The 1,153,433-nt window shown below is 33.4% G+C and overlaps 2 protein-coding genes across 3 annotated transcripts; one reads left to right on the forward strand and one right to left on the reverse strand.

Annotated features, from left to right (window-relative positions):
* Positions 1-29,101: 29,101 nt before the first annotated feature.
* On the reverse strand, positions 29,102-959,998 carry hth (Meis homeobox homothorax). Of its 2 annotated transcripts, none has more exons than XM_085948514.1 (14): positions 958,209-959,998; positions 923,563-923,789; positions 922,474-922,615; positions 866,630-866,680; positions 849,048-849,098; positions 818,795-818,983; positions 671,822-671,948; positions 536,062-536,070; positions 422,213-422,308; positions 364,423-364,571; positions 256,211-256,287; positions 45,895-45,953; positions 30,969-31,163; positions 29,102-29,913 (listed from the first exon to the last, which is right to left on the reverse strand). In XM_085948514.1, exons 1-13 carry the CDS (start codon positions 958,221-958,223, stop codon positions 31,000-31,002), a joined length of 1,356 nt encoding a protein of 451 aa, XP_085804640.1. In that variant the 5' UTR covers positions 958,224-959,998; the 3' UTR covers positions 29,102-29,913; positions 30,969-30,999. The 2 variants fall into 2 exon arrangements, with proteins under 2 accessions (XP_085804640.1, XP_085804639.1); XM_085948513.1 differs by having other exon boundaries at positions 30,969-31,181.
* Positions 959,999-1,086,996: 126,998 nt separating this feature from the next.
* LOC147071423 (uncharacterized) lies at positions 1,086,997-1,094,718 on the forward strand. The gene is made up of 3 exons (XM_085948583.1): positions 1,086,997-1,087,065; positions 1,090,872-1,091,183; positions 1,093,770-1,094,718. The coding sequence occupies exons 1-3, from the start codon at positions 1,086,997-1,086,999 to the stop codon at positions 1,093,971-1,093,973; spliced, it is 585 nt and encodes a 194-aa protein (XP_085804709.1). The 3' UTR covers positions 1,093,974-1,094,718.
* The last annotated feature ends 58,715 nt before the right edge of the window (positions 1,094,719-1,153,433 follow it).

A 1,153,433-nucleotide genomic window follows, 5' to 3' on the forward strand; every position in this document is an offset into this window, starting at 1 on the left:
TTTGATGAATTGACGGTTTAAAAGATAACTAAAAGGTCAGCTACCCGTCTTGATTGTATGTGGACATATTAATAATTCCCTCTACCAAAATAATTACTATAATATAGACTATAGAGTATAGAGTATAGACAATAGACTCAATTGGAATACAAAGTTTAAAGTGTAGTAAAGTGTAAACATGTAGAAATTTACGTTGACATCAGCTTTCAATAGTTTAGATGTGAACATTATAATTTACATATTGTAGAAATGGGCGCACAATATATGTACATACACGAGTCCAATTTTTAATATTTTATTCAACACACTAGACTCTAGAGTACTCTAAAACCAAGAATTTTATTATCTTTGGAAGAAGTAAGATTGATATGTGGTTTAAAAGATAGTTTCTGATCGAAAATGATACTTAGGTCATGAGTTAATTGTGATAGAGGGACTCTATCAATGGAATAATTTAATACGATTGGGTTTCTTTTACGGTGAAAGGTAATGGAAAGACATTTTGTTGATATTATGCTGTTCATTTTTGCATTTTTTTTAGTTTGTTTCAGATGTTTTTAAATTAATGATGTATTTTCAAGCCCCAAAGAGTTAGCAAATTCTGCATCGATTTGGATAGTACAATATCGTCTCTGTTCTGGCAGAATACACTAACTGGAGAATACTAGTTTTGAGTAATTTGACTTTGAAGTTGTTAAAATGTTTGAAATGGTCTATAATGTGAGTTTATTAAGTAATCGTAAAAAGGATGACTTTAAATAAAGACTGTTTATTTATTACGAAGGTTTCCAGACGGTAAAGTTTGAAAAGGGGAACATTTTGGTATAACTAACTCAATATGTATTTTTTTCAAATTAGTGTCTTCTGCCAGAACAGTGACGATATTATGGTAGCAGATAATATATACTTCATAGCGTTGAAAAGCCTCATATAGAATTAAATATTGAAAATTTAATCCGGCATTGAATATTAACGTGATTTAGTGGCTCTTTTTTCCCGGTTAATGCCTCTTAAAAGTGCATTAAAAATGAGCCCGACCGGCGATGGCTGGTGGTAGCGGCCGGTCAAACCCAATACTAAATAATGGACGAACTTTCAGAGGGAAACGGCTGGCCCCGTCTAACGATGATCGTGGACCATACTGCCTTCTGCGCACCTGGTACATAGCTACTCTAGGTAAAACATCGATTTGACGCTGTCATACAACTCATTTGGGATTCATGGGTAAATGAATAATTCTACCATAACGATTTTGTCGATCCCAAGCAGATTAACTGAAGAACTTTAATAGATATCAAGCTAAAGAGCTTGGACTATAAATTGGAGGGAGTCATTATGAACTTATTGAAGGTATTACAATACTTTATGGATCTTTTTGTCACGGATTGCATAATACAAAATATAGATAAGTACAAATACTACCAATATTATATTTTTGATATTTTAAAAGATTTAAAACAATATATCTTTAAAATTATTAAAAACCCCTAATAAACTAGGTATTATATAATATCTACTAGATTTTTCAAAATTAACTACCTACAAAGTGGTGGCGAAGAGTGGAAGTCGGCTGTTAAGAGTCGACATGAATAGTGCACGATAAACTTTGTCACTCATACGTATTTGTTTTCATTGAACTAAGAATACAAATTGCAGATAGTGTTGGTTAGTGTTTAAAATTCATTTAAACCTTACATAACCCAACCATCATAGTGGAGGTTCATAGTTGTCAGTCATATTATTAATAGTACAGATTTCAGATGGTGTTAGTAAGTTTTTTTTAATTCATTAAACCCTGTGTACATCAAGCCATAATCGATAAAAATATTCTTCTACCTATATCAACATATTTTCTTACAAACACTATCTACACATTGTAAAATGAAAACAAATACGTTTGACTGATAAAGTTTAGTGTGCACTATTTTTAAGTCAGATCTTAGCAGCCTACCTCCACCATTCGCCACTGCTACATAGATATATTATGAAACACAATTTATTGGAAAATTTTAGAAAAATATGACTTTTATCTTAAAATATTACAAAAATATTTTAATAAGTTTGTGGTGGAGACTTTTAAAACGCTTCGCAATCACTTTGTCCTTACACCACGTTGCTGATTTGTTTTATGGCGATTTCCAACAGACGGGTTAAATCAAGAATATGAATGGATTGGAGACAAACGTAGATCATGCAGTCCGACTGCCAAATCATCCGGATCATGATTTTCAGTCATGAGGCACTGAAGACACACAGAAATAATCAATAAGTTTTAGTCCTTTTTTACTTATTGCACTCATCGTCCAACTATTATTCTACTGTGCATCTGTGAACCTACTGCAATATGGTAAAAATGAAACTACATTTAATTTTAAAGCGTAGTTATTCACATCTCCCCTTTCTCTCACTTCTGCGCCAATCTGTAAGGCATGCAATACGAATTAAGTGATAAGATGAAATTAAGTGGGCGTCTCCTCGTGGTTAGTTTGATGCGTTGGACTTGCTTGAAGAATTGTAAAAAAAAATGTTTATTAAAATCCATCTAGGTACTCCAAATTATTTAGGTAAATCTACGTATTTGTTACTGTATATTATAATTTCATGTAGGTATTTCGACATTTTGTTAATAGTTTCCTGTAAGCTTATTTTAGAACGCGTCCAGAAGAAATTTCTTCGATGTCTTTATTTTAAGATATTTAACTATTTTCCTTTCAATAATTCGTCAAATGATTATTTTCCGACTGCCTTTCTACAAGGCATGCTTACTTTTCACTCTCTTGAATCTCGTCGATCTCTTCTTCTCTTGAAACACTTTTGCTTGTTAGCGCGAGGGATGGTTTTCAATCCTGGTGTCCTAATAAATTTGAATTTACATGCGCCTGCCAATTACCTACGTGGTCGCAGCCATGATCTATTCTGGATCGGAACCGTTTCCTCGTGTCAAGCCTATCAGGCACCATTAGCGAGAGGTGCAAGATTAGTAAATGCGCTCCCTAAAGACATAGACATTTTCAGTGATGTACTTTTCATTTTGTTTTAGAAACTTTATTTTTCTGTGTTAAATTGTACTTAAGTATGTTTTGATTTAATTTGTTTTTCTGTTAATATTATTATATTCTATATTATAATATTTGTTATAATGTCAATCTCATGTTGTGTATGTCTTGAATTTAGATTTTTTATGTCCACAATGTTTTGTATTCTTAAATAAATAAATGAGAAGAATTGACAGTGGATGTAATGAACTGACTCGTGGCATATATAAATGGAGAAGATTATCAAGTAATTGATGTTCATGTTACAAAGGAGGATGGCGACGGACCAGAATTTGGCAAAAATAATGGATGAATGACAAAATCACCTATCCATGACGTCGGTGTATCAGGCGATCAGAACTGACCAACGGTTAGTTCGGCGTTGGTTGGCTCCGGTCGCGGTTTGTCCAGTGTTATTTATTGACGCGCGGTGGTGGGTCACCCACCCCCTTCATGACCTCCTGATACTCCCGGGTGTACCTCCTACATTCCCTCCCCCTCCGGCCAGGCCGCGGTGTAAATTGTTCATCGACCGAATGCAACCAGATATTATTATCCATTATTACGCAGTGTGATGCTTTCCTGGTGAAACTGGAAGCATCAAGAAATAAAACATTTATTTTAAATATCGACTTTCTGGGTCGAACCAGTGCTCAATGAAGGTCTCATATAGCTCCCAAAACTCTTATTGGTAATTAGTGATCTTGAACTTAACAGAGACACGGCCCGAGTATTTATAGGATATAATCAATGTTTGATTTATCCATAAACAAGAACCAATGTATTGAACGAATAACTAGTAAAGGCCTGATAAGGTAACCTCTACCCCGGAGAATGAACATAATAATAATATGCTCCGTGCAGGAGAGCGAACACGGTAACTTATCCTTTTTTACAGTATGTCTCGTACTTTTCGGCCATGTTCGATCCTAATAAGATCATACGGGCCTCCAAAGTAGGGAATCCAATCCCGAGCCAAAATTCTGAACCCGGGATTTCGGGATTCCAATTTGACAATCCCGGGATTGGCATTTTTTCCATTGTTAACATAAAATTTTTATATTTACAAATAACATTGATAAAATTGGTTAAAATAAATCTAGTATAATTTATACCATTTAAGACATTTATTGTTAATATTGTATACATTCAATCTTGGAAATACATAAGTTTAATGGAGTAAATAATATTGTAATATAAATAATAATGTGAATTTAATATGAGATTGCTGTTTCTGATAGTAAAGACTTAATGAAAGGGTTAGCGAGATTTAAAATAGTAAAGCAAATCATGGTGTACTTATGGCCTTTCAGCTTCATAAATCTAATTAGTCAGCCAAATATGAAACTGTCGTAAAACGTATGAGATCATGGTGGAATTAGTTTGTTAATAGTGCGAAGCATTGTTTTTTTCCAATCTTTCTCATTTGTATTAATTTATGTGAAAAAATAAAATGAATCGGCAACTTACACATGGGTATAAATCAAACATCATTCAAACTCAGTTTATTTCTAATGTAGTTATTTGTTATTAAAAGTATTTTTTCTGTTAAATTTTCGTTTTTATTTTATTTTCCATAAAAAGTAATAAAAAAATCAATCCCGAAAGTTTCGGGATTATGTTTATCAATCCCGGGATTCGGGATCCCGGAATTGGAATCCCTACTCCACAGGGCAGAGGTTTTCATTATCAAAGTTTGTTTTTACGAGAAATGGATGTTGCTCAACCTATTACTAAGTCCAAACTCTGACACGATTGAAAAACAATATGTCAACTTGCCAGATCCGGGATTTGAACCTGGGACCCACGACATTATAGGCCGACGCCTAAGCCACGCGAGCGCCATATAGCAGGTAGTAAATCTACGGAAAAAGGCAGTGGCCCAGCACGAAAATATTTAAAAGTCAAGACAAGCTAAATTAGCAATTCCAAGTTAATCCAAATGGTTCTGCATGTTGGCAATGCAATTTAAGTTACCGATATTGGCCTCTTAAAGATAGGCTCATATCTTGCGGAGTTACGCACCTAAGTATGGATCTGCATCGCACTCTCAAACGATTCGATATTAAATTTATTCCAAACACACTAACACGATATTACGGTGAGTTGTTATAAGTATATTATGTTATATATAGTTAACAGATAGATAATTTAGTTTAGTTTAGGACGTTTAGGCAAAAATGTGTTAGAAAAGAAAAGTCAATATTTTTTTTAAATAAGTTAATCAAATTCGATAGTTTTTTATGGTTCAATTCCATGGGGTCACATTGCGTTACTGTACACGGCCGGTAAAGCATTGTGATTCGCATTTACCGGGAATGACGCTAGACAAACTAAATGCATTCATTATTCGTGAAATATGCACGTAGGCTGGTGTTTTTGCGCGAGCACTAAACCATTGTTCTGCGGCCCCTTTCACCGAGCCCATAAATTCGAGCGGCTAAATAGGAAAAATGCGAAAAGGCCGACAATAATGACTTTAATGATATTATCTGTCAATATAAAACGGATGGATGGACGTTCCACTCGAAGCTACTAACGCCGGCGCTCGGCTTTGTGTCCGACTTTTGTTTATTGCTGATATCGAAACGGCGGGATTCCAAATTTGAAATCGTTTTTCCTTTATTATTATGCTCCAGCGTTGCAGTTTTCATTTTAAACATAAATGTATATTTAATAAGAGTATTTTTGTTTAATTTTAAACGCCAATAAAATATACGGAGACAACCACGAAGAGATCCATTCAGATGAATTGACCAAACCAAGAATGTTAAGGGATCTCCACATAAATCCTGCGTACCTAGGAGAAGGGTGTCCGACGTCAAATCATCAGTGTGCGGATTAAGTGATAATATAAGCCCGATGAACTGAGTGATTTTGAAGACTATCACAATAACAAATAAAAGAAAAACGATAAATCTAAATGAAATCATTTTATATTACAACTTAACGCCCACTAGCGGCTGACGCGTCGGTTTATAATGTCGTGGGTACCAAGTTTGAATTCTGGGTATGGCAAATACACACATTATTTTTGAATGTATGTTAGGTTGAGCAAGTGGCTAACATTCATTTCTCGTAAAAACAATAAATATGTGTGTATGTATGGGTTACATGACAAAACAGAACATGAAAAAACAGAAGAACGATAAATATAACTATGACCTTTCAGGAAAAATATAAATTTAATATTGAAATTGTACTATCTCTATTATATTGATAGATTTTTAATAGCACAGATTTTCAATACGCCATAATAAATCAAATTATATACCTAATTTCTGCATTCCTTATCGCTAAAAAGCCTCAAATAAACGGGACTTAACTCGGTGTTGCCGGCAAGCTTAGGATATCTCATCTTATTCAATATAATATGTTAAAAATGATTGGGTGACTAGGTACAACGAAATAATGACCTAACCTAACCTAACCTAAATAGATTCCACAAAAATTAATGTTTCATTTTTCCCCTGGGTGTTCTGTTTTGTCATGTTCTGTTTTGTCACTGTTCTGTTTTGTCCGGTTATATTATTATGAAATCTATCTACACGTTTCTTTACATTTTCACGACATATTCCTATAGACATAATGCGACTGATCAAAATTCATCCTGCGATCGATGAGTTGGACATGTCTGATGTTATTGATTGTAAAAATTGTATTTTTCTTGTTTTTATTCTTAATTTTGGTTATACATATTAAAACCATTATAATCGTTTTTATACCAATAGAAAATGAATATTTTTAATTTTCTTTTTACGGAGTGTGAGTAGGCATTCGCCTAAATTTAAATGACTAATTACATACATTAATAATACGGCATTTAAAAAAACTCAAACGAATATCTGAACAGACTACATAAAGCAACTTCGATAGGCTGCGTATTTTTTTTTATTTCTCGGAAAAAAAATGTTTAGGGCCAGATAAAATCAACATAATAGAGGCATTGGGGTAAATTATTTGGTTATTTCACGCAAAAGTCTTTGAAATGAAAATAATATCTCAGCATAGGGTACCGGTGACTTGTTTGGCATCATGTCCTTCCACCTGTTAAATTTAGTAATACATACTTTTATTCATAAGTTGTGTTAGGAATATTCGTCGGTGTTTTGTAAAAAGGACGAATCAACCATTTTGGCGAAATCGAGATTTAATGAAAATACAATATGTACCCCACTAGCTTTGTTGTGTAAAAGCGGCGAATTTGTATCTCCACAGGAAAGTACTTAAAAACGATAATCGACTAAACTTAAATTTATTAAAATTACGAAATAAAAAGCATATTAGGCCTTGTTAGATATTTATAATCATCTACAGGTAATAAACAAATAAATGTCAAAAGTTAAAAATCCTCCTCCTGTAAAATAGCATTTTGGTTAATTCGCCTTTTTTACAAAACACCGACAATATTTATACAGCTCTTCATTAAATATCTACTTTAAATTAACTTCTCCTGAGTACTATATAATGTGTCTGTCTTTTAAACCGACAACAGCTTTTGACTTGAAATTGTGTACACATATCGGTACTATAGTTAGGTACCTATATATGAAAAGTTAAAAAAACCTGGTTCTAAAATAATGTTGTACCTATACAATTTTCACGCAAGTTTCTAATACACTTTTTTAAAAAATAATTACTTTTAAAGAAATTCGATTTTTTTTTTGATTTTGTCTTATAGAATTCAGCTATTCTCAATGAAATTTTACAGTTCAATAAAGTATCTACCCACTCTCGTATAGAATTGAATCAATGATTAGTTCCAGAAAAAAGGGATATTCAATTTCAAGAAATTGTCGTCGTGTATTTTTAGTGAATTGTATACAATAGATCTTTTTGGATTGAGCAGCATCCATAGACCCTACAAGGGTGGGATCTGACAGTGCTCTAGTCTGGCGCCCCGGCTTAAGAAAGGCCTAGCGTGGCGGGTCGAGCACTTAAGTGAGAGAAATACACACCAAAAATTTTCTCTTATAGTAAAAAATTCGTTTGCGGCGCTATTTCACGAGAAGAATTTTATTTTATACTTATTTTTTTCCTGACTAATAAAAATGTATATTTATCCGATATGGCGAAGAGTCGCATGTTACTTGGCTATCACAAAAAGGAGTCGCAATCAGTGCTTCATAATGTGATACCGAGTGACAGCAATGCAAGTGGATTTATTTAAAAATACCAAAAATCTCGAAAAATACCTTTTATTTAACACGTAGCCCTAAAGTTCCGCAGAGTCTCATTTGGGGAACATTATTGTAGAACATTACAATGCCCTTATTAACCTTAGCGATAGGTTGGGGGCTCGCTAAACGTCGTGGTGTGACGTCCTGCTTCAGGATGTGGGGACCATGATGGCATAATTATCTTAAAACTTTGATTTTTTATTGATTTAGACACGTTTAGTTTTTTGTTGATTGCAATTTCGGTTCGGTATTTACTTTCCAGTGTTTAGAATAATAGTCTTGATAATAGCTAAACAGCTATCATCAAGAAAGACAAAAGTTGTGGATTATTAAATTGTGCTAAATATGAATGTTTAAAAATGGAGGTACCAGGTCTTGCTGGGAAACATTTAAATTTGACTTATTAACTTACATAATTGCAGCTATCGTTGAAATCGTGCATTTAAAAAAATTCAAATTCGAAAGGGGTGGAGCTTCTTATGAACAATCCAGGGGCGGACGGCGATTGGACAAGTTTAAAGGTAACGCGAAGAGAAAAGGGGGTTAATGCAGGGGGGGTAACGAGCACTCGACACGAACCGCCACTGCACGTCAACGATCCCGTAATTTCGATAAAAATATAAATATTTTAAATAATGCTCGAATTTATTTTTAAAATAACCGTAAGCAGTAATCAACTGATTTATATATTATTTATGCTGATAATAATTATTTGAATTGAGGGTCACTTGTATTTTTTTTATTTATTTGATCGATAATTATAAAAAATGTACATTTTTTAAAAATATAGGTACAAACTTATATGTTAGGTTAAAACGTGCAATCGGCTGGACACGTATATAACATCAAAAGGCCGAGTATATTCAGGTAGTGGCACTGAATTGCGAATTATGATAGTAGTGCTAATTATTGATATTGTTCGCAATAAATTAAGATTTTTGATTGGACATTTCATTTAAACTATAGTCATTTATTTCAATATGTAACAATCATTATTTTCAACAAGCAATCATTTGTTAGCCTATTATATGGGTCTAAAATATCCCATTGGATATCAAAAGAAATAATTTAAATTATATTGATGTTGTAACCAAGTAAAAATGTTAACAATTTTTCTAAAATTTTATTAAGTATATAGGTACCTACCTACCTACCACGTAAAAATATTAAATTTGCAATTTGCGTCCTCCAAGTATTACTATGTCTTTTAATGAACCTAAATAGAAAATTAATACTTACATGATTGATTTAATATAAAATTGTTTTGCATTTATGTCTTAAGTTCTACGAAAGCTCTACGGAGGTCTACGTATATCGTCTGCGACTCTACGAGTAATGAACGTACATATTGTAAGCGTTTGAGACAAATACACACATGTAAATTAAACATAATACAAATGCACTTAGGTAATACATTCAGACAGGAAAAGTGCAACTACGACTGTGAATATTAAAATATGTGAGTAATGAGCATATACCTAATACATAGTGAGAAAGTATGTACTGATTTTAAAGATTATTTTTTTCAAAAATACGTTTTTACCGATATACATTTTTAAATTAGTGAAAGCTTTCTTTGCCAAATGGAGCTTAAACGTCATATTATAATATGTGACGTTGAAAAGAAAGTATTTGCGGACCAACGTTTATCTAGATTACAAGTACCTACGAATTGATTTATAGCAAATTTCACACTATTCTCTTTCGCACCCTTCAAAGTCCGCAAGGATTTCAACGCAATTTTAGATTGACTCAAAAGCGTGCAGATAAGTTAATAGAATGAATATTACCGTTTAATTACTAACATACATTGACAATCGAATACGAAACATGTTTGACTTGTACCAATATTAAAACATTTACAATATTATTCAAATATAGTGTATAACTGCATGAGAAAGCACTGATGGAGGCAATTATTATTATCTATAGATACGCAGCGAAACATACCAAACTGTAATTATTAAGAATACATAAAATATCATAATAATAATATGTAGCTAACATTTTCTGGAGGTGGGCAAAATTCAAATTGGGCTATTTTTTTTTATTCTCGAAGTCCTGTGGCTTATTTAGCTGTACATTTATATACGATGAATGGTTATAAAAGCAAAAATACATATTATTCATAATGGATCGGTACATGGTACATAAGTTACATGTTTAATATTTAATTTATTAAATTAAACCAATTGCTACTGCGGTATATTTGAGTTTTGTTTAATGCCATTGTATAGAAAACATTAATCATAACTGCAGCAGGAAAATTGAATTCAATAAAATTGCTTCAATTTAAGCTCCATAAAATCAAAATTCTAAATAATAATATTAAAAGATCATTAAAATAATTTATATTGCAATTAAAATCAACCAGGGCGTCAGAACGAGGCACGGGTAGCTAACTAGTCGCAGCTAATTTCGCCTCGCACATATTTTCTTTAATTACCGTCCCGGAATCATAGAAGCGGGGTATCAGGCGCGCAGAAGGGTGCAGGCGGTTGTATTTATTACATCCAGAAAGATCGTTACCTGTTCCACTCCTTACGCAAAACTTAAATTAGCCAATAAAGCTGTCAGGTGCGCGTTCCGCTCTTCCCGGAGGTAAATACGATTCTCTGTTTATAATTAGTTTATACAAGTTGGCGTAGAGGCAGTGGTGTTCATGTTTGCTTCTACAATTCACTGAGGGCCCGATGCATAATCGAAAGTTATTTACATATAACTAAGTCGGCTAATAAGCAATTCAGATAATTTTTAAATTTGATAAATAAGAAATAACACATAATATAAATGGATGGCAGTAACAGCTGTCGTCAAATGATAACAGCGCCTGTACACATGCATGGATTTACTGGCAACAATAGTGTGTACTTTAAGGGCGGACGTGCTCAGCGTGGGTCAAAATGGAGCTTTTTTTCTATTTTCAAAGCATGATTCTGGACATGCCTTAAACGTTGTAGATAATCTATTTATATAATTTTGAAGCCTTATTATCCGTTATATTTATTTTAAACATTTGATGACTGCATAAAGTATTTTTATTACATAATATAGTATTCTTTTCAACCTCTCGCTCTAATGTTTTAGAATATAGTCATATTTCAGTACATATATGTGCAGTGGTGTTAAGATTTTTTACATTTATTAATTTTAAACGCATTTATAAAACCATCAGTATAATTTATATCGACATTATTATAGTGAAATATTTACGATAAAAAATTATATTAATAATCTCTGTGATCCCAAATTTGACAAGAATTAGGCATTTTATTATTCAAAAAATGGGCAAGATTAACACATTTGAAGATAATTCTAAAGATACTTATTATAAGCTATGTCTTCGACCATTCAAGTGTGATTAACATCCTACGAATAATGATTGCTTTATAATAATTATTGACCTAAGAATAAGGTAGTGTTTTTTTGAAATACGCCATTTCTTTTGGCATTCCCCAGTGGTTAAGCTACAACATACGGCCGTAGCCATAAATTGACATAATTGAAGTAGGGAGTAAAATGATGTTAACGCGCGTGTTTGAACATGTACCTAACCGATTTTTTTTTTACACGGTTTTTAAACATTTTCTTGTTCTGGCCGCGATTATACGTACTGCCACCAGTAAATCCATGCACGTGTAACGGGGTAAGTATTATGTTTTGTAAACAGAATAGTAAACAAAATTTCCGACAAAGCAATATTGGCACACTAAGAGCGGTGTCCGCTTAGCATTTATACACCCAACATCCTAACCTAACCAAGTATCTTTTGAGAATTGCCTCGAATTGTCGAAAGGCACGCGAAGATTCAAACATTTGTGATAATTTACAAAATTAGTTTATCATTTAGTTATTCAATACATGGCATTAACATTTGAAAATCTTTTTTGGATCTATGAAAGAATTTAGCAGACAAGGTCGTCAAGTCGAAAACAAAGGTTCGATTTCATCTGACCGACATCAAAATGGTGGAACGGTGCTCTAAGCTCGAGGTTACAATAAAAATTTCTTCCAATGTAGCAAAATTTTAAATGTAATAATACCTATAATGATTAGTTTATAATTAAATTATGTGACTTTGTTTAGTGCACATTTTCAATTGAATGACATGTCAAATCCATTCGTTGAACATGATCAAGCCCACCTTTCCATCATAGATTCAGCGTTTACTGAGCTTATCTCTTGTTATTCACCATATAATATAAAGATTTCTAAAAAACACACGGTTCATTCACACGGTGAGGTTTATCAAGTAAAATAAATGAAGTGATCAGTTTCAAAGTCAGTAATCACTATTTTTATTGTTATTTTTATTGATTCTATCGTACTTTTATATGATGTATATTATGCATATTTAAAACTATCCAATATAGCTCCGTTGGTTAGATAGACAGAATTACATCGGATGTTGATTGCAAAACCATTCATTTTCATTTTATATATATTTTTATCTAACTTTAAACATAATTTTAAATTAATTTAATGATGTTAAGGAAATTTTATTTCGCTTTTACTATGTTTTAAATTATCTATTTGCAGTCCTAAAATATGCTTCACAGATTTTTTCGATTACTTATCTCAAAATGGCGGAATATGGAGGTTACTAACTTTGAAACTAACATATTGAAGAGTGGAGAATAGGGAATCCAATCCCGCGCCAAAATTCTGATCCCGAGATTTCGGGATTAAAATTTGACAATCCCGGGATTGGCATTTTTTTTCCATTGTTAATATAAAATTTTTATATTTACAAATAACATTGATAAAATCGGTCAAAAATAAATGTAGTATAATTTATAGGTAGATACCTAATATTTAAGACATTTATTGTTAATATTGTATACGTTCAATCTTGGAAATACATAAGTTTAATTGAGTAAATAATATTGTAATATAAATAAAAATGTGAATTTAATATGAGATTGCTGGTTCTGATCGTAAAGACTTAATGAATGGGTTAGCGAGATTTAAAATAGTAAAGCTAATCATGGCCTTTCCGCTTCATAAATCGAATTAGTCAGCCAAATATGAAACTGCCGTAAAACGTATGAGATCATAGTGGAATTACTTTGTTAATAGTGCTAAGCATTGTTTTTTTCCAATCTTTCTCATTTTTATTAATTTATGTGAAAAAATAAAATGAATCGGCTTATGGAATGAAACTTACACATGGGTATAAATCAAACTTCATTCAAACTCAGTTTATTTCTAATGTAATTATTTGTTAATATAAGTATTTTTTCTGTTATATTTTCGTTTTTATTTTATTTTCCATAACAATTGATAAAAAAATCAATCCCGAAAGTTTCGGGATTATGCTTATCAATCCCGCCCGGGATTCATAGGTATCGAAAATAGCTCGGGATCCCGGGATTGGAATCCCTAGAGGCTTGGACCTGGGTAATCGTGTGGAGTGGAAAGCAATTAGGAATTATGAATTAATGAGTTTATATGTTTAGTTATTTCTAGGTATTAAGTTCTAATTAACCCTTCTTCATTCATGCGGAGAACGATTTTGAAAATACCTTCACTCTTTTATAATAATACAATCATGTTCGGTAAGGTGGTAAGCAAATTCTAAAAATATATGTTTTAGGCATCTAATAATTTATGTTCAATTAAGTCGAATATTAAAGATCCGTTATGTTTTTCCAATGTAGACCCGATCACAGTCATTGCATACCTACTAATTCATAGCGAATGATAAACTCATTTTATAAACGATTATCCCATGTAAGTGGGAAAATTTTGATGCTTTGAATTATATCGGGTCCGACAAATTTCTCGTAGACTTCGAAGAAGAGTTTAATATTAAATATATTTCTGTTACCTGTCTGTAAAACCTAGCCCTGCCCCTGCGCACAGGTGTTGTTGCTTTCGCGGAGACGACAAGGTAGAAATTGCAAAATTTATTTGCGATTCATGTAAGCTACTGCTAATCTCATTATTCGACAATAACTCTACAATGTTATTATTATTGTAGCCGTGCTCCTACCATACCGATGAGGGTTACTTTTGGACACATCTTTGTATTAATTTGTTATTAATGTATAAGTAAACTTCCGACAATAAAGATGCAATTGAAAAGTTGTATATATTATGTATACCTAAGTATATATATTTTTCCCGATTACCGATGTATCATAATATGAAAGATTTTTTCATTACCTATATCCTACGTATACCTATTGGTGTAAAATATTTGAGACTTTCACGGTTGTTTGATATCGTAATAGACTTTTGGGCTTCCACTGCGTGTTCTTACTCCTTTCCTCGACTTTTCTGGATCGTTACAGTACACGAGAAGGCATTAGAGGTGGGAAAACGGGACGATTTTGAAGACTAAGTATACTATAAGTATAAAAAAATACTTAGTATCAAAGCTTGTTCCAAAATACTTACTAGTATTTGCGTGTTGTTGCGCGTGCGCGTTGCGCGTTGGCGTGCGTATGCGACATAACTCTCATACTAAACTGGAACTAAAACTCCATATTAGTATTTGAAATATCGGCTTCAATAGAATCGCTAAAGATACACTTAGCTGATTTTCGAAATGTCCCATTTATTATAAAATTTTTAACACTTTTTAAATTTATGAGTTGTTTTTATGTTTCGTTATAATAATTCTTGTTAACATAAAATGAATAACAATGTTTTTTTTATTGTAAACTGCGTTACCTCAGTCACCTCACCACATTTCCGAGGGAATAATATGCTGCTACAGAAAATTTATAACCTATTTGTTCATACATAAGATGATGTCATTCGCATTCATAGACTAATAAATTAAAATATAATTGTATTCAAGTGCTACCTCGCTCGCCCGCATTTAATGTCAATAGTATTGAAAGTCTACCAACTAGCCAGCGACTCGCGATGATATCATCACAAGTTTTTTTGAAAAAGTTTATTGGGCCACACGTACTGAGTATGGGTAGTTTCATCCGATACGTACACAAACTGGTGACAGTATTTCCAACTCATCTCTAGAAGGCATACCGACTAAAACACTACACAATGTCAGTTATTGGTGAGCACTCGATGAACACAGGTAGAAAATGTAACTTTGAGACCTGTATACTGAGTCGGAATAAGGGATATTTTTGACAATTGGTAAAGGAGACTATAGAAATCCATAGAAACTATGACAATAGGGACGATGGGCTATGGTTAAAAACGTCATGGCGTCCGGCACTTTTGGCGAAATAAAATATTAGACCTGCTATCTCTGATCATCATAACTGACACAGCATACTATTTTACTCATAGCAACGTTTGCTCGCAGCTAATCGGATCCCTTCTGACATCCTTAGAGCGACGTTCTCATTTATACACATTACAGTACCTATACTTTATCAATTCATAATTTTCTCTTGAGAATGGGATTTTAGTATAGTTTACAGTGATTCCTAATCGGGTTTTCGCGCAACTTTGGGGCTTTGCTAAAAGACAGATACACCTTGACACTTTAGGTAAACTAAGGAAATTTAAGATAAAAACAGAAACTGTATGTAGTATGTAATGAATTTTTATAACATTTGGGACTAAAGTAGAAATGAGCGGCGTTTTGATTCATCTTAAAGTCGATTCTCTGCTAATGTATGTCTGCTTATCATTTTTGTAATTTATCATCCTGGACTTCCAAGAAGGGGTTTCTTAAAAAATATCTCAAGTGTTCGGCCTAACAAAAAAGGTTGGGAATCACTTTAGACGAATAGAAAAAAAACTAAAATTTCTGTTGAATTTCTGAATATCTGCCTTTTGTTCAACGTTTTCACTATAAAGTGAGGCTATTGGTTTCAAAACAGGCTGCTTACATTTTTACTTTTTTGATATTTTTCTTGATTCCGATTCTGTAATTATTTTGAAGTAAATTTGTACAGGTATTCCTATAAAATATCAAATCCACTTCCGTTTATTAGTCAAATAATATTATGTGATTATACATGATTTTTAATTAAGTTTAATAACAGTAAGGGAATTTATTTTCGCTAATGACTTTTTCTAATTGATTAATATTGAACTGAACATACGTGACTTGAAAACGTCTCACATACCCACTAGAAAATATATATTTTGAAAAAAATACGACATCCGATGGAACTTGAATCTGTAACCACCGGATTCGCGTCAATGTGTTTGGTCAATAAAAGAAATAGTTTTATTTGATTTATAATATGTTTGGAAAAAGAAAATATTCTATTTGCTGTCCTAATTGCGCATGACGATTTTTTGAAACTGTCTGAATCAGTCATGATGCATTGTGTATACCTGTCAACTTTTTCTTTCTGTATGTCACGCTGACAGAGTCGCAGGCAATCGCTCGATCGACATGACCTTTGAAGATGAGGCTAATGATTAAATGATCTGCGAATCATTTCGTATTGTTAATTAATTCATAGAAAACTTCTCACTCTAATTATCTTTCGAATACTGTAAACATTTCAACGCAATTTCAGATTCTTTCAGTGAGCGATTTCTATATAAAAAATATTAAAGGTGCAGATACTGCCAAGATAATCTATGAAATTGTGATTGGTTATTAACTACATACATTGGTCATTTCAAACACGAAATATGTTCGACTTGCATTCATCAACCAAACCATTCATATTATATTACTAATTAATCTGCAATTGCCTGTTAAAGACAGATCATGTTATTACAACGTTTTTATTAAGTCGTATTCTTGTCTGTCCGGTGGTTGTTTATCCAGTACAAATCTTGCAATCGATTTTTAACTAACTTCCCGACTAGCTAGACATTTGAAACTTTTAGAATATATCAGAACAAGATGCCAATGCATTCTTTTAATACTTTTATTAGAATTGAATTCATTTTCAGTTAATTCTGTTTTGTATGAAAAGTTATTTCGGAAGAAATCCGTAAGAAGTAAAACACTATTATTGGTTGCTAGGGGTCTGGGGTCCTAGCAACTAAATTATTAAGCACGTGTATAACCTTTTACACTCGCTCACAATTATTATAATGAAGTTATGAACACCGGTGAAAGAAAACTACACCAATAGTTTAATCTGGATTAACTGGGTTTTCTTTTACAACACGGAACAAATTTAATGTTATTACAACGTTTTTATTAGCTCGTATTCTTCTTTGTCCGGTGGTTGTTTATCCAGTACAAATCTTGCAATCGATTTTTAACTAACTTCCCGACTAGCTAGACATTTTAAACTTTTAGAATATATCAGAACACGATGGCAATGCATTCTTTTAATATTTTTAGCCATTTTAAAGTAGAATTGAATTCATTTTCAGTCAATTCTGTTTTGTATGGAAAGTTATTTCGGAAGAAATCCGTAATCCAATCCACTATTATTAGTTGCTAAGGGGGTGGTCCTAGCAACTAAATTATTAATATATACATGCATTACTATGGAAATCAAAATGACATATCAGTATTCTATATTAATTTGTTTGTTTGTTGCAAAATAGCAAAAAAATGATTTGTTGACAATTGCCTTATTTGTCCTAAATTACGAGTATTAATACATATAATTGTCAAGTTTATATGATTCAACAGAAATTTAAAAACGTGGTATATAAAAAGTTATTTTTTGTCTTGTAATTATTTTTTTACTATACATTTAAAGGCAGATACATCATACCACTATTATTTGAAATATTTAGTTGACATATCACAAAATAGCAAAAATAATATCGAAACATCAAAACGGGTCAAAGATGGCGGGTACGTATCATTTTTATATTGCCAACAGTTCAACAACACTAAAAACATTAAAGAATTGCCAATACTTGTTGTGATAGAACAATTTCACAAAGTCCTTCCAGTATCACTTTGATTATAATTCATACTTATGTGGTATATCAAATGGATTTCTTGATCCGTGATCACGGTTGTGACTGAAGCCTGCAAGTACCTAACGACGTTTCAGACACGGCTCCTATGTACAGGGGAGGGGGTTGGGCGGGCGCTGGGAGGGTAGAGACGTTGAGTAATGATGCGCCAAGTCGGCCTAGGGTGTGCGATAACAGAAGCCAGGGACTGCGCGGTCGTTGTAGGATTCGATAACGAATCCGACAGCTTTTGAACAGACATTTTATAATGTTGATTTTGGACGTCTCAGGGAGAAATTATAGCATATAAACATATTATAACTTCTTAAATAAATTAACGGCTATTATTTAAACAATCCCTTTTAGAAAAAAAATATTTCAGAAATACTAAGATTTCAATCAAATTATAAACAAGAGTGATTGATAACGACATATTCATTTTTATGTAGTCATCAGAAGCGCATAGCATAGTAGATGGAACCGTAAAAGTTGTAATTTTTCTATTATTGTTCTTTCTTTCTACAATTAAAATTACGTTTTATTTTATCTATTTAATGGCCACTTTTTATATTTGTACACCTATTTCGTATTTTATTTTGTAATTATGTTGAATATTACCCTTTCTTGTAAATTAACAGTACTACTGCAATATTGAAAATAATTATTTATAACTATTATAATATTATAAAACATTAGTTATGTTTTGAATCATTTGCTATTAAGGTTTGTTGAAATATTCTCAAAGTAGCATGTCTTTATCACTAGCGCCATCTATGATGTAGAGGTGTAAGATTGTTGACTTGTGTTGTCTATGAAAGGAAATAAATTACTTCTTTTTTGTCTTGACAGTCGAGTACGTTGTTTCTATTCTAAAAACCTAAATACAATTCATAATACATATAACAAGGTTTAATTGAATTTTAAAAACTAACCAATAATATCTGTAATTTGTATTATTAGTTCTATAAAAATAAATAAGTATGACTGAAAATATTTAGTGTGTACTTGTTATGTCGAATCTCCACTGCTATCGAAGTACATTTTTTCAACAATTTGAATCTAAATATATTAATCTGCATATGTTTGCAAGAAATGAAAATATAATTAATATTAAATTCTACAGGTTTTTTTTTTTTAAAGGTTTGTCGATAGCTATTTCGGTTGTAACACCATTATCAAGACTATTCAGATAGGCCGTTTGCCTTTGCTTAAATACTATACGTGTATAGATAGAGACAGAATACATTTCCTTATTCGTTCCAGCAATATTATGAATTTTTACATTATTATTAATTGTAATATTATTAAAGTAATCACATAATTAATGAAAATTTGGTAATGTATTCGTCGCCACTATTAAATATAATCTAAGCACACGATTAAGACAATTATACTAATAATATTTTAATTGATTAATAATGTCAATAAATAACCATCGAACACTGTAATTTTGATAAATTTTGAAAATTTCGTTATCCATTTTAAAAAACCCACTTAGGGTTTTCAAAGTATTAATAATATTACAATTAATAATAATGTAAAAATTCATAATATTGCTGGAACGAATAAGGAAATGTATTCTGTCTCTATCTATACACGTATAGTATTTAAGCAAAGGCAAACGGCCTATCTGAATAGTCTTGATAATGGTGTTACAACCGAAATAGCTATCGACAAACCTTTTTTTAAAAAAAAAAACCTGTAGAATTTAATATTAATTATATTTTCATTTCTTGTAAAATGGAATTCTACCAAGTAAATGCTAACTCAATTAATAAATGCATATGTTTGTATTACATTCAGGCTATCAGAACACGAACGAAAATGTATTCTAATATTGACGATTTTCATATTTGTCGGATTCCACGACATATATTCGCAACCCTGGTAATCGTGGCGGGACCCTTTTCCTTTCGTTCGCAACTAAACTTGCAATTCTATCTCGCTGGGCGCGCGCGATACTGCCGTCACCCATTTGTCAACCTCTGTTCAGAGTGCTATACTCTATGCCAGCGGCTCTCAAGTAGCCACACGATTATATTATTTATTGCTCACTAAAATATGAATTATATTACGAACTAATAGTTGTATCTAAGATTACTAATACCAGCACACTGGGTAAGCCACTTGTAGTTCCTGACCGGCACGGAAGCGTTAATTTTTTTTAAAAGTAGGTAGGTAGTTAATTAAAATCATTTACATTTTACGAAATGGATATGTACTAACTTGTTTTTAGAAGAATTGTACTTCAACCATTGGTTTAATCTACAATGCTCATGATCTGGATTTAACCACGCAATAAAAGAAAAATTGGGTGAATGAATATCTTGCGACTCTACTGTGGGACTAATATAATATTGACAAGCTAGACTATTCTAAACAGTTACACGGTAACACGTTTCCGAATTTTTTATTGCTCTAAAATAATACGGATATCTCTCGGAGCCAGTAGCGAAGGGTGGAGGTAGACTATTAAGATCCGCCATAAATAGTGGACATTAAACTTTATTAGTCATACGTAATTGTTTTTATTGAACTAAGGTGACAATTTACAGATGGTTGTGGTAACAGATTGTGGCAAATTTTAGGAATACATATTATACACATTTTTGGTTCATCTTTTTTTAAAATCACTAAGCTCTGTCTAACCAAACTATATAATATAAAAAATATTATTCTATCTATATAATAGTCAAAGTTATGTTTGATTTAATTGCATAATTTTAGATATTTTATAGATAGACGAGTACTTTTTTACTATTATCTATCATGGCGTTGTTTTCGTAGGGTTTAATTGAATTTTAAAAATTAACTAACACCATCTGTAAATTGTAGTCTTATTTCAATGAAAATAAATACGTATGACTGACAGAGCTTAGTGTGCACTATTTATGGCGGTTCTTAACAGCCTACCACTGCTCTGAGCAATTCCATAAACAAGGCACCAAAACGGCACAAAAACATCGGGATTACGCGTGGAAAAAAGAAGAAAACAATTAGGTAAATAAATTAGAAATACAATCATATTATCGTATACTTATAATAAAATTCTGATTGATTCAAAAGAAGGTCAGCAAGTACGTGGTCGTAAGTATCAATTAGTATCAATCCAATTAATGTTTTATTGCATCTACTAAAATCGGAACATTACTGACTGCAATGTTCCACAAACAACGCTGAATATTATACGGTCATAATATTTCTACGGTACGACAGCTCACGGTGAACCGTGATGCGGTAAAATGTAACACAAGCAATTTACATGTAATTCGCTTCATTATACCACCCTTACACTTTTTTTTACACTATTTCAATAATATTCAGGAGTATGTAAGTTCTGCAATTATAATAATAAAATAATATTTGCTAAGTTTTTCGTGGTGTATAAAAGGTGCTACATGATGACGAATCGTCGCTGTAGGATTGGTTTGCCGAACAGACCAAATGTCAAATGTTTAGGAGACGAAATACAAATTTCATTATCCTACATTTAAGTACACGGAGGTATTTAAATTGTTGTTTTTACAGCATATGAATGTAATTAATATAATAATAATGTAATTTAAAGAAAAGGATGGTTCTGGTCCATTTAGATACAAAAAATCATTCTGCATTAAAGGTCGATTTCGACAAAAACGGATATTCGACAAACCAATCATATAGCGACGGAATATTTGAGAAACTCTACTCTACAGTACCCTTATTTACCTCCCCCTCCACCCGGCGTTCTTTCCTGCGCTCTGCCGACAAAATGCAGGGATGAAAAACAGCCACCGCTGCACTTTGCCGGTAAGGGGTTGTGTCGACCATTAGCCATACGCGCTCAGAAATAACGACCTATCGGTGATTTATTCACTCCCAATACTTTTCATGCAGCATCAAACCTATTTACAATGGGTTTATTTGACTTTTTTTGCAATTCGTAAAAAATCCATTAACTCATTTCCTTTGTGTCACCATATCTGTCTTGGAAAACTGGCGGAGACTCATTAATAAACGATTACCTATATGAGCCCCATAGTTTCAAAAGATATTAACTCACATTTTCATGGTTTAAAAAATCGAAAAATCACTCTATTGCAATTAAAAATCAGAACGAATCAGAAATTCAGGCGACTCATTTATGTGTTGGTAACGTTACCTTAAAATGACACTAACACCGTTCCAACGTCTTTTAATCGTAGTCGCAATGGCAGAAAAATCTGTCCTTCCTCTGCCTAACTATTTATTATAGCTTATTGAGGATTTAACATAATACCCAAGTACTTACTACATTGTTGTTCCTCTACGAATCGTGGTGAAACTTGACCGGCTGAAGTTATTCTTTCATTCTGCTCGGTATTCCGTTCTCCCACTTCAAGTTGACCATTCAAGCTACGGAACCGTGGTCTTCCATCTGATTTCCTAAATGTAAGCTCCTTCATTCGGTGGTTTTGTGTTCTACAATCGATAATTTATTTTGTCGATTCTTGGGGTCTTTCATTTTGAAACGAGATATCAAAACAGTTACGTAGTATACTAAAATTTCAGCAGGTATAGACTAATCTTTGATAGAAGGTAATCTCGTGCTATTGCATTAATTTATAAAATACTCCATGAACGATATTTTATATTTTAGGATATATTATATTATATGGATTATCGTGATATTTATTAATTGAGTTAGCATTTACTTGGTAGAATTCCATTTTACTAGAAATGAAAATATATTTAATATTAAATTCTACAGGTTTTGTAAAACCTGTAGAATTTAATATAAATTATATTTTCATTTCTAGTATCGTGATATTTGATAATCTGGAAGATTTGGAGTATCTAAGATCATTGTTTTTATCTCAATATATTATTATGATAGTGACAAGATTATTGTGAACTGTCTCCATGCATTTTCATTATGTAGCATTATTTGCATTTATATCTCCTAGATTCATTAGTTTTTTAAGTAGTCTCTGGTTCTGGACCACTCATTTCTGGTATACTATATCGATAATATAGCTGTTATTAACAACAAACATTACTAACAAATGTTTCTGTCAGATATATGAAATTAGGTATAGAAAGATATAATATTATTTTGTATATAAATCAACGACACTTCAATCCTTCTTCAGTGGTGATGTGTAAAAATAATAGCTCTTTATAATCTCATATATTTATTGCTTCTTTTTAACACCCCAATAATCCATGGGGGTTCAATTATAATAGTGTAAGCAGTGAAATTATCATATAAACATCCAGGTTTTGGGAAATGAATTGTGACCTCACCGGGATCGAATCTGCACCTGAATGAAAAGCTAGTGCCTTACATATTATTGGACTATGTTGTATCGGTAATAGATGGCGATACACGAGTAGTATTTAAATCAAATTCACGTAACTATATATAAAATACGTAATAAAAAATACTGGCATACAAGGGAAAGACAGAAGAAAATAGATGGGTAAGTAAATTATACATAATCAATGTTAATTAATGTTCTTATTGAATATTATAATAAAATTGAAAAAAATACTGTCTGCAATGCTTCACGAAGAGTGTGTATTTTTTTTTATAATAGCCGTAAAGAATATTTTACCGATAAGATAGCTCTCGGTGAAGTGTGCTTCGGCGAACTGTATTACGTATAATTTACATGTAGGTAACCCAGTTTTTTTAGGATACTCAATGATTCTTATATAGCCATAATTACTATAATATGTAACGGTAGTTTTAAAATTGTAAGGATTGTAAAATAAAACCAAGATATTTTTTTTAATGTTTTTTTAATAATTTTTTTACACAAGATGTAGCATTTATAATGCCAACAAATTTCAATTATTTCCATCATTCAAAAAAAAAACACTATACAGAGTATCGACTCTCACGCATCATTCATCTCCTGAACATTTTTCCTCTTTATCACTTAACCATCTATCAATAATAATATATTTTAATATTTATATAATAATTAATTAAATTCAGTATAGAGGTAAGTTTATAGCATACACTAATTATCTTAAATATTGAATTAAAAAATCATACATACACATATATCGTTCGTATCAATAACCATTTATTAAGTTAACAATCTGTTTTGATTTTTTATCTTATTTCACAATTTCTTTTTTTTTAAATTATCACTGTGATGTTAGAGAAAAATCAATATTATTAAAACGACAAATAATACAATGTTAATTTGAGCGAAAAAATCGTTTTTTTTACATAGTTACAAATATATGGAAAACATTATAAAATATATTCAAAAGAAACAACAGAGAAAATATAATAGAATTGTTTACATAATGTGCGCTTGAATTCTTTCTATACAATAAAAAATAATATAAAAATAATCGATCATATTATTAAAAAATATTTTATAAAAAAATATCTTTGAAATGAATGTTTGAATTTTAAAATGTTTTCAAACAATATAATTAAAATACCTAGCAGTCAGTGGATTAGGTATAAAAAAAAAATATATTTAATTTTAAATTATATATCTACCAGTATGAGTTGTCCGTTGTGTGAGGGTGCTACACGTCATGATAACATTTTTGATATACCTACTATTAAGATTGTGTATACCGTCATGAGACTAGTTCCAATTTTCTAACACCGGACGATTTATATTGGTATATTATCTATAGTGGATAATTTTGAGAAGAAAAACGATTATTTTTATTTTATTTTAATACATAAAATTATTAAATTTAAATACATATTATTAACATTTTTTTCTATTTAACCATCATATTTATGATAATTTTAATAATGTGTCGTTAATGATTTAGCACGTTTTAAATGAAGTATAAAATAAATACAATTTTAAAAAATAGTATTGAATAATAAAAAAATATATAATTCTAGTTGAATCAGGTGATAAAATTATTTGAAAATATGACGGTTAAATTAGTGTAAAAATGAATTTGATTGGATTGAATCAATACGTATATTCGTGTAAACGTATAGATTTAAAAATTTAATCAACTTAGTAAATGTTGATATGTTTCGAGTTTACAATAATAACATGGGACAATTAATTATTCGCAAGTTAAATGTAAGCTATATTTTAGTTTAAAAAAACGATTGGAAATATTTAAAATGTTTCGCTATTAGGAAGGTATACAAAAAAATCTATAAAATAAATCACCATAAATAAAATTTCTGTTTTTACTTAGGATGGTGGTTTGAAAACTTCAAAAACGTAACTCTCCTTATGTAATCGGTTATAAATCACAATAATTAATATTTTATTTAAATTTTAATAGGTGTAAACATATATAATGTACTATATAATATAAATCTGTGTGCTCTCCAACTGTACGTTGAACAATAATAGTAGGTATTAGTCAAGGTATCAATATACCTCTTTGAAACAAATCATTACATATAATATATATATTTTGAAGATTCGTATACATTGAATAAGGCTTATGATGAATTTTTATATAAGACTTCATCATTACAAGGTGTGTATTTGTGATGTGTATGTATGAAGATTATAATGGAATATTGTGCTGCAGTATTAAAATCAGTTACATATAATAATATATATTTCGATTTATATATAAAGATGAAACAATACAAAGAATATATTATAATATCAATACAAATACAATTATAAAAATAACCGTGAATTTGTTTATGTCAGCTGAGATATATTTGGTATATTATCTAATACGTATACTTTTTGTGTGATTTTTTTTAATAACGAAAAAATATTAAAAACACTACATATCTCACTTAACATTAAATATTGGTATACTTTCAATTATTAGACAAAGAATATAGTGTAAATAAGAATTTGATGAAATGAAAAAAATATGCGTTTTTTTGTTCTCATTTTATATATTTTTACTCGTGTTGTTTCAATATGTTTTCGTATAATGTACCCTGTTAAAACCCACTGTTTTCTTAATCTATCGTCAATATTGAGAACAAAACTATACCTTTTTGTCCTTTCGCAGAAATTACTGTTATAATATCAAATACATATTATCATTATTTTAATCATTCATTAATAATGATTTGTCTTTCGTATACATGTTGATTGTCTTGGTCTGCTATATGAAAATAATAAAAAAAAACTTTTGAAACACTTCATAATCTTTGCTGACATAAATTTCAACGGTTATTTACGAACAAAGACAATAATAATATAGGTCAATAAAATAAATATAGAGAACTCAATTTTTTTTTGAATACATTTTTTATTTAGTCAATTGGCAGCAATTTCGTTTTTTTCTACTTAAAATATTTGGCAAGCAACAGCATATATATAATATTATGAATAGGTTCGTTAAAATTATTCATAAAAATGTTAATAATCTAAATTAAAAGAATAATATATCAAATAAAATCGTTGGGGTAACCAATAGTTTTCCATCAATATTTTAAGCACTTTAAAAACAATTGAGTATTAAAAATGTTTTCAATGAGATTAGAAAATAAAAAATATTGAGGCCATCCCACATGAACCACACCAGCGGTCAGACCGACTGCAAAAATCCAGTTATGTCAACTACAAAATGTAGTCATGTTAACTGCAAAAAGTAGTTATGTAGACCGCACTCAAGTAGTTCGTTTAGGATGACCCTTAGGCAAACATAAAATTGAGTTAGATCAAAATGTTGATATTTTATGTAGTATAAATATTGTATGAAAGCGATTTGAGGAGTGTGTAGAGATGATTGGTTTAATGAGTCTTTTCTAAGTTATTAAAATTACATCACGATTTAAACGATAGACGATCATAAACAAGGTCATTTATTTTTTTTATTTTCTAAATCACACACGAATATTGTTTAATATTAATGATGTGTGTGAGACGTAATCTCGCTGATTTTTGGTATACACGTTGTCAGTATATTATTGTTGGGTAAGATTTGGTATTTTGCACTTTTTGTCATAATTACATAAAAGAATTTGAACACTTTTAAATTACAACGCCTACGTAGTTCTTTTTAAACAAATTCGAGTAAAGCTTCTTTATTTAAAAAATATCAAAGTAATTTAAATATTTAAAGCATTTATTAATAGTTTTATCAAAATTCAAAAAAAATAACTGGTACAATAAATAATTGATTGTGTTCTAATATTGTATTTATTGCAATATAGTTTCGTAAATTAAAAATTTTGGTAGTGGGTTAAAATTTGTATTTATTATAAAAAGTGCAAAACACACAAACCGACTATCGTAGAATATCTAAATCTGATATATCCTAAGATTACATAGTATTTTCCTTAGTAAGATAGAGTGAGACACCTAACTCATGTTAGGATATGATATTTCTATTCCAATTTTACGTATATCTGTTGTTTTTAATTTTTATTAATGATTTTTGTTCGAGTCTAAAAAGTAATTTATAAAAAATATTATGTCGGTATATTTTCGTTACCTATTACAAAAATTACAAAAATCGAAACCATAAAAAGAAGACCTCGATGATTACTACAACGAGTTTGTCAAAAGTAAAAATAAAATTGTAGAAAATTGCACAACTATTTTATGACGTTCATCATGCGAGAGATAGTTCACACGGCAACCGAACATTTTCCAGTAATTAGTAATCAAACTGTGTTAGAAAAAATAATTTGCTTTATATTCATTCGGCCTTCGTATAAAAACGTAAATTATCTAAACATAGTAATATTAAAAAAATTGCACTATGTATATAGTAAAAAACAATTGAGTATTTAAAATATATTCGATGATATTAGGGTGATTGCACACGAACCATACATGCAGGCATGCAGCTACACTGACTACAAAAACCAGTTAAGTTTACTATTTATAAAATACAGTCGATTCGGCTGTACAAAAGTGGTTCGTTTGTGGAGGACTCTTCTATAATATAGAAGGAGTGTTATACAACATACTTTTACCGAACGAATGAGGCATGCATGATAACAGTTGGTATACTGATTAGATATTAATATTGATAAGTTAGCATTTCATCAATTAATAATGCCAAAGTGTGAATATTCATTGTCTGTTTATCGTGAAAAAATGTTTTTTCAAATGCCCTGCATATCCCTGCCTAAATAAATATCTGAGTAGAAGTGTAAAGTTCTCTTTAAATAAACTTAAGTAGACCAGAGGTACTTTTTTGCTTTACTTTCAAATATTATTTGGGCTTCGTATAGACGCATAATAGCAAATAGCAGAATTTTTTATTTATAATCTTTAGAACATTAGAAAGATCCGGTTTTATTTGAATTAATATGTAGAATTTTTTCCGTATAATCGGTCAGTTAGGGTACCGTGTGAACAAGGCGGTATGATGCTACAATGTAAAAAAAAAGCAATTACGGGGACATTTACGTATACAAATTTTCATTTAGTAAGATCGTTTATCATAGGCTGCCATCTAGTTTCTTTCATAATGTTGTTTTGTTACTATTTACAGTGCAAACCTAGTGGCAGTCAAAAGCTGTCTGTGATTTGTTTGTCGAATAAGCAATATCACTAATTTTGCAGTGAATTTCTTTCACTCTATTATTTCATACGCTGAATAATTATTTCTCTAGAGCCTTCCATAATTTATACACAATTAACGTTAGATTCTTGCTTAATTTAAATTATAATTACTTATTCGTAACTAAATTAATTTCATATTTGTTTATTATTTATAAGTAGGTGTGTAGATGCGGTCTACGTTCATTTGTGTATCTTCCAGCACACCTTTCAAGTAATATTATATAAAACATTTGTTTATTAAAATTACACATTATTATTATGAACCATGTTTTTTTATATTTATTATAAGGTCTTAACTAGTTATACCGTGCCCTCATTGAAAATCATTGCATTATTTTAAATATAATGTACACGACATATTATATTTAAATTTAAAAAAAAACAATGGATATCGAGCACGGTTGTAGAATTGCACCTCTTGTATATTTGTGTACAAACCTGCATAGTTTATTAAGTCACCAATTAACAATGGTAAACCGTAGACCGTTATGTCTCACGTGAGAACTTTTTGACCGTAGAAATTTCATGAAACTGAACATAACGGTCAAAAAGTGCGTGGAATTTTATTTTCCACGATATTTAATCATAAAAAAATATTGATTATTTTTTTGTAGTTAAAAAACGAATTGGTTTTTTTTTGTTTGTTTTATGATTCCACGTGAGACATTCGGGTTGATCGATCATGTTGGTTATTTTTTTTACATTGTTATAAATTTTCAACTATTACAAAAATAGCAATTAATCGTATACTGAGGAGAGAGACCAGTCCAGAAGGCTTTCCAAGTCTCGCTGATCATCACCAAGAAACCCAAAAATCCTTTGTCACTCTCTCATGCGTTCGTTGTAGGTATACTTTAGACATATTTTCTTATATTTTATATTTAACGATGCTGCGTTTTCTTCTTCTTTATTCCAGCATGCTATTAGTTAAGCGACGATCACATGACAACTCAAAAAATCACACACGCAAAACACAACTTCATAAAAACATAATTTACATTTTTTGTACAATGGATAATTCACATTTACGAGAGTTCATAGTATAGTTTTTATTTTGTGATATAAATGCCAATGTAACTTGCCAAACGATTAATATTTACGATTTATTCACAACGCATTAAAAGAATGTCTCATGGTTTATTAAATTCATTATCTTCAGTGTCTTGTGAAGGAACAAAAATAACATTTTTTTATTATTATGTAAAATAGTTAACGTGTTATTTTTAATTTAGTTTTTTTTTCAGATTGTTTTTTTTCCAAAATTATTTGAGTTAAGCACACAGGAGATAAGTCGCAATGTTTGTTTTTTTTTGCACTAATCCTGCGTTGTTTTGATGGTCTTGAACGGTGAACAAGGGTTGTAGGCATTTTCTCACGTTGGAGCCCAGAACTCAAGTCTGCTCTACGAATCAGCTTCGCCGCCTGAAAGAAAACCACAATTTTAATCATAATGCATACACTATATTTTACAAAAAATAAACGCTATAACATAAATTTATTATTGATATCGAAAATAAGACATTTAGTACTCTAAATATTATGCAAATTCTTTAATATGTATTATTTTTTTTAAGTAGGCAAAGCTCTATAATTTATTTCGGTGCCTTATATTTACATTTTGACTGTCGTAAGAATTTATAATACAAATAATGATGGGTACACCCACCCGATTAAAAAAAAATATTTAATGTAAAATATTTTTCTCAAAGAAAGCCTCAAAACCTAGAGTAGGTATCTAAATTAGATGCAACTATTGTACAACTAATGTATATCTGCATCTTAAAATTTAACGAAAAGTATTTTTCAATTTTTATACAATGTTATTTTATACTGCAGTTTTTTGGACATATGGTTCGGCGCGAATTGGACAACCTGGAGAGAGACTGATGGTTTTGAGTGACCTCTAGGGAAAGCAAAGCAGATGAGAGCATCGGTGCGCTAGAGCTACCAAGTAAAGGAGATGACTGGGGACAGCATTCACTCTGCCCTGAGAGAAGCAGAGGATCGAGAGGGATGGAAAGTCTCGGTCGCTCAAAAGATTATATAATTTAAACAGGTGGTCACGATCCTCAGCCATGAGGGAACGACTATGAATGAGAATAATAAATTAGGTATGAAAATGTATAAAAAATTTGAATAATAATTTTATTATTTGCATCGTAAAAGCAAATTTATTTATAAACAAGGCTTTTAAAATGCATACAATTTAGTAATAGTTGGGTAGATACAATTAGAAAAATCTCGCAAGTATGAATTTTTTGTTGTCGTTGACCGATTGGGGATAATGGTATTGACTAGTAGGTAAGCGCGACCATCCAAGATATTTCTTGAGAATAATTTCGAATCCACTCGGTACAAGTTTGTTTTCCCAACAGGTGTGTTTCTAAGTTTTAATATGTTTTGGTATTAGGATGGCATAACACGCGAGGAGGTAGATACTTTATTCATATTTGGTATACAGACGAAAACAATCTTACCTTCATTGAGCGTGGGCATAGTGACCGGCAATTATAGATGGTGGCCGTAGTACTCCGCGGGCGGGTAATGCGCGTATCCTTGGTGGAAGGCGGCATCCGCGGGGGGACGGTGCATCATTTGCGCCTGGCCGTCCATCATGTAGCCCATGGTCGCGTCGGGACTGTAGGCGCCGCTGGGACCAGCGTGAGGAAACACTGCAAATGGATAATCAACTGAAATTAAACCGTGCTGTCGGATATCAATAGAATGCCACTCAAAGGTTATAATATGCTTCTAATATAATATACCTATCTTCTAATATAATAAACCTATAATATGCTTCTGCGAGCCTGGTAATAATTGAAATAAATATGTAATATTTTTACCAATTAACACGTACGGCAATTAATTATTTTGTATCTATTAAGATTCCATTAGTGTGAATGGATAAAAAAATCGCACATTAGTTTTGAGAAATTAAAAAAAAAGTGAAAAATAATGTGTTAATATCAATGCATTCAGAAAATTGCAACTCAAATTTAAATAATTTTACAGGAAAATTCTTTGAAATACCCTACGGCCTACACTAATTAATACTCTAAAATATCTTGGATAACACAATAATAATTTCTTATCAAAACGCCACTTTGTTGATTTTTGTTAGTTTTGATTAGTGTTAACAGTTTCCCATCAATTTATCTTATTACTTCTAAAATCTTTTCAATTCGAATCGAGGATATTCTTATAGAAGTTAACATTTTCAGAGATACTTATATCATTTTCAAAACCGTATTTCCTACCCGACATCATATTAAGGCTATACCTCAGTTGAGGCGTGGTCTAAAAAGATCGTGGCTAGGCGATGCGTGGATTGCGGGTCGCGGGTGCAAATGACGCATTCCGAAGGAAATATAATTTGTCATATAAATCCAACATGCGTCCATTTAATGTTCTGTTTATTGTTCTATTAGTAACAATAATAATATATTCATTGCCATGTTTTCTTTTTAAAGTAAATGGGTAACGTTTTTAGTCATCTTTACACGATTTAAGAATTAATACCCCCGTCGCCATCACGAAACAAAAATTGACGTATTGACACCTCGACGTTCGGTCTCCGAGTGCCAGCGAGTCCAAAATTTCATCGCGCCTATAGAGTTGAAAATTATTTGCCGTTTCACTGAAGTATCGCCTTAATATAATATCAATCTGTCACAAATGAATTGTAATGTTGTGGCATGGAAGCACGGCGCACCAACAGACTTAGTGGCTTCCCATGATAAAAATAATAATTATTGAAGATGGCACTGAGGACACCATATTATAATAATATCAGTGTATTATATTTTGTGTACATGTATCTACGTGTATATTTGAATGGCTATGTTATGGGCCCTTTTGAAGTTATCTGCATGGATTTTTTTATTATTTGGGTAATAATATATAATAAATTTGTGAGAAATATTAATCTTTTTAAGATTTTGCTGTAATTTATTAACTGTATGATAAATTTGGACGTTTTCAAGGCCGTCTTTTAAATCATCACTGTATTTCTATAAATTTACAATAATACTACTAATAGCTTCAGAATTCTGTTCCTAATTTATGTCCCCTTCCCTATATCAATCGTTGACCCATTATTATAAATATTTTTTTTTAGTTGTTTGGTACGTAAGCATAAAAAGATTCACCATCGCTGATCTAGTGGATTAGAATTTCTTCAGCGTCTTTGATATAAATGAATTTTAATAGTTTTAATATTTGACATTTTATTTAGTATCTATTATTATGTTTTGTGAGAGTGGCTGGATATGTAACAAAGACACGCAATTACACACGATGTAACATAAAAATTAACAATAGAAACGTAGGAGAGGGAGGAAAGAGCGAATGAAATGTCAAAAATCTCCCACAAAGATTTTCGGGCTAATAAATCTGCTTTCTTTTTTTTTGTCTCTCCCACCAACCATAAGAATGTCCATTATCCGCCACGGTCCATTGATTTACGAGAGTTATTACCACTGCATGGTTCTCTATCAAGGGCCAAGGAGCCGTTATTGGGATAACAGGAAGCAATAAAGGGAAGCGAAAGAGAGAGTCAGCGCGGCGGCAGGAAGAGGGCAGAGGCCTACGCGGGAGGGCACACTACTCTCACAATGGCGGCGACATTTCGTAATGGCTGATTTTGCATTACGGCCATAACATAATAATAACGGACAGATTATTCCGAGGGTGCCCGAATCTTCAGATAATTGATGGTAAGCTAATATGAAATCGGTGCTCATAATATTATTGAGCTAGCGATAGTAGATAAATCGCGATCGTGCAACACTGAAATCAAAGTAAATAAATTGATTCGGTTTGATTTTTTTTAAATTGCGTTTGAATCCAGGCGCGCGTTCTTCTACCCCGTATCACAGTTATCCGTGAGCTGTTGTATCGAAAACAGATAGCCGTATAGCTATCAGATCAAAGTCATGTCTAAATAACAAAAAAAACTTAAAAAACCGTAATTAAAACCACCAGAATATAAAGAAAAATATAAATACAATAATATCGTAGATATATATTTAACTATATAGAATTACGAATGATTTAAAAGTAGGTGTTAGTGAAATGATCTACGAAAAACGTGTCATTGTATGATTTCAATGGTAAACGGCCATCTGTTTCCAGCACAACAGCTTACGGCGAACTGCACACGTACATTAATTTACAAGTAACCCATCCGTTCCATTTCAATGGACATCCAGTCAGTGCCTTTGGATCAAATGACGGATAGACAACGGTTGGATATGGGCACGCAGTCTCCTACCCGTATATAATTGCACCTCGAAATTAATTATTGTATTATTATAAGTGCGTTATTTTCGATGTGTTTTATCGTTAACTTGATTTGTACCAATAAGTGAAACTTGGTTTAATTTTTGAGATGATAACAACAGCTGTCAATTCTGAATCTCGTGGGTGTAATTGTTGGGTTAATAATTATAAATTGAAAGAAAATGTTACGTATTTATTTATAAATGACACAATATAATAAAAATATGTATTCAGAAAATTAATCGTATTTATTTTTTATAAAATTATCCGTATTTATATTCCAAAAAAAAAATCACTCAAATTCAATAGTTTTAATTCGTTTCTGTACTACGTACGCGAGATTGAAAAGTATCAGGCGATCAGAAGTAGGATGGGATAGCAGGGGACGGATGAGGTGACGCTGGAAGAAATGACTGCCGCATTTCCGGCGGTCCAGCCGTTTCCCGCCCAAAGCCACTTTTCCGATACAGCCCACATCACAAAGCGATATCACATCTTTCTGCCTATCGATCCGTGTAGTTAAAATAATCTTAAACTACCATTTGACATATTCAATATGAGAAATTACATATATTTTTATCGTAGAAACTTGAAAGGACATCAAAACCGTTCACTTTTCATATACAACATGTATAATCATTGTTTCAAATAATTTAAGTAATTTATTGAATTTTTATTCATTTCAAAACTGCAACAATGATTAGATTGGACGTAACCTGAATATAATATAGTGAAGGGTTTTAACGTAAACTGTTAAAATCCGATATAAATAGTTCACACTAAACTTTATCAGTAACACTTATGTATTCATTGAACCATGTATATATAGTATTTGTAAGTTTTTAAAATTCAATTAAACCCAGCCTAATCGAAATCATAGTGTATAATAGAAGATAAAAGATCTAAAATTATGCCATTAAACCATACATAATTTTAAATATTTTATAGATAGAAGAATATTTTTATCGATTAAGGTTTGGTATAGACATGGTTTAATGTATTTTAAAAAACTAACCAACACCATCTGTAATATTATGTATTCTTAATTATTCAACGAAAACAAATATAAGTATGATTGAAAAAGCGTGCACTATTTATGTCGGATTATCATATATATTACACTGGTTTATGCAGGGTTTAATTAAATTTTAATAACTAATCAACACTATCTGCAAATTGTATTCTTAGTTCAATGAAAACAATTAAGTATGACTGACAAAGTTTAGTGTACACTATTTATGTCGAATAACGGTGTACTCTCACACCTCGCCACTGCTATATTGAGAAATGTTTTGGTTATTTCTACACTTTAAACACGGGATTGTTTTTTACCTAATATGTATCTATAGTTAGTTCAATTGATATTTTTTATAAAAAAAAAATATTTGTCAAAAACTTAAATTAATGTTATTATCAATACTAATTATAGTTATGTAAGAATATGACAACACGGAGGGACTATAGGGTTGCATATTTTGCGTGAAACCATCAAAACTTTTGTCATTCCCGAAACATAATATTGTCCTAAGAGGAACCTCTAACAGAGAAAACAAAACGAAATCCAATCCAAGTTTTCTCATTTAGCTGGTAAACAGTTGCATGACTGCATTGAACGAAATGCATCCGTGGCTCGGTGTGCGACACGGATTAATAATTACCCATGGCATAAACCAGAATCATCCGTGGATTTATGCGCTGGTGATAAATTCATTAGGGCAAGATGAAACGGCCGGGCTAGTGAAATTTGCGACCAAACATATGAAAATTGATTGTAGTAGCACACTAGTAGTTTGATGAAGTTTTATAAAATGTATTATTATCACATATTATAATGTATCATGATTAATTTATAAATGCGAAATAACTGTTTTGAATATTGTTAAAAAAAATTACGCAAATATCTTTTTGAAAACAATTGAAAATATATATATATGAGCTGATCATGTACTATTGCTGTCTTAAAGAAAACCGAACGTGATAATTTTTCTGTAAAATAATATAATATTGTGCTCATTTTGGAGTAATGACATGCCCGTTCGAAAGATGTGGTACGCGAGTTTGAATCCCACAGTTGGCTCAAATGCTGTTTTGAAATAGAAAAATAGAATGTAGGTATACTTAAGAACGCGAATGTCTAGTGATTGTTGCAAGCAAACATGCTCTTTAGGTAGCCAGTCTATTAAATTTTTACACCAGTAATTGACAGTTAGTTGCAATATTAATTGCCGTATAATCTACTAATTTGGTAATCAATCAAGAATCAACTATATTCTGTATCTATGTGTATTTTGTCATTGGTGAAGTAAAGGTGAAACCTGGATCGCAAAAGTGAGTTGAATGGTAAGGTATGTATGATTCGTAAAATAGATTCGATTCTTCAAATTAAGGCAAATATTAAAAAAAAAAAAAACGATAGTCTGACAAAAATACGTTCCCGCCAAAAGAATATGAAAAAATAATGTTTTAAAAAACTAAATGATTACAGAAACTGATTCAAATAAATGTTGAAAATAGAAATAATCATATTGTTGTAATTTCAAAATGCAATACGATGGGAAAAAAAGGAAATTAACATTAAAATCAACCATAAAGACGTCGTTTACAACAAATATTAATTACATTAATAATACAGTTAGGTATGTATTTTTGTAGCGTAATATGGTCGTATCGAAATAGAAATGTTATGTAATGATATTTTGATTCTGTGGCATTGAACTAGGTCATTTGCGATGATCGAGTCACAGAAGCCGTTCAAAATTACAACAAAAAAAGTTTTTTTTCGGAAAATCCAATAAAACACGACCGCAAATGGCGTCTAGATGTCGTAGTAACATAAAATATATTAAAAAAAAAAACCAGCATATCTGTCGGCGAAGCAAGTTTCAATTATTCACAAATGCTACACAAAAGCATTCGCTCAACCAAGACCGCCGTATATGTAGGGGTAGCGAGTGGGGGGTGGGGGGTCGATCTCTCTCGGTAAGGTATAAAAAAGCCTTTGGTGGCAGTTGTGGGTACCCTATGCGAAATTCGCTAACTGTGCGGGGATATACCACAGGATGCAGTGGCACACTTGTCACATATTGTCACTTCTTTATAATTGTATGCAGGCAGAATTGAGAGTGGGTAGATTGTTTGGGGCCTGTATCAGTTAAAGTACGACTTAATGTTGAAAACTTATCTAATTAAGAAAACTGGTTTTACAAAACGTGCGTAGTTATAACCCGGTCTCACGTAATAACTCGTATCGTATCGACCTCAACAGGTCGAATTTATCAATGTAATTTTGTTGAAATTTACAAAACACATGTAACTAAAGAACAACCGCACTAGTGCGATATTTCTGATAGAAAAAAAACATCAGCTGCTTATTCATTCGACATGGGACCCAGGTAGCATAGCAAAATGTTGCATCGTGCATGTGCAGAAGCTGCTTCTTCATTCGTTTCGGCAAGCCACGTGACGCCACTGTCCCGGCATGGCCTCGTTTATGCGCGTGGAAGAGAATTGCAACATTTCCGGCCGTTTTGATTTATTATCACATCCCAGTCGAGACGACTTGCTATGTACGACAGTGCTTAGCTTTTATTTCCAAAATAAGGATACCAAGTAGATGCTAGGTACTAAGTCGTTCCTACCTATCAAAAATTCTAACAATACTATCAAATTAATGATCTTATTGAATCTAATAAAATTGAAACATTACTGTTTGATATGCTCCATGAATAACGCGGATTTTTTTTTCTCATCTCTTTCTGATACGTTAGTTCACGGGGATCTGTGGTGCAACGAAATGTAATACGTACAATAAACATGTAACTGTTTATTACTACAACTGTGGTGTACATATGTCTAAAAATAGAGAAAAATTCTGTGAAGTGATCGAATTATCACATTCACTACGACCGTCACTGCCACAGCGGTGGTGTTTCGTTAGTTATGGTTACTTATACGCGGCCTCTTTTGGTCAGAGAAAGAAACAGAAAAAAGGGAAAAAGAGAATAATGTCCGAAACCGTTGACCCGTTCTGGGTTATCCATCACTCTCCCGTCCCGGGTTCGCGGGGGCACCGAGCAGGGGGGCTCGGGGGCGGAAAACCACTGCCCGGGAAAGCGCCGCGGAGGGCCGGCGCTCCGCCGTGCGTGGAAAACCGATAGCTTTCTTTTAAATCCGGGATAAAAAGCGAAAATACATATTTATCGCGGAGATTATTTCAGGAAAACGATTACAGTATACCAGAATGTCGTTAGTCGTGGTGTTGAGCGTGTTTTTATTTCCTAACACAAAGAAAAAGATTTTCAGTTGATACTTAAAATATATCCGTTCTTTTATGTGATTTCAGTGTTGCTTCAAATCTAATGAATCTAAAATAAAAATATCTAGTGACAACTTATATAAAAGTGTGGTAAGTAGGGTGGTAATTAATTGTTTCTGCGCATCTATTCTATACACAAGACTGCTTTTGGCCGCTATCTAGGCTAGGAAAGTATCCAAGTATTAGCACTTATTGTAACAATTACAATAAGTTAGTAGTAATTGTTACAATAAGTGCTATGTTTTAACAGTACCTCTCTTGGATGTCTTGGTAAGATAGACAGTTTTGACAGATCATACGGCTAACTTATTGTAATTGTTACAATAAGTGTTGATATTTCAATACTTTCCTATCCCAGTTAGCTGTCGTAAAGGCCGAAAGCAGTCTTGTGTATAGAATAGATGCGCTGAAGTTAAAAGTAGCGCCTACATTATATTTTTGACTTAGATCGATTTTAAACAACTAACAAATTATATTTATTTAAATTAAATGGAAGCTTTCGATATGTGGCTATATCGGCGTACTGTGAAAATTTCTTGAGCTGATTACATTATCAAGTTTTAAGAGCTTATTGGCTACTTATCGAGCGAAGAAAAGACCTGTACTTTGACCACATTTTCCGCAATGAGTAGTTTGATTTACTGCTTTTAATAGTGTAAATAACTCAAGATTCAAGGCATTAGTAATCTGGTGTAGCTGACAAAGGGTAAGGATATTATGTACTGCAATTTTGACCTTCGATAGATGAATAGCCGAAAAATAAGAGTAACTTAAAAATTGTAGTTAAGTGAAAAAATATACAAATACACTCTGCTTCATTGTATTGTTCTATGAAGACAGTGTAACTACTTCCACTATATTATTTGTGTCGCTAGATTTTAAAATCAGCCAAGTTCATAATAGAGATGAATAGGAGAAAAAAAGCTTTTTGTTTTCTCAAATACACAGTCACAAGGGTGAAAGTATATATCATTTCGAGTATAGAATATTTAAAATTAATAAATTCCACTGTTTGATAATGCAGAAATGTTAGAAAGCAGTAGTTCTTCAGCAATTCACAAAAAAGTAAAAAATACCTAAAGGTGGACTTGGCTGAATTTGAAATGTATCGACACATTTTATCTTTCACTGTGGAAAATACCAGCTTTTCAAGATTTCAATAAAATTATGGAATATTATTATTTTCAATATGAAAAGGCAACATAGGCTGCCTGCCAATAATTCGATAAACATATTATGAAACCTGATTTTGAAAAAATTAAATATTTAAGTATCTCTTAAGCAATCCGGATATAAAAGACTGGACATGCGCAGGAGGGCGATAAGCAGCTACTTCACATCCGTATTTGTTTACGGAGTCAAAATCTGGACGTCTAAAAAAAAACTAACGAAAGTCTACCACATGCTTTGCCTCCACCATCCGTCATGGCAACACGCCCCTTCATGTGTGTACTGTGGCGTAACAAACGGGAAGCGCAATTCAAACTAAAGCTGTTAGCGTCTTTTCAAACTTTCCAAGGGCCTGGTTGTGAATGTTTCACTTATATTATTACTAATTCAGTCGAGTCATGATATGTTTCTGATGTGTTAAGAAACATTATGTAAGTAGGTATTTATGATGAAGGTTGTCATAATTAATTGTATTATTTTTACATTATAGATACATAATAATATTATACTGTCTTACTTTGCAATACTCTGTATGTATTTACTAAAATCAGTGTTTCTCAAACTGTGATACGCGGTTGACTTTGTTTACTTAAAAAAATATTTGACTGATTAATAATTAGCCCAATGCTGTCATCGTAGGTACAGAATGTTCACTATTATATCGGACAACGTACCTACTGTATACGATATTATGTATCTAAAATCTGAAAAGTTATATGAAGAGAATCTGTGTAGCTATAGATCTTAAATACCTAATATGTTGTGGTGGCAGTTAATAAACGCTAAAGAATGTCTAGAATTTAAAAGTTATAATGGGTATGTCGGTGAAATTTATTTTGCTAAAGAGGTACTGGCATATTGTAAGTTTTAGAAACACAGTATACGATTTGTTTGGAATCGGCTTATTTTGGCTACAGTATCCAGAAAATCAATTATAACAAAAATACTCATTGTTCTTACACGAAAAATAATCAATATGAAACAGAAAAGTTATATACAATAGAAAATTGATAGTATCGACCCCTTTAATGAACGTTATGAACTCGAACGTATTGATTCTCGTAGGTGATTTTATCTTTGAAAATATTTCAGGGATAATGCTTGCATTTCCGATATTCTCAGAAGCATAAACTTATGTCGTATGATGTATGTCATCTTGGCGTAAGGTGTAATGCCATATTAATATTATTATATGAGTAAACAAATAAGTAATAAAAAAAACTACACGGATAGATCAGGCGATCAGAAATATCAGGTGGGTAACATATTACACCGTTCCAGCTTAGCTCCGGTGTTACAAGTATCCAAGTATGAAGCGCGATGCTAAAGCGAGTCGGGAGGGCGGGTTGCAGGGGTGGTTAAACTGCCTTCCTCCGGTCTATTGCCAGATAACGGTCCCCAAGTTCCCTATTAGCCGCTCTGAACTAATTGCCGGGGGCCATTTTCACGTCGCCAATAAATCTGGAGTCGTCGAAGACGGTCCGCGGACGCTGGAAGGGCGAGGTGGTAGACGCTCTGACCTCGACGCAAAGTGATCGACGATGCCAGCGTAGGGATGATTTAGACATTTCCAATCTGGACCCAGCCACCCTGCACATCGATATTTTATTTAATTAAAATATAGTTTGATGTGCTGGACTGTGCATAGTAGACTAAACTTACGATTTTTAAATTTACAAACTTTAATTCTTTATTTATAATTAATATTAAACATTCTAGAAATATGATAGTAGCAATCTCTTGATTGATAATTTACTTTATATACTCGTATTATAGGTATAAATTTAGAGTGGCCCTGTACTTTAGCGATAGTTGTATTTTGAAAAATTCAAAGTTTATTAAAAATGACCAACTGCATACTCGTGTCGGGAAAATTATACGTATTCAGTTCGCCGTATTACAGGTCACCGTAAGCCAGTGGCGAAGGGTGACTTTTTGAAAGACGTAGGCTGTGGGAGTAACCATGCTTGTCAGACATATTTGCGGGAAATAAGAAGATAACCCAATATTACAACTGATGAATAGGTACGCTAAAACGAAGAAATTTCAAAAGATTAATTGGTTTGTTATAATTAGTCCATAAAAGTAAGCAATTAGTTTGAATTACTATTTTCCTAAACATTTATAAACGTAACATACGCTCAAAATATATTACTTATCATCTATGAAAATATCCGTTGTTGTATATTATATATTATGTTCCATAACAATTTATAATTTAACCCGTAAAACTAGACATTTTAAAATAAGTACTTCTATATTAAAAACACAGACTTAGGTAGGTACAATATCAGATATCTAAATTGTCGAATGAGTGAATTAATAAATGAATAAAAATCACGAGATAAATTATTTTATATTTTTAACATCAATCAATATTATAATCAATTTATGTGATTGAATCCCATAGAAATTATTTTGAAGTTAATTATTTTGAATAAATGTGCTCTCGCGACGTAAGCGCTAACGAAACAGCTTGTACATTTGTATGCGGGACGCCAGACATTTTGAAATAATGAGAAAAAAACTTCATATTGAAAAACCCGTCGATTCACGCGAAAATAATCCTATACAATATGTGAAGCGAAACGCGGTGTGTTCTATTTTTTTAAACTTTCGAGAGATGTCATAGATGGTGCTTATTGAAGTATGTATATAATGGAGTCTTCGCCACTGCCGTAAGCTGTTGTATCGGAAACACATGGTCGTATAATATTGACATCAAAACCATGTCTAAATAAAATACGTAATATAAACCTCTGGAATACAAGGGAAAGACAGAAGAAAATAGGCAGGTATTGAAGTAAATTAGAAAAACAATATTATCGTATATATTTATATAGAATTATGAATTTTTCCAAAGTAGGTTATCAAGTAAGTAGGTACCTAATCGTACAATCCGTACATGGCGTGAATATGTTGATAAGTCTAAACACTTCATTAACAACTCAGAACAGCTATGTGTTCGTTTGGTTTTCTTTCGTGAATCAGATATGTTTTTAAATTTTATTAAAATATTAACGTAAATTATTAACAAACTACAATTTAAAAACATTCCTTATTTACCACAGAAAACCAACCTAATAAATAGCTGCTCAGAGAATATTGTTTTTAGACTTATCAACATATTCACGCCATACATGGAAATAATCAACGAATAACGAGGCATGTTTTGATCTCAATGTTATACGGCCATCTGTTCACAGTGCAACCGCTAACGGTGAACTGCATACGAACTATGAACCCCTCATACTATGTCATGTTTACACTGATGCAGTAATATAATTTTGGGTTTTAGATGTAACTAGTAGACTAAAACATATCATCCAATACGATACGGAATATCGATATTCACCCCATCCTTAATTCAGAGTGGAAAAATGCCACCGAAATTATTTATCGTAGTGACCGTTAGGTGTGCTAAAAAGGAAATGTATGTGCCTTTTCGGCCGCTACTCTCCGATGACAAGGTCGGAATTTTATTTTCTGGTCGGGAAATTGCCTGCGGTGTTAATGTAGAGCAGCCTATATGAAACGGAAAAGGTTCTAAAATTTTCCAGAAAAATACCTATATAGTTTGCTATAAATGTACCCTAATAAGTGATTGTGATATTGACTAAGTGGTTGTGGTCAATCGTGAAATTTATTCGAAGAATTAACATATTTCAATAAAGTAAAGTTAATAACCACCAAATATGTCTTGCAGGAATAAAAAATACTGTCCACTACATTATAATATTATGAATTTAAAGTCTTTACATTGCATAATGCAACTAATTACTGTCTTAAATTATACTGACGCGTCTAAAGCTAATCTCGTGTTGACACAAATTATTTAATTATCACGAACTTGTTTGATAGACCGTAAATCTATCATGGCAACATTGTTAACCATAAAGAAAACAGCAAATAGCAAATACTACGGCAACAATGTGTGTATTATACGGACAATGAACGGATAGTTGATTCCATTTAAGTTGGGCGATGAATCTATTAAAAAAAATCATATTAATTTGTTGTGAAACGTCTTTTCTGTAATCGGGAATTAAAACACATTGGCAAACAATAAAATATGCAGGTATTAGTAAATTATACATTCACAACCTAGATATATTTGGAAGAATAAATACTATGTGGATCTTGGGTACTATGCCAATATTCAAGATATTTATTAATTTACTATTTAGCAATAGTTTAGTTGTAATGATAAGTTAAGGCTATACTACAGCTGAGGCATGGTCTAACTAAAAAGATCACGACTAGGCGATGCGTGGATTGCGCAAATGACACGAGCCGAACGAAATATAATTTGTCATAGAAATTCAACATGCGTCCTTTTAATGTTATGTTTATTATTATATTCGTAATAATACTAGTATATTCATTGACATGTTTTCTTTTTCAAGCACATGCGGAACGTTTTTTAGTCATCTTTATACGATTTAAAAATATATTCCTCCGACGTCATCACAAAACAAATTAACGTGCGAACAGGTCGACTATCGCTCTCCGACTGGCAACGACTGCGAAATTTCGTTCCACATACTGTTGAAAATTATTTGCCGTTTCACTTATGTACGCTATTAAGCAAAAATGAGGTCACGCTAATATTGAGACAAAAATCAAGCCACACTTCATGAGTAAATGATTTGATGTTCCCAAGAAGTGATTCGCAACGATGAATGTGATGATTTAGAAGCTAGATTCTAGAATCTAGAAGACACGCAGCGGTATGTCTAATTTTTTAACAATACGACTCGTAAATGTTTTGTCCTGGAATTGGGAAGGGCGGAAAAGCTTGCTAGAATTTTATTGTAAAGTAGTAAAAAAGAATAGGCCTGAACAATGTAACCTCACAAGAAGCGACACGATAGAGATAGATAGTGAGTCGTAGTTAAAGTTTGGGTATAATTACAAAAATAGTTTCTTGATAACAGTATTTCTACTGCACTAAACACATTCACATTGCAACTGCAATCATGTATTTACCTGCATACAATAATACAATGTTATTCTCATTATTTCGTGTAATGCAAAAGCTGTTATAGCAAATTATGATAAACACTGTGAAAAAAATGAGCTTAATTTTCCTACTAAGATAAACGTATTTTAGTAGATACAATGTATAAGAAATCATGCATAGCTCTTGTGTCTCGAACAAAATTAGTGTTGCGCAGAAATACCCAAAGGTAAGTAAGTAGGTACTCGGTATATGACGTTAGAACAACAAACCTTGTCTACGACGTAATGGTCTTTAGCGAGCAGTAAACAATTACCGGTTCACAGCTGATGGGCTTCAACTTTATGGCCTCTTGGCTGGGAGGGAGAGGCTCTATGGGCGTATGGAGAGGCTGGGTGGCACTTGAGGGAAAAGAGGGCACAGGAAAGTTCCTCGAAAGGTGTTTACTACTTGTATTTGTATCGTGTGTGCTTTCTGCATTATTATTGAGTCGGTTTTAGTACATAGTTAGTTTTATTGGTAGCACATTTCTTGATGTAAGCATATGCTATATTATATCCCGGGAAATTACAAGAAATTAGAAGAATTATATAAATCTGATTAAAGGCGGACTGGTTAAAAAAATCCACACAAATATTATATGAAATAAATAATTAAACAATATTATTGTGAAGTAAAGAATGCATACTTATTAAAAATTCTGTACTACACTGTTTTAAAACCACGATGGCCGCGCGGCTTAAGCGTCAGCCTATAGCGTCGTGGGTCGTAGGTTCGAATACTGGATCTGGCAAAACCACATATTGTTTTTCAATTTGTGTTTGAGTCAGGGTATGGAACTAATAGGTTGAGCAATAGGCTGACATCCTTTCTCGTAAAAAAAATTGTTAATAAAAACCTTCATTCTGTGGAGGCCCATATGATCTTATTAGGATCGGACATGGTAAAAAAAAACTGTGTACTTAACACATTTACAAAACTAATTTAAATAGTATCGCTGGTATTTGTATTACGTACTGAACAATTAGTTCATAATACATATTATGGCGTCAAAATACTGAGCAATTGTTTGTAGAGCACAAAATAAGATTTGTGAAAATATTGTAGCAGTTCGATCGAATGGTTAATAATCAATCCACAACATTGCAACATACGTCAATTTGAATCTGTAACGAAATTACTCAATTTACAAGTAAGTGCCATTTTCGGAATACCCGGAGCACAGAATGCAATACCTATAAGACGGGTAAGGGTTTGGACCCAATAAGTAGATACATCGACGACTTGCAAAGTTACTCTAGCGGATAGCTCTGAAAGCTTTTAGTGATCACACCGCCGCGTCCCACGGGCATGCTATGGAATGATCACCCCCCGACCACTACATATACGATACTATAGGCACAATACTAATGTACTATTCACTATTGCGTAAATTACAAACACACAATATATACCTACATAAAAATAGATAAACGCAACGTTTGATAAACATTTTTTATCTTACCTATTTCATGTTTGCCTGATACTTTTGATATTTTTTGTCGAATAAAAAAATACATTTTTTTTAATAATTATAAACTTCCAAAAAAACATTAATGATTCTCATAAAATAAGCATACTTATTTTTTTGTTAAATGATAAATAAATAAAAAAATGTGTAACATTTAGCAAAACCCACCTGCTCTATTTGATTGGTCGATCATTGGTTGGACAATCCTACGCCGCGCATTTATAAACCTGTAAAAAGAGAGAAAAAAACGAATTAGTAAAACAGTCAATATTTGCCTACATAGACAGGTAAACAAGGTAACATTTTAAAATAAAAAAAATAGTAATAACCAAGGTAAGTTTATCATACTTATTATTCAATTAAACAGTGATAAAACCCAATAGTTAAGGATTATAACTACAGAGAGAGTAATAATTAACTTTTCACTAAGTAAATGCAATATTTAATGATAATTTCTCAAGATTTTGTAAGTCGGTGCACTGCACATTGATCGCCATAAAGTATTCTTTGGAACCGTCATTTGGCAGCTGTTTTGACTTTTTGCTTGTTGTGTGCGTCTGATAAACGAATTTGTTTATGATTATTCATCTAAAATCTAAATATTTTAAATAATGATGGTTAGGTATTCACAAGTTGCATTGGTACGTTATGGAATGGAGTAAAAGTATTTTGACAAGCTTTCGGTTATTGACAGAAGCAGGAAATAACAGTGTGATGTTTGCAAAAAATAAATCTGCAAAGCAAATTGATGTACAGATATGGCCACATTTCATCTTAAAATTAATATTTTATTTAGGATCCGTCTATATATGTACCGCGTTTATCAAACAAGTTCAGTTATTCTGTTAAAAACAATCTTGACTTTAGATAGAAGGAGTATTATACATATTCCGTATAACGAATTTAGATGGCAGATTTTCCAAAAAGAACGTTTATTGATATTGTGTAGTTATATTCGTAATAAACACATTATTTTCTTCTTCTATTGGCAGCCCTAAAAACAAAATGGTGGCTTCTCGGTGTTTTACATGAATATTTATCTTAAAAATAATGGTCGATCTATTGGTTTTGATTGTCTAAATAAAATTGACGTGGAAGTTTTTTATAGCTGAGCGTGGCCATTTAAATTGGCAAACAAATGCCACAGTAAAAGTGTGAAGTTCTCTTCAAATGAATCTGCTATACGAGGTAAATTGTTGCTAACTTAATCAGTATATCAAGTCGTTATTTGCTTCAATTTCATGCATGTATACTTCATATAGAAGAGTGGGGAGAACTAAGGGAAGCCTTCATCCAGCAGTGGATCGACCCCGGCTGATGATGATAGATATTATAGGAAAGTCGTTTTCGCAATATCTTTGATTAAAACGATAAAATGCAGAATATGTGATACTTAAAATAAAATATGAGTTGTATCAAATGCAATTTAAATTAAAAGTTATAAAGTTATAATATTAAGTATTGGTATTTAAATAAAATATACATTCGCACGATTTTAATCGAGTGAAATATGATAGTAATAAAATGCGTTTAAAAACGCATTTTACGAATTAATATCCAATAAAAAAATACCGATTTCGTCACCGATATGCAAAAACGCGGCACATTTTGCGTAATTTTCGTCGCCGGCACATTATTATTTGGCAGGTGGACCTTTGAGTGGCGGCCGCCAGAGGCGCTGCTGGCCATCAAAACCTCACTATTTTCCACCCCATTACAAAAGCGCGCCTCGCTCTATGGCTATGCGCGCATTGGCGCCGCGGTGTCTACTTTTTTGTACACTTAAAAATGATGAAAAAACCCGACTGAGGTAAACTGGGAAATGTCCAAACCAGCTGACGCCACGGGGCTGCGCGGGATCAATGGACCACTGCCTGAATAGCGTATTTTACGCTGAAATTGCAAAAATTGCCGAATTCATACGGTCACCGGACAATTTGAAACCAACGTTAGAATAGAACCAAAACTATCAAAATACACTCGAGCTCGGTTATTACGATCACTGATATAGCGAGATCTCGGATGTAACGTGGAAACATTCGTTGACATTTTAGTTTATGATTTTCTCCATACATTTATTCACTTTCATAACGAGCTCCTTATCGGATATACCGAGCTAAAATGACGTTAAAAATTTTCTTAAAACTGTCAATTTTAAGATTTTTTTTCTGTACCACCTCACCTCACCTTACACAATCTTTATGGTAAAACACAATTTTATTGGTTATGGTGGTGTGTTTCCAGGTGAATTAGTTGACAGTTACATAAAAGAGAACAGAATCAGGATCACCATTATTTTAATCAAGTTATGTGAGTTTTGTACTATTCCATTTGAGTACAAAACTCACCGTCAAGTACAGAGTTGATAGATCATTCGATTTGATAAAACAGTTGATTTTAATATTATATAAAAACACAATACTACCTAAATTTTATTGAGTAGATAACAAATTAATGCTTCTAATTATAAAACAAATTATCAGTTTTAATCAGTATTGAATGATTGTGCTGAATAAAATTATTGTACGACACTATTTCGAAATAAACATGTTTGAAATTTGGAATACAAGAAAAATATGTAAAAATTAAGTTCATATTTTGTATGTTTATGGCAATATTATGCAGCCATATAGAGTTTGGATTCACAATAGAGTGAGAGGAGAAAGACGCACATGCATTACATCTTAGAGTATAATCTGATGGTTTTATTTCGTGGCTGGAAAATTTATGGAGTGATACGTTAGCAATGATTACAATATGTAAACGGAGACATTTCCCAGAGGTGTCGTTTGTGGCTTCATATAAAAACACGCCGCCGGAAATGCGAAAATCTGTAAATAATCTTGTATGCAAAGTACACTTTCCGGATTTCAGATTATACGCCATGCTAGAGAATTCTTCTTGCGTCTGTAGATACCACGCGACGGAATATATCAAATTATACAGAACATAACATCCAAGAGTGCCTAGCAGTTATTTCTATTATGAATCTGTTTATTTAAATAGTGTTTATTCACTTTTAAAATAGAATTGGTAAGACTTCTACAATAATTATTAAAAACTGCATAAGAATATTTTTAGAAGCCCACCGTTATTGTGTACAATGAACAAAGAATTATTTGAAAATGGAATACCGCAATATAAATTGGAAAAAAATATATTTCTTAGGTTCGAAATTTGATTTTCCACCTTATGATACGTATGTTAGCCTGATACACGGATACGTCTAAATAGGTTATGTAAGTAATTCAAAAATCATTTATTTATTTGGTGGAACCCCAAAATAGTCGTGTTCTATATTTATATTACCTATAAGTTTTTTTCCCTTCAATATTATGAGAAAGTTTTTGCATATTACAGACATATTATTGCAAACTAAATCTGTAGGATAGGTATATAATATTACTAGCTGACCCGGCAAACGTTGTTCTGCCATATAAATTATTTCTAGTGAATATTTTGGTTGTTAAATAAAAAATAACGAATGTATCGTGTGTGGGGATGGGATCTATGACAGAAAGAGGAATAGAGCGCTGTAGACGATGACCGCCGATAAAAACAAAAAAACATCAACCATTCATTTTCTCAATTCAAAATGAGTAATGATGTTCATAATGAATGAATTACCTGTGACAGGATCTCGTTGTTTAATGTTTATGCAATATCCGCCTTGTCCCTTCCAGAAAATTAGCGGATATTGGAGAGCGTCGTATGAACGGTGTGTGTCAGCGATGAACTCCAGATTATTGTTTCTTCTTCGAATCACGATTTCTCGCGTCGATGTGCGGTCGCCAACCATGATTCCAGCAATGTCGTCAACAACAGGCGCATTGAATCGACACACGTGCTCTCCAGCTGGTGTTTTATCAGGATTGATGACAATAGCGTGATTGTCACTTTGCAATTCGTGCATGTGTGCTTTGAAGAATTTCAATAATTCATTGTGCTCATTCAACAGGGCGTCCAGTTCGCCGACGATGCGCCTGGCATTAGGCGAATTGAGGCTATTGTAGCCGCAACGTGCATCCACATGATTGATGTCCTCACCGCCGCGCCCATGAAGTAGATTTGTAAAAATGTATGTGGTTCGTTTGGCATTGGCAGCAATGAGCCTACTTTGCTGTATACTTGGCCTTTGATTTTGAACGTAGAATGGAATTGTTGACCATTTGCCGCAGTATTGTGAACTATTTCTGTTGCTCCGAACGAAGTCATTTGGAAGCATGAATTGAATGTGCGAATGGACTTCAGGAACAGGTTTGAATCTGGAACCGTGCCGATGAGCAAGCCGTTCAATGGTTCTGGTGGTATCTCAATTTCTGGTAGTTGCACTTTTCCTGATGCGCAACACATCCCGGCTGACTCATGTTTGAATTTGAGCGCATGACAATGGGGACATTCTTTGTACATAGCACCAATCAGCACTTTCGGATGAGCGGAATATTCAATATCTGGCTCGTACTCGAATGCGAGACGAAGGAACGAAGCGGATGTAAATGTTCGATGTACTTGTTGGCGTTGTCGGTCATTTGCTCTGCGTGTGTTAACTACGAACCGGGGCGCTTGGCTCCGTTCCAATTTTCGTTGTTGATTTCATTCAGCTCGTGCCTCTTGTGATTGAGATGCACGCAATTGCGACATGCTTACACGCACGTTTTTGCGATAAGATAATTAAGAAATTTATGAATGTTGTATGAAGGGGACACGCGTTTCATGTACCTACTGGACCACCTATAATTTTGAATAGGTATAATGTCACTGCATTAGCGTCTGTGTACCGAATTTTAAGCCTCTGGTTATACGGGAAATAGGTATATAATAACTGTATAAAAATTAACAAAAAGTAAGTTTGTGATTTTAGAGAATTTCTTTTTCTTACAATTATAAGTTGGTTGTATGTAAGGATGATCATTGGTTATAATATAATACAGATTATTACCTATACTAAAACTGAAATATTTCATAAATACATTATTTTTCAAAGTTTCATGAATTGGTATCGTAATAAATAACAGAATGAATGCTTCTTATCATTGTCTATCTTTGACATCATGCTACTCAAATACAAAACTGGGTTGACAGTCACTGCCGTATAAAGATATTACTTCTATGTATCGTTCGCAGCTAGCGGGCTACCTTATGAATAATTTCGCCATAACCAGAGATGGCAAATCGCGATAGATTTTTATTTCCACCTCCGTTGCTTTCTAATCCCCTGGGAATCGTCTCACAATAACATCGGTTTTCAAATTTTTCATTCAAAAGAAATTTGATCCGAAAATAGAAAAATGCATCCGAAAGAATCTTTTGTTACGATAAAATTATTGATAAAATTTAACTTACCAAAAAAAATACATATGTGGCTCAGAGAAATAGTCAAATAATAAATTTTACAAAAACTTGATTTATTGCAAGATGAATTTTAACTATTGCAGCTAATCAACAATGAAATTATAATTGAGTTTTGTAGGTACTATTCCTAATGAATCGCTCTTAGAGAACTGTGGGTCTATTCTGTACACAACGCGGCTATCAACGGTAGTTTATCATATTATTATGTATTGAGGCAGTAATTGTTACAATAAGTTAACCGTCTAATCTGTTAAAAAGTGCAATGTTTTAACAGCCCCTCTCTTGGCTGTTAACTTTTAGAGCGAGATGAACAGTTTTGATAGTTTGGACGGTCAACTTATTGTAACAATTATAATACCTCAATACATAAATATGATAAACTACCGTAGATAGCCTCCTTTTGTATAGAATAGACCCACTGGATTCAGCTGATAGTAGGTACTAGGTATTAAATTATTAAATCTATAAAAATATCACTATTTAACAAACATAAAATTACTTAGTAGAACTCCATTAATTATATTGTGGGAAATAAACTTTATTTGTGATAATTCTGAAAGGCATTTTTGGGTCTAACATGCCCAGAGACGATATCAATAATACCAAGATGGTTTTCAATATTAAAACAATAATGGCCAATAATTGTTAATAGGTAGGTACCTACGACATCTTCGTCGATTATAAAATTTTAAAATAAAAACAAAGAAGTGTTGTTATTATAATTTAAAAAATCATTGTAATTACTATATTTGTTGAATAAAACATAATACAATACATAAGAATAAATGTAATGATATTATTGTCAAATAACACAATGTGTACATGTCATGTAGTTTTATTTATACGTACCGTGAAAAACATTATTATTTTTATTGTGCGACATAATCCTTTGATGCTATTTCGTCGCAAGAAAAGCTTGGGGTCTAATCTACCCCTCCGTTGTATCAGGGGCGCATGATATTCACAGCTGAGTATTTGTATGAACCCCGTGTACCGTGGAAGCAAATTGCTTAGAAAAACATTGCCCGCCACGCTGCAATTTGACGCGATTAACACCGCACACACGTGACATGTTCTGTTCTCCTGATACAAAATTATTCATTATTATCATTGGGAATATTAACAAATAAACCCTTCTCAATATTTTAATAACGACATGTTAATGTATTCATAAAAACACAGTTACAGGTAGCACTATTCTGTCATGATTGTTTATGCTGATATTTAAATAAATAAAATAATAATATGTTAATTTCATTTTTCAAGACCAATTAAAATGACAACAAAATTTATAATCAAATAATGTGCATTTCAAATTTATAATTCAGAGACACGAATGACTGTATTTTTTTTAATGTGGCTATACGTTAAAATTTATTTTCCCTATACCTACCTATATAAATTATTACCTATGGTAATATTATGTATTTTTCGAACAATATCAATAATAATTAGTTGTAGGTACCTATGTAGGAACAAAATAACTGTTATTTTTAAATGCAGTTTAAAAATTATTGACATTATAATATTCTATTTTTTTTTTATTGTAAAGCAGTTTTTATGTAAATACACTAAAAGTAATTAACAATGCGTACATACAATATGTAGTAATTACTCTTTATACACGTCCCTGCCCTTGCAAATAAATTAAACGAATTCTTCTGGAAGTGCAATGCATCATTATTGCTAAGGCCAGATGGGGGTGAGCAGGACAATACATCACAACGCGGCATATTGATTGCGTTACGGGACAACGGAAAGTGTGTTATTTCCAAACTTACAATTACCGCGCCCCTTTCAATAAGTGCGCAACTCTTTGGGTCCATTACTAAGTGCAGCTGACGGTGCACAGACATATTACACATTAAATTTATCACGCGGGGGATACTCGATGCAGATATTAGCGAAGCACTGTCAAATTTGACAACTTATTATTCGATAAAAAAAAAGTATTAAGCTCTCTTTCACACATGCGTTTTAAGAAGCGTTTCAAAGCGCGTCAGAATCGAGTTTATATAGGTAGTTCCATAATACGAAAGACTATACTATACTCTATAATTCATTATGCCAATAAACATAATGTATGGGAACAAAATAATTTCAAAAAGACACCAATGATTAAAATAGTTGGAAGTTATCACGCATTGCATATTAATTTATATGAAAATTTACATTATTAGCAAATTGCAAGCATTTCAACACAATTTGAGATTCACACAATCAGTCAATTCAATAGATTGGAAAATTTACATTATAATGGAACCAAGAAAACACATATAACAATAGTTTGTTATGAATGAATGAAACATGTTCGACTTGTACCGGAACTAAGACATTCAAATAATAAAACTAAAGCTAGCTTATAATCGCATGTAAATAGACAGATTGCATCAATTATTGCACAAACTATCATTATTTAGAGTAGGTAGGTATTTAAATGAACAAAGTGTTTATATAAAAATTACGTATGTCGTACGTTTATAGAAGCGAAACATTAAAATGCAGCTAAAGATGGTGATTATTAACATGGTTTTATAACTGCAATTTTTATACTAAGAAATGTACCTACATAGTATGTATTAATATTTTGGCTAGGTATGTCTACCAATTCAACTACACTAAAAATATCATTTAACTTCTTATTGTAAGTCCAAACTTATTGATCGAATTACCTATGTACATGTAATATTTCCGTTTTTCATTGACTGCATTCTGATGAGGATATTATGCACCTCACGAAGAAATGAAATGGATGTTAGCAACTTGTTAAACATTTGAATTTTCCAGACCCGGGATTTATCTAATAATAATTAATTGCTGATTAATTTTTATCGTGATTCACGTAGAACTTGTTAACTCATCCAATGCTTAAAATTAAATGTTTAAAAGGTATTTCAAATTAAAGAATATATTATTTAAAAGGTGAAAAAAATGTAAGACATGAACATAAAATACCATAATCTTGGAGAAATTAATAAGCACGATTAGGGAAACATGTAGGTATCGATGAAATTTATTAAAAATTATTCACATAGCGTGGAAATGCGTCACGGACAGGTTAATCGTTGATTCATTCCGATAAAAAATAATCAACTCGTGAATATTCATTAAATGACGAAAAATTTAACATTTCACGTGTTTTAAAAAAATATTAATTCTGTTATTTAGTGCCATCAATCTAGCTAAACAGGACATAAAATATTGTAGGCACATGTCCGACATCTTAAATGCCATGTCGGTGTCAAATTAAATTAATGTTGAGAATTTTATCAGTGTTTTAAGCTTTAGTTTCGAATCTGTCAAAGTCTTTGAGTGGCAAAGATGCAATAAATAAATACGTAGACGTTTTTATGGTATATTTGATGGCATTTCCAGTAATGCTGTCCAAATTCCGAATAGTGTATGGATTAGCTAGAAATGCGTTTCTGAAATCCCTCGGAAATTGCGTGGTGGAATCGACGATATGACTTAAATAGGCCGTTTGATGCATTCGACACGTACAAACAAAAGTGGTGGCTAGCAGATCGCCTCCACGGAGTTCAGAAGTAAGCACGGAACAAATCTACACGAAAAGCCAGAAAGGCGTTCCTAATAGCAATCAACGGTTAATGTACGGCGGGAGAATTAATTAGCAGGCATATACCCCGTCGACCTTCTGATTCCCTAATACCTTGGATAATAATTATTTAGTTCACCTGGATTTTATTAGTTTTTGGAAATTTTTCATTAATTCTCTATTGCAAAAGCGTCGATGACATTGAGCTACTTTACAAGCTACAAGCCGGCGAACTTACAATCTGCTTGTAAACTCGCCCAGTGTCATCATCGAACTAGCTAACAAGCATATAGTAAACAATCTACAGAGGAAAGTTGAAATCCGGGCTACTTTACTCGCTACTCGCTGGCGTGTGGGCCGATCTGCGTCTGCGCAGTAGAGTACCTGCCGGTAAAAAAACGAACTACTAGCGAGTGGAAAGTTTTGTATGTCATCATCACAATCGCACTAGCTGACTCGCCCACCTTTAAACTCGCCGACTAGCAGCTTGTAAAGTAGCTCAATGGCATCGACGCTAAATTTAAGTAATAAGCACTTAATCGTTCAATATTTAAATATCGCATTGAATGTATAGTTATTTACAGTACTTTGGCCACATAGTTAGAAGGGAAAAAAACTTTTTGGAATCGTCAGGGTCGACGCAGATGAAAAAGGTCGCCTACAAGATAGTTCGCACAGATTCTCAATACCTTCAGCTATGAGGCACTATCATATTTAAAAGAGATCACGATCCTCAACAGTGAGGGGCACAACAAATATTTTAAAATAAGGACATCTTAAGTTACAATTATACACAAAATTCAATTACAGTCAGGACCGGTGTCGTCTGGTTAGGGGGTCAATTGATCCTAGAGATTAAATGCTTTTAAAGAGTGTTTAGATTTAATTTGATATAATTGAAAAAACGAAAAAATCTAGTGAAAATAAATGAACCTATTTCGGTGATTGATGGCATGAATGAAAGTCTTGGGTCCCAATGTGAGTGAAAAATAACATTTATTACAACAACAACAAAAAAAACCAAGTCATGCCAACATAGTAGGTACAATATAAAATAGTAGGTATATATATATATACATACATACAGAGGTACTATTATATGCTTAGAAATAACATTTAGATTAGGGTTATTGTCCTAACAAGTCACTAGTTAAATCGATTATAAAAATATTCTGAGGTATGCACCATATAGGGAACGATAATGCAACCTAGCTACTATAATAACTGCCTAATATTGTTTAGTTAGTCTACATAAAATACTTTGAAGCTAGGGCTAGTTTACTGTAAAAACAGTCCATATCTCTCAAATACCCAAAAACAAAAGAATAAATCGATTGTGTTTTCGGACGGTGCGTTTGAAGTTTCAATCTTTTTTTCCTGGATAAACTAACAATCCAGACACCTGAAACGGATATTTTCCGACCTCCGACCTTTCATTTCGAAGCGCCGTGGACTAGGGTAATTGCAAGCGGGCTAGAAAACAAACCGTAAGTCTGCTAGAACCTACCCCATAAATTGTGATTTTGTTTAATTAAGGGTTAATTCGCTCGGCTGGATCGCTCTCGCTCGCCCTTAAGGCGGATTTCTGAGAGCCGGCGAAATATTTGCAGTTAAATTTACTACCCACGGCATTATGCGAGCCGGGGAATCATAACTTCTTCCGCCGACGGAAATGGGGGAATTATTTTTTTAAAAAGGCAACATTATGGAAATTAAGATGCGAAGAAGGAGCACCTTAAGTGTTTTGTAATGTCGCGTTTTAATAAATGTTTCCCTAATTAATTATTTGGTAAAATAATACACTCCGGGCAGAGAAGGCGATTAACGCCTTTGTTTTTGAGAAAATACGTTAAAAGGGTGAATTCTTTTAAGGATAATTAAAAAATATGCGTATTTTTTTTACATTGAAACCGTTTTAAAGAAAGGAATGGCTTACTTAAAAAGAAAATACGTCTCCTTCTGTTTTTCCTTTGAAAATTTTCGCAATAATGAAGAAATTTAATTGACGCAACATTCTAATAATACCAATAATTATACTGGGGACAGCTATATTATAACCACTCACAATAAAATCATAAAAGCTACGACAAATTCATTTGAAATTTGTATTTAATAAAAAGAAAATTCGCAGTATTCATAATTAAAGTCAACAAAAGTACTATATAATAGGTAGGTACCTACTTACGTATAATATTCAAAATATCAATTAATATTATTGCAGATTCGTTTTTACCACTTTCACTTTTAAGTAACGAATTAATAAATAAAAATAGTAACTATGTTGTGGTATACTAATTAACCGAAAGAGGCGCTAATCGCAGATGTTGTCAAAGGTGACCTTAGAAGCTTACATTGGATCAACGAGTGTGTACTCTTCACCAGTAAAAGAATGATTCTGAAAATTGAAAAGGTGTATGCTGGGTTTAGACGTGAAGACAACAATTGAATATCGGAACAGACAGTATGCTATAGAGGTAAACAACGTCGGAAAGGAAGAGATAGAAGTCGTTGGATCAACGAATTATTTAAGTTCTACGGAAGTTCGTGGGAATACGACGCACAAAACTAAGAGACAGGTAGTAATCAGTTTAGAGAAAGTTTTATCCAGCAGTGAATAGAAAATAGGATTTTTGAAGGCTGTTCGATTTTCGAATCGAACGATTGTACGTAAGGTTCATTGTAGGTATTAATAACAAGTTCATAATTTTCTTCTTTTATTGACAGCACCAAAAACAAAATTGCGGCTAACATTCGTATATCAACATTGTCCGTTTATTCTTCTGACAAGTGGTTTCTAAACATTATAACTATTATATATAAATATTAAACAATACGTCCCATATTTAAAAAAAATCTTGCCCCCTCCGTATTTCAAATGTATAAAAATTTCGAGTACCTTTTTTTTTTTTAGATGAAACAATAAAGGTTAAACTTTTCGCGCCCCCTTTTGAAGTAGTACGCGCCTCACAGTTTGGAAACCGCTGATTTGGGTGATACTCGAAGGTACTGCCTTAGGTATGTAGGTGATCACGAAATTATTCGACGCATACGCCGAGCGGAGGAACAATCCCTTCTGGAAATCTGCGAAAATTGGTCGACCATCCTGTGGGAAACACCCCCGTAGCTTTTCTGTTCGCCCTGCGCTGCTTTAGGGCAGTTTCCATGCGGGCCACACTTCCTCCTAAATAACGTGGCCCGCTACGATTCCGGGCGAATCAAATATCACGTCCCGGATATGCCCGTCTTGGCGGGGGCGGGTCCGTCCCTTTGGTCAGTTTATGAGATTGAAATATGATTTGTGCGAGGCGCGCGTGTCCCGATTTGGCCGCGTGATTGGGAGCCCGTTCCCGTATTTATTATGTAGATACAGTCGTTGGTATTCAGGAAGGCCAGTGAGCCCCGCTTTATTGCCCGTCACCCCCTGCCTCTCCACCCGCCCCTGTAATGGCTCTCGACTAACAATTTTCATCTGGAGAAAATATAATTTAGATCTGATCACGGGATCAGAATGAGGAAAAGGGAAAAAATCAAGGTTAATCAACTATTAGGTATAATAGTATATCAGAGATTTTCAACCGTAAAAATCTTCAAATGGGTTAAAAACAAAGTGTTTTGTTAATTCTACGATAATTTATTGTGTTATTTATATTGACAGCTGCTTCGGGCTATGAATCCATATTCAGAACTATAATAAATTAAGATAAGGACATTAAAAGATTTAACTTAAATGTACTTCTGAAAGTTTGTTCATAGCTCGAAAGAGTTATAAATCATTCAATTACCCTAGAATTAACCACAAAACTTTGATTTTTTAAACTAAACCGCGTAAATCTTTAATTAACAAATTTAAATGACTATAAAATACGTTATATACATACTGACATGAGACATTTAAAGTAGGTAAAGATTCCACAGAAAATACATATAACTTTACACGTCTTATGGATTTTCAATGAAGGATAACATTGTAAGAAGTTTTGTACATAAAAAAATAAAGATTGTAGGTATTAAGTAGTTACTTATATAAATAAAGAATGAGTAAGTATTATGTATTAATATGTACCTACCAAAGGAAAATTATATATAAAAAAATAGTTTGTTCTGTCATGAAAAATGCAGATAAAAAAAAATTACAATTTACACTCCACACCGGAGTATCCGAACCTACACAGAGTGGTTATATTGACATACCTACTTGGTTGTCATTCGCCCAACGATTTGGGTAAATCGGCTCCTTTCTGTGTATCAAAAATATTTCTAAAAACATAATGTGATTTTTGCCAGGATTCATACCCGCACCGCACCATTGGCGTCAAAGTACGTAATAAATTTTTGAAATATTATTCTGTAAAGCGCTGGTGGCCGCACATGAGAACTACTGCTCAAGAGTCTAGACCAGTGGTTCTCATGTGCGGCCCTGGTGGCCGCATGAGGCCACCAGAGGATTTTGCTGCGGCCACCAACATCATTTTCAGAATTGAATTTAATTAACTGGGCTAACGTTAAATATGCGTTGTTGAAAATGAGTTATGACCAAGTAATTAAAAATCATTTTAATAATATGTACCTCGGTTGAAAAATTTTGGTTGAAGTTATACGTTGACAAAGAATCAAATCAATTCAAAGAATTGGCCACAATTGCTTTATTAATATTGTCGATTTTTCCTACTACTGTATACTGTGAAAGATCATTCAGTATAATGCGCTTCATAAAAAAACAAATATCGAAGCCAGTTGACAAATATAAACCTAGAAGCAGCCATGCGGCTCGCATTGGAAAAAAAAGTAGTAGGTATTGAGGAATTTCCATTTGCACTATTTTTAAATAAATAGATAAGTACCTACTAAAATGTTCAAAGATCTTTTATTAAATGGACTTGTCTATAAATAAATTGATCTATTTTTTAGTAAATAAAATTTACCTTTAATTTTTTCAATCACAACAAAAGTGAAATTTGGTGCGGCCACCAGACGTTTCCATAGAACTGTGAATGTCAATTGTGCGGCCACAGTTAAATTTCACGTGAGAACCACTGGTCTAGACCACTGCAAAAAAAAAGTATTTATAGCGCAGACGGAAACCAAAATAGTTTTTAATATTAAACTAAACACATACCTACTCTATGCATAAAGTTTTCGTGAAAACTACTTACTAACTACTTTGTTTTTGTATCAATCGATTCAATTAAAATATGTTGCAATGGATATATTATTATAATAGATACGTATATATTTGAATTCTTCCACATGCGAAATTCAACCAGTACAAAACCGGTAGTGGGCAGATAATTGCTTAGGCGCACAACAATCGAAGTAAACGATCAGGCTCTCAGAAAGACAGAGTAGGTAAGTCCCTCGGGGCCTCGCGAAGTGTCATTCGGGACAGCTGATCCGCCGGCATAATTTATGATTGGCATCTGCTCCGACTTCTGAGCGCCTGGTAATGTTTTATGATTCCGCTGTCACTATTTGACGTATTCATTATATTTCATTTCGTTCATTTGAATCGTTCATTGCGGACTTCGACGATTCGTTGCTTCACCGGGGTAGAGGCCTGCTCGGGCCCTAGTTCTGGCGCGCGGGCCGGATTATGTAGAATTGGTTTTAGAACTACGGATTTATATTAACCGAGTCTGGTGTCAACACACACGGATCGAAGAGAGCCTCCACTAGCTCCTTAGACTCTTTTTTGGTATTTTATATTTTTGCCTAAACATTGTTTTGAATCAAGCTGCAATCAAGTTCATAAAAATATCAACAGTGACAACTCTATACTTTAACAAATAATAGTCTTTTTCAGTATTAAAGAATGGGTATCAAACATTGACATGAAATTCGATAAACGTTAAAAAAACTAAAAGTAACACAACGTAGTATGGAGAAACGGATGTTGAGTATAATGCACAGGGACTGAACAATAAGTGTGTTGGATGTAATAAAAAATGTAAAGACCTTGAAGTGGATATGGGTATGCCATATCGCTTTAAAAACAGATCATTGGTGGATAAATCTTAATATGCAAAGGTATCCAAAATGTATTTAAAAAGAGGGTGAGCAAAATGACGCAGAATCTTCGAAGTAATCAAGAATAGCGAAAGAACGTAGCAACGAAAATACTGGAAGCAGCAAAGAGAAGCCTTCATCCAGAAGTGTATTAAAAGTGACTGAGATGATAATGATTACGAATTTTCAAAAAAATACGCCGTGGCATGATACGGTGCATGTTGGGCATAATGTGGAATTACCATAAAATAAACCAATGGATAATGAGGCAGAAAAGAGTATGCGATGTGATAGAGGACAAATGACGTCATAAGAGGCACTAAACGACAATAGGGACGCTATAAACCCTTTGGATAGACGAATTCATAAATTTCGGTAGATGTATGGCAGCGAACAATCACAAGGAACTAGGGAGACCTTCATCCAGTAGTGAATTAATCCCGGTTGATAATGATGATGATAGACTGTAAATTAAAGTCGTTTAGAAGTATTTTTTTGCTTTGACAATATTGGCCCTGATTTCGGGCCGGTATTAATAACATTTATATCCCCGCCGCATGTCTCCAATTCCATCACGGGGTGAAATGTTAAATTAACATAATTGGATATTAATCGCAGACTCGTTTCGTTTCTCGCGTGATGTCTATTTTTTGGACGATCCATATTTTAGTCGTACACGAGTAATTAAAGAATTAGTAATTACAGTTTGGCTACAATTAATACGTCAAAGTACATTTTTGTAGGGTCAGCTGTGTTTCGAAATGTTTTTTCGGCCTGTCAAAACTTGAACAAACAACAATACACGTTGAAGTTCATTCAACCATAAATACACTAAAAAACAGTGTATATTTAATAATACACAAGATATTTTACCACGTTTTTATTAGATCGTATTCTTGTTTGTCCGGTACAGATTTTTTGTTGTGTGTCCAGTACACAGTTTTTATTGTTTGTCCATGATTTGTAATGGACGATTGAAGATTTGTAACCAACTTCCCGACTAGCTAGACATTTGAAACTTTTAGAATATATCAGCACACGACGACAATGCATTATTTTAATACTTTTAGCCATTTTAAGCATAATTGAATTCGTTTTCAGTTAATTCTGTTTTGTATGGAAAGTTATTTGGTTGCTAATGGGGTCCTAGCAACTAAATTATTAATATATACGTGCATTACTATGGAAATCAATATAAAATGTCAAAATGACATTTCAATATTCTATATTTATTCAGTATTTCTATCAAGTACAATAAAAAGTTTTCATCAATACATATAATTATCAAGTTTATATGATTCAACAGAAAGTTTAAAACCGTGGTATATAAAAAGTTCTTTTTATCTTGTAATTATTTAATCTATATCTACAATCAACGTCAGCGCAAAACAAAATCTATTTGACTCAATAAAAAAAAATGTTTTCATACAAATAATTAAGTAGGTACTGTAATAAACATTAGTGTAAACACATACTTATTACAGAATAACAAATACTTCAATCTTTTTTTATTATCGGTTTAATTTAAATGTATGAATGTACTGGCATTACAGAGATTTTTTATTGGATTTTAAAATTAGACATATATATATTCTCATTAAAGTGAATTTTGCGAACATTCTATAAAAGATCGTTCAGTATCAAAACCGGTAATAATCTACTACACTCTACCATTGCTATTTTTCAAATTGAAAAAACGTATTGTAAATATTTGGGTGAGGACATTGAAGCACTATAAATTAAACAACACGTCCTGAGTGTTTCGCTATAAAAAAAATAATATATAATCAAATATCAGTGGCGAATGGTGGAGGTAGGCTGTTAAGATCCGACATAAATAGTGCACACTAAACTTTGCCAGTCAAATGTATTTGTTTTCATTGAACTAAGACCACAATGTGTTTGTTGTTTTTTAAAATTCAATTAAACCCTACCTAATCCAAGCCATAGTAAATAATAAAAAAATATTCGATGATCTATAAAATATTTAAAACTATGCCATTAACCCATACTTACATAAATTTAGATATATTATAGATAGAAGAATATTTTTTATCTATTATGATTTGGTTTAGGTTGGGCATAATGAATTTTAAAAATTAACCAACACAGTCTGTAATATTATGTACTCATTCTTAATCAAACGAAAACAAATAAGTTTTACTGAAAAAGTGTGCACCATTTTGTCGGATCGCCCATAGCATACATAAACTTTAATGGTTTGTATTCTTAGTACACCAGTACTCTTAGTTACTTAAATAAAAACAAATAACTATGACTGACAAAGTTTAGTGTGCACTATTTATGTCAAATCTTAACAGCGTCCTCCACCCCTTGCCATTGGTCAAATATTATGTTTAATTGGTCATGAAAATTATGAAATTTGGTTTTCTTTTGGACACTCATTGCATCAACGTCAAACTATTCTCCCACTGTGCAGATAAAATAACCTACTGCTCGAAAAAATGCCTAAGTATCTTCTTATTCTTTTTTCTTTCAGCCTGTAACGCCCCAGCATTAGAGCATAGGGCAAGTACAAGTTCGCACCATTTCCCTTGGTCCATCGCCAACTCTCGTGCTTTGCGCTATGCCTCAGTATAAAGCACGTTAATTCTCATTTTTTTCATTCTCCCATTTCTGTACAAAAATCCTATTAATGTGTTCTGTCGTTTGGACTATATAAAAGGGATCCATAAGTACTTTCGTATTATTAAATTTAACAGTAATTTTAGTATGGTTGAAATGTTCTCTTTTTGTTGACAACCCTCTTAATAAATACAACTGAAATGGTTACCTTTGGAATTGACTGCTTTTTACGTAGATATCTATTTGTAATTTTACGTGATTGTTCATTTAAATAATGATGGTTCTGGTAATTCATCCTAGACTTAGTACCTATGAGTGTGACGTAAGCTATAAATGAATCTGCAATGCGATATGACGCTGATATTTCGGTTAATATATACATTCGCCTAATAGGGTTTCCATGGAAATAAGCCGAACCGAATGGTTTATGACGGTCTCACCTTACGCCGAAACCGTTTATTGCCGTAATAAAACTTGTCGAGTGTTCACCCACTTAGCTTCGAATTTGTATATACGGGCGCCGCCTTGTTCCATTATGCTCTATTCAAATAACGGTGTTTGTACATGCGCGCCTATTTGAAACAAGTATTCCTTATATTAAAACAGAAAAATATTTTTTCTCTATGGTCAGTTTTTGATGTCTATGGACACTTAACTGTCAAATAAATGACAATTTCTCACATTTTGCCGCTAGATATCCCTAGTGGTCCATATATTTTGAACTCGCTATTACATTTACTTTCATATTATTTCTTTTATTTTTCGATTAATACTACATTATGGCCGGATAATCCGAATGCCGAATAAACGTTATTGAATAAATAGTCATTACAATATAAACAAATGAAAGTAAATGGTTATCGTGATAGTATACCTACCTACCATATAATTATTATGCATAAATCGATTCCAGCATAATCATGTGAATTGAGTTGTTCAAAATATTATATTACTTGTATTTATTTGATTTCATGAATCTGCGTTTGATGTGTATTTACTAACGAGACTCTTAAATTTGAAAGCGTCGCCTCTTTTACGAAATTTGCGGCATTGTAGATTAGCTTTATCTACGAAAGCAAAGTTTACTACCTATAAATAAAGCATTCATGATTGAATAAAATAAGCACCAATTATAGAATCAATTGTAAAATAGATAGTACCATTAGACAATAATCAAAATAATACACTGAATCATAATGAAATACGGAAGAAAACAAGAACCTATGACAATTATCAACAAACGCGGGCTGTCAGTTGCGATCTGTCAAAAATGGACTCTGAAACTTATGGTAGAGGGGCATTAGGTGTTCGGGTTCGGCGAGATGCTTATGTACTAAATTTGGATGAACGCAATTATACGGGCGTATTATATATCTGGCGTAAAATCGCATTCGAAAATTTTGGATGAACACCCTTTAAGTAACTCTTTTCAACTTCGATTCTCATATATTTAGGCTGTGTCTAAAATAAAATAGAAGAACGTTTGGTTTAACGTTTAGCGGTGTTGTCGAGTTGTCTCTTTCAATAAATTACTAGTGCAGCACCGAATGTTCAAAATAACCAAGTATGATTATTTACCTACATTACGGTATTCTCAAGCATTTTAAAGATACATCAATAACGTATATACAGAGGTAGGTATGTCATAAAAGATTTTTTTTATAAAAGTTTCAAAAGTTGATCGAATAAATTTATAAAAAATAACGCAAATTTCCATATCTCTTTTGACATGCACACAAATATTTATCATTATTTACAAATATTACGCAATAAGTGCTAAAAGTCAAGGGGCATTCACGTCATTCGGAGGGTGAAGGGTATCAGGGTAGCAGAACGAGCGACCCTTCCTGCGACACGAAGAACCAAGAGGCTGGTGTCATTTGGCCGTTATGGCATCGGCAGTGCTAGGGTCAAACGCAGGTCAACCCCATAGCAGCGCCGTGACAAGGAGCCGGTGATAATGCCATTATGAAGCGCCGTATGGCGGTATCAGGGCGACAGAAGTGCCTCGCAAGTGTGTCCTTATTGCCGAGTTACCGGAACACAATTTGTACGGGGCGAGATGGCGACAGCTTGAGCAGCCCGGACGAAAGGGGGCGCCCGGAATGACTTGTTCGAGATATTAAGAATACGCACTTTCTTGTGACGAGCGAAAGGTCAATTCGGTCGATCCAGTATATAAGGATTTTATTTACTTTATTTTGTTCACGTAAAATGTCGATAAAGGCGTGCTCCTCAACATTTCGGTACCCATGGACTACCCAACAAAGTGATTTACTCGGCTCTATCAACCAAATAGTCCGCAAATAACATGAGTTAAATGCAAACATTCATGTAGGTACAAAAATTAAAAATTGATAGTATTTAATCAACAACTCTATTCGGTGGATCCAGTGTATAACGACCAGAGGGTTGGAGCAAAACCCTTTTTTGTGTTGTTCCGCTCCAAGTTAAAATTTGTATGTATTATTATATAGGTATTATACCTACGTATACAAATGTTAAAAATTAATTAAATAAGGTTTATTGTTTGTCTGTTCATTATTAATTTTATTAACAAAATTGTCGTCAGCAAATCGTCTTTCATTATCTGCCTCTTCTGTCAAAAAAGTAGGGTTATTAAATTTATCACTTGACAGTGATGCAAAGTGTCAAATTTAATATAATATTTTCATTTTTAGGACGAAACTTTAATAATAAAAAAAAACATCCGGAGCAGTGGAGCACTACAAATTTTCGGTGCTCCGGGTAAAACCCCATTGCTCCACTGTTCCACGCTCCTGCTCGGAACTCCGCTCCAATGCTCTGATAAGGACTTACTCGTATTTTTACTTACATTTACTTTCATAGTGATCGTTTCGGTAGAGGTGAATTTAATATTTAAGACGGTCAATAACACCAACATAATATTTGTTATCCGATAGAATTTGCTTTAGGTGGCAACCCATTTGCCGATATAAATAGTCAGTATTATCAGTTATTTTAATTAAATTTTATTGTATATAATCTTTTAATTTAAACTATTATTTTTGAGCACAAAAAGCTACACAAAACCGTCTTATAAATTTGTACTGAGTCTACCCATGAACCACTCATCACAGTGATTTACTCTAGCTGTATCAGACAAATAATCCACAAATAGTCCGCACATAATAAGAGTCCAATGCCTTATAATACAAACATTTATGTACAAAACTACATACCTATTATTACAGTGACTGTAGGTAGAGTGATTTAATAAAGTATATAAGCAACTGCGAGAAGAGTGTTTTCTTCATCAGTTCTTTATTGGTGAAGGATGCGACGCCTCTGACGCTCTCGAAGTTCTTTAAAATTCTGTATAAGGATCCAAAGTATGGGCCCAATAGGTTGAGCAAGTGGCTTATTCAGCAATTTTGTATTTGCTTTTGTTACTTATTATATTTTTTAATCTTGCCTGCTTCTTTAATACGTGCTTCTCTCCCACGAGTAGGTACTCTTCACTTAAAGTCATATAAATTCAATCAAAGTACATTTGAGTGCATGCTGACCTCAGTTTTGGGTAACTGCTCCCTAGACATTCCCAGTCATAAAAAATATATTATAAATATATACGTGTGGTTTTATGGGGTTAACTTCAATGTATCAAACTAAAATTTACAAGGAGCATAAGATTCTTTAAGTTTATAATATAAGAAGCTCAAATGGTTCGCAGCTCAATTTTTAAACAAACATTATAAGTCTTTAAAATGTATTCGACAGCTTACGGCAAGATAAAACTTTGAATCAGTGTTATAAAAATAATCATTTATCAGTTGGCAATGGTCTCTTTCCAATTTCACTCAAACAGCACTCCGGTTGTAATCCAAACAGAAGTATTTATAATTGGATGAGATGTATTTGCACGGTTAATTGTGTAAACACAAATCGTAATAATTAAACAATGTGGCGGAATTGCTGTAAGCAAACAAATATTGCGTGGATCACAGATGGAGAAGCTGCGAAGAGAATTGGCAAAAAGCTCATTATAATATAAAAGTACAACTACGTTTTATTTAATACCTATACTGATACTATACTATACTAATACTATACTGAATACTCACCTTATATCCCAATAGACAACATTTTGACACAGGGTTTTGAATGTGTGAATGTCCTACGAAAATTAACCAAGCATTATAGACGTGCAATAGTGAGTGTTCGAACCTTCAATACACCAATATTACATAAGCGTCAGTGCAGAAACCGAGAGCAGTTATCAGTATTCGACGTATGACGTATTCTTGACATGTGTTTAAGTTTATCCAGTATTATTCCACACTCGAGATCGGTTGCCTGCTTCTCCACACCCGTTAGGTATTTCAGTTACCATTATTTCGGAGTTCCCTGTATACAACTTAGTAAGTATTATGTGATATCAATAATCAGTTTTTAAAATACTGCTTACAAAAACATCGAAAGTGAATAGTAATCGGGTATACCTAATGAATTTAAAAATTACAGATTTATCAAGATTACAGTTAGGCAATAGCACCACATGCCCATACCTACTGTCACATGAGAGAGGTAAAGAGAAGCTGCGAAACCCCGCGGTTTAAACCGAGGCGTTGTTTCCACTTACCGTCACACAGTAGTCTCTTCGTACAGTAGGAAAACAGTTTGACGATGAGTGCAATGAGCACATAAAAAGACAAAATTTTCACGACGAATTGAAACTTGATGGTGAAAGACGAGACAACAAGTGTTGTTGTTTAAATTGTAATGCATCAATGGACAAAAATATACCAAAGTTTGTTCAAGTTGCAGAATGTCATTGGAAGAGTGTGTTTCACATACTCAATCACTGCCAGTTTTTATACTGGATAGTAAGTACCTAGATCACCGTTTACTTGGAATGGTAGGTACCTACATGCCTGTTCTGATATTTTAAAATTGTCTGCTGATTGTGAATTTTCAGATTTTAAAATAACTCCATTATTAATTATCTGTGTTCTTCTGTAGTATTGTTGTATCTCTGCTAAGGTGTATGAGACTGTATGATGATGCTTTCTATAGTTCAGAGCAACAACACATAAACTGGTTTACAATAACGACGTAAAACCAATAAAGGTCCCCGCGGTGCGAGATTGATGCCAGATATAATGCATATTGTAGCGTATCCCGAATGCATACAAACAACGCATCGAGTGCAAGCAAACAACATTCATTTCGGATTGAAACCCGTAAATGAGGCAATAATTTTAACGCTCAGGTTTGGGCGCCTAACTGGAATAATATAATATTACATGCAATGTTTCACATAGTGGCAGTTGATCTGTAGTTTTGTCATTAATCAAACTGATCAAATGCAGTGATTCTTCAAGGTACAGTAATTAACTCTCTCAATGCCGGATGGATATTAAAATCTATTTCCCGGTAATAGATAATCCATTTTATGGTGTCCTCTGAGACTGCCCGCTGATGGGAACCGACCGAGCGGAGCTGTTTGTCAGGATCACAGAACAGATAATAAATAGAATACCAATAGGCTATTATTCAATACGCCGCATGGTGAAGCAGGCATTTTAATGTGTGAGTGTCCTACGAAAATGAAGCACGCATTATGCACGTGCAATAGTGTGTGTAATACACCAACATTAAATGAGCGTAAATGCATAAACCGAGAGCAGTTTTTAGTATTCGACGTTAAACGTATTCTAGACATGTGTGTAAGTTTAACCCGGATTCATCCTTACTCGAGTCGGTTACCTGCTAATCCTGCTATCGCCTTACCCGTTGTGTATTTCAGTTCCCATTATTTCTGAGTTCCCTGGTCAGGATATTATATTCACAGTTCACACACACCACATCCAATATTTGTCCACGGTCAAGCCGACTTGAAATTATAAACCAAGGCTAACTTTGAAGCATTTTAAAAGAATGGACAGAAAGGACACTAATTATTAATATCACTAAAGATATGACAGCAGAGCAAGTCAGGATTCTTTTATTATTTTCTAAACTCTTTCTTCAAGCACCAAGGCGCACTGTTGCTACATCAGTCCGGTAGAGCTTTGTCTCGGGAGAAGGGAATATGACAGTACAATCTTTTAATTCAGACACGTTTATAGCGTCATGGAAGGCGGTCGAGATCGAGTAAATCAAATCATACGCCAAAACATCAATGATAGCGCACAATATATTATTCAATATTATGAAATTATCGTTAACAGAATACCAGATTATAATGTTGCCATACAAAATCTCAATATTAACGTAACAATAAACACGATAGTAGATTAGGTCAAAGGCACGAACGAAAAATTGCAATAATAACCGTTATTGCAATGTCAATTCACTTCTAAATATATGCCAAACGTATTTTTATAATAACAATTGGCGGAGAACTGTAGATGCATTATCAGAATAGGACAACAACGCTGTAAATATATGAACGCAAATTTGCAATAATGTTATTGCGGTTTAGCTTGCGGTAACTATATTTAATTTGTCAACCAAATTTATTTGCTTATGAGATAATGTATTTTGAAATAGAAGACCCAGCTGTATATAAGAACGGTCATTTATGATTCAGATTAGGTATATGTCTATAAGTATGTGGATAGCCTACCCTTATGCCATATTTCTAAAATATATTTTAAAATTTTAATTATATTTCATTGCAGCTATCCGGGCAGAATGATATAAAAAGATTCTGTAGGAATAAATGCATCTCGACTGAGATTGTCATGTTAAATCGGGCAGAGAGGCGAATTCAGGGCCACGGCGGGGAATCAGTCTGTCCGCGGAGGGCTGCCGCCCCTTCTGCGGCCCTGTCCCTCCCGGGAAGTGAACCAAAGACCATTTATCAAATTAATGATTCTGGGATTCAAATTTTAAACTACGCACCGCACAGAGGGAGCTTGGATGTGTTGTCGCCGTGGGGATAACGGGAGTGTTTGCTTGTATTTATTTCATACATATTATATGACGGGCATAGATGGGGAACTGATACGTAAACATTGCATTTATTAATGGATCTAAATTGTTCGACAATACGGTTATACGTAGATGGCAATTAATATTATACATACTGCGGAGAAATGTCCTTTGGGTAGATATTGGAATTCATTAGGTTTTATAATCCCAGAATCGTGATCGATACTTTAGATCAAACATTGAACACTTTCAATAACAATAACAAACTACCTACCAGTGGCGAAGGCTACATACTAAGCGATTATTTAAAGCTTACCTTCTATTTTCAAGTATTTAATTTAAATAAATAAATTTATCTATATTGTCTAGGACTAGGTAATATAATAAAAATATTGATTGTCATGTATCGTCGGAATGTAGAAGTAGAGTGTTTAATTTAGTCATGTTTTGAATCAAAAATAAACGACGGAAGGTCACAGACGTGAGTGCTATTTTTAGAATTATGTTGAACATAATCCACACCGAATTTTCTACCGCGATTCCGTTGCCAACTTCATACATGTCTGCATATTTGTTCCAGACTTGTAAGCGCTACAGGACGAGCTTACACTCTATGTTGATTTGTTTATTATCGATGACTATCTTTTTAAGCAAATAATAAATAATAAAGATGATTCAAAAAATAAAATAACTATTGTGTTCGATCATATATAATTTATAAATTATTATTAAAAATAAATAATGTATTTCGTGATTATTATTTAGGTTACTTCAGTCATAGACAAATATAACATGCTATTCACAGTTCATGTCATATTGACATTTCAAAGACGGTGATAAAGTTTTATTTTATAATACAAAATTCAGTGTATTACTGAGTTTTGAATGTGGATAAATTATCTCATATTGTACCAAAATCATTCGTCAGTGCTTTAAATATATAAGTATTTATTAAATTGTCTAGTGTTCTGATTGAAGATGTTGTGCGAACGATTGCATTGTAAAAAAATCATTCCCGAATTTGACGTTTCTTCAAAAATTAAAAATTATCAAAGCTTGACCTTCCAAGAGTTCATTTAGATTTGAATACAGCAAAAAAACTTATATTAGACATTTTCACAACAATTTATATGATAAATATTTGTTTTTAACTGGCAGTTATACATTAAACAAACTTTTTTGTTGGCCATGCGTATTGTTTGCTAAAGAAAAGTCTGCGTGGAATTCTACTGCCATAAGTGATTTAAATAATTTGACAAATTCAGCGGTGATACCTAGTGTGTCGTTGTCATTAGTGTGCACCCATTCATCAGTAGTAATATCGTAAGTATTATCTTCTTATTTCCCGTAAGTTACCTGACAAGTGTGCTCTTTTTCTCTGATCTCCACAGCTTACCTCTTTCCAAAAGTCACCCTTCGCCACTGGTACCTACTTGGTTTAAAAAAATGCTCGTATTAAATCAGTACACATCAGTGGCGAAGGGTGGAGGTAGGCTGTTAATATCCTACATAAATAGTGCAGACTATAATAAATAATTTACTGATGGTGTTGGTTGGTTTTTAAAAATCAATTAAGCCCTGGATAAACCAAACCATAATAGCTTTGGTATGCTATGGGCGATCCGACAAAATAATGCACACTTTTTCATACGTAGGTACTTATTATATGCGTAGATTCTAAGTATTATACATGCTGATTGTGTAATGCTTTTGGATTGTGTAATTTTGTATCCTAAGACCTAAATCATGTAACTGAATAAGGTTTTATTTAACTAACTTTGCTAGTTAGTTATAGCTACATAACTAACATGAGTATATCTGTAGTGTTTTCAAGTTATGTATGTTCAATATGTAATATTACATTCTCAAATCTTGTGAATTATTCGTTCAATAAAAGAAATGGTTTATTAAAAATTGTTAACATTATTAATAAATATTTTTTGGGAGAGCCGGCCATCGGTTGATTTAAAACACAAAAACCGACAGTCAATAATAACAGAATTTGGTTTCATATATGACTTACTGGTTTAAACTATAGTAATTACGTAGGAGACTAGTAACTTAATTGATTAAAGCATATTGGCACGATACCAGTGGATATACGGGTTTAAATCCCGTCAGGCATCGTATTTTTTTCAAAAGTGATTTTTTCTAGTAGGTATAGGTATATCTGAGGTGTTTTCAAGTTATATATATTAAATAATGGTTTATATTGATGTATCTAACAGAATACCCACGATCACACATCACCGCACGCCACTGGTATATACTTATGGAATATTATGCAGAGCTTTTTGAACGTTTTGTTTTGACTTATAATGATAACTACGTTTCATGGAATCGTATTAGAAATATTATTAAAACATTTTAAACTGGTATGCTAATAGATTCTTGCTGTTTAAGACAATTCGATAATCTTATACCAAAATAATAAATAACATCTTCGCGAAAAAACAACTTACTTATTTGAATTTATTAATCACGATATTATTTATGAGATTTCTACTCCTAAACGTTCTCAATAAAATTGTAATTTGTCAACTTTCGACAAACTGTACATTGATTAATGTAATAAAATTTAAAAAAAAAATCAATAAATAATGTTATTATCGGGCGAATTTGGACGATTATGACGTTATACGACTGTCATCGATTAAAGAGAGGCGTTAAAAATTATGTTTTATAGTATTATTATACAACGGTTTCAGATCCACGCCTCATGTGTCAAAATGTCGGATGAAATAATATGAAAATTTATGGTTCAATACTTACTAGATACTGGCAACACCGGTGCTTAAAAAGATTGCTTATAAATTAAACAAAGAAAAGGGAACGTGAAATCTATCCCTAATAATAATATAAAAAGGTGATTGGAAAATAAGTCACAGTATTGAATTAATTGTTGTTCTCGAGATATACCTATAATATATTGATAAAGTAAGTACTTGTGTTTCCATATTATGTTATAGAAATAAAACCTTCGAATCGTGTTCTAACTTACATCTATCGCATTCCTGGCGAAAGCTTTGCTAAATAAGCTACTGTATATTCAGTATCTTTAGAATTGTCTTTAAATGTGTTAACCGTGCCTATTTTTACCACGTTTTATTAGCTCGTATTCTTGTTTGTCCAGTACACATTTTTTCTTGTGTGTCCAGTCCTAGCAACTAAATTATTAATAGGTATATACGTGCAGTACTATGGAAATCAATATGAAATGTCAAAATGACATTTCAGTATTCTATATTTATTCAGTATTTATGTCAATTACAAAAAAAAGTATTTATAAATAGATAGAATTGTCAAGTTTATATGATTCAACAGAAAACTTAAAAACTTGGTACCTATATAAAAAAGTTCTTTTTATCTTGTAATTATTTAAATAATAAAATGCCTAATTCATGTCAAATTTGGGATCACAGAGATTATAAATATATTTTTTTATCGTAAATATTTCACTATATAATGTTAACATTAATTTTACTAATGGTTTTATAAATGCGTTTAAAAATTAATAATTCTAAAAAATTCACACCACTGCACATGAATGCACTGAAATATGACTATATTCTAAAACATTAGATCGAGAGGTTTAAAAGAATACTATTTTATGTAATAAAAATACTTTATGCAATCATCCAAATGTTTAAAATAAATATAAAGGATAATAAGGATTAAATGTTTAAAATAAATATAAAGGATAATAAGGCTTCAAAATTATATAAATAGATTATCTATAACATTTAAGGAACGTCCAGGCTTATGCTCCGAAAATATCATAAAATCTCCATTTTGACCTACGTGGGGTATGTGGGCCCTTAACAATGCATAGATACTTTAAAATATGGATTACAAATAAAAACGTGTAGGTTAGTTACTTAAGTAAAAAGTACACAGTGATAAAACACAGTCATTCTTTTGTGTTTCACATATATATATTAGGTATTTAATATTATAATAGTGGGTAGATTATGTGCGTCTGGCCATTTTAATAGCAATGGCCTCTACCCCCACTTTTGTAAACAGGCCTTTACGATATTTTATAATGAGTATTTTATCTGTTAATCTCTCATACTGCGTTTCCGTAACGGGGAGAAAGGGGCCCGGGCCTCCGCAGCGATGGGGTTGGCTCATATATGCAGATTGCAGATATGCAAACAAAAACATCAAGTCCACTTGTATAAACGCGAAGATAAAAACTTTAAACGTCGAGCATTGCGGCCGCAGAATTAGCAATTGCGTGTCAGTTTAAAAACCACAACATTTTCTTGCCGACAGCCCTCTAATATCATAATAATATTATATTTTCTATACCAGTCAAAGTCACAGATCACCCCAATTATAGGTACAATGTGTACCTTGGTCGCTCAAAGGATAGCGAAATTTAAATGTGGTCACGATCCTCAGCCATGAGTGCACGACCAAGGAGAAGTGTAAATAAAAACTCTGCCATTATTGCTAGCTTTAACCTGTATGTGCGATTAATCATCTTTATTTATCATATGAAAATAACACTACATCAGCCCACCTCAAAGAAAACGGTTATCATTGTGTAAAATTACAGAAAACGCCAACTTAAAAAATTTGGTTTAAGTATATTGTTTTGTAAAAGAAAATTTATTAGTTAACTTAGTCGATTATAATTGCATTTTGTAGTATGTATAATGAATAATGCTCAAAATACTTTAATACTCATAATAGTATGCACTGCCAAAGTTCGAAGGGTTGTATACTATCAAAACCATGACATTAGCAAATCTATCGAACACAAATTTGTACACTTTGCCGGGAACTTTGACAGTGACCGGCTGTTAACAAGGTCCCGAAATCCTGAGGGCGGATTCTAAAGGGCGGCGCGCCCATCCCCTGGACAGCCAGCCGCCCCCGAATCATCCTCTCCCAACCTTCCGCGACCCCCGTCTTCAAGATGACGGTCTCGGTTGGAAATTACAGCGGACCAGATGCTGATAACGGCTTTATGATGGAATGAATGATTGTCACGGTTGGTGCAAATAACATGGCGGATTCAGGATTAATTTAATAATTTAATAGGTAAGCTAGTGTTTCGGATATACAAAGACAGTGAGATCATCAGATATTATCATCAATTCGGTGCAATTTGATGATATTTTTTTTTAAATTAGGTACTTAATTATTATGTTATAGTTGGTTATTATAATGAGGTAGGAGTCAAAATCAGTGCTCATCAACCGGTGGTCCGCAAGAATTTATGCTGGACCGCGAAAGCTTTCACCATGCTTTCAACCGACTATACCTCTATACGATTCAGGGAATTCCTACTAGATGAAAATAAATATTGCTGGCCGCTGAATCAGTAACCACTGAAAGTTCAGTAGATCTACTGATATTTTTGCCAATATACTGAAGAGCCTCTGGATTAATACTCCCATTTTGGAAGATATTAAATCATGCGCACTTGATCCTCGTGATAGAGAAAAGCTGGCTTTCGATGTCACTCTGGTGTCCAGACATAAAATGCAATCATTGTCTCAATTTTTGGATATGCCTCAAGAAAGTATCTCTGAGTTATAAAGCTATCAGATTATTGGTCGTTTTTTCGACTTCCTATTTGTGTGAAAAGACTTTTTTATTTATATATGACAGTAATAAAAACCAAACAGAGAAATCAAGAATCGAGAAATCAATCATGTTAATGCAGCTTTTCGTCTCTCAGAAATAATGCTGCAACCACGTATATTAAAGTTGCTTATAAAGAAGCAGAAACAAATGTCGCACTAACCAAAAATTGTAGTTTTATAACATAAGATTTAATAACTCATTTTGGTTTTTATTTTTGGGTGATGCCTACGGGTCCACAAAATATTTCTCATATGTTCACCGGGCCGCGGGTGTTAAAAGGCTAAAAAACACTGGTCCAGGTAGAGTAGACAAATCTACCTTTTCTACGTACCGACGCCTCTTCTGCCATCTTAGGAGTGCATTGGTGCGACCGGATTATAAACAATCGATTTCATGAGCTTTATGTCAGACACTCCATATCCTTGTAACACATCCACAATCTACAGCGGTGCTACAAGTTCGATCTACAATATGCAGGTCTCATGTGGGACTTGTGCTTTTCACGTGTTCCGATGCTAGTGCGTGATAGGGTGAAGTATTGGCACATTATATTATGATTATATTTGTTACAATGCTGCAACGGTGAGTGTAGGAGAAAAAAGGATTATAAGCGAACATTCAGTAATTTACTAATATTAATGCCCGAGGTATTGGAAAGTTGCAAATTTACGTAAGTTATCAAAATAAAATAATCTGTTTTAAAGTACGGTTAGTGGTATTAAAACGGTTTCGAAAAATACTAATTTTTAAATTATTGTTTTAGTATGTATAGTTGCTATAGTGAGCAAGATTGAAGATTCTGTATCTCTCTAAAAGTTGAATAAGACTCATCGATACAAATAGTTTATATTATTACTCTGGATAATGGTGTGATAATCAAAATAGCTATCGAATAAACAAACTTGTAGAATTAAATATAATATTTTATATTATCATATTGTTTTTAATTGGCTGTACCTAAATCGGGTTTTGATAAAAATAACTATCTACATTAATAATTGATAATACCATTTATTCCAGACAAGTTCAACTCCAACCAGGCCAGGCTATGATTTACCACACGTTCTTCACAACTTAAACAAACGAATTATATTTGGCAGAGGACACTGAGGCGTCTCAACACTTGACTTTCATCATCACAAAGAAATACTAAATATCTCATACGCTGTAAAAATGTTTTGGTCTTCTTTATGGGCACTCATTTACATAAATAAGGAAATAAAAATAGATGGTTAAATACTTTTAGATCTCATTGAAATCATATTGTTATATAATATAGGTATTACAACTAAATGTACTTATACGATTTTTACATTTAACTGCTCAATTTATATGTGTATATGGTGCGATCGAGGACATGCCTGATTTATTCGACATGTGCAGTTGATAATTAGGACAATCAGAATTAACACAGTAATAATAACTAGGGATTCCTATGCCGGGAAACCGAGTCATTTTCGATACCTATGAATCCCGGGATTTATAAACATAATCCCGAAACTTTCGGGATTGAATTTTTTTATCAATTTTCATGGAAAATAAAATAAAAACGAAAATATATCAGAAAACATACTTTTATTAACAAATACCTAACTAAATTAGAAATAAACTGAGTTTGAATGAAGTTTGATTTATACACATGTGTAAGTTGCCGATTCATTTTATTTTTTCACATACATTAATAAAAATGAGAAAGATTGGAAAAAACAATGCTTCGCACTATTAACAAAGTAATTCCACCGTGATCTCATACGTTTTACGGCAGTTTCATATTTGGCTGACTAATTAGATTTATGAAGCGGAAAGGCCATAAGTAGGTGTAGGTACACCATGAATTGCTTTACTATTTTAAATCTCGCTAACCCATTCATTAAGTCTTTACGATCAGAAATAGCAATCTCATATTAAATTCACATTATTATTTATATCACAATATTATTTACTCCATTAAACTTGTGTATTTCCAAGATTGAAGTATACAATATTAACAATAAATGTCTTAAATAGTATAAATTATACTAGACTTATTTTTGACCGATTTTATCAATGTTATTTGTAAATATAAAAAAATTGTATTTACAATGGAAAAAAATGCCAATCCCGGGATTGTAAAATTGTAATCCCGAAATCCCGGGATCAGAATTTTGGCTCGGGATTGGATTGCCTAATAATAAACCTTGCCAGTATTAAGATGGTTAATACTTCGAGATATCATTGAGATCATGTTATATAATATAGGTATTACAACTTAATGTACTTATACGATTTTTACAGATTACTGCTCAATTTCTATGTGTATATGGTGCGATCGAGGACATGCCTGATTTATTCGACATGTGCAGTTGATAATTAGGACCATCAGAATTTACACAGTAATAATAACTCTGCCTGTATAAAGGCCCATTGGGTTATCCGAATTAGAATGTAACATGTTACGCATTTTGGTGATAAATTATTTCACTCCAAGAAATCCGTTGCTATGATAAATCACACTAGGAGCAAGTTTAATACTAGTCTCCATATCAGTACACGTTTAATTGTGTACTTCCTTTCAAAATAAGACTCGGAAATGACGATTTCCCGCCCTTCCGAACACCAAGTATCTACGTCATCATAATAATTGGTCTCTTGCTCACGAATGACGTCACATCCGGTTAAAGGGGCACACTAGAAATTGACTGATTGGCTTCTTTTGCTCGCTCGTTATGATAATTTTATTACAAGAAACACGCCCGATGGCTGCGGCGGTATTATTTTAATATAAAATAAACATTGTTCGCGGTCTATTTTCTCGATGAGGCTGGCCGCAAGGTGGTAATTTGCGCGGGAAAAAGTGTCGTGGATAATTACCGGTGGAGGCGCTCGTCGCGTTTCCGGTTGATACGTTTTAGTATTGACGTGTGTTCATAAATTGCCGCGCGATGAAAAGTGCATCAATTATAAATTTATTGAAAAAAGTGACTGACGTTTTATTAATATCCGATTACATAATGATTGATAATTATTGTAGTTTGTCAAGTTAATTAGGCAATTAATCAAGCGCATTTGTTACAACATGCGACATTGTTACATTACATAGAATAATAATAAATTTATGGTATTTCAATAATATGTAGACACCGCCATAACGATGTCGTTACAGTAGAATGCGATAAACTGCACTGGCGAAACTTGATTAAATAGGTAATATTAAGTATAATAATTATATAGTTACCCATGGTTAAATATTATTATGTATATTAATTAAATACATTGACGCTAAAAATGCTAAAACCGGGCTAATAAAATACTCACAATTTATACAAGATGTTAAAATTAGGTAGTCTCTCTCCCTTGTGTGAGCGATCTAAATCACTGAGCATATTTTTTAAACCTGTATACCTTTGCTGGATTGGGAATATTTTGCCGTTCACACCTGTTGACTACTTCGCATTTAGGTATACCTATAGGACAGCATTTTGAAAAAAGATTTTTATTGATTTCGTCATGTTTTATACCTACTACTAATTTACTAACTTGTCAAAAAATAGTTGTAACTTCGTGGCGGAATAATTCTTCCTGTGGGTCTATTCTATATGCAAGGCGGCTATCGACGGCTAAAGTGATAAATATGATCACTTTATCATATTTATGTATTGAATAATTTTTACAATAAGTTAGCTATCTAAACTGTCAATCTCGCTCTAAAAGTTAACACAGCCAAGAGAGGGATTGTTAAAACATTCCACTTTTTGACGGTTAACTTATTGTAAAAATTAACGTCCTCAATATATAAATATGATAAACTACCGTCGATAGCCGCATTGTGTATAGAATAGACACACTATGCATTAATTAATGATGTAACCCCATAACAAATCTTTTTGCCATACACCAATGCTGCTTTAGTTTAGCAACCTCAAAACATATTACCTACCGTACGTCATTAAGATTCTACAAATGCCATCGTAGAGTGAGGTGTTTTTTCTTTTGTTTTTGTCGTGTGTTATTTATACCCAGCCGCCATACGAGCGAATTAAGTGGAAGATCTCGATAGCTAGAAAATGAAAAAGTTTCACTATAAATTCATATTAAATTGATTAGGCACCAAAAAGACAATAAAAAAACTCAGATATAATATCACAAATAATTATCCAGTAATTAACGTGTGAAAGCTATCAACTAAAAAAACACCTAGTGTGGAATAAACTCTACGATACAATTATTCAAAAGAACTACTAAAAAACTAAAATAACATATGGAAGGAAAATAATCGTATGTTTTACTTACACTTGCGAATAATTTTCTTATTGAAACAACATTAACATAAACAATCCAAAGATGGCCGCCGGAGTTAATGACCAAAAGGGTTGTAAGCAAGTGATGCTTGTTAAGTAAGTACTTAAATAATTTCACTAATGTGGCCGGTCAGAGAGGACGTTAATTTTAACCAATTTCGCATCAAGGGAATTCCGTCATGCAGACCAGGGCGGCAGAAGTGCGAGGAGGTGGAGAATACTCAAGCAGATTGTGCGGCTATTAGTCACAGGATAACATGACACGGACGGAGGTAACAAGTGAGTCGGCGGGAGGGGGTGAGGGGTGGGCACAGTTGGTACTACACATCGCCTACCACTGTAATTGCACGTATTTCAATGTAGTATTCGCAAACTAAAATTCACGAAATAATTCTGGTAAAATTTCACGATACAATTCATCGCTATAATCAAAAATTATTTTTTACTTAAAATAATATTAAAATACACAGTATTTTTTATAATTATATAAAATAAAGTACATTATAAAAAAAATTATATATTAAAAAAACACCACAATACATGATAAGTTTTTCAGTGGCCAGAATCCTTCGATGAATCGGTTACTGTGCGAGAAGGACTCCCGTACTACGGTTTCTAGGGAATTTTAATTACAACAAACATCGGAATGTTTTCTTGTATTCTTAAAATGTAATAATTTATTGTCGATTGTCGATATAAAAAAAACAAACTGACATTACCATGACTACTTGTGTGTCCTATACAAATGCCACAATTTTAAAATTCGTTCGATAATAATCTATCCATACACAATTTAGCTACCCATCTTAATTTATGATTGCCTGGTAGGAAAAATCATAAAGATAACTCAGTTATGAAGCAATATAAATAAACCCACACAAGCCGGGCGAGAGAGAACGATGGAATAGGCTTCATTTCATGTTAGAGCAGTCGGAAATAATAACGGTAAAAATAATTAAACCTACCCTACGCAATTACTGCGCACTAGAAGAAATCGCAATCTGCGCAATTTCAAGATCAAGTTATTCCACTATTATAATATCAGATTTTTCTAAGACCCGGGCCCAGACCCGGACTTACAATGTTCATCAGATATGTAGGTAAGCCTAGTCCAGACGATTAGCCCTTGCCTAGACAGAAAGACAAGCTGATCTGTCTATAATTAGGAGGAAAATTTTACTGTCTCATCAGAAGTAGCGACACGTGGTCTTGTGGTATATTGTTTTGTTTAAAGGTGGAAAATTTGTACAAAGACAAAGTGAACTTTACAAACTATGTACCTAGATTTAATTTTATTTGATATTTGCCTGTATTATACAGTGGACATATTGTGTTTCAGTTTCAAACAGATGATGTGCACGTGCATTTCTGAAAAGTTTAGAAAGCGTTGTATAATTTGTTTGCGGGCACATCTTTATTGATCTGAACTAGGCTGAAACTATAGTGATGACTGATGATATATCATTAAACGCATATTCTATGCGACTGGCTATATATAAAATATCGTACCTAATCCAAAAAAACAATCTCCATAATGAAAACCTTAATTAACTTCGAAAATTGCTTTGTTGTATTACGGAGCATTTAGTAAATGTGACAAACAATCTGGCAACGTTATAAAAGTTTCAGATAATTTCGATGATAAAGAAATAAAAAGAGATTATAATTTGACGAAAGTCTTTTTTAAAAAGAAATTAATGTCAACTTTTGACAGAACGCAATTATCTAAGTCTGTCAAGAATTTTTTATCACTATTTTAAAACTTCCAAACAAACAAGGAAACATTTTCCAAATTACTCTGTCATGGGGATATTTTTATCATTAAAAAAGTGTAGGTATAGTTTGTATAGTTTTAATAATGTTATAATTTATGTCTGAAATCAGTGTGGATTAAAAATTTCATAGACAATAATAATATTCATTTAATTTCTTCGACGAATATGAGTAGGTACGTATGGACAAAATATAGCTTCATTAGGTATCTAATAATATTATAATATGACAGTATGTAGCTAGGTAAGTACACTGTATCAGATATATTTTTGATTACCAGGAAACTTGCGTTCATATTGCATTAACAATTGTACAGAAATTTGTAGAACTCTATCATAATAGTGGGAAACAAAATTATATATATGTTTAATAGGTATAAAATACTGTAGTTAATGTGTTTCTGTTCTTATGAAGCTTGTAATATTAAAAATTAACAAACTTTTCGTAATTTTACTTTGTGATAGAATAATTTTTCTTTTAATTGGAGTCCAATTCGCATGGTAGGATTTTTATTAAAATATTGTTATCTTATTTAAAAGTATCAGATTGCAGACAATATGGAGGATACTAAGTCGTTTAAAAGAATCTTTACAAAAGAAAGAATTTGAATATATGGCAAACAATATTCCAAAACGTATGTCCAATTTTCATTCGCGTTCTTTATTTTTTTAATAAAATTAAATGTAAACTTTTTGACATGGGATATTATGCCATTTGTAAAACAATTCAAATTGAAACATGCTCTCCTGGTAGGTAATGCATATCTTGGAAAGTTTCCACGACCAAAACACTTGGCAGTTATAGTCGTAGTACGTTTGCTTAATACAGACGCGAGTTAATTTGGGCAAAGCGCGGCGCAGGTGCTCGAAACTCCTAATTTATCCTCGCGCCCTGGTAGCTGGTACCCAACTAACAGCCACCTCCATTCGGCGCTTTTCTTACACCAGCCTGGTACAATGCAGAGTCCGCATTACAGATATTAATGTAATATATATTTTTTAAATTGTCAATTTAAAAAAAAAATCCAAACAAAAATTCTACACCATACGTAGCATGTAGAGCGTATAGTATAGATAGACCAGTGGTTCTCATATGCGGCCACCAGAGGATTTTGCTGCGGCCACCATCATTTTCCGTATTAAATTTAATTAATTGGGCTAACGTAAAATATGCGTTATTGGAATAATTGAGTCATGACCAAGTACTTAAAAACCATTTTAATAATACCACGGATGCAAAATTTTGGTGGAAGTTATACGTTGACCAAGAATCAAGTCAATTCAAAGTATTGGTAACAATTGATTTATTAATATTGTCGATGTTTCCTACTACTGTATACTGTGAAAGATCATTCAGTGTAATGCACTTCATAACAAAACAAATATCGAAGCCAGTTGACAGATGTAAACCTAGAAGCAGCCATGCGGCTCGCATTGGATAAAAAGAGTATTGAGGAATTATCATTTTCATTATTTTTAAATAAATAGATATGTACTAAAATGTTCAAATGTCCTTTATTAAATGGACATCTCTATAAATAAATTGGTCCATTTTTTAGTAAATACAATAATTGTTTTATTATTTAGTTATTGTTTAGTACAATTATTTAGCTTTAATTTTTTCAATCACAACAAAAGTGACATTTGGTGCGGCCACCAGACGTTTCCATATAACTTTCAATGTCAATTGTGCGGCCACAGTTAAATTTCACATGAGAGCCACTGGTATAGACCCACACGCATGTCTTAGATCTAGATAATAATATGTAGGTTTCTATTAATTAAACAAACGTATTCACTTCGCTTATCAGAAAACACAGTATGAATAGCGCAATGTGCTACCTCTCAGCTGTTCAATGGGTGGAGAAGTGTTATCATGAAAAACACTTTTATTCAACGCTACATACATAAATGCTTACTTAGTTATTGTTATTATAATATGCTAGCAACGAATACATAGGGATATATCATTAGATTGAATGCCACATTGGATAAGTCTATCAACTTATTGATCTGTGTTCAATATATTATATCCACCTTCATTTAAACTTGATCAGAGAGATACTTAATAAACACGCAACATCAATTATTTATTGGCTGTTGTTCAGAGGAGGTTTCCTGTCACATTTACCGTTAATGCAATAGTAAAATCCTTGTAAAGGAAATATAGTCTAAACCGGTGAACACCTGAATAAAAACGAGATGGAAAAGTTTTGTAGCGATGGATGGATCCAGCTGGATATAACTTGGAACCGGTATCAAAGGCGGTTCAGTCAAACTACTTCATATTGTCGACACAGGGGTATATGTACCAATACCCCAGTATTCTACATTAAAATAAATAAATTTGCAACCATTAAAACTAAGTTATAAAGTTATCAGTAAGAATATAAATATATACAATGCGAATATAACATTTTCAATGTACAAACGAATTGAGACTGTCGAATATTTACGCGGAGAGCTTTGGTGGATGACACAAATGGATGATGGTTGATAGTGTAGAAAACAAATGAAAAACAACGTATTTCTGCGTACCTGCTGTATTCCCATGTAATATGATGAAATACCTATAATTAACAATTATTTCAACGTCTATTTTCGATCGATAGTTTTGGTCCCACTGATAAAAGGCAGAGATTTAAGAAGATGTGTAGGTATATTATGATTTTTACTTCAATAAAACTAACACCATGGAATTTAATAAAAATGTAGGCTTATTCAGGAGAAGCTGTATGTTTGTCCTCCCCTGCTCTGTTCATCTGGAACAGTAATTCCCAACTTTTGTTCCGCGAGCTCGTGCCAGGATTACCCGAGAATTTGCAAAAGTTTATGAAAAATGTACGACTTTCCACAGTTAGTATTTGAATAAAAAAAACAAAGCGGCATTAATAGTTTAACATGTTAAGATATTCATGAGATAGTTATAATTAATAAACAATGAATTTGTATGGCGGATGTGGTCACAAATATGCATTTGATGTGAATTGGACATGACGTGACATCCCCATGCTGGAATCCACGAGGATTCTATTAGAGACTCTACCAATCTGTAACTAGAATACAAAAAAGATCTGCACTCTTTAGCTCTCACATGGAAACATGCGCAGGACGTGGATCAAGGTAAATAGCGTAATATCATATGCTATGATGCTGCAGTGTGATGCAGTTCAGTAAGTAATGTGTGCATGAATACATACGATATTGTCCAAATTTGAATATTCTTTCATCTCTTCTGAAAAGTAGTGATTTTAGATTTATATATTGATATGAATTTCCATTTTCTTTTCGCACAGAGCATCTGTCACTTTTTATCCATGTCGAATATTGTGTCCGAAAAAATATACGCATGTAATTGGTCGTATCACAGTTTACTTTACACGTTTACAGTGATCTGTTATATCGGAAACAGATGACGTCTTGCATTAACACCTCAAAAATGTGAAAACCACCGAAATATAAGGGATAGACTGATGAATTAATGAAGGGTAAGTAAATTATAAATACAATTATATCGTACATATATATGATTAATTATGAATGATTCAAAAGCAGGTTAACAAGTAGGTGCTATAATCTAATAAATTGGAAGATTACAGTTCCATCGTAATGATATTATACAACATACAACTTACTTCACGGTGAAATGCTCCACGAACAACGCGTCATATATATGTGATATTATATACACAGCAATTAATTTTCGGCACAGCATCTCACGGTGAACATATAATATAATAATATCGAGTACGAAACCTTCTTAATAAATAAACAGTCTTTATTTTAAAGTCATCCTTTTTACGATTACTTAATAAACTCACATGATAGACCATTTCAAACATTTTAACAACTTCAAAGTCAAATTAGTCAAAACTAGTATTCTCCAGTTAGTGTGTTCTGCCAGAACAGAGACGATATATCGTGCCCAACATAGTGGTTCCTAGAGACATTACAAATTGTTTGAAAGGGTGGCTACGAGAAAAAAAGGTTGGTATACAATGATCTGGAGCGATGTATTCGCGAATGGCGAATATGTATTGCGTTATAATGAGAATGCTTAATAAAGCGGCGGCGATGAGTTATGGCTTCGGCTGAAAAATAAAACATGGCGAGGGTTGTTTTGAGCTCTCTTCACGACTTCACATTTGTTTTATTTATTTATAAGCGAGTGCTTTTAAGATTGAATAAAAATAAAATGTTTGTAATGATTTCGTTATTGTTTTTTTCACTTCGACTTTTGGCACACTTGTCAGCTGACAATTTTGACTTTGTTTATTATAACTTCGTAGGTTAATTTCGCTACTCAATTTTTTGATTCCTTTCAAAACAATAGTTCAGTCAATTGCCAATAATTTACCTACTAATAGTATCGAACACAATTTATTTATAGGTATAAACTGGTCATGGGAAATGAGTCACATACATTTGAGTCTTTGAGTCAATTGTATTTCATGTTCCGTTCTTATTGATTATTTGGATCATTAGAGTAACGAATAATAAAAATAATCATCGAACGCATTCACGGAATACGCTCTGACTTGCATCTGTCTTCAGAAATTCACGAAGTCGTGTCCGGAAACTTGTACGACTATGCAGTTCGCCGTATCATACTTCACCGTGAAATGTTGTATCAGAAATATTTGGCCGTATATTAAAGATCGTCAAACCTCTTTGGGTCGTACGAGAATCTATAGTACCTACTGACAAAAAATTCATGTCTCAAGAAAACACAGTTTTTGTCGGTTTACAGTATTTACACTTTACATGAAGCCAGCAGCAAACAATTTTTGAAAATAGCCGATATACTGGATTATTTGTTAGTGTTAGGTAAGATTATGTTAGGTTAGGTTTTCATTCTTGAATTCATGAATTTTGCGAAAATAAGCTATGAAAATTGAATTAATGTTCATATTGAATCTAATAAAATTGGAGACCGTAGGTATAGTACCTATACGGTCATCTCCTGCCATCTGTGCCACGGTGAAATGTTTTACGTACAATTTACATGTAACCTCATGAAGTATCATGACATTTGAATCAGTCATAACGCAACGCATTCAAACTGGTGTAGGTACCTACGACTGTTTCACGGGCAGCCTGTCACTCACATCACATTTCTCAAATCAGTCGTACATGAACGACGCATAGGTATCTAATATAAAAGAACCATGAATATAATTACATTATGAAAGTGATACTGAAAACTACGACAAAATAATGATTAAATTAGATGCAAATTATTTCTGATAGCAGATGTATAAAATTTAAAATATCACACCATTATCGCCGACATTTCAACACAATTCTTGATTCAAGTCAATGTACAGATACACATTGAAACTTTCTCATCCATTTGCCATTGATGAGTGCGCGTAGAGCCTGAAGATACCGAAAGGCAAAACTCAGGTTGAAAAAAAATACTCAAATGGAATAATAGTAGGTACAAAACTTAAATCAATTAGAACTTAAATTTAAATTCAAATCCAATTCAAAGTACCCCTCGGTCGATAGTATTAATTTTATTATTACCTATTATTATAATATGCTATTTTTATGGATTACAATTATTAAGTACAATAAAATATAAGGTAAGCACAATAAATTTTGAATTTGACAAATGCATTTCGAATTAAAATTCGAATTAAAGGGGTAGAAGTATCGGGAGGACATAAGCACTAAGTAGGGAAGCACATGATCGCTGTGTACAATATGCTTGTCGCAACCCTTCCGCGTTCATCATCTGGCAATACAGAAATAATTAGTATTGCTCCGGCGGTACAAGTAGGTACACGATCCCCAGTTTTATTCTGCTCTCCTGTTACCAGCGTCGAGCCAACTGATCCCAGCGCCGCCGCGATGTCTCGCTGCCACGCTTCACTAATGATTTATTGTTTTACCCAGTACCCACTTTCTTCCTGCTGCCTTCGTATCAGCCTGCGGCCCTGGTATTTCGCCATTAAATTTTAAGTGTTTGTTTACTAATTATAAAATGATTTTCCGGGAAATTCAAATAATTTGTGAAACCCGACTGTCTTCATTGAATACATCAAATTAAAATCTAGAAAAATACTCAAGATAGGTACTAAAATAAATACGACTACATCTGATATAGATCCACCAGTTGTCAGTTGAGTGAGGGCGCCACAATATGCTAACATTTGATATAATATAATTCAATATTTTTTATATTGGATTGAAATTAGTTCTAAATTCGAACACCTGACGATTTATGATGGCATATCTATAACTGTAAATTTCTGTACCTATATATTTTCTATTTGAAGGTATCATAGGTACCAACATTGAAGTTAATGGTCCCACCAAACCACACGCGGTCTTCATCGGGTGTAGGTATAAGGTGACCCTATGTTTGATTGTGAAGCATAATTTTTATGTAAGAATGAGAATGTCTCAAGAGCGGTTACCCAAGACTGAGGTCGCATGCACTCGAATGTTCTTTGACATTTAAGTTAAGAGTACACATGGAAAAGAGGAGCATGTAGAACTTAGTTACATTATCAAAATTAATTGAAACACATAGGTACCTGTTCAAAATCAAATGATTACTTACCTCTGCAAATTAGCGCTACTCAAACTGTGGTACGCGTGATTCGAGGGAGATTTTAAGTGGTAGGTACCTACGGGGTTGAACTTATTTTTCGTAAAAATATTCGACTTATTATCGCGTTGTACTTACCATAATATTTTTAGTCCGTGTACCGCGTACTTTTTCTAGGATTTATTCTCAGAAACACATAATATTATGAAGTTTTTAATAAGTAATATTTTGCTTTTATGTAAGTAAGTAAATCTAAAATGGACTTGAGGATAAAAACATATGTAGTACGTTGTCAAAAATAGGATAGGCCAATAATAAAATACATTCTATGATCTCTAAAAGGGCAATAATATGTTGAAATTTATATGGGAACACGAATTTACAGTAGGATGGTATTTAAAACAGAATATACTTGTCGTATACATAATATAGATACACAAACTTATTGTATATGTATATCTATTGTTCATTAAACACAAATGATTTTTGTAGTATTATTTGTGGAAAAGGTCTTTAGAGATGCATGTTATGTTTATCGCAGATAACTTGAAAGTATTAAGGCGAACATAAGAAAGTTTTAATCAAAAATGAAAACAATGGTTAAATAATAACAAGTAACAACACAATAATAAAGTTATTGTTACATCGACAAAAACACTATCATCCCCTAATCCTCCGCAGTTACATTGTCCGCGCGTTCAAAAATGGTAATTACAACGTCTTATACGCCAACCCTCTGCCAGGGTAGCAGAACTCCCTTCGGACTGTTCTAATGGCTAACCCTTTGACTTCTATTAGTGGAGAGAAGTGTGATGGACTTTCGTCGATTGCTCACAAATGAGATTATTATTTCCACGAGAGTAGCCTGTGACCGGTCTAGCGTGCGAATGGATGGATGTATGGTCGGCGGTGTTATTGCAAGGGTTGCGTGTGTGTGGGGTACACGTATGCACCCTTGGGTACACCGTCTCACTCTTATGGCGCCCTGGTAGCCAGTATTGGGAATGGTGAGAGAAATTGAACGTGCGAGCAAAAAGGAAAGCTTGACCATGTTTGCGAACAGTGTCGGACTAGATACAATTTACTTTATTAAATAAAACTTTATATACAGATCAGTTTTTACCTATATAAGAAATGAATCATTTTGCATTCTGTTTGCCAAATAAACTAGATTTCATTGAAAACATTTAATTTGAAGCACACCTACTAAAAACCTACCTACTTGAATTATTATAAAAATCAGTTTATTTAATCTTAACCGAACTGTGTTTATTCGAGTGGCTTAAATGATAAACCACTCGCCTGGCATGTGATAAATGTTGGTTCAAATCACACTATGTCCAAGATTTTTTTAAATAGATATGAACCTACCTAGATAGTTTCTGAGATTACACTAAATTCAATGTAATTCTGTAATTTCAATGAAGAATGTAATATTTTAATTAAGTTTAATTAAAACAATTTTTTAATTATAACGTGGGTTTGCAGCAACTGAATGTCGCCAACTGTTATTTTTAAGCATACTTACTATGGATATTAGTTATTATTATTGGCTCTACAATCATAATATGTGGATCTGGACTGCCTCGCGAAGTTAAGGCTATACTTTAGCTCAGGCATGGTCTAAAAAGATCGTGACTAGGCGATGCGCGGATTGTGCAAATGACGCGAGCCGAACGAAATGTACTTTGTCATACAAATTCAACATGCGTCCATTTCATGTTATGTTTATTGTTATATTAGTAATAATAATAGTATATTCATCGACATGTTTTCTGTTTAAAGTACATGCGTAACGTTTTTTCATCTTTACACGATTTAAGAATATACTGTTGAAAATTATTTTCCGTTTCACTTGTGTATGCTATTGTTTTACGAGAAATGGACGATAGTCACTTGCCCAACTATGTCGAAACACACATTGCAAAATGATTATATGAATTATAAACCCGACGTGTAGCCGATACATACTAGTTACAAGGGCATAATATTTAAGTTATTATTTTAAAATTCCCAATATAATAATAATAATTATGTCCATTGCAAAGCATCACGTAATAAAATTATATAAATGATTGAATATTGTATATGATTGTAAGTAGGAATATAAATCAACACGTATAAATCTTTCAAAAAACGCTTTTATTGATCGCATACACGTACATATTAATGTAATTTCAAATTAAGATAAATCTTCATGTTCAGGGAATTTGGAATTAAACGAGAAGTTTAATCTCTGCAAATGACAAAGAAAACACTCAGGTTAAAAAAACATGAAATTATATTGTATTGTATTAATAAATTGGCGGTGATGTATTTTAATTAATTTCTTTTGTTTAAAATTGGGATGTATGCAGAAAGACAAGTAGTAGGTACCTATAAGTTATTAACGAAATATAATTTGAATATATTATACCTAGTGTATTTTCCGATTCCACCCTGCTACGTCGGACCGCGCTGCAGTCCTAACCCCTTTTCCCGTTTGATAAATGGCCAATTACATCGCTGCCCTCCCCTCCCTCCCAATCCCTCTTTACCTCCCCGCCTGCGCTAACTCCAGGACCAGTGTTCACTCTTTGTTTTCATATAGCGCGTGAGGGCATAAAGGGCGTAAGTAACATTCGGTACTAAACTTTACAAAAAGGGAAAACAAAAACACGATTGTCCATTGATTACCTATGCGCGCTGCGGGAAAGACTGTCAAAATGTTTACCGATTGAATTTAAATTATAGTGAAATAATAATCGTTTCCATGATAAGCATTAGGTTTTTATACAGCTTCAAAGTGAAATCTCGTCCGTCAGAAATCCTTACATATTCATAAGTTCTGTCACATACACAGGCGATTGGATACTATGCATAAATTATTAAAAACATCCCTTCTTTTCGGATCTCAACCTCATTACTATAGATCAGGCATGTCCAACTTTAAATTTTCTATAATTACTATACATAAGTGACAAAGGGTGAAGGTAGGCTGTTGAGATTCGACATGAATAGTGCAAACTAAACATTTTCATTAATGAGTCAAATAGAAAGATGACAGAATTTCAAGGTGGTCACGATTAGGGAATCCAAACCCGGGATCCCGGACAATTTTCGATACCTATGAATCACGGGATTAGTAAACATAATGCCGAAACGTTCGGGATTGATTTTTTTATCAATCACAATCAATTAGCAGATATGTGTACAAAATTATATGTTAGTGAAGTGTATGTAGGTACCTGCACATGTCACAGGGGGAATTAACGGATGCTCACGGATAATAATAACTATTTTTGTTGTCATACGCAATCGTAGAAACATCAGAAAAATAATAAATTCGTTCATTTAACCAGCTAGACGCCACTGACGTTCTGGCACGGAAACGGCGTCTAACCGCCAGTGCCACGGACGTGCAGGCAAGCACTTGTTTATATGCCGAATTTTATGAATGTTATCTTTTCTTTAAAAAAAATGTTTTACTTTCACGTTATTATCTATATTACAATATTATTTACTCCAGTAAACCCATGTATTTCCAAGATTGAACGTACACAATATTAACATTAAACGTCTTAAATAGTATAAATTATATTATAAATTTTTGACCGATTTTATCAATCCTATGAAAAAAACGCCAACCCGGGGACCAGTCCCGGGATCCCAGGATTGTCAAATTGTTAGTCCCGGGATCAAAATTTTGGCTAGGGATTGGATTCCCTAGTCACGATACTCAACCATGAAAGAACGACCAAGAAGAAAAAGAGAACTGTAATGAATGTAAAAAATAATTTTACACACAAAAACTACCTACCTAATATGACTTTTACAAACTGTAAAATAACTTGACAGTCGTCTATTTTTTGCATCTGTGTAGTTAGTTTCATGGAGTGCGTTAGCTACCACGTGATCATAAAGCTGTGAATGGGCACGTGCCACCGACAAAACGGAGTACCAAACAACAATAATTCTAAAGGGAGACATCTCGAATTACAAGCCAGCCAAGCGACGACATTGTTAAGTTTTGACATGGTGATTTTACGAGACAGCTTGTCACATAAACATGCACTTTTTTGTGAGCACTTCTACTATTCAAACTATACCCAGAAAAATCTTTAGTGAAATAATAAAGTAAAATTTAAACGGGAGGCTTCAAATTGAAAATTTCATGCCAGCGGAGGCTGCATATTTTACATAATTGTGTTCTCACTCGTAAATATATAAGCCTGTTTATTGAGTACATAGTCTAGAGTCATATTAAATAGCTATTAATAAAAACTTTTTCAGTATGTACATTATTATGCAGTTATTTTATTTAAAACCTAAATTTTTGTCAGAGTTAGGTATCTATACTTACTTCGATTATTATATATTATTATGATATAAATAAAATTATTGTAAATAATTGATAAAAATTGTGACAATCTATGGATGTGACCTGATTTTCTGATGATAATTTAACAATCTATAATATAAAAACATACCTAAGTAACATCTGAAATATTTTTCTGCCACGCTCAATTTTCGGGTAATTACACCCATTTATATACCCAGAAATTTGAAACAGATGATAATACATTATATGTATTAATAATTAGGGGTGGTCTGGTACTGTAAACGTGGGAGTCTCCATACAATGCTCTTAAAAACGAACTTTTTTGTTGATTACACTATCCACCTGATACCTGCACTAATATATTCCTTATGTTCGGTTTCCAGATAAAACCGTAAAAAACATTGGTATCGTCTATCTATTTTTCGAGATAATAGAATAAACATTGCAATAGTACCTACGCATCGTCGGTTTACGCACACGCATAGCATAGAAAATTCGGCCAAAGGGCGGCGCGGAACCCCACAAGGAATATTTACATTTACTTAGTATTTTCCCTTTCTTCAAGTGTAAATTATTTTCATAGGTTTGGATATATTGAATGAATATTTTTTACTTCATGAATCTAAAAGATAATACAAATACAAAGTATTTTTAATTTAAAAGAATGCAATATAAAATAATGACATTAAAATTTGTATTACTTATTTCAACGAACCAAGATGTCTTGTACTCTTTAAATTTAAGAGAAATCATTAAAATCAGATAAAAAAATAAAAATAAGCCATGGAGGGCGTCGGCCATTTATTCCGCGGATTACACATTTCCTAGGGGATGATAAATGGAAGGAGGTAGATAATAATATTTGAAAAAAATATTATAGAACGAGGCCTATTTAAATTTATTCGCGGGCAGCATCATCGGTCGCCTCGCGGAGGGGGGGCGGTGGTAATAGTGGAGGGGCTCGGGCGGGGACAGATTACCGTTCATGTTTTATCTCTTCATTTTTATAATTGCCTGCCATTTTTTGGGATTACTTTTTTATTCTTCGTCTTACTTCCGCGTATTTCTGCCATTGCAATATTCTATGATGCAGGCGCGGACACACCGCTAAAATTTAATTCATATTATTGTATTCTAATTTCAAATAGTAACACCAAACCATCAAAAAACTTACATACACGCTTTTGCATTACCTTAGTTCTTATGCTCGCCTAATACTTTTTGGAGCAATTTCATGGTTATTTGCAAGCTCGTTGCAATGATTATTTAAAAACAATTATAATATTTTCTACATATTAATTAATACCTTCATAATTATTATGCTTCAGTATAGGTAGATATATTTTTAATAAAACTAAATAATTTATTTGTAAAATGCACGTGTAAACATGTATAATCATGTAAGTTGCAAGATTACATATGCATGAACCAAAAAAGTTCGGAAACTTCTGAATTTTCACGCGACAGTTGGGATTTTTTCGATAGTGACGAACCTTCCGGAAAAAACGAACTACAACACGCAGACTCATTTTGAAGTTAACCTATTTTCACGACCTGTCAAATAGAACCTACTATAAAATGACATCATCGCGTATCGCTTACTCTTGAATAATGAGATTGGCGAGACAGTCAGCACTTTTACGTGCAAACGGTTATTATCGCGATAATTTAAAATACACATTACTGCTGCAAGTAAATCCATGCATGCGTACACGCGCTATAAGTATTATATATTAAGAATACATCCATCAGGAGATTTGGTGATTATACGAAATCTATGTAATTATATATAAAAGTATACAGTTGTATAAAGGTACCTACATAGGTACTTAATATAAACTATAAAATCACAGTGAGCAGTCTACCGAGTGAGTTTAATAGATTCAAATTCATTTATAACGTTTATAACACAATGTTTATTTCTAAGTGAAAAATATTGATATCTCAAGCAATTTGTAATGGATAATGTATTAAGAATAAAAAATTGTAGCACTTTTTTCAATACAATGTTATGTTATAGGGGGAGGCGGGGCTAGTTGTTACGGGGGCATGTTGTTACATCCTAGATAACTCTCCCGTTATAAGGTCCTGTGGCGTAGGTGTCACACAGGAGACGTAAACATCCTGTCCGCAGTTGCTGACGAAAGGTCGCCTGCATTAATTGTATGCAGTTGAAATAAAACCATTTTGAGTGAATTTCGTGTCCAAAGGAACTTTTGTTGGCCGAATTTGAAGTTTGATTGTTACCAAACTATAAGAGGTAAGTTTTTTTAAAGTATGCTATTAAAAATCTATATATTTATGCTCGTATTTTGTATATTTACGGAAGTAAATATAATTCCCGTGTTAATATTAAAACAATTTCAATTTTATTTGGGTCAAAGGGGCTAGTTGTTACAGTGAGGTGGGGGCAGGTTGTTACTGTATGAATTAACTCCACTCACTACCACTTTACTACAAATTCTTTGTTATCTTCTTTATTTGCAATAGGTAGGTACTTATACCATTTATTTTTATCCTTCCAGATTACAATCTTACAATGGTGAGGACAAAAAAAACAAAACCAATAGAGGTAAAATTTCCCAGGAAACCGACAACAGAGCGGCTAAAGAAATAATTGAAAACAAAATATCTCTTAGAAAAAAAGCTGCCCAAACATACAAAGTAAACTATATTACCTTACAATGTTATATTGAACATAAAGAAAACCGTCAGACCACTTCCAAGTTAGTGGGGTTACGCAAAACCTCGCCAGATATTTTCTGTCGATCAAGAAAACGAGCTTGCAACATACATAAGAAAATGTAGCAAAATATTTCATGGCCCAAGGAACTAAGAAACTGAAAAAGAAGTGGTGTTATCTTCTTCGGACTCAGAAAATGAAGAATGCTTCTGTTTGGAGAATCATACTTGCTTTAAACCTGGGCAAGAGTGGATCCAATGCACAACATGCAAAAATTGGGGTCACATTTCCTGTATTCGTGGGGATAAAGTTAATTTCATGTGTCAGAATTATGATTTTAGTGACTAAATATAAATTCAAAGAAAATCACAAGCAAAAAACTTACAATTACATAAATTTTGAATTATTGTTTTAGTTGGTAACAATGTGCCCCTACCCTGTAACAACTTGCCCCCGGCTGGGGCACATTGTTACAATTTTCATTTTTTGTTTGTAATGCTATTGTAATTTTTGTAAGGTATGTATGGATACAAATAAACCGTATTGTAATAGCTAAATTTATGAAGAATTAGTAATAATTAATATGATGTGTCTTAAGTTAAACGGATTTCAGATATTTAACTTTTTCTTTTTTTGTAACAACTAGCCCCGCCTCCCCCTAAGCCTTTTCACGACATTGACCGTGTAGTATTGAATATTTTTTTATAAGCGGTGAATACAAAGTGAAGATTTTATAAAAATGGTTATAAGTCAGTTTTAAAAGTGTAATACGTAATTAAATTCATTTAAATTTTATTTCCGAGTGCGCTCCGCACACCCACAACAATCTGGAAGTTATTGCGATAAAAATAACGAAAGTTGGAAAAGCAAAGAAAGAATGGAAAGAAGTGTAACTGGGAAAGAAATGAAATTATCTTTGTACGTTTCATTCCTTTGAGAAGTAGAAGTAAGTAAGTAAGTACTTAAAAAGTAAATCCGCGCCGGTCTTGCCATTCGGGAAAAAAGTTTTCCCCATTACCTACCATTATCTGAAAGTCGCACGACCGAATTGAAATTTTATATCATTCAGCGTGTGCCCCGCCAGTTATGCAAAGGATGGAGATGTTATTATTACGTCGTGTAGTTAGTAATTTGAAAAAATAAAACAAACGGATGATTACTGTTGGTTTACTAAAGAATCACGACAGGGGTAAAGTTTGCTATAATAAAAGTTTATAAGAATAAGTATTGGACGTTATAATAAAATCGTTGAACTGTTGAAATCTCCGATATTGTGATATATTAATTTACATTTTAGAGACACAACACTGCGATATAGACACAAAAATAAAAATAGATAATCAAATTAACTAAATAAGTCTATGAATAATTTGAGTTAGGTACTTATCTAAATAAGTGATAACAATTGAGGGTTCGACTACATTGAAATGTTTGTACTAGCTCTAATGTGATAAATATACATTATACAGCTGTATTAAAATGAGCCATTTAACATGTTTCTACAATTAATTAAGATTTTAATTTTGGTTGTAAATAAAATTTAAATATTTGAGGGTTTTAAAAACACAGACAGAAAATATAAAAAAAGCATTTATTATAAACGATAATATAACGTAGTATATTCTTGGGTTTCCACCGTGTCTCCTTCTTTACTCGACGTTTCGGGCTCGTTGCAGAGGCCATTATCAAGAGATGATATGTTTTATGATGAAAATGTAGTGTAGGTATGTGAATGTAAACGTTGCTCTAAGAATGTCAAAAGGAATCCGATTAGCTAAGAGCAAACGTTGCTCAGAGTAATCTGTCAATCGTTACGACCGGAGATACCGGCTCGACTATTAGATTTTGCTGATAGGGCCGGAAGCCATGACGTTTTTAACCGTAATCCATCATCCCTATTGGAAGAAACCCTTGGGAAAAACCTGGTGCATTATCAAAGATATGTGATGAATGCTGGGATAATTAGAGCAGAGCGTACTACTTGTATCGTCGGAATCACTGTCAATTTTAAAGACATTATACAAGAAGCTGTACTCTTTGTCCAATAGCACACATCGTAGTGATATACGGGAAGCCAGAAGACAAACGAAGATTTAGTTAACTTAGTACAATGTATTGAGTTGGATTAAAGACCTTATACGCCCAAAACTGGTAAGAAGTTGCTTCTACACACCTAATCCATACCACATAGGGTTGTGGCGTCAGAAAGAAGAATAAGAAGATACAGTATTTGAGAACCTTTATGTGTAAAATAATTGAAGCAATATGTATTTTCACGGACGACATTAAATTTGCATTAGGACATATAATATTGATACAGTTTTGAATCCAGCACATACACGTCAAACGTCACGTTTCGTGTTCAAAATGAACATCATGTATGCAGGAATTAATAAAACTATAATATCCATTCGTAACACAAATTATTCATCATGTTAATTGGCAATAAATAATTGTACATTTAATATAATTGATGGAATTTACCGTTTGATTGCAACCAAAATTGAGTTGAAATACTTTTAGTTTATGATACTAAAAAATGTAATTAAAGATTGTTGGGGTGTGCTCAGTCGTTTGCAAAAAAAATGTTAAATTTATTGAAAGAAAAGGTGCCAAAATTTCAAAATCGGTCGTTCACACATACCAACATTAAAGATACTCACATAAGTCACACTGCCAATCAAAATGAAGTATTTTAAGGACTCCGGACTCCAAAGTAAGTACTTGATCATATGAAAATCAGCCAAACTTACCTGCAAATAAAAGAAAACATACATATTAGTATTACAATACAAAAAAAAGGTTAGGGGAAAACCTGGTACTGGTTTCAATTCGGTCATATACCTAGATAATTACATTTTCCTCGTTCGATAATGTCATTTATCTAATATATCCACATTAGGATATTTCCATTTATTCAATACAATCGAATATATATATTTAAAAAACCGAAAGAACGGTCAAAAACAGACGAAATGATGTGATATTAAGATTTAGTGGAAATACATCGCAAAAACGGTCAGGGATCTACGTATGTGTGGATACCTTTATTCACCATATTGTTAAAGACGGCTTAAAAAGATTGGTATACATCGACTATAAACGAGACAACGTTCAGTATGCCAATTGCAAATATCAGTACGACTCTCAGAATTGGCATATCCATGGCTAACGATTTCATAGCATTTCTGTTTATTATTGATTAATCTGAGGTTTAAATATATTATTATCTTATCTTTTAAAATTAAATTTGTGGTTACATTGCCATTTTATACAATTTAGCACTGATATTTTTTTTAAATATACAATCATGAAGGTATAAGACGTCTCTGTATAATATGTTTATAATATATGCTGCTCAATAAATAATATTTAAAATACTTGTTCAATTAAGTTTATGGAGTGGAACAATGCGTGAGGACATTTCACCACGCATAGACGGGCAGAAATTATAATCGGACAAATTGCGACGTAGGTATCAGGATGACAGAAACGATTAAAGTTTTTTGTGTGATTCCGTTGAAAAAAATGCATCAGTAGGTACATACCTACTCACTATAGTCACTATACTATGGAAATTCGCGGTACACCTACCTCTTCGGTCTGATGACAACCTGTGAATTGATTGCCGCACTCTGGGTAGTTTACTTCATTAAACAAACATTGAGGCGGGCACGCAAAACACCTGCTATACCATCCTTATCTCCTGGTACAATCGCCCATTACGGACCGGTTAATTGTCGCACCGGTGACAATGTATTTAATGGATGATTGATGATTTATAACATGTTAGGTGAATCAAAATTCGCCGAGTGACCGATATAAAAAAAGTGTTACAATACAATTGAAAGTTTGAATATCTAATACATTTTATGCACTCCTAATCCATGTTCACAATATGTATAGGCTAAATGTCGTGCTCCTGTATTGCTGTGAGACATGGTATCTTACTAAGCTTCAAGAGTCTCGGCTTTTGAGCTTTGAGAATCGATGTCTCCGCCGAATCTCAGGGGTACATTGGTATGACCGCGTTACAAACACTCGAGTTCGTGAGCAGACACAACAGCCTTCGGTGATTATCACGAAGAGACGCTTTACGTGGCTGGGACGCGTATTCCGGATGCCGCCAAAGAGTGCGGCACTTCGTACCCTTGTGGCACAGCCTCAAGGGTTCCGTCGACGTGGCCGGCCCTCCCTCACCCTGCAGCGGTGCTACAAGAGCGACCTACTTGCTGCAGGTCTGACATGGCGGGAGGCGCAAGAGTTGGCGATGGACCGATGGAAGTGGCGCCAACTTGTGCTTTCCCTATGCCTCAATGTTGGGACGTGACAGGGTGGAAGAAGAAAGAAGAAATGTCGTATATTATTATATTAGGATGCTGCACACTCACAAATTACTAATTACGCTTCTAAAAATAGTATAATGAAAACTAATAATATTTTACATTATAAAAAATATTATTTTATTTTAATCCTGAAACTAAATGAAATAATTTGCTACCGAGCTAGTTTGGACTAGGCATCTAGTCAGATATAAATCAAATTAAAATACCAAAAAATCTAAAAAGTTTTTTCGCAGCACAGCTTTATTTTCTATGATGGGGTGTTGTAGCCTAAGGGATGTGATTAAGACACCATCCCCTACACGTCGTTAGTACTTTTTTATCTTCTTTTTTTGGAAATGACATTTCTTCCGCCATGCTTGGTCATATTTTTATTAAGCCTTCAATATTGCGTAGTTGTAGAAGAAGTAGGTACATTATACAAATTGAAACGTCGTTATAACTTCAGAAATAAAATAATATTCAGTACATTTTCTAGATTTTTACATTAATCTGAGTATATTGTGTTACTTAGAGATAACGATATACGACGAAATTGGCGAAAATCGTCGAAATTGCACAAATTATTTTGACGCGTTATCATAAATTTGTTACCACCTAAGTTAATTACATAATCAATATTGATGCCAAATTGTGAAACCTGGGCTTCAAACAACAACCATATTAATTATATATTACACACTGTACAACATATTTTAGACGACTTTGATATATAATTTAACTAAAATAATTCATTCTGGAATATATAGAAAGTCAATCGAAATTATTGCTAGCGACTAAAAACTAAATTTGAAGAATTGAATGTCACTTTTATACAATTATTGTAAAGATGGAGTTTTACCGACTAAATGTCATCATATACCGAGAAACAAGCATTAAACACATCGGAGAGTAATTAATTATCAGGAAATTTATCAATAAAATTCAAAAAAATATTTAAATTTTATTTTAAATTAAGTCAATTAATTAATAATTATTATCTATTCTATTTGTACCTACTAAGTTTTTTTATCTTTAATAAGTACCATTTACACATGTTTGCCATGCGAGAGAACGAATGAATTTTAAATCAAATCAAATCGATAATATAGTACCTACCTAGGTATAAATATGTTATTAGGAAAATATTAACTTGAAGAGGTATACGAGTAATAAGTCGAACGTCTGACAGGATTATTAAATATATACATTTAAATCTAGCTTATATATCAATGTAATTTTAAATCATATATAATCATATATTGTATGCTATGTTATTAGGAGAAGATAAATTTGAAGAGGTATACGAACGAACATGCAGGAGAATAACTAACAATACATCGAACGTCTGGGAGGGTTATTAGAGAGAAACTATCGATAGTGAGTGGGTGGTAGGCGAGGCGCCTGGCGATCTTACAGGAAATTGCGAAATGCACTTAAGGCGACGTCCAATACCTGATGGGTAATATAATATAGTGGATTAAGCTTACGGAGAGGCTGCTACGCTATCGGTCGGATCCCATCGTAGAGGTTCGCTAAGTCGCTCCACGAAGGTTTAGCAGGCGAAGGATTTCCAAACTCCTAGGACATTCTCGGCGCAGTTACTTTGGATTATAATTGACAGGTGTAAGTAATAGAATCGATTTTTTATGTGCCATAGAGAGGCGGTGTTGCGTTTTCGACTCATGGTAAATGCTGTTTATGTTTTTAGTCTCACCTATAGAGTTTAATGCCACGGCGTAGGTACATAGAATTAAATAAATACGCGACACGTACCTATCTATATAATCCACAGACAATATATTATTTTGTACTTATTACAACACGTAATAAAATTGTTTTGTTTATTTTAGTGTGATTGAATAACCAAAAGAAAAATATTATCAATGTTATTAAAATAATCGCGATTCGTTTTGACGTGTATGTATGTATAACTATAAATCTGATGTAAATTTATGACTGCATAATATATTGATTCATTTACATAATATAAATTAATAATTACTATACATTTTATAAAACCTTGTTTAAAGCTTGCAACACTCAAATATAGATAGATACATGTAAGTTTAAAGTTTTCGTCACCATCCATCCGTTCATAAAACAAATTAATCTTAGGGTTTATTTTAATAAATTATTAAGATAACTAAATAGTTAAGTGAACTTAAAATTAGTTAAAATGATTGCATTTGTGATGTGATATTGTAATGAATCTGTAATGTGAAATAACTTTCAAATAATACAATCATTTTTAAAATTTCACTTTAATATACCTGTTTAGTATCCGTATGTATATTCAATATTGAGAGTCTTGACGTTATCATCATAATCACTAGAAGTGGCTCAACAACCCAGGGCTGGTGCTACCCTCCACCAAGATCTTCATCTATCTTCCCCTTGTCCTGGGCCAGTGTCATCCGGATGTCTGCGTTGGCCACTCTAGCATTTCTGTCTAAATGTCAATCTTAGAAATAAACATAGACATTTAAAAAAAAATCTAGAACTCACTCTAGAATTCACGCCAAGTTATTAGGTCTAAAATAATCTCACATTTTTCTATTGGCACGAAGAATTAATATTACATTATAAAATCAAGTGTTACTAAATATTCAGTGCTGAATAAAAATAGGTTAAATATAAAGTAAGTACACAATGTACGTACATCTATTAAAAAAACATTTATAATATACCAACTTAATGCTAATTTTATATGTATTCATATATCCAATCTCGAACCTCTGTTGATGGAAACCACCTACGGAACACACAAAATGCTTGCGTGCCGTAAATTACAGTAAAAAAAACTGCTAAGCAAAGGAAAAAAATACAAAAAAACACATTCTCGTAAGTTTAAACGTGTATATCAGGGTAGTATAAATAGCTTTCCATCGGGGTAGCAGCCTCATGTAAATTTACCCACATTTTCCATTTCCGCCCTGTCCTGGAGGTAGCTATTCGTTTTCCAAAAGAAAATGGATTTGTACGTTGGCCAAATGCCTCTGACCGTGCCTACTCACACGTAACTGGGTGAGACCCATTATGACGTATTCTTAAGAAAATTTTATTTGAACGCCTTTGAAAACATTAGAGACCATTGTTTGTAAAAGTATAAAGTATTACTATGAAGTATAAACATTAAGTTTTGAATTACTTATTGGGTAAGTATAGAAAAAACGAGTGGTTAATGTACATATCGTAAACTTTAAGGCAACGTTACAACAAAAAGGGCAGAAAATAACATTATACTTGCAGAGGAAAGAGGTAATATAGAAAACTATTCCTGAAATCGGTAATACATAATTCATATATTCCGGAGTAATCACGATTCTCAGTGTGACGACGAATTTTGTTATATTAATAAGTATCTAATGTCGAAACACTTAAGATTTTTTTCACCCTTCTCTAAGTGCCTAGCTTGACATTTTCAAATATATTAATCTTACCCAAATTTCATGGGAATCATACACATATTTACCATTATAGTATTCTTATACTTTTGTTCTGCAGATCATTTTTATATGTACAATTGTTCAATATAGGTATTGTGTCTATTTTAATTTTTTTCCAATTGTATTGTTTTGAATTTTTAATGTTTATAATGATTTAGTTTCAATTCAATTGAATTGATTAGTGCATTTGGCTGACTCAAAGTTAAGTAGATAATAAAATTTATTTTCAGTTACCGGTTTACTAGCATCCTTTCTGCAATACCTGTATAGTTGGAAAATTACTTTTCATGCGTAACGACCTAAATCGAAAATATTTGTATTTTTATATTACCTATATACCAGGGGTCGGCAAACTCTTGGACCAAAAGAGCCAAATATGAATATCACAACGGTTAATTTTTTTTTCGAGAGTCGTACATATATTTTTATAAATATGATATATTTCAGTGAATGTTATTGTTTATTTATCAAGTGAAGAAGATTTTGCGAATAAAACTAACGCAAATACAGGTTTTTTTAAATGTTGAAATTATAAATATATTTCTTACAGAAAATGAGTTACATACAATTTTCACGCATTCCTTAAAACTAATGTGAACAATGACCGTCCTTGCAATTCTTTGGAGAGTGTCTGTATGTTTGGTATGTAACTTGTACTTTTCAATTTTAGGCGCGACTTCAAATTCTCATCGGTTTTTGGCTTCTCTAAATGCTTTTTATATTATTCATGTTTGAAAATGATTGTTCACATACATATTATGTAGACTCGAATATGAGATCGGAAAGCTATACCATGTATTAAATATCGTAGTATCTACTTTATTATGTAGATCTTTTAGAGCGCTCCGCTGAGTTGTGAAATTAAATTGCATTTTTCTCTCTTCAAATCCTCAATTTTGGTGGCAAGACCTACAAATTTGGAGCTACATAACTCTTTGCTTGTTAAGTCCACAAAAAAAACTATTTCAAAAGTGTTCGTGTCAATATGAAATGGAGAAAAATTTGTCGACTTTTGCAATGGGCGGATTTAAAAGGACAACAATCATACCTTTTTTGTAAAAAATGTGAATTGGGAATTTGGCAAAGAGCCGCACGCCAATAACCAAAGAGCTGCATGTGTCTCGCAAGCCGCGGTTTGCCGACTCCTGACCTATACAATACAATGTATTATGTCATAATAGTCCATAGTAATGTTCAATCACCATTATATTATGCGTATCAAAATATAAGTCTGCTTTCCTTTTTAACATGCAAAATTATTATTCTACAATCATTTTCAGTTTTGGGGTTATTAGAAAGAAAATCAGTGTTATATTTTTCAATTTTTTTTAAAGCAGTTTCTTTAATCATTATGATGAATTAACAAGTAGCTATATAATATTAAATTTATAATATTTTTGCATGTAATGGAAATATGTATCAGGTTATTATTGAGAAGAATTAAATTATAATGCATTTTTTTTTTTAAATATTTAGTAAGTATATGATTTGGAATCATAATATAACTTTACTTTTCATTGTTATATTATAATACCAAGTAGTCACCTTCTTAAAATACTGATAGCGAGATATATATATATATATATATATATAATAAAATCCGAAATTACTAAGTATATATTTTACTACATATTCCTTTCTTCTCGTCCTTTATCTTGAAGTTTCCTCGACAATCCCCTCATGCTTTGAAAGAATGAAAAGAACAGGGGATAATACTTATAAGGAGGTCTCATCGTTACTTACGACAGCCACAAGAAGCACAATAATTCACGATTTCTCGACCATGCGGGGACAATCGCAGAGAATACCCAAAGACGAGAGCGTACTGTGTATGCTTTATAAGCCGAAAAAACCTTCTTCGGTTATCTTATGTGCTCCTAATATTCGTGTTATGTCATTTGTGTGCGAAAATAGAAAAATAATATCTCTGAGGTATCTTATTTTTTTATTATTATATTAATTTAGAAGATACAGCAGAATTTATGGTATTACCATGTTTCTATTACGTGTATATAATATACTTATATGTACTTTATTTAGATACAGTAAACACCAAACCGTATAGGTACCTACAGTTGATTTTAAGACCAGATTTCAATAACATATTATTTGGTAGAGATATTATTAATTTCAGCCCTATATAAACTTAAGTATTAATGCACGATCCCCGTTAGGCATCGGCATAAGGATGTAGGCTGTTATAATCCGACATAAATAATGCACACGAATCTTAGTCATTCAAACGTATTTGTTTCCATTAAACAGAGACTATGCGTCTATAGTGTCGAGGGTCCCAGGTTCGAATCCTGGGTCTGGCAAGTACACATATTGTTTTTCAATTTGTGTATGAGTCAAAGTATGGACCTAATAGGTTGAGCAAGTGGCTGACATCCATTTCTCGTAAAAATAAAATCTGTTAATACAAACCTCCACTCTGTGGGAGCCCATTATGATCCTATTAGGGTCGGACATGGTAGAAAGAAAAAAGAATGCGTAGATAGTATTTGTTTATTTATAAAATTCAATTGAACCCTGACTAATCGAAGCCACAGTAAATAAGAGTAAAAAATATGCGTTTATTTATAAAATATCTAAAATAAAATTATGCCATTAAATTAAACCATACATAATTTTAGATATTTTATAAATAAAAGAATATTTTTTATCGATTATGGTTTAGTTAGGCTGGGCCAAATCAATTAAAAAAAACTAACCAACACCATCTGTAATAATATGTATTCTTAATTCAACGAAAACAAAATAAGTATGAATGAAAAAGTGTGCATTATTTTTGTCGGATCGCCCATAAGGTTTAATTGAATTTTAAAAACTAACCAGCACCATCGATAATTTGTAGTCTTACTTCAATAAAAGATAAGTATGATTGATAAAGTTTGGTGTGCACTATTTATGTCAGATCTTAACAGCCTACCTCCACCCCTCGTCACTGCTTAAGTAACTTTCAACCACCCACAGTATAAATAAGTGATGGTTTTCTATATTTTTTTTTACGTAAAAATATTTTTTTTAGCTTATGTAAATGCAGCGACGTATCAATAAAATACTATTGAAGAATAGTTTCTTCCATAGAGACGTGGTGAAATTATATTCAATTAAAACAGAAAGAAATATAACTAAGACTAATGATTAAATTGACTGTATTCGTATTGTTGATTCTTTTGTAGCGAACATAAATCACACTCTGATATGTATTTCTCTGTGCTGCACTCTGATATATTGTTTTATCGTTACATGTCTTATGTGCAAGGTACTATTACTATTTATAATACTTGTATTAATAAAATAACAGTACATTATAAAAAAAACCACCAAAACAAGCTGCCATCTCGTTTATGCAGACTTGTTTTAATACTACCATGGCGTGGGAAAATATTTTAAGGCTACCATTTGAATCCAATTTTCTATATTTTTAACAGATCATAGGGCACACTTACAGAAGGCGATGGAATAACTACAGAAATATAATTCATGCCTGAGGAAATCACATTAATATTATTATGTATTATGAGCTTACTCGGAGTTGAACCAGGAACCCCTGCGGGTCTATTCTATACACAAGGCTGCTTTCGGTCCTCTACGGCAGCTAAATAAGATAGGAAAGTATTGAATTATTAACACTTATTGTAACAATTACAATAATTTAGTTATAATTGTTACAATAAGTGCCATGTTTTAACAGCACCTCTCTTTCCTGTGATAAATTTTGGATGAGATAGACAGTTTTGACAGTTCAGACGGTTAACTTATTGTAATTGTTACAATACGTGTTAATAATTCGATACTTTCCAACCCTATTTAGCTGCCTTAGCGAACCGAAAGTAGGCTTATGTATGTAGGCTGTAATGAAACTGTCTCTTAAAATATGCCTTAAGTCATAAAATATAGTTACAGATTCTTTGATCCAGCATAATTGCTATTCATCCATATACAGATATGCTGTAATCATTTAAGTATTTTAAGCGATTTGTTGGATAGCTGATTCAAAATTGCCAAAAATGACTCGACTTAAATAATGTTTAATTTATGCGTCCCAGAAAAATAATCGCGTTGGAAATAGTTATAAGAAGTATTTTTACTGAAAATGGAAGTAATATTTCTGACAAATTCCAACATATCTAAGTATCTGGCAAATTTTCTAATATGTAATATATATTTTTGGCAGAGTGCTCAGGGATATAGCAAATACTTTCATTATTATTACATCGGAAAAGCCGTGGAAAATATTTCTCTCTCTTTCAATAATGCGACTGTAGAGATGCGTAGGTATCAGGCTGGCAGAAGAGAGGGGAGGTCGGGGAAAGTCGGTCCTTCGTTTGAGCCGTTTTTAAGACCATCGACACAAAAGCTCTGGGACTGATTTATTGCCCGGAGAAGGACGGATAAAAGTAATGCTTTCATAGTGGTCGCTGGAAATAATGCGGTATATCCTGTGTATCTAATGCGCCCTGGTACCCTCAGCTCACTAGCTATACGTCATAATAAGGTATTACAGCGGTTTCCAACATCCACATAACTGCGGCCCGGTATATTTCAGTACAAATATTCAACTCGACCAAAGAGAACACTTACGAATAGTTAATATTTTAGAATACCTAATTTATTGTTGTTAATTCTCCGTATTTCTCTCTCCTATGGGAACTTTTTAATAAATTAAGTCTAAGTAAACTCAGTCAATGCACACTTGAATCCGTGGTGACCTCATTCTTGAGTATCTGCTTCTGATACATTCCCAGGCATAAACAACAGTTGTTTACTGTTAGTTACTGCTGATGATTCATAATATCCAAACGTAGAGCCTACTGATACGCTTGACTAAGTCCGAGCGTGGTGGGGGTAGATTTGGCGGGAACTATTAGGTAGTTCATATATTATCACATGTACCTACCTAACTGTAATTTAAATGGCCCATTTTATAACGTAATTAGATAATAATTGTGACCAGTTCCCATCAACGTTGATAAGGCAGGCGGTCACTTCGTCAGAAAGCACCAGAATTTTAAAATTTTGAAAAACATGTTTATAACATAACGCCGGTTAAATTTTAAACATCCAATGACGATACACTTCACGGGAAGATGTTTAAAAAGGCTCTTCAAATCTGTTAGTGGCTTAGGCCTCGAAAAACTGTCATTGAAGCTTGAATAAATTCCAAATTTAACAATAATATTACTGTTTTCAGTTTGGTTTCCACTTTCCAATAGTTAAAATGTGTCGCAGTTAAGCATGTCACTCGTAACATAGTGGTAATGCAAAGACCGCGATACCCAATAGACGCAGGTTCGATTCCTGCCGTGTGCCTTACTTTTTTTCAAAAAGATTTTTTCTATTGACTTCATTTTTATTTCAGATTTATGTATGTTCAGAAATAAGTTTTTTGTGCAATGTTCTGCGGCCTGGGACCGGTGTACGGCCCGCAAATTGGCAAGCGCTAGCATGAGTATATGGTTATAAAGATGTTTTGCGGAATGATGTTTTTGTCAAAGACGCGAAATAATCGGGGACAAAAGAATGTGTGTTCTGAGAACCCATATTTCATGCTAAGACTGGAATGGAATTCCTCCATTTTGAGATGTATGGCGACGGGTTTTGTCAGCGAAAAAAAGTTGTTTGCCAGCCAAGATCAATTCGCCTTTCATAATAATTTGATGTCGACAAAAATACACTTTTATCAAATAATAAGGTATATATACCATCGAGAGGGCTATCTAACCACAGTCGTTATTTCGTACGAAGAATTGGCTAATCCAAACTAATGCTTTTGAGGGTGAGTAACTCTTAACTACATATTATTATTCAGTTACATAAACTTACTAAATTTTGTCTTATTTAAATACCAGTATATATTTACGATAAATTCCAACGTTTTTCAAGTGAAATTAGGTGAACTTTAATAACCATCCATCAGTCAATAATTTGATGAATAGTACGAATAGTACAAATTGTATTTTTTAGTAAATGTAATACGTTTTACGACAACCAGATATTTTGTAGTATCTCTGCCTTATAAAATTATGCAGAAAATTAAAAATAATGTATCTCCAAACGATTTTATCTAACATACTCGTACATAATTCTGAAAACACTCATGAGAAAAAATATAGCCAATAGAAAATATCTTTTTCGAAAAAAGTAAGACACCCGGTAGGAATTTCAATTTCAATTTATTTATTTTTAACATATTGTGGACATTACAAATTATAAGTTTAAGACGTTCACAACATGACATTTAGAAACAAAGAAATATAAAACAGTAAGTATTACATAAAAAAAGAGATAGATCAGAATAGAGATAGATAGTATGTTATTAAACAGTAGAAATATGTACATACAAAAAATATAAATTAGATATGTACAAGGAATTACACCGGATGAGTTAAGCAGACCCTATTTTAAAAATTTATAAAACAACGTCCACCTATACTCATCCTCACGTAGGTGGAATATATCAACACCCGAAGCAATTTCGTTGAACATAGTTATAGCCCTCCCAATTGGCATTATCAGTGGCAGGTTGGTTCTGCACCTTGGGAGAATAAACAACTGATATTCTCTATTTCTAAGATAGTTATCAGGGACACACATGTCAACCTTCGCCTCTTGGGTATCGCGCCCTGTACATTATCACTATGCTGGGACTGCCATGCTTAATTGCCACAATAATTGGCCTGTACAGTGACGATATAACAAGAACGCATATTATGTATTCTTAAAGAATCAATAATTCACCCTTTTTACGTAGGTAGTTTTAATTAAAGTTTAATTAGAATAGGTACCTAACATCTAACACAATTGTTAAAGAGAATAATGAGTTTGTTTACCTATTTTTATAGAAAATGAAATAAAAACTCTATGTTTTATCTACTATGCAACATTTATAATGATCTTTCACAGTGTGGAAGTAACAACCATTCGTTCAAATCATTAGATCCATGTCCTGAAACCAAATCGATTAAAAAAAACAACATATGAATTTGACAGGTAGAATCTATTCTAATGGAACTGACAGTACTAACCTTTGTTTTCTTTTTACAGTGAATATAGGTATTATTGAGATATTACAATAACCTTTTGAAGTAAAAAAAATAATAATAGATGCATGTATAGGTGTACTAACATATACAATAATACTGTATTAATATGTTCTGTTGGTTCAACGAACGTATTCAAACCACAATAAAAATACGTTACGAAAGAATACAATGTCATAAACATAGATGCAAGAAAAACTCGTTGCATATTGTAAACCGAGGCGAATTCATTTTCCGAACACAAGCGCTGCAATTCAAATTTCAAATACTCCAACAATGGCTCTGTGAATTTTTATACAATCAAGAGAGCGCTTCGGACTTGTGTCGGTCTGTCTCTTGCCAATTTTTTAATTATTTAATGGGGTGGGGTATTTGTGGGGTGAGAGTGACCTCTTTGGCTTTTGGACGCCGGTGGTCGACGAGGCGTCTCTATGGCTAGCACATGCGGGCAACTAACTGTGTGAGGCTAACATAATATTATTATCTACACATTAAATAATTAAAAATATTTTTAATTGAATTAGTGAGTTTTGACCGCGATTAAAAAAGTTTCACCAAAAAAATAATTATTTGAATAAACATCACAGTATCGGTTTTGCCATGTTTTGGCTAATATCTAATTCCAAAATGGAGAGCACGAAAATACGAGACATTAAAATGGCCCTCTACAAGAGGTAGGCACGAGGTAATCGGGGAAAGGGGTGAAGGGGGCGTCAGTGGGGATGAAGATGGGGGCAAGGGGTGCTACCGGGCTCTCAACTTGCTGTTACAATCCGGAAATAAATAAAACCGAAACCTTACCTACGGGTACGCACAGTGGTGTACACTTTTTACATCGCAAGGAGGGTAGTGTTAATAAAAAAATCAGCCATACTATTGAAAGATATAAACATGTGCCATTTATTCGGTTCTTAGCAGAGGACTTCACGCACTACAGTGGCGAAGACTGCTTGTTGGACAGAGGTAAACGATATGATAATTAACAAATTAGCAATACACACTTTGGCAGTGAGTTATTATTTATTTAGAAAATAGTATTACGGCATTACAGCGATTGGCCAATACGCCATAATACATAGTTGATACAAAATTTAAAAAATGACTTAATTACAAAATAACAACTAGTATAACAATAAAGTAGAAAAGACAGTATATGCTTATATTAGAGTAAAATAAATACAATTATAAATTATGATAATATACACTAGTGGTACTGAACCTGCACCAGGTGAATGAAATATTATGTGACTTTTCTCTAACAAATCCTCATTATTTCCTAGACTAGGTTGTCAGTGAAAATTTTAAAGTATCTTAATTTGTTGTTTTTATTCAATAAAACGCAATTTTTTATAGTATGTACTTATTCCACTTTAATTAATATATTAGGATCGGTTTCGTCCGCCTCAGTGGGACATTTTCAACTTTCAACCTCAGTTGAAAATGTCCCACTGAGACGGACGAAACCGGTCCTAATATATTAATTAAAGTGGAATAAGTACTATAAAAAAATGCGTTTTATTAAATAAAAACAACAATACAATGCAGTTCCACCATGAATTGACAGTTAACAAAATAAAAGTATCTTAATTTGTTAATTATACCTTTTATATGTATACTTAAGATTATTGATTCACAACAGGTATCGTTGGTAATACGCTGTTGTGTAAAGTTATATAGCTGTCAATCCAGGTGCGACCATTTACTTTACTATGTTTAAAAAAAAATCGCTTCATTTTCCCTTCCAGGATGACATACCTACGCTAATATACGCTACACTAATAAAAAGGTTATGCATCGCTGGCTTTTACCAACTTTTTTTATAAAAACGAAATATTAAGTACATTCTATATTTCAAATATTATTTTTATATATTATAATATATTGTTCTGGTTTTTTTCTTATATATACAAAGTTGCAGTAGCTGGTTACATGTAGGTACATATTAATTTAGTTCGTGTTGTAAATATATTTTTTTTATATAATGTCCGATCCTAAAAAGATCATAATAGTATGGGGATCCAGAGAGTGGAGGTTGTATTAACAGATTATTTGTTTTTACGATAAATGGATATTAGCCACTTGCTCAACCTATAAGGCCCATACTTTGAGACCCACAGCATTTTAGGCCGACAACGTTGTCCGATCGGCTATCGCGGGCGATACTGTAAATTTATACTGATAGTATAATAAATAAGTAAGCACTCTTTGTAATTAGGTAAACGATAACTAATCGTTTCGTGTCGAATCTTTGCTGTGTGTATACAATAATAATTCATGTAGGTACCTACAAATGAGTCGCTTAGAATCATAACTCACATATTGCAATTTTGTCGTTTTTTAGTTAAATATGCCAAGTGATTCTAAATGAATTAATCTATATACCGAAAAATAGTTGAGTATTAAAAGTCAATTTAAACCATGTGAAAATTGTTGACAAAGTTCATTGTTGGTGTAATTTGTCGTATATTTCAAAGAATAGAGTTTTGTCACCAACGCCTTCCTAACCAATCGGGGAGCTCTATTTCTCATAGTATGCTGTATGTCTGCAACGTTAGGAGTTTTAGGTATATATATTTAAAAAAAAAAAATAGTTATTCGACTCTCTCACTCATTAATATTCTAGGGAGTTCAATACTGTTCTTCTAATTACAAAAAATAGTGCTCTGTTGGTTTTTAGCGATTATCTCAAAACTTGATTTTTGGAATATGTGAGTTATGATTCTAAGCGACTCAAATAATAGTTTGTATTGGTCGATTTCGAGGACCTTTTTATTTTAAAGATGCAGTTTTCAATTAATAAGTAACAATAATTAATACTAAGTATGTATAATATTAATTATATTATTGGATAATTTAAGGTACGTCTTTTGCTACGCCACTTTCCGTGCTCCCCGATTCACAACGAGCCAACACGGATGAATGGAAAATACAACAAAATGAAAATACGGGAATAGGTAACGAACGAACGAACGAAAGAGCGAACGAAAGAGCCGGCCGACAAAATACGACGAGCCCCATATCTGTGTGCACAACCCAGCCCGGAACGCCCCCCCCCCCCCTTCCCGCCCTCGTGAAACAAAAGAATCAACGTGGAAAATTGGGGTAAGATGTATGTTTTTCGTGCGTCTGCGAAAACTCCTGGCTGCGCCGGTGGAAAATAATCACGACTGGATTGTAAACAGGCCTTCGAATTAGGCGGGAAAAATATTTATTATTTGCCAGACGGGGAGAAGATCAGAGATTTCTTGATTATTTAACGTTGGATGTTTTGGCAATGCGGCTTAATTTACCATATATATTTTAATAAATTTAATTAATATTAGATACCTAGTACTTATTTAAAATATTAACAAAAAATGTATTCAATATAATAGAGGGACTCTAAGTGTTAGAGCACTTGATGACATTTTTGGAACGCTTTAAGTGTGGTAGAACTGGTAGCAACGTAAAATTAATATTTTGTTATTTGTAGTTGGTAGTATCAAAACATCGCGACATTGTTTATAATCGCCATCTTTATTGCGTGTTGATAGCTATTGTTGTTCTTTTATATATTCTAAATTTAATATAGTTCAGTGTATTTGGCTGCCTTGATAATAATGTTTATGTAGACTTATATAGGACGTTTTTCTTTCTCTAGAGTTTAGCTAGGGCATTTATACATATTTGCATTACATATGTTTAGTGTGTTGTAAAAAGTATTTTGTTTTTGGTGTAAATCAAACAAACATATATGTAGGTACTATACAACTCGTATATAAATAGTCATGTTAGAGATTAATAAAATAATAACATGAATTCGTAACAAATAAGAGCTTTGGGATCAATCGAAAAATGTGTTAATGTAAAATACAGATGCTGGTGATACAATATCAATGTAAAATTTGATACAAATGAATCCGCAATGAGAAATGTCTTGCAGTTGGTTTAAACTTACTTTGTTCGGTGAGACACACAAGCTCCAATTTAATTTAGACTCCATCTAGGTGATAAGGTTTTGCTGACGTCTTTTGAGTTGAATGCATTTTTTTTTAAATTTAAAACCATAATAATTATTTGATGTTATCAATATTTTAGAATTAAAAAAGTATTCGCTGGAACATATCTAGGTAGGTAGGTACATACTTTAATTGTCATAAGAGATTCATAAATTTTAAATTTAGAACATTCAATTTTAATTGAAAAAAATATTTCAAATAAATTTTGAATTTGGAATATTGAGGAAACGATTGATATTATTGGTCAATAAATAAAAAGGGCGCCGTTAATATTAAACGTTATTGGTCATCAAAGAAAAAAAAATCATTTATTGCCCATATATTTTGTTTAATATTATTAATAAATCAAAACACATTCATTTAAAATCGTCCGGCTGAAAAAAATCTGCATTCCGACGCAAGGATAATATGAAAACCCGCTAAAATATATGAAATGTGGAGTCTACGGGTATCGTAGCATTCACACAGGGGTGGCTAGAAGGGGGGTTCGGATCAGGGGACAGGGGGCGCGAAAGGGGTCTGGGGTTATACGCTTTTGGCACACCCGCTAGCTAGCAGCGAACACACAGTATGGAAATGTTGGTCAAATATATCATCCTGACTTGACAGGCCAATTCTCTTATCTCTCGCGCCGTACTACGAGAGTAGGTAGCGTTTTGCCCCGCGTTGCCTGCCATGTGGAGGGTACGTACGCCGCCACTGCGAAATAGGAGACGCTGGGGTAGCCGGGAAATGGCGTCCGCACTTGTGGGATTAACGCTAAAATAAATAATAATTGCTTCCAAGCATTGACTTCTACTCAGGATTCAACCTTTCAACGCCAATGTGGTCACGTTAGCAGAATATTATGCCAAAGACATGAACGCGATTTGTAATATTATTGCTCTTGCAGTGACAATTTATATACCTCGTTTCAGATACAAATAAGAAAACATACATTAACTCATTAAAATAAAATAAAAACTAAAAACAAAATGGGTACAACAGCATATTAAAAAACAAAAATAATTAGGTAAAATATACATGAAGAGTTATTATTTGAAAAAAAGTAGTTAAGTAAGTACAATAAGGTGAAATATAATATTAGAAAATAAGACAAAAATACTAGGTGGCGGTGTCACCTGTCAACATTCTTGTCTATGCGCTTAATGCATTCAATGTATTAAATGCGCAGACAAACAGAGAGGGAGAGAAAGAGTGCGTGTGCCAGTGTGTGGTGTACTGTGTTGCGCTGCGAAAGCACAGATAATAAATTAAGACAAATAGGTAACTACATAAGTTAATTATAGAAAAGCAAACAACTTCATTTACTGCAATACTTTATGATCAGAACGAGAGGTATTGAACATGTACATATACATGAATGCATTGAGAAGTATGTTCTACGAGTATACCTAATAAATAATGTAGAGAACTAGTGGGGACATGACACTGGTTCGTAAGGCGCTTGCCTTCCACCCGAGAGTTCCTGGGTTCGATTCCCGGTCAGGACACACAATATTTATGTGTTTTTCTCAAAGCCTGGATGTTTGTGATTGCTCAAAATTACTAACAACCACCTTGTACGTAAAAGCAAGGACACGGTTATTAAAAATTCTAAAAAAAATGCTACAGTAGAATTTTCACAATTTAAAAATCTTTAAAAATGTTTTACGAGTAGATTCACGAAACTTTAAAGTGTCACAAAATTGTTTAATTTTAACATTTTGTAGCGGTTTGATTTAATATAATATTATCAACATTTCATTTACAATATTTACATTTACATAATCGTACTAGAAGAAACTGGTAACTATTATTATTGTAGTCAGTGTTTTGGTGTCTTGAGCAAGCCACTGGTATCAGGGTAGCAGAAAGAGAGGATTGGATGGTGGATTCGCGGCGTAGGGTGGTCGGGGGAGGCACGCGGTCGTGGGAGGGAGTTAGATCCCCATATCACGCGCGGATAATGCCGTTTGGGCAACTTTATCGCGCAAATGTTTTAATGATTGTTTAGATGGCGATGCGAGCGATTAGCCATTGATTGATTGGATTTTTTTCAAACCCTCAATTGTCGAGATTGTTTGCCAGCGCTTTCTTTCCCGACCAAACGATTGAGTGGTATTTGAATTTCTTGAGAATTGATGATTGGTTACATTTCAACACTTTCTTGCACTGTCACAAAGAAATTATATTTTAATGTATATTTCAATATCTCTGTTTCTATTGGTTTAAATCTATACAAAGTACTGTGTTGACATAATAATAATTATGGTTACATGTAAATTGTAAAAACATTTCACCGTAGCACAGTTCGCCGTGAGCTTTATATCGGAAAGAGATGGCCGTATACTATACCGTCTTCAATTTTAATAGATGTAATATGAACAATAATTCAATTTTCTTAGCTGATTTTGGCAAAATTCATGAATGAAAACTTAACCTAACCTAACAAATAATCCAGTATATCGGCTACTTTCGAAATTTGTTTGCTGCTAATTTCCTGTAAAGTGTAAACCGACAAGAACCGTGTTTTATTTAGACATGAATTTTATGTCAGTACTATACGACCCAAAGAGGTTGGGGTTGGACGGTGTTTAATGTACGGCCATATATTTACGATACAACATTTCACGGTGAAGTGTGATAGGGCGAATTGCATACGTACAAATTTCCGGATACGAATAATTATATGTATTTTTAAGCAAATCGTGATAATATATTCAGACAAATTTTATGAAAATTTAAAAAATATTTATATATAAAAAATTTTAATTCATTGAAATTTCAATTTCATAATAATATACGATATAAAAGACTACAAAGGCGTATTTTTTCACTGGTTCGACAATCTTAGTTGCCCATCAAAAGATTTTTTTACGAGAAATGGATATTAACTAATTGCTTAACCTAGTAGGCCCCTGCTCTAGAGTCTAGATCCAAGCACACACTATAAAGAGTATAAAGCAACATGTGGATCTATCATACCTAATAATTAAAATCATCTATCTACCAGTAATATCACTAATACTATAATACCACTAGTCCGGTCGTAATACAATCTTTGACAGCAATATAACTAATATAAGATTTAAAACCATTGTAAATAAGTATTACTTATTTATAAGTATAAAGAAGATGGGTAGAGTTGCCACTTCATAACTTTGCACTCCGGCTCTAGAATGAAAATGATGTAGGTACTTAATATATTCTAAAAATACTTTTTTTTCACATACCTATATTATCTATTTATTTATTTATTACTACATAAGAAGGTGTATTAATTTAAGTGAATATCATATTTTGATATAATTTAATGCGAGGTAAAGAGGCGTATCTGGGTAGTAAAAAGTGCAAAGTTATAAAGTGTATGTACTCTAGGTAGGTACCTACTTTTATTAATACGGGTTTTTGAGTAGATTTTATGGCTATTTAGTGAGTAGGTATAATAGAAAAATTAATTATATTTTATGATTAGTTTTATATAGGAAGTTTACCATTTGCAGATTTATTTCACGGTTTATAGGACGAAATTAATATTTCAATCCCTTTTTGATAAAAAAAACTATCACATTAACTTCATCATTAATTGAACAAAAACCACAAAATATAAAGTAGTACCTATATACTTATATTTGAAAAACATATATATATATATATTGATTAACTATACAAAAATATAACGTTAAGAGCATTTTCACGGTTTAAAAAAAAAAAAAAAAACAACACCAAATTAGCATTACTTTAATTGATGAAGTACCTACCTAAATAGTGAATAGATTTTAAAGAAAATACGATAAATATATAGAGTATCTATCAGTTTAAATTGCCATTTGGGTAATTATTATTTTCTTAGGTGTGGTGTAAGTTATTTAAGGAAAGCTGTTAGTACAAAAAATAAAAAAGTTTGTTTCTTGTTCAAAAAATCCTTTAAAATATTTTTCAAGTTATTTTTAATGCCCGAATGAAAAGAGTCGATAACTCGGATATCTCAAAAGCGCCTCTCCTGAGAAAACTCTTCATCCTAATTACCTAGAAAAATAGACAGGTAATTTCCATTATCCGGCGAGCAGAACAAAGCAAGAGGAGGTAGAGAGAAAAAAAACTTCCCGTAATTTGTTAGACGCGAAAAACTTTGCGATTAATGAAACAATGCCGCGGGCAACGCGTCAAGATTTAAACCTGGATCATAATTACGGCGAACCCTTTCGTCTCGGCAAAGTTTAAAACCAACTTTGTCCCGAGCCATGTTATAACATCAGTCAGAATACCCCCATTTCCCCTCAAATAACAAACTTGAGGATGTATTAACAAACTTAGCCGTGTTTTTGGATCAAGGCGACAGCAAAACAACTTTTCGGATGTGATATTAATGAAAAAAGTAAGCGAACGTTCAGTAACTACGAAATGCTTCGAAAAGCAATAGGTAACAGAGAAATAAGAAAGTCAAGCTCGTGATTATGATTTTGTAAGAGAAAATTACTAATCAACAAGATAAGCCAGGGGGTCGGTACTAAATTTTAAAATATTATAAAATTCTTAACAAAACTTTCACAGAAAAGAAGATCTAATAAAATGAAATAATAAAAATAAAATTTCACATGAATTTAATTAAGTACCAATTATTGCAAATAAGAACTTTTACCTAAGTAATATTATTAATATTTATTATGTTAAAATGCATTTCTCACCGAAGGTATGGGATACTCCGTGTAAGCATAGTTCAATCGTGAGGAGTTCAATAAATAGGCTATTACGATTGAATGAATATCTCACTCCGTATTTTATCTTCGTAGAGAACTGGCACTCTGTATCATCGTGCTTCGGACTAAAATATCTATCTGGATGTTATCTTTTATCATTGTATCACTGTACTTGTGTCAATCCGTCAAAGAAACTTGCAACCGCTCTCAACAATCACACTTCAGTTATTCACTCATCTTCTCATCACACCATCACACGATTCAATACCAAATATAATATATAGTACTTAATCCGCCTAATTCAATAGCGACGACGATGGTTTTGTCCGCATTTTCAACAGAACTCTCGAACAATATAAATACTTATTTGTCATAATTATGGCAACGTCTGATAAGACCAATAGGTAATTTTCAATTACGGCTCGGGAACCATGGCGAGAAAATATGTAAATTTTATAGGAAGGTGCTTTGTGGAATCAGTCAGGGTTAAGGAGATACAACGTATATATGACTTTGTCAAAAACCATGACGGGAATTATCGAATGTTTGGGCTCTGGAACAGATGGTAGAAAAAGAATTTGTTGTTTACGTACAAGATGGATGGATTTTGTTGCAGACACTGGGACCATACAGAGTTGCAGTTCTAGAAGAATGGCAACATTTTGTGTTATCCGGATAGCAGAAATTAGGTATAAAGAGTACAAGAAAATAATTTAATATGACATGATTAAGTAAGTATAATGACGCAAATAAAATTTTCGATACTTATATCCGTAACACTTTTTAATAAAATGATTAGGCGGGCAGAAAGTAAAACAAGATCATTGATAGGTTTGTTTTCGCTGAATATATATTTAGCACGCGTTTGCTCTCTCGTCACAGTAAATAATGTATAAGATATATTACATAGTAAATATTTGTCGCGGTACGTGCGTAATCTCTCAGTCGCGGCATTCAAATTAGAACCGCAGCCCTGGGGGCGCGCGAGAATACTTCCATACATGTCATGTACGCCTGGTAGAAATATTTCGATATTTTCAGAATTATCACATTATTTTATTAAAACAAATATTTAATTGAAAATAATATAATAACACGGTTCTTTATTATTTATGGAATCTAATTTTTTTAAATTTTACGTAAATAAATATTTTAATTACAAAGTACATATTAGCAAGTTCCGGTCGGTCAGGTAGGTGGTACACAAAACCTAATCTTTGGAGAGATCCTGACATAAAATTATAAAATATAGTTGCCAATATTGACGATTTGAAATGACATCTCAGATGCATAATTTATTACAAAATTTCTGTGCGTATAGTATTTATTTGAATCGGTAGCTTAATTTGTAAAGTAGTTCGTTCTACGTTCTAGCCTAGCTAGAGCACGATGTATTTGCATGATCTAAAACTATTAGACAGGTATATTATAAGTAATTCATTCAACCATTCTAAATTATTCATAATTAAATGGGTGTTTTAATAAAAATCCATAAGAATTTAGAATTGATTAAAAAAATGTTGAAGAAATCCCTTTTTTTGAAGGTGGAGCCTACTGTCGTTTACCTATTAAAGTCAATCAAGCAATTATTACATCACAGCGCCATTATCGCCAAATTCTATTAAATAATAATGTTTATATTTAAAATAAGGTAGTCAACGGTATTTTATTGATATCGGAGGCTTCCCCGCACCCCCGCGTGACGCACCGTGTCAAAAGTTATCGCCACAAAACAGTTAAGGCGCAACTACTCAGCTTTAGGGGATGCACTCGGAAATATTATGTACGGGAACGTTTTTCTTAGAGAAGTAGATTAACAGAGATTTTATAATAAGAACTTCACGCATACTTAGTAAATAAGTGGACTTATTCATTGTTGGGGTATATTAAACATAACGCACACGAGTGACAGGACGTGTTGAATAAATACGGATTATAAACAAAAATCAATTAAATAATATAGTATGGCATGTCGTTTCCTAGTTATATTTAATATAATATGAAAAATGTATCGAGTATCGATTATCTACGTACACACGTTAGACTTAAGGAGGTGCGTGCATTTAAAAATTTAATAAAATAAATCAATGATTAAGCAAAAATTATTATTTTGAGTTGATACCTTCGATTAACATATAATTATTCAATTTATTTTATGCAGAAATGTTTACGATTGTCAAAAACGACATTGGCAAATAATATATTGCTTAGCTAAACTATCAACACTATGCATATGATTTATAAAAAAAACATTTAGTTTTATTGAATACACATAATTTTGAAAACACTTCTGAGAAAATATATTAAGTATAGGTATCTAACTAATAGAAAAAATCTTTTTTGAAAAATGTAAGACACCCAGCCGGAATCGAACCTGCATCTCTCGGGTTTCGCGCCCATGCACATATATGACTACGCCATAAGCGTCATACTTAATTGCGATAAATGTTAAAATTACGTATGTTCAATAATTAGGATGTTACATTCTTAAATCTTGTGAATTATTCGTTGAAGTTAGTTAGTTTTATATTACTTAATAATCTTTTCATTTGACTTTAAACTGTTTGAAAAGTTTTTATTTTATCAATTTATGTAAAGAAAGTTTTTTTAATCGATGATGTCGGTCGTTTTGTAATAATTCATTTACGTGGTTGTTACCTGAGCACTCTTTACGTGGGATAATTTGGTTGAAAAACGCTTTATAAAGGTCATGGAAATCATAAAATTAATGTCATTAAAATAGTGAATATTCCATAGAAATTATTGCATCTGTCTGAAATAATAGTTATTCTTTGAAAATCTGTGTAACATTACCAGGATCACATAAATATTGAGATTGCTCGCAAAGTTTACGACAAAATATATCAACATAATTCAAGAGAGACGTAAACGCTTCTGCCCACCAACTACCGTAAGTTATATGACCAGTTACGAATTATCTACCGAAACTCATAACAGATTCAACCGACAAGTTTATGTGACGAGAATACCCCGATAAGGTTTGTTGTATTCTGCTAGCCTGATACCAGGAGGGCGAACCGTGCGGCTGTTAAAGTGATAAGGGAAGTATGACGGCCTCCGATTTAAATTAGAAATTTAGTTTGAAGATTGATGGTTTGATACCGCGAAACTAATGTCACGGTTTTGCGAGATGGATTTGTTAAATCACAGTTGCAAAGACGTACCACTGTTCTGCCTCCCTGATCCATAGGCCATTTAAAATCGGTGTATTTTGATACATTTACCCGACAATTTCATAACACCCTGATCTTTTAAAGAATTTTCAAATTAACATAAAACGTACAAAAATGATAAAATAATAGTAACATCTTTAAAGGTATAGTAAACACTACCTATTTAGTTTAATAATAACTCTTAAATTCAATGGATTTTGTTTTTAGTGTAGGTATACTTAGATGTTTCAGTTTCAAGACTATTAGGTAAGTATCAATATTATAAAAAAAATAATCCAACATTTACATGCCCATATAATCATATTTTTAATTACTTGGTATTTTTTATAATCTAAATTTAATTACAATCTTGCAAAATGTTATTAAAATATGAAATTATTTTACTTAGATATCTTATTACGAGTTTACATCGCGTGTTTGTGACATAATTAAAAATATTAAAAAACGTCAAATAATTTATGGAAGATAGTCTATGTACATTGCATTATCAGTACCCGCAGCAAAACACTTAAATACCTATATTTTATGCTTTAGAAAAATGTGTCCACCCTGTTACGTACGCTCCAGCATCGGAGAATAGTTAAGCACTAGGTCGCGCCACTTCATTCGTTCCATCGACATGTTTCGCGCCTTCCGTCATGTGGGACCTACAGTGAGCTTACGTTATTTATTGAAGCCATTGATATGATACAGGACACATTATTCCACACAATATCTAATAGAAAAATGGGCATAGAAAAGTAGGTACATTACATACAATTTGTATTAATAACTATTATATCAAAAAAAAACTCGTATCTATAAAATTTACGTAGTTTGGAAATTGAACTTTATTCAGGTAGTATTAATTTTTCCGGTGCTTACTAAATAATGGAACGATTCTGGTGTTTCTGGACAGACTAAAATGTTGTGGTCATTTTATTTTTACATTGTTTGTCCATACAAAAATACGTCAATGACCGAAGTCATCAAACTAAACTTTTAGTAGAACTGGTAAGTAGCTTATAAAAGGTTTTCCTTTAAAAACTGTCATTTTCTGAAGTAGCTGGGTAATATTATGCTTCGTGAAATTTGTGCATCAAAGAAAATGCAAATAATTCTCATATCTTTTGAGAATCTTGCATCGACATAGAATACACACACAAATTCAAAGAAGCAGTATGTTGAACGCCTTTGTATCGACATTGTACCTTCGCTGCATTCATGCCAGCCTGTTACTTTTCAGTATGCCATTTATAACACTTGCTAAATGGACCAATTCTCCATTCATTCCACTACTAAATCAAATGCGGCTTTTCCATTAGCCGTGGATGTATCGTAGGAAAGAGAGGAAAACACGGGCGACAGAGAGAGAGCTATGTTTAATGGACTGGTTTGAATCGCAAGAACTATTCATTACAATATGAATTGAATAGAAAACGGCATATCAAAGGATCGAATATAGTCAATCACGCAATAGCGACGGGAAATATAACATAACAAGCCGTGTTTCTGTCTCCTTAGTCCACGTTGGTTAGCTGACAATTCTGGCGAAGTCGTTCACTTTGTGATACGTTGATTGCGAAACTAAACAAAAAACACAAAAACATGCAATTAAAAAAAAAACACAATTCTAGAATGTATTCTAAAACCATTTAAAAGAAAATCCCATATTCTAGGACAAGGTCATTCAAATTCGTCCATCCTCTCATAACGCGGCTGAGTAACTGTAGTTTTCTAGTTTTGATACTAAGAAAAACATCACGATCACGAGCATATCAACATATTTTGACACTCGTTACTCCGCGAAATTTTAGGGATACGTCCTACCTAAATGAGTAAGTATTGCGTAGGTAATGAATTTCAGTTAGGTACAGGACACAGTTAAACCATGACTGATATGTACAACTATAGCCTTTTATTTAACCAACAAAACCAGAATTTTTGTTGTTCCCGACAACAACTATCCCATTTAGTGCTAACACCACGACCGGCGCGTTTGAAGTAATTGGCCATTATATATGATTAACGTGTTATTTAAATGTGGTAATTAAAAGGTCAGCAGTAATTATGTAGATACTACCATTAAATGAGTAGGTATTTAATTTCAGTTAAACGGCGAAGTTAAAACTTGGCTGAAACGTAAAACAGCCTTTTATTTAACTAACAAAACGAGACATTCTACGATACGCTGTTGTATTTTAGGTGTATCGGTCTCCACCTTTTTTATCAGTTTCATCATTTGACAGCTTTCGTAATCTAATGCGTAAGATACTGACTTCTCGCACCAGGAGTTCTGGATTTAATTCCCAATGTACCTACGTGTTTTTGTTATCGATTCACTACTGTAATTGGACCAATCATGGCATGTTATTATATTAAGCATGAGAAAATAATAGTGAAAAATATTTTTTCCCAATTATTAAAGTGTATTTATCATACAACTCATAATGGGTTGGATTGTATCTATGTATGAGGACGACTCACGAGAAAGTCAAGAAAAGGAGGGCAGTCATATTTTATTTATACCGCCCACAATTTTACTTTTATATATCACAATTTTCAATGTCGGTTTCATTTTAGAAAGCTTGGTGGACGAATGTGTTGTTAACGAGGTGGACTTTCCGCTACCAGGCGAGGATAAATGTTTATGGGTTTCAGTTATTGCCCACTTTCAGTAAATGGTAATTTCGAATGTTTTTCATATGCCGATTTGACGGTCTTGATATTATCTTGATAGGAACGATTTATAAAAATGCTGTAAAAGATAATAGTGACAAGTGGTTGATACTCTTTCACTGCGTGGGGATTCTTGCAAAAATAATAACATCTCAGTTCTTTTATGCACGATATTATGAATGACTTAATAACAACGAAATGTTTAAAATGTACTTTATATTAAAAAAAAGAGATTGGAAGCCATGCCAAGCAAATATACGTAATTAATTGACAACTGATTTTATGGTAACTGTCATAAAGTGAACTGGGTATAGTAGTGCTTCCTTGGGTGATTTACACGTACGAATTCAGATCAATATCGATCAATTTAGTTGGATAATAATTTGTCAACTTCGAAACAAAATTGTTTGTTAATTATAAGATTTTTGACTTGTTCATTTTCATACTTAATTTGATCTACAAACCGAACTTCAGAACGTTCTGAGGTTGGATTTTCAGTATTTTTTCTCAACACCGCACACTACATAGGTAGGTATAATCAAATAACTGTTTAAAATGTAGTACATATATACAGGTTTTTAATTAATTACATTTCATAAAAGTATATTTTTTTTATAGAAGTTGAAAGATGGATAATATAATATAATACTTATTAGAAATCAGCAATTTCAATCCAGGAAATACGCGATTCGCATCATTTTAATCATGTGATCCCGGGATTCGACGATAGATAGAAATTCATTTTAAAACATATCAATGGTTCACTGCAAGGGCGTTTTAGACAATTGGCGAAAGCTCTATCTATCTGATCTTGATGGTCCGACCGAAACCTGCATCTATATACATAGTGGTATAATTTTTGTTTCCTTATCTGTATTTATTCAAAAGTTATAAGAGACTTTAATCATGTATCACTTTGACTTGTGATATTGAATTGGAACACGTGGATATAATTGATGGGGGACGCCAGGGTCTGCATTGAGGTGTAATGTTACTAAGTATAATGACTAGACTAAATAGGTATAATAAAAATGACTGATAAATATTTGTTAAGCCGCAACTAGTCATGTCAGTTTAATGAACGAATGATCAAATGGATGTACAAAAAATAACAATAACATTGTGCTAATAATGTACACATAAGTGTTACTGACCCTCCGAACAAATTTACCATAAACTCTCACGGGACTCGAAATTCAACGGTGAGATTTATTCTCCCAATGAGTTATGTCATTGTAATATTATTATTATTTGTTTGTTTGGATTGTGAACACCGGCAATACATTTCTCGCGTCACTCACTTACCTATCGAATTCCTGATGGCCTGATACAATGATGATGCATCGCGGTGTTCGGGCTGCTGCCCAGTCATCGTCTGTCAGCGCATTTTCGTCATTGTTCGATAATAACCCCATCGCGTTACCATAATGCAGAGATACACAACGAAGTGTTGCGTATCTAATATTAATAAATCTGATATTTGCTGAATAGGCGAGCGATTAGTAACAACGTCTAATGATTTGTCTGCCTAATCCCTGACTGAAACTTTTATATTATATTCGATATCAGACTAACTAACTAAAGAATTTTGACTCAAAATAGAAGGAGTCATATACGATATACGTATTCCTTATTAGGATTTTTGAAGGCAGTTCGATTTTCGAATCGGATAGTAGGTACGAGTGATTATATTGGGAAATTTATTTTATCCTTCCTATTGGCAACCCTGAAAACAAAATGTCGGCTTCCGTTCTGGTTTGAAATCTGTTGCTTATTGATACCGATTCTTGCAAGTATCTATCTATATGTTTTGACCGATACTCCGATACTTTCTTTCGACATAACGGCCGTAGTCACAGTCTACATCTCTACAGTAAGAATATGAAGAGACAATATCGCACATCCGGTGCAACAACGTCACAAGTGCTAAAAAATCAAAATTTAGATTAATGTCAAAAAAGATCCCTAATAGGCTTCCGCACCTGTCAATGTCATAAGTGTAGTTCTTATAGTTTTCGTCAAAGGTATCATAATATGAAGCCATGTGACTCTACCAAGTTCACAATCTTTGAATGCTTGTCCTGAAAAAAAGTGTATTATGCACTTATGACGTTATTGCACCGGATGTGCGATATATATACAAACATTTAAAAAAATATATTAAATGGTTACGTTTATGCACAGGTATGCTAGTTTCAAAGCGTAGTACGCTGTCATTAATAAAAATAAAACGAAATAAAAAAGATACAGGTCGAATGACAAAACGGACTGTCCGCGAGATGCTTTATTTTTATTTTTATTTCGAGTCTCATGTGACAATGTAAAAAATCAACCAAAAGTCAACGTGTGTTGAAAAAAGTTATTTTTTTAGTTTTGTTTTATTTTTGGACAAGAGACACATTCTTGACATTCTGTTCGAATATCTAGGTGTATCAATAAACCTCTAGGGCTGATACATAAGTGTTACTATGAAAAAAGATCACAATGAATGTATGGAATATAATTTTAAATAATTAAACTTAAAATTTATATATTTTATTTATTTTGAGATATACGGGCATTATCATCTTCCTGTAACAATGCAAAAACTCAAAAATCACCAGTTTTGTTTCAAATTGGATATTTTTTTTATCTAAAAAAAACTTTCAGCGTGGATTGGATTGAAATCGTTCAACTCATCAAGACTGTACCAAAGATATTGTCATATTATTTGTTGATTATACAAATTTGCTAAATTTAGACAACAAACGGATTCGAACTTGTAACCTATGTATTGCAGTAGGCAACCGGGTTTTTGCAACGCAAGTGCATTAAAACATAATTCTGTGTTTATTTGGTAGTAATTACACCAACAACCACAAACATATTAATAAGATAAACATGTGACAGCCAGCCGCTATGGGCCAAGGGTCAACGGCTAGGCGTCCTCAAATGTTACCAATATTGAATGGGTGTTTCGTTTACGTGACAAACTTGAATGCATATTTTGAAAACACGTGTTTTAGTTTATCCCATTTAAACCTTGTTACAGCCTCACCCAGAAGGCAACCAATTTCAATTCGTTTTGTGTTCCCTGATACTAACTATTTCTTTCCCACATTACATGGCTCCTTTTCGACCCCCACCATACAGTTTTAATAATAATTATAGTAGTACAAAAAATTTGCCCATGTGCTGCATAACGTCGAATCAAAACAGCTATCTATGGTAAAATACATTATGATAATTGTAATTTTTCTTTGTTTTGCATTATAACAATAACAACTTAATGTTCCGGTAACCCTATCTGGTCTAAATTCGTGGGTAAGAAAATAGATGCTTGACAAAAATAATTTCGAAGACCTCTCCGACGATTTTCGTGTAGCAGAACGCTGTTCAAAAGAACAAAACAAACGACAAACTCTTCATAAGAAGATGACGGGAAAAGGCTGACCCGAAGACGCCTCTGAATTTTTTTAACCTCCGTTCGTTTACTTGCAACTTTGCAAGTCATGGACATCGCGGAAAAAGAGCGAAAAAATATCTTTCGGGATGGTCTCAATATGGTACTTAATATACAGCATGTGATAAATAATAATGAATGAATTAATTTATTATTCAATTTATTGTTTATATTTAACATTAATTACGTAATTAAATTTTAATTACACAATTAATAAATTAATTATGTAATTAATAATAAAGAGTATTAATTTCTAATTTTATTGCTTGATGTGTCAGTATTAGGTACTGAGTGTCTAGAAAACTGAAAATCAACATAATGTCAACAACAAACCGCATTAATTAAAATAAAACTAAATAAATCAAAATGACCGCTTGGCAAACTAGTAACATCGAATTTCAAGTTATAAGTATATATGTGTAGATCGATAACTACTATGGATTTAATATATTGGATATTTACCATTGACGGGAAACTGTGGATAAAAATAAATTACTTATAGAAACTTAAAATTGTACAATATGACAATTTTGCTGATTTTATTAGTCAATCTTTCTGCATGCAATAATTCCTTGCTAATTAATGTTAGGTATGGCCAGAGGTAGATTTATTGGTATTCCAAGTGTGAGTTGGAATATGACTACTCATTAATAAGGGATCCTCAAATGCAAAAAAATATTCACTCAGCAAATATTTAATTTTCACTAAATCAATTTAAAGTAAACCACGAGAAGACTTAAAAAATAAAACAACCAAAGATTTTTTAAAACTAAATTTTGATTATTAACGTAATAGGTAATTGTTATTTTATCTCTTCTTGGTCGTGCACTCATGGCTGAGGATCGTGACCACATTTAAATTTCGCCATCCTTTGAGCGACCAAGACTTTCCATCCTTCTCGATCTTCCGTTATTTTATACGTAGGTATTTATAATATTTTTCCTGTTATTTGCTATTGTAGACAGGTGATTAAATTATTTTTCAGTTATATAGACATGGGTACGTTTTTTTTATATGAGGGAGCGGGGAATTGACTCTTCAAGAAGCTGAATCCAGCCCTGGATGTGACGGCAGGTTGCCGGTTACGAAAGAAATAAGGAACAGAATAAAAAAGATGCAATCACACAAGTTAAAAACGAAATGTGATCTTTTCTTTCTGATAATACAAACCTATCAATATTTTTGACTCTATGTAGGTAAGTAGGTACTTACTAATTGTATTTTCCGAAACCCATTATAGGTAGTATTTATCTTGAGTTTCTGGTGTTAACTGCAATTATTGAATCCAGAAAAAAACAGTTCTTGAGCAGGTACTTATGCATTGACTAAGCAGTATTCAAGATAATTGTTAGATATTTTTTTTGAATCATTAATAACTATGTCCTTGCTTTTTCGTACAAGGTGGTTGTTAGTAATTTTGAACAATCACAAACACCCAGACTTTGATAAAAACACATAAATATTGTGTGTCCTGACCGGGAATCGAATCCAGGAACTCTCGGGTGGAAGGCAAGCGCCTTACGCACTGCACCACGAGAGCCGCCTCATATTAAAAGTTCTCAGATAATCACTAAAATTATAATACCTATAAATTACACTTTGACATCAGCCTGTAAGTACATGGACGCAAAAGATAGACACAAAAAAAACCAAATGATTTAATTTTGCGCAGTCACTCCGAACGCACTTCACGTCATACACTCATACCTATCCATGTTTATCAGCACTCTCTTGCGGCCGGTGCGTAAAACGTCATACAAAGTAATTCACGCGCGTATTATTTGAATGCAATTTTTAAATAATGGAACACTAATCCGAACTCGAATCGAAAGTTGATCGAACAGGCTTTGGAACGTTTTTTATTCGCTTTTTAAGAAAGATGTGTTCATTATAAAGTGGCTGGGTAATGGATACATAGTTTAATCAATTATTTTTAATTCGATAGGTATGTAGGTACCAAAGTGAAAAAGAAAGTAATTATTTAGATAATAATCATTATTAATAGATACCAAGGGTTTGTTAACATAAATTTCAGGTGTGATTTAATAATCAATGATTTATTTAAGTAATCCTATACTTACTTACTAGGCTCGTTTCGTGTTTACTTTGTCAAATAAACTTTTTTTGCGTCAATGTAAATTTAAAGTGTTTTTATTTTTATATGGGGGTTAATGTTCGGGGAGGTTTTGAGACAGGGGAAAATTTTTTTAGTACCGTAACGTATAATATTATTTTGGCGTACCTACGTGTTAGGACGTTAGGTACTAGTATTTTGCTACTGAGTTTTACACGAAAATATATAGCAGCGATGGCAAATACGCGGCACGCGTGCTCAACTTGACACGCTAAAAGTTTTCGACGGCACGCCAAAAAATCCTTTTATTTTTTAATATTCAAAACGTTTATAGCGTTAAAATATAAAATCAAAGCGAAATCATGTTGATGTATGTATAATATGTATATTGTGGCAACACATGGAAAAGCATGCCTAATACTTTTATATCTGTTAAAAAACTAGCAATTTCGTTGTTGAACATTTTTTTCTTCCAAGTAGTCATGTGAAAGTATTTTTTTCTATATTGAATCATGTATCTTCAATCGGTTGATAAAAGAAGATTCAGCAGCATGCCTTAATTTGCAATCAATGACATTTCAGCCTGATATAAAGTCTGGCAAATAACATGAAACAAAAAACCTCAATCAAAAACTAGTGTGTTATTAAATGTTTTTGTTTCCTTAATTTCTTTAATTTTATATTTTATGTGTATCATTTTTGTATATATTGAATAGGTAAACAATATAGTTACCAATGTACCTACCTAATTGTTTTTTTATATTCAATAAATATGATTTAGATGATATCATTGCGTACACCTAAAAAGGAATGGCACGCGACACGAATAAAAAAAATCGGCTCATTTTGGCACGCCAATCAAAATCCTATTTGCCATTCCTGGTATATAGGAAGTATTAATGAATAAATTGTGACAACAAATTAAATCATTAAATTAGTTTAATTGCTATTAGTAAGAATGCACAATATTTTTTTAAGACTGCGTAGATATTATGTGATGTGTTCCATGAAAGCAAGGAACATACACGTGTTGTTCAGGTAAGTAGGTAAATTATTGTTATCAGCTCGCCGAAAACATAAAAATTTAAAATGTTTCCGCGCGCATAAAAAACAATCACGCTATCTTGTATACTTTTTGCGATTAATAAATTCACACGGGCCGAGAAAATTAAATAAACATCCTACGCGAAATTACAAAATGGAGGTAAAAAATGCAATCATTAGCGCGTCGTAAATTTCCATAATGTCTTCGCTTAATTTCACACACTGATAGATATAAGACTTATTCGATCGCCGTTTCCCATGACCTACTCGATAAATCTGTCTGCGCGCGCATTTGTTTCACGCATTCAAATTCGGAATCCCTGCCCGAAATTCTTAGAAGACAGACAATTTGTCCCCGGAGAAAATAACTAAGGAAATTCAAAAATGTCACATTTTATTATCAACCGATTGAGACATAATCATCATTATTCATAAGTACCATTATTTTTTACCAGAAAAACAACAATCACTCGTGAATCGAGATCAATTATAATAAATAAGATGCCTTTACCTAAATTTGCAGACGTTTAAGGCGTAAGTACATAATTTTCGATCATCAGGACCGTTCATTAGTTGGTAGCCAATGGTAAAGGCGGGGTGAACCCTAAGTGCTCGGCCGTAGTGGTTTGGCGGGCGCGGCGCGGCGGCGTCTTGCGAAACTCAAACGTATAACCGCGTGTATTATGTCCCAAAAAAGACACTGTCTACGAACATTTCACACACGGTTATACGTTTGAGTTTCGCAAGACGCCGCCGCGTCGCGCCCGCCAAACCACTACGGCTGAGCACTAACGGAACATGCATTTTGTAATATTTTCGCTTATGAAAACGTCTCGATGAGTACTACCAACTGACGTTGCTGAACATTTTGTTTAACTCCTTGGCGATGCTTTGGTTTTAATTACGCTCTCGTCCTCATAATACGGTGCATAAGACGCGTCCCTTTCATACGGGAGTACCGGGTTCGACCCGGTGAGGTCACAATATTTATGTGTTAACCTCACTTATATTAAGTATCTACTAATTACACTACTGTTTCACTACACCAGTGACATTGTGTCTCATGGCCTGTTGTAGTGTGAAAAATATAAATATAATATATATATATATATTATTAAGTACCTAGGTAAACTTATAATTATTTAAAAAAATAATATTTAGATTGAAAAATCAAGTGCAATTTTTGTCCCCCAGCCAGTGGGATTCGAACCCGAAACCTATGTAGGATCATCAACATAAAAAAAAACAAAAGTTTATCTATACTCATCGTGCATTTGGTTACTCCGAGTACACTTAACAAAATGATTTTAATTGCTATGATAGTATTTTATGTTTACAATTAATAGGAACTGTATAATTTTTTGAAATAAAAACTACTTACTTACCTATTTATAAAATTATTTACGTAACTACCAAACTTTAAGCCCGCTTAACTTTTTTAGATATCATTTAAGACTTTTAAGTCAATTTTATATTAATCGTTTCAACAGCGTTTTAATGGATCTTGTCAATAAATTCAAAATAAGTATTTATTAAATCATCAACAATTTTGTATTACAAAAAAATCTGCCAAATAAGTACCTAGGCGCTAAATCTGTTATTATTTTAATATTTAAAAAAATACCGTTGTTTCATTATATCTACCATTCATAATTTTGTTATTATTTTCAGCATGAGGAAAAATGTTTGCGATCGGATTATCAATGCACCAACATTTCAGTCGCAACCATCTGGATCGTTATCTTTTTACCTGTCAAACTCACCGTAAGAATGATTTTTATCGTAAAATCTTTCATCTGGGGCTAATTTTTTGCTTTATTTCTTACAGTGTGACTTTAAATTTACAAATATCTTTATGATTATTTTTATCTCGCGGCCGCTCGGCTGTCTGCGCATAAAGCGTATGAAATAATACCAACCTTGCAGAAATAATGGCGCGATAAATACGTGACATCTTCGTGCTATCGTCTCGATAAAAGCTCCATATTTAAAATATATTATTATCATCAACCTGCTTCGTACGTTCCACGTACAACGTCTGTGTTGCTAGTGCGTATGTAAATCATTTTCCCATTAAATTATTTATCTACATGAATGTACCATTAATAGCAACTTTGATGCGAGAAAATGCATTTATTTGCGCGTAAATCAATAATATAACATAATATTGATTAGAATACATTATTATTAGTACGAATGATGCTTCGATAATATTATGATAAATATAAACTTTGTCGCAACAAATCATAACACGTGCAACGTGACCTATCATAATGTAAACTGGTTTACCCATTAAACTGGAATTAATATTCCAGACATGATATCAAATTATACAGCATTATTTTGAAGTAGCCATATTGAAATTTATAATCCCAAATAATCCTTTTAGAATAACACTAATTTTGAAACAGACACAATATTGAAATTCGAACAGGAAAATAAGTATTTCGATAAGTACATACTTGCTTCATACTAGAGCTAATAAAATAAAAGGTACCGACTTGAGCAGTAGTTATGCTTTCCTGTGATATAACAAAAAGACTCAATAGAATTTTCTCGATAACTAAACAACCGATAGAAAAATGCAGGTATTTAGTGGTACCCATGGGGCCTTATCTTTACTAAACGATCACAGGTCTAACTATAAAGCCCATAGGACCGTCGAACTCATAAAGTTTGGCAAAAATACGTGAGAGTGAATAACTGGGAACCGAGAAGAGTGGCAAGAGCTAGGGCAAGCCTTCAGCAACAGTAGTTCTCATGTTGTAATAAAAAAACACATTAAATACCCAGTAGATACTTAACTTTTACGTAGAAAGAATATTGGTAACTACCTACCTAATAATAGTTTATTTTTTTTTTATTTATGTGAAAATACAAGGTAAATTTAAACAATTATAGTACCTATTACCTATGTCGAAATTATTGATAATAGCGTCCGATGTTTAAAAGAAAATGTTCACAAATAAAACTTACCTACGAAGTTATTCCTTTCCGAGTCTTAAATATCATAATATAGTGAAGCTTACCTGAAAATAAAGAAAAGTCATATATTAGTACAATTACAATTTATTATTGATATTTTTTCAAACATTGAAAATAAACATTCATCAAGCATTTGGGTACTCTTAGGGTATCCAGGAATCTGTAAACCTAGTAAGTATATCAATAGTTTTATAATTTTATTATTAATTTATTGGTTTATCGCTGATTTTACATTTTTTTGATTTTTTTTTGTTTTACTCCTTTTATTATTATTGTTTACCTATTCATTAATTCTCAGTGTAAATAATATGAAACTAAAGAATATTTTATTATCAAAAAAATGAAAACTGCATAATATAACAGAAGGTCGAGAATTATAATGTTAAACCTCCATATTAGGAAATGTGCAATATGTAGGTACCTAATACATATTGTCTTTGGAAGACTTTTCAATGAATTTATTCGTACATTCGTGTTATGCAAATTTATTATGATAATTACTAAGTAATAATATGTAAGCATCTAGCTTTATATTGCTCCTTATTTGGTCAAGTTCTTATATTGCTAAAAAAAATGCAGTGATCTTTTGTAATAATGATATTCATCAAAATAATATTTGTTATTTTTCAAATAAAACCATGATAACGTAAAATACTCACAAGAAAATGAATGTGAGATCAAAATGCATCACGAAAATGATATCTTAGTATTTATAAACTTTAATATAAAGTATCAGGCAGCATGAAACAAAGGGAGGTATTCGATTTTAATCCAGAATACAAATAATATTTAAACATAGAACATTCGAAATAAGTCACATAAAATTTGAATAATTTGATTACAATAGAGATGCTAATAATAATGGTTTACATATTATTATGTAAACCATTATACGGTGTAAGAAGTAAAATTTCTAGTTTAAAAATAATACAAAATAATATATTCGGACCGATTTTATTCGCATTTAAGCACGTTAAAAATTGTTAAATTGCAGTGTAATTTATTGTTATACATTTGAAGGTTGTAACAAAGAAAATATTGTGACATAATGAACCATAGCGGAGAATATTCATTAAAACATCCATCTTTGAAGTCACTTTATTTTGTTCTCAACAATATGAGTGAACTGTTTTTCAGTATGAAAGAACAAAAGTCATTACCGACAAAAGTTTTGCACTACACCTACGTAACACTAAAAGTAAAAGCCGAGTTTTCCTTCGTCGTAAAGTAAGTTCTTCGTTTATTTATTAATGGGACACCTAAATGGATTTCGACAAAAGTGACGACAATATTGCAATCATTCATTAATAATAAAATGTAATAAAAACCATATAAAATGTGATATATAGTTATCTACAAGATGATGTTATGAAAAAATTGATTTTATATTATAAAAGTACCTAATAGTGCGTATTCTTCTTATTCGTGGCTTTGGACACGCACATCAACTGGAGTAAGCGATCAACAACGGTTTGGAGTAAAACGCGCATCCCACCTCACCTCATCACTCCACCACTGCTATCTTATTACTTTTTTCAAAACCGTATTCGATCTTAAGGAGATTAAATATATGGGCCTATATGGAGTAGAAGTTATATTAGGTGACATATTTTTGTTTTATAACATTGATTGTTATATAACAGGACAAAAAGACGGGCAACATTAAAAAAATATATATTATACATACAGATTTAGTACTTAGGTATCGCGAAAATAGTTAAAACGCGTATCGAAGGGCAATTTTTCAAAATGAAAGACAGACATTTAAATTTTATCATTATCTATTAAAGATTAAATTAAAAATGAGTTTCATAAATAAATATTGTGCAAAAACATCTTGGGTAGAAAAGCAAAAAATAAGATTTTGCCATTTTATGAATAGCACTTATAAAGTTGGATAACATAGTTACGGGTATTCCCCGTTCAATAGTTAAAGAAATTATATGACCAGAAAGTTGATGACATGATAATATCGCATACAAGAAGGAAACAATGATATTGTTATGTCATACCAGAACTAGAATAACTGATATAATATGTAACTAACTGACTAGATAAGTATCTCAAGAAAAAGGCGCGAAGTTTGACAGCTGATATCAATTTAAAATTCACAAAAAGAAATGTCTTCTTGCGAGTGGCAAGACGTGAGTGTTTAGCATCAATAATTCATACGCTAATGATCTCCACGACGTGTATTAATTTCGCCAATATATTGCATTGTGCCATACCGCTGACATATTGAAAAAAACCACACCGCTACGCCATTGATGTGATACCACTACGCCCATCCGTGATACCGGAAGTGTAGCGCTTTCGATCGCGGCTTTCAGCGAAAATAATAACGTTTTATTACAAGAATTTAACAATAAACAGTTGGCAGTGCTGTAGTTTTTAGTTCGTGAAAACTGCACACTGTTATTAAATGTTTTTTTTTTGTTTAACTTTAATTATAACGTTCGTGGAGCGTTAATATTGTAATGTTGTGATCAATAACTGCATACAATATGTAATATTGACATATTGTTTATTTTTTACCCTGAACATGAGCAGAAGATGTTGATAGAATGGTTAACAATAACAACTTAACAATATCTTCACATTTTCTATAGGTACCTATCTAAACTAAATATTACAATTGATCTTATCTACATATAATATAGTTTTGCATTTTTTTAAAGAACCCTGAAATGCGCAGTTTCAATTTTAAAAACATTATTTTAAAGTTGACGACAGATGAACAAAACAAATGAAAATAGTGTCGCTGTCTGCACCGAAAATTTGTTATTATGGAATTAAATTATACGTGCATTGTGACGGTTCCATAAAATAATCGGGAAATATTTTGAAAAGCACGAAAAAGATTTTCATAAATACTTTATTTATCATTATTTAGTGTAGAAATAATAAATTTGATTTAGTAGGTACCAATGGGACTTTACTTACCTTTTCTGTCATTTTACATAATGCACGTTCCTAAATTGTAAATGTCAGCATAAAACTCATAATAATTAACGAGGACTAAGACATTTTTTTCGCAAAATCTTGGATGGGGGGAGGGTTCCACCCGGTTTATTACAATCGTCTTCTGTTACTGTTGTTTTCTAACGAAGGTTGGCGACCAAATTGCAGTAGGTCCCCTATACCTAGTGAGCCATTATTATAAACTCATCACCGTCTTGGACATTCTGCCACTTACAGAGGTTGCATAGACAAATAATATCAAGCAGAAAAAAGGTAATGTTTATTTTAATGCGAAATAATTAGGTACAGTAACACAAACTTGTCTGAAGAATTGATGGGGGAGCCACAGTCGAAAACTACTCAATCAAGACTCGCAACTGAACAGAATCTGACATTCGAATGACGATTCCAACATGGCGTCCATATGGTAGTTCGTAGTTCCATTTTTGACCGTTCGTCAGATAAGTTTGTAGGACTGTAACAATATTGCGAACAAAAAAATATAATACAGGCGTGTCAGAAGTTTGAACTGAGGCATCTAAATATGTAAGTACCAAAGTTAATAATATTGTCAACGTTTTCTGTGTATTCTTAAAACCTGCTGAATTTTGTGTAAGTTGAAACGCCACTACAACCAAATGATGCTGGTAAGTCCAGAACATATTAATATACAAACACCAGGACTCCTCGACGCTTCGTGATGACCATAATATAAGGAACGAAGAAGATCGAACAATAAGAATTTTTTAATAACAATACAATACAATACAGAAAATGTATTGACGATTTATAACACTAATGTTTTTATACATAAATACTATTAAGACAGTAATTTAATAAATTGCTAATATTTTGATATTCCTCGGCAATAATATTTTATATAAAGGTACAATTATTATTATACACCTCCACTCTGTAATTTTATTTTCTCCCTTTCAACAAGACATCATTTTGAAATGTAATATATTTTTATAAATATCAGGGTAATAGGAATGTAAAAGAGCTCGTGGATAGTAAGTATCCGTTCCGCGTTATTGTAGAATTATAAAGTCCAGCCCTTTCCGTGTTCTTTAAACGGGCCGGGAGCCAGCTAAATAATTATTAACAGTTTGCGTCCACAATTTTTATATGAATAAATAAAATGTAACGCATTTGCTGACATCATAAAATGGACATGATTCGATGTCATATTGAGTAATTTAATAGAGTTTAGAATGCGAAAAAACATTAAGTAGTGTACTTATTTAAAAAATATTTTTTATTTGAAAACCTACAATAATGTGTGTGTACCTGGTATGGTAGAAATTCATAATGTTTAGGTAGGTATATTGCGTTTGGTTTATAACAGTGAATATTTAAAACGCAAGAGTATTAAATAATTTACACTCACGATGGCCGCGCGATTTAAGCGTCGGCCTATAGCGTCGTGGGTCGCAGGTTCGAATCCTGCGTCTGACATGTACACATTTTTTTTCAATTTGTAGGTATAGAGTCAGAACTCAGAATATGGACCTGATAGGTTGAGCAAGTGGCTGACATCCATTTCCCGTAAAAACAAAATCTGTTAATACAAACCTCTACTCTGTCGAGACCCATAATGATCTTATGGTTACATGTAAATTGTACGTAAAACATTTCACCGTGGCACAGTTCGCCGTGAGATTTCTATCGGAAAGCGATGACCGTATACCATACGGTTTCCAATTTTATTAGATTCAATATGAACATTATTTCAATTTGGCAAAGTTGATTATTGTAAAATTCATGGATTCAATATATTCAATAATCTAATCTAACTTAACCTAACAAATAATCCAGTTTAACGGCTATTTTAAAATTTTGTTTGTTGCTGGCTTCCTGTAAACTGACAAGAACCGTGTTTTATTTAGACATGAATTTTATGTCAGTATTATACAACCCAAAGAGGTTGGACGGTCTTCAATATCATCATCATCATCATCATCATCATCATCATCATCAGCCTGAATCTATCCACTGCTGGGTGAAGGCCTCTTCAAGCTGCTTCCGCTTCTCTCGGTCCTGTGCATCGCGTTGCCACGTACCTACTTCCGCAGAACTTTATCATTTCATCGATCCAGCGGCCTCTAGGTCTACCTTGCGGACGTTTTGTACTTATTGGATACCACTGGATAACTAGATTTGTCCAACGATTGTCTCTTCTTCGAGCTATGTGTCCAGCCCATATCCATTTAAGGCATTTAATAAACTCTATTACATCGCAAACCCTTGTCTGCTACGGCCATATATGTCCAATACAACATTTCACGGTGAAGAGTGATACGGCGAACTGCATACGTACAAGTTTCCGGAAACGGATTAAGATCGAACATGGCCGAAAAAAAATTAAATAATAATATGCAATTATTTAATTGCCATTTAATTATATACGTGTTTGGAAAATGGATTAAGCATTCAAAGGTTTCATTAGATAACCTTGTAAGGTATTTAACATGCAGAGAATTTTTGTATTAGGCGCACAGGAAAATTATCAGGTGTTCTTTTTATAAATTCAATCGCTGTTATACTACAAATTTGTATAGGTAAGATCCTAAATATACTATAAAATATTTGTATCAAATTAAAACGTGCCATAAAATATCTATGGAGCTCAAATTCATTTAATTGTGTGCATATCGTAATTTATATCCCACAAAGTCACGCTTTGTTTGCAAGGGATAATCCGTAGAAAAAATATAAATTACAAAGTCAAAATAAATTTATCGTTTGTTTGGCATAGAAATTATTACTTCGTGCTATTGGATAATGCCGAACGATCAAATACCGTTTACTTTGGATTTTTGCACGAACTTTGATGTAATTTTGCTGGAATAATAACTAAAATGTTGGTTGGAAAGCTTTCGTCTAAATATTGAGATACCTATTCTAACTCTATGAACCTGTGACCTCTAGCTATCGATATATACCTATACATGATCACTTTTATTTGACAGATTCCGAGTAAGTATTTACCAATATAATAATTGCAATTTCTTTGGTTCGGCGGAGGATAGGTATGCAGATGAAGGACGGTAGTAGGTACTTGTCGGAATGATGGAGGAGGCGAAATTTTATTTACTGTTTCAAATAACTACAATGCTACAATCGATGCAATATAATAAATATAACGGTAGTTCGGTGCGATGTGTCTTTGGCGGAAACTTGTAATCGAGTGAGATGTCTAATCGATTCTGACCCGCTATTCATAGGTACATTTACACTATGAAATAATATTTCGAAATTATGATGAAATCATCATTATCATCATCATCAGCCTGAATTTATCCACTGCTGGATGAAGGCCTCTTCAAGCTGCTTCCACTTCTCTGCCACTTCGTTGCCACGCACTTCCGCGGAGCTTTATCGTTTCATCGATCCAGCGGGCTCTAGGTTTACCTTGCGGACGTTTTGTACCTCTTGGATACCACTGGATGACTAAATTTGTCCAACGATTGTCTCTTCTTCGAGCTACGTGTCCAGCCCATCTCCATTTGAGGCTTTTAATGAACTCTATGATGAAATAAGTAACATTAATTCGTAATGTTATGAAATTGCAGATCCGCTATCTCATAACGTTACGCAATCATATTATATACCTATAGGCACTGACTGATTGTATCAATCTAATATTGAATCCGATGATAGCCACAGAAGTAGGTAATTTTAAATAACTATGTAATTAATAGTTTTTTTTTTTTTTAATATTCTCCCATTTGGATCGTTATGCAGGGCCTGGTGGTCGATTAATAAATTAATATAAAAGCTGTATTTTTCAAAATGGTTGCTATCGTGTAAAATTACCCGCGTATTAAATTTATTTTCGCTTTGCTTGTAATCGGGCGTCATGGAATCGAGGAGGTATGAAGTTCACGGTTATTTTCGTATGTAACCCGAAGGTGTAGCGGAGGTCAAGGCTCCGCGGCACCAACACAGCCTGAATCGCGAAGAATACGACTCTAATGAGGCGCCCGACGCCCTCCGCCCCTCCCACTTACATTATAACCTTTTCCGTGACCAAAAGTAACAGGGTCACATGAGGACATGTATGGGATAATGACGGCACATTCGAATGGGATTCAAATCGAATAATATACACAATATCAATATCATATACCTACACATCAAGAAGTACCTATACATCCATGATACACAATATTGTATGATTGGTATGTAAACCCCTTTTTAAAAGTGTGAATTCAATTTATGTTAGGTATTTATTCCATTTCCGCATTCAATGTTATTTATATTAATTTCTTTAAAAATTGTCTGGCGTTCGTATTAATAATTATTGTGTTAGACTGTTAGAGATACAGAAGAAAATACATACCTACCGCTTCACTTAAAATATTACCATGTTTTGAGCTATAGGCATACATTATACGGCGTTAACCAATTTAGTAAAATCAGCATAATATATTCTAATATTTACTAGGTATACGTCCTTGCGTTGGATAAAAACACGAATGCTTATAACTTATAATAATAATTTAACCAGTTATATTACTAAAAAAAATGTGAAAGTATGTTTTTTTAATGTGGGCAACATTTATCGTGAGATAGTTCCAAAAAAAAATCAATCAACATATTCATCGATGCTAGAGACCAGGTATCGTTAACACACTGGTTATTATATCTATACGAAGATTTTCAAGAGAAATATGACAGGAAAAAATAATACAAATTAAAAGATTAATTTTATGTCAAATGCTCTAATAAATAAACCTAGTATCATTAAAATTATCGAAGCTTCACTGGTCACAAAAGCATATAAGTAGATAATATTATGTAGTAAATAGTCGGCATACCAATTTATAATATATTTAAAACCCTACAAGTAAATATCACCACACGTCTAAGTATATTATATTACTATTGTCGAATAATAAATATCTATACGAATATGGCAGTGGCGAGGGGTGGAGGTAGGCTGTTAAGATCGGACATAAATAGTAACTTTGTCAGTCATATTTATTTGTTTCCATTGAAGAAATAATACAATTTGCAGCTTATGGTGCTGGTTAGTTTTTAAAAATCAATTAAACCCTGCCTAAAACGAATCATAAGAGTCTATGTATGCTATGGGCGATCTGACAAAAATAGTGGACATTTTTCCGTCATAATTATTTGTTTTCTTTGAATTAAAAATACATATCATTATATTATTAGAGATGCCATTGGTTATTTTTTTTTTAATTCATGAAGCCCTACCAAAACCAAACCACAATAGATAAAAAATATTCCTCTATCATAATATATAATTTTGGATTAATTGGACGACTATTTCTTCCTATTACGGCTTGGTTTACGCAGGGTCTAATTAAATTTTAAATACTAACCAACACTATCTACAAATTGTAGTTTTAATTCAATGAAAATATAAACGTATAACTGTCAAAGTTTAGTATGCACTATTTATGTCGGAACTTAACAGCCTATCTCCACTGGGATATGGAGTATTATATCGTGGTGATACTACTGAATTTGAGAAAAACTACAACACGTACCTAGGTATTTTTAAATATGTAGTATAATATATTTCAATCTCAGATAACCGGATAGTGGCTGCCTGTTAATTAAATTTAAAAAATACTTTAAACATGTATTTTATGTCCGCGAACCGTGTGTTGACGACAACATGTTGTGCCATAACATTTTATTAAATGGAGCATGTAAAAACTAATTCACATGTTTTTCCATAAGTAGATTGTACAAGAAACAAATTCTACAATATAATGGTATTATTGCTCCTATAAATCAGCTGAATTATTGTATTTCAACCTGTGGGTAAAATCCATTTGATTTGCATACTATTAAATATTCGATTTTTCCAAACGACAAATAGGTAAGTTTGCGAATGGTATATCTGTGATTCTAACTCATTTATATCTCAGTTAAATTCACAGGTTTGTGTTATATTAAAGTATATAATATATGTATTAGATTCAGAGAATGATTGCATATAATGGTCTTTCCAACTCTTGTACCTATATTATAAAATTAGCGAATAGCAAATAAATGACTGTAAAGCGTACCTAATCATTGTCACACGATTTTGAATATTATTTAGTGTTATACCTAAATAGCGAAATATGTGATTGAGGTTTTATCCTTTTTTATAGTTATGTACTTATATTAATTCTTTATTAAAATTTGGGGGTGGTCCGGATCTTTTTGTGGGTGTCAAAATTGTAGATGAGTTGTAAAATGAAGAATACCTATAAATTAATATGCAAACTAACCGGCCATTGGTGATGCCAATTGGAAGAGCAATAACTCAACCTAATGTTCAACCTAATCGCTTCGGATTAAATGTCATGTTGTGAACGTCTTAAATTTATAATTTGTAATGTTCACCGTATATAAAAATAAATAAATTTGAAATTGATGATTGATTGACGTTTTATTGTCATAAGGAGAGTTTCAATGTCATATGTCTCAATTCACAGTTTCGAGAAAATGTTACCGTGTTGAAAGATGTGTACCTATGTAATATGCATGGTGATGTCTTGTTTAGGTCAATATGTAGATATACGAAAATCTAGGTAATTCTACTTTGACTGCAAGAAATTGTGAAAAATTGCCAGAGTAATAATTAATGAAATCAAGCAACTCGACAGAATGGATAATCATTATATGTAATTCCCACAGGCGTTGATTACGATATAGCCAGCCAGTCATAGCACCTTTACTATTTTGGGCTTAGCGTACCTATAGAATAAATATAATGCTTGCGTTGGATAGATGGAGGACGAACAGATTCTTCTGACATTGAGGCCACGACGAAATCACTTTGCAACGGTGTTACTGTCATTTGAAAATAACGAAACCAACACCTAAATGAGTAGTCTATACTTTATACTGCCAGTTTCGACACCATTCTTCTGAGTAAGGATTTTACAGATACAAAGATTTCAGGTAATAAAGCGGATCATGCAGCTTCTCGTGATACGGATGCACCAAGAACCTTTTCTTTAAGCCAATCATAATATTATTACGTCGTCTTGGAAGATCAGTAAATACCATCCTCAGTTTCTATATGGTGGATCTACGAATGCTGACATGATATAGGATGATCTACAGTGATCAAAGTGGGAAACGGACACGTAAATAGACAAATAAACATTGCGGTTGTAATTACAGTGTCAGTAATACATTAACACTGAAGTTTAACAATGCTTGCATGCCGATATAATAAATGGAGATTATTTCTGTTAAAAATTAATATTATCAATATCTATTTGTCAGTATACGTTTCGTTGCATTGAAATTGAATATGTTCGAGCAGTAAGAGAGATGTCCGATAAACAGAAATGCGGCCGTATTAATCAAACCGTAGATAAAGTATCTATTCAAATTCTTATTTCGTTTACCACATTAAAGCAAATCGTGTTTGTGATTAATCTGCCGGTGTGGAGATAACGCAAAGATCTGTCAGTTACCGAAGTTGCGTTATGTCATCTGGCGTGTACCCAACCCGTTATTTTAAACTGTATCATTGAATAGATTTCGTAGATAGATAAATATTTTTTCTGCCCGCGATAGAAATTGTTATCACATGCGTGTGTGTAACTTTATACATTGACTATTAAATTTCTAACTAGGAATTGCAATACCGAATGGAAATATCAATACCGGTATTTCGGTAGTTCTTATTGAATACAAGTATTCTTAAAGCACATAGAAAACAACATAATTAAGTACCTACCTATCAATAAAAAGCTATTAAAATCTCTTTAAAACATTATTTTATATCAAAGCTTAAGTACCTATTTACATTTATTATATTTACGTTAAAAATATGTAGGTACGAGTACCTATGGAATAGATAGATCTGCATTTTTTCTCTATTTACTCTCAAATATTTATTACTTACATGTCTGATTGGTAAATTATCAGGGTGTTTTACCTTAAATTTAAGGAATAATTTAAGTTCTTTGATTATACAGGTGAAATTATTATTAATTCGTGGTGTTTTGTGATAATAGCTCCAATCTAGGGATACTTTTGCTATCTCGACCTTGCACGTTCGGTTATCTTTTGTAATATATTTTTTTCGCTGATCTAGGAATCCATTTTATTCATTCATTTTAATCAATGATTTTTGCATAATTTCAAGTAGACACGTATTAGTACGGAATCATACATATATTACTAATAAAAATCTCGAGCGAGAGTAAGTGCAATATGGCAATCTTTAAGGTACCATATGATTATTAATACGAATACCTAATGTGTTCAGTTTATGTATTATTATAAGTTATAAGATTGAATATGTACTCTGATAGACAGATATAGGTACTATATTTAATAATAATAATTGATTATTGGATAAGTAATAGGTATATTTATTCTCATATTAGTTTATTAATTATTCCAATGGTCACCGGTTCATTAATTAATACTTAGGTACTAGTTTATTGCACATATTTTATTATTATCACAACTGTAAGTAATCGATGCAAAGCTCGCTGAACGCAAAACGAACACAAACTTTAAATTGTCATAAAAGCATTTTTTTCTTACATATTGGTATCTATCGGGAAATTAGATGTAGGTATATGACTGTGACTGTAAAATTGTTAGGTATATGACGCCCACGGTGGCCGCGCGGCTTAAGCGTTGGACTATAACGCCGTGGGTCCCAGGTTCAAATCCTGGGTCTGGCAAGTACACATATTGTTTTTCAATTTGTGTGTGTCAGGGTATGGACCTAATAGGTTGAGCAAGTGGCTGACATCCATTTCTCGTAAAAAAACAAAATCCGTCAATACAAACCTCTACTCTGTGGAGGCCCATATGATCCTATTAGGATCGGACATGGTCGAAAGAAGAAGAAAGAAATATGACTTGAAATAGTTTTATTAAAAATATTATTGTTCTGTTATATCTGACCATCATTTATCCATCGTTATCCATATTGCTTCTTGACAAAATTAAAAAAGTTATCATATTGTAAGACCAGAATGAAATACTTAGGCATTTAAATAATAATAATTATTACCGACATGTTGTTTCAGTATTTTTGGTAGGGAGATAGGTAGGTAACTACTACACAAAACTGATCAATCCACCTCGGTGTAATATACACAGGTGCAAACATGACCGCGCACACACACCGGTGGGGGCAGAATATGCACACACACGCACACTTCTTCGCCAGTAATGAGTCTCGGCCGTTCCGAACGGGTTTTTTTTTATCCCCAACTTTTTGTTTTTAGCTTAGACTCCACCCTTCCTTGCGACCCTCCCCCGGCGGTGGAGTCACTCCGAGCGTTGCGTCCCTCTCATTCCCGCACTCCTAAAAGTGAGGAAAAGAGGGAAGACTTGCGACGCTCAGTGCCGGATCGGGGAGTGAGGATTTTAGTATGTATGCGGTTCGGAAATGTGGAATTTAATCTATTCGATGCGGAGTGCAGTGTTTCTAAACTTTATGAGAGTTATCATAAATCACAATGTTGGACATCCATAATCATTGAAGATTGAATGAATACAAGTGCACCCCGGTGACCAAGTTGAGAAAATACATATCAATTGTAAATATGAGACAAAACATTATAAATAAAGTTTTGTTTTCAAATGCTCCACTATTATAATTCCAATAAGTATAAATTATCAATAGGTATGTTTAATATTTTAAGTCAGGCAAAACGATCCAAATTATTAGATGGTACTTTGCTATTAAAATAATACGATTTTACATAAAAAAATAATATAATAAAGATAATTTCTCAACGTAGCATATATAGATAAATAGCGAGCAAATTGATAGGGAGATGTAATGAAGTATGACAAAAACTTTACATAAAAATGGGCCAGACACATTGCTCGTAGACAGGATAGTCGTTGAATGAAAGCAATATTCCAGTGGTACTCGAGGCAAATGTATAATACGATCGAATGCCCAAATTGAGGGAATATTAACGTTTGAAACGGACCACGAGAAAAAGCACGGAATAGAGAGTAGACAGAGCTTGAGGAGGCCTTGATCTAGCAGTGGATTAAAACCAGCTGATGCTGATGATATTAAATATAATAGGTAATCGGAATATTATTTGACCCAATTTATTCGATTTCAGGCTCGCTAATGTCAGAATTGAACATTGTCTCCTAACATTAATATGTTAGGTACCCTAACACGTTCTCTCTCTCTCTTTTTCACTCCATATCTCCTCAAATAATTTGCCTCATTACTGAGGATTGCTGAAATTCATAAGAACATAGTGTAGTAGATTCCCGTTCCTTTATACGGCGGCTAACTAAGTTTTAAGCACCTACTTCAAAAAATGATATAAGATATTCTCAATTAAAATTATAGCTATGCCACGGACCCAAGATACCGATCCGCTGCGATAGACCGATTCTGTATAAGTACCTACACGATCAGCGTATGTGCCATATTAGGAGATGGCGTGCAGTGCAGTGCAGCTCGCTCTGTGCGCCGCGGCCAAGTTATGCGCGGTGCGGCCCTGCCTCGATTCCTCCGATGCGATTTCTTTATGTGATACCTCACGCCGATCAGTCCTACGCCACTGCTAACGATTCAAAAATGCTGTAGGTATTTAGGGAGGGTTTTGCAGATCATTATTTTTCTATTATTTAAATATAAATAACCAGGCAAGTTCTCGCGATCGTAATAGCGTGTTAGGTAATCAATAATCATGCTGGAACTCTACAAATAGATTTAAAATAATCACATTATACCCATTCGTACTCTGTAATAGTGGCGAAGATTGCCTGGCGAAAATAATAAAAATATACACTTAACCACTGTCAATCAATGTTCATATTTTAATATCCCTACCACAGTATTTAGAATAAATCGAAATTCAATTTATTTTAAATAGTATCTATCTATGTATGTAAGTATAGAAACTTTTGAATCTTTCTTATATTTTCATTGTATGGCGTTAAGAGATTTTTATACAAATTATTACTTACGATTACAAAGTGCAGTAATAAACCAATTAACATTATTTTTCAATGAATTTTCAATGATTGTGCATAGAACATTTATGTACCTAGGTATTCAAATAATTATTTTTTACAGTACCTATTAGGTAAGTATGTATATATTTTTAGTCTGCCCTAAAGTTAAGTCTGTCAGAATCATAATTTTTTAATTCTTTTTTCAATTTACAAACGGCGTTAATTTGTATACTACTGTGTTTTTCCACAATGGGTTTACATATATTCGAACAGTACGTGTTCATAAAAATATATTCAAAGCATTTACTACCAAACTTTAAATACATTGCAATAAGTGTAATGTTTAAGAGATTTTTATCATTTACAACTATAATCTTTTCTGGAAAAGGTACAAATTTCTGTTCAAATATTATATGGAATGGTGCATCCTGTTTAATATATCAATGCATATCTACATATAAGATATAGCATATTGAATGCGTCATCCAAAATTAAATTCGTCTTGCCTGTCAGAATAATTCACACCGAATCCCGAAATTCTGGCTAAACAAAAGATACGAGAGCTGATAGATGCTATCTCGAAATGGCACCAGGTAGATGTTATGTGGGTACGCGGGCCGTCGCATCACTGGCGCGGTTCCGAAATGCAATCAGTGGTGCGTCTTTCGCTAGGCTGGGCAGTGATGCACTCTCTGGATCCACCGTGGGAATATAATGACAAAAAATGCAGCCACGGCCGTACCTTGTGCACTGCGAAGCCTCTTAGGCGGTTGCAGTGAACATTTTATGGAAAAGGATGGAAAGCAATAATAACACACTATAAAAAGAACATAATATTATTTACATAAATATTTGATAGAATGTCAAATATTATTGTAATGTAAGTATATGTGGTTGTTAATTAGTTTTAAAATGCAAAACTAGTATATAAGTATGTAAGTACCTACCCAAAGGATTTTTTAGAAACTTTAATTTCTTCCAATAATATACCTACTACTTATCTATCATTATTAAAAGAGTTTTGATTGACCAAACTAAAGTTAATACAAAACTTAATAAAACTGTATACGTACTAACACCGTCTTTTTATGACGGCACACATCTAAACCGATCGCCATACATTTTGGTTTACGTTTACCCCAGTTTCACAGAGTTCATTCGTACTCATGAATACTGAATAGTATTTTATTACCACGTTTTTCTTAGCTCATATTCTTGTTTGTCCGTGGTTGTTTATCCAGTACAAATCTTGAAATCGATTTTTAACTAACTTCCCGACTAGCTAGACATTTGAAACTTTTAGAATATACCAGAACACGGTGTCAATGCATTCTTTTCATACTTTTAGCCATCTTTAAGTAGAATTGGATTCATTTTCAGTTAATTCTGTTTTGTATGAAAAGTTATTTCGGAAGAAATCCGTAATCCAATCCACTGTTATTGGTTGCTAAGGGGGTGGTCCTAACAACTAAATTATTAATATATACGTGCGTTACTATGGAAATGAAAATGACATTTCAGTATTCTATATTTGTTTGTTTTTTGCAAAATAGCAAAACAATGATTTGTTGACAATTGCCTTATTTGTCGCAAATTGTTAATACATAGAATTGTCAAGTTTATATGATTCAACAGAAAATTTAAAAACGTGGTATATAAAAAGTTCTTTTTATCTTGTAATTATTTGAATTCAGTTCCGATCTTCCTGTCAAAACCAAGAAGACACGTTCTTAACTGAACATTTCTCTCCGCACACGCGGTGTAGATAAAATATAATACAACAATTATAATTATGTACCTACTTATCTTGTAATTTATACTGTGCTTCAATAAATCCGTTTGCATAATCAGTGCTGGATCTAAAACTTATTGTTCATCTGGGAGGATTGTAGGTAGGTAGGTAGTAGGTACTACATGAGTTTATAATCGAAAGCGAGGTAAATTTTTCTAAAATATTGCACAATGTCACAGATAGTATACGATTATTTGACGCTATAGTCTCGATACTATCTGAACATTGTTATAATCACAGCAAGTTGACCACAACTGTCATATAAGCATCTATCTCTCTTCTCGACACAGCGATGGGACCAAACTTGTCCGGATTAAAAAAAACATATTTTCCTTTTGATAGGCACACAGGGTTTAAAAAGTAAAGGATCGCGGGCGAAGGACACAGGTATGCGAAGGCACTTTATGAAGGGATAATACCAGAGGCGTAGAATAAACACACCTACAACAATAAATTTCCAATTACGTACAATGAAAATAATTGTAATTATTATAGGATAGATAAGTAGGTAGGTGTACCATTAACCAGTCTTATAGGATAGGAAATCTCAACAGATTTTTTTTAGTAAGTTGTAGAGACCAATCATAAGTCTATGCTTTGAATTACAGCACAAGCAATAACTTTTTGAAAAAAGCAATATTTAAATTTAAAGTCCTTGACTCATGGATTTGGAGGCGGGTACCAGTGGCGAATGGTGGAGGTAGGCTGTTAAGATCCGCCAAACATAGTGCACACTAAACTTTGTCATTCATACGTATTTATTTTTATTGAAATAAGACTACAATTTACAGATCGTGCTAGTTAGTTTTTTAAAATTGAATTAAACCCTGCGAAACCAAGCCATAATAGATAATAGTATAAAATATCCAAAATTATGCAATTAAATCATACATCAATTTCGATATTTTATAGATAGAATAATATTTCTTTTCTATTATAGTTTGGTTTAGGCAGGGTTTAATGAATTTAAAACAAATTAACCAACAATATAACTAAAATGTACATATTCTTAATCCAATGATAACAAATAAGTATGAATGAAAAAGTGTGTATAATTTTGTCATATCGGCCAAAATATACCTACCAAAATTATTATGGTTTGGTATAGGCAAGGTTTAATTGATTTTAAAAAACTTACCAACACCATCTATAAATTGTAGTCATAGTATAATAAAAACAAATACGTATGGCTAATAAAGTTTAATATGCACTATTTATGGCGGATCTAAACAGCCTACATCCAACCTTCGCCACTGGTATATACTATATAGCCGAAACAATGAAACAAATACTTATCACGGAACTAATGCGTTGAGCGAATGGCTGTTAACTAAACCTAACAAGTTTGTTAAACACCTTCGCGGTGAAGGTCCATCGTTGCTTTGGAGCAGATATCGCGATTTACTTATTTTAAGTGAAGGATTAATAATATACTTACTACCTACATACTATCTCCGGCACTGGCACAGGTGACAAACAACTCAGGTCTTCGTCCACAGGTGTCCGAACAGGATTTGGGAAAAAAGAATGCGCTGGCCATGCTCATAATTCTGATTCAGGATTCTTTTGTCGCTATCTAAACATCTCGGGCGACGTTTCGGGATAGATTTATTAATGTGAACATAAACACAATTTCGTTGTGTCCGCAGATCCATATATGTTTAAATATATGACGTTGGACGTTTACCATTGAATGTAACTGATCCACAGTTTCTCGGTCACAGATTTCTTCAACTAAAACATGTTTTTACAGTTAGTTAATTGAATTTTTTTTTCGACCATGTCCGATCCTATTAAGATCATATGGGCCTCCACAGAGTGAAGGTTTGTATTAACAGATTTTGTTTTTACGAGAAATGGATGTCAGCCACTTGCTCAACCTATTAGGTCCATACTCTGACTCATACACAAATTTAAAAACAATATGTGTAATTGCCAGACCCAGGATTCAAACCTCGGCGCTTAAGCTGCGCGGCCATCGTGGGGGTATAAATAAATATGATATGTTTAAATCTCAGTAAAACCATTATTAATACCTTGAGATTCACAATATTATAGGTTCAAAACAAATGAACGAAACATACAATATTGTTTTTACTAAAGCTACAATCAAGATTTTTTTTGTAGAATTTAGTTGGTATTAAAAAAATTTACAATAAATAAAACACGTCGGATATGTCGCTCGGCTAGTGGACAACCGCTGAACAAATGTCGTCATAGAGTGGTACCCAGGGGGTACTAAACGCCCACAGGGACGCCCTAAAACCCGCTGGATAGACGACCTCATAAAGTTCGGTGGATGTATGTGGTAGCAAAGAACTAGGGACCGAGAAGAGTGGGAAGAGCTAGGGGAGGCCTTCATTCACCAGTGGATTGACCCCGGCTGATGATGATGATGGCGATGAAATAAAACATACCGGTGTATGAATTCTAACGACTTTCTAAGATCGTTTTATATGAAAGTCCGATCACGGATATATGTTACATTTGATTTTATATTATTATCGATTTAAGTAACAAAAAAATGTCGTGAATATCAATACAGTATTGTCGGCAAAATTCTACAAACAAAGCTGACACAACCTCCAATGTTTAGGTAGACATTACAAAGGGCAGGTGGATAAAGTAGGTTCTATCTCCACATAGGTCACCATTTTCAAACGGAGCTATGACTATGAACGAACTATAATACATAAATGTTTTATTAAAAATTGTGTAAATTATTTGTGTGATTCAACGAATAATTCACAAGATCTGAGAATGTAAGATTATTTCTATAGAATGAACTGTCAGAATGTCTCATTATCAAATTTATGAAAATTGGCCTTTGATTACAAATCAGTTTATTAAATTATTAGCAAGTGACTAAATATTGTGATATTTTTACTTACTGAATGATGTCGAAACATGTTTTAATTATTATCTAAACAAATAAATGGGTATATCTATAAGTATACTTAGTTGTTTATTTTGCAATACTCTCTCGCAGTCAAAACGTGAGGTATTTATTGTCGAGAATATCATATTATAATTTCATTGTTTGTAGAGTATTTTTCAAATTTGGAAGTTGGTGAATTGTTTCGAAAACGCGCCTCCCGCGGACGTCGGAGGAAACACGAGTTTCCCGCTCGTTCGCCAAACGAAATTTATGTGCGCGGTTATGAGAAATAAACAAATGGGCGAATAATGTACGGACGCCGACACTGGCGGTAAAATATCGGAGCAAATAGATCGATGTACCTACAGGGCCGGAGATTTAAAATCTACACCAACCATTCTTTTTTTTTTTTTAATTCTCCTCGATTATGAGAGTCTGATATGTCTTCGATCGCGACCTCGGAAAAGTATTAATTTCACAGAAAGAAAATTATTTTATATTATTTTTAATCAAACAACTTCATCAGTTAACTGGTGAAATATTAAATAGATAATTAAACATAGTGGGTGCTAATCGCAGGCGGTGATGCAAACCTGCTATAACTCTACTTTATATAGGTATAAACGCAGCCAAAATATATGAACCCGAACTTGAAAAAAAAATGATAAAATCGGTTTTAAATCATTTCACATAGAAAAATCAATTGTAGCAAACGTGAAACTAGTAGGTATCTATTAAATCTGTCAAAAACCACAAGCAATTTTAAACAAAATGCTAAATTCACTCAATCAGTTCATTCAAAACCATTTAATGTACCTACGTAGGTACTAATATTGCAAAAATAAACCCTGAAACGTGAATGCGTGTGTAATGGATGTTGTATTATATACGTATACTTTGTTTGTTCTCCCAAGGTGCAGAACTAACCTGCCATTAGTGATGCCAATTGGGAGAGCAATAACCATGTTTAATGAAATCGCTTAGAATATTGATATATTCCACTTACATGAGAGTGATTTTAGGTGGACGTTGTTTTATAAGTTTTTAAGAAAGGGTCTATCAATAGTTCACCCTGTGTGCTTCCATCTACTTGTACCTACTTTTCTTTTATTTTTGTTATTTTTATTTTATTTCTTTTCTTATTTTATTTCTTATTTTATTACTTATTATATTATTAACTCACATTTCTCTGTATTTTTATTTAAAAAATTGTTAACACTTATTTTATGTCATGCGTGAACGCGTTGAATTTATAATTTGTTATGTTCATTATATGTAAAATAAATAAATTTGATTTTATTTGAACATAGTAAAAGTTTTATGAGATTATTTTAACGAGTGTTAAAAATATTTTTTAGGGGGATTTTATATCTTACTAGGTAATAAATAGTAGATAGTTTATAAAATCGTACACTTAGGTATTTTAAAACAAATGAATTCTAATATATTATGGGTATCATGTGATCACAATGGTGTCAAATAAATTCCACCCTAAAATTAAAATTATTATTGCAAAATCGAAATATATGTAATATCGCTAGCTGTCGATAGATGTCGCTACACGCTATATAAAAAACAAAAATAGTGCGTTGGAAATTACAATCACGTTTACTTGAAATTTTGCTCAATAATGTTGTTTTAGGAAACGTTGGTATATTAATAAAAATAAAATTAATTAATAGAGATACCACATAGGGTCAGTAATTTACGGACTCTTAAATTAGCATGTTTAATGTTTTTATAGGTTCAGTTCGCAGGTAAGCCATAAATCAATGTATATATAAACTTGTGTTCCGGATTGATTTATATACTCAATTACAAATTTATTGCCTTTTAAGCAGTTGATTGCTCTAGATTTTTTTTCAGCATGCGATAAAGAAATATATACGCTCGCAAGTCGCTGATTTACAACCAATTAAAAATATCATCATTACCGATTTTCTAAAAATACAGAAAAAATGTAGGTACCTATGTGAAATCATTTTATGACTGCGTTATTAATGTGTACAGTATTAAATGACTGATGACACTGCTAGGCGAATTTAAAATTTATTTATTAGCAAAACAATCGCTCGCGACTTCGTCCACATGAAATACCTATACCTGGAAGAAAAAATAGACAAATATTAAATACTACTTACCTAATTCATTTTGAATGCAATTTATTAACATACATACCACTAACTATACTTAACTAGACTAACTCATCTCAGCTCTTAGCTTAGGTAAATTTAAACTCACACGCTAACTCAAGTAGAATACACCGGTTTTATCGAAATAGATATCCAACAATTTTTATCAGTACCTACTACATATTCAAATCGACGCATTTATAGCTATGAATGTAATGTAAGTTGTTACCCAATATTCATTTGCTAACGATATAAAAATTGTATTACTGTTAAATTGGTAATTATTCAGCGCATTGACAAAAATGTTGGCAGGTATCACTGCCATCTGTTTTTCGCCTTCTAGTTTTAGTAATAATAATTTGCTAGATATTTGAAATTCTGTAATTAAAAAAAACGCTATAAGTCATCATCATCATCAGCCGGCGTCGATCCACTGTTCGATGAGGACCTGCCCTAGTTCCTTCCACTCATCTCTGTCCCTAATTCTACGCTGCTATGTACATCCGCCGAACTTTATGACTTCTTCGTCTATCCAGCGGGTTCTATAAATGCCGAATATTATAGTTTAATAATTAAAATAACGGGCAATTGGTTTAAATAAAATCACCTATACACGACATATTGCCATATTGTAATGAAAACAAGTAATTTCCTAACATTTCTTAGCTAATGTAATTTTATATTTTATTTTATTAAGTCATCATCATCATCAGCCTGAATCTATCCACTGCTGGATGAAAGCCTCTCCAAGCTGATTACATTTCTCTCGGTCATGTGCATTGCGTTGCCACGTACCTACTTCCTCATTGATATAAATAATAAGCTATATAATATAATTATATACCTATATAAGTCTATAGCGACAAATTTGAATATAAAGTTTTTTTTTATTTTTTAGCTGCATTGCGTGACACTATTTTGTCTATTGCCAAAACCAGTAAGTAGATAAGTAGATAATCCGATTAATATTTTTTTTCACTAAATGTTTAAAAGCGGGGCAATAAAAATTTTATATTTTGATATGGCGCATTATTTTTTTAAAGTAAAATTATAAAAGAATTCTATTAATGCTGAATCATTTCTGAAGTGTTTTTTTTCTTCTCTGAAATATTAAAACAGACTAATCTAAAATATTAAGTAGGTGTTGTAATGTTTTATATTATTGACAATGCCTAGGTACTTATTAAATAAAAAAGGTTGAACCATATAAAATAATTTTTATTAAGTTATCACAATGCTAAAAAAAAAGAAAATAAATTATTTACCAACTTAAAGTAGACTTCTACTTAAATATTCTAACAAAAGTAAAGTTTTAATATGCTTCAATGAGCAAAATGTTTTAAAATAACAATAAAATAAATGTAAGTATAAAAAAATATTAGTACTGTTATCGAGTACATCGACAATAATGTTGACAGGTGTCACTGCCACCTGATAATTATTTTCTAGTTTTAGTAATAATAACTTGCTAATTATCCATTAGATACCTACACAGATCACGAACATCAGATATCCATCTTGAAATTTTAGAATTAAAAAAAATGCTATAAGCCATCATTATCATCAGCCGGGGTCGATCCCTAGCTCCCTCCACTCTTATCGATTCCTAGTTCTGTACTTTTCTGTTCACGTACAGCCACTGAACTTTATGAGTTCGTAAATTTAAAAACACATAATCTTCCTTAGGTATTGTCAAATAATTGTAAAAGTGTTTGTAAAAGCTTTTGCATGTGTTCTAAAAGTTACCTGTGCACGAGTATCCCCTACTAACTACTTGTTATGTCAGTTTTGAAGCAAGAGCGATTTTAGAGGCTATATATCTATATCCGGTTCAAAACAGATCGTACCCGTTACAATTTCGACAACAGGTGCCCCAACACATTGAAATATTTATTAACACATGATGGAAATAATAATTATAACTGGGAACATAAACATATAAATTACCTGTGGCCAACTCGCATGTATGTTAGACTGGAGTCAAGATATTAATTAAACTCGTCTATTGGGCAGTGTTCTTCAATTTTTGGGCACTCGTTTACCGAGTCAAATAAGTATACCTATAATTAATATAAAGTAATCATAGAAAAGAAACTTGCAGTCACATGGGTGGGTCTTCACATCGCAAGTTTGGTGGAGAACTTCACGGCGTCAAGTAGGTACCTACAATGTCGACATTTTCTAATAAATACACATGGGAGGTTTTCTTCCATTAATTTGAGAATACCAAACAGCTTTTTTTTTCTTAAATCGTATGTATTATCAGTTTTGAATAAAAAGTACTGAGGCATATCAAAGTAGGTACCTATAATAAATATTCTAAGAACAAAATGTATTTCAATATCTATATACACCCAATATTTAATGGATGAACAACAACTATTCCTTGTTAAATAGTAGATAGGTAACTATATGTTCAAATAACATACAATGTGGAAGAGATCCATAAACTCCACCTATGACCGAAAAGGATAATTTATTGATTCGTAGGTAATAGGTATACAACACTGAATCAACAAAATCTAATAACAATCTGGACTTGTTTAGTTATATTAGAAGTAAGCAATTGTATTGTTAAGCAAATCTTTAAATAAATGACAAATGGATATTAATATTTTAATTGTATTAAACCTTTATGTTCATTTCGCCAGTGAGTAACTATATTTCCAACTAACGAGAAGCAGAAAAGACTAGAAATAGTAAACCAGATCAAGGCTATACTTCAGCTGAGGCATGGTCTAAAAAGATCGTGACTATGCGACGCTAAGATTATGCAAACGACGCGTGACGAACAAAACATAATTTGTCATTTCAAACAAAAAAACATGCGTCCATTTAATGTTATGTTTATTGTTATATTAGTAATAATAGTATACTCATTGACATGTTTTCTTTTTCGAGTAAATGCGTAACGTTTCTTAGTCACCTTTACACGATTTAAGAATATATTCCTCCGACGCCATCACAAAACAAATTGGCGTGCTCACAGCTCGACTATCGCTCTCCAATTGGCAACGAGTGCGAAATTACGTCCCACCTATTATTGAAAATTATTTGCCGTTTCACTGAAGTATGGTCTTAAATAAATACATCCATAAAATTAGTACCATTCACTTAACTTAATCTTATACAATAAAAATTTACCTAGGTAAGACTTTTTTCCAGTCAGATCCAAAACTGTGAGAGTCGGTAGGTACCACAGCACGTACGATATATTATTAATATTGTTTGTATGCTTACGAATTTTCTAACAAGAATAATTGACAGTTAATTTATTAAAGTAGTATAAATTAACGGTTTATTATTATTTTAATAACTATATATTCGAATTATAATAATATTATGTATCTATCAGTGGCGTGCGGTGAGTTTTGGTTGTATTCATTCTGTTGAAAAAATAACTACAATTGTCCATATAATATTATCTGCTTAATATTTCTAATTAAATTTTGACAGGCGGTCGATAAAGTACCGAATGTGCTCTGATATATTTTGAAAATAATTACCAACGTAATATTAGCCATATCACAGAACTTTTTGAAAGAAACTGTACTACTACTAGGGATACGAAGCATTCACAGCATCTATAGACCGCACGCCACTGGTATTTATCTATATAATTTTGGTATGTATCTACCATACAAGTATAAGTATACGATTTAGTGTGTACCTATATCTACTTCTCGTTGGATTAAAATCTGAAACAATTTATCAAAGTTTTACCAACATTTTTGCGGTGGTTTTGCATACAAAAATACTTCTGTTTGTATCTTACAATCGAAATATCTGGCGTAGGTGTCTTAGATTTGTTATGTACCTAGTAGGTAGTGCCTGCCGATTTTGCCCCACCCAATAATAAACCTAATAATATTTATATTTTCAACGCAGTAAAAATAGCAATAATTTTAACCGTTTATATTATTATAAGTATACTCTTGCCTATCCGTATTATACAGTTCTCACGATATATTATAGCATGTACGTATAACACTATAACACAAAGCTTATGAAACGTTAAAAAAGGCACACCTGTTTACAGCCACTGCTCTAGGCCCTGCAAAGTAGTAAATTAAAAAAAATAAAAACAGCTATAAATACATTTTGATTAAACGACTGTTAGAGTGTGTGTGGAAACACTGTATCAATAAATCTATCGGCCGGAGAACACGGATTATTTGTTCAATAAAAAAAACTAGAGTGCATGTTCTTTCGGTGGGTAGATGATATGTCTGTAGTTACGACAAACGTCGTCAACAAGGTGGTAATTTTTGTTGTGAATGATTTAAACCGAAATCGATATCATCTCAATAACAAAAATACTAGTGACACATACATTATGATCGCCCTCCGTAAACATACCATAATCACCATTTGGCGGTCAAATAAGCGGAGTCGGCAGCAGGGCAGTATCTCCACTATTAAGTTTATTAGGGAAGACATGCTGTAAGTAGATATCGGGCCGTGCTATTCTACGTCGGGATCGGATAATACGTTCCAAAAACAAATTGTCACTCGAACCCACCCGCTTACCTGGGATACTCGGACTTATAGGTACTCTCTCGAGGTTAATTTCTTATCAACAACAATCTTTTGTGCAATACCCTACTGTAGGTCTGTATATATTTTTTAAAATTTAAGTAACACAAACATAGGTATGCCATGAGGTCCAATGAAATTAGTGTAGTAGTCGAAGCGAAGCAAACACATTAACACACAGGCTTTGAGAGAATCACATAGCTACCTAAACGTATTGTGAGCCTCGTCGGGAATTGAATCCGTAGTCTTTACATTGAGTGTAGGTACATACCAGCTACAATTCTTGATTATTGGAATCCGCTTTACTTCAGCGTCCTGACGAAGGCACGCCCCCAAATCGGACCTGGTTTCAAGCCCTATGCCAACTTAAAGCATATCAGAATTGTGTGATTTAATCAGAAACGAGAAGACAACAGAGCCAACCATGTAAGATATGGCGTTGGGGCTCATTCAACCAAATGCAATTGATACTTCAAGAATATCAACTGACTTCACTTTCACAATATGGTGCACCTGCGGGAAGACGTTGGTGTCCATATATATACCTAGGTAATTCATTTACATTTCAGATATTACGCCTTTCAGCCTCCCAAAACGATAAAATACTCACTACTGACAATAATCTATCAATATAATTGTTTGGTATATTGTTTCGACCATAGTGTTAATAATTAATTATAACACGCATAAGTAAATAACATATACAATAAAAAAAAAATTGTCACTCAGTAGGATATATTATTTTATTATAATCACTTCAGTAATCACTCTGAAAGAGATACATTTAAAATGATGTGGAAGAATTCAAATATAATTTAAAGACAGCCAGATACTAATTTATTATACAGCTTAGCTGCCTGAGTAACGACTGTCGTTCAGAACACAAGTAAAGTCTCAAATAAAAAAAATTGATTGTTATTTATGCTAATTCGTACAGAGATTACTTTTTTGAGTGATTTACTCACAAATAGAATTAACTGTTATACTGAAGACTTTAAAAAGCACACGGCTGTTCATTATTGGAGTTTTATTCTACCGGTCGCATAAATCTTGGCATTGGTAAAATGCATTAAAATTATTCTTCATTTAAAATCCGCATAAGTTTATGATGCCCTGATCATGTACCTAATTGTTAGTTTGCAATATTATAACTTTATTGACAAATTACTGCACTCTGAGGGCGCTAGTACACGCCTCCGATGTACCTACATTTTGAGCATTATTTTTCATGTTTAAAATCCACCGTATAAACGGTAAATTAAAGCTGTCTGATAGATGCCACCAAAGAACTTATGTGGTAATGGGCGTGATATATCGGTATATATGTGAGCAGATATAATATTATGAGACAAAACACCGTCATCCAATCACATTGGTAGATACTAAAGATGGCCGACACAGCCACAGTTCCACCCTGAATGCGAAAGTAAAAAGTTAAGGGCAAAGAAACATTGAACATGCCAGATTGTGGTGGATAGTAGACAAAATTAATAAAAACCGAAGAAATTGATTGAAAAAATATTTCAATGGTTTTGTAAAAGTTATAAACACTAAGTAGTGCGATTAATGAATTACTGACTTCACCCTGTCACGCCGAAGTGTTGGGAATATGGAAAGCACAAGGTCACGCCTTCTCGTCTTCCTCTTCACGTTTTTTGGTCTATCGCCACGTCTCACGCCTCCCGCACGCAGCTCATAGATCGCTTTTATAGCACCGCTGCGGAGTGACGAGAGGTCGGACGGTCACTTTATACATGCTGCTAATATTGACACTCACAGCCTTGACCTTCGTGCGACTCGAAGTTGGCTGAATGCAGGATCCGCCACACTCATGCGGGTTCCAAGTTCATTAAAAAGACTGCCATTGTCGGTAACTGTGGCACCTAAGTATTTGAACCTGGTCACCAGCTCATTTGCTCAGTTTCATTTTTTGATACAGCATGAAAATTTGGGGTATTTTTATGTCAGGACAATCAGGACACTGTTTTTAGGGTTCAACTGACTAAATCTAAATCATTTGGGTATATATGTTGTTTTGCAAATGTTTTTTTTTTCGAGACACTTATACTCCCTTTGAAAGCCTTTGCAGCTATTCACATCAAAAAAAAATAAAAGGAAATACTTTAGAGCTCAGTTCAAGAAGTGCATCTGCCAATCGTTAAGGGCTTTCTGAACCATCAGAAATTGAAGCAATAGTTGAAGAGATTCACAACCAAACTGACAGTATATGAATCAATATATTGTGACCCTTTTACTAGAAAAGTAATTCACGCCATGCATCAATGGTGTACAAAAATCCACCACATTTAAATTAGACCCAAATAGCTATTGATATAATTTTATTCCCACGAATTAATAGTCATATACGTATAGAAACATTAATGTTATTGCTATAAATTACGAGCTGTGTCAAATCCGGATAACTTTTGAATATATTATTTTCGTATGAGAAATATCTCATTCAAATAGGCGCGTATAATCAGATATTAAACTTTTTTTTAATGAAGACATATTTTAACAAACGATCTAAGTCTGCCAATATTTCTGACCGTTTTAAATGATTGACGTAATTGGTTCCAAGAGTGAATTTATTTTCAAAAACATAATTCATGTATTACGATCACAAATCTTAATTTTTAAATGTCTTAACGATGTGGTCACAGCCATTAAACTAGTTTATGGGTTTTAAAGAATAGGCTAAATTCCAAAGAGATTGACTTAATATGAATTCCACGCATGTCTAAAGCATGGTCTTCTCAATATTATTAGTAATCGGTGTCACGAATTACGTAAGTAGTTGTAAAATACAACGTATAAAATTCACAACAAAATGGGTCTTGTAATATCACAATAATTTTAACAAAATACTTAAACCTGACGGTTAAAATTAATAAACATGGAACATGCTTTGCCTACTGATTCTCTGAATGCTGGTTATCCAAATTCGAAAGAAAATAAAATAAATTGTGGGGCGCGGGTTTTCACGTCATTACCGAAGCCCCGTTCGCGGCCGACTGGAGTCTCTCGCGGCCACGCTACTTTTGTGACTTTATTTTTCGTTACGCCTGTGAAATTTTTTGTAACGAATCCGCCCGGGAGGTCAAGACAAAAGCATGTATACATGCTAACACAACAACAAATCAGTTTTTGTTTTAATCAATACAACGAAAAAATAAATAGTAAAGAAATGGCATTAAAATAGAAAAAAAACTTTTTTATTACATAATATATTTTGGATTACTTAGTGGGAGGGCATCCATATCGGGTGCGGAATTCATGCTTTCTGTAACCATGGCGATTTCACTAAAAATCGTTTGTAAAATTAATTGATAACTGTTGACAAAAACGTGACACCTTCTTGTAACATCGACGTGTTACGATTGTTCTAGATACGTCCTCCCAATAAACGTACCCACTATTATATTATTATATTGTATATAAAACATAGTTATATTAGATTTTCTGTGCCTTTTTAGACCTATGGACCACAGAGAATAATAGAAGCGTTTAGTGGACCACTAACGTAGAAATAATAAAAAATAATTTATATAATATAATTATAGTAGGTACTTCAGTATAATAACGTTTGACAGCGGTTGATTTCGTCACGTAAAACTATTTTAAGAACAAAAACGCACAGCACGAGCACTTACAGGTGCACGGGTTTTAAAGATTTGATTGGATTGGAGTATTTAGCTTAGGCATTTGGACGCCAAAAATTCGCGGACCACCAGAAAATTTCTGCGGACCACCGGTTGAGAAACACTGGATTAAAGTATTTAATTTAAGATGAATTATTTAAATTGGTGGTAGGTATATATGTACTACATAATAATATCACTTCAACTACAGGTAAGAACATAATATTTGTGGAATAGGTATGTAATGAGTTTAACAATATTTTGTATCCGGAACACAGAAACAGGAAATATATTGATCCGTTTGTTTTCGGTAAGTAATTTTGTTGAGTGACTAGTATAAAATTATAATAATGTAAGTACAAAGTAAATTTAAGTTTTTATTGCCGTAATACAATCTTAAATAGAGATTTAATTGCTAAATGAATGCCAAACATGAATTTTACTGTTGTTTGAAATTTACTAGTAGGTTAGGTAGTGTAATATTTTTGAATCCGGAGAACAGAACAGAACATTACAAAGATAACATATTGATTGATGCGATCTACCTGCGTTGTTGGTCACCAAGATAAACAATAAATAAATTTGAAAAGGGGGCTGTTTGCATAATTTTTCAGGTTTTTTCTTGACACAACCCGGCACGGAGCACAGAAAGTGGCAGGGGTGGGCGGCTAGGTTTACACATGTAAATCGGCGCGTGCGACAAACGAGTGAGTTATGATAGAAACTTCGTGCCGACAGTGTGGAAACAATGCTGAGAGATATACTGCTGGCAAAAATGATTTACATATTGCCCGAGAAAAGCGGGAGAGTTTTTCTTCTCGCGTGGTGAGGAGACGGAAACTTCCAAGCCGTCTTTTAAAGGCCTGTCTGCAATCATCATTGTTTGTCTCGTATGTTGATAGTGTACGATAACAATCTTTAATAACCGAACAAAATAAATAAGGGAAGACACTTACACTGTTCAAACGTTTAATAAATATATATAAAAATACTTCATAGAAGCTTTGTGCCGAAAGAAAATTTCGAATGTTAATTCAATAAATAAATAAATTATAATATTCCTCTACTATTTTCAATGCAGTGACTTCAATCGGATTTATATCGGACGGACATACAGAAATTTCAAAATATGTAATTTTATAATATTATTTTACATATTACAAATTTAATATGACACGTGGTAATTATACACTAATTTAGAAAACCATAATTTAAAAAAAAATGCATCAACTGTCATTTGATTTATATTGGACGGACATCCAGATGTTCAAAAAATATAATATTATAAATAATAAATTAATTTGGAATAAAATTAAGATAGTAAGTACCTCTCCAAGTTAGTATTTTTAATGCAGTGACTGCAATCGGATGTATATCGGACAGACATTCAGAAGTTTTAAAATGTATGTTACAGTGCATGTTAGGTTAGTTGTAGCTCAATTCAAATACTTTTTTTTACATTTACTTATTGAACTTTACAAATTATAAATTTAAGACATTCACAATATTTAAAAACAAAGAAATACTATTAAAACGATATAAAGAACAAATAAATATGTGCAGTATTCGAAAAATAGTATACATAATTAAATAGTTAATATGTACAAATTTTATAAAGTAGATACTTATATGAAAGTACACCGAATGAGCTAAGTAGACCGTATTTCAAGAATTTATAAAACAACGCCCGCCTATAAAAAATACTCACCTGTAGGTGGAATATAACAACATCCTAAGCGATTTGGTTGAACAGAACTATTGCCCTCCGTCGCAATATAACACTATGTTTGGCATTTATGCTGTCTTTTATTTCCAGTGTGTGATAGTTTTAATACTATGTCATTTTGAATTATTATATTATTCAAATAGATGCAAGATACCTACTGAAGAAAATCAAATGTTTTATTTTTCAATGAATGAGAAAATGATTGAAAATCTGACAGCTTCTACTATGTGGAGGTAGGTATATTGCTAGGATTGAAATTGTAATTTTGCTTTGATATATAATATACATATAATGTGTTAGTTATCTGTTTTCAATTATTGTAAGATACATATAGGTATATTTTAGGAGACCGACGAAAAAAAATTACGCAAATTTTCCGTAAGCACCCGCCTAAACTGTTTCATTTCGTCTTGCACCGTTGAAAAACATTATTTTACTCTCTTGAAAGAAATGAAATTTATTCCGCAACATTTTCAACGCATTAGATAAAAACTATATCAGGGAAGCATAATGCCGCGTCACACGCACGAAGAATTCTTCATCGTCGAAAAATAAAACGTGTAATTTCGCATCCATCTGAGGACGCAAGGTGCGAAAGAGGCGCGGAGAAGGTGCTCCGAGAATTTTCATCCAGGGCGCGCGCACCCAGGGATGGTAATACGAATTATGTATGATTTTCTATAACGCCCTGTGACAGGAGCTCATAAATTGAGAGTGCGTGTAAAAAAATCTACGCTCCGCGGGAATAGTCTTGAGCCTCATGATACACGAGCGTCGCGGCCCGCGGAGGGAAATAAAACATTATGAATAAAAGCATTTTCTTTAAGAAAAAAAAATCTTTAAAATATGCTACCCTGGTATAAAAAATACATGGGAAATGTATTTGTAACACGTAGCATTGTAATTCATCTCAGAATATCAATAACATCGACAAACAACTATTTTTATTTTGAAAATAAATATTTATTTATTCATATTACTTAAGGGGGATCCTTATACCAGTAGAGGCACCTAGCGGAAAAATATGAAGTTTGCAATTTGAGACATTTTTTTTTGATAATTTACAATTTCAACTATATTTAATTAAATGTGTCTGAAAACATTAAAAAGATATTTTTAAAAGTCGAAGATAAACAAATATATTAATAAAATAAAACACACTAAATTTTAAAATGATGGTTGAAATGAGCCACAGAACAGTTGGACGTATTTCTGGAAACAAGATCCAACCCTCACGTGTAACTTGTTGAGAAGATTCAATATTTGAGTTAAGATTGATTTAAAATGATATGTGATTATTTGATTTAATTAAAGTATCCCATCAGATGTTTAAATTAAATAATCACAAATCATATTTTTAAAATCAATCATCCCTCAAATATTGAATTTTATCAACATGTTACACATGAAGGTTGGATCTTGTTTGCAGAAATACGTCCAGTTATAAATGTGAAACCCAGTCGCCATTGACCGTAGCTTTGTAGCCAGAATCGGCATATTACTTTTATTAAGGGTGAACAAATTAAGTTTATTTGAACTTACGTCATCATTATCATGCGGGATATATTTACTGATAAATGACAATACCCTTAAATTTGAATATATCATAGGTTTACCATACATACAACTGACGACCAGGCGGTTATTTCACTTGCATACCACTGGTTACCAATTATTTACTCGCCGAGTGACATGCCCAGCCTATAGCCATTTTGTTTGGCCGTTCGTTAATACACGTGCTGACACTGCAAACTGATCAAAAGGAAATAAAAAAAAACATACTAACACCACATTGTATCTTTCAAATATATTGTATGTTTTCACACTAGTCATGTTCTTTCATCTAAAAAGCTGTGAAAATTAATGATTTCACAGGAATAACGTTTCTTTATAGATCTAGGTTATTGCGACTTGATTTCGCAAAAATCTTCAGGGCATCAGAAATGATCAGATATATATAAACCGAAGATTAATTCATTGAACAATATACCATTTAAACGAGTCTCAGATCAAAACTTCCCACATAGAGATATAACTATTTTCATGGACGAACCATTTCGGTTGAATGTAGTATTTTCAGAAAACGACTGGGTGATATGAGGTGTTTCAATATTGTCACTGATATATACGTTATTTTCTATTATTAACATAAAATCATAATAATAAATCTATATAAAATTACCTCTAAAAGTGAAAACATAATATGAATGATGACTAAGCTTCTTGGAAAAGGACCCTTAGTTATATTTTAATCTTTTTGTAGTAAATTATCTCTAGGCACTGTAATGTAATACATTTCAAAGATTTTGTCACTGATTTTTGACAATAGGTATCTCGAGTGGATTTGAGAACTGTATTACAACACGTGAATGCGATTACGCAACGTTTTTAGTTTAGGCAAATTGATAGCCTTTGAAAAGGTAATAAGTATCATAACATTATGACGTCGGCGTATTGAAAAATGGAGCCTTTAAAATCTTTTCAGTTATTATATTGGTACGTATGCCATTACGCGATTTTTTTATTGTTCATTTAAATATTCTAAGTAAGGATGGTTATTTACAAATTTAAATTTGAAAGGAATCACAATCAATATGGAATTGACCGTTTGAATAAAGCCGTGTATTTAAATTTATTATAATTATCATGTTAGTATAAATTAATTTGAATGTATTCTAATGCCGGGTCCACATTGGCAACATGACGCCGGCAACCTCGTTAAATTTTAAGATAAGTATGATGATTATCGTAAAATTTCTTAAGCAATTATAATAATTATCGCAAAATTTAACGAGGTTGCCGGCGACATGTTGCCAGTCCACGGACCCGGCATAAGGCTAACAACGGAGTTGCTGCTTTTATAGTGTTGCCTTCTTCAGTGTGAACACGACTTTAAAATATATTGAATTACTTCCGAATATTGACGGGTGATAATAACGTGAAGCTTGCCACAAATTAATTCACAATGCTGCTAATATAATGATCCTTTCCTCAATTTCACTTTCATGTATTTAGGGACCGTCTATTAAAGAAGGTTAAGTGCCAGTCACCCTGTATGTACTATGTAAGTATGTAAGTAATGCAATATGTACCTAAATACTATGCAGTACTTGATCGGTTGAATGGACAGACAAAAGCATTGTATCAGAAACTCAGGAAGGGTTCGGGGTATCGAACTTGAGCTTTGGCAGTCACGCGATCGGCGTTTTCTTTGCATCTCGCAGCCGCCGTCACTCGGAAGAGATAGTCGAGGAGGTAAGAGAAACCCGCCTTGCATTATTTGCGGCGAGCGACTAAACTATTTGCACCAGGCCGTGCTTTATGCAATGCAATGTAATTGTGCAACACCGTCTGTAGGTTATGGCGCCCTGGTACTTTTCGCGAGATAAATAGTGTGGGTTATCAAGACCGTTTTAATTAAACAAATTGTTTCTACTTGTTACTGTTGTCGACTAAGCAATTAACGTTTATGCGCTCCGGGTATAAAGATTTAACTACTCTTACGTGAATATTTAATTCAACATACTATTAATCATAGAAACCGTCTTATGGCAAAATGCAGAGATGTTTACTTTAAGTTAGCATTCACTAATAGGTACTTATAATATGATAGTAAAATTAAAAATGTTTCTTGTTAGTACACTTACACTACAGCACCGATTTCGACGTCGTACGGTTTGTATACGGAAACTTGTATGTATGTAGTTCGCCGTATCACACTTCACCGTGAAATGGTGTATCGGAAATAAATGGGCGTATATTAAAGACCGTCCAACCTCTTTGTGTCGTATAGTACTGACACAAAATTAATGTCTAAATAAAACACAGTATCTACTTACTAGGTTAGGTTAGCTTTTCATTCTTGAATTCATGAATTTTGCCAAAATCAGCTATGAAAATTGAATTAATGTTCATATTGAATTTAATAAAATTGGAGACTGGTCATCTCTTTCCGATAAGAAAGCTCACGGCGAACTGTGCCACGGTGAAATGTTTTACGTACAATTTACATGTAACCCGTAAGGTTAAGTGCTGCTTAGTCTATATAATATGATAACGCATTTGGCTCTTAGTAATCTAGTGGTAACATTACTAGTCTTTACCTGCATGGAAAATGATAAAAAAATGACTGATTTAATGAATCTAAGGTTGTGTTGAAATGATTTAACTTGTTGACAGATACTGCAATAACAGTGGAAGTACATTTTTGTACGAGCAATGCGAAATGATTTCCAGCTAATTTAAACGTGCGTGTTAGCAACCCTTTTTAAGTTTCACTATAGTACATGTCAGTGGCGAAGGGTGGAGGTAGGCTGTTAAGATCCACCATAAATAGTGCACATTAAACTTTCTTAGTGAAACGTATATTATGTTTTATTGAAATAAGACTACTATTTACAGATGGTATTGGGTTTTTAAAAATCAATTAAACCCAGCCTAACCAAACCATAAACCGTATTAGTATACTTTAGTTAGGCGGTACGAAAAATTGTGCACACTTTTTCATTCATACTTATTTGTTGTCGTTGGATAAAGAATACATAATTGCACAATAATATATTGTTGGTTCATTAAGCCCTGCCTAAACCAAACTATAATAGATAAAAAATATTATTGTATCTATCTATAAAATATCCAAAGTTTTGTATGATTTAATTGCATAATTTTAGATATTTTATAGATATACGAGTATTTTTTGACTATTATCTATTATGGCATGGTTTCGCAGGGTTCAATTGAATTTTAAAAACTAACTAACACAATTTGAAAATTTCGATGAAAACAAGTACGTATGACTAACAAAGTTTAATGTGCTATAACTATTTATAGCGGATCTTAACTGCCTACCTCCACCCTTCGTCACTGGTACATCTACAATTAGGCCTATAGAAGAAAGGTTTGTTTTCGAGATATCTATATCCTATATTTTAGTATATGTACATATAGGCCATAAAAACGACATTAGTAATAAATAATATACTATTATCTAGTTCCCAGATTTTGGAATCCAATGTACGAAATATGATCTAAGTACTTATTTGTGTTACACCGCCCCTATTCTTTCATTATAAGATCTTATGTCGATAATAAGTAGGTACATATGTAATTTAATTTAATGAAAAATTATAGGTACTTGCTTGTTATATCTCTGTAAAAATAGTCACGTAGTAAACCTTCTAATAAATTTAAAACAGTATCTATTTTTAAATCACGTAACTAACTAAAACAATGCTCAAAGTTACCTAAAGCCTGTGTTAGATCTTTCAGGTCTGCACTGAGGCGGTTTCAGATTGCGTGACCACGACGTCCGTTTGTGTTGGCCGCGCTGAGGAAATAATAATTGATTTGGCTTCGAATCGCACTGATGACTGTGATGATACGGAGAGGTCCGCGCGCGCTCCAGTGCACACTGCAGCGATCGCTTCGTCGCGATTGCAGGACCAGAATTTGTTTCCACGCGAATTGGACCGATTGAATTTGATTCTAGAATTTTCGGTACAAAGTATACTGATCTCAGAACAATAATATTATAGAGACATGGTATTTTCCGGCTATACGAAGCCGTTTTTTATGTATGATGCACAATATAACCTCAATTTTATTACTTTTTACTTAGGTAACTATGAAACATTAATTATTATACAATCATCTTGCTTCTCAGTAGGGCTACCAAATTTAAACACAACACAATACTTGTATATTTTGCATAAAAACTTTATATTTCAGCAATATATACGTACTTGTTTTGCATTATTCAGATGTCTATTTCTATCTTACTTTAACGCATACGGATATTATACGCGTGCCGAATGTCGTATCGTTCGCTCTTATGGTTAGTTTTTAGTTAGGCCTTGATACTGATCCCATTGATAGATACATATTTTGAAAGTGAAACTTTTAACGCGTTATACAGCAATTTTTGTAGTAGAGTGAATATCGCCGTGTGTAACGTAACATCTAAAAATTCACATGGTTCGCCTCGAATAACCAAATTATCTGTTAACATCCGAATGCAGTAGATACCAATTGCACTATTGAGTAAGTAATATAGATTTTTTGTTTTATTATTACAATCGATTGAAAGTAAGTATTTAATACGATTTAAATATACTATATTCTAATTTTATATAAAGGTTTTACACTTTTTTCGTATATCCATGAAAAATGACTTAGGTATATACTTAGAGATAACAAAGAAAATTTTACGTAGGTATAATATACTTACTTTATTCATACAATTTATAATGTGGATTTGTACATTTATATTTATATTAAGTATGTATACATAACATTATGTGGTGAATAGGTACTATTTTTTAAGTTATCATTAATTAATTAGGTACTACGAAGTAAACCTCGAAAATAATATACATATATTACTTATATAATATATGACGTATGTTAAAAATATCTACTATGCCATTCATAGAAAATACATTGGAAATACTGCAGTACGCCAAGCAATATTGAAGCATGAATATTTCAATAAAATTCCCAGAACAAAAAAAAATAATTGCTCCAATCACCCGTATAAATAATAAATCCGGTAAAATTGACTTCCAGTAGCCAGCGACGATTTCAAAAATACACGAAAATCGCCCCCCGCGCAATTCAAAACTAATTGTCCAATTACCAGACGAGAAATGTTAATTTTTTATTGTACTCCTTTTCTTTATATCTCGCCGCCTTATGACAATTGTTTTCAACCCTCGTCGAGGCCCTCTGAATTATTTCCTCTATAATAGGAAGGGTTGTTAGTCAACAGACCACTTTGCGGTTTTCGATTGTTTTATTATGTATTCCTTCACAGAAATATTATTTGCCTTACAAGGATTTTTTTAAATATGTATCTATACCTAAGTATTATTTAATTTTTATAGATACTGTCTTCCTTCACGTTTATTTATCACGCATTGTATAATTTAATCTACAAAAATTCATAATGAGGATTGACTTCTATAAAATCTGTGACACACGGGTTACATACACTTGACAAATATTATCGAGCCATCCTCTAACGCAGGTTGGTCAAAATCAAAGTGATATTTGCTCTATCATCTGCTACCCGGAACAGGTCTGTGGAGCTGCACCCGTACCGATGACGGAGATTCTTAAGCCATGATATGGTGTTGTCCTCTGCTACGTTAACCGTAGATATTTCATTGGGTGACAACCTGGGGAAAGCTGTATTTTCGTTTTCTCAATGTATGTGGCCGAGGTACTGTAATTTTCTGGTTTTGATACTACTACATTGAACATCTCATTAATCAACATTAATTTGTCACCCGGTCAGTCCAAGGAATTTAGTGGATATGTATTATATATACAAGTACATCTCGAAAGCCTAATATAAATAAAAGTACAAATTTTAATATAAATTAAATAAACAAAAGTCTTTAAAATAAAACCAATTCACATTTTGATAATATAATATTCAACTCTGCTAGGACGCGGGAAATCTAGTCCGATCTTCATGTAATTATTTTGCTACGGATCTCGAGGCCATGTATGTTGTATTTTTATTATGTAACCAGGTATTAACATAATGTGCTTAATATGTCGTAACCAACGATCTTTCTAAATTTTCTACTGTGGCTCATAAACTAATCTAATATTAGCAGTTGATACCAGCAAATATTCATATTTTTTTGCGTAGATAAATAAACTTGTCTAATTATTACACCACGAAAAAGAGTATCTAACGAACAATGGAGTAATAAAATTATTTGTAAGTATATAAATTGCACATATTATTCTTTGCCGAAATTAGTGCTATATCCAATTAAGGTCTAGTAGGTTATATATTGTAAGTATATTATGCATTTAAAAAAAAATGGCAACACTGATCAACATAGGGTATAATATACCAAACGTGACGACATTCGTCATGTGAGAAATAAGTCTGTAAAGGATTTGTAAAGTTTGAAGGGTGTAATAGAATGTTGGTCTTGTTTAGTCTATTTATGCAAATAAAAACTCTGGTATCATAATAATATACCTTTCAACAAAGTTTCTGTGTGCGAACGTTTTAAACATTTGTGAGGACAAATAAAGATGTTTATTGGTATCTGCTCGCGAACAATAAAAACTAATGTCATTAGAGGGAACGTTGGCCACGACTAGGCCCGTCAAAAAATATAGATACTTTTTGACCGATAATGAAATCGACACTTATTTTCGATACGATACGGACACTTTTTCTTTCGATATGACCGCCCTAGTCGCAACATATGATACCTACACATACCTAAAAAAATAGGTAAAACAAAAAAGTAGTAAGTAGATGTTTGTTACAAGAAGAATAAGAATTGTGTTGTTGGCAACAATTTGGGTTTCATTAAATTGGAAATCAGTAAAAATAACCGCAAAAAGCATTTTAATAATATTTACCACCGCAAAAGCTGGTAGTGTATTGATTACACTGGGGGGGTTTACTTAATTCGCTAGCCTGCTTAGTCAATATTTTCTTCACGTCATTTTAATAACAGGTGTGTCTGTTGCATTAATAAACTGTGTGGTTTTCGCAGGCTCTAACCATAATGGCGTGCTTTCTTTTTCGTTTTTTTTTATACTGCGGTTAAGATAATTGACTGCGGACAGTCATAATAAATTTATAAGCGGTGTCAAGTGTTCGCAAAATGTGCCTGTATAACTAAAACACGCCTGTCTACAAAATATATAATGATCAAACTGAATACAACATTACGATTTGATTTCAACTCTCAAAATTTTTACGTTTAGATTAATTTGTCCATTGCACCCAATGTCATATAACTTTATTCGCGATATGCGATCACAGTTAGAGTTAAACAAATTGAATATAAACATTTTATATAAATCAACAATTGCTTAGGTTTCATGACCATATTCTGTTTAGAACAATAGTAAGTTGATGTAGGCGTCCACTACAATCAGGGACGGCTCTAGTAAAGGAGCAAAGTGTGCACTGCACTCCCTCAGATTAAATAAAAATATATAATATAAAACCCCAAGTATTCAGAAAAATGCGATATCGAAAACTTATGCAAAATCCAAGAATCGGAGGATGGACTTCTTGCATAAATAAGTGAGTCTTTTTTGCACTCCCTCATATTCTTGTCACCGGTCGCCACTGCATACAATAGCTGTTAGCGAAATAAAACGACCTAAAATAATCATAATTATAAAAACCCATAAAGTTGCTCGATTAAAAACAGTGGTTGATTAATATAATCGACTTCATTATTGAGATAAAACAATGATATCCCATACAGTATCAAGTAAAGTAGTCTTAAGAATATATTCTAAACCCTCTCCACCATAAGACCGTACTTCAACTGATGCGGTACCCAAATAATAGACCTACTTTCACGTCTGCTTCGTACTAAGGAATTATGCACAGTTGTGATGTGATGTCATGTGCAGAAATTTGGCAGGGTTAAAATGTGAGCATTGTTATAATATTTGCTGGGTTACCTACCTAGGACCACGTGAAAAATAATATAGTACTTGTGTCTTTTTTATATTACCTACTTATATAAAAAATAGGTTTTTGAAAAACAGAAATAGTGTAAGTTGTTGAACATTTTGGATGGAATTTTTAATGAAATTTTCACTAATTTTTTTCGACACTAAATTGAATTAATCGAAATGATTATATCAGGATACGAGCAAGTCAATAAGGTTACCTTCTTGTTTCAAATGACACAGGTTACATCGCGATCATAGCCACTGACCTCTCAACAAAATGTCAACGACCTGAGTAGCTCCTCATTACGCCCTGATAGCATTAAACCTGCATCTGCTGATTATTATCTTATGAACAAATTCACCCGGACTACCGTTTTTGAGAATGTCAATTGAGAATACATTACAATAATGCAATAAAAGATATCCCTGTAATGAAAATCAATGATAACATAACTATGTATTTTAAAGATACGACATCAGTGGGTCTATTCTATGCTTATCGACCGCTAAAGTGATAAAGTGAAAAATATTATCAAACTTAGGGTAGGTTTGTATCAAAATATTAGCACTTATTGTAACAATTACACGAAGCCGGTTTTTATTGTTGCAATAAGTGCTATATTTTAACAGCACCTATCTTGCTGCTGTTAAAATATCGCACTTATTGCAACAATAAAAACCGGCTTCGTGTAATTGTTACAATAAGTGCTAATATTTTGATACAAACCTACCCTAAGTTTGATACTATTTATCAATTTAGTGTTCGATAAGTATAGAATAGACCCACTGGAGGCAATGAAACGTAGGTGGTAAGCTTTAATAACGCAAATAAAAATATAAAGAGAAATGAAAACAGTATGTACTTTTTACGTGAAAATATGAAAGAAGAAAGCAAACAGCATCACTATGGATTTTGCATTAATTTCTTAAGACAGTGTTTTTAGTTTTAGTGAAATGAGAACCCATTTTACTACATTTTCTCTTATAGTATGTCAAATTATATAAACAGTGTCTATTTAGAGATAATGTCAAAAGACTAAAATAATTTTACATAATATAAGAGAAGGAGTAGTTTAAAACTAGGGTTCTCATTTCACTGAAATAAAAAACACTGTCTTTTAACTTAGCAAAGCAGTATATGCACTATAATAAAAGCAAGACTATTATATAAAAATTGTGTACTTAGTTTATGATCTGTTTTTTTAGGTTTAAATTAAAGCCTTACATAACTTTCAACCTAAATGTATGAGTGGTGTAGATACAAATTGTGCCATTCTGAATAATGTAATAATAATATGTATCCATAATAACCATGGGAGAAACTAATTTCTTATGTAAAACTGTAGAACAATCCTACCAATTAACAGAGCAATCAGTTTAGTCAAATTAATTCGAATAGTAATGAATTCCATTTACGGGAGGTGATATTTGATTTGCATTGACTTTTTAATAATTTAAAAAAATACTAAGTTTAATTTATAAAATTAACAAAGAAGCTTTAGTGTGATTAATTTTATATTATGCATACATGAGTATATGTTATGAAATAGTTTCCTGAAAACTGTGACGAAAAATTTACAACTTTTGTGCAATCCCAAAAGTAAAATATGGTATTTAAAAGAACAAGTCGCATATATCCAAAGCCCCGCTGCTATCCGGGTCGCAGATATATCTGCAGGTATATTTCCATTGGGAGAGATGCGGTAAATTTTCTGGTTGCCTTCCCAATGATTTCCTCAGAGACCGTGAAAGCCCGCGAAGCTATCCCGAAATATACTGGAATCCGATAGGGTATATACCCACAGCCTCTCCTACGTGTCTTTTTCTGTCTCTTAGCACTTATGTGCGCCGTGGAATCTATACGTAAATAAATTATTAGCACGTATCCAATATGTTGTTGGGAAACTAAAAGGTACCGGCCAAATTAAATCAAACATTCGGGCAGCGTTTTTTAGTTTATTTTATATTTTATGATGTTTTCATATGTCCAACTTTAGAAGTGATATTGAAGACAGCACAGTTTAGAAATGTAACCGAAATAGTATTGTACTTCGACAATTGTGGAAAAAAATTAAGTAAGTAGCAAATAATTTCACTAACAATAAATTATTAATGATGTTTACTAAATGTCCTTCATTAAAATTCAGACAGCGTTATTTAATTTTGTTTACTTTCAGCAATTAATCGAGTTTACAACAAAACATAGATTAATTTTGGAAAAATATTATATTGGTTAAGATTAGTTAAGAAAGTATTAAAGTGATATATGAGTCGTATAGTATAAAAGTAGATCTGTGCGTTATTCATCATTTCGAGAAAATGACGAAAAACGTTTTGTTGGGTTTTTTGGTGTTATAATAGCATGAAATATGTTTCTACATTTAGAAATTAGAAATTCAATTCAAATTCAACAGTTCTACTTTTGTTTCCAAAGTATTGAACAGTTCTAATTCTGATACCAAGCCCTATTTTCCATCACAATTTTATACCACACAGTTATGATTTTGATTCGAATATTATATTGCTAGTCGTACATTATGGTCAGAAGAATAATTTGGCATTCTTAGTTAAATTTCGATATATTTGCGACAGTTCTACTTTTGATACTATACGACCCATATGTCCTTTTTAAACAGCGATGAAAAGACACAATAAAAAAGCCAGATTAAAAATACAAAACTGGCCCAATGGCTTTAAGTTTAAGGGTAGGTAAGCGAAATAATATTGCTTCATTTTAACTTTTAAAATAAGGAGGTTTAAAGTACCTATTCGTTAAATGATTATTCATATGGTGAGAAAAGATAATATTATAGATATCATAGAACCTGCATAAATATCTCTCATACCAATTTAACGGGTAGTCTAAGTTTATACTACTTTACTTATCCTATTTTTTTTATTGATATTCTGTTTAGACTTTAGAGTCCACCGTTATCGTAAAAACAATATAATTTAGCATGGTGAATTTCTTATCTCATAACCACCTAATATAATTTGGGAAAGAGGAAGACAAAATACACTACTATTGACCGATATACAACAAGTTAGGATCTGGTTTCATCCAACAGTAAATTGATTCCGGTTTCTGCTGATGAACTGATGATAATTTTTGGATTTAAAAAGTCAATAAAAAAGATAGCAATGGCGACCTTGCAATATGCCCCAAGTATCAGTCTAGCATCAAGGAGCAACAGTGGATGCCCGCCAAAAAGCAGATGGGGGCAAAAAAGTGAAACGGAAATGTTTATTTCAATTTAGTGCAGTGGGCTTATTCCCAGGGGCACAGAACAACATGCGGGCCGGGGGATCTGAGATGCCCGGGTAAGCAAAAAAATATATAAAGGTATTAGGAGAACATACTTACTCACTAAACCATGAAGAGAGCAGTATGATTTAAAGTTTAAAGAGTTTCTTTAATCTGGCGAAGTGGGTTGATACTATTACTATTTATTTTATAGCTATAGGTATAAATAACCATATAATAATTAACATGTCACTCACTATAAATATTTCCGTCAAAGTAATATCTAATTGAAAGTTTAGATATATATTTAATAATTATCGTGTGTCCACAGTTATTTTATTACTTATCTACTTATTAACAAGACCGGTTTTTGTTCTAACGGATATTTCAATTTCAACTCAATATTTATATCACATCTGTTGACACGTTATTTTCATTGATATTTTAAAATACAAAAAACTCAACCAACATGAACCATTCAAATCAAAAACTTCAAATTAATTATAAATTACTAAAAAACTCATTAACATAACAATTTTGCCAAAGTATTCAAAAAAAAAAATACTGAGAAGCCCAAAGGATTAAATAATCAAATAAAAGTTTATATTGAATGTACACGTAGAACAATATTAAGGTTGATTGAATTTAAAAAAAATGGTATAAAAAACTGTTTGCAAATTGAGGTGTTCTAGGAAAACAATAGTAAAGTGCCTAATCAACAATATAAAAGTAAATAATAGTCAAATAGGTAAGTAATAAAAAGCTCAGTAATAGTAATATCTACAGTAGTAGGAAGAATTATAATACATACCTCATCTAAGTTTTCAAAATTAATTGATAACATTCAAATAAAATCAGGAGCTAGATAGATACCGTGATGTACTTACTTATTTCATGTGGGTCTCAATTTTTTAAATAAGCTATACCATAAAGTTATCACCTTGATTAAAAACGCGAGACAGCTTAAACTTAAAAAGTAAGTATTGTACTTAGAACGGTGTCCTATATGGTTACATGTAAGTTGTACGTATGCAGTTCTTCGTGGGACACTTATTCGTGCGCCGCAGTACGTGGAACATGAGTTCGTATAACATGTTATCAAATGACGAGTTCTTCGTTGAACATTTCACCGTGGAATACATTTGTACGTATCTTACAAAACGCGGAGATAGTTTGCAAACTACAGTACTGTTCCAATTAGATTAACCCTAACCTAACCTAACCTAGTAAAGACATCTCATAAAATTCGCTACATGTTATAGCATACGTACAAATATACTCCACGGTGAAATGTTCAACGAATAACTCGTCATTTGATTAAATGTTACACGAACTCATGTTTCACGTACTGCGGCGCACGAATAAGTGTCTTGCGGTGAACTGTTTACGTACAAATTTCCGGATACGACCCGATAGTGCCTTGAAAATTTGGTGAGTGCATTTATGATCGCGTAAGATTTTGCATTACTTATATTTTAGCGGTTTTTAGCCTATGCATTCCATGACAACTAAAGTTAACATTGTAAACAGATAAATAACCAATAATGTGGTAATGCCATTATAATATTTTATCAGTAACCGTTATGATAGAATCATTAAAACGATTTTACATACAAGCAATTGTAACAACAAAATTAACAACGGAACATTGCGATATTAGACGTATTGACATTCGGCAAGTTGTGAAAAAAAAATAAGATGGCCGGGCCATAGCAACGTCTGGTTTTAGAGCCTCTGGCGGGAAACGGTCAAAGTCAAAAACCTCCGCTGCTTTTAGACGGAATTGTATATATCGAAGCCATATCAATGCAATCGTATTTTTTTTATTCCTGAGGCAAGGTTATTTTCTTTTATAGAATACCTTGCTTATTTAAAAAATGCCCTCCCAGTGCTACGAAAGCCAAATTGATTGAATTACATAGTTATTACGAGCTGATCCAAGTAGAAATAGATGATGATCAGTCTTTGAAGCATAGAATACGCCGAATAAACCGAATTGAGAAAAAATAAAGAATGTACGTACATAACAAAAATTGTTTTCTTAATTTTGAAGTCATATACCTATGTATGACAATATTTAGAAAGATGTGTAAGTACATACTCGTTTACTATATTTTAACACTTGTGGTTTATAGATAAGTGAGAAACCTTGGTATTTAGCGTGTCAGAAGGCGGCATACGGAATCGTACTTCAAATATTTGGAGAATAGGTTATTCTATCTGTTTGATGTATTCGTTTAATCTCTTTGATGCTTCGTATAATCAAAGTGAATTGTTTATAAATTATATGATGATTAAAGATGCTTTGATATGTGGGCTGAAGGTATACATACATACATTCTTTCATTATTAAAGGAATACAAAGCAATTGTGAGTAGATACATACCTAATTAGTTTAGTAATATAATAGTAATTATTATAGAGATATTGAAATAACGTAATGCTATCAATTATTTTATGTTTTACAAATATTTACTTTGTGCAGATTACTGATTAAATATGATACATTTCAATTGAAACATCTGATAACTGTTAATTAATTAATAATATTGTTTCTAGACTAGAGTTTACAACAATGAATTTCGTAAAAATGTATTAGGAGATCAGAATCATTCGATTCGGATCGAGTGGATTAATTTATTGATTAATATGAAACGAAAATATACCTACATGCGGTTTAAAAAGTACAGTACAACGAAAAAAACAATAATACTGGCATTGCGCCCAAACGAAACAAAATGGAGCAAGTACAGAATGACCTGAAAGTGTTAAATGGATGACATCCGCCATGGATAAGGTAACCAACCAATAGAAAACAAAAATTAATATTAACCCATTGTGATTTATGATGCGTTTTATAATATACTACCTATTTACCAAGACCTGATAATTATTGCACTTGACATTTTTATTTCGTTCATTAAACTTCCAGTTTTACTTAGCCAAAAGGTTAACAGGAAAGGACAACAGACACTGTTTGACAGTTAACACGTCACAAACAAATAATTTAATAACAAAGACGGCAACTCAACATTGTTCGCCAGCCATCATGCCATTCTCTCCTGGCTATGAGTTCTCCTGGATGGATTGCCAAAATCTGATATTGTTCATAATTACATAGACACCTACTTCATGAAGTAAAGTTTGTATGTTCCATGAGTAAGCGGGCACATACAAGCAAATACGACTGGCTGTTAATGTCTATGGTTGTTCCTTCTTCTTTTCTCGACGTATCGGAATAACTAGAGACGAAGAAAATACACCGGAACCCCACTATCATTAATAGGAAAGATAAGCTACGTTTACAGACTTCATGGGTTTGCACGTATTGCATTAAAGTATCACCCCTTTTTTACTCAGAGGAACGTTCGCTGCCAATTAAATCAAACCGTTTTCGACATACTTAGGGCAGCATTCACATTCATACACCTAACATTACACTTGAGGTCTTCCACTAGTCCGATAAGTCGAGTTAAGGATATAGAACTCATATTCTCGGTGACAACTAAAACACCAGATACAATAAACCTGTGAGTTGAGTGCTGCAATAGCTAAAATCGTCAAATCATTTGTCTCGCACTTAGAGCGGCGTTCGCATTCATATACCTACATTTTAACTGCATACCGAATAATGCTAATTTGAGTGCTGAATTTAAACGCTTTTGTTTAAGCAACGTCGAGTCAATCTTTTTGGTAGTGTTATTAATATTTAAATGTGAGTGATACAGTGCCGGTGTAATCAAACCGAATGGTGACCGCAAGCCTGACGAGCGAGAATAATAAATCAAGGAAGTCCACTTAACAGTTAGTGCTGCCAAAACGTCCCGCCCGTTATGTATTAATTTCATTCCAAGATGACACTTACAGTAAAGTGCATAAAGTCTATATTACAGCGTTATTCCGGTGCTTACTTAATTACGAAAATTTGAAATGGTTTTTGTTTATTAAAACATTCAAGCGATAATGGTTTTTATGAAATTAGTCGAAATTTCAATCACATTCAATAATAATTACAAGATAAAAAGATCTTTTTATATACAGCGTTTTTAAATTTTCTGTAGAACCATATAAAATTGACTTGACTAGCTTAAACGATCAAAAAAAATTGTACTTTACATGTCATATTGATTTCTATAGTAACGCACGTATATGTTAATAATTTAGTTGCTACGACCCTAGACCCCTAGCAACCAATAATGGTGTCGAAATAACTTTTCATACAAAACAGAATTAACTGAAAATGAATTCAATTGTACTTGAAGATGGCTTAAAGAATTAAAAATGCATTGGCATCGAGTTCGGATATATTCTAAAAGTTTCAAATGTCTAGCTAACCGGGAAGTTAGTTAAAAATCGATTGCAAGCTGACGAGCTAAGAAAAACGTTGTAAAAAAGTACAGTGTGGCATACATTGAAGTTTCGAGTAGGTAATACGAGCTTTTGTACAACATTACTAGATATGGAATCCAAAAGTTTTAGTGCCTATGGTTGCTTAATAAAATTGTTGAAACGGCAAATAATTTTCAAAAGTAGGTGTGACGAAATTTCTCACTAGTCGCCAATCGGAGAGTGACCGTAGAGGTGTCCGCACGTCGATTTGTTTTTTCATGTCGTCGGATGAAAATATTCTTAAATCGTGTAAAGATGACTAAAAAACTTTACGTATGTACTTATAAAAGAAAACAATATGTCGATGAATATAGTATTATTATTAGTAACATAATAATAAACATAACATTACATGGACGCATGTTGGATTTTTATGACACATTATATTTCGTTCGGCACGCGTCATTTGCACAATCCGCGCATCGCCTAGCCACGATCTTTTTAGACCATGCCTCAACTGAAGTATAGCCTTAAAGGTAGTTGTCCTTTTCGAAGATGTCAAGTCACGAATACTTTTAAGGCATAGATAGTACCTACAATTTAAATGTAATTAATCAAAAAAAATATGCATTTTGGGAACATTCACTAATTCCGGCCGTTGATGACGTCGTCATTTCCGTAAGTTAATTTGGGTACCTACTCAAAATATTGTAAATTTCAATGTGATAACAAAAAAATGTGTTTAAACATGCGTGAATCTCATGCCACCCTGATACAAAGCCACAATGTTTATCGCAGGAAAAGGCAAATTTGAGTGCAATTTAAAAATAATATAGGTGCTTACATAAGTATAATAATATAAAGTCTTAGTTTCTTCGCGAAGTAAGTAACTAACTGCAGAGTGCACGAAATAAATCGCCTTCGCATTATAAAGTATAAAGGCGCGTCATGCTCCGTAAAACTTTCCAACAAAGGAATAAAATTCCGGTGCATTTTCGTTTTCTTCGCCGGAATTATATGGTGAATGGTTCTTGTTGTTAATTCATTGGCAAATTGGACCAATTACCGGGCAATAAGAACGGTGCACTGCTGGTCTGAGTTATTTTAACCTTTACCATATAACTGACCTTTCACGCGATACTTCTAACGTTGAAATTGTTCTCGGATAGATACGTTTCGATTTCTTTTATTCCGATTCACACGACAAATTAATCAAAGCAGTCTTTCAACTAACTGAACAAAAAATTAAGCCGTAAAAAGGGAAGTAAGTACACACAGTCGTACTGTGTCTAATGTTACTTGATATTTTCACGATCGATTCTTGCATTCTTCTATATAATATGCATGATCTGGATCACTGTTAAACGGGTACGCACCCAATTAATACCATAAGCACCTAATACAAATGTTTTTTTTTTTTTTTTTAATAAAAGGGTAAGTTCTAATTTCAATTAAAAAAAACCCTTCTACTTACAGTTGTTTATCACTTAGCATTTTTATTGTACCTATTCCACCAACAGATTTCGAGGTAAACAAATGTATCTCCATTATGAGCGTTAAAAAAATATATATGCATAGTTTAATAGAACACGAGAAAATATGCTTGTTTTGATAAATAAATAAATTTGATGTTGAAAGTACCAAAAATCACAAATTCGTCTCTCCTGTAAAGTTATCATTTGAATATACCGTAGTTTACCTCTGGTATAAAGATGCTTCGTGCGAATAAGCTCCAAGGTTTAAACGACTGTAACATGGACTTAACATTGTTTACCGCTGTAGTCGGATTATAAGTTCCATCAAAATAATTGTATGTTTTCTTACTGTTGTTTACCTCTAATAGAAGTTACAATGACATTTTTAATTTTCAACTTTCATAATAAGAGTAATATGAATTACAGCTGTTTACCGCGTATGCAGGATAAGTAACGAAGTAACAATATTACAATAACTCCATTTCACAAATTTTGGAGTTACAATAGTTTACTACTGGTATACAGATATATAATGTAGAATCTATAGGTACATACTTTAAATGACAAGCCAAATTTATAAAAAAAAAACAAAAGTCGATTTTTATTAAGTTTATACCTCAGTTGAGGCACGGTCTAAAAAGATCGTGGCTAGGCGATGCGCGGATTGCGGGTCGCGGGTGCAAATGACGCATCTCAAGCGAAATATAATTTGTCATATAAATCCAACATGTGTCCATTTAATGTTCTGTTTATTCGTGCGGCTCCGTCTCGGGACGGAATGAGCACTTAAAATCACTTCTTTCAGACACGTTTAAAGCGTCATAGAAAGCGGCCGTGCATATCCACGGTTGTGCATATATGACGGGTGGTGGTGGGCACTTTAACGTATGTCCTATCTGTAACAATAATAATATATTCATTGACATGTTCTCTTTTTAAAGTAAATGGGTAACGTTTTTAGTAATCTTTACACGATTTAAGAATTAATACGCCCGTCGCCATCACGAAACAAATCGACGTGTTTCCAACTCGACGTTCTCTCTCCGAATGGCAGCGAGTCCAAAATTTCGTCGCGCCTATAGTTGAAAATTATTTGCCGTTTCACTGATGTATCACCTTAATAGTGGAATGGCTTTTGTCCACAGCCTAAGTATATTTTAAACTTACATCCGAGAATCGAAAGAATAATATCATTTTCATGAATGACTTTATAGTGCTTCGTGCCATTGATGGAATTTAATGCTGAAATTGTAATCAAAAGAATAATAATCATTACATTATTATTATTAAAATATCCCATGAAACCTGTGCGGTCGTTCCACGCAATTAATCAGGATGAATTAAATTTGGTTGCAGATAAACATCACATATAATATTTTAGGCTGGGTCGGAGGATCTCACCTCGTCCCTTTCATTGCGAAATATCGGAGTGATCTCATCGACTTATGTCTGGACCTGTCTGCTTCTTCAATGGAGTAATGTATTAGTTATATTAAAGTAATAAAACCTGGCAGAGGAAAGCTGGCAAACAGGGTGACCCGCGCGAGTGGACGCAACTTTACTGTTTTATTCTGTATTTGAATAGTAAGTATTCAATATTAAACCATGTATATCCAAGTAGGTATAACCTATAATTATCAGGGATGTTCAACACGTGTTAGTTCCCGACCCTCCCACTCTTCCTATGGGAATTGGAAGTATTAACCATTCCTATATTTATTCCTTTAAAGAACTTACGTAAAAGTCGTTTACAAATTAACCATGAGCAAACCCGCGTTATCTTGTTGTATTACTAGACTCGTATTACAATACTCACGGCCTGCCAAAGGAGTGAGTGAAAGAGATAATGTGAATTTTCGATACAGGATAGGTTATAACTTACAACTATGAATATTTAAACAGTACCTATAAATACTTTCTTTCCGATACCTACTCCAATATTTCGACATAGGTAGCGGCGGTATGATCGCGTGGCAACGTTCGCAGAAATATTATTTGATTTTACTTCGTTGCACGTGAGCAGGGCTTGGCATTGAATTCTATAGGAACATACACGCCAAAGGCTACTGCGATGTGGGCGCGAAAACTGTCTGTCTTACTTTCTGAAAGTAGGGCTTGGCATTATATGCATTTTAAACCCAAAATATGTGGTGAATCGGCATTACAATCATTCTAATAATTTGTTCGACGCTAATTCTGTGCCAAAGCAATCGTTAGTCTAACCATGATGGAATCAGTGGCATGTTGCGTTTAGATACTACTGGTGCGGTCCATGTCTTAATTATTCTAAGATATTCCTATTATAGTATAAAACTAATAAATAAATTTAATAATAGGTATACGCGGCTTAATAGTCGGCCTATAGCGTCGAGGCCAGGATTCGAACCTGGGACTGGCAAGTATAGGTACATACTGTTTTTCAAATTGTGTATGAGTCAGAATATGGAACTAATAGGTTGATCAAGTGGCTGACACCCATTTCTGGTAAAAACAAATTCTGTTAACATAAACCTCCACTCTGTGGAGGCCCCCATATGATGTTATTAGGATCGGACATGGTCGGAAAAAAAGTGCTGCTCTCTATGAGTGGAAATGTGCAGTGGTGAAGGAGTTGATAATAATTGGTACCTAGTAGGTATGTTTTACATGCTTTGCAACCATTTCCCGTTATAATAGATAGGTCTCTCGAAATACACTTGTAATTTCAATAAAGGCATAATATGCTTTTGAAGATCATGCTAGGTCACAAAAGATATCGCACGCCATAGCTAGGTACATACTTATATTAGTTTTCATAGAAATTAAATAAAAAAGGATGGGGGACCATTTCGTTTATTTTACGCTGACATCTGCAACTGATGAAAATGCTTCTGTGAAATGCAAGTGAAACTGACTATTCACGTTGTGTACCGTTGTATAATAATAATGAAGATATTAATTCGATTGATTAAAAGATGTTCATACTTGGTTGGCCTGGTTGGTCACCCTGTCCGGGGCTACGGGCTAAGCCGCGTATTAAAGACGTTGGCATAACTCGGGGTATTCTTTCATTCTTGCTAAGCCACAAGAGCAGGCGGCCCATACATATCTACAAGGCTGATATCTTATACCACTCACCTTCTTATACCTCTTACGGCATACACTTTGGTGATATCTTCGGATTTGATCTTTTCTCCTCATTGTCAGTGAGGCTTAAAGCTGTATATCAAGATTTAACTGCAATCTGAAGGAATTCCATAAACATGGCCGGGTGTGTTGGTGAGCGTTAACGAATACGTGCACACTGATGAAAATGTGTAAAAGATCTCATATTATCAGCATTTCAATGTTTCTTTACAGTACAATATTTAAAACAAATCAAATATCTTCGATCTTTATTTGATATAGGTACAATCATCTGTTAAATTTACTTAATCCTGTCCAATCGAACCTAAGGCATTAAACCAAAAACAACATTTATATTAAAAAAATAAAGGTTTTCAAATAATTATTAAACGAATTAGTATTTATTTAAGTTCAATTCCACTTTATAAAATGATATCTAAATAGGTGCTTTCCTACTTAATATACATTAAGTACAGATAATAATATTACTTAAATTATATTAAATTTTCCAGATTGTTTGTTAAATCCTTTAATTGATAGCTACTCGGTTGTAACACCATTATCAAGATTTTATAAAAGTAGGTACCTACTTAAGTAGGTACCTACTTAGGTAGGTAGGTACTTAGGTAGGTAGGTACTTAAAAAAATACTTAGTAAATTTGAGAGAAATTATTAAACTGAGTGCCTACATTTGAATGATAAAAATAATATATAAGTACCTACTTAATAATAAGATTGTTTTAAATTGTTAGAGTTCAAAATAGGTAGCAAAATAAGCCTTTATATACCAGTGGCGAAGGCTCCATACTAAGCCATTATTTAAAGCTTACCTTCTATTTTCAAGTATTTAATTTATATAAATAAATATCTATATTGTAGGACATTGTAGGTTATAATAAAAATATTGATTGCCATCTATCGTCGTTATTTATAAGTAGAGTTTTTAATTTAGTCAAGTTTCGAATCAAAAATAAATGAAGGAACGTCACAACGTGAGTGCTATTTTTAGAATTATTTCAACGATAATCCAAGCCGAATTTTCTACCGCAATTCAGTTGCCAACTTCATGCATGTCTGCGTTTTTGTTCGAGACTCGGAAGCGTTAACCGACAAGCTTATTCGAAATGTTGATTTGTTTATTGTCTTTGCTTATCTTTAAAAGCAAATAATAAATAATAAGGATGATTAAAATAAATAATAACTATTGTGTTCGATCACATATAATTTATAAATTGTTTTTAAAAATAAATATTGTATTAATTCGCGATTATGATTTAGGTTACTTCAGTCATAGACAAACATAACATGCTATTCACAGTTTATGTCATTTTGACATGTCAAAGCGGTGGTAAAGGTTTATTTTATAATACAAAATTCATTGTGTTACTGTGAATGTGGATAAATTATCTCATATTGTACCGAAATCATTCGCCAGTGCTTTAAATATATAAGTATTTATTAAATTGTGTAGTGTCCCGGTAGAAAATGTGCGAACGATTGCATTTGAAAATTATCAAAGCTTGACCTTCCAAGGGTTCATTTAGATTTGAATACAGCAAAAAAACTTATATTAGACATTTTCACAACAATTTATAAATGATAAATATTTGTTTTTAACTGGCAGTTATACATTAAACAAACTTTTTTGTTGGCGATGCGTATTGTTTGGTAAAGAAAGTATGCGTGGAATTCTACTGCCATAAGTGATTTAAATAATTTGACAAATTCAGCGGTGAAACCTATGACCAGTGTGTCGTTGTCATTAGTGTGCACCTATTCATCAGTAGTAATATCGTAAGTATTATCTTCTTATTTCCCGTAAGTTACCTGACAAGTGTGCTCTTTTTCTCTGATCTCCACAGCTTACCTCTTTCCAAAAGTCACCCTTCGCCACTGTTATATACCTACCTACTAAGTAATTAAAACACTTAACAACATGTAAATAATCAGTAATTTATTTATATTTGTATGGTCCGAATTATATCATTTGATGTACATACATATCATAATTATTCAACTACAGTAGGTACAACCCATCGCCTTAAAAATGAAAAATTTGATTCAGCTTTATTTCTTATTAATAAGTCTGTAAAATGATTAGGTGTGTAAGTCGGTATAGGTAATTAACAAATAATATGAATTCGTTTATAATAAGTAAGTAATTGTACCAATGTGAAACAAAATTATTTTCTATTTTAAAATCTTCTGGATACCCACCATTATTGTCGTTTTAATCAAAAGCTACAAAAGTACAAGTTATTTAAATAGGTAGATAGGTACCTATTCTGTTTGCAGACATAGATTTATGGTAAAATTGAATAATTTAAAATGCAATGTTAAAGATTAAAATGTAGACTTTTACTTTCAACAATATTTAATAATATACAACAGCCCATACACCATAACGCCCTCGTAATAAGTATTTTTGAAAAACAATAAATCACGTTTGGTACATTTTTTTTACAATATTAAAAACGGACGAAATAAAACCAACAAGGCGTAGACGGGCCAAATATGTTTCTTAAGTCAAAACAACATTAAGTTTGACATTTCAAAAACGTATTAAGACTTTATTTTCTGTAGAATTTATAAATAGTTTCAGATATATGACTAATTAGTTAAGTACCTACCTACTTACTGTATTTTTGAGCAGCTCATGTGAATACTTTATGAGTAGTGTTTTGATTTATAAGTCTCCTGACTTTTATGAGTAAATTATCCATAAAATTGTTGAATAGTTATGAAAAATAATACGAAATTCCAAAATAAAAAACCTTAACGTTGAAAGTACTAGGCATCAGGATAACAGAAGTACAGAAAGGAAAATGTATAGGTTCACGAGATGGTATTAGAACAGCGCTATAATTGAAATTATCAATTTAAAACGAGAATCTAAATAAAATACCTCTTCGTTATCATGGTCTCCTGATAATCATAAAAATCGTTGCCCGTTCGATAGTGCAGTGCCGTTCATTACGGGGGCTCGCATCGCATGTGGGGGGCTCTTTAAAACAATGCCCCCTTTGTTTGTTTTCAGAGAGTATTGTTATGGTTCAAAAGTTAATTGCATCTCGTGCCTTGGTTCGCCAAACGGCCGTCATTCTTGGCGGGGCGCGGGCCGAGAATTTCGCTTGACGTGTTTGTTTCAACGAGGATGCTTGCTTGGGTCACAGCATTTCTCAATCTATGCCACCATTAAATAGAAATTATATACTTATTAAATTATCAAAATGAGAGAAGCAGGGATGCTGCAGCCTTTGGCGCACGCGGGTAACCAGACCTAGGAACGATAGCAGGCCGCCTCGCAAAATTAACCTCTCTACAGCGGACACCCCTTGATTTGGTGGTGTTTATGAATGATTTATTCATTATTTTAAATGTGTTATTATCTACAAAAGTAAATAAGTATCTATAATAAGGAAGCTACTTTATCTAGTACTTGCCTAATTAGGTACCTATATAATATGTCGCCAGTGAGGATATAAACAGATTTGTAATTATGGAAGTGTGTGAAGTTAATAATTGGTAACAATAACTTTTTACATGATACATGAAAATTACATTTTAAAATTAACGGTAGATATGTAGGTACATTGTGTAATTATCATTGACGCGAGGACGCGATTTGCTCCAAAAGTTGCAGAACGAAGCGACTTGTAATGTAACCACAAGAGGCAAACTCCCAAGACCCTGGTTGACATGCGCATGATCCTATTTTTGATCAAATTATATTATATACTTAGTCAAGCCTTGGTGATAAGAGGCTCTGAAGAGAAGAGGTATTTTAAAGCTTATAAATGCCATCAGTAGAAACCTATTTGGTACCTACTCAATGATCAGATTAAAGTCTCCGCCGACATGAACCACCGAGTGCAGCCTTCCGCCGCAGTAAATTTCGGACTATGCCTGTACGTTGAGGGAAAAACACATCCATTTGCTGGCGTAATGGGCGCAGAACCTTACACAGTGTGTCATGATGTGAAAATGTTCAATTCGCGTCAAATGAAACAGTTTAAAATTCACTGAGAATCGCCGATGTTTCAGAGCGGACCAATGTTATGGCCCCAACGTGCGAAACGTGATGTCATTGCGGTCGAATTTCGCAAATGGACCCATTGGCGATTTGCGTTTGCCCAATGGCCAGATTTTATTTATTATTATTCCGTGTTTATAAAAAGTCAAACATATTTCCTGCAACTCAATTATTACCATTTTACGACAAGTCAACAGTGATTGATGGGGTGAAGAATTTTTTAAATCCCAGTTAGGAACGCTCTATTTCTGTGAAATAATGAAGTAGTATGCAGAACGGATTAAATAATTTATTACTGCACATTTTTTGACACATTTAACGCGTCCAATAAACCATTCTAAAATGATTTTATTTTTAAAATTTCCATAATTGATTTATTGACAAAGCATAAGTCATATAGTGCTCAAGTTTGTCACATAAATATAATAAAGTATGTATATCTGTTAGATATCGGGTTCGCATACAATATATATGATACAATTATTTAATTCTAAAGAAGCAGATTATTATGTGATTCGCTACTTGAGACGATAGTATACATAGAGTGGACATGGAAATAATATAATATTAATAATAATGTATAGCCTAATGTAAAATTTACTATAAAATTAGACAATAAACATGTACTTACATAATTTATTTTTACATTGTACTTGTCGATTATTTTTGGGGATGCTCCTCACATACAGCATCTATGGAGGGGACGTCACTGCTAATAACTTACACTCTATATTGCACTGAATAGATAGATATAGAGTTAGGTATAAGTGTGAGTATATGTGTAAATTATAATATAAATAAAAATGTATTTTTGTGGGAGAACTTTTAAGATGAAAATGCCATGAAAACAGTATTTTCATGTGGGATTAATAATTGTCGAGTTAAGTTTTTTAATGTCCATATTAAGTAAATGATAAATAATATAATATATCGAAGTATTAGGGTAACAGAATAATACATTGGTACGTTGAGTAACTTTTTCAAAATAATGGTTTAAAATAATATTTGAATTTGGAAGATGTTACAATGATCCTGCGCAATTAGCATTTAGAGTATTTAGACATATATCTACAATCCGAACATTTTGAACTAAGGCATAGAACATGTTCATATAGGTATTTGAGATTTAGCATTATATTATAATATTGTATGAATACATGGCGTCGAATTAGGAAAACAAACCACCGCCATTGCTGATCGAATATCAATGGGAAAAGCGATCCACAATTATGTGTAACAATTAGGTTATTACCTAAGCGACGCTCGTACAGAAATAATATCGCTCGTATGAGGTTATTAAGCGAATGGAGGTTACGTGAGAATCACGCTTTTGCGCTGCAATTGTGTTGTCCCAAAGCTATATTCTTGATTAATTTAATCGCAGGTTAGTCTGACGCCATGCGCGAGAAATTTAGTTCTAAAACATTGAAAAGCTTACACGCGAAATCACGAGAAAATAAAATAAAAATAATATATCTATTCGAATTTTATAATTATTAATAGACATTATCCTTATTGTTAATTCATTTACTTTATGCAGTTATCTAGAAAGGACATAAATAATATTATAATTTATGTTGCAGAGAAATCACAATATTGGTACTTACCTATAAGTGAAAACATTAGCTGATTAGCATGGTAAGGTATATTACTTATAGTAAAATGATAAATAATAGAAAAGAACAATAGTGAAAAAGTAGATCTAAATGAATACTTAACCATAGACTAGTAATTTCTAAACTTTTAACTAGCTCATAACCTTTTATAGATGTACCTATATTCTGCTAGGTCGTTAGGGTACCCTCCCGCTTTTGATAAAAAATAACTAGTATTATATCGTAGGTATACATGTCGACTAAAATATTATAGATAACTAGAGGCATAAGCAGATTAAAATGTATATTATATTTTCAAAAAATGCAGAATAACATAGATATTTTACACATACATATACACATACATAAGTATGTTTAATGACTTGTGTGATATTCCCTGTTGGTAGGTATGTTAGTGCTCAGAAATAATAGGAACTTAAATACCTAACGGGTGTGGAGAAACAGCCAACCGATCTAGAGTGTGGAAGAATGAGATAAATTTTAACAAGAGACCCAAGAATACGCTTGTATTTCGTTCTGACAACTACTCTCGTTTTATGCACTGACGCTCATTCAATATTGGTGTATTTTAAGGTTGCAACACAAACTGTAAGTTGCATGTCTATGATGTGTGGTTTATTTACGGAGGACACTCACACATTCAAAGGTATCGGAATTATATTTATTAATCTGTTCTGTGGTGCCGCTATATCGGAATTAATACTGACATAAATGCTATTATATTTAATGTTAACAATAAATGATGTTTCATTCTTTAATCTTATGTACTTATAAGAATAAAATAAACTCTACAATTTGTGAAAGGCAAGAGTTGAACCAACTTTTGTAGTGTTCAGATGTAGTAGGTTTTTTTTCTTCTGTAGAGTAGATTGATATACAATTATAAAAATAATATACATGGTATAATTATTTGTAAAAAATGTGTGTATTACACACTAGTTACTACCCGCTGAGACTAAGTACTGTGCGGCTTGCCTCGCTTGGCAGAGCAAGCGCCGGTGACTGAGTACCATGTACAATGGTAAAGTTAATAGGTAATATCGTCGACTAATGACGCCACGAGGCACCCCCTAATGCCACCTTCGGGAATCAAAGATTTCGCCTCGCGAGGAGCTGGGAGACGTGCTTGGGGAGAGTCGCGTGAGCCACTGTGTGGTTCTATTATTTTAGGAATCACAAGTACTATAATATTATAATTGTTAGGTAATAGTTGGATATTATACCTCTTCTACTGTCATGAGCGCCTGGTAGAAAAATGTATGATATTGTAGTTTCATGAGCCTGGGCCTATCTACTGTTGGATGAAGGCGTTTTCTAGTTATTACCACTCTTCTCGGTTCTTAGATATTCGTTACTCCACGGGTCAGTGTAAATGTTATGCGCTTTAAGCGTTGCTTTATTTTATATATAGTAGGTAGATACCTATACGTTTTATAACTTTGAACTTTTTTTGCACTCCTTCTACACTGATACGCCTCTTTGCGTGATTACCTCGCATACAATTAGATCAAATGATACCAACTTGTATATTATACTGTAGTAATAAATAAATAGATAATATTATTATGTAAAAACCATATTTTTTAGAATATGTATATTACATCGTTTTCATCCTAGAACCGGAGTGCAAAGTTATGAAGCGTATACCCTACCTCTTTAAGTTTTATATGCTCCTGTTATTAAAACGTAAGTTAATCAATGAAAATGCTGCCTCCCTAGTAAAATTACGTGAATGAAATATGTATTTATTTATTATACTTAAATGAATATTGAATGTAAGTATACTTACTATGTCATACGACAATGCAATGTATATTATATATTTTCTGAGTCTAAAAGTAAATGTGTAAGTGTGCATTTACTATTGGTGAGTGTGCATAGTGCATGAAGATGCCGAAAGGCGAATCACGGTTGCATAAATAACTCAAATGTATAACTTAAATTAATTAGAATTTAAATTCGAATTCCTTAAGGATTATTAATTACCACTAAAATCAAAGAGTGTCTACATATTTCAATGCAAACAAAATTCATCGGTACTTGGCAAAACTGAGTTTTTTGAGTGAAAAGTTCCAAAATTACTATTTAACTTACTATTCTAGCCTGGAAAATAGTTAAGCTTCAGCTATAAATTAGCTGCCATATTAATAATAACATTGTCGGGGCCCCGTTGATAGTGCGAATTTGAAAACGGCGGAGTTTATAATATAACAAATGATCATTTTTGAAACTTTTAAAATACACTCGCGACCTGTCTCATTGAAAGTTTTCACAGTTTTCCTAGACCTGCTTAACTTACTGCTACTGCGGATAGATGGCACTGTTGTGCAACGAACCGAATAACGACTCATATGGTTTGAGCTCTGGCTAAAAAGATGTTTTGTCCGTATGACGGTAATATTTTATTACTTACCTACTTCATTATTTCCTAATTAAAATAAAATAAAATATTACCATTCTAAAATAAATCAATAAAAACATTTAATGTTAAAATTCTTGTAGATGAAACATAGTCTACTATAAAAATCTACGAGTACATTCAATTTCACACACAATCACATGAAGATGAAAAACTATAAGTAATTTGATCTTTCATGCGTTTGTTTTTGGTTTGTAAAAAAGTAAATACAATTAAACACAAATTTTAACTTGAAATAATGACTGTTTACTGGAAAGTGTCAAATAAGTACTTAGGTAATATTTTTAAAAATTGATTGACAATACCAACATAGGTTTTCTAATTTTGTTGTGTCTGGGTGAGAGATTTGTCTTAAATCTTCCACCGTTGAATCGATAGTTAGTAGCTGAGATGATGACATCAAAACATTATAATGAAATTAATAATATGAGCTATTTATTGGTCGCGGTGTATAAAATATATTTCCAAGCAAAAAAGACGAGGAGAATTCAATCCGTGGAGTATTTTCAAAAGAATATTCACAGTGTGTGCCAATATTAACGGTGGAGGGGACGCAGGTATCCGAAACTACATAAAAGTGCACGCTGGAAAACCCGCCGATGGCAGAGAAGAGACGCTCGGCGGCCGGGAAATGTTTTTCCAGTGAGTGAAGTTTTCAGTCGAGAAAACACAATGATCGCGCCGTGGAAAGCGGCATCAAAAACACATAAGGAGATTGCCAACTCGCCAGGCAATAATGCTCCCTGGGGTCGTTACCCCAAAGAGTTTTTCGGCGACGCCCGGCGCGAAACTATTTGATCAGTTTCGGAGATGGCCTATAAAACAGCGGGATTTCCCGGACTATATGGGGTGTAATATTAAATGACGATATAATAATTATCGTTTACGAATTGCGGGGCAGCGCTTTGGGTCGTTTGCAGGACCGTTCTACAGGTCTACATCGCCCAAGGTCCAATCGTCCAAGTAAGGTCTACGTGATATGTTCAACGAGGCTTTAGGATTAATCTCATAAAAAACACTTTTACATACTTACATTATATTATTATTACCTCGTACTACATAATATTGTAATTACATACTTATATGTGTGCTAAAAAAATATTATTCGAATATAGGTACTTACATATTTTAAAAGACATATTTTCATTCAAGCAGCGAGGTTTATACCTATTGTATTTCCAAGATAACTTATTTTTTTTAAAATAACTGAATATCACATATTACACGTAGTAAAGCACATTGATAAATGTATGTATTGTTTTTGGATGTGTTCCTGAGAAATAAACGCGGCGGCATTCACTAATATTTTTACTTGAGTATAAATTATCAGCATGAACCTATATTCGTGCAGAGCATTTAGTTTTGTCAAAATTTTTAAATGGTGGACTCAAAACCCGCAGCTGGATCAAATAGACATATTGTTTTTCGAGAGTAACTACTTATACAAAAAAATACATATATGTATTGAAAAACAGTTTAATATGAGGATAACAAAAAGCCAATAAGTCACACATGGTCAAAAATCTAACGAGAACTAAGCACCTATTATATATTCTGTATGGACTGTCTGCAATTTCACACAAATGATCTATAACTTCTTAATCGCTCCAAAAACATGCAAAAACATGACGTTTAACCACATAACGATTTGCAAGTCGATATCCAATTTTATTTTTCATATCTATTATGTATTGCAAACAGGGGTTTATCAACTAATATAAATAGGCATATTTGTCCCAATTTCACAATAAAATATGAAAAAAAAGCTAATGATAAAAACAACCAACACAAAAACGTTATTTACCACTACACTAATGAAATGTGGATTAAATACTTTTTGTAATTACATATAGGTACAACAACAAGAGCATGGTGTGCTAAATGTCGAAGATTCATGTAATATGTTGGTATGTTGCAATGAATTATATTTTTGTATAATCGATGGCCCACTATCCTAAGGATGGTCCTGGTTACACCACTGATAGCCGATTTCGCATTCTGCGGAGTGGTTTCCATTCTGCGTTGACGCCAGATTGCTTCTTCCGGTTTAATAATATCGGAGCGGGATTGCTCTCGTAAATTTGGGACGCCACTGATTATTATTACACTACCGAAGTGATTGTGCTTTCGTAAAGTTTAACGTAATCATTATCAATGTTAAAAAAAATATTATGTACTTAATTGTCATATTCAGATACATAATAAATGTAGGTACAATGTACATAAGTAGATAGTATTATCAAAAAGTTAAGTAAAAACATGGATAATGGTATTTCGATACATTTACGGCAGCTGCATTGTCCAAAACACTGTGTTTATCTTATTTTTACTATTAAAAACTTCTTTGAAGCTTCAAAGTAGAACATTCAGATCTGACAGTTTTGTTGTTACCCATACGTTCAATAACTTTGGTCGTATGGCCTAGATAAAAATGAAAAATATTAATAGTGGAATTCGAATCCACTAATCAACGTGCGAGCATGATAGCTTCCCAAAATTAAAAAAAAAATACTGAAATAAGTAACATTCGCGATTTCACCATACCATTTATACAGCAAATCTTGCAACAAAATGTATAAGTATAACCTAGTCATGGGCAAAAACCTCATTTTTTTGATTAGCGCATAGTGAAACAGATATAATGTAAAGTAGATTACCTCTCGAAGAAATAGTAAAAAAAATACTGTTTGCCTTATAATGTTTGAGGCTTTCACGGTTGTTTTTTATCGTAGTAGATTTTTGGGTTTCCACCGTGTGTCCTTCTTCCTTCATTACTCGACGTTTCAGCAATGTTTACATTCATATACCTATACTACATTTTCATCATAAAACATATCATCTCTTGATAATGGCCTCTGCAACAAGCCCGAAACGTAGAGTAAAGAAGGACAGACTGTGGAAACCCAAAAATCTACTACGATTGTTTGCCTTCTTACTCCAATGCATAAACATGGCATTTGTGCATTGAGTAGTATATCAATGCATTTGTGTTAAAAATAATGCAATAGACATACTTTCCTAACTAGGGGTTTTAATAACACTGCAATAAAGATGTGTAATTTAGACCTTAGACTATAGATACATCATTTAGACCTTTTTTATGATTAATTGTATGAAAATAGGGTGACCGACAATTATTATACTAACAGTTAATCTTTTTTATTTTAATAACTTTTTTCATAATCCTTAATATTAATATCTTTCAGAAGAAGTTACACAGGTAAAAACGTATTTTAAAGAACCGCACAAGAAAGAAAACAAAATTTATACAACATTCTATTTAAGAAAAAGTAAAGTACAATTTTTGCTCCTAAGTGGACCGTATGAGATTTTCACCCCTACGCATATGAGCGTCCACAGAGATGGTTGTTAGCCATTCACCCCTCCCATTAGATCCGTTCAACGGCCAAGCTAAGTTGTGTAGTAACGCCGTCATTACTATAGAATTATAGAATAGCTTATCGAAATAATTGGTGATGTAATTTCTGTATTTTACGGAGATAAAAAAACATAGTAAGTTATTAATCCAAAAATAAGATGATGTGGTGTTATCACTCTAAAATGAATAAAAAAGTTAGACCTCCAATAGAAAAATAATTAAAGAATTTTCTCATACTTTTGTGTGGTCACTCGACTGACACTTTTTTTTCAAACAAATTGTTACGCTTCTACAAGGAACGTTAGAAAACCTTTCCTATATTATATTCGGGTGGTTACCAAAGTGGAAATGTGCCCAGTATCTACTCGCGAAACATCCGGATTGCGATGTTTATGTCACAAATATCAGTTTTATATTTATTATAAAATGTGAACACTGACTTGGGATGTCAAAAAATCTGACACTTAGGTGTCGATATAAATATCGATAACAGCTATTGATACTGTTACTTTCGACGCGATGTTTTCGTCTCATAACAAAAGCTCTCGTGGACAAAATCTACATACCGATACTAAATGTATCTTGTGCGAAAAGAAGCTCTCACGAATAAGGATCATTATTTTAATACCGATAGTTTTCTTTCGATATGACAACCGTAACAACAGACCGTGCATGCAAATATTTGGATAAGATTTTCAATTCTTAAAAAAAATACGCACAGGTATCAGGAGCGTAGCTAAAGAGATAGATAGACAGGTAATAAAACGAAATAACTAGCGTAATTTAATTTTAAAATATGCAAAATCCCGGCACAAAGACCGCCGTAATTCACCGCCAATCACAGGTTGTCAAACATCGCACACATTCCGCCGCCTTGTCAGTCACAAAGCAGTTATCGTGTTTACCGACAGTTACTACCAATAAATGTCTGCGACTCGTGTTTTTTTTAAATGCGCGATATGGGGGTGACATCTTTTTATGACGAGTAGTAATAAAAAGACGGAAAAAATCTGTCATTTCGCATTCATAACTCCGCAGCATTCCTTTACTTCTCTCCGTGTCAGTTTTCATTTTGGAGCACAAATATACATACAGAGTTCCAAAGCAAAAATGATTTAATAAAATATAAATCATACGATTTGTTTCATAAATATTATACCTACACACATACATTGTAGGTAATCCATAAATTACACGTATATACCTAATACATTTTAAGGGCGGACATGCTCAGCGAAGGTTAAAATGGAGCTTTTATTGTATATTCAAAGCATGATCCTGGACATTCCTTAAACGTTGTAGATAATCTATTTATATAATTTTGAAGCCTTATTATCCTTTATATTTATTTTAAACATTTGATGACTGCATAAAGTATTTTTATTATATAACATAGTATTCTTTTAAACCTCTCGCTCTAATGTTTTAGAATATAGTCATATTTCAGTACATGCATGTGCAGTGGTGTTAAGATTTTTTAGATTTATTAATTTTTAAACGCAATTATAAAACCATTAGTATAATTTATGTCGACATTATTATAGTGAAATATTTACGATAAAAAATTATATTGATAATCTCTGTGATCCCAAATTTGACAAGAATTAGGCATTTTATTATTCAAAAAATGGGCAAGATTAACACATTTGAAGATAATTCTAAAGATACTAATTATAAGCTATGTCTTTGACCATTCAAGTCTGATAAACATCCTACGAATAATGATTGCTTTATAATAATTATTGACCCAAGAATAAGGTAGTGTGTTTTTTGAAATACGCCATTTCTTTTGGCATTCCCCAGTGGTTAAGCTACAACATACGGCCATAGCCATAAATTGACAAACTAAAACTGAAGTAGGGGGTAAGATCATGTTAGATCACTCGATGGATATTGAAATAAATTGATAACCGTTTTTACTGTAATCGTACAACATTTGTATGATTGACAAAAGAAAACGTTTGATATAAGTATGTGTATGTAGTATTTTTGTTTTGACATAGTTTTAGTAAAGAATATTATAGAAACACATAATTATTATAATAATTAATGTTTCTAATTAAAATACTTAAATCATTTTTTTTATTAAATTATTATTCGAGTTATCAGGAGCACATAGATATATAATAATTGAGAAGGTAAACCAAAATGGAACGTCTTACCAAAACATCATACAACTCAAGTGTTGTTATTTCTTATTATTCACAGGACACAAAGTTCGCCCAACGAGACAAATAACACGAGCGCAGACCGGTTCATTAAAGAGGTGTTCGGGTGGCTATTTCTACGGCTATTAGGAAGGGACAATATCACTCCTGAGGGTGTCGTTTCCCTGCAATATCTTGTATTTACAGAGCCGGCGTACTGACTCACTCTTTCTGCTACCCTGGTAGATGTCACCGTATAACACAGCTGACCCACACAGGGTCGAACGGGCAAGAATTACTCTCATCAATTAGACTTATTGTATTATAAACTAATCCTTTTGAACTGAGAGTATCACGTAATTATCTAAAGATATGTATATATTACAATTTAATAAATATTGTTCAAAAAATATATTTAAATCTATATAAGTATATAATTTATATATAAATTTTTAGGTGCTTAAATTATGTATCTAATTGAAAATATATATTGGAAACTGGATAAAAGACCGGTCGCACATTCAAAATTGTCTAGATTGGCATATTATGGTCATAAATAAAAATCAGGTGAAATGTTGCAACCGTCTTCCGTACGTACAAACGATGACACGACGGGACAGTGACGTCACGCGGCTAGCCGAAACGAATCAAAAAGCAGGTTCTGCACATCAGCCGATGCGACATTTTGGTATATAGTATGCCCCATGTCGAGTGAAATGTTTTGTTGTATGCGACACCATCTGTTGTATTCAAACTAAAACGTAGCATTCCAGCTGTGTGCGGAAGTACATATTCGACGTATTGCATTCGAGACGAGTTTAGATGTGGGATTCAGCTAACAATTTAAAATAAAGTGTTTTATTGGAATCAAGGATATAGGTGTGTATGTATATTGCAAAGAAAAACTCGATAAAAACCGTATACTTATACAATTCCAAAACCAGTCAAAAAGTTGCAATACAAAACGTCGTGATATTATCAGGTTGTGTATCAGGGCGACATAACATGACATGATGCAATCTTCTATTATTACAAATGAAAGTATTCAGTGAAGATTTAACTGTCCCCACAAACGGATAATGGCCAAGGGTCGACATAATGAAGACGTCAAATTAATGGCGGTTTTTAAAGAGAGGCATCAACTTGTTTCTTGTTACTTATTCAATGCATTATTTATATTATTACGTCGGCAGTAAAATTCGTAACTCATTTACAATGTTATATTACGCATTGTAAAAAATAATGGCACAAGTAAAAAACAATAATACGGAGATATTGATTACAGCATTTTGGTGGTTATGTGGCTATTAAGCTGCTTTTATCCACGAAGCTGCAATAGCGATGTATTTACAAAAGAATGCAAACTCAACATATTGAAGAAAGCGTTCAAATTATTTGAATATTTTTTTCTTTAGAATAATTCGGGTTCTGGTTACTAGTGGCCCGCGGGCCGCATGGAACCCACGCGTACATTTTTGTTGCCATAAAGAGTTGACCAGTTGACCATACTGATGCAGCATCAGGCCCATATGTTGGTTTTTTGTAGTAGGTGTTATATTAACAGAAAATTAATAATTAATTTTGCATTATGGAAGTAAGTATCTAGATATATTTGCGAAGAAGAATTGTCATGAGTTTTATAAAGCAAATAATGGTACCTACATAATAATATGTATTTTCTTCACGATTGACTAATCAATATCTGCATGTTTTAAAGTGAATACTTATAGCTAGAGAAAAAGTGGTAACAAAAGTTACATTCAGGAAGACTACACTTATGCTTATAGTACCTACTATTATTATTAAAACTAAAAGTTAAATGTGGGCCATAATTCTGAAAAGGTTTCCGATCCCTTTATTATATAAAATATAAATATATAACTGAAATATCTTTCGACGGAGAATTATTATAGAACTGAGGTAGGTATCTTAATACAAGTGGGTAATACAAGGATTTGCTGTTAACTATTCATTTAATTCACTGTAATTGAAAATCGTATACGTAATGATTGAGAAAAAATACTTAACCGCAAGGATTCGTACTTGTATCTTAGGTATAGACCAGAAACGCAATGCGCAAACATATGCTCAACGTTAGATGCGTATAGGAGGTATTAACTCAGGTATATATTGACAGCATACGCACGACATAAAAGACAATGCGATAACTTTACTATTTCTAGCAAGGCTGACTATACACAGATCGTGGCACTAAATTGCGAATTACGATGGTAGTGCTAGATATTGATTATCTTCGAATTTAGAGTATAATGCAGTAAACCCCGTTCGCACTGAATGAAAATTATTAAGTACCATTTATTTTAATATGCAATATTTTCTACAGTTTACCTTTACCACATTGCATTCGAAGTATGAGCAATAACTGCCACTACCATCGAAGTATACAGTTTCGTGCCACGGCCTGACTAATAGTGGTCTTTGTATTATTATTGATGTTATATAATATTTACTATTAGGTATCTATTGACTAACGTTATTTCTTTCAGGCATAGCTGATAATGTCCCTATCTACTAAGTGAAAATCACTTCAATGTAATTCGGACGATTTATTAATTTTCGTTACTTAACTTAGTGTCTGTATTCCTGATACAATATACATAATGTGATAGATTATTAAAAGAAATATTGCATAGTATGTAGGTTTATGTGTTTATTTTAAAGGACACTTTAATTTTTAATTTCACTTAACAGGTAAGTACTTAAGAATCTACGAAGATAAATAAAATGGTAAAGTAGGAAAAGCGAGCGAATGTTTTATCAGTCACCGGTAATTATTTCGGGAAATCGACTTCTTTTCAGATTCAAATTCTTCCTTTCTTCGTCCCTCGCCGTGCGCTCTCGTCTGCTTCTTCTCTTGGCTTTAATCAGAGGCAATCCATCGGCATCTGCCAAAAAAGGGCTGCCTCGTAAATTGGAAAAAATACCAGATAAGAGAAGAGAGTGTTTTCCTCCCCGCTCAGGAAATACGGTATCAGGGGTGAATGAACACTGGGGGAAGGATGGTGCGCGGAGACGAAATTTTGTTCAAGGGCGTTCGCTACTGTCGTTTATTTCTGAGGCAGGACAAACACAATGAAAACACTAATGACAAAAATACAGATAGGTAGTCGCTTACAACAATGTCCTATTATGACCGAGTAAAGTTTATATTTACTTTATTTGGGCTGTATTATATTATTATATCTATATATACCTACCAACATAAAAAAGTCAACAAAAATATTCATAGCCAATATAAATATTTGCTTATTGAATCAATTTGTGTCTCCGCGGCGTCAGAAAAAAATTAAAACAAGATTAAGACACCTTCATAGATGAGGATGAGACTGTTAATTTCCTCGTTGAATCAGCGTCAAATTATTTTTTATTATAATTGTTAATTGAACTATGGTTATAATAACCTATCAGGATAACAATTATGTATTATGGACCACGGTGACGATATTAGATAGAACTTAAGCCAATAAAGTAAAATATATAACGGGCTACTAAGGCCATCGATTAAATTATCTGCAAGACATTTGGTATTGCAGATTAATTTGTAGTAGATACCTAAGTTGTTTTCTGTGCTGTTTGTTTATTTGAAAGAACTACACAGAAATTTGAAAAAATCTCTGCTTTAGTTTTGCAAGCGTAAAATATTCTCATTATTTAGAATATTTTGATAAATAATCACAAAAATTTCAAATAAAAACAGAATCAACGCACATGAGCAGCCAAACCAAAATGTCATACAAGCAAACAAAGGAATGCTACAAATATTTTTTGTGTATGGCAAAAACGTTTTGAAATCATCATAATAATATTATATTCACCAACCTCGAACAATATAAATAATACCGTCGATACTTTTTTATTCAACGAATATTCACAAGATTTAAGAATGTAACATTTTTTTGTTGAACATGCATAATTTGAAAACAGTTCTGAGAAATATATATCCACTATAAAACACCCGGCATGATTCGAACCTGCTCGATACTTCGATTTAAAATACAAAAGCCGACTGCCAGAAAGTAACGCAATTTAGAAAGCATTCAGAGAGTATTGTAAATACCACTAGTTCACATATATATGACACGTATAATAGCTTAGTGGTCAGGCACGCGCAGGATCAAATCCTGCTGGGTGTCGTATTTATTTTCAAAAAGATTTTACTCTAGTGGTTATATATTTCTCAGAAGTGTTTTCAAATTATGTATGTTCAATACCTACTCAATTCAATTTTTTTTGTTTTAGTCGATAGTTATTGCGGATGTAACACCATTATCAAGGCTATCTAATGATACCAAATGAGTAGAATTTATTATTATTATTATAAAATGGAATATATATCTTGCTAAAATCTATGCACGAATAGCTTGGGGAGACTTTTATTTTTAAAAGTATCAGGAGAACATACGTTTGACTAGATAGATGTCTTTTTATACACGTCACTGTGTTCCATGGACAAAACCGTGCAATGATTCGGTGCAGTGAACACGAAGCATTGTATCGACGAATCGCCTCGTATTTTCATGCCATGTGTGAAAATATAATTTCACTTCTACCGATGTTTTTCTTTGTAGAAACACCTCGGAGCGTTCGCTCCAAATAATAATTTGATTGAATGTCTTCGCGACCGTGTACAATATTTGCATTTTTTCGGCTCGGATTTAAGGATGCGGAAAATAATGGAAAAATGTAGTTTTGAGCTTGTTCAGATTCCCGCCTAAATCCCAAAGTCCCACCGGATAGATTTTGAAATTCGAATTGAAATCTGAAAATGTGAATAGATTTTGAATCTTGTATCAATGTATCGTGTTAACATATTAATATCGGACTACATACTATTTAACTGAATACACGTACGTAATTTAAAATTGTATTAATTATTGAGCATTAACTATTCTAATCTATTAATAAATATGTAAATAACCCACATAAAATAAAATAAAATAAAATATGATACGATTTTAATTCTGAATAGTTATTGACGAACTGAAGATTAAAGTGCATACGTAACCAATATAATATTATAGTAAAATTGACTTCAAAGTTAAATATATACAAATTAGAAAATATTAACTTTCAAATTAGATACCGTGCTATGAAAATACTAACATATAGAATTTCATAGAATATAATTAATCCAATATTATGAATAACGTGGTTAATAGTTTTTCATACATATCAGTTACGAGGTTTATTAATGAACCACTTTTCACTTGAACCATTCTAATCCTCAAACCATCAATTATGTGCTTGTGATATTTTACATTGTATTTATACTTTTTGTGACATTATAATAATGCTTTATAATGTTATAAATATAGAACATATTCTAAAATAATATACTTATTAGGTATGTATTGATAAAAGAACACAGAAATATTTTTTGATCACTGTTTTGGATCTAGATTGCAAGAAAGTTATTAGGACAGATTTCAGGGAACACAAAAATAAAGTAATGTTGCTGTAAGAATGTACAATTATTCTATACGTTCTTTTCAATATTTACGTCAGTATCATATACCATGCAAGAGTTAACTCATTCACTGCTGACTAGTTATTTACTATTTAGTTACCACATTTAATTGTCATGCTAATAGTATCTAATGGCCATCTAATGCCAACACGCCAGACGTGTTGTCAGCGCTAAATGTCACGTAAACGAATCATGGGGATTTATATACTATCTACCATTTAATGGCGTGACCGTCATTGAGTCATGAATGTTTTCGCATTTCTATCTTTTCTGTGGGTTACCTACTAGGTGACACTGAAAAGCCAGGATCTGAATTAGAACCGTATGCCAATACTTAGTAAATGGATGAAATTATTTGAATATTTTTGCGTAAAAAATGTAAGATAATTCGGACATTAAAAAAATATTTTATTAACACGCGATGTAGGTACCTACCTACATACAGATATTTTCATTGAATGAAAATAAGATTTTTTTTTTGATTTTCAATTTACCTACATTTACAACCGTGAAATTGTTAGAGAAAAGACAAACACACACACATATAGAGCAACACAATCTATCCATCCATGTTTCGCGCAAAACCCATCTCGGAACCCAGTCTTTGTTTCCTTTTTCATCAAGTTCGGAGCAGGGACGCAGAAGCGACGAGGAGATAAGAAGAGGTGGCTAGGGTTTGGGCGAGGGGCGGCAATATGGGGGGTCACGGGGGTGAGGGCGGCCACTGCGACAATTTATCATCCGGTGGGGCGGCAGGGGAGGATGGGGGGATTTCTCTGCGACACTCGTCTGCCAGGGGTGCATCCGAACCACTAAATGGTAATATTAGAATATATAATAGGTATGTATTCTTCATTGCTTCAGAAATCCGTCATACCTAAGTAGTTAGGTACTTACAAAAAAATATTTATTTATTTATTATAATTATTATTTTATTTTGAATTTTTTTAACAACACTTTCATCTTAAAGCGCATTTACTGTATAGCGATAATATAAGTACTCCATCTGGCACATAACAAATAGTAAGTATATTAAAAATGTAGTATATATTATACATAACAACTCAGATTCAATCTAATACTGTGGGAAATGAGATGTTGATCTGTGTGTCCATGATAACTAACTATCTTAGAAATCGGAAACATCAGTTGTTTGTTCTTCCAAAGTGTAGAGCTAACCTACCATTGGCAATGACAATTGGGCGGACAACAACTGATATATTCCACTAACGTGCGCTTGAGTTTAGGTGCGCGTTGTTACATACCTACTCATTTCATATTGTTTTCTAATACTGCTCCTATTTCTTTGTCTTTTATAACATTTATTTATTGTTCATGTCATGCTGTAAACATCTTGAATTTATAATTTGTAAATTTCAATAAATGCAAATAAATAATTTTGAAAAAAAAATCCAAATCAATATAAATTATTGAAAACTCAGAAAAGCACGGAAATCATGTACTTAGTACCTACTTTATTTTTATTAACATTACAACCCTGATTATTATTGGTTTGTTCTGTAAGAAGCCGTCTCTCTATACGTCAATTTTCATATTTCACCTGCATTTCTAAAGTATTCTATTTTAATTAAATACATACTAAATACTAAAATGCACACATTAGATAGATATGTTATTAGCATTAATACCAGTAATTATTTTAACCTAAGATTAAGTATGTAAGTATCTATTTTGAATACTGAAGCATTACCACAAAAATTACTCATATTCTAGATTTTTATTATTAACTATTTAAAAGTAATTATTCAGATTACAAACAACAGTTTTTTACCAATGCAATTAATATGTACAATATTAAATTGTTGGGTAGGTACTGTTTTGTTTCAATACCTAAATATTTTCATAATAGCAGATTTTGAACAAATTTCATGATAGGGTTCGGAATTTAAAAAAATGATAAAACAAAAGAAACACTCATAAAAATAAAAAATAATTTCAAATAGCTGTTGATGTTTAAATAAATAAATATACTGTACTTATTGTTTTTAGTGTTGTGCATTAAAAAATATTTAAACGATATTATGTGTTTTAAATTTAAAAAAAAATAGATTTTAATGATGACAAAACGTGGGTAAGTTTTTTGAGAATCCCTAATTGAAAAAATATAAAAGATTTTTCGAATATTAATAAAATGATATTGCGTAGTTAATCTTTCATATTTTTTTTAAATTTGTAAATAACTTTTTTTCATATCCACGGTGCACCCCTTCATACAATTATAGTTGCACGTAACACTTATATCTATGTGTCTCTCCTAGTCTCCTGGTACCAGGTGAATTCTGCAGATTACAGAATTCTCCACACATACACACACAGAGAGACACTGCCGAAGAGATAGATACCGAATACCCATATCCCACGCCCCACACCTACCTATCAAATGACTACTCCATGACATAATAAATGTGCATTTGATAAAGAATTTTCCATATTATTATTACAATCATACCATAAAATTTGGATAATGTTTACAATTCTACGTTACTATGTAGGTTCATTATTGTCAATGGATGACAAGGATCAATGAACCAATAAAAGTAGGCAGTGCATGCATGATTGGTTTAAATCTTTATTTACTGGACGACAATCAAACAAATTAGTTTTAGTCAATAGTTATTTTTATTTAACTATTTCTTTTATTCAAACGAATAATTCACAAGATTTAAGAATATATCATTCTGATTATTGAACATTATATAATTTAGAAAAACACTAACTGAGAGAGTGTATCACAACCAATAGAAAAATCTTTTTTTTTTGAAAAATGTAAGCCAACCGGTCGGGAATCGAACCCGGCATTTCCAACGGGTAAACGCCCCAAACTCGTCGCATTCAGCCATTATGCTACGGAAGACATACTAATGACGACAATATTTAAGCTATTGGCTATTTAATACCTACCACTCAGCGCTCTTCGAAATCATGTTACTTCGGCAATCGATTTTTGTTTATTAAATCAAAGTAGGTAGTAGCAACGAGTTTGGGGCGTTTACCCGTTGGAAATGCCGGGTTCGATTCCCGACCGGTTGGCTTACTTTTTTCAAAAAAAAAAAAGTTTTTTCTATTGGTTGTGATATACTCTCTCAGTTAGTGTTTTTCTAAATTATATAATGTTCAGTTATTTTTATAATTAGCCACCTAGGTAATATTATTCAAAGCCTTAATGTTTTATAAAAACAATGGGAATTGATACCCACTGGGTACTGCAGTGGCGAGGGGTGGTGGTCGGCTGGATTCGACGGTTACATGTAAATTGTACGTAAAACATTTTACCGGTCTCCAATTTTATTAGATTCAATATGAACATTTTAATTCAATTTTCATAGCTGATTTTAGCAAAATTCATGAATTCAAGAATGAAAACATAACCAAACCTAACCTAATCTAATCTAACCTAACTGCATTCGACATAAACAGTGTACATTAAACTTTGTCAGTCATTTGTACCTATTTGGTTTCATTGAACTATAACTACAATGTGTAGCTACAGTGCTTTACGCAATATAATAGTAGTTGTGGGCTCAAGTCCGCTTAGTGCAAATATTTGTAACATTTTGTAGTCATTTTTAACATATTTATAATCCTTACAAAGCTTCAAGAAACACCTCAAGACGTCATCATACACTAGTCTAGTATCCTCAAGCACATTCTGCGGACATATGGGTATAGTTTGAAGGTTTCGAAGGTAGAAATGAAGAGGGGTGGCGGGAATAAGCGGGGTGTAATCGGCCTCTTTGCAATCGTAAACAGCGCCCTGAACGACTGGCAGAAGCCTCCTCGAGGCTTTATTGTTTTACGGCACTTTGTACAGGAAACGGAAACATTTTGGTACAAGGTTGTTTTTTTGGAGGTAATGTAGTCAAGTTCATACCCGATGCAACGAACGCACCACATATTTGGTTATTATTCCTCAATTGTCGATATTGCATAAAAGCCACATAATTTATGTTAAATTAGAGCATCAACACTGAAAACGGGTAACTACGAATATCTAACTAAGCTAACCGAATATCAGGTAATTTTACACGGATAACCGACCGAATCTTTAGTAAGTGTCTGTACGAACAAAATAATAGAATAACATTGGCATCACAAAAATTAAAATATTACATACAAAATTTGCTTACTACCTAACCTACAATTAACTGATAATTCAAATCACCGAGAACTAGTTTAGTGTTGTAGCGAATAATAAACTTTTTAATACAATTGGAATTACGTAAAAAACCTCCCTCTTACTTTCACATTCATACTTTCACAACCAATTTACTTTTCCAAATTCTGACGATTTAAACCGGTTAACCGGTTAGTTATTCATAAAAAAACCGCTAACCAGGTATCTACATAGTATTTTCCCCTGGTTAATTGGATAACCAAGGTACAATCCACGTCATTTAATAATAGTATTGTTCCATGTATGATATTACTTTTATACCAGTAGAAACAAATATATTGGTTGGGCCAATAACGGTAACTTTTCCCACTTACCTCAAATCCCTATATACTGTCACAAGACCAGGTGACCAACAGTCTCGGGTCATAAGTCGACCGTGATTACGTTACATTCAGTTCCTTCAAGATATCCGACTATAAGACTCTATCGCGCTATATCTGATACGATACGACCGAAACCGCATTAAACACAGAATGATTCATCCAAAAAGCATCTGTTCGACATTCGTTGCGCCAAATCTGATTTAGTTTGAGCGAACGTCGCGTCTATCATCCACCCTAAACTTATCATCATCCAAACCGCCTGTTACCAGCGCGCGCCAGGCCTTTCAACATAAAAGGTTAGTGTCTGGCATCCTGTTTAAACCCCCCCCCTAGATCCGTAATCCACAAGCATTTTAAAATTACAGTCCACTGCAAAAAGCGAAACCAAATATTATTGCAGTTGGTTCAATTATTCAATTATATTTTTACAGACCATTGCCCCCCCCAATATTCACAAGATCAGCGCACGTAACGTGTATAATTTTACTGATTATCAATCTTAGTAATAATCAATTGATATGAAGAAAATTAATAAGACTACTTAAATGCATTTGAATTTAAATTCGAATTGTTTATGTTTTGTAATATTATAGGTACTTCAGTCATTTTCTGTGACCCGGGTGTCGCCTTTTTGGATCATGCACACTCCAAAATATGGTAAAATCACAGTGACACGTAATGAAATTAATTTTCGTTTCTAATATAAATTAAAACCATAAAAGAACGTAAACAGTTATTACTTACTAAGTAAAGAAACAAGTTTCAAAACTAGTGTTTGGAAATACCGTAGAATATTAGATATCCAAGCCTAACAATGATAATGTCGTTGCTCGTTAGTAATGAAAAAATGAAACCAGGTAAAGTGTTGGGAACTTAATTGGGTATCTAATAAGAAATATCACTAAATATAATATGAAATAAGGTATAAATGCCACAAATCCTTAATAGTTAAATTGAGTGCATCAAGTGGTTCAAAATGACAGGTTTCAAGAATGCATACATATTATATTACAACCCTAGTTCAGCTTTCGTGATTTATAAAGCTTTAAAACTTAACTGGAGTAGCACTCACTATGTAAATAATATTTAACTTAAAACCTTGCTGTTTTCCAAAGTTTGGCACGCCCCGTTCAAAACTGACGTAAGCCTACCCACAGATAGATAGCAAAGACGAGCATACGACTCGCCACTTCATCTAGATAGGAGGAGGCCGAAGGACATAGTGCCTCTTAATGGATACTTTGAGAGTAAGAAAAGTGCATTTTTACTGCTTCCCTAGTAGCGGTCAATCCGCACGGGAAAAACAAGTTTCGACCGGGCTCAGTGTGGAAAACTGCGCGACGACGCGGGGAAAACTCGACCGGGAAACTCGAGATTCGGCCAGTGTTAACCGTCCGAAATGGGCCATTTCGTAGTTTTAGTTAGTATATTCTTATTTACTGCGTCTAAATGGTTTTCGGATCGACATTATGTGGACGTGTACTCAGCAGATCAGGATAAAACTAAGCGCTTCCGGCGTCCATTTTTAAAATAGTACATAATATGCGTAGGTACCAACAGTTTTATTACTTACTATTTTCACCAACTATGCCAGGTAACTGTCATTAATTCGTTTGTAGCTAACGTAACATTGTTATGATTTATTTTGCAGTAGGATTCCATTATTGGTATAAGCATAAACCAAGTTTTTTTAAATATAAAATTAACCGCATTTGTTTTAAATGTTTAGTTTAAAGTTTAGATGAACAAAAACTAAAAATATCGAAAAAAAATGAAGGTAGGTAAGTATAAAATAAAACCACTCATCGAATTAATGCTATCATACGTATTTTGTTATTTCTTTAATGACAATCAATTTTATTTAACCACCCCAAAAACCGTTCTGGAATCGCCATTAAGTGCTCTAATTATAAATTTTATTGTGATTTTTTTGTTAATATGTAATATAGTGCCTGCTTATCAGGGAACAAAAACATAATGGGGAGAGTATTGTCTTCTGAGTGAAGCTGTAATAAGGTTTAATTATCGAGTGTGGAGAAGTGTTAAAGAATATTATGTTATTTTAAATAGTTACGTGTGTATCAAAATACTATGCATTAAAGGTGTGCTTTGTATTTCTTACGTTTGATCGTTACTAAGGTGTAAACTGAAATGAGCTTAGTATCTATCTTATTATTCTGTTACCCATATTAGTGGGTACCAGAACACCTTGACTGGAATGAGACCACAAAAAAAAATATGCCAAAGCATGTGGTTAGATTTTCACCACAGGGCATCCCTAAAAAAGAGGAAATAGAGTAAGTCCATTCTACCATCCCTACATTCGGTGCCCTGGTTTGTAGAGTCACCTTTAAAGAGAAATGAGCTTAAGCTGATACAAAGGCTAAGAACAGGTCACACAATGGGTAAGAGATTTGATGTCCTCATGGGAAGAAGCGATTCGCAGCTCTGCGATGAATGTGATGTTTTGAACGACACAGGGTACAGCTGCGAATCGATATCTTTGAGAATGTCGACGAATTGAAAGATGCCCTGGTGGTAGGTAGGATGGGAGAACTTGGCAGAATTGTAAAGTTCTCTAACAGAATTGGAACCTGACAGATCGGCGGATCCTCTTCTAGATGAGAAGATGCGATATGACAGCGAGTCAAAGTCTCGGTACAATTATTAAAAAAAAAAGATTATGCTACGTAGTATTTATAAAATATGTATCCAAGCTAAGCCAGATGCAATATGCTAATAATTAATCTTAATTATTGTCAAATACTTAAAGTTTTTAACTAGCAAAATGAGTTGTAATTATAGTAAAAGTATTTTTTGTTTTTCTTGCATTTTGTTTCTAATTACACAGCTATGACCATTAGAAGTCCTCTTAGCCATAAGGCATTAGGAAAATTATAGAAGCAGATGCCTCGTTGGCAGTATAATATATACACAGCGTAACAAATACCTACTTGCTCCTGTTATACAAAATTAGGGCAATTAACGTAAAAGCCGGCCATGCGACAGGTCCTTCCAGCTAGAGTCGCTTTAGTAAAATGCGTAAAGTTGCCCGCACATGCGGATTAAACGCAATAATCAACAAGGAGAATCCAGCTGTTAAAATATAATTTTCATGAAATCTAAAATCTGGTATGAACCTTGGCCAGATTCTGCGGAGATCTGTACATGAAACAGTTGATAGCTTAGCTTCGGTTGCATAATGCACTGGCTTCTGATACCGAATATTCCAGCTTCAATTGCCGGTGATGTCATAAAACATGTAAAGTCTGTATTCTATAAGCTGGCGTTCACGTCAAGTTGTTTGTGGACGGAAATCATTGTGCTATCGCGTTTGACTGTTGCAAGTTTTCAATAGGAGGGAATGCAGTGCTGAATGCTGAAGCGCGGGGGTGGGGGTAACTGCACGCCACCTTATAGAAGACAGACTCTAATTATGTGATTTTTTCAACCATGTTTCATTTTTCAATACTAATACATTAATGAACATACATAATTTTCAGACACCCAGCAGGATCGAACCTGCATATCTCGAGTTTCGCGCCTATGCACATATATCACTATGCTATAGGCGTCATACTTAATTGCGACAAATTTTTACTAATGGCTCTTAATGAAGCGCTTTCCAAATTTTGTATGTTCAATAATTAGAATGTTACATTCTTAAATCTTATGAATTATTCGTTGAATTGTTAATTAATACATTAATAGTCTTATATGTCGATCAACCTATTAAGACAAACAATACCTAGATATGTGAATTTGTCAGGATACGAACTTGTGACCCATATATTTAGGATTAGTTGCTCTGTCTACTGCTTCATCTCGGGAATTAGAATATACTAGGTATAACATTAAATTGGTATCATTTTGTCACAATAAGACGCAAACTGTCATCTAAATGTCAGGAAGTTATTTCAATGGTGATAGTGAAAGTATAAGCAATATGCTTGATTTGTGTAGAAATTTAAATTACAATTCTCACTCTTAAGCGGAGTAGGTATAATATGGAATTCGAGTCTCGATTTATGATGACATCGAAGGTATTTTTAGAAATAAAAAAAAATCGCGTCGAATGTGTGCGAGTTTGCATTAACTTCCTGTAATTCTGTGAATAGCAACAATATTCCGCGCATAAAACAAATGATTAATGTGTCGTCGCAACTCGCGACCTCTATGTGCGAGTTCACTTAGTAAAATGCCTTACGTGTAAACATGGAGGTGTATGCGACGGTGTTAATGTATTAGGTACCAGGGCGGCATGTTAATGCGACTGAGTATTTTGTTAATGATTTATGGAAGACAAAAAGACCATAGAGCATATACGCTAATGATAATCAAATTGAAAGCACCGTGTATTTACCTACTTGTTTACTGGATGGAAAACTTAGATTTTACAAAGTGGATATCGGTGACAACTTATGTCTGATACATTTCCCCATATTTAGATTACTAACTACTACTTGATTGTTTAATTTAATAAAATACACATTTTTTTAAAAACAGAAATCGTTACGTCATCATAATCAAGTGTATTTTTAAGCATTTATCTATAAAATTGTAGATGTATCATTGTAAAACACTAACCTACTAAACATAACTTCATCGCAGAATAACTCTCTTGGTGACACACTTTTGGGATGCTGAAGATGACATTTCATACAATCTATATACATACATAGATTTCGTCAGACCGTTCCTTATAGCGTCTGTACACGTGCACGGATTTATTTGCAGCAATAGTGTGTCTTTTAAACTATCGCGATAATAACTGTTTACACGTAAAAGTGCTGACTGTCTCGCCAATCTCATTCTTCAAGAGTAAGCGAGACGCGATGCAATCATGTTATAGTTCTATGACAGATCGTGAAAGTCGGTTAACCTCAAAACGAGTCTGCACGGTGCAGTTCGTTTTTTTACCGGCAGGTTCGCAACTATCGTTCTACTCAGCAGGCGCAGATATGGAACAAATCCCAACTGTCGCGTGAAAAATCAGAAGCTTTCGAACTTTTTTGATTCATGCACGCAATCTTGCATGGTAATACATGTTTACACGTGCATTTTCATGTTATGGCCACGATAATACGTCAGCAGTAAATCCATGCACGTGTAAACGTAAATGCCCATTTAGATTAAGATTATCGATACTTATAATAAATTACAGACAGGAAAATTTATTTAATTTGTTGCGGATGTTCTATATTTAAATGTTGTATTTATGCTGTACCTCTTCGAATTGAATCGAACATCAACATCCCATTGCACATCATGCTGCCTTGATACTTTATGATATTTCATGACGAAATTTTGTCTCATACTCCTTTCTTTCAGGCGTTAAGGGAAGTATTACCTGAATAGAATCTTAGATAAAGTTAATTTAGAAGTAACATACAATAGAATTTTGTACTATTTGATAACTAGAAAGCCAATTTAATCTACATGACTTAGGTAAGCCGCTACTATAATCATAAGTTGTGCCTCACCATAATCCCCATTATCTTTTTTAAACAGACTAACAAACAATCTTCTGTACTCTTCTGAATTCTGTTGCCCGGATAATCTCATATTATAGAATACGGTGCATTACAAGCGATTAAAGATGGCGTCCCCCCTCACGAAGGCTGTGCGGCTACACTCGGGCAGCGTGCGTCGCGGAGGCCCTCCCGCTCGACAATTAGCTAGCCTCTGTAATTACTGTTAATTGTTTCCCCCCGCGCGCGTATACTACAAACGTAGTGGGCGGAAAACAGCCATCTGCCTTATGTTATCCTGGTAGATAGATATTTATAATAGGCTGACAATGGCCGAACAATTTGGCAATATCTCCCGAATTAAGCAATCAAATCTCGTTTCGATTGGATTGATATAATACGTAATAATTCGATTAAATTCAATATTAATACTGAAAAGACAAAAGGGAGTTAGTAACAATATGCAACATTGCACGATATCAATTTGGAAAAAGAATTTTATTAGGTTTTATCATATTATATTTTCACTGACAACCATGGCAAGGGATAGTTGTAACTTTTTTAAAAGTGCCAACTGTCACTTCAATCTCATAGCGCCTTTACACGTAGTTATACATTCGCTATGAGATTGTATTACTGGCAGCAATAGTGCATATTTTAAACTATCGTGACAATAAATGTTTACACGTAAAAGTGATGACTGTCTCTCCAATCTCATTCTTCAAGAGTAAGCGAGACACGATGTTGTCATTTTATGGTACTATTTGACAGGTAGTGAAAATCGGTTAACCTCAAAATGAGTATAGTTCGTTTTTTTGCCGGCAGGTTCACCACTATCGTTCTACTGCTCAGGGGTAGATCGAAAAAATCCCTTCTGTCCCATGACAATTCAGAAGCTTCCAAACTTCTTCTGATTCATGCTTGCAACTGCAAGATAAATCCATGCACGTGTAAACGTAGTATCATTCTTCAAGCGTAAGCGAGACGCGATGTTGTCATTGTATGGTGCTATTTGACAAGTTTGGACAGGTTCGTAGATAATCGGTAAACGTCAAAATATTCTGTGCGGTGTACTTAGTATTTTTTCCGGCAGGTTCGCCACTATCGTTCTACTGCACATGTGAGTACCAATTATTGCGTGAAAATTCTGAAGCCTCTGATTTTTTTTGATCCATGCATACAATCTTGTAACTTTCACGATAAGAATATGTATGTGTTTACACGGACATTTTTCGTTATGGCTGCGATAATTCGTAGGTACTATCAGCAGTAAATCAATGCACGTATACAAGCGCTATTATTACGAAAAATCTTCAAATAAATATCGTTCTCCGCTACAATATTGCTGATTATTCAAACATGCTATACCTACTCTGCCTTCTGACTACGGTACATCGCCTAACGAAGCCTCGTTCCAAGCTTTACCAATAAGTAGGATGTATAATAAATGTATGATTTACATAAACATTTGTAATAATTATTACGTGAAATACGTTTTAAGTTATTGGTGTGTTTTTCCCTTTTTTATAATGTGAAAATAACGTTCTCTCACACCGTTTCAAAAGCAATAAGATGATTGGATGTTTCTCGGTGTGCTCTTTTTTTCAGGTGTGTTTTTGTGTTAACGCTTTCATTTACGAAATTGTACTATTTTCGTAATAGAGGCAGACAGAAAAAAAACAAATGACACGCAATGCAGACAACATAATGTAATGAAATGATTATTTAAAAAGCTTCATTTTTCGTTTACCTTTTAGCGTTACCTAGTTATTAAGATTAGTTTTGTTCCTAATTGACTACGAACAAACAGGTTATCGCCGAAAAAAACAAAGCAAAAAAACATGATAATATTTCAATCTGTTTTATAGATAAACAAGAGTAATTTTTAGGTTATTACTAACATGACGTTAGCCATGTTAGTTTGTAACCAAATGTACGTAAATACTAGAGTTATTGAAACAATATTTATCAAGACCCATAAAATCAAGAGATTAAACAATACAAATAGGCACTCTGAAATTGCGGCATAAGGTATTTGGAAACTCCCCAGGTGCTTGCTGACTAATTAAGAATAAAATGATAAAACAAATATTTTTAATGATTTTTATAGATTTTGTTTTATAACATAATATAATTTCATGTATCTGTTTCACGCTTTATTTGTTCATATTTTATGACGGGCTTGGAGGCCCCCTTAAGACTTTCAAAATAAAATATTAAGGTTGTATCTTGAGGAGTTTTTTTTTAACTTATTAGATTGTGAGAAATCCTTGTGTCTTTAATTTATTTGATTTTTTTCAGGAAGTTAGCGCTCCAAGGAAAACCGCCATTGATATCCTGTTTCGTTTCATATGGGTTTGTCTTTTTTGCTGCGAGTGCGATATATTATGAACTTATATATGTTGTTTGATATAATATATTTTAAACTTATCAATATAATATCATTAATACCATGTCGCATACGCACCACATACGAATGGGCGAATGATTTTTTTTTTGTAAACTTTAAGTCATTTTTTAAAAATAAAAATATGAAAACCTTTACTATATGCCAGATATTTAATTATGGATTACGACTTTGACCAATCAAGATGTCGTAATGACGAAACCGGTCTTGGAGTGATAAACTTGGAGTAGTATAAAACAGTTAAGAAATAACAGTGAAAAAAATAAATATCATTTGCATTTTATAAAACAGGTAACAAAAAAATAATAGTTAATATTATTTACTTAACTATCTAGCGGAAATCTGCTCTGGAAATCGTCCATAATAATAATATTATGTCCTACTATGTCAATGGAGTTCGACTCACCTGAAACAACAAAAAAAAACAACGTTAGAAATTTACATATTAAAAAAAATAGTTTTGGCAGGCATACAAGTATGTGTAGCTGTAGGTATAATTTGATTAGAAATTGAATTACTCGACTGACTAAGTGGAAGACATAACAGGGTAATAGAAAAAATAATCTTAGGGCCAAGACCGCCCCGAGTACAGATATTATTTGTTGAATACTTGAAATGAGAAGGTACGCATCGGTTTTTAAAATATCTACCAACTAGTAGGTACATTTGGACTTAAATCATATCAGTATTAATAGAATGCTGCAAATATTATTGTATTCATTTGAAATTACAATAATACTCGTATGTTACTGTTTAGTAATTATGACATTTTTGGGTAATGGTTAACCTCAAATTTTGCCACTTTCTACTGGGGATCGTGTGAATGGATACCGACCATCACTCGCGAGTACCTACACAGTACTCGTTTGAAGCCTGAAGAGATATCTAAGCTAGTGTTGAAATAAGATGCCGTGGACAGGAAGACTGGAGCTCAGAGCATACGGTCAAGATAAGAAATCAGATGGTAAAAAGTACTTTTGCAAAAATGAAACATCACTCCTGCAAATGTGACATAAACCTGTGAACTCAAAAGTGGACGTTATAGGAAATTTATCCGAAGACTGGAGGTTTTCGATATAAATAACATTTCACCGTGTATTATATGTAGATTCTTTACTAATTGATAACATACAGATTTACAAATTTAACTGTCATAATTAAATGAGAAAATATTTACTTGATCGAATTTAATTAACAATACGTTTCTAAATGAAAAATAATACATACTAAGTATAATAAATACTGTACATCGTAATATCAGCATAAGATTCTTCTCTGTATGCCTGCGTTGTATTATTCGATTCTTCTAACACACCCTTTATCAAGGGATACTTGTAAATTGTACGTAAACATTTCACCGTGGCACAGTGTTCGCCGTAAGCTTTCTATCGGAAAAAGATGACCGTATAGGTACTAACTATATGGTTTCCAATTTTATTATATTCAATATGAACATTAATTCAATTTCCATAGCTGATTTTGGAAAAATTCATGAATTCAAGAATGAAAACCTAACCTAACAAATAAGCCAGTATATCGGCTATTTTCAAAATTTGTTTGCTGCTGGCTGGCTACATGTGAAGTGTAAACCGACAAGAACCGTGTTTTATTTAGATATAAATTTTATGTCAGTACTATACGACCCAAAGAGGTTGGACGGTCTTTAATATACGGCCATATATTTCCTATACAACATTTCACAGTGTGATACGGCGAACTGAATACGTACAAGTTTCCGGACACGATTTTCGATATATTATGTGACTCATTTTCCTTTATCGTCTAAGTATAAGCACTATAAAGAAATATGGGCAAGATGAAAATTTTAACCAGGCGAAATTTGTTCCATTTTGATAATGACACTTCTCTATTAATCATTAAATTAAAATAATTATTAATGTCGGTATTCATGGACGATTTAATGATTAAATAGTTACTACATAACCTGCTTATTGATAATGTTGACACATTCTCTGTCATTTTGAACACGGAGACAACAATCTCGTAAATTCATCTCGTCTAAATTAATGACTCTATAAAGTCCTATGTCATCTATATACCTGGCTCTAAAACTACTAAAATAACAGTTCAGTGGAACCGGTAAACCTTTAATACCGCCGAGCAAATTGTAAATTCCAGACAATGCAATATTCAAAATACAGTATCTCCAAATATGTCTCACGACCTGAACGACAAGTTAAGTTCAGGGGAGGATAAGATGGGATCGCACCCAATGCTCAGTATTTAGCAATTATTTAGTCATATACGTGTATATCAGTAGCGAGAGGTGGAGGTAGGCTGTTAAAATTCGATATAAATAGTGCACACTATACTTTGTCAGTCATGTACTAAGAATATAATTTGAAAATGGTGCTGGTTGTGTTAAAAATTCTATTAAACCCTTTCTAAAACAAAACATAATAGTTTAGGTATGATATGGGTGATCCGACAAAAATAGTGCACACTTCTTCAGTCATACTTATTTGTTATCGTTGAGTTAAGAATACATATTATTACAGTTGGTGTAGGTTAGTTTTTTTAAATTAAGCTCTGCCTATATCAAACCATAATCGATAAAAAATATTCTTCTATCTATTAAGTATGTTAAATTACGAATGGTTTAATGGCATAATTTTAGATATTTTATAGATAAACGAATAATTTTTGACTATTCTCTACTATGGCATGGATTAGGCAGGGTTTAAATGAATTTTAAAAACTAACAAACACTATCTCCACATTGTAGTCTTAGTTCAGTGAAAACAAATACGTTTGGCTGAGTTTGGCATAGTTTAGTGTGCACTATTTATCTCTGATCTTAACAACCTACCTCCACCCTTCACCATTGGTAATGTATTCGTAATAAAAAAAGTTATGTGTGTGCAACATACATTGATAGATGTAAAATAACGAATCCGACCATGTAATTTTTAATTTAACTGTCATGGATAGTTACTGGTAAAAGTGGTAAATATAGCTTGAAAATCATCTGTTTAAATTAATATTGTTTATCGATGGTTAAGCACCTTTTGCCTAGTTTATTATAATTTGAATAAAAAATGCCAATTTTTTGTGAAAAGCTAAGTATTCAAAGAATAACTAATCATAATTTGGCAACACTGGCTGTCACGTGACTATGCTGCTTATAATTATAGTATGTTTATTACACGATCTCAAAGAATAGTAATCAATAGTAGGTAATTAATCTGTACATAATATAATGTATCTTCCACACAAGTCCACAAATATGACTATGAGAGTCGCCATCTTTGAATGTGCCAATGTACAGCATATTCATTTTTGCATGGCTCCCAATTCACCCACATTAAAAACGTTTTGAAATCATCTTTAAATAGTACCTATACAAAACATCATTACCACTTATAGTCCAAACTCTTTGAACTGGTTAATTATGATAATTTAATAGCCTGGAAAATGTAAGTAGGTATTATTCAGTGTGTCGCGACATGGCAAAGATTGTGAATCAATGATTGTTAGAAACTAATGGCTGGAATATAATGATTAGTATTTAAAATTCAATCAAACACCGCCTAAAAAGCACACGTCTTATAAATTGATATCCACAAAAATGCCTGCTAAATAAATTTTAACTAGATAATTTTAGATAATGCTAAATTTTGCTGGATAAATGGTATTTTTCTACTTTTTACACAGCTACAAAATTTTCTGTATATTTTTTGATACATTTTCCAACATCGAAGTTATTATTGTTAAATTAGAAGCAGATTAAGTTGTGTGTCATATTCGTGCATATACGATAAAAGGGTGTCTGGAAAGATAAGAAATTAATAAATTGTATATCCCTGCTTTGGATGGAAGGTAAAATTGCAGCTAAATTATTCCGCCACATTCCTCCTCAGCATTTACACGCTTAAGTAGGGAACAGGCGAACAGAAGAACAACAAGTTGCCGCTTACAATAAAGACGAAATGGCATTCGACACCCCGTGTTTTATAACGCTATATAAAGTGGAGGGATAGTACCGGGAATACCCCGCGCGCAGTAAGTGAATAGACGAACATAATGGGATGAGCCATCAAAAGATCATACTACCTCCTCGAAACTGCTGATCGCCGCGTAAAGCCGTGACTGGGAGCAGGTGACAAGGTCACGTGCACCGGGCGACATCCTCGAGGATTTTGTCGTCGCAATTTACCTCTTCAACTTTATGACTTACGGATGAAGTGCCGAGACATTTTCGTTTTATTTTTACCTCCTCGTAAAGAGTCACATTTATACCAGGCATCGTGGATTTAGTTTTATGAGAAATGTAGAAGCAGTGTTATTTTATCTGTCGAAACTCTTAAAACTCTAGGTTAATTTTGCATTCTTGAGATTCTACTATCAAAATGCTTCCTAAATGAAAGCATAATAACAGATCAAGGTTATCGCTTTTTAGGTACCTATATCTAATGAGAGAATGTTGTAGAATGGAGGTAAGGAATCTGCAACATACATCATTTCTAGATTAATTGATGCAATGGAGTAAAATCGATGCAGCTTGTAGCATTTTAAATCAATCGTCATCATCTAAGGTAAGTTAATGTGTTGCACATTAGAATAATTATTTCAGTTTGCTCAAAATTTCACAATGTTTCCTATTTCACTTTTTATTCTGAAAAATTTAATATTATGTTTAACAACCAATCCTAAACTATTGCTAAAGTGCATATTATTATGAATTTTATCCTCTTTTTCTTGAAGTTGGCTGACATCGAGGCAATCTTTTCTCTATAAACTACCACCCGGGATAGTTCGGTGGAGCTGCACTCCAATCACTAAGGTTATTAAGCCACGAAAGGCGGCGTCGTCCTCTGCCATGTTTACCATTGATATTTCATTAGATAACCAGTTGGGACTGTTGGGAGATGTTGTTTTTTAATACTTTGGACGCGGAAGACGCACACGGCGCGTAATGACCAGGCGGCCGATCGATGTAATTAACGTGCATTTTAAAGGGGGCAATTAAAATCTCATTATCTCTTCAGCAGCGAAAGCGTTAATCCTCTCATAATATGGCCGCGGTAATACTGCAGTTTTTTTTATTTTTATAAGTACTTTGGAGAGCTTCTCGTTCATTTCCCATTCATTTGAGAACGCAAGATTTGTCACTTAGTCATTAAAAAAAAAAGGATTGCGTCTATAGTCACATTTCAAAAGTCTAAACTCTGTGTCACAATGCCTGATTTAGCGTCCATACATAATATACCATAGAAAATGATGTAGCATATTATAATAGCATATACATTAACACAATAAACAAGAGTTTACATAATAGGCAAAATTACATTAATTCGTAAAAAAAAAGCTAATACTTAAGTACCTACCTGATAATTAATATCATACTGTTTGTTAAAAAATTAGTTCATTTTGTCTCAATCAAACGCTTCGTACATAACGTTGCAACTGCTTCCCTCGGAAGAAGAAAAGTTATGTCTGCCAGTTAAAACTGGGGCGCGTCGTAAAGGCGAAACGACGCCATCCTCAGCCGTTGAATTCAACTAACGCGCCGCGGCGGGGCGTCGTTACGGCGTCGCTACCTTCCATTGTTACCTGGGCATACCGGGAAGGGAAACCCCGCACGGGGAAATCCGTTATTCCCAGATAATTTTCACGACTCTTGAATGGGATTTGTTTATGGGAGGATGATGGATGTTTGGCTTTCCGATCTATAAAATGAATGAACAGTGAATGTTCCTCGTATATAATATATTATTATCCATGGTTTGAAATTGTTTTAAGGTTGGGTGACATAGTAATTAACAATCACGGCTTTTATCTACTTAACAGATGACATTGTTATGTATTTCTTGGATAAATTCACACCATGCTGTCTCTGGTAGTTGGTGTGTATTTTACCACGTTTTTATTAGCTCGTATTCTTGTTTGTCCAGTACACATTTTTTCTTGTGTGTCCAGTATACATTTTTTCTTGTTTGTCCAAGATTTGTATTGGACGATTGAAGATTTTAAACTAACTTCCCGACTAGCTTTTAGAATATATTAAAAAACTTTTAGAATATATCAGAACACGACGACAATGCATTATTTTAATACTTTTAGTTATTTCTGAAAAAAATCGTAAAAAGTAAAACACTATTATTGGTTGCTAAGGGGGTCCTAGCAACTAAATTATTAATATATACGTGCGTTAGTATGGGAATCAATATGAAATATCAAAATGACATTTCAGTATTCTTTATTTATTCAGAATTTCTATCAAGTACAAAAAAAATATCTATTAATACATAGAATTGTCAAGTTTATATGATTCAACAGAAAATTTAAAAACGTGGTGTATAAAAAGTTCTTTTTATCTTGTAATTATTTAAGTATATGATTTATTTTTTCATAACCAAGAAAAGGAACATAATTCCGCAGGCAGTACGGTTGTAATTCCTTGTATTGACTTTAAGATCGTACCGTTATTTTAGTATCTGGGTGGAAGGAGATGGGATATGAGTAGATTGATAAGCAATGAAAGCATTCACTGAAACAAGAATTTTAATAAACGGCTAATAAACAGAAATGTTCTAATATATACCTAAATATATGAAATTTAATCTGAAAAAATGATTGGTAAATCCATTTGCAATAAACTTCAGGTTGTTATCGTACGCACCTGCTGAAAACCACAATTTAAGATCAATCACTAAATCAGTCGATACCATAAGTTGTGTATTGTAAATATAAATACTGTATTACTCCAAAGGTTTTGCTAAATGCCAACCGTTAAGATACCGATATAACACGTCTGGACTGGACATTGTGATTTGTTTAATTAATATAGTTTTGTTAACATGGATCTGTGAAACTTCAATTACCCCGTTTTTAAGTACCTACATACTATGTGTATCACTAACCCACGCTTGCGACATTTACACTCTATGAAATGACAGCCATGGCGTACTGGTTGATGATCGGCATGCTTTTATAATGCAAAATTAAAATAATTTATGCTATTTTAAGTGATTCATCTTTATAGAAGAGAAAGTGAAGTTAAAATAAGAAAGTATTTAATAATAGGTATAATATTAAGGATTTAAATCGTTTTACTGCATAATCATCATTAAGCGGGGCACATAAAGACTAATTTTACTCCAAGTCTACACAAATTTTATTACTAAGTAAAATTAATTTATTGCGAAGCGTTATTTTCATGGTGCATCTCGTCAAAGCGACTGCCAGGCGCTCAGAACGTCGTAGCCGGTGTTTCCCCGCTCCCCGCTGGGCCATAGACGACGTCGTAAAGGAAGTGCTAAACTTGTAAAGCGTAATTTCATGCAGTGCCTCAGTGCCCCGGGCCTTCGTCTCATCCCTCCAGGAGGTGGGCCGGGCGCTGCTTTTTTCCTCTTCGCCTTCGGATAGAGACGTTTTTCGGCGGGAGAATTTTTAGATTAAAAATGAAATTGGTTGCGTTGTTTACGCGAGAAATGGCGGGAAAAATGTAGAGGCGTTTGAATAATTTCGACACAGGGAATTAATCGCATAGAATGTGTGCTCACGTGGAAAGTGCTATCATTTCTTTGCCACAAAACAAAATTTGTTTTCTTTTTTGTTTACATAAAATAACTAATAAAAGATTGATGCCTTTGAGACGTGGTAATAGAGAACGCATGCTGAGGATTCCATAAACATTAAAAAGGACGAATTTATACATTCTGAAAGGAATATTCTCCAAATATATATACACTCTTTAAAATGTCTCAAAGAATTCTGCAGTATTTTGGGCAGAAGAGAAAACAATCATTTTGAAAGACTCATCCTCAGTAAAAACATTGCGGTTCTATACTCTACCTCAGTGGTTTTCCCGTGAAATTTAACTATGGCCACACAATTGACATTGACAGTTCTATGGAAACGTCTGGTGGCCGCACCAAATTTCACTTTTGTTATTTACGTTGTGATTGAAAAAATTAAAGCTAAACTTTATTTACTAAAAAAATGGATGAATTAATTTAAATACAATAAAAGACATTTGAACATTTTAGTGCATATCTAGTTATTTAAAAATAATGCAAATGGAAATTCCTCAATACTCCTTTTTCCAATGCGAGCCGCATGGCCGCTTCTAAGTTTACACCAGCTGTCAACTGGCTTCGATATTTGTTTTTTATGAAGTGCATTACACTGAATGATCTTTCACAGTACAGATACAGTAGTACGAAAAATTGACAATATTAATAAAGCAATTGTTGCCAATTCTATGAATTGACTTGATTTTTGGTGAACGTAATAACTTCAACCAACATATTTCAACCGTGGTATTATTAAAATGGTTTGAAATATTATTCTGTAAAGCGCTGGTGGCCGCAGCAAAATCCTCTGGTGGCCGCATATGAGAACCACTGCTCTACCTACACGATATATGGGATGGGATCGCTGAAAATATATAATCAAAAATATAAAATAATTCCCGATCCTCCACAATGAAGAACATGACCACCAAGTAGAACTAATAAATACATCAGAAATCTTAAACATAAATAAAAATCGGTATAAAATAATCAAAATCGAATTGGAGAACAGATTGAAAAATAGACATTTAAGAAAAGTATATCCCTGCGGCGCAGATTTTTAATATTATGTAGGGATTCATTGCTTTCATCAAAATTAAGTATTTATAAAAACAATCTTAAAGATTTTTATTTTTAGAAAAGTTTGCAGGTATGACAATTTCGATGTGCTCCTTCCTCATTTACGCATATAAGTATGTATACTTTCATAATTATTATAATAAGCATTTCTGTTAATTTTACACATTATATAATATTAATTTTAATTATTAGTATTAATCTATGACGGTACATTATTTCAGTCAATAATCGCAAATTTATCGTGTATAAAATAAATATGTAAAATCCCTACATTTAAAAGTGGAAAAATTCAGTTTAATTTTTTCCCCAAACCCAAATATACGATCTCATAAAATTTGGGTCATATCAACCCATCCAGCTGATTGTAAAATTACATATTCAAGGCACCGCCAAAACGTCCTCTCCCCATACTCCCCCCTCATGCATAGATAAAAGACGGGGAGTCAAAAACGCCTTGCAGGTTTTTTTACGACATAAAGATTGGATGGCCCCGAATGATGGCCATACTGGGGCATAAAACAGAGGCAAATGGCACATCATCGCGCCCAGACCCAAGGCAGTAAAGTAAACGTTTTGCTTCTCGGTGCCATCAAACTGACTCTCATTCTATCTCTCTCGATGTTCCGTCAAATTGCTGCCAGCGATATCATGACGGCCATTTTATGGCAGTCTCGTATCTTCGATATCGGCGATTTGAATTTTGAACCGATTTGACGTTTGTTGATATTACACAAAATGGCGACTGATATATTTAATATGTTTATTTATTTAGTTTTAAACTTTTTTAACACATTATAATAAAATATCACTACATTTTAAATGTAAATATAATAATTCGAGTGATAAGTTGTAGGCAGTAAGTAAGCACTTATCTAATTAATTCTATTCTTGTTTTCACGTGTAATTACTTGCTATTTGAGAATTTTAACCAAACCTAACCTTTTCTAATATATACTAAGTATTTAAATACAATCATAACCGCACGGTGGCGTTGTTACTATGCATATTGCTCTTATTCTACAACTAACATCTCATGATTGGATAGCGCCTTATGGATTAAGCAGGAGTCACAGTGCTGATATTATGCACGTGAAGTATGCAGGGGATTTGTAGTTCCGCAGATAGCCGCTCAGACCTCTGCAACCAGTATATTGAGATTATTAAGCCAAAATTGCGTGATTGACAATTTGTTCATTTTATTACAATACATTACATCACCATGTTCGATCCTAAGAGGATCACGTGACCACAGAGTGGAGGTTGTATTCAAAAAAATCTTTTTGCGGGAAATTGATATTAGCCACTAATTGATCAACCTATTAGCTCTAGTCTGGATCCAAAAACAAAGATATCCGGGATTCAGAGAGATCAAAAAATGGCGCGTTGTTCGTGAAACAATTGTATTAGATTTAATAAGAAAATTGACAAATACGACTTGCTACTTAGGAGCACCTTCTTGTTAACCTACTTTTGAATCATTAAAAATACAAATAACTTACTCACCGACCTATTTCCCCGTTTTTTTTTTAATTACGATGGTTTTTATTACGTGATATTTTAAATCTGGATACTATACGGCCATCTATTTCCCATAAAATAGTTTGTGGTGAACTGTAATACGACCGACTGCATACGTACAAATTCCCAGACAAGAATCACGAAAGTATGTACCAATCTTCGCGAAAATAGACTGAATTGTCGCCGTGATAATCATTCCCGTCATTAAGTATCGGGGAAACCCCGGCAGTCTTGTCGCCCGACATCGGACACATTTTCCCCGCGCTTTTTACAGTTTTTTTTTATTTTATTTTATGGCGAGACCTTTTAAGTCTTACGATTTTGATGGGCCGTTCTCAGGTCTTAGGCGTGAGATAAGCTACACTTATTTTCTTATTATGACGTGGGAGGGCGGTGATGTCGATGTAATCGCGGGCTGACAGCGCGCCGACCTGCGGGGGGAATTTTACTACCGCTCAGAGGAGCCATTTGAATTTGTTAGACGAAAAGATTTTGTCTATGGCCGATTCTACTAGAACACCGCCGTAGATAAAAGCAGTAAATATACAGTTACTTGCATTAAAAGAGGATTATAGTAATGTTTCCGTTTAATACGGTAAAATGACTTTTTTACTGCCCAAGTAATTATTCATCCGGGAAAATAATATTATGAATCATACATAACTCATTGTTTTTTATACAGAATATATTGAATTATAAATTTTAATTAACTATTTCTTTTATTCAACGAATAATTCACAAGATTTAAGAATGTACCATTCTAATTATTGAGTAAGTATACCTAGGTACATAATTTTGAAAAACACTTCTGAGAAAATATATTATAACCAATAGAAAAAATCTTTTTGAAAAATGTAAGACACCTGGCAGGAATCGAACCAGCATCTCTTGGGTTTACGCCCCGTGCACATTGTACACAATGCTACCATACCAGGTGACATACTAATTACGACACATTTTAGCTATTGGTCTTTTACAATACCTGCTCATCAGCGCACTTCCAAATAATTAAACTATTGGCAATCGGTTTTTGTTTATTAAACGGGTAATTTCCGCGTTATGCCCAACATGCACTTTTCCATGCCACGTTGCGCTAATCGCAATTTTTGGATTTATCTTACATAGTTCATGTTTCGCACGCGTACGTGAGCGTCGATAGCACCCAATGGTTGAATGTCATTTAAAGACACTATTCCGAAGCCTAAATGCACCCCATGCTAGTTTGGTTTTGCGAGCGATCTCGTCATACATACCGCTGAGTGGCGAAGGGTGGAGGTAGACTGTTAAGATTCGATATTAATAGTGCAAACTAAACTTTTTCAGTCATAAGTATTTGTTTTCATTGAACTGAGACTAAAAATTGCAGATATCGAGTGTTGTATGTTTTTAAAAATAATTAAACCTGTATGGGCGATCCGAAAAAAATAGTGCACACTTTTTGAGTCATACTTATTTGTCATCGATGAATTAAAAATAAGTACATAATATTACAGCTGATGGTGTTGGTTAGTTTTTTTTTAAATTCATTAAACTCTGCCTAAAATATATAATAATAGATAAAAAAATATTTATAAAATATCCAAAACTATGTATGATTCAATGGCACAATTTTAGACATTTTATGGCTAACCAGCTTCATCTGCAATTTGTAGTATTAGTTCAATGAAAACTGACAGAGTTTATTGTGCACCATTTTCCACAGCCTAATTCCACCCTTCGACACTGATACCACCATCAATTGGCATGATATATGTAGATCTATGGGTTTTTACAGTTTTCATACCCAGAAATCTCTTCGATAGTTTTATCTATAGGTATAGCGTTTTAATTATGTAGACAAATTCAAAAGTTTGACAACAAAGTCCAAAATTCAGCATTATGATAATATTATACTATAATCGAAATATAGTTAGTATGTAGGTCGGGTAGCAAGATGAGTGGGTATAAAATACACTCTTCATGACATAATGTCGCAAACTGTAGATATGGGAGCCATTATTATAATATACTTCCATATATATTGTTCACTTGCATAATCTTGCAGTCCGCTCCAGGGCAACACCTGCACTGTTTTAAGAATTTCTACAGAGATGATAAAAGCCCCACTTATTATTAATATTTCATACATATCATCTAATAACGACGGATCGTGAAGAATTTTAGATTAAAAAAATCAATATAAAATCAATATAAATACTAACTAATATCTATATTGGTTAATATATTATCTTTACATACATACAGTGATAAATAAACTAGCCAATTAGAATAAAAGTATATAGATTAAATCGGGTTAAAAATTAAACCTGAAATGCATACGAATTTCTGTGTAATTCCAATTTTAAAAACATTATTTTAAAGTCAACGACAGATAAACAAAATATAAAAGCGTTACCGTCATTTGCAATACATTATGCGTGCATATTATGTTATAAAATGGTACATGGAATATTTGTTATGATAAAAATATTAATTATTAATTCGATATTCAAATAAATAATGACATAATAATTAAAAAGCCGTATGCTACTGTGGATCACATAATACATCAATACTTTCCTGCTAAGTAAAAATACAGTATTTAGTCAGAGACGCTATAGCCCCCCATTAAGCCGCGCGGGTCTGATAAGTACATATTGTTTTTCAATTCGTGTATGAGTCAGAGTATGGACCTAATAGGTTGAGCAAGAGGCTGACATCCATTTCTCGTAAAAAAATCTGTTAATACAAACCTCCACTCTGTGGGGGTCCATATGATCCTATTAGGATCGGACTTGGTCGAAGAAGAAGAAGAGAAGTCTCTTATATTATGTGAAATTATTGGTTTGTTTTGACATAATCTCTACACAGGCGTGTCTATAGAAGTGTTGAAAATATAGTTTAAAACTTGGGTTCCCTGATTTCACTAAAACTAAAATACTGTATTTTTACTTAGCAGGGCAGAATATAGATTGATGGATATTAATTAGCGACATTGTGATCACATTTTGATTTTAATGTGAAGTTTGCCTTGTAGGCTGACATCTTATACCAAAGAGATGGCACCAAAACACAAGAAGAAGTTGAACTCGTTAACGAATGTACGAGTATAAAAAAACAGTAATATTTTTTGATTAAATTAATCTATTTTTTTAATGGCGTTTTAACTGTCATGTTAAGACAACATATTAAATAAAATTAAACACAGTGTGTAACATTAATTATTCCATATAATTTAATAATAATTCGGACTCGATTTCATCTGCGTATAAAATAGGTAAGTACTTATAATTGTATTATTAAAATATTAATTTACATTTTAAGCATCTTAGGCATTTAACGTCGGCACACTACTATTTATCTGAAAACAAAAATAGATATAATTAATTGATTCATTATTGAACAGAGAATTTATTAATCTTGTCTTTAAACTTTGTTACTATAAATAGCTGCAATATTGTATCGTTTAGTAAAGTATCATTGCAGTGGATGAAACCGGGCCTGATCATTATTAAGTTATGCGGAAAAAAATTGTGTTTTATTTTATTTATGATATATAATAGGTAACTAATTATTCAATATTATTTGTCGTGAGATAAACATATATTTGAAGTCTTAATAATTATAGTCAATAACAATATTTTAACGAAATACCTACATACAGCAATCATGTATTTAATTTGTAAACAAAATGTAAATACGAGTTCTTGTTGTTAGTTTGACAGATTCGTAATTTTTCGGCTACTTGGAAACCCTCGCCAAAAATACCAGGAGGGCATATAAACCGAGAGATGGTTAAAATGTCTCACGGCATGTGACACTATATTTCATTCAGCCAAATATCTTCGCTGGTCACATGCGGAAATAACAGCGCAAAAAGATGAGGCGCTCTCGCCAAAGTCGTTTCCACCTTAAGACCCGTTACAACGAATGCATAAACCTTCTCCCGAGATATGAGTTCTTATTAAATTTTCCTACAGCTTAAATTTATGCGGAATATGAAAATAAACATCCACCCTTTCGTACTTCTGCTACCCTGGTATTTCATGGGTGAAAATTGTACCGCGTCTTCCACACCAGGCGCAAAAAGTTTAAATGTTACTGAAGCCGTCAAGTTGAAAATAACATATTTGAAATTTTAATAAATTAAGTTTAATGTTATTAAAATAATATTAGTATTACGTAACTTACCTACATTTTTATAAAACTTTATTTTATGAAATAATAACTCGTAAAGAAATTTAATTTTAATCCGTTTTTACCAACTTAATATTAGACAAGATGATTGAATGGATGTATGCAAGGACACACATAGACCAATATGAGTAAATCGACTTAAATACTATATAAGTAAGCGACTATGTAATAAGTCTGATTAAAAAGTGATTTCCCATTGTGTTTTTCCGAAATCCAAAAGTTACGAGTAGTGAAATGTGACATGGAAAGGTGCATGTTGGGCATAACGCGGAAAGGCCACGAACTAAACCAATGGTTAATGAGTACATGAGGTTATGGAGGTCGCACAGCAGGTGATGTGACAGTGGTCTGGGTATGTCAGTCGGTGAATGGGAGAATTCTAGACAAATGGCATCATACAGTGGTAACCATGGTAACCAATGAGAGTGGAAGGTGCTCGGAGAGGCCTTTAATCAGCAGTAGGCCGACCCCGTCTGGTTTAAAAAATGATACATTATTATGACATTTACGTTTAGTATTAGTAATTTTGGTGTTTGACGCAGTATTAATCAGACCAAAATATTCAAATAAGATATTAATATGACATTATTAGCAAAGTTTTATAAAAATGGAGTTAATAGAACAGTTCCAATCGAAAATTTAATACTTTTTACGCATACGTGAAAACTACTCTTAAGTATTTTTTAATTATATCTAATAAATAGGTATACGTCTTATATAATATTATTTACAGACCTTTACTTATCATCTACCCTATTTTTTATAAAAAAAATATATGATTAGCTGGCCAAGATATTTAAAAAAAAAAATGAAATGTGTTTTAAAGATAATAATATTATAAAACAAATGAGCGTAAAAGAGTTTTATTTATTTGCATAGAGCACATTAGATTATTTAAAAGAACATTTTCTAGTATGAATCATCTAATCAGTAGTATAAATAAACTGTGTAAATCTTCTGTGAGTATTTTAAAAATTACTCCACTATTAACATTATATGGAATGTCAATCATTTATCCGGCGATGTTAAAAGAAATAAACAAATGAATTCAGATCCAATAAACAGAAATTTCAACTCCCGGGATGAGAAATAAACACACTATTTGTTGGATTGAAACGTATTTATTTGTTTCAGAGAGAACGCAATGGTTGGAAATAAACAAAAGTAATGGTTGGAATGAATAAAAAAAAAACACATATTAGTCTAGAAAGTTTTGCGAAATGGCTGCATTTCTTAACAACCGCTCAGTATCTTAGTAAATGTACTTTGTAATCTTAAATATTGTAAACTTAAATTCAATTTTTGTCCATTTTAGATAGGTAATATAATATTCTTTATGAATGTATCGAATATTAATTTTATACAATACAGTAATTATTAATACTATTACGACATGAAGGGATTGTCAATTCAAAAACCTACATTACGTGATAAAGAGATAGCTGGTAAATTCTCAAGTTACAATAATTGAGAAAAGCATTAAAGTTACAGTAGTTTAGTAGATTTGCGTCCATTCATTGATACCATAGACTATAGATACATCGAATAAAGTATATTATACCTACGTAAAAAAATTCTTTGTAATCTCTAAGTATATCTATACCTAAGTCATTTTATATGGATATACGAAAAAAGATTGATATAATTCTGATAACGGGAACCTCACTCTCTAAACTGCAGAATATAAAATGCAAAAATAGCAATGGACGATTATTAAAAGGTTTACAATCATTAGTAACAAGGAAAAATAATCTAAAAGTCTAATAATAATTGAAAAAATAAATTGAAGTAAACAGGTTTAAAGATAAACGGTGTGACTGGGGTGGATTAACACCGGATATAATAATAAAGATTTTACTGATGGAAAATATTTCAATGTTACCTTCTAAACATGAAATACTTGAAAAATTCACAATGAAGACATGTACCTACTGCTAAAATATTATATACACCTAGGTACCTTAAAATACTCTAAATGGAAAATAGTATTCGCTGTTTCATGATAGGGTGAGGAAGATAAACCTGTTGGTTATTTCTTAGCCACCATTCTGACAATAGTGATATTTGGGGAAAACAATCAACTGATGTTATTTTAGTTATGCAAGAATTCATCATGTTTTGGTTAACTAGAAGCGACTTCGCGTTCGTCTGAAGAGAACTTCAATTTTGTAATAGGTATGAGATTTATTTGCCAATTTACACAGCATATAAAAGGACAATCTATCACAATAGATAGATAAACACCTCGGCATTAGTATTTAGTTGAAAAAATCTGTAATATCGATCACAATTATTTTAATACGAGTGCGTAAACTGCGTACACACAACAAATATTAAAAAGTGGTAGCCATTACTTAAGTAAGGAAATCAGATATACCTACCAACTTACCGCTGTTAATACCTGTACTATTTACCAACTTAATTATGCTTCATTTGTTCGGCAAATGCGTTCAAATAAGATAATATAACAAATAGTGTAACTATGTGATTATATGCATTCCATAATATTAGGGATTTTAAAGGCAGATTATAATATATGTGGTTGTATTGGTATTAAGTTCATTATTTTTTTCTTATATTGGCAGCCCATAAAACAAAATGGCGACTCGCATTCTGGTCTGTTGGTTTGTTTATATGCTGCATAATTATGCATGTCTCGGTATTTTTAGTGATTAGTGATTCATCTTTTAAAATAATAGTTAATGTATTGATTTTGGCTGCCTACATAAAAATGATGAGGAAATATCTTTTGATAAATTTTATATTGAAATGTCTGCTTTGATATGGCAATAATGACGAAGTCGAAATTAATCATTTGCACATATTATTATAATCGTGTAGGTATGTAATTAACTAATTGGATGAGTCTGAAATTATAGTGGGATGTGGGATGTCATAATAGAAGTGTGAAGTTCTCTTCAAATGAACCTGCAATGCGAAGTCACTAGAGCTTACTTGATCAGACCAGCGGTTCTTTTTTTTTGCTTTATCTTCATAGAAGAAGGGTTTTTTCAACATATTTTTTTTAATTACGATGTAATAACGTTTACAAAATCGACAGGTATCTTTGGCTCACCCGTTATAAATACTAGCTGAATGCTTCATACAGAGTTTATCCAAATAATCTTGCTAATGTTTCACAGTACTACCTGCCATACATAATGTATTGAATTGAATAGGAGTACAGACATTGTGAGGAGGTAAGCGTGTACGAGAAACGTATTGAATAAGTTAGTGCGATGTGGTATCCATTTCAAATATATGTACATTGCATTAGATATACCCTGAATTAGGTGTAATATACTTCTGAGAGGGAAATGGGACTCCGGTTAACAGATGCGCCAGTTGTATTGTGAAAAGAAATGAAATAGAGATGTGGTTAATGGTGTTCTATTCAGATTCATGGTGACTGAGAAATGTAACCTGGGATATTTTTGAAAGATATTTCGATAAGTAATTTCTCACTACAAGTATATGTATGAATAATAATTGTTGGTGTTTATTGATATTTTGGTGTAGGTGCCTATTTAGTCGATTCTTACAAAGTGTTGTTGGATGGACAAACATATTATATTACTTAATTAATAATGTAAAGAAAAGTATATACCTTCACCTAAATAGTTTTTATAAAAGTATAAAACCTAATCTACTCATATTAATCTAGAGAGGAGTAGCTCTAAATTTGTATTTTAAACATTAATTGATTATTTAAGAGAACTTCACACTTATATAAGGACTGAGCCAAGACGTCATGAGAAATTAAAACCAAAAACCTCTGGTTTACTCATTAAGTTAGCTACAAGTGACTTAGTATTAGAGATGAATTTGATGACAACTTCACACTTCTACTATGAGATTTGTTTGCCAATTAACAGGAGGTTAAATAAGCAGCCATTAATACAACACTTCGGGAATATTATTTAGTTAAAAATCATGTAAAATCACATATCATGAAGAGAATATCATTGCTTGAGTTCGGAAATCGGAAATTCCAACTTGTAATGTTATCTGTGCAGTTAACCAACATAACCATAAATAATTCGTTCAGTAAATGCTATCAATTAGGTATGCTAATATAAACTAGTATTATACAATCGAAATTCTTTGCATACAACGAATTAAATGATTATCCAAATATTAATTCGATATATTATTGCAGAATTCCTGATACATTAGTAATCCTAGAGTAAGGATCGAACACGGGGGTGGATGTACACCTTTGTATAGCGTCATTGTTCCATTACCTGTGTATCGGTGGGCGATACATAATGCATGTGCGTGCAGGAGGTATTGGGGGTGCAGAATGAAAGGAAAGGCAGATACGCTAACTGAATTAACTTTATCTAGGTACGCATTAGCCTATCTTTGTGTACTTGTACGAAACGGTACCTACTGCAATGTACTAGTCGCCTGATACATGGAATAATTTAGTACTGAGTAAATCGGCATTTTAACCAATTTATATTTTATTGAGTTTCGGTTATCGAAAAATATCCATGACTTTATAAGCCGGCACGTTCCCGCAACACGATAATGATGACAAAAATCATTAGATTTAAAACTTTAACTTATACCTACGAATCGAGAATTTTTAAAAAATATGTATTAAAATTAATAATACAAAATACACTGCAATCATGTTATTGAAAGACGGAGTGCATGGAGACAAAACATCCCATCAATTAAAAAAACATTAAAATTATAAAAATGGTTTCTACTAAGTATAAGTATTATAGTTGCCTATCAACTTTGTAATTACAATAATTGACAAGTTCTACCAAATGATATTCACATTATAATATAGAATGAATCAAAAATGCAATTAAAACGACTGATAACTATCATTCCTACGGTCAAAATCTCCCTTGCATTACACATGCGAACCTATTCCCTAATCCGGAATCCATCTCAACTGAAGCAATCAAACGGCGGCAACTCGATTCCTCGTGTGCCTTTCATCCGCTCTTGGCGTCACAAAGCGTCGTCGGCGTCGTCTTGCGGACGCGCATCCGGCGCCGGATATGCACCCCTGCCCTCACGGTCGGTGTAGTCCCGGAAAATGGAAAGCGGATTGATTAATTGTAGTAATTACCGATCGGGGTTGGAAATCTCGATCGGGATTGTGTATTGCGGTTTGGACCCCGCATGTGTGTTTCGGGCAAAAGCAATAGGGTCCATATAAACTGACTGCACACGGAAAGATGTTCGAATATTATTAATAATAATAATTTTAATTAAAAATATAGATTCAATTGAACCCATTTTTAAAAGACAAGATATTTGTCCTCTGCTGGGCAAAATATCAGGACTAACAGTATGGGGAACTAATTAATAAGTACCTATATTTCTTCAAATTGAAACTCATTTGTCAATACAGCTGCTTTTATGTAACTATGTAGGTATGCTGTGTAGGTATTAGGTTCTTCATGACAATATATATCTTTAAAAATATGTATATCACTTTAAATAACAAATAATAAAAATAAAACTAGGTTGGTAATGTTGGTATAATATATCAAGGTGACAGGAAGTAAAAAAGATACGCATTATCTGGGCTGTTACTATACACTTTTTTTCAAATTGATATCAGTATCAACTTCACAAAATTGCGTTAGTTAATAATAGAAAACATCCTTTTGAAAAGACGAGCTTCTGGTATCCGGATAAATAAATTCGCAAGCGCACCAACATCGCGGTCTAATTAGATCCCATCCCCTCCGGATTGCTAGTCGCCTGGCACTACCAACAAACACTCAATAGACAATGAGTTAACGCAAATGTGATTAGCCTTTGTTTGTACTTGTATACGCAATGTCTGCAGCGCAATGAACGTGGGGAACGGAATGAATGTGACCATCAAATGGGGTGAGGCGCCGCAGCCAACTAATGCAACTTCATTCAAACTTGGAACGTCTGTTGTTTATTATAAGAAAAATCACTACAGAAACTTCTTACTATTTATAGTGCCCTGATACAATCATCTTATGGATCCTCCCTCAATGCTTGACTAAATTGCTTCATGAATGCTTTACCATGGATATATTCATAATAATAAAATAATAAAGATGAAGTATGTACCTATGTGTGAATAGGTTAGAAAAAATACCACTGAGACTTCTTACTATTTATAATGTCCTGATAGAATTCTTTTATGACGTATGGCAGGGTTACCTATATATAATTATTAATTTCATTGCAATCCTCAATTGTCAATTTAGTCAAAATATTGAAATTGACAATTTCAATTTAAACTATATACATATTATACAGATGATAATAGCAATATTTTTCAGTATTTTTAATTGCAAAATAATTGTGATTTAACTGGGATATTACCGTGAATAAATACTAAAAATTACGTAGTTAACTAAAATCATAATATTTTACCGACTTATACAATTAATTAAACACAGGTAGGTATACGTGGTCAAACTCTACTAATAGTGAGAAAGAGGCGTTTTTATCATTAAATTTCTACAGTTGACAATGATGGAATAATAAGCGTATATCGAGGGTATACTGACAGAAAGCATTAAGTCATTATTAAAACAAGTTTTGAGACAATCGCAAAAAGGACTTTAATATTATTTTCAAAGCTTTCTCCCACGTAGATTTTTTTATGATTTAAAAACATTTTTTCTACATTATAAAGACTAACCTTTATGGCAAACACAATATACGACATGTTACAAGTCCTGTATTTTGTATACGCAGAACGCATTAGGTCATTATCATGCTTTCTATCAGAATAAAAAAATAACAATATGATTTAATAATGTTTCTATTTTCTCACCATTATATCCTATACCTTTGTGCGTTTTACCAGGACATAGGTCATAGAACGTAAAATTGTACACATTTTGGCATTTAAAACAGAAAAACAGCAAAAACTGAGTTAATACGTTCTGTCAGTATAACCTCGATATTATGTACCGATTATGAAATATTATAATGCTTCAGTCAAGGCACCTCAGAAGAAAGACTAAAATGACGGTTATACATGACAGTCATCAGACCCATCCTTTTTTCCTTCCGTCCTTTTTTATTTGATGCAAATAATCCAATCGGTTCTTCAGAAGATTTAAAAATGGACTTCTAAACAGTTTATATACCAGGCATATAATTATTCAATTATGCCAAAATTTTAAATGGTATTTGAATGTAATCACTCTGCGGATCAGGCCCTAATCTTCAGAAAACGCGCTACGGCTTCCTTCCATGTATCTCAGAATATTGAGTACTAAAACAAATGATAAATTCGAAGGGAATCTTAATAGATTAAAAAAAAGATCATAAGAAGATTTTTTGGAGCCGAAGAATACGGCGTCTAGCAAACGAGGTAGAACTCGGAGCTTTAATAACATATTAATTCATTACGGTAGGACGCTTACAGTGGGCGGATCATATCGCAGGGATGAAAACGTACTTCTTAAGAAATCGAATGATGACAAGCCTGGACGGAAGAAGAAAAATTGGAAGATCCAAATTGAAATGACCTGTTATATGTGTGTGTTAATACAGACGTCACCGCATTGGGTATTCAAGGCTGGTGACCTTCAAGATAAGTAGACGTGGACAAATATCCAGCAAATAGCCAAGAATCATATAATATATTATGTGGGTGATAAAAAATGCCGCCATTAGCTGTAGTTTTCAAAGTCTTTTATTAGGTTTAAATTACTACGTATCTAGGTACTTCTAAAAGTACATTAAAGTCATGAGGTAGCTTCGGCTATGAATTATGTACATAAACGTAGGTACGATTGCTAAGAGTTATAGCTTTTTAAGCATCAGGTGGCGTTAGGAAATTTCTCTTAAATTTGCTTTGCGAGGGGGACGTTTTTTAATTGATGAAAACAAACAAACCCTTTCTCTAAAAATTCATAATCCATTAGCGGGAGCAGGGACTCAGAAACAATTACAAGTGGAAAGCTGAGTGTACTAACACAATAAATCTCGACACTACACTGAAGTAATAAAATATTTACCTTCAGAATTACTCCCGCGAGATTTTCAATACTGACACTCTTGTTTGTTCTACGCTCCCCTTACCTACTGCTGCCGGCAACCCTTGCTTTTTCAGCCGAATACATATTTATACAGCGCGGCGTTCAGAAATGGGTGCGGGGTGTCATGTCCGGCTTAAAAGAATCAACGACTTTTCATTAAATACGCAGAGAAACCACAACAAATAAACAACGACTGAAATATTTTCGTAAATACTTATTTAATTTCAAAGTCTTATTGGATACGGAAAAAGGGAATTTCAGTTACTAAAATAAAATTGTGTAGGTACGTAGCATGATTGAAAATATGTAGGTATGAAAATGAGACCTTGGCAGTAACTTCTCTAGAAGCGGAACGGTGGATAAGAATGCAGATTATTTCTTATACCTACCCTGTTTACACATGCATAGATTTACTGCTGACAGTACATATTATCGCGGCCATAGCAATTAAGAAATGCACGTGTAAACACGCATTATCGCTGTATCAAGATAGCATGCATGGATCAAAAAGGTTCAGCAGTTTCTGAATTTTCACGCGACAGCTGAAATTTGTGCGATATCAGCGCCTGCGTAGAACGATAGTGGCAAACCTGCCGGGAAAAAAACGAACTATACCGCGCAGAATATTTTGACGTTTACCGAATATTATGACCTGTTCGAACCTGTCAAATAGCACCACACAACGACAATAACGCGCCTCACTTACTTTTGAAGAATGAGATTGGCGAGACAGTCAGCACTTTTACGTGTGAACATTTAAAATACACTTGGAGCCATTAAATCCATACACGTATACAGACGCTATTACTACAACAGTAGCCGTTTAAATTTTGGTATAAATCAGAACATACAATAACGGAGATAACAATAATTTAGAATATATTGTTTAGTTGTCGTCTTTAATGATGTAATATTATGAAACATTAATATCCAATTTCATTAATTGCAATTTAATTGTTGTTAACAAAGTATTATTGGACGGATAATTCAATGTATTGGTAGATCATTTGTGTCACGCCTTTTGAATTTGTTTTGATAGATACCGGTTTTGTAAAGCTTATTCAGTTTAAAATGCCCCCCCTCTGAGGCGGACGAAACCGGTCCAGATTTATTTATGAAAAGTGGAAAAAGCATTAAAAAAATTTCGTTTTATTAAATTAAATGAATAATACAATGCATTTCCACCATGAATAGACAGTTAACACAATAAAATGAATATATATATGAACATCACCACCAACGAGAAATAAAATATATAAAAACAACCATAAAATGTGGATACGACGATTTATTATTTTAATATTAAATAAACAATTTTCATATACGCAATTTTCTTGAAAAATCCATTATGTGGAAGACCTGGGGTTGTCTCGTCTTCCATTTGTAATCCGAAAGTTTACACATTCCGAAGCAGACTGAGAGAGAGAGGAGAAACAACAAATTGTCAGCAAAAGGATTCCCCCGCGGAATCTATCTGTAATCCATTAACAAATATTTTCTATATTTCCCCCATCCGCTCAGTCTTTCTGTTTCCCTGTCCCTCCGGATACTCAAGGCGGCGTCTTACATGATCACGGTGGGCTTACGAAACACGGGTACCACCTTCCTCGGATGTAAAGACAACGAGGATTTACTATTCTGGCTTCAACAATATCGGACGAAAATAGTGGCCCCTGCAAAATATTGACAGCAAAACAGTGCATTTTTGATTCATAATAAATAACACCAACGTCATACATTTATTTTTGACCTAAGTATTTGTTTATTTTTACACTTGTAATAAAGTTGTGCAAAATCAAAATATATCATTACTTACATACACTTGACCTTTTTGCAGTATCTATGGACTATCATATACCCTATAATTATAATAGTATTCAAAATACCAATGTTGTATTAACAAGATTGTACACAACAGTGCGTACAACAATTTCTTAATTACAACAGTTATTTATAGAAACCGATTTTTTTTAATTAAGTGTTTGGGCGGTTCGGAACTTCTAAATCTTTTCGTGGACAATTTGGTTGGTTATCATTAATGTTTAGACTTAAGTTTTGGGACAAGCGAACAAGGCCGCAGCTACCATCAAGTAAAAGGCTGCATACTTTGACTATAGTTATTTTACGTAACGAGAAGTATGATATATGCCAATTCACAATGAATTAAAAGCTGGTATACGGTAGCAAACGAAGCAAAAAAGGCAGGAGATTCCCGTGACTATGAAACCTCGGTAGGTGTAGGTATCTAGGATCCAAGTTGTGGCATTAGTGAACTAATACGAGAAGCCGATGGTAGGAAGATGAATTATTGCAATTCGGCTGAAAACTTTCGAAAGACGACGAATATAGATTTGGAATACGATAATGTTAGGTTTATTAATTCAATTCATTATTGTCTCTAAATATATATATATTTTTTAGGATAAATTTGATACTAGCGATATCCCACTACAGGTGAATGAAGAAATAGACTGATTCGAATTGATTTTTTTCAAAACAATAGACAACGGTTGAATGAAGACGCACTTTTCCCTACCTAGTCATTCCATTTCTATGAATAGACAGTCAGTGTCTTTAGAGACGTACGCTAGTATCACACTCGACTGAGAGCTCAAATGAGCCCGCTCGGTCGATGATGGTTAGGACGAAGGTGGGGTACCATATACCGGCACGTCACCTCACCTATCCACCGTTACTATCTAACTATTTTACAAAGCTAGTCGTTATTAATTGCTGCAAGTATGTTATATTTTGAGAAGGCTTATTTTTAGTGTATATTATATAACTATTTTCTATGAAAAAATAATGTTATCAATATAATTTGTTATTATAGATCTATAAAGAATTTTTATTCAATAAATACAGATCAATTAAAATGTAAAAGAACGGACTATTATAGTAATAAAAATGTCTTACTTAATTATGATCCTAAAGTCTAGACAATATTATCAAAAGTCATGTTGTGTTTATTACAAGATACATGAATGTTAATTGAGAAATAAAAATGATACCTACCAATAAACGATTGAAAAATAGTTGACATAGTATCCATCATTACTTAAAATTTAACAAGGAAAACATAATACGCTGGTAGTATTTTAATCCAGCATTATTTGTACGCGAAGACTTTGGATCACACATTCATTGCGCCGTAACATAATAAGGCTGTATAAAACTTAACGGCCGTTCCATTATTCTCGTGCCAGATCACAGAATTAAATTTTCCTTAAACGCTGAAGAGACGTTACACGATTATTATATCCACCATAGAGCCGTTAAGTACATACCAGGCCGTCATAAAGACGATGGAGGTATTTGTACACGGGTACATTCGCCAGCACAGCAAGATATAAACGAGTTGATCTCTGTGTAACCCTTCCATAACCTCTGAGACCCCCGCCGGTTTGCTGCGGCCCTAATACCTCGCCTCGGTCTTGCGTTATCTTTTTTCTGTCCGATGTTGATTTTCTTGCTTCGTCTTCTTTCTTTTCTTCGAGGACCTGATTTCTGAGAGGTCAAGCGTCTGACGTGCAGCTTATCAAGGTAATTATTATACCGGTTATGAAATTATGAAGTGTTTTCTTCTTTCCGTATGTCGCATACCAACTTGATTGAAATTAATCGTTATTTACAAACTAACGAATATACTACTTTTTCTATTTAACATTTAAATACATGCAGGTACTATGCAGTAGATATTCACAAAAGAATTTTAATTTGGTAAAAACAGGTGTATAAAAAATTATAATTTAATTTATTCAATTTTTTTTACAAAAAAATCACATTATTTAAAAAACTATTAATTAGTAAACGAAGATAAACCAAAACAGACTACTAAAAGTTGATATGAAATATCTATAAATAGAAAACAAAATTCATATTTTGGCTGAGCCTCTGAATAAATTATCTAAATGTTTAGAAAATATTGATTCTCAATTAATTAGTAGGTATCGGGTTATTTTGGCAAACATACTAATAAAATCTACATAATTTATAATTTAATAATGAAATAATCGTAAACAAATTATTATTTTTTCTTAATTAGGATCGTCATTATTTGATAATAGTAAAGTTATATCACCATTTATATTTTTCTAATCCAATTTTATCAAATAACATACTAGAAATTGTTTGGTTTTTGTCTATTTAGTTAGTGGAAGCCAACGGAAAACCAATTTTAAAATTAGCCGCTATACTGGATTATTTGTTAGGTTAGGTCATGGCCTGAACATCCTGAAGCAGGCCCCCAGGCTAGAATCTTTGACGGGCCCCTCTACCTATCGCTAAGGTTAAAGGCAGTGTGGCGCTTTTTTAATACTTACATCCAATTGAACTATGGAGTTATCGAATAACGACAGACAATACACAAAAATTGCATTCCACAATGACATGGGTATTTTAAAATGTTAATATTTTTAAACAAAATTGCACCGTAGGCGGCTTTTTTTTACTATTAGAGAAAAATTGTGATGTTGTTTCACGTATTTGGTCGACCTGCCATGCCGGGCCCCCCTGAGCTCTGTCAGCCCCCCCCCCCTTGGGGGGGCTATGGTTACAATTCTTGAATTCATGAAAATTGTCGCTGTTCCCACCTGGCTTCCAGTAAACAGGCTTATTACCAATTTATTCTTTTAACAATGTAAATAAATAATTTAATTTTCTTAGATTGAATTTATAAAACATACTTTGTATAAATCTATCGCTCACTAATGATCAGGACATCATGAAAAGTTCACACGCTGCAAGCTGCAAGTATAATATAATATAAGCGCGTCGAGTTTGCTCACTTACCGCGATCAACAAAAGCTCACCAGGACCCCATGACCCCAATGCATCTCTGTCACACCCGAACAAGTGCGATATGCCCGTCCCGCTCTTCAAGTATTTTCTGGCTGTCCATATATCAAGAAAGGATAAAGTGGAAAGTATTGAAGAGTCTGCGATTCTGTTTGTCATGTTTGATTATTTTCGTTGACGGTCCAGAGGAGGCGAGTTTCCCCTTTCGGACTAGGGGAAATTTGTTATGTTTTTCACATATACCTAATATGAACATAGTTATACTAATGATGGGAATGAGGTGATAAGAAAGAATATTGTTTATAATCTCTGCCCTATTTGACGTAACTAGGAATCTGATTTTTGTTTATATTCTAAAAGATTTAAGTTTTAGAGTAATTTTTTGCGTCTCAGGATTCGCCTGTCGGTATTTTAAGGTACTATGCGCACTGTCAATGAATACAGCTACCGCCATCTTTAGATTAAAAGCCTGATCATAACTTTTTGCACAAGCAACGAGTTGTCCATTTTTCAGCTGTCAAATTCAGATCGCAGATTGCTTGACACATTGATTCGCCCTTTTTTGAATTATTGAATTGAATTATAAAAAAATTCTCAATTCAAATATATTAACTATCAGTTTTATTTATAAATACCTAATGTATATTCCTGTTATTCATCAGCTGTCAAAGTCAGACTAGTCCTTCACACAGAAACCGGTGGTAAAATCGATTTCCAAAAAATATGTAGCATTGATCTATGCATTACATTTGTAGAAGGTGTGTTAATGCTAGTGTATTATTTATCATGAAACTCAACCATCCAAATCAAACCATTCCCTGTGTGAACACGATAGACGCGTCAGTGTGAGCACTCTATAGAACAATGACAGGTCATCCATAGACAGCAACGGGAGGGGCGGAAAAAGTAGGACCAATCGTTTTGAATGTATCGGCTTTCTACTTGAGTCGGCAATGATACAGCTAATTCTGGCTTACTTAAATTTATAACAAATTAATACAATAAAAGGTGTTAAGCCGTAATGACAATTTAATGGTATTACCAATTAATGTATTAATAGTGAGCAGTTAAGGGGGGACATGCTCGTCGAAGGTCAAAATTGAGTTTTTATTGTATATTCAAACCATGATCCTGGACACTCCTTAAACGTTGTAGATGATCTATTTATATACTTTTGAAGCCTTATTATCCTTTATAGTTATTTAAAACATTTGATGACTGCATGAAGTATTTTTGTTACATAAAATAGTATTCTTTTAAACCTCTCGCTCTAATGTTTTAGAATATAGTCATATTTCGGTACATAACTGTGCAGTGGTGTTAAGATTTTTTACATTTATTAATTTTTAAACGCATTTATATAACCATTAGCATAATTTATTACGAGATAATTTTTGTAAAATATTCACGATAAAAAATTATATTGATAATCTCTGTGATCCCAAATTTGACAAGAATTAGGCATTTTATTATTCAAAAAATCGGCAAGATTAACACATTTTAAGATGATTCTAAAGATATTTATTATAAGCTATGTCTTTGACCATTCAAGTGTGATAAACATTTTATGAATAATGATTGCTTTATAATAATTATTGACATAAGAATAAGGTAGTGTTTTTTTGAAATACGCCATTTCTTTTGTCATTCCCCAGTGGTTAAGCTACAACATACGGCCGTAGCCATAAATTGACAAACTATAATTGAAGTAAAGAATAAAATGATATTGACGCGCGTGTTTGAACATGTACCGTTTAAAAAAAAATAAAAAAAAATTCGGTTAGGTACATGTTCAAACACGCGCGTTAACATAATTTTACTCCCTACTTTAATTATAGTTTGTCATTTTATGGCTACGGCCGTATGTTGTAGCTTAACTACTAGGGAATGCAAAAGAAATGGCATATTTCAAAAAAACACTACCTTATTCTTAGATCAATAATTATTATAAAGCAATCATTATTCATAAGATTTTTATCACACTTGAATGGTCAAAGACATATCTTATAATAAATGTCTTTAGAATCATCTTCAAATGTGTTAATCTTGCCGATTTTTTGAATAATAAAATGCCTAATTCTTGTCAAATTTGGGATCACAGAGATTATCAAAATAATTTTTTATCGTGAATATTTTACAAAAATTATCTCGTAATAAATTATACTAATGGTTTTATAAATGCGTTTAAAAATTAATAAATGTAAAAAATCTTAACACCACTGCACAGTTCTGTACCGAAATATGACTATATTCTAAAACATTAGAGCGAGAGGTTTAAAAGAATACTATTTTATGTAACAAAAATACTTCATGCAGTCATCAAATGTTTAAAATAACTATAAAGGATAATCAGGCTTCAAAATTATGTAAATAGATTATCTACAACGTTTAAGGAGTGTCCAGGATCATGGTTTGAAAATACAATAAAAACTCAATTTTGACCTTCGACGAGCATGTCCCCCCTTAAGGTGACGCATCAGTGAAACGCCAAATAATTTCCAACTGTAGGCGCGACGAAATTTTGGACTCGCTGCCATTCACTGAGAGAATCTCGAGCCAGAAGCACGTCACTTTGCTGCGTGATGGCGACGGGTCAATTAATTCTAAAATCGTGTAAAGATGACTAAAAACGTTACCCATTTACTTTAAAAAGAAAACATGTCAATGAATATATTATTATTGTTACTAATAGAACATACGTTAAAGTGCCCACCAGCACCCGTCATATATGCACAACCGTGGATATGCACGGCCGCTTTCTATGACGCTTTAAACGTGTCTGAAAGAAGTGATTTTAAGTGCTCATTCCGTCCCGAGACGGAGCCGCACGGGACTGATGCTGCAACCATGCACCGTAGTGCTGAAAGAAGAAAGTTAAGAAAGAAAATGTTTGTTTTTGGACTGGCTCTGCTGTCCGCTGACGTTAAGCGCTTTGTGTACCCGCATACTGAGTGTCACGAATTGAAATGGATGAGTCTACAGAAGAGTCGGGACTATCCCGCTCCCCATACGACGCTGCAAATTTCTCAAATGCCGCAAAGTTGGCCTCGGTTGCTACCAGATCTCCATGACCAATTGGGCCCGTGTGAGGACGGACCCTGGCAAACAGCTCCGCTCGTTCGAATTCCATAAGCGGGCAATCCCAGAGGATGTGTTCAACATCTTGGTGGTCATGCCCGCAGGTACAACCCGGCCCATCTACTATCAAGCCAAACTCGTGTAGTCTGGCGGCGAAGTTGCCATGGCCGGTGAGGAACTGGCTAATCCAGTGCGAAGGTTGGAGTCTTCTAGTTTGGTGCCTGCAGAATACGTCTGGAAAAAAACGGTAAGTGTGCCGCCCCTTGGGGGAGGCGGTCCACCTCGCCTGCCATGCCGCAAATGCAGTCTTGTACACAATGTCACTTACAGTCTTCCTGTAAGGAACGTCCTCGGATCTCTGCGGTGGTGTCAGATGGACACCGGCGAGTATTGTGCTGATCCCCCTCAAGAGGAGGGTGATCGATCCTCTGACTTGGACGTGCAGATCGAGGGGTAGCACCCCCGCGAGTACGGCAAGCGCGTCAGTAGAAGTTCTGCGGTAGGCTTTGGTAAGCGAGATCAGCGCAAGTCGCTGCCCGCTTAATAGTGCGCGTCTCACGAGAGTTAAGGAGTTTACTCGAGAATGCCAAATAACAGAACATAAAATGAACGTATGTTGGATTTATATGAAAAATAATATTTCGTTTGACAGGTGTCATTTGCACCCGCGACCCGCAGTCCGCGCATCGCCTAGCAACGATCTTTTTAGACCGTGCCTCAACTAATGCATGGCCTTAATAATCTACTACGGGTTTTTACAAACACTTATACAAAAAATACTAAGATAGTAAGATTTTTACCTTCTTTTATTGTAAGGGAGAATTATATGTATTCGTTATTGGTGTCCATTTACGTATGAAGATGCCGAAAGGCGAAACCCCGGTCGCAAAAACGACTCGAATAGAATGGTGCAAAACTTTAATCAAATCTAATTTACTTTTTTTTAACACTATAACATGCCATGTGGCCTCAATGACAGTAATGTAGTGAAATAGTAGTGCACCAGGTAGTAAAAGTGAAGCGATCACATACACACCCAGGTTTTGAGAGAACCACATAATATAATATTGTGACCTAACCGGAATCGACCACAGAGCCTCCGAGTGAGAGTCTGCGTACTGCACAATTAGGGCCGAAGGAAAAATCAATTATTGTATTATTATGAAGGGTACCTACAACGTATTTGCATTATTTTTAATATATGAATATATCGTTGTTTTTACGAATATATATATTTTTTTATCAAACATTGGGGCGGTTCGGATCTTCGATCACTACTTTGGTAGGTATCCGTTTGAAATATATAATTTATTTCTTGAAATAACATTAAAGCTCTCTTTACTTGGTTAAACAAGCTATTCAATTTCCCGTAGAATTCTCGTGTGAACACTTCACCAACACTATCTCGCAATAAAATGGCGCTCAGATGGGACATAAGCGTCCATCCTCGCGGCCACGATGGCGGGCGAGGCAAACAGCGGATCGCAGGTTCGTGACTCGGTTGTTGGCGTTGTTTCCTCACTTGATTTGGTTTAATTTCATCGGCGAATGGGGGCCTTGCATTTCGGAATTATTTCTCTCAAAACGATTTCCTCTAACCGCCGCCTAGTTGCAGGCAGAAACAAAACGACGGGGCGTAATTGGCCGACTCCATCTTTGGCTTAAAATCATTTCGATACATTAAAAAAGATTACAGTTTGAGATTTACATTTTACAATTTACTATGTATAATATAGGTATGTAGTACAAACAAGTAGCAATACCTCCATCAACCATCTAACAAACATGTAATTAAGTATATATTTTTATAGAACCAATGATATAATGCTAATATATCAGTCATTTATAATTATTATTATCCACATTTATGTTTACCTACACTAATTAATTAAGTTAGCATTTACTTTCATAGAATTAGATTTTACAAGCAGAATATTTCTGTAGTAAGGTGGCAAAACATGATACGTCCGTTTTTTGGCTAATTGAGTTATGCATACTTTCACGACTCGTCTCAGTGAGATCTATACGATCATGGCCCCCACAAGGGGAGGCTGACAGGGCTCTAGCCTAGGGGCCCGGGTGACGGGTCGATCAGATAAATGAGATAAATACACATCTTAGATTTGCTCTAATAGCAAAAAAATTCGCCTGCGGCGCGAGTTTACTTCGGAATTATTTACCATTTTAAAATATATGGTTGTTGAGACGTGTTGAGTAATACTCGACAACACCATAATTCGATGTGTTAAAAAATCGCTAAATTACACTCAATTTTATTTGACCTCAAACACCATTTGAAAAACATTACTGGAGAGCGTCAGACTGCCTTTAACCATAGCGATAGATAGGGGAACCCGCCCAAGATCCTGGCCTGGGGGCCCGCTTCAAGATGTGGGGGCCATTACACGATATCAAAATATGGTATGCCTAGATATTATAGGTTGGGAAAAATAAGCTGTGTCAATATATTGTATGTGATTCGTTCATTGTTTGAATATTTTTCGAAGTTTAAAATATCGATCTCCTGAACAATTTAGAAATGCGGATACATCGTGTTTTGCCATTATACTACAGATTTACAACTGGGGATTATTGGTACTCAAAAGCACAAGGCGCTGGTAGGCTTAAAAACCTCTTTTCGTGTAACTGTCATTCGGTGTTAAGACATATCCATAGTCATACCTACTGGCAGAGTCGTGGCATTGGACCGATGGAAGTAGCGCTACTTTATGATTGCCTATACCTCAACACTGGGGCATGACAGGGTGACGTAAGTACCTAAGTCGGTAGTTATAAGAATTTTGGAAACCATATTAACGTATTTAATTTTAAAACTAAAAACGGCTCAAATATAATCAAAATTGTGAAGCTGGACACATTTGACTGTAATATATTTAATAATAATTATCGTGAATACCATGAAAAAATTAATAAAGGTCTTCATTTAAGATTTATAATCGTTTTGACATACAAATAATAACCTACGTAATATAATTAAATATTATTACTAATTTCCAAACGTACATACTTATGTCTTTAGTCAAAGTTGATGTTATTTAATTATAGAGACATTCCAATAAGAATTAGCAGTCAGCCGAATTAATTATACCATAATAACAATCAGACTGTTATGATAATGAATTAATTGTATTATACATATTCTCTCCATTAGTTAATTCTCCGGTAATAATAATTATTTATATAATAATAATTATTACTAGTTTATTTAAACTTGTTTGTTCTGAAAAAGTTTGATTATACATTTTAATGAAAAATGAATATTCAAAGAATCGGAATTTTTGCATAATTACAAATAACTAATCAATTTGCCATTTTTTAAAAACATTTCCATTATATATCTCCTTTTTTGCAGCGAAAAACGTAGGTTGGTTATTCCATAGAAAGTGGCCATTGAAGCCGACATGGTAATTTATATTAATGTTTTAAAACCAGTGCTAATTATTAACACTCGGAGAAAACGTGTTAATATACATATAATAATTTTCGTCAAGATTAATAATGATTCTATAGGTATAGTAACAAACACAAAATAGTTAACTTTATATTTCCCGGGGACTCTACAGAATATATTTATATAATATATAAAATGTAAGGCAAGAAGAAGATATGATTCCGATAGTGTTTACAAACATCACTTCTGTTATATCTCGTTGTCTTGCTCGGCGCTTTTTTTTAAATTAATTAATTTTACATCAAATAATTTATTTTAATAAGCTACTTTTTTCTAATAGGCGTTTTCAAATAACATAATATGTATACATATTCAATATATAAAATGTTATATTCTCAAATCTTGTGAATTATTCATTGAAAAAAAGAAATGGTTTATTAAAATCATTAGCAAGTGCAAGTACATGCGATATAAATAAAAATTAGAAGTGATCCAGGCGTCGATTGATAATTAGGACAAATAATGATACTTTAATTTAAAACACAAAAACCGATAGTTAACATTAACGCAATTTGATAAGCATTTCATGAAACAACTACTAGTTAAATTCGTCATAATTAAGTAGGATATCCGTAGCTTTTTAACTAGCTAAAGCACATTGCCGTGAATCCAATGGTTACAGGTTCAAGTCCCGTCGGGCATTGGGCGTAAAACATTTGTTCTAGTAGGTATATTTTTAAAGTTTGCATATTAAATTTTAAGAGCGTACTTCAGTGACACAGCAAATAATTTTCAACAGTAGGTGCGACGAAATTTCTCACTAGTCGCCAATCGGAGACAGACAATAGAGGTGTCCGCACGTCGATTTGTTTTGCCATGGTGTCGGATGAAAATATTCTTAAATCGTGTAAAGATGACTAAAGAACTTTACGTATGTACTTAAAAAAGAAAACATGTCATGTGTAATATAACAATAAACATAACATTAAATGGACGCATGTTGGATTTTTATGACAAATTATATTTCGTTCGGCACGCGTCATTTGCACAATCCGCGCATCGCCTAGCCAGGATCTTTTTAGACCATGCCTCAACTGAAGTTATAACCTTAGCATTCCGTCGTGTGTCCTGAAATACTAAGCCCTAACTATCAGATTCGAATCAATTGAAGAATTGAATATAGAGAATGAAAATAGAGAAAAACACAGTAATAGTCGAGTCATCTGTTCAGACATAATAAAACACTGCAAATCCATTAGACACTTATCTATCTACGTGCCAACTAGATTTTCTGCAAAAATTGCTGTACAAAAACTTTAAGCTAGGCACTATTAAGTTTCTATGTTGCATGCGCAAAGTTAAAGCTCCTCATTTTGCGAGCTTACAAAATCAATATAAGACATAAATTAGCAAAGTGGCGACGGCCGACATGTTCGCTATCATAAACTTGGCGCATTTTGTTGCAACGGTATTGCGAAAAACTGATTTCACTTTTTAACAGCTCAGTAAATTATCGGTGGATAACGTCGAGTGATGGTTGCATACAAAATGGGACATTTTAAGCTATTTTGTCCCTGAGTTTCGTTTTAAACTTGCTAGAATTGGGTACTATTAGATACACCACTTACAGATACTATCGGCTATAGACACTAGACGGCGGTCGTTCATCCCTCGTGGCAGTGCGAGGGAATTGCGTGATTGTTGATTTTATGAGTGAGAGCTGCAATTTAATACATTTTACTGACCACTTTTATTTTAAATAAAAAACATCTAAAAACATTATTTACATCGTATTTTATGACTTTTTTATCATTAAAATTTAGTTTAATAAGTTCTTTAAAAAGTGACTATTAAATGATTTAAAAAAAAATAGTGTAAACGTATTTTTTTAATTAAAAATATCCATTTTCATTTTATAATCGAGCTTTGTTGTGGTTACAAAACAATACTAACATCGATATAAATACAAAATATTTCAAGTTATATAGGTACCAGGGATGGGCAACGAGAGCCACATTCTGGATTTTCATATATACAAAGAGCCACACCAGTCACATTTAGAAAAGAAAACTCGCGAAAATACATGTAGGTATAATGGGGAAAGAAAATGCCTATATTTTTATCAAGAGATATTGGGAGCCGCACTTAACCCAACGAAGAGCCGCATTTGCCTACGTCTGTTATATACCATTATAGGTACTTTGTACAAACATGTTTTTTTTTTATTAAAACTATGAATTTTTCAAAAAAGTAGGTGTGTGGCTTTAAATATTGATAAAATACGATTTACCTACTTATAAAAATCAAACCTCCGATAAACGTCCATTAATGTTTTTAGAACCTACATATCGATTAGTTAAAATGAAAATTATCAGTAAAATGTCTTAGATTGAAAATGTGGTTTGAAAATTAACTCGCAGATGCATTATGGTCTCGTAAATTGTAGTGTTATGATGTCGTAGGTCCGGGATTCAATACTGGGTATGGCATAAATAATAATATTATACAGATTGTTTTTCAATGTGTCCCTGGAGTCAGAGTGGGGACCTAATAGGTCAAACAATTGACTTACACCCATTTCTAGTAAAAACAAAACAATCTGTTAATACAAAACTCCACGCTGTGTCAGCCCATACGATCCTATTATATTTTACAAATAGGTAATCAAGTCGGTAGACATTATTCAGTTTCGTTATACTAATATAGACGAGTTGATGGTAATTTTTGACTTTTCGGGATAGTGGGAAAAGAAAAAATATAGTAGGTACTATTGGCTCTATAATTCGGTGTAAATCTTGGTCACCTTCTGCGTATCCATAATAAACTACATATGAATTGTTTTACTTGCTAGAATGCAAGATAACAATAAAATTCTGTAACTAAACAAGAATAAATTTATGATTATTTTGTCACACTACAAACAATATAAGATAATTATATTCTTAAATAATAACGGAATTGAAAGTACTTATCCATAATTGATTAATATTTCTGTCTTAAACCTACGTCATATAGGTAGCTAAATAGTATTAATTTTATTATTATAATAATTCACTGCGAAATGGCAACATTATGACTGCGTTTTCAATGTTTACATCGGATGTGTAGATCATTTAGCAGCTCGCCCTGTCCTGTTTTATTATGAAATTACTCTTAAGTTATTGCAACTCTCGAAATAACAACATCGAAAGTGTCATCCTTTGCAATTTCTCTCACCGTCATAGGTCGCGTGAAATAAACACGAATTAATATGAATGTGTCGTCACCTCTGTGATTGCATTTTGACTGCTTTCAAAATAGTTACTTACGGTACTTCGCGGAATTGAATTAAAAATACATAATATATGCATACCAATATATATAAGTTTGATTAAATACCACACAAATAGTATGCAGAAATATCTAGGCTATATTCCTAAGTGTCAAAAAAATGTTTTTTTTTTAATCAATAAACCTAAATAATTGTGTATCTGTATATAAATATAAATGAAAGAACCAATAGTAAGGGTTGTGCTTTGAAGGAACAGGATACATAATATAACATTGTCTAACTTCATAAAAAATATTGTCAATAAAACTTATTAAGTACTGCAAGAAAAAAAGGTGCCCGGATTCCAGGATATGAAATTCATGTGAGAGCCTTATGGCGTATGCAGTGGTGAGGGGTAGATGTAGGCTGTTAAGATTCGACATAAATAGTGGACACCAAACTCTGTCAATCATACTTTTTTGCATACAATTTGCAGACGATGCTTTGCTGGTTAGTTTTTAAAATTCAAGTACACCTTGCCTGAATCAAACCATAATAGTTTAAGTATGTATACTATGGCCAATTCTATAAAAATAGTACACACCTTTTTTATCATACTTATTTGTTTTCGTTGCATTAAAAATACATATTGCATATGGTGTAAGTTTTTTTTAAATTCATTAACCCCATAAAAATATGATCGATAAAAAGTATTCTTCCATCTATAAAATAAGTTAAATTATCTATGATTTAATGGCATAATTTTAGATATTTTATAGATAAACGAATATTTTTTGACTATTATCTACCATGGCTTGGGTTAGGTTAGGTTTAATTCTACACGTCATTGTTTTCATGTATTTCAACGAAAACAGAAATACGCTTAACTGTCAAAGTAGTGTGCGCCATTTATGTCGAATCTTAACAGCCTACCTCCACCCTTCGCCACTAGCATATGATATGTATGGTGTTCATCCAAATAAAGCCGAATGTTTTATATAGGCACTTCAAGAAGTCGATATGCAAATTTATTTCACATATCTGAAAAATATCAAAGAATTAGTGTGTCAAACATTATAGTGACGTGGAAAAACGTAGTTTACTTGAAAAAGATCAACATTACAGGTAGGATGCAACTGTGATAAAATGCTGTCTACATCAACTACGAAGTGTTTTTACTATACTTTCTCGCCATATAATTCATTACATCCTACAGGACAAATAATACTATAATAAAACGTCTGTGAGAATATTTTTACGATACAGAGCAGATCCTCTAAAGTCTAAATTAAAAATCTTCTCCCGAAATATTTACTCGTGATTACTGAGGATACATGTCAATCTATCAATGAATGGACCTAGAGTAAAGCCAGATAATTTATATAGTATTCTATAAAATGAAATATCAAAAATTGCGAATGGACTTACCAATTATTTACTTGGAGTATCGTTAAACCGGTATCTTGTGCTAATTGTTTCTTCTGGTCTTCTGAAGGGTAGGGGTGCTGTAAAGAATAGAAAAAAACAAATTAATTATACATTTCAATCACTTTAAGAAGTTTTAAGAAGACCCCCATTTTTGCATAACGTTGTGGCCATGTATTTTTTACTGAAAAGGAAAAAACCTTTCACGTGTACGAATTTGTTTTAAATATTTGCTAACACACATTAATTGATATTTTTTTATCATTTTACTGTATACCATAATTATTGAGGTCCACATTTATATATATATATATATATATATTATAAAATATAATATAAAGGAGTGTCAACGAAAGTGTGTTTCTTTGTTATATTTTGATGATTGTATTACATTATAGATTCTAAAACCATTTACAGATTTAAGCTAGGTCTTATAAAACCATTATAATAAACTTTGTGTTTACCTAAGTACTTAAATATTTACAACTGAAAAAAATACCATGTGGCAGTGTCACCTGTCAACATTATTGAACGTGGCGATATGCTAGTACAGCATTGTAAGCATCTGTCAAACTTTAATGAAAAAGTGTCCTATCATAATATGTTTGTTTTCACGACTCGATTAAAATAAACAAGTCTTTTATTTGCGTTAACGTGTATGTTTTCCAAATAGTAAAATCTCGCTTTCTCCTATACATTTAGCTAAGTACATATTTTTGTTAGTCTTTTGCGTTACAGACAGATAAATCGACAAATATATTATATTGTAATGTTATTTATTGAAAAGTCCTTATACAAACAGCTATCAATATTTTTATCTATTAAAAAATCCTAAAGTACAGAACTTTATATAGGTACCGCCGTAACTGCATATGCATACACCGTTTGCAAAAGTCATAACGTAAAGTTATAGATGTTTAAAAGTTACAAACTGACAATTGAGAATAAGGTTAGGTATAAAGAAATATTTAGTCTACCCGAGTGCAAAAATAAGTAGTGGCCATACAAACAATATTTTTACTAGGCGGAATTATACTTGGTAGGCGAAAGAACCCAATTCGAGCGTACTAATCTCTTCTAACGGTCAAGTTTAGTTTTTAAATTGAAAATTCTGATATCACACGATATTCATAATTAATGTCTAATGATATTTTAATGTAAGTAGGTAGTAAGTTTATTTTTTTTTTCGACTACTTATTTTAAAATAAACACTTTTCATGATCAAACGAAAAAAATATTGTTACGGTCGGTACATATAAATTTTCCTCTTTAAATGTTAAATTGCGAAGGAAAAAAACACACAAAAGGCCACATATGCATACGTGGGTACAGTTTAAATTTGTGTACGTTTTTTTGTTGTTTCTTTAAAAGAGCTAGAATTTTATTTTAAGCTGAGTTAGGAGAGCATTTTTCGCTGAAAATGTTTTGTTTTCTACTTTTTAACATCAGCAAACTCCACGCCCGTACAAGAGTGGGGCGGATCACGATCACAGGGTCGTATCAAATACAAATACTACCCCACAGTTTTCTGATGGTTCGACAATATAATATATATTCATATTATATACCTACATACGTCATACAATTTCCGTATTATTGTCAAAATAATTTATATAGCACATCTTTTAAAAATATTTTTATTCTTAAAATATGATAAAAATTATCATTATAGACATACTACAAAACATCTGCGATCTATAAGGGGATGTAATTGTTACCAGTTTAAATATAATTCAATACAATTTTCTTCTAATTTATATTTATCTTTCTAACCCTTCAATGCACGGTGTTGCATTGCATTATTTGATATTGCGTTAGATTTTTGGATTGTCGAGGAACCATCGAGGAAGAACACGCGGTGAAAACCCAAAAATATAATACAAAAACTATAGGAACTCATTACACTTATTTTTTTTACACTTATTATTTTGTGCGAATGAAATTTTATTTAAAAACTTACAGTTCTCTGTAGCGAATAAAGTGTATGTATAAAACACAGGAGTAATATGACAGTAAATTTTATTATTACTAGTTTTATCTGGATATTTCAAAATATTTTCAGTTACAATACCTATAAAACTTTTAAAACAAATTGAAGTGAAGATGGACGTGTGTCTAGATTCAACCATTGTCGATCGCTGGAATCTGCCATTGGGGTGTGATACTGACATACGTTTAAAGGCACTGACTAGATATTCATATAAATGTACGGCTAGTGAAAAGAGTGGGCGCTTTTGATTTGACAATAATCAATATATTTCTTCATTATGTGTTTGTCTACTTTTTATTTTTGTATTTCACACGGACAAAGTCGCGGCTTATCGCTAGTTTTTAATAAGATTAGTAAGTTTTTATCTGGACTATTATTGTTATATAAATGTATACATACATAATATCTACCTGTATGTATTCAACGAAAATGTTTGTATTACTTTGAAAAACGAGCGATTTTACTAAGTATGAACAAAGGAAGATTATAATATTATATTCAATAAATTTCTCTATTTCTAATAATTTTGAGATTATCTTTTCCAGTAGTAAAATACTACCTACCTCTTTGAGTCTACAAAAAGATTATCCCACAACACTACCTGTGGTTGTTTGTTTGTATTGGTTTCCCACACACGGATACATTTTCCTCTACGATTCCTACCCCCTGGGCGTTCCCTGGAGGGTGAAATGGCTCTATTTTAACTTAGATAGGAGGTTTCCCACACCTCCGGCGTCCCCGCTCTCCCGGCAAGGGTGGCCAAATCGTTCCTCACGTTCCACCTTTTCTTTTTTTACTCTTGGCGGTGTTTTTTATGCAAAGCGTACAATGATTTTGAAAAGGAAACATTCGGTTTTCCATAAATTGTCTCTACACTGCCAGAGAAAACTTTTCTGCTGGCCTGGTAAGCGAATTTATTCGAAGTGAGAAAATGGTGCGTTGACATGGTTATTTAAACGAAAAATTTCGACAGAAATATCAGTAGTCCAATATTACGCCATTAAAATAAATTCATTTTATTATTATTATTAAAAAATACTAAAAAATTATAATATTAAAAACAACAATTCTGATACCTACAGCTAGTTTTATAACAGGGGAACATGACATTAATGGAAATCAAAGCTGCATCGGCCGATATGTGTACAGATTTAAATTAATCAATGGAACAAACTACCCGGACACATTTCTGCGAACAATTTGAATTATTTGCAATGTACCTAAATCGTACAAATTACTTTGTCATATTATTCTCATCGATTCATATTATAGGTATTGATTGATTTTAATAATATGAATTCAGATATTATAATATTTTCAGTAGGTTTTGAATTCACATTTGAGTCGAGATATTTATACAAGGTATTTGAAATGGGGATGGAAATAGTACGTATGCAGTTGGGCGTATCACTGTTTATTGGGGGATGTTATATCGGAAATAGATGCTCGTATAGTATTCAGATGTGTGTATATTTGAAACACTCGAAAATACGTAATAAAACTACCGGAATTATAAGGAAAAGACGGAAAATAAGTATATTGTATTTATGGTAGGTGCTCGTAACTCGTAAGTATCAAATATCTGATGATAATGACAGAAATATTATATTATTATACATTAATGTGTGCTAATTTGGTTATATTATATTTTTGGAATTTTCATATTAAGTTATTTAAGATATCAACGTAAAATTTCAATAATATCTGTTCTTTTCAGATTCCGTATTCAGGTTTAGCATGTTCATATATTACAAAAACAATATTTTGTATAATTTATACTCTGGATTATAAAAAAAAGCAAAATTTTTCAGATACAATCTGTATCTGATTTTTTCAGCGGGATAGAAAAAGTGTTCCCTATCACAACAGTGTGTACCCTGGCAATATACATAAAGCAAACCAGGATCCCAGCAAAAGGTAAGAGGTAGATTTCATCCTCTGTCTACCTGTAGTAGGTACCTACCGCAACCGCTAGAACAGCGTGAGGTAAGCTAGCGCACTCCTGGGACGAGAAATGCACACCACACACACGTCAGTTATATTATTCTGAAGAGTTTCAAAACACAGAAACGTTCCTTTTCCTATCGAAATATACCTATGCGGTGTGTTCCGCTATATCTCCTGTTTACGTATGCTCGCCTGGTAGCCGCAAAAGGTAGATAGACACACAGGAGTAGTTTATTTATGAGAATTGTGGGGGCGTATGATATTGTTGTTTAAAAATGTATTCGATGTACAAAATAATCTTTGAAGCAGGGCTCGCATTTTAGACTAGTCTGGCGGAACGGCCGAGGCGATCCCGACCAAGGACTCACCACCACGTGACTGTTACGATTGCGGTTCCCAGTTTCCAACTCTTGTCACTATTAAAAAAAACATCACGTTTCTTCAATTATCTGGCAATTATGACAATACATTGATCAGCCAGTGCGCAGCAAAACCTTAAGTGTACAAAGCTAGGGATAAAAGTATAAATAGTACAGAACACGCAACATACAGTACCTAATAATGATAGGTACTTGCTAGATTTTAGATTAACTAAAACGGTAATTTCTACATAATAAATACAATACAAACCTCGTCGGTAGTATTAATGAATGAATAGTATGGTTTTATCAATTAAGTATAAATAATCTACTTACATAAGTGCGAGATTCTTTTGTTTTAACACGAAACAAGATATAGTGAGAGTAGTGAAGACCGAAAGAAAACGATGCAATATGCATGATGTTGAGTCGTAAAGTTGACAGTAGGAACCGTAAAAATGTTAAGATTTCCACGCCTAATTACTGCGCACTAGAATGAATCGCATCTGCGCATATTCATGGTTAAATATACGCACATTGACCATTTGAAACACAAAACATGTCTTGTATCAAAAGTAATTATGATACAAACATAACCAAAAGTACACGGGAAACAAAGATATTGAATCTTCTTACAGATAGAGCCTTCTGTGATTTCTCTATAAAAATTGCTGAAACAATTTTCAGTTTGACGTACTTAAGTGCTATTTTTGTATGGAAGAAAGAAACATTAAGCAAGATATCAGGGTTTTTATGAAAATTAGAGGAACCATACGCTTTGTTTAAATACATCAAAGCATCACTATTTAGAATATTTATACTTAAGAAAAAATATATAAATGGCACAACTCTTGTTTATAGCTAACATATTTCAATGCAACAACATAAAAGAAATCATTGACGATTAATTAAACCAATTTAACGTTATGCAAGTACTCTTAATATAAAAAGCCTTTAGTTATACCAAGTCTAATCTTTTTGGGAATTACGTAGGTACTTTCAATCGTTCAAATTCGTGAAATTTTCAACTTCGAGCGCTTGGCCAGGGTCTTGTACGAAAGTTTATTTTTTTTAAAGTTACACAAAATAAATGAATAAAACAGATAAATTATGCAGATTGCGTATCAAAAAAAACGTCACGGTGTAAATGCAGGCATGTGCCGCTCGTGTCGCATTGGCGGGGGGCAATACCGAGTGTGGGATCCTCCGGCCGGAGCGTATCAAATTTCGCTTCGAGACAACCGCAATGCAATAAACCTTGCGATTTGTTGCGTCGGCCGACCCGGGCGCGAATAAATTGACGAGGAATCCTGCCATTTTCTATTGCGCTTCTTCGTCGTCGGGCCGGCTGACGGTGTCACATGCGTCGCGGGCATTTTTATTGAATACTTATTGCCGCATTACAGAACTAGTCCCAGCACCGACGATGACACCTAATTGGAAAATGTGCAAGTAGAACAAGTCCATTTTATCGTGGACATAAAATGCGCCTACGCAAAATCTATACGACATTACATTCTGTCAATGTTTTAATATTATATCTACAACATTGTCTTATAGGTACATACCCACCAAAGAGAACGGCACGTACTAATCCTTAAACTACATTTTTCAGATAGCCAAATAAAAGTTCACTACATAAACAGTCATATCGATGAATTACTTACATTATTTGACATTGCACGTTAGTGCTTTACTCTGTTGATAATTTTGAATATATCTATCGAATCATTTGAAGTATTAAAATGTAGTAACCTACTTTGAAATGATTTTTTGACAGATGGCTACAATATATTTTTGAGTTGTTACCACCCTTTTCCTCGACGAAATTTCTTTTTTTTACGTAATAGTGACCATTACAAATAATTAATCTAAGACTTTCACAATATTACATTTAGAAGAAAATAAATATTAATAAAACAGTACTATTAAAAAAGAAATAGATTAAACAGTGTGAAAGCGAACGCTGCTCTAAGTATGTCGAAAAGGGGTATGTATACCTGAGAGCAAACGTTACTCCTAGTAATAAAGGGTTGTATTATGTCAGTTGCTAACAGTCTTCAATACATTAACTCTCAAGAATGGTCTCCGTAACGAGTCCGAAACGTCGATGAAAGAATAAGGAAGAACACACGGTGGCGATCACGGTCCAAATATTACAGAAAAAAATGCATATTATAAGTCTATTTTTAAGCTGCTTGGACAAGTTAATTTCTTTTTTAAATATATGCTAATCAATCAAAAGCTTTCGTGATTGTGAATAAAATTGAAGTGAGAGTTTTAGACAATATGTTTCAAATGCGTGGGTTATTCAAAATGTCTTCGTGTGGGTAACAGGGTCGATTATATTTTATCCGTAAATACTCCATAAAATTTTGCAACATGCGCTTAATATTTCAAACCGATTCTTAAAAGGTTGCTCTAAAATTTATACGAACGACTCCGCATTTAGTCTCCGACCGAAATGGCATTATTACAGTGGTCTATATCTAGAATACAAAAAAAACTTCGATGTTTTATTGAATTTTCCCGATCCAAAGGAGCGCATTTCTTATGATGACATTTTGAAATAATGCAGCTGGCGAAATGGCAACAAAATAAATCATACATTATTAAAGTTTGCCGTCGAAGGATACCGGCAACGGTATATGATGCCCTGGTATATTTATGATGGTTTTGGATCGATTGTTTTATTTATTTTTTTACTTTTTCCATAAAATATACTTTTTTTTCAAATGTAAAGACTATAAAAGAGGCCAACTTTAAAGGTCTCTTGCAGGGAAGAAAAAACGTCGTAGGCTGGTCATCATGGGAGGTCCAAGACATATTCATGTTACGTATTGTATTAGATGCATTTCGAGAACAATCAATTTAGAAGGACAGTAGCATTTTTTTGATCGTATACAACTCTTTGTAGCCGTATTGCATTGTTAAAATTATTAATACAAACTAAATAAAACCTAAATATTATAACGAAGAATAGGCAACATGATATTCGACGTCATTCTTTTTATTTACAAATATTTCGATTACATTATTATATCCAATGAAATATGATAGGTATATACCTACAGCTACAGATATAATACATTAATTAAGAAAGCTTTTAATATAATAATTGAATGAAAAATCCAAAAAATGCTCAGACGATTTTTGAAAATGGTTTATTAAATTTGTGGTAACACCAGTTTACTAAAAGAAAACACATTATAATATTTGGTATTGAACATGGTCGAACTATGATAAGTATAGGTATGCACCTAGTAAAAACTAAAGTATAAAATAAAGCTGTGTTTTATTTGAATTAACAGAATATAATTCAACTAGGAATTGACAGTTAACGCAGAAAAGAAAAGAAATAGTATTTGAAGGTAAATACTTTTACAGCAAATAGGGAAATAAAAATATGAAATCTATCCATGGCGTGCAGTGACTTTACTTTAATTACTTTTAAATCTAGTTGGCATACTTCACATGGAAGCGACAACAGCAAATGCAACCTTAAATTGATCTTTCACTATTGACTTGACACTTTGACCATTCAATAGAAACGATGTATTTCAAAAGTAGCCCTAGCGACGTGCGTCAAATGCCGGCATTTGATATAGGTATAGCCGAAAATATCTCACAATACCTATAATATAGTTAAAGATTATAATATTTGTTTATTTCCAAGATTTTTTAATAAAATTTTGTTATTTATCTTAGCAATACTTACTTATTTTATGTATTGGAATATTTTAACGATGCACCCCACCCACAGCATCTATGAACTGCACGCCACTGATCATTTACATATTTATAAAACAATGTCTATGTTTGTTTGTTTTTTCCAATTTTGAAAGTTTGGTTATTTTGGATTCGAATTTAATTTGGTGTTCTTTTGTTTGACCTTTACTGCTCTCAGAAATATTTTCATTTTCACATTATTGTTTTGTTAAGATAAATAATGTATATCGATCAACGAAGCGACCTCGTGTGGTACCTACAGGATATTTCAGACAGTATTTTATAAGTATAAGCTATCATCACACCTACAGCTTATCGAATAAGTATAACAAATAAACAAACGTTAATAAATTGCAGTAATACCAAGATTGCGATACGGTTTTATCGTGCAGTTAGATATCTTATTTTATTTTCAATCAACAATGTCCAATCTAAGTACAAGACACCGTCATTTGTTCGTTTTATCTCCTGCAAGAAGTGAACCGGTGCATTCCGCCGTACCAAGCAAACTCTCTTACAAGTTCCCGTACCAATCACAATCTACAATATGTACATTTAAATGGGTACCGTATGATTTTACAGTGTCCGCTCGAAGTATTTCACTGCGACAACTATTATTAAATTAGTCTGACAATGAATGCAATCACAACACTGAAGGTCACTTTCGACTGGACGACAAAGGCTTTGAGTTGAAATTTTTTCACAGATGTGGATATAATAGGATCCCGACAAATCGAGTACTTTCGTAATACACAATATGAAATTAAATTAGATAAGGCTGGAGGCTATGAGTAAGGTAAAATATCTCTCTTTACTTTTATGCGACAAACTGTGGTAAAAAGATCTGGGGCTAACAATCTCAAGCTCCTATAGGTTCGTGGCGATTAAGAAGAATCCCGGTGGCTGTTTGTCGAACTTTGTCATAAAATGGCGCCAACTTTTAGAATTTATAAAAAAAATAAGCAAGCTGTCTTCTTCTTAATGAAGCATTGGTTTACAAGCCTCGATGGCACATTCAACTTATCACAGTTGGTACCTATTCATATTTCAGAAATCAGGTTTGTAAACCAGAGTAGCTCTTTTATTTCACATCTGTGAAAAGTACATTTTTTACGAATTAAAAGGCTTTGTGCAGTAAGTAGTATACCTATCTTAGCTCAAACTTGAGTATCGTATGTATTTATGATATAATATATAATATACACTGTGTTTTATTATATTGTGTATAACCCTACATATAGAGTTAAGCAACTCATAACATGTATATCATACCTATATCACGAACCTGCTAATTGTGATAATGATGCTATTGTGAACCTGCTAATTGTGAAAATCATAACAACTGTGAACAAGAAAAACTGAAAAAGTTTGGTAACGCAAATGGAAAACAGACAAAACGAAATACTTCAACTGTGTAAAGTTCAGCAGATATTGTCATTATTTTAGACTGTCATGATAGCACCTAGTTTAACTGTCAATATATTTTAAAGAATTCATGAAAACTTAATATTTTAATGCTACTTAATATTCTTATTATTTGATAAAAACTGTGTCTGCCACGTCGCTATAATAAACGAGAACCGCATTTTAAATCTGTTCTGGTGGCATCAGAGGAAGAACTCTTCCGAAAGAGTAGGTATGCCACTTCTTTCCTGAAATGTTTGTATCAAAAGATAAAAAGGAAGTATTGAAATATTAACTCATTTGGGGAATTAACTTGATCACCCATTGTATTATGATCGCAAGTACTTTACCTACATGGTTCGCAGAACATCACCGCCTTACAACTCAATCTATGCAGTAAAATCCTTCGCAAGATTCCCATATAAAACATGAACCGAGATGCATTCAAATCACCTCATTTGCAATCCATATATCGCCTGCACACGCCTTTTGGGTGAAACCATGTATTGCTTTGACGCCATTATTTAATTTGTCTTGAGATTCTTATATAGACGTGGTACCTACATTAAGTATTTATTGAAATAAAGCAGTATTAAATTATAATTAATGAACGTTTTGTACTAAGTATATGCATCAGTTTTAGTGACCGGGGTTTCGCAATACTTACTACCTACTTATAGTAAATATATAACTTACAGATAACAGTTACTTACTGTTCATAGATTATAATGTCCAAATAATTTAGTTTTAGAATAGAATGCTACTATAATGTAATTCGCCATATTAGGTAGGTACCTAACAGGGTTTTTTTGTAGTGTAACGCGGTGGAACGGCGTTCCGGCACCTTTTTTCATGGTACTTTTAACGTCATCTCGGGGGGACTGACAGGGCTCTAGCCTGGGGAATTGACCAAATAAGTGAGATAAACGCACTTGCTCAAATCGTAAAAAAATCGCCTGCGGCGCTAATTTTCTTCAGGCGTATTAACATTTTAAAATATGTGGTAATTGCATTTTTGGTTATTGTTGATACACTGAATACTGAATAGTAGGTAAAAAGTTTGGCAAGAAGTGAGTTCCGGCACCTTTTTTTTTTTTTTAAAGCCCTGCCTATAAGTATAAAAAATATTTATTCATCTAACCCGATTTCTAATTTGAATTAATTATCTTCGTAATTATGATTTGGTTTATAGAATTTTATGCAGTCACCTACCCATATCGAAGATCCAAAATACCGATGTATTCTAAGATTGCTTTGGATTTCACGTATAAACGTATCAGGAGATTATGAATTCAGCAAGCGAGCTAAATGCACAATTCTTTGCAGTCTACGGATCATGTATTTTAATTCAAACTAATCGTTGTAGGTACTCTTTTGAGATCAAAATGTAGACATAACGGTAAAATACTCTTGAGAAAATACAAGCTTATATAAACTAATATGTATGTAGCTAGGAATACCAGTACAATTAAGACGAGGTAAATCATAGATAGAGTACAAACTATAGGAACGTTTCAGGATTGAAACGTATCGCAAAATATTTCTGTATTTTTCTGTATTTCGTAATAATAATTCCCGATCGTTTTCATGCGTCATAATATGAAATGAAATAAATTGCAGCACATTATCTCGTTCCGATTCGAGGCGAACGTAATTCCGTTCAAAGCATAATGCATTTCAAACTGCCTATGACGGTTTCCAGAGTGTCGTAAAAATCACTATGCTCTACCGTCATCTCATGCGAGCCGGATACAGCGTGCATGTGTTTACATGTTTCCCTGCACATTGGAAATGTTATGTGCTATTCCATTGGGAGTAAGAAATAAGTCAATACCTCTTTTCTTTTATGCAACCCTGACATATGACAATACCAGTTATATACAAATATACCATGTTTGCCTATTTTCTACGCTATTTTGCCAGTTATATATAAACTATTAGTTAAAATTTACACAAAGGATAATAGAAATATGTATAATATCGATTGAATACGCGAATACGAGTGACTAGCAAATATTAAATACGTTTCATTATCTTATCAATGACGTTGACATTTACTTTCATAAACACACGACATCTCCTATACGAACTTCTTGCCATGTTAATAAAAAATATACGAATCCAGTATTTATACATTATTGTAGTGGATACAGTATTCAATATGTACTTCGGATGCCTCCAGAATTTTTGACACCGTGTCTAGGCCCAATAACCTAGTTATCAAACTGTCTGTTATACATAGCCCTAAATAATGTATATGTACTTACCTATCTTGATCAGGCATATGAAAATACTTCATAATCGGATAAGAGTATTTGTTTTGGTTTTCTGAGGTGTCTTTGTACTTATTTTAATATTGTACTTGTAATTAACGGCAATACAATTTGATTAATGGTTTATTTTTTAATTAAGTTAAATATCTTCGATATGGGATATAACTAACAGTAAAGTTGTATCTTAAAATATGTATAAGTACCTTGATTTGTTGGTGTTTTATTCTACTATTAGTAGGCACGTTGTATTTTCGAAAGATGTTTAGGTATATTATGTATGTTTCAGTTGAAAAACTCTACACTATTTCCTAATAAAATGTAGTTCTTTATAGTACCGTGTTCATACGCTTACCAGGGTAGCAGAGCTGTATAAATATTTGGTTCAAAGGAAAGAGAAAAAACCGCGTATAAGTATGAAAAGAAGTAAGGGTTAGACAAGAGAATTGTGAGACGGGGGACATTTATTCAGCCCGGGAGAGTCGTAACGCCATCGTCCGCACTAGGCCCGCAGGAGCCCTAGAGCGATGGGCCCCAAAATGGGCATGTTCAGTGCGTGGCCCATCGCACGACCACTCCGGCGGTATGCTAATATAATGGCCGCGTGTATCTCCTCTTTTATCTGCGCCCCGGATCAAATCTTAGAAAATCATGTGGGAGCGGGGTAAGTTATCGGTTATTTTTTTACCTAGCGGGAAGAGCGTAATCTTTTTATAACGCCATTTTACGATAGGCATAATGATTTGTATCAGAAGAAAAAGGGGTCACGGACAAAATATTCAGCTCGGTTTCTGGATTTGGATATAAATAATTTGATATCTTTTTAGTCACATGAATTTATTTTATATCATCATCAGCCGCGGTTGATCCACAGCTGGATGAAGGCCTCCCCTAGTTCCTTTCACTAGTTAAGATATCACTGTAAGACGGTATTAAGACAGCCGTTGTTCACTCGCCGAGCAACATTTCCATATTGCCATTATTTCATCTAGGTACTCAACGACTTCATCACATCGTGTACTTTTTTCTGCTTTCTTATCCATTGATTTTTTGTGGTCTTGCCACGTCATATCCAACATACACATTTCCATACATTTCCGTTGCACCACTCGTAATATGTAAGATTTTCACTAGAAGATTTTATATACTTACATAATAATTGACATAGGTACATACTGCTAAATAATTGTACTTTAGTACGACTTCAATAAAATTTACACCTATTTGATAAGGCCGGTACCAGCTTCTGGCAGCCTCATAACCAGCAATTATGAGACATATTGTAAAAAAACATTTACCGGACTATTGCGGCTCGTTTCCTGGTAAACGGAAAAAACCTTTAAGTTAGTTTGGACATAAAACATAAACTAAATAGAAGCTAACTTCTGATTATGAGACTGCCATAAGCTGATTCCGGCTTAATCCCAGCGCCTAATGTCATTACATAGCATACTATGTACGTAAGTGCACGTGAAAAGGATATTCGTATGTGTAAGTATCATTATCGTCATCATCGTCGTCTGCTAGAAGAAGGCTCCATATAGCTTCACTGCCACATACTGCCATTGAACGCTGAATGCCACAAAAGTTCCACTGGATGACTAGATTTGTTCAGCGAATTTCTTTTCTTTGAAATATATGCCAGACAATTGCCATTTTTGAGGTTTTATCTAATTTTATTACACCGAATACCCTGGCTACACGTTATTCTACTCTACTCTATTTAAGCTATGCCCAAAATGCAGTGTAAACCCCCGTAATAACAAATGCGATCGAAACATGGACCCTTAGTAAAAGAGAGGTCCAGAAACGACTATGTACCTATAAGGTTACCAATTAATTTATTAAAAACCGAGATAAAATAATTTCATTTTATTTATTTCTATGAAATTAATACTTTTTTGAGAACATGATCCAAAACGATGTATCAGGCTCTCATAAACGACGCTGTCTTTTCCTAAGGCAAACCGAACAAGCCACGCCAGAGGGCAATGTGAGAGCATTGTCTCGCGAGGTTCGAGTCATTCCCGTTCGCGGGTGAACAAACATCGATATGACACGTAGTTTAAGATGGGTAAAGACCGCGCACTCGCTAGTACAAAGGATACAATATTATATGAAGACAAGTTTTGCTTGGAACGTATTTATTTACGAAAGCAGAAATTTAAAGTGAACCCTTTCATGCATCATGCCACCCAAATAGTTTATGCTAGAAAAGTGAGCAATGGATTGACTTAAACGTTCATAATAACAGCAAGACACTTTTATTTACACTTTTAAGTATATGTGGGATTTGGTTGTATGGTGACCGAGTGACACACGTGTAAAGATATGTCAATGCATTACATCTGATTATAATTATATTATGTTAATTTGGCAACTTCTGACTGTAACTAAAACTGACAGTCCCGAGGCCTGCCATGAAATGATTGAACCAGGATCGCTACATAATATACAGTATAATAAATACAAAAGCTTATAGTACCTACAACACAAAATCTTAAAATTTTTTGATCAATTCTATAACATTTCGGTGTCATCAAACAACAGCAGGTAAGTAAGGTACGATTCAGCGTTTACTTGGTGCCAATTCATTATATTTTAAAATAATGTGTTATTACTTACTATTCCCAAAGTATATTTTTGTAAGAAACGTAGTTCATTTACTTTTTGAGCTTTATTAAGACGTGTGAGTACCGAAATTTATGTCACGTTATAATAATTAGTGGTGGGAGTAGAAAATAAGTTATATGTGGGAAATAGACCGTTGATAAGTTATAATTAGGGAGAGAGGAATGAGGGTGTGGAGGGGGGCGGGGGAAACATTATCGTGAACACCAAATGATAAACAGAATGTAAACCATAGGTATATAAACACAAATAATTCGTTGGCAAAAAAGATACCAGAGATTCAGAAAGAATTTGAATACTTATTAGGTACATCAGTGTCATCAATCTATCTACAGCTAGATGAAGGCCTCAAGCTGAAGCTGAATCCATTCTCGAATATAATAATAAAATCATTGGCATGCGATGACTTTTGTTTGTGGGGATGCTGTCGAAAAAAATATAACTAATGTTAGATACGTATTATCTTATTATGATTTTGTAACTAACTGAATTTTGGTGGGCGATCGTTGAAGTAATATAGTGTGGTACTACGGATTAGTACTACTAGTTTATTATTTCTTGATGATGATCGATATATATAGCATCTATGAACCGCACGCCACTGAATACTATACTACTGTTTTCACTGTATTGTTGTAACGAACGATTTTCTTTTAATCTATGGTTAGAAAGATTCTTTATGTTTCTTTATTTCTCGATCTTTATTTGTTGCCTACTTCATATACCCACTAAAATTAAATGCATCATTTATATCTACTCGTAAGCTAGAAATATTAGTAATATCGACATGTCACATGCGGAATATATGGAACATATACACATACATGATAGAGGTTCACAAACAAATAAGCTTGTTTGCCAATCTCACTACCTAATTTAATGTATAGCTCTACAAGTACCTACAATGGTTGTCATGGGTACAGAACTAATGGTTTTCAGTGGCGCACTTAGAAATAAACTAGAATAAATTAAATAATTAAAGGAAACGTTTTCTTGTAACCGAAGTGAGAACATAAAATTATGTGGAGTCTTACGCTAGCTGTAGGAAATCGGTTGGGGAAACTAAGGTTTGATTGGAACTGCAGTAGGTACCATAAGAATAAGAAAAGTATTTTTACTCTTTTCTTAACCAATAATAAATTGATACCAATTGAAAAGTATTGCAATATCGTATTAATTTAAAGCATCGAATACTCATTTTTTAAACTGTATTTTTCATCACTATGGCTAATAAAAATCTTGCAGCACAAAAATGTAATGCTTGCTACAAATCAATCTGTAAAGCGAAGTATATTTTGACCTAACTTATAATAATTACACGTATGCACTTTAATAGTTGAGTGACAAAGTGTCCAATTATGCAGTCTCGTGTGTAGAAAACGTGCATACTTTCAATGTATTTGGATTCAGAGTATGGACTTAATATATTGAGTAAATGGCCAACATCCTTTTCTCATTTATGAAATCGTTTAAAAAGCTTTTTCGGGAGGCGGTCAAAATCCACATCGAATTGAAGAGTTAATAAAATAAAATTAGGAACGTTCGATGAAAGAGATGATAAACAATAAAAAAACTTAGTTATCAAGAGAACATGAGTTACTGATAGATAGATAGATACCTATTGTGATTTGGAAATATATCCGTACCACTGCTGTGTTCCTGATATCGTAGGTACTGCACGAACCTTGCCAGGCGTCCGTCCTACATGACATCGTCTGACACAAACCATTCATAATGCAAGCCCGTGCATGCACATCCACGTAATGAGTGCAGTGTCATCACATATCAAAGCTGCATCGCCGGATATGTGTGCAGATTTAAATTAAACATTGGAACATCTACCCGGAGACATTTCTGTGAACCTAATACTTGAGTAAGCAATTTGAATAATTTGTATTGTTAATCATATGAATTATTTTGTCTGTCATTGATTCATATAAATAAGTAGGATATTGATTGATTTTAATAATAGAAATCCAATTATTATAGTACTCGGATAGAAGAGATAGTTCTTAGTAATTTTGGATAACCGTTAAAGCAGAGATATTAATATAATTTATGTATTAGAAATGGGGGTGAAAATTGTACGTATGCAGTTGGGCGTATCACAGTTTATCGGGGGATGTTGTATCGCAAATAGATGGTCGTATAATATTGAGATTAAATTCGTGTATATTTAAAAAAAATACGTAATAAAAACTACCGGGATTAGAAGGAAAATAGGTAGATATTTCACTTATAAATACAATCATATCGTATAATTTATATACAATTCTGGAAGGTACTCAAAGTATCAAGCCGTATGATAATAATAATTATACAATGATGAATTAATTATTAATTAGAATATTTAGATGAATAATCATAAATAATTCACAAATAATAATCTATGTATTTTACAACTTAGAAATTATTTTGTCCATTATAACAAGACTCACGTCGCAGGTCGTCAGATCTTGTTTATTTCGAATTATACGACGTACCTATATATAGATAATTAGTTTTTTCTATAGGTACCAATTAAACAACACATCGAATCTTTATCAAAGTCATAATATCATATTAATCTAATTAAAAAGACTTCGATATTCAAAAATAGAATAAATTCATTCATTATACTCATGGAAGTCGAAATTTTCAAAAATGGAATAAAATACGGTAAAGCTTTTGGGGATCTGTTGGATTTTATTTGAACTAAAGAATTGCAGTGGCTATTTATAGTGACATCAAAAAAGTCTATAGGGAAAACGTCTTGAGATATTTACTGTCCCAATAAAGAAAGTATGTCGTCATTTTTCGCGGAGACGAAAATCAGCCTGACAAATAATTTCCGACGTAGCAGTCGGCGGACGGCCAAACACAATCGCCGTCATTCGTAATTGCCGGGCATGGAGATTTAAGGCTGTCATGCGCTCTACCCGTCACGCGGTGACGTGTCACGTGACGTCTTGACGAGAGAGTGACGTCCGCGACGTCGGGGGTGTCCTCGTCCACGTCACGTTTCATTATTTGCGTCGCCATCGGCGGAGGGAAATTCTCCGCAATTTATTTGACGTCTTTTTTCGGGTAGGTACCCTCCACTTACAATATACTACATAGGTCAGGAATGTGGAGGCTTTTGAATACGCCATCAAAGTCTTTCCTAGTTCTCTTGGCTACATTTCGTTTTTTCTCTATATATTGTCAAATATTACTGTGGAACTTGCTTAATACATACATTACCAATGTATCGACTTATGTGCAGGTTATAGACATCTGGGCAAGACCCATCATAGTAAGATCATGACACGAAACTGTAAAGATAAACGATAATCAGCACTACCACCGTAATTCGCAATTGAGTCCCACGGTTTGAATATAGTCAACCTTGCTTCAAAAATTCAATAACACTTAGTCCACCAGTCCTTCGAAGCACACAGTGTCCATCCAAGACGACGTAAAACTAAAATACTAAATAATGTATTTACCTAAATTAATATTGACCGGGAACATTTCTAGCTATATTATGAATCAGTCAGAAATCGTGCAACGAAGAAATTAAAATTAAAGATCCACCAGTATAAATTGTCCGCTGAGTGAGGGCGCCACATGTTTCATTTGACATATTATCATTCAATACTTTTTATACTATAGTGGGTTCGGTTCGAACACCAGACGATTTATGATGGTATATCGATACAAGTTTTTATTCAATACAAAAGATGGTTAATGTATATCCAAAACCTTATTGTCACTCTTCTGCATAACTTTCAGATCACTAGCCGGCATGGCCCCCACAAGGGGGGGACTGACAGGGCTCTAGCCTGGGGGCCCGAACTCAGGAAGGGCCCGGCGTGGCGAGTCGACCAGATAAGTGAGATAAACACAGATCACAAATTTGGTCCAACAGTAAAAAAAGTCGCCTGCGAGGCTATTTTACTTCAATGGTATTAAATTTTTTTTTTTGATTGTACGATGCAATTTTTAACTGTGTGCCGATACTCAACAACTCCATGGTTCAAATGGATGTAGGTACATATTAAAAATTACAAAAAATCGCTAAAAATATACCTTAATTTTACCGCGTACACCATTAATGGAAAACTCTATTGCAGCGCGTCAGACTGCCTGTACCCTTAGCGATAGGTAGGGGGGGCCACCAAACATCCTAGCCTGGGGGCCCGTTTCAGGATGTGGGGGCCATGCTAGCCGGTATAATATATATTTAGAATCTTTAGAAAAGGATTATTAGGAGAGCTTTAGCAATAAATGGGTATTGGGAACAGCTACCAAGCAGGCATGAATCTACGTATCTTCTGAGATTTAAGAATATTGATTCATGGACGAGAGAAACTGAGATAGCTGGACACACTACGAAGGATTTGAGAATGATCGGCCAAATTAATCGGAAAACGGTAACACTAAATCGTCTGGGATAGAGAAAAATTCTGGACGGTTTTGATACCAATAATTATTATGATGGCTTTTAGCAATTGGCTTATCTATATTCTAAATCTATACGGTAGCTATTTTGGACAAACGTTTGAATTTGACTGATACGGCACTCGAACTCAGAATCTTCACATTTAATCACATTTACTCCCATATGCAGCAGTATCATGCAGTTAGTGCTGATAAATAACTGTCAATTTACTAGTGACAGAATTAGACTTCGCTTCTTATGGTTCAAGAGTTAATCGTAAGCCTACTCTATTGTGGATGCTACCATAACTGTAAACTCTTGCGAATGGAACAAATGGTCAATAAGAGCAAAGAAATAACATTGATTATAACCGCGTTGTTGTTATTTTACGGGGTTTCCATCGTACAATGTAGCTCAATATAACCACATACAATAGGTATAATGGATAGACTTATTAAAAGTTTTGTACTTCTGTCTTATCGTTCGTGAAGTAGGTACTTACCCAAAAATCAAAATGCAAGCTTTGTAGCACTTAATAATTATTTTATTCCACAGTCGTACACTCTTGAACTCGTGTTATGCTTTTAAAATCATGAATAAAGTTAATTAAAATAACAAATAAATGTTTGTTCCATGGGTTAACAAGCATTACAAGACTTGACTATCAATGCATTTTCCTCGGTAACATGAAAAAATACTCGGATTTGTTAAGTATATAACACATGATTTATATATGCTGACAGCTGTTAATCGGGCTAAAAATCGTTAGAACGATCCAAATATAACTAACGCTAAAATTTTAAAAAGAGAACGTTTTTAAATAAACAATATCACGCCGAAACGAGAGGGTGAATTCTTTTTCAAAATATTTTGTTTCTATGTACTTCCGCCGTTTAATGAGTTGTTAACAACCAATTTTGTTTTATAAAATGCCATCACAGTTAGTACAGTTACGATATAAAATAATACGGATACTATATGCTCCAACTGAGGGAGAAATAAAAATGTTTATATTATTAGGCTTTCAATGTTTATCTAAGTAATTATTTTAATGTACATGGATAATATTGCACAAAAATTCGTGCAGTTACAACAAAATTGTTATAATTGTATCTCGTCACTGTTCTGGCAGAAGACACTAATTCGAAAAAATGACATATTGAGTTAGTACCAAAATGTTCCTTATTTCAAACTTTACCGTCTGGTAACATTTTTAATAAATAAACAGTCTTTATTTTAAAGTCATCCTTTTTACGATTACTTAATAAACTCACATGATAGACCATTTCAAACATTTTAACAACTTCAAAGTCAAATTACTCAAAACTAGTATTCTCCAGTTAGTGTATTCTGCCAGAACAGAGACGATCTGTTCACGTAATTAGTTGAAGAAGTTAGCGAAAGTCTCAAAAATCGTACTGTGGCATTGTGCTTTCGTTTATTGTTACAATTTATCACCATCAAAATACACTTTATCTGACCAAACAAAAGCTCTTTCGAAAGCACGTCAATTAAAAAGGACCGCGGCCGTGCCGAGGAGGATTCGGGCCATCCCCTGAATGTTATCTCTGTTAAATCTCGCAGAGTTATCAGGATAACATAATAAACTCGTCGGCAGTCGACTTTGCATTCGCAGACGGTGGAGTTTGCAAATTTTCGAAATGGCCACATCACGGGACAAGTGGGCTAAATATTTATAAGCGGGAGGCGATCCATAAATCTTCGTAGACAATGTAAGCGGGTAGACATGGCCAGCAAAGATGAACGCGGACAGTATGTAAATAAGAAGTTACCGATCTTACCTACTTTAAAACACATCAGAAATATATCAATACATTCTAATGCATATTCCATACTCAGCGTAGGTTTACACCATATACAATTGTCTTCTATCCCGATAACTGACAGATTGGATTCAGGTGGTGCAGGACGGAAAAAATGAATGAGATTATTCATGGATAATATAGAAAGACAGTGTTTTAAAAAGAAAATTTAATTCTACTAAATTTAATTCTACTAAATTTAATTAGGATTTAAGAAAGCGTGTACATATCTAAATAGTTTAGCAGTTAATATCAGTCGCTTACATGCTGGTCCGAATAAGTGAAGGATGCCACAGATTTCTTAATAGGTACTAAGAATATCGACTATAAAAATATAAAAGGATTTAACCCTTAATTTTATCAAAGTAGATTTTATTGGATAATAACGTTATACACGACTAAATACAAAGGATCTAAACTGCAAATACCGAATTATTAAAATAATTATTTTTTAACAGATAATTGCGTCAAGTGGGAAAGGACTTTTTATTGATTTTTATTCAATTACCTCAATAATTAATATCATATTGGGAAATAAAGCACAAAATTATATTAGTCATCGTGTACTTCAAGTTTATGTCTATTTTATATTTTGACTTTGACCGAAAATCATAAAATAACGTTTTTGTGCCTCCTGTAAAATTGGATTTATGTGAGTTAAGTCCCTTTGCCTTTTTAAAGTCGATATACAGACGGTGGCATGTAGGGATCGTGACGTAACAAGATCATTTAAAAGGAGTTACTATCCTCAATAGTGAGGGACAATTCTGTTTTGTTAAGTACTCAGATCATACATCGACTGAAAACGAGGTATATTTTAGTAAGCTATTGCAATGACTGGCAGAGACCTACGACAAATTATTAAGTATTTTCCGTTATTAAAACTAACACCGTTAGGTGTTCTGACCTGTTCAGCATTGTGGTTGTTGGAATTCGCTACAATTGTATGATAAACTGCCTCGTAAAATTTTTACTCACTCTATTTATGTCGAATCTTAACAGCCTATCTCCACCATTCGCCCATGCTGTGTAGATACGATATAATGACCAACTAGTCAATTTATAACATATCTATGCATCATTTGTATAACATATTTAGCTACACATAATATACACATACTTACTATCTAACAAATTATCGATTTTGACACACGAAACTAGTCTTGGTCGTTATTAAATTATAATTATACGAAGTACACACTTTAAATTGTTTATTATTTTAATTAAAATACTGCTTTTACAGCATAAAAGATTATTATTTTATACAAGAATTGATAGCCGACACAATTGAAAGTAATTATCAAAATAATATCACGTCGATTTCAATCCGCCCATTTGAAACTTGGGGAAACTGAATGCCATCAGCTATCTCTACCAGGCTGCAGACAGAGCTATGTGTGTATAATCCATTCAACTCGGAGCGCAGAATGTAACATGGATATATCATTCTTTCGGTAAACAGAAACCGAAGGCACTGCCGAAATCTGAATGCGAAATCAGTCCGCTATTATGGAGTCCTGGTACATTGTTTTGTGCGTCGACATGAAACGGGCGGCGGGCTGTGCTCAAGGGTTGCGAGCACTTGTCGTTCGTTTTGCTTTTCTTTTAATTTTATCATCTCGGTTAGAAAATGCGCATATAGAAAATGCGTATGCCAGTCTGTATCTCTTCTGCGATTCTGTTGCCCTGTGACAGGGACACAACACAAAATTTCAACAGTATAATTTACCATTTTTATTACATTGATGGGTTTGTACAACGGATGGTTAATTGTGTGCATGTCCAGTTTTACCCGAAATTCAATTATAAAATATTAGATATGAAAAATCACGTTCCATTGTCAAACCTAATACTATACTAGTAATTGAAACTTAGTTTAATTTAAATCCTACGATTTTTTGAATGGAAAATGATAATATGACAGCTGAATCCGGAGCCTCAAGAGTAGTGACGAATTCTGTCTACAAAATAATGGACCCACAGTATTTATATCATGGCAAATATGGAACGTGAAATTTTGTAATTTCTCCCAAATTACGAGTCAATTACAAACTCCATTGAAAAAAATACTGATTATAATATTTAACTACATAATGATAAATTAGATTAACAGTGAAAATTTACTACACGTATAATTGTTGACAAGATAATATTTTTTAAAAGAAGAAGGACAATGTTTACAATAATATTCTTTTATGATATTAATATATTAAAATTTAATGTAGTCATTAAATATCAATTTTTAAGACGAGAAAAGACAAGGTATCATGATGTATTTCGTATTTCTTGTAAAGTCTACATATAATTTAGAACAAATTCACAAAAATACACCAAATTCTTTATTTATTCGACTTTCATACAATACCTTGGTACATATTATCATTTATTCGGTTTCCTAATCATAGAACCTTATACTCTCTCGTCTATGTATTTGTATCGAATGCTTGTTTTTAAATTATTAACACAAATGTGGTATTAATTTAATTAATAATAAATTTAGTTAACACCTGACACCACCTATAATACATTATTATTTTGATAAATTACAAACAGCTGGTTGACCTCTATTGGGGCAATTTAGTTTAGTTCGTTTCATCTTTAATCTAATTATATATTTTCAGAAACAAAAATGTGCGAGGTAGTATTGTAATAATTTTAAATGAAAAAGTGAGATTTTTTTCCCAAAGAGACATCCACACATGCGTTATGAATCACGGCTAATAAATGCACACATAAAGAACAATGTTTACAAGCATCTTTGTATCAAAAGCAATCTCTCCGCTTGCGACACGCCGGCGGGAATATATGAATAGTAACAATGTACCTAAGTACGTAGGGTAGCGCTTCTCAAATTATGTTCCGCGATTATAAACCCAAATATACTTTGACACCAATTTAAATAAATTGTCTTAAATTACTTCAAATATCCGATGCAGTAAAACTCAGCTAGAATATCGAACATCACGAACCACGATACTAACGTATTTGCATACCAACTCCTATTAGCTAAGTACCAACAATAGAAAAGGTCTTTGGAACCGGATAAACCGAACTCGAAAAATTAAGTGAAAATCCTTTTAATAACGGCACCCTTCTGCACTTTAGTAGTAAAGTCGATTCGGGAAGTATTCGAAGTTCATTAATCCATATGAACAAAGGTTTCAGATCAGTTTCCTCCGTCTGTCTAATAAGATGCGTTATTAATACCCCGAAACTCTTTCCGTGCACACGCATTGTGTAAACACAATATTATACATAACTCGTGAATATTTCACCCGTTCTCTCCAGCTATTTATCGCCGTATTCGTCTGCAGCAAGAGAGCGGTTTGTTAGTACCTACGTACACACAGTACAACAGTACGTCTTGCTAGCTAATTAAGCTTAGGTATAGCTTAGGACTTGGTACCTACCAATAATTAAATAATATCGCAGCCAGTTAGTACCTATACACTTTAGTTAGAGAATATTTTTTAAGAGACTCGGTTGAATACAGCATTTGAGTAAATTTTAGTCAGCAAACTAAAATATATGAGAGAATTACTGTAGTCTGTCGACAATCAGAACCCACGTCGTCCAACGCGTAAGGCACTGGGTTATCATGAGGGTTTCGGATCTGATCCCTATTAGCTGTTTACGTTATAAACTATGTTTTTATATCAAAGACAAAAATTTGGCTGTAAGCCTAAAAGCGCTGTCGACTCTCAATATTCCTTACCCTAAATCAAAACACCCACGATGGCTGCGCGGCTTAAGCGTTAGCCTATATCGTCGTGGGTCCCAAGTTAGAATCTTAGGCCTGACACAGGCAAGTACACATATTGTTTTTCAAATTGTGTGTGAGTCAGAGTACCTATGGATCTATTAGGTTGAGCAAGTGGCTGACATCCATTTCTCGTAAAAACAAAATCTGTTAATACAAACCTCCACTCCGTGAAGGCCTATATGCTCTTATTAGGATCGGACATAATCGAAAAAAAATCATAGAACTAAGAACAATGTTTAAAACGAACTTATGCATATTAGTATACACAGTAAGTACCTAGTAATTGGTATGTTATAAAACAAATTCGTTTAAACATGTGAATTTATAGATGCATAAATCGAGACCGCGGTCCATGACTTAATTGACGATGCTCTATCACTATTCATTCCACAGTGGTTTATATCATGAAACATTAAAATAATTAGTTCAATATTCGTGTATTTGGGTCCGTTTTACTAATGAAATCAATTTAGATTTCCCTACGCCATTGTGATTATTCATATTTGCCTTGCATGGTTGCAGCTGATATAACATGATTTAATTAATGCATAACTGGTTTGCATCGCGGTATCAAATAGATGCATTCATTTGCCTATTGGCAAAACAAAGCCGTGTAGTATGTAAATAAAACAAATGTTCCTCCGTTCGAACAATGCGGCATCAATTTCATATAGAGTGGGCTTTGAATACGATTATGGCTCGGGAGCATTTTTCCTCGAAATCCAGATTTAAAGACCGGTTTGCATATGGGACAATAGATATTACCGAGCTCACTTGCGTTCAAGAATAATTAAATCAGATCAATATCTTATGAAACGAAATATTAAGTTTAGTACTTGGGTACCTACTATTAATTATTGGTTATTTGATCCCAGATAACATTTACACTAATCTTTGGTGCTAAAAACTTAGTTATACATAATATGCGTGACGCGTGACAGGTGTCAAATTAATATTTACTTTTACTACAGATTTACTGATATGTCAATATATCAGTAGCGAAGGGTGGAGGTAGGCTGTTAACATCCACCATAAATAGTGCACATTAAACTTTGTTAGTCAATATTTGTTTTGATTGAACCAACATTACAATTTACAGATGGTGTTGGTTAGTTTTTAAAAATCATTTAAACCCTGCCTAAACCAACCCATATTAGTTTTGGTATATTTTGGGTGGCACGACAAAATTTTGCACACTTTTTCATTCATAATTATTTGTTTTCGTTGGATTAAGAATACATATTAGTCATATTACACATTTTGTTGGTTCATTGTTTTAAATTCATTAAGCCTAGCCTAAATCAAACTATAATATTATATCAAAAATACTAATCTATCTATAAAATATTCAAAATTATGTATGATTTAATTGCATAATATGAGATATTCTATAGATATACAAGTATTTTTTGACTAATATTTATTATGGCTTGGTTTCGCAAGGTTTAATTGAATTTTAAAAACTAACCAACACCATCTGTAAATTGTAGTCTTAGTTCAATAAAAACAAATACGTATGACTGACAAAGCTTAGTGTGCACTATTTATAACAGATCTTAACAACCTACCTCCACCCTTCGTCACTGTAATATATTATGAACCTTGTCAGTTTTTTATAAAACGGTTAGCATAACTGTCACGTATACCGTTATACCTTAATAATAATTTTCTAATTAAAAAAATTAAAAAATATCTTCTAGTTTCTAATTAATTATTTATCTAGAAATAAAAGATATCCGGGCAATATAAAATAGTGTGGGTGAGAGAAATAAATAACCGTTTTCCAGAACAAATTCGTTCGAATTGTATTTTCGCGAATGCGCAGCAGAATGCAAGAGAGGATACGGCGTCAAGTCCATGTCTCCGTACCACCCCACGTATTCTACGATCCGCATGTAATGCATGTAACCAATTTCACACGTGTCAGTCAGGAGTTCTGACGGCGCACCGCAGCCGCCGAAACCTGCTACATCGACGCTCAGCGGGCAAACATATTATTCACTATCTACTTATGCACTCCTGATACCTATTTGTACTTTTTGGTAGTAACGTGCATTGTCAAATAATTTACCCCACCCCATAACAATAAGTTTATATTAAATTTTAAAATATAGTCCACTATTTTTATTATCGTGCCATCCCCTAACGGAGGTCCGGCACCATCAGGATGATCTTCAATCTATCATCTGCTGCCCGGAACAATTCGGTGGACCTGCACTCAACTGTATCAATCATGGAGGTTCCTAAACCATGAAAAGCGGCGCTGCTACGTTTACAATTGATCTTTCCTTTTATAAGAAATTGAGGAACGCTTTGTCCTTTCATAATGTGGCCGAGATATCGTTGTTTTCTGGTTTTGATAACACCTACATACAATACATTCACTTGAGAATGTCAACATTTGTCACGCGATCAGTCCACAGAATTTTGAGGTTGTGTCTATACAGCCACATCTCGGAAGTAATAACTGTTCCTGACATCTCCTGGTTCAGCGTCCATACCTATGGGTACCATAAAAACAATTGAGATGACAGTACAACGAAACATTATGAAGTCACAGATCTGTCTTTTGAACGCTTTGATAATCAACACAACTAGTAAAATTATCAAAATATAATCATCAAATCGAGTTATTTTCGACACTTCATTCTACTTCCTACAGCTTTATAATACACGGATGACTTGAGTAGAAGAAGAAGACAAAACATTAAAAATCTTCAAACTATTTATTATAATTGTCAATTCAATTTTGGTAATTTTACAATACCAGTATTTTTTGATAGTTAGGTAATATATGGAGTCAATTTTTCATATATAGGAAAGACTCGGAATGGTAACTAATTTGTATTTATTTAACATTTAAATCCTATAGATGGAGTTAATTTTCCAAACCGTTCTGGAAAAATCCTGACATACATTCAGCACGTGCATTTTCTCCACGTGGCTACAGTCGAGGAGACATCTAGGTGGATGAGAGAGTTCTGTGCCGTTCCTGCATTATGCACGTGCATGTATTATGTAAGCGATTGAAACCGTGTGTGCGTTAGTCGGAATTTACGGAAAATCGTGGTACCGCGTGTAAATCGATGTCCCACGTGGAAAAGAAGAAAAAAATATAAAATTTGAATTCGGAACGTAAATGTGGTTTGTATTTGTAACACATAAGCTATAAATTAGGAGGTATACGAAAGTAGATTTTGGACTATACATATTTTTGTAATACAACTCAATTTTATGGTATTACCAGAATATTTTTACAGTTCTTAAATAGGTAGATATAAGATAAAACGTTTATTAAATTATTAGCAAGTTCAAGTAAAACTAAATTTGGAGAGATTCTGACGTCTACTAACAATCAAGGTAAATTCTTATTATTAATACATTAATTCAAACCACAAAAACCGATCGCTAAAATTAACATAGTTTATTAAGCGCTTCAGACATATATAGTAATTAAAAGCGTAATTTGTAGTATTTAGGTAGGATACACGTAACTTAATTTGTAAAGCACATTGGCTCGAATAGAATACAGTGAATACCAGGTGATCTTTTTCCAATATTTTTTTCTAGTAACTATAATATAATATACTTACTTTACTGAGTTGTTTTGAAAATATGTACTTTGCCAAATCAAGTTTGCCAAACTATTCTAGTAATTTCAAACTAAGTATCTTTGAAAATAGTTAAACCACAATTTTGATCCAAAACATACTGATTTTCTTTATTCGTCAATAAATATTTCACTAAATCTAAGAATTACCTACTTATTAGAATGATACGAGTACATTATTTTTGATTGTACATATTCAAACATCGAACAGTCAGTATGGATGTAATTGCACAATAAATACATTTTTGTAATACTACACTGTAAAATACACACATACAAAATTATTCAATATATAATTTTATTATTTGTTGAAGTTTGAAGTCTATTTTATATTATGTTGTATAGATATAACGAGCTATTTAGGTACCTGTGTATAATACCTAACTAATAAGTAGAATTTTTAGTCAGTACCTATATTTTAAAAAAATGCCCAAGTATTTATTTAAAAAAAAATACATTCCTACATTTAAACGACATTCATTATTTCACTGAAACTAAAACAAAAAATGAAAATTCCTCACAAAATTTTGACACAGAGAAAGAATTCTTTATTGACAAAACTTTTTTTTGTAAAACATAAAAAGAGTTTCTTTGTAAAAGTTTATTAGGAATTTCGTGACTTGGTCTGATGTCAATTTGGAATTGACAAAACATATCAGTTACAAATAACTGTGAGCTATGACGGGAGAAAAGTTTGTCCGAATTTCGATTTAACACGCAAGAATTTAAATAATCTACTATTTCTTCAGGATATGAATAAAACAACCCATCAATTATAAAAACCATATTTTCACAAATAAATATAATTTCAAACAAAGAGTTTAGACTAATACTAACATGTGTTGTATTACACCACTTGATAGCGATTTCACAACATTAATATTCTGTACAATAGCACATTGAATAGGTATAAACATACTTGATGTTGTTTACGATTGTTCATCTAAATAATCTAAAGAATGATTGTTCGCAATAGAAATAAACTTAATACCACTAGGAACACCAACGAAAGAATTTTTAATTTAAGTGCAGCCCTGTCAAATGAATTGAATAATTGACACTTTTTATCAGTGTTTATCTCCAAATTTAAAAAATTATTTACGATTGAGTGAATTTAAAATTATGTTTAAAATGATAAAGCAGATTTTGACAGTTACCACAGGCTATAACGGGGTGAAGTTTGATACAAATGAATCTTCAATACGAAATGCCTTGCAACTGATTTAATGATTAGTCTCCGTAAACCTGTTAGCTTCACTTTCAATAACTACATCTTTATATAAATGGGTTCATTAAACGTTTTTGATTGATACTAAATTCAGTTGAACTTTTCGGGTGGGTAGATTTCATAAAGTTCAAAAATGATGTACTTTTGGTTGCCTACATGTAAATTGTACGTATTACATTTTGCCATACCATAGTTGTGAGCTGTGTAGCTGGAAAGAAATGGCAGCATAGCATTGAGATAAAAAAAAATAACACATTTTTCGTGGAGCATTGCAGACAGTAATGTTTGAATTGTATTATATTCCATAAAAACATTAATTTCATAAGTACGACTTGATACTTACGAACACGCAACTGAATTTTAAATAAATATAGGTAATATACGATGATTGTATTTCTAAATTACGTATTTAACTATTTTCTTCTGTTTTTAAATTGTATTTCGATGGATTTTATTTACGTATTGTTAAGTGTTTTATTTAGACATGAATCTAATATCAATACTATACGGCCATCTATTTGCTAAACAACGCTTGCATACGTACAAATTTCCGGAAGCGGTATTTTTCATACATTATAATGGCTTGTATATTATTAGTGATAAAATTTGTCATTATAGGACGGTGCCTGGGAACAATATGGATGCGACTTGGCGATAAACAAATAAATTTATTCATCACAACAATATTATCATGAAAACACCATGGAAACGTCAACCCCATAGTTTCTCCCCCACGCGTTTTTATTTTCAAATTTTCGGGTGCCTGCTTTTTACATGGCATTACGCTTATGTGTAATGGTAGGGCAGGAGGGCGAGGAGGTGTCACCGGTACGCGAAATTGTTTATTCGATAACGTAACACGTGCGAAGGGAGGGGTGCGAACTTCATTACATCAAACGCGCACCCGTTTACAACAATACACCAGTATGTAGGTATAGTTCGCATGCTTTATTTAGAATATTTACCCGCCAATATTTGCGAAAAATCAAAGATTAATAACATAATACTATAGTACATACTGGGCACATTAATTAGCAAACATAAATTTAATGTTTTCTTAAAAAAATAATTATTCGTTATGATTTATAAAATTTAATAAGGAATTGAGTCATGATAATGGACGTCGTCGTGGCCGACCCTCCCTCACCCAGCAGTGGTGCTACAAAAGCGATTTACACGCTGCAGATCTTACATAGCGGGGGGAGCAAGACGTGGCGATGGACTGAGGGAAATGGCATGACCTTATGCTTGCCCTATGTCCCAACACTGGGGCATGACAGGTGATAATAAAGTTATACTGTCTTGACCTATTTAAAATCACCATATTTATTTAGAGCTTTAAAAGACAGTGTAAAAAAAATACATAATTGATTTTGCATACGGAAAGTAGTAGGGAACCATAATAAGTATTTATAATCAGAGCTTTTTTTAATTTATTGACATTAAGATTTTTACAATTACTACAAAATGCATAAGTATTCATTCACACATCGTTAAATAAACTTTACGTGGTGGTCATATTGTGTTGGTTCTTCTGAACTTACGGAAACCATTTTATTGAAAACATGACGTCTGCGATCACTTAGTCAAATAATTTATCTAATAAATAGAATTATACTATATACTTAATGTAATTTAAATAATATGCATTTTTTCAATTGTATGGAATGTGTTCGCTAATTTAACATATATACAAAATATCATCAATGCATTTAATGATTCTCTTGTAAGCGGTATTTTGTATTGTTAAAAGCACGTTTCAAAATCTGTAAATAAATCCAATAGACTTGCTAACCTAACATTGCCTATATGCGTCATTACCGATTGATGTTTGAACTGTGACATTTTTGCTGTAATTTTAGGGAAAATCCGCCCGAGGGCTAATGGGGGCAACATTTCGAGGCGTATTCCCGGGCCTTCGCTGACGGTGCCCGATCGCCCGACGTGTTGGAGGCCGGCCGGGAACGCCTCCGCCTTAACGACCAGCCCGAGGCCACCGAAAGGGCCCCCGAACGCCCGCAGATTGATCGGGAGGGCAGGAAAGGTGAGGAGGTAAAAAGTGTCAAATCGCTTGGTCACATCGCAAGAAGTTATGTCCTCCGGTCGTGAGGAAATGCACAGAAGTTGATCGTCCGATAGCCTTTTCGTGTCATGCGATCCTGATCAAGTGTGTTTGAGATACCTCGGTATATAAATACCATTGATCAATGTAACATATATATTTCAATGATATGTGGTTTTTTAAACAGTGTGTAGTCATCATATTGAGTTTTTTTTAAAAATTTAAGACAAGGCATATGTATGTATAGCACTATATGTATCCCACAAATACAAGTATTTAAAATGATTTGTTGAAAACACACTCGACAAATAACATTAATAAGACATATACGATGGCAATGATTTCAACTTATTGAAATAAGGTTACAACATACTCCCTTGCCCGAAAACAAGTATGGAGAAGTTACATTTTGAATCGGACGCTTGTTAACACAGTCGAAGGATTACTAATCCTTCAGCAGATTCTTTAAAAATTATTACATAAAATTCTTATGTCGGTGTGGCTAAAAGGCACGAATTTCAAGCAAAAATCAAACTAGCTCTGCTTTGGTCAATTAATCACTATTAACACATCTGATCAATGTATTTTTACAATACTAACACCAGTGGGTCTATTCTATATTTATCGACCGCTAAAGTGATAAAGTGATAGATATTATCAAACTTAGGGTAGGTTTGTATCAATTGCAATAAGTGCTATATTTTAACAGCAGCAAGAGAGGCGCTGTTAAAATGTAACGCTTATTGCAACAATTACAACCAAAGTATTGTAATTATTACAATAAGTGCTAATACTTTGATACAAACCTACCCTGAGTTTGATAATATCTATCACGTTATTACTTTAGCGGTCGATAAGTAGAGAATAGACCCACAGGTATATATAAGAGTCTTAATGTATTTATTGATTATGATAATATTATTATTCTGTTCCAGAATAATAATATTATGTCATAAGTAACTGATATTAAAATCATTTATTTTATGATTTTTTTCAGCTGATTGCAAAAAATAAAGCCCGTAGTCTCGATATTTGAATATAACCAATACTGACTAAGCAAGGGTGATAAGTACCTACCTACTAACTGATTGACAGATGAAGTAGGGGGTTGGTTTTTTGTGAAAATAAAAAATGGGAAATTGATGTAATGTCGCTATTCATTATGGTTTTGTATCTTGATCGCTTCGTGACTTAAAACCTCTCGACAAATGGTATATTGAGATATAGCGGAATGGGAATATTATTAGTAAGACAATTTTAAATAAGTTATTTGTTAAGTATAAGAAGATCTTCCTAGTTTTGTAAAGTAAAATAACATACGTAACCTAACTATTACAACGATTTTAGAATATATATAAAAAATGTTATGTACGTATAACCGAGAATTAATTGTGCATATTTATTGTCAGTAATCGGGGTCGCAAAAAACGACCCAATTAATAGAAAGTAGAAACCATAAAGCCATTTGAATTTCAATTCAAATACCATCAAGTACACTTGGTCGATTTTATTGTAAATATGAGTAGTAATTATAGTATAAATCTTATTTTAAATAAAACTAAAGGACATATTTAAGGAAAAGTCTGTAATATTAATAGTATTTATTTGTATATACAATTAAAATACATAATAGGGAGCGATTATTCTCGTCAAGTTGTGTTTGATATTTGTTACACTTCGCTTTTGAATAGATAAGTAACCAAATGCTATTCCAGAATAAAGCCGTTGCTAGCGGCGCAGACAGTCTACGATATTTTACGTATAAAATTCATTCCTGTCAAAATTGACGTACCTTTGTTCTGAATATTTCAATATTTAGCTTCACGGGTTCGCCTACGGCGTAGGCAGACGCTTCGTAGAGCATTGCTACAGAAGCAGGTCTACGTACTGGCGTAGCCGTTACTTGGACGGGGATAGCAAAGCAACTGAAATTTGACATTTTGACAGGCGTCGTGTGTTGGCGGCGCTGCCTGTGCCAGCGACGATAGAGCCTATATCCGTACAGGTAGCTACGGAAATCATCACCAGGGCTGCCACTAGTTATATTACTATCTCTGGAAGAACTATATTCGTATGCAATAAAATGTATTATGTTTTTCATGATATCCTGTAACGACTGAATTCTTACGTTCTTCTTCTTCACAATCCTTCACATTGCACCTCTAAAAATCTTTGTTGCCCACTTTTGTTGTGTTCACAACACTATAAATAAAGTAATAATGTTTATAGCTGGTTTATACATCTGTAAACTTAGACGACACCACCCGTTAAGAATAGACATCAATCACCTTTATTACCTACGGATTGGGGGGAGAGGGGTAACAATATCATAAATATAATCTCTCTTAGTTTAAATCTAACCTTATATTATTATAGTTAGGATGAATATCTCGTGTTTTTCTAAAAGAAACATCGCTAGCCAGGAGCAGGTTGATTAAAATTAAACTTTTTTTATGCGCAGTAAATTTGATTGTAATTCTCCTTGATCTATGACGAAAAACCGTCATGATTAATTAAAAAAACGAACGAACAAATCGGCGCACGCTGCCGATAAAACTATTCTTCCGGGATTGGGCAAGGGACAATTTTTATCAATAATTCTATAATTTATCTGCATTCATTTGAAGAAAACAATTATTATTAATAAATTATATTAATAAATTCACGATTTTTAAAAGAATTATTTTTTGTTATATTACAGAATGGCAATACATACAAAACTATTGTAATAATATGATTTTTGGTTCCCATATTCAACCGTCATGTAAGTACAGCCGTGAATATGCAGAGCGTCCTTCCACGATGCTTAAAACGTGTCTGAAAGAAAAGATTTTACGTACCCACAGACTGATGTAGCTGTTCTGATACGGATCCGCACGGGACTGATGTAACAACCATGCACTGTGGCGCTTAAATTAAGAATTTAGCAGATGAAGAGAGATAAAAGAACATGACGAATTAATAACGAAATAGAAACGCGCCGGCCCTGTCCGCATAGGTAGCTGCTAAATCATCTCGTATTATGTATTGTGGAGGCACGTAGCCATTTCTCCTGCGTCGCAATCACACACCGGCGTGAAGTAGTCTACGTTTTGCAGCACGTCATGAAAATGTGAATGTACGTCAAATTTCATTCTTCACCGCAATAATATATCGACATATTCGTTTTGCATTAATAAAATTGATTCGATGCGAGTGTTCTAGCTAGACAATTTTTTCTCGGTAATGTTTTGTATTTTTTCTACATTAACGAAAAAATACAAATAAATAAAAACAATACTCAACTATAAAAAATTATCGGGCAATAATTCAAACGTTATAATAAGAAAAAAATATATACAAATTAAGTAGGTTAGAAGCAGAAGAGCTACTCCCCATTTGTTTAACTCACTGCAGCTATAGCTACTCTCTCTGCAATGTTCAAAGTAAGACAAATAAAGATTTTGTTTTTAATGTAAATATTTGATTAAGTATCTCAGTAGGTATACTTACACTTTACGTAATAAAACTAAAAATATACCAAAAAATCCCTCAAAATTGTGTAATTATTTTAAGCTGAGATAAAGTGAAAAAAGTCGATTTTGAGATAAGTATGCCAATCGATTGATGAAAGCTATACCTATACCACCCACGGTGGCCGCGCGGCCTAAGCGCCGGCCTATAGAGACGTGGGCCCCAGGTTCGAATCCTGAGTCTGGCAAGTACACATATTGTTTCTCAATTATGTGGAGGCCCAAATGATTTTATTAGGATCGGACATGGTAAAAAAACCTACATAATGAAAAATGTTTTTTTTAAGTGTGATAATTAATTACATTGTTGCATTCATTACAATTTTCATGAAACTTCAAAGCAACAGTGGGATAATTGAAAGATACAAAAAATTCTATCATTATCATTTATTATAAAGTTCAATTACCTCGAAACTAGTATTTTTGACTTATCTTGCTGTTACTTTCAGGTGGCGATATCTTAATTATGTTGATAAAATATCGACTTAGTAAATTTATGACCTGGAAAAACTTCATTATAAATAGTTTTAAACAAAGTATTTTTTCAATAAAAAAACATCGCAGACTAAATAAAAACGTGCATCAAAACCTCAGTAAATGTAAACCAATACTATATTACTTATTCTTTCTTTGATGTCAGGATCTTTTGAAGGTTGGCTAGAAACTTGTAGTACATCACCAATCGTATCAGATCACCAACACCTTGTCACTTGCGGAGGTTGCGTAGCTAAAGAAAATATCTGCATTATGAGATGGAGTAAATCATACTTCTCATCACAGAATTTCTGCGCTTAACACTTATAATAATATTAGTAACTACCTATATACCAATAACATATATTAATTTTAAATGCACTGTTTATGTATCGCTTTAGATAAGTGTAATCATTTTGTAAATTATATAAATGTCAATAAAATACTGCGAACACATTGTAATGCAATAAAACCTAGTAATTTTACGAGTAGACATTTTACACGCATCACAGCTTAGCCATGTAGAAATTACAACAGGTAATGATATCTGGAATCGAATGACAGGTAAATTGAGAAAATCGCTTGGCTAGAAAATTGCTTTGGAAAATTATCCATTCACCCGTCACAATTATGTTAGCCTGATACATACGAAATTGGCTTTTATCTGGAAATAACTCCAATAGAAGCAATAACGTAATTAGAATCGTGCAAATGCGGTTTGATATCACGGCATTGCTTTTATTTACATCGTAGAAATAATGAATAAGCACTATCACAATTAAAATTAACCTATCAAAGAGTAACAATAATAACCATGCATTATAATTATAGCAATTTCATGATAATTGCCATATTTTTCCTATGCGCCGTTCCGGAATAATTTACAATTGAGGCTTCTATTATCAAACAATACCAAGTCAGTTTAACATTTTTAAAATACAATTTTACGGTTTCATAATCTGTAAAATAAACAAATAAAATAATAACATTCAATTAATGATACGCATCCTCAAAATTCCTTTAACTGACAGGATGACAAATATTGACATCCTCAAATGAATGGGAACCAGAAAACTACAGTACCTCGATCACATTATGAGAAGACAAAAGTACAGCATTCCCAATTTATTAATCCAAGAAAATATCGCCGGTGAACGTTGCAGAGGACAACGTCGCATTTCTTGACTTAAAAACTTCTGTTAAATAGCACCATCAAAATATTTCTGGTAGCAGCCAAAGAACCGATGGTAGCCGAACTTCGATAGCTTATGACATGACAAGAAGAAGAAACATACGGTTTGATCAGATTACATAGTATATGACTTGACCGTGTTTGATACTAAAGTGGTGACATGGCCGCGTTTGAAACTAAATATAATAAAGCTAAACAATACTGTTCACCAGTAAGAAATTATTTTCGTAGGTATATTTGAGTATTTTCAACCACATTATATTGCATGAATTAAAAAAAATGTTTAATAAAACAACATTATTACTAATTTTACATCTAAATAGTATATCCCGTAATGTAGGTACTACCGGTAGCATGCGGTGACTTTTAATATAAGAGATACTTTTCAAAATAAATAAAGTTATTTAAAATATGTAAATATACTAATTGAACTTGCTATATTTACATATACATACTTCTGTAGGATTTATGTGGAAAGTAATTATTTTTGAAAAATGCCTAGGTAAAATTAACAGCTATGTGGTAATGCGGCGATCGCAAACAAAATACGGATAATATTTGTATTGTAAATGTTATTTATGCAATACGTTATTAGAATATTAGCTTATATCGATGACAAATAATAACATCTTATTTAAAAATTAATTAAACCTTAAATAAATAATAAATATTTGAATTATCCTGAAATAGTTTAGGCATGCACTGCATCTACAACATCTATAGACCGTACGCCCCTGGGCTCTGATACCTACCTAGTTTTCAACAAATTTTGATTTTGAAACTAATATTTAAATTCTCTGCATACTGGAATATAATACCAACAGTCAAATATCGAACAAAAAACGTGTTTGATATTATAGGCCTCACATAGATTTTAACAACAGTCTTTTTTTAAATCAATTTCGCATTTTTTATGTGATTATTGAAACTGTGCTAAGAAATTCTACAACAGTCTCGATATGTGCAATAACTGTGTTATATTTTTATGTAGGTACGTTCATATTTTAATGTATATCATCATCATCATCAGCCGGGGTCAATCCACTGCTGGATGAAGGCCTCCCCAAGCTTCTTCCAACTCTCTCTGTCCTGTGTCGTTCGCTGCCACGTATTTCCGCCGAACTTTACCAGTCCGTCAATCCAGCGGCTTTTAGGGCGACCCTGTGGCCGTTTCGTGCCCCTTGGGTACCACTGGATGACGGCATTTGTCCAGCGGTTGTCCTTTCGGCGAGCAATGTGCCCCGCCCATCTCCATTTCAGCTGTTTGGCAACGTCTATTACATCGCGTACTCCTGTTTGCTTCCTAACCCATTCGTTTCTCTTACGGTCCTTTCGCGTGATGCCCAACATGTAAAACATGCAAAAATGTATATAATCATTATTAAATAGTATCTACTGATATACCGTGTACCGTGAGGCAGAGATTAGCATGTCGCGTTTGTGATTGGTGGCTTAATAACAGACTCTAATCCTGTTTGCAAAATAAAATTGACATGTCTTTTATTCAACAAACATATGTCGTATTTTACATTTCGTTACTGGGACAAAGGGGATGATAGAATTACCAGTAACCATCCCTTGTAAAAAAACCGACGTCGCCAATATCAATACTCGATACAGTTGATTTTAAAACGAATCCTAAACATCGTGGGGTGACAACCCGAAAATAATTTAATATATAAATAAATGTGAAGGTCTTAAACAATACTCATCAGGCTACCATAAACTAAAATAGTTCAGTATCGACAAAACCTCCTAATAATGCAGTACGTAGGTATAATATAATAATTATTGATGTCTACTGGCTTGCTATGTTGAAGTACAGTCCATATATAGCCCTTTGTGCCAGTAATTGGTCTGACGGCCCGTAACTGAAAGCCCGTCGAACAATTATTAGGCACATATTGTATACCTACCTAGCTATTTTATAGGCATACAAACGTACATATTATATTTGTCTAGGTATCGGGATAACATGAAATCTGATGTAGATAAATTTTACGGTACCTATTTGAAGGGATGTGACGATTTTTCTTTCTTAATTATCGGTTACATACTAAAGTGATTCAACAACTACCTACCATATATTAAATACCTATCTATAAAATTAATGACATTACAGAAGAAGGAACAATCTTATTTAATAATTTATTTTATATAAAGCTAATTTTTTCAATAGAATTAATTTTAAGTAATTTTGATATTTTATTCCTCATTGTCGTACAATCTTTGTTATAACTATTTAAAACGCAGTGCAGTACGTAGGTAGGTACCAGTGGTGAAGGGTGACTTTTGGAAATAGGTAGGCTATGGAGATCTGATAAAAAGAGCACACTTGTCAGGTATTCTTACGAGAATAGTACGATATTTACTACTAATTAAATATACACTAATATAATAATAAAATATAATCAATAATAAATAATTACACACTAATAGATGACAACGACACACTAATTCAATGAAACTTCAAAAAATTATTGACGACATAAAAATGAGAGATGTGTTTAAATTACGTATTTTTAAAAACATTTATACCCATCAAAACTCATTAGATAAAATTTATTTTTATTTTTAAAAACAATCTATACTTATTTATTAATATTCGATTAAACGTCGTTGAAAATTTTTTTTTTGAATTATCTAATTATTAATGATGTTGGACAAAGTGCGCAGTCGTGACAACAATATTATGCGCGAATGTTTTAGGCTTTGCGATAGGAGCTTACCTTATTTCATACAAATCAGCAGACTTGCTGAGGTTACGAGACGTAAAGTCCATACGAAAAAAATTCAGAATTATTTCACACATAATCGGAAAATTATTTACGTCCAAGATAGATGGCGCGCTGTGGTATATTTTTAATACCAGATAGTTTTGCAGATTGTTTTGTAAACTGTGTAATATTGTAATATATTCCTACATATACGAAATCTCTCGTTGGCAAAATAAATTATTTTTATAGAATATAAAATAATGAAGTAGTGATTAAGTATATAAATATGTCAATATGAAATTAAAAAATATTTTTCTTAAGAAGGCAGGCTTTAAATAATCGCCTAGTATAGAGTCTTCGCCACTGGTAGGTACTATTGATAACTAAGAATTTTTTTTCTGTTAATACTTGTGATTTAGTGGACTTACTTATAACACAAGTTTCAGATATTATGTGATATTAATTGGCAATGTATACTTATAGAAAATTATATTTAACGAACATTTAAGCGTTAATTTATATATTACATGGTTAATTTACACTTACAGCATGATTAAAACCAGATATGGATATAAGTATTGCACTATAGACGCGAAGGCGTGTTTAAATATACACAGCTACAAATTAAACATATTTTTCATTGGTTACATTTGAGCATACTTTTGTAAAAATGGAAAAACGGAGAGGTATTTCTTAGTTACTAATAATTCTTATAAACTTGTGCGTGCATTTGTGTTCAAATACTTACTATTCAACTGTTTTATTTTATTGCAAGCATTGGCGTAGGTACTGATAATTCATTATGTTTTAATAAATAAAAAATTATAACAATTATTTAAAAAAGAAAAAAAACATAATTGTACATATAGCATATACATAGTCTATGGTATTATATATATAATTAAAATCCACTGATAGGCATCATAAAGCATAGAGGCAACTGGAATGTTTTGAATATTTACTTAACGTAGTGAACTGTAAAATAGTTCGGACAGAAACCATATGTACAGTTTCGTAAAATTACAGACTAATTATTCGCAAGCTGGGAAGAGTATTGGCTAACTACCGCCATGCCCTGCTACTATTTTCTGAATAAAAATAATAAATAAATAATTAGATTTAGTACCTACGCCACTGCGGTAACTGATGTACGGATAAGGTGCATAATAAGTATAATGACGCCATTTTTATACATTCGCTGCATTATGCAACTGAGAGACCTTATCAATTGATATTTATGACGGTGCACTTTGCCTTATAGGCAGCGCTCGAAATGGACAGGAACGCACCGGAGCGCCGTTGTGGTTCGTGGAATTCCAAAATATACCGTTCCGGCTCGTGGATTCATTTAAAATTGCGTTGCGGTTCGTTAGATTGAGGTATTTATGTGTGAATGTATCTTTTAAAGTTTTTCTCAAAATTAAAAATTAACGAAGTTATGTCATGCCGGGCGTGCAAGGGTTAAAAATAAAATTTATGACATCCCTAAATTTCTTTCAATTTTCTTTTTTGTGTCGATACATCCGTGTCTAAATGCATTGTCCAAACACTCCAAATAATTGCATACTTACATAAAAAAAGTAACTACAGCTGCAAGCTACAAAAGAATTGTGCCTTTGCTGACATTGTTTGAAAACCTTTTGTACTTAAATAACTTAAATTCAATAAAAAATAAAGATGGCACCTACATATTTGTATAATAATTTCTAAAGTATGAAATATCTCAGTACAGTCTACTTTATGACGTGTCGTAAACCCTTATTTTTACAATGAGTAATAAATAAATGCACCATTATGCCATTTTCCTACAAAAATGTTTTTGGTATGAAACTATTGAATAGCCTACCGTAATTAGTTTATTTTTAAGGGACGTTTCTATTGTGTTATAATTACATACGTTGTAACTTGCTCATTTAAAAATAATAGAAATAATAGATACCTACTATGTAGAGAACTTTTAGTTAATTTTTGTTTGTAAATTTGTTTTAAAAAAAAAGGAATATCGTCCAATAAAATTTTATTACTATCATAATAATAAATTATTGTTCTGTATTATCATTATTCATCACCGTGGCAATAATAATGACTATAATGAGACTAGGTAAGGACAAACATCACAAATTGAATCGTTTAGTTTAAAATACACTCACAAATTAGGTAGGTACGTGTTCAGTGCGGACAACAAATAATTTTAGATGGTAGTCATAGATTAAATAAATACGGTGGTAAGTTCTTTAATCTGAGGTGGTAAGTGTACGTATATTACAATAATGGTAACCAAAGCATCATCATTGTAACATATAGGTCATGGTCTCCACAACGAGGGGCTGAAAGGGCTCTAGCCTGGGAGCCCGTGCTCAGGAGGAGCCCGGCGAGGCGAATCGACCAGATAAGTGAGATAAACACACATCACAAATTTGCTTTAATAGTAAAAAAAAAGAATTTTCTTACAATACTATTATTTATAGTTATGTGGTTATACGAAACAATTCTTAATTGTTTATCAATACTCGACATCTCCATAATTCGTATGGATGTTTTAAAATATACAATAAAACACTAAATATACAGATTATTGTTACCCCGTACATACTGCCTTTATTCTTAGCGATAAGAAGGGGGCCCCACCAAAGATCCTAGCCTGGGGGCCAGCTTCACGATGTGGGGCCTATGGTATAGGTATATACATACACTACAATATTAGTCCTTATAATGTTGAATATAGGTAGGTACCTACTGATTAATGACAATTTTATATTATTCTATAGGAATCGTGTTTAGCAATTCGAGTTGCACCTTCCGTCATGTTTTATCTTATATAATTAATGATACTTCTTCTTCTACCCTGTCATGTCCTAATATTGGGGCATAGGGCAAGCATTGGCGCCACTTCCCTCGGTCCATCGCCAAGCGCCTCCCGCCATGTCAGACCTGCAGCAAATAGGTCGCTTTTGTAGCACCGCTGCACGGTGAGGGAGAGGCGGCCACGGCGATGGAACCCTTGAGGTTGTGCCACAAGGGTACGAAGTGCCGCACTCTTTGGCGGCATCCGGAATACGTGTCCCAGCCACGTAAATCGTCTCTTCGTGATAACTTCAATCACCGAAGGCTGCTGTGCTCACGAACTCGGGTATTTGTAACGCGGTCGTACCAATGTACCCATAAGATTCGGCGGAGACATCGATTCTCTAAGCTCAAAAGCCGATAATTAATGATACACCATTGGTAATTTAAAATGCTATAATTACGTAGTTTGGTGATGATGGCTTGAAGCTTTTCTTAGAAGTAGGTATGGCCTAATGGCCCTTATGGTGGAGAAGGTCCAAAAGAAATCTTTGAGGATCCTTTGTTTGAAGCTGTGTGGATGCCATCCATGGCTTTATCCGATTGATTTATCTTAAGAACGCTTACACACTGTGTTCAACCAAATCGCTTCGGATATTGGTATATTCCTCCTGCGTGAGAACGAGTTTATGTGAACGATTTATAAATTCTTAGTTTGATAACTTCTTAAATAATTAAATGGCGTAGTTAGCTCTATCGGTATACAGATATGTACTGTATAAATTTTGTATTTACTCGTCTCTGTATAGGTACTTACTATTTTTTCTAATAGTTGCTGCATCTATTTCTTTATTTTTAAACACTATTTTAATACTATTTCTTTAATTTTTTTAAAAATATTCTGTGCTCGTCTTGAATCTATAATCTGTAAAATTTGTTATATGTAAATTAATTTTTAATTTGAATCTTTATGGTAGGTATGTGGATATGTTGTTTTTTAAGTTTAATTAATTAACAAACTGAACTATCCCAAATGAGACAGTAATATAAGTTATAAGCAGTGACGAGTGGTGGTAGAAGTAACATGCCTGCTGATTATGGGTGGTAGATAAAGTAAGAGTAAAAAATAATACAATTCTTGACGGTATACTTTGTTGAGACGAGGTTCTTTCGCCTGCGGCGCTGACAATCCTTGCCCACTTGCTCAATATACATCCGCGTAAGAAGTTCAAAGTTTATTGTTGCATTTATACATCCAACGTACGTACGTATGTAAAGAAAAAAATTAAGCATACCGTTTTTTCGGAAAATTATAGAGCGTTCCTGTTCGTGAAATTTTCCATTTCGAGCACTGCTTATAGGTATAAAAAGGCATTAAAGGATGCATGCAACATTATGAATGGCGCTTTACGCATGCGTCTTGAGAATTAAGCGAACCAGTGGCGACGACGATTATATTTAACATTTACTTTGACTTGTAAAGAATAATGATTTAACAGTGAGAAGTAATTATTAAGTATAATATTATAATTTAATTGTCATTAATCGCTTTATCATTCTATCAGTAAAAAATTAAATTACAAAGCGAGAAAGTACTATAATATAGGCTGAGTAGTCGTAATTAAAATGTGTATGAAAACTAACTACTACAGTCGCCATTTTTGGCGAAATAAAAGTTAAGAAATGTATATTTAAAAATGCATAAAACATATTATTAAGTATACTATTTTTAGTAAGTTAAACAAAATAAGACGAAATAAATTGCATTGTTTTACTTGGCGTTAGCGTATCTTGCTTTATAATAGAAGTTGACTTACTCCCTAAGGCAAATCGTTACCTCAATTTTAACTAACATGTGAATTATTAATTTTGAGTTTATTAATCATAATAAAACACAAACTGTAGTAATTATGTATAATTACGTTATAATATAATCATTAGGACCGCTTCAATGAGACATTATCAACTGATTGACCCGATTAAGGAGAACGAAACCCGTCGCGATGATTATTAAATTATATAGAATAAATAATAGATATTGTTTTTTTAACCTTTGCACTGCCGACCGAGGAGGATAGCAATTTTTAGAATAAACAAAATCATGTGAGAAATATGAAATACGCATAGAAATCATAGAATGATGAAAAATTGTGAGACCTTACCAAATTGAGTCGTTTCCTATTTTTTCGGCAACATAAAAATAAAATAATTAATATTGATTTGACAATAAGTATACATAACTACTACTAACTATGGTATGACGTCGATAAGATCACGCGAGTTAATTCGCTTATGGCTTGACGGTGCATAAAAACAAAAACTTTGGTGAATAACCTCGCTCGTGACACTTAAAATTATATAATGTCTTCCAGTCAACAATTATTGCCAACAAACGTTAAAGAAATAAGTCGATATTGAGGATCGAATGCAAATATTTGCGATGTCAGTATATTATCTGGGAGTGTTAAATCTTGAATTACAAATACAAACGCGATTGGATCAAAATAATATAGTAATATATACGAAACATGTTTTTACTTTTGTGATAACAGACAGCGATACAAAAACTAAAAAGGAATTGATAAAATATTTTCATAAATGGTACCAAATACAATTGGGTAAAAAAACTACGCATATATTACACAATATATTACAGAGTTGGAGGATATGTGAAAATATTGCTTGAAAAACTTCATATAGAGCGCTTTTTCTGATGGCTGAATAGTATTTCCAATAGTGAATAAAGCTATATAATATATTCAATGAAAACGAACACAATGAAATGTCATCAAATTTTCTAGCAAAAATGTGGTTTTCCATGTTAAAAAATAATGTCAAAATAATAGAGAATGCATTTTTACCTTTACAATGCTTAAACTTGTTACCATGACAACGCATTTCTACCATAACTGATATTCCAACAAAGCCTCATTATAATCGTCGCCAACAAACCGGGCCCAGATTCCACAGGTCCCTCTATTCAAAGCCAGCACCCTTAACAAAGCTACCCCAGAAGGCCCTGTCTAGATATCGATACCGTAGCGCGGAAACAATGCGAGACTATCTCGTAGACCGCATTTTCCGCCTACCCCGAGGGCGGCCGCCTACATGTAATGGACACATCCCTTCAGAAAGGACCCTTTCAAATACCCTGCCGCAGAGTTTCCAATTTAATGGTCCGCGGACCTCTACAGAAACAGCCATCGCCGTTTATAGTTTTTTTTTTAATACGGAGAATATAAATGACATGTATTTTCATAAGATTTTTTGTGAGTATCTACTTAGTAATAATCCGCTTATAGTCCGAATTCAAATACGCATATTGATTAAAGAATATTTTTTTTATTCGATATTGACCATGTACGCATAAGATTTAAGACACACCTTCACTATCCGGGTGACAGGTCTCCTAATTGAACTATCAATATAATTATGACTCATGAAAATTAAATCTAATACCCGCCGTCATCCGAGGTTTTCAAATACTTTGCTATATCCTATATTATAATATCGAAAAAGCTTACATTAATTGCAATATACTTACCTACTTTGTCAATCACCGAGACATTTTTTTTATTCTCTTATCCGATGTGGATATTGGCTGCCTCACGGAGAGGTGTCTTAATAGATATTTTTTAAGGAAAAATAGATTTTAGCCACTAGCTCAACTATTAGGTGCAAGATATGGATCCAAACACAAATTGAAAAACAGCATTGGAATTTGCTATAACCGTGATTTGTAACAAACAGAGACCTACGACTTCACTTCATTACCACACATCCCTCGCGATAACATTAATTGTATATTATTGTAACACATTTTTCTGAAGAAATAATGTTTAATATTACAAATTAGAGTGTCATTTTTATGTATTTTGAATAAATCTAATTTGCGGTCAATTAAATGACTTATATAAGTAGATTTTTTATTATTCCTTAATAATATAGTAACTATAATAATGTATAAACAATAAATCGTAAAAACATCCTAGAATTCACATAGATTTTGTATTCGCAAAATTATTGTCCTCGGCGGTATGTTTTCCGTTATGTAGGTGTATACATGGCGGTGCAAAATTAGGTCGAATATCCTAGTAATAATTGGAAAATATAATACAATATTTATTATTTGTTGTAAGGGTTTGGAAAACGCTGGCGTAACGCAGAGCCTCGTAGAGCCCTGGCGTAGAGCCCTGGCGTAGAGCCGTAGCACAGCGTAGACGCAAGGAGCAGGTCCCTACGAATTACGGCGTTTTGTAATAATCTTCGCATTCACACAGCGAAAGATACCGCCAACCAATGGAATTCATTGCACCTGCCGGTTCTCTTCCCCCGTTTCTACATATTATATGTATATATATATATATATATAAGTATTATATAATATATCTGAGTGGAGATATACGGACGTTTATGTAAAAGCAGATGATGCAGAGGCGTAACTGACATGGCTTTTTATGATTGTAATATTTATACCAAAATTTGAATATTTCTTGAAACAAAGTGATCTTCACTTAATTGAAGTCTTACTGGTTATTAGATAGTTATGTTTCATATATGACCTGCTTTGATTCAAAATTGCAAACAATGGTCACAAACCTTAAACAAAATTCTGTTTGATGAGTATTACAGCGGTTGTTTAATTAGTAAAATACATTTCCGGAATACGATAGATGCAAGTTCATGTCCTGTTCGATATGAATAATATTTTTTCTAATAAATGTGTATCTGAGGTTTTCCCAATCATAATGATGATATATTTTAATTTCACGACGTTTTGCTTACTTGATGCTTCCTGTATTATTCAGGATTGCATAAAAAGAAAATTGGTCTGTTGGAGCCCATTAAATTCAATAGAAATTCAAATAATGAATTCAAAAAAAGATATTTGAAGTGAAAGAAAAAATATTGTTTTGTAATATCATCAATGACATTAATATGGACGAATCATCTGGAAAAAAATGACACTCACTTTATTGTCGGGTCTGCCGAATGGCATAATCTGTTCTAACGCCATTTCAATAAAGGTGATATTGCTATAAATTCCTGATGCTTTTTGTTGGGTCTGCCGAATGGTTCGGTTCGAACGGGTTCGCTCAAATGAACTTTGACATTAGAAACACTGCTCAAACGCCATTGCAATAAAGGTCATATTGCTATAAATTCCCGATGCGTGATATCGCATAATGGAAATTGCGTGACGTCTACCTATACATGCGAATGCGCGAATTTACTTGCTAGCTACTGTATTGAGTGCGTCGTTCATTAATAATGTCATTGAATATTATATAGGTTATTTATCTGCTAAATAAAGCAAAGAGATAAAGTTTTTTGAGTACGCTTGCTGTATTTAGTTATATCTAGTTAGAATTAGTATTATAAGTAATTAAAGTATGATGTAAAAGAGGTTATGAGTAAGACTTGTAATTTTTTGGGTCTCCGATTCGAATTTTATGTGTGTTCAAACCCAGAGTATGGGACCTAATAGGTTGAGCATGTCGCTAATATTCATTTAGAGTAAAACTAAAATATCTGTTAATACAAATTCCACTCTGCAGAGGCCCATAAGATCTTCTTTGGATGCTAAAAAAAGCATATCGTTGCTTAAGAACTTCTGTGATTGGTACGAGTAGAGCTCCACACCACTATTTCGGATAACCAATGATATAGCTAAGATCTGATCATGGCGCTGATTTCCGTTAAGAGCATACACAAGGGAAACGGCCAATAATTTTCAACTTACGTCGCCAATCGCAGACTGACTGACATTAGAGGTGTGAGCATGTCAATTTGTTTTGTGATGGCGTCGGAGGAATATATTCTTAAATCGTGTAAAGATGACTAAAAAACGTTCCGCATGTACTTGAAAAAGAAAACATGTCAATGAATATACTATTATTATTACGAATATAATAATAAACATAACATTAAAAGGACGCATATTGAATTTTTATGACAAATTATATTTCGTTCGGCTCTTGTCATTTGCACAATCCGCGCATCGCCTAGTCACGATCTTTTTAGACCATGCCTAAGCTGAAGACATGACACGATAAGAAAAAGTATAACTAGTGTAAATTAAATATATATTATCCAAGTATGTGAATTTAGATTTACGGGGGCTAGAAGCACATTCGTTTGCCACTGCTTAAATACATAATATCTCACCATGGTTGAGTTGTCCGTGCCTCAGGTAGCAGAGCCTTAGATTTCCGCTACGATCGTAGATCTAGCGTAGAGCCTGACACGGGTTCTACGCTTCTGGGCGCTACGAAATGTGACAACTGACCGCTCTTTGTACGGCCGCCGTGTAAGAACATTCATTAAAGCACATTGCTTCGGGTCAGAGGCAAAGGTAAAGCATTATTTCATGTTAGGTTTATTACGCGGGACGCTTTGAACCAGAATTGCACGATAGCCTTACCTGGGCACTGTGTTATTTTACAAAGTGAACGGGGGTGATAAGGATAAAGATACTTAAAAAAATTGTCCCCCACGTGGGGCAGAAGTAAATCTTATTAAATTGCAAAATATTATTAAAACCTTTTAAAACGCAATTCTTAAGGTAGACGTAGGTAAATAAGTAGATAGCAATAAAATCCATTAATTTTAAAGTAAATTATAAAATAATATTTTAAGTTTTTTTAGAAGTAGGAAATTATTGCGTTAGTGTCATAACCAATTTATTGGTCTGGCAGGAAAATTCAGTTAATTTCTAAAATCGAGAATGTTCTATACTTAAAATATGTCTTCATGTATTATTTTCATAATTATTCATTTTTAAACACCTCTAGATACGTAATCATGCTGCTCTCCTAAGGTTACTATACTTACGTAATTATATGCTTATAATATCAATTGGATTTAATTTTTCATTTAAACCCCAAATAAAAAGATTATTGTTAAAACACTAGTTAACTTCATCGCAATTAGATAAGACACGTATAGCATATTATAGGTCAATGCACATGTGTGCAAATCCCACGGGGCGCAGATTAAAATGTTGCCTTCCAAAATGTCGTATATTTTTTTCTAATAGTTACATATTTCTCAGAAGTGTTTTCAAATTATGTATATATTTTATATACCTATTTCATTTTAGGTTTAAAGCTTCACATACCTATATAATAGTGTTGTATATACACATTCTATAACTTATTGTTATTATATATTTGATAGCAAACAATACATTATTTAAAATAAACTGTTTGATTAGATTATAATGTAAGCATATATGGTTGTTCTTATAAGAGACGGTAAGAATTAGTGACGCCGCGATAACGATTAATTATAACCAAAAATGTTTTCCACTCTAAAAACAAACTTCTATTTTCTCTTCCGTCTCGCTGAAAGTCGCCATGTTTGGTCGTTAAACGCATTCGTTAGCTTTTAACGAACCTTAGCAGCAGTACGTACGGCGGGTTATATTAAGTTTATTTGTTTTCGTTAAACGGTTTAAAAGCTTCTCCTACCGTTTCATGTCAGCAAGTGGCGCTTTTGTGTTTCCCAAATAGACTACAAACGCTGCGCCTAAAGTTTAGCTCACTTTGCTTTCCAACAGTTTATTCTCGAAAGTTTTATTTGCCTTGTTTCAAAGCGACACTACAAACTTGACTATTGCTTCGATGATTCGTAATAAATATTACTACAATAAGAATAAGTATATAGGTATGTACTTACTATAAAATATTATATCCCGATTGTTTGTGGTGGAGATCAATAAACATCTAATAAACATACATTCTTTTATTATTATTATTATTATGGATATACGGGTTCAAATCCAGTCAGGCGTCGTATTTTTTTCAAATGTGACTTTTTTTCTAATGGGTAAGTTTATATTTATATATCTGAGATGTTTTTAAGTTATGTATGTCCAATATATCTGTACCAACTGAGAATACGCAGGTACCTAAGTCTAGTTTTCAGATTATCATAAGTCAAAACTTCTAAATTAAATAAGTTATTAATTATTTAACAAAATACGTATATTACGACAAAATTATAAAACTATATCGTGATAGTTTGTTTGTATAATTAAAAAAGAGATTGTTATATAATTCAATATAAAATAACAAAGCTTAAATAAACCGTTCCCCTAGTTGGTTCTCGTTCACCTACCTTAACCGTACACTAAAAACACTTACTAGTAATACTAGAATAAAATGAGATGTTATATTTGTGATGAGACGATATGCCAAAACCAAAGTTTTCACATAACTTTGCCAAATGTGTTTATATTTTCAAAACATTACTTATTACAGCAACTAAAAGAGTTTCGCTTCATTCTGAAATCAGCCATAGTAGGTAGCTAAATAGTGGTAACAAAAATTCACCCCTCACAGAGAATGGGACGATTTGACTACTACATTTATTTTCAACAAACACTCTTTATAATACCAGTACATATACCTACTTTATACCAACATAACAGTTTGGAATAATTTAATCTTGAAATCCGTTTAACGCAAAGTATATAAGAAAAATCTGACCTGTGTATAGAATAGACCTCCAGAACGGGTGTGAAGACAATAATATTCTAACAACATCTTCAGAACTAATTCAAATATATTGAATGAATGTATTTTTTGTTTAGTATACCTATTACTCCTATTAGTATTTGACCTAAGGAGCTGACGAAAAAGAATTATAAAAAATAGTATGACACTATTATTATACATAATAAAAAGTACCTACCTAACGGAAAACACTATTATAAATAGGTTCCTTTTATTGCATTATTACCTTTAGATTTCAATTAATGTACGCAGGTATCTGATGATCACAATATCTTAATATTTATGTACCTGCTTAATAAATAAAATACTTAATTATGTAAGTATTTATACAGCTACTGTAAAAGGGGGGGAATATTTAAGTATTAATTAATAATAAGCCAACTATAATATACTGTACGAACAGTAGCAAGTGCGTTCGCGGCATGCAATGCAGTGTTATTTATATTTTCACATAATTAAATGTGAAGTCAAATTATGCATGTGATGTTGCAAGCGCTGACTTAATTTCTCAAAGTCAAAGCTCGTGGAAATGGCAAATAAAATTATACGATTGAATTAAATTTTTCGCGTGCGGTTCGCGAATGCATCGCGGCGTGTGTGGATTTATTACGTTGTTTGTGGTAGGTACTTAGGTATTTACTACTCCACACTAAAGTAACAATCATTGTTATAAGTTTTCCGATGCTAATTTTACTGCCCATTTGCATACATTTTAAATTAACTTGTCATAATTCCAGACGCTGAATACTGTATTTTTACACGTATTTCTTATCGAAATGGGGCACTCAATTAATTAAACAACTGAAAATACCTACAATTTGTATTATTCTCAGTCGTTTACCTGGGATTAAGGTATTCATTCATAAACAGTTTCTACTCTACTTACGATTGTTATAGATGAGTGATCCAATGACCATTCCTAATAATTCGAGTTTTGGCCAATAATATGTAAGTATTCAGTACCTATATATCGACCAGGGAACTCAGAAATAATGGGAACTGAAATACATAACGGGTAAGGCGATAGCAGGTAACCGACTCGAGTAAGGAAGAATCCGGGTTAAACTTACACAAGTGTCAAGAATACGTTTTACGTCGAATACTGAAAACTGCGCTCGGTTCATGCATTTACGATCATTTAATGTTGGTGTATTACACACACTATTGCACGTGCATAATGAGTGTTTCATTTTCCTAGGACACTCACACATTCAAAACCCTGCATCAAGATGCAGCGTATTGAATATATATAGCCTACCGATATTATATTTAGTATCTGTTCTGCGATATCGACCAATCCATGTACTTACTTGAGCAAAAAACATATTACTGATTTCCTGTTACTTTGAAGCCGTAATCTGTCACTTTTAAAAACTTGTAATTCAGGTGATTCTATACAAAAATACACTCGAATATTTTTTCTACTTAAAATAAAATTGAATTTATCAGAACACAAGACATCCGAAAGCAGAGAGTTTTATTGTATGTAGATAGATATTTTACACATTCCAGTGTACAATTTACCAATTTAAACTAACAGAATAAACATTTAAACTAAATAATAGGAGTTAGGTGGTTTGATAATTTTATTATTGGAAGTGAAACTAACACGATTATAACAAGATAATATTCCTAACCATGCAACTCATCTATCTTCTATATTAACACATATAGATTTGGTAAAAAAATACTACGTGTTAGATTTATTTTTATAACGTGAAAATAAAATGTATTTTTGATTTTAAAATACTTCCTCCCGAAAAGTTTTCAATATAGAGTTACAAGTAATGGTAATTTAACTAATTAACTGTGTGTGCCTTCTCTTTTACCACTAAGCCAGTATGCTGTGTAGCTGCGAATAGAAGATAACTGAAGTGAATAAGGTGACATACAAATCATCATAAGAAAAACATCTTGAATTCGAATATTGAAAACTGCTGTTAACTGTTTCTTGTAATTTCCTCAATATATTATTAAAGTGTTTATTATAAAATACCTGTAACAAAATACCAGCTACCAGGGTCACATAAAACGTGATCAAGAGAGGCACAGTGAGTGGCATTTCGCAAATAAAACCAGGATCGCAGAATCTACACGGGGTGTATGTGCGCAAGGTGCCCGGCTGATAACCCCGTCACGGCCGTGACGGAGTGGAGCGCTTATCGGCGCGGCGCACGCCAGTCACCGAGTTCAGGTTCTGCGCTCCTGGTGCACCCTGCTGCGCGAAGAGTGGTTGCTGTGTCAATTTGACGTCCATTTTGAAAAGATCGTGTACGTTTTTTTTTTCAAATCGACAATGAAAGAGGTAGCCAATGATGGATGTCCACGAATAACGCATTACTAGTACCTACATTACATACAAAATTTAACAACTTTTAAAAACAATAGGTAAGTAGTTATCTGATGAACAAGTTTTTTTATGAAACCATTTTTATAAGCAAATAAAAGAGTACATTTTTTATAATAATTTTTGATTTGCACAAGATTTGCATTTCGTTAGATTTTCAGTTTAAGAAAAGTCAAAGAAAAATATGTTGAATAATCTCTAATTAATATTTATCGACTGTTTCCAATATTAAATAAATACACTTACATGTCCGATCCTAAGATCATATGGGCCTCCACAGAGTAGAGGTTGTATTAATTGCTAGATTCGAACCTGGACCCACGACATTATAAGCCGATGCGTTAGCCACTCAACCATTTGACACACGGTGGAAACCCAAAAATCTACTACGATTTAATACTTCTTATGCTACAGTTATATTATTGGAAAATTTCAAATGACCACATAATATCTTCAATGTGATATTATATCAAGCACAATATTTTTACAATGTACCAACTGATTTTATTGTATTGTCATATTTTTTTTAAAGCATGGTTATCTACAAAATATACAATATGATATTGTCATAATTGTTGTAAGGATACACTATAATTAATTAAAAACGGCATAATATCTATATCAATTAAAATAAGGAGTCAACTCAACAAACTTGACTGAAAAAAAGACAATATTATTTAAATAAACCTACTAGGTACTAACAGAATACCATAAATATAATAACGCCGAATTGTGACATTTATTACGTTTAGTTTGGATATAAAAATGGTGTAATAGATGTGTATAGTATCTATTTGTAGTATTTATAAAATCTGCTTGCTTGTCACAACATAAAAAGCTGTAAGCATTGTCGTGTGGGAAATTTCAGTCCCAATGCGTGACTCGAGCAAATAAAGCTTTGTTTTTTTTAATATTATATTTATTTCATAAATGCAACTTTTACGTAAATGTAGAAAAAAAATATCTTATTGTATGTAGGTGTCTATCTATTATATACATTGTTAATTAAGTATTAAATTTGTATAAATGATCCATGAAAATGGTTTAACTTACAAGAAATGTTAAGCATACAAGATTACATTACTACATAAGTCAGTATCATAAAAACGGATGCAACTATTATAAGTAAGTAGGTACTAATAATTAAAACAATTAAAGTGTTTGTTTGTAATTTCAAAATATTCGTCTTGTGATAAACGTTTTTTTGCTGGTGCTTTTCATTATTTATGCTGACAAAGTTTTTCCGGCTATGAATGAACCTTTATAGTCGACCGTTCCGAAGATGGGTTCATTAGTACAAAACTTGTAGTTACCAGATAATAAAAACTTGGCTAGCATCGGTCGTTGGATGCAATTAACTTAATTAATTGATTACGTAGTCAATCACCTTTCGTTTGGCGGAATCTAATACCGCGTTTTCACGTGGCGATTTTTTTCGTTACAACTGTCTGTTGAAAGACAGTTGACAGTCAATTGATAAGTGGAAACCATATTTCATCAACGAATTTGAAGTTATTTCATCATTCGAGTCAACTGGCTGCCTAGCAAGTTGCCTAGAGTAACCAATGTGATAACAACTCACTGACAGGTCAAAATTGTTTGTTTCACTTGATGCTATTTTGATAAAAAAAATATTGGTTCTTGAAATATTTTCTTGTTCAATATTCAATAAACAGTTGAACGACAAAAAAATCACGTGAGAACGCGGCATAAAGTACGTAACTATTAGAAATATGTCGCATGAATCATAGAAGAACGGATAACATAATAATTACAAGATAAAAAGAACTTTTTATACACAACGTTTTTAAATTTTCTGTTTAATCATATAAACTTGACTTAACTAGCTTAAACGATAAAAAAAAATTGTATTTGATAGAAATAATGCTGAAATGTCATTTTGACACTTATTGATTTCCATAGTAACGCACGTTACACGCATATTAATAATTAAGTTGTTAGGACCCTAGCAACCAATAATAGTGGATTGTATTACGGATTTCTTCCGAAATAACTTTTCATACAAAACGGAATTAACTGAAAATGAATTTAATTCTACTTAAAAATGGCTAAAAGTATTGCATTGGCATCGTGTTCTGATATATTCTAAAAGTTTCAACTGTCTAACTACTTGGTAAGTTAGTTAAAAATCGATTGCAAGATTTGTACCGGACAAATAAGAATACGACCTAATAAAAACGTTGTAATAAGAAATAGAGCACTCACTCAGAATGTGAAAGACATGAGATCGAGTTCCAGTCGGTCCTTTTTTTTAGGATTTTATAGATTTTCTGCGAGTTTTATAACATATTATTATTATAATACATTTTATTGTCATAAAAAATTATAAGTAAATTTTTATTTTTACGACGTGATACGCGTTATATAATTCCTCGATTTGAATAAGAAGGTGAGGACATTTATTCGCAGTGGCAATTATTTATAATAAAATTAAATGTCACACGATATCTTTGGATCAGGCGTACATAACGAATGAATGGGTTTATTGCAACGCTATACCTACATATTATTACTCCTTGCACTTATGAAATAATAACTGTTTTTACGCGTACTTACATTTTTTTATATAAAGACTCGTATCATTCCCGCGACTCAGCACAACAGCTGATAGCGGTGATCGATCACTCCGTGTATAATTCGTGCATTTCACGTTACCAGGAGATCATAAGATATGAAATTACTTCACGCCTACATTGACTTCAAAGTCAAAGTTGCCTTGTTCTGGTAATTGACATTTCCACAATAATACCTAACGTTATAAATTGATGTCAGTTAATATTTATATTTCTCAATAGTAATTGAAAGTAAAAAAATAAAGGGAGTATCAAAAAAAAAATTTTCGCTCATTAATTATTATTGAAATCTGTTTCCGGAAATTAGTATGTATTCAGTTAGCCCAGTGGTCGGCAAACTCATTAGTCAAGAGAGCCAAATATCAACATTACAACGATTGCAATTTCTTTGAAGAGCCAAATTTCTTAATTTTAAACTATAGATGTAAGGAAACTGATTATTAACTTAATAAACTTTAAATAAAGTTTTAAGTCTTAATTAAACTACACTGAAAAAAACTTGATGTCTTACTTAATAATGATATTATTTATTTTATTGATGAAAATTAAATTGTAAGTAAGATATCCTTAAAATAAATCAATAAAGTATATAAAAGTCAATAGAAATATAAATTACATCAATTCTCCTCAAATTAACAATTGCCTTCCATCTCCTTGAAAAGTTTGGGTAAGTAGGGTAATTTTAGGCACGATTCCAGGTTTTCATCAATAAGACGACTTTTCAATCTTGATAAGGTTCATGCTTGCAAAAGATTGTTCGCATGAATATGTAGAACAGGAAAGGGAAAGAACAGCAAACGCTAGTTTTTTCAATTGATCATATTATGAGTCAGGAATACTATTCCAGGTGTTAAAAATCATCATGTCTTCCTTCTCCAGGTCTTTCAAAGTAGACTACTTGCGCTATGAACCATATTCATATTTGTTTTTCTCCAATGTGTCCATATCAGCACAGAGACATTGAAATTTAGAGCTCCATAATTATTCGTTTTTAAATCCAGCAATTGCATTTCAAAATTTCAAAGTTGCCAATGTCAACATTAAAGGGAGAAAAAAATAATTCTGTTACCGTAGCATTAAGAGATTTTTTTTAACAAAGACTAACGTCGCTTTGCTGTTTCTAAATTCCCGAAACCTGTTGAGAAAAGCTTCCCTCATATTTAAAATTGTTGTTTTGAAATAGCAAATGTCAGAATTATTTTCGTAGCGATGTTTCAGCAGGCTTTGAAAGTGAATCGAAGATTCTCTTTCGAAATCTTAAGCAAAAAGGGATAATTTGTTTTCGAATGAAATAACTTCTTCTAATATCGAAAAAAATGTGTTTCCTCCCCCTACAGTTTACGATTAAGCTGATTTAGATGAGACGTAACGTCTCCCATGAAATAAAATTTTTGGATCAACTGATTGTCCGTTACCTATTTCTGGATAGTGAACACTCTTCTGAAGGAGAAATGCTTTAATTTCTGTTAATAAGGAAGCGAAACGTTTTAAAATGTTTCCTCTTGATAACCAACGTACCCTGTTATGCAGCAGAAGATCTGCGTACTAAACTAACTAAAAAAAAATTGGCGATGATTAAGAGATAACTTTGCAATTTTTTTTTGGAAATGTCTGCGCACAAAGCGCTTTTTGACGAATGATGCAATGTGCTTGTTTTTTTCTTTCAAAATAGAAACAAACCCTTTTCCTACACCGGTCATACTTTTCGCCCTATTTGTTGAAATTGGCACAATTTTATCGAGTGGAATATGATGTTTTTCCATGCACTCAATTACAGCATTTGCAATATCCTCTCCACGTATTTGACCTTTGAGTGGCAATAATCCTAAAAGTTCTTCTTTATTACCTACCTGTAGATGAAATAAATCGTAAAAATTTGTCCTGTATCATTTATGTCACAAAACTCGTCAAATACTATTAATAAAGCTGGAACCAATTTAAGATCTTCGATTTGCTGGTTGGTTATATTCGAAGACATTTTGACTGTTTTATCTTTCAATGTTTTAGTCCGTACGTGGTCATTTGTGGTAGAGCCACACTCAAGGGGCCAAATAGCCACGTGTGGCTCGCGAGCCGTGGTTTGCCGACCACTGAGTTAGCCAATCACATCTGAAATAGATGATCGTATAGTTTTAATATCAAATTCATGCTTAACGGCCCACATGCTCAGCGTTCAAACACGCGCGTTACCATGATCTCACTCCCTGCTTCATTTATCGTTTGTTAATTTATGGCTACGGCCGCATGTTGTAGCTTAGCCACTGGGGAATGTCAATAGAAATGGCGTATTTCAAAAAAATACTACCCTATTCATAGGTCAATAATTATTATAAAGCAAATTATCTTTAAACGTGTAAATCTTGCCCATCTTTTGAATAATAAAATGCCTAATTCTTGACAAATTTGGGATCACAGAGATTATCGATATAATTGTTTATTGTTAATATTTCACTATAATAATGTCGACATAAATTTTACTAATGGTTTTATAAATGCTTTTAAAAATTAATAAATATAAAAAATCTTAACACCACTTAACATGGACGTACTGAAATATTACTGTATTCTAAAACATTAGAGCGAGAGGTTTAAAAGAATACTATTTTATGTAATACAAATACTTTATGCAGTCATCAAATGTTTAAAATAAATATAAAGGATAATAAGGCTTCAAAATTATGTAAATAGATTATCTACAGCGTTTAAGGAATGTCCATGATCATGCTTTGAAAATAGCATAAAAGCTCCATTTTGATGTACGCTGAGCATGTCCCCTTTAAATAAAACATTTAAAAACACATAATAGAAACTACCCGAATACAAGGTAAAGGCAAAATAAATCTTAATATACATTTAAGTGTATAAAATTATTGTATGTGCTCAAGTCGTACATACATATCAAATTAATGTTCTTATTGAATATAATGAAAATTGAATATTACTGTCTGCAATGCTCCACGAATAATGCGTTATATTTTTATATCAATGCTAAACGGCCATCTCATTCCGATAAGATAGCTCACGGTGAACTGTGCAACGGCAATCTACACGTAACCATATAAAATATAGGAGTTTGTTATTATTTTCTACACAATTTGAAAATGTCTTGGAGATTTAAATTATTCTTGAAAAAATACGACGCCACACAAGTTCGAACCTCGGTGTCTGAATAATGTGCTTTATCATTTGAGCCACATTTAAAAATGACATCCTAATATATACTTTTATGAGTTAGTACAAAAGGATACATTTATCTGCTTTGAATGCAATAATTTAAACAATGTGTGTAAAATGTCGTTATTATTTCCATGGCAACCGTACACAATTTGAATTATTTGGCATTACTAATACATACACTAAAAATGGTAATAAACATTAAAAATATCAATTGTTTTAAGGATAAAGGATTATTTCAAAAAAAGATTGATTTACTCAATCTAGTCATTAGTGTATTAGTGCAATTCAAGTCAGTCGCATCGTATTTACGGCGCTAGCGACGACTGATTAGTAAAATTAATTATAACTTCAGCAAGACGTTAATTTAAAAAAGGTATTAAAATGATTGTATTATTAGGGTAACAGAGCCACGTTGGAGCTTTTAGATTCAATCAAAATAAAGCACTCCGCGCGAGGAAAAGGAGTTCCTCGGGCACATATCAATAATGCACATTTTCGTGCGAGCTTATCTCCCGCCGGAGGAGTTTTTGTCTAATACGGTTGGTAATGCTGTTTTCCGATGGCCATGTACCGATATGTCACTGTCAAACTATCGCCGTCCCGCTCTAGGCGTGGCCAGGCGTTTCCAAGCGTGTTCTCCGTGTCGTCTGGGCAAATCGTGGCAGGTTTTGATATGTCAAAAAAACCGGTAAGTTAGTTTATCAAAGTTACTGGAATTATTATTGCTATACATGAATATTACATATGAAGTAAATTAAAATACTTAGATATCTACTGCGTTATTGTAATGAATGATCGATGTGATTTTATCCAACTGCAATAGGCATATTTTATCACATTAATTTTCTTTTCGCAATCAACTAATCTTTTGTACAGACAATGTTCAGAACATCAGAAGTATGGGAAAGTATCGAGAAATTATCCGTAGGAAAAAAGCAGAACACTGCAATACCTCTTTCATATTATGAGAGTACAAAAAGACTTTCAATAACTAATAATTCAAGAAAAGATTAACTGCATACGTGGCAGAGGAACTTGGCAGATTTTGTGGCTTACAAATCGTGTGACCAAATGCAGAGATGTCACCGTTAAGTTAGCCTAACTATGACGTTATAATAATAGGGCCATAATAATACGCATGTTGCTTGTTTTCGTCATAGATAGAATCGACAATTGTTTTACATCATATGTTATTTTGAAAGATTAGTTATAATCTTCATGTCTTCTGTTGTTGTTAGCGGTCACTACGCTGTTAAAAGTTTCGTTTCTCTCACCGTGTCGTTTGTTCTGTTGCTTCACTCGACAGTAACGTTATCAATGTTATTCAAATAAAAATATACTTTTGGTACTCGCATTTGATAATGTCAGATATGCAAACAAAACACGTGGTACGAAACCTAATCAATTTATTAAATTTATTTGTAATATGTCCATACTAAACATAAAAGATAAATGCGGGAAAAATATTTACAGTTTAAAACCCCGGCATAAGACATTGGGAGGAAAACATTTGGAGGAATCTTGTTGTCTTTCGACGTTAGGTTTCAGCGGGCTTGTATTTTACAAACACTCACTTTCTTACCTACTACATTTACAGATAAATAAAATAAATATAATATCCAAATACGTCACATATGGAATACCTTTGCATTAAGATATTTATACAAAGCCGATTTGGAATTTTATTTAGGGCACGATATTGTGTCACTGAAGCTAAGAGGTCAGAAAAATAAGGAATATGGACGTCTATAATGTACAGAATTATTTAACAATGTATTTAAAAGATTGTCTCTACTTCTAGAGCCATGGTATAGACATCGACAACCAACAGATGAAGATTATAACAAATTTGATATTCATGCTTAACAACCAAAGATTAATCACATATTTAGCGGTAGTATTTAGAAAACACTTTAATGGCAAGACAGCTATTGGATAATGCGCCCCAATACGAAGTGAAATACAAAGTAAGTTGTGTGTTGAAATCACATCGGGGTCACCATTTGTAGTTGTTTGGTATTTTAATTTGGTATGGTGTCCAACTCCTAAATTTAGTTTTTTTGATATGTATAATTGATTAATAACTACACAACTGTTTTTTTACGGCTGGTTATTGTTTCATATTATATATTTAAATATTAGGTACCTACATAATAGTAAAACTTTATTATTTTTGTCTATTGTGGACAAACACAATATGCGAGGAAGGATTGTTTAATTAGAAATTATTTGTCGACTGCTTGATTGTAAGGTTTGATATCGACTAATCATTATAGAAAATACAATAAAATATGATAAGCTCGAGCGACGAATACTTAAATTATCGTCTGAAATTGTTAGTTCTACTTTATGTTAGATGTTACTATAGGTAGGTAATAGGAAATTAAATTAATAGAAAAATATTAAAAATTGAAACTGTTTATAAAAATAATTCAAGAAAAATGTACATACCAATCTTCTTGGTGCCATCAAATAAGTTAACGTTATATTGCTATGAAATACTACGAACAGAGAAAAATGAATACAGAAAGGAGAGGCCTTTATCCATATTTATGATAGGAAAGTGAAATACAAGTAAATTTATAGATACCGATAGAAATAATTTATTGTATTAAATTATTTGTTTATTATTACAATATTAAAAGTCGTATCAACGGCGATGAATAAATAAGTTAATTTTGCATAGAAATCCAAAATTTAACCTTTTTATGACTTTCATGAAAAGCAGTGATATTAGATTTACCTAGCCCTTAATTTTGCATTCAGATATTAATAATCCAATTCACACAGGAATTTCATTATTTAGAGATATTTTTAAAAGAAAGTAATTTAGATCACTGGTAAATAATATGTTTTGTTTGCAAATCACCTTTAATGCAAAATATTTTAATCACTATGGGAAGAATTAATAAACGTTCCATTATTGTTCAAAATGTGAGATTATAAAGCACAAATATTTCAAACATTTATTCGCAAAAACGAGCAGTTATAAGTGTTCTTTAAAAAAGGCGGATGAAACGAAACGATGAAAAAAAGCCGTGAGAATAGACTAGGTGTATTTAGCATCATTTGATCGTGTAAATATACAGAGATATCATTATTCGTAGTCTGAGGCAAATAAATCGTAGCCTCCTTTCTTTTGGTTCGTTCATTAGATGGAAAACACGCTACAAATCTTATCAAATCAAATCCACCATCCATCCATCAAATCAAAACCAACACACCTCATAGATTTGACTACTTACATACCAAAAATCATATATATTATGTTGTTGAGAAACGCCTAAGAAATAATATTGAATACATTTATAAAATTTATCACCTGGTGTATTCATTACATATAAAAATATGTAATACGAAATAATCAAATATGTCTATTAGTTTCAAAGTTAGTTAACTCCAGATTCCGCCATTTTGAGATACCATAAAATAAGAAAGAGGCAATAGACAATTTTTTCAAATATCATTTTAATTTAAGTACCTAGGTACTTAATTTATTTAAAACTTAATTGCTCCCTACTCCGAACGCAATTGTAATCTTAGGCGCATTCTAAAACTACCATTATTTTTGAGAGTAGATTTCTTAGATATACTCCAATCCTCAGTAAATGATAATAATATGTACTTAATTGTTTCAAAGTTTTTTGTTGCATTTATTAGTTTTATATAGTAAACTAATTAGATATTATGTATGATATAAATTATTATTAGTAGGATACTATATAGATTATATTATTAAGATACAAATGAAAGGGGGCGGCATTTAAAGTCAGCCTGGAAACGTCACTGACCCCAAAAGGTAATATAAAATCAATAGAAGCCACATCTTTATTTGTTTAATTTATCAATACATAATTATATATTTTACAAAAATCTAAACCTGAGTGCAAAAAATCAGAATTAATTATCTAGTTTTCCCCAAAGCGTAGGTGCTAACAATGAAATTTTGCACGTTAACTGTAGTGTTTGTATATTATTATTTATTTAATACTGTTAATTTCAAAATGGTTACGTGAACATGTCTTGTGATAGAACGCCTCTGCAGTGAATTATTATCATAGTATTGTCCTTCACCCACTAGCTAAACTTTCTATAAACAATACTAATGTTTGAAAATTAATGACAGAATATCCTATAGATGTAGGCACATAATATATTACTTGAAGATTGATGTATATTGTATATCTATATATGAATTGATTGATCAATATTATAATACTTAATATCTATTTGATGAATCATTACTAAAGTTTACCAATTCAACAGTAGGTATATAAGGTAACAAATACATCCAAACGTACGTATGTATCTACTTATAAGTGTGGATAAAAACTATTTTGAATATTTACATGTAGTCTATAATAATTATTTATACTGTTTATATTAGATGATCGTGATGTCGTCAGATTTTACAAAAACGAACGTCTTCGATCGGCGCATATTATGATCAGATCACACACACCAACAAAGCGCTTCATGTTTAGTATCTCGAAAAGAACATTTATCACTTCTGTGGTTTCTTACAGAAAACAACAAACAACTGTAAAAGGAGAGCGGAGAACCGGGAAAAGTGGATAAGTCTGGCTAAGACGACCAGGGTCCACCCCGAGTCATAATGTCAGAAAATAATAATAAGAATAATGAAATATTTATACATTTAAAATATTCAATGGATATTTTATACCAGGAGACAATAAGCTGTATGCAGTTGTATAAATGGGTGTAAGATTAACAGAAATGAAAGTATCATTATAAACCTAATAATAACATCATAGTGAAAAAAAATGTGTGAATTTGTAAAAATCCATTCTGAATGTTACAAATTTAAACTACTAAGTGCATAATTTTTACCAGGAGACAATAAGATGAATGGAGTTATAACAAGTGCACCGCGCCACGATTGCTTTGTTGTTGCTTTATTCTGTCCAGTGTATCGCCATTAATCTTTCTCGCTGGAATAAACCGTACAGACTCCATATATCTACATGTAACTAACTATATACATACGAGATGAACTAACTAACTACACATATGCCGTGCTTACGATCGCCACCACAGTTAAATATTAGTATTGGCTTCGTATGATATTTACACCCAATAATACACACAGTGTTTAGTCATTTTTTAACGTTTTATGTAGACAATCGTGAATTATTATGATTCATTGGTTAAAGTAATTAATTCAGTAACTCTATTAATTAGTAGTATTATCTTATACATTTGAATCAGTTCGTATCAGATAGATTGGCAATGATCGATATTACCTTGAATATATATTATTTTTACTAAAATAATAAAACACAAGAGACAAAATTCATTATTTTATATAAAATTTACTAAGGCGTGGTGGCATGTCGATACTAATATTTCCAGAACCATATTATTTTGCGATTAATTATAAAAGATTCTTATTATTCTCAATAACAACGATTGTATGTCACTCCTATTATGTATGGTTGCCTGATACTTTTTACAAATCATATTAAATTTAAATACCATATTTTAACTACCTATGTCCGATCCTATATACAGTGGAACAACTTTACCCATTCGCTGCGGACCTTTTAATTAATATTTAATTACCACATTTAATAACACAATCACTGCTGAGTCGTTAATTAATTTTTAAGTACCACATTTAAATAGCTTGTTAATTACATCGAATGGCCAGGTAACGCAAACGCGCCAGTCGCGGTGTCAGCACTAAATGAATTAAATAACATGCTAATTATATCGAATGGCCACCTGATGGGCAACGCACCAGTTGCGTTGGACGAAGTGAATGGGTCTTGAAATTGCGCAGATTGTTATTTCTTATACTGCGCACGAATTATATATGGTTAATTTTAATTGTTGTCACCGTTATTATTCCTGACTGCTCTTATATGAAGTTGTTACATAGTTTTCTCTCACTCGGCGTTGCTCTAACTAGATACGTCATTTTTTGTGACAAAACAATCGAACTTTGCGATTATGTGGCATGTTTATAAGAAAATCATGTCTCATATTATGATATCTACCTATTTTAAAACTAGCAACTGTTCGCCCACGACTTTGTTCATAAAGTAGACAGATACACGGTTAAGAACATTACTGATTAGGATAATTCATATTATTATTTGATTTCTATACGCGCACTTCACAATAAAGTATACGCAGCTTTTTGCAATTACGTTATATATATTACAGGTAGAAGACATACTATTTAAGTTGATAGTACTGATACCAATGATGTTGTTTATAATCTGTGTAAGTTTCACTAAACCGATATAGATGGACATCAAAATACCCTTAACAGAGATATTCACTAATTTAGAAATAATTTCACTTTATAAAATAAAAGTTTCATTCCTGGTTGAGCGAAATTGTAAAAAAAATCATACAATAGATAATTTTTTTTGCATTAATTTGAGCATTTTATTACAACGGAAGTATCAGGGCAGCGTGCATCCGGAGAAGTGAAAATTAGAGAGTTACGGTTAGCATATGGGCAGTGGTGCCCGTCGAACCAGCAGCTGACGGGGTTGTGCAATAAATAACCCGCCCCCACTGCCGAGCGCGCCCGCACACCGCGTCCAATACATCACAACTATCGCGCAAGGCTCACGAATGTACCTATACGTAATTTGAACCACGAAAGTTGAGTTAATCAGTAGTTAGAACTTTGTAGAATAATCAGTAAAATTTAATTACTCCAGTACCAATATAGGGATTCCAATACTGTTTTTTTTAAATACGTACTTCTATTTTCAAAGTTAAGAAATTGCAAAAAACTATATCTAAAATGACTGAATCGTCGGACAAAAGAAAAATAATACAAAAAATATTTAAATGCTGACGGCTAAAATTAATAAACGTGGAACATGCTTTGCCTACTGATTCTCTGAATGCTGGTTGTCCAAATTTGAAAGAAAATGTATTTGTCAAAGTAACCGAATCGAAAGGATTCAAACAATTTATTTTTCCGAAAATTATGTAATTACAATAATAAAACTAAAAAAAGTAATAATAACATACAGAGAAGTAGGCTACTGAACATGAGACTAAATATACTTACTACTGAACGTAACATGAAAATAATCGGCGCGCGTCTATAGTAAGCTATTCTACGTCTATTTTTCGTAACGATTTTGCGTCGGAGATTATGAGTAAAATATGTTCCGTGTTAAAAAAAAAACACACAATATTTATGTTTTACTTTGATTTTTGATCTAATATAATTTTTTAGCTTGAAAAGCTTAAAATAAGCTTTCGACTTTATACCGGAATTTGACGTGAATTAAAAATTTACTGACGTGAAAAATACTTTAAACGAATGCCGGTGTTACAATGTCATATCGAGGACCACCAATTTTACAGATTTTTCAGTAATTTATTTCACCTATCTGCGTGAATTTTTGTTTTAATGAGACAATAGTTTCAATATTACTTCCCAAAATCCACTCCACCCTTGAGATGGGATTAGTCCAAGAGCTTATGGTTTGCACTTTGCTACATAAGAATATTGAGTATTAAACGATGCCTTTTTGAGCATTGTGGAAGGCTGTTTATGACTATCATGATACGATGTACACGACGCAGAATTGTGTATATTTCCCGTGTAATGAGGTTAGGAATTTATGGAAAATTTGAAAAAAGGCGTTTTATGGTTTACATATAATTTTGGTTTCGAGTTATGAATCAGCTATCACATACCATGGATAATCAGCGTCACTGCATGAGAACTCACTGCACGATGTACGTATATGTATTTCAGATAACCGTATTGTATCGATTGTCAGACGCATGTTTTGTTTCTTATTTAAGTGTCCAGGGAACGTACTGTTGCTGTGCAGCGCATCCAGGGAACTCAGAAATAATGGGGACTGGTGTATCTCACGGGTGTGGAGAAACAGACAACCGATCTTGAGTGTGGAAGAATACGGGATAAACTTAAACACGTGTCAAGAATCCGTCATAGTGAAGCTCATTTAATATTGATGTATTGAAGGTTGCAACTCACACCATTGCACGTAGAATCGCGGTTCATTTTCGTAGGACACTCACATATACAAAGCCTTGTGTCAAAATGTACTGTTTTGTTATATAGCCTATTTTATTCTTTGTGCGCTTCTTATAGTCGATGGCGTCTTAAAATCGCTGCCAAAGACAATATTTTATGAGAAAACGCAGAAATCAACGACACAGAGTCGAAATGAATTCAGAAAAATCAAAAAATTTCAGACAGTGATAGGTGGCCTAAAATGTGTATGGGAAATATTAGATAAGTCACGTTTCATAAATGCTACCATAAACAAGGATTGTTTGCAATTCGTAAATGGGAGAATCGGTCCGGAACGAGGAGCTATTCGGCGATCCGCGTTAATATGTTTGCCGGCCTAAGAGAGGTGGCGAAAACGTTTTCCGAAAGGGAAAAAAATAAAAACACGTTTCGGAAAAGCTTGTAGATACCTACCTAACCATATACGCCAATGTGGGAAATTTTTGGATTCGAAGTATGAACGTTAACTTCAAACGTATTGCTGGCGAATAATGTTTCCTAGAATTGAATTTACAAAAATATCTTATATCAACTAGAAAATTTAAAAGAAGCCAAAAAAAATTATATATGCCTGCCAACGCAAATACATCTCGATATAGTTTATTTTATTTTTTATTCTATACCTACACTAAGTATTCGGAATACTAAACTAGATTATTATTAAAGTTTTAAAAATGAAAGAACATGTTTTTGGGGATAACAATTGGATGATTAGACAAACTATTTTTTGAAAAAAGAAGTGATTGGTTTCTTCATAAATAACGATAGCATTTGTTCTTCGACTTCGATTGTGCAATTTGCCTTTAAACTTCATTCACCATTTTTACTCCAGACTATCTTAGTATTCTGCGACAATGATTCTTCAGAGTCCATACAATATTATATTTAACATACGAGTACATTTACAAGAATATAAATTATAAAAACCGACTATATTTCAAGTGATAAGCTTTAAAATGCATAAATATTAATAATCAGGAGATTCGTATTAATCCTGAGCACCTAAAGCATTTTTTTTTTTAAACAGACCATGGGGCACTATGACAGTAGTAATAAAACAATCACACACCTTTACACACACCAGGTTTCACAATCAAACATTATATCGTCACCTCAATACCACAACTAGATAACTCTGATTTGGTCATTGGTGGGAAAATGAAATTTAAACTTTACGTGATTAACGTAAATCTCGGCTATAATTGAACGTAGTTATGCAGAATGTAGCCAGTCCACAATAATGCCGAGCTAAGATAATGACACTTTAGCAACAACACGATATTAAAAATGTATGTAAAATTGTAAATAGTATTTTATTTCAAGAATATTTTGTTTGCGGCTTGGCTGTTTTCAGCAGAACGTAGAGAAAACCTTCTCGTATCTGATCTATATCATATCTATTTTTTTTGTGGACTGGCTACTTTCTGCATAACTATGTCTAATTAATATTTAAAATAAAAATGGAAAATTGTGCTTGTCTAATTGGGAACAATAATTAAAGAATATTCAATTGTATGAAAAAACATAGTAGATATACTATTTTCTTTATTTAATGCATTTATGGTTTTAAAGTTCAAACACAAAATTAATACAGTTAACATTAACTTCTGACATATACGTACCTAGTTCCATTATTTTGTAATTGAAATTTAGAATCACTTCAATGGCAATCTCAAAAACAGTACAAATCAAGTTTTCTAGTAGTAGTATTGAGGTGACGATATATAGGTATTGTTATTTGATACCTCAGGAATTGAACCTGGAGCCTTCAGTTGAGAAGATAGTGCCTTATACATTGCACTACGAGGGCAATGTGGTATAAAGATAGTCAAGAAAGCAAGCAAGTACTTACCTTAATTATATTCAAACTAGATACTCAAAGCGTCTAATAATATAAACTATAAAATATGGCTGCGGCAAGATGTTGCTTTTAACGTTGTGAATCGTACTGATAGTTTTAGCCAATCTATAGCCGTACAAGTGTTTTTGTAAAACTTACTAGAAAAGTAGCCATGACACAAAAAATCTTTACATATTTCAGATTACACCAATACAAATCTTATTTACACACTATCTGAGTGTAATCATTCTAAAATTACGTCGAAACAAATTTTCTTTCGGGAAAGAGTAGTGGATTTAGTGGTTATAAAACTTTTTCTGTCATCGGCTTTCTTTCCTAACAGTCTGAATGAAACATTTAACGATCTGGATACACATATTTATTACTCGTCAGGACTATAAAATGTCGCATTCAGAGCGGTAAATTCACATTGTCGGAAGCTTAAATCATGTTACGGCCAATACCGCAAATGTTTGTTTTCCACCAATTTCATAAAGCTGAACACACACACAGCACAGAGAAGCGACGGACGAAGCAATCATCAGAAAGATACTGGCATCGTCAGCTCATAATTGTACTTATCACGTTGTATGAACTTTTAACACATGCATACTTAAAAACAACCACGTAGGGCTATTGCATTGATAAAATATTACCAATAAAACTTTACTGTACCCATTTTATTTCCTTCCTATACAGATTCAATATTTATAGTGTCACAATTTAATATTATTATTATCAGGTTAACTGGTCAATAACACAAAGTTAAAATATAATTAATATATATGTATTTCAAAACCAATATCTGAGTTACTTTGTATTTCGTATCCACCATCCCATATAAAGAAATCTTAGTTTATAAAACGACTTTTATTACTTGGTATTCCCACATATAAAAATTGTTGGACCACTTTTTAAAAATCGGATCTACAGACATATGTGGATTATTAGCGACTTACGAATAGATTTCTTAACGTTTATTTTATTTTACGAGAAGTGAAGTCCAAATATACATTGAAATAATAGCATGTACCGAATTGTTAATTTAATAATTATTATTACTGTAAATACTGTGTGATGGGGTTAGAAAAAGAAAGTATCAGTAGCGAAGGGTGGAAGTAGGTTGTTAAGATCCGCCATAAATAGTGCACATTAAGCTTTGTTAATCATACGTATTTGTTTTTATTAAACCAAGACTACAATTTACAGATGGTGTTGGTTAGTTTAAAAAAAATCAATTAAACCCTGCCTAAACCAAACCATAATAGTTTAGGTATGCTATGGGTGTTCCGACAAAAATAGTGCACACTTTTTCAGTCATACTTATTACTTTTCGTTAAATTAAGAATTACATCCTATTACAGATGGTGTAGGTTAGTATTTTTTTTAAATTTATCAAGCTCTGCTTATATCAAACCATAATCGAAAAAAATATTCGTGTATATATAAAATATCTAAAATTATGTAAAGTTTAATGGTATAATTTTAGATATATTATAGATAGACGAGTATTTTTATGGCTTGGTTTTCGTAGGGTTTAATTAAATTTTAAAAACTAACCAACACCAATGTGTAAATTGTAGTTTTATTTCAATGAAAACAAATACGTATCACTGACAAAGTTTAATGTGTACTTTTTATGGCGGATCTTAACAGCATACCTACCCTTCGCCACTGGGAGGTATTTAATGTTTGAAAGGGATATTTGGTAAAACTCTGAGTTATTAATTAATTGAGTAAAGTGGGTGGGAGTTTTTAATAGGAAAATTGTGAGAAATGGTAACACTACCTACTGATTATAATTTTGATAATTAATTTGTTATTGCTGTTAACATATTTTTTAATTTATTTCCGGGAATTTTATTTAAACTAGTAATTAGATTATGGTTGGTATTAATTAATTCCTTAATTACCCACCGACGTCACGATCACTCAATTATTTAGTTTTTATTTAGTACTGAATCTTGCCAATAGTTAAATAAACTATTTCTTTTATTCAACAATTAATTCACAAGATTTAAGAATGTGACATTCCTAAAGATGTAGATAATTTTAGCGAGGCATTATGTATTTTTTTTAAATTCTATTTTATTGTTTAATACCTATGTTTTTTTTAATTATTGGTGTTTTTTATTTTATTTATTTTCTATAAAATTATTTTTTGCTTTGTTTTTTTCTTTAATAAGTTGATTCACCTGTATTTTTTTATTCTGAATGTCATGTCGTGAAGATTTTGAAATTACTGTTTTTAAACATTATCATTTGATTAGGTGGTTTGAAAATTCTGAAAAATTAATGCTTTTATGCATCTAATACGTTCATCAACCTCAATATTGAAGGCTCGTTGGTTTTTCCCGATGTAGAGCGGATCACATACATTAAATGCTAATAATTCTTAAATTACCGATATTATCTCAAAGTTAGAGTATAAAATGCTGTTTCTATGCATCCGGTATGCATTCTAAAATATTTGTGTACCTATGTGTCTCCAAGATATATAATTTACGACAATATTTAATTATGAATATTATCTTCTGAGTATAAGAATATATTAGTAGGTATCAATAACGAGTAAGTCTTTTTTTTTTGTTTTCTATACTTATTTTAAATTAGGTAATTAAGGTGTTAATTAATATTTATTTCAATTATCCGAGTATAAATCATTTTACACGCGTTCAACGTTGAATTTCCATTTGAATGATAGAAATCTCACAACTAGCGTAGTATAAGAAAAGCATTGCAATATTTTTAGCCATCTTTAGCCATATATTGTTGCGTGAATGACGTTTACCGAAGTATGGAAAAAATGTTCGCTTTGAGTTGGTAGGACGACGTCGGCGTCGCGACGCTGAGAAGAAAAGTTTTAATACCCGACGCCACTTACCCTGATTGAAATGTCTCCATCGCAGTACATCGCCCAAATCATTATTCATTCTCTTGCTCAGAGAGACTTTTATACACAGTCACTGTTGGTGCTGCGTTGAGTTGTTAGTATTAAGCCCGATGAGAAATGGCGTCCGGTCTCAGGCATTTATGTTAGTATTTAGATACACGCGCACTAAACAAGGGACTCATCCCAAAATACACATATTTTTTCTTCAAGCTATGTCATTTCACTATATATTACAATCGTCATATGGGTGGCATTATCAATAAGTAGTTTGTTTTATAGATTGACTCAATTTAGATAGACTTTTTCAAATGTTTATATACTTCTATTCACTTCAAGAGTGTCAACGGTAAATTCTTATTTTTGTGATAAGTTTTAACCGTATTTTAACAAAACGCTACTGGCAGATAATTGTCAATCCAAGATTTGTCAAGATTTAACCCTTACATCATAATATATACATACCTACATAAAAAATCAATTCGATAGTCTGACACTGGACCTAACGTTTCAAATAGACATTTAGTAATTATTATATGTATGTCAAGGCGAATAAAACAGGTATTGATTGTACTTTTTATATTACTCTAATTCGAATTCTGGCTCTGGCAAATTCATATGAAAATATTTAAATATTTGAAACCAAAGTATGGAGCTAATAGTAACATCCATATCTCGTACAAAAATCTGTTATTATTATGTTTCCTTTAGGATCGAACAGTGGTAATTTATTTCCAATCTATTATAGTAACATATATTAATATTATTATGTTTAATAAACAAAATAGTAAATTATTACCTTACATTCATGATTCATTTGGAGAATAGTATTTTTCAAATGTTGCTTACCTGTAAAAAGACAAAATAAAAATAATTAGTATCATTTATTCGGTATAAAAATATGAAAACAATTATGTAAGTGCATATTATTACAATATACGTTTGCTACAGCTATGCACTCAACATGGCAAATCGTCATCCCAGTTTTAACTAAACATAACATAAGGTGTGATTTAATAATTTTATTAATCGACGTTCAAGATTTAGTTTAAATCCAGGCGATGTTGTTAAATTTTAATTAATAGTAGCAAAGACTTACGCCAATAGATGTAACCATTGTATTGACTAGTGTGTAGATATAATTAAGTTCTGTGGAAGCACGTAGAGAGATACAAATTACATATATTTATGATAAAATATACATGTATTTTAAAAAATTAGATGTGAATATAGTTTCCATAATGAGAAAGATTTAATAGATGTTTGCCTTAGCTTTAAGCAGGAAACAGAAAATTATTGAGAACTTGCTTGGGTACTCTAACAGATATAGTTAGTGTAACAGGGTATAGATCTCGGATGTGGAGAACTATTGGATAAACTTACATGTGTTAAAGAATATGTTATAATCAATAGTTACGCGTCTCACAATATGCATTAAAGTTTGTAACATTAACATAAACTCCATTCAATATTTGAGGTCAGTCGGCTCGCTTTGTCTCCCTTGGATTTATGGCATAAAATAATAAAGCGGACCGCGTAGGGTAGTTCCCATTAATTTTATGTTTAGTTCAAGCTTTTGCGGATTTACTAAACACAATATTTTAGTCGAGAAGTTATTATGTTTATTTGATTTTTATTACTTACTAATATTGCACACGACATGCATGATATAACATAACATTTAAAGATAAAATTCTTGTACGTTTTATAGACTTATTTTTTATAACATATAAAATACTGAACTTAGAGTGGTATAATATATAAAGAAAAATAGTAAAATATGATTGTCACCATAAAGTAGAAAGCTCTACGTTTGTATACGGTTCCAATAGCAGTAAATCAAAGGAGGAGCGCAAACTTTCAAAAAAGGATACATATTTTAATGCGATCCAATATTCAGTCGAGTATTAAACTACCTGGCAACGTGTCTCTGACAGTTAACCGCCCGACAGAGGAAGGAAGGAAAATAATATAATGGTCCTGAGGAAATTCGTTCTCACGTGAGCCACCATTCTCCGATTTTCCGACGCCGCGGCGCGGGGATAGCGAGGGTTCGACTCCCGCAGTTAAGATGGCTATCTTTACTGCCTCTATATCCAATAAATGCTGTAAGGGCCGTTTAAAGGCAGCCAAAAACGAGACCGCCTTCGAATAACTACTGCGCTATTACAAAAGAGGTGAGATTGGCGGGTGCGACACCTATGGAAAGTTGCCGTGAAAAGTTTCCCGTTTGACAATAAGGATTTGGTTACGCAAACGATAATTCAACGGGGATAAATGAGAGGTTTCGGATTGCAATGAATTGCCCCTGCTAACAATATGTGCGCCTGATACATATCAAACACAATAACAAACAATTTTCAAGAAAAACCAAATCTATCGCTTTCAATTAACCGATTTAAAGGGTTATGATTGATTCATTGAAATGAAAGAATCTGTAAAATACATTTTTAATACGCAATACCAATATAATGAAAGATTTAATGCAATTTTATAATAGCAATAGTAAAATTGTTCCATTATTATTCATCTTCTGTAGCTGCATGTCACCCTAATACTTTCCAAATTATGTACGTACTTATTACTTATAGATAATAGAAAAACTAGAAAAAATTAAGAACTAAGCCCTGTCAACATTCTTGGATGTGCCGATATACTAGTACTGTATTGTAAGCATAATATGTCAAACTATTATCAGAGTATCATATCATTTGTTTTCTTTCACGACCCGATTAAAATAAACGGTTCCTTTATTAATATTTGCTTGTCGATATATTTTTGAAATTTAGAATTTGCGTTTACGTGTGTGTGTTTCTCTCACCTTATCCATTTCAATACGTCGTATCCCTGTCTCGCTCTCTCCTACACATTGACATATATCTCTTACGTTACAGCAGGCAGACAGAAGCAGGACAAATAATATATACATATTGAATTGACCAATATTAAAAACAATTTTTTTAAAGGAAAAACATGTTTTTTTTCACACTGTGTATATATTTAATAAGAAATACATAGTAGGCACTTACAATAGGTACCTAGTATGATTATACAAAAACTCCTATGTGGTTAAGCAGCTTTCGATATCAATATAAAGTACATACTGAAAGACTTAATTAGGTATCATAATATTACATACTAATTTATAACGTTAAATATGTAGGTATGTTATAAAAAAGGTGCTTTCCTATCAAAAAAATTAACATAACCATAAGTGCTCAGAAATTTTACATTTTTACTTTTATAACAATTTAACCGAAAGAAATTTCTATCGTAACCCTGTCCAGTACGTTATATAGGTAAACGCAAGGGTTATTTTCAGTAAAGTAAACGATAGATTTACATATAAAATCAACGCTAGTCGTCATTTCAAGTCCCTCCGCGGACATTCCGGCGGGTAATATCCTCACCATTGTGAGCGCTGTTTGTGTGTTTAGGAAAGAACGTTTAGATCCGAATCTAGAATTTTACACTTAGGTGCCTCTATATTTTCAACGTTAGCAGGAGAAAAAAAAACTTGACTTTTTTCACAGAAGGTTTTCATGATAATACATAGATATTCACCTTTTAGTAGTACCTAAGTATGTATCTACTTACTCCACATATATATATTTTTATATTATTAAATATTGGAAACAATATTTATGAATAAGTGTTAAGGAAATTATTTTACACATTTTTTGTGATAGTATATTGATTATAACTACATTGCCAGGTAGAGCATAAACGGTGGGGTATTATTGGTCGAGTGTTTACTTGCGTTAAGTAGTAGTAGGGTACCTAGTTCATTTTTTTTTTAACAAATTAGTTTGATAACATAGTAAGTAACACTTTTTAAAAATTGTCTTATATACACCTACATATCTGTGGAATCACGATATAAAATTGATTTAAATGAATTGTTTGTAACACAACACATAGCGCCGTTTACAGAATGATGTTTAATTGGTAGCCATGGAAAAATTAATAATAATTAGAAACATGGTGACATAAACAAGAAGTTTTGTTATGCTGTACCTAAAACGTATTAATTATTGTTTTAGCTGTTTATTTAGTTACTAATTTTAAATATTCTAAATAGTAATGGTTCATACATACTGCCAAAAAAATCTTTCACGCTTGTGGTAGGTACTAATTCAAGGCATTCTGATGTCGTGTAGATATTATGTAAAAATAGCTTAATTACCATTTCTTTTTTCAGTATAACTTTCATATTATATACTTTAGATCTGTAGCTATAGAAAGGATTTTTTTCAACGACTTTTATTGTAGCGAACATGTTAGTCTCTATTATGTAAACATTGTAAACTATACCTACTTATGCCTATACTAACTATGTTTGACTATAAGAGTCGCCTAGAGTTGTTATAACTCACATTTTACAACTTTGTCATTTTTAAGTTAAATATACCAAATGATTATAAAGGCATTAAGCTATTTAAAGAAAAATAGTTGGCTATCAAAAGTCACTGAAAATCGTTGAAAAAGTGCTCTGATGGTTTTATGCAATAATCTCAAAACTCGATTTTGGAGTTATGACTCTAGGCAACTCATATAATTGTTATATATCTACTCAGTATCACATTATAAGATTCAGTTAAGTTAAGTACCTACCCAAACTAGGTTATAAAATATTTAAACTCCAATTATATCATTAAACAATAATTCACAAACAATCCCAGCACTTCCCCGGATATATTCATATCCATAAACGAGCAATCCGGGTGTCTTTCCACCCATTTAGTATCACGTCCCATGTACACAATAATAATAACGCAATATAGAAACAAAGGTCCCCGTCGATTTCATGTGCCCCTGGGATTCATTCCGGCAAAGTCTGATGAGCTCATTCCGACGTGTAATTATTTCGTTTAGGCCATTGCAGATGGCGCCCCTTCGCGACGATGTGCCAAGAGATTTATGGCCCGGCGAAGGGTTGAAATGTAATACCGCGTAGGCCTGAAAATCGGTATCGCGGTTCCAATGACTGAAGTTCTAATGTACCGCCATGTCGCTTGAGACAATGGAACTTCCGTCGCCCTTGGTTTGAGTGTAAGAATTTACAATGATCATTTGTTTTTTTTTTTGGTTTAAATTATTGGTTAAAGATGGATTTTTTTCTCAATACGAATGTCAAATAAATGATAAAAATTATTAACTAGGTATATAAATTATTTGCAATTTTATACGCTGGAAAGCAAGATAGCGGAAGGAGAAATGTTAGGCTACTCAAACGAGATTAGTAATTAAATCTTTTACGTGTTTGAATCATATTATGGGCTTAGAAAGGGCTTTATGCATGTTAAAGAACATAATATATCGGATACTTTATGATTTTTCATTATATGACGTGTCATTTCATATGTTTTCAAATGATGACACATTCCGATTGTATATAAACAAAGATCGCAGTAAAATAATATTTTTTTAATATTTCATTTTCAATTGGTATGTATATGCTATAAAGTGCTGTAATCCGAATGAGTTTGGAAAACTGATCCACGCCCACGATCACATGGCCTCCACAAATGGGGGGGCTGACAGGGCTGTAGCCTGGGGGCCCGGTCTCATAGAGGGCCCGGCGTGGCGAGTCGACCAGATAATTGAGATAAACACACATCAAGAATTTGCTACAGTAAAAAAAAGTCGCTGGCGGCGCTATTTTACTTCAATAATGTTAATATTTTAAAGTATGTGGTGATACGATGCATTTTTTAATTGTGGGTCGATACTCGACAACTCCATAATTCAAGAGGGTTGTAGTACTAAAAATACACTAAATTATCCATAATTGTACCATGAACACCATTTGGAAAACACTACAGTAGGGCGTCATACTGCCTTTAACCTTAGCGATAGGTAGGAGGGGGCGACATAGAATCTAGCCTGGGGGCCCGCTTCATTATGTGGGGGCCATGATTATACCTACCATAATACGTTCGTTAAATAAATACAAAAGAAATTTACATACTTAGGTAGCAAATAACAACAAAAAATAGCATGATCGTCATGGTAAAATTAAAATAAATCATTTTACCCAGTACAACTCCATCGTATTGGCTGTAGACTTTTAGTTACGTGTAGGTATTAACAGATATTTCAGGCTAAGTACCTAGCTGTTCTATACTCCCTTTCAAGGTCGGAGCATAGATCGATTGAAAACTGGGTAATTTCTAATAAGCCATTTGCTCCAACTGGCAGAATAACGAATTATTCGTTACGAAAAAATATCACCATAACGTGTTCCGGCATGTTCATCAATTTCTAAAAACTTCATAGCATTTCTGTATATAAACACTCTATCTGTTTACCTAATCTGAACGCCTTCCGTACAATGTTTGATTGCGAACCTGAAAAAATCCTTAATAATTTATAATAATAAGTATTATTTGTGTATCAGGGACAAATATAGTATGCGTCGGTGGAGTAAAAATAAATTATAATTATAATACTTTTTAGTTAATATGATGTCATTGTCGAGTATTTTTTTTTGTACATGGATAGATACTTAATTCAAAGATTAACTTAATTGAAAATCGTCTATTTCCAACGACGGAAAACTCTCATTTTCGCATGGTCAACGGCTCTCCGGATATCAAGGCGGCAGGAGGAGTAAGCCGTACCCTCGCTTCTCCCGAGGGAGCGCGCGGTCACCTGTCAGCCGGAATTAAAGGATGGCCCCACAGCCGGGCAATCGCTCCCGCGGCCGGCCGCCAGGGCTTACCGGAGCCGCCGCAATGCGAGCGCCCAATGAGAAGATATGTACCTAATACACCCACAGAAGGGTATCAGGCCAACATAAAACGTTGGATCTAACTCTTGCCTACTTTCGGCTACAGCCTACAGGCATTGCGTCATCGCTAGAGAAATATACAAAATTAGTATTATATGTAGACTCTTTACTAATTAATAACATACAGGTTTACAAATTTAACTGTCATAATTGACTGAGAAAAGAAATTTACTTGATCGAATTTAATTTAACAATACGTTTCTAAATGAAAAATAATACATACTAAGTATAATAAATACTGTACATCGTAATATCAGTATAAGATTCTTCTCTGTATGCCTGCGTCGTATTATTCGATTCTTTTAACACACCCTTTGTCAAGGGATACTTGTAAATTGTACGTAAATATTTCACCGTGACACAGTTCACTGTGAGGTTTCTTATCGGAAAGAGGTGACCGTATACTATAATACTATACAGCAGTGGTTCTTAACCTGGGTTCGATCGAACCCCAGGGGTTCGGTGAGTCAGTCTCAGGGGTTCGGCGGAGATCAAGACACACACCCGACTGATATGAACAGATAACGATGACTTCGCAAACTTTCCCCTGCTAGACGACTGTGTAAGTAAGATCGAAGATGTCTCTGGAATCGGAGACATTTCTGTACCCGCGGAACTGAATGAAGCAAGCAATTGCCACGCACTTAGATGAGCTTGCAAAGTCTCTCGACGGATACTTCCCTACAAGAGAGTCATATCCATCATGGGGGAGACAGCCGTTCACGTTTAGTGTTGAGACAACAGATGTCAATGATGAATACCTCGATGAAATCATTGAAATTCAGCAGAGCCAGGTTCAACAGCACCTCTTCAGAACAACAACGCTCTCGACGTTTTGGTGTCAACAAATGGTAACGTACCCTGTTGTTGTTGCTAAGAAAGCTCTGGAGATTTTCATACCGTTTGTTACAACATATCTTTGCGAGCAATCCTTTTCGAGGATGCTGGACATAAAAACGAAGAAAAGGAACAGACTTTGTTGCGAAAATGACATGAGAGTGGCACTTGCCAAGGTGAAGCCGCGCATTTCTGAACTGGTCTCTGAATGTTCATTTTGTGCTCCAGTAAAATATATACCTATGTTTGGAATTTGAAAAAAATTCCAGTATATCAGATATTTTCAAAATTTGTTTGCTGCTGGCTTCCTGTAAAGTGTAAACCGGCAAGAACCGTAACAACCGAAACAACATTTCACGGTGCAGTGTGATATGGTGAACTGTGAACGGTGAACTGCATACGTATGACGTACTAGTGTTTCCGGTGTCAAGACCTAGAGAGCCTCAAAAGGTAATTAATTTTTCTTTGGCCAGTGTGTCAGCTGTAAAGGCCTGAGGGAAAACATCAACGAGGTGGAAAAAGTATAGCATCCGCCAAAATACTTGCAGTACATAGTTAAATATGGAGATAGCTGATAGCCATAATTTGGCAGTAATTATTCCAGTATAATCACGATTTTCAACCAAAAAGATGACAAAAAAGAACAGATATCATCTATTTAATCGTCATTAAAAAACAAGTTTTTGAAAAAGATTAAATAGTCAAGCAATCGTTAAAATTAGTTATATCTTTTTCATTAAATTAGGAAGTCTGAGCTGACACTTTAGAAGAATAGTTGTACTCGTAACAAATGTCGCTTCGGTCTAATGAAGGTGCTACGTCCCAAGGCATTGAATCGACACTTGAAATACATCTTGCACAAAACACTGTCAACCTTGTCATGTATGGCTCGGAGACCTGGTGCATGATTAAAAGCATAGAGAGAGTGTTGGGCTCATTTGAGTGAATCGTGCTGTGTTGTATCGTGGGACCCATTAATGACAAACAGTTGGAGTGGATGCAAAGATACAGATACGAATTGTACTCCGAGAGTGAAGAGATACTCAAGTCGCTCCAGCCAGCTTGATGGGCCCATCGGACCGTCAGACCTGGTCGACACAAAGGCCAATTATGCATTTAAAAAAATTGCGGCGTCTTATTGCGGACATGAAGATCTCTTCACACAGTTTTGTTTGTCCGTATTTTTTTAACTTTGTTTTTTTGTATCTTATATAATATCATTAAATTCATTTCGTGCCTTTCTCCCTGTCAATGTCAATTTTTATTAAGTTACGCCTTTCATTAAACTCAGCCAAAGCTCACTTGAGAGCATAGTGACCTCAGTTTTGGTTATCTGCTCCTGAGACATTCCCAGGCGTAAACACATGCTGATGATTCACACCTAAACGTATGGCCTTGTGATCGCTCAATTAAGACTGAATGTGGTGCGGGGTGGGTTGGCTTGGAAGGTCCATGTTGGTATTGCACGTATTCTACAGGAGCCTGCATATTGCAGAGTTTAAATTGGGATGACTGGGTCATGTACACAGGATATATGAGTCACGCATGACAAGGAAACGAAGACCTGGTCGACCCTAGTACAAGATGAAGGGATATTATCGTATAATAATTTTAATAATACACAATTTTCACTTTTTTATATTAAATAATTTATGTACCTACTTAATATAAAAAAGTGGATTCAGTACAAAAATTTGTGTTTTATTAAAATTATTTATACATTACATTTCGACCATGAATTGACAGTTAACACAATTAAAGAAAAACAAGATAACAAGAACTTTTCAAATACAATGTTTTTAAATTTTCTGTTGAAACATATAAACTTGACTTGACTAGCTTAAACGATCAAAAAAATTTGTACTTGATAGAAATAATACTGAAATGTCATTTTGACATGTCATATTGATTTCCATAGTAACGCACGTATATATTAATAATTTAGTTTCTAGGCCAGACCCCTGCAACCAATAATGGTGTCGAAATGACTTTTCATACAAAACAGAATTAACTGAAAATGAATTCAATTCTACTTAAAGATGGCTAAAAGTATTAAAAAATGCATTGGCATCGTCTTCTGATATATTTTAAAAGTTTTAAATGTCTAGTAGTCGGGAAGTTAGTTAAAAATCGATTGCAGGATTTGTACCGGACAAAGAACCGCCGAACAAAGAACCACCGGACAAATAAGAATACGAGCTAAGAAAAACGTAAAAATGATAGTGTTGACTTGGGTTTAAATACCTTGGGCGTTCTAATCTGGAGGGAAGCGGCTTTAGACATACTTGGATAGATGCGGATGCTAGAAGAGCAGAAGAATAACACAATCGTCATCGAAGACGTATTTTTTTTTGATTTAATAACTCTTTATGAGATTTGATTTTTAATGTGCCCATACATTTGAAAAATGAAAAAAATTATAAAACACATTATATTTTTAAGTTAATCGGTATTTGATGTAAAATTGTGGATCACGGTTCAGGTGCAGTTATCGTTACAACTGTAACCCTAAATCAGTCGCATAATCGGATTTAATAACCGGTATTTAAAACGACGCATTTAATTTAGTAACAAATATAACGGCTCATTAACATTCGGAGGATATCATATTGAAGCAATTAATTACATATTCATAGATCAAAGATGATATCAAAAGATTGCGCATTCTTTAAGACGTATTTATGTAATTCTCAAATAGAGCAGTGCCAGTGCGTCTATTAGTCTACATTTTTATGTGACAGAATCAGCTATTCACATATCTATAGATAACATCTCTATAAAAAGCCGTTTAATCTCAAGCGTATGTGTTATTTTTTCATTTTTTTTCGACACCTAAGAAACTTGTTCAGCTTTGCGTATTCGTCGGCATACAATCAAAATCGATTAACTGACATTTTAGGATATTTTATTACGACTCGCTAAAAGCGCGTTTTTATTAATGAATAACGCAAATAATTTATTTCTAAATCATATCCACCAAAGATAACATCTATAAAACTATTCAGTAAGTGATCCACACAATTTAAAAACGATCATGAACAGTTTTATCGTTTTATCCACTTGGAGCTAAGATATAATTAAGTATAGGTAATTAATTTTATTCTAGACTTTCACGCAGGTAACGTTATTATTAAACGAATATCGAAGACGTTAAGTCGATTAAAATATAATGACAACGTCGCATTCGAAGTTAGAATCTTGCATTTTTTTTAAATTAAGATTTCCCGATAGTTATTAAAATATTTTTTAATCGTCATAAAATGGTAAAAGTATGGAAATGGCTCAATATAAATTAAATTATTATAAATTAATAGTTAATATAAACATGAGATAAAGTAACTGAATCAATAATTATTATCTGTTCCATTGTGAATACAGTATACTTTGTAAAGTATACTGGATTCATATATTTTTTTATTGATATGGCAACTTAGATACTGTGTGTTTACGAAAGATATTATATTATTATAGATATTATTGATATTATAAATATTTTAAATGCTTGCAATGTATTCACAAATTTTCACGAATATTGGCATGTGATGACTGACTGGTATATGCGAATATTTTTACACGCATCACGTTTGTTTACATTTTATTCGCTGTCCGTTAAAAATAGCTTATACGAGTAGCAATAATTTGTCCATGCATTTTGGCGTCGATAAAAATAACGAAAAATAAAAATGTAGCTTGGTTAGATAGGTAGATAAAATATGTGTTAAATATCACTAACATGTGACATTATCTAATGAGTAGGTACTTCCACAAAAAATGACAATTAACACCACTTAAGTAATACATAAGGTGTCCATGCACGATGAAATTGCTCGAAGAACAAAGCTGGGATGGAGTGCTTTCGGACGTCTGAATAGTGTCTTCAAGAGTGACCTACCATTATGTCTTAAGCGTAGGGTGTTCAACCAATGTGTGCTACCCGTGCTCACATACGGCTGCGAGACGTGGACCCTCAACACGAGAGATGTCCAAAGGCTAAGAGTCACACAGCGAGGCATGGAGAGGTGCATGTTGGGCATCACGCGAAAGGACCGCAAGAGAAACGAATGGGTTAGGAAGCAGACAAGAGTACGCGATGTAATAGACGTTGCCAAACAGCTGAAATGGAGATGGGCGGGGCACATTGCTCGCCGAAAGGACGGCCGCTGGACAAATGCCGTCATCCAATGGTACCCAAGGGGTACGAAACGGCCACAGGGTCGCCCTAAAAGCCGCTGGGTTGATGAACTGGTAAAGTTCGGCGGAAATACGTGGCAGCGAACGACACAGGACCGAGAGAGTTGGAGAAAGCTTGGGGAGGCCTTCATCCAGCAGTGGATTGACCCCGGCTGATGATGAAGTAATACATAATTACATAATAAGTAAATAATTTTAAATTATCATGTTTAAAATAATAAATGATTCAAACAGGATAATAGGTAGGTACATGGTCTTACATTATTATCTACGAAAATCTCTTAACTAAATCGTTTCTTTGTAAATAGCTGCATGTTTTAACCATGTTTATTATATTTTGAAAAATTTTTAATCTCATTTCGTCGAAAATATTCTAAAATTCTTAACACATTAAACGTGAGTTAGTTGGTGTAATAGTTTGTGCACTTAGCAGATTTTCCCTGTACACCCACAAAATATACGAGATAAATATGCAAATGCAGTCGTGTATCACACTGTATTATTTTTGCCTAGTATTTGTGAAACTGCGTTGTGTCCGAGAGTCTAACGGCTCTAACGTATTGCTGATAATGTTACGGTCAAAGGAATCCACATTCATCCCTCTGCAAGTGTAATTTTCTTTGGTCAACACCGAGACCATCGCTGGTACCTACGTACAACGTGCTCCGCGTTGATATGTTGTATTAGGATCAGGGAAACAGAATGGGAAAGGGATGCTCAGTCGCACAAACAAAGATAGATTCAAGAAGCAAAAAGATCCCTCCATATAGCTCTCTCCTGCTTAGATCTTTATTTAGAATACGTATAACCCTTCTATCTCTCCTGGTCCCCTGGGAAGCTTATATTAGTGTTGAATTCTCTTATCGGCTTCTCTTCCTGCGAACGTAGAATTTAAAGTTTATTTTTATTCACGATCGACGAGATAGGTTCTCTAGTTGTGCTTTTATTTATTTTAATCTGATAATTGAAGTTTCTATCGTATATCACACTCTAATAGTGTCGTTAAAACTTTAACTGATAAAGAATTTTAAATGGTTGAAACGAACTGGAAAAGTGTTATTTTTTTTTTATATATCTATATTATAGTAAGTATAACACATGTACAAAGCACTCACATTTAAAAAAAATGATTACAATTAGGTACTATCATAGACATAATATCAAATCGTAGTATCAAATATTACTATAATCTATATTTTGATGTATTCACTTTCCGATGATACAGGTATGAGGAAATTCTTTACCTACTTATTGATATGTTATATGTTTTCTATTTAATATTATATTATGATCTATTATCGACATAACGCATTGGATTGTTTCTTTAAAATTTCCAATACTTAACATTCAATTGCTTATCACTGATATCAGTAATATAATTTTAATTAACAGATGTTATTTATAGTAATATACCTACGGTATATCTCTCTTCCTTACCTACTGCATTATGAGATGTCGAAAGTCTAAGCCCGGGCAACAAAAATGACTAAACTTAAATCAATTACAACTAACATTTTGATTTCAAACGATATATTTTTTTGCTGTTTTAGCAGAAAAACATTAACTTTAATATAATAATTATATGTGTAATAGAAATCGTGTCAAACTAAAAATGCTAGTATATACTTCGGTACTTTATTTTGAAGTCTATATGGGCCAAGAATATTATATGGATCAGCATTATGTCAATATTAGTATTTATAGTCGATTCACATTTCGCTCACATAGTGAGTGAGCTTTATCAAATAAATATCGGCAAACATTGAATCTCTAGAAAAAAATAATATGAAATTGTATATTTCTATTCATCATCTTTTAAAATCAATTTGTATTTATTTACTACGTCAAAGCATTCATTTAGATATTAAACATTATCAAGTATGAGTATCAAAAACATATTTTTGATTTAATAATTAGTTTATAGAAATTAATACACGAAAAAGAGAAAACTGGTAATTTTTATTCGGCTTTACCAGAATATTTCAGAAAAAACGAAATATTGTACTTATCGATTTTATTTTAATTATTACATAAATAATTTCAAACTACCTAAGTATTTAATTAGTATAGACATCGCTAGTTTCACGAGCAATATTTTTCAATACTTACACAGATAGCAGAATAGGGCAGGGCAATTTGTACTATTTGTGGCACTTACTTCCATTATATTATATTGGTTAACAGATTTTTTTTTTATTAGCCTTAAATAAAATATGTCGTAATTATGGATAAGAGAATAATAATTACTTTCCTAACCCTAACTCAAAATGTCAATTTTGTTGATTGGACCTTGACCCTTGCCATTCAAAGGGTGCGATTTGGTTCAAAATCATTTTTTTAATGTTTACTGTTTCAGCTAGCGACCCATAGATTGAAAATCCATATTGTAAGGTATGGTAAATAAATCATATTTGCCATTAATTGATATAGATTTTGGAATAAAATAAGTTACCTATTTAATAATATAATATTATGTACAAGGAAATATCAAAGGTGGCGAATACTTATCTATTTACTTTTTAAAATAATAATCTCATTTAATATTTTGGCAGACAAACATATGGGTAAGGGCGTGTTATTTTATATAACACACTCGTATACTAAATAGCCTGTTCTTTTGCGTTCTCATGTATTATGTTATGACTTAATAAAGTGCGAATGTTGAAATTCCCTCGGAATAAAAGGGATCGAAATCTAATAAACTATCCGATACGATGTCTCACCACTCGATTTAAACGAGTTTAATGCAAGTTTTGATGTAGACCAAACGCGCAAGACGACACCTCGGTGGCCTCTCGGTGAGCCTCCAAATCCCATTCGAAAACATTTTGCATGTTTCCCTAATACCATCATCGCCCCCTTTGCGGTTGTTAAGATAAGAAGTTATTTGTCCCCATGGTGACGTGGTAAAAGCCTTAGCAGTCTAAGTCCGAGATCCCAGGAGATCAGGCGACCGGAGGAGATGGACAAAGATCTAACCGAACAGACCGATGAATTGTGTTGGCCGCTACTTCTCTCGCAATGTGTAGGTAAATAAATTATTCACCCAGTTGAGTAAGACATCTTTACGAAAATAGAGAGCACCTAAAGTATTCGTCTATAGTTTTGTTAAAGTCGTCTGAATAAAAAAATAATATTTATTTTGTAATGCATTTAAAGATTTCACAATATACATAATTATGTTCCAAAAAGTCATTTTAATTTAACCAAAAACCATAAAACAACAATATTAATGAATCTGGCGTTTACTTGGCTTTGAAATATTGTTTAAATTTTGTTTGAAAAGCATAATGTATATCTATATATTTAATTATTACATATATATATTATATATCTGCGTAAGTACAGACATTATATTAAATATGTATGTTTCTGAAAACCTAGATAAATTTAATTGATTTATATTTGTCCATATTGTTATCAATAAATAATATGTCTTTAAATAATTGATATACATAAACAGATAACCTGTAGGTATGTAGTATTGAATATTTTATGACAATGTACCATTGAAGCGGACGAAGCCGGTCCTGGGTATTATTAAACAAATAATTACTAAATATTGTGTTTTATTTTAATTAATACAATGTAAATAAAATTGAAGGTCTTTTGATATTTCCACGACACCTAAGCACAGGGTATACTTTGTCCTAGTTTTTTTTTTAATGTCTGTCTGTCTATTTTTTGTTGTTCTATTACCTATAACTCAAAAACAACTAAACAAAATATTGATAAAACTTGTATAGCTTATTATAGATTACACTGTTACTTACAATTTAGAATCTTGATAATCTCAAAACTTGTTAAAAAGTTTGCTATATTGGATTATTTAATTAAATCTGATTTTAAAGAATGTTTATGTTCTATAGAGAGGTATGTATATTTATACTTTATAAAAATTGTCTGTCTCTTTGTTAGTTTTAGTTAATTTAATTATTCAAAAAATACTTGATATAGCTTCTTGAGAATATAGACTACATTTGTGTTACAAAGTTTCGGATGAAACTGATATATATAAGGATGTCAAACCGGTTAGGTGCAAACACACAGGAATGGAATCAACTTGGATACGCCGTCATGCAGCAGTGGATAATATTGATGATGATCTGATGATATAGACAATATACCTACTGATATGTTGATCAATTGCATTATCATTATAACGATAAACCAAAAGAACCCAATCAAAAATCAATAGATGTTCAGTAGCCTATACTGATATGATTAAAACTTTACGATGCCGAGATTGTGGTAAACAAAAACGTACCAAAAATATTGTATAGCCAAAACATAATATTATTATCATCTACCCAAATATAAATCGGTCTGGAGAAGAGGGCGGATAAACCTAGATAAAGGGAGAGTAAAACCTAAGGGAGGAGGGCATTTTCGAATGGTCGATGACCAACCCCTCCTGGTAACGGAAGATATGTACTTTTGAAAACATTTGTGGTTGTTAAACATTTTTCGAATAATAATAGGAAGGATTGGTAACTATTATAATATTATACAAGTATTCATTCAAGCGACGCAATCTATTGTTTTAGTATGTGCTGCTACAATCGTAAAAATATCTTCAGCAAGATGACCTTTTTCCAACGAAAGCGGTAACATTGGTAACGTAAAAAAGATCAGTTGCACTTATTGTGTTACTAGTGTTAATGTTAACAAGTAACCGATTCAAAATGTAACTTCCCGAGGATTATTTTTATGTTCGGGCCGAGAGAGCATGTTGCAATCTCAAGTCCTAACAATAAGTTGAAAATCAATTCCATAACCGTATATACTCAATCAATCAATCAAGATTGTGGGACTGTGTTTGTAAGGTCATATGCACAGTATAAACGTCTATGACTGGTAAAAAGAGATAGATATTCTATTGCTTGAAGAAGAGGCAAGTAAAAGATTACTGACTAGGTATATAGAATTACTGATGACCATACCGAGGCCTCTTTTGGATATCGTTGGTGAAAACTAGAACCCCGGGCTCGTAATGGCCATGATTTTTTTTATTACCGTTTACATATAGTTGATTGCTGATAATTAATCCTAGTAAAAATAGTTGGCCAGGTTTAGTTTTAGTTTAATTTTAGTTTAATTTTCGAATCGTGGTTTGAAAACCCTTGCACAACGTTGCGCAGTGACCATCCCGTGTGGAAGGTCGGCACAGAGACAGGGGTTAATGAGTCGTGCGTCCTAATCCAGGGATCAGCGGAATGGGCTAGTCGGGATCCCGGCTGATACGCGAGCGTCCTGCAATCCTCAATGATATATTATTTTTTATACGTAGCGCTCCCAGATACCCGGCTGACCGTCTGTCTCTCCGGTATTACGGAAAATCGTATAAGCATGCTTCATAAAGTGTACAAGTAGGAAGATATACAAATGTACCAACCCTTATTTTAATTTATTTCTTATCAGTATGCTTTCTAGATTGTTTGTAAAAAGATTTTTCATGGTGAAATAAGGAGCTTTTTTAACAAAGAGATACTTCCATTCTACAATCATAGTACATAGTATCAAGAAAAGTTCACGTAGCTTTTACTTTTAGTCTGCACTAGACGGAAAAGATGATTAATTTTTTATTGCTATTGCCTACAATGCAATTAAATAAAGTAGTGTCTATATTTAATAAATACCTATATCATCATTGCGGCTGTGTTTCTATGGTCATCGGCTCCTTGCAAGAAAGCCAATTAATTAACTTCATGTAATTTAATGATTGCATCATAAAACATGGAAATATTGTTTTAATTCCAGAATATGGTATTGAAGGCGAAACGAATTTATGTTAAATGTATGCATGAAAAAAATCACTTCTCATTGTAAAATCGTATTTGATAATATTGATATGTCTATTTTTATTTTCTATATTATATACCTATTACAATTACATAATCGTGGTTTGTGAAAACCGGGGTAAATATACTTAAATACCTAGTTAGAGTGGATTACATAAATACACAAGTGAATATTTCAGTAAACATTAAAAAAAGTTAGAAAATATTTCTTGCCATAAATATGATATGAAACGAAATATTGCTGGAAGTTAAAAGTTATAACAAAATGGTTTAAAATAACTCTTTTAAGAGAATATACGTATTTTAATAATTTAATTTACCATTAGATCTGTACCTAAGATCCAATGTGTACAGATAGTACTAAAATGTTGTACACACATAATTACCATAGCCAATTCAAAACCAATTACCCTTTAAAGTATATAATATACACATTTATATATTCTTTATAACATTATAACACTACAATAGGTCAAGAGGCTTAATAACAATAGTGTAATTAGTATTAGAATTGAAACAATCACAAACATCCAAGGTTTGAGAAAATCACATACTTAAATATATTGTGACCTCACTGGGATCGAACCAGAAGCCCCCGGAAGAAAGGCCAGCGCCTTACGCAGTGCATCACAAGAGCCGCATTCATAACAGAATCCACACATTTTCAAATAAGGCTGTATATTTTAAATTTCGTTTTCCTTTACCTACTAGTTTCATAATGAGAAAAGATGGTTCATCGTAATGATAAATTTATTTATTCTAAAAATGTTACGAATTTATCAGGCTATCCTCTGGCAGGTTATTGATACTACGTGAAAAAATTGTCGAAGATTGCGAATTTCTACAACAATTCGTTCGACATTTATAACATGAAACTTTTTTGCAACATCAAAATAATGTCATAGAATTATTTAGGAGGCTGAGAGGTTGAACTTTAGTCTATAAAATTACGAAAGCCAATTAGGTGTTATCAGATAATGGCTTTTTGCACGATCTATTGTATTTAAGTATGATTCGATCGTACCCTTTGAAGAGTACACACTACACAAAGAAGAAAGTGACGGCTATATCTTTTTCTGCCAACATGTCAAGGTTTGGTCGGACATGCTCTCCTGGTATCATCTTACTGCTCCTAAGTGATTCCAGCGGACCGCTAATAGCTAATATCTAATGGACGCTCGATTACTTACGCAACATTACGCAGGGTTCCATGTCTGAGTAAGTCAATTGACTGGTATGGCTGCTACGTGTATCTTATATCGGATGATACCTATTAAGTATACTTAGATACCTTCTATAAAACATGCTGCCCCGGTAGTTTTAGTACAGAAATATTTAATTAATAAGTTTATAAAATTAACATAAACACAAAAAAATAAACATTATATATATATCTATTAAAATAGACAGACTAACTACCTTAGCATATAAAAAACAGAATCTACATTAACTTTTACATGAACATATTTAGCATTAGTGATCTATATAGATTTTCAACTGAAATATTCTTTAGTACCCATGGAGCACTAAATGACTATAAGGACGCATGAAAACCCGCTAGATATTGATTAGATGGGTGATTATTCCAGCTATACAGCGTACTGTTGGGTCTGAATGGGGGTAATGCATAATATGAATGACATCGTATTGACATAATAACAGCATTCATATGTGAGGTTGTGATAACTGTACTGTTGATAATATAGTCAACGTTTCCGACAAAGAACTGATTGAATATTGTCAATATTAGGAGAAAAAAAATAAGTAAATACAAAGGCATACTTTGAATATATACAGTGCTAGCACCCATTAATAATATCATTAATAAACATCGATACTCGTAGAAGCTGTGCTATGGCCGCCATTTTGGAAAAATGCAGACGACTTTTTCGATTTTCTGACATGTATTATTAACGACTGAAAGTATCGAAAAATGTTTCAAATAAAAGTTGAATGTAATTAAAAACTACAAATTCTTAACAAGAATATTTCTATTTTTATCGTCTCATGCACTATTTTTTTATTGAATGAACATTTTAAATCAGCCGCTTTTTTCCGAGATGACAGCAATCGCTTATTATGTAGGTACTATGCATATTATGAAAAGTCTCCCTTTTACGAGAATTATTTCATGGTAAAACCCTAACATGCCTGGACTAATAATGAAATTAAATGTACAGTTTAATAGTGAAATAATAAAGGTGTTTATTTTTAGTGTTACTTACAATCAAGATAAATTAATATTACTGGTTTTAAATGAATATAAAATATTTTGCGAAGACTGGCAATGTTAAAAACCCAGCCATTTACTTGTAGGCCGCAGATTAGTTAGCGGAGCTAGTTGTTTACGTGAGAGTTAAAAGCAGACACCAACACAAATAGGTGAGACGGCAAAAGTAGCTAAGTACTATTAGTATAATCTGATATCCTTTTAGCACCCTGCCGAAGTACGAGGCTAAGTAAGCATGCGACGAAGCCTCGTCTTACCCCTTTCAATAACTCGGCGGCGGTGTTGGATGTCGAGACGGTAGACGCCTAAAAGCCCTGACCGTGCCAGTTCGTCTTTGTCAGGCTTAAAATCTGCGCTACGACTTTAATGGAATGATAGAGCGGTGGGCGGCAAAAAAACGACTTACTTCTCAATGAAATTATTTTTGAAAAAAGAACGAATTAACAGAAAATAACATTGTATAGAAGAATAGTCACTATCCGCGTTATGTTCTGTTCGCCTAATAGTTTTAATCAGATGCGGTTTTAGATACACGAAAACTGAGTCACTGACAAGTATGGAGACCTCTTAGTGAAAAATACACATTTGCATGGTAAATTGACACTGTTTTTATTACAGTAAAACTAAACACATAATGAAACCATAAAAAAATAATAGTCTATTGTGATTCTTCTTTGTCTGCATTTTATAATATGATATATTATACATTACAATCTATCATCTTATTATATTTTCTTAAAATAACCTAATCCTAATATTTATAATATACTAGCTGAAGTACCCGGCTTCGCACAGGGTCGCTTCGTGGGTATATTTATCTTAGATATTTAAAAAATAATAAGAGGTAATTGTTTTTTTGATATTAAAATATCTGTGTTATACAATATGGCAATATGAAAATAATTCTAATAGGAGTAAATGTCAAACAAAAGACCACTAAATTAAAATCGAATCCAAAATATGCAAACGTTATTAACGTTATTAATATGTAGTAAAAAAAATCAAAATTGCATTGAACAAACAAACAATAAACGTTGTATTTTATATAATACTAATTTAGAAACCTTTGAACTTTTAAACGCACAACAACTGGTCAAAGTTTCATCGCAAACGGATGAATGGTATAAGAACGCATACAAATAGAAGAAGAAAAAGATGGTTGTACTAATTCAAAAACCTTCGCGGGCGTGCGCACAACAACTGGTCAAAATTTCATCACAATCGGATGAATGGCATAAGAACGCATACAAATAGAAGAAGAAAAAGATGATTCAGAAACCTTTGCGGGCAACACTTGATCAAAATTTCATTGCAATCGGATGAATGGTATAGGAACGCATACGAATAGAAGAAGAAGATGATTTTCTAATTCAGAAATCTTCGTGGGCATGCGCACGACAACTCACCAAAGTTTCATTGCAATCGGATGAATGGTGTAGGTACGCATTCGAATAGAAGAAGAAGATTATGGTTGTACTAATTCAGAAACCTTCGCAGGCGTGCGCACGACAACTCACCAAAGTTTCATTGCAATCGGATGAATGGTATAGGAACGCTTACGAATAGAAGAAGAAGAAGATGGTTGTACTAATTCGGAAACCTTCGCGGTCTTGCCGCACAACAACTGTTCAAAATTTCATCGCAATTGGATGAATGGTATAAGAACGCATACGAATAGAAGAAGATAGAATAGAAGAAAAAGAAGAAGAAAATGGTTGTATCAATTTGAAACCTTTGCGGGCGTGAACACAACACTTGATCAAATTTTCATTGCAATCGGATGAATGGTATAGGAACGCATACGTATAGAAAGAGAAGCAGATGGTTGTACTAATTCAGAACCCTTTGCGGGCGTGCTCACAACAACTGGTCAAAATTTCATTGCAATCGGATGAATTGTATAGGAACGCATAGAAATAGAAGAAGATAGAATATAAGAAGAAGATGGTTGTACTAATTCAGAAACCTTCGCGGGTGTTGGCACAATTACTGACGAAAATTTTATTACAATCGGATGAATGGAATAGGAACGCATACGAATAGAAGAATATAGAATAGAAGAAGAAGAAAATGGTTTTACTAATTCAAAAACCTTTGCGGGTGTTACCACAACAACTGACGAAGGTTTCATCGCAATCGGATGAATGGTATAAGGACCATACGAATAAAAGAAGATAGAATGAAGAATAAAAAGAAGATGGTTGTACTATTTCAGAAACCTTTGCGGATGTTAACACAACAACTGACGAAGGTTTCATCGCAATAGGATGACTGGTATAGGAACCATACGAATAAAAGAAGATAGAATGAAGAAGATGAAGAAAGTGATGATTTTTATAATTCAGAAACCTTCATGGGTGTGTATACAACCACTTACCAAAATTTTATTGCAATCGGATGAATGGTATAGGAACCATACGAATAAAAAAAGATAGAATGGAGAAGAAGAAGAAGATGATAATTTTTCTAATTCAGAAACCTTTATGGGTGTGCATACAACCACTTACCAAAATTTCATTGCAATCGGATGAATGGTATAGGAACCATACGAATAAAAGAAAATAGAATGAAGAAGAAGAAGAAGCTGATAATTTTTCTAATTCAGAAACCTTTATGGGTGTGCATGCAACCACTTACCAAAATTTCATCGCAATCGGATGAATGGTATAGGAACGCATACGGGACAGACAGATAGAAAGACAGACAGACATACAGACAGACAGACATTCATTTTTATATATTAGTATAGCCTATACTCTTCGCGCAAGTGCAAGCAATAAGTTGACAAAGTTTTATCGCAATCGGATGAACGGTATGGCTGCGCATTAAATACGAACAAACAAACACACACACACACAAATATTAATTTTTATATATTAGAAGATATACGTTTTGAATGCCTCATGACAATGCGATACTCCGCATGGATTCTGTAACCACTGCGTAACATCCCTCACAACCACGGCGATGCTACAATAGCGATCTACGCACCGCATTGAACGATTTACTAGAATAAATAGAACGACCTAGCAGACTCTGGTGCGTAATTATTATTTAAACATTCATTTTATATTAAATTATTTACAAACGTACTTATATCTCATTGTTTTAATTACGAGTAGGTACATACTTTATTTATTTTAGTTTTATAGCTTTTATCTGTCTGATAGAATATATAATTATCACTATAAGTGTAAAACTTGAATAACTAATGTGTTTTGAAATTTATAGTACTTAGGTATCAGCTAGTTTCTAAAATATTTATATAGTTTTCCGAGACGGGCTTTTATTATAGCGTAAACATAAAACGCATGAATTTAAAATGTATCTGTCTTCAACACTAAAAAACAAAAGAAAGCGCTTATCGGGAGGGCTTTTAAAACTTAGCGTATCCAACTTAATTTAAGGTGTCCGAAAAACCCGTTTTTGCCTTGCAGAAACGTATTTAGTTATCCAGGCAGTTAATTTCTTTCCTAGTACACGAGAGTATTCTGCTATACTTTACTAGTTACCCCCCTCTTCCTCCACCGGGGGCCGGTAATTCTTTCGTTTCTGTTTCTTAAGTACAAATAATGAGGCACAAGATTTTCGTTTTAGCGAAAAAGATGTTCTAAGCCGTATATTTCGAGCCTCTGCGCTTAAATAGCCCGTGCCTTTAGCTATTTTTATGCTTAGTTATGGAGGGTAAAGTAGCTATCTGTAGGTGTTAAGAGGTTCCCCTTTTACATTTTATTTTAATGCATTGAAGCTGTAGTTAACTTTCAGTGAAAACTTAAGTAGCTACTTACTGACTAAAAGTAGGTGCATTATTATGTTTTCATTAAATTTATAAATTTATAGATTTGAGTCTATGGTTTAAAGTTAAAGCTTACTATGATTGTACATGATTTTTAATGAATCTTTTTAACTCATATCCATAATATCTCCATTTCCATGTATTTCACTGTTGAGTATCGTCACTATTTAAAATCTCAGTTATAACCCATGATTCTTATGGTGTGCTGTTTGCATTAAAAGGTTCCTTACTTGGTCAGTTGGTCAAACCCATATTACAAATTCAAAGCGTTCAGAATATGACATTCTTAGTAAACAAAGAAAAATGAGTGTTACCAATATTTAAATAAAGGACAGAGTAATGCAATCACACAAAAACTTTTAAACAACGTCAATATAAATTCACCAGTAAGTGGAATATATCAATATACGAAACAATTTTATTGAACACAGTGTTGTTGCCCTTCCAATCGGCATTAACAATGACATGTTAGTTCTGTACCATTGGTCCTTGGGAGAACATACAAGAATGTAACACTGTATATTTATATTGATGATACATAATTTGGAACAGTCAAAACAAAGCCATTGGAAAAAAAACTATAATTTAAACATAATACTGAACATGTCTTCAAAATATATCCATGGCGATTCGGGCAATGTACTTTATCGATTAAGCTACAGTTAAAAATTTCTTGTCAATTACACGATGCATCTGAAGCGTTATTTCCGTTTTAACAAACTTTTTAAATTTGTTTATAAAAGTATTATTTTATTTAATGAATAATATAGAAAATATAATAATGCAACATTCCATATTGAAAATATATGTAATATATTACAACTCCAGAAAACAAATAATATGGCAAAATAGGTAGGTACCTATTCAAAATAAAACCACTCCTAATTCATATAATAGATTGTATTCTTATAATAATTATGCCGAGAGCCGTTTAGTAATTTGCCTGTCACCTTTTTGCATTATTATTTGGCCCCGAAAGTCTGGATTACTCAATCCCAATACATTGGCCATTCTTTGAGCATTTGAATAAAGAATAAATCAACTGGGATTTCATCTATCTTCGATCCTGAGATGGTGCCCTGGTATCTAGTTAAGAAGTATGTACCTATACAAGGTGTAGCAAAACGACTCCAGTAGATAATGTATATTTATATATTTTTAAATCAAGTGATAATTATTAAGTTAAACGTGTGTTGTGGTAAGAAACAGTAAGTTTGTGTTCGTCATTGGACATTGAATATTTCCAAAAGTACTTACCTAAATTAATTGAGTTTCTATGTAATCTATTTTAGAAAATGATAATATAAATTACATATTACTTTAAATTCTACAGATTTATTTTACGATTAGATAACTATGACATAACTGTTATCAATATTATCTTTTCCTGATAATGATGCATCGATCGAAATAGCTATTGACTAATAAATCAATTTGTATGATTTAATTTAATTTATTTTCCGTATAATTTAGCTAATAAAAACGTTAAGCTTTCTTGGTTAAATAACATACATTTTATAGCTACGGCTTTATTAGTAAAACTTCTAGTTTCAAATTAATACAGTGATTAAATTAAGTCAAATATTGAGGTAAATGAGATATAAATGCCACTGAATATATTTAAATAATTTTTACAGTACAAAACCTTGATAATTATTCTGTTTTATTAACATGTCTTTTATTAATGTGCCTACCAACCTAATTTAAAATTCTATTTCCCAGTAGAAAGCCTTTAGTAGAAAACAATTGAATATAATATATCATATTTAGTTGACATTGATCTAAGACGATTACGTATTTACGCTATGTTTATAATAGTACTTAGGTTAAAATCTTTTAACTTTCTAATTATTAGATATTTTTCCAGAGGCATATTTTTAATTTATTTATATTTTGTATTGCTTTTTGTGTAAGTAAAAAATTATCTCAGAGACGGCTGTAGGTAATAAAACCATCCCAAACTTTCAAAAGCAATTACCTATCTCAAAACGGTGTTCCTGACAGAAAAACGATGGTACTTAGATACTTGGAATATCGACTCATTTATAGAATGTCGATTAATTTTACTAACCATACATTTTTCAATGACTTAGAGACAAATTATTATTAGTAACATAATTATTATAAATTATTTGAGATAAAGACGTGGGATTAGTTTAAAAAAATTAAATAATCACAATTCATCGTCAATTTGTGAGTTCGAGATTTCTACGCCACCTTGTGAAAAGACAGCAAGATCGGCAACGCGCCGTTTTCTTTTGCTCACCCATTCTATTTTCTGTGCGTTACATCCACCTCTTCGCTCTCATGCCACCCCGGTCCCCGTCAAAGCGCGCACCGTTGATTTATGTCCACGGCGCTAAGACTGTAATGAAATTGCAACGTTAGCCGGAATTTTGCCACCTTCCTCCGTACCAAGGAGTCTTGGAGGGATTCTTCTTTCATGCGTCTCGCGATGGAGACAGAGAGTAAGGGCGTAAATAGGAAATGTAAATTATACATCCATATATTTTCAGTTCAGTTGTGTTTACATATTCGTTTTAATGTCTATAGAAATACGTACGTATAAATGTGTACTGAAAGGGAAGAGCTGTTCAAGTCGATTCAACCAGCTGTTGGGCACATCCGACCGTCCGATATGGTCGCCACAATTTGTTGCATTTAGAAAATTTACGGTTTATTTAATATTGCCAACGTGAAGATCTCTTCACTTAGATTGTTCGACAATTTTGTATTAGCATTTGTTACTCAAAATGACGAATTACAAAAAAAAATATGCTTCACGTCTAAACGTAGGGCTAAATAATCGGTTTGTATAATTATGCGAAAATATATATTAATATGTGAGATAAATAAATGCAGTCCTAAAAAGTTTTTAGTATTTAATTTAATCCTCGTGAAAATAAAGATTGCTTATCACTGTTTTAAGGGTTCGACAACTTGCATAAATTTAAATTCTAAAGGATTTAAGTTTTGTACTTATTCCATTTGAGTAGGAATAGTATAAAACTTAAATCCATTAGAATTTAGATTCAAATTCCATCAAGTACCTTCGGTCAATAGTGTTAATATTACATAAATTTAATCAAGTCGTACGTATGAAAAAAGAAAACTATTATTGATTTATTATATTTTTTCAAAGTGGTTAGATTAACATTAGAATACCTACAATAACAAAAAAATTAAAAAATTATATAATTTGCACCTGATCTAATCATTTCCCTCAATCTAATATTACGTTAATTAAACGCATACTATTAGTTAACGTTAATTAGCGCATACTAAAAGTTACCTCGTTTTTTTATCAATTTATACTCTATGCTTGGGTCTTACTAGACGTTTTCAGCTCTACTTTCATATTATATGAACGTAGAGTTTGTATAATAAGTATACTCTTTATGGAGAAGGGTTTCTTTAATGTATTTGCTTATTACTTACATCCATTTCTCGTAAAAACAAAATCTGTTAATACAAACCTCTACTCTGTGGATGCCCATATGATCCTATTAGGATCGGACATGGTTGGAATGAATGAATGGAGAACTATTCTAACTCACATTTGAAATATTTCAGAAGGGAGTTCTCTGAAACGACTCACTTCAGTTATTTATTAGTTGTATATACCATATTTTGGTAGGACTATTGATGAAAAAATTGATACATAAATGTGTATATATAAATAATAAATAATTTAAATAAGATGTTTCAAAGAACACTTCTGAAAAATATTTCAAATGTTAGTTAGAATAGTTCTAGCCGACGTTATGTTTTCAATTATTTGAAATTTCGGGACTAATTTCATGTAACGCTTATGGCGTTGCAACAAAGCTTCGCAGTTTAATTAATATTTGCTGGCTTATATTTATACTTATAAGATTGTTTCTAGCACCGTTGTAATAAGGAGAATAAAAAGGTCCCCCTCACTACGCTCTGAATCCCTAATACCCGTTATTTTTTCTTCGTGATTAGGGAAATCTTTAATACAATTATACATATCTCGGGGCCAACTAAGGCCGAGAATTTTCATTATCGAATTCTTGAGTAATATAACGCTCGCATTGGGAGTGGATACTTGCGATGGAATTCTCGGCGAATGAAAATCAGATTTGCATTTGAAATTTTCGGATAGCGTTACGTGGGTACTTTTGCCATCGCATTATTCGAAAGCCTCATTCTTATAATAAATTTCAATCAGACATAGGTAGGTCGGTACATACCGACATTAATGATATTGTTTTCATGCCGTAATAAATTTTCACGAGTAAATGAAAATGGGATTTACCAACATTATAAATAAATCTTCAGTATTTTCGATGAAATTTATTTTATACGTTAATAATGGGATTGATTTCTTTTTACCAACATATTTGTTGATAAGACAGTATAATAACTACATATCAGTGTCTAAGGGTGTAGTTAGGCTGTTAAAATCCGACGTAAATAGTGGACACTAAACTTTGTCAGGCATCATACGTATTTGTTTTCAATGAACCAAGCCTACAAATTGAAAAAAGTGTCTTTAAAATTCAAAATATAAAGGTAAAAAATAATAAAATTATACATAATTTTAGATATTTTATAGATAGAAGGATAAACCAATTATCGTTTGGTTTAGGTAGAGATTAATGATTTTTAAATGACCGACCAACATGATCTATAATATGCATTCTTAATTCAACGAAAATAAATAAGTATGACTGAAAAGTTTGCACTATTTTTGTCGGATCTCATAGCATACCCAAACTAGTATGGTATGGTTGAGACAGGGTTTAGTTGACTTTTAAAAACTAACCAGCACCGTCTGCAATTTGTATTCTTAGTTCAATGAAAACAAAATAAGTATGACTGACAAAGTTTAGTATGAAGTACAATTTATATTTGATCTTAAGAGCCTACCTCTACCCCTCGCCACTGATATTATACTAGCTATCTTAGGCATGTCCAACGCGTCGATCTCGTGAAGGATTATACTTTGTGAGATCATAAAATATATAACCATAATTAATATTTGTATCAAGATATCATACATAGCTGGGATATTATATACATAGTGGAAAACACATTTTGTTAATTTTCCATTTGAGTATAATTGACAGCTGTTTCGATCTAAGAATCCATAATAAAAACAATCAATACAGATTACATAAATTTACTGTGAATTAGTAATATATTTTTCTGTATTTTCTACATAATGTAATGTGCATCTGGTATCAGGGTCTCATAAAACCTATCAGGCACACAAGTACGTAAATGCAATATTAAGAGATTTGTTGTGAATATAGTGACAGGGAGACATGAGCGGCGCAGCATGTCAGATTATTGCGTTTTGTGAGAATGCCATTTCCCCACGACGTCTTCTTATGTAGGCGGTCGCTAAAGCCCTGAATAACTCGGACCGGAAATATACTCGACGTTCACAGGAAATAGACTAGCTTTGACTAAAACTAGATGTCTATGTTATGGTCTCCTGGTATAAACAGATCCGTGTTTGGCTATTTGTAAATACAGTTGTCACTGAAATAGGTTTATTTTATAATATGACTGTTTAAAATGATTTTATATGTAGAAGTATTTATTTGATAATATTTCTGTATAGGTACCAACATCGATATGATAAGGCTTTATGTCGATTTTTCGATTTTGTATATGGATTATTTAGAAATGTATCTTGATAATAAATGAATATTCCCACTGTATATTCGTTTCTCTAAACTGCAATTCCAATATATAGCTTATTACATATATTTTTAAAAGTTTATATAGAATAATTTCAGAACACTATTATATAAAAAAAAAACGATATGAGCTTATATATTTAATTTGACGATTTCAGTGACACTTCATAATAATCATAGTGATAAATAAATATCTGTAAAAAGCTCCAAAATCATCACAACCAAACCCTAACCAAACCATTTCCTGTTTTCTCAACATTTTGATGTTTGAGTATTAAAGTACTTAAGTACTAGAAGGCTTATAGAAATCTTTTGTTTGTATTTGGTTCTGTAAAGAATCACTTAGAATACTTAGAGCCGCTATATTTTTTAATCGGGCAATAAAATTAAATCGAATACGTTAACGAAGCATAAAAAACAAAACATGCATAATCTAAATACGAAAAAAAATATAATTTGGGAATTCTGCTTGTTTATACATTACGCAAATAGTCCCATTAAATTTGTTCCGCTGGCTCTTCTCGTTTTTAAATTGTTTCGACTTTTATAATAACACCGCGCGTACTGTTTGCGAACGAATCACAGTACGTACAGAATATTTAAATTAGTGCTTAAAATACCAAACCGAACAGATGGTGCCCTGGTAGAACGTGTCATTTGAGATGTGTATTTACTTTGTATTTTGTTTGCGCAGGCTAAAACAATTATTACAAATTTTGCTAAAATTTTAAACACATAAATGTGCATTAGTATTACTACGTTTCTGAGCGCCTGGTAAATATTATTTCGTATTTATGACTTATTCTTCTTCCCATGTCATCCTATAGCTCCACTGTACTGTGCGGATGGTATCTCGTTAGCGGTCGGCTTGAAGAACAGGCAAGCTAGGTTTTATCAGCATGATGAGAGGCTGCTTAGTTCACTTTCTTTCTCTCTCACACCTGCCAAACATCTATTCTTGAAGCTCAGTATACGGTTGTTCAGAGCTTTCCTAAGGTACTATTACATTATAGTGAAGAAAAATCTCGGCACACCTAATACTAAAAAGCGACTAGAAGAAACCGTATCTGTGAATAATACCCCGTTTACACGTGCATGAATTTACTGCTTACAGTACGTATTATCGCGGCCATAACAAAAAAATGCACATGTAAACACGCAGTATCGTGCAATTTGCAAGATTGCATGCGTGAATCAAAAAAGTTCAGAAGCTTCTGAATTTTCGCGCGACAGTTGGAATTTGAGAGATAGCTGAGCATGCGCAGTAAAACGATAGTGGCAAACCTGCCGTAAGAAATACGAATTACACCGAGTTAAGCACGTTTAACATTTAAAAAAAACAGTCAAATAGCACCATAAAATGACAACGCGTCTAGTTTACGCTTGAATAATGAGATTGGCGAGACAGTCAGCACTTTTACGTGTAGACAGTTATAATCGAGATGTACAGGCGCTATAAGCCGGCTCGCACATCAAAACTCGCCTTGTGTGCCTGACGGCCGTAAATCAAAACCTCCGAGACTGCCGGCGAATGTTGCATGATCACAACCTCGCACATCTGCCTAGCGCTGCTAGCTCTAGCTCTGCCAAACGCGGCGACAGTCTGGAGAGAAATGGCCGATTCTGCAGCTGTGTGCATGCGCGGATGGCCAATGCAACTCGACGCATGTCGCAGCGTCGCAGAGTTGCAGTTGCATCGGCCAATCTGCGAAGCTCCATTTGATAACGTTTGTTTCTTGGTTTACGATGACGTCACATCGACGAATTCGTCGTAAGACGCATGATGTGCGAGCCCACTAAATATTCAATTTTCCACTATTGGTCAATAAAAAAAGAAATTGAAAGAAAGGCACCGAGCAAAATAAATTGTCACAGGCGCGATCCACGAAAGGTATTGGGAAGAATTCAACCCACCGTAACTATTAAGAAATTCTAGCTAGTGAATAAACCTGTGAATTATTTCAAAGAAAAATAATCAACAATGTTGTAATAAAAATAACAATAATTATTATTGTTTGTAGAAACTGTCATTTCACTCATTAATAAAAATAAAGCCTTCGCTTAAGTTGCTTAGTGACTTTTCCGAGCAGTATTTTTATTAATTATATTCCCTAATGCTACCCTAATACAATTTAATCTAGGTATACTCTTCCCGCCTACAATCCATCAGATTCACAAAGAGAGGAGTAGGTAGGTACATGGGAAATTGGTATTATTTTAAAGTATCTATTGTGCGGGACATTGCGTAGAGCGGCGTCGGGAGAATTAACATCGGAGCCTGCCCAAAGCCCTACCGCCGTTGCCACCTGCGGCCCTGATACCTACCGACTAGGGAAACCAATCGTTAAATTTGTGAAACAATTTTACGGTATAATTTGAAATAAAATTTCAAACTTTTCCCCCGAAAACGACTACAGTTTTTCAAACTCATTAGCGAAAAATTATTTTAAAAAAAAAGTTATTTTATTGAAAAAGTTCGACGCCGTGCATTTTGTTTTTTATTAATAAAGTTATCGGATAACGATACGATATAAACGTGTACACGTTATTTACTCACTACAAACCAATGGAAAATTTAAAATCTCATATCGATATCACTATCTCTTCACCAAACACAACACACAAAATTGCTAACTGGACAGTAGAAGACCAACACAACCCCATCTCAGACCACAACCCAATCACCTTTACTTGGAACAATACAATTAGCGTACTCTCACCCATGACCGACTCAACACGCATTTTTATAACAAATGAAAAAACCGACTGGAGAAAAATAAATGAATTGACAAGGGAAAACATGGCCGAGCTTAACATAGATAAACAGTTCCTTGAAAACATACATACAACTCCTGAACTCGACACTGCAGTGGAAACGGTCACCTCGGCAATCTCTATCGCATGCCATAAAATACTCCCACAAAAAACGCAACATGATATTAGGAAAAATCCAATCTGGTGGAACGCTGAATTAACAAAAATGAAAAGAATAACTCTCAGATCAAAACGGAAATTACAGAACTCAAGTGACATCATGCGACCACAAAAGCTCACTGACTATATCGACAAAAGAGAAGCATACAAAACAGCCATTGAGGAAGCAAAAATTAAAAGCGCTAAATTATTTTATGAATCTCAGACGCCAATGACAGCATGGTCTTCGCTATACAAAATAACAAAAAAAACTAATGCCAGCAATATTCAATCGACACTTACTACAGAGGGAGTAAAGCACTCATCCGCAAAAGTCTCTGCAAAAGCCCTAATGGAAAAATTCTTTCCATACGATGATCCAACAACAGATACACCGATTCAACACTACATCAGACACACATCAGACAACCATATTCCGGGCGGAGAGGATGATATCCAATTCACACTTACTGAGATCCTATCCGCCTTACAGAATATGACTCCAAAAAAGGCACCTGGACACGACAACCTCACATTAGATATCTGCCAAAATTTCGCAAAAAACTTCCCTGAAGAAATTCTACTACTATAAAATAAATGTCTGACACTCGTTCACTTCCCGAAATCCTGGAAAATAGCGATCATTAAGGCCGTTCCTAAGCCTGGGAAAGATGCTATGGACACAAAATCGTACAGGCCTATCGGCCTCCTTCCCGTTTTCGGAAAAGTGCTAGAAAAACTAGCAATTCAGAGAGTGCACTGGCATCTTACAAAAAACAACAAATTGAGCACTAAACAGTTTGGCTTTACCCCTCAAACATCAACAGAACACGCACTAAACAAAGCCGTACACATAATCTCAACGCATCTCGAATTGAAAGAATCACTCATAGCAATTTCCCTAGACATTCAAGGTGCATTTGATAACGCATGGTGGCCACACATAAAAAACGCCCTTGCAATCAAGTCAACACCGCCTAACTTGTACAAACTGTTTTGCAGTTATCTACAAGATAGGGAAGTAAAACTAAAGTATGCAGACGAAGAAATAAAACAAGACCAAACCCAAGGTTGCATCCAAGGCTCAACTTGTGGCCCAACACTATGGAATATCGCCTTAGACAGTCTATTAACAATACTCTTACCCCACAATACATACATACAAGCCTTTGCTGACGATGTGTTAATATTGATAGCAGCAAAAGACACCGACGAACTGGAATTAAAAACCAATAGCGTGCTTCAAAAAGTAAACTCATGGGGTGAAGACGTAAAACTAACCTTCTCAGATATTAAGACAAATATAATGTTTATCAACAAAAGGAAAATACGAACACCAGAAATCCAGTGGAAAGGAAAACCGAAAAAGTTGGTCGATTCCTTTAAAATTCTTGGCATAATACTAGACAGGCACATCAATTGGGCGAAACACGTCGACTACATATGTAAGAAAGCAGCTCAAATGGGAAAATTCTTTTTAAAAACAGCAAGAGCCACTTGGGGGGCGTCTCCTGAAGTTTTAAAAATTATATATCATGGAGCTGTGGAGCCAACCTTAACTTACGCGGCATCGGTCTGGAATAAAGCAACTCACAGAAAGTCGATCCAAAAAAGACTGAATTCCGCGCAAAGACCTTTCGCAATATCAATTTGCAAGGGATATCGCACAATATCGCTAACGTCAGCACAAGCCCTGGCAGGAATAGCGCCAATAGATATAAAAATACAAGAACTTACAGGAATATACCAAGTTAAAACAAGCCACATACTTCCCCGACACTTACCTACAGACAGAACATACGAAAACAAAATACACTACACACAACTTCCACATCCTGGTAACAGACATCTAGAAAATATAGAACACATAGGAACAGTTGACGAAGACACTAAAACAAAATACCACATCACAGGATTGGAGATCTACACAGATGGCAGTCTAATCGATAACAAAGTAGGGGCAGCTTTTGTAGCCTACGAAAATGGAACATTAATAACACCCCGAAAATTTAAGCTCGAAAGCTACTGCACTGTTTTCCAAGCAGAAATATTTGCTATCAGAGAATCTCTCGAGTGGACACTCAAAAGATTAAAGTTCCACAGACACGACTATGTAAACATATTCTCAGATAGCCAATCCAGTCTGGTAGCTCTCCAAAACCCATCATCGACACACCCACTTGTAAGAGACATTTTAACACTGTCAACACAGCTTCGAATGATAGGAACAAACCCCAGATTCTTCTGGATAAGAAGTCACACAGGGATAGCCGAAAACGAGGAAGCTGATAAATACGCTAAACAAGCCACAACAGACAAAAGACCTTTAACCTATACACACTTCCCTCTGAGTTACGCAAAACAAAAACTAAACGAAGATACCATAGAGCTATGGAACCACAGATACACAACATCCGCCACAGGATCAATAACGCAGAAATTTATTCCAAACATAAACTGTGCCATCACTCTTGCCAGGAACTTAAAAATATCACACGAACTCACACAGATACTAACAGGCCACGGATCGGTGCGAGCTTATCTAAAAAGATTTAAATTGAGGGATGACGACTGTTGTCCATGTGACGGCAACACATCTCAAACTGTGTGGCATGTCATCAACGACTGCCCTATACTAGAAAGGGAGCGATGGACTCTCAGGACTCGATGTAGACAACATAATCACGAAATTGACCTCCAAAAGCCTCACGAAGCACTAAGCAATAGAACAACACAAGAACACTACACAAAATATTTAATCCTGGCTATAAAGAAAATTAAAGATATAAATGGAGGCACCTAATTAGCCCCACATCAATGCAACTAACCCACCCAACCACCTTGTACGAAAAAGCAAGGGTATGGTTATTATAAAAAAAAAAAAAAATGGTAAAGTTATATGTGATCCAAAATATATACTACAATAATAATAATTGTTAGTACATAATCGAGATTATAATAAGTAAGATCGGTCGCTTCGGTCTAACGAACGGCATTGAACAAACACTTATTATAATACATTTTACATACAAAAGACAAACTAATAAAACAGTAGTTGTCATGGGCTGACTTGGTGCGTAATCAAAAATACGGAAAGAGTGTTGGGCTCATTTGAGCGAAGCGTCCTGCGCGGTATTGTTGGAACAGGGGTACAATACAGAGCTTGCATATCGAACAGTCATTTAGAGTTTAGACCAAGTGAGCGAATGTTTGTTCTTCCCCCACTCCAGCGAAATTCTTATGCTCGCTCAACAAAAAGCGTTTACGTCAAGAGAATTTCGCTGGAGTGGGGGGAGAACAAACATTCGCTCGCTTGGTCTAATGCTAATGAGTCAATTACATTGAGCTACGTTACGAGCTGTTTGTTGACGAATTTAAAAGCGGGCGGCACACAAAACTTTCCATTCGCTGAGAAGCTAACAAGCTAGCTACTATTTTGACAGAACGTAGTTCATTTTTTACCGGGAAGTCGCTACTACGCAGTAGGCCCACACGGCGGCGTGTAGCGTGTAAAGTTGGCCGGCTTTCAACTTTTCTCGGTAGATTGTTTACAATCTGCTTGTTACCTTTTTCGATGACACTGGGCGACTTTACAGGCAGATTGTAAATTCGCAAACAAGCAGCTCGTAAAGTAGCTCAATGTCATTGACCCATAAGTGCGGCTTTAGACGACAGGGTCATTTATACAAGATACATGAGTCAGGGCCTCCCAAAGAAACTGATATTCGGGAAACCGGAAAGCATCCGATCGACCTCGTGAATGGATTGAAAGTCTTACGCGTGTAACACGTTAGGGAAGTGGTTTTAAACAAACTGATGATATTATAACAGACTGGTGGCTGCAATATTCTAAACTTATTTTATATAGCTGTAATGTCATTCTAAATCTAAACTGTGTAGACAGACCTAGAGCATTATTAAATTATGTTAATTATTGTATTTTATTTTAATTCATAAAAAAAGTGTAATAATTATGCCTTCTCAATTTGTTTGATCATTTTTCTAATGTATTCGCAGAAATGTTTTTTTTAATGTACCTAAGTGTATACCTACCTTAAAGCCATCTCCTTATATGGAATAAAGGTTGTTAAAAATAAATATTAAATGTTATTTTTTTAGTGATAATGTCGTAACACGTAGTCATCCTTGAATTTAAATGTGAAAACATATATTCAAAAAATGTTATTTCTTTCAATAAGTATCATATATTTCTACCAAGAAATAACAGTAAATATATATATGTACACTAAACTATTTTTATGTATTTGACAGTTGCAGAAATTAACGCAATGTATTAAAATAATTCGTCGTAATGAGATAGGACATACGTGGTTTAATTGGTAAAGCACATTGATGTGAAATTAGTGGATAAGGGTTCGATATCGATTCGTCGGGCGTCGTATTTTTCTAGTATCTATATGCTATAAAAAATGATGTATTTTAAATATATTATTATTTATTTTAAGTGGACTGAATACCTATGTACAAATAACAATGCAAGTGTCTAACTCTATGAAAAGAAGTTAATTTCATTTGACGACATCCGCTTGTGGCGCTAGTTTGACGAATTGAAACCAGGTGCACAGGACGATAATTAATCGGTCGGTAAGTAGACACGGATTAGACGTCCGCCGGTGCATTACATAAAGTCTATGGACAATGGATTCGACTCACCGTTAAGTGTTGAAAGAGCCACGCTCTGAGGATATTGGTGGCTACTTTGGGGAAAATGCCGCGTTTTTTCTGGTTCTTTTTTCCATTCGTATCGTCGTCCTCCTCTCCCGTGCCTTCTCCACTGCCGATGCTAGCATTACTCGCATCACCTGTGAACAAAAGAAACAGATTTAATTAGTTCAACATCATCGTAATAAAATAAGAAGTAATATCCTTACATAATAGTATTTCATGGGTATATACATAATAATTTATGCAGAGCAGCCTTCCGGTGAGCGAAGCCTTGACAGAAGAAGAAGAACGTTTTGACTAAAGAATCTACGAGACTTATTGAGATTAATGAGACAGTGATGACGAAAATCATTTAACGTCCGATAACTGATATCGCACAGAAAGTATAGTATGAACGAAGACACAAATCGCGAAAGTTATTTAGTCAATAACTTCAAAATTGTGTAATAAACAAACGAACGTTCGCTTTAAATTCAATATAATAGCGCATTACCACGGACCACAGTAATTACTGTGGTTATTTAGATATTGTATAGTCTCTGCATCGCACTAACAGTTAGTTCCCCTTGCATCAATAGAGAAGGCCATTAAGATTGGACTTTTAATGTCGGCAGTAGTGGGTCGTCTTACCCCACGAGGCTTGCCACACCTTTAATAATGATTGTTTCTTATCGTTTCACTGAATTGCCCTGCGCTTTGCATTTAAAATGCTGTTTTAACTAATTACAGCAGATAACACGTACTACAAGGTACAACTCGGAGACTGACTTCCAGTGTTTCTAGCAGAGCTGTCATTTTGTATACCCACATGGTTTCATGATATCCTAATACTTGCAGTAACTTTTTTTTAAATATGTGTTCTTTAATTATTTTCAATAGGTTTTGTGAATGTTAGTTACACAATATAGAATGCATCATTTTTGTTTCAATTTGTCGCTCTAAAGTCTAAAAAGTCTTAACCTACATAATTTTCGTATATATTGAAATGTTAAAACCTCCGAAGTGACAAAATTGGGTTTTTATTTATTTATTAAAAAGACACAACAAATTATTAATTCAAGACGTTCACAATATGGCATTTAGATTTTTTTTTTAAACAGGTACATCAAGTTATAATAAAAATACAAATCATTTCTAAGTCACTACAAGGATTACTATTGTCATGCCACGACACGAAACTGTTAACTTCGTTGGTAGTGCTAATTATGATCCCCGATAAAGGGCTGACAGGACTCTAGCCTAGGGGCCCGGGTTCAGGGGGGCCCGGCGTGGCGGGTCGACCACATAATTGAGATAAATACACATCTTAAATATGCCCCAATAGTAAAAAAGTCGCCTGCGGCGCTAATTTGAAAATATAAGTATGGATGTGCGATGCAATTTTTGGTTATTGTGTGTTGATACTCGACAACTCCATAATCAGATGTGTTAAAAATCGTTAAAAATACACTGAATTTTTATTGACCTCGAACACCATTTAGAAAACGCCACTAGAGCGTCAGACCACCTTTAACCTTCGTGATAGGTAGGGGGCCCACCAAAGATCCTGGCCTGGGGGCCCGCTTCAGGATGTGGTACTGTTTATAGAAAATGATGATTGTTGCATATTGAAATAAAATAAATGGTACCTACTTAATAATTTGAATGAAATAGTTAATCGAAAATCATTCGAATATAAGAGCACTACCATCGTGATTCGAAATTCTGTGCCACGGCTTGAATATAGTAAGCCTTGTTTCTATAAAGCGCACTAACCAGCCGCGTAGTCCGTGCAATTGGTGTATGATTAGTCCGACAAGAGAAAGTAATAATTTTGATCCAGCAATTTCATATCAGGTACAAAAACTGATCTGAAACATGGAGGTAGAATTCCATTTTTGCTTGTATATACATACACATCTAATTAACATATTGTAATAAATGGGACATCATTATCGAGTAAACTAATCATGTCAAATTGGAGGTTTATATTATTAATTGTATTTTTTATTTCGGTAATATGTCGGTTGTGGAGAAACATTGAGGGATTATGTGTAAATTCGTATGCAAAATTATCATTATATGATTCGATAAAACTATCGACATGTTATTTATGTGTGTTGCTTGAAACTTCACAATTAGTTGTTGTTGTATTTGGTCGTTATGCCGTTATGCAGAGAGCAAATTTGAATAATCTTAAGCAAAATGCCAAACTATCATCGACAAGCTTAACTACCCTAACCAGATAAACAACACTTAATCGTGTAATCTTTCTATCGCAAAAAGTCGTTTAAAAACTTAATATTTTCATTGAATAAAAATTCACAAGGGGCGTTCCTAGGTGAAAACTTTTAGAACTTTCTTTGGATTGCTCCGTCACGTTTTAAGGAGGTTAATTCCTCCCAAGAACAAACTTTTAATGCTCTGTAATTGAATTTGAGTGAATATTTTCGTAACCGTGTTGAATTTTAGCCGAAAATTAGTACTTATTCGAACAAAGCGGACAATAAAAATAAATACATATATCTATCTACAATTTCAGCTATTGGAACATAATACATACAATATTAATTATATGATAATTCATTTATTTGAAGGCGTTCCTATAAAAAAGGTTTATATAATACACTGGCATCAAAAGTAATTTTATTGTAGTTATTACTGGAGATAGTGTGCCAGGTAGATAGATGTCTGTCTTGATGTAAGTAACTAATTTTAAATTTCGAATTTTAAATTTCGAACTGGTCATTGTTTTACAAAAAATAATCGTATCATGATATATTACAGTTTAATAGATCAAATTATGTCATCAAATTTAAGTGTATATAACTGCTATTTTGCAATATAAATTACAGCAAAAGTGTTATACCTAGATATCATAAAAATCGTAACGCCAACAGCTCCTCCGCGTTCGTAGTGCTTAATTCACTTAGCAAACAAATCAATATTCATTTCGCAAACAAATCAAATCTCCTTCCCCGAAATGATCCGTCCTATGTATGACTCCCAAATCAGATTACGCTGTTTGCTCTTCATATCGAAGTGATACGGTGCATCTTTGCGAGTCGAATTTCACAACCCATTTCACAAAACAATAAATTCAGATTATTTAATATCTAATTTAACATATGTACACCATTTGAAACACCTCAAAAATATACCTGGCAGGTCGAGTTGTTCCAAATTATGTAATAAATACATATATTCAATAACAAAATGCTACATTCTTAAATCACGTCGACAGTAGAAAGAAAAAAAGGAATTAATCCACACAAATCAAATTTTACAGGAGGCACAAAAACGTTTTTGTTATGGTTTTCGCTCAAAGTAAAAATATACAAACTAGACATAACCGTGAAGTGCACGATAATTAATAATTTTCGGCTTTATATTCCTAATCTGATATTAATTAATATGGTTAAGTCGTTTTTCCCCACTTCATTTCCTTCTTTTTTTTCAATTGCAAGCTGAATTTTGATGATAAATCGGCATTTGCAGCATACGTTCTTTGGACATAATATTGTGTATTTAACGTTATTATCAAAAAAACCTATTTTCAGAAAAAACTAAGGGTTACGTTATGTCCTTTCTCTTTTATAAAGTCGACGTGTATTGTTAATTGTATAAAATAAATGATAGGTAGAGTAACAATATATACATTTATTTTCACCAGTTTTGATCAGTAGACTGAAAAAAATGGTGCTGCTAACTAGTGGAACGTATCTGTACTCATAGAAGAATATCGACTCACTACAAGATCAGTATTAAAAAATCTTAAATATAACACGTTTATAAATAATAAGTTAGATAGGTAGGTAGCAAATCTTCATCATTTTCTGTCAAAAAAAAATGTAAAATTATTAAAAATCACGTTTGAGGAGTTAGATTCTTTTCATTTTAAACACGTGACATACCTACGAGCATCGCTTACTCTTTCATAGAAATGCTCTGCTCAAAACTAAAAGCATTCACGCTTCCCTCTGCCTCTCTGCGATCAGAGGACCATCGCACCTCCCTTCCGCGTCTACTCCTTCACCCCTATGTATATTTATTTATATTTACATCCATTTATCCAGGGATATGTTGTTGCACTGACATAGTATTCCTATTTGAGTAGTCAATGATTATTTTCAAAATACAACTTTCAATACCCACGTATTAAGTACCTACTATTTAGAGATTCATTACTTATTAAATTATTATTGTTTTATTCAATATGATATTCTTATCATTGAAAACTCGTCAGAAAACATATCTTAATAAAAAAAAGTTAAGCCAGGTAGGACTTGAGCCCACCTTTCACTAACCAGGTGAGTGGCCTTATCCCTTGAGCTATCGTCCGCCTAATTATAGTACCTAATATCATTTTCACGATTTTATCACAAAGCTCGTCGCAATCATGACGTTAGGTTGACAGACGCTAGCAAAAATACCCGCCAGATCAGATTGACTGTCAAATCCACTACATCTTCAACCCTCCACACTACAAGACAGTACACTGTACCCAAGGATTGGCTGGAAGTTAATTCCACCCGCAATGCCTATAATGACAGACTATAAATCAAGACAAATAAATAATGTAATAAAATATTGTGAACAGGTAAGAATAAGCCATCGTGTTAATTAAATTGTTAATTAAAATACCTTACGATATCACCTTAATTTTGAATATTGAATGCGTATAATAAAATACCAACTCTGGATTTTAATTTATTTCAAAGAATGCGATAAATTAATTAAATTCCGTCACGGACCTCCCAAATTATTTCGAGGCGAATTCCACAAAAGTCACATGTGTCCTTCCTATCTATCAGGGTGAACTATTTTTGTTTATATTTGCCACTGTGTAACGCAAAAAGACGTAAGTGCACAGAGTTCCCACATTAAATTACAGCCCGTAGACAAAGCGGCGATAAACATCAAAATCGCTCGTTTTACCCATCCGAGTGTAATGGCATCATTGCACTATTGTACGCCAGGGGCGTCTTGTGTTTGGGGGACAGAAAAGTCAATCAAACAAAAATGTTTGTTGAAGTAGGTTAAGATGAATATTTTGTTTATCAAGTGTCACTTTTGTATATTTTTGTCATTCTTATGGAATATAAGTACTGCGTTGTGGTGTTTTTAAACGATAAAATGACTCGTAATAATTATTGTGGAAAATAGACTCATTTTGTGAGAAAAAAATAATTAAGTTGTTATTAAATTAATCTAAAATAGTAAAATATTTTCTAATCAAACGATGTTATGTACCGATTGAGCAACAAAATTATTAAGTACCTACCAATTATCATGATATATTATATTTGAATACCTAGTAACATAACCATATTTAAAAAAAATATCATCTTACGATATTAATCTACGATGAAACCAATCTTTGTATTTAAAGATACCTACTTACTGTGGACATAATAATAATAAAAAAATAAAAATAAAGAAAATGAATATCCTTAAATTTTATATTTTGTGCGTTTGCGATTACAGTAGGTATTAATTTATTGATTTTTAAATTAATTTATGGACACTTCATTAGGTCTATTTGTACATATTATGTTTACACAAAACTGCTGATGCCGAAAAGTGTAACCAATATCATGAATAAAAATCTATATATAAACATACATGCTTGAAGACAATTTTTGCAAATTTTAAAATAAATCTTAAATGTAAAAATATGAATACACCTATACATAATCCAACTCTTCAAATTTTTAGGGCGTTTAAAAATCAACACAAAATTGTAAAATGACCCTTAATTCCCTCGCTCCCACTGCGAATTTGGATAGTGGAGGGTATAGTCCCGCTAATGTAATGATGGATCACTGGATTAGTTCAAATCGTTCCCAGAAAGTGCACATCGGATGTATAGATACATATGAAATTTCCCTTCTGCATAATGCAATTTTGCTCCCCCACTGGCTTTCTTTCGCGTGCGTCTATGGCAGCCGTTGATAACCATAAAAGACATATTATTATGAACGTAACGGTTTTACCATTAATGTAAATCGAATAAAATTATTTTAAAAAGCAAAGATAATTAAATGATATTAAATAAGACGCTATATATAAGGTTGAGTTCTGTAAGTTTCATTCATATATTATAATCCTTTACTACTATTCCACGAAACAATAGTAATATAATAATTAAATATGTATGTGTTCAAAGTTTAAAGAAGCACAAGTCAAACTATACCTTCAAATTGTACACCTAACGACAAGTCCACAATTCAATATATTCGGGAAACAACGTTTTTATGTTTCAAGCTTCAATTATTTGTTTTAACGTGAGATAATTTTTTCCGTTGTATTCTATGTCGAAATTAGACCCAAATGGCAATTTGTTTCAGCCGATAAACTCTTAAATGTAATAAATATAGGCAAAATAAAATTGGACGTATCGCTATTTGTACCTCACTTTTTAATTTACTCCGCATAAGGCACATATTTCCGTGGCACTGTCATGAGTTTACCAGATGCTACAGCATGGGAGACGCCCTTTTCAATATTGAACGTTACTTTATTGGTTGACTTAAACACGCGCGAAATCAACCACGCTTTAAATTTGTAATAAATCGAGACTTAAAATATTTTTTTTCGTAGGGTTATGTCGCGTTTTGGAATTTATAGATTAATACATATTGTGTAAAATTATACAAAGAATACATGCGTATTTTTTTCTCGATTTTGACCAAATGTGGACTTATCGCTTTTTGGAATTAGACGCCTCAAACATGGTAACTTTACCATGTTTGAATCCTGTTTCTGCATAAATAAGTAGAATGTCGTGATGTGAGTTGGTACCGCTCTTAACTTGTGTTATATACTAGTTAAAGAAATAGGAACAATTGGATTATGCTTTCATGTTTTCTTATTACTCGAGATCAAACATTGTGGTTGAACTTCTTAAAAAAACAACTATCAAAGCCACATAGATCAATTCGTTGAATCGATTGCCCATTTATTTTTTTCTTGAAAAGTAAAAGGTTTCACTAAAATTTAAAATTCGATGGTTATTTTGTTCGCAATATGTCATTTGACCTGTCAATTTATTGTTTTGTCCAATTATTGATCAAATTACATAGGTAGGTACCGAAAATGTAAAATATGTATTATTAATGCAATACTGAACATATGCAATACCTATCTAAAATTGCAACATTCTTTTAACTGAAAATACACATTCACTTTAAGTACCTATCTTACTTTGCAAGGTAGCTTTATAGTTACAGTATAATGTATTATCCCGATAGGCTAATGTTGTGTGATGGAATTCTACACCTCCAAAATAAACTAGAATGCTAGTTTGAACAAGAAATCGAATAATGTTCATAATATGTTAAAAATTATAGGTCCTAACCATCATTGAGCAGAAATTTAATTGACATTTTTTAAATTTCATTTAATATATTAAATTTTCAATGTCAGCGGTCGTGTTTATAGTTGGCGATCCCTAATTCGAAACTAAACTGAAAAGTGCCAATGCTGCAAGTTACTGGGGGTCGACGCAGCGTTGATTGATTAGCAAGAAGAAAATATTGAATGGGTTAACGCTACGCACGCCACTGGGGGGGTTGCAATCATCAACTGCTATGCAAATTTCTGCATTTTGTTCAGCTGCGGTACATTAATGTCCTAAAACACCCGAGATTCAATGGGATTATGTGGGCTTTTAATGGTGTAAAATCTAATTTATAATAATACCTAATACAAAATGACATTAAACAGTAAGAAATAATAATATGAGAATAAATTTATTAACGAGACGTTATTTAAAATAATAATAAAGATTTTTTCAGAATATACCAGTTACACTGGTACTACCACGCAGTGGCGAAGGGTGGAGGTAGGCTGTTAAGATCCGCCATAAATATTGCTCACTAAACTTTGTCAGTCATACATACTTGTTTTCATTGAAATAAGACTACATTTTACAGATGGTGTTGGTTAGTTTTTAATATTCAATTAAACCCTGCAAAAACCAAGCCATAATAGATAATAGTCAAAAAATACTCGTACATCTATAAAATATCTAAAATTATGTAATTAAATCATACATAAATTTGGATATTTTATAGATAGAATAATAATTTTTATCTATTATAGTTTGGTTTAGGCATAGCTTGATGAATTAAAAAAATGAACCAACAATATGTGTAATACGTATTCTTAATCTAACGAAAACAAATAAGTAAGAATGAAAAAATGTGCACAATTTTGTCATATCGCCTAAAATATACCAATACTATTATGGCTTGGTTTTCGCAGGGTTTAATTGATTTTTAAAACCCAACCAATACCATCTGTAAATTGTAGTCTTATTTCAATAAAAACATATACATTTGACTGAAAAAGGTTAATGTGCACTATTTATGACGGATCTTAACAGCCTACCTCCACCCTTCGCCACTGCTACCACGTCACTAACACTCGAGTTCGTGAGCATATTATGCATATTTTAGTCTTCGCCGACAGATGTGAAAACGGAGATGCTATTTTCAGGATAAATCATTGCATGGTAAATGCAATATGAATACATACATCGCCTTTATGAGACTACTTAATCCAAGGAAGGCTGAACCTACCTGTATTGTATAGAACTGTTCCATGCTTCGCCAAGACTGAATGACGTGAGATCGAGACCCACTCGGTCTAACTTTTTATCTAGATTTTTTCTAATAGGTATGTTTCTGAAATATTCAAAATTATATTTTTATTATCCTGTTTTTTTATTTATTATTAATAAAAACATATTTTCTTTGTTTTTATATCATGTTGTAAACGTTTTGAAAGTATTAGATAATATTGTGTTGCCAATTAATTTTACCTTGATAATTTGCATTGCTCATTGGTTCATAATATAATGTGTAACCTAAAGTCAGGAAAGAAATATTTAAGTAACTATCTAAAAGTATGGAAACTCATTATGAATGCAATTGTATTGAATTAAATTAATGAACAAAATTTAGCCTATGAAAAGAATACATTATATGTATTCTTAAAATAATATTATCGTTAAGCATTGATTGACAATATACAGAGTAAATTCAATGCATCTAATTTTATGTAAGTAACCCTGGTACAATTTGATCTCCCATGATAGGCACCCTCTCCGTCACCTCGTCGAACCAAAACTGACACCAGAAAATAACACAACACAAAAAGCAATCGCACCCTTCTGCCCCCCGAATAATTTTCCCTTTACAGCCCCACCCCCGCGCGTGACTCATTAACTTCCAACCCCATCATCCACCGCACCCCTTCGACTTTGCGGATAGACTTTAACGGCCATGCCCAGTCCACTGCGAAACACAATAAAAACCATTTCGAATTTCACGCGAAATCTACCCTTCAGCGTCATAGCCAAACGGCACAATACTCCGCGAAAAACAAAAATTACCCATCTTCGTTTGAATTGCTTCATAAAGGATCGCCCCAGTTTTAAAAGAAACTATCTGCATTTATAATTGCACGCTGATAAAGGCTGTGAAATGTATCAGAATACGTGATGATTTTGTGCTATTTTCAATTGTTTCCGCTCGGCGATTTGTCTTTGTAAATTTTGAAACATTATCGACAGCCATTACGAGATCTGGCGGTCCGATGCATTGAAAATTACACTCAACCCCGATTTAACAAATGAGCACACAGTCGAAGTTTGTATTATGACGTAGAGCGGACCCAGCCGAGCATTGATTTTAATTTAAAATTTAATTGTAGTTTATTCCGTGGACTCCCCGTCCTGGCAAAGGCCTGTGTTGCCATGTTAGTCCGCCGTGATTCGGTTGCAGTTGTTTTTAAGAACCCCTTTCCGTTCGGGGAATAGTGCATCGATGTGTAGTTAATGACGTTTTGTCGAGTCAAGGGGTAAATGTCCTTAAATAATCAGAGACAGAGGGGAAGGCAGTTTGATTATATTTATGCAAATCCTTTTTACGAATTAAGGGCAGGTACTTACCCACTCACAGGGAATCATGAGTAAATGTTTTATGACTTTTATCATGTAACAACATAGTCTTTGTTTGAGTTATTAACATTTGAATGGGGGAAATTCTAATGAAAATTACTACTTACTGTCTTATAGAATACAAGATATCTTATTTACAGGTGAGGAAAATCATTTTTTTGTCGACGTTTATATAATTCTAAATATTTTTCGTAAATCAATGTCAAATTAATAACAAAATAAAGTTACGTTTAGGAAATCATTTGCAATAGGTAGTTTAACAATACATTGCAACGTGTTACACTCCAGCATCGGAGCATAGGATTTATCTATAAATTATCTAAAATTATGTATGGTTCAATATAATTTTAGATATTTTATAGATAATCGAATATTGTATGTCTATTATCTACAATGGCTTGGATTATGCAGAGTTTAATTGAATTTTAAAAACTAACAAACACTATCTACATATTGTACTATCTATTTAGTTCTATTGTAGTCTTAGTTCAATAAAAACAAATACTTTTGATTAATAAAGTTAAGTGTGCATTATTTATGTAGGATCCAGCCTACTTCTACCTTTCGCTACTGTTATTAGGTAGGTCTATCTCTGGGTGAATTTTTCAGTCTGGATTTGCACCCGAGACTTATAACTTTATAAGTGTTGTTACTACAATAAATCAAATAATGACGACTGTATTAAAAAAATAATTTCGAAAAGGTAGAAGAAAACCTTTTTCACGCAGCCAACAATGCAAATTTAATGACAGTTGCGGCCACCCTGATACAAGGTAAACAGAAGCGCGAGGAGGTAGACGATCGCAGTCTCCCACGGTGCGAAGGGATCAGCCGCCCGTGTTGGATGTACCAGGAGCACAGAACGCGGATTTTATTGTTACGATCATTTTTAGTGGCACTTGCTTTTTATGAGGTGGCTTCCTTTACCGCCCCTCTTCCACCGTTTAGTGAGATGACGAAATTTCGCACTCGCTTTATTGGTAGTCAAAAACTCAGCCGAGTTTCTGCATACGAAAGAGATGGGTGGCACGGGCGAAACTTGTCGGGTGGATCCGTCTTATTTTGAGAGTTGTCAGAGTGAGTATTGCTAAAGGCAGTGATAGTGAACACATAGCACGTGGTTTTTATCCATGACGGGTCTAATAAATTTTTATATAATATTTATTCTTGGTTAATAATATAACCGATTAATTTTACACCTATTTAATTCTAATATTCGGAGCAGTATGAATAATAATTGTATTTTGATGTTTCTTATAAGATTATACCCACACAAGTTGGTAAGAGTATAAAAGAGACAAAACGGTTCAATTCATTCATTAAAACTCTTGGAATAAAAATAATTTACATAAAATAATTATTGCCATTTATTTCATATGGGTGCATGCAGCATTGGGGGTCAACACTCTAGTAAGTCGATTAACTGATGATAATATTATAATGATTTTTAATGGCGTTGTCAATTTATTATCTTCGTATCGTGGTTTAAAATAATGCTAATAATCCGGAAACCATTTATAAATGAAAGCTGTACATATAACTTTACTATAATTAGGTATATAATTAATTGAACAGGCGTTTACAACTTTAACATTACAAATCTTACATAACTACTCGTAATAAATAGAAAGAGTTCGTTTATAAGATTATTTACAAAACGTACACATCCTTGTGGGCACTTTTAATTAATTTTGTAATTATCATTTGCAAATCAATTAGCAAAAACACAATTTTGTGGGCCCCGCAAACATTGAATTCTAACTCAGCAAAATAAATATTCATAAATTGTAATAATTTACAATGCATAATTCATAAAATAATGATTCTGACATAAGAGGTAAGACAATATAGGAAGGTTTACAAATTTGATTAATGTCTCAATGATGAAAAGTATGGAAAATAAACACTTGGTGTTTTATCATACATAATTGGAACCATGAAGACTTATTCAGGCAACTTGACTGGAATGACAAAGGGATCCCCATAAATGGAGAATACCCGAGTCATCTGCGCTTTGCCGATGACATAGTAATTTTCTCGCAAGACTCAGAAGACCTCCAAAGCAGAATGCAGGAACTCGCTGAAGTAAGAAACAAAGTAGGTTTGAAAATAAATGTAACAAAGACGAAAGTCATGTTCAACTGCTTTGCGGGCCAAAAAGAGATCCTCATCAATGGTACTCAACTCGAACAGGTGAAAAGCTACATCTATCTGGGACAACAAGTGTCTATGGATGGATGTATATTTGATGAAATTGAGTAAAGCTAGGCTGGAGTGCTTTTGGCCGCCTGAAGTGTCTTCAAAAGTGATCTTCCACTGTGCCTAAAGCGCAGTATTCAACCATTGTGTGCTTCCCGTGATCACATATGCGTGTCAAATATGGACCCTAAGTAAAAGGCAAATCCAGAAACTTGGTACAACACAACGTGGTATGGAGAAGTGCATGCTAGGCATAGGGCAAGGAAGCAGACAAGAGTTTGCGATGTAATAGAGTTTATTTAAAGCCTTAAATGTAGATGGGCTGGACACATAGCTCGGACACAATCGTTGGATAAATCTAGTCATCCAGTGGATAGATTCAGGCTGATGGTGATGATGAATTGGAACCAATCACTCGGATTCGAATATTTGTAAAGTTTACGAAAAACTGCATTTGTGATGTCATGATTATTATAACGTGGACATGTTTAGATAATAAGTTAACTATTAAACGGTTCGCCACAGCTGTCTTTTGGATTTCACTTGTGGAGTTTACGAGACATCGAGTCGGATGAGAGGAAATGTTTATGTAATTGCAGAGTCATACCAGACAAGAATCAGACGGCTGGGTTTGTCTAATAGGTTAGGATTGGCAATTCCGTGAAAATGGCTTGCAGATTGGATGAACACCAGTGGATGTATATTAAAAAGAGATCAAGGCTTTCTTGCATTGAGAAGGTCGGGGATGAGACAGTATTACGCCAATCGATAATTTATACACTCACTGGTTAGCATTTAGATTATTTTTAGTAGTAACTAACTAATTATTACTAATGACATAAGGGTAGATATGATGATAAATCTAATTACATAGATACGAGTATATAGATACCTAAAGCCATTTTAAATTTGTAATCTTTGGTAGATACTTATCGATTAATAGACTAGGATTAAATACTAGTCGTGGACGTAATATCAAATGTATTAATAAATTAATAAACACAGTAAAGCAGGCTCGCGTTTTGGTATTTCTCTGAAAACACAAAAATAATGGGAAGTAAGTTACTTTCTGGGTGTAGTTATAAGAAGATACAAGAGGTAGAGAAATATTGGATACCTCCACGTAAACAGGCTGTAAATGGCAAGTAAATGTGTAATTAAATTATAGATGAAATTTGAATTTAACTTCTAATTGATTTAAGTTTTGCACTATTTGATTCGTCTTTTGCGACCCTGGTTTCGCCTTTTGGCATCTTCAGGCGCATATATGCGCATTCACCAATGGTAAATACACACTAACAACTAATATCTACAGTTAATTTTAGTTTATATAATAAATTAATACAATAAAAGAAGCCAGGTTGATATTCTCTTCAGGCGTTCGTGGTGAGAGGCCAAGGAACTCAGAAATAATTTATTATCTGTTCTGTGTGAGAGGCTGTTTGGTTTGCTCTCTTATATCACCCTGCACCCAGTATTCGTCGCAAACATCTGTTATCAAAGCTCACTATACGGTTGCACCAATGGTTGCACTGATCATGCGTAAGGTGCCATGATTTGCTACCGCAAAGGAACACCGTCAGAATGCAAGCATCGAGTAGGCGGCATTTGGTTTAGCCTACATTGATCTTGTGATCCATGTTTATAAATCGTTGTTAGCTGTGACAATGGAGTCCAGATACTGGAAGTGCTCAGTTTTCTCAAATCCGTTAGATCTCTACAGAAAAATTAACCCAAAATGTAAACGCTTTAATGATATAGGTACTGCATACAAATCTATTTAAAACCATTTACTTATCAATCATGTCAATATTACTATAAACGTAGGTAAACACTATAAAAGCGATATGCTGCATACGTGCTGAAATGTGTAGGTACATTTTTTATTCGATTTTTTTATTACAAAAACGAGGTGCGAGTTATATAGGTAGGTATCAGCCACTTAAAATAATATCTGGTTAATTTTGTATGTACATTGTACTAGGTATTTAGGACAGCTATCTGAGTTTCTATATATTAGGTATATATACTTACCCATATCTGTCAAGTGCCAATACAATCTTCGGTTAGGGATAAATTGGAGTAAAAAATATTTGAAAATCGAATGATCTGTCATTGATTATAATGGAATATTTCTCAACTTAGTAAATATGTCACACGTGGAATAGTTTAAAATCAATTCATATTATCCTATCATGGTCTCCTGGTACGTAATTTTATGTTTAAACTCTTTAAAACCCACTTGAAGTGTCAATCTTCAAGTATGGTACAATATATTATAACATAATACGAGGGTGGGTCAATAATTCCTTAGAAAAAAGCATTAAAACAGGTTTTATTTTTGTATTTTTTTTTTATTTCTCAACATAATTTCCTTGGAGCTCAATACACTTGGTTAGACGTTTCTCAATTTTTTTTAAACCGTCAGAAAAATAAGTTTTCGGAAGGTCCTCAAAATAAGCATTTGTCCGATCGATGACTTCTTCATTTGAAAAAAAACGTTGTCCACTTAGCCATTTTTTTAAGTTTGGGAAAAGGAAAAAGTCACTGGGGGGCTAAATCTGGCGAATACGGTGGGTGGTCGACCAATTCGAACTTCAATTCTTCAATTTTAGCCATTGATCGTAAACATGTGTGAACACGGGCATTGTCCTGATGAAAGAGGATTTTTTTCCTGTTTAAATGAGGCCGTTTTTCTTCAATTTTGTTTTTTAGCTGGTCCAATAAAGATGCATAATAATCCCCTGTTATTGTTTTTCCTTTTTCCAAATAGTCAACGAAAATAATTTCACGTGCATCCCAAAATACAGTAGCCATAACCTTACCAGCTGATTTTACGGTTTTCGCCTTCTTTGGACATGGTTTGCCTTCGCAATCCACTGCTTTGACTGTTTTTTCGTCTCGGGAGTATAGTGGTGTATCCATGTTTCATCTACAGTCACAAAGCGACGAAAAAATTCATCCGGATTGCGTTGCATGAGCGACAACAGGGCTTTAGAGGCCACCACCCTACTGCGTTTATTGTCGACTGTGAGCAAACGCGGCACCCATCTTGCAGAAATATTTTTCATGCCCAATTTGTCATGTAAAATAGAAATGACGCTACCTTTTGAGATCCCTGTAACCTCAATTATCTCACTCAACTTTAATCTTCGGTCACTTAACACCATATCGTGGATTTTATTGATCATTTCTGGTGTAGTCACCTCTACAGGACGTCCTGAGCGTGGTTCATCCTTTGTTGATGTACGACCACGTTTAAATTCATTTAACCAGTTATAAATAGTTGCAAGTGAAGGAGCAGATATGCCGTGAACTAAATCCAACTCATTTTTTATTTCCTTTGCTGTTAACCCTTTTATATTAAAATGTTTAATAACAGCTCTAAACTCAATTTTCTCCATTTTCCATTTTTCCATTTTCCACAAGCAATTTTTTTTTAAATGTACGAGAAACACACAACAACCCGACCAATCTGATTGAAACTTCGCAGCATACTGAATCGGTAGTGCCGCTGCATGAAAACAAACCGCTTGCAGTACTAGTCGCGCCACCTGTCGGCTTTTCTAAGGACTTATTGACCCACCCTCGTATTATAGTAGTGACAATTTACAAACTTCTATGGTGAATATAACAACGTGTACCTATCTCAATAAAAATTGTGTAAATTTTAAAAGATTTATTATTATCAGTTTTGACACGATCAATAATGTTTATTCAAAAGAATTTTGAAATTTTGGCAGGAGAAAAGTTAAATATGTTCACACGTTGGATTTTTATGAGAAAAATGGCAAGACTAGATGAAAAATATCTATATCTTTCTATGTGCAGCGTAAATCGACACGTCTTCACTCAATGTTATTGCACAGCAAGGTCGAAAGGTTGGACGCCCCTAGTTTATACTGTAGATTGAACAGTTTAAAACTCTACACAGTATAAAGAAGTAGGTATCTTAACGGAATGTTAATAAGGGTCCAATCAAAAATAATGTTGACAGGATTCGAATACACATCCGAGGACGCTCGCCATTGCTCCACTGTGGGCGGCTCAATATAAATAAAACCATGGATAAAACGTGTTAATTTATAAAATACTTTTCATTAGTATTATGATTTGAAAATTCGTGGCGTTTTGACGGCGCATACCCAAACCAATAATATCGCGGTTAATAAATAATTCGAAATGTTTATTTTTATATGTGGCAATGAAAGATTTACAATCAAAACAACAGCGCTCTGAAAAAATACTGCTCTCAGATAATATGACGAATTATGCTTTAAATTATCACTGCAGTACGATTCGCTGGCCAAAAATATTATAATTAATCATTTAATATTGATTGTTATTATCTGTTGAAATGAAAAAATGTTTTAGATGATAAAAATGTGAACAACCGGAGCACCATTTGCAATAAAAATACAGAAATATAACATGCAAATAGGTGCGTAGAATTAAAAATTGAGGTGCTGGGTGAGAATTAAAAGTGACACAAACTTATAATATATTTAAAAAAAAAAAACACACAGTAAGTGGCACTATTGTATACGTGGTATTATTGTATACGTGAACCAAGATTGAAATAATATGTAACAGCTGAAAAGATACATCCATAGATATACTTAGTGTTTTATGCACCATGTCATCATTATATCTGATAATAATGACATCGTTATTACCAGATAATTGATATAAATCAATATCAAATTATTTTATTATTGAATCTAATAATAAATTGGAACATTACAATATAAAAACAAGCGTCACATCTAAACGTCTTTGTAACATACGTATAACTTACTTCGCGGTGACGTGTCCACGAAAAATAGGTAATTTTTCGATCTAAATGTTATACGGCCATCTGTTACAGATACAACAGCTCACAGTGGACTGTGATACAACGAAATACATACGTACATGTATGGACCTGGACGTACATTGAAAATAGTCTCGTCTGGGATATAGGTAAAGTGCGGCTCTATATCGAAAATACAAGTCACCGCGGTCGTTTCTGGAACTAAAACCGTTGCAATACCGCCAGCATGCAAAAAGTGCGTGACGTAATAATGTCATCGCATACAGCGCCATGACGTAGATGTAAATATAGAAGGCGCACAGGGGCCTTATGTTATAACTTACGAGTAGAAGTTGCCCGGTCGACATGACGTCATATGACATAATTATGACGTACTGCCGGAGTGATAATAGCATTCGAGAAATTAACGCTACTCAAACACTGGCGTTATCCATTGTCCCCATACACAAATAGGTGTTTCAGCATAATAACATCTGTGGTGAGCCGTGTGCGTTGGGCGGCTTGCCTCGACCGTGTATTGGCTTACGTCACAATTACGTCATGACGTCGGGTGACACACGAGTCGATAGTTAGGAAATCGCAGGCCAGTAGTCATAAATCAAAACACAGCTCAATGTTGCAACTTTCTTCCGTGCGAATAGGCGAGACCATGCCGGGATAGTGACGTCACGCAGCTAGCTGAAGCGTGTAAAAAAGCAGCTCCTGACATGTGCTGATGTGTCATTTTGGTATTATATCTGTCGATTGAAATTTGATACTTAGTACATTAAATTATATGTGTTTTGTGAATACCAACAACATCACATCGACATATTTGACATCTTGCAGTCGAGATGAGTTTAGATGTGCGACTCGGCTAACCGTTAAGTGAATGTCGTTTTGAATGATCTCTAAAGTAGTGAACGTAGCATACTTTTACCTTCTTATACTGTATATAAACATGCTTCGATTAGACCAGACAACAAACGAAAAATACAAGGACCGCCTCAAGTGGTACATTTCAGATGTGTGGAGAACGGAGGGTACAAGGAGGGTACATTGCGTCGGGCCAAGTGGTTCCGCCTATTCGTAATACCGTTCGGGTGTTTACTCCTCGTGAAATATGCCAGGCCGTAAATCACGAGCGAGGAATATTGTTTCAAGAGTTTTTCAACCACTTGGTATATTTTCCGATATACGTGCATTATACCTACTATGTGTGTGGAACATATTATAATATACCTATACTTATTGTAAGTTATATAAGTCAACTGTTACGGATAGCGTAGCTACATTGTAAAGTGTAATGCTCAATGAAGTCAAGGCCAGAAAGAAGCTTTAAGCTCGCCCATATAGTTGAACGAATTAAATGAATTTTTAAAGCTTTACTACAGTTATCTTTACTAGTACATACCGAGTGCTTAAAGTCAGACAACGTTATCTACAAAAAAGTGTTTTTTTTTTTTTTTTGAGATAAAGTTATTTTACATATTACTATCTACAGTTTACACAAAGAGTTTGTTTACAAGGGCATAAAATAGGACATATTAAAACACTTAATGCGTTAGAAGAATGGGTCTAGTAACTACAATAAATACGGTAGCCACAGCGAAGTTAATAATTTGTATGTCGACAGATTGTGTATTGATACAATATCACGAGTTGTGTATAGTTTGATATTTTTTTTTTAATTATTTATCTAAATGTCATAACAATCTCTGCACATTTCTGCTAAATATGCGAACTTCCCTAATACGTGAATAGTAACAATTCAATTTCATAATGCAAAGGCATGTGACGACTCATTTCTTCCCCAATTAAAAGTAAGTAGGTACCCACTCAAATTATAAGTAAGTATATAAAACTAAATTTATATGAAAAATAGTTTTCACAAGAAGACGACTAAACCGTATTGTAGAATATTGAACTGCTCGAAAGGCAACAAAAATGTAAAAAAAAGCGCAAGACGATAACGTGATTTCACATAATATGTTTTCAATAATGGTTTCAAATTTTTGCTGTTGTCAGTCTAATGGGATTTCTCATTTTTTTAATAACACCTCCATTATATTTAGACTTCGTCTTTATAGAAACATTTTTTATATTTAAAACTGCACAAAGTAAAATATTGTATGAATATTATAATAACGATTGTTGATTGATTAGGTATGTAATAATAAAATAATAATCGATAATAATAATTATGAAACGTAATTTTTACTACCTACTGGTGAATATTGGACAAAGTAGGTGGGTACTCGATTCGTTAACTATGTATACAATTACGTTGTTATAAGCACAATAACCCGCTGGTATACAGAAACCTTATAAAAACAGTAATGTTCCTACAATGTTTGTTTATTTTGTACTGTTAATTTTCGATTCCGTAGGTGGTCCCCAAGCGACACAGGCGGTCCGGTCCGACGAATATAGCCCCGGTTATTTTTATAATATTTTTAAAGTACAGGTCGATAGTAATAGAGAGCGAATCGACGATTGCATTTTTTTTAAACTCGGACCGTTTGATCGACAGTTACGTGTCATATGTTTAATGTTAAAACAAATTAGCCGCCTGCTTTTGAACGGGAAATTGTGAACATTGTACCTACACCATTTTATTTAAGTATCGAATCCACGGAAAATACTTAGGTACCTATATACATAACTACTTATGACTATACATAGGGCACTTAATTATTACATTTACGAACAATAAAATATAGGAAGTGTGAGCACTGTAAATTATTTGTGTTTTAATCGAAGATGACAACGAATTAAAAATCTACTAGGAGATCATAAGATTAGTGAGGTTATAGCTACTGTATTTTCTTAAGTGTTGCGCTCGGTAGCAATTCAATAATTGCATAATAATAATTACTATTTCGTTTTTTAACATCAGACATATCAGGCGATCAGGATTACTTTTTCATTTGGTACGTGTCTAAGTATTTGAATTTGAGAGCCAGTTTTAATTTGCAAACATTCATCGACCAAGACGTGTGCATTTATTTCGACTGACGTTTCATGTTGATAGCATAAATGAAAGCTACTCGTTGAGGTATTTTATTAATCAAAATTAATATATTATTGCGTTGCATACTTTAATTACCTATTACAACTCTCATTATTTGTATGACATTTTCAACTAATATTTTGCAAAGCGTCGTTATCTATCTCCTCAACCGTTATGTGATCCTGATAGACGATATTACATTACAAGAGTATTTAAACCAAAAGGAAAAGAGGAAAGGAACTAGGTAGGAAAGTTGGAAATGATAAAACAGAAGAAAACAGGATGGTATTTTAAGTTACCGGTGTTGTATTAACTATGGGAATAAGATAGATAAATAAACATGTGTTCGAAGTACTTTTACAAACTGGATACCAAATAGATTTAAAATTAGAAGGCAGGGCAATGTATAGTTGTAGGTGTACCTTAATTAGGGAATAAAACGTGGAAACAGCAGATGTCTACAGATACTCACTACCACAACTATATTAATGTAATTGTTTGCGTGTTTGTAAGTGGGTATTTTCACGCAATATTCAATGAAAGAGACAGCCCCCGTAATAACAACGATAAGAGAAAGAGAGACATAATGAGATAACACGTTATCTCGGATATGATCGCGAAAGATACCATACGCTTCTCAGAATAATCGAGCCAATCATAAGTCATCTCGCGATGCTCAGACTGTCGAAGTTTCAATGGCGGTCTAACGATAATGGCCGGTCACATTTTTTTGAAAAAGGAACGATTCCAATGATTCTATTATGCCGTGAACTACGACGTACTTGACACTTTTTTCTTCCTCTTTATATGGCTATCAACGATTATCGAATCCAGCCGAATAAATCTATTTAAATAATTAAAAATATTTAATCGTTTGTGTCGCCGATGTATCAATCAAATATTTTCTAGAATGATTTTTGCTACTCGAAGTACTATTTTTTCTTGTCTATAATTTTACATGATTTTTTTTAAAACACGATCTTGAAATAGGTACCTACCTACACGTTAAACATTTGTTTTAAAGAAGTGGTTTTAATTATATACAGTGTGTCGTCAATAAGCAATTGTTATAAAAGCTAATAATATTGACCTATTCTAATTTAAAGCTTGCAGTAAGTATTATAACTATGAATATGGTTTGAAGAAATAAATTATATTGAGACACTGACCGTACTCTCTCGTTGTGGTACCACTTTCGGTATTCAAATTTAAAACAGTGGCAGCACATGAAATAAATACTTCCTTGTATTAATAAAAATAATTTTTCAAAAAACTAAGTAAGTACCTATGTAGTTATATTAAAATACGTATATCTACTTTTAATTTTGATTATTGAATCGCAGAACAAGTTAAGTCAAAAGTGATAATAGATAAAAAGGTAGGTATATTTAAATATAAAATACACTATAATAATAATAATAATATGACTATATTTTGTTTAAGACGATACATCAGTGAAACGGCAAATAATTTTCAACTATAGCCGCGACGAAATTTTGGACTCGCTGGCATTCTGAGAGAGAACGTCGAGCTGGGAACACGTAAATTTGTTTCGTGATGGCGACGGGCGTATTCATTCTTTAATCGTGGAAAGATGACTAAAAACGTTACCCATTTACTTTAAAAAGAAAACATTTCAATGAATGTATTATTATTGTTACTAATAGAACAATAAACAGAACATGAAATGGACGCATGTTGGATTTATATGACAAATTATATTTCGCGACCCGGAATCCGCGCATCGCCTAGCCACGATCTTTTTAAACCGTGCCTCATCTGAGGAAGTTAATATTAATTCAGCTAGCAAAAAAATGACAGATTCAAAAGCCGTCTATTGGTATTAAAACATGCAACCTAATACAGGGAGGTATTATTTTTGATAAAAAAAATTTTTTTAAGGGCATGAATGTTTATACTTAGTAGGTACTAACTTCGGTACAATATGTGTAATAAACATCACAATATGAATCACACAAATATTATTCAACGCTCTCCAAGGAGTTGTCTTTGACGCAGTGCTAGCCGTTCGTTGCGCCACGGTATACATACACCGGCACATGATAGTACCCATGATGACATGGCGGGTGGTAAATGAATAGTCTAGTTAAGATTGACTAGAATTCTGTTAAAAATCAGATTTGGATTAAAAAAAAATGGAAAATGAGAATATATATACCAATACAATATTATGAATTAACATAATTAATTATATTCGTAATATAATGCAAAAATTTTAAAATAAAAAATCAATCGTGTACTTAATTAACTCTTATTTGAAAACATAAAATTTGCTGTAGAAATCGCCTTTACTCCCCGCGACTGTGTTATATTTAATTATGACTACAAACTAGACAGGTCATAAAGTAACGAGGCAACCTTCGAGTTGCGTCACTTAGTTCGTTAACTCGGGTCAAAAAAACATAAATTCAACACATTTGCGGGCAAATAACTTGCTTACTTCTCACAAAATGCATTTAACCTGTTTACGTACGTAGCTTCGTAAATGGCCTGCATGGATGTAGGCGGATCTAAATTTATGACTGCACTTATTTAGATCAAGCCTTCAAAAACGGTACATAACCTACAGCATATTTACTCCAAGTCGCCTTATTAAAATGAGATGTATGTCTTCCATCGTGGTTTGGAAACTGATTAAAAGTGTGACCTTTTCCGTATCCGTTTGTTCTGTTATAATTCAAAAACTACTAGACCGATATTGATTAAACTTTCACGGTTTATTTAAAACTAACTAAATCAACAAACAAATTAATTCATTTCGATATCTCAATAGGTTCCTAAGTAACGAAGTTCAAAATAACGCTCTACGTAAAATCAGGGTTCGAAATGGACCAGAGCGTACCGAAGCGCAGCTCAGGTTCATGAAATCTCAAATGTTATCGCTGTCTATTGGAAAAAAAAAATTTGACGTTAGGTAGACCATTTATAACAAAAATCGAACACTTGTTTTTATTAAATAAACATAAAATTAGATAAATATGTTGATATTCTCATAAAAAAATCAAGCGTTTCGATTCGTAAAATTTTCCATTTTGAGCACTGGGTAAAATGGTCGGATAGCAGCGGTGGAGTGGTAAAGTGAGGTGTGGGTAGAGGAGTGGGCGTGCATTGTCTATCTCATTGATAAACCAAATGTCACAATTATGTAGGTATAGGTAATAATTATGAACAAATTGAAGTTGAATAAATTTTTGATTCAAAACGAAACAAAAAGTTTCACTAGGTAATCACCTACTGTAATTTTTTGCTGTCAAGATTAATTTATTGAAAACATTGTGTTTTTTTCATTTAATTATAAATTTAAAATACCTGGAGATCATAAATGAAAGTTGTTCTAGGTTCGAACTGAAACTTTGTCATGTGACATCGCGCGAAAATGACAAATGTTCGCATATTGAATTAGCATCGGCCTGTTCGAAAATGTCCTCGAAAGAGTTATGGCTAACTATAGGTAGGTAAAGTAGGGATACAATAAAGATGAAGAGGTTATTCTGTTAATGAAAATTTTATAGGTATTATTAATTTGTCACTCCAACAATCTACTAAGCAAATTCCTATTTTTTATGTTATGTACCTAAGTAGGTACTTTAATCCAATTGAAAAGTCTATTGTAAAAAAGGCATTTAGATTTGTTAATACCGTAGTTTGGTCAATCTCTTGCGCCATCATTTGGCTTTTTATTAAGAAATCCATTATAGTTTTTTTTGTGATCATTTAATTTAATGAACATGTTCTAATACACGCATTGTCAATTCCTCCGACCAATCACTTTGATGAAAACCGCTCAGGCACCAGAGACAATTAAGAATACCATAGTGAAAAAATACCACAATCAGTGTTACAAGTTACAAAAAAAAATATGTATACAAAAAAACCTCTCGACCTCGCAGATTTCTTTTTACGCGAGTGCAAAAGAGACAAGGTTCGGGTAGGTATTTTGAATTAGTAACATGCCTGAAAAGGTTACGGTGTGACCCAAAGATAATATGTAGTGTTTATTATCATATATTTAACGAATAAAATCTTAGTAAGTGATTAACCACGTAAATTCTATAAATAGAAATGGTGATTGTATTAAAAATGACAAAAGGTAAAAGAACGCTAATCGAAGTGTTGAAATTTGCTACTTGTTGCTATGCAAAAATCATGTGCTATATGCTGAGCTGCAATTTCATAGTGTCCATGGAAGGTTCTCTTCGGCGTTTATGATTTATTTAATACGAGTTAGTTAATGTACGTTCTTTCAGCCTCTAAACGGATCAAAATACTATCTGCGTACTGAAATTAATCGTATCTCAGGTCGTCATCATTAAAGTTATGTTAAAAAATCATTTTAAAGAATTCGATAGTGTTTAGTTAGTGCTATTATATAATATATCTATGAATATGTATATTGATATTTCTCGACATCCAACCTATATATTATGGAAAGTTAACTTATATTTTATAGATATACGACTGACGAGTATTTTTGATTATTATCTATTATGGCTTGGTTTTTTCAGGGTTTAATTGATTTTAAAACAAACCAATACCATCTGTAAATTGTAGTCTTAATTCAATAAAAACAAATACGTATGCCTAACAAAGTTTAATGTGCACTATTTGTGGCGGATCCAGCGTACCTCCACCCTTCTCTACTGATATGTAGGTAAGTACATATATTTTTAAATATAACCTATTTCAGTACCAACGTTGAAATATTATATTAATTAATATATCATTTGCGTCAGATTGTGTTGCAAAATATTAATCCGATAAAGATTAAAAAATGTTTAAAATGCACAAATCAAAAGATTCTGACCACAGTATTCTTTTATGGATCAGGCAACAAGTAAGCATCTACTAAGTAGGTATATACAACGGAAAGCATTTTATTTCGTAAGTAATAGGGTATGTAGTATAGATAATTTTATAGTGCAGGTTTGCGGGTACGCCTTAGGTTAGCCTAATGAGTGGTTATGTCGATCAAACTCACCAATCGCTCGCGGAGAGAGGTAGGCAGGTTCGACTCTGGTTGCAGGCTTTGATCGTGATCCAATGCGCCGTGAGTAGGTGTTACAAGCTTACAATGATGTAGGTAATGTTATTATCGAAAGGCTGTATTTGGCAGGCCTGTACAAGCGTTTAATCGGCGGAATTAAACGAAAAAAAGCGTTTAAGTTACTTTTCGCGTGGGTAATAAAAAAAATGGTACATTTTTCCCATAGCTGGCTGTAATACGCAGGTATTGTTTCTGAACCTTCCTATATATGTACTTAAATCACTTGCGTACAATTAAAATATTAACTTTTTTTATAATAGTATTCAAAAAGTTATCGAACATTTTTAGTTTCTATTGTTATAAAAGTACGACAGCCACAGGACCAAGAATAGGTAAAATCGTTGTAAATTGTATAAAACTATAACGTTATTTTTATTTTTACAAATATTTGAAAATTAAATACTTATACCAAATTCCATTGAGTAATTTCCATAACTTTTGTAAGTAGACAGTAATAGGGTCTGTGTCAGTGATGTGCGGTGACTTTTGGTTATAGGGATGCTGTTAATATCTGTTACATATTAGTATTTTATAACATATTTTTAAAAATCTACACTTGTTAAAGTATGCGTAGGTACTCGTATAATCAGTCGGCTTAAATAAAACACAATATATTAATTTTATTGAATCTTTGTGGGCGGTCATTGAATTAGTATTTGTGGTATTGCAAACATATTTATCTAATAGGTATGTATTAATTAATAGTACATATTGCATTTTTTAAACACGTTAAACATTGTAAAAATTATCATACAATTGTACAATGAATACTTACATACACATATTTCATAATATTATAATCTATTAATCTATAATTAATTAAATATTTTATTTAATTGTTTAATTTCCAATCTATAGCGATGGAGAATATACATATGAACGAGAAGAAAACGGGACTTCTGATCTACTATTTCTTATAAAAAAATAATAAGGTTTATATATAATATAATAAACTATTTCTTTTCTTCAACGAATAAGACACAAAATTTGAGAATGTAACATTCTATATATTGGGCATACATAATTTATTTTAAAAACATCTTATGCATATACCTACCAACACACTAGAAAAAAGCATACTGGTGCGAATCCAGCAGATAGGTACAGGTTCAAGTCTCGTCGGGTGTCGTATTGTTTTTCTACAACATGATTTTTTCTAGTGTGTATATGCATGAGATGTTTTCAAATTATGTATGTTCAGTATATACTTATATATGAAGAGTTTGATGTTGTTGTATAGAAAATGGCACTAAGAAAAAACCGGAAATGATTCAGTGATTCTGACAGGCAATGATACAGAGAGTTTTATTTTCTAAAACTAGTATTTATCTTTGATTTTAAAACATTAATACTTACTAAATTACAAATGTTAACAAGATAGCTTTACCGCGCAAAGATATTGTAAAATAAAACATAACATAATGACGAATGGTCTTGTTAAAAAAACTTATCACTTATCATCAGCTAACGTTGTCTCATTCTTTATTAAATTATTTGGAATAAGTAGGTAGGTACTATAATATAGGTATTGTGTCTTATTTTAATTAATATAATTGTTATCTTTTGTGAATGATAATAAAAGTAATAAAATTTTTGAACTATTTACGAAATGAAAATATCTGAATCGTATTTGGCTGCTTAATAATGCCATTTGAAAGATTTTGTTAGGTCTCCATTGGCCAAACGGCTTTTGACCAAGGATAAAATCGCTAAAACGGATATTGCAATTTATCGAATTATTGTTTCAAAACAATGGCAGCAAACGAACCAAAGACGTGATTTTTTTGTATCACATACATCTGGATTAGTTTTACAATAAGATAATATAGAGAAAACTTTATTATTATATAACGGTTATCTAAGTTGTAAAAAAGGAATGTCAAAAATTCCCCGCTATTTTTTATTACTATAAAGAGATATCGAAATGATGAGTGGCAGTTATTTTTGAAAGGTGTACAATTGAAAAAATGTTGAAAAGGAAATTGCAATATGTATCTACAGTATTTCTATTATCTATAGGTAGTAATATGCCGTAGCCGGACAATGAATTAATTGCACATGCGTATAGATTCATAATCTTGTTAAAAAAAAAATAACGAATTTATTATAATATTGTATATTGACTTGTTTATTTCTCTATAATAAACGTTTTGTAATGCCTACGCATTGAAGTGGTCCCTTTAGGTTTCCAGCCGATTAATTGAGGTATCTATATATAAGCGTATTTTTCTTATTATTTATTCATCAATATGACATAATGAAAATCGTTTTTAGTCTTCAAGTTGTAGTAGCTGATCGAGGATATTGATTCCAAACCGAAATCTGAAATCAGAAAATGAGGCTTTATGCACGGTATCATTTTTCAAGTATATGTCAACATTGTTAATGTCAAATGTGGACCGTCGTATCTTGTGAGCAGATTGATAATTCACTCATACATTTAATAACCACGCAATGAAAAATACTACTAAAATAATGCAGAGAGGTTTTCTGCTATCATATGCACTTCTCATGGACCTTGTCCAGACAGCGCGATTTGACTCGCGCGTAAAAACTCGCGCGCATTCCAGGTACTTACATGTGACCTCATTGAGCAGTCCACACGTAATCTCCGCGTGTCACTTCTCGTTCGCGGTCAAGGCACGTGTGACCTAATTGAGCTGTCCATATGCACACGCGTCATCTGGACAAGCTCTTAGATATTTAGAGTGTAAATACACAATACAGGTTCACGGAATTCTTCTTCTGCGGCACACTTGTAACTTGTAGCCTACAGAATAACTCTTTCACCCGACGTCAATGCTAGGTTTATATTCCACCTAATTTTTTTTTATATTGGTCAGTGATGGAGCCATTCTCACTTTACACGTTGTATCTAATCAATGAAACGTTTGCTTATATTCGTTTCCCATTGACTGGTATTTTATATGATATTAATTAATACTTAAGAATGGCTGGGGTTTTAAATATCAAAATTTCGTATCACAAGAAATTCAGAGATTACAAATTGTGGATTTTTGGAATAAGTTTTCTAATATATTCATCCAAAACAACACCATTTTCTGATAACGATTCATTTAACGACAATTATAAATAAACTCTGTGTTCATTTATTTCAATTTTATGTAAGTAATTTTAATAATTGACATTGTTTTTTTTTTATAAAAATATATCGTAGACATTATTTCATACGTTATCTTATACGATTGTTTTTTTTAAAAAGCTCACTGTTAAAAAAATAAAAACGTCAAAAAGAAAAGATTAGGCACCAGTGGCGTAGATATATTTGTAAGTAAAAATGTATATATCCACTCTGAAAATCGTCGTGCAAATAAAATGCTTCGTCACTTTGTATATACCGAGCTTTAAATGTAAAGTAACATTACCTTTTATGCTGAATAGCTTAACGCGTTCTTATAGTATGTAGCTCTAATCAACATCATTGAATCAATATACATTTTAAAAGCTTTATTTTAGACGTGGATATAACCGCAATTCGATTTATAAACGATATTCTATGACGTAGTAACTTAAGAACTTACAATCATCTAATATTTTTTTTGTTTAAATCTACAATCTATTTCCAACGGCACAAAAATGATTGACTGTCACATGATTTAAACTAAGTGAAAATAAGTAAACATGAAGCTTAGCTTCTGTCAAATATTTAAATAATATAATTAATAGCTCATAAACACTTTTATTAAGATACTATTTTGTCAAACACTCGTATTTTTATATGATTCCATATAAAATGAATCCTACGATGCTTTTCAAATATAATACTATATCCTGTCCTTTATCATAGATTTAATATGTTCATATTCTTACCTAATCTAAATATTGCTCTACAGTTTAGATAATAGGTATATAAGAATGTACATATTATTATATCTGCAAATACTTTATTAATTAATACAATAAAATACAATTAAACGTTGTATTAATTAAAATAAAAACAAATCGGTAAATCATAAATTGCAGTTACTACACATAATACACAATATATTTTGGTGTTTTCTTGGTAAAGATAAAAAGTAAAGGCAATTCATTTTATGGTGGCAGTATTGAAAAATCATTAGGACTTATTTATTAGTAATAATCTATTGAGTGCATCTGAAAATAACACCTGCCGCTATATTAAGTGTAATAAAAGCAATCTTTACCGCAAATATGTACCGATCTTATATAAAGAGACGACGCGACTTATCTTTTAATCGTGTTTGAAATTTGCTGAGATCATTTTAGAAATAATATGTAGCTAGAAGGTAGATACTCACGTCTGATTTTATAGGCATGTAAGTGCAAAATTATTTACGATCTATAAAATAGATGCGATTGCAAGATAGACATATAACAATTAAGTCAATATGAGAGTAAGAAATACCTCTTGCGGCGTCATGCTCGCCTGGTATAAATTTTCTATAAATTTATTGGGACCTGTTGAACAAGCCTCCATCTTCATGCGCGCCGGGCATGTTTGATGTGCCGAGATAAAAGATATACCTATAATGCGTTGCAGAGTTTGAAATTTCCCCTCCAGCGACGAATTTAAGTCAATTTTATATCATCGACGTAACGTCGCATCACCTGCCAGTTTATGCGAGCCTAATCATTTCGTACGTTATTATTTTAACCGTACTGGGAAAAAATCTCCGTACACGTTTCTGCTCTCATAATACAATTTCATTTAAGTACACTGTTGCGTTGCTGTGTAATAAAGGCATTCCCATATTTACATAAGAAAATATTATATTGTGTGTAAACAGTATTGATAATTTTCTTCATTTCTTTATATAACTACCTAAAAAATGAGAAATATTGGATTATTTATTACGCGGAGAAGACACTTCGACATTGCGTAGGATTCTGAACGCTCAACCGATGGTTTCTTGGCCTACTCCATTGATCAATTTTGAAAACAGTTCGATATTCGAATGAAACGACTATATGTGTTGTTGTATTGGAAACCAAATCATAATACATACTTATTCTCCCCAAAACAAAATATGTGTCGCGTTCTCGTTTAAAGTTTGTCGTTGCTTTGTTTACATAATCTACGGAGTATCACTTCCCTCCATTTTGGTAAGAGAATTTCTCAACTGTCACTTTGTGTTTTGTTTTCTTTTTTATCGTCTGTATTTGGGATGAAGGTGGATAATTAAGACACCGGAATTATGATGGGGACCATACGGGGGTGTCACAGGAGGTACGCATTTAATTGTGTTTTACGTGATTATTTATCATTAAAATAGTGGTCGATGTATTGCTTTTGGCTGCCTATAAAGAATAAACGAAGTATCTTTTCACAGGTAATTAATTATAGCTAAATTTTAATTTCAAATGTTTTGAGACATCAACGATATGTAGAATGCGTGAAATATAAAATTTATTTAATACACGATCCAATTGAATTTAAGGACATATATAATCAAGCGCGTAATTGATTAATTGTTTGAATCTAAAATTATGGTAGAATGTCATAGTAGAAGAGTGAAGTTTCTTCAAATGAACCTGTATTGTGAAGTCACTTGTAATTGACTTAATCAGTCTCCTTTTTCGATTCAATTTAATACATTTAAGGCTCCAATGTATGGACTATAGAGGTTGGTTTTTTTTCAAAAGCTTTGGTTTTATGAAGCCGTAATTTACAATTGCAGGATTATTAAATTTGTTGATCATTTCAAGATAATTAAGTATATGTATAATTTTTTCTTGAGCTACATTTCATCAAAATTATGAAAAGTTTAGAAATAAAATAACAAAGACAATCTGACGATAAATAATATTAATATTTTTCTGACAAACGACATAAAATGACCACAAAAATTACATTTGAAAATTTTCAGAAGTTTTCTTCTATTTTTTGGAAGCAAACTGTCACAGATTGTTTTATTACAACACTGTTTTAACGATCCAACATGCAGTTGCTACATTAGTCGTTTCAATTGAGAGATGCTGGAACGAGACACACGAGCACATCAAAATTTGAACAACGCCGTATTTCATAAATTCATTTTTTACGTTTTACCAAGTGTCACTTACACCGAATAAATCAAGTCAAACCAGACTCATTATTAGGCGATATTTCTCGCATGCCCGCTGCCTCGTGGGCGTACAGAATCTCTTCGCCACTATTACGAGTTTACCCAATTCTAATTATACTCTCCTGATACTATTATGGGACGGGCGTCATACCAGGAGATGAGAAGTCCAGAGAGGTTATAATAATAATATTATTATTATGTAGAAAGCGTGTTGCGGAGGGCGCCGAACCCCGTGCCAACAACTGTAAAACTGTCAACCGGTCTCGCCGTCCACTGTGCGCGGAGATGTTTGCCAGTCATAATAATTATCAGGACGGGATGATGCGGTGCCAATTTTTCTTTCTCGTCTTGTACATATCACGTGAAATTTCATAGACAATAAACATGATAATTTAATTACATTCCCGAATAAATGCACGCGCTAAGGACTGACACAACAATGTAATTGACACTAGTTTGATAATCGAATAATAGTACGTCGATAATACGAAAGCATTGCAAGAAAATAAGGAAAAACATACAGTTTTCATAAAAACACCATGATTAGAATACGTTGTATGTTTTTAATAGGTGAGTAAGTAGGTACTTACTTAATGAAACGAGACAAAAAATATTTTAACATAATAGTGCTTATTTTTAACAATCTTAATCGAGTTCTTTTCTAAAAACCTCACCTGCTTGAACATTTTCACATTTAAATTGAGTCACTCCGTTTACCGCAGTAACACGAGATAAAGTCAGATGAACCAGAGGCTGTTTGTGGGATGTCTAAACAATTTCATTGAAAGTACCGCCTTTGGAATGTCACAAGAGCGACTGACGGACTCACCCATATCGTCCAGATTCTACGTCAAAACCCTTTTCCAATAAGGATCAAATTTGTATACATACCTACTCAATATATCAAAATACGCTCTGAAAAAGCCAACATAATGTGCAACATCACACACATAATACAGTATTCAATTATTTGTTGCTTTTGTTCCTAAATTTAAAAAAATATATATGTAAGAGCCTAGTTTATTGTATGTATCTACGGTTCGTTTCTGATTGCCGGATATCTCTGGTTTTCATGGGTTTCTATATTATAGGTTTCTGCTAACATGTTGGAAGAGGGAGGCTCTCGTGGTGCAGTGCGTAATGCGCTGGCCTTTCACACAAAAGTTCTGGGCTCGATACCCGGTGAGGACACAATATTTATGTGTTTGTATCAAAGCCTGGGTATTTGTGATTGTTCAAAATTACTTGAATTGGTTATTAACAATTCTATAAAAAAACATGGAAGAAAATATCTGATTTTTAAAACAATATTAGGTAGGTACTATTTTCATAATTGATTTTTAAAAATGAAGTAGGTAAGTACCTAAAACTGTGATCACACTTCTCGATTTTTTCAAATGTATCAGGCTAACAGAAATTAAGCGGAAGTATTCGATAAACGATGTTTATATTCCAAATTAATGCAGATAATGTTATTATCGCACTACCTTTGCCCAATCATCAGCTGCGTAATAGTCGATTCGCATAAAACATGTATGACCGGCGGAGACATCCGCTGCACCGCATTACCACATGAAATGTAAGTCATTAACATAAGTCCACAGTCAGAGGCATCCCAATTTATTCTGACCACTTAATTTATGAATGCACCAAGTCACTCTTATGCTCTCCTAATACCCGAGAATATAAGATTTGTTTGTCACGCGTCCCAAGATGATGCCCGCGTTCGTAAAATATGGGTCTTTGCGAATATTTACGGATTCCATTCATGAAAGTTGCACTTTTGATACAACCTACAAAGTGTCTGCTCAATAAATCAACTAGGTACCTAACCGAATTTACAATGTAATAAGAACGCATACGACACTGTAAAAATAGCCCCAAGTTAAATCGAGCAATTTAATTTAATATCTTTACAATGTTCTGTCATCTTGGTTACTTATCAAAACCCCATGATCATAAAAGACTTTTTATCACTAAATATTTGGAATAAATTATCTACAAGTTATTACGCATTGCAGATTCATTCATAGCGAACGTCATGCTCGTAGAAATGTTCCAGACATAAAAACACCTTGCATTAAATTAGTGAAAATTAAAAATAAGTTTTTTTACACCGCGAATGTCAGTTGTTTAGATGCACAATCACGTTAAGTCGAACTCAATATACACTTAAGCAGTACGTCAACAAAGCAAAACATTAACAGATATCCATTTTAATTTATTTACACTATGTAAGCCAATGCGGAGTAAAATTATATTATTAACTTTCTGTAATTACCAATTTTATTATTCTACAATAGGTACATGCTAAAACCGTTCTGGAATTACTGTCAAATATTGTAAAACAAAAAGTGCGTAATTTGATTATGTGATTCTGAAGGTACTTCAATATTTTTCTTTCTTTGACCGAACAGAGTTTTTTTTGACACTAATATAACGTTAAATAATTAGTATTTTTAAATAGCAAGGTATAATTATTCTCACCAGAAAAACATAACATAAAGAAATAATAGAGGTACCTACACATATACATCATACATAGAATATTCATACATCCTAACGATACCTATGTATTTTGTAGTAGTACATAATATTGGCTGCTAGATTCTACCTACCTTCCAAATAATTATATATTATAATAACACTGCTTTTTTCCAACTAATAATAACCATGTAGGTTTTAATACTATTTAAATACAATGTCCTTAATTAATTGACAATCTTAAAGAAGCCATAATGTTCGAGAGTCAAGTGACATTTTTTTTGTTATTTTTTTTTTGTCGTCGTTAACACTTGGTCACATCAATCAAGAGTTGGCTAGTTTTTTTGACTCCCTATCGTCATCATAGATAATATTATTACGTATTATTTTATTATAGTACATACATACCAAATTGTATTTCGAGAGAATCAGTATTCAAATGATATTTCCTGGCATAATCCTAGTTATTATCTTCTGTATTCTAGTATCAGATAGAAGACGTAGCGGAAAATCTTGGTGTTATTATGAAATCAATCTCTGTCAATTGGAAATGGAAAATATCTTATACATGAATAATATAATCTCATTCGGTCATGATGGGCCGGTATTCTTGCGAGGTGAGGTGACAAAACAAAACAGGTGCGGACGTTTCGGGCGGTGATTGTTTTTTCTTTCATTTTGCTTTCCGTTCGGGAGTTTTGTTTATAAATTACACCGAGTGCAAGAAGAGGGAGTGTATGTTGAACAAATGTCTAGATTTATTTTATAATTTTCTTTTGCGCCGAGCAATTTAAAATGTGTTGACAGGTGAATGGATCCGACTCCGGAGGGCGACGACAGTTGTCGGTTGGTTCTATTTCATCGTGTATGATATCCTAGGAAAAGGCAGTTTATTTTTATAATTCAACAGGTCAAAAGATCTAGACATCGTTTTGAGAAAGTGTTATCCACTGCTACCATAGTAAATATTCTTATACCTGAGTGGGTACCAGTCGTCTTAGCATAGAATTAGCGAGCATCCGATTCAAAATGTAACTTATCCAGACTTTTTTTTGGGCAAGGAGGGCGTGTTGACTTGATCTTGACCCATGATCAATTCCATAACCTTGTCATATCATATAAAAATGATTTGCTGAGTGTGTAACTAAACTACTACATATCTAAATAATAAATTACCTACCACTTCACCCTTTGAATCGAAAACATATCGAGTCTTCTGCCATTTACCCTAAAGTACGATAAGTTCTCGTGTGACACTATTTAAAAATATACTGTGGGTAAGTATAGGTACTATAATAATATTATGTTCCACAACCATAAACTAGCACCGGTTCGTCAGCACAGTAATTTCAGTCAGGTATCAATAGTCGCTTGATACCGTGTGAGTACAGAGAAAATAAGTAATGCGTTATTAGTGATATTTTGTCGTTTGATCACAAAGTCATACTGCTGTTTGCAGTTTTTGTGTTTGTTAATCTAAATAATAATGACTCACGATCCACTTACGGTTTATTTCTGCGATTTCTGCAAATTTAATAATTCATGGAATTGAAAGAATCTAAAATTGTGATTTAATACTTGCGGCATTATTACAGGTGTGGGAACATGTTCATGAGAATGGCGGCAGTGTGAGTTCTATTGTAAAATGATCATACATATTGGTATTATAGTTATTCATTTATTATAAAGAAACTAAATAATATTATCTATATAAATATATTTGCTTTAAAATACTTAATAAAATAACTATAATTTGGGATTTGAAATGAGATGGTACGCTGGAAGTTTAAAGACTAATTTAACTATAAAAACAGGTGTGATAATTTAGTATTGTGTGTATTAAAGAATTCGTGCCAAAATAAATAAGTGCCCTCCTACGTATCAAAAATTTTTTTCACGTCCAACTATCACCAATTTGACAAAATAAAATTTCCATTAAATTATAATTACGAAATTTTAGTTTATAATACATGAGTATATTTAAACCAGTGTCTTTCTTATTAATCCCGTGAGAATATATATTTTTAATAATCGCAGATAAATCATTAATTTCAACGAAATTATTTTTAATAAATGCGATTCTGATTTAAAAGAATTTTACGTCGTTACGAAGATCTAAACGTGTTTTATAGCCGACATCAAAAGGAGAAATAAAAAAAATTAACAACGAAATTATCGTAAAACCAAAGTACAAACGGAAGATCAGCCAAATAATTATGTATTACAGGAACCATTAACGCTGGAATTAAGTTTGATTTTTTAATGCGTGGATGTTATAACATTATCTTTTTTATTTAATTTATATGACATAAACGACTGCGCGAGCATGCGTTATCTTAGTTGCGCTCGAAAATTAGATTTATCTCACGAAAAATGTCATCGTACAGATTTACTTAAGATTAAGCGACCAAATTGTTAACCATAAATTTAATAACACTAATATAATTATTATTATTATGCTGCCCGATATTCATCCCTACATTTTTTTATTAAAAAAAAAACATTATTATTATCTGGGGTCAGAACGGAGTGCAGACAGTATTGTACACTAATTACTTTAAGGTAAAAAGAAAAGGTCTCAGTTCGTCTCACAATTAAAAATGTTGACTAACTATTTTTTCTTATTCAACGAATAATTCACAAGATTTAAGAATGTAACATTCTAATTATTGAACATAGATAATTTGGAAAGGGCTTCAGAGAGTATTAAGAGCCATTAGTTAAAATTTATCGCAATTAAGTGTGACGCCTTTAGTATAGTGGTAAATGCGCATGGGCGCGAAACCCGAGAGATGCAAGTTCGATTCCTGCTAGATGTCTTAGTTTCTTCAATTGGTTATAATGTAATATATTTTCTCAGAAGTGTTAAAATTATGTATGTTCAAAAATGATAACATTTGAAGAAAGGCGTAATTAATAAATTAACTTTGTTTTTACGAGAACAAAGATTGGCTTGTTTCGCAACCATTAAATAAGTCATACGCAATACAATTAATTAATGCTGGTACGAAAACTGATCAGTGGTTAAATATTGTACCTAGGTAGGTATATAAAATTTATAGGAAAGATACAAAAGGTTACATTTTCACACAATTTTTGTATAATATTCATTCTAATAAAATTCCATGTCGAAAAACTCTAGGTTTAGCGCATTACAATCGTAAAATAATCTAGCAAAAAAAACACTATGTTGGCAACATTGTGCGGGGAGCAACTACAGTGGCTTGATCTAGAGAGATCCTTGCAAACGTTAGGAGTGAAGTGATCAACTGGGAAACTACAGTAGAGGAGGAGTTTTCTTGAGAAGGCCAAAATCCACCCCACCAGAGAAGAAAAGGGGTAGATTACTATTGGATGTTTTAGCATCGTGTATGATTGCGATGGATACGGCGATAAAAACCTGGCCTCCTTAAAATAGTTTTTTTGAAGTTATACTTCTTTAGGCACGTTTGGAAAATCAGATCAGAGTGTATTTTTGGCGTGTGACATGTAACACATAATTTATTTTTTCACACAAAAAAAAAACAACGATTGTTTGATTATCAGCCGAACGCACAACCATTACGCCACAGAATGATATTGCAATCGTGACGATTATACAGTTTAATATTATAGTTTATAATTCTTCCGTTGCCAGGCAGCGAATTTATTATTTTCGGCCATTTGCAATTCCTTACGCAAACAAACTATTAACCGTCATAGTGGCAGTTGGTACTTTAAAAATAAAAACAACGAGAAACCATTATATAATTTAGTGATATAAGTTAAAGTGTATAGAAATAAACTAACGGCGTTCCAATAAACGGTCCTTTTTCTAAAGAGCTAGTCAAAGAATCTAGTTTATCACAAGTTTTATTTTGTTACGCCAATGAAGTATAACTTCTAACGCGTGTACATAAGTACACACACCGATTTTTTACTGTTTTAATAATGTTGTTAATGAACGTTAGGTGAAAATGGAAAACCAACAGAAGTATGAGAAGATACAGTAAACTATCGTCGACCGCTTTTGATGATGATGATGATTCAAACGCGCACAATCGATGTAATTTATTTTTGAATTATTATTTTTACAAAATATTTAAGCGAATAGCTATTAAATACACGAACTATTTTTGCGTACCTATAAATGGGTGGCCCCTTTCAATAAATCGATTGAAAAAGACTGTCTGTATGTTTACCGCGGGGTTAGGCACTCGTCTTGCACCCAACACTTCAAGTGAAGAGCCACTCCATGTGGCTACACATATTTCCCATGGAGTGGCGGTGGCTCTCGACATTGTACCGTGGAGATAGAATGCGATAGTGGATCTGCGATTAGTAGGTTTCCATGGCATGGCATTATTGACTGGTTTATGTGATTTAGGAGATTTTTATGGGGAACCTTAAATCGTATAAGTTGAAAAGTTCTAAACCACAACATTAGTTATTTTTATATTCAGTTATAAACGTATCTAATAATAATATACATCTAGTAAACACACCATAATTAAAAAAAATATCATTATTCGTTTCATTTAGCGCCCACGATCTCGGATCTGTAAAATTTACATGTTGGTTTTTAATGTGTGTTTTGACCCAGAGTGTAAACCTAATAAGTGAAGAAAGTGGCTAACACATATTTCTAGTAAAAAAATCAATTAATACAACTCCATTCTGTGGATCATTATGATCCTCGTAGGATCGAAAACATGGCGATGTAAAGTAATGTAATCATTAATGCAAAATAATTACCATAGATGACATTGACATATTAAAACGTGTAGATAAAACAGTAGGTACGCTTCACTTACCAAAAGACCCGATGCTGAATTCAAATCGATCCGATCATGATATCCTACTTGATCGTCAAGCCGTCATACAGCTGGTTGTAATTTCCGATTAATATCAAAAAAGTATTATGCATTCAATAATAAAATCTAAAACAATGTAGATATTAAAAATTCAAATGTAAAACTTACTTCTTTGGTTTCGAAGCTATTCTGATTCAAATACGTAAACGCAACATTCTAATACTTTAAAATGGTCATTATCATCATCGTACAACCCAAAGTGAGTTCTAGCCGCCTTTGTGAGAATTTTCCACTCTCTAATATCTGTGGCCAACTCCCTCCGCAAAATCAGTCTCAGGAATATTATGTCGCTTTTTATACAGTCCAGCCACCGGACCCTGCTTTTCCCATTTTCTCCGTATATTGATTGAACAGGAGCCTATTGGGAGGTTGGTTGTCTTCCATCGTTGAGATAAGGTCTGGACTCCGGCCAGTTATAATAATTTAGAAGTCGGAGTCACAATTCCAGTACTAGCCATAAAACTAGATATAAAACTAGGACGAGGCAAGCATAAATAAAATATAATTATTGTCTTTGAGATGTGGTGTTGGCGCCGAATGCTTCGCATTTCTTGGACAGAGCACAGGACGAACCAGTCAATCATCCAGATACTGAAGATAAAGGAACGGCTCTCAACGATATGTCTGAGAAGAACTCTGCAGTTTTTTGGACATGTTGTCAGGCGCGGACCGGATAACCTGGAGAGACTGGTAGTTTTGGGTAGCCTCCAGGGAAGGCGAAGCAGAGGAAGAGCGTCTGCGCGATGGAGCGACCAAGTGAAAGAGCTGACTGGGGGCACCATCCATTCTGCCCTGAGAGAATCAGAAGATCGAGAAGGATGGAAAGTCTTGGTCGCTCAAAGGATGGCGAAATTTAAATGTGGTCACGATCCTCAGCCATGAGTGCACGACCAAGAAGAGAGAGTACTTAGGCTATTTTATATAAAACTAATGAAATCTGAATTGTCAGTTAATATCGTTGGAAATAGAGTCATGTAAGTACATCATCGATTTACGATAATTCGTTTCTTTCAAATCTTAATAATATTATTGTTTTGTTTCCGATATTTGAGAATTTTAAAAACGTTTGCGAAAATTTTTCCAAAGAACAGCAGAATTATTCGTAGCGAATGTCGTTTACTGAATACTGTACGCCGTCTCTCCGCGTGTACGAAAAAGATATTACTTCCAGCTGTTGGCAATTATTACATGAAGCATACGTTATAAAATAGACTTCTACGTTTATATTTACATATCATATTGTATCTACGTACGCCACTGTAGCACTATTCGAAACAATGCTTCCCAGACTATGAAACAAATATATTTTTTCAAATTGTGTGGGTATTATTTATTATCGTCAATTCTTGGATTACGGTCGAAATTGATCAAATACTAAATAAATACAATGGTAATTGAAGTGTTGATGATTAAATAAATATGTACCAAGGTGGCATATTTTAAAAATAAAGTTAAGAGCAGTCTAGAAATTACCTTCCCTTAGGATTTGCAGTCAATATTGCTAGCTATTAATAAACATTCTTCATCTGCATACAAATAAATCTAAATGAAGGCTGGTATAATAAGCAAGGTTTTAATCGTCATCTAATGAATATATTATTGAATCTCTATACAGCTAGTATTTCCAGCTAAAACAACCAACAATTCGCACCCTCGCAACTAAACCGCCACAAGTCCAAATTTACGTGTTTTGAGTTAATTACTACGTTTCATTGCCTATCGTTCATAGTAGGTATATGTACTGAAAATTTCATATCTCTAAGTCATCAAATTCAAGTCAAAACTTCATTCAATATCTAAACATGTTTTAAAAACACAGTACAAAAATGCGAAAGGTAAAAACTTCAAAGCTGATTTTCTCTGTTTGACGTTTTTTGGATTGTGGCAGTTTAGTTGCGAGGGTGCGAATTATTTACCTTGCCTGAATTAAAATTTTGAAATTGACTAATAATTTTCATTATTACGAGTGCCACAACCTTCTATAAAAACCCTCCTATAAAAACGATCTCCAACTGTTTCGTAAGTGACTGATAGTAAATGAATTTACTACTCCAAGCAAACGGTAGACACCGGTAGGTAATTAACTAAAAACATATACAAAAATAATTGTGAATTTTGTCGATAAAACTTTGAGAACCACTGCGAAACACTGCTCCTTCCATATACTTTGGCTCGTCCATGTTATAAAATGGCTAGGATTAAATTTTTCCTTTTTTTTCATAAACGGATTCCACCCAACGAGAGAAGGTATGTGTATACAATATATACGTAGTTATATACCATATTATATATATACGTAAGTGGGTACATGGGCACCGGCATAGCGGTATTTGTAGCGAGAGGGAAAACCCAAGGAAAAACGGGCGCCGTTGGAAATATCGTCGCAAATATGGGAATTGGAAAATATTTAGATTGTATTGCAAACAGGAGCGCAGAATATATTATGGGACGTAATCTTTATGAAAACATTCCCGGTTGGATATATAATATACACATACATATATTTTTTTAAACCCATGGCTGTTTCGCAATTTAATAGACAATAATAATAGCGACGGGGGATGCTTTTTTTAGGATTAAATTAAATTTTTTATTCTAGTTGATCCTTTTTCTTTTGTTGACAAATAATAAACAATCCAAAAAAATATGTCTTATAAAGATTTTTACTATCATAAGATACATTGCGTAAACTTAAGTAATAGTCAGGAAAATAACTTAAATCAGGAATTCGTAACAGCGTGCCCGTGACCTCACGTGAGCTCCCTTTTAGCAAAATGTTGATAAACAAAAAGAAATAATGGCCAATTGCTCCATCTATTAGGTCATTCATTGATCTGGGTCGGAACACTCATTGAAAAAAAACAACACATAAATTACCAGACCTGTAATTCGAACCCGGGACACGATACCACTCGGCCATCGTGGTCGTTAATATATTACGTTTATGTTATTTATTAATCAAAAGCACATAAAAACACCATGAACCACGTGAATGGTATCAGAAGCGGTTGACTGATATTAACATGTATACATAATTTTTTTAATTGACATAAGCGTTTATCAAACATCACGACAATACTAGAAGATCGTGATAAAAGTGTGAGAAAGGTGTGACCAATATGATTAAATAATAATATCAATAAATAAATAATAGATTCATGACACTTTAAAATATCATTTTTAATTAATTATTGAGTCACGTGAACACCGTTTTCATTGGTTATAATAAAGTACATATGCTAATACCGTTCAATCCCACGGATTCTCACTCTTCCTTACCATGCAGCGATGGTACAAGAGCGATCTACACGATGCAGGTTGACGCGAGGTGCATGACGTGGCGTTCTACTGAAGAAAATGGAACGACCTTGTGGTTGCCTTATGGCTCGAAGCTTATGTATATAGGTAATCAAATAAATTTACTGATCAGACCAAGAAAAGTAAATACAGAAATTTCATATATGTAGTTTTTTTTTCTTCGGAATGATTTTAGGAGATACCTATCTATACATGTATCTAAAAATATGTTTTCACGTGACAGCCACAAGCATACAATGACATAATACATGTGACAGACATAAATATACGACAACTATTAATCATTTTATCTAAAAACTTGTGAAAAAAGAAAAATCTGACTTCTGTTGTGTTATGTTATATGTTATAAGTACCTACCTACTTGCATGTATTGTCGCGAAAAAATGAAAACCAATGTTACCAACTGTCTATCGCTCCCAGCACGTAGGTATGCAGGGCTTAGCCATCCGCCAGCGCTGCCAACAAAACAATAGTAGGTGAGCTTTGTTTTGCAGCCCTCCCGAATAAATCAAGAGGCACCCAGTTTGAAATTATTAAAATAAAACCGAAAAAAGCAGCAGCACAATGAAAGAAATAAACGTACTACAAAGAGGGTGGTTTTTGGTTGAAATGTTCCCATTGAAATCCCGTACCGAACTAATGCCAGGGCGGCACGCTGAATAAAGAGAAATCCTTGCTCCCTTTTACTATGTTACGCTGCTATGTCTATGGGTATTTTTTGTGTTGGAACAATCGCTTTATGTGCCCCTGGTTAGGAATGCACAGTTTTCCGCGGATGTTTTTGTCTGTCAAGACTGTTTAAAACGGTCTGATACATATTGTCAGATGACTTTTCGCATCGCGCGGAAGGGTGGAAAAACTATACCGCGAAACATTTCTGCACTCCTAATACAAATATACATACAAACAATTATATTACGTAGGTAGGCATATTACAGTATTAGAGTATGTACTTTTATAGGCTCTCGTAGTCCAGTGTGTCGCTGGCCTTTTATCCGAGGGCGGTTCGACCCAGAGAGATCACAATAGTATATTTTCTTAAAGCCTGTGTGTTTGTGATTGTTTCACTTTTATTACTACTACTGTCATTGGGCGTCATGGCCTGCTGTAGTGCTAAAGAGAATATATATCATCATCATCATCAGCTGGCGTCGATCCCCTGCTGGATGATGGCCTACCCTAGGTCCCTCCACTCTTCTCGGTCCTTAGTTTTTTACTGCCACGTACATCCATAGAACTTTGAAGAGATCGTCTATCCAGTGGGTTTTAGTGGTTCCGAGTGGGTGTTTAGTGCCCATTAGGTACCACTGTGTGACCACTTGCCGTAATAAATAGAGCATATGGATCATAACAATTTTTAGAAAACTGCCCATTGGCCATCCTTTTAACCGATTGAGCGCTCCGTATCGTAACATATTAAATTTCATACCTATTTACTGAAAACAACCTGTTGCCTTCGGTCAGTACAGTACCAAATGGTAGATACCTACATATATTTTGTATTATTAATATAAATGAGCACTCTGCCATTCTTGGTAGCATGTGTGTTCCATAGAACTATCTTAGAAATCGGGAGCATCAGTCGTTTGTTCTCCCAAGGAGCAGAATTAACCTGACATTAGTGATGCCAATTGGAAAGGCAATAACTCTGTTCAACCTAATCGTTTCGGATGTTGATATATTCCACCTACGCGAGGATGAGTATAGGTGGACGTTGTTTTATTAATTCTTAAAATAGGGTCTACTTAGATTATTCGGCGTATTTCCATTTAGGTACATACTTTTACTAATATTTCTTATAATTTATTTATCTTTGTGTGATGTTGTGAACGTCTTGAATTTGTAATTTTTTAAATTCACTAAGTATGTATAAATAAATAAATTTAAATTGAATTAATTTGAAAAAAAACTGATCATTAAAAAAACAACCAAATGCTCTGTTGCGAAATTGTTATGTCATCTCTTTTGAATAAAATCACGTACCTATATATCTCGTCATCTCGATGTAAAATTCTGCTAAATAAGATTTTTCTTTAGAAAACTACAAGTTAGGCTTTATGACATTTTTTTTATGGGACTTAATAATGATACTTCACTGTTTTTATACAATGTATGTAATATTTGAAGGGAAACTAACGACTTCTTTATTGTAATTTTCATATTATGTTAACTCTTATCCAGCCTGCACTTTGTTGATATAACCATAAATAATTTTCACCGCGGATTTTCCGCACGCGATTTACTTTATATATCCTCGTTTTTTTTTTAAATTAATTTACACTTAACTGTTATCTTTAAATCATAAAAAAAGTAAGTACCTAAGTAAATAATCCACTTCTTTTATCAGTAACTAATTGAAATAAAACAATTAATTTACCTACTCACTAGATTTATATTACAGAAAGATGAATTACAATCATAATAATTGTATAACATTATATAGAGGTAAGTGTATTTACTAATATGGAAGTGAGTATTAAGTATTTTCGTTCATCATATACCCCAGGGTTTGCGAACCTTTTTAATTACGCGTGCCAAAATTTCCTTGATATTATTTCTCGACTGTCGAACGTGCCAAGCAGTTTTCCATAGTTATAAGAATTCTATTAAAAACAGTTCAAAAATTATAATTGAGTTCTTGAGTTTTACTGTATTAGTGTAACTATTACTTAGTTTGGTTGTTTACGCACAAATTGACGCCAGAATTGCTCGGATCATAATATGAGTCATTGTCTCGCTACAACGGTCTCAAGCATTGTAAAATTAATTGTAAATCGATCAAAATCAAAGGTTCGCGGTGCGGCTTCACCCGCCGCCTATTGAGAGCAGTGCGATAATATTATGTGTGACGTATTGAACATAACGACCGACCTATGAAATTTAAATTAAACTTAATTCTTATTATATAAGTGTGTCTTATTATATTTGCGCATCGATTGGTAAGATATATTATTAAAAACCGAAGAAAATACAAACGGCTACGTCATCATTATTTTTTTAATATTATACAATGTTTATATACCTGCTTAAAACTTTTTTGTATTTTTTTTATTTATTTATTATATCTATTTTTTCTCTTCAACATAAAACATTCGCGTGCCATGCAAAATCATCTCAATCTCAATCGTGCCATATGTTCGCCATCACTGATATACCCCATGAACAGTTTGAATGACGCGACCACGTGTTGTTTATTCAATATATTTGTGTTCAAATACAAAATATAATACATGGAGTCAATAGACCAATAGAGCAAGCAAATTAAGAGGAATACTATCTAAAAAGTCTAAAAGATCTGTAAGGGGGGTATCTGAAATAATTAAATTAACGGTAAATTAAACTTTACTAGTCAGAAAAATGTATACCAAGTACCTACTCTACATAATATTATAGAGGTCTAACCTAATCCAAGATAACCATAGACATATTCTAAATATACCTCCCACTTTGTGAGGTACTATGTGTAGCAGTGTAGATACTCCAATGCAGAGTAAAAGTTGGCCAGAATAATAAATTAATCACAACTGATAAATCATACCTATTTCCTATTATCATTGCGAACAGTGCGAAAATATAACTTTCAAACCAATTGTTTCAGTTTCGTGATCTACGAAATCACACAACTGCTCGATTGTGACTAACATCTTATTCACTGCGAAAAAATAACTAAATTCTTTTTTAATTCAGAAAATTATTGCTCGGATCATTACGATGTTTAATTTATGTGCACGAATATTTATTTCAAAATGACCTTCTAAAGTTGAATAGCGTCGCCCGCGACAGATCCGAATACAAATAGGTAATTGATGTACTTAAAAGAGACAATCTAGATATTTTTTATATGCGACCCGCGCGTCCATGTAAGGCCTGCCCCACCTGCCCAATTAGTTACGGTGGGCTATCTTAAATGGCTTTCAAAGTCACCGCGAAGAGGCCAATTTAAATATGAAAAGAACGTCTTGATACTTTATGCCAGCCTGATACCAAACGCATACATACACCACTCATTTTATTTTGTTGTAATAACGATTTGAATAATGACCATTTATTTAATGCTATCACAGCACCATTGCACATTATTTTTTCTAGATACTTCCGGTTTTTAACGTAAAATACGTTTATTGGGTGGACTACATTGAAAAATCGTAACGCGGAGTTGTCACTATTTTTGATAACTCAAAATCTACTAATTAAACGACACAATTTTTTTTAGTATGGAAAAAACCTGCCACGCAGAAATTATACACCCTGCGCTAGACCACTAGCGTACTCTTCTGCAACCTCTTCTTGGCTACGCTTCTAGGCGCTGTTGTCTACTAAATGGGAGGAGCCTGTTAGTTTATAATGGAATTGCAGTTAAAAATGGGCGGAGCATGTTAGTTCACAGTTTTAACACGTAGCCAAGAAGATGTTGCTGATCAGTAGTTTATGTATCTAGTACTTAAGTGATTTTTTTTATTTCTCCTCAGCGTGACGCTAGTGGTTTTCATGCAAATGTATAATTTATAATACTTAACTTTATTTTGATTTAAAATGAATTACAATGTAGCATTATAACTATCAGAGTATCAGGAGAGCAGAAATCTAAATGGGTAGATATATCGAATAAATTACATACTGACATTAATTCGAATTAAGAACACGTAAACCTCTTTGGGTTATTATTCCCGTTATAAATAATATGTCGGACGCTTTAAAGCTAGCTCAGCGCGTATTTTCTATATGAAAACATAATCCCTGTAAAGTGGTTGAATATTATATCTATAGGTAGGTATATAATATTATAGTCATATTTAAATTACCCTATGCGACGATGCAGGCGGAATACCGGCTAATTTACATTTCGTATGGTCTCAAGCACACAGCATTAGAGATTTTATAAACCACTATCCATTTCTGGCATCCTAATACATATTTACATAATATCATTTCGATGTGATCAGAACTGACCTATCTAAGTACCTACTATAATATTATAACATAACTATTTATAAATTACTGTTATTCATCGAAATATTGTCATTATTATAAAATCGTACGAAACAGCTCATACACTTTTTCTTATTGTTTTCCCTTTTCTTAGAATACCTACCTGTGGGTCTATTCTATGCTTATCGACCGCTTAAGTGATAAAGTGAAAAATATTATCAAACTTAGGGTAGGTTTGTATCAAAATATTAGCACTTATTGTAACAATTACACGAAGCCGGTTTTTATTGTTGCAATAAGTGCTATATTTTAACAGCACCTATCTTGCTGCTGTTAAAATATCGCACTTATTGCAACAATAAAAACCGGCTTCGTGTAATTGTTACAATAAGTGCTAATATTTTGATACAAACCTACCCTAAGTTTGATACTATTTATCAATTTAGTGTTCGATAAGTATAGAATAGACCCACTGATTACCCTTGACCCTACCTACCTACTTGCACCAATAGTGAGTATTTTAAACTATCGTAACAATAACCACTTTCACGTAAAAGTGATGACTGTCTCTACAATCTTTGCGCGACGCGATGTTGTCATTTTACGGTACCTACTATTTGACAGTCATTATCGGTTAACCTCAAAATGAGTCTCTGCGCGTTGTAGTTCGTTTTTTTCCGGCAGGTTCGCCACTATCAATCTATTGCGCAGGCGCAGAAGCCAACTGTCGCGTGAAAATTTAGAAGTTTCCGAACTTGTTTGATTCATGCATGCAATCTTGCAACTTGCAGGATAATTTACACTTGAAATTTCTTGTGGCCGCGATAATAAGTACGTACCTACTGTCAGCAGTAAATCCATCCACGTGTAAACGGAATATTATGTTGATACCTAGATACTTATCCATTTTTCTGTTTATTATTACTTAAAAATAATTGTAAAGCAAAACAGCGATAATCGTTTGTATGGTATTAACTATCAATTCTTGTTGAAATATGTATAAATTAAAACAAAAGCCAATACATATTACATATTTTATCCACCTTATTTAATAAAACGGTTCCGTTGTCTCAAATTGACAGTTGACAATGTAAATTTGATTGAATAAAATCTGACTTGAACTTAATAAAAAGTATGGATGAAGTATCATAATAGGTATATTATCGTGTTTTATTTTACTTGACATGACGTATCTTACATGTTTATTAATTTATTATTGAAATATATTCCAAATCCATAAAAAAACTTTTCAAAATCTACAATATATTTGTTGGTTGACCTTTTTTCACATTTTACTACACTGATACGCACGCCTCTTTGCCTGATTACCTCGCATAAAATTAGATCAATAGATAATACATATAGGTAAAAAAGAGCCGGAGTGCAAAGTTATATGTATGTTATAATATACTCTACGTACGTATATCTAACGACACATATTATGTTTTCAACCATATAAACTATAGATGTTTATTATTTGTTTAATTTAAGTAAGTATATTACTATTACCTATCTACATATTATACTGATCTATGGATGAGATATTATTTTAACTTTTGCTATATAGTTCCATAACTTTTCCATGTTGACTATTCTTTGAAATACTATAATATGCATGTAATCCATACAGACGTTTCAGCCGAAAATACTTCTCAAAGAAAACCGTAGCTTTGAAATGAAATTTCACTTAGCTGAGTTACACTGACAGATGTTTAAAAAATGCAAAGTTATCTAATATAAACATGCTCCTTTGAAGAATAGCGAAATATTTTTTCGAACACATCTTGGCAACACTGAAAATAAGTATTCCACGTATATAATATTAAATAATAAAAAAAGGAAAATGTGATGTGAACAAAAAGATGGGAAAAAACTGTCGCCTGTGAAAGGGGGCCAGAGATGTCGCTGTCGACCTTCAAGCGTCTCGGCTAAGCATTTTTATATCACCGAAAAAGATGGCGCGGCATAAAAAATATGAATTTACGGTTCGCGCACCGGCTGAGCCAAAAGGGGATACTGGGGGTTGAGGGAACTGGCTATATTAAAGCACTTTGTTTATTGTTTATCGTAATGTAACATGGTCAAATGAAATGTAATTAAATATCTATATACAATATCGTAAGAAGAAGATTGATGTAGGTGTAAAAAGAAACAATAATTTCGCCCAGTACATAATGTGGTTGAACAACAATGAGATTGTAAGAAAGAAAATACATATTTATACTATGTGTATAGTTTTATTAAGTCTACATTGATGACGATGTTTCGCGTATTTTAGTTAATTAATACCAGTTATAAGTAAAGCCGTAGATATCGGACGTTGTATGGGCAACGCTTGAAAATAGAAATGATTCAAAAGAGGCTACTAAAGATCTACCATCGTAAGTTGGCGGCCGGTCGAATTTGAAACTAAAATTGTCTATCGAGGATAAATTTGTTACAAATGCCATTTAATTTTACAACATGTTTGGATTGCATAATATTTGTACAGAAATCTACTACCAATAAAAAATTATAAATTACCATTTTTTTGTTAGTTATGGTAATATTCTCAATGTCATACTAGCGCCCTCCCTGAAACGCCAATTTATGATGGTAGATCTATACATGCTGTGAAGTTGCTGTTTAGTGCGCTTTTTGGGCTAGAGCACCGCCATCTTTTTGCACTTTTTGCACAAGTAATGAGTGGTCCACTTTTCAGCTGTTAAAATCAGATCCCAGATTGCTTGACATATTGATTTGCCCTTTCTCGTTTCAAATTGAATTATAAAAATTCTCAAATGAAATATATTAACTATCAGTGTTATTTATAAATTCATTAGCTGTCAAAGTCAGACTAGTCCTTCACACAAACACCGGTGGTAATATCGATTTCGAAAAAATATGTAGGCTTGATCTATGTATTACATTATTGTAGGTGTGTTAATGCTAGTGTATTATTTATCATGAAACTCATCTATCTAAATCAAACCATTCCCTGTCTGAACTCGACAGACGCGTCAGTATGAGCACTCTATAGAACAATGACAGGTCATCCATAAGTAACAACGGGAGGGGCCGAAAAGGTAGGACCAGTCGTCGTGAATGTATCGGCTTTCTACTTGAGTCGGCAATGGCTAGAGGCGTCATCGGGCTGTAGGTACTTATTCGAAAAGTATGAAACGACTGTTACAATCAATGACGTCCGTCGTCCGCTATAGACAAATAATAGCTGGAATTGAAAGATTTCGATTTAGAAAACAAGTGGTTCCAACAGGATATGCCATACACTAATTGCACATAGTTCAATAATGATCACTGGATTGATGCAAACAAAACAGTTCGATGTCATTATTAATAATTATTGTGTAATTAGTAGGTACTATTTAATATCTATTGTGTTTTATTTTAATTGATCTACAATTTAATTGGACATACTTCAGTCATTAGTGTGTCAATACTATGGCTAATTCTATCAAACTTTTGTTTAATTTTAAAGTAGGTCCAATATCCTGTTATAATATAGTTAGATGGTTAGCACGACTTGCAACAATTGGTAACTACAGAATAGGTATTCAAGAAACAGCTTAATTTATCACTCGGTAATAAAACTCATGGAATAATGGTTCATCATCGTGGTATTAATATAATAAATACTAACGTCCCCTAAGGCACCATAAAAGAAGAACTCAGAAAAACGTCCGAGTTTTTTTCGGCAACGAAAATATTCAACTAAAAATGTTAAGAATTCATTGCGTATTAGTATCGCAAAAGAGCTTGATACTGTAGGGCGACCATGCGATCGTATTCGAATTTGCGAAAAATAATTGCCGATGAAACTTACATAAATTTAATCAAATTATCCATATTAATTTATTTTGTTCTTTTTGGCAATACGAGAGGCAGGCTATCAATTAATCAACATTTGTTGGTAGTATATGAGTGTTCGGCAATCTTCGGCGAGTGGGAGAGGCATGAAAAAAACGGAAGTTTAATTATTGTTTTTGTTATCACCAGGACGCCACCATGACTAAGGGCCAAGATATACGGCAAAAAACAAATGTATCAAATTTGAATCAAGTACTTAAGACCTGCGTTGACGTGTACCTTGGCTTTAATTGTGCAAACTCTACCTATTCTGCGTGAAGGCGGGTTCGAAGATTTGATGGCAAGTGGTCGTAGTTTAGTTCATTATTTATTTTCTTTCACGACCCGATTAAAATAAACGATTCCTCCGTTTTTTCAAATTGAGAATTTGCGTTTATATGTAGGTATATCTATGTTTAATACGTCTTCTCCCTGTCTAACTTACTCTTACATATTTTAAAATAAGTAATAAACTATTTCGTTATAACTCAAGCATTTCATGTGAAAATTACTAGCTAATTTCGTTGTAATATATTGCGTATATTATTGCGCTTATGCTGACGACATAGTAATTACAAGCAGATCCAAACAGAGGATGATCGACCATGGTGGCACTATGAAAATAAAAGCAGAAAACGCTGGGCTGCATATAAACCAGTCAAAAACTAAGTATATGGTCAGCACATGCGATCAGGTACAACTGCAGAATATAGACATAGGACAGCATGCATATGAAGGGGTGGACAAGTACACGTATCTCGGATCCAGCCTAAATACCCGAAATAAGACAGCAGAGGACATAAAAATCCGCTTTATCTCCGGGAATAAATGCTGGCATGCCTGCAAGCGACTGGTGGGGTCGAAAATTCTAGGCCGAAGAAGTAAACTTCTAATTAATAAAACAATTATAAGGCCAGTGGTCACTTATGGCTGTGAGACTTGGTGCTTGACTCAAAACGAGAAAAACAAATTTGCTGTCTTCGAGCGCAAAATACTCCGAAAAATCCTTGGACCCACGTTGGAAAACGGGAACTACAGAATAAAAATGAACCACGAGTTGGAAGAGCTGATTGAACAGCAAACAATCATAAGATTCTGTAAGTCCCAAAGACTACGATGGGCGGGACATGTGGAGAGAATGCCTGAAGTTAGAGCGCCAAGGATCATGACAAAGTGGCTACTCCAACGGAAGAGACCCAGAGGCCGTCTAAGAAGGAGATGGGCTGACGCCGTAGAAGTGGACTGGCTTCATATAGGAAGACCCGGTAACTGGAAAAGTGTGGCGAGGGACCGGAGTGAGTGGAGAGTGGTTGTGGAGGAGGCCAAATCCAACCCCGGGATGTAGCGCCGTGGAAGAAGAAGATATTGTGTATACAAGATAAAACGTGTTTTTAATTTTATTAAGCCTGCTTTAGGAATTAACTTCACCAAACTATAGCACCTCAATAATATTATTGAGACTATTAGAGTCACCCTACGGTAGAATAAAGTGATGCTTTTGGATACAAATAATATGTCTTGAGGCATAAATCATGGGGCGGAGGGGTAAGGGGGCATCGTAATATTTCTGCCGAACGGACATAGCCAGATGTGAGAGAAAGTAAAATATCGCTTGGCTATTTTGTAACAGGTAAATAGCAGGTATTTTTAGGGAGCAGCGATCTTAAATTTAGACAGGTAGGTATAAAAATACAGCAACACCCTTGTTTAAACACTAAAATATCTCTGAAAGAGGACGTAAAAATAATTTACAATATTAGACAGTTTTATAAATTAATACGATTTCTAACTAGGATGTCACACATAAATTTCATCAATAATTGTTACACCCCCTCCCCCAAATCAAATTAGTTGAAAATTACTGAAATGATTTCAGTATTATATTTTACTCACATAATATGCATTTTATTCTTAGGTAGTTAGTTATTTAGCTATAGTTACTTCGATATTTTGTTGATTTTCTGACGTTACACTTTCCACCCCATTAACCCATTCGTCATAAATCATTACATTATATATTATTATTAGACTCATTTGTTTCTTCCTAGGTAGTAACTCGAATGTCTTTTTTATTCAATTAAATATGTTTTGTATTAGTCAATATTTTAAAATATATTTTTGTAAAAATATTGAGTTAATACCTATAGAATCTAATTAATTAGGCTAATTATTATATATTGCTAAAATCAAACGTAAACGGAAGAAACTATAATATCGAAGTTAGGAGAGAAATCATAATTACTAAAACTTTCCTGGCCCCCCGGTATAAAGCTAACTTTTTGTTACCGCCTAAAAAAATGAATTCCGAATAAAATACCTACATTCCTTTGCGTACCCTCAATTTGGTATTCTCTTTCAAACGTATTTCTTTAATACAGAACATACAAATTAAAAAAAAAAAATAGGAAAACAGCAAGTAGGTAGGTACCTATTTATGTATTTATGTATAGGTATGTACAGAATTATATTATTTTTACTGCGAAGTTTCACTTGTAAAGAAAATACTATGAATTTTACCCTACCTACTACCCTATTAGAAATTATATTCTCGATAGCATGTATTATTTTTATTACCCATTTATTATGATTCATAATAAAGAAATAATGTTATCAATAGTAGGTAGGTACATATCGAGGGTATACTGACAGAACGCATTATTTCAGTTTTTGCTGTTTTTCTGTTTTAAATGCCAAAATGTATACAATTTTACGCTCTACGTACTGGTAAACGCACAAAGACATAAGATATAATGGTGAGAAAATAGAAACATTATTAAATCATATTGTTATTTTTTTATTCTGATAGAAAGCATGATAATGACCTAATGCGTTCTGCGTATACAAAATACAGGACTTGTAACATGTCGAATATTGTGTTTGCCATAAAGGTTAGTCTTTATAATGTAGAAAAAATGTTTTTAAATCATAAAAAAATCTACGTGGGAGAACGCTCTGAAAAAAAAATTAAAGTCCTTTTTGCGATTATCTCAAAACTTGTTTTAATGAGTTAATGCTTTCTGTCAGTATACCCTCGATATGTACCTAGATTCAATGTGTAATAAATACTGCACTCTATATCTTAACATTCCTACATACATGTACCTACTGTGGAACAAGAACTTCTTGTCCACGTGTTAAAACTGTGAACTGACAATCACCTCCAGTGCAGCTAGTCGCACTTCCGTTTTAAAATGAGGAACGCCCCCAAATTTATCATTTCATTTTACGCTCCCATGGTGTACCTACGGATCTATCAATTTACGTAATTTGAAGCTTTTTTAATATTAAAAATACCTACATTTGTCTAAAACGACCAGGAGTGATGTTAGAATTATTATTAGATTTTTTTTGCGAAGAATAAAAGAAGTCGCATCTAAAAAGAGAGCCGATACATTATTTAAACACGCCTCTAGCACGCGTTGACGTTGACGTTAAACCATGACAGGTACGTCACTGATAAGTCTTCTATATGCGACTACACTTCCTGTTATCGCCGATTTCTTGCTGTCGGACAGTAGGTATCAAGATTTGCAGATATTTAAAAAGGTTAATTATCAAGTGGCACTTAATGTCATCGATTATATAGCAAACGAGAAGATTATATCTAATTTAAATTTATTTAAAAAAAGAACATAAATTTGAAGATATTCGAGAAAAAGTTCTCTCATCTCGATCCGTCTATGACTGATTCGAATCATTTCTAAGAACCATATTATCTGGGTTGTATTTAATTCCACCAAATAAATTAAAATCAGGTAGGTAACTAACTAAATATAGGTAAAACGTGTAGGTACAATTACTAGCAGGTATATTATTTAGTTTTTTGCATTTTATCATACATAATTATGTAGTTATAAGACATATTAAAATTAAGTTGTAATCAGGGGACACACTAACAGACATAATAAATGGGAGGTGCTTTCCTTTCTGGTTATGTTAGTAAAAAGGTTTAATATTATGTATCGAGTGTAGAGAAATGTGGGATAAACTTTAAAACTAGGTTTAAAGAATGTTATTTTATATAGTTTCATACGTCTGTAGTTATTTATTACAATTTATAGCGTAAACGAAATGCCCATTGAATATTGGTTATATTAAGGGGGTTTTGTATCTGAAGGATTTTATGGCATGACCGTCATTAAGTCATAAACAAAATCCGGCTTCAAAATCTTGGTGTATGGTGACTGGCTTTCATTTCTATCCTATTAATCTGTTTCTGTGGTAGCAACAGATAGAGGCTACAGAATATAAATAAAAAGAAAACGTACTGCAGAGTGGAGCAATTAATAAAGATTTCGCCGCAAAAAAGTTTCCCATAAAAAGTTCGCGAGTAAATTTAATCTGGACAATTAAAAGCGAAATATGACATTAAATACAATCTATTGAAAGCATTCGGAGGCGCTTAAACGCCAACTGTCACGTGGAAGTGTTTTTCCCTCTCCGCCGTTATTATTTCTGCTGTATTTTTCATTTTCCTGTTTTTCCACATTACGTAGGATCGCTTCCCTCGCATCCGGGCGGGAGGAGAGCACGTGGGTGCCCCTGGCGGGCGCCGCGGCCTGCGAATGACAGCTCCCAAAATGAAACGCGTGCGTACTCACGGTTATTGTGATACCCCTGCAGATTTCCTACTTCCCTACTGCTCGCAGACTTGTACCTACTGCACAAATAAAGCTCTTTTCTAATTATACCCCCCTGATACTTCCTACGAAAATTGTATTCAAGTACCCAGTCAGATAGGTACCTACCATCTATATATTTATATTATTACCTACTTACATATTCTCGTCAAGTCTAGGTACGTAGGTATATCTATATTTTCATACGTCTTTACAAGGTAGGTCATATTCATGTTCGATTCTAATAAGACGATACTCGACGGAGCGGAGGTTTGAATTAACAGACTTGAACTCTGACTTTCGTTACTTCAAGTTACTTCAAGCAAGTCACCATAACGTTTCGAAGGTACCAAAAACAGTATTTGAAGCCTACTTACCTAACAAAAATGTACGGCCTATATCCACCTTGGAGAGTGCCATGAACGAGTTAACTAAAAAAATGTTTGTATCTACCTATCTACTGTCAAGCCACACGCGAGATAACTCGCGACTTAATTATCAACATCACGTATATTTTCTGCCAATGTCTGCAAATTGTCAAGACAATATTTATTAATGAAAATATAAATTTTATGCTGACTTAATTTATAAATATTATTCATCATTTTTGTCTGAAAATGTTCACTGAAAAACTCGAGAAACATGCGTTTTTCATATTAATTTATTTTGTTCCAAAAATCGCAGGCCTACAGGTATCAAACTAGTAAAAATTACTTGGCAGTTAAAAGGCGTATGAGGTAATTAATCTCTACATCCATCTAATTATACCATAAACATAAACCATACACCAAACCAGCGGGATTCTAATCCGCCAACCAATAATCAAAAGCACTGAAAACTGTCGGTATAAATAAAATTGTGTATTCTTTGATAAATATGTATGTACCTACCTACCTATTACCTACATCAGGAAAATTATTATTTTTTCTCCATTATTTTTATCATATTTTCTCATGTGATTATCAGGATTTACTGCTTTAGGTTTAATGAAATCCAAATTTCGAAAGAGACTGCAACCAGAAGAAGACCTAAGATGCAGCCTGTCTAATATAACATCAAACTTTGATGAGCTCTCAATAGTCTCAATGCTTATCCAAAGCCAAGGTTCAAATTAATAGGATCAAAATGTTGTTTACCAAAACTGTTTACAAAAATAAAGTAATGTTTTGACAGTACGTGATATTTTATTTATTCATCATGGATCGCGAACAAAATTATTACCCTAAATTGAATAGCAGATCAAAAGGGTTAAGAAACGCTGCTCTAATACTAAAACCTTATCCAGTAAAAGCCTGTTCAACATGCCTAATACTTACCTACAACTATTATAGATACTCGCTCAGCATTTGTTTACTAAATTATTGTAACATGAAGTGAATACATCTTAAAATAAGTTGAAGAGTTTTCATAATTATTCATTAGAAGCAAATTTGATCATTTCTCCTAATGTAACAGGTAACCAAAAATGTATAACCCATTATCGATTCGAGCCCATTTTTGCAACGTAAACATTAGATTGTTAATTTAGTTATAATATTATAGTTTACTGACTGATTGCAATTAATAAAATTGGCTAATAATCATATTATCTGCTGTTATTATCAAAATATCTGATAAAGTTTACAAAGCAAACATTAGTTTATTGTTTGTTATTGATTCAGAATCACATTAAAGATAGTAGGTATCAATGGGATTTTTTTTATCTCGGACGATGCGTTACCTCCATCCAGTCTCAACGTTCGTGGCCCTCTGGCGTCAGAAAACACAACGCGCACGCCCGCCGCGTAGCCATGACAACGAGGCGGGCATGTGACGGTTGCCATGGCTACGCACTCTCACCTCTCACTCCGATCAACGACCTTCCGATAGCTCCATCTCTCTTCATGCGCAGAGTGCGAAATGTATAACGACGCATGCGCGTGCACGAGCGTCCCTCTCTGTCCGGAGTGCGGGTGGGAGGGAGAAAGAGTGGGGGTGAGAGTAAAGCGAGGAAATGAGAAAGAGTGATTATGTGACGGAGATAGAAACGTCAGCCGGAGATGTGATTGTGTTCGAGACACGCACTCGATTTACGCGAGGAATGATAATGGTGTGCGTGAAATTTACTACGTTATTATGGGTGTTCGGAAAAGTGTTAAAATTTTATTTATATCGATCTATCAAGTGCTGAAAGAACATTATCATTATTGAACACACATCAAACAGGTTAATTGCTATATTATATTTTTACGGTCTCAATATAGAGCAATAACTTACCATTGTAAACAACAAACGTAAAATTTATTAATGTAAGGCCATTAACCCAGAAAACAATATGGGGATAGAATTCGAAATGAAATCGGGAAAAAATCAGTAGGTAGGTAGGTACTTAATACGAATACTATCTAATAAGGTAAACCTCTTTTTTCCGAATATAAATTGCTATATTTGAAGAGATGAGACTTTTTTTCTGAAGTTTTATTTACCACAGCGGCATTACAATGAACTAAACAATAATTATTATTATACAGATTTATACGACGGCCTATTGAAAACAGTGGCGCCCTCCCAACTGCTAATACCCACTCGACATAAAGTCGATTAGGCTAAGGCTTGGTTAAGTTATGTAATTATAATAAAAAATACTTAATCGATTTATTGTCTGATTTAAAATGGCAGTTCACTTACCAGGGTATTCACCAGGACTGCCTAGGAAAACAGAGGAGTAGACCCGTCTCGTTACGTCGGGGGGTGATGACCATTCCCTTCTCGGACACCATTTACCTGAAAGAAAAAATATCACATAAGAAAGAGTTTTTGTATAATACATAGGGATGGAACCTATATAATATTATAACCAAGCATTGGAGAACATCGGTTTCTTCACGGCTGGACTTAACCATGGGCCCCACATCCTGAAACAGGCCCCCAGGCTAAGATCTTTAGCGGGTCCCCCTACCCATCGCTAAGGATAAAGGTAGTGTGACGCTCTACAGTAGCAGTTTCTAAAATGGTGTACGCGGTAAAATTAATGTGTATATTTAGTGTTGTTTGCATATTTTAATACATCCATTTGAATCATGGAGTTGTCGAGTATCGATACACAATTTAAAGTTTTATATTATTTATTTATCGTACAACCACATAATTTTAAATAATAACATTATTGAAGGAAGCAGGCGACTTTTTTTTTTACTATTAAAGCATATTTGTGATGTGAGTTTATATCACTTATCTGGTGGATTCGCCTCGCCGGGCCCCTCCTGAGCCCGGGCCCCCAAGCTAGAGCCTTGTCACACCACCCCTTTTGGGGGCCATGGACTTGGCCATATGGATAATCGACAGTAGGACAGTAAGTTATTTAGTGCAACAGTGCCCACAAAATAAGATACATAAAAACAGTAGTGTAATGCCATGGAATGGTGCATGTTGGAAATAATGCATACATACAGAGGTGAGATAACGTCGAAATCTTTGCATTTGGCCCAGAGCGATTAGGTTGTTTTTTCAATTTTGGAATGATTAAGTAGGTAATTCTTCTTGAAAGAAATAATGACTCTGTCCGCGCGATCAATTGTCCGCGGCGGTCAGTTTCCCAGCTAAGATAATATACCTACATATGCCTATGTATTATTTTAATGATAAACATTGTATCATCGCTTAAACGTGAAAACATAATAATCGTCTCCATATAACACAACATCTGTAGAATAAAATAATTGTATCCTACATAAAAAAGGTTAAACAAAAGAAAACAAAAAAATCATGTATCCAATTTTACATAGCTTTGGGTGGAAATCACATTTAACTCAAAAGGTAATTGAACGTTTCGAATGAACTTTAGGCCGGCCTATAATCAAAACCTGGCGGGCATGCCTCAGATATGTTCAACGCTGCCCCACAACTGTAACACAAATAATCAAAAAACTGGAAATATTCTAGTTTATACTGTAAAGAAATTCTCGTATAATAATTATTGCGAAACCCGAAAATTTCGGAAGAAACTTAATTGCACGCATGGTACAATATTTGTTCATGGAAAATGTTGAATTGGTCACCAGTAAATATGCTAATATGCTAAAAAGAGCTATTTTATGTTAAACAATTTATCGCAATATTCAAATTATGTTTTACAAGTTAAGGCAGTTAAACGTCAAATAATCATTAGTATCGAATCGTCGCCCGTGATACAGGTAAATCATTCATTATACAGCGGTATAAATGGTCCACTATTATAGTCAGGCCGTGACACGATACTGTAAACTTCGATGGTTTCTACAAAATCAACATTATGGTATTATAGAAATGATAATTGTTGCGTATTGAAATAAATGGCACCTTACAATTCGAAAATATTCATTTATTACGAACATGTTACCGCATTGCATTCGCAGATAATAAAAAGCTAGCACTACCATCGTAATTCAGTGCCGCGGTCTGAATATAGAGAGCCTTGACTTGTAGAGGAAGGTCACTGGCATTACGGTCACAACGACATAATTTTGGAACGTAGTTCTACCGAAAACCTGAAACACCTAAACCATTCGCATTCACTGTCACAATAATCTGACGCCATTCTACAATAGTTACGGCGATTCGCAGTTGTATTGGTAACATTTGTTAGCATTGAAACATGCATTGTACAATACGAATCGCCCATATTGCCACTGTAGAATGATTTAACTATACCTACTTACGTGTATGGAGAAGGTTTTTTATAACAGGAGACCAAAGAAAGTATTTAGTTAACTAACCATTCAAAAACCATCTACTAAATAGGTTTCATTCATTCTTATAAAGTTCCTAGTGCGAGGCTACAAAGAAATCTTTAACTGGCGTTTTATGCATTCTTTACACCACGATATACGCTTAAAAGAGCAAGGCAACTCGATAATTGGTTGGACGTAAAAACATGAAGATAATTTAATTTCTTAAAGGACATTGTAAACACCTTTTTTATATTACTGTACTCCATAGGTATTTTATATTCATTTAATATGGCATTCTTATGAAGCGTCGTTGACCTATCAACAATTTTATTCCAGAGTTTTTTTATTAATATCTATTAAATATTCTTAATCGATTTAACAGCCCTGGATTGAGATCTCTAGAGATAGAGAGAGAGAAGTAAAACCCGAACGAGCGGGAGAGCGATATCGGGAGAGAAAAAATAATAATATAATATAAAAAAACAGACATTCATCCCACTTAAATCATTATTGCTCCGAGGATGGTTTAAAATTAAATCGTCTCTCTGAATATGAAGATTGTATGTCAGATGCAACTCTTTCGGCCCAACGTTCAAGATAGTAACAAGTAACAACACTACGTAATAATTAGGTAATAGGTATAAAATATATAATTATGCATTACAAAAAAATAACGAGAGGACAAAAGATTAGAATTATTTAGAAGATACACGAATTTTTTCCTACTTCAAAAATAAAAACTATATGTAGGTACATTTTCTGCTTGTATTGATATTCGTCCCTGATAACTTTTAAAGAAATAATTACCATCAGTTTTTTGTTCTCCCAAAATGGCAGGTCTAACATAATATTGGTGATTCCAATTTTCTGGACAATAAATGCGTGTATTAGAATTGCATCGGATTTCGATATATTCCACTGACGTGAGCTGAATTATATCCGTCCAACAGTGCTCACGGTATTCTATACTTTATTGTTTGCTCTGTGTATTATTTACTTTATTAGTTTTAAATATATACTTAGGTGTGTCATGTTGTAAACATCTCGAATCTAGGCCGACTATATTCAGGCCGTGGCATTAAATCGAGAAGTACGATGGTAGTGCTATTAATTTATTATTTTGCGGTAGCCGAATAACTGAAGATTTTCTATTGGATATTTCAATATGCAACAATTACCATATTGCATTCGAAGTAGGTTTACGCAATAACTAGCACTACCGTCGAAGCTTACAGTTTCGACGGATATGGAGATAGATGCTGTAGAGTGGCATGCATAATAATAATATAAATGAAATATTGTACCTACTTAGGTAGTTAAAGTTAAAATCAGTCTCAGCAGTTTTCGTCCAGTTTCGTGGTTTGACTGTAATAATAATATAGATTTTTGAAAATTTTATAACCACACGTTGTGAAACACAAAAAAAACTTGTGGTTGAGTGTGGCAAAAGTAATTGTCATGTGAATGGTCTTCGAAATGTTTTTTTTATCAACATTGGTTTGATGATAATACTATGTATACCTGTAACAGGTGCGCGGTTATTGCGTTAAAATTATTATGTTACTTTTAGTAAGCAGTAACTGCTTACCCTCGCAACATAAAGTAAGTCGAAATTGATAGGTAGAAGATAGGTAGATACGTATATTGACAGTGAAGTTAAGAATGTTTTATTTTTGCATTTAGGTCGTAAATAAAAGCGAATTTTCGTACAACTGTCGGTGGGATTTGATCATAAATAATATGTAGGTACCTACATATTACATAAGTGACCTCCCTGACACAAGTGTCTTCTAAACGTAAATTAGTGGACAACCGACGTGTGAAATATGGACTCTAAATGTAAGATAAATCCATAAATACGAGTAGCGCAACGTGGCACGGAAAGGTACATGTTGAGCATAACGCGGAAATATCACAAAAGAAACCAATGTATAAATAAGCAGACGAGAATATGTGACGTGATAGAGGTCGGTTTGACATGACATTCGGCAAGTGAACAACATCTGGACAAATACTGTCAAACAGTGATACCATAAAACGCCCTAGGCGACGCCCTAAAATAGACGAACTCATACAATTTGAAGGATGTACGTGTCAGCGAAGAACTAGGGACCGAGAATAGGAGAGGGAGCTAGGGCAGGACTTCATCCTGCGGTGGTTCGCTCATCGGCCGATGATAAGAATGTTAGCCCAAAAAATGCAGTATAAATAAATATCATTGTGTGTCCACAACATTAAGTTATTATTATCTTAAGCACTAATCAATACTATAGGTAATATGGTGTTGGTATTATAAGGTTAGAGAATCAATTGACTATTACACGTATCTACCACCAGCCTACTTATATATGGTAACAATGTTTTAAAAATCAAACTTATGTTGTGGTAAATAAGTATTACGACCTAAAACCATTGACGAAAATCAGGTGAACTTTTTGATGCTACGGTCGTAGCGGTGTCGTAGCAACTCGCGTATATGAGCTTTAAGCTCTACACACACGATATTGACAGTATCCTAGTTGCGAGGGAAAATGTTCACGTGGAAAATAATGGCGGCAAGGTGAAGGAAAAGCTCAACCGAAATGGGGGAAAATGCAATATCATACACCATTAACAATTTTCTCATTTATTCCAAGCAATAAGGCTGCAGGAACTTTACAAGTCGAACGCGTTTCGTAGTACCTATACCTATCTATCTCCGCTACTTTCATTCAAGTCTGATACGTTTTCTTTGAAAATGTTTAACATACCAAGTTTTCTGCTTCTATGGACAATTTTTTTTCGATAGTCAGTATGATTATCGGCATAAATAATTTAATTATCTTCAACACTGTCATTAACACCTTGATACATTTTATTATCAGTTTTTGTTTGCATATGTTTAGACACTTATCATGATAGTAAACTGCTTGTAAATGTAATCAATACACAATACATAATATAAACAGGCATCAGAGGGCGGGTTAACTATTTGGCACTGTGTTTCGGACATAACACCTCATGGTAACCTGTGATACGGTGAGCTGCATACGTATAATTTTTAGAACACAATGTAGGTACCTACTATATCTTTACGGATGACGAACACCGCTGAAGACTTTTATCTAACGATAATTAATGAATCATAGCAACTTACGGTTTACGGCATAAGACTATAGATACAAACTTATTTAAGTATATATAATATGTATTCAGTAAAAACGAAAAGGATACAGTAATTTTCTTCTTGATTGTAAACATAAAAACACATTAGCGAAACAAACATGAATATTATATAATGTAGATACTCAGTCATTTAAATATAGTGCCTTTTTGCTTCGGATCATGTTCAAGCAAGAATCCAATTTAGTGGGGTAGTGGTTTTTTGAGCTACATATTCTAAAACTACGGTCCGCGTCCATCACGGGTACCTTTCAACGGGTCTTTGTATCCAAGAAAGAAAGCAACATTTTGAAGCAAGTCAAAGATGACCAGGATTGATTAGTTTTAACCAAGGCGTTATAAATGCATGCTCAAATCGGACGAATCTGATGAACGAAAACAGCCTTTTCCAAGCACATTCGGGAAAGATTGATGATGTTGGTCAGCAATGTTAAGGAAAGAAAAGAAAATAACAGGATTGCTTCCGAAAATTGAGATACATAGGTACAGTAAGGCAGAAAGCTCATGTGGAATTGGCTCAACGCACTGACTACCCAGTTATGAACTATTTGCTTTCAACTAATTATCTTGGAAATTACATCAATGGTATATTTTTTAAAGATAATTCCTTCTGCATACGCCTTTGCTGACCTTTATCTTTCCTTGCATAATGAACTGGTATAATCATTATTCTCATTGTATGGCATCATGGTCGAACTACGCAGTCTTTTGCGATTAATGATTATTTTACATGTGTTAAAATCTCCTCCATTGATGATGCGATCAGTCCAGGAAATACGCCGATAAAGCCAAACAGTATTTCATTGACAGTTCTTTAATAAGACGAGCGTTTTATATTTTATATTGGGTTATGTTTATATTATAGCGTTGTATATTGGCAAATATGAATTTTCATGTTCCCACCAATATCACTCGTAGCTCTACTCTAGCACCATACGGTTGATTTATTTTTTATTAACTATATAATGTTTCTGGACGTGTTAAATAGGTTAAATTTATAATTGTATATATTATCATGTTTCTTTAATATTTACATATACCTACACATGCTGTCTTTTCTAGTGTCTTGTTATACCTATTAGTTGTTATTTGTAATTAAAATATTTTTATAATTTTGTATTTATCATGTATTATGGCGTATTGGCCAATCGCTGTAATGCCGTAATACTCTTTTTCTAAATAAATAAATCTCGAAATATAATTTTATGGAACTTAACTTTGTTGCTAATATGAAGAAACTATTTCTCATAACATCAATGTCAATTAATTTCCTCTGAAATAACGTTGCATAATAAATAGAACGAGGTTAAAATTAAAATTCCAATTTATACCAAACTTTATTTTAAAGTTTTGAGGGCCACCGGAATAAAGTAACGACCTAACCTTAAAACAGGGGTGCGGCGTTAACTATCACCCCAACGTGTGACATTGCACTTATAAATAATAGGTAGACATACGAATCACGAAATGATTCTTGCAATAGCTCAACAAATACAATCAAACTCATGAACAGAAGATCATTATTATTTAACTGTATCCACACAGTATAATAACCAAGTAAATTTTAATTGAACTTTAAAAAAATCACTGTAGAATATTTCTAAAAACTATGTCATAAATTTCAGTTAATGTTGAAAAGATAGGTGTTCTTGAGTGAAACGGTTCTGTGTGGGTGTCGGGGAAAAAAACCTCAATCTACTCCATGCGCCGAATTTACTCTGGGGGTTTTTTTATACATCTGATATCATATTTTCTTAGGGCGACAGGGTCTTATGTTACAATTTGGAAACTAATGAATGGATGCATTTGCGGCGTTACTTCATTTATGTGTGCCCTTAAGAAAAATATTGGGGTTGTTTTACATGATACGGTTACGTATTTTGCATAGCGCAGACCAAGATAAAAAGAAGCGTCCACATAAAAGTTAAAGGTGTTAAGACACAGTATTAAAATTTGGACTAATAATAATTAGTGTTAAAATAATTTTCATCCGAAGAACAACCCGATACTTACTGACTATCCGATAACCATAACGCAACGTGGCATTGCAAAATGCGTGTTGGGCATATCGCAAAAGGACCACAGATATAAGAGATAAGAAAGGTGCCAAGAATCAAGGAGAGACATTTTTTCAGGGATGAATTTACCCCAATTGCTCAATAAAAAAAGTTGTATTTAGGTATAATGCTAACTTGGTGTGCTACGGTTGATGCATTCAGTCTACCGATTGTGGATTATGTATACCTACCTTAATATTGTTTATTTGTTTTATTATTTTTTTTATAATGGCAACGGGACGGACATGCCGCTTGGCAAGTGCACAACCGCTGGAAAGATGGTGGATGCAGTTGGCAGCGAAGAACTAGGGATCGATACAAATTGAAGGAGCTAGGGGAGTCAATCATCTAGTAGTGGATTAACCCCAACTAATATAATATAAAATTTTTGGTTATATGAACCTACAATTTATTATTATTTTTTTTTATTTAAGGAAACAAACATTTAGATAGGTACAATATGTCATATTGATTAAAGAAATTTAAAATATAATAATGAAAAGTAATTGCAACCAGCAAAGTTTCCGTGTATAAATTATAATATAGTTGAGCTCAACAAGATAGAGTGTAAAAATAACATTAATATAAAAAAATTACACAAGAAAATTACATGAGAAAAATGAGAAAGAATAATGAATAATTAAATTATACACAAAAAAGTAACATTTAAAAAAAATATATTTATACAAAATTTTGGAGATGGCGCATTTAAATGAAACAGGTCAATTATTAAAAGGATCAACGGTGGAGAAATACATATTATAATTTAAATAAGAGTGCCGAATAAAAGAGTTTTGTGCATAATTGGAATTGTGAAGTACTATTTAGGTACGTTAATCGTGTCTCAATCCTCACCAAAGAATCCCAAACCTTGCCTATCTATAGATTTCTCCGAGGCACCTCCTAAGCGAGTGCCAATCTGACCCCAAAACCAATACCAATTAAACATCCATAAATTCAATTACAAAACGAATAAACACATACTTACAGGGTGACCGTGCCTGTACAGTCCGTGCGTTCCAAAAATGTTTGTGATGTTATGGCATAATTATATTGCGTGACTTGAGGGGAACGGGTGTAGGACTTACAACTTACCATCAACTCAAGGTAAGTGCCCGGATTTCCCTAAATTATCGTTAAGTATTTTGGCAAATTATTATCATTTTATTTGTATATTGATTAATCTATTTTCTGTCCTCCACCATACACTTCCCTCAAACATCTTAATTTGATTCAGAGAATGTCAACTAAAAATGTTTGTATCTAAGTTTGTGTAGGTATCTAATGATGTATGTACCATTGTATTTTGCGCATTAACGTAAGAGTAGGTTAAATTCATATTCATTATTTACTTCTTAAGATGATTTACGTTGTTATAAAAAATGACATGTCTCTGTATTAAGCAATCGAAACTAATTTTTTCCAAGTAAATTTACATCAGACGGTAAATCACCCAAAACACTTAAATTCTCTACAAACAAAATACCTACCATAAATCTCTACCAACTACAAGTATTATCTATGGTAGATAGGTAATATAAATGCCTCTTTATTATAATAGACAATATTGTATCAATAATAATTTTTATTGTCTATGATTTGGCAAACAGTTTAAACACCTCTTTGACGTGTCTGTATATCAATCTTGGAATAAATTAAACGTTTGACATTTTTATGTGTGTGTAACTTTTGATTCTTTTTGTATTGTAACAATCGTTAAACGTAGCGCCGTATTGATATAATAAGATAAACCACAAAGCGATATCGAAATAAAGAATGCAGTCGACGTACTAATAAACCATAGCATGCATCAAAATCATTTTTAAGTAATTTGCTAAAAATAATGGTCCATAATCTTGTCCATTCATTCATTGTGTGAACACTATAAACTGTAAAGAACTGAAGTACGTGCATCAAATTACAAAAAAAGTTAAAAACCGAAAGAAGTGGAAGTAACTAGAGTTCATCTATAAGTGGATTAACACAGGCTAAACATGATGATAAAAAAGACAGTGTGAATTAAAATACTATCAAGCAAGGATTATTCTCTATAATCTTCTAGAATAGAAAATAGTACTAAACGGGTCATAGGAAGAAACACTAAATAAATCCTAACCGATAAAGAGACAGAATAATGGTTATTTTCCCGGTGACGAGAATTGAAATTGAAATTTACAAAAATAATAACAAGTCATTGTTAAATTCCAGAGAAAAATGTTCGAAAAGTATGTTTGTGTTTCCATTTACTTTGTCAACCTGCAGTCATGCGAGAGAACGTATTAGGCCCCGTTATAAATATATGCAAGTGATATTGATATGCTCTATATTACCTAAACATACCTAGTTTTATATCTCCGGCTGTCGATAGCATAAAGCCGATATTATATTATAAATTTTGTAAACTAGTCTGACAGAGATAGGTATAGTTAAGTACTGACTTGGCCATAACAAAGGATGTTACGCTACTGAAAAAAAGATGCATTATATATAATAATAACTAATTTTATAGTTACCTACTAAGCACTTTCTTTCACCAGTCCCATTTATTTAAAGAATGAAATAAGATATGTATATAGTGTACGAGTGATTCCTGAATATTGGAGCAACTTTAAAAATAAGTATCTAAATAAATGGCTTTATGTCACGTGACCCCAGCATGTATATCGCAATATAATATGCAAAACAATAGGCTTTGATGTGTAAGCCTAAAATCTGTACTTATAATATTATTGTCTTTGACTGCAGTTTTGTCCAAAATAATTAATAATTAGATAATTTAAAAAAAATAGTTTCTGTCACATTCAATCACATAATATAATGTAGGTATCTATAAATATGTTTAGGAAAATACATAATTTAAACTCATCGCCCAATTTTATGTTGTCAGTGAGCTATTAAAATTTCATCGAGTTAGTGTATCGTTATCATTAATGTGCACCTATACATCAATTCAATAGTAATATCGTATTATCTTCTTATTTACCGTAAGTATCGATACCTGACAAGTGTGTCCTTATTCACTAATCTCCACAGTTTATCTCTTTCCAAAAGTCACCCTTCGACATTGCTACATATTACCTACATTGAATGAAAGTCTATTGAAATAGTAGAACCATTGTACGCATAGATAAATATGCCATCAATCTACCTACGAATTTTACATCATAGCTATCAAAATGTAGGAAATGTTTACTCACGATAAAATTGTTAATAATATTAACATTTTGTTGTGTCAAACGGCCTCGTAAAAGTGCTTCGTTTACGGTTCCCGAGGTAGGTCCGTTGGCCAAAAAATAATTTAAGAGATACGTTTTTATTTTTATTGCAATTTAATCGGTTGATCTATGACATTACATCCGTGCTTGAAGAGAAGTTGTTTCAAACGTGTATTTTGTATCAGCTATCTCTTACCTGAACATTTAGACACTTACGTATAGGTACCTACATACCTACTAGACAAACGAATTTAATTGACCTATCTCGTCCGACGTGAACCTGGACTTTTGAAAGGCTGTTGAAGAAAAGTTTTGGAATGTTTCAATAATGATAATATACCAATATAAAGGTACTAGGAATGACCCCTAAAACTATACAAAATATTAAATAAAAAATTCTTAGAAATAAAAAAAAATCTTTAATGAATTAAAAATATGGTTAAGTATAATAAATTAAAATATTTCAATCAATTTTAATAATGGCATTCTTTTTCTTTTCATGATGATGACGTTACAAATTATTAGATGTGTTTAAATTCTACATAATAAGTATTTTTTTCTTTTGATAATATCCGATCCTAATAAGATCATATTATGGGCCTCCACAGAGTGGAGATTTTTTGTTTTTACGACAAATGTATGTTAGCCACTTGTTCAACTTATTAGGTATATACCATGGACACACACAAATTGAAAAACAATATGTGTACTTGCCAAACCCAGGATTTGAATCTGGGACCCACGACATTATAAGCCGACGAGTAAACCGCTCGGCTATATTAGGCGTTATAATTAAATAGTCTTATAATAACTACTTCACTACAGTCTAAATTATATGTCAAATTTTAAATGATTAATATTATACTATTGAAAAATGGAATTCTACTAAGAAAAGGCACAATAAAATAATGTATTAAGTAAGTAGGTAGGTACTGAAATATCTCATAATATTTATTAATCTATAAAATGAGGTTATAACGTGGTATTCAGTTAGGTACCAAAATTTCTAAAAATTGATTTAGAAATAAATAAATAATATATTATTGAACATTGAAAATCATAATTGCTCCCAGGTTTCACGATTTTACGATTAAAAATTTCCACCCTATCACTCTGTACCCACCACTGTATCAACCTGATTTCCACATTTCAAAGCTCATTTTGTACCCCCATATCATAGAATTGATAATGAAATGATTACCTACGTCCTACGTTATTAATCTCAAATGTGGATTTTGGTACTCACAAATATTAAAGCTCACCATATTATAAGCGAAATACATTTTGTAAAACGTAACTATCTTTATAGGTGATAATATAAACACATGTGATAAATTATCATGAATTATCTCACCAACAAGTAAACGCTGAATCTATTCAAAATATTTTATAATACTCCAAATTGCTTATTTTGGTATGTAGGTATTCAATTATTGCAGTTCAGAAATGGCTGACAATACTGTGTTGGCTTACTTCAATGCCTGTTAGACCACAGTGACAGAGTTCATCCTAAAATATAACAATAATTATACTAGGTACTCAAACCCGTTGGTAACCTTGCATTATTTCCATTATGTAAATGCTATTTTAAAGATAATAATTATTCTAATGAAACGGATATATTTAGTTTCCTTTTGGTAACAGGATTCGCGACACACCATATAAAATAGTTAAACAGTTAAAATGGTTAATAAACTAAGAGATTAATCAATTAATTGCATTGATTATATGATGTTCAAAAACGGTCGAAAATCCTTAGAAGGCTTTAAAACTGGATTGGTTTGTTTTGATTAAAAACACTGTGTAATATCGATTCTGAATCGAAGCCAAACATGACGTACCTACTAATCTATTTTGCGATTTCATATTTTGAAATAATATTTAAAAAAAAAAAAAAAAAAGACTAAACTTCGATCGATGGTTTGGATATTGTTTATACCTGAGATATTTCTTCTTTCGGCACAGTCGAATCATAATAATAATGTAATAATTTCATTTCGCCGGACCGTTCACACAGTAAATCACCCCGGCTGGGCACCATTCGTTGGTAATCTCCGCCATTAAAGTTATTCGTCATCTCATCTCATCTCTCACTCGTAACATCCTCATTCTCGATAAGAGGACCTTTATAACGTGGCAGGGAACGCAAATCGTTTCGTTGCGGTCATTTCGTTTTTCATTTTTGTTGGCCAATTGCACTGAAAAAGTAAAATCGACAACCAAATCCAGCACGCGAAAACTACACCAATCTCAGACAAGTGTCTATAGATATATGTTTTATGAAAGATTTTTTTTTATATTTTTAGTTTTTAACAATTAGAAGTTACTTCCGTAGTGAAACAGTAGTGTCAGTAGCAGTGAAATAATCCCAGAAACACCCAGGCTTTGAGAATATAACATAAATATATTGTAACTTAATTGGGAATCGAATGACAAATCAGTGCTTTATGCATTGGACAATGAGGGCCGCCAAAACCGCCTAACCTAACCAAACTGTAGTCCCCGAGATCTAAAATCTTACAGTAACATAGGGTCGTAAGGACAAAAACTAAGCATTTTGATAACAGAGCAAACAAGAGTACGGTGTACCTACTTAATAGAGTTGTCGTAAAACCAAAAATGGAAATGGGCAAGACACAGGAGAGTAGACAATGTCTAACTAAAAGGTAGACATATTGTAGGTCGCTGGATCGGCGAGATTGTAAAGCTCTGCGGAAGTAGGTACGTGGTAACGCAACTTACATGACCGTGGAGAGGTCTTTATACAGAAATGAATTTACATTATATTTCAATAATGTAACTTCTTCGAGAAATTTAAAAGATCTGATCCGATAAAGTTGCATATTATCTACTTAACATAATATATTTTCAGTGAAAAATGATACCTACCATGTATTGTATCGCGATTCATAATGTAGGAAAAGATATGGAATAGTAGACGTAGAAAAATTGACTCATAAAGCAATAAAACATGAAGCCGGCTTCAAAGCCTTGGTCCATGGCGAATGGCTTTCACATTTCTATCTTATTTATATATTCTGTAAGCTATGAGTATACGGATAGGAAGAGTGCGGTCATTTTACGCTATTGTGAAAATATAGTTATGTATAGGTACCATAAAATAATGGTTAAAAATTGTGTTTATATTAATTTGTGACATTATAGTGGATTTTCTTATCTTATGAACCTACAATAATTTAATACATACCATTTTGTAATTATTAAATGATAAAATTAACAACATTGGATAAGTGCATACTAAAGTGCTTCTGGTCCTTAGATCCAAATTTTAAATAGATAAATTACATATTTATGTTTTTAATAAAATTAAGTTTGGGAAACACTAGGCTGTACATACATAGTTACATACAGCTTGAAAAACAGTAAGGTTCAAAAATATCTAAATAACAACGCACGTAGGTATGTATCGTTTTGGGTACTTTCTTTTATAATAGGTTAGCATGTGTTGTATGTGTATTACGCCTGTGTTTCGGTAGGTACATAGTTTATTTCAATTTAACGCTAAGTAGGATAACTTGAGCACCCCGCGCCGTAACATTTTAAGGACCACCATAAATCATTAGTTCTTATTTTCTTGATTCCGAGCCATAGGGAGACATCCACTCGCGTTTTTTATGGTTGATACATTTTGAGCACATTATCCCTTTATGGGTTACCCTTTACTCCTGGCGATCGTTACTTTTTAACCACACTGTAAAAATGCTTTTACAGTCTTTTCCTTATTTGATTGGTTTTTGTGTTCGGCCGTAGGAAGAGAGTAAAATGTTTTATTGCTAGGAAGTGCCAAAATACTTGCAAACGATCGATAAACTATTAAAATATAAACAAAATATATGCGTTGCTACGCTCTCTGTTGGCTGCAGGTAAAATGCAACTCGTGGAACACACAAGTTGCAAAGTCTTATAACCTTCGATATAACAAGCCATGTTGTTTATTTTGACATAGAATCATTCCATACAATATCTTAATACAAAATCGGTACTATTTTTAAGAAAATGTTAAAATATATCTTACAAAAATCTGTATGAAGTAGATATAATTTGTATTTTTAAAATACGTATCAGGCGTCGAGGAGAAAAAAAAATAATAACGACATAAACAATTTAAACGCAGTTTGTAAATTAACCAATATTAGAATTAAATTGCCCTTATTAGAGTTTATGTTTCCATCACTTTCATCTGTATTTATATTATATTCCTTTCCACGCGGACGGTACACCTGCTGTACCTACACTAATTAATTGTCCATTAGATATAATTAGTATGCTATTTAAATGCGGTAATTAAATAGTAATTAAATGCTCCGCAGTCAACAAGTACGAAAGAATCATATTTGCACGACAAGATTCTGACAGATCTACACGAGATTTGGGGTTAATAATTTAATTCTTTACCTTTTTCGTCGATTTAATACGTCAATGTGTAGAATACGTCTTTCAAATCGGTTCCATATGGAGGTCGACCATCTTGGCGTAAGGTGTCACGAAATTAGTATAAACTTTTAACAGTCATAATATAACTCAGTCTGCCTCTGCTATGCAGGCTTGAGTCGATTTGTATTAATGACATATTTATCCAAAAATGATTTCTTATCATTACATTAGCCTTCTATTGCGCCTTATATTTTCAAAGGCGTGTAGGTAGGTACATATTTCCATTGACTCTAATCAGTATAATCAATGTATTTTTGTATTTCGTAGAGTTTTTTTAGTGGACTTAGTATACCTAGTTGATTACAATATAGTGCGAAAACATCTTCTTGACTACGTGAACTAACATGCTCCGCCCATTTTAACCGCACTTTCATTATAAACTAACAAGCTCCTCCCATTTAGTAAACAACAGCGGCTAGAAGCGTAGCCAAGAAGATGTTTTCGCACAGTAGTGGTTATCAGAGTTACCTATACACTCGCCGAACGACAATTCTGTCGATCGCCATTTGATTATGTTGGCGATGTTTTTCTACGAATGTAATATATTAATAGTCGTTGTAAAATTTTGATTCACTTAATGATAAGTTTTTGACAATTGAGGCACTGGGAATTAAACCTCATAAAATTAATATAAAAAAATATACCTAAGCCAATTCCTTTTCGATTCGTCGTTCGCGGGGGTAATTTAAATAAAATTCGAAGCAATCCTTCTGACGATTTAAAAATAAAAAATAATAAAACTGCCATAAACGCAGCGGGTAATCAAAAATTTAAAACGGGCCCATCCGCCGGGTTTTTTCTTCAAAAAAATGCCAACAGAATTTTGATACTAACTCCCTTGCAATAATAAAATAATACACACCTACCTACCTACGTACAGTCCGTGTGTCCGCAGTGATTATTTCACTCACATAAAAATCTGACCGAACGTAAAAAAATGCATTCCATCCACCTTTGAAAAAAAAGATACATAATGTTCCATCCCATCGTGAATCCCGCGCTCGCTCGCGATTGGTCCGCGAGAGAAGGCCGTAAATCATAACCTCAAAACAACAAAAAAAACTCGTTCTTTCGGAATAAAAATAAAATTCATTCCTTCGTATATTCATCCGCGCATCGTGATATATGTTGGACAAATGTATAACCAAACTTCACAGACGGATCGCATGGCCGGTAAACAAATTTGATATGTTTACAGTATTTTGAAAGTGAGATTCTTTAATCGCTTGGAATTATCTTACGCCGTTTCTGACTTGACAGAATAAATTTGAAACAAGATCTTTATTTATTTTTTCCCCAAATAAACACATAAACATTGCTCACGGTTTTATTTCACTGAATAAACGAGAGACAATTATTTTAACCCCGTGTAAATTTGAAACCATAGATTTTTGATACAATAAGAACGGGGGAGGCAAATACATATTTGATAATTTATTGACCTTCTCAACTATAGAAACTAATACATAGATGGCAGTAAGTTCTATATACAAGGCAATAAACCATATAATTTAAAACATTATATTATTACAGGTTTTTATAATGTGTCGTGTACCTACCAACCTACTTAAATATTTTACTATTTTTTGTAGTATGTATTTAGCTGCCAACTGCCTACATTACTACATTAGAAACAATCGATAAAATCAAAACGCTAAGTAAATGTAACACTTTTCTTAATAGTCCAATGGCAAATAGTCATCAAATTAAACTACCTACTAATAGTTAATTCTTACTTTTCTGTTTTTGGATTTATGCGCCAGGGATGAACTGAGATTTTTTTTAAAAGCCAATTGTAATAAGCGTAAACAAAGCCATTATACGTCATATTTTTGTCATATTCACTTGCATGGGTAAATCAGAGAATTATCACATATACCTATATCATAGTGGACATGACTTCAATAAGAGCGGTTAATAACAAGATTCTAATACCAGCTGCTTGTGACAGTTCAACTCCTCGCTATCGGAGGCGGTTTGTTAGTATGTACCTACTATTCAAAAAGTCTTGACAGTTTATTATTTATGGACAATAGGTTAAGTATGAGAATATCTGCTTTTCTTCGAATTTTTGAGTTTTGACTGAGAAAATAGAAAAAAATGTGGGTTAAATTATAAGTTATCTAGTACCTATCTAAACTGGTGTATGTGTTATGATTATTTATGCATTATGCAGAGTAGTGTTTAGTTACTTATCAATCAAATGAAGAATCAATTATCACAACACTAGTTAGGATGGAACATAACCTCGTGTGCAGTCATCATAGCACAATAACAGAGTAAAGCGTCATCTAAATATGAAACAATAAACAAAGGCGTGGAAAAGACCGTTTACTCGAGCACACGCATGACACAGACCGTTTTTAATTTTGACACTGTTTCCACGTGACCACTCCATGGAGAAATTTATTTCTTCTGCCCTAGTTGACGTGCCGGTTTTATTGCAAATCACGTATATACGTGAAAAAAATTTATACAAACAAAATACCCTATTGGTAGTTATGTTAAAATCGGTCTCGCTACATTTTCAGCATATCGATAACTCATTTAAAAAAAAATCATTTTTTTCTCGTTATAATATTAAATTACTTATGGGGCAAGTATCAGGGCGATATAAAAGCGAACGGGGCCCTACGTCGACACAGGATCCTGGTCTCGCGTACTTAGTAACGCAATATGGCTGTCGGTTCTCAGATTACGCGGGAATATCTCAACTCGGCGCCCGCGACCTTGGCGCGTGACCTTCGACACGTCGCAGTTTCCGAAAAGTGTCGAAACTCTCAATTTGCACAGCCCGCGTGCGTACGTAGATACAGCCGTCGATGAATAAAACATGTCCACTCTTTACGTATTCGATAGATTTATTATTAAACACAACAGGGTTTGGTAGAATTCAAAGAAATTATTGATTGTTGTGAAAATCGAGAATATTTTACTCAGTCATTACCATTTTGCTTGCTGTATCTATTCTGTCTCGTATTATATGGTTCAATAATATTTTGATCTAGGTCTCTCAAATATGTATGAATTCTGAAAAATGCCAGGCTCCATACATAATATTATTTACCTACGAGCATGGATATTGTAAAGTAAACAATACGTACCTACCTACTAGGTCAGGGTTGGCGAACCTTTTTACGTAAGTGCGTGTGCCAAAATTTACCAAATATTATTTTTCAACTGTAACGTGCCCAGCAGTATTTCATAAGGAAAAGATAGTTTTTAGGAATTCTATATACAAAATGATAATGTTCTAGATACTAGCACACTATCGCTTTTTTCAATTACGCCATACGTTTCGGTCCACCAATTTTAAAACTGTCTGCAAGAATTACTACTACTCTTCTGCAACATCTTCTTGGCTACGCTTCTAGGCGCTGTTGTCTACTAAATGGGAGGAGATTGTTAGTTTATAATGGAAGTGCGGTTAAAAATGGGCGGAGCACGTTAGTTCACAGTTTTAACACGTAGCCAAGAAGATGTTGCTGATGAGTAGCTCCACCACGTTTTTGTTTCTTATTTGGTGCAGCCATTTTTTGTTGGTTGAAATGAAATTGTATGTTAATGTACTTATACATTATTTGATTAAATTGACACCAAAATTTCTTCAATCAGATGAGGCATTTTTTGAAGAATTATTAATAACCATGTCCTTGCTTTTTCGTACAAGGTTAGTAATGTTGAAAATCACAAACACCCAGACTTTCATAAAAACACATAAATATTATGTCCTCACCGGGAATCGAACCCAGAACTCTCGGGTGGAAGGCCAGCGCTTTACGCACTGCACCACGACTGCTGCACGGCACGGCATCGCCCGCCGCCTGATGAGGTTAGTATAATAATAGTATATATAACCTATGCAATTATGTATTTACATTAAACGTAATGCTTATTCTAGAAGACTAGGTACCTATTTGCCTGCTATTTTTTATACAATGCTATCTGTCGTTTATTATTATTATAGGTCATTTTTCTCTTCAAACGCGTGCCATAGGTTTGCCACCACTGTACTAGGTATTTTATTTAAATAATAATATCATTATCCTACAAAAATATTGTTGTTATTTCCAATATTGAAATGATATGACGTGATCCTGACGTCATTTATCTATACATTATGACTGCCATGAATATAATTTACTTCAAGACGTTTTTACAACGAGATGGTGTTTTGCAAATACAGGAAACAGAAACGCATTTTAGAAAATATGCAGTTATTTAGAACACATTTTTCTTAAAATTCAATCCAAGGTAAACGGTATTAGGGGGTCGAAAGAATGCTTTTTGTTAATTAATACGTAGGTACTTAAATTTCAATAAGGATTCTTCTGTTTATTTACTTATACGTCAAAATATTACCTTCTTCATATTATGGTGCCATCATTAGGGCGATTTTTGCTTAATCATCTGCTACACGAGAGCATTTATTTCGATGAAGCTGCACTCGTAACATCTACGGAGGTTCCCAAGCCACGAAATGAGCCATTGATCTTTCCTTGGATAACAAGTTGAACGATGAATATAGCCATTCGTAAAATAGTAGGTTATAACTGGATTTAGTTTAGTGCCCACTATCTAAAAAACAACATACTAATTAGATAAGTACCTATATAATTAGAATTACTTGATTATATATAATATACAACACTGAATGGAGATCTCGTCGTTCTTCTTAAAACGCATCTCGTTCGAGCACAATCCGTTTGTCAATCCAATGGTTCTTTTTAGATTTTGGCGTTTAGTGTCTCTGGAGTACATAACGCTACATATTTTCATATCCAGCGAATGTAGGTAATACTTATGCGTAGATAGATATATAGGTAGGTACCTGCTTATATAAGTAGATAATAAGATAAATGTAGATTCTAGACGAAAAACCTCGATAATTAGGTGTTTAGAAATTATAAAAATATAATAAGTATTTCTTTAAAATAACTACCTATTTTCAAAATCAAAAGTAACATTAAAAATAAAATTGGCATGTCAGTTAATTTGTACCGTGTTTACTGAAGTTAATTTGAATGTATACGGGGCGCAGAAAGCTTCATAAATATGTAGGTAAATATGCACCCATTCTACAATGAACACATTAACCATTTTTTTCTCAACGCGGTAGACAGCTTTATAATTTAGTATCTTGACGGCCGCGAAAAAGTAAAGGAAGAAGAAAAACTATTGTTTGACCCTCAAAATGGCGCGGAAAACTCTTGAAATATTGCTAGGCCCACGGAGTAGTGAATAGGAGAACATAACACTGCAGAAAGTGAACGACTTGGTTACACTAGGTCATGGTTATGTTATAAACCACCTACAATAAATTATGACAATTACTGCGTCCATCCCTCTCGCACCCGCAGGAAAAGCGCGAGACGCGCGCCGGTCTCGGGGCGGGAGGGACGGGGATAACGATATAAATTATCATGTCATACCGAAATAAATAACCTAACTTTAGTATGACGTTTTTGTGGCCCGCATACTCGGGAACATTTTTTCGTGTATTTTTGTTGTGTTTGTTAACAGATTTCAAGGAAAATAAAACGAGATTTCGCTAACCTGTGGCTTTCGGCGAAGGGAGTTATGTGAGAAACACGTGTTATTGTGAATTTACAACTAAAACAATTACATAATAATTTATTTGCCATTTTCATCATATTATCAACATGCCCTTAAAATACAAGACAACAAAAATATATATTATCATTATCATCATCAGCACCAGGGGCGAGTGTAGGGGCTTGGAGGCCCGAGGCACTGATGTATTTTGATAAAAGATCCTGTGATAAAAGAGAAAATAAAACCTCTTCACTACGCATTTTTTTATTGAAGATAACACATACTTCATAATAATGGTTTATTTTTTTATATACAAATACTATCTGTTTGAAGGCTTATGTTATATGGCATTTTTATGCTATTTTCAAGGATTTTGATGTGATTTACCTAGTTAATTTGTTAAAAAAATACGCATTTTTTAGGATGTTGATATAATTTAATATTTTATGACTGGTTATAACTGTTTCAAGGCCCCTTTTAAATCATGTGAAAAATCAAGTGTACCTAAGTAGTCTTCTTATGGCGTCATTTTCATATAAATAATTAAGCTCCACCTAGAGAAATTTCTTTCGGATGGATTTTGCAAAGCAATCAATATTCAGGTCGCGGCACGAAACTGTGAATTAGATCGTAGTGCTAGTTATTGTTTTACCAGGTACCTAATGCGTTAATTTAATATGAATGATATAATATGCAATCGAAAATCTTCATTTACTGCTAACAGGTAGCCGTATTGTATTCTAGGTTAAGTATTAACAAGCACTACCATTGGAAATCATCATTTAGAGCCTTGGACTGACTATAGGCGGCTTTTTGTATTTCCAGGAATACATTTGATACCACGTTTGAAAATGAGTAAAATTTCAAACATTGTCGGCGTCGTCGTAAATTTTTAATAATGTTCACATTTGGCACAGGTAAAAATGTGCACCCAGGTGTAAATTCGATGAGGAATCTAGATTCTCATGATGTTATAAGAAACTAAGACAAATGGGCTGAATTCGCGCGGCATCTGGACATCTGGCATTCGTTCTGGGAAATCAGGAATCTACAATACAATAAAATTATTTGCCGTCCGTTCGGAGTTTGTATTAAATTCGCAGTGTGCCTGACACGGCGCGGAATTTGCGATCTATGTCTATTTTATGCAGTGACGGATAAGGTATTCATGCAAATTTCTCAGAATTCGGACGGAGGAGTGACGCAAAAACTCAGGTGTTTAATGCAAAAAGAGGAACAATGTTAATACTTTTAAATTAATTCCGAAGATTATAATAGGGGAGGCCTTGGCGAAGTGGCTAGTACAATATAAGCCGTCGTATTTGTCTATGGAGTGTATAGACAGTCAAATTTACTGATCTTAGTGCAATAGAAACTCATGTAATTTTGAAAAAAAACTCAGAAATATGCATGTCGCTATGGAAACTACAATCATATAGGTACATAACATATTAAAAGCATCAAGAACCTACCTAATTTGACCATTTTATCTTTTACGTAGGTACACAAATAATATATTATCACCAATGACATTAATATGGACGAATCATCAGGGGAAAAAATTACACTCACTTTTTTGTCGGGTCTGCCGAATGGCATAATCTGTTCTAACGCCATTACAATAAAGGTGCTATTGCTATAATTTCCCGATGCTCTTTGTCGGGTCTGCCAAATCGTTCGGTTCGAACGGGTTCGCTCAAATGAACATTAACACTAGAAACACTGTTCTAACGCCATTACAATAAAGGTGATATTGCTATAAATTCCCGATACGTGATATCGCATAATGGAAATTGCGTGACGTCTACCCGGTACATGTGCGAATGTCGCTATGCCAGAATTTACTTGCTAGCTACTGTATTGAGTGCGTTGTCCATTAATAATGTCATTGATTATCACAGACTATTTATTTTAACTGATATGAAATGAAAATGAGATGGATTAAAAGATAACGAAGTGGAGGGGAAAACATATGATGTCCTATAGAATCTATCTATTTTAATATACTATACCGAAGAATTTCGACTCTAGATAGAAGTGGTCGTATACGCAATTCGTATTAGGAATTTGTGCAGGCAGTTCGATTTTCGAATAGAACGAATATTATACATATAGGTACGTGTGGTTGTATTGGTGACAAGTTAAATACATATTTTATTCTTCAATTGGCAGCCCCAAAAACAAAATGGCGGCTCACGTTCTGGTTTGAAGTGTGCTAATTTGTTTGCATAACCTACATATATATGCATTTATCGGTGTTTTACGTGATTATTCATGTTAAAAATAATGATAATTACTGTTCAACTTTTGGCTGCCTACATTAAATAGAAGTATCTTTCCACAGTTAAATTTTATATTCAAATGTCTATTTTGATACAGCAATATGAGAAATATTTAATTAAAGCCGAGTTTAATTATTACACTCTATCCAATCCTGTCAATTTAAGTATGGAAGTCTTATTTTGGTAAATCTGACTAATTTATTAAATATTTCGAGTATCATAGTAAAAATGTGAAGTTCTCTTTAAGTAACGTAGCTAACTAAATTAATCAGTGGACCAAAGGTACTTTTTTTGCTTCAGTTTCATACATTTAGGCCTCTATACAAAATCTGTATAATATACCCAGTAACAAAACACAATAATGTATTGCGAATGTCATCCGGATGATATTGAATTGGATTTGGTACAAAACTAAACTAATTCGCGAAATTGAAAAGTTTTCATTGCAATAACAGGGATGCGTAGGAATCTATAGCACGTCGTCTGATGCAATTGGTTTTATTAGCTCTTAAGAATATTAAATTGGGTGCATTGTTTCAATGTAACTAGATGTCGTTAAATCTATTCTTTTGTTTATGGTAAGTAGGCATCTAAAATATTTTGACAGATCTTACATATAATAGATATAGTATTATAAATTGAAATCAAAGATTTTTCGTCTTAAATTTATGGTACTTAATAGGTCGATTAATAATTTGTAGAAACATCGATGATGAATTCGGCGTAGGTACTTTATTTTAAATTAGTCTAGTTATATAATGTACTTGTAAGTTATAAGTTGACCTCAGCTTTTGAGGAAATGGGGGGGCTTTTGATAATATATTATAGAAGGTTATTAGGAGTAGGTACTTATAACTTGAATGAGTAAATGCTGTCATGACAGTTTACTCTGGGTAGCTAGTTATAACAGGAAAATGTCTATCCATTACTTCCAGTGGACGGAATTGTCGTGATTTTATTAAATTATCTAAATAACTTGAGTATTCTATTCTTCTTCTTTCTCGGCGATTTATCCCAAGAATGGATTTAGTTTCCTCCACTAGTATCTGGGTCACACTGACTCCAGTCGTTTGCCAATCTTCTCCAATGTCCAATGTTTTTCAGCTGTTTTCCTGATCAGAATCTTGGTATCTAGTCGCCTGACATTCTTTCAATGAGGCATGTCTATCGCATTTTATATTTACATCTACTACTGCTATTCAACTACGTTTGGAGCTAATGGTTCATCTTTATAAAATATATTATTTAATTCTATATTATGTGACTGCTTACCAAAACTTGTCAGTTAATTCAGGTGAGAAGGGAACACAAACATGATAAGAAAAGCGTTGCCCTCTGAGCGAAGCTGTAATATTGTTTACTTCTCGAGTGTGGAGAAATTTGGGATTAACTTAAACACGTATTAGAGAATATGTTATTTTAAATAGTTACGGCTGTATCATACATAATGTATCATTAAAGTTTCTCATGTAAACGAAATATTCATTAAATAATGGAAATATTTGAGGACACTTGGTGTGCTTTATATTTCTAACGTTTTATAGCATTAAGTTATCAGTGACAAAACGAGTTCGGTTTCAAAACCTTGATCCTTGTCGACTGGCTTTCACATGTATAGTTTACAAGCTGAAATACCCGGCTTCCTACGAGGTCGCTTCATTGATTGATTTAGGTACATTCTTCAATATTAAAATATCTACAATAAATGTAAAAAATGAAAATAGTTCTGACAGCCAAGTCAAACAAAATAAATTAAAATCGAATGGATACAAAATAATTATACAAACTTTATCTCTCGTGAAAATTCAAAATTGGAATTTCAGGAAATTTCCTGATTTGAATTAAGAAACTTTGAATTTTTTCATTGTAAATGTAAGAAAAGGAAATCAAACACAAATATTGTGAAGAATAGTTTAATATCCAGGGCCAATGGGAATCGATCGAAGCTATTTTTTGATAATCTCAGTTGGTTAAAAAAATAAAATTTAAAATATAGCTACATGTAGACGGTGGCTGTATAATATTTGAAAGTCATAAATATTGTAGGTATTGTCTGTACCACGTAGATATTGCCTTTCTGTAAGATAACATTAAAACTATTTAGTACAGTTACCAAGTAAAAGTACCTATATTGTATGAAAAAATTCTGTAATGAAAATTATGTTGTCGGAATAAACGATAATATGGTGAATTTCAAAAACACACATCAATCAATTTAAAAGAATACTGGTCATGTCGAATTTCTATGACTATGTTACCAATTGAAATGTAGGTATATTTGATGGTTCTTAGTGACTGCGACCGCTTTCTCAGAAGCGCCCGACACTCATTCCATAGTCCTGAGACGCCACGAGTAATAATAAATACAATGTCTTGGATACAACAATACCTAATCCGTAACGCTCACATAACATAACAAATTCATTTAAAATACTTATTAAGCGTTCTTTCACATCGGTTGAGGTCTCAATAAAGCTCCGCGGGCCGCTACTTAAGTGCCCCCTATTGCGTGGTACACCTGTACGACTATATAATTGAGTACAAATACCAATGTTCTAGTATCAGAGATGCCTGAACTCTGTGAGTGCATTGATTGTCAATCGATGGGTCGGGGACGTGTTGACCAAACATCGCAGTTTTGGGCACATCGACCTAAATCTTAATATTTTCGAATGTGCTCCTGTCGCTAATTGCCAATAGCTAGATACGTACAGTGGCAAAGGGTTGAAGTAGACTGTTAAGATCCGACATACATATAGGTAGTGCACACTAAACTTTGTCAGTCAAACTACTTGTTTTCATTGAACTAAGACTACAATATATAGATAGTGTTGGTTAGTTTTTAAAAAATTCAACTAAACCCTGCTTAATCCAAGCCACAGTAGATAATAGTCATTAGCTAGGGTCGTCCATAGCATACCTAAACTATTATGGTTTGGTTTAGGCAAGGTTTGATGAAATTTTAAAAATAACCAGTACCATCTCCAAATTATATTCTTAGTTCAATGAAAACATATAAATATGACTGACAAAGTTTACTGTGCACTATTTATGTAGAATATTAACCGCCTACCTCCACCCCTCGCCACTGATAAGTTATATTATTGTAATCTTAAATAAAAAAATAAATGCCCTTGTCTAAAAATATTGTTTTAAAATTTAAATAATCCATCATTACTATGTGTTAGCATGATGTAAGTATTCTTGAAAATTCGTCGCAAATCATTGTTTTGAAGAGAAAAAAAGTATAGCTACCTACTCGTATCACAAAAAGATCTAACATTTCTTCGTTATTTTATTATAAAACTCTGAATAAATGTATAAATTAAAATGTTTAAAAAAAAGATAAGCCATACATGCTTAATGATGACAACAAGGAGACAAAAATAAATTAAAAAGATTATTTGTAAAAAAAAAAATGGGTTTTTAGCAAGGTACCTACAGAATATATTATATTACATTATCCATAATGAGTAGGGCAACATAAATTTCGAGGAGATATACAGATTCAATAAAATAATTAAACGTTCGACTATTTTTGAATATTTAGAACATTAGATCGGTAACATTTAAAATGAATCAATTGCCCTTCCCTGCGGTACACAATAAATAATATGCTTATTTGACTGTCTGAACGGTGTTTATCTACTCCACAAAGCTCTCAAGCCACGCGGCTCATTAAAAATCAGCCGGAATGACACGTCTGCAAGTCATCCTTGAATCATTTTTCTTTGAAGCCCCGTCGGTGGAAGACCAAGCGACTCGGTATTATTGTAAGTTGTAGGTATCCAACTAAAGTTGCCGCCGCTGCGAGATGCTGCCCTGATACCAGGCGCAACCACGGGCCAGGATAGCATGATATAAACGAGGTCAAATATTGATTTTCGGCGGTTCAAAGGGGGACGTGGCTTTTAATTTATGATGTTCTGGCAGTGGCGGCAACGGATTTACGCGCGAGTGTCATAAATAAAAGCATTCAAAGTGAAGCTATCCCCGAATTCAGAAAAATAATGGAAATTTTGGAAAATAGGTACAAGCGTGAAAAGAAAATGCATGATATCAATTTGATGATTAAACGCTAGTTCGGATTAAAACGAAGCATTTTTGAAGTTATACTTCTTTTGGCGCGTTTGGGAAATCAGATCAGAGTGTATTTTTGGCGTGTGACATGTAACACATAATTTATTTTTTCACACGAAAAAAAACTCACTCGATTGGATTCGAACCACCGATTGTTCGGTTATCAGCCGAACGCACTACCTTCACGCCACAGTATGATATTGCAATCGTGACGATTATACAGTATAATATTATAGTTTAGAATTGTTCCGTTGCCTAGTCAGCGAATTTAATATTATCGGTCATTTGCAATTCCTTACATACACAAACAATTAAACGAAACAACGAGAAACCATTATATAATTTAGTAATATAAGTTAAAGTGTATAGAAATAAACCAACGGCGTTCCAATAAACGATCCTTTTTCTTGAGTGTGTAATTGAACAAGATAATTAAGAGCTAGTTTATCACAAGTTTTGTTTTTGTTTTGTTACGCCAAAGAAATATAACTTCTAACGTGCGTACATAAATAAGTACACACACCGATTTTTTAATTCTTATAACATCTGAATTTATGCCTTATTACGGTCAATATTATATGCGTTCATGCAGTGCTTAAAACACCACTACTAGTAGATGCATCTGCCATAATGAGACTGCTGATATTTGCAAGTAAAATTACTAAAGACATGCCATAACCGTAGGCGAAAATCATAGTTAAAATACCATTGTAATTGCAAACGCAATATATCGTTACACTTAATTCTTATGCTATAATATTATATAAGTAGGTTTTGTAAAATTCCCTATTTATTATTTTAAGTACATATCGAAAATTGTTCTTAGAGCTTTATCTAAGTTACGTAACCTATTTTTAATTTAGAGTAGGCAACTAAATTACGCATTAGCAATAACGAATCCAACATAATAATATTATGATAGAACTGACAGGCTTGTCCCTACCGGACCCGAGAGCCTCAACAACTTCGGTAGCTGCGGGAAGGAAATTGGCTGAAGAATTTTCATGTCCATGAACAACATGAATCATCTCACTCCTGTGTGGAAAACCCGTAGTAACACAAAAACTATGATGATATTTTCAGTTTTCTTATACTGTGTTTGAAGCATGGTCTCTTAGAGAAGCAGATAGGAAGATAATTGACACTTTTTGGCAAAATTTATAAATTCAAGAATGAAAACCTAACCTAACCTAACAAATAATCTAGTATATCGGCTATTTTGTAAATTGTAAACCGACAAGAACCGTGTTTTATTTAGACGTGAATTTTATGTCAGTATTATACGACCCAAAGAGGTTGGGTGGTCTTTAAGATACGGCCATATATTTCCGATACAATATTTCACGGTGAAGTGTGATACGGCAAACTGCATACGTATAAGTATCCGGACACGATCAAACAGAATAATCCGCGACTGAAGCAACAAGATCAGCGCAGATACAGGTAGATTGTGGTTTTTTTTTTTGGGATTTTACCGAGGCTTTGACTGCTACTCGCTGTCATATCGCCTCTTCTCTTCTAGAAGGGGACCCGCCGATCAGGTCCTCACTCCTATTCTGTTAAAGAACTTTACAATTTTGCCAAGCTCTTCCGTCTTACCCATCGCCAGGGTACCTCTCAATTCGTCGACATTCTCATAGATAGATATCTGCAATTCGCAGCTGTACTCTGTGAACTTCATATTTAGGGCATTGTACTGCTATAATATGTACAATGTCCTCTAAAACATCACATTCATCACAGAGCTGCGATTCGCTTCTTCCCATGAGGACATCAAATCTTTTGCCCTGTTCTTAGCCTCAGTATTAGCGTAAGCGTAGATTGTTGGTAACATCCGTAAATTCATTGATCAATATTGTCAGTAAAGACGTAAGTGAAATTTATAAATAAATTATGCTTCACATTAATGAAATAAAAATAATATTACCCTCCTGGCATCGCACGTCAGTGTGATCATAACAGAACAGACAAGTCTGTACTAAATTCACTACAAAGTACAATGCACGTTGTAAGTTGTAGTCTTGGGAGAGTAACTTAATCGAAATATTATTGCTTTTCCATAGAAAGTATTGTGTGCGGCGATTTCTTTATTGAAAGAATGGGAATAGATTGAAGGTGTATTCTGGTTGTCTCATGTACGTGTAACTTGTCAGTCAATGGTACAATGAATCGATTGAAATTCGACGCATGGTGATCATCATCCACATAACTCATCTACAGATAACCACTGCTGCGTGAAAGCCTCTCCAATTATATTATTATGGTTTTTGTTAAAATATAATATCACAAGATGTATAGTAATAATTACAATAAGTAGTTTTAATAATAATTATTAATACATAGAGATTACTATTTTACAAACTGTCATAGAGTATATTTGAGCGACTGAATTGTATGTATTCAAAATTTACGTCCTGTCAGTGGCGTGTGGTGATTTTTACTTGAAGAATATTGCTTTTACTATTTGCTACATATAACCAACTTGAGTACTAGTTTTGGCTGGTAGCCGATGAAGTGCGATGTAGAATTTCTCAGTGGTAGCTTTTATATGTTCTAAAAAGTAAAACCTTTAGAAACGGTAAATTTAAGTAAAATTGACCATATGATTGCTCAATAAATACCTAGGTACATAATATTATTACATATTAATTTATCGCATATGAAAATGCAGAATGCTGGATCGGCCACCTGCATAGAATGACGGAGGATATACAAACAAGGTGGGCTATGTCCGCAATCCCCAAGGGCAACAGAAGAACCTGGACGGCCGAAATTTTGATGGCTGAACTGCGCCACAGAAGATTTAATAACGCTCGTTCAGAGCAACATGATAGTGTCGGCGCTGGAACGTCCAGGATAGAGGAAGTTTTTGAAGGAGGCCAAGACCCGCCAAGTGCCATAAATGATGATAACATAATCGATTATTTCTGGGAATGAGCCCCATCTATAGCATATATGGACCGCACGTCACTGTTTACGATTGTGTCTAAATCATAATATAGTGTTCATCCAATGTGTTCCAATAGTGCTCGCGTACGTATGTGAAGCATGGGTGATTAAAGTAAGAGATATCCAAAAACTGCGAGTGCATGTTAGGCATAATGTGGAAAGACTACAAATGAAACTAATGTAGGCAGACCGGAGTACACGATGTAAAAGAGGTCACAAAGCTAGCTGACGAAAATGGCAATGTGCCGGAATGTCACTCGGCGAATACATACACTACCATGAACTTTATGGACCTCCACAGAGTGGAGTTTGTAAGTATTACAGATTGTTGTAGTTAAGAGAAATGAATATTAGCCCATATTGAAAACCCACGACATTATAAGCTTGTTACGTTACCGCTCGGCCATCATGAGCAATTATACAACCGCTGGATAAATACAATCATATAGCGGTAGGTAGGTACACAAAGGGCATTGAACGACCCAACCCGCTGGATCGACGAATTTATTAAATTTGGTGGATATACCTACCCAAGTGGCTGCGAAAATACAGAGAAGATTGGAAGAGAACTTACTATTTTTTTCAATTCAATATGATACCAAAAACGGTTGCTTAAACTTGGCGAAAACTAATACCAGAAGAGCGGGAACGTAAGTATTAGATTTAATTTGTAAGCATCATAACTCAGGTCAATAGCTTGGAGGATAGAGCATTCACCCAGATAGTAATAAACCCAGGATGTAAGGCGCGTTTCGAACTAGTGTTTTTTGGGTATGTAAAAAATATGTAGGTATTTCCAATAAAAAGAATTTAACATTCTTAAATCTCGTGTTGATCGAATAACAAAATAATACATACCTACGTCTTCCCGATTCCCTACCCATGTCATCACAGTCTGGCGTTGACCTAGGGCCGGTAAAAACAAATATACAGAACTATGCACATACTAAGGTACAATTTTTATCAAAACACCCAATAACAACAACAGTGCTTATAAATAAACACTAACTTTACAACATTTGAATAAGCACATAATGTGTTCTAAATTATTATTACCATTATCAAACGAAATACATAATTTTATTACTATGTAGTTATTCCACGTGTTGAATAATGGCTGTGACACCATTGACCTTGACATTCGGTCCAAATCCGAAACCAGAACACATTAACTGAATAAATAATATTGTTATTCAATTTTATTGTAATTCAAAAAACACTTCGCTGTCGACTTATTCAAAGAAATATTTTTTTTTTAAATTAAACGAACCGAACTGGGCACCGAAATTTATCTGACATGTGCACAATACAGTGACATGTTATTTATATGTAACCCCCCTCCCTCGGCTGTCAATCAAGTTGGAAATACGTGATGCAGTTAATTTCTCAGTGGAGTGATCGTTTGGAAATAGTGACAACACACGAATACGTCATACGTACTGTTGAATAAAGGGGTCTTTTTATGCTGTCGCTTATCGCTACATAATATGAAGACGGCATCTAATGTATAATCAATAATTTGTTATCAATAAACAGAGCTTATTTTTTGAATACGTGCTAATATTATCAATATGTTCAACCTTTCTATTCAGGGAATTAAATGAGGATTGAGAAATAATAAAAGGGAAGGACATCACAATAACACATGCCAAAATTTAAAAAATATAGATATTAAAACAAACCCCACTACAATGATTGCATAAGAACGTGCATAAACTACAAAACACATGCTACAGACTGCATTTCCTACATTGTTAGTAAGAGATGTTCGCACACGCTGTGTAGTCGATGTCCAACACATGCGACTCGTTTTCAGATTCCCTTCATTTCCCGATTTTTGCGGGACGTCCCGTTTTTTAAGCAAAAAATAGATTGTAGAAATTCACGATTATTCAACAAACACAAAAATAAGACTTTTAGGTTAAGACAATTATTACTTGTTCAATTTAACACGATATATTTATGTCCTGAATTTTATCAATACATTAAGAGCGTACATAAGTGAAACGGCAAATAATTTTCAACACTATGTGGAACGAAATTTTGTCCGCGTTGCCATTCGGAGAGGGTTAGTCGACCTGTTCGCACGTCAATTTCTTTTGTGATGGAGTCGGATGAATATATTCTAAAAAACGTTACGCATTTACTCGAAAAAGAAACATGTCAATGAATATATTATTATCATTACTAATATAACAATAAACATAACATTAAATGGACGCATGTTTATTTTTTATGAAAAAATATGTTTTGTTCGTCACGCGTCGTTTGCACAATCTGCGCGTCGCATAGTCACGATCTTTTTAGACCATGCCTCAGCTGAGGTATACAAACTGGCGAGTGTCAGGAAAAAAATAATATTATTATTTATAAGAGTTTTGTAGTTTGTGTTGTATCATTTATGATTGATATTATAGAATTATAGAATATATTAGAGATATTGAATTATGCGATTTTTAGGTTGTTCCACTTTTTGCTCTTAAATCCCGATTTGGTAAAATTATTATCTGGCAGCACTGTGCCCTAGTAACTGCGAGAGATGGATGACTAAATAAAGAATTTAATACGAAACATTATTTTTATTGTTATACAGCCTGTTATATAAAAAAAAACATCACTTCTTGTAGCCTTGACATTCAGAGAAAATGTAAAAATCAATAGACGAACTCGGAGATAAGGAATTAGAATTTTAAACCGGACCATTTGGAAATTTAATGCTAATCAGTTGTCTGTGCCCCGGATACCTGTCTTTTTGAATGCCCGATGTGTTTAATAGAATCTTTACATTCGGCCTAATGGCAGTACAAAAAACTACATTTTCGTTTGTTTTTTTTTCGAATGTCACGTGCTCTATTGTGACTGCCAGCCCTCACGCAACGTGACTGACAAAAATACGATTTTTTTTTTGTTTATCATAGCGAGATTTTTATATCGTGCTTTACTGGATTTTTTTCGTTCGGCTCGTTAATTTGTTTTATGCGGCTACATCATGCGATTGTTTTTCGTATAAAAACGCCAAGAAAATGCGTCGGCCTCTTTACGCGGGCGCGCGCGCAAAAAAAAACGGAAATATATGAATAAATTGTCCGTGAGTTTTCCGACAGACCCGCTGCACGCATTGTACGTAAAACCGATGTTTCTGGATACTTATTGTCTGTCAAAATGGCGGTTCGTAATCTATACTATTATGTCAACTTTGTAAGGAGAAAATATTTAGAAATAAAGTTGATTTTGAACTGTATTCGCACGCAACAATACGTACATACCTAATAAGAATGTTCTGCTAATCTGTTCATAATTACCATTTTTCTCTGCTTGCTTAATTATACTAACTGATTTTAATAGCATTCTCCTCAGAATCAAATCAATAATATTCGGTAGGTACATGTTATTAATTAACATGCGATACAATCAAATATAAATATTAATTAAACATAAAAAAAAATAGCAGGTAACATGTTTTTAACATTTTGGTTGTCGTTGTTATTGATTTTTTAACATTTTCATTTCGATTCATCGACTCTTAATTTGAATCAAGCATATTCTTTTACCTAATTGACACTTTCATAATATATCATTTTCAAAATCGTGTGTCGTATCCGACACCATACTTCTTTATAGACCTTTCTGTCAATCTGTCACAAATAAATTGTGCTAGTAATTATTGCACTGTTAATCTGTCAAACTATTATGAGAGTATCTTATGTTTTTTTTTCTTTCACGATCGGATTAAAATAAACGTTTACTTTATTTCGTCTCTGTTCTGGCAGGACACACTAACTGGAGAATACTAGTTTTGAGTAATTTGACTTTGACGTTGTTAAAATGTTTGAAATGGTCTATCATGTGAGTTTATTAAGTTTTCGTAAAAAGGATGACTTTAAAATAAAGACTGTTTATTTATTAAGAAGGTTTCCAGACGGTAAAGTTTGAAATAAGGAACATTTTGGTATAACTAACCCAATATGTCATTTTTTCAAATTAGTGTCTTCTGCCAGAACAGTGACGATTTGGTCATCAGTTAATATTTGATATTTAGAATGTGTGTCTGCCTGCGTATTTATGTTTTCTCTCAGCTTACCCTTTTTAAAACGTCTTCTGCCTGTCGCGCTCCATATTACATATTAAAATATATTTTCCTTCATGCGTTACAGACAGATAGATAAATGAAGTTACATATTATGAGTGAATAGGTTTGGTCGCAGTAAAAAATACCATATTATACCAAACGAAAATATGGAGACATGTAAAATATGTATTTCTTCTTTTCTTTCGACCATGTCCGATCCTAATAGGATCATATGGGCCTCCACAGAGTGGAGATTTGTATTAACAGATTTTATTTTTACGAAAAATAAATGTCAGCAACTTATTAGGTCCATACTCTGACTCATTCACAAATTGAAAAACAGTGTACTTGCAAGACCCAGGATTCGAACCTGGGACCCTCGACTCTATAGGCCGGCGTTTAAGCTACGCGGCTATCGTGGGTGTTATAATATGTATTTAAGTCACCAATAATTATAGTAGAGTACATACATAAACAACAATGTTACCAAATAATTAATATAGCGATAGCTGAACACATTCATTCCTTTAGTTGAAACAGTATGTGTAGATAACACAACAATTAATGTTATGCTATAATATGTAGTTAGATACTTACTTACTGAACCTTTTCCTACCTAATAAATAAATTAAAGAAGTAGACAGATACGTTATTTAAATGCCTACTGTTTACGGGGGCTTTCATTTGACACTGCTACTGTATCTACTTTTAAAAAGTCCGATAAATGAGCAACTTCAAGAGGAAGTTAAGCCTGATTCTAGCATCATAATATATCATCATCATCATCATCAGCCGGGGTCAATCCACTGCTGGATGAAGGCCTCCCCAAGCTTTCTCCAACTCTCTCGGTCCTGTGTCGTTCGCTGCCACGTATTTCCGCCAAACTTTACCAGTTCGTCAATCCAGCGGCTTTTAGGGCGACCCTGTGGCCGTTTCGTACCCCTTGGGGATTTGTCCTCGGCATTTGTCCATCGGCCGTCCTTTCGGCGAGCAATGTGCCCCGCCCATCTCCATTTCAGCTGTTTGGCAACGTCTATTACATCGCGTACTCTTGTCTGCTTCCTAACCCATTCGTTTCTCTTACGGTCCTTTCGGGTGATGCCCAACATGCACCTCTCCATGCCTCGCTGTGTGATCATAATATATAAGCCTGCAAAATACTACCTGAGGATCAGGGTATCAAATAAAATTTATATAATGCTCGATCACCGTAGAATTATCAAAGTAAAGTGTAGACATATTTTAAAATGAACCTAAGTACACACGCCCTTCTGTCAATAGTCACAAAAAAGAAAGCCTCGCTAATTCCTTCGAACTGAGCGGGTCTCCCTTGGTGTGGATGGATGTGCCAACTCTGGTGTCGAGAGGACTGATTGGGTTAGCCTTGGACTTCGGTGTCCATGGCGGGGTGACCGACGAGGCGCGGAAGCCGGTCGCCGGCGTGATTCGCGATCGGCCGTTGATCCCGGCCTGCGACCAATTGCTCTGTACTACTTACTTACCAACTCTAAACTCTAAATTGGACCAAATGGACCCTGATTCGGTCACCGCTTCAATTGGGCGGCAGGGTGACTGTGAACATCCGAAATATCATCATAAAAAATATAAAACCGTTGATCAACTCTATTCAGAAGTAACACCATACTTTTGATACGTTACTTTCTCTTCAACATTGTTTAAAATTAGAACTTCGTCCTTTTGCAAAAAAAAATCAATTTGACAAAAAAATCAGCGTGTAACCCCATCCTAATAAATTTGTATGACTTTTTGAAGCCTTTAAAAAATAGTATCAATCAATTTTAAAAAGTTATAATTACAAGATAAAAAGAACTTTTTATACTTATACAACTTTTTTAAATTTTCTGTTGAATTATTATGCTCATATGCTCAAACTTGTACTTGATATGAAGTAAATAAAAAACAAACAAACAAATAGAGAATACTGAAATGTCATTTTGATTTCCATAGTAACGCACGTATAATATATTAATAATTTGGTTGCTAGGACCACCCCCTTAGCAACCAATAATAGTCTTTTACGGATTTTTCTGAAATAACTTTCCATACCAAACAGAATTAACTAAAAATGAATTCAATTCTTCAACTTAAAGATGGCTAAAAGTATTAAAAGAATGCATTGGCATCGTGTTCTGATATATTCTAAAAGTTTCAAATGTCTAGCTAGTCGGGCAGTTAGTTAAACATCGATTGCAAGATTTTTACTGGACAAATAACCGCCGGACAAACAAAAATACGAGCTTAAAAAAACGTTGTAAAAAATTACAATTACCTACCTGATTGTTGTCCGGTTTATCAATATAGGCATTTAATATAAACTTAGGTATCACTTCCGTATACTTTCATGTTACAGGTAATATTAGGACACTGGCACACCAGCTGTAAAACAGCGTTTTTTGTCGTTATATTATGTTTCATTATGCGACTAGTGTGTTAACTACACTTGTAGTAATTAACATCTTTTTTTAGGTCACCTTAATATTAAATCGAATATTTTATATCTAACCTCACCCATTACAATACAAAATGCTGAAAGTTCCTGAAAATTTTATAAAATGCTAGATAATAAAATTATTTTTATACCTTATCTAAATTTGTTATAACAGGAGACCAGAAAAATAAAGAGAAAAAAGAGCTTGTTTTATTTAGTTAATTGTTTTCTTTTAGAAGATATTCACTTTTAAAAGTTATCGAATAAGTTATATTTAACTCCCTATCTCCCTGCAGCTTAGCACAAGTTGGGTGTTTGTGAGTATAAAATATAAATAGTGCCTAAGTACGTGGACATAACCGCGTCAATTGATCTTGCTACGAGTCAAAATTAACAATGACGTCATATCTGATTTCTCTCTCTCTCTCTTCTCTCTGTGTAATAGGCACCCAAGATCGAATGACATGCTCTGGAATCTTTGTTATGCCAGGAATGTTGCAGAAAAAATCTGTCATAAAAAATAGTGGATTCATGATATAGACACCGGATGGGTAGTTGTTAATTATATTGGTGTAATCATATATAGGTATACCGGCCTTGCAAACAAATTTAATTAAATAGCTGAAATGTCTGCGATATCAATGCGATTTCATCTCATGTGACCCCCATTTCCTTCCATATTGTGTGAAATAAATTATTAGACAATACATAGATGTCATTTTAGTGACTGACTACCTGTTTCCAATTGCATCGTATTGAAGAATGATAAAATCAATAATTCAAAATTTAAAATTTCCAAAGAAAACAAATGGCATCCCTTAGACAGATATGAAAGATTTATTTTAACAGTGGAGTGTTATTAGATTTGAAAATTATTATTATAATAATGTGTAGTGATTAGTGGAGAAATACGAATATTTAAACACTTATTGTGCGCTACTGTGGTGTAAATGGTTTTGAATATTTGCAAGGAATAACTTTAAAATATAAAATAAAACAATATGTTATAAGTGAAGTGAACACAATTTTTCACATGCCTAGGTAAAATATCGTTAAACCCATAGAGTTGTGTATATAAAAGTCGATTTTTAATATTCTTTGAATAGTGTTGATTTCTTTAAAATTATCTGCAATCAAAATCGTGAGTATGCAAAAAATCGTACGAAAAGAAGTAATGATTTAAATGAAGTAAATGATTTTTAAAATTTGAAATTTAATTTAAGAAAAATATATAATACTTACCTACCTATTCACATATTATATTATATGAAACTCTACAACATGCCTAGAGCCACAATTACAGTAGAGTAATTAGCATTATAAGTGAAAAAATCACAAACACTTAAGCTTTGAGAAAATCACATATATACTTATATATATTGTATCCTCATCGGGATCGAACCCGGAGCTTCCTGATGAAAGGCCAGCGCCTTACGCACTGCACCTTGAAATGATTTATGTAAGGATGTATTCGATTACAAATTTGATGTATGTATATAATTAGGTACTTATTATGTAAATAATTTTCGGTGTGAGACTATGACGATTCTCTAGTCCTAAAAATACACAAAAACAGTTTTATACAACGTTCTTTAAAATTCTTAGGTTTAATTATTCTATTATGTGTAATTGTATTTTTTATTAATTTAATTAATTTCGTTTCAAATGGTTAATTTGTATTTTATTGGTTTTACTACTGCATCGCGAGGATGATGATGAAACAGAGTTTTAAGTAGACAACAGGTACTTATAGATTAATAGTAGGTACGTATTATATCCACCTATTCTGTTAAAATTAAACGGTGACTCTTAATTAACATGTCATTAATTAATTATATGTAGGTAGGTACTATAAATACACATGTGACATGAGTATAAAATAGTATTGGGGTTCAATAAAAATCGAAAAGGTTATGTAAAAATATCATTCCTTTTATTTTCGTTGGCCTGAGAGACAACCTAACTTATTTTTCTGTCAAAACCCATAAGTTTTAAAATAAACCTGTATTTCTCATTAATTATGTATGCGGCGAGATAAAGCTGAAGTAAACTCACGATATCAAGTTGTAACACCGCAGTACGAATGGTCAGTGTTTTTTGTTTTTTTGTTTCAATATAAATGCTGTCTAAAAAGTTGCTGATCTGTTAACAGTAAGTGTAAATAATATTATTTACCAAATATTTTTCTGGGTACCACATATCCTTGTATCTAACCAACAACAACAATCTAACCCTTACCTAACCAACTGTGGTGAATGTCTACCTATTTAATTTTTTTACATTATTTCATAGCCCACGATGGCCGAGCGGCTGATAATGTATTGTGAATATACATATTGATTTTCAATGTGTATTTTGAGTCAGAGTATGGACCTAATAGGTTGAGGAAGTGTCTGTACTCACAAGACACAACCCTAGAAATAATAGTCAGGAAACCGAGGTCTGCCTCTGAGACCTCACAAGGTCACAAGGTATCAGTTAAAAGAAAAAGTAGGAAAAAAAATATCATCCATTTCTCGTAAAAACAAAAATCTGGTAATAGAAACCTCCACTCCATGGAGGCTCTCAAGATCTTCTTAGTTGTTAGGATCGTAGGATGAAAACAATAATTAATGCTTCACTATAATTAATGCTCAAATAAGACAGATTCATAAAAGATATATTCCATGATATATTTTCGTATTAAAATGGACCTGTACCTACCTATTCGTTAATTCGGATTCCAGGTGATAGGTAACCAAAAGCTGCTTGAATACCGATGGCACTTTTAATGGTTTTATGTTCGTACCAACATTGATAATGGCCCGTCAAAGTGTATCATGGATTTCCATATTCTGCGACATCATTTATGACGACTCCTATAAACTAACTACAAACATCTGAAGGATTAACCACTTATTAGATATATAATACTCTGACTCCAAACACACATTGAAAAACAATGTGTGTATTTGCCAGACCGTATTACCGCTGCAATACGGTGATAATAAACCTTAGTATCTATAAAGTAATGTTTAACTTAAGAGCGTACTTCAGTGAAACGGCAAATAATGTTCAACAGTAGGTGCAACGAAATTTCTCACTCATCGCCAATCGGAGACCGATAGTCGAGGTGTGCGCACGTCGATTTGTTTTGTCATGGCGTCGGATGAAAATATTCTTAAATCGTGTAAAGATGACTAAAAAACTTTACGTATGTATAGTGTTGCCATATTTTTCTATGCTGATTATAGTACAAAGGCGTATAAAATATAGTACATTTTTCGTCTTGAATCCTTTAAAATTATAGTATTTTACATTTTTCGCAGAATTAAAATTATAGTACGGTTGGCATCACTGCGTATGTACTTAAAAAAGAAAACATTTCAATGAATATACTATTATTATTAGTAATATAACAATAAACATAACATTAAATGGACGCTTTTTTGTGGCATGTTTAGATTTTTATTACAAATTATATTTCGTTCGGCAAGCGTCATTTGCACAATCCGCGCATCGCCTAGCCACGATCTTTTTAGACCATGCCTCAACTGAAGTAGGTATACACTGTAGCATAAAATTAACCATAAAACAACACGAATCAAAATTAGACGGATGTACTAAGTTGAGTTACCTAAAATCATAGGTTGTGAATATTGTAAAAACTTAAAATAACATATAGCAGTAGGTAATCATAGCGTTAATAGATTCATTGTTAATGAATATGTACCTAAATACCTACGTATACTTGTAAGTGTGTATTTCGATGATATTTATGGTCGATTAATAGTCGGCTGGTATTGACCTACGTCTAGAAGTAGGCGATAACTCTAATGGACCATAGATAATGTTAAAAAAATCCATTATTTATTTAACAAGTGGGCGGTAAAAAGAATCGATCAAAACTGTTGCTTTGTTGTCACAAAAATGTAAATATATCATAGACAAATTCAGTGAGACAGATAATGTATTTTATTTTTTAAAGTTTTATGGTGACATGTATTTATTATTTATTGATAATAGGTATTTCGATATAAATGCAAATGTTTCGAAAATAATGGGTGATTGTATTTTAATCTTACACTATATTAAGGTAAGCAGGCGGTACTACAGATACCTACTATGGTTTCTTCATGGGTACTGTCCTGGCAGTAACGAAGAGTGGATGTAGACTGTTAAGGTCTACCATGGCCCCCACAGCCTGAAGCGGGCCCCAAGGCTAGGATCTTTGTCGGACCCCCATACCTATCGCAAAGGTTAAAGGCAATGTGATGCTCCATAGTGGCGTTTTCTAAATGTCGTTCACGGTAATCTTACATCCACTTGAATTATGGAGTTATCAAGTACCTAATGACACAATTAAAAATTACATCACACAATTACATATTCTAAAATATAACCATTATGAATGGAAAATAGAGACTCTTTTACTATTAGAGCAAATTTGTCGTGTGTGTTTATCTCACTTATTTGGTCGACTCGCCATGCCGGGCCCCCCATGAGCCGTGATGCGTATGACTGACAAAGTTTAAGGTGCATCATGTATGGCGGACCTTAACCCGTCGCCACTGTGTCCTGGAGATCCTATTCAGTTCGAAATCGTTAACTATCGTATTTAGAAAGTGAAGATAAAATAATTATTTAGTTATTTTATGATTAGTAACAAATTTTTTCAGATATTAACTATTATGATCGATGGTTTACTTACTTCTTTCTGGTATTAATTCTTGTAGTGCAGCCTAGTTTTTTTTACACATTCCTGAACAAATAAACCGGTTTCCACTATCTGTGCCAATTATTTTAAATGTTTAACAAATTAAATAAGCCATTTAAGCGTTAAATAATCGTATCTTACTGACGCTTCGATAAGGGGGATCTATTGGGACGTTGTCAATTGTGCATTTATTATAAATTGTCACTATGATCAGCTCGTCCTTCTAAGAAGTAAACGAAACTGGTACGGATCATTATACTATTGTGTGATACCTATAAGAGATAGATTATTGAATATATTCATAAAAATAAATATTCTTTATAACACCACAATAGACCAAGAGGCCCAATGACAGTAGTTTTGTGAAACAGTAGTGTATTTAACAGGCTTTGATAAAAATCACATAAATATATTGTGACCTCACCGGGATCGAACCCGGAGCTCCCGAATGAAAGGCCAGCGCCTTACGCATCCACATACCTACAGTATATTTTGTTATATTTTTATATATATTATATCTATCTGTTAAGAATTGACAGTCAACACCGTTAAGTGCATTAATTGGAATAGCGTTCATTCACATACTTTCTAGGTTAACAACTATTCCCCGTAAAAAATCTGTTAATACAACCCCCTCTCTGTGGAGGCTCATATACTCCGATTAGGAACATGGTAATTTACTTTTTTTAATACAAATATTATTAAATTTCACTTAATTAGTTTTTAGCTAATATCTACATTATATTTCAAGATTATCATTATACTATTATTGGCATCATAATAATCACTAGAAAAGCCTACTTATAGGTACCGGGTTTTTTTATAATTGTCGTTCATCTAAAATTCAGATAATATGTATGTGGCATTTAATTAGTCTTGGTCATTTTAAAATGTAAATTTTCGTCAATAGATAATAAATATTATCTATTAGGTTATGGTTGTCTACCGCTGTTTCAGTGAAGAACAAGGAATCTCGTAGCACTAGAGACAGACATTTTATTGGCAATATCGGATCGTATCTCCACCGTGGCATCCCTTCGCAGGACTTATCTGTAATCAGTCTGCGATGTAGCTACGTGATTCTTCGAACCGTAGAGCTCATATGATATAACCTAACTTACAGTGTGTGGGTCTACGGTGCTACGCGAGACGCCGGATCGGAAATAAATTCGACAATGCAGTATTTAAAATCTATTTTTGCCGTTGGTGATTTCTCAATTAATTAATACTAACAAGTCAAGGTGTTGGATGGAAATATATTATATATTTCTAGGTATGACTATTTTATTAATTTGTATTTTGGTCTTCGGCATCTGTATGCTAATGAAAAATTGCTGGGTTCCGATTTTTCATCTGATTCCTGGAAGTGAACCTCATTCGATTTATCAACAGAAAAACTGTTGGACAATTTAGGGGTACTTAGAGCCCTATATTAGCTAGCAGTAGAGTAATCATTATATGTCATGATACAGATACAATATATGACTACTGTATAGGTCATGGCCCCCATAAGGGGGGTGCTGACAGGGCTCTAGCCTAGGGGCCCGGGTTCAGGGGGGCCCGGCGTGGTGGGTCGACCACGTAATTGAGATAAACACACATCTTAAATATGCCATAATAGTAAAAAAAAGTCGCCTGCGGCGCTATACTCGCTATACTATACGCGCTATACTCGACAACTTCATAATTAGATGTGTTAAAAATCGCTAAAAATACACTGAATTTTTATTGACCTCGAACACCATTTAGAAAACGCCACTGTAGAGCGTCAAACTGCCTTTAACCTTCGTGGTAGGTAGGGGGGACCGCCAAATATCCTGGCATGGGGGCCCGCTTCAGGATGTGGGGGCCATGGTATAGGTACTTGGGGTTCTGATTGGGATAGGTGGCGAGAGTTGTAATAGGAAGCCTGAACCCATTGAAGGTTGTCACACTTCCAATATTCACAATGATAGTTAAATACACGCATAGATATATGGAAGAGTGGTACCAGTGCTCACGTATGCACGTGAGACATGGACCTGAGAGGTGAGAGAAATCCAAAAATTACGAGTAGCGCAACGTGGCATGGAAAGGAGCATGTTGGGCATAACGCAGAAAGTCCACAAAAAAACCAATGGATAGAGGCAGAAAGGAGTACGTGATTGTGATAGAGGTAGTTAAGAAGGTAAATAGCAATGGGCTAGACATATTCCTCGGAGAGAGGAAGAACATGTAATAAGGTTATCAGATAGATTAAAAGGATACCAAACAACCACAAGGACGCCCTAAAACCTACAGGATACTCATAAATGAACGTGGAAACGAAGAACTACACATTGAAAAGAGTAGAAAGAGCTAGAGAAGGTCTTCCAGCAGTGGATCGACCTTAGCTTATAAGTATGATGATGATATGGAAGAGTAAACAAACGAATAATTTAATGTTTATGGCATAGGTAATATATTTTAAATATAAATTTATTACAGAAAGCTACTTACATAAGCACCTACCTAAATCAAGAAGCTTTTTTACAACGGATTTTATTTTGAAAAGCTGCATATTATATACTTTACAAAGAAAAGCTCAAGACCGACGCCATGCCTTCCCCGTATGTATGGTACAGACATACATAACTCGCTACAAAAATATCGGGATACCATTAAGAAAATTGCTTTATATCTCCTACACGGGAGACGGCTAAGCGTGCATATACAGTTATTCGTATATATATATGTATATATATAAACCGACGGGAAATTCTCTCATATATTTTTATATTATATTATACTTACACGTGTTACGTATAACTCACTGAATTTTCTTGTATATTGTATCAAAAACAAATAATAGGGCAAATATTTTCCGAAAGTGTCGCCGATATTGGGCGCGTGTTTATTCGAATTCTAATAGGAAGGTTTTATAAATAATATATTTAAACTAGATTTACAGATTAATGGTGGCCTAGCTGGTAAAGCGTCCGTGTCTGGAAGCTGTGAAAAAATTGAAGCTAAATACGGAGCGGGAAACCCCATAAGAATTACGTGTTTAGGGGGTTTTCCATCGCGTTATAATTTAAAAAAAGATATTATATTTAAATTGGAGGTTGTAACAGGTCAGGAAAAAATGGATGTGATTCTTTCAATGCGTGTTTGATCCAGTTCAAGAACTAAATGGGTTGTGTGAATGGCTTACAACTATTTACACGTCACACGTCACTCCCGTCTGCGAGGATCATCTACTTACCTAAAATCAATCGTATTAATAGACGGACAAAACGAAGTTAAGAATTTACTAGATAATTTACACAGTATAGAGCGGAGCGATAGATATCATAATAAAAAGTCTTTTAAGATACCTCCTCGCTCTGCAGAACCTTTCCTTCAAGTTTAAGGGTAAAAAAATATCATAGGAATAGTAAGATCTAAAAGGAGCTCATGGGATCTGGATAACCCCGAGTAATAAATAGTAAAAATATATTTATGTATTTTCGGTTGACTATGGACAATGGAACATTAAACAAATATTCGTGGTAACATTGATTTTATAAAGTAAATACTATGGTAACCATGGTAATACCTAAGTAAAGTATATTTATCATAATTCTGTACACTAAAATTTGTCAAGTAAGATAATTTTATTGTCTAGCATAAAACTCGAATTTTGGACACGTGTCGTATCGTGGTTGTAAAACAAAGGTATTTGTTAATTCTATGATTTTTGAATAATTTACGTATACCTACAGCTATTTCAGGCTATAAATCCATCCTCAGAGCGCCAGTAATAGGTATAACTAATTTTCGAAGACTTGAACTGCACTCTCAGAACTCACTATCTGTCATGATGGAAAGAGAGAATGCATTGTATATTGTATTATTAACTTATGTTTCAATTGAATTAAGAAAAGGAAACCATCATTTGCCTATCTTGGTGGACTTTCTGCCATCCACCAAACTGATAAAAACGGGCTGGCATGGTTTGAAGTGCGTCTCTAGCGATAATATGTTTTAACAATATACCTAATTTTGTATTCGTGAAATAAGTTTTGTTTCTGTTGATATTTTTATGTTGTCTTGTCAGAATGGATTTATTTGCGAAAGTGTTGTCGTAATTCGTACAAATCCATTCAGAGGATTAGCAATATTTAGAATCTTAGTGATGATACTTTGAGCTAACTATGAACTATGTGTATAAACTACAGAACCGAAAACTTATAATTTATAAATGTAAAAATTTATATTGGATAAATTATTCTATAAAAAATGACGGTATTATTAAGGTGTTCGGATGTATAGGGGTTATGAATTATGATATGATACTGCTTAGATATGTGAATATATATTTACATGTCGTAGTGTCGTTAAAAACCGGAAGCCGAAACGAAACACAATAATTCAAACAAATATTGTGTTACATTCCGGTTTATTGATTTTATAATTGGCCGTCTGCTAGCTGCCAAAAGAGCAGTATCGAAATGGCCGAGAGACCGAAGCTATTTTAGCTTCTACGTGAATTCACAAGACGTCGTTTCACCCAGACGCGCCGTCGGTCGACGCGCCGACGCCCTAAGTCCCAATCTATATTTACCTACGAGAAACACCGGGAAAAAGAAAAGGATGACGGCATTCGCCATAACCGTTTAAAGAAAGAGCCGAAGATAGGTTCGGCATACACTATTATGGATAGCTTCCCTTTTCAGGCGCAAGGGAGACCCCGCGATCTTTCCTTGTCACTCTTCCAGACGCCGGCACTGACAATATAACTGAAGGCACGACCGACGCCCGCGCCGTCGCGATGCAGTTTCCCGTCTCGCGCGACTCAAACAAGCATCAAGCACCCTTTCTCTGTCATGCGATCCTGGTCCTTACAACTAACGAAAACGTAACGAAAACCGAGCGATTTCTCCGGCGAGTATCCGTTCGCGAAAAGCCCTATCGATTGTTCGTCGTCGCGAACTTATTTTCAAGTTCAACCAGACAGTAAAAGGCATTTATATTACACGCCATAATGGCTTTTATGTGCACTAAAAATAAGTGCGCGTTAAGCCCGGAATGGGAATCCTGTTGCGGCGTTTGCGAAACGGGGAGAGGAAATTTTCGTCAGACGTCGATTTCGGAAATGTTTGGCTATTTGATATGGCGAGAGAGAATCGAAATGAAGGACCTCCTTCGAGAGGGTTGATTGACAGGTCGCGGACCGCGCCCACGCGCCCTCTCTTCGGCCAGCCGACGCTTCTGCATCTGAATTTTGAAAGGCGGCCACATTGACAGGTTTATTTACGTGCTGTTGACAAGAACGAGCGCCGACACTCCACTGGCAATGTCAAGGCTATTTTATTATATCGGAACTTGATGTAGGGCAAGCCGCATTTTGCGTGAAAGTCGTATGAAAATCAATATACTCTGGGGGTAGGTAGGTGGTGGGTTGTGCGTTATCAAAACATCTCGTTTAGGGCGGAAAAGCGCAGCACATTACATCACAGAAACAACACAAAGAAGGCTTTGTTTTTGTTTACAATGAGCTATCATTTATTTTTACCTTTATCTACTGTCGACAGTGACTAGATTACCTCATTAAATGAGGCTGTACTTTACATTATCACACCAAATTCATTGCAATAGTTAAAACATCATAATAAAAGTAGGTACCTAACCTATACTACCACATCTCATACAAATAAAGGCATTAGCATAATTTATTAGTACGATTTGTAATTATTAAAAATTCGAGTTTTTAAATTTTGATAGGTTTGTTGAATTTCTGATCGCTGGATGAGAGAATTTTTAATTCTAATGTAGGTATCATTGGTATGCAGTAACATGAAACGAAAAATACACACCTATCTACCTTGATAACGTTTTTTTAATATATCAGGTATATCAATCATCTGAGATGAATCTTAGCTTTGTTTTTGTATTATACACAATTTGGTTTGAGAGCAACGTTTAAAATTGTTAATTTCAGGCAAGTTTGTACGATTTAAAAAAAAAACCATTTGTATAAATAACTATAAGTTTCTAACCGGATGAAACAGGTCCTGCGCAATATCCATCAACATCAGCCGGTGTCAACCCACTACTGGATGAATGCTTCCACTTGGTTATTCTCCGTTCCAAGTGTTTCGTTTCCACGTATATCCAACGAACTTAGCAACTTCGTCGTTCTAGCGGACCTTAGAATGGCCATTTTGTAATTGAATGCCCCATGTTCATTAATTGCATTAAATTGTTTAATAATCACGTACTGTTCTTTTATGAATTAATTTACAAAAATATGAGCTTTTTTACAGTAAAGCTCTACAACCCTTTATCTCCTAAGCATAATGCAATTAAATGTACCCTTTGACTGAACGTGTGCTAATGTTAATGGATGGTATATGCATTTACGTGGACAATACAATATAATAATATTTTTAATATATTTCAGTAAAATTTCGTATTTATGAAGCTCCCTGTGTAAATGTCAATCATATGAAAAAAATCGGCGCATGCATTTCTCTATTAGGGCCATATTTTGGGTAAATCGATAAAAGTGAAATGCCCTAAAACGGCCGCCGAATGTACCAGGGCAGTATAAGGACATAAAGGAGAATAAGACAGATTCAGCTGTCGTAACCCTTGTCCGCTCTCTCGCCATAAAACGGACTCCGAAACGACCCGTTGTTTTTATTTTTACGATCGTCCCAATGATGGATATGTGTTTTTGAGAGTGTACACCTCCTCTCGGTTCCTCACCGCCTGGTGCAATATTGCCCTCTCTATTTTCCCATTGTTCGACGGAGGACCTTTGCGGATCTGATATGAGAGGAAAGCATGAGAATTATATAGAGATGGGTACTTAAATGGCCTCTGGCACACTCTTATGGTGTGTTTAACTCGCTGTAAGTCTGGCTTTTATTACGTTTTTATAACCCTGCGCTCATTGGTGTAAGAAGATGGTATGTACCCATACGGCTTGTTTAGTTTCTAGTCAATAAAAACGGCTTACCAAAAAAGTTTTAAACGGGTTAACTTGTCATACAAGTCAAAGTTAATATCTAACATTTTTAGCATTATGATGGTAACTAGTTACATTGTTAATAGATAATGGGAGTTTTATACCACAAAAAAAAACAATTATAATAGTACCAATGTCATTATGACATCCTTTCTTTTATTTTCGTTTTTTTTTTACGATATTCATTTGTAACTTAAATATGTCAATATCTACTAACTGTAAAAGAGTATTATCGTACAAAACGTTTGTTGAAAAGTTTAATCCCAGGATGAGAACAACACAGATGATCATTTTTACTCTACAACTAGGGATTGCAATATGTACCTACCGGTATTGCATTATGTATCGATACCGATATACCGGGTTTAAAAATAGAAATTACAGGTATTATTTGCGTTATTAAACCGGTAAGTAACCAAATGTATATAATATTCAATTCAATTTCAATTCAATTTTTTTTAAACATATTGTGGACATTACAAATTATAAGTTTAAGACGTTCACAACATGACATTTAGAAACAAAGATATATAAATATAACAGTATTACATAAAAAAAAGATAGATCCGTAGATAAATTAGATAGGTACAAGGAAGTACACCGGATGAGTTAAGCAGACCCTATTTTAAGAATTTATAAAACAACGTCCACCTAAACTCATTCTCACGTAGGTGGAATATATCAACACCCGAAACAATTTCGTTGAAAATAGTTATCGCCCTCCCAATTGGCATTACCAGTGGCAGGTTGGTTCTGCACCTTGGGAGAATAAACAACTGATGGTCTCTATTTATAAGATAGTTATCAGGGACACAGAGGTCAACACTGCCCAGATTGGCAAGAGTAAACCAATAATAATAATGACTATAAAATGGTTGATCGACGACATGATATATGGTGAGATTTCGTTGTCTTTAGTAACGGGCAAGTACCACGTGTCGATTTGCGGAACAAAGTTGCATTATAGGTAATAATTCACCTACTTATCTAAATGCTTTTATTCGTGGATTTTAGAAGATGTCGAGCATACTTTTAGGTTTTATCTAAAACCATGGTGGAAAAATTCTGCAACCAGACTAATAATTATCACGTAGTTAAGACTAATACATTTTTGATGAACTAGCCTTTATGAGGGCATATTTTAGTTATTTAGTTCGTCACAAATAAATTGAAGGTATTTGCAAGAGTTAAATCCACTATATTATTTTTGTTGTAATAAATCACTATTAATGTGACTTTTAAAGCTATAGGTGCTGATTGATATAATATTCCTACTTCTTTTTTCCTGAATGTTTAACGAATACCGGTATCCAATAATCACAAGAGGGGCTGACAAGGCTCTAGCCTGGGGGCCCGGCGTGGCGGGTCGACCAGTTAAGTGAGAAAAACACACACTAAAAATTTTCTCGAACAGTAAAAGAGTCGCCTGCGGCGCTATTTTCCTTAAGAGAATACATCAGTGAAACGGCAAATAATTTTCAAAAATAGGTGGGACGTAATTTCGCACTCGTTGCCAATCGGAGAGCGATAGTCGAGCTGTGATCACGTCAATTTGTTTTGTGATGGCGTCGGAGGAATATATTCTTAAATCGTGTAAAGATGTTTAAAAAACGTTACGCATTTACTCGAAAAAGAAACATGTCAATGAATATATTATTATTATTATTATTACTTATATAACAATAAACGTAACATTAAATGGACGCATGTTGAATTTTTATGACACATTACGTTTTGTTCGTCACGCGTCGTTTCACGATGCAATTTGATGTGATAATGATGATTGATACAATTAAATGATAATTCACGTCTACATTTTATTTTAAAATTACCTATTTTAAGTTTTCCTAACTTACAAAATTGCTATTTACTCAATATGGCGAAGGGTTTTACACGTTACTTAGCTATCACAAAAAGAGGTCGCGATCAATCCTTCACAGTGTGATGATGAGTGCCAACAACTCAATACATCAACTGCATCTATTTAAAAATCGTTAAAAATACACAGAATCATCTTATCTCTGGGGTTCCACGAAAACCTTTTGAGGAACACTACTGTCGAAAATCACACTGTCCACAAGCTTAGCAATAGATAGGGGGGCCGCCATACATCCTGGCCTTGGGGTAACGCTTCAGGATGTGGGTCCATGTATTATTAGTATCAGTGACGTCCCGTGGGGGTAGGCAGATTGAGCGTCGCTTGGAGGCGGCAGTTGCTCGAAGGTCGGAAAATCGAGGATAATCATTAGGTATATGTATATATACATGGGTACCTAAATTTAGTAATAACGGGAATATCTTTTCATTAAAAAATTGAGCTCACTGGTTGGAAACAAAATGTATTAATTAATATGAAAGGTTTAACAGCAATGTAATTTTTTCGTTCGCGATGTCTAGTTTACTTCCGTTGTTCTTGGACGTCACGTCATTGATGACAAGCAATGACACGTGCAGATTTGCGAATTATGTTTTAATTATAGGTAGGTACATACTAACCTAATAAATGTATTCATATATTTTTGCCAGTCACTCGCGAGTTTTGAAAGTTGTATCCATACAAAAGGTGAAGTATCCATACAACACATTTTTTAAATATTGGAGACATGGAAGGATGATAAATGGGGCGGCATATTGGCGCTGCTTAGGGGCGGCATTTTGTCTAGGGACGTCACTGATTAGTATGTAAGGTATTTACCATGAGATTTTACAAACAATATAATATATACCTATTCAAAATATTAAAAAAATGTTTTTATACCTGATCCTTAGCTAATAAGGCTTTTACCTTCTTTTATTGTAGGTATATACTGTAATTTGCTATATAAACAATAATTAGGTAACTGTATTAATTGTTGTTAGTGTGTATTTGCCATTGATGAGTGCGAATAGCGATTGAAGCGACTCAAATGGAGTACAGAACTCAAATCAATTGTAATTTGATTTCAAATTTCATCAAGTACCCTTAGTCGATAGTATTAATTTTAATTGAAAATGTCCATCTCAGTGGTCGATCTCTGTGGATATATTATGTCACAATCCCTACTTAATTTATAACCATCTTCGTCAGTGAACATGTATGAAAATTAATAATAAATTTTTATTAAGATTGGACTATTATTTTTATTTTATTTGTAGAATAATACACCTTTCGGAGTCTGTTTCCTGCCTCTGGGGCTATATTTAATTCAGAAACAGTAAAACGTAATATGATATTCACACACCGAGTAGCGTGTAGGTACTCGACGCAAAGAAACACTCGTAAATAGTAAATTACATTTTTCATATCGGGTTATGAAAGTGTACAGGCCATAAACGTCTCAGTTAATACCACCATCAATCAATTGTCCAATACACATCCATATAACGTCATAATAATAATTAGAAAATAAAATTAACAGTTGTTTCATCTTTTTTTAAATAATGATGTTGTATAATATATTGGTAGACAGTACATAATAATATTATTATCATTGTTGTTAATTTATTTAGTAACCTATTTATTCTTGTTTTTAGTAGGTACGTAATTGATCTCTAACTAAATGTATTATTATGATACTAAGAATACAGTATGATAAAACAAAAATTAATAAGTAATATTATATTTATTACAACGTTTTTATTAGGTCGTATTCTTATTTGTTCGGTACAAATCTTGCAATCGATTTTTAATTAACTTCCCGACTAGCTAGACATTTGAAACTTTTAGAATATATCAAAACACGATGCCAATGCATTTTTTGTCATTACATCAATACTTTTAGACATCTTTAAGTAGAAATAAATTCATTTTCAGTTAATTCGGTTTTTTATGAAAAGAAATCCGTAATCCAATCCACTATTATTAGTTGCTAGGAAATTATTTATATACGTGCGTTACTATGGAAATCAATATGAGTGTCAAAATGACATTTCAGTATTATTTCTATCAAATACGTTTTTTTTATCGTTAAAGCTAGTCAAGTCAAGTTTGTTCAACAGAAAATTTAAAAACGTTGTATATAAAAAGTTCTTTTTATCTTTTAATTATTATATTATGTCTACCTGGTAGGCATATATGTATTTACTTGTATCAATTGACTTGATATTGACCTAACCTAACCCAACCTAACATGAGTTCAATTCAGTGGTGTAACTGTAAATTATATGTGAAAAGACATTGTATTAATTAAACTAAAACACAATATTATGCATTGCTTATTTTATATAATTTAATAATGCCTAGGATGGGTTTCATCAGTTTCAATGTGGCACGCACCATGCTTCAAAACTCCTACCACACCCGGTTGGTTACGTGTAACATGTAAGTAGGTACTATTTGACCGTAACACAGTTTATCGTGAGCTGTCGTGTGCTACCGGAAAGACATGGCCGTATAGCATTGAGATCAAAATAAGTTGACAATATCCAACTGAAGCGAACCGGTATATAAGTAGTAGGTATTTATTTATAGAAATCACGAGCGCTTTCGATTCACAAATCCATTTTCACATTACTTAAATACAATTTAATGCAAAATAATTGTATTTTTCATACAGTTTTATATACATTTGATTATATGCAGTGATGTTTATAACGCCTACATAGGTAAACTAAATGTACTTAGTCTGTAAAAGTACAACATTTCCCCCAGTGCAAAGTATCAGGGTCACATAACAATGTTCCATTCGCCTCTTCCTTATAGGGCCATAGTGCGAGATTTCCAGATGGATCCAGAGTGGAAATAAAATCGTCTTTTACTTACACACACTTTAACTCAAGTTTAGTGCGTGCACTGTGTCAATACTTAGCTGATACCTGGAGGAACGTTTTATTCTCCCGTTTTACGACCGAACATGTGTTTTGAAGGGTTAACTTTTTTATAGTGGGAACACCTCTCACGTGGGTAGGTAGGTGTATCGCATACACGGCTATTTTTTATGGGGCCTATTTTTCTGTACAATATTATTTATTGCCCGGTTTTCTCGCGATGGCCGTAATCCTGAAATGTCCTCGTAAAATTTAATAGTTAATCTATGGTCCCGGCTGGTGAATGGGCGACTCCAATTATCTGGCGATTCGGAAAGAAGATCTGAGCAATATTGGATAATATTCTGTGTGCCGGTTTGCAAGCAATTATTTCAATAATTAATGTATTGTATTGACATATGGAAATATACCAAAAAATAATAAATACGAGGGTGGGTCAATAAGTCCTTAGAAAAGCCGACAGGTGGCGTGACTAGTACTGTAAGCGGTTTGTTTTCATGCAGCGGCACTACCGATTCAGTATGCTGCGAAGTTTCAATCAGATTGGTCGGGTTGTTGTGTGTTTCTCGTACATTTAAAAAAAAAATTTGCTTGTGGAAAATGGAAAAATGGAAAATGGAGAAAATTGAGTTTAGAGCTGTTATTAAACATTTTAATATAAAAGGGTTAACAGCAAAGGAAATAAAAAATGAGTTGGATTTAGTTCACGGCACATCTGCTCCTTCACTTGCAACTATTTATAACTGGTTAAATGAATTTAAACGTGGTCGTACATCAACAAAGGATGAACCACGCTCAGGACGTCCTGTAGAGGTGACTACACCAGAAATGATCAATAAAATCCACGATATGGTGTTAAGTGACCGAAGATTAAAGTTGAGTGAGATAATTGAGGTTACAGGGATCTCAAAAGGTAGCGTCATTTCTATTTTACATGACAAATTGGGCATGAAAAATATTTCTGCAAGATGGGTGCCGCGTTTGCTCACAGTCGACAATAAACGCATTAGGGTGGTGGCCTCTAAAGCCCTGTTGTCGCTCATGCAACGCAATCCGGATGAATTTTTTCGTCGCTTTGTGACTGTAGATGAAACATGGATACACCACTATACTCCCGAGACGAAAGAACAGTCAAAGCAGTGGATTGCGAAAGGCGAACCATGTCCAAAGAAGGCGAAAACCGTAAAATCAGCTGGTAAGGTTATGGCTACTGTATTTTGGGATGCACGTGGAATTATTTTCGTTGACTATTTGGAAAAAGGAAAAACAATAACAGGGGATTATTATGCATCTTTATTGGACCAGCTAAAAAACAAAATTGAAGAAAAACGGCCTCATTTAAACAGGAAAAAAATCCTCTTTCATCAGGACAATGCCCGTGTTCACACATGTTTACGATCAATGGCTAAAATTGAAGAATTGAAGTTCGAATTGGTCGACCACCCACCGTATTCGCCAGGTTTAGCCCCCAGTGACTTTTTCCTTTTCCCAAACTTAAAAAAATGGCTAAGTGGACAACGTTTTTTTTTCAAATGAAGAAGTCATCGATCGGACAAATGCTTATTTTGAGGACCTTCCGAAAACTTGTTTTTCTGACGGTTTAAAAAAAATTGAGAAACGTCTAACCAAGTGTATTGAGCTCCAAGGAGATTATGTTGAGAAATAAAAAAAAAATAAAAACTGTTTTAATGATTTTTTCTAAGGAATTATTGACCCACCCTCGTATCTTAATCAAATGAATTAAGAAAAAACACGATTAAAATAATTACATCTGTTTAAGTAGATACTTATCTAGTGCAATTCAACTAATGGGAATCCCTGAAATATTTTAACGATGTTCAAAAGACAGATATAATAGTCAAATCGGTATCAAAAATCGTTCTAAAAAATGGTTGACAATAGATACCTAGTTACCTGTTTTCAGGACGAATTTTATATACCTACACACCTGTATCACAATATTATAAAATACGTCATTTAATATGCAATTAATTATGTTTCCAAAATAAAATTTGAAACTTCCGACAGTCATAATAAAAATGTACCTTCTTTTTTTAGGAATTAGTAGAAACCTCAGAGTAATAATATAAAGAGAGTGGGTATTGTTCGGCAAAATGAAGCCATGTTTCTAACTTATAACGCATAGCAGAACCTCAATTTTATAATTATTAACTTAACTATGAAATGTTATACCATCATGTTGCTTTTCAGTACGGCTACCAAATTTAAACACAACATGTTTTCTACAAAATTAACTAAAAATAATTACCCCAACACAAAAACAATACATTTCAGCAACACGTGGTCGTAGTTTTTAAATGACTATATTCATCCAAATCAATATTTACTGGCGACGTGTATGAAAAATATTTAATTCAGCCGTAGAAATTCTATCTTACTCTAACCTTTAGCGCATATTGCGGATATGTAAGCGTGCTGAATGCTTTCTCACTCACACTTATGGTTTGTTTTTGTTCACGTCTTGAGTAGTAGTAGTGACCTAATTGATAATATTTATCTCGTTAGTAATAACGATCAAATAACATCGTATGAGTAGAAAAACTTGTGGAAATAATAAATTTATATTAAAAAATATATTTGTAAACGAAACCTACAATTATATTTTCCAAAAAAGTCAAATTAGGAATGAAAAAAAAAGAAATAAAATAGCTTCGATCGTCTGGTAGGGTGTGTCAGAAGCACCACGTGTATCGGGCGTTCAGGGGGCGGAGGAGGTAGCGAGTCTTGCTAGGGGTGGGCGCCGCGCCGCCGAACATTGTGCACTGTCACTGTTGATAATGTGCGGGTGCGTCGACTCTTTAAAATCGACGCATTTTACGTATTTTTTTCATTCATTATTGTTTGTTTAGTTGTTTATTTATTCACGCGACGCGGTCGCCTTGTGTTTTATAAACTGTGCTATCGCAATAATAAACTTTTGTATGGATAATTATTTGATTTTGAAAGGTGTTTTGGTCACAAATTACGATTGTCACATACCATTATACCTCTTAATTTTTTCATCATAAATATTCTTCGGTTATAACACTTATGTATCAACCAAAATAGCAATCTTCACATCAAATTTAATGGTGAATGCTTGATGAAATTTGAATTTAAATTCTAATGGATTTAAGTTTTGTACTATTCAACAATATTCATAATTAGTTTGCTTTTTATACTCGATCCTTTATTTAGTAGGTACCTAATAAGGTTTTTACCTACTTTTCTTGTATAAGTCAGTGTGCATCTACTATTGATGAGTACACATAGTGCCTGAAGATGCCGAAAGGAGAAACCCAGGTCGCAAAAAATGACTCAAATGGATTATGTAGTACACAACGTAAATCCATTAGAATTGTAATTTATTTGTTAATCATATAATATTTTTGCGAAATGTGACTGCCAGAATTGGCGTAAATGGGAAACGAAAATTATACCTAAAACGATATTCTTTACTGATCTAATCTAAGTAAAATAATTTTAACGGGTTTAGAAAAGATAGGGGTCACTTTCTGTAAATAAATCAATATATTTATAATGATTTTACGTAGATATGTATCATTCTACAAATCTATGTATGGCAAAACTTCTGTTTCTAGAACCCTGTGTGCGTGGGTTGAATCGAGCATCTCTCACAAATTGTTTTTTCAACGTGTGTTTGATCCAGAGCAGTGAACTAATCGATAATATAAATAGCTAATAATCATTCCTTGCAAAAAGTATGTTTATATAACCTCCACTTTGTGGAACATCAATTATATACCTATTTGAAATAGATGTTCTAATAGAAAAATAATTCCTGAAAACTTTTCGGTATATTAATGTAATGAATACCTACTTATATATTGTTGATATATCTAATGATTTATCCAAAATGTATTGAAAAAAAAAAGATATGTCTACCTACGCCATTCGGCAAGTATAAACCTCTTCCCCCTTTTGATTGGGACAACTTTGTCAATTCACGATGATTATTATAACATTTTTAAATATCGTTATTCAGCAAAATTCCTTCTGGTATCAGGGACCCATAAAGGAACGTGGCAGCTTACGCCACGTTGAAAATAATTATATCATTGAACTCGAATTTTTTTAATTTAATACCAGACTCGATATTGGATGTAAACATTGTGGTTTGTTACTTGGCAATAATTATTAGGGCAGCAGAACTGAAAAACAATAATATCACATGGGACATGGAATGACTTGCAGAATAGATTTACACAAATAATTACATACGTATTACATTAGGTAGATAATTATTATTTAAAGACCCCAGTGCTGTATAAATGTCGAAAATTTATAATTCGGGATATCCTAATGAACCACGCCTGAACAATCTATATACTTAGAATGATGTATTATGTTTTTTTTTCATTATACAATAATATATTAATACCATGTAAACGTTGACGTTTTATTAAAAAAAATACCGGATTGTATTTATAAGAACAAAAGAATAGTATCGGAGTATATATCAATTTATATATTTACAATTATTGTTAATCAGTGGTAAGTATATAAATAATTGATTATAGTAATTTAATGCGGAAAGATATGAATTTGGTAACCAATGAAATATAGATAATTATGAACATTAGCAATTCATAATGTTTACAAATAATTTTATATACTGTGTAGGATTTTGATGAGAAGTCTCTGTTAAAGATTTATTAACAAGGTATCAATCATTCATTGATTAAATTAGCATTTACATGGTATACCTTATATTGTATCTACAGTTTGATGCTCAATGAATCAATACTCTGATGATCAGTGCCAAAATGTCTATGCATTTTCAGAAATACTTGGTTATAATCATGGCCCCCACATCTTGAAGCGGGCCCCCAGGCCAGGATCTTTAGCGGGGCCCCCTACCCATCGCTAGGGTTAATTAAATGGTAGTGGGACTTTTTACAGAATCGTTTTCTAAATGTTGTTTCGGGTCAAATTAAGGGTATTCGGTGTATTTTTAGCGATTTTTTTGTATTGAACAAATCCATTTGAATTATGGATTGCCGAATATCGACACACAGTAATCAAAAATTGCATCACACCACACAACTAGACATTTTAAAATATTAATACTCTACAAATAAAATAGCGCCGCAAGCGAGTTTTTTCCCCATTAGGGTAAATTTGTGATGGGTGTTTATCTCACTTATCGGGTTGACATGCCATGCCGGGCCATCCCAGAGCCCGGGCCCCCAAGCTAGAGCCCTGTCAGCACCCTTTTTGTGGGGGACATGGTTATAATACCTCTTGGTTATAATGAAAAAATTCTTTTACACCAGCCGTATACGTATATTGTTAATATCTATACATATTTCTATACGAGTCAAAAATCATTGATTTTTAATATTTTATGTAAACAACTACCTACGCACTCGATATAAATATCATCATATTTTATAAAATATGCACCCTATCTGCCCGTTTTCGACAATATAATGCTTTTATAAGAGACTGTCCGATTTTCGCCCCCAGTGTTGCAAGTATACGCCCTGTTATCTATATTATAATGTCTATAAAAAGCGTAAAAAACTGCAAGTCATCTACAGAGCCATAACCTTTCCAAAATCGATTTTGAATTTACACCTCGTCATTACTAAATCGTAGACATTTTCCATCGCACGAACTTACAAAATATTTTTAGAAAAATAACCATTTTATATTAATTCGTTGTAAGTAGATTCCTCATCAACAAAATACTTTCTAAATTTGAGTAAGTCAAGTACCTAGGTAATATTGTTAATAAAATACCTTGATTTAAAAATTGAAAAATATGGTAATTAATAGTAACGCAATTTGGAATAACAACACCTGAGAGGCATTGTTCTTAGGCTATAGGATAATGTTTGAAATATTACCTTTAACGATAAAGCTGATCGCCCGGATAGCGAACGATGTGCGTTAATCTGTGTTTGTGACTATATAATTGTGATTAGGGGTCCATATCCCGAAACAGTAAGTTGTAAATATATCCATTTTAAGACTGCGGAATCTATTAACAAACGGATTTAGGCGGCTTTTGTGGTGCAGTGCGTAAGGCGCTGGCCATCCATCAGAGAGTTCTGGGTTCGATTTCGGTGATGACACAACATTTATGTGATTTTCTTGTACGAAAAAGCAAGGAAGGACGTCGTTTATTATAATTAAAAAAAAAACGGATTTATCTGATAAATAAAATCAAATAAAAAAGAACAAGATTGATTTAAATTGTCTATAAAAAACAAAATGTCAATTATAATTGACAAAAGTCGTCTAGGGTGGCATGTAAATCGAGGAGGTATAAAAAGTAGTTCGATTTTCAAAATAAACAGAGTGTTTTACGCGGTGTCAGAATCGATTGTATTCCCGATCCGTATTATAATTTTTCCAAGAGTGAACATAGCCGCATGTTTCGTACGTATCCAAGATGGCCCCCGAGCGCCCGATCAGCTGATCGCAGAGCAACGGGAACACACAACATACCGCATTCTGAAATGTCATGTAGATTAATGGTTCTTTCGCGTGGTTCAAAAACAGATAATGGCTTACTACACAGGGCAAACGTATCGGGCCGTAGTATTTTGTAAGTGTAAAGCTGTAGCTGTAGGTACGAGAAAGAAGTCGGATGTTTTAAAATAGGGATTCTTAACCTTTCTGAACTTGCGGACCACCGCAATGATTCATTAGCGCTATTCCAGTCGCGTATATCTACTAGTAATACTAGAAGTGAAAGCTTACTTTTGTTATTGATATAATGACAACAGCTCTCGATTGTCGATGGAAAGAAATTAAGAGGTATTATAAATATTTTTAATTTACAATAAAGTATGTACCTACCTACCTATTTAAAATTGATTTTTATGAAACGAGTCATTCATACGTTTAAAAACTATGAATGTGTCTTTACTCTGGCTAGCTCTATATAGGTAATCAATGTCAGTTAGTTAATAATATCAATTTGAGTAACGGTAACTTCACGATTATGAAATCTGTCAATAGTGGATTTATGCTCACATGACACAGATAAAGGTTGTGATCGAGATAGCTCGTCTCGAAAAATAGTGAGAAAGGTTGATACTCGTTTCTCGAGCTATTTTTTTTTCATAAATTTCAAGATTTTACTAGATTCAACTACTAGTTAAATTGTAGCTGAAAATGAAAAAAAATATATCGATGTACATATTATTATAATTTAGTTTACGAGTATGTAGTTATTTTGGTGGTACGTGCTGTAATTCTTGTCACAATTTATTTATACCTTCACAATTTCAGGACAATAATTTATTTATTTAACTAGTGAGTATATAATTTAGAAAAATCTCAGAAACATACCCATTATAAAAATAAGTACTATAAAAACAATTGAACCGAGTGTGATCCGAACTCAGATCGTTCAGTTTCCGAGCGATGGCCATTATACTTCCAATCAAAATGTCCCTTTTTTAATTTTAATTGTACCTACACTATAATATATATTGGATTAAGGTGTACGATTATGTTGAATTTCTACTTTCAATATTGTCGTTCGATTTAATATCAAGTTGGAGTGGCCGAAAATGATAGCTTACCTGCAAAAAAAAGAAAACATAAAATTAGTTACAGTGCCAATATAAAAAAAATATGATAATCATTGACATTATCCCAGCAAGTGAGACTTGTCCCCCAGCTAAGCATTTAACAAGATATCTAATCAATCAGTGTTTTTATAATTTTTAGATTCGATTGAATTCACAAAACACAACAAACCATTTCTATACCCCTGAAAAACTTGAATGTTTCGTGGAAATGTGCGTAGTTTGGCTAAAAACTCATTCGGAACTCGCTGGTAATATTTCACTTTCGTTTTGGAAAATGTATGCGAGTACGTACTTACATGTATTTTGGGGTTAGAACTGTTAAAAGTAACATTCAAAGTTTGCTAACTTTCTTTTCGTTTCATTGATAATATGATTATACTTACTTACTAATAGATTAATATATTTATGGAAATTTTACATGATTTAATATTATATCTTTAACAACCTACAAAACACTTCAAATGCCGCTATTTTCCAACCCGGAATGTCTAAGCACAACATAAAAACTTCATGTTTAACGCAATCAAATATAACAAATTAGAAACTGAACTAAACCAAACGTATTTTTTAAACGAATAACAATATAATGGAATATAATATATAGATTATAGACGTATACATGACAACGTGGTACCTAACGGAGTAGATAGATACGTAGCAGTAGTGAAGGGTGGAGGTAGGCTGTTAAGATCGGCCATAAATAGTGCACATTAAACTATGTTAGTCATACGTATTTGTTATTATTGAAATAATGCTACAATTTACAGATGGTGATGGTTAGTTTTTTTTAAAATCAATTAAACCCTGCCTAAACCAAACCATGATAGTTTTGAAATATTTTGGGGATACAACAAAATTGTGCACACGTTTTCATTCATATTCATTTGTTTTCATTAAGAACACATATTGCACATGTTGTTGGTTCATTTTTTTTTTAATTCATCAAGTTATGCATGACTGAATTGCATAATTTTAGATATGTTATAGATAGACGAGTATTTTTTCACTATTATCTAATGTGGCTTGGTTCTCACAGGATTTTATTGAATTTTAAAAACTTATTTCAATAAAAAGAAATACATATGATTGATAAAGTTTAATGTGCACTATTTATGGCGGATCTTAACTGTCTACTGCCACCCTTCATCACTGGTACATAGTATGTACTACATACTGAATTTGTATCCGTATATTTATAAGAAAGGGAAGAAAATATTAAACAATTGTGGTATCGATTAAGAAAAACAAAACTTTTCCCATCAAGTACAAACAGAAATACATAGTAGATATTGTTTAAAAAGACACTATTCCAAAAATATTTTTTTCATACAATGCATTATTATGTGGCGGTAAGTGTATCATTAAAAAGCGAAAAAATGATATTATGATGCATGATTTTAGAATAGAAATATTTCTATCTCGAGAGAACTGGGTGTTTTTCGTAACAGATCAATTTAATGCAATTGGCAAATCAAACTTAAAATACCAGGCGCTCATAACCGCAAAGTGGTTGGTCTCGCCCATTTGATTTGTGCTATACTTTTGGCCCACACAAATGATAATTGGGGAGAAGGTAAAATTGAACCGCCGCACCTGTCATGTTTTCCTGATGCGTGGCACCCTATTATTAGGCAGTCGTTGGTATTTTTCATTTTTCGTAGCATTCTTTGAATTTTTTTAGAAAAAAAAATACAAATTATCAGACTTGGTGGCTCTAATAAACGGGAACAAAAATAGTGATCAAATAATATGAAAATAATGTACCTAATTAAATGCATTTTAACACATTATTAGATTCACGCAAACTGTAAATTATTAAATGTGCAAATATTGCCAAGTATTTGAACCGTGGAATTTTTCATGAATGTATACCTAAGTTCAATATCCTGCATTTTGACGGTGCTGGTTTATGGAAGCGAGTCCGACACTTTACGAAAGTACCAGTCGTACACTAAGCTTTGAGAACAGATGCTTTAGACGGATATTGAGTGTGCTGTGGACTGTGATATACCCTTAGAAGTAACGAGGAGACAAAAGAGTGGAACACGCAGCCTTTCATCGCATTGAGAGTGAAGAAGCGACCATTAAATTTGACTTGCCTGGGCCTCGTGCTACGGATACTTCAGGAGAATTTTAAGATGGACTATCAGGCAAACGGATTCCGGCGTACTGCAAGGCCGCGAAATATCATTCATAGGGCGACGACAATATGTTTGTGACGCATTCTGATTTTTTTGGGACATATTGTTCGGCGCGGACTGGATAACCTGAACCTGGAAAGATTGTTTTGGAAGAAGAGCGTCGGTGCATTGGAGCGACCAAGTGAAGGAGTTGATTAGGGTGGCCTTAACTCATGAGAGTAGTACTAGTAGCCTGAGATAGGCAGAGAATCGAGAGGGGTGGAAAGTATTGGTCGCTCAAAAAATGACACAAAACCAAACTGGCCACGATCCTCAGCCATGAGAGAACTGACATAACGGACTTTCGGGAAGCTGTCATAACCTGGCAAGCGACTGGGGTTCTTGGAGCCACTGCATTATATATAATATACGGTTCAAAGAGAAAAAGTTTAATCGCTATTTCATACCGTAAAATAATAACGCTATGAAATATTAGTGCATTGACTAGAAATGTTTTTTTCTCTAGTTCTACCCTACATACAGTATGTCAATAGGTACGTAAGTACGTGTACATTTGGTTAATAAAAGACACACTATGTCCAATTATCACTAATGTTTAATCAATACGGCAGAATTAAATTGTCCGAATCGATATTTCGGTAATTTCACTTATATATAATTTCATTAATGAAAGCCCTTCAAATTCGAGCCGAACTCACAAATTAAATGTATTATAATATCAACATACAGCGATCAGTGGGTAGATAATATCTATTGATGTTTCTGTGCTTCTGTTATCGAGGTGTTTGGCTGTTGTAAATTATTAATGAAAATTCTTTCATTAAATGTCGATTAGTAAACGTTTATTATTCTTTATTGTACGGGCGAAATGGAAAAAATATTTTGTCTCTATTTTTTTGCTTAAAGCGAGCTTATAAAATATGACAAATAAAAAAATATGCACCATTTTTTTTGTTGTTTTTATTTTGTAGTAAGACTGTGTGTAATTATAGAATACTCATACTTAAATACTAAAACACTTAATGAAATGTTTCTTTAACCATGGAAAATAAGAACGTAACCTAATAAATAATACAGTATATAATCGACTATTTTCAAAATTTGTTTGCCGCTGGCTTCCACTAAATTGACAAGAACCAAAATAACAAACACTATTTTCTTGTTTATATCTCCTAGTTTAGTGGCGTATATTATCGTTGACCAAAAGATCATCACGGAGAGTTGAGGCTTTCAAGATGTGGCTGTATAGACCGTATCCTCAAAATTCCTTGACAAGGTGACAAATATTAACATCATCAAACGAATGGGAAAAAACCTAGATTTTCTGCGTAGTATCAAAAACATAAAACTACAGTACCTCGGCCATATTGTGAGAGGACAAAAGTATTGCATTCCCCAACTCGATATCCAAAGAAAGATCAATGGTAATACATGTAGCAGAGGACGATGCCATAATTCATGGATTAAGAACTTACGTCATTGGTAGTAACGAGAAGATCACCCTGATGGTGGCCGACCTCCGTTAGGGAATGGCACGATATTATAGTTTTTCTACAATTATAAACCCAAGACCGATTTCATTCTAGTTACGATATTATAACTGTACCTACTTAGTAAGTAGATATTGTGTGAAAATATTATTCTACAATTTCTACCCATTTGTGAGGGACATTTAGGCATATCGGTACTTCGATCACTTGAGAGTAATTGTATTAGCAGCAGTATCCTTACTATTCATAAAACCACGATCCTCTGAAAGGCGACAATTATTGGGCATTTTCTTTACAGTGATGCTGTAGATTGTAGGTATACATATAACACACGTACAAACATTCGATTCGAAAATTCCAAAATGACTCATTTTATCTAGAGTGAAAACTTTTTTTACATAATATCATAATTGGAAAATCTTTTAATCAAAAAGAAAATATGTTAATCTATAAAGCATGTTATTATTTTTTCGATTATTAATGATTGTTCAATAATTTATTCCAAGTTGCATTTCCGTAGGTCTTATCTACTACCCGAATTATTAATTTTGATTCACAGGAGTAGGTACATAAAATGTAAAGTGATATTCTGTATGTTCGTGTAGTACTAGAATAGCTTTTTATTATCGTGGATAAGGCTACTTAAAAACAAACGTATTACAATTTCGTTGAAACACGATACCTCCAAACGGCTTACAAGCAAATAAATATTCAAATAAAAATAAATCCGAATTTAAATCCATTCAATGATTTCCTACAGGCTAATAATAGCCCGTAAGGCGGCAGTACGTGAAAGGGACAAAAGTATATTAATTTACATAAGTTCGACGGGGACGAGGCAGCGATGCGATGTTTAGTATGGGCGTCGTAGGCTCGCGCTTAAATTTGAATAATCGAATGGCAATAGAAACGGGACGTCACGTGACCGGGGTCTTACCTATAATAACTTCATGTGATCCTGATACTTCTTCGAAATGCTTCCCATAGTTTTCCAGGAATGGACATCGGTGTTGCCAGGAATTTTCCACTACGCAGAATTTTGCACCTCCAAAGGGCATGGAGAAGACTATTTTTTATGGTGTTGCAGAAATACAACACTCACTATGAATATCAACGTAATTCTGGCTAATGATCAGTTCGTTGTGGCAACGAGGTTTAGGGTGGGAATGTGACCGTTCGATGGAATTCGGTACCACCATAGTGGTTATCCTCTCGCCGAGAGACCTATCCAGCCCATTGATTTCACTTTTATTTACTTTTGTTAAAACCAGACGTACATGTGTTACGTAGCCTAGAAATGAGGACACTCGCATCGCAGGTGAAATCCTTAGAGATCATGTGACACATTTACACATCCTAGAAGTTGAGGACGCGGTCAGATTATGAAGACAAATAAGATTTTTTTTATGCAAATGTAAATAGAATAGGCAAAATTAAAATCCCACACATCTTGATGCAATGAAGACCCACTGGGCATCGTCCTCTCGAAATACCACCAAAAAGGTAACTGGAACTTAACAACGGGACAAAAATACGAACAAGAATATATTTTCAACAAAAATTTGTCAGGTTTAAAGATGTTGATTGTTCTTACAGGTGGTGTTGGAAAACACTTTTTTCTACTAGATGAAACCTTCCATATAAAAATCATTGAAGCAAGTGCCAGTTTAACTTATGTGGCATTATTGTATTAAAAAAAAAACAATAATAAGTATATCATTTTCTTTTCAAAGTTTGTATGTAAATGAGAGACCTCAGCAGGGATATTGTGAATAGATAACACAGTAACACATTCCCCCTATTTTATTACCCTAAAATAACACGGATATAACTCACTGGCGGTTATCAATAATATTTATTAACACAGTTAACACGTCTTACTTGATTATTATGGGATGCATTTGGAATCAAGTAAGATGTGTTAACTTAACTGTGTTACTCTACGATATACATTATACAATAACTCGCAGTTAACGCGGTCATGTGCGGCTGTGTTACAAAATAACACGCCTGACAGTTAGATAACTTCCAGGGAAAATTAACTACCTGAATACGACATATTATCATATTTATCTCTTATTTTATTAATTTTCGAGTTAGGTGTTATGTTAGAATAGCCTTGCTGATGTCCGTTGTTGCCTTATTTTCATATGTTTAGACTTTATCCTAATATAATAACGTTTTAATCAATATCTTCGATCAGATCAAATTTTAGTATAATAATTACCACGATAAATACTGCATACCATGCTATCTACTAACAACCTAATCAATATTCTTGTTTGGCGCTCTAAAAATGATTAGGTAACATTTTAAGTTATGCACCAGGAGTGCATAAGATCCGGCTGGTAACAAACTCACGGACGCACATCGATTAAATATTAAATCACTCCGCCACACTATCGATTTGTCACGATGCAGTTTTTTCACTGATGTGCAGTAGTAATAAGAATGAAAATAGTAATAACATAGACCTAATGACTTAATATTCCGCGGCGCGTTCAGTAGAAGCAATAAATAATTTACATGGCTACACATATCCCCCTTTGCCCCATGCCCCGCCACTTGCATCTAAATAATCAAATCATCAGATATGTGGGAATAACGTAGTAAGGAGCGAATCCGTTGCTTCTACCTACCTACTAAATGCAGGGCTGTATTATACAACAGGCGCAGTGGGCATATAACAAGGTATACGAATTTACGTAGGTATCTATATCTTAAATTGTCTTCTCATTCCTTGGCACATTTATTATTCAGGAGTATGATGGTATTCATGACACATTCTGTACACAATTCTCATCCAGTTGTCCCTGTTCACACAGGCGCAGTGGGCATTTAGGATATAAGAATTTTAAAAGGATACATATTATTATATTAAGATAGAAAGAGGTACATACTGATACGAGAAAATTTAAAAAAAATCTCTACGTATATCTAACATTGTCTTCTTAATCCTTGGCACATTCGTTATTGAGGTGTATTATGTACAGTATGTAACCAAGCAATGTAACCTGGACACCCGACACTAATGAAGATCCATGTCACATCCATTATGACAGATTCGTTACATTTTTTAATTATATGTGTATTCGATATATTCTTTATAACACTACAAAACCCATGAGGCAGGCCCAATGGCAGTAGTGTAGTGAAACAGTATATTTATTAGTAATATAAGAGAAACAGTCACAATCACTGAGGCTTTGAGAAAATCTCATAAATGTATTGTGACCTCACCGAGGATCGAGCTCGGTATAAAAGGCCAGCAGCGCCTTACGCACTAGACTACGAAGGCATAGGTTAGGTACTGTTATTCTATATTGTTTTCATTTTACGTATGTAACGTGAGTAAGAAAATCGTGCAATGTAGATTTTAGCACAAACATGGTAGATTGCATAAGGCTGCCAGGAAACAGATAGACAAACGTGAGGTAGAATGGAAACGACGTTTGTAACTAGGTTGTCAATAGCTCTCCCGGAAAAAAAGATAGTGTTGATACACACAGTGATAATTCAACTATCAGATAGGTACTTATCACCATAAAACTAAAAGTTTAAAGGATGGTAAAAGAAGGACTATTTTAGATAATACACTAAAATATTAAAATATAGTCTGCTATTGAAATTGGTAGTAGGTTTAACACAGTATTAAAAATACCGTATGATATATAGAACCAGATATATTTCCATACAGTGGACGAATGCACGCAGTTCAAAGTGCATTCATATCAACCTGAAATATATTTTGTACTTGTGCATATTGATGATTATTTTAAAGAGGCCATAAACACCACAATTCTGCCCTGCACGAAGGACATCTCCAATCAAACGAGAATATTCCTTAGTATCAAGCACCTTAAAGGTGAATTTGACATGTCTTCTCAGTGGGTAGGCCGGGGCTGGTGCGATGCTAATTCATATGTAAGTCGAGAATTAATGGTGTCGTTTTAGTCATTGCCGTCACGCATTCCCCCACATCCCCGCGGTCTCTGCCAGTGTGTGTGCGTTGGTCACAGGTCCTCGCTATCTTGCATACTGATTATTTCTCCCGGGTCATCTATTTTCAAAATGCACAATCAAAATCGTATTAAAATTGGTTGTCATATACCAAAGTGGAGCATTGGGATTTACTCCAGACCAACAGAGTTCTCAGTTCTTAACTGGACAGGGTGGATTTGCTTTCAAACTCTGTCAACTTGACAAAATAGATTATTTCATTGTGGTTTTGAAGATGGAGCATTAACCAATCCTTCTAAATGTCTATGACCAGCTTACGTGAAAGTCGTTTATAAATAAACCACGAAGAAACCCGCGGGACTTCATTGATACCGTTTGATTCGTATTACATCACTCATGCACTTCCGCCAAAGTGAGAGGAAGAAAGATGTGAATTCCAGTGCTATAAACTGAGGCATAGTTCCATTTTCAGTCGCGTAGTAGGCTCTTTGCACAGAAAAGTAATAAATAGTTGGCGATGTGTGCAAAACATAATTTTCATTTTCACAACGAATGGTAAATAGTATTTATTTGTGATGGAAAGATAGGATTTGACGTTTAAGTAGTTGACGCCTCAGTATCATCAGTATTATCAGTGAAGAGTAACAACGGTAGAGTTTCGTAGATCACTGCCAGTTATTGATACTGGACAGTTAGTTGATCACAGCCTACTTGAAGTTGAACATGTCTGATGTGGATGGTGCCGATCATATTCTTTAGGAGTTTACCCATATAGGTATCGATCGAAAGGGATGAAGTCAGCCAGACCCTCAGTTTGGTTTTTATATGAGAGAACATTTCTCAGCTTTTCACTGAGGCTTACACATAATAGAACATCGCAGGATTCTCGCAAAATTCAGTGCATCCCAACCAAAGTATTTGGAGGTTAGGACACTATCTATACAATAATGGAGGACGCCTTCCGTTAGCTATGACACGGTATAGGCTCACAATCATAGTCCCCACATCCTGAAGCGGGCCCTCAGGCTAGGATCTTTGACGGGCCCTCTACCTATCGCTAAAGATAAAGGTAGTGTGACGCTCTACAGCAGCTCCAAATGGTGTACGCGGTAAAATTAATGTGTATATTTAGTGTTTTTTGTATTTGAATTATGGAGTTGTCGAGTATCGATACACAATTAAAAATTGTTACAACCACAAATAATTTTAAATACCTAATAATAATGTTGAAGATAAATAGCGCAGCAGGCGATTTTTTTTTTACTGTTCGAGAGAATTTGTGATGTGTGTTTAAATCACTTAGGTATCTGGCGATTCGCCACGCCGGGCCCTTCCTGAGCCCGGGCCCCCAGGCTAGAGCCCTGTTAGCCCCCCCTTTATGGGGGCCATGCTCATAATAGTTGTGAATGGAAAATCAAGTCAAATAAATACATATTATGATGATTAAGTCTAAGGGCTCGTGTGGCGAATTGCATTGATTTAAATAATTTCATCACATAATTACGTGCATCTAATTTATTGATTAGTCTTAGTATCGCATATTTGTTTAAATTGTATTTAGATTCTGTCTTCTATGAGAGGTTTTGCTGAACGTCGATTCCCAGTTTTGAATATGCACAAATCCGTCATAAAATAATACCTATAATTCTATATGTTTGTATATGATCTTCGTACCAAGTCAGGGCCCGTTCGTCCGACGAGCAAAATTCGTATTAAATATTCAAGTCGATAATTAGGGGGGATACCTGAACAGAATAATCGACTAGAATTTATCGCAGGGTAGACTTCGTTTCACACAATGACTCCATCAATTGTACAGCACCATCTTCAAAACAAATATTTTATACTAATATTATTCATTCATAATTAACATGGTTTAATTTAATTTTAGTATTTTTTTTAATAAAATTTGTTTTCAAAAGTTTTTCTTTGTTAAATATGGATGATAAATGAAAATTTTTGTAGTGGTTACTGGAATCCTTGTGTGAAATTGAGTGTACCTAAGGAAATTTGATCGCACCTGATTGATGACGGTACAGTTTTGATTGACAGGTTTTTTTATTTTGATTTTGGAGATCGGACAGTTTGCAGACTGTCTGACATTGACATGCACGCGTACTTGTGCGGATTTAGTGATGTTGTTATTTTAGTCAATGATACCTGTTGTGGTACAAATCAATTCAAAGGACGATCAATAATTCGCAAATGCAAATTGTGTAATCATTGATAATGTGGACAACAGAAGACTACAAACTATTCGAATTCCAAGTCGGCGTGATTTATTCCCTTTCACTAATAATTAGTAATACTATTTTGGCATAGAGGTATGGAAAGAAGGGAGTGACGAATCCAATTGAACGATTACTTGCGCCAGAGATGTTATTTAAAATTTATTTAAAAAAAGACGATTACAGATTTTGGCGGAGTTGTTAAATTCAAAAAGCGTCTACATTCAGTTGTGATACAATTTTAATAGAAATTCATTGATAATTTAATAAGGCAGAATTAACTATTTCTATTTTAACTTCCTTAACAAGCTTTCGTGAAGTCGCTTTCAAACTAACAATGATGAAGCCCGCGTGACCTCGTTATATTATTCGATTCGTATTGCAACATACACATACACATACACACACACACACACACACACACACACACACACACACACACACACACACACACACACACACACACACACACACACACACACACACACACACACACACACACACACACACACACACACACACACACACACACACACACACACACACCTGCCACAGGAGTGATAGAAAGAGAATACGTGGACCTCCGCGCTTTAAACGAATGCGTAGTGTTACCTTATCATCGCGTATTAGGCTCTTTGCACATTCTGCAAAAAGTTCAAAACTTATCATTTTCACGACGAATAAAAAAGAATTTATTTGTGATGTTGAAAAATAAAAAAGACAATGGTATAGTGTGGTAGATCACTTCCAGTTTTGATACTGGATAATAGATCACAGCCATATGTAGATATATGTACTATATGTAATAATGATGTAATTTTATAAATGCAGCCGGCACGGAGTAGGTAGGTATAGCAGTTTGCTAAAAAGACTAAATTCATCTGTCTAGGTAATTGGTAAGTGACGACAATCTCTAATCGTCTTCCGCTTTCCCTTCTACCGGAAGCGTCTTCTCAAAATGGTTTACTGGAAGAACATTTTGTAACAGCAGATATTCTGTTACATTTTTACATCTAATCATATAAGTACATACATAATTAAAACTAAGTCCTAATTATTATCTACAGATTAAATTTAAGTTAGCTCCTAGTTACAGGACTACCAGAAGTCGAAGTGGTTTCATTTTAGTGGATGTTACGCTATACGCATTATGTACCTTTGGACTGACATGGTGGCTAATGTTGTGGACCTCAAACGATTGGAAAAATACAGATTAACTCTGCAAAGTATGAAAACTTATTTAATTTGATAAAATTATCGTCCACATTATAAAACGAAAGGATTATTATTTAAAGACATATCAACGGTAAGTAAAGTTGACAGATTCTCCAGACTTAGCTCCTAAAGATACCCCAAATTATTAATATTCTAAACACGACGCGTTGTCCCTTAACAGGTGCAAAACAATCGATCGCGTCATAATACGTAGCGCGAGCTTTTAACTTATTAAAAGTTTGCTTTGCGACTCTAACCCCCTAAAATACTGCATTATTAAATTAAAATGACCCAGGCTTTAATAAATTAGTCGGAGGTACTACGGACTACGTGTTTAGAACCTTAATACTCAATTAAGAGGGCCAGGGGTTTGTAAATGGGAGTAAATAAATTAATCAGAGAGAGATTTCTTAATACATACCTAATTGAATAAAATATTTTTCAAACATTCCCTGAATGATGTAGTTATACCTATAGCTTTCAATTTACTATGTATTATTGATTCATTAAATACAACAACTCAATACCTATTATAGTGGACACGACATCTACCTACGAAAACTTGTACTTAATAATATGCATCCTTATTGTAATGTACGCAGAATTAGTTTTTCAACCGCTTATAAGTATGCAGCATGTGACAACGATAATTCTGTAAATACATGAACACGAATTTGAAATATATTATTTAGATCACTAATCACAGATATTGGTGGTACCTAACTATCATAGTGTGGACTCATTTTACACGTTTTTTGTATGGACGGATATAAAAAACGTCGTATCTAAACGTATTAGGTACTTACTGCTAACCGTTGAACGGACTTCCACTCGGTCGTATTACCTTACCGAGCATCGACGCTTCACGGACTTAACCGCATGCATTTTCCGTGTCAAAATATTTAATAATTTGATTCTTTGTCCTTTGGGTCCTTTTGACCTATCATATTATAATCGTGTACCTACTGTAACCTTAAATTCCAGATTAGACGTCCAACTAAAATATATGCGTCAATGAATAACTAGCACATTACTTATACCTACAGTACTGTAAATTTAAGTGTGTGTCTATTGAGAGGTATCATCATCATCATCATCATCATCATCATCATCATCATCATCATCATCATCATCATCATCATCATCATCATCATCATCATCATCATCATCATCATCATCATCATCATCATCATCATCATCATCATCATCATCATCATCATCACCATCATCATCATCAGGGGCGCGACAACCCGGTGTGGGTCTTGGCCTTCTCCAACAACTCCCTCCACCTGTCCCTATCCAGTGTGGCCGCTTTCCAATTCGGTACCCCCAGAATACGGCAGTCACTGGCAGCTCCATCCAACCAGCGAATCTTTGGCCTGCCTCTTCGTCTACGCCCTATTAAATTGCTGGACATCACTCTCTTTGGTGGTCCATTGTCATTCATACGGTGCACATGACCTAGTCATCGCAGTCTCCCAATCTTAATTGATTGAACTGCGCTGAAATCTTCGTACAGCCCGTAGAGCTCAGCATTATATCTTCTCCTCCAATTGGTGCCGTCCCTGATCAGTACATATATACGGCGGAAAATTTTTCTTTCAAAAATGTTCAGGGCTCGTTCATTTCGCATAGTCAATGTCCAGGTTTCCGATACGTAGGTGAGCACTGGCTTTTCAAGTGTCTTGTAAAGAGTGCTTTTAGTTCGGCGAGATAGTATGTCTTAACAGGCCAAAGTAGCCTTTATTCGCAGACATGATTCTCTTGTTGATTTCGTCTGTAATATCATTATGTCGAGTTACAAGAGAACCAAGGTATTATTGAGAGGTATATTTACAATAAATATAAAAGAAAATATTAGTAATAAATAGGTATATACAATGTACAAAGTCGATGACTTTTCAACGGTCCGATTACTACACATAATTAATTTGCGACTAAATCGAATACAAGATAAACGTTTTAATTAAGCCCTTCAAAACGCGACGTAAAAATAAATATATTATCGTTTCAAATACCACCATGTCAACAAGGCGAACGGTATGGTAGTGGGTATATGGAGGAGACTTGTCGATAGAAAATATTTGTTTCAATGAGAGATAATAATAGCAGATAACACGGCGTACGTCACTCGGTGACTTGAATTGTTGATTGTCAAAGCGAGCTAATCTTTTAATTCAATCAAATTAATGGCGCCAAGTGCCAACGGCGTGTGGAGATACGCTTTTGTATCGTTGAACTTGTAGAGTAAAACTAAACGTCTTAGATACGATATAACAATAATAAGTTGGTAGAATTCAAAACAATAAAAACACAACTATGTACTTACACCTTTATTTGTAATTGTTATTCTCACTCAACGACTGTGCCATTCGCTCCTGTGTCTAAGCTCGACACCCGTGGCATTTTTCACGTGATCAATCCAGTGAATCGGTTTCTTACCATATTTTCTTCATCTCATAACCACAAAATATTATAATACGTAAAAAATGAAAATCTTTCAGTTGGCAGTATGATGCCACAAATTTTCTAAATGCAACAAAATTGGCCATTGTGGCGATCAGATCCGAAGGTGGGAACGATTTGAGTAGTTCGTTTACCTTTTCCTTATTCCTTAGTCTTTGCATAGGATAAAAAATAATACTTATTATTTATTCGTATCAATAAAAGAGATAATTCAACTTTTGCGCGATTCAACTTAATTATATTGTATATACATTCTTTTGGTTTCATTTTTAAACATGATTAATAATAATTCATATATCCTAATAGAAAAATTTGACTTATAGGAACTTGGACATCTTAACTAACTGTGTACGCAGAGAACTCAGAAATAATTGGAACTGAAATACGTAACGGGTGTGGAGAAACAGGCAACCGATCTCGAATGTGGAAGAATATGGAATAAACTTAAACACGTGTCAAAAATACGCGTTAGCATTCGTTCTTATAACTGCTCTCGTTTTATAAACTGATGCCCATTCAATATTTATGTATTACACACACTATTAGCGCCACCACCACCAGCGGCTCTCGTGGTGTTGTGCGTAAGGCCCTGGCTTTCCATCCCGGAGTTCTGGGTTCGATTCCCGGTGATGTAAAATATATTTACATAATCTAATTACTTATGTAAATTCCCCAATCCTGGGAGTTTTACCACTATTATTAGGTTTCACGGTCTGTTGCGGTGTTCAATAAAGAAACAAATTAAAAAAGTAAAATTACACGTCTATAAAGTTTGGTTCATTTTCATAGGACACGCACACATTCAAAACCGTCAAAATGTAGTGTATTGGGATATAGCCTATCGGAATCATATTTATTAATCTGTTCTGTGTGTGTATGTGATGTATCCCGTTGAATCGGACTGGAAATTATGCACATGGTAATTTCACTTGACAATATATTTTACGAGAATAAGCATGGGAAACCTTAATGCAACGTCAGTGGTACCATTTTAGATGACATCCACTTAGCCCAATATTAAACGTGTTTACCATAAAGAGTCAGATGCTAAAATGTTAAAATGCACTTCCCGCTAATGGTCTGAAGGCAGTTACCAGTGCCGGTGCAGCGAAATGTGAGCTAAGCTTTATTGTTTAAGTGCACCGGCTTCGTCTGCCGCCCATCGCGCCCGCCCAACCGCCTAGCCGGGAGTACCTACTTCCCCGCCCTAGAGGAAACGTTTTTCCGCGAACACTTAAGTAATTTTCTCCCAGACGGCCGCCGGGCGGGGAAACCTATTGGGGATTAATTGCGGAGGAATGTAGACCTTCCGCTCGAAGGATCGCATCATTATTGTCGTAAGGTTGGCATAAATTCGCTGATAAATGAATGCCTAACCAAATACCCATAGGTACGTACCACCCACTACACAAGCAAGCGCACTATTATAAAAGAAAAGTCAATTAACATTGAAACAAAAATTCGACATTATTAAAAAACCTACAAAAAGGATCTTTAGTCATTACTCATTACTATTGTTATGGTAGGTATCACCCGTTTATTTCTGAAAAAAATGTGTAACGTCTGCGGGTGATTATAGTCAACATATTATTATTTTTATTGACTAAAAAATCGTCATCTCACGCCAAAATAAGATTAACATAATTATGTGCATATATTTTGTGTTATAATCAATATATTATCTGACAGTAAAATTGATTTCACTTGTTTCATGTGTTCTATATTTAAAATTTATCTTTATTTTTTTCAGTTTCATTTAAACTGAGATCCGAACACCCCGTGCTGCCCTGATACTTTGATATTTCGTGACGAATTTTTGTCTCACATTATTCATAACCTTCGGGAAAATTTAATTTTTAAATCTACATATGTAGGTGACTACTTAATTTTTTTGACATTAGGATATTTAGTATGACAATTTAGTATGACATTAGGATATTTAGTATGACAATTTCGTGGTAGTAGATACCTAGTTATGCACCCACCTATGTACCTAACCTAGGTACTATTAGCCTTTAGTTACTATGGAGGAAAATGTTTAAGAACATGCTAGAAAAAACGTAAACATTGAATGGCAAATAAATATAGGAAGCACTTGAATGTCTCCGCCAAAATATTATATTTAGCAAAAAAAAATACCCCGCCGTGATAGACGAAAATGAAAAATCCATATTTTCTTTCAAAGGGCAGGCCAAAAATAGTACTAAAAAAACATCATCAAGATTGCAGAAGAGCGAAGAGGTATATATAAAACGTAGTGAGTACATCCGAGTTTTGTAACGGACATAGGTGCAAGAAGGACGGAGGCTGTACGGGCAAAAAGGAAACAGGAATGATTAAGTGAGACGGCATTAAGCTGTCACGAGCAGACGTTAGGCGGGCGGAAAGGGGGAGGGGGGCGACACACAACATGGCCGACTTTCACTGGCAAACGTCGTTTGCAGCATCACAAGAATGCCAAGGTCTGTTTACATAAAAATAATTCATCAGGAGCACAGCCGCTGTGCAGGGGTCAATTTTGGGGAGGTAATTGCAATTGAACCGGAAAATGCCATGCAGCCGTTTTAATGGTTTTTTTTTTTTCAATCGAGGGTGGAATATCTGGCCCGAATCTAATCTGATAATCAATCTAGCTTTGTACGCAAACAATATTGATTTAATTGACATTCGTTTGGTAGAACTCCATTACAATAATGATGATAATAATTGGTAGCTACGCTATATCAATTGCTTATGATTGGTTTTAGAACAATAATCCACCCGAAAACATAAATTGTATAGGTAAAGATTATTGTAATATAAAAGGTTACAAGTTAATAACGGTACCACTTGGAATAAATTAATATCGATGGGAGTGTCTCAGATTAAGATTCCCATGTATGTTTAGTAACATTGAAAAGGAGGTGCTAACTTGCCTGTTAAACTGGTCATATTGATTGTATTTGCGCTAGAAAATACGACTTCCATGTAGGTACCATAGAGTGTAGAGTGCGACGTATCGTGCAAGTCAATAGTTTCCTCATTTATTTTATGGTAAAGTTGTCATGGATCGCGTATAATGATAATAATATACATTATTGTTATCTTTCGAATGATTTCAATTAGTAAAGATCGTGTTAATTACTCTAATATGTATATAGATGTAGTCAGTGGTGGGCTTAAGGGCATAGTTGCCTGAAACACTGACTAATTTTGACACCCATCACGATAAAAAAATTAATAAAAACCATAAATTAAGTGAAATATCAATTTATCTTTTCCATTTTTGGTTTTTTTTTTGTTTTAAATATTTTGGTACTTATAATTTAATACTTACCTCACTATACTATGTTCTCACCGCCACTCGCAATGTACATTAGTGGATATGCACGGCCGCCTTCCATGACGCTATAAACGTGTCTGAACGAAGTGATTTTTTTATCATTCCGTCCCGAGACGTAGCCGCACGGGTCTGATGCTGCAACCATGCACCGTAGTTCTTAAAGAAGGAAGTTAAGAAAGAAGTATATGACTGGTTTGAACTGTTTCGAGGCCAACTTTTCAATCATTTTACGAATCGATTGCGTCGTCTGCGTCCAAGAAAATTGCCGCTGGACATCGTTATATAATAAGTATGTACGTGTCTAATTATAATTAGTTGATGATTTTTTATACAAGACTGAATACGTTACGTTTACAAGATATTTAAGAACGTAGCATTCTTCATAGGTACCTACTTACAACGAGTTATCTTAGGATCGTTCTGAAAATAGGTGTACAGCCAGAAACATCCTCCGACATTAATAATTCAAATATAATTGAATTTTAAAAAAGACCATTTTAAAAATTCTTAGACCGAGTAGAATTCAAACACACGTCTTTCACTACCCGGACTAAGCAACAGGGCCGCTCTAAATTTCGATAAATATACCTACAAACTATGAAGTTTAATGAGAGAAAATAATTCTATGACAGGATGCATGAAAACTGAAAAAGGTCCCAATACGATTACAGCCAGAATCCAACACTGCTTCTGTGCGATGTAAAGCCTTTTACAACAAAATATTTACTCTGCTATTAGGGTCATAGAAAACAAATCATGTAATGTGAACGATTGTTTCACTTATAAAAGTTCTGGAAAAGCAATCGACCCTGTGACCCAATTGTCAAAATATACATACCTATATCCTACTAACACCCTCCCAAAGCGCCATCGCAATAATTCGCACTTCTTTGTAGTGATGCAAAACCATTGTTGGCTAAATATTTATTGCGGTTTAGTATTAAATTATTACCACTTAATTTTCATAAATCGTCATTGTAATACATTTGTTCACTAAAACTTGTTATTACTGCTATAAAATTCTTGATCTTATTTTACATTTTTCATGGAATTAAAGGGAAAAAATTATGTGCCTACATAATTTATATCTATTATAAACTGTTTTCAAAACTCTGCCGAATTTGTAAAGAACACGTTATCAGTACATATGGAAAGAAAATATATCTAGGTACATAGCTTACTTACACTTTTTGTGCCTATGTTAAAATAAATGAGAGATAGAGAGAGAATATTGTTAGCTTTGTGTATAAAATATTTAACTTTTCCTTAGCCTAGAATCATTGACTTCGTAATGGATACTGCCTTCAAAGTCTCAATATTAAAGAGGTCATATTGTTATCAGAATATCTATTACTTAGTAAAAAAAAAAAAAATGACATTAATTTTTTTCACAGGGGCCTCATAGATGAGTTTAAACGTTACAAAAAATAGATAATCAATTTAATTAAAAACAAATACAATAGATACAATATAAGTACATTATTAAACAAACATTTTCGTTTTTATTTAATTTAATTTCCTGGGTTTTTTTTTATAAAATGTTAACTACCCTTTACGAGGGGTCAATGTTAGATCATCGATATGCATCTTTATTGCAATGTAGGTAGAATTCAAATTTCAATGACAAACAATATTACTTAATACTTAATATTATTACCTATACTTATATAATAATACAAAAAATTGCAATTAAAAATGTAAGCGCCTACGGTAGCACGGCTGGACACAAAAATTCATGTTGTTTTTCAATGTCTGTTTGATCCAGAGATATGAGTTGGACAAGTGGTTATCAATCATGCATCGTAAAAAAACCTATTATTATGAAGAGTGCCAATTTAGTCATCAGGCACAGCGTCAATTAGTGAGCCATAGTTGGGTTAAAGGACCTGCCATACGATGTTTATTATTTTTGAGGAAAACTCCCACAAACTAACTGTTGCACGTCGCTGCCGAATAAAATCCGCTATACGGGCTCTATTAAGCTAACGCATAACACCCCGACTCTTTTCATCTCCAGTATATCACTTTTTAGTACACATTTGACATCCAGCGATACTATCGTAATGTTTTTTTTATTACACTCCCAACAACTCCTAACCCCATCTCGCTCACTCTCGAATTGCCGCGCACCGGCTGCGAGAGGGACAGCGATAACTTTTGTGCAAGTAGTAAAAAGTTGTAATTTATGTGATCAGCTGATGTGGAGAAAAAAAAACCTGTACACATAAACAAACATACGTGCATGAGATTTTATGCGTGTGTTGGTGTATTGAGGTAGGTCACGGATTTAGAGAAAGAATGGTGGCAATAAAATATATTCGTGTAGGTGCTCGAGCTTTTCTAGACTTAGGTAATCAAATCGAGCTTTTGCAAAGTGAAAGCTCCAAAAAGTTAATAAACAAAGCAATTCATTTACTACATAATATATTGCTGACAGATTGTACCTATAACGATACTTGTTGTATTGGTGACCTCACTGTTGAGGATCGTGACTCCTTTTAAATCTCCTAGTTATGTCCCTCCAGTGATACCTGCATTATACGTTCCGTATAACAATAATTGAATATCTTGAGGAGTTCATAGTGACTGTATAGTAGGATAGCCCTTCAAGGGTGCTTCTGTATATTATTACGTGTACGTACATAATATTATATTATATTACATACCAAAGATTTTTATTTAATTACGTTTTTGAAAACTAGTGCGTTCAAAGGAAACAATGTAACCACTACCTAAGAAAGAGACTGGTAAAGATCTGTGGTTTTTTGTTCCTATATTATTATACTAAATGGATTGTCGCATAAACATAAACCACACTCAGAAAAATTGAAGCTTTCGAAATATTGGTATCTGTATCAGCTGGTAAGACAAAGTTACGAATGTCTTATCATTCGAGGAAAGTTTTCCCGGGTAAGAAACTGGTTTGAGGTCATAGATAGAGTCAATAGAGAAGGAATAGATTACCAAAATGATCGCTAAGATAAGATAATAGATATGTCACAGAAAGTCAGTAAAAAATGCATCTTTGGCGATTTGTCTCCCACGACGTAGCTTCGTCCTACCTAAATACAGCGAAAAATAAATTTTGGTGAGTGTACATGTTTTGGCTATTTTGAATTGACTTCTAATATTTTAAATTTTGGAAAAAAAATCGTTCATAAATCAAAAGATCGCAAAGTAAACAAAACGTTTTTTTTTATAATGACGTAAAAGCAGAAGTAGTCATCGACAAAAAACTTTTTAATAATAATTAAGGTATTATTATGAAACTTGACGTGTGCTTATAGTTGGTAGGTACCATAACAATAATTTATTTGTTTGATTATGTTTGTACAATAATATTATTATGTATGTGTGCATGCTGTGTTGTCGTAGGTCACGATCGGGTATAAATAACGACTGCAATAAATATAAGTTAGCACTGTGGCAATAATAAAATAACTGAGCTGTGACATTACGCGGGCGCGGTACGTGAATGGCGAGCTGCGGCAACACTACGGCCGACGAGCGATGTGTTAACCGGACAATTAAACGTTAAACTGTCGCTTAATGCTACCTCCTCGATTTTATGCGCTCCTAATACCACGGATTTTAATAAGTTACAATATTATATTCGTGGATGAATGAGTCCGTTATGCCGGGTCCACACTGGCAACATGTCGCGCGACAACGTCGTTAAATTTTACGATAAGTATGATAATTATCGTAAAATTTCTTAAGCAACACTCGTAACGTGTTCAACACTTGTGTTTTTCCCAGGGACACAAAAATAAGGGAAGTGGGTTGCTTTCTAGGTAGGTCTGTAAAACGTTTTAAATTTAGAGTGTGGAGAAATATAGGATAAACTTAAATATGTGATAAAGAATGTGCTATTTTCCGTTTAGTACCGCTTGTCGCGTAAACGAAACGCGCGTTCAACATTGGTAATATTTGAGGACAGTTATTTTTAGATTTTGGAGTATAACGTATAGGTATGTGCGAAACATGGAAAGACATTATTATAAATAGATTCGCAATCGAAGAGTACGCGGTATTAGACATTTGTGTTGGGCATAATGCGTAGAGGTCGACAAAGTAAATGAAAACAAACAAAACATGCGTAGGTACATAATTAATATCAAGTGTCAAGATTTCGAAATTGCCTAGTAGCTCTAGTACTTTTTCTTTTATTGGCTCTACAATCCGATGTGAATCTTGGATAAAATAATCTATTACAAAGAGGTTTCGCCACATATTTCTTTTACGAGAACTTGCACTTGTTCAATCAATTGGGTACATGCTCTGGGTTTAAGAGAACATTGGAAAACAACATGTGAATTTGAAAATTCGATACCCACTACTAAGATACGGATCCACAACTATTTGACCCTGCAAGCCAAAGTACAAATGAAGTATCAAATTCAATGGAGACAGCATGGAAAAGTATTCGAGAATAAAATGGAAACGGGAGTTAGTGAAATGATGGTAATATAATGAAAGTTTATATTAGCATTATAGTAAATACAGTAAATTTTGACGCAGAGTTTTGAATGTGTGAGTGTCCTACGAAAATTAACCACGCATTATAGACGTGCAATAGTGTGTGTAATACACCAATATTAAATGAGCGTCAATGCAGAAACCGAGAGCAGCTGTCTGTATTCGACGTATGACGTATTCTTGACAAGTGTTTAAATTTATCCCGTATTCTTCGTTACCTATACCCGTTAGGTATTTCAGTTCCCTGGTATTTACCTATCCTTAGCACTTCCCAAGTCGAATGTTATGAAAAAGTTAATTTACAACACTATTCTTATGGAACTACCACATGAAATTTAGTTTAAAAAATACATCCTAACAATAATTAATTACTTGCTCAAGTGTGAACTTACTAACAGACAAGTCAATTTAATTTTTATATCAATATTCATTTTAGAAAATTATATCAAATGACATGTTAATAAAAAAAATTATAGATACTAATAGTCTTGGACATTATTGAGTCATAATAATATTATATGTGTACACATAATACACACGTATAAGTAACTGGTTAACATTGACACAAAATCAAGAGACAATCACTGACAAGTTTGTTTATGGTAATGAAATATCTATGATCAAAAGATATCTGCTGCATCGACAACTCTGTCTATTCGACAATAATTAATAACGTCGTAGCCCATGACATTTATATTATTATAAATAATGCATTTACAATATTGGTAGAATTGTGCAGAATAAAATTGCAGTTCGACGATAATTTTGTAACAGAGAATTATCATTAATAACCTATACATTTAAACATGAATCATATATAGTAAATGCCTAAGTCAAAGATGTTGAAAAAAACCTTCCTATATAGAGATATGCGATTGAAGTAAAAAAAAGGACCCACAGTCCACTGATTACACTAGTTACAAACTACTTCGCATTGGAGATTGATTTAAAAAGCAGTTCTAACTTCTACTATAACAATTCATTGTAATTAGAGAGTCACACAACTATTAGTATGTAACATAAACATAATATTGCCAACGCTGTAAATTATAAAATGTAAATTGTACGTAAAACATTTCACTATGGCACAAGTTCGCCGTGAGATTTCTTATCGGAAAGAGATGACCGTCTATTATACCGTCTCCAATTTTATTAGATTCAATATGAACATTAATTCAATTTTCATGGCTGATTTTGGCAAAATTCATGAATTCTAGAATGAAAATCTAACCTAACAAATAATCCAGTAGGTATATTGGTTATTTTCAAAATATGTGTGCTGCTGGCTTCCTGTAAAGTGTAAATCGACAAGAACCGTGTTTTATTTAGACATGAATTCTATGTCAGTACAATACGACTCAATGAGGTTGGACGGTCTTTAATATACGGTCATATATTCCCGATACAACATTTCATGGTGAAGTGTGATACGGCGAACACGGACACGATTGCCAACATAACTCTTGAATATTTAAATGCATATGATTGGATAGTGGAGGTACAACTTATTTAGACTTCAATTTGACATTTCATTTATCTCACATTTATTGCAGTACCAAAACAAACACATTTGAATATAACATTTAAGAGCTATAAATACCTGTGGAAAGAAAGACACTTCCTCGTTAATTTTGTGTTTTCAGTAGAACAAACAATACATTGAGCATATTAAGATGAATAAGCACGTTAACAAAGCAAACACGGGGTGTTTTTGGAGCTGCCAATAGAATAAGAAAATAATGGACTTGTTACCAGTAGGTACAACCACGCGTATAATCTTTATATTCGAAAATCGAACTGCCTTCAAAATTCCAAATAAACAATGAAAATTATACAACTTCTTCTATTTAGAGTTCCACTACTTTGGCCCAGGCAATCTTCAAAAAGAAAAAAAACTTTGGCCCAACTCATGACGTAGTATAAGTACATACTCAGTGTGGTGTAATTATGCTCAATCATGATTTGTATACATATTATAACAGGGGGGGGGGGGCAAACTGCGGCCCGCCGGGTATTTTTTTGCGGCCCGCCATCATTAATATTGTACTTCTGATTACGAATAACTTTTTTATAATATTTTAAAAAATATTGACAAAAGATTAAAACTTGTTAAGCAATAGTAAGCGATCCATTTTAATAGATATTTATAGTGAACCGACAGAGCTACAACTTGAGATTATTGTGTTACAGTGTGACACTGATTTAAGAGAATTGCATCGTCGTGAAGAAATCTTCAAATTTTACAATGCCCTTAATTCAGACAAATTCGACCAACTTAAAGATTATGCAAGAAAAATGTTCGTTTTTTTGGATCAACCTATATATTTGAACAAACATTTTCGATCATGAACGTCAATAAAAATTCTTTACGATCAAATATCTTCGATGCCCATTTACAAGCAGTTTTGAGAATATCAACTACAAAATTAACACCTGAATTTTAAAAAATGTTAAAAAATGTACAACAGTTTCATTTTTCTCATTATTTTTTTTGTAATGTTTATTTTTCGTGATAATAAATAGTGTATATCAAAAATGGTATTTTACTTGCGGCCCGCCGCTCATTTTGAATTCTTGAATTTGGCCCTCCATCCAAAAAGTTTGCCCCTCCTGTATTATAATAATGGAAAGCATTAATCTATCTATACTATACTATTATTTTCTCACATGTCCCAAGTTTCGTGAATGGATAACATCGGTTTTGTAAAAGCTCTAAAAGTCGTACGGGAGTTAGATGTCCCGAGTCTTGGCAGATCGTTGAGCTTGGAACCTACTAACTAAAATCCCCGGAACCCGTCTAGGGATATGGTTGCGTCTTATTTATTGAATTTTAGATGTTGAGGAACACACTCTAATTGATAGAATTTAGTTTTAAAATATTTAAATTGGTAGATATCTACTATCATTTGCCAGATGGAAAAACGACGTATCCATAATAATGTGTTGATAATTTGTATCACATTGTAAATGTTTAGACGTTAAAAATAATTTATTATTTACTTTATTGGTGGTAATTGCCGTAGCTAAGCTGGCATTGTTTGAAATGTGAACCAAACCTACATACTACAATGTGTCTATCAATCATTATAACACTTTCCTTGCAAAAAAATAAAAATCGTCGCACAAGCGTCGTGCCTGTGTACAATCGTAAAGGTCGCTAAGTGTTAATTGTTTTAAGCTTTGTTAAAAAGCGCCACGTGAAGTAACCCATTCACAACGGATGTAAATGAAATCGTATCGCATTAGCGAATTGACTGCCATACCAGAGACATATTGTAAGGCATAAAGCCCATTGACGCAGCGAGTGCGGCGCTCGCGCAAAATTTCTACAAGTGGCGCGTAAATCAACGAAAATATAACGTAATCAAATACGCCAGCGCCCACTGGATTTGACGACGCATTTTACGCGCGCGCCGCATGAATCATCGTTTTTTCGCGAATCACCGCTTCTCGGCGATACGAATGAAAGAAAATACAATGGAGTCCATTCATTGAACACAGCGAGCAAAAACACGCTGCGCGAGGCCAAAAGGCCGATCGACGGGCGAAAAGCAATTATTTAATTACAGAGAAGTCATTGTTTTATTTTATTGCGTGTTCAGTTTATCGCTGGTTGAATAATGTCGTCGTAAATTTTAATTACAAGCCCCGAAATAATATAATATTTTAATTGCTTTGTTATGAGAGGCGCTGTAATAATATTTATTTTGTGCTGCTTGGGCCGCTTATAACATAGGTGAAGGGTAATGCGCGGGAAGAGACGTGTGATTATGGTTATGAATAAACACTGCATTCGCCGACTTCGCGCGCCCGACGCGTCTGTGGGCACCATCGCTTAGCCGGCTCGCACATCACAATGCGCCTTGTGTGCCTAACGGCCATAAATCAAAAGTTCTAAGACTTTCGACGAATGTTGCATCGTACATCCTCGCACATCTGCCCAGCGGCAAACGTCAAACACGAAAAAAGAGAAGTCTCTCGTCTGCCATTTTTATTGTGTTGATTGTATGAACAAACGTCAAACGCTCACCGCGATGAGCGAGCAATGACAGTGTAGACAGAGACAGAAACAGAAATGGCCGATGGCCGCAGGCTGTGCGCTTGCGCGGAGGCGACATTCCCGAGATCGACATGCACGCTTTGGCCATTGCAACTAGACGAATGTCCCAGGGTCGCAGAGTTGCAGTTGCATCGGCCAATCTGCGAAGGTCCATTTGATAACGTTTGTTTCTTGGTTTACGATGACGTCACATCGACGAATTCGTCGTAAGACGCATGCGGCGAGTTCTGATGTGCGAGCCCTCTTAGTGTCACAAAACATAGAACGTCGATGTTTCCTTCAGTAAACAGTTACCTACTTAAAATTTAACTCAGTTACAATTTAGTGATTTGAGGTAATTTGAATTGATATGCACGTATCACTGAACTATCAGAGCAGGACGAGTGAAAAATAAACCGATAATATTATTATAGTGTGTCATCACTGTTACCTTCAATAATAATTTGATAGGAAATCACAATCTTTTAGTACCTCTGGACTCAAAGTCCCTAGACCTGCCACTAGGGGCGACATCTTAATTTGAAATGAAAACAAGGTGTAAAATACCACCGACCGGTGGATTTGAACCCGGTCACATTCATCATAAGTGCTAACCAGCTAACCCCTGCGTCACGTTGGGCTCAAATTAATTAATCACGTCTCGTAATAGTTTCATTAATTTTGTAATATGTATTTTAATAACAGTGTTACGGAACGTTAAGTCAATGGTATTAATTATTTTAATTTTATCACTCAATTACGGATCGATTTATTGTTCATAATAATAATCGAGAAAGATTAATGCTCCAGTGGCGGCCGGTGACGGGTGGGGGCGTGATACCCGATTCCCAGGCGCGACGCTCAAAACTCAGGTGTCCGTACGAAGATTTTATCGCGTGCATATAGAAATATAAAAGCTAGGTTGACCATACCTTCCTTTCTAGGACTAAATCGGGACACGTTTGCTCATTGAAAAGAATATTAATTAATCCGTTTATCTGGGTCGATGACATACCTATTATCAAGCTTACCGGTAAACTAAGGCAATTAAAAGAGGCCTTTATCGAGTAGTGGATAATAACGGCTAGTTTTATAGCCGATATGTATTTCGGTTGTGACAAAAATGCTTTGATTTTGCTAATTTATTTAATTTATAGAAACAAGCTAGTTCGCATCTCTTATCCACTTTAGTAATTTAAAAACAATACAGCATAAAGTAAAACATTACCGTATACTTATAAAAAAACACATCGAAAGAGACAACATAAATTTTGTTAATCTGCTATTTAAATAAAAAAAACCGTTAATGTTTATAAAATCACAATATAAAAGTCATATTATGTATGAAATCGACACTAATATAACAATAATTATCAGATAAATAATGCTTAAGTATAATTATTACGACGATAATGCGATTTAAATTTAATTTAAACTGAAAAATCTTCATTTTAACTACTTTCACCAGCCTTTACAAACCGATCGCTGGCTAAAACCGCGAGATTGAGGTTTTAGAGCGCGATGCAGAACCACACATGAGCGCGAAAGTCCGTACTTTTCGCACCTATCTTGAAGAGACCAATATCGGCAACATAGATTGCGTCACCTACACTCTACAGTATCCATACATAATAATACGTTATATTGCAGATTGTCAATCTACGAAGAGGCAGTGGTCAAGACATGCCTAATTATGGAGTCAAGCTAAATTAGTAACTCAGGATGTGTGTATTGCCAAGTTAATTCAGATGATTCTGCATCGCTCTCTTAGTATAACACTGTCCTTAGATTCTTCTGTCATGGTATTTGCTTTTTTTGGCGTCATGGTTTTTCCATGACTTCTCTCCCGTGTGATAGGTAATTAATTAAGTATATTATTTTATCGAAAATCAGTACCTTTGTATTTGTATATTGCTTCTCATTGATGCCCATCGATTGCTTTACATTCTCCCTCTTTATATTGTCCTGGCGTTTAATTTTCTTCATAAGGTTTTGCTAATCAATAATTTATTTATCTTATAGCGGCGCCATTTTAAAAAAGCACTTTTATAATATAGAATGGTTTGTGTATTCCTAGTAAGTCGATGTAGTATGGTCACACTAATAATGTTGCCTATCTGAACATAGCTGCACTAAATCAAATCCAATGACCCGTCGTACGAACTGAGTAATTTATTATCTTTTGGGCCGGCACGTGAGCAGGCTTTCGCTAATACTCGACGTCATCTTTAATTATTTAATAGACAGCTTGTGCGGGCAACACTGTCTCTAGCGGTTGATCGGAGAGCAATGCTTAATTTGTAATTGCTCGATCAATGCATTTTTAATCCTCGCGATAGTTTCTAACGCGGTAGCTATGAATTTACACTGTTTTGAGGACTTCGTTATTAATAATATTATCAAGTATGTATACACCAATCTGATTGTAAATATACAATACTTGACCTATACAGCTTCGGATGTTGATATATTCCACTTACGTGAGAATGAGTATAGGCGGACGTTGTTTTATAAATTCTTAAAATAGGGTCTGCTTGGCTCATTCGGTGTACTTCCTTGTAATCTATCTAATTAATATTTTTTGTATTTACACATTTCTACTGTTTAAGTGAAGTCTTTACTGAGCCTTTTTTAAAGAGGCACCTAGCGGAAAAATACGAAGCTTAAATATTATCATGTTTATTATTAAACTTAATTTTAATAATAAATATGACCATAAAATATATGTATTAATAGGGTGCGGTCCGATTCAACAAATTCACATTTTATTACATTTTTTACAATTATTGCAAGTTTATCTTTGACATAAAATAAAAAATATTTTTCTTTTTAATGTTTTCAGATACATATTTATTAATTAATACAGTTGAAATTGTAAATTATCAAAAAATCTAAAATTGCAAGCTTCATATCTTTCCGCTAGGTGCCTCTTTAAAAATGGCTCAGTAACGGCTTCACCTTAATAACTTAATACTGATCTATTTCTTATTTAATAATATTTCTTCATTGCTATATGTCATGTTGTGAACGTCTTAAATTAATAATGTGTAATGTTCACTATATGTAAAAAAAAAAAAAAAAAAAAAGACTTTGAATTGACTTGGAAAGTTTGTTATCTCAGAAATGAAAATAGCACTGAAAATAAATATAATGTATCTCGCATGAAAACACTTGTACGAAACAAAATTGACCGAAAACATCCAAATGAATCAACGTAGAAAAGCATTCAAGCCGAGGCGGTATAATGTACCTATGTATACGAATTACAAAAAATACATAGGTAGCTTTTCCTTTGAAAACAATGATGTTTCACTCAAATTAAATTGGAAAATTTGCCAATATTTCAAAATAAATATTTGTTAATAAAAATACTGTGGAAATTATCTTAAATTTCTTAGTTCACTACTACATCTTAATAAAGAAAATATTATTAAATTTTAGTACTTATGTGCCTGCCTGCTGTAGTTAAGCATTATATAGATAACTATTTTCGTTATATCTACTGTCACCCGTGAAAATTGAACTTTTATTAATCAATGAACACTGACTGGTCAATTGGGTAAATAGATTGTTTTTAAAGCATTTTTCTTTTTGTTATCGGACAAACTATATGTAAACAATAGATACCTACCAGTCACAATGAATTATGGGAATAGGTATAATGAATCGTAACCAAGAATATTTGGATTTATTGTTTTAATTTCATGATAATCATGATTTTATTGATAGAATATTGTTTAGTTTGTTCGATATATGCACGCATACGCCCAATACATTAATTTGCATATAGTTTAGGACTCCAGCCCACTATTTCACTATTTCAATCTCAGTTTTCTGTGTACACGATATAAAAATGACAAAATTGAACGTTTCCAGTGATTGATTCTTTTTCAATTTCACTTTCTTTTTATAGACTCGCCGATGACTCATTAAAATGATCCGACCCGAGTGAGTTATTGAATCGATTCATTAGTGGGCGACTACAGAATTTACATTGGCATATTATTATCGAGTCAATCGGCATAAAAGGCGTCGCCAACGACTGAATTAAACAGGTAATGATTGCATTCATATTGTCAGATATGTTTTATGGCATGGAAATAATCAATAATATTACGACTTCAAAGTTTTATTATGTTTATACACTGACGGTCTAGTTGCAAGTGAGTGTGTTGAAGCATACATTTCGTGAAATAATATATTGCGTTGAGTTCAGAGTCGTTAATAAATCAAGTTGTGTTTTCATAAATAAAATTAATAATTTGAAGCAGTTATTAGTAATCCACGCACATGGGATGGTTAAAGTTGTCTATTTAAATAAACCCTAAAATAAATTAGCCGATGATTTATTACAGATATCTTAAACTATTTGCGAAGGTAGTTCATTTCACAGCCTAACCCAGGGTTTGCGAACCTGCGAACCTTATTACGTAGGTACGCGTGCCAAAATTTCCCAAATAATATTTATCGACTGTCGACGTGCCGAGCAGTTTTTTTTGTGGAAAAAAATGAAAAAAAAGTTTTTTAAGAATTCTATTGAAAAGATTTAAAAATTACAATTTTTCACCGTGTTTTCAAACCGAAAGCATATTTTTAATTCTTTTAATAATTCCTTCACTAGTTTCAATTTCAATTTATTTATTTTTAACATATTGTGGACATTCCAAATTATAAGTTTAAGACGTCCACAACTTGTCACACACTCACAGTCTCAAGCATTACAAATCAATCAACATCAGAGGTTTACGGTGCGGCTTCCCCAGCCGCCTGGTGAGGTTAGTGTGATAATAAGTATTATGTGTGACCTATAAAGCCAAAGGTTCCACCTATTCAATTATAATATATTTACATTAAACGTAATGCTTATCCTTGAGGAGTATTTTTCTGCTATGTTTTATAGAATGCGATCTGTCATTTATGCATGAATTTCGTCGTCTTTTTTCTCTTCAAAATAAAACATTCGCGTGCCATGAAAAATCATATCTCGTGTCATACGTTCGCCATCACTGGTCTAACTCATCTTACAACGGTGTCACATACTCGTATGTAGTGTTGTCATTGACATATATAAATATTATGCTGTAGGTACTCGATTTTCTCAAAACTAGCACAAAGACAAGTCATAATAAAATTATGAAAATTGTTTTCACAGACACAAAAAATACAATGTCATAAAATTAAAAATTAATATACCTATAGACAATTATATTATCCCTTAAATATCCAGCATGTTGATTTCTAAACAAATCCGGTGTAAAAATAATTAATATTCTACTTAGTTTTATATGAAAATTTATAAACTGTTTGATGTGTCACAAAAAGGATAAATTGAACGCCACTGTGTCAGATGTGTGTTTTGCAACCTAGATGCCTATCCAAAAATGCTAGATAATGTAAGAAAAACGCAAAGTTTTCAATGTCAGTCAAGTATTAGGTATTTCTATTTCCACTAATGTATCAAATCAATTATTCATAAACACACCAAATAAGTGCATTTAAGAATAGTTAACTATTTAATAAACGGATTAACTGTTGAATTAGGTAACTGTGAAATAAAAATAAAATAATTTATTAAGATGTGCATTATGACGTGCATAATGCACACAATAATAAATTGATTGCCAATAAATAAAAGATGAACCTCGCCAAAGAATAAAACTATTACTTAGAGCTAATTCGAGTTTAATAACACATACAAAGGTACATAGTATATTATGTAGGTATAACCTATATCATAGAACATAGGTAACACTATTCAATGCTTTGATACATTATGGACTCAGTGATAATATTTATATACATAGCATTACAGACCACTATGAAATTCAACACCCCCCGCGTATTAACAAATCTATAGATAATTTAAGAAGTTGGTTATTCGGGTCTCGTATCAGGGTAGCAGAAGTAGCGAGGAGCCTCACCCTTCGCTTAGCTGGCGCTCACGTAATCTATTTGTGGTTCGAAGCTCCCCCAAGAATAGTTTCCTGCGATCCTGGCACGATGTGGATTGGATTTATTCCACAAAACACTACTGCTGGCTGCAATAATATACATTCACAGAGTCACAGCACGGCTAATGGCGTAAAATGATTTGAGACGTGCATTCCAGCGCCGCTGCTCAGTTTATTTTAAAGCTCGAGGATTATGTTACCCTACACGCTATATGTGTGCCTGATATGAATAAATAAATAATCACCAACTAAATAAATTTGCTGCTGAGTGAAGACTCTTTCAAGCTTATTTATATAGCAAGTCCACTAGTTTGGATTATGAAATACAACAAATAAAACACACTAATTACACCTTCATTGTTTTCATACATTATGTATTGGCCAAATGTAGAGATACCATTATGGCCACAAAGAGTGGGGAGGGGGGCTGACAGGGCTCTAGCCTGGGAGGGGGGAATGGCAGCACTATTATTCAAGTATTGATGCATTAGGTACATCTAAATATATTATGTACCTAAATAGGAAGCAATCAATAGGTGCAAATCTGAAAAACGCAAACGTGCCTATGGAGTGAACTGAGTATTTATTGTATGTAGTTTCCACATGAGATTGTGAATATCATCTATACCTACAAACAATAATATTGTGATATAGTTGGAATCAATATGGGTTAAAGAATGACAATACATCGTTAATTTGGGTAAGATCCCGATTGTATTAGGTATTGTAATAATAACAATTTAACAAAAATAAAATACTACAATATACCTACCTAATACTTTTAAAACAAAGTTGTTTATTATTCCAACGATAATCCTTTCTCTAAAACGACATCGAATGTAGATGTCCCTATAGTCAATATTTCCTGTGAAATAAATAAAAATAAAATAAACGAAACTACGCCACTAATGTGCGGAAGAAAGAACGTAAATTACTGCTCTTATTGTCATGATTTGAATGTTGAAAGCGTTCACTTTTAGTTATTGAAAATTGGTTATCTCTTGTCGTTCTGCAGATCGGTTAAGAGCCCGAAACAGTGGTCGACAGAAATAACTCATGATAAGACACAATATGTTTAAAATTCGTGTTATACGCAAGCTACTATCATAATAAGACTTTTACAAAACCATGATAAACAAACAATAGTAACCAAGGTTTATCTATCATTAATTTTATATCCTCTGATACAGTGGTACTTATACAAAAATGACAATTTCATACGAATGCCTCACATAGCTATCTCGAATATGTGCAATTGTCTTCTAAAATCTAAATCATTTATATATCCTTCGATTTTAACACTATACCTATAAAGAGACATTTTACATTAAAATTACATAATGAATTCTACTTATAAAACATGGAAATTATCAACTGGATGTGAGTTTGACCATAAAGATGAAGAATATAAAATGTGTGAATTAAGAGTTGAATAACATTATTGTAATGAAAGAAAAATGATAACTTATAAAGGGAATAATGATCTCATAAATTATCAAGTGATTTACACATACTTACCATTTGTATTGTATGTTCACCGGATATACAACGATAGTACTATTAAGGGGAATATTGAAATTTTTTTTTCAGGGTCATCAGATCATCAGATCGTGGATTTATGAATTCTACGCTATTATAAATCGAATAACTTGATATTATAGTATTCTATAGACATAATGATTTTTTCTAGTGGGTACGTATCCTATAATATCTGAGGTGTTTTCAAGTTATGTATGTTCAATATATGGAATGTTACATTCGCAAAATCTTGTGAATAATTCATTGAATAAAAGAAAATGGTTTATTACAAAAATCAGACGTTGCTATTCAATATGCATCTACTCATTGCGTAGTTACTAGTTAGTGAGATATATTTTGATGTTGTATGTTTCTAAAGCTGTTCAAAGTTATGTATTATAATACTACATTATTTTTTTTTTTTGTACCTACGTTCAGTTTTGAAAAATAAATATTTCAAACAACAGTGGCGTGCGGTCTATATATGCTGTAGACTCGTAGCATGTCCTAAAAATTCGACAAAATAGTATCTACCTATATTTTGATTTGATATGGAAGCTGACAAGAGTACGCGACGTGATAAAGGTATTTGAGCAGATGAAATGTCAATTGGCTGACAACCGCTGGAAAAATGCCGTCAGTGGTACACAAGGGACGCTAAACGCCGCCAGGAACGCCCTAAAGCCCGCTGGATGGACGAACTCATAAAGTTCGGTGGATGTACGCGGCAGCAAATAACTAAGGACCGAGAACTGTGGAGGGAGCTAAAGGAGCCCTTCATCCAGCAGTGGATCGACCCTGGCAGATGATGATATTGATAATATAATGTATGTATTGTATAATTTGATAGTTAGAAAGAAAAACACAGATCTTAAATTTCAACCTTGGTTCAAGATTTAATTATTTACAAAACCCTTCGTTGCACAACTTCATAAAATATACTTATATATTAGGTATGTACCTATATGTGCATTTTTTACATAATGTCAACTAAAAAAGTCACTTCATTCATACCACTGTATTCCATATACTTACTTAATGCGGATTTTGTAGGTTTCCGATCTGACACAAATTAGTTTCATATTAAAAAATATTATTTAAGTAATAACGTGGGTGGCTACAACTAATCGAGATATGCCGTTAAGAGCTCTTCAGAATAAAATGTTGCCATATTACGTTGTTCAATACTTACATAGATAAATTTAAATTCTTAATAGTTCTTAATATTTACTCCATGTGTGTTAATTTATGCAAGTTGTAATTAGCTCGGATTAATATTATAATAATATATTATTATATGGGTAAGCAACGTGATGTTATACACATTTTTTACTATCATTTATAATGTTCTACAACTAATAAAGTTAATACGTTTGATGTCTTTTATTTAAACATATTTTGTGGACATGTCCCCATTATAAATCTTTCTGTGTGTAATATAATACCATAAAACTAACGCTTGGTATAAAGTATCAATTTCCTTATATATCTATTACGAATATGGCTTCAAAGTTATGCGAACTTTTACGTCCATATTTGTAGAATCTGTTATAATATTGCCATTAATGGTTTTTATCACACCTCGATTGAATATATGAGAATACGTACGCTTTTATTATCCACGATGTACCCGAGATGTTTTTTTACGATTTAAACGTCTTTATTTCAATATATATCTACTTATATTTTTTATGGTATGACAGTGATGTATGTATTAATGCATGGGTATTGTATTTATAGTGGTTAATTAATTAAATTATTATTCATTTTGTAACATTACAAAATAATTACATTGGCGTTAATTGATTTCTGCATTAGCACAGTGTTGTACGTAATACTTTTCTCATCATATTATGCAGTCACACCATAATTTTGAACAGCCTGTCTGTCTAACAAGAACAGTCTGTTTATATATAGGCGAGAGCCTTGTCAATTAAAACACAATCACTGTTGACCTGTTAATTAATATTTAATTACCACATTTAAATATCATGTTAATTATATCTAATAGCCAACTAGTGCAAACGCGCCTCAGCACTAAATTATTTAAGTCCCTAACAAATACGCATCTGAGGTATTTTTCAAAAGTCGTCAATAATGGTAAATATATATTGTAATTTGAAATAAAAGTCTTAATTTCTTTTATTTTGTTAACTGTTAACATGGTGGAACTGCATTGTATTGTTGTTTAATTTAATAAAACCCAAAATTTTTTGTAGTAGGTACGTATTCCACTTTAATAAAAAAAAATATTTAAAGATTTATTTATTTATATTAAGTTATCATAAAGCTCTCAAAAAGTTAGTTTGTTGGTTAAGGGGTGCTGTCTCGCTTTTTTATTGTTACATAGTGATACGATATAAAACAGGGGTGTTGCCAAGATTGATCACCAAAAATATTTTATTTATTTATTCATAATTCAGAAGAATAATGGGATTTTATTTATTGTACATAATATGTATTTCTATTATCCTATTTTTTATTTATCTAATACTCTGCTTTAAAAATATATCTATTATATACCATACTTATATAATATATATATTATACAATATGTTTTTAATTTCAGAAAAAGTAGACCGCGGTGAATTTTCCTTCTTCAAAGTAGAGTAAAAGAAGTTCTTCGAAGTAAAAATTAGTTTACACCCCTGGTGTAAAAACGTCGCATGCTGTGTAAAAACTAATTTTTCTGTATAATTACGTATTAGCATTATCCATCGCTATTAATTGAGAAATGGATAGATGACAGTAAATAATTTATAGATAACTAGAGTACGTATTTGACAAATTTGCAAACAAAATAATTTGTTCAGTTATTATTTGGCCGTGTGAATTTTCAAAACCGAACGCGGAGAGGTGTTCGCGCAACAAAAATCGCAGACAGGCTGTCATCTCCTGAAAGCCATTTCATTTAAAACCCCTGCATTGTATTATTTCAATTTTACAGTGAATCAAAACTGCTTAAACGACATATTGTTATAGTTATAATTTTATGGGTGTTATTGAAATATGACAACTGTGTTGTTTAAATAGTCATAGATTATATAGGTAACGTTCCCTCTACTTTTTCGATTTTGTGTACGGATCATACTTAAACTAAGGCATAAAGCCCACCAACGCGGCGCTCTGTGCGCTCTCTCACCCGCGCATTACCCTTCACCTATGTAATAAGGGGCTCAATGAGCACAAAATAATTATTATTATCAGCGTCTCTCATAACAAAGCAATAAAAATATTCTTAAATTTCTCGGGGCATGTAATTAATATTCACGATGACATCATTATACCAGCAAAATATTGGACACGCAATAACTAAACAAAGAGTTCACTGTTATTAAATAATGGCTTCTCGCCCGTCTATCGACGACGCTGCCAGAAGTGTAATTTTGTTTGCCGTGTTCAATGAATGGACTACGTTGTATTTTCGTTAATTCGTATCGCTGAGAAGCCAAAAAACGATGAATCATGGGGCAGGCGGGCACAATGCGTTGTCAAATCCAGTGTGCGCTGGCGTATTTGATTACGTTGTATTTTCGATGATTTACACGCCACTTGTGATATTTTGCGCGATGCCCCACTCGCTCCGTTAAGTGGGTTTTACGCCTAAGGTGTAACAAATATTCACTTGTTGCGTAGATACATAATTCATTTTTAGGCATTGAAGAAAGTAATTTATTTGTAAATTGCAGAATGTTCCTATCAGTGTTTCTACATGTCTCCGAACAAAATATATGAAGAAAATAGAATAAGGTAACGACATTCATTACCCATATGGAAAATGTGTTAGAAATTAAGAATATAGTGCAAAATTTATTGGACCTAATAAAATATTAGTCATTGTTTGGTGAACTCTTATACAATATGAAGAAATCTGGTATGGCACAATAAAAATCTGTGTATTCGGAGGCTGGAAACATTTGTGCGGAAAAGTGCGCGTGCAAAGTTTAGGTAAAACCATGGCTATTGACTATTATAAACAAAGAAAGGAAACATGCGGCATAATATGGCGAATCTTCGACGTAATTTTATAAATGTTTAATTTTTTGCAGATAAATTTTAATCGTATATCTTAATTAGAGGGTAAAATCAAATAAATAAAGCTATTTCGATTTAATTGCTAACAATTGGTACAATAACCCATTCTCGCGATTGCTAGTTTAATTCCATAATAGAGTTTAGAAAATTGAACATTAGTAGTGAGTAGGAAATCCAATCCCGAGCCAAAATTCTGATCCCGGGATTTCGGGATTACAATTTGACAATCCCGGGATCCCGGGACTGGTCCCGGGATTGGCATTTTTTCCATTGTTAATATAAAATTTTTATATTTACAAATAACATTGATAAAATCGGTCAAAAATAAATCTAGTATAATTTATACTATTTAAGACATTAATTGTTAATATTGTATACGTTCAATCTTGGAAATACACAATTTTAACGGAGTAAATAATATTGTAATATAAATAATAATGTGTATTTAATAGGAGATTGCTGTTTCTGATAGTAAAGTCTTAATGAATGGATTAGCGAGATTTAAAATAGTAAAGCAAATAATAATGGCGTACTTATGGCCTTTCCGCTTCATAAATCTAATTAGTCAGCCAAATATGAAACTGCCCGTAAAACGTATATCATGGTGGAATTACTTTAGTTTAGTTATTAGTGCGACGCATTGTTTTTTTCAATCTTTCCATTTTTAATAATTTATGTGAAAAAATAAAATGAATCGGCAACCTACACATGGGTATAAATCAAACTTCATTCAAACTCAGTTTATTTCTAATGTAGCTATTTTTTATTAAAAGTATTTTTTCTGTCATTTGCTTTTATTTTATTTTCCATAAAAATTGATAAAAAAAATCAATCCCGAAATCCCGGGATTATGTTTATCAATCCCGGGATTCATAGGTATCGAAAATAGGTCGGGATCCCGGGATTGGAATCCTTAGTAGTGAGTGCCTACTATCATCTAGTTATGTAGTGGAAAAATGGTGGACAGTAGGCATGCCATGTGTATTTGAAGATACCTTCTAAGAGAGAAGACGGATAGCAGCTGACTCAAATATTACCATGAAAATTTAATTTGAGAGTATTTTATATAAATATTAAAAATATATTGGGTGGAGCTCTATAAAAGCAAATCAATACATTTTCAAATAAATCAAGCATCATGATTCAGGGACGACTATTAAAGGCGTACAAGTGACATATAAACAAAAACAATTAGTTTGGAGCAATTTTTACATCACCACATATTGATATTATGGTGAAAAAAGATTAAAATATGTAAATGCTTTGTAAGAAAAGTCGTCAGCCAAGCATTTTATTCCCAGCATTGGACTACATCTCATGAACGCGTACCCTTAGAAATATTTAAAACTATAAATAGATAGGTATCAATATTGTCTTTTATGTCACAATAACATAACAGATTAATAAGATCATAATTCGAGTGCCAGTCAGCCAGAAGGCTGTTTTGGTTTATGACTTAACGTCGATCAGACCTCAAAGCTCAGGAAATACAAAACTCTCTGAATGTCCTCTAATATTACCAATATAGAATGCGTGTTTCATTCACGTGACAAAAATTTTAAGGCATAGTTACCCACACAGACGTAAATATTGAAATTAACAATATTCTCTTATTTCTGTGGTCTCTGCTTCCTTAATCTTCAGCTACTCAATTATTAATAATGTATAGAAATAACACAGTGTGTATTTTAACTATTAAAAGTTATCATTTACACAGAATAACAAATAAAAAATAGCACGCTTTTCCCTTATGCGCTTATATACCTTTCATCATATCAATATGCACCCATAGACAAAGCGCATAAAACGAATATTCACTCTTTTGTTTTTATTTTGCGCCATTTTTGAAAATTAATTGGGAATTTTTGTCGCCTGGTTTGCTTTGTGCTGGATTTTGACAATGTAAATGAATAAAGTGTATTTTTGACAACGTTTTATACTTAACTGCCTAGTCCGCTGACTTTTAATTTTGTTTATAACTGAAAATCACAACATCATCAGGTACCTAGGTACATTTATTAATAGGAATACAACCAAATTAGTGGTTATCGATCGGTCTAACCTTCTACAAACAAAGTTTTCTCTAAAACCCAGAAAACATTGGACTTGTTTATATATCTTGGAATGACAGGTAAATGATGTTCGTGAAAACATTAGTGTTCTCCATATTTTTGTACGGTGTCTGAGCAAGAGATCGGAAGGCAATTGATTCCTTCAAAATGTAGTATTGGCACCGAATGCTTCGTATTTATTAGACAAAGCACAGAACGAAATAGTCTACCAATCATACAGATACAACAAATATACATACACAATAATATAGTCTTTGAGATGCAATCTGCAGTTTTTTACCAAATAACCTGTAGACTGGTGTTTTTGGGTAGCCTTAGGCGAAGCATACGAAAAGCGTCGGTGCGTTGGAGCTGCCAAGTGAAGGAGCTTACTCGGGGCAGCCTTCACTCTGCCCTGAGAGAAGCAGATGATCCAGAGGGGTGGAAAGTCGCTAAGAAGACAACGGATTTTCAAGATGGTCACAGTCTTCTGATAATGGAACGAACACTCACAGATACTAACAGGCCACGGAACGGTGCGAGTCTATCTAAAAAGATTTAAATTGAGGGATGATCACTGTTGTCCGTGTGACGGCAGCACATCTCAAACTGTGTGGCATGTCATCAACGACTGCCCGATACTAGAAAGTGAGCGATGGACTCTCAGGACTCTGTGTAGACAGATCATGAAATTGACCTCCAAAAGCCTCACGAAGTACTAAGCAATAGACCAACACAAGAACACTACACAAAATATTTAATTCTGACCATAAAGAAAATTAAAGATATAATGGAGGAACATAATTAGCCACACATTAATGCAACTAACCATCCCAACTACCCTTGTACGAAAAAGCAAGGGCATGGTTATTTACATTTAAAAAAAAAATGAAACGAACAAGAAAAAGATATAGAAAAATGTGTGTGGCCTCCATATGGATCAATAATAAAACTTAATAATAATCATTGTAGTGCATTGGTAGTACAAATTAACTTCTCATAGTTTATTTTGAAGCACATTATATATTTATTTTAATAATAGTATATAAATTTTCACGCGAGACGTGGACCCTCAACACGAAAGATGTCCAAAGGCTAAGAGTCACACAGCGAGGTATGGAGAGGTGCATGTTGGGCATCACGCGAAAGGACCGTAAGAGGAACGAATGGGTTAGGAAGCAGACAAGAGTACGCGATGTAATAGACGTTGCCAAACAGCTGAAATGGAGATGGGCGGGGCACATTGCTCGCCGAAAGGACGGCCGCTGGACAAATACCGTCATCCAGTGGTACCCAAGGGGTACGAAACGGCCACAGGGTCGCCCTAAAAGCCACTGGATTGACGAACTGGTAAAGTTCGGCGGAAATACGTGGCAGCGAACGACACAGGACCGAGAGAGTTGGAGAATGCTTGGGGAGGCCTTCATCCAGCAGTGGATTGACCCCGGCTGATGATGATGATATAAATTTTAATAATATAATAAAAAAAAAAAACATTTCAATTGTATCAAAAGCTATATTTTAAAATTTGTAAAAATATTTTTCAAGGCGTTTACATGCGAATCGAATACCTTACATACTTAATATTATGCCGTGATACTTTATGATATATCGTGATGATTTTTGGTGTCACATTCCTTCCCTTCAGATAATTATATGCCACATTTTCATTAAAAACACATTTTCTTTGAAGTTATATTATGATTTCAATAATATGATATGTCAAGAATTCAGAACGATAGAGGAGATGGTAATGAAAATACGTTTTTCATGGATTATATTGAAAGTTTGTTGAGTTTCTCGATCGATCCTTTTATGCTCATAACTCACGTAGTGTTCGTTAATAAAAATGCCATTTGTCGCTGCGGAATCTCAGACGCGATGCAATACTGAAATTGCCATAAATGCATTCAAAAAACAACAAAAAAATGAATATAATATATTCGATAATATTCCCTGACGCGTTGCCAGTATATACCGGTGAGATTTTTTGGCGTCAAAACCAAACGAGTTCATTTAAAATTTTGACGTTTTTTTATCGTTAGCTCAGAACGCAATCCAAGAACTTGAAATTCCTACATTAAGATGGGTTGCGAAATGGCGTCTCGGCTTACATTATGCATTTCAGATATCGTATAATTTATTTGTAATAAAATCACAACAGAGTGCATTTATTTCGCGTGCCTCTATTTTAGGATACATTTCGCTGTTATTTTTCTCACTGATTTAAGAATATCGAAAATCTCCTTTCGTTTTAAGAAGATATCTTTCATTTTTTGCGCACATTTGACTTCATTGTTTATTTTTGTCAATTAACATTTTACACCGGGCAGAGTTAAAATGTTGAAATGTGGGTGTATTTTAAACGTTTTTGCGAGTCCTTATAACGGGCCATGTATCCGGAGATCATGACTGAAAAGGAGATAAGTTTTTGTTTGCATCCGAGTGCCAATACAGTTATAAATTGGGCAACTAAATGATATTATCGGGCAATATTGTATGGGGACACTTTTGTTCCTATGAATAAAAATACAATTTTCATGAATAACTCGAAATAATCAAATTGATATGTCGGTAGGTTCGCAATGGCGTCCGGTATCTTTTGAAATCAGGCATGCTCTTCAAAATAACAATATGCCAATGTTCCATTTTTAAAAAAAAATATTTTTACTGAATACTTGCTTACTTGATGACAGATTATCAATACAAACATAAATCATTAGTTCTGTTCCTAATGAAATTATAAGAAACTACTGAGATTTGGGAAAGGTTTTACCAATAAGCAGTCCCACACCCACAGCACATATTTTGCTCTCTAGTATGTCATTGATTTTTTTTGTTGGTTTTGTGGATACTCAAACTATTATATACTCGTAAATATGTTGGCATAAATAAGGCATGCGCCGCTTTCACACCATCTATAGATCGCACGCCTCTGGCAGACTTGTACCTACATATAACACTGTATGCTACATATTCAAAACCATTGTTTAGCAAAATTCATTACCTATATATTATTTATTAATTTATTTTTGATTTAAAAAGAATACCTAATTGCATTGCAAATGATTGTGATCTTGACGATCTGGAGAGACATGTAACTTAAAATAATTCAAGATCCTTAACAGGCGATTAGTAAACTGTTTAACCCTTTAAGTTTGTAACTCTATAGGTACTCTAGGTCCAAAAACGCATACCTAACTGAATTTAAAAACATTATGCAAACTTGAACCGCTCAGGATTGGGATGGTAATAAAAAAGCTACACGATGGCACCCAATCATAATCTAAACTCTACCTGCAAATATAATATAGAGTACATACTACATAATATAAATATGAACGTTTACGAAAATAGCCCATAATTTTATATTAGGTAGGTACCGGACCCCGTAGAGTCTGACTGTAGAGTTAGTGTTTATTCCCACGGGATAGTCTCAGCTAATATTTCCGTGTGGGGGAAACGGGCCGATGTGTATTCAGGACACGAAGCAATCGAAGGAATTCTTCATTTTGTGCTCCTTACTCTTAGAAATTTTAATGCTTCGCATCCTACCCCTTGAAAGTTTTACGCTGTAGGTAAAAGACGGGGGATTTTTGTTTCATTACTTTTAGAGTTTATAGTGAATAAAAAAAATATTACTCGCGATGGTCACTCCACGGTCTGATCGCTGAAACTCATTGGTAGTGTCTTTAAAATTGTTTCATGGCACATAATAAATGTTGACATTTTTCACTAAATCGATATGAAGGGAGCAGTGGCGAATACTGCCACTTGAACGTTGCAAAATGAGCATATAAACAAGCGAAATTAATGAATAGTGAGTTATGTCTATTTAATTTACCTACGTCCTACACCCACAGCAAAAGAAATAAGCAATTAGGTACCTAGTAACATTCCAAGGCTATTTTAAATTCAAATGGATTTAAATTTTGTACTATTCCATTTGAGTAATACTATATTAGTAGATAGTATGTGGAATAGTACAAAACTTAAATCCATTAGAATTTAAATTGAAATTCCATCAAGTACCTTCGGTTGATAGTATTAATATTATTTTTGTATAAGAACTTCTCAGTGCGATGCTAGATTTCTTCATATACTATATAATAGACTCAGAGCAATAGATTTGCCATTTTACAATGTTGTCAACTTGTGTGTATACATTTTTTTGCTTACCTGTAAATTGTTACGTAAACCATTTCACCGTGGCACAGTTCGCCATGAGCTTTCTTATCGGAAAGAGATGAACGTATATTATACGGTCTCCAATTTTATTAGATTGAATATGAACATTAATTCAATTTTCATGGCTGATTTTGGCAAAATTCATGAATTCAATAATGAAAATCTAACCTAACCTAGCAAATAATCCAGTAGGTATATAGTCTATTTTCAAAATTTGTTTGCTGCTGGCTTCTTGTAAAGTGTAATCCGACATGAACGGTGTCTTATTTAAACATGAATTTTATGTCAGTACTATTATTATACGACCCAAAGAGGTTGGACCGGTCTTTAATATATGGCCGATATAACATTTCACGGTGAAGTGTAATACGGCGAACTGCATACGTACAAGTTTCCGGACACGACATTTTTACAGTCATTATTATAATATCCGGAAATTGCAATTCACGTGCACATATCCCATGAGCTCATGTGGAAATTGGAAGAGGACTACATGCCATCTTAGCGGCCCTAATCCTGGGAGACTGAACACCATAATATTGTCATGGCATTATTCGGGGGTAATCGTTAAAAATAAACTCACCCTGCGACCCTGCCGCCCCACCCTTCGCCTTCCCCAGTCTTTCTCCCATCATTCATATTCACATCATTTATCACAAATAAAAAGCGGGCACTTTTTTGAAACATATTAAGGGAGGGTTCGTAAAGGGCGGGTCGCTTTAATTAATTATGAAATTAAAACAATTGTATTATTCCGAACACTAAAAAAGCATTAGAAAGTAGAAATATAAATAAAACTTCTGATTATATGTACCTATGATTAGTCGCAATACCTACTTGGTATTAAAAGTGTATACGTACCTCAGTGCCCATATTTCTAAAATTTCCTCATATAATATATTAAATTTATAAGAGATAGTTTTCGATATATATGTAACCATTCTAAATTCAAAACTCAACTGTTCTGATATCCAGTTATTTTATACAACATTAAAAAAAAGGATACTAAACGAATACACATCTCAATGACAGTAGTGTATTTATTAATATAAGTGAAACAATCACAAACACTCAGGCTTTGAGAAAATCACATAAATATATTGTGTCCTTACCGGGATCGAACCCCGGCCAAAGGCCAGCGCCTTACGCACTGTACCTAGAGAGCCGCAAGAACATCTATTCCATCTTCTGTTACTTATATACAAACTATGTTTAGATATATGACAATTTATTATCCAGCGTCGGAAAGCGGTAGTATTGGTTCAGCAGAATAACTTGTGTGCCTCAGTAACTAAATATAACAACTGCAGTAAGAAAAACGGAAGTAACCGTCGGTTTTTTCAAAATAGATTTTATTGGACTTCGAATACCACTAAATAAATACACGCTGTGTCCAAAGGATATCAACTATAAAATGTCGAATTATTACCTAAATTTAGCTTAGGTATATTTTTTTTAAAGGAAGTGAAGTGGGAAAAAAGACTTAGGTAACCATCATTTTTATTGGGTTTTCTTTAATTACCTCAATAATTAAAATCATACTCAGAACATAAAATACCAAAATAATTATCTTCATGTAGTTACTTAATGTTTATGTAAGTATATATTATTGTATATTAAATTTTAGCTTTGACCGAAAACCACAACAAAAACGTTTTTGTGCCTCTTGTAAAATTTGTTGTGTGGGTTACGTCCTCTTTCCTTTCTAGAGTCGATATATTTCTGTGGATATAATAAATTAATGCTTATTAAAAAAAAAACATGTTGAGTCTAAAAAAGTAAATGATATATTTTGACACCACTGCACCACATAACACACCCCAGTTTTTGATACAAACTGGAAAGCAAAAAGAGCCTTAGTACTTATCTGGTACCTCATACAATATAGTATGCGTTTAAAATTCTTCCCTTGCATCGTACAATTTGATATGAGGAAACTGAACGATGACCAATGCACTTTCGTATAAAAGAAGGAAGAATATGTAATAACAAAATTGGCAATGAATAATAATATATTACATTAAATGCACATACTAATATAATATTTATAAGCTCATCAAAAAAAAATGGTTTTCATATTTCAGGAGTGAAAAAGTTAAAAGATTTCTAACAAAAATCTTACACATGTGCTGGCTAGAGGGTGACGAAACGAATAGTTCATATTTATATAAGTATTCAGATAAAGACAAACAGCGTAGAATTTACAAAAATCATTCTATAAATTAGAGAATTAGCTCCGAAAGCTTAGCTTAGAAAGCTCCACGGCTACTTTACCCGACGCCGACTTTCTCAGAATTGTGGGACCAGTTAAAAAGTTTGTTACACATACTAGTGCCTAGTTGTTTTAAATTTATAACATTGTGCAAATAAAACATTATATTAATCTAGGCAAATTGCATCAAACTCCTGGTTATAAGACCGTCAGAAGCCAGTTCCGGCCTAAACACCGAAGGGTGTCAATTTAGTGGATGTTAAATAGTAATGGAACAGTTTAATTCTTACTATCAGTACTAGTTCATTTAATATAATAAAGAGTTACAAGATTGGATTCCCAAATAATGGAACAAGTGAATAATTATTAAATTGGGATAGTAAGTATGTATGTATCTCGTTTTAATGATCGTCTATTGAAGAGTAGGGTATGGGTTTCCAATCCTTGAAACATGGTCTGCCCAACGGCGTTGCCCTATAATATGTGTGAAACAACAGAAGGAGCACAGCAAAACTAATATAGTTCGAGTTTGTATCTGCAATCGGACAAGGTTCTCGATATTATGAATACATCAATCAAAATCATATAATTGTAATTGGTACGTATAAAAGTGCGGCCACACCGGCAACAAGTCGCGCGACAACTCGTTAAATTTTACGATAATTATCATAATTGCTTAAGAAATTTTACGATAATTATCATGCTTATCGTAAAATTTAACGAGTTGTCGCGCGACTTGTTTTCGGTGTGGACCAGGCATTAGGTTCGCATACTATGGAAGGTGGTGAATAAATTTAGTATCTCAATTTGTTGATTCACTACACTCGATTGCAATAAAACACGCGGAAACATTTTAATTTATTTGATATGCAGAATAATTAATTCCACGAAAGTATCAGGGCAACATCAAACGCCAGGCGATAAAAATGTCTTTGAGGTAACATTTCATACACTATTTGCATGTTAAATAAGCTTTGTTGTTGTCTATTACGAGGCAAAACGAACTAATGTGGTGAGACTTGTGTATGAATTGTTTCATTATGGTTATGTGCTGCTCGAACAGCGCCGAGCAAATGGATTGCCGACATGAGGTTTTTGACACAATTGTGAAGTAAAACTGATTTAACGTTCGGATAATGCGTTTCTTAACGGCCCATCCGTCTGCATTCCTGATACCGCGAAAGGAAATCATTACAAAAAAATGATTTGTTTAGATTATAATCACAAAAAATTAACATAATATATTCATTATATTACAAAAAAGACACAGCACCATATTATGTATTAATTAATTATTTTATTAAAATATCAATTATTATTATTAGTAGAAATTAAATTGCTGTAAAAGCTCAGTTTTCACAACAATTGCAAGTATAGAGGTTTTCAATACTTGGGCAGTTACGTTAACGTAATTATTGTGAACATTGTAATGTTTATGACATAACATAATAATGGTAAGTAAAATTAATAAACCAGTTGAATGTTGAACCAATATAAATATTTAGGCGATTTCACACGGTGGATTCACGTATCCGAGATACAGGTATGCCGAATACCGAGTTTACTAACGTATCTTAATGTTTATTGTATCTATACCTACGTCCATAAGTTGATGACCTAATAAACAATGTACACCAGTGGTTTCCGAAATTTATGTCACTACGGCTAATATTAAAAAAAAACCTTGGCGCTACCCCTATTTCAAATGTATAAAAATAAACGTGTAAAACTATATTTTACCACGTTTTTATTAGCTCATATTCTTGTTTGTCCTGTACAGATTTTTTCTTGTGCAGTACAAATTTTTTCTTGTTTGTCCAAGATTTTTAACTCATTTCCCGAGTAGCTAGACGTTTGAAACTTTTAGAATACATCAGAACACGACGACAATGCATTCTTTTAATACTTTTGGCCATCTTTAAGCAGAATTGAATTCATTTTCAGTTAATTCTGTTTTGTATGTTTCGGAAAAAATTCGTTAAAAGTAATATTTACTACTTGGTTGCTAAGTGGGTCCTAGCAACTAAATTATTAATATATACGAGCGTTACTATGGAAATCATTATGAAATATCAAAATGACATTTCAGTATTCTATATTTATTCAGTATCAGTTATCAAGTACAAAAAAAGTATTTATTAATACATAGAATTATCAAGTTTATATTATGATCAATCAGATAATTTAAAAACATGGTATATAAAAAGTTCTTTTTATCTTGTAATTATTTATACTAAATTTAATACACGAAGCTATATATATAAACTTTTTGCGCCCCCCTTTTGAACTAGAACGAGACCCCCAGTTTGGAAACCGCTATACTATACACAGTGCAATAAATTATGAATACCTACACGAAATACACGATAAGTCATCAAAAAATCGGTTTATTTTATTTTTATTCTATTCTAAATAATAATATTATACTTGTGCAGATATTAGAACCATAATAATATCATAGCAAATTTTGCACCCCACTGTTGTCAAAAAACGATAGTCATATGTCATATCATACTGTAAGTCAAAAAACCAACATGAACGAATTATAAATAACTTCTCATTATAGGTATACCTACCTATCTCCCGAGTGAGTAGGACGATTGTATGTGAGTGTAGAATAATATGACATACCCGTATAGTGTATCGGATATAATTATGAATCCTCCGTGTGAAATCGCCAAGACTCTAATCTAACGCCTGGGTAATAATTCTTTACTTATGAATCTAAAAAGGTTTTAAAATTCCCATTATCTTCCCAAATACCTGCCTCACGCAGTTTTCTTTATATTAATTTAGTTGCGATCGTTAATACTGAATGACTACTAGGTATAATTTGAATGAGATCTTTTTGTGCGTTGGCCGACCGTTAAAAGCGCACATAAAAATCTAACAACGGCCGGTCACACGGAAACAATCGATTTCCCAGTCACAGTTGTCGAATTTACCATCGAAATTTGTGAACGCTTTACCTGTGGCATGTTGGAATATTACGAAAAAAATCATTTATCCTTAGCGATAGTGCCCATAGAACGCGTCGAGCGGGCGAAGTCGGCGTATGAAGCGTTTATTCATAACCATAATCACACGTCTCTTGCCGCGCATTACCCTTCACCTATGTAATAAGCGGCCCAAGCAGCACAAAATAATTATTATTACAGCGTCTCTCATAATAAAGCAATAAAAATATTATATTATTTCGGGCTTGTAATTAATATTTACGACGACATTATTCAACCAGCGAAATATAGGACACGGAATAAAATTAAACAAAGAGTTCTCTGTTTTTAATAATGACTTCTCGCCCGTCGAACGACGACGCCTCGAGCAGCGTGATTTTGGTAGCCGTGTTCAATGAATGGACTTCTTTGTATTTTCATTAAATCGTATCGCCGAGAAGCGAAAAACGGTGACTCATGCGGCAGGCGGGGCACAAGGCATCGTCAAGTCCAGTGTGCGCTGGCGTATTTGATTACGTTGTATTTTCGATGATTTACGCGCCACTTGTAGAAATTTTGCGCGAGCGCCGCACTCGCTGCGTCAATGGGCTTTATGCCTTACGCATATTATAAAATTATTAGGTGTGCTATTACATAATATTGTACGCCCACGGTGGCCGCGCGGCATAAGCGTTGGACTATAAAGCCGTGGGTCCCAGGTTCGAATCCTGGGTCTGACAAGTACACATATTGTTTTTCAATTTGTGTGTGTCAGGGTATGGACCTAATAGGTTGAGCAAGTGGCTGACATCCGTAAAAAACAAAATCTGTCAATACAAACCTCCACTCTGTGGGGGCCCATAATATGATCCTATCAGGATCGGACATGGTCGAAAAAAAAAATTATATATTATAAGAAAATAATTGACCTGAGATTAAATTATCTTTTTCTCTATAAAGAATTCCCTCTGTATCAGAATCCCTCATTTTACAGCGGTGCTGCAACAGTGATACTTATGCATGTGGCGGAACTTATAAATATCAGAAAATGCACAGCGTATTAACGTATTAAATGGACGAATACTAAATAACACATAACAGATAGGTATATAAGCGATGGAAAAATGAACTCTACCTACATTTCATTAAACTGCGATAATTTATATAAGTAGGTACGTTATTCAAATTCAAAATTATTTATTTTACATTATGCCGAACGTTTACAACATGATAAAAAATAGAAAAATAGTAAAATATTTTAATAAAAAACAAAATAATATGAGAAAAAATGTACATGGAAGCACACCGAGTGAACTAAAAGTATACCCTATTAAACGTCCACATATACCTACTCACCTCACGTAAGTGGAATATATCAATATCCGAAGCGTCATCATTGAGTTATTCTGCCCAACGCGTCTTCAGCCATACGCTAGGTGATGTGTATTATAAAATTACATTATTATAAATTAACTCTACCTACATTGCAATAAGGGCGGCGATTCTTACAGATTTTTGTATAGATGTGTTTATAATCCTTTCTAGAAAAATTACCCATTTTAGTTTTTGGATATTGTATAATATATGATATTGAATGGTTCATCCAATCACGGAGCATACATAGATCGATTGAAAACGAGGCAAGTTTTAGTATGCCGATTGAATTGAGCGAATTAATAGTAGTGTAACGAATCGACCACTATGAAAATATATCACGAATTTTATGCCATTTCTGTACATAAACACTCAGTTTATTTACTACATCTATGGGTCCAAACTTCAGCTTGCAGCCGAACAGGGTGAATTGACGAAACATCAAAGTTTTGCTATTTATTTTATCAAATGTAGAACTACGCACTAGGATGCCACTTAGTGAGGAAGTCTTACTTATTATTTTAACAGGTCAATAGAAAGCTGCGAATTCGAAGACGATAGAAATATTTCACATTATATTCAGTCCTAGAATCTGGCGCTTTTGTCAATTATCGAGAATCCGTCTGACGAAGGGACGAAAGACTACCTCCGTCGTTCTTCTGCCGTCCTAAGGACTAGGCAGCGACGCGATAAATAAAGGCCGTTAATGACGCAATCAGCATTTTATGGCGCGGCGCGAATCGCAGTCGACTCCCTGTTTTACCGACAAGAAAGCTTATGACTCGATCAATGTATACAGTGATTTAAAATGACGAAGCGTTTTTTGCGTGAGGTGTCTCTATCTCTTCAACAGTTCCAACGCCCTGTGAATAAAAAAATCTTAATGATTGAATTGCTGGAAATGAACTTTAAATCTACGCTTTCATATTAGAAGATATTCGCATTCGTTTCGGGCTATCAACTCATCATCAGACAATCTAATCAAATCACTATCTTATAGGTATTACACGTGCATGGATTTACCTGCCACAAATAGTATTTCAACTATTAATAACTAATAATAACGCAAAAATGCCGACTGTTTCGCCAATTTCATTCTTAAAGTTTAAACAAAATGCGTACGGTGATATTTGACAGATTGTGAAAATTGATAAACGTAAAATTGCTCTGGGCGGTGTAGTTCGTATTTTTTCCGGCAGGTTCTGCCATGCGCATACGTCATGAAAGTTGCAACGATTGTGTGAAAATTCAGAAGCTGCTAAACTCTTTTGATCCATGCATATAACGATAATACGCACTGGATTTTCAAAAGCTTCGGCGCCAATTCAATTTTTAAAACAGTATTTAGAAGTCAAACACAAATCAACAAAATATAATCTGTTTCTTGCGCTAAGCACTGAAAAAAAAATTAATTAAATTGTACATGCATAATATTATAATACATACCTATATATTATGTATAAATATTTTTTTTAGTTCCATAAAATAATGGGTAACAATTTGCAAATCATGAAAAAGATTTATTGAAAGGTTTTAAAAGATATTCTGAACATTTGGGTGACTTCATTAATTATTAATTATGGAAATTTTAGATTTATATTACCTACTAAGCAAATAATGGTATTATGTACTAACTCTATAGGTGGGCTTTGGGAAATTTTTCTCCGATATTTTAAAACATGAGCCATCTTCCTAAATTATTATAGATTCCAGCATAAAGTTCATACTAAATATAAATAATATACATTGTGTTCGTAAATCATTGGATGTGCATTCCACCTAGTACTTAATAATTTAAAAGCTGTCTAAAAGCAGTTAAGTCAACCATATTTTTTTAAATTCCTAATAACCACTAAGTTTTCAGTAGAAACCTAACAACCTCATCGATAATTTAAATTTTCTTCCACCATGGATAGTTTATAAAACAAAATGAGATTATATGCAGCTACACTAAAGTGATGGTTTTATATATTTTTAACTATCTGATATCTCTAGTTTAACGGAGTTTGGTTTAATCTAATAAACCTTTACAAATATGTGAACAATATATGTAAGAAGTTAAAAGTATAATTAATTAATTAACATAATTCCTGTATTATTAGAATCAAGAATGCAGGAATGCAATTATTACGTGTTTCTATAAAATACGTCACAGATTTAATAACAAGTATACCCAGCAATAACTCATAATATAACTAATATTTACTCTGCTACCCTGATAACATTACTAATAATATATTGATATTATTATATACCTACATCCTGATAAAATCATCTTACATCGTTCAAGAAGTAGAATTCACTCAACTGAAAAATACTATTAGGTATATTGTTTAATTTAATAATCAATATAAGGTAATTAATATTTTAAAATAAATCATTACATGTAAGAATAATGTTGAAGAGTGCAATTCTGGAAACAAGTACTTAGTAAGTATGCACCTAATTATAATAGTCATATAGATGCTCTGTATTTAAGCCGATATAATCTACTGAAAGTATAACGTAATATCGCGTATTAACTACATGTCTCTAAAATTCATCAAAAGCGCATCGCATGCCACGGGCAGAACGGCCCCATTTCGGCTCTCCCCGATTATCTTGCATATATATATCCGCGATGATTTCATTAATTCGTGACTTAGTGATGCCAGGAGTTCAGAACTGGCTACTGGTGATCCAGGATTAACTCAATCGCATGGCCGGATTAGCCCCCGTAAAGCGATTCAGGAATTCGAGTCCGATGCTCATATGACCAGTATTATAAAGAGAGAAAGTAGATTTAATAATAATATTATATATCTCTTCAACAGTTATGCATTCCTAGTAGATAGATATCGTAGAATAATAATATGGTTATTTTAGTGAGTGAAGTCTTTCTTACGAAGGTAGTAACCGTATACCTACTGAGTTTCGAGATTATATGTTTGTGGCAGATACTGACTGGGTATTTGGTGGTTCCCGCCTCGCACTACACTCGGTCTCAATCGAGCGTATCATGAGGCCCTACGTTTGGTGTGAAGCATCAACAGTTTTTCAGAATATAGAGCTGATACCCAAGGCTAAGGTCATCACGCTCACAAGTGAGCTTTGACTAATTCTAATGATTTTATTCTAATAATACAAAGTGTCGTGGTGGAGAGGGGCACGGAGAATTAACAAAAGAAAAGGAATTTAATAATATATATAACAAAAAAACGAAGCTAATCAATACGGACAGCAAAATTTATCTGAAGAGATCTTCACGCCCGCAGTAAGACGCCGCAATTTTTTTAAAAGCAATAAAATTGGCTTCTGTGGCGACCAGGTCGGATGGCCCGATACTGACTTGCTGATACCATCCACAGAGTGAATACGGCGGAGCTACGGGATGCTGACATAACCTGAGATGATGCAAGAAAACTGGCGAGTTACAGAGATTCTTTGAGGCGCCGCCCCCATATACCTACATACACTAACTGAGAATTGGATAAAATCAAACACAAAGAAATTTATAAATCATTTTTTTGGTAGGTATACCTACTAATAAACATTGAACTATTTAAAGTTTATTATAACTACTACTTTTAGGTATAATTATTCAATTAATATGAAAAGCAATGTTGCCTTGTTAATTAAAAACTGGCATCACAACGTCATTCCATTTTAATAATATTATTTATATTCATGGCTTTCATCGTTATTTCAATGTAATGTAACTTCGACTGTCTATGCTTCTGGGCGTTAGTAGGTAGTCTCAAAAACCTTTAAATATGACTTAACATTTCTTAAATTATATTGTATGGTGTCAAATGATAATTACAGTTCATTTGGCGAGATAATCATAAAGATTATATGCAGTAATTATTGCCAGTGGTAGTTAAATTGATTTATGTGTTGTTTATCGTCTTACCTCATTTGCAGTTTGTCCGAAGATCACACAGGTAATATAGGTAATTGAGTTTCACAGTTGGCTTGACTTACCCATGGCATCTGTAACAAAGAGAAAACATCAATTAGTTTATGTTCATTTTGCAAGAAAAATGCAGCATCCGGGCCACAGATATATATTGTAAAAACGAATATTTTAAATAATGAAAATCTTACACTAGTATATTATTAATTATGTATTTCGTGGTAGGAACAAACTTCGAATTATAAATTTTTTCGATGATTTTGTTGCTTAATGTGTAATTAACAAAACATATCTTATACCTAGTAACTAGTAGATATAATAAGCGGGTTAAGGGACGTAAAAGTGCTGACTGTCTCACAAATATCATTCTTCAAGCATAAGCGAGACTTGTTGTCATTTCATGGTGTTATTTAACTGCTTGTGAAAATTTGTAAACGTTAAAATGCTCTTCCCAGTGTAAGTCGTTGTTTACCGGCAGGTTAGCCACTACCGCAGATATTGCACAAGTTCCAATTGTCACGTGAAAATTCAGAAGCGACTGAACTTCTGATCTGATCCATGCATGCATTCTTGCAACGTGTTTACAAGTGCATTTCTTGTTATAACTGATAATACCTACGCACGGTGAAGTGTGAACAGTAAATCCATCCACGTGTAAATGGGGTGTAATGCTGGGTTCTATTGTGGTTAACGTTTTCTAAAAAACAACAGCTGAAGTATTTGAAGGTGGACCTAGGCTGATTTCAGGCTCAAATTTTCGTATTGTATTGCGGCAGGTTATCAAAGACATAATGAAAGTAACATGATAAAAGCAATGACATTATTAATGGACGACGCACTCAATACAGTAGCTAGCAAGTAAATTCGCGCATTCGCATGTATAGGTAGACGTCACGCAATTTCCATTATGCGATATCACGCATCGGGAATTTATAGCAATATAACCTTTATTGTAATGGCGTTAGCGCAGTGTTTCTAATGTCAATATTCATTTCAGCGAACCCGTTCGAACCGAACCATTCGGCAGACCCAACAAAAAGCATCAGGAATTTATAGCAATATCACCTTTATTGTAATGGCGTTAGAACAGATTATGCCATTCGGCAGACCCGACAATAAAGTGAGTGTCATTTTCTTTTCCATATTAATGTCATTGGATAAAAGATATATTGGATAAAAGAAGTGTCTATATAAAGCCACTCCACTAAAACTCCAAGTTTTATTTCTGTGGACTTATCATTTGTGTTAGTTTCTTTTATTTACACTATATGTTTCGTATTCCCGAAAAAGTCATTAAGTTAAAACTAAGCACAATAGCGCCTAATTATTATAGAGATTAAAAATAGTTGGTTAGTATTGAGCTGTTAAAATTGTCTAATAAATATTTCCACGGCGACACCCTTTCGGTGGCCTGGCCCCGCGGCATTTCGCGTGCTATAAGGCATTTAAATTACCACAAGTATCCAGTCTGTTTGACAATTCAATATTATCAACAAAAGTGCCCATCCCTTTTTTCCCACCACTGGCTCTCCGTAAGAATGTTTCACGAATTTATACTATTTAGATTCAGAATAACTAAAATAATGACTGATTGAAAAATTTAAATATAAAATTATTTACTTAATTAAAAACCATCGGAAAATTTATGTTATATGTATTAAATACCTCAGCTGTTATCTTTTATAAAAATATAAATCACAACTTAAAAGCTAGCATTATACCCCGTTGAGACTTGCATGGATTTACAGCCGACCATAATGAAAAAATGCACGTAAACACGTACTACCATCGTCAAATTTACAAGACTGCATGCATGGATCAAAAAAGTTCAGCAGCTTCTGCACTTTCATGCGACAGTTGAAACTTGTGCGATGTCTGAGCCTGCGCAGTAGAACGACAGTGGCGACAGTAACAGAGCATTTTGACGTTTATCAAAATGACAAGAAATCATTTTGAGCATTTTAGAAATAGGATATTACACTGGGCACCCGTTGATTAGCGATTTAATAAACTATTGTTATTCACAATATTAAAGAATGCAACATTCTTTATTGAACATACATTATTTGAAAACACCTCGAATAATAAATAATCAACGATGATTGTTAAAACTACTGTTTTACTTTGTCGCGATTAGATAGGACACACAATATAGATTAATGGCTAGATCACATGGTCGCGAGTCCCAGAGGATTCAAAAAGATTTTTTATAGTGGTTATATATTTCTCTGTGTTTTCAAATGACGTACCTACCTTTGAAATAAATAGTATTAGAGCTTTATAGTATCAACACCAGAGTGCCACTACCATTCTCATTATCGATGGCTGATAAATACCCTATGGTGGGTCCTAAATACGTCCTACGAGAAATTTCTTCATCTCTTCCTACCCTGTGTTCTAGCTTATTAATTCTGCCTAAACTATTCCGCAACAAAGACTCCCAGGTTCTGGACGGCTTTTATTTAAAAGTGTAGGATTTATAGTTATGATCCACCAGTATCAGTTGTCCACTGAATGAGGGCGCCACATGCTAACATTTAACATATCTTTCAATATTTTGTATAGTGTGATGAGCTTAGTTCTAAATTCGAACACCATACGATTTATGATGGTATGTATACCTATGGTAAGTCAAGTACCTACTTACTATTATAGTATTCATGTCGACTATCTACGAGAAGGGATCATATCTTTACGTCTACGATATGCTGAATAATTTCAACCGCGTCTCAACAGAAAGAAGACTGGGCAGAAATTAAATAAACACTATGATAAAAATAAAACACAAAAATGTCAGCAAAATCAGTTCTAATTAGGTTTGAGTGACAAAACTGCTAAAAAAATTATCAGGCTAACATAACCGAATAGCCTCGAAGGGAATTTGAAAAAAATCCACAAGATGACCGATAACGAAGCAGCGTAAGCTCGATGCACGGACAGTCATAATCCAGTCTTATCAGACCGGTCACGCATGTCAGCTATGCGTCCCTGATAACTCATTAGGGCAGCTATGGGAGTCCCCGTGTTATAATTAAAAAATTCCATCCTAATAGCAAGCCGCAACACGTGTATCTGTCTGTTTTTAGTTTTAACGGCCTCTCTCTTCTAATTCACTAATGAAATTTACGACCCCCTTTCGTTCCTTGCGCCCTGATACATTACGTACTGTGACACGCAGATCAGGTACGGTATTTTTGTTGTGTTTGTTTTGTGGAACCAATCAACATAATTGCTCTGTTTTCAATGAATGGTGTCCTACTTATCGTGTCAAATCTAAACATATTATTTGTCATTCATGAAATTACATTTCAGTGCGAAGGTGGAGTAATAATTTTCATTAAAGGCATTGTTTATGCATTATTAACTTATAATAATTGTCATTTCATTCAATTGTTAAAATCATTACTTATACATATTAAGTACCTATATCAGTGGCGAGAGGTGGAGGTGGGCTGGATTCGACATACATAGTTCACACTAAATTTTGTCAGTCATACTTATTTGTTTTCATTAAACTACGAATACAATTTGCAAATGGTGCGGTTAGCTTTTAAAATTCAATAAAAACCTGCCTAAACCAAACCACAACAGTTTAGGAATGCCATGAGCAATTTGACAAAAATAGTGCAAAATTTTCAGTCATATTTATTTGTTTTCGTTGAATTAAGACTACATAATTACAGATGGTGTTAGTAAGTTTTTTTTAAATTCATTAAGCCATGCCTAAACCAAACTATAATCGATTAAAAAACATTCTTCTATCTATAACTATACGTTATATCTATACGTTTGACTGAAAAAGCTTAGTGTGCAATATTTATGTCGGATTTGACAGCCTACCTCGACCCTTCGCCACTGACCTATATAGGGAAAGCTAAGCTTTTTTATTTATGAGACGTATACGTAATGTTATTAAAAATAATAAGGATATAAAACCGATCTATGGTCTATATGTGGATGACGCTATAAGGCGGTATATTAATTAGGTACCTACCTGAAAGTAAAGCTGCACAAAAGTGATATGAAAAATAGTAGATATTATTGTTCAGTGCATCGGCAAGAATGTTGACAGGTGGCAATACCACATGGCAATTTTAATCAAATTGATAATAATAATGAAAGTAGAAATAGATTTTTTCTGTTAACAATTGCAAATAATCACACACGTATCAGGAAATAATCAAAGCAAGGAGATAGATATATTATTATATTACTTGGAATTTAAATCATTATTATTTACTGACGTACCTAAACATAAATAAATACATAATAAATAATATCACTGTGTTTATTTGAAAAGTAGGTATGCAATTAAATGGCAGTAACTACGTATTAAGCATTGGTTATTACTCATTAATAAAATGAAATTGCTCATAAAAATGAAATAAAATAGCTTTTATATTGGCCATAAATACATCATCATAATGGTAATACAATAAAAATGCTTAATTGTTATTATTAAATAGTTACCTACCATAAAAATACCATTTACTTATAAATTATTAATATTAATTTATCGAGAAAGATCAATCGGGTACCGACAGCCCTATTAAATTTAATAAACACTAGTGGATTGGTGGCACTTAATCTAAGTCAAATTGTGTTCTTTTCAATTTATCAATGTGCTAAGTAATTTTATCTAGTGTTTTATATATTATAATATATTGTCCTATAAATAAGCATTTTAGTTTTTAATCTGATTCTCAAAATTCTACAATTATTGCTTAATGGTTTTAAAGATAACCCTTAAAACGGAGTACAATAAACTAATCAGTATTGTTTTACCATTTAAGCTTAATAAAAAGCTCACAATAAATTATAACTAAAGAAAAGCTTCCAAGAAGAATAAGACATTAAGTAATTAATCGCAGATAAAAAAAGGCTAATCCATTTCTCCTTATAATCTCCTGATAAGCAATACTTACACCAAATTGAAATCGGACTATGTATACCTATACACAGTATACATAGTCCGATTATATCCGAAATATCCAAATTTAACATTGATATTTTATATAAACTCGTAAAGAATCTACAGAAGGCAACGTGGTGATGATGTGAAATTGTCTTGATTTTTGAAGACGGCCTAACTTACAAAATACACAGCTAAAGACCGGCCATTGCACTAAGCAGATTAGTCGCAATGTCGCTCTGAGGAGTTATTTTTTTCGAATAGTTGTCTTTAATTATCTCAGAAAGTATATTGACAGCATAATTCTTGACTAGACATGGTGGCTTCGCTGGCAGGCTCTTTGAGCTTGGTCTTGTTACCCGTTCAACATGTCCATGTGGCGGAGAAATACAGGATGCAAACCACATCCTCTGGGAATGTCCTAAAATGTGTACGGAAAGGGAAGAGCTGCTCAAGTCGGTTCAACCAGTTGTTAGGCCTATTGGATCGTCCGACCTGGTCGCCACAAAGGTCAATTTTATTGCATTTAGAAAATTTGCGATTTTGGATTTTGAAGATCACTTAGAATGTTCGGCAGTTTTGTATTAGCTTTAATTTGTTACTTACTACAATTTTTTATATTGCCTCTACGTGCTCATCTCTTCCATGGGTACCTGAACTTAAAGTCGTGTAAATTCAGTCAAAGCACATTTGAGTGCATGGCAGCCTTAGTAGAAGAAGAACAAGAACTTTTTTTATATACAACGTTTTAAAATATTCTATTGAATTATTATGGCAATATGCTCAAACTTGTATTTGATATGAAGTAAATAAAAACAAACGAATATAGAATACTGAAATGTCATTTTGGCATTTCCTTTTTTTCCATAGGTAACGCACGTATATATTAATAATCACCCCCTTAGCAACCAATAGTATTCCTTCACTTTTTACGGATTTTTCTGAAATAACTTTCCAGACAAAACAGAATTAACTGAAAATGAATTCAATTCTGCTTAAAGATGGCTAAAAATATTAAAAGAATGCATTGGCATCGTGTTCTGATATATTATATTATAAACGTTTCAAATGTATAGCTAGTCGGGAAGTTAATTAAAAATCAATTGCAAGATTTGTACTGGACAAATAACCACCGGAAAAACAAGAGTACGAGCTAATAAAAAGTTGTAAAATAAAAATGATGTTTCACATCAAACGTAGGGTTCCGTGAAACGCATGGTTAAGACCGGGTGTGGTTTGGTGGGGCCATTAGCTTCAATGACGGCATAGTTGTTCGAAATAGTAGAGGTTGAAAATCTATTGGAAAATGAAATAATTTTGATCTGTGAAGACACGTCATGGTGGCCCTACAACCCTGCCAAAAGCACGCATCCTCTCACGATGAGCAGAACTGTGGGTTGTTTCCAATAACCAGTTTCGTATGCAAAGCGTGGCTATAAAAATATTCCGCGCTTTAATTATGAGGAATGGCTGGCAGGGCGAAATACATTTTTAACGACACACGCGGACGAAAGCCGTTCCGAAGGTGAAAAATGGCGGCGAACGCTGCCAAATTGCGCGGGATTTTACGAGACAACGATTATTATTCTCGGGGTTTTGTGAAGAAATTAAACTTATGAAATACTTAAGGCCATGCATTAGTTGAGGCACGGTATAAAAAGATCGTTGCTAGGCGATGTGCGGATTGCGGGTCGCGGGTGAAAATGACGCCTGTCAAACGAAATATTATTTCTCATATAAATCCAACATACGTCCATTTTATGTTCTGTTTATTATTCTATTAGTATCAATAATAATATATTCATTGACATGTTTGCTTTTTAAAGTAAATGGGTAAAGTTTTTAGTCATCTTTACACGATTTTAGAATTAATTGGCCCGTCGCCATCACGCAGCAAAGTGACGTGCGTCCGACTCCACGTTCTCTCAATGAATGCGAAGCAAGTACAAATTTTCGTCGCGCGTACAGTTGAACATTATTTGGCGTTTCACTGATGCGTCACCGGATTTCATTACAAACCAAACTCAGTTGTATTTTTTCACAGCGCTTTGGAACCATTGCACGTTCGAATATCTACAATGATTAAGAGATAGTGTGAAATATAATAGGAATATAATATATGTTACGTCGAATTTGCGAAATTGACTATTACATGAAATGGGCAAATTTTGGCTAATTCATATTATATAATACTCAAGCCCGTTGTCTTATTCATGAATTCGGTAAATTATCTGCCGAGTGCGTAAATTCGCCAGGGTATGGAATTCTTAAACTGTCAACATGACAGTAGAAAAAGTGAATTTAATACGGATGGTTTTATTAGTTATAATTGGACATAATATATAATTATTATTATTAAATTAGGTTAAGTTAGGTTTTGTAATTCTGAATTCAACTGAACTGTAGATTTTGAGGTTAGCTAACAAGTGTCAAGAAACAAAAATCAAATCAAACAATCGACCATTGCACGATTGATACCCAAGCACGAATCAAATCGCGAAAATACCTTTTAATAAAATTCTTCCGTTATCATATTATAGTTCTAGATTTTTTTGGGCATAGTAAATGGATATGAACATCATTGTAGTTATTGATTGGTATATTTTTATATAATCAATGACATTTGACACATTTGGTTAGTTTGATTAGTTGCAAAAAACACCACCGGAGCGCGACCATCTATATTGACCAATGCATGAGCATTTGACACATTTGGTTTAGTTGCAAAAAACACCACCGTAGCGCTACTATCTAATTTGCCCAATGCATGAACTAAGCAGAAAAATTACTGCCGAATTACGGCAGATATTTTGTCTAATTCATGAATAAGGCAACGGGCTTGCATTTTCATGATTTAGGTAAAATTTTGCCCATTTCATGTAATAGTCAATTTCCCACAATCGGCGTAACATATATATATGAATCAGTAGCGAAGGGTGGGGGTAAGCTGTTAACCATAATAGTTTTGATATAATTTGGGCGATACGACAAAGTTGAGGACACTTTTTCATTCATACTTATTTCGTTGGATTACGAGATATACGAGTATTTTTTTACTATCATCCATCATGGCTTGGTTTTCGCAGGGTTTAATTGAATTTTAAAAGATAACCAACACCATCTGTAAATTGTAGTTTTACTTAAATGAAAACAAATACGTTTGACTGACAAAGTTTAATGTGCACTGTTGATGGCGGATCTTAATAGCCTACCTCCACCCTTCGCCACTGGTAAATAATGATAGGATGGCATGGATGTAAAAAATAAGAATAATTTGATGCGAAACAAAGTGGTTGATATACCTACACAATACTTATACCTAATAGTTTATTGTTTTGTAAAAATAATGAGCGTAAGTTTACTGGTCTAGTTTTACTGTGATGCATGAAAAATATCTGGGCACGTTGAACGGTAAGACTGGTCAACAATATTCACGTTAGATCCCGCGTATTTCAAAATACCGCAATAAAAAATATGAGAAGAATTCTATCAGTGTTTTCGTAACTAATAAACGCCAATCAATGTTTACGATGACATTTACGCGTGATAAAGAGAAAACCACAAAAAAAAAATCCAGCCATAAAGGCGAAACAAGTCCTTAAAATCTTTCCTCGGCCGTCAAAGCACTTTTGATTACGCTCGTGGTACTTTATGGTCCTCCGAGGAGATAAGGTCCTCGGCGGTATGCGGTCCCCATTCCTGCCATCAAGTTACCAAAGCGGTGGCTGGTAATCTTAATTGGGCGAGTAAGCAGATAGGGGGCACTTTAATTATTATTATTGGTGGCTTCTTAACGCAATGTTGTTGCAATATTCCTTCCCCGTAAATAAAAACAGCACGTACGTAGTTTCAAAGATTGAATGAGAATTATGAAGTTGCAAATCATATTAATAAATACGCGCGTTAACATTATTTTACTCCCTACTTCAATTATAGTTTGTCAATTTATGGCTACGGCCGTATGTTGTAGCTTAACCACTGGGGAATGCCAAAAGAAATGGTGTATTTCAAAAAAAACACTACCTTATTCTTAGGTCAATAATTATTATAAAGCAATCATTATTCGTAGGATGTTTATCACACTTGAATGGTCAAATACATAGCTTATAATGAGTATCTTTAGAATTATCTTCAAATGTTTAGCTTGCCCATTTTTTGAATAATAAAATGCCAAATTCTTGTCAAATTTGGGATCACAGAGATTATCAATATATTTTTTTATCGTAAATATTTCACTATAATAATGTCGATATAAATTATACTGATGGTTTTATAAATGCGTTTAAAAATAACAAATGTAAAAAATCTTAACACCACTGCACATTTATATACTGAATTATGACTATATTCTAAAACATTAGAGCGAGAGGTTTAAAAGAATACTATTTTATGTAATACAAATACTTTATGCAGTCATCAAATGTTTAAAATAAATATAACGGATAATAAGGCTTCAAAATTATATAAATAGATTATCTACAACGTTTAAGGTATGTCCAGGATCATGCTTTGAAAATAGAAAAAGCTCCATTTTGACCCACGCTGAGCACGTCCGCCCTTAAACCTTTCTGACGTCTTTTAAATTATTTAATCTTCTGAACTATTATAAATAAGTGCCAGTACGTTAAAACTATAAAATTTGGAGAGATCCAAACGTCAGCTAGAAATCAAGGTAAGTCGGTACCTACTATTGGTACTTTGATTCAAACTACAAAAGCCGGTAGCTAATATGAGAATGAATTTAGTTACACTACTATTAAGAGTTAATTTTATCGCAGTTAAGTAGGGTGCATGTGATTTAATTGGTAAAGCACATTGTGCGGAATTTGATGGATGCTGGTTCGAGTCCTGCTCGGTATCATATTTTTTTCAAGATTCATTCTAATAAGTATGTTTCTGAGGTGTTTCCATATTATTTTCACATATCTATCATGACGTGTTAGTACGAACATATTTTTTACGATTAAGTTTTATAATGTAGTTACTGTCAATTTTATGAAAGAGGGAGGAGGGGTAAACAGAGATATATTTATTAATACTATCGACCGAAGGTACTTGATGGAATTTGAATTTAAATTCTAATGGATTTAAGTTTTGTACTATTTATTCCACTTGAGTCGGAATTTGTGGAATAGTACAAAACTTAAATCCATTAGAGCTATATTTTATTGCGAAAACTTATATTTGTTAAAAGTTTGTTAATTTGTAAAAAATGAAAAACATGATGAATGGAAGCGATTAGTAGTAGTTATTGTTCTTAATATTTTACTTATTTCAATGAATAATTATTCTGAATGAATACTTAGGCCCCGCAATCACACAAGCAACTCCTAAATCAAAATCAATCCTTGGTTGATAGCAGAAAACCTATCTCAGAAATATCCATGTAAGTAAATATATTTAATTAAGTTAATAACATGTATATATAATACAGTTATTAAACACGACACATTGACCACAGCATACGGTGGAGTAACGTAAAAAATAACATCAGTAAAGGCCCATTATGCTATCAAAATATTTTTATGGAACATGGGATTGAAAGCTCGTCATATCTCGTAGAGGCCATTGCACCTGGGGACGCAATGGAGCCTGTTTTATAATATGACGATTGTTGAAAGTAGAGGATGACCGTGGTAGGTATGCGTCCACTATCTGACGATATTAATCTGTAACACATTTATGCACTCTACACTCATTATACCGAGGTGTGCACACACTTTGGGGAGCATAGTATAGTGCGACAGTGGTGGTTTAACTGTGGGGCATAACCATTACGCATTATTCTGAAATATAATATATATAAAATATGTCTAAATCAATAATGCATATTCGTTGCTATAGGATTGGTATGTCGAATATTCGTTTTTGTCGAAATCGACCTTTGAATGCAGAATGATTTTTTGTATATAAATGAACCAGAACCATGCTTTTCTTTAAATTGCTTTGTAATGAAAACAGCATTCATATGCTGTAAAAACAACAATTTAAATATAGAATAATCAATATTGTTTTTCGTCTCCTGAACATTTGACATTTGGTCTATTCGACAAACCAATCCTACAGCGACGTATTATTATGTAAGGGCTAAGATACACAATGCTGCAATTAACAATAAATTGAAGTTGTGATTGGTTTTAATTGGATATATTAAGAATCAAGCACGACCTGCACCGGCACCGTGATTTGCAGAAGCACGTGTCTTGGCCCTACAGAAACAATATTCCATGTTATAAACATTTGAAATTTAAGTCATGCTTAAGACAATTTTATGGAAAGATGGCTCAAATCAATAAATTGTTATCTGTAAGAAAACCTAACTAGAATTTTTAAATGCATCCTTTTTTCTCAATCATCTATATTGGGGCGCTATTATCGTAAGAAGTACTAATTAGTTCATTAATATGTTAATAACACGGAAAGACTTTAGATTTCTTAACAAGATAAGTACTTACAATATGTACTAGGTACCTAATTAGTTATAAGTACATATATCATCCATTAAATTATGTTAATACATATGTAAGTTATTTTTATAAAATTTAAGGTGAATACATAGTTTTAGAAGCTTCACAGTCAAATGATATCTGCAAGCAGGACATTGGCGGGCGCGTAGGTATGATTGTTGTCCCGTGTACTTATTATCGGAGTTATTATTATGTGGCACTGCAACGGCCATCCTACGCGTCGCTTCAGCCAACCAACTTGTCTCGGAGGCCGCTGGACTTACAGCGAACAGCTGGCAACTTTAAAATATACGATGATACTTATTGTAGATATTATTATCGAAGTCCTCAAAGTCGATATAATAATATAAACGTAGTGATCAAAATTTAATGTACCCATGCATTTTGGTACAGGATAACAATAATCAATATGACTCATCAATAGGTTTAGGATTCTTAGGTATTAAAAAATTGAGCGGCCTTCGACAAAATATCAAAAATATCCATCTGTTTCAGACAATTTTTAAACATTTAAGCCCTATTTGTTGGCATATATTTTTAAATATTTTTGGATAATTACATATTTCTACATATTCTAGGTTTAAGCACATATTTTCACAAAATTTAAATGTTCCTGTACCAATTGGAATAAAAATAAGTACACAATTTAATAGTGTTTTAAATAAAGATACTGGACTTTAAACGCTGCAGAATATTAAAGCTCTTTTGGAAAATCCATCAGTGTCTCAGATGTTTCAATTTTTTCTACTTCAGAAATTGTTTCATTTACATAAGCAATAGTAACATCTGTAGAACCAAGTGGTAAGAAGTTTTTCCATGTATAAAAATTTTCTAAGATCAAATCATCAAAGATTCACTTTCGGAAATTTGAAAAATTATTTTATTATTTATTGTAATAAAGCGTTTTCTGTTTGTGAATAAATAACAAATTAAACTGTTGAAATATATATCATTTATTGTAATACTTAGGTACTTAAATTTTTAACACGTATTTGTTTTTTAGCACATATTTATGAAATTTAATAACATATTTTAGAATTATATCTACATATTTTAGGTACCTATTATTCATTTTTTAGCAACTAAAAATCCTACGCCTACTCATCAGTTTAAACTTGAAACAGTATCTACCTAGGGTAAGTTTGTATACGTATTGGTACGACAGAGTAGAATTTCGGGTAGCAAATACACCCATAAATAAAATTTGCCTAGGTACCTATTACGTTTCTAAACTGACGACAATTTAATTTAGTTAGTTTCCCATACAGCATGTTAGAAATGGGATGAAGATAATATGACAGGTTTACTCTTCGTAAACCGGACATGAGCTTACTAAGTTTATTTTAAGCGTTTAGTGCAATTGATAGACAAATCCTCTAGTGTAATTCTAATTGACTGTAAACTAGAATTACCAGTAAATTTGCATTAGTTTTATAAATAAGGTTGTGGATTTGTCAGTACGTACCTATAATTTAAAGGATACTTACGCATTCATTCATTACTAAACATCGATTATTATTGACAAATCTATTGATATGGGTTTTGTTTGGATGAAGATTCCATAAAAATGATCCCTCGTCTAGTTAATTTCTAAGTTACTGGGCTTAACTATCTATCCAAGTTAATGAGCAATTATCAGTTGTCTTTTAGGTGACGGTTTCAAAGTTTCAATGCTAGTGTTATGTTATCGCAATCTATTATGCGAAAAGGAGTATTACCAACTCCATATGTAAAAGATAAAACATTTCTCGTTATGTTGGCAGTACAAACGCTTACACCTTGTCTCACCTGTCTCTTGAATAAAATACTATTCAGAAAGCTGGAGTGATTGTATTTCAATGAAGATTATAATTTTAAGCAAAACTTATTTGCCTGCGGCAGAAAAAGTCGCTCGAAGTAAAGAAATTTGAGACCGAAATTAATCACGAAAAATATTAAAGTATCAGGAAAACATAATATTCGAAGAGGTATTCGATTCTAAGATAAACGAATCTAAAAAAAATAAAGACTATTTTTAAATATAGAACATTTGAAACAAAAAAAATCTGAATTGATTGAATTAATCATACCTACTAATACAGAAAATTCTTTAGACCGACTGGGTGACTAATAAATTGCGACGTTTTCAAATAAGAAAAGTACAGAACATAAGTACCTACCTACCTCAAAAGATTATGACAAAACAAAAGTGCAGTATTCTTTAACTCATTATCCAAAGAAATATCAACGATATAGGTAATTGACAGAGAAAGAAGAAGAATCGAACTATTTCGGAAATTAGTTGAAGAGTGAAGATCACTTTGCTGATGGCAGGCCATACATCTATGTGACGGGCCTTCAGTCTGTACATGCTTGATTATACATAAAAATATTGTGACATGTTTTATGCATGTCGCAGGTAGAAAAGCGGTAGGTGTGGAAATCTTGTAATCGGAAGGGCAGAAAACTATCGTCGTGAAGGGTGGTTAGATCACCATGATCATAAAAGATGTATAAGTACAAACAATATGTAGTGTTAAATTTGGCTTATGGTACTTGTGACAGGGAATGCCAGGAAACTCGATGTGATTTCGATTCGAGGACTAGGTAATTGATAGTAGGTAATTAATTTAGTCGAGTCCGACCAAACACAAAAGTATATTTTTTATACTAATTTCCATCAAAGCATATTTATATATTAATAATACACGGTTATGGAATCGATTTTTAACTTACTGGCGGGGCTCGAGATTACAACACGTTCTTTTGGCCGAAAATAAAACAAACCAGGAGATGTTACATTTTTAACGGAATCTGGTTCGTATAATTGAATTTCTCGGGTATACGAATTAATAAGCATCTATATTATTCGCTTTCACCGTAAGGCGGCGGATTTCAAACACAAATCAATCTGCTTCGGTCAATCAATCACGATTACTATAATACGTCATTTCACACGTATTACCGATGTATTATTATGGTGGTAATAGTAGGTATGAAATAAATTGTATTGTTAGGTCGATTGTTTCGGTTTTAGCACATTGCAGGATGTATAGTTCGCCTCTCTGATGCAAAACTACACCATACCTTTATTTCAAATGTCCGCTTCAGAATTTGCCGTTTTGCATATTATAATAATGCTACGCAATATAACGTTTATGTGCTGATACAAGTTTTCGCTATCTCAATACATATAATATGAATATTATTTTTATTATAATGTATGGTGAACCAACAGTGCCAACCTTTGGTATGAAAGGACATGTATGCGGAAATGGTAAATGCATCCAAACACACTGTCAATTTAGATATGCCAAAATTAATTTTATGTTTATTCAAATAAGTAAAATGACTGTTACATCGATTTAATATTTGCATATTTTGTCTGTTCTTATCAAACTCGCTGGAGAAAATCTTCTCCATATAGAAGTAGGTACCTAACGTAAATAAATGAAAGTATTGCTAAGACTAATGATTAAGTGGACTGTAATTAAAATGTCACACTGTTATAAAAGCGAAACCGTCAAAAACTGCAAGCCTTTAAAACAGATATTGCCAAGATATATCCTGAAACTTGATTTTTAAATTAATGTAAAATTGTTTTATTAATTACATTAGGTACTATATACATGGATCGCTTTCAAAACTAAACATGTTCGACTTGTGTATGTACATAGTAATGCAGCCAAATACAAACAACTACTAGGAATTAAGAATTCAGATTCAGAACTCACAAAATGTAAATAAAAGTACCTACATTATCCCTACAGTAGCTACAACGAAACGTCAAAAAAGGATGCCAATTTATGTGTTTCCCAATTCAAACATTAAAACATATCTGAAATCGCCACTAAGTGTTCATATGTATATCTTTAGGCAGGTAATAACTAACTCTTTATATCACTATTATAATAATATTTAAAATTAATGTGATATCATATCAACCTACCAATGTACGAAACTGGTATTCATAATATGAACAGCATCTACCAAAGACAAAATAATGTATCAGGGTGGCATACTGAGATAGGAGGTAATTGAGTTTGTGTGTTTGTTGTAATCGTTCGAATCGAGTGCACTCGCACCGGCGGGGCCCGCGTGCATCAATCATATCGTCTTCGATCGGTAAGATGTCACCGCATAAAGTGTTGTTAATAAATCACCGGTGACCTTTCTGCTGCCCGGGTATCATAGGTGTAAACCTCCGAGGTTTTCTCACAGTCCCACGAGCCAGGGTCGCCAAAATAAACGCGTTTAATATTGTTGCAAAGTTATTCTGCTTTTCAGACTCCCACGAGAAACATAAATGGTACCACGAATAATCATTTTGATCACCGAATAATAACGTAGAATTAACTTAATTGTATTGAAACCTTATCCCTAACTCAATTCGAACGATTGATTACAACCAACACATAAATATAATTGTTATCTACTATCCCAATATGCCATCCTGTTACATCATTTTCTTGTGGGTAGTTAATGAGTTAGCCATCAACCGTGGAATTTAATATAAGTACCTAATATCATACCCCGTTTAGACGAGCATGGATTTACTGCTGATAGTACGTATTATCGCGGGCCGCGGCCATAATAAGAAAATGCAGGTGTAAACACGTATTGTCATGCAAGTTGCTAGATTGCATGCATGAATCAAAAAAGTTCGGAAGATTCTGAATTTTCATCAGACAGTTGAGATTATTTCGATCTGCGCCTGAGCAGTAGAACGATTGTGGCGAACCTGCCGGTAAAAAAACGAACAACACCACGGAGAGACTTATTTTGAGGTTAGATAATTTTTACGGCCTGTCAAATAGTACCTACCATAAAATGCCAATATCGCGTCAGGCTGACTCTTGAAGAATGAGATTGGCGAGACAGTCAGTACTTTTACGTGTAAACAGTTATTGTCACAATAGTTTAAAATACAGACTATTGCTGCCTGCCAGTAAAGCCATGCACGTGTACAGGCGCTACGATATTGTAAGATGAAGCTCATTGCTCATTAAATACATTCGCTCAGTAATTTCGAGTAACCTAACCACTCTTTTAAGTCAACCGTAGTAGACCGAGAAAATCTGTACATATAGGTATTATGAACAATGTTTTCCATCCGCATTTGAAAACAAAACTATATGGCCATTTGTACCAGAACACTTTAAATCTTAACAATTTCATAGATGTAGTGTGACTTCACCGAGAATCGAGTCAGGAGCCTCCGTTGGACTACGAGGGCTCTATTAACAATATATAAGTACTATACTAAGGTATTTTCCCGTCATATTATAAAAGAGCATGAACATGCAAAGTTGATATTATCATGAATTGACCAAAAGCTTTAGAAATCTTTGGACTGTTATGTTGATTTTTAATATATTGTATCGACCCTGCACTTTGAAATGAAATACGCTAAATAAGACGGCCTCCCCATGAATAATGATAATATCACAATGCCGATAAATAATATCTCGAGAGCTTTGCAGTACTTTAATACTGAACGAACCGATCTCCATTCAACTGATATGCAGAGGCAGACATCTTTCGAGGAATAATTTATTCTCAATAAAACTTAAGCTAGCTTGTCATACACTGAAATTATTAATTTAACATATTTAATGACGACCGTTTCACACTAGTGACTAGAAACTCATTAACAACTCAAATACTGTAGTCATAAACAAACATAATTCAAGTGATATATAATGGAGTTCTATTACCTAAGCACCGGTTAGATTCATAAGATAAGTCGTTTATAAATTATTTCAAATCATATCATGAACTTAAAATTAAATTGAATATGAACCTAATATATTTTAAGACCTTTCATTTACGTTTATATTAGTTTAGTTTTCCGTCAGATACCTACTTAAATGGGGTCGGAGATTTTTAAATCTGAGTTTAAATATAAATACGCCTGCAAATTATTAATAGTTAATGGATCAATAGTCAGTCCCACATCAAATAAGTTTTGACTATGTCATTTAAAACTTGCAGCCATACGAGTGAACGACTATAAACTTACCATATTATCATGGTGAAGTTTGATAATTTCGGTACGAAACATGACAGTCAAGTTGTAGGAGCGCCGAGCGAGAGAAATATATTGTCACCTCAATACTACAACCAGATAACTCTGATTTGGTCATTGTTGGGAAAATGAAATTTAAACTTTACTTGATTAGCATAAATCTAGGCTACAAATATTATTGGGAACAATTAAATAATGTTCAATTGTATGAAAAAATATTGTAGGTACCTATACCTATATCAGATTATTTTATTTATTTAACGCGTTAATTATGGTTTTACAGTTATCTCATGTTTTCAAATACAAAATTAATACAGTTCCCATTAACTTCTGACTTACCTAGTTTTAGCATTTTGTAGAGAAGGAAAATAATTATGTAGAATCATATGCAATAGCTATCTCAAAAACAGTGATAAAGCAAGTTATCTAGTTGTAGTATTGAGGTGATGATATTCAATAGGTTTGATGCAAGTACAGTCAACAATAGCAACTGTAATAATAACCACATTAACCTTGACTAACTCCTGCGCACTAGAAGAAATAGCATCTGCGCATATTCACGGTTAACACTCAAATAGGGTCCATAAAATATATTTTGCATACAACCTCACAATCATCGTAAAACGCCTTGCAAGACAAACTTAGTGTTACGAATACTTTGATTTAAAATTACAAAAGATTGTCGCCAACATTGACTGAATTTGAAATACACATGAAACGCATACTTGGTATGAAATATATGGTTGGCAATTAATTTATTGTGTCGACTGCATAAACGATAAAGAATACACAAGAATACGATATTAGGTTACTAGTCCTATTTAGAACATCTGAGGTTTTTTTTTTCAAATTATATTAAGGAATTTTACATTTTTATATCTCGTGTAGCTATTACTATTTTATTAAAAAGTAATTTAATTAAAGGTAGATTTGATACTTTCAAATATGCAGAAGTTTAATATATTTTTTATCTAACTATCCATTTTAGTGAAGTCAAATATTTTTATTTTTTACCCTTCTAACCATTAATAACAACATACGCCACTGCAGTAGAAGTCATCATTAGGCACACGCCGCAGGGAGCCACGACGTCGACGCAATCCGTCCGTAACTTCGTACAAGTCCGTGGATTCAGTACATCCAACAGACGTGGGCAGAACAAGATTTTTTGCGTAGAAAAAATACCTAGTAGGTACCTACATATAACGGAAGTGGTTTGGCGATGTTAAAGTAATGTTAACAAAAAAATAAAACAATTATTCGTACGTAACATGGCATCTAACTTTGTAGGTAGGTAAGGTAGATATCTGTTTTGTGATTTTGAAATTAACACACTTTTTATCATTCACGTAATGCATGACGTATGACGTATCGTATTACGAAAGAAAAACATACAAAGCCTTTTGCACATACTGACGTTTTTTAATGCGCTTGATGCATTACCTATTAAGGGTTATACCTTAGCAATACCTTATTTGTTTAAATTTAGGTACCTAATAATATCTTCTGTGACATTTCCCATTACGTAATTTTAAGTATTTTATGTGAAGTAAGTCCCCAATACTTCACCCACCTAATACCATTATTTAGGAGTAATGCCATTTTAATAGGGTTGCAGAATATTAACAATAATTGGGTATCTAATGTATATGGTATTACTAAACACTAAACTAAATGGTTAATACTTGCCAAATGCCTAAACCTGCGTCGCAAAAAATATTCAAATACAATACGACCGTGTTTAGGAAAAAGGACGTAACCCTCACTCAACAAATTTTACAGGAGAGGCAAAAAACGTTTTTTGAGAGTTTTTAGTTTAATATTTAATATTTAATAAAAATAAGCACAGACATTGGGTGCACGATGATTGATGATTTGGTGTAATATATTTTCGATCTAATAATAATTAAAGAAGTTATTACAGAAAAATCATTAAAATTGAGGATAAATGTTTTTTTTCCATAAATTAAAAAATCTCAATTAAAACCCGAATTTAGATAATAATTCAGCATTTGCGGCTTACTTCCTTTTTATACAACGTGTATTTAGTTGTATACATTGTTAATATCTAATAAAAGCACTTTTCGAAAAATCGAGGGTTACGCCCTTTTTCCTTTAATAGTATAAAATTTAAATCAATTATAATTTAAACATTAAAATTAAAAAACAACACGCAAAAAAGGTGTAAAGGATAATTTCAATAAATTAAAAACTGTGTAAATATCTTCCTGAGAACAATGTAAAAATGCAATGCTTTGAGATTAAGATACAGGGTCGGAAATCGGAATAAGGGATAGTTAACACGATTGGTGAAGGAGGCCAATGAAATTCATAGGAATCCTGAAAATATTAATAAGGATGATGGGCTACCGTTAAAAACGTCATGGCTTCCGGCACTGTCAGCGAAATCAAATATTCAATCCGGTATCTCTTGTCGTCACAACTGACACAGCACATTACACTGACGAACCTTTGCTCTCAGCAACATATTTATAGTTTTTATAAAAGTGTTGAATTGAAGTTATCACGAAGTATTGAAGTTATCACGAAGAGGCGATTTACGTGGCTGGGATATGTATTCCGGATGCCGCAAAAGAGTGCGGCACTCAGTACCCTTGTGGCACAGCCTCAAGGGTTCCGTCGCCGTGGCCGGCCCTCCCTCACCCTGCAGCGATGCTACAAAAGCGACCTACGTGCTGCAGGTCTGACATGGCGGGAGGCACAGGAGTTGGCGATGGACCGAGGGAAGTGGCGCCAACTTGTGCTTGCCCTATGCCCCAATGTTGGGACGTGACAGGGTGAAAGAAGAAGAAGAAGAAGAAGAAGAAGTAAAATAAACAGGCTAAGGGTAAAAACAAACTAGAAACACGGATCTATTTCGGCGATATAGCGGTCTTCTGACAGTGTAAGTAAGTACAGTATTCGTATGGTTGAAAAACTGTGAAATGAAATGAATGACACACTAAATATGTTTATATTGATGGTCTTTAGCATCTGTCACTATTAAAGACAATCTCAAACTCAAATAACAAGATAAGCTATCCGTATAATTTATTTTGTAACCGAGTGATGCAATGCACTTTGGCAATCCTTTTACTTGTATATATTTTTTCAATAAGAAAACAATATCCATAGACAACATCGTATAGAACACATTTCCGATAATAATTACGATGATATATCGACTAATATTCAAAATTGAAATAATAATTCGAATCGCCCACTATAAAAATCCATTCAAGACCACGGAGAAGTGATGGCAAACCAATATCTACGTATCTAAATGAGATAATTTGAAAGAATAATTCAATCATTTGAAAAAATGATTGGCATCTATACAATGAGATAATATTTGAAAGTACCTATTTCTTAGCGACCAGCCTATGTCGATTATGGAATATTACCCCATACCCCATAGTCATGATCATCAGCGGGGTCGATTCACTTTTCTTTTGTGATTTTTTACGAGCTATACCCAACATGCACCTTTCCATGCCAAACGTTTCGTTAAATTGAAAAAGTCTAAAACGGGGTATTATTAAAAAAAGAGATAAGCTTACTTTTTTCGGTTATCAAAAATAAACTTAATTTCTTATCGTTAACGATTAATATTTGCCTTTCTTGAAATATAAGGAAAATGTTTTAAACTCAAATTACATTTTGAGTCGTTCCCTGGAGTCGTGACCAAATTGGAAATATTTCTATTTTTTTGACAACATTCACCCGATGATCGTGTCGAAAATTACCGAACACCTACAAAAATATCCGGATTGAGCTTCCAGGTATGGCCGCACGAGCCATGTCCTATCTTGTGTTTGACATGACAATACACATTTGACGATTACATAATGAAGGCTGCCTTGTCTGACTTTATTCATTATTTTAAAACAGACAATAATAATGGAAAGCCGAAATAATATCTTAGTAGGTAGGCTAAATACAATCAGCAACTCATTACTTGTTTAAATGCAGTCTACAATAATTTCCATTTAAAGTAACACCATATGAGGAAAGACTGCCACCAAGCTAACCATTACATATTTTTTGGTTTACTTAGCGTTTATTATGCACCAATCAAATCAAGCGTCAACACATGGTCAACACGTGGTCAACACGAGCTGAATCGTTCAGTGAAATTGCTGTTTAAAAATGACGATTACTCACGACAATCTAAGTCTGCTGGTGCCATTAGGGCTTTTAGGTGTCCTTTTAAGACATTACTAAGATCGAAGTAGGTTGGACATCACTGCCGTATAGAATACCGATCCCATGAGGCGTGTGATGGCAAGTCTTTGGCAATATTAACAACAAAATTAATGGTGTTTTCACGACGGCGTCCCGGGATTTGAACCCACGACGCGCAAGCCTCTCCACGTAAATAATTAGCGATAGGCCCCCTGCTGTGCGCCGTAATGATCATAACAAAGCATTAATTCGCGTTGTGCTAAAGGTCCAAATAATAAAAATGAAATGGATATTCAGTAGACAAAGTGAAAAACGAAAAAAACTATAGCAATATGTAGTAATTTATATTATTATAAAAAAATTCATTGCAATAAAATATGTTTTAGACATTATATATTTAAAAAACAAGCAACATTGTAACAGAACAGAGGTAATGAGGTAAGATCACCTTTTTGTGAGTAGGCAACCAGTAAATTAAGCTGTAAATGACTTTAAACTGTATCGCACATCTAAACTCGACTGCAACACGTCAAATATATCGATATGATTTTGTAGGCATTCACAAAACACATGTAATTTAATTTACCTTTGCACACAGCACGAATGCAACAAATTTCACATGACAGGTAATACTACCAATATGTCGCAACGGCACATGTGCAGAAGCTCCTTTTCATTCGTTTTGGCTAGCCGCGTGACGTATTATCCCGGCCATTTTATTTATAAACTTATCCCAGTCGAGGCGATTTTCAACGTGATACACGGCTAAGTGTTAAAGTACTGTTCTGCGTTATTTAAGTTTCAACGAGTACCTACCAGTAACTCATATTTTTTTTGATGTCACGTGACCTTTACATGCATAGTTATGATACGAAGTATTGTAACATTATTATATTATTACAAACTTTTACTAAATCTTGATAAAATATCTGGAATGCATGCAATTAGGGAATCCAATCCCAAGCCAAAATTCTGATCCCGGGATTTCGGGATTACAATTTGACAATCCCGGGATTGGCATTTTTTTCGATTGTTAATATGAACATTTTATATTTACAAATAATATTGATAAAATCGGTCAAAAATAAATCTAGTATAATATTTATACTATTTAAGACATTTATTGTTAATATTGTATACGTTCAATCTTGGAAATACACAAGTTTAATGGAGTAAATAATATTGTAATATAAATAATAATGTGAATTTAATATGAGATTGCTGTTTCTGATAGTAAAGACATAATGAATGGATTAGCGAGATTTTAAATATTAAAGCAAATAATCATCGTACTTATGGCCTTTCCGCTTCATAAATCTAATTAATCAGCCAAATATGAAACTGCCCTAAAACGTATGATATCATGGTAGAATTACTTTGTTAAAAGTGCGAAGCATTGTTTTTTTCCAATCTTTCTCATTTTTAATAATTCATGTGAAAAAATAAAATGAATCGGCAACCTACACATGTGTATAAATAAACTTCATTCAAACTCAGTTTATTATTTCAATCCCGGGATTGGAATCCCTACATGCAATGGATCTGCTTCGGAAATCAGATAAACCACGAGCTTTGATAAATCTGGAATCACGTGTGAAGAATGACTAAAAGTAAAGTAAATAAGTAGCTTCTTCCCTAATTAACGACCAAATTTCTTATTTATACAATCTAAGTGAAAAATTATTGTTTTCAAATGAATGTCGTAGGTATGTACCTATTTAAAATAAAGTAATTTTTTTAATTCTCACAAAATATCGCTTTGTCAAAATACTGATCCACAAAAGTTGCATTCGGTTTAAACCAAGGCCTGAACAAAAACGATGCGTGAGTGCGAGTGAGAAAGTATTCGGCACCCTTATAATCTCTGCGACACGCGCTAGAGTAAGATAAAAAGTCTACATATGTGTGAGTTAGTTTCCAAAAGTGTCGCCGAAAATTCGTGGCGAATCGCTTCACTTAGCGTCGATAACCTGCGAGCTCGTGTTGCTAAAATTGCTATTTTTTGTGTTAAACATAAAGTCAGTGGTAAATATTTTTAGTTAATTAAGTAGAAAAGATGGTTATGTGTGTTGTATTAAAATATGGTAGCCGTACTGATAAGCAAGAAAATGGTATTACGTTTCATAGGTAAGTTGATACATGTTCGTGATAATTTATTTGTATATTATTATATATTTTAATATCAGTGACCTAGTGTTTCTTTAAAATAACTTAAATTATGGATATCTTTATCCAATGGTTGCATTTTGACCGCTTAAAAATACTATATATATAACGTAAAAAAATAGAAAATTATATTTTAATTCTGAGCGTCTAGTGCGAGCACTAGCGAAATGATCTATGGTCTCGAACATTTGTAGACGAATGCGTTCGCTCGCCCACAAACCAAGCGCACGGCACGCGGCTTCATTTAGCAATGCAACGGGTGGCGTCTAGATGTATCTATAGTCTATGGTTTAAACGCTTTTCTGCCGTGCGTGATTTGGCAAAATGTCCATGCGTACAAATGATTTCCTACTAATTATCTACATATTGTATCTAATGTTTTTCCATACGAATGAATTGTACAATAAAATATTAACTGACTTATGTACGATGATGGTTAAAACTTTAATAGTAAGTAAATCTTTATGTAACATTATAGATTTAACACCACATCTTATTATAATCATTTCAAGTGATTCAGCATTAGCTTGATAATAATAAAATACCAAATGTATCGCCATGTCGACCTTTACGTAGTATTCAGCACATATAATAAAATATATCATTATTATAAATTCATATGTGGTGATCAAACGATAGATAAACTTTATAAAATTAATATCATAAGATTGTATTTGCGTCAGTGCTTGGAATGGTCGAAGTAAATTGAGCTTACATACAAACCAGTCACGTTTATGGAATATAATCACTGGGATAATGGTGACAATAACGCAAGTCAAGTTATCCGATAGCCATGATAGAAATAAATAAACCAGTTTTGATAAAACGATAAAGGGAATTGTGGAATGTCACACTATTCTTTGAAATTTTTTGTATTCTACTAAGTATAGTAGAGACAAGTCTACTTCAAATTAATAATGATTATTATCAACTTTTACATTAAAGAAAAATATAGACGTACCGTCGCTTTAGGTTGAGAAGAATGATATTAACTTAAGTAATTGCTTTATTATTTAAACACAATTCATTCACACTCAGAGATTAGCGATCACAATTTACATACTGTTTATTACTAATATATATTGTATATAATAATTTACAATTATTCTAGAACCTTCTATTATCTTTAGAGTTTGATTCTAAAACTTAAACGTTTACCTTAAAATTATCTCCTGAAGTAAATCGACAATCCATAATATGGTGGTTTATAATTAGGTATATATGGTATTAATACTATCAACCGAAGGAACCTACTTGATGGAATTTGAATTTAAATCCATTAGGGTTTATAATATTATATGGAATCGATATGGGGAAGTTTTCAGATGAGCCGGATTTTTTTTTAAATGGGGTGATTCCATGTTTAGAATACTGAAGTGTCTGTGAAGTTTAAGGGCATTGAGTAAGTATATGAGAAAATAGGCATAAAGAAGTCATAATTAATATTGACTACTAAAGTGCAAATTAACCATTTGACGGCCCACGTGCTCGTCGTAGGTCAAAATTGAGTTTTTATTGTATTTTCAAACCATGATCCTGGACACTCCTTAAACGTTGTAGATAATCTATTTATATAATTTTGAAGCCTTATTATCCTTTATAGTTATTTTAAACATTTGATGACTGCATAAAGTATTTTTGTTACATAAAATAGTATTCTTTTAAACCTGTCGCTCTAATGTTTTAGAATATAGTCATATTTCGGTACATAACTGTGCAGTGGTGTTAAGATTTTTTACGTTTATTAATTTTTAAACGCATTTATAAAACCATTAGTATATTTTATTACGAGATAATTTTTGTAAAATATTCACGATAAAAAATATATTGATAATCTCTGTGATCCCAAATTTGACAAGAATTAGGCATTTTATTATTCAAAAAATCGGCAAGATTAACACATTTGACGATGATTCTAAAGATACTTATTATAAGCTATGTCTTTGGCCATTCAAGTGTGATAAACATCTTATGAATAATGATTGCTTTATAATAATTATTGACCTAAGAATAAGGTAGTGTTTTTTTGAAATACGCCATTTCTTTTGTCATTCCCCAGTGGTTAAGCTACAACATACGGCCGTAGCCATAAATTAACAAACTATAATCGAAGTAGGGAGTAAAATGATATTGACGCGCGTGTTTGAACATGTACCGTTAAAAAAAAATAAAAAAAATTCGGTTAGGTACATGTTCAAACACGCGCGTTAACATAATTTTACTCCCTACTTTAATTATAGTTTGTCAATTTATGGCTACGGCCGTATGTTGTAGCTTAACTACTAGGGAATGACAAAAGAAATGGTATATTTCAAAAAAACACTACCTTATTCTTAGGTCAATAATTATTATAAAGCAATCATTATTCATAAGATGTTTATCACACTTGAATGGTCAAAGACATAGCTTATAATAAAAATCTTTAGAATCATCTTCAAATGTGTTAATCTTGCCGATTTTTTGAATAATAAAATGCCTAATTCTTGTCAAATTTGGGATCACAGAGATTATCAATATAATTTTTTATCGTGAATATTTTACAAAAATTATCTCGTAATAAATTATACTAATGGTTTCATAAATGCGTTTAAAAATTAATAAACGTAAAAAATCTTAACACCACTGCACAGTTATGTACCGAAATATGACTATATTCTAAAACATTAGAGCGACAGGTTTAAAAGAATACTATTTTATGTAACAAAAATACTTTATGCAGTCATCAAATGTTTAAAATAACTATAAAGGATAATAAGGCTTCAAAATTATATAAATAGATTATCTACAACGTTTAAGGAGTGTCCAGGATCATGGTTTGAAAATACAATAAAAACTCAATTTTGACCTTCGACGAGCATGTCCCCCCTTAAAATGTAAATAAAATATAATTTAGAAGGTGACAATTAACCTATAAATTGTAAGAGAATTAATTATACAATAATTGTTTTATATTATGATTTTCAAATCGTCTTAAGTAATCAACCAGGAACATTCATTCAATTCCATTATGTTATTAGTACCTATCTCAAAACTGAGTAGGTACCCACTCTGTCTTTGATCCTATTTTGTGACGAATTTTCGACTAACGTTTCTCTTTCCAGCGACTTTTGATAGTCAAGTAATATGACCAAGCGTATGTGACCAGCCAGTCGAGCTAGTACTTACCTTTATAATATACAGGTAGTCACTAATGAAATCAAATGACAAAACTAAGCCAGCGCGGCGATAAAAATAAAAACTGCATGCTTTTTAATGAAGCAGGAATGCACGCTAAGCTCACACCGTTAACGCTAAACACGGTTTCCTGATTATCAACAATGATAATTTATACTTATTACATTTTACCGTAGATATGTCAATTGTAATTTTTCACACTCAGTCAATAATTACCACCGCATATCTCCTCAGGTAGTAATTATTTATTACGTAATTACAGGGAGAGGTGAGTTTAAAAATTATATGCTCGCTCACATACGTAGATACTAGTCAGCTGGCCACTAACTGTCTCCGTTTAAAAAAAGATATAATATATACTTACTTTACATTGATTTAAAATTCAATTTTATTTCTTTGTGTATGTTTCGAGACACTATTTTTCATAACAAACATCATATATATAAAAAAAATTGTAATTTTATATTTATTTATTTATCCAATCTTTTTATAAACTGCCAACAGTGACATTTGGCGAGGCATAGATGCCAGACGTTATTCAGCATATTAATTCTACTTATAACGAAATAACTTTGTTTCAAGAAACCATTATAATGGAGTAAACGTCAGTTCAATTAATTAATTAACACATATAAAAAAATACTCAAGTCTATGCATGCACTCAAAAAACAGTGATATTACATATTTGGTTATAGAAAAAATATTGATTTAAGTGTTTTAAGTGTGTAATAAAATTAATTTTTTTTTAGTTCACACTTTGGGTGTATATTTTTCAAATAGTTAAAATGGCAAAAACATCAACAATAACAAAAAACACTCGTTAACCAAACACCCACGTCAGTTATATTAAACCAGCAGGTCAAAAAATATTTTCTCCCAAGATGTTTTCTTGTGTTCGGCAAAAATAATCTACGATTTTCAAAATAAAGAATAAAGCTGAATTCTTCAGAATAAAGTCCAGATAATTCTAATTAGTTTTTAAAATTCAAGCCATCATAGACAAAAATTATTCTTATCTCTATCAAATATATTGTTTCATCTAATATATTATATTATGGTTAGGTTGAGTCAGGGTTGAAATGAATTTTAAAAACTAACCAACACCATCTGCAATGTGTACCTATTCTTAGTTTAATGAAAAAAAATAACTATGACTGACAAAGTTTAGAGTGCACTCGGATTTCCACAGCATACCTCCACCCTTCGCCACTATGATATATAATATGTGTGTGTGTGCATTTCCTATTATGAAGAATCTAACATTGAATGTTGTGTATATTCAGTATTAAAGAGAAAAAAATAAAAAATACAAATAATACAATAATTATTATTGAAAGTAAGTTCTACAATCTACAACGATGACAAATTATTGTCATTGCTTGTGAAGGCGTAAATAAAATAGTAAGATTTTCTTTGCATATAAGTAAACGCTAAACATAGCCATGCAGAGATAGTAGAATATAATAGGTAATGATTATGGCATCCACGTACATTAGACTAATTAATAATAGTAAGAGGTGGTATTTTGTTTTCCCACTGATGACACTGTCACTGTTATATAATGTATAGCACCCGATAATGCATCTACAAGATTTTATATAATTCAAGGGTTCCGTTCCGCCAACCAACAGGTTTGGAATGACTGCCTTTACCCTACGTTAAGGCAGTGGCGCACTGGTTATTCGCCAGTGACATGCACAGAACGCGGGCGCGTAGCATTACGTTCGCGAACCTTGTTTGTTTCCTTGTAATTATATTTTATGCGAAAGGTAAATAATTGAAATGATCGACAGGTCTTACAGCCAGGCACGCAACACACGAGCCGCCCGTGTAGATTTAATCCGAATGCAGTGGCGGTGAAATTAAATGGATAACCGTAAGACGGAGATAACATTATCATATTATTCGATCGACTGACCATTATCGACTGCCGAAATTACAGCCATGTTCATTCGCAGAAATAATATTGTATCCATAAAGGCATTAGTTGCAAAGTCCATTACTTTCTTTTTACATTTGTTAAGAATTGTCTTCGTTTAGTGATTTTCACAGTGAGCTATGGTTAATCGAAGGGTTACTTGCAAACTAGATAATGTATAGGTATTATTAGATTGATATTTACATTTTGAATAATAGTATCAAGTCGTTTTTGATTAATTTGCAATCATTATAATATATTTTTCCGACCATTTCCGATCCTAATAGGATCATATGGGCCTCCACAGAGTAGACGTTTGTATTGACAGATTTTGTTTTTTACGAGAAATGGATGTCAGCCACTTGCTCAACCTATTAGGTCCATACCCGGACATACACAAATTGAAAAACAATATGTGTACTTGCCAGACCCAGGATTCGAACCTGGGACCCTCGACACTATAGACCGGCGCATTAGCCACGCGGCCATCGTGTATAATTGTGCATAATATTTTAAAATAATATATGTATTTTGTAATGTGTTTGTGAAAAGATATATATTTTATTAGCAATTTTTAGTAGGTTTTTAGCCAGGTTGTTGTGAATATATCTCTGAACAAACATTGTTTTTCCAACTAGTTAGTAGGTACCAGTAGCGAAAGGTGGAGGTAGGCTGTGATAAATAGTGCACATTAAACTTTGTAAGTCATACGTATTTGTTTTTATTAAAAAACTAAACTTTTAAAAACAGACTATCATATTTTATTCGTAGATCGGTACATTGTCTGATTAGCTTTGATATAATCACAAAAATTGATCTGTATATTATAACGATCGCAGTGAATAACTAACTGGCAGGATCGTGGCAGACTTTAAAATCGTAGCTGGTTTGAAACCCAGGTTGGATCAAATTAATTTTTTTTTGATATTGTAATGTTAGTTTCAATTCAGAAATCCAATTTGGTTTAATAAATGGCTAATCATTCATGTTTTGAAAAAAAATCTGTATCACTCACACACTCTGATTACAAATTACCTTATATGAATATCTGTAGTACGGTAAAATTACTTGTTTATTCATCACACTGGTTACATAAATACTATAATTACATACTTATATGCGGCTACAGAGTAAAAACTGGAGAGTTGGCATATTTTGGTCACATTATAAGAAATATTTGGCATTTTATCATTCAAGAGAAGATTTCTGATAAACCATTAAGATCTGGCAAGAGATTCATGTCCTGACTTAAGAATCTGAGAACTGGACTGGTTTAAGCTCTGTACTCCATTCCATGCCTCCAAAAGATCGTCAAAATCATCGCCGTCGTCCGATAACGGATATGACACAGAAAGAAAAACTAAAACTACATAATATAGAAGTTGATTTTTGTATTCCCAACTGTGATTTACTGGGTATGTATTATTGAAATATTTATAGTGTATTTTGTTTACTTAATCGACGATTGTCGTACGCCATTGACTTAACATACCTAAGAACTATTTTAAGCTACATAATTACACCAAGCTAATAAACTGCATAATGCATTTTAGAATCTAGGCACCAGGTAGGTAATATTTAAACAGGATTTTCTATGCAGAATTATAATTCAAGTATGTAGGTACTTGAGTTTCTTTTTTTAATTCCCAGCGTAGAGTACTGCTTAAAATCTTATATCATACATCACGGGTTAGATTTCCGCAGTTGGCTCAAATTCACGTGATGTTTTTTTTCCACCCACGTAGTGACGGAATGGCTGAAAGTAATATGTACTTGTAAAGAGGCTGTTGATATTGGAACGTTGGAAGTAAGCTTCTACAATCTACGTGCATGCATGCATATCTTTAAACATTTCAGACCTGCCCTTTCCCGGGTCATCAAAGAAAAAAGATTTAATATTTACATATCGATTGGGGTAGATTTAGTCTCTCCGAGCATGTTCCACTTCAATTATTAATAAATTATAAGACTTATATTAGGTATGTAGTATTTCCTCCAAAACTTAATTTATTCACGTCATACGTTATGGGTAGTAAGCACTATTTAAATGCTGACCCAACTAAAAGTCCTGCTTATGGCAATTTAAGCCATTTGGCAACATATAAAGCTGTCGGGTGGACAGAAAGATACGTGTTTTCCACTAACACAGACCCTGCACGCTGCTGAACGCCGAGAGGGATGGAGCCAAGCCATGGAGAAACATGTACGGAAATTTGTACGTACGCAGTTGACCGTACAACACCGTTAATTGTAAACTGTTGTGTCGGAAATAAATGACCGTATAGTAAGTACTGTGGTCAAATTCAAGTCTAAATAAAACACGTAATAAAATAGATAGGTAAGTAAATTAGAAATACATGCATATCATATATATTTACATAAAATTCTGATAGGTATTCGTAAGTATCAAGTCGTACGTATATATAATAATAGCTGATAATAATAACAGCGTAATTATCAAAATGTGTTTGATACCAAACATTGAATCTAATAAAATTGAGACATTAATGTGTGTAATGTGCTCCACGAACAACGCGTAATTTTTGTAACTAAATTCTATACGACCAAATCTTTCCGTAAAGACAGCTCACGGTGAACTGTGGTACGAAGAAATGTAATACGTATACTGTGTATGTAACCGCGGAGAAATGGCTGACCGCCTTACAATTATTCGGGTCTCGATACTCAGTCACGAGGTGAATAAAATAGCTGTTATAATTAATTGCGTCATGTTTTGTCGATGCCCAAAGATATTAATTATTCTGAAAGTATTTTTAAAATTGTGAGAATGAGCGATATATTTTTTTATATTATAAACGTAATAAAATGACATTTCGTTCATTCCTTCAATAAAATAAAGACCTTAAATGAATTGAACTCAATTATCTGAAATTTAACCGTAACAAACGTTTTTTTTCGGCAGGTGTCTACAACATTTACGAGTCCCCTCAGTGGTTGGACCGTTTCCATAATAAACTCACTTGCATTAAGTAAATTTAATGCACTTAGCAAGCAGTTGCAAAAAGCATTCGCAGACTTTTTAATATATACTATATCGCGTAACTAACGAGTCGTTTATTTATTGTACTACACTTGACTGTTTATTTTATTTTAAATATAAAATAATTTTATTTAAAAAAAACCAAAGAAAACTCACTGAAGTAAATATTACAGAGTCCAAAATAAATAAGACGCATTCTGCTTCACCATGTTTGATCCTGAGAGGATCATATTCCGAGTTTGTTTTAATATAATTTTGTTTTTACGACAAACGGATATTCGCCAATTGCTCATCATATAAGGTCCATGCTCTGACTCCAAACAGAAATTGAAAAACCATATGTGTATTTGCCAGACTCTAGATTCGAACCTTGGACCCACAACATTATAAGCCAACGGTTAAGCCACTCAGTCATCGTGGACGTATTAAATTATGTAGTATTTTTTCTGTTACAAAATTTAGTACCTACTCAAACCTATCATCACTCTTTGACAGCACTGTCTTTCTAAGGTGTGCGCATGTGCAAGCATTCTAACTTCGCACATGGAAATTTTGAATAGTGGGTAATACAGTATTGGTTTTCTTATACAGACTAAACAATGACCAACATTGTATTACACTCTGATAAATATTTCTTAGTTAAGTACTTAGTTACTTTATTACAAGTTCATTAAACCTATGCAAAAAAAGAGAATTGGCAGAACAAGATTATTAATTTTTAAATAACGCGAAAAACTGCAAACATGATAAAAAGCTCAAAGTTTAAAATAAAAGCTCGAATTGCGCTTCCGTTGGTGAATCGGAACTGATCGCGTGATAACAGGCGCGCAGCCCGGCGAGGCGATACCATGCAACGGGTCTCCATGCAAGGCGAGGAGATGAATAAAGAACCAAGCCGACAAAAAGCAAAGGAGCGCGGAATAATCAATAACTTAATCGGCTGAGAGCTTAATATCGAAACCGTACACTCGGTACAAAAAACTCGACTGGGGTGAGTAGGTGGACAACGTCACATTTAGCGACCGCCAGCCTTTGGAAAGCCATCGAAACGGACGAGTAAGTTGGTAGGTAAGTAACATAAATACATGACCATTTCTGCTGCTACATATCGACCTAAACAGTGTAGAATATAAAGTACACAATATATAGTTCACACTAAACTTTGTCAGTCATACGTATTTGTTTTCATTGAAATAAGACTACAATTTACAGATTGTGTTGGATTAAACCATGCGAAACCCAAGCCATACTAGATAATAGTCAAAAAATTCCGGTCTATCTATAAAATATCTAAAATTATGCAATTAAATCATACATAACTTCGGATATTTTACAGATGGAATAATATTTTATATCTATTATAGTTTGGTTGTAGCAGGGCTTAATGAATTTAAAAAAATAAGCCAACAATAGTTGTAATTTATTATTATGTATTCTTAATCCAACGAAAACAAATAAGTATGAATGAAAGGGTGTGCACAATTTTGTCGTATCGCCCAAAGTATACCAAAACTATTATGGTTTGGTGGCTGGGCTTAATTGAATTTTAAAAACTATCCAACGCCATCTGTAAATTGTAGTATTAGTTCAATAAAAACAGAAACAGCCTACCTCCACCCTTCGCCACTGGTACATCCTCATACATATGAATTAAAATATATATAATATATCAATTCGACACAGCCGAGGACTCGAACCCATGAGCCATGGAATAGAAAATGAGTGTGATAATCTCACAATACTATGTGCTTTAAATAGATACACGAAACCAAAGACCAGAAAACTATTTTCTATGGCGTGTAAACGTCAGTTTGCAACGTTGTCTCAACATACCTATCCATTTTTACTTCGTATGTATGACAATCTAAAAAAACGTATTTCCATTAAATAAAAAATTAAAGATAATATTTAACTGTCGTCACAATGAAAACGTTTGTGTAAAACTGAAAGTTAAGAAAATGGAATAACTATATACATTACACAATAAATTGAGAAAGCATTTTTTAAATTTGGAAGTTCCTCAGTATTTAATACTCAAATACATGTGTGTTTATTATTTTGATGTGTGTTGTACTTACTTTAAATATCATGAGTTGAGTATATGTATGTAATTTTTGGATATGTTGTTAAAATATATAAATAATTTATTTTTGGAAAACATGGTCTCTTCATATTTTGCCCCCTTTATATGGGGACCGATTGATATTCCATAACTTTGCCCATTTAAAATATTTGGCGTACGAATGCGTCTTTGAAAGAAAAAGCATTGTTTTCTTATGTGAAATAAACTTTTAAAAAAATACAACTGTATTGAAACGGTGGTTGTAATGTGTACGTTATATTTATTATAAAAATATACAGGGACGGGCATTTCTCAAATAAAATAATGTATGACATTCGGAGCGGGTGGACTGATCTTGTATTAAACGTACATATTTCTTCATTTGATTTATGGTTAATTTCAAGCGAAAACTTCGAAAGGACGGCTCGTATCGGGGTTTTCAATTTATTCCATAAAAACAATACACAACATTCGCTCCACTCAATGAGGATGCGATCGATTCGGGTTTTTAGTACTGCCCTGGCCTCGTGGGCGGTCGATTTTAATAATGCTGTGTTAATTATACTTTAATTCAATTCCGGTCCTGTATTTGGTCTAAATATTTTAACTATATATCATTTAACGCACCAAATATGGCACTCGAAGTTTGATTATTCATTAGGTATCATCGATAACATATAAATCATTTGAGTTACAAAACAATCGTAACAATATAAGAAATGTATACTTAATTATTTATATAAAACCGGATATGGTGATGTACCTAAATTTGAATGCATTCCAAAATATGAATTTATAAATTTTAAAAGATTAATTTGGAATGCGACGCCTTTTCTTTATATGTACCTACATTAAAACGGCAAATATACAAAAAAGCACGTATGTATCTAACATGTCAATAGACGAATTATTGAAAATAAAATAAAACTTTGGTATTGAAGAAAGCGTTCAAAAGTGTGATTGATAAAAATCAATGTAAATTGGTCACAGTATTTTCTCGTCTCTGATTGAAGGCACAAAACTAGATCACTGTTTTTTTTAATTAGCTGACTCTTTTAAAATTAAATAATATATACAATATATTATATTCCTTTTAACACTACAATAAGCCACGAGGCTCACTGAAAGTAGTGTACTTAAGGCTATACCTCAGTTGAGGCACGGTTTAATAAGATTGTGGCTAGCGATGCGCGGATTGCTTGTCGCGGGTGCAAATGACGCATGTCAAACGAAATATAATTTGTCATATAAATCCAACATGTGTCCATTTAATGTTCTCTTTATTGTTATACCAGTTACAATAATAATATATTCATTGACATGTTTTCTTTTTAAAGTAAATGGGTAACGTTTTTAGTCATCTTTACACGATTTAAGAATTGATACGCCCGTCGCCATCACGAAACAAATTGGCGTGTTTCCAGATCGACGTTCTCTCTCCGAATGGCAGCGAGTCCAATATTTCGTCGCACCTATAGTTGAAAATTATTTGCCGTTTCACTGATGTATCACCTTTAATAGAAGGCAAACAATCAAACACCGAGGTTTTCAGAAAATCACATAAATATATTGTGACCTTACCGGAATCGTACCCGTAGCTCCCAGATGAAAGGCTAGTGCCTTATGTACCAGGCCACTAGGTCTTTGCTTGTTTTCAATAGATTTAAACATCATTAATAAATCGTATGTGATTGCTGAAGAATCGCAAAGTTTTGTAGAATTGTACACACGATACATAATCCCTGAGATTCAGATATATCGTATATCATAACATCGAATGAAGAATTTGTAGTAATATGTGTAAAGTATCAATAATGTATCAGTCAAAATTTACATACACAAAAAAAACATGGTTATCACTGTATGAAATTACATACCACAGTAACTACGTACCTACCTACTAAAATACCTGGATCGATTTTTTACCTGTCCGCAACGTTATTTTGATACGTAATTGAATACTGTAGGTTGAGATATTTAAAAGATCACCAAACAGCTGATACCAATACTTTCGAAAATAATATATAGGAATATAAACGAACGATGAAAAATATTTCAAGAATAAAATTGTGAAGACAGTATTTCTAGTTAAAATAAAACGATTTTGAATCTCTAATTATGCGTAATATAAACAAACAAATGCACATAGGGACATCTTGATATACGTAGGTATATTAATTTGTACGGACACTATTTTAACTAATATCATTTAATGTGAAGTTAATGTAAGAATTTTTTTAGTTTCTACAATCCAATGTGGATAATCTTGGACGGGAATAAGATAGAAAAAACCGTTTGTTACTTTAAATAAATACAAATATATGAAAAACTACAATAATATTTTCTCGATTTTCTTCGATTTTCGAGAATAGAGAATTTAAGAATTGAGAACTATTTTAATATCGAAAACTCTAGATTGGACACTATACAATTTTTTTTTTTAATTCATTCATTATAGTAGGTAGGTATATAGTTGTTCCTAAGCGAAACTTTTAATTTTTCAATTATAACAAATCAACTTTCTGTTTGGACGAGTATATAGGTACTCTATTAACAAAAGCTCTCCATGAAAGAAAGGTAACTTCGGATCAAATCCTGAAGATAAAAATAAACTTCTTTCAATACTGATAGCAAGCAAAAAATATGACGTCGCACATTATAGGTGGCCCCGATTCTCCCACCTTTGTCTCCGGCTTCCAACTCCTCGCCAGCCATCCACTAAGTGGAATAGCATGTTGTCTCAGATAATAAGAAAGTGCAGGTTGCCGTGCTTCGTCGGCGGTGGGTGGGTACGCCACTGGAAAGCACATGCGGGGGCTGTATTGGGCGCAATCTTATCAAAAGCTTTTATTTGTAATTTACAAAGCTTATTGATTACTTATTCATAAAATATAATTATCAAAGACAATATGCTAAAACAATTAGTTAGGAACAGGTTAATAATCCCTTGAACTCCTGTCATAGACACTTCAATTGATTTTTAGCGAACTGATTTTTTTTGTAATATTTAGACGAAAACAATGACACTCATGATCTAAAATAAAAACCATTTTAATGATTTGGTTGCGAGTGAAGTTTTTTCTTTCAGCATTTCTAAATATAATTTTATCTTGTGTATAAACTGGTATTATAAATTGTGTTCCTAAATACCATAAGTTTATAAACTGTTTTATAAATTATTTAATTACGGTCTTCTCAGCTCATTCGGTGTATTTCCATGTATATACTTTATTATTTTTTTATTTACTCTTTCTTTATACTGTTTTTATAATACTGCATCTATTACTTGTTTTTTTTTTATACTGAACTAGTACTTAATACTAGTTCTTTCTTTTTAAAAATCATGTTGCGAACTTCTTACATTTATAATTTGTAAAATTCACTATAAATAAAATAAAATTGAATTTAATTGAAAAGTTTAGTACCTATTTAGTAAGAACGTAGAACCTTCAGATGCGAAAGATAAAACCTGGGTCGTTTGACCTGATCAATTATATCGAATATAACTAAAAACAATTAAGGTTTTTTTTAAATGTATTTTAGGGATTTAAAAGTTTTTGCTTAATTTAAAATCTGTTGCACAAATATTTTATAATTAACAAATTAGTTTTAAAACAACATTAACAATTACTATCGCGTAGAACTAAGTGTATAATTTAAATTACATAAGCTAATGAATACACAATCTAACATTCTAATTTTCTTCATCTACTACAACGTGGCGTAGGCTTACTACTCTCTATTCCACCCATCTCGGTTCTGAACTGTATTCATGCATGTGTACAACATTTTCCAAAAATGCTTGATGTGGTGCACCCGACCTCAGTTAATAATTGAAGTTACCTGTACTAATACATTCACAATCCATTATCCTAATATTAACCTGCTCTTTATTTACAATAGGACATTTATCTACCATTATCCAGTATCGACTCCACCCTTCTACGTCTTGAGCTTTACCCATGCATGTATACAAGATTTTTTTTTAAATGGTTGATGTCATGTTAAAATCAAGGCCTTGTTATTATTTGGGGTATCATATTTTACAATGTAACTTATAGAAAAGATAAAATAATGAACTGTCCGAAAAACGCTTGAAATTTAAAAAAAAAAATATTGCATAGTAGGTAAGATTTGAATATATAATTTGTACATAATGTATACCCCAATGTGACTCTGGAGTTATTTATATTATACTGCAATATTGTTTGATAACTGGCTTTTACTAGCAAAGACATCAAGTAGAAATATATCCTTTTATTTACATGATTTTATTATCTTATTCCTTAGTTTCAAAATCAAAGAACATTACTTGTCATTCAGGCGTTAAATTATTCACCATTCCAACTGCTTCTTCGCTGCTATAGGTTTAATCTCTATCGCGATTTATTTAAAAACTGGTAGCACATTATCTTTGTATTTTACTTGGGTAAATAATACACGAATATAATATTTAACATATATTTAATTTATTAAATAAATATTAAATAACTTTATTACTTAGGTACTTACAGTTTTATGTCTCAGTGCAATCTAAACACATTGCCAATGAATGATAGAAATTCTCACCTGAAAATAAAGAAAGAAACAAAAATTAATTATAGGTAGAGAAAGATTAACTCCACAATTTAAAATTGAATCATAAATAACAAACCAAAATACATACATTAAACATAGTAGGAACAATAAACTAATATTAATAAATATATGTTACTTAATTAACCATCCAAAAAAGGATAATAATTTATAAATTATATTAAATTATTATACAGATCGGTTTATTGGTAAAAATAGCTACTCATTTCTGTTATCACACCAGTATCAATACTTAGGTCGTATACAATCTCTGTCTTGATAATGGCGTGCCATCCGAAATAGCTAACGACTAATAAAACGATTTTTAGAATTTAAAATACAATTATTTTGAATTGTAATTGAGTTCTACCAAGTAAACAATAGTTCAATTAAGATATAAAATATGATTAATATAGGTATCTTTTTATAATGTGTTATATGTCAAATATAGGTACACAGGTACGTTTTGTAAAAAATAATTAATAACTTAAACCTTTGTAAGTATATATTATTTTGAAAAAAACACTTTCTGATAGAGTATATAATAACCAATAGAAAAAATCCTTTTTGAAAAAAGTAAGTCACCCCGACGGGGAATCGAACCCTGTATCTCCCGAGTATACGCCTCATCCGTCGCATTAAGCCATTATGCTACGGCGTGACATACTAATAGCGAACAAATTTTAACTATTGGTCAATTTCTATACCTACCCATCAGCGTTCCTTCCAAATCAGCTACTTTGGCAATCGATTTTTGTTTCTTAAATCAAAGTAGGTATATTACTATTACTTTTGATTACTAACCGACGTCGTGGAATTTCTCCAATATTTTTTAGATGTAGCTACTTGCACTTGTATATTATGTAAGTATTATTTTTTCGTTGTTATATTTGATGGAAAATCAAAAATAATTAAGCTATTGAATGTGGTTTATATTACATATTAATGTTTTATTTATACATGGACGTTATACAGCCAACTGCATACGTATAATAATTTTAAATTTTAAATTTAAAAATCAATAATTTAAATAATAATTCAATTTCATTTCGATCAAGAATAGTCGATATAAATAAACTTTAGTATTTGTGTGATAAACAATTAGTTTATGACTGATAGTGTATTGAGCTTAAATATATATTTTTATTACACTCAACCTTTCACAGAACAAATCCTCTAAGCAATCCATGCCATTGTCTCGTCTTTACCTTGCAGGGCCATTCGCCAAAAAAAAATCCCCGTGTTTTCTCCGGCGAGGGGAAGCACCGACAGCGGTGGATCCCGCCAGCTTTTCCTGGTTATTAACTGAGGATTACCAAATCCCTGGAGGGCTGTACCCTGATGCCGGAGGATCGCAGGAATCGCCGGATGATTTAGGGCGCGGGACGGTATCAGGATGGCAGAGATGCAGCGAATATATTTTATAGTAATGTAGATTGATATACAGTTCAATAAAGTTTCGATACAAATCTTCTGATCTCGAGGATTGATTTTATGACTGTGTATGGGTGTCGCCCTCTTCCGGGCCTAATTGGAATGGGCCCGTGAATATATTATTATTTCGGTGAAAACGTGTCGTAAAAGTTTGCAAACACCGTGGGTTTTTTGTACATAACTGAAGTATGTATAACTTTTTTTATTGTTGGTTTCTTTTTCCACAGCAGAAATTATCAAAATCATTGACTGAACAATCTGATAAAAATCTACGTAGAGCGAATGTGTTTGTATGATTGATCTCTCCAATTTTAAAATTTTACCGCGGATAAAGTTTGCATAATATATTATGGATTGACATTAATTTGAGATTCTTTTGTTTGATTTTTACTGCTGTCAGAATTTAAGTTTCTGTACACAATATACCAAAATAATTGCAATATTGTGTACACAAGAACATTTTTAAGTGTATTGATTAGTATTGCTTGCTACATTGCTAGCAAATAATACCAATATACAAGAAGACCATAAAGTCACTGTATAATAGTTCTAGTATAAGTAGGTATACCTATGCACATTGTATGAACAATATCTATATTCAAAATATTGATTTATGACACATGCCAAACGATAAGTATACTTTCAAAAGATTCAGCGTTTTAACTGCAATATTGTTATAAAATTGTTATAGTCTGCTCATTTACGTACATATCGCTTTGTTTCACATTTTATTTAAAATATAATACTTACACATCAACTAGGTACGTAGTTTTAATGTCACGTTATAAACGTCTTATAATGTTTGATACATTCCGTAGTGAGTTGAAAACCTATATTATTCATAGGTACTGAAAATATCTTCTAGGAACAGCGCGAGTGTCAATAATTATCAACACCAAAGCGCATTACTTCCTTGGCAGCTTCAGAGTAAAGCAGTCCTTTTATAATTCATACAATATTTTTACTTAATAACGAAAATATAATTAACCAAAATTAGTATAATAAACTGGGTAAACATAAATCCCGTGTCATGATTGAATAACTCATCTCTTCTACCAGTCTTCATCCCATTATGCAAATAAATAATTTATATTTTGATTACAAAATATCTGCATTATAAATAGATTACTATCGCACCATATACATGTGGAGCTTAAAGACATAGAGTTATAGAATTCATTCATTTTTACAACTAGGCAGGTATATAGCGATTAATGAATTTCAACTATTAGAATAATAATAATGCAAATTTCTCGACTTGGTGGTTTTACAAACAATAAAGAATTATTGTTTATGAAATATTTACTACTGTTTTTGTTGGTTTTTACTTATTTAACATTTTTGTGATTTAAAATATTTGTTTACTTATGCACATAAACATGTTTAAAATATATATTATTATAGGTCCTATAGCGTGGATTAACGACACGTGTTTTCGATTTTCCGCACGCGCCTCCAGGACAAAAACTAGCCCAATGTCATCCCTTAGTTTCCGACCATTTTATACCCCGTAATAAGGGATCAAACCGCCCCGATCCAGGACCGCACAACTCACAATATACAAGAAAATGAGAGTGTGCGTTCTCCAGTTGCATGCCAAAGAATTTTTATCAGAGGGGTAAAGATATATAATATATATATATATATATATATTACATAGACGCTCACGGTGGCTGCGTGGCGCGTTGGATTATAACGCCGTGGGTTCCAGGTTCGAATCCTGGGTCTGGCAAGTACAAATATTGTTTTTCAATTTGTGTATGTCCGGGTATGGACCTAATAGGTTGAGCAAGTGGCTGACATCCATTTCTCGTAAAAAACAAAATCTGTCAATACAAACGTCTACTCTGTGGAGGCCCATATGATCCTATTAGGATCGGACATGGTCGAAAAAAAAGAAGATATTATATCGTTGATTATAAGAAAAATTCAAATAAGTCGTGTGTTGTATCTATGTTGCAAGTTAATTAATAATTTTCTGTAGATACTTTAACATATTCATTATATACCTACAGTGCATTGACACTATGGTTATAAACAATGGTGAACTTTTTTTTTTAGTGGGATTGTGCGGATAATATATAATTAATAAAATAAATTTCACTACTAATAAAACTTGTATATTATTTCTAAGGTGTTGAAGAACGCATTCTTCTGTCTTGCGGAAACTTCTGTGGTTTTTATGTTAAAATTACTGAAAAGCTTGTTTTAGTAATTTTTCAATGCAACAAACAATAAACGATTTTATGACTCTTCACAATTTGTTTGAAAATTATTATACCACTAAAAATCTTGATTTTAGTATCACTTTGCATTATTCCATATTATTATAAACATGTATGGTTTTATCTGGATTCTAGAAGATAAAATATATATAATGTTTTCTTGGCCCCCTTTGAATCAGAAATGCCACTGTCTACCTCCTCCAACAAGGAAGACATGGGAATATCCTCCGTGAAATATTGCAAAGAGGTTTCCTTATTTGAGGGGAAAGGACGCCACGAGAAAGGAAAAGATATCTGGCCTTAGTATTTTATTCGATGTTTGCGCGATAAACTTGCCATTCTGCGATCCTAATACAAATTTCAACTTTGCTATTGGATTTAGAGGTATCTACCCTATATAGAAAAAAACAATTAAAATATTATTATATTATCATAAACCGTAATATTATTTTAATAATTAACTCGGATTTATGAAGTCACTAATTGTCACACTAATGACAGTATGGTTAAAAATTGACAACCGACAAGTTCTTAATGGAAATAAATTATTTTAATTTTAAGAATGCAACATTATTTATTCAACATACCCTATTTATGTAATCACGTCAGAAGCATAGTAGGTACTCGTACATATAATTTATATATACAATCAAAATTATTTTTCTAATTTTACTCTGAATTATACATTATATAATATTTCGCTGTCTGCCTGTAACAGATGAGACAAAACATAGTCTGTAAATGAGTAGGAGAGAGCGAGATAGGGAAAGACGTATTAAAATGGGTAAGATGAGAGAAAACATAAACGTAAACGCAGATTGTAAATTTGAAAAATAAACTGACATGCAAATAAAGGAATCATTTATTTTAATCGGGTCGTGAAAGAAAACAAATTATTAGATTCTTACAGTCCTGTAGGTACTAGCAAATCGGGTATGTAGACATTAATTAATTTGTGACACATTGACGTATAGTTAGATATAGAGAAGTATGGTCGGATAGAAAAGACGATTTTGAAAATTATTTATTTCTGAAAATTTCTATAAAAAAATATGTTCGATTCAAATTGAAGAAATTTCGGTGGATGAATCGAAATGAAAATGTTAAAAATAAGAAATCAGTTGGTAAGTTATCTAATACACAAACACATCCAAGAATGTTGACAGGTGGCACTGCCACCAGATAATTTTTCTAGTTTTGGTATCATATTATTATTATGACACATTTCAATGAAGTCAAAATATTTTGATATTAAAATCTATTTAAAAACCTATTGAAGTTGTAGGATACACACACATACTACGTGTTTTATATCATTCCTAGACCTGGAAATATACAAAAAAGCATTTGAATTAACTATGTAAACTATCAATAAACCCATGCGATGTGAACAAGAAATTTCCAAGAAATATGCACGAACCCCTTTGTCATATCGCGCGCGCTTTGAGAAATACTACACGTGCCTCTTGTCTTTGTAAAAAAAATCTATCACGATTATTTTCATTAAGAAAACAATTTTCACAGTTTTCCACGAATTTTTGTGGCAATCAACGTTTTCCGTAAATATTATTCGCTTCCGGATTCAGATTTAACTTTTGAGCCGGGTGTTTTTTTCTGTTTAAATTTTAAATGGTGTCACCGAAATGCTACCAAATCAAATAATATTCATTTTATCAGTGAAAAGGTATAACTAGATTCTAAATAGGATTGTAATTATGGTTGGATTGAAGAAATAATAATATTCTAGGACGAATACACTCTAAAAAGTCAACTAGGAAGATATTGATTTATTTTTAATAATCGAAAAGTATCAAGGTAACAGAAAATTTGTGATAGATACAAGAATATCAAGTTTGAGCCCACTGTTCTTTTTTTAAATTTTTATTGACAAAAACATAAAATAAATACCACATAAAAAGACTTGTATACATATGCAATGCTCATGGGATTAGAGATCTGATACAACAGCTCGTAGTGAACTGTGATACGGCAAACTGCATATTATATACAATTTTCCTGTCACGTGTTATTAGGGAAGAAGAACTAGGTTCATAATTTAATATAACTGACGAGATATTCATTTGGTTACACTTTTTTTGATTTTCCATAATCGAAAAGTATCAGGCGGTCAGAAAATATAAAGGTAAACGAACACCTCTTCCGGTTCTCCTTTGATCGGATCATCTCAATATCATCATGCTCTCATTTCACGGGAGTGAGAGTGTGGCGAAGACAAAGCACGGCATCTGGCGACCACACACATAGCGGCGATACACAAATAATAAACACGCGATTCTCGGATTTCCCATATAAATCTCGCCGACTCGTCACGTCGTCGATTCGCCGCTTGCGCCACCCGATTTGGTGCATACTATCTCCAATTAATAAACGAACACTTTCGTATACTTATGAAGTTATGTTAGCCTAATACCTGTAATTCTTAAAAATCATCAAACGATTTATAGGATATTGGTTTTAATTAGGTCAGTTTTGGTCATAACTTTTTAATATGTACCTACATACATTTAATATTATCTAATTAAGTACCTAAATATATTTTTTCAGCGCTGTTATTATGTTACCCTGGTAAATATGTCTTAAGAGCATACATAAGTGAAACGGCAAATAATTTTCAACAGTAGGTGGAACGAAATTTCGCAGTCGTCGCCAATCGGAGACTGACGGTCGAGGTGTGAGCACGTCAATTTGTTTTGTGGTAGCGTCGGAAGAATATATTCTTAAATCGTGTAAAGATGACTAAAAAACGTTCCGCATGTACTTGAAAATGAAAACATGTCAATGAATATACTATTATTATTACGAATATAATAATAAACATAACATTAAAAGGACGCATGTTGAATTTTTATGACAAATTATATTTCGTTCGACTCGCGTCATTTCCACAATCCACGCATCGCCTAGTCACGATCTTTTTAGACCATGCCTTTAGCCTTAAGTATTAACATACAAAATTAATATGTTTATTTACTCTGGACGCAATAATATATCAACAGAATTGTAATTGGCTCGTTACAGAATGATGAATAATAAACAATAGGTACTAAAATAAATTAACCAAACAAAAAGTTAGTACACAGGTTAAGTGAAGGTGGAAGGAGAAGAGCATCTCAAATCGGTTCAGCCCTCAGTTGGAATGGTCGGTCGCACTTAGTAAGTATCAATGAGGGAAAATGTTTCAGCTATCAAAAATTTTGCGTCGTTTTGCGGTGAGCAGGACTTAAGACTTGACAAACATATATTTAAAATAAATCATGCACAGTCATGTACACGACAACCAATACCTTGTTGTGGCCACTTCTGGGACGCTTTTAGTAAAAACTTAACGTTCGTTACGCCACTGTATACAGTAAACGCCCCCATAACATGGGTTGGAACTTGGCGTGTGGTGGAGGAATTCATTCAATTCAACTCATTCAACCACAAGTAGTACGTGATGAAACGTATGAAACTACAAAATGAAATTGAGATAAATAATAATCTATATTGTACATATTCTTAGAATTCCAGATATAGAATTCGGAAGATATGGAAGTGTAGAAATTACGGATAAACGGTAATTTTAATTTCATTTACATTCAGTTGACCGTGTGATGAAAAAATGACCGATAAACATTCAACCGAGTAATAATATCCACATTCTAATATCCACATTCTAATTTCAGAGTGAAAGCTCATATTTTGAGCTTTTAACTTATACCGAACGGAAGCACACGTTTAGTGTATCGTAGAGGTCGAATTATTACGATCGTCGAGTGTTGCCATTACGACGGTTTTAATAGTCGAGCGTTAAAATTAAAATTAGGCAAAGTCCGGCCACATCATGAACATATTACGGGGTCGTTATATTACGAGGGTGGGTCAATAAGTCCTTAGAAAAGCCGACAGGTGGCGCGACTAGTACTGTAAGCGGTTTGTTTTCATGCAGCGGCACTACCGATTCAGTATGCTGCGAAGTTTCAATCAGATTGGTCGGGTTGTTGTGTGTTTCTCCTACATTTAAAAAAAAAATTTGCTTGTGGAAAATGGAAAAATGGAAAATGGAGAAAATTGAGTTTAGGGCTGTTATTAAACATTTTAATATAAAAGGGTTAACAGCAAAGGAAATAAAAAATGAGTTGGATTTAGTTCACGGCATATCTGCTCCTTCACTTGCAACTATTTATAACTGGTTAAATGAATTTAAACGTGGTCGTACATCAACAAAGGAAGAACCACGCTCAGGACGTCCTGTAGAGGTGACTACACCAGAAATGATCAATAAAATCCACGATATGGTGTTAAGTGACCGAAGATTAAAGTTGAGTGAGATAATTGAGGTTACAGGGATCTCAAAAGGTAGCGTCATTTCTATTTTACATGACAAATTGGGCATGAAAAATATTTCTGCAAGATGGGTGCCGCGTTTGCTCACAGTCGACAATAAACGCAATAGGGTGGTGGCCTCTAAAGCCCTGTTGTCGCTCATGCAACGCAATCCGGATGAATTTTTTCGTCGCTTTGTAACTGTAGATGAAACATGGATACACCACTATACTCCCGAGACGAAAGAACAGTCAAAGCAGTGGATTGCGAAGGCAAACCATGTCCAAAGAAGGCGAAAACCGTATAATCAGCTGGTAAGGTTATGGCTACTGTATTTTGGGATGCACGTGAAATTATTTTCGTTGACTATTTGGAAAAAGGAAAAAAAATAACAGGGGATTATTATGCATCTTTATTGGACCAGCTAAAAAACAAAATTGAAGAAAAACGGCCTCATTTAAACAGGAAAAAAATCCTCTTTCATCAGGACAATGCCCGTGTTCACACATGTTTACGATCAATGGCTAAAATTGAAGAATTGAAGTTCGAATTGGTCGACCACCCACCGTATTCGCCAGATTTAGCCCCCAGTGACTTTTTCCTTTTCCCAAACTTAAAAAAATGGCTAAGTGGACAACGTTTTTTTTCAAATGAAGAAGTCATCGATCGGACAAATGCTTATTTTGAGGACCTTCCGAAAACTTATTTTTCTGACGGTTTAAAAAAAATTGAGAAACGTCTAACCAAGTGTATTGAGCTCCAAGGAGATTATGTTGAGAAATAAAAAAAAAATACAAAAATAAAAACTGTTTTAATGCTTTTTTCTAAGGAATTATTGACCCACCCTCGTATCTTCACTTGGCTATGAAATTTGGCGAGAGACCATTGATTTCCACCGCGGCCATATGTTGCCAAAGATTATTTGCCATCGAAATGGGTTATTAATTACTTATTTTATAAAACATGTATTGTACTTATCTACTTGTTAGAGAATGGCAAATTCTTTTAAATATAAACATACCTATACCTAGACTTAATTATTCTCAGGTACGCACACAAGGGGGGGAGGTTTTGAGTTTAAAAAAATACTTTTGAGTGTCCAAAAGCCTTCTCAACGGGTTGGTCCCACTCCTCTCTCATTCTACGACGCGACCGCTTGAATATTGGTACAACTATCTGGGCCATCTAATGTTTGCTTTAATATTTCAATGCGTCATGTTCAAAAGACAAGACAGCGCGGATAACACAAATGGACATAAACGAACCTAAGAATTATGACTGTTAAGCCATGCGTATTCGATAGCCACTTTTGAGTGTGACAACTCTCAATACCACGTAGGTGAATACCCTGTAGTCCAGGTGTTTATCGCTAGATTCAAAGTGTCTGAGTATGAAGAATGTACCTAGAAGCGACGAAAATTTTTAAACAGTAGGCGGGGTAAATGAATAAGTCAGTGTGACCTTCTAGAACTTCGCCCCCCCCCATCGTCTTAAAAATCAATAAAAAAATATTATGAATAGTTTTTCAATATGGACCCCACAAACTATTTTTCTGTCTGCGCGCCTGATTATTTTATTTGCGTAAGTGCTATTTAGTATGTGAAATGCAACTTTAATAATTCAATACAATATTGCAATAGTTTGATCACCTCTGGAAGATATATAATATGTACATGATTGTAAGAGTGAGATCAATTGTTTACAAAGTTTTTCAAAGGCGGTGGTACATACGTGCGGCTTTTGAAAAAGCTCGGTTAGCTAATGAAAATTTCTTCAGAGATTTAATTGCTCTCTAAATGTTCGCCACAGTTTTGTGGTGTGGCCATTGCGGTTTTGCCTATTCAGTACAGGTCTAGGAAAAAGTCGTGTTCGTATTGTTTTAATTATGATGCATTATTATTAATGGAAAATTGAATTACGATCTTCTGCGAGCAAACGTAGCGAAAGCTTATCTGCAAAGTTGAAGTTAATTTAATTAAATTGTCATTGATACTGAGTAACGAAAATTTTAAAAATTTTAATACATATGCCATACAAAGATATATTTATGATAGGTTACCACAGAAAAAAAACGGCAAACAAATGTACACTAAAGGTACAGTGTAATAAATGGGAATTTGTAATCTAATAGTCATTATTTTTTATTAACCCACACTATTTTAACAGAGAATATTTAAAAATTGTATTTAATTATAGTCCATATTATCTTTAATAAATAATTAATCTGTGTCTAAAATGTTGTTAGTATTTTATATTTACTGGAGATACAACTTATGTGGGTCTGCAGCATCTGCCTCCATTCTGATCTGTTCAAAGCTACCCCCTCCAATTTAGGATGCTCAAAGTAAGTATTTAAATCCAACTCGACACTAGCCCTTCACAATCTGGCCTCCAGTATATCACTCATCGTGTGTACATGGCCCAGCCATCTAAGGCGTATGTATGGCAAATGTGTACTATTGATATGGCGGAGTTACCACGCAGCACGCTCCGCTCAAATGAGCCCAACACTCATTCATGATTTTAGTCATGTAAGAGCCATATTTGACGAGTGAAGATGCATTTTAATTGTTAGTTCAATGCTTGGAACATAACGAATTTAGTAAAGTTATGATGTTGTATATTTTTAATCCGTTGACAATTTCCCAACGAAGCGGACAAAAACCAGTCCTGATTATTACATTATGTGTAAAAAGTACTTACTACATAGTATTGTGTTTTGTGCTATGTATATAACATTGTTTTACAACCTTTCTAAAAATAATTATGCATCTGCGTGCTCCTCTCTCTCGTGGGTTCTCGTAACTTATAGTCATGTAAATTCAGTCAAAGCACGTTTGAGTGGATGGCTACCTCAGTCTTGGGTAACTGCTCCAAAGATATTCCCAGTCATTAAAAAAATGATGCTTCAGGCTATACTTCAGCTGAGCCATGGTCTAAAACGATCGTGACTACGAACAAAACATAATTTATCATAAAAATTCAACATGCGTCCATTTAATGTTATGTTTATTGTTATTTAAGTAATAATAATAATATATTCATTGACATGTTTTGTTTTTTCGAGTAAATACGTAACGTTTTTAGTCATCTTTACACGATTTAAGAATTAATTCCTCCGACGCCATCACAAAACAAATTGACGTGCTCACATGTCGACTATGGCTCTCCGATTGGCAAAACTTGCGAAATTACGTCCCACCTATTGCTGAAAATTATTTGCCGTTTCACTGAAGTATGCTCGTCACACCAATCTTAGGGTCCTGTGAAAGCCCGATTAAAACTGATCGTGGTGCGGGGCTGTATGGTTTGGTGGGCCATTAACTTCAATGTCTTTCTACCAAAATTTGACAGTTAAGTTAACGCCATTAATTTTATATCTTTCATCCCATCCTGTGTCTAAGACTGTTGAGTCTGCATACTAATGTCGATCAAAAAAAAAGGAGATCAAAATAATAAAATCGTCATCTAAACAAACCGCGGCGGCACCAAACACTTTTTGTCGGTCCAGTAAACACACTCTTCCCAGTATCATTCCTCTAGAGTTTTACAATCCCGTTTGAAGGAAGATAAAAAAGAAATAAACTAAACCGAAGTTCATACGCCTGACGTATGCAGCAGTAAAGCAGTAACGACGCCGCATTGTTTGGATTGTGGATTACGCACTTTCTCCGCAGGATTTTGGATGAATTAATCAGCAGCTGAGGACATAAGCGATACAAGTACGCAGATGACAAATTCACTAAATTTACTGTATGTTTAATTACTAATGCGATTGTAAATTGTAGTGGCAGGTAGGCTGTCAAGATCCGACATAAATAGTGCATACTAAACTTTGTCAGTCAAACATATTTGTTATCATTGAACAAGACTACAATGTAGTAGATTATAAATTATGAAGTAGATTATAAAAATTCAATTAACCCTGCCTAATCCAAGCCATAGTAGATAATTGTCAAAAAATATTTGTTTATTTATAAAACATCTAAAATTATGCCATTAAACCATACATAATTTTAGATATTGTATAGATAGAAGAATATTTTTTTATCGATGATGGATTGGCATAGGAAGGGCTTAATGAATTTTAACAAATTAACACCATCTGTAATATGTATTCTTAATTCAACGAATACAAGTATGACTAAAAAGGGTACTGTTCGGTTAAAGCGGATACAGCGGAAAACGCATTTTGAAAATAGCCGATAAACTGGATTATTTGTTAGGTTAACCTAACCAAACCTAACCTAACCTTACCTTAACTAACCCAAACTAACAAATAATTTGTCGGATCACCCATAGCATACCTAAACTAATATGGTTTGGTTTAGGCAGGGTTTAATTGAATTTTAAAAACTAACCAGCACAATCTGCAAATTGTATTTTTAGTTAAATGAAAACAAATAAGTATGACTGACAAAGTTTAGTGTGCACTATTTATTTCAGATCTCCACAACCTACCTTCACCATTCGCCACTGATTTATATATGTTTCATTCTCTAATGTGTAAATTATACAGTAGGTAGCTATATGTAGGTAGGTATATACATTTTTGGACCATTCAGATTTTCTTTTATTTCAAATTGATTGATCTCCGAATATCTCAAAGATTTCTTATAAAATTAATAATTTTTTTACACAATACTGAACAATATCAGTTATTGTAACTGTGTTGATTATGGCAAATTACTTTGATCTATTACAAAAAGAGTAATTATTTTAACAGTCTACCATTACCGCCTCTTTGATCAGAACCTTTGATTCACCATAAGGTGTATACATATCAATCATTTGTTGATAATTGTCAGGATATGATTCCTTTTCAAAATTTTCTTCAAAGACGCTTTGAGTTTTTTTTTTGCGAAAGTTTATTATTTTTTTCGCAATCACGATCAAAGGTATAGAGTTTTGATTTCTTTAAAGCTGCACAATCGTTTTGCGGTTATTTATTGAAGTTTTACAATGACGATGAAAATTTTACCGCGTAGGTATAATATTTTCATTTAAATATTATTATGATAGTAATGTGGGATTTCCATCGTTTGATCTGCAATACAAAAAAAATATTGCAATTGAATGAAGACATGAAAGTCCAAATTTAAAATTAATCACACTCAATGGTGATTTACTTGGGCGTAGATAACGCAATTGATTCGGCAGAAAATTTAAAAACGAGGACTCGAAACTGTTCAGACTAGTGATACAATTATCACATTATACTGCAATCTCAAAAAATGCGTTTATCTCACAAATTGCTCTTAAGCAAGCTACTGATCACACTGCGATATCGAATAAAAGAATAGCATTTTATTTATAAGTGCGTTGGATCGACAAGAGAGTTGGGTTTTGCAGAAATACGTGATAATGATAATGCAATGTCCAGGGCAGACGATTTGAATCAGCATGGAGAGGCCCTCATCCAATAGTAGAATGATTCAGAATGATGATCATAGGTAATTACGAGAATTGCATGTGAATCTTTGGGTATACTTACATGTCTGATATTATGTTGATTTAAAAAGCATGATATGATGAATTTTAACAAACTTCACTGATTCGGGCCCATGATCAATAATTAGAAGTGCAACATGATAACCTCTACTCCACCGTGGGACAAAAATGCAATTAATATTTGAAACGTTATATTTTTCTGACTAAACACTGTGAAATGCGTACCTCCTTAATATATTGTTAAAATATTGATTCTTTACAATAAACGACGTGCCATTTCACACTTAGCGAGAAAAAACCTACAAAGCTTACAAATAAACACCCAATGAAACCCATGATCCCAAAAAACCCATGATCAATAATTAGAAGTGCAACATGATAACCTCTACTCCACCGTGGGGAAAAAATGCAATTAATATTTGAAATGTTATATTTTTTGACTAAACACTGTGAAATACGTACCTCATTAATACATTGTTAAAATATTGATTCTTTACAATAAACGACGTGCCATTTCACACTTAGCGAGAAAAAACCTACACAGCTTACAAATAAACACGGCAATGTGTAGAAAACATTCTGGGGTTTAACAATTTTCCAAGGGGATGATGACCACCCTCGTTGGCATCGGGGTGGGTGTGTCGAAAACGCCTAGCACTCTAACCTCTGGATATGTGCCTTCATCACGAAGGTAGGGCTGACTTCGAATGTTGAAAAGGAACACAGAATCGAGGAGGGAAGACTAATTTTTGGAAACGAGGTGGTTTGAATGTTTGAAAGATGGGCGTCTATTTGGTCTATAGGCATAATAACAAATCGTTGTGTTGATGAAGCTGGCGTTTACGTGGTAGAACTCCATTACCATGGCGAGAAACATTTTTTTCCGTCGGTATTATTTTTATATACTTACTTAAGTATATTATTTTAATAACATGAAAAAATATTTTTTTTTCGACCATGTCCGATCCTGATAGGATCATATGGGCCTCCACAGAGTGGAGGTTTGTATTGACAGATTTTTTTGTTTTTCCGAGAAATAGATGTCAGCCACTTGCTCAACCTATTAGGTCCATACGACACACACAAACTGAAAAACAATATGTGTACTTGCCAGACCCAGGATTCGAACCTGGGATCCACGGCTTTATGGTCCAATGCCTAAGCCGCGCGGCCACCGTGGGTGTATAAAATAATGGTCATATTCAATACGAAATATACAGATAAGTATAATATTATTATGTGGATTTTAGCCACCTCGCAAAATGGTTTCTTAACAGTTTTTTGCGAGAAATGGATGTTAGCCACTTGCTCACCCAATTATTTACATACTTACTGCAGCTCTAAACACATATTGAAAAACGACATGTCAATTTGCTAGACCAGGGATTCCACCCGATACCCATGACTTCTTACATAGACACGATACCACTCGACAATCATGGGCATCTATAATTATTATTAATTATAATTGCAATATAATTATAAATGTAAAAATATAATATATATAAAAAAACGTGGTGAATTTTTCAATTGATACCCTCAAACATAACCTTAGATCAGTATAACGGTGAGAATATAATGTTAAAATATCGTTACGCAGTTCATATCATTTGACATTATACTATATAGTTATATAACTGACTAAAAATACTATATTATTAATTTAATTTCAAACAATTCTCTGATATGAAACCTTGATCTAAGTAATATCCTTATAATAATACATACCACACAACTAGTAGGTAGGAAACCAAGAAACAGAATCTCCAATTCATGGGCAAATTACTAAATAACTGGCAATATCGTAAATTAATTGAATAAGGGATGTAGAATTACACACCCCGCCCGCCCCCCAAAAACAATGATTTAATCAAAGAGCTATTCATCAGGCGCACGCATCCCTTACTCCTTGTACAGCCTGCAATAAGCGCCGATCATAATTACAGTAACACCTTGCCCCACCTTCCGTTTCATAGAACAACAAATAACAACAAAGAGGGAAATATAATCGCATAGCGAATTTCGCTCAGTGTTCAAACTTCACTTGAGCACGAAACCTTTAGATGGAAAATAGTTGGAATCGGAGATTATAGGAATATTATTATTTAACCTTCATTCTACGACATGTCTGCAAAGAAAGCTTGAGTTGTATCAATTTCATATAGGTATACGAAGATGATTATTTTATAAGAATATTATTGTGTTATTATTTATGCATTAAACCGGTTATACTCGTATCTTTGAGATTTAGCTGAGTCTGTTTAACATGATTACCGTAACAGTTAGTGTAAGACACGGACGACTTGTTGCAGGCATCTCTTCACTTACATTGCCCGAGAGTCTTATAATTATTATATTTATTATGTAATTTTTATGCATGCCCTTCTCTTCCATGGGCAGACTAAGTCTCACTTAGTCCACAGTTGGCTGTGGACTTCAGTTTTGAGTAACTGCTCCTGAGAGATTTCAAGTCATAAAAGACACATCCAAACATATGGTCTAATGATACGCCCGATTAACACCTGGGTGTTGTGCAGGGTGACTTTGTAGTTTGGTGGGTGGTAAACTTTCGCTATTTGTAAAATTTCTACCGGTTAATGGGTTTAAAATTGGAAAATACTTACATTTTTTAAAGGCTTGTTGTGTTACCGAAAAATAGTGTCTGCAAGAAATTTAAGAAAGACATTTTTTCTGTCAGAAATGATTTTAATATTTTAAGCTTTATAAACAGAAGTATGTTTTTTTTTGTCTTCCAATGTTTACATAGAACAACTTATAAAAATGCATTACGTTTATTTAGTATTTATGAGAAAACGCTAGAGTTAGAGGGACACATATTATTTTCTAAAAACATTTTAGTTTGAAAAATCCAAGACGGTAAATCAACATTATTGTATCTGGAGAATATGTCTGTGAGATTTTAATGATAATCATGTATATAAAATGACGCAACTTTAGGAATCTCTAGATGTTTTTATAACAAATAAATTAGTTAGGTAAATACCATAGCTCCTCTATTATTTATTTGTACTCCTTACCTTAATACTGCGAACACACCTATGCATTATAGGCAATTGAGAAAAGCGCAATTGGTAATATGTCCGTAAGATGGTTCTATTAGCGTAGGGGCTGCATGATCGATGTCTGGTCGTATTGAATAGAACTTTGGGGGTTGGACGCTCGAGACGTCACGCGATCTGTTTTAGACACATGCACACCTACTTGTATGAATATCCAGACATTATTACAATATTGTGTATGAGTACCTAATAGAAAATATGCCGCCCTGATACTTTGGTATTAATTAAAACCACTATAACTCTATAATTATAGTTGTTTTTAATTTTAATATATGAATTAAAAACAAACCACCAATGGACTGGCTATATATTGTAATTTTCGTGAATATCCATAAACAAAATACCTATCTGTTATATGTACATTTAATAATATAACGCAATCTTATAAACGACTTTACATTTTTTTTAAATTTTGAAGCCTTAAAATGTGCAATTCAATTTCAGTTTCAATTTCAAAAATATTATTTTGAAGGTGTTAACAGATGAATAAAACAAATGAAAACAGCGTTGCTGTCGTTAGTACTACGCATTAAAAAAATCCCTTTCAAGGATACTTTGTAAATACGTTGTTTTTCAGAAAAAGTCGGAAAAACGTTAACATTAAAGTAAATTTTCTATCGTAAACATAAGAACCACAGTGTAGATCTATCTTATAAGTAATAATTAATTAGTAATGCTTCAAAATACACAATATGCTAAAACTTTAAAGTCGGATATCTCGTTTACTTCTGTGTGATGGTTGCTTTCAGGATAACGAGGAACCAATTATTCAACAATAATAATTATAAACGTTATATTGTAATAGGTAGGTACAACGTCTTCCAGTTGTACAATGTTAGTGTCACAATACTGATAGGTATATAGGTTCATTATTATCATGATATTATTAACTATGGTAACCAAGTAATGGTAACGTAAAACCGCACGAAGGAAAGGAATATAAGACCCATAATTCATCACGAAAAATCACAATGTACCAGGGGATTAAGATATACTAGGAGGTGTTCGATTTCGGGGAAACTAACACTGAAAATAATAAAGGAAATTTTTAAATATAGAACATTCGATTTTTTTTTAATGAATTCTCATGTCGGAGTAAACTTTACTTCTGGCGCCGATGGAAAACACAAATCATTTTCTTTAAAACAAAATGAATTTAATTAAGAAAATAGCTCTGAAAAAGTACCTAAATGCTTGTATTTTTACTTCAGTATGGAATTTTCTTTCAATTTCAATTATTTTTGCTACATATATACAGAAACTACATTCCGTCAATATAAAGTAGTATGCGGAGATACCGCAATACAGAGATAGGCATCGGTTAGGACGAAATTTCCTCCCTTTTTTCCATCCACCGCAAAAACCTTTTGAGCTGTCGACCAACGAAGCCTTGGGTATAATTTTTCCACCCATTTGAATTCACAACCGACCCTATCGCGTGAGAGCGAGACAGAGGCCAGGCAACAGAGCGAGATCACCATTCATAGTATTAGGAGAACACGTCAATCTATTTTTCATTCTACGGACAGCGGGTGTACTGCAAAAAAAACGCGCGCCGAGATATGTATGGGCCTCGTAGACTGAGGAGGTATCGAGTACTACCCTATCTACGTATCAGGCTACCATGCAGGCGCGTCGGAAAAATACTCCAAGTTAACGAGACGTCAGGAGAAAATTGGCGGTTTTAACTTTTACCTGGGGGGGCAGGCTTACTGATCGACGGTATCGAAATTTGAAAATGGAAAAATTCAATTCTGGTGGCATAAGCCTTTTTAATACTGGATAGGTACTCTATGAAGTCTGTATACTTCACTAAACGAAAAACCTATATTTGTCAATGTAAAATAACAGATTGTATACCAAGCAATATGATTGAGGGCAGTTTCATCAACGGAAATATTAGGTTAATTGAAAACTGTATAGAAAATTAAGTGTAATATTAATTATTGACACCTCAATACTACAATTATTAGATAACTTAATTTTCACTGTTTTCTTCTCTAAAAAATGATAAAACTACGTTAATCAAAGGGATGAGGCTGTGAAGGCATGTGCCTTCCAGATGGAAAGACATCTCCAAGAAACCACAAGATCATCACAGGATCACTCCAGATGAAAAGAGATTGATTGCATAACCTGTAATTTCATTGGTCACTATCCTCAGTAATGAATCAAAGGATAGAGAGAAGTCATGTGCATCGGCAAAAAGAGAAATGTCAAGCAATAATGTAAAAAGGGCGAAGAAGAGGTAAATCAAAAAATCGTCGCTTAGATAGAGCTACTGATAGTATAGTACCGAAGTGTGACTGACAAGTGGATAGAGTTGTTCCTGTGATCCTGATAATTATAAATATAGTCTCTACTACTAACCTAGTGCCATAGTAGTAAATCCACTGTAATACGGAACATATAATATTATTATATATCTAATGTACGAGTAGAAGCATCGAATTTTTAAAGAAAATTGGGTGAATAACCTACTCAATAAGCAATGGATATTGGATATAGATTTTAACATGATAATGTCATGTACACCACTAAAGAGGGGAGAGAAGCGCTTCAGAGAGTATTGTAAGAGCTATTTGTTAAAATTTGTCGCAATTAGATAGGATGCCTATAGCATTGTGGTCGATGTGTGTGGGCGCGAATCCCGAGAGACGCATGTTCGATTTCTGCATGGTGTCATATTTTCTTCATTTTTTTTTCTATTCGTTATATATTTTCTCAGAAATGTTTTCAAAATTGATGTAGGTATGTATGTTCAATAAAAATAATGTTACATTCTTAAATCTTGAGTAAAAAAATAGTTAATTAAAGACGAATGTTGAGGTAATGTCGAGCAATCAGATAAGGATATTCATTGGTTAGATGTAGCTACTGGTGACTGGGGACTAAGGGACTAAGAGATTTGGAGCCGTACTACACTCGTCAGAAATACAACATTGCACAATGGTATACGGAATCTTCTACTTCATTTTATTTTAGTTTTAACATTTTCACTTGCGGGGATGTTAAGATTTCCAAACTATTCTCATATACCTATTTAATAATGCATGAACTAAGCAACACTACCTTTTTACAGAAATGTTATCAAAAACGCGATATTCACGCACGTGTGTAGCTTATCACCCCAGGGCCACCGATTCCACCGCGTATTACGTATGAAAATAATATTCACAGAGGTAGGCATTTTCGTCTCTGTGATCCCGGCCAAGTCGCAATACTGTATTATTCAGGTATCAGGCTACCATAAGGTATGAGGAGATATCCCTACAGAGGAAACGACCCCATGCGAAGGTATGCAGCCCTGTTAGTTATGCGCTTAGAGTTTGACAGTGACATGACACGTCCGACCGAAAAGAACGCTTTAAATATTGACATCGGGGGAGAATAGGTTACGTACCTGTCTATGTTGTCTGACTTCGTCTGTATTGGAATCCGCATATTTATTATCATCATCAAAATATAGTTCGCTGCTCGATTAAGACCTTCTTTGTCAAGTTAACATATTCCTCTCTTCTCAGCGTTAGCTTTTCTTAAGCAGACGTTTATGATGAACTTAAACAAAATTAAATACTGCCGTGTACCTGTTCTCTGTAACTTTTGAATGGATTGAATTATTAATTCAGCCATTATCTATTTTTCAATCTGTATCCTGATACCATGTTATAATACTAATGTCTTATACCATGACAAAATACTAAAGTAATGCCACATTGTTTCAATATATACAATTTTATTATTTATTTTATTGTTAATCACACGTAAAAAGAGACTAATAAAATGTCAATCAGGTAAACCTATAGATTATTACAAACCTATCGAAAATAGCTATGGGAAACAAAAAAACACTTAAATTTGAACACGAGTCTTCGCGTCAATTACCTACATGTCATGTCTCATTCTTATTGATTAGGTCATATTCGAATAACAAATTTTGGAGAACGCTTTGATTTGCTTTTGTCTTCGGAGAATTCACCAAGGACTCTCTCCTACCTTCACAACGTTCACGAAGTATCCTATGACTCGATCATATTATATTCGGACGAAGAAACTTAGTTTTTAGACATGACATCTGAATCAGTCATTACGCATGCGCATAAAACTGATTGTCATATCTCAAGTCAGTCGTTCATGAACGTCTCTTACCTAATCGGAAACAAAAATAGTTTTTGTATTGTTTTATGTATGAGTATTAAGTCTTATAATATAAGGGAAAAAATAAATATGTTTCCGATAACACTCTTCCTCCACTCTAGCACGATATTCAGACTGAAAATTAAATTGTGCTGTTTAGATATGTAACTTTGGTTATTGTTAGATCTTTCTGAGGAAAGCTGAAAACACCCAATATCTGAAATATTGTAGAAGTAACAACACTTTGATTCAAAACTATAATAATATTATATTTATTTTAATTTTAGAACGAATTGTATTTTAGTGTTTTTTTGGTACTTGTAAGAATTATATTATAAGACATAAGTATCTAATTAAATAAATAACATGTGTCAGTATTTAATTAAGTTTGTCACTGCCGTACTAAAAAATATTGAAGTGATCGCCTCAGATCTTTCTTGTGGTACTGCAATGAACTAAATATTTTATTATTTTTATATGTGACATCGCCTAATTTACGACTCGGTCGCTTTTCTATTATTAAACTAGTTTACGAGAGTAAAACTTAATTAAAATACAAGTAATAAAAAAAAACTTAAAGGAACCCTAATAATTCAGTTATGTATTTAATTCAAAGTTTAAAGAGGCAGAGTTTACAGAGTTAAAAGGCGGTCGGCGGAGCTCAGTACCTAATATATCAGTCCGGTGCATTCGATAAACTACAAGACTTTATTTCTATACATTGGCGATCTGAGAGGAGGGTCGTTAAACCACTAGAACGACGATAAAGTCCGCCGCCCAATATGTTCTCCTGGTGAGTGAATATTAGGTCTAAGATACGATAATATTATTAGGAGCGTAAAAAAGGAGAGATGTCTTTACACACTGTGCGAATGGTCTTTTTATGACTGCTCGTAAAATCTCCGCACGGTACTTGAGACCGACGTACCACGGTCGCACTGACTCGCGCCCGTATTACATGCGATGCCAGTCTCTGGATGACAATAAAGAAAATTGCCGAATATCGCGATCGGATCTTGTCGCCTACATTTTCTTCGTTTAGGCGGTGACGATAGCGACTCCTTTCAAATAGCTTATAAGTACCTTCCTTTTCAGAAGAATCAAATTTAATACCACAAATTTTAGGGAATACATCTACGAAAGGTAGGCTGTTAAGATCGGACATAAGTAATGCACATTAAGCTTTGTCAGCCATACAAATTTGTTTTTATTGAACAAAGACTACAATTTACATATTATTTTGTTAGCTAGTTTTTAAAAATCAACTAAACCCTGCCAAAACCAAACCATAATAGTTTTGGTACGCTTTGAGCGATCCTACAAAGTTTTTATGCACACTTTTCCATTCATACTTATTTCTTTTCATTGAATTATGAATACAAATTTAATATTATTGGTTAGTTTTTAAAATTCATGAAGACCTGCCTAAACCAAAAAAAAAAATTAGATACAAAATATTATTCTATCTATAAAATATGCAAAAGTATGTATGATTTTAGATATTTTATAGATAGATCAGTATTTTTGATTATTATCTATTAGGTAGGTATATAGCTTGGTTTTCGCATGGTTTAATTGAATTTTAAAAACTAACAAGCACTAACTGTTAATTGTAGTTTCAATTCAATGAAAACAAATACTTATGACAGACGAGGTTGCACTATTTATTTCGGATCTTAACAGCCTACCTCCACCCTTCTCCACTGGTACCTACTTTTCACATAATTATTAGAACCAATAGGGCCTTATTCTCAATTTAGAAAAGCCAACATCTTCAAGTTGAGTTTATTGATTATTTTATTCGCCTAGCATCGTTTGGTTTAATATGATCATAGTGATCTTGCTGTGATCATCTTGAGAAAACTTACCGGGATAGCATAATAATACTTAGATCTTGATGCCAAAGGGGCGCTTATTGAGTGTTATCTCATCGTTGGAAAATCTGTATGCTTTTCTTCTTTGACTGTAATTTTACGACAGGAATTAAACAACTTTGATAATGTTAAATGTCTGTCGCATTCCTCCATTTGTATTTAAATAGTTTCAATATTGACCATTTAATATTATTAAACCAGATAATTAAAATATTATTCATATCATTTCATATGAATCAGGCTTCTTAATAAAAACAGTGAATTAGTTGTATTTTAGTACTGTATTTACGACAATAATTAAACAACTCTGAGAATATTGACGGTTTGTCCCATTTCTCCATTTTTATTTAAAGAATAACAACACCAACCAATTTATTATTATTAAATGATAATAATTAATAATATTTAATAATTGATCAAGTTTATTCAAAAAAAAATGCAATTGGCTAAATCAATTTAAAAATAAAACAATAAAAATAAAGATGCCTGGCTTGTACTTCAAATAGTTCGTCTATTAATTGATGTGTACAATACCTTCATTCAAGCACTCAATAATTTCAGTAGATATATTAACCTTTTGTTGTTGAGGAATTAACTTAACTATTACCGTTTTTTTTTTTAAAATTTTACTCATTTATTCATCAGTACCACTACAACACAGGAAAACCGTTTCCAAAAAACGACTCCACTCCCCACTTAACCTTAGGGATGCTTAGTCTCTTTCTACACAATCCAACTATCGCAGTCTAGGTCTCCCGACCATCCTGGTCTGTGCAAGAGAAGTGTCTTTGGCGGTTGGGTGGAAATGAACACACTTGTACTCACTGTCGAATTGTGGAGCTTTGATTAAAAACTATTACATCAAGTTAATTTGATGTTTATATTCTAGTAATAACAATTTAGAATCAAAATTAACCTAAATAATTGGGTTAAATTAACAAAACTTTAAAAAAAGACTGTATCTAGAACGTGTTATCATTGTTAACACTATAGGTATATTATATTTTAATCTGTAGTCATTTTGAAGTAGGCAAGCAGACACCCAGTAGCGCCGTACTCGACACGGCCGTCTTTTACAATATTTGAACAGAGTAAATCAAATATTTACCTGCACGGCCGTAGGACTCATAAGTGCCTGCACTCTTCTATTATTTCAGATTACTTCTTCTTTCTCTTGATACGACAACGACAGTATGACGCGATGTTTTCTTTGCATGAAGAGATAACGAGATATAAGATATCAATATACATCTTATGTACCTGCCTTAAACAAACAATAAATATATGCGTTTCTGCATTAGGTACGTCAACAAAGATATTGAAGAAACCCTTCTTCTGCCAGATGGAATCTTCTGTGGTTTTCCCATAAAAATCACCAAACAAGTTTCAGTTTGTCATAATTGTTATCTTTCACTTTATATTACAATTAAGCTCTATCTCTAAAGAAGAAAAAGTCTATTAATCGTTCCAAAAGCGACCAAAACCATTGATTTTATTATACGGTCAGCCAAGTGTTTTTTGATCTTATTTGAAAGGTGTCAGTGAGAAAATTGTATTAGGCAAACATACGTTGCATAAAGGTAAATAATATGAAAAATATATTAAGTATAGATACATAGTTGTTAAAATCCATGTGATGCAGGTATGATGAAGTTTTACTAAGTATTTGAACTCGTTAAAAAGGTGTCTGTCAGAGATTGTATTAAACGAGCATAGGTCGCATAAAGATGGATTAGATCTTACCATGGTAAAATTTTGCAAAGTGGATCTTATTTAAAATGTGTCATTAAAAGCAATGTATTAGGCAAACAAAAGTTATATTATAGAGATACATAAAATGATAAAAATATATTAAAAGTAGTAAGTAACACGATATGACGAATTTCTGCTAAGTATTTGATCCCGTTTAAAAAGTGTCAGTCAGAGCATTGTATTAGGCGAGCATAGGTCCCATAGAGATGGTTCAGATATCTCAACCTCTCTCAGCGTTTTACTGCTTCCTCTCATTTTTACGGTGTCATCCAGGGGTCGTACACACGTATTACAGCGCGTTATCATTTACTGCCCAATGCCGGCTTTTTATTTTATTTTTATATCCAAAGTATCGCATAAAATGGTAGTAAAACACTATTTATAGGCCAACCTTGGTGCGGCGCAGATGCGGTCGGGAACATTTGGTACTTTATTGAATTGGCTGACAAATTGTAAGCAATGCAAACACTTTTTTTATGACTAGATAATGCGGGTCTAACTGAAACTAAAGGTAAACTGCATTGAAAGTTGAACATAGACTATCTATATAAAAGAAATCTATGTAGCTAAGATTTGGTCATCATTTATTTTTGTCCGTATAGTATTTTATCTATATTCGATGTAATAATTCTAACTATACATTAATACAATTTATTGACTGAAGATAAATACCGAACTGAATTAAATTAAAATTCATGAATATGTTCTTCTATACAATAGACTCGATTGTATAGTTTATCAGGTTTTCCAAATCATTTATTTCGATAAAAATATAATTTTCAATGATTAAATTACTTTAATCGAAAGGTAGACTACAATTAACGCTCCAAAGCAGAGAATGTGGACTGACTTGTCTCCACCCCACCCGTGATAAATCCCAGTATATGCAGCCGATATTTGTGCACGGCCGCCTTACATGACGCCATAAACGTATCAGAATGTAAAGATTTTGGTGCTACAATTTATTGTCCCGAAACGAAGCTGCACGGGACTGATGTAACAACCATGCACCTTGGTGCTTAAAAAATAGTTGCTTAGAAAATAATAAACAGAATCTTGACTAGCCCTGCCATCATTTATCTATAGTGACATAAAGAGTATTCGTGTACTGAAACTCTGACGAAACATTAGTTGAATGTAATGAATCTAAAGAGGGATCGGAATTATTTCGTCCTCCATACTATAAAGCAACAAACTTTTCAAATGTCTGATAGTTGGTCTTAGTTGATATCAATTCGGCGTGGCCAACAAATGGACTACCATAAATTGTAGGTTACCTACTTTAAAAAAGTATTATGAAACTCCAAATACTCATTGAAAAAAATATGCATCTGATTTAGTCGCTAGGTTGGAACTCGCGAGCCATTCGTTGCGAGGCGGGCGCATTGCTACTGCTCCACTGTGGGCGTTACGTCGCGATGTGTGAGCATTATAGTGAGCCGAGCTAAATATTTAAACAGTCATTAAGTTGATGGCTCGTGTAATATTTTTTAGTGCGCACATTCTGCCAGGAATCTGAATTTCATTGGTACTTCGCGAGCTCATGATTACGATGCAATACGTTTAAGGTGAGGCGCATAAGAAAACACTTGCTGCTCTGTGCTCCCGGGCGTAAAATGTTTACAGTTATGGGCGGTAAAAGGGGACTCTAGTTTTGGGACTCTTTCCGTTTTTTATGCGGCCATTTTACGGCGGAATAAATGCGGCAGGCGAGCTCTGACATGACGCCCCTAGGAATAATCTTGGGAGGATATTACCCACGCCCTGCCGCTGTACTGACTCCTGTCTCTGGCTGCGTATACAATGTGGGGAATACAAAAGAGTACATATTATATATACGGGAACGAAGAAAAGCGGTCTCTTTTTCATTTAGTGACCGCTACCTACTGGAAAGTGGTCAAAAGAATTACATAAATAAGTAGGCTCGTATAAATATACCATATTAGCGTGAAATTTGACAGAAAATAAGACATGGTCAGATAGCTACCGAGAGCGCGAAAGTGATGCAATATTGTTAAAGTACAGGGAACCAATAGCAAATTTAACAATAACTAATTCATACGTACTAGAAAAAATCGTATTAGCTCATGTGCTTGTTTAAAATATATAATTGTGTTTATTGTAATAATTGCCTACCTAGTTATTAATTATGTCACCAAACCAAAAGCGTCCACGATAGACCATGGTCAGCCACTAATCATCAACCGTTCGGTTGACAGCCTACCAAATGTACCATTAAATCTGGGGTAAATGAGTGTTTTAGAATACAGTGAGTAAACACAATGTACCTACTTGACAACGTGAACAAAGGTAGACGAGGTAGTTGGAATAAACAATTACTTCGATTTAGAGTCGGCCGGCTATCCGCGTAAATCGCTCAATGATCATTATTTTATACCAATAACAAAACATCGTGCATTTAATTTAAGGCAATAATACACATTAGATGCTTGCATACTTAAGTGTATAAAAAGCCTAGGGCTAAGTAAATCAAATTTTACATATTATTCTAAATTCTATGTCCGATCCTAAAAAGATCATAATATGGGCCTCCACAGACTAGAGATTTATATTAACAGATTTTCTTTTTACGATAAACCGATATCAGCCACTTGCTCAACCTATGAGGTCCTGAGTCCAAACACAAATTGAAAAACAATTTGTGTAGTTGCCATACCCAGGATTCGAACCTGTGAACGTGTACGCCACTCAACCATCGTGGGCGTATATTAATGTGTTACAAATATCGTAACTAATAAGCTAATAAGTTAATAATATGTGCCTGTAGAGAACTCTAGTGGAGGTGAAGATGGGATAGTTTACAATAATGACAGAATTTCATGCACAGTTACCATATTTTTTTATATTTTCAATTAAATATTAGATTTGGCACGACAATTAGATTTTCAAGAGACCTTTTGTAAATATTACATTTACCTACCTATGTAAGTACTTTTGACAGATTAAATCTATGACAGAGATTCCTATAAAAGTAATGACATTTATTAGAACCGAGCAGCGAATTTGTATGTAATGTACTTAAAAGCATCGTATAAGTCTGTCAGATCTACTTAGGAGGCGGGTGAAGCACGGAGCTTTGGTATTTTAATATTGAAATGCCTTTAAGGTACTTGTTTGTGTAACAATGTAGCTCTGTATGTGGGTACGCCCGGAATAGTTAAGAACGGGAAAACAGAACGGGAGAGGAGGTAGCTAGCTGGTATTTCACTGTAATAAAATGTATGGTACGCGAAACGAATTGAAAATTTCGTTATAGAATTCTACGTCTCTCGTGGGGCAGACACATGTTATCATTTACGTGAGGTGAACTCGCTACAAACACCTCTTTATTGGTAATCTTAGTTATGTGCCCCTAATCGCATTCCTGCGACAGAATTATCTCTCAAGATGAATTCTTCAGTTTTAGCTTTAGATACAATTGAATAAATATTAACATACAATGAACTATATCGTACCTATTAATATATCACATTGAATTTATGATAATCTTGACATATGTTTAATATTGGAAATAAAATCATCGATCTACAATTTGAAATTGTAGTAGTTGTAATAAAATTTATAATTGAAATAGTATGTCTTTAAGAAGAAGACGATGGCAAATAGTAACACATCGCATCGCTATGACAATCATTATAATAGGATCCACCATCCAACCAACTCCGTACTACATCCGGTCATAATCGGTGAATAGAGTACATACGCGAAGAGATCTTTAAAAATATTTCAATTAGCCTATGTGGTAATCAGGTTGGTAAACCACTGGTTGCAACGATTTCCGTGATGTAAGTCGACGGTCTCGGGTTCAAATCCCAAGTCTGGAAAAATTCACATATTTTATTTCAATGCGTATGTGAATCCAAAGCAGGTAGGTACCTACTTCATAGCAAGTGGCTAACATCCATTTCTTTTAAAATAAAGCGTTAACGAAACCTTTTCGTGAGACAGCAGAGATCTACACCGGATATTTCCATTTGGCGGAGAACTACAGGATCGAAACCACATCCTCTGAGAATGTTCGGGAATGTGCTTCGAAAGAGAAAAGATGCTCAAGTCGGTCTAATCAGCTGTTTGACCCATCGGGCCGACCAACGTGATCGTCACAAAGGCCAACTATAATGCTTTTAAAAAATTGCGGTGTCTTGGGGACGTGAAGATCTCTTCACAAAATTTATTAAGACCGTATTGTTTTAGCTTTATTTTTACATAAGTACCTACCTACATGTTATATTATGTAAATTAATTAGATTTATTTATTTTTGTTATTTCTCCGATCTACTCTCTTCCATTGGCAAAAAGCACACTTAATTGAGTGCGTGGCGACCTTAGTCTTGGGAATCTGCTCCTGAGACATTCCCATGCGTAAACACAACTGATGATGCTTCACATTAAACGTAGGGCCTCGTAATACGCTGAATTAAGACCGAATGTGGTGCAGGACGGTTTGGTTTAGAGGTATTGAAAATAAGCTGATGAAGATAATTTTTTATGCTTTGAAAATTTTTGAATAACCTAGACATCGAGTTTTTTTCAAAACTGAGTTTTGCTTACATACATTGTAAAGATGTGCACTTAGGCATGATAATATATGATTATAGTAATATCCCATATTATGTTTTGTCTATTCATGATATTAAAAACACCTTCGAAGTCTAAGACAAGTACGCGTAAAGTACCTATTGAAAAAGATACATTCATTAGAATACTACAATATTCTAATGAATGTGCCATTATACGAAAACATTACATTTTACTACAATCCGCCATAATAAAGCATCAATATGCACTAAAATATCACACAATAGTGATTTTTATCGTTTCACCCATAGCGCGTCCGTGTTAATTAATATTAATACTGCTTCAAACAATAATTTAACAAAGTTGTGCAAAAATGCACCAACCCACAAGAAAATTATCATCGCGAAAAAATTAAAAAAAAAACATTTGTGCTTAATATTTTTATCTATTTCCAATTAATTAGGAAAGTAAATCTATCAAATTAATTATACATTACTGATATTATCAATTAATTGGTGGATATCTCGTGTTTATAAAAGTAACAAATTATAACCACTAAAACTAAGTATTAAGTACTTATTATTTGCTTAATAGTTTGCTTTTGAGAGTTGGTTACTTTTCGTGATACAGTGTACAATTCGCATATTAATGAAGATTGCTTCCAAGGAAATAATAATAAGTATAAGAAGTACAATACAAAATGCTCATTTTGCATTGAGAAGAATAATATAATTCAGGGATTGGCAACTTTTCGCATACGAGATATTCGTAATTGTGAAAAATATTTGCAGTAAACACAGATAACCGTATTTTTGATACCCAAAAAATAAAACAAATTAATACATATTTTATACGTTAATCTGTATTCGTAGTTACTTAAATAATTTATTTGAAAAAAAACTGCTCATTTGAAACCTTCTCCAGCAACATTTAAAATTAGCATTGTAATTTGAATACTATGCCCTACATAATAATAATAATGAATACGTGTATTAAATAAGGCTCTAAGTACAAAAAAAGTAGTATTGCCTGTAGTTACAAAATACCGAGTCATTGCAGTAAAATTTCATGAAACAGACATTTTGAAAGATGTAGTTTTACAGTGTGAAGCAATCACGGCAGCTTCTATAATTTTAGGTATTAAGAACTCGCAAGTGTCAACACACCATCGTCAGCTATTTTATATTGAATGCCGTTGACCACTGCAGTGCTACTAACACCATTATAAATAAAACACGCCAACGGACTTACAACGTCGACAGGTTTCATTATTTTGCTGTATTTTTTTGACTTGCTTGAGGCACTTAGACTATAGTTGAAGTTATTGGCATTGGTATGTAGAACATTTTTCTATAAAAATGTCAGTTTTTATGTTTTTGGTACTTAGCGCCTTAATTAATACACGTATTCAAATGTTTAACTTTATCACGTATCTATCGGTGGCGAAGGGTGAAGGTGTGCTTTTAAGGGGGGACATGCTCGTCGAAGGTCAAAATTGAGTTTTTATTGTATTTTCAAACCATGATCCTGGACACTCCTTAAACGTTGTAGATAATCTATTTATATAATTTTGAAGCCTTATTATCCTTTATAGTTATTTTAAACATTTGATGACTGCATAAAGTATTTTTGTTCCATAAAATAGTATTCTTTTAAACCTCTCGCTCTAATGTTTTAGAATATAGTCATATTTCGGTACATAACTGTGCAGTGGTGTTAAGATTTTTTACATTTATTAATTTTTAAACGCATTTATAAAACCATTAGCATAATTTATTACGAGATAATTTTTGTAAAATATTCACGATAAAAAATTATATTGATAATCTCTGTGATCCCAAATTTGACAAGAATTAGGCATTTTATTATTCAAAAAATCGGCAAGATTAACACATTTCAAGATAATTCTAAAGATATTTATTATAAGCTATGTCTTTGACCATTCAAGTGTGATAAACATCTTATGAATAGAGATTGCTTTATAATAATTATTGACCTAAGAATAAGGTAGTGTTTTTTTGAAATACGCCATTTCTTTTGTCATTCCCCAGTGGTTAAGCTACAACATACGGCCGTAGCCATAAATTGACAAAACTGTACCGTTAAAAAAAAAATAAAAAAAAATTCGGTTAGGTACATGTTCAAACACGCGCGTTAACATAATTTTACTCCCTACTTTAATTATAGTTTGTCATTTTATGGCTACGGCCGTATGTTGTAGCTTAACCACTAGGGAATGACAAAAGAAATGGCGTATTTCAAAAAAACACTACCTTATTCTTAGGTCAATAATTATTATAAAGCAATCATTATTCATAAGATTTTTATCACACTTGAATGGTCAAAGACATAGCTTATAATAAGTATCTTTGGAATCATCTTCAAATGTGTTAATCTTGCCGATTTTTTGAATAATATAATGCCTAATTCTTGTCAAATTTGGGATCACAGAGATTATCAAAATAATTTTTTATCGTGAATATTTTACAAAAATTATCTCGTAATAAATTATACTAATGGTTTTATAAATGCGTTTAAAAATTAATAAATGTAAAAAATCTTAACACCACTGCACACTTATGTACCGAAATATGACTATATTCTAAAACATTAGAGCGAGAGGTTTAAAAGAATACTATTTTATGGAACAAAAATACTTTATGCAGTCATCAAATGTTTAAAATAACTATAAAGGATAATAAGGCTTCAAAATTATATAAATAGATTATCTACAACGTTTAAGGAGTGTCCAGGATCATGGTTTGAAAATACAATAAAAACTCAATTTTGACCTTCGACGAGCATGTCCCCCCTTAAGTTCCGACACAAATAATGCATACTAAACTTTTTCAGTTAAATGTATTGGTTTTCATTGAACTATAACTATTAACTCCAATGTGTACATTTTGTTTTTTAGGTTTTAAAATTCAATTAAACTCTGCCTAATCCGAGCCATATTAGATAATAGTCGAAAAATATTCGTACTTTCCCAAGGTCCCTCGGCTCTTATCGTTTCCCAGTTATTCGATGCAACATATTGCAATTATTTTAGATTGGTCTCACAATCCTTATTATGCCGCATTATGCCTAAATTTCATCTGTTCATGCTATGTTGCGTTACTATAAGTTTTATAATTTCACTTACATTATGGATCCAACTGCAACATGCATATTTGAGTAGCTACTGGTAGCACATTTAGAAGATACTTTTCAACATGGTGTATTTTCTTGGTCTTTCTTTGAAAAAGTGGATCGGCACCCTGTACAGATGTTATTTTTAATTAGTTTGTAGTTAAGAGCTTCCCTCCGTTGATAACCAAAAAAGATTGAAAAGGAAATAGAAGATGCGATATAAAAGTAACTAATTATTATATGCAAAGTAAATCAAATGCGCTTCGCGGGCTGTGTGTGGACGACCAATGCAATGCGTTTTCCAATGCTCTGTGGTGTAAGCCATCGCGAAGAGTGGTTTGTGCACACGTTTAATGTCTCACCCGCCCAAGAGAAGAATGGACTATGAAAAAGGTAATTGAAAATTGCGTGCGACCATAAGAAAAAAAACACATAGTTATAAATCCAGATAAATAGACACTTATGACGTATTGATACGTGCGGTTTTTGAGTAAAATGCGGTCGTTTTCTGCTGGAATTACTGCGGTGATGTGAAAATCATCGTTCGAAACGTCTTGCGAAATAATTCGCCGGATATTGTCAATTTCAATGTTAGGGTCGAGACAAACCAGTTTCAAAATGTGGTAAGTACATATATACGAGTAGGTATATCTACTGATAAAATTTGCTAAATTTCAAATCTGTCAAGACATCGCTTCTACCATTGAGTTTAAAGATAACAAGGATCCAGTTTTAACATTTTAGAATGGTATATTTCGCAGCCAGAGAAAAAAATATAGTATAGGTAAAAATATTTTGTAAGTTGACTTAGGTATTTGAATAAAAAACATGAGGTGTCATTCTTCAATAAAATTAACATACGCGTTCAGACATATTTGTGATTGTTCATCTAAATATCTTGACAATAACTATGTATATTTACAAGTTCATGTTTATGATTAATTCGATGATTCATATATATATATATATATATATATCAGGATGGCCCGTCTCGTCTGCGTATCTTCATATATTATGTCATTATAAATTAAAACTATAAGTAAGTATGTGAAATCGGTAATTTCGTGTATCGTAAAATTAACAATAATAATGTATGGAATTGATGCTTCAGTGAATCTAAGATCCTTCCGTCTTTTGTGAGATACTGGCGATAATAGTGAAGTTTGCTACAAAGGAATCCGCAATGCGAAATTAATCACAGTTTATCAATTCAAGACAGTACCTAACTGTTTGAATGATAGTAATTCATGAAAAATTGTTTTACGGAACGTGTTTCGCTCACGTGGTGAGCTTTGTCAAGTTTGTGTAGGTACCTACCGATATTTATGTTTGAGTTTATATAATGATATATATTTTTTATGTTTTCTTAAATAATTATACACTACAATAGGCCATATGGCCCCAAGGCAGTATAGTAGTGGAAAAGAAGCAATCACACAAACACCCATGCTTTGAGAATATCACATACTTACCTAAATATATTGTGACCTCACCGGGATAGAAGATGAGAAGTCAGTGCCTTACATACTGGACTGGGCGAGGAGATTTGTAATATGAAAAATAATCTTAATAATATGGTCAAAACTAACCAATGTTATGAATAATTGTAGCTAATTTAATCAATATACCATGAGACCCTTTTTTCAGCTTCATATTTTTTAATGTTCTAGATTACCTACGTAGAAATCATTTTTTTTTTTTAAATAATATCTTTGACTTAAATAAACTTTTACAAGTGCATGGTTTCAGGCACGTAATCAGGCGTACATAAATGAGAAAAGTAAAGTAATTTGAAGAGGTGTCGAGATTAGCTTTTCAGCCCGGGCTATGGCCGTGTTCTCTAGTAACAATAACGTCCCGGTTTGGGTTTGTTTCAAAGCTCATTGCACAGTCGCTTTGAGGTTAAAAGTCTCTGTGGCTCTTATTAGAATGGCGCTAATTAAAGCACACCAAACCCAACCCCTTGGCGGGAATAAGACCATTGTTGTATCAACGAAAGGCATTGTTTGAATTACCTGCAGATATTGTATGCACCCTTGGTAGAACGTAAATCAAAACACAGAACATTTCCTCGTGAATAATGTATTACATTAAAAAAACATTTTATTAAATACAATTTTTAAACATTTCACCTGTAATACCTATGTTAACACTAAACAAATATATTTTTGATAAAAATCGATAATTTATTAGTTTGCCTCTAAAATAATAGTTTTCTTCAACGAACACAAAAATAATAACTGGCGTATCCTACTGGATATGATATAATACACTACGGATATACGGGATAAACTTAAACATGTGTTAAAGAATATGTTATTTTTAATAATTACGTCGATTTCATATCAGTACGCATTAAAGTGGGTCATGTAAATAAAACTCGTATTTAATATTCTTGAGGACCATCGCGGAGCTTTGGTTTACTTGGGCTTTATGGCCTGACCGCCATAAAGTAGCCTGCTTCAAAACCTTGGTACATGGCGAAGACTTTTATATTAATTCTTATTAATCTGTTCTGTGTTTTTTTTCTCTATATAATACTTATATATATACAAATATGTTACTCACTACATCACATCTACAAAATATAGATATACAGTAGAAGATTAAGCCTGCCCAAAATTTTGCATAAATTACCTATGTATATCAGAACTATGCCTTTTGAGTTGTTACACTTTGGAACTTAGGTATCGATTTATATTAATGATATTAATGGCTAAACGATTCTACTCATCGTAGATGTCAAAAGTTGTGACTATAAAATTATTGTATTATGGGCTCGAAAGTGCTATGTCTCGTAGTCAACCCTGCTCATATTTATATGAGTCAGCCTTATAATAGTTACGAGCTCTTAAGGGTTCTATAAAATTATATATTTAGGCGATGACACCTTTTGGCGGTGTTATTAAGCAAAAATAATAAAAACACAATGAAATATTCCACTAATGACAGTGGTAGAAAGGTAATTAAGTGCACATTGTGTGAGAGAACTATAGCAGTGATAATAAAACGTGGGCAAACATTTATGGAGCATTGTCATTTATACAGCTGTTGCGAACTATCAGGTATTTACATAATATCTTAGACCGCAATAGCTCTAGAATTAATTAACATACCTTCATTGCCCAGAGCGTGAAAGATTTTTGAATAATATTAATGGATAGAAAATGATTCATTTTACTTCCTCTCCGCATTAATGACCGTACAATATTATGCATTAGATACAAAACAATTGGCAACATAACAAAATGCGTTATTAATTTATATAGTTAATAAATACCTTCATTTTTACTATTTTTAGCGAAAGAGTTAAGCAGACATACATTTGTATCTAAATTTAAATATCACAATATATATCATCAACACATACATGGACCCCCCAAACCAAGCCACCCCGCACCACACTCGGTCTTAATCAAACGTATCACGAGGCACTGCATTCGAATGTGAAGCATCAGCAGTTTTTTATGCCTGGGAATATCTTAGGAGCAGATACAAAAGACTAAGGTCGCCACGCTCTCAAGTGAGCTTTAACTGAGTTTAATGAAATACGTAATTTAATATATTTGATGATATTTCTATACGGAGTCGAGTCGTGCACCCTGAAGGCAAGAGAACGGAAGGCAATTGATGCCTTTGAGATGTGGTGTTGGCGCCGAATGCTTCGCATTTCTTGGACGGAGCACAGTACGAACCAGTCAATCATCCAGAGACTGAAGATAAAGGAACGGCTCTCGACGATATGTCTGAGAAGAATTCTGCAGTTTTTTGGACATATTGTCAGGCGCGGACCAGACAACCTGGAGAGACTGGTAGTTTTGGGTAGCCTCCAGGAAAGGCGAAGCAGAGGAAGAGCGTCTGCGCGATGGAGTGACCAAGTGAAAGAGCTGACTGGGGGCACCATCCATTCTGCCCTGAGAGAAGCGGAAGATCGAGAAGGATGGAAAGTCTTGGTCGCTCAAAGGAGGGCGAAATTTAAATGTAGTCACGATCCTCAGCCACGAGTGCACGACCAAGAAGAAAAAATTTAAAAAAAAGTGCCATGGGAGCGAAAGGCACGGAAACTTAACAAAAATAATGCGGACAATTGACCATTTGAGTGTCATTATAATAGAAACATGAAATTACTAAAAACGTGAAACCGAAAATACATTAACATTAAGCTCCTGAAAAAAAGCGTTTTCCCGAAAGAGTTCGTCTTGTAGGTACTTATTGGAGATACATTGGCTTTCAGCTATAGACTATTAATTGTGTGACTTACATTAAAATCCATTTTATACTTATATATCGTCTCTGATCTGGCAGAACACAGTAACTGGAGAACACTAGTTTTGAGTAATTTGACTTTGAAGTTGTTAAAATGTTTGAAATGGTCTATCATGTGAGTTTATTAATCGTGAAAAGGATGACTTTAAAATAAAGACTGTTTATTTATTAAGGTTTCCAGGCGGTAAAGTTTGAAATAAGGAACATTTTGGTATAACTAACTCAATATGTCATTTTTTCGAATTAGTGTCTTCTGCCAGAACAGTGACGATATCTAGTCTTCATAACAATGTCGCGAGTTCTAGGTTTGAATCCTGGGTCTGGAAGATTTAGGGTATAAAACTATTTTATATATGTAGTCATAAATATTGCCTATAACATTCTAAAATATGCATACGAAAAATTCTTAATTTTCAACCATTAAGTATCTACTCCTACTCTTAAAGCGTATATTATATAACTTAAAAAAACAGGGAGGTACTACAAAACCATCGAAGACAAAATAATAACACTTATCTATAGAATTTATTGAGTACACATAAATAATAGTTTATGCATTCAGTGTTTCATTTACATCTACATAATATAATATATATTTGAGTGTATTATTTTATATTAGTGTTTAACGAAAATAGTCTTTTCATTTTTACAATACTGTATTTCGTTTGATGATATAAAACTTACTGTACCAGGGAGTGCCTGACTCTAGTATTTACCGAAGTAGGGGTGCATTTGGGCCATAATGTGATGTATTTAGTAAACGATACATAACAATTTTATAAAATACATATCGTAAATAACACTAGAACTAATCAATGGCCAAGTGGATCTCACGACAGAATTGTTTTCGACTTTTTTTAAATGGAATATACCTACATAATGATGAAAAATTTAAGAAACACCTATTAGAAAAAAAAGTTGGGCCATATATGGGTCTCGAACTCACATCTTTCATTTTCTGGGTGAGATCTCTGTCATTAATACTATCGGCTCTGTGATCATTTGATGTACTTTCAAGTTCTTCCAAGACCAGGATCTAATCGATATGTTTCTAAATTTATGTTCAGTATTGAATAAAAAAAATATAATGTCAAAACAATAACTAATTAAAAAGTACAAAAACGTCTAAACTAAACTTTACTAATCCTGATATATGAATAATGTTAGTAGTATTAGGACAATGATTTTAATTTGAAAGTTTCTAGCCATTATTGATAGAATTTCAAAACTCGGATGAGCCTTAGATGCCAGAGACGTCTTTAAATACATTTGTTTTTGTAATATATACCGATGTACCTTTAAGAGTTTTCTCCAAGATAATATATATTTTCAAAGAAGAATGCTACATTCTAAAAACAATTTGTGACGGTTTTATGAACATATAATATATAAGTAACATTGACGTCCCTAGACAAAATGCCGCCCCTGGGCAGGGCAGGGCTATAATGTCGCCCCATTTTTTTATACAATATTTTTTATCATCCGTGCTCGTTTTGTTTTTGGTCATCAAATACGTCGAAGGGCAACGGGAGTAAACTAGACATCGCAAAAAAAATACAGTCCTGTTAAACCTTTTATGTCAATTAATACATTTTGTTTCCAAGCAGTGAGCTGATTTTGTTAAAAGGAAAGATACATCCGTTATTAAGTAAGTAATCAGCTTAGGGAACTATTTATATGTATACCAAATGATTCTCCTCGATTTGAGGCCCTTCGAGTAACTGCCGCCCCCAAGCGAAGCTCAATCTGCCTACCCCCACGGGACGTCACTGATAAATAAATAGTTTGATATTATTATAAAATGTATTTTTTATTTAACCCTTTGAAGATTTGAGACGTTGCGAAGAGTCGTATTTGAATTCTCTTTTGATTGCCTTTGATGTATAAAATAATCACTAAGTAAAATTCACGTGTGGTTTCCAGTTTATATTGACAAAATAGCCTGTTTCTCCAGTAGTTATCGAGTTTAAAGACTGCGCACTCTATAAGATAAATAATATAAATTCACCATTTGTTGGGCAATTTTTTTTAATCCAGCCCTGTACCCGCGACAATCGTACATTCTCATAACTTTATTCAATAGCGGAAGCTTCTTCGCGGCAAAGAACCCAATGCTGGGAGAAGTTCCTGGCAAATATCCATCATATAATCACGCCATGTGGTGAAACTAGCATGCTTCCACGTCAATATTGCCGTAGATAGAGGAAGTGTCTTCGAAAAATGGCGAACATAGAATCATAAATAAATTGCTTTTCAGAATAATCGAATCTGGTTTACATGTTTCTTTGTTGACAATAAAAGTGAAAAATGAGGCTATGCTATGTGCTTTCAACACGTATACTGTTTCAGTAAATATATTATATACCTTACCAGTTACCTAGTAAATATTATAAAAAAATATTTATTATATTAATAAATTTTCCATATGGGAGCCAAAAGAGCGAGAACCGTACTGCTCGAATATTTATAATATATTAGATTAATATTAATTAATGGCTACATTTCAAACGATCAAATAATAATTAGGACGCATATTGAATGCTGAATTATTGAGATAATAGAAAATGCTATGTAGATCCAGAACGGTATTAATAAATAAATAAAAAAAATTAAGAAGACTAGGTATTTATAAATATATTTTTGAATGGGACACGTTTTTAAAAAACAAAATAGATTTCTTTATAATAGAATAAGATATTTTGACTATGCCACTGCGAAACCCGGCTCTCACATCAAAACTCGTCCATTTGCAAAGTGTCGAATACGTCGGATATGACGAAAAAACCATCTAGTGGTGCTATCAACAAATTGAATGATTCTCGGGCTGCGGGTCAAAGACGTCAAACACATACAAACAACTACGAATTAGTCATTCCTATACCGAGTCACCGATCGTCGAATACAAATATCTATACGTTTCGTGAGCTCACGTGCGACTGTCGCTAGGTAGATGTGCCCGGTTTTCATATGCAACACCGGATCGACGTTACTAGAAGGCTTGATTTATGGCAGTGCGGCAGACGGGCGAGTTTAGATCTGAGATCCGGCTAACATAATCTTTACGACAATTTGTGATAAAATTCTGACCATGGTGCTACTCCGCACTTCGGTGCAAGGTTGCATCACCAGTCCCGTGCGGCTCTGCTCGAGACAAAATGAGAGCTTAAATTCTTTGATCCGGCACACGTAAGGGTTATGTTAGGCGGCCGCGTATGACGTGGCTGCATATACATAACGGGTGCGGAGGTGGGAGTTTTACACACCGTGGCCATGGTGGTAAAGTCGGAATGCGTTTTAGTCAATATAATATTCACATTGAATTACTTCAACCTACACAAAAACATGCAATCGATAACAATTAGAAAAACACCAGTACACAAAATGAGTATGTAATCATTTCATTCGAAACCGATTAGATGTTATCCGACATTACTTTCTGCGTCCCTAATACATTCAATCAATTAATGTAACATAATAGATAGGTTCGAAGGTACGCGTGTAATTATTTAAGCAGTAAAATGATGGTAGATCATGGCGTAATTCCATATGTTAGTATGGTATGGCTACAAGTATATATATCCGCGCAGCCCTATTCTATTAAGGTGATGAAAATCTTATGGGAAAACTTCCACATGTTCATTTATTAATCTAGAATCGCCATAGAAGTAGTGACATACTGCTATCAGGATTTCAGAAAAGATAAACGGTCACTGGTAATTATTTATTGATTGCATATTGCTTTCCGGGAATTGGGTTAAATAATTCATTTTTAGTGGTAAAAATCGATACTCGCTTTTATTAAACGTGCGATAAAAGAAAATATTAGGCTGTCTGCAGTTCAAAAGTTGGTTAGTTAAATATATAACTCGAAGAAGAGGCAGTCGCTAGATGAATAAAAAATATACAGCCCTTAATCTATACATACTTATCCAATACAGATACTATAATAAAACATAACCACCAGGGAACTCAGAAATAATAGTAACTGAAATAGCAAACGGTTGTGGAGTAACCGGCAACCGATCTCGAGTGTGGAAGAATATGGGATAAGCTTAAACACGTGTCAAGAATGTGCTTGTCCTTTCATCTGACAACTGCTCTCGGTTTATGCACTGACGCTCATTCAATAATGGTGTATTTGAAGGTAGCAAAACACAATATTGCACGTCCATGTGTGTTTCATTTTTGTAGGCCACTCATACCTTCAAAATCATGCTTCGAAATTTAGTGTATTTATAGGTATATAGCCTATTGGAATTTTATTTATTAATCTCAACCTCAGATGAATAACTTTTTATAAGAGCATCAACAAGTGTTTTTTTATTCACCTAATAAAAAAACTTAACACGAGTTAGCGTTGTTAATAACTTAGTATAATTATATTTTGCATATATTGAGAGACTTTCTGATAAAAACTTATTGAAATATTTGAACTACAAATATTATCCAATCTTTCAATTAAGTGTGTAACGTAGGTACCTTTTAAATGTCAAAATAATAAATTAATTATTGTCTAACTAAACACTGTTGTAGAAAATTTATTAAACAAAGTTCGGTATCGATATTAAAATAAACGATATCTCCAAAAGTTGACTGGCGGATTACTTCCAAGTTTATGTGTAAAACAATCTCGGAGCTTAAAGCTGCGATTCAAAAGCTTTTAGTTAGTATGAAACATTATTTTAGAAGTAATTGCGGAAAGTTGTTTAAGTCTTTTCGCTTCTCCGATTTCATTCAGAGCGACTTGTTCCAACGTCAAAACCGACGTAGAAGACTTTTGGAAGCTTTTACAGTTTTAACTTTGCAAGGAGAGCTTTTCGCTCGAGCTCTGTTTTGTTGAACAACTTTTGAGAAAGTTTTTCGGAACTCCACAAAGCGCATCTAAGTATTGAAATACGGAATTAATCCTCTTCTCAAACTATGACTTGATAGGAAATGAAAACGAAAAACCATCGTTGTTTGAAATCATTATGTATTGTAAAAGCCTACAATATAAAGTACGCGGTAGTCATAAATGAAAAAAAAGATCTATACAATAATATTATGATAATATTTTCATCGTATCATCTGATATAGGTACCTACCTAACCTACCAATCAATAAAATATCTCTTAGTAAGAAGTTTTATAGTACCTATACCATGAAATCGCCATTCGGCAGCTTCTGATTCTGTCCATGTTCTATCGTAATAGTATATATATAATATAGATGGAAGATCATATTATGGGCATCCACGGTGCGGATGTTTGTACAGATTTTTTGTCTTTACGAGAAAGATAATACGAGGGTGGGTCAATAAGTCCTTAGAAAAGCCGACAGGTGGCGCGACTAGTACTGCAAGCGGTTTGTTTTCATGCAGCGGCACTACCGATTCAGTATGCTGCGAAGTTTCAATCAGATTGGTCGGGTTGTTGTGTGTTTCTCGTACATTTAAAAAAAAAATTTGCTTGTGGAAAATGGAAAAATGAAAAATGGAGAAAATTGAGTTTAGAGTTGTTATTAAACATTTTAATATAACAGGGTTAACAGCAAAGGAAATAAAAAATGAGTTGGATTTAGTTCACGGCATATCTGCTCCTTCACTTGAAACTATTTATAACTGGTTAAATGAATTTAAACGTGGTCGTACATCAACAAAGGATGAACCACGCTCAGGACGTCCTGTAGAGGTGACTACACCAGAAATGATCAATAAAATCCACGATATGGTGTTAAGTGACCGAAGATTAAAGTTGAGTGAGATAATTGAGGTTACAGGGATCTCAAAAGGTAGCGTCATTTCTATTTTACATGACAAATTGGGCATGAAAAATATTTCTGCAAGATGGGTGCCGCGTTTGCTCATAGTCGACAATAAACGCAGTAGGGTGGTGGCCTCTAAAGCCCTGTTGTCGCTCATGCAACGCAATCCGGATGAATTTTTTCGTCGCTTTGTGACTGTAGATGAAACATGGATATACCACTATACTCCCGAGACGAAAGAACAGTCAAAGCAGTGGATTGCGAAGGCAAACCATGTCCAAAGAAGGCGAAAACCGTAAAATCAGCTGGTAAGGTTATGGCTACTGTATTTTGGGATGCACGTGAAATTATTTTCGTTGACTATTTGGAAAAAGGAAAAACAATAACAGGGGATTATTATGCATCTTTATTGGACCAGCTAAAAAACAAAATTGAAGAAAAACGGCCTCATTTAAACAGGAAAAAAATCCTCTTTCATCAGGACAATGCCCGTGTTCACACATGTTTACGATCAATGGCTAAAATTGAAGAATTGAAGTTCGAATTGGTCGACCACCCACCGTATTCGCCAGATTTAGCCCCCAGTGACTTTTTCCTTTTCCCAAACTTAAAAAAATGGCTAAGTGGACAACGTTTTTTTTCAAATGAAGAAGTCATCGATCGGACAAATGCTTATTTTGAGGACCTTCCGAAAACTTATTTTTCTGACGGTTTAAAAAAAATTGAGAAACGTCCAACCAAGTGTATTGAGCTCCAAGGAAATTATGTTGAGAAATAAAAAAAAAATACAAAAATAAAACCTGTTTTAATGCTTTTTTCTAAGGAATTATTGACCCACCCTCGTATGTTAGCCACTTGTTCAACCTATTAGGTCCATACTATGACACTAAACACAAATTGAAAAACAAGATGTTTATTTGCCAGACCAAGGATTCGAACCTGGGACCCATGATATTATAAGCCAACGCGTAAGCCTAACCCAACCTAACGTTTATTATAATATATAGCTGAACAAGTATATATGGATATAAGTGCATAGATTCAGAAGATGTCGAATTTGTGTTGTGTCGAGGATGTCGAAAAATTTTAATTGAATTTCCATTCAGTATATATTATCCGTCAATATTATTGTTAATATCCATCAAAGATTCTATATACGATGAAAATATCAAATTAATAAAAGGAATCGTTTTAATGGGTAGCTGAGCTTTAATTTATTCTGAAATTAATTTCAAAAGCTTTTTCTAAAAATGTATTAACGTTTCGACATAATTATGTATTGCTGATTTTAATGTTGTCAAGTCTAGTTATACCAATACTTTATTTAGATCAGTATTTCCCAATCGCCGGATCACAACTGCAATACCTACTTTCGTTTTAAAATGCATAATATGCCAAAAATTCCATTAAATATACAAATATTATTATTTTTCTAATGCCCTTCTGGTGTTCATACTTAAAATACAAACATAACCCTCAGTTTTTGATATCACTAAAATCACTTGAATTATTGTCCGGATTTTCGACTACCTACATATTCTAGTAGTACCTGCATAGTAAAAACTAAATGTAGAAACGGAAAGGTTGTCAATGCAGAGCTTCATCTCTCCTAAACAACACTAAAGCCACGGCTATCAACTATTCTAGCAAAGATGCAGCAGGAGATATCGCACTATTAACAATTTATTTACAGATTGGTTTCAGATTAACAATAGAATTTTATGGTACCTATATAATTATGTTTTGTATTCACAATCAGACTGTTCTATATCTGTTATGTATATCAGTTATAATGCAAGATTTAAGAACTAATAAACAAAATACTTTATAAATAATAGTATTTATTTTGCGTTAGCGGTCCGCGAAATATAATATGTCCTATTTTAACCGATCCGCGGGAGTAAAAAGGTTGGGAAACTTTAGGTTAAGATACTACAAATTAGGGATCGCGAATTATTTGCTACATATAAAAAATGGAAATATCGTAGCATCTATGGATAGATCAGCTTGTTGTACATATTTTTTGTTGATCCGATGCTACCGGGATTTTTGACCCCATGGTATTTTGTTAATTCAACATGTTACGATATTAACCACAGAGACTGATTAATAAATAACAATGTTCCCAGTGTTTTAGAAAACTACACAAAATTATACCCTCTTCTTATAAACCTTTTCCACGGCACTGGCCTACATAATTACCCTGTGGAATATTTAATAATGCGTATCTAGACAATATAATCGAGGAAGCTCGTTTAATGTCCATAAAATGTACATACAAAATAGTAAAAAAATATTCCAGCAATTATTTTAACAATAGACTCGTCTTGGCTTCACGTAATTACTCTCATATTGGTTTGAAATATGCGGTAAAAATGAAAATGATAAAAAATAACTCTTTAGTAGTATTTTTGACATTGCTCAATTTACTGTAAAATGTAAAGCAAAGAAAATCAATGAATAAGCGAACATTCCCATTGTTTCCACAGACAAACATTACTTTCTACTTACTAATATGTTGGGGTGTCAACGATGACTTTTTTTACTTCTAAATCCTTGCATAACTCAAACGGTTACGGTCACAGAACAGATTAATAAAATAATTCCGATATACTATATTTCAATTCACTACATTCTGATGCAGGGTTTTGAATGTGTGAGTGTCCTACGAAAATGAACCACGCATTATTAGTGTGTGTCGCAACCTTCAATATAGCAATATTAAATGAGCGTATTCCGCATTCGATGTATGACGTTTTCTTGACAAGTGTTTAAGTTTGTCCCATTTCTTCCACACTCGAGATCGGTTGCCTGCTTCTCCACACCCGTTAGGTATTTCTGAGTTCCCTGGTTACCGTATTACTAATAAATAAATTGGACATTCAACTAGATACCAACCAATAAACGTTTTACGTACGGTTCACCGTGAAATGTTGTATCGGAAATATCATCATCAGCCGGGGTCAATCCACTACTGGGTGAAGGCCTCCCCAAGCTTTCTCCAACTCTCTCGGTCCTGTGTCGTTCGCTGCCACGTATTTCCGCCGAACTTTACCAGTTCGTCAATCCAGCGGCTTTTAGGGCGACCCTGTGGCCGTTTCGTACCCCTTGGGTACCACTGGATGACGGCATTTGTCCAGCGGCCGTCCTTTCGGCGAGCAATGTGTCCCGCCCATCTCCATTTCAGCTGTTTGGCAACGTCTATTACATCGCGTACTCTTGTCTGCTTCCTAACCCATTCGTTCCTCTTACGGTCCTTTCGCGTGATGCCCAACATGCACCTCTCCATGCCTCGCTGTGTGACTCTTAGCCTTTGGACATCTCTCGTGTTGAGGGTCCACGTCTCGCAGCCATACGTGAGCACGGGTAGCACACATTGGTTGAACACCTTACGCTTAGGTCACTTTTGAAGATAATATTCAGACGTCCGAAAGCACTCCATCCGAGCTTTGTTCTTCGAGCAATTTCATCGTGCATGCTTCCGTCTATGGACACCTGCTGTCCGAGATAGACGTAGCTGCTGACTTGCTCGAGTTGGGTGCCAGAAATACAGAATATCGGAAATATATGACCGTGTAATATTGAGACAAAATTAATGTCTAAAGAAAACATTTAAGAATGCGCAATAAAAACTACTGAAACACAAGGAGACAGAAGAAAATAGATTGGTAAATAAATTATAAATGCAATCATATAGTATTTATATAAAATTCTGATAGCTCCTCGTAAATATCGGTGCACTATTATAGTTAGCACAGTAGGTACTTATTAGTTAAATCCTCAACAACTCAGATACTGTGATGTCAATGCACTCCCTAGAGATGTAGATATTTTTGGCGATCCATTATATATTCTGTTTTTTTAATTCTATTTTATTGTTTAATTTGTATTTTTTGAATTATTGTTGTTTTTTTTTTGTATAAAACTATTTTTGCTTCTTTTTTTTCTCTACCTTGTTTTTTCTCCAACTGATTACTTGTAATTTTTATTCTAAATGTCATGCTGTGAACGTCCTGAATTAATAATTTGTTATGTACTCAACGTGTCTTTTTCAAATAAATAAATAATTTTATTAAAAAAGATAATTTATTTTAGAGGTAACGGGTAAGAAAAAGATAATCGTAAACATTGATATTTAAAAGTTAAGTAAGTATATTATATAAATATAAGTTACTAAAAATGAAAAAATAATGTTTTTAATTTTTAACCGAAACATCTAATAGCTCGGATGTTGCATTAAACTTAAATAATCATTACTGAAAGATTGTTTCACAATTAACTCGTGTAAATGACTAAGATTAATAGAGCTGTATTCACTATCATATAAAATAGTACCCGAATATTCTTAACGAGTTCAGTATTTCCGTAAAAGATCTGCTAATGATCATCACAATAATTATACCATATAGGTGTAAGTAAATTATACCAAATCTGTGAAATGTAATAAACAGTTAATGCTGGACAATAAATATGTACATGTAACTAAGTTGGTTGGATTAATTTTGTTTTATGATTATTTCACATATCAACCTATTATGCAGTTTTGAATTGCAGTGACATTGAGTAAACAATATTATTAACTGCATACATTACACTACATAACCATGTTCGATACTGATATGACCATAAAAATCTCCACTGTGTGGAGGTTGTATTAATAGATTGTTATTTTAACGATAAATAAATGCTAACCACATCTATGAGGTACATACTATGGGTCCAAATATACAGTGAAAATAATAACATGTGAATTTTCCAGACCCGGGACATACGATATTATAAACAGAACGTTACCCCTCTTTCGTCGTGCATAGGTAGACTGTGTTAATACAACATTTTGCTTAATTCCGTCAAAAGTGAAATTGAGAGAGATCCTGACGCTATTTACGAATCAATGTTAGTAGGTATTGTTATTGCGTTGATGTAAAATACAACTATGGTTACCATTGTCAATGGAATTGTTAAAATATCTATATGCATAATAGTGTCGGTATCTCCTATCTAGGTACAAGATTTTATCAAGAATATTTCTAAAAAAAATATTTCTGAAGCTTTTTCTAGTTAAGTTAAAAATAATAATGCTGAATTCCAAAATGTATATTCGTATGATGTGTTGGTATATTCAGTCGTTATTTAGAAATTATTGATGATTAATACACTGTTCAATTATTAGATAATATGTACTCAATCGATTCAGTACAGTACTGCATAGCCACAGAACAGATAATAAATAGAATACCGATAGGCCATATTCAATACGCCGCATGGTTAAGCAGGATTTTGAATGTGTGAGTGTCCTACGAAAATGAAGCACGCATTATGCACGTGCAATGGTATGTGTAATACACTAACATTAAATGAGCGTAAATGCATAAACCGAGAGCAGTTTTCAGTATTCGACTTAAAACGTATTATTGACACGTGTGTAAGTTTATCCCGGTTCTTCCTTACTCGAGTCGGTTACCTGCACAGAACAGATAATAAATAGAATACCAATAGGCTATATTCAATACGCCGCATGGTGAAGCAGGCTTTTGAATGTGTGAGTGTCCTACGAAAATGAAGCACGCATTATGCACGTGCAATAGTGTGTGTAATACACCAACATTAAAGGAGCGTAAATGCATAAACCGAGAGCAGTTTTCAGTATTCGACGTTAAACGTACTCTAGACACGTGTGTAAGTTTAACACGGATTCATCCTCACTCGAGTCGGTTACCTGCTATCGTCTTACCCGTTGTGTATTTCAGTTCCCATTATTTCTGAGTTCCCTGTGCATAGCCATGGGAATCGAATCACGGATACTTTCATTCAATTAAAGATACATAATGATCCGTCCTGACTGGTAGTTCATTTGAGTAACTATGTATTTATTTCAGTAGGTAAGTTGAAAATATGAACGTATTACGCAATATCTTTTTAAAAGGTGAGGCAATTTTTCAATCGTCACCATCTCACTATTCTCGAAGAAACAATCATGTCATCAAATCATGAATCATGAAAACTTGCTTATGACGTCATGAAACTGCCTTGACTCTGACTATGTAAACTTAGCTTTTCAGCAATGGCGTTGAATGGCAAGGCAGTTATGACACTTTCATGTAGTGTAGAAGATGGTACATGACTGATTAACGGATAGGCTCTGAAGCATGTAGTTTTAATCAGTCGTACATGAACATCGCACGTCTAGTACTGAAGAATAAGCCTAATTATTGGGAAAAAATGATTCCAAGCTAACACATTTAAAAAAAGAAGAATGCAAAACCTTCGCTATCTTCATTTCGATTTCATACACTTTATTTTATCAAATCAAGACACTTACAAATATTACACAACAAATATTAATAATATTGCATAATAATATGGTTGTGTAAGAAGTCCGATAGTGACGATCGAATAATGGAGAAGAGTGAATTAATTAGAACATAATAAAGAACTTAACGCACGTTAAACGATTCGAAACTATTCATCGGAAGTGCAAAAATTTATGAAGTGAAGAAATAATTAGGTTTTATCTTTTCTGTGAGTTTTCGAAACGATATGAGTGTGTGTGCACCTAGCCTACAATATTAATAGTAAGTACATAATAATATGACGATCGCAATTGAAAATAATTTATGTTTTTTACGTGGTCACTCGTTAAAATGCAATAAAATAGTACGAGAGAACGGTTTTAATTTTCAATAACTAGGTGTTAGTATAATTTAATACCGGAATTATGATGGTTTATCTTTTAACATTGCGGAGTTAACATTTATCGAATGCAGTCATCACGAGATGATGAGAATTATATTGTTTTAAATAACGGCCACTTTAATTTTTCAAAAGAATTTGTATCTATAATATCAAACACACACATCACCATGTTCGATTCTAAGAGGATTGTAGTAAGGACACAGGGTGTAGGTTGTATTACTTAACAGATTTTTGTTTTTACGAGAAATATACGTATGTTAACCACTGACTCAAAATATTAGAAGAATCAACATGTGAATTTATCAGATCCGGGATTCAAAATGACATTATAATAATAATAATATGAATCATTTTTTGCTATACCGAGAAATATATGTTAGCCCCTTGCTAGGCATAATACGAGTATTAGAAGAAATAACATGTGTATTTACCAGATCCGGGATTCAAACCCAGGACCCACGATATTATAATATAATATGATTCATTTCTCAAAATGACAGCAGTCAAGAAGTTAGTAGAAGAATTACACCGTAAAACAAATCCTAATATGTAAGGTTTACAAATAAACATAATATATGTACATATGCATTAAAATGTTGGATCTATAGAACAGATGAATAAAATAGAAATAAGAAACTCAGTCGCTATAGACAAAGTCATTGAAGCTTGTTTTGGTTTATGACTTAATAACTAATAACGGTCAGACCATAAAACGAAAGAAATTCAAATCCTGCTGAGTATACTTAAATACTACCAATATTGAATGCGCGTTTCGTTTACGTGATATACATACTTGAATGCATTAATATTAAAAGAAAAGAAAAACATTATTTAATGTGTTTAAGTCTATTCTGTATTTTTTCACATTGAAGAATTAATTATAGATATTCTTACAGTCACACCCTGGTGATGCTCTCTATTGAGCAGGTCATGTCTCAAGGAGAAAATACATCCATCCACAAAAGAGACCTCTTCGGGAAACGTGGAAATGGAAGGTCGGGAGACGTAGGCTACGGTGGTTGAACTATAATCACAATATTACACAGCGGCAATAAATAATGTGGCAACATCTGAATAAAAATAATATTATCTCGTATAGAAATACATTTCTACGGTTGAAAAAAAGTGAAAGTTTAATTATCCAAACAATACGAGAGAGAGGTCCACAAAATGTTTATTTTGCCTTTTTTATATCTTGATTGATGCGATTTTCAGCCCCCTGTGTATTTCGGGATTTGCCGTAGTAGAGAAAGTAGCAGGAGACCAAAAGAACGCAGTAGGTAAACAGTATTACGAAGAGGGCGATAGGACTTACAATGGCTGGGGGTCGCGGGAGGAAGCGGGGGGCACCTGGAGATAACGCAAAAATAAATTAAAAACTGGCACCTAATTTACTCCAGCGCCGCTCTTGTATCAGCTGATCTCGCGCGACTGTTTCACGAAGGCTTATGAGACAAGGTAAAGTCAAATACAATCTATTTCAATTCCACTCCTTTAGAAATCGAGACGAAAATACTTCGAAGGAGTAAATCACTTCCAAGCATTAGCAGGGGGTATCGTGTTCCCGAAGAATGCAGACTTATAGTCATATAACATTTGTTGTATAAAAGTATTTTACGTATTTGGTATAAAACATGATATGTAAATATTCAGTATTTCTTGTGGTCAATATAACTACACTTGAAGAGAAATAAGTGTAAGTAAATAGGTACATTTACGTAACATATAGGACAAGCAAGAAAACCAAGTTAAACAATACACGGGTTTAATTTACCAGAAGCATTTATTATTAAGAATAAAAGAATAAGAATGCCTTGCGTTTCTTCTGAAATAATTAATATAACATATTATTTTTATCATGTACTTAATACCATTTTGTTAATAAACACTACACTAAATCTCTTGAAAATATTGTATATTATTATAATATCTATCGACATTCTCATAAAAAATAGTGTTCACTGGCACCGAGTTGGCAATCGCCCAACTGTTACATTGTGTCGCCAAGGCGACGTCGTCAAATCGTTCCATACTCTTCGTTTCTATACCGATCATTTATCATTTATTTTTAAATACAATAATCAGCATCAAAGCATATTTATCACGCCTGCAACGCTAATTAATGACTGCATTAAATATCTATACATAAAAAACTCACGGCACTTAACATCTTAACACTAAACTAATGAAAATATGATATCAACTTGTTTTTTATATTAATTATTATTTAAACGGTTTTAGTAGTAGGTACAGGTCAACTTCGAACTACTTCGAGATCATAAACATTTTTGATGAGTGAACACTTCGTACACACAAAATCGGCTGTCCAACCGCGTAAATCGCTCGTAGCTCATGAAGATATGTTTTTTCTAGAATAACAAAACAAAATGTTTCTCTTTCGTCGCGTGTGTTCACCACACAAAGTTTTTTCTTTCTACTTGAAGATTTATTATTAAGATTTTTAATGGTTACACAATAACAGAAAAAGTGATATATATATATTGTAAGCAGGGCACCCTGCGCCCCTAGTGTCACCCCGTCGCATTATTCCGCTTCATTTCGCTCCGCGACGCATTGTTTTTGCCTCAGCTTTTAATTTCCCGAAGGTGATTTATCACGACTGGAGACTACGGTATCTCGTTTCCTACTCCACTCCCCTGCCCGCCTGATACTTTTTTCAATTTCATTTTGGATGGCTGCCTCAAATGATACTTTCGATTAAAAATATACGAACGAATACTACACTCCTAAAACCAATCTTCCTTTTGTCTTATTTTTTTTATTTTTTGAAATTGCAAAAGTTAGATTGTAAAGAAAACTTTTAATTTTTTTTTCACTCATTTCGCAGCGGACCTGTTTTTTTTTTGTTACAAAAAAAAGATTTCATAACTAACATATTATTATGAATACATTATGGAAATGCCATCTGAGCCTTAGGTAAAAAATAATATTACAAATAACAAGACAGGAAGCAATATTTCATGCAAATTATAATGCAACTTTATTAAAAAATATTGATAAAATATCTCACAAATAAAAATAGCTCTTACTAATTTATACGGCAGACAAAAGGATGACAAAAATCTATGTTTTCAATTTAAAATACCTAAAAAATCGACCATTTATTTTATTTACACACCATCCTATCCAAATTCAAATTCACTATCTGAAGGTAAGTATTGTAGCAGAATTTTGAATCCAATCCACACTTATTCGTGTCACAGAACAAGGGAATTCGATTGTGTAGCTTCTATTATATGATCTACATTGATCTCTTGAATATTATATTACTAATAATTTTCTGCCATAACTACATACTTTAGTCAAATATTTCTCAGAGAATTTTCATGAAAATACTAAAACAATTAAACTAAAAGAAATCAATTAGATTATTATGTAGTCAATCAGCATCACTAGCTTGCTTAGGTATAATAAATGATCCTAAATGTCGATATCAACCATGTTGTTTGACAATATCCGCTTTGCGATGGTCAAAAACGAAGACTCCCTGAAAATTGTTTATAACTCAGTCAAAGCCGAATATCAAAGTGTTTTTGTGTACCCAAATAATGTGACATGCAAGTACAAATTATATTACCACATGGTTGAAGCTAAATTTTATTGCAATATTATTTGGTGCCCATTATAATAAATGATATTTAAATAAACAGCTAAATAAATTTCAGTTGAGACTAGTAGATTAATAACAAATGGATGAAATCAAAATCGATTTTGAAGAAAAACAATCTGCAATTAGGAAGAGAGATAATATATTATTATGAAATTGAAACTAAAAAAAGGGTTAAAAAGATAACAATTAAATTATCTGCAAGTCACACGTTATTCGCACTGAGATAGAAAAAAAGCTTGAAGATGTTTTTATCAAATAATAACGAACGGTACCTACATGAAAATGTGGCCTAAATAATGCGTCATATTCTTTTTCATTTAAAATCATTACTTTCCAATGTATAAAGAATTAAAAACAATACATATGATTGATTCCCTAACTCTAGTTATAATCTTAACTCTTTGTACCTTCCTATGGCTCATTAATCACTTCTTGAATATTAAATTTAATATCATTTCTATCTACTAAAGTATCTCTTGCAATAATTAAATACCGCTGACATAGCAGCCCTAAATAAATTTCGCCTTCTTACATTATAAGCGAAAAATATACTAATATTTTCTTCTTTATCCTCTCCATTATTATAAGATTCATTAGGTATCCACTCATATATCCCGGATATGGTATTTCTGATGTACACGCATATCCATCAAGCATGTAAACTGACAACCCTTTGCTCAGTATTGCCTTTTCTCGTGACATATTGCGCCGACCGATCCGCTTCAATTACTACCTAACCCAACTCGAAGACGAAGACGATCGTCGTCGTAATTTTTTTATATCACTTAATCTACATTCACACACCCAAACTCTAAGCACAGAATATTATGTTTTAATATTTTAAATAATATTTTTTTATCTGACGTAAAGTGAACGCAGCATGTAAAAAATTAGCTCTCGTAAACACGACATGTGAATTTACGTAATATACTCGTAGTTCGCTGTAGCACAATTCACCGTAAACTTTCTTGCCAAAAAGCGATGACAGTATATCATTGAGATCAAAAAAATACGTGTTATTCTTGGAGCATTACGACTTGATAATTAAAAACACCTGACAGAATTTTATATAAATTATTCGATGTGATTTTATTTAAAAATTTATTAACGTACCAATTTTCATCATCAATGGCCATCTACTTCCGATACAACATTTCACGGTGAACTGTGTATGGCTAATAGCATACAAACATATTTTCAGATACGGTTCTTATAAATGTTATGCTTTCGTAAATCGATAAATAAAGAAGAACTCTAACTTCATTGTAATAAATATTAGTATTTTAAATGTGTGTAGCATTCCAGCATTGCTATGCGGTATGGGGTTAAAATGAACTTTACTTATATTGCAATAAGGGTGACAATTGGTGGTTTTCCTCAGATGTGTCTACATGAAAGTGTTACAAGGATAAGATAATTGATTAGCACCGGGAAATAACATTTGTAAAAAATGCAGAATTTTCAGCATCCAAGATTTTTAATACAAGGTGACTATGAAAAAACTAATCGTCAGATGTGTCTTCTTGAACGTCTTGATAATAATAGGTATCTAGATTTTGTACGTGAAGGGGTGAGAATATCTTCATATATCACCGATTATAATAGAATTAAGTTATATTAGAATATCGTGGCACTGGTAAAATAATCCGAAAATAGGGATTCAAACGCAAAGCTTTAATCATCCGAAATTTATATATTATTAAGTACCTACCTATTACAACATATTGCTATCGCGAATTGTCTTTATCGGCGTCCACAAGCTGGAGTCGCATCCTCCGGTGTGATACGTCCGACGTGAGACCGAGCGAGACGACTCGGTAACTATGTACGGAGTCTAGAATTTCTCCAGCCCGCTCCGGCCGCCATAAATCTCCTCGCGTTGTTTTTCGCATCGTCCCACCATTCTGCTCTCTTGTTATTCCACTTTTCCTCGGAGCTTCTTATTTTTATTCGCGCCAGGGTTTACACCCATCTCCGGTAGCTTGTTAGGAAGTTTTCTGTCCGACAGCTCTTTTATGCTTCGCCGGGCGGAGGAGTGTCGACTCGATATCTTATACCTTTATACCTACCAACTACCCCTTCTGGACGCCTGATCAAGGATGTTTTAAAAAATAATCAAGACCTATAATTATTAACACTACTAAGTACCGAGTGAGCGTGCTTGATGGAATTTATACAAAATATGTTTATATTTATACATATTATGTACAATGATGTTAATACGTGTCATTGTTGCACTGGAACAATAATTATTTTTTATTGTTGAATATTTATTATTTAACTTACGTTTTTTATACTTTACAGTATACACGATACATTATATGTTATTAGCTCTGACATGTCTTCATTTTTATTTAAACAAAATAATGAACGTAGTGAAGTTAAAACCTTTTCTTTTCTAGCATAACTGAACCGGTTTCGTTCACCTCAGAGGGACAATTTTCAACTGGTAAAAAATATACAACAAACATAAATTTATACCACAGAACAGATAATAAATAGAATTCCGATAAACTATATTCAATACGCTACATTTGATGCAGGGTTTTGAATGTGTGAGTGTCCTACGAAAATGAAACACGCATTATGCACGTGCAAGAGTGTGTGTAATATACCAATATTAAATAAGCGCCAATGAATAAACCCAGAGCAGTTGTCAGTATTCGACCTATGACATATTCTTGACACGTGTTTAAGTTTATCCCGGATTCTTCCTTACTCGAGATCGGTTACTTGCTACTCCTTACCCGTTGACTATTTCAGTTCCCATTATCCCTGAATTTTATCTTCAAGCCAGGTTTCGCATTTTATCATAGGTATTCATGCTTCATAAATGCACGTGATATTTATAGGTACTTCCTAAAAAATACACAACGGACAAACATACTTACGACTACTCCTCGCAAAGTGACTTGAGTAGAAAAATACATCATTTTCGTTCCTAAGCAGAGTATCTATATGAGTCTACACCTAGAAGTTATATTGAATTAAGTAACAGATTTTTTTTTATGAATGGCGGTTAATAGTCATTTGTCCAATCTCTTTTGTTTTTACTCTGGATTAAAAAAACAGTCATTGATAAAACAACATGTTATTTTTGCTTTACGTGAGATTCCAACCCACACCCTAACAGATGCTATGCCTACAAACTACGAAATCGTACAGCTTTATAAAAACTGTTAAAATTAATATTTATTTTCTACTTTGAAGTATGAAAAATTGAAAATAAAAACATGAAAAGGCTAGTAGGCTAGGCTAATCCAGTTGGATTATGATATTATGGTATATGTACTAACCCCTGCCGTGATCGTGGACCCATAATTACTGAACCCAGAATGGCCGAGCGGTAACGTAACGGCCCCGGGTTCGAATACCGGATCATGCGATCGATCATGGTAAACAAAAACCGAATGGCAAAAAGCAGAATGTTTGAATCCCGTGTCTTCATTGTTTTCTTAATGTGTATGTTGTATCTAGAGGATGGACATAGTAATTGGTTTATTTTTCATAAAAATATATTTAAAAAAATCTTCAAGGAGTGACCGAAATTCAAATCCGATTGTAGAGTAGATAAGTGGGAAGACAGTAATTTATAAAAAGAGTTATCGTATAGTGACAATTATCTCAAATATCAGTTATTAGTATATCTGTCATGTTCGTGAAAGTCGTCAGGTAGGTACTAATAATAATTGTTGCTTCACCTGGAATTTCCTTGAAAGGACTCTATTATATATAATACATAATGAGAGAAAATTTTTGATAGTCAGGGATATTGAAAAATGTTTACGTATGATATAAATTATTTATACAATATTACTTATTTGTTACTAATGATGACTATTGTACGTATTAATTTATGTATTAATAAAATACGTTTGATTGAAAAATTATACTCATTAAATCTGTCGACTGATTGAAAAACATTATCACCATTTTAGACATTATTATTTAGTTTATATGTACTTATCGAAGTATGAAAACTGCGAAAAAATCTAAAAATGGTCTCTTCTATCAACCGCACTAAGAGACAATCTTTCTTCATTGTTACCAACAAAAAAATAGGGCCGAATGAGGATACCGGGCAAAAAAGGTTTCGAAAAACGAAGCGTTGAGTCTCCCTTGGGAACCAAGGCGGCAGGAAGCCGGATAGGGTAGCTTGATAAAAACAAATGGCATCCTTACACTCCGGTTTCCCCGTTTACTTGCTCCTGCTACCTCCTGCGAGCCTAATACATAATGGAACTTATACTCGGCCGTACATAGTTCACCAGAGGCGAGCAAACAAAAAAAAACTGTCGACATGACAATTTTATCCGAGAGGAAAGTAAAAGTTGTGCGATTGCTAAAAGGTCAGCATTGTGACAGGAAAAGAAAAGATGCCAGTGTACTCCATCTTGTGGAAAAGAAAAGTTCGATTACATCGTTTTCCCTCTCTAGGGCAAAACTGAATAAAGAACACACTTTTAACCTTTTCACTCTTTCTGTGCACCTGTTACATTATTAACAGATAGTTTCCATTCCTCTCTCATCATGAAGACATTTCCGAGCATATTTCAAAATAATTATCCATAATATCTCTTATTGATTACTGATTTCAATACGAAAATAAGCTATCCAGTCATTTTTATTATTTAAGTATTTAAAAAATAATTCAATTAACTGAACGTATTTGGGTTTAATTGGAATTTGAATTGAATTCAATAAGAACCGATATTCGTCTTCCAAAATCTTCAGACTATTAATACGTATCAATATAATCATCTCTCGTATGATTCGTATATTCACATTTATGCAGATTTTGAAAGGCGAACCCGGTTCACTGACAGGGATTTCTAAAGAATATCATAAAATCTTAAAATTGAATATATTTAATATAAAATTTGGCAGGACAGGTAATTCTTGAATTTTCTGACGAAATTGTAATCAGATTTATAAACGATAATAATACTCTAATATATCTGCCACAAATTATGTGAAATAGTAAGTACCTACCTATTGTATTATTAATATAATTTTATCTCATCGAATATAGTTTTATTTTCTTAATACATAGAGCCTTATGATCAAAAATCAGATTTATTTTATTTTTCTATATTACCTAATACTTTAATTCAGCAATTTATTTGGCAACGGTTAATAAAAGTACATATTTTATTATTTCGCATGGTGTGAGGTCGACATTCTATAACATAACATTATGTAATTTTCGTACATTTTCTGTGAATGTTTCGTGCGAAACGTCATTAATATAGAAAATTGCTTTCTGTTAGGAAAATGTATGTACAATCTTATGAATAATATACGTTTAAAAAACGTATTACGTCGGCCACATACGTTCGTTCACATTTCTTCGCCTAATACAATATAAGCCGCTTGGAAACACCTCTCCTTCATACAATTTTCTGTTCATTTGAAATTCATATCACGCCGAAGTGGCACTCGAGACAATTTCAACTTTTTTTTTTCATTTTTCAAACAACCTAATTTACAGTATTTTAATATTAAGCACTTCATTATTTCAGGCTCCCCTAGTAGTAACGGTGGGTTTTTTTTATTTGGATATTTATCAAATAAAACTTACCCTCGTAATGTGGCCTAGGTAAGATGATTTGAAATTTTAATGTCAACATTCAAGGCTTATTACAACCTCGGCGATCAAAATAAATGCCGTATAGGCAATATAGAATTAATTAAACAAATAATATTTATGAATCATTAATGTAAGAATTAAGCATTTCTGCTCTCTTTCCATGCGATATATAGATACATTCGTAATCAATCACATTTATCTACAAAACAGTTATTCGACCAGTAGCTACCTATGGCTGTGAGACATGGTGCCTCATTCAAAGGGAAGAACATAAACTGGCCATATTCGAAAGAAAGATCCTCAGGAGAATTTTCGGGCCCACATTGGAAAATGGAAGTTACAGGAAAAAAATGAACCACGAGTTAGAAGAGTTAATAAAACATGAAACGGTGGTGAAATTCTGTCGATCCCAAAGACTAAGGTGGGCTGGAAACGTTGAGAGAATGCCTGAGCACAGGACGCCAAAAATCATGACCAAGTGGATCCCACAGTGGAAACGGTCTAGGGGCAGACCAAAGAAGAGGTAGGCTGACTGTATCGAAGAGGACTGGAGAAAGATGGGGAGGGCTGGAGACTGGAGAAGAGCAGCCAGGGAAAGGAGCGTGTGGAGGACAATTGTAGAGGAGGCCAAATCCCGCCCCGGGATGTAGTGCCGATAAAGAAGAAGAAGAGTAATCAATCACATATAGTAGGTACATGAATAAATTAAAATAAACCAATTTATCGAATGGCATTTCAATTGAATGAATTGGCTGATAATTAAATAAAACTCCAAGCTAACTATTGATTAAGGCCCTCTACCAAATCAAGCTAACACAATTTGAGAATTTAGACGAATTCATAATAAGTATGTTGTCTGGGATCACTGAGTATCCCTTAAAATGGCACAACCCACGATGTTAGTAGAAGAAGTACTCTGACAAATAAATCCCACTACTGTTTACAGACAATTGAAACTAAAATCAAGTATCCTCGCCAGGCTCATATTGAACAATAGGTCAGAATGCTGGATATCAAAAAAGTATAAGAGGAAACTGGAAATCTTTGAAAGATATACACTGAGAAGGGTCTTAGGAACTGGAGACGTGGCGAGTAAGGTAAGTACTACCACAAACTATACGCGATGTATAAAGATCCCTTTGTCATCTCATAAGTGAAAGTCGGACGACGTCGTTGGGCAAGCTATGTCTCAAGAATGGAAGATAATTAATCATCAAAGATATTCCTCAACAGACTAGCCGGGCTGGGAGAACCAGATGGCGGTGGTTGAACTATGTAAACTGTAGAAAGACACATAGCATTTATGAGGCTACGGAAATTGATCCAACCAAGTTAAGACTGTGAGCTCTGCACATCAAATCCATTCAGACAGGTTATTGATTTATTATTAAGTCTACCTTAAATATATATATATATTTTTTTTTTGAATTATTAATAACCACGTCCTTGCTTTTTCGTACAAGGTGGTTGTCAGTAATTTTGAACAATCACAAACACCCAGCTTTTGAGAAAGTCACATAAATATTGTGTCTTCGCCTGGAACCAAACCCAGAAGTATGGTGGAAGGCCAGCGCCTTACGCACTGCACCACGAGAGCCGCCCACTTAATTATATTGCTAGGATTGTCACACGACTGTGGAGTAGAATTTTCAATACTAACACTATTAATTACGAGGATATATCGTCAATTATTAAAATAAGTGCCTAAACATACGAAGGTCTTATAACGGGGTCTGGTTATAGTGTCTATGGAGATGATGACGGCGGATAAAGTAAATTCAATTGTTTTTTAAAGCTAATGAATAAATCTGTATTGGTTGCAAGCTTTTGGATAAACAGTTTGCCAATTATTATTCCGACGCAATTGTCGTACATACATACGAATCATCAGATATTTAAAAAAAATACGGAACACTCTAAAAGTCGAATAAATAAATTGTTTAATTGAAATGAGCCGGCTATATTAAATTATCTCCAGGGGTGCACATGAAAGCGACGCTATATTCTGTACTTGTTCACAGCTTTGTATCGAAAAATCGAGATGTTTCACACCATCGGCGGTAAACATTGTCGAATCAAAGGCGTGCAGAGCGGCAGAAAAGCAACGCGGCGGCTCCGGCTCAAAGGGATGCATTGTTATCTCAGTCCCCGAGACGCGACGTCTTCTTGGTCAAAGTTCCTTTCATCCATTGTAATGCCTGAGCGCCTGTTACAACTCCTTGCATCGAGATAACGCGGCACGGGACATTCAATGAGTTTACTTATGCTAAAGGCATTCGGAGGTAAACACCGTGTAAATCAGAAACATTTTTGAATTGATTTTAATAGAATTTATATTACCTATTCTCATATACATATACTATCATCAGCCACGATCGATCTGTAGATGTTTTACACAACAAACTCTACAACTGACATGTTATATCCATGATCATTTCTAGAGCATAGACAATGACGCGACGGAAACGTACACATTAAAGTTGTCAAACAGAGCTTCCAAAACGTAGTCATTGCGATATGCTCGTCATTATCTTAAAATATTAATAAAAGTTAACATCAAAACCATGTTCCGGTACAATCATACAATAATACACTTTTAAATACCAACTACGAACACCCCCCGATAAGTGGTGACCCCTTCTTAACGAACAGTTATTGTGAAAAAATGTGATATTAATTCTAAGTAAAAAAAATCGACAGCATGGCGTCAGGCCACTGTTGGATGAAGGCCTATCCTAGCTCCCTCAACTCTTCTCGGTCCCTAATTCTTCACTTATTTCACCTAACTTTATGAGTTCGTCTATCCTGCAGGTTTTAGCACGTCAATGTAGGCGTTTAGTGCCCATTGAGTACCACTGTCTGACGGCACCTGTCCAGCGGCTGTCCACTCGCCGAGCGACATGTCCACCCCATTGCCATTTCATCTAATTAGCGACCTCTATCACATCGGGTACTCTTGTTTGCTTCCTTAGCCATTGGTTTATTATGTGGTCTTTCCACGATAAGCCCAACTTGCACCTTTCCATGCCACGTTGCGCTAATCGTAATTTCTCTATAAGAGTTCATGTTTCTCACGTATACTTGGGCGTTGATAGCACACATTGGTTGAACACTTGCGCTTAACGCACGGTGGGGGATATTATTAAAGATTGGCACGATTGCATGTATGGTAAAGTGGCAGTCTCTAATAGTCGAATGTAATGAGTTGCGGGCTCAATCCAGTAAATGCGTGCGGATTATTTAATGTGCAAATTATCCAGTACTTGGACCCAATAGATTAAGCGAAGGGCTAACATGCATTCCTCGTCACAAACTATCTTAATATAACAACCATTATGAACAGGACCATAGGAGTTATACCTACTGGTCATTCACTACATTTAGTCGTTTACAAAATCATATTATGTGGATACTAGATATTATGGTTTTTATTATAAATTATAAATTGACTTTGATTGCTGACTTAACTCGTAGACTAATTTTCAGCGTTAACCAGCTTTCCCTTGAAGTAAATACTCCAAATAATAACATGACCTCCCCATTCCAGCGATAGCATCTTTGAAATTGTTGTGGAAACTTAACAATCTTAGCCGGGTATAACGTCTTGTCTTATAACGGAGGTGTTGAAGCAAACTTTATGACGAAACTCTTCGAAATGATTGCAATTACTGAATAGCACCAAAGGATTATTGTACTCCAAGTTCACTAGAATAACTAACTAGATAGGAGCTTAAACTTGGTCAGATCTTTTGATAAGTCTTATGATAGCCTGGTACTTAGTCGAATATTTCTTACAAATTAAGGTTATAATTTTTTTTAAGTTTCATAATTCGAAAATAAATACGTATAAATATACTAAGCTTAAAGTTGTGTTATACAAAAAGAAAAATGTTTTGGGGGGGAGATCTATCATAATTTTATTGTTAATTTATAAGGCGGCCGTAGGTCGGCGCCAACTACTTATAGCTTTTTGTCGCCCCAACCTCTCCGACCCCCGTAATTTTCCGGTTACGTTCCCCTTACCCAGACTTTGAGTATAGTTATGCACACTTATTCAGCAGTTATGACTTCGGGTATTCAAATGCGCGTGGCCTGGCCGTCGTAATATTAGGATCGATAGTGTCCGTTTGTGTCGTCCGCGCTGTTTTGAAGGAATTTTCTATTCACTTGAATATATTGAATTTTTCCGTTCATGTGGAGGGTCCGAAATATCCCACCGAAACACCCCACCCCTCTTGTATGCACGCATAGTAATACCTATGCTTTATACTAGACTAATAGCGCATGTACACCTGCATGGATTTACTGGCTATTTAAAATTATTGTGACAATAACTGTTTACACGTAAAAGTGCCGACTCTCTCTCCAATCTCATTCTTCAAGAGTAAGCGAGTCGTGATGTTGTCATTTTATGATACTATTTGACTGGTTGTGAAAATCGGTTAACCTCAAGATGAGTTTAGTTCGTTTTTTTGCCGGCAGGTTCGCCACTATCGGTCTACTGCGTAGATCGGAAAAATTCCTACCGTTGCATGAAAATTCAGAAGCTTCCAAACTTTTTTGATTTATGCATGCAAGCTTGCAACTGCAGGATAATAAATGTTTACCCAAAAATTTTCTTGTTATGACCGCGATAATACTTACTGTCAACAATAAATTCATGCACGTCTAAACGGGGTATAGGTACCTAATACTTTTGGGCAATGTTTATTTTATAAAATACCTACCAACCATTTATCGGGAATTAAAATGTTATAAATAACTTGCTTACCACTATTACAGCGCCTTACTGCGTTAATTTCTTTTTGGTGAATATTGGTTTTTGAGCTTACCTGAAAAGAAAGTAAAAAAAAGCACATTATTAATTTTAACATTTGATTGGCTATATATCGGTAGTTCATGATTAAATAAAAATTGTAATTAAAAAATTAGAACCAATCAATTTTTCAGAGTTGGATCACCTCCTACGTCGTACACCATGCACCATTATAATCGACCATGGGTAATTATTCCAAAAAAGGTTATTAAACACCTGACAACGATCTGTAACGATCAATCGTATTGCAATATAGGTAGTTTTCAGTTATGGTATTTTATTTATTACTAGGAAAGTATAGAAAAAGAAAATTATCACTCATGGAATAATTAATTACTGTCACTGCATTTCAAAATGAAAAATACAAATAAAGGAAAACTCGCGGATTGAATACAATACAAAATTTGTAATGCAAAAAAACGGAAACATACAAAGTCCGCAACAAATGCGCCGTAACGTGACATTTGGAACAGGGAAGCAGAAAACGGTAGGAGGTAAACGAAAATTGTAACAGCGTCCGGTTTTGGAGGGACAACTAAAGACGCCTAAACATCCCATGCGAGGAAAACACCGAGGGAGCGTTTCTGAAACCCTGATAGGAAAAAACATGGAATATTGTATCTCGGCGGATATATGCTTTTTACGCTGCCGGCCGGATACACGTTACAAATAATAAGGTACCTACCTACCTACGTTAATAGTAGTCACTGTGTTACGCGAAAAGCTCTAACACTTTCAATAATAAAAAAGTAGAAGTTTTAATAGTACAATATTTGATGGCGATTCTACATAGTTTTTTATGATCAGGTTAAATTGTTAAACATTGATTTGATCTCAAACTTTTTTTTTTGGGTGGAACAACTGCAGGATACACCATTCTATACAATATAATACGGAAAAGTAAATAATTTTACTGAAAAACGTTTATAGACATCTGACAAAAATCTACAAAAATCGCCCTTATTGCAATAAGTATAAATGTAGAGTTCAGCTTGAAGTGCATCGGTGCATAGGTATTAGGTACAATATGTACTTAAAAGAAAAGCATCTGACATTCGGCTACAAAGGCGTTGAGGAGAGAATATCATATAATATGTATGTATATTTTATAATAGTCTTTATATTACGTATAATATTTGTATTTTTGGCATATAAACACGAGTCGATTTTGGATAGAATTTAAAAAAAAAATAGCTTCACATATTGTCCACTAGCATATCGTGTGTGATCGATGAATAGATGTTCGAATCCCATTAGCTGTGTCGACCATATATGTTATTTTACTCACACAAATCTCCTTCTATATGAATTTATTAAATAATAAAATATTCTTTTCTCTTGGCACAGCATCCAATCGCAGTGCAAAAAAACCTTCATAATATTCCCTACACGAATTCCGCGTGCGCTCACATCAGCAGTGGGGAGAGTGGGGTTTACTTAGAAAATTCCTTTCGTCCATTCGTCACACAAATCATTTTTATGGTATTTTTATTTTATTGTGATGTCTCACAGAGGGCGAATCATACCCCTCTCTGCCCTTGTGCCATTCTGCTATCCTGCTACCTACCACCCTGATGGAATATTTTCCATGGGGTGCAATATAAATCCACACGGAATACTTTTCGCATTTTTTTTCCTCGCGCAAGAGATAAACTTAATATTCTATTGGCGGGAGTTGAAAGAATTGCTGTTTTGAATATTCTGGACATGTCTGCTGATGCTATTATTATGAGACATTTTGGATAAATGAATATCAGACTGTTTAGATGTTATTAATAAAAAGATACATAATAAATGGATCATGATTATTTTATATTTATTTTAGTAAAGTAAAACAACCCATTTTCCGTTCACCGAATGAGTAGGAGTCAAATTTCCCTAGAAAATTCGGTAAGTATCTAAAGTTTGAATCTGTTGACTAAATTAAATATATAAGTTTATCCGTATCCTCTCTTTCTCTTCGATTCCAACACTAATAATAGGTGCTAAGCGAATGGTTAACAACCAATCGTCAAAAACATGTTAAAGAAAACAAAATTCTTTAAAAAAAGGGGAATTACAATACACTTAGCTCAGAATTGGATTTTGGTATACACACACAATTTGTAATATAGGTAGATGATACTATTAACAGAAATAGCTTTATCTAATCTGCGCATATATTCTATACACAAGACTGCTATGGGCCGCTATCGGTGGTTATCGAGGGTAGTTTATCATATTTACGTATTGAAGTATTTTATTGTTACAATAAGTTAGCCAACTAAACTGTCTCGCTCTAAAAGTTAACACAGCCAAGAGAGGTTATGTTAAAACATATCACTTAATGTATCAATTATAATACCTCAATATATATACATATGATAATCTACCCTCGATAGCCGCCGATAGCAGTCTTGAATATAGAATATATGCGTAGGGGTTTATTAACATTATTTTAAGACAATAATATGTTGTAAGCCAATTGATAATGAAAAGTAGATAGAAATAATAAGTGTCTAATTACTCAAATTTCTACCTATCGTTACTTCAAGCTGAACTTTATATAATATGTATATATATGAAAATACGTATTTTATATATTTTGAAGTCTTTGATAATTTAAATGTAAAATAAAGTAAAAATTTTTTAGAACGTAAGTAATTTATATACTTAGTAATTTTGAGTAATAATTTGAGACATAATTTTCATTACTTCATTACTTTTTTGTATGATTATTCCTTCACCCCTAAATCCTGTTGGTTATTGACAAATTTCGATCACAATTTTAATAAACACGTCATATATTTATTTATCGACACCAGCTAGTCGAATGGGTGTGTATGAACGTAACGAAATATGAAATGTGCGACGGGGCGCGAGCAAATTGGACGAGACGTCTTCAACAGGGTGTGGCGTGATTCACAACAGTTTCAAACCGACCCGGACATGAACGAATACTTTATTAAAATTCGGTTGCACATCGTTCTATCTCCTCGAAATGCTGCGCTCCTGATACTAAACACTTGCTATTAATATCATGTAAATTTACTCAAAGATTAAATTCTTAACATAAAATATGATCACACAGCTTTCATCAAACTACTGATGGATGAAAACCTTCCCAAGATAGATTTTTTGTCTGATATTTATATTGTCGGAATTTATAAAAACGATATATTTTTATTATAATGCCTATGTAACAGTATTGATTACAAAAATATATGAATCCTAAGTAGATCACGACATCGGTAGTAGGACTTCCAGAATCTCAAATCAAATAAGAGAAAATGGTGGAGAACTATGTTGGAGGTGACGGAGGTCCACTCCAGACTATAGTGCAAATACTATTAAATATGTACATTGTTACTAATCATCCTGGCATTATAATGATGGACAAAACTTCGTTTGCTGTACCTACTGTTAATATTGTCAAGATTGATAACAGAAAAGACATAATGAATACATGGAACTAACAGGTAAGATTGAAAAAATAGGCACCTCAACGAGGTGAATAAGATCAGTGGACGAAACGTCTGGGCGAGATAAGTATTGCTGACTTCTTGAGAGTAATTCAATAAACTGTCCTCACGGATACATGTAATATCACCCAGAGGTTCATGACTCATTAAATACTTGGCAAGAGTCCGTATTTATTGTATTTATCCACAACAGGTTATGAAAAAAAAAAGATGCCAAGATTGTATAGGTATATTTTTCAACTTTGGTAATATTCCTATGTATGGTTAGGTATAAACTAAATTCCTCGTACTATAAAATCTTTTCAATATTCTATGAAGTGATCACAAAGCTACTTCAATTAATTAAATAAATACTTCGCATTTTGTTTCGCACAGGTATGTAAGCTTTGGTTTTAGTTGTATTAAATTATGAAAACCTCTGAAAACATACATTTAAGAAGTCGGGAAAAATACCTCCATTATTAGACATAAGTTTGACTTTCAATGAGATATAGCGATCCATTAAAATACTGTTCATTAAAATCGTGATCGAAATTTACCATTGCGTGGTGAGATTCATTATTAACGTTAATAAACAAAACAAGATACCTACATGTTGTTGTTAACACATCAGACACGGTACGAGAAATCTAAAAATATTAACAAAACTCTATTCCAACCTCAAATTACTGTGTAATTGGATAAACATGGCGGAAATTGTCTTAAGACGTGTAACTATTTTTTAGCGGATAGTAATTATTGTTAATTGTACAAAAGAATGCAATATAAAAAAACACCATGTAAATTTACCTTTGGATATCTTAAACTTAAAGCATGACGTAAATTTTGACTCAATTATGCGTAACATTAAAAAATAATTGTGAATTAACATTTAACATTGGTTTCTTATAAAAATATCGCATTAATTGCTGCTAATAGATATAAATTAATGACGCAAATAGCTAACAATCTATTTCTTATAAAAATTACATCAATTTAATATACTTTTTAAATCTTGTAAACTAAATATTTGTAATAGGTAGGTATGTATACGTATATTTCTACAGGTAATAAAAAGCTTGAATCTCTTCAACTCCTTTCGTCGTGCGCATTGTGTTACCACGTAGGTACCTACTTCCGCATAATTTAACTATTTCGTCAATCCATTTACATTCTAGGTCTAACTTTCGGACGTTTTCGACATCATGGTGTTGTAGTATCTATCCTTATATCGTTATCACTCTTAAGTGACAGCAAACGTGAATCATAAATGCATTGGTAATATTTACCACAATACGTCTATCACAGCTATATTACAAACACCAATTATTATACAACTGCAAATATCTGTAGCCTTACCCACGGCAGAGGACAAATATAATCCTCTGGCATTGCCGGCTACGACGAAATCACTTTGAAATGGTGTTAGTGTCATTTGAAAGTAACGATACCAACACCTAAGAGCCTGTCCACATGGCGCGTTTTTACGCGCGAGTGACAAATCGCGCGTTCTCCAGGTACATGTGACCCAATTCAGCTGTCCACAAGCGCTCGCGCGTTTTGACTCTCGCGCAACGATCGCCCGCAAACGCCAGACTCTGGACAATCGCAGCGTTTACAGCCATTACAAAATGAAATACGACCGCTTGGCGCTCGAACGCGAGACCTTTTATTGCTACTCCCAAATAAATTACGTCACCTAGGTTGTAAAGCGCGGAGAATATGTGTTAGAAGTAATCGCGAAATACAAAATCTCATAGAAACCGACCAACACCATCGAGTTGCAGTACTTTTTTCTACACTCGCGTTTGTTTTTTTATGCTGATTCAAAAAGTAATTACGTCACCTATTGTTTCAAACGCGCAAACTACGCCGTATCTGGACGGAAGACATTTCTGGTTCTCGAGCGTAAATCGCGATGGGAATAGCGTAAATGAGTCACCTACATTGCCACAACAATCTTACACCATTTCAGTTTATCACTGGATGACTACAACATTTATTTTGTCCAGTGATTGTTTCTTCTTCGGCCTGTGTCCAACCAATTTAAATTTGCGAGTATTTATCGAACTCTACTACATTGGGTATATAAGTACGTAGATATATAAAAAAAAACTCTCGATAGCCTGTCTCTTAATATTTAAAAAAGCTTATATAAAAATATAGAAAATCTGTGATTTAATTAACAATATATGCAATTTTCAAATTTATGTGAATGCTACTAGTTGAAATAATTAAAGCATATGTATATAGAAATACAACACTACCTTATATAATTTAAAATTGAGTATAAAAAATAAACATGTTTGATTGTGTAGAAATAGTATGCACAGCGCGTAGGCACGACGGTTTTATTCATAGGGTTCTGGGTTCTTTTATCGACGTGGCGCGTTGCAAAACGCACTACAATAGGCTCCCCGCGTGTACTAAACCTACCAGCGTTTACATTGCACGACCCGAAATGAACAACCACTGGCCTAATTGCAGGGCTACCACCAACTATATCATATTTTATAAATTATAAAATAGATGTTTTAAGGCTGGGTAGAATTTTAGGGAAAATACCATAACTATATAATAACCGGTGACTATTCTGGATTTATTATAATTGATTACAATATATTTTATTCAGCTTTATCTTCTTCGTTTGTGCTAGTCACCCCAATCTTACACCTCCACGACTCTCGTTCCTCCGCTCTCCTCTCCTGCATTCTACCACTAGTAACGGCTCGCTAACGTCCCGTCCAGGAATGTCTTCTTAGAAAACTTTCTTCCCTACAGAGAAAATCGAGTACCATCTTAATGAGAAATCTGCTAATCTTGGTCGGTACATGTTAATAGGCATTGGCCATGTCCGATTCTAATTAGACCAAATTATCAGCCTACACAGAGTGTAGGTTTGTATTAACAGATTTGATTTTACGAGAAATCGAAGTTAGCTACTTTCCCAACCACAAAACAGAATATAATAAATAGAATCCCGATAGGCTAAATATATTCAAGACGCTACATTTTGATGCAGGGTTTTGAAGTGAGTATCCTACGAAAATTAAACATGCATTATGTACGTGTGGTGCATAGTGTGTGTAATACACCAATATTAAACGAGCGTCAGTGCATAAACCGAGAGCAGTTGTCAGTATTCGACGTAATAGTATGACGTATTCTTGACACGTGATTAAGTTTATCCCGGATTCTTCATTACTCGAGGTTACCTGCTACTCTTTACCTGTTAGGTATTTTAGTTCCCATTAGTTCACTGTCCCCAAAATATCAGGCCTATACTCTGACTCAAACGCATGAAAAACAATATGTGTATTTGCCAGATCCAGGATTCGAACCTAGGACCCACAACTTAATAGGCAGACGCTTAAGCATAGGCAGTGAATATACCTTAAATCTTTGAATATCATCATAATCTCGAAGGCCTCTCCTTACTGCATATACCCATTCTTCTCGGTCCTCAAGCTTCGCTTGGCCACAACTTGATTATTTCATTGATTTAGCAGGCTTTCAGTCACCTTTTATTTTATTATCTTGAATACCACTGTATTATGAGATTTATCAAGCGATGATCTTCTTCGAGTGATATAGCCTATCCACATTCCCCCGAGATCTTTACTCATACAACACAGCAAGTAGATACTCACCAAATGAAGCTCTTTCCACTATTCTCGATGGGTAGTTCTTCGCTGCCACGTACATAAACTGAACTTTATGAGTTCGTCTAGCGAGACGGCGTTTTAAGACCTGTGGTCATTTAGTGGCCCTTGAGTATAGGTAAATCGTTCTACAGCGGCACCATAGGCGATTCGCGCGTGTATTGAATTGCTTGCGACAATGCCTATTTCAATGCTAGCAAACAATACCACTACAAGTGCAAGCCGCATTTGCCGTACCCATGGTGCCACTGTAAAACGATTTACCTATACCACTGTATGACAGCATTTATCCAGTAGTTGTCCGGCAATTTGGCGACCTTTATCATATTCATGTAGGTACATTTATCTGCCTTGATATCAATAAGTTTATTTTGTGATCTTTCGTGCACTTGTCTGTGTCACATTGCGCAACTCGTAATTTAATATAACAAAATAATTAATACAATATAGTAATGTCTGTCACCCCTATTCGAATGTGCTAAGGTACGCTGCAACTACAACACGCGGCAAAAAATAGACCCCATTCTTTCCTTCTAGTTGCGCATTTTTTTGTATTCATACATTATCAAATTATTTGATATTATAACGCTGCTTGTGTGATACAGTTAACACTACGCTCCCCTTGGTATGCAAGCCCGTTTTTTTTCATTACACGTGTACACTGGCCTGGCCGGTGGTTCAAATCGATATTATTTAATTGCACGCGTAAGTTATTACACTTAATGCATTCTAAGAATAAGCGACGTTTATACACAACAGTAAAATAGTTGAATTACAGTTATTTAAAATATATTATGGAATTGATAGTTTAAAATTCAGTAACTTAAAAAATTCCTCCATTGTAGATAATCATGAAATAACCGTCAAGCACATTTTGGACTGCAAATAGAATATTCTATTTTTGCAAACACATCAAATAAACAATTATAAAAGTCTAACAGTGAAATAAATGTCATTAAAGTCATAAAAAATATTAAAAAACATGTTTAAATTTAGTGGTAAAATATAAAAACTTTGCAATCAACTATCGGTTTAATTCCATTTTAACTAACAAACTGATCTTAATTTGGTATTTTATGAATCCTAAGAATATCATAATATTAATATGGGCCTCCACAGAGGTTGTATTAACAGAATTTTGTTTTTACGCGAAATGAATTTTCGCCACTTATTAGGTCCATACACACACTGAAAAAACATGTGAATTTTCCAGATCCGAGACATGTACCTACCCTGAACCCTCGACATTAAAAACTGACGAAACATTAAAATAAAGCTACGGCGTCTGTATATTATTTTAATAGTGACTAACTAGCTCTTGGAGAATGATAGAAATTAGTAGCTACAATTATGTATATTTTTTTAAAACCAACTATAATAATATGAATTAAACTGAAATAAATATACATAGACCAGAATTTTGTTTGTGTGTTAATAATTATATCTGCTAGCTATTAACACTATTAACTCTGAGGAAAGGATTTGAAATAAAAAGTTAGGTACTGTTCGGTTATGAGGAATATAGCGGAAAACACATTTTGAAAATACCCGATATACTGGATTAGTTAGGGTTAGTTTAGGTTAGGTTAGGTTCGGTTAGGTTATGTTAGGTCCATAATATATAGGTACAAATATTCCATAATGCGAGGCAGGTATATTAAACAAACTCAATTATAATTTATTGATTTATTAGCTATTAATAGAAAATTATAATATTAATTGTTTTTTCTAAGTCGATAACTGTTTCGGCTAAATTATTTCCGCTACCTATATTTAAAAAAACATAATGTAGAATTCAATATAAATTATATTATCAATTTGTGAAATAGTCGATTAATAACTATTAATAATTAACGAGACTCTTAAAGTAGTATGATTTTAAAAAGGTCGTGTTTTAAAAGTATCTAATAAACAACTAGATGCATACTAAAATATATTTAAAAAAAAAAAACTAGGAATTCGTTCCAATTTTAGTTTTATTTCATAAACATTTACTCAGTAAATAAGAAATACCTCGCATTTCGTTCAACATTCTTATAAAATTATTACTTTAGTAAAAACGAAAATATGTTTATTTACCTATGCTTTTCATTGCAACAACCTTATCCAGTAAGTTGATGTATGTAAGCGAGTGATGTTTTCAAGAACATGTGACGCGAATTTGACGTACAATCAGGGAACAATAATGATGAATGAACTTATGAAATAATTGATAGTTTATTATTTTTATTTTTAACAACAAACCATAAATTGTATCTAGTTATGTTATGAGTGTTATATGACTGATAAAGAAGTATTTTTTTTTATTATATCTATGCACGTATATATTATGGCAAAGTTAACATGAAAGGATATTGAATTAAAATAAAAACAGATAGTTAGATATTCACGTTAGTGTAATTAATTAAGGTTATAGACTAAGCTCGATCATCATTACAGATACAATACAATGTATTCGCATTAAATATGAGTGTATTTTATCATGTTTTTCAACTTTTATTTAAAACATTTTCCGATATTTTCAGCCGTTGAATGATATACCTACTTATGGATAAAAATCTAAAAATCATCCAACATTTTCCAAGATGGCCGCCGTTACGCAGCATCTAACAGTGTTGATATTTTTTTTATTTTATTATAACTGGAGCACTATGCACAGTCTCTACATTAGTGAAATTATTTCTATATAACCTGTACCTACTATTAGGTAGATAGGCACCTAATAAATTTAATCTCTCATTAGTTATTTTTTTTTATTCAACGTTGAATAAAAAAATAGTTAATTCAATTATTGGCAAGTTCAAGTAAGTTACAACAAAAAAAATCTTGGAGTGATCTGTGACGTCGGTTAGTAATTAAGGTGATTAATACCGACATTGATTTAAAATACAAAATCCCATTGCCAATAGTAACTTAATTTAGAAAGCACGTCACAGAGAGTATTGTAGGTACGTATTGTAAGAGCCATTTATTAGTTAAAATTTGTCGCAATTGGATAAGATGCCTTGTGGCATTGTGGTCAATGTGCGTGGGCGACAATCCCGAGAGACGCAGGTTCGATTCCTGCTGGGTGTCGTATTTTTTTCAAAAAATATTTTTTCTAATGGTTATATATTATCTTAGAAATGTATGTTTAATTTCTCATGTAAAAATTCAATTTAAAAGTCCCAGAATTCGTAAAAAATGCTAGATATTTAAACTTAATTAAAAAAAAACATTTTTTTTAACTTTTATAACATTACATACAAAATACATTATCCATTTCGTCAATGTAAAATTGAAAATATTTCAAGCATAGAAAATTACGGTTATAATATTACATAGTTCTAGTCAAAGTTTAACATAATAGTACCTCGTAATTAAAATTCAATTAATAGTACATACCTGTTCACTTACAACTTTTTTCATATTCATGATTAATGACAAACGCTGTCACTTCAACATTGTGCAAAAATATTAAAATAACATAATAATAGATATAGTATTGCCATAATATCATGATGGCTTATTTATTGAATTCTAGTCGCGTGGTGGCCGTACCCAAATAAAAATAAACAAATAATTTGTGTATAATCCAGAACACCGACCCGATGGATTGGGGTTACATGTAAATTATATGGAAAACATTTCACTATAGCATTCGCCGTGAGCTTTCTCATCGGAAAGAGATGTGCGTATGCTCTCCAATTTTATTAGATTCAATATGAACATGAATTCAATTTTCATAGCTGATTTTAGTGATATACATGCTTGATACACAGGCTTGGACCGTAATTTCTGTGTGCAATTATTCACCAATTGTTTGTGTACGCCATAGATAAATGAACTCGTCAAATTATTATACCGCACAGTGTAATAAAATGATATACTTAGTTTAGACAAACCAATAATATGGTATCGAAAACTAGTTTCTATAAATTTTCTATGTGTAGAGGTTGGAAACATTTTGCACAGACAACTATATATACAAGTATTGCATATAGGTATATATATATATCTTAAAATGTTATACTTAGTTTAGACAAACCAATAATATGGCATCGAAAACTAGTTTCTATAAATTTTCTATGTGCAGAGGTTGGAAACATTTTGCACAGACAACTATATGTACAAGAAAGTATTGTATATATATATATATATATTTTAAAATGTTATAGGTACTTGGTTTAGACAAACCAATAATATGTTATCGAAAACTTGTTTCCATAAATTTTCTATGTGCAGAGACGTGCAGAGGTTGGAAACATTTTCCACAGACTAGTATATGTACAAGTATTGCATATAGGTATATATATATTTACTTTTTAGTTGCGGAGTGCAATCTACGTCTGATTTTATTGTTAGGCTTTAATATATACAATATAATTTCTAAATTAAATAAAAAATGCATTTCGTAAAAATCAAAACGCCCAGTTCTTTGAAGCGAACGAAATTATATTAATACGTGATGGTTCTGCAAATCAAAATCCAAAAAACTTTGAATAAATAATAATAACAATGATAACGTAAATGTAAGTGAATACATACGCGTACACACACATTCACAAAGTGAATAACAACGCAGGACAAAGGTGTTTTTTTGAAAGGTGCAGGCCAATATGACAAAACGCTTTAATCAGCCGTGAATAGTTATTGTCGGCTTACATCTATGGAGCTTTTGCATCGCGTATAAAAAAAAATCACATCCTTGCGTCATATTTTGAAAGCTCTTCAGTACCGGGTCGCGTACGTTTGGCTGAAATAAATAATTTAATATTCATGTTCATCATGCTGTCACGAGACTAATCAGATGGTGGATGAAACCCTCTCTAAGCTGATTCTATTTCAATTTTGGGTACAATGAGAGGTCACTTTTGAAGACATTATTATTCAGGTATCCAAAAGTACTCCAACATATCAATAATGAAATGAGAACATGAGTTAACTGTCAGGCGTGATATTTTTGCTAACTCTGAACTGTCAAATGCCATTGAGTAGTAAATAATGCAGTGCTGTTTTTTTTTTTTTTTTTAACAATTATCGTAAATAACCAACCACCTTGTACACGGAATGCTCCAAATGGTCAAGAAAACCAACGGAAAATTGTTAACTATTTAGAATACGAATAATTTTATCAAACATACATCCATCGTACAAACACTCCCAGAATCGCAGATAGACGTAGTTCTTCAATTGTTCGAGGTGATTCTTGTAACTCAGCAACGTATCTAATTAAAAATTACTTTTACATTTATTTTTAATATCTGGGTCTACTCATGAGTAGGGATTCCAATCTCCCGGGATCCCGAACTATGTTCGATACCTATGAATCCCGGGATTGGTAAACATAATCCCGAAACTTTCGGGATTGAGTTTTTTTATCAATTTTTATGGAAAATAAAATAAAAACGAAAATATAACAGAAAAATACTTTTAATAATATACAAATACATTAGAAATAAACTGAGTTTGAATGAAGTTTTATTTATTACCCATGTGTTGCCAATTCATTTTATTTTTTCACATAAATTAATAAAAATGAGAAAGATTGGAAAAAACAATGCTTAGCACATTTAAAAAAGTGATTCCACCATGTTTTTTAATGCATTTGTAATTTTTTTTATTTTAATTGAACTTGTATTTGTTATCTTTTCATAAATAAATAAAACTGTTTTACTTTCACATTATTATTTATACATATTACATTATTATTTACACCATTAAACCTATGTATTTTCAAGATTGAACGTATGTAATATTAACAATAAATGTCTTAAATAGTATAAATTATACTAAATTTATTTTTGACCGATTTTATCAACGTTACTTGTATATGTAGAAATTTTATATTAACCCATAGCTTACGGGCCGCACAAAATTGTGTTTTTGCTAATTACTTTTCAAATGCAAATTAACACGTTAATTACAAAATTAATTAAAAGGGCCCGTAAGCATTGTGTTAACTATTGAAAAAAATGCCAATCCCGGGATCGGCAAATCGTAATCCCGAAATCCCGGGATCAAGATTTTGGCTCGGGATTGGATTCACTACTCATGAGTCATGAGTATCAACAGTATAAACGTATTTTTTTCATCTACATACAAACGAAAGTATGAAAAAACTATACGATAATAGTGGTGTAAGTACCTACCTTGTAAAAAAATGTTTAACTTTTATTACTTTATAATAAAATTATCTAACTATGGTGTTATATTATTATCCGGATCCGAATAGGTTATAAGCCAAATCTCCCAAACCACCCTGCCGTCAGTTTGTCGCTACATGGTACATACATTACAGAGAGGTGAATGGGGAAAAAAACATCATCCTTTTGTTGCAATTTTTTGCTTGACATGTTACGGCCGAGCTCTGATTGTCGCGCCAGTTTGAGGACAACTGATCCCCTTTTGACGAATTACCATTTCACTATTATGCATTACTGTTCACTACACTCTTTGGTTGAACGGATCAGCGATTCTCCAAAGATTGCGCTTTTCTATGATGGATGGAAAACTATTCGGCTACTTTGGCCGGTTGACAGTATGGAAGGTAAAAACTAATATTTAATTATCAATAAGATAACAGGCTTTTACAGGGTATAATTATTTAGTATTTGGCGAACCCTTTGGGTCGTTGCTCTGGATCAATTGAAAAAACAACATGTGTCGTTTTCCAAATGCATTAAGTCATCAGAGTTCACATGCGAGTGCTCTATCCATTAACTGCGTTACCGTGGAGATAGAGAAAAATTGGTATCAAAGACACATATTAATCCAGTGCATGATTTTATATATCGTCGATTAAGAAACAACACCGCGGAAGTCAATTAATTAAAATTTTCAGGGGAAACAAAAAACGTCTCAAAAAATTGAAAATTGATACCTTTTAACTTATTTTTTTTTGTGTTTATTAAAAAAAAATGTTTCTTTTAACTGAAAACAAAAAAAAAATAAGTTAAAAGGTATCAATTTTCAATTTTTTGAGACGTTTTTTGTTTCCCCTGAAAATTTTTATTAATTGACTTCCGCGGTGTTGTTTCTTAAGCGACGATATGTACCTATATCTTTTCCACTATATTCGATAATTTGTGAGGAATATAATATGATTCTCAACAATTTGAGTTTCGTATATTGATTTCTAGAGACAAGTTAATTTAATTACGTGAGAAAAAATATTTCAATTATTCGTTCGATTTTTTTCCCTATACAGAATGAGAGTCGAGAGCTATTTAATTTAGGTTTTATTTTCCTTTTCTGAATTTATATTTTCTCAAGGATTAAAATGCCCATTGTACAATATAAGCGTTGATAACTTTTCGAATTCTGAAATATCTAATTTACAATAATAAGTCAAGAAATGAAAATATCGAAAAACAAGAAGACGTTAAAATTTATATTATAAAATATTATGTCTGAAATGACTATAATACTATCAGGTGTTTTAATAATATGTCTTCATAGTGTATATTATATTATGTAGTTAAAAGTTAGTAAGTTGAAATTATATTGTTATTATAATCGAATACCACTTTATTCCAACAGTACGTCAATAATTATTCGTAGAATAGAATAGATATGGTTGAATAAGTCTAATTGTTGTACTCCACCAAATAATCAAGGGTTATATTCAACCGTATTCATCAATAGTACAAAATGAACTCATTCAAACACGACATAAGGCATAGTGTGAACCGTTCAGAAACTATTCATTATTATCGGAGGTACCTGATATCGTTTGAAGAACATCTGGTTGGGAGAGGGGGCGCCGCGCAACGGGCCCCACACTCGAAAAACCAAAAGGGGGGAAATTATTTGATTAAAAATTATTCCCATCTAACACCACTGAATGCCTCTCCAAAAAACCACCCCTCAATTGATTACGAATGCCTACCTAGTCGTATTATTATTTTACTTTGTGTAGTTACAGCTATTTTGCATTTAGTGCCATCAGACTTATGTCTCATAATATATGACAAACAAACAAACAGTGGAGTATAAGTTATTGCAAGGAAATAGTTTAACTATCACGGCTAATGTACGAAAAGGAATAGCATATTAAATTTGGCGATGTAGGAGTTACAAATACTTAAGTAATTTCATTAATTTTCTATGTAGATGTAGAACTAATATATATGCATAGGATTATAAATTTACCAATGATTTCATTGCAATGCAGTTTCCTAGGTAAGCCGACTCGCACATTGAAAATCGTCTCGACTGGGATATAGTCATAAATCAAAACTGGGAGCAATCTTGCAACTTTTTTTTCCATGCGCATAGGCAAAGCCATGCCGGGACAGTGACGTCGCGCGGTTAACTGAAATGAATGAATAAGTAATTCCTGCACATGTGCTGGTGCGATATTTCAGTATCATACATGTCAGGTTAAATTTCTTGATTGCAACACCAGTTGTTTTTTTCAAACTAAAATCACATCGACATATTCGACGTGTTGCAGTCAGACGAGTTTAAATGTACGACCAGGCAACGGAGCAATCCATACATTTATCAAAATTAATATTTTGTATGTTAATTAGGTCGATTATTTTTTGTAGAATAAATAAATTGTGGCAGTTAATATTTAATACACAAAAATTACTAACAGAACCAGTTGTCTCGACAGGTCTTGCAGACAGCTTGGCGTCCTAACGACATGATGGTGGATTGTATTATAATTGTGAAGAAAATCTAAAATATATAAATGTCCGTTGATGGCACGGCACCATAGACCTTTGGGATAGACTTTTTCTAGACAGTTGTGACATTTTACTGATTTGTCACTTTTACAATCTGCAAGACAAGTCATTCGGGATTTCGGATAAATGGTACCTATTTCGGTCATTTGGGATTTCGGTCTTCGGGATGTCGTTCGACTATACCTCAGGCTGCTACACCTGCAATCGCCGATTGACACCGCTCATATTTTCATTATTACATCAAAGAGAATGATTTCTTAAATGTCCAGTTACCTACCTGTGTTAATATATATTTATATATATTTTTTCAACCATGTCCGATCCTGAGAAGATCATATGAGTGGAGTTTTGTATTAACAGATTTTGTTTTTACAATAAATGGATGTCAGCCACTTGCTCAACCTAGTAGGTACATACTCTGGACTCATACACAAATTGAAAAACAATATGTGTAGGTACTTGCCAGAACCAGGATTCGAACCTGGGACCCACGACGTCATAGGCCAACGCTTAAGCTGCACAGTTAATATTTTACAAATTCCAACAAAAATACATTTGAAAAACAACGTATTAACTCGTTTTAAATAAGTGGAATATATTCGTAACCACAAAATTTAATCAATATTCAAATTACATCGCTGTAAATCTGATTAGCATATTAAATTCCCTGCATTTCGAGTCATATTTCAAGTGGCCACCGAATTTAGTTACATGCTATCATTGAAGAGCGTCATTTTGTGGTCTGCGCCAGGCGAAAGCTCGCTATTATTGAATAAAACCTATCCGAGTATAATTCAATATTTTCCGTTACAAGAGTAGTACCTACATCTAATATGGAGAAACTCTTACTTACTTACTATGTACTTGAAACTTGGCGCTTTATGTGGGGGACTAGAATTGGGACATTAGTGACGTCAAGCATGACAACTGTGACGTCACGGGTAATTCAATGCTCGGTACTCGATGCTTGAAAGCGAATCGGAGTAATTTTTAGTTTTTACTCCGTTACAATATAATTTAACATAACAATATATTACATACATGCAGGTCATCAAATTGTATTAAACAAAAAAGGATCAATTTTAATCAGATCAGCAATACTTTGAAAACAAAATAGATATTCCATGATTTTTAAATAATGTTTTAAAATATTGTATTTTTTGGACGAGACATTTAAAAAAATCTACCATCAGCGAGTGGCACTCGACTCAAAATTTGGAATATACATTTTAAAGAGATAAACATCCAGGTGCACATAGAAGGAGGGGGTCCGGACGCCAAATTCTATAAAAATATCTGGGCCAGGACCTCATGACTGAGGATCGTGAATCAGATGGTTTGGCTATCAAACAGGCGGGTTAGCCTCACTTATTTCGACATTCTACGACACGCAATACCTGTGGCCACTGGAATAGTCGTGGCCTTATAAATTAGTACAACTGTCTCTGGCATCCAATGTTTTCTTTAATATTCCGATGCGGCATGTCTAAAAACAAGACAAACGGACACTAATCATTGATAACCACTTGTACATGCCTACTCTGCCTGTCTGTGAACCTCCTCCCAAATCATTTTTCTGTGTGCGCGCCGGCAAATGTCCGTGTCTTGGATTCAAATAAACATAGTGATATCTTCTACACCTGAAGCGCAAAGCGGTACCATAAAATTTAACAATTCTTCAAATACGTACGTCATTGTTGGTAATTTCATTTTTAATATAACGCAACTAGCAACAACTGAAATTACTTGTTTAAAACATATTGTCGTAGTTCAGATGCCCGTTTATTAGTGATTTTTATGACAATTAGATGCATATAGCAACATTCAAGTAGGTACCACTATATTCCATTGGAAATCCGGTTTTTTGATAAAATTAAAAATTGTGAATGCATATTATTGTAAGAATCGATATTACAAGTATGTGTATAATAATAGGTATATTATGCCCGCACAAATTTGCACAATTAATTAGTTATATTCGCGGCATATTTTGACAAGTTCATTTAGATATCTATACAAAAAAAATGTGAATATTGCATACAAAATTAAAGCTCAGATGAGTTTACTTACAACTTACATCATCATGTGTTTTTATTCATACTTATTCTAATAATTGTAAAAAAAGTATCGGGTAAGCAGAACTACATATTACATTAGACAGAGTGTTATCTAATAATAAATTACTTTAATGCACCTTACCGATTTCAATGCATTTTGTGTTGAAGAGTTCATAAATATTTATACGTAAAGTTATTCAAAAACGTGTGAATCAATAATGATTAGCATCGGTAGACGACTTTATAATAATGAAATATTCAAGAGTGGGTAATCCTATCTGCTGTTGTCCTCCCTATGCCCTCAAATTCACAACAGCCCGCCACACTTATTCGCATACAAAATTCATGCGGCATGATTTTTGTTTAAGCGCCAATTATTCATTTACCGTTATTTCATTTACCCGGAGTGGTCCGCATTTCTCTGCCCTCCGGGTAATCCGAAAAGCGAGAGCGTCGCTTCAACCACACAGCACAATGTGCAATAATGCTTCTTACGGTCATTATAAATAAGGCATCGTATCTCGTGGGGGCGCGGGTCCCTCCGCTTTGCGAAATATGAATGCCCGATTCCCAAGGGCTGGTGCCAGGGAGACAGGTCTGCGCCGGGGTAAATATTAATGTGATTTTCAATTCGGAGCGAGTGCTTATAGCTTGAATAGGGAACATGCCACCTCTGTACACTTCTGGGCGCCTGGTAGCGCGCGTTACATAATTATTATGAAATTATCAAATAATTTGATGAGTCTGCTAGAGGGAGTGGTATTCTCCTGGGCAAGCCCGGCTGGATGTGTGAGAAACAGGGCCTTTATTTGATTATCCCATTACGGAATGTTTTGCGTACAGCGCGGGTGTAGGAATTAAAACAATTTACTATACAACCCTACCGTTCTTATTAATAATAAGTCGAACGAAAGAGTTTTCTTTATAAATACTGTTCGACACTTTCAGAGAGAGGTTATTTCTTGTATTCTCGGATTTTGCTAATGTTCTATGTATTTTTTTTTAATCATTGCGACAAAAACTCATTATAAATATCACTTACTCGATAAAGCAAAATCGTACTGAATACCGATTATTTAAGCAAACACGAAAGAGTAGCAGTATAAATTTTAAAAAAATATTACTACTAACTAAACTAGTTTGCCATTTGTACGTATGTGTCAATTGACGTAGTGTGACTATATTAAATTTAGAATTTGTACAAAAATGTACTGACACTATTCGCGCAGTTTGCATTTATTCAAATTAACCACCAATAAAGCAATTCTTAAATGATTGAAAAACTATACATTAATTATTTAATTTATATTGAGTTAGACCAGTGGTTCCCAAAGTTGACTGGCCTCCGACCCATCTAACAAAAATTTCTAATCTTGGGACCCACCTCTTAGCTGTCTTAGAGAAAAGAGGGCATGAATATTGGTAATGCTCAGATTCCCTAGTGGCGAGTCGTGGAACTACTTAATGCTGTCTTATTTGTTCTAATTGAAATAAAAAAAATATTTTTATAAGTGTTACCAATATGAATGAAAGACTGTTGAAATAAGAAACACAACTTAAATTTTTAAAAAAATATTACTTAAATACCTACACCTGCAAGGTTTTTTTACAAAGTTATTTCAATGGGAAGGATGTATTTGTTTCTTATTTTTCTTCATTACAGTTTTAGCATCAACTTCAACTTAAGTTACTTTTAATCGCAGTGAGTTTGATATATCCAATTTATTTCGGTATTTAGTTTTAATGTTAACCATAGCCGAAAATCCGACCTCACATAGATATGAGGTAGTAAAGAGGAGGAGGACTTTCATAGCTTCATCGAACAGGCAAGGATAATTATCAGCAACTGAGAGCCAGAATTTCGTTTACTGTTTGCGATTAAAACTATTTTTCAGTGACGTATCTTCTGATAAATCAATGAGTTCTTCACTTGCTTTTATTGACATACTAGTTGGTAAGTCGTCTTGGAATGGGTTACAAATTTAATCCAACGCAACGAATCTAACTTTATCATCTCATCCCCAAAACATCTGTAGTGCATTGGCAATCCAAATTATTATTATTTTATCACAATATTTTCCGTAACTTAAGTTTATTTAATTTTTTAGGAATTATAAATAGCTGAATGAAATATAAAATTTATCACTTCCTATTTTTTTTAATTCATGTATACAGTGGCGAGGGCCCACTAAATATTCGCTCGCGACCCATAGTTTGGGAAACCATGAGTTAGACATTTTATTACTATTTTGCTTGTCGAGAATAATTATTAGTTTTCTTTACAGAATATCGACATCTATATATTTAGCTCTGGATTATGGAAGAATTTTGTTTATTTTTTAAGTTTTTAGTTCATTTCCCCATTCATTGTACTTTACACGTTGTGTCTTATATATAAGTATATATCAAAGTAAAAAGTATCTCAGAGTAGAATAACGTTTCACATGGTCCAGTGATCGAAACCGATAATAAAACGGAACATTAAGGGATGGGTCATTAAGCTTTTACTTCGTAAAACTAACTTGGTGCTTAAAGACAATAAAATAAGTAAGTAAATGAATTTTACTATGTTTCGAAGTACAACATGTATGATCTAACCTATATAATAAACTTAACAGAAATGTAGGAACCTAGTTAAAAAGAAATTAACATAATTTGTGTGGAAAACTAAGTTATTTATACATAGTCACAATATAAAAAAAAGATCATGAAATATAAATATTATTATAATCTAGCCGTGTAACGTTGTGGTAGGTAAGTAAGCCTACTTGAGCTAAGTAATGCAAAGAGCGTCGGCTTATAATACCGTGGGTCTCACGTTCGAAACCTGGATCGTGCAAATACACATAAGTACATATTGTTTTTCAATTTGTGATTGGAGTCAGAGTATCAGAGTATGGACCTGAGGTTGCGCAAGTGGCTAACATCAATTCCTCGGAAAAAAATCTGTTAATACAAACCTCGGCTCCACTATGTGGAGGGCCATTTACGATCCTAATAAGATCGGGCATGGTCAAAAAAAGAAAAGAGAATTCTGATTATATTATGGTCAATAAATAGTGTGCGATTTCTAGACGAACGTTTCACCTCGTGTTATTGCAAGTGCGGCATTTTCAAGAAGTTTATTTGAGATAATATCGAGAATCGACACGAAAGTGTACTAAAAGTCTATTAAAGTAGTAGATACAAACAATATATCTATAAGTAGTACAGCTTGTAACTTTTATTATTTTTCAGTTATAACCGAACAAACGGACAGACAGGGTGGAACTCAAATTTCTGTATTATTATAGAACACATAGTATAGTCCACATGCATCCCACAAGGAAGATGACAACGTATAAAAACTGATAACTAACATGATATTTCGACAAACGAACCTGCCCTGCAACACTCTCGATCTTATTCGAGCATATCACGAGGGCCTACGTTTGATGTGAATTATCAGTAGTTTTTTTACGCCTGGAATGTCTCAGGAGTAGATATCCAAGTCTGTCATGGTCTCAAGTATGCTTTGACTGATTTCTAAGAAAAAGTGCCCATGGTTAGAGAAGAGAGTAGTGAGCTAACAAAAATAAAAGAACGGACAAACAAAACTATGCGAAGAGATCTTCATGTCCGCAATAATATTTCGTCAGGGCAAAAATTGTAGAGAACGAGAAAAAGCTCCCTGTAGATCTGGAACGTGCGGCCAAAGCAAATGCCAAAGTTTTCCACTGATACATGCTCTCCCAGCAAGCTGCTGAAGACGGAGCCGCCATCCCATAGGGAGAAGGCTATCCGACAGCCAGATCACCTGGGTCACGATCCTTAACAATAAGGTCCCGACGAAGAATATAAATAAATAACTACATATTTCAATATGTTTAAATTTTCAATACTTACTAATTAATTAATCTTGGTTTATCAAAATTTGAGATTTTTCGAATGGTTTTATGTTTTGAACCAAAACATTTAATGACTTTTATATGACATTGTGATTGACGACGATGACTGAATGTTACCAAATTGTTTTATTACAATGTATATAGATACATACCGTCATGTATCCAGTTCAAAGTAGACTGATATTAAACTTATTACGATAGTGGAATATTACAAAAAAAAAACAGGAGGTGCGGAAAATATTATAATTTACTTGAAACGTGATAAAATAATAATTTTGTTTGACATTTATTCGTGATTTATAAAGCGAATCGCGCATTACATCAATTAAAAAGCAATAATTTAAAAAAATATTTTTTTTACTAAGTATATTGTATTTACGTCTAAATAATATTACAAGCCTAATTAGTTATTTTGACAATCGAGAGAATTACTTAAGAATATAATATTATTATTTATCGGGAATTTTGTTTTATTTGTCTGGTTTTGGGAATTAAACTAGATACTAAAAATTGTTTTAACCTTGAAATAAAATTGATTATCATTTTTGTAGGAGGAAGAACACAATGTAATTAATGGTGACAGCATAGACCCGATATTAAAAGAAAACCACAGATCACCTTAATAAAAAAAATTCACTGGAAAACAAATCATAATAATAGAGGAAAAAGGTCGAAAATACGGTGACAACCCAAACATCATAAGCCGGGTCGCACATGTAAGCTCGTCTCAACTGCAATATGTCGAATACGTCGATGTGATTTCGTTGGTATTCACAAAACACATATGATTTAATGTAGGTACCTGCGCACACAGCTCGAATGCCAAATGTTTGACAAATTTCACCTGACATGGAGTGCAGGAGTAATACAAAAATGTCGCATCAGTACATGTGCAGAATCGATAGTGTAATGCAATTAAATAGAAATAGAATAATTCATATTCTTCGATGACAGTTCGGTCGACGATTACCGAGAATACATGGTTGGTATTGGTACATAGTCGATCCAATTTTTACCGTTCTTTGATAAGCGTCATGAGCGAAAAATAGTAATAAAATTATTCTATTTTGGCTACAAGTCCACTGAACGTTCCAGTGACATTTCATGATCGGGGCCCGGGGACAATCGGCACAGACGATTGGCGTTAGAATTAGCCAGTGTAATTTGACCCTAAGTTTATTCCCTATTTTTCCACACTCGAAATCCGTACTCTGTTATTATACTACAGGCGATAGGGTAAGCCAGAACTATCCCTGAACGTATCCCGTAATCGGTACAATTCCCACATGTTATTTTGGATCCATAAACCGACCTTTCAAAGTAAATAATATTATACTTTTATAAATAAATCCATAAAAAATATTATTATTATTGACTATAACAATTATCGCTGGCTTGCTTACAGAATATTATTTATATTATTTTAATTGTTTTAATGTGTAATTATAATGACGCAAATGGAGTAAACAATGATAAAAGAGTATAGCAGGGGCTACCGACCCGACAACCGGTCAAAGTTGCCCGCGATAATGTGATAACAGCGAAGAGGTGACTAGAAATTTACCCTTTTATCCGGTCGTTTCTTTGTCTCGAAGATGTAACATCACATCCTTATGTATGTAGGTACATATGTTATAATAATTCTAATAACACGGTGGCTGTTTGATGTTTATGGATTATTTTATTCTCTTAACAACTAAAATGGGACTCCAGCAACTCTATTCCAACAACTTAACTCAATACCACCTTTTTTGTTCCTTTGTCTGGATTCGAGTTAACTCCGATAACATCTGGATCAATTCTGTATAGAAAACTCAATATCACCTATTTTGTTGTTTTGTCTGGATTCGAGTTAACTCCGATAACATCCGGATCAATTCTGTATAGAAGACAAAGGCGGTTATCTAAATTCGAAACAAGTTTACACATAACACCTTCTATGCGTATTTGATTAACCTAAAAAAAGATGTTGGGGATGCCATTAAGAAAGTTACATTCTACTGTTTATACTTACATCGCGATGGTTAACTTTTGAATGCGTCATATTTTTATCTTATACTTGAAATACCGTATAGAACTCCATTATAATGGTTTTGAAACCAAAATAGTTTAGTGAATTCTATTTTAACTGTGTCATTTATGTTGACAGTTATTTCGGGCGACAACCCTTCTTCGGAATGGTCGACTGAAGTTGAAGATTCGGATAAACTGCTTCTCGGACGGTTATGATAGAGCAAGAGAGTATATGTTTATCGATATTTTTATTGATTTTGGAGTTAAGTAATTATTGTGGTGAAATATAGCTTCAACAGATCTATTCTAACTCCATAAAACCCAGTAACACCGTTTCGTTATATTACTGAGATCTGAGATAACTCCAACGTCTTACGGATGTATTCTGTGTGAAAAACCGTCAACTACGATTATCTAAAAGACCAATATTTTAATCGGTAGGTACCCATGTTTCACCCCGCGTTTGAACTTGTACGTGCATCATGGCTTCGGGCGAAGTTGTGCAATGTGCAATTTTGCAAGATTTTAGAATGGTAATGATGAAATAGAGCGATAGGTCAAGGAAACATAAGCAAACGTTTTACCGTTTACACGTGCATGGATTTACTGCTGACAGTACATATTATCGCGACCATAACAAGCAAATGTACATGTAAACATGCAATATTGCATGAATGAATCAAAAACGTTCGGAATTTTCACGCGACAGTTGGTTTGTTCGATATATAGAACGATAGTGGCGAACCAGTGGATAAAAAAACGAACTACACCGCGCTGACTCATTTTGAGGTTAACTGATTTTCACTACCTGTCAAATAGTAGGTACTATAAAATGACATCATCGGGCCTCCCTTACTCTTGAAGAATGAGATTGGCGAGATAGTCAGTACTTTTACGAGTAAACAGTAAAGTTAAATACACACTATTGCTGCAAGTAAATCCATGCACGTGTACAGGCGCTATAACTACATGCCTGTGACTGAGGCCCCATCGAACTCACTATTAATTATCAACTATCACTAGTGGCGACGACTAGCGTGAATGAATTTATGTATCTGGGATCATGCATCACACCTCAAGACTTCATCAACCCAGAAGTTCGTAAAAAAAACTTCGCTGACAAACAAATTCCACCACGATTATGACAGACTTCAAATAAAAGGATAACTAAAGCAATCGTTTATATTTACCGTTAAACGAAAATTGTAGTTTAATTCAAGTAACCAAAACAACGTATGGCATCATGGAGCTGCATCAACAAACACTAAATACGACGCAATATCAATTTAGTGTCCGGTATGCGATCAAATTGAAAGACATCGTCGCAGGACTAACAGAATTGAAAACTTTATAATACCCTGAATTAGATAAAAACAGAATTATGATTTCATTATTTCAAAATTAGAATACCTATCTAAATATTATTTAATAAGTAAAGTTGACATCATATTTTTTTATAATGATTATTCATTGATATCGAAGTTTTTACGATTTAATTAAATGTAATCATAATTAACATAAATGGGTACTTACTAATTTTTAAAGAATTTGTATGCATAAATAATTTTATTTGTGTTTGTGGTGCCATGAGACGATAAAAATGATAATAAGTTCAAGTGACAGTGTTTCCGATAACCTTTTAAAATATCTGAAGACAACATAAGTATTATTTAATAATATAATTTCTTTTAGTAGGTAATTATTTATTTACGATATTATTATTTTAATTGTATACATTACAATACGACATACGTATTGTTTTTCGATCGTAAGTATGTAATTCTAGGAAGTGTGAAGATTCAGGAGTATTGGTGAATAATTATTATGATACATGCACAGAGAAAATAACAGAGCCTGAGAAAACCATCTCCAGCGGAAGCCAAAGACACAGATACCGAATAAGTAGGTACTTAGTTGGGAATCCATAAGGAAGACGGTTAGGGCGATTAAGTCTTTCTCAACATCGATAGCTGGAAAGGGGTCGCAGAGGATCGTGCCACGGACAATGCTATAGTTGAGATATAGCACCATCAAATAAGATTAATAAATAAGCGAGCATTTGCTATTTTTAGCCTAGTCAACATGTGGTAGAATTTTTTTAGAATTATTAATAATCATTTCCTTGCTTTTTCGTACAAGGTGGTTGTTAGTAATTTTGAACAATCACAAACACCCAGGCTTTGAGAAAAACACATGAATATTGTGTCCTCACCGGGAATCGAACCCAGAACTCTCGGGCGGAAGGCCAGCACCTTACCCACCGCACCACGAGAGCCGCCTGGTAGAAAATATTAAAAACAGTTCTGCATAAATGATATGACGTGTAAGTGAATTCAGTCATAATGGAGGGTGTCCCCATAAAACTTCATGGATAGATAAATTTATTTAAGGTTCGGTAAAAACAAAGAATTTGTACTCTAGATGGAAGGAGTCCTATAGTACGCGTTCCGTATCAGGAAATATTAAAGGCTGTTCGATTTTCGAATCGACCGACTATATCGGAAACCCAAAAAACAAAAGATGGCTCACTAATAACTTTGTTGCTCTGTCTATATACGCATTTATTCATTTTAAAAATAATGGTCATTGTATTGCTTTTGGTTGCTTACATAAAATTGTCGAAAGAGAATCATTAATAAAGTCAATGTCATATTAAAACATCTTCTTTGATACGGCAATATGAGAAGACGTGAGAAATGTCAAATTGAATACAAATTTCATTATACTATGTACACTATCCAATCCTATAAATTTAAATACAAGTATTATTTTAGCAATATCTTCACATATAATTACGTATGTAATTAACCAATCGAGTGAATCTTAAATTATTAGTGGAATGCCAGTAAACACGCAATGCTAAGTTACATGTAGCTGACCTAATAACATCTTTGAGTGAAATATGTATGAGATAATTTAATATATTGTAATGACCAATACGAGTAACATACGTTAGAGGAGGTATTTATCGATGTTTGATATATGACATAAAACTATATTATACCTATATCATTTGCAATGTAAATTATCCATGTCACATCAAATGCTTACCATATAAAACTCCAGTAATTGAACAATAAAACACTTCTAGTTAGCGCCAACTAATTAATAAACAACATTACCAACTGAAATGTGTTACAATATGCAAAAAAAATATATGATAACATGTTAGAATGCTTAATTAATATTCACAAGTGGACCGAAGTCGTAATTCAAGTTGCCTTAATGCCCGCTGACACAAATGATACCATAAATAATGTTGGCTTTTGATTCGACATTGTGTCACTTAATTTGCCAAAAATACCATAAATCTTGTCCATTCTTCTTATCTATCGGAGAGCAGAGAGAATAATATCGCCAAGCATGGCCGCAATCAAATTTATCACCATAAATATGTTGCGTCGACATACATGCTTGCTAGATGATTGTTAGATGACTAATTGCTCAATTTTTGTACTGCGCATGAATGATATGTTGTAATGATGCCATAAATTCGTTGCGGAAACTCGATAAACTCCTTATTGTTTTTATGAGTGCCTGATACTTCCAATCAATTTATTTGAACAATTTCAATAGTGTTTTTTTTTAATCACGACACTTGTCAACGTTAAAATTGATATTATGTTTAATCAGTGAGAATACGTAATATTTGTCTTTAGTTAAATTTTAAATTAGATTTCATGCTTAAATAATCAAATTTTTAAAAGTCAATTCACCACCAACTCTATTCTGATTTCCCGAAACCCATCAAGCTAATTAAAAATCCTAACAAACGTAAAGTAACTAGGTATGTATACTTACTTACTTATATTTTTGGACATTTGGCTACATTTAAATTTTGGAATACATAACTTCTACTGAACAAGAGATGACAGATTTTCAAAACAAAATATATTGTGACCTCGCCAGGAATTGAACCTGGTGCCCCTGGATGAAAGGCCAGCGCCTTACGCATTGGACCACGAGGGCCGCCTAGATATTAATAATATTATATAATACCATTACACAAAAAGTTATGCAGTGCGCTAGGAGCATTGGATGAATATTATAGGTCAAATTCATTGCGTCCCAACCCAACCTTAACAATTTGCAGGGAAAGAGCTGAATGATGCAATGGAAAGGGACACGGCTGAGGCATGCACCAGAGCCAGTATACTTGAGAATCACATTGGACAGAACCGTAACATTTAAGGCCCACTACGAAAAAACAAAAATAAAAGTCGCAACAAAATATAACATTTAAAAAAAGTTAGTGGGTAGTAGTTTGAGACCTAGGTCCTAAAAACGAATGCTCTGTCACTGTTATTTTCAGCTGATGAATACGCATACTCTGTATGGAACAGTTCGCGTCATGTAAAAATGGTGGAAACATCTCTGAATCTGCATATTAACAGGACGCTTGAAACCGAATCATGTGGCAAAGTAGCCACCGATTTACATTGCCCAGCCCGATAAGATGAAAGACATCCACTTAATGGATATATCATGCCTAAAATCTAGGAAGAGCTTCCTTCGGTCATTCAAGGAGATATCGGAAAGAATGGCGAACTAGTAGGTACCAAGGACAATATGAAGAATTGAGGATACTCTCAAGAATACTTAAAACTACGAATGTGGCGCCGAGGAAATTGCGAAACATGTGATGGTGAGTCTGCTCGTTTCAACCAGCTGCACCATCGATTATATGTTTGAAGCCAATGATGCGGCATCTCAGGACATGTCAGAAGAGGAAGATTACTAAAACTAGGTACCAAATACAAAGTTTCACACCATTTTCCTCCCATAGCATACCGGACACTTGGCAGCCAGTATAAAATATGTTTGCGATTTTCTGGCAATTATAGCTTGTTTATTCCCGCTTGTAAATTATAGGAGGTATTCATGTATTATAATAATGCAACTATTACCTACTATATAGTACCTACCTATGTTGAATTATAATTCGATTACGATTTTTCATGACACATGTGGCATAAAAACACAATATTTTTGTAACATTAATCATGTGTTACTGTAACACGTACGTACGTAGTTAAATTACAAATACATAATAGCAAATCGATCGTCGAATAATTGAAATACATTTATAATAGACAGACAAATGTCGCACCGCAAAATAAAAATAAAAAATCATATATTAATATAAATAACATCGAGTGCACTGGTGCATGCTGTATATGAGTCTGTGTTAATGATGATTGTTATTCAAAAAAACCAATATATACTTAAAAAAGATGTTTAGGGGGTCCGTTATATATAAAAATATCCCTAATAATTAATGTTTTACTATTAAGAGAGAGGACGGAGTTAACAAAACCAAGCAGGCGCCGCTGAACTCCACATTTTACCAATCACGCTGAAAGTGAAGAGGCGACGTTGGACCTGGCTCGGCCACGTGCTGCGGATGCAAGAAGAGAACTTCAACCTGGCTTGTCTGTTTTTCAAGCCGACCGGATTCCGGCGTCCTGGAAGGCCACTAAATACAATCTACAGAGGGTATACGGCGGATGCTGCTTTGACCTGGAACGAAGCAAGAAGACTGGCGAGCGACAGGGATTCTTGGAGGCGCCGCGTGGTGTCCATATGCTCCAGTTAAGGGGCGGATATGGCCAAAGAAGAAATAAGAAAGAAATAAGAAGACTAATCCGAGTACATTCTCCATACCCAGACACTCCCCACTTTCGAATGTAGCAATAATCACCTGGCATGCGGGTATTAAGTGTGCTCACCTATGAATTATTAAGATTGTTAATTTCCGTTGTGTCGTCCAAACTGTTTTGTCTTTTTGACATAACATAATATTAAAGGAAATATTGTATGCCCCAGATGGTTACATCAATTCACGGACCTTACATGTCGAGAGGAGTGGGTCTAATGGGAGGACTGTTCGATAGCCAAACCATTCGGGTCACGATTCTCAATCATGAGGTTCCGAAGAAGATGAAGTCCTTTCCAAATTAACCACGATAAATTACTTGATTCGTATCATGGACTGTCATAGGAGTGAGAGAAAGAGAATATTTGAGTCTCCCCGCTTTGAACTGAAGCGTAATTTTTCCTTACCATCGCGAAGTAGGCTCTTTGCACAGTACGAGAATAGTTTGACAATGTGTGCAATGAGTGCTCAAAAGAAGACCAAAACACTATATTTACGCGACAAATCTGAATACCTATACAAGTATTGATTAATGTATGTGTAATGTGTGATGAATGACAATGCAGAGTTACGGTAGTTCACTGTCAGTTTTTTTATTACTGGAAAATAGATCTCATCCAGTTTGAAGTTGGAAATGCCTGCTCTATTTTATAATAATATAATATGCATTACACCTGTCATATCGTGCTGAATACAAATTATTTGATTCGCAGCTGTCAAAATAAACTAAAAATCAGGCAATATAAAACATGAATAATATAACCGTATCGTCGTTCCATCGTATAAACATCACAAAACCAAAATAACGTTTTTACATATTGTGACAGAAAAACTGTCTAATTTTCGTTTTAAATTTCATTTTTAATTCTAAATACATATTCAAATAAAGAACAAGTTCTCCATTCAACAAAAAAAAAATGACAACGATTTGGTATTAAGAAAATTGGTAGGATTCTCAGTTGTATGTACAGGACATTTTGTAGATTTAAGAGGTATGGATTTGTGGATTGATTAAAAAAAATGAGACATTTATATATGTGCAAGAATCTTATATAAAGTGTAGAAACTCAACAATAAGTACAACTTAAATTTATAGCGAAATGTGATTATTGAAAATTACATGATAGACTGGCGATAGATAGACATTATTTTAAATAAAATTAAATTCATCGTACATATTTATTCCGTATAATGGTCAGAACCGGTTTCGTTCGCTTCAGTGGTTATAGGGGAGATTCCGTTGAGTATCCTACTATTGATGAGGACGAAACCGGTCCTGATCATTATTAAGAATCAGTACCTACTATAAATTGAGCATTATTTAAATTAATATACCTATAACACTTATAAACTTTTGAGAAATCCCGACACCATCCATGGATCAAAGTTAATATTATTCATTGCATTGATTTAAATAACAAAAGACGGTTTAGTAACTGTTTATTGACGGAATTTGAAAATATGTCAGATGAGTGGTTATTGGGAAACATGTGTGTGAATTACTTAGCTTATTTGGATATAGCATTTGCCCTTTTGAACTCATCTCTGTTCGTTAAAATACGAGTACAAATGTATTGAAAATTATCAATTTCAGTTATGTTCTCAATAAATATTTCATTAAAAAACAAGTTTTTAATTATGTTTGGTTTTTTATATTCTCATAACTTTCGTATCAAATCATTATATTCCTACCCCCTTAGGGCGACATCTATGCACAACCCCGAACCATATAAACTGCGTCAATTAGTAACTTCTGATTTGTTGGCTAAGTAAATAAATAAAATACTCATATAATATAATAATATATTGTTATCTGTCAGTTGCTCTGTTGTTTTTCTAGTCAAATAAATTAAGATGTATGATGTAGGTATATTTATTGCATACCTACTGTAGATGTGTAAATGCATAAAGGTCGTTTAAATGCATTATCATTCAGTAGCATTAAATTTTAACAGTTGGCATTTGTCATCAGTCATCACGTTTGTTTAGTGTCTGGAAATCGATTTAAAACTTCTCAATTGTTTTCAACGGCCAATCTAAAAAAATGATAAATGATTTCAACGATCTCTCTGAAATCGATATGAGATACAAATTGACAAGTATTAGTGCTATCCTTCATTTATCAGTCATAACCAAAATGATTGACCTACTATATACTAGGTGGGATAATATTATATACGCATTTTAAACTACTGTTATGTATAGGGATTTTACAATATAACCGGGAAAAAATTTAAAAAAAAATCTACTAATGGATTTATGTTCTGTACCATTTGAGTTATTTTTTGCGACCCGGATTTCGACTTTCGGCATCGGCACTCACCAAAGGGTAAATACACACTAACAACGAATACAATTAATTCTAACTTATATAATAAATTAATACAATAAAGTACATAAAAACTTTATCACCTACCTATTCAGTCAAGGATCACAATATATATATAAATATAAAATATATAACAAACAAATTATGAATAGTTGAAGTGCTTGTAAAAAAAACCACTAAGTATCACTGATAATACAATCAATAGGCGTATAGGTACATCGTTAAAACCCTAATAATAGATCATTAAATAATAATTAATAAATACAACATTCATGAGGAGTAAAATCGTCAATACTGGGAAAACAATACCAACGTATGGTGCAAGTACAAAACTCAAATCCATTAGAATTTAAATTCCATCAAGGACCTTCGGTCGATAGTATTGATATTATTAAAAAATATATATTGTTCAATCAGACGCGTTCATAGTGAGCCGAGGGGTTTTCAGCACCAAACCGCCCCCAGAGGAAAGGAAAAAATACAAATTATAATATAAGTTAGTGGAATATAATTTCTTTTTCCACCTCATGACTGAACATCGTCTCCGAATGATTTGGACGTCCGAACGTCTTCAATGGTGTTATTATTATCAATTCGAATAAGTCAGAGACGGAACTGTAGATCACTGGGAGAGAACACTTTTTTTCATAGTACCTACCCATAGATATGTTTCTGAGCATTTTCAAAAGTATTTTATTTTCAATACCTACTGAGAATCTAACATTCTTAAATCTTGTATAGATACGTATATTGGATATTGAATAATTCGCTCGGCGAGTGGACAATTGCTGGACAAAATATGCCATCATACAGTGGTACCCACCTGAGGGTCACTAATCGACTACAGGGTACCTTAAAACCTGCTGGTTAGACAACACCAGTAAATTTCGGTGGATGTACGTGGCAGCGAAGAACTAAGGACCGAGAAAAGTGTAGGGAGCTTGCGGAGGTCTTTCTCCAGTAGTGGATTGGCCGCGGCTGATGATGATGATATGATTTAATTAGTGATTATTATACTATAACATTTTATAGGTTGTCAACTATTTCTCTGTGTAGGTAGTACGTGACTTAGTGTGCCACAGGGCTAAATCAAAATAAATGGTCATCAACGCAGCATCGCGGCGTAACAAATCTTTTAAATCAAAGTCATTTTGACACTCCATACGTATTCTGGAAGCGTAAACTGTTTAAAAATAACATTACTGTTGATACAATCGGTCATTTGCACACAATAGTATTTTGCAAGTGCATACGTTTTCATGTGCCAATGTTGTCCAAGAGCATTTCTGAATATACAACGACGAATTTACAGTAAATTTACGAACGAGGATATAATAAGATGGACTTCGCAGCCTCTCGTCACATTGAAAGTAAGGAAGCGACGTTGAAACTGACTTGATCATGTGCAACGGATGCCTCGAGAGAGTTTCAACGTGGCTTCGAACTAACCGGATTCCAGCGTCGTGGATGGCTACTACTATTTAGAGTACAGTCATGATATGGGGAAAAGCTAGAAGGTTGCTGAGCGACTTTTATTTTAACTAATAAGTGGACTAATATTTGACTAGAAGAAGAATCCTTTATCGATCTTATCATAAGATAATAAATATGTAATATTTTGCTTTTTAGACGCGATTTTCTAGAGTTCGGTTAATTAATAGTTCACCTGTATAAACAAAATAGTGAGGCCAGTACTTATTGTGCTACGGTTAAGAAAATTGAACATTTAACAATCAGTGATTTCCGGTAGTTACAGGAATTTAAGTGAAGAATCTAACGAAAGATCTTTTGCCCATCTGCGAGAATGACATCTGCATGACGGGTGTAATGAACCTGACACGCGTGGATGATCAATTATACGTATAAGGAGAAAAACGGTGTGCGACAAGAGCACGACTTCTTATGGGACACAGAAAGACTTTCAAATGCTGGGACTAATCTACTGGAGAAGGATAGCGAAGGGTCGGGAAGTATGGATGAATAGTTGCCGTAGTTGTTATTAGAAGTAATTAGCGAGCTGTAGAGCCATAAAATAAAAACTACATTCAATAGATCGCGAACACATCTCTCGAACGAACCCTACATAAATTCTGTCGTGTATAGTGGCAGCATAAAATGCATCAATGCAAACCAGCTGACGATTTGTTTTGTTGGGCATCCATCAAACCTTTAATATCGACTTTATACGTGACGTGTCGCTTGATGTCAATAGCCTAATATAATAATGATGATCGTTGTCATACGAAATAATAAAATATAATATGTCAGAAAACACGATTGAAAAAGTCTCGCAGTGTATGTCATGTTCATAATTTTAATGGCACGTCTGAGAATCGAGTGTTTTTCTGGAGAAATTGCATTTCGGACGTGATGAAGATTTGGTGAGAAATTATTTTATTTATTTATGCTTAAAAAAATGCTACCTAGAATTGTGAATTTACAATAATGAAAACTTTTAACTTGGTGGTTTTTGATGATTCGCTCATCACACTTTGAAAGATATACTACTTTTCATTGAGATAGAGGATGGTCGATACTCAATATTAGTTTCGTTTTCTTCTGATGGTGTCTTCTTCTATCAAAGATTGGTGACGAAATTACAGTACGTCTCCTAATCCGAATTCAGTTATATAAGATCACCAAAGCCTTATATTATATTAAGGTATTTGCGAAGGTTGCATAACCCAGACCATATCTTTTTACCTATGAAAAGAAGTAATTTTGCAATATAAAAAGTGATGAGTGTTTTTAGAGATATGGCTGTATCGGCTGTAAGGATTGAAGATAAGCCAGTAGGATAAGATAACCTACATAAATCTACCACCAAACGTAAAAAAGTTATATAATATATACTTATTTATTTAAGAAATTTAATATACGTACACTTGTGCTATTGCTACAAGGAGCACAAGCAATATAAAAGATAGATAGGATTATATTGTATCACAAACCTGGATCAGGGGCGTCGAGCGTCTGCGGGGGGTGATGAGGGAGTGGTCCGGGAGTTCCACCGGAGCCAGGTGAACGCACGTCCTCGTTCGCAGCGCCTCCGTATGAGAGCGATGATGAAGGTGGCCGCTGTAATAAGAAGAAAAAGAATTTTATTAGAAATGCATGGTTATTAATTTGTCATATTATAAAAATGATGCAAAGCTTTTTGCTTACCATTTAACGAGGCACTCGTACTGAAGTACTAGCACAGCTGAGATACCATAATTTTGAAAGGACAATAGAAAAAATCTTGCTGTTTGTTACACAAAAGTACAAACATACCTTACTTTATATAAGACGTTTGGATATTGAATTTTGAGACTTGTTACCATTTAATAAGAAACTGTAAGATCATCAGCATTGCCATTTCAGCAAGTCTGGGTGCATTTCGGAATAAAAGCCCTCCCTTGCTGTCTACACTTTTCAGTATTGCGTTGCCACAAAATCAGCTGAAAGCTGAACTTAATTATCTCGAAGACCAAGCGGCCCATTTAGGTGTGCAACTTCAAGATCTTGCCACATGATATTAGATTATACAGTCATTCATTTTTGCAGTGAAACTTAGTTTAAAGAGAATGTCACATTGCGTACCAATAACACACTAGTTTGCTACGGTTCAAATGAGGTGGACGCATACCATAAAATATATGAGTACAATAATTGATGCAGTATTTTCTATATTTTTATAACAATTATTACAGTCGATAACTTACGTATCATATTCTTGTTATCATAAATCGATAATTTCATTTTTTATTGTGTCTAATAGATACTCTCTAATAGAATTTAATTTTTAGTTATTCTTTACGACGTGTAATAGTGCATTTATCACCATATGATTGTTACACTCGTTTATTAAATATGTTTACTAATTAATTTTTAACAAGAGTAGGTAGGTACTAATGCCTAAATGAAGTACCAACAAAACGGATTAAATCCACCTTGCCTGTTCTACAAACACATTTGCATCTTTTGACACTGCAGTATACCTACCACTGGTTGCTTTCGTCTTTCCTTATACTTTCCCAATTGTTTCATGGCAAAATTTGACTAACAAAGTAGGTATCCAACAAATTATTTTTTAGTTCTATTATTAAAATATATGTAATAATATCTAATATCTGTTCCTTTCGTCAATTGACAATCAAACCCATTACAGGTTTCTATAAATTATCAAATATAAACATGTTCCGAATGACAAGTGATACAAAAACAATGAATATAATATAAAAGACATCCTTCATTACATTGCTACCTTTCACTCGTACTAATGGTGTTTTGTATTTGGTATCCTTGTTCATCGGGTCGATCATCTTTTTTTAGTCTCTCTCGCCATAGAGCCATTGTTTCGTCAGTGAGAGGTTTTAAATTATAGCGGTATTCAAATTTTTAAATCAGTGGAAATTATTTATATTTCTCAGTATTTATGTGTTTATAAATAAATTCAAAAATGTTTTTATGATGAACGAGATTGATTTAAAAAAGAAATAATAATATTACCTGCATATTTTACGATTTTTAGAATACACTATCTACTGAGTTAGGATAATTTTGACCAATGACACCTCAAATTTGATTTAAAATTATCTAAATTTATAAAAGACAAAGGTACCTACCTAATATTAATTGCGTCTATTCCGGTCAAGAAAATGTCTGTACCTATGGTACGTATGTATGACAATATTGCTGACAGAAGAATCAAACAGCAATGGAGAGCAATGGGGCTCATAATACAAATAAAAGGACAAATACTTCAATAGTATTTTCAAACATGACCTCCCATTTTGCTTACCTTTACCCTTAATAATGTAAAAGATTTACATGTTGGACATAACGAGGAAAGATCTCAAAAATATCAATTGATAAGGAGGCAAACAAGACTGCGAGAATAGTAATGGGCCGGACATTTCACCCGGCACATGAATAACCGCTGATCAATGCATACGGTGGAATCCAAGAGGCATTAAACGACCACAAAACCATCCAATACCCGTTGGATATAAGCCAAGCATAGACCCAAGACGATGACGATACCATATTCAATCTCAACTAAGTCCACGCAGAACGATAGTAGTGTAGTCATGTAGTGGATTCTAGAAATACAATCGAGCTGGTATAACTACCAACATAAAAATTTTAAACATATTCCTGTACCTACAGCGCGTATAGATATAATAATAATATGAAAGCATTATCAGCCACTCTGTATACGCCATTATAAAATGCAAGGTCTCCCACAAGGACAGACGTGCTTAGAAAGAATAAGTTTTCACGATACAATCTCGCTATAATCGTTCCACAGTCGATTATTAATGCATTTCAATAAATCACTCTTTCACTTTATGAGATCCTGGTAGGTTACTCGGTATTCATAGTATTAGTAATATTCTGTAGATATATTTCAATTAGTTTTAGCTGTGATTTAACATCTGATTTCATGACCTCCTGATACTTAACAATATTACGTCATACCATTATAAATCTTCTTTATGATATCCTAATAATTACATACTATTGAAAACTATGAATTTGTACAGATTTTTTCATGATATCAAATTAATCATTACTAATTATTATTTAATTAAATGAAAACAACCCCTTTGTACAAGCTTTTGGTGTATTTCTTAAAGTTTTTTTTACTCATTAAACTCACTGTCATACTAATTATGTTTCAGAAAACGTTGTTCTAAACTATTACAACAAATATAATAACATGATGGCTCAGAATACTGGGCACTATGGATATCTTTGAGAGGAAAATCCAGAATAGAATATATAGAGCAGCTATAGAAAATACTGGACACTCTTCATAGAGGCGACGTGATAACGTGGCATATGAAAATGCAAAGACGACGTTTGATCGAGCACATGTGTATAATGACGGAGTTGTTACCAAAAAAACTATCTATGTTCGCATCCTTGGGAGCCATCTTCTTGGAATGCTCGGCCAAAGCAGTTGAAAAACCCTAGCGCTGGATTGTAGTGGAAGGTTTTGAAGGAGGCCAATACCCGCCTTATGATTAAGGGTTGTAATGTGAAGTCAAAATAATGATATTCTTCTTAACATTACAACAAGCCATGGCAGAGTGGAGGTAATTAGTAATACAAGTCAAACAATCACAAACACGGAGAGTTTGAGAAAATTATATATATATATATTGGAGCTCCTGTGGGTCTATTCTATGCTTATCGACCGCTAAAGTGATAAAGTGAAAAATATTATCAAACTTAGGGTAGGTTTGTGTCAAAATATTAGCACTTATTGTAACAATTACACGTAGCCGGTTTTTATTGTTGCAATAAGTGCTATATTTTAACAGCACCTATCTTGCTGCTGTTAAAATATCGCACTTATTGCAACAATAAAAACCGGCTTCGTGTAATTGTTACAATAAGTGCTAATATTTTGATACAAACCTACCCTAAGTTTGATACTATTTATCAATTTAGTGTTCGATAAGTATAGAATAGACCCACTGGACTAGAAGGACCGCCAATGTTATTTCGTATTGTACTAAAAATCATAGTCGAACTTACTCTCAGATATAAATTTATTTTACTGAGTTCTTTATTTAATTTTTATGAGTGGTAAAAAATCACATTTTTTATTATATCATATAATTTTATTCAAATGGGCGTAAGGTGTTTTTAAAATTATTGTTGTATATAATAAACGCATACGTCTTTGGACATGACATATATAAATAAAAAGGAGCAATTTATTAATATTGAATTTTGTATGGTGTTGAGTTCATTTATTATGATTTGTTTATTGTGTGTATAAAGTATATTTTTAATTATTATAAATTACAACATATGAAGACTCAATGATGATATATGTAAGAGATTTATGCTTTTATAATTAATATGTTGCCAGTATCTATATGAGAATATCAGAGTAATTGAAGGTTGTCATGCTAATATACCTTCCCCGTTACGTCAATCATTTTTTTTCACTTTGATCCAAAGAATTTATTAATTTCGGTATGGGCAGAGTATCTAATAATTCCATCGAACGTTTTTATTGTTAATTAAGACGAAAATATCACAAGCGGCCATTGCGGGGTAAATTATGATTTCGGCTGCTTTTTTTCCGGTAGCTTAATTAAGTTTTTTTTTATATTTTTATAATATGAAACGGTAGTCGGGCATCATCGGATTACGACATTCGCCATTGGGTATCGTGACCAATTAAAACCTCTACGTGTCGCGGCGTTAAGATCGAAAATCGTAAAAAGCTCGCCTTATCTTTTACACCGTTTTTCAATTAGCCACAATAATCGTTTACAATTTTACGGTATTATAAAATATGTGAAGTTTTAATATTGTTTTTTATTTTCTCTCTAACGGACTTACAGTCGACCCAACGATTTCGCTTTTATGAAAGGGAAAATAAAACTTTGCATACAAAATAGAGAAACGTATTTAAATTTTTATTAAGCAATCCATAACTTTGTAAATTTTTTTATAAAAAATATCGAAAAAAACTTAATTCCACCATAATCAACATAAGATTATCAAACATTAATCAAAACTAAAAAATAATTGGACATAACAATTCAAATCTAAAATTAATTTTACTTAAGTATATAAATATTAATAATTTTTGCGACAATGATTTTGGAGAGAGTATACTGTAGTTTAAGTGCTAGAAGATATCAATATTTGGCCACGTATTTTTTCCGACTAATACGTGGTGTGAATGAGAACTCTGCCATTCTTGGTAATATTGACTTGTGTGTCCCTGATAACTATCTTAGAAATCGGGAGCATCAGTTGTTTGTTCTCCCGAGGAGCAGAACTAACCTGCCATTGGTGATGCCGATTGGGAGGGCAATAACTCTGTTCAACCAAATTGCTTCGGATGTTGATATATTCCAACTACGTGAGAATGAGTATAGGTGGACGTTATTTTACAAATTCTTAAAATAGGGTCTGCTTAACTCATCCGGTGTACTTCCTTGTACCTATATACCTACTTCATATGTTTTGTATTTACACATTTATACTGTAGAATAACTAAATATTGCATAATTACACTAATTACAGTATTACATAATACTGTTTTAATAATATTTCTTTGTTTCTAAATGTTGTGAACGTCTTAAACTTATAATTTGTAATGTCCACAATTGATTTAGAATTAATTAGGAGTAAGTTAAATACTTTTTTGTAATATGTTAACTATCGCAGTTTTTATCAATACCAAGATGTACCGCTAGTGGTACTCGTACCTTCAATTAAAAACGCTAACTCAATTAATACAATGATTACTCAGCATCCATTGTGCCTGTAACGCCCAATCGACGGGTCTTGACCACTTCTGTAAACTTTCTCCATCACGGACGGCCATATCCTGTCGCTTTCCAATTATCCAAACTATCTTCAAATAGTCGTAGAAATACATTATAATATTATAAGTTTAAATAAAACACTTAGACTATAGATACATCTAGACGCCACCCGTTGCATTGCTAAATGAAGCCGCGTGCCTTGCGTTTGGCTTGTGAGCGAGTGAACGCATTCGTCTACAAATGTTCGAGACCATAGACCATAGACCATTTCGCTAGTGCTCGCCCAAAATGCTCGCACTAGACGCTCAGAATTAAAATATAATTTTCTATTTTTTTTACGTTATATAGTATTTTTAAGCGGTCAAAATGCAACCATTAGATAAAGATATCCATGATTTAAGTTATTTTAAAGAAACACTAGGTCACTGATATTAAAATATATAATAAAATACAAATAAATTATCACGAACATGTATCAACTCACTTATGAAACGTAATACCATCTTCTTGCTTATCAGTACGGCTACCACATTTTAAGACAACACACAGAACCATCTTTTCTACTTAATTAACCAAAAATATTTACCACTGACTTAATGTTTAACACAAAAAATATCAATTTTAGCAACACGAGCTCGCAAGTTATCGACGCTATGTGAAGCGTTTCGCCCCGATTTGATGGCGATACTTTTGGAAACTGGCTTGTAGCTAGTAGACCTTTTATCTTACTCTAGCGCGTGTCGCAGAGATTGTAAGGGTGCCGAATACTTTCTCACTCGCACTCATGCATCGTTTTTGTTCAGGCTTAAGACTATAGATAAAACACAATATTATATAGTACCTACCACAAAACAGATTAATAAATAGAATTCCGATACGCTTTACCCAATACACTACATATTGACGCAGGATTTTGAATGTGTGAGTGTCCTACGAAAATGAACCACACATTATAAACGTGTTTAACTTTATCCCATATTCTTCCACAATCGAGATCGGTTGCCTGTTATGTATTTCAGTTCCCGCTATTGCTGAGTAGTGAGTAGTATCCCTGTGTGGTATCTCCCTATTTCAAGCAAGGTAACAGTTATCAGGAACGTTTTCGTTCGCTTAAATTTAATGTAATTATTTTTGAAAAGAGAAGTTAGTAGAATTTTGTATTTAATAGGTATTTAATTATTGTGCACGTATTCAATAAATAATCCAACAAATTGTAAGCTCTAAGATTGTAAGTATCTCAATTCAGAATGTCCCATTGAAGGGGACAAAATTGGTCCTGATCATTTTATTGCACGATTATGTGGGGTCAGCGGTAGGTAGGTACATATTGTTTTTTTATGATAGGAAGATACCTATAGATATACCTATAGATATCCAAAAATTCGTCAGTATAAATAGCTGTAAGTTTGTATATCAGTTCAGAATGTTCCATTGAAGCGAACGAAACCGGACCTGATCATCGTAAAAAAATATGTGGAGTTTGTAATGATATTGATATTCTTTATCAGAAATTTATCCGGAGCACTATACGAAAGGGGGCATGGCTGCAATTAAAAATGATTACTATACAAGTATACATCGAAGTGTATAATTAAAAAAAATCTTGCTAGTTTTACAGCGCAGCGTTACGCATTCAAGTATTATTACGTCGTTGTGTGTACGGACGAACCATTGAGAGGAAGGAGGTAGGCGACGAAAGGCATCGAAGCCTGATCGTCCACTTTGCGCGAGGAGATCACCAGCCCGATTGGCAAAGAATGTGGGTCAGCCAACTGACTAACTTAACTAAAATATAGTCTCATTATATTGCGTAAAATCTCGTAAATACGGTTTGTTTTCCATTTAGTTTTTTATTGAATTCCTGCAGGGACATTTTTGGTGACGTAGAGGCCAGACGCGTTGTCTGGTTACATTAAAATAACATTTAAGATTTTCGTATAAATTAATAATTGTATGACTATATTGAACTGTGTCGAGGCCCCCTTTAAAATCTTCAGACAAATCGATTGCGTCATATTTGCATCAAAGAAAATCGTCGCTGTTTGCCTGAAGTAAGTTATTGTTTTTTAAAAATCTGATTGGTAATCATTTTACTAAATTCTTATTATTGTACGGTCCATGATTGATTCTTTATCGTAAAGCAGCACCACCAATTATTAATAATCTAAGTTCATTAGCTAAGTATTCAGTAAATAAGAAAACCATTATTATCTATGTAATTTTAAAACTAAAGTAAAAAGTATTAGATTAGATTAATCAAAATGTTGCATTATTTTCGGCACATACAATATAATGGAATTTTTAATGTAACTACCGTCAAGTTTAAATTAAATTGATACTACATAATTTTCATATACAACTAACTATACGTTATCAACAGTAATAATCGCTGAAAAGTCGAAGCCGGTTTGTTGATTTAGCTATTACATTACCTACATATTACCTGAGTGGCTAATCAGATACGTTGCATGTAAAGACACTATTTTAATATCTGATTATTATTTACAACTCCGTTTTATGCAAGTTTTCTCTGAAGTCGTGTGGGTATCTCTAATTAACGTTTTATGTGATTCAACTACATAATATATAATGATTTAGTTATATTCAGTGGCAACGTCTAGATATACTTAGTAAATATATATATATATATATAAACAAATAATCAAATTAAATCTGTAAATATAATTATTATGAAGGTATCAACCAGTGGAGTGAGGTGACTTTTGCTAATGGGCATGTTGATGGAAAAAAATATACCGACTGGGTATATTATTATCTACTGTTTCATAACTGTTCAATTGTATCTTGAAACGAAGGGTAAGTTTTACACTTGAAATAATCGTTATTTAATATTATTTAATTCTAAAGAAAAAGATAATATTAAAATATAAATAATCTAATACTATTTTATCGACGATTTCTGGGAGTGCTTTGCATCAGAACCGCACACCACTGGTATATACCTACCATAAATTAAATTATTGGATTGGTATTGTGACTTATTCAATTAATCTCCTTGTAGGTATGTGGAGTAGGCATATTATAATATTAAAATTTTTATAATTACCACAAGTCTCATTTTTTAAAGGATTTGGGGGCGGTTCAGATTCCCTCGCCATAAAAATTGCAAATAATACATTCTACACACTGTATTTATTTTTTAATTCGTTACATTCTAAAGAGTATTTTGGCTTTCCATTTTAACGGTATTTGAAAAGCACACCCAACCATTTTAGCGGGTTTTGAAATTTACTCTAATTTTTGATCATACGTATTGACGAATTTTGGCGTTTTTTAAAGTTCAATCTTTGGCGATCATATAGGTCACAAAAATATCCAACTAACTACATATCTAACTCAAAAATTTTCAAAAACCATTTTAGGGGCTTTTGAAACTAGGCGCTTCATATTGTAATTAATATAATAATATTTGTCTTCCCGCTGATATTATGTTGTAAGAGAAAATTACTCTTATTGCATTACCATCATTACCAGTTGGCAATACTCATTTTTTTTTATTATTAATCGACCTTTGGTCCACGGAATAATTCTATTCTACTCTGCTGCACTTTCAAAATCATCACAGAAAAAATAATTAGGTGTCCTAATTGTTTATATTAATTAATTACTTCAGTAGATAACAATTATTATTCGAAACTCTCTAATATATAACATCATTGACATAAGATTGATACACTTACATATTTACAAACTAGTTTCGATTAATAATATGCAAATATACCTATATATTATGCTGGCAAGTATTTAACGATTTATATTAGATGCTTAGATCTGATATCGCGGTTCAAAAGGCTAATTAATTGGCTACAAGTAATGAGCCGTTTCTGTAGGCATTATTGCATAAAGATGACACAATTTGACATACCAACTATCTATAAAATACAGCAACATAAACAATTGTTTTGGTATTTGTGTATTTTAATTGATTGATTCAATTAACTTGATCAATCTAAATCTAATATTGTGTTGGACTGATTTATGTTTATGTTAAACGTATAATTATTAATGTAATCAGTAATTTTGATAATGTCTACTTTCAATGTATTTTAATATCGCAGCAATATAGTTGTGTATTTCTGTTTATTTAATATTATTCTACGTAAATGTTATCGATTACGATATCATTATGTAATTAATGATTGAATTTGAATTTAAATGCATTCTAAGCTAAATACTTGATAAAACCTTATTGCATTAACTTGACAATATAAACGATTTGGAAGTGACATTCTATTTTGAATATCTACAGAATGTATGGAACAAAAATTTACGGTAATATTTTACGTGTCCGGAAATGTGTACGTATGCCCGTAGGGTATTGAGATCAAATTCATGTCTATATAAAATACTGAAAAATACGTAATAAATACCACCGGAATTCAAAGGAAAGACAAAAGAAAATAGGTTGGTAAGTAAATTAGAAATAGAAATCGTACAATGTATATAAAATTCTGGTAGCTGTTCGTAAATGTAAATTAATGTTCATATTGAATCTAACAAAATTGGAAGATTAAAGTCTGCAATCCTCCACGAATGAAAAATCTTAATGCTATACGGCCATCTTCTTTCGGTAAGACAGCTCACGGTGAACTGTGCTACGATGAAATGTAATACGTACAATTTACATGATGTAATAAGTATCCAATAATATGTTGGTGTTATTTCAAATTATGTGAGATATATCTAGTTACTTACTTATTTTTAAAAAAGACGGCTTTCAAGATACGTATAAAACACAATTTTTGTGTATAACGTCACGCTGACAAGTTGATTGTTAGCGATAAAATGAGTCGTGTAAGATACAATAACTGAAGAGCTTTCTGTATTAATGTGTTCGTTAGCGAATGTTGAGTGTTTCGCTACGACTAAAAAACGAAACTATAGATATTCGTCACAGAATTAGATCTCTAGTCTTAGGTACCTACTTAATAAATCTGTATTTTTATCATATACATTATATACGTTGGTATGTAATAAATAATCGCTCAGTAGGTATACACAGTTAACAACTCTAACAAATAAATTATGAGTAGGTAATCTACTATAAATAATATGAATATTGGTCTACATCCATATAATACGAGTACGTAAAGTTTTAACGTATTCTAAAATTCCACTTGGCATAAAAATATTTTATTCAAAAGCACTTATAGTAGTTACATTACAACGAAGCGTAGAGCCGAAATAAAATATGCATGGAACCACGCAGTACATCAAACTGAACACTGAAGCTTTTTATACACATTATCATACCAATGTAAGTATATATAAGAAATATGATGTAATGAATATTATATACCAGGCGAGCACAGAGAAAAAATATTTGGGGGTCCATTTTTTATTGATTTTTGATTCTAGCTGGTGCCTCTGAATACCACACTGTTCAAGGCACTTTACCCATATCCAGACACTCCTAACATTGAGTCTAGCGATAAACATCTTTCCTGAATGTATAATTAAGGGTGTACACATAAAAGTTATTACGAGATGTCGCAAGTTGGCTTAACGGTCATACATATTAGTATCGTTAGTGTCCGTTTGTGTTGTCTGCGCAGTCTAGTCTTTTAGACACGCCGCATCGGAATATTAAAGCAAGCATTGGAAGCCCTAGATAATTGCACCGATTTATGATTGCCACGGTTCTTCAAGTGGTCACAGATCTTGCGTGTCGTAGAATGTAGTGGGCTAAACCGTTGATAAGGGTCTTTCACTGTCAAATCATACGGTTCACGACCCACAGGCATGATGTACTGACGAAGAAAAGAACAACAGATATGCCATTCACGTAAATAATTTTTATTTTTTTCCGTTTCAGGGGGGTGGTTCCGGACCCGAAAACCACCCTTGTGTGCGTGTCTGTTTTTATCTGTAGTACTTACTTACTATAGAAGAATCATAGAGTAGATGGTTAATGACTATATATTATATTGGTTAAGACTTCCACCGTTGATTTTTCAAAATAATGTATTTTCAACAAAGTCTTTGATGATTTTTTGAATATTACAAATTGGTTGTTTAAACTTGGTTTATTGCAAATTCTTAACGTTATAATTGAATCCAACTAAATCGCTATATAATAATATACAATCGCCTATAAACAATGCAGTCTTCCACATGGTTAGTTTACGTGCGTTATTTTCATTTCGGCAAAAAGTACATGGATACATGGATAGGTTCAGTATCTAAAAGCTGTATATAATAGTACCTAACCAGTAAAAAGATATTTCATAGTACCTACTACGCTGCCGTTAATGGTGTCATTTCCACCGAGGTTCGAACCCTAGCCCCCGAGCTACATGACACTTCACTTTGCGATGCTGCCGCTGCATTATGAAGTCAATTTCTAGACACGAGCAAGCCCTTCTGCCGCAAATGTCAAGGGACATGCATCCATGCCGTAAAAATGCACTATAAATGGGAGATTGAGTGGTGTAGAGTCAAACGTGTGCATTAAAAATAGTTATATTGTTTGATTCTACATTTTTCCATTATAGAAATACAGGAATTCATTAATTTTAAAACTTACACATCATATAAAATAAATATTGGTAAATACAAAACATCATTTTACTTCAAAGATAAATAAAGTTTGAGGGAATAAAAATAAATAATCTTCTTAAGTGCATAAATAAAAGTAAATAATATACATCCGTACCTACATAACAATATATAGAACAATATTTTGTCAATTTATACCTGTACCTACTTACCACAGAACGTTTTTAGAAAGCTCATCATATACCTACTGTTAACTTACGTACCTACTAATCTCAACCCACGTAATTTTTGTTAATAAAATGATTTACGTATTTTACAGCGCTTTTATTAGCTCGTATTCTTGTTTGTCCGGTGGTTGTTTGTCCAATACAAATCTTGCAATCGATTTTTAACTTGCTTCCCGACTAGCTAGACATTTGAAACTTTTAGAATATATCAGAACACGATGCCAATGCATTCTTTTAATACTTTTAGCCATCTTTAAGCAGAATTGAATTCATTTTCAGTTAATTCCGTTTTGTATGGAAAGTTATTTCAGAAAAATCCGTAAAAAGTAAAAGACTATTATTGGTTGTTAAGGAGGTGGTCCTAGCAACCAAATTATTAATATATACGTGCGTTACTATGGCAATCAAAATGAAATGTCAAAATGACATTTCAGTATTCTATATTTGTTTGTTTGTTTTGTATTTACTTCATATCAAGTACAAGTTTGAACATATTAATTCAACAGAAAATTTAAAAACGTTGTAAGTATATAAAAAGTTATTTTTATCTTGTAATTATTTATCTGAACACAGAAATATTTTCGAAAATTAGTAAGTAGGTACATATCAATGGCGAGGGGTGGAGGGTATGCTGTTGATATTCGACATAAACAGTGCACACTATACTTTGTCAGTCATACTATACTTTTATGTTTTCATTGAACTAATAATGCAGATGGTGCTGGTTGGTTTTCAAAATTCAATTAAACCCCGCCCAACCAAACCTTAATTGTTTAGGTATGCTATAGGCGATTCGAAAAAAATTGTGCACACTTATTCTGTCATATTTATTAATTTTAGTTTAATTAAGAATACATAATATTAATTACAGATAGTGTTGGTCAGTTTTTAAATTCATATATCAAACTATAATTGATAAAAAGTATTCTTATATTATTTATAAAACATCTAAAATTTTGTATGGTACCTACTATTCCTTGGATTAGGCAGGGTTTAATTGAATATTAAAAACTAACAAACATTATATACCTACCTACACGTTGTAGTCTTAGTTCAATGAAAACAAAAACGTTTGTCTGATAAGGTTTAGTATGCACTATTTAAATCGGATCTTTACAGCCTACGTCCACCCTTCCCCACTGGTACATTACTAGATACATAATATTAATTTGTTTAAAACCAACACTTCACCAATCGTTATTAAAATTTGTCTTTTGCAAATTAATCATAATATTTATTATGGAACTACAGTCGAATCGAAGAACCATTATTTTTTCACGTATTTCATAACAGGAATAAATTAAAATACGTATATTATTAATAATTATTACAAGTATCAAAATATGGATCATGTTAGTTTTAAAACTGTTACCAATATCACGATGAAAAAATGCGATCAAACGTGGGTGTCGTCATAAAAAAAACGATGGTTTAATATTCGCCGAGTTGTAGCAGTAATATTATTTTGGTCGCACATGTTCATAAATAAAAATTATCAGTGTTGACACACTTGTTCAATCGTGCGTATTTGACTGCATAATTTTAATAATTTTATGACATACCAATGAATTTATCTATTTCTAATTAAGTTGACATTCTCGGTTTATTAAATTAATCAAAAAAAAATATTTCCGTTAGTATTTTGACAGTGATCAAGATTGATTATTAAATTTTAACTTTTTGCTATGCATGTTCACATTTTTTCTCTATTATTTAAAGCTAAAATTATTTAGGACAATAAATAATAAGAACACCAATAACGGATCAAACATTAAAAACACCAATCCGGTTCACTATGACAACAACTTAATAAATTATGGATTTAATTTTCAGTATTGTTAAGGTTAGTGCGCACTTACCCTTATAAAAATTGGCAACCAGTTAAGTATGGTTATTTGGGAAATAAGAAAATTTAATTTATCCGATATACATATTACATGTATTTTTTGGTCTTAATAAATGATTAGGTACCTGTATAAGCTTTGATTATGAATGACGTATGTGATATAGGTTTAGGATGTCGCACCTGATCAAAGCTTAATGATTCCGAATTTTAAGAATCAATCGCTCCGCTAAACGGTGGTGGTACACCGATACGACCGCGCGACACAATACTCGAGTTCGACAACTGATGACTTTTTGATGCGGTCTACGATCAACAGTCCTGTCATGGCAAGAGGTGCCGGACATAGCGATATACCGATTAATAGCGCGACCGTGTACTTGCACTCTGCTCGTATTCTAGAGTTCGTAGTTATCTACATATTCTGCGGACATACATAGTATGCGAATTTTTATATCTCCATGATCGATACTAAGAGGACCATAATATGGTCTGCAATGAAAAAACAACAAATTTGTCAGTCCAGGGATGTGAACCGGGAACTCTTATATATCGACACGTTACACGTTACGTCCTGGGTGATTTTCTAGCATCCACTAATGTGATTAGGACAAACTGGCTTAGATTGAGATTCTATCGGTGTCTAGTGATTGATGACTGGTTTTTTTTCAGTGGATATTTTTACATTGTCGTCTTCACATAAAAATAATTAATAAATGTATGTTAAGACCTCTTTAAATTAAATAGATAGCTACTTCTTCTTCAACCATGTCCGATCCTAATAGGATCATATGGGCCTCCACAGAGTAGAAGTTTGTATTAACAGATTTTGTTTTTACGAGAAATGGATGTCAGCCACTTGCACAACCTATTAGGTCCATACCCTGACCCACACACATATTGAAAAACAATATGTGTACATGCCAGACCCAGGATTCGGACCTGGGACCCACTTACTATCTACTATATAGATAGGGATAGCTACTTAACTCATTCGCTGCTGAGTAGATAATGATTTTTTAATTAGCACCTTTAAAATGCACGTTAATTACCGGGTGCGTCTTCCGCGTCCAAAGTATTAATATCGATAATAAATCTTGCTTACAATACAATAGTTCTTTATCCGTATTATTTTCAAACATTCTACAACAAAACTGCAGTACGTTGCACCCAGTTGTCGGCGCTCAACATGTTTGGTGATTGAATATTCTAAATACTTCTAAAATAGTTAGATGCCTGCATTATCTTTATCTTGATTAGATAAACCAGACGCGGCGTAAATAAAATGTACTGCTTTACGAGATAATAAATTACTTAAATTTATAATTTATGTATTTATAATAGGCTATCTGTGATACCGCTTTGATTGATTTTGTTGACCACTTTACACCACACAACAGACAAGAAATCAGAATAATTTACGATCTAGCGGAGCCGATACTAACCACTATCTACTAACATCTCACTAGCAACATATTACTATAGTTAAGTAGCTCTAAAAGATTTTATTAGAGAAAAAGCAAGTGTTAGGAAGGGCTTCAATGTAAATAGAATACTTACAACGAGATGTTGTATCATTAAAATACGTTTGATTTCTATTATTACAATGTGATAATAGCAATTAAATTATTCTAGCGTAATAATTAAATGAATGGAAAAAGCTCGCGGGGAAATACTGACGAATTGGGGACTGACAAAAGAATAGCCTGAAAATATTTATTGCATTATCAGTAATTAATATAAGATATAATTGAAAAGCTTAGATATGGGATCGAAGCACTTAAAACAAAATATGTTTGTTCTGATGATGTATTAAAAATAGATGGTCGTAAAATATTAAGATCATATTATATTATATTCATGTCAAAATAAAACACTGCCAAAATACATAATATAAACTACATAGGTACATACAAGGGAAAGACAGAAGAAAATTTAAATTCAATCAGATTGTATAATTTAAATAAAATTCCAGTGCATATTTAATATTATGTCACTACAATGACAGCGTTAATGTCAAATATTTGATTCCAATCAATATCAAATTAATATTCTTATTTAATCTAAAAAAAATCAACAATGTCTGCAATACGCACTCCATGAACAATAATTAAGCGTATTTATTTGATCACAATCCTATACGGAAATCTCTATCTAGTAAGATAGCTTACGATGATGACGAATATACGACGAATGTGCTACTGCGAAATATTTATGTACAATCTACATGTTACCCTTAAGAAAATATCTGCTAGTCACAATTATACTCTTGTCTCTTTCAAATTTCGGGCATTGTACCTACCAATGTGTGTGCAATGTTCTCCTGAAGATCACATTTATCGTAAAGCTAGGTATGAATCGTTTCTCCTCAAGAGGACATCAAATCCCTTGCCCATGGTATGGATTGATCTTAAGTGTTAACATCAGGTTGACCTCATCTCGTTTTTGATATACGAGTGACGTATTAAAACAAACATAATAATATAATATAACTTATGAAATACCATATTAATACTTATAGCGCGTCGTATATATGTGTCGGTCGGGGGGTATATATTATATTATATTATATGTATGCGAAAGAACTCCTACCCATAGTGTGTAGTTTTTTTAGAACTTATATTTTTTCACCTTCTATTTAATTTAGGTTATCCTTGCATTGTCAAAATGTATCATTTCAACACATCACTCGTAAATTATTATCACCGATTATTATTGCCAATCAAAGTGATTTGGTAATAATTAAATTACTATATTTGATTAATTATTTTTTTTGGCTAGTTATCATAGGATCTTAACCTAGTCAAAGTGGATATATCAGGCACTCAGAAATAATGAGAGAAATCTCGCGATACTAAGATGCGTCGAGATAAACGTTAATGACGCGTGATGCCGCAGATCTAGATCGCAAGTAATTTATTATCGGGGAAATGCGTGCAGAAATCTGTTAAAAGCATGGCACGCATTCATTCACTTAACGGCATTTTGTTGTAGGTGCATTTACTTATTTTCAATCAGCTTAGTTAACCGTAACTATTTCTGCTAGCCTGATACTTTGCGAAACTATTAGATTTCTGATTTGAACCAGTTTTATACAAAATCTTTATCTAGTTAATACATATAAATACAAATAATAAACCGTATGACATATCAACCAAGCGACATGTTATGTGAGCCGGATACTTTTAATAACAAAGCAAAACGGCAAGAAACACAGTAGGTACATAATGATTTTTCCTACTGTAGGTAATTTTAGAGGGATGTTGAGAGTTGTTTATGTTTTAAACTCGTTATATCAATATAGATTATTTACTTTAAAAAGGCATAATATTATATTATAAAATATATAAGGTACATAGTATTATGTAGTGAATAGTGAATAACATCGCAATCGTATTTCTCGAATGAGCAAGTCGATGTCGTTAACGATTTGCATTCTAAAAAAGAAATTTACGAAAAATATCAGAGCAAACGAGTCGTGATTGTGAGTCACTTATTAACATCGATTAATATTGTATTTTCCAAATGGCAGTCATCAAAAATCAATAAGTAAACACGTACATATAATTTAGAGCAAAATACTATAATATGATAAAACATGAAAATGGAAAAATAATTACATAGGGTATGATGGGTCTACGTAGTTGACATCATCATTAATTGTATTTTAAACTATTCTTTTTCAGCATAATAAAATAATAAATTATTTATTGTTTTCAACAGTTTAATTAGGGCGGATTTTAAATTTGTAATTCAATGTGGTCGTTTCTACAGATTTTTGTTAACGGATTTTGACGAGAAATTTTTATTGATTACCTCGATGTTCTGTATCCCAAACACAAATAAAATATTTCCAAACATGAGATTCAAACTAGCAGGGCACAGTTTCAGAAGAGGACATCCTATCACTCGTCCATGGCTTCTGCTGCATACATAATTTATATTACAATATTTTTTTATAAAAAGTAGATGGACTTAATAGTTATTCTTGTTAGTTCAAGGTATTGAGTTATTTACGTTGACAGGTGTTGTGAAGATGGGTTTATAGTTTGAAACACAGAACAGATAATAAATAGAATACCGATAGGCTATATTCAATACGCCGCATGTTGATGCAGTGTTTTGAATGTGTGAGTGTCCTACGAAAAATGAAGAACGCATTATGCACGTGCAATAGTGTGTGTAATACACCAACATTAAATGAGTGTAAATGCATAAACCGTAGCCAGTTTTCAGTATTCGACGTGAAACGTATTCTTGACACGTGTGTAAGTTTATCCCGGGTTCTTCCTTACTCGAGTCGGTTACCTGCTATCGCCTTACCCGTTATGTATTTCGGTTCCCATTATTTCTGAGTTCCCTGGTTTGAGACCACTGTCAACGTAAATAGATAGCTCAATAAAGTAGAATAAACAAAAATATCTTTGTTTCAAAAACCATAATAATGGAGTTCTACCACGTAAATGCCAGTTCAATTAATATAATAGATTAGCTTACTTTACTCGTGTATTCGTTAACTCAATTTTTTTATTGTAGGTATAACCAGGGCTTCGAACCGGAACTGAACCGAAAACCGGTAAAACCGTTATTTTTATCGGAACAAAAACCTCCATGTTCATTACATGTTCAAACACGCGCGATAACATGATCTTACACCCTACTTCAGTTGTCGTTCAGTTATCGTATAGGCGCAACGCGTCTTATTTACATCTTGGGTCTTAGAAACATCACTCGGAGCTTAACGGAAAACCGTAAACCGGAAAAACCATTATTCTTTTTGGAACGAAAACCGAAATGAAAAAAATAACGATTCGAATCCCTATATATAACAATGCGAATACATATATAATTGATTCGTATGGAAACCCGTTGTTTTTTTTTTCAAATATGAAGACAATAAATTAAATATGTACACACCTTCTTTACACTTTTAATTTGCAATAGCTCAGAACATAAACAACGATTGTTTCTTTAAGACAAACAACAAATAATAAAATAACTGTTTAAACAATAAAATGTATCAGACACCTGTTGATGGATCAATAGCAACAGGCCGGCAATGGAAGGTCACAGGTGTTAGAATTATTCTACATTCACCATGTATTATTTTATCTGTGCTATTATGTAAATTATTACTCTTGCCTCCAGAATAATCCACTTTCCAAACCTTACGTGAGGCAGTTTATAATATTTATAAAGCACTTTGTATTCACCACGTATGAAATTATTTTAATTTTAATATAATGTTATGAACTCAAGAAAAGGTCGATTAAGATAACTTAGAAATAAGCATGCTGTCGGTTAGGGAAGTCATGTAGAAAGAAAGTATTGATACTTGCAAGTATTGTAACGAAAGGAATCGTTGAACAAATCCAGTCATAGCGATCGTTATCAACCGTAGTTCAGACAAAATATTTATTTAGTTTTTAGAACTAGGACATAGAAGAACAGGAAAGATTATTTAGTTCTGGATAAATCTTAAAGACTCCAACAAGGCCATTAAATGACCAGTCCAGTACCAAACAAATTGATGAAGCTTTTCCTGTAAACACATGTCACGTAAACATAAGAAGATATTTTTTGCATTTAGTACCTACAAATTGACATTTAAAATGCATTTGACACAAAACACCAATAAGACCAGTTGTCATGTATGGCTCGGAGATCTGGTGCATGACTAAAACTACGGAAAGAGTTTTGGGCTTGTTTGAGTGGAGAATGTTGCGTGGTATCTTCAGACCCATCAATGTAACCCACACTTTGGTGGAGACGAAGATACAATTACGAGTTGTACTTTGTATTGGGACCGCACATTGTACAGCCCATCAAATTGGGCCACTATAGATGGCTGGGATATGTACACAGATGGGCGAGTCAGGCATGATAAATAAACTGGTATTCGAGAAGCATGAAGGCAAACGAAGTCCTGGTCGACTTCGTATAATATTATAAGGATAGTGTCGAGTTGGGTTTAAAGACTTTGGGCATCTTAAACTGCAGGGACAGACCTGGATGAAGATAGATGCAGGAGGACGCAACGACCCACATAAGTTTGTAGTAAAAAAGAAAAAAAAGTTAAAACTGCGTCATAATCGATAACCAGACGTCAGCGATGATTTATTCCATCTTCTTCCCGTCTGTCGCTTCTCAGAACAAGGTACAAACTAATATTACAGTATAATAGTAATTCTATAAATTTTAATTTAATGATTTTGACATATGTTTATTTATTTAAAAATCTATCTACCGCTAAAAACCGCTAAAAACCGCTAAATTATTCTGTATAATTTCTATTAACACATAACAGATTTTATATTCGTTTCTTTGAACCAATGATTTTTTTTAACGTTAAAATATCATTAATTACCTATCATACCTATGATTTTATAGTATCTTGTCTCTAATGAAATCACACCAACATCGATTTCGATGACTGATAATACAATCTAAATTGAAAAGGTACATAATAATATCGACTTAGTGGAATACGCCGTTACTTCGTCGATATACATAACAACTGTGGTTTAAGTCATCTGACAGCAGTCTCTCTTGGGCTCGATTTCAATCTGATCTTCGCTTTATACAAGCTGCAATTGTAAATGGTCATTTAACTAAGGCAATTATACACAAGTTGCCTTTTACTAATGAAACGCATTCGATAGAGAATATGTATAAGCGATTTACAAACGAAATAATTTAAAAAAAAACTGTGTGTGTACTTATAATATGCGCGTTAGAAGTTTTTGGCGTAACAAAACTTGTGATAAACTAGATCCTTTGACTAGCTCTTAATTATCTTGTTAAATTACACACTCAAGAAAAATGACCGCTTATTGGAACGCCGTTGGTTTATTTCTATGCATTGTAACTTATATTACTAAATTATATAAAGGTTTCTCGTTGTTTTTATTTTTAAAGTACCAACTGTCAGTCTGACGTTTTATCGTTTGTTGACGTAAGGAATTGCAAATGGCCGACAATAATAAATTCGCTGCCTAGGCAAAGGAACAATTCTAAAGTATAATATTATACTATATAATCGTCACGATTGCAGTATCATACTGTGGCGTAAAGGTAGTGGTTCGGCTGATAACCGAACAATCGGTGGTTCGAATCCAATCGAGTGCGCTTTTTTCGTGTGAAAAAAAATATGTGTTACATGTCACACGCCAAAAATACAATCTGATCTGATTTCCCGAACGCGCCAAAATAAGTATAACTTCAAAAATTACGTATATATTATTTGATTCAAAATATTTTACGAAAGATGCAGATGAGCATAATTTTATTTTTCACAATATGTAGCGTCCATAATAAATAAATGCATAAAAATGATTCTATAGAATCTGCAAATTACTTTAATGACATGTAATGTCAATTCTTTTCACTCAAACAGACACGTACTATATATCAGTGGCGAAGGGTGACTTTTGGAAAGAGGTAAGCTGTGGAGATCAGAGAAAAAGAGCAAACTTGTCAGGTAACTTACGGGAAATAAGAAGATAATACTTACGATATTACTACTGATGAATAGGTGCACACTAATGACAACGACACACTGGTCATAGGTTTCATCGCTGAATTTGTCAAATTATTTAAATCACTTATGGCAGTAGAATTCCACGCAGACTTTTCTTTAGCAAACAATACGCATCGCCAACAAAAAAGTTTGTTTAATGTATAACTGCCAGTTAAAAACAAATATTTATCATATAAATTGTTGTGAAAATGTCTAATATAAGTTTTTTTGCTGTATTCAAATCTAAATGAACCCTTGGAAGGTCAGGCTTTGATAATTTTAAATTTTTGAAGAAACGTCAAACTCGGGAATGATTTTTTTAAATGCAATCGTTCGCACATCTTCGATCGGGACACTAGACAATTTAATAAATACGTATATATTTAGAGAACTGGCGAATGATTTCGGTATAATATGAGATAAGTTATCCACATTCAAAACACAGTAATACACTGAATTTTGTATTATAAAATAAAACTTTATCACCGCTTTGAAATCTCAATATGACATGAACTGTGAATAGCATGTTATGTTTGTCTATGACTGAAGTAACCTAAATAATAATCGCGAATTAATACAATATTTATTTTTAATAACAATTTATAAATTATATGTGATCGAACACAATAGTTATTTTTTTTAATCATCCTTATTCTTTATTATTTGCTTAAAAAGATAATCATCGACAATAAACAAATCAACATAGCGCGTAAGCTTGTCCTGTAACGCTTCCAAGTCTGGAACAAAAACGCAGACATGTATGAAGTTGGCAACTGAATTGCGGTAGAAAATTCGGCTTGGATTATGATCGACATAATTCTAAAAATAGCACTCACGTTGTGACGTTCCGTCATTTATTTTTGATTCGAAACTTGACTAAATTAAACGCTCTACTTCTAAATACCGACGATAGATGACAATCAATATTTTTATTATAACCTAGTCCTAGACAATATAGATATTTATTTATTTAAATTAAATACTTGAAAATAGAAGGTAAGCTTTAAATGATCGCTTAGTATGGAGCCTTCGCCACTGCTATATATTATATACTTTCGCCTGCTTTACATAAATATTCATCTTTATTAACTGATTATTGTTTATATAACACTAACTTTAACCGGTTTCATCAGAAAACAATGTGCAGGTAGGTACTTCTATTTAATAATATGTGATGAGTTGTATTTATAAAAAAAATAAAGAAGCAAGAACCACGTAACAGCCGAACATTAAAAGGATATCAAAAAAATAGAGTTCCAACAGATGGGCGATGGCTAAAAGCCTAAACATTCAATTTCATAGGGCTGACATATATAATTTTGACACCTGTTGTAAGTAATAATAATTTAATTTTCATGAGTCATTATAAAAAGAAAAAAACCTTTAAAAAGCCCTCAGATATAATGACAGGTACCCTGGAAGTTAATAACACTATTGTGGATAAGTATGTCTTTAATCCTTACCCGTGTTATTAGGCGCACATAAAAAGCAATCGTCTCTTTTCACATTTGTCAAATTTCTACCTCCTCGTCCAAATTGCTCGATTGCAGCCAACGTATAATCATTTTCATTCGTAAACGGTTTTATGTTTGATCACCGGATTGCATTCGTTTAACAGGCCGTAAACGACATTATTTTGTTCGCAAAAAAGTTAATCGGCATCGACCACAAAACACATGTTATTTATTGCACCTTAATTTATTTGATGCAGGTAAATATTTGGCAGCGATCAATACGAAAATAAAAATATTAAAATATATAAGAGAGAAGGTTACTAGGTACTTTAAATTTTCTTCAATAATATGATATAATATAATATGTTAACAAAATAACCTCCCACTTTAATCTACATTTTTGATAATTGGTATATTTAAAAAAAAATCTGAAAACCATATAAGCCGTTGACCAGAAAAAAAAATCTGATGGTACTTTACCTATAAGTATAAAATTATTTATAATATTTTTTTACCATGTCCAACAGTGGCGAAGGGTGGAGGTAGGCTGTTAGGATTCAGCATAAATAGTGCACACTAAACTCTGTCAGTCAAATGTATTTGTTTTTATTGAAGTAAGACTACAATGTGTACCTCGATAGTGGTTAGTTTTTAAAATTGAATTAAACCCCGCTTAATCCAAACCATAGTAGATAATAGTAACAAAATGTTCATTTAAGTATCTACTTATAAAATATATTTTATAAATTATGGCTTGGTAAGCCAGGGCTTAATGAATTTTAAAACAACACCATCATGACTGACAAAGTTTAGTGTGCACTGTTTATGTCAAATCTGAACAGCCTACCTCCACTCCCACTGGTGTCCAATCCTAATAAAATCATATGAGCCTCAACCATTGATTCAATGGTACAGATTTTGTTTTTACGAGAAATGGATATTAGCCACTTGCCCGATCTATTAGGTTCATACTACGACTCATACACAATTTGAGAGACTATGTGTGTAGGTACTTGTCAGACAAAGGATTCGAACCTGGGACCCACGACGATTATTTTACCCATTGTTTTTTAATTATCACATACAAAAAAGCAAACTCAGTTCAAAGAAAACTATGACGATGAAACCAAAAAGTGTGTTTGCATTTGTAACTATGGTAAAATATTATGTTTTGTCATAGGATACGTTTGCAGTAAGCAATGCAATGTATTAAAAGTTTAATTTCAATGTATAGGAAAACTTCAAAGCACAAAATATATTATGAACGTGCTAAAAAATATCTGAAATACGAAATTCATGCAAATAATTTAGCTATTTTAATATTTTCTATCGTTAGAAGAAGCGTTCTTTATAATATAATATTTCACAACGTTTTTCTTAGCTCGTGTTCTTATTTGTCCGGTGGTTCTTTGTCCGGTACAAATCTTGCAATCGATTTTTAACTAACTTCCCTACTAGCTAGACATATGAAACTTTTAGAATATATCAGAACACGATGCCAATGCATTTTTTAAATACTTTTAACCATCTTTAAGTAGAATTGATTTCATTTTCAGTTAATTCTGTTTTGTATGAAAAGTTATTTCGGAAGAAATCCGTAATCCAATCCACTATTATTGGTTGCTAGGGATCTGGGGTCCTAGCAACTAAATTATTAATATATACGTGCGTTACTATGGAAATCAATATGAATGTCAAAATGACATTTCAGTATTATTTCTATCAAGTACAATTTTTTTTGATCGTTTAAGCTAGTCAAGTCAAGTTTATATGATTCAACAGAAAATTTAAAAACGTTGTATATAAAAAGTTCTTTTTATCTTGTAATAATTTTATAGTAAAAATAACTCAATATTGCAAGTAATATTAAGTATTTGTAAAAAATTTGAAAATAAATGTCATAATAACGAAACACGTATAATTTTCAATTAAACTGAATTGAGAATAAATAAATAATGTTAGTTTTATTGTCATTAGCGCAAAGTAACACGTTAAATAATATATAAATAAAATTACTTGGTCACAGCGACGTATCAGGGTCGCATAAACTCGAAACGATCTCTTCATGTCATGATATTATAAAATAACACGGTTCCATGTTCAGCTAACGAGCTCCGAATATGAAATACGTTCGTAAATTACACATCATTCATACAAATTACAATCGTGACATTTCGGTGCAATTCTCTAGAAATTACGAATTTGCATCGCTCGTTAGTTTCCTGGACTTAACTAAGTATGCTGGTAATATCTTACTTACTAAGTATTAGGAACGCATGCGAAGTCGTGGGTAAACTTAACAGTTAATCTGCTTCTGAATCGGTAATGGCTATCATACTTATTATAATCTCATATAAATTCTATCAGTAGTTATAATGTTGCAATATACGTTCACATGAAATTAACACACGGCATATCTTTTTATATACTTACATTTTAGAGTTAACAAAATTATGGCTAAATTATTTAAAACTTAATAAAATGTAGGAACCTACTAATTGACTCATCATCATCAGCCGGGGTCAATCCACTGCTGGATGAAGGCCTCTCCAAGCTTCTTCCAACTCTCTCGATCCTGTGTCGTTCGATGCCACGTATTTCCGCCGAACTTTACCAGTTCGTCAATCCAGCGACTTTTAGGGCGACCCTGTGGCTGTTTTGTGCCCCCTCGGGTACCACTGGATGACGGCATTTGTCCAGCGGCCGTCCTTTCGGCGAGCAATGTGCCCTGCCCAATTCGATTTCAGCTGTTTGGCAACGTCTATTACATCGCGTACTGCTGTCTGCTTCCTAACACATTTGTTTCTCTTACGGTCCTTTCGCGTGATACCCAACATACACCTCTCCATGCCTCGCTGCTGTGCGACTCTTAGCCTTTGGACATCTCTCGTGTTGAGGGTCCACGTCTCGCAGCCATACGTGAGCACGGGTAGCACATAGCAAATATGTAGGTATACATATATTAAACGCTGTCTCTGAATACCATTATCTATCAAAGGTTAGGAAAATTACGGTACATTTCAGTCACTCACAAAACGCTATATTATTTCGAGTGAGATGTACCTACTCAATATAAAAATCATTCTTAAATAAATTGAAATCCACAATCTTAATAGATAAAGAGCACATATACTTAATTATTTGATATAAAAATGTACAAACAATAATTAATAATATGCAATCAGTAATATTCGTATTTACTGTTATAGGTAGGTGACAAAACCGACGGACTTCAAAAAACATAAAGCTACTGTCACACTCGCAAATCGGCTGTTTGCGTCGGCATGCCGTTTCCGCTTCAAATGGTCGCACTTAATCGCATAATAAATGCACCGGCCAAGTGTCGACCGGTGGCTAACGACTATCCCAGAGATAAGTAACAATTTGCTACCGAACAGAAAGAAATAATAATAATATATTATATAGGTATACACATTCACACACACGGTCGTGTGTTATAGCGATGGAACTGATTTGAAACATATAAAGAACGATTAACTGTATTCGTTTTCAGTGTTTATATGCCATTGGTGAGTGCGCAAAGTGTCTGAATAATGACTCAAATGGAATAGTATAAAACTCAAATCAATTAGAGTTTAAATTCAAATTCCATCACGTAGGTACCGTCTGTCGATAGTAAGTATTAATGTAGTATTCTCTCATTTAAAATTGCATTACTCTCCTTTCATAATATAATATGTAAATTGTTAGTACGAGACGAGCAAAACCAGCATATCTTAGTTGTAGGTAAAAGTGTATTGATTTAATGACTTTTTAACGTGTAAATATTGAATTAGCATTCAGACTTAAGGCAAGATTATGTGGTTATATACCCATTTATAATATATATCTGTTCGGTGTAAATTAGTTATCTAAATCGGACAAACTATCTTTTAGTAAGAGTTAAAAAAGCTAGCTTTCGTCTAGTGGCAGATTAATTTCAATATTATTGATAAATACCTATGTTGATGGGACTTGTACCGATGGTTTTGTAGCACTGAATTGACCAGTAAAAAACTCACAAATGTTGTTATTATTTACTCAACTAAATGAACCGTGGAGGTAGGCAAACGTAATTCGAAGGAATTATAATCATATAAACAAACATGTTGATGGCGAAAGGCAAAAATTGTTGATATAATAAACGAAAGACTCCGTACTAGTTTTATATGATCGATAAAATGTTATTCATTATAAATCATTCATACGTATCTTACTTTCAGGTAAAAAATATAAGAAATTATATTAATTACCATAATATATATATTTTTTTAAATAGCAACCTTTTTGAAGATGGCCAAAATAGGGATGCGTGATTATAATCAATTCATCAGGGAATCAAATTTTTGTTTTAGATCTAATAAAAAACGAAACTAAATAATACGGTTTGTTCCCATTGAAAATTGCTTAGAGCCATCTCTAGGCACTACAAGTTATGAATTAATATCTAACTACATTAATACCTAAGAATAATTTACTCTTATTTTTTCAGAAGAATTTGAATTAAACGAAAAAAATAAACAACAATTAAAAATTCATGAAGAATTTAAGAATTTTGATTTTTAATTTCATTTTACAATATTCGGATAAAATTTTATCTATTTGGTTAAAATCGTATTTGATAATGAGTAGGTACGTATTATAAAATATACCTATCTCTTAATTTTTGGCTGAAACACTTATTAAGTTAATCATTTAATTTTATGTGTTACAAAAAAACACTTCACGAAGTGATGATCATCAGAATTCATTACTGGAACATCGAAAAAAAGTCGACTTTTAAATTCTCGAAAATTAACACAGCATGTGTGCACGCTGGGGCAGGGGTGGGATGGGAACTTGGTTATTATATAGACTTGTGGGAATAGAATTTCTGGGGTTCCCAGGCGGGTAGATGTCACTCAAAAACTAACATCATACTTTTGGGGGAGGAGAGAAGTGATTGTTGTAGGAATCATTTATAATAACGCCGCCAATTACATTATGATTAAATAAACAAAATAATGATCGTACCAGTATTTTAGATAGATATTGTTATGTTATGAAACGTTTCAATTTTACATTGGCATAAATGGAAATTATTTTTTCTCGGTTATGCACAGTTGGATTTTAAGAAAAATATTTTGGTAAGTACAAGTCTGTTCACTGGAAACCAGGCGGGAACAGCGGCAATTTTAATATGTAGTAGATTTCGGTAAAATTCATGAATTCAAGAATGATAACCTATAGGTACATCGGATAATTCCAAAATGTAAAGGCTTAACAAAGGCTTAGTTAGACAAAGGTGCAATGTGACACTTTACAGTAGCAATTACCAGAAATCTTGTTCAAGGTAAAATTATGTGTACGTATTCAATGCATTTTTAGCATATTTTTGTTTTTTTAATACATCCACTTGAATGTTTGAGTTATCGAGTATCGTCACACGTTAATCAAAAAATGCATCGCACAACCACTATTTTTTAAATATAGGAAAATGGAGCAGCAGGCGACTTTTTTTACAATTAGAGCAAATTTGTGTTTACATCCGTCACGGCGGGCCCATCCTGAGCTCTGTTACATGCAGCCAGCATTAGTAATAATTGTTATTCAATCCTACTCTAGGGTCGCACCAGAAATAGAATAACTACATATTTACACAGCAAAAGTTCAATATTTTTATTAATTGCAAATGTATGAAAGTTTTGTAGTATTCCATACGAATCGACTGAGTTTCGTTATTTTCTATTTTTTATGATTCTGCCTAATACCTGGTCTAGTATAATAACAGACAAAATGGTCTGAGGACAAGGTTGAAAGTTTGTTTTAATGCACCAATAATAAATGGAGTGATTATTTGATTAATTATTTGTTTAAAACACAATCACTGCTAACCTTTTAATTACCACATTTAAATAACACGTTAATTGTATCCAATGGCCAACGACTCCAAACGCGCCAGTCGCGGTGTTAGCAATAAATGAGTTAAATAAAACACAATTTTATAGTACTTATTCCACTTTATTAATTAAATTTTGTACCGGTTTCGTCCTCTTCAAAGGGACATTATCAACTAAATAATAAACTTAAAACTTGCATTTATCAAACAAATCATAAAAACGATAAAATAACTATCTAATACATTTGTCGATTTTATGATTTGTTTGATAAATGCATGTTTTAAGTTTATTATTTAGTTGATAATGAGGACGAAACCGGTACAAAATTTAATTAATAAAGTGGAATAAGTACCTACTATAAAATTGTGTTTAATTTAATTAAACAAATAATTAATCAAATAATACAATGCAGTTCCATCATGAATTGACAGTTAACAATATAAAAGAAAAATTGAGTAATTAATTAAAAGGTCGTAAGAATGGCATAATTTTACATTTATAAGTTTAAAATTTTCATAGAATTAAAATTCAAAGTATGTAACAACATATCAATTATTTCGTATAACCTACTTACTTATTTAATTTCTTAAGAGTTCTACTACCGTCAAAGGGTCAAAGTTGTGTTATTTCATTTATTGTTATTCAGTACACATCATAATAATATTATGCTTTACGGAAGCCATCACTACTTATTAGCGATTCAATGAGGAATGCCTCTAATCAGCATTAGAAAATGAATGATAATTTATTTATAGATTGTATTGAACAGTTAAAATAGTTTCAATTAACTGTGGTTTATAGACCTACTCCTCGGAAGACAAATAGGACTATCACAAAAAATACTTGTTGCATGTCCCCCACATGCTCAGCGTAGGTCAAAATGGAGCTTTTGTTCTATTTTCAAAGCATGATCCTGGACATACCTTAAACGTTGTAGATAATCTATTTATATAATTTTGAAGCCTTATTATTATCCTTTATAATTATTTTAATCATTTGATGACTGCATAAAGTATTTTTATTACATCAAATAGTATTCTTTTAAGCCTCTCGCTCTAATGTTAGTCTAAATATAGTCATACGCTCAGCACGTCCGCCCTTAAGTATAACAATTATTTGTTAAAATTAAGTCATTCAACTTGGGTTTTGTACGGACTCATACTGAGAAATTTATACATTTTTTTATAGAAAAAAGTTCTTATTTATTCATCGCGTAATGCATCTCTTGTTTCGAAGGGACAACGCCTCTTGCAATATGCATTTCGAGTTAAGTACTGCAGAATGTACACTGAATACAAAATTGCATCATGCAATGATAGATGACGTTCAAAATGCAAGTCATATTTTAATATATTATATTAAAGCGGATGGTCATTGCCATTTTAAATCAACAATTTATTTTAACTGAATGGTTATATTATTTTAACAAAATTTTCACATTCTTTGTGTAATTTCACGTTATTATAACGGTGGAAATTTGCATGTTGGGTATAACTCAGGTCGTGAAAAGCGCACAAACAACCAATGGATAAGGAAATAAGGTAGACAGTAGGAGTGTGCATATATTCTCAACCACCACATGTCCTTGTTGCCCATAATTATTATCGAATAGTCGTATATTGCCGTTGTATTTGTATTGTACAATTATGCCAATATATAAAATACCTATTTTGATTCAATCTTCTAATTAGATTAACTCAAAACACACTCAAAACTAAATCACACAACAAGATAGGACTTAGAACTGACGTATCGAAATGCAGTCATAAAGTGAATACAAGGGAAATACATAAGTCTTGACTATCAAGACCTATTATTAATGATAGCGTTATTATCAGATGTTTGATAGCAATCAATATAAAATTTATGTAAGTATTGAATCTAATAAAATTGGAACATTAGTGTCTACAATGCTTCATGAACAACGCAGATTTTTTGATTTGATTTGACAGCTCACGTTCAACTGTGCTACGGCGAAATGTAATGCCCAACTACAATTTACATGTTTTCATCTATTAAGTATTTTTAAGTAATTCTAATCGTAGAATCAGGGTTGTTTACGTTGGTATATTGAAAATATTGAAAAATCATGATTGAAAAGAAGTCTTTTTCGAAAAAAGAGATTATACTTTATTTAACCTAATCTGAGCTGTTGTATGCATCTGAGGGTAGTCCAGAATTAGAAAGAAAGGAATGCTAAAATCCACATTTTTCTTCATCTGAAATTCTCCGATCGCAAAGAGACGGCAACGAACCAAAATAAACTTTATCTGTGACAACCGCAACCGACGAAATCTTTTAAAACGTGTGTCCACTTTATACTTTAAATCAGGGGTTTACAATAATTATTATTAAAACCAATTTTTTATGAATAATTCCATAAGTTCTTAATTAAACAATAAACTATAATTCGATAGATATACCTATCTAAATAGCTACTTATGTAAAAAAAATGAGCATAAATTAAATTAAATAAGTCCCATAAAATAACCTATATATCAATCACAATCCACGGGGTCAATCCACTGCTGGATAAAAGCTTTCCCACGTACATTCACTAGAAACGTATGAGTCCGTCAATTCAGCTGGCTTCACGACATCCCTTTGGTTGTTCAGTGCCCTTCCAAGTACCACTTTAAGACTATATTCATTGTCCATCATTCATCATTGTCCATTCACCCAGCGATACACCCAGTCCATTGCCAATTCATCTGCTTGGCGAGCTCTATCATATAACGTATTGTTGTCTGCCATCGTATCCATGATCTTCTCGAATTATGCCAATATATTTTATATTATTTAGCCTAAAATGCTGTTATTAAAAGTACAGACATTTTTGATCGGAAGCTGATGGAAAACTAAGTTATATTGTAATTCCAGGATGTTTCTATTTTTATTCTATGTTACTGCATTATTAAACAATTAATGTTTCGTCACATATACCGTTTTATAACACGGAGTGGAGTCTCTCCCTTATACTTTTGAACATTTCAGGTTTACCGTCAGATAATTAAGTTTCACTGATTCCCAATACTAAATATTGCAGACACCAAACACTAAACAAATAAATGCTAAAAACATTATTTATTCAGTTTAAATAATGCGATAATGAATTTTGGTTTTTCATATTATGGAATTAATGTAGGTATTTTACAGTAGTGAGTAAGTTGTTATCTTAAGTTAATCGTAAGTTATGGATTATAAGAATTCCATTATAATAGTGAGAATTTTTTGTTGTTGTCAATTCCAGTTTTTTTTTTAGTTTGAATGATTACATCGGTTGTTTCGGCTCATTATGGTGGCTAGTCAATTTGCAATATTTTAAATAAATTTAGTGTTAGTTATCACCTTGACAGAATCGAGTCGTATGCCTGAGATCACACACCCCTGATCTTGGGATAAGAAAATGAAAAAAGAAGATGGCTGCAGCATTCGTTATAGAGATTAATTTTTTGTCGTCTGACAGATGGCGACGGCATATACATCAATGTGAAATAACAAAATATTATATCTAATTATAAAAGCATAAATAAACTCGCCTAAGTTTCTTATTGAGTGGAAAAGATGGCTTTCGAGATGCGGCTTTATCTTATGACGAAATCTTAAATCCATATAATATTATGTATTGTATATTATGTTTTTACAATTTGTTTGATTGGTTGCGTGAATAAATTCTCAGTTTATTTATTAGGTTTCAAAGAAAATTGATACCTAGTCCAATAATATCCCAGCCAAGTCTTTAGATATTCAAAATAGTAAGTTGTAATGGGAAAAAAAACAGAAAAAAAAATATCCATGAAAATAATGTGCTTTGCGCTTCATCGCAAATGCAACTTGACTGATAATCAGAGGCCCCCACATTTCACCATTTTATTTCAGTAGTATAAACTAAATATTTGTTTCAATTAATATCAATCTCAATCAGGTAATTCAACATCCTTAAAATTAAAAGTTCTGCAAGGTAATAGTAATTGATTTTTAAAATGATTCCCAGTTTTTACAAAAATAAAAATAATGCGTAAGCCATGCTTTGGTGTTAAAGTAAATGCTTGTTAAATCACGTACATTTCGTATTCCTCACGGTTGATGATCGTGGCTCCGTTGAAATTACGAAAAAAGTTACGTATTACGAAACCCGTAGCTTTCTGCGCTTGATCGGAATATCGTATAAGTATAATAAATAATAAGTACTAAGCGATCTGCTATTTCCACTTCCTGATGAGGTTAAGTTTATTAAGCCAGAAATGATAATGACAATGACTGAATATTTTGAATAAATATGTATGAATAAATTGAAAAACTTGAATAGTAAAAAAAACTTAACAGCACCTTCCTACTTATAAAGGATCAAGCCAAAGTTTCTATTTTTATACTCTCCCATATTCTGATCTTAATATTATAAAGGTGAGAAAAATGGGAATACCTTTTCAATGTTGCCTTTGTTCAAAAAAGTATTTATTTCAAAGCTAAACCGAGAACACAGAGACTTTATTGAAAATGTTAAAAGAACCTTTCCAGAATAATAATATTAAAGCGATTACTTTATTTTATTATATTCCGTTTAAAATCGATATTATTTTCCCCAGAAATCTTTGGTTTTACTTTGAGTGACATGGCAACTCTCCACGGGGGTTCTATTTTTAAATTGTCGAAAAACCATGCAGACGCCATTTTCAACTCTATTCCTTTCATTCTGCGTTAGATAAACATGACATTCTAGGAATTTCATGTCTGCAATAGAAATCCCAAACCAGAGATATACAAGCTATGGTATTCCAATTCCCTAAATACAATTATTATTTATTTATTCAATGCTGAATGCATACAATAAGTGTTCGATTCTATATTATTGAAAGTACATTACATTAAAAATCTTAGGAACATACCTACATAATTAGAAAAACCCCAAAAAAATACTTACTTGAACTCGCATATTATTTCACTTTTCGGATGAGCTTTTTCACCCTAAAGCTATCGATCCGTTTATAATCTATGTGAATATTAGGTACCTACTTCAAATTCCGCCAATAGAAGTCGGCCGACTTTGTAGTCAAATGAAATTACTAAATTAATTTTAAATTAGTAACATAATTTTAAGTATGTCAGATAAAACGTAGTTATTAGAATATATACTCGTAGTTTAAATTAGCTATGTATTGTGTTAAAAATACTAGTTGTTTTGTGTTTTGGGTAGCCTCCAAAGGCTAAGCGGAGGAAGTGTGTCGGCTCGCTGGAACGACCAAGTAAAGGAGCTTATTGGGGGAAGCCTTCACTCTGCCCTGAGAGAAGAAGAGGACCGTGAGGAGTGGACTAAGCCATAAGAAACTTACTTTAATTTAACCCTATCTAATAATTTTTGTATACATTGTCGTTGTTTTATAATTTATTATTTTAAATCTAAGACTTACTAGGTTCCCAATGTTATTTACCTAATCGAATTTAAAAACAATTGTACCAAAAAAATAAGAGAAAACTGGGTGTCATTGAAATGAAGATATTATAAAGAAAGATCGTCGGATCCGTATGTGGAAGAAAGTAGGTACAAGGAGTAACCATTAACTCTACGCATCCCTGTCGTCTCACAAGTGTGGTGACTCTGTCAGGCAGTGGTCACTTATAAAGAGACAGCATCTCTGAACGTCTGAACAGTGGATGGAGCTTTCGGCCGACATACAGCAGTGAAGATGTTTGACATTTGATTATATTACCAATGGTTATGACACACATAGATTATTTTACTTTTAGGTACTCGTATGTACATTATATCTATGCATAGGTACATCTATTAAATCCGGTGCGTACATCTATAGAAAACGTGGTGGCTTTTACAATACCATCGGCAACGGTTGTTGGACAATTAAGCACCTAGTTATATTTTGAAAAAAATGTTACTGGTTAGTACCTACTTGGCATGAAGTGTTCATGGTTGTCGTCGATTTTTTAATATCGGTTATATTTATTATCAGATTATATGACAAACGATTTAGTAATAGTTATGTATTATAGTTTAAAAGGATTAAATTGTAGTTCCGACAAACAAGTTTATTCATCATTTTGGTAAAACAGGGCTACCTATAATACCTACATACTAATTAGGTTGTTGAAAAAATGGTATTTTATATTTTACTGCAGATCAGATTTATTATAATGTGATAAAATGAATCTGACATAAATAATGAGTACTTATATTATTTGCATCTGTTTTTAACTATTTAAAAAAGTTGTCATATCACTGGTGTAGATGCAAATCGTCGATAGAAAAAATAAAGCAACACTCGTTTGCTACCTGATTTTTAAAAGATATTCTCGCAAAATGGGACAGAATTTGACAGCGGTATCCATCCACCACGCCTACGATTTCAGAATGAAATAATATTTTTTTCCGCAAAACAAATTAAAATAAGAAGTAGATAGTTACTAAACACTTGGTTAGTGCACTTCCTGGAAATTTTATAAATAATATCATTATAATTCGTGGGATCCAGCCAGAACTATTTTAATTATTATCATATTTTTTTTAATCGAACATCTATCTAAAATTGCATTTTGATCAACAGTGTCCTGTCAAATAAAACCAAAACAACTCAGCATTCAGCAAACAGGATAAGAGAAAGATGTAAATATTTGAGTCTCCTGAGAAGAATCTTTGGATTTGGAACTATTAAAAATGAGGAGCTGTACACAGTTTATGGAGACGACCAGGACAGATTAATAGGAACTGGTTTACCATACCAAGAACGGTACGAATTTTGAAGCGCGCCAACTATCCTCAAATATTGAATGCGAGTTAAGTTTACGTGACAAATTTTAATGCGTAATATTGAGACAGACTTAACTATTGAAAATAACATATTTTTAACACGTGTTTAAATTTATTTATCCCGTATTTTTTCACACTCGAGTAGGTACATCCGTACCCTGTTATATTATCACGCTGAGTAGAGCAAACCAGTTCCCATTAATTTTATGTTCCTTGGGGTGATATAATCAGATAGTGTATTGGCGCCGAGACAACTGGACGCCACGCAATTCAAAAATAAATAGACGTTAGGTACTTATAGGTACTTTTAAAAATATATTTAATATTATAAGTTATATTTAAAACTATTATATTATGATTTAATAGTTGGTGAGAATTTACTGGGCTTTATTTAGAATTTTACTAATTTACGGGACAACTGGGCGCCACGCAATCGAATGAAAATCTAAAATAAACAGAAGTTCGTGAATTAAAGGTGGTTTAAACAAATATATTAATTTAATATTAATATTTATATTATATATATATATACCTACACGCTACACGTAAATAATAATTTAATTTTGCAAAGTTTAAGTTCCAACGAAAAAGAGTTTTTTTTATTTTTATAGAATTACCATGCCTAACATGGTAATTCTCAGTCCGCATTAAAAAACATTATGTTAAGAGTAAAATGAATTAAAATGACTAAGTAGTAGATAGAAACTTATTAAAATTCCTCGTCTACGTTCTGTATACGTGTCTACGACAGTGCGGCGTCCAATTGTCCTGGCGTCCAGTTGTCCCATTCCCTGTGTAAAATGCCAGAAGAGTTACCATCAAAGCGGGCTTCGCACGCTTCCAATGAGGGCAAGAGAAGACTTGGACGGTCGAAAGTCAGCAGATCTTGCATGATGGAAAAAGTTTTTGGATCCCGAGTGCCAGAAATGATCATGTTTCAGTTGATTAAACCATAAACGAATGATTATTTTTACTTCATTACTTATATTAAATTTGTAAAACATCAACAATATGGAAGAGTTGTTCTACAATAATTTATCAAACTAACAAGGAATATGTACAATAGGTACTAATTTAACTTTACTGTAAGTAAGATACCTACTTAACATAAAAAAATTACAATAATAATGTGTTTATGAATGCATAGGTATACTGACTCCATTCTCCATTCATGTTGACACAAATAATGAATAACGTTTCTTTATGAATGACCATACAAGACGTCAAACGTCATCCTAATTAATGAATGATAGATACCTACTACGACCTTGCATTGTATTATTATTTATTATACAACACGTGAGCTATAACCCTACAACTTTGAATGGTACAGTTTTTTCAATAAAACTCTATTTAAACTTGTTGCTTTTGATATATACGAAAACATATCATATAAATAAATATACACTCTCGATACACGTTCGCAGAATGGGTCAAATACATGGACGCAATTTTGTAATAATTGTAATGTAAGTATAGTGATTTTTTTGGATCTTGTCTATTTAGTAGCCAGCGGCAAATAAATTTTGAAAATAACCGATATACTGTTAAGTTAGGTTATTATTATTGAATTCATGAATTTTGCCGAAAACGACCATGAAAATTGCTGCTGTTCCCGCCTGGATTTCAGTGAACAGACTTGTACCATTTTTTCTTATAAAGCCAGGTGGCCTCGAACCCGCATTGATTTGAGCTATCTAATTACGTCGAAATTAACTAGTAGTCGTACAAATTTCGCTAATATTGGCGACTGGTAGTACAATATACGGACATCTGTAGACATTTATATTGTAAATACATGCAATGATAACAACTCTGATACATTTCAATAACATGTTATTCTTACACGATATTTGACATTATCAAGATTTGATTCTATTTAAATCAAGTGATTACAAAATTTAACGTAATTTTTATTATTTTATCAAGTTATCGTAATATGAACTAATATGTATTGATCGATAAAGAAATATTCTGTCAATTCACAAACAAGTGTTACCGTTATCAAAATGCCAAATTAATATTATCATTTCTATCGATTTATCAGATTGTAAGGATTTTATTTTATCTTCCAACAGCGCCGTTCTCAGGGCAAAGAAAGGAAAATACTTAATTAAGTGTTTATTTACGATACTATATAATAATTATTCATAGGCACCTACATTAGTCTGGGCTGAATATATTTAGTTACAAGCCCTTTACATGTTTAACTTTGTCGGATCATCAAATAGACTTCTTCCACGATACCTTCGATCTTTTCGCCAACAAAGAGTCTTTTCAAATTATAGATGTCTTAATTTCTCTAACTATACATGTAAATTATACCTATTAATTTTCTGATCGACCACACTTAATGTTATAATTAATTTACAAATGAACAGTGGTATCTGTGAATAAAAACTATAAGTACTTAGTCAGCACACGTTGACCACTAGAGTTTTCAATAAAATTTCATTCACACGAAAAATATAAAGAATAATATTAATTTATTGCCGAAAGGCAACATCATGCAATTAAGGGATAATTGTTTTAACTGTATTTTTTGTGGAAACATTGTATCTATTAATTTACAAAAATATATATGCGGGTATGTACCCATTCCAATAAGTTTAATACTAATCAGGACCGGTTTCGTCCGCTTCAATGGGAAATCTGATAACAAAATTATTTATTGAAGATGTCGACAATAATTAAATAAAATTCTAGGAAATTCTTTGATTAAAAATAAATCAATTAAATGTACTCGTACATAGCTAAAAATAGTATAATATAATCGTATTTAGATAGGTATTTAGACTGCAAAAAATATACCTAGGTACCTACTTTATTTTTTATTTCATCGTCAAAATAGCTGCTGCATAATTGAAAAAATGTGGACCAAGTGGGAGTCGAAACTCACCTTTCTTCACTATCAGGGTGACCGCTCATGTTCCTTGGTATATCAATCCACATAATATGGCTCAAGTGATCTCATATAGGTACTAATATTGAGATATTGATATTTTAATATTATTTGGTGTTTTATCTTTCGTAAATAGCAGAATATTGTCCTGAATTTAAAATATAATATAATAAATTATTAAAATAAAATAATATAAAGTGTTTGAATGCCACAAGCCGTATCTGGATGTTTATCGTAGAAAAATTTTAAAAATCGTTTCTAACGATAAATTAATATGAATTTCAGGTCGAAAAGATAATGTTAATCTCGAAATAAGTTGAATATCAGAACACTGAACTGTCAACCAATTTCAAGTAATCCCAGGATAACAGAAAATCTATCAGATCTGACAAGATAAAACGTGTTCTTTTCATTTGACGGACCGGACCATTCATTGTGTTTTACAGCAATAAATTTTATGAGGTATATTTATAAATAATAAATAAAATATTCACAACATTCTTCCGAAATCACAGAAACCCGGGAATTACGCTAAATGCGTTTTAAGATCAAATATAGGTATATTCTCCACAGTTTGTACAATCCAGGGTGGATCTTAGGATTTTTTTTTATATTATATTGTTTACAAGGAATGGTTGTTATAAAATCGTGTACGTAACTTATTAAGGATTATGTTTTGGGTACACTAAATAATATTAGAATTCAAACCACTGAAATTCCGCCAAACCAAAACATATCTTGGAAAGTCTCAAAAAAAAAGAATTCTATATATATATATAATTAAATTAATAACGTATTTGTAATTTATAAATAATCCCAATAGCGAAAAACCTAGACTCGGATCCAAATCCCAGGAGCACAGAAAATAGTAGGACGTATTATATTCGCCGAGCGAAATCCTTTATATTATCAGAATATTATGAAAAAACATCCAGGTGTGACCCGAAACCCTTGCTGATTACTCCATAATCTAAGCCCGCTGGCCAAAGATATAATCGAAAAATTGATATTTTCTCCACGGTACCCCGGACACAGTATGAGCCCCGGATATTATTTGTTACATATTATGTTTTTATCTCCTCTGTTCAAACAATACGTATGTCTATCCACGGTAACATGTGTAAAATAGTCGTTCCAACAATTCCGAAAGGTAAACACTGGCCTTGTTGGTACCTACTCAGTATCTGAGTTTAATTTTGGAGATAAGCGCGGGACATGTGAAACCGTTCATTCGGCTTCGTGATGCCTTTTCTCATATATATATCTAAGCTAATTTTCATAAACTTAAGAGTATTATTTTGAGCATTTTAAAATTCTCTTATTCGCAAAAAACCATGTTCGGGTAGTTGGATATTCTGGGCTTGGTAAATCCATTGGAATTCAGAAACTGTGTTGTAATAATTTTATATTCATAATAATATTAATTAACTTTAGTAAAATAGGTTTTGTGTTTATTTTCAATAATGTGTATAGGCCAAATTACACTGACAGATATTCAAGCCGATCGTCTGCCCCGATCACCCCCGATGATCATGAAAACGTCACTTTTGATCGTTCATAGATTCGTGAGTAAGATGGAATAATTCCTATTTTTCGCTCTCGACTCAATCGAAGATTAGTGATAGTAGCGTCGACGATTACCGCCAACACACGGTAATTATTGACCCGACTATTACCGATCTCTGATGGACGATCCAAAGTGACGTTTCATGATCGGGGACTATCGGCGAAGACGATCGGGGTAAGAATCTGCGAATGCATTTTGAGATTAAAATATGCACTTAATGACATATAATAATAAGTGCAATAACTTTATTGTTTTCGATCAAATAGTTTCGAATATTGATATATTCCACTTGCATGAGGATACATTTTAGAGGGAGTTTTATAAACTCTGATTACTTAGCTCACTTTTATTTACCATTATTATGCTGGTATAAATATTATTAATACCGTTAAGTATGTAGGTAGGTACTTATTTTTTTCGCATGCCATGTTGTGAATATCTTGCATTCATAATTTGTAATGTTCACTAGATGCAAATTCATTCAAAGTGATTCTTTTAGATTATTCCTTTTAGGACTTTAGGTAGTAACACCCTCTTTCTACGATAACACCACGAATTTGGTTGATGGTTACGCCGGATTCATAGAGTACATTCCTCTCCGTATTGGTCCCGAGCACAAGGGTGTTTTTTTAAAAGTAGGTACAAATATTATTTATAGTAATCGTTAAAAAAGATAATTAGGTAGGTACATATTTTTTTGTCTATAAATTATGTCGAATTGCTAACTGTTTCTTTAACCTATAATAAAGAATACATAAAACATGCAAATAACTTTACATTTTGTGCAAGCACATGATAAGATGAAAATTGTAACAAGCATTTGGCGAGATGTTAAAACAATTTGTATTCCTGCAAAGCCGTCAAGAGCTATGAAGACTTGTCGTTTGTATAATTCGAAGCCTATTCTCCAAATTCGTCCATAAAACAAGGTGAGTGTTGTTCCAGTAATGCGGTAGTGACAACATAATCCCATGGTAATGAATACCAAATACCACGCTCTACCTAGCAAGAGATAATAACATTGTTCCATAGTACACAATGCCTACAATCAACCTCTTGAACTTTTCGTCTAGCATTGTGCTTTATTAGAATATTTTCACATTCCAAATTGGAATAATTTTTTTTGTACTAATTTTAACTAATTTACCTCTTCAATTTTCTGTACTCCTAATCAATTTTATAAAATATTAAAAAAAAATCAACAACTTAATATCCTCGTAGCAAGAGACCAATCACTATGGGCATAAAATGAATATAACGAATAGGTACTTATTCATTTCGGTGGAACTTAAACTTTCATTTTAATATGACATAATAATTTAAATATAAATAATAATATTAAATATATTTTTTAAACTACCTTTAATTCACGAACGAATATTTATTTTCGAATTTCATTCGATTGCGTGGCGCTTAGTCGCCCGGCGCCGAATCGTCCTAGACCCTATATTAGTAGGTATATCTATAGATAATGCCCAACATCAATATTAATTTATTTGGAATATAAATGGTAAAAACAAAGCAAAATTACACCAGTCGGTAAGTATCTATAATAATATGTGTGTTTATTTTATAAGTTGAATTTCATTTAATAAAAATCTGAGAAACCTCGTAAGTGTTTAGACACATTGGCGAAGTTGTAAATAGCGAAGATTACATGAGTCTATGATTACATGACATTTTTGGTTTATGATAAAGGCTTTGTAGTTTGCTACTAACTTTTTCTAGCTAACATACAAGTTTTACAATGTTTGTTTATCAAGATACGTTTACACGGCCTAAGTAACTTAAAATTTAATATATCTATATCAGTGGCGAAGGGTGGAGGTAGGCTGTTAAGATTCGCTATAAATAGTGCACACTAAACTTTGTTAGTCATATGTATTTGTTTTTATTGAACTAAGACTACAATTTACAGATGGTGTTAGTTAGTTTTTAAAAATCAATTAAACCCTGCCTAAACGAAACCATAATAGTTTTGGTCTAATTTGGGCGATACGACAAAATTGTGCACACTTTTTCATTCATAGTTATTTGTTTTCGTTGGATTAAAAATACATATTACACATATTTTTGGTAAATTTTTTTATTTCATTAAGCCCTGCCTAAACCAAACTATAATAAATAAAAAATATTATTCTATCTATAAAATATTCAAAGTTATGGATGATTTAATTTCATAATTTTAGATATTTTATAGATAGACATGTATTTTTTGACTATTATCTATTATGGCTTGGTTTCTTAGGGTTTAATTGAATTTTAAAAACTTACCAACACTTTCTGTAAATTGTAGTCTTATTTCAATGAAAACAAATATGTATATCTGAAAAAGTTTAATGTGCACTATTTATGGCGGATCTTAACAGTCTACCTCCACCCTTCGCCACTGATATATATATATTTACCTTATTTTATACTGTAATAACTGACTAGCAGGTACCTACGTATTTATTTTTAAAATAATTGTCAAGCAATCGATATTTTTCATGAAAACTATAAAATTTCTCAATGTAACCAGAAATATATTTTAATTGATTAGTTTTATATATAATTTACTTAATTTTAGTATAGAAAAGTATCGGGGTAATATGGTGTCGATCAGTGAACTATTTATGAACGTAAGTATGAAATGAAACTTACATTTTTTTATAAGCATACCAACATGAATGCTATCTGGTATCAGCTACCAAGAGATAAGCTCAAAATGATAAGAAGAGGAACCGCAGTGGATTTTTGGATAATATTAATGTGCTCTCTCTACCATGAAGAGACGGAAGCTAAATAACTTAGATATCACCTTGTGTAAACACAGGTAAAAAAAATATTATTTATTCAGTATATTATCATGTATCATCATCAGCAACTCTTACAATACCAGTAATCAAATGAACATAACTTAGGAATATTTCATAATATTATCATTCTCATCTGTATTAGAATACTGCATTACGTATAAATAATACAACGTATTTTCGTTTAACTGTTAAATATTCTCAGTCGAAATAGTTATTTAATTCATTTATTATTTACTAGCCATTAAGAACCGGTTTCGCATTAATGACACAAATAAATCAATAGGTACTGAGACGTTTATGCAAATATTGTTAAATATATGACTAAGTACGAAGTACTATTAGAAAAGTATCCAAGTACGTATAAATTCAATGCAATATTAAAAGCGCATAAGCTTTATAACGAACGTATTTAATCAATTTGCGAATGAAGAGTAGGTATAGTCTGCAATCTTAACGTAGTTACAAATTCATATAATTTACTAGAGGGGCTCCTCCTCCCAATTTTGGGGGGATCGGGCTCACCCTATAAGATCGACGATCGATGTTTTGCAATATTGCAATACTATTGTACAATTCAATACTAGTGAATGAATGCTTCATATCGATGAACAAAAAAGAAGTTTTGTTTAAGGATGTTGTATTGACTATAGAGGAACCATGTTTCGAGTACCGGACCGCCCCCAAATTTAAATAGAATGTATTGTGAGAGCATTAGCGCATGTGTACCGAATTTCAAGCTTCTGAGTACGGAGAGTAGTTATGCGAAAATTGTACGTAAAACCTGACAGAAAACGTTATAGATTTTAGGGGAATGGGACAACTGGACGCCAGGACAATTGGACATCGCACTATCGTAGACACGTATACAGAACGTAGACGAGGAATTTTAATCAATTTCTATCTACTACTTAGTAGTTTTAATTCATTTTACTCTTAACATAATTGCGGATTGAGAATTGCCATACCTAAGGCTTTACATAAAATAAAAAAAACTCTTTTTTCGTTGGAACTTAAACATATGCACGATTAAATCATTATTTACGTGAGTATATTTAAATTCTCACCGACTTTTAAATCATAATATAATAATTTTAATATAAATAATAATATAAAATATTTTTTTAAAAGCACCTATAAGTACCTAACGTCTATTTATTTTCGAATTGCGTGGCGTCCAGTTGTCTCGGCGCCAAATCGTCCTAGACCCGATTTTATCTATAGCTCTTGTATTATAAAGGATGATTGAAGTAATATTTTCATTTCAGAAGCAAACGGGATAAAAGTTAGTATTGTTTGATGTATTATACTTACAATTTAAAAAAAAAAATGCATTTCATATGCATAATATCACGATGTAACGGTGAATAGATTATTTTCACTAAAAAAATCTAATAAATACCTTGAATTGTTTATAATGTCATAAAGTGAGGCTTTAATTCTCACAATAAAGCAATAAAATACTAATTTTACCGAGTTTCTGTACCGAACTGAACGATAAGCGTCGCAGTTATATGGACGTTTTTATAACAGTCATAAATTATATTTTTTTACACCAGTTGGTATTATATTGCTACGATATTGATAACAAGTAGTTTTAATACTCTTCACTCAAAATGAATAATAATGCCACAGAAATGTACCTACTTAGTACCCTTTACGATACAATTTTATACGATTCAGACTATTTATTATTTGTTTGCAGCAGGCAGTTCATTCAACTTTTTATTGTTTTTTCATAACATTATAATAAATGCAACATTTTTTATTACGCCGGATATTCAAATTATAGGTAGGTAGGTATATAAATTATTTCGGTTTTTGTCGGTTTACCGGAAGCCAGAGGCAAAAAAAATTGAAAATAGCCGATATACTGGTTTATTTGTTAGGTTAGGTTAGGTTAGTTTATCATTGTTGAATTCATGAATTTTGCCAAAAACGGCCATGAAAATTGGCCCGGTTCCCGCCTGGCTTCGTGTAAACCGACTTGTACCATTATTTCTGCTGATTTTCAAAACAAATGAATGTGATTTTGCTGTCATTCGCACTACGCACTTAAAATGAAAAACATATTTCGCTGTATACTTAGTTTTTACTTGTTGCTAAATTGTTGAAAATTCTCCATCTAAAATGTGTGTGTGAAATGGGCAAGCTAAATTTATTATTTATAAATTTCATTATTAATACCTAGCTGATTATATGATAATAATAACATAGTCTAGGTCTGTGTAATAATGTAATTTTAAATTTCCTCCAAACAAATTTTATTTTTCACTATCTACCAAAACTCCTTACACGCTTACACCATACCACATTTTCTTTCACATATACCTGTCTCGGACAATTGGTAATTGTTAAAAAGAGTGTAATGCAATCATTTCTACCGCTAATAACAGTGGATTAAAATCAAAAGTACGTTACAAACACGGTAAGAACGAATACGAATGCCGCTCCACCGAACTGTTCTGGATAACGTTAGATAAACATAAAGCAAAGATTGCCCTAAGCGTGGCCTAATTAGATAGAGTTAGGAAAGACGAAGTCATATCAGTTAACTTTGGCCCCATTTTCGCCTCAAATTTCCTTTATTGCTATTGGCTCAGTTTTTCAGGATATCGTGGATGATCAAGATGAGTCTCGGCACCACGGCTGCATGTTCTATGAGAGTATGTGGTGTTCAAAATCAAAATAATCACTGCCAAGTACCAGGCGTGCATAATAATTGAGGAGTAATCAAGTACAAAGGACGCAACGTCACCTGGCGTGAAACCCGATATTAGGCACGCGGCCTTTCACTACAAATCAATGCTGAACCCTTTATTGTCGGACATCAGGGCTCGTTCAAGCCGGATATTGTTTGTGGGGCCGATTATTACCGGAAGTTGAATGCAAAACCTGCAAGCGGTTGCGGGGAAAACAAAATACGAAACGTCCTGCGAACAACCCCTTTGGTATTAGGCGCACAAGAGTTTTGAAGAGAGATCTCCACAAAAACTTTAATGTGCCTTTTGTTCGTTAAACACAAGCGGTGAATTTGTTTGAATTATTGGCATGTGTAACTACTTCATATTTTGTAAGTTATATCTACACTACAATGGAAATGGCCCATTTTGATACCTAGGTACTCTTCTTTAGCCATTATAAATATATTTTAATACTATCTAGGTACATAGACTAATAAAAATCTAATATTGACTTTTTAACAACAATTAATTTAACGCAATAATCAAACAAATGATGAACAAGTGAAGTTTATATTATGTTAGGAGCACAGGTATTTTAATTTTCGTACTATTTCATTAGAGTAATTTTTGCGGTCCGGGTTTTGACTTTCAGCATTTCCAGGCACTACGATCAATCAATCAATCACCAATGTTATCAAAACTCACTAAATTCAAAAGCAATCACTGTGTTAATTCAACATATAGACAAGAACTAACCATATTATGTCAATACTCGATTTAAATTTGACAATTGTGAGTATTGAGTGAGCCTTATGATGCCGAAAGACGAAACCAGGGTCGCAAAAAATGATTCAAATAAAATAGTACAAAACTTAAATCAATTCGAATTTTATATCTACAGTTTTATTGAACGTATTCTAAAAGACATCTGTCTTCTGTCAGATAAAATGAATATTAATTAATAATATATAATTATAATAAATAGGATCTAAGTACATATAGCCACCATGTACTTGATAAATAAGGAACATGAACTATTTATAAAATAATATATTTCACAATAATATAAAGTAACTAAAATATTACATTACTATTCGTTTAATGAATACACGCGTTCACAGACAGATAGATAAATATCTTTGGTTATTTAACGTAAATCCGTGATCGAATGAGCGAACGTTAGCAGCCATGAGATTGAGATAGACCTGTTAAATCACTGTAAATGACCTACATACAATGTTTAAAATCCGTATTAGATAATTAGCGTAGGTAGATCTACGTGGATAAGGCTTTATTAAGGTATTCCGAAAACAGCGTATGAGTATTAAGTCACTAAGTTGGTTTATAACACAACTTTAATTCAGATTCAGATAACAAACAGGTAAATTATATTTTACTGATACCAGTGATATGATAACTAAACATATAAAGGGAAATATCGTAAATTGTCAACAAAAAAGAGCACACGTGGCACTAAGTAAAATTCAAAAACCAACCACCAGTAAGTTGCATCTTCACGTATCTTCGTGGATAGTGTATGTACGTCCACATGCAAAGTGCCGCCTTCAGGCAGACAGAATATCATCCTTTTTCATTTTTAGTGTCAATTTGTAGGTAAATTTTTAGGTAAATTTGTTGGGTATTCTATCGGTATTTCATCTGCTTAGTGACCTAGGTACTGTAGGCTGCTTCCTTATCCGTTGATTTCTTTTGTGGCCTTTCAGCATTATGCACTTTTTCTTGCCACGTACGTTTATCTCGGACAACAATTTTCAATTGATGGGTAATATGTATGACAAGATTGCTCGCAGAAGATCCGACCGAGCGGAGCTGTTTGCCAGGGTCCATCCACACACGGGCCCGATTGGCCAACGCCGACTTGATATCAACCAAGGCCAACTTTGAGGCATTATTTGAAAAAAATTGCTGTGTCATATGGGGGACGGAATAATTCCGATACCTCCTTAGATTCATCACTTTCAACTCCTGACTCCTCTGTTTCGGCAGAGTTTCAGTACACGGGTACATGTCATTAAATATAAATGACGGCAGATAATGTCAAGACTCTTTTTATTTTCTAAAACTCTTTCTTCAAGCACTAAGGTGGATGGTTGCTACATCAGTCTCGTGCAGCATCGTTTCGTGACAAGGAAGTGTGGCACTAAAATCTTTTCATTCTGACACGTTTATAGCGTCATGGAAGGCGACCGTGCATAAACCGCGGCTGCATATACCTACATGGCGGGTGAAGATGGGGCAACTCAAATCAATAGAACCAAACCGACATAGAGCGCATATTGGCGTAAAGAGTAGTAGTATCTCCAAAAGTGACGTGCCATTTTGTCTTAAGTTAAACGTAACCAGCGTAACGTATCCAACCAATGTATACTGCCAGTACTCATGTGAAACATGGACCATTAATGTACGATAAATCCAAACAATAATATAAATTGATAAAATAAAACATTTCTAAATACATAAGTATCGGATTTTAATTGAAGTATGTATTCAATTTGTATATTGTAATGAATATGCAATGCAATAAATAACATCAACGTTATCAATATTATAATATAATATTATTATGTAGTGCACTTATCTATTTTATAATATTAATTGCATGATTATAATACTATTACCAAATGAATTCAATATGTCACCACAAAATGCAAGGCTCACTCCTTGCGTCATCATAAAATAAACTTATTTTTTATGCATTTGCGATATGGTATCTGGGCGTCACGTTATTATAATTTTTGATACGGAGTCTACACGACAAAGTTATAATCTCTCCATAAAGTCTAGCCACGGAGCTACAATTTAATTTAAAACACGTTGAAACCCGCATCAGTGGTTTAAAGCTACAACAAAATGAATCGACCTTTTTTTTAAATAGCCAAATAAACTGATACATTACATTATTCATCAATACTGTAAATTTGTAGGTAACCACAATTTTAATAACTTGTTGCGAAAATGTCTTGTAGGTATTATAATTTAAACCATTAAAAAACCTACAAATTTATATTTATATTATTCAGATGAACGAAGTTGCTTTGGATTATACTTTTTAACGCGGTAGAGTGGATCCCGTTCGTATCGTCACGAAAAACGAATGACTTTTCAACGTCGAAGGAACACTGTTAAATATTCCCGACGAGACACGCACGCACAATACATTTTCACGTTACTGTACGCCAGATAACTACGTTTTGACATCTAAAAGATTTTTTATTGTTGATTATGTCAAAATCAGCCGCACAACGATCGAAAGAGTGCCGCGATATAAAACAAATAAGAATAACAAAACTCCCACCCCGAAGTAAACGAGAGCGTGTTCGAGAATGGAGAGAAAAATAATGTTTGGATGTGGTGGATGGCGGCGTAGTAAATCAAAGCGGTACTATTAAAGCACTCGCCTGGAATTCGAAAGATTTTTGTATGTATTATAATAAGTATGTAGATTAGATTCAAGAATTCTTCAATAATTTTGTGACTTAGGTATAACATGTGAATTATAAATCCACCAACCTTGGTAAGTAACAAAATAAATCTTAGGGGTACATTGGTACGACCGCGTTACAAACACTCGAGAGTTCGTAAGCGGACATCGCAGCCCTTTTCGATTGAAAAAATCACGAAGTTGGGACAAGTATTCCGGATGCTGCTCTTTGGCGATCTACGTGTTGCAGGTTTCACATCGTGGGAGGCGCAAAACATGGTAATGAAAAGAGTTGTGCTAACCCTATGCTCAAACATTGAATGTCACCAGCGTGACAGGGTGAGGTTAGGAAGTAACAAACAACTGTCAGCGATGAATTTCAGATATAAAAAATTGTCATAAATGAAATTATTACAAAGTGTCCATTTATTGAAAGATAGTAGTTTTTATTTTTGAATTAACTGCAATCGTAAATTATCCGGGCACCATAAAGTTAGATCGGGCAAGGCCGTGTGATTGACACACCGCGATTACTGTGTGACATAACACGCGCCAAAACCTCTCTCGGCTGTCGCTCGTTCACAACACAATTTGTCAATTTTGAAACGATAAGAGAGGTTGGTTTCGTAAAATAACGGATACCATAAAACCCGACCTACAACCTGTTATGATAACAGCTCAGGTGTGCATTTCACATTATTTATTAATGGCACAGCGGACACCTTTGACAATATTCAGAATATTGCAGATATCTGCATAATACCTGCGCATTTTATTCGGCTTTATTATTATTAAACTCGAATGACAGTGAGATAACAACACTGGTGCCATACTGTACTTACAATGTAAAGACAAGTTGTCACGATATACTTCAGTCGTTGTAAATGGCGGCAGGTTGTCAATACCCAAAAAACACAAACACGCAAAATTACAACAGCTCAGTTATTTCCTTAATATTTATAATAACTGAGGTTACATAATGGAATTTGAATTCAAATTGATTTAGCTTTTGTCATATTTAAGTCATTTATTATTTATATTGACACATTTATGTAACATTATTTTCATCAATAGTCCTACTAAAATATGATGTAGTAACAACTTATACATGTATCTATACAAATAATACATAATTGAAGTAGATTGCTTCAAAGAACTCCCTTCTGAAATATTCCAAATGCGAGTTAGAATAGTCCCTTGTTCAACTGACGAAATGCTTTGCATTAAGTTTTGCTTTATGACTTAATGACGGTTAGGTCATAAAATGCAAGAAATACAAGGCTCGCTGAAAGTTCTCAAATATTACTAAATCATTAAATGCACGTCTAGTTTACGGGACAAACTTTAAGTTTAAGTTAAAGTATTATGAAGTACCTTCATACTTCCATACTCAAACGTTCTTACGGCAGAAGGTAATCTTACTTCCCCAAGTATTGTGTTCCATAGGAAAAACACACGGTGACAATCTAATACCAAAATACATAGTATTTCCACTAATAATTTGACAGTTAACACCTCTAAAGTGATTTTCATACAACATTTTGTTCGTTTAAATTTGGAATGTCAGGAAGCTTTTTTATAACTTCGACTTGAGCGTTAATTTACCTAAAAAAATACAAAATTACTGCATACTATCTAACTTTAATGTTAAGACATTTTAAGTCCCGCTTACTATCTCGTCGAACTAAAAGCACTCTTTACAAAACACTTGTAAAGCCAGTGCTCACCTACGCATCGGAAACCTGGACATTAACTCTGCGAAATGAACGAGCCCTGAACATCTTTGAAAGAAAAATTCTCCGCCGTATATATGGACCGATCAGGGATGGCACCAATTGGAGGAGAAGATATAATGCTGAGCTCTACGGACTGTACGAAGATTGCAGCGCAGTTTAATCAATTAAGATTGGGAGACTGCGATGGCTAGGTCATGTGCACCGTATGAATGACAATGAACCGGCAAAGAGAGTGATGTCCAGCAATCCAATAGGACGTAGAAGAAGAGGGAGGCCAAAGATTCGCTGGTTAGATGGAGCTGCCAGTGACTGCCGTATTCTGGGGGTACCAAATTGGAAAGCGGCCACACTGGATAGGGACAGGTGGAGGGAGCTGTTGGATGAGGCTAGGACCCACACCGGGTTGTCGCGCCCCTGATGATGATGATGATCTAAATTTAATGAATATATTTTGCTATATTTTTGAAAGAAGGAGAAAATTACGTTTTTCCGGAATAACTATTACCTTACAGAAGCTTCGTACTATAAAAATGAATATTAGTTTTATAGTAAGTACTATCATACTCTAGTATTAATTAAAAAAAGCTCACAAGCAGCCTTCCAAATTACTTTTATGATATCTTCATGATACGCGACTGGCGACTTGAAATTAATTTCCATTATAAAAGTATGAAGAGATTGTGTAGATATACTAAATCGGCGGCGGCTTCTGTCGATATATTCTGACTACCGTAATAACGATAGGTACAAAAAAGCTTGATGCTTCTTATTAATATAATATATACGGTGCGATTTTTTATTGTAACATGTGCCAATCATGATTGGGTTAATAACAGGTTGACCAAACTTCAATAGAAGCAAAAAGAGGCAGACATAATATGGGGTGAGTTTTTACAATGATTACCACACTACTATTAACAGTGCAAGAATTAATTATTCATTTCTTTACTTATAGTTTCCAATGTATAAACACTTATGGAAAGAAGCGGGCAGTGCAATTTAGATATACACAACCAACCAAATATCGTCACTGTTCTGGCAGAAGACACTAATTCGAAAAAATGACATATTGAGTTAGTTATACCAAAATGTTCCTTATTTCAAACTTTACCGTCTGGAAACCATCTTAATAAATAAACAGTCTTTATTTTAAAGTCATCCTTTTTACGATTACTTAATAAACTCACATGATAGACCATTTCAAACATTTTAACAACTTCAAAGTCAAATTACTCAAAACTAGTATTCTCCAGTGGCAGTTAGTGTGTTCTGCCAGAACAGAGACGATATATTAATATAATTATGATTGTAACTATGTATCAGTGCATTAAACTGAGGTTGCTTAAAATGATTTAAATATGCGTCGCATATCCTTGAGAACTGAACTAATCGCTGTTCCAGGCCGCATTAAACAATTCAATCAAGTCCAAAACGTATATTGTAGTCAAAAATAACAAAGATCGACAAATTTGGAAAATATTATATAATTTGTTTGTTTTATAATATAACTTCATTGACATTTTGAAGGGGAAGTACCTATTAACTATTCCTATTTTAATTTCCTTAACGAGCTTACGTGAAAATCATTTTTAAATAAATTAACGATGAGAAAGCCCGTGTGACTTAATCGTATTACTTGGTTCGTATTGTATCACTCACGGCCTGCCGCAGGAGTAAGAGAAAGAGAAAATGTGAAGCCCCGCACTTGATGAGTATTTCTCTGTAGAAATTCAAGTATTGTTTAATTTATAAAATGACTCAATGTCGTCAACCGAATATAATACGTTTGTTCAAGTTAAAGGCTGATAATGGTTAATTGGAGAGTCTGGTAGAACGCCAGTTTTGATATTGGATAGTAGATTACATCCTATTTGAAGGTGATCATGCTCGAAATATATCAATTTAGTTTAGTAAAATGTATGCTCTCCCCTGCCTCTAAGCGTTCCTATGTCGATTGCGCTTCAGTCTTCACAATGGTGTGATAACTGAAACAGTTATCTATTAATCTGCATAATGTAATATTATAATACTGTGGATTTTTGACACGGGGTTCAAACTCGTATCCACAGCCAGTAGTTATCGTAGGGCGGAAACAATCTTTATAAAAAAAGAAAAACATGTAGGTAATGTTACTTTGAATATAAGTAGGTACATAACTTGGAACGGCCTCAGAAACATTATACCTATATATTATTATTTGAAGAACCTTTAAATAATCTTCGATTGACTGAGATTCGAACTTCGAACCCACACTTATCGTATTATGGGTAGGAAGGAGCTTTGATTTTTGAAATTGATCCAGAATGGTTTCGACACCATTTTTGGTACGGGACTGTCCCGTTCAAAACGCCATGTATGGTCAGACTAGTTAATAACTAATAAGGAGCAACGTATGCATCGTGCATTCGTAGAATGTTACCAGTCGCGAACAATAATTATTTAGAAGATCAGAGATAGGAAAATAAATTGCGAGGAGTTGCCGTACTGTCGGTAGAGTCCAGTGCGCGGTAAAACTGGGTATAATCTTACACTCGATTACTGTCAGGTTATTTGCATAATTACAAGGCGCTTTTTTCATGAAATGATTTCGGGCGGCGATGATGTCCTAAAGCAGAAAATAGATGAACTGAATACAATCATAACATAAGGCATTCAAATTTTTAATACACAATTATTTATCTTGTTCACTTTTACGTGACGTTATAAATCTATAACTTTTCGATTTTTCGACTTTTCGAAGTGAGATCCCTACATAATGGGTACTCTATGAGTGTCAAAAAGCTATATTTGAATCGAACAAGCTGTAGATAGGATTTACCCAAGTTGATACAATGTTATGGTGGGAAACCAAAGAAGTTGAATAAACCTCTCTTCTACCCGATGAAGACTTCTGTGGTTTTACACTTTCACTATCAGAATCGCTATAGCAAGTTCAAGTTTGTCTCAAATGTATTTTTTCTAATTAACATCAACAAACTGTTCGTGAAAATTGAAAATCAAAATTAGTAGTTTTTTTATTGCTTCAACTTCGTGGTATCACGTTTACGCCCCATCGCCATGCCATAGATAGAAGAAGGTTTTCACAACATCTTTGTGAGAAACGATTTGATGATGTTTTGAAATATTTTAGGTTATTGACACATTTACACTAAACTGGTGTATGTACTTATATATTTATAAAAATACGAGTAAGTTAAGAATGCAATGTTAGCATTTAGTAATTTAGAGGCATTGATTCGACTCATCCCGTATGGCATATTCACCTAATTTTTCAAGTTTTAAATCACCATAAATAACTAGTGTTTTTTAATGTTTCGCAAGTAATTGTCAATCGGCAGAATATACATTCTATCAGGCTCCTTCAGTCAACGGTTTATTAGTATGCAGTGTTAAATTATGTATCAGGGAAGCAGATTAAATCACAGATGAAAGGTTAAAATTCAAGACATGTCGTGACAGCAATATTCCAAAGTCAAATAATATCAAGTTTTAAAATGATGGTGCGTCGACGGCGCCCCTCGCGGCTGGCCCGTTTATCACAATTTCCTGTTATAGAGATGCCTCCTCACTCGCACCGCCGCGAAATAACAAGTAACAACACTCCGCGCGGAACAGGGCGACAGAACTGCAGATAGCTAAGGGTAATGGCGACATTATACTTTATTTTTCTATCTCGAGCCGGGAGATAACTAGGTAGAGCCCCTGTGGGAATTCCCATCTGACTTTCATGAAAAATATTGTAAAAAATACAGTGAGAAATTTGTTACGAGGTGTCTGGGACGAATGTACGCGCCTTGAGATACCAGGCGAGCAGATGAGCTCTACAGTTCGTTATCTCGGTATAATAATGCTTTATGATTCTATGTGAGAGGGAAAGAGAGCATAGAACAAATGCTTTGCGCGGATATTATTCTAGATTATGTTCGCCGTGTATATAAAGCCGAACGTTATTAAAAATGATATTACATTTGAGTTATTATTATTCGTATTTGTGTACAGACTTGGCTTACCTATTATCTCGACGTCGTGTTTGGGGATTAAGTGTTATCATACAATGCTACTCATTCCGTGCTTCACTAAGCCCTGTATTATCAGCTGTAATCACACCATCTGAAATGCGACTTAGAAAAGTCGTTTGCGCTTTGCGATTCGACCTATGTCTCCACGCAGATTAAGTTAATTACATCAGCACTATATTCCGACCGAAAAGATAATATCGATGTACCTACTGAATTCAAGAAAGCTGCTTTCAAAAACAAGTTGAGTAATTGTAAAGATTACAGACAACTCACACACTCTGAAACGCGAACATTTATAGCTAAACGTAAATATCAATTAAATTATATCTTACCTGTTAATTATTATGCAATCCTGATAACAATTTTCTTAGTTTTGATCATGGAAGACATTCAACCATCCAAAAGATTATTTTTTAATATACGGGGAAGTAAAGTAGCTAAGTTAGTAGTAACCAAAGTATTACTTATAATATTAACTAAGGAGTTGGAAGGTGTACGAACGTGAACGGATGAGGTCATTAGGAATCTTACTTGATGATAAGGCAGTTGGAGGAAGTAGAATTATTTGTATTGAATTTATTGTAAGTTGCAACAAACAGCTGTGAATAGGGAGTACCCCGAGTACCCATCTTCATATTGCATAGCAGCTGCAAACATTCATAATCAAATAGGTAGGTACATCATCAAAACGTGTGTGGCGAATCAATATTGAATTCGCTTAAATATTTCGTGTTGTTTTGGGACAAACCAAGTTCGGCTGAAAATTAACAGACGCCACTCCGATCACGGTCAATTTCCTAAATCATTTTTTCACTAGTCGGCTACAAATAGTGCTTTATTTGACACCACACTTCGTTTGTGGTTTAGCGCATATGATATTAATTAACCACGGTCGTGTTTAATGACAAAATCTTCGAAAACAAATGTTACCCTAATTCACAGTCGTGGATGAGCTGTTATCACTTAAGACAGATAGATACATTTTAATTTTCTTTCTGAAGAAGGTTTTTGTGGATCCTGTGGATAACACGACGTAAGAATATCTAAATTAAATCACAGCCTGAACTACCGCTTGATTCAAGATATTCTGCCAGTTGTGTAGGTAATACACTTGGCTACAGTCTCGCATCTGAAGGAAATATGTACGAAAATAATAAATAAAAACTGTTTTTAAGTAAAGTTAATAAAAAGAGGAAGGATGCCGTCTCTTTCTGTGAGTTTAATACTTGTGAAGAGACAAATCGTCTATCGTCTTGATAATGGTTAGATAATCGAAATAGTTATCCACTAATAAATAAACCAACATGTCGAGAATGTAATACTTATAATTAATATTATCACTTTTTGAAATAATTACGGTTAAAAGAACTAGGACTATGTCAACGAAAAATTGAGAGCGGGTGGGCTGGCGTCGAAACACAAGTATAGTAATAATAATAAAGTATAGGTATTGTATAATGTAAGTGCATTATACCAATCAGATAGCAACAAGGATGATCAAAAAAGAACAAAAAAATGTTTAGACGACAAAAAATGGCACGTAAAAGTTAACAAGAATTTCAGAAATGAATTGAATTGGTGTATCATGCGGAAGAAAAACACTCAGTAAATTATTTTTCGCTGGCCGAGTGATTCCATTAATTTGGAAGCTGAATGAAAATACGCAGATGTACTTGAGGAGTTATTTGAGAAAAACAGGCCTCATTCTAGTCAAACGTCTGGACGGTCTCCCCTTTTTTGTCTCAAGACGAGAGCATCGTATTTATAAGATGAATGACTGTGGGACATTACGTCGCTGGCAGTTGGGAGTTATGCAGTATGGGCTCAAGGCCTTTAAAAGGGGTGGTTTTTGATGCATACAAAGGGTGCAGGGAAAAATTCAAGGAAATTAAAATTATACAAAGACAATATAAGATCATGAAATCGTATAAACGTCAGTACAAAAAATCGTTAATAAAATATCTACCAAATACATACAATACAACATTAAGTTTTAATTAATTTCAATAAAACAATATTATTTAGTCTACGTAAATATACGCAGTGTACCTATTCAATTGAATCAGAAATCCAAGATGCATTGTGATACCTTGATTTATATTACATCTTTAGTTAAAATATATAATAATATAACTGAACATACGTAATTTGAAACACTCAAACCTGGACCCCGAGATTCGCGCCCATATGCTCTGACCTACCCACTAAGTTATATATTATCTAATAACAACGATGTTAACTAGTAGTGTTTAAATAATACTTTCGCTTTCTAAATAGCGTTTATTATTTATAGTGGTCTGGTGGCGCAGGTTTGAATCCTGCTGGGGTTTTCTTACATGTATTTTCAAATTATGTATGTTCAATAAAAGAAGATTACATTATAAAATCTTATGAATTATTTGTTTAAAAGAAAAATAGTTTATGGAACATTTTTCATTGATATACAACCAAAATAGTGTGTTAAAATCACATTTGGAACAAGATTATTTCAATGATTTTTATAGTATGTATGATTTTAAAGTTATTTGATGCTGCTTATTTTTATTATTCCATCGCTCGTCCTTCCATTTCTCTATTTGATTATTGATTTCATGGTGAGTAGTTTTTTTTTTAATTCGTTATTAAAATTTTGTTTGTTAAAGTTTAAAATAAAGTATAATTTACCAGGCGCGCAGCAAACACCAAGGGTGGCTTAAAATACATACGTACGTAGAGCGATTTTCCAGAGGCTTCGCCTTAGCAATAAGGCAAGCTGGCAGGTAGGTGGGCGCTTTTGAGAGAGAAGAAAATAGAAAAATACGAGCGCCAGTTACGATCCGACGTGGCTGACTATGCGAGAGAAGAAAATCTGACTTTTCCATTACCATTAATTTAGTTTGCCGCTTGCTGAAGTATGGCGGACTTTATTGTTATAAACTTGGCAATGCTGAGGCCCCCACTCCTTCTCGATTGGTAAAAGAAAACCAATAGCTTTTATGCGGACCAGGACTATCAGATATATTGTATTTCTTTTTAAAATTCGCCATGTATGTGTTTCTGTATTGTGATGTATCGAACCAGCTATTTTGGCGTACACCAATGCAATCCGAAACCTCTAAATATGCTATGATCTCCGGATACTTAACTACATACAAAATATACTAAGTATTTTTAGAACTTTGGTAAATTGTCATAATTATATTATGTCCTATAATGTCATTGTATATCTTACCTACCTTATCGTTCTAGAATCTAAATAAATCCTGTTCTGGCATATTTTATTAATTAGATAGGTACAAAAAAAAATATTAGATATTATAAAACACACTCACTAATTTAAACGCGAAATCTTTTTGTTTAGTAAACAGATCCATTTATACTTATAATGAAATTCAAGTTTCTATCTGAGATTAGTTTTTGACTATTTCCAAGATGTTCAAGCACAAAGTATTGCTTCTTTTTTCTGTCTGGTACTAACCATGTCCAATCTTAAGAAGATCATGTGGGCGTCGATAGAGTGGAGGTTGTTTTAACAGATTTTTTTGTTTTAACGAGAGATGGATGTTAGCCACTTGGTCAACATATAAGATCCATGCTCTGGTCCAACCACACATTTAAAAACAACATGTGAATTTACCAGATATGGGATTCACGACATTACAAGCCGGCAACCGCTTGGACGAACTAAAAAAAACTACTAAGTAGATCAATATTGATGAAACTTAACACAGTTCATAGACAGCTTCATTTGTACCAATATACTTAGTAGAGTATCATCACGATATTTATAAAAGTTTCGTATATACATCTAACCGTTGTCAATCGCATGAGGTCAATGCAAACAACATTTAAATGAATCACAAGTTAGTAAAAGTGTGCAGATAGCAACGGAGGTGAGGTTAGGTGCGAGTAGAAGGACGCGCGCTTATATTGGATTAAACCGTTGTTTTTCTCATTAATTTGAAAAAGTCAAGTCGAATCAGTCTATTCTTTCTTTCTGTATACCTGTATACTTCATATTTCTGTAGGTATTTTGCGTGAACGAAGTCACTATTAATTGCTATCGTTTGTCGCTAGTTATATTAAATTTGACGATATTAGATACTTCGTAAATATTTTGGAATTAATACTGTTGTGTTTTCATATAAAAAAAAACTGTAGGTATACGCACATATTTCCAATTGTTTTTGTTCTTATTATGAAAAGCTTAAGACACAGTGAAAATTTTCTATTGCATCAGTAATGTTGTATTTCAAAATCTAATTATATGGCACGTTTTGACATTGATCTATACAAATTACATATCATTGTCAAACGCTGCAATTGGTGCGTAAAACTCGAGATATTTCTGAATTTAAATCATCGAAATTAAAAACAGATAAATGATTTCAGAAATGCGACCATTAATCACGTGTTTTCCGGTCAATCGGAGCGTGTAAAGTTTATTTTCGATGGTGTCTGTCGCCAGACGGCCAAACATAATCTCGTGGAAGTAAATAAGCAAGTAGACCGTTCGCAATTTGAGGCAACCATAATAATCACACGGAATTGAAATGATAATTATTATTGTGGAGCATTTGCGAACCAACGCAGCCGCGTGGCGAATCAAACAGTGCGCAGGCGCCTGGCACGTGCCGAGCGGCGACCCTCCCCCGGCCGCGGCCCTGCCTTAAGCCGTTCTGGATACGGGCAGTTAAGAACAAAGAGTGAAATTGCCAGTGAGAAAACTTCAACTGTGCCAATACCGAACGTCGCAATAACCCTTCGATCTGCGAGCGAATTTAGGCTGTATTTCATTCGGGTCGTCGGTGGGTTTTGGGACATTTCGGCTAAGGCGTTTTTGATTTGTGTTTCGGGTGTACTATAGCAACCCTTCGGCGAATGACTATTGACTGAGCATTGTTTTGGCGGTATACCTCGGGGCTGTTTTCCTGAAAATAGAACGCTCAGAAATACGAAACGCAGTGCAGGGGTGGATAGATCATCCAAAATGATGTCCCCTAAAATAACTAATAACTGGTTCGTAAAAATAACAAACATAAACATCATTTTCATGATATATATATGTTTTTCCCAATTTTGATACACTTTGTAAACTTCCTAAGTGTAATATAGTTAGGTACTATCTTAAGGGCGCGAAATTAAAAATGGAATTCGTGCCGATCGTACCTACATATTCAGTTGACATCGTTTAGATTTTGAAGGGAAAGCATTAGCCATTCCTTTTATATTTCCCCAATCAATCCCCACGATGGCCGAACGGCTTATGTGTCGGCTTATAATGTCGTGGGTCCCAGATTAGAATCCTAGACCTGGCAAATACTTATATTATTATTTTTCAATTTGTGTTTGGAGTCATAGTATGTACCTAATAGGTTGAGCAAGTGGGTAACATCCATTTCTCGTAACAACACGTAATATCTGTTAACGCAAACCTCCACTCTGTGGAACCAATATAATCTTATTTGGATCGAATTATTAATATTATATCGCAAATAATACGAATGTAACTGCAGCGAACTGTTCCGAGCAGTAAATAATGAACATCGCGCTGACCGAGTAGCTGACAGCTGACCTCCAACAAAACAACAAGAAGAAGTGTGACAATCAAAAGTAACACGACCCCTTCGAGAATAACAGTCTCTTATCAATCCTTTCGTCATTTACCAAAACATGGAGCATGTTGTACCTATTTAGTGACCTTCCAAGATGCTGAGGTATAACTTGAATGAACCCGATGTTGGAGATCGAACACCATACACAAGGTTTTGGAGTGAAAAAAAAAATGTGTTAGAGATGGGGATGTCAGTTTTATTAACCGGATCGCACGATCTGGTTGATCGCAAAATAGTGGGGTGACAGCACTGGGCGCATGCCAGACAAAGGGGCCCAGTCGGCAAAGGGGGGGCGACGGAGCTTAGTGCCGCTTGCGGGAAGACGACGTACCTCCGTCTCCCTGATAACAAATACTCTTTGTGTGTTTGTTGTCATACATGCCGAAGCGCCCGAACAGGAGCGCATGTATGTGCGAAGGGATTAATTGTGCTCACTGATGAATTATTCTTTGTTATTAGCGGGCATCGAGTGTTTACATCGGTTCAACGGCCATTCTCCTCTGCGCGAACGGGGACCGGTTGACAGAATTTTCTCCCCCGCAATAATAATAAACGACAAATATTCTTCGTTGACTTTTTTATTTGTGTGTACGAGACGGGCTTTTGTAATTATCGCATTGTTTTTCTTTCTGTCAATTACTTTTCTACATATTCACAACCACTAACCTAAGCTATAACAAATTCACAACACTATGCCTGCCTGTAAAGTAAGTACCTATTTCTGTATTTATTCTAAATTATTATTACATGTCCACATTTTTTAAATTATAATGAAACATTCCCGATGATATCACAACACATTCATGTGATCTTTTCATAGATTGAACTTATAGTTAGTAATCTCCACTATGTCTTAAAATACGCTTCATTAAAATATTAGTCTCAATATTGATTTTATATTTTATTATAAAAATATTATAAATTGGGCACGTTACCAATTTTCATGTAGGTACATCACTATTTTTGCTTTAAAGCACAACGTACGAACCTCAAAAACGAGACTTGTGTCGCAACAGACTTTCAATGAGTGTCAATTGTTAGCTATTCATTCAACCATTAGGGACTAGGTCCAGCGTTGCTAACTTTGGCGTATGGCGTTTAAATCTAGCATTTTTCAACACTACATTTTTAAAATCTTTATAAAAAACGCTGGAATATTAACCATATTATTTGCTTTGCTAACTTAGCAGTAAGCAATAAAATAAATGTAACATACTTTATAAACAATAAGTTCTTCAATATTTTTGGAATCGTGAAAACAATGTCCATAATTATAACTTACTTTTTGGAAAAGCTAGTTTCTTTTTAATATTGTGAAAATCTAGCAATTTTTTTCTGAAAACTAGCTTATTATCTTACCGTATCTGGTATATTTTTATGAATTAACGTTGGCAGCACTGATTGGATCAACTCACTGGACACTTTAAATCTAGTAGATTTGATACGCACTCGTCGCTAATGAATCAAAACAACTTAACAAAAATAGATATCAATGTGAATACTAGTAGACTTTATCTTTTCACCACTCCATAATGCCAGATTGAATTGTGTGTATGTTTGATTATTCAAAATATAATGAGTTTTATTAAATTAAATACCTTTTATAAGGATATAAAATTTAAATAAATAGTTCCTTGTGTTTATAGTAATTGGTACTAGGGCAACACAACTGTAAGGAGGTACTTGAGTTGTGTGATGAATTCGGCCGACCTCCTCTATGCATTCACTGTGCAAACAATTCGCGTACCGCAGAGCAAATAATAAACCTTCCTACATAACATGCTACCCTAATAACATTCATACTGCACACTTAACACGTGAATTTGACAGCCCGCTTTTGGTTTGACGGCTGAACGCTTGTATTAAGTACAAGGGGGTGGGTTTGTGTTTTCTGTACTCCTATTCTACTAAATTCCGAATATTCCGACAGGGATGATCAATTTTCTTAATATTTATACCAAACACGCTTGAAAATCCCATTTGATGTCTTCAGTGAAGTTTATATGTATTCTCCTCAATAACTACACTGCACTGATAATACTATATGCCTACTATGTCAGTCATCCTGCACACTTTAGTGCATTCCATTTATAAGGACTTGTTTCTGGAACACAGGGTAGTTACACTATTTTTGTGACGTGGCGGATGGATTAGCTTTCGGAGATTCTTGCATATTGTGTAAGGCATTTAATTGAAACCTACCTTGATTTGATATACGAAAAGCGATAGCCAACATCGTAACACAATTTGATAAATATTTTATGTAAGAGCAACTAATTAAAATCGTCGTAATTAAGTAGGTTGTCCGTAGCTTAATTGTAAAAGCACACTGGCGCAAATACAGCGGTAACAGGTTCAAGTGCCGTCGGGTGTCGTATTTTTTTCTAAATAAGATTTTTTCTAATGGGTATGTAGGTAAGATGTTTTCAATGTAGGTATGTATGTTTAACATATAGAATGTTCTAATAAGACCATGTCCGATCCTAATAGTATCATATGGGCGTCCACAGAGTAGAGGTTTGTATTAACAGATTTTGTTTTTTACGAGAAATGGATGTCAGCCACTTGCTCAACCTATTAGGTCCATACCCTGACTCCCACACAAATTGAAAAATAATATGTGTACTTGCCAGACCCAGGATTCGAACCTGAGATCCACGGCGTGATAGTCCAACACTTAAGCCGCGCGACCACCGTGGGTGTTATAGGTACCACATATAGAATGTTATATTCTCAAATCTTGTTAATTATTCGTTGAATTTTTATTATTGTATCGTTTGCGTGAATATGAGAGTTTCTACATTGATGAGATAAACTTTTAAAAACCTTTTCATCATAGTAGAACTTTAGAACTTTTGCTATTCATACTAAGTTAATATAATATATATATGTAATATGTATGAAGTTAGGTAGGTACATATCAGATATGTTATGCTTATATTATGCACATCGAACTGAAGATTGAACGTAGTATACATAATATATACCATTCGATCTAAGTTAATAAAAACAACGGTATATTTCGTAATTAAATCAAAGTTATTACTCAGCACTTACAACAGTGCTAAGTGAACAAATTTTACAGCAAATTTCAAGCGATTAATAAATTTTATAAAATTGCTATGTGTATAACTAGCAATTAATGCATTTTGTTCTGTAAGCGTGCATTTCAATATTAATTGCACGGCGTACGTTATTTTCTGACAACTTTATTGCAATCAGATAAGTTGATTATAATTTGTATTGTCAAAGCAACATCTTTCTTATACATAAAAAAAACTGTAGTAGGTAGTATTCGAAAAAAATATTACAGTTTAATGGGCGTACGCAGATGTGATTTAATACACTATTTTAAAAATTTATGTTCAAACATTTGCATAATATTTTTTTTAATAATATTATCCACACGCATTTAAAGTTTGATAAATCTGTCTAATAATAATACCAGAAATCCGGGACCACAAACAATTTGAGAAAAATACTATAACCATTATAAAGCCACTTACACACATAATAAAATCCTTAAAATCATACTGTAAGTAGGTACATAATAAATATTTTTACGTCCATTTAATTTTAATTCCAAATTTGCGAGTAATGTATAATGGAATCGGTTATAGTGATCTAGGTTTCGCCTTTCAGACTATATACAATATATTATAATGTTAGCAATAATTGTAATTCTGACCAAAGTAACAGTTTATTATTATTTACTTTATTTTTCCAATCGTTAGAAAGTCTCAAATATTAATTTTTAATATTGGGTACCTAGTAGTGGAGATTCCTGTAAATAATAATTAATTATTTATTATCTAACATGTTTTGTGTGAAATTCTGTGATTTGGGTAAATTATTATATTGGCAATATTCTGTGTAAGTATAGTACATAATCACATCATTTAATATAGATTTTGTAACTAACGAAGACGCACCATAATGTGGATGATTTATTTTATTTGTACAAATACAGATAACTTGTTGCAAGTCTGTTTACTGGAAGCCAGGCGGGAACAGCGGCAATTTTCATAGGTCATTTCGGCAAAATTTATGAATTCAAGAATGATAACCTAACCTCACCTAACCTAACAAATAATTCAGTAGGTATATGGGCTATTTTCAAAATTTGTTCGCCGCTGGCTTCTGTTAAATAGACACGAACACTTATTGTATATTCATTAAGTTAATTGTTTGAAAGGATAACAACAATACATCAGCGTAACTGTGCGCACTGTGTACAAATACTGTATGGAGTGTATGTACATTACATATAGAGCAAAAGTATTTCAATAGTGGCGAGTCCACTTAGTTGTTAGGTTACCACTAGTATTCACAACGTCTAGTGGTTGTTGTATGCGCCTTGGCTTTATTATTGTTCATTTTCAACGAATAAGTGAGTATATAAATGACCAGGTAACCGGACAAAACAGAACTGTTAACTGTTGGTTTACCTACTGTCTTGGAGCGAATGTTGTAATTTACCTTCAGCAATTTTGTTGTCAATAAATAAATGCACAAATTCAAAGAAGAATAAAATATTTGGTAAAGTACATAAATATTGCGGAGAATAACTTCTGTGTCTTTATGATTTATATATTAATCTGACACATTTCTGTATATGCCATTTGGAAAAACTGATCTGCGAGACGCAAGAAATGAATAATAAATCAATGATAGAAAAGCAAACGCAAACGGACAAAGTTAGTGTGTCGTAAACTTTAGCATTGGGCAGGTGTTGCAGAAATATCGTGTGTGTAAAAAGGTGTTGTTTTAACCATATACTATTTATTACATAATATTGTTCTTTCCGATACAAAAAGGAAATTTTACAAAATTATAAATACGCGATCTATATTCTTTCTAAATGAAACTCTACAAAATAAAAAAAACAATGGATCTATTCACCCATCAAGTTTATTATTAAAAGTAATGTTTTATTAAATGAATTATAATACTTAGAGATGCTTTCATTCGATATATACAGGATTTGTATTGGTAGGAATTAAATACCTAGGATCAATGAACAATAATTAAAATTAAAATATTTTTTGGAATTCACTCCTTTTCTTAGTATGAATTCGTTTGTATTTTCAAGGGAAAATATATTTATTATCAATAAGAAAAAATGGAAAATAATAATATGTGAATTGGTCCACGGCATTCTTGCTGTCATATCTCACACATATTATTTATGAGAATATTTTAAAACTGACAAGTCAGAAAACTGAAAGGAGTGACATCTTGATTACCAGGTTCACAGAAATACAGAAGAGGTAAATGTAACACAAGCCCATTGGGTGGTATATTGGCAAGGATTTCAAATTACATGGGCTTCATAAAGAATGACACTTCGCATTCAGAATTGTCACTTTTCATAAATTCAAATTTCGAATAGTCGTCTCGAAGTGACAGGAGAGATATAGAGAACATATTTTTTTAATTATTTTTATGTCTCTCGCAAAGAACTTTCTCTATAATATGTTTTATCGAAATAAACATAGAACATGATAATCATTATACCTTATGTTTACGCTGTACTCTGAGGTTGCAACGTGACAGGGTGAAATAAGTAAATGACAAAGAAAGTGTTTAATTTAAATTTTTATATCAAGATTCACATACATACAGGTACGTGAGATGTTTGGATGGCGTCAGAGAGTGCGACACGTCGTACCCTATGGCACAACAAGAGATCGTCTTTTATCCTGCAAGCGCAACTGGGAGAAGTTTCGCGACCATGTGCTGTCCCTATTATACTACGATGCTGGAGTGTAATAACACGAAGTAAGTAATTGAGTTACAAAGTTCACAGAAATACAGAATAGGTAAAAGTAGCACACGAATAAAACTTTTTACACACTAAACTATTTGCGGAATAATAAAACCATATCATAGAACAATGTTCCATCGGCTATTCATTCATCGACCCGGAGCAATCAAAACAGAAATCAGCCCCATGGAAAAGTGAAAAGCAAGCAGGCTGTATTTCATTTTTAATGGTCCCAGAGGCCTGACAATCCATTAAACCATTCCTCCGCCGGCAAACACATTTCCCCTCCTCGTGGAAAACTTTTCGATTCGTATAGAAAACACAGCAAATCTATTTAGGTTGGTAGTTTAACTATCTTTATTCAGTATTTTATTCTACTGTTGTTGAAATCGACGGATGTTTTTCTTCATTTTCTTTTTATTGAAATTATGAGTGCGTTGGACATTGTAATAATATAACCAAAAATGAAAATTGTTTGATCAAAACATAAACTATAAATATGGCTTCTATTTGTATTAAAAAAAATGGTTCAATATGTATGTTTTCTTATGTTGTAAGTATAAATGGTTAAGACTAGGTATTAGAGGCATTCACGTAGAAACTATTATTGGGGAAAAAACATAAGATATTGCAATTCATTATTTTAGTACACGGAGGTACATAATATGAAAATTATGACATTAATAATATTATTGAATTTTATATGTTTTAATTATATAGATACGCGTGACATAGACTCGAAATTAAGTCGTTGGTGACCGTGAAAAAATATTGTGTTCACTGCTAGATTAGAGTTTTCCAACATTATAAAGTAACGATTACATACAAACATACATAATGATCACATAGACAGAACTTGTCACATTAAAAAATATATAGACGTTGTTAGTTTCTGCTTAATTTAAAAATCGAAAAAGAAACAAATTTGTTAAACCTTTCCGTAATAATGAATAATCATACATAATTAAAAGTCTTCAGTCAAACGCAACTAATGGGTAATGATATTAATTCATTATTGATTCAACTGGTGTTTACATGACAGAGTTGCATTGTAATGGGAAAAATATCTTAGTATTTTAATAGGCCATCCATTGACTGAAACCGTATGCGGTTTGGAACCGTGTGCCATACTAAGAGGCCATCCATAGACTGAAACCGTATACGGTTTAGAACCGTGTGCCATACTAAACTTATGATTTCTGTTCATGAAAATATATCTTCACAAAGTATATTATAAGCATAATATGATCATATACGTTTATACCATACAATTACACTTACAAACTTGGTTTAAATATATTATGTTCGTGAACAGATATCACAAGTTTATGGCACACGGTTCTAAACCGCATACTGTTTCAGTCTATGGATGGCCTATAAGCTTATCTTTTCTGTTCTTGGAAATATATTTTCACAAACTATATTATAAGCATCTGATCGTATCCGTTTATACCATACACTTACACTTACAAATTTAGTGAAAATATATTTTCATGAACAAAAATCATAAGCTTAGTATGGCACACGGATCTAAACCACATACGGTTTCAGTCCATGGATGGCCTCTAAGTGTGTGATGTCGTCCTGATGGCTACGAATCATAAAAAAGCGGTGAAAAGTCACAAACTAACTTATAATAGATGTAGGTATAGGTAAGTCTTACTGATAAAAATCACTATAAAACTGCTCCCGTGAATATTGAATTTCCCTACGTTTTCACCACCCTAAAAATAAACTTTTGTTTTTCCCAAAGTTCCCACTTCTTTTTGGCTGGCATACGATTTGAGATTCAAATAGTGTGTAGGGCTCCTCTCAAAATTTGCATTCCCTTGTTCAAGTGAAACTGGAGAACTGAATAAATGGATAGATGTTTTGGTTTCCGAAGAAAGAAGGTCTGAGGAAATCTGTTGACTAGTCGAATCAACAAACATAAGAAAATGTTTTGTTTTTCTTACATGTTTTGGGCGAAACTTCAATTCGTTCAACATTTTCATTTACATACATAGGCATGCCATAGATAGGACATTGGTCATTCATAATAGAGTTTTAGATTTAAATAAATGATGGAACACTATTTATTCGACAATTTAAAAACAAAACATAACAGTCTATATTCTAAATTTAAAAAAAATCATAAATAATAGAATGAAAAGCTCAGTTTAGCGCTCCTAGTGGTGTAAAGGTAAACCTGGCTTTCTTGCGATCTATTGCAATTGATGGGTCCGGGCTTGATCGCCGTTTCCTGTTTAACAATATATTCAAAGAATGTGTGTATTTGGAAGATACTAAAAAGCCAATCGTTCTAAAAAATGTTAACATAGGTTTATTGTGGATATTTTTCAAGTGCAACAAAAATGTCGTTTTAGTCTAACGTGCTACATTCCATGGCATTGCACCGACACTACGTCTTGTATAAAACAATAACACCAGTGTTGTTATGTATGGGCTCGGATACCTGGTGCATAACATATAAAAATGTAAAGAGTAGGTACTAAAGTAATTTAAGTGGAGAGTGCTGCGCAGATATTCAACAAGCTTTAAACTTTGTAGATTAGTCCACACATCATACAGTCCGTTAAATGTTACAGTACTGAAACAGTCAAAAAGGCAAACGATAGTAGGTGCAAGATAGAGGGATAGTGACAAGTCGGATTTGAATACCTTGCTTAATTGTCCAAAACTGTGACGTGACCATATAAGATTGTTTTACCAAGACGTATAGAGATTTTTATTGATAGTAAGTGAAAGAGCAAACATTACAGTAAGAATATCTTGTATTTTTTTTGGAAGTGCCATATTCTATTGAATGCTGACTGTGCAACTGAATATGATATCCACAATAATTCCTGCAAAAATGATTTGGTAATCCGCCCGTAACGAGCGGCCACGTGACCAAAATGCAACATATCAGATGTCACTCTGCCGCGTCGTTGTTCAAGCGACGCCTAATGCAATCCCAGGAGACGTCGACGACGCCATTCATAATCCATGACAAGCGACGCCGCCGTCTATTCTGGCACAGTATTTGAGGAGGCTGGTTATGGTATGAAATTCCATGGTGATTATTATATAGGTACCGGATATTAGTGACTGTATTGAATTTCTTGGACGTAAAAAATACCATAATAGGTAGGTACTAGGTACAAATAAATTTAGAATTATTTGCACTTTGAATAATTATTATCGTATGTAACTTAAACTTAATGCCATATATTATGTAATATCCGCTGTTTTATAATATATTTTAATGATTTCGATTACTTTAGGTTTAGTTAGACTAATTAGAGCAAAGTTTCCACTAATTGATACACTAATTAATCTGAGCAATAAATTTGTTTACAAAAAATAAAATATATTCACCATTTTTGTGTAGATAAATGAACTCATCAGAATCAATGTGCAGCAAAAGAAACATAGGTACATCTAGTATAGTATCATGGAATTTTAATTTTCCAGTAGAGCTCAAAATAAACCTAACCACAAAGTTCTATTTTATAAAAGCAATGAAAGCCAAAAAAGAAAAGTTTTGAATGAGGTATTGAAATCGATTTATAAGAAAAAAACATACAACTTAGTTAATATCTACAATGTTAGGATAGGATTGAGCATTGGAATCACAGGTGCTAATTATTACATAAACTGAACCATTCAAAAAACCATAAACGAATACGGGTTTCTTATGGCGGCGATTAAGTTTTTTTTCTTTAAAAAAACCAATTATGAAGGGAGTAAAAATAAGCGGCCGTTCCGAGATTTTCCCGCTCAGTTCGGCCGTAATTTTCACTTAAAAAATTCGCTCGTAGGCGATCGCATGACATCCATAGCACCCCAGCGCCACATTAGGGGTGCAACCTGCAACAAAATGCACTCTGGAATGGTCCGCCCCCGCTCGAATGTGGCGTTTATTTTATTTTATTTCCGCGGGACACGCTTAAAAATGCCACCAAATATACACAACAATATGAAAAGCTTTTGAATCGGATGCTATCACGCAACCAACCGTAAATAGTAGGTATCTACATAATATACTATTATATTTGAAGGTCCATGGATTTTTTCAAATAACCCGGACAATATGAGCGATGCGATTAAAATAAAGGCCTTTAGCGCTAATATATGATGTAATGACGTTCTAACATGATCATCAACCGATCCGTAGATTCGTATAGGTCTGATCGACGTTAGAATTTTGGGCCACATGTAAATTGTACGTAAAACATTTCACAGTGGCACAGTTCGCCGTGAGCTTTCTTCTGAGATGACGGTCTCCAATTTTATTAGATTCAATATGAACATTGATTCAATTTTCATAGCTGATTTTGGCAAAATTCATGAATTCAAGAATGAAAACCTAACCTAACCCAACAAATAATCCAATATATCGATTATTTTCAAATTTTTGTTTGCCGCTGGCTTCGTGTAAAGTGTAAGACAAGAACCGTGTTTTATTTAGACGTGAATTTTATGTCAGTACTATACGACGCGACGAAGAGGTTGGACCGTCTTTAATACTTTGGACGCTGAAGATGCACCTGGCGCGTAATGACCAGGCGGCCGATCGATGTAATTAACGTGCATTTTAAAGGTGGTAATTAAAAAATCATTATCTAGTCAGCAGCGGCATACCGCCATATGATTCCGATAGAACATTTCACGGAACACTTCACCGGCAAACTTCCTGGTTTCCTGACACGAGAATTTTGTACTCGAACAGTCTCGGAAGCATGGTGACTTCGACACGTGGCCGATAAAAAGAATGGAATTAGTGTCACAATCGTAAAGTTACAATGGAATAGTACATAACTCAAATATATTAGAATTTAAATTCAAATTCGATCAACTTATGACAAAACGTCAAAACAGGAAGTAATGTTTCAACGCACCAATGTACAGAGAATTATTTTATCTACTTCCATGTAAAATAAAATAAAGACTTTAAGAATAGGGAAGAGTTTTATCCCACGAATGACAAACGATTGATTCTATATAGATAAACATTAAATTTGTTTGTATACCTTCGCGTTGTGCCCAATGTCAATTTCCGTCGAAATAATACAAAAGTTAAGAATCGTTTAGGGTTCTGGTACGTGCGCCGCTGTATTCTCGAGTAATGGATCCATCTTTCCTGCCTACATAGGGGAGAGTCCAGGATTGTGGCTTAGCACAGAGTTTTACTGGTAATTGGTCCCAATTTAGCCCGACGCTACCCTCATATTACATCACTAAAATCTTCTCCCGTGCCTATAACGGGGGCGCAGAAACGACGCAAGGGCCTCAATCGCATCGAGCAAGATTGACATATTATTCAAAGAGGAATTGCGCCCTACTATAGATTTCTGCGCGCCTGATACATGCGACTGTCTGGTACTACACTAAAGAAAAATTACCAATAGCGTTAGGGTTTCAATATTGCGTAAGTGGTTGTGTGGAGATATAGACTAGCGAGGGTGCAATAGGAATGCGACGCCAAAACTCGGCTTAAATTCGTCGATACAAATTTCGCTCGGTAAACAAGCGATGTTTCCAATACGGCACGCGCTGGAAAAATTTATGAAGACTAAATGTATAAACGAGCGAAAATTTAATAAAAGAATTTTCCGGGTCGAGCCTAGATGGATAACCCGTAAGCCAGGAGAGCAGGAGAACGAGGAGGTAGAAACAATTTACACAGTTCGGCATGAGGGATTCTATACACTCGCGAACATGGAACAGTACGTCTTCCTCTTATTATTTATTTACATCCCACCTATACCCATGCTACCTTGATGCTTTGAGAGATAGATATGATCAAATATTCATTCCGATTTATACGTAACAGTCATCTTACGTTTACGGCAGAATGACTCTGAGGCTTGTAGGGCGTTTCAAATATTAAACTAATACTGGGCCCTACAAGGTTAAGTCCAATCGTATCTTCTGTGTTTGCGTGTAAATTGTACGTAGTATTACGTTTCGCCGTATCACAGTTTACCGTGAACAATTGTACCGGAAAGATATGGGCCGTATGGCGTATAGCATTGAGATAAAAAGTTAACGCGTTGTTCGTATTTTGGCGCATTTCGATTTTATAATTGATCACAGATTGTGACAATTTAACTCAAAAACAAATCAGTAACAAAATACGAATGTTATTTTGAATACAATTATTTTTATTTTCAAAACTGGCAAACGGTTGTTTTTTTTTTGTTAAATAAAAGGTTTGTACTAATGACACATTAAGAAAACAACACATATTAAGGTTTGTATTCCATTAACCATTAAATGAAAATATTACAGATATTGATCGATAACGAACCAAAAAATGTTCCAAAACATTACAAAAATTCAACAAATTCTGTGAAAACATAACACACTAACAAGCCCATAACGAGGTTTTATTTTACTCTTCGAAATGACGGTCTTTCAATCAAGCAAGATCAAGATTCAAGATATAAGATATTATTTTGTGTACAAAAGTCAACAGCATTCCAGGTAACAATAAAATCGAAAAAAACGCATTTAATGCAAGGATAAAAATAAATCTCGTATGATTGGGAATGTCTCAGAATATTTTTAAAGGTTAAAGTCGGGTCAAGAAAAATCATTGGATATTATTAAGAATTTTGATTTAATTCATAAATTAGTCTTATCTTATTATTATCTGCATGTATGGGTAATACTAGAAATCACAACTCAAGTAAAAGAAACTGACCGAGAGATGTGGAGACAACAAAGAGAGAAGATAAATAATTTGTGATCATTTGAAAAATAAGTATCAGGGTAGTAACCTAACAAAATGGTAAATATAAGTAAATACATTCATAAATTATTGTATGTATGAATTAAACGTACACAAAGTTATAATACCTGATTTGAAATTGTTGAGTTATCTTGAGTAAACGAGACGGTACGATCACAAAAATGTGGGGTGGGTTCAAAAAAGATGGAGATTTTATAAGACAGATAAGTAGCCATTGGACATTGTACACATTTTTTTATATAAATTTATTTTATTTTCATTTTTTGAAGTTTTTTTCAAGGGTAACCTTGTTAGGAGACTCGGAGATGCTGTGTGCTCTCAAACGGCAACGAAAAAATAAACAATGAAAGGAGAAAAAAAACTTTTTATAAATTTAACTCTCAGATGGACACGGGACTTTCGAAGGAAGGATACATTACGATTTTCAATCAGTCAACAAAATGTAATTATTGTATAATCAATCATGTTGTAGTGCTGGTACAACCAGATATAAAGAATATCTAATAATGAATGGTTGTCTTATATTTAATTGTCGTGTCGTGGATACTGGAAAAATTAAATTTAGATAAGATTCAGTACCTAATAATTATTTTGGATAAAATGAGTTAATTTTTTTAATTAAAATTATATGATTGTAATTATTACAAAACTGTTTTTGATTTAAAAGGCACGTGTAAGTATCATCTACTTAGGACTCAGACACACAGCGCTGTAGTTACAGCGGGTCGACGCAGGTCTTACTTGATTCCAAATGCATCCGAGTAGAATCTCCAGTTGCATAAAAAATCGATTTGAGAATCTTGTCTCATTTGGAATCAAGTACGGAACTACGTCGACGCGCTGCAATTGCAGTGCTGTGTATGAGCCCTTAACTCATTTGGCATTCATTTAAATTATGGTGTGTGTTTTAACTACATTTTTTCCCATATTGTGAACGTCTTGAATTTATAATTTGAAATCGAGGAGAAACTTTATGGCGACAACTCAACCATCTCACTCACAGAACACAAAATAAATAGGAACTGGTTTACCCTACCGGATATGGTATGACAGGATACGGATCTCGAATATGGGATTAACTTAAAAACGTGTTAAAGAATATGTTATTTCTAATAGTTACGCCTGTCTAATAATTAACATTAAAGTTTGACAAGTAAACGTAACGCACATTTAAATTTTGAGGAGAATCGGCGCGCATGGTTTTATGGCCTAAAGTCATAAAGCGAACCGTGCTTCAAAACTGCTAGCAACTATTTATCATATAAGTCATGACTACTAGAGTGCGTCTTCTATATCGAGACATACACGTCACCGTGGTCGTTTCTGGAACTAAAACCGTTGCATTACCGCTAGCATGCAAAAAGCGCGTGACAATACTGTCATCGCATACAGCGCCATGCAATTAAATGGTTTGGTGGTAATGGTGGTAAAATGGCAATAATTATTATAAAGCAATCATTATTCGTAGGATGTTTATCACACTTGAATGGTCAAAGATATAGCTTATAATTAGTATCTTTAGAATTATCTTCAAATGTGTTAATCTTGCCCATTTTTTGAATAATAAAACACCTAATACTTGTCAAATTTGGGATCACAGAGATTATCAATATAATTTTTTATCGTAAATATTTCACTATAATAATGTCTATATAAATTATACTGATGGTTTTATAAATGCGTTTAAAAATTATTAAATCTAAAAAATCTTAACACCACTGCACATTTATGTACTGAAATATGTATATATTCTAAAACATTAGAGCGAGAGGTTTCAAAGAATACTATGTTATGTAATAAAAATACTTTATGCAGTCATCAAATGTTTAAAATAAACATAAAGGATAATAAGGCTTCAAAATTATATAAATAGTTTATCTACAACGTTTAAGGTATGTCCAGGATCATGCTTTGAAAATGCAATAAAAGATCAATTTTGACCTACGCTTAGCATGTCCCCCCTTAAATTAAGGTTAGGACGGTTAGGTTATTATTCTTGAATTCGTAAATTTTGTCGAAATCGCCTTTGAAAATTGTCGCTGTTCCCGCCTGGCTTCCAGCAAACAAACTTGTACCGAATCATTTATAATATAAAATGTTATGTAAAATAAATACATTGATAATTTTATCATATTATCTCGGTTCGATAAATATGTATATAGGTATCTTACCGATGGCTTAGTAAAAAGATATCTCTCCGCCCGCATTGAGAGAAAATGGAAACACGAACAAAACGATAGAAGCAAATAATAAAAAACGATGAATGCTCCTTATGACTAACTTGATCCTTCATAAATTCCGAACCGAACAATCGGACGAATATATCATGGCCGGCCAAGTGAGAATGGACCTTTACGTTTTACCATTTCAAAAGGTGAAATCTACTTATGCATTTGAACATAGAAGAAGAATAAAAATGAACGCTGTTGCAACCTGTTTGATAAGAAACTAGAAATAAAAATAAAATTTTTGATATAAAACAGGATCACCTGCCTGCATTATACGTATTTATTTGAATACAAATTCAAATACAATACATTCTAATTTTTCAATAAATTTATTTCTCGTTTACTTTTTGTGACGAAGGTATTTATTCTACATTATATTAAGAATATAAAATTCAAAATATGTTTTTTACTTCATATTTTGAATTTTTACCACATTATTAAAACATAGTTTGAATATTTTTTTTTCCATTTTAATTTGATGTTCTTTTGTTTGTCATATATAGTTGTTGTCAGAATTATTATTTTCATTTGACATGTTGTAGGTATACAGTTATCCTGATGTTGAAAAATCTAAATTAAATATGTAGCCTAGTTATAAATAAGATTTTCTGAAAAAAATATATTTTATACAATATAATGTAATAATTAATATTAAAATAGCATATTAAATGTCCTATGTTCAATTCCTAGCTGGGTATGAATGTACAGTAGGTATTGCATTTTTCAAATTTATCTATATTTGGATAAGTACTTGTGTAAATGCGGCCATTATTGGTAGTGTTAACCTGTGTGTTGTTAATATTGCTATAATAATTAGTTCTTTGTTTTTCCTATTAACTTGCCATTGACAATGCCAATTGGGCGGGCAATAATTATGTTCAACCTAATCGCGTCGGATATTGATATATTCCACCTACGTGAATATGCATTTAGGTTGACGTTGTGTTATAAATTCTTGAAACAGGACATACCTAACTCATTCCTCGTACTTCCATAATATTAGAATTTTTGTATTTACTCTTTGTACAATTTGTTACTAGGTATTTGTAACGTTCACAATATGTAAATAAATAAATTCTAATTTGAATTTAAAAACAAAAATAATGCATTGAATCGCCTGTATTGAAGTCCCAATTCAAAACACTCGCAAAGTAATACCAATCAATACTTTTGTCTCTGAATAATTTTGTCTTATTAAAGTTTTAATAATACATATGTACATAAACAATCCTTTAACATTTTAAAATGTATATAAGGCAAGAAATCACCTATTATAAATTATAATATTACCATGTAGTGAACTACCCGTTGATATAATTTAGCGAGATGCTATCTGATGTTATTTCAATATGGCAAACTGAAATGATTGTTGTTAACAAATGCAATGAACTATAAATAAAAATAATTGTATTATAGATTCTTGCTTAATACAAAGATGTAGCGGTGTTTGATATAATGTCATGCATACACCAATTATACGCTATGTACCTAATGTCATCTAATACTATTAATGGACATTTTCTGACGAATATCAGATATCTCGAATCGTCTCAAATTGGTCCGTCGGAATGACGAAACAGGATATATCTCAAATCGTCTCCATATTACTTTTCTTCTAGCATCACTCCCAAAAGCACAGTGTGATATATGAACGTGCCTTGCTTGTATAGTATACATACAGTATAATATACACTTTCGAGTCCACCAATGCACAAAACTTTATAATTATTAATATAACTACCTAGTTAATTAGTTATCGCCACGTTTTAGGCGCTTGATAAAACATTAAATTATTTAAATGTATTATTAATAATATTAGAATTCTACAAAATAGTCAAACATCGACTTTCCTTTACAAAGTTTTTCTTGTTATTTTTACAATGTTTGAGTTATTTATTACTTATATATAAACACGCCTTAGAAACGGTCTACCTAGGATAACTAATACCAAAGATTCAGACAATGTTGTCTTAATCTTTGGTATCCGAACGTCTGAATTTTTGGACGTATGTACGTCATGATCTGATAGTTTTACTATATAACTAGTACTAGAGGGTGTATTGTGTTAATATTTACTTTCCTTCTTGCTCACATTAGGGGATAGTCTTTATGTTAATACATACTTATTTATATGGACTTAAATTCCAATGAGTAAATACCTAGTTGAATGTAGATCACTCTTGTAGCATCGCTACTAGATGAAGGACGATCTAATCAAGTAATCTTGAACATTTTTGATATTGGCAGAATTGAGAGAAAATCTTAAATATACCTAGGTATTAACTATTAATAACATATGCATGCAAGCATCTTTTATATAGTATACAGTACGTACGCCTGTGATACCAATGAAGTAAAATGTCGACAGGCTAACAATAATGAGAAGCAAATTAAACCTATATTAAAAAATACATACCTACCTACTCGAAACATTGATGACGTGTAAACAATTATTAATGATTTTAATACCTCGGTAGCTAAATGCAGAGTTTCAAGTAGGTTTGTATTGAATTGATTAGATGGAATAGCATGTTCTTGATTAAAGCTGTCAAATAAATTGACATTTTTTTAAGAAATCGTAATAATTCTTCGAATTATATTAAGAAACTGAAAAATCCATTATTTATGAAAGCCTTATCATTTTATCTCCAATTTTCCGGGAACATTTATATCACACAATGTTTGTGCAAAACAAAGAAACACGTCCCAAGAGTGATATTAAAAAAAAACTATTTAATACGATGTTATTCATTGCATACTTATAAATTATTGAAATGTCACTAAAATAAAATAAATAAAAATCAAATTCACGTAGGATTCGAAAGTGTTAAACCAGGGTCACAGAGAGAAGTGAAGATTTATTGCTCTTGTTGAGTGATCCGAATGAAAAAAAGCTGTGTTCTCTAAGTATGACGCTGACACCTGGAAGATCAGCTATCATTAAAAAATAACTGGTATGGCTTTTCTAGAATAACACCAAACGATAGTGTCTACAGTTCTGAATGCATTTATAAAAATAAAGTGTCCCTGTCAAAAATAATTGATAAAATATCTTAAATAACCTCACAACTCGAATAGAGATAGCATTACGTACCCTTAGTCACACCTTCAATGGCTGTCTCTTAAAACCTTAAGTACCTATATTATGGCAAATTTATATAAAATATATTATTGTATCGACTGATAATCACAAATGAGTTAATTATTATTACATACTTTTGGTAAGTATATACATGGGTACGATAATCGGTAGATCCCTATCCATATAATTCGACATATAATATAATGTTAATGTGGCCTTTACTGAACAAATAAATAATTACGTATATTGTATACGAGCATCCCTTTGTTGTTTCTTAAGTTATGTTGATAAAAAGATATCACATATACACCGTACTTTAGTCTAATTTGGGCCTAAAACTTAACGTCTGATCTGTACTTACAATAGTCGCACTGTGTTTGGGTTTTAATAGACAATTTAAGAAGGTTGGTTGAAAGACTACCCCCTAATTACGGGGTGGAATAAGAACACTATAAACGGAAATGCTTGGATTTAAAAAAAACCAAGATTATTATTGCTATCAAGAATATCAAAAATGACCAAGTAGCGTTAAATAGTTTGAAAAGATAATAATTATTGTGAATATTTTAACTGTCAATATTGTATTTAATACGCAAGAAATTGTTTCTTTTGATCGATTACTTGCGTGCGCGAGGTACCAATTCTAATATTTTTAAGATGTAAACACGTATCTTGTAAAAATTGATTATATTTGTATGGCATCGAAAAATAGTAGGTACATACCTATTGTTTTTTCACAAATTATTACAAATGTGTGTAGAGATTCAGATTAAAGACATTAGAAATATAAAACACCATTTCCACATTTTGAATCCTCCCCTTGACCGTAATGCGTAGTAATGCTAGTAATAAATACTACATAAGTGCTAAGTAATATTTTAGAAGCTCATTTGAGACAGTCCACTCAGTGCATACGCACGATATACGGCCAGATAATTAATATAATTAAATGTGAACACTTATCACACGTCGACCAAAAATTCAATCCCATCCCGCGTAAGAAATTGCAATGTCAGTTGCCACATTAACCGTGTCCTGTGTCCATCGAAACGAATCAACCCATATTACTGGAAATGCAGAATGGAATTCGAACAGGAATGCTTTCATCTCTTATTAATTTATGTTATCCTAATACCTTGTAATTTTGCAATCTATTAAAATGGTTGATGAAAGTTTCTTAAAGATTCCTGAAATCTATTTACTTATACGTTTGCAATTTATATGTAATTTTATTTATCCCTGATTAACAACACATTCATGCCTGCCTGATAAGTGATAACTGATAACTGATAACACTGATTACCCAATACAAATCTCACTAGTAGATAATAATATGTTAAAATATCTTCCTATAAATTTAACGCATTCTATTTTCAAAATATAAATGTTAGTAGTAGGTACTTACGTTACCCACAAGTATTATGGAATGAATGCTTCATATATTTATTATCTATCTCTTAATTACTTATGACAACCTAATAACTCTGAATGTTCGATGATAAGAAAATCAATTATTTAGAGGTGAATATAGTTGAAAGTTGAAACTATTTTGCGACCCAATAAGTAGGTAATTAGTTTTAAAAAGATTATTTTTAAGAAAATATTATAATGTAAAATACGAACCATGTACGTAAAATATTGATAAGTAAGCAAGATATTATTTGTAAAGAAGGATTTCTTTTAATTAAAATATAATATTTATCATGGCGTGAGGGGTGTTTTTTTTTGTATTACATTTTAATCAAATTCGATAGTATTTTTGTAGCAAATGGTAACACTATTTAATATTTACAAACAAATGTGTGCAAGCAATTATTATTCACAATATAACTGTTTCAACACTCGCATGTTGATATAAGATATTACGCAGTCAAAAGTGTTTTTTGGACCATTTTGCATATAATTTATTGCGCTCCTAGAAAATTATTATACTACTAACATAGCCAGCTAGCACTTTTTCTACGTCTTTTTCCCACGAGTATTCTTTCGAAATGACGTAATCTTATAAACTAATAGTTACTTTACTTTCTTGTCTCAAGTAATTTGAAAAACTTGGCATTAAAATTATGATCTTTTAGAATTTTTATAACACAACGTCACAACTACTACCTATGAAAATAATTCATTTATAATGTTAGCATACTTTCGTTGAAGAATCATAGCGGCTTGAAACAATTTAAAATGAAAAATATAACATAACATAACTAACCAACAAGTAAAAGTTTTGCAAACTAATTTAAAGGAACAGGTAGTGGATTTTAACAAATGCTTTACATAATTAGTAATAATGTTTACACGATCTTTATATATGACACTTTGGAATATAAAAGGCAACAAACTGTATTCTGTGTCACTTCTACATTTATGGCATTTTTAATAAGTGAGATATTGAAAGGTGAAACCCGGGTCGCAAAAAAGCTACCTATAGACTTAAATGGTAAAATACATATATCTTAAATCAACTGGGCGTACACAGTGGGTAAAGGTTTCCAATAATATAGGTACTTATTCAATACAAGTAGGTACCTACCACCTACAAAGCTATTGAAATTTTATGAATAAGTAATTATTATAAAAATTATTTTAAAAAGGCCCCTCTAAACAGTTCAAACCTGTCACACAATTATTTAAATATACACGAATATTAAAAGTAGGTATGGATATTTTTTTACAAATTGAGTATAGAAACCCAAAGCATAACAAAATCCCTGCAACTAACATCAAAATGCAAATAACATAGCTGATCAAACAAATACATATTGTACCTATTATGCGATTTATGGTATTTATTTTATAGTGGGGGGCCGCAAAATTAGTAGAGCCTCTCGTCACTGAACTCGTGACTGCTTTGTCTGATGATAATCCACATTCTGGGCTGGACATGTCGCTCGGCGAGTAGAGAACCGCTGAATAAATGCCGTCATATAATGGTACCCTAAAACCCGCTGGATAGACGAGCTCATAAAGTTCGGAAGATCTACGTAGCAGCAAAAAACTAGGGACCGAGAAAATTGGAAAGAGCTAGGGAGGCCTTCATCTAGCAGTGGATCGACCCTGGCTGATGATGATGAATCCACCTTCAATGCAATCAAATATGAAGAGTATTCTAATATATTTATAACTATCTGTTTTTCATCATTAATAATGCCAGATATTTAGATGAAGTCATTGCAATCATTTTGATTCAATATTGCGACAGCGAACGACTGATTTTCAGTCACATAGTTGTAGATAATTTAGTATCGCGAGCGATTTTGAGATAACGACAAACAATTAAACACCAAATAGCATTGGCGACATGCAACGATTTAATTCCGAAGTATTTATATCTGTCTCTTTGTGTTGGGGAGAGATGGCGTACTTGCCAGTGGCCGGAGGAGCGAATTTAACCATTGACGTGTACGAAGCAAGTCGACTTTGTTATTTGGCATCAGCAATTTGGGTCACGCCTGTGCCAAAATCTCTTGTCAGCTTAATTATTGTGGCATGTCGACATTTCGGCTTTATATAAGATAACACATCATAAGCGAGCGAAGGAGATGCATTCTATAATTCGAGCTTTACGTACCTACCAATATTTCATTGAGACAGTTCAAATTCAAATCATAAAACTAATAATTACCATACCTAATATTTTGGCTTGGTTTTATGTTAGCCTGGTATCCCAGACATCTTGATTTAGACCCCGCACGTTTTGATTAGACCATCACACATTTGGAAAAGATACCGTCAAAAATAGATTGTATCATCTATCTAAATTAATAATTACCTGTAACATTATGGAAAACCAGGAAACTAAAATACCTAACGGGTGTGGAGTAACAGGTAACCTATCTCGAGTGTGGAAGAATATGGGATAAACACGTGTCCATAATACGTAATTCTAAACTTATAATATTGGCGAATTTGAAGGTTGCAACACACGCTATTGCACGTATATGTGTCTCATATTCGTAGGCCAATCACACATTTAAAACCCTGCTTCAAATTTAGTGTATATTTAGGGTATAGCCTATCTGAATTATATTTATAATCTGTTCTGTGGTTATGTCAGTCATCTAGTCTAGCCGTAAACGAATATTATTATAGGGATCAATTTCAACAAAAACCTTAGCAGGAAAAAGAAAATGTAGACCCTGTCGTAAGTTGTAATAGCGTATTTTTGTATTCGAGTGTGACACTTACTTTTATAGTAGGTGTAGCATTATTGTCAATATCCCTCGCCTTGTAACCATGCTACAAGACCGACCTACGTGTTGCATAACTATTATGGAAATAAGTGCAGAGTGGCACACTGGACCGAGAGAAATTCTGCAATCTTTTACTTGTTCCATGCCAAAGACAAACGTTAAGGTCAAGGATCGAGTATATACCATGTAACAGCATTGTTAGTTTTTAAAAATCAATTAAGCCCTTAAAACCCAATTAAATACTATTTGCAATTTATAGTCTTAGTTAAATGAAAACAAATCCGTATGACTGACTAAGTTTAGTGTGCACTATTTATGGCGGATTTTAACAGCCTACCTCCACCCTTCGCCATTGATGTGTAGACAGTAAATCAATAATTAATACACACTCTTGGATGGAGGCTGGCCGCAAAAATGGATTTGTTTCAATGGGTAGGGGAAGGGAGGGAGACATGATCCCCTGGGAGACTTGTTCACCCACCAAGAACTCGTTATTGTGTAAAAAAAAATATTTCAATATTGGTAACACTGGCTGCCCGCCATATACCATAGACGTCAGAGTATATTCAGAGCTTTTGAAATCAATGGAGTAAAGAACACGTCCGACCGAACTCTTTTTGACAGTTTAGACAAGTTTTTTCTAAATCTTTGGACTTCAATATCTGCTTTTTACATAACGGTGAGTGATTGCTGTATTTATTCAGTCTATATGTATATATTCAAGATTTATTTGCTGTTAGTAGTTGTTTTAATTTCGTTTGTAGTTACAGTTTTAATTCAATAATTTTGATTTTACTAGTATTGGGGACACTTGATCACGTTTACTATGGGACACTAGATCCCTAGGGATCACATCTCCCATAGTTAGTTTCTATAGGCTATTGAGGCAGAGTATATTGCCAGGGAACATAAAGGGGACAAAGAATATTGAATGGAAATTAGAAAAGCAAAAATAAGTTTAAAAACTAAGAAAAATTTGAAACAAATTCAAAATTCTTCGAGTTCATCGGAAAATGATGTTCCCGTTCTTCCATCGCCTGATTCTCTTTACAACCTAAGTCCTCGAAGCTGATTTTTTAACAGAGTGCGAATCAGACGTCGATGATGACTTTGAGCTTACGGTAGATGATTGGATAATTAATTTTCAACTTTATTTCACACAAAAAGAAGCTACATCGTTACGTTGGGCAGATTCAACAACAGACAGCAAAGAGATTTAAAGGGAAATTTGCCAGAAAACGTGACCACAAGACATTTAAATGGCCTGCAGTCGAAGACATAGGTGATGAAGCGAGATATCAGATTGCAAAGAATCTACTTAAATCAATTTTTAAGTCTATGAGCAAGCGAATTCATTTTTCCGCAAGTCTCTTCGCGATTTTAGTGTTAAATGATGTGCATTGATTTGATTATTAAAAGCATAAATTATTATGTAGAGTTTAAGGTCAATAAAATATTTTCTTTTAATAAATAGAGGTATTATTTATGATTATGACTGTCATACATATGTGGGATCCCCCCTAATCAAATCTCCCATATGTAGTGATCAAGTCACCCACATTGGGGGTGACTTGATCACTTTTCCCTTACCTGACATTTTGTCAAATATATTTTTTTTAAATCAGTTATCCACATTTTGTGAATTATAAACGAATACCTAGATAAATTTGGCAACTAATAGGTTATAAAGAATTACTACAATCACAGTAGGAGAAAAGTTATAACAACAAATATAAAACGGGGATCAAGTCTCCCTCCCTTCCCCTATAGGTACTTACTACAGCCACGTAGACGTTTAAAAATAGTGTTTTATAATATTATAGTAAACATTAGATAAAATAATGTTTATCGTGTTGTTTTCATTCATTTCACTAATTATAATAAATAATATGGAGTCAGTTGCTTTATAATCGGGTGACAAAGTAGATATTATAATTAATGCAAAATATCTTAACATTCGAGTTAAATTAAGTACCTATCTAAAAACAAATCAAGGATAAATCTGACTAGACCTGCATAAGATAACAAAAGAAAGACGACTGCGAATGATCGGCAAGTCAGCAGTCGGCGAGCACATCTGCATTAGAATGTGAGGACTTCGTCCCTGGTGACATCCGCGTTAATTTATCGCCATCGACAGCGCAGCTTGGGTCACATTATAATGCGTCGGGTGCTAATGAGAGCTCCCGACCGATCTCCTGCGGAATGCTGCGCGCCTGGTCACATGCCTCTCGAGACGACCCACGGATTCGTGTGACGCTTTTTACCAAAACACGCCGTGGCCGTCGATGGACTGGCACTGCTGGAGAAGATGAACGGTGGACGAGACACCTCCTGACTTTTTATGTCGCCCTGGTGACGATTACGGAGAAAACTCCACAACACGTCGTCAGATGGACGTTTAATTAATTAATTGTCAAAGGAGAAAAAAACTCCACTGCAGATATAAACATTTAAATTTCTTCGCGTGTTTTATTTAGTGAATATTTTAGGAGTAAGAAATATTTTTCAAGACTGAAAAAACGTTCTTTCTGTCGAATAACTTAACTCGGTGAGATATATATTATTAATCAAATTGTCTGTCAAGGCGCTTGACAGCTATCAGCTTTGAAAGCTCTGTCCTTTGTAGCTTTCTAGTTTAATGTAATTACAAATACGGCTTGCAGACGGCGAGAGAAGGTGGATAATTTCGAAATACAAAATTAACGCCGTTTCTATTCCTAGAAGAATGTCCTAGAGCCGAAAATCCACTTCGTCCTCGTGACATTCCGCTGGCCGAAGGGGCGAGGAGAAGTCTTCTCAATGGGATTCCTGAGCGTCCAACGAAAAAGACACATCTTCGCAAAAATACACTAATATCAACTGTATGAATTACTTACGTAAAAGCACATACCGTTCATCGGGCGCGCGCGTAAAAACAATTGAAATTATTTCTTCAGTACAAATTTATTTCTTTATCGAGGCTGTTTGTGATGCCTACGTACCGGCATGGCACGGTTGAGATTGGAGATATCGGAAACTTATAGAGGCAAAAACGGAGAAGGTAATCGATTGTTTGTATACATAACACAAACAGAGGCGCGCGTTTGTTATCGTAGTACATTTTATAATAACTGCATCATTAATCACCAATAACCAACACTAACTATTAAAATAATTAACACTCTTGTATATTAACCCCAAACAACTCATGTTATTGTTTAGGTGCTACTAATTATTATTTAAACTAGGTACCTATATCTACGATTTTATGAATCCCTAATAGGTAGGCAGCTAGTTTTTTTATAATTATTTGTATTAGACATTCCATTATCAGTGATACACAACCTCTTTAGGCGGGAGAATCCCTTAAAATGTCTTGCAAAATATTGTGGAATCCTGCTGATGCATGTACCTACATGTACATTTCATTCGATGGTACCTAGTAAACAAATAATTAAAATACATTTTTACTTTTTCTAGATTACAGGTAAACAAACCGACATTTTTTGTCGTATTTTTGAGATAATAGGTATAAGTATCCTTTATGTAAAATTGACAATAATAAGCAATATACGAATATCTAACTAACCAGTCTACCGTTTCAAATTGCTTGCTTTTTAACTAATTTTTACAAGTGACAGGTTGTATAATGTATGCACTTGTACTTCCGGTATGAATTCATGAATATACATTATAATATGGATGAACGGAAAAGCAATTATCGAAGGAAATAAAAGTGTATTTAAGTATATGATATAAATCAGAATTATAAATAATAATATATCTTAATTACCCACAGAATCTATCCGTCTCATAAAGAAAATCGCCTTGTAAATTTCTGTTCTCCTAATCACAAAAATCTGAAAGAAGTGATCCGCAGTACCTCTGAATTTAGAAATAATTTACGATGCAGTGAATACTTCCGAAAATTTCGCTTGAGGACAGCCGCGTATATATTTTATTTCTGACGTTGTATTTTTTCGGTCTTGTCTTTTATTTGTTATTTTCTTTTTATTCTCCGCTGTCGATTTCTGTCTCCCTGGTATATTTTTTTTCTCTGCCAGCGAACGAGCGACTGCATCTCGGCGACTGAGATCCGACGTCCAAAATAACTCGCGGTGTGCGCGATGAGACAATTTGCATTCCATGACCAGACGGCTGGTTGCGCACACATGCGCACACGTCGAAGTGTGTGTGCACATTTATGCAGATCCGAAATCAGGAATATAACGATTAGTATAATATACTTATTACCGTAGGTACTACTACAAATTATATCATTGCCAACACGAAGTTCAATGAAAACAAATAAGTATGTGCACTATTAATATGTATGTCAAATCTTAGCAGCCTATCGCCACCTTTCGCCGCTGTTGTGTTGTGTTTGTTACTTTTAGTTTTTGAAGCTCCTTTGAATTTAAGGAACAGGTCAACTACCCATATAAGAAGAGAGGTGAGGATGAGAATAGTATTCGAGGTAATTAATACAAAGAGTAAAACTTCGAGTGTAGAAATGGGATACCTAGTCATATCGCTCGAAGAACTCACTGAATTGATGAGATTATATTGTGTAGCTTAAATATGTACGTAAGGACAGAGAAACGTAGAGACAGCTTGAAATGGCTTTCATCCAGTATTCGATTGATAGTAGCTGAGATAATGATATAATAGAGAAATTTTACTAATAATAAAACCTCGGGTAACAAAAAGCTTTGAAAGCTCTGTTATAATGGCTAATATTACAGAGTACGTACAAGTAAAATTTACTACAACCGCTAATAATTTGTGAATGCAAATGAATTCATATATCACCCAAAAAGTTAGTAGAAAAATAACTCTGGCAAAGAAAACTATGACACCAAAATCAAGACTCCTCTCAAATGAAGCTTTATTACCATTATCAGTCCCATACTATATGGATCGACGTGCTTGTCCTTATCAGAAAAATATGTGAGGATTTAGGATACTAGATATATTTTAAAGAATGATATTGAGAAGAGTCTTCGGACCTGTGTGCGATGAAGATGGCACGTCGTGAAGTAGGTACAAGACCAATACATGCTGTAAAGGTGTAAAGTAAAGCAATAACCTATCAGTCATGATCATAATCGTTCAGTCAAGAATACACAGATTATAATATGGAATGCCAATTCATTACATATGCTAAGAATATAATATATTTTAAGGGAAAAAATAAATAAATTGCATAGGATATTAATTATTTCTTAATACGGCTCTGTGGCGTCAGCCTCTGTCTATCTTGATTGGTCAACGGTGTCCGAAGAGAGTCAACGAAACACCAAGATGTCGTTTGTTTTGATTGAATATGACGTACACACGATTCGATTAATAACTAACGCCACCATCCCTGACAAACGGTAATAGTTCATACATCATACTACAATAGCGCTCATTTTTAATTGGATGTCGAATGAATATAATAATAATATCCAAGATGTTGTCATAATCATCCTGGATACATCCATTCCTATATGAAAGCCTCTCCTAGCCGATTCAACACCCATCGGTCATGTATAATGCGTCACCACATATTTACGCAGAATTGTGTCGATTCAGCGGCCTCCAGGTTGACCGTTCGGACCTTTAAGGTACCACTGAATTAATAGGTTTATCCAGTAGTTGTCTCTTCGTCGAGATCCTCTGCTAATTTATTTACACTGAATTTCTAGGAAACTCTAGTCTCTACGCGGTATGCACAGCATGCATATCGTCACACTGTGCTATTCTGCCAAGATACACCAGAGGATTAAGTATCAAACTCTTGTTTCCTGACATAGAAATGCATAAACGGCAAACGAGGAAGAACGCTCAAACCCAGATCCGATCAAATCAAGAAAGCGTTAGGATCTACATTGGTTTCGGCAACCCATTCAGTTGCATCGAGAAACAATTGGAGCAGGATATTAACAGAATAGGAACTGCTAACGAAAGCCAGGACTGAGCGTCCAGACTCCAGGAGTGAGGCATATTTAAAACATTTTCTGTTAACTTCTAAAAAATAACCTCACTTCCTCATACTGTCATTTTGATTACTACGAACATATAAGTAGGATACAATTTACTCTACCGACAGTGACGATTTTAGGTAGGTACCTGGATGCCGAAAAACGTATTTTCTGCCTCGTCTGATTGTCTACCTCTATTGAACTGAGCTCCAATGCCCACTGAACTCTAGTAGAATTTACCTATTATTTAAAATTGGCATTAGGTATTTCAAAATATTTAGCGACGTTAATCTTCTATTTCCGCAATGTCTCAAAAAACAATTTTGTATTATCTCGTCTGTGAATCGTTGAAGATGTCCAAAATTCTGGCTCAGACGCCTGCATGACAGGAGGGAATATTGATAGCCATCTCGCAAACACTCGGGATTGTGTTCGGGATGAGTTGGTGGTGGTTGTGCGTTTTTTTAATATTTATTATCGGATTGTTTCTTTTGTGGAGAGTTCTGGCAAGTTTCCTCAGATACACTAGATACGAGTTGCCACTTAGTGGAGCGACGCCATCAATGTTTACAAAAACACAAACATTATAGGAAAGTGTGCGTCTGAACATGCCTCGGCACAGCGGAAAGGATCTCCTCTCCAGATCACATCCGGTGAACCAAATTCATTGTTATTACCCAAATGCATACAAGTATTTAAGTAATGAAATAATTTAACTTAAACACACTTTCTGGTAACTAGAGTAACCAGTCACCAATAAGTAGTGTAAAACGTTATATAGGGAGCGCCGTAAGTGACGTAAGATTGAAACAGACCAACAGCTGTCATATATATTTTTTTAACTATAAATCAAATAAATACAATTTTAAATGTAGTTGAGTACCGGTTATATATGCAAACACGAAAGACGAGCCAGATTAAATATGTCTTATTATATTATTTTAACTGTGGAAACTAGATTGACATATATTGTGCGTATGAGTCACCTGACGCCATTTTAATAATACACAAAATTCCATTGCCATATCAATAAAAAAAATATACGAATGACACTGTATACTTTATCCGCGATGTGTCCATTTACTACGAGATTACCTACTAGTACTACTACTATAATTACATATTATTTAGTAGGTACTATTAACTTTTAATTTATATTGTGCAGTTTTTACAGTATTACCATTTTTTCATATGCCTACTATATATCTAAGGGGGGACATGCTCGTCGAAGGTCAAAATTGAGTTTTTATTGTATTTTCAAACCATGATCCTGGACACTCCTTAAACGTTGTAGATAATTTATTTATATAATTTTGAAGCCTTATTATCCTTTATACTTATTTTAAACATTTGATGACTGCATAAAGTATTTTTGTTACATAAAATAGTATTCTTTTAAACCTCTCGCTCTAATGTTTTAGAATATAGTCATATTTCGGTACATAACTGTGCAGTGGTGTTAAGATTTTTTACATTTATTAATTTTTAAACGCATTTATAAAACCATTAGTATAATTTATTACGAGATAATTTTTGTAAAATATTCACGATAAAAAATTATATTGATAATCTCTGTGATCCCAAATTTGACAAGAATTAGACATTTTATTATTCAAAAAATCGGCAAGATTTACACATTTGAAGATGATTCTAAAGATATTTATTATAAGCTATGTTTTTGACCATTCAAGTGTGATAAAGATCTTATGAATAATGATTGCTTTATAATAATTATTGACCTAAGAATAAGGTAGTGTTTTTTTGAAATACGCCATTTCTTCTGTCATTCCCCAGTAGTTAAGCTACAACATACGGCCGTAGCCATAAATTGACAAACTATAATTAAAGTAGGGAGTAAAATTATGTTAACGCGCGTGTTTGAACATGTACCTAACCGATTTTTTTTTTATTTTTTTTTAAACGGTACATGTTCAAACACGCGCGTCAATATCATTTTACTCCCTACTTCAATTATAGTTTGTCAATTTATGGCTACGGCCGTATGTTGTAGCTTAACTACTGGGGAATGACAAAAGAAATGGCGTATTTCAAAAAAACGCTACCTTATTCTTAGGTCAATAATTATTATAAAGCAATCATTATTCATAAGATCTTTATCACACTTGAATGGTCAAAAACATAGCTTATAATAAGTATCTTTAGAATCATCTTCAAATGTGTTAATCTTGCTGATTTTTTGAATAATAAAATGCCTAATTCTTGTCAAATTTGGGATCACAGAGATTATCAATATAATTTTTTATCGTGAATATTTTACAAAAATTATCTCGTAATAAATTATACCAATAGTTTTATAAATGCGTTTAAAAATTAATAAATGTAAAAAATCTTAACACCACTGCACAGTTATGTACCGAAATATGACTATATTCTAAAACATTAGAGCGAGAGGTTTAAAAGAATACTATTTTATATAACAAAAATACTTTATGCAGTCATCAAATGTTTAAAATAACTATAAAGGATAATAAGGCTTCAAAATTATATAAATAGATTATCTACAACATTTAAGGAGTGTCCAGGAACGTGGTTTGAAAATACAATAAAAACTCAATTTTGACCTACGACGAGCACGTGGGCCGTTAAGTGTTCGTATTTTAAAAAATGGCAATAATTTTGACCACACGTTATAAGTGAAAATATTGTCATTCTATTTTTCGTTATGCATGGTTTTCGTCCTTAGTCGGATTTAATCAATATCAATATTCTATGTATCAAGGCCTAACTAACCTAACATGACCTACCTAACTTTAATATGAACGAAAAAATTAATTAATGTTAAAACCATAGACTGCCATAGAGGTACGTTACGTTGTTACGTACCTAGACAATTTTTTTGAAAGTATAACTGGTAGGGAATTTTCTATCGACCCACCGAATTTAAAGACGACCATACTGTGCTCTGTTCCACAGTGAGCATTGGTTATATTTACTAATTTTTACAGTAGATCCGTGGGGGCGTAACCACTCAAAAACCATCCAATGTATGGATTCACAAGTGCGTCAGAAGAAGTAAAAATATTCCCAATCCTCGTGTCACCTCGCTAAATACATCAGATCAAACGCGTTCGTTCGTTCTACCCGAAATATTTTCGGCTGTCGCAGTCTCACTATGTTTTTTTATTTCAATTAAATAAACATCGGAATACCTACTCCAACGCGAGATGAAGAAGGTCTTGGACTTGGAAATTGATTCAGTGATTATCAAACCCTGCACAGATATGCCTAAAATGTGTTCTTGATGTTATTAATTAATCACTCCGCACAAGACCTACTTTTAAGTTTTAAAGGATTAACCGCTCTTTACAGAATGGATTAGATATAATAGATACCACGCATCAAAAATGTCGGCCACCGTCACCTATTGATCATTTGAATTCGAGATTGGATTTTTTGATTTCTCGAGAAATCATCATTATTACGAAATTACCTCTTCTTGTCGATTTTTTTTTTCATTATCATTTTCAGATTGAGAGTTGACACTACTTTTTAACTCTTCCGGACAAAAAAAACTTGAAGAAATTCCATTCAGAATGAAAGTTGAGATAGGTTCCTATCTAATTCTCATTATTACCATTCAATTTCTTTTAAATTCCGTTTGCGGTAGATAAATTAGCATATTCTCCGCGTTTCTCGAGAATCTTATTGATGATTTCTCGAGAAATGATAAATCTAGAATTTTTTTAGATTAGTACCTAATTACTGATTATTTCTCGAGATTTCTCGATCACTTTCTCTAGTCATCAGTACATTTGTATTAGCTCCTGACTATTTTGAACGTCCAACCAAAGTCATGTAAACTAAAAATCAATTAAATAATATCGACGCTTTTTCGAGGACTGGCAGGCACTAAATGAGGAAAAAATGAATCAAACATTCTCTAACGATATATTAATAAAATAAATTGATTACGTAGTCAAAATTGATTTGCAGATGATCGAATTATCAATGCCAAATCATCCCAGAAGTCAACGAATCGTTACTTTGGGTACCACTGATATAGCGGAGTTAATGGCACACGGTGCCAAATTAATTTAGTACCCACCGTCAGGGAAGTGCCGGCATTTTTGACAACATGACGCTAACTTCGCATACCTCAGCACGCTGAACGAACGTCCACCAGAAATAGACGCCAACTCGTATATTTGAGGGTTTTCCTCCCCCTCCCCCGCGCGACAGTGGGATAAATGACCCGGAAAAATATGGTGACGAGCTGTGTGCAAGCGTCTGTCTCTTGTCAACGGGCAACGCGAGTTACTGCCACGTGTGAATGTTGATTGAAACTATTATTGTACCTAATCAATTTTAGTATAATCATCAACATCTGTTTTGTGCCACTGCTAAATGAAGGCGATCATCGCATATACTTCAGCAGTCAGTCGGTCTATCACAGTATTATCTACAAACGTTCAACAGATCGTAACTAAAAATCAACAAATAATTTATTTATATAGACAATTTTAATATCCTTATTAACATAATATTAGAGATCGTCGATATATCGACGTGTAGCCCTACTATTTGCCATTTAGTTCCCTTTCCATCCATATAATCATGGTCTTATTTCGCAGTGCTGACTCCATCAATTCGAAGTAAAAATCACTGCATAGCCCCTATTTTCCTGTTTATTTATTTTTATTCATCCCTCAGATCCACGATAAAGGACCATGAGGTCTTCGTTAATAGGTATACAATCTTGAGTCCTACAGCTGATTGCGAGAATAAAAGAGCGTTTAGCCTAGCTATGTAATGATTTACGACGAAGAGGATTGAGGGGAGGGGGTTGTAAAATGTTATAAAAATGTGGCATTATAAAACTATATAAACTCATACTCAGTGAGAAAATAATACAGAAATCGATCATTTACGACGAATTTGTTTTTAAGTTAATGTGGGAGATCAAAAATGTAACATAATTTTAGATACGGGGGTCAAAATACCGAAAACTCTGTGAAATCATGTATGGACAACGCCTTTAAAAATTGCACTTGGAGTTAGTATGGTTAGAAAAATAATGGATATTAAGGTACTTGTCTATTAAGTGGAAGCGAATTTTGAATATAGCCGATATACTGGATTATTTATCCATCATTCTCGAATTCATGAATTTTGCCGAAGTCGGCCATGAAAATTAACGCTGTTCCCGCCTGGCTTTACAGTAAACAAGCTTGCACCGATATTAATTTCGACAGGTTGGTTAATTAGTCGATAGCTATTTCAGTTGTAGCATTATTGCAAGACGGCTGTTACTCACTGTAGAAACTGTTCAGCCAATACTCTATTAATTAAGTATAAAATTTATTGACTATAATATTATGCAGCTAGTTCGTATGATCATATGTATGATATTATATTGTGTACAAAGTGTTAAGTTCTTATAATTTCCCCGTCACATTATCAATGCATTGTTAGTGAATTCTTACCCCTACGCACTTTCAAGGGCTCTTAATTCACATTTAAAATCTTTAAACCCCTTTGACAGGGTACTTAAGCTATTATCCGTTTAAAGATTGCCATCTCCGACCTCTCGGATCATGGCGTGCGTATGTTTTTTGTATGCATATAAATATACATTGAGAGTAAAAAAAATACTCAATACCAGGGCATCATAGGTGGTCATGCAATCCCGTAGACATGCCCACAAATACCCCATACTGCACTGTTAATGTATCCCATCCATCTTGCATGGAAAAAGTTGATTGGCAATGAAAGAAGTTCAACTGCGGCGAGCTCCCCGCGGAGTCCTCAATTAAGAAACACAAGACTTCGACTGGAGCCGCGCAGGTATCAGGCTGGCAGGATGACAGCGGAGGTAGATTCGAGGAGAAATCGTATACGCGTGTTGCCCTGATACCTGTTATTTCTATTCAAGCTTTTGAAACGATCAAATTGACCTCGTGTCATCAATGAAAATCGGTTATTTGACTAAAATTCGAAAAGGCAGAGCTTAAAAGCTTACAATAGTACTTTTTACCCAGTGATAATAACTATATTCCTAATACCTATTACGGCAACGTCGAATGTTACACAAAAAAATATTATTATAATAATGTTCAATTGAATCAACTGATAAAAATTCAACTACGATTATTAATTATTAAACCGGTGTTTATGCGGGAAATCTGCATTATACATATAGGTTCAGCAACAACAATAACCCATTATTGCTGTAGTATATTCTATGACAATATTGGTGCTACTTAGTTACACCAGTACCTATCATACTACGATTAAATTCATTTATTCTGTAAAACCTGGGAAAACGACTCTTCTAATATGGATTTTATTGATACAACTGTATGAAGCATCAATCCCAAGTATGGTCAGATCCACTGTATAAAATCGTCTGATTTCCAATAAATATGTCATATTTTATTCCATCTACTTTAAGTTTATTTCTGTTAAACAAGTAAATGCCATACACACCATATAGTATTTATTTTACATCTTAAAGCTCTATTTATCGGTACAGGTTGACACTCATGATAAATTACTAATAGTGTAGTCATATAAAGCTTTTTAATACCTTTTGATTGTGTAACATCCTCCTGAAAACTGTATCAATAATTAATGTATTGATGGTGATTTTATGACCTGGAAACGCCATCCTAATCTGCTGCATAAATTCAAGTGTAGGTACCTATGACTTACTTATCACTAGAACAGAGATTTACCAATTTTATATATTTTTTTATTAATATATAGGTAAGTAGACACATTTGTACGCGTTTAGAACATAATACGAATTTAATTTGGCTCTGACTTGTTTGTCGTTATTTATGAATATAACGTAACATAATTATGAGAATTTACTTACTTTGAAGTAGTTACCTATGTACCTGCCTAAATTTAAAGAAATATTAATCATATTATTATATAATACAATCGTGACCAATGAAAAACAACAAACTAGAGTTAAATACATAACAATAAACGAATATCATAAAACTGCCACCATATTCATTTATTATGTATTGATTGGTGACAGTCTTATAAATAAAATAAACATGTTAAATTTTATGATTTAGGTTTAATTACTGTAGGTAAGCAGAACCGAGATATTTAAAAAAAATCAGATCCACAATCATGTTACCCTAATACAAAAAATCGTCAGAAATGACCTTCCATTGTACCAAAAGTGTAAATGATGAACCTTAATGGGTGCTACCAGTGCTCTCATATACTTGGGCTCAAAATTTTAAATAAATCCAAAAACAACAAATAACGCAACGTGGCATGGAAAGATGCATGCTGGACAATGACATATTAAATGGACGACTCACTTCATACCCGGCGCGCACGAGAAATTGTGCATGAAAGTCATTCACAGATGTATAGGTAGATGTCACGTGACCATTGACGTATCCGTTTCCATTATGCGATACAAGCTTCGAGAATTTATAGTAATATAACCTTTATTGTAATGGCGTATTAGTGTCATGACTCATTGCGTTAGAAACAGATTCTCGGTTACTTACGACTTCTCGGAGATTAGACGCAAGTGAGCGCAGCGAATCACAGGCGACTGACTGTCCAATGGTTCCTGTCATTCAATTGCATTGAATAAACATTCATTAATATCTTAAAATGGCATTTTATAAATAATACTAACACATGCAAAGTGATATCCCATCTTTCTTGGAGTGTTTAGTAGATTTTTTTTTACAATTTTTAACTAGGCACATTGGCATTTTGTAACACAATAATAACGGTGGAGTCGAAACCTGACAGTCAGAAATTTTGTATGGGCAGACCCAGCGGTGTCGCCAGACGGCTTGCAAGCAGAATGTTCATTTGAGCGTAGGATACCGATATTAAAATATGAATTTCGCCATCCGGCAGACCCGACACAAAGTGAGTGTCATATTATTTTCTAGATGCTTCGTCCATATTAATGTCATTGATGCTGGACAAAGGGCGGAGAGACCGCATGAGATACCAATGAATAGGGGAGCAGAAAAGAGTATGCGATGTGAGAGGTTATCAGGCAGTTGGAATGTCAATGGGGCGGACCGGAAATGTTGCCTGACGACGGGCACTAAACGGTCTGATACCCGGGGAATCGACAAACTTATAATTTCATTCAGCAATACAAATTAAAGATCTGCAATTTTCTTCTAGTTTACGTTTTTAATAACTCCCTGTTTGTAAGATGCAACCGTAATAATACAGTTTGAAAAAATTAGAAAACTTAAGATACTTTTTAATCATATTATAAGCTTGATAATAAGATCAAAATTTGCATATTCAAAAGGGCTCCGTTATCTGAGGCATGTCTGTTTTCTCCGCGTGGTCTCGACGGGGGTCTACAGCCACTGGAAGGCGGCCTTTGTTACGCCGCGGGCCTTCCACCCAAGACTCAAGACCTGGCCCTACTTTACGGCGAGGTCCGTCCCAGTTTCATGTTGGACCCTTGTAAGCGGAAAGGAAAATGGCCGCGAGTTCATTCGATTGCGCCATTACACGGATCTGAATCATCCGGCGTGTCCATCAAAAGCGATCGGAGATATTGACTTGGAGATTCGAGTGCAACGAGAAAGGACTTGATAATCGACCGCATGTATTCTTTATTCTTTATGTGTGCCTGATACCAATATTATATTTTTTCATTCATTAAATAATATTAATTAACAAAATTAAACATAATGGACAATGGTATTAAGAGTATCTTGTGGTGTAACGCTTGTTCGTACTATTATTATCACAATTACTAAAACAAAACAAAAATCACGTAATTATGATGTTTTATTTCCTCCTTGTGTTATAACATCCACACATAAAAAATGGGTTACATGTAAATTGTACGTAAAACATTTCTCGATAAAAAATCATTGCTCTCCAGCTTTAAACTAACGCGATCTCTCCGCCAAAAGTTATCGATATTATTAATATTTAGTTTGTAGCGTGCATGCGAAAAGGAAGTTTTCTGTTGGCTCGACTTGTATCAAAAGTCTAAAAACTTACGCGTGGGCGCGGGCGGAATTCTGAAAGCTTATTCGACGGACATAGATTCCGAGCTTAAAGCTCTTCTGCTGTTTGTCAAAAGTTAATTGTTTGTAAAGCGCGAATCGAGTTTACATTATGAACGGGCTCTAATAATTCTCTTTCCTTCAGAACTACGCTGTATACTCTAAACTGCAGTGAAATAATCAAGATGTTACAATGGTATGTTTTCAAACGATTACCGGTGGTCATTATTTGCTTTTTAAGATAATAGCCTTCGCGTTATTTCAATATGGCACGAGGAAGATTTTTATTTGATTTTATTTTTTCATACAAGAATGATTAACTTAACACTAAAAATAAACATTTACATATCCTTTGTTTTATTCAGTATATAAAGGTACCTTTATGAACAACTATCGATGGGCAGCGTCTTAGTGCGCGTGAAACACGGATATAAAAAGTATACAGATGTCAGATACACAGAATAAAGTAAAAATAAATTTATAAGATAATGTTATTTGTCCACCTATATATATAACGGTTGGATCTAAGCATGCCTCCACCCGCACCTCATCTCACCATTCCATCGCCACCCTGCTATCTGACCATTTTAACAACTCGTGTTGAATTGTTGCAAGCGCGCTATTCGATATAGGCAATGCACAGCACCTCAACATTCCATCACTCATATCTGCATGTTTAACTGAGTGGGTTATTTTATCTTGTAACTTTGGAACGTTTCGAGATATCGACATAAAACTATATTAAATTGCCGCCAACATTCTATAAAATTTAAGCTATACATACGTCAATATTAATTGATTAATAGTTTTAAAATTATAACGGAACAATCAGACAGACAATTAAAAAAAACTGTATTTTGAGGTTAGGTACCAAGGAAATAAGTAGTCAAAGTGCTGATCAAAAAGCAAATGTTTGGCAAGACAGGTAGATAAGTACCTACTTAAATTATTGTATTATTAGTGTAAGTTAAATCTATTTTTATGGCGGAATCTGCTTTAACCACCTTAAATAAAGCTTTATTTTGAAAATTAAGCATTGACATTTGATCATACATATGTATATGCCCTAAGTATATATTACTTTCACTTAAAAAGAAGTGATATATATTAATATTACATGTAGTACATATGTACATGGGTGGATAGTAGATTTTAGTGCTACCTATGTCAAAACTAACTGAACTTGATGTCGTTGAATTAACGAGTACCTATATGACGTTTTTATAGAACCTATAAGTTCTACATAAACAGAGTTGGTATGTAATTGATAATTTTTTTGGAGATGACATTTGTTTACACAATGCTGTGCGTCTTTTCAGATATGATACAGACAAGAATATTGAACTGAAATGTAAATAACATCTGGGTTTTTAAATCTTGAACAATTAATTATCTATGTAACCAGGAAGAAAAAAGGAAAAGGAACGATTTTCAACGTCATTATTTTTATTTAGTTATGCAATATTTTGTTTATTTAATACAAATTGAAGTGAATTCGTGAAGTTTTATTTAATCAGCCGAATTTTACACATTTTTCTAAATGAGATAAATAACTTGAATTTAGAAGTTATATGACTAATTTAATCTAAAATCAAAACTTACCTTCTTAATCTCCACTGATACAGATTTATTACAACGAATGACATTATTATAATTATACCTATTACCGAACAATAAGATACGAATCAAATACCTATAGGTGTGAAAATGATGCAATATACCTACATTTAGTAAGTGGCAATTTAAAATACAATTAAACAATAGTATAACTATTAATTATATATACATCTGTATGTATAGTGAGCAATAATCGTTCTCAGATATCCTATTATAAGACCACAAAAATATTCATTTCAATATCACGACATTGACATCAAAATATTCACGATCGATAAAAAACTCGTTGCCATATTTTAAGATCAGGTTTCGATTTCAAATATGCCCAAATACCAACAGAAGAAAAACAACGTACATACAATATACAGCTGTGTTGATTTACATATTGAGTCTGTTATCAGTCAAAAACGCATACTCATCTGTGCATTTCATTCAAGATGCTGCAACAATGAGTTCGATATCCATCAACACACTACAGAGAAGAAAAAACTTTTTAACATCATTTATACTCCCAAAACGTGACGTCTAAATTGTCATATTTTCTCATAATGGGTTTTCTCCTCTCTGTTATAACCTACCTACCTACCTTCTAAGCTGGGATGCTCTCCTGGTCTGTAGCGTGGAATATAATAATTCAGATACACGCATACGAATCCCAGGGCTTTGCGCGGGGATCAGAAACACGAAGCAATATCTGCTGGGAAACCTTTGCAATATTATCGAGGTGACAATATTATTATTATTAAATTTAATAAAAGTATTAGGGTCTCATAATGGTAACTTCGGCGGATAAAGTTATGTAGGCTAAATAATTATGTTATCTTGATAAATGATAACATTAGGTATATCGGAATTATTGACAACAAGGTCTGTAATGGGTTCCGAAATCATTAAATATCAACTACATATTTCTTAACATGATTTAAACTGGGAACAGAACTACGCATGTTATAAATAATTATTGATCAACAATTGGGGTTGATCCCATTGATGGAGGCCTCCCCGTAGCTTTGTTAGTTAATCGACTCGGGAAATTGTGGTTCCTCTACGAGCGAGAGAGATTGTAATACTGACAGATAAAAATACAAATAAATCATAATACCTACGCACGTTTATAAGTGCATTGATTTACTGCTAACGGTACGTATATTGCGGCTATAACAAAAAAATGCACGTGTAAATTACCGTGCAAATTGCAAGATTGCATGCATGGATCAAAAGGGTTCAGAAGCTTTTGAATTTTCACCCGATAACAATTGGACTGTGCGATATCTGCCAGCCTTCCGCTAAAAAACTAACTACACCGCAGGTTAACCGGTGTTCACGACCTGTCAAATAGTGCCATATAATGACAACATCGCTTCTCGCTTACTCTTGAAGAATGAGATTGGCGAGACAGTCAGCACCAACCACCAATAAAACCTATTATTTTAATAAAGTTATGGAAAAATGATTTTGTGTTGTTAAGGGCTAGAAAATCTTTAAACTACTTAATAAATATGAGCAATTTTCATTATTATCCAATTCATTGGATCTGGCAAAAAAAAACAGTTCACTTATTTAGAATGTTCTTTTTTCAGGTTCGTTTACCTCAAAATTATACACGTCTTCGGATATCATGTTGTACTAATACTTTACATTTCGTGACGAATTTTGGTCTCACATAAACAGAACATCACAGAACAGTTTGACGTTTGATTGAAATCGGTCATAGGTAATGAAAGTAGTTTCAACGACCTGCCACCAGGAAAACATAAAAGATGGAGGAGGTAGTGAGTGCATCTATAATCTAAATACCACTTAATTGAGTAAATTATTCATCCTTGGTCTCTATTATAGCAAAAGCGTGCGTGTCAACGGTGATGGTCCCCTGGTATCCGAGATGATTTCAACACTCGTCGGCTCCCCGCGGCGACGCCGGCTGCGCGGAGATATTGGTTGATCAGACCTCGTTTCCTTCGCTTCGCCCCCCGCACGATGACAGAGACCATTATCATACATCGCCAAGATACCGATGAGATCTCATTGTAGCCGGATACCAGTGGGCGACATATCAATTGATTCGTTTTCCATAATCAAGCCTCAACGCCATATTTTGTACGATTTGACAAAAGGTAGTGATGGAAATCTTAAATACATTAGCCATACCAGACATATTATGAAAAGTCATAATGTGCACATTTCAAAAGTAGGTAAAACAACCAAAATGTTCAATATAGAGACTAATATTTCCAAGAATTTACACCTTATGCTAAAAAGCATATCAAATAATTAGGGATTGCAATACTGACTGATTTCGGTATTTCCTATTGAATACCGGTATTTGTGAAACATATGGGAAAACAACAGGAGTACTTATCTACCAATAAATATAATATATAAAAATATCTTTAAAATAATAATATTTTATAGCAAAAACATCATGTATAGGTAGGGTAGAGATGCTGATGTTTACAAATACCTATAGTTGCACTATTGGCACTGTCTCCATGTACATACGAAAAGTATTTAGCCGGGATTTTCGAAATAACTACTTAAAAATACATCGCAAAACTTCTAAAACCCGCGAGCGACTGGCAAAAATATTTGGATAAATTAAAAATTACAGAAGTAGGTACCTTTAATGCAAGTGTATTTCGTAAATCTGCACGTGTCATTGCTAGTCACCAAGGAAGTCAAAGAGCAACGGAAGTAAACCAGGCATCGTGTAGCCCGACAAAAACCTTTTATGTCAATTAATACATTTTTAATACCGAATATATCGGTATTGTTTGATTTTTATAACCGGTATTTAGGTATCAAAAAATACTGGGATGCTGGTTTTGAAATACCAGTATTGCAATCCCTAATCATAATCAAAGAGTTTGGGTTATAACCAGATGGATTATATGAACCTTTAGCAATATATTTCTAAGGTTGCTTCTCTTCCCTCATCTTCTTATATTTTTTGTTTTGTAAGTGCATATGATGTTAATAAATAAATAAACATGTTTAGCAGATGAAAACGACAGAAGAAATACTGTTACACGTATAATTATGTATTCTCATAAGACACATCTCGCGACTCGGTGTGTAAAATCCCGCATTTTTATTATTCAAAGTTACCCTCGGTCCGTTGACAGGAATTATTGTCATACGTCCCCGATTCTTTCAATGCGTCAATTTAGTCGTCAGTGAACCTAGAATTGATTTGTTTAAATGTGCGGACAACTTGCGACAGATGCGATGACTGTTTGAATCGTGAAACGGCAAGATTGAAACACTGAATGCCTAAGTCCTTTCGTCGACCACATTATCATTACGCCGGCTCACGGCTTACTTGCCATTGTTTCTGGTCTCCTGGTCTTGTATTTATCTAAAATCTACTTAATAATAATTTATTCATATATATTTATTATAAAAAAAACTATTAATTTGGTGGTGAAACATGCCAGACAACGTGGTACCAAAGCAATGAATTGTAAATTAAAACTACAGTAATTATAAGTATTCATTACATTCAGTGACAAATTTCAGTAAAATAAAATGATATGTAAAGATGACACGGAGACTAACTATAAAATTAATTGCAAATCACTTCGCATTGCTTTTATGTTATAAGTATAAAACTTGTTTTTTTACACAATAAACCACCACTAAAATATTTCAATGAACAATCAGAAAGAAAAGCTCATTCATATTATCATTATCATCCAATGGTTACCAATAACCTTTAAAAGATTAAGTAAATGGAAGTATACAGACTGAGACTAATTAATACCTTAGAAGTGTGGAGACATTTAAGTGTATGGCCCCACCAAACCACACATGCGCATCTATTATATAAAGACTGCTATCGGCAGATATTGAGGGTAGTTTTTCATATGTTTGTATCAAAGTATTATAATTATTCCAATAAGTTAGCCGCCTAAACAGTCAAAACGGTCTATCTCGCTCTAAAATTTAGCACAGCCAAGAGAAGTGCTGTTAAAACATAGCATTTATTGTAATTGTTACAATAAGTGCTAATAGGTAATTCGATACAAACATATGAAAAACTACCCTCGATAGCTGCCGATAATAGTATTGTGTATAAAATAGATGCGCTTGTCTTAATCAGGCGTGTCACGAGACCCTACGTTTGAATGTGAAGCATGATTTTGTATGACTCGGAATGTTAGTTTAGCGTCTACATGCCCCTCTCTCCGATGGGTGGTATTGTTAACTTAAAGTCATGTAAATTCAATTAATAAGTGGGGAAAGTAAGTAGATGCCTTCAACCGACAGTTAATCGAGAAAGGTTGAGATCATGGTCTTGTTTGTATCAGCTATTTTATAAATGCATCAACGTACAGAATATTTTAATTATTTTATTACGATTACGTAAAGCAAATTAACGTGCTGTAGAATAATAATATCTACTCATATTATTTCCAATCTTTCTAGACATAGTCCTTTCACATTCTTTTTTATATGACTGAATTATTTGATAATTAAATTTATAGTATTGATTAACTACAAAATATAACAAAATAAGAAAATCGTTGTTGTTATTGCTCGATTGATATGCTATGAAGGTAAATATTATTGGCAATGAATCGCCATTAAAGGGGGGCTAAGACGAAAAACACGATGTTAATGCAAATTCAGACAATGTCGTAAAATCTTTACGAGCCAAACCCTCAGCGCTTCCCGCCGAGTCCATTACGCTGACAATTTCCCACCGCGCCCACCCGACCAAATCACAACAAACCATTCCTAGCAGTGCCACATCGATAAATCCGGAAAACTCATAACGCCGATTCAAGAATATTACATCCGAAAATCCTCGGAACAAGACGAAATAATACATCCAAGCGTAGGGGAGATCTCAGACGGAGGAGACCCCCGTAGCTACGATTCTAGCTATCAGGCTAGCATAAGGTCGCAGGAGACTTTACTCAGAGTCTTCGCTGCAGGGGTCTGATCGCCCGTCCGATCCAATTATCGCCTTATTTGTACCGTCGAACAGTCGTTCACTGTTGTTTTTTCTCTCACTTTTTACACCGGCTCATTATTATTCACTCCCTCTTTCGTTTGAGCACATGAACCGTGTTTTGCCGGATGACAAAACAAAAATATACCCTTGTACAGATATGATTGCCTGATACTGGCGGAGAATAAAAAGGCAATTTTACGAGCGGTCCATGAAGATGTTAACTAGCTCGCCTGATCGAGTGACAGACATCTTTATCTTGTGTTAGTTCGTTACTCATCGGAAGACCAATCAAGACTTCACTTTGTTTGTAGAGAGATAATTGTATTACGTTTAATAGAACTGCATATTTTTTATACACTCCGAAAAGAAATGAGAGCCCATCACACAATACAAAGGTAATAATATAAATATGTACCACCTACCACGTTTAAAATTAGTAAATGTTTTAAGTAAATATCAATTATTTCATAATGTAATATTACCAGAAAAAGATAAACTACCTATAGAATAGCATATTAAACATATTAGATTAAAATATAAAACTGTTAAAACTAAATAGAGACTGAGCATTATTTAAAATAATTGAACATCGATTGCCTAAATTAAATATGGAGTCTACGAGTAATTTTAAAATGATTTTTGGATGAAAATAACAGCTTTTATTTCAATCAAGACATTGTAGTAAGTGAATCATAGCATGACATAATTTGGTGTAGGTGCATTTAAAAATTTAAAAAAACTAAATAAACCTAGAGGTTTTTTTTAAGATTTATAGGAACATTTTTATCTATGCTTTGCCATATTGAATTGAACAAAAAAATGTATTGAAAGAATAAACAGAAATCTTAAAATGTAGGCTGAATATCATTATAATAATACCTAATTAATTAATTTAACGGTATGTTCACGGTGGTGTAGCAAAATTTGAATAAAATGCAATCAATAATTTTATTTCAAATCTATTATCAAGAACCGTATATGTAATGAAAGTCTTTAAATTAATCCATAGCTATAAAGAAATTATTATCTTTTTATGTCAATGGTTGAATTGGTACCAAAATTAATGTGATTTCATATTACGCCGATGGATGATACTGGTTTTTTTTATACATGAAATGGCATACAAAAAAGACTTTTGGATTCCAAAGAGACAATTATACAAGATATTTATTGTTTCATGAAATTGCTGTAGCAAGGGATCAAAGAATCTGGACACGATTTCAGAATCTTCAGGGTGATTTAGGATGAAAAAATTACAGTTAAGAAATAACCTAAATAAATGTAATACTTGAACAGTATCTCTGTGTATTAATTATAGGTACCACATACCATGTAGTTAATGAAGGATGCATTACTATAACACTGTACTATGTTTAATATTAACTAATATACTTGTATTGTAGACTGTCCATATTATTAAAATGCCTGAAGTCAAAGAATTTCTTCAACCGGACCATAATAATAAGAATACGTATGTACCTACTTCAGTGCTTCACTTTTTTCCAGCAGCGATTTTCATTGACACAGATGTCGCAATCGATTCGTCAGAAGATTTAAAAGGGGGCCTCGAAAACAGACATATTTTTCTAAAATTATAACTTAATAAAACGATGCATTGGTACTCTAAAAAAAAAAATAAACCACTTTTGGTTTTGGTTACAGTGGTAACGGTTATTTTATTCTAAATCGTTTGGGACCTTAACATCAGTCTGTGCCTCGGGCATATACGTATCTACAATTGCCACTGCTTTATATAGAATAATCTAGGTATTCTTCAACATCTTTGATGGAAACGTATTGTTGGGTAGCAGTAAAACATAAAAAAACAAGCAATCCTCAACACATTAAGTCCATGTTGACTGAATTGTGAGTTAACGCTATTCATTTTAAGAGGGAAGTGTAATATATTGACTGTTTTAGCAATATGCGTGTCAGATATAAATTTCATTATAAATTAACAATGTCGAAATGTATAATATGGTGTCAAAAACAATCTGAAGTAACAGGGCAGCATAAGTGAAAACGGGTTGAGCCCACGCGGTACATTGATGTCACTGCGGTCCGCTCGGATTGATGCGATCCTGTTACATTTTAAAGAGGTCACTGTCCAAAGATGGCCGTGAATTGACTCCGCATTGGGCAAAGTCAAATTGGCGTCCAACACATCATGACATAATCAATTCATTGCGCTTATTGTCTTCCTGTCGTTATCTTGATTAAATATTATCATCTCATCAACATCGCCGAACCAAAAGCAGACATTGTGTGATCATGTTATGGACGCCCACAAATCGGACACGGCTTGCCTCAACTTAAATTCATAAATAATTATGAACAAGGCAACATAAATTCGGAGTGATTTAGAAAATAACATGCGATTTTCTTTTCACATTATCTTGTTATGTACAATATATTGCGACATAACTAACTACATCTTACCGCGAGTATCAAATTTATGCCATCTGGTAAGTTAATGATCTCGTATTGTATGATGTATTACACCAGACTAGATCAGCGTCTTCTAAACCCTGTGTAAAGTAAATATAAATTGGTGTATTCAAATAATAACCAATGGCGTGCCGTCAATTGTTGATGTCGATGCAGAGCACTCCATAAATAATTGATAAAGTACTGTATCAATGATTTTTTTAACAAATTTTAATTAACTATACTTCCTCTCAAAGTTCTAATTATATCGCACAGCTACCATTCCGCAGTAGGTTTCATACACTAAACATACAACTTCATCACCCACTAGCCAAGATTACATTAGTTACAGGCGTTACAATATCCTAAGTAGATAATAAGTATGTAACAACAATATATATATATATATATATGTGTGTAAATTTTATGGCATGTTGTATGCTAAAAATATCATATTGTGTGCCTCCACGGTGTGAAGGTTGTACCAGAGATGGTTATTATCCACTTGCTTAACCTATTAGGTCAATGCTCTGGGTTTAAACATACACTGAAAAACAGCATATTGTGATTTTTTCTGGACGCAGGATTCGAGCCCGGGACCCACGAAATTATAAGCCTGGCGTGTATAACATACATAATTTTGAACACTCAGAAACGTACATACATTTTTATTTTAATCGTGGAAAATTCTAGGACACATTTATTAACCCTTTTACAGGATCCATTGATGAGACCAATCCATCTTTCCAACTTCGGTTTGAAGGTACACAATTATAAAATTGATAAATTGGCCATACTGATAAAAAAGATTTCGTATCACTGCACTACATTATACGGCAGCAAAGGCTAATCTATGACACGCGAACCATTTTTTGTGTGACATACGTTTTTAGTAAAATAACAATAAACGATTTTTTTGTTTTATTTATTTGACACGGGACTATATTTTCAAGATTATTGCATAACATTTGACACGCATGTAGAAAAAGATTAGCCTTCCCTGTTATAGGGTATCTATAAAATTCAGCGTTTCGATATAAATTTATTCAGTTTCCACAACAATTTAGTAATTGCCTTTGGAAAACAATACATTTTAAATTCGTTAATTGGTTGCGTCCACTAAAAATCTATTGAAACGGACAACAATGTCTCGAAATACTAATGGCGGAGTACTAATAAAACTGTCATTATGGCAATAAAATTTAATTTATACTGCCAAGTTGCATAGGAATACACAAATAAATAATTAATCTCACATTTAAAATTATTCACGAAATAAAATACTACAAAACAGGCAAAGTAGCCGAATAATTTATTGATAGATAACTACAAATTCATGTGAACAATAATAATTATTTCTTTTTTATTTATCATTTAAAACAGTTAACAAAGAAAACAATACACGTCCCATAATTTACACTATCGCCCATAATACGAATCAATGAATAAAATATATTACGTTAAAAAATAGAAAAGTCAAAAAAATACACCAAAAGCTCGATGCGTTTCAAAAGCTTCCGGGTGAAATTAACTGATGTTAAATAATCTTTCCCCCACGATCAAGAAATAATACTATACTTACTATGCTAGGGTATAAACAACTAGTACCTAAGTGATTAATTTTAACAAGTAATGTTCCATTCACTTAAATAATTTTTATTTTTCCGTTCCGGGTGGTGTCCACCCCCTTGTGTGTGCAACAATCATCCACGACTGGGCACAATGTAGAGGAAAATATAAGGGCGCAGCGAAGTATAAGGGCATTCGTAGAAGACGAACGTCCTGGCCGAAAGGCCTAGTCATTAGTAGGAAGAAAAGAATTCTACTCATTTAGGCTCAGCAGATGAAGAAGATGGGAGGTAACCGTATAAGTTAGTGAAACTAGAATTCTGCACTATAACATTACAAAGCACATTACATAACACACTACGAGAAAGTTTGGAACGGTTATGAGCTTGTTCGTTTTTCTCAAAGATGTTGAAAAAACCTTCTTCTATTTATAGAGATGGACACTGAGCCTTGTCCAGATGGTGCGATTTGGCTCGTGCGCATTTCAGTGACATCATTGAGCCATCCACATATACTCGCTGCGTGTCACCTCTCGCGCGCGGTCGAGGTACAGGTAACCTCATTAAGCGGTCCACATGGACTCGCGGCGAATCACGGCGACACACGCGTCATCTGGACAAGCTCTAATTGTGTAAAATTGAAGCAAAAAAAAATGACTATTGGTCCACTGATTGGGCTAGCTATAGGTGACTTCGCATTCACCGTAATTAGAAGTTGACACCACTGCGCTATGACATTTATTTGCCAATCTGCATGGCGTATAAAAAGACAATCTGTCACGATGAGTATATAAGTAGTCAATAAACTACACCTTGGCATTATTATTTAATTGTTAAATTTTGTAAAATATTATAAATTATCATAAAAAATAGCCACCATCTTGCGTGAATTAATTATACCATCGGATTGTGTAGTTTACCAATTTAGTCACGCTTCATTTACCTCCAAAATAATTGCAAATGTCGTAACAGACCTAACGTACAAGACTTCTTCTAATTAAAGTACAAAATTCTTTGGGTTTTCATTTTTTGTTACGCCGCGTAATACGGTCGAAAGGGTGCAGAGCCGTAGAGGATGACAGACGGAAAGGGGTGTTTAGAAAGTGTGTTCTGAAAATCATGCAGGTGTGAATGAAATAAAACGTTCGTAGTAGGTGGATATTATGAATCGACGGAATTGTGAGTTGAGTTTACAACTTAGCAAGTTATCTATGATCGCCCGAGGTGCAAATTTGAAGATGATTTAGTGGAAGTCGCGGGAGAAGTGCTGTAAATACGAAACGCTGCTTGAAAGAAAAATTGCTCTTCCGAATGAAAAATATTAACGAGTAAATTAAAAGAGCCAATCTGTCGCAGTGACGGTATAAATATAAATTATTACGAGGGCATATTTCACGAGATAATCTCGGGCCCCGGAACCGAGGCGGCGCGAGAGAAAAAACTGATTAATTGCCGTCAGTTATGGGGCATTTAACAAGAGAACATAACTAATAAGATTCGGTTAGGCGTAATATTCATCACGGCGTAAGTATGGAAGCCATAAAGGTGACATATTCGTCCGGTAGAAAAATCAACTTAGGTACAACGGACTGACGAGGAGATAAGCGGGGAAATTTATTTAAATCTTGATCATACTAACCCTTCCTGCAATGTTATAGTTACACCGGTTCTCAACCAATATATTGCAAAAGCTCTTTGTGGATACATAAAACGAGAGACAATCTACATAACAGTATTACATCAATCTATTTTTCAGAAAGTAGAATACTTCCAATGATACTTATTATTTCTAACTGTTTTTACCATGTCTAAATATAGATGGAGTGCTAAGCCAAAACAGTTCTCTGAGATTCTTGAATCCGGACATTCTTCTTCGCCAAGGCCTCGTTTACTGATGATCTTCATTTGAATGGTGATATGCTGAAGTTGATATCTCTCAGGATGCCACATGTAGACAAACTATGCCGACTTTTTTGTTTTAATTGCTTTTAATATGATACGCAATGACATGCAAGACAAGCCAATCCACAGCCACAAAGCGTCAATTACATTGAGCTACTTTACGAGCTGTTTGTTGGCGAATTTAAAAGCGGGCGATTCACCAACTGCAATTGTGATGATGGCACACAAAATTTTCCATTCGCTGAGAAGCCACTACGCTGCTACTGCGCTCTACTGCGCAGACGCAGTAGGCCCACACGCCGGCGTGCAGCATGTAAAGTTGACCGGCTTTCAACTTTTCTCGTTAGATTGTTTACAATCTGCTTGTTAGCTTGTTCAATGATGACACTGGGCGACTTTACAGGCAGATTGTAACTTTGCCAACAAATAGCTCGTGAAGTAGTTCAATGTAATTGACGCATAAGATAGGGTTAACTTTTCATTAAGGCTCAGAGTGTTTAAATATGACTTTTTTCTTTTCTTCAACAATATACAGCGGAGCTAAAAGATCTGAAGAGAAGACGCAAGATGACTGGTCAGCAACAAGAATTCTTGGAGGTACCGCCTGGTGTCCATATTGGCACAGTATGGTCTACCTAAGTGTAACTAAGTGGAAAAGCAAGGAATAACTGAAAGTAAAAATTGATGACAGGATAACCTATTATAATTTTTAGCCTATTATTTTGTCGAATTTGGGTTACTGAGCTCTTAGTAATTCGTCAATCTAATTGGTTTTAAACTATTTTAAAGCGACCCTGTGGTGGTTAAGTGACTGTAGGACTGTTTAACGTTTAACTGCATGTTTGGCTTTTCATTGGTTGAGCTACATATTATATTATGCGAAGTTTATTGTAATATGTTATGTAAGAGATTTAGTGATATGAATCATACTATTGCGGACCTACACTTGACTACGTCCTTGTCCATTGGTTTATGTTGATGTTTTTCTGCGGTATATACTTTGATAAATTATTTAAATACCTACCCATTTACTTATTTTTTGTATACAACCTTATTTAATACGTATCGTTAAGTATATTTTTACTAGTCATTTTGTCAATTTATTTTGTTATGTGGCATTTAATATTAACTGATAGGTACTATTTTAAAATACGAAACGTAAGCAATATTTTATAAATTTTAAAATCAAAATGGCGTCACATTAAAAACACACCTGCAAGTTTTTACATTCGTCGTATTATTATCTTCGCAGTCAATAAAAATTAAAGTCGACCGCTTTTAAATATTGGCTCAGACATTGGAAAACGTTTGGCACAATTTTAAAATCTCTACGATCAAACTGGTGTAGACTTTAGACATTTATATCTCGCCAATAATATTATTATCTATATTTTAGTTTACCTCGTATATAATAATATAATAATAGTAGAAACTGTATTTTGACACACACAATAATATAATATCTTTCAAATTATCTTAATGTTTTTTTTTTCCTATTATAAGCTAAAGTCGAAAAGCATCGTGTGTGTTCAGGGGCCTACATCAAGGTACCCCTACCATAAAAAAATCGGAAAACTCAAACATCATAAGTACTTTTTAAACCTCTTCATGTCTCATAACATCTAGCAACAATTTAGTAAAATTGTAAAAAATGATTTAATTAGGAAGAAAGCATGGCGATTGTTTATAACTAACGCATCATTTATGCTTAGTCTAGAATGGTTATTAAATTTATTAAATTCAACGTAAGTCCATAAGGTACAATTATTCTCAAAAGTACAGGTAAGGCTCATTAATCGAAAAATAATCCACAACACCACTATTGAAACAGTAAAAAAAAGTCCCAAATTTGATGATACTTCGCTTCGGAAGCTTGCCACAATATCAAAACATGGATATTTTTATACAGTCATGATAAGATGGATCGACTGCGCTACATGATATTGAATTTGAAGATGTTCGGCCAAAAGAATTGGAAAACGGCAGCGCTGGTACGACAAAGATGGAAAATGTATCGGGGAATATGAATTCCCAAGTTATAGAGCAATCAAAAATGATGTTAGATAATCTCACTTCAAGGCAACGATTAAAAGTCAGAACCTGGTATGTATATTTCACCCATTACAATCCACGTGTGTCTAATGCAGTTATTCTAAATATCAGATGAATGAAAGAATTACCAATAGGTATACCTAGCTCGCTTGACAGCTTAATAAAGAAACAATGCAATTTGGCTTAGTACAAAATACTGTGTCGTACGAGGCAGTCCCTCGTTCAAGTTACTGGCGATTTCGTGAAAAGTTAATAATGAACAGTAGTGTGGAGCTGCCAGCTGACTAAATGCGTCGTAGAACATTAATCTCTTTACAGTTTATTTATTGCTCGCATAGTAGAGAGATGCCCAGATGAGCCAGTGTCCTCAGAGCATACACAAATGGATTTTTTAGACATCAGGTGTTATCAAAACAATAACAATATTCTTATAAATTGGCACAGTAACGCAGTAGTGAAAAACTACGAAAAAACTGTATTATGAGAATATTTTTAGTATAAAAAATACTAAAAGTTGTGAAAAATATATTTCCGAGAATTATCACTAAAATTTCTTGCAATTTTTAGTTTCAAACATATCAGGATGCTAATTGTTATAGTGTTTCATGTGTATGGTTACAATATAAAATAGGAAAAAAAAATCCTATATATTTGGTCCGGCACGAAAATGATGGTAAGGATCTACGATTATTTTGAAATTGGTAAACAAAAAATCAAAATTTAACAAATATGAATCTTTGCATATTTGCGTCATCTAGGTCCTAGGGAACAGCCTTAAGCTTTTTATATAGAATTATTCTCAACAAACATACATATTTGAAAAATTTCTGCTGGTACGCACAATGAAACGTTGCTCAAAGAGATGACTGCGCCGTACCTACTACCTATTCCATAACGTGATGACATTTAGTTTGCCCCGAATTGTCAATCGGATAGTAAAGCTATAATAATTCGTACGTATCCGAAATCCAAAGTGAAAATCCACATTTGTATGGTTCACTAATAAAGTCAAACAATATAATATTATGAGAAAAATAAAATATATTTTTTAAATATAAATGACTTTGAGCTTTTTTCAAAAGCTCTGATATGCATTGATGAAAGCTCGACGAATCTTATTTGTAAAGTTTTAAAATACCAAAACCACAACAGTATTGGAAGAAAATGTAATTTATATTTAGGATATAGGTACATACGATTACAATATTAAGGTTCTGAACATATTGCTTAATATTTATAGTACCTAGGTACGTACTTAATTAATTGTGATAATTGAAATTTATAAAAAAAAACATAAATGATGTTTTCCATATAAGTTTCTTTAGACTGTTTTTCCTATAATATATTAGAATACTTCACGGTGGAGTAGTCGGTAAAGCGCATGTTTAAAGGGATGAATGCGCGTTCAAATTCCCAATGTATTGGGCGAATGTTTAACAATAATTATTATTAATATTATAATATTATTTAAACATTCGAGACAGACCTAGGTAATATGAGAAAATCGGAAATGTCCATCGAGTTTACCTTAAACGATTTGTGTAGGTACCTACTCGGTTTAATTGTAAAATATAAACGAGAAAAATAAAATATTCAGCTAGATTGATTTAAAAATGTTCAATCAAAAAATTATTGTACTACAAATATTATGATATATCAAACAGACAACATTATAAAATTGATATCGAATCAATACTTATATACCTAATTACTTATTTAAAATAAGAAAAAAAAATATCAGTAAAGTTTCGTTAAGTGATGGTAGGTATCGTAGCCATGGCCCCCACAGAGGGGGGGGGGGCTGACAGGGCTCTAGCCTGGGGGGCCGGGCTCAGTAAGGGCCCGGTGTGGCTAGTCGACCAGATAAGTGATATAAATACATATCACAAAGTCTCTCTAATAGTAAAAAAAGTCGCCTGCGGCGCTATTTTTCTTCAATAATATTATTATTTAAAATTATCTGTTTGCACAATACAATTTTTATATGTGTATCGATAATCGACAACTCCATAATTCAAATAGATGTAAGTATTAAAATATTAAAAAAAACACTAAAAATATACACATTAATTTTACCGCGTACACCATTTGGAAAACGCTACTGTAGAGCATCACACTGTCTTTATCCTTAGCGATAGGTAGGGGGTAAGATCCTAGCCTAAGGGGCCGCTTCAGGATGTGTGGGCCATATTCGTAGGTATAGGTATTGCAGAAGTTAATAATGATTGAACTCATTAAGACAGTCAGTTTAAACCAAGCGATATTAAATTTATAAAACCACAGTGAGTAGTAAGTAACCAACTGGTCAATACAGTGAACTTCTGACGGTCTTTGATCAAAATTAATGATATTATTGTGTGTTTGAACATTGTAGAGTCGATCAGACAATGTTTATTGGATGTGCATTCAAAGTAACTTAGGCGAGCGATACACATCGCTTGAGCACTCCTCTATACAAAATGTTGGCACACTGCCCCCCCGAGGGCTCTAAATTGCAGCGGTAATTACCGGTTGCCGATTCGAAAGGTGAAGGCCCCGATTTAATTCGAAGCTCGAAATAAGATCCCGCGCATCGGTCTTATTTGATTCTGTGAATTGAATCTATACACCGACGACAGTTTTTGGGCGCCTGATACTTTTTTTTATTGAGCCATTAAATTATTGCATCTCACTTTCATTACTAAACTTCTATGCACCTGTAAAGTGATGATATTTTCTGGAGTCCAGATACTTTTGACTCGTGTATAAATAATATTTAAAAAATATTTTCTTTAAAAATATACAATAGTATTACTAGCCAATTTTGAACTGAAGCATATTATGTGGTTACGAAATGACTCTAACCCTAATACAGCGTATGGGTACCTGATACTTTTAATTGAATTATTAAATTATTGCAATTTTCTTTTCAACTTACAGTCATTTTTTACACCTGTTTCCGACGAGTTTTTGCTGAATTCCGGACACTTTATTTTTCTAACATTAAAAAAGTCAAATATCCCTCAATGTGAAGGGTATGAAATCATATTCAGTAAGTATTAATCAATCTATCATAAAAGCTTATATCTATGTAATCCTAATGAAAGCTCACAACATAACTTTTCAATATGTATGGATATAACATACATAATCATAAATAATATAGAAGCTCCATGAAATATATTATGTATAACATATTATTTAAAATAGCTATATAGATACAAAAATGTAGATGTATATTATTAATTTGGTAGTATTAAAATGTATAAAATTAATAAGTATATCTTTCCCATAAAATTAATGCGATTCTATTTGTTCGGTCTGTCAGCAAAATAGGATTCTTTTAAAATTAATAAATTATTCTTGCTAAATTCTAAATCCTTTTCACTGAAAGCGAAATTAGCATATTTAAATATTCACCGAAATTGATTAATTATTGAGATTTTTCTTCCAGTCATATAAGTTTTTTTTCCTTTTCTTGTCATCAGAACTTCTCTTGTTGCTATTATTTCTCAAATACATTGACCTCAATATATTTTCAGGAAATCTGATTTATTTTTAACATTAAAGTGATACATACTTCATCTTTATTTATTAGTGGGTATTTTTTATATACCTAATATATTTTATCGAAAGAAACTTTTACAGTTTGTTTTAATATTTAAAAAAAAAAACCGAAATGTAAAACAGAATATGAACGACGACAATGACATTACATCGGTGACTTGATGATATACAAAATTGTGTGCTGATGTCAGATATCGATAAATTGAAAAGAGGAACGGAGGACTGAGCGAAGTGGATATGTATCAAGTATGTCTACTTTAACATATCCAAAATCTCACTGTATCCGGACTGGCTACTTAGATTTTTTATAGTTTTCTCTTTCTTGATTGAATAAGATTAGAATCATAAAATATTTACAAATTTATGCCGAATAGTACATTCCTCACATAAATTGAATTTCGTATGCTAAGAAGATAAGACAAGTAGTGCGTATATAAACAAGATAATAAGGGTGTATTAAAGCACCCCCACTAATCTTATATTATTAGATGCCTAGTTACTTCACTCGACTCGAGAGATTCAAACGACAGCTGTTTCATGAGCGATAAAAATGTTGAAAAAATAATGTATATACCTACCTAAGGTAAAACAATAAATCTATGAACTTCATAATATATCCTAAGTAATCCAGGAGCGTAGATCGATCTAAAACGAGGCAAAGTTTAGTAAGTAGGTAAGTCAATTGTAGCGGCAGTGATAAACATATTAACCAATTATTGTGCGTTATGAAGAAATAGCAACATCTCGTGTTCCGTATACTTACTATGTCGTAGCAGTTTTGTAAATAAACACTACAAAAAATGTATATGTAAATTTAACTTTGAATGGTTAGTAACTACTTTGCGACTATTTTAAATCGTCCTATAAATGACATTAATGAAATAGTGTCACGCTTGTTTTTATTATTAATTAGTATTAATTATAAGTACATAAAATATCCTAAAATAATACTGTATGTACTCTCTGCGTAGTATCCATTGTATTCAAAAAGGCTAGATATAAACATATTTTATGTTCACCATTTAAATAAAAATATGTAGGTAAAGTACACAACACCAAAGACGTAGGACTATTTAGTATTGGAGCCGCAGAACTGTATGTTGGTCATCAGACACAGTAACGTGACATCAAATTAATAATGAATTGCAAATTAAACACGGTTGATAATAAATTGTAAGTTTAATCGTTTTTTTAACTAAATTTCATCATATTAACAGTAAAGATACATGATTAAGAAGTAAGATGTATCAGGATCACATAAATAAGTCACTCTGTCAAATAAAACCAACACCCAATACTTTTTTGGGTGAATGATCCTTGAATTTAAACGCGGAACGGAGAGCGTCTGTAAAAACTAAAAAGCCTAGAAATTATGTGACATTTAATGCCATAGACATCTCAACCGCGGAGAATATTAAATCAGTCACATTCACAACGCTGTCTCACATAAATCGTACACTTTATGGAAATAAGAATGGGTCATGAGCGTTCACTCAAAAAGTACACGAAAGAAGCAATCTTAGGAATATAATTAAATGAATGCTTCTTTCTACCCACACATTGACTGCAAATAATCTTTTAGTTTCTATTTGTCGTGTGCTCAAAAGTTTCGTACCTATTCAACTAGGTATTATTAATTTAGCTTTTATTCATTATGATAGCCTGGGAAAGTACGGACGCATTGGTATACATACACACACACTACCTTAAAAGATTTACTTCCAACTTTTCTAAATATAGTTCTTACTTTTTGTACCAGCCCTATCGGGACTGCGGACGATATTCACTTTATTGACGTCAATCGTTCGGCGGAGCTATGGATCTTGAGATTTATATACGGAAGTGTTATAGGTATAAGTAATTTATAGTTAATAATTATTAATAAAGGCTGCGCCAAACCATTTCATCAGTGAAATAATATACCTATTCCAGTCAGTAAGACTGTCATAAAATGTAGATAATACATAATATGTTATGATCCCAAGCCAGACCATCTCGCCAAACACGAGAACGGTAATTTCTTTAATGACATTCACTCAGATGCAGGGGATAAAGGGCCTAGCACGGGTGCCCCATTGACAAGAAGGCCACAAGCAACAAGCATGCTCGGAACTTGATATCCGGGTGGCGAAGGCAGATCCGTTTATTTGCCGGAACAACCCGTTATGATTTCTGTAATGCTGTAAATTAAATATTTAATTAAAATAACCCTTATTAAACAGTATAAAACTGTGTGATTGTGAGTTCAATATTGCCGCGGTAGTTGGCATCCGGCGCTCTCTTCACGTGTTGGACGAACTAATAATGCTTCCCGATAAAGCTGTTCCCTAACAGAAGAATGTATTAAAAAATTCTGGGAGGCCCAGCTAAAGCTCATCCCTTAATCCAGCGCTGCCTATAAGCTATGTGAAACACCGATTATCTATATAACCAGTCACTAAAATTTATGCATTTATAAGCTTACATGCAGGTAATATAAAATAACAATCGACCGGCTTCTGAATACAAGCACAGCACCTGTCATTTACCGCAGGAATGCCTCATTTTAATTTAGTGGCATTATCAATTACACCTTCGCTGCGTGCCTTGTTAATCAACGCGGCCTCAAATCTCTGGGTGGCAGACAACCAAACCTTTTTGATTATGTGACAGAACTACGGAATCCGTAATACACCAGCTAGTTACGCTAGCTTTCCCACGGACAATCATGTAAATAAGACCCGCTGTATTAATATTCATCGGGTGAAAATATACACTGCACACCACCGGCACCGGAAAAATCACAAGTTATTTTTTTCGGTCGGTTTTTTTAGTTGTCATCTGAGAACGCCGCGTAGCCCTTTCCTTCGTATTGTGGAAATAATATTAAAAAAACTTAACAGTATTCGAGTGATGTCGACAAATGCCGTGCTTTTTAATTTAACTTACTAGTGTCATCTGGTCTTGTAATGCTACTATTATGTAGTTATGATTACTAATTCATAAGGTATATTATATGAAACTTCAAGACAAGAGAATAGGGGACGTGGGTATAATAAATCATAACCGAAATTAACATAGACAAACAAAACTATATATTGAACCATTGCGGTGGTCCTTACCTATACCTATACACTATATTCAATATTGATATAGTTTGTGGTGCTTAAAACCTTTTTTGCGATCACAAAAATCATCGAAAGAAGCATCAGTTTAAAGATAAGAATTAATGTAAGCCTGACTCAACCGGTATAGTCATAAATCAAAACTGGGCAAACGTGCGCATTGGCGAAGTCAGTGACGTCACGCAGCTAGTCAAAACGAATAAAAAGGCAGCTCCTGCACATATACCGATGCGACACCAGCTATTTCAAACTAAAATGCCGAATTCGAGCTGTACATTAATTAGGCCGTTCGACCCGGTCGCCACAAAGGCCAATTATATTGCATTTAAACAATTTGCGGTGTCTTATTGCTGACGTGAAGATCTCTTCACCTAGTTTTGGTTGTCCGTATTGTTTTGGCTTTGTTTTTTATATCTAATGCCGGGTCCACACTGGCAACATGTCGCGCGACAACCTCGTTAAATTTTACGATAAGTATGATAGTTATCGTAAAATTTCTTAAGCAATTATGATAATTATCGTAAAATTTAATGAGGTTGTCGCGCGACATGTTGCCGGTGTGGACCCGGTATTATATATCATTATATTCATATGAAGTATCCGTGCCTTTCTCTCCAATGGCACTTTTTATTAAATTACGTCTTTTTTGCCTACTGTTGATGCTTCACATCTAAAAGCGTGATAAGCTCTATTAAGACCGAGTATGGTGTGGGATGAGTTTGTTTGGAAGGTGCATTATTGTGTTGTACCTACATTAAAAAAAATTACAAGTGTTTTGTGAAAACCAACAAAATCACATCGATATAATATTCGACTTGTTGCAATCCAGATGAGTTTGGATGTGCGACCCAGTTATGTCACCTGTATATCGAATAATAAATAAATATGAGAACTTCTAAACCCATTCATGAATCAAATTAATGATGTATGTTATTTCAGGTAAAAATGGTGACAATCCGATGTATGTGTCCCAACCTAAGTTAAGTAGGTACTATGCAATGTTTAAATATGACAGTAAGACAATGGACTAAATATTGACTACACTAAACAAGATAAACTTACGAAGATCGATATTGCTGTCACACGGATATCGTGTTTTAAAATGCACTTTTTGTCAAACAAGAGACAAAATTCGCAGTGCCTGTTTCGCGGATTTTTCACACATTTCAACGATTCGCCGAGCTAATTTGTCCATTCACCTGCATCGTTATATTATTTGCGATTCTAAAGCCCATATTACACTGAGTAATCCAACTCGATTCAATTAAAATTTCATGATAATATCATTGACTTACTAAATCTATGGAGGATCGAAGGAACAAAAGCGCCCTCGTAAACAACCTGCTAATATACATATAGACCCAGTGACGTCCCTAGACAAAGTGCCGCCCTTAGACAAACTTAGACATCGACCCCTTTCGTTTTTAATATTGCAATTGTATGCAAAATTATTGGGTGCATATTTACCTATTTTACTACTTTTATCTTAAACTGACAATTGCAACAAAAATCTTGAAAAAACTAATGTAGGTACGTATCATCTACTGAGGATTAGAGCATTTCTCCGAAACCTCCTCTCATGGTTTTAGGTACGTGAAGGTCTGAGCCAATGACAAGTTTAGAGCCGCCCTCTGATTTCTTTCAACTAAGATGTCGATCCACTGCTTTCAGAAGTTGTAATTACAGTCAGTATTCATTCCTTAAGGCTATACTTCAGCTGGGGCACGGTCTAAAACGATCGTGACTACGCGACGCGAAGATTGTGTAAATGACGCATGCAGAACAAAACATAATTTGTCTTAAAAAGTCAACATGCGTCCAGTTAATGTTATGTTTATTGATCTATTATTAATGATAATAATATACTCATTGACATGTTTTCTTTTTCAAGTAAATGGGTAACGTTTTTTAGTCATCTTTACACGATTTAAGAATTAATTCCCCCGTCGCCATCACAAAACAAATTGATGTGTTCACAGCTCGACTTTCGCTCTCTGATTGCCAACCAGTCCAAAATTTCGTCGCACCTATAGTTGAAAATTATTTGCCGTTTCACTGAAGAACCGTCTTAATTTGCCGCTATAGGCAACGGATGGCCTGCCTATCCTCACGGGACGTCACTGTTTAGACCTGCTCATATATGCAGTGGCGGGTTTACAGACTTGAGGCTTGAAGCGCTGACAGGTTTTGAGACCCTCCACGATAAATCCCAACTACCAATATGCCTAGTAAAAATAACAATGCAATATTTATAACAGTCTCTATCCTGCTATGTATTATTATTGAAAGTGACAGTGGTGTGCCAGTGGATTCATTTTTAAGTACAAGTAAGAAATAATCATGAAATAATCAGTTTTAATTAACCCTTTTTGATTTTAATTGCAGTGATTTTGATATGCTTTCGGCAATATTTTACGTTCACTTTGCGAGAAATACGAATATTTTTTTAAGATTTTCGTACAATTCAATAATAATTTTAAGACTGGTGTGAACTGTTTCCAGGCCCCCTTTAAAATCTTCTGACGAATCAGTCGCATCAATGAAAATCGCCGTTGACCAGGCTGTCCGATGCAATATGGACGAGGTATATTTATTCGTTGTCGGTCGTCCGTGACGCGGCGCGCGATTTCCACGATGGACGCACATTTTCAGCGAAGACAGGCAGCGGGTCCGCATTGGCCGCCCGCGTTCGCGCCTCCCCGCCCACCTGCCGCCCTCTGGTGGCGACGGGTGGGCGGCGAAAATCAAATATTCAAAACGCGCAGACGTCTTTACGTTTCTATTATCATTGCTCAGACGCACCATAAACCAATAAGATTTCGCCCCGTCACATTTATATTACTCTGATACTTGCAATTTAGGTACATAGATTCATTCGATGACACCCCCCATATTGACATAATGAAATTTATAATGGCGAGAATGATTTTAAGTTAGTTGATTAGGTAGGTACATGAATGGGTAAGTAAATAAAAATTCTTCGTAACATACTTACACACATAGGTACCATAATTATGTGCGTTATGATAATATTCTCGTCTTTATAAAAATACAAAGTAGGTAGGTACTTATAAACACTTGGCAAAGTTGTAACCAAATATGTAACTATCCAATCCATGTCCGGAAATTTGAACATAAGCAGATGAACGTATAGTATTGAGATAAAATTCATGTCTAAATAAAACACTTACGCAAAACCCGGGAGCGCAGGTTCGACCTGCCGAGTGTCGTATTTTTTTTGAAAAGATTTTTTCTACCAGTATATTTCTCAAAAATATTTTCATATTATGTAGGTATGTTCATTAAAAGAATGTAACATTCTTAAATCTTGTAAATTATTCATTGAATAAAAAAAATAGTTTATTGAATTATAGGCAAGTCCGTCAGCTGAAAGTGCAATTGCGTTATAAATAACACAAATTTGGAGTGATCCTGACACCGGTAAGTAATTAAGGTATTGATTTAAAACACAAAAGCCGATTGCCAATTATTAGTACCTACCTAACACAATTTATAAAGCACTTCAGAGAATATTGTAAAAAATAATAATTAACTTTGTCGCAATTAAGATAATTATACCTATGTTATGTATAGCTTAGTGGCCAGATCACACTTGCGCGAACCCCGGTGGGTAACGTTTTTTTTTTTTTTAAAGATATTTCTAGTCGTTATATATTTCTCAGAAGTATTTTCAAATTATGTATATTTAATTTTTTATAATATTGTCTATGGTCGTTATCACCGACGTTGTTTACGTGGTGGCTGTCGTATCGGCTTCTCCCATTTACCCCATTCCATTCTTGCATACTACCCTACCGAAATACTTAACAAAGCCTACAGTGAAGTAGGTAGGTAAATTAAATTTATAGTAGTAATGTGCGTTAATACCATTTCATTCTGTAAATAAGAAGCCTATTTTTAAATGGTAATGTAATATTTATAATGAGAAATGAGAAAATAATAAAATTATTATAAAACTACTTTCATTCTTGCATAATTATTTTTAATAAAATTTAAAGTTTTACATAAATAAATCAATGATAATCGGATGAATGTGAGCAAGAGAATTATTAATCAAATAGTCGCATTTTAATGTAAAAAATAAAGCATTCGGCTTGATTTATCATTTTTTTGTGTAACGATGACAAATTAATATACTTACAAACAATTTTTATTTTACAGTCAGTGTCAGACTTTAAAAATTTACCTAAGTTATAATAATATAGATTCTAGATGAGGTATAAAAAAGTAGGTATGAAGCTGGTATGGGAATTATATAAATATAAATATTTAAGCGCATGACCTTGAAGATCTGTTGCGAGTTGCAGGCGAGACTAATACGTTAAAAATGCAAATTACTCGAGATAATTAATTTAAACTTCTCGTGTTTTTTTTTTCAATTTATACTAAATTTATTCAAATTTACGAGGCAGCGCACCGTGTAGGAAAACATTACGAAAACTGCCATTGTACATACATTTTTAACATCCCAAAATGGCTGTCTTGATTCTTAATATCTATTATACAGAAAAAAATAATTAAGAAATTAACTCGTGAGTTCCCATATCAACCTGAATCTTAACTACAAAAGTTTCCGTCTCTGAGCGAATGTTCACTCTATTAACATACAAATTATTCATAGAATTAACCGAAATTCCGCTGTAATTTTTACATTTTAATGTAAAGCAATATATTCTGGGCGCATAAAATTATTTTCTCCACAGCTGGATTCAAATTCAAGATCTTACGTATTTGGCCTATTGTTAAGGTTAATACCATCTAGTGATGGTTTTTATAGTGTAAAAAAAATACTTATAAATTTACCGGCTAAATCACCGGCAAATCGCCCGATCTGCCTGTCCGTTTGACAGAGATGCAGTTTTTAGATTAACACAAATAATCCGCAATTTAATGCTTTTTAAAGCATATTTAAACAAGTTAATCTTTTGCTAGTTTTTGTATTACTCTAAATCAACTGCAAAGTATTTATTAGTCACGACGCCTGGTATAAAGGTAAATGCATTTGTATAATGGACTGCGATCATTAACCGTACGTAGAAAAAATCTAATTATAATGTCCTACACACTTTTTTCACTATCAGTGCAAATGTGTTATTATTTCAAGCAAAACTTTTGAGTTCAACAACTTTGGTGTGTGGTGAAATCATTATTAGTTTTAAACTGTGTCGCTAACTACGCCCTAATGGTTAAATGCCTCCCCTAGGTCCTTCCACTTTACTCTGTGTTTAATTCCTTGCTGCCACAAACATCTGCTGAACTTGATGAGTCAGTCGATCCAGCTGACGCTAGGGCATCCTTGTGCTCATTTAGCGTAGTATATTTGTAAGGTAACTTAATTTTTCATTTCATAATACTATAAAAACTGAATAACACAAGGTCTCTGTAAGAGGGGTGTAGAATTCTTTCAGCCTAGAATAGAATAGAACACACATAATTGTAAACGTCTCAGATACAATCAATTTGTGATTAATTACATTTATTATTTTGCATGAGACTTCACCATGTAAAAAAAAATGACTGACAAATGGTAAATGCTGTTAAAAGTATGAATTTAGACCACAAGGCTGTGTTTGACGGTCATGTAGATCGAAATATTTATAGACGTTGCAACAATATGACAACTGCAGATTTCAGAACTTTTACTAAGAGTCCTTCATCTGGCCTTGGATAAGCAATGGCTGATGAAGACACTTATCTTATTATAGGACTGTAGGTCATATAATTAACCACATTATCAATGAACAATGGTACACTATATTTTAAGAGTAATAAATGAAAAACGACGGTATTCTATCACGTACAAAAACGGTCCCTTTTATTCCTGGAGTGACTTCTTACTTTCATTCAATATTGAAAAGTTCAAAGACAAGTCAAAATCGCGAGGTCGGAGCTTTTCAATAAAACGAAATCAGCGATTCCGCAGACTCGATCAACGTGCAGTTTTAGGAAAGAACATGGTTTGAATGATAAAACTAAAAGCTTCTTTTTAGCCCCTGCAGGAACGATACTAAACTTTTGGTTCACGAAACGAGCTTTTGCAGTTATCATAATATTGTACTTTATTATATAATTTTACCACAGGCGTTCATCTCCAACTTAATAAATTATAAAAATAAAGTCAAAATTTATCAAAAATACTAGGTACCTACTTATTTTATATATAATTTAAACAATATTATGTCTTAGAAATCAGTAAAAAAAAATCAAAATCTATACTGCTTTATTTGTCGAAGTGTCTTTAACTCCTCGATTGAACATTAAACAGTTAATTGATTAATTAACGTGGCGTTTACCTGATTATAACGGTTTTGAAACAACGATTTTTGGTTAATTCTATGATATTTAGTTATTTCTGTTGATAGCTGTTTCGGGCTATAAGCACATCCTCCTTTAATAATTCAGACAACAAACGTTCATTCACAGTTATGATAGAACGAAAGGGCACACTGTGTTAATATCTGCTTTCCTTCCCATCCACAACAGTGGGAAACTCTTCATATACTATATATAATAATTTACAATTAGAAAGTTTTATTTCTATGAACTTAACAAATACCCTCTTACAATGGTTTTCAGTGTATTAAAAATATTTGTTTAATATTTCATTACCATTTTCCTCCTAATGATATCCTACAGATTGAAAACAGATTTTCATTACAGTTAGTTAGTTAGTTACTAGATATGTTAGGAATTAAAAATACGTTTTTCGTTAGTATATTGAAAGTTCGTTTAAAAAAGCTTTGTCGAAAAGTTTCCGTTCGCTGTTTCAATAAAGCTTTCCTTCCCTACGAGAGACATTTTCCCTCCCCTGCAGGCTCATCCGACGTGGAAACCGCGTGCACGCCGGTTTTATTGTTCGAGTATTATCATTTTATTGAGCTGAAATCGCTTGTAAAACGACGATCACCCTAAACCCTTTTCTTCGACGATTCAAATACAGCAATTACTTCACATTTAACGGAAAATTGATTACCTTATACTGCACAGATTTTCCAAAGGATTATTTCACTCTTCGCATTTCATTATTTATCGCAACATCCAGCTTTTATTTTTGACTGCAACTAAATCTGAATAAAAAGTATTTAAAAAAAGTAATTATAATTAGTACTACAATATACTAATATATAAAACATTCTTAATTCTTTTGACTATATTCAGTATTGAATAAAACAAAATACTCGGTAGGTATTACTACAAGTGTCATTAATGGGTATATCTATTTCATTAAAAAATAGACTGCTTTTTATTGGTATTGATAGCTCTCAGATGGGGTAGTTGTAACAAATAGTTCACATGAGTCAGTCAAATATATATACGTATTATAGAACTCACCCGGACAGTGATGTCAAATAGGTTTCTGAGGCTGTCCTAAATTATGTATTTCTAATACAAAGAATCAAACATTCTTAAATCATGTGTATGAGTGTATGTATGATCCTAAGACGACCATATTATAGGCACCTACCAAGGACCACTATATTCACCCCGTAGCATAAAACTGTAATTTCTATCGTAGTGTTATTTCTGTTTTATACTTCGAATTGCGAATGCAATAAGGTAAACTATTTGTAGAAAATTATGATTGTTTTATTTTGATAAAAACGGTAATAATATGCCAATTGGACATAGTTATTGCAGAAAGTAGCCAGTCCACAAAAAATAAAAAATGAGATATGATATAGATCAGATGCCAGAAGGTTTTCTCTACATTCTGCTGAAAATAGCCAAGCCGCAAAAAAAATATTCTTGAAATAAAATACTATTTACAATTTGACATTTTACATACATTTTTAACAATCATGTTGTTACTAAAGTGCCATTATCTCAGCTCGACATTATTGTGGACTGGCTACATTCTGCATAACTACGTTCAATTAGTATGCCACAGTCTGACTATATACGGCTTTGGACTCCAGAGTGGAGGTTTTATTAACAAATTGTTGTTTTCATGAGAAATTGATGATAGCCAATAAGGTTCATACTCTGTGTCCAAAAACATATTGAAAAACAAAGAATTTTCCACACCCGGGACTCGAACCCAGGACCTATGACATTATAATCCAACACGTTATGGTAGAGTTGGTATAATATTTAGTAGGTAATAATTAATAATAAAAAAATCGAAGTAGAAGTAGTTCAATACATTATTTAATTATTTATTTTCTATCATCGCCACCCCAAAGCGAGCGATTGGCATTTAGCAAATAATATTATTATAATAAATTATATATTATGTTCACTTCCTTTTTTTAAATCATCGCTATAAGACAAAATTCTAAATCAATAAAACATTAACCTATACATATTTTATGCACGTGCATATTTTTACAACAGTCCCCGGCACCTAGTACCTACATATTACACAGTAACATTTTGCGCTTATCACTGTAACGATCCGAGTCCCCTCTTTGGGGGATGTACCTCTCCAGGAAACGCGATGCTCGCATCCGGAAACGAGCCCCACTGCCGCCAACCGAACGGCGGGAAACTGTGCTCCAGTCTTGCCAGTCATGCGGGAGTTAATACCACAATAACTTTTTTTCGCATGGCTATACTCGCATATTAGGTATACTTGGAAAATATTTTTGTTTGGGGAGAATTTTTAAATATCGAATTCGATTCATAGAAGTACAGGAAACAGAACCTTACTGCATGGATAATTCTTACATAATATCAAGTAGGTACTTTCAAACTTGGCAATTAATTAGTAAGTCTCAAAATAAATGATAATAATATATTAAATAATTATAAAAACCTACCGAAGTTCCAGAGTGACTTACACCTTCTAGTATGCAGGAAGGAATTACACAGGGAAAAGTTAATTATCGTTATGGCTGCTATTATAGACTAAACTTACGTCAAGTCTATTGCATCCCGTTTTCTCTTGTTCGGTGCCACGCTTACTGTATTGTTTTCTGTCAAAACTATCGAACTAATGTGACGTCACAAAAGCTTTTACTCACTGTCTTTAGATCTCATTATTAAACCCTCCATTGGTTTATTTATTTGAAAATTATCGATTCATATTGGAAAATTTTATTGTTTTGTTTTTTCTTTTTCCACTCCCACTCCACCCCTTTCAAATATTCACATTCATCGTCAGCTAAATGCAGAACTATTGATTCTAACTCACATTTGAAATATTTTGAAAGAGAGTTTTTTTAAACAGTCTACTTCAGTTCAGTTATTTATTATTTATATAGACAAGTGTATGCACCATTTTTTCACCAATAATCCCACTAAAATATGATCTATACATTTATCCATAAAATAATAAATAATTTCACTAAGTTGATTGAAAGAACACCCTCCTAAAAAATCAAATATACCTAAGTTAGAATAGTTAGCTCTGCATTCATGGCTCTGACTATACGGTTGACAATTTTTATCTGTTTGCATATTATACACCTTATCAAGGCATCGGATTAAACGGTTTTCGAAAAAAATCCTACATTCCTAAAACCATTTTTACAACTTAATTTGGTAAGAATTTCACGTATGCGTTGAAAAAAACTGATAATGAGGCTGTTAACTCCTTGCCTATGTTTCATTTCCGCCTTTGGACGCTTACGACATGACATTATTAAAATATACAGACAATTAAACAATGGTCGAGCATCTTTAATTATGGCAATCTTGAAATAATCGTACCAAATAATACGTAATTTCTCATGAGCTTGCATGTGCGTTAAAAAATACGTTATCCGAAAACATAAAACCTACCACTATAATAGATAAATTAAACTGTAGTAGGTACGAACGAGATTATTATTCCTAGGATTTTACATTATTTTACCTTTTCACGTGAGCACTGAAACGTCACTTCAAAATGATTCCATACTTAATACGGTTGTTTAACGTTATGTACAATTAACTGGGTGGTTCAAATGACACATATTATTTTTAAAAAGATGAGCCAGTGTGTCGGTGGCTAGATTTTTCAGATAATTAAATAGAGATTTTGTAACTAAATCATCTTACTAAAACCAAAAATGCATAGAAATCAAGAGGCTGCGGTTTTTTAACATTCCAACCAGGGAGCACAAAATTAATGGAAACTGATTTACCCTACTTGGTGTGGTATAGCAGGCTAAATATCTTAAGTGTGGAAAAATATGGAATAAACTTTAACACGTCTTATAGAATATATTATTTTCAATAGTTAATTATATGCATTTTAGTTCGTCACGTTAATGTAACGTGCTTTCAATCTTTGGGACGCGGTTTTTTTTTACTTTATGGCGGTCGGGCCATAAACTACCCTGCTTCAGAACTTTGGTCCATGGCGATGGCTTTTTTTATTAATCTGTTCTATGATTCCTACAATAGACTGGCTCTCAGATACGTTTCTTCTCATTTTATATTTCATCGCTTTTGAAAAAAGGGCACCTAAACAATCTTTCCCAAAAACTCTGGGTCAGTCAGCGCAATGCATATTATGTGACTCTTTCGTAAACATATTTTTATATACCAATGGTAACTAACATTCATATAATATGTGCAACATTGTTGTCCTATTCTGCAAAAAAGCGTATCTGGGTGTACGCTAAAATATGTCCATATACACATTGAAAATATAAGTATGTAAGTAAGTTACAAATTAAATCTATCTTCATTGCTATAAGGGTCATCATGCAAATCTGTGTTCATGTCTTTGCATTATTGTTTTATTATTGTCTTATTCTGGTTAGACGTATGTCTGCTGCTATTCAGTGAATGTCATTGTAAACATACGTATTATAATGTATATAAAATTCACTACACCTGAATTACAATAAGGGTGAACATGACATTTATTGCGTTAAAAAATCGTCACGTGTATATGAAACTATCATAAACAACAATTTAAATATTTACAGAAGAATTATTCCAAACGGTCTAATTCAATTATTTATGTATATGTACTATATATGTAAAGATCCGTCTCCTCTAAAGTAGGTATTTATTAAAATGTGACATAGGGTAGCTCTGAATTCGAGTAACTAAATTAGTTAATATGTAGACAAAACATTTACTAGGTAGTATTGCATTTATTTGCATTATATATTACACAGAGAGTTTAATTTTTCCTGTTCACCATTTTTTATATCTTTTTCATTCATAATAAAAATAAGCATTATTTTTAGGCACCCTATAATTAATTTATTGTCCGCCATCATTTTCCGTACACAGACTTATTTACCTATACATGCATATATAAAAAATCGCTGTTAAAATTATCTGAATCACTAGACCGAATTTTACAACTCCAATTATTTGTACGTTCAACACATACACAACGATAGGTATCTAATGGATAGAATGTTGAAAGAAACACACATTCGTAGTTAAATAGGTATGTACGGTATAAACGTACAAAGTGGGTAATAATAGGTATGTGCCTGTGTGTGTGACGTAGAAACGTAGAATTAGGGAGTGAAATTGAAGGAATACCAGGGGTGGTGAACGAGAAATAAATAATAATTAATTCTGCCTCTAACATAACATTTTTAAGTAGGGGGAAATATTATTTAGCAATGTCTATGCCATATCACAGATAATAATATTATGTCCAATATAACGTCAAGTACCTACCTAGGCTGTGATCAGCTACTCAGTATCAAAACTGGCAGCGACTTGCCACACTCTTCCACTCTCATTTTTTTTTAATTCTAAGGCAGCGGGAAGGGGCGAGGTTAAGAAACTCTAGCAGGTGCCACTGACTACCACATTTACTCCAACCTCCTACTTATCTCTGCTCGTCGCTTCAATCGCGGAATACCTACCACACTTTCCCCAGATACACTTTCTATACCCAGACACTCCGCACTTTAAATCTAGTGATAACAATTGGGCTGCAGGTAAGTATAATTATGGGTGTAACCTACGATGTAACTGTCGGATCCACAAGTAGTTAGGTACTAAATGCGCCTGGCTTAAGTGTCAAGAACTTTTAGTATCTGTTTTCTGTCTTGACGAAGTTATATTCCATTTACCTACTTAATTAGTTTGTATTTTTTCCGTTTCTGGAGAGGGGTCCGGACCCGAAGACCTCCCCCCCCCCCTCCAATGTGTTCGCGCCTGTATATTATTATGTTTACCGATTTTAAAGTTATAATGTATCCGGCGCTCAGAAAAAGAAATAAAATTCAAATGTCAATCGAACGTCTGCACTAACACCAACATATTTCACCCCTAACCTGACTTATCTTACACGCATGTGTGTGACTGTAACCTCCTGTCCAATAGTACTAGAGCAAACGACCATTGGCCATTAAGTTGTGATACCTCCTTCGAGTTCTGTCTACCTGGTCTCGCGCATACAAACGCGAACTCATTGTTCCCAGTTTTATCTGACTGTGTGATCGCATTTCGGTATTTCGAATGCCACGGTCGCACGCGCATGAACGGCGAGTGCCAATAGGTACTACTAAATTATTCATTAAAAACTACATGAATAATTTATTATTTAATAGAATTAATTGCTACATTTAATCTCGAGTGTCAGTTTATTACGAGCGGAAAATCTATGAATTGATTCGGTCTCATAGAGCATTATTGTTCCGTGAGACAGCTTCCAAGGCACACGAATACCAACCAGCCATAATAGAGAGAAATCTGAAGAAATCGGCCTATTACCTAAGTGTGATAATATTCTTTACCTCTTACTTCAAATTATTATATCTTAAAAAAAATATATATATGACGTGTAAAACTGGAAAACAAAAGCGCCTTACAGTAAATAAATAAATTAGTCTGCCCATTTTTTTTTGTTTTCAACCATGTCCGATCCTAATATGGGTCTCCACAGGGTGGAGGTTTGTATCAACAGATTTTTTGTTTTTACGAGAAATGGATGTCAGCCACTTGCTCAACCTATTAGGTTCATACTCTGACTCACCAACAATATGTTTATTTGCCAGACCCAGGATTCGAACCTGGGACCCACGACGCTATAGGCTGACGCTTAAGCCACGCGACCATCGTGACTGTTAAAGTCTGCTCATGGACATTCATTCATTCAGACAGACAATTTCATAGTAGGTACCTAACGACGATTTTATTATTGTTTTCTGAAAAGTTAGGTATATAAATTTAATTGACGTAAGTATTTATCAAGAGTAGTTATTAAAATATTTATTTATGTCTTTATATCAGCCGAGAATAACTCATTGAAGCATACGAAACCGGTCCTGATCAGTATGCTAATAATTTAGCATCCGCTACATGTATTTTAAGTGGTTGAAAAATTAGTTCTATCTAATTAACACTAGGGGTAGATATGAATATTGCAAATTCATATTATTCACCTATTTCCTTGTTGTAATACATATATTGCTAACGTCTCCTCTTATTGTAAATTATATTACACAATATGGTTTGTATTAGAATATATCTGCGTATAGTTGTAAAATGAATTGCATTTACATGGCAATAAAGGTGCATATTGCAAATTCTTCTTCATGCATTTTACATAATATTCTGATCACGCTTCCACTTATATATTGAGACTGCATCATTGCAAATTACCTTTTGGATATGAAAAGATAGACATTATAATAATTATTATTGAAACGTAAAATAATTATTGTTTATCGTTATTTTACGAACGCCTCTGCATTTTAGTAGAGTATAAAGTATTACGTACGAAGTAAGGTGCACATCATCTATTCTTCGGTCTATTCTCATCAGCTAATGACGATAGTAGCCATTGTTTCCCATAACAGATGACCGTATCTATCTACCGCTCTCGGCTAGACGATAACTATTTAAAACCATTTCGGGGATTCTCGTAACAATCTATTCTGAATCGTAAAAATTGCTAAGCTCTTGCAAATCAACATTTTCACATGCTCGTATTTGTTCAAGATAACGCGTATCTGTCTAAAAAATCTTCAGGTAAAAATACACCATTAAAATCCGCGTTGAGTTTTCGACATTAGCCGGTAAAAGTTTCTCAGCTTGAACCGCCGGCGTATAAACGAAATAAACTTATTAGTTACTTTATGGAGTCTCAGTGTTGTTTTGATAAGGTTTACAGCTATGATTTTACTACATTTTTATAGCTTTTATTACAAGTTACAAGTAAATTTCACGCTCAAAACTTATGCAAAATACACGAAATTTAAATATTTTTAACTTAAAAATGCTTTTGCTTTAAATCTAGACGATCTGCATACTATATTTATACGTAATTCTAACACTAATTAAGTTGTATAAAAGATATGCAAATCCTAAAAAATGTAACATGTTTGTGGGTATTTAGAATATTTAGATACTCACATGAAAAACTAACTGCTATTCTTAATCATTGCGATTATAATTAAAGATTGCGACGACGTATGGAATAGTTTAATTCTGATACATAAATATACTTAAAACTACTTCTGAATTATAATTAATATAAATAAAGGCATATTTATTATTTCAATTTTGCATAGATTACATTAGGAATTTCTTCTATTGCATTTTATATTAATCACGTAGCTCACTTACATTTTTTGTAAATATTTTAAATCATTTGTGGAAAAAAATTCCAATTTTGATACTTAGTATTTAGGCAGCAGCCACTAACTGTCGAAAAAATCAATTATTTTCATAATAACGTGTTTTATTTAAACGATAAATTGTCTAAAAGAAGACGTATTTTTCGTTTAAAATGCTACCACAATTTTCATAACTTTCAGCTGGTATACTAGTTACCTATTAGCAATCTTTTATGAACTCTAGAATATGACACTGGCTACTCATCCAGAGAGTCGAATATCCAGAATGATTAGTCTATCATCATAATATGTATGGTACAGTTCCCCATGCTTATATTTAATACTTGGAAAATTTCAACGCATCTAACAAAAACGTTATTATGCCAGTAAAGGATTTGTCGTTATTTTTGATAGTATTTATTTTCCTTTAATTATCCGTATACCATAAGCGGTCACATGTATCACGAAAATACGAATTGTCAAAAGCCGAAAGAGCACTAACAAAACATAAACTAAAATCAGCGTACCCTTACCGTTTTAAGTATTTATTTTACTCACTAATCACCAGATGCAATAATAATGTTTAGTCACGAAATCACAAAAAGTCAACGCGGGGATCAGAAATGTCCGAGGGGTGGATTACGACACCCTCCGGGCCACGGTAAGTATTAGGCGCGCAGAGGGCGGGGGAGGTATTTAAATTAGGGAAAACGGTCCGTGTGCAAATCTCGTAATAGGATTTGAAGATATAATACCGGGAGAGTATGTCCGTCATAGGCGAGCGCTGGTATATCTACCTCACAATATAGATACGCAAATGGGGCCGAAGTAATTTTCAACAAGGATTCTGGATGTGAAAAATAGGGTGCGATAATGGCTGCTCGTCCAATTATAATGAAATTCAAACCTGTGTTATTACTTTTTCGTGGGAATGGCGATCCAGAAACTCCCGCCTTTAGAAAGCCGAGATGCTTTTTATTTAATTGGACAATGGAAGAACAGAGTTACAAAAGTCATTTCCTGAAAGGACTTACTTATTATATGAGAACTTTGATGCTTTCGTCTGATAATGGTCGTTGACGATTTTACTATTCAGTTCCCCTAATGAGTTAAATATTAATGTGACAATTAACTTGTTAATTAACTATCGCTCTGACCATTATTGAACATCAAACCGGTTCCCTCTTGATTTTAATGAATAATTTTTAAATCTAGATCATTAACATAAAATTAAAAAAATATTCAAACTTAACACCTTTCTCCAAGTTGAGGTGAAAGAATTCATTTTTGACTAAAACTAGAAGGTTTTGAAGGCTTTTTTAAAGTAATTCTTATATGAATGTAAAAATACAAGTTTTTAAACATAATATCATAATTACAGATAATATGTATTCCATAATGCATTTGACTGTTGTTATATGGCTTCCTTGAGTCGATTGTGAATAGCTTGTACGTAATAATCCGGATTTATACATTTCCCACCATCCCTGTTCATTTCTACACCCCTACTAAGCATTGAAGGGCATTTCATCCGCTTCGGACGATTTAACAAACACACTAATCCTTATTATCTATCTACCTACACATTGACCAAGTCTGCTTTCGTTGAACATTGTAGCTAATATAAATCGTCAGGTGATTGTTATAACCGTTTTTAGTAATTTGTGTTGGAAATTTAATTTATCATAATTCTCTCGAAATAAACATCGTAAATTATTAATACTTATAAAGCTGTTGCATGGACGGGGTGAATTTCATAGACACATTGATTTCGTTGAATACTGTAAACTTTTATAGCTTTTTATACTTGTATAGTAGTAGAAATCGACATAGCTCCTACCAAGGTTATACTCCAAATGCCCAACTAACACCCTCTCGTACCGTAGTATTAGCACCTTTCATTTAAAGGAGGGGGCAAGTTTTTCGCACTCCCACTGTGGTAATTTTAATAGGTCTAAGCCCCGTGTTCAAAATCCCTTATTGCGTTGATGTCACCCAGTGGCGTACTCTGATTTTAATTTGAAAGCCTTCTTATCTCATTCCCAAACTCTATTTTAACAAGAAATGGCTGTTTTCTAAATCGTTTGCTAGGTGTCATTAAAATTGTTATTAGTCATGCCAACTAATCTAGTAAGTTTCTTCACGGATTCTGGAATAACAATACAGAGTGGCTCTTCTAATATAATAAAAACTGTGTAAATCTCTATTAATTTGTCACGTGTTATAAGTGAAACTTTTTGACGCGCACTATATAGCAATATCGTTATTTATGATAAATCGAAACGTGTATTGAATAGTCATAGACAACCAGTAGAACGAAAAAACCTCCCTGGGTGAACCTGCATCTCCAGGCTAAGATCAGTGAAAATATTTCCTGTTATGTAGTGTTTAATACGAAAACGTGAAAAAAACAACGCCCCTGTTTCTTTAGACCCAAGTAGTTTTACTTATGTCGTGTGTGATCGCCTCATACTATGATGGTCTTTTGTAAACAACCATAATCATGTTTTTGAAACTAGAAAATGTGTAATCAATAGGCATACAATAAAGCCTTCTACATAGGGTCTCTTAAGATGACTCCACATTTTCATATGCTAAACCTGAAGTGGATCAAACTAATTTCGTTTAGGTATCAGGAGAGCATAAATTAACAAAGCGAATGATTTTTGTTATAAATACTACTAATATTGTAGATATTTCAAATTAAGAACATTTTATTCATAAACGATTCCTATATAATGTAAAAAGTATTGCACTGTCACCATCTAATTTCGCATGCAAAGTCTTTCGCCAGTTACCTCCTCGCTCTGCTGTGCTCCTGGTATCCCATAGTCCGGCTTTAATTGCCTTTCCGATCGTTAATGAATGGGGGACCGTGATAAAAGTATTAATGGATAGGATTTCTGGCGGGTTTAGCCTGCCCGCCTAGCGTGCGTAGATTACACACCCCACAGCCCCGACGCAAGCGGTTCCCTAAACTAAATATAATTTTGAAACTTAAAGATATACCCATTGTTATATAACACCAAAAATGAGATCTTATATTTGAAACATACGAATAAATGTGAGCTATTGTCAAATTCACTCACGGTGGCCGCGCGGATTACGCGTTGGACTATAACGCCGTGGGTCCCAGGCTCGAATCTTGGGTCTGGCAAGTACACATATTGTTCTTCAATTTGTGTCTGTCAGGGTATGGACCTAATAGGTTGAGCAAGTGGCTGACATCCATTTCTCGTAAAAAAGACAAAATCTGTTAATACAAAACTCTACTCTGTGGAGGCCCATAAATGATCCTATTAGGATCGGACATGGTCGAAAAAAAAATTGTCAATTCTAATTAAAAGGTAAAATTGGAGATGATACAAATATTTTAAAACAACATCAAAATAATATAAACGGTTTTAATGGCAATATATTAACTTCAGAATAATGTTCAATTCTGATGTACCTAATACTTTAATTAAATACGTATGCGTTGCGACATGGTTCATTTTGTAAAGCCATCATTAAAATTTAGAATCCACGTTATTACACAAATTTTCGGGTCACGTGACATGATTCAAGTATGTAGCATACTCATAAATAAACAATTGTTTTTTTCAATCTAATGCGCAAACCTCAAAAAATCTGCTCAAAGTAATAAAATGTAAAATATACAATATTATAATAAGTGGCTTATTGGGAAATGGCCTTTATTTAGGAACCAGTCTTTCATTAAAACCACCAAACACCGAAATAATATGTCGTATGGTTTTCGCATAATTTCAAATACAGTAAAGAATTATAATTTTATAGGTACGGTAATTTAATCAATTAATTATGGTTTGTCCAAAGTCCAATAAAAATAATAAACACTGCGGGTTTCTTTTACAAAACAGATTGAGAATGACTGTTGAGAGGGGATGCAAATATGGTTAGGCCAGCGCATACTTTGTTTATTTTTTGTATATTTTTATGGCATTTATTCCACACATTGAGCCGGGATAATGAACGCAATAAAAACGCAAAAGATTGAATTTATTTCATGACACGTATGTATAACTAACTATCAATTTATAATTTGGATACCTGCATTTATTACCTTGCGAATCACTCATAAAATAATAATTACACATTACGTGATATCAAATTATAATATTATGCCAAAATTAAATTTAACATGTATTATAAATAATGGTTTGAAATTAATTAATAAAATTGACGATTTGATTCCAATTCAGATAAAAATTATTTCTAAAATTCTTTCCTCAAATTGACATTCCTTCTAATAAATCTAATAGTTAATATTTATTTTTTATTTCGGACAAATTAAAATGTCTATTTATCTACCCAGTTAGATTTAGAGGCACGGCGCACGTGTGGTAGAAATAAGATCCGGACCGCCCCCAATAATTTATCAATATTTTTATTACGATTGTGATATTACTTTCAAATAAAATTTCAGTAGGTATCTACCATATTTATAATAATTTTCAAAAAAAAATGTTCAGCTTACAATAACCAGTATTTTTATACATCGACAATAAAAGGTTTTGAAGGTACTGAAAATACTTTTGAGATATTATTTTTTTTAATTAGGCAGGTACCTTCCTAATTAAGAGTTGTCTAAAATCATGTCAGGTAGGTTTCAGGTATATGCACAACGGAAGCATGACCTCTTAGCTCGGCTACAAGCGCCTCAATTGTTTTTAGAGGACTTGAAATTTTACTTTTAAATTTTCTCGGGCGTATTAAAATTCCTGTAGATTTTTGAATATTTTTCGGCTGCATACCGAGCGACCTTCCAGGTATCACATATTTGTACATAAAATTAGGCTACCGCACACACCTGCATGTCGTTTTAATTAAAAATATGCATATTTACAGTCGACTATTATTCGAGTGCATTGAAAACAATAAAAATTTGAGGATTACAATCATACTAATTTTAAATTAACACGACTAAATTATTTAAATTCACCAAAATAATTAAAATAGTATGTAACGTACTTACAACTACGTATTTATTATGATAATTATTATCTCACACAACTCGGCATGCGAGGAAACATGGAAGGCAACATAAGTGTAGGTATAATAGGAAAAGTGTATAGATTAAATAGATAATAGTGTCACTTATGATAGTGTATTTGATTTTTTTTTGAGCTTTTTACCAATATAATATATCCATACGACAGAAATCAGGTCAACTTTCACTTGTAGGTATATCTCACAAATGTTACATCATATAAAGTAATTTTATATAACCAATTGAATATAGGTAAGTATATAGGTATAATAAATATTGTTTGAGTCACACTTCCACGTGACAATTAAACTCAATGGTCTTTTATACCGTAATCATATAATTGTTTTTGCATATTTGCACAATACAAGACAGCAAATCACGTTATCGGCTAACTGAATAAAAATAATTGACAGCAAGTCCTACAAGATATCTTTGAATTGTCATATTTAACAATCTCTCGATTAAAATCGGCCGGGAGCACGGCCTTGGTTTGCAATGCACGCGAATGCAACGCATGGCTTAGAGAGGCCTTCATCCAGCGGTGGATTGATCCAGGATTATTATGATGAATTTAAACATTTTTATTAGTTTTTAGATAAGTATTAAATAAAAAATGCCATTTTCGTTAAATCGTTTAATTTAAAGCATTATCGATCATTACCTACGTTTTTTTGGTTTACTTCCCAAGTAAGCTTTTGAAAGGCTTCCTTTAAAAAAAAAACACGTCATTCTGGCAGTCGCCGGATGAATATTTAAATATGTAAATTTCCCGTGAGTTTTTATAATATGCAACTGTTTTTAATCCTTTCATAATTACATTACACGTTAGGCCGAATTTACATTTTTATTCCGGCGGATTTGTATGGAGGAAAAAAATTCCTCGCAGTAGTACCTACTTCACACCCATTTCGTGCGCGTATAAGAATCGGTAATTTTTCACCAAAATGCCTCATTGTCGGCCATTTGCATTTTTACAACAGAAAATAATAATATATAGGAAAGGTAACAACACAACACGGCGTTTTTTTGAGTAACACCAAATTACGACGAATCGAAATTTCACATAAGGATTTTTGCTTTAAATCAGAATGAATAAATTAAGAACTCTGGTCATTTGGCTTCATATATAAATAAACACTATTTTTTAATATGTAAGAAAATAGAATGTACTTTATTACTCAATATATAGCTATTCCGGTAGTAAATCAAAACTATATTATTTGCTCTTGCTTATAACTACGCTTGGAGCTAGAAATAGAACCAGACCTTCGAACTTGTATCAAAACCCTTTAAAAATCGGCATTCCGATTTTTGATTTCGTGGAACTGAAGCCCATTAGATATTTAGACAAGAAAAGAACTTAAAAAAAAACTAGGATTCATTCAAACACCTCTGCATAATATTATATTTCTTCAAAGAGTCGAAATATTCTTTCTTATTTACTCTACTCTTTTTTAATATTACAAAAGGCCATGCGGCTAAATTACAGTAGTGAAGTGAAATATTATTTCTGTAGTAGAATTGAAACAATCACATAAACACTGTGGCTTTGAGAAAATCACAAATGTATTTTGACCTGATCGGGAAGCGAACCCGGAGCCACCAGCTGAGAATCCAGTGCCCTACCATATTACGGTAATAACTTTATGAAATGGCTGATTGATACACGTGCAGCTCCACCGAGCTGTCCCGGGTATCAAGACGATAACCCAAAGATCGACGTGACTGTAATAAATAGACCTCCGATAGCGATGGCACGATAATAAGAAAAACGTCGAACAAAATAAATATATATTCGATAAAACCATTTAATTAGGTAGGTACCTAGGTTTATTTTTTTACACATGAGTTTTCTAATACCACAGTAATGTTGTTATTTTAAGAATCTAAAATCTGGATATCCAACTAGATTGATTAATTACATTAGGTATTGCATACTATTATCTATCATTCTTTTAATCACCATTCCTTTATCTAGTTTAGGTGTATAAATATTGTAAATAATTATGTATACCAAATCACCGTAATTCGAACTCTGACCCATCGGTGCAAACGCGACGCGTTAAACTATCACCATTTTATTTTACTCTACTCTACACAGTGTTTTATAATATTCATGTCCACCTGTGCGAGTTAATAAAAATATACCTGCTTGATATTGGTATAATATTTTGTCCTTAGGCGATGAGTGGACCCGACCCTCGATTTTGACGAAGATTATAAAATTATGATAAATTATAATGCAATGTGTTTCATGATTGGTCAGTAAGTATGTGTACAATATGCTAACATAGTCATAAGAAATTTTCCCTATATACGCATACATAGGTACAAATAATAAATCATTAATGGCTAGTATTAATTTACAATCTTGAGGACTAATTTCATGTCAATATAAAAGAAATATTATAGTAATTATCTACATAATATTATTTTGATTGCAAATAGGTAAGTATAATCAATGCTAAATAAACTCTATAATATTAATATGCATAACTATCACAATAAGATGTGTTAAGCACACTCTTTAAAAACAAATTAGAAATGCCCTCATTTCCTGTGTAATAAACAATCAATTTTCGTCGAAATTCAATAAAATTTCTAGAATTCGGGTGAAATTTCTAAGAATTGATATTAAATAATGCAACACTATCGCCAAATACTTTAGAAATTCACCGGATGTTGTTACTTAATTTATAACTAATAAACTTAAGTAATCAATATATTTATTTTGATACATTACACAATATTATAATATTGACTTAGTATTGTATTAACAAGCGAATGTCAACCATTTAAATAATTATTTATTTTAAATTTCCGAATAATATCATTTCTACCGGTGTATACACAGTAAAACATCACGCCGTTACAATATGATACTGGTAATTTAAATCATATTATGTACTATGTAAATTGGTGTGGCTAAATGGGTTTTTTTTTTTTTTTTTTAAGAATTATTAATAACCATGTCCTTGCTTTTTCGTACAAGGTGGTTTGTTAGTAATTTTGCACAATCACAAACACCCAGGCTTTGAGAAAAACACATAAATGTTTTTGTCGTGACCGGGAATCGAACCCAGAACTCTCGGGTGGAAGGCCAGCGCCTTACCCACTGCACCACAAGAGCCGCCTTGCTGCTAAATGGGTTTCGAACTCAAATCTTTCCCTATTCAGTTGAGTGTGTATATTACGATTCATATGAATTAATTATAACAACTACGTTAACCGAGGTTACAAATAATGTCACCAATGAAAGACAACCAAATTTGTAATTATACCAATAACATACCTAATTATAAATGGGATATTATGGAGATGGATATCAAAATTGAAAATAATAAAAGTAACCGTTTGCTTCTGTCACACCACTGACGCAGATTCTTCAGTCAATGCATGTATCTTCTTCCTGGTTTGGTCTGGCTTCCCTCTCTTATCGGTGAAAAAACAAATTTAATTTAATTGAAAAACTGTGACAAAAATATTAAAACTAAGTCTTCTAAGCTAACTCGTCTAAGACTCGATAACAAGTTAAGCATATAGAATTAACTACTTTTATCAATTCTAGGATATTTTCAGATCTCAGTAAAAAAAATAAGTCTGTGAACCTTAGTTTTAATGGTAGCCGCGATCAAAAAGAAAACTATCACGGTATAAGTAGCCCTTGATTGATTTTTTATTTAATTCAATTGTTAAATGTAATCCAAATCCAGCGGTTTGCCGCTTCTGGCGACGGATACACAAGCGTCTACGACTTTCATTCATGGTTTCGAATACTATTTCATTCATAAATATTTCGCTATTTTTATATTTGTCAATAGATTTTTGGTGGATTTCTAATGGACTATAAAGCTGTTATTGCATATGTATAATAGTAATTAATAAAGAGCCTTAAGGAAATCACGTTATGTTATACTTATGAATGAACTAATAATGCTTTGATAAAATGGTGTAATTTTAAACTTACTATAAAATATTGCCTAATATTAAAAATAAGACAAACCCGTTAGGACGAAATTGATATTGTATGTATTACAAATTTAATTATAGAGAGTATGAGGAAACTAAATATTGCAGTGTATCTTTAAACAATATTTTAAAACACAATATAATATTGCAGTCATTCTCCGGGGCATATTGGCGTATAAAGGAATAATGCAAAGTTTACACCCTTGCAATGCAAAATGCTTCCGTCTGTTTGAAAATTCTCTGTGCAGAGAATAAAAAATCAATTTTAAGAATGGTTAACTTAAAAAGTTTTCCCAAAAGCCGACAGAGTACGGAGGGTAACTTTTCCGAATCGGCCGCTCGCCACCCTTAAGGAAACAATTTTTTCAATCTTGACTTTTATCACCCGCTGAAAAGTTTACCTCAAACGATGGAATAAAAGAATATTACCATAATAACAAAAATATAATACTCACGACGAAAGTATATAATATTCATTGGTGAAATAATCATGTGTTTTTTTTCATGATTTCGAGATTTTTTTATGGCTTTTTGGTACAACCATGCCGAAGGATTTCTTTAAAAATACGGACTTGCGTTTAAGAACGTATCTACTTAACTGTTGAATAAAAACACAAAGTTACCATCTACTTTAAAATGAAATTTGTGTTATAGGATATTTGGTTTTAGTGAAACTAGAGAATTTTAAATCTAGGTAGGTCATTACATTGTTAGTTGATTTATTTCGGGTTTCGCGCCATTGACAACGAACAACCATTGTATTTCAAAGCAGTTACTTGGTTCTCAATAATTTAAAACAAATATACCTATATACCTACATTTATTTGGTTAATATATCTTGTTTCGCATGTGGTGATTTTTAGTCGATGCGAAAATTTGCAAACTGCATTAATGCTAGGCTATTGGAAAAATATTATGAGATGTCCTAGAATCGATAGTGTTATAAAAAAATACGTCATTGGATGTCTTATAACTAATTGATTTGTTATCTACAATATTTTCTAATTGATTAAAGTTTTGTACTCAATGAGTACGTAGTTTTTTTGGGACCTTAGTTTCGCCTATCGGCACTATGCGTATTTCACTGAATTCGTTGTCAGTGTGATTCTACTTTTGGTGAGTTCGCACAGTGCATGAAAATATCGAAAGGCAAAACTTAAATTTAAATTTCAAGTAGGTACTATCGGTTGATAGTAAATATCTTCATTGGTTTGTATATTGTTTGGTAAATCAGTATAATTAAAACACATGTTTAATGTACATTGAAACATAACGTTTATTCATTATTAAATTCGGCCATCTCCATCAAACATTCAAAAAATAAAAATAATAAAAATGTGTTGAAAAAAAATAAAAGAAAATACCGTCAACGGTAAAAAATTATCACGAAAAAGTCTAGATTAAGCCTAGTTTAGCAATATACAATAATTACTTCCGTGAAGAAAATTTTACATCTCCATAATATCATTGAATCTATAGAACTGTTTTTCAGCCATGGTCACCACTGGCACATTAGGACCTTATGCAGAGTGGCGTTAAAGTCAATAACCATTTAACGTGACTATGCATAGGCCCTAAGGAATTTTCTTCAAATCAAAATTAGCCCTTGTTGGACGCGGCAAAAAATTGAACAATAAATTCAACGATCAGAAGATTTAAACAAAATAAGTTATAAGGGTTATTATCAACATTCATTTCCACAATGATTTTTCTTCTTAATTACAACACAAATAGTAAGTACTTAATGAAAAAAATAACAAAACTTCGCAGGAAGTTCAAAAAACAAACAATTTTGAAAAAAAAACTGTTTATAATATTATTAAAAAATACTGCTAAAATCATCATGAAGAATCACAAATTTTATATTGTTGCGAAAAAATTGTTTTAAAATGCCCATTTTATTATTAATTTACCTATCGACATAAATTTATTCAAATTATAATAATTATATGCTTGATTTACTTAACACCTAAACGTAGATTAAACGGATAAATTAGTTTTATCGAGTAAATACTTTGTTGGAAGTCAAAGTCAAAATTTCTGGTAAAGCCTACTTCATCGTATTGCCACTTTCACCATCACAATATATTACTATCATATATATATATATATATATTATATCAATTATTGATTTAATCAGTGTTAATTACGAGGAACTTCGTTTTAATAGTGTCAAACTTCATTCATAATTTTTCTACAGTTAAGTACAAACAGTAGAATGTATCAAAGAAATTAATTTGTTTCCTTACTCACAATAAATACGTTAAATAAAACTGAAAGGCATATAAATATATATATCAATTTGCTTATTATATTAAGGTATTTGTATTCTCCTGTTTTCTTTTTTGAAAAATAAAACACCATGAAACATAAAGTTAGTTAAAGTGGTTAAGTTTACATTTTAACTGATAGATTTTTATGATAGTGAAAGTGGTATTCCGCGGCATTTTTGCATAGTAATATTAATTATAATTTAAATAGTAAAAATATCTCTCGTATACTTGCCAATTACGTATAAGTTTTTTTTTATTTCATTATTATTCAAACTGGGTCTGCCATTTTAGATGGACGCCATACAAACATCTATTATCAAGTCTTTTCGATAATTTATTCATTTATTGCAGTATTGCGCTTGTTTTAATTATTATTATTATTAAAATTGCAAGGGAAAAATCTTTAAAAAACATAATTGTGATTCTCTTAGTAAAATATTCTATGAACATCTAAGTGGTATATCCATGCGTTTACATTTTGCAATGATGTATGACAAAACGGCATTAGTAATTTTTTTTTTATATATATATATATTTTTACGTAATATAATATCCTCCTAGTGCTAAGCGCAGACAACTTAAGTGAGATCGAAAAGTGTAAAATAGTATTATAGGTACATCTTATTTTTTAAGTACTTAATGCATTATATTATCATTGTCTCATTTTACGTATACTGTTGTGAAAACACTCAGTTTTACATTTTTTTTAATCCTTTACAGAAAAAAATGAATAACATTATTATTATTATTAATTACTTTAAAATTTACATTTAAAATTACGTTTTAAGCAAGATTATTATTTTTATTTGAAACATGTAAGTAAAATAGTAAATATATCGTATTCAACTTTTTTTAAGTAGTATCTTCGTATACATTTTTTTGTATCATCATTCGTTCAGGGGCGCAATATATTTTTTTAAATCTTATATTGTGCCACTATAGGCATTGGAGCAGGTATCATTGAAATATCATAGTAATAATAATAATAATATAAATACTTTTAATTGACAATTAATCTATTTTCAACCATTCAATCTACGCATTTTGACTCGACATTAAAAAGTTTCATCTGTTAATATTCATCTGATCATTGATTGAATCGTTTTAAAAACGAAAACTACCGTTGTTATTCACAGAAATACTAGAGGAAGTGCAAATAATTGTGGCACTCGTGTACTTTCGGTAACAGACGAATATTCGGCAAACTTCGGTATATACTTCGCAATCGATATTATTAAAATTACAAACAATGTTAATGTATAATAACCTACATTATACAAACGGATATTAAATTTAATAAGTAAGTATCTAGCATTGCATTCGAAACATATACGGATTTTCAAATTTATTGTAGGATTAATGATTCGAAAGACTCGCAGCTTTCACCAAACGATTTTGTACCTACTAGTTTTCATTCAACTATTTCTTTATTCATTTATACACAGGTACAACTGCTTTAAAAAGTATGTATGTGTAATACACTACCATCGATTTAAATATATCCGTATGTTAATAATTAATATATACGTTATATTTCGGTAGTAGCATACCAATGTGACAAGTATCTGAAAGGTTTTAATTTCAATTATTTATTCACGCCCCGCTCTTTTGCCGAAGATTGCCGAACGCTCGAATGTTTCCGATGATACTCGAGCCCCATTACTATTTGTACAATATATTTTTTAATCCGATTTTCAAAGGAAAAAGTACGCGAGTCATTGTAAATACGACCAATAATGAAGCGTTATGTAAAACAGTTTCGTAAATATACATACATCCCTAAGTGTAGGTAATAATAATCACGTCAAAGTCATCAACTTTTTACAAGAACAATCAATAATAACACAATAAAAAGGGTAACAACAATAAAAAATAAAATCATTGAAAATATAAGATTAGTTATAAATACAAATGCTACGACTAACTACAACCAACATGAGTAAAAATAAATTAAGTATCTTGGATATTGGGATCATTTTTTTTAGGATGTTTGTTATTTTGGGAATTTCGCGGAACATCTTCCACTGTAGTTTGAATTAATTATTTGTTTCCAATTGTGCATCGGGCAAAGAATGAAAATTTAATATGCGAAAAAAATTCAGTCTCAGTTGAAATTATTTAATCTTTTTTTTATAATACAACAGTGGGAGGAATGGCCAATTGCAAAAACGAAGATTTGATTCGGTTTACAAAAACACAAATTTTAATTTCATATTTATATTTATTTATTTCATCGAGTGAAAAGTTGGAACACAGAAGATAAATTCTTCGGCTTGCGAATGATAATGTAAATTTGTATTATTTATTTATTGGCTTACAATATTTTTTTTTAATTTTCCATCATTGGTTTGATATTCTTAAAAATCTGTTACAAATATTTCATCTATCGCAAACCAAAGATATATATGGAGGTAATTTGGACATAGGAAAGTATCAACACATCAGGAATTTGAGGAGGTATAGAATTTGGGATACATGTTTTATTTATTGTTTTCGAATATGGAAGGTTAGGTTAAATGGGGTGTCAGGCGAGTATAATATCTAGGACAGGGAAGTTTGAGAGGAGCTAAGAAGGGTGAAGGGGTACACTTTTCACATCGATGATAATAAACTTACAAATAGTAACAATAAAAATAAAAATATATATTAAAAATAGAAAGTGCGAGTAGCACCCCCATTCAGACTTCGTTTTTGCAAGTTGGCCTTGATTTGGGAACAGGGGCGCACGACGTGTGAGCGGTAATTATTTTGATTAAGGGGAGCCGGCTTTATTAGGAGCACGGGTGCACCACGTGGTTATAATTGGTCGTCAGGAGTTGGGAAGTGCTGAAGGGGGTACTCACTACGTCGGGGGTGCTAGCTCCGTCGGTGTGGGACGTCGAATCCGCGTTGCTGCGGGCGCCGCCCTCCCCATTGGTCGATCCGTCGCCAGGCCGCGCACTGTCTCGCTCGTCGATCACCAGGTCTATGGGCATCTTGCCCTTTAGACAGCTGATGTATCGGTGGCAGAAGTTGTCACAGAGCTCGTGCACCTGAGGACAGGTACGCATCATTAGAATTCGCATCACTGAGACAACGCAGTCGCTGGATTTATTCAAGCGAGCGACTGATTTAACAGGCGTACATAAAACAAAGAAGAAAGCACTGTGGCTCATTTCTTTTAGTTTTTCATACAACCCTGCCAGGATAACCTGACTATTGTCAATCAACAAATATTTCATTATTAAAATAAAATATTCACCAATATAACAATATTATCGCTAATACTACCTTACAACTAGGCACTTACCTTTTTTCCAAAATCAACTGAAAATACTTTTGTCGCAACACCTGCCTTTTTTAAATCAATGCCCTTTGTGATTAAATATTAGTTTTTTTGTTTTTAAATAAGTTTCAATAGTTTACAGTTATAATACATTAATATAAAAACTGTACAGTTATTAATGTCAGGACTTCATTCTGTATAAATACAATTTCTTTGAAAATTAAATAATATTTTATTCGTACAATGAAGCTTATATCGGTTGCAAATATTTTATTTAAACAATGAATTTAACATAGCTATTTTATTGGAAGAGGGCAGATAAGGCAGGTTGAATATTTCTAACATTTTGATGAAGAATGGCGCATCAGCTGGAGAGTCCAAACGTTAGCAGAGTGAAGTCATCTCTCAGGATCTAAATAATTGACTTACCTTTGTGTGTCCTTTTACCTTTTGTATTTTCAATTGATTTCGGAGAAAAAAGTATTTAAATTCAGAAACGAATTTAATATATTTCACATACATTAAAATTAAAAATATAACAATATAGACAATTTATTACTGAAAACCCAAAATAAGTTCAACCAGTCCGGAAAAAAAAATCAACATTAATTAGGTAAAAAAAATATTAACTATTAATACCTAAACGAAAGTTATTGAGTACCTACTTATATTAATTGTTTTATATAATCATAATTATTGAAAAACGATAGTATAACAACGTTTTAACATACATTTCAGCAAATCAGCAACTAGGTATTTATTAAATAATGTTGTATTTCAATTTAAGTATTAGTAGTCTTTCCACAATTCAAGAGTTATATTGGCTAGGAAAGAATTTATTTTAGAAATTCTACTACATACGTACGTATTTTGAGTTTAGATCTCTTATCATCAAAATATTTTCTGACAGTAAAGTATCATCATTATATTATTTAAACTCAGGCTCATTAGTGTTTTCCGTAAACGCTAAGGACGAAAAAAAGTCAATGTATCCAGCGATGTAACTTTCTATTATTGTTTTAAAATGACACGCCATGTCATAAACATTAAAATACTAAAAGGTTACAAATGGTTTTTCGGTGTTTACTTTTGCCCACTTCCGAGTAATATAAACCAAAAGCAGATATCTAATCGGATTAGTGGTTTAGGCTTTAACTAGAATTGTCCATAATAATAATAAAACTAACTGCTGGTTGCAAAAGAAAATGAAACATAAAAATTCATAATAATTAACCGTTACGAGACGATTCGTGAAGATATTTATTTTCTTATATTACATTCCATAATATGGAGAAAAAATATAAATTAAAACACAAAACAATAATAATATTATAGTACCTATCTACTAATTATTATCCACATAATTTTAAAACACCAGGACCATTCTCGCAGAGACATTGTCAAATTAAATGGTTAATTTAATTCATATCTACAATATCATTCGACCAATGGATTTTAAATTAGTTACCATGGATTATTAATGTAACTTTAAAATTACAAATAAAATACTTGTGCAAGTAAATCCTTGATGTAGACATGGTTTGAGATCCAACGAATGGATTTCAAAAGGCCCTAGATTGTTATCCTTTGTGCGGGAACGAAAACTCGAATTTTTCGGCCACACCATAGGAAAATGACAAATAATTATTATGTACTTTTTCATTTAATTACAGAAGGGAAGTCAAACATCATACGGACACAAGAGAGGCGATGGTAGTCAATGAAATGAAAAATATTTGATGTATTGTCTCTTTATACAGGTATTAAATGTTGTGTTTTTTTATGAAACTAAGAAAAAACATTGGTACCGATATGTACATACCTACAAAACTTGAAAACATTTACTTAATCATAAATGCTGCTGTCGTAGATACAAAATCTCAATATTAAAGTGTACACGTTAGCAAAATAAGTCAAAATGGATAAACACGAATTAAAAATTATGTTGATATGTAATGAATTATTTTTTAACAATATTACAAAAATATTTGTGAGTGGGAATATTTAAGCAAAATATGAATATGCATATACCTAACATGTATGAGCACTGTGGTTACGAAAGCCCTTTACTTCTTCAGAGCCAGTGTCCATTATTGTACAAAAGCGTAATAATGCGTGTAAAAGGAGTAGCATTTTTTTTCCAACAGTTAGTAAAAAATAATTTAACTGTCTCAGAAAAAAATGATAATACAGGAAATAGGTAATATGTGACGAGTTCGTGTGTAAAGATATTTGGTGACAGTAGATAGGTAGGTATCGCATAATACAGGTCATATTATTTTGCGGTCGAAATTTGGTTAGCCGATCAAATTACCTCTAGTATACCTACACCTTGTAAAATGTAAAGCGTGGTAGGTATTAATTTTGAATAAAATATCTGACGGGCGAAATTCGATTTTAGATAATTTGAATTTGGAATATGTAATTATTTTAAACAGTGCTGGGTCGAAATGGTTCGTAGTTAAAACACCTCACAAAAATAAAAAGTAACATATTTTATCACTGGCTCTACAATCCGGTGGCGATCTTGGACGTATCCAGAAGAGGTTTGTTAGCACCTATTGGGTCATTGGGATCCAAAGATATGTTTTAAAAAGTTGAAATGCAATTATGTGAATTTACCACGTCAAAGACAAAAATGTGGCAAAGACTACAATTGAGTCGGCAATCAAGGGTGCCACCCCAAAATTGCCCCTCCCCCCCTTCAACTATAATAAATATCGTTGTAGTGAAAATATGATTGAAGTGTATGTACGAATATATATATCGAATGAAGCACGGAACCACAATTTATAAAAGAATATTTAATGTACAAAATTGCGGCGCAGTCGAGTTCTTTTCCACGTGTTCATTTTATTTTGATGTAATTGAATAATATATATTTTTTAAATATTATTAGAATTTTTTTTCGGACTATTGCCGCCCGGATGTTTTGCACCGCTAACACCCCCGCTTTGCGCGCCCCTCCCGTTCGTCCAGATTCGACTATAGGAGAGTCTTGAACAGTACCTACTTAGGAAGACTACGATTCCCGGTTCTAAGAAGAAAAGACATTTGTGTGAGCTCTTTCGCCAGGGCGCCAAATATTAATCATTCTTTAGTTAGGAATGTTTTGTGGTGGAGTAATTTAGTGGGTGTGCCAATCTCCACAAGCCGCGTCTGTTCGGTGGCAACTTTAGACATGTCAATTGACAGCGAATAAATTTAATATCAAATCTATTGATACGTCGATGCAGTCTGAGTACCTGTTGACATGTAGTCTGCCGCTTATTTACCAATTAAAACGATTCGTTATTGTTATTATCACTGCCCATCAATATTAGTCACACCTGAATATTAATTGACTTTTTGTCAATACGAATTATTATTAATATATATGAATATATTTATGACCTTGTAAAAAACACGTTACCTACAAAATTATCATAAAATTAGCTTTACTGTACGACAACATTATTTAGGCAACAACAGGAAGTCGCTCTTATCGCGTATAGAATATTTCACAGTGTTGTCATTTTTTGAGAAAACATATCCCGCGAAATTAGGTTTTAAGTTTATATCAATTCTATTCTCAGTAAGTTTATAAGTACATTAATTTATAAGTCTAATTATTGTTCAATAAATATCAATAGAATTTTTTTTTCAAATAATTTCACCTCTTAATTATTACTATTATATTAGGTTAATTATTACAGCGTAATTATTGAATTTGGAAGGAAATGTAACATTGAACCCACATTAACTGATAATATTGCTGCAGGTATTTATTAATTAAATAACTAGAACACAAATTATGAGTAAAAAAGTAGAAGTGAAAGATATAACATATTCAATATTATATTGATGACCCAATCACATGTTTTATAATTTACAAATGATGTCTTTATATCGTATTTTTAGTAAAATTGTTGTAGAAACACATACTGTGAAAATAATTTTCTATAAATTAAATTATATCCACCTTACATAAATTTTAAAACAATATGTACCTACTTATCGGTATAAAAATTAGGAAAAAATAGGACAATTCATTAACAAACTAATGATCATTTATACTTAATTATTATACGTCTAAAAATATTAATAAAATAGATTACGATACACATAACTTTATAATATACAAACATAATTTCCAGTATTTGGGGAAATATTTCTAGTATTACAACACTGAATTTTGACATACCTGACATGACAGGAACCCGTAAAATGGGCTTGTTGAAAGTATTGTATAGGCTCACCTTTTAAATACGACTCTTTTTCTTCTTCGCAATAAATCAAAAGTTTACTGATAATAAGTCGAACATCATTTCGTATTGTGTTAGACATCTTTTGAATATAAAAAGCTTCAAATTACGTAAATTGATAGATGCGTCCAATACGAAGTGTCAAAAATGTAATGAAAAATTTGGGGGCGTTCCTAATTTGAAACCGGAAGTTCGATTAGCTGTACGTAGTTCACAGATTTGCCACGTAGCCAAGATGAAGTTGCCGGACAATACTTGTAATGATAATTATTATATATTTGTCAGATGATATCACTTGGATCACATTAATTACTAAGTATAATAATTATGACCGATCTCATTAAATAATTATATTAATCTTAGAACAACCATAGAATACATCACCGATTTTACTATTATTGATCCTCTCTTCCATGATCTTGCATTAACCAAATTAAAATATCACCTTTTATGACAGTTTGGCCGTGTTGTACTTTTCTGTACGGATAATAAAATTCGTTCAACGACTGTCTCTTAAACAAGCATAATATGCCCGGCTCAAAACCATTTGATTAGTTAGATGAACTTTATTTTATGTCTTTTGTACGTTCCCTTTTCCCTTGGTGTCTTGTCATTTTTAACTAGAGCGATTTGCAAGTAATTTAATAAAGAAATATAAATTCTAGAAGCATTCAGTGTAACTAAAAGACAAATAAGTTACAACAAAAATATTATATATTAATTGAATTTGTGTTCATAACGTGTTCACATGTTCACAACTCCATTATAATGGTTTTGAAAACAAAGTATTTTTGTTAAGCCTACGATATTGGGGTGTTATTTAGATATGTTACCATTTTGTAATAGGTATAAACCTATCTTCAGAACGATCATAAGATAGCCCGAAATAACTGATAACACAAATATAAATAACTATAACTAGATATAAAACATGTTTATAAACTAAATCAAAAAACAACACAGGCCGGGGCACTGAAATGCGAATTATGATGGTAGTACCTACTAATTATTGATTATCTTCGATTGCAATACGGTAATCTATTCGCAATAAATGAAGATATTTTCGATTACATATTATTGTTTCGTTCAATATTTCAATCTACAATAATCATCATTTTCTGTAAATAATTGACCATGTTACATTCGAAGTCATAGCACTACCATATACAGTTTCGTGGCACGGCCTGACTGTAGTGAGTTTTGGGTAAATCATTAAGTGTGGCGCTCGTAGTCCAGTACGTATGGCACTGGCCTTTCATCCGGGGACCCCAAGCTCATCTCGTTGAGGTAACAATATAATAATATGTCTGTGATTTCCTCAAAGTTTTGTGTTTCTTTCTCTTATATTACTAAATACACTACTTACTATCATTGTTGAAAAGAGATAAAAACGTGTTTTGGCCTGTATGATTTCCTGGCATTTGTGGAATAGCCATATGGTTTCGGCCAGTATATCTTCGTAAGTATAAGTATATTAGAACAGATTACTGGATTGTCGGACACTAGTTTGCATAGTATTTTAATCACTTTAATATTGTAAAAGTACAAACGTTGTAAGATGATTAACCTCAGTTTTAAACAAATATATACGTCGTTAAACTTTCAAAGCCGAGTCTCGTGCTTTTGACAAATCGTTTCGTCAACATCTCAATGATTTATTTAATTGCAACGGTATGCAAATTTCAAAACGTTAATTGATGTTAGCCATAAAAAATATAGCCATATTTTTCGCTCCTTTGTGAACAGACAAACGTACAGGAGAGCATAATGGGTAGATGGTGTAGATACCTGTGTTCGCAATCACAACACAAAGCGATGCTGCACAGTACCAACTTGCTGTGTACAATTTATCATAATATAGATTGCCATTTAGAGTCATGATATTAAATAAACGACGCGCTCACGACCGCGACTTCAAAATGCCCGCCGCCGTACATAAAATACACAATTTGCATTTTCCATGAATGGGCAACACCGCTTGACGGCACTTAACCTATCGGCGGTGGTTCCAATTTTGAATTCATTAGTTTGCGGAATACGGCGTGCTCGTATTATGTAAACTTGTAAACTGAACGTGCATAGTTTTATGCTAGCCTGATACATTAGGACCCTTTTACATGATATGTCATCATCAGCTGAGGTTGATCCACCGCTGGATAAAGACTTCCAGCCACACCAAACACTCGCCTTAGTCTTTCACCCTTTGTTAAGCAGTGAGACTTCTACTAAATAGGCCGACACGTCAGGGCACACGCTTTATATGCAGTGTATAAAGCTTCAATTACATTGAGCTTCTTTACGAGCTGTTTATTGGCGAATTTAAAAGCGGGCGATTCAGCTACTGCGATTTGATGATTACACACAAAACTTTCCATTCGCTGGGAAACCACAAGCCAGCGACTATTTTGACAGAACGTAGTTCGTTTTTTTACCGGGAGGTTGGTACTGCGCTCTACTGCGCAGACGCAGTAGGCCCACACTCCGGCGTGTAGGGTGTTAAGTTTACCGGCTTTCAACTTTTCTCGGTAGAGTGTTTACAACCTGCTTATTAGCTTATTCGATGATTACACTGGGCGACTTTACAATCAGATTGTAAATTCGCCAATAAACAGCTCGTAAAGAAGCTCAATGTAATTGAGGCTTAACTAGTCTAAAAAGACGAGCGAAATGAAATGAAATGACAGTAGATTTTAGTTCACTAATTGGCAGTCGTGACGTGTCGGCTACGATATAGGATCGCTCTATAAAAATCTCTTTAATATTAATAATTATCGTATAGCGGCCTTTCTATATATGCTCAACATGCACCCTTTTCTTCGTGTTTATTAAATTTAAAAGTAAGCATAATACTTTCTATTATTTTATCATTGCGTCGTGAATACATCCCCACGCCAAATCATACACTTTTTGTCTTTCATTGCACATAGGCTTAAATGAGAGCATAGAACACATTACTTGGTTGAGAGGAAGAAGCTAGCTAGCTAGGCTCCAGATAACGTTATATGAATAATTTGATGACTCACTATTGTGAGCTGAACTGAACGACAACTCTTGTAATATAATCAATCACGAAAATCACAGAACTAATCAATCAAACAATTAAATAATGTGTATGTACACAACAGAGAGTACTAAAATGATTATAAAAATGTTAAAAGCGCCATGCATTACAAAAGAATACTCGTAGTAATTAATTTGAAAAAGTGTTAAATTTCTCATTTAAAGTTAATATTTCCACTTTATCTTATTATACAGATTCCGTATGTCTTCATCTCAATGTCAGGTGACAACTATAATGTTATATATTCACACGAGCGGAAAGATATCGTAAAAATAAAAATTAGCTTTCAATGTCATTTATAGAAATGCGATTAACAAAAATAATGAAGGATGTGAACCATTCCAATAAATTACCGACTAAAAAATGCAGACGTTACAAAATTTACATATAAACATCGTTAATTCGATATAATCTTTACAAAATTATCATCCGATAGATATTTTATAAGCATCATACTAAAAACTCGACCGGATTGATTATGAAAATATCTTTTTTTACTATATATTATAATGGTTGCTTTGTCACTCACACCTATATAATAAATGCGTCATTATTATGGTTATGTATAAAATTTAATCAATATGTATAGATGTGCCGTTAAAGTGAGGATTTTATAAAAGGTGCATTATCATAAAATTCCCATAAAAAGATCCCCGTATAAAATTTTGTCCAATAGAATGGAACGCGAACACAAGTATTATGTTAATATTGTCAGCCCAGCGAACGGCTTTGGGGTATGTATGCCTACGTATCAGACATTGCAAACCATCGACATACGATCAGAATTGAATTCGTGACGCCTTACATAATATCAATACAATAAACGACACAAAGAGTAGACAGAGCGTTGGAGCGGAGCTCGGAGCAGGAGCAATTTGGTTTTACCCGGAGCAGGATCGGAGCCGGAGCACCGAAAATTTGTAGTGCTCCTCTGCTCCGGGTGCTCTTTTTATTATTATTAATTTTTCGTCCTAAAATTCAATGAAAATATTATATTTGACAAGAAAATCAATACAAGCGGCATGTTGAGTCGTATCCAAGCGAGTGTCAAGAGGTTATTTTCAGTAGGTACTAAAATTAATTCTAAGTGAGAAGAGGCAGCTAATGAAAGACGATTTGCTGTCGAATTTTGTTTAAAAGAATTAATAATGAAAATAACGAACCTTGTTTTAAAACTACTTATTTTTTTAATTTTTTAAATTTATTTTGTATACCAACATTATTAGCCGCTTGGTCATCGTGGTCATGTTATGTTAGGTTAGATACTGTTTTACTAATTATTCAACACTTTTTTTTTACATGCTTACTGCTACCATATTCTTATCGTATTTATCGTGGTAAAACTGAATAACGAGGTAGGTACATTTTACAATATTTGTTCCTAAGCAAAGTACTTATATGACTTAAAATGAAAGCCTTATTAACAGAGTTTTTGGAATGAATTAGTAGTTTGATCAACCCATTGGGTACTTATCTTACTCTAGAGTTAAATACCGACTTATTGGTGTTTTTTGTGATATGTGGGATGCGAATTCACCCCACGGCTACGAAAGCGGGAATTCAAGTAGGTACTACTGCACGAAGATGGTCTGATAAATTTATATCGACAAATTAAACCTAATTCGGAAAACTATATAGAAATTAATTAGATAATATTTAGCTACCTTATTTAACCCTTTTAAAATTTTAAGTGGTTATTAATTAAAATTGAAAATAAGATATTGTCAATGATTGAATTAGGGATATATTATATTTTTTATGAAACTCTTTTTTAATTGTAATTACAATAAAATGCCTATGACATTTCTTGTATTACATAAAAAAATAAATAGTCAGACAGATGATTTGGTCACGTCAGTATATTAATGAATCATTTCGAAATGTTTGTAGGTTTCTTTTTATTATAAATTAGGTAAATAACAAAATAATAAGTTGTTTAAAAGGTTAATTGTCACTGCAATGGCCGCATGGAAACGAGACTACTACGCGATGCCGAAACAGAAAATTAGACTACAATTTTGAATAAAGTTCACATAGCCATTTGCATACTTTTAACATGATTTATGACGAAATTTGACGATATTATGCATCTCTTTATCATCAAATAATTTTATTAGTTTATTTGGAATCTGCCATTATTTAAATATACATCTAAAAGATAGATATAATTATGTTGACATAGGCATAGTTTAGCATTTAGCTATTGCGCTCAACGCGTACGATCAACGCAAGCGTGTAACGCACACGTGAAACGACATTATGATTTAAGGTGACGCATCAGTGAAACGCCAAATAATTTCCAACTGTAGGCGCGACGAAATTTTGGACTCGCTGCCATTCACTGAGAGAATCTCGAGCCGTAAGCACGTCACTTTGCTGCGTGATGGCGACGGGTCAATTAATTCTAAAATCGTGTAAAGATGACTAAAAACGTTACCCATTTACTTTTAAAAGTAAACATGTCAATGAATATATTATTATTGTTACTTATAGAACAATAAACAGAACATAAAATGAACGTATGTTGGATTTATATGAAAAATAGTATTTCGTTTGACAGGTGTCATTTGCACCCGCGACCCGCAGTCCGCGCATCGCCTAGCAACGATCTTTTTAGACCGTGCCTCAACTAATGCATGGCCTTAACAAACGAATTTAGTAGGTACTAACTTTATTTGCGATAAAGATAATACTATATATATATATATGTGTATAAAGGTATATAATATTATTATTATATAATTTAAATATTATTTTCCGTCATATACCCGCAATGAAAACATAAAAAACGTGCGTGGGTAAAAAGTTGTGACTAAAAAAACATTGTTAAAAAAACAAAGCTGTCCAAAACATATCTCCTCTCATTGTTCGTCCGAAGCACACATTTACCCTGCGGATAAAATAACTCTGCCTCATTATGTTACCCTGATCCTTATTGGTCGATGCCCAACATTCCTATGTAGAGAAACGAAAGAGTTATAGGTATACGAAACACGTCATTTGAATTTGAAATTACACTCTTTAGCTCTATGATCGAATTAAAGAGCCGGGCCAAATATCTTAAGTGGTGGGGGAAGTTATTCACGGAATATAAAACCAAAATTGTTTTATGTCCCCCGGGTACGAAATACGGTCATGCGAGCTCACTCTACAATCTACATGTAGGTAAAGTTGACTGACGCAAGTTTTGGATGAAATGCAGGCTTTGTCAATCAATATGAATGAAGATTATGTTCGCCTAATACAATTATAACGAATTCTCATTTTTTTTATTATTCTATTAATAAGTAAAGCTCGATTAAGTATGTAGAACCAATCATCACTAAGGCAGTGATGCATAACCTGCGGCTCAAAGTGACAAGTACTGAGTGTTTCATTGAATAAAATAGATCTATGTTAGTATGTCTATTCTAGTTATAATATCATTTTTACCCACTACGGCACTGCATGAACAATTAGAAAATGGATAAATTTATCGTTCTGTCAAATAGGCTGCACACCACTGGTCTAAGGTAATGCTGTAAAATCTTGATTTTCCATTTAAAAAAATCTAATACTTTTCCGTAGGAATCAGCTTTAGCGATCCGGATTTTGCCCATCACTACTTTCCGACTACATGTATAATAAAAGAGTCGTTGACACTAATTGCTATTGGATACAGTTTAAAAAATATATAAAAACAATTTAAATTAAATTACGAAGTTAGCTACCATCAAGTCAATAATATTAATATTTGACATTTAATCATAAATTCACTTAAAATATAATATACTATGTATCATTTGATTTCAGATTAGGTTAAATAAACAGATACAGTATTATATACAGAAAAACTACGATACTTATAGTTTTTTTAATTAAATTTAGGCCAATTCTGATAAATGCAACACGTCGTGGTGTTATTTTTCACAATGAAAAATTTATCATGCGACTATGCCAGTCAGTGGTCTCCGGACTTGACAATGATGAAAAACAATATTTTTATAAATACATCTTCAGAATTTATAACTATATATTATTATAGGTAGCTGCACATTACTGAAATACTCTTCTGTTTCCCACACTCGCCGTTTACCTGAATGACATTTTTATTTCTCAAAGTGTTTTTTTATTCTAATTCCGCTGACATTCTGTCAAACGGCTTTTAATTGAAATGTTTGCATTCAACATTCAACATGCAGGCGTCCGTGCATCGTATGCAAGTATTCACACACCTGACAGGCCACAGGTAAAAGTCACCGGCTAAATCGCGAGCGAGTGGCAAATTTCAACATCACGTGGTACAACGTGCAATCACATCACTTATGACTCACCTCACTTAAAAAATCCGCCCCCTGATATTGATCTATTGACAGTTTTATTAGCAAAAACATTATTGACAGAGACAATTCATTTAAGTTAACGTTAACCTGAATATAGTCATAAACTGTTTTATGTTCCCAAAGATATTTCAAACCTTGTCCGTATAAATAAATCTTTATGCTAATATAAATAACCGTGAATATATAAAAATATAATATAATATTAAAATTACGCCACTGCCGTGTGCAAGAAGCGAAGCAGATATTGACGAAATAGTACACAAACTATGTCAGAATTTTTGGATAATGAATGAGCTTTTGCTGTTTGAATTTTTAGGATTAGTAGTCTTCGGCCATTCCAAAGATGGGTTTATACCTCAAAACAACAGTCAACATAAAAACGCAATTATCTTAGAATTAACCGTCACAATGAAGTAAACGCTGACTCAATTTAATTGAAAATTAATTATAAATATGAATTTACAAAAAAAACTACATTTAAACTAATCGATAACTCTATACTATAACTCTCGACTCCATTCTAAATGGTTACAAAAATTCATATTATGTCTTACCGCCATTTATATTTTCTCTCATTAAAGCGGGCGCAACCGGTGCTGATCATTATTAAATTCTGTAAAATATATACTACATATTTTAATTGATACGACATCTTTCCACGAAGAATAATAATTGACAGTTATTATTAAAGTAAAGACTCCATATTCATGCATCACAAAAAATTGTCAGACAACGGTCCGTTTATAAATTTATCTATAGTCTTACATTCTACATATTATTATGGTGTTTTACTAGTAATAAAATATTCAAATTCACTTTTATATATTTAGGTTTTTCCGACGTATTTGTGGCAACTGAATTATTGATAACTTTATATGTAATAATATTATTATTCGATAGATACATTCATTTCCAGTATATGTGACAAATAATAATATGTTGGTCTGTTCACACGCTGACAGACTGGCCGCGATGGTCGGACGAAAGGAGGAGATACGGAAACCGGTTATGGCTGAGGCAGTACCACGCCGCGAACCAGCATTCAATTCAGCCAGATTAATAATATAACGAGAGAAGAGAGAAAAAAAAACAAAGCGTTATCATTTCATCAATGACGCCATTACGATTCAGATGAATAAATTCGAGATGGCTAATTCTGAATGACTGTTTGCGAAGCGCGTCTGGATGCCAAATCGACGGCTATTTTGATTAGCGAATAGACACGACTAAAATGAGTATAGTAATGCCGAAGCAGCCAGTCCAAAATTGTATATTTTTAATCCAATAATTGTACATTCTAATCGGATGCATTTGGAATCAAGTAAGACCTGCTTTGACGCACGTCAACTGCAGTTTCGTGTGTCTTTCTGCATTAAATCACGAAGGCTCCCCCGGCCTTCATACAAAAATATTCTACAAATCAATACAGAAATTTTGGGTCAACGTAGAATAAGCTACCTCTAATAATTGTAGAAAATAATCACACTCCACCAAGTGAGAATTACTGAATTCCACACTGAAACATAATGAGTTCCTATATATAGGTATTTGTGTTCTCTGTGGACTGGCTGCTATCTGCATGACGATCGCACAAGTAGATAAGTATTGCAAGTTTGAAAACCATCACTGGTGGTTTTACGAGAAGCAGCCCAGACGTTCGCTTCGTCAGAAATTATGATAGGTAATATTTAAAATAAATCCTATCCTAAACATCAACTCAATTCAAGTCAAGTCAATGAAACAAGTCAAATGCATCGACTGCTCCATGGCATTGAAAAAACTAAAATAATCGCTAGGACATTACAAAATTATAATTTTTTAACTCGTCGAGAATGTTAAGGAACATAATTTTTCCAAGATTTCCATTTATTCTCTTTCAGAAAGGGACACCTTGTTTTCTGGGAGGAAAGCTAAGCAAAATGAAATCTTTAAGCTTGGGTTGAAAATTTTCAGGAGGAAAAGTCGTTCGCTTATTGAATGGAAATATCAAAAAAGCCCACACCCGACTCGAACCTTTATCGACATTGTTAAGAGACCCGGGACTTATTTATTTTTAATATTAAAATTCTTACCTAACCAAGTCACCTTAGGATTAATGGCTTTTCGGTTGAACATATTATATCGATTTGATGAACTAATTAGACAGAACATCGCAGTGTGTATCTTTGTACTAGGAGGAGGTACATAGAGTGGTACCTAATCGTAATATAAGTACATAGATTCAATCAGGGGCATTAAACTTTCGTATCCGATCCTCCTACGTTAATTTACCGGTAAATCAATGCGCGATGACATCAACGGTTGAAATACCCATCACCTACCTCTGTGTGGGTTGCCACGGGAATCTGATATACATTCGGTATGCCGAGATATGACCATAAGGTCGTCAAAATGTCACCAATTTCCCATGCCAAAATAGAATGCCATGATTCATCTTTGTAGCAATGGTAATTTAGGTGGGTATCGATTGCCATTGTGATCCATTGTAAATATATATAGATAAATAGTTCTCTCTGTATTTCCGTATATCTTCCATCTTCTACAGGTGTGTTATAAAAATGAATTGTGTATAACCTTTTCCGTCCCGTATTTTATTTTATCGTGAGCAGAAACTCTTCTAATCGTGGAATTTAACTGATTGAATATTGAAATCAAGTCCAAAACATAGATCTATTAAAAATGTGGTAACCACTAGTAGCCAAGAGTAGTGTGACAAACTGTCTCATGAAAAAATAACACTGATGTGTATGACTCTCGAAATTAGCTAAAATCTCATGACCAACAATTTTCGTACCATTTATGTATATAAACACTACATCTGTTTATTTAATTTAAGCCTTCTGGGTTTCTATGCGAATTTAGAACTATTTTCACGCACTACAATTAACCACATAAATACGACGGACCTGGATATGTTGAGGATTCATATTTTACGAAGTTGGTATAGATACACCATCATAAATCGTCCGGTGTTCGAATTTAGAACTAAGCTCATCACAGTATAAAAACTATTGAATGATAATTGTCAAATGTTAGCATGTGGCGCTCTACTCATCTGACAACTTATACTAGTGGATATAATATATCTACCTAATCAAATAAATTGGCGTCTAGAATCTAGATCATACAATGATTTAAAAATGACAATTTTGATAATATTTAATACGTATTCGGGCATTAAAATGTTCTTAAGAACAGAATAAATATCAAACGACTTCAATGTCGCTTTCTTATTAGATAATGTATAAACTATAAAGTAAATGAATGTCTTCATTGAAAAGTAAATTTTTACCTGAGCCGATTAAAGAATCAATTCCATGAGATCCCAGATAAAATTCGATTAAAAATGGATTATTTTTGTAAGACGATAAATTTTATGTAAGTATTAAAATTTTGCGAGATATTTTCCCGGTTGATGTTGCCACATATAATATGAGTTTAACGTTAACAAAATAACATAAATATGTAAATCATGCTGCCCCATAAAATACGTGTAATGTAATGATCACTACCTGTACGCCTCAGGTGAGCTAAACCTTTCCGAGTATTATTATACAGGTAACAAAACAAGAGTAGTGTGATACTTAAGGCTTCATTCATTTATGGCCACATTGCTAACAGAGGATAGTTTTTAGAGAACTATTAGTTTTTTTTAAACGGTGATAATGCAATCGAAAATCTTCATTTATTGCGATCAGATTGTACCCATTCGAAGATAATCAATAACTAGCATTACCACCGTAATTCGCAATTCAGTGCCGCGGCGTATTTTGGGTAGGTACTGGACCGCCCCCAAGTTTCAATACATGTACAGTAAAAACAAAACAATGATTCGGTTCGTGGATTGTATGCGTACGAATACGTATACCGTCGTCAGCGCTACGAGTACATCGGCTGCCTGATGATTAGTAGCACTAGTAGGGGTAAACATCCGCACGCACGCCATCGACCAACCGAATCATTGTTTTGTTTTTGCTGTACACCCGTGTGTCGATATAGTAATTAAATAAAAAAAATCCATTTCAATCAGAAAACGCATGCTGCAATGTGCTCAATCACTGGCCAATGCCATAAAAGATAAATGGCCGAAGGAAGAGCCAAGCAATATGCAGGCGGTCGAAAGGAAATGCTCTTAAAATATATTTTCACAAAGCGAAATATAAAATTGGTAAAACAAAAAAAGAACTTAAAATATAATCATAAAAACAATAATAAAATGAATACAGCAAAAGCTCAATTTAGAAATAGCTCCACAATATTATAATATTGTGGAGCTATTTCAAAAATCATTGATATTTTGATTTCTTCAGACTAGTGTATCCGCATTGGCCAAAAATATTTTATACGAGTGTGCTATAAATTTTGATTTTGAAAATACAATGGGATTTTATCGATTCCATATTCAAAAAGTGTGGGAAACTGAAGCCGTAGATAGGCGAGTCAAGGTAATTCGGAGTCATTTTATGGATATTTATTTATTTATTAACGCGAAATGTCGCTGTTTCAAGGACAAAAAGTGAATTAAATTTTTACTGCGAATGCTTTAGAAATGAGGATGATCATTTCCAACGGATATTGTGCAACCGATGTCGTGGTTTTAGTTTAATATTATTCTATAAGAAACGAATAATATTATATCCCACAGTGGCGTGCGGTCCATACCGTAGACGCAGAGCATCCTCAGAAATGATCGATGCACTATTATGTAATACCTAATAGGTATTATGCATTTTTTAAATATATATTTTGGACTACAACACCGCACACAATATTCCGCCAAGATTCAATTACTTACAAAACCATAAGTAGATAATAATTAAGCATATAACTGATAAATGTGTATTTATCAACAGAATCTCTATAAGCTGAAATCAAAGCACGTCACTGATTACCAGTATCATAATGCCAAATCCAACTCCTACAAAAAACCATGCGAAAAGAATAATGTAAAAATGACTGTATGAATGTATGAGAGGGGAGTTAATTACTGTTGGCCTTAAGAAAATTTATAGTGTCAATTCAATGGTGTCAACTGACGATTTGTAGTGGAAAACATTCTATTTATTAAAAACACATAACGAAAAAGAGATTAGTGTAAAAATCAGTCGCCATCGACCAAGAGTTTGGCCACAGTTTTGGTTTAAAATTCAGAACCAGAATGCTACTAATATCCACGTTGCGTCTACGTTTACGTTACAAAATTTAATACATGCGTAAATATTGAAAACAACATAATATTCATCAACGCATGTTCAAGTTTATCCTATATTTCTAAAAAAATTATATAACCACAGGTAACGCATTACCTATTATTTTTGTATTACCTGATTAAAATAAACACAATATTCATAATACATAATATCATATATAATTTAATAGCAATTAATACCGGTATTTTATTTTATTTATTTTTTATTTATTTATTTGTAAAAGACACGTTGAGTACATAACAAATTATTAATTCAGGACGTTCACAACATGACATTTAGAATAAAAATTACAAGTAATCAGTTCGGAAAATCATAAAAAACAAAGTGGAGGAAAAAAAGAAAGCAAAAATAGTTTTATACAAAAGAAATAAAATTAAAAAAATAACAACAATGATTCAAAAAGTACAAATTAAACAATAAAATAGAATTTAAAAAAATAGAATATATAATGGATCGCCAAAAATATCTACATCTCTAGGGAGTGCATTGACCAACCGCACAGCCCTCGCTATCATATCAGTCAATATAACCAGAAACATTTTAGGGTGTACCTACCCTAGAAAAAAATATGTTAGAATATGAGTGAGTTCTCTTATTAAGTCATATATTATGCAGTCAGCGCCTAATTTCATGCCACAATCAAGTAGCCCGTAAGGAAATGCCTTCGCATCTAGATTCGCTCCGAGTTCGTAATACATCTGTGATTTTCATAATATATAGTTCTGTGCGTTTGTGGATTTGCTTCACCGCTGTATCTACACTATAAAACAGTCATTGGTTATCAAACCTGTTGTAATTAATGAAAAAAAATATTCTGAAGAAAGTTTTTTTTTTAATAATATTTTACTATGTAGGTACGAGATAATTGACAGGTTTATGTATCACACTTTATTAAAGAAGTAATATAGGTAAATAAAAACCTTATGACTTATAAGAAGCGTTTGTTTGATTAATAACAGTGTAGAAATAAGAGTGTTTGGGATGTCTTCACCTAGCAGGAGCACACTAGTACCTACCCACCAAAATGTTTTTAACGAAAGGCAATTTTCATCAAATGTCATTGTGTTAATTGGCACCAAATTAACAGGTGACCAAGGGAAAGAGATAGAAATTTCAGACCGTCAACGCGACGTCAATCAACACCACCGGCGGAAGATGCTCTCGCCCGAAGGACGGGTGTCAAGACGCGTCGCAAGAGAGCCGCGCACGTGATCTTGGAAGCTCGCATCGACTTATGTGCTCCGGATATCTGCCCGTCTCGAATGTAAATAGCAAAATACCAACATGACTGTCACAAATTCACAATGCGAGCAGGTGAAACCGAGGACATACCCACCGTAACTTATGCAGCCCCGATCATTTTTACTATGCCAAACTGTATCAAATCAACTACATTGATTAAACTGACATTTATTTAGTAGAACTCCATTACGATGACGAGATACGAATTTATGTAATTTTGTAATAATGATATTTTGACAAATATTTAAATTGAACGCCACAAAGTTTTTAAAACTCCAACCTTTTAGAGGGATTAAAACGTCAGAAAATATGAAGATGCTGAATTATGGGAGAAGTTACAGCTCATTGTATTAATGCATAAGATTATACTCACAAAACATGTTGAATACCGATGTGGGTAACCTTCTGGGTGTGGCTGTAAGAAGGTACGATTTTCGAGTGTGTAACTGAATATGTTATTTTCAATAGTTACGTCTGTGTAGTATAAAATGCATTAAAGTTTGTCTCATAATCAAAACGCGCATTCAATATTGGTAATATTTGAGAACATTGCAGGGACGAGAATTACGTAGGTGTGGATTCTTCTTTGCGAATTGGGTCAGTATCGACTTAATATGAGGTTTTGATAAAATTGTTATGTACCTAATTCAGAATTTATCAGCGACAAAAAAATAATTTTTTTTAGAAGAACACTATACGAAGACTTATTTTTGTACTGGACCGCCCCTAAAATTGAATATAATCTACTGTCTCAGTGATGTCAAGATTTCTTTAATTTTATCTATTTTTAAAAATAATTATGCATCTACCTACTCTCTTACATGGCACTTTACAGTCAAAGCACACTTGAGTGCATAGCGACCTAAGTCTTTGGTAACTATTCCTGGGACATTTCCAGTCTTAAAAATATTGATGCGCCACATCTATACGAAGGGTCCCGTGATACGCCCGATTAAAACCGGGTATGGTAACATTGAGATTGATGACCTTTTCTACAAAGATTAATATTATATTGTATCAAGAATTTTGACTAATTTGGTTCAGCAAGTGAGTTCCTTCCTGTCTTACGATCAAAATAATTTGATAAAATTGACGTAGGTGTGTAGATACACTAACCTGCATCAACTATAATAAACGGAAGGGAGGGGGGTTTATTAAAAAAAAAAAAACTAAATTTACCGGACGATAGTAATTTTGCGAGCAATCATTTTTGTAGACTGCAATAACAACTAAATTTGCATTACAAATTCCATCCCGAGGCACTCGATTATGGTGGTATTATTATTTCGTATTGAGGGCAACAATGGAGGATATTGCGAAAGTTAAAATGGCGGAGATAGTCGTGAAAATTATTAGAAATAATCAACGCATTACCAATATGAATTATTTTAAAATCTACAATGTGCTACAATCAATTATTATTAACATGTATTTGTATATTTTTTCGCATTTAATTTCGTAATGCAGACCTGTTATCTATCCAACTATAACTCTTGCATCAACTTAATACAGACGTCATAAAAAAAATTATTTCTTTGAGATAAATTCATGACACTAAAATACATAGTACCTATATATATCAACATAGAATGCGAACATACAAAACTAGTAGGTTCTAATATAAACACATGCAATAAATAATTTGTGTGGTATCTATTATAATTAACAATATTTTAATTAATCAGATTAAAATAACGTAGTTACTTCACGATAAATAACGAAATAGTTTGGGTGAGATCGTATAACCTTACTGAACACCCTTTTTAATAGGAAACCTATGTACATGACGGATGATCCCCAAACTCAATAAACTCGGAAGAATTATATGGTAGGGATGAACTAAGGACCGAGGAGACAAAAAGGAGCTGGAGAAAACCTTCGTCGAATTCTAATATTAGATCGAACAATGCACAAATATTAGGATACTATCAATTTAAAATATAATAAAAATATCTAGATTGGAGGAATTGAATTGGACATCAAACGGAAGACTATCAGAAAGCAGCTGGATGAAGCAATGGAGGGTAATGGGAGAAGCATATTGTCAAGTAGTGGAGTCTACAGCTTGGAGAAGAAGAAAAAAAAGTTTTTGACCATGTCCGATCCTAATAAGATCATATGGGCGGGCCTCCACAGAGTAGAGGTTTGTATTATTGTTTTTACGAGAAATGGATGTCAGCCACTTGCTCAACCTATTAGGTCCATACTCTAACTTATACACAAATTGAAAAACAATATGTGTACTTGCCAGACCCAGGATTCAAACCTGGGACCCACGACGTAATAGGCCGACGCTTAAGCCGCGCGGCCGGAAGAAGAAATACAAACTGCCTATAAATAAGTACTTATGCTAGTTACAAAATTATCAATTCGTCTGCCTTTTCATTTGCACAATAATATCGCATATATATTTTACGAGTGCAACATGATTTTACAAGGAGTATAATTCTATATGCAATAATTCACAAGTGTCAGCAAAAGTAATTCATGGCATTCTTCAGTGTTCTTGACATAAGAGAGTCATGATAATTTGCTTTAGTTTATAAAACCTCAGATTGAAGATTTACAATCATCGCGCTGACATGATCTTAAAATTTGCTACACGCAAGCTGTCATGTAGTGATATTATTAATTGTTTCAATCACGAATGGGCCGTTGCAAGGCAAAAAAATTACGGTCTTCCACAGTTGTACAATCGCGATCTAAACAATGACAGCAATTTGTTTGAAATCTAACAATTAAGTTTGATAGACTTGATGGCTGGCTAATTTTTCTTAAACTAAAAGGTAAATAGGTATACGTACCTATATAACTACTAATAGTCACACGAATAACAAACAATTGATGCGTTTAAATTTATCTGATATGTAACGTAAACTTGAATATACGTTTGACAGAACGTGTGAATTTCTTATTTGATGACTACATATAGGATTATATAAGTACAAGTCTTTCATTTTTAAAAACAAACATATTATTATGTAGGTAGGTACTATACAAATATGTAATTAATTATGTACGTTAGTAAAAACACGAAGGTACAAAATCACTTTGGAAATTTCTATGTTACTCGTATTATTTCAGTTCTATGTAATTTTATGATTTCTATTTAATACCACTACATAATAACTATGTAGACAAAATATTATATTTTTACTTAAATTAATTATATCATAAATATATTCGTTACAAGAATTGATTCATATTTCAATGTTTGAGTTTTTAATTTCAAAGTTTTATGATGTGTAAAAGTGTAGGTAAAGTACAATTTTTTTTTTAAAGTCCAGAGTTAAGCATTTGGGCATACACAGAGTAGGTACCTATCAGTTATAATCACAAAACTAATTCGTTAAAGTACCTATATCTACTGACAATTAAATTTACACCCTTAGCTAATACTTCTTGTTCTCGGCTATTCGTGGAACCTATCGGTTTCTTCAGATCCTTGATCTGGATCCAAACACATATTGATGAAATAAACTTTTGCTACTGACTAGGTACTCTATGCAAAGTGTAAAAAAACAATAACAAAAATGCACGCAATTATTCATTATTATAATCTTGTAACGTATAATTTTTAGTTTGAAAAAAATGTAATTGATTGCTTTTTAGGGTTCAATTTATTGATCTCTTGTGTGTGACGTAGATACTGTAAAATTATAAACCAGGACAAAATGTCAAGCCGTTCGAGACTTCGAAGCCCATCGTCACACCGGGGCAATTCCATTGAAATCTGGACGTATCGTAAGTCTACCTAAAGAGGAAGGTTAATAATATAAAGGCGCCAAGTTTTCTAGTTTGAAACTTGAGCTTTTTCAGACGAAGTGTTTTTCTGACAAATTCGATTGAAAAATAAATACATAGGATGATCAATGAATTGGTGCATTGATATTGTACAATCTCATCGATGTAACATTCGCACACTCCTAGATTTTATTTTAATATGAAATCGATTTAGAAATATGTACGTAGATTTCTATAAAACTTAATTCACAGAACAAGCCTAGTGTTTTAATCGTCACCTCAAATGAAAACGTAAACAGACTCCGCCATGTTTCTTCTCGAGCATCTGCACTTCGCCACCTAGATTGGCGGAATGTCGGATTCGTCGAATTGGGTGCCGACAGTGTAGCGCGCGTACCGAACTATCAATCGGCAGGACCTGTCGTCCGCTGTCACATCGTAAAGAGTCGACACGGCGACTCGCCGGTCCACACCTCAACTGTCAATCCGTCAGTACGCAATTCGGTTTAGATTTCAGGGGCGAAATCGCGGACCGCTTGACAACTTGTTCCGGCTGTTTAGATTTTTTCGCTCAATCTATATTCATTAAATGATTAGACGTGATGACACGAATACGAGTGCAGTCTGTACTCACACATAGAAAGATGAAAATGCCCAGACGACGATGACGTTATGGCTTTCAATGCATATCAATTAATTGGTTGTTTCGCCCAGAGCGTTGGAGCGGAGTTCGGAGCACTGGAGCAATGGGATTTTATCCGGAGCAGGAGCGGACCGGAGCACCGAAAATTTGTAGTGCTCCACTGCTCCAGATTTTGTTTTATTATTAAATGTTCGTCTAAAATCCAATGAAAATAGTAGGTAGGTATATTTTGACGCATTGTAACACTGGAATTATTTGAAATATGGCAACACTGCCGAGTGATAAATAACCTCACTTTTTTGACAGAAGAGGCAAATAATGAGAGACGATTTGCTGTCGGCTTATTTTTTTAAAATAGAATTAATAATGAAAATGACGATTATTTTAAAACTATATATTTTTTTATTTTTTTAACATTTGTATACTTAAGTACATAATATAATACTTATTAAAAAAAATTACCCGGAGCGTAGCAGACCCAGGAGTGGAGCCGGAGCAAGTATTAAGTCCCAGAGCGGAGTAACTCAAAAAAGGTTCCGTTCCAACGCTCTGGTTTCACCAGCTATTACTGAATATTATTTTGTAATATAAAGTAAGTACCTATACACTTAAAGCAGTAGGTCCCTCTTTTTTGTTTGGCGAAACCCTTGAAATATTTTGTAAAATATTTGAAAACCCCTACTAATCTACCTACAGATGCACTTGCGTCATATATCATGCATTCAAAGGCTGTAGTCATCCGTACATAAATTTATCATGTTTTATATAGAACATCGTGACATCTACCGGAAAATTATCAAAACAGATCGTCATAAATATTCTGCAACTTGTCATCTCCACGGAATCTACTCTCCAAAGTTGTACATACGAGTAATTTAGGTAATTACTGCCACTTTAGAAACACATCTTCGGATACACAAGTTATTTTGACATTTTTTACACATCGACCCAAACTTGTGGACAGACTACCTTTACCATCGACGACATTGTGAGCTACAGTGAACAGTAATCAAAACGTGAATAGTATAAGTTTAAACCGTTTAGGGTCATCTCTTGCACCAACGACTTAAAGAAGAAGACCGCTTATTTTAAATGACAAGAAAAGCGTTCAGTGCGTAGAGTTGCCACTTCATAAGTTTGCACTCCGGCTCTAGGATGACAATGATGTAATATATTATTCTAATCATATTTTTTAACATATTATTTATTACTACATATATTAAAACAAATTAACATCATTTGATCTATTTTTATGCGAGGTAATCAGGCAAAGAGGCGTACCAGTGTATAAGTAGGTATGTATACGTCTCGCTAAATGCGATAATAATATATATGTACCTATTTTGTAGCATTAATTTTGATAAACTCTATGTTTAATATAATACCTATATTATATATTATATTAAGTTGTATTTTAACAAAAACCCCGACACTGGTTGAGAATCACAGCCTCGATCACCGGTTATGAGATTTGATATAATTCTATCAAAAAGGTTACATAGTTAAATGCATTTTTATATATTTAGGGCTCTAATAAGGCAGTACGTAGCTAGTATTGCAATAGGTTTTTGTATCCTTATTGGAATTAAATTCGAGAAAAAGCTTTAGGTACATGACCACTCATGATAGCAATATTGCCAACACCATTGTCACTAAGGAGAAAGCTCACGACTAAAGCTTGGGCAGAGTAATGGCTACAAGATGTCGGAATCCGAGCACCCTGTCTCAAAACTCACGGTGAATTTCAAACGGTCCGTTTTTACGGAATAGCCGAGACTCTTCTTCAGTCGAAACGCGTTAAACAGGTGTTTCTGCTTGTCGCTGGCGAGCTTTTTGCGTGGCCTTTGCCGCTCTTCCAAACATCCAATATACACGCATATTCGACGATCGAGCTATTATTCTTGGACGCAATTATCAGCCTCCCCAGTGAACATCGATGGCCGCTTCGGATCACGTGTGAGACTTAATTTTCTACCTTTTTTATAAGCACAGTTACACTGACATGCTATACATATACCTAGTATAACGTAGAACGTAATACAACCTTAAATAATAAGAATCTAACAAATTGTGATTTGATTGCAATTGATTCTGAGCAGGGTGCCATATTTCCACTTGATCCACTGATTAACATAGAAGATATGTAGCAGTTATGAAGTAAAAACCGAAAAGACTGGAATAATCAGCGGGGGTAATCACCCAACTGGAGATGATAATCATTAAAAAATATATCATAATAATTTGGAATTTGGAAGAGCAATGACATTACAAAAGATCTTTTGACATTGAAATTTGTATAAAATATAATACCTATATGCCTGAAGACTTGAATAGTGAAGGCAAGAGAAAGATCAGAACTATGGTGGTGGAGACGGATGCTGAGCATCGTGAATGGATCATCGAACCGTAGATTCAAGGCAGACTCTTATCAGTTTACTGTCCCTTGCACAAACTCTCCAACCAGCAAGAATGAACTCGCTCTAAAATCAAGTTGAACTGCCCAAATTGACCGGTTTTATACTGACATAAACCCTTTATGTCGCTAAATACCAAGAGGGATGGATACAAGCTGTGGAGAAGCTACCTACATACGTCACGAGGTCCCAACGAAGAAGAAACATTAAGAGCGTACATAAGTGAAACGGCAAATAATTTTCAACAGTATGTGGGACGTAATTTTGGCCGCGTTGCCAGTCGGAGAGCGATAGTCGACCTGTGAGCACGTCAATTTGTTTTGTGATGGCGTCGGCGGAATACATTCTTAAATTGTGTAAAGATGACTAAAAAACGTTCCGCATGTACCTACTTGAAAAAGAAAACATGTCAATGAATATACTATTATTATTACGAATAATAAACATAACATTAAAAGGATGCATGTTGAATTTTTATGATAAATTATATTTCGTTCGGCTCGCGTCATTTGCACAATCCGCGCATCGCCTAGTCACGATCTTTTAAGACCATGCCTCAGCTGAGGTATAGCCACAGAACAGATAATAAATATAATACCGATTGGCTATATTCAATACGCCGCACGTTGAAGCAGGGTTTTTGAATGTGTGAGTGTAATACGAAAATGAAGCACGCATTATGCACGTGCAATAGTGTTAATACACCAACATTAAATGAGCGTAAATGCATAAACCGAAAGCAGTTTTCAATATTAGACGTACAACGTATTCTTGACACGTGTGTAAGTTTAACCCGGATTCTTCCTTACTTGAGACGGTTACCTGCTATTGCCTTGCCCGTTGGGTATTTCAGTTCCTATTATTTCTGAGTTCCCTGGGTATAGCCTTAATGAAACAGCGTTAGTAAAAATAATAATTTCGATACGGTGAGATTGCAAAGAGAGGCCTTCAACCGAAGGTAGTTAGTTGTAGGTATACTGAAAGCTATTGCTAGCAATTAATATTTAGGTATACAAATGTTCACATAATCTATTGTGAGGTATAATTAAAACGTCCCGTAAAGAGCCAAAATAAAAATTCAACTCAATTATTGTCAAATTATACGAATAAAAAAAAGTCTTATCAATAGTAAGTAAAACATAAACGGTACTTAAATTTGCATACAATAGAAGCAAATAGCACTTAATCGCTTCAAAATTACACACGTAGGTGGCAGGCAGAACACGGGACATGACATCGCTGTCAAATTTATTAGACAAATTGATTTATATTATAGTATTTCTACAATCGAATTATTTTTTTGCAATGTGTCCGATAATTTATTATCGTGAGTAAAGGGCCTGGTGCCCTATGTTATAACTTGTGACATGAAGTCACCCGACGACATGACGTAATTGTGACGTAGCTCAATACGCGCAACGAGGCGAGCCGCCCAAGCACACGGCTCACGGTAGATATTATTATGCTTAAACACCTATTTGTGTATGGGGACAATTAATAACGCCAGTATTTGAGTAGCGTTAATTTCTCGAATGCTATTATCACTCCGGTAGTACGTCATAATGATGTCATATGACGTCATGTCGACCGGGCGACTTCAACTCGCAAGTTACAGCATAAGGCCCCTGATGTATAGAATGTTGACATTGTGTAAAACTAACTAAATTAAGAACGAACGCCATGCAGAGATGAAATTGAAAGGACAGCTACCTACCTTACCTAACAAAACAAGTGTATAATATTGTGAATTGAATAATTATTGAAAACTTAGGGGTGGTAAAAATTTTTTTTTGAATATTTTTTGACTTTAAAGACATTGGCAATCACGTTAGAGAACCCATTTAGGTCTCCTAAAAAATTAAAAAAAAACGTTACAAAAGGTGAAATCATGCACTACGGATACAAGTGACTAGTATTTAGACAATATATCCAGAACACTTCTTCAGTTGATGCACGCACGTGCAGTAGATATCAATCTGGTACGTTTAATACGGATAGTGTTTGCGTAGATAATCGGTACACACAGTGATTATCTTTTGTCTAAAACAAAAATATTGAAAACTATATTCACTTGGCACTATGGCAAATACTGTTAATGCTTTGTGTAGCATTTATAAAACCACCTCGGATCTCCGAAGCAAAATTAAATGACTTGATTTCCCTATGTTCATCAAAAGTGATACCAGAAATACACCACAATTTTTATAAAAAAAACTTTCATCTACACATTTAAATACAGATTCAGATAATAATTGACGTCGATAAAATTAATTATAAAAACATTACAATTATTGTAATTTGCTATTTTTATTTTGGTTTAAAATTGTATGCATCTATTTTAATAAATTATAGTTAGTAAGCTTAAAATATCAAAACATTATGGGTAAATATCATTCTTGATTTATTTAATAATAATATAATATATTATATTATAATGGTATTACCAAAGTTCCCAATAAAAATCTTACTGTAATTCAGGTAACTGCGAAATATCAACATTTTCTATGCATCATGAAAGTGTAAAACCATAGCAACTGCTAAAACTTGTAATCTTGATGGATTTATATGAAAAAAAAATAAAATTAATAAAAGAACATGTCATAATGTATACATACACCAAATATTATAGTTTTATTTTAGAAACTCTATTTATCCTGACCAAATGAAAACTTCAAACCCTTATATCTCCAAACTATGTAATTTGCACATACGTTGGTTTTACACTCACGGTGCGAAATAATTAACAATACCAGGTTAATTTAGAACCAAAATCCTAATATTCCACCTAAAATAATTATTACCTAGTAATTCACCCCACAATACATTATTGCACTGGTGTGTGTAAAATATTATGTAATATGTATTAATTATTATTTAAAATAAAATATCAGACAATATTATCATTTAAAATAAAATAAGTTTTTTTAATAATAAAGCTCTTAATTATAATTGATAATGTAAAATGTTATTTTATTTTCGTTCGAAATGAGCAGCGCTTTGTATATTATATAAAATTGCCAACTTTATTTAAATTCAGCTCCCCAGTGACGGGGGATGGGGTAGAAATAATAATGTTTCCAATGTTTCTGCGATTTTATTAAATTTCGCAATAAATAATTTTGTTATTATATTTCGGACAAAAGCTGTCAATGCGAGTTTGCTTTCCGCTCTCGTGAGCACTTTAAATTCGTAATTTGAAACGCGTACCCGCCAAAACTAAAACCATTCATTGGCTCATTTCAAAACATGGCGTAGTCTAATAAATTACCCTACGAATAATATTATTTTCGAGATGGATCTACCGAAATCACGGGGTGCTGGACCTTTTTGGGAGATTATATTATTGAACATTTCGTACTAATTGACAATAATTGGATCAAATACAAAACGAACACAAACCTACATCTTCTATAAGACAATTCATTAGAGGATTCATTAATATGTGAATGAATAATAAAAACGTTAAATGAATCAATTATTGTCCTCAACACGTTGATATTCCATTACTTACAACATTACAACGTTGATCTCTTACAATAAAGAGTATTGTTATGGTACGAGTATGACAAATATGTACCTATTTAATATTTTATTTCAGAACTCAACCAAACTTAACGATATTACTACTACCAACTATTTGCTTTTCTAAAAGCTCGTGTTAAACTTTGGTTGGATGAAAATAAAATGATAGTTTAATTTTGAATGTAAGTAAGTAATTAAGAATGTAAGTAAGATTTGAAGCTATGTATGTTAGATGCGAAATTTCACTATGACAAAGAGGATAGAGGTGTAACGTCATAAAACCAACAAAATATATATTATCTTTTTCTAACAATAAATATTCCGCGAGATCAGTAATTTTCAAGGAAATTGTTTTTTTTTTTATTGAATGGGGAGAGTTAAAAAATGTGACGTAATTTAGATAAGGGTCTAAAAAACATATAGTCTTTAACTACTCAAATTATGATTAGCTACTAGCTGGACATAAATTAGTTTGTATATAAAATCAAAAGTAGAACAATCCATCAGTTAATGTTCAGATCTGCAAGTGAAAAACATTGTAAGTGATTAATTACTAGTATTCCTACGACATATTTTTCAAACTAAGAAATTAACCCTGATGAGAAATTTACAAAACGTTTTCATCCCTTATATTAGCAAATTATGAATAATGGAAAGTTCTATTTTTTTATTATATAGGTACCTATTACTTAAATATGTCACAACTCTATTCTGATTTTACAATAACATTTTCATTCAATGTAGGTAACGGGTCTATCTATTTACTATTTTCGCTAAATAATCGGAACATTTGAACAAGTTCATGTAAAATTAACTGCATTATGTTGCTTGTAGTTTCAAATTATCGCATATAACAGCTGTCAAACACGCTATTCCTAATTTTAATTAAAATATTCTTATACCACTGGTGGTGCGCCAATGTTTAAATATCGCGATATACATAAATACAACAGAGATAGACAGTAGAAAGTGCTGAATTCTGAATTTGGTATCATTATATTATTATTATTATTTTGAACCTAAAAATAATTAGGACGGTATTTTGGACAATTCTGCACAAATACTCGTACATATACACCACTATGAAATTCAATACTTTTTATTATTAAATATATCTAAGTATTGCGTTCGTTGCATGCCTGATGATACCTGTGAATTCAGTAGGTACTATAATTTGATTTAAAAAATATAAACAATTTGCTCTACCTTCCCTCAATATGGGTTATATTTATTTATACCTATATAAACGTTTACATACATTTTTATCAACGAACAAATTTAAAAGGCTCCATGTGAAAAAATATAACTATGATACTTGATTTTTTTAATGTACGCAATGGTGGTTGAACTTATTTTGTTTTCAGTATATAAAATAGAATATAAAAGAAATATGTAATGGTTTTTGTACTTATATAAAAAGATACTTTACCTTTTCTAACTCTAAGAGGTGAAACCGCAGGACTTGAATAGCTTGTACCATCTGAAAGAAAAGAGAAAAATATTAATTAGTAAATAAATACATATTTAAATAATGTCATAAAAAACAAATGATAAAACAGAAAAAATAAATAAATGTCATTTTTTCTGCATACGTAATTCTCGTAATAAAATATCAGGAAATCATAGTAAGAGGTGGGTTTATTTAATCAACGCTATTGTCTATTTTCTAGCAAACATTGTGTTTATTAAATTATGGTTTGTATTTAATTTTCTATCTTTGTTCGAAAACAAGACGAAGCAAATGAGAGAATGCATTTTATCCATTATGAAACTGTCTAATGGAAATCATTGCGCAAGATGCTTTTAAAAATAATAATATGTATGTGTTTAGTTTAGTTACATCCATTTTGTTTAATACGCACGCTCTCTAATGTGGTTTGAAATAATCTAAATATTTTTTAAAGTGCCTCACAATCAAATGGAGCAGACATATTCAATGAAATTGAAACGCTTGTATCAGAGCAGCAGGCGAGACTGGCGGGTGACGCAATGGGCCCCCCTCGTCATTAGATCCAGCACATTGTCTCTGCGGTGTGACGTCACATGCCTCTCGTTCCCGGCCCATTTTCTACCATAAATCATCACGTGTTCTCCTAATAAATCATTCGCACAACTTAACCATGTACAGGCACACATTCAGTACTTAAACTTCGCGCTACGAGATTCATTATAATAAACACTCACACAATCCTTCTAATTAACACTCTGCTCGCCGGATACTTTCGTAGTGATATTTACATACATACCAACACCTGAAAACTGAAAGCTTTGAAACATGTAAATAAAATAACAAGGATTCAACACTCATCTTCATAAAACTCCTCCCCTCTTCGACATCAATATTAAGACGCTGCAAAAAAAACACTCAGACTGGGGGAAAATGGAGGAAATCAAGGCTCCAGTTTAGTTGTAGCGCCATCGAAAGACAATTTATTTTTTTTGCATAAAAGTCGATATGACGCATTTGATACTACAATCAAGATTAATGACGTTGCTTCAGGCACGTGTCTACTGCTCCTTGTAACAATGTAGGGCATATATATAGTAAATAAAAAGAGGGACTATTATAAACAGAATATTATATTATGAATGGCAATGAGAGATGTAAGCTAATTCAAGAGTCGTAATCGCTGAGAACGTCATTATAGTATTTTTTTCATAACGGTCGATTATAATATACTAATATAATATCTTTGATTGTCAACATCTTGAACTCGCCAGGAGACTAAAAAGTAGAAAGGCTGCATTATTCGCATTTAAAAGTTTATTTGAACACAAAACAGGTGTTTAAGAAAAGAAAATTCTTAGCATAAAACGTTACCGTAAAGACCTGTTTTGCTGTGAGACAAGAAGTCTGGCGAAAAAATGAGAAAGGTCTATCCAAGTGTTCGAATAAAAATATCTGGCGCTTAAGAGGATACATCAGTGAAACGGCAAATAATTTGGACTCGCTGCCATTCGGAGAGAGAACGTCGAGTTGGAAACACGTCAATTTGTTTCGTGATGGCGACGGGCGTATTAATTCTTAAATCGTGTAAAGATGACTAAAAACGTTACCCATTTACTTGAAAAAGAAAACATGTCAATGAATATATTACTATTGTTACTGATACAACAATAAACAGAACATTAAATGGACACATGTTGAATTTATATGACAAATTATATTTCGTTTGACATGCGTCATTTGCACCCGCGACCCGCAATCCGCGCATCGCGTGGCCACGATCTTTTTAGACCGTACCTCAACTGAGGTATAGCCTTAATATAATAACCTTTACGCGTTTTAACCCATTGCAGTGAGGGCAACCATCAATACTCGTGTGAACAAATCACGAAAACGAACCCAACTAGGCGTTCAGCCGACGAACAGACAACGTCAAAAATGGGATTCAAATAGGCTGTGTGTGACCGACAGGAGAGTTCAAGACAGAGATGTCTGGATAACGTTTGAATTAGTTTGACATTGTCGTGCTTGTCTTGGAAAAATTCAGCAAGTACCTATATAATATTCAATTATTTATTGAAGATACCGAATTTTGAGAATGTAGAAAAATTGGAACAAGTAGAAAATTAAATTAACGTCCATCTTGCGAATAATTTCTGATAGCTACCGCTATCTGTGGTTTCAAAGTTGAGGGTTTTAATTTGTATTATTTATTATAATATTGATGGCAGTGTAATTGCAGCGGGTACTTGACTATGCAGTGTTAAATCAGACACTGGCAGACCGTTCAAACAATAAATCAAAACAAATTATTTTGATACGTCCCGCGCATTCCTAGGCACCTCATTAACAGCAGTTTCTTTTCTTCGGCACCAAACAGCGCGCCCGAGAACATCCATGGAAGCAAAAATTAGCTCCTTTTTTACTCCCGCTCGCCACACATTAATATGCATGAGAAATTAACCGCGCGAAAGGAATGCCGATATGTAGATACATGCCAGTGACGTTCGTAAAAAATTATAAGACACATTAAAATTTAGTTAATACCAAAGAATTTTGACTCCAGAAAAAGAAGGAGTCTTATGACTTCAGAATTAAGAATTTTAAAGCAAATATATTTAGCTACATATTTTTTCCGACTTCGGCGTCAATGAAAATTCTGCCATTCTTGGTAGTGACTTGTGTGTCTCTGATAATGATCTAATAAATCGGGAGCATCCGCTTCCTTCCATTGGTAATTACCAATTGGGAGGGCAATAAGTATGATCAATCAAATCTCTTCGGCTAATATTCCACTTACGTGAGGTGAGTTTAGGTGGATGCTGTTTTGAAAGATAGGGTCTATCAACTAACCAAAATCGGTGTTCTCCCATGTACTTTTATTTTTATTATTTACTCATATAACACTTATTACAACGTTTTTATTAGCTCGTATTCTTGTTTGTCCAGTGGTTGTTTGTCCAGTACAAATCTTGCAATAGATTTTTAACTAACTTCCCGACTAGCTAAACATTTGAAACTTTTAGAATATATCAGAACACGATGCCAATGCATTCTTTTAATACTTTTAGTCATCATTAAGCGGAATTGAATTTATTTTCAGTTAATTCTGTTTTGTATGGAAAGTTATTTCAGAAAAATCCGTAACAAGTAAAAGACTATTATTGGTTGCTAAGGGGGTGGTCCTAGCAACTAAATTATTAATATATACGTGCGTTACTATGGAAATCAAAATGAAAAAATGACATTTCAGTATTCTATATTTGTTTGTTTGTGTTTTATTTACTTCATATCAAGTACAAGTTTGAGCAATATTCAATAATTCAACAGAAATTTTAAAAACGTTGTATATTAAAAGTTCTTTTTATCTTGTAATTATTTTTATGTCATGTCGTGAACGATTTGAATTTATAATTTGTAATATTCATTATATTATGTAAAATAAATTAATTTGAATCATATTTGGTAACACCCTCATTATTTTCTTAGTAAGTTATAATAATATATTACTTATGCATATTATGTCTTCAAGACATTCAGTGATTAATTAGAGGTAATTAATGATAATGATTACTTTATCAGTAAAAAAAAAGGTGCATAAACCCCACAACAAAGTTTATTTGGACAGTATTACATAAACTCAAGCATAAATTTTGGTACTCGTAGTTTATAAGATCCGGGATGTGAGTGAAACTCGTATCGTAAAATAATATGATAAATACCAATACATTTTATAAATTTAATAACGTTACGCCTTTCTACCCAATTAGGACCATTAAAGTGAAAAATTCTCCTTCATAATGCACGTCACTGGTTAAAAAACGCCGAATGAACTACGTTCATTGTTGCAAAAGTGCAAGCTGCACCTACACGATGCAGTTTTATTGCATGAAGTTATTCCGAACAAAAAACAAAGAAATTTGCACTCACTGACACTTCCAACGCGAATTTTAATAGCACCAACTGTGCACCACGTACCTACCTGTCAGATCCCCCCTCCCCCAGGACTGTCAATTTTTGTTTTATTGCCACCTTAATTGACCAATAAAACGGTAAAATTCTTTGCGCACGTTCGTAATTATGTATTAATTTGAAACAAAAGCGGAGTCAGCGGAGTGCATAATATTTACTAGACTTAATAGGTAATATTTGTAAGAAAGATCATTCCATCACTCATATTTTCTTTTTTTGCGAATTTAAAGGATACGCATTTCACGCGCAAACATCATCTTTGTTGATTGGCTAAAGTTTTTAGTTCGATATATTCCCTATTATTTTAACACAGGTATCATTATTTAATGACTTTACAGAGATTTGGATCTGGACTGCCTTGTCCAAATAGCGCGATATGACTCGCGGGCATTCCAGGTACATGTGAACTCATTGAGCCGTCCACATGTAATAAACGCGTGTTACTTCTCGCACGCGGTCGAAGTACAGATGGTCTCATTGAGCCGTCCACATGCACTCACGTTGTAACGCGGCAAGACACGCGTCAACTGGACAAGCTCTCAGGGTGAGTTCTGATTTTTTCTCGAGCAATGGACGTCAGCCACCTGCTCAACCTATTCCAATTTTTCTATATGCCTATTCCAGACGATTCAGTACTCAAACATATTATAATATCACTTATGTAATTAAATATCGATAAAAATATGTTCGACAAAACACATATATACCTACTTACGTAAAAAGAAGATGATACATTATTTGAAACCACATATAGTATTTTATTACCTATTTATAGATACCCTTATCACAGAATACTCGTTTCGGCAATTGGCATGCTATAAAAAACTGACTATAAGACACCTAAATCGGTTCGGTAAACATTGAAGTTGTGTTAAAGATAATTCCTACCATTGTTCTTTCACATCTTATGCACAATTACGAAAATTTAGTAAACCTACATTCATAGGTAGCTACAACACGTCACGAGTGGAAAGAAATGTACACATACATATACATGTGTCGGTGTGGAGTCTGGACGAAGGCTTTTTGCGTACCTAGTATGCTCTGGTTGCAGACACAACAATATTAAACGGCAATTTGTTAATCTGCTAGACTCGGGATTTGAACCCGAGAACCACGATTTAGTGACAAAGCAGACACGCTACCACCCGTACATCGCGGATGCTTGTCGCATTTTAAAACATTATGTGGTGTCTAAATGCATTTAGGTACACTATCTCCAAAATTAGATTTTAAATTATTTAAAACTATGGTAAACTCATATAAATCTACCTAACATTATATTTTTCAACCCTATTAATTTATTACTAATATTATGCAGTTGATATAAAATTTAATTCACTTTATCTGCAAACCTATGTATTCATAAATCTCATAATATAAATACAAAATACTACGTAACGACGACTTATTATTATGTTATCGACCTATCAATTAATTAATAATTTATGAATGTACCAAGGAATTGGGGGAACGGTCTAAAAATTGGAAAATTATTTTAATATGCCAAAGTAGCCACGATCATCAATAACCTGACTTAATCCACTGCCCGATGAAGGTCTCCAAAATCTCTCTAGTAAGTTCGATCATTAATGCATATTATAATAATTTAATATGCGAAACTGAGAAAAGGGAGGGGTTGAATACAGGCATCTGAATTTTTCTTAATACTAATTACTTTTTTGGCTATCCTGAAAATGAAAATGATTTTAAATTAATCTCCCATTTCCTTCCCGCACAAAAGTTTAAACACGCTAAAGGTAAAACAAAACGTGTGTGGGTTTTTCGTTTGTTTTAAATTTTAAAACATTGGAAGAAAAACTAATTTGACAGGCATGAAACTATTGACTGCCTAAATAACTCACAAAGTTCCGTATTTCATTTGACGGGTGTTGGCGCCATTGCAAAAAATGACGTCGCTAACTGCAATTGAATTTTTCGGTGTCGAATAATTTATATCAATGAGCAAAAGTCGCGTGAGGACATAAATTAACTCAACGCCGATTGATAATTAAAAACGGCGCCAAAATATTACCCTGCATTCATAATTAATTGCTTCATTACAAAAAGCAAAATTACGTTATTCGGTAGCAACCTACATACTGAATCATTTTTACGTTATATTGTCTTAAATATCAAATTTTTATTAGTCATATTATGGTAATATAATAAAATAATAGTCTGGTAAAAACAACCATTAGGTAGGTGCTTAGTAAAAAAACAAGTCTGAATATTGAGAGGTTTATTTCTGCACTGGAAATGCATAACAATATTCAGGGTAATAAAATCCAGCCTATAAATTGGAATTCGCAACCGGCTGTGTCATGCACACCTTCTAAAACTAAACTGTCGTCTGAGTTAAGCAAAATAATGTTATATGTAATTCAATTAGGTACCAGTGGTGTGCGGTATATATATATAAAATCTGTAGATACGGATCATCATCAAAAATAATCGATAAAGCACCATGTATTACTGAAGAATTCTACGTTAATATTTTTCGAATATTACAAAGCTACCACTACGCAATAATATACACTAAATGTGTTACAAAACCCTGTAAATAATAAATGTAACAACATTATCAATCAAGTTTATCTTAGGTTCTATCTACAGTAATAATATCATTTGAAACTGAATAATCAGGTATTAAAACTAGAAAACTACATCGGCACTCCGTTGTGAGAGAGATATATTCCCCAGCTAATTAATTATTTTAGGAAGAATCGACAGTACATATACGTCACATACGTGACAGAGTAAGTGTAACATAAGTCTCCGTGATTGGTACGGGTACAGGCCTGCGATTTCCTAACTATCGACTCGTGTGTCACCCGACGACATGACGTAATTGTGACGTAAGCCAATACACGGTCGAGGCAAGCCACCCAACGCACACTGCTCACCATCGATATTATTATGCTGAAACACCTATTTGTGTATGGGGACAATGGATAACGCCAGTGTTTGAGTAGCGTTAATTTCTCGAATGCTATTATCACTCCGGTAGTACGTCACAATGATGTCATATGACGTCATGTCGACCGGGCAACTTCAAGCAAGTTATAACATAAGGCCCCAGGCCCCCTATGTTAGAGCTTGCGAGTGCCAGCTGCCCGGTCGACATGAAGTCATATGACATCATTGTGACGTACTACCGGAGTGATAATAGCATTCGAGAAAATAACGCTACTCAGACAGTAGCGCTATTCATTGTCACCATACACATATAGGTGTTTCATCGTATTAATATCTATGGTGAGCACTGTGCGCGGGCGGCATGCCTCGAGCGTGTATTGGCTGACGTCACAATTACGTCATGTCGTCTGGTGCCACACGAGTCGATAGTTAGGAAATTGCGGTGCGGTGAAGATCGACCAGGATTATGGAACGGCACATATTGTGACATGTGAGACGACTTGAGTCTAGAAAATATATAGGCCAAACCCAATGAACAAAGACGATTCTCTTCAATAAGACGGAAGGGAAAGGGAAGATTAGTAAACCTAAACTGAGTATAGATGTACCTTATGTTAAGAAAGATACAAGGGACTGTTGGTAACAAAGGTAACCCATGGATATGGGAATTGGTCACGTGACGGTTAGAAGAAAGCTGTGGAAGAAACGAAGCCAACACATTAGCTGTTTGCTAAATTATTAAAAATAAATACATATTAGATAATATGTATTATCAACACTATTAAACGCAATCTTTAATAATTACAAATTATAGTTCAAAGCGGCTTCTGTAATATTGAATTTTTTATTGGGAGTCTAAGCGAAAGTTTTAATACATAATTTAAAAAAAAAAACTTTTCTGTAAATAATTTAAATGATTTTATGCTCGCGACACACTGTTTGGTATTGCCTGGTGTCAGCAATAAAACCTTTATAGGTCGAACAGTTTTTGTATGTTCATCCATTTGGCTGGCTTCTTCATATGGAGCATCAATTAGCAAGTCATCACACCACTTTAAATAAATAATTATGTAGGTATGATAAAATAAATGTATACGTCTGCCGATAAAAAAATTGACAAAGCCTGTTTTAATAACACTTAAAATGTATTCATTATAATATGACGATTTAAAATTATACATATTATAGTTTCCTTTTTCTAAGTAAATCGTTGCCATATCCTGCGAAATGACTTTTAGATTATACACAAAGTGGCGATAATTTACCATTTAAAATCTAATAAAAATCCAATAAAAACAAATTATTAGATATTTATACACATTAATAAAGTAGATAAAGATATCAGAGATACCTATATTTTGATGATACAAATCTAGGATGTGTTTTTATGCTATTAATTAAATTTTCGATCATTTGATAGCCAATAATGTCAGTGAAATATTCATAAGAGCATTAATAAATTTATGAAATCATCTCCTTGCGATCAATAGACTCCTTGAGCATGGTCTAAAGATAATTATTTTTGAGACGGCAGAAGTAAGATTATAGTACTATCGTTGACAATGCATCTATAGATAACAAAGGATCAGAGGCATTATTATAAAAATACTAACAAACCGCCTTCCTACTCCGGACAAATACGGCATGGAATCGTGGGAGAGAAGGAGTGGGATGTTTCAGGATGAAACTGTTTTGATAAAACCTATTTTTTGACACAGTAGGAATTACAATAAGTAGGTATTTATTATTTCTCTAATTATATAACGCGTGTGTAAGAGAGGATTATAATTATTAAGAATGCGTCTTAAAATCAAAGTACTAAATCTGAAGAACATTGTACAAATTAATGGAATGCAATTTGTGTATCCGGGGTGCATCGTAAACCCAAAATGAGTGGCGATTCGGTTTTACGAGCGATAGTGTGGCTTGAATTGCATACATATTATGGGTGCCATCATAAAAGGAGGTATCAGTACCTATCGTATTTATTATTTTTGATATTTGATGGAATAGATTTATCTTATACCTATAATATGAATACATTCAACGGTGTAGTATTTCGGAAAATTCTATATGTTATGAATTTAATTACTCCACTTATCAGAATATTAAAGTAAAGATATTAAATGATTCTACCAGGCGAGCAGGAGTATTCTAAGATGTAAGTACGTATCTATCTGTTATACAGAATATAGATAATAAAGGCTGACCAAAACATCGCGGACAGAGAGCAACCGCGGCGTGATTATTATTCTCAATTCAAAAACCAAAACCTACACGCCGATGGTCCAGCTCACACAATACTCCAGTTAATGAACAATAGAGGTTACACAACACCGCTCCAGGCCTCTGCGGCCCTGGTATCTCCAGCTGACCAACCATCATGGAGCTCTAACTACAATCATTCCGTCATTATTGTAATAATGATCATCATTATTTTTGTTGTATTACGAAACAGTAAGAGGTACATTAACACAAAATGTATGTCCATGTACAGAAATGTTTTTTTTTTCTTTTTTTATAAACTGCCACAAATTACCTAAAACTATCGCAGCTCATTTGTTTATGTATCATCATTCATAATACAGATGGGAGAAACAATAAATAAACGGTTTGCCATAGGATTTAAAGTTTGCTCGTTTTATAAATGACGCTTTGGAATAATGGCTAAAACGGTCAATTACCTGCATGATTATTAATTATGAACATACATTTGCTATTGTCATTTAGTTGTAAAATCCGCAAAATTATAACTTAAAAATGATAATACACGACGATAATGACTGAAAATGCGACACCTAACTTAACCTAAACTGAAATGATTGAGATTAATCTGTCATATAGCTTTCCAATATGGAATTGAATCGTATTTATTCACGTAAGATCTTGGATTCAATAGAACGTTTTTACACATATTTAGAGAATATTTAAAGTAACAATCATAAGAAGCACGTAAATCATCCGCATCTACAACTCAAAGATGCCAACAGACGTTTTAACGATGTTTAAATTTCAATCCGCAATCTAAAAATATATTATATAGGTACCTATCTACTTAATTTATTTGTTTGACGTTGCATTAATTAAAACATGACACTTGAACTTGTTTCAGCGATTTTGGTAGAGACACAACAGAAGGATCCACCTGGCAGAAAAAGGGTTTCAAAAACTGCATGCCAATAATATAACGGAGTCAATAACTTTACTAATAATCACCAAGAATGTCGACACTCAATTCATTTGCAACTGATTACACAAGTCAAAATTAAAGATTAGTTTAATATTGAGTCCAACAAAATTATGCAGTCGTTGAAATGAAACTCGCAAAGAAGCTAATCAAAGTTTTGTTTGGATCAATAACTAAGCATTTTAAATTTTTAACATCTGCTCTGGGTCACATGTATGTTAAATACATAATGATAAATTATTGATTTTCACGAGCTCAAGGACGTGTTGGTAAACAAAACTAGTTTACTTACAAATGTTTACGTTGTCTGTTAAAATATTACACAGAAACTGTTCTTGTGTACACAACTGCTAAGGATACTGGGTTAACTGTCGATAAACTAACGTTTGTGGTATTAGGGCATTATAATGAAATGTGGGAACATTGGTCTACTAGGTAGGTATAAGGTTAAAAGCATAAAAAAACAGGACGTGCTTAGGTTTGGTTCAGTATTTGCTCTCCTCACGACTGCTTGACTCCTGATAAGCCGTAATATTTGTTTGACTTCTTTCATTTATTTAGTGGACTTCCTCTTCCGTTCGCTGGCAAGGATTACCAACAATATGCCAAGATTATTAAAATTTCGCTAACATTTCAATATTATTTTTTTACCGACATTCTTATCGCTACACTGATGAAATCATGGTAATTTGTAAATCAACACTAGATTATCATCACACAAATGAAACATCAAGGCATATCCTGATATTCATCTTAGATACCTACCTATACCTATTCACAAACATGTCTTCTTCTTCACGTCATTCATTTTTAGTTATGTTTTCCTACTGTCATTTAAAAAAAAAAACATTCCAATAGAGCCAGCCGCCAGTCTCTAAAATCTATAGTTGTGATTCCAGATCAGGGGTGACGCGAGCGCATACCCGTGATCAAGAAATTTTCAAAACTTCCTTCGTCTTTCTGTACCATATGCTTACGCATATTATGTAAATCCACAATTCGAATGCTAAAGATTTATGAGGCCTCCCCTCCGTATACTAGGACCCAAAACACATATCTTATCAAATTTAGATCATGACTACATTGACTACCAATTTTTCTTGACTCGGCAGCTTTCAAAGCTTGCGATTTTGTGAAAAATAAAAACACAAAAATATTGCCAACTGTGTTATTTTCTGGGTATGTTTATAGAAAGGCACAATTCTCGAATGTGGAGAAATATGGGCTAAGCTTAAACATGTAGGTATAAGTATGTATGTATCATAATAAATGTATTAAAGTTAATTATAATAACCGAACGCACATTCTATATTGGTAGGTATCAAAAATGTATAGAATTGAAGCAAAAAATTGACCATTAGTCCACATATGAAATTAGCTATAAGTGACTTCGCATTGTTTACGCTCGTTTGAAGAGAACTTCACGCTTCTACTATATGACACTTATTTGCCAATTTTCAAGGCGTGTATCTGTCACTATGAGTAGATAAGCATCCAGTAATAATACACTTCGCCATTATTATTTAGTTGAAAAATCCTATCAAATGTGTACCTATAAAACCGTTTATAACTGCATTCGAGTAGGCAATCACAATGAACATAAAAAATGACTGCCATATTGCATGAATAAGAACCAACCAACTTAACCATGCTTCACGCGCTTGGAAAATAATTTCAAAATGTACCTAATAACAAAAATATGGTATGTATAAGGTTCCTTCTATTTCACTCCAAATTCTTTGGTATTTAATAATCTAATCATTTTATGTCTTATCAAAATTCAGTTTCAAGGTGTTAGTTACACAGCGACTGACTTTCGCATTCGTGTCGCAGGCCACGGGTTACCTATTACTGGTCTAGACAGCTAGACATTTTCATTGATAGAAAAGTGCAAGAAATAGGTACCTATAATGAATGGATACTCTTTCAAAGCTTTTCACATTGTTCATTTAGCGATTGGTTTTTAAAGACGTCAGCGAATCGTCACAAAATGACCACTCCTCACGTGTGACAGATCGTTAATGACAAATCTGGTAAAACACAATATACCTATATTATCAATAAAATAAATATTTGTGTCCGAAATTCTGTCAAAGCAGTAAATGTCATTCAAAAACACACGTCACCTTTTTCTGACGGCCTGATACCTGGTCAGGCCCGAGAAGAAGCTTGACCCGTGAATAACCAACTAGTGACTGCCATAACTTTTTGGAGACCAACAAGAAAACAAAGAACCATGCACAAAAACATGATACTTATTATTTATTTTTTCTGAACGACGCGCCGACTTGGCGATGCAACAAAAACAGGGTTGTCATTTTGACAATTATTATAATTTTTTTACCGAAAATTAAACACTGGATTTTATAATTCGTCGATTCCTTACTATTCATCCGTATCTGGTAGCTTGTCCGGAAAATTGAACACACACATACGCATATCAGACATTTCACCGTGAGATATTGTATCCGAAACCGATGGTCATATGACATTGAAATCACATTCTTGTCAAAAAACGAAATACAAGGGAAAGACAGAAGAAAATAGGTAAATCATTTTGAATACATACTTATATATTTATATACAATTTTGAATGATCCATGTTAAATACTTATATGATAATGATGACAGCGTTATCATCACAAAGTACTTGATACCAAGTACCTAATAAGTCAATCATTCAAGTGCCAGTATTGCAAACTCTCGTGGGCAAAAATATAGGTACCAGACGAGCCATTTGACATGAAAAATGCTAGATGAACTTTAAGCCTTCCCTTATAAAAAGTAATATTCTCTTACACGTGTTTTATAAATTTAGTCAATGTTAACAAAAAGTCACCTGTGGCACAGTTTTATTTTTGCTTACATACATATCTATGAAAACTGTGCTTGCTTTATAATATAGCTATGTACCCTTTGGCCGAATAAGTCAATTCCACAAAACAGATTAATAAGTAGAATTCAAATAGGCCATTCCCTAATACACTACATTTTGACGCAAGGTTTTGAATGTGTGAGTGTCCTACAAAAATGAACCACACATTATAGACGTGCAATAGTGTGTATTGCAACTTCAAATACACCAATATTGAATGAGCGCCAGAGCATAAAACGAGAGCAGTTGTCAGAACGAACGACAATCGTATTCTTTACACGTGTTTAAGTTTAAATCTCATATTTGTCCACACTCGAGATCGGTTGCCAGTTTCTCCACACCCGTCAGGTATTTCAGATCCCATTATTTCTGAGTTCCCTGGTCAATACTATTGGACATTCAGTTTGTTGAGAGTGTAATGAATAATCCAGCAAAGCAGCAGGCTTCTTCGGGAAACAGTAAATAACAGGACCAAAGAGGCAGGAGGAGGCAGCTCCATTGACGAGTAAAACAAATGACTTATGGCAATACGAATCTAAATATCTGTCTATCGATATTATCCCTTTGAATTAAGTTTTAACAAACTTGTAAACATCCGCGACTGTGGAGCTGTTGATAAAATGACATATTGTGACTCTCTAAAATGACGACGAAGATGTGCATGTTGGTCATAACAAAGAAAGATCTCCGAATAATACATTAAACAAGGAGGCAGACAGACTAAGCGATGTGACAGAGGTCACTAAGCCAAGTTTTGACGATGAGTTTGACGAACACATTCACAGTAAAGAATATATTATGGAAGTCGAAGTAGGCCATAATGAGAGTCGTGGGGCAGATGTCCGCAAACTTTTCCACACACAACCTTCATGTCAAAAAGCTTTACGAACCCTGCATAACAGTATGCTAATAACACTATGGCCTAGTCCAGGGGTCGGCAAACCGCGACTCTTTGGGTATTGGCGTGCGGCTCTTTGCCAAATTCCCAATTCACATTTTTTACAAAAAAGGTACCTATGATGATTGTCATTTTAAATCCGCCCAGTCGACAAATTAAATTTTTCTCCATTTCATATCGACACGAGCACTTTTAAAATAGATTTTTTTTTTGTGGATTTAACAAGTAAAGAGTTATATAGCTCCAAATTTGTAGGTCTTGTCACCAAAATTGAGGATTTGGAGAGAGAAAAATGCAATTAAATTTCACAACACAGCGGAGCGCTCTAAAAGATCTACATAATAAGGTAGATACTACGATTTTTAATAGATGGTATAGCATTCCGAACTCATATTCGAGTCTACACAATATGTATGTGAACAATCATTTTCAAACATGAACATTATAAATAGCATTTAGAGAATCCAAATAACCGATGAGAATTTGGAGTCGCGCCTAAAATTGAACACTACAAGTTACATACCAAACATACAGACCCTCTCCAAAGAAATGCAAGGAAGGTCATTGTTCACATTAGTTTTAAGGAATGCGTGAAAATTTTATGTAACTCATTTTCTGTAAAAATTATGTTTATAATTTCAACAATAAAAAAACTTATATTTGCGTTAGTTTTATTCGCAAAATCTTCTTCACTTGATAGATAAACAATAACATTCACTGAAATAAATCATATTTATAAAAATATATGTATGGCTCTCGAAAACAAATTTAACCGTTCTGATACTCATATTTGGCTCTTTTGGTCTAAGATTTTACCGACCCCTGGCCTAGTCTTACTGTGAAGGCTTTTATTTAGATTGTTATACCTACAATAACGTCGAATTCATAACGCCAGTAATTTAGGAACGTAAAAAAGAATCTCTAATTTTTGTTGAGCAATGAAAATATTTTGTTTTTTCAGGGTGTTAAACGAAGGCATTTTTTGATTGAAAAATACCAATGCCTCCTAAAAGTAAGGTGTTAAAAATTCTCACACTAAAATATGCGTATCGCATTTATTGCCACTGAAATAAATGCTAATCTTAATAGCTGCCGTTAATGCATTAATTAAAAACACTTCCACATTATTATTCTAAAAATATAATCAAAACTGGTTATACAACCTGACTTGTCGTCATTTTCTACCCTAGTTTTGTGATGTTATCTTTTACATCTAACAGTCTGCGTTATTTATTTCTTTCCGAATTATCTATGGGTTTGTTTCTTTGGTCTTTTTTAACACGATCTAACTACAATCTTGAAAGAGACCCATAGTTGACACGGCATTTACTTATGTGGTAGACATCGATTTTTATTCATTCTCATCTCCAGTTTGGGTCGATCCACTGCTGGATAAAGGCCTACCTTAGCTGCATATATAATAAATAATAATGCAATAATAATAATCAGTTCGTCAATATAAAGGGTTTTAGCACGGTTCTATAATTGTTTAGTAAATCTTAGATAGGTACCATTCATTAAACGGTTATTCATTCATCGTCAAAACTTGGCTTAGTGACCTCTGTCTGCCAAGGCCTGAACAAAAACGATGCATGAGTGCGAGTGAGAAAGTATTCGGCACCCTTACAATCTCTGCGACACGCGCTAGAGTAAGATAAAAGGTCTACATATGTGTGAGCTAGTTTCCAAAAGTATCGCCAACAAATCGGAGCGAAACGCTTCACATAGCGTCGATAACTTGCGAGCTCGTGTTGCTAAAATTGATATTTTTTGTGTTAAACATAAAGTCAATGGTAAATATTTTTAGTTAATTAAGTAGAAAAGATGGTTCTGTGTGTTGTCTTAAAATGTGGTAGCCGTACTGATAAGCAAGCAGATGGTATTACGTTTCGTAGGTAAGTTGATACATGTTCATGATAATTTATTTGTATTTTATTATATATTTTAATATCAGTGACCTAGTGTTTTGACCGCTTAAAAATACTATATAACGTAAAACAATAGAAAATTATATTTTAATTCTGAGCGTCTAGTGCGAGCACTTTGGGCGAGCACTAGCGAAATGGTCTATGGTCTCGAACATTTGTAGACGAATGCGTTCGATCGCCCACAAACCAAACGCAAGGCACGCGGCTTCATTTAGCAATGCAACGGGTGGCGTCTAGATATATCTATAGTCTAAGCTGTCTGCCTCCTTGTCTGCTGGTTTATTCGGAGATCTTTCTTTGTTATAGTGTGCACTATTACTAGCCTACCTCCACTCTTCGCTACTGGTGTATAGGTACGTATATAATATTTATAATAGACTAATATAGCGATTGAATTGAGTTATAATTATTGTGATATCATACAGATTGATGGAGTTACATAAAATCCAAAAGGATTCTAACATTACATACGTTTTCCGAAATTTAAAAAAAGCGGGAAAAAATATACCGGGATGGCCGGTATAGCACTCCCTGCCTGTCAGAGACGTCCCGGCATGTGTCATTTTTGGCGCCCAGTTTTGAATGTCATACATTTTTGTGTCGATTTTTCGCGATTTTGAGAATCGTAAGGACACGGCATTAGTTTTATTTGTCGAATCCGTGCTAAGTATCCGTGACGAAACGGCCCGGAGACGGCGCGGGTGGTCGGCCCGAAATGAAATTATTTCCCCCCCGATGTTTGCTAATATTTATTTATACACCTGGAGAAAGCGGGTACGGATTGCAAGTACTACCTAACTGAAGCGAATTCCGAACGTAACTTCTGATTTTAATCGGCTACGTACAGCAGAACAATGGATAGGTACTTCAAAGTAATATCAAAAGGTATATCAAAATCGAATACTTAGAAGAAAACCTTTTTATAGCGTGTAAACATATTATAAAAGTGATGCAAAGAAAACGACCCCATGTCTACGAATTATCATACAATGTGTGGATTTAAACTTGAATAGGTTAATGGTACTTTCTTCTGCGAGTTTGAATCACAGAAGGCCGTGTCCTAAAATTTATAAATACCTCTGCAGTATGCCGGATCACATTTCACCGTGAGTTATTGTATTGGAAATAGATGGCCATATAATATTGAGATCAAATTCATGTCTCTTAAAATACAAAGGTGTCTAATAAAAACCACCGGAATACAAAGGGAAGACGGAAGAAAACAGGTAGATACTTAAATAAATTAGAAATATGATTATATAGTATAATTTGTATAAAATTCTGGTAGGTGGTCGTAAGTATCAAATTAAAGTTCTTATTGAATCAAATAAAATTGAAATATTACTGTCTGCAATGCCACGCATAATTGTTCGAGCTCAATACAACACGACCATCTCTTTACGGTAAGCCGGTTATAGCTTACCGTGAACTGTGCTATGGCGAAATGTAACACGTACAATTATGTATCCGCAGAAGGCTCCGTCTGGCCGAAGAAGGGTTCTAATGGAAAAGTCTTGAGGGTGTGCTTCACCTAGCAGTTGATTAGCCATGGTCTAATAATCCTGACATACACGACACGTTTGTGTATCAATTATGTTTTTAAATTTAATTTAACTACCTACTTATATGTTTTGACTCATATGGACATTTGATTCAATTCATCATCATTTTTTGTTTTCTCTCCGGCTATTTTTTCGATACTACCTCCTGTTAATAATATAATGCGTAATATATAGATACTTACCTTTTAAATATATAAAATAATTATTTATTAATTGTACTTACAAGGGAGTCAACTTCAGGGTCTGCAATGTAATAGGGTTTTTCTTGGCGTATCTGAAACAATAAAAAAAAATCATATTAACATGGATAATACAAAAATTCACAATTGGGCCAAGCCGATAACCTTGTCGGACACCCGCATTCAACTTAATAACTACCGACTCTAATGACATCATTAGATAGTTCTGCTACCTATTAGACATCTTTTTAAAATAATATTGCCATAATAATAATTCTTTTTACAGTAGGAGTGATTACAATATGAAGAATCACAAAATAATTACTGTCAAAATTATATACCTACACATTGGTCACGGTTAAGTATAACTCTTCTTGTATAGTTTTTATAATAATATACTAAGATAGCCCATTTAGTCGGGTTTATTTCACGCCATTGTCTTCTTATATTTTTTATATCTATATATTTTTTGACAATATTAATAATTCCAGTATAAATATAGGTATATAATGTGTGTATTTACATCGTGGGACAAAATTACTGTAATTTTAGTATGGCGGCATGGGTATCGGGGTGAGGGAGGGATAATTGTCCCATCCTGAGACCGCCTCTATGCGATTGTATGTATCAGAAATGCCATAGGCTGTTTTATTCACTGCCTACGACTTTTTGATAATAATTACGACGCGTATGTGTGTGTTTTATACGTCACGGTGTTTACTTTCCAGCATTGTACCCAGTCTTATGTGTGTGGTGGTATTTTTCTGTATTTTCAGGTTAATGATTACAATTTTAATAATGTCGGACTCGTAATGATATAACGATTTCTGAGAATTTTACGTCTCAAAAACAAACAGTTTTGTAATTTATTACTTATCTTTTACTTTGTACCTAACAACTTCTTATGTCTTCCATAAGTGAGCATGCTTAATAAGGCAGCTAATAAAATATTACAGGGAGATATTATAACTAGCATTTTATAGGTACAAGTCTGTTTACTGGAAGCCAGGCGGGAACAGCGGCAATTTTCAAAGGCGATTTTGATAAAATTCATAAATTCAAGAATGATAACCTAACCTAACAAAAAATCCAGTATATCGGCTTCCACTAAATAGATAAGAACCGAGAATACTTTTAAATAGCAAAAAAATAAAGGTTTTGAATGACAACGGCATGCAATGATTGCGATTGAGTTTACATCGGAAAAACCTAACGTGCGATTATTATTAAGGTAATAAACACAATAGAAGCCTTAAATATAACAATTATTTAGAATCACCGTATCGAAGGAATTTTAAAATACTTCATCGCACGAAGAAATTAAATTTAAAAATGGTACTTTAGATAAGTACATAAATACTTATAACATCCGAAATGCTCTCCAACTTCAAAATTCTGTTTACATCGTGTACCTACCTACCGTACTTTTACTTTGCTTGACTCACCATGTGTTGCAAAACAATGTTTTTATACGGTGATAAAATAAAAGTATTTAGTTTACGGAGTATTATTGGATGCAAAATATAATGCAGGTGGTTTAAAACAGTTTATTATGAAATAAAATATAAAGGTATCTACGTTACCAATTATTAGACTTTAAACTATAAGATTCCTTGTCTCATAGTCCTACGTAAGTATATTGAATAGCAGGTAAAATTATACATCGTCAAACTAAGGTCACCGGAAAGTGGTTAAAGGGTCTGGACCGCCCCACTAGACGCGATAATAATAAAATACTTACAAAACATGTGAAAAAAATAATAAAAAAGACAGACAAAACCACGCGATGTAATAGATGCAGTATGCTAAGGGACACACTAAATGACTATGAAGCAGCCCTAAATCCCGATGGATCGTTAAAATCGTCAATTTTTGCGGAACTTAAGATAGAAGAGTGATAAAACTATGTGGAGGCTATCATCTAAATATCACAGGTTTAATATCATGTACGATAAACGAAATAATTATTATAGATAGAAATACCTCTCTATATCTATGCTGTAAAATAGATGCTACATAAGAGGATAAGGTATTTTTAAATTAAATTTGCTTAGTTAGTAAAGTTGGTTCTTGGTTGTGGCTAGTCATTCGATGCGCTGGTATGATGCTGAATGGGCCCTTTCTTCGAAGATTTTTTTCTTCACAAGCGCCCTTTTGTGGCGTGCACATTGTGAGAGATAACTGTGCCGAACAGTGGCGTAACAGAAGACGAACAACTTCGCTTGCACACAGTGGCACGATCTAAACATCAAAACTCTGAAGTTGCAACTATATTTCAGTAAATATGGCGCTATTATATCTATTATATGGAAAAATGTTTAAAAAAAAAAACCTTCTATAAAGATGGAGTTTAAATGTATGCAATTGTTTAAAAAAGGACCACTGGTCCACTGATTTAGTTATCTACAGTGACTTCACATTTCACGTTATTTTTCAGAGAACTTCACATTATTTCTGCGACACTTATTTGCCAATTTGTAGAGCGTATTAATAAGACATTATTTGACCCATTCTGTGATTACAATACAATTTTAAATACTTACGTCAATTTATGATAATCATTATATTGTGTTGTTTTATTGATGTATATCTATAAATAACTAATTCCACGCCACTGATAAGAAGGATGCCTCTTTTTCAGTATTTTACACCCTTAAGGGGAAGTGCGGACGAGTAGGTACACCACTTAAAAGTGGCACACAGAACAACGATTCTTAAAAGTGCTGACTTGCACACGAAAAGTGATATGTCATTTGTTTAAATATGGATGTATCATGATATCTCATTTTGTTTTTTAACATAACTACATAATAGTATAGCCCGTTTACAGATGCGTGGTTTTACTGCTGGCAGTACGTATTATCGCGACCACAACAATAAAAAATGTAAACACATATTGTTGTGTAAGTTGAACCACTGCATGCATCGATTAAAAAAGTTAAAACCGCTTCTGAATTTTCACGCGATAGTTCCAACAGTCCATCAAAACGAACGTTGGGCATCATTAATTCAAAGCTTGTCCGAAAACTTGTACGTATGCAGTTCGCCGTGAAATGTTGTATCGGAAATATATGGCCGTATATTAAAAAAGACCGTCCAACCTCTCTGGGTCGTATAGTACTAACATAAAATTCATGTCTAAATAAAACACGGTTCTTGTCGGTTTACAGCTTACACAGAAAGCAGACAGCAAACAAATTTTGAAAATAGCCAATATACTGGATTATTTATTAGGTTAGATTAGGTTTTCATTCTTGAATAATTCACGAATTTTTCCAAAATCAACTATGAATATTGAATTGATGTTCATATTTGAATCTAATAAAATTGGAGACCGTTTACGTATATACCGTCATCCCTTTCCGATAAGAAAGCTCACGGCGAACTGTGTGTGCCACGGTGAAATGTTTTGCGTACAAATTACATATAAGCCCCTAGTAGCAACTTCCCAAGACTTTTGTTGGCGTGGCGTGCACATAGTAATATATTACGATCAATCTCCGATGAGAAAAGACCTTTACGCTCGTCATAAAAACCTCTACTGACCAGCAGCCCTATGTTCTAACTAGTGATATCAAGTCACCCGACGACATGACGGAATTGTGACGTCAGCCAATACACGCTCGAGGCAAGCCGCCCAACACACACTGCTCACCATAGATATTATTACGCTGAAACACCTATTTGTGTATGGGGACAATGAATAACGCCAGCATTTGACTAGCGCTATTTTCTCGAATGCTATTATCACTCCGGTAGTACGTCACAATGATGTCATATGACGTCATGTCGACCGGGCGACTACAACTAATGAGTTCTACAGTTGTGTTAATAATGAATATGGAAATACAAATTAAACAGTAAACGTAATATCGACTCAATGTCAATCAACTCGCCAAAACAATTAATATTCAAAATCACAGCAGTTTTCTTTCGTTTCTCGAGGGTGTACACACAAACATTCGAGGTCCAACGGTATGGTTTCGGTATGAGAGCATCGCGGAGGTACTCGTACCACTGGCAAAAGATTAGCGGGCATAGAAATGCACGGTAGCGTGAAAAAAACTCAAAATAGGGTTTTGTGCTCGCCAAAAACCAATCTCTTACAAACACCCGGTTTGCTCGGTGAATAAATTCAAGAGAAGGTGCGCTTTCAAAAGGCTAGTCGATTCAATAGTAAAACTTCGACTTTTCTGGATAAATAATACTATACAATACTCACCTATACTTAATAACAAAGGTAGATATTGTACATTATCATAATATATTATGTACAAAACACTGCGTTCGTGGGAACTGACTTTATACAGGTGGCATGAACTTACTGGCGGTACTTTTCATCATTGCAATATATTAGATTAAAATAGTCATCAAAGATGGTGATATAATATCTCGCGTATCACAGTAGGTAGAGCTGAGGTCAGTGTCATGTAAAAGTGCGAAGCATAAACAGATTGAAAACGGGGTAACTTATAGTATGCCATTTTCATCGGCTTGCAGTCGTATTCTGGGTATAAAAAAACGCTGTGACGTGCTCTGACCTGTTCAGCATTACGATTCTTGGAATTGGTTCCAATCGCATGACAAACTACTTCGTAGCATTTTGAGGTATAGAAACACCACATCTGTTTATTTAACTTAATCTAAGGTCATGAGAGAAGAATTTTACTAAACTGCGTAAGTACTTACTAAACGATAATTTAAATATGAGAATTTATTCCGTCCACGAGTAATTAGATTAGAACGTGATAAATAGCGACAACTTTAAATAGTATTGGAATTGTGACGGTATTGCCTGTATTCGAAACTAAAGTGTGTAAAGAGAGAATAATAATAATCAATTATTATAATGTACTTAACTATAAAAGTAGTATTTAAAATAAACTGTTGATTCCGATTTTTTCTGGTTATGCCGAAACCGTACGTGGCAGATTGGTTACAAATTATTTATATAAATACATTGATCACTATCTAATAGGTCATCCATGGACTGAAACCGTATCCGGTTTCGAACCGAGTGCCAAACTAAGCTTATCTTCTATGTTCGTGGAAATATATTTTCACAAAGTATATTATAAGCATCTAATCGTATTCGTTTATACAATACACCTTCACTTACAAATTTAGTGAAAATATATTTTCATGAACAAAAATCATGTTTACTATGGCACACGGATCTAAACCGCATACGGTTTCAGTCCATGGATGGCCTCTTACTTAGTGTGTATTTTACCACGTTTTTATTAGCTCGTATTCTTGTTTGTCCAAGATTTGTATTGGACGATTGAAGATTTTTAACTAACTTCCCGACTAGCTACACATTTGAAACTTTTAGAATATATCAGAACACGACGACAATGCATTCTTTTAATACTTTTAGCCATTTTTATGCAGAATTGAATTCATTTTCAGTTAATTTTGCTTTGTATGGAAAGTTATTATTGTCGGTTGCTAAGGGGGTCCTAGCAACTAAATTATTAATATATACGTGCGTTAGTATGGAAATCAATATGAAATGTCAAAATGACATTTCAATATTCTATAATATTTATTCAGTATTTCTACCAAGTACAATAAAAAGTTTTTATTAATACATAGAATTGTCAAGTTTCTATGATTCAACAGACAATTTAAAAACGTGTTATATAGTTCTTTTTATCTTGTAATTATTATTATTTTTGTTCCGTTCAACAGGCAGTTACCGCCACTGTCTTGAGCTAAGTTATTATATTATGTATCAATGTTTTCAAATACCAATAATGTCAATCTTTGTAAGTTATCCAATTACCCGTCCTAAACGAATCTTAAAATTAATTCCTATAATTTTTTTAATAAACAGTCAGGACAGCACCCAGTGTTATTATGGTCGGGCGACTTTTATCAGCTCGAAAACGTGACACCTGTGGCTGGCGAACGGGTAGCCGCCGTGTATCATCATTATATCAAAAAAGCCTTCCACTTTTTGACCCAACCTCCACTTTCATCAAAACTGAACACCATAATTCATATTATTACCCGCGAGTCGTGTGCCGAGACCGGGTCAACCGCAGATTTGATCGACGCCGCAGAAAGGAACTCAGTACAATCACTGGAAGAAACAATTCAATCGCTTTCTTTGTGAAAATTCTTACATAGTACTACTTAATCAAGTTATGTTGTGTATTATCTACTTTTAATTAATTGACGTCTTATTAAATATACGAAGTAAGTGAAAATTAAATGACTAGGTACGTAATTTTACTCTGCCCTAAAGATTACTCTGCCAGAATCATCCTGTAATCCTTTCATAATAAATACAGATGAAAGTAAGTCCAACCTTTTATAATGTGTCAATTTCAAAACTGTGTTAATTTGTGTACGTTATTATGTTTTTTTTTTATTTTCCTCAACTGTATGTACCTACATTATGTTTGCCAGACTAGACCAGATTTTAACTAGAAATAGATATTGATTAAATTGTTTATGTTTAGAAATCATTGTTTTGGCTATTGATGTTAATTGTTTTATGTACTGCATTAATAGATGTCAAAGAAGTGCCTTAAATAGTTGAAGTTGTTTTTATTTCAAATAGTTTTTTCGGTTACAAAGCCTTGAATATTGAATATTGTTCCAACTTACCTCGGTACTCGGTGGTTTAAAAAGTTAAAATGCTTCCCTTAAAATGGATTTTTAACTAATAAGTGATTAATTTTTACTCACTTCTTTTAAATGCCGGTGGTGGATGAAATATGCTTTCCAAAAAGAACACTTCCATAGCCTTAATGGTGAAATTGAGGAAGCTATGACCAAAAATGTATAAAATATTTCCTATCCATCTCGGACCCCCAACTTTAAACTGAAATCTACATGCATTGCAATAATGGTTATTTTTACTCTGTGCACTGTAGAACTATATCAATACGTGAATACATAAATAAAAACTGCTTTACAGGTTTCAGTAATAGCAAAGTGAGCGGATACGGAATAGTAGGTAAATCGACGTAAAATACTCGATGACAGCCCAAAAACAGAACATAATAATCTCCAGCGCGTCCAGGAATAAATGTTATATTTTTTTATAAAACATTATTTTTATTAGATAATTATATGATGTGTCCACCAAAGAGACTGCCCATTGAATCAAGGTTTGAGCAAATGACAAAAATATCAATACACACCTCGACAATGACCATTGTACATAATATTATAATACCTGCAGTATATAAGGGATGATGCAGTTGATGACATAGCTTTAAGTAATGCTAATTATTAGTATCATAAGTGACATACTGGGATTTCTTAAATTCTATTTTGGTATAAAAACTTGCTGGTACATAGACATAATTAGATCTATATCATAATATTTAAATATGAATATAATCATTAGTTACCCAGAAACTTGTTTCGGCATATGCTTGAGATGTTTATTTTGTCATTTTAATTAATGTTTTACATCCACCCTTTCTGCATTAGCCTGATTCCCAAAAACGCTACTTCAAATTTCATCGAAAATTCGTATCTCGGATAAAATTCTCTTTATTATACCATTAAAGGCAAGCCCGTATTACCCCGACAGTCAAACCAGACCTTACCAAGTAGTGAACCAACCACAATCATAAACAACTCTACGGCACATATTGATACGACCCAAAATAGCGTGACGAATGAACGTCACTTGGGTCACACTGGACACGTTGTGTCGCACCGTCGGACCTAATAATTTTATAAATACATTTTATTAAAAAAATATATCCAAAAAAAACGCAGAAAATATTTCCTGAATTCACAGAGGGCTATAAGATTTTTGTGTCGAGTAAAATACAAGCGATATTGGTATCTATGATAAGATAGTATAGTGTTGATTTTAGTGTGTATTTTTGTTTTGATGGGTACGACAAAAACTCACATGCGACGCAATGGAACCACGCGGTCGTTTTGGTACCTCTTAAGTGTCGGGTAGTACCTACGGTTGGATTTTTTTCCACCGAAGTAGGTACCTCCCACTTAATGATTTTTATAACATTTCATTAGGAGAGCAGAAGCGGTCGCGGTCGCTTCTTATACCTTTATGAGATGCGAGCACGCACGGCTTCTGAAGGAGGTCGAATTGAAATTTGAAAATTATAGGTGCGCGCCGCGTGAACCAGCCCGACAAATTGTCGTGCCGGTGAGCTTTCGATGACGGTGGTGATTATTTGAAACAAACACCCTTTTTATCAGAAAGAAGTGATGATCTCCTAATACTTTTTGATTTGTTATATTGGACGTAGGCTCCATTTTGACATTATGACTTACTAAAAAAAACAGGTAAGTAAATGAGTAGTAGATAAGTACTACTAATATTTTAAGGATGGCGGCTCTCGTGGTGCAGTGGGTAAGGCGCTGGCCTTCCACCAGAGAGTTCTGGGTTCGATTCCCGGTCATGACCAAAAACATTTATGTGTTTTTCTCAAAGCCTGGGTGTTTGTGATTGTTCAAAATTACTAACAACTACCTTGTACGAAAAAGCAAGGACATGGTTATTAATAATTCCAAAAAAAAAAAAAAATATTTTAAGGATGAAACAGAAGAAAGACTTACCTACTTGATCAAGGTTATTTTATTATCTCAGATAATTGATGATTTCCTGATAATTTAATATATTAAAACAGTTCAAAATACTATCGATTGAGGATAGGTACTAAATGAAATTTGAATTTAAATTCTACTTGGTGGAAGTTTTCGAATGTTCCACAATAATCTGACAACTGTCAGTTATTTAGCATATGTTATATTGCAATAGTACCTACATCGTGAATGTGTCAAAATGCGAAACATAGATCATATAATTTATAACATATAGGTAACACAGATCTAGGTTACAATTAATAATTGTACGGTGGTTCAACTTTGCAGAACCATGAATCTTCACAGTGATCTAATGAAACTATAGCATTTGCAATTCAATATAAATAAACACGATCAGTGTAATGTAAAAAAAAATAATAATATAATTTATCATTTATGATAAACAAGTAAGACAATTTGATTATATACTATCGTGGTTTATGGATAAGAAAGGGTCCATAAACGTGTGGTGGTAAAATTGTAAAATCCTGCGGTCAAAGCAATTTAAATAGCCAATTCCAGTTATGGCAGGTAGATTTTGCGCTGACCAGAAAACAGTAATAAATAGATGCCCCTAAATTTTAAAATAAGTCGTTTTAGTGATTTCTTTCGATTTAAAAATCAAGGCCCAACAATAGGAATTATGTTTTAATCCCTTTCTTGCACTGACCATGCACACAATGGATTCTGATGAAGGGTAAATGCGGGTACTTAGCTATCCAACCCATTTACAGCTGGACCGTATAGAAGAGTGTAATCCGAGAATTCCATAATCACCGTGGGTGCGTTTTTCTTTCGGAAATCATTCTCCACAAAGTGGCTGATCTTTTAAGTCTCAGCATTAACTATCCTCGGTCATCTTTGGGTGAGATGTCAGAAAAAAACAATAGGTGGGCCAAGCAGTAAGGGCTACCACCACCTACAGTTTTCATTATCTTATTAAACCGCAAAAATAAAATATTATACATTATAAGTCATTAAAAAATGGCAAGTCGACATGCCCAGCATTATTATATAAGTATATACAGGTACCATTAATTATTGCTTTTAAGCGGTTGACATTTTAAATAGGTACAAAATATTGTAGCCCTCGTAGTCCAGCGGATAAGGCACTGGCTTCTCATCCAGGGGCTACGAATCCGATCCCGGTGAGGTCACAATACATTCATGCTATTTCAATACCTAATAATAAAAATACTTTTTATTCATCGTTTGGTTTCAAATTTAGTAAGATGCCACATGGCGGGAATTTAATGGGTTATTTCCGAATTATACTTAGAAGTTCACAAATTATTCATCTGTAAACGGTGTAAATCAGTAGGTATTTTAAAAAAATCTCCACTACACGTGGCACAATTAAAACCAATGACAATACAACAATGTCATTTGATCAATCGAAATGTGTGAAACTATAAAGAAAATCACAGGTTAAATTTACTAATAAATAATCATTTTGTTTAATTTTAGGACTAATAAATTGTCTTCTTCTCAAAACGAAATATGAGCATTTGTGTTATAATTATTTCACCCGTTTCGAGTGTTTTATACCTATAACAAATTAATTTATATTTTATACAATATGTTCGTTTACTATTAATGGCACCCAACTCGAGCAAATCAGCAGCTACGTCTATCTCGGACAGCAGGTACCCATAGACGGAAGCATGCACGATGAAATTGCTCGCAGAACAAAGCTGGGATGGCGACGATGGAGTGCTTTCGGACGTCTGAATAGTATCTTCAAGAATGACCTACCATTATGTCTTAAGCGTAGGGTGTTCAACCAATGTGTGCTGCCCGTGCTCACGTATGGCTGCGAGACGTGGACCCTCAACACGAGAGATTTCCAAAGGCTAAGAGTCGCACAGCGAGGCATGGAGAGGTGTATGTTGGGCATCACGCGAAAAGACCGTGAGAAACGAATGGGTTAGGAAGCAGACAGGAGTACGCGATGTAATAGACGTTGCCAAACAGCTGAAATGGAGATGGGCGGGGCACATTGGTGAAATTGCCCGCCGAAAGGACGGCCGCTGGACAAATGCCGTCATCCAATGGTACCCAAGGGGCACGAAACGGCCACAGGGTCGCCCTAAAAGCCGCTGGATTGACGAACTGATAAAGTTCGGCGGAAATACGTGGCAGCGAACGACACAGGACCGAGAGAGTTGGAAGAAGCTTGGGGAGGCCTTCATGCAGCAGTGGATTGACCCCGGCTAATGATGATGACTATAGAATCGAAGACTTCGCATATCCATACCTGATACATTTGACCTAATATTCATTTAGGTACTACGATTTTTTTTAAATTACTTGATAAAAAATTCGTTAAATAAAATGCGAATATCATTTAACATCTGCGATTATATACGCACTCAAGGTAAATGGGTTAAAATCTCATCTTCATTAAGCTATTTTTTTACCGACTGATCTGTTCATTTACCGATAAAGTACAATGGTACGCACGTTCAGTGTTGTTATCCATTTGATTAAAAATGGGTTGTGTTCTAAAAATTAAGAATAATTAATTTTAAATATGTACACGTATGTACATGTATGTATAAATGCCACAAAATAACTATGTAACTGCCTGCGTAAAGCATAAAAATGGCATTTCGAAAATAATTAATGATATTTAGATACATTGGTAGCCCTTGGCATAAAGGGAAAATCATAATAAAACTGAGATAGAATAGAGAGGCGTTCAAATAACTTCACGTCTAGGGTCTTAAAAATGTATTAGCCAGTAGCCCTTCTGGCTGCCTGATACTGAATCCGCCGAATTCCTTAGTCTGTCCTATATGATAAAACTGAATGCTGATTAGAATCAATTATGAATTTTACACGATTGAATATTTTTAATCGGTGTTTTTAATTTCCTAAAGTAAATAATGAACAGTTATTTACATTATTGTAATGATGGTTTACGCATAAAAAAACATTAGTATTTCTATATTTGAGTTATTTACAGCTGTTGCGGACTATACTAAACATATCATCGGAACTGTCAGCAAACGTCCAGTCGCAGATTATCGTGTTAAAGCGAGAGGGAGTAATACTATGACAAAATAAAATCCTTCTCGTTCACAACAGTGGCGTAGTCTTCATATTATATACTCCTATAATATATATATTTGTATTAATTTTAATATAATTTATGATTTTAGAAAGATTTATTTCAGTATACATACATTAATATATTTGATTACTTAACAATTCAGTATAATAATTACGTTAGTTGAATCATAATTTTTCTAAAATGATTTATTTACTAGTATCTAAGTAACTACATCTTAATAATAATAAATTGTGTACAGGAAATTTTCTCCTCTTTCGCTCGGTCCCCTCATCAACCAAAAAATAGTCATCCTTATCTAAATATGTGTACTATACATCAATAATGATATAATTAATTATGCCTTTCAAATAAATAACTCAATATCAAAATATACTTATGATGTGTAGGTAAGCCTCACATAAAGATATAATGGTAGTAACTAGTATGTAATAAAGTCAAAATTGGCACAGTAATTCGAAAATAACAAAGTTATCTCAATTAATAAAATAGTAGCACTCAGTTGTCTAGAATCAACCCTTATTTTAACAACCTACGTAACTTAACATAGGTACCGTTTCAGATACAACGAATAGGCGAAAAATGTTGTTTTTTTTTTCATTTTGACCAAATGGATTCGCTATCTCGTCTTCAGATCCATGCAACCTATTTTGTAGGTAGGTGAGTCCATTTTTTACGGTCTAGGAATATTAATAAAAATATATATGATAAGAATCTTGCCTTTTTATGAGTTTTAATTGCTTTTGCCAAAGACTTGGTATACCTACATTATAAAATTTTATTTGCCAAATAAAAATAAAACTTCTGATAATTTTGATTACAATAAACAACGTTATACAATCAATAAAATAAACTGTTGGATTGGCGCACATAATATTACATAGCTAGTAGGTATTTAATATATGTAGTAAATACCTACAAAATAATTATCTACACATAACAGTTAATTAATATTATATTAGTACCTAATACATATTTTAATGATCTCAATGATTGGTTGCTTTCTTTATTCCGGTATTAATTCGTAATATACGACAGTCCACAATCCATGTAAGATTGTAAGCAATCAGGTGGAATAAAGGAAAGGTGTGAAATAGTTCGCACCTGCTCGCGTATTAATATCAAGAGGCAATAATACTTAATTATTCAAAAATATCCCACATTATGATATCCTATTATTTTTTTATAATTAGAAAACGTGTTTGCATTACAAAATGCACGGCAGCGAGGCTATTATTATTGTACCTAATAATAAAAAATAACATATAATAAAAAATATGTTCAGAAGTAACTGGATAGATTGCTACCCACATAATAATAATTAATTGTAGGTAGAGTGTTTAATACTCAGCTAATTACTTGGGAATGCGAATGATTCATAATATATCGATAGGAAAACTCAAATATTATGTAATAAATTAACAATATATCATTGATCCACTGCTGAACGTGCCTACTCAATTTATTCTTCTTGGTCCTAATTTTTTGCTTCCCACATACTCCACAGAAAATTATGGATTCGTCGAATTTTTCCCGTTTTCCGTCGTGGAATCCTGTTAATAGTTTTAGGCAAGTGGACCGAATTCTTTATTTGGTATCAATGTAATAAATACTGCATTAATTATCACGCGGTTGTCCATTAGCCTAGCATTGGTATTTGACTATTAATTGGCATTTCATAAGCTTGGCCGCGTTCACCACATCGAGTACTCTTTCCAGCTTCTTCATTATTATTATTTTGTTATCTTTCCGCGTTATGCCCAACATGCACTTAACCAAAGCGGCTCTCGTGGTGCAGTGCGTAAGTCGCTGGCCTTCCACCCGAGCGTTCTGGATTTTCTCAAAGACTGGGTGTTTGTGATTGTTCAAAAATTACAAAAATCTTGTACGAAAAAGCAAGAACATGGTGTAATAATTTAAAAAAAAAACCTGCACTCAACCATGCCACTTAGCGATACTCTCTATATATATACAAATAACAAATTATTGTCGATTTATTTTCTCATATAATTTAATTCAACACTTCAAACTGATTTCAGACAAATAAGCTGAAGATAGAATTTTTATGTGTGGTTTATTTTAAAAGGATTAATATTCATAAAATATTTGAGGCGATCGGGATCCCATTCCAATCATCAACAAATCATCCACGTAGAAAACAATTCGTTATGTCATTAAGTAGGTACATAAAATTATCTTGACTTAATAATTCTAATAAACCGACGTCCAGAGCTAGTATTTTTTTATTAACACCTTGTAGGTACTTACAAGAGTAATGGAATTATTATTTTACAATTAATAGGTATATAATATTGGAAAAACTTTACGAATATTTTTCATAGTACCTACATAATATTATGTACCTACACCTACTAACTATGAAAAATGTTTACTCGCGTCAAAAGCTTACCATCACTGCATTACGATGCTGGCCAATACATAATACGTTATGCACGTTTCGTAAAAGCACATGCTCGTCCTTGATACGATATCTGTAGACGCGGGATAAATGGCCCTATAAATCATTTCGTGTTGAAGTGTTTGTAGTCAGCTTCGACTCAAGATCATTCCCATTGAAAATAATATTATGAATGTATGCGAAATCATTTAATTCCAACACATATACAATAGTAGAAACTCATACAATCTATAACAGAAAACACGTTCCAATGAATTTCAATAAATTTATAAATTCGATATTACTATAAGACATTCTATTTTTAAAATAGGTAATAATATTAAACCCTCGCTTCAGTGTGGACTCCTGATACGTACATAACTAGAGCTAGTAGATGCGTGTTTCCCTCATTATTACGAAAACATATGTGTTTTCGATGTAGGTATATTGTTTGTTTACCTACCATTAAAAAGGTAGCACAATCTGACATACCTACCTGACTATCTAGTTTCCTACCCTTATTGTATTATAATATCTACACACAAGCATCGTTTCAGCGTGGGGAACATTACTTCACCTGTATAATAATATCAGGAACACAGAATAGACGATGGAGTACCTACCTATAATATTTTACTTTTTTATTATGATTGCATGACGTTTAAATACCGAGGGAATTGATTTATTTATTGATAAAAGAACAGTTTTAAAATAAACGTTTGTTAATTATTATTGAAAATGATTATGTACTCGTAGAAGTTACTAAAAAAATCTTAAGTTTGATGAGAGAGTGTAGGGAGGAAATTACCTACAACACCCACAATAAACAAGATAATTTAAATGAACATAAAAACGCCTAGATGAGTGATTGAGCCCTTAACTATCATTACTACCACTAACATCCTACTTCAGGTAGGTATGGTAGATTTATAAATAATATATATGTATATACAACTGAAAGATGATTAACAATGTTTTTTTTAATGTTTGATGATATTATACGTCTCGATAAAGCTCTCATTCTGAAATTAATACCATTGATTTCATTATTTTCTACGAACAGTTCGGGGTTAATACTTTCGTGTCACGGCCTGACAATAGTGGGCATTGGAGAAGCCAGTACACCTTGCGCACTGGACTATGAGAAACTTTGACAGGATTTGTACCACGCGACCCCCAGTTAAATCAAGCTTCCTCACAAGACCTCATAGTGGACATCCACAGAATGGAGGTTACATTAATAGCGTTTTTTACATAGTGGTAGTCACGCTCTGAGACTACAGATCATTATTATTACCCTAAATCAAGCACAGTGAACAAAATAGTGTGCTTTTTGTCACATGCGGGAATCGAAGTCGCAACTACGATTTCTAGAGATGGGCATTCTACAAACTACCCCTGACATTGTAACTAAACACTAACATGCAATTATTATAGGTACCTACATTATTTTTAACTAGATAACTGTATATTATCTAGCTAGTTATTAAAGTGAATTTTATGTCTGTGAATTACATTCTTATTGTGCATTTCACTATTTAAATAGGAAGGGGGTTGTGACGGAACCTTCCACAAGCAACCAGACATAGCTCCAAACGCCCGCGGCTGTGTTATTATAACTTAAAGTACTAATGTGTATGTGAGTATAATAACTCAAAAAACTCCCGGAAAAACGAACGCCGCGTTCTGCTTATGACAGCTCAACAAAACAGAAGGAGCGAGAGGGCGGGACAGGAGGGCACCGGAAGCTACGAGGGAGGAAGGTAAACATGGCGACCTCCCCCGGCCGGCCTGCCGGAGGGAACATTGAACCTGGTCGATTAGGAAAACAGAAAATGAAGACGGCCCCTAGTGAGCTCCCGGTGCATTGTCGTAAATTCATGCACTTTATTGGATCCGTCTCTATCATGACGTAAAACATTGTAGTAAGTACCTATATCGACTGTAGAAAGGAAAGAGGACGTCATCCACACAAATCAAATTTTAAAGGGGGCACAAAATCTTTTTGATATGGTTATAGTTAAAATACAAATTATACATAACCGTGCGTGATAATCAATAACTTGGTTTTTGTATTCCAAATTTGATATTAATAATTATTGAGTTAATTAAATAAAAACCAACAAGAATGTTGGTTAAGTCGTTTTTCCACTTTTTTAGTTTTTTAATTATCCGCTAAATTTAGATAATAAATCGGCATTTGCAACTTATATCATTTGGACACAATGTGTACAACGTTTTAATCAGATAAAACCTATTTTTAAAAACTGAGCGTTACGTCCTTTTTCCTTTCTACAGTCGATATAATATTATAAGGCTTCATATAAAATACAGAATACTACAGCGACTGGATCAAAGAAATTAATAATTGTGTTAATGAAGAAGTCATCTAAAGACCAAAGCTAGTGGAAGGAGCTAATACAACAGCAATGAAACTGTTACCTGATGATAGCATTACAGTAGGGGTACAGTATATATCGAAACCTAACAGTCGATCTCCACTCTTCGCCACTGTTTGGTGGTGACATTAACATCAATGTACAATATTAATTATTTGTTGAGTCACTTATCAAGAGACTAAACAAAAAGATGTATAAAGTATAAATATAATTCTTATGAGTTAATTGCTGGTACCTACTATCGGTATATCACTATCTTAAAATAACGACAACTTATATGCAAACACGATGACGTTGGGTACCAGTGTACTGTGCTATATTATAATAGTATTAATTGAATAAGTGCGAAATGACAGCTGGCATTATATTATTATAATTAGGTGTCATTTTTGCAGTTCAACCGTAAAGATCATCATCTCGAGACAAATTATGATTTTAATTTCTAGTTTTAACGTCTTGGATCGCGGCCACGTATACACACGTAGATCGACGATCTTGACACCAAACCAGCGACTTCAATAGTATCACATTATTCTACATTCTACATAATAATATTACGTAGGTATGTATATTATTAATAACTTAAATTTATATAAGTGACATCTCACTTTAATCGTACTAATTTCCAATAATTTTTTCGGAAAATTTGGTATATTAAATTAAAATAAAATGCAATTTAAGTTTATAAGTAATATAAAATAAGTAGGTGCCCACTTAAATTTTTGATTTTTTTAATAATGCAGTCATTTTTATTTGCCACATCGCGGAAGACTTTCAGACAGAAACCATTAAATACATAATTTACTTAGAGGTAGCTGTGTCAATATGTGATAATGTCTATTGTTTGAATGTCTTTCGAAGTTTAAAATTGCTCTCCTGAACAATTTAGAAAAAAACACACATATCGTGTTTTACCATCTTACTATAGAATTGTGAAGTACGATGGTAGTGTCAGTTATTGATTACTTTCGAATGCAATGCCCGAGTGGTAAACTTTACTGTCCGCAATAAATGAAGTAGGTATTCGTAAAATAATTGAAAAAAACAGAAGTATCTACCAATAAATATAATAAGTATATAAAAAAAACTCTAGACGATGAAGGTCCACGGAAGTAAACCAGACATCGCGTAACCCGACAAAAAATACAGTCCTGTTAAGTCTTTTATGTTATTTAATACATTTTGTTTCCCTTTCAATACCGAATATATTATATGTATTGTCTGAATTTTAAAAACGGTATTGCAATCCCTAGATGATTTACATAGGTACATATTTGAGAACACGCGGTGCGGGATTCAGATCGTTGACAACCTTCAGAGATACATTGCTCACAAAGAGCAAGCTTGTAATAATGATTCAGTCCCAAGACAAAAATATAATATGCATAGAGATGATTAAATCTGCCTCCAAAGTAATCTACAGTTTAATCTTGCAGTTATTTATTACTTTACGACATCCCTCAGTTCGCTCACATTATCGCCTCTCGGCCAAACCACCCATATCAGAGAGAGACGGAAAATAATGTGACATTGAAAAATATGCTATGAAAGACAGAAATTCTGAGATGAAAAAAAAACGCATGATGGATTGTTATTGCCACACTGTAAATCTTTTTCTTAACTAAGCCAGACTTGACTATGGATAGCAAAATTGACGCTGTCACAGCAATAAAAGGTCCAGGTATTAACTAGGTAACTCAAATTGCACGGAACATATTGTGAAAAAAATACCTTTTGTTCATTATTTTAAACAGAATGTTCAGTTATTACATTGTACATTTTTAAAAGCAGAATATAATATCTAAAATATTTTCTTTGTATGTACATTTTCTTTAAAGCAATAAACCAATTAACAATACTTGCAATAAGCTCTTAAGTTTACAATATTTATTTTTATATAATTATCACAAAAGCAAATAGTAGGCGACTACGAAGAATTTCATTAAAATTTTAATGAATAAAACATGACTTAGCAAATTCAAAGACACTGCATGTATAATGAATAATCAATAGCTAGCTGATTCTAATACATACAATGTACGAAGGTATAGCTAACAGCTATCATATTATTATCAACGTCCAGAGGACTCCCTTGTATCAAATTGAATCAAAACAATTTAAAAAAAATTAATAGATAACCGTTGATTTACAATATAGGATACTGTTACGCTTTTAGATAAATTCGCACATGTCTGATGCGTATACAGTTTCAGACAGTTCGTAAGGTAATCGGGGTCGTTAATTGGTCTTTAGGCGATACGCAAGCAATGTGGTGACTGTTATTACAGAGCGGTAGTCAGCTAAAATGAACGTGGTCACTGTAAGATTTGTAAGGGCATCTCACAGAACAGATTAATAAATATAATTCCAATAGGCTATACCCCAATACACTATATTTTGACGCAGGGTTTTGAATATGTGAGTGTCCCACGAAAATGAAACACACTTTATAGACGTGCAATAGTGTGTGTTGCAACTATCAAATACGCCAATATTGAATGAGCGTCGGTGACTTAACAGAAAGCAGTTTCAAACGTGTTTAAGTTTATTTCATTTTTTTCACACTCGAGTACGGTTGCCTGTTACTCTATAGGCGCAACGAATAATTTCAAACCTTTGCATATTACCTACAGTCCTACATAAATAGTAAGTATTAATAACTTTCAAAAAGCTCATCAAACGTTAAAATGTTATAGAAAATGTTGGACCAAATAAGTTTCCATATGAGATTCAATCTCCGAATGCCACATGCCCCACAGATTCGGGATTCCGTCGTAGTGATTGACCTTTTATTAGACTTCCATACAATAGCAGCCTCCAAGACTCAAAATGATTACCAAAATTCTGCCACGTTAAAGAGACCAGAAGAGTGCCATACATCTAGAGAGTTGAAGAACAATTTAAAAGCTGTCACTTATTGATAATAGTATAATTAGGATTAATTTACTTGAATGTATCATCAATACAACTTGTATAAGTATATGGTTTATATGTCATTCGTAAATGCCTAAAATATGAGTGTCGTGCTGATATTATAAGGTAAATAATATAAATGATGTTAATCTCTTGACCAATAAAATTTAATCAAGTGAATCCTGAAATTTCGTCGACTGCGAGACTAAAAAACTGGGCCATTCTTCCCCTAAAATAATAACGCACTGGCAATAAATTATAAACTAGGAAGTGAGTTTTTTTTATCTCGGCCCATAAACGACGGTACCTAATAGGTACCAGGACAGCAGAGAATTCCAATTGCACGTCATAAAACTGACAGTGTTTTCACAAACGGCCGGAGAAAAAAACCCCGTGGGCATTCATGTCCCCCCGATACCTTTTGACTGATGCCACTTTAAAAGTGTCGAAATTTAATGTTTTTATTGCACCTTAAACGACCTCTATAAATTTTACAATATGTAGAAGTAGCATTTAGTGCCGGGTTTTACTCTTGTACCGGGATGCTCCCCGCGTAGAAAAACGTGTCCGCGTCAATCAGATTCGTCTTTAAGCCCACACTTTGTGACATCGCCATATAATTTTTACAACCTGTGTCTTCCCTGTGTACTTTTTTTTAATTAGATTTTACATCTCCGGAATCTGTGATGATTCGTCATGTGAACTCAGTCAATTAGCGCGGATGACATTCGTTTATGTTACGAGTGTCGTGCGACACAAAACATTCGAGTTTCTTTTTCACGACTTTATAATTGCATAATTAAACTATAATTAATTGAACGGAATCGCCATTATGAAACATGCAATAAAAGTTTTTGAGTCAATAAATTATTGCTTGTTATAATTGTCATTTCAACAGCACCGCAAATTTCATAGACTTGATACTAAATGATTAATAATATGTACTAGGTATGCATGATAGAATGGGACCAATTTATTATGTATATCTAAAAAAATCTAAATATTATAATTTTACAACTAAATAAGACACAGTATGACAATAATTAAATATTTGAATAAACGAGGAAGCCAAAAACATGTCGGAAAGTAGCAGCAGGACCAGATTTACGGGCCAAAGGGGCAGAATATGAACAATTAACTGAAAAAAATCCGTTAAAAAATCTTTAGGCAAATGAAGCAGCTGCCATTGTGCCACGGTGGACTAAAGTGGGGGGGGGAGTATAATTTGATTAAAATTCAATATTACTGAAACTAATTGCAACAAAATATAGTATTTTATTTAGAAAGGCTTTACTATTTTTTTTCATATTGAGCGCATAATAAAAACTATCAGAAAATATTATAATAAATAGTTTAGCGGCGTATATAAATGAAACAATTTTGTCATTAGACCGATACCTACACCTTTCCATATAATTAAAATTATAAACCCTAAAACAGTGTTATATACGTGTTATTAGCCTAGACTCCTAGACCCCCTGCAAGAGTAAATCCGACACTGAGTGCCTAGCGGTATAATCACAATATCAATAATTTATTTACATCGTTTCAATATTATTAAAAATCAATAAAAGTAGTGGTAAACAGTAGTTCTGATAACTTAAATGTATATACTCACTTGTACTGTGTTTATCTTACGAATGAATGTCAAAATAATAATAACTTTCTTCAAATAAATGACACGTGTTCTTGAAATGAAAATTCGTACAAATTACCATTTGGCGAAATGCTCTTCTGCCATCCGTAAGGCGTAAAAATGTTTTCGGCCGTAACGTATTCGTACAATTTACATGAAATCAAATAAGTCTAGGTATCCTAATATATAGTCTTTATCCTGCATACTTTTCTATTTTAAAATACAACTTGCTCGAATGCCTCTTTCCCACATTGTGTAACTGTTACATAATGCCATCAGCAAAGGTATTTTATCGACGAAAATAATCTATCCACTACGCATAGGAGACACAATAAAAAAATAGCACCATGGCAGGTGATAAGGTTAACACAAATAAAAAAAAACCTTTTCCCCGCGAGGAGAGATGAAGAATCGGTGATAAAACTTCTAACAATATCATAAAAATGTTTGTTGATATTAAAAGTTATCTCTCGTTCGGCCAAAAGGTGGGTACGAATAGCAAAAAATATATTAATTTCATCATTCGGACGTTTTCAGAACCGGAAATATAAAATTTTATGAAAAAAAATGTCATATTATACCCACGATACCTAGTTGTCTTTATTATATTGGCAACTCGCCCACAAATTATATCTACCTATTAGATATGGGTAGGTATATATTTTTTGTTCTGAAAGAAATAAACGTGACAAACTGGCTGTCCAGAATATGTTATACCAAAGAGTTCTGCAGTTATTTGACCAAATGAACAAAAAGTTAAAACAAATCATTTGGAAAATCGTCAGCTAAATCAGAAGGTTTGTCGCGGAAGAGGAAGGTAACCTAATTTGAGCCTACGCGATTGTCTGACTTCGTAAACGGCGCTAATTTTTATTCAATATCTTCAGCTGTGCGGAATGAAGAGACCGCAGGAGAGATAGATATACGTAAGGCATTTGAAAGAAGTCACGATCCTTAACAGTGAGGGACACGAAAACCGAATAATGTTTTGGAAAACAGGATAATACAATGTTATCTTCTAAAACGAATACACCTATACAGTAGTGGAGGTAAGCTGTGGAGATTCGACATAAATAGAGCACACTACACTCCGTCAGCCATTGTTTTTATTAAACTATGAATATAAATTGCAGATGGTTTTTAAAATACGATTAAACCATGCCTAAACTAAACCATATTATTATTCTATCTCCAAATGTATAGATATACTTACTTACATAACTTTAGATATTTTATAGATAGAAGAAAATTTCTTCTAAAATCTAATATTTATTATGGTTTGCTTTAGCAGGATTTAATTGAATTTTAAAAACTAATCAAAACCATCTGCAATTTGAATTTAGTTCAAAGAAAATAAATAAGTATGACTGTCAAAATTTAGTGTGCACTTTTTATGTCGCATCTCCACAGCCTACTGTCCACCCTTCGCCACTGCTACACAGTTAGGTACCTACGCAACACATTTTTGGTGCTAGGTACTTTGCATTAGTAGATACCTATTTTAAATATTTTCAGAACGTCCCATCCACGAAAAATCCAAATACCATAGAGTATTAAAACGTTAGAATGGTCAATTAGGTATTGTTGTTAGGTCTGGTGAATTTGTTAGTAATTATTGTGATATCACAAAATGAAATGAATGAACTCGAAATTCCTCATTATTTGATGTATTTAAATTTACTTAGTAATTCAGCGTTTACTTTATTGTAATTCATGATAACATTTATATTTATAACCTATTCAAGTTCAGATGAATACACAATAATGATACATTCTATAAACTATAGATACTTAGGTATATTATTTATTTATTGTGAGTGGGACAGTTTGTCTGATCAGTGATCAGTAAGTAGGTACGTTTGCTAGTTATTGACAACACCTGGCAATTAAAATAAAGGCAGATTCACACAACAGACATACAAATTCCTTAGCTGTAAAACAGCGACTGTTTTTATGTTCAAGAGATTAAATTGATAATAAATAAAATATCTGCCCTGCCTACCTATCTTTAGCGAACGAATATGCCTGCCTAGGTAAACTGTTTTTTTACACACAGGTAAATTATATTATCTACTAGGAATGCTCGGCATGGTAGGTACAGGCGAATTCTTCTTCAAAAAAAAAAGGTAAGTAGAAACCTAGTCAATAAAATTGACTGGAATTATTTAATTTTCTACTAAAAGGACAACTGGGTATTTATTACCCATGTGTATTGTACGAATATAAAATAATTGAATGTGAAAAATAAATCGGTACTTAGATAGATTCATACATTATATTTCTTGAATGTGTTCGATTTTTAAAAGAGGTTCGGAGCAGTTACATAAATAAACATAAAAAATATTCATATCATTTTCTGTTCAACAAAAACATTTTTATTGGACAAATAAACGCAGAGTCGAAAAATAAACAAACGAATCCAAATGTTAATAATTCCAATGAATATTTAGACAAAACACAATTTAAATAAATTAATATGCAACAGCATGGATATTGGTATGGCATAATACTATTAATGGATCTTGGAAGTCAAAAATGTAGCTGCATCTCACAAAATATCCCAAAAAACCAAAACACATTTCAAAATCCGAACGCACGCAATTGGTCGAAGTCGCCCTGACGGCGCGCGATAGAACGAATTGAACGGCTTTCAAACTGTCAGCGAAAGTGATCTCTGTGTTCTAAACTAACACGTATCATAATCGTAAATCAAGTGGCTGTCAAATATGACGTTTCGGCCGGGTTCACTGACTCGTGTACAGACAGGTAGAAATGTGAAGACCGCGCATGCGTGTTGGTGCGTTTCGTCGGTGTGCGCGCGGCTAGGCCAAAAATGCAGCTGTTCTTGAAAATGATGTTATCCATTGGGCCATATTGTGAATAAATAGTTTGGGGATAAACTCAAACCGAAATGAGCATTCTATTTTTGAATAGCATCACTGATCTTAGTTAATTTTTCGTTTCCGTTCACGTTGTCTTGGTGATTGATTTTTTTTAATGATGTAGAAAAACGATTTTTATCTCTGAAATAACTAGAATTTAAATTATCACATAGTGAAATAATACGATATTATTAATAGGTAGTCAGAATTTTCCGAAACTATGTAAGTATTCATTCATATAATCATTGTTTCAGAATGTAAACTTAGATTAAATCCAAAGAATACAGTTATCTGCCCTGGGTCTTAATTTTATTATAAGTAGGTGGGTAAAATCAATAATTTTAAATATAATAAGTAGATCAATATCCAAAATATACCTGTGAATAATTCTAATTCTACATCTGGACAACGATTCACGTGTTATCAAGTTGTACCTACGTGATATTATTGTGTAGATGGGTAGGTAGGTAAATAGTCCGCCAGGATTACTCGAGATGTAAATCCAGACGATCCTTTTTGACAAATAAAACAGGAAATGTAAATCCCTCCGCCCCTCCCTGCGCTGGTTAGTGCACAAAGTCCAATTTTAACGTGTTTACCCCCGAACTTCAGTAAATACCTATTAATACTATGACAAAATAATTGTATAGCCAAGTTGGCATAATAAAATGTCAAAATTTATTATGATCGCGAATTTTTATTACTTATGTGGTTATTTTTTCAACTCTGTAGTTAAACGCCACGGTATACGTCGTTAGCAGAATAGGACTACAATCACAACTATTATAATGCTGTAAAGACTATGCAATATTGCAAGACTTATATAGATTTATTTTTTCGCTGACTTTCATCTAGGTAGGTATATTTAATCGTTTCCGAAAGAATCAAATTTATATGAGCAGACACAGGGTGTTTCACGATGATTCTTATATTATATATTATACCTATATATGCTACTTTAATTGGTACGTCAATGGATGGGCGATACCTATATTTTTTTAACTTGATATTATTCAATGGACAGTGGATGTAGGTAAACCTGCGTATGATTGAGTTACTTAAGTAATTGTTTTTTATATTATAAAATAGATTTTTTATCGTCCTGTTTCGCACTATGAATAAAATTAAAAAGCGAACAATATTACAATTTTATCAAAGTATTGATACATTTTGTAATTTTTCATTTTCAAAAATCGCAATACGAAAATAATAGGTGCCTACGCTTCATCGAAGATCGTTTTTGGTTCTTGTCGGGAACAGGAAGCCTGCGACAATAATATTGAAAATAGCCGATATACTGGATTATTTGTTAGGTTGGGCAAGTTAGGTTTGGTTTTCATTCTTGAATTCATGATTTTGCCAAAATCGGCAATGAAAATTAGCACAGTTCCCGCCTGGTTTCCTATAAACAGTGTACCTGTACCTGTAGGTACATGTACATGTACCTCGTTTTTTTATTATGTAAGTATCTACCACTCTCAGATAAATTAGTTGACGAAACTAATGACTTATGTATTATATTGTAAGGAACAAACCAAATGCATGATTAAAATAAATGATACCTAATAATTTATTAAACTAATAAAAGCAAATGTGAGGCTTTCAAATTGAAATTGAAATTGAAAATGACACAACGTGCTATAAAATTGTACAGATTAAAATTACACCCAGGATTTAACTCGTTGCAAAGGATGGACTTGGAAGTATTTCGTTGTGTCTACGGAAAAATAAAAGAAAAATGGAGTTACCCACACATGTCTTTTTTTATTTTGTTTTTGTTTTTGGTCGATGGCAAAATTTAGAAAAAGAAGCGAACGAAGCTACGGAGGATTCTGTTCTAAAAATAACGTATTTTTTATCATTCATTTTGAAACTGTGCAGGAAATTTTTTTTGACGTCGGATTTTGGGGATTTAAAACGAGACCACATTTGTCAGAAATGTGGCTGAGAGATGAGCCGGGACAGACGTAGGGCGAATCGGTTTATTTAAATTTCGGTATTTTGTTTGTTTTAAGTTTTAAGTGCTCATAAACCGTGAGACTGTCGTTAAAATGATAAAGCAGCATCAAAAAATATATATAAAAAATACGACGTTTCCATACTATTTTTATTTGTAATTATTTCCACATTAATCATTTTTAATAGGCCGATCTGTCTGCCAAACAAAATAGAGGTAAGCGTAATATAAATAAATAAAAAACGATCAAAATGAAATCGCATAAAAATAATAAGTACAATCAGACTCAATAAAAAACGATGTTACGTAATATTTTTATATATTTAAGTTCATAAAACCATATTACGGGTCAAATATATACCTATGTAAGTACTACATTTAATAGGTATCTACTTAAGTTATTTTAATTCTAAATAATATGCATAAGGTGCAATATAATAAAACATATTATACGAATTCGTAAATCCTTTTTCTAAAGTATTAATCGTCTCTGTTCTGGCAAAACACACTAACTGGAGAATACTATATAATACTGTTTATTTATTAAAAAGGTTTCTAGACGGTAAAGTTTGAAATAAGGAACATTTTGGTATAACTAACTCAATATGTCATTTTTTCGAATTAGTGTCTTCTGCCAGAACAGTGACGTAATTATCTGGGGAAAATATACTTTTGAATCAGCTTTAGTTTCCCACAAATTAGTGTCTATTTTTAGTATCTATCTCTAAAGAATGGTATTCATTCCTATCAATCGGATAAGGCCTTTTCTGGATACCCATAATTTGCTCTCCCCTAATCGCATAATACCTATGTATTTCGTTTAAAAATGTTTAATCAAAATAAATACATCGCACTGGTGACGAAAAATGAAAAAGCTCACCTTAGTGACATAGGTGGTACCTACTGGTACCTACAAGTCATGTACCTACTGTATACATTTTTGTAATTATTGTTTAATTAAAGAATTAATGCAAAACGTTATACATTTCTACATATAAACATACCTACTTAGTACCTACTTTCAAAATGTAAGTAGGTAAGTATTACTTATTATAATCGCCATTTATTTATTTATGTTCATTTAAAAACATCTCATAAATGCACCCGGAGGAGGTAAATGGCAAATGAAGATACTTATAACATTTTTTTAAATACATTATTATGGTTCAAATTGTTTACGGCATTACTTATTCCTGAAACCTACCCTTAAAAATCCACACACATACATACAATTACGCTTTGTATGTATAGAGTTAGTTATACAACGAAATGAGTGTACAATCTTTATTTGGATTTTTTGTTCCCTTTCTCAGATTTGGTTGAGGCGCATTTGAAAGGATAGGGTTTTATGTTTCATGGCCCTTTCCTTTAAAATAAAAAAAAATATATCTACATGGCCTTTTTTTGTTGTTCTTAGTAGAATTCTTTGGGAGTCGTAAATCATCGACATAACGGAAGATTCGAGTAGGTACGTACGTGGAAGGTAAAATAACATGACCATTCTGCATGTCCAATTATCAGAATAGCAATAGAACATTAATTATTCTATTATCGGCTGCTACCCTAATACAAATAAAACTACTTTTAAATGAAAACCGAAAAATTACCTGAAATGCTGTGGATTCCATCACATTACTAGATACCTACTATCTAGCCAGAATTTGATATACCCAGTTCAACGTCATATATTATCTTTTTTCCGATTGTATCTGTCAAAAGAGCTTCAAAAACTTAATTATTATAGAAATAACTACGTATAAAATGATCGCTCACAATAATGATCCAGAGGTTCGAGATACTATAAAGTTAACTAGAAGTAAAACGTATAGAACCGTTAACTTATTTCCTTGCAGAAGGACGCATAACGTTTCAAAACACTCTAAAAACTTAAATATAATAAATAAGTAAGCTATAAAGAAGAGATACAGTTTTTGGTAATTGAGTCATTTTTTATTTATTATTGATAGTTTTGCTTCGAGTTGCAAACACATTTCTGCAACATAAATAACTCAAAAATTGTAGAATTAGTACCTACTTGGGTATATAACTGTTCACAACAATATAATATCTACTTATTAGTATTACAGTGTATAGTTAGAAATAACACAGCTGACAACATTAAAAGAATCTTAATACTATTAACTGAAGGTACTTGATGGAATTTGAATTTAAAATCTTTTTAAAATTCAAGTCATTAGAATTACAATAATCATTAGCGAACTGCAATATGAAAAGTAAGAAGTGTCTCACATCATACTAATGATTGAAAACCTACATTTATGGTCATTTAGTTTACAGTTTAGACAACATGCAAACATTGCAAAACCGTCCAATTACCAATCAATATGTACGCTGTACGCAGTATGTACGCTGATTTATAGCCCCCAAGAATAATTTCTAAAAGACTGTCAAAAGACACTCAAAATTAAGTAGGCACACACGCTAAAATAAAAATAAAAAAACACGCGAAAAAAACAATTGTTTTGACTAGCGCATGCGCAGCGTGTTTTTGTATGACGCGGCGGGATCCGAACGCGCGATCGCCTCAAAATAAACCATGCGTACTCGCACCACGTGACCCGAGAACCGCATGAGGTCCTGCTGCGTAAGGACGATGCTCTTTTCGACAGGATATTGTTATTGTCCTTTGTGAATATGGTGGTGTGTCTATGTTGATAAATGTTGGCACCGTATTGCAAGTTACATAGTACGAAGGAATACTTGGTAAAAAGCTCATTCTAAAAATATAAAACAAGCTAATAGTAAGTACACACGCACGTTCTTGCTCGATGATTTTACGCTCATTCCAACATGTCTCAGCGTGTGTACCATCTGGATCGATGGTTTTTTGTTCGACATCGAACAAATTGCGCTATCCGAAAAAGATTGAAGGTCCGTAATTCTTGCTCGATGTAATTTGAGTGAGGGAGTGAGGACGCACCGGCAAGGCTCGTGTGGCCTCACTCTCACTCGTGGTCGAAGTCGTGGCGGGGCGATGGTGGCCTAACAGCGTCTTGTGTCGAGTTGCTCGACTGTGTGGACGCAACGACGAACATGCTCCCAAGTTAACGTGCTCGATCGAGCAAAACCGTCGAGCAAGAACGTACGTGGGTATAGGTAAATCATTCTACAGTGGCACCATAGGCCATTTGCGCGTGTATTGAATTGCTTACGACAATGCCTGTTTCAATGCTAGCAAACAATACTACTACAACTGCAAGCCGAATTTGCCGTACCCATGGTGCCACTGTAAAACGATTTACCTATACTAGGCTTAAGAAGAACGTACATAAGTAGGTACAGGTCATCTTCAGATTTACGATGTAAACAAAATGCGTGTCCGAAAGATAGGATAAATTTCCATTTCGCTCCTTCGATTAATATTAATAACCGTGTACCACCGATTTCAGAGAACCAGAGTGGGGAATATAAGTGTATTATCTATCAGGGCGCTATGAGAGACGTCGAATAGGTACTTACCAATAAATCACCCATATTACTTAGTATCTTAAACTTATCTTAAAATAAATTTTATTTTTATTCGAATATCAATTTCCATGGAATCCAAAAGCTGCATACAATAACATGTCCTGTTAGTTTCTTGTACACCTGCAAATTTAATTCCAATTGAAGGCAATATCTTTGCCCAAAGAAAATTCTTCGGGTATTGGTATATTCCACTTGCGTGAGGGAAATTTAGGTGGACGTTGTTCTATAAAATGTTAAGATAAGATCTGTATACCAGAGGTAAACTATTGTAACTCCAAAAATCGTGAAATGGAGTTATTGTTATATTGTTACTTCATTACTTATCCTGCATACATGGCAAACAGCTGTAACTCATATTACTCTTATTATAAAAGTTAAAAATTAAAAATGTCATTGTAACTCCATAACTATTAGAGGTAAACAACAGTAAGAAAACATACAATTCTTTTGATGACGCTTATAATGGAACTACAGTGGTAAACACACAAAAAGGTTTTGATAAATAGATACATTTTATCTTTTTCCATTCACGAATGCCACAAGTTGAAAGTTCCAAAAATCACAAATTCGTCTCTCCTGTGAAGTTGTCATTTTGGATTTACCGTAGTTTATTACCTCTAGTATACAGAGATTAATACATCTTACATTTTTTTTCTTATAGGTACCTACACTTTAAATTTGGTTTTATATAATAATTATTTTTACATTATGTCCATGTCATGTTGTAAACGTCTTAAATTTATAATTTTAAATGTTTGATTTGTGTTATTAAATAAATTGTAATTTTAATGAATTGTAAAGAATTAATAAAACAATGTAAACAATAATCATTATATGGCTATAATAACCCGCTTAGATACCGTGTGGTTGTGCGTTGCTATTATATAAAATGGAAATAGCGCATCTCAATTCTAATTGCATTATTGAAAATAGAATCTATGCAAACTTTTTTTTTCAATAGAGCGTTTTTTTTTTTTTAGATATAAATAAGTAATGCATTTTTGTGCAATTGCTTGTATGGGTATTCATCAAAACGTTGAATAAGATTTGTTGTGAGCGTTTTATTTGTACCAGGCGTGCAGAAGGTTGCCCGGCATTCGACAAACGCTATTATTCATTAGAACCTTCTTGTGTAATAATAATAATGAAAGGAGATCAGACAAAGATGAAAGGTAGATAAAACTGCCATTGATCATGGACACCTGAATAAAAACTCAACCGTACTAATCTTATATAGTTCTTTTTAAAGAAAGCCTATTGACGACTGTGGTGGGAAACCATTTAAATCGCCGTAATTCTGCATATAGTTTTAATTTATCACCCATACAACATCCTACGCTCCTGATACATTCATACTGTTGAAACAGTGCTTCAAATTCTAAATACCTACAAAATATGGAAATGCCTTGGAAGAGCCGAGAGATATTCGAATATATATTATATAATATATTATTTCGCTCACCAGCTACCGATCCAAATACCTACTACATTTACAGATATGTATCAATTACCTAATCACTACGTTAATTCAGGTGTTTTTAGATTTCACTTAGTGGTAAGACCTCTCGTCTGTCAAGCAAAACCAGGACGTCGAATTCTTTATGTACACTTACGTTTCTTAAGCTTATCTGAGTTATATATTTTCGGTAAAGTATGTATATTAAATGTATATATACATAGATAGGTATACCTATTCAATCCAATATTATTATAATATGTTTTCTTTATCAAAAAAACTTTATTTTACCAAGAACAATTGACAGTTACCGCCATGGCTCCCACAATGGGGGGGTGACGGGGGTTTAGCCTGGGGGACCGGGGTTAAGAGGTGCGTGGCGTGGCGGATCGACCAGCAAAGTGAGATAAACAGCCATTACAACGATTATATTATACCAGACGATAACGTAAATATATCGCTGTACCAGAACTATCTACATTTTTTGTGGTAAATAAACAGATAAATTGATTTTGAACGAGCCTTCTTTACTTCAATTCTTTACTTTAAAGCCAAACTATACGTTTTAAATATGCCTAAATTTGTTATTAATGTTCTAGATATTAAAAAAATCAATCCATGTGTCCAAGTACACATACCTACAGTTATTTCATGGTCTTCTGGGATTATCGAAAATCCTCAAAATATAAAAACTTCATTACAAGTTTAGTAAAAGAAAGGCATGTCGTTGAAAATAATATTGTTTATAATATTAGATTTAAATCGAAATAAAATTCACATATAAATCTGAAGTGTAACTGGTTCCAATCCGCTGTCGCATTGGTTATTCAGCGAGCACAATTGGTATAAAGTTTACAAAAGGGCTTCCCAAGCGAGGACCTTCCACACCCCTCGATCCGCTCTTGCTTACCAGCCCCTCGCCAACAAACCCCTGGAACCCTGGTACAACTCGCGTACAGGTAAATGGACAATACACCTTGACGTATTATTGTAGAGGCAGTGGCGTTCATTGCTTTATATTATTATCAATTGAAATCATTAACGTATTAAATGAAAGCAGTGTTAAAGAAATTATAAAGACCATACCCATACAAATTGAATCTGCAGTCCGAAGTAAAAATTACCTGTAAGTATATATTTTGTATCGATTTTTAAATATGCGTTCGTTTGTATACACGCTGTCATCAATTGTCATATTTACGTGTATTCAGCTGAACCGCAAAATAATGTGGATGGTAAAAATATTAAATAATAATTATGATACTGTGGTTAAAAATAAGCTTTTCTATTGCACGTTGCAATAAGGATGAATTTTAACCTATTCTTGAAGTGTCAATTTAGTGTTTGAAATTTTATATGGAATGGTGTATTATGTACCTATATCAATTATTGAAATGACTAAAGATCTACCATCGTAAGTTGGCAGCCGGTCGAATTTGAAACTAAAATTGTTTATCGAGGATAAATTTGTTATAAATGCCATTTAATTTTACAACATGTTTCTAGAATTATGGATTGCATAATATTTGTACAGAAATCTACTACCAATAATAAATTATAAATTACTATTTTTTTGTTAGTTATGGTAAAATTCTCAATGTCATACTAGCGCCCTCGCTGAAACGCCAATTTATGATGGTAGATCCATAATAATTTTATTATGAATGACAACATGTGGATTACGCAAGTGAGGAGATGAAAATTAAATAAATACATTGATACATTAATTCATTGATAGGTCTAATTTATAAGATCCCAGAGTCATAAGACAATAATGGGTAAGAAAGCAGATGAAAGCTACACGAGAGAGGCCGGCAAGTTGATGAAAATGCAATGAGTCGGAATGTCGATCGGCGTGTGGACAACCACTGGACATTAATACAAGGGGCGTTTAGGATCGAGAAGAGTGAAAAATACAAGGGGAGGTCTTTATCGACCCCGGCTGGTAACGATTCATCTTAAATGAATATCTTTCTAATCCGAGGCCAGTTTACGCAAAGATATTATTTAAGTTATTTTTTTAACTAAACAGCCACCTCGCGATCCATCATGTCGGCTTCGATACACCTGGTGCAAAGTGTGTATGTAACTGGTTGAGAAAAAAGTCGAATTCTTCTTAACAGTCCAGCTCGTACAGTCCCCTTTGCGTCGAGGGACAAAATGACCGAATACCTACAGTCAAACTTTACTCACTGTAGAAACAATTACAATGGGGACCTGTCGGAGACATTTACTGGACGTTCTTCACGTTAATTCGCTGAAGATATCATTTAAAATACTAGTAGATAAGTTAGTAATCGATTTATTATTTTTTTAAATCTCTCTATACGTAGTAAGCTTTATAATAATATATTATATTACGTTATACACAACACAAATTATTATGTATTTTATAATTTCTTAACTCAACTTAAATTAAACGAGAACACTAATTTATTAATAATATTATATTAATAATTTATTAATATTAATAATTTATTAAAATAAATAATCAATAAATAGACAACAATTCCAATTACACTTAATCTTGACATGTTTATAGCTCAGCCAAATATCAAAGTATTTTTGTGTATCCAAATGTTTCTGGTACAGTGTAACTTTCAAGTGTAAATTGTAATATTATGTACCTAACCATTATAAATAATATGTATTCACAAATGTAATAAATGTATAAAATGTAATGCTAAATAAGTCTCAACAGAGACTTCGAAGCACAATAAAAAAAGCACTGATCGTGAAACTAGTGTCCTCCTATAAGCAAAGGGCCTACTGCGCGACGGTAAAACGAATATGCGCCTCAGTTTAAAGCGCGGAGATTTACATCTTCTCTTTCTCTTACTCGTGCTATGCATTCTCTGCATACTCCTGCATGATACGATTAGGGCATACGGGAAACGACTTTCGCGTTAAACCTACATATTTCAATGAATAATTAATTATTCGTTATTATAATTAGGTTATAATTAATTAAGAATGTAACATTCTAATTATTGAACATACCTACTTACATAATTTTGAAAACATTTTAAGAAAATATATTATAATAGAAAAAATCGGTTCGATTCCTGCGGGGTGAGGTCTTACTTTTTTCAAAAAGATTTTTTCTATTGGTTATGCCTAATATATTTTCTCATAAGTGTTTTCAAAATTATGTATGTTCTATTATATTACGTTTTTACATTTTCACGACTCAATTCCTGGTATCAATGTGCGATAGACTGAAATCCATCGTTTAATCAACAACGTGTTAGACACTTCAGCAGTCCAACTACCAATATTGAACCAAACTACACAACGTTTTGGAATCGATTTCAATGCATTGTACGAAGATGAATTTTCGTCTTTGGGCGCAGTTATTCATGCCAATTTGAGATAAATCGGGGATAAAAAAACTTAGGTAGGTACCTACACTTCACAATTTATGCGCGGGTGATCGCCGCGGTGCAATACCGCCTCATCGGATCGCTCGGTTAGGAGACATCTCGCAGAATGGCGCTACAAATTGGCGACAAAACACGACGGCAGTGGCCTTTTGCAGACGGGAGACGCAGTCGCGGCCGTCGCCCGCGGCGCGAAAAAATGTTGAATTGCCTTAATTTATGTTTTAATTATTAATTCCCTTGTTTCGCTAAAAGGCGACTCGTGATCGAAATGCCTAATCGATTCCGAATAGCTGCGCATAATTCGAAGAAAATCCAATATGTATAACGCAGTAAAAAGACTACGGATCCAACCTATATAAGTAGTCCATGTCAACTAAAACACAGCTCTTTCTTATTGGTTTTTACCCACGCAAGCATGAGTGATAAAGGCAACCTTTTTTTAACGAGGCATTGGAAAGTTTTTTTTTTTTTAAGATCTTCGAAGATTCCTGATTCCAGATCCAGTTGTTTATTCTCCCAAGGTGCAGAACCAACCTGCCATTGGTAATTCCAATTGGGAGGGTGACAACTATGTTCAATCAAATTGCTTCGGGTGTTGATATATTCCACTTGTGTGAGGTGAGTTTAGGTGGACGCTATTTTATAAATTCTTAAAATAGGGTCTCCTTAGAAAACTCAGTGTAATTCTTTGAACTTCTATATATTATGTATGATTGTATTTTCACTGCTTTTGTATGTTTATATTATGTTCTGTTTTTATATTTTCATTTTTATCGTTTTTATTACTTTTTTATTTATAATAATGTTTCATGTCATCTTGTAAACGTCTTAAACTTATAATTTGTAATGTCCACAATATGTGAAAAAATAAATTGAAATTGAATTGCACTCAATGCAATTACAATATCGGCTTCGATTTAGTCATCTTAAAACATCGATTATTTGAAACTTTCACCGTTGCCTCTAGTATAATAGTTTGGTAATATTGTGTTATCACAATATATTTACAGTGTTTCCCAAACCGTATGTATAGGTAAGTGCATCATGTAGGTATTAAAATTAAATCTACTTTGGAAACGAATTTTCAAAATAAAAGAGACTTCGTAGACTAAGTACCATGCTGATGCAATAGTAACGTAATAGATTCTTGCATTCATACACCTACACTACACTCCATCATACGACATATCTCTTGATGCGGCCTTTGCAGCGAGCCCAAAACGTCGAGGAAAGAAGGAAGAAGTACACGCGGTGGAAACCCGTGAATCTATTACGTTAAAAAACAACTGTGAAAGTCTCAAACAATATAATATTATTATGATACAGTCTTGATACAGTAGTATTCTGTCCGAATCCGTAAACAGAATAAAAATATTAAACAGATAAAAATACAAAAGAATGCTATACATTTGGGAAACCCTGCATAGTGAAAGACAAAATACTACAATCGAATTAAAGCATGTAGGTATTTTAAAAGGATAATATATAATGAAATAATGAAGCTTTGACTTAAAATATGATTTGTTTGTGAACGTTTCGTCAGCTGAATGCAGAACTATACCTAACCTAACCTAACTCACATTTGAAATATTTTGCGGAAGAGTATTTTGAAAGAGCCTACTTCAGTTATTTATTATTTATATGGACAAGTGTATGCACCATTTTTTCATCAATAATCCTACTAAAATATGATGCATCCATTTATGTATAAAGATAATACATAATTTCAGTAAGTTGTTTCAAAAAACTCTCTCCTCAAAAATTTCAAATGTAAGTTAGAATAGTTCTGCATTCAGCTGACAGTTTGTGTCTCTTTTAGTAGGTATAATTCAGGGAACTGAAATACCTAACGGGTAAGAAGTAGCAGGCAACCGATCTCGAGTAAGGAAGAGGCCGGGATAAACTTAAACACGTGTCAAGAATACGTCATATAGGCACTGACAACTGCTCTCTGTTGAAGCATTGACGCTCATTTAATATTGGTGTATTACAAACACTATTGCACGTGCATAATGCGTGTTTCATTTTTGTATTACACTCACACATTCAAAACACTGCATCATAATATAGTGTACATATTGAATATAGCCTATCGGAATTATATTTATTAATTTGTTCTGTGGTATAAATGTATGTTTGTTGTATATTTTTTACTAGTTGAAAATGTCCTTCTGAGGTGAATGAAACCGGTTCAGTTATGCTGGAAAAGAAAAGGTTTTAACTCCATTACGTTCATTATGTTGTTTAAATAAAAATGAAGACATATCAGAGCTAATAAGATATAATGTATAGTGTAAACTGTAAACTGACTTAAATAATAAATATTCAACAATAAAAAGTAATTATTGTTCCAGTGCAACAATGACACAAAAACACTTTGCTCCTTTTCACCAAGAAAGTGCATCGCTTACCCGCGAGTCATTGACACAACAAAAAAAAATTACGCCCCCGGGCCGCGGTTCACGACATCGCCGTGCGTGCCTTTTGAGACCGCGGCCGCACAATGGGAGCCCCTGCACACAAAAGGCTTTCAATTCTCATTACATGTTATTATTACCGTATTCATGGCTTCATGCCCTGCCCAATCCATCACATGAATGAGATATAATTATTATTCAAAATATGCAACGCTGACGGCGAATTTAACTCATTAGTTGGGCAACAAAGATTATTTTGTAAAAATTCTAAGAAGACATAATTATTATTATTATAACATACAACCATCGTGGCATTTGACTTCGTAATACATAAAATAGCAACGTTTTTTAAATATAGACTTCAATTAGACCTGCTACACTACAGTAATAGCGGCAGTAGCGCAACGTGGCATGGGAAGATGCATGTTGAGCATAATGTGGAAAGACCACAGAATAAACCAATTGATAGAAGGCATGATGTGATAGAGGCCGCCAATCAGATGAAACGGCAATGGGCTGAACAAATGCCGTCCCGAGGGACCAATGACGTCCATTGAAAAAGTGCCACCTTAGACAGAGTTAGAACGTTGTCCCTTTAGTTTTTATTTAAATCGCTAGGTGCATTACGTACGTAGAGGTCTGTGGTACTGACAAGTTTGGAGGCTCCTCGTGAATTCGTTAAACTAAGATGTCGGTAGGTACTTTCTAACGAAGTAACTGATAATAACTGTAAATGATAGTATTCATTCCTTAATTTGCCGCCTCTATACAGCGCATGGTTGCTTACCACCACGTGACCTCACTGCAAGGGACAGTAAACGACCGAAAGTGCTAAGAGAGGCCTTCATCCTGCATTGATGATGACACAATTATAAGTATTATGGAGTATTCTTCTACTTATTCTAGTTATGTTTCATCGTGGTTGACACTATCTTACATTAAAATAATAGGTATGACAAAAGTTTCATAAATCGTACTTCGCCGAATGTTACCAAGGGAACATAACTGTATCCGTTCGCGAATATAATATGAATACCTACCTATTATAATTCGTGCAATTAGGCACTCTCGAGTGTTGAACTATCGATTTTACAATGGACACATCAACGGCAAAAACTTTCGTGTGAACAGCGTTTATTCTTTAATTGAAGTGTTACTTTTAGCAACAGTAATTAAAACGCCGAGCTTTCGGACTGGTGAGCTTTTTCAATGGACGGCAGCTTAAATTTTTACATTCTCGTCCGATGTATTTTGCTTTGAGTTGAATTGAAAAGTAGATACATATTCTGATTCACTTGCATTGACACGTCAGTTTAATTTTGGCGCAGATTGTTTTTTCACTTTTGTAACATTTATATTATAACAATGATTAATTGTTATATTAACCCAATAAATGCATCGCTATTTACACTAACGTCAGAAACTGTGAATTAATGCAATAATAAAGATTAAGAAATACTATATAAATTTAAGATAAAACAATGTGACAGATAAAACACCAATTGCGCTCAAATAAATGCCCAAGAAAGAAAACACCAAATGCCCGTAAAAAAAGCAATTATTCCGTATTTAGTAGGAACCTATGGCTATTTTTGGAAATTAAGTGAAACCGTCATAATCTACGTATTGATCTGTGTATCACCGATAACTATCAAAGAAATCGAGAGAAATAGTTGTTTGTTCTCACAAGGTGTTGAACTAACTTGCCAATTATGAGATCAACAACTAACTATGTTCTTCAAAATATATCGTCAATTCGGCTCATTCGGGGTACTTCGGTGTACTTATCTAATGTCATGTTGTGAAAACGTCTTTAACTTTTTATTTGCAATGTTAACGTACGTGACAAAATAAATGAACAAAATTAAATTGTAAACATAGAACCTAGATTTAAATTTGGTTTCGTATTCGAAGTCTTTCCACCAATAATGGATACGTGTTAATTAATTACCTAATTCACCGATCCTTTATATAAAATTAAAATGGCAGGCAAACATGTCAGAGTTAAAATGATCAAAATAAATTAAAACATATTGTTCCTAATTAATAAATTATAAGAATATCAATACTAGTTTCATCATACACGCCTAAACTGGGGTGTGGATTAAATTCCTCGCCTTCATGCCAGAGCGGAAAAATCCAAACTGCTGAGCATGTTGTAGAATTGAGCCCCATCCGATATTTCCTAGCGCTGTTGTCTTGACAGTGAGATATTGCTCTAGTTTGTGACCACAAAATGTGAAAGCCAGTCGCTATGTACAAAAGTTTTTAAGCAGTGTTCGCTGTAATGGTCATAGGGCACAAAGCGCGCCGACCGTCCTCAAATATTGAATGCGCGTTTTGTTAACAAGATAAACACATATTATGAGAGAGACGTAACAATTGAAAATAACATTTATCCCATATTTTTTTTACACTCGAGATTCGTCCCCTGTTATACTACACCCAGTAGAGTAAGTCAGTTTTCTTATTTTTTTGTTCCCTGTTTGTGACTTCTATTTTACAATTACAATGTAGTCTCCTACACCATATTGCCAAACAAGTGAATGACTTTTTATTAACATCACATTTGTTGAAGAAACATAGAAAAATTGAAAAATAAAATGTTTAAGTAAATAAATTTACATACACTAACAAGGACTAAATAGTTAATATTCATATTGTATTATTGTGGTTATAAGTGATATATTATATTCTTGATAATAATTAATTATTAAAATCACCAATGTAATTAATAATAATGTAGAAAACCCTTCAACGTCGCGTGTTGATCCCGAGCGTATTATTAATTTGTATTATTTCATGTAGTGTAGGACGTAGGTATTTACGACGAGAATTACCGATATGACCGCGCGATGAATTACCTCGCAAAGATGGATCTTTATTAATTATTTCGTCTCGCGAAATTTACTATCGCTCATTAGCTGTCAGCCAGGGGACCAGATCAATGGAGTCGTGGTCCACGCCCACAGCCGACTTTTACGGCGCCCGCAATTAAAAACACCCAGTGATGCCCGTAAGCGGTGAGAGATTGCTCATTGCAAAAATTACGAAGGCTGTTTTGATGTTTACTCACAGATATCTTTGTCTTGGCTTTGTTTATTTATATAATAGGTATATATTATTATACTTGTTTAAACTGTTTAAACAAAAAGAGTACGTCATAATACCAGTACTGCAATAGTATAGTTGCTAATGCGTATCTAGTAGGAGATACTTGACTAGTACTGTAAATGATTGTTTACATACTAAACTAAGTGCAACATAACAATATTACGATAGCATTGTTTGCTTAAAATTTTTAAGCAAAAATAGAGATTAAATAGGTACGATATAAAGACATATCTAAATGAATTTTCAGAGTAATTTTTTACCACTACAACCTATTAAGAGGTTAACACGCACGGTGACAGTAGTGTAGTACCTACTTAGTAGTAGTGTAAAAAATCACCGAAACACCCAGACTTTTAAATCACATTAATATACAATGTTAGGTCAACAGCTATGTTATGGAAAATTGGAAATCTGCAAAATGTATCTACTTACATGTTATTTTATAAAATATTGAAGAATATTTTATAACATCTTTCACGATATAATTATTTATAAATGTCCCTTATAAAAGGTTAGTCTACACTACTCTACACTCTACATATTAAGTGTTTTGCAGTGATGTATAAAAGTCAACGTTTTTCTTTGATGGAAAATAGACTAGTGACCCTCAAATCGTGTTAATACTATAAAATGTGACATTCATTATATTCAAAATATTGACTGCATATAGAATACGACAAATATGAAGTGCTACAATCGACTCAAATTAGAAAAATATAAGTACATAAAAGGATAAAATATTTTACGCAGTGTTATTTACAAAAAAAATGGTATAAAACATTTGTGTCAAAAGTCTTTTATAGTCAATTGTTTTGGATCATTTTTAGTTTCTTTTAAACCATAGTGAAACAGTTTAAAATTTAAATTCGGGATTAAACCTAATTATAAATAATATGCGATAAATAAACTGTTCAGTTTGTCACAGCTCTGCTAAATCATATGTATGTATTTTTCGAGCTGAATTCATCTGAATTTCTTTAGGCCAAGTTTTATGATTTTTGATAGTTGCTTTCTTTACAGATGGTTACTATATAAAATAAATACTCTTGTTCATCGATAGCTATTTCGGTTGTCTTAAGAATTTGAATGTCTGGTGTGGTTGTATGCATCAGGGTGTCAGCGAGTTGAAAGGATGGAGAAGTCTCACATAGCTCACAAGTCTTTGACGAGTAATGATATCATTAACACGTCTTATTTGTAGTGGTCGGCACAGACCGGCCGCCGATTGCTGAGCCGCTCTTAATTGCATTTTCAATTCATCGCTCATTTATTTATTGTTCTTAACGACGCGTCGGAAAATCCCTTTGCAGCTCGCTTCAACCGTCTCAACATCTGTCAAAGTAAAGTGAGCAGCCATAATGAGAGAATCGACTACATAGGTAACTAGTTAATAGTAGTAATAATTATTATTATAAATATACAAAACACATGTTTTATTTTTCTATTAGAAAACACATCCTATTTAATAGAATATGACAGAATTAATATACCTACCAGTGGTGAATGGTGCAAGTAGGGTGTTCTGATCTGACATAAATTGTGCACGCTAAACTTTGACACTCATACGTATTTGTTTTCTAAAACTACGATTTGTCGACCGTGTTGGTTAGTTTTTAAAAATCAATTAAACGCTGCCTTAACCAAACCATAATAGTTTAGGTATGCTATAGGCAGGTGATTCGACAAAAATAGTGCACACTTTTTCATAATACTTATTTGTTTTCGTTGAATTAAGAATACAATATATTACGGTGTTGGTTAGTTAAGCTTTGCCAAACTAAACCGATAAGAGATAAAAATATTCATATATTTATAAAACATATACAACTAGTTAATGACATAATTTTAGATATTTTATAGATAGATAAATATTTTTTGACTATTTATCTATTAAGGTTTTGTTTGGTGGTTTTAATTTTTTTTTAAACTAACCAATAAGTATCATCTGCATAGGTACCTAATTATTTATTAGTCGTAGTTCAATGAAAATAAATATGTTTAACAAACAAGTTTAGTGTGCACTATTTATATCGTATCTCAAAAGCCTACCCCCAATCTTCGCCAATAACAGGTACCTACATCAACCGATATTGTCAATTTATTTAATTCCATCGTTTCTAATGTAGAATACGTTTATTGAGAGGACCCACCTCAAAAAATCAGAACACGGAGGTGCGGCGGTCTATTTTTGCAAACGAAATGAAAAATACTCATTTTCATGAAAACTGTATTTTTTCAGTATCAGGTCAACATCAATCAATAAGGTAGAGATGGAAATAATTACACATTAACCAGTCTATATAACTATTAACGTATCAACCAATAATTAATCCTCGAACATAAATAGTATTTGCTTCCAAATTCCCAAATCTTCGATGATATTGTAAAAATGATTTTCAATTAAATTAACACAAGATTAATCAGATTATATATAAATGTTACTTAATTCATAATTAAAGTATGGCTTGTTTCCTGGCTGTCTATTTTTCAAAAACACTCAATTGGATATTCTAGGAAACTCTCGGCACAAAAGGGCAGAGATCAGGGAAGCATGAAGACGTATCTGTCTCATCAGCTATCGACAACAACGTCATTCTACCATTCCGATGAGAATCTTTATGAGGAGTGCAGAAAAAGACGAAGGTTACAATCGTTACAATCAAAAACAATAATAAACGAGGCGAGTATCAAGAGACTAGAAGGCATGCGCGGGGCACTCTGTCGCCGAGAATGGATTCGGGTAGGTGCGGAATGCGCAGTGCAGTGTTAAAACGGGAGGCGTGGTGCGCATGTGTGCAATTAATTAGCGAGAAGAGCGCGCCTCGGCTAATGAGCGAAGTATTTTTTATTCCGGCCCCGAGATGAAAATACCATGGCCGCGGGAATGAAAAGCCGAGTATCGGGAGATCATAATCGGCCGCGGGTCGCTGCGACAAATCGAACGGTCGCAGTCGACTGACCCACTCGATCCGGTGATCGGCCACTGGACGAGATCCACTTATCCGATTGATTAACGCATTCGCGTCGCCGCCCGTTTGCTAATTTCACTCCACGTCATTATGCTGCCCTGGTAAGATAAGTATTCAAAAGTATTTTTCGGTGCAATTTTACAGGTGAATTAATAAATATTAATTACTTATTGAAAAAAAAAACATTTTTGATTTTTTATTATGCTGTGATAATAGCACTAGTACCAACGATCTTAAAGAAAACCCTAGTCTATAGAGATAGGTACCTAAACATATGAACGTCAAGCAAAAAAGACCCCTAATCCAGTAATAATTGTCATACAGACTGAGTTGGTAAGGATCTGATCAGTTAAAAGGAAAAATGGCTATGCGGTCAAACTGGAAATTTCTTCAACGATATTGATAAGTAAACTACAAATTACTTATACATACAATTTCGCCACGCATATTATGTACGTATTACCTGTATTACATCATACAAAGTACAGATCAAATTCAAACGTCGTAACTTTTAGTATGCCATTTGCATGGACTATAGAAGATCGTAGGAAAAATAGCACCATGACGTATTCTGATTTGTACCCCATTTATGATTCGCGGAATTGGCGTCAATTTTATCGCAAATTACGAAAACTACGTACACCTACATAAAAATTCTTAAATCTAACTTGTAAAGAAAAAAACAATTATTGTGGATTGTTATCTTTAGACTCGTCATGTTTTATCAATCCAAAAATATAATTAAATTGCAACAAATGAGATACCTATATATCTAAATACATATACCATCATTATACACTATATAAATAGAGATTCTAGTTACTAATAAGCAATGACCATCAATTTTATATTTGTGTTTATACCCAACCCAAAAAGTGCAGTAGCCTTAGACTATAGATACAGGCAGTAGCATACCAAATAAAACGAATTCTCGACCAATAAATTAATGAACTCCTATTTTGCATAACACATAATTCGCAAGTCGAGTAAAAATGTGTAAAAAAAAAACAATTATTTAATGTCTGCATTAATGACTGGCCAGATGATCAGACAAACGATTACATTGCACTTCCAAAAAAAACAAAAAAACAGCAACCACAACAAAACGGCTGGCATAACGCGGCCTCACATCACCGCCATATATTTAAGTTTGATTTATCGTTTTTTAATACAAATTAATGTAAACAGAGAATTAATTGCGACCGTAACTGAAGTTACGCCTGATTTTTATAACGTCATTATGTTTCTTTTAATCTTAAATCAGGCTTTCTCTTTCCATATATGCGTTCCAATATAAACAGCAGTTTTATAATAATATAATAGTTATACATTTTAATGTATATCTTTATTATGGTGGAGCTTATTTATTTTAATTGCACCAACTATATTATTATTATTATTATTACCGAAATACATACATAAACAGTGAGTGTAAACGGATTCTATTTAATAAATTTAAAAAAATAATACCATACATCAAAGTAACCAATGGAATTTGAATTTTAATTATAATTGATTTAAATTTTGTACTATTATATTTAAATCGTTTTCGGGAACCGGGTTTCGCCTTTCGGCATCTTCAGGCACTACGTGCACTCACCAATGGTAAATACACAACGAATATAGTTAATAATTCTCATTTATATAACAATCTAATACAATAAATGAACATAAAAACCTTATTACCTTGTAAGTAAATATAGCGGCTTAGAGCGTTGGCTTTTTAATGTCGTGGGACTGGAATCATGGGTCGGGCAAATACAAATATATTGTATTTGTGTTTAGAATCAGAGTATGGACCTAATAGCTTGGGCAAATGGCTAACATCCATTTCTCGTAAAAACAAAAATCTGTCAAAAGAAACGTCCACTCAATGAAAACTCAAAAAATGACCCAACAATATAATTAATGTAATGTGTATTCTTAGTCCAAAGAAAAGAAATAAGTATGAATGAAAAATTGTGCACGATTTTGTCTTATCACCCAAAATATGCCAAAATTATGATGGTTTGGTTTAGGCAGGGTTTAATTGATTTTTAAAAACTAACCGATATCATCTAATATTTGTAGTCTTATTTCAATAAAAACAAATACGTATAACTGATAAAGTGTGATGCGCACTATTTATGGCGGATCTTAACAGCCTACCTCCACCCTTCGCTACTGATACCTACTCGACATGCTAGAACAGAACTAGAGAGTATTCTATCCAATCACGTTTTCTTTCGTGGCCCGATTAAAATAAACGATTCGTTTATTTTCATTTCAGTTTATTTTAAAAAATTAGGATTTGCGTTTACTTGTAAGTATCTTTTTTTCACATCATCCCATTTAAAACGTGTTATCCCTGTCTCGCTCTCTATTTACATTATATTATGTTTTCTCCCATGCGTTACAGATAAATCAATACAAATATAATCATTTAGTTTAGCATAATAATAGATAGTATTAGTTAAATCGGTGAACAAAATGTGCAAATACCGAGATATTTGTTTATATTATTATAGATACAAATGTTGCGTAAAGTATTCAATACAGTCCACGGTAAAGATAAAACAAAATCATTGTTTTGCGCTCATGTCGTGTTTACAATGCTGTCCTGTAGTAAACTTCACGCTTCGCAGATTTTAATTGCTATGTGAATTTATGGCGTACAGTATTTTTTTCGAAGTATTAAATAAAAAATAATTAAACCAGAGCCGCACTTAGGTATGTATGTACACACTTTATTGCCTCTCGTACAGAGTGGTGGTAATAATAATCGTTTACCCAGTTAATTCATTTAATTTACAGTTGCAAAATAATTTTATAGCCATGCGATCATGAGATGCGCAAATAACAGAACGCTATTGATGTGACTACAGGGAGATACATAATAAATTACGAAAAATCGAAGCCTCTAAGTTTTTCATACTATATAAGTGCGATAAATATATTGTGTAGAATAGAATATCTTCATATGCATGTGCTAATAAATAAGTGTTTTAATTAATCGATACATACGAACCTATCTAAAAATATTTTAATTATTCTTAATAGGTACTATATTAAATTTAATTGTTCTTTTTTACGTTAGACAAATAAATTTACAATAAAAAAAACCTGTTCTAAATAAAGGTTCAATGAAGGCTTTCATCCAGTGGCGGGTTTGCGGACGTGGAGGCCCAACGCACTGACTGATTTTGAGATCACCACGATAAAAAATACATAACCACCAATCAAAATAATAATTATTGGGGATAACAGTGATACATAATAATATTAGTGATTGTGTACAAGTAGGTTTGATTGGTTATGTAACGGGCCCATTTGGTGTTAGTTGAAGCGATTTTATTATGTTTTGGGTAATGATCTTATACATCCTAAATTTCTGGGGAATACGTATCTTTTATAGATGTTGGTATAATTAAGTAATTTAAAGACTGGTTTGAACTGTTTCGAGACCCCCTTTTAAATATTTTGATGAATCGATTGCGTTATTTGCGTCAAAGAAAATCGCCCCTGCTGTCGTCTTATTGCAACATATATTTCCTTGTGGGGGAGAGATTTTTGAATAATTCATAGTATTAGAATATTTTTTATTTAGCAAAGAAAAACGATTTTAATTAGCAAAAAAAATGTGTCTAATTTGAAATCCTATATATTTATATCGAATATAGATTCGGCACTGTGTAAATAGCGGATGGAACCAGTCCAAATAGATACAGTGAACATACTGAATAACTAATTTTATATAATGCAATATTAATAATTTTATTGAACATGCGTTTTTCTTCTTCTACAAAATCTAATTCAAATCAAATTATTTATCTTGATAGTTCTTTTGAATTATAAACCCGTCATCAAAACATTCTAAACATTTAGTATCCTTAACATTAGATACAATTGATAAGTTCTACTTAACTTTCACTGATGATACTGTATCACTGAGTAATGTTTGTTTTGAGCGGTACATATTTTTAGCTCATAGTATATGAAAACGCTGTGTGACTGAGTACCTATATACGAAAATGGTTTACGATAGCAAAACACCACGTATGCTATGAACAAGTCGAAGTCCATGTATGAAGAAGTAAATCTTGCGGACTATAATGTACTATAATGCCTGTGTATACGCTCGTATATGGACAGGATCTGGCGGCCTGACAAAAGGATCTTTATATGCATTTTTTTTATTTTTCTTCCAGCGTCTGCGAGCAGGCATGCACAGTGGAATCCGCGCCGATGACTCGCCACTCTATGATGGCCCCTTCGGAGCGAAGACATTCACAGCTTACAAAAATATATCAACAGGACGATGCACTTTTTACACTGGATCGTCTCCATATTAATAATTATAACTGAGCTATTGTTTATTAAATGTGATGCATTTGGAAGTTGAATTAAATTTTCAATCAATCGCCGCCCTGGATCCAGACTATAGTAAGTAGGTGAAAATCATTGTATTGATAATATAATCGAATCTAATGATTTTAGCCTCACTAAGCCACGATATAAAACAGTGAATAGACTATTAATTTGTGTAAATGTAGGGATAGTTTGGTAAAACGAAAACTCCATAAATCCACTGATTGCTGTGTAGATTAGATGTAGTATGTAAACTGAAGTAAACAAGGTAACTAGTTTACTGTATATTATGTATTAAGTATGTATGTTTCGGAAAGAATAATGAACACAATAAGGTAAGTCTAATATTGAATATTTATAATTAATTAATATTTTAAAAACAATTAGGAATGATACCTATAATGACGTGTAAGTTAAAAAAAGAAGGTGAAGATCCACCAGTATAATTAAGTTGTCCGCTGAGTGAAGGCGCCATATGCTAATATTTCACATATATTAGTATTATAATTTAATACTTTTAATACTGTAATTGAGCTTACTTCTAAATTCGAACACCTGACGATTTCTGATGGTGTATCATTAATAGACATTTTATGAATCACTATTTAACCGTGTGCCTGTTTTTAAAGACTAGTGGTGATTAGTAAATGCTCTGACTAGTTTGATGCTGTGCTTGTAGGCCGCAACACCAACTGTCAACGACTCCCGTGTCCGGGAATTTGTACATTTATGCTGTTTTCCCTATCACAGTTCACCGTGAGGCGTTGTATCAGAACTATATGACCGTATAGTATTGCGATAAAATTAATACTTCTAAAAAAATGAAAGACAGTGGATTGGTAAGTAAATTAGAAATACATAGTATAGTCTACCAAATTAATGTTCTTATTGAATCTAATAAAATTGGACCATTACCTGGTTGCAATATTGACGATGAACAATACGTTATTTTTTTAATTTCAATACCTACTATACGGCCATCTTTCCGCTAACACAGCTCACAATGTATGTAGGTATATAGAATATAAAATATAATAATACATATGCATATCGTAGTATCTTCTTATTTCCCGCAAGTATACTGACAAGTGTGCTCTTTTCTCTGATCTCCACAGCCTACCTCTTTCCAAAAGTCACCCTTCTCCACTGCAATGTACATGTAACCAACGTCTCCAAATCAAAACTACACGACTATTATAATATTATATAGATATCAACACGTTCGTTTCTCGTCTAACTCAATAACAATTTAGCAAGCTATTCCCCGTGGTTGGTTTATATTTATAATGTTATAAAATACATAAATTGCTGCATATTTTTCATGTCTGTGAGCAAAAAGACATGGATCGAATGTGACGTGAAATTTGCATATTTATAAAAGACTTACATACATCACTGCACACACGCATAGTAATAATTGCATAAAAACATGCAAGTAATAATGCAAAAGAATAGCGCAGTTGTGACTATAAAATAAAAGTCAGTATTGCGATTTATGTGTATTTATTTATATTATAATTAATAGCTTCAGATTTAATTAGGCAATTGCTTGCATTTATAATTAATGAAACCCTCGCGTACACTGAAACTATTTTTGGGGCGGTCCGGAAATGTTAATAACATAACAGTAATTGACAAAATCATGACATTTACAATATGCATGTACCTATTAATTTATTAAATTTAACGCTCATCAAACAGTGTCGGAATATCCATGTAGATACTGCAAACGGCTTGCAATAGAATAGAGCTGGTGATAATATGCATATTATTATAAATGGTACCGACTTTTGAATGCATTTTATTATGAAGGAATGTTAACATCAGAATACAACAGATGCACGCCCATACGGTGACGTACCTACCCACTGACACCCAGCACACCTTTCGTAGGTACAGCATAATGTAATATACCTACCTGTTTTATAAAAATAAACGTCACAGGGATGCAGCATCCCTTAAAAATATACCGTACACAGCATACGCGAGGGTTAAAATAAAATACTTAACACATAGATATGGGGTCGCTTCCCAAAACAATATTAGGGTTGCGAGATTTATTTGATGTCATTTGATAATAGCATTGGCAAGGTTGCAATTTTATGCTATTCTATTTTAGACAGCGTTCAATAACTGAGTGACATAAAACTATTAATTAATGTCCGCAGTACAACTACCTAAAACCTAATAGTCCTAATACAAAGTTAAGGTCTAGGACACATAATTTTTTACTAACCTTAATTTATTATATCTGTATTTAAACTGTTAACGACTGTACATTATATTTACTCTAAACCCAGAGGTATGAAATTCTGTACTTGAATCCTAATGCGGTGACAATATATTTCATTAAAATTTGGGGGCGATCCGGTACTCTGAACATGGCGTTCTCATACATCATTCTCACATGGTGAATTAAGAATTTAAAAATTATCACGACTTTTTATTATGTTCAATCAATAGTCAACACCAATCTACTGAAAGCCCCTCATCTATAACGATGTCGTATTTACATTGAGTTTACATTTAACATGTACCTATTTGCGATTTTAAAGTATTTTCAAAGTATGTTTTTTTTTATTTATTTGTTTCATACTTTATTAGGTGAATTATTATTAAATTATGTACCAACTTATATAAGTCAATTTCCAATGGTAGGCGGAACACGGATATCTACAGTATAAATACATGTACCTATCTATGTATTGGTTAGCAATCGTTTACTGTAGTCAGAGCACACACATTGATTTAAAATCCTTTTGTAGGTAGGATTCGTAATTATGTTATTTCAGTGTTATTTAAAATGTATAATGATAAACGTAAGCAAAATTTACTGAATTATCCCTTTAGTTACCCACATTAAAGTAATGTTTCATGTTTTCTTAATAGAAAAAATCTAACTAATTATTTTAGGTTAAGTCACTACACGAAAAATATATAATTATTTAAACATTTTATTTAGTCACTACGTTACACCACCTTTCTCCATTCTAATGAAAGACAACTATTTATTATTTAGTCATTAGACACACCAACTTTCGCCACCCCTGCTTCAAGTTTGCACAGGGTTCGCCATTATCGGCACCGGCGAAAGAAAGATAGGGTAGTTTTGCCAACCCTCGCTCAGCCGCCCAAAAGAGGGGGTTTCAAATTTGCTTACTTATTCATTATTTAAGCCTTTTAAATGTTTACGTTCATTTTATGTACCAAACATGATCAGTGGCGTTCGCCGACATTTTACTACGATATTACTCGAACTCACTAAGTTCGGTGAATATACGTGGCAGCGAAAATCTGGGGATCGAGAAATGTTCGAAGGAGTTAAGGGAGGCCTTCATCCAACAGTTGGTCGACCCCGGTTAATGATATACTTCATATTCTGTTTAACATTACAACAAGCCATTAGACCCAATGACAGTACAGTAGTATAGTGAAACAGTACTTAGTGTAGTTAGTAGGTACCTACCTACTATAAGTGAAACAATCACAAACATTGAGAAAAGCACATAAATATATTGTGACCTCGCTAGGAATCGAACCTGGAGCTCCCGAATGAAAGAACAGCATTGGACTACGATAAATTACTAACTGATCTTTTAAGTGCTATTGTAAAAAAAACCTCTACTAAGACGTACCAACACTAGTGAAAATTTTTGACATATTTTTAATCAAGTAGGTAGCTACACAATGTTGTATGAACTGAATCGCATATTAATACGTATGTTTTCCATCAGGAGTGCACTATATACCTACATACTAAATAATAAATTAATTCAATTCTACAAAAGACTAATAATGTTAAAGGCGATACGTATAGCTATCGACTTAAAAATAAATTTAAAATAGAATTTAAGTTATTTAACTTTACTCAATTGGATTTATATTAATGTATATAAAATTAGGAAGTTATGTACATTAATACAAATCCATTTTTTTATACCCGCAAGCCCCTGGTGAACGTCGACAAACGATCAAGTCCAAGCCCTGCCATCAATCAGTAGATTTACACGGCAAAATAGATCTTCCGTCCAGAGGTGCGAATGTTAAAATTGGCACACAGCCGCATTGGCAGTGACGCATTTATCGCATCCGGGTTTGTTCACCCTACGAATAAAACGTTCGCAAAATGGTGTTTAGTTTGTTTTGAATTTTGCGGCTGCTTAAACAGTTTTGACTCCGAATTTCGAGTAGTTACGCTGTTTTGTCGGCTTTAATTTTTAAAACAACCACTCGGCACGCGTGCCACCGACGTGCGATCGCCGCGATAGATAATAAACAAAGGGTATCTGTAAGGGATTTGGTAATAAATAAAAGTTTACAGCAGCAGTTATTTTAAGTAGGTACTGTATACTTACCTGAAGGGAATCTTCACTGGTCAGATGATTACTTAGATAAGGTAATTTATATTTAAATTAAAACATCTTCCATCATAACGTGTAGAATTAAAAGTTTTTGTGTTAAAATCCCTAATTAAACTTAACACAACTATAATACTCGGAAAGTCACAGGACAGCAGAGACGTAGAAAGGTGGAGATTCTATTGGTTACGCAGCTTCCGTAAGTGACTCAATATCGAAGGTGTTTGATTCGATATGATATATTCCGGATATGGAGATGTACTGTAATTTGGACGTCAACATTGAATAGAAGGCGCCAACAAGAGATGAAAAAATGTACATGCTGACTGTAATTTGAGCACTAAGAAGAAAATGATTAACGGGAGAAAAATAAGACAATTATTGTAATGAAAATTATACGAATTTTACTGTCATATTATTATGCTATAAAACCGACATTTATTTATAAAATTCCTTTATTTAGTTTTAATTTCATTAATTTTATTAACCCTGCAATTTGTGTTATTGAAGATTGTTTCGTGATTTATCTATCCATCATCAGAATACCCTAACAATAACTTAAGATAATTGGATATTCAATAGCAAACGTATACGATCGGTTTAAATATTGTGCTAGAGTGGAGTGGCGGTGTTCTCGGATACAGATTTGTTTCATCCCTTGTAGAGTATCCTCCAGATAACCTTGCCATTTTACACAATGACAAGGATTTGTGCGTACACGCAACCGTATAATTGTATTAGTAAAAGCCAGGCACTTGATTGGTTTACTCAGGTACGCCGTATAATTGCATTAGTAAATTCCAAGCACTTGATTGGTTTACTCACGTTTTCATTCAAAAAATCTATTCCAAATGGCAAGGTAAGGTGGCGGCCACTCTACATGCCGTTTGGTGTACGTAACCGGAAACCATTCTAACTATACTAATCTGCTTAGATACCTAAGTAAAATAAAATATTTTAATCATTGATATCGATTTATTTCATATTAGTTTAATTCAGTAGGTACCCATTGAATAATAATGCACATATTATGATGTAACTACAATTTTTGCGAACTAATATTATTTATTATCTAGCTAGAAGGTGATCTCTGACAAACATTATTGAATTTATTTGATATAAATTGTATGGCACTTTCACACGTCCAATTTCGTCGACTATGTAACTAATATATTATGTACAGATAAGAAGGGATTAAATAATGATACATCATTTTGGATTACTACGTCATTTAGATTTAATAAAAAAGGTAGAGATTTCATAAAAATGTTTTATTATTCCACGTGGTTATACGATATAATATTATTGTCAATAACGTGTTCAAGTGCACCGGTGCACAGGCTGAGTAAATTGTATTCAAAGTTAAATAACATACGATTACAAACCCTAAATTCTAGATCATTTTAACTGTATTCCAACATTTTATAAATTAGGTTTCGTTCTCAAATAAACTGTTATTAGAATTCCATGAAAAAATATTAATATTGCTTAGTATTTGAAAGAGGCCAAGTCAAGCCGAAACATTGAAACTAATAATGACATTCAGTCAGGGGCGTATTAAACCGTTCGGGGGGCCTACCAATGTACGCCCTAAAAAAAATATACTTAGCTATTTATTAAAAAAAAAAAAAAATTACCTCATTAAGTAAAATGGCGGGAAATCTGGCATTTTATAATTATTACAATAAATGCTTTGAGCAATGTTTATAAAATAATTCTTATAAAATATAGAATGAATATGTTCATGTTTTTAAAACCGTGCTTTGCTAATAATTTGGCCATCTTTGCCGAATATTTTTTTTTAATTTGGGGCCCTTGTCAACGCGCAACCCTTATCCTACGTGCACTCATAATAATCTTAAATCCACCTCTACATGTAGCACATTATAAAGTGTTTATATATTATTGTCATACAAATCAGCTACATTGTTGAATCCTATCCCACTCATACCTATATAGTATATTCGAGTATATTGGTACGCGTTTATGTGAAAACTTCTCAACTATTTTTTAATTATGTCACGTGTACTACCTAGCTTAATCTTGAACACCTCAATTATTGATATTATTTTCTATCAAACGAAACTATATACTTATTCAGGTAAGTATGGCGAGTAAATAGCAGTTATACCTAATCGTTATACCACTATTATAAATATAACTATTAGAGTTAACTGATACAGGTAACATTCTGAAGTACTATTAGGTTAGTGACGTAACTCTACTATTTATATTTTATGACAGAATTACATAACTTTATTGAATATTTTTTATCAAGTGTCCCAGTTCATGTTTAACACAATAATCAGAAAAATTACAAGTTACAGATACTAGTCTATGTTATCAGTGTGAAATCAAGATAATCGAAATATAATAAGAATAATAATATGTTCCCTTTATTGACAGGGTTCCCCAATTCAAATAAAATATTATTTATTTACTAGATTTTTTTATTATCGAAGTTCAAACAAATACGACATGCTACGAGTATCATCGGGTTATCTTGTGCGCTAAATGTGTACTTTTTGACAAAATCCAGCAGTGATTAAAGCGGTGGTTGAACACCCATGGCTCGCGGATTATTGACACATGTAAAAACAAAAAAAACATGTCGTATTGTTTTACAGGGGTACGACAGGGATAGTCAACCTTTTTATACCTACCGCCCACTTTTGTATCTCTGTTAGTAGTAAAATTATCTAACCGCCCACCGTAATGGTGAATTATAATGTGGAAAAGTATCTTTATTTAATTTAATAATAATAATTACTTACCAAATAATAGACTTTATGTCAGACTTTCACTAGGTTTTGAAAAATAAATCTTTATAAAACAACTTACTGTAGTTAAATCTTTGTTTTTATTTATAATTTGCAAACGTAGAAGCATGCAGTCTGATGAAATTACATTTAAAAAAAAACCTTATGAAAATGTTTTTAAAACCCCTGCCGCCCACCATGAGACCTGGAACTCCCACTAGTGGGCGGTAGGGACCAGGTTGACTACCCCTACAATACCACAACAGCCATCGTACAGCTGGTATGAATAACAATTCTTATCTAAAATGCTATACGAGTTCAATTAGGCATATTTTAACTAATAAACTTATAAATTATGCCGGAATACTTGGACTGTAATGAGTCAATAAAGAAACTGTGCCAAATTATGTGGATAGATTCCTGACATTACTAATCAAATGGAAATGGATTAAGTCCATTTTGCCTCCTACGTTGAGTTAGTTTGCCGAGTCGGCTCTTCGCAAAAATGAGCTCAATCACAACGGATACCTGTATAAATATGATTTGATATCCTCATGGAAAGAAGAGAGACGAGATAGAGACACATATCAGTAAAATGAACCAAATTTTACCAACATAGAGAAAACCTGCTACTTGAGATTGTCGAGGAACTGAAGTGTCTCCAGGTACATATTCGAAAAGACGGAAGGGATTCGGTAGAATAGTAAAGTTAATAAGCAGAATAAAATTGGAGAAGGAAACGCAGCATGATACGGATATCTGCATAGTGGTTATATTTAGCACTCTTTAAATGAGGATTGGTATTTAACCATTCGCTACAAAGGGGGAAAGTAGAGTATGACTACTCCAGCCGTGGATCAAAATATAGATTTTAATTGACGAATCAATGTACGCCGACAGCAAGTTCATATTATATAATAAACTTGACTTATAATAAATATGTATTTTCTTGAAAAAATAATCGATGATAAAAAATATATCAAATATTTTATATATTCATAAAAAGGTTGTGTGTGACTGTGTCAGTTAGAGGAATTAACACGGATATAAGCAAGATTGTATTTGGACCGATGGCCTATCAGATAAGATCAATATTTTAAAGATATTCACTATTTTCGATTACGTTGGGTGTGATATTATTGTATGTAATTAAAACTGTAATTCGGGCAATGAAAATCCTATCCTATAGATAAAACGCACCTCAAAGATACGAAAATTACGTCATAACTCAAAATAAAACACACAATACAGTAGCAGTATTATTGATAATATGATAATATTATCAACTTCTGTATTAACAATGTCTAAAATATTCCATTTTGCTATCATGTTTTTATTTATAACTGAATGTTTATTTTAAGAGACATCTATCTATTTATAAAAAAATAGTAACACCAAATCACAATCATAATAGATTGATGACCATATCTAATATCTTTCTATTTTAAAATCTGATAGTCAAATTATTTGCAGAAACCGGGCGTCGTTCTAAATATTTGACATAATACGTATCAAGAAAGTGTGTTGTGCAACACCACAGAACAGATAATAAAGAGTTCCCTGTGCAACACACATCACAAATAACATTTTAACCTACTCGAAATTGGCGGCCCGCGGGCCAGTGTAAAGCCCGTCATCAATACATATATAGGAACCTAAACTTTACTGTATTACATTTATATTATAGATAACCAGCTATTAGGCCCACATAAGTAATACGAGGTGTCATATTGTTAATAATTTAGTACTGACCTGTTTACTGAATACTGCGATATCTTCGTTGAAGGACTCCGAGGAGCACACGTCTCCTCCGGCCACCCCGGGATCCCGAGGTGTGCATGTGGCTAACTCGCACTTTTCGAAGATCAGGGCAAGCAGAGGGAATAGGGGGTGACTGGAAACAGAAACAACCAAAGGTAAAAATAATGTTCGGTGTATCTCTTAAATTGTATGATACCCTTGTAACTTAGGCATAAATTAGTTTGAACCGTCATCTCAATCGCATGGAATATATTACACGATATTTAAACTGATATGCCTTGATTGGTAAAGCACCAGCCTACAGATGGATGTTTAAAGATATTCCTAACCAAAGGATATCGGCTTCAGTTGTCGTCAGTTGTCCATGTTTTTGCTTTGAATTCTAAGTAATACATTTTTTATATAATACACGTACATATTTCTGATCCGTATTTGTTTCACATTATCGTAAATGCATACATTGACTGAGAAAACAATATAGTATGTTTATCTAGCTAGCGGGATTTGTACCCGCAACTCTGTGAACGGAAATGTTAATCAACGTTGCAGAAACCAGCCAGTCCACATTTTTGGGCAAAAATTAGTTATTGTGTTGAACAATGTGACGTTACATGACTATGCTGCATAAATTGCAGAGGCTACATTCAAACAAAAATGTTCTAACAATACATAAAGAAAATTTCATTGATCACTGATTTGTAGAAAACAGTCAAACTAGGTACACAAAAATAACATAACATGCCTAAAATCACAAACTTAATCCAATTAGAGTTATTCGCACTCATAGGTAAACTATAACTTAATATAAATTTATCATTCAAAAGTAAATGTGTAGTTTACACCTAACACCAAAGTGTCTATTCCACTGTATTTGTGTTCAGTGTTGACTGGTTGCTTTCTGCAGAAACACGTTCAATAATTATTGTTTGTTGATAAGGTCCTCGGTGAAATATCACTTGAAAGTTGAGTACTGTAGAAAAACTTGCTAAATGAGTTGCAGTTGATTAAAACCTGCAGACTATTGGAGGGACGAAATGATAAGGACGTTGCAGGAAGAAGAACATTACCCATCCGACTCACCCGTAAATGGCATCTTTGTCGCGCTTGTGCACGTGGGGCTCGGCCGCCATCACGTGGTTCGGGACCGGCGACACGTGGTTGGCGGCGGGGGGGTAGTGCATGGCCGCTGCGGGGTGCGCCACGTGGGGCGGCACGTGGTGCGCGCCCAGCGACATCCCCGCTCTGTGCGGCTCGTACATTCCGCCAGGACCTGACTCCATATAGCCGCCGTGAAGGCCGTCATCATACTGGAAGAAAAACAAAAGAAAAAAATCAGATTTTGGAAACATTACCATTACCCTACAATATGAAAACTACCATCAATATTTCGTCATTCGAGTAATATACCAACAAGGTCATACCCACGTACGAGTAGGTATATAGAATATACATTATATAAAAGTATCTTAATAATTATTAATTGCAGCTGAATATTTCATCCAAATACTAACTATAAGATACAAGTAACCGCTGTTTAAAACTTTACACGGATGCTGTCGGCTTGGTATCTAGCTTTTAACGTTATCATGGATTTAAATATTTTTAACCACCATTAACCCCATTCAGAGAACAACAAGAATACCCCATCGGCTCCAAGTTATTATATTGTGCAAGTAATATTTATTTCTAATGATTCAATCAATGTTATTAACAGTGTTATATAGCATAAAAGGTTGTTAACAGAATCACCTTTCAAAGTATACTATCAAAAAATAATATATAAGTAATTTACAGACACACCGTGTGGGGTGGGTACTAAGCAGTGGCGAAGACTCCATACTAGGCGATTATTTGAAGCCTACCTTCTTAAGAAAAATATTTTTTAATTGCATGTTGACTTATTTATATAATCACTTGATAATATATTCTACAAAATAATTTATTTTGCCAATGAGATATGCCGTATGTGTAGGAATATATTACACAGATAATAACAAATCAATCAGCAAAGGTTTTAATAAAATATATACCACAGCGCGCCATCTGTCTTGACGTAAATAAAGGTCGGATTATGTTTCAAATAATTCTCAATTTTTTTCATATGGACTTTACGTCACGTAGCCCCGCCCAGTCTGTCGAATTGTATGAACTAACGTAAGCTCCGATCGCAGAGCTTACAACTAAATAATTAATAATTAGATAATTTAAAAAAAAATCTATGGTGTTTAATCGAATATTAATAAATATAGACTGTTTTTACAAATAAAAAGAACTTTTATCTAATGATTTTGAATATGCATAAGTGTTTTGAAAAAATACGTACTTAATTTAATCTGATCGCTAAATTTTATGTCGTCAGTGAGTTTTTGAAGTTTCATTAAATTAGTGTGTCGTTATCATTAGTGTGTGCCTATTCATTAGTAGTAATATCGTATCATCTTCTTATTTCTCATAAGTATACCTGACAAGTGTACTTGTCGAATCTCCACAGCCTACCTCTTTCCAAAAGTCACCCTTCGCCACTGATACTAAGGTTATATTATTATATAGATTCTTTTAAACGATTGACATAATATACATCTCAACATCACTAAGTGTATACAGGCTCAATGTTTACATACATACAATATATTTTAATGTTAGACGTTGAGCTCTCAGTAAGCCTAACTACAGATATTATATATCTATTTCATCGGCTAGTTTAGAACTGATATCAGAACCTGTTTAGTAGATCAATACCTAATAGAAATCAGTAAAACGTTGAATGAAATACCTATTTCATAAAAAATACTTTCTTTAACTGAAGAGGCGTGTTATGTGACTCTACTAATTTAAAATTATTCATCGACTTAATTTAAAATCCAAATAACATTTTTAATCTTTGTTTATTGTAATTAATTGATACACAGACATTTTTCACTCCATGCATCGATATCAAAAGAGAGTTGACTTAACAACTTGACAAAAGTTAAGTTAAAATAACAGTTAGTTGTGATAATTACAACAACTGAATATATATTTTTATTATGACATACTTAGTATATTTCTGATATTTAAATCAATAAAGATTTCATAATCTTCATTACCTACCTACTCACATAGAAATATATCATTTTTTATGTAGATTGTAGTTTATGCTATCAATATAGTAATTGTAAATGGTTTTAGTTATCTTATGGATAAAGGAAAATTAAAAATATTGATTAAAAATAACGAACCATTTTAAATATTCGATTAAGTAGTTAAGCAGAAACATGAAATTAAGACATAAATAAACTTATTTGCTTACAATATTAATAATGTATACAGTATATACCAATGGCGTACGGAACATAAATGCTGTAAAAACGGAGCATCTCCAGAAATAATTGATAGGGTAGGTACTAACTATTAGTATGCGTTCATTGCACAAATCAGCGGTAAATTTATGCACGTACCTGCCCACGGAACAGATTAATAAATATAATTCAGATAGGCTATACCCCAAAATATTACATTTTGAAGCAGGGTTTATTGTTTATTGTTTTTCAATTTGTGTATGAGTCAGAGTATGTACCCAGTAGTTTGAGCAAGTGGTTGACATCTATTTCTCGTAAAAACAAAATCTGTTAATACAGGGCCTCCACAGAGTGGAGGTTATTAGCCCATAAGATCCTATTAGGATCGGACATGGTCGAAAGAAAAAGAAAGAATGTCAAACGAAATTGAAACACACATTATAGACGTGCAATAGTGCGTGTTGCAACCTTCAAATACACCAATATTAAATGAGTGTCAGTGCATAAACCGAGAGCGGTTGTCAGAACGAACGACAAGCGTATTCTTTACACGTGTTTAAGTTTATCCCATATTCTTCCACATTCAAGATCGGTTGCCAGTTACTCCACATCCGTTAGGTATTTCAGCTTCTATTAATTCTGTGTTCCCTGTACCTGCCTATAATGATCATATAAGTTTTACAAGTATCGTTTAATTCAGGGAACACAGAATTAATCTAAAACTATAAATCTGTTCCGTCGTTTAATCTGTGTATGTTTACTATACTGCGGTTTAATTATAAAACTATTATAATGGAGTTCTGCCACGTAAGATACAGGTCATTTAATATAATATTATTGAATAATGCTAACTTGTAACATCTATTAGGACAACAGAGGATATGAAAGATATAGAAAACTGCTAAAAAATCAGAAAGTATTCCAGAGTGATTACGATCATAGGACAAGGAAGAAAAGACAATTAGTAATATAATATTATTATAAATTATAATATGTGATTTGCTTATCAATGACAAGATGACTGACTGTCAAGTTATTTAATTTTATTGTGCATTCAACAGTACCTACCGTATTATCCTTTGAAAAAGATAAAGAAGTATGGAAGTATCGCCTTAATTATTTAACTCAAGTGTCGATTTGATTATTTCTGGGCTACCGATTAATAACCTACGCTAATAACAATAAATTTAAAATAAGTGGAAAGCGTCGCTTTAAATCTTAATTATTGGTGTTTTGATCTATAAATTTGACATTTAAGAACTGATAAATTAAAATTATGATTGTATAATATTACGAACCTACAGCATAAAGAGAATAATAAATATAAAGTACGTTTTTGTTATTTTATTTGTATTATAAATGCTTGTCGTTTTCCTAACATTATTATGACCTAATAACATAATATTATGCTATGTTAGTGACTGTCCGACTAAACTTTACATGCAGTTGTATTTAGGTACCTATCTACAATTATTGCATTACAATGTTAATGTTTTGGTTCCGGCACAAGTCGAACACGTTTCGTGCAAGAAATGTCAATGTACGAAGTGCCTAATTAATAAAATAAAACCGTCCATATACTGCAACAAAATGTCAGTTGCAGGGACTGTCTTGGTAATATCGAGGTTCAAGGGGGAGTGGAACAACACGTATAGGTGGACATTCTAGAATACCTTCTTATGTTCCATAGTGGTAGGTTCGTATTTTACTTAGTAGGAATTGGCTGGAAAAGCTTATCGCATTGAGAAAAAAAAATTAAAAAATTGTGAGCAGTGAGAACAATTATCCAACATATTCTATGTGTGTTAGGAATATAAAAGATTTTGAGTATAATAGTGTATAATAGTGCCGCATGCTTTTCAATGCTTTAAACGTGATTTGAGAGCTTTCATTAGTATCTTGAGTACGCCATAAGCTTAAAGCCCTTTTTACTATATTATGTTAGGTTAGGTTAGTAGACTGCGATTAATTATGTGTGTATGTACATCCACGGTGGCCGCGCGGCTTAAGCGTTGGACTATAAAGCCGTGTGTCCCAGATTCTAATCCTGGGTCTGGCAAGTACACATATTGTTTTTCAATTTGTGTGTGTCAGGGTATGTGCCTAATAGGTTGAGCAAGTGGCTGACATTCATTTCTCGTAAAAAAACAAAATCTGTCAATACAAACCTCTACTCTGTGGAGGCCCATATGATCCTATCAGGATCGGACATGGTATCCAGTACGTATGTGAACAAGGTAATGCTGCCGGAAAATGATATAACTATTTAAAGTTTTGCTGCCCTGTTTGAAATGACTACATCTTACGTAGGTAACTTCCTATGTTAAATAATAGTGGGCTATTGAGAACATTGTATTTATCTCACACACTACTTATCCTAATCTGGCTATGCCCATATCAGACTGGCTCGGTAGATTAGATGACCGGTTGAATTTATTTAAAATCCATTTTCACAATATGCTCGGCCTAGACTCGATAATTATTAGGAGACCAGAGGTGTCAAAAGTGCACTAAAATGTTAATTTTATTACTTGCAGCCAGTTACGTTTGCCTTAGTATTAAACTGAAAGTATTACAACTGCCTAATGATCAAAGCATATCTATTTTTTTACGTGTTATACAATCGTCATGATAATATTTTTTTTTTCGTAAGTTTTATTGCCTTATTTTTAAAAGGTGTTGAACTTTCACTATTTCTGATTATAAATTTGGCAAATTCGAACGACTTTCATTATTATATAGCTTATTACATATTATATCGTCAATAAAATGTTAAGATCTGTCATAGGAATGAATAATTTATTACATACTTAAGTAAATATTTAAGTTTTTTTTAATAAAATTCAAAATAAAATCACACAATTACAAACGTAGATATAGAGAATTTTTTCTTTAAATCAACATTCAAAAAGCACATAAGAATGTATTTTTAAATACCTATGTAATAAAAGACTTAACAATGGATCTTTTCTGTGGATTCGCTGAATTCCAATTACTGTGGTTCCTTGTAATATTATTTGACATATTATTATTATAAATTATATTATAAATGTACATGCTAACTTAAAGCCAGACACAATATAAAGTCACGTGTATACAAGTACATATTGGATATCGTTGTAGGTCAGGATTTTTTTTTCAACACCCTAAATTCGTATTATTAACCTTTCTTGATACCTATATGGCACAATATTTGGGTTATGAAACAACGTTTCCGTTACATACTAGGCAATAAAAACTTCAATAATAGATAATTATATACTTAGTTGAAAAATAGAAAGAAGGCAACCACCTATTGATGGAGAAATTGGAACACCTCGGACCGTATGCATAAAAATTCGCAAGACAATTGTGTCGATAGCAATGCAAGAAGCGTCGACCGGTCTCTATATACTGGTACCTAGGTTAAATGGAGTTCTACCACGTAAATGCAAGTGAAATTGATATTTCAGATATTATTTATTGAATATTAATTGTAGAATGTCAGCAAAGTTCACTAAGAAGATAAGTATATTTTTGATAAATTGTATGAAAAATTAATAAATGATAAATTTTGTTACAAGAATTAGGAGCACATGTGTAGTTAGTTATATTAGGTAGGTAATAAATCGAGAAAATTTTCTGATCGTACAAAAAATATGTTAAGATCAGTCATATTTGTTGCTTGAAAGTTGAAAGTATCAGGAGCACATGCGAGCAAGTAGATAATATTATGCACTTTTATAAACAGCTCACCACTAATGTATCGAAATGTGCGACAAACCCCATTGACAAAGGATTCGAATTTCGAATTCATATTATTGATGTAAATCTCATAGATTCCAATCTCCCGCTTTCAGCATTCAACGACTAAGAATTCGGTCGAGCACTTTTACGAGGATGATGGCTTTTAAAAAAGTTATAACAAAACCATCAAGCCATCAATTCCGATGACGTGGCAATATTTGGGCGGTTAGAAAAAAACCATGGCGCAATTAATCGATCTCCCTGTACCTACTGGGCCCCTGATACTCGAAGCTTTTCTCAAAAGTAAACATGGCATGATTATTATCTTTAAATATATCCCTTTATCATGTCGGCAGGCCTCAATTCCAGTCCTGTTTTTATTATGAAGGGCTCAAGTGTTTTAGAGGTGAGAATGTAGGCGTTTGATATTTTACTGGTCTTACTTCTTACGTAAAATAATAAACTATATCTGACGTATAAGCCAGATAGTAGGTATATGATTTCACTGTGTACCACGGGAATTCTTTATACTTAAGTAAAAGACGGTTGATTTGATGCTAACAAGAAAAACACGACCGCAGAGATAACAATTATTACAGTATCGAAGCGTCAGTTTCAGTATATAATAATTATAATAATGAGCATATCCTGGCTGTGGAAACTTGTGAAGTAATTATATGGTAACTATTTAGAACTGGTGTCTCAAAGAATGAAATCAGCATGATTGAAGTAGAATTTAATTATTACATTGTTAACTTGTGTTTAAATAAATTGGCAATAATTTCACAAGTTAAGAAAAACAGATAAATGAACGATATACCCAAATGGTGCAGTCTTAGGAAGGAAAGTTCTGAGGAAGATTTTTGAATCCACGCCTGGAGAAGATACTACTGTGGTTCATGTGAGCAGGACATATCCACTGTATGCCAAATTATAAAATACCCATGTAGAAAGCGACCTCGGCATACACACACTCCCGCTAGATTGATAATCTCATAGAGAGGATACTTGCCGCAGGACTCTGGAGACTATAGCATTAGAAGAAAAGGAAGAAGAATACCCAAATCGTTTTTTCATTTTGAATTATCACCTGCCACTAGTGAGTCAATTAATTGATAAGAAGATACCTGATTACTATGTAGTCGAGTAGGTATTCAAATACTAAATAGGTATGGTTTATATTATTTAATCTCTAAATATATAGATATAAGTTCTACATACCTATAACTGGGTTGTTTTGAGAAATTCATTTATAGCATCTAACGTTCAGTGAAACTTGTCTAGGAAATATGCTAGGATATTATCTCGTGATCATGCTTTAACACAGTGTGAATAATTTGTATTTTTTTATTACCTTTTACATAATGTACCTATCTAACTATATGTGCGAAATAAAACGAGGGTGGGTCTAAAATCACTACTTTTGCGGAAATCCATATCGTTATATAAAAAATACACGCGTTAACAAAAGCATATTTATAATAGATTTTTTTTTAAAGTAAGACCCAGCAGGAATCGAACCTGCATCCCTCAAAACGAGCTGAGTGTCTCCCTTTAAAAAAAAAAGATTTTTTCTATCGGTTATAATATATTTTCTCATTGTTTTCAAAATGATGTATGTTCAATAATTAGAATGTTACATTCTTAAATCTTGTGAATTATTCGTTGAAAAATTATATTGGAATTCCACTAATGTGGTGCAAGGCCCATATGATTTTATACGACATATTTTTATCTAATTATTCACGTCTTAAAATAGTTGAACAATTACATTCCTAAATGAAGTTGTTCAAACTTACAAAATTTTTAGTTTCAATGCATTTTAGTCTCAATTAAAATTAGTTTGAATCAAAATTGATATTTAATTTGACGCGTTTTAAAATAAGTAAGTACTTTCTAATATTGGAAATTCTCCAAAATTCAGAATGGTACCAAAAAGGATATAAAAATGGGAAATCATAAAAATGGATTGTCACTCACAAATAAATGTATTGAATATTACGGCCATCGAACCATTTTTACTGCATCTATGGTTGAGCTTTATAAAAATAATATATTATAATTACCTATATTATAGGTAAGTAAAGTAGTATAATATTATTTGTTGCCATTTATTTAATATAGGCGTAGGTACATTACTAATAAGATAAATTATTTAAGTCATATTTAAAATTTTAAAATAAATAAAAAGTATTAAACTTGCAGTTGATGAATTTTTAGTAGGACTGAAAAGACCTATACATATTTTTACAAAATATTAATACTTCAAACCAGATATGTAAAATACATGGCCCGCGGACCGGATTGTATTAGTAGTTAGGTACCTACAAATCGTTAGCATTCATGGATACGACATTTCGTTACGCTTCGTAATTATTAAGAGAATAAAATGGGTGTTTGATCCAGAGCGACGACTCAATGAGAAGGAGATAGTCAACAACCTGGCGAAGTGCCTACTCAAAGTTTTATATACCTACTCAAAATTAATATATAATATTGTTATCTCAATTCAAAACGATCTAGTATTCAATCTACTTGGCAGCATTTAATGTTATTGCGATTCAATAAATTATTGGTTAGGTTAGGTTACATAATACGTATGTACTGCACTTACCCTAAACTATAATGATAATGGATTGTTAAAATAAAGTTGATTGCCAGTTATGGGGATATTTATCATTATCTAGCTATTGATTTAATTAATAATTTAACCATGCAACAAATTCCCATGAAACAATCAGAAAAAAATAGTAGAGTAGGTATTACTATAAGTCAGTTAACTTTATAAAGTATATAAAATACATTGACTGGTCTCTCTCATGATATAAACGTATAGCTATTATTTGCAAAAATAATATAATGTAGTTCCAGATATATTATTTTGAAATCTCGGTATTATCCAATAAAACCCATTTTGAAAAAAACTGAGGGTTATCTCCTTTTTCCTTTCTACACTAGATATTATTATTATGACCATAATAAGCTATGTACGAGGGTGGGTCAATAAGTCCTTAGAAAAGCCGACAGGTGGCGCGACTAGTACTGCAAGCGGTTTGTTTTCATGCAGCGGCACTACCGATTCAGTATGCTGCGAAGTTTCAATCAGATTGGTCGGGTTGTTGTGTGTTTCTCGTACATTTAAAAAAAAAAATTTGCTTGTGGAAAATGGAAAAATGGAAAATGGAGAAAATTGAGTTTAGAGTTGTTATTAAACATTTTAATATAAAAGGGTTAACAGCAAAGGAAATAAAAAATGAGTTGGATTTAGTTCACGGCATATCTGCTCCTTCACTTGCAACTATTTATAACTGGTTAAATGAATTTAAACGTGGTCGTACATCAACAAAGGATGAACCACGCTCAGGACGTCCTGTAGAGGTGACTACACCAGAAATGATCAATAAAATCGACGATATGGTGTTAAGTGACCGAAGATTAAAGTTGAGTGAGATAATTGAGGTTACAAGGATCTCAAAAGGTAGCGTCATTTCTATTTTACATGACAAATTGGGCATGAAAAATATTTCTGCAAGATGGGTGCCGCGTTTGCTCACAGTCGACAATAAACGCAGTAGGGTGGTGGCCTCTAAAGCCCTGTTGTCGCTCATGCAACGCAATCCGGATGAATTTTTTTGTCGCTTTGTGACTGTAGATGAAACATGGATACACCACTATACTCCCGAGACGAAAGAACAGTCAAAGCAGTGGATTGCGAAGGCAAACCATGTCCAAAGAAGGCGAAAACCGTAAAATCAGCTGGTAAGGTTATGGCTACTGTATTTTGGGATGCACGTAAAATTATTTTCGTTGACTATTTGGAAAAAGGAAAAACAATAACAGGGGATTATTATGCATCTTTATTGGACCAGCTAAAAATCAAAATTGAAGAAAAACGGCCTCATTTAAACAGGAAAAAAATCCTCTTTCATCAGGACAATGCCCGTGTTCACACATGTTTACGATCAATGGCTAAAATTGAAGAATTGAAGTTCGAATTGGTCGACCACCCACCGTATTCGCCAGATTTAGCCCCCAGTGACTTTTTCTTTTTCCCAAACTTAAAAAAATGGCTAAGTGGACAACGTTTTTTTTCAAATGAAGAAGTCATCGATCGGACAAATGCTTATTTTGAGGACCTTCCGAAAACTTATTTTTCTGACGGTTTAAAAAAAATGAGAAACGTCTAACCAAGTGTATTGAGCTCCAAGGAAATTATGTTGAGAAATATAAAAAAAATTCAAAAATAAAACCTGTTTTAATGCTTTTTTCTAAGGAATTATTGACCCACCCTCGTACCTATCTATTGTCATCCATTTAATTAACTGTGATATAAAGCGATAAAAAACAATATCATTAAAAATAACGCATTACATGTTGTTTTAATTCAATTGAAAATATTTTGTATTTGTATTTTCATAAATTTAATAAAAAGATTCAGTCATAAAATACTTTTCCTAACTATATACGGCTTTAAGTTGACATACCTACTTCCATGTTTTCTTTTATCAGAAAATCTCACATAATTTTACTTTCTGTATATTACCTAGGTGTAGAGTAGATGGTTATGTCTATAAATGGGGCATAAATGTGTCGTGTATGTTTGTCTGGTGTATTTTGGTTGCAAGTTGCAAGAGGGGCATTATAGGTCAGGGAGCCGTGAATGATGGACGAGGCATCATATCATGGACACCGACGGAGGAACAGTCCGTCGCGAATTCATTATTTTGCACAAATACTATTTTTTTCTGTTGAATATATTATTTACAAGCTTGAAATTCGTGACGATTTTTATTATTCTCGAAATCATGTCCTCTGTCACAAAAAGTCATCAGAAATAAACAAGTAACATCGGATTGTATTTTTCTAAAAGGTTAACACATTCAAAGTCCAAAATTATATATTTTTAAATGCAACAATGGATACGACGTATTCATTAGTGATATCAGTGTAATTAAATGTACATATTAATTGTAAAAAAAATAATAGCAGAGACGTATAGGTATTTCTTATTTCAACTATTTTGTTTTTCAAGAACGTGAATTTATAGACCCTGTCAGATGCATATTTAATGCAATCATTAACACAATAATACCCATTATGTTATTTATATATAATTAGGTAGGTGCCTAAATAATTTTTCAAAGTATACTGTGCCTGCAAAAGCTCGGAATATAATAATAATTTATTTTAGTTTAAATCATATTTAATGGAATACCTACTCAAAAATAAAACAACTGCAAAATAAACAAACCACAGTCAAAAATCATAATATCTAACTGTAATACAAAATATTGAGAATATTACAGTAGGTGGGAAGAACGGTATATAAAGAAATATAAATATAAAATAATCTTTAAGTTTAGGGAGACAAAATTTTTATGACTGTAATTAATTCAAAAGACAGTAGGTATGACATTATGTCTTCATTGGAAAACAATTGAATATAATATTATGATGTATTAAAAGTGAAAGACTTTAAGTAATTACTTGATTATCATTATTATCATCAGCCAAGAACAATTCACTGCTGAATGAAAGTCTTTCCAAGCTGATTCCATTAATTTCGGTCCTGTGATTTGTCTTACGCAGAATTTAACTATTTTGGCCTATAGGTTTATCTTTCGAACGTATTCTACCTTCTTTCATAGAACTAGATGATTAGATTTGTAAAGCAATATCTCTCGTATGTATCTTCATGTGACGTACATAAACAAAAAGAGTATTGCTATGCAGAAACCACTAATTTTCAGATATTTTACTAGACCTAGGTACCAATTTAATTGGGTTTTCAAGGGACGAATCGTCCTACGACAGTGATAATGGCATGGTAAAAATTAACGCGTTTTTCACAAATGATATACCTAATATGCTCTCGACTTGGTAGTTATATGTTAAAATATTATAACATTATGTAATTTTAAAAAAAAACGTAGGTAGATAGGTAGGTACACACATATTACAGCGGTGATTTTTGAGATGAAAATTACGCAATCGATTCGTAAAATTATTTTAAGGGGGGGCCTCGAAACAGTTCAAACCAGTCTTACAATTATTAAATTATATTAAGTAGATCTTTCAAAAATTGAGTACAGAATATTACAAAATACCAGCAATCAGAGTTAGAAGTTACCACAGCAATCTTACATAATAATGATTTTTAGTTATATGATAAGATTCTAGGAGTTTTTTACTATTTTTTATCGTGAGGTCTTCAAAATTAGTAAAGTGCCTCGGGCCTTCAAGTCTCTAAATCTGCCACCGGGTACATAATCAATTAAATTTGGTATGATATGAGCAGAATGTACCAGGCGATCAGAATGTATAAGAAGTAGTGAATATCTGATTCAAAGTGCCTAATGTTCTTTTTTTGAAAATAAAGGAAACTCTCATTGCATTATCGATCAACAGCGACTTGCATAATACGCAAACATAAACAATAACAAAATTGCCCCAAAATACTTGAGCATTTCAAAATTATTGATCGCGCTGTGTTCTGACGACGGTGGTGTGTGTGGTTATTCAGTTTTTAGGGTCAACGTAGGGTGAGAGCCGGCGCGGCGCAATGATTGATTATGACACCCGTAAAGCATCGCGCTACCAGGGCGGCAGGGAGGCTCAGGAGGTCTATGGCAAACACAGCGCGGCCATCCACCCCCGCGCTCCTGAATATAGTAAGTACTTTATTTTATCGATCGGCCGTCTGCCGATGATCAGCTGTTTTCACGATCTGCTTGCTACCCTGGTTGTGAGTATTAATTTAAACGCATAAATGAAATAGAAACACTTTTTTTGGAAATAATAATAATAAAAGTCGTCTACTACAATTAATTAACACTACCTCATCTGTTGAGCTGTAAATAATATATTATATATGTAGATATTAGTGGCGAAGGGTGGAGGTAGGCTGTTAAGATTCGACATAAATAATGTATGCTAAACTTTATCAGTCATTCTTATTTCTTTTCATTGGAACTAAGAATACAATTTCATAGTCATACCTAATAGATAATTAATAGTCAAAAAATATTCATCTACTTATACATAATTTAAGATATGTATTTTATGGATAGAATTTATCTATTATGGTTTGGTTTATGCAGGGGATTTCAAAAAACTAACAAACACCACCATGCCTACCTGCTACGACTACTAGCCTTACTACTCTAAGTTCTACACTGCTAATATAATATAAATTGGCAATTTTTTAACTCCTACTGGACATTTAAATTGCATTGCATTATTTAAAACTATATAGGTACGTAGATACTTATTAGGTAACTACCGACCGATAATTTATCGGGAATATATATAAATATCTACATAGGTACTTTTGTATTTATGTATTTATATTTATGTTCTGTAAAAGCTCTAGCTAACTGACTAGTTATATTAAACTATTTGCAAACATTCTAGTGCTTTTAAAGCTTTGAAGGTTTTCATAACAAATAACTTTCCCAGTTAGACGAAAGTTTTATATAAGTAAGTACATTAAATCGATAAGTTGTGAATCATATTATTATGTATTATAGGACATATTTTAAACATATTATATTCAGTTTGATGCTAGTAATGTAATATAATATCTGGTGGGTAGCCATTTTACGAATGTAAGCAGGTGTATTAAACGAAATGAACTGCATTTCACAATAAAAAACAAAGCATTATTTTACGGCACACCTATTTAATATTCTTAAATTAGTCTAGCAGTGAAATAGACAATAAAAACATACCTTTACATCATTTTACCGTCGCATAAACTTTGTAATGGGAAAATATTAAAAAATTTAACGACCTCACATGAAAGTCTTATGAATCCCACGAAAATGGTCTTTACGGAGAAGGCCACAAGACTGGACGATTTGAAAACCTAACCTTTTAGCAATTAAAAATACATACCAGCTATTTCAGATGCCCAAGGCACTAATCTTTGTGGGTCTTCGGTGGAAATCACAATAATTAAAACTATCTAATGTTATTTTCGAGGTTTTCTAACCTGAATATTATTAAGTATAACAAAGTCTCTAATCTGCTCTGTGTATCCATATAATATAATTATTAGAAGGTAGGCACCTACTACTAATACACTTACAAATTAAATAAAGAAACCTACATTAATCATACCTATTGCTCTGCAATAAATGGTATATTTTAATATATATATATATATACCTACTTATATATTAAATAAATTCTCCCAATAAATTTATCCTAGAAGTGTGATAGCGATATAATAATAATAAGTAAATATATCCGCCAATGACAAGACTAATCGTCTGCGCCAACATGAACCACGGAACGCTGCGTTCGACCCTCGCTTACCTGTCGACCCTTCGCCGTAGTAGGCCAGATATTATATAGGGCATACATACATAAAAACGCAACCACCGACGGCGTTAATTGGCGCAGAGGATAAAAATTGATGTAACATTTACCTTGATTTAATACGAGAATTTTCTACACATAATATGTACCTACAACGCAATTAACTACCACGAGTAAAGCGAATTCATGTATCATCTCTTCCGTAAGTAATGAAATTTCAACGTGAAGAACTAGCGACACTTATAAACACTAAAATGTGATGAATGCCGCATCAGTAGGTATATTCTGAAATTTTAGACTTTTTTTATGCCGGACATGAGAGAACACATTGCTGCCCGTTGCTTGCGTCTATTATAACTAGGGATTCCAATCCCGGGATCCTGAATCCCGGGATCCCGAGCTATTTTCGATACCTATGAATCCCGGGATTGATAAACATAATCCCGGGATTTCGGGATTGATTTTTTTATCAATTTTTATGGAAAATAAAATAAAAGCGAAAATAAAACAGAAAAAAACACTTTTAATAAAAAATAACTACATTAGAAATAAACTGAGTTTGAATGAAGTTTGATTTATACCCATGTGTAGGTTGCCGATTCATTTTATTTTTTCACATGAATTATTAAAAATGAGAAAGATTGGAAAAAAACAATGCTTCGCACTTTTAACAAAGTAATTCTACCATGATATCATACGTTTTACGGCAGTTTCATATTTGGCTGACTAATTAGATTTATGATGCGGAAAGGCCATACGTACGCCATGATTATTTGCTTTACTATTTTAAATCTCGCTAATCCATTCATTATGTCTTTACTATCAGAAACAGTGATCTCATATTAAATTCACATTATTATTTATATTACAATATTATTTACTCAATTAAACTTGTGTATTTCCAAGATTGAACGTATACAATATTAACAATAAATGTCTTCAATAGTATAAATTATACTAGATTTATTATTGACCGATTTTATCAATGTTATTTGTAAATATATTTTTTTTTATATTAACAATGGAAAAAAATGCCAATCCCGGGACCAGTCCCGGGATTGTCAAATTGTAATCCCGAAATCCCGGGATCAGAATTTTGGCTCGGGATTGGATTCCCTAATTATAACCTTATTATAGCAACGGTGTACTGTGTGTCGTTATTCTGTACTTTTCTTATAATCATTTACTTCCATCCAATAGACATTATTCGCCACTGGTCTTCACACATATTATATCATATTTCTAACTACATAATAATTTAATGACCAACTATAATCAGGTTTTAATACCAATGTCACATTAAGCCTAACAAGTAGGTGCATAATATATTGAATAGTATTTTCATTTCTACCTTTGACTGAAGCATGCAAGCATATCAGTTAGTCCTATTTCAAATAATATAAAACACAACTTAGTAAATATCATTATGTATGTAAATAATAAGTAAATAAATTTATTGTTTCAAGTGGTATTATAATCTCTACATGAATTCCGGCCAGTTAAATAATTTATAATATTATTTTCAGGTTATTAATTTCACTTAGGTACAAATTTATAAACCTGTTATAAAATAATATGTAGGTATTATTATTATATTGGATTTTTTTATTTCTTCCTAACGTACATTTTAATTGTCGAGTTAATCTTGAATTTAGTCCGATTATACTCCAAAACAACTTTATTTATTAAAATAATGAGGGAAATTTATTTCCCACGAAGCATTATTATTTAAAAATATATATTACCTACACCTACCACGCAATGATTATAATAATTTGATAATAATATTACAGGTAGGTAGGTACCGACACGCGCAGTTTTGAAGGTTAATATATCGGGGTATATTCTCATTACTTTCATTATAATTCCAGTTACATTCAATTACTATGCACTTAATAAAAAAACAACATATTCTGGCAAAATAATATCATAAAAGGTACCTATTTTGCAAAAAGTCAAAAGAATCTTCAGTAAGTAATAATAGTACCTACTTATCATTAATAATAATTGTATATACTTATAAAAATCTGTCTTTATTATAGTACATAATATGAATTACGCAGACATAGCTGCATTATATAACTTGCCTCTATAAATACCTACAGTATACCCAAACTATTGATATTATACCCATAAATAGCCGTTGATATTGTTGTTATAATATACTTATGCCAATACAACCGATCCTGGTCATTAATTATTACATTGCGAAAATACAGTGCATCATAATGATGTAAGTACACCTTTCCTAGTAATTATACAGATTGTATAAACTTATACCTTTATACGGTACGCGGGACCTGAAGTACATACATTCTTAAATCTTGTGTATTTAGATTAATTTTAATTTAATTAAAAGAGATTTAAAACTACAATTTAAAGAAATTCAGAGAAGTATTGTTAATATATCTTGATTTAAAATTTAAAATATGGTCGCCAATATGTGAGAGGAATTTGAAATGACATCTCAGGTACCTACATAGCGACGTTAGGAAATTTCTAAATGAATTAGTAATCTCACCGCCCAAGACTGCGATAGATGGGTTTTTTCTGTATATTATTTTCCGATTTTATTTGTCAAATAATGAAAGCTTAAGTAAACGTGTTTTAAGCTTTACTTTCATATATGTAGGCTCTGTCTATATAAGTAGGTATATAGATAAGGATATCGTCGACGTAATTGGTAGATACACGTTGTGTCGTATCTTGTCATTTATTCATATAGATATGTATAAGAAATGTATGAAAATTCTCCAAAAATGTTTATCGCTCTGATATCTGCTCATTCAAATCTATGAAAATATTCACAATAGCGCGAGGAGCCATTAAAATTACTGTTTCCCGACAGAAACATATTAATTGCTTTTTACAGTCATTGAAAAAAATTCTCAAAATATGTAGTATAATATATGAAACAGAATTAATAACCAGGTACGTACAATATCTCTCAATCTTCGCATATTTTAACTGGGTGGATTTATTATTCCGGCTTCCTTATGGAAATCGTTATATCGAAAACCCGCCAAGTGCAACAACTCGAGTTTTATGTTATTATTATTTTAGTATCAAAGTACCATGCCACTAAAAATCAATTCTGAATAATATCAACTCGTTCGTGCCGAATTTGAAAATGTTTCGAATTCTTCGAGTACAATGTCAATAGTTCTTGCTCAATGTACTTTAAAAAATTAAGAATTGTTTATTGAATAAAAAAACACAAAAATTAATAGAAACATTGCTATAAGTTTGTTTACTGTAAGCCAGGCGGGAGCAGCGACAATTTTCATAGCCGATTTAGGCAAAATTCGTGAATTCAAGAATAATAACCTAACCTAACAAATCGGCTATTTTCAAACAAAACAGACAAGAACTGAAACATCTATGATTGGTCTAACTACTCCAACTACATCGAAATCAGATCTATTTTAGAAGTGCATTCAGACGCTTTGAAACTTATTTATTAAGTATTTTAACTTAATTAAAACAAACAAGTATCTACGTGATACATAATATATTATTCTTTCTGACACTATAACAGTTCGTAAGGCCCAATGACAGTAAGTAGTGTAGTAATGAAGGCTTTGAGAAAACCACATAAATATATTATGTGTCCTCACCGGGTCGAATCTGGAGCCCTCAGAGCCCAGTGCCTTACGCAGTAAACCACGAGGGCTACTCACGTTAAAAAGAAAAAAATCGTCAACTTCTATTATGCACTATCTGGTGGTGATGACTGACATTATAAAAACAAAAATGCACAATTCACATGAAATGATATGAAGTCATATATACATAATCTAGGCTAAATATTTATATTATCTATTTATATACTTACATAGTTGTAAAAATTAGATTATATTATATTATAATACGTTTTAGAACTCAAATTATCGATAAGTATTTTGAGTATGGACCAGAAAATAAGTACTATGACATCTATAAACTGGGATAAAATGACAAATTGGTCGGGACTGCGGGTTCTTTGTATGATAAGTCTACAGTTTATAAATTATACACACCTAATTACGTTTATATACACTTTTAGATACTATATACAAGTTACAAGTCCGATTAACCGAATTTTAATTATGTGATGTTAACAGTATTATTGTATGTACCTAGTAAGTATAACTATAGCATTTAAACCAGACATAGGTAAACATATTATATGATTTTACGGAACAGTACTAGGACCAAATCAAGACTGCGGGTCGTGGGTTTCCTATGACTGATTTAAACTGCAGTAAATGCCATCTGTCAAATTTTGAAGTTGATAATAGATATATATAAAAAAAAATATGCCACATAATAATTATTGTGAGTCACAATTATTTTATACTAATGCGGCAACCAAATAACCCTCATCTATGACGAAGAAATATTTAGGATATTGTAATCTGTTAAACACTGGAAATCCTTAGAACAACCATTTAAATGAGTTCAAAAATGGAAAAAAACGTCACGCTAATGATTAGAGTAAGTACATAAGGCCATAGTTTGTACACGAGAAATTAAAATGGCCGTGCACAGGACAGATTAATAAATATAATGTAGATAGGCTATACCTCAATACACTACATTTTGAAGCAGGGTTTTGAATGTACTACGAAAATGAACACACATTATAGGCGTGCAATAGTGTATGTTGCAACCTTTAAATACACCAATACTGAATGAGCGTCAGTGCATAAACCGAGAGCAGTCTTCAGAACGAAGAAGAAGCTTAGAATGACGTATTTTTGACACGTGTTTAAATTTATCCAATATTCTTCCACACTCGAGATCGGTTGCCTGTTATTCCACACCCGTTAGGTATTCTATGTTCAACATTTTGATTTCTGTATTTGACATTATATAATTATCTATTTTACTATGGTTAAATATATTATTATTACCCCAAGGTCCCTTCAATAATTAATGCTAAAATTAAAATTATTCTGCTGTCAATACTAAAGACAATTAGGCAGGATACCTGGTGTCAGAAAGCATCTAATATCTCCATAATTAGAATAAAATCCATAATTTTGGACGAGCATTTCTACTCTGGCAACCGGTTTATCAAAAGTTCCCATGCATATTTTACACGAGACTTGTTATTTTGCGGACGTTTCGGGAAAATAACATGACTATATTAATTTATTATTGTTTAATTCGAACGAAAAGTTATTAAGATGCGACATAAATCAATGCAGAATAAATGAGTTAAGAACAATCCACGTGTCCATGTATTTTATAAGGCATTAATTAATATGGTAATAAAATGTTTAAAAATAGTGAGGGAATCTTATATATCAAAACTAGGTGTTATCTTTTTAATCACAAATATTATGTTCAAAATATTTGATTATTATTAGTAAATGCTTTTTTCGACAATATATTATAATTTATTATTTATGAACGACATGCAATGCTGTCTGTATTTTACACAACAGATTATAAAAAGACACTCATTTAAGGTCCTATCCATATTATTAACGTAATTTATGTTGAAAAAATGTCGTTTACACACAATTATTGTTTTAGAATGTCCTAGTAATACTTAAATAAGGTATAAGTCTGTTTATTGAAAGCAATGCGGGAACAGCGACAATAAAATTCATGAATTCAAAAACGATAACTTAACCTAACCTAACAAATAATCCAGTATATCAGCTATTTTCAAAATTTTGTTTGCCGCTGACTTCCACTAAATAGACAAGAACCATAATATAATATTATATACATAGGTACAAATATGTAATTCTTTTATAAAAAGCTTGTGACTCTTTGCCGCGTGCATCTGACCACGCTATCAATTAACTGGTCTCACTGTTATTATTACATTGTACCTAAAATGTACGTATCTACGTAATATTAAAAAAAAGTGTGAACACAGGAATGGGAGGTGTCACTACTGATCACACAATTACATGACATTTTCCAAAAAGGCAGTGAATATTATTGTTGACGGAAGGTTGTACAATTATTTATCGGTGAATAGGTTCAAGTATTTAATTTTGAGATTACAAAACGCATCACAATATACCTACATAACCACTGAATTAAATAAAAAGAATTTATTGAAGTTGTATTATAATATATTTTAGTTAAATTTAACACGTATAGGTATTCCAACGAATATAGCTGAATAATTTAATTACACTTTGAATTATTGACAGATCAAAACACAATTTAAAAAATTGTAATTTTACATAATACAACGGAGATAGGTAAGTATGTATCATAATTTTAAAAGTCAAAAACCATAAAAATGTTATACTTATTAATACTTATATATTTTAGATAAAAATACCAGTATGGGTCAGAATCTATTACTAAATAACATTAAATTTTCCGACGGCGGAAAGGTGTTTCAACAATAACTATCCTACCTGTCTAAAAACAAGAGCTGTATCGAAATATACTATCTAGGTATAAAAGCCTTCGAAAACATCCCCGTCGGATTGGAGATTGAGACATTATTTTCACATAGGTAATTTACATCACAAAAGTCAGCTAGGTCAAAAACACAATTTCACTTTATCTAATAACAATCTTTATTAACAATATATTACTTATGTACTTATGTATTTTATTAAATGCGATATAGATACCCCAGTGACAATGACTGCCTGTTGGACGGCGGTATACGATCACAACTAACGAAAAGAATACCAATAGGTACGTAAGTACTAATCGATGACAATGATTAATATAGGATAAAGAATATAAGTTATAATACAACTGCAGCATTTATAGTAGGATGTACGTATTTATAATAACTAGAAATTTTCTTATTTCTCCAAAACGCGGCGCTAATCACGTATTGTAGTAACGTTAATAAAAATACGATTACAGACTCAATAATGTCATAGAATCAAACGGTTTCGGTGTTTACGTAAGTTAAATATATAGAAAATTCACGAATTAAAATTATTTTTACGAATAAATATAAAAAGTCAAATAATATGTAGTTTAGTATCGTGTCGTCGCAACTAACTAGCACTCACTGTAAAGAGTATAAGTTCATAGTAAATACATTAATTAATATAATATGTCAATGTAAGATATTATACCTAGCTTGAATGCCTGTACAAAACAATAATCTAGCGATGAGCTTAAAGCTTCCCGCAGAGCTTCTAATTGTAAAAGCACCAATGGATGAGCTTTCGTAAGTGGAAATGCCTTTAATTGATCTTACAAATCGGTAAATCATGCGGGTGCAATTTTGGAACATTAAAATTAAAATTGGGCGAGCCATCCCCAACCACCATTCAGCATTATTTTGTCAGTCGGTTAAGTTAACAAAAATATTGAATTAAATAATTTAAATATCTAAGTACTTAATCACGTAAATATTCATAGGTACCAACTAAATATATTATACTTGTCAAAATCGTTCGTATATAGTTTCTATAGATAGGTAAGTATTATGGTATTAAAACAGAACTGTTCTGAATATAGGAGACAGAATCGATTGTCGCTAAACAAAAGCTCTGGACCACATAACAGACTGTTCCCTGTTCAAAACTATGCAAATAGTTTATCTAATGTAATTATCATTCACATAGGTACCGTTAGACGGCATTCATATAAAAATAAGCAATGAATAACTAGTATTATATCATGAAAATTGTATGACGAGAGAGAGAGAGAGAATAGATAGTAATATTATATAAGTATACGAAAATGATAATCAAAAACATTAAAAGTTTTGTATATAAAAGCTGTCTAAAAGCATTTATTTACTCAGTAAATCACTATTTTGCTCTAAGCCGGAGCAATATAGAATTATTAGACATTCTGGAGGTAGGAGTACCTTCGTAGACTTTTTACAAGAATTGGTTGAAACCCATCAATCACTCAACGTATCACACATATTAATCGACAAAAAAACCACACGCGAATTTGATTCATCCATGGAATTTGAACACTCGATATAAATATAAAACAAACCAATAGTGTTTTAGCTTCTAAGAGGGTATGAAATAATATTCGGTTCCAATGTATATTATATCAATTATTCTTATGTAGTTTTATTAAGACACCATTACGTTTTTTTTTTATTTAATGACAATCATCCATCATAGCATGTTTGAAATAAGGATACTTATATTATTTTTATTCATTTCTAAATCGTTACAATATACGTAGAGGAAGGTAGGTATTCACATCATTATTGTGAGCTTTTGAAAGTTGAGTGTATTTGTACATACGTATAGTAAGTAACAGAACCAAGTAAAGCTACCTTTCCATGTAGAAAATATAGGTATTCGTTACGCACCTAGGTAGATATTAGTTGCCTCTATTATAATGTAGTCAAATAGCTATGCAAAATCAATTGAATCGTTTGTTTATTGATATCAGAAAATACCTATCTACACATACACAAATAAGACTAAAGTTCACGATATACCTATTGGGTATAAGTGATTGCAGTGGCTTGTACGTTTAGAATTTAGAAAGAGGAGAATCATACATAGATCATCTAAAAGTCAGCCTGAAAATATACGTTTGATATAAACCTATTAAAACACGGGTATTAGAATGAGTACAAAAATCATCCCTCGGAAATTGATGTAACTGATCTCCATCCAGTAGTGGATTGACCTCTGTTGATGAGGATAATGATAATATATCACATAAACACATACGTTGACTATGGTGTAAAGAACCAGTACTTATATTTTTCTTCATTTTTAATTTTAAAACAACAACATCACATGAGGATGTCGGTATTGTAATAGTATCAGTGAAACAATCACAGAAATACCCAGGTTTTAACATGCTCACACGGATGAATTCTGATCTCATCGAGATTCGAACCCGAAGCCTTGGGTATGAAGCCAATGTCTTACACATTCGACTACAAGGGCTGCCTTATTTACTGATATGTAGATACGTTAGATGGCTACTAATAATTCACAATCTGCTTTATTACTGATAAATGTGTAGCCTAACATCAGATATTTTCCGTGAATCGGTTGATTGCTATTGGACACATACCGTGACCCAATTATTGCACAAATCAATTGGAAAAAAATGTGAATTTTATACAGACAGTGGGATTGGACTAGTGATGAATAAAGACATATGTATAGGTACGCAGCTTGCACATCTTTACCGCATTTCATTTAAAAAGGCGCTTTTAAAATACCTGGCCACAATATAGTTCTGCTATCGAAATCAAAATAGAGAAAACACACCTTGACAAGGTCCAATTATTACGAGAACCACACACAACAATCGGCCTTTCTAGAACGCGAGACGTCGTGAGCCAGTCCATAAATTTATGGGGTTATTAAAAAAATTGCACACATCCAACAGGACCCTCCCAAATTTGTGATTTATGGGCGCCCCTGGCACGCCGTAGAGCCACGTAGCCATACGGCTCGGTCACGTAAATTTAGTACCGGCAAACTGACAGAGAATTTGTTTCAAATCGTAAAATGGTTTGATTGCTATGAAAGGCATTTCGATACCTGTTTTATTGATCTCTCGACTTGTGTAAGTGACTGCGTGGTGGTAATTATTTAACTACTATTTGTTCGACGGACGAATACGTATTTACATCTACATTATTACTACATGCCTAAGTTTTGTTTGTGCCGGGATTCCAAAGCATCAAGGCAACATTTTGCTGTTGGTTTTAGATTTTACTGTATCACGAATATGTTTACATAAAATATCACTGTTTATTACCACATCAAAAACTCCCGAAAGTTACCTGTATATAGCAACCATCATTAATCGATTGATTATCAAGAATTAAAACTAGACCGGGGTATACAATCAGTGTTTCCCAAACTTGAAACAAGAACGTAGATAGGCACCTAAATTACCGTTTGGATTATAACTAGATAGGTATACGACTAGTCAGAGTGTGCATTACCTACAGGTTCTCAATATTGTGTTACACATTTCATTTACAGTGTGGTTGAATTTGTATTTGAAAAACGATTATTCTGTACCTAGTACTAAGTTAAAACATTGAAGTATCATTTATTGTGACCATAAAATGTCTATATACTTAACTCTTTTGACTAATATGTACTCATTTTTTTTATGTCTGGAGTATTTGACTAGATAGGTATCTATAATTGACGCAGTCTTGTTAGGCAGATATATGAATGTGAATATTTTGATTTCGGTACAAATCGACGGGTTCGAATCCTGTTTTTATACTGTGTATTTCGACCCAGAGCACGGGGTTGAGCAAGTGGCTAATATTCATTTCTCGTAAAAACAAAAATCTGTTTGCAACTTCCACTCGGTGGAGGCTCTTATTATCGTCCTAGGATCGAACAGGGCGTGTGTATATTTATATAGCGGGTATTAGGATTTATACATATTTTTATAACAATACCGTCCATTTGTTGAAAGGAAGGAAGTATCAGGGTTTATCTTGTCAATACCAGCAAATTTTATAATAATATAAAATTAACTGTTTACTTAATCTAATAAAGGTATTTAGGTACTTATAACCGCAACTGTAACTATTGATTGTACCACTATTTCGAATATAACTTTAACAATATTTAAATCGATATCTAATAATTATGTAGGTATCCATCTAATAATCGACATAGGTGTACCTACATAATAAAGTTATTGCATGCTGTAAAGTATATAACTATTCAAATAGGCGTACCTACTTATCATATTTTATAATTGGTATTTTATTACATATTATGTATAAGTAAAAATAAAAACGCAAGTAATGACAATGATGGATTGGTAGAAATCACTAAATATCTACATGACTCATAATACGATCTTCATTTGATAGTAAAAATTATTACGATAATGCATTGGCTGCCGTAATAAGTTTAACAAGAGTACAAAAATTTTCCACTACTTAGTTACCAGTCGATAGATAGAATCTACATAAATATACCTAACCTATATAGGAGTAAGTATTAATTTGCAATCTTCATAAAATAGTGCAACTAACCTAATAAGTTACTTTAATGGCATTGCTTTAACTATCAATATTCTTGTTGTTATCAATTTAATAACTTTGCATACCAAATATTATTTTATATTACACAATAAGACCAGTTGGAAAAGAAGTTTTTAGAATTAGCATTTAAATTGTGTATACCTATATTCAATAGTTTTTTTATCTTTAGAATAAAATATAAGCTTTAAGAATGTGTTTTATGTATCAATTTAAAATCTTCCGTGGAAGCAGATGAAACCGGTCCTGGTCATTGTTAAATTATAATAATAAGTATTATATTATACCTATTCTGTTTCAAGTTACACTGAATTATGCCCACTATTGGCAGATAGGCATTAATGTATTTGGTTAAGGAATAATAAAACGAAATTATAGATAGCTAATAGGTACAATAGATGAGCAGAGGCTATTTTTAGAATCTTGTATTTAAGTAATTCAAATAAATATTTTAATAAAACACATTACTTTTGTTTAAAATACAAATGCGTTTTACTCGATATTATGTAAATACTATATTGATCACACACATCTTTACAATTAACAATCTTTAGTACCTAGATACTTACTTAATCTTTATTTAGTTATAATGATTACATTTTATATAAGTACTTAGTACTATATAATTAAAATCGTCTGGAATTATATTATTTTCTTGTTATGCTGTGTCAATGATAATTCTTCAGTGTATTGTATTTAATTGTACGTAACTATCGTAATTCTATTACTAGATGTCACAACTAACTATCATATTCCATCTTAATATATGGCGATTATTAAATGCAATACAATAAATAAATATCACTGTCTATCACAAAATATTTTTGTAATTCCGTGGTCCTAGAAAATCCTTTAACGTAGGTAAGTATTTCAACTTTTATTATTCATTTGTACGTTCCGCTATTAAAATTCTCAGTTATATCATAATACTATATAGGTACAAGTACAACACAAGATAATATCGCCTAATATACTTATTTCTTTAAAAAAAATTGTTGCCGAATGAATATACGTAAAGAAGCTGAGGACTGAGATGTGTGGAGAGTCTTTGTTTCCCAGAAGTTCACTGAATTTCATGGTGGTCATGATTCTCGACTGTGATGGAACGATCAATAAGAGACGAGATAGATAGGTATGTAGAGTGAAAGAAAATAAATAATCACAACACCTATACTAGTAAATAATTATAAAGCAACCAAAAACTATAGGTACCTATTCCTGCGCTCGAAAAAGAAAACCTTCTAATGAATGTGTCCTAGTATGAAATAATGATAAAGTTTGGATTTAGTACACCAAAATTTAATATGTTATTATAATTAATGAATTATGATTTAGAAGGGACACAGATACTTTTTGAAGTATGTAAATACATATAGCGGTGAAGAAGCAGATATTATGTAAATATATAGAAAGGTAGGTACATAGACATAACTGTCGAAATAAGAAGTCATAAGAAGAAAGTAACATGAAAAAATATTTAGACGGTTACTAGTTTGATTATAATAACATATACCTACCAACCTACGTATGGAATTATTATTTTGTAAATAATGTCTTGTAATCTATATAAAAACACCGCTTTATTTTAACAATGTCGAATTCATTGAAAATAGTACCTATTATTTTTCATAAAACTGTGCATTTATCTACCAAGGGCGCACGGCAGCCGTCGCGCTGGGGGGGTGTGTTATTGTGAGGCAACAAAATTAATCATCCGGGGATGACTCGGCTGAAATCCGACGGGTCAACCAACTCCGAGCATTATCAATTTCAAAAATTTATACATCACTTGTACATTATTATCAAAATCGATTTTCCGTTTCGGCCAAATACACTGGGCCAACTTTTAGGCGTTGTTTCGACAACACAGGTAACTCGACTCGCGATAGAATATTGTATTGTGAAGCCAATAGTTCCAACAATGAAAGAACAGAACAGTTTTTACGGCTATTATGTTTTGGTTAGATAGGTATTTATGCTACCCTAAGTATTTTGCGAATATGTCAGTTTTAATTCATTTGCATTAAGTACACGCCAAGAAACCGTTCGTCAACGAGAACAGTTGACACCCAACTATCTAAATGAGTAGACTGGTGTGATATTGTAATGAATGTTTAGGATACCACTGTGCATTATTTTATATTTATCTTCTTCTATCCCTGACTTCTTGGGCTCATTGCAGATGACATTGTGAAGAGAATGAATTCAGAATAACCCATGAGTATAATGCAATAACTCAGAAATATGGAGACATACAGGTTGGTGGTGATACCTAACCTAACCTAACGTAACAATGAAAGTCTTATTTAAGAAACAAAAAAGTTTTAATGGCCTTTCAAATGAGTGTTTTTTTTTTAAATTCATTGACATTATAGGTATATATTAGGTACATATTAAATAAATTTGTGCACTTAAATATTTTTGTAGGTAAATACTTTATCACGAAGTCATTGTATTTCAATTCTCAAAGGGTGTATGCAGATATCCGAAAATACCGAAAAGCAAAACCTAAGTCTTGAATAGCGGTGAATAATAAATATGTATTAATATCTAACAATTTTCCGGGTAAAAATATAATATAGGTAGGATAAGAAAGTCAAGAAAGTAAATAAATACCTATTATAAGTACCTACACCAAATGAAACTTAGTCGATGTAGGTACTTGAGGCCAATTCCATATTCTCGACATAATTCGTTCATAATTCATAACACTTTTCTAATATTTTTAGGAGAAAATGACTTTAAAAGTATCTATCTACCACCAGTGGTAGGCGTCACCTATTTTATCAATCGGTTGAAGTTTTTGAAATTAATAAATCGCACCTACAAGAAGTTATAACTGGGATACCTTCTATAGGTGTAGGTAATATAAACTTGCATGTTTTTATAATATATTATGTATTTGTCAAATGAGTCAAATCAATAAACTTGCTATCATCGCAAGAAGCTTTTGAAATAAATTATTAACATAAATACAATTACAATAGTTGAACTGTCTGTCCAATATTGTATTGATATTTTTTAATCAGTTCTGCAATGATCAATATATCGTAACTACCTATTCGTCAAATATTTAATTTGAACATTGAAAGCTTTCACATATATACATACTACGCAAAAACATCTGCTAATAAAACGTTATAAATAACTTTTTGCCGTACTTACCTAAATGCATAAAATTTAGTGTTAATTTGCTTTGGATGACATAGTTTAATTTTTGCCAAAATTTTACTTATTATTTTTTAAGATGTAAAGATTTGAAATGAAATTAAGCTTTCATGAATCAAAGTGACAGTTATACTTACATAATATCTTTATATTAAAAGGTATACATAAAACAATTTATTTTAAAATCAATGTTGAAAATACCTATTTATTTTGTTATGATACCTGGTGAGTATAAAAATTGTGTATTTTTCCATAATGTATTTTTTTGTCTGGACACAGTAGGCGGTTTATTACTACCTACCACCTAAAGAACTTTTAACTTAGATTTTAAATAAATGGCTACTTACTTAAATTTATATACCTACATTATTTTAGTTATAAGTATCATTCTGGTTATTTACTCCGGTCAAGATAAAACCTAACGATGTCCACTTTAAATCGAAATTCATTTCGATTTTATTTATTATAGCAATTTGGCGTCTTGCTAATATCAAAACATTTCAAATTTGACATGCAAAGTGACAATTAGCTAAAATCTCAAGCTATTTATAAGAAAGTGCCCACATTAATCGATTTTACAAAGACCTGTTTAGTATATTTTCATATTTTTATTTATTTAAAAAAAATAGTAACGGATACCAACCTAACACTATTAAAAAATATCATCACAATATTAGGATACATCCCGAGGGATATAAGTCGACCGAAATGCCGCCCCAACCTACGCAGGATTGACAAAATATCAACGTTCGGCGGAATTACTGATATATTAGAGAATATTGGAGAGACGCTAAGGAGACCTTCATCGAGCAGTGATTTGAGGCAGGCTGATGTTGATTTAATTAAATTTAATCCATAGATCGGTCTACAATAGGTACCTACTTCAACTTTGGGGAAAAATATAAGTTTAGTCTAATACTTATTTATATATTATTTACGTAATTATTGACCAATTAGGTAAATCATTAGATAACATTTTGTATGAGTGACTGACTGGCTGTAGGTTTTGTTTAATTATTGTATTTCTCTTATACTAGTACTAGCAACTACATAGTAAGGTAGGGTCTACATCCGGCGGATAAGAACACAGTGTCTGTATTATGCAGTTATAATAATTATATTATACCTAAGCATTAAAATATTATTCGCGTTTAGATTTTTTAGAAATAAGTATTGTAAGTTACATTTTAGAAACAAATACATATTTCAGACTTTAAAAAATATTTTATTTTACATTATATTTCAACGTTCGTTTAGCCAGTATGCAAAGCCCCCATGGTTAACAACCATTCCTCCTTAAAACAACTGTCAATAATATGTATAACGTCGGCTCTATATTGGCATATACCTACATATGCACTGCTTAGAAGTCTTCTGAAATCTTTATTTTTTACTTAGGTAAGTATCAAAATTAAATTTGGAAATGATTTCGATACTGAACACCGACGGCAGAACAGGCTACGTAGGACCCTAGTATACATATTTATAAATTTATTTTCTGCATAATACTTACAATATATTATTATCTAATAATAGATATCCATTTTCTTTTGACCATTTAAAATTTAAACCAATATAAGATAATGACAATATCTTTACCGTAGTGTGAAAAGTTTAATCAATTTTACTGTGGACGTTTTTGCAAAAATACCTCAGTTTCACCGCTAAGGCACTATGTTATAAAACGTAAGGTCAGCTTTGGTCAAAGATAACACCTACGGATAATAGAACTATTATTACTAGTATTCGTTTATAAACGCAACTAAACCCTGACATTTTATTTATAATAGTATCTTTAATGTTTATTAACATTAAAAACCACTTAGGTTTTAGCAGATACGCTCACTAGGTAATTCGTAAGTGGCTTGGAATCGGGTCTAGCCGCAGCGGCTGGGTTGCATTATGTATGAGGCATAATATAATATTATGCATTCTTTTTACATAAACGATGATTGGACGTTTATTATTTTGATTTTACCTTTCAAGTATATTATATCACATGACCCCAGACTATGTGCTGTAAATAGGTAAATGCTTTTCAAACTACCTTTTTATTGACATTTCAATATGGTACTTACCATAAAATACTAATAATTTATAATAGACTGTGATGTATGGGATTTATTAATATTTTGTATCAATTTAGTGTAAATATCGTCAACAGTTATAATCTTTATTAGTATTGGATTAATCAAATTTAAACTGTTTGAAGATAGGACACAAAATATAATATGCGATGTCGGTAGAGGTAATTTTTATTTACCACTACAACAGGCCGCGAGGCCTAATTACGCAGGTAGTGTAGTAGCAGCAGTGAAATAATTAGGTACGGAACACTCTTGAGACTTGAGAAAATTACATGGATGTAGGTATTGTGACTTCACCGGGTAGTGAATCTGGAACCACTGTATGAAACGCAAGTACCTTACGCATTGGACTAGGTACTCACTACCTACGGCTACTTAAATTAAACCGATTTATAAAATATGAAGCACCAAAATTACACAAATTTGTGTTAAGTATGTATTATTTTATTATAATATAAGTAGGTATGCTTGGTTCATATAATAACAACATTTAAAATACTGAATATTATAATAAGTATAACCACAGAGTAAGCACTGAATCCATTGATTAGATGTTGCCGTCGAGAAATATTAAATGTATACAGTAGGTACCTAATAGGTCACATCACCTTCTTATGCAAAAAATATAAACATTCTAATCTTTGACCATTTAGTTGCCACACAGTAATTGTTTGACAGATTTCTTGGACAGTTGTGATTTTAGTTTAAAATTTTGTCAGTGATGAACTACTTAACAAATATTTATATTGGCCTATCTATCTATACTCTGTCTATAGTCTCTATAATCCAGTGGCGAAGGCTCCATACTAAGCGATTATTTAAAGCCTACCTTCTAAGAAAACTATATCTTCAAGTATTTATTTCAAATTTAAATAACAATATACATAAATAAAAATATGGAATATTTTAAAATATTAAGAGTCATCTATTGTGTGAATTTGAATGTAGATTGACCCGACTGTTTAAATTAGTCAAGTTTAGAATCAAACAAAAAATTACAAGCGAGTAGCGACATCTGTTTTTGTTCTTTGAATGACGATTATTGACATCATAATCGAAAATTGTTTTCTATAGTTATGATGACTCATCTCTTCAAGCAAGTCTACAAATTTTGTCGCGTTTTGGAAGCGCTCGAGAGACCCGCTTCCAACTCTTTTTGCAAAGTTTATTGTCTATGCCTGCCGCTTTAAGCAAATAATAAATAAATAAGATGATTTAAAAAAAATAATGTCTATTGGGTTCAATCAGATATAATTATTAATTGTTTTTAAAAATAACAAATAATTGTAAGTCGTGATAATTATTTAGATTAGTTCAGTCATAGATAAACATAATTTATATCGTTTTAATTCAGTCAGATTATTGTTCAAAACATGGTGGTATAGTTTTATTTTGTGAGACAATTCAGTGATTTATTGTGTTCTGAATGTGGATAGATTATCTTTTTTTGTACCCTAAGTCATTCGTCAGTGCTTTAAATACAAATTATTTGTAAAAATGTCTAGTTTTCCAATTAAAATTGGTCATTGTTGTGGTACGGATCAAATTTTAAAAATATCGTTTTCGAGTTTGACGTTTATGTGTCCACACATATTGTCGAAATACTCAAAATCAAACTAGATTATCGAATCTTTCAATTATAGCTATTGTTGTTTTGATGTTTTAAAAAAAAATCTGCAGAAAAACAGACGAATTGACTTAGAGTACAAATGATCATATAGTAAGTCTTTATATTAATTACCTACTGAAATATCTTGAAGTGTTTTGAATGGCAAAATGACAACAACGGCTTTTTTCAAAGCCACCAATGATATATTTTTGGGCGTATGTTACGTGTATGAATGTTTATGAAAATACATAATTTAAACTCATCGCTCAATTTTATACCGTCGGTGAGCTATTGAAATTTCAACGATTCAGTGTGTCGTTGTCATTAGTGTGCACATATTATTATTCATCAGTACTAATATCGTAAGTATTATCTTCTTATTTCCTGTAAGTATACCTTACAAGTGTGCTATTTTTCTCTGATCTCTACAGCCTACCTCTTCCCAAAAGTCACCCTTCGCCACTGCTATAATCAGTATAATCTATCTATTAGGCTAAATTTAATTCTGAAAATTTGAATCGTATTTTTTTTCGTCTTCTAATAATATTAGGTAATGTTATTTTACCCATGTAGGTATTACTTGGCAGTATAATCGTAAGTACTTAATTTTATTTTGCGATTGATTTTATTGGTTATTTCACATAATTTTTATCCCGCTGCGTAAACTGTTATGCTATGAAATCAAAGATAACCAATTTTTGGTTTATTGGATTGTACAACTAAAAGCTTTGATTTTTAACTACTGGGTACCTTCTCACCTACTGAGAGATACTAAAATAATATAAGTATATCTACAAAATGAGTAGGTACCTAAATCTTATTTGTGCTTGTGGATTTTGATGTTCACCGAGTTATAAAATAGTCAGAAGATATTCATTTCATTAACCATACCTACTAATATAAAAGAGCAAGTACTGAGTACCTATCTACCTGATTTATGAGACGCTCGTCAGTTGTCAATGTATCAATATAATATTATCTACCCAGGTATCCCAAGTTTTTTTTTAAATTTCTGTCCCTGGTTATTTAGTGAAACAAAACAAAGAATGAAATTTAAAAGCCTTTCGAATTTTCAAAGATGCTGCGTGTCCCCGAGCATGGGACATAGAAGTAGGTATGTACCTAAGTTATTTTAGACAATATAGCCTACCTGTCCGCGCTCTCATAACAGATTGGACTAAAAGAAGTAAAAAGTTTATTTTATACCTGTGCTTTCAAAATGACACTAAAATCTTGTTCTCATCCGAATTTATGTGAAGGTACCCAAATATAAGTACACATTTATCTCCACAGTGGAGTAGTGCTAGAATACAAACCCGTCGGTGCGGATTCAGTCTCGCATCGGCATAAAAATTATGATTTGTTTTTATTTTTTTATTTAAGAAATGAAAGGTCCAGAGCAGACACTGGGCGAATCAGTAACATCTATAAATCTAAAAATTGTCTTGTCGATAAAACTACCTCTAAAGAGAAATTTGTAATTTACTTGTAGGTAGGTATATTCATTTAGTTACATTCGAAATTTTATTAATATTTTAATTGCACATTCCGTTAGTTAACCAGGAGTCTGGACTAACCTTTAAAACCTTTATATTATAGTATTATCATATAAATTAGTATTTCCTAACATTTTCACAATTTAAATAATTTAATAATACCTACCAAGAACTATATATAGGCTCATGAGCCGGCTTGTTTATATACCAATAGATAATAATTATGTTTAAATAATTTGCCATATTATCTCAGAGGTCTAAAATTCATGACCTACTGCTACGAAAGCTGTATATTATGTTAGATTATTATTAGGAATGGCTACCAACTGAGTTTTTTAGACGGCTGAAATCCTACGTCATCATACGTAGAGAAGAGTTATTATTTAGTTGTTGAACATCGACTATGCTCGCCAATGCTATTTTACCGATCTGTAATAAATACCCATTTCCATTTCAGGAAAATTAATGTTGTTGTACCTATTTAGACAAACGAAAAGAATAACAATACGCATCAAAAACTTGCTCAGGCATATTTTAGTTGCTTATGTCAAGTCTTAGCCACTGTAGTACGAACGCGGCGGGATTGTCAGACTATTTGGTTATTATTATAATGTCTACCTGTAATTTTATAACGTCTAACGTCTAAAAAAGTCGAAAGGGCAAATGCAGGGATCGACACTTTAAGTCAGTCTTAACCAAGACATTCTAATAATAATAATCACTTCGTATATTGTCTTTTTTGGCGGCGTAAAGTTAATCGAAACTTTTATGACTATGCATTAGGATCTGGTCTAAACTGTTCACAAGCTATATTTAAAATTATCGTTGTTGAGCACTTGTTTGATATCACTTTTCACACAATTTTCACTTCTTAAAACTAGGATATTTATGCTGTGGATATACGAAAGGAAAACGAAATAAGTCTAAATCAAAGATCACTACTTTTCAGGAGAAGATTGAATTTGTATGAGAACTTTAATGAAAATTCCTAATTCAATTCCTCCATTTTCTCTACGATTAATTTGTCATATTTAACTCACTTTTTAGAATTATCTCCCTTTTCCTTTCGTACAGTAGTTTATGACAAAAATCAGTACATACCCTCGGCTGAGCCATTAGAGCTCTCGCCGCGGCGGGCAGGGCCGCCTCGCTGGCCACGTCGGGACACTGAATCAAACAATAACTTATCGAACTCCCTCTCAATCAGAGAGTCCCACCCTGTATTTATAAAACACTTCACACCAAACACTCCGGACGAAAAACGTATTATTCAAAAACCGCGGGACGAAAACAAAATATAAACATTTAAACTTTAAACAATCGAGAGTCGGAACACCGTGTCGTATGTTTGTTATCAAACAATATTTATATTATTACGCTTTGAGTGGTATATTATAATTTGATTTATATAAAGCAATTACTGTGATTGGTTTGAATTGTTTATATTAAATAGCACATATCTGTTGACTTCTGTATGTATTAAAGATGATTTACAAGCCAATAATACATCAAATTTATCACAGATGATGAATATAATCAATCAGTAGGCTTTTTTCGGTATACACTATTTCGATATGGATCACTTCTGTAGTATATTGTATAAATTGTATAATAATCGTATAATTATTAGTAATCGAATACTGATTGTTTGTTTAGTGGAATTTATTATTGTATTCCGGTTTAAAAACAGCTGCGACGGCTATCGGATTCGGTTCAATCATATTGTTATCAAAACACACAGCAAATTCTTGTTATTATTTGTATTTGTCGATTTCGACTAGCGGCCGTGATTTGAGTTTCAATCGATGAGCCAGGCGACACATCCCGGGTGTGTCGAATTCCGATTTCGCGCGTTTTTTTTTGTGTTATTTGAAATTTAAATCTGTCGTATCACGTTTGGCTTATGATTCTACGGGTCGTATTGATTATTATGTCTAAGATCACTTGGTACTGCGTATACAAGGGACAAGTTAACGTTAGAATTAATAACTATTATGTACTATTTCGTATCATTTTATTTATTGTGCAAACACTGCCTTCGTTGCAGCGCCGGTTGGACTTGATTTTTTGGGAGGATGCATTCCAAATTTACGCCATGTTATTGAAACTTGGCAATGGTGCTGTCGCGTGGTAAAACTTTACCGTCGGTAATCGAAATTTGAACATAACGGCTTGCCCTTGAACCGACTCGAGTGCAAATGTCAGGTTCAATTGTTCGTTTCCCTAATGTTTTACCGACGAACTAGTATTAAATAATTTCACCCGCACACTTGTAAAATTATCATGTGTTCAAACAGCTGTGCGGCCGAACGATCACTCAAAAAAACACGATTTAAAAAAAATACAATAAAAATCAATAGGCCAAGCGCACACGGTTATTTTCTATCTCTCCCAAAACTTTGCACAAATTATTTTTGTATTTTTTTTTTGAAAATCGAACTACGAAGAAAAAGTTCCCGCGCGAATTAGAGAAAAAAAACAAACGAACTAGAAACACATACACACACACACGTCGTCACCGGAAGAGTTAGTAAAATTGTCACCGAATTCAAATATAGAACACACGATTGATACAAACAAAAAATAACATTATAAACACGAGGCACTTTCAGTCTCGGAAAACTCGCCGGTCGTTCGAAATTGAGTGATATCACAGCGGACGAGAGGTCGCCCCGGTGTGACGTTCGGCGAATTTATTTCGTTTGAATTTCGAACGTTTTTTGACAGGTAGTGGAAAATGGTGCATAGAATAGAACGGACCCGTCGCGGTGTGTTCTGTCAGTAGTGTTCGTGCGGTGTTTGAAGGATTGTTTCACTCGACGATAGATTTGTGTACGCACGGCGCGTGCACACGATGCCAGCCCAACGCGCTTGGCGGTCGTGTGTGTACTGGCGGTAGGCGAGACGCTCGGGGGCCGGCCCAGCGACTCGGGGGCGGGGCCGGCGGACCGAACCGACCAATGGGCGGCCGGTATTGGAAACGCCCAACCGGAGGACAGTTCCTCAGTCGGCCGTAGCGCTGCGGTCGACGCGGACGGACGGATTATTTTGTGCAAATGTGTCTGTGTATGTGTGGTGTACTATGAGAATATTAATCCATTTTATTATTTTATATAAAATAAATCTTCCAGTCAATAATATGCCGGTATAGCACTGATTTTGGTGCATTTATAGTTTTAACAGGTGGCTGTGTGTCGCCATATATTATAATAGCCGCCCTTGAAAACCAGTGGCGTAGACACCTACCTATATGTTAACTATTTTTTTCTCTATATAAATTATTCAAAATTGTGAAAGCAAAAGTAACACATAAATGTAGTCTCTATTTTTTTGATTCTTTATGTATTTATTCTTAGTGAAACAATGCTTTAAACAAGTATAGAAATAAATCAGAAATGGCCAAAAGAGACCGTGTTTTTTTATAAAACATTGGCTTTAGAATATTTAAATACTAAAATTTCCGACCTACATAATGAAGTATTTATAACTACTGGATAAAGAAAAAAAAAGAACTAATAAGTATACCTACTTAGGTACCTACTTTACTTATACATTAAAATTTAATATAGATATTACCTATAGCTAGGTTTATGATTCAATTCAATTCGGTATTGATTCCATGATTGCAATCATGCAACCTAATGTGAATAGGTATCTACTAAGGTTTATGGATGTATGTTAAGTAAGCTAGGTAATGGTTAACTGTCGTCTTATGTATGGTAAATTTGAATGCGGCCGTAGGTAGGTAGGTACATCTGTATTCCAATATATGAAGTTATTATTGCTTGATATGGCAATGATTACACAGTTTAAAAATGTTCCAGCGACTAATATTACGTTATAACTGTTAGTACCTAAATAAATCTATGCATCTAACAAAAGTAAGTAGGTGTATTAATTATAAAGACACTATTGTTTTTTTTTTCATTCTGTAGAGTTGGAAACTATCTAGAGGTAAAACTGAATATTATGTAGATACATTGGGTACATACCTATAAACTTAAACGATCATAGGTGCATACCTACTTATAGATATTTATTTAAAAAAAAAAACGGCCGTAGCAAGTCGCCATGCCAAATAAGGGGTACCTACCTATTCAAAATCAACTATTTCAAAAAATATTAAGCACACAGTCATTCCCGTAGCGCGTAGCAGTACCTGCTTATGTATAATAATTTAGAAAATATTATCAAACATCAAAAAAAGTTCTTTTCCAAAATCGACTTAGCAAGGAGAACAGCTTTATAACCAGAGACTTTCCCAGAGAACGTTTGATTTCAATGATTCTAAGGCTATTAAAAAAATCCAATTTTATATGTTACCTACCTAAGTAACTTATTTTAGTTCAAAATAGGTATTAGGTACTTACTTTTATAATTTAATATCAATGAGATACATTATATCGTGTCATTACCATTTTATATAGGTACCTACCTAAGTAGGTAGTTAGGTACATTATTATGAGCTATAATATTTGAGAGGAGGTATCTACTACAAAAGTGGGCATCTAACTGCTAAAATCCACCACAGCATTACAATACAAATATGTGAAGTTTGACTAACTTAATTTATATCTAGTTTTCAAAATATTGTATTTATTTAGTTAGTTAACTGCATACTACATAATATGCCAATTATTCCTATTTTTAAGTAAAATTTGACTTTCTGTAACAGTTAGGACTTACCTAATTATTACTAGGTACTTAAGTACCTTTCTGTTTACTTAATGTAACCTCTACAAAACAGCCTCCCTTTAGGATAGATACGATTAGGTAGGTATCTACAGTAAATATCTACTTATAATAAATAAAATGTAGGTAGGTAAATTATGTTAAAAAACTACCAAATAGTTTGCCAGAGAATAATTATTGAGCCCGATTTCACGAATCGTCACGAACTGTACACATTGGGCTAGGTATCTACAAACCATTATTTTTTTTTTTGAAAAGGGGCGAACTGTCATATAGCGCGGTGGTACCACACAACAGACATTAACAAGATACAAATATAAAAGCCAGTCGCCTTGGACCAAGGTTTTGAAGCCGGCCTCAGTTTACTACTTGATGACGACCAGGGCATACATTGCAAGAAACACAAAGGACACCGAGTGTCCTCAAATATTACCAATATAAATCCATCTTATGACACAGACGTACCTAAACTATTGGAAATAAGATATTCTTTAACAAGTGTTTAAGTTTATACCTACTTACCATATTTCATTCATTTTTACAGACACACCCAGAAGGTAGCCCACTTCGCATTATTTTTGTGTTCCCTGGACAGTAGGTACCAATGTACAAATCACAAGGTTTTCGAAAAGATCTCTGCTCCAGACTTCTAGGTACCTATCTTCCTATCAGACACCAGTGGATATTAAAAAAATATTTTTTATGGACATGCTGATTTTTAAAATAATTTCTGAAATTCTAAGTGAATTAAAGAGTGATAAATAAATATATGCCTACCTACGGTTTTACGCTACCGTACCAAAATGTTTGAATAATTTTTGAATAAAAATGAAATACTATTGGATAATAGATACATAACACAAGAATATAGGTAACATGAGGCAATAGTAAGTTATTAATAGGCAAATTCATTATTTTATTATTCACCACTAAATTATGAAGAAATTCCAAAGAAAACTTTCACTCATTTGTTTTATAATAATATTTTCTACTGCGTTATCAATGCCAGGTTCGACGGCGAAGTTCAATGAAATTTGTAAATATTTCACAATAAATTTATATTAAATTTAACGTATTAAGAAGGTCGCGTAATCTGCATGTTCAAGTACCAATTTTTTCTGAATAGATTATTAAAAAAATATGTGCGTTAGTAAAATTACTTATCTAACTACATAATTTTAAATGATTTGACGCGAAAGGCGTTCGGAAAACATTCTCTATATCTGTGGCAAGGGGCGTTAAAATCCGACATAAATAGTGCACACTAAACTTCAGTTATACTCATTTGTTTTCATTGAACTAAGAATACCAGTGGCGAAGGGTGACTTTTGGAAAGAGGTAGGCTGGGGAGATCTGATAAAAAGAACACACTTGTCAGGTATACTTTCGATAAATAAGAAGATAATACGATATTACTACTAATGAATAGGTACACACTAATGACAACATTGACAACGACACACTAATTTAATGAAACTTCAAAAACTCACTGACGACATATAATTAAGCGATCGGTTTAAATTACGTATTTTTTCAAAACATCAAAATTCATAAGATGAAAGTTCTTTTTATTTTTAAAAACAGTCTATATTTTTATTAATATTCGATTAAACACCATAGTATTTTTTTCGGTTTTAGGCTCTGCGATCGGAGCTTACCTTAGTTCATACAATTCGATAGACTGGGCGGGGCTACGTGACGTAAAGTCCATATGAAAAAAATTGAGAATTATCTGAAAATAATCCGACCTTTATTTACGTCAAGACAGATGTCGCGTTGTGGTATATTTTTTAAAACCTTTGCAGATTGTTTTGTAATTATCTGTGTAATATGTCAAGTGTAAGTCAATATGCAATTAAAAAATATTTTTCTTAAGAAGGTAGGCTTAAAATAATCGCCTAGTATGGAGTCTTCGCCACTGAAGAATACAAACTACAGATAGTGCTTGTTAGATTTTAAAAATCAATTAAACCCTGCCTAAACCAAACTACTGTGTTTAGGTATGCTATGTGAGATCCGACAAAAATAGTGGATAGGTACACTTTTTCAGTCATAGGTAGGTACTTATTTGTTTTCGTTAAATTATAAATACATATGTATTATTACAGATAGTCATGATTAGTTTTTTTTAATTCATTAGGCGCTGCCTAACCAAACCATAATCGATTAAAAAATATTATTCTATCTGTAAAATATCTAAATTTTAAGTATGGTTTAATGGCATAATTTTAGATATTTTATAGATAAACAAATATTTTTTTACTATTATCTACTATGACTTGGATTATGTAGGGTTTAATTGAATTTAAAAAAAAACTAACAAATACTTAGGACGGTAGGTAGGTACTATCAGATCCACATTCTACAGTCTGTAGTCTTAGTTTAATTAAAACAGATACGTTTGACTTATTACAGAGTTTATGTCGGATCTTAACAGCCTACCCTCACCCTTCGCCACTGGTCTATATATCATTAATACTATCGACCAAGGGTATGTAGGTACTTGATGAAATTTGAATTTAAATTCTAATATCGCATAGTGCCTGAAGATGCCGAAAGCCGAAACCCGGGTCGTAATAAAACTACTCAATACTTACTTTACTACAAAACTTAATTCAATTAGAATGAATTCTTGTGTTCGCATAAATAGGTACCTATATGTAGGTATATACCTAATATTATTAAAGTCATGCTAAAGAAGAGGTTACTAAGGCAACCAATGATTAGCCATTTCACAACGTAGATGTACCTATAGCAAACTTCTTGCTAATAATCCGCATGCGTTTAAACGAAAAAGAAATAGATTTACTCATTCTGTCAATTTCACACATTACCTATTAGGTAAATAAATATGCACATGTTCTTTAGATTACCATCTAAAACTAGAATTATTTATGAATCGACAGTCTTATTATTTTAATTAATTGGATACATTATAGGTAGGTGTATTGACGTGTTTTGAACATGAGATATGTCGATTTGTAGATAGATACTGGAACCAAAACATTCACATTATAAATGTTATAATAGGTATAATGCTAAGCTGTATTGTACGACAACATCTTTTTGGCTACGTGTTAAAACTGTGAACTAACATGCTTTGCCCATTTTTACCCGCAATTACATTATAAACTAACAAGCTCCTCACATTTAGTAGACAACAGCGCCTAGAAGCGTAGCCAAGAAGATGTTGTCGTACAATAGGTAGCTATCTGATGTATCTATAGTCTAAGGTAGCTATCTATAACTGCCTTTGAAAGGACATAACCACTGTGTCAACTTTTATGACAAATTATTCGTCCACTTGTATTTAATACCTAATACCATTTGGATGAACCATATTAAAATACGTCAGTAAATCCCGAAGTATAAAAAATAGTCTGCCAAAAATGGCGGTTATAGTACCTATGTAGGTACATAATATTGGGGTGCATCTCAACGTGCATGAAATAATATTACCACGTATTTATTGAATACCTATATCCGTCATTATAAAACCGGCCTTGTTTTATAATAAATTAATTATTGTGGAGTTTTGATTTTTTATAGGTAATTTTGTTTCCTTAGTAAGTACCTAGTAAGAAGGTACATACCAAGTCTTTCCATCAAGTACCTACCTATTAGCAGTTAAAAAAAAAATCATTGTTACCTATTTTATTATTATTTTTTGTTTTTTGCTTGTCGGATGAATGTGTAAGCAAACGAAAATAAAAACAAAACATATTAATTTGTCAGTGATCAATAAGGTTACAACGTGAAGATTATACCTATTCACTTAGTATCTATCTATAGATTGTTTGGCAGTTTTGAATAAGCTTTTATTACAATTTTTAATTTTGCATCTTCGTAGGTAGGTATCTATTTCTTTCTCCCATGGGTACTCTTAACTTAAAGTCATGTAAATTCACACAAAGACGACCTCAGTTTTGGGTGATAACTCCAGAGATATTCCAGTCATAATAAATGATGGTTCACATTAAACGTAGACGAGGAGTTACGTGTTTGTTTATTTAATTTAGACTTTAGAGCATGGGTGGCCAACCCGAAGCCCGCGGGCCGCATGCGGCCCGCTGGGTTTCAACTTGTGGCCCGTGGAGCAGTGAGAAAATAAAAATAATATCAAATGCTGACTCTAGATGTGCTAATTTCGCAAATTGAGATTCGATATTGGCTCAAGATTTTGAGATTTTGATGTGCATTTGGAAAACTGTTTGCGTGTAGGAACAACCTCACTAGATATCGATATTGATGCACTTAGTTCTGCCACACAAAATCAAACTTCTCACTAAAATTTATTATTTATATATTATTTTGTTTATTTTTTAATATTTAAAAAAAGACTAATCTAATAAATATGTTCGGTTCTCATTTTTGTTTTATTTTATTGATATATAATACATATTTATTTTTTGTTTTGTATAATAAAAAAAAATCGGTTGTGCGACCCGGTAGGAAATCTCATTTTTAGAATCTGGCCCGGCTGCTGAAAAGGTTGGATACCCATGCTTTAGAGCCATATTTTGATATAGGTATGTAGTTCTTTCGCGATGTCGATTGCATCCTACTCATAGGTAAGTATCGATAAATATTATTTTATTGAAGTTATACTTCTTTAGGCGTGTTTGAAAAATCAGATCAGAGTGTATTTTTGGCGTGTTCACACAAAAATAAACGCACTCGATTGGATTCGAATCACCGATTGTTCGGTTATCAGCCGAACGCACTACCATTACGCCACAGTATGATACTCCAATCGTGACGATTATACAGTATAATATTATAGTTTAGAATTGTTCTGTTACCTAGGCAGCGAATTTATTATTGTCGGCCATTTGCAATTCCTTACGTAAACAAATTATTAAACGTCATAGTGGCAGTTGTTACTTTAAAAATAAAAACAACGATAAATAATTACATAATTTAGTAATATAAGTTGTGTATAGAATTAAACCAACGGCGTTCCAATAAGCGGTCCTTTTTCTTGAGTGTGTAATTTAACAAGATAATTAAGAGCGAGTGGAAGAATCTAGTTTATCACAAGTTTTGTTTTTGTTGTGTTACCACAAAGAAGTATAACTTCTAATGCGCGTACATAAGTACACACACCGATTTATATATCTACTACAGAACAGAGTATTAATAAACAAAATTCAGATAGGCTATAGGTACCCCAATACACTACATTCTGAAGCGGGGTTTTGAATTTGTGGGTGTCCCACGAAAATGAAACACACATTATAGACGAGCAATACTTAGCTAATATGTGTTGCAATCTTCAAATTCACCGATATTGAATGAGCGTCAGTGCATAAACCGAGAGCAGTTGTCAGAACGAAGGACAAGCTTAGATTGACGTTTTCTTGACACGTGTTTAAGTTTATCGCATATTCTTACACACTCGAGATCGGTCGCTTGTTCCTCCACACCTGTTGGATATTTCAGTTTCCATTATATCTGTGATCCTTGTTATCTACAGCTACACTAAGATGTTTTTTTTATTCACATTGATAAAGTAGGTTAGTAGACTTACCTTATATTTAATTTTGAGGATTTTTATTTAGTGTGCCATGAAACAATTTCTCCTTCCCCAGTGTGCCGTCAGTTTGGCAGACACTACATTAGGCAATCATTTAATATATCCTATCTTCATTACTGTTTGATATTATTATTATTATTATTTACTTATATACTACCTACCTACGTTTATATAGCAAGTTTAGTATGTACCGGTGGCGAAGACTCCATACTAGGCGATTATTTAAAGCCTACCTTTTTATGAAAAATATTTTTTAATTGCATATTGACATATTTATATATTTAATCACTTCATTATTTTATGTTATATAAAAATAATTTATTTTGCCAACGAGAGATGTCGTATATGTAGGAATGTATTACAGTATTACACAGTTTACAAAACAACTGCAAAGTTATTAAAAAATATACCACAGCGCGCCGTAAATAAATAATAAAATCCGCGACGTCTCGACGTAAATAAATCTCCGATTATGTGTGAAATAATTCTGATTTTTTTTCCTATGGACTTTACGTCTCGTAACCTCAGCAAGTCTGCTGATTTGTACGAAATAAGGTAAGCTCCTATCGCAGAGTCTAAAACAATCGCACATAATAATGTTGTCGCGACTGCGCACTTTGTCCAAAATCATTAATAATTAGATAATTAAAAAAATAATTTCAACGGCGTTTAATCGAATATTAATAAATAAGTAGGTAAGTATAGATTGTTTTTATAAATAAAAATAAATTTTATCTAATGATTTTTGATGGGTATACATGTTTTAATTTAAACACATCGCTCATTTTTATGTCATCAATGAGTTTTTGAAGTTTCATTGAATTAGTGTGTCGTTGTCATTTACTAGTGTGTACCTATTCATTTGTAGTAAATATCGTACTATTCTCGTAAGTATACCTGACAAGTGAGCTCTTTTTATCAGATCTCCACAGCCTACCTCTTTCCAAAAGTCACCCTTCGCCACTGACTATGTACCTAGTACTTACTAAGTACCTTTTTGGAATTTGATGTCACTTAGGTACCTACCTGACTCTTATCCAGATCATGTCAATATTAATATAATGATATATTGTATTGATAGTAGGTATCAATACTAAATATCTAATACTAAAGGTGCGTTAACACTTGATGTGCCGCGTCACCTGGACATTGATGTAAAATTAATGTAAATATTGTATCCGTTGTTTTTTGACAGGTAGAGAGGAACTGGGGTAGCACCGCGATGTTTACAAATCAATCAATTGTCTGCCGCCTCGTATCGGTGGTGGTGGCCTGTTGTAATATTGACATGGACCTCTTAATTCAGTAGTTCATTTCCACTATATAAGTGGGCAGAACCCATGTAAATATTATCTATACTTATAGATAAGGTAAAACTTAGAATCACATTTTTGGTTGGTGGATGGATATTTTCCATCAAAAATATGAAATGATTTTTGGCTATTTGCTGATTCCAGTTACTAAACTTATAATAGATAATTAATTTAATAATGTGGGTAGGGATTCTGCTTTGGCCAAAATTGTATACTTACTCAATTTGAAAGAAATACGCGTCTTTTAAAAATTAAGCTACAATTTTATGACAGGTGAACTGTCAACTGTTTCGGGGCCCTTTTTAAATGTTCACCGTCTGCGTCAAAGAAACTAGCCTTTCCACTGAATTATTATTATACCTATACTTACTTAATACTTTTTTCTAGCTTTGGTATCTTCAATTTTCTCCATGTTACTTGGTCCTCCGCTGCCTGCAGTTGTTCACCGACACCAGCAGCAGGTTACTGGAGTTCCTGCTCAAATTATCTACCCAGCGAAGTCTCAATATTCCCACAAGTCTTGAAATACACCCTTTCCCTTAGCGATTAGCCCATTTCAGTCGAAGCTTTCTATTAGAAAGATTTGAGGATCTTAGTAGGTATATAGTAAATACTTCACTGCATAATATTTAAATGTATATTATGTAGGTATTGTCCAATATTCATAATAGTATGTTCGGAAAGTCACTGCTCATAACATTGAAAAAATATACTTAGTTAAATTTGATTTGTGTGAGAAATTGATTTTCATCGAAGTGTGGTAAGTGTGGCAGTTTTAGGTAAGTACAACATGGTCGTGGAAGCCTAAGATGTTAACAGGATTGGAGGCCCCCTTGAGAAACGTTTGCCTATGCGATAAATTTAACTTAAGTGTTAGGTACCTAGATATAAATTATAAACATTGGCAATGGTTAGGTTATCAGATTTTTTTAATATCTCTCGATGTATTTACTTACTCATTTATGTGTCCTAGGATTTTTACTATTTAAATAAAAATAATTATTTGTGTAAAAAATATTTAACAAATAAAAAACTTTGGCAATAAAATAATTTTTGCGGGAACGAAGCATGAATGAAATATTATATTTTGACGAAGCGGACTAATACTGCCATCTATGTTTGAGTAGTCAAACGTTTGATAGGTTTGAGACTCAGATGTAAATTACGATGTTTATTCATTATTATAATAATTGTATGTATTAGACACATATTATTTACTAGTAAAATGAATAATATGTAATTCAAAATCCATATTAATTATTGCAGGAATAAAAGCGTCAATAAGTAGTTTGATTATTTTATATTTAAAATGTAGCGGTAGAAATTGGTAAATACATTTCTATAACATAGAATAACTTTACTTACTGTACTGTTTGTTCATTTACATGTAAAATGAAAAATCTAATTTCAATAAACTCTTTTTGATAAAAATAAAAAGGATTTCAAATTATAGATAGGTACACAATATTATTTTTTAGAAAAATCTGTTTTTTAAATAATTATAAAAAAATTTAAACTATGAAATAAAATAAGTATGTAGTCAAAAATCTTTTCTATATAGGTAAGCAAGTATTAGAGACAACTTTATAAAACAAATATTAATAATAAACCTGACCATATAATAATAATAATAATATGTAAAAATAATTACAAGATAAAAAGAACTTTTTATAATTATAGGTACTTACCACGTTTTTAAATTTTCTATTGAATCATATAAACTTGAAAATTCTATGTATTAATAATTTAGGACAAATAAGGCAATTGTCAACTAATCATTTTTTTTGCTATTTTGCAACAAACAAACAAATATAGAATACTGAAATGTCATTTTGATTTCCATAGTAACGCACGTATATTAATAGTTTAGTTGCCAGGACCACCCCCTTAGCAACCAATAATAGTGGATTGGATTACGGATTTCTTCCGAAATAACTTTTCATGCAAAACAGAATTAACTGAAAATGAATCAATTCTACTTAAAGATGGCTAAAGTATTAAAAGAATGCATTGGCAACGTGTTCTGATATATTATATTCTAAAAGTTTCAAATGTCTAGCTACTAGCTAGTCGGGAAGTTAGTTAAAAATCCACCGGACAAACAAGAATACGAGCTAAGAAAAACGTGGTAATATTTTATATTATTGATTTTTTATTGTAAAGCTACATAATTAGGTACATACTTTACTTTTATGAAAATTTGTGACTTTTCATAAGAGTGATTAGATGATACTGTGAAGTTCATTATTGTTACCAATTAGTGACAGGTGCTAATTATCTTTCAGGATGTCTCTGATCTCTGAAAGTGCTTCTTTGAAGCGAGAGTGTCACATCATGTTTTGTGATTGATTGTGACATAATCACAATACGATTGTGCAAAAAATATACTATTTTTTATTAAATCAGACAATGGAATGGTTCAATCGAGTTACCCTCAATGAACGTTTCAACAATTTATTAAACTGTTAAGACAAGTTTTAGTTTACGCAATTTCATTTATGCGGACCTTGACATAACCGATCCTACCAAGTGCGAGACCCAATTGGTGTAGTGCGCGAAGCCCCTGTGTATGAAGGGCTAATATTATATTCCCTTCCAATAATTAACGATAGCTGCTTAACATTTTACTTGTAAAAACTATAATTAGTACCTAATTATATTAATTTTAACAATTTACTGTATAATTCGATAATATATAAATAACAACACCTTATCTTCGTCTTCTGTCCATGTCCGATCCTAATAGGATCATATGGGCCTCCATAGAGTTGGATGTCAGCCACTTGCTAGGATACCCTGACTCACACACAAATTGAAAAACAATATGTGTACTGCCAGACCCAGGATAATAATAATACCTTATAACTATGATAATATTTTCTATTTTTTTAAAATTTAAAATTTTTAACAATTTAGAATTAATAACAGATATCAAAATAATCTAACAACATTGCTTTGCATTTCGTCTTTCTTGGTGTCAATGAGCTCATTTTGAATGTGTTTTCCTGAATATCTTTGTAAGAAACGCGAAATCGCCCTAATACCTGGCCTGGTCTTGCTCAATGTAGTTCTACCACTGCGTTACTATAGTGTAGATAGCATTTGCTATTTTTTTAAAATTCATTAATTCAAGCCATAGTAGAGATAGGTACCTAATAATTAAAAAATATTCGTTTATTGATAAAATATCTAAAATAAAATTATGCCATTAAAACATACATAATAGGTAGGTACCTGCTAGTTTTTTTTTATAGAAAGAATATTTTTTATCTATTAAAGGTTTGGTTTAGGCAGGGCTTAATGAATTTAAAAAAAAGTCTGTAATATGCATTCTTAATTCAACAAAATCAAATAAGTATGACTGAAAAAGTGTGCACTATTTTTGTCGGCCCACCCATAGTACCCATACCTAAACTCCTAAACTATTATGGTTTAGTTTACGCAAGGTTCAATAAATTGAATTTTAAAAAATCAGCACCATCTGTAAATTGTATTCCTAGTTCAATGAAAACAAATAAGACGTATGGTTGACAAAGTTAGTGTGCACTATTTATGTCGAATCTTAACAGCCTACCTCCATCCCTCGTCACTGATATGTACTTATGCCTTTGTATGTATATATTTTTTCGTTTGTTATAATCACTATTACTCCGCTCAACGGGAGGCTTAACACTGCTACCAAGTTAGTTACATATAAATAAAAAAAAACTGGCAATAATTTAGCACAGGTAATCCGTATCCACTCAGGTGACACTGTGACATGTAGATAGGTAGGTACCTACTACTGCTACCTACAAGGCTGCAAGTAAATAGTTACTTAAATTGACAGTAGATTTACCTATACAATACCTACATATACCTAAGCATGTTACCTATCAATCGGACATGCACATAATAAGTTAGAATCGAAGGTAATATTTATCACCTGTCTTTCGCGTGCTAATTTGTATTTAAATTCAGTGGTGGGTCTGTGAGACCGAGGAGGGGTTAAAAAAGTAAAAGAAATTAAATACATTTACAATACCTATAACTATTCATGAACGGACAATGCAGATTCTTCGGCGATTCGTATCCGAAATTAAATTGAAAGAAAATAAGACAAAATGTGAATAGGTACAAGGAGTTAGAGTTGAAATGACAGTATTTCTCAATGTTTAATTATGGGAAATCGCAAAATAAATAGACTTATTTAACAAATTTAGTAACAGAGTAAAAAAAATAAATATAAGTATTATATTAAAATAATCATCAGATCAAATTTTTTAGACTGCGGCATTGTAATTACTATACTGTATGCTTTGAGACTAAAAATATATCTACATAAAAATTGTAAGAAACAGCGTTCCTAGTCTACTTAGCGGGCTGCTTTACCTAGATATGTCACTGACTACTGCTTTATATGTATATTCTGGACCTTAAGGCTATACTTCAGCTGAGGCATGGTCTAAAAAGATCGTGACTACCCGCCGCGCAGTTGTGCAAACGACGCGTGACGAACAAAACATAATTTGTCATACAAATTCAACATGCGTCCATTTAATGTTATTTTTATTGTTATATTAGTAATAATAATAATATATTCATTGACATGTTTTCTTTTTCGAGTAAATGCGTAACGTTTTTTAGTCATCTTTACACGATTTAAGAATATATTCCTCTGACACCATCACAAAACAAATTGACGTGCTCACAGCTCGACTATCGCTCTCCGATTGGCAACGAGTGCGAAATTTCGTCCCATCTATTGTTGAAAGTTATTTGGAGTTTCACTGCTGTATGCTCTTAATAATATGTGGCGGTCAGGTAGGGGTTCCTTGAGAATCCAGAAAATTTCACAAGGATCCACCAACCAAAAAGTTTGGGAATCACTGGATCGGATGGCGGCCACCCTAAGCTTAATCTTCACTATATGTACTGCTGCACAGAACAGTTCGGTTAAGCTACAGCCTGCACTATTCTACAATTTGATGAGATTCTAAAACGAAGAAATCGTAGATTTTTTATTTCCTTATTGTGTCCAGAGGTAGGTTCTGTAGGTATTTTTTGACCTTCACCCCCCCCCCCCCCCTCTTATTAATTCACAATCTTTTACCCCCTGTCTAAGTACACTACATCAAGTTATTTAGGACCTCCTCCCCACATTCAATAAAATCAATTTGGTTTATTCATTTCAGTGTGTAAGTAGGTATATTTTTACCCAATAAAAATGAGTTAATATTTGTAGGTTTTGTGACATGGTTGAAAGGCCTGCTTTCAACGCATTCATTCGACGGACCTGTACAACGCATTCATGTGCATAATATTTTATTGAGTTTCCTCCATTTCCGGTGACGAATGGCCCGCGGTCCAATTTTCCGTTTCCCATATTATTCGAATGAACAGTGTTACCTGTGAGAGCCGAGCGGTACAAGGGTCCCGGGCTCGAAACACGGCGGGACCTTGTTCGGACCTTTGAATGAGACGATAAATTTGATTTCGTGGTGCGCGCGCAGGACCCGGCCGGTCAACAAGTCGGCGCGCTACTGACATCTCGCGGTGAGGTCGATAACTAACACACGCCAGACGTCAGACGAAAACCACCTACAAAATGACTAAACTATAATACATAGCTACTATTATTATAATATAAGCATAAGGCATAATTATGTGATACCTACAATGATTGCATTTACTCGTCCTCACACAGAATCGATTGTAGGTGAGTAAAACTGATTTGACTATTCTATGAACGCCAGGACTCCTGGACAGGAAAATCTATCATTTTTATCGGACATCTAAAATGTGATTGGTTTAAGTACCTATCTACAGTGATAAATGGAGATACTGTTAAAATACCTTACGTATTACAATAAAATTACACTATAATTCCGTGTAAAAGGTGGAGGTAGGCTGTTAAAATCCGACATATACAGTGCACACTGAACTTTGTCTTTTAAACGTATTTATTTTCATTTAACTAAGACTACAGTGTGTAGATAGTGTTTGTGAATTTTAAAAACTAATCAGCATCATCTACATTCTACAATTTGTATTATTAGTTCAATGAAAACGAATAAGTATCTATTTATGACTGACAAAGTTTAGTGTGCAAGATTTATGTCGAATCTTAACAGCCTACCTCTACCCCTTGCCACTACTATAATTAGAAATAGGTACTTATAGGTAGGTATACATTTTTTTTAATTACAAGCCTCGATCGAATCGCTATTCTGTAACATTAAATAGGTCTATCTATTATATATTATATTATATATACTATTATATATATACTAATAATATTCTGTAGGTACGTTGGCCCATTGAAAGATGTTTTTAAATGTTGACGTTTTGTTATACTTAATCTACGTATTATGTAATTATAATATGACGTTAGGTAGGTAGGTAGTACTTACTAATTAGTGCACTTTCAACAACTGATTCCTCTGTTTCGGCAGAGTTTCAGATACAGAGGACACTAAACTTTATGTCACTAAAGATAAATGACGGCAGGGCAAGTCAAGATTCTGTTTTAATTTCTAAACTCTTTCTTTAAGCACCAAAGTGAATGGTTCAGTCCCCTGGAGGTTCGTTTCGGGACAATGAAGTGTGGCATTAAAATCTTTTCATTCTGACACGTTTATAGCGTCATGGAAGGCGGCTGCATATACATGACTAGTGGAGATGGGGTAACTCAAATCATGGTGAGTGGCGTAACAGGGGGTGTGCGAACTGGGCTCCCGGATGCAGAAATGGCGTTCATTGAACATGCAAATATATATTGTATAAAAAAATATCTCGAGATAAAGTAACGGGATTATAGAAGAACGAAATTTCTTATGATTATGATACCTACAAAGTAATTTTTGTTTTAAAAAAATCGCCTGCGGGGCAAATCGTGAGAAAAAAATGTATCTATGTAAGTAGGTAGGTAATACGAACAATTACGTTGTTGATTATGTACGTACCCATTGTTTATCAATTATTGGAATTATATGTAGGTAATGTTGAAAATAAACTGTTTTTCCTCCCCCATTGTATAAATAGGTAGTACCTACTTATATTATGAAGAGTTGGTACTATGATTTATGAGTATCTACCTACTTTAAAATCTTGATCATTTTTTAATTTTTAAAAATCCTTTTATTATCTAGTAATTTAATTGTGTCAATGATACCTATGCATACTTAATACAGTTGGTATTAAGTGTTCATACGTACCTACGAGTTTGTATTGCATGAGAGGCGCATTTTTCGTTACTGCCCCGGGCGCTAAAATACCTTGCTACGCACCCGTTATTGGTTATGCTCAGTTATTTGTGATTGTTCTTTCTGTTAAGTAGGTATATTAAATAATTACTATGTTTCATTGTATAAAAATCTTGCAATTCGACTAATTTACTAATACCTCTCTTCTTGGTCGTGCACTCATGGCTGAGGATCGTGACCACATTTGAATTTCGCCATCCTTTGAGTGACCAAGACTTTCCATCCTTCTCGATCTTCCGCTTCTCTCAGGGCAGAGTGGATTGTGCCCCCAGTCAGCTCTTTCACTTGGTCGCTCCAGCGCGCAGACGCTCTTCCTCTGCTTCGCTTTCCCTGGAGGCCACCCAAAACCACCAGTCTCTCCAGGTTGACAATATGTCCAAAAATACCTACAAGATATTTTTTATCTCTGCAAAATGGCAGTTAGGTTCAGTGGCAAATAAATCTATGATCAATGCATTTTCTTTCAATATTTCCTTATTTGTATAAAAAAACATTTTAACTGTTTTTCTACAAATGTTTGTAAACCGTTTTTACTCAGTGTTTACCTACAAGTTTGCAGGCAGGTGTACATCGGGCCTGTATTAGGTTTATTCGAACGCGAATCTCGATTAGTCGATTCATTAAAAACTATTCAAACCCCATCAATGAATCGCCCATAACGATATGATAGAGTGACATGCTGTATTTTAAAAAATACGTTGAACTCAATATCAAATCGTCCACATAAAAAATACATTGCCTACATTGATCTGATCCGTGATTATTAAAAGACAAACATTATTTGTTGTTGATACCTACCTAGTTGTTTCGTCTAATGATCCCATTTTGCCTCGGGGTTTTGGCTCGTTAGGATTGACTTTTTTTATCTAATATAAAACAAATGATATATTATATATTATTATTATTATTAACTACATTAACTAGATATTTTGAGTGAACATTATTGCCGGATATTCATGTCTAAAAATTGATAGATATTCGTTGGTGGCTATGGGAATAAATCAATGAACTTGTTGAATGAAATAACTAATCAAATTATTTTTTTTATTTTTATCAGTTTACCAACCTATTTTCTAACTGGGTATGTACCTACTAGCGCTAGCGCCTTTACCTTAAGGGTTTGTAGGAACCATCCCCACATCCCTACCTAAGTGCAGTCGAGAATGACATCTTTAACAATAATCACAAAAACCCCCTCTAATTCCTGCGAACTAAAAGAAAATCCATCTACCTACGCATTTTCAATGTGAAATTGTTTCTCTATCTATACCAGCAGTAAAAGTTTTCTAGCAAGCAAATTAGGCTGTCGTTTATTTTAAAAAATCCTGGCAACATTTGCTGTAATTGCAATTCAATAGCAGTCTGTCGTAATGACAAAAATTTCACAAGTGGGGCTCCAAACCTGTCAGTGCCTCAAGCGTCCTTATACCGTACTTAAACGTAGCACCTTGTGTTCTTGATTCTAGCATTGATTATATAGATCGTAGTGGTGTATTTATCTTCTTATTTTAAACTCAAAATTATTGTGACAAGGCTTATTTTTGATCATGCATAAAAAAGAAAATAAATTATACTATGTACCTACCTAGGTACTGATAACCCCCTCCCAGGCGGTACTATTGAAAGTGAATGTAATCTCATAACTAAATATCTTAGCCGGGATGGTGGACACAAATACGATAAGATAAACAATAATAAGAGATAAATAATTATTAATACAAATTATGGATTCAAACATACGTCTCTCGCTTGCCGGTCGAGGAATCAGACCAGCTACCTAAACCATGTTTCTGAGACATTATTGCAAGTTAGATATGTATGTTCATTTTTAAATAGTGTGTAATTCGTGAATGAAAAGGAATTAAATTGTAAACAAATAATTGAAGTAAACAATATAGATATATAGTCGAACAACATCTTCTTGGCTACGTGTTAAAACTGTGAACTAACAAGCTCCTCCCATTTAGTCGACGACAGCGCCTTTCTGCTTGTGCCTTAATCTTCTTGTTGGACAGTACCTACGCTTATTTTCGATTGTGCGAACATATTTAAACATAATTTAAAAAATAATAATTAGACTACCTAAATAACAGCTTTATTTTGTACGGAGACATAATATTATTAAGATTATATCGATAATTTGGTGGGACGAGAATGTCACCAGCCACATCTAAAGAAGGCTCCCGGGTGCCGGTAGGTAACAAGGAGAAAAATAATAAAATACTGATACATTTCAGATAGGTAGATACCTACTACAATTGAAAGGGATGGCTTGCTGTCACGAAGTGCGACGGCATGACGAGGCAGTTTGCGTGATAGATGACAATTAGTTAGGACAATTACATATAAATAATTAAGTATTACAGGCACGACAAATTTTGTAAAGATTTGATGTAGCTTAGTAATATTTCTTATGATGACAGTCAGTAGTAGGTAACTATATATATCTCACTTATTTAGTTTTAATTGGGTTTCCTACCGATGATTGATTGGTTGTAGGTAGGTACTACTACCAACATTTATTATAACAGTGTCAATAGCTTCAAATCAGCCCCATGTAATCCATTCCTCAACAAAGCTATTCAATTTCTTAATCTCGTTTTAATTGACCTTTGCTCCATGCCAATAATTTGAGGGCAATATTTATATTCAACGAAACGGTTTTAAATGACTTTAGGATTATGTTAGTAGAATCTCAGATATAATTGTTATAAAACTATGGAGTTCACCATTGCAGATACTTCTTAGCGACCGGCAATTATAATACGATACCACCGAAGGATATTTATTCGCCCTTACAGTGCTGCCAACTCTCGTCGACAAATATTATGTCAGACGAGGAAGAAAACCAGCCAACGATTGACATAAAATAATTACAAGATAAAGAGAATTTTTTATATAAGTACAACGTTTTTAAATTTTCTGTTGAATCATATAAACTTGACTTGACTAGCTTAGAGGACTAGATCATAGAATACTGAAATGTCATATTGACATTTCATTTTGATTTCTATAGTAACGCACGTATATATTAATAATTTAGTTGCTAGGGCCATCCGCTTAGCAACCAATAATGGTGTCAAAATAACTTTTCATACAAAACAGAATTAACTGAAAATAAATTCAATTCTACTTAAAGATGGCTAAAAGTATTAAAAATGCATTGGCATCGTGTTCTGTTATATTCTAAAAGTTTCAAATGTCTAGCTAGTCAGGAAGTTAGTTAAAAATCGTTTGCAAGATTGTACCGGACAAAGAACGTTTACGTTACATATTTTCCCTAAAATCTTGTAAATTCTCATATTTTCTTATGTGTTCCATGCACAGTGCCTAATAATAAAATTAGCAAATGAAAGTAAGTAATAATTAATCATAAGAATAGGATCAATAGGAATCAAGGTAAGTACCTACCTATTATGGTACCATGCTTGAAACCACAAAACCCGTTCGGTAGTACTAATAGCGAAATTCGAAAAACGCTTCATTCGCATGACTATTAGTTAATTCGTCTTAATTCCGTAAGGTCAGCGGCGATTCTCTTCGACGCAGATGACACGATCGGTTCGTCAAATATTAAAAAGTGGGCCTCGAAACAATTCAAACCAGTCATACAATAAAATTATTAAATTAAACCAACGTCTTAAATTTTACTATGTGATCGCTCAGTAGGTAGGTACATCGAGTCACTACCTTTCTAAACGCACCACAGGTAGGCAGTAGATGGATAAATTGGTAAATAAAACACATTGGAGGAAATTCAATGATAATGATATTATTGTAACTGTAAATGAGTCAAGGCTAGACCAGGGTGCACAGCGAAACAAACAAAAAGAAAGTTACCGTTATCTGTTTTCTGGGCGGACGAAGGATCAAGAGTAGGTACGGTCAGTCGGTAACCTACCCTTGAGCCTTGAACGTCGCCTCTAAATACGATTTGCCACCTTTTTGCGCCAAAGCGTGCGTTTACTAATGATATTAATAATTAATTGTTACTTGTCAAGCGAAATATACTTACGTAATACGAGTACTTAATGTCTCTGAATCCGTGTTTTTAATAAGTGGAAAAGTATAAATCAACACCCTACGTAAACCCAAACCTATCACTTCAAACACAAGTTAAAATCGTCAAACTTAATCAGACAGGTATCTGATATTTTACACGATTTTGTCGTATGTAGGTACTCGGTAATAGGTATGCCTACCTATTTATATTGTTTTCTTTCATTCAGTGATGCATCTCCACAAGTGTCGCGTGATACCTATTCAATATGGTTTTAGCAATAAAATTGAAGACTTAAATATATCAATCACAACTACATCTGTATGGGAATGTCGACCATTCAGCAGGCCCGCTCGTAGGGAATAAACCACCACATTTTCAAAATAGTAGGAAATGAGTAAAAAAAAAACTTAAATTCATTTTGCAATACCTACGGATTAATTTGTAGTCAACGTCACTATTTTCGACCAGATATGTAAAAAACTCCAAATATTTCAAAACAATTTTACATTCGATAAACATTGAAGTACGCACCACACCCAGTTTTAATCAGGCGGACCACGGGACCCTGCGTTTGGATGTGAATGTAAGCAGTTACCCAAGACTAAGTTCGCCATGCACTCAAATGTGCTTTAAATGAATTTACATGACTTTAAGTTGAGGACATGGGAGAGATGAGCACGTAGAGGCAATATTAAAAATTGTAGTTAGTAACAAATTAAAGCTAATACAAAACTACCGAACATTCTAAGTGAAGAGATCTTCACGTTGGCATTATGACGCCACAAATTTTCTAAATGCAATAAAATTGGCCTTTGTGGCGACCAGGTCAGACGGTCCGATGGGCCCATTCGATAAAAATTACCTACCTGAATTCCATATTCCAATTCGTAAAGTAGGTCCATAATAAGACGAACCTGTGAAACAGGCTATCACGAAATTATTGGGTCGCTATATCCTGCGCTTCTTGCCTTGAACTGCAGCGCATAGATCCGTTTTGTAGCACCGCTGCAGGATAAGTAAGAGTTGGCCACGGGAATCGAATAAAACTGTGCCACAAGGGCGTGGAGTGCACTCCCGGGCGACATACGCAGCATATGCATCAGTCACGAGAATTGCCTCTTCGTCAAAATATCCGTCACAAAGGAGTCCATGGACTGTTTAATCACAGAACAGATTAATAAATAGAATTCAGATAAGCTATATACAACATTTTATAGCAGGGTTTTGAATGTGTGAGTGTCCTACGAAAATTAAACACACGTTATGTGCAATTGCATGTGTTGCAACTTGCAACCTTCAAATACAATATTGAATGAGCGTCAGTGCATAAAACGAAAGCAGTTGTCAGAACGAAGTACAAGTTTAGAATGACGTATTCTTGAGACGTATTTAAGTTTATGCCATATTCTTCCACACTCGAGATCGGTTGCCTGTTACTCCACACCTGTTAGGTATTTCAGTTCCCATTAATTATGTGTTCATTGTGTTTAATATTAACATTGAATGAACAATATTTATATGGTTTTAAAATAAAGTTTGTTTATTAATAATTCTTTGATATTTATCGTGAATATTTTCGTTATAAAACAATTTTAATTGAATTCTACCACGTAAACGGAAAGTTCAATGACTAACAATATTATTATCTATTAAAGCAAACTATTTAAGACCATACAATTATATGTAGGTACGTGCAAACCAATAAGTTTCACACTTTCGTAATGTTCCATATCAGGCCCTCAAAACATTGGTAATTACTTTGACGGAAGCATCACCATCCTGTGCTAAATTTCGCGCCGATATAACCACAAGATATTGCGTTTTCTGCCCATAATTATGTAGGTATATTATTTTCTACATACATCTGCGGCGTGTGGCGGGGACAAACACGACGGCTAGATGTTCGATTGTAGGGATGGCAAATAGGATTTGATCGGCGTGCCAAAATAAGGTGATTTTTTTTTTAATTCGTGGCGCTTGCCATTCCGTTTTAGGTGTAGGTACACATGATAATATAATCTAAATCATATTAATTGACTATATAAAAAAAGATACATATAAAATGAAATAAAATAAGGAAATATAAAAACATCACACTAATTTTTGTTTGAGGTTTTTTGTTTCATGTTATTTGCGAGACTTTTTATATCAGGCTTATAATAATATGTCGTTGATTGCAAATTAATACATGCTGCTGTATCTTCCTTTGTTAACCTATTTCTAGTCTTTGTATGTACATGATTCAATATAGAAAAAATACTTTCACAAGAATAGGTGGAAGAAAAAATGATCAACAACGAGATTGTTAGTTTTTAAGAGATATAAAAGTATCAATCATGCTTATCCTTGTTTTTAATATTATTATATTTAATATTAAAAATAAAATGAATTTATTTTTTGGCGTGCCGTCGAAAACTTTTAGCGTGCCAAGTTGAGCACGCGTGCCACGTATTTGCTCTGTTCTTATTTCAGTCCAATCTCGTGTGCTATTCAGAACATTCTTCTATCGGGTCCATTCCATTACATTTCCTTACTCAGTGTGCTTTTTATGTATGTATTAATAAATGATGTACTTTTAAAATTAATTGTTACGCACATACTCCGAAATTCGGATCTGGATTTAATCGACGATTGTGTCAACGAACAATCCGTACCTTCTACCCAGTAGATGCAAACTAACAGTGATGCGCCTACTGAAGAGAACCACAGCCGTCTCGCTGTCATCCAACGACCCGAACCTCACCATATCGTTTCCCATCGTAGTTTCCACCTATAGCCAGGTCCATCCACTCGCCATTGTTCCAAAGCGATCCCATTCCGGACGCACGCCAATAAATATGTTTGAATTTGCATTCAATCCACAGCAAGAGACAGTTAGAAGGGATTCAAATAAATGTCAATACGTTCATCTTGGAAGTGGCTGGTGAAATTTATTATTATGAACACAAACACTCGATAGTAGAATCCTCATATAACTATTCAAATAAAAATTGGGCTTACTTACCTATCAACAGTTTACAATTTTATTCAACAGGTCCTAATAAACTTCCCATGGTAGTATACAAGTCAGTAGATCATGGCCCCCACAAGGGGGGGGGGGACTGGCAGGGCTCTAACCTGGGGAGCCGGGCTCAGAAAGGGCCCGGCGTGGCGAGCCGACTAGATAAGTGAGATAAACACAGATCACAAATTTACTCTAATAGTAAAAAAGTCGCCTGCGGTAGATACTATTTTGAATAATTAAAACTATTTGGTTGTACAATGCAATTTTTACTGTGTGCCAATACTCGACAACTCCATCATTCAAATTGATGTACTCGTAGGTAGGTACATATAAAAAATATAAACAATCGCTGAAAATACACTATTTGGATAACGCTACTGCAGCGCGTCACACTGACTTTAACCTTAGCGATAGGTAGGGGGGCCCGTCAAACATCCTAGCCTGGGGCCCACTTCAGGATGTGGGGGCCATGCGATAGATCGTCCGTCTAGTAAGCCGTGGGTGCGTGTTCAATCCGCATATGGAAATCATTTACACGTGCTTTTCCAAAGCATGGACCCAATTAGTTAAGTCAGTAGCGAAGGGTGGATGTGATTTGTAGTTGTAGGCTGTGTAGATCCGATATAAATAGTGCACACTACACTTTGTCAGACATACATATTTGTTTTTGTTGAACCAAGAATACAAATTGCCGATGGTGTTGGTTAGTTTTTAAAATTCAAAACTTAACTTAAACTTAACCAAACCATAATTAATAGTGGTTATAGCACTTTTTAAAAATATTCTTCAATGAATACGTGCATTGTTCCTTTATAGCGCCTGTACACGTACATAGATTTACTGGCAGTAATAGTGCGTATTTTAAATTATCGTGACAATAACTATTTACACGTAAAAGTGCTGACTGTCTCTCCAATCTCAAATTCTTCAAGAGTAAGCGAGACGCGATGTTATCATTTTTATAGTACTATTTGACAGGTCGTAAAAATCGGCCGCGGTGTAGTTAGTTTCTTTGCCGGCAGGTTCGCCACTATCGTTCTACTGCGCAGGCGTAGATCGAAAAAATCTGTCACTTGAAAATTCAGAAGCTTCCGAACTTTTTTGATTCATGCATGCAATCTTGTAACTGCAGGATAATGCATGTTTACACGTGTTTCTTGTTATGGCCGCGATAATAATTACTGTCAGCAGTAAATCCATGCACAATCGATGCGTGCATGCGTTTATACGTGCATGGATTTACTGCTGACAGAACGTATTATCGTAGCCATAACAATAAAATGTACGTGTAAAGGCATTATAGTGCAAGTTGCAAGATTGCATGCATGGACCAAAAGAGTTCAGAAACTTCTGAATTTTCACGCGATACGTTAAAGTGCCCACCACCACCCGTCATATTTGCACAACCGTGGATATGCACGGCCGCTTTCATAATGTGTCCGAGGTTCTGTAGTTTTTTTGGTTTTGATGCTACGCAGAACATCTCAGTCCTTTCTCAACAAGTAAATAATTATAAGTACCTACATATCTGCTTATTAGGAAATGTAAAAATATTTAGTATATAGTTTAAACGGTTTAAAGTTGAACGGAAATATCTACGACTCTCATCACAATGTTTTTTTGAATTTTGAATACATGTCAAACTAAATATCAATAGTTTGAGAAACACCAATGGTGCGCACTTGAAAAAACACATTATAATCAATATTTAACCTTGTACGAATTAAATACATCTATTGACTATAACACACTACGATTAATACGACACCATAGCTTAATTGACACACCATGTGACGAGAATCTTGCTGACCCAAGTTTTATTACGATTTTATATGTAAGTATGATAATTATTAATTCTGCTTGTTGAAAATATTTTCGACGCTACTGCAAGGTTTTTCATCTGAGCCGGAGTCAATGTAAGATGTATAGAGGAGCGGTGATATTTTTTCCAGTTGGGCCGCGAAAAAGACGCATGCCCTTTGTAATTAATGACCTCTGCTTTGAATATAGAGTTAGGCCCAATACGCACATAAAAATCCGTTTCAAATTGAAAATGACATCCAGATCCAGAAACGGAATCAGCCAACAACTTTTACATTTTATTATGAATTTCACTTTGGCCACAAACTTATAAATATTATGTCAGGTCGACATTGAAGCAACGCACAACTGAGGGCCAAGACACACGGTAGCAAATTGAATACATTTGGAATAAAGTCGACCGTGTTTAGGGAAAAGGGCGTAACCCTCACAGAACAAATTTTACAGGAGGGACAAAAAACGTTTTTTGAATGATTTTGGTTTAATATTTTAAAAAAATAGGCACAGACATTGGGTGCATGATGATTGATGATTCGGTGTAATATATTTTCGATCTAATAATAATTAAAGAAGTTATTACAGAAAAACAATTAAAATTGAGGGTAAATGCTTTTTTCCTTAAATTAAAATTTAAAGCTCAATTAAAACCTGAATTTAGATAATAATAATAATTCGGCATTTGCGGCTTACTTCCTTTTTATAGAACGTGTATTTAGTTGTATACATTGTTAATATCTAATAAAAGCACTTTTCGGAAAGTCGAGGGTTATGCCCTTTTACCTAAACACAGTCGAAGTGATACCTGCGTCGATACAACGGCACCTGCATTGCCATGTGTCTTCTTTTCTGTGGTCTTGGCCCTAAAAGTTTTCATCTAACTAACGCGATGATAATTTATGCCAAAGGTGAAGTGATAGATTCGGAAGCCGTTTGTCGTGGGATCGATTTTCTCTGGCAAAATTGAATAAGCATTATTTTTTAATGTATGTTTGATTTAGTTGAGCAAACGGCTAATGTCCATATGCGCCGCTTAGGTATGAAAGTGGTAATTTACATTATTTTGTGACCATAATCGTCCCTATTAATTCAATAAACAATGGTTATGTTACTCTTATTATCGTTTTTTTTCTGGCATACATAGGTTAATATTTTTTTAACACAACAATAGGCCATGAGGGCCAATAACAGTAGTTATAGTAAATGTTACTGAAACAATCAAAAACATCCAGACTTTGAGAAAATCACATGAATATATTGTGACCTCACCGGGTCGAGCCAGGAGCCCTGAAAGGCCAGCGCATTATGCAATGGACAACGTAGTTACCTTAATCAACTACCAGTAGATAGTTACAAGAGCGATCTACACGTTTCTGATTTGACATTCCAAGATATGCAGGAAATGACATGACATTTTGCGTACCCTATGTTCCGATACTTAAGCGTAATAGGGTGGCAACCACAGAACAGATAATAAATAGAATACGGATAGGCAATATTCAATTCGCCGCATGGTGAAGCAGGCTTTTGAATGTGTGAGTGTCCTACGAAAATTAAGCACGCATTATGCACGTGCAATAGTGTGTGTAATACACAAAAATTAAATGAGCGTAAATGCATAAACCGAGAGCAGTTTTTAGTATTCGACGTAAAACGTATTCTTAACACGTATGTCAGCTTAACCCGGATTCTTCCTTACTCGAGTCGGTTATCTGCTATCGCCTTACCCGTTGTGTATTTCAGTTCCCATTATTTCTGGGTTCCCTGGTGGCAACTTATATAAGTCACTAAGTAAACGTAGTTATCATAGATAATTTTATATACTTAATATGTAGGTATGTACTTACTACTTATACATTTAGGTATCAGTTTGATATCCTTATATAATAACATCAAATATTTTAACCCACATAGGTAGGTACATGACGATTTACAGTTAAAGTTAGTGCAATTAACTAGGCGCAAAGTGATCATTGTTTGATACGTTGAACAAAGTCGCATAATATTATTATCTAAAATACTTATATTACTAAATCACTAAAATCAGTTTTATTAAAACCCACTAAAATCAAGGCTTTTTAATAAAATTTGCGAAGCAATGGAAGCACACCATTCATTATTGGGAGCGTCACACTTAATTATTATTTCGATGCTTGAATGCCGGAGGAGTTTGGCAGATTATCAAGTCGTCAGGTGTTCCGTTTTATTAAAAGGTTGAAAAACATTGCACTAGGTACTAAATGAAGGTATCTCCTAGCTGTTTTCACTCTTGTCGGTCCGTAGTCTTAAATTACTATATACTTCCCTATGCTTGGTTATCCCATCGATCGATTGATCCATTGGGATCATGGTCGCCCTTTTGGTTTTTAAATGTCTTTTGGGTACCACTGAATAGTGTGCTTTGTCCAGCTAATATTTTCTTTTACGATTGCTTGATATATAAATGAGTAAGTACATATTATATCCAACGCGTCGATCACATGATAGATTTTAGTACCTATATTGCACCATTGGCCCCATCGGAATTGAATCTTGCGGCTTGCCGCGGGAATTAGAGATAGAGAAGATGTGAATCTCAGCGCGTTAAACTAGGGCGTAGTTTTCCCTTACCGTCATGCAGTATTCTCTTTGCATAGTAGGAGAATAGTTTGACGATGAGTGCAATGAGTGCCCAACATAAAACAAGGGGGGACTGACAGGGCTCTAGCCTGAGGGCCCGGTCTCAGGAGGGGGCCGGTGAAGCGAGTCGACCAGATAAGTGAGATAAATACACATCACAAATAATTTGCTTTAATAGTAAAAAAAGTCGCTATTTTCCTTCAATAATATTTTTATTTCAAATTATACGGTTGTACGATACAATTTTGAATTGTGTATCAATACTCGACAACTCCATAATTCAACTGAATGTATTAAAATATAAAAAAAAAACACTAAATATACACATTAATTTTATCGCGTACACCATTTGGAAAACGCTACTGTAGAACGTCACACTGCCTTTATCCTTAGCGATAGGTAGTGGGGCCCGCCAAAGATCCTAGCCTGGGGGCCCGCTTCAGGATTTGGGGGCCATGCTCCGCACACCCAGTATCTGTCGCAAACATCTGTTTTCGAAGCTCAATATACGGTTGCTCTGAGCCTTCGTAAAGTGCCATGATTCGCTACCGTACCTAGAGGTCAGAATAGGTTAAATAAAAGCTAGAGACTGCACTTCTCAGATCGAAGTGAGTTCAGTTGTTAATTAATATAAGGTAAACCCTTCACCTGATATTTCTGCCGCATCCTTTTCGTTCCTCCACTGACCACGCAGTTGAATATTTTTAATTATCATAAATTTACCGCATATTAAATAGCAAATAAAATTTACGCAACGGTCAAATTAATCCTGATTACCTATTACTTTTCTTATTAGCTTCCTTACCTACGCTGCGAAGCTAAGTGCATAGTAAAAATGGTGTTTTATTTGCGGCCGGGGCAAACACACTCGCCTCTTCCCGCGCTGCGTGTTTCGCGCGGCAAATTCCAAGTTATTTTATTACCAATCTAATATACGCGTGCTTTATGACAACGCGTAAAACCAGTAAGTGTTTACGTATGTAAGTACGGAGGTCCTTGCGAATATTGCAGTATCTACATACCTACATATTTACCTCAGTGTATCTGCCAGTGGCGAAGAGTGCCCGTTGGAGATAGGTAAGCGATTTGTGAAAAATGTGCAATCATTCAATCAATCCTCAATCGGGACTTGAATTTGAATTTAGTTTAATCTGAAGTATTTTTCTGATATTACAAATCGATCCAAACATAGGATGATTGACCACATTGAGCACAAGGAAAAATGAGGCCGATGCATGCGGCAATTTTGTTTAATAAAATTGATAATGAATAATTACATTTTTTTACTTATTTATTATTTTACGTATACAACATTTTTAAATTTTCTGTTGAATCATATACACTTGACTTGAATAGCTTAAACGATAAAAAAAATTGTACTTGACATGTCATATTGATTTCGTAACGCACATATATATTAATAATTTAGTTTCTAGGACCCCAGACCCTAGCAACCAATAATGGTGTCGAAATAACTTTTCATACAAAACAGAATTAACTTAAAATGAATTCAATTCTTTAATTCTGCTTAAAAATGGCTAAAAGTATTTAAAAAATGCATTGACATCGTGTTCTGATATATTCTAAAAGTTTCAAATGTCTAGCTAGTCGGGAAGTTAGTTAAAAATCGATTGCAAGATTTGTGCCGGACAAAGGACCACCGGACAAATAAGAATACGAGCTAAGAAAAATGTTGTAAAATGACGATTAATACCTGAACCTTATATGAAAACTACTTTTTTTTTTTTTTTTTTTACATTTGTATAAGTACATATAGGTATTACCGATTTTTTTCATCTGGATGCGAAGATGGAGCAGGTATTAGGTCCCGGAGCGGAGCTGGAGCGGAGGAACTTAAAAAAGGCTCCTCCAATTTGGATGACTAGGTACATTCATTATTTCATTTAAAAACTGCGAGTACCTACGTGTTGTTAAAATTTATTGTTTTTGTGTTAAATATAAAGTTAGTGATAATGATTTTTAGTTAATTTTGTAGAAAACATGGTTATGTTGTGTTTAAATTTGGAAGCTGTACTGAGAAGGAACATGATGGTGTAACGTTAAAATTGAGGTTCCACTGTGCGTTATATGCAAGAAACACGGTTTCATTTTGCCAAAAAATACCTACTCTCTTTATATTATTACTCTGAGGTTCAAACACACAATTAATTTGATATACCTAGTTGGGATCCTGTGTTGGCTTTTTGAATATTTCAATAGATTAAAACAATAATTAAATTACCACTTATATTTGGGTGGTTCCCACATTGAAAAGTAACACAAGTAAGAAACACGGAAGTAAGAAGTAACTCGTTAATTATTTATTGTTCTGTGTTTGAAACATGTCATCAATAATCTTTGATTCGACTTTTATATTGTTAGGTTATGTCAGGTTTTTTTACATGTCTATATGGATTAAGGGGTTAGTTTAGTATGTTCGAACTTCGAATTATTGTATTCAATGTGAAAAACTATCAATATACACGACGTAGGTAATTGATAATATTGTGTTGCAATAATCCTTTCAAATTTTCAAAAGCCTTTTCATCGTGCATTATAATATACCTAACCGTATGAAAATAGTACAACTCTATATGATTTATTATCCCAGATTATTCAGACGCATTTATTAAAACAGTGAAACAAAACTATGGCGTATTTACCTTCGATTTGTAATTAAGTACTTTTACACTATCGCTTTACGTAACAAAATAAAATTTATGACTAGTATTTAGATAAGTGCTTATTTACCTGCAATATAATATCGGAACATACTTTTATTATATCATTATACTCCGATATTGTCAAATTTATTGCTCACTTCATGGTGTATTGTTAGGTATATAGATATTTTCTATTTAGGCATATAGGTAATACAACAGCTGAAACCATGGCCTCCACATCCTGAAAGGGGTCCCCAGGCCACGATGTTTGACATTTCCCCCAACCTATAGCTAAGGTTAAGGGCAGTGTAATGTTCTACAGTAGTATTCTCTAAATCAGGGGTGGGCAAACTGCGGCCCACGGGCCGCATGTGGCCCGCCGGGTATTTTTTTGCGGCCCGCCATCATTAATTGTACTTCTGATTACGAATAACTTTTTTATATATTTTTTAAAAAATATTGACAATAGATTAAAATTTGAAGAATTTGTTGTTTTGTAAATGTATTATCTCAGTACGTCTTCCTTGCATCTCGTCTACACTATGTAACCACTATTTTCTACGTTGAACATCATGACACATTTAAATACTTTTAACTCCGCGTTGGAAGGAAACAAAATATATGCCCATGATATGGTAAAAAGTTTGAATGGATTTCAATTAAAACTCAAGTTATTCCTTCGACAAATTGAGTACCTTGGTATCAAAGTGGGACAAACGCCACCTCCCACTAAATTCATGTTTTAATTGATTATGGTAGTGCAAAAGAAGCTTTTTTCAAAAAATCCACCAAAACTATCAAAAACGGTAGTTTTCATAGAGATTTTTGAGTTTAAAATTGGTATGTTATATGAAAAACGGACACTTTTCACACATGTTTGTGAGTCTCCTGCAAAATTTTGTAAATGGCTTATGTCCCACTTTGATACCAAGGTACTCAAATATCGAATAACAACGTGGACCACTTTCCAACTTTGAAGTTGCTGAATATACCAGAATATAAATTTGAAGAATATGGTAAAATTATTAAAGCTCTGAATGACAATTTTTCACAAAGATTTTTTGGTGAGCTACAACTTGCGATTATTGATCTGCAGTGTGACACTGATTTAAGAGAATTGCATCGTCGTGAAGAAATCTCCAATTTTTATAATGCCCTTAATTCAGACAAATTCGACCAACTTAAAGATTATGCAAGAAAAATGTTCGTTATTTTTGGATCAACCTATATATGTGAACAAACATTTTCGATCATGGACCTCAATAAAAATCCTTGACGGTCAAATATCTCCGATGCCCATTTACAAGCAGTTTTGAGAATATCAACTACAAAATTAACACCTGAATTAAAAAAAAAAATTTTTTCTTCTCATTAATTTCATTACAACATTTTCACAACAACATTAAAACAGTTTCATTCTTCTCATTAATTTTTTGTAATGTTTATTTTTCGTGATAATAAATAGTGTATATCTAAAAATGATATTCTACTTGCGGCCCGCCGCTCATTTTGAATTCTTGAATTTGGCCCTCCATCCAAAAAGTTTGCCCCCCCCCTGCTCTAAATGGTATCCCGCGGAACTCTAGGATTCCGTGTAAAATAAAGGGTATTCCGTGTAGGTATTTTCAGCGATTTTTGGTATTTTTTAAATAAATCCACTTGGCATCATATTATTATGAAGCACTGATGGCGACTTCTTTTTACGATAAGAGTAAATTTTTGTTGTGCGTTTATTTCACTTAACTGGTCGACCTGCCACGCCGGGCCGTCCCTAAGCCCGGTCCCACAGGCTAGAGCCCTGTCAGCTCCCTCCTTGTGGGAGCCATTTCTGATACCTACTATAGTATCACTACCCCAATCTAGGTAAAAGGAGAGATTATTAAAAATCAAATTCAAATTTATTTATTTTACATATACATAGTGAACTTTACAAATTATAAATGTAAGACGTCCACAACATTTAAAAACAAAAAATATATATTAAAACAGTATAAAAAACTATAAACTAGATACATGGAAGTACACCGAATGACCCTATTTTAAGAATTTATACAACAACAATCACCTATACTCATCCTCACTTAGGTGGAATATATCGGTATCCAAAGCGATTTAGTTGAACAGACTTGTTGCCCTCCCAATTGGCTTCACCGATGGCAGGTTAGTTCTGAACCTTGGTAGAAGAAATAACTGATGCTCCCGATTTCTAAGATAGTTATCAGGGATACACAGGTCTATACTATCAAGAATGGCAGAGTTCTCATTTACACCGCGTATAAGTCGAAAATAATACGTGGCAAATAAAGATTTCTTCTAAGAAATCTTCCAGTATTTAAACTACTGTGGGTTTGTAAGCATACCTAAGAGAAAGCCAGTTGGATAAATCTACAAATAGTATCCATACGGCCTCAAGGAAAGGAGTCGCTGTACCATAAGGCCGTATTTCAACTGACGCGGGCCCAAACAATCGACCCACTCTCAAGCCAGCTTCTGGAGTTCTATGGATTACGGATTATGGACATGATACAGGTGACTTGGATTTTGGCATTGCCGTTTGCCCAAGCTATTTAAGTCCAGGACGATTGCCATCTTGGCACAGCTAAATTATAATGGAATGATTTTTTAAAAAATCTAATTCTACAATCAACATTATGTTGACATTATGTTGACAGTCTTTTCAGGATAGATGGTCATCATTACAACGATTCTAAGTTCGTTCTGAAGATCGGTCTGATTTTCGGTTTATACTATAGCATGAAACAGTAGTTGTCAGCATATATATATATATATATATATTTCAAATATCGGTTCATGTCTATTTAGTGAAGCCAGCGGCAAACAATTTTTGAAAATAGCCGTTATACTGGATTATTTGTCATGTTAGGTTAGGTTAACGTTCTTGAACTCATGAATTTTGCCGAAATCGACTATGAGAGTTGCCGTTGTTCCCGCCTGGCTTCCAGTAAACAGACTTATGTTATTATAATAAGTACATAATACAATGTATTACTTACCTACGTATATTTTTTACTTAGTGTAGTGAAATTCGATTTTTTCTGTTCTAACGAAAATGTAGGAGTGATTAGGTTTTTTCAAAACTAGCGACGACCTGACGTTATTTTATTTAGCTTTATATTATCACTGGTCACGATCTGAGGTTACATAATAATATTGTCTCAAAAATCGAAACGAGGTGAATCGACTCGTCGCAGGTCACTCTGCCCTCGCAGCAGGGATCCCCAATGCCAACAATATACCCCAACCACTTGGCCTTTACCTCAATGTAGGTAGATTGTAGACTCTGCCGAATAAAACTAAACTGAAAAGACAGTTGAATTTGAATCCGGCGGCAAAATTATTATTCCACTATTTTTGTTTTGTTATCATAGGATTCCAACGCCCCACGATTCAATATTTCAATCCGAAACTCTGTCTTTGAAATCAAATAACCTTACGAAGTGCAGTGCTGTTCTAAATTTACCAGAGGCATCTATAGACAAATAGATATAGATGATGCAGTTTAATAAATTTTACCGGTAATATTCCTACAATATAAATAGTTTTAATTAATCAAGGTCACATGCAGTTAAACTGTAAGTAGGTATTACATTTCGGCGTATGACAGGATTAGAAAAGATATGGCCGTATAGCATTGCAAGAAAAAGAAATACGAGCATTACCTAACCGATTTTTTTTTAAACGGTACATGTTCAAACACGCGCGTTAACATCATTTTATTCCCTACATCAATTATAGTTTGTCAATTTATGGCTACGGCCGTATGTTGTAGCTTAACCACTGGGGAATGCCAAAAGAAATGGCGTATTTAAAAAAAACACTACCTTATTCTTAGGTCAATAATTATTATAAAGCAATCATTATTCATAGGATGTTTATCACACTTGAATGGTCAAAGACATAGCTTATACCTAATGAATTATCTTTAAATGTGTTAATCTTGCCCATTTTTTTTAATAATAAAATGCCTAATTCTTGTCAAATTTGGGGTCACAGAGATTATCAATATAATTTTCTATCGTAAATATTTCACTATAATAATGTCGATATAAATTATACTGATGGTTTAATAAATGCGTTTAAAAATTAATAAATGTAAAAAATCTTAACACCACTGCACATTTATGTACTGAAATATGACTATATTCTAAAACATTAGAGCGAGAGGTTTAAAAGAATACTATTTTATGTAATAAAAATACTTTATGCAGTCATCAAATGTTTAAAATAAATATAAATGATAAGAAGGCTTCAAAATTATATAAATAGATTATCTACAACGTTTAGGGTATGTCCAGGATCATGCTTTGAAAATAGAACAAAAGCTCCATTTTGACCTACGCTGAGCATGTCCCCCCTTAATTTGAAATTGATTGGTATCAAATATCTAATAATAACGCTGTCATTATTATCAGTGTAACGGTGAACTGTGTTACGGTCAACTGCATACGTGCAAATTTCCCGACACGCAGCCGGGGTCAATCTATTGCTGGATGAAGCTAGCTCACCTAGCTCCTTCCACTCTTCTAGATTCGTAGTTCCTCGCTGCCATGTACATCCACCGAACTTTATGAGTTTGTCTATCCGATGGGTTTTAGGCATAAAGTCCACTAAAGCGGACTTGCGGGGCGCTCGCGCATATTCTATGTGAATCATCGAAAATACAACGCAATAAATACGCCAGCGCACACTGGATTTGACGACGCATTGTGCCCGCGTGCCCCATGATTCATCATTTTTTGGCTTCTCAGCGATACTAATTAACGAAAATACAACGTAGTCTATTCATTGAACACGGCAAGCAAAATCACGCTCCTCGAAGCGTCGTCGATAGACGGGCGAGAAGCCATTATTTAATAACAGTGAACCCATTGTTTAGTTTGCTATGTGTCCAATATTTCGCTGGTAGAATGATGTCATCGTGAATATTAATTACAAGCCCCGAGAAATAATATAATATTTTTATTGCTTTGTTATGAGAGACGCTGATAATAATAATTATTTTGTGCTTCTTGGGCCCCTTATTACATAGGTGAAGGGTAATGCGCGGGTGGGAGGGGGCCTACTCAGTAGTGAGCACACCGAACGCTTTTTTGGTGGGCTTTATGCCTTAGGGCGTTCTTTTGGTCGTTTAGTACTCCTTGAGTACCATGACGGCATTATTGTCCAACTCCAACGGTTGTTCGCTCGTCAAGCGACATGACATTAAAAATCAAATTGATAAATATCTATTTTAATTTTATCAGTAGGTATCCTAATCTGACGTTCTAAACCTGTAAGTTTAGTATTGAATTAAAACATCGACTCGAGACATTCTAAGTTTATCATTTGACAAAAAAGGTAATATTTCATTACTGGGTAGGTATCTATCTACTCAATTGGGGTGTTAACACTAGTCTATTCTCACTAATTAATAATACAGTCACTCACAATTAATAACAAAACATGTGCACATATAATTAACTTTATTTCGTATTCGTTTTTCACGTCTGTTTCGTCTAGTCTTGGTCGTAGACCTCTAGACGAAAATCATCACATCAGTCTATAAAACTGTGTTCATTTGCAACTCTGATATAAAATGGACGATGTTTGGAGGGATCCAAAACTGTTGATTCAACATATATTTCATCATTACTTAGCTGAGACTCATTTAGCTTTTCATTTTGACACTGTTATTACATTAATTGTAAATACTATTATTTATATTGGATAGATACGTAATATTACAATTTAGCTTTAATCATGTGGTATTTAGGGCTTGCGCAGACAGAGCGCGGTCAGGCGGTCTGCGTTCCGCGTTCGGAGTTCGGCGTTCTTTGTACTGTATGGACTTCATACTGTATGGGTACACAGCCGGTGGTCAGACCGCGCCGGTCAATTGGAACGCTGGAGTTCTGGAGTTCTATGCCCGGAATTACAAAGAACGCCGTACCTCCGCTGAGCAGTCACACAACATAGAGCGAAACCACACGGGGGAGTGAGTACGCAACAGCAGTGCTTTCTCACTTCCACTCGCAGTCGGAATATAGCGGTCAAGCATTATGCAGCGCTTGTGTCAGTACAACGTTTGTAAACAAATGGAACGCTTATTGTTGACCGCCACCTGTCTGCTGTCCCTGAACGTTAGCGGTCAACGGTCGGTTGAACGCAGAACTCCGACCGCTCTCTGTCTGCGCAAGCCCTTACAATTTAAGCTCGAAGGGGACACTCTCTCAGAAACATTTGAATACATAGAAATGCTTCGATATTTGGCTGAGGTAAAAACGTCACAAGATATTTTTGGCTACTTAAATTTTCAAGAAGCCTTTGTTTTTGGGCATCGTATACGGGACATTGCCAAACAACGGAATCAATATCTTCATTATCACTTCCGTACTGACACTTGGGGTCATTTATTATGATCAGTTCTACAGCGATATATTGTAATAATAAAATTGCATCCCTATTAAACGTGTTATCAGTGTAACAGCGTCTGGTTTTATTAAAACTGTAATATAATAATTGATAATTTTTCCTTTTGTTAATCCTTGACGTAGGTATTCTCTGTTTTAGTTTCACGACGATTCAGATAAAAGAGATATCCTCATGCTGCTTGTAAGTTATGGTTTTTTTTCAGAACGAATCGCGTTTTCATCAATATTATACCTACACACAATCATTTTGAATCACGTGAATAGAAATAATATATCGTTGCTATTATTAATTTAGAAAAAATGTGAGAAAACAGATTAGTCAGTTCAGTGATAGAGATCTGGCACTAATAATTGATTTTACACCACACCGCTGTGTGTATTGGCATCCAGTGGGATATAAACTTTCTACTTTGATTCAGACCAGCGTTTTCTGCTTTTATTTTCATAGTGCCACCATGGTCGATCATCCTCTGTTTAGATCTGCTTGTAATTACTATGTCGTCAGCATAAGTGCACATCTGCGTTGTACTGTTATCTACCCATCCTCTTATGTTGGTTTCACGAGCTATGGATTCCACCACAAGGTTAAATACCATAGTGGATAGCGCATCCGCTTGTCTCACACCTGATTCGATTTTGAAGCTTTCAGTTTGCTCATTTTGCACAGTGACAACTGCTTGAGTATCCGGCAGTGTGGTCTTTATTAGCTTTACTAGTTTTAAGGGAATTCCCAGTATTTTTAGGCTTTGCAGCATCTTATCCCTATTCACGCTGTCGAAAGCTTGTTTAAAATCAATATACAGGTGGTGGAGTGTAAGGTTGTATTCGTGCGCTTTCTCCATAGTTTGCCTCATGAGATGGATGTGATCTATGGTGGATCTATTTGGTCGGAAGCCCCATTGGTATTCTCCCAGGATTTCCTCACCATAGATCATTAACCTGCTATACAGTACAGATGAGAAAACTTTATAAGCTGTGTTTAGAATTGTGATCCCTCTGTAGTTATCGCACATTGTTTTGTCTCCCTTTTTCAGAATAGGCACGATTATACCCATCTTCCATTCCTCAGGTAGAATTTCTTTTTCCCAAATATTGAGGATTATCTTGTGGATATTTGCTTCCAGTGTTGGGCCACCACTCTTTATCAGCTCGGCTGTTATCCTGTCGTTTCCAGGTGCTTTATTGTTTTTCAGCGTTCTTAATGCTCTTCTTACTTCAAGCAGAGTAGGCTCATCAATAAATTCCTCAGCAGTGTGGTACAATACTTCTTCCGTTTCCTCGTGACCATTTCTATAAGCCTGATTTAAAAGTGTTGTGAAATAGCCTTTCCATCTTTCCATAATGCCCTCCTTTTTGATCAGCATTTGTCCTTCACTATCCTTACAGGAGTTTCATCTGGGTTGATAGGATTTCGTTAGATTTCGAAGAGTCTTGTAAAATTTTCTGGGATCATTGTTTCTTCTTTGACATTCCATGTCTTGGAGTATTCTCTTGAGCGTCATTCGCATTTTCTCTCTACAAATCTTTGTTGCAGTTTTTCTCTTTTCTTTATAAGTTTCGTAATTTTGGCGCGTTTCCCTTTGTAGGCATTTTTTCCTTGCTTCATTTTTTTCAAACAGTGCTTGCCTGCAATCATCATCAAACCATCCTGCATCTATTTTTGCTTTGTTTTCCCCCAGAATTTTTGTGGCACTCGTGATAATACAATTCCCAGTCCACATTCACATCATCGGTTATTAAAGTCATTTTTAAGTTTGTTTCTATAGATTCCTGGTATTTATCGAAAATTTCTTCATCCTTCAATTTTTCAGCTTTCCATTTAGTTCTTCCCTGGCCTTCTTTTTTCAGTAATAAGGAGATTTTTTGTTTTAATTTTGCTCTCACCAGGAAGTGATCAGAATCGCAATTGGCTCCTCTGCAGACGCGCACATCCTCCACTGTTGTCGCTCTTCTTTTCGATATAAGATTGTGATCTATTTGGTTGCATGTATTACTTCCAGGTATTTTCCAGGTTCCTATGTGGATATTTTTATGTTTAAACCATGTACTACTAATTATTAAATTATTTTCAGCCGCTAAAAAGCATAGACGTTCACCATTATCGCTTGTCGTTTCAAGCAAACTGTGCTGCCCAGCTACTTCTTTAAATGCTTCCTCTTTTCCAATTTTTGCATTGAAGTCTCCCAAAATAATTAGAGCATCATGTGGGGAGACTTTTTCGCAGGCTCTATGCAGATCTTCATAGAATCTATCCTTAATTTCCTCGGTCGCATCGTCAGTTGGGGCATAAACGTTGATGAACGTAATATTGTAAAGTGTACCTTTCAGCTTAAGTTTACATAATCTCTCACTAATTGGCTCAAATCCTAGTACTGCCCTGCGGATAACAGAGCTGATTAAGAACCCAGTTCCATAGCGACCCTGCGTACCTGCAGATCCACTGTAATACAAAGTGTAGTTTCTCTTGTTTATGAAACCTGCGCCCTCCCATCTTATTTCCGGCAATGCATTCACGCTCATTTTATACTTATGTAATTCAATTGCAACCTCCTCCATCTTGCCCGGCTGCAACATAGTACGTACGTTCCATGTGCCACATTGTATATATAATCGTTTGTCCTTAATTCTTTGCTTGGGTCGTTGGTTTATGGGGAGTCCGGGGTCCAAGGCAGTTGTTTTGGTGTTCGTAATCAGGGTTTTTTTGTGATTGGGTGATTAGCCCTACGACGAACCCTCCTTCTTTATCCGGGCTTGGGACCGGCCATAGCGTAGGTAGAGACGTTACCTATTACTATGGGCGGAGTTAACATCGTGTATTAATAATCAAAAAAATAATTCGTATACTTCTTATAGCTTGTTATTTTTTGTTTTTTTGAAAAAAACACTGTTAAAAACGTGTTTAAATTATAATACATATGCAAATAATTTCCACAATGTATTAAAATAAATAATATTGAAGATTAAAATCGTAAATTTACGTACACAAATTAGACATGCAGGTTTTTCAATTCCCACCGAGTAAAGTAAAAACATTTCTATATTAGGTTAGGTTACAGTGGTTACACGATGATCGGGGTGACACATTGCTGGACAGCGTTAGCTTCTGCAACGAAACGTCAATTTGACACTTGCATTATAATATAACGATAGTCGCTTGACTTTATTTATTATTTTAAGAGACAATAATAATACAAAATAAAAATAATAGATGGTGGTGGGGTTTTTGAAGTAATTTGAATATGCTGGTGGTGGATTACGGATCTAGGGGGGGATTACACAGGGTGTCATATACTGACCTTTTTATGTTGAGAGGGATGGCGGTAAACGGACGGTTCGTAATGTCACTGTCATGGTTTCACTTGGTTTTGGGATAAATGATGAAAAGTTCAGGAGGGATGATAGACGCGAAGTTCGCTCAATCGTATCAGATTTAGCGCAACATACTAGGTCAAACATAATATGTGTTTTGGGTGAATCACTCTGTAGTTAGTGACGGCTAAGCTATGACAAGCCCGCACGCGACCGCTTTCTTGATGTCACTCAATCTAACTAAATGTTATTCACAATCACGGTCGTCTTATGACCTGTAACTGTTGCTCGCCCTGGTCTTGCGACAATAATAAATAAGGATGTAAGGTAGGCGGGAAAATAAGGCATGACTGCCAATATTATTGGCCCAACCAGATAGTAAAGATAACCATCAACACTTAACTTTCGAAAAAACAATCTTCAATTTTTCGTACCTATTTTACAATTATTAATAAAAAGCATTTATAATATATTCTTATTTTTATTTGTGGTCATATCACTTATATAAATAAGGGAATACTGTTTAGTGTAGCCACGAAGCTGACAAATATACCTATATATTGTGGTTTAATTTAATCTGGGCTGGTTTACTTATAATTTTTAACACTGACTGATACGACGTATATTATTTTGCATCAATCAAAAAGCGTTAAGACGATCAAATAATTTGTAACTGAATCGTTACTATTAAATAATGTTGACAATAGATTACTCTCGACGATCGATGTCAGTTGACGAATCTGCGAGTCTGCTCGTGTAATTTGTGCATAAGTGTCAGGAGCCTGGACCGTGCTAAAGTTCGGTGAATGTATGTGCGGGTCTAAGTTATCCCGCACACCCCATCTGTTTCCTGTCACATTTATCAAATTCGAAACATTCAAATTGAAATTGCTCCGACGACGGGGGTGCGTTTAACGCTGCGCTACTTCGAAATGGTAAAATTCATGGGATACCAACCAAATGCCTACTATAATACCTTACTTCCTAGAACTTACCCAACCTATCCTGACGCCCACTAGGTAATATAGATAGACCATAAGTACCGAATTGAAAACACAAGAATCAGCGCGAAATGTGTCATTTTAAAATAAGCGATTGTCAACTTTTAATATAATAATATATTTCATATTAAGGTAAACCGACAGGAGGACTAATCATAGAAGTATACAATATCGATGAATATAAGTAGTAGATATTATATACCTACAATAAATGAATGGTCCCAATAACAGGTGGGAAAATAAAGTATGTACTTATAGTTAAATCAAACATGTATAAATGAAATGTGTATAAAAAAGGACAACACAAACATCTACCCTCAACCCGCCCCGCACCACACTGGGTCTTAATCGAGCGTATGTTTGGATGTGAAGCATCAGCAGTTGTTTACGCGTGGATATGTCTCAGAACCAGATACCCAAGACCAGTGGCGCACCCAGGGGGGGGGGGCAGGGGGCCTTGCCCCCCCCAAAATATGAAAATCATCAGAATGATTTTACACATTGAAATCGAAAGCCAATAAACTATACCTTGGGCTTAGACAAACAACACGGCAAAAAATAATATGTAATTCTCCAGCACCCTTTTTAGTCAAATTTCTTAGATTTTAATTTCTAACACAAAAATTTCGAAACACTGATGTCAGGTTTTTTTAGAAACCCGTCCCCTAATGAAATTCTCGGTGTCCACCCGAATTCTGGAGTGGTATAGGTGATGGCTGGGGAGGGTTGACAGGGCTCTAGTCTGGGGGCCCGGGCTGTGGGGGGCCGGCGTGTCGGGTTGACCAGATAAGTGAGATAAACACACATCATAAATTATCTTTAATAGTAAAAAAAGTCGCCTGCGGCGCTATTACACTTCATGACTATGAACATTTTAAATTATATAATTGTCCAATATATTTTCAGATTATTATGTGTCGATACTCGACAGCTCCATTATTAAAGTAGATGTATTGAAAATCGCCAATAATTCACTGTATAAGTACCCTCAATTTGAACTAAAACACAATTTGAAAAACGTTAATGTAGTGTTTCACACTGTCTTTAATCTAAGCGGTGGATAGGGGGCCCGTCAAATATCCTAGCCCAGTGGTCGGCAAACTCATTAGTCAATAGAGCCAAATATCAACAGTACAACGATTGAGATTTCTTTTGAGAGCCAAATTTCTTAAACTGAAATTATATGCGTAGGTAGTAAGTATGTACACTGCTAATTTACTTAATAAACTTTAGTTAAAGTTTTAAGTCCTAATTAAATTATAGGTAGGTACACTGAATAAAACTGAATATCATACGTAATAATGATCTTATTTATTAATAAAAATTAAATTGTAAGTCAGGTATCCATAAAATTGAATCATGACAATGACTGACAAACTCAATGTGAATAATGGCCTTGCATCTCCTTGTAAAGTTTGGGTAAGTCAGGTTCGTATGTTGTTGATTAAATTTTAAGCACGATTTCAGGTTCTCATCATAATTTTCTCATCATAATTGTTCTCGCCATAATTTCTCGTTTATCGGTATTTTGTCTATTGCACTCGGTGTACCTACAACATGGTCCCCACATCCTGAAACGGGCCCTTGGTCTAGGATATTTGGCGAGCCCCTAACCTACCGCGAAGATTAAAGGCAGTGTGAAACACTACATTAACGTTTTTCAAATTGTATTTTAGTTCAAAATAAGGGTAGGTACTTATACAGTAAATTATTGGTGATTTTTAATACATCTACTTTAATAATGGAGCTGTCGAGTATCGACACATAATAATCAAAAAATATATTGTACAATAATTATATAATTGAAAATGTTCATGGTCATGAAGTATAATGTAAATAAACATGTTCAAACACGCGCGTTAACATGATCTTACTCCCTACTTCAGTTTTAGTTTGTCAATTTATGACTACGGCCGTCTGTTGTAGCTTAACCACTGGGTATGCCAAAAGAAATGGCGTATTTCAAAAAAACACTACCTTATTCTTAGGTCAATAATTATAATAAAGCAATTAGTATTCATAGGATGTTTATCACACTTGAATGGTCAAAAATATAGCTTATAATTAATATCTTTAGAATTATCTTCAAATGTGTTAATCTTGCTCATTTTTTCAATAATAAAATGCCTAATTCTTGTCAAATTTGGGATCACAAAGATTATCAATATAGTTTTTTATAGTAAATATTTCACTATAATAATTTCGAAATAAATTATACTAATGGTTTTATAAATGCGTTTAAAAATTAATAAATGTAAAAAATCTTAACACCACTGCACATGCATGTACTGAAATATGACTATATTCTAAAACATTAGAGCGAGTGGTTTAAAAGAATACTATTTTATGAAATAAAAATACTTTATGCAGTCATCAAATGTTTAAAATAAATATAAAGGATATAAAGGCTTCAAAATTATATAAATAGATTATCTACAACGTTTAAGAAATGTCCAGGATCATGCTTTGAAAATGCAATAAAAGCTCCATTTTAACCTAACCTGAGCATGCCCCCCCTTAAAGGATTGGGTTTATAAAAAACCCGAAATTTTTGTGTTAGAAATTAAAATCTAAGAAATTTTTCTAAAAAGGGTGTTGGAGAATTACAAATAATCATTTTTTTTGCCGTGTTTTTATTGCCAAGGTATAGTTTATTGGCTTTCAATTTCAATGTTTGAAATCATTCTGATAATTTTCATGTTTGGGGGGTGCCAGCCCCCCCCCCCCCTTGGGTGCGCCACTGTCCACATGCATATAAGTTATATACGTAGGGAATTCCTTCACATATATACCATACAGCCACGGTCATAATATAAACTACTCATTAAACAGTTTTAGTGAAATTGACGACACCAATGCCAATTGTGTTCGATCACTGAAAAAAACATATGTTTATCCCTGTTTACTTTTGAAAATTGAGACGTGCTAGTTGAGTGGGACGTTAATCTTCCCTATTCAAAACAAAACCTATCTATCGCCCGTAAAACGCCCTTCCCCATTTACAACCCTGACACTTGAACTTTCGAATAACCTTATGATTTGAGATGCTTAGTACCTACCTACTATCCCACATTCACATAAAATGGTATGGTAAAACTGTGTATGTTAAATTATAAATTGAATGGCAATGGAAAACCTGTGATATTCTTGATTTGGTTTATCCTTGGACGGGGGGAATGCAGTGGTCGGTTTAGGGACGTGGAGGCAATAACTGATTTTGAGGCGCCCACGATAAAATTACAACTATGTATCAACGTAAGTAACTAGAAAAAGAATCGATATACCTCTTCCTAGAATCACATCCCAAATCTAAAACTAATTAATTCAAAAAAATAGAGAGATTAATGATATATAACCAAATAACAATTTAATGGTTTACGGTTTATATCGTTTTACACTTTACGGGAAGCCAGCGGCAAACAAATTTAAAAAATAGTCGATATACCTAATAGATTAATTGTTAGGTTAGGTTTTCATGCTTGAATTTATGAATTTAGCCAAAATCGGCTATGAAAGTTCCCACCTGTTACGTTTTCGTACAAAGTGGTTGTAATTATTATTATGCAATTAGTAATTTGAACAATCACGAACACCCAGGCTTTGAGAAAATTACGTAGGTAGGTACATGTATTGTGTCCTCAACGGGATCGAACCCGGAGCTCCCGAATGGAAGGACAACGCCTTACGCACTGCACCACGAGAGTCGCCTGGTTAGGTTAGGTTAGGTTAATGACTAAATGTAAATAACTGGAATACCGGCTTATTAGTGTTTAATAATTGGTGACATTATATGCATCTCGTCCACAGTAAATAGCATGAAATCGTGACGCGTATCATGTCACGGTTGGGTATAGATAGGATTGTTATATTATAATAATATAAAAAATGTATAGATACCTAGGTACAATTTAAATTTACCAATTTACCTAGGTCGTGATCACCATAAGTCATCGCGCTAATCACGTCATTCTCAACTATCTCAAATAGATGGTGATACAAAAAAATATAACAAAAACCAACGCAAGGTCCGTTGCCCCCGTAGACAAATAATAGTCATTAATTCGACATCATTTTCAAATGATCATTTTTCAAAATGAAAAGTCAAAAAAATGCATATCGGCATGTCGAGTGCGGAAAAGCCGAGCTGCGGACCGCAGGTCGTGTCCCACTGGGGAATAATTGATGGTCATAGAAGACAGGGATGTTAAATCGACGAGTGGTTATTTTTATAAAGTTTGTGCAAGACTACGTCATGTCCAAACTAGCACATATAAACTCTGCGAATGTGGAATGTATCTGAACATGTGTGGTATTCCGCAGTTAAAACGAATAACGCATCTAGTTTATACACAAGATTGCTTGTGTATAAACTAGATCATCGGCAGCTATCGAGGGTAGTTTTTCATTTTTTGTACTTATCTTTTTTTTTATTAAACACCACAACAGGCCGTGAAGCCCAATAATAGTGGTAAAACTCCCAGGCTTGAGGAATTTACATACTAGATTATGTAAATATATTTTGACCTTATCGGGAATCGAACCCAGAACTCCGGGATGGAAGGCCAGCGCCTTACACACTGCACCACGAGAGTTAAGTTAGTTTAAGAGAGTTTAGTTAGAGTAAGTTAGTTGTAATGTAATAGTAAGACCTCTCTTGGCTGTGTTAAATTTTAGAGCGAGATAGACAGTTTTTACTGTTTAGACGGCTAACTAACCTATTGTAATAATTGTTACAATAAGTGCTCATACTTCATACTTCGATACAAAAATGAAAAACTGTCATGAAAAAAATGAAAGGCAGTCTTGTGTATAGAAGATATGCGCAGAAGGAAGGTATAAGTAGTAAGCGGAGTGGCACTTGCTAGATTTTGATAACCTAGCCCCCTCCTGCAGTCTTAAAAATCAATAAAAAAATATTATGGATATTTTTTTCAAATGGACCCCCCAAACCATTTTTCTGTGTGCGCGCCTGTTCTAACATAATGCCTATTCTGGCGTTCGTGACTTCAACTTGGCGTTTTTTGATGTGCAAATGTTAGGTATATAATTTTATGTAAGATGTTCGTCTAAACTCTAAAGTTAGTCCAATGCATAGTAGTACCATGCATCCTGATGCCAGTATATTGCAGCAGTTAGCGCTAATTTGATAGCTTCGTGGGTTTCACTCAAATACCATTGAATTCTTAACTATTAATGTAAGAAAAACGACTAGTTAACTAGGTGTTGATAATTCTCCGAAAGTTTCAAGCTGTACCTAGTTGCAGCGTTCCGCCCTTAACTGAAAAATTGACGCACCCTGCAATCAAGGTGATTTATTCACACCAGTTTGTATTCATAAACCCTGGCATAATTGATACGTCATTCATCCGTGATGGCCGCCTTTTGTGATGATGTATCACTCCAAAGACTTATGGCTTTTTCGTTAACAGTGCACATACCATATTACAACAAAGCATCCGATTCTAATTTCTGAAACCGTAGTCTGCAGCGTGTCTGGAAATGTGTACGCATGCCGTTGGCCGTATCACAGCTGTTATCACATCGTGAGATGTTATATCGGAAAGATTTGTTTTCTACTTGTCAATTTAGTTTCAGTTAGCATTCAACAGTTGAAAAACACAAACAAATAAGTCTCCAAACCAACCGCCCCGCACCACAGTCGGTCTTAATCGAGCGTATCACGAGGCCCTACGTTTCTAAGTGAAGAATCATCAGTTATGTACGCCTTGTAATGTCTCAGAAGCAGATACCCATGGCTGAGGTCTTCACGATTTCAATTGAGCTTTGACATATTTTAATAAAAAGTGTCACGGGAGAGAAAATCACGGATAATTAACATAAAATAAATGAATTTAATGGTAAGTATAAAAAACAAATCTAAAATAATACGGACTAACAAAACCTATGTGAAGAACATTTTTTAAATTGCTATAAAATTGGCATTTGTGGCGACCAGGTCGGACGGCTCGATGGACTCAACATCTGGTTGGACCTACATGAGCATCTCTTCCCTCTCGAAGCACATCCTTGGACATTACCAGAGGATGTGACTAGCATCCTGTACTTCTCCGCCACATGGACATGTTCAACAATTGAACGACAAAAATCGACATGTGGAAACGCGGCGTTAGCGTTCAGCATGGAGTCGTCGTCGGGTCGGCTTTAAGTGAGTCGGGCCTGGCGATGTAACACGGCCGTTCGAGTGTCGATCGGTTTTTTTTCATCGCTGCTTCACGATCCTCATCGGTTGTATGAAGATGGATGATCCCGAAGGACGCGGCTCGTTTTGACGTGACGCGACATGACTTGTGTAATGTTAATATGCCTGCAATCAATCTGACGGCAGAGACCGGACCGTTCTCCACGAATTATGCGATGAGATATTGAACCAGAACGCAGTTCTCATATTAATATTTTTGATACAATATTTGATAGTCTAATCCTGAAAGGTGTGTAAGGGTGCCAGTGTCGAAAGGGATATGCAGAGCTATTTTAAATAGTTAACACGGTAACACATATGCGTTATTTGTATTCCTTCAAAATAATACGGATATCACTCGACGCGCAATTCCATAAACAATTGCATTTTGATTGATTGATTGATTGATTCCAAATGCATCCGATTAGAATTAAGGGTACACGTATGTTTACTCATCACTGGAAGACAGACGGGAACAGTGGCAAAAATCATGAATTAAATAAATATTAGCTAACTTAACCTAACAAATTATCCAGTAGGTAGATATATTGGCTATTTACAAAATTTGTTTGTAAATAACCGTCAAGTAAAACATAGGTATTAACATTCGCCAGCTGGCTGTTAACGGGATGTCGTATTAAAAATAACTGCATGAATACGAGTCGACATAATATCATGTATCAATATCACTTATTTTCATTGATTTTCATTTGCTGACTTAGGCCCGTTTTAGACGGGACACCGGTGCCGCGCTCGTATATAATAAGGAGTCCTTTGTATTCGAATAAAGGGTCCATTGTATTATGTTTATGAACGCCCCAGAGCTAATGAGTCAACGCGTGTCCGGTACACTTTTCCGTCGGCCGCTACATTCTCAAGCCGCCGATACACTTGTTTTTATTACCGCAGCCAGTTTTATATTCTAATTTATAACGCAAAATTATGCGTTGACTCACTAGCTCTGGGGCGTTCATAACATAATACAAAGGCCCGTTTATTCAAATACAAAGGCCTTCTATATTATATCGAGCGCGACACCGGTGTCCCGTCTGAAACGGGCCTTAGTATAATATAAATACATATGGGTACATAGACAGCCGAATTTACACTTGAAGGGGCCCTGGGCTAATACATAGGTACATAGTGTGGGTCCCAAAAACCTAACTTAATTGTAATATTTTAAATGTTTATAATATTTAGTAATAATAACAATGTTGTGTACCTAGGTATAACATCACGTCGAAATAAGGAAACTTATTGTCATAAAAGTTATTATTATGAATAAAAGGACGTTTGGTCTCACAGCAATTCAGTGTTCAGAAACAAATATTATACCAAAAACGCGACAGAAATTTAGATAAGTAGGTACCTACCTATTGGGTGCACAATGGACCTCTTTGTTCATTGAGAGATAATGTTTAAAAGTCAACGAAGTTCAAGCTATAAACTAAACCACCTCAAGCTTGGAGACATCCATCTATTCGCCCCATGCCTACCGTTTAATGACGGGCTTGTACTCCATGACCAAAACAACATAAATTCACCAGCAGGAGGAAGAACAAAGAGTGGGTAGGTATATTTACAAAGGTATGCGAATAAACTGTAAATAGTAGATACATTTTTCCTCCTTTATTCAAATACGTCAACGCCAGTAGACCTTCCTTAGCTCCTTCTGATTCTCTTAGCCCTTTTAAATGATATTTTCCATGTATGTACCTACTTCTACCGTAACTAATCGCAATCCAACCAGCGCGTTTAAGGCCATTTTGTGACATACCTTTACATATACCTACGCCTTGCACCACACTCGGTCCAAATCAAACGTACGTATCTCACGAGACCCTAAGTTTGCTGTGAAACATCAACAGTTTATTACGCCTGGGACATTCTCAGGAATGGATTCCCAAATCTTGGTTGCCATGCACTCAAGTGTGCTTTGACTGAGTTTACATGGACTTTCTAATGCGACGTGCCAATGAGAGAGAAAATAACGGTGGGCTAACAATAAATATATTATGATTCTATGACACTGCAAAACTGAAACAATTCTGAAAAACTGCCATAACAACATGACGTATTACAATACAACAATAGTTATGCTTCGATTATTTTTTTAAACTAAGATGCTCTTCATAATGTACCGCCCCTATGCAAAGCAAGACCTGCCTACCCCCCACGGGACGTTACTGAACCATTTTCTGCATGGTCTGCATACCTACCCAGAGCACTCAGAGTCCATACGGATATATTATTGTCCCTCATGTGCACACTAGAATACTCAGATTATGTTTAATAAACAGATGTAGTATTTCTATACAAAAATTCATCGAAATATTGTGCCAGGGAATTTAAGTCAAGTACAATAATTACCAAATTGTCTAGCTAATACAGTATTTCTTCATAACGAACAATAACGTTCTACGACTTTGCCAGTTAATGCAAATGGTATAGTAAAAGTTATCTTGTTTCCAATCGATGTAGGTATGTTCCATTCTTGATTGTCTCATGAAATTCCCTTAAACGAAAACTGAGTTTTAAATCCATTATTTACTGGTTATTCGTCATATTATTATCATAGCTATATCGCCAAACACCTTCTTCCTGGGGGGTTGCCGCTTCTCAGAACAGTGCACTTGGCCGGACCCAACCCCTGATACCTGTGGCGTAGTGAGAGTGGAACCTGGGACTCTTAGCACCACATGAGACATTGGTTCGATGCCTTTATGTATGTTTTCCATTCACCTACAGCAGTGGCGTGCTTGTGAAACCAATGCCATTAATATCATTGATAACAATATTTTAATAATTGTATACATTGTTATGAGGTACTTTTTTTAATGCAATGAACGAAATGTTAACATCAAATTACCATGATGTTAAAAAAATATGTAGCCTGCATTATTAGGTACCTAGCTGTTCTGCCTGCCAAGCTAGTGACTAATAGACCATCTATAGACTGAAACCGTATGCGGTTTAGAACTAAATGCTTAAACTTATGATTTCTGTTCATGAAAATATATTTTCACTATGTTTGTAGGTGTAAATGTATAGTATACGTAAACAGATACGAACAGATGCTTATAATCTACTTTGTGAAAATATATTTTCATGAACAGAAATGATAAGTTTAATATGGCACACGGTTCTAAACTGCATACGGTTTCAGTCTATGGATTGCCTCTAAGTTTAAATACGTAATTACCACGGTTGCCAACAATCGTAGCTTTTCGAAATAATTTTGCATCCGCGTGTGCATGGTGGGGGCTGCAGTAAACAAACAAATAGTCACATCTGTGATGTCTGTGATGTGTGATGACCACATATCAGTTTTTCAACGCGATCTGACAAAACCTCAAAAATCTCAGCTTTTGGGTCTTGGTCTTGAGAAGCACCAGCCTTTGGTAACAGATGTAAACACGACAACCACGAAGAAGCGAGTCACTTGTCTGGGATATGTACCGATGCCGTCAGAGAGTGCAACACTTCGTAGCTTTGTAGAATATCCTCACATATAGAGGTAGCTGACCCTACCTTACCACGTCAAGGACGATTTGGCGGCGGAACAATTGAATTGGACGGTGAAATTCGAAAATAAATAGACGTTCGTGAATTTATAGGTACTAATATATATTTAATATTACTATTTATTTATAAATTGTTATATTATTATTTAATGCTTGGTGTGAATTTAAATATGCACACGTAAATAATGATTTAATTGTGCATACTTTGCAACGAGAAGAGGGTTGTTTTATTTTTATATAAAGCCTCAGGCATGATAATTCTATCCGAAATAAAAACAGTTGGTATGTTAGGAGCAAAATGAATTAAAGCTACCAGTTAGTAGATAGAAACTGATTAAAATTCCTCGTCTACTTCCTGTATAAAATCGTAACAAACGTCTATTTATTTCATTCGACAGAGTGGCGCAAAATAGTCCTGGCGCCCAGGGGGAATCCCTTACAAAACAGATCTACGCACTGCTTCCCTGTCGTGTTAAGAAAGACTAGTGAAATTCTGGGTAAAAATCATTAGTTATCTTACACAAGTATAGCCAGGAACCACAAAAATAAAGGTGTTATCTTCTGGGTGAGGCTGTAAGAATATACAATAATCGAGTCTAGAAAAATATGGGATAAACTTAAACAGTGTTTAATAAGGTGTTATTTTTAATATTTACGTCTGTTTCTTTGTCACGTAAACGAAACGCGCATTTAATATTGGTACCTAATATTTAAGTACCTACACTCAGCTTATAGCATGACTCAATGACGATTTTCTTTGATGCAATCGATTCGTTAGAAGATTTAAAATGGGGCTTCGAAACTATTAAATTATTAAATTAAGCCGTAAATTTGGTATCAAAGTATTGGTCTATGGCGGCTGACTTTCGCATTTTATATTTTATTAATTTGTTCTGTGAATAAGGTCAGTTTAAATACAAAAAGTAATACGTAAGCACGCCACTGAATATCATCTCAAAAATAGCTGATGTTTTGTAGAATAGATGTGAAAGCGAAACGTGAAAACAAAACACATTTTAAAACGTTTAGACCGCAAACGCAGCATGACTCCTGACTCCGAGGGTCCGAGCTCGAATCCCAGTCTGCGAAACTCAAAAGATTTCGTTTTGACTTTTTGAGTGGTGCCTTCAAAATTAAAATTTACTGCTTCGAATGAGACAAAAAATGCTACATATTATTATATTCTTGTGAATAAAATGTCAAAGAAAAATTAAATAAATATTATGGCTGAGTGAGATTTTATTTTTAAATGGGCTTGGAAATTTCAATCTCGATCTCGTCTTGAACGAAAAATATCCAAGTGGCAGATGGTCTGTTCACCATAAATGCAAAACAAATTTTTACACATTCGGTAATAGTCATAGAAATACTAATTATAGGTCAATTTAATTAGTGAAAGCACAGACGGCAGGTGAGTTTGAATCCCACTACATTGAGTATCCTGTTGATAATATACATAAAGCCAATAAAATGCTCTTGTTTAATTGGTCAGTGTGTTATAAGGGCGCTGCAATTTAACGAATTTGCGGCACGTTGACGCGGATACTAGGTCAGTTTGTTTTTGCTAAATGCGCATTACAACTTGCAACACCGTGTGTCTTAAACCTGCTGCAACTACAGCACCGTGTGCCTAACGTCTAAAGGGCTTGCGCAGACAGAGAGCGGTCGGAGTTCTGCGTTCAACCGACCGTTGACCGCTAACGTTCAGGGACAGCAGACAGGTGGCGGTCAACAATAAGCGTTCCATTTGTTTACAAACGTTGTACTGACACAAGCGCTGCATAATGCGACACCGCTATATTCCGACTGCGAGTGGAAGTGAGAAAGCACCGCTGTTGCGTACTCACTCCCCCGTGTGGTTTCGCTCTATGTTGTGTGACTGCTCAAATTCCTATGACGGGACTGGACGGGAGGTACGGCGTTCTTTGTAATTCCGGGCATAGAACTCCAGAACTCTAGCGTTCCAATTGACCGGCGCGGTCTGACCGCCGGCTGTGTACCCATACAGTATGAAGTCCATACAGTACAAAGAACGCCGAACTCCGAACGCGGAACGCAGACCGCCTGACCGCGCTCTGTCTGCGCAAGCCCTAAGGTACCTAGTTTTAATTTATTATAATTTAATTTACTGAAGCTGCATTTAGGCGAAATTGTTTCAGAATTCAGAAGATTATACTTACGTACGTGCTATAGACCAATGTTTCTTAACCTTTTCATATCCGCGGACCACAAAAAATCCAAAAATGTTTTGCGGACCATCAACATAGGAATCAAATAATAAATATGTATGTATATTTACACTATTTTTGAAACAAGAATAATTGGGTTCCTAGGTAGGTAACTATTTTTGAACTGCAGAAAATTTTTGCGGCCCATCCAAAAATCAAAAATCTCTGCGGACCACCGGTTAAGAAACTATGCTATATACCATTAACGACCATGGCCGACTGCACAACCATCCTCCAAGATCTGCAGTCGGTCACACTCAACCTCTCTGCGTCCACCTTGACGTTATTCCATATCCTCCGGGGAACGGTCCAGGCCCTAGAGTTCCTTCATAAACTTTATGAAGAGATTTAAATTCTTTGCATCTAACATAGTATAGATTTAGTAAATAAACATAATATGGAGGGCTTATAAATACAGAAAAGCTACGAAATAGTTGGTTATGAAATTTATGCTAATACGAGTGCTATAATTCGCTGAGAATGTTGGAACCAGGGAACTCAGAAATAATGGGAACTGAAATACATAACGGGTAAGGCGATAGTAGGTACCCGACTCGAGAAAGGAAGAATCCGGGTTAAACTTACACACGTGTCAATAATACGTTTTACGTCGAATACAGAAAACTGCTCTCGGTTTATGCATTTACGCTCATTTAATGCTGGTGTATTACACACACTATTGCACGTGCATAATGCGTACTTTATTTTCGTAGGACACTCACACATTCAAAACCCTGCATCAAGATGCGGCGTATTGAATATAGCATAGCCTATCGGACATCGGTATTATATTTATTATCTGTTCTGTGGTTGGAACACATACATAAAATTATATGTTTTCATTACGATCAATTTGTCACACTATTTATAGGACCTAAGTACCCACAGGATATCTTGTCACTTCGCGAACACGAATACCATTGTCGCTTCCCCTCCACCTCCACGGATTGTTCGACATAATATTTGTGGATATAAAACAGTATAGGTACTATATTATTTAAAAGCAGTAGCCTAGTACCTATTTCATAATTTTTAGATGCTCTCTTCGTGAATGGAAGGGCGAGTGACATACAATAAAAACTTAGCTATACTATGCCAGTTAATGCAATCGACATGCCTAATTTTCAATCGATCTATATTCTATGCTAGGGATGGCGAACCTTTTTACGTACGCGTGCCAAAATTTCCCAAATAATATTTTTCAACTGTCTGACGTGCCGAGCAGTTATGAGGGAAATAGTTTTTAAAAATTCTACAAAAAAATGATGATGTTCTAGATACCACTCACAGAACATAGCACACACATAGCTTTATCACTATTTTTAATTACGTCATACATTTCGGTCCACCAATTTTGAAACTGTCTACCAGAATTACTACTACTAGCTCCACCAAATTTTTGATTCAGCCATTTTTTGTGGGTAGAAATGAAATTTTTTGTTAATTTATTAATTAGTTTGATTATTTACGCATAAATTGACACAAGAATTGCTCTCAGATGAGGCATTCTCTCGCTACGTTGTAAATCGATCAAAATTAGAGGTTTGCGGCGCGGCAGTCCCCGCCGCCTGATGAGGTTACGTTAGGTTAGTGCGATAATATTATATGTGACGCATAAAATATAAAAACCAACCTATGCAATTATATATTTATATTGAACGTAATGCTTATTCTTGAAGAGTATTTGCCTTCTATTTTTTATACAATGCGATCTGTCATTTCTTATTATTATAGGTTTTTCTCTCTTCACACGCGTGCCATGCAAAAACACCTCGCGTGCCATAGGTTCGCCAACCCTTTTCTATGCACTGTGCTAGTCCTGGTATAAGAAAATTGTCAATTTTTATTTTTTAGACATTCATAATATTATAAGCTAAGTTGCCCCTCTCGCATCCATTTATTTAGAATCTAAACTCTCACATTACACAGATCTTCAGACACCAGACTATCTTCAATTCGCATCAACGCAGTCTATCATCTAACCAGCGATACGTAAACTGTATGAGTTACCACGCGTCTTCTGATTATCACGAAGGCGCGAGGACGGGCGTATTTCACCTGAGCTAATTAGCCGAACGGACATTTCAATGGACACTTGCGCAATGTTTATTATATATAACCTGCGCGGACATCAATAGTTATTATTTAATTTATCACTGGACAATTTAGGTGAGGGGACACCTTGAAAATTCACTTAAGTCTGCTTATATATTATGTACTTTTAAAATTTATGCTAAATATTCAGTGGGTACTTATTATAATTGATTTATTTAACCGTTTAAGTGTGCAACTATTTAAAATTACATATTTTTTCATTTCACAGCATTGAATCTATCTAATATATGACTCGATTTTAGCCAGAGGTCAGAAACATGCGGTCCACGGAGCATTTTTTTCTATAAGTAGATTATAGTGCCTACTTATAGAAAGGCAAAGGCCCTAGGCAAAGTGCCGCCCTTAAGCACACTTAAAATGTCGTCCTCTCTCATTTTTCGTTTCAAATTATCTGAAAATCCGTTAGTTACATATTTATCTATTTTATTATTTATTTTCGGATATCTTAAACCAGTGCCGAAGACTCCAACCTACTAGGCGATTATCAAAAACAGGAACATATACCATTCTTAAGAAAAATAATTCTAAATTGCATATTGACGTAGGTACTTACATATTTAAAAAATAAATTGATTATTTTATATTCTATTAAAATATCTTAATTTGCAATCGAAATATGTCACATACGTAGGAAAGCATTATAAATATATACTGAACAGCTTGACAAAATATGTTTTAAAAATATGGTATAGCGCCATCTGTCTTTAACTATTATATCGGATTATTCAGCGAAGAATGCTGATTTTTTTATGCATATCACGTGACCTGAACCCGTCTACCGCAATGTATGCAATACGGTAGGCTGTAAAGGCGAAGCCAAAAAACCTTTGCGCATAGTATTATTGTCTATGACTGCATCTTTGTACAAAATAATTAATAATAAGTTAATTAAAAAATATATACTGTAATAATATTCTTTCATTGTGTTAACTGTCAATTCATGGTGGAACTGCATTGTATTATTGATTTATTTAATAAAACGCAAAATTTTTAGTAGTTATTCCACTTTTATTATTTAATGAATTTGGATCGGTTTCGTCCGCCTCAAAGGGACATTTTCAAGTGAAAATTGTTGAAAATGTCTCTTTGAGGCGGATGAAACTGGTCCAAATTTATTAAATAATAAAAGTGGAATAAGTACTTACTAATAATTTGTGTTTTATTAAATTAATCAATAATCCATTTAAATGTACCTAGAGATTGTCTTTAAAAATAAAAATAAATTTTACCTAATGATTTTTGATGTGTTTAAAAAAATACATAATTTAAACTCATAGCTCAATTTTATATCGTCAGTGAACTATTGAAATTTAGTGAATAGTGTGTTATCAATGTTATTATATTCATCAGCACCTATTAATATCGTATTGTCTTCTTATTTCCTGTAAATATACTTGACAAGTGTATTCTTTTTCTCTGATCTCGATAGAGTACCGCTTTCCAAAAATCACCCTTCGCCACTGTCAACAGACAAATACACACAAAATAATAAATTTAAATACACACTGAAAATTGGAGCATTTCCACTATAATTACTCCCACGCCGTAGTGGTTTTAGGTACGAGGAGATCTCTGGCGCTGACAGGGTTGGAGGCACCCCTGTAAAAAAATCTGTGCAATAAAATCACAATTGCAATATGCAGCAGGTACAATATATATTAGAATACAACACTAGTTATGTCGTCACGATTTTTATGTATAGACTAAGTATAAATAGGTTTGCAAGTAGGTACACTGATGACAGATTGTGATTATTGAGTCTTAAGTTTAGACTGGTTGTTGGTTATTACAGCCAAGGTATTCAATCACGCTACAGTTATGAAAAGAAAATGAAACACATGATTAGGGATTCCAATCCCGGGATCCCGAGCTATTTTCGATACCTATGAATCCCGAGATTGATAAACATAATCCCGAAACTTTCGGGATTGATTTTTTTATCAATTTTTATGGAAAATAAAATTAAAACGAAAATATAACAGAAAAAATACTTTTAATAACAAATAACTACATTAGAAATAAATTCACATCAATTAATAAAAATGATAAAGATTGGAAAAAAACTATGCTTCGCACTATTAACAAAGTAATTCCACCATGATCTCATACATTTTACGGCAGTTTCATATTTGGCTGACTAATTAGATTTATGAAGCGGAAAGGCCATAAGTAGGTACACCATGATTTGCTTTACTATTTTAAATCTCGCTAACCCATTCATTAAGTATTTACTATCAGAAACAGCAATCTCATATTAAATTCACATTATTTATATTACAATATTATTTACTCCATTAAACTTATGTATTTCCAAGATTAAACGTATACAATATTAACAATAAATGTCTTAAATAGTATAAATTATACTAGATTTATTTTTGACCGATTTTATCAACGTTATTTGTAAATATAAAAAAATTATATTACCAATGGAAAAAATGCCAATCCCGGGATTGTCAAATTGTAATCCCGAAATCCCGGGATCAGAGTTTTGGCTCGGGATTGGATTCCCTACACATGATATAAGTATATACCTACTACCTACTTACAAAATACAATAACAACAATAACAATAACAATAACAAAATTATGAATTACCATTTGCAACATTTTCATAAATGAAAATAAATGCAAAGGCTTCATTTCAAGTGATTTGTTTATGGATATTGCTTCTAAAATGGTCCACAGCTCCTCATATACATCATGTCATTTTGAGCTTTAAGCTCTCAGTAAGAATAACAACAAACTGGTTCTACTTTGCAAGTTGCTTTTACTCACAATTATTATAAGTGTGATTTGAGTTGAGAGGTAGGTATATTCAGTTATCTTGCTTCAAGTATTCAGTGGTGTGTTGACGTATTCACATTAATATAGCATACCTATAAGAATTTCTTATAATTCAATAATTGTATGACTAGTTTCAATAGTTTCAAGGCCCCTTTTTAAATTATCTGATGAATCAATTGCGTTATCAGCATTAAAGAAAATTGTGTGCTCTGTGTTCTTTTGGTTGGATCATAAAATAATAAAGATAGCACGGCTTCAAAACCATGGTCAATGGCAACAGGCTTTCTATAATATTATGTTCTATGGGCAAAGCAGAGGAACATCGTCAGTAAGCTGAAACCATCAAACGAAGGTACTTACTGAGGTTGACTGAGGGGTTGAGAGTCTTGGTAGCTCTAAAGATGGCTGCATTGAGGAGGGTTTTCATGTTGGAATGACCGAAATAAAGAAAGAAGGTACGAAGAAGTAAGTACATACATAGATAAAATACCAGAATATTTACCCATATAATTACTTATATAAAAAAAAAACATATGGCATACCTAATATTTTTGCACACAAAATATTGAATCATAACGCTTTTATGGGCGGATGTAAAACACGCCCATCTGCTATCTTGTGCTCCCACTACCTGTCCGGATAACGTATAAAGGTAGGTATCTACCTACCTGTGTTTAAACAATTAATGTATCAGTAAACATGCAATTAAGTTGGCAGCCATGTATTAGGCGAGCATAATGTTGAAACGGTGGGTAACCGACTTCACTTTAACTCAACTAAAACTACATGCGATGTCTAATTACTAATTAGCTATAATTCATAGCATCTTCAACATTCCATAGAATTGCAAAGCTGAGGATATCCAAGGGCATACCTATTATGTATAACCATTAAACCATCCACTTTGTACTATATAATCAAGTCTTAGCGAATTGAGTAAATTGACTTACAAAGTTAAAGAATATGCAATTTTTCAACAATGTTTTCAACATTTTTGTAAATGACGTTTAGTTGGTTCTCAATAATTTATTTACATTATTGTTCTTTATTTCGATTTGAATAGAGACATCCGTTTCGAAAAATACACATAATAATTTATTATAAATTATAAAGGTCTAGCAGATGCCACTGACTTCCTTATTTAGACCGCCTACTATTTATAGTGTCTTGACGTTTCTAACGTAGACCCATGCACTGTTGCGGGTACATTCTTCATACCCAGACACTCCACACTTTGCGTCTAGCGATAAATGCATGACTTGCAGGTATAACTAAGGTTGCTCACCTACGAGTTATTGCGTGCCACCGCATTCACGAATGCGCGTGGCCTAACGGTCATAATTATTAAGATCGTTAGTGACCGCTTGTGTCGTCCGCACTGTTTTGTCCTTATACAAGTACGTACAAGCCGTATCTAGATATTAAGGCGAACATTGGATGCCCCAGATGGTTGCACCATTTCATGTGTGCCACAGGCCTTGCGTATCGTATAATACCGAGAGGAGTGGGGCCAATCCGTTGAGAAAGCTGTTCGACGGCCAAATCATCCTCAGTCATAAGCTCCCGACAAAAAGGCAGAAGACATGGTATTCTATAAATATAAATAATTACTTATTGTGTACATACAGGTAATAATGTGATAGGCACATGATTAAAAACGAGTTTATATTTTTTAGTGGAATATGACAAAAGTCAAAGAAAAGTTGAAGAAATATTTTATTTTCATCAAAATATTCATAACAAAAATTATCGTTTGTCACCTACTTATTAATATACTTCTAACATTCTGAACTATAATGCAAAGCGACTTCGAACGAACGATCTGTCTATGGAGCACGGAAGCCTAATTTAAAAAATAATATTTAATTATATCGAAAAAAATTGCACCTTTTTTTACTAGCTATGAAACAAGCTGTTTTTTATCAAAAATTTTCGCACCCCTAACACCCCCGCTTGAAAGTAACTCGTTGCGGGAGGGGGGTGGAGACGCCAACCATTTTTTCAGGTAGGTAGATATATAATAGCACTATAGCACGTTTCTGTTATTTTCATTTGTCCAAATTAGCACGGAAGGCATTCCACAAACAAACAGTTATCGGTGGCTATCTCTTATTCATAATACCTACGGCGATAATTTAGGTTGGTAGACATGTCGGTCAAATTCGGATATGTTCGTGCTGCCGAACCCAAGCGGATAAGATCGAACACAAGCAGATAAAGCCGAACCAGCGCTATCTAGCCGGTAATGAACCGAATACAATAATTTTGTATTGACACGTCAGAAATATCAACATATCCTAAAATTTTATTAGTCATGTCATTGCGATTGCAGTACAAAAGTCGAATCTTGCATCTCAATTCGCAATATGTAAAATTGACGTACCTAGGTACTGTCTCGTTCTCAAAGTTAGCACGGCCAAGAGAGGTACTGTTAAAAGATATCACCTTTTGACAGTTCAGACGGTTAACTTTTTTACATAATTAACCTCCAGAATACGTAAAGTGATAAATGTGATACATTTATCACAATTAGCGCTTTTTGGGTCTTACGTGTTATGTTAGAATATACCTGTTGGAGTGGAAAACAATAATCGTGGCCCATACCTAGGGGCCCCACGCTGTGATCCAATCGGGCCATGCACTCGCTAGGACCGGCCCTGTACTCCTGTTCCCCGACCCCTGATAGAGAGATTGTCTTCCGCGTCTTTAAATTTGACCAATTCTTGTAGTTATCTTAAAATTTATCGTCAGGCGTAATTTTCTACAGAAGTCATAAAGGTGCTAGATTTACTAAGCCCAGTCGTAAAGTGCTTTTTCGAAAAAATAATAATCTGTTTGTTAATGAATTAACATGGAGAGATAAGTGGAAGAATATTATTATGAAAGTGGGTGATAGCCATCATAACCTAACCGACAGTATGTCGAAAGTTTAGCATTGCTTTTCACACTACAGCACGTCCCATAAAAAAATAATAGATACATTGATGTACGATTATTAAAATTGAAATATATCTCTGTCATTACCTTGTGTAGGTATATTTTCCGACCATATCCGAACAGGTTGGAATCTTAATATCATAAACATTACCATTTGACTTGAATTTTCCAATTAAATTACGAACACTAAGCTCTGTTGAACGTTGGTCGATTACTTTGACATTTAATTTCACGTACTGTCCGAAACGTAGCTCTAATAGATTTATATACACTGTACATACGACGCTGTATCTTTACATGACGATTTGCCAAACAATACGGAACACAAATGTTAATTTTGGTGGGAATCAGAAAAATATGGCTGATATGACATTTAAAAAATCTATGGTACTATTTTGATAACCTAATACCTATTTGTTTTGATTAATCACACGTAAGAAGAAACATGTAAATGAGCAGAGTATGACAAGGAGAAGACGTTTTAAATGAGATACGGTTAAAGAAATACATAAAAGCAAATCAAAATTTTTAAAAATAAACTGAGACGAAATAAACGAATCCTTTATTTTAATCAGGTCGTGAAAAGATAAGTTTAAAGTCTCAATGTGATTTTAATCAAAATAATTTATGTTGTAGAACTAATCTACATACAAAAAAGTTGTCAGGTGGCACTGCCACCTGTCAATTTCTTCTAGTTTCAAAATATTTGCATATTGGTCAGCATTTTGACTAGTTCTATAATAGGTAGCATGAAGTACAGTTTTTAATTTGTTTTTCGGTGTGTGCCGTTGATTCATTAGATATAACTCAAAAACTACAAAACTAATACTGATAAAACTTGCTCAGTTCTTGGACTATATTGTTCACACCAATTTGATAGGTAGGTAGGTATAGTTTCATTGAGGTACTTATCTCTAAATATTCCTAATATAAAGATAAAACTTTTCGAAAAGTACGCATTTGTTAGGTATGATTCATCACGAGCAGGTAAATTAGTCAAATAGCAGGAGCGCAGTCGTGAGGTGAGGTGAGGTGGAAGTAGAAGAGCGCGTCTAAATCCAATTGTTATCTGTATACACGGATAAACCACATTAAAACAAATCAGTATATTTCTTCACTGTTGAAGTTATTTCATCTGTAGATATACCTAAGTACTTTTAATTTCGATATTTCACGCAGACTTGTCGATCGGTAGATTTTAAAAGAAAATGAAAATAATTGTGCACCCAGCTCGTCATATACCTACCTAAACCTAGTATCTAGATTTTCTCGTATAAATTCCTTTTTTTTTGTAAACAAATAATTGAGATGACTATGTAAATAAATACACATGAAATCGGCCGTAAAATTAGACGTACCTAATGCAATAAGGTGTCGTCATGACGACTTTACAGTAATTTTGACGCATTCTGATTCATACAAAATGTGAATTCATGAAATATGTAATAGGTACCTATGCATTACTTTGTATTTTTAAAACTAGTTTAACTTTTATCTAATGTAGGTAACTATAGAAAAGATATTCGACTAATTTATAGTTTTATTATTTTTTTATACTTATTCATTTAGAAAAACATCGATTTTTATAGGAAATAAAAATATGTTCTTATAACATGAAATATGTATGACTGTCCATGTGTTTAAAATGCGGAGTAGGTATCTTTTTCAATTATAAATCGCTTACACCCGTCCAACTGGCACTCTTTGCCACTGACGGAAACAGATAAAACATCCTTGGAGCAGGCAGAGAAGAATGAAAATATTTTTGGAGGGGTTCAAGACAGTGGATTGTAGACAAAGAGCAGATTAATGAGATAAAGTGAAAACCAGTCGCCATAGAGCGAGGTTTTAAAGGCAGCTTCGGTCTATTACCTAATTACAGTCGCGCTACAAAACGAAAGAAATACAAAGCCCTCCGAGTGTCCTCAAATATTATCAATATTGAATGCGCGTTTCGTTTACGTGACAAGCTTTAATGCATAATTATTATGATATAGACGTAGGTATTGAAGATAACATGTCCCTTAACACTTGCTTAAGATTATTTCATATTTATCTACAGTCGAGAATTATACTTTATTACAGCCTCACCCGAAGGCAACTTAATTCCCATATGTTTGTGCTCACTGATTGCATTTCTACAATAGTTTAAGTAGGTACCTAGATAAATACTAATTATGCTGTGATAAAAAGCAACTACTGTTTAAAAATTGACACAGCAAAACAAAAATGTGGTTGGCTTTCCGTGTGTGTTGTTTTGCAAATGTTGGTTATTTTATGACTTTGGTCGCCGTGGAAAAATCGTGATGCACCAAGGGCGCCGTGAATGGAATAAGTTTGGAAACTCCTGTACTATAACTATATTAGGTAGGTGATGTATGAATTATCACAATAAGAAATTTAATGAGTCATGAGTCCTAATGTCATGATGATCAGTCACGAGTAGGGAATCCAATCCCGAGCCAAAATTCTGATACCGGGATTTCAGGATTACAATTTGACAATCCCGGGATTGGCATTTTTTCCATTGTTAATATAAAATTTTTATATTTACAAATAACATTGATGAAATCGGTCAAAAATAAATCTAGTATAATTTATACTATTTAAGACATTTATTGTAAATATTGTATACGTTCAACCTTGGAAATACATAAGTTTAATGGATTAAATAATATTGTAATATAAATAATAATGTGAATTTAATTGAGATTGCTGTTTCTGATAGTAAAGACTTATTGAATGGGTTAGCGAGATTTAAAATAGTAAAGCAAATTATGGTGTACTTATGGCCTCTCCGCTTCATAAATCTAATTAGTCAGCCAAATATGAAACTGCCATAAAACGTATGAGATCGTGGTGGAATTACTTTGTTAATAGTGCGAACTAGCATTGTTTTTTTCCAATCTTTCTCATTTTTATTAATTTATGTGAAAAAATAAAATGAATCGGCAACTTACACATATTGTGTATAAATCAAACTTCATTCAAACTCAGTTTATTTCTAATGTAGTTATTTGTTATTAAAAGTATTTTTTCTGTTATATTTTCGTTTTTATTTTATTTTCCATAAAAAATGATAAAAAAATCAATACCGAAAGTTTCGGGATTATGTTTATCAATCCCGGGATTCATAGGTATCGAAAATAGCTCGGGATCCCGGGATTGGAATCCCTAGTCACGAGGAATGACTCGATGCGATTTGAATTCTAGCCAACTTAGATTTCTGGAAACTCATTTATTTCAGTTAAATAGGCATGCCACACTTACACTCCAAAACTTAGTCCTTTTTAAAATTGGATTTTCTTCTATTCCATCGTTCTTTGAAATTTAAAAAAAATGGCTCACAGGAAATGAACCGAGCGCTTGCCAGTCAGATAGATAAATAAAATGAATTCCTTCGGTGCATACTTGCGTGACAATATCAACGGAAAACAAAAAAAAACATCACGGTAATGTGTCTTCGACGAATTCCGTTCCAGGCATTGATTGCTGTAAATACTAATGTCATCAAATCAAGACTAGTGCATTTCCAGACTGAAAGAAGTAGTCACTATGTACCTACCCTTTACCAATGAATTGGATCGAAAAACTTAATATTACTAATCAAAGTTTAAAAGTGAACTGAAACCAAAATTTAACCACAATGGTAGGTATTTTTACGTCTTGCAACCTGATCCATGAAAGGGAGATAGACTCAATCAATATGCCATGTCTTAAGCGTCAATTACATTGAGCTACTTTACGAGCTGATTATTGGCGAATTTACAATCTGCCTGTAAAGTCGCCCAGTGTCATCATCGAACAAGCAGATTGTAAACACTCTAGCGAGAAAAGTTGAAAACCGGTCAACTTTACACGCTTCACGCCGGCGTGTGGGCCTACTGCGTCTGCGCAGTAGAGACCTCACGGTAAAAAAAACGACCTACGTTCTGTCAAAATAGTGGGTGGCTTGTGGCTTCTCAGCGAATGGAAAATTTTGTGTGTCATCATCACAATTGCAGTAGCTGAATCGCCCGCTTTTAAAGTAAGTTTTAAGTTTTGTACTGGGTATTCCATTTGGGTCATTTTTTTGCGACTCGGGTTTTGTTTTTCGCTATTGTCATGCACTATGCGCACTCACAAATGGTAAAGGAAAATAGCGGTAACAACTATCAAATCAGGGAATTAGGGAGATGTGTTATTGTTTACTAAAATTTGCTTATTTTTTCAAAATAATCAATGTATCAATTACCTAAGTCTAAGGCCGTAAGGTAGAAATGTAAATTACCTCTCCCTCTCCAAGAGAGATCATAATATTAGGTATATAAGTAATATGGACTTCAAGAATAGTTTTAATTATATTATAATAATACTAAGACGTTTTGATATTATTTAGAAGGACTTTGGTAATATTTTTACGCAGTTTGCGAGAAATACGCATACATTTAAGATTGTTGTAAAATTTAATTGAACGACTAGTTTCAACTATTTCAAGGCCCCTTTTTGAATTTTATAACGAATCATTGCGTCATTTGCGTTAAAGAAAATCACCAATAGATCTTTTCGATATTTGAGAGTTATATTATTGCATTGGAAATTTTGTATAGGACATCGGTGGATAGTAAAGTTCATTTTACGTTTTGTCGTAGTTTGGTGTTGAATAATGCATATTGTCACATTTTTTATTGTAAAAATGTATATTAGTATCAATTATTTAAAGTGATTTAACCATTTGATATAACTATTATTATAAAATATAAAATGATCAGAATTATTGACACTCTTTTTGGTGCACAGTATCTACTTATTCGACGAACAGTAGTTTATCCCGGCGTACTAAAACACGAAATGTTCATGTTTTATTGTTTGTTCAACAAATATAATAAAATGGTGACATATGCTCAAGAGTGGCTAACGATAAGGTATACAAACTGCCTAAAATATACGACACATTAAACATAATTTGTTTAGCAAAGTGCAGGCAAGTAAATGACGACACCTCTCAAAAATGCCCATCATAAAGTCACTCCCGAATCGCTATCAAATTTATTGTACATAATAAAAACATACAAATATGTATTACAAAAATATTATTATCCACAAAATAATATAGGTACCTACGTAAGTTTTCATATTATTGACGATCGCGAAGCTTTTTCAATTATTAGATATCTACGATAGGGATAGATTCATTACATTACTGATTCGCATCCTACAGAACTACCAATTTTTCTCCCTATGTACGAATAATAATATGCAAAAATAAACATATTCATATTATGATTGTTCCATATAGCATATAATATTCTGTAATAGTAATCCATTATCACCAGGCTGGATAACTCCACCACTGGATGAAGGCCTCTCCAAACTTTATAATCCTATATTTTTCTTGGCCACGAACATTGCATTGCTACGTACTGTCGAAGAGCGTAACTCTATCTTAGATCTAGCGGCATATATTTCAACAATTCTTATAATGTTCTGAAAATTCTCGTATCAATAGGTACTTACATAATTTAAAGTTTAGTTAAACGTTGATTTCGTTTTATCACAGTTCATCATGAGCTGCCGTAACGGAAAGAGATGGTCGTACAGCATTGAGATCAACTGATGTGACAGCGTGGATCTTACCTGCTAAGATTGTGAAGTATGATATTGTAACACAAAAATAATGGGATGTGTGTTGCATTCTGAAACAGTCATACAATTGGAAATAATTTCTTCTAAAACCTTCCAATAAATCTTTTTCATGCTTTGTAGAATGTTCTGCATTATTCTGAGGAGCCACCACAATATAATTAGGTACATGTAAATTTTACGTACCTATTACATATATTTTTCCGTATAACGTATATATGGACGTATAGCATTGTGATAAAAATGAGTCGTTGTTTGTGGAGCATCGCATACAGTAATGTTTCGCTTTTATTACATACTACCTAGGTATATTCAATAAGAACATTTATATGATATTGATTGGCATCAGATCTATCAGAATAACGCTGTCAATATTATCAGATATTTAATAGGTAAGTACGACTTGATACTTACGAGCCTACTTGCTAACCTACCTTTGAGTCATTCAGAATTTTTACATAAGTACTTATAAGTAGGTAGGTATACGATATGAATGTATTTATTATTTATATACCTACGTACCTACTTACATATTTTCTTCTGTATTCCTGTGGTTTTTATTACGTATTTTTAAGTGTTTTATTTAGACATGAATTTGATTTCAATGCTATACGGCCATCGGTTTCCGATAAACAGCTCATGGTGAACTGTAATACGGCCAACTGCATACGTACAATTTTCCACCAAACCGTACCATCGTAGTTTTGGTGTATTTTGGGCGATCCGACAAAATTGTGCACATTTTTCATTCATACATATTTATTGGTTTTCGTTGAATTATAAACACATATCACACATGTTGTTGATTATTTTTTTTTAATTCATTATGCCTTGCATAAACCAAACTATGATAGATAAAAAATATTATTCTATCAAGAAAATATCCAAAATTACATATGATTTAATGGCATAATTTTAGATATTTTATAGAGAGACGTGTATTTTTTGACTAGTATCCTATGCCCTATGGTTTTCGCAGGGTTTAATTGAATATTTAAAAAAACTAACCGACACCATCTGTAAATTGTAGTCTTTGTTCAATGAAAACAAATACGTATGACTGACAAAGTTTAGTGTGCACTATTTATGGCGAATTTTAACAATACACCCCCACCACCCGCCGTGTCTGTACAGCCGTGGATTATGCACGGCCGCCTTCCACAGCGCTGTATTGCGACATAATGAATATTTAATTGCTCACATTTCGTCCCGAACGGAGCCGCACGGGACCGATTATTTGCAATCATGCACAACCTCCACCCTTCGCCACTGCTATATACCTATTACCTACATACATATACCTATGCCTACCTCATTATATTATGATCATTATACAATGCGTATAGCATAAATAATGTATTATTTATGTTTATATCCACTTTAGACTTAATTGAATAGGTAGAATGTTTTTCTGTAGGTGTCTAATCATGGATGACCAATAGAATACGCGCTGTCATAATCTCTCAGGTGAAATCATTTACTGGCGACAGTCGTTTTCAATTATTTATATGACCATTGTATTATTCATCATTGTGGTCAAGTTAATGAATGTATTTTTTATGTAAAACAATTGATTATTTGTGTCAATCAAGATTTTTTTCATTGTTTCCAATTCGATGCGCATGTTTTGGGTTATAAACCAATGTCATTAATGGCTCATTCAGAAATAGCATTGTATTACTGTTTTATGGATACCTACTTTCAAATTAAGCACTGGCTTTTCTATGAAAAAAAATATAAAAAACACCGATTAGGTACACAAATTATGTGAAAGTGCATTTTAAATTGGTATTTAAATACGTAGATACTATTTAAAGATGTGTGTATACCAAAAAAAAATCAGGTAAGTAACGCATAATGAAAATTTATTGAAGACTATGTACCTACCCTTCAACAAAATACGAGTTGGTACATACCCTCTCCTGCATATACCTATTGACGAAGAAAAAAATGGTTTACATACAGAGGTCATATCGTCAGCGCCACAGGTCTTCACGTCCTACGAACCTAAAATTACCACTTTTTGAAAGCAGGTTTGGTGGACACGCTCTAATGTCTGGGGGCCCGGCGTGGCAGGTCGATCAGTTAAGTGAAATAAACACACACCACAAACTTACTTTAATAGTAAAAAAAAGTCGCTATTTGGCGAATAGAATTGTATTTTTAAATTATCATTAGTGTGTTTCCCGACTAATGTAAATGACGATTTATCCAATATGGCGAAGGGTCGCATTTTACTTGGCCATCACAAAAGGGAGTCGCGTTCAGTGCTTCATAATAATATGATACCGAGTGCCGACAATTCAAGTGGATTTATTTAAAAAATACACAGAATACTCATTAAGTACATATTTAACACGGAAACCTGGAGTTCCACGGAATACCATTTGTGGAACACTACTGTAGAACATTACACTGCCATTAACTTTAGCGATATATTGGGGACCCGCCAAATACTGTAGCCTGGGGGCCCGCTTCAGGGTGTGGGGGCCACGACCTACACCAATCCGAGATCGCAGGACAAGGATCGGGTTCAAGAATACTAGAGTACCTATACGCTTCATAACTTTGCACTTTTTACTACACTGATACGCCTCTTTGCCTGATTACCTCGGATAAAATTAGATCAAATGATATTCACTTGAATTAATATTATGTAGTACCTACTTAATAAATAAATAAATAGAGGAGTGCAAAGTTATGAAGCGAAGGTAGGTAATATCGAACTCCCGTGCATTTACGTATTACAGATTAATAAATGAGGTATTTTTAGTATACCTACCTTTTGCTCTGACTGGCAGAGTCTAGAATTTTTTTTTTTTAAATATTTTAACATCTCATTTTATCAAATGTAAAGACGTAATTATGAAATCAGAACCAACTTTTACGAAAAAGCAAGAGTACCTATAGGTCCTAAAAAATTAGTAGTAGGTAAGTACCTATTTCATATTCTGTTCGGGATTGGAAGGTGTTTCTCTGGTACAAAACAACTAGGTACCTACGTTATGTATTGACATACATTGTAGTGTAACATTGTACAAGACATAAACTACAAAATAAACCTTACAATATCCAACATTCGAATTTGAGCTCATTCAAAACTAAATTAATTTCTTTATCGTTGAGTATTGACTTTGGACGAAGATACTCGGAGCGTCGCAGTTGAAGAGAAAAAACAAGCTACGGACAAAAACCGATTGACAATGGCCACTAAATAATAATTATTTGACATGATCGCTTGACATGTTTATCGCGGTATAATAAACCTACTACCAAAGCACGTAATAACTCTTTGGTGGAACGATAAGGACGTCTTAGCAATAATACCGTTTTGCACGGTAACATACGAGGCGGTTAAGTCCGCGAGTTTTAACTGCCCTCTCGCGTGTCGCGGTGCAACAAGGGTCTATCTACCTGCCGCAAATGCAAAACGCTTCAATGACCTTTTTGATGCGACAACGTGGGTTCTACCTGCTGAGATTATGAATTTATAACACTAGCGAAAACAGCAATAATGGGAAGTGGGTTGCCTTCTGGAGAAGTCATACAAAAGGCCAGAATGACTTTTAAAATCTAAAACCTTCCAATAAATCTTTTTCATGCTTTTGAAAAATGTTTCTCATTATTTCAAGGAGCTACCGGAGTGGGGTTACATGAAAATTATATTAAGTACGTATTATCTACATTCCGCCGTGATCTCTCGTACCAGAAAGAAATGGCCGTATAGCATTGCGATCAAATAATATTTAGGAACCGCCTTGCTATGTATTGCTATTATGGCGCCTTGATATTTAGGAACATCTACCTACTTGCTAACCTACTTTTGAATCATTCAGAATTGTATACTTACTATAAGTTACCTACCTATTTCTTATTTACTTATTTACTATAAGTTACCTATTTTATTATGTCTGTCCGTGTAGTCAGGTGGTTTTCAAGTACTTATTACGTATTTTAAGTGTTTTATTTAGACATACATTTTATCTCAATGCTATACGGCCATCAGTTTCCGATACACCATCTCACGGTGAACTGTGGTACGACCAATTGCATACGTACGAATTTCTGGACACGCCACCATACAGCGACTGTCTAACACTCTCATTGACGCCTCGAAGCAGGCATTCGGGATTTTTCTACAGGGGGGAAAGAAATTGTTTTCAAAAATCAGGTTAGGTATCAGATTAAATAAAAACAAAAGTACACTTTAGGTGCTTACCTACCTACCTTAAAAAATACCAAATATTTAGACACTAAGCGTATTTTTGTTTTTTACTTACTTTTCGACAACGTTTCAACTCCCCCTGTCAAAAATGTTGAATGTTTCATATTATGATTTGTCAATGTTAGACCATCAAATGTTTAATAGTACCTATGCACATACACGTATAATTTAATTAATAATTACTTTCATTAGATTTTCTCATGTGTCCATCATTAATTGATTTCCAAATAATGTTTTTGAAATTGGAATAGCGCAAATTTGGGAAAATATAAAAGTAGATATCCTAAATATGTATGTAGGTAGGTACTTACCTATAAGATTCTTATTTGTTATTTATATTGTTGAGATTATGTATTCATCTCCTGACTGGTTAATATCGTATGCACTATAATAGGTAATAGATACCCGTTAACTTACCTAACTAGATTATTATGCGAATAATAATGTTCTCGAAAGATTCGTCAGCGGAGAGATTCAAGACGTCGTTTTCAGCCAGCTGCGAAGTGTTTGTATGAAATTCTCACCTCGTGTTTATCAGCAGACATTACAAATTACAAACGATCGATTTGCTAAAATAAATTCATTCACAGCGTTGATTATTTTTAGTGCGAATAGTTTGGGAGATTCCGCACGCTCCGGTCGCAGATTTTATTAACACCAGTGGCTCGAAAACATTTGACATATAAATCCCTACACGAAGCCACATGGCATATTAATTTTAATGTGGTAGATTACAAAAAACCATCAATAAACAAATACTGTCATTATATGCATAGGGGAAAGGTGTAAAAAGCAGCTTTCGTAGCCGTTATTAGTGTTCATGTTCGATGTAAATTTATTACAATTACTGAAGTATAAACTGCATTTTTAATGAGTTTCCAAAATCCGCTGATTAGGGTAAAATGGCATACACTATGGTAGGGTAAAACGGCATAGTGTGTCATTGTACTGGGTATAGATGACCGGGCCAGTATTTTTGTCAAATGGCTGGAGCATTTTCAAGTAAGTACCTACTTAAAAGCCTCACCAAATGAGAAGGTCCTACTTATTGTGGACGGACACTGAGATGTAGGTAGGTAGAGGTAAATCGTTTTACAGTGGCACCATGGGTACGGCAAATGCGGCTTGTAGTTGTAGTGGTATTGTTTGCTAGCATTGCAACAGGCATTGTCGCAAGCAATTCAATTCACGCGTGAATCGCCTATGGTGCCACTGTAGAATGATTTACTGGAGAAACTTGACTAAGATGCATGAAATGTGGAAAATGGGCTCATGTTGATTGTGCTGGCTTAGATAAAAAAGCAAAAATATTTTTCTGCTTTTCAAGTTTATTCTTCGTAAAACATGTCACTTTTATAATTATACTTTTTTCTATTTTTGACAAATATTTATGTGGTTTGCTATTTTGTACACCCAGTGGGGTAAAATGGTTTTTAGCTTCATATTTTTATTTCCTTTTTTTTACTATCACTTATGATCACATATTAAATAGTGTTACTTTACAGTCATGCTCCATTTTTTATAATAAATTACACGTTTTGATATTCTTTTTCTCAATAAACTAAACACTATGCCATTTTGTACACCTTTCCCCAACATAATAATATGACGACTTTAGGCGCGCACACAAGGGGGGGGGAGAGTTTCGGGTCCGGTCCCCCCAGAACCTGCATAATATGAATTAAAAAGTTCCTATGCTTTCAAAAAATCGTCTCAAAATCTTACGCAGGTATGTATCGTAGGTACCTACGTATTTAAACCTACATTTTGAGATGGTCAAATATTATTGTACCTATTATATTTACCGGTTCTTGTCTGTTTAGTGGAAGCCAGCGGGAAACAAATTTTGAAAATTGCCGATATACCTACTGGGTTATTTGTTAGGTTAGGTTAGGTTAGGTTCCTTACCATTCTTGAATAATTCATGAATTTTGCCGAAATCGGCTATGAAAATTGTCGCTGTTCCCGCCTGGCTTCCAGTAAACAGACTTTTACCTATTTACCCAATCAGTTGCCTTTTTAATATTTATAGAATATTATATTATGAAGAATGTTGGTGGCCATATGCAGCTACACTCATCGTGGTGGCATTTGGTTACCCGTAGCAGGAACCTACCTAAGCGTAACATAGTTTGCGGTTCACTGCTAATTATAGGTAAATCATTCTACAGTGGCACCATAGGCGTTACGCGTATGTATTGGGATTGCTTGCTGCAATGCCTGGTTTAATGCTAACAAGCAATACCACTACAACTAAAAATCGCTTTTTCCGTACCCTTGGTGCCACTGTAGAATGATTTACCTATATTAAGTGATGACTTTGAATAGAATACATACCCACCCCACGTAACAAGCATAACCTAATTTCAATTTTAATATAGGTACCTATATCGTGTTGTTTAATATTCAACCAACTACTCAATAGTCAAAAATGTACTTATGTCTATAAAAGTATATAAGTCAGTGGCGAAGGGTGGAAGTAGGCTGCTAAAATAGAACATAAATAGTGCACACTAAACTTTGTCAGTCAAACGTATTTGTTTTCATTGAACTAAGACTAAATACCAATGTGTAGATAGATAGTGTTTGTTAGTTTTTAAAATTAAATCCCTGCTTAATGCAAGCCATGCGGATAATATTTAAAAAAAATGTGCGTTTATCTATAAAATATTAAAAATTATACCATTAAATACATAATTTTAAATATTTTATAGATAGAAGAATATGTTTATCGATTATGGTTTGGTATAGGAACGGCTTAATGAAATTTAAAAAACTAACCAATTTCATTAAATTTGTAATAATATGGAAAATAACTATGACTGAAAAAGTGTGCACTATATTTGTCGGATCGACCATAACATACCAATTGTGGTTTGGTTAGGCAGGTCTTAATTGAATTTTAAAAACTAACCAGCACCATCCGCAAGTTTTATTATTAGTTCAATGAAAACAAATGAGTAGGTATGATTGACAAAGTTTAGCGTGCCCTAGTTATGTCGAATGTTAGCAACCTATCTCCACCCCTCGCTACTGCAGTGTTACAACAAAAAAGTTCCAGCTCAAGAAATAGGTAGGCCACCTAGAATCGAACTTGTAGAATTAACAAAAACTCTTTTTCATCACAAAGCAAAATAATTCTTCATTTGAAATTATCATATTGTAAAGACTAGGAAGCACATAATATTATATAGGTAGGTACCGGTGAAATCATTTTACCGTGTTAGTCCACTCGATAAGACGGCCACCTTTGATAAGGTATCACCGGGTTCGCTTCCCTTGCGCGGCCCACGGATGTCTCTCAGATAACCAGGATAACAGCAAACAACCGACACCGGAAAGGCAGTAGACTTTGCTAGGCCGAAACACTGCTAACTCAAAGAAAGCTTGAATGAAATTCATTCAAACAAGAACGTTGCATCTAAACATCGTAAGAAATTTAATAAATAAGAACTAATGCAAACAATTAATTATTAATAGGTCCTACTGCCTTCCTAAAATAAAAAAAAATCATACCTACCAAGGTACGTATCCACATAATATAGGTACCTACCTATGTATGTACGCCCATGATGGCCGAGCGGCTTAAGCGTCGGCGTATAGTGTCGTGGGTCCCATGTTCGAATCCAGGGTCTGGCGAATTCACATATTGTTTTACAATTTGTGTTTGAAGTCAGAGTATGGACCTAATAGGTTGAGCAAGTGGCCAACATCTATTTCTCGTAAAATACAAACCTCCACTCTGTGCAGGCCCATATGATACTATTAGTATTGAACTTTTTTCTTTATTAATTTGTCAACAGACTGGAAAGTTGTCTATTTTCTATAGTTAAAGTTTTATAATAATAGGTAGGTAGTAGGTACCGATAATATAAATAATATTTGTTATATACCTACTTATATTTATTTAGGTACAAACATATGACAATGTTTATGTGAGAATTTTAGAGACACGGTGCTGCTATGACATGCAACAAATTGACGCAAACTGTGGTGGTTCTTGCTTGATTCCAATTAGATACATTGGGAATCAAGCAAGACCTTGGTTGATGTACTGTAGTCTGCGTCGAATTGCAGCGCCGTGTGTCTTGGCCATAACTCTCATATTCGCCGAATCTGGAGATAATGTTATTTATTTTAAGAATTTACTATTATATTATGCTGTATGCTGTATGAATGGTGTTCTCGCTGGATGGTTGATTGTTGTCTAACTAAACTGTGTGCATAGGTAGGTACCAGCTGTTATGGGAAATTCAATATTGATTAAATGTGTATTTATGTACAGTACTAACCTATCTAGGTACCTAGGTATAGACATTTAAATATTTACTCACTTAGTAGCTTTCTAATAGGTAGGTAACTAACTACCTGCATAAATCCATTCGGCGCAACGGTGCCTAATATAAAAATCACAAAGAAATATAAATTTATAATAAATTCTTGTCTGCAGATTTAGGTAGGTAGGTATAGTTATTTTTGTTAATTTTAAGTTTTTTAGCAGTACGTCGTCGTTCATCCTAAATAAAATTATTGTAAGCCGTAATGAAAGAGTTGTTCGGTAATTGAAAATAAAATGAAAAATGGTTGCTACGATGTTTTGATTATAAACTTAACAATATTAAAGGTAGAAAATACAAATGCGTGGGTGACTTGAGTTGACTTTTTATGCAGATATGATATTATTTTCAATAACAGTTAGTCTGGGAAAATACTCAGCTGTGAATGTTATCATCATAACTTGGTATTCCAATTACCTATATCCTTGAGTTGATAATAATTTACAAGTAGATTAAAATTACAAGTATGTAGGTATGTAGGTACTTACCTACTCAGTACGTAGGTAGCTGTATAACTGTATTAGAATTATGTAGCAGTAGACTAACTGCTGAATATCTAACTACGAGTAGGTACTAGAATAGGTAGTAACACGTTTCCGTTGTTTTTATTGCTCTAAAATAACACGGATATCACTCGGAGAAATATTATAAACAAAGTGGTTATTTACAATAATTATTGTTAGCACAGTTAACACGCCTTACATGATTCCATAATGATCGCATTAGAATCTCCAATTGGATAAAAAAGAAAATTCTAATCGGATGGATTTGGAAACAAGTAAGATGGGTTAATTGTGATACTCAACGACAAGCGACAGCTCGCGGTTAACGCGGTCATGGGCAGCTGTGTTAAAATATCATGCCTGACAGTTAACTTCCCGGATATTTAGGTAACTGTCTGAATACAACGACATTGGTTTTGGAGTTAAGTGATATGTTAGAATAGCGCTACCGCGATGATAAGGCTAATTAATAGACATGGTGCTGAAAATTGACAGATTGCAATGCGACAACGTAGGTCTTAGGTACCTACCTGATTCCAAACTGATCTAATTGAAATCAAGCAAAAACCGCTACATTTTGCGTTAATTTTAGTTCTAATGCTGATGGTCATTGATACTTAGGTACATAGGTATCTCTCGCATTTCGTACCTGATAAATTCACCTGTTTTAAGGTGTCAGAGAATATACCACGATGACCAGGAATATGGTGATTGATGAACAGAATGACAAACTTTTCTCATAAAAAATCTGTTAAGAAACCTCTTAGGACGGCGGCCATGATTCACATTGGATTGTAGAGTTTCGGATATCCAATCATCATAATGAGATTTAGTTAAATACGAAATCAATATCATTAAATGGGTTCCATGACAAAACAGAACAGTGACAAAAGCTAACACGACAAAACAGAACATGACAAAACAGAACAGTGACAAAACAGAACAACGATAAATATAACTATGATCTTTCAGGAAAAATATGTATTTAATATTGAAATTGTCCTATCTCTATTATGTTGATAGATTTTTAATAGCACAGATTTTCAATACGCCATAATAAATCAAATTATTTACCGAATTTCTGCATTACTAATCGCTAGAAAGCCTCAAATAAACTTAACTCGGTGTTGCCGGCAAGCTTAGGATGAGTTTGGGTTGAAATCCCGAAAAATAGTTAAGAGATTAAGAGAGATAAAAAAATGCTTTTTTGTTTCTCCTGCAAAAAATTGCGCAATCGTGACACTTATCTTGAATTGCGCAAATTTTACAAAATGTATGATTTTTATATCTCTTGTAAAATTTTCGCAATTCAAAATAAGTGTTAAGGTTGCGCAATTTTTCGCAGGAGAGACAAAACCCATTTATCTACAAAAAAATGTTTTTTTTTGTTTCTCTTGTAAAATTTGCGCAATCCACGATAAGTGTTACGATTGCGCAATTTTTTACAGGAGAGACAAAAAACCATTTTTTCGTGATTTTTGATTTCGTCCGGCACCCCGATTATTATTAGCTAGTGCTCATACAGGTCGCCATGAAGTTATAAAGAAAAAGTATGAGACCCTTAGTAATCGAGTGGCAATAGTCGTGCATGATTATCAAAATCAAACAGATAAATTATTGAGGTATTTACGCCGAATGGCCAACATGCAGTGATTACATTATACAACTTTATATACTCTATATATATCAGTGGCGAAGGGTGACTTTTGGAAAGAGATAGGCTGTGGAGATATGAGAAAAAAAAATATACTTGTAAGATATACTTACGGGTAATAAGGAGATAATCCGATATTACTACTGATGAATATGTACACAACACAATGATACACATCACAAGATACAGTTATTTTTTATTTTTAAAATCAATTTTTAATTATACCTATCTCATTGAATCCAATAGAAATTATTTTTTTAAATCATTTTATGTATTTATTATTTTCTTAAAGCGACAGACATCGACAATAAACATATTCCTAAAGAGTGTAGGGCCTACAGTAAGCGTATTCTGTAGCGCTTATAGATTCGGTTCAAATTTACAGACATGCTTGATGTTATGTGACGTCATAGCGATACAAAATGTAGTTTGGATTCTGTCGATCGGAATCCGAAGCTAATTCAGTCGAAAATAGATGGCGCTTGTGGCCACTTACTTTTTATTCGAAACTCAACTAAATTAAATAGTATTCTAAATTATGACGATATATGACTCTGAATTGTTTTATATTTTGCATACATATTTTTTATTTACCTATTTTAATATAAATCAAATACTTGAAGATATATTTTTCTTAGAAGGTAGGCTTTAAATAATCGCCTAGTATGGAGCCTTCGCCACTGATATATATATATATAAAAATGCATTATTTTCAAAATAACGGTATTGTAAAAAAAAATTAATGTAAGTACCTAGGTAGGTATATATTATACCTTGATGATTTCACTTAAAAATTGATTTCTTTTTAAATATTAAATATTTATATATAAGTATATGTATTTCGTTTAAAATTTAATTAATAAATAGGTTCCACGAAAATTAATGTTTCATTTTTCCCCTGGCTGTTCTGTTTTGTCCGGTCACCCATTATATTATATGATTTTAGTGTTAACATGTAAAACTCCGAAAAGCATGGGGAAGCTGTATTGGGCACCAATTGTGTGGATACGGGTAGGTACAACTTTGAATAAATGTAGTAAAAATTAATAATAAAACAAAATGTTATTTAAAAAATAGAAAGATGGGTGAAAATAATATATTCAATAAAATATTAAGTAGATCGATACCCGAGTAGAATATTACATGTATCATTTTCCTATTGAAAAATTAATTATTTATGCCGGTTTGCCGTCACAAAAACATGTGCAATTTTTCAAATTTCCCTCCAAAAGTTTATGCACCCCGCCAGAGCGAGACGGGATCAAATTCTCACCGTCCTATCGCGCACGACCGAGAGAGACGCCAGATAATCGGCGGCTCCACGCACAGCACGCCTACATAACAATATGGCCTCTCTCGTGATTGGCCGAAGAGATATCTACCACGCCTACTGACAGATTGGCGTTGACAGATTGGTCCGAGCACCACCCCGAAGGAAGCTACAGGTTATCTTCTATCTTTGAATTTTAGTATGAAGGATACAAACTTATACGAACGTATTATTTATACATGCTTGCATGAGTATCGAACATCACCAGGAAACAGATAACAATTTTATAATAGGTAGAGTTTGTAAGTGAATGCCTACTTTGTTGTATTCTATTTAGGTATATTAGTGATGTTGGTAGGCATGTGCCATGTAGGTATCTAGTATTAGGTAGGTATATTGTGTCGAAATCTTTTTCGGCTTTTATAATCTTTTCAAGACTCAAAATTGTAGGAATACTTACCTAAGTAGGTATAGGTACCTATGTGGGATGTTTCATTAAGAAGAACATAGCTATTGATCGTAGGTACAGGATAGCTAGGTACCTACTAATTTAGGTACCTTGTCATCTAACTTTCTCACATCACCCGAATTTATAATTATTTATTTTATTTAGGTACTATTAGTTTTAATAGCAATGCAAAACATTTAAAGTGTTTAAACACTAGTGAATAGATTATCTAAATCTAAACCTAACCTAACCTAACCTAACCTAACCTAGTAGGTACATACATACTTCCAGCTTTGCAACCTTAGCATTTTAATTTTCATGTTTTATTAATCATCTACCTAGGATCTTGAAAAAATCTCATCTGGTATTTTGCATTAAATATAGTAGATAAGGGCCAAGATATACGGCGTTACAAATCAACGCAGCCAATGAATCCAATTTAATGTAAATCAAGCAAGACTTATCACAGCCTGCTTAGGTTTGCTGCAAATTGCAGCGCCGTGTGTCTTAACCCTGAAGAGTGTTTTTGTCAATATTACGAAAAAAGTTCTGGGCTGCGATAATACACAATAATATTTGTGCATGAAGTAAGCCGTCATGGAAAAAATGGATTTTAATATCGATTCTTCCCTGATGACCCAAAGAAGGTCGGTATGTAAAGTTTACTAAAAAAAATAATATTACGCACTACCTACCTACTTAATAATTGGATGGTAGGTTGGTATATTGCACAGGATTTAATTGAATTTTAAAAATTAACCAACACTATATGCAATTTGTCTTATTTCAATCAAAAGAAATAGGTACTACCTAGGTACGTAGGTATGACTTTCCAAAGTAGGTACATACAAGGTACAAAGTTTAGTGTGCACTACTGCACTATAATAAGTAGGTACATATATGTCGGATCTTAACAGCCCACCTCCACCTTTCGCCACTGTTATCACATGAGTCACATGACATATTTACCCAACACTTTTAAATGAACCAAAGTTTTAAAATATTCATTACCTACTTATTTGATTATATTCCAGGTGGGTAGGTAGGTCCTACATAAGAAAAATACTTAAAAAAACTCGACCAATTCGTGAAATATTAAAACATGTAGGTAAGTATATAATAAATAAGTAGGTACCTAGGTAGGTATACCTATATTCTAAGTATGAACGAAATCAATATTTGTTTTACCATTTTTATTATTTTTTCCCCATGCCTAAGGCTACAGACACACGGCATTGCAGTAGACGTGCGTCGACGCAGGTCTTATTTGATTCCAATTGCATCCGATTAGAATCACCAGTTGAATTTGTTTTTATCTAATTGGTGATTCTAATCGGATGTACCTACATGGAATCAAATAAGAACTGCGTCGACGCACGTCAGCTGCAATGCCGTGTGTCTGCAGCCTAAGTGTTTCGAAATTATAGGTACTTACAAATTCAATTTATTTAGGGTAAGGTTGCTATGATTGGACCACTTAACTTTGTGATGGTGTAACTCATCAAATATTATTGATGACATAAAACAAATTGTTCATTTCAATGTATTATTTAGTTTATTATGTATACATTTAGCATCAGTCCAATAAAATTAACCATTTTCGAGATTTAATAGAAAAACCAAATTTTTGTTTGTTGCCGTCTTTGGACCACATGCTCCTTGATTGGACCACTAAGTTTCCATCATTGGACTTTGAAAAAATAATAATAATCTACACACGTGGTCCAATCAAGGTGCTTTCTGATAATATTTTATAAAAATGAAACAAAAGCATTCTCCGATTCTTCATGGGCTATCACAAATTCATAGTCAGCAAATACATCTTTATCTTAGGATAAATGCCTGTCTTCAGAAAGCCATTTGCAGCCATACCGACAGAAGCAGCCCTAGAATAGGCTTTTCCAAAGAGCATAGATACTTGAAATGTCGTCACACATCTCCCAGGGTTTTGACGAAGCTTTCATGTATGTAATAACTACTCAGCGGCTTAAAAAATGACACATCAGTTTGTGGAATGTATGTGCTGGAAGTGAAAGCATTACTACACCATGTCTCTTTGCATATTTATTGAATCCAAGTTTTTGGTGTGGCTTGTGTGACCGTCCAGTATAAGCAAAACTTTTTTTCTGGAGATGGTTTTACATTCTCCACAAAATGTTGCATCCATAGAAAAAATATTTCTTTATTAATATAGCCACTGTCTGGGTTGAAAGCAAATATTGAACCAGGTGGTGCTCCATATTTCAATTCATCTTTTGCTCTCTTCCGTTTAAACATGATAAGCGGGGAACGAATAGGCCCGCAGCATTGACACAGCATACAGCTGTGGTCATTGTGCCACGTTCTCCACTAGTGATTGCTCCAACTTGGTGCTTACCCTTCAATGCCAAAAATTTTCTAGGTTTTCTCTGCAAGTTGGAGAGACCCGTTTCATCAATGTTGAATACACGCCGAGCATCGTTAATGTCATGCATATCCATAGATGTCTGAAGTTTATCAAAAAAATCTTTAATTGTAGCTTGATTAAATCCGGTAGCTCTGTTGAATGAAGTAGCTCTCGGTTGTCGTAGGCTCAAGGTTGGACGCCACTTCATAAACCCGTAATACCATTTCTTTCCTGCAATTTGCTTTTCTTTATTTAATCTATTCTTTATATTATTTTGCTCAGCAAATTGAAATGTCAATCGCCTGACATCTACTGGAGTGATACCATACAAACAACTTTCAAGCTCGAGAATGTGTTCGCAAAGCTCTGTCTCTAATAATTCTAATGGTAGATCACCTTCGGAACCAACTATCTGAATTTCTTCTTTGGCTTTTTGATTGCTTCCATCTAGTCTTTGTTTCAGTGTCGCTTTTGGAACTCCAAACATTCGACTTGCCTTGTTCAAACCTACTTCTTTTTCCTTAATGCCTGTAATGCCAAAGACATGCTGGGCTCATTCCAGGTATAGTATTACCTCTCTTCGCCATTATGGAATGCAAAAAAAATATAATGTGAAAAATGTTATAAAATCGTTCCCATGATTGGACCGGTCCAATGGTAGACGTTATCCATGGTCCAATGATAGCAACTACGGGTGCTGTCACAAAAACAAGTTTCACAAAAAAACCAAAGTATTAGAGTAACAACTACAATCATAGTTGCAAATAGTAATAAATTATCTAACATAATTGATGTAAGTACAACCAAATATAGTTAATAGAATCATACTTACATTCGTTTTAGTTTTACTTGATTGTTATATTTTATGCACGATGAATACACCAACGAACGTGACTCATTTACCACATCCAAGACGAGACTGAAACAAGAGAGGCGCGGAAGAGGCATGGAAAGCTTGCTTTGTGAGGTCACTGATGGTTTCTAACGTCTTTTATTTCTGATATACCTGCGTGGTCCAATGAAAGCACTGGTCCAATGATCGCAACCTTCCCCTATATACATCAATATTATTATCCTATAACGTATGTAGATATGATATGTAGGTACCTACCTATATTACAAATATGAATTATTTAAAAGAAAATAGATGTGTTCTAAAAATAATTTATCAAACTATATTTGAACGATAAAAATACATTTAATAACGACTTTTTAACAAATTAGGTAGGTATCTACTTAAATCAATGGTTTTAATGTTTTTTTAGATAGACCTACCTATCTACGGATTGCTTATTTAAAATACTTACAAATATAAAGTAGGTAGGTATCATAATATTGAATTAAATTGCGTGTTTAGTATTCAGTCGCTAGATCTCGCATTATTCCATTCATACTCATAAAAAACGGTTGTTTTTCTTACTCTATGGGCGAACCCCTCGATGTCAATATTGTCAAGTGTGTCTCTTATCTGGTTTGAAAATAGTTTGTTTTGATCCCAAACATGTAGAGCATATTTATCGTGATAATATTAAATTTATAGTTGCGACTTGAGACGTCGTCCTTCTTTCGATGCCGACCGATGATGGTCGCCTCGATAACCGTCCCCGCGTCGACCGCGCTGATGACTTATGGGCGATCTTGGAATTCTGCGGTCACTCAAATATTGTAACGTCGCTCGTTTCTAACCGAGAATTAGATAAATAACTCTAAGTTGGTAGGTACCTAAATACCTACTTATTTAAATAGTTGTCATTTTGGTTTCGATTGTATTTTTTTGTACATGAGTGTGACAAACAGTTTATCTTACCAGATCTAGCATTTTTAATAGGCATCTAACCTGTAAAATCTGGCGTATGTAGGTAGATATAATATCATAAAATTTTACATTTTTCAATACCGCAAACAGCTTAAAACTTCCCATAGTAAAACTAAAATATTAAACAAGATGAGTTTGAAAATCAACATGCTGATCATTAATTAATTATTGTAGATACATTATATGTAGGTACCTATGTTATATACCTATAAAATAAATGCTACATACATACAAAATGCTAACTAAATTTCTTACCTTAAAATTCTTCTTCGTTCTCTGTTCTTGTAAAAAATGGTAATACCTAATTACATAAGACATATTTTATAGAAATGCTAGTTTCTTGACAATTTTTCGATTTTGAAGAAATCTGGCATTTTTTTTCTGCCACCTAGCTTATTTTATTAAACTACTCTCTCTACTCTCCTCTCTCTCCTCTTCTACTCTCTCTGACATATCTTTGTAAACGACAGTTAACCACGGTGCATGGTGCATCCATGGGATAGGTATACCTACCTACCTAGGTAGTAGGTAACTACTACAATATTAGGATTAAACTCCTTATCTATTCATATAAATTTCTTGGATAGTTCGGTACCTACATAGGTACTTACTAGAACTATTTCACGAATAAATAGGTAATAGGTAGGTACCTATGTGGAGATGTGCCAACTGTCCATAACATATTATTTAATTAAGTATATGTCAAAGCGTACCTACTCAGGCGCGTACACAAAAAAAATGTTTGGGAGGGTCCATTTCTAAAAAATATCCATAACCTCAGTAATTTTATAAATATCAGTAATATATAAACATACTTGTCCATGCAAATTCCCCATACCTAGACACTCTACACTTTCAGTCTAGTAATGCACACCTGGCCTGCTGGTATAACTAAGGGTGTTTACCCACGAGTATTACCCAGTTATTGCGAACTGTCGCATCCATAGGTGATTATTGAATGCGAATGCACGTGGGTTGACGGGCATAATCATAAGTTAGTTGGTATCCGTTTGTGTCGTCATGTCGTTTAGAAATGCCGCATCGGAATATTAAAGCAAAAATTGGATAGATCGATAGATACTTCAGATAGTTGCACTATTTTATGAGTGCCATGGGTCTTCCAGTAGCCACAGGCCTTGCGTTTTGTAGAATACCTAAATGAGTGGGACCCAGTGACGTCCTTAGATAAAATGCCGCCCCTAGCCAGCGCCGAAATGCCACCTCATTTTTTAATACTTACAGTATTTTTATTATCCTTTCATGAGTCCAATATCTAAGAAATGTGTTGTATGGATACATTACTAACAAAAATATCAGACTAATTATTCGCAAATCTGCACGTGTCGTTTCTGGTCATCAAGGACGTCGAAGGGTAACGGAAGTAAACTAGATATCGCGGACCCGATAAAACCAGTGAGCCGATTTTTTAATGGAAAGATATTTTCGATATACCTACCCACGATGACTGCGTGGCTTAAATGTCGGCCTATAAAAATCGTTATTACTAAGTTTAGGTAGCTATTTCTATATATTCCAAATGATTATCTTCGATTTGCCGCCCTTCGAGTAAATGCCGCCCCAAGCGAAGCTCATCTGCCTACCCCCACAAGACGTCACTGGTGGGACCAGTTTGTAGAAAAGACTTTTCGACAGAAAATCATTTGGGTCACGATCCTCAGTCATGAAGTCCTGATGAAAAAGAAGAAGAGGTAAAATTCCATTTACCAAAATAATACTCCCCCTCCCCCTCCCCCTTGTGTGCGCCTGCTTGTATGTATTGATATACCATCATAAATTGTCAGGTGTTCGAATTTAGAACTAAGCTCATCCTGCTCATCTCACTATAAAAATATGAAATGATAATATGTCAAATGTTAGCGTGTGGCGCTCTCACTCAGCGGACAAGTTATGCTGGTGGATCTATACTCGTGCAAATCCCCAGCACCTAAAATATTAAAGAATATTTGCCATATGAGTTCTCAAAGGCGTTGGTACTATCGCATTAACAACAGTTGACAAAACTAATTATTATTCCGAAAGCCTTCGTTAAATACAAGAAAGTAAAAAAGCGGTTAATTTTAAATACCTCGCGGTGATTAAAAGGAGTTTCCGAAGCTATCTCGCCGCCATCTTTCGTGTACCTTATCACACCGCGCTCAGAGCTACCGGATATGATTTTTCAAATTCAAATTAAATTGCTGCCCGCTCTTTTGCACAGTGGGCACTTTAAAAAAATCCCCGTTGCGTGAACTGGACTTCTTTTACTGCCAATGGACTTAGTCACCCTTCCTCGGTACCAAAGTAGGAAGGTACCTACCTAGACATCTAGACGCAACGGTGCTAGGGATTGTGCAATACTCGATAAATATAATCAGGATAAAACAAAACCATTATTTTTTAACATTTAGATATATTTAGATACCTACCACATATCACATACCACCAATAAACCGATTTATTTATTTTTGGGTTTGTACATTGTAGTGAAGATTCCTATTTTGAAAAGATGGGGCGGGGCAGCTATACCTAATGATTATCACCGTTTGTAGGGTCATTAGTGCAGACGTTCTTCACACGAATCCATATATTATTATGCAAAACAAGGCCTCAATCCAGAAAAATGGCAAAATGTTAACAACCAAACAACCACGTGAATTTAGCTTTGGTGTCTCGAAGAAAGAGTAAGTCTTCAACAAACTGAGAGCCAGGTACCTATAGTGTGCACGTGCAACGGTACCATATTGTTGTTCGGCAGTAAGCTTATAGATTTATATTTTATTATTAATTTTTGCCTGTAACTACTTCATGCTCTTCTCTCCCATGGGCCATAGGTTATTTTAAAAAGCCATATAAACTCAATCAAAGTACGCTTGAATGCGTATTGCGTGGCGACCTGGGTCTTGGATAACTTCTCCTGAGACATTCACATAAACAACCAGTGATGCTTCACATTCGAAGGTAGGGCGTTGTGATACGTCGTTTTTCGTTGGTTTGGAGAGATATAATATGCTTGTATGCCTATTGCCTACCATCTGTCTCTGACGAGCAAGGTTTGGTCATCCAAGCCTACACGTGCGGATAAAATACAAAAGATAGGATTAGGTACCTATTTTCATCATAGGTAGTAGGTATGGTTGTATGTAAAGTAGGTAGTTTTGCAGTACGACGTTGTTTGTACGAGCTGTTGTTTTGGAAACAGATGCAGTATGCAGTAGATAGGTATGCTGGAGCGTGCTCGGAGTTTACAGTGACAGTAGGTATTAGGTGTGTAGAGGCCTTATTGCAAAAACTTTGCTTGTGCGATAAACTGCTAAAATCTACATCAATAGTTAGTTATGTTGAGAGATTTTTTATACTGCCTTTTTTATGTTTTACACACCAAAGGTCATTATTTGAATCACAATCATTGTGGGTCCATCTCTATGAGAAAGGTTTTGTTCAACAGTTATATTAATCTATGTGTTCAACATCTTTGATCACCAACACCAAAATCGATAGTTTTTACATTGGAAAAAAAAATGCTTCAAAACAACTAATTTTAACCAAATAAAGTAGGTATGTACTAAACTAAGGTTACTAATAAAATCTGACTTCTAAAAACCCACATTTAATGCGTATTTTTTAAATTATCTTATTGCTTACCTATTTAAAGTGAAATTTACTAGTAAACAGTAAAACGTTTTCAATTATTGTACTTTTAAAATTCACTAGTACATGGCCCCTGTCTCCTGAAACGGGCCCCCAGGCTAGTATCTTTGGTGGACCCCTTACCTATCGCTAAGGATAAAGGCTGTGTGACGCTCTACATACAGTAGCGTTTTCCAAATGGTGTATGCGGTAAAATTAATGTGTAAGTAGGTATATGTAATATTTTTTTTTTATATTTTAATACATCCATTTGAATTATGGAGTTGTCGAGTATTGATACCATAGATTTAATATAACTATTGGTAGACAATTAAAAATTGTATCGTAGAGCCACATAATTTAAAATAATAACATTATTAAAGGAAAATAGCACCGCATGCGACTTTTTTTGGACTAGTGAAGCAAATTTGTGATGTGTGTTTACTTCACTTATCTGGTCGACTCGCCTTGCCGGGCCCTTCCTGAGCCCGGGCCCTGTAAGCCCCCCTTTATGGGGGCCAATGGTATAGACATTACGCTCTTAAAATATCAATTCATTCGAAGTATTTAATTGTAAATTTAATAAGTATAAGAGTAGTTAAGCATGCCATTTTGCTACCTATAACCAAAGGAATTTTCTTGAAATGCATTAAATTACAGAAGAGCTGGCACCTGTTAACCACGAATCGACACCTTGCTCCCTGCTACTGGCTTTTCTACCCAGCGCAGAACATAACTTTGGTCTTATGTCTTATGGTAAGTTCTCAAGATGCGCATTTCTGATCGTTAATTTTTACGAGACATCAGCCTCACCACCCGACGACAATTTCTGCACCAATGCGGTAAGGCTTGACCATTATCGTAAATCTGTCATAAATATAATATCATATTATCTAAGAAGAATAACTAGAAAAGAAAATATTTTACTATGTAGGCAGGTATGTAGGTAAACTACCTACATACGCTATTTCATGGATTGCATTTCAACACTAGGTATTCATTCATAACTATTTTATAGGTAAGTTAAGAATTAATTAAAATCCTACCTAATGTGTTGATGTAGGGTAGATACATTTTGCGCCGTATACCGTAGAAAGATCACAAAATAAAGTATAAACCAATGGATATAAACTACAGTAGATAGGTACCTATGCGGTGCGATCAGGCAAGCACACAAAAAATGGTTTGGGGTTAATTTTGAAAAAAAATTATAAATTTTAAATATTTTTTATTGATTTTTAAGCCGCAGGAGGCGGCGTGTTGAGGACATCTGACAGATAATAATAGCTTCCACATTTACTCGTCTACTACTTGTAGTTTCTCGTCGCTTCAACCGCAGAATACCGCACTTTTCCAGATACATTCTCATACCCAGACACTTCGCACTTTGAGTCCAGCGATAAACACCTGGCTTTGGAATTATTGCGAGCTTTTGTATCCACCAATACGCGTGCCATAACGGTCATACTTATTAGGATTGTGTCTATTCGTGTCACCCGCGCTGTCTTGTCTTTTAGACATGCCACATTGGAATATCAAAGAAAACCCCAGATAGCTGCACCAATTCATGAGTGTCACGGGTCTTCCACTGACACAGACATTGCGTCGTAGATTACCTAGAGGAGTAGAGCCAACCCATTCAGAAGGCTGTTCGACAGCCAAATAATCCGTGTTACGATCCTCAGTCATGAAGCTCTGACGAAAAAGAAATAATACTCCAAAGAGAACACAACGCGGACGACACAAGCGGACACTAACGAGCCTAATAATTATGGAAACGTATAAACGAGAATCACTTGTTGATGCGACATGTCGCAATAACTCGTAGTTAGAGCTACAGCCCAGGCGTTAATCGCTAGATTTAAATTTTGGAGCGTCTGGGAATGGGGAATGTAGCCAGAAAAATTCGGGGATCCGCGATTGATTCGACGAGCAGCTATAAATAGCAGAGTAAATGCGGAAGTCAGCGGTCCCGTCTAAATTTTGGTAACCCCCGCTCCTTTTACCTTCTTAAAAATCAATAATAAATCATTATTGACATTATTTCGAAATGATGGAAACATTTTGTATTAATTAAAATGCAACGAAAGCATAAATAATAAGTACGTATATCCTACATTATGGCACATATTTTAATAAAGATCATGACCGGTTTTGACAATTTACTATGACATTCTCAACTGAATTTCAATTAATGTCAAATATCCACTATTTTTCTTTTCATCAACCCTAGCGCCGCGATCGTTTATCACGACCATCTTCATTTTATTTGTTTTTCTTTTTTTATTTCCTAACGGTAGGTAGTTAAAATTAGCCAAGCCTTTCAGGATGCCGTGTTTAAAATGATAAGGAAGGTTACTGATAATATGCAAAACGTAGTGATATAACAAAAAAGTAAATATAGATTCAGTGTATAGATACATTATATACAAGACACCTCAAAAAAAGAAAATCACTGCATTTACATAACTGTCCATAAGTTTATTTAAAGTTCATATCATGATAATGGGTGTGGAGATAGATCCAGTGGCGTAGCTAAACAACATACCTACTGTAAATAGACCTACAATAAATGAGAAAATTACTAAATGTGTACCTACTTTCCATGTGTAAGTGAGTGGTCAATGACTTCGGGCCTTGTTAGCATTATTTCGACATTGTAAGAATTTTTAAACTATCGCAAAATCATCGCATCTACACAGTGACGTCCCAATACAAAATACCGCCCCTAGGCAGCGCCAGAATGCCGCCCCATTTTTTATACCGTATTTTTTATCATCATTTCATGACACCAATATCTAAAAAATGTGTTGTATGGAATATGGATACATTACTAACAAGACCTATTTTCTAATTTAAATGCCATCTCTACTTCAATAGACAAATATTACGAGTCCACGGTTTTAGATAGGTAGGTGCATTTTAAAATACACATAACAACTTCCAAAACTCGCGAGCGACTGGAAAAATATTTGGATAAATTTTAAATTACGTAAGTATGTACCTACCTATAATTAAAATGTAATTCGCGAATCTGCGTATGTTATTCCTGATCACCAAGGACGCGACGTCCAAGGACAACGGAAGTAAACTGGACATCTCAAACCCGGCAAAAAAAATACAGTGCTGTTAAGCCTGTTATAGTAATTAATACACTTTGTTTCCAACCAGTGAGCTGATTTTTTTAATTGAAAGATATTTCCGTTATTAGGTACTAAGTTTAGGTAGCTATTTATATATATATCTAATGATTCTCTTCAATTTGCCGCCCTTCGGGTGACTGCCGCCCCCAAGCGACGCTCAATCTGCCTACCCCCACGGGACGTCACTGTCTACAGTCAGCATAATATACTACATGCGTAATATTATTCGATCGGATCGAAACGTTCGAAGTGAAATAATGCAGAGGCCAGCAGATTTCTCAATTGCAAACTTCATCAACAATGACTCGCAATTTACCGAATATGCATACATATAATTAGCGGGTCATGTTGATGAGTTAGTCAGTCTAAATACATATTAGTATCAATCATAATCTCCGTCCGATCAGTAGGCTTCGTGCCACTCGCTCCATACAGCTTTCTATTCCACCAAGCTCGGACCTCGGAACAGTATCATAAGTATTGTAACATAACGCTCTTGTAATATGCTCTTGGACTGACTGTTTACGCTGCTAATAAAACTCGCTCCTCCATCCATCGGAACAACCACTAAATCTCGATATCTCATCTCTCCTTCTGACGGCTCTCCATCTACACCTCCTGGTCATCCCAAACACAGCGGTCTCGTCCCTTCAACAACGAGACCCGTATAAAGTGGTACCTATAAGGACTTGTGTTATGGGTTGGAGTTATTTATTTATTTATTTATTTATAAAAAAGAGTATTACGGCATTACAGCTTTTGGCCAATGCGCCATAATACATAATACATACAAATATATAAAAATATCTTAATTACAAATAACAACTAATATGACAAGAAAGTGGAAAAGACAGCATTTGTAAATATTAAAGAAATATGATAATATATACAATTATAAATTTATCCTATTTAAAACGTCTACAAACATTATATAATTAATAAAAAACAAATCAACCTTTATGGTGCCATCAAATAAGCTAATTGCACGATACACAGCATCATGAAACATAACATCTGTCCTGCGACGAGGTATCTTGAAGACCGTGGAGCTGCGAGTGATATTGGTGGGAACATGAAAATTAATATTTGCCAGTATATGCGGATTGTAAATGAACCCACGAAGAAGTAAAAAGAAATGCTTTAAAAGAACAATCACTCTTCGGGTAAACAGGGATTGCATTGATAGCATACCCAGAAGAAAACGAGTCGGGAAATTCATTTTATTGTCATTATCTAAAAGATTTTATTAATTATATTTAATGTTGTCCTTTATTTCCACTTTATAACATAAAATCACATAACATATTTTTACTGGTATACTAATATAAAGTTTGAATATTACTAGGTACAATATGTGTTTCTGGTTAGAAGGCCGACTGAAGAGTGTTTTATATACTGGACAGTGTTGCCATATTTTGAAAGTGGAATTATAGTACAGTGCCTTCAAAATTATAGTATTTCGGCCAAAAATATAGTACCTATACGTTGAGTGACCAATAATTTTCTGCATTTTCAAAAAATTAAACGTGGGGTAATTAACGTCTTGTTTTTTTTAGACAAAATATCCATGAAGGGTAATTAACGTCTCGTTTTTTTAGACAAAATTCAAATGTTAAGTCAATGATTTCCAAACTTTATGTTACTACGCCTCCCTTTAAAAAAAATCTAATCTAGCCGCCTCCCCCCCCCGTATTTCATTAAATAATACAGACACCTTAACGATGTACCTACTTTTATTGAAAAAAAATAAACAAGATTTTACTACTTATATTACATTAATTTTTGACGAATGTGCTTGTTTATTAGCACAATAAATTTCAATAGAAGTCAATCCAAATTCATCTTCGTTCATTGCAAATGGATTCTATTATGGACCCCACTTCCTGAAACGGACCCTCCGGGTCAGGATTTTTCAATCACATACTAAAAAAAAGTAATAGCCCCAAAACAAAGCAGCTTATTTTTTGCTATTAATAAAATAATGTGAAAAATACATTAGCAAACTAACCAAGAACTTAGTAAATAGATTTTTGTTTGCTTCAATATATCTGGCGTAGAAATCATTTAAAAGTGGAGATAATATGGCGAACTTTTTTTTTTGTCATTTTGATTTCGTAAGCTCCAATTTTTTAGGAATGCCTTCACTTTGTCGTTTTAAATCAGTGAATGCATTAGTGGTCCTTGGATTGATTTATTCACTCATTTTTTTTTAATTTCAACCAAATAGACAAGCTTAACAACAAAATTATCGTTCCTAAACAAATTAGCCTCTCAACATTATGATTAATTTGACCCTTCTATTTAATTTTTTTACGAGATAACCATTGCGCTTCACAATAGTATAGAAGTGAGGGATTTTAAAATTAATCTCCATATTTGCAGAAAGATTTGCAAACAACCTTTTATAGGACTGTTTTTTTTTTTGTGTAGTTTATAACTAGCGGCCGTTTTATAAACTATGCATTTGCAAACTGCAAACCTGTGTTTTTGAGAACAAATTGAGAAAAATGTAATATTATAATATACATAAATTTATGTATATTATATGAAAATGCATATCCAACGGGTCGATCGCACCCAGGGAACACAACAATAATGGTTCAAAAATTAAAAATTAGGTTCAAAAGTTCAAAGTTCAAAATTAGGTTCCCTTCTGGGTGAGGCTGTACCTAACAATGTTTAATTCTCGAGTATCGAGAAATATGGGATTTAAATAGTTGCGTCTGTGTCATAATATTATGCATTAAAATTTGTCACGCAAACGAAAAGTGCATAAAATATTGGTAATATTTAAGGACACTCGGTGCACTTTGTGTTTTTGCATTTGACTAATAAACCGAACCCGTCCTTTTGGTCTATACTCTATGGTGACGAGCTTTTACATTTCTACCTTACAAATTGGTTCTGTGATCGCACCATAGAAATTAACCCGTGAAAATGTAAAAGGCCTGAGTGAGATTTTGAGGCATCATTGGGAACTACCTAATCCTTTTTAATTTCCTTAGCCGGCTTACTTAAAAGTCATTTTCAAATTAACCACGAGAAAGTCGGTGTGATCCCTTCACAGCACTCGATTCGTATCGCATCACTCACGGCCTGTCGCGGAAAGCTACGAGAATAAAAAATGTGTACCCCGCGCTTCAAACCGAGGCGTAGTTTACCCTTACTGTCGCGCAGTAGGTTATGCACAATTGGAAAATATATTGACGATGAATGCAATGGGTGTCCAAATAATTCCAAAACTTCATCATTTTCATGGGGGGACATGCTCGTCGTAGGTCAAAATTGAGTTTTTTTTGTATTTTCAAACCATGATCCTGGACATTCCTTAAACGTTGTAGATAATCTATTTATATAATTTTGAAGCCTTATTATTCTTTATATTTATTTTAAATATTTGATGACTTTATAAAGTATTTTTATTACATAAAATAGTATTCTTTTAAACCTCTCGCTCTAATGTTTTAGAATATAGTCATATTTCGGTACATGAATGTGCAGTGGTGTTAAGATTTTTAACATTTATTAATTTTTAAACGCATTTATAAAACCATTAGTATAATTAATGACGAGATAATTTTAGTAAAATATTTACGATAAAAAATTATATTGATAATCTCTGTGATCCCAAATTTTACAAGAATTAGGCATTTTATTATTCAAAAGATCGGCAAGATTATCACATTTGAAGATAATTCTACAAATACTAATTATAAGCTATGTCTTTGACCATTCAAGTGTGATAAATATCCTACGAATAATGATTGCTTTATAATAATTATTGACCTAAGAATAAGGTAGTGTTTTTTTGAACCACTGGGGGATGACAAAAGAAATGGAGTATTTCAAAAAAACACTACCTTATTCTTAGGTCAATAATTATTATAAAGCAATCATTATTCGTAAAATATTTATCACACTTGAATGGTCAAAAACATAGCTTATAATAAGTCTCTTTAGAATTATCTTCAAATTTGTTAATCTTGCCAATTTTTTGAATAATAAAATGCCTAATTCTTGTAAAATTTGGGATCACAGAGATTATCAATATAATTTTTTATCGTAAATATTTTACTAAAATTATCTCGTCATTAATTATACTAATGGTTTTATAAATGCCTTCAATGATTAATAAATGTAAACACATCTTAACACCACTGCACATTCATGTACCGAAATATGACTATATTCTAAAACATTAGAGCGAGAGGTTTAAAAGAATACTATTTTTTGTAATAAAAATACTTTATGCAGTCATCAAATATTTAAAATAAATATTAAGGATAATAAGGCTTCAAAATTATATAAATAGATTACCTACAACGTTTAAGGAATGTCCAGGATCATGGTATGAAAATACAAAAAAAACTCAATTTTGACATACGACGAGCATGTCCCCCCTTAAGTGTTGTTATTTAATCTATTTTCTCAATGCATGCTATATAGATTTTTAATTCTTTCTCGGACAGTCGATATACATAGGTACCACTAATTTCCTTATTTACGGAAAACACCTTTCCTCTTATAATATATAATTTTCAATTTTCATCACTGACATATTATGTCAGTGATGAAAATTCCAATACCCACACAAATATATGACGTGGAAAATGGTGAAATATATGTAAGAACTTGTTTTGGCTTTTAGTAGAAAGTTTGATGTTATAGTATTAAGTTACCATGCTCTTTAGAGGCCATCCATGGACTGAAACCGTATGCGGTTTAGATCCGTGTGCCATACTAAACTTATGATTTTTGTTCATGAAAATATATTTTCACTAAATTTGTAAGTGTAAGTGTATGGTATAAACGGATACTATCAGATGCTTATAATATAGTTTGTGAAAATATATTTCCAAGAACAGAAAAGATAAGCATAGTATGGCTCACGGTTCCAAACCGCATACGGTTTTAGTCCATGGATGGCCTATTAGTCTCTATAGGAAAAACTTAACCTGGTGGCACACTACGAGTAGCAGAACACTTTCGTGCCACACCGGTTGAAAAACACTGCAGAAAACTGACGATGGCGATAGCAATTTTACAGTTTTTCAGTCAAAAGTGGCTACCAAGAATTACCTACTTAACCTATGTACTACTTAAATGATTAATATTATACTTAATAAGAAGTATATCTATAGCTAATAGCATGCCGTGAAAATTATGTATTAATAATTGTAACATTAAGTATAGGTTAGATACTTATTTGAAGCACATTTTTATGTACCTACCTATATAAAATAATTATGTGCTCAACTATAATATTTTAATATTAGTTATTTGATGTGAGTATCAATACCTACTTACCTGTAAAATCATAAATAATGTTCCTAATTACTTCAACACGGCCATAAAAATTAGAAACTTCGTTTTAACCTGTAACTATTTAGACAAATTACTGTTAATTTTGAACGACTTTTTTTACCTGTTGTAGAAAACATAATATTTCACATTATTTTTTTTTTGCTTTTTTCTTTTACTCATTTGACCAGCCAATTTGTTTTGACCGTTTCAGGTTACTTACAAGAGTATTATAATAAGAAATTTAACTATATTACAGATCGATTCGTTATATATGAGCGATTTCATTTTCATTTTATATTAGGTAGGTAAGAATTTTTTTGTTTATCTGCTAATACCCATTATCGATGGTTATTTATTTTATTACGAAGGCATTTTTATCATTTCTCATTCACATGTTGTCAAAATTGTATTCAAAAGTTTTGGGAGGCGTTAGGTCCTACAATAAAATTATGTACTGTACAAGTGCATAGCTACACATTGAGGCAGTAATAATATATTAATTTAATATTGATTTTCGGAGGAAGGATTACTTATATTGTGGGGTTGCTGCCAAAATTTGGTAAATCAATATTTTTTACAAAATATACAAAAAAATTGATTACATATGTTAATATCTTTGGAAAATTATCGAGCTCTCGTATTTTTCCATTTCGAATTCTGTATTATGTATGCTAGCACGGGCGCCGCAGCGTGGTGCAAGGTGGTGCAAGTGCGCCACCTTTGGTTGATTTTTTTTTGGATAATTATTTTATAATAGGTATTATATAAATATAACAATATTATTTATTTAAGTAAGTTCTACACATAAACAAATCATTTTAAGAGTAGAAGTAGAGTGCAAACGGTGACTTGGGCGACGCAATGGAAGAACGTGGCTTTTGTGTATAAATCCCGTATTATTTTTTGAACTCCACCTAGGTATATGACCAGCACCGCGATTTCCTAACTATTGACTCGTGTGTCAGCCGACGACATGACGTAATTGTGACGTCAGCCAATACACGCTCGAAGCATGCCGCCCAGCACACAGTGCTCGCCATAGATATTATTATGATGAAACACCCATATGTGTATGGTGACAATGAATAACGCCACTGTCTGACCAGCGTTATTTTCTCGAATGCTATTATCACTCCGGTAGTACGTCACAATGATGTCATATGACGTCATGTCGACCGGGCGGCTTGCACTCGCAAGCTCTAACATAGACGTCTGGCAAGGCTCTAGCGTAGAGGCCCGGGTTTAGTGGACGGCTGGCGTGGCGGATTGACCAGTTAAGTGAGAAAAACATACCACAAATTTGCTCTAATAGTAAAAAAAAATCATTTTCATAATAATTATTAACATTTGAAAATATGTGATGTGATGATTGATATCATTTTATAATTACTTATCATTAATGTGTTTACTTGGGCAGGTACTTATAATATGGCTATTTATCAAATATGACTTATATTAGTGCTTCATAATATAACAACTCAATAAACCAACTGGATTTATTTAAAAATCTCTAAAATTACACGAAATACCCTTCACAATGGGTTTCGCGGAAACTATTTGGGGAAAATTACTGTAGAAAAGCACACCGCCCTTAACGTTAGCGATAGGTAGGGAGGCCGTCATATATCCTGGCCTGAGGGCCCATTTCAGGATGTGGGGGTCATGCAGGGAACTATGGGGTGGCTGCAAATTATAAACTGCGCCACCTATGCGAAATATCGAACATTTGGTCGAATAAGAATATGAATTTTCTTACGTGCACCACCTTACACAAAATCCTGGCAGCGCCCATGTGTGCTAGAAAAAAAAATCAATGTCATCCGATATATAGATAATGCACATAAAGCACAAATAAATTATTTTGTAAGTAAAGTAAAGTCCGAACACATTTATTATAATAAAAAAACAACAGAATAATTTAAATAACTAATTTTGATTTGTGTCTGTTTAGTGGAAGCCAGCGGCAAACAATTTTTGAAAATAGTCAATAGGTGTACTGGATTACTTGTTAGGTTAGGTTAGGTTATCATGCTTGAATTAATAAATTTTGCCGAAATTGACTATTAAAATTACCGCTGTTACCGCCTGACTTCCAGTAAACAGGCTTGTAGGTACCTTTTTTTTCAAATGGGACGGAACGTCCGACGATCACACCGATGTGCAATAGGACCACATTTTCAATCGATTTATACTCCGGGATTGGTATTTAAAAAATCTTCAGAGGTCGCTGCAGATGTTTTCATAGAGCTTTCAGTAAGAGCTCAAGGTTTGAGAGTTGTCCTTTGGTGTTTTTTTTAATACATACTCCCCGCACCCTTCATAGTTTGAATCCTAAAAATGTGTTGCCAGAGGCAAAACCGATTCCAGATAATTTATGTGTTTATTTGGGACGCAATAAATTACCCGGCCGACATAAATCTATTCTTCCTGAAAAGATGCTAGATTGCCATCATTAAGAAAATAAAAGTTAATTCCTTTTAAATAAAATTTGTAGCAATTTGACTCAATTCCAACTGATGAATATTTCGAATTCAAGATAGGTAGATAGTATTTTGTTTAACTTTATTGCCCATGAAAGGACATTATCTACTTACCTACATTATATAATTGGTTATAGATAGATCAGTAAGTACCTACTGCGTGTAAGTATACACTAGATATCAGTGGCGAAGGGTGGCTTTTAAAAAGAGGTAGACTTTGGAGATCTGTGAAAAAGAGCACACTTTTCAGGTGTCACACATCTAGGTACTTGCGGGAAATAAAAAGACAATACGATATTACTACCTACTGATGAATAGGTACAACACCAATGACAACGACACAATAATTCGATGAAATTTCAATAGATCACTGACGACATAAAATTGAGCGACGAGTTTAACTTACGTACTTTCCTAAATATTTCATTAGAATATAAGATACTAGAATTTAGCCATAGAAAATTATTTTTTAAATTATCTGATAGGTACCTAATTACCTAATTCTTTTAGACAACGCTGCTGTCATAGACAATAATATTATGCGGAAAGGTTTTAGGTTTGGCGATCGGAGCTTACCATATTGCATACAATGCGATAGACAGACTGAGGTCACGTGACGTAGAGTCTATACAAAAAAAATATCACCATTTCTGCACGAATGATCCGATAAATACGTTAAAGACAGCTAGCTGATGGCGTGCTGTGGCATATTTATTTAAACGGTTGACAGAATGTTCTCTAATCATTTTTAATACATACGTAAGTAATTACCTACCTACGAGCGGCCAAAGAGTGCTACTTTTGCTTTAGGAAGTACCTATAAGCTTCCGTTTAAACGATTTAGCGTCGACAAATTGAGGCATGAATCATGAAATTAACCCGAGCACTTAGATACCAATAATAAATAATATACTTACGTTTTACTTTCGCGACAGTGGGGGGGGGGGGGTAAAGTCACACGGTTCTGTAACTTGCCGAAAATCTTGCCTGATTCCAATTAGAATCGGCAATATTCACCGAAGTTTGAGTCAATTTGCTGGACGTTAATGCGCCGTGTGGTTTGGCGCAAAGATAAAACTGGCTTTGGTATATATTATTATTAATTAAAGGTAGGATGTGTGGGTAAGTAGTTACTGTAAATACAGAATAGTACCTATATCGTGTTGTTTTTTATCTTTTTAATACAGATACCTAAGTTCTGGAAGCAAAAACGATGCTGGTACGCTTATTGGTAGGTAGGTATTGGTCAGGTTTTTCTTTTTAGATTCTTATTAACGCTTTCGCTGCTGAATAGATAATGAGATTTTAATTGCCCCCTTTAAAATGCACGTTAATTACATCGATCGGCCGCCTGGTCATTACGCACCGTGTGCGTCTTCCGCGTCCAAAGTATTAAGCCATATTTAGGTACTATACTTAATACTTATAATATATATATATATATATATTTATTTATTGCTAGATTGGAAATGTCATTAATCATTGGAAACTATTTGATTCATATATAAAATTAAATATTTCAATTCTCTCTAATGATACCTACTTTCTTATTTGGTGCTTTATTGTTACGTCAGTAGCGGTTTTAGTTACGTGGCTGCCTTGCGAAAATTTTGAATGTGTAAGAAACCATAGGGTGTTAATTGTTAAAATAATATAAAAACATCACTGTTAGGGCGAAGACACACTGCATTGCAAACGCCGTTGCGCCAATGCAAGTTTCCAAATGTATTCAATTGGAATCAAGCAAAAGCATTAAAATTCAATATAATTGGAATCAAATAAGACATGCTTTGACGCAACGTGGTCTGCGTTGCCGTGTGTTTTGGCCCATATTATCTATGACACATGGCGCTGCAATTTGAAACAAATTGACGCAAACTGTGGTCATTGTTGCTTAATTCTAATCGGATCCATTATTAATCACGTATAACCTGCGTTATGGCACCCTGATTTGCAGCGCCATATTGTGTATTGGCCCAGGGCCAAGCCACACTTTGACGCACACTGTGGCGGATCTCTTCTGATTCCAATTATTATTGATATTGTAAAGAGTTACATTTATAATATTCTTCTGGTGCTTTTCCATATTACGAAGATAGATACCTAAGAATTAAGACACATGCAGCTGCAATTTACAGGAAACTGACGCAAACTACTGTGGTAATTCTTGTATGATTCCAATTGGATCAATTTTCAAACAAGCAAGAGATTTGTGTTGTGTCACCGCAACCTGCTTCGATTTTCAGTTCTGTGTGTCTCGACACTAACAAGTTTATTTATCTTACATTTATCCTTTCTGTAATAAAATGTAGAAGTTAGAAAATTTTACTAACACAGGTGTAATTACCCGATACCTATATAAGTATCTATAATAGTACCTATACCTAATATATTTGTGCATTTTTTCAAACACTGATTAACTGACGCGAAATTTATATTATAATTATAATTTTTAATGATAGTTTACAACACTCTACATTTCAAACAATTGTTAATGTAATTATTTTCTTCTAAAAGGAATTAATGGGCAAGCACATACCGAGCTAATTAATTCTACAACGGTAGGTAGGTATACTCAGACATGATAAATAATATTTCTATGAATGTTAACGAAGATATTTTAAAGCAGAAGTTATTGTATTTCAGTGAAAATTAATCATTGTAGTAGCCTGCGTGAGATCACGAAACGTAAAATGATTAGAAAACTTGGATAAAGGCAATTAAAAATTTGCAGTATTTGTTTGAGTTGCATTTCATAGATGGCAGTGCTCGATAAGCCGAGCGCTAATTTAATTTTTATCACAGAACAGCACCTATCAATCATAAAACAGGTGTCGGCACCGGCTTATAATATTTATAGCAAACGTAGGGTTCGCGCCGCGGTGAAAAGTGTACGAAAAAAAGTATTATTGTGCTATTTGATCGATTGTTTTAATTTTATATTCATTTAACTAAGTACAATATTTTATACCTATATGTATTTGCATACATAACAGTATATACCTACATAACCTTTCTGTGAACGCATTTAAATCTATAGAAAGAATCTGAATATAAGATTATTTCTATCGCGTCAAAGGGACATTGTCAATAATATGTAATCCATCCGTTGACGATGTTCCATTGAAGTGGAAGAAACATGTCTTTATGAGTATTAAATTATGTAGAATAACACTACGTATTGATTGATATTCATAAATATTAAAGGTAGATTACGTTGGTACCTTTAATTTGGCACGCTTTATAACTACTCATCAGCAATATCTTCTTGGCTACGTGTTAAAACTGTGAACTAACATGCTCCTCCCATTTTTAACCGCACTTCCATTATAAACTAACAAGCTCCTCCCATTTAGTCGACAACTAGCGCCTAGAAGCGTAGCCAAGAAGATGTTGCAGAAGAGTAAGTATCCACTTTTGACTACACTGATACGCTTCTTTACCTGATTGCCTCGCATAAAATTAGATCGAATGGTATTCACTTGTATAAATAAATAAATAAATAGCTAATATACTTATGTCAAAAATATTTTTTAGGATATATGAATTACTTACATCATTGTCATCGTAGAGCCGGGGTGCAAAGTTATGAAGTGGCAACTCTAATTGTTAATGATTTTTCTATTTTATAATATTATATTGTGCATAAGTATATAAACATATAGAATAAAAATAAATCGAATTTGTGAGATCTGACTTAAATATTTATTTTTTTACTAATTGCAGAGCGTTACACATGGCAAGGTATGTATTGTATTCTTACCACTTTATCGACGAAATAGTTTTGCGGAAGTACCTAGGTAGGTACATAGCAACGTACAGGACCGATAAGAATGGAACCAGATTGAAAATGTCTTCATCCAGTATGTGAATTGATCCAGATTTATGATGATGATGATATACGTACCTTGGAAAACTACCTATGTTTTCTTCACCTCTTTTGTCGATATTCCACATTGTCTTCAATTCAATATCTGTCTTTATAGGCACCTACTGCACGCTTTTGTATTCAGCAAGTATTACACACTACTATCCCGTTTATGGAAATATAAACCGAGAATCTTAAGTTAAGACACAACCATATTGCAAAAAAATGTCCTTGCAGTGGGCAAAGAAAAAAATGTTCACTAAGCTGACAGCACAATGGTAAAATGTGTGGACGTCGCATCCATGCTGCGCTGGTTCGGATCTACAAGAGGCCACCAGCACTCTTCTGACCTCCGCGGTGCTTTATCGGGCTCGCCGGACGCGACCTCTGACCTCTGGCTTGCCAATAAATTTGTTGCACATCACCATTATCTGCTGGGTAACGTACCAAGTTGAAAGTTTCCTCGAAAAAGGACCGACTTTATAAATATACGTACATATCAAATCAGACACTTAATTACTCCTTGTTTATTAATTTAGAATTTAGATTATTCCAATAAGCTAGTAAAATGATGAATATATCTATATATATATATATATATTTAACCACGTCCGATCCTAATAAGATCTTATGGGCCTCCACAGAGTGGAAGTTTGTATTAACAGATTTTGTTTTTACGAGAAATGGATGTCAGCCACTTGCTCAACCTATTAGGTCCATTCTCTGACTCATACACAGATTGAAAAACAATATATTCTTCAATAATTAATTAATACAGTAGGCATGTAGGAAATTATATGAAATAACTGTCGCACTAATAAAAACATGTGAGTGATAAACACGATAGTAGTAAAACGTAATTGTATTGATCATGGCCCCAACATCCTGAACCGGGCTCCCATGCTAGGATCTTTGGCAGGCCCCCCCAGTGACGTCCCGTTGGGGTAGGCAGATTGAGCATCGCTTGGGGGCGGCAGTTACTCGAAGGGCGGCAAATCGAGAAATATAAATTTGGAATATATGGAAATAGCCACCTAAACCTAGTAATAACGAAAATATATTTTCATTAAAAAAATCAGATGATTGGTTTTCTCGGTTTCGCGATATATAGTTTACTTCTGTTGCTCTTCGACGTCTTGGTGACCAGAAACGACACGTGCAGATTTACGAATAATTAGTCTGATATTTTGTTAGTAATTTATCCATACAACACATTTCTTAGATATTGGACTCATGAAAGGATGATAAAAATACTGTGTAAAAAAATGAGGCGGCATTTTGGCGCTGCCTAGGGGCGGCATTTTATCTAGGGACGCCACTGGGCCCCCCTACCTATCTCTAAGGATAAAGGTAGTGTGATGCTCTACAGTAGCGTTTTCCAAATGGTGTTCGCGGTAAAATTAATGTGTATATTTAGTGTTTTTTGTTGTATATTTTAATATATTCATTTGAATTAAGGAGTTGTCGAGTGCGGATACACAATTAAAATTTTTATCGTACAACCATATAATTTTAAGTAATAACATTATTGAAGGGATATAGCACCGCAGGCGACTTTTTTTTACTATTAAAGCAAATTTGTGCTGTGTGTTTATCTCACTTATCTGATCGACTGGCCTCACCGGGCCCCTCCTGAGCCCAGGCCCCCAGGCTAGAGCCCTGTCAGCCCCCTCCTTGTGGGGGCCATGGTATTGATCATTAAATTGCAAATTATTTTAATTTGAAATTAACGATTTTAAATGTGTCAATATCTGAGTAAGGGGGTAATATCACAACACAAGTTTAAATAATAAAATCTATAAATCTTAGAAAATTATAGAAAAACAACATAAATTTGTGTTTATATCATAATACATACTATCTATTATGACCACTAAGCTCCAACCCGCTGTTTTGTCGGTAGGTTAGAATGGGTTTTCCAAACTTTTCCGGCGATGGAACACTTCGCAAATTCTGAAATTTTAACGGAATACCATGTTTATTTTGTAGGGTAGGTACATACTTAATACATGATCAATAAAATTTAAAAAAAATATATATAAATAAACAATAATTATTTGTTTAGTAAGTAGATACTAATTATTTTTAAAACATAACACATAAAATATAAGTGAACGAAGTTCTTAACAAAGTCAAATATCTTTGAATTTATTGCAGCCGTTGGAGCATATAAAACCATTCAATGTTTTCGCGAATCACCTATACACGTTCCGCGAGATATAGTTTGGGAAACCAAGGTTATACCTCAGTTGAGGCATGGTCTAAAAAGATCGTGGCTAGGCGATGCGCGGATTGCGGGTCGCGGGTGCAAATGACACATGCCGAACGAAATATAATTTGTCATATGAATCCAACATGCGTCAATTTAATGTTCTGTTTATTGTTATATTAATAACAATAATAATATATTCATTGACGTTTTTAGTCATCTTTACACGATTTAAGAATTAATACCCCCGTCGCCATCACGAAACAAATTGACATATTCACACCTCTACGTTCGTTCTCCGAATTCCAGCGAGTCCAAAATTTCCTATAGTTGAAAATTATTTGCCGTTTCACTGAAGTATCGTCTTAAATGGTCGGTCGCAGAGTAAAGTTCTCGCCTGGAAAGTAAAAGACTTGTGGTCAACTGTAATTCGGTCTAAGATTTTTTTAGGATTATTCAATAAAGATTGCTATAAGCAGTCTATCTCGAATTTATTGTAATTTAAATTCCAAAAATATCACTAAATTTGAGAAGACTATTACCTATTGTAAGAATAATTTAAATTTTGTAATAATTGTGTGAACTTAACCAGTGGTTTTTCGTTTCACAGCGCCGTTTTAATTTGGTATGCGATGTGATTTTGTCTTTGTGACTATGACTCAGTGGGGAAGGGTGACTTTTGGAATGAGGTAGGCTGTGGAGATCAAAGAAAAAGAACATACTGGTCAGGTATACTCACGGGATATAGGACGATAATACGATATTACTACTGATGAATAGGTACACACTAATGTCAACGTCACACGAAATCGATTAAGTTTCAATAGCTCACTGACGATATAGAATTGAGCAATGAATCATCGGTAAATATAGCGGTATCAATAGCCCAATATGACGAACAACTAAACAAAAAATAATATATATGTTAGTCTATGACTGAATTAACTGATAAATAATAATCACGAGATATTTTTTTTTTTAATTATCGCATTAATAATTATTAATGAATAAAGCGCCAAAGCGACAGTCCTCGACATTAAATATATCCGGAGATAAGCTTTGCCTTATAAGCTTATGGATTCTTATGAATAAAACCAGACTACCCCGATGCCCTTGAGACGCAGTTCATACAATAAGCTCGGCAAATTCATCTCGAGTGAATCGATATTTCAATACTCGCTAGAGGCGCTGCTTTGTCACTTATTATTTATTTATTATACATTATGCTGACGATAGATGGCTCTCATGTATATATATATATATATATATATATATATTAAATATTAATTATTATTCTGACGATATAATTCAATTGGTTCCCGCACATTTTTTTTATTTAAGTATTTAAATTTAAATACTTTCTATCTATTTTTCTTAGAAGGTAGGCTTCAAATAATCGCCTATTATGGAGCCTTCGCCACTGCTATGACTATGCATTTGTTTGAATATATTTGGTGTCGAATACAACCTTCCGCCACACATGTAGGTAACTGAATGTGAATGAACAACAAAACTATTTTAATTAAATACCTATCAGGGTAAAATAAAGAACAGGAGGTATGCAAATATTTAGTTCTCGATTACCTGTGCACGGGTGTAGGTACCTACGGTAATAAAACCTATGAAAGTATGTGTGTAAAAATGTAGATTCTTCTGCGTCCGTTGAACGGAAATAAAATATATAAAAATGCCAAACAAAACGTTAACAGGGTAAATTTGCATCGCTGATAATTCGAGTGTTGGTATTTATTGTTTTATTTTTATTTATTTATTGTCTCTGGTCGCTAACCTTACAAACTTTATCGCAGTATGCCGGTGAACATTTTATTTATTAGTATCGAGGACGAAAAGGTACCGCCACACCTGTCCTGTGTTCCTGGTCGAGGATTATTCAGGTACCCATCTAAAATGAAAGAATGAAAAGTCAGTATAAAAATTACAGGCTCTTTTAGCGTGTGAATATGATAGATCAGTGCTTTGACCTCTTTTATTCTGTAGGAGTGTTCGATACTTCAGTGTATATAAAATTATTACGAAGAAAAATGGTTTGGGGGGTCCATTTTGAAAAAAAACATCCACAATATTTTTTTAGTGATTTTTAAGGCGGCGGGAGGTGGCGGGATTTAAAAAATCTAGCAGGTGCTATCAGTGGCGCACCCAGGAAGGGGGCCAAGGGGCTTTGCCCCCCCCCCAAAACATTGAAATTGAAAGCCAATAGATTAGACAAATAATAACATGGCAAAAAAATGATTTGAAATTCTCCAGCACTGTGCATTGTGCAATATATTTTTTGATTATTATGTGTCGAAACTCGACAGCTCCATTATTAAAGTAGATATATTAAAAAATTGCCAATAATTCACTGTATAAGCACCCTTAATTTGAACTAAAACACAATTTGAAAAACGTTAATGTAGTGTTTCACACTGCATTTAAACTTAGCGGTAGGTAGGGGGCCCGCCAAATATCCTAGCCTGAGGACCCGTTTCAGGATGTGGGGACCATGGTATAGGTACACCGAATGCAATAAACAAAAGACCGACTAAGCTTACTAAGCTTATCTTTTCTGTTCATGGAAATATATAGCATCGGATCGTATCCGTTTATACCATACACTTCCACTTAAAAATTTAGTGAACATATATTTTCATGAACAAAAATCATAAGTTTAGTTGGGCACACGGATCTAAATCTCATACGGTTTCAGTCTATGGATGGCCTCTTAGCTCAACGAAAACAAATATATTTGACTGATAAAGTATAGTGTGCACTATTTATGTCGGATCTTAACAGCCTACCTACACCATTCGCCAATGTTTATCAGTATGGGCTACAATTGGGTATAACATTAAAGGAGGAATGATTGTAATTGTCGATTAATTATCATTTCTAATTAAGTAGTTTATAAATATGCATTAAAAGAAACATAATATTAATCCTATTATTATCGACTCATGTCCCACTTGTGGACTATTTTTATTCTTTTCGGTTACTCATCGTTTAATTCCATCCAACAGGCAACCTTTGCCGTTGATTACAATATTTTTAAGTTACACGCATAATAAATTTAATAAAATAATGGCACAAAACCAGTTCTCAAAACACCTTTACTTCGTTACGTGAAATACGATCAAGTAAAATGTAGTGACTGGAAAATTAAAACACATTCACTGCAAGACAAGTTCTCTATTATACCTAGCTAGGCTACCTATACGTGTTATATATACATGGTAATGTTTGCTGGAATCACCATATCAAGTTTTTTTTTTGTTCTAAATCACGGAATCATATTTATTTATTTAAAATATATCCTATAGATAAATATTACAAATTATTAGTCCAATGAATATATTCACTACATGACGTGAAGTTGTATTTGGGGATTTCAATACCGAATGAAAATGCAATACCGGTATTTAATTTTGAATATCGATGTCAATACCGGTATTCTTAAAAAAACATTTCCTAACGGCGCGGCGCCCTATATCTTTTTATCAGTGCTGTAAACTTTTTACACAAAATGAAAGAAAATTCCGTCCAGAAACCAAAGATGAGAGAGAACAAATGTGCAGGATTATTAATTATTTATTATTATTTTACTTTTATCGGGTGATTCGATAATTTTAGACATATATTTAGATTCAATTTCTCTGCTAAAATCTCTCTATTGCAATCCCTAGTTGTAATAAATACATATGAATGATGACAGTGACGTCCCGTGGGGGGAGGCAGATTGAGCATCGCTTGGGGCGGTAGTTACTCGAAGGGCGGCAAATCGAGGAGAACCATTTGGTATATAACTACCTAAACTACTATATAACGAAAATATATTTACATTAATCAGCTCACTGGTTGGAAAAAAATATATTAAATTAACATGAAAGATTTAATAGGACCGTCATGTTTGTCGGGCGATGTCTAGTTTACTTCCGTTGCCCTTCGACGTCCTTGGTGACCAGAAACGACACATGCAAAGATGATAAAAAAATATTGTATAATAAAATAGGCCGGCATTTTGGCGCCGTCTAGAGGCGGCATTTTGTCTCGGGGCGTCACTGAATGATGAATATTGACAGAATTAATCAAACAATAAACACACCCTACACAGCAGACCATTGAAAATGTGTACTTCACTTGGAAGTGCATGTATTATTCTCGCAGTCTCGCTATTGGTACCAGCAGGGCTATTTTATACTTATAGTTAACACAGTAACGCGTTTCACTCGGAGCAATTCCATAAACAAGGCATAATAATAATTGGGTATAATAATTGGGTATAATAATTGTTAGCACAGTTAAAAAGTCTTGCTTGATTACTTGATTGGCAGCTCGTAGTAACGCCGTCATGGGCGGCCGTGTTAAAAATATAACGCCATAGCAGTTACAGTTAGCTTCCCAGAATAATTGACTGCATGAATACGACATATCATATCAATCACCTTTTTTTATTGATTTTTGAGTTAAGTGATAATATGTTCTAATAGCTGGCAATACACCAAAATAATTCTAAGCCGACGGTGTAATCGGATAAATTAAACCAGGGAAGCATGTACTAATATGTATTAAATGTTAATTTAATACCTTTTATTATATAAGTGTAATGCGCAATATTGCATAATGCATATATGTATCTAATATTTATAGCTAAGTTAAGTATGTCTCATTAAAACATAAACGTTGATTATTTTATTTATTTATCTAGTTTGTTTGATACTAAAAAACAACTTCCTAGACCTTTCACCGGGGTATTTCCCGCTATAAGTATTTTTGGCATTGTAATATTACCTAGAAGGTATGTAATAATTTTGATTTATTTATAATAGGCCTAGCTTTCTTTTTCAAATAAATATTTTTCAATAATATTTTACCTCCGTACAATTTCAATGGAAAATGATATAATTTTGGTGCTGCCGTAATGACCGTTTATTAAAATATCTTTTATTTTCAATGTATGAAGGTATACGTTGGTGACAGAGTTTTTCTCACTCATGACCATTTTTCTGAAAAAACACAATATAAATAAAATTCAAACATTGTGTATTGGCGTATTATGTATAGGTATATTACGTACCTACTTAACTCAGACAATAATATATAATTTATTAAGGCTACTTTATTTTAAATACAGACTATCGGATAGTACGATTCCACCTACAGACAATATGAAATGATAAAAAAATATTATATGAGATATTTCATACAACATATTTGAACACAAAATAAACAGATATAGGTACGTACCCAGGGATTGAAATACATACCTAACAGTGTCAAAACAGAACAGCCAGGGGAAAAAATAAAACATTCATTTTTGTGGAATCTATTTATTAATTAAATACTTATAAAACTTAAGTTTATAAACCAAATAAGTATATAAAAATATTTAATATTTTGAAATTTGTAAGTGAAATCATCAACTGTTTATTAGGTATAATGTTTTATTTTTCCCCTGGCTGTTATGTTTTCGTTTTGTCATGTTCTGTTTTGTCACCGTTCTGTTTTGTCATGTTCTATTTTGTCATTGTTATGTTTTGTCATGTACTGTTTAGTCATGTTCTGTTTTGTCACCGTTCTGTTTTGTCATGTTCTGTTTTGTCATGTTCTATTTTATCATTGTTCTGTTTTGTCATGTTCTATTTTGTCATTGTTCTGTTTTGTCACGTTCTTTTTTGTCATATACTGTTTTGTCATGTTATATTTTGTCACTGTTCTGTTTTGTCATGTTCTGTTTTGTCATGTTCTATTTTGTCATTCTCATGTTTTGTCACGTTCTGTTTTGTCATCGTTCTGTTTTGTCATGTTCTATTTTGTCATTGTTATGTTTTGTCATGTACTGTTTTGTCATGTTCTGTTTTGTCACCGTTCTGTTTTGTCATGTTCTGTTTTGTCATGTTCTATTTTATCATTGTTCTGTTTTGTCATGTTCTATTTTGTCATTGTTCTGTTTTGTCACGTTCTTTTTTGTCATATACTGTTTTGTCATGTTATATTTTGTCACTGTTCTGTTTTGTCATGTTCTGTTTTGTCATGTTCTATTTTGTCATTGTCATGTTTTGTCACGTTCTGTTTTGTCATCGTTCTGTTTTGTCATGTACTGTTTTGTCATGTTCTATTTTGTCATTGTTCTGTTTTATCACGTTCTGTTTTGTCATCGTTCTGTTTTGTCATGTACTGTTTTGTCATGTTCTGTTTTGTCACGTTCTGTTTTGTCCTGTTCTGTCATTTTATTCATCACTTTTACGTGTAAACAGTTATTGTCACGATAGTATAAAATATTCGCTATTGCTGCCAGTAAATTCATGCACATGTAGGTACAGGCGCTATAATGCTCAGCAAATATCGCTCAATACTGAACGTGGAAATTCGTTTCGATTGGTTTCAAGACTTGAGAAACTGTGGTGACCAACAGGCTCTTCCATCTCATTACCTGGTATTTGTAGGGCGCCGTGAAGAACTAAAACCAGAAAGTTTTAAAACCGATTATATTTTTTAAACAATATTTTTTTTCCAATGTGACTGATATAATACGAAGTGGGTCAATAATTCCTTAGAAAAAAGCATTAAAACAGTTTTTATTTTTGTATTTTTTTTTATTTCTCAACATAATCTCCTTGGAGCTCAATACACTTGGTTAGACGTTTCTCAATTTTTTTTAAACCGTCAGAAAAATAAGTTTTCGGAAGGTCCTCAAAATAAGCATTTGTCCGATCGATGACTTCTTCATTTGAAAAAAAACGTTGTCCACTTAGCCATTTTTTTAAGTTTGGGAAAAGGAAAAAGTCACTGGGGGCTAAATCTGGCGAATACGGTGGGTGGTCGACCAATTCGAACTTCAATTCTTCAATTTTAGCCATTGATCGTAAACATGTGTGAACACGGGCATTGTCCTGATAAAAGAGGATTTTTTTCCTGTTTAAATGAGGCCGTTTTTCTTCAATTTTGTTTTTTAGCTGGTCCAATAAAGATGCATAATAATCCCCTGTTATTGTTTTTCCTTTTTCCAAATAGTCAACGAAAATAATTCCACGTGCATCCCAAAATACAGTAGCCATAACCTTACCAGCTGATTTTACGGTTTTCGCCTTCTTTGGACATGGTTCGCCTTTCGCAATCCACTGCTTTGACTGTTCTTTCGTCTCGGGAGTATAGTGGTGTATCCATGTTTCATATACAGTCACAAAGCGACGAAAAAATTCATCCGGATTGCGTTGCATGAGCAACAACAGGGCTTTAGAGGCCACCACCCTATTGCGTTTATTGTCGACTGTGAGCAAACGCGGCACCCATCTTGCAGAAATTTTTTTCATGCCCAATTTGTCATGTAAAATAGAAATGACGCTACCTTTTGAGATCCCTGTAACCTCAATTATCTCACTCAACTTTAATCTTCGGCCACTTAACACCATATCGTGGATTTTATTGATCATTTCTGGTGTAGTCACCTCTACAGGACGTCCTGAGCGTGGTTCATCCTTTGTTGATGTACGACCACGTTTAAATTCATTTAACCAGTTATAAATAGTTGCAAGTGAAGGAGCAGATGTGCCGTGAACTAAATCCAACTCATTTTTTATTTCCTTTGCTGTTAACCCTTTTATATTAAAATGTTTAATAACAGCTCTAAACTCAATTTTCTCCATTTTTGTAAACAAGCAAAATTTTTTTTTAAATGTACGAGAAACACACAACAACCCGACCAATCTGATTGAAACTTCGCAGCATACTGAATCGGTAGTGCCGCTGCATGAAAACAAACCGCTTACAGTACTAGTCGCGCCACCTGTCGGCTTTTCTAAGGACTTATTGACCCACCTCGTATCATCTGTGTTTGGAGGATACACATTGTCGCATCAAGAAACAAGAGCTATCCCACTAAATGATCTGTGTTTTGCTGGTTTAATAAAGAAATCGGCGGAAACCATTAGCATTGCCAATCGGTTGAAGTGTCCAGAAATTTGTAAGTATGCAATTGATCGTATCACAACTCACGGTGAGCTGTTGAATAGGATTAGTACCTACCTAATGAGATCAAACAAATACGTAATACTTTAAGACCACTGGGATACAATGGAAAGACAGAAGAAAATAGGTAGATAATTACGTCAATTAGAAATACAATCATATCGTAGGTAAGTATAAAATATATTATAATAAAAATATATAAAATTCAAGTAGTACTCGTAAGTATCAAATCTCGTACATACATATAAAATATCTGATAATAATGACAGCGTTACTATCAAATATTTGATAGCGATCGATATAAAATTAATGTTCTTATTGAATGTAATTAAATTGGAACATTGCCGTCCGAAATGCTCCAACGCGTTATTTTTTAAATCTCAATGCTATACGGCCATCTCTTTCCGGTACGATAGCTTGCGATGAACTATGATACGGCGTAATGTAATAAGTAAAATTTACACAAACACCTATATAATAAGTACCTACCTAGGTACAAATTGTCCAGTATGCCTGCAGCTATGTGAAATAAAATGTCGATTAGATAAATGTTAAAACTCTCTAACAAACCGATCTGAAATACGTTTAACGACAAAACAAAAACACGTTGATAAACGGATATCCGTAACACATCAAAAATGAAACCTACAAAAGAGGAAACTGGTTGGTGTAAGTAGGCAGGTATACATACATCCATTCAAAATAGATGCACCGATTAAATTAAACATCATTGTAGAGAAAGGACAGATTCTTCTGGCATTGTGGCCACAACGAAATCACTTTATAATGGTGTAACGTGTAAGTTGAAAGTAACGATACCAACACCTAAATGAATCATTTACACTTCCAGAAGAATCTGATACCATTCTACCTAGGTATTCGTTGCATTTGGCGTGGTAACAAAGCAGTGGCGATGGGTGGAGGTAGGCTATTAAGATCCAACCTAAATAGCGCTTACTAAACTTTATCAGTCAAACGTATTTGTTTTCATTAAACTAAGACTACAATGTGTAGATAGTGTTTATTAGTTTTTTGTAATTTCGATTAAACCCTGCCTAATCCAACCTGTAGATAATAGTAAAAAAATATTTGTTTATCTATAAAATATCTAAAATTATGCCATTAAACCATACATCATTTTAGATATTTTATGGATAAAAGAATTTTTTTTTCGAGTGTGGTTTGGTTTAGGCAGGGTTTAGTTAAATTTTAAAAACCAACCTGCACCATCTGCAAATTGTATTCTTAGTTAAATGAAAACAAATAAGTGTGACCGACAAAACTTAGTGTGCACTATTTATGTCGAATCACAGCTTACCCTGCACCCATCGCCTCTGTAACAAAGGCCTGAAAAAAAAACTGAACATAAGTACCAATGCGAAAGCATTCCGCACGCGTATAATTTTTGCAATACGCGTTAGAATAAGATAGTAGATATATAAATAATCGATAGACCCGAGACACACGGCAACGCATACGCCTTTGCGTCGACGCAGGTCTTACTTGATTCCAAATGTATTAAATTGGAGTCAAGAAAGACCATTCCACTTGAATATATTTGGGATCAAATACCACCTGTGTTGCCGTGTGTCTTGGCCATTGGTGAAGTTAGAAGTAAAGCTGGAAAATATGGTCTGACGTGCTTAAGGGAAAACCTGTAGTACGTGTTGCTGAAATATACAGTTTTTATGCGAAATATAGGTTACTGGTCAATATTGTTAGTTAATATGGAAGGAAAATATGGTTAACTGTGTACCTTTTAAATTTTGTAACCGTGCTGAAAAACATGATGATGATTGATATCGTTTCATATGTAAGTTAATAATAAGAAAAAATCAATAAAATAGCCGGACAATACCATCTCCCTTTAGTTTTATTGCTCTGAGAATTTATGTATATACCATTTTCAGCATTGGTTGATGTGATGCAAATGATAACGCTTTAAATAATTTGACCTGGAATTTCGAATTGCTCTTCCAAGCATCGAGTCAGAGACTAAAAAGTTTGGCTCTCTTAAACAAACGCAAGTATCTGATTAATAGAGTTTTTTGTTAAAGCAGAATCTCACGACTGGTATAAGTCATGGGAATAGGAGTAGGTAGGGGAGCGTGGGGTAATGGGAGCCGGTGGGTAATGGGAGCGACTGCAAAACAGGTACCATCTAACACTAAAATGACTCGGAAATAACCAAAACATCTTCTTCAATCGTCGGCTATGCCCGTCGATCGCTGTCGGCTGCTTAGTGGCACGTGTACGCGCGTGGCGAGTGGAAGTGTGTTTTGGGCTAGGTGCTTATATAAATTTACAACACTATGCCGGATACATGTATTTTGGTTTAGTAGTTTCAGAATCAAGGTTTAAAATGGTTTGGTTACGTTATTTATCAATCTTCAAAGTAGTTGACATTCGGGTAATTGGAGCCTAGGTGGCTCCCATTACCCCTATATAAATTTCATACCTCTTTTACTAGTAGACAAGATTTTAATTGTTCCAGATTCCCAGAAATAGAAAGCTGACGACTTTCAAGGCTGGTTGGACGGTGACTTCGTTGGAAAATGCCCTCCGAAACTAGAAAGATTATATTTGTGTTTTTTGCTTAGTTCCAAAATATGACGTGTTGATTCTTTTGATATTTTTAGTACTAGAGCATATTTTTATTGAATTACATTAGTAAATATTTAACATTTTATTGTACCTATGTCTGTTACAATGTGTATAAGTGTTTGTAATCATATTAAAATATGAAGCTCCCATTACATATTTGGTAAATTTTTGGCTCTCATTACCCTACATGTGGGGTAATTGGAGCCAAATGTTTTTTTTGGGAAAACGTTTTTTTTTGTACCTTAGTAATTAGTTATAGAATTTTTGAGTGGAAATTGCAGTAATATTATTACTATGTAACCAAAGGACTCATTTCAAGTCTTAATAATAAACGATTAGAACATTATGTTACCTTTTTTCAACAATTTCCTTAGTAGGCTCCAATTCCCCTTTGCTCCCCTACTTGTTTGTGAAAATGTTGGTGATTTTTCATTTCTCACTGATTGTCGGTAAATGTTGACACGAGTAAAAAAACGGCGAATAATTTCATGACTTGAGCATGAATGTTTCCAAAAATTTATAAATTTATTTCAATTAATTGCACATGCACTTTTCATGTGAAGTATCAACGAAAAATATGATAATTTAATGGTTTGAAAAGTGTGTATCATAAGCATGGCCCCCACAAGGGAGGGGCTGACAGGGCTCAAAGGGGGCCCGGCGTGGCGGGTCCACCAGATAAACGAGATAAACACACATCTTAAATTTGCTCCTCTAGTAAAAAATAGTCGCCTGCATTTTGCATCGAAGTTATTACCTTTTTAAAATATATTATTATGCGATGCAATTATTGGTTGATGTGTGTTGATACTTGAAAACTCCATAATTCGATGTGTTAAAAGAATCGCTAAAAATACACTGAATTTTATTTGACCTCGAACAACATTTGGAAAACGCAACTGTAGAGCGTCAGATTGCCTTTAACCTTAGCGATAAGTATGGGGGCTTGCCAATCCTGGTCTGGGGCCCGCGTCACGTCATGATCGTAAGTATTAATTTAGTGCACCGCAACAAAAAAATAATATTAGTGTGCCGTGACGCAAAAAAAGGTTTCAAACCACTGCTTTACTAGCACCACGAATTATGCTCGTATTGTGAGCGTTAAATTTACCAACGAATTCTATCTTGGTCACTGATTTTTAGCAGAATTATTATTTTTGGCTAATGCGTTATAATTTAATATTCAGATTAATAATGCATAGAATTACATAGATTATGCGGCCAATCGTTTTTTGCTGCTGAATATTCATTTTGGAAAGCAAACTGCGGCGGAGATGGTTGCGCGCGACTGTCAGTGATTGCATTTATAAATATTATAACAGCAGATAATACTTCTATGCACCCATCTGAACCACGTGATTATTATTTTACGTAATGCATTTTTTGCCTTTCATTGCAGTCATTTCGCCTGTATTCATTGACTGAAATAAAACAAGAAGTGGTCAGCAGTAATAGTAGTTTCTGACATTGGCGTTCGTTGAAAATATTTTTTTAACGAGTGTATGTGATATATTTTTTCAAGTAAGGAAAAAAACTAACAACAAAAGAACAGAAGTTTTTCTTTTACCTACTGACAATGTTAATTCTCAAGGGAAATTTAATGTATTTTAACGTTAACGGCCCACATGCTCAGCGTAGGTCAAAATTGAATTTTTATTGTATTTTCAAACCATGATCCTGGACATTCCTTAAATGTTGTAGATAATCTATTAATATAATTTTGAAGCCTTATTATTCTTTATATTTATTGTAAACATTTGATGACTGCGTAAAGTATTTTTGTTACATAAAATAGTATTCTTTTAAACCTCTCGCTCTAATGTTTTAGAATATAGTCATATTTCAGTACATGAATGTGCAGTGGTGTTAAGATTTTTTACATTTATTATTTTTTAAACGCATTTATAAAACCATAAATATAATTTATATCGACATTATTATAGTGAAATATTTACGATAAAAAAATATTTTGATAATCTCTGTGATCCCAAATTTGACAAGAATTAGGCATTTTATTATTCAAAAAATCGCCAAGATTAACACATTTGAAGATAATTCTAAAGATACTTATCATAAGCTATGTCTTTGACCATTCAAGTATGATAAACATCTTACGAATAATGATTGCTTTATAATATTTATTGACCTAAGAATAAGGTAGTGTTTTTTTGAAATACGCCATTTCTTTTGTCATTCCCCAGTGGTTAAGCTACAACATACGGCCGTAGCCATAAATTGACAAACTATAATTGAAATAGGGAGTAAAATGATATTGACGCGCGTGTTTGAACACAAGTAAGTTACCAAAATTATAAAATTATATTTCGTATTATTTCTACTGATGTACCTCATAGCCCCCACAAGGGGGGGGGGGGGCTGACAGGGCTCTAGCCCGGCGTGGTGAGTCGACTAGATAAGTGAGATAAACACATATCACAAATTTGCTCTAATAGCAAAAAAAGTCTATTTTCCTTCAATAATGTTATTATTTAATATTATGTATTTGTACAATACAATTTTTAATTGTATAGCGATACTCGACAACTCCATAATTCAAATGGATGTATTAAATCAGGGGGGGGGCAAACTTTTTGGATGGAGGGCCAAATTCAAGAATTAAAAATGAGCGGCGGGCCGCAAGTAAAATACCATTTTTAGATATACACTATTTATTATCACGAAAAATAAACATTACAAAAAAATTAATGAGAAGAATGAAACTGTTGTACCTACATTTTTTTAAATTCAGGTGTTAATTTTGTAGTTGATATCCTTAAAACTGCTTGTAAATGGGCATCGAAGATATTTGATCGTAAAGAATTTTTATTGTTGTTCATGATCGAAAATGTTTGTTCACATAATATATCGGTTGATCCAAAAATAACGAACATTTTTCTTGCATAATCTTTAAGTTGGTCGAATTTGTCTGAATTAAGGGCATTGTAAAATTTGGAGATTTCTTCACGACGATGCAATTCTCTTAAATCAGTGTCACACTGCAGATCGATAATATCAAGTTGTAGCTCTGTCGGTACACTATCAATATCTATTGAAAATGGATCGCGTACTATTGCTAAACTTGTCTCAATTTTTCGGAAGTCACTAAATCTTTGTGAAAAATCGTCATTCAGAGCTTTAATAATTTTACCATATTCTTCAAATTTATATTCTGGTATATTCACCAACTTCAAAGTTGGAAAGCGGTCCACGTTGTTATTCGATATTTGTCGAAGGAATAACTTGAGTTTTAATTGAAATCCATTGAAACTTTTTACCATATATGGGCATATATTTATTTTCCTTGCAACGCGGAGTTAGAAGTATTTAAATGTGCCACGATGTTCAACGTAGAAAATAGTGGTTACATAGTGTGAGACGAGACGCAAAAAAGATGTACTGAGATAATACATTTACGAAACAACAAATTCTTCAAATTTTAATCTATTGTCAATATTTTTTAAAAATATATAAAAAAAGTTATTCGTAATCAGAAGTACAATTAATGATGGCGGGCCACAAAAAAATACCCGGCGGGCCACATGCGGCCCGCGGGCCGCAGTTTGCCCACCCCTGTATTAAATCATAGAAAAAATCACTAAATAATTATGCATATTAATTTTACCGCGTACACCATTTGGAAAACGACTGCCTTTATCCTTAGCGATAGGTAGGGGGGGCGCCAAAGATCCTAGCCTGGGGGCCCGCTTCATGATGTGGGGGCCATGATGTACCTATATTCAATAACCAAACAAACATTTCAAAGTAATAAAAATTAAATTTATTTAAAACTAAATAATCAAAGATATCACCTAATACATTTACAACGAGAGCCATTCATACTTTGGAACTAGTTTAGTTTAGTTTGGTTACAAAAGGATAATACAAATATTTTTTTATTTTTAATTCTCCAGATTGGTTTATTAGCCAGTTAATAGAATAAAACACAATATTATGTAGTACTAGTTCCACTTATTTAATAAATAGTCAAGACCGGTTTAACCAACAGTAAACGCAATAAAATAGATTATTAGTCAATAAACGACTAGCTCTGCATAAGTATTCATCTCACAGAAAGAAAACCGATCCTTTTTCATTTTCACACCAGCCGAATACTTAGTATTTTGGAAACTTCATTAACTTAATTGACTTTACTTTAAAACAAATTAAAAAAAAAACTATATAACTAGGTTGAACCTCAAGCCCTCCATTGGTAAATTATTGAATTAAAATTTTATTAGATAAAGCAAATTATCTTATTTGACCCAGTTGACAATAAAATCAAATTATGTATTCCATACTAAATTTTAAAAGTACGATGCTTAGACAATAGTACGATGCATATCTACGTGATTCTCATTATTTTTATTATGTTATTGCTATTTTCGGATAATTAATTATTTAATAATTTATGTTTTTCTAATAAATTTAACTATCGGTCAGACAGCTGTATATTTTACGTTAAACCTTTGCAAAAACAGTGACCGCATAACACTTCTCACCCGTCCATATAATTTATCAAGTGCACGCCATTGGTTTCAACAATCTCAGTGTGTCAGTAGAAAGGTGAACGACAAACAGAGGCGCTCCTCCCGCACTTCCGGCTTTCCTCTTCTTTCATCCGCAGGTTAATATTTATTACGATCACAACTGCTTAGTATTACAAACGCCTTAACATTTTAATATTCGATATATTATGAGTATATACCTATATTCCACGTATAGAATTAGAACTTTCGTAGAATTTGTCCGAAGATTGAACTGTTGTGATATAATATAGAGTAGTGCGAACTTTTTGTATTATAATTTATAATAAGTACATTTTTTTTGCATTTACATTTTACATTTGGGGTTTTGCTCCCCTTCGCCCCAAGAACGAAAAAAATACAAATTATTTACGTAAATGCTGGGTTAGATGGTTGGCCATCTATGCGTTCGTCCTATTTTTTCTAACATATTAATTATAGTGTTTAGGTCTGGGTATTTTTATGGGTCACTTTCATGTATATAATAATTCAATTTACAGTTCCCCTAAACCAGGGGTTGGCAAAACCTTGACCAAAAGATCCAAATATGAGTAGCACAATGGATAAAAAAATTCTAGAACCATAACTACATATGTTTTTATAAATATGATTTATTTAAGTTTTTTATTTTTTAAATTTAAGATTTGATATTGTATATTATTGCTAATGGCCACCGTCTAAGCGCGCATTGTAATTATTGTTATCGGGTGTTATAATCGTTTACCCCCATCGAACAGGCAGTCTTCGCCCGTGCTCTCTAATTATTTGACCTTCTGTTTATTAGAAGTAGACTTTTGGGTGGTTGGATATTTAAATAAAAAACTAACCTTTATATTAAATAGAAATTTTATAATAGTAAGAAAGTAGCATGCAGTCAGTGGAACACAAATAAAATAAGAATAAGTCAATTAACTTATTTCGTACGATAAAATATTCACAGGTAAATGAGATTTTTAATATGTATGTAAGTAGCTGTTGCAGCTCTCAATATGGTAAAATCGTGCAGTGTTATTATTTGTTCAGTCGACAATGCAACCTTCTCTTTAGCCTCGCCCGAGAAGAAAGATCCAACTAATTTTTCGCACGGGTCCCTGTATTCAAAACAGGCTACGTAATATGTAGATAGATAATTAATATGATATTTCCTTGATTTAAAATTCCATCGTTTAAGAGTGTTCGAACTTCGAAGTGACTGCAAAATATGTTACTATATTTATACAACCTTCGATTTTAATTATTATCAATACTGGAAGTGGAAGAAATCAATATTCTTGGATCATTAGGTTAATAATAATTGGTATCTACTAGTCGTGGACATCACATTTTATTATTGTATATAATCAGGCTTACCCCAGTGAACACGGCCACCCTCGTGCGAAATTTTTAAAATATATATTTTAAAAACTGATCAATTTTGACGGGGACAAAACTAACATAGTCGGTAAACTTAAGTACTTGTAATATTTTGAATTCAAAACATAATAAAATTACTACGAGTTAGAAAATATAGATACTTTACATTTAGTGCATTTGCACCAATGCGTAAGGCGCTCGCCTTTCATCCGGGGGCTTTGGTTCGCCCGGTGAGGTCACAATATATTTACGTGATTTTCTCAATGCCTGGGTGTTTATAATTTTTTCACTTGTATTACTAATTACACTACTGCTTCACCGTACTACGGTCATTGAACCTCTTGGACTGATGTAGTATTAATATAATATATAAAATATATTTTATGTATTATTATATAAAATACTGATACCCAATAGAAACAATTATAGTAAAAAACACTACCATAATACTGTTATATAGTACTATATTACTATGACAGTGAAATTGGTCAGCTGGGAAAATATATTATGAAAAAAGGGTGGAGAATAAAATTGTGAAATTTTGAATAATTTGAAAAAAAAAAAAATAATAGGTACTTACATCTATTTTATGGCCGCCCTTATGCAATGCACACCTTGCACAAATGGACATAATAGATTAATTTTACCATAACAATTTTTGAATCTTGTTACCATAGAAGCGATTGAATAAAAACAAAAATAAATTACCGGAAAGATATATTAAAATTATTTCTGTGTCAATGAACACTACAAAGTGCAGCCAACTTTTTGGAGATCACTGGTTCAGGTAGGTAGACCACAATCGTCACAACGTACCTATCACTAAATTAGGAGGTGTGCATAGAAAATTGTTTCAATATTTTACTTTAATTAATTACTAAAGTGTGTCCATGGTAATTAATATAAATTACTTATTAAAAATTAACAATACATTTTCTTTCTTAATTTGTAGGTATGCTGTAATTTCATAAATATTACTCAGGTACATGAATCATTAAAAAGTACTTTATAGGTAAGTACTATTAATTCATAATATGTTTAAATACCTACACGGTGTATTGTAATCGACTATCTATATATATTTGACGAAGATGACGCAAAAGATTCATCAGAAAAATTAAAAGGGGGCCTCGAAACAGTTCAAATTAGTAATATTATCGTAAAATATACGTCTTTTTCATAAACTGAATGAAAATTCTATTATTACCCGAAGCATAACAATATCCCTGAAACTAACATCGACGGGGTTTATAATTATAACATAAGCACTCAAACAGATACATACAAAAAATAAACCATCATTATATGTCATCAATAAAAAATATATGATTCTAAGAAAGAGATATATTGGTATTTTTACTGTGTACGTTGGTACTGTTGGTAATATAGAATTTGTGGATTTTATTTTATTTTTTATCGTGGGAGCCTCTTAATTACTAAACCCGTTACTGGGAAAATAGGTATGTGTATATTTTAATTATAAACAAAGTCATAAAACCTTGATAAATAAAACTAACACAGTTTTTCAAATTACTCACATAATCTTCTCTTCTTCCGGCGCCCAACGGTCCAGCGATGGTAGGTGAGAAGCTACGTTAAAGTTCCCACCACCACCCGTCATATATGCACAGCCGTGGATATGCACGGCCGCTTTCCATGATGCTTTAAACGTGTCTGAAAGAAATGATTTTAAGTGCTCATTACGTACCGAAACGGAGCCGCACGGGACTGATGCTGCAATCATGCACCGTATTGCTTACAGAAGAAAGTTAAGAAAGATTTTTTTTTGTTTTCGGACTACCTATCAGATACCACTGTAAGTGTGTTTATCATTGTTTAATTAAAATAAAACACTATAAATATAATACCTATTCTACAACAGGAACGCAGACAAAAGGGGGGTTTTCGAGTCCAGACCATACCCAGAAACGAAATAAAAATATTTAAGTAAATTGAATATTACTTCTTGGATGTTTTCTTAACGGGTTGGCCACACTCCTCTCGGCATTCTACGACACGCAAACATGTGCCCACTGGAAACCTCGTTGGAATCATAAATTATTGGTCTGAGTATCTGGGGCATCCAATGTTTCCTTGAATATTCCGATGTATCATGTGTAAAATGACAAAACAGCGCGGATCACACAAGACGCACATCAGATTAAACTCAAAGTATGGAGTGTCTGGCTATGAGGAAGGTGTCTGGAAAGTCTGATATTTCGCAGTTGAAGTGACAAGAAGCTATAAGCCTATAGTGAAAGGTGGAGGTAGGCGGTTGAGATCCCCGACATAGGTAGTGTACACTAAACTTTGTCAGTTAAACGTATTTTTTGTTTCCATTGAACTAAGACCACAATGTGTAGATAACCGAACCCAAGCCATAGTAGATTATAGTCAAAACATATTCGTTTATCTATATAACACATCTAAAATTATAACATTATACAATATATAGGTACTTACATACTTTTAGTTATTTTATAGATAGAAGAATATTTTTTCTCGATTATGATTTTGGTTGACAGGGCTTAATGAATTTTAAAAAACTACCCAATACCACCTGTAATATGTATTCTTATTAAATCAAAGAAAACAAACAAGTATGATTCTCCACCCCTCACCACTGCTATATGCGGTATGCGAAATCCATTTAGAATTCACTGGGATATAATAGTAACTGCTAGATTTTGTCAACCCTGCCCTCTCGCGCCGCCCTAAAAATAAAAAAATAAAATATTATTTTCAAAATGGACCATTTTTCTGTATAGTCGCCTGACAACATTTAATCAATACCAGGACCGGTTTCGATCGCATAATATCAATAATTTCAACGCATAAAGGTTATCATTCTTGTTTCCGCCTTCACCGAAGTTGTGTGAGAGATTGTAGACCACATTACCTAATGTCTCTTGCCCATAAATGTAATAGGTAAATTTTATTATGACCGTAAACTTCTTCATCAAATGCGTATTCCATGACGCGTAGACAAAACGAAACTCGTGCAGAGCAAGCTAACTATGACGATCGTGGTCACGATCACTATCGATTTTTAGACGAGAGTGGGTATAACATTGTTATTTTATTTTTAATAACACTATTCAACATCTTCAATGGATATATCGTAAAGAAAACAGAAAATACATAAATTGTGCAAATCAGGGAATACAAAATGAATGGGAACTGGCTTACCCTACTAGGTTTGGTATCATCATCAGCCGGGACCAATCCACTGCTGGATGAAGGCCTCCCCAAGCTTCTTCCAACTCTCTCGGTCCTGTGTCTTTCGCTGCCACGTATTTCCGTCGAACTTTACCAGTTCGTCAATCCAGCGGCTTTTAAGGCGACCCTGTGGCCGTTTCGTGCCCCTTGAGTACCACTGGATGACGGCGTTTGTCCAGCGGCCGTTCTTTCGGCGAGCAATGTGCCCCGCCTTTCTCCATTTCAGCTGGTTTGGTATAACAGGCTAAATATTTCGAGTATGGAAAAATATGGGATAAACTTAAACACGTTAAAGAATATGCTATTTTCAATAGTAGTTAATAATATTTACTTTAGTTTGTCACGTTAATGTAACGTCGTTTCAATGTTTGGGAACAGTCGACGTGGTTTTTTTACTTGGGTTTTATGGCGGTCCGACTATAAACTACCCTGCTTCAGAAATTTGGTCCATGGCGATAGCTTTTACATTAATTATATTTATTAATCTGTTCTGTGTACATACGTATCGTACGTCTCATTGCTGCCCATATTCAAATCCAGAAATGTCTATAGAAAAACTAAGACCCGGCTCTATAAAACCGTCATACGCACAGTCGTTGCATACGGGTGCGAGTCATGGACGCTAAATATGAAAGCAGCTGAAATGGTGTACTGCTTTGAGAGGAAGATCCTGAGGCGGATATACGGATCCATGAATGATGGTGGGGAGTGGAGAATTAGGTACAACACGGAACTATACCGCTTATACCAAGATTCAAAACTCTCCACCTTCATAAAACTCCAGAGGCTAAACTGTGCAGGCCATGTCCAGCGCATGCCTGAGTCACAGATACCGAAGAAGATCCTCGAAGGAAACCCAGGGGGGAAAGGCCAGTGGGAAAGCCACGCATACGATGGGGTGATAACATTACAAAAGATACCAACCAGCTGCTAAAAATCAGGAACTGGAAAAGACGTGCGGAGGACTGTTCCGGCTGGAGGACGGTGGTGGAGAAATTGTGACGTCAGCCAATACATGCCGCCCGCTCGAGCGTGTATTGGCTGACGCCAAAATTACGTCATGTCGTCTGGTGTCACACGAGATGATAGTTAGGAAATCGAGCCCCAGGGCACGACTTAAGCTGTAGCGCCATCGAAGAAGAAGAATCTGTTCTGTGGTGTAAATAGTCAGCGGCTATTTTTTTAACGCAATTGATTCATCATACTATTTAAAAGGGGGTAAAAAAGATACAATTATTATTCAATAAATTGTATCAAGATTTTAAAAATATACACATTTCTCATTAAACACTACCCAAAGCATAATGAAATCCTTGCAACCAACAATAAAAAGACCTAGGTATAACATAACCCTCATTACAGATAGTTACGTACTTGAACACAAAAAAATATCCCACTGATATCATTGTGTGTTATCCTTAGTAATAAATATTTTTTGGATTTGGTTTTAGGAAAGAGGTACCTACATTGATATTTTACAATAATCGTTGGTACTTAGTTGATATTTATGGTTTAATTTTATTTTTATCGTGGGGTTTCTCCAAATCAGTCAGTGCCTCAAATCTCTACGTCTCTAAACGCGCCACTGGAAGTAGCACAATATAATAATTAATCAAATAAAGAGATATAATAAGAAGCGGACGAAACCGGTCCTGACTAATATTAAAATTAGTCTAACTAGTACTACATATTGCGTTTTATATTATTAATACCTATAATATATTTCCACTAAGAATTGACAGAAAACACAATAAAAAAAAATATTGTTCCTGTTCTTCTCATACTTGAAGACTGTTAGGCCTGTTTTTATTCGGATTATTTAGATGTTTGGGATGTTGAGACGGTTGAGATTGTTAAGACCTACCCCTATCTATGACGATGACGTGAGACTAAAATTCGTGAAGAAAGGTCATAAAGTATCAAAGCATCATACTATTAGAGGAGATGTTCGATTCTGAGGTAAACGGTTGAAATGATTTTTCATATAAGATCATAAAATATTTAACCACTTGAAAAAATCTTTTAGAAACTGCAGCAGGATACGAACATGTGCCCCTCAGGATTCGCGCCCATGTGCTTTGACCACTAAGCTATAAGTGTCCTATCTAACCTAGCTGACAAGTAGTAAGTAGTAGAAAATTGTCTGAACCGCTTTCTAAATTTCGTTATTATTACCAGTCGGCTTTTGTATTTTAAATCAAAGCATTAATAATGTACCTTAATTACTGGTGTCAGGATTACTAATTTTTTGTTATAACTAGGGATTCCAATCCCGGGATCCCGAATTCCGGGATCCCGGGATCCCGAGCTATTTTCGATGCCTATGAATCCCGGGATTGATAAACATAATCCCGGGATTTCGGGATTGAATTTTTTTATCAATTTTTATGGAACATAAAATAAAAGCAAAAATATAACAGAAAAAATACTTATAATAAAAAAATAACTACATTAGAAATAAACTGAGTTTGAGTGAAGTTTGATTTATACCCGTGTGTAAGTTGCCGATTTATTTTATTTTTTTTACATAAATTATTAAAAGTGAGAAAGATTGAAAAAAACAATGCTTCGCACTTTTAACAAAGTAATTCCACCATGATCTCATACGTTTTACGGCAGTTTCATATTTGGCTGACTAATTAGATTTATGAAACGGAAAGGCCATGATTATTTGCTTTACTATTTTAAATCTCGCTGATTCATTCGATTAGTCTTTACTATCAGAAACAGCAATCTCATATTAAATTCACATTATTATTTATATTACAATATTATTTACTCCAACGTATTTCCAAGATTGAACGTATAAAATATTAACAATATATGTCTTAAATAGTATAAATTATACTAGATTTATTTTTGACCGATTTTATCAATGTTATTATTTGTGAATATAAAAAATTATATTTACCATCGAAAAAAATGCCAATCCCGGGACCAGTCCCGGGATCCCGGGATTGTCAAATTATAATCCCGAAATCCCGGGATCAGAATTTTGGCTCGGGATTGGATTCCCTAGTTATAACGTAATTGCACTTGCTAATAATTCAATAAACTATTTCTTTTATTCAAAGAATTATGAACAAGATATAAGAATGTAACATTCTTTATTAAAAGTACATATTACCCTGCTGGGTGCCGTATTTTTTTCTACTGGTTATACCTATATTTCTCTCACATGTATTCAAATTATTTATGTTCAATAAAGAATGCAACATTCTTAAGTCTTGTGAATTATTCGCTGAATAAAAGAATTCGATTTTATATTTCTAAAAAAACAACAAAAATTTCAATAATGTACATAAAACAATATGTGTTATTTTGGTAGATACTTTTAACATGTTTCAAATGATTAATTTGTATTTTATTGTTTATTATTTCACTTAAGTACCTATATCGCGCGCGGTCTTATTTTCAAAAATTTCTATCAATTTACACCAGGTTTTTGTCCCAGTTTAATCTCATTTTATCTGTATAGGCCAAACGTACATAGGTATAGATATATTCTACAATAAATTAATAAGTCACTGATTATGATCATGTGTATTCTGTATACTGAAACTAAATTATTTTTTTAATGGTATAACAAGCTAATCCATTAAGTAATTAATTCAGTAGCGATTGATGATCTGCATACCTACTCATGACGCTATTCTGGATCATCAAAACTGTCACGTGACTTGGCGCCCATATGTCCCAAACACCGCCGCAGTTCCCTGCGTACATAGAATGTCTTCGGAATTCCAACATTCTCCTACGCCGAAGAAAGAGATTGCTCGCTTTATAAGGCCGCTCATTTCTCAAGCAGTCATCAATCCAATTCAGAGAATCAGTGAAGAACAAGTCTGTTCATTTCGTTGGTTGGTGTCCAAGTTCCTCTCTCTCAGCGACCACGAATCACATCCGGTGCAACATGTTTTCAACCGTAAGTACCGAACGATCACCTTCGCTCTTAACATTGTTTCTTGACATCGAATTGCAGGTGTGTTGCCGTTGATCTGTGCTCAGTGTTATCATTTAACCGTACAAATATTCTAGTCATTCAACTCTCTAACTGTAATATAATTGAGTTACTTTGTAGCAAAGTGATCCAGTGGATTGATAATCAAGCTGAGAAAATCGACAACAAAGTAAACACGCGATTACAAATCCTATAGAACATTCTGTAAATAACACATAGTTTTTAAATGATACATTATTCCTATACCAAGAATAAATATTGATATTTATTTTTATTTATTAGTGTTTGAGCATTAAAATTAAATACTTTGTTATAAAACTAATAACAGCATTTTAGCATAAAATGCAATCCAATGTTAGGAATAAAACGATTGAATCCTTTTTTAAGTAAGTTTTTAAGTAGTTTTTCGAATTTCGTGTTTAAAACTTATATATCACTTGTATCTAATAAATCATTAGTCTATTAACTGTACTATCTCTCACGAAATTGGTTATTTTAATCAGTCAACTCTTTCATTGTTTAACTAATTTTATGAGACAATTGCGGGGTCGATACCGTTCTGGTGAGTTATGTCTGCGACCCTCCGTGAGGACAAAATAATACGTTTGGTTCACATTTTTCCAAGATGGCTACTGTGCAATAAATAGTATTATTTACGCATCTATCCATTAGAGACATGAAATTTTCCACTTGTTTTACTCCTAAGAAAATGGTAAAATATTAACAATATAATATATTACATTTTCGTGCATTTTATGTGCCATGGTTCCTAATAATATTCTTTACTTACTATGTATGAAATATAAAATATAACTACATACTTAATACATTAGTATATAATTAATATAAACAATCTAACGGTACATAATTAGTAAACGAGCATACAGGTTACGAAAATGTCGTGACAACCGGTCCGTGAAATTTTCTATTTCAACCGTCTGATTAACGGGGCAATTTTACCGGTAAATGCACGTAACTGCATAAAGGTCACTGTTCATTGGTTAGATTTAGTGTCCCGTGACATCACCTTGAGATCGTAACCAAAGTAACAACATCACTTACTTTACGTTACAATTGCAGTAAAGATGTCGCCCAGCTGGATTCTTTATTAACAAAAGATACCTGTCATATATACTTAAATAATAAATAACAAAGAAATCTAAATCAGTCATCTGTACCATATTATAATATGAATATACAGGGAAGGATTTAACCTTTGTAGCTGCCCAGGGGTCTTTACTAATGAATAATTATCAAAAAAATAATGCTAAAATGTTTCTAATTAAAAGAAATATAAATGTATTTTTTTTTTGTTCCGTCACTAAAGTATTAATACAATAAGATACATTTAATATTTGGCAATAAAGAAGTGAGCATGGTTCGGATTTATTTTTATCAATCTCGAGAATTACTTTTCACTTGATAATCAATTTATTTTTCAGGGCCCTGGGTCTGAAAACAGCATTTTTAATGTTATATGACTTGTTTACGCGCTGTTTATAATAATTCCCGCACTTGAAATGGAAAATTTTACGACCCGGAGAGTTCAATAAGTTTCCGAAAATAATAACATATTTATCTAATTGTATGTATATTTTATAAAAATAATTACAAGATAAAAAGAACTTTTTATATACAACGTTTTTAAATTTTCTGTTGAATCATATGAGCTTGACATTTTTTCACAAAATGTGTACTTGTAATAATACTGAAATGTCATTTTGACATTCATATTGATTTCCATAGTAACGCACGTATATATTAATAATTTAGTTGCTAGGACCCCAGACCCCTAGCAACCAATAACAGTGGATTGGATTACGGATTTCTTCTGAAATAACTTTTCATACAAAACAGAATTAACTGAAAATTAATTCAATTCTACTTAAAGATGGCTAAAAGTATTAAAAAATGCATTGGCATCGTGTTCTAATATATTCTAAAAGTTTAAAATGTCCAGCTAGTCGGGAAGTTAGTAAAAAATCGATCGCTAGATTTGTACCGGATAAACAACCACCAGACAAATAAGAATACGACCTAATAAAAACGTTGTAATAAATGGATTTGATTGAGTGTTATATGGTCAAGCTGGCTCAGATGGTCAAATTAATTTTCCACGAGACGGAACGATAATCTCGGGGATTTAACGAACCGGAGCTGAGCTACGGTGCGCTCCGGTCTATTTCGAGCTCTGAATAATTCTATACAGTCATAATAATATTATGTTGCATGTATTTACAGCCGGAGAGCACTTTCAATATTTTTTAAAAGATTGTATCCCACAAAATTCCAGCTTGAGCTCCTGATTAATACATATTTTAAAACTTTTTTAAAGGAGACGAATCTATTGATGTATATCGCATAAAAAATACACGTTCTGGTTTTAATTTATATGATCAATAGTGGATTAATTAAAATTTAACGCGTTTCAATAATTATTGCTAAATCATGCAAAGTCGTAGGACTGGGTCAATGTGCCGTAACGTATATTATAATAATCATAACATTCATAACATTCATAACACTGACCGAGCAGAATATCACTGCACGACTATATTATGACGCCACGGTTATAAACGATTATAAAAAAACACAAGAAACATCACGCAAGAGATCAATAATCTTAGAAAGAATCGATGGAATATACCCAGTGTAAAAACTACATAATCAATAACATAATAGTGGTTTTACTAGTTTGTTGACTTTTCTAATGTAAGTCAATAATATTCTTGACATGCGAGAAATGAAACGCCGCGCCGAGTAAAAGTGAGCACTCATTTTTACAGCGAGTTTGTTGCTATAAATCCACTTACGTGAGATTGATTGTATAAACACTATAAACGAACAGAGTATAATCTCGTAATAAAAAAATCAACTATCTATATTATAAGTATATTTCGGTATTATATTTCATTGCTTATTTTATTTTATGTAACCAGTTTTCAAATTTGTACTGATTCTTTCATTTTAATCGTTATAAACTGTTTGTGTATAAATAGTTAAATTTTAGTTATTTTAAAAATAAATTAATAATACTCGATGCAGATGTGGCAGCTGTTAATAATGTGCGTTTTTTCATCATTCAAAGCACTCACAAATCAAATTGTAAAAAAAATCTCGATAACATAATTGTTTCGTAAGGGGATTTTTAAACCTGTCAGAGCCTTGGGCCTCCACGTACCTAAAGCCACCAATGACTCTATAACAAATGAATGTAGTGTTTGGTGTAATTCTCAGTGGAAAATTAATTCATATTTATATTCTACATGCATTATAGTTTAAAATAGTAACACTATACAAATTCATCCCATAGGGAGCAGTATCAAGCAGCTATTATATTAATTATTACTTATTAATGACGTAACATATAACACCGTCTACCGAGTGAGTTTGACAAGTATTATTTTGAGAATTAATAAAACAAACAGTCAGTTTCAGGTCGACTCACTCAAATGGAATATCTCAGTTTCGTTTGCTATTGGCATTGCTTTGTCTAATGGCTTTAAAATTTCCATTGTGAAACAATAATGCGTTTAATCAGAGAGTCATTGTTTGACAAGACTCTGCGAACATAAATAATATGACCTTGGGAAAATATTGAAAATAATAAACTTTGTAGATCGTCCAAAACATTACTTATTCCTGCCACTCTCACAGTGTTTTAAATATTATATATTTCGTTAAAGATATATTATCTTCGTCAATTAAAAAATAGGGAAGACTATATTATTATATATTATACGATAAATAAAATTCCCCGTTTCGGTCATCGGATGAAAGCTCTTTCTTGTATACACGATGTAAATCTTTAATCTGTATGTTTTCAGGGTATCATTGCGGTTTCCGCACTCCTAGTGTGCCACGTGGCCATGGCCCGGCCTAGCCACGAGCAGTGGAGCGGTGGCCACGACGGAGGCTACGGAGGGGGCTCATACGGAGGCTCTTACGGCGGCCACGACGTCCAGACTACCCACTCGGAAAGCACCAGGCCTTATCACGTGCCTGTGGTGAAGCAGATCGGAGTGCCAGTGCCTCATCCGGTGCCAGTCGCTGTGCCGCAGTACATTAAAGTGCCAATCCCGCAGCCCTACCCCGTGCATGTTACCGTTGAGCAGCCCATCCATGTGCCAGTTTACAAGGTTAATTGATTTATCAAAGTTATTTGGAAGGAAATTTAAATAGATCGGGTATATTCGGGAAAAATAATAGTCTTGAATTATAACTCAATTATACAGGTGGGGTTTATATATTTTATGACACTTCAACTGAAAATGATTACTAACGCAGATCATTAAATTAGCCAATTCGCATTGGAGATTCATTTGTTACAAGACATTTATTTTCCTGGGGAGTATTTCAATGAAATAGTCTGAAATAAATAATTAAACCGTTATCATTTAGAAGAATTCGATCATTAGATCAGAGAAACAGTCAGCAGACTGCCATTTTCAGCAGCCCTCGTAAGCAGCACACTTATATTACAAATTTCACTACTATTTCACTACGCTAGTACGCTACTGTTATTGGGTCTCATAGCATGTTGTAGTGTTAAAAGGAATATTATATATAACTATTTAACTATTTTTCTTTACAAACAATCCGTTGATTCATTCACTCGTATGACAGCAGGGTATTATTATAATAGACGATAGTAATAAATAGAAAAATTCACAGAAAAAAATACAATTGAACCGAAAATACTAAAATATCCCGGAGTCGACAGTGTTAATATAAATAAACATAGACAATGCAAAAAAAAATATTTTTCATCGTAATATTTAGTCCCTCTAAAAAATAGTAACAATTTTTAATTTTATAAGTAGGAATAAAACTATAAAAATGTAAAAAATATCAATAATAATTTTATTTATGCTATAAAGTATAAATAAATAAAAACCAAATGTATTGATGTTAATTGAAAGCGTCATTCAGATTTACAGAAATACAGATAAAATTGCTTTTTTTAGGTAAGCACATTATTTATAGTGGTTCGCAACAAAATATTATATTACTAGAGACATGTAGTTCTCATAATAAAATAATTGCACTTCGAATCAGTGATATATTTTTTAGAAAGGTTAATAAATAATTTATGATATTATTTTGGTCATAGTACATTGACTTTGATATACAAAAATTAGCATTTAATATTTTTTTATGATCAAATCGTGTTTATTGCTCTCGTACTATGTCATAACAAACCACTTTCGCTAAAGGTACCTTTCAACATTGATACTGTACCTACTGTAAAATCACATCAAACGCAGGTGTTATTCAATGATATCAAAATAATTAGATTTATTTGAAAATATTCTCAATTTAAATAATATATGAATATTTAAATTCAATTTTCAAATTCTTTGTATGTAGTGATAGTAGTATAATTTGTATTAAATCGTGATACATATTATAACAATTATAATAATTACTATAAGAAAGTAAGCGAATATTATGCACATACGTTTTATAATTTAGATTGTGATTTCACATAATTTATTCCCAACATTTAATAACTGTGGCAATTTTGACAGCTTTTAACAAATATTTTAATGAACTAATTCGATAAACAAAGTACATAATAATATATTATGTTGGTTCTTAATTTTTTTACTAAATACCTACACGCAAATTGTTCATATCAACTGCTTCTATTATTGTATTAAACCTTCAATTCTGTTAATTTCCTGTCATTAATTTATTTCATAATAATTAACGTTATTCGATTAACATTAATTATTAAGCATGTATTTAAATATATATATATGTACTTAGCAGGTATCTATTTATTTGTTGTTTGTCTTAAAACAATAATCTATTATTTTATTAAAATAAAAAATAGCCACTGCAGCATTGTTATATTATGTTATGCTCTTGGACTGAGGTAATTGAGTATTCGTCAACAAAATTTCTCTCATTTCGAGATTAAAATATTACGTACCTATTGTTTTTTTCCAAAACTTGCAAATTTAATATAAACTGACGATCAGCATTGTTACTAAGACGTATTATACTCACCATACAAGATTATTTTAATATAAATAATGAGATTAGAATAAAATTAACATTAACAACTCAATTAACCGTCATTAAATCGAGTTAGAATTAATTTAATTTGACACAGATCTAACCTATTAACACACTAATAAGAACAGGAAAATATCCAGCTATATTTAAGTCTCTTTAATTATATATATTTTTAACGTGAGATTAAAATATAGATTTAACAAAAAACCGGTCACTGAAATTATCTCATCGTCCGGTAAAAAATTCCTACCTGCCAACTGATCGATTTTAAATGGTGGTATTGATAGTAAAACGTTTCCACAGTGAAAAATACAATCATTTCAGAGACTCTTTGAGTCCACTCAAGCTCAATTGTAGACGCATCATAATAGGTTATTAATCTGCTGACTATATACTATATATAAAATTATAGGCTCAGTGGTTAGTTATATATTAATATAATATCCAAGCTGAAGCTACATAACCTCTGTTTTGTGAATATTGTGACTTACCTCACAAATTTGCGTTTTTTTCTATATAATTGTGAGGCAGAATAAATTGATTCAGTAATGTTTATTATAATATTGTCGATAAAATTATATTTAAATAAATATAATAGTATTTGTGCATGGATAATAATATCTTATCTTCGATACCAATATATTAATTTGCAATTAAATAAATGAGATGGTTAGTTTTTTGATTCTCATTATTGTCAACAGGTCGTACCCCAAATCATCGAGAAGCCTGTACCATACACAGTCGAAAAACCAGTACCATATGATGTAGAGAAGCCATACCCCGTCGAAGTCGAGAAGAAGATCGAAGTACCAGTGCCCAAGCCCTACCCAGTCCATGTTCCTGTCTACAAGCACATCTTCCACCACACCGGAGGAAAGCACGGAGGAGGTGGATGGAAGCACTGAAAACTATGATTTTCGTGCGCGTGCTATGGAATTCTCGTCAGTTTTCAACCCAATATTTGAATTTTGCCCACAATCTTCGCTTCTCAACTTGTCTAGCTTTTAAATTCCAACCTGAACAAAAATAAATAAGAATGAGTCCAATTGTTCAAACATTCGTTTATATTAAACGACTGTTTTTTCTATAGTTTTAATGTCATCAATATACATGCACTCTTCGGGTGAATTAGCCTAATTAAACGAAATTCCTCCACAATACTAAAAAAATTCGCCTGCGGTACAATTAATTAGTATAGTGTTATACTTATTCGACAATTTTTTGGGTGCATGTATGAACGTTAAAATTTAAAAAAAGAATGAACAGTAGAATTTAAATATTGGTCTCATTATCTAGTTTTGTTCATATGTTCGAAATTTAAAAAATATAATCTTTCCTATTTTATGTGATATTTGAACATCGAATATCTGCATCTTTTGTAATCATTTATTCTATCATTTTGCTATGTTAGAATAATAATATTAATCAGAATATTAAATTTAGTGATTTTATTTTCAGCTATTTCTTTTGCATTGGTCTGTTTGAATTCTTGTCAAACTTGACTCATCGCCTAATATTTCGTCGAGCACGTGTTTTAGTCATTTTTCTTGTTATTTAAAAATCGAATGATTGTTTTTCGATTTTCATGTGATATTGTTATTTGTTACATTGTTTTGTTACTACGTTTATACTTTTATAATAAAAATATGCAATTAAATTATTATTTTTTATTTAAAAAATACCCTTATCCATAAATACATACATACTTTTAGTATTATATTACATGTTGCTACACCATTTACCATGAAATTAATTTCCTTTACAGCAACACGTAATAAAAATGATGTTCAGTTGTTTTGAAGCAACTGATTATGAATTTCTTGTGGTAGAGTAGCTGTTTCGCTTTATCAGTATTGCGAAAATAATAATATGTACAAATAAATAAAACTACATAATAATTATAGAGCGAGACAGCGCATCACTGAAAATGTTTTTTTTTTAAATTCTGCTGTCCGGAAAATTATAGGAAAAATGAAATGATTGTTCAATAGATTTTTTCGTCGATACAAAAATGTAATTACGTGCTATAAAATTACAATTTTGAATTTAGAAAACATTTCCCACGCTTTTGTCTCTGGTTTTGTAATTATTCTATATTTAAATTTGGTGAAGTATAACAAAAGAAAATAATAGTTGATCAGACCACTGTCATTGATGTAATAATAAATGGAATTCAAAAATAGAATACGGAAAGAAAAGGAACAACACTAGTAAAATTGAGGTACATAATTATTTAATTTTTAACTTTCAAACGTCTTAATCGACAGAAATGACAACTTTCAATTGGGATTTTTTCCGGCTTTTACCAAACGGCAAACAAACACTCTCGGTAAAAGTTCAAAGCCTTTCAAAACCCGCTTCCGAAACAACAATGCAGCAGCGCGCTGATAACAAAACGATGCGAATTATTTATAACGCAATCTAAATAGTGTAAGCCATTATTACTGTGAGAAGAAGAAAAAAACAGAGCGCACGTGAGTGAAAGTAAATTACTGACCACCGTGTTTTCGCTTCCTCTGGTTCGGCGAGCGATCTTTACGTTCGAACTTTGTATTTAAAAGACACTTTGTTCGGAGATCAACGCTCCGGATCTATGCTGAAGAAGAGAGAGCAGAGGCGAATTATGATAGAAATTATAATGTGTACGAAAAAAAAAATATTCGTGTTTAAATTATTATAATATAATATGAAAATATGTGCACCGTTTGTCTGTCCCACTTGAAAGGTTTTAGGTATATTTTGCGTATACACAGAGACTTGAAATTTGGTACACATGTGCTAAGGCGGTGACAATATATTATAATATATTTTGGCGATGGTTCGGTACTCTAACAACAATGTCATTAAGCAGCGTTATTAAAAACAAACATTTTTTTACTAATAAATGTTCCTATAGATCTGACCCTTATAATAGATTTCTGATGGATGGTTTACAGATAGAAATATAATAAAATGAGGTAGCCGGTGGTCGATTTACTTTGCGAAATAATAAAATGTAAACATTGTATTATTTTGATGGGGTCTTTTAAAAACGTTCTTTGTTCGCTGGACGGGGCTGAGTGACGAAGATGGTAGAGAGACTGGGGGGGGGGGGGACGATACATATAAGCCGCATTATTTGTTTAAGATACCTATTATAAATCGTACAATTCTACGCCTATTCATAATATTTAACATTTATTCTGTTGATAACTTTTACTAATAGACTGCCAATAGCTGTTTTTTAAACTCTTTTATGTTAAATAAAAAATATATTAAAGCTATGTACATATAGGTACTTAATTGAAAAATCTCTTCTTCAGATTTGAGATAATTTTAATTTTTAAAAGTTTATCGTTGAATGTAATTAAAATTATTAGTAAATTGCATGCTTCGTGTTTTATCGCTAAATGTCTCTAGTAGAGCAACACTCTTCACGGACTTTCGGTACTTGAAACGAAATAAAAAATCGTGCCGTTTAGTCGACGACTATTATTATTCTTGAAGAGAAAGCACTTTGGTCCAAAGTTAGATGGGAACGTTACAAATTAAAATGACAGCGATGAGATAACTTCTTAAATCCTAGATCCGCCTCTGAGAGAAAGCAATCACGATTGGCGAGTGAGCCACGCTCGGATGAACTGATCGCTCTAAAACGGCGACGCCAGTGACATATAATTTTCATTATTAGCCACTTATATGAAGTCGACATACTTTCTGGGTTTAATGATCTTGATTATGGGATATAAATGACAGCTCAAAACAGGAAATGAGTGTCTCGACACTAACATTGCGGAAAGTGTTTGAAAATACAGGTAACACGTTATGTAAACTATTCACATAATGATTTATTAATCTAAATATTAGCTAGATACTTACCTGGTATCATGTTTTACCCAGGTTTATATTGTATGTATACACTGTACTGTATGGAGACCGGAAGCCAAGTGATCGAATGATAGAAAGGTAAAAAGATATTTTTCAAAAAATGTGAAAGGATGATTAAATAAGAGATTGTAGAGTTAATTTGACACCGTCCTTCTAATACTAAAAAGGTTATTTAATGCTAATGTAATAATATATCATTATTTATAATTTTATTGGACAACAATTTCTTTTACATAATATATCATTTAGAATAGTGCCTGTCAAACTGTGTGTCAGGTTCCAGGTGTGCCGCGAAAGAAGACGTCGATGAATCTGTCTATAATGTGTAGATATTACACTATGTTTAGTATCGTAGACAGTAATGTACCGTGGGGGTAGGCAGGCCATGCGTTCCTCAGGGGCGGCAACTGAAGGTACGAATACGACCATTGCCACTTTTGAAAGCAGTGACGGATTTCCATGAAGCGTCGCATCGTTAAATAGACTAAGATGTCGGTAGTTTCTAAAAAGGGGGCCTCCAAACTTATCAGATTCTCAGACCTCTCCGTACCTAAAAATACCGCTGTTTGATAGCTGGTTTCAAAGAAATTCTCTAAATTGCATTCACGAATATAATTATTATTTATATTACATACATATTATGTACCTACATTGAATATAATTATTAATAAAACTAATATGATAAAATCATGTTATTTTACTTGTTACCTATACCTACTAATATTCTTTTATTCGTTTTAATAAGGTACCTATATTTCATTTTTTGGGGGATTACTTGGTGCGCCACGAAACATATTCCTCTTCCACAGTGTGCCATCAGATAAAAAAGTTTGCAGGGACTGATTTAGATTTTAGAATAATATTACGGTTTGTCAAAATGAGCATCGGAGAGGTCTGTCGGAGATCCGTTGAGGATCACGTGGGCAATAAATCATATTAATTTACAAATTGCTAGGACAACACCATGCTCATCCTTTTCTGTAGTTAATATTCGTAACTTTATTGATTTGATTACTAATCTAGTGTGTCTATGTCCAATTTCATATTTATTACTTTATTTTAATAAATAGTTTTTTCAGCTTTATTCCCAAACTGGCTTTATGAAATTCAAAAAAAAATACACACAAACACTATATTTGGTACCTATATTATTTTAGTGAAATTCAAAAATTACAATTACAATAAAATTGTTTTATTAGTTGAGATACCTATAGATAGAATTTTCTTTTTTTGGGTGTACCGAAATAATTTATTTTAAAAAAGGGATAGTGATCCGAAAAAAGTTTGGGAAACTAGGTATATTCTAAAATAAAGAGTAAAATATGTATGTGTAGCTGATGGGTGCAGGTAAGCTGTGGCGATCCAATGAAAATAGTATACACTAAGCTTGGTTTACTGATATGTTTTCTTTGAGTTTTTATAATTTTATTATGCTCTGTCCAAACCAAATCACTATAGTTTAAAAAAAATCTATCTATACTACTGTTTTTGTCGGATCTCTATTGCCGACTTCCACCCTTAGCCACTCGTGTATTGTTCGGGTGGATATTTCGGCAGGACCACGGAGTAATTCCGATAGGCTAGCGAGTCCTAAGTGCAAAAAAGTCTATACCAATGATGTTATTAGTTATCACAGAATATTTAAACAGATGGATGTGATCATTATGAATTCGCTGTGTCTTATTGAGATGTGTTTATTATATTTATATCTCGTTTCGAGTTATTCAATGTTCTACAATATATTTTCATGAGTTTTGAAAATATTTTTATTTAAAGCTATGTAAGTGTTTGCCTATACATTATTCTGGATCGATCTCAGACAACCAACCCACTTACCTACAAATTTATATTTTTTAACCAATTTACCATAATATCCATAATTATAATATTGTATCCATTTCCGATTTTAATACGTAAACTCGTTTTGATGAAATTCCCCTAAACGTTTTGAATGTTTTCATTTCACGGGTATCAGGATCCCATGAAATCATATTTTCTCGTCGGGTAGCGTGCGTCGGGAAAAACATATTATTATTATTACTAAACAATCGCGAAATCCTCAGTGATACCGCTTTGGAGAAGAGAATGCGGCGCGGGATGAATTCAAATTTGCAAACTGTCACCATACAATTTCATGCCGGCTTATCTACGGCTGTTACCCGCGAAGCATTCTGCGTGCCTGATACATATCATGTCAGAGGGGATTTGAAAAAATGAAAAACAATATTTTTATTGCTTTTTTATAAGTTGTGTCTGTACACGTACCTACATAATATTTAAAAAGAATACTTACGTACTTGTAGATAGGTAGGTAGATTATGGTTTATTCTAAATTTAGCAGGTTCCTATTACCATACGGGTATATAGGTAGCTAGATATATTTTTGAATGATTATGATGTTTCTAGTGTATTATTACTTTTAAATTATAAATACACAAACTGTTTGATTGTTATTTCAGCATTTACACCAAATCTTTAAATCAGTTTGTATAATTATAATCCAAAATTCCGAAGTCGTCACCCAAATTCTATATTATTGTGATTTGTATGATTTATTAGATTTTAGCAAATCGTGTTTGAAGTTTGAATAATAATAAATAATAATGTGTGTTGTTAATGTAGGATGTAGCTATATGGCAGTGGACAATTATAGCATAGATGCACATAATATATGAAAATATAGCATGTCTTACTGAAGAAAAAAGAAGTTACACATATTTGTGATAAAAAAAACAATTTTCCATTGCGAATCAATATATTATTTAATTTCATTGATGAATTGGTATCAAGTAAGTGGTAATTATATTCTTCCTTTTCCCTCCACCACCGCCACGTCTACATACCCGTTATGCAGGCGTATACTGTAGCGTAACGAACTGTATTCGCCCTTCAAAGTTGTGCTGAGAGTGTCCCAGGAGCAGCTACTCACGGCTTTGGTTGGCATGCACTAGAGTGTATGTGATTCCTATTTTGCTAATATAATATTAATAATAATACTTTCAATCAAAGAATGGAAAGTATCCAACCTCCGAAAGGCATCGTTGTTGGTCCTACGGTCGCAGTTCGATCAGCAAGTCCAAACTTCGGGGATGTGTCAACAAGGATACTAGACCGACAGGTTCATTGGTCCAGGGTTAAGGGAGTCAAAACAAATTTGTAGACGAAGTTAGGGTCCGTTTTGGATTGTTAGGCTACCAATGATGATGATGATGATAATTCAATCACATTAACTTAACTCCTAGTTATATGACAAAATTCTGCAAAGAAGATAATATAATAGAAATGAGGTGCCAAAGATTAAAAGTGTTATCATGAGCTCCCATTGTCATGCATGTAATCGTATAAGTCTGACTGACCGAAAAAAATGTATTGTAAGATCTCAACCTGTTTAACAAAATAAATGCGATTTATTTTTAATTCATATTAATTAAATTAATAGTCTAAGTCTAAAATATAAAGATCAGAGAAAATTATAGATTTGTAAACGTTCTACATGTAGGTATTGTAATATTTTTTTATACTATTCCATCTTCCGGTCTGATGAGATACATACAGCCTTGGTTATCGGTACGACGCAGTAATGAAAAGTGTACCCATTTGGAAAATTATAGTAGGAAAACAATTTTCCTCCACTGTAAGCTTCCGTGTATTATTGCATACATTATGTAGTATGTAGGTACATATAGAGAAAACAATTACTACTTGCTGTTCGTTCAAATACATATACCCACTTACGTAGTACAATCTACATTATATCCACAATTATTATATTATATATTTTTTTAAATAATCCTAAATCCTTATATTTGTGATGAATTGATAGTAAGTACATATTTAATAAAAATATGAATATAATAATAAGTATGTAAATAATGTTACCATCATAAAAATAAATTAATGCCATGTGTGAATCGATATGAATTATTGTAATTGTGATCGATTGACCAACGCAGTCAGTGTGATTTTATTTGAAATTAGCGCGTTTTCAGGAAGATGTCCAGCCTTCCGGCGGAAATAATAAGCATAGTCTTCCATTTAGTCATGTTAATAAATAGCCGAATCAAAAATGTAACTTCCCGAGTTTTGTTTTTTTGAGCCGAGAGAGAATGTCGCGATCTCGGCCAATAAATAAAATATATTAATTCCATAACCTATATAATTGCTTATATGGCAATTCTGTGTAAATTAATATAATAAACGTATTTGGTCAAACCTGACCGTAAATGAAGTGCCCATCGACAATTACCGATCATCACAATACTTACTATCTTTGTCGTCGAGTGACTTCACCTAGTGGAGAATCGTGTAGCATTTGCGTATAACATTGGATCCATAACCTGGATCCAGACCCACCTCATATTGATTGTTAAATCCAAGAAATTCGAACATCAGCAAAGGTCACTAACTACGGAAGTCAAGCCACTATAATACCCTGAAATATTGTCCCAAGTTTAATCTTTATCCCATTGATCTGTCATGGACCGACAAATACACGGATGCCGAATTCCGAACATAGTCGAGAAGTTCTGACTTTGAATTTGACCATCAATTCTGAATTTAACTATAAATAACCGTTGTTTTACTTTTTCTGTAATCTAGATATTGAAAAATGCGGATTTATAAAATTGGGAAGAGGGGAGAGACTAATTAAAATCACAGTACAACAACCCGGTACGATTTTGTTTAGAACTACACCACTAGTTTTGATTATAATACGTACGGATGGTAGAATAAATTAATTTACACTATTAATTTGCGCCGATTACTCAATAATTATATTGTGTAGGAAAATTTTAGGCAATTTAATATCGTCATTTTAGAACTAAATTACAGTCTAAGCATAACTTTTACATGGTTTGAGGCTTTCATTTCCCCAAGTGCAAAGGTGAAACAGAAAATGCAGTGCAGTAGTCAGAAATAAATGACCCACGTGCGCAATCTGCAATTACTTTGCCGCCCATCAATGCTCGAGCGTCACAGCATTAATGTTTGTGCGCCTCATAAAGGGGAGACGTAAAAATGGTCTTAAAAGTAGACATTTTTCGCAGTTTATGGAGCATCAGTGAAGATTTTACGGCTCCGTGGGTGAGTGAGTGCGCCTCTTACGACCGTTTTCACAGTGGAGCACAACTAATTATTAGAATGGGATTACCATTTCTAAGACAGATTGAAATGTACTCGCGTATAAAATTTTTAGAGCACCTATGGTACAGTTTACGAAATTTTCGAAATATGTCAATTTGGTTTGGATTAAAACTATAGAGTTTTATTAATAAATAAATCATGAGTAGAATACATAGACAGTGCCATCCCGATAAAATAACAAGAGCGACTGACGGACTTGTAACAATCGGGGACCGCAAATCTCTTCCACAAAGGCGAAAGTCGATGGATAAGAGCATACAAATGCTCATGCGCTAGTTTATGGGAAATATATCGAGAAAATTACCGCATATATATAATATATTGCATACAGCATTTCTATTAGAATTAACAGACAATATAAAAAAAACAACTACGTATGGCAATTACTAGTAAAATTTTCAAATTAAATGCAAATCAATAGATCTAAAAAAATGTCGCAGGCAAAAATATTGATCCACGTTCTTTATTTGAATTTTAAACCAAGCACTGTTGAGAAGTTTGCTTATTTATACAGTAAAGAACCGACAAAACTTTAAAGCCAATTAATTAGGTATCTTCAAAAAAAAAATTAAAAACTTTACCTGATGGATACATAAGTATAACGCAGTTCAATTGGCTTTAGTTGTGCATCACTTTTAGTGGTACAAGAGACGCCACCTTTAGGAGCATAAAGGTAAAAATCCCACCATTACACTGTTTCTTGGGGGGTTGGGTGGTTCTGTCATTAAATGAATGTAACGACCACTTTATTGGATATTCCTTCCCTCCTAGACATGCGCGGTTACCTGCGAAATGATGGCCCATAAACCCCATTTACTAGCCCTCTATTTCGGTAATTGATTATTTAACCAAAGACCTGGGCACGAATTAAGAGTTTCACGCGGGAGAAAAACTCTTAGGAGAAGTTATGGGAAAATGTTTTATCTTTAATCGTATTGGAAGTGTAAAACATTGCTTTTGTTATGGTGTAATTTAAACAACTTTCATCAATAATTATGGACAATCACCATCCTAGAATGATTTTGGTTTTTAATTCTTGTATAGATATTGTGCGAACAGTGTAGGTACCGTTCATTAGCAGGGTCAGAAAATATGCATTTATTTTGAAAACGTAATTACAAGCATAAAAAATAGTTGGTTTCAAATAATCTTCGAAATGAAATTCGATCTAACACCATAAAAATAAAAATATTTTTTTGTGTAGTAAGTTAAATTAAACCGGTTGCATTTTGAAAATCGTCTCGACTGGGACACGGTCATAAATGAAAATCGGGCACAATGTTTCAACTGTATTACATGCGCACAATCAAGGACATGCCAGGACAGTGACGTCATGCTGCTAGCCTAAACGAATGAACATGCGCCATTGCGACAATTTATTATTATACCTGCGCCTCATATTAAGTGAAATTAGTTAAAAGTCCCACTGATGCTGAACATTAAGTTACATGACGTGTTTTGTAAATACCAACGATATCACATCGACGTATTCGACGTATTACAGTCGACCGGGCTTATAGAAAAAACGACTGAACACGTCATGTTTGTCTAGTAGATCGCGAGAGAAGTAAGATAAAATGGATGGACAATACTTATATTGGCTCTGGGTGAAAGCACCGATTAAGAATATATTTTTGGGACTTTTTAAAATGCGTTTCTTATGTAAAATTAAGTTTCCCTGCGATAACAATAACTTTTATCGTGCACTGTGTTTAATCCTGAATATAAGGGAATATCACATAGCTATATAATGTCATTGAGCAAAAAATATTAATACACATAAATTAATAATAAATAACCTCTTATGTAGAGTCAATGGTGAACTCAGTGGCGTAGTTATTGGCGGACTAGCGGAATGTATTTCGAAAAAGTTATGAGTTCAGGACATAGAATATCAAATAACGTTGCCAGGAGCAGGGAATCCAATCCCGAGCCAAAATTCTGATCCCAGGATTTCGGGATTACAATTTGAAAATCCCGGGATTGGCATTTTTTTTCATTGTTAATACAAAATTTTTATATTTACAAATAACATTGATAAAATCGGTCAAAAATAAATCTAGTATAATTTATACTATTTAAGACATTTATTGTTAATATTGTATACGTTCAATCTTGGAAATACACAAGTTTAATGGAGTAAATAATATTTTAATATAAATAATAATATGAATTTAATATGAGATTGCTGTTTCTGATAGTAAAGACATAATGAATGGATTAGCGAGATTTAAAATAGTAAAGCAAATAATCATGGCGTACTTATGGCCTTTCCGCTTCATAAATCTAATTAGTCAGCCATATAATATGAAACTGCCGTAAAACGTATGATATCATGGTAGAATTACTTTGTTAAAAGTGCGAAGCATTGTTTTTTTCCAATATTTCTCATTTTTAATAATTCATGTGAAAAAATAAAATGAATCGGCAACCTACACATGGGTATAAATCAAACTTCATTCAAACTCAGTTTATTTCTAATGTAGTTATTTTTTATTAAAAGTATTTTTTCTGTTATATTTTCTTTCGCTTTTATTTTATTTTCCATAAAAATTGATAAAAAAATCAATCCCGAAATCCCGGAATTATGTTTATCAATCCCGGAATTCATAGGTATCGAAAATAGCTCGGGATCCCTAGCCAGGAGCGGGTCGATATTCACGGAATTTATATTGACCCCATCTCCTGTTACCTCATATACTAGTATAATAAAACATTTATTACTAAAAACTCTGGGAAAATAAATGTTGTATCTATGATTTAAATACTGGGTAATCAGTGTATTTTTCCTATCATGAAACCTTGGCGACGAATGGACCAAATGTAGAATGAACATAATATTATAATGGTCCAGTATAGATTTATAAAGAAAATAATTGATATAAAAACAGTGATTTATTACATACCATCCGACCAGACTATAATTAGGTTTTATGTATACCTATATCATAGACATAATCAGGTTTTCATGATTTTCAGTACCTACCTGTGACTTATTTTTTATTCCAAAATTAAAGATGTATATTATCTTTTATAATGCGATGCATCAATTATTACCAATAAGTCATTTATAAAAACAATTTTCAATATATCATCGCTGTTAGTATAACGAAAGAAAAACATATACCTACACGATATTTTAAATACAATAGTAAAATATTATTTATTAAAATAAATGATTTAATATTTATGTAAAACTAGATGCAGTGTACCCATAAACAATAAGAAAATTTATATATTATAACATATTATATATTATATAGAGTAAAATCACGACCAGCTATTTTTACTGAAATCCACATGGGTTACTTTGGAGGAACACCAAACTAGAAAATCTGGGATTAAAAAACCAAAACGAACGGGACCATGGGATTGCAAATCTCAATTTAAAAATAGATGTTCTCCGAAAAAAACGACTTCCGAAACAGCCAAAGGATGTAAGTTGATAGGTTCTGTTAATTGTCAATATATTACGAAAATAAATTTATTAAAATAATTATTAAAGCGAGGAAATCATTCCATATTTTCAAAATGTGATAATGTATTTTTTGTATAGATTGGCCAGTTTGTGTAGAAGAAATTGAATTTCTCGCTGATCAAAATCGCTGTAGTAATCGCAAATGTACTTTTTTGACAATACGACAGACCATACGGGCCCAGTTAATAATAGAAGTGAAACAATCACAAACACACAGGTTTTTGAGAAAATCACATAAATATATTATGACCTCACTGGAATCGAACCTGGGTCCCTGAATGAAAGCCCAGTGCTTTATACACTGGACTACGAGTAAGAGTTCATTGTTTGTATGAAAATTAGTAGTCTTTTTTTTTGCTTCATTTTCATATATTATTTAGATCTCTCTACAATATCGACGAAGGTCTGTGTGTTTGGATATTGAGTAGGTATACTTATATGGTTACCTGCCTAAAAGAGTGGACGAATGGCTAACAACGATATATCATAAAGTCTAAGATGCAACTAAGATTCACATCGGATTGCAGAGTCAATGGAAAATGGGTATTAAGTTTGTTTTTATTTTATTTTGCGAATTGAAATTTGTTACATTTTGTAATCAGTATCAGGTTATCAGATATGGTCAGGAGGTATACATTGCATACCGTCGCCTCTTTTCCGAACATTATCGGTGTCAGCCGTGTACGCGGGAAACAAGGCGTGTTGGAGCGAGCAGCCTTTGGTGTCGCTTGTAATGTGGCCAACAAGGAGCCTGTGTCCGTTTAATTTCATTCTTTTTATTGGCGTGGCGAACATGATCGGACCTCAATGCCCCGTGCTCAATGATAGATACATAAACCTCTCCCGTCGCTTATGCCCGCCTGATACATGTGTGTACCTACTTATTGTGGGAATCGGATATTTTTATTTCTTTTATGCTTGTCGAAAAGTGTGGGAAATTAATATTTGAATAGTCAACAAGAAAACAAAAGAAAGAAAATTTATTCAAAACATTAAATATTATTAGTTACTTATACATAATAATTGTAGTTTTATATTAATTTTTACCATGTTATAGAACGGTTTTTGTAGGCAGGATGGACACGGGGTGGCTAACGCAATATCTCAGAACCATTGCATCAATCAGGACAAGTTTCGTCCGATTAAAAAAATATTGTCAACAGATATAAAAAAAAAAACTATGAATTTACCTTTTTATGCTTTTAATGATATTGTTTGATTTTATTTAATATAGGTCTTTTCACAAAGGATTGATAGTTCTTCTAAACTTCTAAAACATAATAATGTAAATATTTATGTTATTAATTAATTAAAAAAATTTAAAATTAAAAAAATCTAGTTTTATTTTATTTAACAACCAAATTCCATTAAGTACCTAATACTAGAAAATATTGTTCATTACTTTATTTATATTAGATAAGTATCTTAATAAAATACGGCATACGATTCACACACATGCCAAATACAAAATATTATTCTCCGTGTCCGAAAATTTGTACATATCGTCGGTGTTTTGTAAATCTCCACAGGAAAGTACTTAAAAACGATAATCGACTAAAATTAAATTAATTAAAATTACAAAATAAAAAGCAAATGTGACATATTAAGCCTTTTAAAATAGTATAAAATAATACCTATTAAAATGACAGTATTCTTTCTAAGCTTTATTATAAACTTGTAAGATATTTATAATCATCTACAGGTAAAAAACAAATAAATGTCAAAAGTTAGAAGTCCTCCTCCTGTAAAGTAGCATTTTGGTTAATTCGCCCTTTTTACAAAACACCGACGATATGTAATTGACCGTATCACCGTACCTACTCTACGAAAGAGGCGTAATTTCTTGATCACAATGCTATACGACCATATCAGCTCACGGTGAACTGTGCCACGGCAAAATTTAATACATACAATTTACATATAACCATTATTCACAGCTATTCTATAAATTGCACGGTGTTCGAATTTAGTACTAAGCTCATCACAGTATAAAAGGTATTACATCGTATGTCAAATGTTAGCATGTGGCGCCCTCACTCAACGGACAACACTGGTGGATCTATAGAAAGGGAAGGATGACAGCATTATAAAAACTCATCAAAATATTCAATATCAATTATTAGCTAACATTACGACGGTTGACTTACCAGAGAAGTCGACAGGGAGGTTTCCTAATATTCTTAATCCATCCAATGTGTTCAAATCCTTCCGAAGGCCTTCGCATAATTTTGAAAAATTTAATATCACCAGATTAAAAATAAATTCATTGTAAATATTCCAGTAAGTATAATATACAAGCAGTTGCAATAAAGTTAACACTTATTTAATTTATGCAGTTTATAATTAAACTCTTTTGCCAATAAAATTATTATCTCAAATCGCCATCGTAATATCGTGAAGCCGTACTAAATTCAGCTGAGGACACTTTATATAACAAAAGTTCGATTGGCAGTCAAATAAGTCCAATGTATGGAAAGGAAATAATAAAAAAAAACACTAAAGATATTTGGGCCGAGTTGTGAAAGACGCAACCAAACCACAAAGCAAGTAACTAAAATGTAAAATGTTTCATTAGCTACAATTTTATTAGTGTCCATTGTTTTCCATCTGGCATTATGTAGTACAGTTGTTAGGGACATGGTATTCCCTAAACACTTGCTGATTTTGAGGCATTAAAAAATGAAATAAGAACCACAAATTACAACTACCTGCTTACATAATAAAAATAATAATGTATCTATTTCCTATCCGATTATTTTTGAACAATGATGACACATATTATTAGTGATTTTTTTTTGTGTAGGTATAACTATGTATCTTAGTTGCAATTCATTTGTGAAATATAACTAAGTATATATCTTTTTAACATGATGGTATAATTTAATAATAATTGTATGAATGGTTTGACCTGTTTCGAGGCCCCTTTTAAATCTTCTGACGAATCGATTGTGTCACATTATGCGTCGAAGAAAATCGCCGCTGATGTAGTAACAGTAAATGTATGTACTAAACATGCTGTGTTAAACTGATTTTGATTTATATAATAGCTCTGGCACAGTGTAAAAAACTTGTATTAGTTATTTGAAATTAAATATAATATGTTTGATCGAGAGTGTGAACCCGCTGTAAACTGTTCCTCGTTAAAAGTTAAAGTAAATATAACTTCCACCATCTCAGAAAAAAATATATTTGAAAAAACAGATGCTCGACGGGATTTGAACCCGTATAACAACTGGTATCAAATATTTTTTTTTTTTGTGAGTAAATATCTGCGGGTTTATTGTATACACAAGGCGACTATCGACCCCTGAAGTGATAAAGTGATAGTATTTATTACATATTTGTATTTAGGTATTATAATTATTGTTACAATAAGTTAGCCGTCTAAACAGTCAAAACTGTCTATCTCGCTCTAAATTGTATCACACCCAAGAGGGGTGCTGTTTAAATATAGCACTTTTTGCAACAATTACAACCAACTTATTGTTATTGTCACAATAACTGCTAATACTTTGATAAAAGCCTACCCTATTTAGCCGTCGTATTTATCACTTTAGCGGTCGATAAGTATAGAATAGACCAACTGAGGTGTTTTCAAGTTATGTATGTTCAATATATGGAATGTTACATTCTTAAAATTCGTTGAATAAAAGAAATGGTTTATTCTATATAATAAATTGTTTAACTGGTTGTGTTTCTAACTAGTGTTGTGACGAAATGTGGGATGGCTCCTTCTAGAGTAAATTTGTCGATTTTATTGACTATCTTCTGCATCGTAATCCGATATAACGACAATTCCCCCATAAAGAGTGGAACCCATTGCATTAAATTAAAATACACCTACCAGGAAAGCAGATGTGCGTACCTAGTATACCTACTACAAATTCTACATGCTCACGAAAACACCAGCGTGAGCGAAGACAACAATTTGTATCGAAGTGCAACTTGACCACATATGGAAATCACGTTTTAATACTGTCAATTCATACAAGAATTACTTTTACATTTATTTATCCGGTAGAGTTTTTCTATATTAGGTAGGTACATTTATTTACCTATGATAAAATCACATTTGAATAAGTGTCAAAGTGCACGCAATGGCATTCATTTATTTTACAAATCAAATAGATCATTATAACAGTCAGGGGCGGCTCTACCTTAAGGGTTCGTAAGGACTATCCCCACATTGTTATCCAATCCGAACTATAATAATTTTGGTATATTTTGGGCGGTACGACAAAATTGTGCACACTTTTTCATTCATACTTATTTGTTTTCGTTGGATTAAGATTACATATTAGACATATTGTTGGTTCAGTTTTTTAAATTCATTATGCCCTGTCTAACCAAACTATAATAAAAAAAGATTATTCTATATATTATAAAACTATGCAAGATTTAATTACATAATTTTAGATATCTCATAGCTGAGAGTTTATTTAATTTTAAAAACTAACCAATACCATCTGTATATTGTAGTCGTATTTCAATGAAAACAAATACGTACTGTGACTGACAAGTTTTATGTGCATTATTTATGGCGGATCTTAACAGTCTACGTCAACCCTACGACTTGAATAAACGTGCCTTAAACCGTCACTGATAGGTATGTAATCAAATATTAAGTCGAGGGTTGAATGAATATTATTTTTTAATTTATAATCAGAAAAAAGTTCACTTCCATATTAATATCCAGTTTATTTCCAGCAATATCCATAAGTTTTGAATCGGTTGCTAGAGATTATGTTAAAAAAACCTATAGGTAGATAATTTTTCATAGCCAGATATTGTATTAATATGCCCGAAGATGCCGAAAGACGAAACCTCTAATGCAGGTTTGTATATGAGTCCTTACCTATTTACTAATTATTTAAAATCGATGTGAATTTAAAAAGAAATGTATTTTTAGCACGTTTTTATTAGCCCGTATTCTTGTTTGTCCGGTATTTTTTTTTTCTTGTTTGTCCTAATCTTGCAATCAATTTTCCGACTAGCTAGACATTTGAAACTTTTAGAATATATCAGAACACGATGACAAAGCATTCTTTTAATACTTGTAAGTTAATCTTTAAGCAGCATTGAATTCATTTTCAGTTAATTCTGTTTTGTATGGAAAGTTATTTCGGAATAAATCCGTAAAAAGTAAAACACTATTAATGGTTGCTAAGGGGGTACTAGCAACTAAATTATTGTTACTATGGAAATCAATATGAAATGTCAAAATGACATTTCAGTATTCTATATTTATTCAGTATTTCTATCAAGTACAAAAAAAGTATTTATTAATACATAGAATTGTCAAGTTTATATGATTCAACAGAATTAAAAACGTAGTATATAAAAAGTAATTTTTATCTTGTAATTATTATATTTTGTGTTTACTACCACGAATGTTAACAAGGCAAGCTCTTTCAAACGTCAATAATTGGATTCCGATGCATTGGATTTTCAAATTAAATCAAACCGAATTCCCAATCTGGTCTGGTCTTTCGATGAAAAGCGGATTGCCTCGCCAGCCAGACTTGGTAGAGGTCTAGGAGAGGAAACCAAATCCGATTCCCGAGGAAAAAGAATGGTCGACATTACATATTTAATTAGATTTTAAATTCGCTGTAAAACGAAAGAAAGGGCCGATTAATGGCCGAGCCGTGGCAACAATGCTTGCATACGTAACTAACTTCACGCTGATAATTGCCAATGAAAATGATCGCTGGAATCAGGGCTGTTTTTTTTATAGAAATCAAATACGGGATTCATTGTAACTAGGCTATAAATAGAAGATAAACTAACTCGTTTCTCTTATTGTCGATTGGTATTTTAATGATTAAATGCATGTAGAGTTTTTCTGCCACAATCATCAACCTTATTAATTTTATGGAACTATTTGAATAATTAATATAAGTGAAAATTATTATTTGATACTTCCTATCTATATATTAAATATTCTTGCGAAGTTTGCCACATTTAAACATATTTCGTATTATATGTCCTTCGTATTTTATATTATTTTATTATACCTATTTATGTAGTATTCTTTCATTGATTAACCGGATTAACGCATTCAAAACTTTTTTCTATTAACATTACATTAGGTATATATTTGTTTTGATTTATATATCACTGTCTGTCTATAACGTGTGATAGAAAACATATCATGTAGGAAAGTGCGAGACAGGGAGAAGAAGTAAGGGCAAATCCTAAATTTGAAAAGTAAACAACACGCACATAAAGGAATCGTTTATTTTAATCGAGTCGTGAAAGAAAACAAATTATGAAATACTCTCACAATATAAATGTATAAAGAACCAATGTGTCAGATAGGAAACATGATTTTGAATACGCTTTTGAATATGCTTTTCAGGAGTAAGGAGGAGGAAAGAGATTTCAGGAGTGGATACATCGTAAAATCAACAAACAACAACAACAAAAGAGTGTGTGTGTGTGACATCAGTATAGGTATTTTATATTGATTATAATATATTTATATCCATATGTAAGTATCTACATATTATATCCAGACAACTTACTCAGAAATTATGGGAACTAACGGGTGTGGAGTAACAGTCAACCGATCTAGAGTGAGGAAAAATATGAAATAAACTAAACACGTGTCAAGAATACGTCATACGTCGAATACTGACAACTTCTCTCGGTTTACGCATTGACGCTCATTCAATATTGGTGTATTTGAAGGTTGCAACACACACTATTGCAGGTCTATAATACGTGGTTAATTTTCGTTGGACACTCACACATTCAAAACCCTGCGTGAAAATGTAGTGTATTGGGGATAGCCTATCGGAATTCTATTTATTAATCTGTTCTGCTATTATATTATTATCAAACACCATTCCTTGTATTTTCTGATCCCATGTACTTTTTTAACTGCTTATTGTATTTAAATTATCAATAATTTCAATTATTTTTTAAACATATGTACCTATCTAAGCATTTAGTAAGAATTTGACATTTATTTTTCACAACTTATATCTCATGTTTAATTTTACTCCTTACCATTCATGTACCTAGTTACCGATACATATGTATCATGTTTATACAATATACTTGTAGGTAATATCATGATTCATGGGTGTGAAGTGCCATTTATAAGAAGATTAGTAGGTACCAATGTCTTTTTCAAAGCTTACTGTTATGGTTTATATAATGGCAGAAACGACATAGCTAATTCTATTTCGACCACTGCAACTTTTATGGTACCATCTTTGGAAAGTCGACGTTCTCTATCTGATCAATATTTTCTTTTCAAAATTATCAATGGTTTTGTCGACTCGCCAAACCTACTTGAAAGGGTGGGTTTCCATCAAAATTTACGCGAAACCAAGCTTTGTACAATGTAAGTCGTAGCGATTCTGATTATGCACAAAACTCTTTTATTCGGCGCTCTTGTTTAAATTACAATATTATGTATTTCTCCACAGTTGATCCTTTCAATAATTTACCTGTTTCGTTTAAACATAGCGCGCATCCAAAATTTTCTGTAATGGGCATTGATCGAATTTTTAAATGTTATGTTTTTTTATTATTTTTTCTCATTTTTCTTATGTAATTTCTTTATATTTTTGTTCTTACTTTCTATCTTCTACATGGAAACTTTGCAGGTTGCAATAACTTTTCAATATTATATTTTTAAACATATTCTTGTAATCAAAATGTAACTGTTTGTTTCCTTAATAAATAAAATAAAATAAAAAATGTCTTTAGTTTTGATGTGAAATGAAAAATGGTGTCAATCACGTCGACAGGACCACGGCCCGCGGTATTGACCTGGCCCGCACCGCGCCTCCCGCGGGAGTGTACAATGCTCCTCGCCGGTCGTTGTGTCCGGACAGGACCCCGCGGGGGGCGCAGGTGTGCCCGCGGTGCCCCAGCGGCCCCCAATCGGACCCCGCGGCTCCGGGCATCAAGATTCGAAACGCCCGTGACGTCACAAACGGCGACACCATCTTGCAGGACGCTTCGGAACTAATCGCATCGGACGCGGTGAACTGTGGACGCCCGCCGCGCTTTTCAGGTAACCCTTTCGTATGGTGGCCCACTGGTGAAGACGACGATTTTATAAATAATGATAGTATATGCAACGTTTCTATCTGGGATTGAAGGAAATACCATACCATACCTTACCCCGTGTAATGTCAACTGATATATCGGGAGCCATTTAGTCCACAGATGGAGTGTATGAAACGAGTTTTCAGAGTCGCGTAGGTATCAGTGGCGAAGGGTGGAGGTAGGCTGTTAAGATCCGCCATAAATAGTCAGTTAGTCATACGTATTTATTTTTTATTGAACTAGGACTACAATTTACAGATGGTGTAAATGTAAACTGATTTTTAAAAATCAATTAAACCCTGCCTAAACCAAACCATAATAGTACACATTTTTGTTTTCGTTGTATTAAGAATACATATTACACATATTGTTGGGTCATTTTTTTAAATTTCATTATGCCCTGGCTAAGCCAAACTATAGTAGATAAAAAATATTATTCTATCTATAAAATAACAAAGTTATGAATGATTTAGTTGCATAATTTTAGACATTTTACAGATAGACGAGTATTTTTTGACTATTATTTATTATGGCTTGGTTTCGCAGGGTCTAATTGAATTTTAAAAACTTAACTAACACCGTCTGTAAATTATTGTAGTCTTATTGCAATAAAAACAAATACATATGACTAACAAAGTTTATCTATCTTGTTAACCATTCATCCAACCCATTGGATACCCAATGAAACAAATCCACATAGAAAAACAACGGGCATAATCTGACCAGCTGGGGGTTCGAATCCGCGACCCACGGTTTCGTATTTATACAAAGACTGCTGCTCTAAACACCAGGACGTGTACGCCTCATGGGAACCTACTTGCAGGAAACCCTGAAAATCTTTAATGCACAAAAAAAGTACAGATTAGGTGAATGTAATATTACTTCTTCCTTTTCATCGGTAGGACCTCATGACTGAAGAACTTAACCCGGATGATTTGGTTATGGAATAGCCATCTCAACGGGTTGGCTCTTTTCTTTCAGCATTCTACGACACGAAGGCCTGTGTCAGTGGAAGACCTGTAGCACTCATGAATAATTATTAGTCCAATCATGTGGGTCATACAATTTTTGCTTTAATATTCTGACGCGGCATATCTAAAATACAAGATAGCGCGGATAACACAGACGGATATTTACGACCTTAAGAATAATATTATAATCGATAACCTCTTGTGGATGCGATAGATTCCAATAACTCATAGGTAAGCCAGGACTTCATTGCTGTATTAAAAAGCGGAATGTCTGAATATGAGGAATTTACCCAAAAAAGTGCTGGTTCCACGTTTAAATAACGAGAAACTATAAGTAATAGATGGAGTAAATGCGGAAATTAGTGGCACCTGCGTTATACACAAGTCTAATATCGGCCGCTATCGGCGGTTAACAAGGATAGTTTATCATAATATGTTTGTATTGAAGTATTATAATTGTTACAATAAGTTAGCCGTCTAAACAGTCAAAACTATCTATCTCGCTCTAAAATTTAGCACAGCTAAGAGAGGTGCTGTTAAAACATAGCACTTATTGTAACAATTACAACTAACTTATTGTAATTGTTACAATAAGTGCTAATACTTCGATATAAAAATATGAAAAACTATCTTCGATAGCTGCCGATAACAGTCTTGTGTATAGAATATATACGCTGCTAGATTTTGTGAACCCCGGGTTGGGCCCCCATAACATTTTTCTGTGTGCCTGTCTGCTTTGGTGGCTTGATGGTCTGAAGGAGACTAGGAGTGACCGACTAATACCCTAGGCTAGGCTGAAGTGACGGAAAAGAAGACATTAATATTATATGTTTAGTTAGTTTTAGAGAGGTCTTTTTACTACTTACCTAATTTTTCCGAATTTATCAAAATTTTACCCATTTTAAAAATATCGTCTCTATTTTATTACTTAGATTCTTTATCAGTACTGATAATATTTAGAATACATTTAATAAATCTCATAAAAACATAAGAGAAGATAAATATTGAAGTGGAGGGTTAATGAATTTATTTAAATATCCGTAAATGTGTGCGTATGTTTTAATATTGAGCTTTGATAGAGAAGTGGAATGAAAGATAAGAAGACATTTTATTGAAACAGTCGTGCACAAGCCAGTCGACATTTTTTTTAGATCCACAAAATATCTACCTAACTCATACCTACATGTGTGTATCTACTTAAAAAATATTATCTGATTTTATCGTGGCAACATTTTTCTAACTGTGTTATTTGTCTGGCTTCGGTTTTTAAATTTGAATATCGAATACTCGAAATGCTTTAATATTGTTTAGGTGTTCGTCATTTAAATAAATAAGTATGCAGTTTGAATTAATTTTATTGTTTTACAAGATTTATATTGTCCGAGTTTTTTTTAATTAGCCCGGACTGAAGTATCGGCAATTTTCAGGGAAAACAGAATTAACTGTTATGTGGTTATATTATATTACTTGGAGATGACGTGAGTATTGGTTTTATCAAATTGTCAATAAACTGCCGAATGAAGGCCTTTTCTGACTCATCACGGTACTTACCTACATATATCGTTGCTGTTACGTATGTATTATTTTCAATTACAACGCGTAATCACAGTTGGATAGCATATTACAACCGAATTTATCCTACGATCTACATTTATTATTTTATGTACCTACATAATTGTTCGAGTTAGAAAAATATTTCAGACGAAGCATTTGGATCTCCGCTATGTGGATGTCTTGACAGACGTTTTCTGGTGTCGCCTTTACGATGGTCATGGTTTTAGTTAAATAGTATCAATGCCAAAACAATGGTGTTAATTGATATTCTATATATATTTAATATATGCGATATATTGTTTTTTCTGTTTTGGATCAATCATGATTGATTATTTGCAGTGACGTCTCGTAGGGGTAGGCAGACCATGAGTTGCTCAAAGGCGGAAAATTAAGAAATAAATACGATCATTACAACTTTCGAAAGCAGTGGTGGTTTTCCACGAAGCGGCCACAGATCTCCACGTACTTAAAACCATCGCTGATTAAGAGTAGGTTTCATAAAAATGTTAATAGTTGATAATGTACGTCAGTTTAAGATAGTATAATAGGTAGTTATAAACCTAAAAGTTATACTACGAATTATTTAAGACTAAACATGAAAGCCCTCGCTGATTAAAGTAGGTAGGTACCTATTCGCGAAGGAAGATTTCACATTGGTGGGACATGTGTCACGAATGCCGCCAGGCAATGCGACACTCGCAAGACCTCACCCTGCAGAGGTGCTACAAAAGCAATCTACGCGCTGCAGGTCTCACATGGCGGGAGGCGGCAGATATGGCGATGGACCAAAGTAAGTGGCGCGATATTCTTACACTATGCCCCAACACTGGGGCGTGACAGGGTAGAGTAATGCTCCTTTCACAGTATACGGTTTTCACCGTACGGAAAAAAACCGAAAGGCGAGTGAAGAACTTGTTGCCGATTCGGATTTTGACTGTTCGATTTTTTGCCGTACGGTCAAACCCGTATTAATGTGAAGCCAGCGTAAGTAAGTAACTAATAACAAATTCTTATACCTATCGATAGCATCATTATCAAAAAAGTTAGTTTTTGCAAGTTTTGAGCACCCGACCATATGGGCGTGAACTTCTATGTCATAAACGTAATTTAGGTATCCAATCGTTTTTGCATAATCACTGATAAAATTATAGCGGGATATTTTGCTAGGTTAATTAATATATAATCAACAAATTAATTAATATAAAAAAAACAATGCAGTTTTAATTATAAGTATGTTAAAAAGCAAATCAAATAAACCAGACACCTACCATCTATTTAAAAACCTGCTATCAAATGAACATTTACGAATGTTCTTTTCCATACAGGTGATTTATCTTAATAACAGTATTTAAAAAACCGAAATCTCTAAGAATCACCACGATTCTAAATCACCTCTCTCTCTCAAACACTCGCTTCAAAAACGCGCGAAAACTGATCTTGTTTTTATAAGTTGAATAGTGATGTACCAACTAAAAAGATATTTTATATCAACCACTTCCATCATTACTCACTAGTCACTACTTTATACTACTGTTATTATACTTACGTATCTACTTCACGGATTACTGCCAATCTACAAGAATTGTATTGTTTATGCAATGATAGCAACTAATATGTCCTTTATTTCTTTTACTTATTTTTAACAAAACTCTTTCAAAAAAATTGTCCAATACATGATAGTTTTAATGTTTAATTATTTTGTCAGAATAATGCACAGATAATTATGTACAGTACACGACATCTCTCGAACCTTTAATTTAACCACTAATTATTTAATTTGAATGTTACTTTTGTGTTCCTCCTTCTTATTTCTCCCAAGATCACGTATGTTCATAAAAATGTTAACAACGATTACTATCCAATAATTTCGTAGTATTTAAAGGTGTAGCTAGCTGTCATGTTGTGAGTTCACTATTTACGGATGCAATCGATTTACACAATTTGTTGCAATAACCTTGAAGCTAGTATGTTTTGAAAATTTTTCAAAAGTCAAGATTTAAATATAATAGTCGCTGGGAATCTTCGCCACATTTATATATAGTGAGGCTAACGACACTATTCAGTAGTTCGATTGAACCGGTAATAAGCGCGTAGCAGGACATCTCTAATGATAATAAAATACCTTTATAATACACAAAAAAATATGTTTAGTGTTATCAATGACAAGCATCTGATCTGGAACAAAATCATTCGTGACGCAGTGAACAAAACTTCCTTGTGCCCGCGTCAATCATACACCAGTTCAAGAAGTCATCTGACAAGGAGACCAGAGTGACATGGTCGATTATTCCCTTCGCTTTTCTTCGCAGCCGGAATAGAAGAGATCGTGTAACTGAGTTTAACTGATTTTCGATCAGATTTGAATCGGTAAGGCCGTTTCCACTGTTCTCAGGGTGACCAACACTTATTTATTTTAAATGGATTTGCAAAATAACATTAACTATTCGTCTTTCACTTTCTATTGCTACGGTCTACATTAATTATTACGTTTGGTATGGCAGCCGTATGCCTATTGAGGCAAACACAAGATCTGAATCTTGGTCAATGTCGCGTTTTGCCATATTATCTTTCGACGCGTATTTAACGACTAGTGAGTAGTCCTCATTGTTGTATCAGTCATGCAGTCGATAATTGTCGAAATTCGTGAAGGTGTGCAGCAAGGATGCGGAATGTCGCAATTCTGGGTAGCATAGGAAATGTCCGGCTCGCGATCATGATCACGTTTGTCACCAGTTTTGTCCGAATGTTTTATCCGACAGGTTGACAGTTCTATTTGATAGTTTTGTCTTGCCGTTTTAACTGGAAGTTTTGTCTGACAGTTTTGTCTGGCAGTTTTAACTGGGAGTTTAGTTTGACAGTTTTGTCTGGAATTTTTGTCTGACAGTTTTATCTGGCAGTTTTGTCTGGAAGTTTTGTTTCACATTTTTGTTCGACAGTTTTGTCTGGCAGTTTTGTCCGGCAGTTTTTCCCGACAGTTTTTTCCTGAATCCTCGATCTTTAGGACCGGATAGTTTCTAAATAGTTTTAGGACTGTATTGAAAGCCCAGTTTCATATAAATCTAACCTGACAATGAAGACGGTTATTTTATATTAAATCATGGAAGATGCCAAAGGTTACTTCAATTTATAGGATTGGTACGGAGTCATCATAAAAGTACTGGAGATGATCATGCACAGTATGATTTCTCCAAGAGTTGGGTAATTGATAATGAATGAACAGCATACATTCAGAGCAGGCCGTTCAACGGAAACAAACCGGATGGTATTTACTGATTATGTGTCGAAAAATGAACGATTCGCAGACAAGCATTACAAAGAGTGACAACTACGCTACGCACAGTTAAGAACAAATTGAGACAAATATCCGCCGTGAGACTGTCGTGACCTGGAGCTTTAGCTAGATTAAACAGTCTCGTTGTTCTTTCGACCTCTTCGGTAGTGAAGTTCTCCGTCATCTTCCTTTGAAGGAATCGAGGCGTCATTTGAAATCAATGTCTTTTGATCCGTTTCACTTGCGATATTATTGTCTGGAAAACAATTCTCAAGAAGAGTCTCTGTAGATTCAAGAGCTGAAGAATCCATGCGACTGTTGATTGTCCGAGTTTCAGGCGACTTAAACGCTTTAACTTTGAGCATTCTTTTAAGACCATGTGTTCTCTTTTACTTGAGCCAAGCAATGCCTTTTCCAGCTTTCTAATGTTGCTTCCGTCATCGCAGTTTTGTACTTATTCTTTGCAGCTTCAAAAATCTGTCGCGTGAGCGATATAGTGAAACATTCCTAATCAATAAAATATTATTGATTTAAAATATTTTATAATAATCATTTTTTATTGCGGAATTTAATTTAGAGATACAGGTTGGTTACCCTACGACCAATGTATAGAATTAATCTATTCTTGATAATAGATGACCGTCAGATTATCAGGTTTTTATCCGCCTCGTATTGTAAGCTAACGTTTTTGTGCATTCTTAATATAAAAAAAATATGAAAAAGAAAACATATTACAAACTCTTGTTTGTATAGAGGATGTGCTTAATAGAAGCAATTTATAAGGCTAGACATTGTCATTTGAATTAAATCTGAAACTCACTAGTCATACGAAAGTTGAAATATTTTTTTTGTTGAATATTAATCCTGTTATTGAGTATTTTATATCTCTAAATTCCAATCAGAATACCAAAAATATATCTTTATTTCTTAATTTGTTTAATATGTTTTAATATTACTTGCATAATAGTTTAAAGTTTATAAACCTAGACATAAGAGGTCTGGCCATTAATGACGTTACACGATTTTCAGTATTTTTTGACTCCCCTCACTCAGTCCTCACGCATCGATACACATACAAATTCATTTTTTCAACAACATAATATGATCGATTTTAGAACAGAATTCTTACGGAATCTTTTATTTTCAGAAAAAAAAAAATCACATGTTTTATGCGAAATAAATGTTTCCTGGGTGTTTATTCTTTCTCGACCCTTAAGTATAATAACATGGTCTTCTCAATGTTGAAATACAAGAGGTGTTTTTGTTTAATTTACAACGCGTCAGTGTCCTCAGCCAAATATAATACGTTCAGTGATGTCCCTATGCAAAGTGCCACCCTTTCTTCTTCTTTTGCCATATCCGACCCTTAACTGGAGCATATGGACACCACTCGGCGCCTCCAAGAATCCCTGTCGCTCGCCAGTCTTCTTGCTTCGTTCCAGGTCAAACCAGCATCCCGTAGCTCCGCCGTATACACTCTATAGATTGTATTTAGCGGCCTTCCAGGACGCCGGAATCCGGTCGGCTTGAAGAACAGGCAAGCCAGGTTGAAGTTCTCTTCTGACATACGCAGCACGTGGCCGAGCCAGGTCCAACGTCGCCTCTTCACTTTCAGCGTGATGAGAGGCTGCTTGGTGCGTTCTCTTATCTCCTCGTTGCTCCTAAAGTCATACCCACCGCACACACAGTATTCGTCGCAAACATCTGTTTTCGAAGCTCAGTATACGGTTGCTCTGAGCCTTCGTAAGGTGCCATGATTCGCTACCGTAAAGTAGCACCGTCAGAATGCAAGCGTCGAATAGGCGGCATTTGGTTTTGACCGAGTACAATCGTGAGTCCCAGACATTCCGCATCGAGTTGAATGTTGCTCCAGCCATTCCTATTCGGATAGCGAGCTCTTTCTGCAAAATGCCATCTCCCGTGATGTGTACCCCCAGGTACCTACTTGAAGCTGTCGACGCTCTCGATGTTTTGTCCGTCCCTTTAGCAGACTTAAAATGCCACCCCCTTTCATTTTTAGTATCAAACATTCTTGAAATTTGTTAGATGCCTACTTACCTATTTTATTATGTATTTTCGGCCGCCCAAATACAGCAAAAATCTTTAACATTAGTCATTACATATACACCATCTACTGAGAATTAGAGCGTTTCCACAAAGGCTTCTCTCAAACATTGGTGGTTTTAGGTATATGAAGATCTGTGAACAGCCTCTCATTACGCTGAGAGTGAAGAGGCGACGTTGGACCTGGCTCGGCTAAGTGCTGCGGATGCCAGAAGAGAACGTCAACCTGGCTTGCCGACCGGATTCCAACATCCTGTAAGGCCGCTAAATACTATCTATAGAGTATACGGTGGAGCTACGGGATGCTGGTTTAACCTGAAATTAAGCAAGAAGACTGGCGAGCGGCAGGGATTCTTGGAGGCGCCGCGTGATGTCCATATGCTCCAACTAAGGGGCGGATATGGCCGAAGAAGAAGACGACCTGTGAAGGTTTGTGGCACTGACGGGTTTGGAGGCAATGTTGCCTATGTGACAAAACGGCATTACGATATGTATTACAATACGACAATAGTTGTGTTGTTCATATATGTTTTTTTTTAAATTAAATCGTAGATACTTTCTAATGAGGTGACCGCATCGTCTGCTTCATGGAAAACCACCACTAAAAGTTGTAATATTTGCATTCGTTTCTTCATTCGCCGCCCTTAATAATGTGCCGCCCTTTGTACCATACCTCAACGGAACATCACTTTATACGTTTGTTCAAGTTGAAGACTAACAATGGGACAGTGGAAGATGACTGCCAGTTTTCATACTGGATCGCACTTGAAGTTGGACCAGCCCGATATAAACTATCGTTGAAATAGTGCCTTATAAAATTTTACACAAATCACCTGCCTTAATATATTATATAATATATACATATTATATATTACCTAAATTAATTAATTATTAAGATAGCTATACGCGAATACTACTTCAGCGGCTTGTTAGTAATTTAAAACATTGACAAATTAGACTATAAAATCTAAAATTTATTGTAAGAAAAACTAACATGCGCATTAAGTTTAAATGCGGACCATTAAAAAAATAATCAATTATTGTTGTTGAGTAACAGAGAATTATCTTACTCCATCGGTCAAAAATTACACCTGCTCTGGAATAAATCATAAATATATTCTAATTTAAAAGGGGGGCGCAACGTGTGAAAAGAAACACATACGAACACTAACGAAGTGTCGTTGGAAAAAATTGTATATTTCATTCGGTATGATATCTCAATAATAATTATTCATTTAGCGAGTTATACTTATCTAGTTTCAGTGGGGTAGAGTGAGATATTTTTATCGACTCTCTAAGAATATTAATCGGCCACAATTTTGATTTTCTCGCTTACAATAAAATTATTATCCAACAATTCTTCGTCGCATAATATTATACTTACTAACAAAAAAATATTTATGAAAAAAATATGATCAATTCCGATTGTTGACAAACGACAATTTTATTAAAGCAATTTCGTGTATAGTATAATATTATATCAGTGGCGAGGGATAAAGGTAGGCTGTTAAGATTCGAGATGGTGGATACTAAACTTTGTTAGTTTTACTTATTTGTTTTCATTGAACTAAAAATACAATTTGAAGATGGTGATGGTTAATTTTTAAAATTTAAGTAATAAACCATAGTAGTATAGGTATGATATGGGCGATCCGACAAAAATAATGCACACTTTTTCAAATATAGGTACTTATTTGTTTTCGTTGAATTAAGAATATATTATAAATCACATATGGTGTTGTTTAGTTTTATTAAATTCATTAAGCCCTGCCTAACCAAACCATAACCGATAAAAAATATTCGTCGATCTATAAAATATCTAAAACTATGTATGGTTTAATAGTATAGTTTTAGATATTTTATAGAAAAACGGTTATTCTTTTTACTATTATCTACTATGGTTTGGATTATGCAGGTTTTAATTGAATTTTAAAAAGTAACGAACACTATCTATACATTGTAGTCTCAGTGTAATGAAAACAAACACGTTTGACTGACAATATTAATAATATGCTTTATTTATGTGGGATCTTAAGAGCCTACCTCCACCCTTCCCGACTGGTATATATTATGGAATGGACATGGAATAAGTAACAATGTTATTCGGTCAATCACGAACCAAACAATATGATTTTATATTGATTAATCGATTCAATAAGATTTATTTTTCTGTCCGAAATTTTGATTGTATTGTATTCTAACATAGTGTATTTTTAGCAAATCTTTCTTATATCATATTGAACCTAATATCCTGTGATCAATAATATTTGTCATGTACGAGAACTTGAACATACGGCATGCTGTATTAAAAAAAAACAGTTACTAGGTATCTATATTTTTTTTATTTTCTTTGTGAGCATGAAAACGTTTTAGATGACTTTCACATATGAATTTAATACTCGACATATTTTCCAGTGGCTTACACAATTTAGGCACTTCACTTCACTAGGTGTTAGGATGGCTTTAGACATTATTTTATTACGAGGTTGATACCTGTACCAATTAGTCACAGTCTTTACAAATATTTCAGATACTACGCATCGTAAGGTGAGCGGCTTTCTATGACTATTTCAACTCTTTACTATCCAATCATTTCAATGATTTGGTCGTATCGTATTTCATTCGTATTTATTGAAAATTTGAAAGAAAACCTTTTCTATAGCAGAAGTTCACAACCTGAGGTGCAAAGGGCCAAGCTAGCCGCTTGCGTACGAGAAAAAGGGGCACCGTAGTTCATTATTATTCCGTCCATGTTCGATCGTAATATGATCATATGGGCCTCCACAGAGTGGAGGTTTGTATTAACAGATTTTGTTTTTACGATAAATGGATGTCAGCCACTTGCTCAACCTATAGGTCAATCAAACTCTAACTCATACACAAATTGAAAAACAATATGTGTACTTGTCAGACCCGGGATTCGAACCTGGGAACCACGACGCTATAGGCCGACGCTTAAGCCAGGCGGCCATTGCATGTTCATAGGTACTACTAATACAGAAAATTTTACTCATTCACCGCCAAGTGGATATAAAACTAATATTCATTTTTTTTGTTATATTCAAACTGGGTCATGTATTTATTTATGTGACATCATAAATCATTTCATAAAAAAACAAATATCCCATAATAACAATACGTCCCTTGCATAAAACGATAGGTATATATACTGGTTACAATAAGCTTAATACAATACGTTACATGGTGGGGATTTTAAATCAGGACCCGAAACCTCCGCCCCTTGTGTGCACGGCTGAAACATAGAAAAGGTTGGGAATCTTTGATACTTATATACTTAGAGACGAATGAAAATATGAAAGTGAGTAAATCCTCGTCATAAATAGCTTCGTTTCGTTTTTCTATTGAAAATAATACCATATTTAAAATTTCTCTTTCCCATTGTTTAGGTAAATTATTTTGTAATTGTTAAACGATGACAAAAATATGAAAAAATACAAAATAAATTCAATAACCATAACAACACAATTAACTCATTCGCTGCTGACTAGATAATGCTTATTTAATTACCACCTTTAAAATGCACGTTAATTACATTTATTGGCCGCCTGGTCATTACGCGCCGGTTGCGTCTTCAGCGTCCAAAGTATGAATATAATTCAATGTCTGTGCAATTAGCGAATAAGTTATTTTTAGAGCACGTGATTTTTCCCGATATGGTAACACTGGAGTCTAGTCCGCAATTAAAATTTTCTTACTAAACGTCGTAAACGTCAGATGATGTTTACAATTTTCAGAGATCCCATCATTTCTAATCTATTTAGAAATACTATTTCATAATTTATATAGAATGATTAAAACTAATATTACCATTTTGGTGTGTAGGTACTACTATTATATTACTATTGACTACTTATATATTTCAACTATTGGGTGAATGTTACATTAGAAATGAACCAGCGGCGCTTCAATAATTTTATTTAACAATACAACAACAATAACTGTGTATAAATAAATACATATCATTCTAATTTGATTATGCTTTTTAATCAAAACTTTATTGATTGTATTAAATGTTATGTTTTATCGTATTTTCTACTTACGTCTTTTTGTTTTGTTATTTTTGTTTTGGTACGCCAAAGAAGTATAACTTTTATTTAATTTGAGTGCTCGAAATAGTAAATTTTACGAACCGGAGTGCTTGCTAATTTTTCTAAATTTATAATATCCCACTCAAATTTGTTTGAGGAAGAGTCTACGTCATGTGCGATGAAATCAAGCTGAGAGTTTTAAAAATAGAGTTTACTACACAATACGGGCAGTTTCACAGACTTATTATTTCTCGGCACACCTGTAATCTCTCACGACACACAGTTTGATAGACACTCGGACCCTGCATGAGAGTATACAGAACAATAATTGATTTATTAAATTAGGTCAGGTTAAGTTTCGTAGTTGGTCTGTATTAAATTAATATAACAATCATATATTCACAATACGGATGACCGGCGCGTGTTAAATTGTAAAATGTCGTGCCGGGGTGAAAAAAAATATAGATTTATTTATAAAAAAGGAAGAAAACCCACCGCGGCTACCCAAACCACCGTGTAATAATTTAACAGCGTTACCACCTTGCGACACTGTTAGAATCGATTCGACCACAAATGGATGCTAATGAACTTTAGGACTACGTAAAAAAGCGACGAGGAATTAAAAATTAGCTGACCGACCGTGCGTGGACGATCTTGCCGATAGATAAAAGACACTAAACTAAAATTATTGCATGACTCTTTTGAATGTCCGTTCTCAAAGGGTATAATGCTTCTTTTCAATGGATTTGGTTTACTCGGTGGCATTGACTTATTGTTATAGCTTATAGCAAAGCTTGGCTGTTCATGACATTTTTAATGATGTCGTATCACTTGGTCTAACTGATAAGAGCGATGATAAGAGTTATGCACAATTATATAGAAATCGGTTTCGCGATCCTGATTTCGACATTAAAAACTTTGTCGTAGATACCTGATACAAGACGTTTACAAAAGTTAACCAATAATAGTGTTATACTAACCATAGCCCTCACACCATGAAGCGGGCCCCCAGGCTAAGGTCTTTGGTAGAGCTCCCTACCTATCACTAAAATTAACGGCGGTATGGTGCTCTACAGTATTTTTTTCCAAATAGTGTTCGAGGTAAAATTAAGAATATTTAGTATATTTTAATACATCCACTTGAATTATCGAATTGTCAAGTAGGTACCGACAAAAATTGCATCATATAACTACATGTTTTCAAAACCATAATCAACATTAACCTTTGAAGGAAATCAGTACCGCAGGCGACTTTTTTACTATTAGGGTCAATTTGTGATGTGTGTCGATTTCACTTATCTGATAGATCTACCACGCCGAGCCCCTCCTGAACCCGGGCTCCCAGACTAGAGCCCTGTCAGCCTTGTGGGGGCCATGATACTAACCCACGGTTTCTCAACCTTATTTTAATCAGGAGCACATTGATAGCAAAAAATGGAATTGCGGGCATATTTTTTTCGAATGAAACTTACATAATTTAGACAGAGAATACTACATTATTATAACATATTAGTTGATGTATGACGAGATTGCAAGCTCACATAGAGTGAATTTATTATATTTTATTATTATTAGACATTGTCTGATACTGATAAGATCATATGGGCCTCCACAGAGTGGAAGTTTTAAAAAACAGGTTTTTGTTTTTACGAGAAATGGATGTTAGCCACTTGCTCAACCTATTAGGTCCATACTCTGACTCAAATACGAATTAAAAAACAACATGTGTATTTGCCAGATCCCAGAATCTGGGATCCACAACATTATAAGCCGACGCATAAGCCGCTTGACCACTGTGGGTGTGGGCGCCCGGAGTACATTTGTGCGCCTGAAAATGGAAACTTGAAACTTGAAAGTGACCCCCCATTGTGTATTAAGCGTAAAGTGTTCAACCGCTATGTACTACTAGTGCTCACGTATGAATGTGATTGTGAAATATGTTCCCTTAATGTAAGAGAAATCGTGCAACGTGGCATGGAAATATGCATTTTAGGCATAACGCGGAAAGACTACTAAGGAAACCGATGTATATAAAGCAAATGAGTACGAGATGTAGTAGAGGTAGTTAAGCATATAAAATGGCAATGAACTGGACAAGTCGCTCGGCGAGCTGAGACACTAAAATGCCACATAGTTCAGTGGATGTACGTGGCATTTAAAATTTTAAACTAAAAATGAAAGTGGGCGGTAATACGCCTTCTAAAGGGCGGCACTTTGCCTAGGGTCGGCACTGACTGCACAAGTGGCATTTGGTTCAGTCTTTTATACCTCAATATTATAGGAGTCCCATTTATTCTACAATGAAACGCTACTTTAGCAATTTCTTTTCAGCTATGAGCTCTTTTTGCCAAGAGCCATCTCCAGTGCCCAGGTATCAAAAGCCGTATACACTCTCGATGTTCCGTCTATCTGTCGCTGATCAGTGGGCAATCTGGATCGCGACAGGTGCCACTGCGCATAAAGTTGGTTTCTTCGCTCATTTATGCAAATTTAATTATCTAAAAAAAATGTGTAGATAATACGTTTTCGTTGTAGTGTAAAATGATAAATCGATTTATTAAATGCTCTTATTTAATTGAATATACGATGTTAGAATTAGTTTTTTATCCACTCCGAGAAAAAGGGCCCAATTTGTTTATCGGGCTTAATCATCTTAGAATTTTTTTTTTGTTGCTAACAAATTTATGTTTAGCCTTATAGTATAAAACGCATTCGTTTTTTTATTGATTTGGATATTTAATTTATTCCTACGAACATCTGTTTTTTGTAGTAGGAACTCTAATAGGTGAGCGGTAAAGCGTTATTGACTGAAAATGGGTGTGTACATAGCAGTGGCGAAGGGTGGAAGCAGGCATAGCAGGTGTAGTGTGCACTATTTATGTCGGATCTCCACAACCTCCCTCCACCCTTCGCCACTGATGCCTACATAATTTTTGACATTTTGCAAAACAATCGTTCATTGATCGGCGTATTGGTATTAGAGAATATGTAACCAATGATTTGTCGGCTATTGGTATGTATTTTGAGGTTTTAGGTATATCGCTAAAGCGTACGTACGATTCTCACTTGTAAAGGTGACTCGTTGAGGACAGTGAAAACTTTTAAACGATATAATGCTTTATACCTACACTTTTTTCATCACAACATTACACTACATTTACTCGTTCCATTGCTAAGCTCCCACAAAAGAACGTACGTAGTAAGTTTTGTTGGTGATACAAGAATCTATGATAAGAATCCTTTTGATTATATTAAATATCGTAAAATGGTTGGTTTTCATGAGGTTGTTGTTTTTATTTGTCTTCAAACTACATAGAGATTGAACGAAAATGACTAATAATGTTCCATTGAACTATTTTCAGATATCTTCACAGTCCACAGAGTACAGGTTTGGTACAAAACTTGTGATTTTTAACATTTTTTTTAATCATATAGGTATGTACTCGTAATATCTATTATCCACATGCTACGATAAAAATATTTACGAAGATGTATATTATATAATATATTTATAAACGTTATATAATTGCGATGGACATCGGCCAATAATCACGGAGTAGCTCACAGTTTTTCGATTAAATCGACGATAGTCAAATGTCGCTGGAGGAAGTAAATTAGCACCTTTTTTATTTATTGAAGTTTTGTTGATTTTTTAAACTACCTACCAGGAATGGCCAGGAAGTAATAACTATACAAAATTAGCATTATACATTTTGTGCTACTTTCCAATTAAAATAAATGCATTTTGCCGATTATTTTTGAAAATGTGACAATGCAGAAGTGGAAGGTGTTTGACACAGAGATGAATTACTGCATATTTTATTCATGATCACTGTACGATAGTTTTAGAAAAAAATGGTCGATCTATCTGTTATGGCGTTTTAATTTTTTTAATTCACGGACCACCTTTGTAGGGGACGTATTCCTTTTATGTTGAGGGATACGTCCAGGGGGAGGGGAATTGTTCAGATCCAGATCCCCTCCTTTAAATAAAAATTATATAGACAAATGGAATACCTATTACTACTTCGTCTCCTTCATCAGGACTTATGACCATGGCCCCCACATCTTGAAACGGGTCCCCAGGCTAGAATCTTTGCCCCCCCCCCCTACCTATCGCTAATGTTAAAGCCAATGTGACACTATATAAGCATTTTCCATATTGTGTTCGAGGTAAAATTATTTAGTGATTTTCGTATTTTTAAAAACACCTACTTGAATTATGAACTTATCGAGTATTGACACACATTAATCAAAAATTGTATCGCATATCTACATATTTTAAAATGTTAATACCTTTGAAGTAAAATAGCACCGCAGGCGACTTTTTTACTTAGAGAGAATTTCTAAAGTGCGTTTATCTCACTTATCTGGTCGATCCATCACGCCGGGCCCATCCTAAGCCCGGGCCCCCAGGCCAGAGTCTTGTCAGCCCCCCCCCCTTGTGGGGGCCATGCTTATGACTAAGAATCGTGACCCGGATGATTTAGCTGTCAAGCAACCTTCTCAATGGGCTGATCACTCCCTTCTCGGTATGTATGTAGTGGAAGACCCGTGGGACTCAATAACTGATGCAACTATCTGCGGCATCCAATGTTTGCTTTAATATTCTGACGACGCATGCCACGTAAATGTATTGCTAGACTTAAAGTGCAGATAGTATGGGTATGAGGAATGTACATGGAGATGTGCGGTATTCCGCGGGCGTGATAAATGGGGAAATTAGTGGTATATGCTACATTTTGATAACCCCGCCCTCTCTCGCCAGTGGTCACAGGCCGAGAGCTGGTGTCGACAGTCGGTCATCCAAGTCACAATCCTCAGTCATGAGATTTTGACGAAAACGAAATAACATTCCATTTACCAAAATAATTAGTATTTTTCTATTTATGGGGGAGTCCCCCACCCCTTTTCGTGCACTCGGTAATATTATCTACTCATTTCAGCATCCCAATTATGTTTAATCTAAATGTGCGATTTGTTTTGAATGAATTAAATTGAAGCTATACTCCAAATATAGTATGCGGTATTTGTTTCTATGTGTGACTGGTTATATTTACGAACATCGTGCAAAATGTGTCAATTAAAATGTAAATGTTATATAAGTACTTATATAATTATATTACACATTTAGTAATTCATGTAGGTATGTGACAATTTAGAAATATCAAAACTAACATCAAAGAGGCATATATCCTATAGGTAGGTATATAGACAAAAAAATAAACCACTAATATTATTATATTATGTTATCAGTGTTATCACTCATTACTGTATTCCTCGATAATAATTATTTTTAGTTAAAGGATGTAATTTTTGGTTTTTATTTCTTATTATTTTAAGATTGATAGTATTTAGTCATCAACTAATAATTTATTTCGTACACTGTTGGCATCTGTTTGCTGTGACATCAGATAAATCCTCAGTCGACTCCATGATGAACGGCATCTGAAGCCGACGTGAGCTACAATATCCTTATTAGGAATATATTATATAAGCTACTTACCATTGTTTCCTATTTGTACAACAATTCATGCATTGATCGCAATGGCGTGCCTAAAAAAATAATGAGAGAGAAAATAATTTTGTACATAGTAAAATGTCAAAATTGAAAATCACTTTGCAAGGTAAATTGCCACTGTTCTTTGTATTGGAGTAAAATCATTAGAATCAGTTAAAGCTCACTTGAGAACGTGGCGAACTCAGTTTGGGTATTTGCTCCTGATATATTACTATTGCGGAAACTGCTGATGCTTCACATCCAAATGTAGAGCCTCGTGATAAGCTCGATTGAGACCGAGTGTGGTGCGAGGCGGGTTGGTTTAGAGGGGTCTGTGTTTGTGTTGTCACCATGGCCCCCACATGCTGAAGCAGGGCCCCAGGCCACAATGTTTGGCGTCCCCCCCCCAACATATCGCTAAGTTTAAGGGCAGTGTAATGTTCTACACTCTACAGTAGTGTTCCCCAAATGGTATTTCGTGAAACTCCAGGGTTCCATGTAAAATAAAAGGTATTCCGAGTATTTTTATCGATTTTTGGTATTTTTAATAAAATCCATTCGAATTGCACCCGGCATCATATTATGAAGCACTGATCGCGACCCCCTTTTGTGATAGCCAAGTAACATGCGATCCTTCGCCATATTGGATAAATAGCCATTTCTATTAGTTAGAAAACACACTAAAAATAATTATAAAATAAAATTCTAGTTTTTAGTATTTTTTCTTATAAGAGCAAATTTTTGGTGTGCGTTTATCTCACTTAACTGGTCGACCTGCCACGCCGGGCCCCCCTAACCACAGCCCCCAGAATAGAGCCATGTCAGGCTAGGGCCATGGTTGTCACTATGCACCAAGATTGTTAGTTAGAGTTACTTGTTATTAGATTTTAATCGGCAAGCCTATTAGTAGGCGAATTAGATACATAAGTATGTACTGATTCGATGTGATTATGTGCGTTGTGTCGAGTTACCAATCATAATGAAATTGGTATCTGTGGAAGTTGGTTTCCCGGAATATTAGCTCCGGAACTGGAACTTGACATGTGTAGGTATACATCAAAGAACAGATTAATAAGATAGGAATGTAAAATGCATCGCCATGGATCAATGGATTGAAGCAGGGTACTTTATGACGGTCAGGCAATAAAACCCAAGTAGAGCAAACGCTCTGACTATCCCCAAATACTGAAAACGAGTTACATTTACGTGACAGACTTTAATGCACACTATAACGTCGGGCCACAAAACGTAATAATATTACCAATATTGAATCCGCGTTTCGTTTACGTGACAAACTCGAATGCAGTATACAGACGTAACTATTTAAAATAACATAATATTCTTTAATACGTGCTTAAGTTTATCCCATATTTTTTCACACTCGAGATCCGTAGCATGTTATACCACACCCGGTAGGGTAAGCCAGTTCCCATTCATTGTATGTTTCTTGGTATTCAGAAATTCTTTAGCAAACAACACAAGTTATATTTTATTATGTTGGCCATGATATCTTCATGATAATATTGTGGTTTAGTTATATTTAATTTTTTTTTTATAATATATTAGTTAATTATTCACTTCGCTATTTATTTTTTTAATGTATAAGTATATAATTTTACCAATGGTTTTACTGCGACTGGCTGTCATATCGTCTTTTTTGAGTGATAATCCGTTGTTCAAGCCCTCTCTCAAATTCCGTTAAAGAACTTTACGATTTTACCAAACTCTTCCATCTTCCATAATTCCAGGGCACATTTCAGTTCCACGACATTCTCAAAGACATCTCCAATTTTCAGTTCAACTTTTTGTTGCTCAAACCGTGGGCATTGTACCGATGTGTGTATAACATCTTCATGAACATCACATTCATCGTAAATTTGCGAATCGGTTTTCCCTATGACGACAACATCTTTTACCCATTGTTTGGCCTGATAGTCTCCATATCAACTGGTATTCATTGAAAAACCAGATGATAGTGGTGTTATATTTCTCTTACAGTGACGTCCCGTGGGGGTAGGCGGATCATGTGTTACTTAGGGGTGGCACATTATAAAAGGCGACACATGAAGACATGAATACGAATACTACAACTTTTGAGCGCTGTGGTTGATTTCCATGGTCGTTTCATTAGAAAGTGCCGACATTCCTGGTAACCTATACTATTTTTGTATTGTAATACATTCACAAGGGGACCTCCTAACCCTTCAGTGCCTTAGACCTTTAAATATCTAAAATCACGGTTGTTTTACAGCATGTTTCGTGGAAATGCTCTAATCATCAGTAGATGATGTGATGTGTATGTATTTTTAAAGGATTATTGTCGATTGTCTGTTAAAAAAATAGCTTGGTAGAATATTTAAAAAAAAAATACAATTTGAGACTAAAAATGGAAGGGGCGGTATTCTAAGTTTGCCTAAGGGCGGCACTTTGTCTAGGGACGCCACTGTTGCCGTACAATAAATTATAAATGGGAAAACGAAATGTATTATTTATAATTACAGCTCAATTATTAAATGACCCTCTTTAGAGTAACGCCATTTGTTTAATGCTCTTAAGTACTTATGTTGTTGATATATTATATTGTTGTGTACCTACATTACATGCCACTGTATTATAATGTCTACTAGATTTCATCGGCCATCACAGCATTTGATATATGCACATAGAAACCTCAAACGAACGCGGCATTTTCAATCAAACTACTTGGTACCTATGTAATACTACTATCTATGTACAGATCAATGCTAATCTACGAGATCACAGAGTCTATATAAATTTGCATATTATTATCATTATATCGAGTAGCTATCTTTGCCTTTTTTATATGCCACGGTTGTCGGAACATTTGTAACTTGTTACTTACTCGATCAATCAATGGAAAGGTAGGATATCCATTATCTATTCTTAGCATGTATCTTATATATTATATACTTATGTAGATAGGTACAGATTATTCGAGATTAGAATTCGAACAGGGGACACACAATATCATAAGCCGACACGTTACTGCTCGGTCGTCGTGGGCCTTGTCTGAAAAAGTTTTCCTGAAAGAGAAAAAAGCTTTGCAATGATCGTTTGCCGTTGGTATCTAGAGAAAAGATATTGACGAGAAATGATAAGCCTTTTTAGTTATTTTCGAAAATAAATCTGCAATAAAATCCAAAAGTTAATAAATAATTACTTACCTTTAGTATAGTCTTTTTAGCTGGCTTCCGAATTTGTGTGCTTTTTGGGAACATTGACAGAGCACCGGATACTTTTTCAATTTTCGTGAAAACGCATAGCCAAAGTATGAACAAAATTCATCATAAAAATCGAAACTTTTTATAAGATTTTTGCCGAGAAAAACGTTAGATTTAACGCCATATGCAGGAAGCGATTTTTGCAAGTTAGATTACTAGTGAAATATCACTAACAATGGTACACGAACGATCACATGTAAAAAATGTTAAACAGGAAGATTAGATGTCGAAAGAAATTAAATATTTAATAAACCATTTTTTTTATTCAACGAATAATTCACAATATTTGAGAATGTAACATTCTTTGAACATGTATAATTTGAAAACACCTCAGATATAGAAAAATATATTTTGAAAAAAAATACGATATTAACTTTCGCCGTCATCAGATAGGACGCACATAGCACAATTGGTAAAGTACATTGGTGCGAATCCAGTAAATGCGGATTTGAGTCCCCCTGGGTGTAGTAATATTTTTCGAAAGATTTTTTCTAGAGTGTTTTCTAATTATGTACTTACATTAAATAAATTAAACAAAAAAATAAATTCGGAAGGCTCACAGAATTATAAATACATCCTACATACTTACGTTTGTTTCTACAGACGATTTAAAAAAATGGAATTTGATAAATTTGTTCATAGAAGAATACCTACCATCAATTATTGAAATACGAATTATAATAATTTGAAAATGTCGGATCATTTTCACAAAATGTCTCCTGCAGACGTTTTGCAAATGGCGTCTCATTGTAGGCGTACTTTCTGCAAAGAAGAAAAAACTGTTGACATTGCAAAAGTGAAGCGGAGGTAAGTAGCATTCGAAATTCGAATTTACATACTCTTCGAAGAAAAGTTACAAAGACAAGAAGGCCGACTTGAAAGTCAACCCATTTCAACGAGACAGTGACGTACGTAAATATATGGGAAATGAATGGTACTGAATGATTTAAATTTAAAAATAAAGAGTAGTTTGTTACTGGTCAGAAATATTAGCAACATAATTATTTTCTTTGTCACAGTGACACAAACCAATCTTTCTTTCTACCAGGTCTTTCAATTCAATGGTGAAAATAGTTGCCTATTATACTAGCCAACGTTCAGCAATCTCTACCACTCAACTAAAATTCAATAAGTAAGGCGTTTTCGTCATTATTTTGATTATATTTAAATTTAGTATTACATTCAACTAGTAAGGTTAGTTTTTTATATGGATACACGTTTGATTAATAAAAACAAATAATTATGGTTGTTTATTATTTTATGTCTATTTTAATATTACATGATAGTATGGCTTTATTATTTTGGTAGTTTTATATCTATTACGGATAAACACAGTATTCGAGTAACAATTATTATACAATTGAGAGATTATTCGTGAACTGCTTCATTGCAAGGTTTTATGTCGACTAAGATCGTTAGTTATATTTACGTTGATAGATGATTCTATAGCATACTAGTATATTCTAGATTCGAAAGGAAAAGGGAAATTTGAAAAATGAGTTGAAGAAGCCATATAGATAATTATCAATACTATCAGTAGGCATATCTCATTTATAGAACTTTAATTGCCATATGCTACTAAACTTACATGAACCAAGCCAAGGGGCAAGAAATAAGCAAATTTGCGAAAAAAAATGTTGAAGTAATGTATTATCAACAATGTGGTAAATTTATAATTAGGTATTAATCGCATATACAAAATAATACTCAGGACAAACTTGTAAGCAGGTACGTATTCTTAATTGCGTGACATACTATGACGTATATAGATACCATATGTACCTACTTTGTTGTAACATTATGTTAGTAAAATACTGTTTATAAAGCATTTCCACGTTGAAAATGAAAGCACACCACTGCAAGCAAAAGACGTAACGGGAGCGACAAGGCCTTCTGTGATTGGCTGTTGAGTGGCGAGTCGCCATGGAAACTGAAACATTGCGGGAGGGTTTTCAACTTTTCAAAGTGGTGGAAAAACAAACATGGAACATGCCTTTTTAAGCTGTTCATTATAAATACCCGAGCCATGTTTAATGTAAGATAGTATTGGTACTCAAGTAATTATACAATATCAATCCGCCTAATTCGTGCTCTGCCTCTAGATAACTTCAGTTGGGATACCTATATTATATCTGGCTTGTCAGGGTTTTTGGTGTCTTATCAATCGTCGGCCATTCTTTCAATTTGATGCGACAATTAAATTTCTTTCTTGTGACGTAATACCATAATACATTATATTGCTATTAATATAATATATTGTAACTTTTTACTACCTTGTCTCTAAATGAACTAAGGGTCATTAAAATTCAAGCAATTTGAAGCAAAACACTGAGTATTAATTATTATATAATTTATAGAAAAACAGAAACATGAGAAATGTTTATTTAGTATTTAAAATATTGCTCTGTTTTAGCAATTCAATATTTGAATTACCAGAATAATAATACGAATTAATTGTATCAGATTATGTGGTTATGTTATGTTACTAGATTACAAAGCATTCATTATACATAAAACGTTAGATTTTTTCATTTTTCTAATCTTGCAAACAGATTTGGAATAGCTTGAACCGAGATGCGGTAGTGTAATGACGAAATGAAAATACTGGGTTGATATCAATTATTGATATCAACCCAGTATTTTCATTGAAGCATTATAATGATTATTTCGTGGATTACATTTCAAGGGAAATTATTATGTCGAAGGGTGAAAATCTGAAATTAAAAATAATTAATTGTCCTACTTATGTACTATTGCCACAATTATTTAGGTATTTCTGCGCCGTTTGTATATTTATTAACTCACCTGCTCGTTTAACTGCATCTTTTAAACGCGCTATTTCCAAAAAAAAAATGTATAATCTCACCATTATTGTAATTAAAATCTATGTTTTCTCTCTTTGTTATTATTTTTTCTCCGCTCGGTTCTTTCTGACACTACTTCTCTCTACTTACATATGTATAAATTTAAATAATATCACCGACATACCTAATATATTATGTAAGTAAATTATTCATTTACAATTTTCTTTTCGAACGTCTTTCTATTTTATAATATTTTTAAGTTTCGGTTATAATTATGTAAGTAATGTTACTATCTCGTTAGACTTTACTATATTATATTTTGTCAATGAAAACTTCACTGGTTGCAACATTATTGCTTTCATCAGAGGTAGTCAACCTTTTTATACCTACCGCCCACTTATGTATCTCTGTTAATAGTAAAATTTTCTAACTGCCCATCGGTTCCACAGTAATGGTGATTTATAAAGTAGGGAAGTAACTTTACTTTATTAAACTTATAAAGCAGAGTTAGAGCAAATTAAAGCATAATATAATAATAATTACTTACCAAATCTATGTAATGACTAGAATTAGATGTTGTGATAAAATTTGTTGTTTAATATTTCATGACAATTTTTTAGATAAATTTCGTGGTTATTTTGTTTCCATAGATCTTAGAAAGCTCATTGCTCTTTATGGGCAATCATTAATGACATGTCACACTATTAGTATATTGTCCATTAGATACCAAATACCTTAATTATGTGCGCTATGTAAAACACCAGTTTATATTTCGATACGATATGTGGTAAATATCGTCGTCAAATGAAGGTGTAAATTGAAACTTGTGCTTTTAAAAATACTCTAGATTTTTGTGTTTCTACGTACCTATTATTATAAATATCCATTGAAAATTCAGTAGGTATAAAGTGGATGGCAGGTGAATACCTGTCCTGCAAGATGTGGATGATAAGAACACGGGATAGGCAAAGCAAATGTAAATGATACAGTTATCAAGTTCACTAATCAGCATCTTGGCCGCCTGCTCGAGGGCGATATATGAATGGCGTGTTGACTGTTCGGTAGGCCTACTCGATAAAACACCCATCGCCGACACTAATGAATTAGGATCACGGAATTCGGTCACGAATGTCCTTCTGTGATCACCGCTACACCTTCGAAATAATACCAAGTTGTTTGACTAACTAAGCGGTAGTTAAATCTTTTGCATATTATACCCAATTTAAAGTAACCTCAGAAACATCTTCTTATTATTAGTACATGTTTGCTTCGTTTGAGCAAACGGATATCACACGGTGCCACCAAGAATCCCTATCGCTTGTCATAACACAAGATTATCGTCTGAAACTATCATTATAATACTTATATGTCAATAATTAGAAGAACAACTGCTCATGAGATATTCACAGTTATAAAAAAAATATACTTCACATGCAAACGTAGGGTACCGTGATAGCCCGATTAAGACCGGGTGTGGTTTGGTGGGGCCATTAACTTAAAAAATTACAACTAATATTAAGGTGAATATTAGTATTAGTATATTAGTATATTTATATTAATTATTACTAGCAAGCCAAATTTATGAATTGGCCATCTAGTTTGATGTTATATCACGAACGCTTCAAACTTTCTTCTTTATTTAAGGTGACATTATCCGGCGCATTTAAGAATCCCTATTGATCACAGTTTTATTTGCTTCCCAGGGTATGCCAGCATCCCGTAGTTCCACCGAATATACCGTATAGATCCGGTTGGCTTCAAGAAAAGGCCATGCCAGGTTTAAACTCTCTTGAGGTATCCGTGGCACGTTAGAAAACCTTTTACTTTTTAATGTGATGAGAGACTGCATAGTCTGTCTTCCTATAGTTCCTATCTCTCCGTTTCTCACAAAATCATACCAAATAGGTATCCGCCGCAAACATCTGTACTCGAAGCTCAGTATACGACTATTCTAAGCTTTATACATGTACCTACTTTCTTTTTGCTAATGTAAAGCAGCACCACCAATATTGAAAACCAATTTATATATTTTTTAAATCAAATGATTAAAAATACTGACTTCGATTCCTAGACGGCGTCAGGAATAAGTACCAGGATCTCTCCAAAATTTATTTTTACATAGGTACTAGCATTTGCTAACAATCTAAAATTACGTATGTAGGTATGTTATATTCTTAAATCTTACTTAGTTTTCAAATGTAGACCTTTAACAAAGAAAATATATGTATGTAGTTAACATGAAATTAGGTGCAAATTTGTTGCTTAAATCATATAAGTATAAATCATTTTCACATCTAATACACTGCACGGTTTCAGAGAGGCGTATGTGACCTACACAGGAATAAAGTTATGTCACATTTACAGTAATCTTACAAGTCACACATATTTTCTAAAATTAAATAAAAAAAAGACAGCATTATCTGTACATTGTTTTTTAAATATATTAAGCTTAACGTCAGCCCTGTTGGGAATATTCTTAAATTGACTTGTAGCTAATTTAATCATTATTTTACTAAAAACGTTACGTTCAGCTAGGTTTTCATTTATTTAGGCTAATATAGAGAATATTTTATTCAACGTTTTCGATGATTACAATTTTCTTTGCCTGATATGACTATACTGAAAGATCAAGCACAAAATAATTTAAAAAATCAATCATCTTAAATATAAGATGACACTTTTCCCTGCGTCTGTTGTCTAAATAGGCTTTTCACGAGGTCCAATAAAATAATGAACAACAATGAAAAGCCAATGGGCGTGTTTTTGAAATGTTACCTGTACACGCCCACTTCGTAATTTTTACGCCACTAATCAATGTCTGGCACACGTTGCTTGATATTATCCCCGTGTCGCTACACAGAGCTTTTAAAGTTAAAGTAGGTAGGTAACTAGTCAACCATTTTTTACATTGTTTGTCAAACTTTACACATATCTATGTAGCTAAAATATCTGGCATCACTCAAGCCACCTGGTGGCATCACTCAAGCCAAACGCTTTAAATTTTATTCTTAAACGTAGGTGGAGATGAATCCCTGTCATTCGCCAGTCATCTTACGTCTTCCTAAGCTATGTCAGTATCCCATAGCTCCTCCGCGTAGACCGTGTGCATGGTACCAGGTTCAATTTTGATTTTCATCTTAAACGTGTCGAAAGAATTCTTAGTCCCCCTAGTACGTCTTTACTAAAATGACAAAGGGATGCACAATATCCACCGCAAGCACATTATGTATTCGGACCTCAGCAGATGGTTTCTCTGAGCTGCGGTCAAGCAGGAGGCATTTAATTCTGACTGGGAGAGTACCAGTCATTTTGCATTGAGTTAACATTATAACACTGAAGTCTCTTTTCAAATTGCCATCCCCTGTTATGTGCAACCCGAAAGCTCTGGACACTCAAAACTCTTATTCAAGAGTCGAGAAACTTTTTTTTTTATCCCAAAATATATTTGTTTCTAGTCCAGTTATGGATGAGATTTTTTCTTATTATACAGAATTTATTGAATTCATCTATGTATACTATAGTCATACATACAAAACACAAGTAATGCCTTATATGGGTGAGGTGGTTCCGGCTACCGAGTCAATATTTAGGTCGGAATCTATGCCCAATTTATATTGTCGCCTTTAGAAATGGTCCCTACAAATTATATCCTCTTGGTTTCTCAAATAATATAATTATGTTGGGGTCACTCTAGTGTGTGGTGTTCGATGTGTAGGTTGAGGATGATGATAATGACGAAGTCTACGATGTAGCAGGGTGAGATTTATTAGCAGCGTATCGGTACAATAGTATATTATACATTATAGTTACGAGGTAAGTACTTTGATTAGAGTGACATTGAGATAAATTGTACTTCGTTATTTATACAATAAAAGGTAGTACATTAACATTAAATTCTGTTACATAATCATATTAAACTAAATATAGAGTCAGCGTTTTAAATTAAGTAGCGAAATGAAATATTATTTGTTATTACGGTTGTAAGAAAATACTATGAAAAATGATTATTCAGCTAATACACCGTAATGGTATAATATGCTGTGGTATGATGTAATAATACACCGTCTCTAATTTCGCCAATCGACTTCCTGGTCTAGCTGAATTGTTTACTGGAAATGGATTCGCTGGGAATATATTACTGCAAAGTAATTTGATATTTTTATAAACAATAGATATTCGATCGCTTATTATTCTGCAGCTACAATTATATGTATTTATTTATTTATTGATCTTTCATTATTATTAAGCTTTTCATTTTTACTCCACTTGGGAAAGTTTATCCCGGTTCCCTAAAACCTCTGTTCTAAATAAATGCAACAAGCCCAAGCTTAAAAGTGTTATTTTTTGTCATATTATTATATTCACACGATGCACGGATATTTTGAGAGCCACATTGCGAAAAAGACCGACATAACTGTCGGTCAACATTTTACATTCATAATAAGTACAGAAATAGTTAGTTAAGCTCTTTGCAGATTGTATGAAATACATCATGCGGCGTCCGCGCGTATAAATTTCCCCATTCGCCTTGCAGGATTGCACTTGTGATGGGGGTGGGGAAATTTATACATCAATAATTATACGCGGCGGTGGAAAACAAAGGACACGCAAAGGCGGTTCGGTTTTATCAGACGGGTACGTGTAACTTTGTCCGGCATTTTTTTTTATGTTTTCCTTTATTCTGTCACTTTTGTACGCCGCTTGGCGATCCATTTTAAAATCTTTATTTATATTCGCGCACTATGTCTATGCCACTTTTATTGCGTATGGAGATTAAAAAGTAATAACACGACTAATTCAATAACATGGCAACACGTAATAATTAATAACAGTCATAATAATATAACATATAGCCTTCTATGTTTCTATAATATATCTTTTAACATCAGCCAGGCGAATCATCACAAGTAGGCACCGGGGCATGTAGGCGCCACACATAAGAACGGAATTCGCAAAGAAATAAATGTAGGTACCTACGTAATGGTTTGATACAGATACAAGTAGACAAAAATAATACCATATTTAAAAATTCTCTTTCTTATAGTTTAGGTAAATTATTTTATAATTGTTAAGCGATGACAAAAATATGACAACTGCATTTTATAAATGCAATAACTATAATTACCTACATATTAATATTTAATTATAATACTCTTATGTTTCCGTTATAAGTCATTATACGTGATTCCACAGGCACCGCAAGATATTTTTCTAACATGGTAACACTAGCGTCAAGTGTCATTCTATCATCTGGCATCTTTTATTTCTGCAGGCTGGCGTATAAAAGTAAAATAATATTCTGCAAGTACATGCCAAACGAATTAACACTATCAATATCCATATTGAGATACATTGTTAAATGAATTTGAGTTTATGGACTGTTTTATAGACATGCGAATTTATTTTGACAGCAGCTGTCAGTGGTAAATGGTAATACAGAAGGGGGCGTGTTCATAACAAAAGTAGTCTATGGTTAAGGATTCTTTAACTCTATACTCAGTATAGTCTATAGTTAAGTCATGCTATTCGGCAACTTATCCTTAGGATCGAAATCTTGGATTCTGCATAGGGCTCTAAGAGTCTAATAATTATTATGATGTTTTTAATATCAATCTCCAATATGTTCAATTGCATCTAATTAGTTTTGATCGATGCATTGATTTATTAACACCATGAAATTCAGTTATACAACATTCAAAAGAATTTAGCATACCTATTAGAAGCGTAAATTATTCATGGCGTGGCAGCCCGTATTAGCGTTGTGACTTTATTATAATATTACTAAACGTGTTATGCTAATTTTTAATGAGTGTTTAGTGGCTTATAACTTTTAATTATGATGCCATTAAAAATGTTTCTTCCCACAATAAATTTCGTAAAACCAAAATGCCGACAAATTATTAATATATATTACAAGGTTATTTCTAAATCAGTTAATGTGTACAAGATTTTGTTATGTATGTAGGTACTACAGTAAAGTTAGTTACGCAAAAAAAAAAATACAGCGAAAGCAGAAAGAAATATTGAAATATTACTATTAAAACATACACATTACACATTTTATGTGGTTAGACCAGAGGTAGGGAAACTTGTCACACAGAAGAGCCATCGAGTTTAGTTCTTTTTCCCAAAAAACAAACCTTTCAGAATCCAAATGGAGAGCTTTTTAAATTTTTCTCAGGGCTCGGAATGGACCGGGGCGCACCGGAGCGCCGTTCCTGTTCGTGAAATCGGTAAAAGTATCACTCCGTCTCGTAGAAAAAATAACCGAACTACATATTATTATAGGCCGTGTTAGATAAAAAATCTAACACACATATTTTTATGAAATACACATAAAATTTGATAACTATCTATAGAAATATCTTCAGAAAACTGTCGAGCGCTCCGGTTCGTAAACTTTTCCATTTCGATCGCTGATTTTTCTTCTATTTTTCCACGTCCGAACCATCTCTTGAATACTGTTGGTAATAAATAACTTGATCATATATCATGATTTGATTTTAAGAATATTTATTACATAGCTTTGAAGCAAAACTAACATTATTTATAAATTTAATATTATTTTTTTTACTTAAACACCTCATTATAAATTGTAAATGCAAGATAAATAGTTGGATATTTAAAAAAATCACTTTAAATCAAGTGAAAATCATTTAAAACATAACTATTATGTGAATTCTGTTCTGGCACTAAAGCTTCTAACGAATCAGCACATATATCTATACACAAGGCTGCTATCGGCGACTATCGAGGGTAGTTTATCATATTTATTAACATATTTCTTAAATACCGCAAATTTTCCGACCTTTGGATTAGAGTTCGTCTCCAGGTTAGAAGGATAGGGTTAACTCATAAATGATACAAAACTGTCCCAAAGCGCAACCACGTGACGAATTACCTTTTTATAACCAATGAGTCTATGTGACGCGCATACTATAGATATACCATCATCAATCGTCAGGTGTTCGAACTTAGAACTAAGCTCACCATAGTATAAAAACTATTGAATGATATGTCAAATGTTAGCATGTGGCGCCCTCACTCAGCTGACAACTTATACTGGTTGATCTATGATTGTAGAAGATTGGAATTTTCAGGGAACACCCATAATATTTTTATGAATGCATATCCCTGTAATAATTTACTTATTGAATCGTTTTCATTGGTTTTCATTTATTTATTATTCCGATTGTGCTCTCCCTAGAGTTTTCTGTGCCCCCCCTCCCCAGAGTTGATTTTTAGTCTTTTGACCCCGGTTGAAGAACGAGGAGTTAGAGGCGGCAGGCAAATTTGAGCTCAGCACAGAGGAAAAATGAGGTTCATTCTTATATCATTAGTTTTTTATTTTTTTTTTGTCTATATACCAATTTTTTTCAATATACAATTATTGTTCTCTAGTGGAGTTGTCTTTACTACATTTTTTTCAATATCACAGTGAATTGGTAGCGATCTATTTTAATTATCTCGTAAATGTGTTAAACATCAATTAAAGCAAAAAAAATCAATCTATGTAAAATGACGTGTCCGGAAACTTGTACGTATGCAGTTCCTCGTATCACGCTTCACCGTGAAATGTTGTACCTAGGTATCGTAAATATATGGCTGTATATTAAAGAACGTCCAACCTCTTTAGGTCGTATAGTACTGACATAAAATTCATGTCTAAATAAAACACGGTTCTTGTTGGTTTGTACTTTACAGGAAGCCAGCAGCAAACAAATTTTGAAAATAGCCGATATACCTGGATATATAACCGATATTACTGGATTATTTGTTAGGTTAGGTTTTCATTCTTGAATTCATGAATTTTGCCAAAATTATCTATGAAAATTGAATTAATGTTTATATTGAATCTAATAAAATTTGAGACCGTATGGTAGGTATACGGTCATCTCTTTCCGATAAGAAAGCTTACGGCTAACTGTGCCACTGTGAAATGTTTTACGTACAATTTACATGTAACCGTAAAATGAATCCTGATAATAAAACTATTCCTAGGCACTTTTTACAAGGAGGCCTCTAAACCTGTTAGCGCTACGAGACTCCTAATATACCTAACATCGCCATTGACAAAACCTCTAAACGAATCTGAAAATTACATATTTTTCACTTATCATAAATTTACCGATGGCAACAGACACCTACTAAATAATTGGCAATCTATTTTATTTGGATAATCCTGTTCGTTCTGGTGCCATTTGTCATCAATCTTACAAAGGCCGAGAGAGAGACAAGCCTTTAAATTTTTGAGGCGGCTCTTTCGGTGTGCAGTGAGACTTCGAAATGAAATTCGGCCGCGAGCCAAATGGCCGGGGAATAAAGGACGCACATAGATCACTCTTGGCTCGCGAGGAGAAGCGAGGAGATGTAAATGCCTCCAACACGTCAATTACCGGTCGAAGAGTTAGATCGTCTGTTCGGAATTGTCGTAACTTTTGCACGATTAGAATATAGAGACTGCGTACGGAACCCAATTATCAAGTACCTAAGTGGTTTAATGGAAAATTGAACATAATTTTGTTATAATAATATAAACATAAAAATAATGGTAAGTTGTGAGGCTGTAAACAAGTTAAATGTGGAGAAATATGAATCAAACTGAAACACGTGTCATTTTCAATAGTTACGCCTGTACACTGGATTCGAGTTTGTCACGTAAACGAAACGCACATTCAATATTTGCAAAAATTCTTGCGTTTTATGGCCTGACCGTCATAAGGTAATAAACCGAATCCGTATTCAAAGTCTTGATCCGTGGCTACTGAAATTCATATTTGCATATTATTAATTTGTTCTGTGGTTAATAATAGAACTAGTAAAATTTTAAAAATTTTAACTAAAAGTAGATTCTTTAATGATCATCAGCGACGACTTTCTTTGACGGGTATGACGCAATCGATTCTTTAGCACATTTAAAAGGGGGCCTTGAAACAGTTCAAACCAGTCACAGGTATATACATTTATTAAATTAATCCACTTACATACCAGAATTTTAAAAAGTGAGTATTTCTGACAAATTGAGTATAAAATATTACCCAAAATCCCCGCATCTAACATCTTCATCTTCAAATGTCATCTTCAACTGTCATCTTCAATAATAATTATTTTTGGCTACAGGATGCGATTATAGGAAACAGATACTTAGGTACACTGATTATCTTACTAGTTACGTTGATATTTAAGTTAAAGGCCCACTGAATCACATCCGCCCCACACCACGCCCGGTCTTAATCGGGCGTATCACGGGACCCTACGCCTGATTTTTTATGACTGGTAACGTCTCAGGCGCAGTTTCCCAAGACCGAGGTCACCATGCACTTAAATAATGTGCTTTGACAGAATTTACATGACTTTTACGGTTTTTAGGTACGTTGATAGCTAGAATGTATGGCTATTGTTTAAATTCTTACTGTGGGAGTTCAAAATTATAGTTATACCGACGTATGCAGTTATTCAAAGTAAATCGTGACGGTTTTCCGTCACACATTAGCGGTATTACTCACCCAGGAATTTTTGTGTAACGCGCGCGAAAAAAATCGCTTCAAATCTGATATGAATATTGGAATACTTCCTCAAAATGAAGAAGAGAGTAAACATTTCCCAAATGACATTTGGGAATCGAATTTGAAGGTTGTGACAACCGCATGATTTATTTCAATTTAAAATTGTTTCGATATTGACTGTGACTTTTATTGCGTAGAAATTTGAAGCTTTTCACTGCTGCATGCATTTATGGTGAGTCGAAAAGAAATCCCGTCAGTAGAAATAAATAAAACAAAACCCAATCAAACAAAGGTCCCGAGTTGAAATTTAGGACGAAATAATATTATGCGGTCCTTCATTTGAATGGGCAGAGGTAAACAATAACTCGAAAACAGGGGTAGCTGGAAAAACGCTACCTTTAGTGAGCCATTACAAATACAAATTAATCGATAGTATCTCAAAAAAAATTTTTTTTTAGTAATCTAACTAATTCCTCCTCACTCCTCTACCCAACAATAAAACTGTCGAATCTAAATTAAATTTTATTTTTGAGTTATTCACAAAAATAGTCTTAATTATCTTGAAATTGTGCATTCGCACTTGCGTAAAATGAGTAAAATAACTTAGGTACTACAGTTTAGCCAAGTGAACTTTGGATTACTTTTAATTAGGAAATTTATTATCTCTACATCTACCAAACATTTTATTAATTGTTTTATGTGTTGGTTTAGTGAAGTTAAATTCTGTTAATTCAATTATCTCAAAACTATGATTTTCTCACATACTTACTTTTCCCTCCACCACCCGCCACGTCTCAACACCCGTTATGCAGGCGTATACTGTGGCGTAACGAACGTTAGGCGCTATTCAAATTTGTGCAGAAAGTGTCCCAGGAGCAACTTCCCAAGACTTTGATTGGCGTTCACTAGAGTGTGCGTGATTCCTACTTCGAAAAATTATCTCTACCTCTACCAAACATGATATTCATTGTTTTATGTGTTAGTTTAGTGAAGTGAAATCTTTTAATTCAATTATCTTAAAACTATGATTTTTTCACATACTACAGTCTAGTTCCAGGACGACGATCTATTGTCTGAATGCAGATGAATGTGTAGACTTATAATTTATATTATATTATATTAGATGTTTTATTTTATTCCAATACTTTTAAATGATTGTTCAAAAAACAGAGTTAACCCCTTTCACACGTGACAGCGAATTAATTCCCTAGTATCCCAACAGATTATCACCTGTACCTACAGGGTACTGTTCGGTTATGAGGAATACAGTGACGTCCCGTGGGGGTAGGCAGATTGAGCATCGCTTGGGGGCGGCAGTTACTCGAAGGGCAGCAAATCGAGGAGAATCATTAGATATATACCTATAGGTATCTATAGGTATATAAGGTACCAAAACTATAGTAATAATGGAAATATATTTTCATTAAAACATTCAGCTCACTGGTAGGAAACAAAATGTGTTAATCAACATAGAAGGTTTAACAGGACTGTAATTTTTGTCGGGTTCGCAATGTCTAGTTTACTTCCATTTTCCCTGGACGTCACGTCCTTGATGACCAGCAATTATACGTGCAGACATACCTATCTAATTAATTTATCCAAATACGTTTGCCAGTCACTCGCGAGTTTTGAAAGTTGTCATGTGTATTTTTAATGTATCTGAAACCGTTCCAGTAGAAATGGCATTTAAATTAGTTTAAGTAGAATATATTTTGTTAGTAATGTATCCATACAACACATTTCTTAGATATTAAGAGTCATGGAAGGATGATAAAAAATACTGTATAAAAAGGGCATTTTGGCTCTGCCTAGGGGCAGCAGTTTGTCTAGGGACGTCACTGGAGGAATACAGCGGAAAACACATTTTGAAAATACCCGATTTACTGGATTATTTTGTTAGTTTGGGTTAGTTTAGGTTAGGTTGGGTTAGGTTTGGTTAGGTTAACCTAATAAATAATCCAGTATATCGGGTATTTTCAAAATGTGTTTTCCGCTGTATTCCTCATAACCGAACAGTACCTAAAACTATTTTGTTATTACAGTTATAATAGGAAAATTTTAAGAGAAAATTGTTGTTAGTGATTCGATAAGATTGCTCTGGATTAAACACCCATTGAAATGTATTGACATGTATTTGTTACGAGAAGTGGGATTCAGCCTACACGCACTGCCTCAATTACGGTCACTCTGCTAACTACCGCATTTCTAAATGTATTTGTCTTCAAATTTTAAAATATACCTAAGTTTGAAATGAAAGACAGCAATAATTCACAACACCTGGATTGGGTGGAATCGTATCATCTCATCTCGTTACGCATTCGGTCGTTATGTAGGCATCCGCGGTATTATGGGCATTCGGTTCGACTCCTTCTCAGTCTCAGGTGGAATAATGTGACCAGGGCCGCAATCAGAATAGGTACGTCTATAAAATTCTCGTTATGCTAAATTAACAAAACTCCAAGCTAATCACAAATAATTTAACTTTTCATGAAATATATTGTACATTCCTATTGGGATTCGTGAATTTCAAGATTTAGCTCTAAGACAAAGCGTATCTACTTCATCAAATTGAAAGCATTAAGCCTAGTACAGACCAGTGGCGAAGACGAAAAAAAGTGCTAGGACCAAAGTCTGAACAAAAACGAACCATAAGTGCGAGTGAGAAAACATTCGGCACGCTTATATCTCCGCAATATGCGTTAGAGTAAGATATAATATCTACGGCTGAATTAAATATTTCTTCGAAAGTCGCCAGTAAATATTGATTTGAATTTCTTTTATTTAGTTAACTGTCAATTCATGGTGAAACTGCATTGTATTGTTATTTGATTTAATAAAACGCAAATTTCATGTTCAATTTTTGAAAAATCTCTGAGGCGGTGGAAACTGGTACAAATTTATTTATTAAAGTGGAATAAGTACTACAACAAAAAATGCGTTTTATTAAATCAAATAACAATTGATTTGAATGATTACATTCATTTAAAAACTGCGAGCACGTGTTGCTGAAATGTAATGTTTTTGTGTTAAATATGAAGTTAGCGGTAATTATTTTTAGTTAATTTATTGGAAAATATGGTTAACTATGTTGTGCTTAAATTTTGTAGCTGTACTGAAAGCATCATGTTGGTATAACGTTACATCGTTAAGTTAATAATAATAAAATTGAGGTTCAACCTTAGACTATAGATACATCTAGACGCCACCCGTTGTATTGCTAAATGAAGCCGCGTGCCTTGCGTTTGGTTTGTGAGCGAGCGAACGCATTCGTCTACAAATGTTCGAGACCATAGACCATTTCGCTAGTGCTCGCCCAAAGTGCTCGCACTAGACGCTCAGAATTAAAATATAATTTTCTATTTTTTTACGTTATATAGTATTTTTAAGCGGTCAAAATGCAACCATTAGATAAAGATATCCATAATTTAAGTTATTTTAAAGAAACACTAGGTCACTGATATTAAAATATATAATAAAATACAAATAAATTATCACGAACATGTATCAACTTACTTATGAAACGTAATACCATCTTCTTGCTTATCAGTACGGCTACCACATTTTAAGACAACACACAGAACCATCTTTTGTACTTAATTAATCAAAAATATTTACCACTGACTTTATGTTTAACACAAAAAATATCAATTTTAGCAACACGAGCTCGCAAGTTATCGACGCTATGTGAAGCGTTTCGCCCCGATTTTATGGCGATACTTTTGGAAACTGGCTTGTAGCTAGTAGACCTTTTATCTTACTCTAGCGCGTGTCGCAGAGATTGTAAGTGTGCCGAATACTTTCTCACTTGCACTCATGCATCGTTTTTGTTCAGGCCTTGGGTTCAACTGTGCTTTATACGGAAGAAACACGGCTTCATTTTGTCGAACAATAGCCACTCTCTTTATATTATTACTCTGAGGCTAGGATAGTCATTTTTAATCTTATTGAATTTTATTTTATGAGTAGTTTATTTACATTTTTTTACTGAACATAAAAAATATATTTTCCTGAACTGAAAAAAAAATGGCTAGCCGCGGGATCGAACCTGGACCGACGCCGTGGCTTATTTGGCGATTGTTTTATTCGGTGAAAAGGCTTTTGTGTTCAGTATTGAGTGCGCGGAAAGGCTGCGATAATCAAGATTTAAATTAATCAAGTAAATGTTATTTTTCTAGAACTCATTAGATTTTAGCGGTTAATAAATTCTCGTGGTTAAATGATTTCTTTAGAAGACAAAGTAAACATTTAATGTTAAATAAGCATTTAATGTCGAGTTTTGCTATTATACGCTAATAATTAAAATTTATTTTTATTTTTATTTCGGTATTTATTGCGTAGGCTCTAAATAATTGTCTAGTTAGGAGTCTTCGCCACTAATACAAACCAATATATTACGTCTCCTCGAAAGCAGATTATATAATTTTATTGTATGTAAATTTTGTTGCTCTACATTTTTTAAGCCCGTGCACCTGCAAATATTGTTATAAAATTAAATATAGTTTGGACATTCCAAATCGTAATAATAAAAAACGTATTAAAACAATAATTAACTGTAACATGAGAAGGGTTCAGAATTTTGAAGTTATACCTACTTCTTTAGGCGCGTTTGGAAAATCAGATCAGAGTGTATTTTTCGCGTGTGACATGTAACACATAATATATTTTTTCACACAAAAAAACACACTCGATTGGATTTGAACGAACAATTGTTCGGTTATCAGCCGAACGCACAACCATTACGCCACAGAATGATACTGCAATCGTGACGATTATACAGTATAATAATATAGTTTAGAATTGTTCCGTTGCTAGGCAGCGTATTTATTATTGTCGGCGATTTGCAATTCCTTACGTAAACAAACTATTAAACGTCATAGTGGCAGTAAAGTTGTTACTTTAAAAATAAAAACAACGATAAATAATTATATAATTTAGTAATATAAGTTAAAGTGTATAGAAATAAACCAACAGCGTTCCAATAAGCAGTCCTTTTTCTTGAGTGTGTAATTTAACAAAATAATTAAGAGCTAGTCGAAGAATCTAGTTTATCACAAGTTTTGTTTTTGTTTTGTTACGCCAAAGAAGTATAACTTCTAACGCGCGTACATAAGTACACACACACCGATGTTTTATATAAAGGAAAGTCCCACAAAAGCTGATCATAAAATCCCGGGTGACATAACAGTCTCACATGTTGATGGTTCAATAATTACCACGCTGTATAGGTATTCAGGACATGAGTATAACACTATTATATTTGATAAACATTAGCATAGGCCTAATTATTGACGACTGTTGGGAAAATATTAATCAATATCAAAAGTTCATCTCTGTACCTAGACATTTTGACCATCCCGTTGACAGGACATTCTTTATTGGACCGAAAAGCGAGGGATGTCCTCCTGGCTTGTCCTTTCCCTCCTCCCACCCTCTTAAACTTAAATCCTGTAGCCCTGTTAGGTTGGCCAAACTGATTTAACTGACTCGGAGCCGTCGGACCTGTTGGGTTTGTCAGACTGTTGTTTTGTTGACGCTACGTCAGCGCTCGGATTGATTGCGACCAAATCGAGCACTGACAGGTGGCCAAGGCGATTTTTTTGAATTCGTTCTATCGAAACCGATAGTTTTAGGTGCATGTGTCAAGAGTTTTCGGATATTTTTTTAAATGTCATTAATAATTATTTGTCTAATGAAGACCTACTTTAGTTAATATTTTGACACTTTTTGAAAACTATTACTGTATTCACAAGATTTGCAAATTATGTAGGAGATAAAGTTAAATAGCTATTTGTATAATTTTATATATTTTAGAGGAACTAACCAACAAGCAACCATTTCCCAAAAACAGCAAATATTTTGTGAGTCCCCAGATAGTGGAGATTATCTGAATCAATTTATTTACAAGATGTGGTTATAAGCTATTCTAGGAATGTGGTCGATAAACGTACTCTATCTATGTATGCACATTTTAATATTGATCATTATTCATAACATTAAAGAATTTATAACATTATTTTCCTGCGTTGCTAACGCGTCTGCGGCTGTTCACATAATGCATTTAGTATTCTACAATTAGTTATAGGTAAATCGTTTTACAGTGGCACCATGGGTACGGCAAATGCGGCTTGCAGTTGTCAGTGGCGCACCCAGGATTTAATATTGGGGGGGGGCCCCAAGGAGGATAATGTAAATTAGTCCCATAGGATCTTTTTCTTCTTCACACCCTAATTTCTCGTTTATCGCCCTTTTGTCTATTGCACTCGGTGTACCTATACCATGGTCCCCACATCCTGAAACGGGCCCTCAGGATAGGATATTTGGCGGGCCCCCTACCTACCGCGAACATTAAAGGCAGTGTGAAACACTACATTAACGTTTTTCAAATTGTGTTTTAGTTCAAATTAAGGGTACTCATACAGTGAAATATTGGCGATTTTTAATACATTTACTTTAATAATGGAGCAATCGAGTATCGACAAATAATAATCAAAAAATATATTGCACAATTACATAATTGAACATGTTCATGGTTATGAAGTATAATAGCGCCGCAGGCGACTTTTTTTATTATAAAAGCTAATGCATGATGTGTGTTTATCTCACTTATATGGTCAACCCGACACGCCGGGCCCCCAGGCTAGAGCTCTGTCAGCCATTACCTACACCACTCCGGAATTCGGATGGACACCGAGAATTTTTTGACAGTTCCATTAGGGATTGGGTGTCTAAAATCATTCTGATAATTTTGGGGGGTGTCAGGGCCCCTTGGCCCCCCCTGGGTGCGCCACTGACAACGAGAGGGGCGGAAAAAGTAGGACCAGTCGTTGTGAATGTATCGGCTTTCTAC

Source organism: Rhyacophila brunnea, unplaced genomic scaffold (assembly GCF_057557595.1).
Source record: "Rhyacophila brunnea isolate RB1 unplaced genomic scaffold, BYU_Rbru_1.0 scaffold_20, whole genome shotgun sequence".
Lineage (NCBI taxonomy): Eukaryota > Metazoa > Arthropoda > Insecta > Trichoptera > Rhyacophilidae > Rhyacophila > Rhyacophila brunnea.

Bases quoted from the DNA above. Each gene is read 5' to 3' on its own strand.
- hth (XM_085948513.1), bottom strand. The intron at 866,681-922,473 runs GTCAGTACTAAA...TTATTGTTTCAG, and splicing joins TCGCAGTATTCAGTAAACAG to ATACGCCAAGAAAAACCCTA. The intron at 256,288-364,422 runs GTGAGTCGAATC...TATTCTTTACAG, and splicing joins GGCTCTTTCAACACTTAACG to CACCCCTACCCTTCAGAAGA.
- LOC147071423 (XM_085948583.1), top strand. From the start codon at position 1,086,997: ATGTTTTCAACCGTAAGTACCGAACGATCACCTTCGCTCTTAACATTG. The intron at 1,087,066-1,090,871 runs GTGTGTTGCCGT...GTATGTTTTCAG, and splicing joins TTCTTGACATCGAATTGCAG to GGTATCATTGCGGTTTCCGC. The intron at 1,091,184-1,093,769 runs GTTAATTGATTT...TATTGTCAACAG, and splicing joins TCCATGTGCCAGTTTACAAG to GTCGTACCCCAAATCATCGA.